Source organism: Ovis aries, chromosome 7 (assembly GCF_016772045.2).
Source record: "Ovis aries strain OAR_USU_Benz2616 breed Rambouillet chromosome 7, ARS-UI_Ramb_v3.0, whole genome shotgun sequence".
Classification (NCBI taxonomy): domain Eukaryota; kingdom Metazoa; phylum Chordata; class Mammalia; order Artiodactyla; family Bovidae; genus Ovis; species Ovis aries.
The window spans coordinates 27,594,595-28,748,027 of record NC_056060.1 but is presented as its reverse complement, the minus strand read 5'-3'; the positions used below and the strand labels follow the sequence as shown (position 1 = coordinate 28,748,027).

General features: G+C 40.8%; 9 protein-coding genes, 2 long non-coding RNA genes and 4 other non-coding genes across 32 annotated transcripts; 11 read left to right on the top strand and 4 right to left on the bottom strand.

The window, feature by feature from the left end:
• Positions 1-66,196: 66,196 nt before the first annotated feature.
• LOC114115591 (14-3-3 protein zeta/delta-like) lies at positions 66,197-68,306 on the top strand. Its single transcript, XM_042252241.2, has one exon. The coding sequence runs from the start codon at positions 66,456-66,458 to the stop codon at positions 67,248-67,250; it is 795 nt and encodes a 264-aa protein (XP_042108175.2). The 5' UTR covers positions 66,197-66,455; the 3' UTR covers positions 67,251-68,306.
• Positions 68,307-110,273: 41,967 nt separating this feature from the next.
• Positions 110,274-127,845, top strand: ZNF770 (zinc finger protein 770). 4 transcript variants are annotated; one of them, XM_060419042.1, is made up of 2 exons: positions 110,274-110,411; positions 127,589-127,845. In XM_060419042.1, exons 1-2 carry the CDS (start codon positions 110,279-110,281, stop codon positions 127,843-127,845), a joined length of 390 nt encoding a protein of 129 aa, XP_060275025.1. In that variant the 5' UTR covers positions 110,274-110,278. The 4 variants fall into 4 exon arrangements, with proteins under 4 accessions (XP_060275025.1, XP_004023309.3, XP_042108173.1 ...); XM_004023260.5 differs by lacking the exon at positions 127,589-127,845 and adding an exon at positions 114,565-119,479 and having other exon boundaries at positions 110,314-110,411; XM_042252239.2 differs by lacking the exon at positions 127,589-127,845 and adding an exon at positions 114,565-119,479 and having other exon boundaries at positions 110,314-110,439.
• Positions 126,855-126,927, top strand: TRNAS-GGA (transfer RNA serine (anticodon GGA)). The gene has a single exon. It is a non-coding gene; the product is annotated as a tRNA-Ser (tRNA).
• Positions 127,793-209,506, top strand: AQR (aquarius intron-binding spliceosomal factor). The gene is made up of 35 exons (XM_027971654.2): positions 127,793-128,067; positions 131,526-131,582; positions 133,687-133,727; positions 136,832-136,867; positions 142,889-143,009; positions 145,092-145,232; positions 146,829-146,897; positions 147,889-147,989; positions 150,644-150,720; positions 153,435-153,499; positions 153,982-154,098; positions 155,833-155,946; positions 157,518-157,621; positions 159,796-159,898; positions 162,398-162,518; positions 164,538-164,679; positions 167,757-167,935; positions 170,891-171,058; positions 172,165-172,334; positions 173,402-173,643; positions 175,566-175,712; positions 176,468-176,537; positions 178,816-178,926; positions 181,765-181,874; positions 184,880-185,015; positions 187,100-187,309; positions 189,406-189,543; positions 192,055-192,126; positions 193,120-193,307; positions 194,009-194,180; positions 195,998-196,168; positions 198,295-198,380; positions 202,969-203,143; positions 203,826-203,939; positions 207,182-209,506. The coding sequence occupies exons 1-35, from the start codon at positions 127,993-127,995 to the stop codon at positions 207,491-207,493; spliced, it is 4,455 nt and encodes a 1,484-aa protein (XP_027827455.2). The 5' UTR covers positions 127,793-127,992; the 3' UTR covers positions 207,494-209,506.
• TRNAS-GGA (transfer RNA serine (anticodon GGA)) lies at positions 179,367-179,438 on the bottom strand. Its single transcript has one exon. It is a non-coding gene; the product is annotated as a tRNA-Ser (tRNA).
• A 61,053-nt stretch (positions 209,507-270,559) lies between the features above and the next one.
• On the top strand, positions 270,560-275,759 carry ACTC1 (actin alpha cardiac muscle 1). The gene is made up of 7 exons (XM_004010972.6): positions 270,560-270,607; positions 271,157-271,307; positions 272,396-272,720; positions 273,456-273,617; positions 273,746-273,937; positions 274,720-274,901; positions 275,429-275,759. Exons 2-7 carry the CDS (start codon positions 271,179-271,181, stop codon positions 275,570-275,572), a joined length of 1,134 nt encoding a protein of 377 aa, XP_004011021.4. The 5' UTR covers positions 270,560-270,607; positions 271,157-271,178; the 3' UTR covers positions 275,573-275,759.
• Positions 275,760-310,132: 34,373 nt separating this feature from the next.
• Positions 310,133-313,828, top strand: GJD2 (gap junction protein delta 2). The gene is made up of 2 exons (XM_004010426.6): positions 310,133-310,487; positions 311,513-313,828. The coding sequence occupies exons 1-2, from the start codon at positions 310,417-310,419 to the stop codon at positions 312,405-312,407; spliced, it is 966 nt and encodes a 321-aa protein (XP_004010475.1). The 5' UTR covers positions 310,133-310,416; the 3' UTR covers positions 312,408-313,828.
• A 154,203-nt stretch (positions 313,829-468,031) lies between these two features.
• Positions 468,032-489,719, top strand: ARHGAP11A (Rho GTPase activating protein 11A). 2 transcript variants are annotated; one of them, XM_004010425.5, is made up of 12 exons: positions 468,032-468,898; positions 472,969-473,039; positions 474,741-474,837; positions 475,353-475,606; positions 476,241-476,404; positions 476,571-476,717; positions 480,186-480,260; positions 481,332-481,496; positions 484,087-484,216; positions 484,679-484,787; positions 486,577-486,715; positions 487,253-489,719. In XM_004010425.5, exons 1-12 carry the CDS (start codon positions 468,761-468,763, stop codon positions 488,830-488,832), a joined length of 3,069 nt encoding a protein of 1,022 aa, XP_004010474.3. In that variant the 5' UTR covers positions 468,032-468,760; the 3' UTR covers positions 488,833-489,719. The 2 variants fall into 2 exon arrangements, with proteins under 2 accessions (XP_004010474.3, XP_042108168.1); XM_042252234.1 differs by lacking the exon at positions 480,186-480,260.
• A 2,377-nt stretch (positions 489,720-492,096) lies between these two features.
• On the top strand, positions 492,097-547,208 carry SCG5 (secretogranin V). 8 transcript variants are annotated; one of them, XM_042252236.1, is made up of 6 exons: positions 492,097-492,145; positions 493,674-493,906; positions 529,787-529,882; positions 534,312-534,421; positions 541,002-541,055; positions 546,831-547,208. In XM_042252236.1, exons 2-6 carry the CDS (start codon positions 493,681-493,683, stop codon positions 546,924-546,926), a joined length of 582 nt encoding a protein of 193 aa, XP_042108170.1. In that variant the 5' UTR covers positions 492,097-492,145; positions 493,674-493,680; the 3' UTR covers positions 546,927-547,208. The 8 variants fall into 8 exon arrangements, with proteins under 8 accessions (XP_042108170.1, XP_042108169.1, XP_004010472.1 ...); XM_042252235.1 differs by having other exon boundaries at positions 534,309-534,421; XM_004010423.5 differs by having other exon boundaries at positions 529,787-529,936.
• Positions 547,209-556,969: 9,761 nt separating this feature from the next.
• Positions 556,970-558,415, top strand: LOC121819955 (uncharacterized). Its single transcript, XR_006060337.2, has 2 exons — positions 556,970-557,628; positions 557,737-558,415. It is a non-coding gene; the product is annotated as an uncharacterized LOC121819955 (long non-coding RNA).
• A 12,622-nt stretch (positions 558,416-571,037) lies between these two features.
• GREM1 (gremlin 1, DAN family BMP antagonist) lies at positions 571,038-586,076 on the top strand. 4 transcript variants are annotated; one of them, XM_042252232.1, is made up of 3 exons: positions 571,038-571,195; positions 571,794-571,918; positions 581,951-586,076. In XM_042252232.1, exon 3 carries the CDS (start codon positions 581,952-581,954, stop codon positions 582,504-582,506), a length of 555 nt encoding a protein of 184 aa, XP_042108166.1. In that variant the 5' UTR covers positions 571,038-571,195; positions 571,794-571,918; position 581,951; the 3' UTR covers positions 582,507-586,076. The 4 variants fall into 4 exon arrangements, with proteins under 4 accessions (XP_042108166.1, XP_012036542.3, XP_042108165.1 ...); XM_012181152.4 differs by lacking the exon at positions 571,794-571,918; XM_042252231.2 differs by lacking the exons at positions 571,038-571,195; positions 571,794-571,918 and adding an exon at positions 571,564-571,793.
• Positions 586,077-649,015: 62,939 nt separating this feature from the next.
• On the bottom strand, positions 649,016-1,137,210 carry FMN1 (formin 1). Of its 4 annotated transcripts, XM_060419038.1 has the most exons (22): positions 1,137,146-1,137,210; positions 1,136,533-1,136,661; positions 1,120,837-1,120,901; positions 1,117,970-1,118,001; positions 1,090,328-1,092,319; positions 993,650-993,828; positions 969,926-970,043; positions 918,144-918,205; positions 879,878-880,644; positions 874,107-874,257; positions 838,861-838,948; positions 822,065-822,126; positions 819,841-819,929; positions 811,551-811,680; positions 809,983-810,129; positions 808,841-808,900; positions 804,287-804,407; positions 752,903-752,995; positions 691,571-691,622; positions 685,626-685,775; positions 658,406-658,490; positions 649,016-657,238 (listed from the first exon to the last, which is right to left on the bottom strand). In XM_060419038.1, exons 5-22 carry the CDS (start codon positions 1,092,186-1,092,188, stop codon positions 657,194-657,196), a joined length of 4,260 nt encoding a protein of 1,419 aa, XP_060275021.1. In that variant the 5' UTR covers positions 1,092,189-1,092,319; positions 1,117,970-1,118,001; positions 1,120,837-1,120,901; positions 1,136,533-1,136,661; positions 1,137,146-1,137,210; the 3' UTR covers positions 649,016-657,193. The 4 variants fall into 4 exon arrangements, with proteins under 4 accessions (XP_060275021.1, XP_042108164.1, XP_004010471.3 ...); XM_042252230.2 differs by lacking the exon at positions 1,117,970-1,118,001; XM_004010422.5 differs by lacking the exons at positions 993,650-993,828; positions 1,090,328-1,092,319; positions 1,117,970-1,118,001; ... (1 more) ...; positions 1,136,533-1,136,661; positions 1,137,146-1,137,210 and adding an exon at positions 971,490-973,136.
• TRNAS-GGA (transfer RNA serine (anticodon GGA)) lies at positions 983,842-983,913 on the bottom strand. The gene has a single exon. It is a non-coding gene; the product is annotated as a tRNA-Ser (tRNA).
• TRNAC-ACA (transfer RNA cysteine (anticodon ACA)) lies at positions 1,007,096-1,007,168 on the bottom strand. The gene has a single exon. It is a non-coding gene; the product is annotated as a tRNA-Cys (tRNA).
• A 233-nt stretch (positions 1,137,211-1,137,443) lies between the features above and the next one.
• LOC132660176 (uncharacterized) lies at positions 1,137,444-1,145,659 on the top strand. The gene is made up of 3 exons (XR_009601464.1): positions 1,137,444-1,137,691; positions 1,139,830-1,139,945; positions 1,140,346-1,145,659. It is a non-coding gene; the product is annotated as an uncharacterized LOC132660176 (long non-coding RNA).
• Positions 1,145,660-1,153,433: the final 7,774 nt, after the last annotated feature.

The following is a 1,153,433-nucleotide window of genomic DNA, read 5'->3' as shown; positions in this document are numbered from 1 at the left end:
AACTGGCAAGAATGTACAAATAACTATCTATCATCTTTTCTGTAAGGAATACATTTCCTTACATGCTAGAGCTCTAAGTTTTGTAGAACACTGTTAATAGTAAACACTATAGGAATCTGTTATTAATTTACAGACTTTTCAGATTATTGCAATGATTAGAATTTGAAAATTATTTCCTAACAACTAATTATGGCAGGGTGAAAAAGTGGTAAATTTTTAAATATATGAATGATTAGGCATTTAAAGAATGTTGCTATTTATCATACCTATACCTTTAACCAGATTTGACAATATGTGGCATGATGAGTTTAATTTTCTATAGCACAGTACAAACTCTGCATTTTTCCTAATTACAGCTTCCTACATGTCAGCTCAAATAGGAATAGACTCACTTGGTTCAGCTCAATTTCCACAGCCTGACAGGCACTGATATCAAAATTAATTCTAGAATGAAACTTCATAAAAGAAAATCCTATTTGACAAAAGAACTACTGAGCTTGAATCATAGTTGCATTTGCATTGTGAAGTCCCATTTTTATTTTTATGGTATATAAAATAATGCCAAAGGAGAGACTGAATACCCAGAGAGAGTTCATTTGAGGCATCCTGATAGTATCTGCCATGTGCAAGTAAAGCAGAAGCCTTTTTTATGACATCTTCAGAACTTGACGATTGAATTACAGTTTTAGTAATCATCCGTTCCCCTTCTCCAGTGTCACTTTTTTTGTAATATAGTGCATAGAAAAGACTTATGGTTCCAGTTTTATCAGCCTGCAATAAAAATATAACAACTGTTGTATTAAATTATTTAAGTTGTAAACCACTGTGAAAAAGAAAAAGTTTTATTGACAGGCAGGCTGAAAAACTGATTATAATGGAGAGCCAAATGTATTGTGCTGATTATTCCCAAATTTTTCCCTACTTTAGCATATTGTAAATCTTCAAGATATCTTTCAAATCAAGGGTATGTAGCATTCTTTCATTTGTTGCTTATTTAGAACTGGACATGGCAAAAGACAAACAAAACCTCTATAGTTCTGGGTATCAATTTATTTTAGTAGAGTTGTGAACGCAAATGAAGCAAGGTATTTGCATATAATACAGAGAGACTTAAAGTTTTGCAACTGAACAACAACAACAACAACAAGGTTAATATAGAGATATTAAGGTTAATTAGAGGTATATCTCTCAAGATAATATAGACAGACATTAAGTATCAATAAAAAATGATAACTGAAAGAAATTTAAATGTGAAATGAATGCATTTCTCCAGAGTGATACAGACTCAAAAGACTGTCGAGTCTTTTCAGGTTTTTTTTCCTTATATTGATTTTGCAGTCACTCAGTACTGCTACTTTCTATCAAACTACAGTATTCTGATGCTGTGTACAAAAGTCACTAGGCTAAGAACTTCTCTCACTCCAGTGTTCCTCCATTCCTCCATTAGGTATTTCTGTCTGTTGTTCAAGTGCTAAGTCACGTCCAACTCTTTGTGACCCCATGGACTGCAGCACGCCGGGCTTCTCCATCCTTCACTATCTCCTGGAGATTGCTCAGACTCATGTCCATTGAGTTGATGATGCCATCCAACCATCTCATCTTCTGTCACCCTCTTCTCATGCTCTCTATCTTTCCCAGCATCAGGATTTTTTCCAAAGAGTTGGTTCTTCACATCAGATGGCCAGAGTATTAGAGCTTCAGCTCCAGCATCAGTCCTTCCAATGAATATTCAGGGTTGATTTCATTTAGGATTGACAGGTTTGATCTCCATGCAGTCCAAGGGATTCTAAAGAATCTTCTCCAGCACGACAATATGAAAGCATTAATTCTTCTGTGCTCAGCCTTTTCTATGATCCAACTCTCACATCCATACATGACTACTAGCAAAGTCATAACTTTGACTATAGAGACCTCTGTGGGTAAACTGATGTCTCTGCTTTTAATGTGCTTGCTGTCTAGTTTTGTCATAGCTTTTCTTCCAAGGAGCAAGTGTCTTTTAATTTTGTGGCTGCAGTTATCATCTGCAGTGATTTTGGAGCCCAAGAAAATAAAATCTGTCACTGATTCCACTTTTTCCCCACCTGTTTGCCATGAAGTGATGAGACCAGATGCCATGATCTTATTTTTCTGAATGTTGAGTTTTAAACTAGCTGTTTCTTTTTTTTTAATTAACTCAGTTTAATTGGATAAATCACTTTACAAAATTGTAATGGCTTTTGCCATACATTACCATGAATCAGCCACAGGTATACATGTGTCCCCCCATACTGAACCCCCTCCCATCTCCCTCCCTACCCTATCCCTCTGGGCTGCCCCAGCGCCCTGGCTTTGGATGCCCTGCTTTTTGTATTGAACTTGCACTGGTCATCTATTTTACATATGGTAATGTACATATTTCAATGCTATTCTCTCAAATCATCCCACCCTTGCCGTGTCCCACTGAGTCCAAATATCTGTCCTTTACATCTGTGTCTCCTTTCGGCCCTGCATGTAGGATCATCGCTAACATCTTTCTAAATTCCATACATGTGCCTTAATGTACAGTATTTGTCTTTCTCTTTCTGACTTAATTCACTCTGTATAATAGGCTCCAGGTTGAGACTATACTATATAAATCTACAGTCATCAAGACAGTATGGTACTGGCACAAAGATAGAAATATAGATCGATGGAACAAAATAGAAAGTCCAGAGATAAATCCACGCACCTATGGACACCTTATCTTTGACAAAGGAGGCAAAAATATACAATGGAGGAAAGACAATCTCTTCAGCAAGTGGTGCTGGGAAAACTAATCAACTACATGTAAAAGAATGAAACTAGAACATTTTCTAACAACATTCACAAAAATAAACTCAAAGTGGATTAAAGCCCTAAATGTAAGACCAGAAACTATAAAACTCTTAGAGGAAAACATAGGCAGAACACTCTCTGACATAAATCACAGCAAGATCTTCTATGACCCACCTTCTAGAGAAATGCAAATAAAAACAAAAATAAACAAATGGGACCAAATTAAACATAAAAGCTTTTGCACAGTGAAGGAAACTAAACCAGCTTTTTCATTCTTCTCTTTCACCCTCATCTTTAGCTCCTCTCCGCTTTCTGCCATTAGAGTGATGTCATCTGCATACCTGAGGTTGTTGAGTTCTCCTGGCGATTTTGATTCCAGCTTGTGATTCATCCAGCCCGGCATTTCACATTATGTACTTTGCATATAAGTTAAATAAACAGGGTGACAATATACAGCCTTGATATACTCCTTTCCCAATTTGGAACCAGTCCATTGTTCCATGTCTGGTTCTAACTATTGCTTCTTGACCTGCATACAGGTTTCTCAGGAGACAGGTAAGGTGGTCTGGTATTCTCATTTCTTGAAGAATTTTCCACAGTTTGTTGTGATCCACACAGTCAAAGGCTTTAGCATAGTCAATGAAGAAGAAGTAGATGTTTTTTCTGGCATTCCCTTGCTTTTTCTATGATCCAATGTATGTTGGCAATTTGATCTCTAGTTCCTCTGCCTTTTCTAAATCCAGCTTGTATATCTAGAAGTTCTCACTTCATATACTATTGAAGGCTAGCTTGAAGAATTTTTGAGTATTAGCTTGCTAGAAAGTGAAATGAGCGCAATTGTATGGTAGTTTGAATATTCTTTGGCATTGCTTTTCTTTGGGCTGGAATGAAAACTGACCCTTTCCAGTCCTATGGCCATTGCCTAGTTTTCCAAATTTGCTGGCATATTGAGTGCAGCACTCTCACAGCATCATCTTTTGGATTTGAGACAGCTCAGCTGGAATTCCATCACCTCCAGTAGCTTTGTTCATATTAATTCCTCCTAAGGCCCACTAGTCAAGGTCCGTCTAGTCAGGGCTATGGTTTTTCCAGTAGTCATGTATGGATGTGAGAGTTGGACTGTGAAGAAAGCTGAGCGCCGAAGAATTGATGCTTTTGAACTGTGGTGTGGGAGAAGACTCTTGAGAGTCCCTTGGACTGCAAGGAGATCCAACCAGTACATTCTGAAGGAGATCAGCCCTGGGATTTCTTTGCAAGGAATGATGCTAAAGCTGAAACTCTAGTACTTTGGCACCTCATGTGAAGAGTTGACTCATTGGAAAAGACTCTGATGCTGGGAGGGATTGGGGGCAGGAGGAGAAGGGGACGACAGAGGATGAGATGGCTGATGGCATCATGGACTCGATGGATGTGAGTCTGAGTGAACTCTGGGAGTTGGTGATGGACAGGGAGGCCTGGTGTGCTGCAATTCATGGGGTCGCAAAGAGTCGGACTCGACTGAGTGACTGAACTGAACTGAACTGAAGGCCCACTTGACTTCACACTCCAGGATGTCTGACTCTAGCTGAGTGATCACACCATCATGGTTATCTGGTTCATTAAGACCTTTTTTGTATAGTTCTATGTATTCTTGCCACCTCTTCTTAATGTCCTTGCCATTTCTGTCCTTTATTGTGCCCATCTTTGCATGAAATGTTCCCTTGGTATCTCCAATGTTCTTGAAGAGATTGCTAGTCTTCCCCATTCTTTTGCTTTCCTCTATCTCTGCATTGATCACTGAGGAAGGCTTTCTTATCTCTCCTTGCTATTCTCTGGAACTCTACATTCAGGTTGGTATATCTTTCCCTTTATCCTTTCCCTTTCGCTTCTCTTCTTTTCTCGGCTATTTGTAAACTGTACCATATCTCCTCCAGAGCTTTCTGTCCATAAGGTGCCTCCTTTCCCTTGTACCTATAGGCCACACCTAGGGATCCTGGAGCATTCTCTGGTTTGGTCAGAATGTTGACATTTAACACTTTTGCTCTCCCACACTCCACTCCCTCTCTGCCTCCACAACTGCTGGATATTGAAACAGCTCAAATCAGTTACTCATACCTACCCTCCCCCCCCCACACACACACACACACAGATGCCACCTAGCTACCTGGAAGAAAAAGGGATCCCCTTGACTAAATAAACAGATATTTCTTTAAATGAAATTAGAACAAGGAAGCCCCATATTTCCACCAAGTAAATCAAATCACACAGAGGATACACAAAAACTATGAGTTAATGGATCCTTTAGTCTTGTGCACAACAGTAATCCTGGCTCTCTTACCCGCTACCACAGATGTTTTCTCTAATCTAGACTCAACAACAACAAACTGGCCATATTCTCATTTTGACGGTGATTATAATAATAATACAATTTCTATGTGCCAGGCCCTTTACATTAACTTATTCAACCCTCATACCATCCCCATGAAATATGTATTATTCTGATTCTACAGATATTTAAGACATGTAAGTCTTGCTCAAAGTTGCATAGCTAAAAGTGTCAGAATTATGATTCAGATTAAGCACGTGGCATCCACATGCTTACCAAGTATACTACATTAATACAGAATGATTCAATATCTAAGACATCATCACCAAAAGGAAAGAGTAGGATTAAAAAGAAGTGTGGAAGACCTGGTGTTCCTCTCTGGCTTCTCCTCTTCACTCCTTTGTCATACATTTGCTGAGTACAGGTAATGTGCCAGTCTATCCTTGGTCTGAGAGTATAAAGAATAACGTATGGTTACTGCCCTCATTATCCATTGAGAAGGAAAACCAGGTAAACAGCTGTAGTTCAGTATGATGTTGTAATTGAAAAACATAAACAAGGTATTATGGGAAGACTGGGAAGAAAATAAAGCTCAAGTTTTACTAAACTTATTGACAGTCTATCTCCAGGAAAAGAGTAGGTTCTCTAAGATAGAATCCAGACTAGCTACATCCTAAACTAAGTTTTATGAAAAGTAACTGTCTGTTTGCTCTCCCTACACTAAAAAGGAAAAATACTAGCTAGGTCAACTCCATTCATTTACTTGAAATCAGAGGATCTTCCTTCTTCCTTCCACACCTACAGTTTTATGAGGCAGGGCTCAGATCAATCTGGACAATTTCAGTCAGCAGTCTGGAACTGGCAACTTCCCTGACATCTAGACTCCCTAAAGGTACATTGCTTTGTTTAATTAGATCCTCCTACACCTTCCCTTCCAATTCCACAGCAATGAGACTTGAAATTAAGTAGCCAAAGACACATGGATAACTGGTCTTTACCATTGATTCCTATTATTGAGACATTCTACCAAGCTGGTTTCATTATATATACATGGCCCAGGAGTAGTGAACCATACTGTTTCTTCCATACTTTCAGAAAGCGCTGCTGCTGCTGCTAAATCACTCCAGTTGTGTCCGACTCTGTGCAACCCCATAGACGGCAGCCCACCAGGCTCCCCTGTCCCTGAGATTCTCCAGATAAGAACACTGGAGTGGGTTGCCATTTCCTTCTCCAAGGCATGAAATGAAAAGTGAAAGTGAAGTTGCTCAGTCATGTCCGACTCTTTGCTACCCCATGGACTGCAGCCTACCAGGCTCCTCCAGACTCCATGGGATTTTTCCAGACAAGAGTACTGAAGTGGGGTGCCATCACCTTCTCCACCAGACACCACTAGATACTTCCTATTATTTATATTATTAAAAACCAAGAACTTGAATTCAGAGTACAGCAGTCAGTATAGGTACCAGTCATTATGTTTAGCTTCCTAAACAGATAGCTGAGTTTCATTGTTGTCGTTCAGTCACTAAGTCATGTCTGACTCTTTGTGACCCCATGAACTGCAGCATGCCAGGTTCCCTGTCCTTCACTATCCCCCAGAGTTTGCTTAAACTCATGTCCATTGAGTCAGTGATGCCATCCAACCATCTCATCTCTTGCCCCCTTCTTCTCCTGCCCTCAATCTTTCCCAGCATCAGGGTTTTTTCCAGTGAGTTGGCTCTTCACATCAGGTAGCCAGAGTTTCATAGGAGAGCCAGAAATTGAAAACACCTTAGTAAAGCCAAGCCACAAAACTTCACAAACAATCCAAGATAGCTAAAATCTCTTTTCTTTTCTCCTGAGTAACCCAGGTTCCTTTCTCTCTTAACTAAGAATAGCTAGTATCTTTGTAATAAAAGTCTATTAATTTTTCTACCAAGTCAAGAAAGAAACAGTGTTTGGACCCTGGCAAAAAAATCTATGGTATTACAACTAAAAAGATCTAGAAAACAAGGTTACCTGATGTACCTTGAATAAACAAGGCTATTAGGAGCTTCAGCCAGAATGGGGGATGAAGGAAAGAGCATCTTCAGATGTTTGACCTGCTGTGATGAGATCAGCTAACCAAAGACCAGGCCTGTGTGCTCCCCAGCAGATCACTAGGAATGCCCAGGCTAGGGTTAAAGGGTTCCTAAAGGTAAGTGAAGGATAAACACCTGACCCAAGAACTGCTAAGAATAATATTTATTCAGGGAATCTATCTATCTGCAGACCTGGACCTGGAGTTTTTTTTAATGAGAAAAGATAAGAACACCATAACCTGCACTTCAGAAAAGACCTGAAAGGCAAACAAAGAAAGGAGACACACACATACAATCTCAAGAAAAGCAACATTTCTACAAAGGAAAGAATATATGATAGTTTGAGGCAACCAATCAGAGATCTGCTGGTTTCATTTGCAGGAAACTGTCCTACCGAGATAAATATTTGGTAACTAGATACAGCAGGCCTTGAAGCTAGAAACCACTTTTGTTTACCATAGGAGATTATAAATGTGAACATGTCCATGAATAATAACTAGCACTATTGATAATGCAATAATCTTTTACCTTTACATATAACTCAGATAATAAGTGATAACGTCTTTGAACATAAGGGACAATGAATTTGTGTGAGGGACTTAGTTGAAAGTACTGGTTTGTTTCACACCAGCTGTCAAATAGGCCTCTCAAAACTCCTTTAAGTATTGGAAACAGTGACCTGGGGATGAAAGGCCTGTAGCCCAGGAACTGATCCCTTGAGCCACCCAGATCTCATCACTGACGATTCTGATTAATCCATGCTGACAAACCAGATTTGAATCAATAGAAATTATCTGTAACAAGAAACTAATTGTGTATTTAGTAAGTTCAGGGAAATTTTGGGTGGCTTTAAATTTACATGGAAAAGATTCTATTGACTTTTAGAATCAAAATTCATACCACCTTAAGGCAATATTGCCTTGGGTTGTAATAACTTATGGTGTTCTGTTTTCTCTCTTGAGTAATATATGGTCTGAAGGCATGTAATCTGTTTACTCGTAGACTATGAAAATTCTTTAATTGTTATTTATGGAGACTTAAGATCTATTTACATAATGTGAAAAGCACAGAACATGTACCTCTTATACCACTTTCATACAAAACATCCCTGTTTAAATGAAGCAGCAAATCACAGCCAATTTCAAGCCACTTTACAATCTCAGTTCAAATTATGCAGTGGCTTAGAACAGTAAAAAGATGTCCCTAAAGTTGCATCATCTTTAGGAGATAGGAGACCTCAGGTGTTAGAGAGCTGCTGAGAGGCAAAGTGGATGAGCCAATGAACCAGTGCTGAATTTATATTGTACTTTTCACACAGGAAGATTATCTAGGCCTCCAGTACACCTACACATGAATCCATGTGTGACATCTAACTCTTCACTTAATTTCCTTATGGACCATTTTTCTGGAAAGGAAGATGGAAAATTTCAGCCAGCCACAAATGGACTGAGACCCTCCAATCTCATTTCACATCGAGCAGGTGTCCCAGACAGGGTTTGAAACCAAGCTATGAAGGTGGAAAAAAAAAGAGAGAGAAAATACTAATAGAGCTAAACAAATGGCCCTTCATAGGAGCTATGGCATCAGCTTAAACCAGGTTTGTCTTAGTATCTAGAGTAAAGCCTTGCCTCGTGTTCTTTGCAATTCAGTAGTATTAAAATCCTCTTTTTAGCAGAAACTGCTAACATATCTAACAGAAGGACCTTACTAATCATTTCTCTCTCAAGGAGGAAAAAAGTCTAAAGGCCAGAGCTTGAGGTCACAGGTCTATGAGGGAATGTGGCAAGGTCTGTACTTTATCAAATTGCAGGAGCCACGAGAAACCTTCACCTCTCAAACAGGTTGCTCTTTTTGTGGCCAAAAACAGAACTGTTCAAACCATTCTTTGCCTTAGATGGCTAAAAATCCCTTTGAATATTCACCAGACCCCCTCTAGCATGACTGCATTAGTTATATTAAGGATTTTAGGCAGACTATTAGTATTTGTTCTGAATAGTTGTACCACTGTACCAAGCACATGTAGGGCAATAGGTGAAAGGGTAAAGAACCCTTGTTTAATAGAATTTACATGCTATATGAGTCTAAATTGTTTAGCTCCCTGATAGAATTTTTATAAAGCCTAAAATAAATATCCATAAACTTAACAGATATGCAGGAGAACTAAAAAGCTGCCTGTTTTTTTTCCTTTAAAGGTCATACTTTTTTCCCATAACAGTAAACAGCATGATAAAATGCCTTCAATATATCATAAATTATGGAAAATAACCACTGACTTTTCAAGATAGTTTAGGATATAAATACTTGGATATTAATGTTATAGATGGTTTTCAAATATGAGCAAGAAGTATTTCCAAACTCAGCATTGTTCAAATAAATTATAAATGTGATATAAATTAAAAATTAGAATATTAGCCACACTTTGAAAAAATAGTTCTAGAATAGCCCATTTACTCATAAAATATATTGATTTGAAATTGTACAGATTTGAAAACCATCGACAGTGGACCTAGGACCACTATTAATATATATGAAAATCTATTTGATTTTATCCTCTGGCTGTCTCCCTGGTTCAGTGGTACCACCTAAAGATTCAACTAATCCCTCAGCCCACTAATGTGTTTACCAAATATCCTAACTGATACCATTTAAAAGAAATATCAAAGTAAAAGTAACCTTAAGAAGATATAACAGTAGTATCCTAGGCTCTCTTCAAAAATTTTCTCTATTCTCTAATCCATATCTCCAGCCCTGACTTGTCACAGAGCCCCATTCCTGTGTGTCATCTATGTATAGCATATTTCCAGTTGAATTTTCCTCAGTATCTCAGACATTATAAACCAGGGATGAGCAATCTACGACCCATGGCCAACTTTGGCCAGCAGTCTGTTTTTGTAAAGGCTTATTAAAACTCAGCTCCCTATATTAATTTACATATTGTCTGTGGATTCTTTTGCCCTACAGTGACACAGTTGAGTAACAGGTCATACAGTCCACAAAGTCCTTTACAGAAAAAATCTGACAGTCTGTTATAAACACAGAAGAAAACTTAGGATCTTTTCCCTAGAACATGTGCCCCTCTTCAGTTCCTACTTCCTGTTCCTGTTTAGCTGCTGTCATATCTGACTCTTTTGCGACCCCATAGACTGTAGCCCACCAGGCTCCTCTGTCCATGGGATTTCACAGGCAAGAATACTGGAGCCGGTTGCCATCGCCTCCTCCAGGGTATCTTCCTGACCGAGGAATAGAACCTGCGTCTCCTGCCTTGGCAGGTGAATTCTTTACCACTGAGCCACCAGGGAAGGTACAACTATAACTCTAATTTGGGGGCTTATCATGACACATTCATTTTATTGCCTACCCTCCATTCTAGTTATATACTGCTGCATAACAGAATACTCTAAAACATAGTGACTTAAAAACCACCATTGTTTTATATCTCATGATTCTATGAATCAGAAATTTGGGCAAGATTCTGCTGAGCAATTGTTCTGCTCCATTTAGCATTAATGAGAGTTACTCATTGGAATTTATCTGATATCTGGCTTGTCTGGAGGGCTCAAGGCAGCTTCATTCACATGTCTGGTGCCTTCATGGGGACAGCTGGACAACTGGACTCAGCTGGGCCCTTTTGCTTGCCCTGTAGTCTTCAGTTTTCGCTCATCTGACACCATCATTCCTTGGTGACTTTCACTGTGTACATCTTCCCTATGTTTGAGTTTGTTGAGGATGCTTTTGCTTGGTTTCTGTCTCCCAGAGTTTCCAGCACTCAAATGTTATCCTATTCATAGGCTTTAACTTATGACCTGTTTGCTTCAAAATAATATCTTCTAGGCCTGACTAATTCTGTTATGCATGAGGGCTAGGATAATCTGCACTCCTGAAGAGCATCCTAAGGGAATTTAGGGTGTTTTTCTCTTAGTGCTACTGTTACCTTTTGCCAGCCTGGATGAGCATACTATGAGAGAGACAGAGAGAGAGTGATTAGGGGTAGGAGTGGGGAAGAAGAACACAGGGTATAACTCGGCGTCATATACGAAGTAGATACCAAATAAATATTAAATGAAGACGATAAGCTCACATCATGACTGATGGATTTGTGCGGAGAAGCCAATGAATGACATTTTTAAACATGCCATAGTCCTTCGGACACTTTTATAAAGCACAATTAATTCTGGTATTGAGGAACAAATATAATTTATATTGTTCTAAATAAAATCATAACAAAGGGGAGAAAAGTACCATAGAAAAGAAGTAGGTATAATTAGCTAATTTAAAATTCAATCTCTTAACTGTGTTCCTGAATCCATGTTTGTTTATAGTTTCCTTAGAACCTTAACAGTGCCAGAAACATGAAGGTTAGTCAAGGAATACAATTGTTTGAAGCTATCTACTTGCCATGCTAGTATTCTATATGCTATAAACCCAAATAGATGGTGTTCCTGCCATGTAGTTACAAAACTATCTGAAGAAAAGGACTATTTTAGGCAAAATTAGGGGTCATATTTTGCAAAGTAACTACAAATAAGAAAAGTTTGCTGTAATATTTACTGCTTTAGAACCCTCCCCGCCCCACAAAAAGAATCTCTATTTTTCTAAATTTATTTTAATTGGAGGCTAATTACTTTACAATAATGTAGTGGGTTTTGCCATACATTGACATGAATCAGCCATGGGTGTACATGTGTTCCCCATCCTGACCCCCCTTCCCACCTCCCTCCCCATCCCATCCCTCTGGGTCATCCCAGTGCACCAGCCCTGAGCACCCTATCTCATGCATTGAACCTGGACTGGCAAAGAATCTCTATTTTGGACCAGAATATAGCTCTGTGTGAGTTTTTAAGATCTGGTATTACCTAACTTCACTTCTGGTGTTTTAAGATGACATCAGAAGGAGCCTTGCCTTTTCTTACAGAAAAGCTAATGGCTAGCTAATTCTGGAAATGAATTTCTTCCCTGCTGCTATTCTTAGCCACAGAGACAGTCATTTGAATGCTTTACACACACACACACACACAAAGGCCTCAAGCCTCCTCCTGTTTCACCTTTTCATTGCTCAGCGATCATTTAGAGAGCAGACTTGTTCCAGACAGCTTTAATTAAACTGTACCAAGGAAGCAGATAGATGTCAATGGGAATGATCCATAACATGAAGCTAAGCATGTATTTAACACTGTTCCATCCAGTTCAATCACCTTCTAGCATTTCAGTGGCTTTATATTCATGTGGCAAAGAATGAATGTGTATATGTGTGTTTTTTTAATCCATCCCATTAGTGGCCATATGCTTGGGTTTCAATGGATGTAAGAGCTGTCTGCAATCTGCCAGGGATTTAGGGACATCAATAATTTGTGAATAGTCATGTTGGTACTGGTCGAAGGGTTAAGTGCTCTGCACACCAGGGGCACCTCTTAGGGGATCTGAACCCTTAGTTGACTGTTAGGAACCTTATCCCCTGTGAGGTTTCCTACTACATGCTGCTTACCAGATACATCCAGCTGTAGCTGGGAAGCATTATCAGCTCTGGGATTTAAAAATCTGTGTTAAGTACTGATAGAATGGTATCTTTGAGTTAAAAAGCAGGGAGAGTATATTGTGGCAAACTCAGGGAGGTTTGCACGGTCCATGTGAAGCATGTTCTCTCCTTTTGCGTGTTCTTTCATGTATCCCTCACAGCAAGATAACACAGCATCCTTTTGAGAAGAGTTTATATTTAACATTTGCTCCCACAATTTTCTGGTAGATTAGACTGTGTGAGTCAAAGTAGAAAGACAAATGTCTCTTTAAGATAAATTTTGCCATAAAAAGCTTTTCTTTCTATTCCCCTAAAGAAGATGAGGGACAAGTAACGTGAATGAATTTTGAAGTACTGGTCTTCCCTGAGATTTCTCAAATAAGGTTATTTTAATACTGAAAGAAACAGAGATCATATAAAACCTTTTGCCTTACGTGTTAGCCCGTGATTTCATGTCCACCTAAAGCCTTGTCTGTCTTACTCACTATTGTAGCCCCTGCACTTGGCACAGTGCCTGGCAAATGAAAGTGAAAGTGAAAGTGAAGTTGCTCAGTCAGGTCTGACTCTTTGCGACCCCATGGACTGTAGCCCACCAGGCTCCTCAGTCCATGGAATTTTCCAGTTAAGAGTACTGGAATGGGTTGCCATTTCCTTCTCCAGGGGATCTTCCCAACCCAGGGATCGAACCTGGGTCTCCCACACTGCAGGTAGACACTTTACCATCTGAGCCAAGTACTTAGCAAATGCTTATGGATGAAAGGATGGATGGATAGATGGGAGAAAGAGAGGAAGGGAAGAAAACACTTGGGGGAATTCTTTTGTAGGTCTGATCTGCATGCAAGTAGTTGCTGTCTAGAATTTTCTAGGAGCTATTTTGGATCTGGGAATGGCTGTTTGTCAATAAAACTTTCCATAGTTTTAATGGATAGGGATTTCAAAGCAAACTTACACTATTATGACCTCTTAGTAATACTAGCACTTAGTTTTCTTATTAAGATAGGAATAATTATGTTGTGATCACAGGTTTCCATCAGATTATTTTTGCTACCATATATCTAGATGTGATTTTGTTTTCATATGACTGGATACTACCATAGTAACGCATACTGTGGTTTCTCCAAGGAGGGTAATGATGATTAAGCAGAGGGCTCTTTAGTCCTTCTTTCCTTGTATGTCTAATCTGACCTTTATAAATATAGTTTGTCTAGTTCACAGTTGAAATTCTATGTGTGTTCATTTCCAGTAATTCCAGCCTTCTTACCTTGGAGTAGTTTTATCCATTCCTTAAATGTCTCTAGCTGATGTCTAGAAAGTCTTTTTAAGCTTCTTAACTGCACAATGAGGCCTCAGTGGACACCTAGATTGTGTCTGCTTGGGAAGATGCCAAGCACTAATGAGTATTTTGTTTAATGTAATGGAAACTGAAAGCACACGGCTTCTTCCTTGACTGATCAATGCCCACTTCTGTTGTTTGAAGGTATCTATACATTCTGAATTCTAGAGGAAGGGTCACAAGGGGACAGACTACTTAGTGTCTGCCTAGGAAGTACTTAAGGATTCATAAATTGTGCTGATATGGAGCTCAGTATAGGTAGAAAGTACTAGAGTTAGTACTTTAGCCTCTCCCACTCTGTTCAGATAAGCCAGCCTTTCTTTCAAACCCAAATTCCATAATCTTACACTTTTCCATGTTAAACTATTTCATGTTAATTTATTCCCTAATTATTATTATTTTTAATTATGTTGTTAAATTTTAGGCCAAGCAATATACACTTCTATGTAATCATTTATTTTGGTATTATTTTATTATTATAAAGGAATTGGTAAATATTATAGTTATTGTTTGCTTTTTCCAAGTTTAAGTCACAATGTGTTCAGCACAAATTTTAGTGTAAATAATTAAGACACTATTTCTTAGTTATATAAACAGATTTGCTGAAAAACCAAACCTTAAGCAGTTCAGTAGGCCAACAAGATCAAGTATGTTTGAGTAAAAAATAATGATTTCCATGTGTTACTAATGTTCTACACACAACTAAGTGGAAAGTGTAGAGGGTGTTTCTGAGATTTCATTGAACCATATCTGGCTGAACAGATACAGAGCTCCCTTTGGTTGTACTTATAATTTACAGCCTACTTGAATGTGCTAGATAATTTTCAAAAGTAAAGATTTCAAGCCACTTAAAAACTCAAAAGAGATTTACCTCTCATCTAAAGCTTCCTGGGTTTAAAGATCTCATAAAAGTTCCATGGAGATGGTAAGAAAAGATGGGTTTTAAATCTGAAGAATGGAAGTAATTTAATTCTTCAACTTTGAGTATAATGACTCACTTTCTCTTTGTTTATTTCCAAAACTATCATCTTGCTTCAATCATACTATTATATACCTTTAAGAGACTCTGGAACAACACATCCCCAAGCCTCTCTGAATTAGAGTTTATAATAGAAACCTTGCCTGACCCTTAATAATTGTTACTTTACTGAAATACTGTAATACTTAAACTAAGTTGCTTATTATACCAAACATGAAGTCCTTTGACCCTTAGGGTTCAATATTGATCAGCCCTACTTCTGTCAATACTCACCTCTAGTGTCAACAGTTTTCAATGTGGAATAAATTCAGGAATGGATCGTCTTTTTAATCCACAGAAATTTAAAACACTTCATTCCTACGCATTATAATTTTTACCCAGTTAAATAATTGCTTATTTCTTCCATACTCTGACTGGAGACTGGGCATCATTGTGAGTATATCATTAAATGTGATTACAATAAGTTAGCTATAAATGATTCTTACATTGGGTATGGGATTCATGTAAAAATTTTAACTGATAAAATGTTTCTCCAAAAGAAGACTTAAAGCAAGTGTATTGCAAATTCAACAAAAGTGGCTGAGAAATTTTTTAATCTTGAGATCATGAGGGGGAAATGCTTTTAAAAAGAAGATTCAAGTGCTTGCTTTGCCCTTGGATAATGCAGTAGCAGATTCACTTTTTTTAAGCTGTCATATTTTTCAGATTGTCAAATGCATATCAAAGAGCTATTCTCTTGGCAAATTTTATGAATTTCAGTTCCGTTTTCTTGACAATTTAAAATTCAATTATTCCAATTATAACTAAAGGTCATTAGTCTAATGTGGCAACTTCATGACAGTTTTAGTTACAAGAGAATTTCTCAGTTTAGAGAGGAAATTCTGCCATATGAGAAATTTTTATTGTACTAAAAAGTTGGATGATAGTAGAAAAGATTTTTGTTTTCTTCTCATGCTTTTATTATTTACTAATGAAAACATATACTTATTATAAATATGTGATTGGATGAAATATTATGTAATATCTCATGCCTCACTTCTATCATTAACATCACCAAATTAATAGCAAATGCCATCTGATATTGCTGATTTTATCATCATTATATTTTTTCTTGAATATTTCTTTTGAATTGCATTCCTTTTCTAATTTTAAATAACCCTAACCTGAACATCATTTTCAGATCTAGGGGAAGACATTTTCATTTCAATCATGTTACAGGTAGAATTTCTATTAAGATAAAAAAGGAGACGAGTTGGAGACCTGGTAAATATTTTAACATTGGTTCCACTTGGTGTGATAATGGAGAACTCCTCAGGGAAAACATACCACAGAACCAAACACAGTGGGTGCTGAGTGTCAGGCGCACAAAATACAAGAGTCTTTATCCTTGTCCTACCTCCAAAGAAGCTGACTTTGCAGTGGCAGATACATGGCAGATAACTGTATTCAACAGCTATCAATTGTGTATCTGCTCTGGGCAAGGTCAAGAGTGAAAACTCACCATTTTCTGTGTTTGCCTTTTAGTGTTCCAGACCCTGTTAGAGGTAGAGATGAGCAAGATGGCACCGGCACTGGTTCTGGCACCCGTGACGCATTTACCCTGAGGATAAATGATCCACGTGGCTTGCTGGCAAGCACTTAGCTTGCTTAGGAGCAAGCTCTCCACACTAACCGTTCTCATCACCATTCTGAAATCTTTGTGTCACTGAGGCACAGCTGTCCTAAGGATTTAAATACTGCAATTCATAGGCCTTTTGTTAAACAATAAGGCCCCAAATGACTTTCTACCTAGATGTAAACATGTGTTTCCCTTCAAGATTTCAAAATGTTCCCTAGCAACACAAACTCTCTGAACTTTTAGCTTCCTGCTAGAGTTGTGTAAAGTCAGCTTTTTCTGAGTCACTGGTTGATTTTTTTCTGGTAGTATGGTTTACCAATTACCTCATCATTATCATTTCTTGTCCACTGACCAGAAAGGTTGCAGTTGTACATGACAGTTGAATTCGGCATTCTATACGGTCTCCCTATCAACTCACTTTTGAGGCCCAGTATATAGCAGAGAATGTTCTTTTCTATATTGCAGCTTATTAGTTTCACCCACTATTGTGCTAAGCATGCATTTCACCCGCATTCTTTCATTTCATCCTCACAGTGATCCTCTATGGTGCAGAGATAAAAAACGACTAGGACCTGGTCACCACAAACTGAAGAACCAGGACTCAAACCAGGAAGGTCTGACACCAGAGCTCTTGTTCTTAACCACTTCATTTATACTGCTTTTGCAAGAATGGCCTTTATATAATTAAAATTATATAATGTATTTGAAAATTTTATTAGAAGAGTAAATCCTAGGAACACAAAAACTAACTGTTGGTCAGAATGAAAGCTTTTTATATTGGTGTGCCGAAGAGACTGCTAGATAGATGTGTACCTTTACTGTTATTTACAGGTAGGGCATAGGAGCAGAAACTGATGATGAAAGACTACTTCTGTCTCTTCAGACGTTCAGCACATTCTCCCACCACCTAATTGTTTAGATATGTATTCTGCAGTGTCCTTAAGCTTCCCCACCATAGTCAAAAGGTACTGTATAGCTATTTGCATGTAAGTGGTGAAGTTTATTTTGAATAAAGAGTGAATGTAACTTTCATTTTTGCCTGTAATATATAAACATGCATCAGTAAAAATTCTTCCTGAATCTTCTCCAAGAAATGGTATGCATTTCCAATTAATCTTAGAACTGTAACTGTTTGGCCATGTTCCATGATTGATAGATGTCATTTTAGTTCAGATACAAAGAGAGAGAGAGAAAGAATACACCCAGGCCAGAGGATGGGGTATATATTAACTTTTAATCACATTTTGCTCACCTAGTCAGTGTTTTTTTTGAAACCCAACATACTTTGGTTGATCTCTGTGACTATTGTTGTCAGTTCTTAACAAATTGCAAAAATGACATGCCCTACAAAATCCATCAAATTAGTGACAAAACTTACACAGGGTCTAGGACCTGAAGGCTATCCATTACCTTTCAAGGATGGGTGTCAATGGAAAATCACTAAGCCTCTATAAGAGATGGCTTTTAAGGAGCAATTTGGCTGATGGACTAGGAGAGAAGGAACTTGAAGTCTGACTAAAGATATGCAATGAAAGTGAGAAAAACATAGGGCAGAAACTAAAGAAATTTTGAGATATTAAAAAACCATGTATTTTCCTTCATTATTGCCTACATGACAGTATCCAAAACCCTTCATACAAGGCCCTCCAGAAGCTGTGCTGACCTGTTCTTCAGATCTTACTTCCCAGCACTCTCCCCTGTGTTTTCTGTCCTCTATCACACTGGGTGCTTTTTCCCAGCGACATGGTATACCTTCATGTTTGAGTGCCCCTGGTATCTTTCCACCTCTGCCCCCATGTCATCTGCTTGACAAAATGCCACTCTCTTTTTATGAGAACTCTGCACCTCTCCTCTCTCCCACCTCCACTCACCACACCCAACAAGCACAAGTAATTGCCTTTTCCCCAGGCTCTTCTGGTTCTTTCAGTATCTTCTTTATCAGGCTGACATTTGCTAAGGGTCAAATGCAGAGCCCCTTTCAAGGTCTTGTCTCCAAATCTAGTCACATAAAGTACTGGAGGTTAGGGCTTCAACATATGGATTCTGGGCAAACACAATTCAGCCCATAACAGTATCCACTACCTCATTTATCCTTACAAGCAACAGCTGCAGCCTCTGTGTACCTCTGCACTATTTTCACGATTAGTTTCTTCAAAAATACAGCATTTCTGTGCCTAACTCTACTCCTTCTGGCTCCCACAGTCTAGACTTCAAGTCTATTTATTTTGGAAAGCGACTTTGTTCCTTAATGAGTGAATAAAGACAATGGTTCCAAATTCCAGGGTTTCTTACAGAGTTTAAATTGTCAAAAGTCAAGCCCTCACATCAATATAAGGAAACAGAAAAACAACCCCCTTTGTAGCACCGAAAAAACAGGAAACAAATATATTTTGGGGAGGTTGCAGTCATTAAAAGCTTGACAAAGGAATCTAAAGGTACATATATTAGCCATTTCAAGTGGACATATGCTGGCTAGTTAAGAAGGATGACTGGTGCTTACTACCTAGTATATCAGCCTACATTCTGACCCTGGGACCTATGAAACACCCATTGATATGAAGGGATCTTTCATGTGAAAAAAAAGAAAAGTGCTAACTTTTCAAAGGGTCCTAATTCCAGGCCAAAATGAGGAGCATTGACTAAAGCCTCTTTAGAATCCTGCAAACTTTCCTGCCTCCACATTCGTCAGGGGTAAGCAGGGGGACTCTTAGGCAGGATGAAGACACTATGTTTAGAGGGCTCACCTATTTCCATCTCCTCTCTCATAAACCACTCTCATACTGTGCCCAGAAAAAGCAATTACCTGTGATCCAAGGCACTGCTTTTGAGCTCCAAGTGGAAAACCACAGCGGATGAAACTAACCATGACCTCAATTTGGAGCTGGCCTGATGTTGGGCCTCCTTACTTCAGAGGGGGAATCACTATCCCCTGTGCTCTTTTCACTCAAGTGCTGTAAAGTGGGGAAACAATACAGATGTTCAAGACATGGTAACTCCTCTCCAATCAAGAATTCTTTTCCTTTTCTGTGCGGGAAAATTTGAAATCATCCCTGTGGGAAGGATTGTTTTGGGGATGAGGGAATGCTGATGCTACCCTTACCAAGCTACTATATTCTTCTCTCCCCCTTTCACTTCCTCAGGCTTTTAATAGATTACTTCAAGCTTTTAACAGTTTACATCAGTAGGGTGATGCAATTTATGTGTGTAAATAAATGGAAATAGCTAGTAAATATTCAGAAAGCAGCAGAACCATCTTTTAACACACATTATACTGGTGAGTGTTTTTTCATAATTTCCCAGATCTACTGCTGAAGAGCATTTCCTAGAGATCTTTGTAGCAATGTATGCATCCAAATATAGTGTGAGGCATCACCTCACTGGAGTCTGAATGGCCATCACCAAAAAGTCTACAAACAATAAATGCTGGAGAGGGCATGGAGAAAGGGAACCCTCCTACACTGTTGATGGGAATGTAAATTGGTACTGTCACTATGGAAAACAGAATGGAGGTTCCTTAAAACACACTAAAAACAGTTACCATATGATCCTGCAATCTCACTCCAAGGCCTATATCCAGATATCTATTTAGAAAAGATACATGCATGCCAATATTCATAGCAGCACAATTTACAGTAGCCAAGACATGGAAGTTAAATGTCCATCAACAGATGAATGGATAAAGAAATGTGGTAGATGTATACAATAGGGTATTACCCTGTCATAAAAAGAAAAAGTGAAATATAGCCATTTGCAAGAACATGGATGGACTGAGAGATTGTTATACTAAGTCAGACAGAAAATACAAGTATATGAAATCATTTATATGTGGAATCTAAAAAGTGATACAAATGAACTTATTTAGAAAACAGAAAGAAACTTATACACATAGAAAATAAACTTATAGTTACCAAAAGAGAAGGGGGGATGGAAGGGTAAATTAGGAGTCTGGGATTAACAGATACACACTACTATATATAAAATAGATAAACAACAAGGACCTACTGTATAGCACAGGAAAGTATAATCAATACCTTCTAATAACTTATACTTCCCTGGTGGCTCAGACGGTAAAGCGTCTGTCTACAATGCAGGAGACCTGGGTTTGATCCCTGGGTGGGGAAGATTCCCTGGAGAAGGAAATGGCACCCCACTCTAGTACTCTTGCCTGGAAAATCCCATGGACAGAGGAGCTTGGTGCAGGCTACTGTCCATGGGGTTGCAAAGAGTCGGGCACGACTGAGCAACTTCACTTTCACTAATAACTTTTAATGGAAAAAATCTGAACGAGAACACATATATACATGTGTAACTGAATCACTGTGCTATCTACCTGAAACCAACATACCACTGTAAATCAAGTATACTTCCAATTTTAAAAATTAGTCTATGCTGATGGCTATTAGAGCATCCAAAATACAAAGTTGTGTTAGAAGACTATCAGCACAAAGTTATAGGGAGCTATGGGAAAGTAAGCATTTTTTGAAGGAGCCTTTAAAAAAAAGGCTTATGTATATCAGGCTGTGAAAATACCTACTAGTAATATTTTTCCAGATCAGTGTTGTATAGGTGCATGTCTGCCTTGTTTGTTTCATCCTCTCTCTTATCACTCAGAATTCTCCCTGCTCTTTCTCTAATTGCTGGGCAGCAGAGAAATAGAAGGATTAGGCTAAGCAAGTAGAGCCTGCAGAGAGCTGAAACAGATTTACTAACTTTGATGGCGGCTTCTAGTGAGTCCTTACCATACACATGGCTGGGTTGCCATAAAGCCAGCTGAGCTGATCACCCTAAATAGATTAAAAGATGACATCGACAGATTTTGAGCAGAAATGATTTCATTCTTTCCTCTCTCCAGTTACATGGTTAGCTGGTTCGTGCACTGATTTGTTATAGCACGTGGGGCTGGCTCACAGTCCCTGCAAGCCTTCTGAAGTCTTGATAGCATCGGAAACTGTCTCCTGAGAATGTGCAAGAGAGGAGGTCTGAGCTCCTCTCCTTCAAGGACACTCTCTTCAATCCATTATCTCCTACTCAGGTGCAATAGTCTAGTCTATCAAAATACAGCGATTGAATAAAACTTTTATTTCAGATAATGAATGCACTGATTTAATAACGGGTTTGTACTACATGGTATTATAGTTCCCTAAATGAACACTGAAATGCTAAAATGGAAAAATTTACCATTGGTCCGAGTTAAATCATAGCCACTTCTGTTAAACTGCATACCCTAATAAGATACCAATCCATTTGATATTTTTTAAAAATGTGTTATCTTATATAAGTGCTTAACATTTTCCAGCTGTTTTAAAGCCAACTGTTTTTCCTATCATACGTACATCTGGCATCAGGCAAACAGATTATAGCCATGGACAACTGACTAATTTATGATGTTTTTGTATTTTCATATTTTTGGCAGACTAATCCAGGTTGATATATTAGCCTAGCTTTCTTAGATGAATCTTAAAATCTTGTGTTCTTAACAAACCTTTTACCTTTTTCTCTCCCAAACCCTAGAATATTTTTGTCATGTCCTAAAATTTAATTAGAAAACAGAGACAGGGAGAATGAATTGAACCTTTATGTTCTGTCCTCTAGCGCCCCTTCTGAAGTTGACTTCCTAGAAGGAATTATGAATCTGTGTACCAGTGTTTCTTTTGAAAGATCTTTATACTTTTGATCGTTTTTCTTCCTAAATTCATTAGGCACGCTGACACTTGGTGTTTGCATACTACTGTCAGAATTGCATTTTGTCCAAATGCAATGGGAGCTTCGCAAGTCAAACCAAGCAGGAGTAGAATCAGTTGCTTGCCTTTGCAAAAGAAATATGAAGTTTTAAGCCATAGGGAATGGAGGCAAGACTACTTTCTGTGTTGGTTCTGTTTCTGCATCTTGAGTTAGAGAGGCCAAATCCACTCACCTTCTCAGAAGTCTTTTTAATCTGACATCCCCTAGTGGGCCATCCCTTAGCTACTTATGGGAAATCATAACTGCTGGGTTGAATATGCCATATTCTTCCTTTAAATATCCACCCAAGGCCTCAAAGTAATGGACGTGTTTTTAATAAATCTAATATATAAATCATTCATCAGATACACTTCAAAACAGAGCAGCTATCAGAACACCCTGAAAGATTCATTAGAACATTTTTTTTTGGCAGACATGTCACAGAGTTAAATAAATGTGTGTCAACTCAAAACTGAGATGAGAAATGGCAGAGTGTTTTATGGGTTGAGTCAAGAAGATAGGAATTCTAGTCTCATCTCTATTGCTGACTTGTTTAATGACTGTAGTAATATTTATGACTTACTCCTAACTACTCTTCCTCCTGGCCAAAAAAAACAGACAATGTCTACGGAGGATGTTGAGCTCCTAAGAGAAGGGCCCTAAATAAGTTCAGTTGGCAGTAATAAAGCCCTGCCTTTATAAGCATGGAGCCAGTCTGCCTGGATTCAAGTCCCAGCCCCACCACAGCTCGGCACTCCACCGTGAGTTAATCCACCACTGAAGTGCACTGGGTATTATACATAATACCACAATGAACATCTGTTAACACATAGATATGTTTATGCATTTATATGATTATATCTGTAAGAAGAATGCCTAAAAGTGAACTTCTTCACTCTAAGGTTGGGGAAATTTTAAATGTTCATGTATATTCCTAAATAGCCCTCGAAAGAGGCTATACCAAATTTGTACTCTGGACAGTATATGTAAATTCCTATTTCTCTACACCTTTGTCCATATCATTCACTGGCAATTTTAATTTTTTTAATCTTTATCAGTCTCAGAAGTGAAAGATGGAATTTGACTTTAATTTGAACTTCTTTAATTTTGAGTGAAGATACTCATCTTTTCATATTTTGATACCCATTCATTAGTTTATGCATATCCCAATCCCCATTTTCTACTGGATACCTGGTGAATTTTTTTTTTCATTGAATCATAAAGTACTCGGTAGAGAAAGATTAAGATCTTTGTAAAAAATATAATTTGGAAAGCAATTCTGATTAATTTTGGTCATGAGGAGTATTAATAAATTTGAGAATTTTATGGCGATTGGCACTTTCTGTGGTTCCTGCTGTTCAGTCACTACGTCATCTCTGACTCCCTTGTGACCCCATGGACTGGAGCACACCAGGCTCTTCTGTCCTTCACTATATCCCAGAGTTTGCTCAAATTCATGTCCATTGAGTAGGTGATGCTATCTAACCATCTCATCCTCTGCTACCTCCTACTAACTGAAAAAGGATAAAACCTCCCCAAGCATGAATAGTGAAAGGATATCACCTGGGTTATTACAATAACTATGGAAATAATCCGGATTATATGGAAAGCACAATGTAAAGGAGTCCAAGGTCTGATGTCTGCTGTTAAAGGATTCAAAGTAAGTAACAGAAGATGAACTCACGTGAAATGATGAAAATCTCAGACGATAAAAGGAAGAAGTGACCATAAATACTCCAAGAACTGAGGAAAGAAAGTTCATCTTTGTTGGAGTGGTTAAAGGATACTGCTTAAAATAAAACCACATGCTAAACAGACAGAGACAGATTAATAAGCATAAAAGTGAGAAGCAAGGAGAGGAAAGAGACAAAGGTGAACGGAATAGAGGCTTGGATGGAAGAACAGGGAAAAGTTTACACACAGAAAAGTGGATTGGGGTCAAATTATTGAAGATCTTGGCTATCTGGTTTAGCTTGGACTCTACACTGTTGGAGCAAATGAATGTTTTTGTGAAGAGCACTGATATAATAAAAATAATTTTAGGATGATAACAAGTGAATGGAAAATACTGAGTTGCAAAAGGAGATGAGTATTTTATGAATACTTTCTGTGGGGAAGAATCAACTAATTCAAAGGAAGAGTGGTTTATATTTTCTTCGATTTACGATACATAGAGCTGTAATGGAACTAATGCTACATAATGTTACCTAAGAAAATAAGAAAGGTCCCAAAACCTAGAATTCTTTGTGTATGTTTTGAACATTCCAATGCAGTGCCTTTTTCTAAATCTGTGATTCAGCTTTCATACCCTTTCACTCACTCATCCTAATGATGGTGAGCTTTTCTCTGTTAGGTCTGGAATTCATACTGGTCTTTTCCCAGACTTAGAAATTCCAAACATGCTATTGTCATTACACCTCATCTGTCATCCTAAGGAATGGCTTTATTTATTCCTGTGATTTAAAGGAATAAAGTGATTGTAGAAGGGGCTTAGAATAATGGGAGGAAGGTGTTGGCTACATAGAACCAGCAATTCCTTTCTTACTCTATTTCCCTTACGTGTTGGTAAGGGCTAGGTAATAGCTCTGAGAGTTCTCTGCACTGTAAATGCAGCAATCATTCAACAGGTATTTACGGAGCACCTAAAATGTGTCACGGACTGTGCAAGGCACTGGAAACACATACTGATTGCAGGAGAGCACAGGGAGCTCTATTCAATGCTCTGCAGTGACCTAAATGAGAAGGAAGTCTGACAAAGAGGGGATGTATGTATACATATAGAGGACTTCCCTATAGCTCAGACTGTAAAGAATCTGTCTGCAATGCAGGAGACCTGGATTCGATCCCTGGGTAGGGAAGATCCTCCAGAGAAGGGAATGGCAACCCACTCCAGTGTTCTTGCCTGAAGAATCCCATGGACAGAGGAGCCTGGCGGGCTACAGTCCGTGGGGTCGCAAAGAGTAGGAGGTGACTGAGGGATTACCACTGCTACTACATATATGTATAGCTGATTCACTTCGCTGTAGAGCAGAAACGAACACAAAGCAACTATACTTCAACAAAAATTAATTTAAGAATAAAGCCAGCCTTTGCTCTTATGAAGCTTACCGTGTGGTGGGACAAATATAAACAAGGCCACATTCTATCGCTGCTGCTCCTCACGGGTGACAGGGAGCTGGGCTCCTCTCTCAACATTTTCCTATAGAACAACCCTATACTGCTGTTAGGGTTTACTTCATGTATTTCTATGTGTTCACTTTTGATAAGAGGATAAAAGAAATTCAAGCAAAAAGTATCTGGCAAACAGGAAATAGGAGATGTGCTAGTCGCTATGGAAATCACCAAACAGTAAAAATGGAACCAAATCATAGAATTGGAGAGATACAGTAAATACATCCATCAAAGTAAACATTCTAATGTGGGTAATGAGTACTAAATTGATGGCACAGATAGTAAGTGCCATGGAAACTCAGAGACTTCCAGAAGGCAGCATGTCTCAAAGGATGGGTTGAGTTTGAACAAGGTAGAGGACATATGAGGAGTCAGTGAGAGTTAGCGAAACCCAACACAGACTGATTTACACAGGAGTGGTTCAGGGGTTCCCAGCGTGGCTGCAAACCCGGGGTCCTATGATTTAAACTGGCTTCTCGTTCTCTCTCCACCTCTTGGCTTTGCTTTCCTCTGCTCTAGATTCAGTCTCAGATGAACTGACTCTACATAGTAGCTGCAAGGCTTACATCTTGCTTCTTAACTACCCAAAACAAAAGACAGGGTCCCTTTTCCAATAGTTCTAAGCAAACTCCTGTGATTCACCCTCATTGGATCAACTTCTGTAATTTTCCCATCCCTGAGCCAATCTCTGTAGTTAGGGGGGTGGAATTCACAGATTGCCCAGGCCTGGGTTATGTCTCCACCCTTAGAACAAAGCAGGTAGGGTCAACCTTATTTAACAATATCAGAACAATATCAGGAAGGGGTTAGTGGTTTCCCAGAGGAAACAAACTATGTTGTAATTAGAAAAATAAGAACCACCATCATCATCATTGGAAGCTCTCTATAATAAAGAATTACTATGTAGTGGGTACTGATCTAACCAACTTCCTTCCGTTACTTATTTACTCCTCCTAACATCCCTGTGAGGTAGGTAATCATCCCATTTCCAGATGGGGAGACGGAGGCACGGAGATGTTAAGTAACTATCACAGGGCTAGTAAATGGCAGACCCAGGAGTTGAACCCAGACTGTCAAGTTCATGCTCTTACCTGCTCTAGTACATTCTGATTGACTTCTATACCCACAGAGGAACACTTAGGCTCAGAAACGAGCAAAGCATATGAAGAACAATGAGAAGACCAGTAATTCAGCAAGATGGTAATCCTGATCTACTCTCACAGTTATGGAAACAATATTCAAAAAGCCAACAGGTTGGGCCATCCTCATGAGGAGGATGAGCAGTTCCGGGCAACCACTGACTGAACTCCCAAGGGAGATGAAATGGTCACCAGAGAAACCGGAATAATTCCTCAAAGGCCACTCCAGCCCAATTCTCTCAACAGCTTGTAGTTACACTTTGATACAATTTACCAAGGACTGATTTCATATCCCTGTCTCTTTCTCTCCTGCTTTGAAACATCAGTCACGCAACATATATAGATCTTAGTTAAAAATTAACAATGCATTCAAAAACACACACAAAATCATATGACTGCCATTTGGCATAGAGAAGCAGACCCAGGCTTGAGTCTGTTTATTGCGCATTTCCTGATGCAAAGAAAAGCAAACACAGTCGAGAAAACACCACAAACCATTATATGGCGACAGCTCATGCACTTCAGAAGAGAAATGGATACATTCGGAAAAGTTTTTCTCCCTTTGATGTAGAATATGCTATCTTTTTTGTATTAAAATGGGAGTTAACTTTAAATAAATAAAATTCAGCCTGTAGGCTTCAGAAAACTAATGCCCTATTTTGACAGTGTCATTTCTCTGATCCCTGAAAGCATTATGGGAGTTAACTTGGGCCTTCATCATGATTTTCCTTTACGGCATGGAGAGCACATTACTTTTTCATCTCTGCTTTATTGATTTCCCCTCACTTCCTCCCACATTTTCTCTTTGCCAGCTGTTACCTGTGCCCCTTCTGCTCTCCCAAGCGCTATGAGGGTAGATAGAATGTCTTCTGTGTTTTTGGCTGTGGGCAGTCCAGGCACTGCTGCCTCAGTGCTCCATCCTCAACTGAAAATCTCTATTCTGCACAATTTGGGGGGCAAAAGATAAGCCAAGGACCCTAGACCTGCCTTCAAGAAGAGATCAGGATGAGCCTCATGTTCCTACAATGAAACAGAGGAAGAATGTGCAATTCGTAGTTTGTGGTGGCTGTTTAGTTGCTAAGTCGTATCCATCTCTCTGTGTTCCCATGGACTGTAGCCGACCAGGATCCCCTGTTCATGGAATTCTCCAGGCAAGAACACTGAAATGGATTGCCATTTCCTTCTGCAGGGAGTCTGCCTGACCCAGGGACTGAACCCGCATCTCCCGCATTGCAGGTGGATTCTTTGCCGCTGAGCCACGAGGCAAGTCCACAATTTGCATAGTCAGCGTGCCTTTAACTGGACTTGAGGATGTGCCTCCTCCATTCAGGATACAACGTGCATGAGACTGGTGGAAAACAAGACTTATTCTCTTTTGTGAGTTTTAATTTTCCTAAAAGAGCCCCACATAGTCAAATATTAGGTAATTTTAGTCCTCTGCTGCTAAGGCGCTTCAGTTGTGTCGGACTCTGTGCGACCCCATAGACGGCGGCAGCCCACCAGGCTCCCCCGTCCCTGGGATTCTCCGGGCAAGAACACTGGAGTGGGTTGCCATTTCCTTCTCCAATGCGTGAAAGTGAAAAGGGAAAGTGAAGTCGCTCAGTCATCTCCGACTCTTAGCGACCCCATGGACGGCAGCCCACCAGGCTTCTCCGTCCATGGGATTTTCCAGGCAAGAGTACTGGAGTGGGTTGCCATTGCCTTCTCCATTTTAGTCCTCTAGAATTTGGTAATAGAATGAAGCCTTTTTTCTTTAAACAAAATTACTCAAACAAGGTGCACTATGCAACAAGAGAAAAACACTGATAACAAGTATTTTTACCCTTGCCATTGTTCATTTTGGCCATTCTTAGAGTTCTAGAAATTGCCTCTAAAAACAAATGTATTTGAAAGATACACTTGTACAGGCAAGACTACAACTGGAAAAATAAAATTCTTTAATACAAAACAGTTGCCATGATTAAAGAGTTTTTCATAATTTCTTTATTGTTGATAAGATTTGTAAACATAGCTTCTACAGTTAAACTTTTTAAAACAAGAGGTGTGTGCGTGTAGTGTGTGTGTGTGTGTGTGTGTGTGTGTGTGTGTGGCTAAAGAAGGTGGGGATTCATGGAATTTTATGTAAAACTGGGTATGCATATGCATATGTTCTTGTTCTGGAGAAAGGCTTGGTAGCTTTCATCAATTCTCAAGAGGGTGTGTGACAGGAAGCGTTCTCCATTTGCCTGTCTCACTTGCTTTCTGCACACCAGCCCTCCCTTTCTTCTTTGCAGTCAATAGTGCTCTGTCTTGCCAGCTTCCTATTTATCCCTCCCCAGATGAATTGTTTTGTTTTCTGACCTAGTGAGGCTGGGCCAGGGGAGCTCAGGAGCTGCTTCACTGGTGGTGATGCCGACAGACAGATGGCAAGACCGCTGGGAGTGGCAGTGAGTAGCTTCTGGGTAAGCTGTTAGGAGGATGGATGGTGCACCTTGACCCATGCTGAGCAGCACCTTCTAGGCGGGAAATGGGGCATCCAAGTTGCCACCCATGTAGACGAATCCCCGTGAGAGTGAGGGTAACGGCAAGGGGGAAAACTGAATCTGGCAGTAGTTTTCCCTGAATACTTCACTGTTATCTATTTGTTTTCATTCAATTATATTTTTATTTGATATTTTGGGGGATTTTTTTTTGCCATTTTCCTTAGCTTTTGTACTGTCTTTCTTATGGGACAAATAGGAAGTACTATTTCTGGCAAGACAGGATTTTCTGTCCTGTTGATTGATGGGTTAATTTTTATTGAACACAGCACGCTACCAGCAGAACCAAAACTCCAAGTCAGAATTCCAGCTCTAGGAATTTATGTTCTAATGAAAAGGATGACAGACAACACATGCAGTCCTCCTCCCAGTTTCTTTCTTTTATGAATATCCCCTCCTATTTCTCTCTCTTAAGATAAGTCTACATAAGCAAAAAGTGCATACTGAGGCAATTAGACATATAACTTGGGCCCAGAAACATGCTAACAAAACAACAAAGACAGCCAACTGGATCAGGCAGCCTGGTCAGGGGCTGGAGTCTGGTTTCATGGAAAGAGTTTCACTAATCATATTCGCTGAGTAGCTGCTCAATGTCGAGCTTTAAAAGAATCAAATATTCCTCCAGATTCTTTTGGTTTCATTCTATATCAAGTTAGATTCAATTATGTCAGGTTAGATTTTTAAAAGTTACAGTTTTGGAGTATGTAGTAGCTTAAAACAGAAATCCCTTCACTGAAATACAACTCAATACTGTATGGCATAACTTCATGAAGAGTGGATAATTTTTTTTAAAGTCATTTGAAGAATGCTTCATTGTCCCTCCAAGGCCACGATATAAGAATCCATATGATCATTTGTTCAGTAAATTAGTGGCCCCCCAAAGAAATTTCCCTTTCCAAAGCATTCTCTTTCCCTTCTCTCAAGCTAAATAATTGGGTGGGTGCGTGCTTAGTTGCTCAGTCATGTCTCTTTGTGACCCCATAGACAGTAGCCTGCCATGCTCCTCTGTCCATGGAATTCTCCAGGCAAGAATACTGGAGTGGGTAGCCATTCCCTTCTCCAGAGGATCTTCCTGACCCAGAGATAGAACCCGGTCTCCTGCATTGCAGGCAGATTCTTTACTGTCTGAGCCTAGAATGTTTTGCAATTTGCTTATAGCAAACTTCAGTGGTGAAATGAACAAACCGTGTCACCCTGAATCAGTCCCAGTATTTCCAAGCCATCATTTCTACATCTATAAAATGAAGTGTATGGGAGATGATGACGTCCAGCTATGAAGCACCAACACACATACACACACATTCTTATAGGACTTTTGAACTCATTCATATCTTTATTTAATTACAATAAAAGCTTCGTAAAAGCCCTGTCCATGGGCTGTATACCCCTGGTTCCTGGCACATAAAAGGAAAGCACTAAGGGCAGGGAGGTGAGAGGGGGGTTCAGGATGGGGAACACATGTGCACCCACGGCTGATTCATGTCAATGTATGGCAAAAACCACTACAATACTGTAAAGCAATTAGCCTCCAGTTTAAAAAAAAAAAAAAAAAGGAAAACACTAAATACACCCTGAATGAGTAATTATCCAATGTTCACAGCAGCGTGTTCTGTTGCATGATGCTTTGAATCCTTCTTTGGAAGGAAGCAAAACCCATATGATAAATTCTCATAAGTTATTTGTACATAATTCTTACACCCTGTTTTAAAATCTTACATTTCATCTGCCTGTGTAGCTACAGCTAAAATTTTGCCATTTCTTTCTCCTCCACTTTTCTCTTACTGAACTCACTGTTGTGTACACTTTTCACAAAAGGCCCAGTTTAAAAATAAAGCTAAAACACAGAACATGAAACTTGCAGGCAAGTGCCTAGGGTTTGGCATGCTGGGAAAGAAGTGAGCATGGTCCCCACGCCCATGGAGGCCAGGTTCGCTGCCACCAACCTACCAGCTGACCCCCAATCCAACACCACACAGAGGAAGCAAAGCTCTTTGCTCCCTAAGCTTCCTAAGGTTAAACTCCCATGACCCCTAGCAATGGGGCTGATCTTGAAGAACTGGGCAGAAGGAGCCAACCAGAGTCCCGGGAGACCCCTGAGATTCTTGTTGCCCATTGAAAGGGTCCAGAGTGAGGCATATGGTCAAAACACTTCCAACAAGGTTAAATGTGCAGATTTTATTTTTTCCTAACGAGTCAGAGGTTCTCCTCTAAACAAAAAGCCTAGCCAGAATACGGAGATCGTGTCCTCAGATAGGTGGATGTCAGGGACTTAAAAGGTGGATTATGGGGAAAGACAGAAGAGGAAGGGGAAAGAGAGATGGGAAAGTAACTGTACCTGTGGAGCTGGTTTTCCAGCACTAAACCTCCAGAGCATTTGATAGGCAATGCTTCCCTCTAGTGGACAAATGGGATATGCACAGGTTCCAATGAAATGGCCGTAACAATTTAGGACATGAGTTTGAGTAAACTGGGAGTTGGTGATGGAGAGGGAGGCCTAGGTCGGAGAAGGCAAGGGCACCCCACTCCAGTACTTTTGCCTGGAAAATCCCATGGACAGAGGAGTCTGGTAGGCTGCAGCCATCTATGGGGTCCCACAGAGTCGGACACGACTGAAGCAACTTAGCAGCAGCAGCAGCAGCAGGGAGGCCTAGTGTGCTGCAGTCCATGGGGTTGCAAAGAGTCAGACAGGACTGAGCAACTGAACTGTAACTGAACTGTAGCAATTTAGGAGCATTTTTTGTTGCTTGGGGTTTCTGTCTAGTTTTAGGCTTTGCTGATGGCTCAGCAGGTAAAAAAAAAAAATCTTGCAATGCAAGAGACACAGGGGACGCAGGTTAAATGGCTAGGCCAGAAAGACCGCCCACAGGAGGAAATGGCAAATCACTTCAGTATTCCTGCCTGGGAAATCCCATGGACAGAGGAGTCTGGCGGGCTACAGTCCATGGACTTGCAAAGAGTCTGATATGAGTGAGCACATTAGGTACACACACATCTAGTTTTAAGATTATTTTGTTTTTAAATATTAAAACGGAAAAAACAAACCTTTTACCAAAACACAAAACTTTGTAAAAGAATCTGTATGACTTTTCTCCTATTGCTTTCTCCACTTATTTTCCCATGATGTCCCTTTCTACTTCAGCTGTGCTGGGCCCTGTCAGCAAGCCACTTGGCCCTGCTCCCCAAAATGGCCTGAGGAAGGTTGCATCTCATGTGCTGCCTTCTTGAGGCCCACAGGGAAGGGAATGGGGTGGAAATCTGCCCTCACTGCTCCCTTCTACTGGAAGGCTCTGTTCTTCCTTCCTCATGAGGCTGCTTCCTTCTCACCACTTAGCTCAGCTCAGAGGCCACCTGGCTATGGCAGCCCCAATCTAACCCAATCTAGCCCCACCTTCCCAGGGTGTCAATCCATGGTACATGATCATTCTTCTGGCTTCATACAATTCATCACTTTTCAAAATTATGTTGCTTACTTGTTTCCTTATTTTCTGATTCTCTCTCCCCCAATCACAATATAAGCTTTATAACAGTAGGGATGTTATCTGGCTTTTTTTTTTTCATTGACATATGTCCAAGCACTAGATAATGTTATAGGAGCTTGTCACACAGCAAGCTCTCAATAAATATTTTTAAATGAATGAATGATCAAGAATATTTATCTCCTAAGCCTTCTCTTCCAATAGCAATGTTTTTGTCTAACATCTTCCCATCTCTAATGATAGAAAAGTGGGGACATGGAAATGCAGAATTTCCCTTGGGGACTGCAAGGTACAAAACCTCTAACCACACACTGGCAAAGGAAGCAGATTAGGATTGAAAATTACTAGTACTAGGTTTAATTTCTAAGACTGATTATATATGTTTTCCCCTGTCTACACAGCAAAAAGTCCTATTTTATTCAGGCATGGTTATCTAAACAATAGAAAGTGAAAGTCGCTCAGTCGTGTCCAACTCTTTGCAACCCCATGGAAGCTTTCAGGGAAGCATGGCTCTGCACAAGGACGACACGCAAATTTGTGAAGTGTTCCATATTTTGGGGGGCTTCCCTCATAGCTCAGCTGGTAAAGAATTCCCTACAATGCAGGAAGCCCCAGTTTGATTCCTGGGTTGGGAAGATCCGCTGGAGAAGGGATAGGCTATCTACTCCAGTATTTGGGGGCTTCCGTTGAGGCTCAGCTGGTAAAGAATCTGCCTGCAATGTGGGAGACCTGGGTTCAACCCCTGGGTTAGGAAGATCCCCCGGAGAAGGAAAAATAATAGAAATACACAGAAAAGATACAGAAAAGAACAAGATGATAAAGAAAATCTCACTGTCTTATTAATTATCCCATTAATAAACGCCAGCTGGTAGCATGAGTCAGCCTAACTGACCTAAGAGAAGACATAAACGGAAGGAAATACACAGCTCATCATCCCAGAACCATTTTTAAGAGCACTGTACCCTTTTCTTGGTAATGCTAGTACTATGCTGTAGGGACCAAATACCTGCCTCCATTATGTCTTTTAAAGCAAATATTTTTATTTCCTTACTTAATTGTAGAACCATCTTTATAAGACCTGTTTTGATAGCTTGCTTATATCCGGGCTACTTTTTCTTATTGTATCATTTTCCCCTGCTTTTTCCCCATAGAAAATATAATGATATAATATACCACCCCAGTGCATAAAACAAATAAACTCTAACTGCTCCAGTGTAAGCCATGTTAAGGTCCCAAGGTGGTGACCAGTAAGCCCCACCATCCTGTTCTCCCTGTCCCATCCTCTTCTCACCGTGAAAACCACAGAGTTCTCTCTGTGAGGCTACAGGGCTCCTGAGTACAGATAGGAGCCAACAGATCATACCCATGGTGATCCCAGAACTTTAAAAAATATTCTAACATCTACTATTAATTACAGTTAAAGAGTGGCACTTGTTAAACTCGCTAGTGTGTGATTTTCATGCATTTGTTCGTTTAGTAGACACTTTATTTGAGGATTGTGTTCTCATCATGTGTCAGGCTCTGCCAAGAGCAGGGAATACATGTGAGACAGACAGGGACTCTGCTTTCACAGAGGTTAGTGTCGTGGGAGATAGCGGAAAAAGCAGGTGAGTATAAGGAAGGCAGCAAGTGTGATGATGGAGCAAATACAGAGGGAAGAACACAGGGAGGGCGGCCAGCAGGAGAGTCACAGACCAAGAAGGGCTTTCTGGAGGTGGAGATATAGATAGATGAGGGAAGAGTCTGGAAAGAAGTTTCCAGCTAAGAGAATAACAAGCGTACACAGTTCCTCCTCAACTGGAGGAACTGGCAGAAGCTGTTTCAATGGAGCCTCAAGTGTGTAGGGGACAGAACATGGAAAGGAGGGAAAGACGAGGCCGGAGAGGTGAGCAGAGCGCACATCACAAAGGGTCTTGTTAGTCATTGTAAAAAGTCTCTGTGTTAGTTGGATGGCAATGTCAACCTCTCGAGAGATTATAATACGGGAAACGATGTGACTGAGCTGCAGCGTGAAGAATGGCAGCAAGACTGATAAAGGTGATCAATAAGGAGAGTGTTGTAGCAATGGAGATGAGAGACGATGGTGGTCTGAGTCAGAAAATGGTCACTGAGATGAAGACAGACAGACTCAAGAGATACTCAAGATTAGACCTGCTTAGTTAAATACGGGTCAGTGGGGGTGAAGGTAAACAAAGCTTCTGTCTTGAGCCACTGACTGGATGGAGAGTCCATCACCAAAATAGTGGAACTAATATGGGCAGAAAGATAATTAGTTTTATCTGGACGTGTTGGGGAACACCTGAGGGACAAGCTGTAGTTATATATGTGAATTTGAAACTCAGAACTGTGAGCAATGGATAAAGATTCAGGAGTCATCAGCATTATGTGCTAGGTGATCCTTGAAGACATGACAATACTTAAGATATCCAGAAGATTTTATAGAGAAAGAAAAATAGAATCTACAATAGACCTTTGTAGGACAACAGTACCTGTAAGGGACAAACAGGGAAGGAGGAGGCCCATAGGAAACAGAGAAGGAAAAGAAACGGAGGTAGGAAACACGTTTCTGGAAGCCAAAGGAAGAGAAGGTCCAGGAAGGAGAGTGGTTGTCTATGGTGAACTTTGCTGGGAGGTAACTGAGATGTGTTCTTTAGATGTAGCCAGAAGGCAGTCCTTAGTGACCTTGGTGAAAACAGCATCGTCGGAAGTCATAAGATCAGAAGTCACACTGTTATGAGGTCAAATGAAGATGGGAAAGTAGAAACAATAGTGAGACAATCCTTAGGAAGATTTTTCAGAAGATATTGGAAAGCCACTTGATGTGTATAGATTATCAACAAAATAAAATTTCTTTTGAAGTATGGAAAAAAATAAAAGAAAAGGAAGTGGTAAAGTGATAGCAAAACAGAAATGTGAGCTCAAAGGAGGTTTTCTGTTTGGTTTATGTGGAAATACTGACTGCAAGGAAAGTATGATTATTTTTATTATATAGAAAATGAAAGCGGTTAAGCAATTTGCCCAACGTTATATAATCAACAGAACTAGGATTCAAACTTAGGTCTGTCTGTGAGTCTTTGTTCTTAACTATGAAAAGTACACAACTTAATTCTAGGTACTGGCTTCCCAACAGAATTTACTATATTAGAATCATATTCCAATTAGTACTAGGGGAGAAAAGTATATATCATGTACCCCAGGCCTATTTAATAGACCAGGAAACTGAAGGTAACGGTGTCTGGCTTAAGCTTGCACAGCTCACTGGCAGCAAATCTCAGCTCTGAAGTTCAGTGCTGTCTTCTTTTATTCTCTCATAACATTTCCACTTGGTTTAGAAGCAGATGTGGAACTGGAAAGAAAAGCATAAAGTACCTTGATAAGACAACAGATTGGGTTATGCTACTTAGATTTGCTGTGTGAATATCTATGTCTCTCTTCGTTAAGGCTAAACTGATCTCTGAAAACTCTGCTTAGCATTCTAAGATGTAACTAAGTAGAAGATACATACTGAGCCTCCCATACATTATATTTCTAGTAAAAATTATCAAAATCAGCACTGTCAGCTCAGTGTCAGTTGGTCATTCACCTGGCTAAACAAGTATATAATTATTGCCAAAGTTATCTTCAGAGAAATGAGTGTATCATTTTTGCATGCCTGGTTTGGTTTACCCAACAGGTATATAATTATAGATTGGATAATTAAGGGAAGTTATAAAAATGAGAGAATGTAAAACCATAGTGAAACAGAAAATAACTATTTACAAAACTCTGCAGTGGAGGTAGTCAACCTTTTCAAGTTTGTATGCGCATCAGATTCAGTTCAGTGACACAGTGGTTTAAAACATGGAAAAATAAGATTTACACACATACTTATTATCTCTTCATCAGATCTCAATACTTCCTAGTGAGTTCAGCCTCTGTCCTTCTCAACTAAATCTTTTTATAAATTTACTGATGAAACTTTGCTCAGATTAGTATCTAGTTTTATTTATTGTTATTATTCACTTTTTCCTGATAGAGATTTATCCATGCTATATATGCTTTTATTTTATGATTTTAAGAATCTTGTAGATATCATTTAATTCAGCTTCTTGAAAAATAAAAAAAACAACAACACGGGAATGAATAAGTAGGTGAGGAGTGCCATCTAGACAGGGTAAGTCCTTGGCACCTGCTCAAATACCTCCTATATACACCTACCTGCACCCAAGTTCTTGTCTCAGATTCAGCTTTCAGTGATTCAAACTAAAACACTACTTACGTGGAACATGTGCTCTGAAATCAGATTGCCTAGCTCAAATGTTCATCAGACATGTGCTAATTTTGTGACCTAAGGCAAGTTACGTATACGCTGCCCCTGCCCCCAGTCTCAGTTTATTCAGTAGACTGTGAGGATATACCGGAGAAGGCAATGGCAAGCCACTGCAGTACTCTTGCCTAGAAAAATCTCATGGACTGAGGAGCTTGGTAGGCTGCAGTCCATGGGGTCGCTACTAGTCAGACACAACTGAGCGACTTCACTTTCACTTTTCACTTTCACCCATTAGAGAAGGAAATGGCAACCCACTCTAGTGTTCTTGCCTGGAGGATCCCAGGGTCGGGGGAGCCTGGTGGGCTGCCGTCTATGGGGTCGCACAGAGTCGGACACAACTGAAGCGACTTAGCAGCAGCAGCAGCAGCAGCAGTGAAGATATACATAGTATCTATTTGGGGGATACTGTCCTCTATGAGTCTCTCTTATTCCTACATATCTTGTTAAGACCCGGACAGCCCTTTGTTCCACACTTCTCAAGCATTCTGCAAAGCAAGCAGCCCTGCAAGCCTGAGATGACATCTTCCTCAGAGCAAAGCGTAGGCCTATTTACCACCCATTATAAAAGGGTGGTAATGCAAAACAGCTCTTGATGTATAACATCAACATTCTTTTGAAAGATCTTTATACTTTTGATCGTTTTTCTTCCTAAATTCATTAGGCACACTGACACTTGGTGTTTGCATCCTACTGTCCCATTGCATTTGGACAAAATTTCAGATCCTTTGCAGCTCTTGATGTATAACAAAATTTAAAGATGAAATGAGTTTGTTCATTCAAAATGTTTAGCACTCTTCTTGGCACTTGGTAAGCCCTCAATAAATACTAGCTCTAACTACATCATAACCATCAAACTTTGAGTATGCCCATGGGAGTGCCACATAAATAAAAGTGTGTACATGCTTGAAATCCCATTAGCAGGCATTCAATCCTGTGTGTTAAGGGTTTGTATATTTCCAGGAGTATACCTTTATACATTCCAGGTACAAATGCCCACAGAAAGGCTCCTTATGAACTCCTCTTTGCCATCAACATCTCAGTGACTACCAGCATTCGTTTCTCATAGAAGAACCTCGCAGGGGAAATCTTAGGACATGTTCATCTTATATGATTAGGAGAGATATTGTGAACATGAGGTGTTAGCCAAATAAACAAACCTGAGTAGGAGCCACAGGTCTTACCATGAGGATGGTATCCATCAATATCTATCTTGCTCATTATTGTATTTCCAACATATAGCACAAGGCCTTCCAAGTGGCCCCCCCTGCCAATGCAGGTGATTCTAAATTGGGAGGGAACAACAGAAAACCAACTATCCTTTAAGCCATGAGGTATTTGCATTCCTTCTTTGCCAGCCTTTGAAGATAAGAGACTGGGTCAGTCCCTGGGCTGGGAAGATCCCCTGGAAGAGGGCACGGCAACCCACTCCGGTATTCTTGCCTGAAGAATCCCATGGACAGAGGAGCCTGACAGGCTACAGTCCATGGGGTCACAAAGAGTTGGACATGACTGAAGCAACTTAGCACACACACAGTACAAAGCCTGACATAAAGCAGAGGGTCGGCAAGTCTTTTTGGATGAATGAATGCTATTGCAGAGACAAGTGAAGGGAGGTTTTCTTTGCTGTCCATACGACTTCTGAGTCACTTCAACGTTCCCATCCTCAAATTATCCCCACCAAACAGGGCAGTCATTTTACCCACTACACAAGGAACTCCATCAAAAAACCTAAGATGAAAAGAAAAGAAAATAACAAAACAAATTTTTGACCTACTTTGTTATGCATTGAAAGGCACACTTTGGCAGACAAAAAGGCTCAGCGCTATATAATTGTCATCAGTGTTTCACTTAATATTTTAATGAGCTGAACAACTGACATCTTGGCTGAATACATGCCTTTTGTTGGTCTTGTTACTAAGCAAAAAAAAAAAAAAAAGTGGTATAAAAACTTGCCCTTTAAAAAAAAAAAAAACTCATAATTCCTTAAAACATAAATACATCCCAATTGCCACTTGGATTTGTACAAAGATGATTCCTGTCACCCTTCCTCCTTCCTTGCAAGCCAGCTCTTCTCATATTTTCCTTCTCCTCCTTCAGAGTTGGGTTCCAGACTCCTATGCTGCTTCCTGGACTCAGAGCAGATCTTTCTGAGCCAGGACATGTCTGCCAGGACAGGCGGTGCCATTTTTAGCTATTTCTCTCCTCTCTTCTCCCTAATCCTTCCCAGAAAAACATTGATACATTTATTTTAATATTCCTTCTTTCCCTTCCACTGGCAAAGTTTTCTCTATATCAGATAATTTTCTGTCTTTGTTCTATGCAATTCTTTTTTCTTTTTTCTTTTTTCCCCCCTTTCATTTTCCTCTCTCTGGGGAGGGTGATTGACTGGGAACCCCAGGACCATCAAGAGGCAATTCTAGAAAAGTAGGGGAGACTGGTAACGTGATTCTAAATTGGGAGGGAACAACAGAAAACTGACTATCCTTTAAGCAATGAGGTATTTGCATTCCTTCTTTGCCAGCCTTTGAAAATAAGCATTAAAATTCTTCCCATCATATAGATGGAAAAACAAAGGACTGAAAGGTTAATTTGCCACACTATGTCTAAGAGAAGATAAATGGTAGTACCAAGATTTGGGCCCAGACAGTGACTCCAGGACCCCTGGTTACCCCTGTGCTTCTCCCCAGAGCCCAGATTTGAGAGATGAATGTGAGTTACCCAACAAATGAAGGAGAAGCCAAGTTCTTCCAGGCAGAGGGCCGAGCATTATACAGAGACCTAAAGATGTGAACCAACTTAACAAGTTTGGGGAACCACAGTGACCCTGGGGAAGTAACCAGGAAACAAAATAACCAGCAAACTTCAGAAACTCATTTATGACATAGCTGGGGAGTGGTAAACACAAAGAGTTCATATTCAGGAGATGACTGGTTGGAATGACAGCTCCATTTCTGGTTAGTGTGTTATTTAAACTCTCTAAGCAGCTATTTCCTCATCTCTAAAACTGGAACGACACACATTTCACAGTTTAATAGCAAAGATTTTACAAAGATAACATACGAAAAAGCTTGTAAACTGTGGCGTTCTATGCAAATATCTTTCTCTCTTAGCTTCTCTCTCTGTAATGGAAAGTGGGTTCAGCACAGGGACTCAGAAAACAACTGTAGAGTAAAGGACATTCCAGGGACCTGGAAAAATCTTGCAGGCAGCCTTCAGTCCAGAAGTAATTTTTTTCTAGCCTGAAGTCTGGGAAGATTGTAAGACCCGTCCTAACCCAGCGGTACAGAGAAAACGGTTTTGCCAAAGGCATTAGTCAAGCATTTTTCCACCAGAGGAAAGTCGTACCTTTGGCCTTCAGCATTTTATGGATTTTATGAAATATGATAAGAACATAAAAGACTAAAATGAAAAAAATACCAGACTCTATATCTTAAAAATTGAACTTTGCAAAAATAACAAAGAATCTCCAGAATCTGTACGTATGTGTGCATGTGTGCGTGTTAGTCACTAAGTCATGTACCATTCTTTGAGACCCCATGGACTGTGTAGCCTTCCAGTCTCCTCTGTCCATGGAATTCCCCAGGCAAGACTACTGGAGTGGGTTGCCATTCCCTTCAAATCTGTATATTCACTCTAATCCAATGAGCTGGTGTAGGGTGCAGGGTCAGCTTGGGACACAGACTGGGGTAAGAGCAAGGCTGATTAATAGGTGAAGAAATGGCCTGTGATGGAAGATGCCAAGGCCAACGCAAGAGCCGCTCCCCCAACCACCACTGGGTATTAGCACATGGAATGATTTGGAGCCATCTGCAAGTTGTGTAATACTAGCTGGAAGAAAGGTCAAGCTGTTATGTTTTGAGGGCCCTTCCCTATCCCCAGGCTCCACTCGAGGCCCCTCAGCAATAAACAGGCAACATCACTGCTCTCTCAGAGCTTATGTTCTGGGCCAGCTGGGTAGGGATAGAGAGTATAAATGGACTGAACAATTTCAGATAAAGTGCTAAGTGGCACATAGGAAGTGATTGGTAGTGTTTGCCAACTGGATGGATAGATAAATGAGGCCTAGGATTCTCTCAAAAGACCACCTTTGTACAGCAAGGCAGTAAAACCATCTATCTTCATGGCCAAAGCCACTTAAAGCAGTCATTCAAATTTAAGTCATTCAGCAAACAGTTCCTAAGTATCTAGTCTATGCCAGGCACTATGCTAGGGACACAAAGACAAAATATATCCCAGGCACTCAACAATCCTTTTATTGAGAAATCAGCTTCTGCTTGTTCTATCTTCTACTGAATTTGCCCATTTTCAGAATCAGCCTGCATGTACCTCCTTCCAGGAGGGACATCAAAGGCCTGATGCCTAAAGGTTTGCAGAGACTGGATGGTCCAGGCCTCCTGAGTAGGAGAAGTAGATGGTGACATTTTCACAAGGCAGGTGGCTCCTTGCTGGAATTTCCCATCCCGCTCAGAATCTCATGTTGAACCAGTAGTGAGAATGAAGGTTAAGGATCAGGCAAGGCAGAGACCAATTCTCTCCCAAGCATGAGTCCACATACTATTTAATTTGTAGACAAGTGACCCAACCACAGAATGTTCTGGAAGCCTAAGATGTCTAGAAATCTAGAATGTTCCAGAAGTCTAGAAGTTTGCCTTCTATAAAGAGGAGTGGGAAATAATGACAGAGGAAGAGTATCACTGGCTGCTATTTCCATAGAGCTGAGAAGAGTCCCATGACTGTAGTATAGGTCCCCATACCACTGGCTCTCTGAGCCTACAAACATGCATAGAGACACAGGTAATTAGGATGGCTTTGGCCATCTTTATTATTAATATTTAAGATATGCGAGGAAACAAATCCAGCCAGTTTCTTCTCTAAATCCCATGGAACCTTTGGGGGAAAGCCTAATCTTTCTTGCCAAGATATAGAGCTTCTTCCAGGTGCTTGTTAATCCTCCTTTTTATTTTATTGTTTTTTATTGAGCTGACAAAACCATTTAATTTGTGATTTCAAAGTTGCAACCAGAGAACACTGAATTTATGAGTTGTGCAAAGGTTTGGAAGGTGGAAAACAGCCCGGACAAGCAGCCAGAAAGATGAAGGAGGAAACACAGGTGCTGAGAATGCAAAGTAATCTACCCCCAGAGGCAAATGAAAAACATAATACAGAACAAAAAAAGAACACATGGGCCTACCTGAAATTTGCTGTGAATCTCTTTTCTCCAAACACACACACACACACACACACACACACACACACACACAAAGGTGATTTAATATGTAAGAATAAATGGATGTGTCAACTGAACTTGCCTTCAGGAAGAAAGTCAATCCATAAACCCAAGACATAAATAAACAAGCCACCACCTTAGACAATATGCTTGAAAAACTGACAAGGCAAATCTGCTCTAAGTTGATAGGCTGAAGTTGGAAAAGTAGCCTTGGATTCTGTTTGCTTTCTGCTGATTTGATAAAGATTTATGATGGCAGTCCTCCCCAGCCTCCAGCCCTCCTCTCCCCACATTCATACACAGGCACCCCACTCAGAGATCAATGTGACTCCCTTTGAAGCATGTTGAGATATCACACTGAGGTGTCACTCTGGCCTCTTTGGATCCTAAGAGTCAGCAAGAGTCAGCCTAGACAGGCTTTGGTGTGACTTCTTACCCTTTCCTCACTTTAAGTGGTAGGAAACAGGTTTTTATTTGAAATTTACATGTGTCATCACAGGACATGAGTGAGAACACCATGACTAATGTAAATTTTATATTCTATAATATCATTCAGTTCAGTTCAGTCGCTCAGTCGTGTCCAACTCTTTGCGACCCCATGAATCGCAGCACACCAGGCCTCCCTGTCCATCACCGACTCCCGGAGTTCACTCAGACTCATGTCCATTGAGTCCGTGATGCCATCCAGCCATCTCATCCTGGGTCATCCCCTTCTCCTCCTGCCCCCAATCCCTCCCAGCATCAGAGTCTTTTCCAATGAGTCAGCTCTTCGCATGAGGTGGCCAAAGTACTGGAGTTTCAGCTTTAGCATCATTCCTTCCAAAGAAATCCCAGGGCTGATCTCCTTCAGAATGGACTGGTTGGATCTCCTTGCAGTCCAAGGGACTCTCAAGAGTCTTCTCCAACACCACACTTCAAAAGCATATGGACTTAGATAACTCTCTTTTATTTTTGTTTTGTTTCAGTGATGGAGGAAGCCTGATTAGACTCGAGCTTTCCTTCAGGTGGGAAATTCTATCATGAACCCTAGATTCAGGACTCTGAATGGGAACCTAGGCCCTTTTTTTTTGGATACTGGGTAAGGCTGATATATTCTTGGATAGATGGAAGGAGGGTGGTCCCTGAACACAATCATTGCCCCTCTAGATCAGTAGCTACGTTTCACACCTTAAGTGACAGAACAAACTCAGTTGTAAAAGTCCCGTTCTAAAAATGAAGCTGAATGCTGTTCTAAAGTGGAGAAGGCAATGGCACCCCACTCCAGTACTCTTGCCTGGAAAATCCCATGGACAGAGGAGCCTGGTAGGCTGCAGTCCATGGAGTCGCTAAGAGTCGGACACGACTGAGCAACTTCACTTCATGCTTTGGAGAAGGAAATGGCAACCCACTCCAGCGTTCTTGCCTGGAGAATCCCAGGGATGGGGGAGCCTGGTGGGCTGCCGTCTATGGGTTCCTACAGAGTCAGATATGACTGAAGCGACTTAGCAGCAGCAGCAGCTGTTCTAAAGAATGAATCCTGGAGGGGATAAAACAGACTACAAAGATGAGGGTAATCTTATCTTCAGTACTTAGTGCCTGGCATGGAAGAAATGTTCTATTAATAATATTTTGAATAACTTGAAGTACTCTTATCCTTATTGGTATATTTATCAGGCATCTGACAAAACACTAAAAATCAAAGTAAAAGTGAAAGTCACTCAGTCATGTCCGACTCTTTGTGACCCCACTTTATTCAAGTTTCTCAGCTTCCCTCACTAATGAATATTTTGCCAATGGCAGAATGAACCTTCTGGACTATCCTATGCCCAGTCCGTCTCTCTGTAAAACCTGAAGGATCCCTTACCTATGAGACCTGCACTGGTCTTAGTTTGGTGGCTCAGATGGTAAAGCATCTGTCTATAATGCGGGAGACCTGGGTTCAATCCCTGGGTCACGAAGATTCCTTGGAGAAGGAAATGGCAACCCACTTCAGTACTCTTGCCTAGAAAATCCCATGGATGGAGGAGCCTGGTGCCGGCTACTGTCCATGGGGTCACAAAGAGCTGGACACGACTGAGCAACTTTACTTTGACTTCACCCCGTTTGCAGATGGCTGTTGCCATCTGCAACAGAAATCAGAGAGCACAAGCTCTCAAGTCTCTTCTTATAAAGGCACTAATGCCATTCGGGATGGTCCCACCCCAATGATCTCATTACCTCCCAAAGGCCCCACCTACTAATACAATCAGATTGGTGGTTTAAGATTTCAGAATATGAATTTTGGGGAGACAAGCATTCAGTCCATAAGAGTGCCATCTGTCACTCCTGTGGCCTTGAAAAATAGACTTTGTATGTATTTAATATTTTCATTTTTTACTTAAGTTTGGTAAATCTTCTGAATGTGGACAAGATTAAAAATGAGTAATAAGTCTTAAGTTGTTTTTTCTCTTTTTTGCCTCTATCACTTGACATGCTTCCTGTTTCGTTGCTAGAGCATCTCCAGCAAAGATGCTAAAGCATCTCCCTTTAATTTTTAGTTTTTCTCTTTAGTTTTTAATAGCTCCATAAAGCCTCAGTCTTACCCAGCCCTACTTTGAGTTAGTTTGTCTTGTTACTTTTTTACTTTTGGTCAGTGGAGAAACTCTACAGCTTGTCAGGATATGTCTCTGTAGGATGGGAACTAGAGAGAAAATTCTGACAAGCAGAGTATTTATTTGATAAGCTCTCTCATGTGAAGTCAAATCCTCTCTTTGACTTATCAGGACAGGTGGTAGAGAAGCTTTTTAGATCTTTTTTCTTCTAGGAAACCTTGCACATCTGGAGCAAAAGCCTCCCTTCTTATCTTTTGCCATATTGTTCAAAGCTTTTAAGGAAAAAAAAAAACAGCAAAGAGAAAAATCGGTTTTCATCTAGAGATGGTTCCTTTCGGAAGCCCTGGACTGCAGAGAGATATTTAGAAGGCAGGAGGTCACTCTTTTGAAGTCCGACAGCTGTCTCTTTATCATACTGACAATTTCTGGCTGAAAAGAACATCTGAAAAACATATTTCCCAACATGAAAGTTGAGGCAGCCCTTTACCCTGCCGTCTCCCGCTCTGGTCTCTACAGGAGTGCCTCCAAACAACCCTCATGTTGTAAGAGTGGCAGGCCCACTCTTTCCATCCCATTCTGCTTCACAGCCTTTTGAAGGTCTCTTCTTATCCTCCTCTCTCTCAACCCCACTTCTGTAGGTGTTTTGAATTTTATGCTTCGAAGATGAGAGGAAAGTCTAGTGTCTCAATGACAACATTCAAGTGGCATTTTGGCCCCTACAGAAATGAATAAATCATCACATCCACTTTGAAACTGGGAACAGAGGGGGACTGTAGACGATATGAACTTTGGGGACCTCACTTGGAACCCTCAGTAAGGTTCTGAGTGATGCTTTAGGAAGACATTTGACATCTTGCCATGCTCCTGCCTATAACCTTGGGACAGAGGAGCAACCATTTTCGCTAGTCAGAAAGCCCAGGAATGGGCCTCTCTGAGAAAAAAATAATTAATGGAATAAATACTTAAATAATAACAACAACCAATTTTATTGAACATTTACTCTGTACCAGGTACTATAAAGTGTTTTTAGAAGCTCTATCTCATTTAATCCTGCCACCAATCCTATAATTTCTTCATGTGCAGATAAGGAAACAGAAATAAGTACAGCAAACCAGAAGTATGTGTGTGTGTGTGTGTGTGTGTGTGTGTGCGCGCGCACACACACACACATTGTTTGAAGTTGCCAACAAAATGGTAATGGAACGACCTGTCCATTAATAGAGAAATACTTAAGTGTGTTTTTTAAGTAAAACAGTAATTTATACTATAATAATGATTTCAATGGAGAAGGCAATGGCACCCCACACCAGCACTCTTGCCTGGAAAATCCCATGGATGGAGGAGCCTGGTGGGCCGCAGTCCATGGGGTCGCTAAGAGTCAGACACGAATGAGCGACTTCACTCTCACTTTTCACTTTCATGCATTGGAGAAGGAAATGGTAACCCACTCCAGTGTTCTTGCCTGGAGAATCCCAGGGACGGGAGAGCCTCATGGGCTACCGTCTATGGGGTTGCACAGAGTCGGACACGACTGAAGTGACTTAGCAGCAGCAGCAGCAATGATTTTAAAACAACTCTTTTTTAGCCAGAGAGAAAGACGAGAGGATCAAAAGAAATTTGGATACAACTAAAAGTGAAAACATAGTAGGAGCTAGGAAGCCCAAAGCCTCTCAAAGAAAACTCTTGTCTCATTCTAGACCCGTTTCTTGGTCCTTAAGAAGCTTTCTGTATAGTATGTCTTACTGGACTGTCAAGCATAGCAACCTCTTTGGGATGCTGATGAAACATCTAGTAAGGTGGACAGCTAGGGTGACAGAATTTATCATCCAAATCAGGACTCTCTTAAGAATAGAGGGGGTGTTATCACAACTGCTTTGGGCAACAGGCATGACCCAGGAGAATGCTGGGCAGACCAGAATGCATGGTCTTATGCACAGGAGACCCTCCAGAGAATAAGCCCCAGACAACCCCATGTACGGCTGTGACTCTGGTTCCAGGTCTGCCCTCCTTTGGCTCCAAGGCTCCATCCAGATCTAACATCCTGCCACTACATCTAGGTTCTCAAGTGTTACGTCTCTTTTCTTCTCATCCCCAACTTATTTCAGGTACCCCTGTCTCAGCAAACTCCCTGGGGTTAGTAGCTTCTACTCCTATCTCCAAAGGGATGAGATCATTCTCCACCAAAGACCACAGAATCAAGACCCTGTCTCACTCAGCCTCTGTGCATCACTATGTGACCACAGGCATCTGCACAGACTCACAGCAGGGCAAACACAACCGATGCCTGAGGAGAGAGGGACTGGCTCACAATCTCTTCTGCTTTGCTCAAGAAGACCAGACAGTCCTAAGCTCCAGGAGACTGAAGGAAAGCCAAAAACAAAAAAAAAAAAAAAAACAAAAAAAAAACATGGCTGAGGAAATGCAGAAAGTAAAACTAACTCTATTCCACTCAGATTGTCTCTATCATTTGTCAGGAAGAAAGCCCTGGCCCTAAAATTAAAACATCCTCGTTCTAGCCTCTTTAAATGAAACAATGCAGATGGGAGATTCATCCTCTCCTTTCCTTGCTCACCTGCCACCGCCTGCCTCACATTAGTCACCAGAAGCCTTTTATGCAACATAAAATACAGCCCAGGAGAAGCTAGGCCCACTGATTCATGAACTATATTTGTATCCATTTTATAGGGTTCTAAAGAATCCTAATTTCATGGAGCAAAAAACATCACTTAAAATATTGTGCAGATGATTTATTAAATCCTCCTCCCTTATCTTTCCAATGGTCGTTTCTTCCGCTTTGAGTTCCTTGGGTCGGTAGAAACAACTGCTAAACATTTTCTCCCAAACAGCAAGACGTGGTAGAGCACTCTCTTACTCAGCTTGTCATGCTCACTTGCCTCAGTCATGTCCAACTCTTTGCGACCCTTTGGATTGTAGCCTGCCAGGCTCTTCTGTCCATGGAATTTCCCAGGCAAGAAAACTGGAGTGAGGTGCCATTTCTTCCTCCAGGGGATCTTCCCAACCCAGGGATTAAACTGACATTTGTGGCATCTCCTGCACTGGCAGGCGGATTCTTTGCCACTGAGCCACCTGGGAAGCCAATTCAGCTTGTTACCCAGGTCAAATTATGTGAGTCAAATCTCGTGCCATGGGAAAGAACAGCTTCCTGCGAAAAATGCCCCACCTGGCAGCTTTAAGCAGTGTTTGCCCTGAGTTCTCATCCTAGTTGAGGTGGAGGATGAGTTGAGAAGACATCAAAAGGACCCCAAGAACTTTGCTGTTCAACCCAGAGTCCCTTGCCTCTGTAGTTACGCCCTCAGAGCAAGGTGGAGAGTGGATGCGGTGCAGAGGGTCAAGTTTAAGGAAAGTCACCCTGGGTGGGGGTTGGGGAAGACGGACAGAGGAAGTTAGTGGACAGGCAAAGTGGCCAGTGCTGTCCCTTCTCACACACCAACCCCTGTGCTTTCTGAATAATCGCTAACACAAATGACTGACTTCAGTATCTCTAGCTTTAACTGGGGACAGAGGAAGATTCACAGTGACATCTATAGGTCACAGTTGGAACTGGATTAAAATAAAGCACGGCGTATATGAACGTGTCAATACGCCAATTTGGACAATTCCATCAAAAACTAAGGTCAATTTACTGGGAGTTGATTGGACCAAATCAACTAGGAAACAATCTGTCATTGAAAATTAATGACAATCTGTATGAAAATTAATCAGTGTGAGGAGAAAAGAAATTGACATTTGTTGAGCATTTACCATGTGATAAACCCTGATTAACTCTATATTCAGATGCCATCTGATCTCAGAACAGGTCTCAGAGGTCAGAGGCATGAAATCCACTTCACAGACAAGCACAGCTCATACGTGTCAAGTAACCCACCCAAGTTCCCACAGGGAAGAAACACAGTGGAAGAGATAGGTTCAAACCTAGGTCTACATGGGGTTGGAGTCTACCCTCTCTGCTCTTCCACTACAGCCAGAAGCTTTCAAATGTATGAACTGACCAAACACACGGCTACTGACAATCATGTATTTATAATGAGGTTGTAATTTACTCACTCTTCTAGTAGGTGGGTAAAAAGGAAAACTGGTAGTTTTAGATAAATAGATGAACTATGTGAACTTCCAACTGTTAAGTAACAAGGAGAAAAATAATTAAGGTCCGATCTGCTATAAACCTTGGTCCAAAGAAACCATTTAGAGTCCCTGTGTTTAATGCTCCACCTTTCTAGATAAAGGTACTCAGTAATGTCTCTGTCTTCATCCCCCTTCCTGGCTCCTCTCCAGGACGGCATCTGAATACATGAGTACACATGGGACTGGGCTGTTGTTCTTAAACTTTATGGTAGGTAGGGCCGGGGCCTCAAGCTCCTCGGCTGTCTGCAGGTCCTGGTCACCGGTCTATTCCCTTGCGGTTGTGCTGTTCCTGGTGCTCCTGATGCCTGCAGCTTGTCCTCGGGTTTCTCTTTCCATGTGTGCTCAGCCGCTTCAGTTACATCTGACTCTTTGCAACTTTATGGACTGTAGCCCACCAGTCTCCTCTGTCCATGGGATTCTCCAGGCAAGAATACTGGAGTGGGTTGCCAAGCCCTCCTCCAGAGGATCTTCCTGATCCGGGGATCGAACCCATGTCTCCTGCATCTTCTGCATTATAGGTGGATTCTTTACCTGCTGAGACATCAGGGAAGCCTCTCTTTAACCCAAGTTTCTCTTTAAGTTTGGCCAGATGCAGTGGTGCCTCCTAGCTACTTAGCAGCCTCACCTCCACTCTTGCTGGGATGCTTGCCTTGCTGGAGACCGTGTGGCCTTCCTACAAATCCCACTTGCGCTCCAGACCAGTGCTGCCCTGAGTCTCCCCAGACATGCACACGGACATACATAGATATACATGTGCCAGGTGCCCCACTTAGCCTCTGGTGAGCTTGCCAGCCAATGCCTTCAGCAGTGTCAGTGCTTCTTCTGGACGCGCAACAACCCCTGAGTACATTCAGGGTAGGGTGGAATCTGGGTGAGACCCCTCAGGGAATTCAGGCCCTCCCTTTATGTCCACATGAGCCATGCCACAACTATTCCTTTGATGTGGCTGCCACCTTCTCCAACACCAACAAAGAATATTCAATCAGTTCTTCAGACTTCTGCACCCACTCTTAGGTTTATTCGGAAGCCCAGCCAGCCCGGGCAAATGCGGGCCTTAATGTTTTTACATAAGACAAAAATGAACTTGAATATCAAGAGAGGCCTTAAAAGGGGTGTGTCAGGCGGGGAGGAGTAGAAGTAGGGAGCAATCTCAAAGACAGTGATCTGTGGGCTGAAAGATGACTACCAGGGGAGGCAGGAAGAGGGCCCACTGCATGACAGATTAACAAAAGTGGCTGGAGAGAGGGTAGGGCATAGGTGGTTTCTTCTGAGTACCTTTTCCTTCTCAATTAAATTATCTTTTTCTTACTACCAACAAGATAACTTCCTTCTAGGAGCCCTATGACAGTTTGGTCACTGCAGGGCAGCTGGGCCAACATAGAAATGAGCCTTTTTCTAGACTGCTTCACTTCCCACCAAAGTCTCCCCAGCTTCCCTCACCAGTATCTCCATTCCTGCTCTGTCTACTCTCAGGACCCCAGAGGATTAGTCCACACACAGGGCCTGCCCCCTCAGGGTCCAGCTCCACCCTTTCCCCCCACAGCTTCAACACTGCAGGTTGTATTTTGTGCCTGGCAGATCCCAAAGAGAGCTTTGTCTTTAATTTTAAGCTATTTAAGCTTCCAGATGTCTAATTTCAAATATTTAAACCTTTTTTTCCAACAAATCGCAAAAATACCAGATGTATAAATGTCCAGTATTAGAAAATATCTCTTTTCTCAAAATGTAACTTTAAACTTTATTAAAGTAACCAAATGTTCCTAAGTATTTCCAAATCTTTGACTGCCTCTGTTTAAAGGTTCAAATAAGATAGTTTAGGCTATTGTAGCAGTCCATGGGGTCGCTAGGAGTCGGACACAACTGAGCAACTTCACTTTGACTTTTCACTTTCATGCATTGGAGAAGGAAATGGCAACCCACTCCAGTGTTCTTGCCTGGAGAATCCCAGGGATGGGGGAGCCTGGTGGGCTGCCGTCTATGGGGTTGCACAGAGTCAGACACGACTGAAGTGACTTAGCAGTAGCAGAAAGACCCCTCCTAGGGGCTCAAGTTCTAGCGTCATCTATTACTTGAAATGTCTGTCCCCCCTAAATCTTGGTGTTATGAGCTCAACATCTCATTGATTGAAATCAGCACCCTGTGTCATCTGCACTCAGCCACTCTGCTTCATCCCCACAAAGCACTACTCACATAAGAATGTTGTAAAAATCAGGGACTTCCCTGGCAATCCAGTGGTTAAGAATCCGCCCTGCAATGCAGGGAATGCAAGTGTGATCCCTGGATGGGGAATTAAGATCCCATGTGCCACGGAGCAACTGAACACACACACTGCAACTAGAGAAGTGTGCCTCAAGGAAAGATCCTGCATGAGGTAACCAAGATCCCGTGAGCCTCAACTAAGACTCGGTGCGGCCAAATAAATAAATACTAAAAAAAGAATGTTGTAAACACCAGATTTTATTAGCTTGGGGGATTCATTCATTCATTTAGCAAGTATGTGTTAAGCACCTACTATAGACCAGGCCTTGCTTGGGTTTTCAGGATTTAGCAGTAAACCAAAGAGAAAAAAAAATTATCTGCCTTCATGGAGCTTAAATTCCAACATAAATACTCAGATAATAGACACAATAAATAAGCCATTATAGACTGTGTCTGGTAATAATAAATGTGCAGAGATTTAAACAAGAGGAAATTAAGGGGAAGCAGAGTGCTGGGAAGAAAGTCATTTTCTAAACAGGCGACTCAAGAAGGCTTCACTGAGAGTTCTTTACACTGAGCAAAGTATTGAAGGAAGAGTTGGAGAGAGGCATGTCCCCCAACCCCCCGCTCTGGGGGAAACACGTCCCAAGCAGAGGGGAACAGTAGAGCCTCTGATGGAGGACCAGCTAGACCAGTGTGGCTGCAGCACAGTGAGAATGCACGTGGGCCATGATGACGCGTGAGCAGAGAAGCTGGAAGCCGGCTGTGCAGGCCAGTGGGTCAGTATGGCAGCATTTGCTTTTACACAGAGTGAGCTGGGAGGTTGCTGCAGGCTTTGGAGTAGAGGAGTAAGTCTGACTTACATTTCAGAAGGACCATCTGGCTCCTGGGTTGGAAAGAGGCTAAAAGAGGCAACGATGAAAGCTGGATGACGAATTTGGAAGTTATCAGAATCACCCAGGATAGAGCTGGTGGCTGGAACCATTGTCCCAGCAGGGTGATGGTGCATTTATGGGTATGTGTTGAAGGTCTACCAACAGGGTTTACTGATGAATCAAATGTAGATGTAAGAGAATGAGAGGAAGCAAGGATAAAGCCAGGTTGGGAGGCTGCGTAACTTCAAGGTTAGCGTTTCATTTACTGAGACTGGAGAGGAGAGCAGTAATAACAACACGGTTCAGGAAAGAATGTCAGGCTGCATGTCAGGTAGGTGAATTTCTCCCTGGTTGTGCCCTTCTCTCTCCAGGCTCTTTTCCTTTGCCCTCTTTCCCAGGACTCCACCTACCGACATTGAGCTACTAGACTAGAAACTCCAAGGTTCTTCTTTCCATGTGATGAAAAAACTGAAGAAAGCAGTTCTCAAATTAATTACAAGAAACATCAGCATTTTATTCTAAGCTTGCTACAAGTCACACCAAAGAATTTGCTCTTGGGAGAAACATTTATGGAAAAGAAGAAAAAGAAAAGGAAAAAAGAGAAAGAGAAGGATGCAAAAGAGGAAGAAGGGAGAAGTTGGAAGAAAGAAGACTAAGAGGACGATGAATAAATACAAGCCTGTTTGAAAACTGTCAGCTTGACACTGTCTGTTAGTAGATAGGTGGCTAACCAGCCTTCCAGACAAGGTCCTCCTCTCAGTAACATCAGTCCTGCACTTGACTGGAATGCTAATTACTTCCCATAAGAGGCCTGGTGCCTTTTAAACTAAGTAAGAAGAGTTCTGTCCACAGCAGGATTTGAGACTATGTTCTTTCTCATTTGTCTCCCTTCTCTCTATCCACAACCAATAAATTCCAAACTCTGGCTAAGTGATGAGTGCTACGCTTTCACTACGATGCTCAGAGTGACAACCATTTCTTTGTGTCTAGCCATAATATCTTTGTTCTGTTACATTATGCTCTAAAAGAAAGGCTTTCACTGACACCATATTATGGTATCACTTCCTCACATGTTACTCTAAGTGTCATCAATGCCCTCCAGCCTACATTTTTGTGCACAGAACCCCGCTGACTGTGGGCTCTAGAATAGGAGTCTGGTCAAAGTAGTAATGAAAGTACCAGCAGCTCTGAGAACCAATCATTCTAGCATGGTTTTATTTAGGCTTCCTATGAAAAGAGAATTCTAACATACACAAAAAGCAGGCAGACTTGCATGATGAACTTCCACGTACTCATTACCAAGCTACAACAACTGTTAACTCAGGCTGACTATATTCACCTATCTTCCCACCCACTTATATTCTTTTTGTATTATTTTGAAGTAAATCCTAGACATGGTATCAATTTAACTGCAGATTTTTCACCATGTATTTCTAAACTATAAGGTTAATTACAGTTTAAACTAAATACCATTATCAACATTTAAGAATTAATAATAATTCCTTAATATCATTAAATTTCCAGTAAGAATTAAAATTGTCAACTTCCTTATGAATATCATAATTTTATTTTATAGTGAGTTTGTTTGAACTGGGGTCTATATAAGGTCTACATGTTTTGATTGGTTTGTTAAGTCTTTTGAGTGGTTTTTATAGGTTCCCCCTTTCTCTCTCTCTCAATTTCACCTCGCAATTCGTTTGTTGGAGAAACCATCTGAGGTCCCGTAGGACTGCCCATCGTAAGGACATTACCATCCCTCAGTGGTATACTGAGTTTACCACGTTGTTGTTTAGTTGCTCAGTGACATCTGACTCTCTTGCAACTCCACTGACTGTAGCCCACCAGGCTCCTCTGGCCACAGGATTTCCCAGGCAAAAATACTGGAGTGGGTTGCCATTCCCTTCTTCTGGGGATCTTCCTGACTCAGGAGTCAAACCTGGGTCTCCTGCATTGGCAGGCAGATTCTTTACCACTGAACCACCAGGGAAGCCCTAGTTTACCACGTACTGCCCGTTAATTAGTAGACAGATCTAGACACTATTGGCTTTTTTAAAAAAATCACATTTGCACTCTATATTAGTACCGATGAGCCATTATGAAATCTTACTATTCCCCACAAGCATCAGATTTCCCTTTCATGTTTTTAAATCCTGCAATATTCTTTTAAGGTAAGAAATATTTGATACTTTTATTCCAAAAGGACTAACCACCTTAAATCAAATATTAAGAAAAAATTATTATTCTAGAACAAAAATCTGATAAGAACTTTTGATACAAAAGTTACATTCACATTGAGAATAAAAAGTATCCCAAACCTGGTCTAAGGCAGAACTTTTTTACATGATATAATTCACAGCCTCCTCTGGGATGTAACAGGTATTGCTGTTAAAATGCTTGAGCAATTTTCTGATAGAGCTAAATAAGATTAAGGACCTCTGGGAAGCCAGGGTTACCTACCCAGCTGACTGGCTAGCCTAATAATCTTTAACCAGACATTATTTTCTCCTTGTATTTGGTTTAACAATGATTAACCATTCACTTTTCTTTCACTGACAGAGTCCCTAAAGGGAATCTTGAATCAGCACATTGAAAGGTCTCATCCCTTGTTACTAGCTCAAAATAGTTTTGGCCCAGTCTTTTAACTCATTTGTCTAAGAAGTTGTTTTAACATCATTTAGGAAGAAACATTTTTTTTTTTACTGCTTTGTGTGGCTACAAATTTTCATTGAAAGGTAGTAAATATATATAAATGTATATACAAGAGTCTTTAAATTAATGGAAAATTAGTTTCTTTCAAAGTTCTGAGTACTTTGATCTGACTTATGGAGAGAAAACTCTACTTTGGAGAACATAATTCAAACTTAACTGCTATCCTCAAGTAAAAGATCTCCCTTCAGGTTCTTTCTATGAGCAAATTGGTGCCTTGGACATCAGTTCCAAGGGCCATGAGAAAACATCTCCTGATAAGTGGAAACTGGTTTAACATTATGATGTAATCGTTGTACCAGATGTATCATGGATAATCTACAGACTCAAATGAATTTAATAGGTGAAGGCTGAGTTGGTAAGAAGTGAACTTATATCTGCATTTTAAAAAAATATATAAGCCCAATGAAAAGTAAAGATGCATACTTGGATAAAGTTTTAAATTTGATCATAAGTAAAAATTGAATGAAAATATAATAAAATGATAGGTTATACATAAAATATGTATTTTTAAAATTATCATGTCTGTACAATTTTGTTGACACTACCTGCAAACTCTTTTAATAACCAAGGAAAAATATACAACCTTCCAATGTATATATTACAGCAGAGTTGAGCCCATACTCCTATGTCTTTCAGAATGCTGGACTGTGTCAAATGGCTCACCTCAACCCTTGTGCTATGCTCCGTCTCTCAGTCATGTCCAACTCTTTGTGACCCCATGGACTGTTACCTCACCAGACTCCTCTGTCCATGGAATTTTCCAGGCAAGAATACTGGAGTGGGTTGCCATACCCTCCTCCAGAGGATCTTCCTAACCCAGGGATCAAACCTGCATCTCTTGCATCTCCTACATCGGTAGGTGGATTCTTTACCACTGTTGCCATCTTAAACCTGCAGACCTCAAGGTCTGAGCAGGACTACCGAGGGTAGGAGGGTAGGTTGAACATCACCTGACCTTCAAGGGTTGACCAGCTACATGTCTGCATATAGGATTTTATGCTGATATGTAAAATAGCTGGCCCATTCTGGGAGCCAGCTCTGATGCTTTATACTGGATCTTCTGCTTTCATTATCCCTGAGTCTACATCAAAAGAGAACAGGACTCTTGTATGAAGAACATGATTCTAGGGGCCACAGGGAATAATAATAACTATTTCATAGAATTTTTAGGATTAAAAGCAATGGATGTATATAAAGTACTTAGCACGATGTTCAGTGGACTAGGAGAGACAATATGTTTTTAATAAATTATTAATAAATGTATTAAATATTAATAGACATATTAAGTTAATAATATTTATTAGACCCTTTTCTTTCCCAGAAAGTTGAGAGGTCCACTTGTGCTCAGAGTCAGGGACTATCAGTGAAGAAAGTATGATGTAACCAAAGTAACTATGTCTGCAGAGTGCTTCATAAACTACTAAAAGCTTTAACATGCATTACTGCACTTGAACCTCAGCTCAACCACAACCACCCAAAGGGCTCTGTGAGACAGGAATGAGTACTTCCAGTTCACAGATCCCTGGGAACCTGGTGAAGAAGGGTGTGATAATGCAGTCACACTCCTAGTGGAGACCTGATTCTGTGGGCTCTGCCTTTCAGATATGTCATGTCCACAGGCTCAGCTGTGGACCTCAGACCACAAACCAAACTCCTCTCCTCCACTGTCTTACCCTAGAGATCAACCTCCTTCATGAGGCATGTCCTGTAATTAGAGGAAGACTTAGAGGGGGTCTCTCCCTTCTCGTCCCTCACCACTCCCTCAACTTACAGAGAATCTGAAAACAGGGTTATTTGATCTTGAGAGAGAGAAGCAGATGTTTTGGACTTTCAACTGAGTCGCGACCTCCCTACACAGCGCACGGTTGTTAGATTCCAAAGTGCGTGACTGAGTACAGAGATTTCCAGTACACCAGACTTCCAGTGCTAAATCCAGGAAAATCCCAGGTAAACCAAGATGAGTCAGTCACCCTAATCCCAAGAAAAATCAACACCAAACTCCATAGACCAAGAGTGCAAAAGACATTCGCTGTCAGAGCTGTAGGAAACCTGCTGCTTAGCACGCAATGTAGAACTCCAAGGTTTACCTGGAGTGAGAACTTTACACGTTGTAAGCTCTCAGCTCTCCAAAGGAGGCAGAAAGCAGGCTACAAAACATTTCTCTGCAGGGCCTCTGTCAAGAGGTTGGCACTGGTGCTAACCTGCCTCTGTGGTTTAATTGTGCTCTTTCTGAGGCTCGTCAGGTGTGTCTCGGCATGAGACTGGGTGATCACCCAGCTCAGGCTTCCCCTCTGAAGCAGGGGTCTGCAGGAGCACCAGGCAGACCTGCTATAGCTCCTTTAGAACAGCTGTGATGAGAGACTGTCACGGTGTAAAGGACAGGACACCATCTCCAAACCTCTCCTTTTAGGGAAATTTTAAAACTCCCTCTTGACATAGAGTTTTAAAATTTTATGCGTTTAAAAAAGAGTGACAGCCTTTGCTTTCAACGCTGATCCCCATTTTAGAGCCTGTGTCCGGAGCTCATGGTACATTTCTCATCCCCTTTTGGATCTAGTGTATATGAGCTCACTGCACTATCTCTAGAATATCTGAATCTAGGAGGAAAAAATCTCTAGAAGTAATGCTGAATCATAAAGCTGCACAGCAACACCTCAGTTCCCATCCAGAAAACCTGCTTCTCTCTCCCAAGACCAAATAACCCTGTATTCAAATTCTCCATAAATTGGGAGCAGGGGAGGGAAGAGAAGGGAAAAATCCCTCTAAGACTTCCGATAATTACAGGACATGTCTCACTAAAAAGGTTGATCTCTAGGATAAGGAGAAGAAGAGTTTGGTTTGCGGTTTAACGTCCATTGCTGAAAGGAATACAATTTAAAAAGCCATCAGAGAAAAATGCAGTTTCGTCACCACTGTGCCTACCAGGGGAGCAACCTCCACAAGACATGGGAGGCTGAAGAGCTATCGGGCAAATCTGGAAGCCAAAGCCCCACGGAGACCCTAAGACCACAGGGCATCTTCTACCAACCATACTATTTGACTACTTATAAAAATAGCTATCCACAGAGGGGAAATGACTACATAAGCTTCTAAGAGAGAGTTCAGTGACATATTTGACTTACCACGTGAAACCCTCCTATGATATAAAGAGGCAACCTCAGCTGAGATCAGTGACTCAGTGTGCCAGTATCTTCAGCACCAGCCCTCCAGATACACTTTCTGCCCTCCCCAACCTTCTCTGTCCCCTGAGAGTTTGACTTACACTCTTTGCATCATTCCAGCTCCTTTGCCCCTCTGCCTTTTGATTGGATTCACATATGAGGAGATGCTTACAAGAGATGGGTTGGAGACATGAGGATGGGAGGATGGGAGAAGGAAGCAGAGTGAGGTCAGAGGCCCTCCTTGTGTGACCAAGGGTTGGCAGCAGCTTCTTTCCTCAGGAGAAGTCCAGAACCCACACCATACTAGGTGCATCCCTCTCTCAGACTGCTGGTAGCTTTTTCTTCCTCTACCCCTACAAGCCTATCACTGGTAAAGATTCCTAGCTGTTGCTAAGATTCCCTGGGGATATTTCACCATCCTCTTTTGGTTTCCCTTAAACCTGCCTACATCCTTATAAATAGCCTCTTTGTTAAACTCCCCTAATAAGCCCCTTTGAATGTGCCTTTGTTTCCTGTTGGGACTTTGACTGACATCCTCAGCATATCAAGGATGGTGCTAGTCTGCACAGGGCATGCAGCAAAGTATACAAACCAATAGCAAACAAGAGGTTAGGTGTTACGACCACCTTCCTCCTCTTTCCCAGTTTCAGCTATCAGCCAAGGAATGTATACAATGAAGGGAGAATTTGGTAATAAACAAGGGCTGTAGGGAATCTTTCTGAGATTTTGTCCCAGGATCCTAATTTCCTGGCCTTAATGACTTCTGAATGAAATGTCCAGAGAAGTTTTTCTAAATACAGTTAAAAGGGTCTTGAATAAGTCATCATTTTGCTGATCCTGAAAAAGCTTGCTGACCCTCTCTTTTTCTAACAAAGCAGCACATCTGGGTTTCTATTACTGTCTTAAAACTGAGCGGGACAGTTGGACAAACCGGAATAAAAAATGGAAACTTTCAGGGTCTGGGAGGCGTTAGAGATCCATACAGGAGGTCACCGTGGCCAGAGGATGGCTGTTCTAAGAAATGATACACGAGTCTAGGAAATGGGGCTGAAACAAAACATTTGGCTAAAGGAGAAAGGACAGGAAGACAATGTAGACTCCCGAGGACTAGAGAGCACGTGTCTATCCGGGCAGGCACAGAGCAGGCAGTTAGCAAGGATGTTCACTAGAGGCAGTTAGTGGGGTCAAGGAAGTCAGCAGCTGATATCATGTCCCCGTAGGGCACCCAGCCCAAGGAAAACAAGAGGAAAATAGCTAACGCTCATTCTAGTAGAGCCAACAAAGAGGTTCCACTCTGAGATGGCATGAGGCTCCTCACCGGCCCCATGTTAAAGCCCACATTAGATCCCCATTTCTGAACAAAGAAGGCCCACAGGTATGGGGTTAGAAACCCACCGCCAGAGCCAGAGGGATAGAAAGAAAGCAAACACTGCAGCTAAACTGATTTGCCATAAATAAAGTTGGTGTTGAAATGTATTCGTCTACCTAACTAGACAAAAGGGCATAGAACAAAAGATTTCTTTCCGGAGAGTCTTTACAAAAATAAACAGTATTCTTATCTTACATTCAGTATATGTTTAAGTAAAATTCCAAAACACCCAATATTTCTCCAAATATGATATATCAAAGAACAAAGGGAAGGAATGAATTCCTGCCAGAGATCTGATTGGGTATTTTCTATGCAACTTACAGGTAAGGTTCTGAGTTGATATTTTCCTCTTCATGTCAGTAAAACTCTTCTTTACCCCCAACCCCCAAATAGGCAATCAAATATAGTCAGGGTGGTAGTCAGCAGGCAGCTGAAGCTGAAGAAGCAAGCAGTTGAAGAAAATACATGTAAAACACGTGTGTGGCACATAATTAACAAGCAGAAATATGTACTAACTAAAGATAGAAGACAAAATGGTCTCCTAAGTGAGACATGAATTTTAGTCATGTTGGGAAGGAAGAGCAAGAACGAGACACTTGAAGGATCTCACTTCTTAAAATGAAAGGAAATTTGGGAATTTGATCTTTCTCAAGAGTCTGACCTTAACCATCACAACTGCATTAATGTACAGAGTTGGAAACTAACATGTGCGTGTATGCCAAGGCTCTTCAGTCATGTTAGACTCTGTGCAACCCCATAGACTGTAGCCCCCCAGGCTCCTCTGCCCATGAGATGCTCCAGGCAAGAATACTGGAGTGGGTTGTCATGCCCTTCTCTAGGGGATCTTCCTGAACCTGGGTCTCCCACATTGCAGGCAGATTCTTTACCATCCAAGCCACCAGGGAAGCCCAAAACCTAACATGCCACCTATTATGTACTGGCTTTGTGTTAACAGAAAAACAGTACTTCTGTTGACCAGAAAACAATTTGTTTCTCAATTGTTACATGAAACATTCTCTTTCCTGGAATTCTGAATTCAAACATACATATGTTATGTTAAATATACTTTATACATAGTATATGTAAACATAAATATCTATATATCTATACACATTTATAATTATAAAATGAATCTATCTTTATATACCTATACTCATTTTATTCAGTCATTCATAAAAAGTAATTGGCTAGCATGTTCAAAGCCCTATGTTTGATGCTGGGAATGCACAGATGAATAAGATATTTTTTCTATTGCAACTGATTTGGAGAAGCTAATTGATTCAATATAGCAAATTAAAATCTAATGTTCTAATGTGATATGCTATCAGAGAATAATATAATTAATAATTAGGTACCCACTGTCCATGTAGTGCTATATACATACATTTATTAACACTCATAACACATTACTCAAGATGTGCCCTTATAGTTACTCCCCCAACCTCTCAAAAAGCTGGACTACAATACCTATCACAGTGTGCAACAAGTGTTTGCTGTTTTAATAAGAATTAAATAGATAACACTATCAAAGTTCTCTGAAAAATATAAAATGTGACACAAACAAGGGAACTGTCATTGTCTATTCAATGAAGCTGAAAACAGAAACCCATTTAAAATAAACCCATTAAACATCAAAGAGGGCCAACTCTTTAAAATAACAGCACTAAGAAGAAGGTAAGTAGTATCTTAACATGTCCAGGCAATATGAATCAAAATGGACCAATGTCTACGAGAGACCTGATGATCAGATTTTAAATGATCACTCCCTTTTCAATCCAACCTCACATTCAGGAAAACTCTGAAATATTCACTATCCTAATAATTATGTTATGATTTAAAATATTAAAGAAATCACTACATTCAAGCTTGCTTAATATTTCCACAGTGGAGATAAATGATACTACAGGTTTTACTGAAAATTTCCATTTGTTGAACACAGTGGGAAAGTTAGTGGCAGCTGAGCTCTGCTCATGAGAAACCAATTTGGGTTAGACTGATATGAGAATTAAACTACTGTAGTGTATCAGGATGTGGCAAAGTGCTTTTAAATCTTAGCTTTAGTGATTTATTGAAAAGAAAGAAGTGAGTTATTGGAAAGGAAGAAGTAAAGAACAGAGTACCGAGTGGAGTTAATGATGATGGAAGAAATGATCATGAAGCCAGCCAGTTCCTTCCTTCAGTTTTTGCACCTGTGCTTTATTACACTAAAACAAAGGGCCTCCCTGATGGTTCAGTGGTAAAGAACCCACCTGCCAATGCAGGAGACTCAGGTTCAATCCCTGGTCCGAGAAGATTCCACATGCTGTGGAACAACTGGGCCCAAGCACCACAACTATTGAAACTGTGCTCTAGAGCCCAGGACCTGCACCTATTGGGCCCATGTGCTCTAGAGCCTATGCTCTGCAACAAGAGAAGACACTGCAGTGAGAAACCCATATACCAAAACTGAAGAGTAGCCCCTGCTCACTGCAACTAGAGAAAAATAACTGGTGCTTTTGAACTGTGGTGTTGGAGAAGACTCTTGAGAGTCCCTTGGACTGCAAGGAGATCCAACCAGTCCATCCTAAAGGAGAGCAGTCCTGAGTGTTCATTGGAAGGACTGATGCTGAAGATGAAACTCTAATACTTTGGCCATTTGATGTGAAGAACTGACTCACTGGAAAAGAACCCAGTGCTGGGAAAGATTGAAGGTGGGAGGAGAAGGGGATGACGGAATGACATGGTTTAATGGCATCACTGACTCAATGGATATGAGACTGAGCAAGCTCTGGGAGTTGGTGATGGCCAGGGGAGACTGGTATGCTTCAGTCCATGGGGTCTCAAAGAATCAGACATGACTGAGTCACTGAACTGATTAAAGAGCAAAAAGACAAAAATCTGAGCACTTAAAAAAAAGAAGGATATTATTTTCTCCCATTCTGAAGGTTGTCTTTTCACCTTGCTTATAGTTTCCTTTGTTGTGCAAAAGATTTTAAATTTAAACAAGTCCCACCTGTTTACTTTTGTTTTTATTTCTGTTACTCTAGGAGGTGGGTCATAGAGGATCTTGCTTTGATTTTATGTCATCAAGTGTTTTGCCTATGTTTTCCTCTAAGACTTTTATAGTTTCTGGTCTTACATTTAGGTCTTTAATCCATTTTGAGTTTATCTTTGTGTATGGTGTCTTGAGAGTCCCTTGGATTGCAAGGAGATCCAACCAGTCCATTCTGAAGGAGATCAACCCTGGGATTTCTTTGGAGGGAATGATGCTTAAGCTGAAACTCCAGTACTTTGGCCACCTCATGCAAAGAGTTGACTCACTGGAAAAGACCCTGATGCTGGGAGGGATTGGGGGCAGGAGAAGGGGACGACCGAGGATGAGATGGCTCGATGGCATCACGGACTCGATGGACGCGAGTCTGAGTGAACTCCAGGAGTCGGTGATGGACAGGGAGGCCTGGCGTGCTGTGATTCACGGGGTCGCAAAGAGTTGGACACGACTGAGCGACTGAACTGAACTGAACTGATGGTGTTAGAAAGTGTTCTAATTTCATTCTTTTACATGTAGCTATCCAGTTTTCCCAGCATCATTTACTGAAGAGGTTGTCTTTGCCCCACAGTATATTCTTGTCTCCTTGGTCAAAAATAAGGTACCCATAGGTGCATGGGTTTATTTCTGGGCCTTCTATCTTGTTCCATTGGTCTATGTTTCTGTGCCAGTACCATACAGTCTTGTTGACTGTAAATTTGTAGTATAATCTGAAGTTAGGAAGGTTGATTCCTCCAGCTCCATTCTTTCTCAAGACTGCTTCGGCTCTTTGGGGTCTTTTGCACTGTTGGTGGGAATGTAAATTGAAACAGCCACTATGGAAGATGCTATGAAGATTCCTTACAAAACTAGGAATAAAACCACCATATGACCCAGCAATCCCACTTCTAGGCATATACCCTGTGGAATCCAAAATTGAAAGAGAGACATTGTTCACTGCAGCACTATTTACAATAGCTAGAACATGGAAGCAACCTAGATATCCATCAACAGATGAATGGATAAAGAAGTTGTGGGTACATATACACAATAGAATATTACTCAGCCATAAAAAGGAACACATTTGAGTCAGTACTAATGAGGTGGATGAACCTAGAACCTATTATACACAGTGAAGTAAGTCAGAAAGAGAAAGGTAAATATCATATTCTAATGCATATATAATGCATATATATGCATCATAGTCAACAAAAGAGTCCAAAATGCAGTACTTGGATGCGGTCTCAAAAACGACAGAATGATCTCCGTTCGTTTCCAAGGCAAACCATTCAATATCACGGTAATCCAAGTCTATGCCCCACCAGTAATGCTGAAGAAGCTGAAGTTGAACCGTTCTATGAAGACCTACAAGACCTGCTAGAACTAACCCCCCAAAGATGTCCTTTTCAATATAGGGGACTGGAATTCCAAAGTAGGAAGTCAAGATACACTTGGAGTAACAGGCAAATTTGGCCTTGGAGTACAGAATGAAGTAGGGCAAAGGCTAACAGAGTTCTGCCCAGAGAATGCACTGGTCATAGGAAACACCCTCTTCCAACAACACAGGAGAACACTCTACACATGGACGTCACCAGATGGTCAACACCGAAATCAGATGGATTATATCCTTTGCAGCCAAAGATGGAGAAGCTCTATACAGCCAGCAAAAACAAGACTGGGAGCTGACTGTGGCTCAGATCATGAACTCCTTATTGCCAAATTCAGACTTAAAGAAAGTGGGGAAAACCACTAGACCATTCAGGTATAACCTAAATCAAATCCCTTATGACTATACGGTGGAAGTGAGAAATAGATTTAAGGGACTAGATCTGACAGACAGAGTGCCTGATGAACTATGGACAGAGGTTCATGACATTGTACAGGAGACAGGGATTAAGACCATCCTCAAGAGGAAAAAAATGCAAAAAGGCAAAATGGTTGTCTGAGGAGGCCTTACAAATAGCTGTGAAAAGAAGAGAAGCAAAATGCAAACGAGAAAAGGAAAGATATACCCATTTGAATGCAGAGTTCCAAACAATAGCAAGGAGAGATAAGAAAGCCTTCCTCAGTAATCAATGCAAAGACATAGAGGAAAACAATAGAATGGGAAAGAGTAGAGATCTCTTCAAGAAAATGAGAGATACCAAGGGAACATCCCTTGGCAAAGATGGGCTCAATGAAGGACAGAAATGGTATGGACCCAACAGAAGCAGAAGATATTAAGAAGAGATGGCATGAATACACAGAAGAAATGTACAAAAAAGATCTTCACGACCCAGATAATCAAGAAGGTGTGATCACTCATCTAGAGCAGGACATCCTGGAATGTGAAGTCAAGTGGGCCTTAGGTAGCATCACTACAAACAAAGCTAGCGGAGGCAATCGAATTCCAGTTGAGCTATTTCGTATTCTAAAAGATCATGCTGTGAATGTGCTGCACTCAATATGCCAGCAAATTTGGAAAACTCAGCAGTGGCCACAGAACTGGAACAGGTCAGTTTTCATTCCAATCCCAAAGAAAGGCAATGCCAAAGAATGCTCAAACTACCGCACAATTGCACTCATCTCACAAGTTAGTAAAGTAATGCTCAAAATTCTCCAAGCCAAGCTTCAGTAATATGTGAACTGTGAACTTCCAGATGTTCAAGCTGGTTTTAGAAAAGGCAGAGGAACCAGAGATCAAATTGTCAACATACGCTGGATCATCAAAAAAGCAAGAGAGTCCAGAAAAACATCTATTTGTGCTTTATTGGCTATGCCAAAGCCTTTGACTGTGTGGATCACAATAAACTGTGGCAAATTCTGAAAGAGATGGGAATACCAGACCACCTGACCTGCCTCTTGAGAAACCTCTATACAGGTCAGGAAGCAATAGTTGGAACTGGACATGGAACAACAGACTGGTTCCAAAGGAGTATGTCAAGGCTGTATATTGTCACCCTGCTTATTTAACTTATATGCAGAGTACATGATGAGAAATGCTGGGCTGGAGGAGCACAAGCTGGAATCAAGATTGCTGGGAGAAATATCAATAACCTCAGATATGCAGATGACACCACCCTCATGGCAGAAAAGTGAAGAAGAACTAAAGAGCCTCGTGATGAAAGTGAAAGAAGAGAGTGAAAAAGTTGGCTTAAAGCTCAACATTCAGAAAACTAAGATCATGGCATCTGGTCCCATCACTTCATGGCAAATAGATGGGGAAACAGTGTCAGACTTTATTTTTGGGGGCTCCAAAATCAGTGAAGATGGTGACTGCAGCCATGAAATTAAAAGATGCTTGCTCCTTGGAAGGAAAGTTATGACCAACCTAGACAGTAATTAAAAAGCAGAGACATTACTTTTCCAACAAAGGTCCGTCTAGTCAAGGCTATGGTTTTTCCAGTGGTCATGTATGGATGTGAGTTGGACTACAAAGAAAGCTGAGTGCAGAAGAATTGATGCTTTTGAACTGTGGTGTTGGAAAAGACTCTTGAGAGTCCCTTGGACTGCAAGGAGATCCAACCAGTCCATCCTAAAGGAGATCAGTCCTGGGTGTTCATTGGAGGGACTGATGTTGAAGCTGAAACTCCAACACTTTGGCCACCTGATACAGAGAGCTGACTCATTTGAAAAGACTCTGATGCTGGGAAAGATTGAGGGCAGGAGGAGAAGGGGATGACAGAGGATGAGATGGTTGGATGGCATCACCGACACAATGGACATGGGTTTGGGTGGATTCTGGGAGTTGGTGATGGACAGGGAGGCCTGGCGTACTGCAGTTCATGGGGTCGCAAAGAGTTGGACACAACTGAGTGACTGAACTGAATGCATATATATGGAATCTAGAAAAATGATAGTGAAGAATTTATTTACAGGGCAACAATGATGAAACAGACATAGAGAATAGACTTATGGACATGGAGAGAGGGGAGGCGAGGGTGAGATATATGGAAAGAGTAACATAGAAATTTACACTATCATGTGCGAAATAGATAGCCAATGGGAATTTGCTGTGTGGCTTAGGAAACTCAAACAGGGTCTCTGTGTCAACCTAGAGGGGTAGGATGGGGAGGTAGATGGGAGGGAGGTTCGAAAGGGAGGGGATATATGTATATCTATGGATGATTCATGTTGAGGTTTGACAGAAAACAACAAAGTTCTGTAAATCAATTATCCTTCAATAAAAAATAAATAAAATTTTAAAAAGGAAGGATAAAAGTAAAAAAACTGGCTAGGAAACAGATATTGGTTCCTTTATGTAAGGTATTTTTGCCTCTCAAAATGGTGAAACAGCAGAGACTGCTGAGCCCCACCCGTCCGTCGCCACCTACTTTGGACACAGAACATCCAGTCATGGATAAAAACGAGCTGGTACAGAAGGCCAAACTGGCTGAGCAGGCTGAGCGATATGACGACATGGCAGCCTGCATGAAGTCTGTAACTGAGCAAGGAATTGAATTATCCAATGAGGAGAGGAGTCTTCTCTCAGTTGCTTATAAAAATGTTGTAGGAGCCCGTAGGTCATCTTGGAGGGTCGTCTCCAGTATTGAGCAAAAGACGGAAGGTGCTGAGAAAAAACAACAGATGTCTCGAGAATACAGAGAGAAAATAGATACTGAGCTAAGAGATATCTGCAATGATGTACTGTCTCTTTTGGAAAAGTTTTTGATCCCCAACGCTTCACAAGCAGAGGGCAAAGACTTCTATTTGAAAATGAAAGGAGACTGCTACCGCTACTTGGCTGAAGTTGTGGCTGGTGATGACAAGAAAGGGATTGTGGATCAGTCACAGCAAGCATACCAAGAAGCTTTTGAAATCAGCAAAAAGGAAATGCAACCAACACATCCTATCAGACTGGGTCTGGCCCTTAACTTCTCTGTGTTCTATTATGAGATTCTGAACTCCCCTGAGAAAGCCTGCTCTCTTGCAAAGACAGCATTTGATGAAGCCATTGCTGAACTTGATACATTAAGTGAAGAGTCATACAAAGACAGCACGCTAATAATGCAGTTACTGAGAGATAACTTGACATTGTGGACATTGGATACCCAAGGAGATGAAGCTGAAGCAGGATAAGGAGGGGAAAATTAACCTGCCTTCCACCTTTTGTCTGCCTCATTCTAAAATTTACAGAGTAGACCATTTGTCATCCATGCTGTCCCACAAATAGTTTTTTGTTTACGATTTATGACAGGTTTATGTTACCTCTATTTGAATTTCTATATTTCCCATGTGGTTTTTATGTTTAATATTAGGGGAGTAGAGCCAGTTAACATTTAGGGAGTTATCTGTTTTCATCTTGAGGTGGCTAATATGGGGATGTGGGATTTTTATACAAGTTATACATGTTTGGCATAGTACTTTTGGCACATTGTGGCTTCACGAGGGCCAGTGTTAAAACTGCTTCCATGTCTAAGCAAAGAAAATTGCCTGCATATTGGTATGTCCTGGTGGGGAGTAAAAGGGATAATTGGTTCCAATCACAGGTGTAGTTGTGGGTACTTTTTAGGTTTGGAGCATTTACAAAGCTGTAGTAGAAATGGATATCCCATGGATATTGCATGTTAAACCATGTGTTATCTGTGGAATACTGACTCAGTGTGCACACCGTTGACTGCAGCTACAGAAGTGTTGCTTTAGTTGTGACCCAATTTACTCTGGATAAGGGCAGAAACGGTTCACATTCCATTATTTGTAAAGTTACCTGCTGTTTGCTTTCATTATTTTTGCTACCCTCATTTTATTTGTATTTAAATGTTTTAGGCAACCTAAGAACAAATGCACAAGCAAAGATGCAGTAAAAATGAATTGCTTGATATTCATTACTTCATGTGTATCAAGCACAGCAGTAAAACAAAAACCGATGTATTTAACTTTTTTTAGTTGTTTTTTTTTTTTTGCTTTTGTGATTTTTTTTTTTGCTTTTGTGATTTTTTTTTTTTTTTTTTGCCTAACATGCATGTGCTGTAAAAAACAGTTAACAGGGAAATAACTTGAGATGATGGTGAGCTTTGTTTAATGTCTTATGAGATTTTCATGAACAATCCAAGCATAATTGTTAAGAACACATGTATTAAGTTCATGTAAGTGGAATAAAAGTTTTATGAATGGACTTTTCAAAAAAAAAAAAAAGGTGAAACAAAGTACCTTGGTAAAGGTTCAATATTTTCTTTTTCTAATGTGTTCATCACCCTACTTCTTGTTCTAGAATGTTTTTAAACACTAACCACTATTATCCCCTCCTTCCTACTCTTTCCTTTAATATTTTACCATTTTCTTTAGGTGAGAATTTCAAGATCCATATAGTCTAAATATTGGAGCAACTGGATTAAGATTACTTTTTCCAGAACAAGAATACCAATTCTATGTGGTAAGACAAATCATCAAAAATTGACAGTGACCCAAGCTTTTGGAGTCCAAGCCATCCAAAGATTTTAGAGATGGTCAACTTGTAGACATCATCCCTAAAGTTGGGATAAATATATCTGTAGGTTACAGAGCCATTGTTAGAATGAAATGAGTTAACGTTTATAAAGTTTCTAGCATGGGCTAGGTAATAGCAAGAGCTCAGTAGCTGGATTTTGAATTTAATTCAGTTTAAAAAAGGAATTGTGTTGAACTCTTTCAATAACTGAAGCATCAAAAATTTTGTTTAATCAAGGGAAATGCTTATTTTTAATAGATTCTTATTCTTTAACATCTTTGAGATGTAAAACTCACAAAATAAAACTACTCCAGGTGGCTCAGTGGTAAAGAATCTGCCTGCCAATGCAGGAGACTCAGGAGACATGAGTTTGATCTCTGAGTCAAGAAGATCCCCTGGAGTAGGAAAGGGCAACCGACTCCAGTATTCTTGCCTGGGAAAGAGGATTATGCCGGGCTACCGTCCGCCATACGGGGTCTCAAAGAGTCGAGCACAACTGAGCACACACGCACACACAACAAGGTGCTCAAAGAAGGAGTGATGGGAACTTTCCCCTAACGAAAACCTGGTCAAAGACTTCCTCCATTTTCAAAGAATAATCTGCCCTCATGCTCACGTTCTGACATCATGACCTTATAATCTTTCCTGTCAAGAAATGATCTCCAACCTTACATTCATCTAAACAGCACAGGCGTGATCACAGTTTTCTCCTCTGCAGAAAACCTCTGCAGTTTCTCCCAGTTTTTCTCAAGCGGAGAGATAGTGTACGTAGATGCTAACACATCTGGCTGTCTTGCTAGAGGAGTACTTTAAAAAACAAATTCACGATGGCAATTTCCTCAAACGAAAGGGTAAAAAATGTGCCAAGTAATTTAATTTTAAAAGTGACTCTAAGACAGGAAATAGGGAGCTGGTTTGTGGGAATCTCGGAGAAGCCTGAGGATTATGGTGGAGGCACAGATCCTGTACCACCCTAAACTTGGTGGAGTTGACCCCTGCCAGAAAAAGCTTGTAAGCCCTTTGTAGAACAATATCTTCCTTTCGGGCCTCTGACTGTCAGTCCTCTGCTCTGGTTAATGCCATCAAGGGAATCCTTGCCTGACAGAATGTAATTTAGGATCTATTAAATATGATTACTTGGCCTTGAAAATGATGGATATTGGACAGAATTATAGAATCACTTTACAAAAGAAAGGTCTCTTTTACATCCTTTCTTGTGGAGCCTAAAATGAAGCCTAGGGAAGTCCCTCAGAGGGGTTGTGGCATTTGCAGGTTAGGTTTATGAAAAAGGGAATTGATATTCATATTAAAAACTGTAAAGATTGAGCAAGGTGAAGATAGTGAGCATGCAGACAGCTGTGACGTGTGTCTGAAGGGTGAGTGGCACGTTGCCCAACTGATTTACTTGCTTTAATTATATTAGTAATGTGAAAGTCGACATGATTTGAAACAAGCTCTCTGGGTTTTTCATTCAAGTACTAGCCCCAAGTGACTACTTTTTATGGTCCTCCCAATTTCCAATTACTCAAATGTTCATAGCTGAAATACTTAAGAGTTCATTGCTGGGTTTGCTTTGGAGGTGGCCGGTGCTTGAGTTTTTATTTAATTACATTTTGTTCTTGGTTATAAAAGTAATATATGGTCACTGAAAAATTTATGGAACATAAAAAACTGCAAAAAACAAGTTAAAATCACTAATAATTCAGCCACCCAGAGATTATCATTAATATTTTGCTGTATACATACCAGACTCTCTTTAATATATATGTATATATCTGTATTATTTTTATTACTTGATACAATGTCATATATACTATTTAACAACATTATAACATGATCATACTCCCATATTTTAAGTATTATTCTCTTACGAGGTATTTGGTGGTTATAAACTGTTCATTATATATATCAGTTCAGTTCAGTCGCTCAATCGTGTCTGACTCTTTGCAACCCCATGAATTGCAGCACACCAGGCCTCCCTGTCCTTCATCAATTCACAGAGTTCACTCAAACTCACATCCATTGAGTCAGTGATGCCATCCAGCCATCTCATCCTCTGTCGTCCCCTTTTCCTCCTGCCCCCAATCCCTCCCAGCATCAGAGTCTTTTCCAATGAGTCAGCTCTTCGCATGAGGTGGCTAAAGTACTGGAGTTTCAGCTTTAGCATCATTCATTCCAAAGAATACCCAGGGCTGATCTCCTTTAGAATGGACTTGTTGGATCTCCTTGCAGTCCAAGGGACTCTCAGGAGTCTTTTCCAACACCACAGTTCAAAAGCATCAATTCTTCGGCGCTCAGCTTTCTTCACAGTCCAACTCTCACATCCATACATGACTATTGGAAAAACCATAGCCTTGACTAGACGGACCTTTGTTGGCAAAGTAATGTCTCTGCTTTTCAATACGCTATCTAGGTAGGTTATAACTTTCCTTCCAAGGAGTAAGCATCTTTTAATTTCATGGCTGCAGTCACCATCCGCAGTGATTTTGGAGTCCAAGAAAATAAAGTCTGCCACTGTTTCCACTGTTTCCCATCTATTTCCCATGAAGTGATGGGACCAGATGCCATGATCTTTGTTTTCTGAATGCTGTGCTTTAAGCTTTTTACTTGTGTTGTAGAGAAGCACATTTAGATAAAAAAAACAGGCTCCCCATATTCATGATATTTTCCTGATGTGAAAGAAGTCATAACCATAACAAACATGTATATGGCACTTTACAGCTTATAAGTGCTTTACAGCTTACAAATACATGTAATTTCATTGCCATAACAGTCTTGTGAAATACTTGACTATTCTCATTTTGTATATGAGAACTCTGAGACTAATGTAAAATAACTGTCCAAGATTATATGATTGGCAAAGAGTAGAAGCAAGACATCATTCCAGGGCCCCAGTTCCTTGCCCAATGAAACATAGTGTAGCAGTGAAGCTCTTGAGCAGGCAAAACCACCAAGTATTTTCATTTGACAAGTCAAACATTTCATATATAAACTGAAAAGGGCATTTAGATTGCACTCAAAGAAAGGATTTAGTTCAGGAAACAACTTATTTTTCAAATAGCTTTGGATAGTTTAATAAAATATTGATTTTACTAATATCAATAATAACACTTTACAGCTTGATTCTTTATTTTGTGCTTTTTGCACTTTCAAATATTGATTTAATTTTTAAATTGTCCCACTATAGTATATTTATCATCCTAAAGGGGGAAACACGCAAGGTGACCAGTTATCAGAGTGGCCAGAAAAGGTTGCAGAGTTGAAAGCTGTGGAATTTACAATTTAGCTCTCTTCATTGCCTCTTATTCTATTAAAATACAAAAAGAAAAGTTACACATTTCCAAATTAAATATTAGCATAAAGATAGACTTTTCAAATGTAGACTTTTCTCTTGTTCTTCAAGATTTCTTGGTATACTTTTGGATGCATGATCTGATCAAAGATTAAAAATTGTTACTGGCTCTTATTTCTATTCAGTATCTTTATTTGTAATAGATGATTTCTCCAACTTTTTAATATCCCCTAAGAGTTTTGTGTTTGGATGATTTCCAAATAATTTAATCTGTCAAGCAGATTTTTTGGTAAACAGAAATCCGGTCTGTGAGATTTATTTTGTCTGTCAGCTCATTTATCTTTGGATTTTTCCAAACATAAATTTATTCCATTTATCTTTGGAAGTATAAGCATGGTAGATATCATGAATATTTCTTGTTCTCATATATGACTAACCACACGCATTCAATACCCTTTACTGTCAACCTGCTATGTGCCCAGTACTGCAAAAATAAAGACAGAGTCCCATGGAACTCACACCATATTAATAAATAGAGAAACTAACACACAGAAAAATTATTAAAATGTAATGAAATAAAATAAGAACTATAGAACATACTAGAACAATGTACACATACTCTGGATGTTATAAAAGTATGATTTTTGCCTCTGTGAATAAGCTTCACAGAAGAAGAATCTTCTGAATCGGAACTAAAAGGTTTTACGAAAAGGTTTTCATAAGGAAAGGGATGGGAAGGTTTATACACATATATTACTTTGTCCCTTGCCTTATGAATAGATATTTTTCCTCAATGAATAGTCTGGAGCCATCTGGTATCAGTCAATCTGACTGTAACATTAAAAACATCTTTAGATTTCATAGCCAATTCATCATTCTTTTGTACAGTCTTCATTCTCTTTAAATTCACTAAACTGTCTATCATTTTCTACTGTGCCTGCGATTGAGCGGACTGAAAAGAATTTATTGTTGATCAATACATGTTAAGCTTAACCATTAACTTCTTGATTCATTTACAACTGCATTTGTAGTGTCAGGATGCCCAGCTCCAAGGGATGCCATTCACATGAACACTATCTATGGGCTGGGCAGTCTTCTGCACATCTCTCTGATCTGAAGCATTTATCTCCATCTTCCTTGTATGCAGTACTATTCTAACTACTGTATTTTCCTTTCCAGATGAACTATACATACAGCAGAATTTTAAGAAAACAAAAATTGCAGCCGATTATTTATACCAGCTACTTCTCTAGCTAGTTTGGTTAAACCAGATAATTTGGTCAAAATTTTTTAAAACAATAGTAATGACTTTCTAAAATATTGTATCATCATTTGGCCTAATCTCTTATTGGCATTGATGGAACATGTATCACTGGACAATGTAATCTCCATTGCACAGTGGATATTGATAGTTTCTACTCAATTGGTATATACCAGATTTATTCAGAAATCATACCAGCTTTGAGATTCCTGATCAACTCTGCTGAGTATTCTCAACCATTAACTGAATTTTGAAAAGGAATCTCATATATCTCTAACTTCTTTATTGATGGCCTATCAGGTCATAAATGGTCTACTGTCTAGAATTCTGAATGGCATCTACCTTACTTGTTCTTTGCTAACAAACATTTCAGGTTATTTTAACCATAGCTGTTTTTTATTACATATTTGAAATAAATGGATAATAGAATAATACTCAGATGCTTCCTCTGAACAAACTTGCTTCATTTTCTAAAGTTTTATTTTAAATTCCATGGATAGAAGAACCTGGCAGGCTACACAGTCCATGGAGCCCCAGTAAGTTGGATACAACTGAGTGACTGAACACATAGACTCTTCCATGCCTCTCAGTTCACTTCACTCACCCAGTTGTGTCTGACTCTTTGCAACCCCATGGACTGCAGCACATCAGGCATCCCTGTCCATCGCCAACTCCCAGAGCTTACTCAAACTCATATCCATCAAGCTGATGATGCCTTCCAAACATCCCATCCTCTGTCATCCCCTTCTCCTCCTGCCCTCAATCTTTCCCAGCATCAGGGTCTTTTTCAATGAATCAGTTCTTCGCCTCAAATGGGCAAAGTATTGGAGTTTCATCTTCAGCATCAGTCCTGCCAAAGAACATTCAGGACTGATTCCTTTAGGACTCACTGGTTTGATTTCTTTGCTGTCCAAGGGACTTTCCAGAGTCTTCTCCAACATCACGGTTCAAAAGCACCAATTCTTTGGTGCTCAGCTTTCTTTATAGTCCAACTCTTGCATTCATACGTGACTACTGGAAAAACCATAGCTTTGACTAATGGACCTTTGTTGGCAAAATAATGTCTCTGCTTTTTAATATGCTTTCTAGGCTGGTCATAGCTTTTATTCCAAGGAGCAAGTGTTTTTTAATTTCATGGCTGCAGTCACCATCTGCAGTGATTCTGGAGCCCAAGAAAATAAAGTCTGTCACTGGTTCCATTGTTTCCCCATCTATTTGCCACGAAGTGATGGGACCAGATGCTATGATCTTGGCTTTTTGAATGTTGAGTTTTAAGCCAGCTTTTCCACTCTCTTTCACTTTCATCAAGAGGCTCTTTAGTGCCTCTTCACTTTCTCCCATAAGAGTGGTGTTATCTGCATCTGAGGTTATTGTTATTCCTCCCAGCAATCTCCACACCTCTCAGTAAATGCCAAACTCACCTCAGTAGCCTTTTCTTTTCAGATGTTTCTCTAATGGTAAATGGACTTACACTAAGTCTGTTACCTAATAATAACAAAAGCTAATTAACTCTTTTTGAGCAATCAATATATACTGTCCCAAACACATAAGCATATTATCTCATTTAATCATTATTGTGACAATCAAAAATGATGGAATGATCTCTGTTCATTTCAAGGCAAACCATTCAATATCACGGATATCCAAGTTTATGCCTCGACCAGTAACATTGAAGAAGCTGAAGTTGCAAAGTTCTATGAAGACCTACAAGACCTTTTAGAAATAACACCAAAAAAAGATGTCCTTTTCATTATAGGGGACTAGAATGCCAAAGCAGGAAGTCAAGAAACACCCAGAGTAACAGGCAAATTTGGCCTTGGAGTACAGAATAAGTACAGCAGGGCAAAGGCTAAGAAAATGCACTGGTCATAGCAAATATCCTCTTCCAACAACACAAGAGAAGACTCTACACATGGACATCACCAGATGGTCAACACTGAAATCAGATGGATTATATTCTTTGCAGCCAAAGATGGAGAAGCTCTATACAGTCAGCAAAAATAAGACCGGGAGCTGACTGTGGCTCAGATTATAAAATCCTTATTACCAAATTCAAACTTAAATTGAAGAAAGTGGGGAAAACCACTAGACCATTCAGGTATGACCTAAATCAAATCCCTTGTAATTATACAGTGGAAGTGAGAAATAGATTTAAGGGACTAGCTCTGATAAGACAGAGGGTTCGTGACATTGTACAGGAGATAGGAATCAAGACCATCCTCAAGAAAAATTCAAAAAAGCAAAATGGCTGTCTGAGGAGGCCTTACAAATAGCTGTGAAAAGAAGAGAAGCAAAATGCAAACAAGAAAAGGAAAGATATACCCATTTGAATACAGAGTTCCAAACAATAGCAAGGAGAGATAAGAAAGGCTTCCTCAGTGATCAATGCAAAGAAATAGCAGAAAACAACAGAATGGGAAAGACCAGAGATCTCTTCAAAAAAATGAGAGATACCAAAGGAACATTTCATGCAAAGATGGGCTCAATAAAGGACAGAAATGGTGTGGACCCAACAGAAGCAGAAGATATTAAGAAGAGGTGGCAAGAATACACAGGAAAAAATGTACAAAAAAGATATTCATGACCCAGATAATCACGATAGTGTGATCACTCACCTAGAGCCAGACATCCTGGAATGTGAAGTCAAGTGGGCCTTAGGAAGCATCACTACGAACAAAGCTAGCAGAGGCAAGGGAATACCAGTTGTGCTATTTCAAATCCTAAAAGATGATGCTGTGAAAGTGCTGCACTCAAAATGCCAGCAAATTTGGAAAACTCAGCAGGGGCCATAGGACTGGAAAAGGTCAGTATTCATTCCAATCCCATAGAAAAGCAATGCCAAAGAATGAGTGGCTTAAAGCTCAACTTTTTCAGAAAACTAAGATCATGGCATCCAGTCCCATCATTTCATGGCAAATAGATGGGGAAACAGTGGAAACAGAGATTGACTTTATTTTGGGGGGCTCCAAAATCACTGCAGATGCTGACTGCAGCCATGAAATTAAAAGACGCTTACTCCTTGGAAGGAAAGTTATGACCAACCTAGATAGCATATTAAAAAGCAGAGACATTACTTTGTCAACAAAGGTCCATCCAGTCAAGGCTATGGTTTTTCCAATAGTCATGTATGGATGTGAGAGTTGTACTATAAAGAAAGCTGAGTGCTGAAGAATTGATGTTTTTGAACTGTGTATTGGAGAAGACTCCTGAGAGTCCCTTGGACTGCAAGGAGATCTAACCAGTCCATCCTAAAGGAGATCAGTCCTGGGTGTTCATTGGTAGGACTGATGTTGAAGCTGAAGTTCCAATACTTTGGCCACCTGATGTGAAGAGATGACTCATTTGAAAAGACCCTGATGCTGGGAAAGATTGAGGGCAGGGGGAGAAGGGGATGACAAAGGATGAGATGGTTGGATGGCATCGCCAACTCAATGGACACAAGTTTAGGTAAACTCTGGGAGTTGGTGATGGACAGGGAGGCCTGGCGTGCTGTGGGTTCATGGGGTTGCAAAGAGTCAGACGTGACTGAGCAACTTAACTGAATTGAAATGAATCATCATTGCAATTCTATGAGGCAAGTACTGTCAATAGTCCATTTTACAAATGAGTAAATTTACACTGAGGCACAAAGAGGCCAAGTGACAGCTTGAGGTTGCACAACCAATAAGTAGTAAAGAGTGTATTAAAAGTCAGATTTTTTGAGAGATGACTGATACTCTGCAAGGAAAAAACGTGCTAGTCTTATAAAACAATGAGAAAATTAAAGTTTTCCTTCTTCCATATGAGGATCATATTGGAATTTTTCCTAAAAGATTATTTTAGAAAGAAGGAAATGCACCATAAAATTATTCATGCTAAATTTTGGAGAAAAAAATTCCCCCAGGCAGTGACCTTTATTACTAAGAGTGGATTTGGAAGCCAATTTTTATAGCTCTGTTAAAAACTGCTAAACCCAGGCAGTTATATAATAGAAATGCTGACATGACCTTAATTCCAGAGGTACAAAGGGTATAATTGAATTTAAGAACAATGTATCTCCTCCATTAAGTCATTAAATAGATAGTAATAATCTGACACATTTGGTAAGTACTACATGAAAGTGGTTAACAATGGTATGCAAATAAAATGAGCTTGCGCTATTAGCTACTGTATTTTGCTTGTGTTTGCCAAATATTATATTAAATTACAATATAGTCATTTAGAAAATATTATGGCAATATATTTTAAATGTTCCAGAACCTGATGCCAACATAGAGAAAAGAAATGTTAGATTATTCAGGAGATTGCCAAGTGCCTATGTGCAATTTAGATAAGTTATATTTACTATTCACAGAATTAAACTGAAGCAGAACTACATTCTTTTGACCCAAACTTCCAGAGTTGCCCCGGTGGTGTAGTGCACCTGGTTCAAGAGCATATATAAGGATGCCAACTAAATGCCAAAACGAGAACATTCCTCCACACAGATGCATATTTGGCTTTTTTGAGAAAAAAAAATCTAGATGTTTGGTATCATGCAACTAAATGCATAAATCCAAGTGAAATCATAAGTTAAACGCACATTCAGGGAATATAATCAATGCAGACAGTCACTTGGGCTCTTTCTAGCATAAGCAAAATTAAGCCGAAACCCCATTCTTCTTTAATAAAAGCAGAGCTGGAGACCTGGATTTTCAGTTTATATTGGTAAAAATCTTCATTTAATCTGACTGTTTCTAGGACCAATAATGAAGTGTACTAATCATTGCAGCGCAACAGAGAATCTAGGAGTGCAAAACATAATTATTTTAAATACATAGGACTTCCCTGGTGGCTCAGATGGTAAAGCGTCTGCCTACGAGGTGGGAGGCCCGAGTTCAGTTCTTGGGTCGGGAAGATCTCCTGGAGAATGAAATGGCAACCCACTCCAGTATTCTTGCCTGGAAAATCCCATGGACAGAGGAACCTGGTAGGCTACAGTCCATGGGGTCACAAAGAGTCGGACATGACTGAGCGACTTCACTTCACACTTCTGTGTTTTATTTCCTTACCAAAATGCTAATATGGCAAATAACAGTTAATAAATAAGACTATATCTAATAGATTTTCCAGGTAAACAGTTGGTCACAATAACTGCAAATGTTTTCAAATGTCTTATTTTAGGTTTCTATAGGGCAGCAAGCCACAAAAACACATATGGATATATGTGTTAATGTAGGAGATATATGGGCTTCCCTGGTGGCTTAGACAGTAAAGAATCTACCTGCAGTGCAGGAGACCTGGGTTCGATCCCTGGGTTGGGAAGATCCCCTGGAGGAGGGCATGGCAATCCACTCCAGTATTCTTACCTGGAGAATCCCCATGGACAGAGGAGCCTGGCAGGCTACAGCATGGGCTCGCAAAGAGTTGGACATGACTGAATGACTAAGCACACACACAAGAAATATACAATACAGTATGTGAAAATTGAAAATGTCAGAAATCACTGCCATAGTAAAACAGATATTTTTTTAAAAATCAAGGATTTAAATTGTGTACATTGCATATAACTGACTCACTATGATAGATGATCACAAAAATGGCTCCAAGTTTCCCAACTTCTTACAATGTATCTATATAGCTCCTCCCATTACAATGTAACATTTATTTGTCCCACACTCTTACTCCTTGAATTAGGCTGTCTTGCAACTTGCTTTGGCCTCTACAATGTGGTGGCAATGATTAGGTGCCATATTTAGCTGATCTTAAGTGGTATTATGCATGCCCCTTGACTTGCTCTCTTCCTTTGCCGTGAGAACAATTCTGGCCTGGCCTGCTAAATAACAAGAGGCCATGGGAAAGAGAGCCAAACTGTTCCAGCTGGGGCCATACTAGACCAGCCAGCCTCCTGCTGACACACCAGCTGATCACAGATACACAAGCAAGCCCAAGAACAGCTGAACCTGGCACAGAAAAGCAGCTCCCATTCAGCTGATTTGTAGTCTGATGAGAAACAATACAGTAAATGGTTGTTTTAAGCCAATACGTTTTGAGGTGGTTTCTTATGCAGCAATAGATAACTTCATACAATTATCATCAGACAATATTTTTATAGCAAAACAATACAAATACCATGGTCATCTCCAAATATTAATGATCCTTGAATTTATATACATGTAATACTTTTAATGCACTGTCACAGACTTGGGTCATGCTACAAGTAAGACAAATACAATAATTCTCATAAGACTATTGACCTAGAAAAATCATGTGGCCAGGTATTAAGGAAAGGAGTGAGGGCAACATAGACAAAAGAGTAGAATCGAGTCCTTTCCTCTATAAGTCCACATCAATTCCCAATAATCTTTATGATCTAAACTGGCTTCATCGTGATTTTTGACTTAAGGATTAAAAATATCAGCAGTCTGGTACCCCAGCTAATATGGTAAGTTCTATCTTCACCATTAGGAGAACTAGGATATCACTGACTCCAACAAACCCACTAAAACGAAAAATGAGAAGATGCAAAAATACCTACAAATAATTTAACATTAACTGTTGCTGTTTTTGTCTTAGGCTTCTGTGTGCCTACCCTTCATTCAGAAGAAAAAGGAGCAAGAGGAAAATTCACCTCTCTTACTTTGGTGTCAACCTTTAGACTACTTAATAAACCAGTTAAATTAAAGATTCAGAATGTACCAATCTTTACACTGAGATAACCACTGAGCAATCAATGATAATTAAAAAAATCAATTGGTCTTCTGTAGTAATTAAATTTGTCCACTTAGATATAATTGATATTGTTCACAACTAATTATCCAAGTAAAGGCTCTGAGGGACTTTTAGAGACTAAAGGATTGAGCCAAAGATTCTTCCTAATTTGAAATTGGACTGAATGCCATGTTTTCTCAAAAACTGATTAAGTCTTCCCTAGAAACACAGTATTGAACAAACTCAAATACAGTCAGGAAATCAGTATTTCATTAGGAGCAGTTTAGCATACTCTCTAGTACTCCCTGTGTGACCATGGGCTAATCACTTAACCCCTGTGGTTTAGGGTCCTCATTTTCAAAACCCAGATAACAACAGTACCTACCTCATGGAGTTGTTGTAAGTATTAAATTATGAGTAGTAAAATGTTTAGAATAGTAAGCACTGTGTTGGTATCATTTTTAATATTGTCATGTGGGACTTTTTTTTTTTTAGAAAGAATGGTAAGAAAGCCGCCAAGCATAAGTTTATTCCATCATTTTATTCTCGCATGCACCTAGTTCCTATAGACATTTTACATTCAAGGGTTACTACTGCCCTTTCCCACATTACAAGATACGTTGTTTCTCATATTAAAAGATAAGTTGTTCTTTTGGGGATAAAAGATAGCTAAAATAGGGTAATAGGAAGTTCACATTTGCTGTGTGGCATATCTGATTACAAGTTATTAAGCCAACCTTCCTTTCCCTCTTCTAAGCAATTCATTTCTTAGCACCAGAGGGGAGGAATAATAATAAAACATGGATGATCTTATCACTGATGCTTAGCATTTGTATATTCACTTAAAAAGGTGGCAGAGCAATTTACTGCAGCCCTCAGGCAGCCTAAATGACATGTTAGCAAGTTATATAGATATGCTATTACCTATTTATTCTGATATTCAATGCAAAAATGTCAGGAGATCCCTACTTAAGTACATTAAATTACTGACTCCTAGGGCAGGAGAGTACAGTAGAAGCCATTAGCTATTGAACCCAGCCTCCAGATAAGAATCTATGGCCCATATAGATGCAAACCTTTCCAAGTTCTAGAGAAAGCTATTAAACTCTCTTCTATATTCTGATCCTCATGCTTCCAGGAAATTCTTTTTAAGGTACTCTGGCTTCAGCTTAAGTACATGTACATTTGTCCTGTCATCTGATGGAATGAAAACAGCTGGTGAGTCTTCTGACCCATTGGCATTTTCTTGAATTCTCTCCTTCATCCCAGACCTGTATTTCTAGTACCAGCAAGACAGTTTTATCTGAATGCCATCCATTTATCCTATAACCTGTCTTCTCACCTGAGATTACATTTAAAATTCCCTGTGCATTCTGATTCTGAAAATGCAGGAATCATGACTTGAGCTGTCCAGATATGCTTTCTCCAAACTTTTGCAATAGCTATCAGTCAAATAAGGGTTAAGGAAAAAGAATACCCGCAAGCTTAGACCCTTCTCTATTGTTAGTGCCAACAGTGGGTTAAACTCTCTGGCCAAGGATCAGAACTTGAGCCAGAAGTCCAGCAACAACGGATCTTAACAGCACAGTTCATGGCACCTTGGAGCCCGTAAGTAAATGTAGAATTGAAAGCAAGTAGATGTGAGTGAGATACAATAAAAAGCTCTTGGGCTTCTAAACATATTTCTTGATTAAGGAATTCTGGCATTAAACAGTTGGAAACAACCTGACGTTTCATGTAAGGAAAAACCAGAATTTGATTTTTTATATTAAGGAAGCTTTATAAAGCATCAGTTTCAGATGGCAGACTGAGCACATCTATCTACCTCCATTTCTTTCCGCTGTCATTAAAATTCCTATTTATTAATACACATTGGACTAGAAAACAAAGGATCCAGCACCAGAGCACAAAGTTCCAAGAAATGTTAGAGGAAAAAAGTAGGACCAATAGAGAAAACAGAACAGGGAACTCTATAGGTCAAACCACCAAAAGGTAAGAAAAATCCTCTCCTTGGAAGCCCTGAAGCAGGCCTGATTTGGGAATCAAGATTAAGCCTTGAGACACCAATCAAGGCTATTAATTTACAAACTTCATTCAGAACAAACAAGGCAGGGTGGATTTATCCGTTTCCTATTTCCCCACTTTCAGCTAAACGTAAGACATAAAGCTAGAATCTGTTGTTTTTTGTTTTTTTTTTTTTTTTTTTCAAAAAGAAAAACCCAAACTTTTAAGAGCTCATTAACGCTTTCAAAAAGTAGAAAGATAATTCAGACAACAAAAAACATTTTGAACAATTCTAATTAGAAGATAGTAATGTAACTATAGGTTTTCCCAGGTGGCAATAGTGGTAAAGAACCCACCTATCAGTGCAGGAGATGTAACAGACGTGGGTTTGATCCCTGGGTCAGGAAGATCCTCTGGAGGAGGGCATGGCAACCCACTCCAGTATTCTTGCCTTGAGAATCCCATGGACAGAGAAGCCTGGTAGGCTGCAGTCCATAGGATAACAAAGAGTCAGACACGACTGAAGTGACTTAGCACACACATGCACAATGCAAGTCTATACACGTGACAGAATTGCATATAGCTACACACATATATGCAATCATATATCTGGTGAAATTTGAGTAAGCTCTATGGATTGTACTGATGTCAGCTTTTTGGTTTTGATATTGAAAGGGATCAGAACTTGCCACCTCAAAATATGCCAATTTGGCATATTGATTATTTTGATCTGAAGGCACTTGAGAAACAGCAGATGCAGGAAGGGCACTCTGACTTGCCCCTTTCTGCCTAAAATCAAGTTTAAACTTTCCCATGAGAAAGGTGCCCTCCCTGTACGAGGAAGAGAACACCCTATCAACGGAGATGAGGACCTGACCTGCACAAACAAACCTACCAAGATAACTTTATCTCCCACTTGTCTCCCCATATATTTCTAGTCACTTTCCCCCAATCTATCAACCCCAGAAGCTTAATCCCCTTTTCTTTTGCTAGTTTTTCATAAGTTAATCATTATTTGTTAAAATGATATATAATTGCTCAGTTACATCACTTTCTTTGAGTTCTCATTTCTTTTTATTGAGTTTATTAAACAAGAACTGCCTGCTATGAAAAAAAGGAGTAATAATAATAACAGAGTGCTAGAAAATCAGAACTGTGATTTTTTGAAACTTAAAAATTCAAGTTCTAAAAATAACTAACATGAAATAAAAATGAATTGGGCATTAACAAAAAGACACTATGAAGAACAAACTGGACAGTACTAAAAATCAGACAAATAATAAGGACGGTAAATGTAATGAAATTTTCTATTATGTAAAATAGAAAAACAAAGACACAGAAGATATGAAACAAAACGGAGAGCCAGTTGACATATGGGGAGAGGATCCAGGAATTTCAACATCTTTAGGCCCAGAGACAGGATTGAGGGAGCAGAGTGCAGGCAGAGAAGGAAAAAAGAAGAGGAGAAAACTTTTCTGAGTTCAAGAAAAATATGAGTCTTGGGATAAAGATACCTACTGAAATAACCGGATAAACATATGAGAAAAAAATAAAATGGATCCACTCCTCACACAAAGGCAAAATCCAAACAGATCAGATTTAAATGTAAAAAGTAAAACTATACAAGTACTAGATGAAACTATAAATTCCTCTGCAACCAGGAACGAGGGAAATTTTTCTTAACTATGACCCCAAACTTAGAAACATTAAAAGAAAAGATTAAGAAACTTGATTACATACAAATTTTAAATAATGTGTTGCTTGTATTTTTGCGAGGCAAGAGTGTTGTTTTTTGTTATGGCCAAAAAAATATATCACAAACAAAGTAAGGCCAAATGATGCATTAAGAAAAAAATCTCCAACTTATATCACAGACAAATCATAAAAAGTCTACAACTTATATTACACAGAGCTAAAGTTTATAGTGTATAAAGAGTTTCTAAAACTATTTTTTTGAGAAGATACACACCAATGATCATATTTTTTTTAAAAAAAAGCACTAGAGACAGGAACATAAATCTTACAGGAAATAAAATGCAAACCACTTTTAAACATATAAGGGGATGGTCAAAGCACTTACTATAAAACAAATGCAAATTAAAACCTCAGTGAGATACCATTTCTCACCTTTGCTTTTGGCAAAAATCCAGATGAAAATCCAAATGTGTGACATGTCTTGGAAAGGTAGCCGTATATACTGTTAGCTGGAAAACAAAATGGTACTACCCTCTTCAGGGAGAAATCTGACAATAACTAGCAAAAATACATATATACACTTACCCTTTAACCCAGTAATCTCATTTCTGTTAATTTATCCCAAATATACACTCTCCAATATACAAAAAAAACTGATGTATGCACAAGGCTATTCATTGCACCATTATTTGTAACAGCAAAAGATTGCAAACAAGCCAAATGTCCACCAATGGACGGATTACATAAAGCAAACATCCACACAACAGAGTACTAGGCAGCTGCAAAAAGGAGTGAAGACTGTCTCTACGTACTATTATAGAAGGATCTCCAAACTACAATATTAGGTGAAAAAAAGCAAAGTAAAAAAAAAAAATTATTTAATAAAGAAAGTGAAAGTGAAGTGGCTCAGTCGTGTCCCACTCTTTGTGACCCCATGGACTGCAGCCCGCCAGGCTCACCCATCCATGGGATTTTCCAGGCAAGAGTACTGGAGTGGGTTGCCAGAGGGAGGATACAAATATATTTTGTATTTGCTTAATTAAAAATAAAAAAAGGAAGTATAAACTATGAAGAAATGCTTATTTATCGGGGGAAGAGCATGGGTAGAAGCTAAATTTCTCCAAATACATATTGTTTAACAGATTTGATTTTGGAATCATGGGAAAGTTTTCTATAAAAAAAAGTCATATCAAAAATATTAAAGGTATTTCTATCACTTAAAAGCAAAATTATATAAATGAACCCAACTGTATATCAAATCCGTGACTTAACAATGCAGAGAAAATATATTTCAAATGACTTTAAAACATAGTCATTTGACTGTGTATCCCTGGTGAGATCAGACCTAGTGGTGAAGGGAAAAAATGTCCTCAACTTTTCTTAGCAATCACATTATTAGTATCATAATTCAGGAACCATACAGAGAGAAGGACAAAGTGAGTAAGTAATCATATTAAAGTCTGAAGAACAAGGATTTCTGAGCAAGAGAAAAGAGATACTAACATAAAATCAAAGAGGTTTCATAGAGCCCTGGAATCCTAAATTCAAGCTAGAAATACTAGTGAAGAATTCATGATGCATTTCTCTTTTTAGGAATGTGTGTATCTTCTAGCTCTCACCACTAGAAGGACTAAGCAATAACCAATCCAGTAGCAGTGAGCATCTGCAACCAGGTTCTGGCCTCTAAATATGACTCTTCCTTAAAGGAGCCAGGACTCCACAGAGGAAACAGGCAATCACAGGTCTGGGACAGGAACTGTACCAGTTGAGCCTGGATATTCTGTCATCAAGAAAGCAAGGAGGTTATCAAAAACTATGTGGGGTCATGTCAAAGGGTTCATGAGCTAACTTGAGGGAAATCAACAGAAATGATTATGGCAGTGGACTGCAAACACATCAAATGTGTTATGTTAAAATCCATGCATTTATGATGTGATTCATGGGGTCGCAAAGAGTCGGACACAACTGAGCGACTGAACTGAACTGATGATGTTAAAAAAAATCTTATTGGTAACTTTTGGAGAATGCTAAGGAGCCAGCTCATAATTCTAAAATCTGGCAAATAAACAGAAAGAACCAAGCAGTTAACCTGCCTTTTTGTGTTGGATAATTCAGAGCACCACCTAAATCCCCCTCTTCAGGACTAAGACACTCATTCAAGTGCCAGGAGCATTCCCAGGAACTATCTTTGAATAAAAGGAGCTATCTTACCCAAGCTTATATCCTCAACCCTGGGGCAGCCCACAAAAAATGATAAGTCAATGCAAGGATGGGAATGGGTACAAAGGTACAGCCTCCACTTTCAAGGGCTACCCCAGCTTCAAAGCTCCCTGTGGGACTGACTGAGTGAATCCTCCATCAGAGCCCAACTCCTCCCCCAGCCGGTCCCTGCTTCCCTCACTGGGTGTTATTCCCTAGTGCTCTGCTTTTTAAGCCTCTGACATGCAAACTTCATCTCAGTCTGTTTCCCAGGAAACAAACCTAAGATATTTCCCATAAAAAACACAACTCGGGGTAACGAAGTAGCTGATGAGGTGATTCAAAGAAAAGTGAGACAACTGGGTATTATGTGTCTCCTGAAAGAAGTATACACCACCGTCTATGAAGTATTCTTACAAATTTAACATAAATTAAACTGAAAGTCTGGATTCAACTATCAGTTTACAGGAAATGCAGAGACAGAGGGTCATGTTAAATGTATACCATAGGGATACAACAAAAAACTCAGTGTAGGAGACTCAACTGAACAACCAGCTTTCTTCAATAAACAGCTTGCAAGGGGAGAAAAAAGGAAGGAGAAAAGTATCAACAAATTAGAACCAAGGGATTTAATTTGGTCTGGTTTCTGATTTAAAAAAACAACTATAAAAAATTTATGAAACATTATTATTAGGCTACTTTGAACTCTCATTAGATACTGGATACTATATTAAAGACGTGCCAGGGTTTTTTAGGTATGATTATGATATTGTTGTGAATATTTTTTAAAAGATCTTTATCTTCTTAGAGATATATACTGAAATTTCTCTCATTTGAAAAGATGCTGGGAAAGATTGAGGGCAGGAGGAGAAGGGGACGAGAGAGGATGAGATGGTTGGATGGCATCACCAACTCAATGGACATGGGTTTGGGTAGACTTTGGCAGTTGGTGATGGACAGGGAGGCCTGGTGTGTTACGGTTCGTGGGGTCGCAAAGAGTTGGACACGACTGAGTGACTGAACTGAACTGAACTGAACTGAAATTTCAATTTGAAATTTCAATATAATTTAATACAATATAAAATAATATAGGAAAACAATCCCACTGAGTGCTGAGCAGAATGAACAAAATGCAGTACCCTACCCAACATTTTTCACTGTGTAAAGTGGTGATTTCTTTTACTTGCCTTCAAATAATACATAGTGGTACTGAACTATAATATAACAAAAGGAACATAATGATAAAAATTCTTATTGACTTAAGGTTAAAACACAGATTCCCAAAAATACACAAAATAATTTAAAAGGTAAATTAATTCTAATCTCCTATATAAAAAGATGATTGAAAAACAATGGCTATTTTAAAGGCAAATGTAATTTTAAAGACACTAAATGAATTACAGAATGAATATTTCTACAGAACATTTTATTTTTTCACTACAGAATAATTAGAACAGAACTAAGGAAAAAGGAGAGGCCTTCAATTAAAGGATGCCTGATAAAAATACAGGATACCCAAATACACATGGATTTCAGATAAGCAACGAATATTTATTTTAGCATATGTCTCAAATAGGGCTTTCTTGGTGGCCCAGTGGTTAAGAACCCGTCTGCTAATTCAGGAGACCTCAGTTTGATCCCTGGGTTGAGAAGATCCCCTGGAGAAGGAAATGGCAACCCACTCCAGTATTCTTGTCTGGGAAATCCCATGGACAGAGAAGCCTGGCAGACTATAGTCCACAAGGTTGGAAAACAGTCAGACATGATTAAGAACTAAAACAAGTGTCTTGAATATTTTTATTTGCTATATCTGGCAAACCTACTTCTAATTCCTTACCTTTCTTTTTTTCTAACCTTATTGAGATATAATTGGCACTTAATGTTGTGTAAGTTTAATGTGTACAACATGATGATTTGCTACCCCTATATATTGTGAAATGTTTTCACTTATTTTTATAATTGATTTTTTTCTTTCTCACCACCGTTTGACTGCCTGTCTTAAAATGTTACCCATATGGTACTTCATTAAAGCAACCATTATTTAAAAGCTCTCAAGTTAAGAAGTCAAGGGAGATTTCTAGCACTATCACCTTGAAGATGACAGTTCTGGTACAGGTATTTAATTTTGAAATATCAGCAGAAAGATTATCCCCTAGAGAAAAAGGAATCTGGAAAGTGTTTTTGACAGATCCACCACAGTCTTACACCAGTAAATGCTGCCACTTACTTGGTTCTCTCTCCTCCTCCTGTTTCCTTTGCAATAACACACAAGCTGTATTAATCAACCAGATAATGGTGGTGGTGAGTGGGAGTTGATGAGGGCTCCACTGTACTGACTGTGCTGACTCTACCAGACATGGACTGAGGTGGGGAAAATGGTAACCAGAGCACAGTCCCTTAGTTATAACCACAGCCTTTTAAAGATGACCACATATATACACTACTACATATAAAAATAGATAACTAATGAGAACCTACTGTAGAGCACACGGAGTCTACTCTGTAACAGCCTAGATGGGAAAAGAATCTACAGAGTGGATATATGTATATGTATAACTGATTCACTTTGCTGTATACCTGCTAACACAGCATTGTGGATCAACTATACCCCCCCCCAAATTTTTTTTTTAATAAAATAAAGATGAGCCCATCTCTTCTGCGTCTCCACTACTATCAACTCATATTGTTTTCAAAAGACTTCTCCAGACTGTCCTTCACTACTCAGAAAAGCTCTGAAAGATAAAGAGGTTAAGCAACTGGCCAAAAGTCACACATCTGTGTGAACCTTGTAGTCCTGACTTTCATCCTGGGATTCTTCACAGCATAATCTGGATAAGGCTGGGTTTTGGTCAAGTTAGGGGTTCTTCCCAGGAGAATTCCTGTGACTTGATCACAGGTCCTGACCCAGCCTTGAACTCTTTTAAGTGAGGGGCTCACTATGCACTTATTCTCAGACTCTCAGCTCATTCAGTCCTCAACACATACTTAATGAACATTGGATTAACTGTGAGGAAACAATAGTGGACAATACAAAAAAGGTTCCTGCCTTCACTGAACTCACAGTTTAGGGGTGACTAGACAATTAGGTATGCAATAACAGTGAAATGTGAAGAGTACTCGACAGGAGAGTTGTCGGGACATGTACAAGAGTCTCCAACCTCTGTGTTGGGAGGCCTCCCTGAGAAAGGGATGCTTAAGCTGAGACAACAAGACTCATAAGACTAATACAAGTGATGGGGAAGAGGATGAGAGAGAACTGAAGAGTATTCCAAACAATGGGACTAGAAGTGCAAAGACTTGGAGGAAAGAGGAGATGATGTACGGGTGGAGTGAGAACAGGGCAGGACCAAAACATGGGGAGGCCTGAGCCAGGTCAATGATTTTATGTGGGGAGAACACTAGTGGCCTCTCAGCTACTCCTCTGTGGTCCTAAACATGGACACACTTTGACCCCAAACTTACAAAGCCTCTCAGCCACACACAAGATCTGCACTGAGCAGGACATGTCCTCCTTAGAAGTTGTTTAATGATCACCTATTGTGCAGCAAGCTCCTTGAGGAGGGGCTGGTCCTCTCTTCCCATTCTCTACCCCAAGAGGTTACGTTTCTTTTCAATTTTAAACACAGTTGAGGTTTCAGTAGAGTTCTACTAAAAATAATTTCTTCTATCTTGGTACATTTATATGTTTCATTTTAGAACCCTTCCCAACTGGCTGGTTTTCCACAGTTCTGACGTTGTGAGAGAGACAGATGAAACTGAAGAATCAACAGGGGCCAAGAGTAGAGGGTTTTGTGCAGGGTGTGCAGTTCACATGAATTTCCTCCAGCATCACTCACTCAACTGGGCAGAGTCTTCAGGTCCAGGCACAAGAACACTACCTGCCTTGTGGCTGATATGGAAACAGCAACGTGGAATGGAACAGCAGGCCTCAAACCTCCCTGACCAGAAAATCAAGAAGGCTTTTTAAAATACAGATTCCTTGGTCCTATTCCTGACCTAATAAATCATCAGAATTTCTACAGATAGGATTTAGGAATATATACTTTCAAAATTCTCCTTGAGTGAATCTGGTATTAAACAGTTCTGGGACTCACTGGTCTTTATTGCAAAAAGCACAAATTTCAGAGCCAGTAAAACCTGATGTCAAACTCCAGCTCCAGCATTTATTAGCTGCTGGTAAGTTGGAAGAGGGTTAAAATAGATTCTTGGGAAATACAAGAAGGCAGTAAGCAGGGCTGCAGCTGAGGCTGGGACCAGAATTAACTTGGCATCCAGGGAAGGTAAGATAAGGTAAGGTAGGTCACATGATTAGATCACACGATCTTGGATGAGATGTTTTGCATCTCTGAGCTTCCAGTTTAAAAAGAAAAGAAAGAGGAGGAGGAAAAATAAATAATATAATTAAGCTCGTATTTTTAGAGGACTGAAAATGAAATCATGACTAGCAAGTACCTGACACAACACTGTGAATGGTAATAGTTACCTACTTTACCTTATCTTACTTTCCCAGGATGCCAAGCTAATTCTGGTCCAAGCCCCACCTGCAGCCCTGCTTATTGCCTTCCTGTATTTCCCAAGAACCTATTTTAACCCTCTTCCAACTTACCAGCAGCTTCTATGGGGAATGACATGAGATAGTGGCTGCTGCCTACTGAGAAAAAGGGCTGAAATTGAAGCCACAGGAAAAAATAAGAGTCTGTCTACACACTTTCCACCTCAGGCACAAACACTTTCCCAAAGAGTTTGCCATCCCTCCTGATGACTGGATCAAGTTGCTATATAATGACCAAGGTCTCTTCGACTCTTTCTTGGACACCAGGGTCAGTATACAAAACTAGATGTGAAGTGGTAGTGGCTATCTTGTGCCTCTCTGATGATGGGGACAATTACTTCCAGGCACCTCCAGTCATTATCAAGAAAAACTGCTATGCATGGAGATATTGGTTAAAATTTTCCTTTAACATAAATACTTGGACTGTTTAGCTCATGTCTATCAGAATTCAATTTTTTAAGCTCCTGTTATTTCATTTTACTCACAACATCCTTATGAATTAGGCTAAAGCAATTTTTTCTATTAAAAACAATGGTAGTATTAGTATGTGTCCATTAAACACAATTTGGAAAGTAGTGAAAATACTATAGGAAGAAGAAAATTAAATTCATCTCTAGTTACCATCTAAAGATAATAAAATTAACATTTTGATATATTTTATAATCATCTATTTTTTAAAACTGGCATAACTCAATATATATACTTTCTGAATCATGCTTTTTCTCTAGGCATTATATTGTGAATTTTTTGTACATTGTTAAAAATTTTCAAAACTGGCATTTTAATGTTGATAATATTGTAGCATATGATATTGCATAAATTTTTATTTCCCTGTTATTTCTATTTGGGCTTCCCTGGTGGCTCAGACAGTAAAATCATCTGCTTGCAATGCTGGAGACAGACCCTGGTTCAATCCCTGGGTTGGGAAGATCCCCTGGAGAAGGAAATGGCAGCCCACTGCAGTATTCTTGCCTGGACAATCCTATGAACAGAGAAGTGTGGAGGGGTGGCAAAGAGTTGGACATGACTGAGTGATTTGAGGGCACAGTGAGAGGACAGTGGCAAGTTACAGACATAAAGGAAATTTATGTTTTCTTACTTGTCTTCATATTGCCCAACTACAGTCATGATCTTGTGGCCACAAAGTGTGATATTCTATCAACAGTAATGGCAATAGATTATTGAGCCTCACTGATTTCTATCTTGATATTATTTTTCTCTATTTGTGTTGATTCATTTCCCCTCAACTCCCCCCCCGCCCCCACAACAAACTTAGATAAAGTAAAGCAATTTCTTTTGGCTCACCTAGCCAACCTTCAACTAACTTGTACACCTGAAACCAGGGTGGCAAAAAATGGTCTATTAAAAAGTATGTTAATTCCAAATCTCTTTAACTGTTTGTCACATCATGATGTTTTTCAGAATTAGGGGTCCTGACTTTATAAATCTGAAGGTGTTGATTATATACATATGGAATTTCAAAAGGACAAGGATGGAGAAGTATGTGGCCTTTAAAATGGCTTTAGTTGCAGTTCTACCCAAGACAGAAAAAAAAAAAAAATTAGCTTGGGAAAATTCTATCCAGCTTACAAAGTAGCTGGATGACACAGAACAAGTTATTTACCCTCTTAGAGACTCAATTTCTTTAACTATAAAATGAGAGGGTTGTATTAAATGGCCTCTAAGTTTCCTTGGAAGGAAAGTTATGACCAACCTAGATAGTATATTCAAAAGCAGAGACATTACTTTGTCAACAAAGGTTCGTCTAGTCAAGGTTATGGTTTTTCCACTTGTCATGTATAGATGTAAGAGTTGGACTGTGAAGAAAGCTGAGCAACAAAGAATTGATGCTTTTGAACTGTGGTGTTGGAGAAGACTCTTGAGAGTCCCTTGGACTGCAAGGAGATCCAACCAGTCTATCCTAAAGGAAATCAGTCCTGGGAGTTCATTGGAAGGACTGATGCTAAAGCTGAAACTCCAATACTTTGGCCACCTCATGTGAAGAGTTGACTCACTGGAAAAGACTCTGATGCTGGGAGGGATTGAGGGCAGGAGGAGAAGGGGATGACCCAGGATGAGATGGCTGGATGGCATCACTGACTCGATGGACATGAGTTTGGGTAAACTCTGGGAGTTGGTGATGGACAGGGAGGCCTGGCGTGCTATGATTCATGGGTTCATGACTGAGTGATTGAACTGAACTGAACTGAACTGAAGGTTCCTTTAAAAATCTAAGGTTTTTATGGCTGCCTATGATTTTATAAGCAGTTATGTCTAGAGCCATTTAACAGAGAAAACTGCAGAATGTGAAAACCTTTAGGACTTAACTAAGAAATAAAAAGATCATTCATCAGGAAACAGGGTCAAGTTAGACAGTGAAGAGTATTTGCCGGAGCAACTCTAACTAAAAAAGAAATTATTACAGAGTTAAACAGAGACCTATGCTGCAGGCCAAGGAGAAAGAAAAGAAACAAGATCTCCATTTTTTTTTTTCCTATTGTCCTGTTAGAGGAATCATATGATAAATCCTTAACTTTCTGGAACAAGGGGAAGAATGAAAAAAACACACACACACACATACAATACCTAATCGTAAGGTAGCAAGTTATAACTGCTACAGTTTCTTTCCTAGCGCTTTTTTTCTTTCCTAGGGAAAGTCTGAAACTTCCAATGCCAGCTCTCCATGGGTACTTTAGTGGCTACTCCCAGCATGTTAATTTTCCCTCCCTCTTCCTGTATCAGAAATCCTCTCCAAAATCCTACAAGTAGATTCTCTGCTGAAGCTGGTGTTAAAAGCTGGTGTCAAGCCCTCAAGTCCTATAAGTGATATTATGAGGAAGCAGGACATTCAACTCTGTTGTGAAACTAAATCATAACACATCAGACAAGAATATAAAACTATTTGGTCAGAGTGCTCAGTCCAAGGCTACAGTCAACTATTCCAGAGATTATCAATGCCCCCAGGAGGGACCACTTTATTCTTTATCTTCTTGCTAAAGAGGAAATTAAAAAAATACACAGTTTGACTTGGAAGTTTAACCATGAGAGAAACAAATCTCCTACTTAAATTCCCATGCTTTGAAATTGATCGAAACACAGGATATTGCAGGGGCAGGATAAGAAAAAAAGAATAACAGAATACTTGTAAAATCTCAGATCTGGCTAACCAGCTCTTCATTAAATAAAACTTGGCTATATTTCTAATAGTTATAGTAGTAAAATTTGAAAATGTGGGTTATGGGAATTCCCTGGCGGACCAATGGTTAGGACTCAGCACTTTCACTGCCAGAGCCCAGGGTTTAATCCCTCGTCTGGGAACTAAAGGCCCCACAAGCCTCATGGTGTAGCCAAAAAAAAAAAAAAAAAAAAATAGAAGGAAAAAAGAACATGAAAATGTGGGTTATAAAAATATACCATCAGTGAGTTTTCTATTATTTTCTTATGTTCAGAAAGACATGTCTCCTGAGAATCCAATTTGTTCCTGTACTTATGTTTCTGAAATCTGACTCAATTTCTTCTATGATATACATTTTTGCAAATCTCCTCTTCTTGTTAGACTATTTCGTTGAATACAAAGAATGTGCCAACAACTGTGAGGAAACAGCCAAAATCTGTCCATTTGTAACCTGCTTTTTTAAACCTAAACATCATTTCTCATTAGAAGTTTAGACATCCAGCATAAATCACTGAAATATAGGGCTTCTGTGAACAGTGAGTAGAGAAACCTCCACAGTGAAGATCTGATAGGGAGGAGAAGGGAGATTTTCCACATGACATACTGAGCAACTTCAGCTATCCTTGAGCTTTGGAAAAGTTTCTCGAACAGTTGTTTCCTCAGGAAACTTCACACTCTCCATATTATTGTGCTATTTTATCAAACAAACACCTGTGTGTGTGCTCAGTCACTAAGACATGTCCAACTCTTTGAGACCCCATGGACTGTAGCCCACCAGGTTCCTCTGTCCATGGATTTTCTAGGAATATTGGAATGGGCTGCCATTTCCTCCTCCAGGATATCTTCCCACCCCAGGGATTAAACGTGTGTCTCCAACAAACACTTGGATAGTGGTTATTATATGCCAGGCCTGATAGGTGCTTTACAAATATTAATCTTTGATTATTCAGAACAACCCTACAGAATAGGCAATATCATCATCATCACCATCACCATCCTTGCTTTAACTGAGGTAGAAATTGCAGCACAGAGAGGTTAAGTCATTTGCTCCAGGCCGACAGCTAAGGAGTACATAAGTCTTAAACACCACTCTCTGCTCCTCTCACAAGAGCTCATTATTTGAGGCAATGGTGGAAGCAGAAAGTTAGAAAAGGTCCTGGATGCCACAGCCCTTTAGCATGTCACTTCCTTAGTGAGGAAACACCACTTTAACTTCTAGAAACTTCATTTCTTTAATCTGGAGATTCTTCCTCAGGTCTGTGCCTCTCAGATGTTCTTAAAATAAAAGATATGATGAAGTAAACACCAAAGAAGAATTTTAAGAGTAATCGCTAGAATGACCTTGCATAAGAAACTGAGATTAGTGAGCAAAAGAAGAAAACAGCAAGATATTAATAGTTCCTACTGGACCTAATTAAAGCTCAACATTCAGAAAACAAACATCATGGCATCCAGTCCCATCACATCATGGCAAATAGATGGAGAAACAGTGGAAACAGTGGCTGACTTTATTTTTGGGGGCTCCAGAATCACTGCAGATGGTGATTGCAGCCATGAAATTAAAAGACACTTATTCCTTAGAAGAAAAGTTATGACCAACCTAGACAGCATATTAAAAAGCAGAGACACTACTTTGCCAGCAAAGGTCCATCTAGTCAAGGCTACAGTTTTTCCAATAGTCATGTACGGATGTGAGAGTTGGACTATAAAGAAAGCTGAGTGCCGAAGAATTGATGCTTTTGAACTGTAGTGTTGGAAAAGACTCTTGAGAATCCCTTGGACTGCAAGGAGATCCAACCAGTCCATCCTAAAGGAAATCAATCCTGAGTATTCACTGGAAGGACTGATGCTGAAGCTGAAACTCCAGTACTTTGGCCACCTGATGCAAAGAACTGACTCATCTGAAAAGACCCTAGTAGTGAAGTCACTCAGTCATGTCTGACTCTTTGCAACCCTATGGACTGCAGCCTACCAGGCTCCTCGGTCCAAGAGATTTTCCAGGCAAGAATATTGGAGTGGGTTGCCATTAGACCCTAATGCTGGGAAAGATTGAGGGCAGGAGGAGAAGGGTACAACAGAGGACAAGATGGTTGGCTGGCATCACCGACTCAATGGGCATGAGTCTGAGTAAACTCCAGGAGTTGGTGATGGACAGGGAGGCCAGGCGTGCTGCAGTCCATGGGGTCTCAAAGAGTTGGACACAACTGAATGACTAAACTGGTCTGAGCTGGACCTAAACTCTTAGTCACTTTTATCATTTGCCTAAAATTCAATAACATGATTTTTTGTTGCTGTATTTATGGGTTAATATGAATGATTTCTAAGAGAAAGTTTAAGAAAACAGATGGTATGATTCTTTACATAGAAAACCTTAAGGATGCCACCAGAAAATTTCCAGAGCTAATCAATGAATATAAGAAAGTCACAGGATATAAATTAATACACAGAAGTCTCTTGCATCCCTATACATTAACAATGAAAAATCAAAAAGAGGAATTAAGGAAACAATCGCATTCACCATTGCAACAACAATAATAAAATACTTAGGAATAAATTTATCTAAAGAAGCAAATGACCTGTATATAAAAAACTATAAAACACTAATGAAAGAAATCAAATATGACACAATAGAGAAATACCCAATGTTCTTGGATTGGAAGAAACAATATAGTGAAAATAATTATAATATACAAAGCAATCTATAGATTCAATGTAATTCCTATCAAACTGGTATTTTTCACAGAACTAGAACAAATAATTTCACAATTTTTATGGAAATACAAAAGACCCCAAACAGCCAAAGCAATCTTGATAAAGAAGAATGGAATTGGAAAAATCAACCTTCCCAACTTCAGACAATACTACAAAGCTACAGTCATTAAGACAGTATGGTACTGGCACAAAAACAAATACAGATCAATGGAACAAAACAGAAAGACCAGAGATAAATCCACACACCGCAGACACCTTATCTTTGACAAGGGAGGTAAAAATATACAATGGAGAAAAAGTCTCTTCAAAAAGTGGTGCTGAAAAAAAAAAAAAAAAGTGGTGCTGGCTGTTTAAAATAGCCAGGACATGGAAGCAACCTAGATATCCATCAGCAGATGAATGCATAAGAAAGCTGTGGTACATATACACAATGGAAAATTATTCAGCCATTTAAAAGAATACATTTGAATCAGTTCTAATGTGGTGGATGAAACTGGAGCCTATTATCCAGAGTGAAGTGAGCCAGAAAGAAAAACACCAATACAGTATACTAACGCATATATATGGAATTTAGAAAGATGGTAATGATAACCCTGTATGCAAGACAGAAAAAGAGACACGGATGTATAAAACAGTCTTTTGGACTCTGTGGGAGAGGGCAAGCACGGGATGATATGGGAGAATGGCACTGAAACATGTAAATTATCACATGTGAAACGAATCGCCAGTCCAGGTTCAATGCATGATACAGGATGCTCGGGGCTGGTGCACTGGAATGACCCAGAGGGGTGGGATGGGGAGGGAGGTTGAAGCGGGGTTCAGGATGGGGAACACATGTACATCCATGGCGGATTCATGTCAGTGTATAGCAAAACCAATACAATATTGTAAAGTTAAATAAATAAATAAATAAAACTGAAAATAAAATAAAATACTCAGACAAGGAAGTCCGAGTGCTGGGAAAACTGGTCAACTATGTGTAAAAAAATGAAATTAGAACACTGTCTAACACTATATACAAAAATAAACTCAAAATAAGTTAAAGGCCTAAATGTAAGACCAGAAACTATAAACCTCTTAGAGGAAAGTAGTAAGCAGAACACTCTGTTATAAATCACAGCAAGGTCCTCTATGACCCACCTCCCAGAGTAATGGAAATAACAAAAACAAACAAACGGGATCTATTTAAATTAAAAGCTTTTGCACAATGAAGGAAACTATAAGCAAGTTGAAAAGACAGCCCTCGGAATGGAGAAAATAATCCCAAATGAAACAACTGACAAAGAATTAATCTTCATAATATACAAGCAGCTCATGCAGCTCAAAACCAGAAAAATGAACAACCCAATCAAACAGCAGGCAGAAGATCTAAACAGACATTTCTCCAAAGCACTGCAGGAGGATTCTTCACCAGCTGAGCCACAAGAGAAGCCCAAGAATACTGGATTGGGTAGCCTATCCCTTCTCCAGTGGATCTTCCCAACCCAGGAATCAACCCGGGGTCTCCTGCATTGCAGGCAGATTCTTAACCAAATGCACTATTAGGAAAGCTCCAAAGAAGCCATACAGATGGCTAAAAAACACATGACAAAATGCTCGATATCACTCATTATTAGAGAAGTGCAAATCAAAACCACGATGAGCTATCACCTCACCCCAGTCAGAATGCCATCATCAAAACGTCTACAAACAATAAATGCTGGAGAGGGTATGGAGAAAAAGAACCCTCTTACATTGTTGGTGGGAATGCAAACTGATACAATCACTATGGAGAACAGTATGGAGATTCCTTTAAAAACTAGGAATAAAACTACCATAGGACCCAGCAATCCCACTACTGGGCATATACCCAGAGGAAACCAGAACTGAAACCTCAATATTCATTGCAGCACTATTTACAGTAGCTATGACATGGAAGCAACCTAGATGTCCCTGGGCAGATGAATGGACAAGGAAGTTGTGATATATATACATGGTGGAATATTACTCGGCTATAAACAGGAATGCATTTGAATCAGTTCTAATGAGGTGGATGAACCAAGAGCCTATTATACAGAGTGAAGTAAGTCAGAAAGAGAAAGACAAATATAATATATTAACACATATATAATGAATCTAGAAAGATGGTGCAAACAATCCTACATGCAGGGCAGCAAAGGAGACACAGATGTAAAGAACAGCCTTTTGGACTCAGTGGGAGAAGGAGAGGGTGGGACGATTTGAGAGAAAAGCACTGAGACACATACATTACCATAAGTAAAATAGATAACGAGTGGGAGTTTGATGTATGATGCAGGGTACCCAAAGCCAGTGCTCTGTGACAACCTGGAGGGACAGGGTGGGAAGGGAGGTGGGAGGAGGGTTTAGGATGAAGGGGACACTTGTTTACCTATGGCCGATCCATACTGATGTATGACAAAACCATTAAAATATTGTAATTATTCTCCAATTAAAATAAATTTTAAAAAAGAAAATATATGTTATTAGTTCCTATAAAATATATACTTTGGCCAAGGAGCTTAGAGAACAAGGTCTTTCAAGTACAACTAAGAAGCAGTACAAGGATGCTAATCTGAAGGATTGTTTGTCATAATAAAAACTTTAAAAGAGCCTATTCACCATCAGCTACAAAATGGTTAAATAAAAGAACATTTATGCAATAGGACACGAAGCAATCATTAATATTCATATGAAGAAACATGTAACATATCAAGTGAAATAGGCAAGTTAAGAACACTCTCATTGTATTATGCCATTCCGTGGGAAAACAACACAAGAAATACCATTTGTTTTTGTATGTCTATAACATTTAGGCGTGTTTGGATATAACCCTGAAAAATTGTACACACACCTCTTAAGCGAGGTTACCTCCAGAGAAACTGCTGAAGGGGGGATGAGTGGTGGTGAAAAAGAGATAAGTTTTTATTGTATAGACTTCCACTTGCTTGTGGTTGGTGAGATTCACAAAACACACATGAATTAAAGCACAAGCAACCATATGGAAACAAACAATTGGAGAAAGACTGGAATTAATTAAATTGTAAATATGCTGTGTAATAAGTTTGACAAAGTGACTCATGAGATACATCATATAATCACTTTGTGTACCAGTTCTTCCATAATTATGCATAAATTACTGTTAGCTTTACTAGACTTTTATTTTGCTTAATGTTATAGATTTTTAGTTTTTATTTTCATTAAAACTTAAAGAGGAAAAAACTGTACCTTCCAAAGACTGATAAATCTATAATTAATGCACCGTCTCCAAGAGATGGTGAAGGATGGGAAGTCTGCGGTGCCGCAGTCCAGAGTCACAGAGTCGGACACGACTGAGTGACTAAATAACAACAACGCATTAGTCTTTTATTTCCACAGATTTTTTTGAGAACCTCAAGCACACATTTATGTGAACCATCACCATATCTCAGACTGATTGGATGGTGCTGTGGTATAATAAAAACAACATAGCATTGAGTTATTAGAAGACCAGTCCAGACTCTATCACAGACTCACTGGGTAATTACTGCCACTTAACACCTATGAGTCCCTATTCATTCTTCTTTAAAAAGTACCTATGATGTAAAAAGCAAGGGAAAGGTATCTTTCTTGGTTGATGAGCAATGAACTACATCTGCTGTGCTGGCAAAAAGTCTTGTTCAGTTCAGTTCAATTCAGTTGCTCAGTCGTGTCTGACTCTTTGCAACTCATGGACTGTAGCACACCAGGCGTCCCCGTCCATCACCAACTCCCAGAGCTTGCTCAAACTGATGTCTATTGAGTCGATGATGCCATCCAACTATCTCACCCTCTGTCGTCCCCTTCTCCTCCTGCCTTCAATCTTTCCCAGCATCAGGGTCTTTTCCAATAAGTCAGTTCTTCACATCAGGTGGCCAAAGTTTTGGAGCTTCAGCTTCAGCATCAGTCCATCCAATGAATATTCAGGACTGATTTCCTTTAGGATTGACTGTTAGGCAGCTTACTAAGCAGTGCTGAGCATGACATTTGGAACTGTTACAGTCTCCTCCTTTCGTCCACTGCAGGTTTCTCTGATTCTTTCATGTTCTGTTCAAGTGTCATCTGTGCAGTTGTGGGAGTCAGGAGAGCCAGCCTTTCACCACCCTTTGCCTCCTTCCCCTGCTCCTTCTCTACTCTGAGGTACCAGAGAAATGCCAAACCCAGGCCATCCCATGCTCTGCTGCCCAGGAGAGTCTAATCCAGTTTGTTCATGATAGCCAGAGAGATCTTTGTAGAACATACATAACCTTGTCACCCCCTTTAAAGGTCTTCATTATAGATCCCCACCATTTACCAAGTCCATACTCTTGGCTTGGCATAAAAGCCTCTTCCTGTCACAGCTCCAGTCCACTTTTCCAGTCTCTTCTCCTGCCTCCTAACTCCCAACATACAAAATCTAGCCATATGGAAATGTCTCCAGTTTACTGTTTATAAGTATTCACTTAACAGAAACCCCGGAGACCACAAGTGTTTCAGAATTCATATTTTTTTATATTTTCAACAGGTAATCCCATGCCTCTGTGTCTGTATGTGTGTGTGTTACATAACATCACAGATTGTCTAAGGCATCAGCTCACTTCAAACACATTAATATTTCTGCAGCAAACCTAGAATATTCACATTAAGTGCATTAAGATCACAAGTGGCCTCAATCAGTTGGGTCTGGCTTTGCTACTGAGTCACTTCCCTTGGCTCCTCCAGATATTTTCCACCTGCTCTGTGCCTAGAAAACTAACCTATCGGGGCTTCAGGCCCATAGCCCATTGCCCCAGGATTCTAATAAGATACAGCCAATGGGGCGCCCTGCAGGTTATCTGGAAACCTGGGGTGTTTCCTTCTTCTGAAGCACAGTCCCCTGGAGGTAGCTGCTCTTGAGGCAGTCTTCTTCCCATGACTCTTCCTTCTGGCCTCCAAGAACCACTCTCTCCTCTCGTCTCCTAGGATGTGCATCTTGGCATTATCACAGCTCTGCTATCCCACTATCACATTCCCATGTCTTGTACCAGCACTCCACCCACACCTTTGAGGGAGTCTCGTTATTAAACCCTCTTTCAATGATCCCAGTCTGACAATACCATCTATTTCCTGCTGGATCTCTGACAAATGCTACACACCAGTGCATTCAGATTGAGGCAGGTTTTCCTGCCTATGGATTAAGAAAAAGCTTTCAGCTTTTAAAACTTTCTGGACTTAATAATATAAGATATTTTAAACCCATCCATTTTATTGTTTCTTCTGTTTAATATATACTGCTACTTCCACCTGAAATGCCCTTTTCTCCTTGTCCAGTTGGCTAACTTCAATTTAGTCTTTATACACCATGTGAACTCCAGTGAACTCCAAGGGTGAACTAGCCATTGACCAATGCCCTGTAGACAACACCTCATCCAATAGTCCTGGACACTTGTAAAGTCCCTAGAATAGCCTTAGAAAACATATTTGAGTTGAGGCTTGAAGGGAAAACCCCACTGAAGGAGGTGCTGGACTTAAAAGTACTGTTACTGTTACATACATTAAACATATGATGAACAAAAGACAACATTTCTTAATATTATTGCGTGATTCTAGAAACACTGGGTGAGTGCAGTCATAAACAATTAAAATTTGCTGATTTTAAATGTCCATTATTCACCCTCTTGTGCCAAAGACTCATGGACAAAACACACATTTTTGAAAAATACTCGCCCTTAGCATGTGCAATGTACTCTGACATTTTCTAGCCTATTGTAGTCAATATCGCTTTTCAAGAATATTGATCACACCCTAGAAACATGTCATACAAGGCACAGTGTGAAAGACACCAAACAAAACAATATTCACTGACAAATGCTTCCAAACTCTGTCAAACAACCAAAAAATGTTAACTAAAATTGTAACCACACTTTAGTTTTTTGCCATTTATACTTTCAGGTTGTTACCCCCATTTTCAGATCCCTTGGACTGCAAGGAGATCAAACCAGTCCATCCTAAAGGAAATCAGTCCTGAATATTCACTGGAAGGACCGATGCTGAAGCTTCAATACTTTGGCCACCTGATGCCAAGAACTGATTCACGGGAAAAGACCCTGATGCTGGGAAAGATTGAAGGCAGGAGGAGAAGGGGTCGACAGAGGATAAGATGGTTGGATGGCATCACCGACTCAATGGACATGAGCTTGAGCAAGCTCTGGGAGTTGGTGATGGACAGGGAAGCCTGGCATGCTGCAGTCCATGGGGTCGCAAAGAGTCAGACATGACTGAGAGACTGAACTAAACTGACTCCCATTTTTAGTGATTTGCTCTCCTGAACAGAGCCCAGGAATTCCTATCCTAAAGTTGGATGACATCTGGCTAGACCACATGACGTGTGCTGAGACAGAAACCAGAGCAGCAGGCAATCTGGGAGTTAGGACTGTCTTAGCCAATTTTGGAAATTTGGTCACCTTATCTGAGATTACACGTAAACTTAATTTTTTCAGTCTCTCAGGCAGCTTTTATTGTGTAATTTTAAAAGAATTTTGTCCCCTGTGTTGTTTAATGATTTGGATTAATTTTAAACAAGGGTTTAGGAAATGTGAGCTAGTGCCAAGAAAATGCGGATCAATTGTTGCTTCCCTAGAGAAAGTAGGGGTGCTTTTAATAATAGATTCTAGTAAAGTATCTATAATTCTTTTAGAACTTTAAAGGCAAAGCAAAATATGGGTTGGTAGAGGGATTTTGTGTGTGTGTGTATAGACAATATACACAGGCTTGACTAAGAAAAAAAAATTGTTCTAATTAGACTATTGTTTGCACCAAGCAGGCATTCATTTAGATGCCCTTGGGAAAAAAAAAAAGGAGTTAATTATATGGACACTGCTTTATTTAGGATTAACACTGGCTACATGTGATAGAAATAGAAAATAGTGGTGGATAATAATCTTATATCAAATAAAATAGGTTTTAGCTCTCTTGTAAAAGACAAGAAGTAGGAAGTCCAGAACTGACATGGCTTGATGACATCAAAGGACCAGGATCCTTCTCTGCTGCCTGCTACTGAGATTGTCAACACATAAAAATTCCAAACAGCCAGAATGAGGAAGGGAGGAGGAATGGCATGCCCCATTCCTTTAAGGTCCTTGCCCAGCAAATTACAGACAAAATGTCCCCTATAGCCCCATTAAATGGAATATCATCACATGGCTATACTTAGCTGCATGGAAGGTAAGGAAGTGTAGACCAGATTTGTGGTACAGATATTGTCCCAGGCCAGTAAGATAAGCCAGGAAATTACAGCTAAGTGGGTGCATTGCAGTGGGGCCTTGCGCCCTTCTCTGACCTTTCAAGTGTAAAAGCCATAGGCTACTGCTTCCTTTCTGCCTTCCAAATAGCATATAAAATGCTCCTTGTGAGGCTTACCAACGCTGAGTCTCTCAGGAAGGGGAATTCTGGGAAACATCTTATCCTGGTGGCTCAGATAGCAAAGAATCTGCCTGGAATGCAGGAGACCCAGGTTTGATCCCTGAGTGGGGAAGATCCCCTGGAGAAGGGAATGGCAACCCACTCCAGTATTCTTGCCTAGAGAATCCCATGGACAGAGGAGCCTGATGGGCTACAGTCCATGAGGTCACAAAGAGTCAGACACGACTGAGAGATGAACACTTTCACTTTCTTTAACTCAGGATTAGCTAAATTGACATCATACATATTCTCCCAAACCCTTCACTTGACTCTAACATAGCAGCAATAAATATCACTTAAAATTCAAATCATACAATTTTTTCTTCTTAAAGCCTTCCAAATGCTTTCTCCTGCATCTAGAATAAAAACCACTCTTGACCATAGTTTACAAGGCTGCATAACATCTGATGCCTACCATTCTCCGAGCTCATTTCACCTTGCACTGCTTCCTCCTTGAAAACCATTTCTATAGCCACTAGCCTTCCACCTGCTCCTCAGATACATGGAGGTCTTTCTTGTCTTCATCTTCTCATGGCGTTCTTCTGTGTGTCTGTGTGTCTCTCTGTGCCCTTTCCTTTTCTTAAAAGGCCAATCATCACTGATTTAGGGTTTACCTTAAACCCAAGATAATTTCACATCAAAATCATTCATTACATCTGGAAAGACCCTATTTCCAAACAAAGTCCCATTCACAGGTTCCCAGGGTTAGGACTTGAACATACCTTTTCAGGGAACACAATGCACCACATCACAAGGCTAATGAAAGGTTCCTACTATGCCTGCTTCTTCTGAGACAGGATCCTTCAGAGATCAGAACCTGGGACTGACTACTAGGACCCCGACTAAATGCTACATGCCACAAGAAATATAGAAATTTTCAGGTTATGCAGAAGGGAGGATTTTTACATTCCCTGAACTATTATTAGAGGCATGACAGTTGGGATATGGACAATAATTAACTGAAAGTTTGCAGAATCCAGAATTAGAAATTTATGTGATTGTAAAGCTTCCAATGCATCCCTTGGGGTACACTGGGTAGCTGAGTGCTTAACAATACTTTTGTTGTCTAGTCATTCAGTTGTGTCTGATTCTTTGTGACCCCATGGATGGTAGCCCACCAGGATCCTCTTCCATAGGATTTCTCAGTCAAGTATACCAGGGTGGGTTGCCATTTCCTTCTCCAGGGGACCTTCCCCACCCAGGGACAGAATCTGCATCTCCTGCTTGGCAGAGGAATTCTTTACCCTTAACCCTCTGGGAAGCCCCTTAACAATATGTGAAAATGTGGTAAATTGTCTGGATTTGTAAGTTGGATTTTTGACAATTTAAGAGCTGAAAGGTAATATTACCTTTGCAGTTGTGTTAAAAGTTAAGCGGCTCTTGCCACAAAGCATCCATGTTGCTGTTAGAAAGCAGTTTGGAACACTCAGGCTTGCTGGAGAAAGTTGCTATCAGAGGATTTTAAAGCAAAACATTACAGGAGAAGCTCAGAATTTCCTGCAAAAATGTGAGCTACCCTTCCCACCTCTTGCTCTTAAAGAAGTTATCCAAGGGGAAGAAGAGAAGGAATGTTCAGGGTTAGAAATAAGGGCACACATCCAGCCATATAGGTACACATCAGCCCCTCAAGCTCAGGTTTCTAATTTCCAAAGCCCTCTGACTAGGGAATAAGTGACTTCCTCACTTTGGGTTAGAGAACACACAAGAAAAAGTCCCTGGGCCTTAAATCTGAACCATGACTACTGAATTTTTATCCAGTTGGGAAGCCAGGTCCTAAACAAGAGATCAGTAATATCTCACATATTTGCCCCTGGAATCTAGCAGCCACTTCCCTGCTGCTTTCCTGGTGGCTCAGACAGTAAAGAATCTGCCTGCAATGCAGGAGACCCATGTTTGATCCCTGGGTTGGGAAGATCCCCCAGAGAAGGGAATATCAACCCACTCCAGTATTCTTGCCTGGAGAATTTCATGGACAGAGGAGCCTGGTGGGCTATGGTCCATGGGGTTATGAAGACTTGGACATGACTGAGTGACCCCACAATTGCACTCATCTCACACACTAGTAAAGTAATACACAAAATTATCCAAGCCAGGCTTCAGCAATACGTGAACTGTGAACTTCCAGATGTTCAAGCTGGTTTTAGAAAAGGCAGAGGAACCAGAGACCAAATTGCCAACATCCACTGGATCATTGAAAAAGCAAGAAAGTTCCAGAAAAACATCCATTTCTGCTTTATTGACTATGCCAGAGCCTTTGACATATTGAGGATCACAATAAACTGTGGAAAATTCTGAAAGAGATGGGAATACCAGACCACCTGACCTGCCTCTTGAGAAACTGTATGCAGGTCAGGAAGCAACAGTTAGAACTGGACATGAAACAACAGACTGGTTCCAAATAGGAAAAGGAGTACATCAAGGCTGTATATTGTCACCCTGCTTATTTAACTTCTATGCAGAGTACATCATGAGAAACGCTGGGCTGGAAGAAGCACAAGCTGGAATCAAGATTTCTGGGAGAAATATCAGTAACCTCAGACATGCAGATGACACCACTCTTATGGCAGAAAGTGAAGAGGAGCTAAAAAGCCTCTTGATGAAAGTGAAAGAGGAGAGTGAAAAGGTTGGCTTAAAGCTCAACATTCAGAAGACGAAGATCATGGCATCTGGTCCCATCATTTCATGGGAAATAGATGGGGAAACAGCGTCAGACTATTTTGGGGGCCTCCAAAATCACTGAAGATGGTGATTGCAGCCATGAAATTAAAAGACGCTTACTCCTTGGAAGAAAAGTTATGACCAACCTAGATAGCATATTCAAAAGCAGAGATACTACTTTGCCAACAAAGGTCCATCTAGTCAAGGCTATGGTTTTTCCAGTGGTCATGTATGGATGTGAGAGTTGGACTGTGAAGAAAGCTGAGCACCAAAGAATTGATGCTTTTGAACTGTGGTGTTGGAGAAGACTCTTGAGAGTCCCTTGGACCACAAGGAGATCCAACCAGTCCATTCTGAAGGAGATCAGCCCTGGGATTTCTTTGGAGGGAATGATGCTAAAGCTGAAACTCCAATACTTTGGCCACCTCATGCGAAGAGTTGACTCATTGGAAAAGACTTTGATGCTGGGAGGGCTTGGGGGCAGGAGGAGAAGGGGACGACAGAGGATGAGATGCCTGGATGGCATCACCAACTCAATGGATGTGAGTCTGAGTGAACTCCAGGAGTTGGTGATGGACAGGGAGGCCTGGCGTGCTGCGATTCATGGGGTCGCAAAGAGTCGGACACGACTGAGTGACTGAACTGAACTGAACTGAGTGATTATTTATTATTATTATCTAGTGCCACGGAGAAGGCAATGACACCCCACTCCAGTACTCTTGCCTAGAAAATCCCTTGGACAGAGGAGCCTGGTAGGCTGCAGTCCATGGGGTCACTAAGAGCAACTTCACTTTCACTTTTCACTTTCATGCATTGGAGAAGGAAATGGCAACCCACTCCAGTGTTCTTGCCTGGAGAATCCCAGGGACGGGGGAGCCTGGTGGGCTGCTGTTTATGGGGTCGCACAGAGGAGAACACGAGTGAAGCAACTTAGCAGTAGCAGCGGCCACTGAAGACAGCTTTAATATCCACAGCACCCCTTGGGGGTGGAGACTAAGAAGAGAAATACCTCCATATGTTCCAGTTCTTGTGAACATGGGCACTTTTTGGTGGAAAGTGCTTGTGAGAAGAGGAGGGCACAGTAACTCAGTCCAGTATTTTTGCCTGGAAAATCCCTGTGAACAGATGAGCCTGGCAGGCTATAATCCATAGCATCACAAAGAGTCAGACATGACTGAGCAACTTAGCATGCACACTTGTAAGAACTGTCCTCCAGAAATTAAGATCCAGAGACAAGAGAAAGGTCTCAGTGTCAAGCTCTCCTGACCCCATAAACAAAAAATCTTGGTAGATACCACACCCCTGCCTTCCCTCCTTGGTTAGCCTCCACCCTGGTATTAAAATAGTTGGAGGGGTCTCCACAGTCATGAGGCTTCAATGGTCAGCCCTGACTTAAGGGTGAACAAACGTGGTCAAAGTCCTACACTGAGAATCCTGCCTGCTTTATGGTGGCTCTCGAACCCCTGTGCTACTGAATTTAAACTATAGAGAGTGGGGTGGGATGGTGCTACCTAACTAGACCCAGAAATCCAATAGGCATTATCAGCAATGGAGCTTTAGAGGAAAACTTCCAGCAACAATTTAGGAGATTGAGAACTAGCCTATGAGTTGGAGGTTGTTCAACTACTTTAAGTAAAATACCTCTGTACTATGTACTGTAATACTGCTGTATTTAAGTAAAAACTATATTTACCATATTTAATACTGTATTTAAATAAAATACTGCTGTACTGTAAAATACCTTCTGACCCCAACTGACCACTCCCCAGCCCCAGCATCAGCAACCCTTCCCTCAGAAATCATGTAGCAAAGCATAAACAGACTGCAAATATTTTTCTTGAGGAAATACAAAATGAGGAGGAAACTGTAGTCACCAAGTCTTAGACAGGGAGAGCTGTCTTTATTAGAAAAACTCTTTGAAAAACACCAATTCAAAAGGACATATGCACCCAATGTTCAGTGCACCATTGTTTACGAAAGCCAAGAGATGGAAGCAACCCAAGCATCCACCAAGAGATGAATGAATAAAGAAGATTGGTATATGTATACAATGGAATATTACTCAGCCATAAAAGAATGAAATTTTGTCATTGTGACAACATGGATGGACCTGGAGGGAACAATACCTAGTGAAATAATTCATACAGGGAGAGAATAAGACTGTATCTCTTCAGTGATACGTAAAATCTAAAAAATAAAACAAGTGAACAATTGTAACATAACGGAAACAGACTGACAGAAACAGAGAACAAATTAGTCATTACCAGAGGTGGGAGGGGTGGAAAGATGAAGGGGATAAGAGGTACAAACTACTAGGTATAAAATAAGTAAGTTACAAGAATGGAATATACAACACTGGGAATGTAGTCAATGTTTTATAATAACTTTGTATGGAGTATAATCGTATCATATTTGTCTCTGTTCAGATCTCGGCTATTCAATGAACTCTATGGAAGTTTCCTGAAATAGCTCTCATGGTGAATGGGGGAGGTGACAAGACAAGGTATGTGACCTTGGAGAACAGCCCATCCACTTGTGTTCCACACTCCATATTTATCAGGTTCTTGGTGCAAAGGCCTATCTATTTTTGCAGGTAATGCACCTTTCATCGGTCCCCAACCTCGGGTAATAGTCTCTCATGATCTCTACATCTCTCCTAAAGACTTATATGGCTGGTGATGGATGCGATTGTTTCCTTAATTTGACTGAGATGAGCTTCCAAGAGAAGCTGCAGAAGCAAGCAAGTCTGGACAATGCACATCCCCACCCTGGGATCAGCACTCAGGACACAAAAAGCTCTTCCTCTCTGCTTGTGTTGGAAGTTAAGGGCCTCAACCTTCCCAAATGTGACTCTTCCAAGGTTGCTTCCTAAGAAGCAAAAGCTTTTTCCTATTATCCATTTCCCCATGTTACATCAAAAATAGAGACTTTTCATTGGCCCTTTTTAAATAGAAGCGCATATACCAACATCAGGAATAACAATTTTTTTTTGCAACGGCTCTTGAAAAGTAACGTAAAAAGATAACTCACAGGTGAAAACGTGCTTCTTACTTGTTCTCATTTCCTCGCCTCTTAAGCTGAGACAGTTACAATCAGAACCTGCAAAAGCCACAACAAATTCTCCTCTGATGTCTTTTGTACTTAAAAGCTTCAATAGATACTCAAGCATCTTAGTTAGTAATAATGTGCCACCCTAGTTTTCAACTATACTACAACACGTAGTCCTTAATTGTGCCTACATAATGTTGGGATATCCACAATTTGGGAGACAGTACCGAATTAAAAGGACTACCTGTGTTCAAATCCCACTGCCATCGTTTATCAGCTGTGCGAAATTCAGCTCCTTAACGTCTGGGTCTCATTTTCCTCATTTTACAATGAGATACTTTAATTCATATAGTTGTTGTATTAAAATGAAAATAGTAACTAATAAACGATAATAGTTATTAGGGGGGTTATTATGCACTGGGCATTCCACTGAGCACTTTACATCCATTTCATCTGTCAAATCTGAAGAAACTAACACTCTGAGCACAGATCTTCGTACATTGCAGACGACCCGAAACACACTGAAGGAATGCTCAAATAAGCTAAAAGAGCCCGCTGCTAGCAGGATGTTAGCAGAGCCGAGAGTGAAGCCCAGGTCCCTGACTCCTGCGCTGTAGTCTGACGTGCAGAGTACCCAGGACAGTGAAGGCACAGAAAGTTCTGATACGTGGCGTTTTATCACCGGCCCTTTTCTCTCGCATTATAGAGGACTAGAAGAGTGGGCTTTGAACACGGGCTCACCAGCTTCCAGTAGAGCCTTGAGCCCACCGGTCAAGGCTGTGTGGTTTTCCTAGTCAAGCACTGAGCTGAAACGGAAAATACACCCTTCTTAACTCTTCTCTTCCCCCCATAATTGCAGTGCCGGGTAAGCAGCACCAGCGTTGGAAACATCGCTGGAGCCGCATTTCACACTGAACACTTCCAGGAAAGCCTAAGCGACTGCGGCCCTGGGCTGGTGGGGAGCCTGTTTCCAGTCGGACCATGTCCCGAGGCTCTCCAGAGTCCTGCGCTTGCGCACCCAGCCCTCGCCGCGCCTGCCCGGAGGACGTGCGCACGCTGCCTTTGCGGCTCCTGGCCCCGAGATGCGCGGCTCCCGGGCCCGTGCCAGCTGCAGGTGCGTGAGGAAGATTTCAGGAATTCAGGTGTGAGGTGGAGCGACCCACGGGAAAGGTCGGGCCTGCCTCAGTCCCTTCAAGGTGCCCGGGGACCCAGAACGGGGGAGCCAGGAACTCAGCTCATTTTATTTTCTCGTTTCCCCAACTCCTGACTTCGTCTCCTGGGGAGCAGGAATCTCTGAATGGAAAAATGCAAAAAGCATACTTTCCCGTGCAGTGAATCGTATCACATGTGGCATTCCCTCCCTCCGCCCCACCGTGGCCAAAGCAGTTTTCACCCTTGCCTTGCCTTTCCTGCTGTGGGGTTTTGCAGTCTTTGGACTTTCGTTCGACTCCTAGGTGCTTACTGGTTGTGGATGATGAAGGCGAGGGTCAGTTGTGAGGGCCCTGTGTCCTGTGCAACCCCCCACCTCACCCCCCAGGAGGAAGAGGTGATGGTTCAAGGGCAAGAGAGAGTGGCCCAAGGGAAGTAGAGCAGAAGCTACCAAGAGGGAAAGGACGTGATAAATGTCGCCAAAGATTATTCCCTAACTGAAAGTTCTCTAAGTTTTTCTCAGTTCTTGTGTTTCTTGCTCAATGATTTTTATGATGTCCTCACTTCCTTTTAATGGTGTTGTTCGAGACTGGAAAGCCAGTAGGCTTTCAGCCTTAAATTTTCGTTGGAATTTTTTGAGATCAGTTTTTTCAGTCTTCCAACTGTAAGAGTATTTTGCTATTGTCAGGATAATCTTGGGATTGAACCATTGAGATTTGCCGTTTTTTATTTTTACTTGAGCCTAGGAAAAATTACACAGTGTTGGTTTGTTTTTTAAAATATTATCGACCAAAAAAAAAAAAAAATCAGTTGAGAGCACAAGATCCAGTTGAAGTGGGATTTGGAGTTCTATCAAATTAACGTGCATGTGCTTAAGTACACGTGGGACTGCACTTGGAGCTTGGGGATCCCTGAGCTGTCACTTATAAATAGCAGATGAGATCACTGCTTGCCACCAATGATTCTAACAATATAGAGCTTCCAGTCAGTGCTTTCCCACATGGCGTGGATGCAAGTGACAATAGTATCCAGCCTTAGGGCTAGTGTTGGATGATAATCCATGGTCTCCTTTTGGCACGGTAACTATAGGTAGTCAATTCCTGTTATAATCAGAAATGGTTGCCATGTGTGTAGTTCTAGTGTGGCATTTTTTGCCAGTGTTCCAAAGAGACTATTAAAGGAAAGAAGAAATACACAATAGGAGTGGAGGAACCTGGCTTCAGGCCAAAATACTTCGTGTGATCATTCAGGCCCAACGGTAGACAATTGCATGGCCTTGCCTGGCTGGCCTCATCAGGGGAAGCTGCTCTGGCAACACTGGACTTGTGCATGGCCAGTGCACTGCAGTTTTGTGGAGGGAATTACAGTCGAGGATGCACCAGTTCCTTCCCACTAGCCATGCTCATATTCTTCTGCATTCCTGGTTCAGGTACCTCCATTCTGAGGCCCAGCTACTTCCCAATTGTCTCCACCAATACCTCCCTTATTGCAAAGGGAGGGAATGTGGACGGGGTACCATTGACTGAGATACTTTTGTCCATTTTGACTCAGGATCTTTCTACTTATAGCCCTTCCTTCCTCCTCCCCTGGCTCACAGGTCCATAAAGAGCCAGTAGCCTTTTTTTCCAGCCTCCTCCCCTGGGATATGACTGTGTGCACTCTTCTGTTTAATTGACCACTGGGTGACCAGTACTTTTTTAGCCTCTTGTTTGCACTGTTGCATAAGTGAATAAAGATTTGCTAATTACTTGCAGTTTGGCTCATTGTCCTAATTGACACCTCAATACCTGATTACTTGACAGGAATTAAATAAATTGCCAAATTTGGGGCAATTCACCTAATTGCAATCTTCATAACTGCTGCTATGTTAGCACTTGAGGGATTTGGAGGCTGTTCACCTGTAATTTCTCTAACTCAGTGTTGTGAAAATGCATACTAATAGTATCAACAGCTGATTATTGCTAACATGGATATCTGGGTTATAGTGTGTATTTTATAAATTAATAGAGTGGCTTGCAGTCAGACTATTTTGTGTGCCGTATTACCTTTGACCTCTAATTAAATTTTTTGATAATATTTTGGGGTTATTTGGGTCAACTGAAGAAAATTAGTAATCCTTAGAAATTCCTGTCTTGTCCTATGGGCCTCAGTCTTACCTAATGGATTACTTGGCCACTTTTGGATAAAGTGATTGATTTGTTGTGGGTTCCTCTGTTTCCTGTGTGAAGAAATATGCAAGAGAACAGGTTTCACAAAGTTTATCTCTACCTATAGAAGTTTCACAAAACACTGTCCTTACCATATGTTATGCAATCTGATATTTTCTAATCTATTTTATTAAACAAAAATGCAGATCATGACCCATTAAATTTATTTCACAATCCATTAATGGATAGTGACTTGGAGATTGAAGGACACTATGATAAAACAACTAGTAGAAGATAATTTGCTCAATAAATGATTTTTTTCCTATTTTTAAATCAGATTGCTGAAGAGCACTACAGTAAGTGTGTTTGAGATTTTGTGTTTAAGGTGTTTTCTAGACATCTTAAACACAAAAACAGTAATAGCACACAGCACATATGCTGGATTGTCACTGAAAATGAAAGTGAAAGTTGCTTGGTCGTGTCGGACCCTTTGTGACCCCATGGGCTGTAGCCCACCAAGCTCCTCTGTCCATGGAATTCTCCAGCCAAAAATACTGGAGTGGGGTGCTATTCCCTTCTCCAGGGGATCTTCCCAACCCTAGGATCAAACCCAAGTCTCCTGCATTGCAGGCAGATTCTTTACTGTCTGAGCCACCAGGGAAGCTCAGATATTCACTAAATCAGCTGACAAAAAAAACGGGGAGTCTCCTGTAGGTTTATCAACTCTCTTATCTCTCAACTAGAAGATACACTTTTTGGGTGAGAGAGCTAGAACACCTTTTTTTAAATCTCTGGCTTCCTTATTTAAAGAAAAGGGATCCATAGAAGGATGAGAAAAAATTGGCTTTTCAGATAGAATATATGGTATAAAATGGTTGTGAAAGTTCCTCATAAGCTTTTGCGTGTGTCCCATAGAGGCATATTAGGGAAAGTGTTTTTGTCTTTTTAATAACTCTTAAGACCAAAATGACCTTTAATTATATTGCCTGAAAGTGTATTGTACTCAACCTGCAATTACTGAGCCATAGATAAATATGTAAGTAGCCACTGTGTCAACCTTATTGCCTCTATACTTGTCTTTCAGGACTTCTACAACAAAGTGGAAAGAAATAAAAAGAACTATACATTTAGTCTGTTTACCTCTTAGTTAGAAACCCTAAAAATACTAAGTAGATTAAGTTTTTAAGTTTGCTTAGTGTTGAGCTAAATAATACCTTACATTCATATACTGCTTTAGTTTTCTAGCACCATCAGATGCATCATCTCCATTGATTCTCACGACACCATGATGTGGTAGGCAGGCCAGTCATCACTTTCCCTGACTTAGAGCTGAGGAGTCTGTATATTTCCTTCTCCTTGCCACCAAGATCATATGGTAGCAAATCCAGGACTAAAATTCAGGTTTCCTGGAACATTTTCTTCCAGTTGTCTGTATCTTTGTTGGTCCAAAGAAGTAACTTAGAGTAAATATTACTAACGATGTGACTAAGAATTTTGATAACTGAAACATTCCATTCTCAGATCATATCCAAGGAGTGTTATAATTGAATGCAGATATGTCTTGTCTTGTTTTTACTATTATATTTCTTTTAGTTTTTACCTTTCTAGTCCAATTTTTGAAAATGGCAAATCTACTTAATAGTGAACTAAGAAAATTGGAATTAAAAGGTCTAATTAATGTTAAGAAATCCAACTCAGTCTCTTTAATATATCTTAACTAATTAGAAATACAGCTTAAAATTATATACATTTTTAAGTATTTCTTTTGAAGACTCCTTGTTTCTCTATATGTGTGAAATTAGTTTAATGATTCTAAAGTATCTAAAATGGTTATTAACTTACTGTTAAACACAGGAAAAGTTGAGGCTCCCTATTTCCTTTAATATCTTTAGCCAAAGGACATTTTAAATTATTTCTTCTCACATGAATAAGTAATTTTAAAATTAATACATTTTTATTTTTAATTTTTAGACATCTGTGGAGTTTAAGAACACTATGGAGCTCATCAGAGTATATCACTGAAGAATATGATGGCTGAAAACAATTTTAAAATGCTAAAGATTCAGCAATGTGTAGCAGCCAATAAGCTACCTAGAAACAGGCCATATATATGCAATATTTGCTTCAAGCATTTTGAAACACCATCAAAATTAGCTAGGCATTATCTCATTCACACTGGTCAGAAGCCATTTGAATGTGATGTGTGTCATAAAACCTTTAGGCAACTAGTTCACCTGGAAAGACATCAACTAACTCATAATCTGCCTTTTAAATGTAGTATTTGTCAACGCCACTTTAAGAATCTGAAGACATTTGTGAAGCACCAACAGCTTCACGATGAAACGTACCAGAATGATGTTAAACAGGTCAGAAGATTGTTGGAGGCCAAGCAAGAAAAGCCAGTGTATGGAATGTATCATACTTTTACCCCAGAGGAGAGATGGGCATTACACCCATGCTCCAAGTCTGATCCTACATACAGCTCTTCAAAGAAAAAAAAGGATATTCATGCATGTACAATCTGTGGCAAGATGTTTCCATCACAATCAAAACTTGATAGGCATGCTCTAATTCATACTGGTCAGAGGCCTTTTAAATGTGTCCTGTGCAGTAAGTCTTTTCGACAGTCAACTCACTTAAAAATCCACCAACTCACACATTCAGAAGAAAGACCTTTTCAGTGTTGTTTTTGTCAAAAAGGATTTAAGATTCAAAGCAAACTTCTGAAGCATAAACAAATCCATACCAGGAATAAGACTTTTCAGACTCTTTCATTAAAGGTGAAGAGTTCAGAATCATGCTCCCTGCCTAATAAATTAAATGCAAAGCAGGATGGCTTTGAAAATGGTAATATAGGTGAATCTGAAGAGAATAATCAACTTGATGTCCACTCTGTTTATATTGTCCCTTTTCAATGTCCCGAGTGTGAAGAATGTTTTGAATCAGAGCAGATTCTCAATGGACACAAGTGTTTTCCTGCCAGAAGTGGCAAAATTCCAAGCAAGCTCAAAAGCAGCTACAACTATAAAACCATTGTTAAAAAAATCTTGGCTAAGCTTAAACGTGCTGGGGGTAAGAAATTAGATAATTTTCGATCTGATAAAGTATTTAAAAACACTCTCATGAAAAATCGTGATCTTATTTCTGGTGAGCAGAGGCCTGAACAAACCCAGAGAACATGTCTGAGTTCTCTTGGCAAGCATGGAACATATAAGACAGTTGGCAATAAAAAGAAAACATTGACTTTGCCATTTTCTTGGCAAAAGCACTGCCAGAGCCAAAATATGGGGAAAAATGTAAAAGGTATTCTCACACCAGAAAACATGTTAACTATGGATAATCCTGTGCATAAAAAAGACATATCTATCTATGGTTCATCAGGTGAGGAATTCTTTGAAAACTGTCAAGTGCTCCAATGTGGCTTTTCAGTTCCAAGTGGAAACATACATACTGGACATAAGACGTGTCCTTGTGACAAATGTGAGAAAGTGTTTCCTTCTGTTTCTAAACTACAAAGACACTATTTAATTCATACTGGACAGAGGCCTTTCAGCTGTAATGTTTGTGGGAAATCTTTTAGACAGTCAGCTCACTTGAAAAGACACAAACTAACTCATAATGATAAGCTTCCCTATAGAAAATCTCTTTGCCAAGTAGAATTGGAAAATTTTAACAAACTTTTCATTCACCAGGGTGATAATGTTAGCTACAGTGCTTCCCAACAATGTCAGACTCTTGGTTTTCAAAAATACAAGGTCTCAGAGTCAGGTCAAATGTCAGAAATAAAAGTTAAGGCAGAATCAGAGGATTTCATTCTTGGTGCCCCCTGTAGGAACAGAGAGCCCTGTCTCTCTAGCACACTTCTGGAATCAGAGCAGAGCCAACATAGTCATTATTGTAGTTATTCAGGGCGTGCCGAGAGGAATGATGGCCTTCTTTACCAATGCAGTGTTTGTTCTAAAAGTTTTAGATCCCCATCTAAACTGGAAAGACACTATCTAATTCATGCAGGGCAGAAACCATTTGAATGCTCAGTTTGTGGCAAAACATTCAGACAGGCTCCTCACTGGAAGAGACATCAACTTACTCACTTTAAGGAATGACCACAAGAGAAAATGGGTATCCTAAATTCAGTTACGAAACTGACAGAACCACTGATACGTTTGTCGTGTCTCTGGTGACCTTGTTCTTCAGCCTGAATTTAAAATGTGTTTTTATCAAAAGGCCTGAATTAGATTGAATTAATTCATAAGCAGTTGCTTGTCCTTCATACTAAGAGGTAAGATACATAGACATTTAATACAGTGTTTTAGGAGCAGCCAAATTAATTTTTAGAAAAATTTGATATCATAAAGTAAGCATTTATTTTAACATATAACTTTGGCTGTATTGAAAATGTTATAAATCCATCATGGTACAAATAATTCAGCCTCATTTTTGAAGGAATTATTCCGTAAGACATATGATCTCCTTTTATATATACTCAAAAGACAGGCAAAAGTTGATTTTTGGCTGCAGCAGATAGCATGACTAGATTTCATTTCTTTCATAGATTTTAGGTCTATGGTTCAAATTCCATTGGAAAATTTTTTCTTACAAGCTAAAAAATATAAAGTCAATAAAAGTGAAGGTAGATGAGAAGATAATAACAGTATTTTCATTGGTCTTTTCCAAGGTATTGATTCTTAGGACTCTGGTAACCTCACCTCCTGTTCTACAGGAGATTGGTTTTTTGTTGGTTTTTTTTTTTTTTTTTTTTTTTTCCCTGCTCAGCCTGCTGTTTTTCCCTCCAAAATTTAAAAGAAAGAAAGAGTCTAGTATGTACCTCTGTACATTTACCATGTTTACGCATTAAATATAGTGTTCAAGTGCCATAATCTTTTTGTTGATGTGAATGCAGTGTCACCTTTTCAGAGGAATGAATGTAATTCATCTACATGCTTTTTCATAATTGATAGCAGTAGACTTAAGGCTCACTTGCAGATTCCATCACCACAAGACTTTTACTTTTACTTTAGTAAACTTTCTTTTAATAACTTTAATTGAGTGATTCTATGACAACTAAATCTGTTAAATTTAATCAAATGGCAGTGACTACATCTAGTTTTTATTCCTGTTTTTTTGCAAGGTTCTAATGCTAAAGTGTTATTTTGATCATTAGTGAATTGTTATTTTAATTTATAAAGTAATCGTATAGAAATAACATCTTTATGGAATTGAGAGTGTCATTCTAAACAGTTCTGTCATGATTTGGGAAATATTTAATCAAACTGTAAAAGAGTTATAATCACACATTGTCCTTCATATTTGCCATTTTAAATAAAAAATCCTTCAGTCAGTTCAGTTGCTCTGTTCTGTCCGACTCTTTGCGACCCCATGGACTGCAGCACTCCAGGCTTCCCTGTCAATCACCAACTCCTGGAGCTTGCTCAGACTTATGTACATTGAGTCAGTGATGCCACCTAACCATCTCATCCTCTGTCATCCCCTTTTCCTCCTGCCTTCAATCTCTTCCAGCATCAGGGACTTTTCCAGTGAGTCAGTTCTCTGCATCAGGTGGCCAAAGTATTGGAGGTTAGGCTTCAGCGTCAGTCCTTCCAAAGAATATTCAGGATTAATTTTCTTTAGGATGAACTGTTTTGATCTCCTTGCAGTCCAAGGGACTCTCAAGAGTCTTCTCCAGCACCACAGTTCAAAACCATCAATTCTTCAGCACTCAGCTTTCTTTATAGTCCCAACTCACATCCATACATGACTACTGGAAAAACGGTAGCTCTGACTAGTTGGACTTTTGTTGGTAAAGTAATGCCTCTGCTTTTTAATATGCTGTCTAGGTTGGTCATAGCTTTTCTTCCAAGGAGCAAGCGTCTTTTAATTTCAGGGCTGCAGTCACCATCTGCAGTGATTTTGGAACCCCCAAAATAACATCTCACTGTTTCCATATCTATTTTCCATGAAGCTAACCTAAAAATCCTTAAGAATGACCCTTCCTAGTAATAAGAAAATAGCCATAATCTTCCTAAGGTGAAAAGAACGGGTGGGTATTTATCCTATCATACTCAGATATACTTGGTGGCAAGCCCTCCATTAAAATGGACACGTGAACAATTTTACATCCCACTGTAAGAACTGTCTTTGTGAGGTGGGGAGGAAAAGTTGGTCTGCTGTTTTTTACAAGTGAATTTTGAGAAACTTGGGTTTAATTCACAGAGGTTAAACATAACAGTACAGATCCCAACAATTTACAAACAGAGGAGAGTCATGTTTTAAAGAGTAATTTCTTTTTTCCTGAGATAATGTTCCTCAAGTGCAAGCAAGATGCTGGTTTATAGAATTTGCTTTACACAAGAACATTTCTGTTAAGTAAAAGCAAAGGACAACTAGTTCATATTTTCCAAGAATAAAAGTTCAAGGTTTTTTCTTTAATATGTCTGAAATTATCTATTTGGGGATTTTCCTAAGCTATTTATATAATTTTATTTGAACTTGATGATTTATATACTCCTTTTCCAGCCCTGACAGAGAATCCTAACAGTGTTGTGTTTGTATGATTATTAGATTTTGTTTGCCCATGTGATACTACTATACATTTTTTATCTTTTTGGCCCACGCCTTTTAAAGCTGTTTCATATTGAAAGTTGGAATATTGTAAAAATTTTGTCAAAGATGTACTGTAGTGCTATTTGAAGTACCTGTAATGAAACACTTTTATTATCACTACACTCTTCTTGTGGAAACTTTATAGGAGTGAAAATAAACTGTATACATCGTGATAAGATTAAACATTAGATGTTAAATGATCTGCTGCATGCTCAAACTTATTATTGTTGAATCAATTACTTCAGTTTTCTGAAAAAAATAAAGTTTTAAATATCTTTAAACAAAAGTAGAAGAAATTTTCATTTGGACAGGAGCAGGCTGTAGCATGATTATTTACTGAGATAGTTTGACTGAGTTAGTGGAATTATTGTTTTATACTGCCATAGGGCCTATTAGGGGCTTCCCTGGTGGCACAGTGGTAAAGAATCACCCTGCCAATGCAGGAAATGTAAAAGACATGGGTTTGATCCCTGGGTTAGGAAGATCCCCTGGAGTAGTAAATGACAACCCACTCCAGTATCCTTCACTGGAAGATTCCATGGACAGAGGAGCCTGGAAGGCTACAGTTCATGGGGTCACAGATGTGACTGAGCACACACATGGGGCCTATTAGGAGAAAATGTATGTGGAATGAAAGATGATGATTCTTGAAAAATTCAAATTTTGGAATATTTTTAAAATGTCAATTATACAGTTTGGACTTTTTAAGGGAAAATCATATAGAATAGAAACAAGGTACCGATAGGCAAACACTCCAGGGCCCACTCCAATCTACCTTTTCCACTGAACTTTCTAACATAGTTAATTGTTTGCTTCCTTCTTCATAATAAGTTGCTTTGATAGCTTCTTATCACTTGCAAAAGGATATGTTAACTCCCTTGCAAGTCACATGATATGCTTGTCCATTTATCCTCCTCATTGGCCTCCCTCTCCAGATTTTTACTGAAGAAACAAAGTTATTTCCTCCAATACATATTCTTGTTATTCCTGATTCCATCTTACTACGTAAGAGCAGTGGCTGCGCAGTGCTGCTGTGGTGAGCAGCTGAGGAGATTACCCCACGTCCAAGATCAGAGAAACCCCAGTAAGACGGTAGGCACTGAGGAAGGCCTCAGAGGGCAAGCAAACTGAAACCGCAATCACAGAAAACTAGCCAATCTTATCACATGGACCACAGCCTTGTCTAGCTCAGTGAAACTATGAGCCATGCTGTGTAGAGCCACCCAGGACAGACCGGTCATGGTGGAGACTTATGACAGGATGTGGTCTGCTGGAGAAGGGAATGGCAAACCACCTCCGTATTCTTGCCTTGAAAACCCCATGAACAATATGAAAAGGCAAAAAGATAGGACACTGAAAGATGAACTCCCCAGGTTGGTAGGTGCCCAATATGCTACTGGAGATCAGTGAAGAAATGACTCCAGGAAGAGTGAAGAGATGGAGCCAAAGCAAAAACAACACCCAGTTGTGGATGTGACTGGTGATGGAAGCAAGGTCCAATGCTGTAAACACCAATATTGCATAGGAACCTGGAATGTTACGTCCATGAATCAAGGCAAATTGGAAGTGGTCAAACAGGAGATGGCAAGTGTGAACGTCAACATTTTAGGAATCAGCTAACTAAAATGGACTGGAATCAGTGAATTTGACTCAGATGACCATTATATTTACTACTGTGGGCAAGAATCCCTTAGAAGAAGTGGAGTAGCCATCATAGTCAACAAGAGTCCGAAATGCAGTACTTGGATTCAGTCTCAAAAATGACAGAATGATCTCTGTTCGTTTCCAAGGCAAACCATTCAATATCACGTAATTCAAGTCTATGCCCCCATCAGTAGTGCTGAAGAAGCTGAAGTTGAATGGTTGTATGAAGACCTACAAGACCTTTTAGAACGAGCACCCAAAAAAGATGTCCTTTTCATTATAGGGGACTGGAATGCCAAAGTAGGAAGTCAAGAAACACCCAGAGTAACAGGCATATTTGGCCTTGGACTACAGAATGAGTACAGCAGGGCAAAGGCTAATAGCGTTTTGCCAAGAGAATGCACTGGTCATAGCAAACACCCTCTTCCAACAACTCAAGAGAAGACTCTACACATGGACATCACCAGATGGGCAATACCAAAATCAGATTTATTATATTCTTTGCAGCCAAAGATGGAGAAGCTCTATACAATCAGCAAAAACAAGATTGGGAGCTGACTGTGACTCAGATCATGAACTCCATATTGCCAAATTCAGACTTGAATTGAAGAAAGTAGGGAAAACTACTAGAGCATTCAGTTATGACCTAAATCCAATCCTTTACGATTATACAGTGGAAGTGAGAAATAGATTTAAGGTACTAGATCTGCTACAGAGTGCCTGATGAACTGGACAGAGGTTCATAACATTGTACAGGAAATAGGGATCAAGACCATCCCCAAGAAAAAGAAATGCAAAAGAGCAAAATGTCTGTGGAAAGAAGAGAAGCGAAAAGCAAAGGAGAAAAGAAAGATACACCCATTTGAATGCAGAGTTCCAAGGGATAGCAAGAAGAGATAAGAAAGCCTCCTTCAGTGATCAATGCAATGAAATAGAGGAAAACAATAGAATGGGAAAGACTAGAGATCTCTTCAAGAAAATGAGAGATACCAAGGGAACATTTCATGCAAAGATGGGCTCGATAAAGGACAGAAATGGTATGGACCCAACAGAAGCAGAAGATATTAAGAAGAGGTGGCAAGAATACACAGAAGAACTGTACAAAAAAGAGCTTCACGACCCAGATAATCATGATGGTGTGATCACTCACCTAGAGTCAGACATCCTGGAATGTGAAGTCAAGTGGGCCTTAGGAAGTATCACTACAAACAAAGCTAGTGAAGGTGGTGGAATTCCAGTTGAGCTATTTCAAATCCTGAAAGATGATGCTGTGAAAGTGCTGCACTCAAAATGCCAGCAAATTTGGAAAACTCAGCAGTGGCCACAGGACTGGAAAAGGTCAGTTTTCATTCCAATCCCAAAGAAAGGCAATGCCAAAGAATGCTCAAACTACCACACAATTGCACTCATCTCACATGCTAGTAAAGTAATGCTTAAAATTCTCCAAGCCAGGCTTCAACAATACCTGAACCATGAGCTTCCAGATGTTCAAGTTGGTTTTAGAAAAGGCAGAGCAACCAGAGATCAAATTGCCAACATTGAAACAGCAAGAGAATTCCAGAAAAACATCTACTTCAGCTTTATTGCTATGCCAAAGCATTTGACTGCGTGGATCTCAACAAACTGTGGAAAATTCTGAAAGAGATGGGAATACCAGACAACCTGACCTGCCTCTTGAGAAATCTGTATGCAGGTCAGGAAGCAACAGTTAGAACTGGACTAGAACAACAGACTGGTTCCAAATAGGAAAAGGAGTATGTAAGGCTGTATATTGTCACCCTGCTTATTTAACTTATATGCAGAGTACATCATGAGAAATGCTGGGCTGGAAGAAGCACAAGCTGTAATCAAGATTGCTGGAAGAAATATCAACTACCTCAGATATGCAGATGACACCACCCTTATGGCAGAAAGTCAAGAAGAACTGAAGAGCCTCTTGATGAAAGTGAAAGTGGAGAGTGAAAAAGTTGGCTTAAAGCTCAACATTCAGAAAACTAAGATCATGGCATCTGGTCCCATCTCTTCATGGCAAATAGATGGGAAACAATGGAAGAGAGTGTCAGACTTTATTTTCTTGGGCTCCAAAATCACTGCAGATGGTGACTGCAGCCCTGAAATTAAAAGACGCTTACTCCTTGGATGAAAAACTATGACCAACCTAGACAGCATATTAAAATGCAGAGAAATTACTTTGCAACAAAAGTCCATCTAGTCAGAGCTATTGTTTTTCCAGTAGTCATGTATGGATGTGAGAGTTGGGACTATAAAGAAAGCTGAGTGCTGAAGAATTGATGGTTTTGAACTGTGGTGTTGGAGAAGACTCTTGAGAGTCCTTTGGACTACAGGGAGATCCAACCAGGCCATTCTAAAGGAGATCAGTCCTGAGTATTCATTGCAAGGACTGATGCTGAAGCCTAAACTCCAATGCTTTGGCCACCTGATGCAAAGTGCCAACTCATTTGATCTGACCTCAAAGACCCTGATGCTGGGAAAGATTGAAGGCAGGAGGAGAAGGGGACGACAGAGCATGAGATGGTTGGATGGCATCACCAACTCAATGGACATGAGTTTGGGTAAACTCCAGGAATTGGTGATGGACAGGGAGGCCTGGCGTGCTGCAGTCCATGGGATCACAAAGAGTCGGACATGACTGAGTGACTGAACTGAACTGATCTTTCCTACATAGTATGAATTTAAATTAGATATAAACTTTCATACTTTATTCAAAGAAGAGATTTAGTTGGGCCAGGTTTAATTTGTTTTTATTCCATCATTAAATTAAAATTAAATGAAGTCTCTCAGTTGGGTCCAACTCTTTGCAACCCCATGGACTGTAGCCTACCAGACTCCTCTGTCCATGGGATTTTCCAGGCAATAGTACTGGAGTGGATTGCCATTTCTTTCTCCAGGGGATCTTCCTGATGCAGGGATCGAACCCAGGTCTCCCACATTGTAGACAGACGCTTTACCATCTGAGCCACCAGGGAAGTCCATCATTATGGAAGGAAACTAAAGTTTAATATGCAGAAATCAGATTTCAATTTATATTATGTAAGATAACCAATGGTAATTGCACACAGTTTTTAGGGGATAGCACCATGGCAATGGCACCCCACTCCAGTACTCTTGCCTGGAGAATCCCATGGATGGAGGAGCCTGGTGGGCTGCAGTCAATGGGGTCGCTAAGAGTCAGACACAACTGAGCGACTTCCCTTTCACTTTTCACTTTCATGCACTGGAGAAGGAAATGGCAACCCATTCCAATGTTCTTGCCTGGAGAATCCAAGGGACGGGGAGCCTGGTGGGCTACCGACTATGGGGTCGCACAGAGTCGGACACGACTGCAGTGACTTAACAGTAACCATGTTTGACGTCTGCATGTCTTTCAGGAATCCTTTATTAGAACTGATGTTGGCTAGGACTGTTTCATGCAGAGTATCTGCTCTTCAGAAGCAGTGAAAGAACACACTTAATTCCTTTCTTGTTGAGGTTTCTCTTATTGTCAGTTAGGAGGGGTTAGAATTTCAGGGCTAACTGCTGGAATTCTATTAGTACTATTCCATTAGAGAAACAGAATTCTATTGGAGGAAAAAAAGAACTAAACTGAAAAAGAAAAGTGGTTCAGTGGTGTTATTAAACAACATGGGACATGTAATATTTTACATCTGTATTGACTAGTTTCTATTCATTCTTTGATGTTTGAACTTAAACACTGCTTCCTCTGGAAGGCTTTTTGATTTACCCTAGCACTGCATTTCCAGTGCTCCCACTGCTTTTTCTTCTTAACTATGTTAATTGTCCCTGTTGATTAGTGGTTTTCAAACTTTAGTGTGCACTGGAATCTTCTAGAGGGCTTGTTAAAAACAGAGATTGATGAGCTGCACCCTCAGAGTTTCTGATTTAGTATTTACACAAGTTATGTTATTGCTGTATTGAAACTACACTTTGAGAACCATTGAGTTAAACTATTGTTAGCAATACATGTTTCTGGAAAGCAAGAGAAGGCATGATTTTGTGTTTTAAAAATATAGTATAAAACAGTATCTGATGTTGTTGCATTCTCAGATGTATACTGAGTATATAAAGAAGGAAATGAATGGAGTCATCATTACAAGCTCTTATATTATCTGTAAATCTCTATTTTCATTTAGAGCCTTTCATTCACTCTTGGAATGAGTTTGCTTTCTAATGTGTTGAGGTCACTCCCTGATGTTTGTCAAAATTGTATCTACCTTTCAACACTCATCATAAAAGCTATTCAGAAAATCTTATTTTACCTTTTGTTTTATAGACTTTATTTGTGATTAAAGTGTAATTAGATACTTTATGTATTCAAAATCTGTTGCATTTAAAATTATGATCATGCAAATCATCTTTAGTTCTAAAAACAAATTTTATACCATAGAAATTAGGAGAAGAAAAGCACTCCATATTTAATTTTCATATTTACAAACACTTTTGTTATCTTTCTCAACTGTTTATTCTCAAACAGGCTATAGATATTACCAAATTCAAATGTTTCAAAAGGGTATAAAATGTAAAATAAGACTTCCCGTGCTCCTGTTCTTCCCTCTCCCAGTACTTTGTCCCTAGAGGCAACTGCATTACCAGTTTCTTGCCTATGGTAATCCAGGCAAGGTTTACTAGAGACACATGTTTAATTTTTGAATGGATTTGGGAGTGGTAGAAGTATGCGTTCAAACTCAATGATAAAACTAGCAATTCAATTTAAAAATTGGGCAAATGATTTGTATAGAGGATTCCACAATCATGAATGGCAAAGAAGCACAGGGACACTCAACATCATTAGTCATTAGGGTAATAGAAATTAAAGTTACAATGAGATATGCCACATAACTATTAAAATGGCAAAAATTAAAAAGACTATACCAAGTGTGGATGAGAAAGAAGTGGAATTGGAACTCTCATACACTGCTGTTGTGAATATAAATAGTACAACTACTTTGGAAAATAGTTTCTTAAAATTTAAGCATACACCTCCCATATGACCCAACTATTCCACTCTGATGTATTTACTTGAGAAAGGGAAACGCATGTCTACATTAAGAATGCTCTTAGTGCATTATTTGGAATAGTCAAGAGCTGGAAACAATTCAAATGCTCATCCATAGATGTGTAGGTTAACAAATAGTGGTATGTCCATAAGACGGAGGAGCCTGGTAGGCTGCAATCCATGGGGTCGCTGAGAGTTGTACACGACTCAGTGACTTCACTTTCACTCTTCACTTTCATGCATTGGAGAAGGAAATGGCAACCCACTCCAGTGTTCTTGCCTGGAGAATCCCAGGGACGGTGAAGCCTGATGGGCTGCCGTCTATGGGGTCGCACAGAATCGGACACGACTGAAGCCACTTGGCAGCAGCAGCAGCAGCCATAAAAAGGAATGAACTATTAATACATGCATCAACATGGATGAATCTCAAAATAATTATGGTGGACTTCCCTGGTGGTACAGTGGATGAGAATCCACCTGCCAATTCAGGGGCCACTGGTTCAGTTCCTGGTCCAGGGAGATTCCACGTGCTCTGGAGCAGCTAAGCCTATGCACCACAACTACTGATCCTATGCTCTAGGGCTTTCCAGTCACAGCTACTGAGCCCAGATGCTGCAACTACTGAAGCTCGTGTGCCTGGAGTCTGTGCTCTGAAACAAGAGAAGCCTCTACAAAGAGAAGCCTGTGCACTGCAAAAAAGAATAGCCTCTGCTTACCACAACTAGGAAAAGCCCAAACACAGCAACAAAGACCCAGCTCAGCCAATAAGATAGATAAATAATAAAAATCATTATGTTGAGTGAAAAAAAGAAAGAAAAATGTACATACTATATTATTTCATATTTGTAAAATTATATTAAAAGTATATTAACCTACAGATGAATATACTTAAGATTAATAGATTATAGATTCATATACATTATATATTAATCTGTAGGTTAATATACTTTCAATAGGATTTTACAAAAATGAAATAATATAGTACATATCTTTTTCTAGGGCTTCCCTGGTGGCTCAGAGGTTAAAGCGTCTGCCTGGAATGCAGGAGACCCAGGTTCAATCCCTGAGTCAGGAAGATCCCCTGAAGAAGGAAATGGCAACCCACTCCAGTACTCTTGCCTGGAGAATCCCATGGAGAGAGGAGCCTGGTAGGCTACAGGCCATGGAGTCGCAAAGAGTCGGACACGACTGAGCGACTTCACTTCACTATCTTTTTCTATAGTGACAGAGGGGTTTTCCGGGTTGCTCAGTGGTAAAGAATCTACCTGCCAGTGCAGGAGATGCTGAGACACACGTTTGATCTCTGGGTCAGGAAGATCCCCTGGAGAAGGAAATGGCAACCCGCTCCAGTATTCTTGCCTGGGAAATCCCATGGACAGAGGAGCCTGGTGGGCTGCAGTCCATGAGGTCGCAAAGAGTCGGACATGACTGAAGCGGCTTAGCACGCATAGTGACAAAAGAACACTTCTACCCAGTGGATGGGTAGAAGAGAGATAAGAATGGATCGCACAGGAGTAGTAGGAAACTTTTAGAGACACTGGATATACTTATTATTATGACTTCGGTAATGGCTTCACAGATGTGTGCCTATGAAAAAAAGATCAAATTTCACACAAAATATGTGCAGTTCATTTTAGACTAATTTATATTTCCATGAGTCTGTTTAAAAAGTTAAAATCAAGCCTTGCCTCCCCGTCTAATTTTTTTTTTCACTACTACTTTTTTTTTTTTTTTTAGGGTTGAAAGAATCCCAAGTCTCCCTCTTCCTCCCCAACGCTAACAAGAAAACCTCCACCAACACCGTCTATCAGGCCACTGAGACATCAATCCAGTCTCGCTGGAGTTTTTCTGTCGGTTTCCCACTAGGGGGCAGAAGCGGAAGAGAGCGAAGCTCTTGCTTCTCTAGCTCAGAGCCGACACCTTGCATGCACTTCCGGCCTTGTTCTGTTCCGCTTCCCGAAGAATGTACAAGCTGCGGTACTCGTTCCCAGTGAGACTGTAAACCTTGAGGATATTCTGCCCCGCAGAATTTTTGCATCTTGGAATTAGGCAGCTGCAATCGCCTCTTCGGGGAAGTTCATCAGATTCACCGCTGCTCGGAGCGGTCCTTTCTTTTCCATTGGAGCGGAGAGAGTGCTGCCATGACAGCCCCTGCTCAGCCCAAGAAAATCGTGGCCCCTACGGTGTCCCAGATCAACGCAGAGTTCGTGACCCAGGTGGGCTAGGGCGAGTCTGGTGTGTGTGAAGGGATGAGGACTCTGAGGCCAGGGGGTGGAATTTTCCTTGGGAAGGGAGCATCCAGGAGGCTCAAATCTTTTTACTAAAGTGTATGTGCTGTGTGCCAGCCACCGTACTAGCTCTTGGGGAAACCATGGTTAAAGAGGCTCTGCCCTGAGGAGTTCACATTCCTGGGGATACAGAAACATGAAAAGAAAGCTTTTATGCTAGAGTTTGTCGCTGGAGCGATGAAGTCGCAGAAGGAACACCCCAGTCTACCTGAGACTGGCAAGATTCCGTAGCAGAGGTGATGCTGAACTGAGTGTTGAAGGAGGGATAGGTTTATTCTTATCCTTAAAGTAACCTCGATCTTTGAGCGGAGCGATGAGAATCAGACAAGAGACTTGCTTCAAATAAATGCGTCTAGGAAGAGCAGTCTCCGACGCTAATGCGTGAATGTTCCTCTAGAACCCGTTACTGTGTTTTATTGTGAACCGCGGTTGGCTTTGAACAGGGAAATAGAAGCCTGGTAGCTCATAGCAACATTCCTAATCCTTATTTGTTGTTTGGGATATTGACTAACAGTGCAAGTAGCTCAAGGTAGAACTTACTACTCACCAACTTCTTTCTTCCCTGTGCCCTGGCTCAGCAGATTTGCCAAGGCAGAAGCATAGGAATCACTTTGCCTCCTTCTTTTCCTAGCCTGCACTTTGCTACATTCTAAATGTCTCTTAAATCTATCTGCTTTCTGTGCCTTAAGCCAGGTTTCCATGGTTTTCTTCCTGAACCTAGGTATCCTAACCTGTGTTCCTGTCTTTCCACTTGCTCTCCTCGAGCTCATTTTTCATAATTGTTGTCAGAGTGATTTTACCCAAGTACAAATCTGATCACCTCACTTATCCTCTTACAATTTCTAATGAGTTCTGATTGCCCTTAGGATAATGACTGGAATCATCCAACGTGTTTTATAATCTAGCCTGTGCTTATATCCAGTTTTTTCTGTTATTTCTCCTTTTCTAATTGTGTTTTAGCCATACTCAACTGCACTTAATTGTGCTGTGTTATCTTTCACCTCCTGGCCTTTCAACATTGTTCCTCTACTTAGAATCCTAATCCTCTCTGCTCCTCCCACCCTTTTCTTATATGGTTAATTTGTTGTCATCAATCTACATCAGTTTGGAGAGATTTTTGTGGATAACTTAGACTAGATGGTTATGGTTGTTCAGTTGCTAAGTTCTGTCCAACTCTTTGCAACGCCGTGAACTGCAGCACACCAGGCTTCCCTGTCCTTCACTGTCTCCCTTGTGAGTCGCTGATGCCATCCAACCATCTCATCCTCTTGTCACCCCTTCTCCCCTTGCCTTCAGTCTTTGCCAGCATTAGAGTCTTCCAGTGAGTCGGCTCTTTGCATCAGGTGGCCAGACTATTGGAGCTTTTAGCATCAGTCCTTCCAGTGAATATTCAAGATTGATTTCCTTTAGGATTGACTAGTTCGATCTCCTTGCTGTCCAAGGGATCTCAAGAGTCTTCTCTTGACCACAATTCAAAAGCAACAGTTCTTGGGCTTTCCGCCTTTATGGTCCAACTCTCACTTCTATACATGACTGCTGGAAAATCCATAGCTTTGACTATACGGACTTTTGTCAGCCAAGTGATGTCTCTGCTTTTTAAAATGCTGTTTAGGTTTGTCATGGGGTTCCCTGGTGGCTCAGAGGTTAAAGTGTCTGCCTGCAATGTGGGAGACCTGGGTTCAATCCCGGGGTCAGGAAGAGCCCCTGGAGAAGGAAATGGCAACCCACTCCAGTATTCTTGCCTGGATAATCCCATGGATGGAGGAGCCTGGTGGGCTACAGTCCATGAGGTTGCAAAGAGTCAGACTCGACCGAGCGACTTCCCTTTAGGTTTGTCATAGCTCCAGACTAGATTAGAACCCTCTTTTCACATATACTTGGAATTTTTGGGAGAAAGTATCAGTTTCCTCCCCTCAGGGAGCTTACAGTTTAGAGATGAGTCAGTAAATGAACAGCGTAGTTTCAGACAGTGATCACTGCTATCGGGAAAATGAAACGGCACTGTGACAGAGCAGGCGGAGTGTATAAAAGCAGTCAGGAAAATCCTCTCTGAGGTGACTTTGACCTAAGACCTGAATGCCAGAAAAGGAGCCAGTTGGGGAAGAGCAGGCAAACAGTATGGGGAGACGCAAGTGCAGATGCCTTATGATGTGTATGTAAAGGAGCCAGGAGCGTGAACTCGTGGAAGGAAGGATGGCAGAGGTGGGGACAGAGAGTACGTAGGGACAGTACCATTTCCCTGCCCTTCCTCCTCTATTATTTCTGAGCACCCGGTGCACCTGACCAGAGAAGGTGCTTTCTAATGATTATTGAGTGAATGATGTGTCGAGGTTGGAATTTAATTATAAAGAAGACCAGATATCTGAATTCTGTGATCTCACTTCTTTAATGATAAGCATTTTTAGCATTAAAGTTTTCTTAAAGTATGTACATTGTTTCTTTTGAGACATAATGCTATCCACTTAATAGACTACTGTTATTGTTGTTTAGTCTCTTAAGTCATGTCTGACTCTTTTGTGACCCTATAGACTGAGCCCGCCAGGCTCTCTACCCATGGGATTTCCCAGGCAAGAATACTGGAGTGGGTTACCATTTCCTTCTCCAGGGGATTTTTCTGATGAAAGAATTGAAACCTAGTCTCCTGCATTGGAGCCTTTGGCCACCTGATTCAGGAACTGACTTATTAGAAAAGACCCTGATGCTGGGAAAGATTGAAGGCAGGAGGAGAAAGGACGACAGAGGATGAGATGGTTGGATGGCATCACTGACTTGATGGACATGGGTTTGAGCAAGCTCCGGGAGTTGGTGATGGACAGGGAGGCCTGGTGTGCTGCAGTCCATGGGTTCCCAAAGAATTAGACATGACTGAGCGACTAAACTGACTGACTTCTGCATTGGCAGGTAGATTCTTTACCGTTGTGCCACCAAAGAAGTCCTCCTGAGTGTGTGCTAATCACGTAACGATTTATTGTTTTGCAGATCAGCATTCCTGAGGACTTCGAATCTGGTGTTTAGTACTGGCTCACTTGTGAACATTTTATCGTGGGCAGCTCGTTTAATTTTTCTAAACCTGTGTTTCCTTAGCTCTATGCTGAAGATGTTTGACTGTGGTTATTAACTTTCCCCTAGGGGTAACTAGGAAAGTATGTCTTGTTTTGTTTTTAAAATCACAGTAGCAGGTTGCCATGCAGGGCATTACTGACATTCATTGGATTGTGGCCAAAGATGCTAACTGGTCTACAAGCCCATGTAGTCCCCTTAGTAGGTAAATGACTCTATCTAACGTGGCCCTGTGCCAGAAGTGCTTGTTACTGACTGATCTTGGTCTTTTAGCTCTACAGCCATATGAATATATGACTTACTATTTATACTGTTTACTTTTGCAGTTAGCATGTAAATATTGGGCACCCCATATCAAGAAAAAGTCACCCTTTGATATAAAGGTAAGTATTTTTGATTTGCAGCATCCTTTTTGAATAAGTATGCTCTTTGTATCTCTTTTTCAAGAGCTGACTCACCAAAAGCTTTTCACCTTTTTTAAAGTTAAAATGAATGGTTTTCTAAACTAGTGATTACTCATAAGAGAAAATTTGAAAAATACAGAGGCTACACATATGAGAATAAACGATCATTTCTCAGTGATAACCTCTATCATTTGTTCTGTTTCCTTTAAGCTTTTAAAAAGTGTGTGTGGATTTTCCTGTTCATAGATTCTTAGATTGCTTTTGATTTATCATTATTAGATGACCATGTAATGAATATCTTTGTAAATATACAGCAGTTTTCCTACAGGTTTTTTGACAGTTCACCTAGGATAGAATCTATTGTTTTCTGGTTGATGAACTTCAATAAAGATCTGTAATAATGGTAGAAGAGGGGTGACTTGTTTAGTGTAGAGGATCAGAGGCGTGGGGCCAGTCATATTCAGTTAGAGAATGGCCTTAGGATTCATGTGACACAGTTTAGAATAATTGAAAAGAAAAAAAGCCTAAATGTAGGATTAATTCTTACTGAAATAGGTTCTTAAAAAGAGGTCCTTACATGAAATAGAGCTGACATATTGCATGCCACTTAATGTGTAGTAAAGACTGATATAAAGCTTTGCCATTATAAATTGAATTGTGATACTTTAGGCACTCTTAGTAAAACTGAACCCCAAATTTCTTATTATTTGAGCTTAAATGTTTTATCTATAAATATATTTGTTTTGCCAGCAATCCCATTTTGTTCATTAGGAAGATATTAAACTTGACATACATTAGTTACTCTTAATTATTGGCCAGGTTGCTTTATCTTACTTTATGTTATTTGTATATGTTGGGTCTGGGGGTTCCTAGAGTCATTTTTCATTGATAACAAAATTATCTTGATGACACTACTAGATTGAGTTGAACCTAATTAGATCAAGATTTTTAGAGATTAAATTTATATTTAGATCATTTTAGTTAATACTAGAGATAATTCTAGATGAACCTGTGTATGCCTGTATAGAAAAAATTTATTTTAACTTGGTATTTAAAGAAGATTATACCCTTCATTTTATTATTTTTTAATAATTTAGATTTTAATAGAAAGCAGAAAAAAACAGAAATTTCATATAAATTCAAGATTTGCTTGCCTCATTATCTTCCTGCCTTTTCCATCCACAAACATTTATTTGACAGATATACTCTGAGCAATTAAAAGATATCATAGTTACCATAAAATTATATTATACCATGTTAAAGCATTTTATAATTTTAACTTCTTTTTTAACCTACTTATCACTAGCACTACTATTACTTTAGCTACTGTTAACTATTAAAGCCTCACCATATGCAAGGACCTGGGCTGAATTCTATTTTTTTTGGGGGGAGGCTGAATTCTTTATGTGTGTTATCTTTTAGCAAACCCATGGGGTAGTTAATAGTATAATTAGATCCTTTTTGTATACTGGGAAACAGCCTTAGAGCAGTCAGGCACTTGCAGAGGTTGTAGCCATCAGCAGTGAAGGTGGCTGGTTTGAATCAGGCTTCCAACTCCAGAACCTGAATTCTTAGGGATTATACCATCTTACCCCCCCCAACCCAAGTAAATAGAAATCAGAGGTTTTATCATGCATTTGGAAAACAGAATGGTGTTTGTTTCTGTTATTCCCTTGTGCTTTCAGTTTGCTTTCTGATTTTTGAAAACACATTGTTAAAACTCTTAGATGAAGCCTGCTACCATTTAGTATTCCTTGTTAAAACTATGTTTTAAAAATTATCCTGCTCTTGTGAATTTTTGTTTTCCCTAGAAATGAAATAAATATGTCATTTTAATAATTATTTCTATAATTATTTTTATGCAGACATATTTATTTTTTCTACTACTTTGCTTTCTTGCTATTTTACATTTTGAGGAATATAATGGGATTATAAAAAATATCTCTGAAGTATTATTTCACTAGAAGTAATATTTGAGAGCTTTCCTAAACAACTTGTGTTATGTAATCTCAGTAACTGAAAACTCTCAGAGTCTGAAAAAAATTATTTGAGATATTAAACATTTTTATATTTTTAACAACAGGTGATTGAAGATATATATGAGAAAGAAATTGTCAAATCAAGGTAGGAATGAGTTTAATTTTTATACATAGGGATTAGATGTTTCTAACTTAGATCTCATCTGAGCTTCTAAACTAAATGTAGTTATAAACTTGGAACTTTCTTTTCTTTCTTGATTTGATCATCAGGGAGATGGTAGCTAGAAAAATTACATCTAGCTGCTGAAGAGTCATAAGATATTTCTTTGCCTTGTAATTTTTGACTCAGATTAGAGCGATTAAGTTCTTTAGGGTTTATTTTCTTTTTGAAGGAATGTGAGGAAGACTAAACGTAGAGATTTTAGGATTTCAGTTCAATTAATACCAATTTTCTTACCATTTTCTGATAAATCTTTTTAAAAGATTATTTAAAAATTGGAAAAGTAAACATGCATGATAACTAAATACCAAACAATGAAATAAGTATGTTGTACAAGCTATGTATGTAATAAAAAATTATTTTGAACAATACCCAGAAGGGGGTAAGTTTCAGTAAATCTTCTTCCCTGACCCTTAACCCTCAGTGTCTTTATTTATATATACATCTTTTCCAGTTCCCTACCCCTGTGATTTTTTTTAAAACTGCGTCTTGGACTTTTTCCATATTTGCACCTATAGACATATATGCCCAGTATTTTAAAAGGTAATTAACTGTTTTAGTATGAAATGGAAACATTCATGTTTTATGAATGTCATAGAGCTTATAAAATGGCAGATTTTATTTTTTCATGTGTTCCATGAAATGAGGAGGTGAATTTTGCTAAACATAAACACAGTGTCAAAATAAGAGGTTAGTTGTTTTGTTTTAATGATTGATTCTTGAGCCTGATTGATTCTAGAGCCTTTGGTCCTAACAGGACCAAAGACCATCTTATGGTTTGTTTGCTTTAAATTCTAAGAGCAGTAGGAAACCAGCGAAGCCTGATGGTGGTATTTTAAAAATGCTCCCTGTTGGAGGGGGCAAGAGGCAGGTAGTTAGCTAGGTGGATATTGTTGTAGTCTGGTTAAGGACAATAATGGCATGGGTTAGCATGGGAAGTTGAGATACAGAGGAGTTACCAGTTTGAGAGAGAGGGAAATGAAGAGATGGTTGGTGGCTGGATGTGATGAGTGTGGGAAGGGAGGAATCGGGGATGACTCCGCAAAGTTTTTGGCCAAGGTAGTTAGGTGAGTAGGTGCCATTCCTGACTTTGGCTGTTGTTGGTGGTGGGATTGGGTATAGGAATGTTGAATTCTAGCTACTAAAGAGCCTTATAGACATAGAATAAGCAGTTAGATATCTAGGTGTAGAGTTACGAATAGAGAACTTGGTTGAGCCTACTTTGAGCACCAGCCACCATTCTAGTGCTAAGGGTACATCAGTGAACATGGCAGATAAAGTCTCGTGTTAACTCATGGAGCTTATGTTCTAATTCTTACCTGGACAGATAACATATGCAGATGTAGCATCAGCAGGTCATGAGTGCTATAAATTAAAGTGGGATTAGGGTACAGCAACAAAGACTGCTACTTTAGATTGAATGACCAGGCAGTCCTCCCTTAAGGTGTATCACATGTGAGCTGACACGTTAAGTATTATCTTCCTTTTATGGATGAGAAAACTGAGGTGCAGAGAAGTTAAGTAACTACCCCAATATATTTTACCATAGGTAGATAAAGAGGCTGCTCCAGTTATTAAATCTTTGCTCTCTGGTTCTTATCCAATACTCTGTTCTTAAATAGGACAGGGTCCATTTGCTCTTTAGGACTCTCTTAACCCATACACTGTGATTTAATTGTTAATCCAATTATGAATCCATCCAAGTGATTTTTATACTGAAGAAACAAGGATAACTTATAGAGCTGTTTACTTTTGCCAGTGTTTAGATTTCTTTTCATTAAAAATGTTTAATCCTCTTTACAATGAAATTAACAGATACTGCATAAAATGTACAGAAATGTATAGCCTTCTGAATTTTACCACCACCAAGGTTAAAAAAAAAAAAAACACCACCAACATTGTCAGCATCCTAGAAACCCTTGTATAGCCCTTTGCTTTACCATTTAAATATGTAAGTATGCAAACATGAATACTGTAGTTTAATTTTGCTTGGTTTTAAGCTTTAAAAAAAATGGAACCACATAATATGTAGTCTTTTGTGGCTGGCTTCCTTTGTTCACAGATATTATTTGATCTTTTAATCTGTGTAATAATCAATCTGGAGTAGATAGCTCAGAAGTTCATGTCAAGTCCTTGTCAGCCTTTTAACAAACTTTGTATAAGTAATATTTGTCATTATTACTTGTAACTTTTCATCCTTTAAAGATTTTCCGGCATGTCTAGTCTCTAGACCTATTTTTATATTTTTATATATATATATAGCATTAGTTAAGCTCTTTACCTGTCTCAGCAAGTTTAATTTACAAAGCTGGAAGCTTATATCCAGTGGCATGGTTCTGGTCTGGCTTCTTTATTTCTAATATACAAAATGATAAAGCTAAATTAGTGGACATTTGAACCTACCTCTGCAGAGATACCCTAACTACAGGATCATTTATCTGTATAAAACAAACACTTCTGTTTCTTAAAGAATATACAGAAATATCTGATACTGTCTCTACAATTTTCTAATATTTTAGACTTAATATCAAGACTACATGACATGTCTGTAATATAAATCTGTGTCCCTTATATAGGAAGGCAGGCATGACTTCAGCAGAATGTTTCCATTTGATTATTATTAAATGAAAGAAGATTAGTACTTAAGAAATTGAGACAGACTAGCTTGGCAATGGTGATCCAATAATATTGGTGATCCAATATTATGAATATTGATGAGCACTTGTGTTTTGATTAAATCTATTCAGCTTATTAGTTTGTGTATTATATCCTTGTATGTCATGGTGCTAATTGTGTTTGTTATATGAATAGGATATAATTCTTCTTAGATAGTTTTTAAAAATAAATAAACTGAACAAAATAAAAATAAATAAAAGCAAAATTTGCTTTCTTCAGTGTTTTATTGGATAAAATTATTCTGATATATGAGTCAGTATTAAAACAAGATTCCACAATACATCTGTATTAGTAACTCAGAAATGTTATATTCTCTATTTAAATATATTTACTATTGACTTTTATATTTTTAGGTTTGCTATCAGAAAGATAATGCTCTTGGAATTTAGGTGAGTTCAAAGACTTTACTTTGACCAAGTTAAAGATGACAACATGACTTAACTTTTAACTAGGTTTTCTGTACACTTCTGTGAGTTGGTAAAAAAATAATTACTATAGGCTTTTGAAGGTTTATATTTTTGTGTTTGGCTTATTTTGGAATATGTGTATGATGTCTTTTGTTTTCAAGGATGTTGTTCCATTGTTAGTGTAACTGTATTTTGAATTGTTTCTCACTAATTAATGTAGTGTGTGCTGAGCAATTTCTGAACTCTTACTTGGTTCCTCTAGTTACAATGGGAGTAAACTGGAATGCATTCTATAACCATTTTTTTCCTTCCAAGCTTATTTATTATGACCAAACCAACCTTGTCCTGACCTAAACCACTTACAGATATTTCAGGCAGAAGAGGATATGCAATTTTTAGATTATAATTTAGATTATATTACAGCTAGGTATGGCCAGTAGACTGGAAGTAAAAGCCAAGATTGTTGTTGATGACAGTATCTGTCATTTATTGAACCTTGTGCTAGGCATAGTGTTGAACATTTTATATATAGAGCAATCATAGCAATGCTGGAAAAAGTCAATATTATACTTTCCATGTAGTGAAGGAAAAAAACTGAGATCAGAGCAGTTAAGTAATTTGTTCAAAATAATGCATTTAAGTAATTGGTGGAGCTAGGATGCCAGTGTCTTATGCCAAAGCTCATGGTTTTTCCACTTCTGCACCCTCCCTTGGGGTATGCTGCTGCTGCTGCTAAGTCGCTTCAGTCGTGTCTGACTCTATGCGATCCCATAGACGGCAGCCCACCAGGCTCCACCGTCCCTGGGATTCTCCAGGCAAGAACACTAGAATGGGTTGCCATTTCCTTCTCCAATGCATGAAAGTGAAAAGTGAAAGTGAAGTCACTGAGTCATGTCCAACTCTCAGCGACTCCATGGACTGCAGCCCACCAGGCTCCTCCATCCATGGGATTTTCCAGGCAAGAGTACTGGAGTGGGGTGCCATTGCCTTCTCCACCCTTGGGGTATAGTCTGCATCAGAAGTCAGTCTCTGTTTTAATGACTAACTCTGCGAGATAATGAAAGACAGGGAAGCCTCACATGCTGCAGTCCAGGGGTGGCAGAGTCAGACATTACTTAGAGACTGAAAAACAACAACTCCCTTCATAAACTGACTTGATCCTCACAAAAATGGCATAAGACTAGTGATCACTTCAAGAAAATGAGAGATACCAAGGGAACATTTCATGCAAAGATGGGAACAATAAAGGACAGAAATGGTATGGGCCTAACAGAAGCAGAAGATATTAAGAAGAGGTGACAAGAATACACAGAAGAACTATACAAAACAGGTCTTCACGACCCAGATAATCATGATGATGTGATCACTCACCTAGAGCCAGACATCCTGGAATGTGAAGTCAAGTGGGCCTTAGGAAGCATCACTACAAACAAAGCTAGTGGAGGTGATGGAATTCCAGCAGAGCTCTTTCAAATCCTGAAAGATGATGCTGTGAAAGTGCTGCACACAATATGCCAGCACATTTGGCAAACTCAGCAGTGGCCACAGGACTGGAAAAGGTCAGTTTTCCAATCCCAAAGAAAGGCAATGCCAAAGAATGCTCAAACTGCGCACAATTGCACTCACCTCAAAATTAAGGTGAGTAAAGTAAGCTAGTAAAGTAATGCTCAAAATTCTCTCGGTTTCAACAGTACGTGAACCGTGAACTTACAGATGTTCAAACTGGTTTTAGAAAAGGCAGAGGAACCAGAGATCAAATTGCCAACATCTGTGGATCATCAAAAAAGCAAGAGCATTCCAGAAAAACATCTACTGCTTTATTGACTATGCCAAAGCCTTTGACTCTATGGATCACAACAAACTGTAGAAAATTCTTCAAGAGATAGGAATACCAGACCACCTGACCTGCCTCCTGAGAATGCTGTATGCAAGTCAGGAAGCAACAGTTAGAACTGGACATGGAACAACAGACTGGTTCCAGATTGGGAAAGGAGTATGTCAAGGCTGTATTTTGTCACCCTGCTTATTTAACTTATATGCAGAGTACATCATGAGAAACACTGGGCTGGATGAAGCACAAGCTAGACTCAAAAAGATTGCTGGGAGAAATATCAATAACCTCAGATATGCAGATGACACCACTCTTATGGCAGAAAGTGAAGAAGAACTAAGGAGCCTCTTGATGAAAGTGAAAGTGGAGAGTGAAAAAGTTGGCTTAAAGCTCAACATTCAGAAAACTAAGATCATAGCATCCAGTTCCATCACTTCATAGCAAATAGATGGGGAAACAGTGGAAATAGTAAGAGACTTTATTTGGGGGGGGGGGGGGCTCCAAAATCACTGTAGATGGTGACTGCAGCAATGAAATTAAAAGACACTTACTCCTTGGGAGAAAAGTTATGACCAGCCTAGACCGCATATTAAAAAGCAGAGATATTACTATGCCAACAAATGTCTGTCTAGTCAAGGCTACGATTTTTCCAGTAGTCATGTATGGATGTGAGAGTTGGACTGTGAAGAAAGCTGAGTGCCAAAGAATTGATGCTTTTGAACTGTGGTGTTGGAGAAGACTCTTGAGAATCCCTTGGACTGCAAGGAGATCCAACCAGTCCATTCTGAAGGAGATCAGTCCTGAATATTCATTGGAAGGACTGATTCTGAAGCTAAAACTCCAGTATTTGGCCACCTGATGCAAAGAACTGACTCATTTAAAAAGACCCTGATGCTGGGAAAGATTGAGAGTGGGAGGAGAAGGGAATGACAAAGGATGAGATGGTCGCATGGCATCACTGACTCAATGGACATGAGTTTGGGTAAACTCTGGGAGTTGGTGATGGACAGGGAGGTCTGGCTTGCTGCACTCCATGGGGTCACAAAGAATCAGACACGACTGAGTGACTGAACCGGTCTGAACTGAGCTGAGGTGTTCTTATTTATTTTTGCAGAGAAAAATTGAAGTTTGTAGCTATGAATTAACTTGTAAGTGAAGTACCTGCTATATCTTAAGAACTGTATTGGTATTAAATACTTGATCTCATTTAATCCTCATAATAATTCCAGTAAGATCTTCCTCATTTTATAGAGAGCACTTAGGCTAGAAATTGGATCCATATGACTCTTAGATTAATACACTTTTTTCATCATACCATGTCATCTTTCAAGAAGAACAAGAAAAATCAAGTGGATGCTGATATACAGTCAAGGATAAAGCCAGAGTTCTGTGGCCCTGGCAAATATCAGATGCCAAGAGAATTGTGAGAACTAAAGGAGAAAGCAGCAGAACGTATTTAAGGCACCAATGACAGTGAAAGACTTTTAATAACTGATGAAGTGGGTTGTTACCTTCCTGGAACTTTTATGTAATTTCTGGGTGAAAATGCCATTTTCTCTGTGCCAGCCTCCAGACACAATAATTCTCGAGTTTGTAGTAGAGATAATTGATGGTCTCTTGCTAGAGTGGAAAGTGAGATGGCATGGAGAAGGTGTCTAGGTATAGGAGAGTGAACTGAATCTTGAGAAAACTCATCAGAGGGGCATGTTATTATATAGATTACATTTGCTACAATTGCCAAAATAGAATCAGGGGATTAGTGAACAGTCTTTAAATTTGGTTTAAAGAGATGGAGTTGGAGTGTGATCTGTATGATCTATATATCACAGAGATAAGTCCATCATCTTGGACAGATCATTGACTCTCATATTCTCAGATTCCTTATCTGAAAAATGTCAAGAATAGGTTTGGAGTTCACTGTGTAATCAGATAATACCCATGGTATTACTGTTAAAAACTGTGGCAAGCCAATGATATCTGTGGGACATCTGGCAGAATCAAACATAAAGATACTCTGAAATGATATGTATTCCATCTAGACTGAAAAAAAAAAAAAATCCTACAGCGAAAACCTTGATGAATGTGAGTCCAGACTCTCAAATTACAGGGCACATTACAGCAAAATTTAGTTGAAGCAACAAAGAGCAGAATTAGATACTCCTCAGAAAACCACAGGTAATTAAATAACATACATACTGTCAAATCATGTTTAAAATTACTATGAGTATAAAAGAAATAGAATATGTGAATAAGAAACAAGACACTAAAACCAGGCAGGTTTGGGGGAAAATGAAAATAAAAGTCATTGAAATTTAAAAACTCAGTGGTTAAGTTGAATAGATTAGACACAGCTAAAGAGGGAATTAGTGAATGGGGATTTAGACCTGAGAAAATTAACAAATAACAGAAGCATACAAGGCAGTTAAGAGATATAGAGGCTAGAATGAGAAGGTCCATTAGAAGTTTCAGAAGAGATTTAGGGAAAATGAGGGAGTGGCAATTTAGAAGAGGTGATGGTTAAGAATTTTCTACAGTTAAGACATGAGTCTGTAAGATTCAGAAAGTATATATAGCAAGCTGTGAACACAGCAACAGTGACAAAAATCTTAAAATCTGCTTCTGCTGCTGCTGCTGCTAAGTCGCTTCAGTCGTGTCCGACTCTGTGCGACCCCATAGACGGCAGCCCACCAGGCTCCCCCATCCCTGGGATTCTCCAGGCAAGAACACTGGAGTGGGTTGCCGTTTCCTTCTCCAATGCATTAAAGTGAAAAGTGAAAGTAAAGTCGCTCAGTCGTGCCCGACTCTTAGCGACCCCATGGACTGCAGCCTACCAGGCTCCTTCGTCCATGGGATTTTCCAGGCAAGAGTACTGGAGTGGGGTGCCATTGCCTTCTCCTAAAATCTACTAGAGGAAAACAATTACTCAGAGGAAGAAGAACAAATTGACTGTAGACTTCACAATTGCAATAATAGAAAGGTAGTAGAATGAGTCTAGTAAATAGAAAAATAGAGCTATCGACCAAGAAAGAATTCTATCACCAGCTAAACTGCATGAGATTAACAGATTTCAGACAGATTCATACTAACAGACTTGCTAGCAGAAGTTCTGAAGGGCATAATTTAGGGAAAAGGAATTTAAACTTGTAAAAATAGAATGATATGAAGTTTCATGCATTTACTATATGAAAAGTAGTCTATAACTTGGAGCCTTTTGGCAGTTATTTAGGATAAAATACTATTTACCAGTTTCCTAGGCTCTCGCAAACTAAGTAAGAATGATTCCTAAAGATAGACCCATGGAAATATCAACATGAGGAGACCTTTGAAGCTTAAGAGGAAGTAGAAAAATTCTGTGTTACAGCGCAATCTGAAATGCACAACTGTGTGTGAACACCTGTGCATGCATGCGTGTGGACATGGAGACATAAGTGAAACGTTATATTGAAAAGTTATACACGTGGAGTGATTTAAAAGAGAAACAAAAAGTTCTGTGCTCTGCGTTAGTGCTTGAGAGGATTTTACAGCCCACAGCAGTGATTGATGTTTATAACTACTCTGAACAAGAAATGGTTTTGTTTTGAAAATCAGAATTGCTTAGTTTAGGAATGTTTTCACCAGTCTTAAAATAAGAATTTTGGCGTTTTGAAAAGAAAATGCTAGTTACCTTGAAAACTGACCTATGTTAAATGCCTTGTAAATTAAGTAACAGATCCTCTTTTTGAGTAAGTCTTTTTCTTAGTTTTCAGAAACCATTTGGTCCTGATATGAGTTTGTGTTAATTTCTCAGTTACTTTTGTCTGTGAAGCTGTCCATCATATGATTTTAGAGCTGATATTTGTCAGATATTTTTGTTTTTTACTCTGTTAAGCACCATAGATAAGGAAATATCCAGTGCTCTAATGGTGATAATTATATATGTCAGTAATCTTTGATGTTTTCCTACTTTGAAAAACCCTCATTTTAGAAATAAAACTCTCGTTCTCCAGAGCCATATTTGCTACATATGTTTCCAATAGTAAGACTGACCTACATTATAGATTAATTTGTGAAGGGCTCTCAGACTATCAATACAGATTTTCAAAAAGCTGTAAGTAATTAGACTTTTTCAAGGGGAGTGATATAATGAGATGGTAGTAACTAATGAAATATTCTATGCCTTTTATTCTTTGTAGCCAGTATCTTGAAAATTACCTCTGGATGAATTATTCTCCAGAAGTGTCCAGCAAAGCCTATTTAATGTCAATCTGCTGTATGGTGAATGAAAAATTCAGAGAAAATGTGCCTGCATGGGAGGTAACAGATTTAAATTACTTCATAGCTTTCTTACTGTCCTCACTTAAGCTGTTACATAGTAGCTTTTTTACTGATAATATTTTTAGAACAGAAAAATATTTTTATCCAAAAATAAAGTAAATATTGAGAAAAAGTATGGATGCATGAAAAAATATTGGGTTGGCCAAAAAGCTTGTTCAAGTTTTCTCTAAGATAGTATGGAAAAAACCAAACAAACTTTTCGGCCAAATCAATGATATTTCTTTTGGTTTCAGTTCTTTCTTTAATACACTGTGAATTGAAAAATTATGAATGTGAAATTATTTTTCTGCTTTGTGCTTAAAACAAAGAATGGTACGTATTATAAAGACTTTTACATCAGATAAAGTAAATTTTATATTAAGTAGCTGAAAGAGTCGGACATGACTGAGTGGCTGAACTGAACTGAGCTCAAATAGATAATGTTCAGTGAGATAATATTTTTCAGTGCCTTGTTTCACAACAGAGAGTATGTGTTTATAGTTTTACCGGAGTAAAGTAGTATGTCTAAAGTCAAAATAGGTGCTTATATTGTAATTTCAGTCTTCTCTTTGTCTGATTTGGGATCTGTTTTCTCTTTTGAAATTTATAATTGACATTTTCTCTTTGGCTACTATAACAGAGCCTTGATCAGCTAACAGAGGTCCAAAATCTAGGTTTTCTTTGGCCATTATGAAATGGTCAGCTCATCAAAAGAGTTCCTTCCCCTCAATCATACTTCTTTAAATGAAGGAAAGCCATGTATGCTTGCCATCTCTTTTGAGGGGATGGTATCCAAATTGAAAAGGTGTTAACATTCTTAAAGATAAAACCATGGACCCTCAAATATTCATTCGTACCATCATATAAGGGCCTTGTGTCTTATTGAGAAATCTTAGAGGTTTCTTAAAGTTGCCTTGAACCACCAGAGGAAGGGGGAGGGACACCAGAGAATGACTTCATCAGTTTTCATGTTGTAAAGACCACTTTGGTGATTAGAGTTGATACAGATAAAGAGAAGAGGTTACACACAGATTTGGAAAGTAAAATTGATTGGATTTGATAATTGAAGTAGCTTGAGGGACGGGGTATTATTTTCAGTAACCTTCCAGGTTTGGGCAACTGAATGTAAAAGATGAGAGGTGCCTCTTACCAAGATAGGTAGAAGAGGGTTGAGGAATGCTTTGGCGGGTACAAAATTGTTGAACTGAGTTTTGGACTTTCTGAGTCTAAGTCGCTTTTGGAATATCTGGATGAGATTGGAGCAGACAAAGCAGTCTAAGGACTGAAGAAGTCTGGACTGAAGATGTGTCTTTAGAATCATTAGCATATGGTAGTTGAAGTAATGGGAGAGGGAGAAGAAGAATGAGGCCAGATCCCCAGGGACACTGCCTTGTAAAGTGACAAAGAAGAGAAACCGCATCAAAAAGGAGTTGAGCGTTGGTAAGCGTCCTTAGGATTTGACAGCTATAACAGCTTCAGGGGAGTGCTGTACATGGAAACTTGTTTCAGAGAAGTAAGTGGAAACAGGTAGTATAGGTCATACGTTTGGAGCACTTGCCCATGAAAGAAAAGAGAGCCAACAGCAAGGTGGGGAGGTAGATCACAGAGAAGCTTGAATATGTTTACATTATTTACCTTTTCTTTTTAAAACATTATTTGTATATTAAGAGTAAAGAAATAATATAAAGGAAAGGGTGTCTTTGAGATTAAATAGAATAGGAAGACTTCAGTTTTTGCTTAAGATGTTTCTTTGTTTAAATTAAAATAATTAAAACACTTTAGATCTTTAATTTAAAAAAAAAAAAAAACAAATCCTAAGCTAATTACCAGCCTAATACTTGAAGAAAAAATAAAAGAATCAAAGCCATTATTTTATTAGCTGAAAATTTCTGCAACTCTCACATTGTCCTGCCAGAAATCTGTATTTGACTTGCTACAGTGAATTTTAAGTAAGCAGGTAATCTTTTTGTAATTACTACGTTTGGTTAATAGACTCCTAAGAAGTCTGCCAGTGTTTGCTTACAGGAGAAAAAGAGGTGAGCAAGCCATTTCAAAATGAATTTTTATTTTTTCTCTTTTCAGACTTTTAAGAAGAAGCCAGATCACTTCCCATTCTTTTTCAAGTGCATCTTGAAAGCAGCATTAGCTGAAACTGATGGTGAATTTTCACTCCACGAACAGACAGTCTTACTGCTTTTTCTTGACCACTGCTTCAATAGTTTGGTAATTTTACTTTATCTTTGGGGAGAATGTTCAAATTTTCTTATTCTTTTAAGTTGACTGTAAATGAGATTAGCTCTAGAGCCATCTCCTCATAGTAGTAGAGAATGAGGACAATGCTAACATTTCAGCTCCTTCTTGGGAAAATCATCTTGTAGGGTCTGTTTGCTTTTTAATAGATTTGGACTTGATCCCTTCTTCTTTCTATCTAGCATCTAAGTAAAATGATAAGAATTGAAATTCTCCAAATATAGAGCAGCAAAGAGTCTGATAACATGAACATTAAGTAATGAGATCAGTGTCATAAACTGTACACAGGGACATAGCTTCATTACTTCTCAGTCATACCTCATACATAACCCGGCAGGTCAGCAGGAGAGTTACGTTTTGAGTTGACTGTTTAGGGGTGATTATGGATGATCTTTCAAAATCTCTTGGGTTGCACATAATACATTTTTCATTCTTCGTAAGATTATGTTCTAAAAAATAAACATTTATAGTAATTAATATTTCACTTGTACTTCTCTCCTGGGGTTATCTGAAGGTATTTATCTTTAAATAAATAGGTATATACCTGTATATATATATATATATAGGTGCTTCTGAATTGATAGTGCATTTAGACCCATGCAGGAGAATGCATGCGGTTCTTTCTTACCCTGAAAATAACGTTGATAGACGGATGGTTATTATCTGTTTCCATGTAGTACCTCACAATGGTCTTGCAAAGACCAGAAAAAGATTTATATTCATATTACCTCTTTAACATTTATAAAATTAAACAAAGCAAATATAAATAGATGTGATTCCTTGTCAGAAATGGAACAAAACCAAGATTTAATTAGTATTGGTAGTTTGGTGCTAGTTTAATTAACTTAAAAGCTATCTTATTATTGGTACTTTTTTCAGCTTACCACCAATATTCATTATTTGAGGTAGTTATGCTCTAAAAAATAGCTGTGAACACAGAATTAGCTAAAACTGAACCACTGCTCTTAGGGAAAATACAGAGATAGTTTCATGCAAGCCTCTGGTCACATTTTCATCAGGTGATCAATGTATAGCCTTGTTTTATGTGTTTCTATTTTAACGTTGAACTTGTGACCAACTTAAGTCTGAACAAACTTACCTAACACACAGCATTTTCTCTTTAAGGCACATCACAGCATTCTTTCACCTGGGAGCACTGAATGGCACTGAAGCCCTGTGCTTAGGGCCATTTTACATATCAAAATCACCAACAAAAATCACAATATTATGAGAAAGTAGCACTAAATAGACCAAAAAGAGATGCTAGTGTAAGAGAGCTGACGCAAGAAGGCAGAGCCCACCTTGTCTAACCTCAGCTCAAAATGTGTGTTGGGCAGTTCACACTTGGCTCTGCTCTGTGCTGTCACTGAATGACAGTGAAAGCATTGGGAGTATTGAATTGAGGGCTACAAATACATCTGCAAGCTGATGACATCACAGACATGGAATTTGGAAATCATGAGGCTTAGCTGTATCTTTTTAAAAAATGGATTGAACTTCTTAGTAATAAAAAATCATTAATTTGAAAGAATTGATGGCATATTTTCCCCTCATGACTGTTTTAAACAGGAAGTAGACTTGATACGGAGTCAAGTACAGCAGCTTATCTCTCTCCCGATGTGGATGGGCTTACAGCCTGTAAGTATCTCAGTTCAGAAACTCACATGTATTTGTAAGTGGAACATGTGGTTTTAGATGGTGTAGCTTTGTTATGGATATAAAATGACAGTTAAAAATCCCCCACCAAATTTATCTAATTTACTATGCATTAACTAATCATAGGTGTAGTTTTTTTCAGTTTTAAAGCTTTTGTGTATAAGCCAATAAATGTTTCTCCTGATGTCATTATTTTAAGGTGAAATAGGTAATATCTATTGAGCTCATAAAGGGAGTTAATTTAGTAAAATATTATTCATAGATATGTCTCTGGATAAGACTAAATACAGACTTGAATTTTTAATTTTCCTTGAATGTAATGTACATACAGCTATAGGAGAACATCTGAATTATGTTTAATACTAACAACTTCATTTTTTCCGTCAAAGTCTTACTGGATAATATGGGCGAGTATTGAAGCCAAATTAACAGATTTTAGGGAGTAGAGTTAAAACTATCAGATTTCTATATAATACTGTATTCAGAATTTCATTTCCTGCATGTGGGTGGTTTTGCAGACATTCAGATACGCAAGCTCATTCATAGGCACCAGTTGATGAAGGTTAAAACAGGCACCTATAAATAATTATTACCAAGTTAAAAATGGATAAGTACCATGAGAAAGAGTGGTGGTATGGACATTTCCTTATTATGATAGCTGTTTTATATGCTCTGTTTCAGACTGACTTTTTGAACTTTAAATGTTAATGCTCGTATTTTTCAAACTGAAGTCCTGAATTTTAGAAATAAGAAAGAAAATTTATTGCTGAGCTTAAAATCTCAACGAGAAATTTCTTTTGTCTTATATTTTTTCTATTGACAAGTATTGGAATTGAAGTAGTTTTTTAAAGTGTAGGTGTTAGTTTCTTAGGTTCCAGCTTTTGTCATGTTCCTATCTGGTTTTATCCCATTGCTCTATATTATATCCTTACATTGGGGTTATGGCTGATTTAATGCCACATCATTCTTTCAGGCACGATTGGAATTAGAATTAAAAAAGACACCTAAGCTAAGAAAATTCTGGAACTTGATTAAAAAGAATGATGAAAAGATGGATCCAGAAGCAAGAGAACAGTATGTTGCCAAAGCTTTGTTCCATGTTGGTTTGTTATACTGAGTTGTGAGTCTTAGATGTTGCTGACTTGTTTTGTTTTTCCCTTTACGTAGTTGCTGAACCAAATAAGCGATTAAGAAGTGCTTTTACTTAGACCATCATAGAAATCTTTTTCACAAAGGTCCAGAAGCCGCACGTCATTTCTCCTTTCCCTGTCTCTGCCCCAGTGACAAGCGTTATCAGTGGTCTTCCCTTTGCCTGTTGTCCATCCGAGTTTGTTCATCATGGATGGGTCTCAATTTTCTCCATAGTCTTCAGGCTGTCAGTCCAACTTTTTCCCATTCCCTCACTCTTAACAATGACTTACACACTACACTTTATATGCTTCATTCATTCAATAAATCTAAGTGTTTATTATTTTATTGGGTACTATTATAGGTGTAGGCGAAATGGCATAGAACAAAATAGAAGGTAATTCCTACTCTTGTGGAGTTTACATTCTCGTTGGGGAAAGCAGCTAAGAACAGATGGATCTTATGGTATATTATCTAGTGGTTCATGCTAAGGAGAAAAATATGAAGTATATAACGAGTAAGGAAGCAGATGAGGGTTGCAGGTTATTTTAATAGTAATTATTATCAATTGGGTAAAGTCTGGTAGCAAGCATTTATGTCATCAAACAAAGTTCTGTTAGTAGGAAGGAAGAAAAGAATCTGTATACTCTTAAGATAGCAGTCCTCAACCTTTTTGGCACCAGGAACCAGTTCATGGAAGACATTTTTCCACAGACCAGGGCAGGGAGTGGGAATGGTTTCAGGGATGATTCCCATAAGGAATGTACAACCTAGATCACAAGGTCTGTGCTTCCATGGGAATCTAATGCTGCTGCTGCTCTGACAGGAGACAGCTCAGGCAAGTGATGGGAGTGGCTGTAAATACAGGTAAGGCTTCACTTGCTTTCCTCCTGCACAGCAGGAGGGGACCCGGGGTCACAGGGTTGGGGGCCCCTGCTCCAAGAGGTTTGTTCCTCTCTCTGTCTTTGAAGCTAACTGGTCTACCTGTGTTCTTGCTTCATTTATTCCGTGACTCTTCTAGCAGTGAGTGTGATCCTTTTTTCTTTCTTCATCTCCAAGTGTTCTTTCCACTCATGTTTTTTTCTCCCTCTGCTTATGTATATATGCTTAGGACTCACTTCTTGAGCCTACGATAACTTCTTCTGACTCACATTTTTTCGTCCACTTAGGATAATACTCTGTTCACCCATAGATAGCAGTTGAAGTCATAGGTATGAGTAAGGTTATCTAATGAGTTATATAAACTGTGAAAAGAGGGTTGAGGACAAAAGTGAAGCTTGGAATTGTGCTGGTGATCACTGAAAATGAGAGAAACTGAAAAAAGCTGGATGTCAGAGAAATGAGTTTGAGAGTAAGGAAATGAGAGGTATAAGGACAAGAGAATAGGGTCAGAATAGGAATATCCTTTCTTTAACTTCAGGCTCCAGTCTCATCTCTTCATGATACCTTTCTAATCAATAACCTCTTAATTGGGCTACTTACGTGATATCTTTGCATTATTTGACTGCTTTTTAAAAATTTAAATCCTCTCTTCCCATTACCTCAGTATGATTTAATTCCAAATCAATAGACTGTTCACCGTTTCATAAACATTCCTTTCCTAACCACCTTTGCCCCTCTACTTCACTTAATTGAGCCTAACCTTTTTAAGCAGTCTTCCAGACCAAGTACTAAGCCTGCAGTGCTTTCTTCTGAACTGAAACACAGTGTTTTTCATTGAAACATCAGCTCGTTTTGTAGTGGTTAGACTGTGTATAGTTGTTTAGAGTGTAAGTTCTATGATCAGACTTCCCTAGGTTTCACACCCACCTGCCGTGTAAGTTTGGGCAAGTCACTGCGCCTCTCTGAGCCTCAGTGTGCAGTCCGGACAGTACAGTGCCTGTTTCGTAGGACTGCTGTCGGCATTAGATTACCTTGTGTGATGTCCTTACACAGCTCAGATCCTAGCACAGTAGGTGCTCAGCTCATGTCAGGCAGTTTTACTAATCAATGTTGGCTTGTGTTACTGATTATATTTTATGACTTGTCATCATTTTAAGTATATTTTAGTCATTTCCCTCCTTGTTATTTCCAGCAGGGCTGGTATAATCATTTGTAGCTGTCCAATATGTGATGATTGGTTTTTGAATAGTTGGTACATGAGGCATCTTAAATTAGTAATGAGTAATAAGTTGTTTTTTAAACTAACATTTAATTCTTATACATTGTAATACTCTATTTAATAATTTAAGCATATTAAAGTATGAAATTGCTCATTTCAACTACATACTTAAGTATTAGATTTTTAATGTTAAAGGCAGACTATAAATGAAAATTTGAAAACTCCTTTCTAGTCCTTTAAATCACAAGTGAAAACTTTTATAGTAAGACAGAGATACTTTCTGGGCTGGTTATTAGGCCAGTAATGAGGCTCATGTTTTCTTCATATAATGCTGTATTTCTCTCAAGGAAGAAGCTGTTTAAATTATGGTCCTGATTTCAGAGAGAAATGAAACAATTTGAGCAGTGTAAGAAAGGCTGTTCAGCATTTAAGATTTACTTTTGAAATAATTATTGCTCAAAAATAATTTGCTCCCTGTTTGTTATCTCTCTGTTTTTAGAGCCTATCAAGAAAGAAGATTTCTTTCACAACTTATCCAGAAGTTTATCTCTGTGCTGAAATCAGTCCCACTTTCTGGTAACTATCTTCCTTTTCTCAGCTCATTTGTGAAGTTACTATTCAGATGCCCATCTGTTATTTATATTTAGTCTAAAAACTGCTCTCCAAATGATTTTAAATTATATTGACGAGGGGTTATGTCCTTCCCTTTTCAAGTATGCTACCAGTCTGAGTATTGTGACTGCCTTAGAAATTCATATCATTTAAGGGCACCAGCATGGTTATTGAAATGTTAATTTATTTAGCAACTCTTTTTGGAGCTTCCTTATAACACACAGGTTTTGAACAAGGTTTCGGGACATGTTGAACAAGATAGTCACAGACCCTGTCCACGTGGCATTTATAATTTGGTACTGAATAATGTTTTCAAGCCATATCAAATACTGTTTAGGAGGGGAAGAGGAGAATTATTTTGAGATATGAGCTACAAGATGAAATGGGAAGTGTTTTCCTCTGTCGTGGTCCCCATTTATTATGAAACAAATAGAAGTATATGCTGTGTGGAGTATAAACTTCAAAATATATCAAAATTATCCACTGTATATAGATACATATATGTGTGTGTATATGAGTATGAGCTCGATGTACCAAGAGGATCTAACTGCATTTTGCTGGGTTGGCAAGACTGACATAAGCATCTAGTGAGTGCAAATAGGGTATTGTTTACTTAATAAAAATATGTGTATGCTATGTATGATATCTCATTGGTTGTTAATATTTTATTTTCTAACTGAAATATAATCTAAGAACAGTTCAATAGGTGTACCATATTTATATGCACCAGAGGTTATACCATACGTATGGATCAGAGAGTGTAGCTTTGTTTAAACTAAAATACAACAATGTGTACTTATAAATGTTGACTTTCCCCAAGTAATAGTTTACAACTGGAAGTCACACTTGTAATTCAGTGAGGAATAGATAATAATGCTACAGATGCCAATTTATGGTGCCAGATTTGGGGTATAATATTACTACCAGTATTAGTATAAAGAAAAAATTGTCATATGCTTATAATCTGTCACCTAATTATTGTATATTTAAATCTTTCAGGTAAGCACCATGAACCTGGAAAGAGGACTTAGATTTGGTTTCCTTGACACAAATAATAATAATGAAAACCAGTAATGTATAATAATTAGTGTCAGGTAGGGAATCCCCTGGCCTACAGTGTAGGTCTTGGCACTTCCACTACCGTGGGCCGAGGTCCAGTCTCTGGTCAGGGAACTAAGATCCTACAAGCCATGCAGTGTGGCAGCGCCCCAGCACCTCGCACCCTCAGAAAGTTGATGGCATCTAGAAAGGTTTGAAAGTCAAGAAAATATAACAGTATAGGGCCTGCAGAAATGTTAATGACTAACAAAGCACTAAATGTTGCCATTGTCATAATATATTGTCAGAAAACAAAATTTCTTAGATTGATCTTGAGCTTTAATCAGAATTTGTTAACTTGCTGGCAAAGGAAACAACAGAGATGAAAATAGTGTGCCAGTTTACAAAGGGCATAAAACCAGATGGATTATATAGTTAGAAAACAGAAAACTAATTTTTAGAAGATTGTGTGTAGTTCTGTTTTGCAAGGTTATCGCAAGCAACTGTCCACATCAGTTGTTATAGAGGAAATCTGTGTAGGATGATTTGAAATGTCAGGGCTACTATCAAAAGAAGGAAAAAACACAGTACACATCCAAAGCAAGTGATAAGAATTTATTGGTGTCCAAAATTGGAATAACAGGGCTTCAGCTCTGAACAGCATGCCTCGTAGGGCCAATTAGTGTAAAAATATGCCGCTTTATCCACCAGAACTCAGAAATTAAGTGCCAGGCATCATGTTCTAATTTTAAATAGGCCATTTCCAGTAATTTTCTCAAGCTATAAATAAAAATATGAAATACGGATTTTGCTCATTTTTAAATTTTGGACAAAATTATTTTCCTTTGCCAGTAATAAGAACAGAAAATACAACCGAGGACCAGTTTGAATGGATTTAATTTAAAAGTCACTCATTTAAATTCTTTAGTTTTGGGAACTGTATGACCTAGGCTGTGTCTCAGAAAACTGGATTCCAGTTCTAACCAGCCCAAAATCAAGTCATTTTCCTCTGGTCCTCAGTTTCTCACCTATAAGATGAAGAATACAAAAATATTCATATTCTTCCTTCACATAAAGCCTTCTATTTGCCTGTCTACAACAAATAAATAAGTAGATTTAAATAAATTCAAATAAAGCATTTGTAGGACACCTTCTATAGGTCTAGCACTGGGTTATTCACTGCTGGGAGTCCTTAGACTAGGGACCCTAAATTTTTCTCCTTTTCATTTGAAACAATCTTGGCAGGATGGTTTCAGCTGGTAAAATAGCAGAACATTTTCTGACATTAGGAAAAAAAGAAATTTGTACTCTGAAAGTATATCATGTCACAAAGTTGTACTTATTTTAAAAATGAAAATGTTCTTAAACACTTTAAAAATATGTTTGCAGGTCTGATTTTTGAAATGTATTTCTGATGCAAGCTACATTTTTCATTTTCTCCTGCTTATAAAGCTTAATGTAAGTGTAAGGCCTGCCCTTTTTGAAAATATGTGAGGTCTATACTCTGAATCATAGTCCAATTCTGATGAATGAGATAAATAACCTTGTTTAAATAACTAAATAACTGCCAGTTTTAAGATATAGTACCATAGAATGACCTAAGTAAGAAAGTTTTAACATGTTTTCTCTCTTATGTTTAGATCCTGTCACTATGGACAAAGTTCATTACTGTGAAAGATTTATTGAACTTATGATTGATCTAGAGGTAAGAAGTGTGCAGTGATTTTTCTGTTACATAATCATTAAGGAAGCTGATGATTATATATGTAAGATTAAACCCATGACTATATATGAAATATTTCTTTTATCACCTCAAACTGGCCTTAGTTTGTTTGTACCTATTTCAAGTGTCTTAGAGAGAAGAAAGTCAAAAGTGATTGACTCTTGAAGTTTCAGATGACTGTCAAAGGGCTGTGTTTGTATTAAAAACCTTATTTAGTAGGATTTTGTTTGAAAACTACTGGCCAAGATAGAATCTGAGATTTTTTCCTAGTGCTGTACTTTGTTTAGAAACATTACCACTGAGTGTATCTGCAGCATGGACTAGACCCTTTGCTTTGTGCAGTGTCTTTTGAGGGGCTGAGGGTACTCTGTATGTGATTAACACTCCTGCACTGAGTATCAGTGGAGTTCGCCGCCTGCTGGGAGAGCATGCAGACTTACTGCTGCGGTGATTATTTTCTCTAGGCCCTACTCCCCACAAGACGCTGGTTTAATACCATCCTGGATGACTCCCACGTTTTGGTTCACTGTTACCTTTCCAATCTTGTTCGTAGAGAAGAGGATGGCCATCTTTTTTCCCAGGTAAGCATTGATGTATCTGAATACACTTACTATTTTCATTTCTAAGTTGATTTTTTTCTTCCTTCGCCATGCAACTGGGAGTACCAGGGCATGGCACAAAGTAAACTTTTGCTAAATATTTAGCTGAATGATGTAAATTCCAAATTAGTCATTTTAAAGTGAAACCAAGTCTTCATATACAAAGTGGATGCCTTCTCATGTAGATGACCTCTATTAATGTTACATCATCATCTTTTTTTCTCTTCCAAATACTCATTTTATTAATTAAACAGTAAAACAAACATTATTAAATTTGAGGGGGATGGTTAATTCACATAAAACTTGTTACTATGTGATGTTATCATTGGGCTAAATTATGCATGATATAGTTGCACATGCTCATATATTTTGATTCTGTGGACTATAAATAGATGATAAGCATTAATTTCAAGCGAAATGATTTAACGTCATTCAATATTAGCAAAGAGCCTACTATCATGGCTCTTTTTCCATGAGATGATAGTGACGGGGCGGCTGGTAAAGTGGAGGCGTGTGTATGCGCTGCCTTGAGTTGACAGGCAGGCGCACTTTGTTTACTGCTTTGTGCAGGAAGACAGAGTAGTAGGGTTTCCCATTTCCGATAATGTCATCCAGAAGAAAAGTCTTCTAACAAACTTCTGACTCTTGCCTTTGGTGTGGTCACAGCTGGAGATAAAATTTTCGTATATATTTACATTCTCTCCTAGAAACTCTTATCTGGTGTCTGTGAGCATTCCTTTTCTCCTATTCTCATACTAAATTTTACCCAGTGACTGGTTGCATGTAGATACATTAGATAATCCTAATATCGGGGAGGGGGAATAAATTGGGAGATTGGGATTGACATATACACACTACTGTGTATAACTAATAAAAGCTTACTAAATAGCACAGAAAACTCTACTTAGTACTCTGTTATGACCTATTTGGAAAAAGAATCTAAAAAAGAGTGAATGTAGGTATATGTATAACTGATCTACTTTTCTGTATAGCCAAAACTAACACAACATTGTAAATCAACCGTACTCCGATAAAACTTAATTTAAAAAAATCCTAATATCTGATCTGCTATAGGTTAGAATTAAGAATAATAAAAATGGGGGGCAGATGCAGCCCCCAGTTCTGTTGATGCTGCCATCACAGGGGGAGAAGAGGCCTTCAGCAGTCGCAGGAACTAAGCCAGAGAAAGGGCTTGATGGCCCTGGAGACTGACGAGAGGAACGGATAACTTAGCCTTTCCTCCTACCTTGCTATTTTTTTTCTCAATATAGAGAAGAGTATCGCTAATTGAGAATTGCAAAATTCTCATCAGAAAATTCTGAGTGGCATAAACCCTCAGGAGTTTCCTCTAATTGTATGGGTCTATATATTTACAGTGATGTAGAGAGATTTTTTTTTTTTCTATTAAAATGATTGACCTCTTTTGATTAGTTCCTTAATGTTTCTTTAGTATTGGGGTTGCAGTTTTAAGTTCTCCCCTGTAGAAGTAGACCAAGTATATGAGATAAACTTAACAGTTATTCACAGTGTATACTTTATTCTCACCTAAATAAAACATTTGTACATGTTCTGAAATGTTTGTTGTAGTGTTTATATTCCAAAGCTTTTTGGTACCTCTAAGAAGGTATGTGGACTTATTTATTATTTTTAATAGTGTCTTTTTTTGCCTTCTTGCTCTCATGTTTGCAGTTTGTTAATTTAAATGTATCCTTTCAGCTTTTGGACATGCTTAAGTTCTATACTGGTTTTGAGATTAATGACCAGACTGGAAACGCTCTGACAGAGAATGAGATGACAACTATTCACTATGATAGAATTACTTCTCTCCAGGTAAGTGAAATGCATTATAGCCTTTGCATCTGTTCCATGAAGTTGTGTCATAAATAATTTAGGTTTTATATAGTACAAATAGGAAAGGTACTTTTTTAATAGTATGCTCATCTTGAATTTTTAAAATATTGCTAATTCTGATGGCTTTATGAAAAAGAAAGGTTTCTGTTCTAGTCCTCAGTCTTGAGAATCAGTATATTGATATTTGACAGTCAAAAAATATTAGTTATTGGGCAAATTTGGTGCATTTAAATATCAACTTTATTTTATGAAAGAGTATTTCTACTTGACAAAGTATATGTGCATACTTCATACATTTTAAAGATAAAGACATGTAATGGTACTGAAATTTACCAATGCAGCTCAGATATGCCCTCAGACTACCTTTGTTTTTATTACTGAGCTCATTTTGCTCTTGAACTCCATTTCCTCTGGTGGCGGAAAGAGACTTTTATTTCTCAATTTAAAGTAATTAAGGTCCTAACCTTTTGAAGAGTCTTGCAGGGAGGAGGGCAGGGAACGTGTAAAGACGCAGCCAAACTAAAGTTCAGATTATCTTTCACCGTCACGTCCCTGTCACGTCCCCTGTCTCTCAAGGTCATTGCTCTTCCTGCACGCAGTCTCACCTCAGATATCTTCTCCTGCTCTTCTCAGAGAGTTAGTGTTTGTTCCTCTGCCTCTGCCCTTGAAGTGACCACGGCTGGTGTGGTCTGAGCTGTTCTCTTGGCACCGGCAAGGCTCAACAGTTGGTCTCTTGGAGGCTGGTTGTCAACCCACTGACAAGGTCCCAGTGCTTGATCTTGATGGTGCCGGAGTCTTCCTGGGAGCTGACTCCTTCATCTTTTAGCTTGGGGAACTCACTTGCAGGCTTGGTGCAGGGTCATTTTGCCACTGTCTGTGGTAATCTCATGGCAGGCCTTATCCATAACCTTGGCAACCTTCTGTGCATTCCTCTATAGGGGACTAAAAATTTGTGGATCTTTTACCCTGGCATTAAGGAGGACTGGAGATGTGACCTCTCACGCACTTAATCAAATCAGCATAATGCTGCCCTGTTTTCTTGCAGCTTACCCCGTATTGATTGGAAGTGTTAGCCTCTCTTTCCTGAGTCTCAAAGTCAAGCATGCACAGTAAGCTGTAGGCCCCTCCCTCAGATACCTCTTCAGTGGGAGTGGCCCTTGAGACTTTCTTTTAGTTTTGTTAAGCCAGTTCTTTATTTTATTTATTTATTTATTTATTTATTTATTTATTTATTAAGCCAGTTCTTAATAGTAAAGTGTTCTGTTTTTTGTCTTTTCCTGTCAGTGAAGCTGGGCTTCCTGAGTCTTATCATGTATATTCAAAATGTGACTTTAGAAATCAAAAACTGAATATTGACTCTGGTTTTACACTCTTGCTAGAACAATTCTGTTTTCTTTTCCCATTGTATTTAGTGCTTTTGAACAAGGCAGAGGTCACATTTGAGAAGTGTATAAGAAAGAGAAGTGCATTAATATTTTTAAAAAATATTTTTTCTGTTGTGCAGTAAGTTGTTATATGTAGGCATTAATTTTTTTCCTGTTCTTTTCTAGAGAGCTGCTTTTGCACATTTCCCTGAACTCTATGATTTTGCTCTCTCAAATGTGGCAGAAGTAGATACTCGGGAATCCTTGGTCAAGTTTTTTGGACCTCTTAGGTAAGGCAGTGTGAAAGGACGACTGTATTTTAATTTTCTTTATTTTCTTTTAGTTATTTTTGCACTGCTTTAGGTGATATTATTTGTTGCACTACTATTTATCGACAGTTAAAACTAGCTTCTCTCTAGCTTTTCTTATCTTTGGGTCACTTAAATATAATTATACATCTCTGTTTTTTATAAAATTTATATTTTTATCTTAAAAAATTTTTTTTCTTTGTCATATCTTTCTTTTTTATATTTTTTATAACTTATACAGTTTTCCTAGGTCATTGGGTTTGAACCTAAGTAGTTGGTTGTCTGATTTCTGAGCCCTAATTTTTTTTTCTTTGAGGAGTAATTGACATAAAACATTATATTAGTTTCATATGTACAATGTAATGATTTCATATTTATATTTATTGTGAAATTGATCACTGCAAGTGTAGATAGCATTCGTCTTCATGCATGTAGAACTTTTTTGGTCTTGTAATGAGGACTCAGTTAAAATATGAATTCTACCCAAATTGTTCTATAGATATAAGTGTGTTCCAGTCAAAATCTCAGCAGGAAATTTTATAGAAATTGCTGAGCTTTCTCTAAAACTAATATGGAAAGGCAAAGGAACTAAGATAGTCAAAACCATTTTTGAAAAAAACAAAGGATTTCTACTATCTAACTTCAGAACTTAAGGTAAATTCACAGTAATCAAGACATTCTGCTATTGAAAACAGGGTAGACATAGATTACTGAGAAAGAGTCGAGTGAAATAGGCCACACATATATGATTAGTTGGTTTTTGACTCAGGTGACAAGTCAACTCAATTTCAACAGTGGTGCCAGAACAATTGGACATCCATTTGCAAACTATGAAACTTGACCAATTCCTCATATCGTATACACAGATTAACTCAAAATAAATCATAGACTTAAATATCACAATTAAAACTTAACAAGAAGTATAGGAGAAAATCTTTGTCATTGTGCTTTGTACAAAGTTTTCCATAGATACCAAAGCACAGTCCATAAAGGAAAAAGATTGATCATCGGACTTGGTCAAAATTTCAAACTTCCATTTGAAAGACATTGTTAAGAGGATGAGAAGAGAAGCCCCATACTGGGAGAAAATACTGGCTAAATTCATATCTGATAACAGATTAGTATCCAGACGTCTTAGAACTCAGTAACAAGAAAACAACTTAATGGCTGTAGATATGAGCAGATGCTTCACCAAAGAAGACAGTGTAGATTTCAGTGAGTCTATAGGAAAGTACTAGTATCATTTGGCATTATTAGTTATTAGGGAAAAGCAAACTTAAATCAAAATGAGATACCATTACAGACCTATTAGAATCGTTTATAAAAGCAACAAGGTATTAACTCTTAACAAAGATGTGGAACAATTGCAGGTCTTATATATTGCTGATGAGAATTCTAAGTAGTCGTGCCACTTTGGAAAAAATCTGATAGTTGCTTACACAGTTTAGCATGCACTTACTGTGTGATCTAGTGTTCTCAGACATACCCAAAAGAAATGGAAACTTAGATTCACAGAAAAATCTGTCCAGAGATTTATGTAGTAGCTTTATTCATAGTTGTCAAACTGTTATTTTCATTGAAGTGATAGGTTTATTATTGTTCAGATTTTTGCTCTTATTCAAATCTGAGTAACGATAGTTTGTCAGTCATTCTTTCAAGTAAAAAGCGTGTGCAAAGTATGTACTTCCGTTCTGTCACACAGAATTTCTAAAAAATCAGATACTCGTTTCATCATGGATGTTTTTTAAATTGACTTAAAAAAAAAAAGACCGTGGCAGCAGGAATGCCATGATCACTTCTTACAGCGCTGAATGGTGCCACTTCCTTGATCCAGGCCACCAGTTTTACCCACCATCACATTTGCACTGTCACTGTGCATGTAAAGACAGTGGGAAAAAGACTGAATAATGTCTTGGTATTGATATGAAAAAATGTCCTTGAAACCTCCCTGAAAAGATCTAGGGACTATGAGAGGTTTGTACAAGACTTTGAGACGTCTGTATTAGAGGTTTAATATTCATATCTGATTTCATATATTTGTTTCTGTGTCATAGAATTATATTTTCTAGGTAAAACGTTTCAATCAGCTTGTAAAATTACTTTTCAAAAGTGAAGTTACAAGACAATATTCTGATCTCAATATTTTTATTCTGCAGTTCCAATACCCTCCACCAGGTGGCATCATACCTCTGCTTGTTACCAACCCTTCCTAAAGCTGAAGACACGACTTTTGATAAAGAATTTCTTCTAGAATTGTTGGTAAATATTAGTGTTCCTTGAATTATACATGTTTTTCCTACCTTTTTGAATCATTCTTGAAGATGTAGGTTGGTAGAGATTTTTTTTCTGGGCTAAAAATTGGTAGATTCTTTGACCTGGTTTGGATCATACCAGCATTTGACTTTGTCAGATTTCTTTTTCATCTCTTAGATTAGATTACTTTTTTCAAATCTCTTACCTCTTAAAACTGCTTTCTGGTGTGGATTCATTCCATGCAGACGTTTGTGACCAACATCTGTGTCAAGCACCGGATTAAAGACCCTGGGGATACAGAGATGACCGACAGCATTTCTGCCTTTAAGTGACCACAGTTTACATTCACACATACACACACACATGGGTAATACACATATATATTCATATCATTTATCTGTTTATTTTAACGTTATTACTTAAATATAGCATCTTGAGTATTAAACCGTACCTTTATCACTAGAGAATTCATGAAGGTTTAGAAACAGAGAAAATTATCACTTCCTCAGTCATTTTGGGAAATGAGTATTAGTTTGAGCATTAACTCAAGGTTTTTGTGAAGTTTTATTTTTTTTAGTACAGTTTTAGATTCATAGCGAACTTGAGGGAAATGGATCTACCTTACTTTTTAAACTTCCATGAACTATTTCCTAAAGAGGATGATTATTTAACCATACCCTGCCATGAGTATCTAGGTTGTTTGCAGTGTTCACTGTTACAAATCATGGTGCAGTCCTAATATAGGCCTCTTTGTGCTCAGATGTGGACCTTTAGGAGCGGTGCCTAGAAATGAAATCATTTGATTGAAGCATGTGCTTATTTAAAAACTAAAAGATGCAGCCTAACTCTCCTTCAGAAGCTGTATGTTCCCATCAACAGTGTGTCAAAGTCTGTCTCCTTAAGCTCTTTTCAGCATTGGATGTTGTGAGTTTCCCAGTTCTGCCAATCTCATGGGTTTTTTTTTTTTAAAAAAAAAAGCTTGTTTAATTATTTGTTTCCTGATTACTGTAAAATTGAGTTGTCTTTTGTATGTTTCAAACATATTTTTATACCTATATAAACTTATACTGCATGGAGGTGTGTTGTATATATCTTTTTTTTACACATAATAATAGGCAAATGGTTTTGAGATATATTTCAAGCTAATGTAAGGTTTAAAACACAGTTCCTTACTGTAAAGAGGAAGATGATATGCTTGCTTTGGGTAGTAACAGGAAACTATTTGTAGCAGGTGTTTTAAGCCTGGTGACAGGTGCTTAATACCATTTGGAGAGAAATTCTTGGGAAGGGTTTAAAATTAACCAAGTATGGAAAATACTTTTTATCCATATATTCACTTGGATGCATTGTGTGTCTAGGGTCACTTTCTTTGCCTTCCTTCTTACAAGTCACTTTTCATTGTCTCTGACTGAAAGTGCTTTCTAAAAATTCCTTGTCCTATTTTCTGACAATGTAAAATCTTTTCTGGTAAGTCAGGTTTTGGAGATTAATAATAAATCCTTACTATAGAAAGAAATGAGGATTTTTCCAGTAACCTTTCTAATGGAAAATAGGTTTAAGTATAAAATTGGTCCTGTCTGTGCTTTTTAAGGTCTTACAGCTAAAATTTCATCCTTAAAATTTAAATAGTTATGCGAAAAGAAAACAGTTTTAAAAATTTATAGTGCTGTATCATTATCTTTCATTTTCTCCCTCTCTTAAAAGATTTTCACAGGCTTTGAATTCTAATAGCCAACCAAATTATGATTAAAAAGTTAGAATATGCATGTTCTTTAGATGATAGTACAGTGTCTTCTTTTCTAAAACAATGCTATCTTTACTGAAAAGAATGTGACACATTTTTCAAGTATTATTTTAGCATCTCTTAACTAGGTAACAAACTTATTTCTGTATTTGAGATAGATCTCTAAAATATTAACAATGGAGGGATACATAGAGGTCATTAAGTCCAGCTCTCTCATTCTCATTTTACAAAGAAGACTGAAGCCAAGTTATTAATAAACTTACCCAGATTGTCTGACCAGTTAGTACAAGAACGACAACCATAACCTACGACTTAGGGCCCCCGTTTTGTTCTTGCAGTAATGAGCGCTGTGTGCTACAGCATTATCTTTTTCAAGGTCTTGGCATGTGCCAGGCCCTTTGACACTATTTTACAGGATTCCATTTCATTTTTATAGGAAACCTAATAGGGGAGTTAATCTGTTTTACTGAAAAGGAAATTAAAATCAGGGAGTTTGCAGTAACTTGCCCAACATCCACATAGCCCATAAGTAGAGGTGCTGGGAGTTAAACTCAGATCTGCCAAATTCCAAAGTTCATCACAATCAGTACCTCTTTCATATTTGATTTATGGAGAACATGGAAAAAGGAAGGAACATCTCTTGTTAAGTTTTATGAAAAATATGAAACTTCTAATTCCATACTTCATGGTGAATTTTTTAATAAGTTATTTTGATTAAAGAAAGATGTTTCTGACTTTGTTCCTAAACTTGTTTCTTTTAGGTATCTCGTCATGAGCGTCGAATTTCTCAGATTCAGCAGTTGAACCAGATGCCTTTGTATCCAACTGAGAAGATCATATGGGATGAAAATATTGTCCCAACTGAATACTATTCTGGGGAAGGTATGGTAATGAAGTACAGCATTCAGATGTAACATGAAAGTTAGTGTAGAAGTCATCATATGTACCTGAATGTACTTCTGTTTGCTATATCAGTCAGTTTAGTTCAGTCCCTCAGTTGTATCCGACTCTTCGCAGCCCCATGGACTGCAGCACGCCAGGCCTCCCTGTCCATTGCCATCTCTCAGAGTTTACTCAAACTCATGTCCATTGAGTCAGTGATGTCATCCAACCATCTCATCCTCTGTCGTCTCCTTCTCCTGCCTTCAATTTTTCCCAGCATCAGGGTCTTTTCAGATGAGTCAGTTCTTCGCATTAGATGACCAAAGTATTGGAGTTTAAGCTTCAGCATCAGTCCTTCCAATGACTATTCAGGACTGATCTCCTTTAGGATGGATTGGTTGGATCTCCTTGCAGTCCAAGGGATCCTCAAGAGTCTTCTCCAACACCACAATTCAAAAGCATCAACTCTTTGGTGCTCTCTTTATAGTCCAACTCTCACATCCATACATGACTACTGGCAAAACCATAGCTTTGACTAGATGGACGTTTGTTGGCAAAGTAATGTCTCTGCATTTCAATATGCTGTCTAGGTTGGTCATAATATTTTTTCTAAAGAACAAGTGTCTTTTAATTTTGGGGCTGCAGTCACCATCTGGAGTGATTTTGGAGCTCAAAAAAATAAAGTCTGTCACTGTTTCCATTGTTTCCCTATCTATTTGCCATAAAGTGATAGGACCAGATGCCATGATCTTTGTTTTCTGAATGTTGAGTTTTAAGCCAACTTTTTGACTCTCCTCTTTCACTTTCATCAAGAAGTTCTTTAGTTCTTTTTTGCTTTCTGCCATAAGGGTGGTGTCATCTGCATATCTGAGGTTATTGATATTTCTCCCAGCAATCTTGATTCTAGCTTGTGCTTCATCCAGCCCAGCGTTTCTCATGATGTAGTCTTCATACATTAGGGTAATTTTCTGGTACCCTCAAGTGCGACTGTAGAAGCTAGAAACTATTCAGTGTTTTGAATGCTTAGCATTAAGAATTTTTATTAAACTTAAGCATTCCCTAATGAATAGTGGTGTGTGTGTGTGTGTGCGCGCGCGCATCATGCTATATAAAATGTGCCCATGAAGCTGTGTTTCAAGGAGACCGAATAATGCTATAAGGGTAACTTTAGTTATGTCACTGTAAATGTATTTTGGGGTTCTTTTTTGACCTTTTGATGTCGGTGCTGAGTGCTTGGTTATTTATTATCCAAGGTAAATATTGTTACATGAGGGTAATGGAAAGAATTGTATTCATTAATATTGTCAGAGAAGGGAAAGAACTCTAGGAGTAACATAAAGTTAATGCCTTATCCTTAAAGTCTATCAGGAAGGCAAAGGTTCAGAACACAGTGGTGATCACTGAAGATAGAGTTATATAATATAATATGCTAGTTCAGTTTCCTTGGTAAATTTGGTCATGGGCTCTGTTTTATGGTAGCATTATTTACTTTGAGTTTGCCAAATGTAAATTAGGTGGTAAGGAAAGAATTTTTTAGACCACTCATGTCAGTTCTTTTAAGTATCTTTAAGCACTGTTTAGAAGCACCGTTTGCATATGAGTCATAGATGTACCGGAGAAGGCAATGGCACCCCACTCCAGCACTCTTGCCTGGAGAACCCCAGGGAGGGAGGAGCCTGGTGGGCTGCCGTCTATGGGGTCACACAGAGTCGGACACGACTGAAGCAACTTAGCAGCAGCAGCAGCAGCATAGATGTACAGACTGCATGTATTAATGAAATTCATCCTTTATTCCCAGTCTTACTATATGGCATTTGTTAACTTGGTTTCAGTTTCTGTATGGAAACAAAAATCAGACCTTTTCAAATATGCTCTATTTTAAACACTATTAAATTAGGTTCTTAACAAATTTGTGGTGCCTTTTTTAAATATATGTATATATATATATATATATATATATATATAAAGCAGATGTCTGATTAAAAAAAAAATCAATATGGATGTTATTTTCCTTTTCAGGTTGTCTTGCTCTTCCCAAGTTGAATTTGCAGTTTTTGACTCTTCATGACTACCTCCTAAGGAACTTCAATCTCTTCCGCTTAGAATCAACTTATGAAATTAGGCAGGACATCGAGGATAGTGTCAGCAGAATGAAGCCATGGTTAGTAAATTGGTTCTACTTGCAACAAAGAGATGCAAACAATGGCTGACATACTTCTGTCAGAAACCTCGCACATGTATTTAGAAATAATACATCTGGTGAAGATGCACTTTAAAATATGAAATATTTATTCTTTGAGAAATTCTTTAAATAGAAAATATGTTTCTGGGTACTTGGGAGTGAGACTGAGGGAAGGGAGGAGAGATCATTGCTCTGGGAAGTGGGGTGGGAGTGGGAGTAAGTCGGGCGATAGTGAAAGGGTAAAGAGGGAAGGGGATGGGCTGGCCAGCAGGCGTGTACTAGGCAGGGCAGTTTAAGTCCTGGGAGAAGCTTATGATAAAGGGATATTCTGTTACCCCAGCTGCAGTCAGCCTCTCTAAAGGACCTGGCAGAAGATGAGGGGCATAGCTGAACATTGCACAGAGCGGAATATTGGAAAATCTTCCTTGGCCCTCCCTCCATAGGTTGCCTTGAAGAGACGGAATCGTCAGCCCTCACTTTTAGGGCCTGTTGAGTAGGTTCCATTATTTGAGGAACTTTTCTGGCCCCAACTCAACTTTCTACCTGCTAGCTTACGTCTGAAACTCCTTTAGCTAAGAAAAGCCTTTCATTCTGTTATAGGCAGTTCTGCATTATAAGATTTGTGATGGTTAGTTTTACTTTTCAGACATGACTGACTTTGGGTAAATGCCCTTCATTCACTGTTTCATTTGAAGTATGAAATTACTACCACCGATAAGTTACATATCACAAATGACTGAAAATGAGTAAAAGAATTCTGTAAAATGAATTTTTCATCACATTAGTGTCATACCATGCAGACATATATATAATTATACTGCATTCTTTGTGAAAAGCTTAATGTGTTTTAGGTGTGAACTGATTCAGGTATCTTCCAGGCTTCTCTCCTGACTAATTACAGAGAGCTTCGTGGACACTGTGATTATGATCCTTTTTTTTTCATTTCCATATTTTATTTCATACACAGTTCTATTTTTTAATTAATTAGTATGTGGAAAGTTATTCTGGGTGAGACTATAAAACACAGCATAAAGTATTTTTGACTTAATAATCAGTTGAGTCAGTGGGCAGGCCAGCACTGTGAAATTTGTATACCCTCTGGCTGATCATCTCTGCCCCCAGCTTTGCTGAAACCACTGCCCATTGTTTGGACCCCGGGGGAGTGCTTGATCAGAAAGCTGCCTTAGAATTTATGGTTACCTTGCGCTTATCTGTTCAGATTCTAGACCAGATTTTGATCATTTTGCAAAGAAGGGACTTCATAGCTAGCAGTTCATCAAGTAGAATGCACTTATACTTTACTTAAATGCCAAATAAAGCAATAAATACTTAACAGTTCTTATGGTTTATTAATAAAGTAATTTTTTTAGCTTACATTATTTTCTATGAGTAGAACATGTCTTTTTGGAGATAACTTCTGATAATAAGTTTTTCTAAATTTTGAAAAATTTATTTTTCTGCCCATCATTGAAAACTGTTAAAAATAATGAGATCTAAAAGGGTGGGTCTTCTCTCTGTTTTCATGTCTTGAAGGAAGAAAAGTAGTAGAGGCGTTTTCACTCATTACACAGTTCTAATCATACTTTCAGGCTGTGAGCAGTATAAGAGGTTGTGCTTATGAGGGTCAGAAATCTATACTTTTTAATACCTCGTGTTGCAGATAGATTTTATAAAGAGGGAAGGAATTGGAGAGAGTAGACTAGTGGTTGCTTGGGAGTAGGAACAGGATTGACTGAAGTGGATGAGGGAGATCTTTTAAAGCATTGATGAAAATGTTCTATAATTGGATTGTGGTGATGGGTGAACAACTTTATAAATCTACTGAAAATTACTGAATTACACATTTACAATGAATAAATTTTATGGTCTATCACTATATTAAAGTTGTAAAGAATGGAGAAGGTGATAGAAAATTATTACAGAAGCTTTTATGCTCAAGGTAATGCCTTTTTAAGGGGCTTCCTTGGCTCAGATGGCAAAGAATCTGCTTGAAATGCAGGAGACCCAGGTTCAGTTCCCGAGTCTGGAAGATCCCCTGGAGAAGGGAATGGCAATCCTCTCCGATATTCTTGCCTAGAGAATTCCACGGACAGGAGCCTGGAGGGCTAGTCTGTGAGACTGCCAAGTTGAACATACCTGAGCAACTAACACACACACACATTGCCTTTTAGAAATTGTTTCAGTACTAACCAAGTCATTGGAATAGCAAACTTTATTTTTAATTAGCTTCACTCTTTAATGTCATGTAGTTTTACAATTTTTTGTTATTTACAAAGGCCTTAGGATATTGATTTTCTTTATCTTGGTAAGCATATTATTTTAGGTAGTACTTTCCAATATTGGAGTGTTGCTGCAGTTTTTAATATTACAAATTTCCCAGATACGCTATTTAATGTAAAAGCTAAAGCACTAGTATAAGAAAATAATGAGTATTTGCATGTTAGTGGTTCTCATTATTAGACCCAGCTTGATTATTCCCCTTCATGGCAATATCTTTTCAGTATCTTAAATATTGTCCCCTAAAGAAAGCATTTGCATAGATATCATTTGCTTATCTTTAGTTTTTTTTTAAGTCTAATTTGTTCTAAAACATTTTTGAAACAACTTTTAGAAATACTCCCTGTTGGCTCAGATGTTAAAGGATCTGCCTGCGGTGCAGGAGACTGGGTTTAATCCCTGGGTCAGAAAGATCCCTTAGAGAAGGAAATGGCTACCCATTCCAGTACTCTTGCCTGGAGAATTCCACAGACAGAGGAGCCTGGCAGGCTACAGTCCATGGGATCACAAAGAGTTAGATACAACTGAGCAACTATCTGAAGAGGGAGAAAGGGCAAAAATATAAAACTGAATGCTGGATAATTTCATTCTTTAACAAAATGGCTCAGCTCTTACATATATAAATTATATGTTTTTCTTAAGTTTAGGAATAAGATTTCCATATTATTGTTAGGGCTTAAATACTAGCTAAACATGTGTTTTTAGTTACTAGTTTAACTTGTCTAAAAGTTGGGCAAAGTTATTTTTTGTTTGAGTAATCATCTGCTTCTGCTTTTTAGGCAATCAGAGTATGGCGGTGTAGTGTTTGGTGGTTGGGCACGAATGGCCCAGCCCATTGTGGCATTCACTGTGGTTGAGGTTGCCAAACCCAACATAGGTGAAAACTGGCCAACCCGAGTTCGTGCGGATGTTACCATCAATCTGAATGTCAGAGATCACATCAAAGATGAGTGGGAAGGTAATTCTGTATTTCAGGAAGTCGTCACTTTTTGTCTTTTACTGTATAGACTTTTGCTTACAGCATTAACAGAAACACATATACTAAATATTGCCCTTTTAAGTGTACTGTTTTATCTTTAAAAAGTTTGGCTTAAAAAATGACAATTGATTTATAATTATTACTAGTAAAAACACCAAGGATCATACAGAATAATAATTAAGTACCTTAATACTTAACTAAAAAGCATTAGATAGCACGTATATCAGAGTGTTTTAAAAATTGCAGTTGGCAGAGCTGAGAGGAGAGCATTTTTTTTAAATGTTAAAATGTGTCAGAAATGACTCATAAATGGATTTAAATTGGCACTTTTCTATTCCCAGCTGTCTATGACAGCTCTTACTACCCTGTTATGAGAAACGGGAGCTGGTGGGCTTTATCTCCTACCTTTGTGGCGTGCCGGAAGGAAAGGAATAGTCCCTTAATGGATCAGTTTTCAGAAATTACTGCTCTCGATATAGCTGTTTATAACCTCAGGGACTGTATGATACATTTGTCAAATAATTTTGAAGGAATCCAGCAACAAAGCTGGCCAGATGTTTAACAAATGGCCACTGTAGTGGGTAGAGTTTGTGACAGATTGTTTTTATGACTCCTGTATCCCTCAAAACTATTCCAATCTGGCACATTACACGTCTAAAATAATGTATACTTTTGTTATTGCTGAATTGTGAGAGAGGCATTCAGTTGCTGAGTAAGGTCTTCCATTTATTGCTCCTTAGAGCTTGAGGAGGTATTAAGATAAATACTGTTTTACATAGTGGATAATGAACTGAAGTAACGTATTGGCCACTCCTAGAAGTGCTAGTGATGCCTGGAAATAAAACTTGGGGGGAAGCAAAGACCCTTTGTAGAGATATATAGATAAGCTCTCATTATGATATTAAAGGAGAAAAGAAGTTCTTTACTCCAAACCCCTTGGGAACTCCTTGCCTCCATTACTTTGGAGACTGCTAATCAGAAGCCCATCAAGTCATCTTATTTTTTTATTTTAATGGACCTCTGGCAGATGAGAAATAGAATGGGTAAATTTTGATGGGCAAGATAGGAAACAATAGGGTATTGTGGGATGAGAGATTTATTTGGGGCAGCGGTCACCAGTCTTTTTGGCACCAGAGACAGGTTTCATGGAAGACAGTTTTCCATGAATGGGAGTAGGGAGATGGTTTGGGGATGATTCAAATGCGTAACATTTATTGTATACTTTATTTCTGTTATTATTACACTCTGATATATAGTGAAATAATTATACAACTCACCGTAATGCAGAATCAGATCATCAGGCATTAGATTCTCATAAAGAGCATGCACTGTAGTGAGATTCATACTCCTGTGAGAGTCTAACGCTGATCTGGCAGGAGGCGGAGCTTAGGTGGTACCTGTCTGTGGCTTGGGAGTTGGGACCCCAGTCAGGGGCATGGTGGGTAGAAGAGTATTTTATAGGGAGCCAGAGCCAAAACGCAGGCCCTTTATTGGTTCCAAATAGAGCAACCAAATAAACAATGAGACAGAAGGTCTGTAAACAGTAATGAGCATTGTCCTGTAAACAACAAAAGTTTTGCGGAAATGAAGCTAAATACTATGAAAGATTGTTGTCTCTTCAAGAAAGTATGAAGCTCACATCATTATCTTCTCCATTACCCCACTTAAAATTACAGAAACAGAATTAATGAGACTGAAATATCTACAAGACAGAGCCAGGGTGGAGTAAATGCAAATGGTTGAAAGAGTTGAGATGATTGTAATACAAGTATTTTTAATGTGGACTGAGACATCCCACAGTATCCCTCTGTGAGGCCAAAAAGTGACATTGGTAGGGACAAAATTACTTCTCAGGCCCAATTCTTTGACCCTAAGACTTGGAGGTTTCAATGAGTTGTGTGCATCAGAAGTTATCTAGGCAGTACCACTCACATAGTAGATCTTTTCCCCTTCATTTTCATTGTTCTCCCGCTTCATTGCCTAGAATTTGTTGGGAAATAAGCAATCAATTCATTATTATGAGTCAGTTATTATTTCTAGCACACTCGAACCATATTCCATATTGAAACCACCAGGATGGTGCTAATACTGTTAGCCACACTCACATTTGCTGACTTGATGGAGTTGTTTATCTTGTTACCAAGGTTATGAGCAAGCAAAATGTTCAAATTTGCATTCATACTATACAATAACTAACAAAAAATGAATGAGAAAAAAATGATATGTAACATTACATGCTGTGTGGTCTAAATAAAAATCCCTCATCTTCCAGTATGTCTGCTTTTAATAGAGCTGGGAATCTTATTTAATCCATTATTTGAGCTAATGAATGGGAAACTACAGACTTTGGCAAAAGTCTCCTATTTCTTGACATTTGCTTATGAAAATTTCAGTATTTGCCAACTGAAGCAACATATATTTGGCTGTCTCCTCAAGATGCTGTCTGTAAACAATGTTTTCGTGCCTTGATGAATTATTCTAGAGTTGACCCGTTCTGGTGAAATGCAGTTAGACTGTTGTTGAAATGACACTGATGGATAGTTTAAACTGATGTTAGAAACCTGCTAAATATGATATAGATGCCAGCCATATTTTTGGTTACTTATTAAGAATATTAGAAATAAGAAAGATGACAAGCATCTAATTTTGGAGTTGTAACATGATCTAGAGGACTTATTCAGTAATGTATATATGGCTTAAATTTTCTCATTTAACATAAAGAGAAATTTTTATTTAATTATTGCTTTAAACATTGAGTAGTAAAGGTATAGGAAATCTATAATTGTATTACAAAGTAAATATAATCATTGATTATCTCTGATATTTTAAATGTTTTTTATATCTTTTCCAAAGATAAAAGGAAGAGAATTTACCAATGGAAGACAGAAAGCAGCAGCGTTCTAATAAGTGAAAATGTGTTTTATGTTTTACTAGGGCTTCGGAAGCATGATGTATGCTTTTTAATTACTGTGCGTCCCACAAAACCTTATGGTACCAAGTTTGACCGAAGAAGACCTTTTATTGAGCAGGTTGGCCTAGTTTATGTCAGAGGCTGTGAAATCCAGGGCATGCTAGATGATAAAGGGCGTGTCATTGAAGACGGTATGATGATCTTTATTTTTGAAAGACTATGTGTACATAATGATAAATTTCTTTGCCTTTTTGCAGCCTAGGTAATTTTTTAGTTATTTTATATACTAAATCAGCACAAAGGATTACATATATAGAAGTGGGTAGGGTACCTACCACCCGGTTTTAGAGATAAATAATATGGTTTCTAGACTACTGTATTAGATTTTGGACAGACTCTTGAAATTGCCTATATTTAAAACTCTTCCTTTTATGATACTTCATTGCTTTTAAAAACCTCTAAATACCTCCTATAGTTGTTCCCTGGTATATTTTCCTAATTTTTCCTTTTTAAGTTTCACTGATCTGATCCATGATAGCAGTGGCTCATAAATGGAAACCACACTCTCCTGTGATTTAAAATGCATGGTGGTATCTATGATGTCATATGACTGGGGCAGGGAAGGGATGGTCAGCTATTAATGTTTGATGGGTGGGGCCAGGGATGTTAAGTGCCTCAGCAGAAGTGTCTTCTAGAAGGAATTATCTTGCCCAGGATACCAGCATAACCCTGTTTAGAAGCGTCTCCTTGGGGTTCCCTTGGTGGCTCAGTCGGTAAAGAATCCGCCTGCAGTGAAGGAAACCCAGGTCCAATCACTGGGTCAGGAAGGTCCCCTGGAGAAGGAAATGGCAACCCACTCCCGTATTCTTGCCTGCAAGAGGAGCCTTGCGGGCTACAGTCCATGGGGTTGCAAGAAGAGTTGGACACAACTGAGCAACTAACATACGCGCGCATACACACAGAAGGAGCTAAGTAACTGACATAAATCAAGTTCTTTGACTTGTAAGGCGCCTGTTCTAGTTGAGGGCTTACACACAAATAATTGCAGTTCATGGCATTGTACCATAAACATGACACAGTTGTTCTGGGAAGAAATAGTAACAATTTAGAGAAAGGAGAAAATCTTTTCAGGTTGGAATTTGAAATGGATGAGTGGATGTCATTCTAGTTGGAGGAATGGCTTGCAGTTAAATCTGAATAGTTTTCTCATCATTTCTAGAAAAGGAATACTGCTAACTTACTTTGATATTTGAAACATATGTATTTCATTTAACAAACTTTAAAAAAAAATGTCCAGGACCTGAACCCAGACCCAGTCTTAGAGGAGAATCAAGGACTTTTAGAGTGTTTTTGGATCCAAATCAGTATCAACAAGATATGACCAATACTATACAAAATGGAGCAGAAGATGTGTATGAAACTTTCAATGTAATAATGAGAAGAAAACCAAAAGAAAATAACTTTAAGGTAATTTGTGGGCTATATAATTAAAAGTACTGTGTCTTCATTTAAATAACTTTTAAGACATAACTACATAGACACTAGGTTTAAAAAGATTTAAAATAGTGATCACTGCTTTTGTTTTGATTTTAAACAAATCTCTTAAATTCTTAACATAGATTAAATATAAAATAAATTTATTTGCTAAATCTTATTTTGTCTTTTGATGAGACTAAGAGAATTTTAGGTTTAGAGATTAGTACAAGAAAATAAGATAATAGAAGTGAGATTAACATACACTACCTTGTTATTTCATTATCTTGTTGGATGTATAGCATTATAATATAAAAATGTCTGGTTTTGTTATTCTTTGAAATTAATTGCCTAACTTTCTGATTTTTGTATGTTGCATAGATCACTTTGTTGAAATAATTATTGGAAAGTCTAAGAATCTGCCTTGGCTTCTAGTAATTACTTTTGACAATGTATATATTAACTATTATAGGGACCTCTTATTGTAGTCCTAATTGTTTCATTCTGAAATTTAGACATTACATTTTTATCATTGTTCATTTATTTTTATTTCTTATCTCTAGCAGTGCTAATTTTAGCATTTCTAAATTGTAGTGTTTCACAATCAAGGCATACATTAATGTGCTTCTGGTTATATGTGGTCTCAGTAATGAGGAACTATAGGCTATAAGGTGGAGGAAACGCCAGTAATTTCTAAGAGGAAACATTTTTTTCAAGGGTTTGTTCTATAATATTTTCTTGCTATTGTGTAGACCTGATCAGATTTTCATCCTACCCAACAGAAGTCAAGTGGTGAACTCATCTATGACATTCTGTCTAAATGATCTCCTAATGGATAAACTGTTCTTGCTAAGTTTGGTCTTTTGTTTAACTCAGTGTATGGTATCAGCTGGAAATATAGCTGTTGATTCAGTCTAGCCAAGCACCTGTCAGCAGAAAATAGCTTCTTGCCTTGAAACACTTGGGAATTCTGGATTAGTACAGCCAGCTCTACATTCCACTGAAGTGCAAATGTTTGAGATGTGGTCTTGACAAATCGGTTTTTGTCGTCTTACTGACAGGCCGTGCTGGAGACTATCCGGAACCTGATGAATACTGATTGTGTGGTACCTGACTGGCTGCATGACATCATTTTAGGTTATGGGGATCCAAGTAGTGCACATTATTCCAAAATGCCCAATCAGATTGCCACCCTTGATTTCAATGATACATTTCTCTCCATTGAACATTTAAAAACCAGCTTTCCTGGGCATAATGTTAAAGTAACTGTGGATGACCCAGCTCTACAGATACCCCCTTTCAGGTAAAGTCAAAACTGGATATATTCCTTTCCAAGCTTTCTGTAGTCATTCTGAGTGAGGCCATCAGGACTGTAGCTAAAGTAAGTTTTAAGTATCATCTCTAGATTTTGTTTGGGTAGTTTTCACCTTCCCCATATAATCACTGGGATAAATTTATTTTATTAGACTCTATTTCTAATTCTTTGTGTAGTAGCTATTTTAAGACCACAGTAAAAGTAGCCTTTGTCTTACAAGGGATCAGTTTGAAGAGTATTATATTGATATATTTGTAGCCTTTGACTGAAGAAATAAGTCCTAATTAATATAAAGAGCCATGTGATTTTGAACTCTTGCTTTTTAGGAAAAAATTCTTTTGACCCTATTTGCTTTCACCATTTTAAATATTAATGATATTGTTATACTCAAAATTAAAGGAGCTTTGGATTAGTTTAAGTAAAAGAACAGAGTACCTGAAGTACTGAATGCTTCATGAATTCCATCATATGAATTAGTGGCAAAGCACTAGGTATACCTGGGATGTTAGCAAAGGATTTAATTACTTTCTTAGTTGCAAATTAGAACATATAGCTTTTAGTTAACCATTAAATATAAATATAATAATTATACATATTAAAAACATGTACCCTTTTTAATTCTCAAACCTAGGCTTCCTCCATACTTCTCTAATCTTGTTAATGGCAAAATCAACTTGAAATCTCAGCTTTATTTTTTAACCTTTCTATTCCCATAACTCCTGCTCTGTCTTACAGATTCTGCCTTAAGGATACATTTTTTTTTTTTTTCCAAATGTCAGTCCTGATGGCTCCCTCTCTAAACCCTCAGCACTTTCAGTCTTTGTAATGGTAGTGTCTTTCTGCCCCTTGTCTTCTTTCTTAAATCCATTATATGATGTCTACTGCTAGAGTCATTCTATTGTCTGACTGAAAACTGACCTCTTAGCTTCTTTGGTTCTTAGCTTCTTTTTAATGTTTTTTTCAGAATGTGAACAAAGACTGGAAAAAGTACAAGTGGAGAATTAACTTTTTAGTTTAATCTTAAGAGTTTTCACTGACTTTCCACCGGGTACCTATGGGGAGTTGCTTCCTGGGGTATCCCTGGCCCCAGGCTAAGAACTTCTGCCTTAAAGGCTCAGTATTCCAGAGGTGTCATAACCTGGTGCCAGTCTTTCTCTCTAGCCTTTTTTCCTCTACTGTATCCTAAACTTCTGTAGAACTGGCTGTTTGTTTCTTCCTGCAATGTCTTTTGAAATTCATTTTAGATACTATCTTTCCCATAAAGCCTTTTCTGATTAAATGAAGGACAGTGTGTAAAGCACTTTACAGTGAATAGCTGTAAGTATATAAAGTTTCTTTTGTAAACATTATGCTAAGTGAAAGGAGCTAGACAGAAGAGAACAAATACTGTATGATTCCGTTTACACAAAATGACCGGAATAGTCTGCTATAAAGACAGAAAGTAGACTGATTGCCAGAGGCTAGGTTTGAGTTGGAATACGGAGTGACTGCTTAATTGACATGGAGTTTCCTTTGGAGTGATGAAAATATTCTGGCTTTAGAGAGTAGTGATGACTGTACAACCTTGTGAATGTACTAAAACCGATTGAATTGAACCTTTTAAAATGGTGACTTTATATGAATATTATCCCAGTTAAAAAAAAGTTATTTCCCATAGGAAAAAAAATTAGATAAATGTTTCTTCTTTGATTCTCCCTTAATCAGATGGCTGTTTTCTTAATCTAAACACCCTTAACCACATTTCAGTGCTTTTAAATCTACTTTTTTGAAATTTATGTGCAGAGAGTAAGTTCCTTTAAACCATAACTGATTCTTACTCATGATTGTCCTCTGTACAATATCATGCATGAGACAGGAACTTGGCAAATTGTTGTTAATTGTGAAAATAAACAAAGGTTTTGGTCTTGTAGGATAACTTTTCCAGTAAGAAGTGGAAAGGGGAAGAAGCGGAAAGATGTAGACGGGGAAGACGAAGACACTGAGGAGGCAAAAACTTTAATTGTTGAACCTCATGTTATTCCTAATAGAGGTCCTTATCCTTACAACCAACCCAAACGGTAATTTCACTGCCTCTGCTAATTATAGTAATAGATAATAGTGTACTATTTCACATGGGTTAGTAATATTTAAAAGTTTTTCTGATTCTTTGAAAATTTTAAGACTCTTCTGTTTCTGGACCCTGTTTACTTTTCTTCTGTTAGTTGACTCAATAGTTCAGACATTTTTGACCATTCTGTAATATTTCAAAAGGAAACATTTTCAGATACTATGAAAACAAAATATTAGCAGTCTGCCTGAATGTGACCCCGCGGTTCTCACTTCATGACTGTGCGGTACATTTAGCAGCTACCCTTGTGCATGTGTGTCTTGAGTAATAAAGTGGCATTGTGTTTGGTATTAGATGGGGAACCAGTACTTTGACACTCCAGTTAAGATCTGGGCTAATCATATTGAAAAATAACTGTCGTCTTTTCTTTCCACAAGATGCACTCAGTTTTAATTGGTCTGTGGAGGGGCAGAGGTAAAGAAAGTCATTCAGAATAGACTGGGTCAGTCATGTGATCTGGTGTGCACCGTTGTGCTTATAGTTAACAATACTGTACTGTGCATTTAAAATTTGTTGAAAGAGTATGTCTTTATGTACTTTTTGCTGCACATGCACAGCCACAGAAAGGCCTCAGATGGGAGGAAGAAGAGATTGGGAGACCAGGGACAAATACAGAGCAAATGTCCAGACCTCTCCTTGTCTAAATTCTTATTAACATCATGCATCTTTATGTTTAACCAATTTCTTATCAACTCTTATTTGCAGTAATACAATTCAGTTCACTCATACACAGATAGAGGCCATCCGTGCTGGAATGCAGCCTGGGCTAACTATGGTAAGAGAATGACTGTTCTACTAGTTCTTAAATGGATTCAGACTAGAAGTAGGCATCAGATTTTCAGAGTATATTCCATTTTTAAGCACAGAAACCCAATTGAATTGTTTATAAGTAATTGTAAACTTATGTCATTGGACACTACTCATTTCAATGTTCATAACAAATGTTTCATTAGAACTGAGCTATGGCCATTTGTTTATGTACTGCCTATAGCCTTTTTATGCTGCCACAATGCATAAAGTGTTTATTTGCTGGCTCTTTGCAGAAAAGTTCTGTTGACACTGATTTAGAAGTGTGTTTAATTTCCAGGTATTTGGAGGTTTTCTAGTTGTCTTCCAGTTACTGGTTTCCATTATGGTCAGAGAGCATATTGAATACTTTCTATAATTTTCATTTTTTTAATTTATTAAGGTTTGTTTTATGGCCCAGAACATGATCTGTTGGTGAATATTCCATGTGCACTTGAATATGTGCTCTCTTGTCTTGAGTGGAGTGTCCTATGTATGCCATTTGGTTGTTTCCATTGCTCAGTACTTCTCTGTCCTTGAGAGAGGAGTGTTGAAGTCTCCAACTGCAGTTGTGAATTTGCTTCTCCTTTCAGTTCTATCAGTTTTTGCTTCATGTGTTTTAAAGTTTTATGGAGATGTACGTACCCTTTCAGGGTTGTTGTGTCTCATTGGTGAATGGATGCTTCTGTCACGTATAATGTGTGTCTTCATCACTGGTGACTTTCTTTGCTCTAAAGACTACTTTGATATTAATATAGCCAGTGCAACTTTCTTTTGATTAGTGTTTACATGACATGTCTTTTACTGTCCTTTCACTTCTAACCTACTTGTTATATTTGAAGTGAGTTTCTTGTAGACACCATATGTTTGGATATGGCGTTTTCCCTCTATTCTGAAGTCTCTGCTTTTAATTGCTGTGTTCAGTCCATTTACATTTAATGTTCTTATTGATGCGTTTGGATTTAAGCCTCCCGTTTTATATTTCTTTTTTATGATTGTTCCCTTTTTGTGTGCTCCTATTTCCCTTTTCCTGCCCTTTTCTGAGTTATTTTGATAGTTTTTAGTGTTTCATTTCTACTTATCTATTTTGTTTTTATCTCTTGTATAATTTTTCTTAATGGCTACTCTAGAGAATTATAATATACATACTTACCTTTTCACAGCCTACTTATAATCAGTATTTTGTCTCTTAAATTGAGTGGAGGATCCTTGCTTCCATATAAGTCCCTTTACCTTCCCATTTTATGTTGTAGTTGTCATATATTGTACCTGCAAATCCATTGAAAATACTAACACAATATTAAAGTTTTTTATTACAGACATCAAACATATTTTAAAGAACTCCAGAGGAGAAGAATAGTCTATTACATTTACCATTTATCCTTTATTCCTGATATCTCAAGTATCCTCTGGTATCATTTCCTTTTTTTTTGCTGTGCAGCATGTAGGATCTTACTTCCCCGACCAGGGATTAACCCAGGCCCCCAGTAGTAGAAGCGCAGAGTCCTAAACACTGGACCACCATGGAATTCCCTGGTGTTGTTTCCCTTGTCTGAGAATTTCTTTTACCAATTTGAAGAACAGATCAGCTAACAATGAATTACCTTTGTATTCCTTCATCTGAGAGTATCTCTAATTCATTTTCATTCTTTAAAATATTTTTCCCTGGACATAGAATTTTCATTGATAGTTTTCTTTTCAGCCCTTTAAAAATGTGACTCCACTTCCTTTTGGTTTTCGTGATTCTGACGAGAAGTGCACAGTCATCTGAAATGTCTTGTTGCTATATGTAGTATATCATTTTTCTCTAGTTACTATTAAGATTTTTTTTTGTCTTTAGATTCCAACTGTTTAATTATTATATGTCTGGTCTTAGATTTCTTTGGTATTATTCTGTTTATGCTTCAGTGAGCTTCTTGAATCTGTTGATTTATGTCTTTTGCCAGATTTGAGAAATTTCCAGCCATTATTTCTTTAAATACTTCTCTACACTGTATACTTTTCCCCCTCTCTAGAACTTCAAGGATATCAGACCTTTTAATATTGTCCCATAAATTCATGAAGGCATGAATCTTTTTTTCTGCTTTTTATTCAGGATGGCTGATTTCTATTGATTCATCTTTAAGTACACTAACTCTTACCTTTTCCGTGTTGCATTGAACTTACCCAGCAAATCTTTTAACTTGTTTCATCTTTCAGGTTTAAAATTTTCTTTTTATAACATTGTGGTAATTCAGTAGTTTGCTATATGTTCATCTGCTTTTTAGGTTGTGGGCCCACCAGGTACAGGAAAAACAGATGTGGCAGTTCAAATTATATCCAACATCTACCACAATTTCCCAGAGCAGAGGACTCTGATTGTTACTCATTCCAATCAGGTAAGAAAAAGGGAACGTGTTTGTACATGTGTGCTCATGTGTGTACATGCTTGTGTGAAGTGGATGTGCATGTATGGAACAGGAGATGCATGGAAGCGCAGTGTAGATTTCTGCATATCCGATAACCTGATTATGGACACACAGCATACCAGCAAAGGCTGATGAGCATAGTGTTTGTTGTTGAGCTAATCTTGGATTATCACTGGTCATGACCAGACCATTCTAATAGAGGCAGTCCACATGTGGAAAAGCTGAGAGGAATATTTGGATACGTGGTAATTGACTTTTTCCCTCGTCTTCCATTCTTGAGTGAGTGAAGTTGCTCAGTCGTGTCCGACTCTTTGTGACCCCATGGACTGTAGCCTACCAGGCTCCTCCCTCCATGGGATTCTCCAGGCAAGAGTACTGGAGTGGGTTGCCATTTCCTTCTCCAGGGAATCTTCCCAACCCAGGGATCGAACCCTGGTCTCCTGCATTCCAGGCAGACGCTTTAACCTCTGAGCCACCAGGGAGACCATTCTTAGCTAGACCTTTTTCTTTAAAAGCATTACCCCTTACTAATAGTATTTTTCTGCTACTAGAATGGATATTCCTAAAAGACTGAACCTATATCATATTGACACTGATTGAATTTTAAGTTCTTATGAAGTATACATATGAATATGTATATTACATGGATAGTCTGTTTTGGTTGCTGGTCCAATACATAAAACATGAATAAATAGCTGAGGCTTCCTTATGGCTCAGATGGTAAAGAATCTGAGCTGGTAAAGAATTTGCCTGCAATGTGGGAGACCCAGGTTCAGGAAGATCCCCTGGAGAAAGGAATGGCAACCCACTCCGATATTCTTGCCTGGAGAATCCCACGGACAGACAAGCCTGGCAGGCTGCTGTCCATGGAGTGACAGAGTTGGACACGACTGAGCAACTGACACTTTATAAATAACTAAAACAAGAAAAACACACTCCTTTCTTGTAAATAATGGTTGAAAAATGATCTTTACATCTATATGTGTGCCAGGGTGTATATTCTAAAGCTGTCATAGAAATAAGGAAGAACAAGTAATGTGTATTAATTCTCATGTAAAATGTGACAGGCGACTCTCAGAATCTTCTGAAACATGTTGTGAAACTTGCACAGTAGTCTGTGCCAAAGGTACTTGTTTTCTCTGAATACGTATTAAAAATAGTGCTTTCGGTTCACTAGTTTTTTTTTTAAAAAACTGGTCTGTGAAGAAGCACGGTGTTTTTAGAATGCTCAGTGTTATTTATTCTGTTATTCATCAACTTTTAATCCCATAATTTTAAAGCTATTAACTGTCTATCCAATTCATTCACTCTGTTTTCTTATCTTTAATGTTTGTAAGTAACTGGCATGGTGTACTAAAATTGTGCAGGGGAGAGGGTAACCGAGGCTTTATCTTGATAAAAGAAGCCAACTATGTAAAGACTTCTCCTGTCTTCTGTTTAATGAAATTTAGTCTGTAATAATTCTACCTATTTTCAACTTCTTAGAACGAGTAAGATATTATTCATGTGTTGTTTTAACATACTGGTCTTTTTTTCAAACAAATTTTGTCATAACTCAATAATGACTTTCTGTAGATTCCTCTACTTACGACTGACTTGTGTAGCACTGTTGTAGAGATGATGTTATTTTGCAAAAATGGCCAAAGATGTCTTTGATCCTCTGATAATCTAATCATCCTCTTTAATGCAAATTGTTTATTTTTCAGAGTTTGTATACCAGATCTTGATTTAAATATGTGATTTGAGCCATTCTCCAACATCACTTTAATTCATGATGAAATCTTACAGTTTTTTCTGAGATTGCCATGTGCGAGTATTTTTTGCCCTCTAAATCTATGTGGTTCATAAGTTTAGATAGGGAAGGTTTAAATAGTGAGTAATGCCATGATCTATTGTATCTCAAGTTTTAGATGGAGAATATTAAGAGTTTGGATAGTGTGAATTATTTTTTCAGAAAATTTTGTTTATCTCATCAGTTTCTGAGCTCTAATTGCTAGAATTTTGGTAGTAAAAGATAGCTGGATACTTTATAGCTTGGATGTTTACAATACTGGATATTGACTTCATGGTCAGGGCTAGACTAGTGGTAAATTCAGAGAAATATTTGAGTGGGGGCTGATTTTTAAATGTCAATTTTATTAGTATATCTTTAAATGCAATGAAATGTTTGCCTTTCTACAAAACCTTGTGACTACAGATGTTCAGATAATAAGTACTAGGATTTCAGGAAGCCCCAAAGATGAACCTTTCATGGGTAACTGTCTTTCATCAGAACAGTTTGCAATTAGTGCTCTGCTCCTTATTGTGTCAAGAGCTGACTTAGATTCAGCCTGAGATTTGAATGCTGCACTTTGGGTTCCTCTCCGAGGTTCTCTTGATACCTTCTACCAGCACACCTCCTGGGAGACCTTCTCCAACCACAAAACCCTTCCAGTTTTCTGCAACTCATAGAGATTTTATTGAGTAAAGTGAAATTTGATGTGATTGTTAATTATTTTAGTAAGTATTACTACTTGAGGGAAATAGAAACTGAGCCAAAGCCTTCTCTTTTCATAAATTATCAGAGATGTAATAGATAGATGACTTTTTATGATTTCCAGTTATTATTTGACTACACATACATATATTGCATTATCACATATCAATAAAAACACTATTTCATTTAAATTATAAATGGCCTAATATGTTTCCTTCTGATCTGACTGGGCAATACTCATTCGTTTCTACCCTGTGATTGTTAGTTTTTGTTACTTTTAAAGGAGCCTACTGATTCTTTAAAACTCACTCATTCTTTTTTTTATTCTTCAGGCCCTGAACCAGTTGTTTGAGAAAATCATGGCTTTAGACATTGACGAGCGCCACCTCCTGCGTCTTGGTCATGGAGAAGAAGAGCTGGAGACAGAGAAAGATTTCAGCAGGTGAGCAAATTAGGATGAGTTTTGAAACAGTATCCAAAAAGTTTTTAACCTTCTCTTTTTCTTTAATAAAGAAAAAAACATGCAAGACAGGGAAAGAGACACAGATGTGTATAACGGACTTTTGGACTCAGAGGGAGAGGGAGAGGGTGGGATGATTTGGGAGAATGACATTCTAACATGTATACCATCATGTGAATTGAATCGCCAGTCTATGTCTGACGCAGGATGCAGCATGCTTGGGGCTGGTGCATGGGGATGACCCAGAAAGATGTTATGGGGAGGGAGGTGGGAGGGGGGTTCATGTTTGGGAATGCATGTAAGAATTAAAGATTTTAAAATTTAAAAATAAAAAAATGAAAATAAAAAAAAAAAAAAAAAAAAAAAAAACAACAGGAAAGAGAGCAGTGAATAATCCAACTGAATTCTGAAGGGTTTTAGCCTAACCTACATAGGTATACTGCTGCTGCTGCTGCTGCTGCTGCTGCTAAATCGCTTCAGTCATGTCCGACTCTGTGCGACCCCATAGACGGCTGCCCACCAGGCTCCCCTGTCCCTGGGATTCTCAAGGCAAGAACACTGGAATGGGTTACCATTTCCTTTCCAGTGCATGAGAGTGAAAAGTGAAAGTGAAGTCGCTCAGTCGTGTCCAACTCTTAGCGACCCCATAGACTGTGGCCCGCCAGGCTCCTCCGTCCATGGGATTTTCCAGGCAAGAGTACTGGAGTGGGGTGCCATTGCCCTCTCCATCACAGGTATACTAGGTTGCCCCAAAGTCCAGTCATAATTTCCCTCTGTTCCAGTTCTACATGTTTATGTCATTTTTCCTGTCAAACATGTGGTTATTTCAGTGAAAAGAATTATCTTGTTCATCTTTTTTAAATTGCGGATTTCCATTTGCTTTCTGTTTACTGAAGTCAACATTGCCAAACCAAAACTATACAACTTTACACAATTCCTTTTTACATTTCATCTAGACATTTAATTTCATTTAATCCGGGCACCAATTAGGTAGATTCACTTAACAAAATGCAATTGGAGATTAGTGATTGTGTAAGCTTTGGGGTTGTAAGTATTATTTCAGGAATTTATTGCCAGTTTAGCTGGACTTTATGTTAATGTGACATAAAGTGACTAAAATTTTACAAGTCAAATTTCTTCTGCTATTAGTATTTTGGTTTTTCCTTCAAAGTTGCTATATAAAAAACAGATTATTTCATTTATAATTAAACTAGTTTTTAAAGCTTGATTTCTGACATAGACATAATTAACAGCATACATAATTAATACAGCCTTTGACTATTGAACATTACTTTTGTAATCATTACTAAATTGATTATAGACATCAAAAGAACTAAAAGTATTAAATTATTACATTGCATTTATTTAGAGTTCTTGTATTAAAGAGCTTACCATATATTTTTTAGCTTCTAAAAAGTCAGAGGGCAAGATCAACACACCTTAAGTTACTTGGGGCTCTGGATTCTTAATTTTTGAACAGCTGGTAATGCTTCTGAATTCTTCCCATGGGTATTTCTTCTTGTTGAACCTAACTTAGACAAGTGGACACAACTCTAAAAATCTGCTAATCCAGATTTCATTGAATGTATACAGGCTGATGAAATGCTAAGTACTGTAATTATAAGTGTATTACAGTATAATTTATAGTTTTTAGAGAATATTATAATAGAAAAGAAGTAGAATTTTTAAAGTGATTTCTAGTGCTACCAATTTCTTGGGGAATAATTCTTTTTGCTTTCTGAAGGGTAAGTCAAGCTCCAGGCTTTATTAGTAATGTGTATGTTTATTTGATTGTGCGATTATTTCATTTTTCTCTTTGTCATAATTAAAAAGATGGGGGAATAACCAATTGATGGAGCATAATACATAGTCAGAACAGGCTCATTCATCAGTTAAGTTTGCCATCTTACATGGGCATGATTCGTGGCACCCCAAAGTGGTTACAGTGATATCAGAGATCACAAAACGCAGATAACAAATATAATAATAATGAAAATGTTTGAAATAGTTCAATAATCTCCAAAATTTGATACAGACAGCAAATGCTGTTGGAGAAAAATGACAGTGATAGACTTGTTAAATGCAGTGTTGATACAAACCTTCAATTTGTAAAAAACGCAGTATCTGCAAAGTACAGTAAAGTGAAGCCTAATAAAACGCAGTATTCCTGTACATTGCTCTCCCTTTTTAAAATTAATTGAGACTTTTTAATATAGTTTTAGATTTACAGAATACTTGAGCAAATATTACATAGGATTCCATTGTATACTGCTGCTGCTGCTTTTTTTTTTTTTGGTGGTGAGGAATCGTAGCAGGCACTTTGTTATGGTGGAAAGAATTTGCACAGGCTTTGGGATCTAGTTCTGGTTCCACTTTTTTTTTCTTAACTACCTATCGTTGGGCCAGGTACTCTCCAAATTTCAATTTTCTCACACATTCAGCAAATATTTATGAACCTATTTGGTCCAGATGCCAAGCTGTGTTCAATGCCAAAGAATAAGCAAATAAATTTTGAAATTACATTTCAAAAGTTTTAGAGCTAACCTCCTTTTATGATAGTGGTATTCAGAGTCGCCAGTTTGTAAACTGTATTCTGGCTTGTTTTGAGACGAACTAGCACTTGAATGTACTATAGTGTTTTCTTCTTTGTGACGGTCTTTTTATGAAGAAAAAAGAAAAGATAGCTGAACTAAAGGTGTTTAATAATATAGTTAATTTTCCTTTCTCACAGACCACCAACACATTTGCATATCATCCTTGATCCATTGGTAGATTTTAAGTAGCTTTGGTATAAAATAACTAAAGAACTACCACTTGAGTTATTTTATACCAGTGCAACTTAGTAAATATAAACTATGTTTTCTACCTTTTATTTTTTTTGCCTATTTATTATTTCTGTTATGATTTTCTTAAATATTTTGCTGACAGTTTCCTTGCAAGTGTCTTCATAATATAATTTTGCTTTTTTACTTAATTGAAATTTTTAGGTATGGAAGAGTTAATTATGTCCTAGCTCGAAGAATAGAACTTTTAGAAGAAGTCAAACGATTGCAGAAGAGTCTAGGGGTTCCAGGAGATGCTTCATACACTTGTGAAACTGCGGGCTATTTCTTCTTGTATCAGGTATAAGAGATTAAAGATATTTAAATCATACTTTATTGGAATATACTCTTTATTTAGAAACTGGGATGGGTTCTGGAGATCCTTTCTTGAAAATTTTTTTTTTGAGTAGATTAAAATATATGCTGTTGCCATAGCTGTATTTGTGGATGTTAAATGTTTTGTCTCCTATTGTCTTCAGTTTTCTTTGCTAAATAACTTTACTTGATGACTCATTCAATGGAAGGCCAGTGTTGCTACTGTTAAAATTTTTTTCTTCTCCTTTTTTGTTATTGACAAAGTTTCTAGACTCTCTTTTTTATTTTTTCATTTTTTTCATTACTATAGAAATATAACTAAGTAGTCTAGCTACCCAGTGGTAACAGATGCAGTTTTTTAACTTACTTTTAATATGCATATTAATCAAGGAATAAAGAAAAGCATATTTTCTGTTTAAATTTCCAAAAATACATTTTGTTATAGAATTGATTTCAAAGTAGGAGTTTAAGTTAAAAATTCTGTGACTTCAGTTTAGAGGTATGTTTTTGCTTTTGTTAGGGTTAATTTTGGGAGTGTGAAAATTAATGAGAAATAGCCAAATAAAATGAATAAAAATAAAATTTTAATACTTACTTTGTTTACTAGTAATTTTAAATGGACTGAACATAAAATAATGAAGATTTTTATATAACTCTATTTGTTTTCTTTGTACTAATGCTATTTGCATATTTTAGGTATAAATCACAGTGTTGAAACTTTTAAATGTGTATGAAGAAAAGTTTATGCTCATTATAAGCTGATAAACCACTTGAGTCCATTCAAAATGAGTATATTTCACGGTTCCTTATGAAACATAGGACATATGCATGATGTTGCAAAGTTGTCTTCGTTTTAGACTCTCCAGAACTTGAATAACGGAGTAATGATCGTGCTTAAGTGCATATTTGTCATAAGATAAAATCGCCAGGCTCTTCGTGAAAACTGCCTTTAAAAGTAGTAGAAATAACGTATGAATTATTGAGGCCTAGCTAATAAATTTGAGAAATATGAACTGGAGGCCTCACAGCATACATAAACAATTTTCAACACACAATAATCATATTAGGAAAATTGTTGAAAAGGAAAATTCTCAAGCTCTGTCCCCAGAGACTTTCTTTTAATACAGTGTGATATCCAGGATATTTTTATTTAGCTTCTCAGATATTCTGGCTAAGGACCACAGTTTGAGAAACACTGAAGTTATAACAGAAAAACTGAGAGAATTAAAAAAAATTAAGTAGGAACTGAGTAGAGTCATAGTTAACATTTACACCAGCATATATTTAAAATATCTATACCCAAAAAGTCATAAAATGAGCTTTCAAATACATAGGCAGCTTAACCAGAAGTTTTTTATATGTATACTAAAAAGAATTCAAAAAATTTTGAAGGTCTAGGAGAAGAGTTGACAAGTGCTAAATTGATTTAAAAGCTACTAGAGCTGGACTTAACCATATATGGAAAGAAACTGAGATAGTGAAAAAATAAGGAATTTCTTTGTTCAGAGAGGGCCATTTGGATCATCGATCATAAACTATTTTGAATATGCATGGGAAATCTGAAACATCTGAGATGGAAAGTCCCATGAGATGATTCTAGGGTTCTTTCCTATCTGTACATGTTTTATTTAAGGGTTTTTTACCCTACAGTCTTGAAGTTTACTTTTAGAAAAGAAGAGCAGTTTGTCAGTGACTGGCATAAGAAATAGTCTTGTTGGGTCAAAGATTACTTTTCTTTTCCTTTTCCTACTGGACCACCAGAGAAGACCAAACTAAGCGCATTTTTTATTTTATTATTTAAAACATTGTTGTTTAGTCACTCGGTCACTTGGACACCAACTCTTTGCAACCCAGTGGACAGTAGCCCTCCAGGCTCCTTTGTCCATGGGATTTTCCAGGCAAGAATACTGGAGTAGGTTGTCATTTCCTTCTCCAAGGGATCCTCCCAACTTAGGGATCAATCCAAGTCTCCTGCATTGGCAGGCAGATTCTCCCCCACTGAGCCAGCAGGGAAGTCCATGTAAAATATAAGGGCTGGCTAATTTAACCCCAAGTCTCTTTTTCTTACAGGTAATGTCTCGCTGGGAAGAGTATATCAGCAAAGTGAAAAACAAAAGTAACACGATGCCAGATATTACTGAAGTCTCTGCTTTCTTCCCTTTTCATGAGTACTTTGCAAATGCCCCTCAACCCATTTTTAAAGGCCGATCTTATGAAGAAGACATGGAAATTGCTGAAGGATGTTTCAGGCATATTAAGAAAATCTTTACTCAGCTTGAGGTAAGGATTCTCAAGTTCTTTTTACTTTCTTTTAAAGGTGTTAAGCTTAGCTGGCTTTCTTTTCTTTTTTAAGTAAGTATAATATTCAAATCTAGCAAACAAGATTATTACTTTTAAGTGGAATTATTGGAAGCATGTTATTGTTCTAGTTGAGAAATAAGTAAAAATTATGATATGAATTGAATCGGCATTTTTTTTTCCTGGTATGAGAGTCTTAGTATTTAAGAAAGGAATGCTTTCTTTAGGAGATTTAACAATAGTTCCTTGATTTGGAATTTGGCCATTCTAAATTCTTTATGCCTTTGACTAGTGGGCAAAGTGAGGTTGCTGTGTTATCCGAGATATTCCTGATTATTAAGGTGAAATAAGAATCACGACTATACACAGGGGACAGAGAAGAATGTTTGGAGCCCAGGGCCCCTGGGCTGCTTCCTAGTTTTCTCATTCCTTATTGGAAACATCCCTGGAAGACTACAGCAGTACTATAAAAGGACCACGTTTCAGACTCACATTCCTCTCAGTTAGAAGGTTTAGGATTACTTCAGATTAAAAGGGCAAAGATCATCTCTTTTTAAAAGTCTTTGTACCTTTTAGATATGATTTTATTCCTACTTCTTACAACAATATCTGGCAGATAGTAAATATTCAGTAAACATTGACACATGGTGTGAGTAGGTGGATAGAAATGGATGAATGGTTGGTACAGAATAATAAATATGTATATACATATGTAGTATATATGTGGTATGATAATGATAATAAAATTGTAAAACCTGGAAAGCAGTGTTGTGGTATGCTTATGATTACATAAATAGAATATAAAAGGAGAAAAGCATATGATTTATAATAATAGCTGTCTGGGGAGAGGGAAGAAGGAAATACAGGATACCTCCACCTGTGCCTGTGATGCTTTAACTATTTAAAAATAAATAAACCAAAACAAATGTTTAAAAGTCTGACATAAGTATGACATAATGTTCAGACTTAATAAAACTTGCTATCAGGCACTCTGCATGGCTCGTTTACTCCTTACATCCGTCTGTTGTCGATTCCCCTACTCTGCTCTGGGATCATCTGCCATGGTCTTGACTGAGACTGGTCCTTGGAGTTTTGGTTTCCCAGCCTCTCATGTCAGCTGACTTCTGGCTGGGTTTAGCCAATGAGAAGTGTGGCAAAAATGGAGGAAAGAAGGAAGCCAGGGTTTTTCACCAACAGCTCTCTCTGCCGGGGTTTCATCCCTTATATGACTCCAGTTTCTGCTGACCTGGTCCACTGCTGTTCCAGCTTATATTGATACCTCAGTTTCTGGGCTTAGATAACACTTCCTCCTCTTTATCCTTCCTAGCCTACAGATGGTCATCATATTCTGCTGTTGCCAGTCCCTGGGTTACCTCACCATTCGCTGGTTGGCTTTTCTACTCCTCCATCACCTGCATAATGGGTTCCTTGCAATAAATTCCTTTCATTATGAATGCTTGACATAGTGTCTATTTTCCTGGACATACAAGGGTGATCGATATTCAGTATTCTTGTTGCTACAGTAAATATTTTACCTTATACGAAAAAGCAGTCCAAATTGTAGCTTTAATATCAGTTATTATTTGAACTTAATTAGTAACTTATTAATCATGGACAGAATTGTTCTCTCAGTTCAGTTCAGTTCAGTCACTCAGTAGTGTCCGACTCTTTGTGACCCCATGGACTGCAGCACGCCAGGCTTCCCTGTCCTTCACCAACTCCCAGAGCTTGCTCAAGCTCATGTTCATCGAGTTGGATGATAGGCTTAGTTTATGCTGCTGCAGCTAAGTTGTGTCTGACTCTGTAAGCCTATGGACTGCAGCCCACTAGGCTCCTCTGTCCATGAGATTCTCCAGGCAAGAATACTGAAGTGGGTTGCCATGTCCTGCTCCAGGGGATCTTTTCAACCTGGGAATCAAACATCTCACATCTTACCTGCACTGGCAGACGGGTTCTTTACCACTGGCACCACCCAGATAGTTATATTAAGCTTCCACATAAAGTCTCATAAACTGGATTATTGAACGTATGCATGATTTTACTAAAACAAGTACCTCATTGTTTCCCCACTCCCATAGGAATTCAGAGCCTCTGAACTGCTTCGAAGTGGACTAGACAGATCTAAATACCTTTTGGTGAAAGAAGCCAAAATCATTGCCATGACCTGTACTCATGCTGCCTTAAAACGACATGATTTAGTCAAGTTAGGTTTCAAGGTAAAGACTTATATTTTAGTTCCTTAATTCATCTGTGCAGCTGTTAGTTCCTTTCTTTTCTCTTCTCTCCTTAATACTTGGCCTTTTCCCTTGAATGTTTGCTTCTTACTAAAGTTCGCATTTATAACTACTTTAAAATGTTTCTAAAGTGATAATCTCCCATGTTTATATGATTAGTAAACTCTCATAAATCTAATTTTTCTAAATTTATTTATTAGATGCATTAATATGTCTTTAACATTATAGCCATATGACTATCTAAATAACTTCTAATACTTTTTAAGGTAAATTAACTTACTTTCACTGTGTTAAAAAAATCTCCAAACAGAACTAAAAACTTTATAAAAACATTTGACAGTGTTTTTCACCTATTAGAAATCTGTATGCTTGCCTTATTTACCTTTTAAGCACTCATCCACTGCAGTTATTTGTTCATTCAGTAAATGAAAAGCATTCTGTATGAGATGGAATATACTTATTTAGACTGTCAAACAAGATATTTAAATGGCTCCATCTCAGGATAAGGACTGGAGAGCCAAAGGGTAAAGACAGCCTGTTACTTGTTACTCAGTTGAAATGTAATGTAATAATTGATCAGTAAATTTGAGTTTGCAGATACTTTGTGACTTTGGTAATGGTACTGACTAAGCTCTGATTTTAATGCAAATCATTTAACTTCCCTCCAACTGGTTTATCTGATGTTATTAGTGTTTTGTATACTGGTTTGAATTCAAAGTTAGCAAAACGCTTGTTGATGAAATAGCTGACATATTTTAAGTTTATGAGGTCACTGGAAGATAAGTGCTAAATAAATTCAAGGTGATAGAATTGTTGCAATCTTGGATTAAAGTTTTCTCAGCTATAAGGTAGGACAAATATGATAATTTATTAAAAGGTAGTATGAACTTAACCTAGTGGTGTGAGCTTACCTTTTGCAAATTAGTGAAAATTTTTCACCTAAATATTTTGTTCTTGCTTTGGGCTGACACATAAAATATACTTTGGATTTGCTATTAAATCATATTACTTTTAACAACACAGGGAAATGATACAATCTAAACTGAGCATTTTATGCTTTCCTGCAGCTGTTCACATGCATAATCTACAAAACATTACTTGTAGCTTATCATATTTTCATTAATCATTTTCTTACACTGTGCTAGTAAGATAGATACCGTGAGTGCTGAGGGTATCCCTTAACGTTACTCCCCACTCCCCAATTATCTAGTCTTTCAACTCTTTTAATATTTCCTTTGTCCTTTTCATTTATATCAATAAAAAATGCTAAATTTCCATTTTAGGCATTGTCTTTTGATTCCGTGCTGTCTCCAAGGAGACATGCAAACACTTTTGTGTACTCTTTTCCTTCCTTAATACACCCAGTATAGTTGTGTCATAATTTTGCTTTGCAATTAAAATCTCCTTTTTAATCAGAGCTGTAGATGTATTTTTATAAGTTAAATCACTTTAGAGTTTCAGAGTTGTTTCTCAGGAAGGAGTCTCTTTAAGCTGTCATCTTGAGCTTTTCCCATTCTGTTCTCCATATTGTGTCTATCACCTTGAGACCCCACGTGGGAACTTCTGAGAAAATATGACTCTTTGAACCCCTTCCTCCTAGGTTCCCACCAGGATGACCTCACTAATCATTGTAATAGGGAAATTTAGCATCAGATAGAGCTAGAGAAGATATCCATCCACATGCCTAAAACTTAAGGTAATTTCACTAGAAAACAGTACAGAATTAAACCTTAAATTTCATCATGTCCAGTAGAAATCCAGCTACCAGTCTTGAACAAATACAAGCATATTTTGGTAAAAATGAGTAGCACAGAAACTGCTGCTGCTAAGTCACCTCAGTCGTCTCCGACTCTGCGATCCCATAGACAGCAGCCCACCAGGCTCCTCTGTCCCTGGGATTCTCCAGGCAAGAATTCTGGAGTGGGTTGCCATTTCTTTCTCCGGCACAGAAACTAGAGGATATGTAAACAATTAGCTTAAAAGAAAAAAGTTAATTAAGCATTAAGAGTAAATATACTCCCCCTACCATCCACTTCCTTGAAAAAAAATCAGGGGAGAAAACTTTGAAAATAGAAAACAAAAGAACTCTACTTTGTGCTTAGTAAGAGTCTCAAAGAAGGTATTTTACGAGGAATAGGATATCATACTATAAATAGCAATCAGAATTAGAAGAGGAAGGGAAGGATAAAACCTGATGAGAATAAATCTAGAAGAAATTGGGCAGATAGAAGATTCACAAAGAATGAAATTTCCTTCAGTTGGAGCAAGACTTGATTTTTCATTATTTTATGGACGTGCAGTGCCTAACATTCCTGGAAATGAGTATTCAGGCACAATGGTAAAGAAGATCATGAACTTTCTGTTTGAATGATTTGTGTGTTATTTTTATCTGAATTATTTGAGAGGTTTGGGGATGCTTATTACAGTCATGGTGGTAGCTGTTTGGGTTTCAAACTGTCTGTTTCACAAGCTTTCTTTTTCTCCATTTCTCAGTACGACAACATTTTGATGGAGGAAGCTGCTCAGATTCTGGAGATAGAAACTTTTATACCTCTTCTTCTACAGGTAAGATACCGAAATTGAGACAAAGTAGAGGCTTAAGAATTCTGGAGGATGGAGTCAGAAAACTAGAGTTTGGGGGTGCTGATTGCTATGATTATGTATTCTCCTTAACTTCATGATGTTTAGTATTCTATTTTAAGTATGTAAACTTTAATCTATTCACTGGTTATTGAGTAGTTTGTATTATTTGGGAGTACTATTTAAAAATTCATAGTTTGTCTGTAAGTTTTGAAAAGACAGCAATTTTTCTCAAAAAAAAAATACATTTTTATGCAATTTGGAGGGAAGACGAGCTTTTTTTTTCATTTCTTTTAGAGTTGTTTCTGGAATTATTTTTGATATTTGATATTATTTTTCTTTATTTTATACCTGAAATTTTTTAGTTAAATGATTATGTTTAAGGATGTTTTCTTATTGTACAATAATCTTTACTATGGAAGCGTTAAAAAAAATGTGGAATTCCTAATTGAGGAACAAAGGCTCCTGTAATTTATAGATAATTTCTGAAAGTTGTTTTATAAAGCCAAGTTATCTGGTATTTATATTTTATCAAAATATGTTTCAAGAAACGAGACATGTAGAGTAGGAAATTGAAGTAATAGAGTAGGAAATTAAAGAAGGTATAATTTCTGCTGCCTATAGTTGTGATACAATTTGACATCTTTCCATTTCCCTGCTTGAGCATCTGTTTCTTTCTGTGCACCCTTTGCCTGATTAGGACCTAAGCCTCCCAGACCGCTTTGGGTTACCCTGTGTAGGGTGAGTCCATGCCTGCCTTCTCAATCCCTCCAGCCTCACTCACACACTGTCAGCCAGTGGTATCCATGCAAGTCATTCTGTAAATTTTCTAGATTCTTCTCTGTGAAACTGGTGAATGACAAGAATTAGTAAACTGTTAAAGCCATCCTGTGAATAGCAAGAATCTTGTGCCATGAATTGAAGATTAACAGGGTACTAGAATAATTATTTTGCCATTTCCCCACTTTTTATTCCTAGAATCCTCAGGATGGTTTTAGCCGACTAAAACGCTGGATTATGATTGGTGATCATCACCAGTTACCTCCAGTCATTAAGAACATGGCCTTTCAGAAGTATTCAAACATGGAGCAGTCCCTCTTCACTCGCTTTGTCAGGGTTGGAGTTCCTACTGTGGACCTTGATGCCCAGGGGAGGGCCAGAGCAAGGTAAAGGACACTGGGCAATGGGAGACGGGAGCAGGGGACTGGATGTTAGGGAAACTACTCCTGTTTAAGGACATCAGTTCCATGATCCAACTATTCGATAGCATCTTCTGTATAGACTCTTAGCACTCTCTGCTATCTAGGAACTTGCCTGGATACACATCCACAAATTGGGAAATACCCTTATTGCCTTCAGCGTGGGTTGTGAATTGAACAAATGAGTTCCTTCATTTTATTCATTGAGATTAATTTAAGTGACTTATAAACTAAGGGCCTGCTTTCATTGTTACCTCCTTTTTCTTCATGGCCCCAAAAGATATATGATTAATAGCACTTTGAAATCTAAAGCTTAGAGATGAACAAGAAGAGAACACACTAATTCTTATTCATAAAATATGTAGGTTCCCTCTCAGAGAGTTACTTGTAGTACTTGTAGTTGACTTTCTTATTTAAGGAGTAAAGATAGCGTTTACCTTAGAGAACATAATAGAGTTATCATTTCTGTAATATCATCAGTCTCCTGATTTGCTTGATGGTAGAGAGACAAAGGTTGCAAAAGCATTATTGCTAAAACAGTGAGCACAACGTAGGTACTATGAACTTAACAGGAAGAACCCAGTTCCTCAGACACCCCCTTAGGCATATGAGAAGGGAGCGTGCACTGCTAATGTTTCCTGTTCGGGCGGGGGGTTTGTCTTTGAAAGCTTGTGCAACCTCTACAACTGGCGGTATAAGAATCTAGGAAACTTACCCCACGTGCAGCTCTTGCCGGAGTTCAGTACAGCCAATGCTGGCTTGCTCTATGACTTCCAGCTCATTAATGTTGAAGATTTTCAGGGAGTTGGAGAATCTGAGCCTAATCCTTACTTTTATCAGGTAAGAAAAAAACAAGAAACTTTTAAGTTTATTTTGTATTTTCCTGGCTTACTTGCTATCTGAATTAGTATTACTGAACCATTTAGCCAACCACTGAATAAAGGAAAGTTGGATTTCCACCTCACAGACAACACATACTTTTCTGTTTCAAATGGATTAAAGATATATATACCAAAGAAAAGAAACAGTGAATATACTAAAAAGAAGAAAATATTGGTGAATATATAATGTTGGGATGAGAAAGGTTTTTCAAGCTTACAAAATCTAAAATCATAAAGAAAAATATTGATTTAGAACAGAATTTATTTTCATCATTTAACAAACAAGAATTAACAGCCAATAGAAAAATACAATAAAGACAAGAATATACAGTTCACAAAGATACATGTATAGCAAGTATAAATCACTGGAGCATATTTTCACCTCTGTTGGGTTAGGTTTAGGAAATTCTGTACTCATGCAATGCTAGTAGGAAAGTTATGTGGTGGACATATTGTTAGTACTTATTAAAAGCAATATGGTTACTTCTATGAATTTATCCTTTAAAAAATAGACAAACTTGCAAAGACTTATATGGTAAAATGTTCATCACATCTTCTTTTACTGCAAATTATTTTTGAAAAGAAAAACAACCTAAATGTTATCAATAGGAATTAATTACACCTTTACCTATTCCATATAATACTGAATAGCCACTACAGGGAGAATTTTTATGCTATCAGTTCAGTTCAGTCGCTCAGTCGTGTCCGACTGTTTGTGCCCCATGAACCGCAGCACACCAGGCCTCCCTGTCCAACTTCGGGAGTCCATCCAAACCCATGTCCATCGAGTCGGTGATGCCATCTAACCATCTCATCCTCTGTCGTCCCTTTCTGCTCCTGCCCTCCCTTTCTCCTCCTGTCCTCAATATTTCCCAGCATCAGAGTCTTTTCAAATGAGTCAGCTCTTCGCATCAGGTGGCCAAAGTATTGGAGTTTCAGCTTCCAACATCAGTCCTTCCAAAGAACACCCAGGACTGATCTCCTTTAGGATGGACTGGTTGGATCTCCTTGCAGTCCAAGGAACTCTCAAGAGTCTTCTCCAATACCACAGTTCAAAAGCATCAATTCTTCGATGCTCAGCTTTCTTTATAGTCCAACTCTCACATCCATACATGACCACTGGAAAAACCATAGCCTTGACTAGATGGACCTTTGTTGGCAAAGTAATTTCTCTGCTTTTTAATATGCTGTCTAGGTTGGTCATAACTTTCTTTCCAAGGAGTAAGCGTCTTTTAATTTCATGGCTGCAATCACCATCTGCAGTGATTTTTTATGCTATATTAATGAAAAAATCAGGTTGCAAAGTATCCCACTTTGTTTTTTAAAAATAAGACATACATATAGAAATACGGACAGATAATTACCACATATGCTCTGTTCATGTATCATTGTTAATTTAGGATAAGTTGCTCAGTTTTATGAGAGGTATTCACTTGTCCGAGATAGTAACGTGTCACTTGTTGAGGTGTGATGAACGAGCAAATTGTACTAGTTAACTGTTTTCTCTACGTGTGCTGCGTGCTTGTCACTTCAGTCGTGTGCAGCTCTTTATACTATGGACTGCCAGGCTCCTCTGTCCAGGGGATTCTTTAGGCAAGAATACTGACATGGGTTGCCCTGCCCTCCTCCAGGCGATCTTCCCAACCCAGGAATCCAACCTGCGTCTCTTAGGTCTCCTGCATTGGCAAGCAGATTCCTTATCACTAGCCTGGAAAGCCCTGAGTTTTGTCTATAAAGGGAAATAAATGCACAACATGATTAACGTTTTCATTACAGAATCTTGGAGAGGCAGAATACGTAGTGGCACTTTTTATGTACATGTGCTTACTTGGCTACCCTGCTGACAAGATTAGCATTCTGACAACATATAATGGACAAAAACATCTTATTCGTGACATCATCAACAGACGATGCGGGAGCAATCCATTGATTGGAAGACCGAATAAGGTAATGTTCTCTTATTCATGTTGTTGGCGAGATAGAAAGATTTATATTTGAGTTATTTATGTTGTTCCACTTTGTTATCTCCTTTTAAAATATGCAAGAAAATTAAATAATAAGAACTCTATAAGTTATTCTCTGACAGTGTTGTTGATTTACTGGGAATGTCTGTCTCACCTATCACATTGAAGATTTTTGTTGATAGTAACCAGAAATAACTGTTTCTAAAGCTTTTTGTTGGTAAAGGATATCTAATTGTATATGTCCTTTACAATAGAAATAGGAATTGTAGCATTTTTTATCTTGTTTTACAAGGGTATGATTCATACTGCTTCTTAGTGTGTGTATCTCTGTGTGCATGTGTACACGCATAAGAAAGTGTTTCTTTTGGGGACAAAGGAAAATCAAGAATAGTCAGACCTTAGGATTTTTTTATTACTTTTTTTGTTTCTTACGTGATACGACAGAGTGATATCAAATAAAAATGTAGATCCTTGATTTTATTAATAAAAGTTAGAAAAATTAGAATAACAAAACATTAATATAGTATTAGTAATGAAGAAGTTAGGACTTTGGTTGTGAACGTAGCTGTATAAAGCTCTTTCATCTTTTCTTGGAAATCATCCGCAAGTAAGGGGAAAATGGGAGGGGGGAAAACAAGTGACGCTTTTAGTGAGATGACATGTAACTAAAGGTCAGGAAGGAAACGTAGGGGAAGAGAGTCGAGGGGATCAGTCTTGAAAGTGATACACTGTCTGAAAGTGAGTGGCATACTTTCAAGTGTAAGAGCCACATTCCTACTCAACAGTGGATGTGGGTATTGGGGTGAGCAGAAGCCTTTCAGGTCCCAGATTGGTTCAAAGGAAACTACAGGTGAACAATATTTGGGAAAAAAAAAAAAAAAGACTGTCTCTGTAGTAGCAGTGGAGGACCATCTGTTGTGAAAACCACTGAGCCTTTAGGAAACAGTTCTGCTCATCCCAGCCTGTCTTCTTTATTAATACATAGCTAATCTAAGAAACCCACTTAATCAGTGGTGAAATAGAGGGGAAAAGGAAACTAGCACAAGCTCAATTTATAAATGAGGTAAAGAGCATCAGAACACACTAATTGATAAGATAACATACTCCAGAAAGCATGTTGGCCTAGAACAGATGAAAATTTTGAATGCATATTTGGGTATGAATTTTAAAATGCTTAATGAAGTAGCCACTTCTGTAAGGGAAGGCTACAAAACAAAGAAATTGAAGAACCCAGGAAGACAGAAAATGGGAACTAGCAGAAAGTAAAATAAACTCAGAGATGGAGACAAAAGGAATGGGGAGGAACAGACACTGTGGAACATTCCATAAGGGACATAGAGAGTGAAAATGAAAAACTAATAACTTTGAAATATAGGAAGTTCAGAAATATAAGAATCTCTATCTCTGTTCTTTTACTTATAAGTAACAAAAAAAACTTAATAAGGAAAGTTACTCTTTCTTGTATCAAGAATATAAAAGGGATACTAGTTATATAATTCAGAGAAGGCGCTGGCACCCCACTCCAGTACTCTTGTCTGGAGAATCCCATGGACAGAGGAGTCTGGTGGACTGCGGTCCATGGGGTCGCAAAGAGTCGAACACGACTGAGCGACTTCCCTTTCACTTTTCACTTTCATGCATTGGAGAAGGAAATGGCAACCCACTCCAGTGTTCTTGCCTGGAGAATCCCAGGGACGGGAGACCCTGGTGGTCTGCCATCTATGGGGTCGCACAGAGTCGGACACGACTGAAGTGACTTAGCAGCAGCAGCAGCAGGTGTATAATTAACAAAGGGGGTCCCTGCTTTCATGGGGCTGAGAAGTCTAGTAGAGGGAAGACTGTTAAACCACAAATAGTTACATCGTTATCCACAGAGTTAAAGATGAGTGCTATAAGTGTGAGTAACGTAGGGACATAGCCTGATCTGGTTACCATGGTTTATTTCATAGGGTTCGTTTACTTGTTCCTTCAGTTCCAACTATATAGTTATATTCTCTTGGGATTGATTATTTTAAGGATAAGATTTTTATTTCTAGCATATTATTTTAATGATCTCTCAAGAGTTTTTGCTTTTGAAAGTATACCACGTTCCCCTTTTTTTCCTCCCAGGTGACAACTGTTGACAGATTTCAAGGTCAACAGAACGACTACATTCTTCTGTCTTTAGTACGAACCAGGGCAGTGGGCCATCTGAGGTATGTAAGGAAGCATTTTTATAGTAGTGTTGAGTCTTACTGTCTGCTTCGATTTTGAGCTTTCATGGCTAAGCAGCTTTCAAGTTTAAAGTATAGTTCATTGTTATGGCAATTTTTGGTGCTTTTTGTTGGAATGTAACAGTATCATATTCTTTGTGTAATCATTACCATTGCTTCTGAATTTTTTGAATCTTAAATATTTTAGTCATTTTAACTTTTTTCTCTTCAGGAGCATTCAGGGATAGCATTTGATCATTAAATATTATACACACACACATATATGTATATATATGTATCCTATATCTGTTTGAAATTTAATGTAAGAAATTAAAGGAGGTAAAGTGGTAAAAAGTCTCAAGTAAATTTTTCATTGCACGGAATTTCTGACTTTACCCGACACAGTCTTTTAGCTCAGTGTTAGAGAGGATAAAGGAGCCATTTGTTCTCTCAGGATTAAGAATTGTCAAAACAAACAGTATTTTTATCATTTATTGTGATGTATTTATGTGCTGGAGATTTTGTGGGAATAATATCTCCTTATTACAAAGCAGCCATTTAGTTTTATATAAACCTTATCTCATATGACTATAGCAAAACTGTAAGGAGAGTTCATTTTATTATTTTACTTAATGGCTATAAAAAGAAAATTCTGTATGCTCTCTTAATGTTGTGATTAAGTCAAGATCTATTTGGTATTTAACCCAGAGTGCTCATGTTCCACTAAGCCAATAACTTTTATATAGGAATAAACAAAAGATGTAATGTTTCAATAAATAATTTCAAGACTATAGCATTCTAAAATACAGTTTATTTTTACTTAAGTGTCAAACGTGTTTTTGGAGACTTAACTTTTCCAAAAAGTTCCATTTCCACATTGAAATTTATAGCTGCTGCTAAATAGGGTATCATTATGATTTACCTAATTAAAATCTCTCATCCAAGCTCACAGTATGAAGACGAGAATACCGTTCCTCCTCTCCCCACCTTTTCTCTTACTCTGTAGTACTTTTGTCTTTTTCACATTCCCATGACTTTATTTCTATGCTGTTCTTTACCTGACTTTTCTGAAAACTCAACTAAATAAAGAGAAAGATGATGATAATAAAATGCTTATAAATGAAGGCTTAACAAAGTACCTGATTTCATTATTGTCTCACATATCCAGCTTTTCTTTATCCAAATAAGTTAATCTTCTTTATATCTACCAAACTTTTGTTTTGGAAGTTCAGCTTCTTCGGTGGCTGCTGATGATAGTGATGGTAGTTTTATTAAAGCACAGAGGGGGGGGGAAACTTAATTTACCAATCACCTGTAATTCAGCTTTCCAGATAGTTTAGGTATCTTAGTGAGAATTTTATGAAGCTCCTCATAGAATTTTTTGGTTTGTAGATGCAATCTTTCATGTCTTTGTTTTTCTAAGAAGCAGTAAAATATTTTGTCTTTCAAATTCAAGATACCAAGGAAACCTTCCATCTTCCATATTTTTCTTTTTAGTAGCATCTTTATTGAGATATAATACACATGCTGTACAATTCAGTGTGTAAATAAACTGTATTTTTAAGTGTACAATTCAATGATTTGTATATAAATAAACTGTATTTTAAGTGTATAGTTCAGTGATTTTTTAGTATATTCATAGTTATACAACTATATTCACAATTTTAGAACATTTTCTAAAATAGTGAGAGACCCTATGCCTGCCAGCAGCTACTCCCTTCCTCTCCCCCTCAAGTCCTTGGCAACCGCTGTTCCACTTTGTCTATAGATTTGCCTGTTGTGGGCACTTCATGTAAGTGAAATTGCTTAGCATAGTGTGTTCAGGATTCATCCATGTTGTAGCATGCGTCAGTACTTCATTCCTTCTAGTTGCTAAATAACATTTTGTATTGTGAATATTTTATGCTTTATGTACCCATTCATCAGCGGATGGACAGGGTTGTTTCCACTTTGTGACTGTTTGGACTGCTGTGAACATTCATGTACAAGTTTTTGCGTGAAAGTATGTTTTCCTGTCTCTTGGGTGTAGACCTAGGAGTAGAATTGCTGGGTCTTGTGGTAACTCTGTCTAACCCTTTAAGTTAGTGCCTGCCTTATTTCTTTTACCCGTCCAGGATAGGAGCCAGACTATTCAGCTTTGGATCCAGAGACCTGTTCTGGGACACTGTGGAGCTGTTCAGAAGCTAGAATAGTGAGACATTTCTGGTCCCTTTTCCAACATTCATTGTTCTTGTCCCTACTGACTTGAATAGCCCAGCTACAAATAGAAATGCTTGTGACTCGTTCAGAGCAAGTCAGTGAAACTGTCCCCAGCCATCCTCTGGAGATCATGAAAGAAGGTAGCAGTTCCCATTGCCCCAGTTTCAAGATACAGCTCCAAGGAACCCTATCTCTTCATGCTGCCACCCTGTTCTTTTTTTGCCTGGTAGTTTGTTATGTTTGTGGTGTGTGATCATTCATTTAACAGGTGCTCTTAGATCCTTCTATTATTTGGCAGTATGCTAGGTTCTTGATATATAATGGTAAGTCTAACATTCATTGTCTCTGCCCCCATGAAGCTTAGAGTCCAGTGGGGGAGACATTAAACATGTCTTTGGGAAATACCTACATTTGATTCTGCAGAAGATTGTAGTCTGTACAGTGGAGATGAGCTTGGTAGAGCCACTTAACTGCACTGCAGTTAAGGGACCGGAGGGTGGAGCTCCTCAGGGGAGCGAGTTCACTGTCACTGCAGTAGCGCTCTGGCTGTGCTCCGCTTAGAGACAGAGGCTTCTGGATGAGGAGAGGAGAACTGAATGGAGTTTCAATACTTGTGTGAGAGCTCATGCTAAGTATCTCTAGCACTGTACCTCTAGTTACTAGTTTCGGAACCACCCACCTATGGCATGACCCCTTGGGCTTCTAAGGAAGGTGGAGGAAGTAAAAAACAATTTGACTTGCAGTAACCTAAAGATAACATTTCCTTCAAGAATCCAGTGTGTCACAAATGTAGAAATTCATCAGAACTTCTGTAAAAGGGTATGCTTTCTCCTTCCACCTAAATGAACTTCTCTTAGTTTGGGTTGGTGGGGTATAAGGATTGTACACCCCCAATATAACTGCTGTTATACACTGATGTTGTACAGTTCCTTCTGATAAGGGAAACTAGATCCTTATCAAGGCCATAAAACAACAGAAAATGAGACTGAATAGAGATACTCCCCAAATATCTCACATTATGCAGAGACAAAGAAAAGCCATTTGATAAATATTTCAATTCCCAATTCTCTGTCTGGTTATTATATGATCTTTGTAACATTTGGTCCCTATAATACTCTTTAATACTTTCTTTCAGGTATTAGGGATGCTTATACCAGATTTTATTATTATTCATAAACATCTTCTCTTTTGTAGAATACTCACAAATTTAAATAGCCATCCAACAGCATCTTAGGAAAACAAAGTATCCTCCATATTGAAAGCTAAAACCATATTTTCTTACTAAAACACATTGTAACTAATATGAAATAATGATGCGAAATCAGGCTTACATAGCTACTCTTTTATTGTTTTTTTCTTTTTACAGTAGATCCTTGTTGGTTATCTGTTTAAATATAGCATTCTATATTTGTCAATCCTAAACTCCCAGTCTGTCCCTCCCCACCACCCTTTTCCCCAGGTAACCACGAGTTCATAATCTGTTCCTATTTTGTAAATAAGTTTGTTTGATTCAGGTAAATTCAGTAAAGAACATATTATTTCTAAAAGATAAAGGAAACTGCCATCATTCATCATTTGGCCAGCTACCTGTGTAGCTGAAGCAGGCATTTTGGCATTTTTATCACTGTTTATGTGAACACTGAGACCTATTATAAGCCAGGGATTGGGCGTAGGTACTAGAGTAAATGCATGAATAAGACATGATATTATTATGTTATATCATATCATCATATTGTGTTTATGTTTGTATTGTAATTACTATTATTATAAATAAGTTTAAAGCAGTGTGATTATGATCATAGGAAGTGATCATAAAAAGCAGGAAATAAAATTTGACCTATTAACCTTGACAGAGCATGGGAATTTGATGGGTGAAGTAGAGGAAGGGCTGGTTTGGATTGACTTAATGGTGGTGACACAGTAAATTGGTAACTAACAACTGAGCTATTTTTGCTACTTAAACTTTTTTTTAACTTCTTATTTTATATTGGAGTATAGTCAGTTAACAGTGTTATGATAGTTTCAGGCAAAGGAACTCAGCCATCCATATACATGTATCCATTCTTCCCCAAACTCCCCTGCCTTCCAGGCTGCCATATAACTTTGTATTTAAACCTTTTAAATCAGTGCATTGGTTATTTTGTGATTTCCCCCTACTCTCTCCACTCAAAAACACTTAGAAGTTGGTAATAAAGCATTAACTTCTTACTTGGTTAACTAGTTACATAGCACTGATTAACTTAATGTTTATCCTGTTAAGTTTTTAAGAAACCTAACTCTTTATTGCCACAGCTTAACAGTAATATTTAGTAGAATGTTTAAAAAATAAAAGGCTGCATAAATATGTTTTTAATCGTGATATATTTTAATTAATTTTGTTTGTTTCTCAAAGGGATGTCCGTCGCTTAGTAGTTGCCATGTCTAGAGCCAGGCTTGGACTTTATATCTTCGCCAGAGTATCCCTCTTCCAAAACTGTTTTGAACTAACTCCAGCTTTCAGCCAGCTCACAGCCCGCCCACTTCATTTGCATATAATTCCAACAGAACCTTTCCCAACCAGTAGAAAGGTAAGACTTCTTTCTCCATTGTGTGGGGCAGCATTTCTTACAGGTGACTGCATTGTTTGAGAGCACCACATAGGTCATCTGATCACTGGTTTAGAGTGTTCCTTACACTAAGGAACTGAATTAGATCTTCTTTGTAAAAATAATATCAGCTATCACAGTAAGGAAATCCTTATTGGACTCTAACACTTACATCTTAATATCCTCTTACTGTTCTTATGTCCTCCAAACCCTAACAGTGTTCATACTTAAGTTGGAGGCATGAACTTCTATTGAAGTGTTATCTTTCAGTGGTTTTCACTATATACTTAACTTTCTTTTTCTGTTTTTTAAAATTTATTTTACTGAAGTATAGTTGACTTACAGTGTTGTGCTAGTTTCTGGTATACAGCAAAGTGATTGATTTATACATATATATACATTCTTCTTCATACCTTTTTCCATTATGGTTTATCATGGGATATTAAATATAGTTCCCTGTGCTATACAGTATATTGCTTATCCATTCAATATATAATAGTTTGCATCTGCTAATCCCAAACTCCCAGTCCATACCTCCCTCACCCATCCCCTTGACAACCACAAGTGTGTCTGTCTGTTTCTTTCGTAGATAAGTTAATCTGTGTCGTATTTTAGATTCCACATATAAGGGATGGTTCTTAACTTTCTTTCTGCCTTCTTCTAGAATGGAGAGAGACCATCCCATGAAGTACAGATCATAAAGAATATGCCCCAGATGGCAAACTTTGTATACAATATGTATATGCATTTGATACAGACCACACATCATTATCATCAGGTAAGTTTTCTCAGAATTGACTCATTATTGTTCTTGCTGTAGCCTTTTCTCTGTTGGCAAATAAATCTTTAAAGTACTTGATTATTCCTTGTGAGACACCAGCTAAACCAAAGTAGATTACTATTCATATACCATCCATATTTTAAAAACATATTTTATAGCTGTAATCTGGCATATAATAAATTCCACATATCTAAAGTATCTAATATGATATGTCCTGGTGTTTGTATGTACCCATGACTATATTCGAGATAATGAACATATGCATTATCCTCCCTAGAGTTTTCCATGTACACCTGAATAATCCCTCTCATCCCTCACCAGTTCCTATTCCACCTTCTCCAGGAAACTGAGGATCTACTTTCTGTCACAATAATTAGTCACCATATTTTAGATGTTAATAGAAAGAGACTCAAACAACGTGTACTCTTTTTCCCCTACCTGTTATTGCTCAACATTATTTTAATATTCATTTGTACTTCAGAATGTATCAGTAGTCCTTTTCCTTTTATTGTTGAGTAAGTAATCCATTATACAGATATGCTAAGTTTACCCATGCATCATTGATGGACATTTGGGTTTGCCTCCAGTATTGGCTCTTATAAATAAAACTACTATGAACATTCTCCTACAAGTCTTTGTACCTTCTCTTTGGTAAATTTCTAGGAGTGGAATGGTTGGGTAGTATGGGAAGTATGTATTCGACTTCTTTTAGGAAACTGCCCACCTGTCTTACAAAGTTGTTGTCGTTGGTCAGTTGCTAAGTCGTATCCATCTCTGCAGCACTGTGGACTGCAGCTCGCCAGGCTTCCCTGTCCCTCACTGTCCTGTGGAGTTTGCTCAAACTCATGTCCGTTGAGTCAGTGATGCCATGCAACCATCTCATCCTCTGTCACCCTATTCTCCTCATGCCCTCAGTCTTCCCCAGCATCAGGGTCTTTTCTGATGAGTGGCTCTTCACATCAGGTGGCCAAAGTATTAGAACTTCAGCATCAGAGCTTCCAGTGAACATTCAGGGTTGATTTCCTTTAAGATTGACTGGTTTGATCTCCTTGCTATCCCAGGGACTCTCAAGAGTCTTCTGTAGCACCACAGTTCAATTCTTTGGCACTCAACCTTCTTTATGGTCCAACTTACATCCATACATGACTACTGGAAAAACCATAGCTTTGACTATATATAGTCTTACAGAATTGTACTATTTTATATTCCCACCAGCAGTGTGTGAGTGCTCACACATACCTATGCTTGGTCTTCTTTATTTTAGCATTCCAGTAGGTATGTAGTGGTCTCATTGTGGTTTTGATTAGCGTTTCTCTAATAACTGTTGATGACCATCTTTTCACGTGGTTATTTGCCTTCTGTATATCTTCTGTGAGGATGTGTCTGTTTAGATCTCTCACTCTTTGGGGTTGTTTTATTATTAAGGAGTTTTGAGAGTTTTAAATTTTAATCTGACTACAAGTTCCTCATCAGATGTTTGTTTTTACAAATATTTCCTAGTCTGTGACTTTTTTTTTTTTTTTTCATTTTTAGGTGTCTTTCAAGTCCCAGTATATCAAGTTGTTTCTTTGTGATTCATGCTTTTTATGTCCTAAAAGCATTTAGCATTACCCAAAGTTATGGTTTTATTCCAGTGTTTCATTCTAGAAGTTTTATAGTTTTTTTTTTAATATATTTATAAGTATGATACATTGTGAGTTAATTTATTTGGTGCAAGGGTTGAATTTTTCTCATTTGCATGTGAATATACAGTTGTTTCAACACCATTTCCTGAGGAGGCTGTTTTTTCCCTCTGTTCACCTGACTTTTTTTTTTTTTTTTGAGATTAAAAAAGCAATTTTTCAAATTGAGATCTAATTGACACTTAATTTTCTTTCAGGTGTATAAAATAATGATTTGAAATTTCTATTCATTGCAAAACAATCACCACAATAAATCTAGTTAATATCCTTCGCCACACTAAGTTACATGTTTCTTTTTTTTTTCTAATGTTGAGAACTTTTAAGATCTTACCTTGTGGTCTTAGTAGAAAAAAAAAAATTCATTGACTGTGTATGTGAGAGTCTTATTTTTGGGTTTCTGCCTTGCTCTATTGATCTTTGTGTCTTTCCTTTTGCCATTACACTATCTTTCTTAGAGTTTCTTTACAGTAAATATTGAAATTAGATAATATGAGTCCTGAAAATTCCCTTGGTGGTCCGGTGGTTAGGAAGGACACCACGCTTTCACTGCCAAGGGCACAGGTTCAATCACTGGTCAGGGAACTAAGATATTGCATGCCACACCTTACAGCCAAAATGATGATAATGGTAGTGTGACTCCTTCAGTTTTGTTGTTCTTTTCCAAAATGTTTTTGCCTATTCTAGTTCCTTTGCTTTTCCCTTTACATTTTTGAATCAGCCTATCTCTTTCAGTCCCTAGAAAAAAGCATGCTGAGGTTTTGATGAGGATTTTTGAGTGTTATTGCTTAGGATCAATTTGGGAGAAATTAACATAACAATAGTTAGTCTTCCTTCCCATGAGTATGATATCCCTCTCCACTATATTTAGGTCTTCTTTGAATTCTCTCATCGGCGTTTGGCAGCTTTCAGCCTGCAGCCTTCATACATATGTTGTTAGTTTTATCGCTAAGTATTTCACATTTTGTGCTCCCATTGTGAATATGCTTCTAAATTTTTTTCAGTTTCCAACAAGAGAAACAAAATTCCTAAAGAAAGAAGCCAAGCCTTAGCTCTAGAAAGGGAAGCCGGGTATATAGGGCTGCTCCAGTGCTCCGGTTAAGTGGGACAGAAGCCCTGTGCCTGCTGTTCTCTCCCAGCCTTGTCTCAAGGCTTGGTTCATCCTCACCCTCACAGCGCCCGTTGATTGAAGTGGGCCCTTTCTTGAGTTGGTGTGCCAGTCAGTCCTAATCAGCCACTCTTTTCCAGTGTTTATAATAAGTTCCTTCATGAAAAAATTTAATTGCTTTTGATATTGGTTTTTCTCCCCGAAGATTTAATATATATTATCTTCTTATTATCTGATATCTGTGTCAGCATATTCCATGGAATCAGCAAAACCTAGGCCATTATCATCAGAGTTGTTACCTCTGCAATATAAAACAGCCCTCAGTGTTTTGGAGCTTTCTAGAGTGACAGTATCTATTAGGAAGATAATGCGAGAGCCTAACTTTATAAGCCAGGTGGGTTTTTTTATTATTATTATTCATTAATGTTTCCCTCTTTTTTTTCCTTCATCAGACTTTATTACAGCTACCACCTGCTATGGTAGAAGAAAGTGAGGAAGTTCAAAGTCAGGAAACAGAATTGGAAACAGAAGAAGAGGCCATGCCTGCTCAAGCTGACGTTGTACCTGATAAAGCGACAGATGCCAGCTCCAGTCAGGAAACCTCAGCCTCTGAGACTGAAACCACCCCCGATCAGACCGGAGCCAGCTCCAGTCCAGAGGCTATTCCTGCTGAGTCTGAGATCCCTGGCACAGGACTGGTAACTGTACCAGCGGAGAATAACACCCCTCACAATGTCACATCCACTCCCAGAGAAACCGAGTAGCCAAGCTGTAGCCCTTCTTAGAGAGGACATTTCATTAACAAAGTCGTAGGTAAAGTTACTTCTTGTATTTTATATATGCTTCTGCCATTATAATGGCACTGGTGAATATTCAGTCCTTATTTTTGTTAGCTGATTGTCAATGTTTGTCTTCTTGGATATATTAAAAAAGAATGTATGTGTGTGAACAACTCCAATTTTATTTGTTCAATCAGAAGAGTGAATAACCATTCCTTTGCTATTTTGATCATTAACTATGTCTGTAATCATACCCACATTAGAAGAATTTTGTGTGGAATAGTAGTTCACATTTTTAGTGAACTTCTCTAAAAAAAAAGGATAAAATGTACTGGAATTAACCATAAATGACCTTAAGCAAGTATCCAAATTGGGGAGGAAATCATTTCTTCTATCATAGTGTGAGATGATCAGATCATGTTTCTTTCTGTCCTTCATTTCTTTGCTGTCTTCTTGGTGGAAAGGCATTAACTCTATAGGATATAGGTTACTCCAGTCCATCAAAGAGGGCATGTGTTTCCTTCCCCCAGACCTCAGAATGTGTTAGAGTCACCTAGAATGTCTATTTATTCTTGAGGCTGCTCCAGAACTAATGAATCAGAGTCTGGAGGTTAGAGCCCAGGAGCCTGCATTTTTATGTTTACAGGTGCTACACCATTAACATTTGAATTGCTAACTGAATGACATTGGATTAGTCTGGTGAAGACGGAGCCAAAATTCATCATTCAGCTAAGCAAGAAAAATCTGGCAAATCCATCTGGGCAGGAGCAAAGGTCCAGGGTGCAGGCAGTGAAAATCAGTGAACTTAATTAACTCCTGTATTCATGATGGATTTCTCCCAACACAGAAATTCTGAGTTTTCTGTCTTGTTTAGTTCTCCTGATAGATAGCCAGCTACAAGGAGACCGCAAGGTAAAATGTACTTCAGATTGGGAAAGCAGCTATACTAGGACCTTGCTACTCAAGTGTGCTTTGCGAATCAGCAGCATCAGTGTTGCACTGAAATTTGTTAGAAATGTGAAAGTCTGGGCTGTAGCCCAGGTCTGCTAAATCTCAGTCCACATTACCACAAAGTCCCTTGGTGATTCATCTGCACTTGGTAGTTTGAGAAGCACTGTACTGAGATTACTGTGCTGTCCTCACATGAACCAGAGGTAGAATAGTGATTCTGTGGTGGTAGAATTTACAGTGAGTGTGACTTATGTTTTCTGACAGTGAACCTGTACTTACAAGGTCCCTGGGCACGGTGACCAGAGAAGAGATGGATGTGTGTGTGGGGAGGGTGAGATTGCCCACCGGTTCTCTTCCCCCTTTCCGCATCTGCTGGGGTAGCTAGGGGACACATTTCCGCTGAGTTCTCCTCCAGTGTATCTACCTTGAGGCCTGACCGTGCCCAACAAAGTTTTGAAGAATTAAGGAAGAATTGGCACAGTGCCAGTGAGATGCTTCTCTGGTCTTCACATTTCAAAGGAATGAATTTGTCAGGAAATTAAACCCAGAAAGTCAAGTCCCTAATGTTTTTGAGTAACTAGTGTTAACTTTACCAGTCTATGGTGGGTATAATTTAGACTCTCATCTTGATGCTTCCCGCAGCATCAACAATTGTGTAAAGATTGGATGGGCCGGGGGAAAATGAAAGTGATAGGATAATGAGGAGAGTGAAATGCCAAGGAAACTAAACTCAGAAATCCACCTCTGTTTGTTAGCAGAGCCAGGATGGCACCAAATGGTCTGTTACATAATTTATCTGGGTATAAGAATTTGAAAGCAGGTGTTGTGGGCCTCACCTAGCATGAGGACTACTCTCAGAATTATTTTCATTTGTGAATATATAGTATCAGGCTAAGCAAGAGGGAAAGCAGCTTTACCGTATTACTGTCTTTCCTAGAAAAGATTGATTTTTCCCTCTAGCCTTTAGAGGATATGAATCATGGTACCTGAAACCAAAATAAGCAAACTGTTGTGCTGTCTTTCCTTAAATAAACCATTTCCCTAAGACTTTGTCTAACTCGGTGACTGAACTTATTTATCTGCCGCCTGATTTTTATCACTAAAAAGAAAAATTTAACTGGAAGGTAAATAATTTCTTTGCCTTCGTCAAATTAAGAAAGAGATGATGAAAGTGGGACTTGAATTATTTTAAATTGTTTGTTCACTAGAAAGGCCAGTGAATTGCAGTTGACTATAAAATTGTGGAATTTTTATAGGAACTTAAGAGAGCTTTTCTTATTTTAAATAATGAGGAAACTGAATCAAAGGTTCTTAACCAGGGTCACAACCATGGGAGACTGGGGTAGAATCCAATTTATAGACTAGGGCAGTTTTTTGCCCTTTTTTTTTTTTAAGTCAACCACACATGAGTACTTGCTTCATAAATGTAAAAGTTTTCTATTTAACTTGCAGTTACTACAGACACAGGTATTTTTGCCAGGTAACCATTTCAGGTTAATGTTCCCATTGCTCTGCATCCTGTTTTTCATATCTGAATATGTCATGATTTTGGAGTTTATTTTTAAAAGCAAACCAAAAAGACACATGCCAAGAGAAATAGCATGAAATGAAGCAATTCAAGTATTTAGACTTTTTCCCACAAAATGCTGAGTTAAGAAAGTTCATTACCAGCAGTTGAGAATAAATAGCTGTATTGATTTGGGCAAGTGAGTGGAAAGATCTAAATATTATCAGTTCCCTTGAAGTTAGTGTGATGATAAAAGATATTTTGCTAGATACTGAGAGAAATAGTACTAATGGACCATTTGTGCTCTTATAAAAAACGAAGTTTTTTATGATCAGGAGACAGCATGATATTGTAAAACAGACATTGGATTCATCCAGTCCTGCCTGACTTAAATTTTACTTCGTTTGCTCATCAGTATTTGGTCTGACCTTGACAAGTATTATAACCTCTTTAAGTCCCAGTTTTGTGATGTACAAAATGGGGGAAAGATCCGTTTGTTTGTTAATAGGGTAATTCTTGCGAAAATATCTGGCACCTGGCTGCTCAGTAAATACCGGTACCCACCCCACCCCACCTCCACCCTCCATTTTCCTCCAGATCTTTTATTACCAAATAATTCTCTGACTCGAGCACTTAGCTATGCCCCTATCCAGGGAGCGTGGAGGACGATGAAGAAGGCCAAACATGGAGGCAGTTGACATTTGAGATCAAGGGTCAAATTTACTGATTCAGAACCTTGAAATCAGCCCATAGCAACATTGAGGAAGGTCTCTGCTGAAATTAAAATATCTGACAGATGAAGACGCAAGGTATCATCGTGCTTGGGTTGTACTGATAACATCAGTTCTGTATCCTGTATCCCCCACCCCAAGTTCATCTATATCATTGCACTTATCTAGCTTTAATATGCTTTTTCCTTTCCTCTTGCAGTCACTCATATAGTGTTTTAGAGATGTTTCTTCAATTAAAATAAGATTAAACAGATTAAAAAAAAAAAAACAAAAAAACCCGACCCTTTTGCACACGCCAGAAGAGCTGTTAAAAACAGGCAGTGCTTTGCTTCCTGTGAAAAATGCTTGGCAGTTAGCCTTTGTAATTATGAAGCAGTCATGTTAATAGATGTTTAAGAATGATAACAACTGGAGCTGTACTGAGCCAGTGATGGAAATGAGCATGTGAGACTGTTTTTTCTTTATCCATTGCTACTCTTGAGTGCCCAAGAAAAGTTTCTAATTCAGCAGTATCCAAAAGCTTTGGACATTTCTTCCTTCATAGAGACAAACTGCAGCTCAGCCCTCTGGAGCATGACTCAGAATGCAGCACAGTTGCTGCGCAGACTGACAGCTTTATTACTGGCTCTGCCTTTTGGTTTCCATTTAACTTCACTGCCTACTTAAACTTTTGCACTTACATATAAAGATGGCCGATCCCAGTATTTCTCAACATATGTTACAAAAACCACTCATCTGAAAGAATACTTGGGAAAAGACATGTTCCATGGTCAAATAAGTTTGAGGAACATAATTAATTCTTATTCCCCATTTGTAGACTAATAGTACATTTTTAGTTAATGAAAGGTGATTTCCTGCTGGAAAAAATCAAGTTAACTTTATTTAATCTAGCATTTCTCCAACTTATTTGACATTGGAAGTCTGTCTTTCTTTTTCTTCTTCAAAGTAAGACATTCTAGGGTACTGGTTCTGAGGTTTGATATTTTTACATTAGCAAATGAACTTTGATTCCCCCTTAGACAATTAAGAGGATAAGAATATATAAGCCCCAAATATGCTGCTTTGGCAAAAGGAATATTTTGAGCTGAAGGCAGTTGAGAAGACGGAGATACAGAAGTTTTCTCGGTCCTTTTGCTTCTGCCTGAAAGCAGAGCATGAATTTCCCTTTGTAAAGATGTCCCCTCTCTCCTGAACTAGGAAGAAAACACCCCTTATTACTATACACAGAGATGATACTGAAATGAGTCTGCATAAACCTTACTAAAATAACACCCTTATCTTCCATTAATTTCCTCATATATTTACTTTCCCACAATTTACCACTGCTAAAAACCCGAACTCCTTTTTTTGCCTTATTTACTTTTCCATAATTTATTATCTTTTGTTAAAATAGTATATAAGCTTAGAAGCCTAATAGTCTGGGGGGAGTTTTTAACTTCTTTTCTGTGCAACTCCATGGAAGTAAAGTTAAAAATATCAATTAAATTTATATGCTGTCTTTTATCAACTTAATTCATAGCCCCCAGTTATAGACCTAAGAAGGCAGAGGAAAAGTTTTCTCTCCCTTACAAAAATAAGACTTTAATACATTGTTTTTCCACAAGTAACCAGAGGCTCAAGTAACAGCAGAAGAATCTAGGGGTGAAGTGATTGTACAAAATGTCATAGTGTAATTTGTTGAGTGTCATGTGGTATTAATAGCAACATCCTAAAATGCAAATGAGTAAAAATTTGATCAGTGTACCATGACATTTGTTCATGTGAGCCTTTGAAGAAAAAGTCACTGGGCATTTTCTGTTTACATTTTAATTTTAGGCTCCAGGATTTCACACCAACTTTTTCTCATTTTTTTTACTCTGCAGTAAAAAAAACAGTCTATGTATTTCCAGTGTGTATTGTTTTCTCAGTTCTCTAAATGTTTGTTTTCTTTAGAAGTTTGTTTCAAAAAGGGAGAAGATTTAACATGGGTAATGAGGGTGGACCAGAAATAATAGAAGAAAATTTAGACAAATATAAAACATGAAAAAAATTTCCTTTCAGAAAAATGTAAGCGAGAAGACCCCAGAACTTACCTTGCATCAGACATGTTGAATTCTCTCTTAGTTGATCTCCAGAGATGACTGCCCACTTCTCTCTTCCTCTCCATCTTTTACATGGTACATTCACCTGAGACCTCTTCTTACAGTAAATCTAAGGGCAAGAGCTTCAATGATAGCTGTTTCTCCTTGGGAGATCCCTGGTTTAATATGAATAGCTATTTTGAGAAACTGATTTTTTCGACCTTTTTTTTTTAAAAAAGTCAAGAGTTCTTGATAGAAGGTGGTCATATAAAATATTATCTTTTTCTTCTCCAGTCATTCATTCATTTTGAGGGGCGTTTTCTTCTGGTTTTGAGTTCAGTATTTTCATCACCCCTCTGCTTCCAGTAGCACTTGACAGTGCTGGTTTCTTCTAATCCCAGACTTCCCCAAGAATAGTAGTGGAACAAGAATAGACGAAGTTAATTTACATTTTATTTTGCTGGTTGACTACTTTTCACAGAAGTGAATTAAGTTATACATAATAAACTGTTGGAAGGCGTCTTTGAAACTGTCTAATTGTTGAGTCTTCCTAGACTGGATCTCTACTGTGGGACAGGCAACAACGCCGTAGTTCACAGAGGAGAAACACCGGGGCATTGGCTGGTTTGCCTCGGACACGATGGTTAGTTTAACTGGGACAAGAACCACCATCTGATATGCAGGCAGATCCCTTACCTCACAGATGAGTAAGGCAGACCTACCAAAGAGTTCCTCTCAGGGGAATTCCATGGTGGTGCAGGAGCTAAGACTCCACATTTTCACTACCAAGGACCCAGAGTTCAGTGCCGGCTCAGGGAGCTGAGATCCCACAAGCTGTGCAGTGTGGCCAAAAAAAAAAAAAAGAATTCCTCCCAGGCTTAGAATACCAAAGAGAAGACTAGGTTGCCAGAATCAGGATAGAAAATAAGAGGTCTATAAAAAAAGATAATGCTTTGATATTTACAGTGTTTATACTTAAGGGTGAAAGCCAAATTAATATTTGTTTTGGATTGAAAAAAGTATGAGAAACATATAATGTGAAGGGACTATAGTAAGTCATGTTTAATTGTCAAAATGCTAGTTAATTATCCTAAAGCTATTTTTTATTTTAAGCAAAGCCAAGAGAGGTTAAATAGCAATTTTGAAGGACTGTAATAAATGATAAGGGAAAAGTTAGAATGTACCAAGACCTGCTCTTTGAATTACTATTATAGGCACACCTCAGAGATACTCTGTGTGTGTTCCAGACCACCACAATAAATTGAATATTACAATAAAATGAGTCACACTTAATATTTCAGTTCCCTAGTACATATAAAAGTTGTTTACACTAAAATGTAGTCTATTAAGTATGCTAAATAGCATTATGTCTAAAAAGATGTACACACCTTCATTTAATATTACAAAAAAAATCTCTAACCATCATCAAGTTTAGCGAGTCATAATCTTTTGGCAGTAATAACATGCAGGATCACAGATCACCATAATAAATAGAACAGTAATGAAAACAGTATGAAATATTATAACAATTACTAAAGTGTAGCACAGAGACAAAGTGAGCAAATGCTGTTGGAAAAGTGACACTAATGGACGCTAGGTTGCCACAAACCTTCACTTTGTTAGGAACCGTAAAGATTCAGTATCCTCGGTGCACTGTTCCATAGCCTTTGTCACAAATCAAATTAATTGTATATGTGTGGGTCTGTTTCTGAAATGTTTCATTGGTCTGTGTTTCTTTTCTTGTGCCAGCATTTCACTGCTTTAATTACTGCACTGTGTTAAATCTTGACGTCTGGTTGTGTATTCTCCCTTAGCTCTATTCTTCAAGATATTGGCCACTCTTTAGTTATCTATTTTATAGATAGTATATATATTTATGTCGATTCCAGTCTCCCAACTGAAAATCCATAGAAGAGGGTATATATATATATATATATATGGCTGATTCATTTAGCTGTACAGCAGAAAGTAACACAGCATTGTAAAGCAATAATACACCAATAAAAAAATTTTTTTAGGCTATTGACCACTCTTAATCTCTGTATACACTTTAAAATCATCTTGTCAATTCTAAAAAGAAAAAAAAAAACTTGCTTGAATTTTTATTGAGATTGCATTGAATCTATAGACCAATTTGGAGGAAAGCTGACATCTTTATCATCTAGGAATGAGTCATCTCTTTCCGTTTACTTAAGCCTTCTTTAATGTCAGTAATGTTTTGTAAGTTTTCTAGATTAAGGTTCTGGCCATCTTTTGTTAAATTTATTTATATTTGATTTTTTATACTGTAAATGGTACTTTAAAACCTACGTTTTATCATTGTTACTGATATATAGAAATACAGTTTATTTCTTGTATGATATGTAACAATCTTGCTGAATTCACTTATGTCTTATAGTTTGACTGTAGATTATTTTGAATGATCTACATATATAATCATGTCACCTATATAAATAATGGTAGTTTCATTTCTTCTCCAGTCATTGTACTTCTTATTTCCCTTTTAATCTCTGTGTCTTATTGACCTGTTGGAGACTTCAAGTATAGTGTTGAATGGAGGCAATCAAAGTGAGTATCTGTGTCTCCTCCCAGTCTTAGAAACAAAGCTTTCAGTGTTTAACCATTAAGTATAGTGTTTGCCATAGGTCTTTGTAACACTCAGATTTTAAGAGTTTCCTTCTATCCCTAGTTTGCCAAGTGTGTTTCTTTTTAACATGAATAGATGTTGAAATCTCACAAATATTTTTCTGTATCCATCAACATGATTATGTGCTTTTTCTCCTTTATTGGATTAATGTGGTGAATTGCACTGGTTTATTTTTCTATTGATTTTTTTTTCTTCAGGTCATAGACCAAAATTATTATTCTTCAGGTGCCTGATAACTTTAGTTAAATACTAGAAATTACAAATGCTATGTTTTTTAATGTTTAGATTTTGTTGTCTTCCTATAAAGACTATTGAAGTCTGTTTTAGCAGGCAGCTAATTGTGGGTATTAGCTTGATTTTTGTGTTTTTTGTTTTGGTTTGGTTTTGGGAGATGGGGCACAATACACGTCCTGCAGGATTTTAGTTACCTGACTGAGGATCGAACCCTCACCCCCAGCAGTGGAAGTGTGGAGTCTTAACCACTGGTCCGTTAGGGAGGTCCCTAGGTTGATTTTTTTTTGTTTTTGGTTTTAAAGTATAGTAGGGCTTCCCTGATGGCTCAGATGGTAAAGAATCTGCCTGCAATGCAGAAGAGTCGTGTATGACCCCTGGGTTGGGATGATTCCTTGGAGGAGGGCATGGCAACCCACTCCAGTGTTCTTTCCTGGAGAATTCCAAGGACAGAGGAGCCTGGCGGGTACAGTCCATTGGGTCACAAAGAGTCGGACATGACAGAACAACACAGCAGAACGCACAGGTATAGAGTACTTTACTTTTAGCTGTCACTAAACTGTGACCTTCCTGTGGTCACTGCCCCAGATGTTCAGCTGAGGTGTCTGTACTCGAGCTGGTAGAAATTTAAACCTTGATTTTCATGTGAGCTCTGGGAGATATTTAGCTTATAGTGCCCAGATTATTTGATTGACTTCGTGGAGTTTCACCCTGTATATGTACAGATGAGTATTCAGCCAAAGACTCGAGGGAACCCCTGTTCAAACTTCTGGACTTGTTTCTATGCATAATTCTCTCCTTTTGTAGACTCTGCCCCCAAAATCCGCCCGGCTCAGCCTCCTCAGGTTTTAGTTCCTAAAGTTTGTGAGACTGCTGGGCTTCTGCTAGAGTTCTCCTTCCATGTGCTGCTGTTTGGACTGTTCCTTTTTGGCAAAAAACCAAGGCAATGTCAGAGCTCACTTCATTTCCTTCAGAGATCACAGATCTTCGCTGCCTGTTGTTCAATGTCTGAAAATAGTTGCTTTGTATATTTTGTCCAGTTTCCTAGTTGATTATAGTGAGATGGTGAGTTACTATGAGCAAAAGCAGAGGTTCTTACATTGATTGGTTTTTCAAATATTAAAGTGACCTCATATTCCTATACTTTGGCCTCCTAATGGGAAGAACTGACTCAATGGAAAAGACCCTGATGCTGGGAAGTATTGAAGGCAAGAGGAGAATGGGACAACAGGAACAGAGGATGAGATGGTTGGATGGCATCACTGACTCGATGGACATGAGTTTGAGCAAGCTCCGGGAGACAGTGAAGGACAGGGAAGCCCAGCGTGCTATAGTCCATGGGGTTGCAAAGAGTCGGACATGACTGAGAGACTGAACTGAACATATTCCTAATATTTAAAAATAATTGCCATATCAAGTGTACTAATGCTTTTATTAGGATTCTTGCATCTGTGTTTATGTGAGGTGGTTCACAATTATGATGATGATATTAGCTTATCAGATTGCATATCAAGATTATTTTGACCTCATAAATTCCGTTGAATTTTCTGTTTCTTTCACTGGAAGTGATTTTGTAAACGTGGTATCTTTTTTTTTTTTTTTTTTCCCGCATTTGGAACATTTTACCAGTGATGTCATCTAAGCCTGGAGATTTCTTTGTGAGAAGGTTTTAAATTTCAGATTAATTTATTTAATGGTATAGGACTATTCTGCTTCTTGTTGTGTGTTGGTTTTGGTTAGTTGTTTTTCTGTAGGTATTTGTCCATTTAAGCTGAATTTTCAAATTTATGTGGGCAAAAGTAATGTATATTGTCAATTTTTTAGCACAGCTCTAGCTGTATTGCACACATCCCATATGTTTCTGTTAACATCCATTTCAAGATGGTTTCTAATTTCCACTGGGACTTTTTTAAACACATTTTTTCCTATTCTTTGAAATGTTTTGAAACTTAATAGATACGGTAGTTACACAACATTGTGAATGCACTAAATACTACTTAATTGTTCCCCTTAAGATGGTTAACTTTATGTTACATGAATTTCTCCTCAATTTAAAAAAAAAAAAAGCACACCTTTTAAGAAGTGAGTCTCTTAATTTCTAAGCATGTGGGCATCCTTCTTCTCTTTCTGTTATTTCTAGCTCTGTTCCACCACGGTCAGAGAACACACGTGGTATGATAACAATCCCTTGAACTGTCAGGACTTTTATGGTGCATGTTTCATGTGTCCTTGAAAAGATTGTGTATTTTGTAGTAGATAGGTCAAGTTTGTTAATTATTTTGTTCACATCCTTATATTCTCACTTTTGTTTTTGTCTGCTTGTTTTATCAGTTACTGAGAGGTGTGTTTTAAAAAAAGTCTGAGTGTGTTACAGACTTGTTTATTTCTTGAGTTCTCAAGTTTTGCTTTGTGTATTTTAAGACCCTATTTTTAAAAGCATACAAGCAGAATTATTATACCTTCTTGATGGATGGATTTTTAATTATTTAGAAATGTCTCTCTTTAAATATACTTCTTGCCTTAAAGACTACCTTGTCTAACATTTATTATAGCTATCCCAGCTTTCATTTGTTTGCTTTTTATGTGGCATTTTTTTCCATGCTCTTACTCAAACTTTCTGGGTCCTTTATATTTAGGGTTTCCTGTTGTAAGCAATATATTGCTGGGTTTAGGATTTGATTGTACCTATTTATAAATAATAAGTTGAAGACACAAAAGTTCTGGGTGAGAAGCAGAAGACTACATCATGCACAGAATAGCAAGCAACATGGGAATGTTTGCATCAGATCCTCTCGCTCTCCAAGTCCCACAGTGGTGACCTGCAGGCCCCAAAGGGTGCCTGCTTAGTCACGGGTTGTGTTATAGGAGAGGAACAGTGGGGAACCCCCTACTTTTACAGTAAGCAGCAAGCAAACCTGTTCGTAGTCCCAGAGGGAGACATGTCCTCATCCCTCAAAGTATTTTTGCTGCACACTCAACCCTCCTGGGAAATGGCCTAAGTGAAGTGCAGCCTGGCATTCTTGACACACCCCCTGAGAGCGGGCTGGGATACTCTGTGAGCTTATTTATTTCTCCTTGTATTCTGTCAACTGTTCCTTGATGTACTGTCCCCTTCATGGATCACAGCCTTGTCGTGGCAAAGGGGCTTGCGTAACTCAAATGGAGCTTTGCCGTTCAGGGCCACCCAAGATGGATGGGTCACAGTGAAGAGTTCTGACAAAATGTGGTCCCCTTGAAGAGGAAGTGACAACCCACTGCAGTATTATAGCCGTAAGAACCCAGTGAACAGTTTGAAAAAGCAAAAAGATATGCTTGCCCCTTGGAAGGAAAGCTGTGGAGGAAAAAGGAACCTGATGTGCTGCAGACTGTACAGTCAGAGTCAGACGCGACTTAATGACTGAACAGCAGGCGAAACTCTTATACCTTCTTGATCAGCCTGTTTTATCATGAGAAAATGCCCCTCTCTAACTCTAATAATGCTTCTTGCCCTAACGTCTACCTCCTCATAATACTTTAATGACACCAGTTTACCTCAGGTTAGATTTTCCACTCCATATCTTTTTACAAGCCATCCTCCTTCTCAATCTTTCTGTGTCTTTAATTCTTTCTTCTATAAGCAACTATGTAATTATTTAATTTTACATAATTGATGGTATATTGGAGTTTATTTTAACCATTTTACTCTCCTGTGTTTTTAGTTTCACTTTTCATCTTTCTTGCCTTCCTTTGGGTATATAAAGTATTTTTTATTATTAAATTTTTCCCATGCTATTAATTTGTTAAGAATACATTCTCTTATGGTCTGACACTGTGTGGAACATCCCGCAGGCCTTGGATGATGCTTTCTTCCTGTGGAGAGGGCACCCCCTCTCCTCTCACAGGCAGCCGAGAGGCAGATCGCCTCCATCCAGAAGGGCCACGCCTCTCCCAGGCTGGTGTGCTGTCTTGGGGAAGGTCAGCTCTGACTCACTCTCATTCCTAGGATATAGCCATGGAGAGGTTCCAGCTGAGAGTCTGAGATTTTCTGGGGGACCAGTGCTTTTGGATAGGTTCTGAATTCAGTATTGGTCTCCATAGCATTATGAAATGGTCAAAAAGTTCCGCTTTGCTTTTCCACTCACTTTCTGTTTGGCTCTAAGCCTCTTGCCTACACACCTTAATCAGTAAATAACTTGAAGAAAACTCATGCTGATGTTGGGGTCACACTTTTGCACCCCACTTCTCTGGGATCTTGATTCTGCATGTCCATTACCTGGGCAGCTTCAAACTTCAATTTTTATCTTCCCACCCCCATCACATTACTGCCAACTTCTCAGCCATTTGCCCTGCACTGAGAATTGCCAAATGTCATATCTTTTTCCATTTGGGTTGCTTTAACAAAAACACCATAAACTGGGTGGCATAAACAACGAACATTTCTCAGCTCTTGAGTCTGAGTAGTCTAAGATGAAGCTGGCAGATTCAGGTTGGTGAGAGCCTACTTCCTGGTTGTAAAGGACTATCTTTTCTCTGACCTCACATGTTGGAAAGAGGGTAAGAATATTCCCTGGGGTCCCCTTTAAAAAGGCAGTAATCCCATCCATAGGTTTCCCAGGTAGCTCAGTGGTCAACAATCCGTCTACCAATGCAGGAAACGCAGGTTCGATCCCTGGGTGGGGAAGATCCCCTAGAAAAGGAAATGGCAACCCACTCCAGTCTTCTTGCCTGGAAAATCCCATGGACAGAGGAGCCTGGCAGGCTACATCCATGGGGTCACAAGAGTCAGACATGACTGAGTGACTAAAAAACAACAACAAAAATCCCATCAATAAAGGATCCACCCTCGTAAGTTAATTATTTCCCAAATGCCATACATCCAAATAACCATCACAGTGCAAGTTAGAATTTCAACCTAAGATTTGAAGAAAATACCCATTCACTGCATACCCCTAGGCACAGAGCAATGTACAGAAACTTGGAAATCACTTCAGTAAGTACCTTTCCCTCAAGTCCTGGCTATGTCAGCAGGTTTCTAGTACCTCAAACATTTTTTTCCCTCTATTTTTTTCTAGCTTTTTCAATTGTTCTTGATGAGTGTTGGTCAGCCCATCCTGCCAGAGCTGGACTGGACCACCTTTGAACAACACTGATTAAATGCCTTAGTGTACCTATTTCATAACATCTCATTTCCCTTACTGAACTCTTAAGTCTCTGCAGAATTACCATTAATTCTCAGCTTGATCAGAATAGGCCTCCTTCCTGAAACGATTGGTTGGCTCTTCTTTTCATTAAGGAATGTCTCGACCCCACCTGCAGGTGTAGATTTAACCCGGTTGTTCAGTCGCTCAGTTGTGTCCAACTCATTGCAACCCAACGGACTGTAGCATGCCAGGCTTCCCTGTCCATCACCGTCTTCTGGAGCTTGCTCAAACTCATGTCCATTGAGTCAGTGATGCCATCCAACCATTTCATCCTCTGTCACCCCTTTCTCCTCCTGCTCCAATCTTTCCCAGGATCAGGGTCTTTTCTAATGAATTAGCTCTTCACATCAGAGTGCCAAACTATTGGAGCTTCAACATCATCCTTCCAATGAATATTCAGGACTGATTTCCTTAAAGATTGACTAGTTTGATCTTCTTGTAGTCCAAGGCACTCTCAAAAGTCTTCTCCAACACCACAGTTCAAAAGCCTCAGTTCTTCAGTGCTCAGCCTTCTTTATGGGTCCAACTCTCAGATCCATACATGACTACTGACAAAACCATAGCTTTGACTATACTGACCTTTGTCGGCAAAGATAGTATCTGCTTTTTAACAGGCTGTCTAGGTATGTCGTAGCTTTTCTTCCAAGGAGCAAGCCTTAACCCTGACCTCTAACCAATCCTGGGACTCACTAGGAAAAGATGAAAGAAAGGCATGCATCACAGACTAGCCCTGTGATCCGCAGCTTCAGGTCACCCTTCCTATCAGATGGGCTCAGAGCATACCCATTAGACACAAGCAGTTCCAGGTTTCAGTGGGCCCAAATTGTATGCAAATTAAGAGCCATGTTTAAGAAAAAGAATTCAAAATTATGATCACAAAATAAAGAATAAGGTTTTAAAAGAGGTCACTCACAAGAGGAGTCTTGAAATTTAACTTTCATTAGCTTCGTACTGTGTGTCTGGTATGGGTTTAAATTTTTGGTCCCAACTTTCTTTCCCCACCTTTTTTAAACCCCTGTTTTAAGGAGCAGCTCCTCTAGAAGTGTTTCCTTCACACAATGTTTGGATTCTAATGCTGTACCTGGCCTAACTGTATCCCTAAAAAGGGCTGGCAGGAAAGAATGTCCTAAGGTCCTCCAGAAAGAAGGACTATGGGTCAGGAGAAGGAAGCTCAGAATCGACGAGGGACAAAAGATATTTACTGACTACACTATTTGTCAAATACTGAGCCTTCTCTCATTTAATCATCTCAGTGACCGTGAGACTTAGGTATTACTTTAAAACCCCTACTGTACAGATGAGAAAATTCTAAGCCTTATTTGTCCAAGGTAATCAAATGTATAAGTGAGAGAACTAGGATTTGAACTTTGACTCCAAAGTCTACCTTTCTCTAAACTGCTTCAAAATATAACCATTTCATTATATTTCCCTATAGAAGCCTGACCCATAGGGGGGTTATGGTGTCAGCGATGACACTGGAAATGTTGCTTTATGATGTTGCGATCATGATGCGTCACAAGTCTACTTTTCTTATTAGCTGGAGACGATAATGTTTTGCGTATAACAGCCACAGAATTTGCTTCAGGCAAGTCCTCTTTGGGTCAGTCACCATGGCTGTGAATTTATGTACATCATTTTTATTTAAGCATTTTTTTAGTTTCTTATGAATCAAGTGTCAGAGAACTCTCCATTGCAATTTATTCCTAGTTTGTACCATAGAGCATTTCAAGTATCATAGGGAGGGGCTGCCCTGGTAGCTCAGTGGCAAAGAATCCACCTGCCAGTGCAGGGAACATGGGTCTAATCCCTAGTCCAGGAAGATCCCACATGCCGCAAAGCAGCTGAGCCTGGGCCTCACAGCTCCTGAGCCTGCGCTCCAGAGCCTGCAAGCTACAGCTAGAGCCTGCACTCTCCAACGAGAGAAGCCACTACAAGAAGAAGCCCACATGGCAAAGAAGACCCAGCGCAGCCAAAAAGAAACATAAATAAAAATTTTAAAAATTATCATAGGGATACAAACTCTTGATCATGTCATTATTTATTACAAGAAGTGTCTGTATTCCTCCAGGACCAGAAGAGAAACCAAACAGACACTGTTTGATCTTCGCAGGATCTGTAGTTGTACTGTTGCCTTTTGTCAGCTCTGCTTATGTAACTCCGAAGAAGAGCACTTAGCACTGTTTAACAGACTTTTTCTCAGAGAGGGCCTGGGTGTGCAGCACCCTGCCAAGTTTCCCATTAGATATAGAGAAAAGCCATTTGTATTCTGAAATTGCAAATCAGCCAGGCAATCACCACACAGAAATAGCCCCCATGAAAATAAAGCAGGGCTATATTTGAAGCCTTAATCATGTATATTTATAGATCTGAGTTTAGTTCTATTTGGAAATTTTCACATTATACAGTAACGTCGTGATTACCAACATGCTCAGAGGGTGAGGGGGATGGGACGTTTGATCCACTTATATTTTCTGAGTAATAGGGACTTAGTCACAAAGAATTTTTCTGCCCATCCTTTGCCGAATGCCTTTCAAACATTGCTTTGGTCACCTCATAAGGAGATCAGAAAGCCGCCTGTGAAGTATTGGGGGTGGGAGGAGTAAGGAAATATGTCACTCACCAGATTTGTCATTTGACACATTAAAAATCCACCATTAGAGATTCAGTTTTAGGGCTTACAACCTTGTTCCCATATTAAGACAAAAAGTACTTGGGTTGGCTAATGCATTGCACATATATTAGTGTTTCAGGACTTAATGCATTTATTAGGAGATTTCCTGAGAGAAGATTCAAAAATATGTAGGGCACCTGAGGCTGGAGGAGGGCATGGCAACCCACTCCAGTATGCTTGCCTGGAGAATCCCCATGGACTGAGGAGCCTGGTGGGCTGCGGTCCATGGGGTCACAAAGAGTCCTACACGACAGAGTTACTAACCACAGTACAGGGCACCTGAGGACCTTTGGTACCTGGACCTAGAGAGCAGTTCACCTGTTTCCAAATGCTGCCCAGGGCCAGGCCTCTTGGCAACAGTCTGCCCCACTTCAGGGCTATTCATCACCTATCTATGTGGTTCACATTTCGTTGGCTCCTCAGACTCACATGCAAATGACTCATGAGCTTCCACACTCTCCCCCCTGTTTTGTGACATCCACTCTCTCCCTGTCTCCTAGTCATTCATGATGGTGAGGGAAAGCCCCACTGAGCAAACACTGGAAGGAGGTGAGGCAGAGAGACATTTTCTATCTGGAGGAAGAATATTGCAAACAGAATGGTAGCGGAAGGTCCTGACCCGGGACGTGGCTGAAGTGTTTAAGACAGATGAGGTGGTGCATTTTGGAGCCAAGTGGACCTAAATTAGAGCCCATAGATATATCCTCAAGAGTTTTCTCTTGATGAATATTTTTAGTATTATGCTGTCATGTCATTCTAAACAGTATGCGTTAGTCTCTGCTGTGTCTGACTCTGTGACCCCACAGACTGTAGCCGGCCAGGCTCCTCTGTCTATGGGGATTCTCCAGGCAAAAATGCTGGAGAGGGAGTCATTCTTTTCTCCAGGGGGTCTTCCCAACCCAGGGATCGAATCCAGGTCTCCCACATTGCAGATTCTTTACCATCTGAGCCACCAGGGAAGCCCAAGAATACTGGAGTGGGTAGTGTATCCCTTCTCCAGGGGATCATCCCGACCCAGAAATCAAACAGGGGTCTCCTATATTTCAGGCAGATTCTTAGCCAGCTGAGCTACCAGGGAAGGCGAGCAGACTCACTCTGGCCTCTCAAATGAGTGTAAGTGCTACTTGGCTTTCTGGAGTGAATTTCTGGTGGTGGTCATCCACGGCAGAGCCTCACGGGTTGCTGCTGGTCACGCACTACCTTTCCCTTGGCACCATGGGCGGCAGCATCACTGATGGGCAGAATGTGTTCAAGCAGCATTCATTCCCCAACATCACACTGCTCTGAAGATGGGACTGCTTTTATTAGTAAAACACATAATGGATTCGCTCACATCCGTTCTGAAGGGAAAAAATCAGCTCCTCCTCAATCACTTTTCTTTTTTCAGAAATGACTGGAGACTTGGCTTCAAAAAAGGATGAATGACTGCCGGGTGCTGACTCACCATTCAGCTGTGACTGCCCAGCCAAGGGCAGAGGCGGGGTGGCACCCTGGGGCATCAGTGCAGAAGCCCTGTCCTGCCCAAGTGGCGCGTGGTGGGGGACGGCAGCTCAAAGCCTTCTCTTCTGTTCTGGCTCACAGCCCAGGCTCTTCCCTGGGTCCCTTTCTGCTCCTCCTCATCAACATGTGCCGTGACCTTCCAGTGTCCAAGATCTTGAACACCTCACTGCACTCCCCAGACCCATTCCACTGGCTGTCCTCACCGGCTCGTTTTCACCTCCACTGGAGCATCCTCCCCTGCATTCCCGCTCAGGGTACAGAGCATCACTCACCTCCTTTACCTCCCACTCCCACCTTGGCCTTTCAAAATGTTTTCTTCCTCCTTCCTTTGCTGCGATAGACGAGCTGTGCAACAGCATTTAATGCAAGCGACACAAAGTGCGCACCTAACCCCAGCAGCCGCGCTCTGAGAAGACCTCAGGGCTGCTCTGGCTAAACCCTGCCTAGAGCTTTGAACAAAGAAGACCTTTACCATCACAGACAAACTAAATCATCGAACATTTGACCACTGAGGGGAAAGTGGTCCACATGCTGACAGAGATGTCCTCATGGGGAGAGGAGCTGGGAGAAAGCGCATCAGCTAAGGTCACCTGTTCAGCATGTGGCCAGAACTTTGCTAGGATGTTGTCGCCTGAATTTTTTTTCAAGCCTGAGAGGGTAGCACAGCCCCATTTAACAACTCAACAGGAACAGTTTTCTGCTCATGTGCCCGTGTGTTTAGAGCTTCTGAAGGATGCTGGCCATGCTGCAGCTTTATAGTTGCTCAGGGTCAGCATCAACTGTTACCTGCGGTGAGTGCTGTGCTCACTCACTTCAGTCGTGTCCGAATCTTTGCACCCCACGGACTGTAGCCTAACAGGCGCCTCTTTCCATGGGATTCTCCAGGCAAGAATACTGGAGTGGGTTGCCATGCCTTCCTCCAGGGGATTTTCCCAACCCAGGGATCCAACCTGAGTCTCAACATCTCTTGCTTTGGCGGGTGGGTCCTTTACCAGTAGCACCACCTGGGAAACCCCTAAATCATTACCTACAAAGCTCTAAATGCTCACTCAGTGGCATGTAGTGATGCACTTACAAAATCTTGAAGTGGTGGAATTTACATCTGGGTGTCTTAGCTTCTCCCCAGATATTAAAAAAAAAAAAAAAATCACTCATTCCCATACCTGGAGAGCCAAAGAAATGCCATATTTTTCAACCACTATCGTCACTACCACCTTGCAAAGAGTGAAAGGAAACCAGTCGATGGTCCTTTTCACAGCCCCTCACTACCCCAGACTGCTTGCAGTTTATGTAATCCATTCAATTTTAGAGGTAAATTAAGTAGAAGTTCTGAGATATCGATTATTGACTAGAGGAAGCATCAAGGTGTTTCTTCAAACAGAAAGAGACTTTTATGAGGAAACTAGATATGAAGGCCTTCCCATATCTCTGTCCCAGGAAAACAGGTGAAACCTGCCTTGTCCCCAGCTCCAGAGAAATTGAAGGCCCATCATGCCTATGTCGTGGGCTTTCCAGGTAGCTCAGTGGTAAAGAATCTGCCAGCCAATGCAGGAAATGCAGGTTCGATCCCTAGGTCAGGAAGATGCCCTGGAGAAGGAAATGGCAACCCACTCCAGTATTCTTGCCTGGAGAATCCCGTGAACAGAGGAGTCTGGCAGGCCACAGTCCATGGGGTCGCAGAGTCAAATACGACTGAGCACGCACATATGCACACAAACCCATGTTAGAAACGTGAAGCTGTAGAACTACTCAGCTTAAGAAAATAATAATGACTCAGTGCTGGAAGGCAGTCTATAAATAAGTGCATCCTGCGAGGACCAAATTTGGAAACTTGAAGAAAAACAGACTCCACACACAGATCCATACCTGTGTGACGGAAATAATTTGCACCATAAAGATGGGACCAAACAGATGACATTCCCCATCCACACTGGTTAAGGGTTACCAGCAGCTCTTAATGATACTGATACCAGAATCCTCTGTATTATCTTTACAATACACCAGAGTGCGGGTTGAAATTCTCAAAAAATCCTCCTTGTCATCATCATTATTTTTTTTTTGTCAGAGATAAATGACCTTTTGGGGCACAGTTATTTGTAGATAGCTAGATCTTCCTATCCCATTGTTGAAAGAAGCCTTACATAAAAGAATACATAAATTATTCAGTTTATATAAATTCAAAAACATGGTCACAGGAATCTATGGTGAGAGGAATCAGAACAGTAATTGCTTGTGAGTACAGAGATCGACTGGAAGGGCCCCAAGATAACTTTCTGGGGTGATGAGGGTGTTCTGCATCTTGGCTAGGGGTGTTGGTCACGTGGGTGTATACATGTTTTAAATTCATCAAGCTGCATACTTCAGTATGTGCACATCAGGTTTGCAATTTTAAGGCAAAATTTATAGAATTTTAAAGTCAACCTAAAAGAAAAAAAATTATCTAAGCCATTAGGTTATTATAGTGGATAGCACTTCCTGCAATAGCCCTTTCATCAGAACATATTCCTACCTCGCAGGGTCTCAAATCCCTCTTCCTTTCTAGTATCTGGAGAGTTTCTTTTTATAGAGACTTCTACACACTTATAAAAATATATTTTTATTCAGCATTTCTAGTTGTTTGTCCCAGGCTAAAGATTATCCTGGTCCACTATCTCCTGAAACCAGAAGCCTTTACATTCTGTAATAACTTTGCAGTACATTTTGCCTTGCCTTTGAAATGTATAAATATATACACATTTCTCTCTCTGTGTGTATATATACACATGTACTCATACACATATGTACAGAAGTCTATCTTCTCTTTAACAGCTTTGAGATTCTTATCTTGGATTAAAACATATGCTTTAAAGCCATTGTTCAAAATCTGCTAGTGGACAAGCCAGGTTATATGTCAGGAATTCCTAAAGGCAGTTACCTTTTATCAGTAGCATCTCTCTCAGTCCTGTACCTGAATGTTGCTCACCAAGCAGCATGCTACTGGGTAAAGCATTGAAAAAGGAAACAGAAAACACCATCATGAAAGCCAAGAGGTCCTTTGGGAGCTGACAGATGGCTATGTCATCTTCTGTTCTTGTTTATCTTTTCTCATTTACCTTATATTTTTCTCCTATGGTTAGGAGCCATGTTTAACCTCCCCCACAAATATCACATCTAACCTCTTTATTGAGTTTTAGAAAGTGATTGGTCCTAAATAATTAGAGTTATAAAACTCAACATAAAAAATAATCTATTTCTCTTTGTGATATGATTTAAATGCCTCTGAACACAATAAAAATCAATGTTGGGATCACCACTGCTATTTATACTTAGCCGTGTTCACATGTGATGTTTAGAAGTTATTCATCTAATTTGGGAATTTCCTGACTGCAGTAAATTTAAACTAAGCATGATATCATCACACTGAAATTCTCATTTTCACTGTAATACCTAAAGAAGGGAGAATGGCACCCGACCTGTGAAAACTGCCTCACTTATGTGAGAAGTGTGTTTCTCCTGATGGCATGTGTTAATCAGGACATGAGGTTGAAATAGATTTACTGTGATGTTGGAGGTTTTCCCACATAGATAATGATGATGGTGTGTGTGTTTGAGAGATTGGTTTTTATATATTGAAAATTCATGCTTATGAGAAAAAATACACATTATACATGTATGTCCTTATAAAAACATTAAGGGACTTCCCTGGCAGTCTAGTGGTTGAGACTTCGCCTTGCAGCAGGGGATGCAGCCTCGATTCCTGGTTAGGGAGCTAAAATCACACACGCCTCATGGCCAAAATACCAAAAATATAAAAGAGAAGCAATATTGTAACAAATTCAATAAAGACTATGAAAAAGGTCCACATTAAAAAAATCTTTAAAAAAGAGTATATTACAGAGATTCTAAGATGTACCTTTCTCTCTACTTTAACATTTATAACGATGTATACATTTTATCGAGTGACTTCTTTTTTTCCCAAACATCTGTTGTTGAACTGATGGTGCACTTACGGTCAATAGCCTCCTAGTCATGGGCATATTGTACGCACCCACAGAGAACTGAGAATTTTGGTGGAAGGGGTAGCATCCAAACATGCATTTCCTCAGCATGCAGATGCTCATATCTGCTAAACCAATAGTGAACTTCACAGAATCAACTTTTTCTGTTTGTCAGGTTGTACTTTCTGGGGACACTTTGAACATACTTTTCAGATAACTCAAGACCCCCAAAATACCACATTTGAGAAATATTTATTTCAATTAAAGGAAAATTGGTTTGGCCAACATTTCTTCAAAGAAGTTAGGTTATATGAACAAATGTGTAACCATTTTTATGGCGTTCTAAGATGTATAGATTGGATGCCACCAGGAGAAACATTGATAGGTAGAAATAAGGAAATACATTTTAAAACTTAAGAAACTTGGAGAATAAATCTTCTACCTTTTGGCCTGTTTGATAGTAGCAAGCGCAGTGTCTGGCAAGTGTGTATTTAATGATTGTAAATATTTATTTAGTGAATTATATTTACCTATCAAAAAAGAATACTTCCAATCTTTCAACGAAAAATAATCACTGTGCAGTGCTAATACTTTGCTTGATGCAGATATGATCTGAGATGCTCTTTCTCAATATCTTCTCTTCAAGCTGTTGGCTGTTACATTCAAATGTAGATATAGTTGAAAATTCTGGAATGCATGCAAGCTAAGAAGTGCATTTGGAAGACCTAAAACTTGGCCCCTTATCTTGAGATTCATTTCTTTCACTCTAGTTAGGAAGGACTGACTACTGAGCTGTTGAAATCATGAGCAATATTGTTTTTAATACAAACTTTATAAGTTGATTCAGTAAAGTAATAATAGGACAATAGAAAATAAAAGTTAATTAAAATGAAGTATGGGCAGTATGAAAACACTAACTCCAAGTGGAAAATATAACTGTAGTAGAGAGTAGGTGGTGGCTTTTCTTATTTCAATTTTAGTGCTAACTGCCCAAAGTATCTATCAATACTAGCATATCAGAAATAAGACCATATGCTAAAATAACATAACTTCAGACCTCATTGCTTTATAGGTAAATGTGGGGACTTTTAGCTGTAATGCTGAATAGAATTTAAAAAAAAAACAGGATAATAAATTTCCAGCTGTAATCCAACTATTATCACATGTTAGAAAAACTCTGCAAGGTCCAGCCGTCTCTCCTAGTCTGTTGCTTGCAAAGCTGTGCATTCTCCAGCTCATATTCAATTCAATTCAATCCTCCCATATTTTCAAAACTTTCTGGTTAGATTGTTAGCTTTGCTTCTTCCTCTACTTCCACATAATCTTTTGGGTCTGTGGTTTTGTTTTATTCCTGAAATATTAAAGCAAGTCAGAAATGCATCTGATTCTCTGTTTTGGAGAGAATTAGATTTTTAGCAAACATTCCATAGTCACATCTTTTACTAGAATTTTTTCTTTTGCCAGTTTTATAGGCTATTTCATGAAAAACATTACCTTTATCTTTAGTCTGGCTTGATGGTCTGTAGCATATCCTGTAGAAACAGCATATCTTTCTCTTCTTTTTTGCCTAGCCAAGTATCCTCTGCTAATGGCTATCCATGACCATATAATTCAAATACAGTTTAAAGATGCATCTCTATACAGTGTAATAGCAAAATAAAAATCTGATTTAAAAATGGGCACAGGAACTGAATAGACATTTTCCAAAGAAGCCTTACAAATGCCCAACAGGTATGTAAAGATACTCAACATCACTAATCGTCAAGGAAATGCAGATCAAAACTATAATGAGATATCATCTCACATCTGATAAGATAACTGTTATCAGAAAGACAAAAAATAGTTTTGGCAAAGACATGGAGGAAAGGGAATCCATGTTTACCATTGGTGGGAATGTAAATTTGAATAGCTGCTATGGAAAACATGGAGTTTCCTCAAAAAATTAAAAATAGAATGACTTATAGTCATTATGACTTATAGTCAATATGATCCATCAATTCCACTTCTGGGTATACATATGAAGGAAATAAAATCACAACCGCTATCTTGAAGAAATATCTGCACTCCCATGTTCATGGCAGCATTGTTTACAATAACCAAGACATGGAAATGGATGAATGGACCTAGAAGATGTGGTGTATACATATATAGAGTACTATTCAGCCATTTAAAAAAATAAGGAAATCCTGCTATTTGCAACAACATGAGTGTGCCTCGAGGGTATTATGCTAAGTGAAATGTGTCAGACAAAGACAAATGATGCATGATATCATTTATACATGAAAACCAAGAGAAAATGAATTCATAGAAGCAGAAAACAGATCGGTCATTACCAGAGATAAGGGGTAGGGTGTTGGTGAAATGGGCTGCTACTGCTAAGTCACTTCAGTCATGTCTGACTCTGTGCGACCCCATAGACAGGAGCCCGCCAGGCTCCCCTATCCCTGGGATTCTCCAGGCAAGAACATTGGAGTGGGTTGCCATTTCCTTCTCCAATGCATGAAAGTGAAATCACTCAGTCGTATCCGACTCTTAGAGACCCCATGAACTGCAGCCTACCAGGCTCTTCCATCCATGGAGTTTTCCAGGCAAGAGCATTGGAGTGGGGTGAAGGTGACAAAAAGATATAAATTTCCAGTTATGTGATAATTAAGTTCTGTTGATATAATATACAGCATGTAAATTATGTCATGGGAAATAGATGGGAAACAGTAGAAACAGTGTCAGATTTTATTTTGGGGGACTTCAAAATCACTGCAGATGGTGATTGCAGCCATGAAATTAAAGGACGCTTACTCCTTGGAAGAAAAGTTACGACCAACCTAGATAGTATATTCAAAAGCAGAGACATTACTTTGCCGACTAAGGTCCATCTAGTCAAGGCTATTGTTTTTCCTGTGGTCATGTATGGATGTGAGAATTGGGACTGTGAAGAAGGCTGAGTGCCGAAGAATTGATGCTTTTGAACTGTGGTGTTGGAGAAGACTCTTGAGAGTCCCTTGGACTGCAAGGAGATCCAACCAGTCCATTCTGAAGGAGATCAGTCCTGGGATTTCTTTGGAAGGAATGATGCTAAAGCTGAAACTCCAGTACTTTGACCACCTGATGCGAAGAGTTGACTCATTGGAAAAGACTCTGATGCTGGGAGGGATTGGGGGCAGGAGGAGAAGGGGACGACAGAGGATGAGATGGCTGGATGGCATCACGGACTGGATGGATGTGAGTCTGAGTGAACTCCGGGAGATGGTGATGGACAGGGAGGCCTGGCGTGCTGTGATTCATGGGGTTGCAAAGAGTCGGACATGACTGAGTGAGCGACTGAACTGAACTGAACTGAACTGAACTATACTATTGTATACAACTATAGTTAACAATACTCTGTGTTGTACATTTGAACTAGTGGCTCAGATGGTAAAGTATCTGCCTACAATGCAGGAGACCTGGGTTCGATCCCTGGGTTGGGAAGATCCCCTGGAGAAGGAAATGGCAGCCCACTCCAGTATTGTTGCCTGGAAAATCCCATGGACCGCGGAGCCTGGTAGGTTACCGTCCATGGAGTCGCAAAGAGTCGGACACGACTGAGCGACTTCACAGTCAAGAGAACAGATCTTAAAAGTTCTCACCACAAGAAAAAAGTTGTAACTATGTGAAGTGATGGATATAAATAAACTTGAATATTATTTCACAATATTAAATAATTATGTTGTACCTTTAATTAAATATTTACATCAGTTATAGCTCAATAAAACTGAGAAAATCATAAAAATGAAATTCTATTCCCCTCAGATTATTTTCAACATGTCCTAATTATGAGTTTTATTTCACTAAGTCCATGATACCTAAGAGATAATTTTAAGTTAATTTATTGTCCATGGATGTGTGAAATATATAAAGAACTCCCAAATGAGATTGGTGGCTATTTTTCCAGAGCTGTCTATAGTAAGGGACTCACCACCTTCACTGGTGTTTAGCAGAGACTCAAAAACAGATGGAGAGTGGAAAAGTTTCACAGTCCAGAAAGAAGGGCTGAGGTATGCTCTGATTGAAGACTGTTGACCTGAGGAAGCTGGAGGTAGGCTAACTAGAAGCAGGGCATCTCACATGACTGGTTTGGGGAGCATATTTGACTTTCTCTGATTGGTCCTGCATTGGAAGCAGGGATTAAACATAGGAAACCTGGTAGTCATTGTCCAAGTTCTTAACCATTCCAGGCTCATTGCTACAGGGGTTGAAGTTTGGCTCCCTGGATTGGTTGCTACAGACCTGTGGGTCAGAATCACCATGGGGGCTGGTTAAAACCTGAAATGCTGGGCCCCACCCACAGAATTTCTGACTCAGTAGGTCTGGAGTGGGGCTGGATGATTTGCATTCCTAACAAGTTACCAGGTGATGCTATCGGTCCACAACACACACTTTGCAAACTCCTGCTCTAGCAAGGCATAAAAATAAAACAGTTAATTACACAATACTTTACATACTGTATATGCCAAGGAGAAGTATAGGGTACTATAATCTAGGTTAGCCAAGGCCTCCTTGAGAAATCATTGAGCAGAACGCTGGGAACGAACTTAAATGGGATGGATGAACAAGGAGAGGAAATATGATCCTTCTAGGCAGAGGACCGTTGTGAAGTTTTGATGCATTTGGAGGAATGAAAGAGGGCCTTGGTTGGAGGTCAGAACAAGAGAAAAGGCATGCTTTCAGATGAAGCTGGACCCATCTCCCTTTACTTAATAGGTGGTGTTTACTGTTGATTAACTAAAAGAGCATGTCTCCACCCAGGGTGCACATTGGAATGACGAAGAGAAACTTATAAAACTACTAATGCCCAGAAATTCTAATTTAACCAGTCTAGGATGGGACCTGGATTTTAATAATTTAAAAAAATTTCCCCAAGTGTTTCTACTTTGCAGACAGGGTTGAAAATCTAATAAGATCGTAATTTCCATTTTTCCTCTCACTTCTCCAAAGGACTTATTTCACTGTTTTCTTCTTTTCCAGTGGGTTAACATTCCTATATTCTAATTCTCCACCCACCCCTTTAAAACATATCCTCTGGGATTCACTGTAAGATGAGAGAAATCAACACAAAATTCACTAGTAGTGTCTTAAGAAATAGTCAAAGTAAAAGTTGAAACAGGAAAGAAAAAGACTGATTTTAATTGGCTAGGAATCTTAAGTTGTGCTCACTGACTTTTAGGTGATAGAATTTCTGTTTGAAGCTGAATTTTTCACCATGCAATTTTATATTCTAAGTAAAGTGGAGTTTTTTTCACTCATATATGTAGAGCTATAAGCATCTAGATAGAAGGATTATGTCTTATATAGTGAGACATTTCCCATAGAACCTGGTTTGCAATGACTGAATAAAGAGCTAATGTAGAAATTAGTCATTATTTTGTATTTTATCCCTATCTATCTATGGGCTCAGGCCTCCCTGGTGGCTCAGTGGCAAAGAATCCTCCTGCTAAGGAGACTTGGGTTTGATCCCTGGGTCAGGAATATCCCTGGGTGCCAGGAGCCAGCATGGGGAATCCCGCCCATGGCAAAGGTCATGAGGAAGAGGCCTGACAGGGCAAAGGCGAGATCAGGCCTCGAGGGTCCCCTGGACTTTCTCAGACATCTACCCCAAAACCAGAGTCTGTCTGCCTTATTGTATTATGCCTGTCACCAACTCTTCTGACATTAACAGGGGGCTATCCCCCACCACTTTTCTCTGGAAAAAGTTAACTTAGAGCTCCAGTTAACAGTCTCCTGCACATAAAAGGAGTGTCTCAGCTCAAACCCCTCTAATGGCTCTATAACTTGCCTGACAGGTTTACCCGGACTTTTACAACTACGCATGTGATTGTTTCAGTTCAGTTCAGTTCAGTTCAGTCGCTCAGTCGTGTCCGACTCTTTGCAACCCCATGAATCACAGCATGCCAGGCCTCCCTGTCCATCACCATCTCCCGGAGTTCACTCAGACTCACGTCCATCGAGTCTGTGATGCCATCTAGCCATCTCATCCTCAATCATCCACTTCTCCCCCTGCCCCCAATCCCTCCCAGCATCAGCGTCTTTGCCAATGAGTCAGCCCTTCACATGCGGTGGCCAAAGTACTGGAGTTTCAGCTTTAGCATCATTCCTTCCAAAGAAATCGCAGGGTTGATCTCCTTCAGAATGGACTGGTTGGATCTCCTTCCAGTCCAAGGGACTCTCAAGAGTCTTCTCCAACACCATAGTTTAAAAGCATCAATTCTTTGGTGCTCAGCCTTCTTCACAGTCCAACTCTCACATCCATACATGACCACAGGAAAAACCATAGCCTTGACTAGATGGACCTTAGTCGGCAAAGTAATGTCTCTGCTTTTGAATATACTATCTAGGTTGGTCAAAACTTTTCGTCCAAGGAGTAAGCGTCCTTTAATTTCATGGCTGCAATCACCATCTGCAGTGATTTTGGAGCCCCCCAACTGCAAGAGGCATGAAGCTTAAGACATCTTAATGATACAGAGCCTTTTTTAAAGAGCTAAGAATTATATTGGTGAAGGGTTTCATTGTTGAGTTAATGACTGCTGCCAGGCCTCCATATCCTTTATCTTTTTGGCACCTGGAGGATATTAATCAATGTAATTGGGATGTAGAAAAAAGAATATAGTAGTTTTGATGTTAGCAATACTAGACTTTTGAGTTAATGAATTTTCTCCTTGTTATAAATACTGTACTCCTCTTTCCTTATTATAAATTGTTGTATCCTTGCTATGTAAGAATGTAACCTTAATTAGTGCTTTCTGAGAGTGGCACCAGACTTTAGTAAGAACAACACTTTTAGGGCAAATAAGTTTTCTGGTTGACGGACTCTTATCAGAAAAGGGCCATAAAATGCTAATAGGCCTCCTGGCCAGAAGATGATGTAAATCACCTAAGACCTGTGTATACAGCTAGGTATGCAGAGAGAAAGCCTGGTCTCGATAAGGGTCAGGGCTGCTGATCCTGCATGACTTTGTATTATCCATTGATCTCTATGTATAACTTAAAGTATAAAAGCTTTACTGGAAAAATAACGGACAAACCAGTTTCTTGGAAATCTGGCTTCCCCCATGTCTTCTTTTCTTTTTCTCCTTTTCAGGCTGAATTCCCATCTGAAACATAGAGGCTCACCGTGTCTACTTATTTGCCTGGGCTTCTAAGACCCACGTGAGAGGGAGCCCAAGGCGGGGCATCCTCCGCTATTCAAGTGGGCGCCTGTGGCCTTACGTAGACGGTGTAAGCCCCTTGTCTCAGGGCTTTATCGGCTTTCTAGGTAAACCAAGGAATACAGCTTCTTTTTCTCCTCTATTTTCTCTCCTCTCTCTCACTACATTATTCTTTCCTAATCTCTCCTTATATCTCTAATTAAATAATTATTTCCTAATCGCTGACACCATCCCCGCTTTGAATTACCCTGGATCCACCGGGGCTGGACCCCAGCACCTGGGGAAGAAAAGAGCAACCTACTCCGTATTCTTGCCTGGAGAATCTCATGGACAGAGGAAACTGGCAGGCTACAGTCCATGGGGGTCCCAAAAGTATCCAACATGATTCAGTGACTGAACGACCACTACCACCTATGGGCTCATGATTTTTCCCCATTACACTCCTTTAAAGGAAACCAATATTCTTCCACTCAGTATATTTATGTCTGATTCATTTTGTTGTACAGTTGAAACTAACACCACATTGTAAAGCAACTAAACTCCAATAAATATTAAGTTAAAAAATTATTCCACTCACCTTGTCACTCCAGTCAATGCATACTTATTAAGGGAAAAGACAGAAGGAAGGAAGCCTGAGAGAATGGGAGGAAGGGGAGGAGAGAAAAACACCAAGATCAAGACTGACCTCAGGAGTCTGCCCACATAGCAGAAAAGGAGAAGCAAGGGGCCATCTGTGGGTGGTGTGCACTCACATACACATTTTATCCTTCCAAATACCCTGGACAATGGTACTATCATTCTTATTTTGCTCACAAGGAGCCAAGATGGAGAGATTTTAAGCTCATAGATTTTTTTACTCCATGCTAGACACAGTGTTAAGTATTTTCTGTGAATTATTTTTTCAAACAGTCACAACTACTTGAGTTTGGCATCGTGATTCCCATTTTACAAAGAAACCACTGGGGAGAGACAAAATCACTTGCCTGGTCATACACACCTAATCAGAGGGCCAAGTACGACTTGAACTCAGGCAGGACCTTCTCACCCCAATTCTGGACTGTTCACACAAGGCTGCTTCACAAACTGAAGCAAGGAAGGAAGTGGTTCTCCATGACCCCAAGTCCCTGGCTTTCTCAGTGATCCCACACTACCAAGGAAGAAGGCTATGTCTGCAGCATAGAAAAAGGAGAGTCAGTCGAGAATGGACTTAGGAATGGGGAGATGAGACACTAGAAGACACTGGTTGAGGGACTTTCCTGGTGGGCCAGTGGTTAAGACTACACACTTTCACTGCAGGAAGCGCAGGTTCAGTCTGTTGTTGGGGAACTAAGATACTGCAAGCTGTGCTGTGCGGTCAGAAGTAAAATAGAAGACACTGGTTGATGCTTATTTGTGTTGTCTTCCTGGGACAAACTGTGTGGAACTCCATACCTGTAATTGGGCAGAGGACAAAAAGGGAGAAAAGTCATGGCTTCTGTTCTTAAAGACTGGAGAGAGGATGTAAATAGATATTATGAGCATGAGGACACAAATGGAAAAGTGACACTGTGTAAATAGACCCAATTAAAAATACACATGTGCTAGGGGCTCTGCTAAAACTGGACCAGGGATCTGGAGCCAGGGAGGGTCAATCAGGGCAGCAAGTGCGAGCTGGAATGGAGGTGAGTTGGTGGGAAAGAAGGGGTGGGCAGGAGAAATGCTTTGAAGGTGACCGTGTGAGGAGCAGAGGATGTGGGCATTGCCAGGATGGGACGTACCCATCGAGAATTGAGCCAGAATGTGACAAAAGATGAGGGCAGTGGGGTCACAGAGTTGAAGGGTTGGCAGACCTCGCTAGAGTTCTTAGACCTGCTGAGTGTCAATGAAAAGTCCTACACAACAGGCCAAGCAAAGTTCTCCAGCCAGAGCTGGATAGGACCTTAGAGGTCATTGGGTCTGATGCTACTCAAAGGTGGTCTGGAGAGCTTATTGGGCTGCCCTGGTGGCTCAGATAATAAAGAATCTGCCAGCAATGCAGGAAACCTGGGTTCAACCCCTGGGTCAGAAAGATCCTCTGGAGAAGGAAATGGCAACCCCCTCCTGTATTCTTGCCTGGAGAATTCCGTGGACAGAGGAGCTTGGAGAACTACAGTCCATGGGGTCACAAAGAGTTGGACACAACTGAGTGACTAACAAACACACACATACAGAGCTTATTAAACATGCAAACTCTCAGCACCCTCCCCACTCCTTAATTAGGATCTACATTTTAACAAGACCCTCCAGTAACTGTATGCACACTGAAGTTTAACAAGCACTGAAGGAGAATGCATAAGGGATTAAGAGTCCTTGCCTCTTGTCAATGTTGAAAAGAACTAGGTCCAAAATGCTAAGAAATGATCATTTCCTGGAAGAAGGATGTGGCTTTTTAATGTTTCTTATCATTTAATGCTTCCTTGGTCCTGCAAGAATATTGAACTTCTTGAGAGACAAAAGGTGAGGCCTCATGCCTTGGAACAGTAGATGTGGCTTGGCCTCCTACAGGTCTAAGTCAGTAATTTCAGAAGGCTTCAGTCAGCTGATCCTAGTTGCGGTAACTCTATTATCAGGCACAAAACCCCTACAATGTCCAGAGAGTCAAGGCCCCTGGAAAGAGTGGTCTGAGGAATGGGAAGGGAGCTTGGTGCGATGCAGGAGATCCAGCGAGCCAGAAGTGATTCCCAGGTTCTCGGTGGCTATCAAATATTTCAAGCTGGTGGTAGCTTGAAATCAGATGTGGCAGGAATCTTTATATCATAGAAGTCAACAAACAGTGCAAATCCAGGCTTTTTTTTTTTTTTTTTTTTTTCAGAGAGCCAGTTTAGCAGCACATGGCTGTGGGAAAGTACAGGTGGGAAGAGAGAAAGCTCAGGAGTTAGTATGTGTAAAGTGTGGAGGGAGAAATTCAGCAAAGAAGACAAGCAAAATCCTAGAAAATGATGCTTACTAGAGGACCCTCATTTCAAACTCCTGGTAGTGACTGGGATTCATCAATAGCCCCACTTCTAAAAGCCCTTTTCAGAGCTCTATCTTAAGAGTGGGAATTCACTGAAGCTTTGACAAACATGAAAAAGTGTGAACTAATGTGGAGAATAACACCATGAACTGACTAGAGAAACGTATAAAGATTACTGGGCAGCTGCTGCTCTATGGGGTGAAAGGTCCTGGTAATTTTTCACCTGCTAGGGTATAAGCCTAGACAAAGTGCCTGGCAGGTTCATCTGGTCTGGGGGCTTTTCATCAGTCCCCTGGATATGTGTTTAATTCTTATTATGTTTGCACCCAAACCAATCTTTTCTGTGACTTACATTTATCCTTGTGATTCCGATATTATCACTACTTTTGGTTAAAAAACCAGTGTCTGAGAAAGAAGCATGTCGTAGGAATTCATATCTCTCTCTTTTTTAATTAAACTGTCAAATGCATTTAATAAACTATATCCCCCAACATCTGTGCTTCAGTCAGGTCATTTTTCTTAGTTTCCATTGAAAATGTCTTGAACTTTTCCACTTCTATGGCTTTGGTTTTCCCATGCCTCTTGTTTGGGATGCTATTCCTTTTCCTGGTCAACTCTACTCGAAGCTTAAGACCAAATACTACCTCCTCCAGGAAGTCTTGGATCACTCCAGCCTGTAGTAACCTCTTTCTCCATTCTGTGCTGGTTGTCTGAACAATGTCCTTGGGATTGTGTCTTGTACTTTCCCAAGTAAATTTTAGGAGGTATGGTCTACCTGGGTTTCCATGGTAGCTCAGCTAAAAGGAATCTGCCTGCAATGCAGGAGACCCTGGTTTGATTCCTGGGTCAGGAATAACCCCTGGAGAAAGAATAGCTACCCACTCCAGTATTCTAGAGCTTCCCTGCTGTCTCAGTCAGTAAAGAATCTGCCTACAATGCGGGAGACCTGGGTTCGACTCCTGAGTTGGGAAGATCCCCTGAAAGAGGTCATGGCAACCCACTCCAGTTCTTGCCTGGAGAATCCCCATGGACAGAGGAGCCTGGTGGGCTGCAGTCCATGGCATCGCAAAGTATCAGACACACCTGAGCAACTAAGCACAGCACAGCACATAGTCTATCCACTGCAGAGTTCCAGCTATGGAGGGAGGGCACCTGATAAAAATAACACACATTTTTCCCCTTCACACATCTTCTCTCCACTGTCAAGTTCCTCAGTAGTCTAAGCATGCCACTCTGTGCCAGTTAGCATTCTTCTCTGTCTCTTTGTTCTAAAACTAGACATTGTGACAATACCAATGGCACCACGGCCCCTCCTTCCATCCTACCAGCCAGCTCAAGTCGGCAAAAAGGATCAACTGACTTTGGTTCTCATCTAAATCTTTGCTTTGAGATGATCAAGTTGCATAAAACCTAATTTAAGTAAACAAGAATAAGTGCATTAATAATAGGCTTACCCTTACTGGGGCAAAAAGAAAAAATAAATATCTTGATAATCCTAAATGAGTCTCTTACTAGCTAAATAGAAAAGGATATACTTTTGTGAAGTGGGAGAAGGGAGCAGGGCAAATGTTCCCAGCCTTCCTCCCTGGCACCCCAGGAGACCCATGGCAGCACAGTTGGGTAGTAGGGTGGCCTGATCATGTGGGCACCTCTCTTACACGTACACAGTGTTTTCCTTGACGACAGGATTTTTTTTTCTTTTTTTTTGCCTCCTGATGCCTCATGAAAAGCTTAGACTAGCTCTTGTCACACAGAGACGTGACCAGATCGCTAGAAAAGCTTCTAATTATAAACATGTTGTTTATTTTCCTGGCTTCGTGTCATCTGATTTTCTTTTCATTTATATGAAACAGGAGACATCAGCTTTGAAGACTTGCTGACACTTTTAATGAAAAGAACTTTGGTTGTGAGTGGGTGTTTTTATTTGTTTCCACTTAGTCCCTACACTGAATATCTCAAATGCACTTTGGAGCTGAGATTCACATCCTACTTTCTACTAGAGAAAATCCATAAATTAGCACAAATAGGAATCTGGCCTTGACTCCCAGTTATTATATTCATATTTTTTGGTTTTACAATTTCATGTGATCCTTTTTCATAGGGTCCAATCCTTTGATGAAATTCTCTATTTTGCCATTTATTTTCTTGAATATATTCATCAGGTTTTAAAAAACATAGCTAACATCCTTGTCAGATAACTTCAGTATCTGGATCTCCTGGTGCTCTCTTTCCATTGTCTATGAGTTTTTCTCACAGATTTTTCAATTATTTGGTCTTGTCAAGTACTCCTTTATTACGTACTAAACAGTATGCATGATAAAAATGTAATTTAAAGCTCTTTAGGATATCTTTGGGCTTCCCAGGTGGCACAGCGGTAAAGAATCCACCTGCCAATGCAGGAGACCCAGTTATGATCCCTGGGACAGGAAGATCCGCTGGAGAAGGAGATGGCAACCCACTCCAGTATTCCTGCCTGGAGAATCTCATGGTCAGAGAAGCATCAGGGGATACGGTCCATGGGGTTGCAAAGAGTCCGAAATGGCTGAGCATGCATGCATGCAGAATATCTTCCTCCAGAGGCAATTTACTTTTGATTTTGACAGACAGAGCAAGGCCAATTACTCTAAATTATCCCAGTATTGAGCTGATTCAAATTCTGTTTACTGTCAGGCTGTCTTTATTCCTGGGGTGTAACCCACTTCAAACAAATGTTTTTATATAAATAAATGTTTTAAATAAATACCTTCAACTAAATGCCTTTTTAAAATGCTTAGGGCTTCCCTGGTAGTCCAGTGGTTGAGACTTCGCTTTCCAGTGTAGGGAGTGAGGTTCAATCCCTGGTTGGGGAGCTAAAATTCTACATGCCTCATGGCCAAAACACCGAAACAAGAAACAGACATGATATTGTAACAAATTCAATAAAGAATTTTTTAAATGTCTCACATTAGGAAAAAAAAAAAAACCTTAAATAAATAATTTTTAAAATAAAATCCTTATCCAACTTTCCTAGTTAGTACTGGATGGGGGACATGCTAGTCCATCGTAGCCAGGGGGGCGGTTTATGTGAGTTAGCGATTCATCAGCAACTTAGTGTTCACCAACCACTTAGAATCAGAGGAACTTTTAATGTGGGAATGGTTTTCTATGAAATATCACTGTGTCAATAAACTTTACGTTAAGAAGTCTTAACTACTCATCTGTTTAAATTAAGAAAATACAACTCGAGGAGAACAAGATGGCAGAGGAGTAAGTGGACATGGAGTACGTCTTTCTCCACAGATACATCAGAAATATACCCTCAGACACAGAAGTGCATGGAGAACACCAGCTGAGAACAGACAGGAGTACCTGGCCAGAGGAAAATAATATATAGACCCACACAAAACTCCTAAGAAGAAGAAACTAGGGGGGAAAACAAGAGTGTTAGTAGGACTGGCACTCGGCAGGTGGGGGAACTAAAGCTGGGGTCCAATCCCCATATTGGGGCAATTGTCTGAGTCAGAGGAGAGACATTTAAGGCTGAGAGTGAAACAACTAATCTGTGGCAACCTAAATGGAATGAGAGTCAGACAGTCCTTGCCGCAGCCATACATGCCCCAGACAGGAATACTGGTCCCCTGGAAAGTGCAGTGGCTGGGAGCTGGAGTATAGGAATTGTGGAGCAATCCCAGGGCGAGGGTTGCTGTTGACTGTGGAGAGATGGATTGAGGGAATGTGAGGGAGGAGACTGTGGTGGGAAATACTGGTGGAGGAAAGCCAGGCAGCCATGAAAACAAGGCAATACTGGAGTTAGGCATAGGGGGTGGAGCCGTCACTCTCTCCTCACAACCCAGCATCAACAGCTGAACAATAGAGAGGCAAGCCCATCAAACGCCCGATGCCCTGAACTACAGAGCAGGATCCTACCCAGGGTGCCCCTCTAAGTGCCTGTCGCAGCAAAAAAAAACAAAGAAGGACCCCAGGCAAGGGAGTCCTCTAAGTGCCTGCATGGGCAGAGCTATGGAGAAAGACTGGCTAAAGAGGCCTTCTGATCCCAGCTATAAGAGGCTCAAAAAGACTCCACTCAGTTCAGTTCAGTTCATTTCAGTTGCTCAGTCGTGTCTGATTCTTTGTGGCCCCACGAACTGCATCACACCAGTCTTCCTTGTCTATCATCAACTCCCTGAGCTTGTTCAAACTCATGTCCATTAAGTCAGTGATGCCATCCAACCATCTCATCCTCTGTCATCCCCTTTTCCTCCCACCTTCAGTCTTTCCCAGCATCAGAGTCTTTTCAAATGAGTCAGTTCTTTGCATCAGGTGGCCAAAGTATTGGAGTTTCAGCTTCAGCTTCAGTCCTTCCAATGAATACTCAGGACTGATCTCCTTTAGGATGGACTGGTTGGATCTCCTTGCAGTCCAAGGGACTCTCAAGAGTCTTCTCCAACAGCACAGTTAAAAAGCATCAATTCTTCAATGCTCAGCTTTCTTTATAGTCCAGCTCTCACGTCTATACATGACTACTGGAAAAACCATAGCTTTGATTAGAAGGACCTTTGTTAGCAAAGTAATGACTCTGCTTTTAAATGTGATGTCTAGGTTGGTCATAACTTTTCTTCCAAGTAGCAAGTGTCTTTTAATTTCATGCTGTAGTCACCATCTGCAGTGCTTTTGGAACCCCCACAAAATTAAGTCTGTCATTGTTTCCATAGTTTCCCCATCTATTTGCCATGAAGTGATGGAACCAGAGACCATGATCTTAGTTTTCTGAACGTTGAGTTTTAAGCGAACTTTTTGACTCTCCTCTTTCACTTTCATCAAGAGGCTCTTTAGTTCTTCTTTGCTTTCTGTCATAAGGGCGGTGTCATCTGCATATCTGAGGTTATTGATATTTCTCCCAGCAATTTGATTCCAGCTTGTGCTTCATCCAGCCCAGCATTTCTCATGATGTACTCTGCATTTAAGTTAAATAAGCAGGGGGGCAATATACAGCCTTGACGTACTTCTTTCCTGATTTGGAACCAGTCTGTTGTTCCATGTCCAGTTCTAACTGTTGCTTCCTGACCTGCATACAGATTTCTCGGGAAGCAGGTCAGGTGGTCTGGTATTCCCATCAAGAATTTTCCACAGTTTGTTGTAATCCACACAGTCAAAGGCTTTGGCATAGTCAATAAAGCAGAAGTAGATGTTTTTCCGAAACACTCTTGCTTTTTTGATGATCCAACAGATGTTGGCAATTTGATCTCTGGTTCCTCTGCATTTTCTAAATTCAGCTTGAACATCTGGAAGTTCATGGTTCACATATTGTTGAAGCCTGGCTTGGATAATTTTGAGCATTTCTTTACTAGTGTGTGAGATGAGTGCAGTTGTGCGGTAGTTTGAGCATTCTCTGGCATTGCCGTTCTTTGGGATTGGAATGAAAACTGACCTTTTCCAATCCTGTGGCCACTGCTGAGTTTTCCAAATTTGCTGGCATATTGAGTGCAACACTTTCACAGCATCAACTTTCCGGATTTGAAATAGTTCCATTGGAATTCCATCACCTTCACTAGCTTTGTTCATAGTGATGAGTCCTAAGGCCCACTTGATTTCACATTTCAGGATGTCTGGCTCTACATGAGTGGTCACACCACTGTGATTATCTGGCTCATGAAGATCTAGTTCTTCTGTGTATTCCTGCCACCTGTTCTTAATATCTTCTGCTTCTGTTAGGTCCCTACCATTTCTGTCCTTTATTGTGCCTGTCTTTGCATGAAATGTTCCCTTGGTATCTCTTATTTTCTTGAAGAGATCTCTAGTCTTTCCCATTCTGTTGTTTTACTCTATGTCTTTGCATTGATCACTGAGGAAGGCTTTCTTATCTCTCCTTGCTATTCTTTAGAACTCTGCATTCAAATAGGTGTATCTTTCCTTTTCTCCTTTGCCTTTTGCTTCTCTGCTTTTCTTCTGCTTTTCTGTTATTTTTGCTTTCTGCTATTTGTAAGGCCTCCTCAGACAACCATTTTGCTTTTCTTCATTTCTTTTTCTTAGGGATGGTCTTGATCCCTGCCTCCTGTACAATGCCATGAACCTCCATCCATAGTTCTTCAGACACTCTGTCTATCAGATCTAATCCCTTGAATCAATTTCTCACTTCCATTGTATAATTGTAAGGGATTTGATTTAGGTCATACCTGAATGATCTAGTGGTTTTCCCTACTTTCTTCAATTTAAGTCTGAATTTGACAATAAGGAGTTCATGATCTGAGCCACTGTCAGCTCCTGGTCTTTTTTTTTTTTTTTTTTTTTTTGCTGACTATATAGAGCTTCTCCATCTTTGGCTGCACAGAATATAATCAATCTGATTTCGGTGTTGACCATCTGGTGATGTCCATGTGTAGAGTCTTCTCTTGTGTTGTTGGAAGAGGGTGTTTGTTATGACCAGTGCATTCTCTGGGCAGAACTCTATTAGCCTTTGCCCTGCTTCATTCTGTACTCCAAGGCCAAATTTGCCTGTTACTCCATGTATTTCTTGACTTCCTACTTTTGCATTCCAGTCCCCTACAATGAAAAGGACATCTTTTGTGGGTGTTAGTTCTACAAAGTCTTGTAGGTCTTCATAGAACCATTCAACTTCAGCTTCTTCAGCATTACTGGTCGGGGCATAGACTTGGATTACTGTGATATTGAATGGTTTGCCTTGGAGACGAACAGAGATCACTGTCGTTTTTGAGACTGAATCCAAGTATTGCAATTCGGACTCTTTTGTTGACTATGATGATTACTCCATTTCTTCTAAGGGATTCTTGTCCACAGTAGTAGATATAATGGTCACCTGAGTAGATATAATGGTCATTCACCCATTCCCACCCATTTTAGTTCACTGATTCCTAAAATGTTGATATTCACTCTTGCCATCTCCTGTTTGACCACTTCCAATTTGCCTTGATTCATGGACCTAACATCCCAGGTTTCTTTGCAATATTGCTCTTTATAGCATCAGACTTTACTTCCATAACCAGTCACATCCACAACTGGATGTTGTTTTTGCTTTGGCTCTGTCTCTTCATTCTTTCTGGAGTTATTTCTCCACTGATCTCCAGTAGCATATTGGGCAACTACCGACCTAGGGAGTTTATCTTTTAGTGTCCCATCTTTTTGCCTTTTCATACTGTTCATGTGGTTCTCAAGGCAAGAATACTGAAGTGGTTTGCCATTCCCTTCTCCAGCAGACCACATCTTGTCCGAACTCTCCACCTTGACCCATCCATCTTGGGTGGCCCTACATGGCATGGCTCATAGTTTCATTGAGTTAGACAAGGCTGTAGTACATGTGATAAAATTGGTTAGTTTCCTGTGATTGTGATTTTCAGTCTGCCCTCTGATGGAGAAGGATAAGAGGCTTGTGGAAGCTTCCTGATGGGAGAGACTGACTGAGGGGGAAACTGGGTCTGATAGGGCCGTAACTCCTGTGGTAGAGGCAGTCTATGTCCCTGCACACTTGGCACCACCAGGGGCACTGCAAGCCAAGCAGCTGTGCCACCTTCACGCTCAACTCTCACTGGAGTAGAGCTACCACAGGCAAAAAATGTCTTGCACCTATGTGCTCATGGTTGCTTCAGTAGTGTCCAACTTTTTGTGACCCTATAAACTGTGGCCTGCCAAGCTTCTCCATCAGGAAGGGGGGTTCTCCAGGCAAGAATACTGGAATGCATTGGCCAATACTAGTGGCCCTACCCTTCTAGAGCTCTATATTTCCTTCTGCCCTAGCCGCCAACTCCCCGAGTACCTGGTACTGCCAGAATCCCTGCAACTGAAGCAGCTGCACCACCTCCACACCTGGCCCTCACAGGGGAAAACCCGAGTCCTCCACAGCAGCCTCAGGAGCAAACCCCAGTGGACAACCCACTTGCAGAGGTGGAGATAAAACCACAGTTGAAATCCAGGGGCAGAGTGGCTAAGGAAGAAGACCCAAAACCTTCCCACCAGCTTTTGAGCTTTTCTCTCAGTCACTTTTTTTTACTGTCATTATAAACCTCTGCCTCTATGTTGGGCTTTTGCAGTTCTGGGGAGTTTTCATTTTTTTCTCTCTCATCTTTTTTTAATTTTAATTTTTAAAACCTATTGTTATTTTTTCTACATTTATTCCTTTCTTTTACTTCCCTACTGCTCTTTTGCCCTTGCAGTTAATCTTTAACATATATAAATCTTCTTTATCTACCTCTGTTTAACTTTGGATAGCTATTCTTTTTTTCTTTTCTTTCTCTCCTTTCCTCTCAACATATTTGTTAGTTTCATTTTCATTGTTTTATTCCCCAGTTGGCACCTTGCTTTAGTTTTGTTTTCCAGTTTGTGCTTCAGTTAGTTTTGTTCTGGTAGATATAACTTTTGGTTTCCTTTGTTTGGCAGGTCAATCTACTATACTTTACTTTTGTTGGACTGTTTTGATTTTGCTTATGGGTGTATATGTATATGTGTTTATTCAGTCACACTTTTTATTGTTGTTATAAACTCCTGCCTCTACGTTTGGTTTTTGCAGTTCTGTGACATTTTCTTTTTTTCCCCTTTTTTCTTCTTCTTCCTCCCCCCCTTTTTTTCCTTCCTTTTTTTCTTTTTTTAATAATTTTAATTTTTTTACACCTATTATATGTTTTATATATTTACTCCTTTGTTTGCCTTTCCTTTCATTTCTTTTTTCCTTTCCTCTCAACATATTTGTTACTTTTGTTTTCATTGCTTTATTCCCCACTTGGCACCTTGTTTTAGTTTTGTTTTCCAGTTTGTGCTTTAGTTAGTTTTGTTCTTAAATGAAAATATTGATTTGCTTTGTTCACCTGGTCAGTCTGCTGTACTTTATTTTTTTGGACTGTTTTGACTTTTCTCGTGGATATATATGTATAGGTGCATATATTCCATTATTTTAATTACTATTTGCCTGATTTTGTAACTGCCATTTGTCTGGGGTTCATCTTTGGTTTCTCATTTTTGGATATTTGTTTAATCTCACTTAATGTTATAACAAACCACCAGTAGAATCTTTGTTCCTGACCAGAGATCAAGCCCTGAGCCTTTGGAGTGGGAGCACTGACTCCAAGACCCTAGACTACCGGAGAACTAACCCTGGGGAGTATCAGAAGTGAGAACTCACACAAAGGAAGCCACTTGAATACAAGACCCAGCATCACCGAACCACCAGTAGCACCCTGTGCAGGATGCCTCATCTAAACAACAAACAGACCCAAAAATACAAACCCAATCATCAGCAGACAGGATTACCACCTCACTCAGCCTTGCCCATCAGAGGAAAAATAAACAAACAAACAAACAAACAAACAAAAACTCAGCACAAATCTCACCCTATATGAAGCTGACAAAAACCACTGGACCAACCTTAGGAGGGCAGAAACCAAAAGGAAGAAAGAATGCAACCTTCTTCAAGGAAAGAATTCAACTTTCCTTGAAGCCTGGGAAAAGGAGACCTCAAACAAGTTAAAAAAAATAATGAAAAAGCAGAGAAATATTACACAAATGAAGGAACAAACTAGAAACACAGAAGTCCAAATAAATGAAAAAGAAATAGGCAAACTACCTGAAAAAGAATTCAGAATAAAGATAGTAAAGAGGATCAAAAACCTTGAAAACAAAATGGAAAAAAATGCAAGAATCAATTAACAAAGACTTAGAAGAATTAAAGAATAAACTTACAGAGAGAAACAACACAATGACTGAAATTAAAAATACTCTAGAAGGAATCAATAGCAGAATATCTGAAGCAAAAGAACAAATCAGTGAGCTGGAAGATAAAATGGTGGAAATAACTTCTGAAGAGAGAATAAAATAAAACAAATGAAAAGAACTGAGGACAGTCTCAGAGACCTCTGGGACAATATCAAGTGCACCAACATTTGAATTATAGAGGTCCCAGAAGAAGAGCAAAAGAAAGGGTATAAGAAAATTTTTGAAGAGATTATAGTAGAAAATTTCCCCAACATGGAAAAGGAACCAGTCAATCAAGTCCAAGAGGCACAAAAAGTCCCATACAGGATAAACCCAAGGAGAAACATGCCAAGACACATACTAATCAAACTAACAAAGACTAAACACAAAGAAAGAATATTGAAAACAGCAAGGGTGAAGCAACAAGTAACATACAAGGGAAACCCCATATGCTTAACAGCTGATCTTTCAGCAGAAACTCCGTAGGCAAGATGGAATGGCAGGATATATTTAAAGTACTAAAAGGGGAAAATCTACAACCAAGATTACTGTACCCAGCAAGGATCTCATTCAAAATTGATGGAGAAATCAAAAGCTTTTCAGGCAAGCAAAAGTTAAGAGAATTCAGTACCACCAAACCAGCTTTACCACAAATGTTAAAGGGACTATATAGTCAAGAAATACAAGGGAAGAAAAAAGATCTACAAAATAAACCCCAAACAATTAAGAAAATGGCAATAGGAACATACATATCAATAATTACTTTAAATGTAAATGGATTAAAATACTCCAACCAAAAGACACAGACTGGCTGAATGGATACAAAAACAGGACCCATATATATCATGTACAAGAAACTCACTTCAGACCTAAAGATACATATGGACTGAAAGTGAAAGGATGGAAAAATATATTACGTGCAAATGGGAAGCAAAAGAAAGCTGGAGTAACAATCCTCATATCAAACAAAATAGACCTTAAAATAAAGAAGATTACAAGAGATAAGGAAGGATACTACATAATGATCAAGGGCTCAATCAAAGAGGAAGACATAACAATTGTAAATATCTATACACCGAACACAGGAGCACCTCAATACATAAGACAAACACTAATAGACATAAAAGGAGAAATTGACAGTAACACAATAATAATAGTGGGAGACTTTAACACCCCACTCACACCAATGGACAGATCATCAAAACAGAAAATTAATAAAGAAACACAAGTCTTAACTGATACATTAGATGAGATGGATCTCATTGATATCTTCAGGACATTCCATCCAAATGCAGAAGAATACACCTTCTTCTCAAGTGCACATGGAACATTCTCCAGGATAGACCACATCTTGGGTCACAAATCAAACCTCAGTAAATTTAAGAAAATGGGAATCATATCAAGCATCTTCTCTGACCACAAAGCTATGAGACGAGATATCAATTACAAGAAAAAAAACTATAAGAAACACAAACACATGGAGATTAAGCAACATATTTCTACATAACGAATAGGTTACTGAAGAAATGAACAGGGAAGTAAAAAAATTTTTAGAAACAAATGGCAATGAAAACAGGGCTATTCAAAACCTATGGGATGCAGCAAAAACAGTTCTAAGAGGGAAGTTTATAGCAATACAATCCTACCTCAAGAAACAAGAAAAATATCAAATAGACAACCTAACTTTACACCTAAAACAGAAGAAGAACAAAAAAAAAAAACCCCAAAATTAGTAGAAGGGAAAAAATCATAAAGATCCAAGCAGAAATAAATGAAAGAAAAAATAGTAAAGATTAATAAAACTAAAAACTGATTCTTTGAGAGATAAACAAAATTGACAAACCTTTAGCCAGACTCATCAAGAAAAAAGAGAGAAGAATAAAATCAACAAAATTAGAATGAAAAAGGAGAGGTTACAGCAGACAATGCAGAAATACAAAGGATTATAAGAGGCTATTATGAACAGCTATATGACAATAAAATGAATAACCTGGAAGAAATGGAAAGATTCTTAGAAAAGTTCAATCTTCCAAGACTGAACCTGGAAGAAATAGAAATTATGAACAACCCAATTACAAGCCCTGAAATTGAAGCTGTGAAAAAAAAAAATCCCCCAAAAAGCAAAAGCCCAGGACCAGATGGCTTCACAGGAGAATTCTATCAAACATTTAGAGAGAGCTAATGCCCATCCTTCTAAAGATCTTTAAAAAACTGCAGAGGAAGGAACTCTTCCAAGCTCATTCTGTGAGGCCACCATCACCCTGATACCAAAACCAGACAAAGACAACACACAAAAAGAAAACTAAAGGCCAATATCACTGATGAACATAGATGCAAAATTCCTCAATAAAATTTCAGCAAACAGAATTCAACAACACATCAAAATGCTCATACATCATGACCAAGTTGGGTTTAATCCAGAAATGCAAGGATTCTTCAATATACGCAAATCAATCAATGTGATACACCATATTAACAAATTGAAAGACAAAAACTATGTGATCATCTCAATAGATGCAGAAAAAGCCTTTGACAAAATTCAGCACCCATTTATGACTAAAACTCTTCAAAATATGCACATAGAAGGAACCTACCTCAACATAGTAAAGGCCATATATGATAAACCTATAGCAAACATTATTCTCAATGGTGAAAAATTGAAAGCATTCCCCCGAAGATCAGGAGCAAGGTAAGAGTGTCCACTTTTGCCACTATTATTCAGCATAGTTTGGAAGTCCTAGCTACAACAATCAGAGAAGAAAAAGAAACAAAAGGAATCTAGATCAGAAAATAAGAATTAAAGCTCTCACTGTTCGTAGATGACATGATATTGTACATAGAAAACCCTGAAGATAGTATCAGAAAATTACTAGAGCTAATCAGTGAATCTAACAAAGTTGAAAGATACAAAATCAATACACAGAAATCATTCGCATTTCTATATACCAACAACGAAAAATCAGAAAAAAAATTAAGGAATCAATCCCATTCACCAACAAAAAGAATTCAATATCTAGAAATAAACTTACTCAAGGAAACAAAAGAACTACACACAGAAAATTATAAGACACTAACGAAAGAAACCAAAGATGACATAAACAGATGGAGAGATATTCCATGTTCCTGGGTAGGAAGAATCAATATTGTGAAAGTGACTATACTACCAAATGCAGTCTACAGATCCAATGTGATCCCTATCAAATTACCAGTGGCATTTTTCACAGAACTAGAATAAAAAATTTCATGATTCATATGGAAACACAAAAGACCCCAAATAGCCAAAGCAGTCTTGAGAAAGAAGAATGGAGCCAGAGAAATCAACCTTCCTGACTTCAGATTATACCACAAAGCTACAGTCATCAAGACAGTATGGTACTGATGCAAAAACAGAAGTATAGACCAATGGAACAAGATAGAAAGCCCAGAAATAAACCCGTGCACCTATGGGTACCTTATGTTTGACAAAGGAGGCAAGAATATACAATGGGGCAAAGACAGCCTCTTCAATAAATGGTGCTGGGGAAACTGGACAGTTAAATGTAAAAGAATGAAATTAGAACACTTCCTAACACCATACACAAAGATAAACTCAAAATGGATCAAAGACCTAAATGTAAGACCAGAAACTATAAAACTCTTAGAGGACAACATAGGCAGAACACTCAATGACATAAATCAAAGCAAGATCCTCTATGACCTCCTCCTAGAATAATGGAAATAAAAACAAAAGTAAACAACTGGGACCTGATTAAACTTAAAAACTTTGCACAGCAAAGGAAACTGTAAGCAAGGTGAAAAGACAACCCTCAGAATGGGAGAAAATAATAGCAAAAGAGACAACTGACAAAGGATTAATTTCAAAAACATACAGCTCATAAAACTCAATAGAAAAACAAAGAAAAACAAACAACCCAATCAAAACGTGGGGAAAAGGCCTAAATAGACATTTCTCCAAAGAAGACATGCATATGGTTAACACATAAAAAGATTCTCAACATCGCCCATTGTTAGAGAAATGCAAATCAAAACTACAGTGAGATCTCACCTCACACCAGTCAGAATGGTCATCATCAAAAAGTCTACAAACAATAAATGCTGGAGAGGGTGTGGAGAAAAGCGAATGCTCTTGCATTATTGGTGGGAATGTAACTGATACAGTCAGTATGGAAGATGTTATGGAGATTCCTTAAAAAACTAGGAATAAAACCACCATATGACCCAGCAATCCCATTCCTAGGCATATACCCTGAAGAAACCAAAATTGAAAGAGACACATGTATCCCATTGTTCATTAGAGCCCTCTTTACAATAGCTAGAACATGGAAGCAACCTAGATGTCCATCGACAGATGAATGGATAAAGAAGTCGTGGTACATAGACACATGGAATAATAGCCATGAAAAGGAACACATTTGAGTCGGTTCTAATGGGGTGGATGAACCTAGAACCTATTATACAGAGTGAAATAAGTCAGAAGGAGAAAGATAAATATCATATTCTAATGCACATATCAGAATCTAGAAAAATGGTACTGAAGAATTTATTTACAGGGCAACAGTGGGGAAGCAGACATAGGGAATAGACTTATGGACATGGGGAGGGGAGGGGGAGGGGGAGATGTTTGGAAAGAGTAACATGGAAACTTACATTACCATATGTAAAATAGATAGCCAGTGGGAATTTGCCATATGGCTCAAGAAACTCAAACTGGGGCTCTGTATCAACCTAGAGGAGTAGGATGGGGCGGGAGATGGGAGAGAGGTTCAAAAGGGAGGAGATATATGCATACCTATGGCTGATTCACTTTGAGGTTTGACAGAAAACAGCAAAATTCTGTAAAGGAATTATCCATCAATAAAAATAAATTAAAAAAACTAAGAAAGTACAACTCATCTGTTTAAATTAACCTATTAAATTAAATTAAGAAAGTCAGAAACGTAGCCATGCTTTAAAAACAAATGATGTGCTTATTTGTCAAGTTGGGTTCTCAAGTCACCACAGATGGCAATGCTCTAGCTTTTAAACCACACATTTCATGCATTATTTTGTTTGCACACTTATGAAAGCTTAAATGAGAGACTTCATATTTTTCTCAAACTATAGCCCATTCTATCCGAGCTGCCCCAAATAATATATTATAAATTCATAAAAAGTAGCAGTGAGAGGAACACTAGATCAGTTTCAGGAATTGGAAAAGAGTAAGATTATGGCATCTGGTCCCATCATTTCATGGGAAATAGATGGGGAAACAGTGGAAACAGTGTCAGACTTTTTCTGGGCTCCAAAATCACTGCAGATGATGACTGCAGCCATGAAATTAAAAGACGCTTACTGCTTGGAAGAAAAGTTATGACCAACCTAGAGAGCATATTAAAAAGCAGAGACATTACTTTGCCAACAAAGGTCCATCTAGTCAAGGTTATGGTTTTTCCAGTGGTCATGTATGGATGTGATAGTTGGACTGTGAAGAAAGCTGAGCACCGAAGAATTGATGCTTTTGAACTGTGGTGTTGGAGAAGACTCTTGAGAGTCCCTTGGACTGCAAGGAGATCCAACCAGTCCATCCTAAAGGAGATCAGCCCTGGGATTTCTTTGGAAGGAATGATGCTAAAGCTGCAACTCCAGTACTTTGGCCACCTGACATGAAGAGCTGACTCATTGGAAAAGACTCTGATGCTGGAAGGGATTGGGGGCAGGAGGAGAAGGGGACGACCCAGGATGAGATGGCTGGATGGCATCACTGACTCGATGGACATGAGTTTGAGTGAACTCTGGGAGTTGGTGATGGACAGGGAGGCCTGGCATGCTGTGATTCATGGGGTCGCAAAGAGTCGGACACAACTGAGTGACTGAAATGAACTTAACTGAACTGAATGACAAAGTATGTTAGATTTAAAGCAAGTGTCAGACTGCTGCCCCAAGAGCCTGTGACTCCTTAGATTTGAGGAAGAAAATTTCCAGATGATTCCTTTGCAGATAATTTGAGAAACACTAGTTAATAGATTTGATTCCAGCAATTCCCAATGTCTATTCTTACTCAACTGTATCTGTAGTTCATGAAAACCAGAAACTGATCTGAAGTTTTTGGAGTTCCATGTACATTTAATTTTTAATAAATTATATCCATGACCACCATAAAAAAACCCTACAAATAATAAATGCCAGAGAGGGTGTGGGCAAAAGGGAACCCTACCACACTGTTGATGGATTTGTAAATTCATATAGCCTCTATGGAGAACTGCATGGAGTATGAGGTCCCTAAAAATCTAAAATTAGAACTACCGTATGACCCAGCAACCCCACTCCTGAGCAAAAACTCAGAGAAACCATAATTTGAAAAGATACATGCAACTTAATGTTCATTGCAGCACTGTTTTCAACAGCCAAGACATGGAAGCAACCTAAATATCCATCAACAGAGGAACATATACAATGGAATATTATTCAGCCATAAAAAGGAACAAAATGTTAATAGTGCCATTTGCAGCAACATGCATGGACCAAGAGACTGTCATATTGAGAGAAATAAGTCAAACACAGAAAGACAAATAACATATAATATCGCTTATATGTAGAATCTAAAAAAAAAAAAAGGATACAAATGAACTTACCTACAAAACAGAAAGAGTCACAGATGTAGAAAACAAACATGATTACCAGGGGATGGGGTGGGGGAGGATAAACTGGGAGATTGTGACTGACATATACACGATAGATAACTCATAAGAGCCTGCTGTATAGCACGGGGGGACTCAGTGCTCTGTAATGGCCTATTTGGGAAAAGAATCTAAAAGAAAACAGTGAATATATGTTTATGTATAACTGATTCACTCTGCTGTACACCTGAAAAGAATACAACATTGTAAGTCAACTGTACTCCAATAAAGATTTTAAAAGTATATGTAATTACTATCCAAAGCAGTGAGTATTTATTGATGAGTGTCGTGTAATACTTAAGTGTATGAGTTTGGGAGTCTCCCTAATGTTCAAATTCTAATCTCATCCTAACTAGATATGTGACTTAGAAAAGTAATTTAACTTCTCTGAACCCTGTGCAGGGATTAAATTGTTATAATGTATGAAATGTGTTTATCAGTGATTAAAAAGCACTTTTAAAATACTAATTATTACAACAACCTTCTGAGTAGACGGCATAAGGGTTTTTTTTGTTTTTTGTTTTTTGTTTTTTTTTTTTGCTTTCCTGAAGGGGAAGTTTAAGTCTAGAAAACTTGAGTAAACTTTTTAAGATCATGTAGTTGCTGAGAGGCAGAGGCCGTGGTGAGACTCAGGTCTTTATGAGCCGATTCATTGGCTCTTACTCTAAACTGCTTCCCACTCTCCAATGTCGCCAGCACCCTCACCACCTGGTGGGTATAAATGTTATCTCAGCGAACATTTACCCTAGGTCAGCGCCACTCAGAGTGTGTTCCTTCAGCATCAGCATCTTGCAGGAACATCTCAGAAATGCAAATTATCATGCCCTCCTCAGACCTACTGAATCAGAAACTCTAGGGGTGGGGCCCACCAATTTGAGGCTGACCAAGCTCACCAGGTGATTCTGCTATAAGTTTAAGTTGGAGAAGCACACAGTTAGACTAATGATTCTCTAGGGACTTCCCTGGCGGTCCAGTGGTTAAGAATCCATCCGTCTTCCAATGCAGGGAATGCAGATTCGATCCCTGGTGAGGGAACTAAGGCCCCACATTCCACAGGGCAGCTAAGCCAGAGCACCACAACTATGAAGGCCACTTACTCTAGAGCCTGTGATCCACAAGACAAACCAGCATGCAGCAATTAGAGAAAAACTGTGCGCCATCACAGAGAGCCTGCTGCAACACAGACCCAGTGCAGGCAAAAACAAGTAAATGAATAAATAAAGAGTGCTGAATTATTCCCATAAAAAAGTTCCCAAATGCCAGGTGTACCCAGACCAATTAAGTCAGAATCTATGGAGGTACGACCCAGCTATCAGGCTCCCCAGTTGATTCTATGTGTGGCCGAGATCGAGAACAACTGGCCTTGATTTTTGTCTGCTAGATGCCCCTATGTGCACAACTGATGGTTCCCATCCCCATCCCTCATACACTCCTGCCTTTTGTAGTTTCCCAAGAGTCCCTGGGGATACTTCATGGATGCTCAGGGTAAAGTGTGGGCTGCGCCCTTTGGCTACTGCCATGCCTTGTCCACTCCGGCCATCATTTGAGCATCCTGTGCCACTTGCTCCTTACTGCCAACATTCCAGCCCCACTGACGCCTTCTCCTGGTGCTGCATCTCAGGTTAAACACCCTTCACTGCTCCGCTGTGGATCTGGACCAGCTCAGGAAACTGGATTCCCACCCTTGAAGTTCTACTTTTTTACTCTGGGATGGCTCTCTTTGTCGACAAAATAGGCCTTCCAGTTCAAGTGCTTACCTGCAGCAGCGGTAGCTCAGCTGGGATATTTTAAAGAGCTACCATGCTATCAATCAGGAGCATCACCCCTCTCCAGTCTTCCGAGTCTGCTGAGTCTGCTTGTTATACCAGATTCCACCTTCAGTAGGTGTAAACTCTCTCTCTAGGGTTCTTCCATCACACCGTGGTTTGCCTACTGTTATCAGGACCTGATTCATCAGACTTGCCCATGGACATTGGAACGTCTTCAGCCTCAGTGGAGCCTAATTGCACCTACCAGATCTAAATTGGGCCAGCCAGTATTCTTGCTATAAATATAGAAAATGAGATATATTTAATATGACTTGTATTTAAATTTCATAACTATGGTAACCTGAACATAGGAACTAATTCATTAGAATCAGACTGAACGGAAAACTGAAAACACTGGATATAGGGAGTGTACCTTGTGTTTTATTTTCAATACTTTTATATTTTGAGATAATTGTAGATTCATCAGTCAGTTCAGTTCAGCTCAGTTGCTCAGTCATGTCTGACTCTTTGCGACCCCATGAATCGCAGCACGCCAGGCCTCCCTGTCCATCACCAACTCCCAGAGTTCACTCACACTCATGTCCATTGAGTCGGTGATGCCATCCAGCCATCTCATCCTGGGTCGTCCCCTTCTCCTCCTGCCCCCAATCCCTCCCAGCATCGGAATCTTTTCCAATGAGTCAACTCTTTGCATGAGGTGGCCAAAGTACTGGAACTTCAGCTTTAGCATCATTCCTCCCAAAGAAATCCCAGGGCTGATCTCCTTTAGAATGGACTGGTTGGATCTCCTTGCAGTCCAAGGGACTCCCAAGAGTCTTCTCCAACACCACAGTTCAAAATTCATATGCAACTATAAAAAACAATCCAGAGATCCTGTATACCCTTCATTCAGATATAACTATGAAACCCTTCATTCTTGTTTAACTATGAAACAATATCATAGCTAAGAACCTGGCACTGATGCAATCCATCAACAGCATTCAGATATCACCAGTTTTAGTTTTACATGCAGTCATGTGTGTGTCTATATGTGTATTTGTTGTTGTTTACTCACTAAGTAATGTCCAATTCTTTTGCAACCCTCATGGACTGTAGCACACTAGGCTCCTCTGTCCATGGGAATTCTCAGGCAAGAATACTGGAGTGGGTTGCCTTTTCCTTCTCCAAGGCATCTTCTCTTGAACCTGCATCTGCTATGTTGGCAGGGGGATTCTTTAACACTGAACCACCTGGGAAGCGCATGCGTGTATTCAGTGCTATGTAATTTTATCACATGCAGAGATTCATATGGCCACCAAAATACAGAACAGTTCCATCACAAGGATCCCTCATGCCATCCTGCTGACACCACCCTGGTGGGAGAATAAGAGCATTGTTAGTTGATAACAGGCAGGAAAGATTAGATCAGCTCCCAGATCATCCTACCAATAACACCAGGCAAGAGAATTAGAGCACCACCACCTGCCTCTGCAGAGATGGGTTGGGGAGAAAGATCAACTCCCCATTTGGCCCCACTGAAATGAAGGGATATTGGGATACAATTTCCTTAGTGTTTGGCTGGAGTGGGTTAGGTATTGCCGCAAAGGCTTTCCACTGTGAGGCCTCTCTTTTGTTGGTCCCTTCACCAGAGCCCTGATGGTTCAGACGGTAAAGAATCTGCCTGCAATGCAGGAAACCTGGGTTCCATCCCTGGGTTGGGAAGATCCCTTTGAGAAGGAAAAACTACCCACTCCAGTGTTCTTGCCTGGAGAATTCCATGGACAGATGAGCCTGGCAGGCCTCAGTCCATGTGGTCGCAAAGAGTTGGACACGACGGAGCAACTTTCACTTCACACTGACCAAAGGAACTTTTTGTAAAGCTTCCTTAGAGCTTTTCTTGGGCTTCCCTGGTAGCTCAGTGGTAAAGAATCTGCCTGCCAATGTAGGAGAGGTGGGTTATATCCCTGGGATGGGAAGATGCCCTGGAGAAGGAAATGGCAACCCACTCCAGTATTCTTGCCTGGGAAATCCCATGAACAGAGGAGCCTAGCAGGCTATAGTGCCTGGGGTCTCAGAAGAGTCGGACACAGCTCAGTGACTAAACAACAACAACAGACCTTTACTTAGTGCTTCATCTCTGCCCGTTGGCAGTTCCAGGATGGAGGCCGCTAGAGTTCCTGTCTGGGGTCTATGGAAGGCGATAGGGGAAACTATAGAACTCATCACTGTCCCAAGGTCCCTATGAGTCCACCTCTTCTTTCCTCCTTTGAGTCTTCCTCTGCTTGCTTTCTATGTAATGTCCACAGTTATAAGAGGGAGGACCTGGGAGGAATAGAATGCTTTATCTTGGCCAGAACTAGAAGTCAGATCTGTACTTGATTTTTTTAAAAGTCTTTATTGAATTTGTTACAATATTGAATTTATTCAATATTGAATATTGAATTTTTATGTTTTGGTTTTTCAACTACAAGGCGTATGGGATCTTAGCTTCCTGACCAGGGATCGAATCTGCACTCCCTACATTGAAAGGCAAAGTCTTAACCACTGGACCACCAGGGAAGTCCCTATACTTGATTTTTAAGAGGAATAAACATTAATAGATTACAGGTATGTTGATACCAACAATTATTTCATATAAGCGACTTTTCATGGTTACAATTTTAGTTCAGCTCAGTATTCTGCATCTGTCATATATATTATGCCATAGTATTTAACAAGAATTCATTTTCAAAATGAGACTATTCTATAAATAACTCCTGAAACATCAAAGAAAATTCAATTATATTCTCTGTAGTTTTTTGTAGATGTACTTAGATAAGTTTAATTCTCCAAACAATGGTTGTTTTCCACTTAACAAGAAACTCAATACCTAACCAATTTAACTAAAAGAGATTTTATTGCACAAGGAAAACTTGGAGCAGAGTGAGATAATTGACCAAATATGAGGACAGTTTTAAAAATAGCATTACTGGAGAAAAAGATCCTAAACAACACTCAGAGATGCAATATCTTTCTTCAAGTATGCGGAGGCTATTATGTAGAAATCTCCACTGGCTAAGCAAGACAAAAGCATTGATTGAGTCAACAATATCTTGATTTTAATGGCTAACCCCATTTAGCCACAAAATTGGACTCTTCCTCTTGTTCATGTCTATATTTGCAAAATAAGCATCATTCTTTTGATCCTGCTTAGTTAGAAATAATGCTTTTTCAAATCAGAGGGTTTATTCATTTAAAATATTTCGCTCAGTGACTTGCAAAGTGACAGAGTAAGAACATATTTGAACTTCCAAATAGGTGAAAGCAAGCCTGAATGTCTCAAAGAAATTATTTGAAGCCCTTTGTTCAAAATCAGTCACTGAGAACTGAATATCTTCTTGGTTGATGCTGAGAATTTAAATAGTATTCAGAGACACTAGGAGGGTAAAAAATACTTTATTAGAAATGACACAAACTCCGAGAACAGGGTACCAAATTTTCCTAGCATGACATTTTTTTGGATGAAAGGTATATTGCCACATATCAATCTCAGAGTGGTGACATTATGAAATGTTATCTCGCTCTTCTACTCCCACAAATATCTGAGGAAATAAAGAGCATTAGTTCATTCTTAGCCACTGCCCAACACCAACCTTTTAAAAAATTTATTTTTTTAAATTGAAGTATAGTTGATTTACAATATTGTGTTAGTTTTAGATGTACAGCAAAAAGATAGAATTGTACACATATTCATCTTCAGATTTTGAATACAGTCTCCTATGCTATAATACAGTAGGCCTTTGTTTTTCTATTTTACATATAGTAGTATGTATATGTTAATCCCAAATGCCTAATTTATCCCTCCTTGTCACCCTTTCCCGTTTGGTAACCATACATTTGTTTTCCATGTTTGTGAGTCTATTTCTGCTTTGTGTATAACACCAACTTTTTAAAGATTCTGTCTGTGTGATTGTGGTTAAAGCAGATGCTTTGGGAAGGTGTGCTTGGTCTCGCCACAGCAATCTTTATGAAACAGAGGACAGCAGCAAAAAGATTTTTACTCAGAGTCTCTCAGATTCACACAAATATGTTCCAGGTTAGCAAGTAGGCAAGCTTAACATTTAAGCTTTCATATTTAGTCAGAATAAAGGTTAGTTTCCAGGCAGATCAAAGAAAACTCTTGAGTACACAAAGATGTAAACTATGAAACAATATTTTAGGATCTTTTCTTTAGGCCTGAGGGGCTTCCCTGGTGGCTCAGTGGTAAAGAAGGTAAAGAACCTGCCTGTCAATGCAGGAGACCTGGGTTCAATCCCGACTCCCTGGAGAGAGAAATGGCAATCCATTCCAGTATACTTGCCTGGAGAATCCCATGGACAGAGGAGCCTGGCGGGCTGCAGTCCATGGGACTGCAAAGAGTTGGTCAGCACTTAGTGACTAAAGAACAACAGCAACTTCAGATCTGAAGTGTGGGTACTTCTAGAAAATTGGAGCAGTTCTAATAAACGTTTTCTGCCTCTTAGGATCACTTTTGCCATTTCCATTACATTCTGGGGTGCACATTCCTGAGCAGGACAAGATGAGCACAGTTTACCTAAAATTTTCCACTGCCCAGTGTGAAAGCAAAGCATCACAGTATATACAATGTGTTTCCAATTTATCATTTTTCATTTCCTATTCAGACAGAAACTAATGGGGAGGGTGGAGGGGACATAGGTCTGTACCCCCACCACCATCTCCCCACTTGTTTCCCTCTTTCTCCACCGCCACCTTTGGCAATACTTGAGTGAACACAGATGGAACCGGTTGTGCCTGTCTAAGGGATCCCTTTCTGCACACTCAGCAGTAGGGCTCTGAGCAGAGGATACAGAAAGAAGATAGCTGTACCCACAATGGAGAGGGGAGCCCAGCATAAATCTACAGATGTTGAGCTACAAAGTTATACAGCAACTGTGAACTCCCTGGAAAACAGCATATTTAAACAGAGTTTACAAAAGGGTTAACTGAACAGAGGGTACCCTTCCTGTTCATCCATAAAGAATATTCTCATTTGACGGCTATCTAGTCCTTGCAAGTATTTCTTGGTTGATGTGATACTTTACATGGTTACCCCCTGTGGGTCATGCTCAAGATTGTTCTGATCACTTTTCAGAGTTACATCAGGGCTCAATGGTGGATTCTTTTCTCAGCTCTCAAAGCCTGGCTTATCTCTCTGAAATGCCATATACGTGGAGAGAGTGGCCAGAAAGTTCATGCATTTAGTGAATATATTGTTCAATAAAGTTCTTGGCAAAAATAAAAGAGTATGTCTTTTATTTGTACTTAAAACTGAACAAACTTTTTTTGTCAATCCAATATTTTGGAGGAACAACCTCAGTTTCCTATCTCTGGTGAACACAGCTTTAGGCAAAGCCTTTATTTTTATTACTTTTTAATTTATGAAATTAAGTTAGAGGCTATAAAGGAAAGAGGAGTTGGTTATTTGTAGTCCTAAGAAGAGTTTGGAAATATTGATCATAAATTAGCTGTAAATATGTTCCCTAAAAACAATTGTTTTCAGACTCTTCACAGAAGGACAAAGCCTTCAGCAATATAGTTACACCATTTAGTTTTATGTTCATGATAGATTCCTCTTTTTAGACTAATTTTGAAACAGTTCAACAGCTGGGTTGGCAATGAAAACCCACCCTCGAAAACATAAAAGTGAAATGTAGATTCTGTAATCCTAAGGGCAGAGCCTGTTCCCGGTTTGGCATTCTTTGGTTCCAGCTGTTGACTAGAGATAATTTAGATTAATATAGTAAAACCAAAAAAATGCTTTTAATGCAAATTCCTTGCATTGCTTGTCTCTCTTTAAAGAGCAAGTGGACATTCTTGCAAACGACCAGAATAGGAGGAATAGATATGCAAGCCAAGGCCTCATGAATTTTATGTCACATTTAATTTTATTTTAGGGAAGTTAAAATGGAAGGCTTTAAAAACTCAACCAGACATGTCATTTTCTTTGTCCTTCTCTGTTCAGTGTTTCCTAGTTTACCACAATAAGCACTTATTATTTTTATAGTGAGGGAAAGGTTATTTTAAATTGCCAAGTAAATTTACCATGATGTTAAGAGGAAAATAAAAAAGATACAATCCCTCATAGGCAAAGGGTATTTTTATGAAGTATATATGCTTGCATTTGGAAGGAAGAAACCAGCAGACATAAGCAAGATATCTTGGATTCTTGGTTACTTGATCACCCCAATTTCAATTTCAAATATTCTCTCCATGGTCCCATGAGTTCATTTTTATCTATTTATCCATTCATCCTTTGTTATCTCTCATAAAAGATGCATGGCAGCTTAGCTTATAAAGATAGATGGACATAGAAAATTTAAAGGTGGAAGAAAAAGAAAATGAAAAACAGAGGTGGATGTGCAAGACAGATCATAATGAACAATTGGGCCACAAGTGTAGTTTTCCGAGGCTTTTCTTGTGCTGTGCTTAGTTGCTCAGTCATGTCCAGCTCTTGATGACCCCATGGACAGAGTCCATTCTTCAGGCAAGAATACTGGAGTGGGTTGCCATGCCCTCCTCCATGGGATCTTCCCAACCCAGAGATCAACCCAGGTCTCCCACACTGCAAGTGGATTCTTTACCATCTGAGCCACCAGGCAAGCCCAAGAATACTGGGGTGGGTAGCCTATCCCTTCTCCAGTGGATCTTGCCAACTCAGGAATCAAACTGGACCACCTGCATTGCAGGTGGATTCTTTACCAGCTGAGCTTCCAGGGAGGCCCTGAGGGTTTTCTTGGCCACTGCCAAAAGCAAAATCTGATCAGTCACTAGATTCAGGATCAAAACAAACCGGTTACTTGGTAGAAATCCTTTGTTGTTGGTATAAGAACCAGACAGGAAATTCTTCTAAGAGGCTCATAAAGACCACACTGTATGTATTATTGCTGATTTGTGTTGTTTATGGCAGAAAACAACACAACACGGTAAAGCAATTTTCCTCCAATTAAAAAATGAAAAAGACCATATCCTATGAAGAATACCCATGACAACATCCTTGCAACGGTATGACTTGTTTCCTATACAGCCTCTTCATATAGGCTACTAACATCATATTAAAGAGTAGGTCTGTAAAGATGGATTCTGCAGCTAGCAGTCAGTCCAGCTTCATCTAGAAGCTTACTATGTTGATCATGTACACATACGAAGTCTCAGTATAGTGCATGGACCCAGTATACACTTTAAAAATGTTAGCAATTAGTCTTACTGCTACTTCTGTTGCATGTCAGATGTGTGCCTACTTTTTTAAAAAAAAATTTATTTGCAGTATAGGTGATGTACAATGTTGTGTTAGTTTCAGGTGTAAAGTGAATCTGTTATACATATACACGTATGTATTACAGAGCACTGAGTAGAGCTCTTTGTGCTATAAAGTTCTTATTATCGATTTTGTATATGGTAGTGTTTATGTCAATTCCAGTCTCCCAATTTATTCCTCCCCTACTTATCCCCTGATAACCATAAGTCTGTTTTCCATATCTATGACTCTATTCAGGTTTCGTAGATAAGTTCATTCATACCCTATTTTTAGGATTCCACATATAGCAATATCATATGATATTTGTCTGTGTCTGACTTATTTCACTCAATATGACAATCTCTAGATCATCCATGTTGCTGCAAATGGCACTATTTCATTCTTTTTGATGGCTGAGTAATATTCCATTGAATATATGCACCACATCTTCTTGAGAGATGTGAGTGTTGGACCATAAATAAAGCTGAGCACTGAAGAATTGATGGTTTTGAATTGTGGTGTTCAAGAAGACTCTTGAGAGTCCCTTGGACAGCAAGGAGATCAAATCAGTCAATCCTAAAGGAAATCAGCCCTGAATATTCATTGGAAGGACTGATGCTGAAGCTGACGCTCTAATACTTTGGCCACCTGATGCAAAAGACTGACACATCGGAAAAGACCCTGATGCTGGGAAAGACTCGAGACAGGAGGAGAAGAGGATGACAGAGGATGAGATGGTTGGATGGCATCACCAACTCCATAGGCATGAGCAAGCTTCAAGAGTTGGTGATGGACAGAGAAGCCTGGTGTGCTGCAGCCCATGGGGTTGCAAAGAGTTGGACACGACTGAGCAACTAAACTTGACTGACCACATCTTCTTTCTCCGTTCCTGTATTGATGGACATTTAGGTTGCTGCCGTGTTCTGGCTATTGTAAATAGTGCTGCAATGAACACCAGGGTGCATGTATGTGTTTGAATTACAGTTTACTCTGAGTATATGCCCAGGAGTGGGATTTCTGCATCATACGGTAGTTCTATTTTTATTTTTTAAGGAACCTTCATACTGTTCTCCATAGTAACTATTCCAGTTTACAATCCTACCCAGTTGCGCCTACTTTTGACAAGGCAGAGATGGACTCCACACATACAGCTGAGGGAATGTGGCTAGCAGGAGGATTGCTGTGATCACAGCTCTCACCTCCCACACAGACCCCCTAGCTCTTGGGTGATCTCAACACTTAGGCCTGGGTTTGGGTGATACCACATTTGGGCTCTCTGGGGAAGACAGGATTGCTCCAGGTAACACTTGAAAAGTCGAAACTCCATAAATAGTTACTGCCAGTGTGGGAAGCAAGCCAAATCTGAGTTAAGAGGAATACCTTCCAAGCAGAAACCTGCGAGCTTCAGCACTTCATTCTAGAAGGATTCAAACTCCTTTTAAGGAATTCAGATTAGAAATCCTTTGTGATTTCCCAGGATAGAAGAGAGTAAAGATTTGGCTTTTCAAGCATTAGTCCCAGGTGACTCAGACCCAGAAGGACACCCTTCTACATGATGCTCCCCTTCCCTCATCCTCCTTGTCTTTTCTCTAAATTTCATTAAATGGTTCATCACAGTTGCTCCTATCATGTCAGAAGGCCGTGACTGCCAGAATCTGCCTAGAACAGAATCCATTTGGAGTTGAAATACCCTCCCCCTAGGTTAATCTTCTCGGCGGTTGCATGTAAAACATGGGGCAGCATGTGGCGGAGATTAGGCATGCCCCGGTATTGAATTCTGAGCACCAGGATGTGTGGGGGCCTGCATCCCTCACAGTCCCGTCACTTTCCTCTTTTAATGAAAACTGAAGCCCAGCTCCTGCCAGAGGGCAGGGGGGATTGAACAAATGTGTAGGAAAAGAAAATAGAAAAGGTTAGGAAGGGTGGCTCCCTGAGCCCTGGTCTGGGCTAGAAAAAGCACCTCCCCATACTGCCTCCTAGCACGTGGAATGCAGGAGGGGCTACAGGAGGGGCTAGGAGGGCTCCTGCGGAGGAATTAAGTGTGGCTCAGTCTGTTTCTGGCTTCTCTGTAAATACTGTGACACCTCCGAATGGAGGAACAGCTGAGATAAGTGACTGCTAATCCCCCAGTGCCGGGAGGAGGCCGGCCGCTCCCTTGCAGATCCTAGCAGATGGTGGATGAAACAGGCTTCCCTGGAGGCAAGGGCAGCGGGAACTGTCCCACCTTCTGTTCCTTCAGCCAGCCCTGCACGTCTCCCTCATGGCCTGTCCCTGCCCAGAAGGGCCTTGCTGGCCCTCGAGAGCCTGGGGACATGCCCGAGTTTGGCTTTTGCCATCCCGTTGGGATGTTCAAGGTCAGCCAAGCTGGATTCAGGCCGGTGCTGGCAGCTTGGGCAGCCTTCAGCACAGCTCCTCGGGCCTGGGCAAGAAGAGCCAGGCAGTGCCTGCAAGTTTGTCTGTGAAATACCTGGGGAATGGGGGTGGTGACTTATTTAAAATGCAGATTCACACTTCCAGGGTGAAGCCTGGAAATTTGCATTGCTATTAGGCAGTCCAGGTAATTTGGCTACAAGCGGTTGCAGCCTTCCACTTGGAGAAACAGCAGTCTGAGTGGACTAGATGGCATTTGAGGGGGTGGTTAGGATTAGGGAGGGACTGGTCTGGTGCCTGGATTTGAAGCCTCACTCTTCCATTTGTTCACCCATGTGACCTTGGGCAAAGCAGGCACAACAATGGTTCTCTACCATGTGAAAGACAGTCTTTCTTAAACTGCAGGGCACAGCCATTCCTGGATTTGTGAAGTCAATTTATTCACAAGTTGCATCAAAACCTGGGAGTTTGGCTGGCTGCACAGTAATGTGAATGTACTTAACACTACTGAACTGTGCAATTTTAGAGGGTTAAAGTGGTACATTTTGTGGTATATATATTTTACCAAATTTTTTTTATAAGTCCAGAATGCACCACAAAAGGTAAGTCACTTTTCTATACTTAAGTAGACACTATCAATTTTCAAATTAAATGGATCCCTGAAAAATGATGTCAAAGGCAAATCAATCTTGGAATCTTATATTCCCATTGACTTAAATTTTAAAATATATTAAAATAGGGTTTAGAGTTTTAAAATGTGGAAATTGAACAGTATTACAATGAACAAAGATCGAACCATCATGTCTTGAATGGGAAAAAGTGTTCTTACCATAAGTATAATGCATAAGAAAATATGTTTTGTTCTAAATGGGAAAACATGAAATTATTTTTTAAACATTTTAAGGGTGATGATTATGAAACTGATTTCAGTACTCCACCGACCTACTCCCAGGGCAGACTGATCCGTAGGTGGGTGGGCTGGAATTGGTGTCCTGAGCCCTGGAAGTATTTACAAAGGATTCAGAAATAACCATGGTGTTTGGTGATCTGCTGAACTTTCCAGGAGTTCCCTTTATGCAAATGGCAGTGAATGTGGGAATGTGCCATCAGCCACTCCCAAAGAGAAACTGTTTCTTTCACACAAATGGTCATGAACTTCAGTCCTACTCTACTTTAAAAATAATGAAATATTTCCTCAGGAAGCCTTTCTCTGAAAGACTTCTTTTGGTAGGGGAAGTGTACCACGAGGCATGTAGAACTTTCCCTGTCCAGGGATTGAACTCACCCTCTGAAGTGGAAGCTTGGAGTCTTAACCACTGGACTACCAGAGAAGTCCTGAACCCTCGTTTGAATCCCCATTTTTGTGACTGTCCCAGTGATTCTCTCCTTGTCCTTCCCAGCATGTACCATAAATAACTGTCTCTGCCTCCTTTGCAGTCGCTCGGCAGTATGAGTCCTGCTGTTTTATTGCTCACTATTTCCCAGTGACAAGCACAGTTCTTGTCCCAGAAATATTTGCTGAATCAATAAGTGAATGAAATTGACCCAAAATTTCAAAAGTGAGAACTACAGCTGCCTGTGTCATTATTACTGAATTGTAATAGTTACTATTTGCTTTCTATCTTCTATGTGGCTTATATCGCTTGTCTCTAGTTATTACTATAACTAGTAACCCCTGCCGGAAAAGAGTTGTATCCTTTTTCAGAGGGTAAAATTGGGGCTTAGGACAGTGAAGTGATTTGCCCAAGAGCAAAACAGGTAATAAGTGATAGAGGCAAGGGTCAAACCCAGGGATGTTGGCCTGTATCACCAGTCACATTTCTGCCTTTTCCTGGTTCTTCTGCATCTGCCTGAGCCCAAGCAGCTCTGCTCTTTGCCTCCTGTCTATGGGCATTTTCACTGAAAAAGGCTTACCTCATGGCAGAACAAGCCCAGCTGGCATGACCCTCACCTGGCTCCATCACCCAGCTGCCCTCAGGGTTTCTTCTCCAGACCAACCCAAACATGGTTGGGGAGCTCAGAGGGGAGGACCCAGCATTCCCCAGTCTGGACAAGTATCTAATCAGCAGGCCTCCTTAGCATATCAATCCAAGACCACTCCAGAGATAGATGCCTGTGCCCAGTTTTCTATTTTTAACTGGTGTGAACGGGAGGAAAAACACAAGCATTAAAAATCAAAGTGCCGGTCAAGAACTGAGAATACAGGGCACCCCAGGGCAAACCAGGGATCTGTGTCCTTCTTCTCTCTCTCTGTTCCTTTCTCGCCTCCTTAATTCATGTCATCCCTTTCTCCAAAATCCCAAGATCCTCCACAAAGGAGCTGATGTCGTTTATACCTGGGTTTTTTATGCATCGACATACATATGAACCAACTAAGCATCTTGCTAGAAAGCAGCTTCTGCTTCAGTAGTTCTGGGGTAGGGCCTGAAACTCTGCTTTTCTAATTCATGCTGGTCATGATGATATCTCTGTTCATTGGCTGAAGTTGCTGTTATTTCTTGACAAGAATAGTTCTCTTTCAGTCTTATCTTCACCTGGAGTAAAGGCCTTGGCCCTCAGTTTACGGATGTTCCCCTATGTGCATGTGTTAGTCACTTAGTGGTGTCCGACTCTTTCTGACCTCATGGACTATAGCCCACTAGGCTCCTCTGTCCATGGAATTCTCCCAGCAAGAATACTGGAGTGGGTTGCCATTCCCTTCTCCAGGGCATCTTCCCAACCCAGGGATTGAACCCAGGTCTCCTGTATTACAGGCTGATTCTTTACCATCTGAGCCACCAGGGAAACCTTCATCCACCAGCTAATGGACAAGCCACCTTTGGCATTTGCTCCTTCATTCACTTTTACAGCAAGGAGTCCTTTTCTGGCCTAAAGACAGGAGTCTGAGTTTGAGCAAAACCCTGGAGACATGGAGGAAAGCCACCTGATGTCTGGGCCAGGGTACACCTGCTCTGTTCCCCAGCAAGACTGGGCAAGCTCTCAGAGCAGCTTTGTCTGGCCTCTTCCCTAACCAGCCCCTGGAACCAAGCATAAATCGGGGACCAAGGTGGCCTTGGTTAATCTCGGCTTTCTGCCGCAGAAGAGTACAGATCTCTGAGCTGTCATGCAGGTTGGTGGGGACTAGCCCAGGAGGGTGTTCTGCGCCATGAGCCCCTTTTCTGGCCCCCAGTTGTGCTGCTGGGGTGTCGTTAGGGCCCATGAGGATTCCCAGGGCTCGGCTCCTTCAGCTCCCAGAGCCAGAGGATGAGAAGCTGCCGTCACTCCCCCGCTGCCCAGGCCCAGCTGTTAGGACCCCTCAGCAGAGGGCAGGGCGCCAAGCCTTCCCACTTGTATGTGGCTTATTGTCTCTTAGGCTGGCGGGGCTGCGGCGGAACCGGCTCGGAGCACACCCAGGGAGCACCCCCCACCCAAGAAGGGGGAGGGGTGGCCTGGCGTCATTCGGTCTTCCCCTGCCCCCCACCCTCCACGGTCTGCCCCTCCCCAGCCCCCTATTTGGCCATCCCCCTGGTTGCCCCCTCCCCTTCCTTACATGGTCTGGGGGCCCCCTGGCTGATACTCTCCCCTGCCCTTGGCTCCATGAATGGCCTCGGCGCTCCTCAGTGGTGCGAAGGCGACCAAATAAGGCAAGGTGGCCGACCGGGCCCCCCACCCCTGCCCCCGGTCGCTCCAACTGACCCCGTCCATCAGCGCACTATAAAGCCGCGCGCCGCGCGCTGGGCACCAGCGCCTGCCGCCGTCTGAGCAACCGAGCAGATCCCGCCCCGCGGACCGTGAGTCAGCGCCGCCCGCCGCCGCGCCTCCCTCCGCCCCGCGCCCGGAGCCGGTGCCCCGCGCTCCCGCGGCTCCATCACTTTTCTTCTTTTAAGACCAAACTTTCCGTTTGGTTCCGACTTCTGTTGTCCTGGGTCTCGGTCTTCACAGGAGAGGGGCTCGCAGAGGGGGTCCCTGTTGTCTTGTGCTTTCCTCTCCCCCTGGGGCTGGAGCATGGATGGGAGTGTGGATGAAGCCGTAGTGGGTTCCCAGTTTGTGGAAAGGCGAAAGTGTGAAGGGCTGGGGAGGACCTTCTAAGGGATGACTGTCCCTCTTGCCCTGGGGCAGAGGGTGAGCCTGCTGGCCGGGGAGCCCGTGCGGGTCCTCTCCCCATGCTCCGCAGCTGCTTCTCACTCTTTCTGCCCCAGGGGAAGGGAGATGGCAGGCGTCCCCCGCCCCCGACTCCCGCCCGCGGAACCCCCTCTGCTCTGTCCCCTCCTCCGGGGGAGCGGACCAGGCCAGCTCCGCAGGCATTGAACTTGGGCCGCCTTGCTCTGCTCCACCTGCAGACCCCGCTGAAGCTGTGCCAAGATGTGCGACGATGAGGAGACCACCGCCCTGGTGTGCGACAACGGTTCCGGGCTGGTGAAGGCCGGCTTCGCGGGCGACGACGCGCCCCGCGCCGTCTTCCCTTCCATCGTGGGCCGCCCGCGCCACCAGGTAACCTGCACCCCGCTTCGTAGTCCCCAGCCCCATTGCACACCCCTCTCCTGCCACCTCTTTAGCCCAGCGACTCTCCTGTTTCGTGAACTCTTTACGTTAGACAGGAAAAGATGACTTAGCTTCAAATCCGAGCTGACAAGTAACAACTTACACCCGCCAACATACCAGGAAATGTGCATTCCACACCCCACCCCAGTCCGCTTCAAGGACACAGCTCACCAAGGGTCCAACTCCCTGGTGTGAAAAGGCAGCAGCTTCTCTCAGTCTTCTCTTCCTCTTATACATTTCACCTTACTCCTTGGCCTTTTTTTTTTCCAGTCCTGTTCAAAACTCATAATAATACAACATCTCCCAACCAACCACATTGCTCCCTCTTGTTCACAGCCAGTGTACAGGGCTCCCCAAAGATGTAATCTATCTGCTTCCTGGCCATTGCATTTTTAGAACCCAGGCGTGACAGAGGCAGTAAGTGCATAGTGATGGTGACATACCACCTTGTTTATTAAAAGAGATACCATGCTCTCTGGCTGTGCCACAATGCCTGGCCAGACAGACTGCCAGGGAGGAGAGCAGGGTTCCTCAGTGTGGGTGACCATGGGTATTCCAGGACACTCTGGGTAGCCTGGATTTCACAGACACGATGATAATGGCATATCTGTCCTTTTTAGGTTCACTTGATGAATGCCAAAATCTTTTCTGAGGAGACATACAATGTGTCATTAATGCAGTCATTCCACAGTATAGTCATTTATATTCCAGTTGACATAGGTGTTAAGCTTAATAATTTAATGAAGACATTATGGCAATTTAAAAATGAGATGAAGCTCTGCTTCTTCAGTGAAATAGCTTCATTCCTCCTCACCCCCAGTTATAGTCTAAACAATAGAATTATGCCTTCTGAGGGTGGGGTAGAGAAAAGGTACAGGACTGATTTTTAAATGATATTTCTGAATTGGGGTAAACTATTGTTTATTATTTCTGGTATTCATAAGATGCCCCTTGATTTGGGCAGTTAGACTAATTAGGCATTGAATACATTCCTGACATGGAGGAAGCTTGATTTTCGAATCTCTTTCTTCTTGTAGGGAGTCATGGTGGGTATGGGTCAGAAGGATTCCTATGTAGGTGATGAAGCCCAGAGCAAGCGAGGTATCCTGACTCTCAAGTACCCCATTGAACACGGCATCATCACCAACTGGGATGACATGGAGAAGATCTGGCACCATACTTTCTACAATGAGCTCCGTGTAGCCCCAGAGGAGCACCCCACTCTGCTCACTGAGGCTCCACTGAACCCCAAGGCCAACCGTGAGAAGATGACTCAGATCATGTTTGAGACCTTCAATGTCCCCGCCATGTATGTGGCCATCCAGGCGGTGCTGTCCCTGTATGCTTCTGGCCGTACCACAGGTGTGTTTGGATTGTAAGGTGTGTGATTATGAGATAGTCTCTGGTTAATTACACTCTTAATTACACTCCCAAATCACTGACCTTGCTGTGAATCAGTTTCCCCAATGAAAAAAGAGTGATCTCTTTCCTCACACTCTCTGGGAAGGTGTCTGTGCCAAGAGAGAGAGGTAATAGTAGTACCCTGAGCATGCTTATTTCTAAGAGTGGAAAGAATATGGAGTTAGAGCCTTTCCTTGCCTAAAATATGTGATGTCAGATATTGAGGCTCTGCACAAACTAGTAACCTGGAATGCAGCAATCGTTGGTGTGTGTTCACGTTATCGCAGCCCCTGGGCAAACATCTCCAGTAGAGACGAACGCAGAGAGAACCTACATTCCCTACAAGGTCTGAGTCAAAAAAGAGAGAAACGTGTAAGTTAGATGTGAGGAAAAACAAAAACAAAAAAACACACCTGGAGGCTTGCATGATGTGCTAATGACTGGTAAGAGGGACGGTCATTTGAAACTCCTGGGGAAATTCTTCTACCACAATATTTAAAAGGATGAGCTGCTGCTGGCTTTAGGCTTAGCATTCATTATGCTCATTTTTATTCTTCACGTCTAAGGGATCTAATTTTATCTGGATCTTTGCCCAGTGCTAGTATCTCTTGGCCAAGACTGGAAGTAGGCTTTGACATGACAAAAGCAGTGGTGTCCTCAGAGATTTACCTTGTTTTTGCCTACTGCCTCTGATAGGCATCGTTCTGGACTCTGGGGATGGTGTGACCCACAACGTCCCCATCTATGAGGGCTATGCCTTGCCCCACGCCATCATGCGTCTGGATCTAGCTGGTCGGGATCTCACGGATTACCTCATGAAGATCCTCACTGAGCGCGGCTACTCCTTTGTCACCACCGGTGAGTCTGTGTGTGTTTCATCTGCCACAGTAGGTGTCTGGTTTTCTCCTCCACCAGTGAACCCACCTACCTCTCCAAAGCTGATGTCATTCTTCAGAGCTTACTGGTGACCCTCTTTTTTTCTGCAGCTGAGCGAGAGATTGTTCGTGACATTAAAGAGAAGCTGTGCTATGTTGCTCTGGATTTTGAGAATGAGATGGCTACAGCTGCTTCTTCCTCCTCTCTGGAGAAGAGCTATGAACTGCCTGATGGCCAAGTCATCACTATTGGCAATGAGCGCTTCCGCTGCCCTGAGACGCTCTTCCAGCCCTCCTTCATTGGTGAGTTGTCTGGTCTGGTGCAGAAACACAGCTTGGGGCTTCCAGAGAAAAATCTATTATAATCAACAATGATTAAGGGGCCCTTGTGTTGAAAGTAGTCATAGCTGGGAGACCCACACAGTTCAGCCTCAGGTCCCAATGGCTTTTGCTGGGATGGCCATTCCTCCTCTGCAGCAATGATATGATAAAGGATGACACACCGGCTTCATCTTGAAACGAGGAATGAGATAGAGTAGTAACTGAATAATCCATATCTGCAAGGAAGAGACGATGACTCAAGAGTGCTGACTTATTCTGGTATATTCCATCACCAAGTAGCTAGACCGTACTTCCAAGTCATTCATTATGAAGTGTGACAACAATCCTACTGATGGTAATAACTGGACACTCACGTGTCACTGAACATCTTTCCTAAGCAGGGATTTCCAAGAGGAAGCTTGTCAGTATCTTATTTTAGCCCATAAATAAGAATGACATTCATTTCACATGAATGTGTGTCTCGTGCTTTTCTATTACGTCTTCATGGCTCTGATGGGTACAGCGAGTGTTCCCTCCAAACAGGTGCTAAAAGCAGTTGTTTGTGTCTTGGCAGTCTGTTGTAGATTACTCTCAGCACTTTTAAGACACCTGTTCCTCAAAACTCTGCAGTGTATCTCATAGAGGAACATATGTTTCAGAGACGAATGGTGACAGTTTACCAACACAGAGGAGTCTTGTTCTCTTTCCTCCACCCTGGCTCCATGGCCTGAATGCACTGTGACTTTTTAAAAACTTGTTCATAGGTATGGAATCAGCTGGCATCCATGAAACGACTTACAACAGCATCATGAAATGTGACATTGATATTCGCAAGGACCTGTATGCCAACAATGTCTTATCCGGAGGCACCACCATGTACCCTGGTATTGCTGATCGCATGCAAAAGGAAATCACTGCCCTGGCTCCCAGCACCATGAAAATCAAGGTAAAGAACTTCTGTGGTGGGGTGGGGGCAACCAAGCAGAATTCCTAACTCCTTTCCCCTCACACAAATAGCTTCCTGTCTCACAGAAACCTTTTGCTTTTATAGCACCTTTTCTGACTTTACTGGCACTTTCCCCAAGATAGGAGATTTTAAAACACTTTAGAGCAGTGGATAAAAATAAATCTTTGAGAAAAAAAAAAATCTGAATCTTTGAACATATTTTAAAAGACCCCAACTTTCAGGCTAGGCTTCACCATGCCTATAGCTTATTGCCGCATATTCTCTGGTTCAGAGAAGTGGGAAACTTCTACTTCACAGAGTCTTTGATCATGAAATGATGAAATAGAGAAAAATGCTTTCATTGTGAGTCAACCATATTCATTTGTAGGATTACTGGGCTTATTCATTTGTATCACATTACAGTGACTTGATCACCGGTGTATTTTCCGTGAATCTCCCCACCATGTTGCTTACTCTGTTGCTTGGAACCTCAGAGTTCACTGGCAGTTTTTGCTTTCCTTTTGCAGATTATTGCTCCTCCTGAGCGTAAGTACTCTGTCTGGATTGGGGGTTCCATCCTGGCCTCCCTGTCCACCTTCCAGCAGATGTGGATCAGCAAGCAAGAGTATGATGAGGCAGGCCCCTCCATCGTCCACCGCAAGTGCTTCTGAGGTGCCTTCTCTCTTAGTCTACATTACATTCAGGATGATGGTATGATGCTTTTTGGAGTCTTCTGAACCACCCTCCCTCATCTCTCATCAATCATTGTACAGTTTGTTTACACACGTGCAATTTATTTGTGCTTCTAATATTTATTGCTTTATAAATAAACCAGATCAGGACTTGCAACCTACAAAAGCAAGCATTTCTTATTTCTGTTTGGGGTTTGGGGAAGGAGTGGGATGGGGCCAAGGTTTGCTTACTCAGTCTGTGAGCTTGTATACTGATGGCCTTGATACCATGAGCTTTGTAATATCACAGCACCACATCCGTTCATCAGCGTGACTTTGAGCTGGGAGCTACAATATTAAATTTTGATTTTACCCTTTGGGACAGAATCATGAAGATAATTTATATCTGAAAAGCAGATTAGGTTTTTAGTTCAGTTCAGTTGCTCCATTATGTCTGACTCTGTGATCCCATGAACTGCAGCATGCCGGGGTTCCCTGTCTATCACCAACTCCCAGAGGTTGCTCAAACTCATGTCCATTGAGTTGGTGATGCCATCCAACCATCTCATCCTCTGTCATTTCATTAGTGTGATTAGGTTTAGGTCCACATTAGTGAGAAATGGATTGGAGAATACAGCTTGTGAAGATTAGTTTCTATGATAACACTGAAAATTGTGGTTTTAGCACATGTTCCAGCTATTTTTGTGACTTTGCCGAAGCCACAAAGATATTGGTAATGAGAAAGTCAAAGGTTATTTAAACTAGATTAGTATAAATTCTCAATTCACAGTCTCTTCAGTTGTCTTCCTGAGGGCCATGCATGTTAACAGTGAAACAGGGAGGCCAGCTGACAGAAAAGCCCAGCCATACCCCATTCCAAATACTCCCCAAGCAAATCAAGACCACTGTGAATGTTCAAAACAAATGTGAGGACGGGGAATTCTCTGGAGGCCCAGCAGTTAGGACTCCAAGATTTTACTGCTGTGGGTGCAGATTCAGTCCCTGGAACTAAGATCACACAAGCCACATGGTGTGACCGAAAACAAACAGCAAAAGAAATATGAGGAAACAGGCACCAGATACCTCCACCTAGTCAGTGACTAACCTGTGGGACAGACAGCTTCAGGCTCTTCAGTTCTTTGAAATCTTGGGATCTTGGGTTGAGTAGAATGAAGGCTCTAAAGCCTGAGGGGTTAAGGGGGGCAGAAAGACACAACATTCACTTCACTCTGTGCTGTAATCCTTGCAAAGGATGTTGGGGATAGCACCTCTATCATACTCTGTCTTTGAGGGGTTCACATACACACTACTCAGAAGCTTCCAGTGTATGTGGTTTGGGAGGCTTCAAGGAAATGGACATATGAGTATGGGTCTTGAAGGGTGGTTAAGAATTAAAGAGGTGGGATGAGGAGGGAGAAAATCTCAGCAGGAGACAGGGCAGACGCCATCACACAAAGCACGAGGCAGGCTGGTTGGGAACTGATGAATTTTAGGCCATCAATTTGGAAAGGTAGATTTCAACCTGATTGTAGAGCTTTAAAAATTTTCACTTTCAATTTAATTGTTGATGAACTGTTAGACCATTTGTATGTGTGCGTGCATTTCCACTCAGTCAGTGTCTGACTCTTTGCAACCCATGGACTGTAGCCCACCAGACTCCTCTGTCCATGGAATTTTCCAGGCAAGAATACTGGAGTGGGTTGCCATGCCCTTCTCCAAGGGATCTTCCCAACCCAGGAATCAAACCCAAGTCTCTTAGGTCTTCTGCATTGGCAGGTGGATTCTTTATCACTAGTCCTACTTGGGAAGCCATGTAAGACCAATTGAATGAAATTAATTAAACTTTTATCTATTGATGAGAGAATTAAAACACAGATTAAGCAATGGGTACAATGCTATATGGGCTTCCAGCTGGTGCTAGTGGTAAAGAACCACCTGCCTATGCAGGAGACATAAGAGACACAGGTTCGATCCCTGGGTTGGAAAGATCCCCTAGAGTGGGAGATGGCAGCTTACTCCAGTATTCTTGCCTGGAGAATCCCTGTGGACAGAGAAGCCTGGAGACCTACAGTCCATGGATTGCAAAGAGTCAGACAAAACTGAGTGCCTATGCCCACACATACACATACACACAATGTTATATAGCTTTTTTGTGGAATACCCAAGTCAGGAACCCAGATTTTTTGACATCTAATCTAATGATTCTTCTACAACAATCTTTTCTAACTTAGTCATAGTTTATCAAAAGTAACCGCATTCTATCACACACCCTTTTGAGAGTCTGGGTTCAAAATTCAGAGTATTTATAGCTCATCAGACAATCTTCATAAGTTCCCAATGTCATTATCATTCAAGGTAGTAATTATGTCTTTATGTTCATTCATTCATAAAAACATCTCCTGATCCTTGATCCTGGGCCAGGCACAGTAGTAGGTGTGGGGACACAAAGATGGAGTAGAGCACATGGGCTGTGCTTAGAGCTCCAAATTTAGCACAGCTAAAAGGAAGTCTTTCTTTGCATTAAGGGTTAAAGAATAAATAAATTAGTGACATTTACATAAGATACAATAAACTTTACTGTAGATTTTCCTTTCTTCCCCCAACTATTTCTTGTAGCACAGATAGATTGATTTAAAAGCTAAGTATCAGCCAGAGACAGATTTGGAGCATGTATGGGAAGATACGATTTAGCCAGTCTCTGTGCCTCTTTTTCCCCAAATTGAATACGTTGTAAATTATGAATTTTATTCTCTAAATACAGTATTAATACTTTAGCTTTAGGCAACTGGCTTCTGTATTGCCTGTGGTTCTTTCTTTGTGTGAATGTAAATGGAATGGGCATTGTTTCTGCTTGAAAGTAGAAGTTTTTGGAATCAGTTTCTGATATTTGTATCAAAAGTAGAAAGTACACAGGTTCTTATTGAATTTTGAGGTTTCCTCATCTCTAGAACAACTGACTCTTCTAATAATCATGCTTGCAGTGGCACCCCACTCCAGTACTCTTGCCTGGAGAATCCCATGGACGGAGGAGCCTGGTGGGCTGCAGTCCATGGGGTCGCTAAGAGTCGAACATGACTGAGTGACTTCACTTGCACTTTTCACTTTCATGCATTGGAGAAGGAAATGGCAACCCGCTCCAGTGTTCTTGCCTGGAGAATCCCAGGAACGGGGGAGCCTGGTGGGCTGCCGTCTATGGGGTCGCACAGAATCAGACACGACTGAAGCGACTTAGCAGCAGCAGCAGGAAAGGTATTAAGGCAATAGGATTTTTCTTAAGGCCACTCTCACGTGTATAAGTTGAAATGTCTACAGTAAATAGATCTTGGTTAAGATGCAATGTGAAACAACTCATATTGATCATGATATTTTTCTCAGTTAAAAATGAAAGAAGTACTTGGATTTATTTCTAAGATCCTAAAACACTATGTCTTTATTTTCCTTAACAATGGTCACTTCTTCAGTTCAGTTCAGTTCAGTTCAGTTACTCAGTAGTGTCCAACTCTTTGCAGCACGTCAGGCCTCCCTGTCCATCACCAACTCCCGGAGTTCACCCAAACTCATGTCCATCAAGTCGGTGATGCCATCCAGCCATCTCATCCTCTGTCGTTCCCTTTTCCCAATCCCTCCCAGCATCAATGGACTGGTTCAGCATCAGTCCTGACTCTTGCTGCTGACCCCAGTGGACTACACACAGCCTCACCAGGCTCTGCTGTCCGTCCATGGGATTTTCCAGGAAAAGTACTGGAGTGGGTTGCCATTGCCTTCTCCCTGAGCCAGATACAATGTCAGCCTAACACTAGGTCTCCACCTTTCTCTCCACTTCTCCTATGAAATCTGTTATGGCCGGAATTATGTATGCCACTCCCAGCCCACCCTGACCCCTGCCACAATTGCAGGGTTTCATATGTTGAAACCCTAACCTCCGCAATGTGACTGTATTTGAAGACAGAATCTCTTTAAGGAGTCATTAAGGTTAAATGAGATATAAAGGTGGGGCCCTAATCCAACAGGACTGATGTTCTTATAAGAAGATGAGCTACTGGAGTGTGCCCATATACAGGAAAGGGCAGGTAAGGACACAGCAAGAAGCTGTCTGCCTGCAAGCCACAATGCAAAAAGAAAGAAGAATACAGGATCCCTACACTTTGTTCTTTATCTCCACCCCTTAACTGCAAGCCCCAACTTGATTCTCCTAGATTCCCTATGGAGGGAAAACACAGTTCTTGAGGCATGAGCTTACTGTGTACTCTGCTCTACTGGCTTGAGGATTAAAGCCATTTTTCTACTTCCTCCAAACTGCCTCCATATTTTCTTATTTGGCAGAGAAAGTCAAGATTTTGGTGGCAACAATCTCTCCAGACTCCACTGTGGCCTGGGAATCCAGCAGCCCAGCAATCTCTATAAGACCTGATTAGCCAGGTGTTGAAAAGGAAATAAAAAGTTAGACTCACTTTATGATTAAAATTACATAAATACTATAAATATTTCCTAGGGACTAATAGGTAGGGAAGAAATTTCAAGTCTTTTAGGCCTGAAATAGCAAAAGTTGTCTATATTCAACTTGAGCTCTTCCAGGCTCATTATTAAAGGAATGTCTCCTTCAGGCAGAGCTTGGCCATTGCTATGGCAACCAAGCTCACACTAGGAAGAAGGGGGAAAATGCAAAAGTCTTGCCTCTGGTCACTGGTGAACTCAATGCTAGAAGATAATTCCTGCAATTCACACATCAGCTCTGCATGCAACAGATGTAATCAAGCTTCCTTTGAGGCTCAGTGGTAAAGAATCCCCTGCCATTGCAGGAGACTGGGGTTCAATCCCTGGGTTGGGAAGATCCCCTAGAGAAGGAAATGGTAACCCTCTCCAGTGTTCTTGCTGGGGAAATCCCATGGACAGAGGAGCCAGAGGGGCTAGAGTCTATAGGGTTGCAAGAGTCGGACATGATTTAGCAACTAAACAGCAACAACAAAGATTGACTAGTAGGATAAAGAGCTTCAGTCAAGCATAGCTCTCTTGAGTCCTCTAGTCCTGGGCCCTCTCTCCTACCAGGGAAAGGGAGCTGAGTCAGAAGAGATGTAAGCAGGGGTGGTCTGCAGTTCCTCCGTGGCATTATTTGCTAATTGCTCTGCACTATTTTACTGCAGCTTCCTTGGGAATCGGGGTTGGGGAAGAGAGGCAGAGAGAAAACAGACCGAAGGGAAGATTGCAGTAAAGCTGAACTAAAACTTGGCATCAATAGTAGATGGAAAGTGAACTCTGGAGTCAAGGGTAAGCAAGAGATTAAGTCAATACGTTTAGTGCTGAACACAGAAAGATGATTTGAAGAACTTTGGAAATACTACTGGATGGTGACATCGTATTGGGTAGGAGATGATAGAGCAGGCAATGTGTGGGAAATTTAAAAGCAAACCTGCCTTAGGTGAAATACTAAAATTTTCCCAAGGCATCTTTAACTCTAGGATCTACACTTTGGGCTTCTTTTCCAGTGCCTTCGACCAAGGTTGGCCACCCAGGAAATTCTTCCTACTACTCATATGGTGATGACATTTGCCTGACCTTTATATGCATTCCTCAAAAGCCGGCTATGCTAATTAACATATTAGTTACCTAGTTACCTAATCTGATCCTGGGGAAATTCCCACTAGTATATTCCCACTAGAAAACACACTCATCAGTTCAGTTCAGTTCAGTTCAGTTCAGTCTCAGTCGTGTCCGACTCTTTGCGACCCCATGAATCACAGCACGCCAGGCCTCCCTGTCCATCACCAACTCCCGGAGTTCACTCAGACTCACGTCCGTCGAGTCCGTGATGCCATCCAGCCATCTCATCCTGGGTCGTCCCCTTCTCCTCCTGTCCCCAATCCCTCCCAGCATCAAAGTCTTTCCCAATGAGTCAACTCTTCGCATGAGATGGCCAAAGTACTGGAGTTTCAGCTTTAGCATCATTCCTTCCAAAGAAATCCCAGGGCTGATCTCCTTCAGAATGGACTGGTTGGATCTCCCTGCAGTCCAAGGGACTCTCAAGAGTCTTCTCCAACACCACAGTTCAAAAGCATCAATTCTTCGGTGCTCAGCCTTCTTCACAGTCCAACTCTCACATCCATACATGACCACAGGAAAAACTATAGCCTTGACTAGATGGACCTTAGTCGGCAAAGTAATGTCTCTGCTTTTGAATATGCTATCTAGGTTGGTCATAACTTTCCTTCCAAGGAGTAAGCGTCTTTTAATTTCATGGCTGCAGTCACCATCTGCAGTGATTTTGGAGCCCCCCAAAATAAAGTCTGACACTGTTTCCACTGTTTCTCCATCTATTTCCCATGAAGTGATGGGACCAGATGCCATGATCTTCGTTTTCTGAATGTTGAGCTTTAAGCCAGCTTTTTCACTCTCCTCTTTCACTTTCATTAAGAGGCTTTTTAGCTCCTCTTCACTTTCTGCCATAAGGATGGTGTCATCTGCATATCTGAGGTTACTGATAATTCTCCCAGCAATCTTGATTCCAGCTTGTGTTTCTTCCAGTCCAGCGTTTCTCATGATGTAGAAGTTAAATAAGCAGGGTGACAATATACAGCCTTGATGTACTCCATTTCCTATTTGGAACCAGTCTGTTGTTCCATGTCCAGTTCTAACTGTTGCTTCCTGACCTGCATACAGATTTCTCAAGAGGCAGGTTAAGTGGTCTGGTATTCCCATCTCTTTCAGAATTTTCCACAGTTTATTGTGATCCACACAGTCAATAATTTAACAATAATTTTTGACGTTTCATGGGCTTTCAATCAAAGAAGATCTGAGTGCAAATCCTAGTTCTGCTGTTGACTAGTTGCCAATTAGTGAAGTAAATTAATTACCTAAACTCTCTAAACTTTAGAACAGAAGGACTGACTAAAATCATGGTCCAAGAGTTGTACTGGGAATGTAATGGTATCATGCATTTAAGACACTAAGCACGGTGCCCATCAGGAGGGCATTTGGGCTCCAGATAAACATCAACAAAGTTTACTTCCCTCTCTCCCCTTTTTTTTGTTTCTAGCATAGGTTTTGGAGGCTTGGTTTGGGTGGTAGACAGGGAGGTGAGCTGTAAATGTCTCTTTACACTGCTGTTTAGTCGCTCAGTCATGTCCAACTCTTTTGTGACCCCATGAACTGGGGCCTGCCAGGTTCCTCTGCCCAAGGGATTCTCCAGGCAAGAATACTTGAGTGGGTTACCATGCCCTCCTCCAAGCGATCTTCTTGACCCAGGGATCAAACCCAGGTCTCTTATGTCTCCTGCACTGGCAGGCGATGCCAGTGGTCTTTACCACTATTGCCATCTGGGAAGCCTGTATTTCCCAGTAAGATCTTTTAATTCTATTACTTAGAACTTTTCTTCATTCCTCTGCCCTCCAGACTGGCTCCTATATGTTTGAAACTCAGATTCAAACTTGCCCAGATGCTCGCGTATCCATTTGGGAAACATATCATCAGTCACAGAGAAAGCATGGGGGTCAGGGGGTGTCTCTTCAACGTTTTCACAGTGCCTTGTTTCTGACTCTACAAAGCATTTACAGCACACGACTACGACAGTTGGTGCACTTGTGAATCTCCTTGGACTGTGAGCGCAGGGGAGAGATCTGTTATTAATGTGTGTGTGTGCTAGTCGTTCAGCTGTGTCCGACTCTGCGAACCACTGTCTGGAGCCAGCCAGGCTCCTCTGTCCATGGAATTCCCCTGGCAAGAATACTGGAGTGGATTGCCATTCCCTTCTCCAGAGGATCTTCCCAACCCAGGAACTGAACCCGGTCTGCTGCATTGCAGGCAGATTCTCTACCATCTAAACCACCAGGGAAGCCCATGTTACTCACATGAGTATCCAATCCTATTATTCAAACAGGGATTGCTGATGATAAGACATTAAAGTTTTCTTCATTAAAGACGTTGAAAGGTACTTTTATTTACACATTATTCTGGGCTTCTCATCCCAACTAACCAAACAGTATGATGATATTTTCTTTTTTATGGTAAACTACAGATTCGGCTCTGTGCCCTCATCCTTGCCTTTGCATAAGGAAGAAATTATTCCATTCCCAGAGCTTATTAGGTGGCTGGCCAGACAGTTTTATTCCCTGAACAACTGCAAATAGAAAGCAAGAGGGGTCAGTCTCTGGCAGTGTGATGGTGGGTTGAAATGTCCTTTGACCCCAAACCTTGGGGAAATATTTTCATCTCTAGCATCAGATACATGGTGCATGCTGCTGCTAAGTCGCTTCAGTCGTGTCCGACTCTGTGCGACCCCAAAGACGGCAGCCCACCAGGCTCCCCCATCCCTGGGATTCTCCAGGCAAGAATACTGGAGTGTGTTGCCATTTCCTTCTCCAGTGCATGAAAGTGAAAAGTGAAAGGGAAGTCACTCAGTCGTGTCTGACTGTTAGCGACCTCATGGACTGCAGCCCACCAGGCTCCTCCGTCCATGGGATTTTCCAGGCAAGAGTACTGGAGTGGGTTGCTATTGCCTTTTCCAAAATAAATTTTCTAACATACACCAAATCATCTAACAAAAACAAATCTATAATGCTAATTTGTTTTGAGAGCAAAGATACTCAATATTTATTATTACTGCCCTTGGGAAATACAGTGAAATTTTAAAACATACTTAAATCACTCAGAAACTGGTAATAACATTTGAGCAAGACCTGAAAATTTGTGACTTACTGATGAGTGTCTACATGGCTACTTTTTTAATACAATATTTATCAAAAATGAAGAGAAGAAGTGTTTGTCAGTGGAGCAGAATTATGAGAAGAGACATATTATGAATAATACTTCAATGCTGGCTTCTAACCTATGTTTCACGTAACTTAAAATGTCAGTTCTCATCATTCTGCTGTAATATAACCAAGCCTGTTTATTATTATAATAAAAACTAATGTTACAGTCTTTGAAAATCATGATTATAATTAAAAGCTTGGAATAGCATAATAAAACTAATGGCAACCTCTTGAATTCATTTCAAGTTAGTTCTACTTTCAAAGAACACTTTAAAATGGTTTCCAATAACTCTATTGATTAACCAGCATCAGATTAGGAATTTTTTTTTTTTTTGCAATGTTCTAAAATATAACTGCTGGCATCAAAAAGTATAGTAAGCACTTTTGATTTTTGATGAATAGAAAAATCAGGTACTAAAATACCAATGGTTCCTGTGACACGGTAAATATCCCCCTTCAAGTAATGTTCTCCCCAAATTAAATTAACGTTTTATTTTTCCCTCTGAGAGTTTATTAAGGAAAAGAGACCATGATTTTTTTAAATTAAAGTGAAAAAACGGTTTCATAAGTTCATATGTTGTAAAAGCCACTGCCTGAGAAGGAACACAGCGAATGTAATTAAGAGGTAAACCACGATATAATCCTTTTCGAATTCCATGGTGTCCATAGACATACTTCATAGTCTCTTGCGTGGTAAGGCACTTTTCAAATTCTGGAAGAACAGTTCCTAACTGCATTCGCCGACGTGTTACATCAAATGGGTAGGATATTGTCTGTGATATTGCTCCAGCAACACCACCGCAATGTAAGTTTGGGTGAGTTTTCAAAACTAAGACATTAGGACTGTCTGATGAAGGTCTGCCAAGAAGGGTGGGAGCGTAGGAAAGCTCAGCACTCTTTAAGACACCAAAAGCAAAAAGTGAAGCACCTGCGCGTGGTGCAGAGTCTTCCTTTGTTCCTTTGTTCCTGCCTACTGACTACGAAGTCACTGTTAGTCGCTAAGCCATGTCCAACTCTGCGACCCCGTGAACTGCAGCCCACCAGGCTTCTCTGTCCATGGGATTCTCCAGGCAAGAATACTGGAGTGCGTAGCCATTCCTTTCTCCAGGGGAGTCTTCCTGACTCAGGGATGGAATCTGGGTCTCACACATTGCAGGCAGATTCTTTACTGTCTGAGCCACCAAGGGAACCACTTACGGTGGCTACAGTGGCTAAGGTCCCACAAGCCATTAGAACAGCCAGAGTGGGTGAGAAAGCAGGCAGCTGCAGTGCGGTAGCAGCCTCCCCCTGCTCTTCCCAACCCTCTTCCCGAACAATTGCTTGTACACTTCTGCAGCCAGTGGGCGTCCTCAGCAAGGAAAGCAGATATACAGGATATACTTATATTTGGCCAAACTAAGCTGGGTTAGAAACTTAGCTGATGTAGCGGGAATCCTTACTGCTCCCTGGAGTGAAGTAGACATAGCTTCTTCTTTTGAGAGGCAGCTTTTTATCTTTGTGCTTCTCACTTTGGCCACCTTTAGACCAGAGCAACTTGACCTCAGCAATAGGTTGGGTGCCTAAAATAATGATGAGGATACTAATGTTATTATTTAACAGTGACTGAGCCCTTACCTATGTCCTCCACTGCACTTAAACTCTTCAAATCTATTATCTAATTTAACCAAACGATGAATCACTATCTGCCTCCCCACCCTTTTTGATGAAAACTGAGAGCTGACGTGGCCCTTTGCCTCAGGTCAGGCTGCTAGTAAGTGGCAGAGCCGAGCATCAGCACTCTTGGGGTGCGGCTCCATGTCCCCTGTCAGCAGTCCAGAGGGCTCTGCCTCAGTGAGGAGAGCTAGAAACCAGAGGACAGCCTCTCAGCATGCAGCCGGATACTAGTCCAGGAAGGAGTTTCTGAGTTCCAGTCATATTCTCTGTGTTCAGAAAGGATTTTTTTTTTCTTTTTTTTTAGAAAGGAGCTTTAAGGAGAAGGGGAAAAAAATGGTGGGATGAACTGAGAGAGTAGCAGCGACATATATACACTACCACATGAAAAACAGAGAGCTAATGGGAAGCAGCTGTATAACACAAGGAGCTCAGCTCAGTGCTCTGTGATGGCCTAGAGGGGTGGGGTGGGGGGTGTGGGAGGGAGGCTCAAGAGGGAGAAGGTATATGTGTATCCTTACAGCTGTTTCACATTGTTGTACAAAAGGAACTGAGACAACATTTTAAAGCAATTATCCTCCAATTAAAAAAACATAACCTGTCAAACAGTTAAAATCTGGTTAGGGGAAGTGATTGTTTGATTGACTAATTGATTAGACCAACATACACTCACTGAGATCTTTCTACTGGGTGCTGGGGACAAAATAGACATGGACACTGTCCTCATGTGGCTTACAGTAGAGTGATCCAGGGCGCATGTGTGTGTGTTGTGGGGGGAGATAAATCTTCAAATACACAGATACCCAGATAGAACGTGATCTCAGCCCATGGAAGGAATAACAGAGTGCACTGAAAGGAGATTCTAGTTGAGAGGAGGCTTTTATTTAGATAAGGCTGTCAGGAAAAGCCTCTTTGAAAAGGTAACATTTAATCTGAGAACTGAAGAAGGGAAAAAGTAAGCAGGGAAAACAGCACCTGCAAAGACCTGGAGGTAGGAAAATCTATCATGTTTAAAGATGTGGGAGAACCCAAGTGAATGGATAATGATGGGGGGATGCTAGAGAGGTGATCAGAACACCCATCAGGGACTTCCCTGGTGGTCCACTGGCTAAGACTCCATGCTCCTCATGCAGGGGGCCCAGGTTTGATCCTTGATCAGGGAACTAGATCCCACATGCTGCAACTAAGAGTTATTGGGCCACATCTAAAGATCTCGAAGGCTGCAAATTAAAAAACAAAAAAGGAGCCTACATGCCACAATTAAGACCTGGCACAGCCAAATAATTAATAAAAGAACACCCATCATACAGGGACTTTAGACTACACCGAAAGTTTAGATTCTAAGTGTAACAGAATGATCCTAAAAGGTTTAAAACATGGAAATAGGAACCATATATTTTAAAAGCTTGTTCTAGCTACCATGTGGAGACAGGATTTGAGAAACAAGAAGAGAGACAAGTAAACCACTGAGAAGCTCTTTGATGCAGGTGGGATGTCGTGGGTCTCGGACCCGGAGGAAGCTGTGAAGATGGAGAGCAGTGTGGACAGGGTCCAGATGGATCTCCTAAGACACCATGACAGGATGTACTAGTGGGCTAGAGAGGGCCAGGCAAGAAGACAGAGTGCCACGGAGGCTGCCTAGGCTGTGGGTTTGAGTGGACAATGCGTCTTCAGGGAAATGAAGATTTCAAGGTAATTCAAATGCAGCTTCAGCCCAGCATTGGAAAGGAAGGTTTTGCTCTCTCCCCATCTCAAAAATGGGATTTGCTCTGGGTTTTGAAACTGTTTTCTGGGAGAAAGGGAGGGAGACTGAATAAGCAGGGAGTGGTTTTGGGGACAGGGAGGTGGTGAACTGAGCGGGAAGTGTGTGTTGGATTGGGACCTGATAGGGTTAGGGCCTCAGCATGGATTTTACAGACACAGGTGGGCTGTGTTCTTGCCTATAACACACAAATGATGATAGAACTGTCCTTTGAAGTTGCTGGTATGGGATAAAGGCAGCACTATGCTCAGGCCTTGGCACATACTGGGAGTTTAATTAATACTCAATAATTATAGTTATTGATATTGTTGTATTTGCATATATTTATATTTGGCACATATAATACATATTTTATGTTAATATACATGCGTATGTATGTGTGTGTGTGTTGTAGAAGAATTGAAAGACAAATGTAGGAATTTGTATTTGATAAGAAAGTGTATGTGGTTCTGCTGATGACACTTCCTGAGAAGTGATTCAGTGAATGATATTTGAATTCTGGCACCTGGACCCAGAGCAGTCTAGTGATTAGAGAACCTTACTGAACCACCCAATAGTCCTAGAGCAACTAGAGAAAGTAGGGAGCACATATTCCAAAGACTGAGACTGTAGAGCTAGATTCTCCTTCATCTATTAATGAGGAACGTCAGGAAAGTATGGCTTCATGATGCAGAATATAAAGAGTTTGATTAACAATCACCATGGCCTTCCACTATAGGAACTGTTAAGAAAATCTAAATTGGCTTCCTGAATTCTCAGTGCAGGAAGAACTTTTTATACACTCTTGAGTCTCCTCTCAAGTTGAAGGAATTTATTTTAAAACTGTTTAAATCCTACAGCAAAGGGCAGCCATATTCTCTTTTATACCCATTACCCTAGAGTGTCAATTCCATTGTGTTCTAATAACTGGTTTGATTTTAATACATAAAAGGAAACTCCGGCACTGAAGTATAGTATGAGGATTCCAGTCTTTAAAAAGAAAAGTGTAGGTTGGTAGGGAAAAGAGATTCAGTAGGAAGAATTTGATTAGTGTTTACTCCAAACATGAATCTTAACTTGGAGGATATAAAAGTATGCATCCAAACTCTGAGAATAAAGTACGATACAAGGAATCAAACATCGACTGTAACGTTCGCTTGCTGAAATTGAAGCCTCCAGCAGCCTGGGTCCTCACAAGATTAGAATGAGCAGCACCCCCTGCAGACTGAAAGCATGAGTGAGACACAAACTGTTAAAGTAACCCCTGAGATTGGGCTTGTTACTGCACAACTCAGCCAGTTCTGGCTGTTATCCCCAGCTTTCACTCACCTCTGGAAGATTTCACTTTGCTCTGGGGCTCTGAGGTGACTTAATGCCAGGTGAACAACACATTTCAAATAACAAACGTAACCCTGGACGACTTTTATTTCAGTCGGCGTGGTTGTTCAGGGTGTCCAAAGTGCCACACTTGTCAGAAATGAGTTTCAGTTCAGTTCAGTCGCTCAGTCGTGTCTGACTCTTTGCAACCCCATGAATTGCAGCACGCCAGGCCTCCCTGTCCATCACAACTCCCAGAGTTCACTCAGACTCACGTCCATCAAGTCAGTGATGCCATCCAGCCATCTCATGCTCTGTCGTCCCCTTCTCCTCCTGCCCCCAATCCCTCCCAGCATCAGAGTCTTTTCCAATGAGTTTGGAGGGAGGGCATAGAATTTTGTTTTTCTTTGGCATGTGAATGACATAGAAAATGTATCCGAAGTTACCCCACATACATCTTGTTGGTTCAACATGTGAGTGGGAGGCTAAAAATGAGGAGTTTCATCCAGGTTACTTTGCTTCATCTGTGTTTAAAGTTTGCACCTGAACTGGCCTCAACATGGAATTACATAACCTTATTGTTTTACAGCTTCAAAATATCATTCACATATACAATTCAGTAAGATTTGGACAAAACTGAGAAATTGAACAACAAAAAAATATACAATTCAACTGTTCTTTAGTAGTTTCACATGTAAGTGCTACCACGGCCACAGCCAACTTTAGAATGTTTTCTAAAAAACATTAAAAAGAAGACTCAGTACTAAAAATAAAGGGGGAAAAGAGAAGAAAAGAAAGACGCCTCAGACTCTATAGCTCTTACTCCATTGTAACCCACCCCTCTGCTCTCGCCTCCACAAGGCATTAGTGGAATGATCTTCTCTCCATGGGAGAGTAAAATTAGGATTCTTGTCTTAATAAAATCCTCTATTGCAAGAGATATAAAAAGAATGATCAGGGTTTTTGCTCATGTGATTCTTTCTGCATCAGCCTCTTTCTTCCTGGTGGCCAAGAACCTCCTCTGCAGAGAAGCCTTCTGGAGACACCCTTCTCGGTTGCACTCTTGCTTCACTTCCACTCTTTGTTTGCTTGTTTTATATCTCATATTATGTTTGTTTCAACTTAACTTGATTAATATGTAATTTAAATAAAATAAAATGTGCCATCCTAAGCATGCAATTCATTTTGCCAAATGCTTATAATCCAGTAACTACCTCAATCAAAATATAGTACATTCCATCAGCCCCTAAATTCCCACTCCTCCTCCAGACTTAACCCTCTCCATCTCAACTCCAGAGAACCCTTTTTGTCACTATAGATTAGTTTTGTCTGTTCTCAAGTTTCATAATAATCATAATTTAAATTGTTCATTTCTTTTCAGTTTCTACAACTAGATATTTTTATACAATTCTTTCTTATTGAAGTATAGTTGATTTACAATGTGTTAGCTTCAAGTGTATAGCAAGGTGATTCAGGTCATATATGTGTGTGTGTATATATATATATATATATTCTTTTTCAGATCCTTTTCCCTTATAATTTATTACAAAATTTTAAGTATAGTTATCTGTGCTACACAGTAGGTCCTTGTCAATTATCTATTTTTTTTCTGTAAATTGATATTAGAGTACAGTTGCTTTATAACATACATTATTTTTTTACCCACAATTTTCTAGCACAAGGCCAGGCAATGCCAGAATGAATGAATGCCATATCATTCTATTTATCAGCTTTAACTTAAAAAATTGAAGCAGCTAAAGATTTGAGAGTAACAGTGAGGATTTGATTGCAAGGGTTAAGGAGCAGGAGTCTTATTCATCTTGTTAGCTTTCTTTCTTTCCCTGCCTTTCCCCTTTTCATCACAACAATGACAAAGGAAGCCTCTGATGGGAGAAAAAGCTGTGTTAGGAGTCACATTCCTTTGCCTGTGGGCAAAATGTGTTACCATTTTGAATGAACAGGTAGAAATAGTTTCATTCATTTGTTTTACAACTTTCGACTTTGAGCTTTCAGTTTCCTTGCTGAAGACATTTAAAATCTGCCCCCTTGATAAGATACAAGATTCACTCAAATGGGATCTCAGTTTCTGAAAATACAGCTGAGATTTGTGTTCTATCAGCAAAATCATAGCAGATCTGTTAATTTTTGGCAAGATATCTCTCCCACTACAACGTAATCAAGCCTCATCACATACCTGCGGGCTGGCCTCTCTCATTCAAACACAGGAGAGGAAGGGATCATGCTCAGCATCTCTTCCTCACAGAAGCAGGAGCTGGGGTAGAGACTCTCCTAAGGGCTGCTTTTCCTTGCTTCCTTGCGTGCATTCATTTCCGGTTTGGCAGTGTGTGCATCCCCCTTCAGCCCAAGTTCTAAATCTCTTTCTCTCTCACTATCTAGGACACATGAGAATTAACCTACTCATGTAGATTACAGGGCCCCAGCCCTCATTAACCTTAATATTGAAAGAAATACAGCTTTTGCAGTAGGAGAAGTGAAAATGCCCTTCCTTTCAGCATGAATAGTGGCATCAGTGTGAGCCAAGGAGATGGGCTTTTTAGGTGGTAGTTCATCCCACACACGCATTTGCGTCCAGTCACTGACAATTTCACATGGGTCGTATTTCTGGATTTGTGGGCACCTTGATACAGCATTGTAAAACTGCAGCCCTGAGGTGATTTTGGAGTAGCTCAAGACGCTGTCTGTTCTGTATTTTCTTCGTGTCCTTTGAATTGACAGTTCTGTCCTGAAATTCTCATCTTCCTTCCCAGTGGATACTCAACTGGTACCTGCTGCAGGACAGAAGAGCTGACATTTCTCTCTTAAACGCTGTAGCCAATGTTCCCTTGACCTCTTCTTTTCCAGACATCAGGTGCTCCGTCTGTCCCCTGCTTGCCGGGCCTGACCTTTGCTTTAATGAGATTTGAGTGCTGAGCAGATCTCAGACATATCCTCATCCCTCCTCTATGGAAGATGCAGCTTTGGTTGATGACCCTTGAGTTTGGGGAGGACAGTAATCATTCGGGGAGGGGGAAGGGACAAGAGGGGACAGGATATAAATTCATAACTCAGACAAGGTTCGAGGAATGCCGAGGATGGGCTTGTACCTCAGAGAAGGCAAAACCAGAAGACAGGTGGAATGAAAAGCTGTTCAGAGCAGCCCAGGCCATGACCTCTGGCTAGCAATACAGTTTCTAGAATCAAATAGAGAAGTTGGGCAATGGGCTGATATACAAAGAAGTGGGAGCTTGTCAAACTCTTTCATTTCTAAGCCCGATGACACCAGAGGAGGGCCAGGCTTTCCCAAGAACACTGGGCAAATTTTCATTCATTCTCTTCCATTGCTCCCACTTTCCTCTTGATTCAGGCCAACAGGAAAATATAGAATTGCCTCCAGAATGATCTAACACCATTTAGAACTGTGTTCTTCAAACTGTGGATCAAGGTCTATTAAATGAGTTTTGAATCAGTTGAGTAGGTTTCAGCTAGCACAGACACACCCAAAACAAGCAGGGCAGAGAACAGAAAGTATCAGAGGATACTGTACATAGTGAGAGTAAATAATATTTTGTGAAACTGTTTTAGTCTCTATGTGTATGTATTAAGTTGTAATATGGAATGTATTTTGTGGATCATGGTGAAAAAAAAGTTTAAAATCAATGGTTTACAATGATCAGTTTTCATATATTATTAAAAAACTTTTTATTAGGAAAATATACTAACAATAGCAAATATACCTAAAATAGCAATATAGTAAGATAGACCCTGTACATCATCATCTAGTTTCCAAATTGTCTTTTGTAGGCAGTACAATTCTATTTATTTCCTTCAGTAATTAAAAAACTTTTTTTCTCCATACTACTAAACTAGGGGGAGATTTTGGGTAGAACTAAAGTTATCCTTCCTAAAGTTTCAAGCTGTGAATATTTCAAGTCAATTGGGAGCCTTCCTGAGAGGCTATGGGAAATTACTGGGGAAAACAAGTTTGGAAAAAAAAGGGAGGCAAATTTCACAGATGCTGCGTGTACCCAGGACACTGTGCTTTTCCTAGAGTCAGTGATGTCTGCTGGTTTAGTTCAATGTTCTCCTTTGTCCCCAGTCCCCTTACAGAATAGAGAAAAGTAGAGCTGGGTGGGACTGGAGAATACTCAGTCCAACTTTTGTGTCTTATGGATGAAGAAACTGAATTCTAGGAGTGGGAACTGGGTTACTACCCAAAAGAGCCTCTCATCTCAAGGCCCTTATCCCCCATGCCAGGAGCCATGTATATTTCAGATACAATGAAAAGTTTTTTTTAATACGCAGCCTTAACCTCCTTCTCTGTTTTTCCTTCAATCTCCTGAAATGGGTTCTTGCTCTTCTAATCCATGAATTGGTACTTTTTATACATTTTCCAGCTATCCATATACCTACTAAATATCCATGTAGAAAGTATAGGCTATTGCTTCCTGTATTTTACATTTATACAAGTGGAGTTACAGTCCACATTACTATACAGCATCTTGCTTTTTTCACTCAATATTTAGTTTTTGAAATCTATCTTTGTGGAGCTATATAGATCAATTTCATTCATTTTCCACTTCTGAGTATTATGCCGTGAGATGACTAAATCACAGTTTGATACTTCTATCACTGAGTTTTGTGTTTTTCACTTACTATGTTTTTTTGCTTTGCTTTGTTTCCTTTTCTTCTTTTACTGACAGTTATGGGTTGAATGTATCTTCACAAAATTCATATGTTGAAGCCTTTAACTTCACTGTGATGGAGGCTAGGCCTTTGTGAGTAATTAGAGCTAGATGAGCTCATGAGAGTGGGACCTTTATGATAAGATTGACTCAGACAGTAAAGAATCTGCCTGCAATGCAGGAGACTCCAGTTTGATCCCTAGGTCAGGAAGATTCTCTTCAGAAGGAAATGGCAACCCACTCAAGTATTATTTCCCACAAATCCCATGGACAGAGGAGCCTGGTGGCTACTGTCCATGGGGTTGCAAAGAATCAGACACGACTGAATGATCAACACCTTCACTTTCAAGAAGAGACACTAGAAAACTTGCTTTCTCTTTTCTCTATTTGAGGACATGGCAAGAAGGTGGCCATCTGCAATTCCTGGAATGCAAGACAAGATCCCTCAGAGAAATCAGCGGGCATCTTGATCTTAGACTTTCAAAAACTGTGAGAAAATGCATTCCTGTTGTTTAAGCCACCCAGTTTCTGGTATTTTGTTTTGGCAGTCTGAGCAGACTGAAACACTGGCCTCTATTGAGTTGATGTTTTCCCCACTAGTCTGGAAGTTTTTACATTCCATTTCCATTCTTTCTTACATTTTCTCTAAAGCTTTTAATATACATTAAAATAAACACAACCTAAAATTAATTTCTATGCCTCTCCTATTATGTGCACATTCTTAGTCACTCAACTGTGTCTGACTCTTTGAAACCCCATGGACTGTAGCCCACCAGGCTCCTCTGGCCCTGGAATTCTCCAGGCAAGAATACTGGAGTGGGTGGTCATGCTTTCCTCCAGGGGATCTTCCCAACCCAGGGATCAAATCCAGGTTTCCTGCATTTCAGGCAGTTTCTTTACCATCTGAGCCACCAGGGAAGCCCCTCTCACCTTGATTTATCCCCATTCTGCCCACATTAAGTATTTACAACAGAAGAACTATACAAAAAGGATCTTCACAACCTGGATAACCACGATGGTGTGATCACTCATCTAGAACCAGACATCTTGGAATGTGAAGTCAAGTGGGCCTTAGAAAGCATCACTACGAACAAAGCTAGTGGAGGTGATGGAATTCCAGTTGAGCTATTCCAAATCCTGAAAGATGATGCTGTGAAAGTGCTGCACTCAATATGCCAGCAAATTTGGAAAACTTAGCAGTGGCCACAGGACTGGAAAAGGTCAGTTTTCATTCCAATCCCAAAGAAAGGCAATGCCAAAGAATGCTCAAACTACCGCACAATTGCACTCATCTCACATGCTAGTAATGCTCAAAATTCTCCAAGCCAGGCTTCAGCAATACGTGAACCGTGAACTTCCTGATGTTCAAGCTGGTTTTAGAAAAGGCAGAGGAACCAGAGATCAAATTGCCAACATCCGCTGGATCATGGAAAAGCAAGAGAGTTCCAGAAAAACATCTAGTTCTGCTTTATTGACTATGCCAAAGCCTTTGACTGTGTGGATCACAAGAAACTGTGGAAAATTCTGAAAGAGATGGGAATACCAGACCACCTGACCTGCTTCCCGAGAAATCTGTATGCAGGTCAGGAAGCAACAGTTAGAACTGGACATGGAACAACAGACTGGTTCCAAATAGGAAAAGGAGTACGTCAAGGCTGTATACTGTCACCCTGCTTATTTAACTTCTATGCAGAGTACATCATGAGAAACGCTGGACTGGAAGAAACACAAGCTGGAATCAAGATTGCCGGGAGAAATATCAGTAACCTCAGATATGCAGATGACACCACCCTTCTGGCAGAAGGTGAAGAGGAACTAAAAGCCTCTTGATGAAAGTGAAAGAGGAGAGTGAAAAAGCTGGCTTAAAGCTCAACATTCAGAAAACAAAGATCATGGCATCTGGTCCCATCACTTCATGGGAAATAGATGGAGAAACAGTGGAAACAGTGTCAGACTTTATTTTTGGGGGCTCCAAAATCACTACAGATGGTGACTGCAGCCATGAAATTAAAAGATGCTTACTCCTTGGAAGAAAAGTTATGACCAACCTAGATAGCATATTCAAAAGCAGAGACATTACTTTGCCAACTAAGGTCCGTCTAGTCAAGGCTATGGTTTTCCTGTGGTCATGTATGGATGTGAGAGTTGGACTGTGAAGAAGGCTGAGCACTGAAGAATTGATGTGTTTGAACTGTGGTGTTGGAAAAGACTCTTGAGAGTCCCTTGGACTGCAAGGAGATCCAACCAGTCCATTCTGAAGGAGATCAGTCCTGGGATTGCTTTGGAAGGAATGATGCTAAAGCTGAAACTCCAGTACTTTGGCCACCTCATGCGAAGAGTTGACTCATTGGAAAAGACTCTGACGCTGGGAGGGATTGGGGGCAGGAGGAGAAGGGGATGACCCAGGATGAGATGGCTGGATGGCATCATTGACTCGATGGACGTGAGTCTGGGTGAACTCCGGGAGATGGTGATGGACAGGGAGGCCTGGCGTGCTGCGATTCATGGGGTCGCAAAGAGTCGGACACGACTGAGCAACTGAACTGAACTGAACTTACCTTTATAAGCAAGACTATCTTTCTTTTTTCATATTTTTTTTTTCTCATACCCCACTCTGGGTTTAATTTCTTTCTTGACTGTTAGTTCTTCACTGTTCTTTCAGTGCAGGTGTGTGTGTCAGAAACTCTTTCATTATTTGTCTGAAAAAAAAATTTTTGCTCTCCCTCTTTAAGATAGTTGGGCATATAGACAAAGAAAAATAACTGCAAGGTAGTGCTTATATCTGAATGGAAAAACCACTAGCAGTTTTCTTCAGTTACTTGCCCATTCTAATTTTTCTAGGTTGAATGTTTGTGTAATTTCTCAAAAGTTAAAAAATACACACCAAGATGCTGTAGGATGTGAAAATCCTTTGATTGGTGCCTCATCCAATCAATGCCAAATCTCCAAGTATTCTGATCCTGTTTCTGCAAGATTTTCTTCAGGAGAACTATTGAAGGTGATGCTGTTGCCATGGCACCATAGAAGTAGTCCCCTGAGATATTGAAATGGAGGAGTCTCCTCATTCTAGGCTCAGGTTTCAGCTGCTCTGGGCTGCTTTTATTTGCATACCTTCAATGCAAATGTGACTTTAATCTTGCTTTCTACTTGACATTAGAAATTCTTCTTCACAGTGATGGAATGTGATGTCTGTCTTCATGCAAGACTTGAAGCTAGAGTGTAAAAGAATTCAGACCAGTACCCACTATACCTGGAAAGTGTGGCTACATGCCCTCCTTTCAAAGCAGGTTTTCTTTCTTTCTTTCTTTCTTTTTTTTAATGCAAATGATGCTCCATTTGGCCTTGAGAGCAGCATCTGTGCATGAGATGGAAATCCAGAGCACAATCCACGCCGTCCTCTCCAAAGTCACCGAATTTCAAAGGACAATAGTGAAAATTAGATTTCTAGAGAGCAACAGATCTTGAGTGACCTTGAGCTAAGATCATTTTCCAGCTGCTCAAGGAGCTGGTCAGCTGGAGAAATCTGAATTCTTTTCACACAGAACTTCAGTTAGTCAATTAGTCCACACTGCTATTTTATTTTTAGTAAATTATGTTTGGATTCTTGTTTTCTCTTGGGTTTAGGTTTAAAAAAATGTTTTTTCCTGGCTCCTATCACACTGCATCCTGCAGATTAAATGGGCTCCAAATTAGCTTCTCCTCACATTTAGTCAGTAGATTTATTTAAGAAAGAAACCACATGCATTTACTTTCATTTGCTCTCTGTCCCTTCAGAAGCCTCACTAATAAGATACTAAAACGACTTTTAAGAAGTCATAGTCTATAAAGGCAAAGAGAATAGGAAACTGGAAAGCAGATACACAGTGATAATAATTAAGCTCAGATATAGAAAAACCTGAGCAACAAGTATTTTGTTTAGTAGAAACCCCCACCTCTGCCCCCAATGAAGGTTTAGAAACTGGGCATGAAGGGGAGGTAACAATGTAGCTAAAATCAGGATGATTGCTTAAAAATCTGTTTAAGAAACTAAAATTCTGTTTCCATTTCCCATTTCATACAGCCAAGTAACTCCCTTTCCTCCACCCTAGAAGCAAACTGGATGCTTAGTCTCTGGAGGGGGGTTCTCTGGACTGGGGGAGCAGTGGCTATAGTTGATGATAAGGAGACAATATTGTCAACAGAGTGATTGCCCACCAACTGTTAAAACCATAAGCCCACTATTCCTGGTTTTAGGAATACTGGAAGACTGGGCTATCTCCATCAGGCAGGAGGCTGGTAGGTTCTTGTCTGCAGAATCTGACCAGACCAAGAGGAAAAAAAAATCAGGAATTTTCCTAACTAATTAGTCCAATGAGATACTCTATATTAGGATTTCTCCACCAAACTAGACATTTGGGACAGGGTAACTCTTTGTTGTGGAGGCAGTCCTGTGCATTATAGGATGTTTACCAGCATGCCTGGCCTCTACACACTATATGCTAAAAGCAACATTCTGCACTGAAGCCCACAGTTAGCAGGCCCAACTCATGCACTCGGTCTTCAATCACTTCCTTAGGGCTTCATTCTTTCCAATGCGAGCTGACATTCAAAAGTCAGAAGACACCTGAAGAGGAAAGCCTTTGATGTGAAATATAGACATGAAAACAATGGAAGTGTTTTTTCCATTGGAGGACGGTGGATTGGGGAAGTGCACAGAGATCTGCAGGGCTGGAGTGCAGACATTGTGTGGGAAGAGGACAGGCCTTTAAACTAGAGAGGCAGGTACAAACCAGATCTGAGGAACCCTCATGGGTTTGTGTATGGTCAGGCCACTAAGACGGCTGTTCTCTTGCTCTCTGTACATCCCCTACTTGACCAGTGCCTTCTTTACCTAAACCTTATTCACGTGAATGTGTTTACCCCCAGCTCCAGCTAGTGACTGTTCTAATCCTAAGGCCAGAATGGTTCCACCAGCTGATTTATTAAAGGGAAATATCTGCCCTTGTGATGATCGTTAATCTGAGGGGCTGTGCAGGTTTCCCTGCCCCAGCTGCTGGTTTCCCTGGTAACAGATAAGCCAATCTGAGGTCATACTACATGCTCAGAGGCTTCAGTCATGTCCAACTCTTTGTGATGCTACAGACTGTAGCCTGCCAGGCTCCTCTGTCCATGGGATTCTCCAGGCAAGGATATTGGAGTGGGTTGCCGTGTCCTCCTCCAGGGGATCTTCTTAACCCAGAGATCGAACTTGCATCTCTTATGTCTCCTGCACTGGCAGGTGGGTTATTTACTACTAGTGCCTGCTGGGAAGCTCAACTTGAAGTCAAGTCCCGCTAAAAACAGTGGCTTCATTCTCTCCAAGGAGTGAAGACTGTTGTCATGTCCTGCCTGCTTTTGCTGCACATGGTGGGGTGTCACTCCAGGGCTCTGTTTCAGACATGTAAAATCCCCTCCCTGATGCACCTCTTATGTCACCATCACCATATCCAGGCTTTTTCTTGGGACTTGAGGCTGGGTGATTGCAAGACTTGCAGGTCTACAGGGTGGAACCCAAGAGTTTGCTAAAGAGTCTGACCTACCCAGAAGGCCACAGGAAGCACCGTAGAACTGTCAGTAGTTGGCTTGTTACTGTAATAATATTCCCGGTAAACACACTTTGAGTGAAAGGTTAACCTATCCAGTATGATCTATCCATTCATCAAAAAAGCTATGCAGTCTCTCACCTCATATTATCAACACACAAACTTGACAGTGTGAACCGCAACATATTTCAAAGTAGTTCCTCTGTACACTACTTGGAAGGTCCAACATATGCTTCACAGCACGTCCCCAGTACACAGAATATTTCAGGAACTTGCTTGATGTTATTTGCTCTGGAGCTGGCAAATACGTGTATGAATATTTTCAGAGATGGCAAACCCACACTTTGAAGGGGAGTTTGATTTTGTAAGTAGGTAAAAGTCATTAATGGACAACACAAGGAAACCTTCCAACTTGAATGCTGAAGAAGCAGAAGGAACGTGAATCCCAGCTCACAGTTGGCAAGAAACTCTATATGATGCAGATGCAAATCATTTTGCCTCCCTCTGTTAAATTTCACTCATTAAAGTATGTATTTTAGAAGCTACTAATGAAAATAAATTGGGTAATCAGAGTGGCTCATATACCTTGTAGCATAAAACAAGGGGTGATTTTTCAAATATGATTTTCTTACATGTTAACAAGGGGAAGATTCAAGTGCATTACGTTTATTGTGCACTTTTATTATTACCTCAGCTCCACCTCAGATCATCAGGCATTAGATCCTGGAGGTTGGGGTCCCCTGCGCTAGATTATTTCACTGAGAGCAGACAGGCTTAGACACTGGAGACGCTTCCCTGGTATAGCCACCCATTCCCATAGGAAGGCAGGCAAATGCATATGGATTTTACTGAATGTAGTCCATCAGCAGTGGTGGTGTGGTCATTGTTTTCCCTGCATCCAGCCTTGCCCAGCCCCTCCAAACTATTCTGTCTACACTGCAGATAGACTGAGCTTTCAAAAACAAGCCTAATTATGTCAATCTCCTCTTAAGCCTTCAAAAGTGGCACATTATTTTTATGGAAAAAGGCAACTGCTTTACCCTGGCCTGTTACCCTGGCCTGTGGGTCTTTCTTGGTGGCTCAGAGAGTAAACAATCTGCCTGCAATGCAGGAGACCTGAGTTCGATCCCTGGGCCGGGAAGATCACCTGGAGAAGGAAATGGCAACCAACTTCAGTCTTCTTGCTTGGGAAATCCCATGGACAAAGGAGTCTGGCGGGCTACAGTACATGGGGTCACAAAGAGCCAGACACGACTGAATAACTAGCAACACCCTTACTGTGGCCTGTAAGGTTCTGCTTGATCCGATTCCTGCCAGTATCTCCAGCCTCCCCACTCCCCACCCTCTTGCTCTGTGAACGACCATATTAGCTCTTGCAGTTCTTTGAAGATGCTACTTTTCTCCTGCCCCAGGGCCTGTTCACTCCTGTTCCCCCAGCTGCGAAGCAGCTCTTTCACCCTTTGCACTTGCTTCACTCCTCCTCCTTTAGATCTCAGCTATAGAATACCTTTTACCCCTACCCTTTACCACAAAGTCGGTCAGCCACTCCCTGCTCCATTCTTTTTTAAAAAATTATTTATTTATTTGACTATTTCAGATCTTTGTTGAGGCACTCAGGATCTTCATTGCTACTCTCCAGCTCAGTTGTTCTGTGGCCTGTAGGATCTTAGTTCCCCAGTCAGGGATTGAACCTGTGTCCTACGCATTGCAAGGTGGATTTTTAACCACTGAATCACCAGGGAAGGCCCCCTGCCCCAGTCTTTACTCAGGGCTACAGATCTATCTCAGAGTTATCTACCAGTAGCACTTGGCTCAATTTTAAACTTATACATTAGTATTTGAGATTATTTGATTAATTAGTTTATCTCTCCTAATAAACTTTAAATTCCATGAGGTCAAAGTCCATATTGTTCTACTCACTTTTGTATCCCCCTGGCACAGAGCAGGAAATGAATAAATCTTCACTCAAACGACAGGGCCAAGAATCTATGTGCAAATAAAAAAAGAATCTATGTGCAAAGATGAAATGTAATGGATTGGTAGAATTTGGTTGTAGCATAGCATATATTGCTTCATGGTAGATACACTTGCATCTCTGCTGATTTTTAAAATGTATGTTCTAGGAAGGTAAAGGGGCAGGCGAGGACATGAGTAGTTAATACAAAATGAAGTGAAGAGTAAAAGTGTTAGTTGCTCAGTCAGGTCCAACTCTTTGCGACCCCATGGGCTGTAGCCTAGCAGGTTCCTCTGTCCATGGAATTCTCCAGGCAAGAATACTGGAATGACTAGTCATCCAGAGGATCTTCCCAACACAGGCATCAACCTTGAGTTTCCTGCATTGCGGGCAGATTTTTCACTGACTGTGCCACCGGGGAAGCCCAATAAAGAGTGAATAGCATGTTAATTAATCCATTCATTCATATTTCATTCATTTTGTTCATTCAGATGTCACAATATGGATAGACTTCCTTTTTATCTGAACAGTTGGCACTCAAATTTCCCTTTGGAAAAGAACTGTCTTGATTGCAACAACACAAAAGACTATGGTAAGTATTCAGGTTAAGTTGGTCCCCCCACCCTCTACAACCTGCAATCCTTTCCTCCTCAACTGAGAAGGCAAAAAAATATAGTCTAGGCATGTGACTTTCTGACCATCTGTATTGTTGCAGTGACAAAGCCTAAACAAACTAAGAAAAAGTTATTAACTTAGCTCTGAGGTGATCCTTCTGTGTACCAACTGTCACAAGTTGATTATTTATATGAACTATATGATGGACATTTAAAAACAGAGACTACTAACAAGTGGTTTATGCTTTTCACTGAAATATCTATATCACAGATACCAGGCAGCAAAATTAAAAGTTTATTGAAAGCAACAACATTATTTGATTTACACTCTTACCTTAATGGAAGACCATGCCACCTCTGCCTGAAGTAGAGAGAATAACTTAATTACCGACATCATGACAGAAACAGTGATGCTGGAGAAAACACACGGACTCTTCTTGTGCTCTGAATAAAAGATGTAATCGGATGCAATCATTTCATTAATACACACATGGCTCTGTAATGGGAAGACAGGGGACCAGATGGCCAGGAATGGACTGAGATGAAATGAGATGGGTGCTTGCAGTTTAGCAACTAACTACTTAGCCTGTATGGATTATACTAAGTCCTTACAGAATCACAGGAACACATTTTCAGAATGAAATTCTGCTTTGTCTCCAGAAGCACCATTCCCAGAACAAGGAGAAAGCCCATCTTATGAGAGTCCTCCAGGGCTATTGTGTATAAGTAGTTGATGGTGGTTATAATTGCACTAGTGCGCTAGTGCTCAAACTTAACTGCATATTAGAATCATCTGGAGAGTTCTTTTAAAAAAAAAAAACCAATGCTTGGGGCTCATCTCCAGAGATGCTGGTTTAATTGGTCTGGGGTCCAGCCCAGGCACTGAAATTTTTCAAAGCTCCCACGGTGATTTAAAGGTGCAGTAAAATTTAAGAACCACTGCATTAGTGTAATTCCTGTATTTACACAAGTAGGCCCACTTCACAGATCAGTAAAAGAAGCCAGTTCTTGCATGGTATGATTTGGGACAGCACAGAACATCTCTGGCCCTCAAATAGCTATTCTCTCCTTCGGTGTTTGGAAAACTCCCTAGAAAAATTCATTTCTTTGAATGAAGGCTTTGCAACTTAAATGAGGATAATTCCTCTGAGAAGGATAATACATTAAGTGGTTATCAGTTATTAACACCCTGGTGTGCTTGTTTATCGGATTACTTTCCTTAATGGTGGGGGAGTCAGGGGGCAGGGAATGAGTGAAGCATGATGGTGGGAAGCTCAAAGGTCAATAGGATGTGGATTCAGGGTGAGTTCCAGGGCTGGGGGATATGACCAAAGGCAATCTATAGGCAAGGGGGAAGGATGAGTTTACCAAAAAGGTAAATCTTTGTGTGAGATTCTGAAGGTCAGAGAAGACTGTGAACCAAATCCAATGGAAAAGTGGGAGAGTTGCTCTCGACAAACCCTTGGCTGACTATCCAAACACCGCAACTAGGGAGCTGAACATGTGAGCGGCAAGAAAGTGGGAGCCCCTTTCCAGTCTCACCCATCTCCAGAAATATGAGGTTCTCTGGACCAGACTTGGACATTCAAGAGGGATCAGAAGGCAGGTAGATTAACAAGAACTGGAACATCACAAAGGCCTCTGGGTTGATCATGCTTGAGTTGCCAGAATTCTGACAAAAATGGGAACTGGCTAAATTTCAGGAGGTCAAGATACCAGGCAGCCAGGAGCATCCATGCATGATTGATTGAAGAACCTTGAAAATCAGCTCCAGGTCTTAGAGAGGACTCCTTTGGGGACAAACATCAATTCAGCATAATTATCTTGGCTGTAGATATGAGGGAACAGGATAATCCAGCTTTTAGCAGCCTACTCTGATGTGGCAAAAGTGCAGGAAGGGCGCCTATGGGAACTAACACATATTCTCTCAGCTTAAGGATTCTGTCCAGGCTAGGTCCTACCCATGTGCATTTCCCCTACAATTTCCTCATCTCTTCTATATAGACTGGAAACACACTCAGCAGGAAGCCCAGCTATATCCCTTGTGGCTGGGACTCTATCTGGACCATGACAATGACAGTATAAAGAGGTGGATATATGTTTTGTCACCACCCAGGCAGGCTCTTCTGCACTGTAGCTGAATGACTTGAATAGTGTTGACTTAAAAGAAATCTCTTCCTGCAGGTTTAATGAGCCCCCCTGGGAAGTTCCTGATGTGAATGGGGATCACGACTTGACATAAACATGAAAGATTATGTGTCAGCAGGCCTGATTTGATTCTTAATGAGTGTTAATTTATTTGCTGTGATTTCACACATCTGCTTTGGCCACAATGTCATATTACGTTAATCCTGAGATATTACTACACATACTATATTTTCTATACACAAGGTGGGGAATGGGAAATTAGTACATGTGATGTTTCTTAAAGGGATACACACCCTTTAATGCAAAGGACTAGCAGGCAGATGTTAGATATCCCCACTATTTGGATACACAATCTCTCGAGGCTAAAACATAACTTGGCGTTTGTGTCCGTGACATTGCAGAATGGTTTCCATGGTAACAAGCTCAGGGGAATCCTAAGGCACACAGCAAGCTACCATATTTAGGGTTACTTATGATTAGTGGATTGGACAGTTCTACTTCTGTATGGAATATGATTCTCTATTACTTTGTCTGGACAATAAAATCCAAAAGGTGTTTCCCTAAACTTATAAGCCAGGGCTTAAACAGAGGGAAGGAAACACACACAAAAGATGAAAAAAATCACTCTGCAGCATAAAAGAGTCTGTTTCACCTGCCACTTATGTTCTTTCAAGTCTCATAAGACAGGTTGGGTTTGTTCTGTCAGAAGACAAATTTGATGGTTTCATTAGTAAACAGATGTATGTAGGCCACTGGGGGAGATAAAGCTCAGTTAATCCTAGCTGTTTGTGAATGAAATGTGGAGGACTTTAACACAGAGACCAATCCCAAACCAAATGCAGTCCCTCACAAATCCCGGAGGCTACAGATGCTGGCGCTTCCCAGAGGCTGTGTATCCAGAGCTGAGATCAGCTTTCTGAGGCTGCCTCTCTGATGCTGAAGCCCAAATCTTGCACACTCAACAGCATTTTCTGGGTTAGTTCAGTGGGTGTTGGGATCACATTAAGTAAAAGTATCACAAAGGTGAGAGCAGGGGGCTAGTGGTCAGCAAGAAAGCTTTTTAGTGAGGGGTCCAGCTGCCCTAAGTGTGTGGGATTTTCACTGAATAAAGGGAACTTCTTTCTTTTCTTGATTTGAATGTCATCTATAGTTGTGCAGGAGCCAGGATCCGCCTCTGTTCAAAGAACATGCAGCTTTCCCAGGTTGATGGTAATAGAGAGCCAGAATAGCTACCCTACTCCTCCAACAAACTTTAAGTTTCCACAATGTTAGTTTCCACAACACTATGGAAAGCTCTGTGAGGTATAATGCATGCCCTCTGCTCTCCAAGTATTTATGATCCAGGAGAGGACAGATCAGTGGATTCACTATCATTCTTACACCTTACGAAGTTCCTAGAGGGTTTCATTTACCAAGTATTTGAAGCTACTAAGCTAAGCTACTAAGCTACAATACCTGGGAATCTGAGGTTGAAAAGAGAAGGAAACTGGATGAAGGTGCTCAGAAGCTACAGACCTCTAATTGTAAGATAAGAGTGTTGGGGATATAATGTACCTGATCAATTTAATTAACACTGCTGTATGTAATATATGAAAGTTGTTTAAGAGAGTAAATCCTAAGAGTTCTCATCACCAGGAATAAATTGTTTCTATTTCCTTTATTTTGTATCTATATGAGACGATGGATGTTCACTAAACTTGTGAAAACTATTTCATGATGTATGTAAAGTCAAATCATTACGCTCTACACCTTAAATTTATATAGAGCTGTATGTCAATTATATTTGTAAAAAATTAGAAGAAAAAGAATAAAATTCTAAGCATATATAAAGGTAAGAGCAAATCCAGATATATCCATGTAGAAAATTGGATTATTCTTAGTAACTCTTCATTTCCACCCTGTATTAGAATATTTAACTAGGCCATTTGCTATGTGTCTTTACAGGTTTTTTCCCACTAGACATGGAGAGTCTTTCCCTGATCTACCAAGGGAAATTTCTGCTTGGAAAGACCTAGCTTCAGAAAGCCAACAATCCAGGTATGATTATACTTTAGATGCTTTCAGGTGGCTATGTCCCCATGACCCAAACCATGTTTAATTTCTTCTTCCTTTCTTAAAAGTCACCTTTTCTCATCTGTTGAAATTATCTGTTCCTCCTCGCTAGGACCCTTAAATAGCACTTTATTCATAGTTTTTTCTTTAACTACTTGCATGACTTTAGGTACCTAGTCTTTGGATCAGTTTTAACATCTACCAGAGCTACTGGTGAGAACTTGATAAAAATACAGGTACCTAAACCTCACTTCTATAAGATTTTAATTTAGCAGATCTGGGAGAGGACTCCAGCATTTGTATTCCTATTGAGTATCCTTAGATGGGCAGCAGCAGCAGATGGGCTAAGATTCACCAAAGTTTATTCTTCAAGTTCTATTTTTTTCATGCAAAGCTATTATTTTAATAGAGTAGAATGAGTTTTAAATAAGAATTAAAGAACTTCCCAGTTGTCTTAAATGGGGATCTTCAATCAGGCGGGAATTGAGTCAGAATCCAGTTGGTTGAGACAATGCACTGAGGAAACAGATTCCCAGTTCTACACAGAAGCTTTTCATGTAATTGCAGCACAACCAGGACAATTTATTAATTAAGAGTATTGGGCTCAAAAAAAAAAAAGAACACATAAAAAAAGAATGAAGTGTTATTTGCATTGACAGGGATACACTTGGAGGATTTTATGCTAACTGAAATAAATCAGAGAAAGACATACTGTATGACAGGGGTCCCCAACCTTTGGGATCTAGTGCCTGATGATCTGAGGTGGAGCTGATGTAATAATAATATAAAGTGCACAGTAAATGGAATGCACTTGAATCATCCTGAAACCAACCTCCCCCACCCCACTCTGTCTATGGAAAAACTGTCTTCCACAAAACTGCTCCCTGGTGCCAAAAAAGTTGGAAACCGCTGCTGTTTGATATCACTTACATGTGGAATCTAAAAAAATACAACAGACTAGTGAATATAATGTAAAAAGAGACAGATTCACAGATACAGAGAACAAGGTAGTGGTTACCAATAGCGAGTGAGGAAATGGGGAGAGGCAATGTGGGATAGGAGATTAAGAGGTACAAACTATTAGACATAAAATAAAGATATTCTGTACAACACGAGCAATGCAGTCAATATTTTACAGTAACTATAAAGGAAGTATAACCTTTAAAAATTGTGAATCATTATATTGTATACTTGTATATATTGCATATCAACTATATGTCAAAAATTTTTTTAAAGGTTAAAAAAAGGAAACATAGCATAGTAATGTAAGACAACTTATAAGTGATTTTTAAAAATAAAGAGTTCATTTTTTCAAGGTGTTGTGGGGAGAATAAGGTTTTTAATCTAAAAGAAGGCTACCGAATCTAATAAATGAGTCTTTTAAAAACACAGAATCTGTGTATAGGTGTCTCTGTGTGTTTACACATGTACACACGCGTGCTCATGTGTTAAATGTATATGTCATGTTAGTGTAATTTTAAAACAATTAATTAAATGATAAGCAATTTAGTCATAGTCCAGTACTTCAAAACTGCACTGTGAGAACGTTTGAAACGTCTTTCCTGTGATCTATGTCCTTAGGATCACCATCTTAAAGGGTTTGGGAAAGCCACATGTATAGAACATCATGCAGCCTATTTGGGGGACATTTAAATATGTGCAACAGATTTCCTCAGGGACTTTCTCATTCATTCACTCCTTGTCTGAGACCCTTCACCCCAAAGAGTCTGCTAGGGAAGGAGGAACTACAGGGAGCTAGAGCCGAAGGGAGAGGATGGAAGTCTGAGCAAACCCACCAAGTCTGAGTTGGGAAATCATCATTCCATCTGGAGGCAGATTAGGTACCATCTTTGTACCTCTTCTCTGCTGCTAAGTCGCTTCAGTCGTGTCCGACTCTGTGCGACCCCAGAGACGGCAGCCCACCAGGCTCCTCCGTCTCTGGGATTCTCCAGGCAAGAACCCTGGAGTGGGTTGCCATTTCCTTCTCCAATGCATCAAAGTGAAAAGTGAAAGTGAAGTCATTCAGTCGTACCCGACTCTTAGCGACCCAATGGACTGCAGCCTACCAGGCTCCTCCATCCATGGGATTTTCCAGGCAAGAGTACTGGAGTGGGGTGCCATTGCCTTCTCTGGTACCTCTTCTCTACCTTGCAGGAAATAAGGAGCAGTTGCATAGCCATAATGTTCCATTTTCACCCTACACCTTTCTCCATTTTCAGTGGACTCTTTCCTCCTTTGCAGTGAAAACCAACTTCCTTGGTCTAAAGGTGTCAAGTCTAGGAGAGATCTCACTTGATCCCTCTCTCATTGAAGCTTAGGTTGTGCCTTTAAATGTCATTTTATGTAGAGGTGCACTGTGAGTAGACTCAAGCTCATGCCCTGTAGCCAGCTCTTTCCAGTCTCTGGGCCACCAACTAGCCAACTAACTTGTATGGTCACGAACTGAAGGCTCATCATGATGTAGCTTACATAATACATGTATAATAATATGTGCGATGATCCCTGTGGATAATTAAGGCTGCATTACCTGTCTAGAAGGGAGCTGGTAGCTCTTTCACACTGCGTTTTTTAAAAGGGTGACGACCACTCACTGTGCTTTTCGTACATACATATAACAGGGACTCAACTACTGTGTCTCCTAACACCTAGTTCTGTGCAGGCGTGCTCAGTCACTCAGTCCTGTCGGACTCTTTGTGGCCCCATGGATTGTAGCCCACCAGTCTCCTCTGTCTGTGAAATTCTCCAGGCAAGAAATACTGGAGAAGGTTGCCATTTCCTCCTCCCCAGAGACTGAACTCACATCTCCCGCAACTTCTGCATTGGCAGGCAAGGCAGATTCTTTACCCCTAAGCCACCTAGGAAGCCCCTCCTAATACTGACCCCTGAGCTAATTAGTATCAGTGTGATTGTCTTAATTTTCTAGCTGTAACCAATTAAGCAGTTGCTCCAGAGAGAACTGTCAGCAATATGTCAATTTAAAAACAGAAACCAGGAGCTGCTGGTTGACAGCATAGAAAGCCAAGGTTGGAAAACAAAAGTGATGGTGGAGTGAGATCGTGAGTGGCTCTTCTAGCTAGTTGAATACTGAGCTTCCTTATCATCCGATTAGCTCGCAGTTTACCCGAGAAGCACCCACTCCTCCAAATAAATAAGTAAAAGATAGATACAGAATAGCAGAGCGTCTGGGTTTGCGCTGGGGAAGCGAGTCCTTTAACCATGGCCATCCACTCGCTCAAACCAGGCACTTAGGTAGGGAGTCTTGTGCTCAAACCCCCCATCCTCAGAGACAGCTTCACTCCTACATTTAAGCTTCAGCCTAAATGAACACTCATCGAGCTTTCCTCATTCCTGTATCGGATTCACGATGGCACCGACCGCAGACTCACTCTTAAGCCACGGAGTCCTCTCTTATGAGAGACTGAAAAACGTGCTATTGTTGCCCCCGCTTTCCTTCCCCCAACCAGCATCTCCATTTAGAGAGGGAATTTCAGTTGCATCACCAAACACAGAAAGCAAAAGGTGAGGGATGCAGGGAGAGACGCTAAACTCCCTACTCACAGCCCTCCCCACTCACCCACGCGTCGGCTCCCGGCTCCCCCTCCTCCTGCCCCGGGCTGGCGGTCAGGTGAGGTTACCTGGGCGCCCCGAGAAGCCTCGAGGGGCGCAGCGATCCTTCCTCTCGAAGTCGCCCCAGTCCCCACCGGGCCCCAAGACTCTGGCCCCTTCTCCCCCTGCGCGCGTCCCCTGCCCCTCGGGCTCCGGCGCGCAGCGACAGCCGCACGCAGCGCTCGGCTCCCCTCCGCCGACCTGGCGTGACGCAGGCGGAGACTACTTAAGGCCGGATTAGAGGCGGCGGCCGCGGATTCCCGAGCCCTGCAACCGGCTCCGCGCGCTCCGCCCCGGCTTCGCAGGCGGCAGCGCGGGAGCGCCCGGTGCCCGCTGAAGTGCCAGGCGCGGGGATTGGTGCCCGGACCTTTCCTCGGCCCCTAACCCCGGGGAGTGAGTGGCGCTCAAACACCTCGCTCGGGCGGGCGAGAGCTCGCGGACCTGCACGCGGCCACCCCCGCTCCGCCCCGCCCCTCGCCCGGCCATCCCCCGGCTCCAGACCTGACCCCCGGACGGCGCCCGAGGTTCGTGCCCGCTCTCCGGACCGCGCCAGCTGCCCATCAGTTGGACGCGCTTGGGTTTCCTTCCCCATTTTCCCTGTTTTAAGTACAATAAAAGGGAGAGGGGGAATCTTGGATTTTTTAAAAATTTTGTTTGATTCTTTAATTGGGGGGCATTTCGCTCCCAGTCGGGAGGTGCGGCCCGGGGAGGGGCCCGAAGCGGGAACGTGCCCGGTGCTGCCCAGTCTTTGTCTGCTGCCTCCGGATGCACAGCGATGGGGGAATGGACCATCTTGGAGAGGCTGCTGGAAGCCGCGGTGCAGCAGCACTCCACTATGATCGGGAGGTAAGGGCGACGAGCCGGCCATCAGCGGGCCCCGTCGGGCGGCCCCCGGGAGTCCTTTCTAACGTCCAGACCGAGCCCCAGCAGCCCTCAGACCATCCTCTGTCTCCTTCCCATCATCCTTGGTCCACGCGCCTGTGTTCCCAGCATTGAGGGATTGCCTGACGCCCAGTGATGCCCCCCTCCTCAAGCTGCTCCTCATCAGGAATCCATCCCTTCCCTATGAAGCACCACCAGGGGATTCACTTTTCTTCCATTAGCAAAGGAGTTATTGGCTCAGTCGTGGTACCCCCACTCTCCGGAGTCAGAGCCAATCTTCATCCAGTTCCCTAAATAGAATCTACAAAGAAGGCAGGATTGTATTTGGACAGAGAAGGGCAAATGGGGAGATGGATTTGCTCTTCGGAGCAGATATATCTTTCCCCAACAAATATTTAGCAAGCTAAACTGATTTGCCTGTTAAAACCTACAGTGTCAGAAACCCACACACCCAGCTGACACATTTTGTCTCTGTATAAACTATATAGTATAAACTATATATATTCATGTATATATGTGTATATATAGTTATAACTATCTGTTTATGTAAAGCTTAAGTTCAGTATTCATATTGAGGATAAACTAAATATCCAGTTGGAGTACTTACATATACATAATCTGTGTGTAGACTTTGTATTTGCTGTATTCAGCTATTCCATGTGCATTTGCCATATCCAGAGGGAAGTTATATTTTGTGCCTCTCTACATTACATGTATACAAATGAAATTGATCTGTTGCAAACACACCATGTCCAGTGTATGGAAATGCACATGCTTAAGATCCCTGTAGTATGAAGTGTTCCCAGACTACCAACACCCAGCAGAAGGGGAAGAGACCAAAAAGGTTTGCTGAATTCCCAGTTCAGGACCACTCTGGATGGATAGCTCCCCAGTCAAGGACAGAACTGGGAACTGAGCAATAGGGCTTTTCTATTGAGTCAGTGACTCAACCCTTGAGAACCTCTCTCCCTCCCTTTTCCCCTGCTCAGGATCCTCTTGACTGTGGTGGTGATCTTCCGGATCCTCATTGTGGCCATTGTTGGGGAGACGGTATACGATGATGAGCAGACCATGTTTGTATGCAACACACTGCAGCCCGGCTGTAACCAGGCCTGCTATGACCGCGCCTTCCCCATCTCCCACATACGTTACTGGGTCTTCCAGATCATAATGGTGTGTACCCCCAGTCTCTGCTTCATCACTTACTCTGTGCACCAGTCTGCAAAGCAACGAGAACGCCGCTACTCTACTGTCTTCCTGGCTCTGGACAGAGATCCTCCTGAGTCCATGGGGGGTCCTGGAGGAACTGGGGGTGGGGGCAGTGGTGGTGGCAAACGAGAAGATAAGAAGTTGCAAAATGCCATTGTTAATGGAGTGCTGCAGAACACAGAGAACACGAGCAAGGAGACGGAGCCAGATTGTTTAGAGGTGAAGGAGCTGACCCCACACCCATCAGGGTTGCGCACTGCAGCTCGATCCAAGCTCCGAAGGCAGGAAGGCATCTCCCGCTTCTACATTATCCAAGTGGTATTCCGAAATGCCCTGGAGATTGGGTTTCTGGTGGGCCAATACTTTCTGTATGGCTTCAGTGTCCCGGGGTTGTATGAATGTGACCGCTACCCCTGTATCAAGGAGGTGGAATGTTATGTGTCCCGGCCTACTGAGAAGACTGTTTTTCTAGTGTTCATGTTTGCAGTGAGCGGCATCTGTGTTGTGCTCAACCTGGCTGAACTCAACCACCTGGGATGGCGCAAGATCAAGCTGGCTGTGCGAGGAGCCCAGGCCAAGAGGAAGTCAGTCTATGAGATCCGCAACAAGGACCTGCCCCGGGTCAGTGTTCCCAATTTTGGCAGGACTCAGTCCAGTGACTCTGCCTATGTGTGAAAGGGCAGGTTTTGGGAAGGCCTAGGGGATGACAAGTAGCCCCAAGGCAGATGACTGTGGAGGGTGGCTCTATCCGCCCTCATTTATGTGACTGTCATCATTGAGATATATTGAATGAGGCTGGTTAAGAGAAGATCTTGTATCAATAGGAGAGGAGGGAAAGTAGAATCGTTACCACATCACACCACTGGTTCCAGAGACACCTGGACAGAGTGATGAGATGGATAGTTGGACTCCTTTGGGCCCTTTTCTTCTGTGGTCCAGTTTGATCCTGATCATAGTGGACTTGAACAGCTACCAAGTAGGACTTAGCTCTGCTAAGCTCTGTATTCTGGTGAATGGCATGAGTCAACTATTTTACTGGTACAAAATTTGTGACCTATCTCAATATATCCCTTCATCCTGGGCTGCAGGACAAACATCCTTGAGGCATCCTTCATGTACCTCCCCCATCAGCATGCCCCTCTCTCTCAACCCAGGACAGCATGCCAGCTTTCTCCTCAATCTGGCCTTACAGTAGACCTAATATGGTTTATCTGCAAGCTAGAGGGAATTCTGTGGGGTGCTTTTCAGAGAATGGCCATGGCATAGGTTTGCACCACAGCCCCATCTGATTGGCCCTTAGTCATTATGAAAACCTTAGGAATGTCTCAGTATTTCCAGTTTTCTAACTCAAACTGCACTGGTGCTGTTTATTAGGGGCAGGGGTTGGGTGGGAGGGAGGGGATTCCAATATGCAACTATAACAGTCCTATGGGATGGTCGTTGCACTGTTAGGCATGCGGTTATGAGCTTTGGGATATTTCTGCCTTCCAGATTGTGGACTTTGGACAGCATTAAAAATATTTTTGTTGTTGTTGTTAATATCAAGGGTGTCTACCCAAGCCACAGAATCTCTAACTGGTGTATTTAAGTCATGTTCTTATATAGTTTCGTTGTGCAACACAGCCGCACTTCATTTTGCCATGGTTTGAATTTACCTGTGTGCTCACACCAGAGACCTTAATCAGCCCATGTCAATCCTGATTTATAATTTTATCAGTTATTTTGGAAACACATACAACCACTGGCTTAGGAAACCTGAACCGAAACACTATTGGCTAACACGCGTTTACGGATACTTATTTGAGACATATACATATACCAAAGGTTCAAAAACCTGTTGCTTTGGACTGTGAATATATTTCCTTCTCTTTGCTCTTATTTATTTAAGTGCCATACTGTACCTTTCATATCCACTGTTTATTTAGTTAAAGCATTGGCCAAGAGTAAGTAATTGGCCAAGAGATAATGTGCTTTTTATGAAGCCCTCCGTTTCCTTTGCATTATCATTATGATTTTTGGTTTAGATAACAGACGTGATGTAATACACAACTGAGGATATGTTTAAAATAAAGTTCTTGCCTTTTTTTTAATGGGAAGAGTCTGCAATTTTATGTTTTGATTTGGATTCTATTTATTTAAATATATGTTCAAAAATGTTTTGTCACATATTTAAAAATCAGAACTGTGAGGGCAGGAAGTGATGGACGCTTGAATAGTACTTGGGGGATGACTGATAACGTCTAGTCACTAACAGATGAGACAAGACTGGTACATTTTGTGAAAGTTTAGAAGACTGTGATGCGGTATTCAAATAGTGGTGTTTACTAACTCCTTTCCATTTTAGTCCAAGATTTCTCTGCTTGTCTAAGGATATTTCTTGTAATAAAATGTCAATGCTGCAACATATTAGTTTATTCCAGGAGTGGAATTATTTTTCCCATTTTCCCATACTTTCCTGCTCTCAGCTGTCACAGTTGGCAGCAGGCCGTGCTCCCTGTGCTTGTCTATTTGAGACCTGATGTTTGAATGATGCTAATCCAGTAGTCAGACAGAACCTTCTAGACCAGCATTGTCCAATACAACTTGGAGTAATGATGGAAACTTCTATTGTCTTTGCTGCTTAATGTGACAATGACTATTGAGCATTTAAAATGTGGCTAGGACAACTGAATAACTGAATTTCTAATTTTATTTAATTTTAATTAATTTAGATAACCATATAGGGTTATTGCCTCTGTATCATAAAGCACAATTATAGACTTTTAATCAAGCACTTCTTATTGGGTTCTTCCAAAAGAGATTAATCGTTTGCTTCTGTGTCTTAAGATATTACTTTTTAGCAACACATTTTACTAACATATTTGGCATTTTCTTTCTTTTTTAGTATTTTTTTATAAACACCTTTTTATTTTATATTGCAGTATAGTTGATAAACAGTGTTGGTGGTAGTTTCAGGTGTACAGCAAAGTGATTCAGTTATAGATATACACATATCTGTTCGTGTTTGGCATTTTCTGTCTACATTAATGGTCCCATTAGTCCCATAAACTTATGCGCTTCCTCAGTTCTTAAATGCCATTCACCTAATTCCAATACGCCCTTCATCTGAATATTGCAAAGCAATATGAAATTTCTTGGATGATTGCTTTTCAAACACGATTGTTGTATCCTTTAACTATGACAGTGTGGATGCCAAATTTAGAATGAAAATCTGTGTATTTCAATCTATAGGTTTCCATCTGCAGTATAAATAGGCAGTTGAAAAGGATTATTCTTGAGTAAAGAAACAGATCCTCCTCTGTTTTGTGTTTGGTGAGCTAAAAATGTTTTAAGATGCCTCCCAGAGATGGAGGAAGAGTGTTGCTTGAGAGCTCTTAGCATATGCTTGGGTGTGAAAGAAGTAGGAAGCTGTGTGAAAACAAGGGCTGTTGTATTTATGCCACAATGTGGGACTGGAAGAATGATAGTGTTTCCTGGTAGAAATGCATCCCGTATCAGTGGAGCTCTCTGATGTTTCCAAACATCTTGCAAATGCAAGATTTTTCACTTGTTGGTAGTAGAGAAGGGACACACCTTCCACTTGGCTTATAGAGTCATTCCTCAGATTTACTGATGTGCGTCAGTCTGATTCTTTCGCTTTCTATTTAATGAAGGAAATACACTGATGATTTGATGGTTCACGTAGCTATGTGATGGGTATGATCTTAATCTGTACTTTGAGAGGACAGCACCAATCTCTTCTTATAAATTTAAGAGCCCTATAGTGAACCACAGGGCTTCCCTGATAGCTCAGTTGGTAAAGAGTCTGCCTGCAATGCAAGAGACCCTTGTTCAATTCTTGGGTTGAGAAGATCCACTGGAGAAGGGATAAACTACCCACTCCAGTATTCTTGGGCTTCCCTCATGGCTAAGCTGGTAAAAAATCCGCTTTCAATGCGGCAGACCTGGGTTCAATCCCTGGGTTGGGAAGATCCTCTGGAGAAAGGAACGGCTACCCACTCCAGTATTCTGGCCTGGAGAATTCCACGGACTGTATAGTCTACGAGATCGCAAAGAGTTGGGCATGACTGAGTGACTTTCACTCGCTCACTAGTGAACCACAGGCCCTTTTGACCTGTGTGTGCATACTGTGTGTGAGTGTGTGTGTGTGCATGTTGGTGGGGGTTGGTGGGTGCTAAGGCATAAACTGAGTCTAAAAGTTTGAAGAATATCCTGGGGAGACTAAAGTTACTTGGCCTGGGGAAAGGAAAGCCTAAAGTACAGAGTTTGTCATTTTTAAGTCCTCGAATATGTAAAGGCTTAAAAAGTATAAGGGATAACAGCTGTACTTGCTGACCTCTGAAAGCAGAGGAAAAAGACTGGATTCAAAATCAAGGGTGTAGAAAAGTAATAAAGTACCAGAAAGAACATGGTTTCTCTTTCACCTCTGCTTTTCTTTCTTTCTTTTTAAATGCTGTTTCTTTTGCAGAGAATACCTGCTCACCACCTTCTTTCACTAGGTATGTTCCTCTTCACTCCCTAAAAATTGGTTTGACTCTCTGCTCACACAGGAACCTATTCTAAACTCTCCTCCAGGCTGGCTTAGTGTGCCTGTGCTGAGCCTCCATAAAAGTCTCTCTGCCCCTTACTGCTTGGAGGTGAGATGTTTCTAGATCAGTGTGTGGATCCTTGAGGATGGCAACTGTGCCTTACCCATTGTAACCATGTGTGGCGTTTATTATCATCGCTACATCTACTACAAGAGAGATGGATGCCTCCGTGTTCCATCTGGCAACAGTCTTAACAGACTCAGTGTATGGAAGCTAAAAGTACCTTACGAAGACATTAAGTCAAACTCTTTATTATATGGTTGAGAAACTGAAAGATCTATAATTAGAACATGGAGTTTCTTGGAAAATGATGTAACCGTTCATCTTGGAGAATTGTAATATTTAGGAAATCAATATTTATGTTGGTTTTACTTACTTTGTATTTTATAAGGTGTATTCGTCTGCTTGGGCTGCCATAACAAAATATCATGAAAAGGGCGGCTTGAACAAGAGGCATTTGTCTTCTCACCACTCTGCAATCTGCAAGTCCAAGATCAAGGTGCTGGCAGGGTTCGTTCCTTCTGAGGCTTTTCCTGGTTTTGCAGATGGTCCCCTTCTCTCTGTGTCCTCACGCGGTCACCCCTCTGAACATGTGCTTTCTTAGTGTCTCTCTGTGTGTCTTAATCTGCTCTTCTTATGAGGACATAAGTCACATTGAATTAGGGCCGACCCTAATGGCCTCCTTTTAACATAATCACTTCTCAAAAGACCCTGTCTTTAAATACAGTCGCATTTTGATACAAGGGACACAGTTTAGCCCATAATACTAAATATTTTCAAACCTTTAGGTACCCTTATGCTTAGGAGTAGCTACATAATTTACTGTACAAAATGGGTTATCTTTGAGAATAAAAGGGGCAGGATATCTAATTGAATGGAACACCAGACCTGTGAGTGTAAATTGGATCTGTCCTTAAGCAAACCAAGTTGTGTGGCTGCTTTACTTAAGACAATCAACAATCATTGAGCTCTTGCTCCAGGGCCTGGAACCCTGGAGATAATGACACCTAAGTCTCAGCTCTTGAGAAGGGCTATGAACTGCTGTCAGACAGAGATAAAAATTTATGTCAGTAATAATCAGGTGGCACTAGTGGTAAAGAACCTGCCTGCTGATGCAGAGACCTAAGGGACGTGGGTTCAATCCCTGGGTCAGAAAGATTCCCTGGAGGAGCGCATGGCAACCCACTCCAGTATTCTCGCCTAGAGAATGCCATGGACAAAACAGCCTGGTGGGCTACAGTCCAAGTGTCTCAAAGAGTTGGACATGACTGAAACAACTTAGCACTCAATAATGGGAAAATAATAGTTTAAAAAATACGTGTCTTTGCCCTCCAGACAACCTAACTTAGAATCTCTGATGCTGTAGCCTGGGCATTTCTTTTCCTATTTCTAGGGGATCCAATGTGTAGTCAGGATGGAGGGCCACGGCGTCAGAGACATACATTAGCATACAATAATGAGAATCAGATATTTGGAGGAGAAGTTAGGAAAGGGGGAAAAGAGAAGTGTGAGGTTCTCAATGCTTCCTTTGCTTATGTCATGTGAAAAGTTAGTGATGAGAAGCTCTGAGTAGAGGACTAACAGCAATTCTCAGGGCTTTAAGAGTAGAAATGGTGGCCTTGGCGGTAAGAGGGGCTAACCGGAGGATAGAGCCTGGAGTGAATGGAAGAAGAGAGGTCCAGTTTAAGAGCTGACAGGGCAAGTTGCAAAGTGGTTTCATAAAGTTCAAGGAGGTGGAATCTCAAGGAAGAAGGTCTGTTCTGAGTATTCAACTTACAGTAAGCATTCAGTTAGACTAAAATGCTAAATTGAAGCTAGTTAAAGCTTCCAAACCATCCACTAAACTTGGTGAGTGAGTGGGAAGTGAGAAAGCAGTGAGCACAGACTGTCCTTTGTTTTGGATACTCCCAGACCTCCTGTGGTTTCATTGAAACAGTTAAAGTCAGAGCAGGTGAACAGAAAATTATCCATCCCATCCAGGCCAGGGCTCTGAGACTTAAACAGGCACAGCAAGCCAGCTTTGTGACTACTTAAAGCTTATGTTCATTTAGGAGAGGCTATGATTTTTCCAGTGGTCATGTATGGTTGTGAGAGTTGGACTGTGAAGAAAGCTGAGCGCTGAAGAATTGATGCTTTTGAACTGTAGTGTTGGAGAAGACTCTTGAGAGTCCCTTGGACTGCAAGGAGATCCAACCAGTCCATTCTGAAGGAGATCAGCCCTGGGATTTCTTTGGAGGGATTGATGCTAAAGCTGAAACTCCAGTACTTTGGCCACCTCATGCGAAGAGTTGACTCATTGGAAAAGACTCTGATACTGGGAGGGATTGGGAGCAGGAGGAGAAGGGGATGACAGAGGATGAGATGGCTGGATGGCATCACGGACTCGATGGACGTGAGTCTGAGTGAAGTCTGGGAGTTGGTGATGGACAGGGAGGCCTGGTGTGCTGCAATTCATGGGGTCACAAAGACTCGGACACGACTGAGCGACTAAACTGAACTGAACTGATACACCAAGTTATAATGTACTTTAGCTCAAACAGACCTGATGGAACACAGCCTAAATGAATATTGTGGCTAAAATGTGTTTAGTGGCTCTTGTCATCTTAGGGTCTTGGGGCTGTAAGCAAGGACAGTGTATAAATATAGAGGCCTCTGGGAATTCCCTGGCTGTGTCTGGGACTCCACGCTTTTTCTGCAGGGGGCATGGGTTTGATCACTGGTTGGGGAATTAAGATCCCACGTGGTGTGTGCCATGGCCAAAATAAATTAATTTAATTTAAAATACCAAAAAAAGAAAAAATAGAGGCCTCTGAGAGGATTTTTGTTGTTCAGTCGCTAAGTTGTCTCTGACTCTGCAACCACGTGGCCTGGACCATGCCAGGCTTCCCTGTCTTTCACTATCTCCTGGAGTTTGCTCAGACTTATGTCCTTTGAGTTGGTGATGCCACTCAACCATCTCATCCTCTACCGCTCCCTTCTCCTCCTGCCCTCACTCTTTCCCAGCATCAGGGTCTTTGCCAGTGAGTCAGCTCTTTGCATCACGTGGCCAAAGTATTGGAGCTTCAGCTTCAGCATCAGTCCTTCCAATGAATATTTAGGATCAATTTCCTTTAGGATCGACTGGTTTGATCTCCTTGCAGTCCGAGGGACTCTCAAGAGTCTTCTCCAGCACCACAGTTTGAAAGCATCAGTTCTTTGGTGCTCAGCCTTCCTTATGGTCCAACTCTCCCATCTGTACATGACTACTGGAAAAACCATAGCTTTGACTATGTAGATCTTTGTCTGAGAGGATACTGGTACCAAATATCCATGCACCATTTGCTGTTGTAAATCAGATCCTTGGTTCACCCAGGCCAGTATTCTAAGTCTCTAGCAGCTGGGCTGGAGAAGGCAATGGCAACCCACTCTAGTACTCTTGCCCAGAAAATCCCATGGATGGAGGAGCCTGGTAGGCTGCAGTCCATGGGGTCACTATGAGTCTGACACGACTGAGAGACCTCACTTTCCCTTTTCACTTTCATGCATTGGAGAAGGAAATGGCAACCCACTCCAGTATTCTTGCCTGGAGAATCCCAGGGATGGGGGAGCCTCATGGGCTGCTGTCTATGGGGTCACACAGAGTCGGACACAACTGAAGCGACTTAGCAGCAGCAGCTGGGGCAAACCCAGTTCTGAGGAGTGGCCCAGTTCTCTCTGACTCCAAAGACTAGGATGCTCTTTAAGTTAGATAGATCTATCTAACTTAAAAAATAAAAGACCTATCATTTATAACTATACCCCATCTCCCCAGTCCCCAATCCCTTCCTTGAAAGTTTCAGTCCCTCCAAACATCAAGCAATAGAAAATGATTCAATTCAATTCAGTGCTTTCTTGAATGCCAATGGCAGGCAAGGGCTTGGATTAGGAATTAAAAGAAATTTACGGACAGGTGTGATGCCCTCCCTGCCCTCACAGGTTCTACAGTCTATCTGAGGGGAATAAATCAAGTTCATAAAGAATATGAAGTGTCATGTTCAAGGCTCAAAGTTTTCTGAGATCTAAGAAGGAAGCCATCACTTCAGTGTGGGTGTTTGTTGAAGGTGGGAAGCAGATACAGAAAACATCACCAACAAAGTGGTATTGAGTTGGGTCTCCTTGAAGAATAAAGGAGGTGTGGATCAACATAACCATTCATCTCTCAAGTGGTGCTAGTGGTAAGAACCTGCCTGCCAGCGCAGGAGAGAAAAGAGACAAGGATTCTACCCCTGGGTTGGGAAGATACCCTAAAGTAGAAAATGGCAACCCACTCCAGTATTCTTGGCTGGAAAATTCCGTGGACAGGGGAGCCTGGTAGGCTACAGTCAATGGGGCCACAAAGAGTCAGACATGCCTGAGCACACACAGAGCGCACCAGCACACTGGGGACATAGTGGAGAACTGGGAGATTTTTGTTTTGTTTGGAGTTCACAGACAGAAGTGGTGGAAAGTGAGTTTGGAAGGTGAGGAGAGTGGACCACGTGGTGTATTCGGCAAAGAAATCTGCACTGAACTGGGGAGAAATGTGAAGAAACACGTTTCAACAAAGCCCCTCCTGCCATCATTTTGAGTATACTTAGGTCCCCAAGCATCAGCCACACTGTCCCTTTCTGACTATGCAGAAATTCCATCTCAGGATCAGCCTTGATTTGGAAAACACATTTCAATCTCAACAGTAATGGATTGGAGCAAATATCCAGGGTGAAGGTTGGGGATTTGGCAGCATGGCCCCATTAACATTAGTGGAGTTAGTCTGCTAAATCCTAGACACTGAACAGAATCCTCATGTTTATTCACCAGGATGACCTTTCTGCTGTAAATTGATACAATATTTCAGAATCACTTAGAACCGATTAAGCTTTGTAACATCTCTCTCCTAAAAGGGAAATCTTTTTGAAAATTGCTGTTCTGTGCACTGAAACGTCTGTATTTGTGGGCAACTCTGACCAGCAGGAACATATGGGCACCTAAATATAGAATTGGTGAATTTTGATACCTCTGAGACATTTGATCTGGGGAACTTTGTTGTACCTGTCTCCAGGTAGGGGCCAAGCTTTTGCAAATGATTGCTTTATCCAAAAAATGTCTTTTTTGCATAATTTTCTACTTTCTTCCCTTCATATTTTTTATTTTCCTAAATATAATTTAAAAATTCTGAAGGTTTTTTTATTATGAAATTATGATCTCAATAATAGCAAAGACATATTAAACATTTCCCCCTTAACCCTCACAACGGCTCTGTAAGAAGAGTGCTAAGTATGAGTACATCCACTTTTCAGATGAGGAAACCAAAATATGTAGATGTTAAGTCAATTTCCTAGGGCATATAGCTAGTCCACAGCTATGTTTAGACTTCAGCTCATGCAATGCGACCTTGAAGCCAAGTTTTAATACGTCTTGACCTTGCCATCAAGAAAACTCTGCAGGGCAAGGTCTCAGGAAACCTGACGCATTGGTCTACTACCTTGCTCTCAGTACATTTTTCAATGGGACATTTCTCCTTCCCACCAAGAATGTTCTTTTCTTGGTATGTCTCAGTGCAACGTGAGACTGTGATGTTTTCCAAGGCATTGCCACATCATAGTCACCTTTGTTTCTGCAGTTCCTGGTACAGATAGAGCAAGACTTCATACATGTCTACTGATTGGATAAATAAATAAAAATATAGACTTAAAGGACCTTGAGGTGGGATGGGAAAGGTCTTTCCTTTCACTCCTTCATTTTGTAGAGACAACTTAGATCCAGAGAGAAAGCCTGAATAAAGAGCTCCAGGTTAGAGAGACGTTGAGGCAGGGTGGGATTAAGAAGCAGCTCATCACATTGTCAGGAAAAGACATCCTGGGTGGACAAAGGTTGCTAGCAGTGGCTGGCAATGTCAGAGCTCCTCTGATTCCTAGTCCAGATTCTCCAACCACAGGTCATGGGAACCATGAGTTGGCAACGGTGTTGGAAAACCATGAACCATTGTCTTGGTTAAGCACCTAGCCCATCCAGCTTCTAGACACCATATTCCTGAGCTTAGTCCCAGTCAGAGGATTAACTCAAGGTCACAGACTCATGGCCTTGACCCCCAGTTGGGCACATGAGCATGTGTCTATCTCTGGGAACACTTTGGGCAACTTCACACCCCCTACTCTGAGAAACCATGTTCTTGAACATTTCTTCCAGAAGCCCCAGTAGTGTGTGTGTGCGTGTGTGTGGGCAGGGAGTGTTCACAGGTGGAACTCAGGCTTCCCTAGCTAGAAGAAGACCCCTGACCCTCACCCATCCTAACTGCAGCTTCTCTGCAGATTTTTCTCTGTTTCTCCCAGGACCCCATGGATAACCAGTGCTGCACGCTCGTTAGCTACTGTTTCCCGGTTCTGTGTAGAAGCTTCTCTCTCTGCCCCATTTTTTCCCATCACTATGCTTTGCCTGAAGCCAGGCGCTCAGAGACTTCCCTTGTGGTCCAGTGGTTAAGACTTCACCTTCCAATGTTGGGGAGCTGGGATCCCACATGCCTCACAGCCAAAACAAAAACAAAACATACAGAAGCAATGTTGTGGCAAATTCAGTAAAAACTTTGAAGATGGGCCACATAAAAAGTCTTTAAAAATAAAAAGTACTCATAAAATTATTGTTTTTGCACATGTAAACTAAATGTAGTGTTTATACATGTTCAGCTCTGAGCTAGGTACTAAGGATACAGAAGACATGTCAGAGAAAACCAAAGGAAGCAGCTTGGGGCTGGTCTTGCTTTATAAGAAAAAAAATCAGAGATGAGAGACATCCAAGCACAATGGGAAAGAGCATGAGCACTAGAGTTCCAGAACCTTCTTCCAGAGAAGCAAACAGACTATATGCATCTGAAAGCATAAAGGCAAGTCTTTTCTTTTATTAAAATACATAAGAATATAATCTCAAATGATGCTATAGGCCAAAGGTAACTTGATGAACTGGGTATAGAGATATTCTTTCTCCTTTTCCAAAATCTAAATTCAAATTTTAAGATCAGCAATTGATTTTCTTCAGTTTTAAGAACTGTAATAGTGATACTAATGACCATGATGCAATCATGATAGTGGTAATAAACATTTGAGTAGATACGTTTTCTCCCTTCTTCCTTGTGTATTGTCTTATTTGGTCTTTGCAGCCCTGTCTAGGAGTGGGCAGAGTACAGAACAGGTGGTACTTGTTTCTCCTTAAAGGAACAAAATCTCAGAACTTCAGTTTTCGTGGTTTGTCCAAAACCATGGTTAGTTTTAATATGGTAGGACAGAGCCCTTTTCTCTGCCTTGGAATCTGATACAGTCAAATGTTGACTAGTCAAATGTTAAGCTTTAAGTTGTCAAGAGAGAGATCTAGAAATGATAGGAGGGAAATGAATATATTCTTAGAAAGTGGCTTCCTATATTTCTAAAGAAGTTGCAGGGAAATGTGGCAGGCCAGTCTTCAGAGAAGGACATTGCCTTGGTCTCCTGGGAACTGCAATTCATGCAGGAAAGTTAGAACCAAATCTTTCTGGACCTTGGACTGAAAACCAGAGAAAGTGAAGTGAGAATACTGGCAAAGCAGCCAGGTCCGACATGGGTTCTTCCTCTTTATTTTCCTTGATTCCAGAGATGAGAGAGGAAATAAAAAGCAACACTTTTTCTTTTCAAAAACACTCTGCACTTATTTCCTCTAACTGCCAAAATAATACAAATTCAGGGCAGAGAGAAGCACAACAAAAACATTTTGTTACTCAAAGAGAATCATCGTTTACCCTTTGGTATAAGACTTCTGTTTAGTAGCTAGAGAGATGGGTGCACATAAGATCTTGGATATGGAGTTCCTGGTAACATCACAGGGTCCATACTGTTTTGTAGGCTTTTTTTCCACTTAGAAATAGATAGCCAATATTTTTCACATGTCAAATAGCTTAAAACAAGCTTTTGATTAGTGGATACATATTTTGTAATACAGTGGAACCACAATTTACCTGGAAAATTCCCTAGTTTTGGACATTTACGTTGTTACCAGTTGTCTCTGTCATGCATAATACTGGGGTAAATTTGCACACACTTCTTAGATTGCTTCTTCAGGATAACTGGATTACAGAGCAGGCATTTAACATTTGTTGTTGCTGCTGCTGCTGCTAAGTCGCTTCAGTCGTGTCCGACTCTGTGCGACCCCAGAGACGGCAGCCCACCAGGCTCCACCGTCCCTGGGATTCTCCAGGCAAGAACACTGGAGTGGGTTGCCACGTCCTTCTCCAATGCACGAAAGTGAAAAGTGAAAGTGAAGTCGCTCAGTCATGTCCGACTCTTAGCGACCCCATGGACTGCAGCCTACCAAGCTCCTCCGTCCATGGGATTTTCCGGGCAAGAGTACTGGAGTGGAGTGCCATTGCCTTCTCCAACATTTGTTTCTACTTTTTGCCAAATTTTCAAAGATGAATATGAAAATGTTAGTAGATGTTGGTAGCTAATGAGAAAGTTTAAGAAGCAGATATTTCTGAGATTCAGGCAAAACTAACTTACAAAGACAGGAAGATGCAGAAAATCTCTTCAAATTTGTTTTGGTGGGGGGGAAGGTGAAGGAAAAAATTTAGGCTCATTTTTGTCTCTTATTGAGAACAATCAGTATGTGTGTGTGTTCAGTCGCTGAAGTTGTGTCTGACTTTTTGTGACCCTATGGACTGTAGTCTGCCTGGCTCCTCAGTCCACAGGATTCTCCAGGCAAGGATACTGGAGTGGTTAGCCACTCCCTTGTCCAGGGAATCTTCCTGATCCAGGGATCAAACCTACGTCTCTCATGTCTCCTGTGTTGGCAGGCAGTTTCTTTACCATTCGTGTCACCTGGGATGTGTTAATACTGGGAGCTAACCCTTTAAATCAGGGATCCCCAACCTCCGGAATCTAAATGCCTGATGATCTGAGATGGAGCTGATGTAATAATAGCAAAAATATAGTGCACAGTAAATGTAATGCACTTGAATTATTCTGAAACTGTCCCCTCATCCCCAAGTCTGTGGAAAAATTGTCTTCCACAAAACCAGTCACTGGTGCCAAAAAGGTTGGAGACTGCTGCTCTAAATGTGCGTTAATTACTCAGTCGTGTCTGACTCTTTGCAACCCCATGAACTATAGTCCACTAGGCTCCTCTGTCCAAGGAATTCTCCAAGCAAGAATATTGGAGTGGGTTGCCATTCCCTTTTCCAGGGGATCTTCCTGATCCAGGGATTGAACCTGGGTCTCCCACATTGCAAGCAGATTCTTTATGATCTGAGCTACCATAGTCTCAGTTGCTCTAAATACAAGATGTCAATACTGAGACTCTGGGAAGCTGTGACTCCTGAGTTTGAGACAAAAATAAGGTTGAGGAAGAGTATAATGCCCCGCCAGATCAGGGAAGCAAATTGGAGTATCCATAAAAGGATGGCAAAGTTGTGAGTGAGAAAACAACAGATAGAATTAAATACTGAAAGCCAGCTGACACTTGGGTCAGGAAGCAGTCTTGGGTAAAAGAATCATACAGTTTGGAAACCTTTGCTGAGTGATCAAAACCCAACTGGTGAATTCCAAGGAAGGTGTGAAGCCTTAGCTCCTGGTCTCAGAGGTGGGACTCCACTCACCCACCAAGGCTTCACATGCCTCCACTCAGGCCTATGCTTGGGCTAGAACCCAAATGGGCAAATGGCTGAGATGGAGATTTGATAAGGGATCAAGTGTCAAGACTTACATGTTACATATCTGGGGATAAAAAGCAGGCTAGAAAGGGCACATAATATAACCAGTCCTTATTAAAAGGAAAACTTATTTCCAAAGGAACCCTTTTTCTTTATCAAATCACTCTGGAATTCATTTAAACGAAGGTGCACTTGATAAAAATAGCAGTTTCTTTTTCTGTGCCTGGGTGCTAATGAGCTCGACAGGCATTGATTCTTCACTTTGATAAATTCTCTCTCCTCACCACACCTCTTTCTGGTGCTCCGAGGGTCCTAGGGTGTTGAGATGAGAGTGGCTGGTACTTAAAAAGACTTTCTTAGGCGAGAAAATACAATGACGTAATGAATTCTTTTTTAAGGATTGAGGGAAAAAGGGAGGTGAGTGGTGGGTAGAAAAAGTATTGTTTTAAATAAATTGAAAGTCAAACTAACTTCACTTGTCTGCATACTTTGTATGTGGGGGTAGATTTCATATCTAGCATGTGCTCGGGGGCTTTCTAGGGTCAAAGGAATGATAATAAATGAGGAATATATAGGAGAATGACAGCTGACAAGTAGTTGCAAGCACAAGCTTTAGAGTCAAATGCCCTACAAATATAACAGTGACTTGCAATTGAGTAGCGTCCCATGACCATCTTTGATTAATAGTGATATATTCATTTTATGGGCTTCCCTTGTGGCTCAGCTGCTAAAGAATCTGCCTTCAATATGAGAGACCTGGGTTCAATCCCTGGGTTGGGAAGATTCCCTGGAGAAGGGAAAGGCTAACCACTCCAGTATTTTGGCCTGGAGCATTCCATGGACTGTATAGTCCATGGGGTCACAAAGAGTTGGACACAACTGAGCGACTTTCACATTCATTCTATAAGTATTTACTGAGACACAGCTGTGGATCAGACACTGAATTAGCTTCATGACTCTCACTTTCGAGTTGTGGGATCTGGGCCAGTTACTTAACCTTGCTAAACCTCAGTTTCCAGGTCTGTGAAATGGAAACAATAAAGCCATCTATCTCATTGGTTGTTGGGAGTGACAAATTTGATTATGTTTATAAAGAACTCTTTTTATTGCTTGATACCCATTAAGTACTTAATAAATGTTACTGATTTATTATAATAATGGTTATTACTATTAATGGAACTCTAGGTGATTGGATGTGATTATTGGTATCTGGAGTTCATCACAGCCCTATCTGAAGAGGATACTGAAATAGGAGAAAAGAAATATAGAAAGAGGGATCTGGCAGGGACATTAGCTTCTTCTCATTCCGCAGTTTGTCTCAGGCCAATGCCGTGAGTCCTAGAGTCAGTTTGATGGGAGGAGCAGGTGATGTGTAAGGAGCACACGATGCAATACAGCTTTGACACCAAAGAAGGTAGGCCACACTGCCAAGACATGGGGCTCCTTGCTGAAGAAGTAGTTAGAAAGCAATATGGAGGGTCTGGAAACACCTTTTTACTTACCTAGAATAAATACCTTGCTTTGTTGCAAGATCTAAATAAGCAGCTTCTGTTTGTGTAGACGTCTATATTATCCTACAGGATGCTATCATCAACATTCCCCAATGAACCTTTGTCAGCAGCCTTGTAAGACAGAGTGGAAAATACCCAGTCTTACAGATGAGAAAATGAGATTTAGAGACACTTATTCTTTTTTTTTTTTTTAACTTTTTATTTTATGTTGGGGTATGGCCAGTTAACACTGTTGTGATAATTTCAGCTGAACAGTCAAGGGACTCAGCCATACATATGTATATGTATGCATTAGAGACACTTATCCTTTAATACCAAACAGCCAGGCCCAGAGTCAGGATTGAATCAAAGCTGCTTGAAACCCAAACTTCCTGTTACTAGAATGTTCTGCTATTCCTAATACTGACCCCTTTACAGTTTATGTGAATATTTGTGCTCTTCTGAGGCCTTCTCTGGGCAGAGGGAAGTTTAGTTTTACCTTGGCCAGACAAGAACCTGATAAAATTAGGACAACTTTTATAGACATAGCAAAGCATGTAGAGACTAAAGTCTAAAGCCATAGAGAAATTTGAGCATTACTGTTACTTATTATCCATGACCTTGATCTTGGCTTTTGTTGAGGCACTACTCATGGACTCATTTATTGAATTAACAGATGTGAAACTTTTATGAACAGTGTCTGGCATATAGCATGTCCTTAATGAATTCCTGTATTGTTGCATAATAAACTGTGTTTTACTTATTGAATGCTTATTAGGAATTTTGCATGTAATAATTAACTTAGTAACCAAAAGAACCCAACAAGTCCATTTTAGAGGAGAGGAAGCTGAGGCCCAGAAAGGTTACAAAGCACTAAGTGTGGTATGAACTCATTTTTGGCTGTATATATTTGCATGTAGAGAAGTCAGCAAGGAATTTGCCTGTCCTTGCTCATGCTTGTGTATGCTGAGTCTTGTCCAACTCTTTGTGACTGCATGGACTGTAGCCTGCCAAGCTCCTCTGTCTACGGAATTTTCCAGGCAAGAATACTAGAGTGGGTTGCCATATCCTTGTTCAGGGATCTTCCTGACCCAGGGATCGAACTTGGGTCCCTGCATCTCCTGTGTTGGCAGGTGGGTTCTTTATCACTAGCACCACCTGGAAAGTCCCACTGTTCCTGAGTGGTAGACAAATGTAAATTTAATTCCACTTACAGATTTTCCACAAAAAATCTTAATATATGATACTTTAATATGATATGACTGTGATATATTTAACTTTATAATTTTCAGGAATTTTTGCTTACTGCATTTAGAGAAAAGTACGATGTTTAACACTGTCTGGTCTTCTGGGGCTTTTGTCAATTGTTTACTCATGAAGTCTTCTTAAAACACTCAGATTAAATATGCCACCAACATCCAGCCTGGGCCCTGACTGACACAAGCATCCATTCTATGTTGTGCTAATGCAGTGTCCTTGCGAGAAAGGTCCTTTTAGACCCAGGTTACAGGTGGAAAAACTGAGGTAAGTAGCTATCTTGTCCAAGGCTACAAGGAGAGAATGGGTAAGTGCTAAGTCACTTCAGTCATGTCTGTTTGTGACCCCATGGACTTTAGCCGGCCAGGTTCCTCTGTCCATTAGATTTTCCAGCAAAAATGCTGGAGTAGGTTGCCATTCCCTCCTCTAGGGGATTTTCCTGATGCAGGGATCAAACCCAAGTCTCCCGAGTCTCCTGCATTGCAGGAGGATTCTTTACCAACTGAGCCAGCAGAGAGAGGGTACCTCATTACAAAGCCTTTTGCTGACTTTGTCTTTACAGGCTCTTACAATGGGCTTAAGGGAACAGTAGGAGATGGAAGGGCAGAGGTAAAAGTACAAGTCACTGACAGGCAAAGAGAGGAAGGCTCTTGGTTAAAGTTACCCTCCCGCTGAAGATCTTAGGATTCTGACACTGTGCGTGGGCTAGATGGGTGGAGTAAGGGGTAAGGTGAGGGGGGCAGTGCACAGCTGTGAAGTTTGGAATCTATATTGAAAGTGCCCTGGTAAAATTGCTAGATGTTTGAGATGTTGGGGGAGAAATATTTGTAAGAGATACTCTATGAGTATTTGAGAAATTCTAAAAATGTCTCAGCCCATGTCAGACTTAGTCCCAAACAATTGTAGTGTGGGTAGATTTTCTCATAGGCCTGCTCTCCACCCTCCCTTTCTCCTTCCTTCCTTTTTTCTCGCTGTTCATAATTTTATGGGGCCTCTATCTTTTCTCTCTTGGTGGAGTGGCAGATTTTTTTAAGTTCTTTCACTCCAAGGATGAAGTTTTAAAATGACGATTTCTTTAAAAAAAGAAAACCACCTTAGTAAAAGAAACATGTTTGACTCTAAAGACTATATTACTGATGATGGAATTTCAGGTGTCAATGAAGGTCTTTTTAAGCAGGAATTTTCTAGCTCACTCAAACAATACCACAGGGGGCTCTCCTACTTTAATTTTTTATTTTAGTCAAGTACAGTTAATTTACAGTATTGTGTTAATTACTGCAGTACAGAAAAGTGACTCAGTTATATATATACAAAACCATGAAAGAATGCATGTGTATATGTGTGTATACATATGTATATATATGTGTGTACATACATACATGCATTCTTTTTAATATTCTTTTCCATTATGGTTTACCATGGGACACTGAATCTAGTGCCCTGTGTGATGCTGCAGGCCTTGTTCATCCATTCTATATATGGTAGCTTTCATCTGCTAATCCCAAACTCCCAGTCCATCCCTCCCTCACCACCCCACCCCCACGTGGCAACCGCAAGTCTGTTCCCCATGTCTATGAGTCTGTTTCATAAATAAGTTCCTTCGTGTCAGATGTTAGATTCCACATATAAGTAACACTATACAGCATTCATCTTTTTCTTTCTGACTTACTTCACTTAGTATAATCATCTCGAGGTCCATCCATGTTTCTGCAAATGGCATTAGTTCATTCTTTTCTGTGGCTGAGTAGTATTCCATTTTATATACACACCCTACCTTCTTTATCTGCTCATCTGTGGATGAAAATTTAGGTTGTATCCATGTCTTGGCTAATGTGGATAGCGTTGCTGCTAGGAAAGGGGGCTCCTTCCAGGGCCTGAGAGGGGATTCTTGTCTAACACTTAGAAATGGATTGTCGGAGGAGACACACAGGCTGATGAAGCAGGAACACTGCCATGTGGCTCACAGTCTCAGGCTGTATGGTAATTGGGTTAGCTTCCGGGTCATCTCTGGCCAGTCATTCTGACTCAGGGTCCTTCCTGGTGCCATGAGCATCTCTCAGCCACCGTGAGGATTTCTGGGAGGTTGGCAAGATGTACTGTCTCTTCCCTCCTGTGGGCTGGCATGTTCCCCGCCTCCTTTCAGCCCCTCCTGAATTCTCCTGGTTAGTTTTCTACTGGCAGCACCTCCTTCTTTATTGGGACCTCCTGTTGTGAGATGACTCAGGCAAGTTGTTATCATCGTGCCTGGCCAAGGGGGGTGGTTTCGGTCAACAACTCCCTAACTGTGCTATGAACATCAGGATGCATGTATCTTTTTGAATTATAAGTTTTGTCTGGATATATGCCCAGAAGTGGGATTGCTGGATCATATGGCAACTCTATATTTAGTGTTTTGAAGAACCTCTATACTGTTTTCCAGAGTGGGTGTGCCAATTACATTCCCACCCACAATGTAGGAGGTCCTCCTACTTTTTATCAGCCATTCAGCACTCTCATAGACTCACAGGCTCCCAGGGTGGCAGTGGTATCACATGCAGTTACTCCAGCCTCTTCTCAGATATTTGAATTCCCTCCACAGCATCCTTCCAGTGGTTGCTCACATCTGAGGGTGAGGAACTGGTTTCATTCAAGAGAGTCCACTCTGCACCTCTGATTGCTTCAGAGTTCTTCCTTGTGTTGAGTTGAAATCTCCTACCCTTTCAGACAAGAGCCCAACAGAAAAGGTGTTTGTTTTTTCTTCTCTAGTTTCTTCCCATTCAGACTCACTTCCATGGTTCACTGATAGTAGTGGAGTTAATAGCTACATGCTTTCCACTGGGAAAAATAGTTATTCAGATGGTGCCTGATACAAAGTGCTCAGGAGAGAGGAGAGACTCTTGGAGTTGAGGGTTTGGAATTGGAAAAGGCAGGGCATAGAGGTGTGCTGGAACATCAGAGGATGTACACACTAGATTCAATGGTCGTCTCTCTTTGCCAAGAATACAAATATTTCATTCTGAGAAAAACAGAGATAATGAAATGCAAGTACAAGAACATAATTTACCCCACACACAAGCAGTAATACTTGTACCAGGTTCGCATTTGGAAAAATAGACAAGTTTGTTCATTCACATCGTGTTGGTACCAGATAACCACGAATTCCATATGTTGCTTTTTCTGTTTGGGTTGCTAGGCACACGGAACTCATGGGGAGCTTACTAAATACGCCTGACACATTTTGCATGTGAATTATAAATATTGATGGATTCTTTTCAGGAGTGACTGTCATTTAGAAATAGATCCTGAATGAAACTTTCCTCCCCAAGAATAAGACCTGGATTTCAGGCTGAAAAAGGCCTGACTGAGTGTGGGAGGCTGGTCCCCTGGGTATGATATTAAACGGTAGTAGAAAGGTCAGTCCTTTACAGGGGCATGGTATTGTGAGGTTCACAAAATGCCTCCCCATTCACAATCTTATTTGATCTCCTAACTTTCCTGTGAGATGAGTATTAGGGCTGTCATCTGCCTCCAACCAGGAATAACATCATGGGCCCAAAGAGTTGTGACGGGGAAGAAGCCCCCAGCTCGGGAATCTCCTGAGAATGACTCTAGCTCATCTTGGCAGTTCTGGGGCTGGGCTTCTTAGTGTGGGAAAACACACTTCGCTACCCTGCTGAGTCCAGCCATTTCATTTCTTATCTTGGTTTACTCAGTACCCAGCCAGTGGCGCTTACATAAATGTCCTTCTGGCAAGAGGAAGAGAGAGAGAGAGAGAAGGGAAACAGCAGCTGTCAGCAGAGTGTCAGGCTGTGGAGCTGCCATCTCATTGAACAAAGCTCCGGTCAGTTCCTACAGTGTCCTGGGTGCATCTCTAATCATGGGTGATGGGATTGTCCCCAGGCTCAGGGTTACTCCCTGCCCTTAAAGAGAACAGGGAGAGAGAGTCCTTTAGCTGTTACCAAGGTGTTGCTTGTAAATCATTAACCAGGCCAGAGAGGAACCAGAGCAAGGTCAAAACAAATGAATCCTGATCCTGAGGCCCCTCAAGACTTTATCTCAGTGGTAACAATTGAGCATAAATCATACTTGGCTATCACAAACAGGTCATATGTTTAGAAGTGGGGGTGTGGTCTACATTTTGCATTTCTTTTAACTCTAAACTGTCTTCCAATATGTAGCATTTTCCACTGAGGCTGGAAAAACACCCTCTGGGGTGATGCAATCCACCTTCTTGCCTCTGACAGCACTGTAGACCTCTCTACTCTGAGCGGCCATGCTTCTTTGAGTTCAACACCTCTTATTTTTCTGCAGTTCTCCACGGAGGATCACTCCACAACGATACTGTGGACCCCACTCCAAGGCCTCAAGCCTAAAAAGTTCTCTTTTCTCTCTGACAGCCCGCAGCTTACAAGGCAATCAAGAAACAAGAAACAAGTGTGTATAATGGTTGCACTTGGTTAATCAGTTCATGTGGGAATCATACTAGTCTGTCTGCTTTACGAGTGTAAAACCTATATAATAAATTTTTTAAAAGACAAATGGACTTGACAGAATCACAAAGTGAAAGTCTTGACTCAAGCTCTGAAATCTGTCTGGTCTGGGATCAAATCCCAACTCTGCTACTTTCCCGTAGTAATTGGACATGATACTTAACCGTCCCAAAACTTCATCTGTAAAATCAGAGAGAGATTAGTTACCCCCCAGTTTTCTCTCAACATTAAATGAGATAATAATGTTTTATTTTTTTCCAGTTTTTAAAAGAAGTGAAGTATAGCTACTGTAGGGGCTTCCCAAGTGGCAAGAGTGGTGAAAAACCTGCCTGCCAATGCAGGAGACGAAGATATGCTGGTTCGATTCCTGGGTTGGGAAGATCTCTTGGAGGAGGGCATGGCAACCCACTCTGGTATTCTTGCCTGGAAAATCCCATGGACAGAGGAGCCTGGAGGGTCACCAAGAGTCAGATGCCACTGAAGCGACTTAGCACACATGCATAGTTGCCGTACAATATTACATAAGTTACAGGTGTACAACATAGCAATTCACAGATTTTGAAGGTTCTATCCCATTAGCTTCTACAAAATACCGGCTGTATTTCCTGTTTTCTATAATACATCCTTGTGGCTTATTTATCTTATTCATAATAATTTGTACCTCTTAATCCTCTACCCCTATCTTAATGAGTAGTTTTCTTAATAAGGGACAGAAATCACCTTTAATGAGCTTTTAAAGAGAGAGAGAGAATGCAGTATATGGATATAAAGGTATTTTTAAAATTCTAAGATATGCAGCTGATTCTCAAGAGTACATTGAAATCAGGGACTCCAAGGGCATCAGGACCACGTTTGGTCTGACATCTCTGTGACTCTCTGCATGATCGTCTACTCTTCTCTTTGCTGCAGACCAGCTCTCTGTTTGCCAGTCTGCATAACTGAAAATGTGGCCACTCACAGCAGCTCCCAGGTTTACATTTTCTCAATTCATTAGCACAACCAGCCTGAGTTTGGATCCCCTGGTCTGGATTCCAAGTTTTCTGGGGACATCTTTTGTCTAGCTTGAACAAGAAGTCTACTCCTATATCCAACAAAATGAGAGCTGGATCTAAGGTCATGCTGTGTTAAAATGGAGGCTCCAAGGTGGTCAGACAGATGGAGTTGGCCTGGTGAAGTTTCCAGAGGAAGGGAAAGCAGTCTCCAAATACTGCTCGGGGTGGGTGTGGGGATGGTGGGTGTAGGGATGGTGGGTGTGGGGATGGTGGGTGTGGGGATGGTGGGTGTGGGGATGGTACTGGGCAGACAACACAATGAGAGTCAAAATGCAAAATGCTTAGAACACAGCCATTGAAACCCAAGTATTGGTTCCTACTCTTTGAATCGACCCATTTTCATGCCTCAGGGAAAAGTTGTAGGTTAGCCCATCTAACATGAAGGAAGAACTACACAACTGTTCGTTCACGCCTTCATTCCAGAGTGCCTACTCTGAACCAGACAAAGAGGATACAGCAGGGAACAGACACAACAATCCCCACCTTCCCGGAATTTATAATGAGGAGAGTGTGTGCTCAGTCATGTCTGACTCTGTGACCCCATGGGCTATAACCCCCCAGGCTCCTCTGTCTATTGAATTTTTCCATGTAAGAATACTGGAGTGGGTTGCCATTTCCTTCTCCAAGGGATCTTCCTGACCCAGAGACCAAACCCACATCTTTTGTGTCTCCGGCATTGGCAGGCAGATTCTTTACCCCAGCACCACCTGGGCATTCTTTAGTGATTGCTAAAAGACCCATTTCTAATGGGAGAAAATCTGGAATACATCAGTTGCTCACACTGTAAGAATAACAGGAAATTATAGACAGGGTTGCAAATGGAAGGCCCAACTGTGTGGAAACGCCGGTATAATCCTCACCTCCAGGGCACTCTTCTCTATCAAGCAACTGATAGCTCACAGTGCTGGGGAGAGAACTGAGGTTTTCATGAAAGTGTGAATGTCCTTTTGCACACATATGGGTCAGTAGGGAAGAAAATGCAAGACTGGGAAGGAAGAAATTTAATAACCATGTAATAAAAGATGGTTAAGATAAAAACCACTGAATAAAAGATGCCAACATAGTCATAGTTTTCCATGCCTTTGATTCTGAATCTTGATCGAGAGATGGTCCATGTCATCCCAGAGAAAACCCCTTTATGTGATTGTGCCCCAGAGCCCTTTTTGCAATGATCATAGCCGAGTATTTGAAGTGAGGATATTAGCTACCAAACAGCTAGGAGTGAATGAAAAGGGAGAGCTGGAAAGGTCCTTTCCTGCTCCCAGGAATTCAGTATCAACCCAAAGCCCACAGGGATGTACTCTTCTCTGGAAACCATGATTTGTACAGTCCAAGAATGGTTTGTACTCTTGAATAGAATGTAGTTCACTTCTGAGCCTTGGACAACTACATACAAGAAAGAACATGTGGCGATTGGGTGAGGGACTCCAGAAGTTAAGCACCTGCCAAACATATGGGCAGAATGAAAGAGGAAAATGTAATTTAGAGGCAATGAATTACAAAAGAGAGGCACAGTAAATCCACTCCTCCTGTAGCAGGCGGTCCAGGAAAAGGACAGGGTACAGGATAAGCCTCTTCACTGATCTAAATTAGTAACAATATTCCCCCCTTTAATAAGTGATTTTGATGATTGGTAAAGCGAACTTTTTTCTGTGGTTTGAATAGGTGGTGTCTCAAGAAAGAACCATTTCTAACAGGTAATTTGAATCTATCTTTAAACTCATGAACTTCCTAAGAGTCTCAATAGTAAAGAAGAGACATAGGAAATGTGGGTTTGATCCCTGGGTTGGGAAGATCCCCTAGAGAAGGAAATAGCACCCCACTCCAGTATTCTTGCCTGGAAAATCTCATGGACAGAGGAGCCTGGCAGGCTACAGTCCATAGGGTCACAAAGAATCAGACATAACTGAGTGTCTGAGCATGATAACTACCATTCTTTCTTCTGGGCACCTTTGATACCAAGAGCAGAGGATTTTGGGGTAATATATTCCAGATCACACTGTATCACAGAACATATCATTGTTAAAATGTGGGTCTATCTATCTACCCATTCTATCTATCTAATAAGCAGTACAAGTATATAGCACAAAATTCAAAGATTATACATTCTTCATTTTCCCCAGAGACAAGAGACGTTATGAGCATCTCTTGTTTAATGGTACTATACACACTATTCTCACATTGCCCTTTTCACTTAACAAAATAACACTGGGATGACTCCATATAGTACTGTGCCTCATTTTCCCGCAAAGGCCATATAGTATTCCATTGCGTGTTTGCTCCATAACTTATTTAACCACTCTCCTGTGCTGTCCTATTCTTTGCAACTCTATGGGCTATAGCCCTCCAGGCTCCCTTGTGCATGGGATTCTCTAGGCAAGGATATTGGAGTGGGTTGTCATGCCCTTCTCCAGGGGATCTTCCCGACTCAGGGATGGAACTCACAATTGTGCATTGGCAGGAGGGTTCCTTACCACCAGGGCCTCCTGGAAAGCCCCAAGGTTTCATTAGCGGATGTCAATTAGATAGCCAGGGAATTTCAGAGGTCTTTAAGATAAGTGTAAATTCTCAGCTGAGATGGCTTAATTGCAATCCTGCTTCAAGTAGAAGGGATGAATTAATGGTTGTGAGATTTCTTTCCAGTACTAATATCATACCACAACCACATAAAGACTCAAGAAATGCCACATTAAGTCAGTTCACTGGTTCCAGCCCGTGATTCTTGTTTCTTCCCGTGGCCCTTACAGCTGTTTGTGGGAGGATATAGTTGTACTCTAGTGTATCACCTAAAGGTGAAGGATGCCCTCCAGCAGCCTTTTCCAAACTCTATTAACATCCTTTCTCTGCCTCCTATGTAGTGCCTTTGGATATCATTTCATTGCTGCTGTTTGGAGGACATCCTTGTTTCCCTATAAAAATGGTACTTGTCAAACTCAAAGTCCGGAAGTTAAATGTTTTCAATATAACTTTATTGAGCTAAATACTTGGGTTAAACGTGGCTTTTGGCCTCTCCCAAAGAGTGGTTTGTTTTTTTTTTAGATGAGACCTATTGAATTACCCAATTCTTTTTATTCTGTTATTATGATAATATAAAATAAACATTGCCATTTTAACAAATTTTAAATGTAAGATTTAGTGGCATTGATTACATTCATGATAGTGTACAACCAACACCACTGTTTTCAAAATTTTTTCATCCTCCCCTGCCCCCACCCCTGCAAATGGAAACTCTGTAACCGGTAAGCAGTACTGCCCCATCCCTTCCTCTCCCCAGTCCCTGGTAACTTGGAATCTACGATCTCTAAGAATTTGCCTAGTCTACGTATGTCATGTAAGTAGAAAATGCAATATTTGTCCTTTTGCAACTGGCTTATTTCACTTAGCATAATGTTTTCGGGGTACTCAATTCTTGATATCTGCTGGGAAAGATTGAAGGTGGGAGGAAAAGGGGGCGACAGAGGATGAGATGGTTGGATGGCACCACTGACTCGGTGGACATGAGTTTGAGCAAGCTCTGGGATTTGGCGATGAACAGGGAAGCCTGGTGTGCTGCAGTCCATGGGGTCACAAAGAGTCGGACACGACTGAGCAACTGAAATGAACTGAACTGAACTTCTGTTCGGATTGAGTGTGTTTTCCTTCCCTTCCTGTTTTAGGAATCATTTTATGACTTCCTTTTAACTGTCATCCTGGAAGAGAAATTGACCTAAATACACAAGGCCTTCTTCAAATGTGATGTTCTAAAAACATAAAATGATGAGGAAATAAATTCAACTATGTGAAGGTACTCTTTTACAAGTCTCAATAGCCTTAAAAAACAGCTATCATTCAGATGAACTATCAATGAAATATTTTCTTCTATCTTTGTATTGAGACAGTTGAGGTCATAGAGCTACTGATATAAATATTTTTTCAAGGCTGCCAAGTCCCTGACTATCTCATGATGGACTATAAGTGTTTAAACACAACCCAGTCCTTCAATATATAAGAGGGCTAACGTGTCCATGCATCTTTAATGCATGATTAATCTTTTTTGACATTTCTCTTCAGTGCTGAGGAAGATGGTTGAATTTGCTTGTGGCTGCATTGACAATAACTTATCTCTTCCTCTTTCATTCCTGAAGGGAAATGTCATAACAAGAATCCACCATTAAATAAAACATGTACATCACAGGTTTTTTTGGTTTTTGTTTTTGTTTTTTTTAAACAAAAAAGGATGACCTCAGAGTCAGAATGAATTTATAGTGAGCAGAGACAAAGTGACGCCTAAATGTAGAATCTGCTTCATTTGTTTTAGCATTTGTTATTAAAATTTTTCCTACAGCAAGAAAGCTACTCCAAAGAATAAAACAACTGGAAAGTAGCTACTGCCCACTTAGGTAAGTAGATTGTAAAATTATCTACTTGTACTAATAGAAAAGTATCAGCTCTGTAATGTGTATAGTTGATAGTTTGGTTCATATAATCACTTATCCATCCTCCCAGCCAATAAATGTTACTATGTGTCTACTCTGTGAAAAAGTGCAGACATTATCTGCTCTGCCGTCTGTGGCTAACAGGAGCCACTAGCCACACTGAACTTTGAAATGTAAATTGGATGAATTCAATAAATAAAAGTTCCTTTGTTGTGCTAGCCTGTTTCAAGTACTCAACACTCACATGTAGCTAGTGGCTACCATCTCGGACAGCAAAGATAGTAGACCATTTCCCTAATAATGAGTGATGTTGAGCATCTTTTCATGTGTTTGTTAGCCATCTGTATGTCTTCTTTGGAGAAATGTCTATTTAGTTTTTTGGCCCATGTTTTGATTGGGTCATTTATTTTTCTGGAATTGAGCTGCATAAGTTGCTTGTATATTTTTGAGATTAGTTGTTTGTCAGTTGCTTCATTTGCTATTATTTTCTCCCATTCAGAAGGCTGTCTTTTCACCTTGCTTATATTTTCCTTTGTTGTGCAGAAGCTTTTAATTAGATCCCATTTGTTTATTTTTGCTTTTATTTCCAGAATTCTGGGAGGTGGGTCATAGAGGATCCTGCTGTGATTTATGTCGGAGAGTGTTTTGCCTATGTTCTCCTCTAGGAGTTTTATAGTTTCTGATCTTACATTTAGATCTTTAATCCATTTTGAGTTTATTTTTGTGTGCGGTGTTAGAAAGTGATCTAGTTTCATTCTTTTACAAGTGGTTGACCAGTTTTCCCAGCACCACTTGTTAAAGAGATTGTCTTTACTCCATTGTATATTCTTGCCTCCTTTGTCAAAGATAAGGTGTCCATATGTGTGCGGATTTATCTCTGGGCTTTCTATTTTGTTCCATTGATCTATATTTCTATCTTTGTGCCAGTACCATACTGTCTTGATGACTGTGGCTTTGTAGTAGAGCCTGAAGTCAGGCAGGTTGATTCCTCCAGTTCCATTCTTCTTTCTCAAGATTGCTTTGGCTATTCGAGGTTTTTTGTATTTCCATACAAATCTTGAAATTATTTGTTCTAGTTCTGTGAAAAATATCACTCATTATTAGAGAAATGCAAATCAAAACCACAATGAGGTACCACTTCACACCAGTCAGAATGGCTGCGATCCAAAAATCTGCAAGCAATAAATGCTAGAGAGGGTGTGGAGAAAAGGGAACCCTCCTACACTGTTGGTGGGAATGCAAACTAGTACAGCCACTATGGAGAACAGTGTGGAGACTCCTTAAAAAATTGCAAATAGAACTGCCTTATGACCCAGCAATCCCACTGCTGGGCATACACACCAAGGAAACCAGAATTGAAAGAGACACATGTACCCCAATGTTCATCACAGCACTGTTTATAATAGCCAGGACATGGAAACAACCTAGATGTCCATCAGCAGATGAATGGATAAGAAAGCTGTGGTACATATACACAATGGAGTATTAGTCAGCCGTTAAAAAGAATACATTTGAATCAGTCCTGATGAGATGGATGAAACTGGAGCCGATTATACAGAGTGAAGTAAGCCAGAAAGAAAAACACCAATACAGTATACTAACACATATATATGGAATTTAGAAAGATGGCAATGATGACCCTGTATGCAAGACAGGAAAAAAGACACAGATGTGTATAGCGGACTTTTGGACTCAGAGGGAAAGGGAGAGGGTGGAATGATTTGGGAGAATGGCATTGAAACATGTATACTATCACGTAAGAATCGAATCACCAGTCTATGTCCGATGCAGGATACAGCATGCTTGGGGCTGGTGCATGGGGATGACCCAGAGAGATATTATGGGGAGGGAGGTGGGAGGGGGGTTCATGTTTGGGAATGCATGTACACCCGTGGTGGATTCATGTCAATGTGTGGCAAAACCAATACAGTATTGTAAAAGTAAAATAAAGTAAAAAAAAAAAAAAAGATAGTAGACCATTTTCATTGTTGCAGAAAGGTCTACTGAGCATCACTGTTATACAGTGTCAAAATGTATAATGCACTAGGGGAGGGATAAGTTAGGAGCTTGATATTAACATATATACACAGTTATATATAAAATAGATAACCATCACAGTCTTACTATATAGCACAGGGAGCTTTACTCAAGATTCTGTGATAACCTATAAGGGATAAGAATCTGAAACAGAATACATATGACTGAATCACTTTGTTGTACACCTAAAATAAACAAAATGTTATAAATCAGCTACACTTCAAAAAAAAGAGTATAAGACAAAGTTATTTCTTTAAAAGATTCTGCAATTTAGTTGAGGAGACTGCATATATAAATGAAAGTATAGTTTTCGCTTTATTCAGCAATACGTGACAGTAGTAAATAAGAGGGGCTGCCCTTTGGGGAGCATGTAGGATGTGCCAAGTTGTGCTAAATTCTTTGCACATGTGGCAGAAGATAAACAACCCCAGAGTGTTTGGCCTTTTCCCTGTGCTTGTTGGCCTTTCCCCCTTCCTCACCCTCCAAGCGTGCGTGGGAAAGTACAGGCCTTTGTCATATCTAACTGTGTTTGTTCTGCAGACCTGTAGGAATGGGGAGACAGACACAGAATTGGAAGAGAGCAAAGGGGTATGAGTAATATGCCAGATTATTATGGTCTAAAACTTGGAGTGGAGTTAGTTGAAAGTTATGGAAAGAAGGGTTCTAACCAGCTATGGGGTGTAAGGGAAACATATAGGGAAAAAGGGGGATTATAAAGGGTTTGTTGTGGACTATATATTCCTTTCAGGTATAGAGAAATGTGAGTAAAAAGTTGAGATATTTTGAGGCTAATGTATTTTAATTGGACTGTGCTCTTTGATAATTACAATTCTGAGATAAGGTTATATGAATAACATATGAATCGAATGAATCACATATAAAGTAAGGTTGTACAATCGTCATTCTCGTTAATTTAACCTTCTCCACTACTCTGCAAGGCAGGTCGTTATTATTCTTGTTTTCTAATACACAGCCTGAAATTAAGAAAGTTAAGTAAACACATGCCCACGGTCATATAACCAGTTAAGTGGCAATATCAGGTTTGAACCTAGATATATTTGGCTCCAGGGGCTTCCTAGGTGGCGACAGTAGTAAAGAACCCTCATGCCAGTACAGTAGACACACGAGATGCGGGGTTCGACCCCTGGGTTGGGAAGATCCCCTGGAGGAGGGCACGGCAACCCACTCCAGTATTTTTGCCTGGAGAATCCCATGGACAGAGGACCCTGGAGGGCTACAGTCCATAGGGTCGCAAAGAGTCAGACACGACTGAAGCAACTTAGCATGCATGCACGTATTTGACTACAATGTCAAATATGCTTTTAATAATTCTGACTTACTGCTTCAATACAAGAAGGATCAGGTAGTATGTGACAGTGCCAAGAAAGCCATATGGACAGTACTATTGGCTAAGAGATCCAAAGAAACAGAGATTATAGTGAGCTGGAGTAACTAGTACATGCTTCATACAGAGGGTAAAATACAAACTGCCTTTGGAGGACAGATAGGATTTAGGCCAGGGGCCGGGAGATGAAGCCATATACAGGGCATAAACTAAACCCAGGAATGTTGGCTGCAGCAGAGGTTTATGGTCTTTTCATGATGACATCCTAGAAGCTGGACCGAATTAGGGGTAAAAGACCAAATGCATATAGCCACACATAGTTTGATAGAATTCCTATTGGGAGTATTTAAAGATTTAAAGATAATGTCTAAAATAATACTGAGCTGGCCAAAAAATTTATTTGGGTTTCATGTACGATGTTATAGAAAGCTTGAACAAACATCTTGGCCAACCCAATACTTAAACTTCAGCCTAGCTGCAAATTGCTCAGTCCTTCCTGGCAGCCTCTTTCTCAGGGAACAGTAAATAGTGGAGATGGCTCCAGATCCTCTTTTTATGAGATTCTATGTATATGTGGCGGTAAATGTTATGTGTCAACTTGATTGGGCCACAGGGTGATATCTAACTTAAAAATTACCCTAGATATTTCTGTGAGGGTATTTCTGAATGAGATTAATACTGGAATTGGTAGGATGACTAAGCCAGATTGCCCTCTCCTCTGCAGGCGGACCTCGTCCTATCTTCTAGAGGCCTGGATGAAATAAAAAATGGTCAATAAGGGAGAATTCATGCTTTCTCTGTCTGCCTGTTTTTGAGCTGGAACATCAGCTTTTCCTGCTTTCAGATTTGGTCTGAACTGAAGCTCCGCTGGTAAAGAATCCACCTGCAATGTGGGAGATCTGGGTTTAATCCCCGGATTGGGAAGATTCCCAGGAGGAGGGCGTGGCAATCCACTCCAGTATTCTTGCCTGGGGTATTCCATGGACAGAGGAGCCTGGCGGGCTACAGTCCATGGGTTCACAAAGAGTCAGACACGACTGCATGACTAAGCGCACAAACATACTATCAGCTTTCCTGGGTCTCCGATTTGGGACTTCTCAGCCTCCATAATCCTGTGAAACAACTCAGAGTAAATCTCTTGTATACATTCTATCCGTTCTGTTTCTCTGGTGAACCTTGAGTTCTCAGGAGAACTTCTGTGGGTGGATCATGATGAAACAATGAATCAGGGAGTTTAACTCTCTTCTCACTACCTAGTCATACAGCTCCTTAGGGTATGAGTTCAGAGTGAGGAGTGGGCTCTTCTGCCCTCTCAAATCTCTATGTCTGGTCTGGAATGGGAGGAATTCCTATAAATCTGAATCAGTAAGATCTGGAGGCCAAGGATTGGATATTCCTATGACTGAAGACTTAGTAGTCTCCCCCAGACTTCTAAGAGAAAATTTATTCAAACAGCATGACTTTGGGTAACAAATAAAACAATAAAGGGAAAAACAGACTATCCAAGAAAGGCAGGGAAGTCTTGTCACCAGACTTGGGCTTAGAATGTTACATTCATAAGCCTACCTGTTATCACTCTGAAAATCATCGGCAAGTACAAACAGTTCAGTTCAGTTCAGTCGCTCAGTCGTGTCCGACTTTTTGTGACCCCATGAATCACAGCACGCCAGGCCTCCCTGTCCATCACCAACTCCCTGAGCTCATTCAGATTCACGTCTATCAAGTCAGTGATACCATCCAGCCATCTCATCCTCGGTCATCCCCTTCTCCTCCTGCCCCCAATGCCTCCCAGCATCAGTCTTTTCCAATGAGTCAACTCAAGCAATCCCAAAATAGAAGAACGACCAGGCTTCAGTTCTTCAGCTAAGTAGGGCTTGTTCCATTGAGTCAGACTCGGGTCAACTGTTCCAGCCAGAATATGGACTTCCTTGTCCAGAGTAAGCTTTGCCACATGAAACACTTAGACCACGCATTCGAAACAAACAAGCTTGGAGCTAGAGCTCTTCCTCCAGTATCAAGATTTAATTATTTGATGACAATTTAGCACAAATAAATTTTCTAGCAATTCTAAAATGCAACCGGGATTAAGAAACACTGGTCTAGACCACTCTACAGTAATATTCCATATGGGACCGAGACATAAGATTAGCCTACAAATTCTGAAGACTATTAGATTCCTGTAATTCTCTTATATGTAATTTTGCCGGAGTAAGACAGCACACATCAGTCCTGTCCTACTTTCCCTGTTTTGTAGCAATTCAGGAGTCTTTTAGGGGGCTGCTTGCCCATCTCTTTCCTCCATATTTGTTTGATCCCTATCACCCTCTTCTTAGACTAAGCCTCTGCTTTTTAAAGTATGGTCCTCAGACAAGCCCCAGTGCCATTACCTGGATAGAATTAGGGCTTCCTTTGGTAAAGAAAGATGGTAAAGAATCTGCTTGCAGTGCAGGAGACCCAGGTTTAATCCCTGGGTCAGGAACATCCCCTGTAGAAGGGAATGGCTACCCACTCCAGCATTCTTGCCTGGAGAATTTCATGGACAGAGGAGCCTGCTGAACTACAGATGGTGTTACAAAGAGTCGGACATAACTGAGCAACTTTCTCTTTCACTGAAAGAAATGCAGAATCCCAGGCACCACCCAATGCATCAAATTCTGCACTTTAATAAGATCTTCAGGTGGTTTTTGTGTGTTTTAAAATTTGTGGCCCACTGCTCTATCCCACCTCTACATAGATCTCCCTTCAGGCGTTTTTCCTTTTCAGGGATATATGCCTGAAAAGGCCTTGACACCAGGATATTCATTATGCACTCCATTTCTTCTTCCATCTCATAAGAAATGAGGTTGTTAGTTCTTTGTCATAAAGCCTGTTCATGTCATTCACAAAGTGAAATTAATATGTATTCAAATATATATGTGTATGTGTATATATATGTCTGTGTGTATTTATGGGGAAAGAGAGGGGCCACCAGTTGTCTCTGCAGTTGGCCAGAAACAACTGGTTGGTGGAGGGGTGAGGATGGGGGAGGGAGGAGCTGCATCAGATGCCAAAGCTCAGCACTCAATTATGTACTCAATGCACAACAGCTGAATGTGTGAGCTGTTCAGATGCCATCCGTGTTTCTTGAGCCTTGTTTTCTCCTTAATTTGGCTGGGGGTGAGGGGCTCTCTTAGCTTGTGTCAGGTGGGATCTCTTTGATTTATGGTCTAGTGACTGTGGGACAGACCCTGGCAGCTGGGTCTGAGCAATGCCTTAGATATTTGACTATTTCAACAGGACATGCCAAACGGCTGCTGGATCAGAAACAAATCTCTTGAGCACACGCTGCTCTTTATCTCCTCATTATTAGCCAATGATGGAGTCTTCTGTTGAGAATAGAAGTCCAGAGAAGTTTAAGTCAAGGTGAGGTTCCTCTCACACACATTCATTTTGATCACCACCATTTAGTGAGGACTGTCTGTGGTTCCAATGAGGGCAGTGTAACAATACAGTACATAGTGTTGAAATTAAGAATACGGTTTTGAGCAAGAGACTCACAGACTTAGAAAATAAACTTATGGTTGCTTGGGGGAAGGGACAGTTAGGGAGTTTGAGGTGGTTATGGACACATTGCTCTATTTAAAATGGATAACCAACAAGGATCTATTGTATAGCACCTAGAACTCTGCTCAATGTTATGTGGCAGCCTGGATAGGAGAGGGATTTTAGGGGAGAATGGATACATGTGTATGTAAGGCTGAGTCCCTTTGCTGTTCACCTGAAACTATCACACATTGTTAATTGGCTATACCCCAATACAAAATAAAAAATTCAAGAAATCAAAAAAAGAATATGGTTTCTGGAATCCAGAAATTTTTGCTTGAATCCCACTTCTGCCACATCTAAGCTTTGACCTTGGAAATGTTTCTTCTTATGTTAAATATACAATACATAGCATTGCATCAAGTACATAGAAGGGCTACATGAATATTATTATGGTCATCATTATGATCATACTCTGAATTTCATGAATTAGCAATCACTACAGATCCAGGGTGAGCCTGGGATTCCCTTAGGGACTGTAGTTTTTGTTTTTTTTAAATGAAGTACAGTTAATGAACAATATTATATGTTACATGTATACAACATAATAATTCACAGATTCAAAGGTTGTACTCCATCTATAGTTATTATAAAATATTGGCTATATTCCCCATGATGTACAGTATATTTTTGTAGTTTATTCTATACCTAAGAGTTTGTACCTATTAGTCCCCTACCCCTAGAGTACCCCACTGGTAAAATTAGTTTGTTCTCTGTCTGTGAGTCTGCTTCTTTTTTGTCATATTCACTCATTTGCTGCATTTTTTCGATTCCACATATAAGTGAGATCATACAAGATTTGTCTTTCTCTGTCTGACTGCATAATGTCCTCCAAGTCCATTCATGTTGCTGCAAATGGAAATATTTCATTCTTTTTTAATGGCCGAGTAGTATTCCATTGTTTGTGTGTATATATACACATTTGCTTCCATATATGGGCAATTGTAAATAATGCAGCTGTGAACATTGGGGTGCATGTATCTTTTTGAACTAGTGTTTTTATTTTTTTCAGATACATGCCCAGGAGTGGAATTGCTGGATCATACAGCAGTTCTATTTTTTGTTTCTTGATAAACTTTCATATTGTTTTCCACAGTGGCTGCAACAATTTACATTCCCACCAGCAGTGCATGAGGGTTCTTTTTAGTATACAGAGTGTTCTGTGTGAGTTGCTTTGAGACTAAAGAACATAGACATCCTTCTCCAAAGAATAGTAGGTATATTTAATAATACACAGGCATCTAGGCTCCTGAGGAAATACTTTTTGAAGAAAAAGGTACAAGCTGAGGTGGATTCCTGTGAGTCTTAGGAATTCAAGAGTGTACGGAAACAAAATTCAAGTCCTAATGCAAAAGGATTTAGCACCATGCATGTTTGTTTAAAGAAAGCTGCTGCTACCATGGTTTATTCATTGTGTGATTTTTTTCTTTTTTCTTTTTTCTTTTTCTTTTTTTTTTTTTTTTTTTTGAGCCATGCTCTAGTTCCAGCCAAGTGCTAGACTGCATTTACTGTCCTCAGCCTGCCGAGTTTCCCTGTGACAGCTCCATCTCAACCCTTACCTGAATGGAACATATTTTAGGCAAATGGTTTGAATCCCTGGGTGCTGGGTTATTCTTGGCAATAATCCACCTTGGGCTGGATGGAGTCATGCACTCTATCCTCATCGTCTGGGGCTAGAACCAGGAGTAATCGCATCTGTGTGGAGTAATGCAGGCATGGAAACCCCACCAAAGCACAAACCTATGTATAATGAAAGGGTAGACAGGAACCACTTTTTAAGTAATAGAATCCCTTATCACACAAGGAAGTAGCCCCAGACAGAAAACAGACAAGTTTTTGTTGTTGTTGTTGTTGTTTTTCTGGTTGATAAATACGTATGCACACGTAAGATACTTTCAGAACCTCTGTTTCTCCATATAGGGTCACCCTTCCATATCTATGGGCTTTTCATCCACAGATTCAACCAACTGGGGATCAGTTGGTAGAATCAGTGGATGCCGAACTAGCAGCTGCGGAGGATCAGAACATCATCAGTTTATGGATGTAAGCATATCAGGATTCTGGTATCCTTGCAGGTCCTGGAATGGATCCCCTGTGGATACCGAGGAACGATGTACTTACTGCTGTGAGTACTTGCTATCTCACACATGTGCACATACTCCGTGGCCTCCCCACTGAGGAATCCCAAGGCTTCTTGAACCTTGTTTAAAAATCACTGCATTAACTGATGTCCGAAGCATACTCAGCTCTTGTTTTCCATTATACCAGTGAACTCACAATAGCTTCAGGGGTGTAAGAAAGGGTTCCTTGTGCTAAGGTGGAGGTTGGGGGATAGAGTCTGTAAGAAAAGCCAAAGTTCAGAGAAGGGCCTGAGCCTAGGGCTGAACAGAGAAATGGCAAAGGGGCCCAGGGAAGGGCTGAGTTGGTACTAGTAGAGATGAGCAGTGTTTCAAGAGCAAATGAGGCAGGAGGGGATTATTCCTGGGTTCTCAGGCATGATACACTTGCCCCTAGCTCACCCGAGGCAGTGTTTGTCATCCATTTGTGCCCTGGCTTGTTCATGTACCAGCCAGGTATCAATTATGCTTCCTGCACCCAGCTCACTAAGACATTCCTCTTCCGTGGTCTGCTGCCCCTGTGGCCCAAGGCGGAGGCCTGGGAGGTTAGCAGAGTGCGGAGGGCAGTAGAGGGGCCCAAGCTTCCATGCACGAAGTCCAGCCAGGACTCCAAATCTGTAGGCCTCTTGAGTTACTTATTTATTTTTATAAAGTGCTTGAGAGCATTTTAGAAGCTTTTTATATCATATTTGAGATCTGTAAGATAGAAGTCTGACATTTGGCCAAATATCCTCATGACTAATTCTTAGAAAGATAGAACCTTAGTGAAATGAGTGATCTAGACAGAAACAGGGAAAACATAAAGTAGCCCCTGGGTTAGACAAACATACTGGCAGGATTAGAAAATTTACAGGGAAAGAATACCAACAACTTTTTGAAAAACTGAAGTATATATATGTATGCTGCTGCTGCTAAGTCACTTCAGTCGTGTCCGACTCTGTGCGACCCCGTAGACGGCAGCCCACCAGGTTCCCCCATCCTGGGGATTCTCCAGGCAAGAACACTGGAGTGGGTTGCCATTTCCTTCTCCAGTGCATGAAAGCACAAAGTGAAAGTGAAGTCGCTCAGTCATGTCCGACTCTACACAACCCCATGGACTGCAGCCCACCAGGCTCCTCCATCCATGGGATTTTCCAGGCAAGAGTACTGGAGTGGGGTGCCATTGCCTTCTCCGATATGTATGTATGTATGTATGTGTATATATATATATATATATATAGGATTTGTTCTATTATTTGGCTGTGCTGGGTCTTTGCTGCTGCATGGGCTTTCTCTTATCGTGGTGAGTGGGGCCTTCATCGTGGAGCATGGGCTCTAGGCACCGGGCTTTAGTAGTTGCAGCACAAAGCCTTCAGTAGTTGTGGTCTATGCAGCTTAGCTGCTCTGCGGCATGTGGAATCTTCCTGGTCAACGGATCAAGCTGGTGTCCCTTGCATTGCAAGGCGGATTCTTACACACTGGACCACCAGAAAAGTCCTGAAGTATAGTTAATTTACAATGATGTGTAAGTTTCAAGTGTACAGCAACCCTCCTTCAGTTTTATAGGTCAAAAAGACCCACAGAACCAGAGACAACCCCTTTCCCTGCTAGATATTGTCCTGACTTCCATTTGAGATACTTAGAGCTTTAGATCTGTACAACTCTCTCTAATGAAATCTGTAAAAATGCTTTTCTCCATGATCCAGAATATGCTTCTTTCTGCCTGGGCGGGACTGATGATACCTACAAAGGAGTTGTCAAGCCATCAGGATTGATTTCAAAGTCAATTTCATTTCAAAATTGGGCTTTCTAAGTTGAAGGGTTCACCCACTGTATTTTCTTTTTTTTTTTTCTTCCTTCCACTCTCCTTCCTGACCTGTCTTGGGAGTGCAGCTACTGAGGAATTACTGGTCTGCTCTGTTCAGTTCAATGTAAACAGGGGAACAAATGGGCCAAGATTATGGACAGGAGGAAGCAGCAGTACTTACTCTCCATGGGGCACAAAGGGGCTGCTGCACATCAAAAACCGAGGCCTTTTGGCCGCTGAAACACCTTGAGAAGGGAGTGTCCTGGGAGCAGCGGCTGTGAGTGATTTCCTTCTCCCAATTTAGGCACTGGGGTGGTGATTTCCTCCCAGTCATCAATTCCGTCCTGGAGTCTGGACTTGGGCAGATTCCCATGTGGATTTAGAAGAAAACTCCACTGTGATGGGAGTGGAAGCAGAGTGGTGGGGAGGCTGGAGGATGGATCAAGAGGTAAGGAGGGGGCTGGATTTGTAAGGAATGGGAGGTAACTGAGGTGGCTTTTGCAGTCTCTGAACATCGTGGAAGTAAGAGAGCTGGGTTTCTCAGAAAGGCTCTTCTAAGAAATCCCCCTGGCACCAGCCTGTCTAGTTTCGACCATCCTAAGGCTTTGATGGGGAACCGGCGGCCTCTATCCAGTCCCCGTCTCCTCACTGGGCAGTGAGTGGAGTCATGCGTGCGAAAGGACTTGCGCAGACGCCTCCCTGTACACTGCCTCCGCGATGTGCAGGCGCCCAGCATCTGCTCCTGCCGCCTGCCCGAAATAGAACGCCTATTTTGTGATGGATTAGTCCTTTGGCTCCGATCCTGCCTGGGTCACCAGCTCAGCCTGCGATGCGTGCTGGGAGGGTGGTGGGGTGGGGACAGGGGCCTCTTAACTCGTTCAACACATTCCCTCTTCTCTCCTGCGGGAGTGCCTGTCCAGTTGCCCAGATCGTAACTTATGTGGAAAGTTGGGGCTGGCAGGTGCTCAGAGGTGCCTCCGGCAAGAGGATTGTCTGCCTCGTGGATCCCTGTGTCCAGAGAACCAAATTAAGGAATATCTTTCCTTTCTGTCAGAACATTTACTTTCTACTTCTCACTTAACCTATTTGTGTTTCAATGTCCTTATCTATAAAATGGGTTAGTAATCCTACCTTATATACGTACATACTTATATTCGGTCAGTTGCTCAGTCCTGTCAGACTCTTTGCAATCCCAGGGACTGCAACCCATCAGGCTCCTCTGACCATGAAATTTTCCAGGCAACAGAACAAGAGTAAGGAGCCATTTCCTCCTCCAGGGGATCTTCCTGACCCAGGGATCAAGGGTGCAGTGGCCTGCATTGGCAGGCAGATTCTTTACTACTGTGCCACTTGGGAAGCTCAATCTTATCTTATGGAGCTGCTGCTGCTGCTGCTAAGTCGCTTCAGTTGTGTCCGACTCTGTGCGACCCCATAGACAGCAGCCCACCAGGCTCCCCCGTCCCTGGGATTCTCAAGGCAAAAATACTGGAGTGGGTTGCCATTTCCTTCTCCAATCCTAGCATTATGACGAAACAAGTTAAACGACATGAAGTGCTTGTAACTTCACAAAAGGATGGATACTGAAGGATACCAGTTATATGAGGTATCTGCTGCTGCTGCTGCTGCTGCTAAGTCACTTCAGTCTGGAGCAGTCAAATTCACAGAGACAGAAAGTGATAAAGTAGAATGCGGTTGCCTGTGGTTGAGAGGAGGGGGAATTGAAGGTTATTGTTTAATGGGCACAGAGTTTCAATTTAAGAAGATGGAAAAGTTCTGGAGGTGTTTGGTGGTGATGGTTGCACAACAATGTGAGTGTACTTAATGACACCATACCCTTAAATATGGTGTAAATGGTAAATTTTATGTATGTTTTACTGCAATAAAACATACACAAACTTTCCCGGGTTTATGAGGTGCTATGGCATTTTAGTTATTATTTATTATTATTAGTCCCTTCCCACTTCATTTTATACACATTTTTGTGTGCATATATATATATATACATATATATAGTCTCAAAACAAACCAAAGAAAAGCCTTTTGCTCATATATTAGTGAGGTGTCCTGTCACCCCACTCATGGACAGCTTCATTTTGCCCACACAGAATGAAAGAACAGGTTTGGGGCCGGAAAGTAGAGTCTGCCCAAAGTAAATTCTGTTGCCTGTAACCTCTTGACTTCAAAGGAGACCGTGTTCTCCCCCAGTGGAAATTCTGAAGGCAGCCCAGATAAGACTCTTGGAAAGGCTGCAATGGAGTGATGACTGGTACTGGTTCTCCATCTTATTTGGGGAATTGGTTTTGGAAAAGTATAGTGAGAGCTGCTCCGGGACTCACCTCAGGACATCCTGTGTGTGGAGGACTGTTTGGAAATAGAGTCAGGATGTCAGGAATTCCGAGGGTTTGGGCCCTGCCTGGGGTGAACTTGAGGCTCGATTCAAGATTCTCTATGTCTGTACCTCCATTGCTGCCCTGGGGAAGGACAGGGTGGGCCAAATAGAGTAGCACTGAAATATACACATTACTGTATGTAAAACAGACAGCCAATGGGAATTTGCTGTATGACACAGGGAGCCGAAGCCCAGTGCTCCATGACAACCTAGAGGGGTGGGATAGGGTGGGAGGTGGAAGGGAGGTCCATATGTATGCCTATGGCTGATTCATGTTGACATGTGGCAGAAATCAACACAATATTGAAAAGCAATTATCCCTCAATTAAAAATAAATTAATTTAAAAAAAGATTCCCTGATGCCCATCACCCAGGACTAGCCCCTAAGCAACCCAGTCTTTGGAAGAAGCAGAGAGTCGTGTATCCTGCCATAGTCACTATAAATTCCATCCTCTCACAGAGCTGTCTCTCATATTTTCTCACCACCTTATCACCCATCCAGAGTGAGTGAGGACAAGACAGCCAGTCTGTAGTTTTCAGTAAAGTTCCAAACCTGATTGTAATGAGTCTTATAAGACATCATTTAAGAAAAAAAAAAAAAAGAATAAAAAGCCCTTGGATCATCTCAGAGGATTCTTTGGAAAGATCCCGAAATGATTGATTGTATCTTGTAAGTCTGGAGGAAAACCAGACGGAGCAATTTGGGGCTAAATATGTGAAAACTCTTGACTCACGCAGTCAGCATGAGGCTATTTTTGCGTGGAATATTTTCACAAGCTCATTGGGGGTGTGAGGCTCCATCAGAAAACAACGTTTCACCTTGTGGGAGATGAAAGTGAATTTTCAAGGACCTTAAACAACCTTTGGCCCTGGCTCGGGAGGCTGGGGAAGGAGGGGGAGTTGAGTGACACTGGGCAGCAGAGAGGAGAAGCCACAAGGCTGATGATTAAAATGGTGGCTGCAAAGGGCGGGAGAGCACGGTGAGCCAAAGACTTGAAGACGACGAGAGAGCACCGAATGGAAAAAGCTGGGGCTCTGGCCCCAGCCCTCCTGCTGGCCTGGATAGTTTCTGCCCCACACTGACCTCCAGTTTCACACACTTGGGTCTTATAAAGCGGATTTTGCTTAAATTCCCTGTTAGCTAGAGATTACAGATGAGTCACTGTTTATAAAGGGTCGTACCCTCTGTGCCACCTTGGGAAGGCACATTCTGCTGAGTAGGTCCAAATGCAGCGGGTGACAAGTCGATGCCTTGCCAGCTAAAGGCTCCCTTTTGAAGCCTCCCCAGGGGGCCTCTGCAGGGACAAGGGCAGAACAGCCTGTGGGAGCTGGGAACCTGATCCAAGCTGCGTGACTGCTGCTCCCGCACATGGGATCAGACATAAAGATGCTGCCCTCACAGGCATCCTGAGTCCATTCAGACCCTCAAGATCAGCTTGATGCACCCACTCACCACGGGGGTGCGTGTGCACACACGCACATCCCCACAGAATCTGGGACCGGCTTCTGAAGCCCATGGAAACTTGTTCCAGAGCGGGGTGGAACTGCCTGCTAGAAGTACCAGGCTGCTGCTTCCAGCCATACACCGTCTGTGTGCACTTTGCATGCTGAGGCCCAAAATAAAAATTAATTCAAATAAAAATATTTGACATTCATGCCAAAGTGAAGAGAGACAGTGACCAGAGAATCAAGAAGCAGTCATTTCTGAATCCAGTTCTGCTGTTGGTGACCTTGAGCAAATAATTTGTTAAGTGTTTCTTGATTTCTCTAAATGTAAATCAGGAGCCATGAGTCTGACCAGTGATTCAGCTACACAGAGGAAAATTGGGGTCAGGGTGGTCTGGGAGGGGAGAGAGAATGTTAGTAAAATTTCTTGTCTATATACAAAAGTATGAAGTGTTGAGGAATGCAGTAAAGCCCTTATAGTGATGTTGGTTTTACATGTTGTAATTTCCTGTCTCCATCTCATATCTTTGGGCTAAGTGTTCTTACTAACTCAAGCTAAGATACATCCACTCAATGCTGAGCACCCCATAAACACTGCTTGCCCCAGTGATTATGGCGTAATGAAATAGAACATACAGCCTTACCTTACAACCTTACCTGCCAACTGATCAGGTAAATCTTAGTGAGAGTCCTGGCTTATCATTCATGGACGTTTATACTTCAGGCTTCTTGTTTTGCTCAGGTTTCTTAAAAATTTTTGTTTTCTCCATATTCCACAGCTGCAGCTTCCATGTAAAAATGAAAATGTCATCATTTTACTAATTTAAACTTGATGTTTCTAAGAGCTGATCACTTTGGGATTTGGATATGGAAATACTCAACTATTCTGCATTTGTCCGAAGCAGAAATAATGGTTTCTCTTGAGAGTTATGTTCTGTTCAATGGGATTATGAGTTACAAATCTGTCTTCATTCATTCCAACAAAATCTCATCTGCTATGAACCTCTTCTTCATGGCTTACATATTTGGATCTTCATGAGGATAGACTAGGAGAGATAGGCTGAAAAATATTTGTAAGATCTATAACATTCTATCAAGAGATGGGGTAAAGGAAGTTACTGATGTAAATATTTCATCCATGTCTGATAGTCAGTTTGTTGAGACAGTGAGGCCTAGCCTTTTTGGTCAGTCTTCTGTGGAGAGACTGGTCTGGTATATTTCTGTTTTAGTTAGATTCTGTGCTCTAAAACTAAAGAGTTGCTTTGAAGTAAAATAAATTAAGTTCTCTTCAGCCAGTGCAATTATTCTCATTGACTTGAATATTCTGCTAGTCTGTGTTATTTTCTGCAGCAATATAAATGTCTAACAAGGTGACCAGAAATAATAAGCTCTTGACATTTCCCTCCCCCTCGCCAACAGAACCTAATTATTCCCTGACACCAACTTTCCTTGTCAGAAGAGTCCCACAGAGCCTAGAAGCAAGGACATTTTAGACTTTACAGATTAGCAGAGCTGAGGAATTTGTACATGTAGCTTTAAAATAGCTGAGCTGTCAAGCAGGGGTCAGTTTTCACATAGGACATTTATGGTGAAGAGTCTGGTAAGTAACTCACACTGCTTAGCATATTTATTTATAGTAAATTAACTGTTGCCAAGTTTAGTCCCAATTTATTTCAGGGGCTGTAGGGAAGTCCACACACACACATACACACACACGAGACACAGACATCATTTAAACACCTATTTCTTCCAGCTTATTCTATCTTCTAAAAATGATTCAGAGAAATTCAAGAGGAATTGTCAGAATCAAGTTCCCAAAGACTTTATATAAAAACAAGACTGTCCTTACAGAGAGGAATTTCCATTAGCTGATTTTGTACATTCAAGTACATCTTAGCATGGACCTGTCCTTCTCAGAGCAGGGAAGACTCTTCCCAGCTCCCTTTCTGGGCCTTCTGTCCCCTTTTCCTCACTCTAACCATCTTAATCTTCCAAAAACTGGGAGCTCTTCTGTGGGATCAGGGCTGAAAGCAAGCTGAAAAAGTCATGACCAGTAAGAAATTGGGGGTTAACAGGGAACCCTTTTGAAAGGTATTTGCATATTAAAGGAGAAGCCTAGAAAAGATTCACCTTGAAAGAACTATATCTCTAATGGTGGAATAGTTGGGGGTCTTGGTGGAATAGGGTGGCAGAAGAAGGGTGTGATTGTTTTGAAGGGAAAGGCATCTTCCCTATGACCTTAAAAACATACCATAGATGTCCTCTTCTGTTCTCTTCACTTATAAAGCCACTGCTTGGCCCTTCTAATGGAATTTGGTGTTTTAACAAACGAAGTTCTGTTTCCTCTTTATTCTTTCCCGGAAGATGTTCATACAACTGTGAACATGTTTATTAGTAAACACTGTACCTGTTTTTAGCAACAAGCTGTCTGCTAAACCTTTCCAGGGTTTCTGGCAGATGGGCCCTGTGTATCCCATTTCTGTTCTTTTTCAAACTCTTTCCTGACACAATTTTCCTGGTTCAGGAAAACTTACACAGTCTTGTCCATCTATTACTGCTGTTCCTGATGAGTCTGGATCAAAGGGTTAAACACCCCTCGTTCAGGGGGAATGGATGCCAGTCCACTGCACACAGCGACCTGTGTCCAAGGACAGCTGCATGACGTGCCAGGTCTGCGAGGTTCCTGCCTGAGGAGCAGCAGGGTCTCGTTCTGGAAGGTGAGGGACAGCCTGGTCACTGGGGAGGGCCGAAGGGCAGGAAACACCATGTACTTTCCAGTCTCTGTCCGAGCTGTGCTGGCAGCTGGATGGAGCAGAGATGCCCGGAGGCAGAGAGGGCACGTCTGTTCACCAGCTCTGCACCTCCTGAGCCACAGAAACAGTTCAGTCATGAGGAAGCCTGTGTCTGTTCCCACACGTGGCTTCCCTCACCCGGGCGGAAAGAGCACAGCCCTCAGAAACGATCGTTATGTATGTCCAGCTTTTGAAGCTAGAGCTGGTGTTCATACTCAAAGTCTGGGGAAGGGTAGTGAGGCGCTGGGCAACCAAGTTGAAGGCAGGAATTCATTCGTGTTACTGAACACAGTTTACTCATGGTTGGTCTGAAAGGATGACGGCCCCTGGTCAGGCTCCTATTCCACCTTCTCTGCAGTTTAACTTAAACTCCTTTACCCCAGAGTCCTTGGAATGAGATCAACTGTAGCTTCTTTCTGGTTAACTCTGATTAACTCTGTCTGGCTAACTTGATTGCCCCTTACTCTCCTTCCCGCGTAATTGATATTTCTCTAACATCACAGAGATGGCAGGACTTGAAGAGCATCGATTGCTGCTATTATCTGTGTCTTGGTTGGGAACCGTTTTCATAGGGTTCCCTATGATGCAGCTCATGGAGCCCAGGATACTGGTTTGGACTCTGTGCTTCTACCCTGCTTGAGGGACCAAGCAGCTTGGGACTGGGTGTGGTGCGCAGTCACACAAGCTATTCTGCAGGTGTGTTTACCGCATGTTGCTCTCACTGGGATTTTCGGTGCCCAGAAGCAGTTCAACAAGTGCTTGTTGAGTAAACGAACAAGTGGCAAAATGAAAATACCCTCTTCTGGACCTTCCCTGCAGCATCTTATATGCAGGAGCCACTCAGTGAGTACCTGGTTGATGATGTTATATTTCACCTCCCTCTGCATACAGAACTTAGAGCCTGGTGTCAGCTACTTTGGCCTTGTGTTGTTCTTAAGATGGATAAGGGGTGGTACCCAAGGCTGCCCATACCAGCAGCCTGTTAGTAATGAGGGTGCAGGTATCTCTGCAGTGCAGTGAGAGGCACTGCAATTCTGCGGCTTCACTTGGGAAACCCAAGCAATCAGGAAGATGCAGTGGAGTCACTGTTGACCCTAAAGTACAAGTGGATCCATTCTTCCAAATTCTCATTGAGCAAAAGAGCTAGACATAGCCATACCTAGCTGTGCCCAGCCAACACCCTCCCTGAGCTTCTGGTCTTTTTTCAGAAAACCCAGAACCCCACTTACGTTTCTTTCTAGGTCTTTGTACAGTAAGCAAGCGCATCTTACTGCACAACCTCAGGTCCCCCAGCACCTGTGTGGAGCAAGAGGGTGCAGGCCCATCCACCACTCACATGCTTTCCCCAAGTGAGAGCAGAGATGTGCTGTGCATTTGGTCTCATCTCATATGCAACTTGTCGTATGTATGTGGTCAAGACAGTGCATCAAGGAAGTCCTTTTCCTTGAACTGCCTCATGTCCCGGTGTGGTTGCAAGTATAGCCATGCTATTTCCATTAGACAAAAATTTATTGTATTATTAAGTATTAAATGAGTATTAAGTGAGTATTAAGGGCTTCTGAGGTGGCTCTGTGGTAAAGAATCCACCTGCCAATGCAGGAGACACAGGAAATGAGGGTTCAATCCCTGGGTCGAGAAGATCCCTTAGAGGAGGAAATGGAAGCCCACTCCAGTTTTCTTCCCAGGAAAATCCCATGGACAGAGGAGCCTAGTGGGTTATAGTCCATGGTATTGCAAAGAGTTGGACATGACTGAGCACGCAAGCAAGTTTTTAAAGGGTTATTATTCTGTTTGCCAACAAATTCACCAGCCTCAGTGTTTGGTAAAGTGAGTGATAACTGACCATAGACGTGGGGATTGGGGTGAATAGAAAAGACCTCAAGTTTCAGGAATTTATCATGAAATGAAGGGGAAAAATAATACTGCAACTGTGACAGAAGGCAATGGGAAATTATAACTGGATTCCCATAAAGTGACACACACCTGAAAGTGATTATTTCTGAAAAGCTTAAGAATTTTAGTTTTAACCACTAGCCCATTGGAATACGTATTTTATCATCTCTGAATGAGGCTGCATGAAGGCTGTGCCTCTTTCCAGCAAGGAAAGATGCTTGTCTGCATCTTTGTGTTGTGATGGGTATAGAGTCTAGCTTATAAGTGCTTCACAGGAACAATTAATATCAAATTACTGAAACAATAGTGCATTTTCCAAAAGCCCCTTCTGCCTCCTATGCTCCATCTGCTAAATGTGCTCGAGGCCTTGCACGGTTCAGCATTTAGAATGCTCCAACCGTCGGAGGACAAAGTGACCTTCCCCCAGGTTGGAGAACTTTGTGCTATGACCCAATGAGGACATTCCCTTCAGATCTGAAAGTCAGGGACCCTTTCTCCTCTGGATGAGCTCATGATGTCTGCTGACCAGCTTGGCTTCCACTCCTGTGCATCCCTCCACATAGAATATCCCGTCAACAACTGAATGATATCCATTATTCATATGGTCCTGTACAATAAGGCAGGAACTCCTGTAACTGCCTCTGAAAGTCAGCCTTATTCATTACCATTGTTATACAATATATTGCTTTCAAACCGAGATACTTAAGAGTTTCCAACTATGAATTCTCCTTCCCTTGTCCACACTCACCCAATTCCCCATCTCCTTGTTTACCTTCTAAAGTTCTCTGTGTACTTTCAGGCTGAGTTCACTTTTCCTTTCCCTGCAAAGCCTTCCTGGTTGCCCCAGGTGTAAGAAAGCACTTCTTCACTCAAATTCTTTGTTTTTAAATTTGTGCTATAACATAATTTTCACACTACATGTTCAAGGATTACATATTCAATGTGGACAACATTTTAAAGTTGAAACATAAAGAAAATAAAGATTATTTTTACCTTTATTCCCCAAAGATAATTTCATCTGAGTAGAGCATTTTGCTGTTTCCCCTTACAGTTGTTTTCACACACATATACACACCAGCCTCCCTGGTGGCTCAGACAGTAAAGAATCTGCCTGTAATGCAGGAGACCCAGGTTCAATCCCTGGGTAGGGAAGATCCCTTGGAGACGATCCCTTCCAGTATTCCTGCTGGTGGCCTACAGTCCGTGGGGTCGCAGAGTTGGACATGACTGAGAGACGAGTAACACTTTATATACATATAATCTCATACTTTCTGTATCACCTTACTGTTTGTGTTTGGGTGGAGGGTAGATATATAGTACCAATAATGTAGTGAACTTATCATTTTTATGATTATTTAATGTACTAACAGTGCAATGTATCCCATACTAGACCCATCCCCCCATAGACCAGGATTCTTTTTATTCCTGTGGTGCTGAGCACAGAGCTATACTGAGTGCAGTTATGTACATGTTTGTTGAAAACCAGAATAAATTAATACACTTCCCTGAACACCTGGAGGAACTCTCAATAAACATTATCCAATGACAATTAAAGAGCTGTCATAAATATTTATTTTATTCAGTGAACTACTCTTATTAGTTAATTGTGATGAAATGTTCAGGTTTTGAATCTTGTAAAGTTATGGGGAACCAATAAGCTAAGGCAGGCAACAGTCAGTTGATTCTGGATATCCAGTAGATTCACTGACTCCCACTCATACCTTATTAATACAAGTGGGAAAGCTAACACTGTGCAGGAGTATATTCTGGAAACTCTGTTCCTAGTCCAGCTCTTCATGTCTCTAGCAGGGATGCATGTTCCACCTCCAGACCTCGCATCATTCCTGGGCAATATGTGGTTTTTAGATGAGAAGGTAAAGATTATGACTAGCTCAGTGCTCACATTTTTAAAGTACCTACCTGACCTTAGGACTGCCCTCTTTCTGTGCCATAGAAAGCCATTCTTTACCCTGGCCCTAAAGGAAATACCCATATCTTGCTTTGTAACGGAAGCTAGTGTGGTTTCTGAGTGCTTATTCAGAAAATATCTTCATGGGAATGGAATGACTGTTCAAGGGCTGAGCTGACCAGTTCAGTGTTTCAGATGAGTCACATGGTGAGAGCCAGCAGGCTGGATGCAGGGCTGGTGGGTGAGGCCCTGCGCTGGCATTGGGGTGGATAGGTGAATCCACCATCACATCCCTTCTTAGGAGCTACAGAAAGCAAAAAGAAAAAAAGCGGCCCATAGAGCCGCTCCAAGCTTTTCTTTGGAAGTAATGGGGTTGTTCAGAGCTTGGCAATGGAAATTGAAAAGGACCACAGTCGGTAAAGATGCTGATGGTGTGTTTTACTGTCCTTGCCGTGATCATGTTTATTTGTTTTGAAGATAATTTTTTTTTTCAGTTTTTACTAATTCAAAGCAAAGTACAGGGGAAAAAAGAGGAATTCTGAGTTATTAGGAGACAATGTGTGCTTATTGTGGGTAATAGGTGTGTCTCCTTATTTTATAACCATATCATATAAAGATACTATTTTTCATTCTGGAAGTGTTAAGCAGAGTTCAAGATAAACAAGTGGGGAGTTCTCAGTTATTTGGGAGACACACTCTGGTAATGATGATTTGGGGGCAAATTAAAATAGATCTAAATGAATGTCCGCTCCAGGGACTGGGCTGCTGTTTTGGTCTGAGTAGCTCTGCAAAAGCTGGCACATGCTGCAGGAAATCACTGGTGCATCTGCCCAGGTGAGTCAGTGCCTGTCAAGGAAGAGACCACCTTCCTTCGGAAAAGGAAGGGAAGAGGAGGTCTCTAGGATAAGAGTGTTCTCTCCTTGGAGACATTGTAGGCAGGATGTTGTGTTTCAAGAAAACGAGTTCACAAAATGAAGCTTTCTGTTTTCATTTACCAGCTTCCTGATTTTTGTTGTCCAGTCTCTCAGTCATGTCCGACTTTTTGCGACCCCATGGACTGCAGCACACCAGGCTTCCCTGTCCTTCACCATCTCCTAGAGCTTGCTCAAATTCATGTCCATTAATTCTGTGATGCCATCCAACTGTCTCATCCTCCTTGTCCCCTTCTCCTCTTGCATTCAATCTTTCCCAGCATCAAGGTCTTTTCCAATGAGTCAGTAATTCACATCAGGTGGCCAAAGTACTGGAGCTTTAGCTTCAGCATCAGTCCTTCCAATGAATGTTCAGAATTGATTTTCTTTAGGACTGACTGTTTTGATCTCCTTGCTTAGTTTCCTAATAGTAAGAGAGATTTATAATATTCCAAATATGAAGAAAGAGCCCCTCTCTGCAAGACGTTGTACATTTTGCTGTAAAGTATGTCTTGACTGAAAATCATTTTCATTGGTCTCCTGTGATTCAGCTCACAGAGCCCAGCATGCTGGTTTGGCCTTTGTCCATCTACATTATTTGAGAAAACCTTTCCACTTTTCTGTTTCAGTTCTCTCATGTCTGAGATAAAGGTTTATCTATTTCCGCCTCTTAGGGATGCTGTCAGGTGGGGAGTAGAGGAATTGAGGAGGTTCTGAGGCTAAGACATTAAGACCCTCCAAGGTTGCCAGGGGAGAGCTGCTTTGGCTAGGAGAGAGGGCCATAGCTTTAATCCTACCTCTGCAGCCTCTTCTAACACAGGAGGGATGAAGCAGCCTGGAGTAGGTCTTGTTGCTATACAGGTTGTCCTCTGGGTGTGTTTACCCCATGTTATATTCTTCATCACTGGGACCTCAGCCCCTGGGAAGAGTTTAACAAGTGCTTGTTGAATAATAGAATGACTGGCTGAATGAAATGCTCTTTTCTGGACTTCAAGTGCAGTGCCCTGTGAGCCTGGACATTGAATAAATGCATGGTTGATGATAAACTGTTACATTGCAACCCACTTTGCATACAGAATTCAGAGCCTGCTCTTGGCTGCTTTGGCATTTTGTCACCTTTAAGATGAATGAGGGGTAGTACTCAGAATACACCATCATCCTATTGGCAACAAAGGTGCAGATACCTATGTAGTGAAAAGCAGTGGCATTCTGTGGCTTCACTTGGCCAGTGAAAAGCCTGGTTACTGGTCTTCTACTTCTCCTAGTTTAAGGCTTGGGCTTCACAATGAAGAACTCTGTTGAAAAGCCAGTAGCTAGGACAGTCACATTTAATAAGTCCTATTGAAATCTGTTAGGATTCTGCCTGATAATGACCCTGTTCATGTGATGACAAAGGAGCCCTCTTAGGTAAGAGCTAATGACTCTGAGCAAATGAGTTAATTACTGGGTAAGTGGCACAGTTGGAGGAGAGATGGGAAAGTCTGACGCCTAGTGGTCATCAGGGAGGGCCTGGAACTAACTACACATGATTCAGGGAGGAAAATGTCTAAAAGCATCGCTGAATCCCAGATCTGGATGAGACTTAATGAGAACCATTTCTACCTTAAAAAAAGATTTTGGTTTTTGGTTTGCTTTAAGATACCAGATCTGAGATCCTGCCTGCATCCTGACTCTGGTGAGGTTGGTTAAAATTGTGGTGGAAAGGACTGGTTACCATAAAAATATAGACCTATTTAAAAAAAAATCTAGAGCTTATAGCACTGGAGTGGCAGGATGGCTCCATGTCAAGTTGCAGACACCAGCCTCCAACTCAAGGAAGGGCTGAAGAGAGAAGCCCTCGAATTCAGAGGTTACACACCTTCCTTCTTCAGTTTGCCTATAATAGACTTAGATGGAGTGATTTCAATAGATATCGCCAGCTCTGAAACATCTCAAGTTTTTAACAGATGGATATATAAGTGCTTCCCTGGTGGCTCAGTGGTAAAGAATCTGCCTGCCAATGCAGGAGACGCGGGTTTGATCCCTGGGTCAAGAGGAGTAAATGGCAACCCACTCCATTTTCTTGCCTGGAAAATCCCATGGAAAGGGGAGCCTGGCGGGCCACAGCCCATGGGGTCGCAAGAGTTGGACATGACTGAGAGACTGAACAACACATCAGTGAGTGAGTGAGTGAGTCATCTTCAGCAAGCCGTTGCTTCTCTCTGTGCCATTGTCTATGAAAAGTGAAAAGTAATTCTATTCCCTGAAAACCTTTCTGAAAGGTAACTCCACTGTAGTTAACCCAGGAGTTTAAAAGTGCAAAATCTCTTAAATCCAGAATCTGGGATTAACCTTCTAAGAAAATCATTAAACAAGTGTTGAAAGATATATAGATGAATTATTCATTACAAAAAATGTTAAAAAAAAACAGTCTAAATGTCCATCCTCAGTAAAGAATTGATTGAGTCAAGTACTTTTACATGGTAGAATATTATAAAGGAATTAAAAATATTAAACTAGGTCTATTATTCTAGTACCGCACAATTGCACTCATCTCACAGGCTAGTAAAGTAATGCTCAAAATTCTCCAAGCCAGGCTTCAGCAATACGTGAACCGTGAACTTCCTGATGTTCAAGCTGGTTTTAGAAAAGGCGGGGGAACCAGAGATCAAATTGCCAACATCCGCTGGATCATGGAAAAAGCAAGAGAATTCCAGAAAAACATCTATTTCTGCTTTATTGACTATGCCAAAGCCTTTGACTGTGTGGATCACAAGAAACTGTGGAAAATTCTGAAAGAGATGGGAATACCAGACCACCTGACCTGCTTCCCAAGAAATCTGTATGCAGGTCAGGAAGCAACAGTTAGAACTGGACATAGAACAACAGACTGGTTCCAAATAGGAAAAGGAGTACGTCAAGGCTGTATATTGTCACCCTGCTTATTTAACTTCTATGCAGAGTACATCATGAGAAATGCTGGGCTGGAAGAAACACAAGCTGGAATCAAGATGGCTGGGAGAAATATCAATAACCTCAGATATGCAGACGACACCACCCTTATGGCAGAAAGTGAAGAGGAACTAAGAAGCCTCTTGATGAAAGTGAAAGAGGAGAGTGAAAAAGTTGGCTTAAAACTCAGCATTCAGAAAACAAAGATCATGGCATCTGGTCCCATCACTTTGTGGGAAATAGATGGGGAAACAGTGGAAACAGTGTCAGACTTTATTTTGGGGGGCTCCAAAATCACTGCAGATGGTGATTGCAGCCATGAAATTAAAAGATGCTTACTCCTTGGAAGAAAAGTTAAACCTAGATAGCACAATCAAAAGCAGAGACGTTACTTTGCCGACTAAGGACCGTCTAGTCAAGGCTATGGTTTTTCCTGTAGTCATGTATGGATGTGAGAGTTGGACTGTGAAGAAGGCTGAGCGCCGAAGAATTGATGTGTTTGAACTGTGGTGTTGGAGAAGACTCTTGAGAGTCCCTTGGACTGCAAGGAGATCCAATCAGTCCATTCTGAAGGAGATCAGCCTTTGGTTTTCTGTGGAGGGTATGATGCTAAAGCTGAAACTCCAGGACTTTGGCCACCTCATGTGAAGAGTTGACTCATTGGAAAAGACTCTGATGCTGGGAGGAATTGGGGGCAGGAGGAGAAGGGGATGACAGAGGATGAGATGGCTGGATGGCATCACTGACTCGATGGACATGAGTCTGAGTGAACTCTGGGAGCTGGTGATGGACAGGGAGGACTGGCGTGCTGCGATTCATGGTGTCGCAAAGAGTCAGGCACAACTGAGTGACTGAACTGAACTGAACTGATTATTCTAATATTGTAAGATGTTAAGAATATCTTGATAAAAGCAGTCTACAAGACATGATAATCTTTTTTGGCAGTGAGTCAGAATGTATACAGAAATATTTGAAAATCTCAACACTCAGTGGTAGGATTATGTGTGTTATCTTTTACTCTTTATGCCCTTTTGTATTGTCGGATTTATTTTTGGCAATGAGTTTATATATCGCTTAGACATTTCTGACTCTTGTGACCCCATGGACTATAGCCTACCAGGCTCTTCTGTCCATAGAATTCTCCAGGCAAGAATACTAAAGTGGGTTGCTATTTCCTACTCCAGGGGATATTTACAACCCAAGGGTCAAACTCAGGTCTCCTGCATTTCAGGCAGGTTGTTTACCATTTGAGCCACCAGGGAAGCCCTTCTTACATAAAACTTTATGACAACAACAACAAACATAATAAAACAACTCAAATTTTTCATTCCTATTCTTGTATCACCAAAAATTCTGATTTTCACCAAGAAAATGGAAAGGTAAGAGGGGACAATGTATATGAAAGCTGTTAAAGCTTTACTCTAAAGCACATGACCATTAGTAAGGCACTTTTACTTATGTTATTTTTTTCTTACTAGTGATGTGCTTGTAGATTTTAAAAATATTTTCTTGGTGACCCCATGAACTGTAGCCCTCCAAGCTCCTCTGTCCATGGGATTTCCCAGGCAAGAATACTGGAGTGGGTTGCCATTTCCTTCTCCAGGGGTCTCCTTGACCCAGGGATCAAACTCACGTCCTTTATGTTAGCAGGCAGACTCTTTATTGCTGAGCCACCAATGGTGCACATGACCAGAAGCCAACTTGGTGCAAATGACCTAACCTCTCCGTCTCTAGTTTCCTCAGTTGCAAACCAAGGAATGGAACCCTTACACACAAGGCTGTTATGAGGAGTCAGGGAGCTAGCATCTAGAAAGTGCGCAACAGAGTGCAGGACACATCAGTAAGCGTTTATCATCTTTACTATGACCATTCTTAATGCTTAGCATTTTGCATGTGTCATCTCACTGAACCCTAGCAGTAAGTGTATTCATGTAGGACAGTAAGGTTCGGGAGGTTAAATAACCCCTGAAGGAGAAGGGACTAACCTGTGGAAGGGCAGGGATTCCAACTCAGATCAGGGTCCAGAGTGCTCCCTATGCAACTGTCCATGTTGGCCATCTTACCAAGACACTAATGCAATGTCATCGATTTCGGGAGGACTGTTGAATTTACTCTCTGTGTTGTAGCAAGAGGATTTATTTCAGAGTACAAGAAAATACTCAAGTTTGTACCCGAGGCTAGAACAATGTGATTATATTTTAAATGTTTGTGTAAGTCAGAACTTTCTCAGTGAGAGTGAAAACAGCCAGTTTATTCACTGACTAAATGAAATACCCCAGGATAGATCTTCCTGATATTCAGATGTGACTTGATCCAAGTGTCAAATGGTGTCACTAGGAATATTTCTGTCTCCATTTATTATCTATCTTTCCCTCTGTTGGCTTCTTTTTCACTCAGACTTTACCCTCTTCATGCCAAGATGATTACCAAGGGCTCTGGGCTTTTATCTTAATAGTCACATCTATTGGACAAGGGCTTCTCTCTCCAGTTGTTCCAGCAGAAATCTTTGACGGCATCTTATTAACCTGGAGTCACGTGTCCCTTCCCGAACCAAACCATGTGGCCAGGATGGAATGCTCTGACTGTCCAGGCTTGGCTTGAGTGACGGTCCTTTGCTTCCCCCAAACAAAGTGAGACACATGAACTTAGAGTGGGGACCAGGTGACTTTCTAAAGGAAGCTTAATTTGCTATTACTATAAGGAGGAATGGATGCTGTTTAAGCAGAGAGGAACTATGTCCCCTACCAGCATGCTGTTCACTGGTGGAAAATGGTCCCGTGAACTGGAGTGAGAGACTGGAGTCCATTGCTGACTAACTGAGGAACCTTAACACAAATCCTGTAACTCAGAGCTTCAGTCTTCCCATCTGTATTAACATCTAACATATACATGTAGCCCCATTTATTTCTTAATAACCAATAACCCAAAACTGCACATACTTTCACTAGCCTGTAACTTTCATTTTGCAGTATAGGAAACAAAGTACAGACAAATAAATCACTTGGCCAAGGTCACACAGCTGGAAAGTGGCTAAGCCAGGATTTGAACTCGTCCAGGTTGACCTGCTGAACTTCCACTCTTAACCACCTGATGTTACTATGATGATGAGACTGGAGAAGATGAAGTCTTTTTTTTTTTTTTTTTTTTTTTGCCTCAATGTTTTTGCCTCAGTGAAGAAGGAAAGGAATGGGAGGAAAAATTAATAACAGAATGGAAACTCCTGAAAGCCCCATTTTACAATAAGTGCTAATTTGGAGGCATAATGTAGACCTGGTCTCTTGGTTTCATGTACTCTTATCTTGAGTGGATGTTCTCTGAATCTGTTAACAGGAAAACAGTTGCTCTGTCATTTCCAAATGAATTTGGAGTCTGTCTTTTATAACAGCCAGCACACCAAGGGCTTTATTCATTGTCAGTTTAGTTGAAGAAATACAATGATTTCTTAATGCAATTGTGTAAAACACACTACTTAATGAAAACTTAACAGCTGAATATGATTGTGAAGAGGATATTTTTTCCTGCCCAACAGTAACTTCCTTTTCATTGTTTTCTTTTAATGAATTATTGGGGAAACATCAAGCTGACTTAAATATTCTCCTGCTTTAAGCTGCTTATCTTCAAAATCTACTTCTGGAACAGTGCTTTGTCACCAGATGACTTAAGGTAAAAGCAGTCTATAAATTAGTAACTTACATCAAAGTGAAAAATAGCTACTTAATGTTGAATAATGAATAAGGCAAAGCCTTTTCAGGTTAGCAGTTCATGGTTAAATAAATAAAAATAGCCATGAAATGTGAAAAGTTAACTTTTTTTAGATGGTTCAATAATATGAAAAGTTAAGCTATAGCCTTTGGTATAAAAATGCCAACATTAAATATATATTATATTCATTTTTAACTTATCCAGCAAATAGATACTTACTTAAGCTTCATGGTGCCTTGAAGAAGTTTTTGAGTTTATGGATTGCTCCGGTGCAGGGGTGTATGTTCCAAATTGTCTGCTTCTTGTTTGGGATGGTTTGTTCAAACTTCTCCCTTCTGTGACATATTAAGATTTTGAAGAGGTTATCACTGGTATCATGATTCTAATTGTCTCTATGATAGTCATGTGACTTATTCATTACTAAGAAATATTTAGCAACTATGAATAATAATTTTCTTCTGAGCTCCCTTCCTGAAATAAGAGTGGTATATGTAATAATAACTACAAATATAGCATCAGCAACAACTACTATTTATGGAGGATTTTCATTGGGTCAGACTTTGTGCAAAGTATTTTACTTACATTTAGTCATGTAATTCTAACAAGTCTATACAGTGGATGTTGTTTAGTCACTCAATTGTGTCTCTTTGCAACCCCATGGACTGTAGCCTGCCAGACTCCTCTGTCCATGGTATTTCCTAGGCAAGAGCAGATTGCCATCTCCTTCTCCAGGGGATCTTCCCAATTCAGGAACTGAACCTGCATTTCTTATGTTAGCAGGAGCCACCTAGGAAGCCCAGAGAATAGATATCGCTATATACATTATTTACAGTGAGGGTAAGAGAAGTTAACTAAAATTTGCCAAGTCACTTAGATGGTAAGTGATAGACAAAGGATTTAAACTTTCTTAAAATCCTATTCTGAGGCTAACATCTTCCTCTCAGGTTTAGATAAATTAAAATTCTGAACTCTAACACAGGCCCTGTATAAAATATCCCCTTGCCACTCTGTTGAGATCTTAAGAGTTCCTGAATATCTTTCATGGCCTCCCAAGGGCTAGATCTATAGACTATTTTGTAGGAATAGTCTTGATGGTGTAAAATGGTGACCATGAATTTGGTCCCATACAGATCATATGTCATATTGAAACTGTGCTTGAATCACGGGGAAGTTTTTCTCTTTAAGCCACTGGCATTAATTTTTTTTTTTTTTTTTAGCACAAAACACCACATGTATTATGCTGTCATCAGAGCCATCCTCGGTGATAATTGCAACATGCCAGCAATAAAAACGCCCAGCCCTAGCTCCCATGGCCTACTTCTGAAAGGAACTGCATGGCTTTACAATTATCACTCAGACTGGCAGGGAGAAGGGGAGGGTGGGAGAGCAGCAGGGGAAGAAATCTTTTCAATCTGGATGAACAGATCAGCTGCCTTGGACACCATGCTGTTCTGACCAAGCCAGGGTTCCTGTGACATCATGCCCCACTCTCATACTGTCAGCAAAATTCCCTGAGGACCACAGCTGCCACTGCCTACAAATGAGTGTTTCTGCTCACTCCATTCAAGAATGCATGCCAATTCCTCCTTTCTGTGAGGCTGCTCATCTCCTTTCTATCCCCTAGAGATGCAGAGTTCAGTGAGTATAGGGATGCTGGAAGAACATGTTTTCATGATAGAGGACCACAGGAGAGATTACCAAAACCCAACCATCTCTAGAGCTTCACTATTAGAGAGCCACAGATAGGTTCTAGGTGAGCAGAGATGTAGGTCTCTTACCTTTGAGTCAGCAGGAAGAGGCACTGATAGGTCAGAGCACAGCAGCTTCCTCCATTTTTCCAGGGTGCTATTCAAAGATTATTACTTATCATTTGTACCAGAAGGTGATAGAGTTTGGGGAGTACTCATAAAATAATGAGGGAAAGACTCAACCTTTATCTGTCCACCTATCTATCTATCTATCCAACAATGTAAAATTACAAAGAATCTTATTTCCTGGAAAATAGAGGAAGCATGTCAGGTATCTAATTTCTGCCTCTTAATAATTTACTTTATGATCTATGTTAAGACTGTAACTGTCCAAATAACCAGAATATGCAAATGTCAAGGTTTTCATGGTTTGAAGTGAAGGCTCTGAAGCATAGTCCCACAGTATGGTGGTATTATTAAGGCCTCTGAATTATTGAAGGTTAATAAAGTGTTTCCTGTCATGACTGGGTATTTGTTTATAGTCTAATTAATCACAAAATTGTAATCCATTTATGATGTGACATTAGAATATTATACAGTTTTATCACTGTAAGTTTAGCTCTTGTGAAGTACTTTGACTATGATTAGGGTAATCTACCAAATCCTCAATAATGAAATAGTGATTACGCCTTGGTTATGGAGTTGTGGCTTTATTGCATAGATTTCCTAACTTCGTTGCTTTGTCAACCAGGTTAATGGAGAGTCTGCCTTGGTCTTCTACGAAATAGTCATTAGTTTAATTAAGTATGGAAAATTTAAACATGCTATATTCCCAAAGAATGATACATAGGAGAAAGGTTTGAAGTAATCAAGACATATTTTCTACTAACCCTTAACTTCTAACCATTAGGTCATTAAGTTGATCATTTTCTCTACATCACAGTGGATTTTTTTTCTTCACTCTAAGAACAGATCATTCCTGGGAATTTGTCTACAAGTTCTTAAGATTCTAGGTGCATTTGGTATGAAAAGTCTTTGAGATGATTTTCCCAGACAGCAAAGCAACCCACCTCTGTTTCATTTGACTGCTGGTCTTAAACCATCACTCTTGTCATCCTCTTGGGTTTCACCAGTCTTCCTACTTTATACTAAGTCGCTTCAGTCGTGTCCGACTCTGTGAGACCCCATAGACGGTAGCCCACCAGGCTCCCCCGTCCCTGGGATTCTCTAGGCAAGAACACTGGAGTGGGTTGCTATTTCCTTCTCCGATGCATGAAAGTGAAAAGTGAAAGTGAAGTCGCTCAGTCATGTCCTACCCTCAGCGACCCCATGGACTGCAGCCCACCAGGCTCCTCCATCCATGGGATTTTCCTGGCAAGAGTACTGGAGTGGGGCTCCATGGCCTTCTCGGTCCTACTTTATATTTAACTACAAATATCAAGAGAGACTGTCATGTTAGTGTGCTCTTTGCATGTAATATTCGCCACTCTTATCTTTTTCAATCAAGATTTCTTCTGCACAATTTTCAAAGAAAAATTTTTTCTACCTCTTCCTTTCTGCACTCAGGAATCTAGTTTTTAAATTATGCTTACTAGTATTTTGTAGATGATCATGTTCTAAGTAACCAACTTGCCTATAACAAAACACTTGTTCAACACAATCTTTATATACCCTAGAGATCATTTTCTGAAGAGAAATTTTAGGAAATACCTCTAATATTTGAGAAAATTGTTAAAGATGGTAGCTCAGCTGGTAAAGAATCTGCCTGCAATGCAGGAGACCCCTGTTCGATTCCTGGGTCAGGAAGACCCCCCGGAGAAGGGAACGGCTACCCACTCCAGTATTCTGGTCTGGAGAATTCCATGGACTATATAGTCCATGGTGTCTCAAAGAGTCAGACACAACTGAGCGACTTTCACTTTCACTTTCACACATGGTAAATGCTCCATAAATACTAAATTACATATATACAATTTATTTGGTATTTATTTTGCTGGTCAATAATAACATTAAACTGAAGCATGTGCATTCTTGGAAAAATGACACAGTATAAAATATTGCCTCTGCCTTACTGAATTGGCAATGAGTTGGGATTAAAAACCAATAAGGGCCAACAAAGAATACAAAATAGTTTGGGGTAGCTGCTGAATGTGTGACAAAGACCACCCATATTGCGGAGTGTGGAAGGATGCCTGAAAATTGGACTGATTAAATACAGACTTTTGAAGGGGGAATAGATGAGCTTGGGAGAGTCTCAATCATAAGGAAGAAGACAGTGAAAACACAAGGGCAAGAGCACACACAAAACCCACCCCAGATCTTAACCAGTTTCAATTAATTTAGGCTAAACTAATTTAGTGCAACTAAAAAGAAAGAGGAAAAAGAGCCATATTACTTGATTAGGAATGTCTCTGAAAGGCTAAATCATGCGCCTTCCTGTCTTCCAATATGTAATTTCTTAGCTTATTCCCAGGCAAATACAAATTAGAGCTATTTTGAAATTTTCTTATTGTTTATTTTTTACTTTGGCTATGCTGGGTCTTCATTGTGGTGCAGGGGCCTTCTCTAGTTGTGATGCACAGGCTTAGTTGCCCTGAGACATGTGGGATCTTAGTTCCCCAACCAGGGATTGAACCCGTGTCCACTGCATTGGAAGATGGATTCTCAACCACTGGGTCCCCAGGTTATGTCCCTAGAGCTATTTTTAAGGACCTAAAGAGGGAGATTTCACAACCTTCTTCGGTGATCTGGCCTGTTAACAGCCCTTGTTAAGAACTAAGCTCACCTGAAAAGTTAATGTTATAGTCTCGCTACCCTATAACCTGACTTCTTTCTTATTCCGTCTTTGTGATGTTAAACAGACATGTTGATGACTCTTCTTTTGGTCAGATGCCCTCTGTGGAATGAAGTCTCTTTCTGGTTTCCTCTTCCTTTTTCTCAATCTGTTTCTGAGTTCAGGCGTCCCATTTTCTTCTCTGCCTGGTTTTCCCTTGTTCATTCTGATTTTGGCAGTGAGAGGCCCACACCCCCTTCATTCCCGATGGGTGTAATGAGAAGTCATGACCTGCCTAGGAGAGGACTGTCCTCTCCCCCTGGACACTCAGGTCACACTGTACTGCCCCTGTGGGCATCTGGGCAGTGCAGCAGGTGAAGAGGGTAGTCCGGTTTCCAGCGAAGGCTAGGAAGTGAATAGATTATAGCTGCATCTCATTAGCAGCCTTTGGAACATCTAGCAAACCACATTATCATGATCTGAGATGTGGGTTACAGAGAAAATGAGAACTGTGAAAGGGGAGAGAATCGCCTTCCGTTCCCATTTCTGTGCTGTGCATCTAGGCCACAGGAATGTGACTTTTCTACTCTAATTGGAAGTGTTCATTTTCATTATATTATCTGTGTAAATAGGAGGAAGTGTCACTTTAACTAGTGATGGCCACTGGCTTTTCACCTTTTCCTTCATACTGTCCCCCAGTTCAGGATCATGACAATGGCTGCATCATGCCTGCAGTACCAACTTGGAATTCCTTTGCCTGATATTAAGAGCATCCAATAACCCGGTCCAATCTATCTTTTCAGTCACATTTCTCATGATTTCCCGGGGAAAATCTTTGCTCTACCAGAGAAATCTATCCACCCACTCTAGCATGGTGGCAGTGGCGGTTTAGGTGCTAAGTTGTGTCCAACTCTTTGTGACCCTACGGACTGTAGCCTGCCAGGCTCCCCTCTGTCCATGGTATCTCCAGGCAAAAATACTGGAGTGAGTTGTTATTTCCTTCTTCAGAGGATCTTCCTGACCCAGAGACTGAACCCACATTTCCTGCTTGGCAGGCAGATTCTTTACCACTGAGCCACCTGGGAAGCTGCTACTTTAGCACAAGCTGCTATTATTCCTACCAGTGTCCTTCATTAACATGATATGGAAAGCTGTCCCTTCTTGTCTCCTCTCGACAAAATTTGATGAATTTTTACAGACTCATTTCAATTTTCTCTTAGAATCACTCAATTCCCCAAAATCAGAAGGAATCACTAAAGTTATCCAATTCAGCAACAAGCTTATCATAGAAACAGACATTTTGTAAATATGTGTAGATGAATTAATGGGCTACATCTCCCCTAGAAACCTCTGCCAAAAAATATTTTATCATAGCTGTTCAAAGTGTATTATGAGTCAGAACTAATGCTAACTGGGTTCTCCCCAACAACTCACCCTAAAAATTTCAGTTCTAATTTTCAAAGATCTAGGGAAAGCCATTTAATGGCTTATGTTGATTATTTTTAACTCTTTGTAATTATGAAAATATACAACAGTTGTTTCAAATGATTAGACTGAAACATGGAGGGTGCCTTGGTTCAATAAGGCCTCCATCAATACTGTAAGAATTTTAGACCAGGGAGCTCTTTTTTAAGGGCATTTACGCCTGCTAATTCATTTTCTTAAACCGGCAGAAAGAAAGGACAGATAAGGAGTAAGGGATGCCTGCCGAGTATTAATATGTCTGTGTCTGAATAGTTGCTATCTTATCTTTTAGGGATGGTATCACTGACTCAATGGACATGAGTTGGAGCAAACTCCAGGATATAGTGAAGGATAGGGAAGCCTGTCATGCTGCAGTCCATGGGGTCACAAAGAGTCGGACGTGGCTGAGCAACTGAACAACAATGAGATCTTTTAGGGAGGATAGAGAGGACATTCCAGAGCTTGAGGAGGTACTGGAATTTTCTTATATGTAAAATGAAGAAAATATCAGTACATGGGAGGATTTTTAGAGAAAAGTAAGAATTGCTTCAATCAAGCAGTAAGCACTCCACCTGATAAAAGGCAACTATATTTTTGTTGGGACTTCCCTGGTGGCTCAGATGGTAAAGTGCCTGTCTACAATGTGGGAGACCCGGGTTCGATCCCCGGGTCAGGAAAGGAAAACAATGAAAACTAAAAGGGAGAATAGTAAGAGTTTTTCACTTTCTTTTTTAAATATAAATTTATTTATTTTAATTGGAGGCTAATTACTTTACAATATTGTATTGGTTTTGCCATACATTGACGTGAATCCACCACGGGTGTACATGTGTTCCCCATCCTGAACCCCCCTCCCACCTCGCTCCCCATCCCATCCCTCCGGGTCATCCCAGTGCTCCAGCCCCGAGCATCCTGTATCATGCATCGAACCTGGACTGGTGATTCGTTTCATATATGATATTATACATGTTTCAATGCCATTCTCCCAAATCATCCCACCCTCTCCCTCTCCCACAGAGTCCAAAAGACTGTTCTGTATATCTGTGTCTCTTTTGCTGTCAGGCATACAGGGTTATCATTACCATCTTTCTAAATTCCACATATATGTGTTAGTATACTGTATTGGTATTTTTCTTTCTGAATTACTTCACTCTGTATAATAGGCTCCAGTTTCATCCACCTCATTAGAACTAATTCAAATGTATTCTCTTAAATGGCTGAGTAATATTCCATTGTGTATATGTACCACAGCTTTCTTATCCATTTGTCTGCTGATGGACATTTAGGTTGCTTCCGTGTCCTGGCTATTATAAACAGTGCTGTAATGAACATTGGGGTACACGAGTCTCTTTCAGTTCTGGTTTCCTCGGTGTGTATGCCCAGCAGTGGGATTTCTGGGTCATATGGCAGTTCTATTTCCAGTTTTATAAGGCATCTCCACACTGTTCTCCATAGTGGCTGTACTAGTTTGCATTCCCACCAGCAGTGTAAGAGGGTTCTCTTTTCTCCACACCCTCTCCAGCATGTATTGCTTGTAGACTCTTGGATAGCAGCCATTCTGACTGGTGTAAAATGGTACCTCATTGTGGTTTTGATTTGTATTTCTCTGATGATGATGTATTTGTATTTCTCTGATGCTCAGTGATACTGAGCATCTTTTCATGTGTTTGTTAGCCATCTGTATGTCTTCTTTGGAGAAATGTCTCATTAGTTCTTTGGCCCATTTTTTGATTGCGTCATTTATTTTTCTGGAATTGAGCTGCAGGAGTTGCTTATCTATTTTTGAGATTAATTTTTTTGTCAGTTGCTTCATTTGCTATCATTTTCTCCCATTCTGAAGGCTGTCTTTTCACCTTGCTTGGAGTTTCCTTTGTTGTGCAGAAGCTTTTAATTTTAATTAGGTCCCATTTGTTTATTTTTGCTTTTTTGATTTCTTCTGTGATTTGTTGGTTATTCAGCAGCATGTTGTTCAGCCTCCATGTGTTGGGATTTTTAGTAGTTTCTCTCCTGTAATTGAGATCTAATCAGCAAAAGGCTGATTTGAAAGATCAGCTGTTATCCTTATGAGAATCCCCTTGTGTGTTATTTGTTGTTTTTCCCTTGCTGCTTTTAATATTTATTCTTTGTGTTTGATCTTTGTTAATTTGATTAATATGTATCTTGGGGTGTTTCGCCTTGGGTTTATCCTGTTTGGGACTCCCTGGGTTTCTTGGACTTGGGTGATTATTTCCTTCCCCATTTTAAGGAACTTTTCAACTATTATCTCCTCAAGTATTTTCTCATGGTCTTTCTTTTTGTCTTCTTCTTCTGGGACTCCTATGATTTTAACGTTGGGGCATTTGACATTGTCCCAGAGGTCTCTGAGATTGTCCTCATTTCTTTTAATTTGTTTTTCTTTTTTCCTCTCTGTTTCATTTATTTCTACCATTCTATCTTCTACCTCACTTATCCTATCTTCTGCATCTGTTATTCTGTTGGTTCCCTCCAGAGTGTTTTGATCTCATTTATTGCATTATTCATTATATATTAACTATTTTTTATTTCTTCTAGGTCCTTGTTAAACCTTTCTTGCATCTTCTCAATCCTTGTCTCCAGCCTATTTATCTGTAACTTCAATTTGTTTTCAAGATTTTGGATCATTTTCACTATGATTATTCAGAATTCTTTATCAAGTAGATTCCCTATCTCTTCCTCTTTTGTTTGGTTTGGTGAGTATTTATCCTGTTCCTTTACCTGATGGGTATTTCTCTGCCTTTTCATCTTGTTTATATTGCTGTGTTTGGGGTGGCCTTTCCATATTCTGGCAGTTTGTGGAGTTCCCTCTATTGTGGAGTTTCCTCACTGTGGGTGGGGTTGGACAGGTGGCTTGTCAAGGTTTCCTGGTTAGGGAAGCTTGTTTCAGTGTTCTGGTGGGTGGAGCTGGATTTCTTCTCTCTGGAATGCAATGAAGTGTCCAGTAATGAGTTATGAGATGTCAATGGCTTTGGTGTTACTTTGGGAAGCCTGTATATTGAAGCTCAGGGCTATGTTCCTGTGTTGCTGGAGAATTTGCGTGGTATGTCTTGCTCTGGAACATGTTGGCCTTTGGGTGGTGCTTGGTTTCAGTGCAGGTATGGAGGCGTTTGATGAGCTCCTATTGATTAATGTTCCCTGGAGTCAGGAGTTTTCTGGTGTTCTCAGAATTTGGACTTAAGCCTCCTGCCTCTGGTTTTCAGTCTTATTCTTACAGTAGCCTCAAGACTTCTCCATCTATACAGCACTGATGATAAAACATCTAGGTTAAAGATAAAAGTTTCTCCACAGTGAGGGACACCCAGAGAGGTTTGCAGAGTTACATGGAGAAGAGAAGAGGGAGGAAGGAATAAGAGGTGACCAGGAGGAGAAGAGGGGGAATCAAAAGAGGAGAGAGCAAGCTAGCCAGTGATCACTTCCTTATGTGCACTCCATAGTCTGGACAGCTCAGAGATGTTCACAGAGTTATACAGAGAAGAGAAGAGGGAGGAAGGTGACAGAGGTTGCCAGGAGGGTAAAGGGGAGAATCAAAAGGACAGAGACAGATACAGCCAGTAATCAGTTCCCTAAGTGTTCTCCACAGTCCGGAACACACAAAGAGATTCACAGAGTTGGGTAGAGAAGAGAAGGAGGAGGCAGGAGGTAGAGCCAACCTGGTGGAGAAAAAGGAGAGTCCAAAGGGGGAGAGAGCAGTCAAGCCAGTAATCTTGCTCCCAAGTAAAAATGGACATTAAAGATTGGATTCTTAAAGGTACAAAATTTATAAAAAATACCAAAAAGCAAAGATTAAAAATCTAGGGTAGAGGCTGGATTCTCAAAAATACAATATTAAAGAAAAAAACAAAGTCACAAAAATTATAAAATATATATATATGAAGTTTGCTTTAAAAAAAATAGGGTCTTTTTTTGCAAAGTAATAGTAGGTTATAAAAATGAAAATTAAAGGAGTAATAGAGGACTTAGAAATAAATTTCTTTTTTCGTTAAAAAAAAGATAATAGTAAAAATATATCTAGGACTTTCTCTGGTTTTGTTGTGGACAGTGTGGGGTCAGTTCATTTGCAGATAGTTCCTTGATCTGGCTTACACTTCTCAAGATCTATAGGCCCTTCCTATGTAGTCGGTGCTAACTATAGGGTTTTAATCTATTGCACCTGTCACTTCCAAGGCGGTTCCCTGTTTGTTTTAGCTTCTTCTGTTTGCTGGTCTCTTCAGTGTCTAATTTCCACCCTGATACAAGGGGGTGGTGGTGGTCACTTTTTTAGGCTCACTTCTTCAGTAGTGCTGTGGGGAGGGAGGAACACTGCAAACAACTATCACTGGTGTGTGCTCGCAGTGTCTCGGCCACACTGAGTTTGCCCCTGCTCAAGGAGTGTGTACTTTTCCTGTCTACACTGCTTAGGCTCTAGGTTGCTCTGCCAGGAACTGTCTGAGGCCAGGCCTGGACTGTATGCACTTCCAAGGTCTAAGCCGCTCAGGTTCAGGTACTTGGGTACTTCTCAAAGGCACAGACTCTGTTGGGCTTGCGTTTGTGCCTTTCCAGGTCCGAGCAGCTCAGGTGACTGGGTGCTTGGCTAGCGCAGTCGCTGTGACTTATCTCCTCCCCCGTCCCTGCCGCTTGGTTTTCTGGGTGTACAACCGGCTCAGGTGTGACATGTGTCTCTTCTGGGGAGCTGATCTCAGGCTGCGACCCTCCCAGCGGATGTAGACCATCCAGAATCCCAAGAAACCTTGATTAGCAATGAAGCCTGCTTGCAGTTTGGTAGATGATGCCTCTCTGGGGCCGCAATTGCCCCCTTCTGGCCCTGGCTGCCCTTGCCTCCCTGTCTTAGGCGGGGGATGAGCCAGTCCGCAGCTGGCTAGCTCTGCTCAGTCCTTTGTTCTGTGAGCGGGTCTGGCAGTGTCTTACGTTAGGGCTTTTCCCGGGATAGCTATCCCACAGTCTGGTTTGCTATCTCAAGTTAGTTCCCTCAGGTTGCCCTTGGGGCATTCAGGCCCGGTCCTTACTCTAAGCAATGCAGCCCTCGCCTCCCTGCCCAGCCCCCGCTTGCTGGAGGTGGATGCAGGCGTCTGCGCTGCTTCTCTGCTGGGAGTTACAGTTGGGCACGTAATCTGTGGGGTTTAATTATTTATTTATTTTTTCCTCCCAGTTACGTTGCCCTCTGAGGTTCCAAGGCTCGCCACAGACTTGCCAGTGAGAGTGTTTCCTGGTGTTTGGAAACTTCTCCCTTTTTTAAGACTCCCTTCCTGGGACAGATCTCTGTCCCTACCTCTTTGTCTCTCTTTTTATCTTTTATATTTTTCCTACCTCCTTTCGAAGACAATGGGCTACTTTTCTGGGTGCCTGATGTCCTCTGCCAGCATTCAGAAGTTGTTTTGTGGAATTTATTCAGCATTCAAATGTTCTTTTGATGAATTTGTGGAGGAGAAAGTGGTCTTCCCGTCCTATTCCTCCACCATCTTAGGACCGCCCCCGAGTTTTTCATTTCCTAAAACATCACTTTTTATTGACAGGGGCAAGGAGTAAGGCTCAGGTAGAGGAATGAATATTTTCCCAGGGGGAGGCTGCTACTGCTAAGTCACTTCAGTCGTGTCCGACTCTGTGCGACCCCATAGACGGCAGCCCACCAGGCTCCCCTGTCCCTGGGATTCTCCAGGCAAGAACACTGGAGTGGGTTGCCACTTCCTTCTCCAATGCATGAAAGTGAAAAGTGAAAGTGAAGTCGCTCAGTCGTATCTGACTCTTAGCGACCTCATGGACTGCAGCCCACCAGGCTCCTCCATCCATGGGATTTTCCAGGCAAGAGTACTGGAGTGGGATGCCATTGCCAGAGAGATAATAAATTTAAGATTTTGTAAATCAGGAGACATGAGGTCATGTGAAAGATTTTCACGTAGCTTCACACTGAGAGTTCAGTCCTGTACAAACATTACGGAAGGTTACGGATGTGATGGGCGTGAAGTTAGTAAAAAAGTAAGAATAGGTCCCTGGAGGCTGGACTGAGGGTTCCAGCAAAACAGTACGATTGGGAATGCTATGGATGATCTGAGAAATAGGACAATTCCTGGGTATGAGAATATGGAGGAAAAAAATTCAAACATTTTATAGACCAGTGGCTGAAAGGCCCAATGTGAAGTCCTCTCATTGACCATTGCATTGGCCCAGAGTGAATACTTAAACTTCCTGACAGCAGGCCATAGAAGAGATGGGGCAAAGGAATGTACATTGAAGGCAGATGAAGGAGGCATGTGGTTGGGAGGCTGAGGCAATCCCGCAGTTTTAGGGACCTGTGCTATCATTGCTTTTCTGTTAAGGTTCAATGTTTGAAAAATGACGTCTTTGGGAAGAAGTGGCCCCAGGCAGGATCAGTATGAACAGAATTTGCCTTCCTTGCTTTATGGAAGTGCTTGTCCTAGGGCATGCTGTAGGTAGATCCAGGAGTTCCAAGCAAGACTTCTATGCTTAAATTCGCATTTCATTACTCACATTCTGAAATCACTGACACTCATTGGTCCATCTTTGCCCTTGAGAGAAGAATTTGCACCGCAAGCTCTGCTTGTGCGGTTCCCTAAAAAGCCAGGAGATCAACGGGTGTCAATGTTGGCTCCTTGAGAGAGGTCACTTTGCTTGGTGAGAGAGTATAAGTAAAAATAGAAGTCCCAGTGTAGCCTCTTGGGCAAATGACTTATTCATGGGTTCTAAATTATTGAGGTCATTGAAGAGAGTGCTATTTTTAATCTTTGAGAGAGGAATAAATGGGGTGAACTGGGTTTTAAGAAAGGCTATGTTTCCATAGGGCAAAAGGTAGATGGTGCAAACCCCTCTAAAAGGAGAGGGGTGGGTATGCTTGCCTGTGATGGGAATGTGCTCTGTGGGTGACCTTCAGAAGCCTTATGTCTGTAGACCAGTCTGCCTCATCAGTGGCCCCTGCAGAGCTGGGCTGGCCCCTGCACTTTAGCTGGAGCAATTGTATAGCGTGCTGGTAAGAGCTCTCTGCCACCAAATACAGTCCCACCTTTTGTCACTCCTCCAGAACTCAAAGATCTTGTTTTTCTCTTGAAATGGAAATACTTGTTGAGGAGCTGCACACATCGATGACTGGTTTGTCAACTGACACCCTCATTTTTGGTGAACACCTTTGCAAAAAAACAATGAGTTGGTAGTTGATTAAGAGCCGAAATGGAATGCAGAGAGTCTTTGAGGTGAGGGGAGGGGAGGAGAGTGGCAGCAGACGATGGGCCTGGCATGTGGGAATGTAGAAATGGGGATCCTGAGATAGGAGGGGGAACTGACAAAACTTGTTTGAAAACACCTTATTTCCACTGTACTGTCTCTAAGCTCCTTAAGGAATTCCAGATGATTTTCCCTTCTATTCATTTTTCATCCTCTTATAACAACTTCTTACCCACATAGATCAATAAGTACTATAGATAGCCAACAATTGGTCAAGTCTGTGTGTGGATTTGATGATTCTTCCATTTGATACTCTTAGAATCCTTCTTTCTTGGTGCCCCCTGCCCTGACCATTTAGCACTCTCGCTGACTTCCCACTGAGTTTCATGTCTAAAACTGGGAAACCCCCTAATTTGTGAGGCAGAGCCTACCTCCTACTGAGAAGGTCCCATGTCTCTGTGACATGAGCCCTAACCTAGCCCACCCCAGACATGAGTCTGTACCCACACTAAACTTGGAATTGGAAGGTGATGGCCCAAGGAAGCAGGGATACTATAGAATGGCCTCTGGGGAGAATGGGGGCAGTAACCTGCAATTCCCAGTGGCAGCATTCAAGGTCCAGCATTGTCTCCTTGGCAACCTGCAGTGTCTGTTGTTATCTTTGCCCTTCATGCCTGTAGTATCTTCATGGGCCAGCTCTGCCTATCTATACATCTCAGACATTCTATAAGCTAGCCAGTACCCTCTTAATAAAGTCCAAATCTGTTTAAACTGACAAAGATTGGTGTTTGTTTGTGCAACTTAGACTTCTGGGTATTTTTTATTTAACTTATACAAAATTTTCTATGTACCAGCACTTTACAAATACATTAGCTCATTTGATCAATTAAGTCTTTAATCCTGATACTCAGTAGAGACTATTATTCCCATTTATACATAAGACAACCAAGATACAGAGATGACACCTAATCTACCTTTAGGTAACTCAGTTGGTCAGTGGTAGAGCTGAGATTCAAACCCAAGCTCGCTCGCTCTCGCTCTCTCTCTCTCTCTCTTTCTTTCTCTCTCTTTTTTTTTTTCCTTAGCTGTGCCATGCAGCATGCAGGATCTTAGTTCCCCAACCAGGGGTTGAACCCACCCTCTTGAAGTAGAAGCACAGAGTCTTAACCACTGGATCGCCAGGGAAGTCCAAAACCCAAGCTCTTGGCCACTGTGTTCCCTTGCCTTCTAGGCAGATTTTTCCCCATTGTCTTCTTTACAGTCTTCCCCACCACTCCTGTCTGCCTTCATGCTTGGGCTTCCCCATCCTGTAATGGACCATAAGAGCCTGTGTCTCAGACCTGCCTGGTTACTTCACTGATTTACAAACCTAAGTTGTTAAAAAAAAAAAAAAGCTAGATGTTTCCCTCCTGAGACCTAAAAACATTTTATTACAATCATGAGAAATAATTTCTCCTGAAAAATCTTAGGGTTTGTCTTAACTAAATAGCTGTGGGAATTTCTAATAGTTTTTAGACATAAGGAAGATATATTGCTATTCAGTTAAGGAAGAGCAGGCCAAAAGAAATACTGATATTAATTCAAGCCAATTTATGAGAACTTTCCCTGTGTGCAATAGCTTATGATGAAATTTTGAATAAAGTAGGTTATTTCTATGTAGGATATTGAATAAAGTAGGTTATTTCTTATGCTGTTTCTGATTTTTTTTTTACTTCTGTTTTTCACTATCTTTCTCTTTCCAAGCCTTCTGTCCTCATATTAATTTCCCCCTGATTCTGAGCAAAACACTAACTGGCATCTAAGAGGAAATCTCTTTCATTTGACTGGGAGCCCTACAAGGAGCACTGTGGCCCCAAAGACCTGTCAGCGCCCTGTTGCCATTTATTCCTTCTGGATCTGTCAAAGCCTCCGAACAACAGGATTTATTCTGCTGGCTGTTGCTAAGTGTCCATCATTCCCTTAGAGGAGGATGAAAACCAACCCAATTACATTCCACTTAGGTCACATTTACCCTTAAGAGATTTGACAGAAGGCTGCAGTATGCAAAGAGATTTTCCACAAATGGGAGGCAAGAGCAGAGGACTGGATAAGAGAACAATGGTCGTCCAGATCAGCAGTGTATCTGAGCGAAAGGCTGAAAGGAATTCTCAGGTGGTGAGAGGCAAAAATACTGAGTTAGAGAGACTCTCAGATTCTCCTTCTTGGTTTGTTTGTTTGTTTGTTTTAAAGTACAGACAATTATTTTAAAGTACAGACAATTGCCAACCAGAAATGAGCTAGTCCTGCCTCAAAGCATGAGTAGCTATCCTGCTTTGCCACCCGAGTGGCCCTGATAGGCTGAATCTATAGGAAGTTCCAGGAGGTCCAGGGAGGAAGAGAAAAAGAGAAGAAAATGGGATTAAGCATGTCTGTAATGCTATGCTTGTCAACATTCCCAAGGACTTGACAAAGCATGAGTCTAAATTAACAAAAATGCCAATAAAGGGGTAGCCAATGTGTAGATGAACAAAAATGTTAGGTTCACGTGTTCTACAAAGTAAAGAAATACATTCTTTGACCCTAAGAATGCTCATAGCCAAAAAAGTAGGACTCTGGGTGGCATTTTAAGGAGCCTCTCCATTTATCTGCCCCAGTTGCCTGAAATGCTGTTTATTTCTTCTTTTCTCAAACCTCATTTGGTCTATATGACCTGACCCAAAACCCATCTCTTCCAGGAAGCTATCAATGGTGACTCTAACCTTGATTAAAATTTCCTCCAAAATTCTGTTAAATTCAGAGTCTGTGGACACTTATCATCTGTATTGGATTGTTTGTCCTTGTATGCTACTCTCATCTCCCAGTCAGGAGTTAAGCTTCATATGAGACCAGCTTATCCTCTGCTTTTACATCTCCCTGGTTTCCCCTGTGGTTCAGCTGGTAAAGAATCCGCCTGCAATGCGGAAGACCTGGGTTTGATCCCTGGGTTGGGAAGATCCTCTAGAGAAGGGAAAGGCTACCCACTCCAGTATTCTGGCCTGGAGAATTCCGTGGATTGTATAGTCCATGGGGTTGCAAAGAGTCGGACATGACTGAGCAACTTTCACTTTCACTTTGTCTCCCAAACTCCCTTCAGAGTAGGAAACAGCTTTACTTTCAGTTGCAAGTAACTGAAAACTCCAATTCAAACCAGCTTAAGCAATTAGGATGTTGATTATGTCAGGTGACAAGAGGGTCAGCAGTTGTGTGGGCTTTAAGTGTGGCTTCCAGCTCCACCTCTCTCCATGGTGCTGATGGCTCCACCTTTCTTTATAAGTTGATCTCCCTCAGCTGCAGGGAAATGGCTATGGCCACTCCCAAGTCCCTTCAATCATGACACTGTCTGAAAGGGGACCATCTCCTCCTGTGCCTCTTGTCTAGGATTGAGGAAATTTCTTCCACAACTCCTTCAGCAGACTTTGCCTCATATCTTATTACTGAGAATTCAGTTACATGACCTTTAACTGGGTTTCTTTGCTTTTATATCTCCTGGGTTTCCCCTATGGCTCAGCTGGTAAAGAATCCACCTACAATGCAGGAGACCCCAGTTCGATTCCTGGGTTGGGAAGATGCCCTGGAGAAGGAATAGGCTACCTACTCCAGTATTCTTGGGCTTCTCTGGTGGCTCAGATGGTAAAGAATCCTCCTGCAATGCAGGACAACTGGGTTGGGAAGATCCCCGGGAGGAGGGCATAGCAACCCACTACAATATTCTTGCCTGGGGAATCCCATGGACAGAGGAACCTGGCAGGCTGCAGTTCATGGGGTAGAAAAGAGTGAGACACGACTGAGCAACTAACAGCTAAAGCTACTATTATCTGTGCTTCTGATGTTGTTGATAGCTGTATATCTGTACAGTGGAAGTGCCATATAATGGTGAGCTACAGTGCATCACCCCCAGCTCTGCATTCAGTAACATCATGTTGACTATTTGAAATGGCAATGGTGTGAGTACTCAACCATGGAAATAGTCAAATGATAGAAATCATGATTTGATTTATTGTTTTGCTGATTATCTAGATTTAACAAAGTGACAGAGAAAATGTGTCTAATGAAGATGAAACATAAAAATGTGGTGTGTCCACATCTATTTTATTGTGAATAGCACAAAACATCAAAGAAGGGTTCTTCTAGTTTTCAAAAGCCATTATTTGAACCAGTGAAGTCATTCACATTGACAAATGAATGACATATCTCTTCTTTGTTTTACTTTCATATTACTTTTATTATTACAGTAACATAAATGAAAATATCAACCAACATTCAGATCAGAATTATGCTCATTTATTAATTGCAACCATAAAATGATTAGGGATACAAGAGTTCAGAAAAAAAATCAACCAAAGGATGCTGTGAGAATTGGCTTTGTGGAATTTGCGGTGAAAAGTATTATATACTTAATAATTATATACAAATTGTATGTTGCATATGCTTTATATTAGTAAAACTTGTAATATATATAGGTACTAATATATCATATAATACTAATATATGTAGTATAATACTAATACACATAGTATAATGTATGTGTGTGTGTGTGTATCCCCCGAAAGCCTGTTATTGCACATTTATCAGTACAACACTAGGACTATCAATATATTTAAAAATCTACAATATCTTCAATGACCAACCATGGTTAATTTTGTTTGGGTGTCATTTAGAAAATATATTAATCTGATTTTAGATTTCTTCAGTAAGTTAAAAGATAGATTCAAAATGGTTCATTAAGTTTATTTTTTGGAAGAAAGTCTTGGATGAACAGCTCTGCTTTGGTTTAGTTTGTTGGTGATTTTAGCAATCAGTGAAGTTTATTTCCCACGTATTGAGTCCATAGTCTGAATCAGTTCAAGTTCCTGGTAATAATAAGCCACACTGACAAAGAGATTTACCATAATCACATTATTCTCTCTCATCATGATGAATCCTCCAGGATATGGCGCATTGAGGCATTTTAACACCCACTGGGCCAGTACTCAGCTCTGAGCTTATACCAGGGGAAGCAAGGAACTTCATTCATAAAATGTTTCTGCCTCCTTTTTGACTTGCTTTCCCTTAGAGAACAGATTAGCGTTCACCTGCTATTCTTTCTATACATTAGTCATGTTATCCAGTGGTGAGAGGAAGGAAGAGGTTTTGGCCCTTGGAAATGCACGTTCAGGATTTGACTCTCAGGAATTTCCTGGCAGTCCAGTGGTTAGGACTTGGCATTTTCACTGCTCTAGGCCTGGGTTCAACCACTGTTCAGGGAATTAAGATCCTTCAAGCCATGTGGCATGGCCAAAAAGAAAAAGAAAATCAATTTTTGAAAAAGATTTGAATCTCTTAGGCCAAGCGTGAGTTGAAGATGTGCCTTCTTTGGGGAAGTTGCCCTCTGGGCTTTTTTTTTTTTTTTTCAAGGAATGGTTTCTCTTCTCAGTAAATGTGGTAGTTTATGTTGAAATGGGGAATGACGGGAACCCAGTCATTATAGTTTCCTCCGAAATCTTATATCTCTTTGTTGCTTATTTCAGCAGTGTTTTCCTTTTAAATTCCCAACATAGTTAAACAGATCTCAACACCTCGGGTGGTTATTGTTGTTGTTATTAATATAAGGGGAATGGCAGTTCTGTATCGATCCTTCGCTATGTTTAAGTCAGTAGGCCCAATACTTACCCATATCTTCTCTAATACTCAGAATAACTGCGCAGGTAGAGGCGTGTGTGCTGTCACCTCAGTCATGGTCAACTCTTTGAGACCCTATGGACTATAGTCCACCAGGCTTCTCTGTCCATGGGATTCTCCAGGCAAGAATACTGGAGAGGGTTGCCATTTCCTTTTCCATGGGTAATCACTGTCTTTTCCAAATAATAAAACTGAAGCCCAAAGAGATTTGATAACCAAGGTTTTAACCAGAGTCTGTCTGACTCTAAAGCTCTCATTTCCCCTCTATGTCAGGATTTCTCTCTTTCCTCAATAACTTTTTAGGGATTAATCCTATCAGAGAAACATATTGAATGAGGAAAGTTTTCAAAAGTTGCCTTTGGGTAGTATAGGTCAATAATCCACCTTAGGACATTCTTACTTTAAGCTTGACCATTTGCTAATATTGATTTTTTAAAAATGCACTTTTGCTGTCCTTGCTGCTGCTGCTAAGTCGCTTCAGTCGTGTCCGACTCTGTGTGACCCCATAGACAGCAGCCCACCAGGCTTCCCTGTCCCTGGGATTCTCCAGGCAAGAACACTGGAATAGGTGTCCTTACAAGTCTGCAAAGGTCAGGTGGAACCAGGGCAATAAGTGCTCAGGGACACTTCCTGGAAACCTAGGAGACTCTCTGGGGCACAGAGTCCTGTTTCACTGGCTTTATGGACCTCTTGGTATTTGAATCTCAGAAGGCAGGCCGATGCCACACAGAGTTTTTTCATTTTGTAGGTGTAATGCCATGAAGGTCCAGCAGAAAAAACACAGCATGCCCTGTCTAGTTTTTCTTGTGAAATCCTAGCTTTCAGGTCCAAAAAGAAATGCATCAGGTGTAAGGCCAACAGACAAGGAGCAAGCAGCCTCTCAACAAGATGATCCAGTACCTGTTACAGAATATTGTTCTAATCCTGCATCATACAATCAGAAGAAATGAAAAAGGCCAAAACATCAGTGTAGAACCATGGCAACGCCTGGCACCCACAACCCCGTGGCAGTATGCCTAGAGAGATAGAGGCTATTGCTGGCATCCTTTTACTTGCATGGATTGCTCCTAAACATCAGAATCAAAAACAGATGGAGATGCTTTATATCACTGAGATGCTCCAGTGTCATTACAGGTCAAGATGGGCTTGTCCACATTTGTAAGCTCAACACAGTCCTCAGACACACAAGTAGGTTCAGCCTCATCCAAGAAGATTCTCTCCAGCCCTCATCAAATCACTGAAATGAGCAATCAAGGTAGCCTTGAAATGAAAGAAGTATCACTAAAGGGCAACCAAGCCTATGGCAGTGTATTCAAAATGTTTTCCTCCTGTACCCACCTAACAAATTAGGAAAAACTATATACCCCTGGCATACTTTTAAGTTTACAAGTTTTATCATCAATTTTTTATAGTTGCAAAGGATAGTTTCTGACACACTGTGTTGTACATGTGCATTCGAGATGTTTTCAACAAAACTCTTGAAGTCACATATTTAACTAGCATCCAATTTATTGAAAAATCCACCATATCTAATTGACAAAAGTTGTCCTCATTGTCAAACTAATAAATCAGGGATGCTTTGTGTCAGAAAAAAACAAGTAATTATAAGTAATTCAAGTAAATGATTGAATATGCATTTCCCCTTGACAGTCTTCTCCCTTCTGAATACTAATTGTGAAGAGTGTGTCAGTTGGAAGACACAAAGTTACTGTTCTCTCCAGCGTCTCTTAATCAGTCCTTCTTGGCTTTCTCCCAGGGGCCTCTCCCTCTAGCATGATGTACTCTTCATTCGACCCTTTGTTTTTACTCCCAGAGCAATGAACCTTGGGGGTGGTTCGTGTGATTTTCTTTTTAAAGTTGGAGAAGTTCTGCTGTGAAAGTGGAGGTGGAGAAGGAGAGCCTGTAGCAGCAGGCAGAGCATTCAGCAAAGGGCAGTCGGGAAGCTGAGTCTGAGAAGTTATTCTCTCAAAGCTCTTAATACTGCATATCACTTGGAAAGCTTCTTTTATTCCCAGCATTAAGCAAACTGTTTTTAAGAACCAGTGTTCCAAGCCATGGAAACAAATATGGTTTTGTTTCCAGGACACTGTGTTTATGAATTTGGGGGGTCTTCTTTCTTTCTTTTTCCCTTTTCCTTCCTTTCTCCATCCCTGGTGGCTCAGACGATAAATGATCTGCCTGCATTGCGGGAGACCTGGGTTCAATCCCTGGGTCAGAAAGATCCCCAGGAGAAGGGAATGGCTACCCACTGCAGTATTCTTGCCTGGAGAATCCCATGGACAGAGGAGCCTGGTGGGCTACAATCAATCCACGGGAACACAAAGAGTTGGACCTGGCTGACTGACTAATAATTTCATTTTCCCTTCATCAACGGATAGGAGTATGGAGGATATGTTCCTCCTCACTATCTGATGTCCCTACAGCCATTAACATTGCCCCTTCCCCCCAAACCGAGAAATCCCTCCCTCCTTGCTGTGCCTTAGTGCTGACATACAGTTTACACTGAGACTTGGCACAGAGGAAAATTTACCATAAAGATCACTATGAAGGTGAAATGTCAGAGTCCCTCATGCTCACAGCCTCTTCCAAGCTCTTGGGAGGGTCCCTAACATGTGTTACAATATCATGTACTTCTGTAAATTTTTTAAAAATGTATGTCTCTATTCTCTTACTTAAAGAGGATCCCTCCACACAAGTATAACTTTCCATCCCATTAGAGTTTCCAGATTTAGCAAATAAAACTTCAAGATCACAGTTAAGTTTGAATTGAAGATAAGCTATTGATAATTTTTGACTATTCCAAATATTTCATGGAACAGAGCTATACTAAAACAGTATTTGTTGTTCATCTGAAATTTTGCCTAGCAGCCAGTTTTGTTTATCAGCTGCCCTTCCTCCCTCAAAACTTTGATCCTCTGCTGTTTGGACTAAAAATGGTAAGACAAACCTTGCTTTTCCCAAATGAGATAAAGAATTGTTTAGTTTACGTTGTAAACTCTTCTCAAACTATAATTTGAGACTTTGAAAGTCAGTCCTGACCAATCTTATGCAACCTTGTTTTTTGGCACATTTTTTTTGCTTCAGAAACACAGATCAGAATAATTTCCCAACTCTGTGGGAAAATGAGAAACTCTCCTGTTGTCTGGTGAGAGACAAGAGAACTGTGAAATGCCACCGTTGGGCTTTGAGTTGGGATCCAGAGTGGAGCATGTGTTTTCAGAAAGGGAAGCTCTGTAAATGGCTGCAGGGAAGCAGTAGCTAGTGGGGGAGGAGAGAATCCTGGCTCAAGAAGATTTGGGTCACAGTAGAAAGTACTAGGGGCTTCCCTGGTGGCTCAGCAATAAAGAATCCACCTGCCAATGCAGGGAATGCAGGTTCGATCCCTGGGTTGGGAAGATCACCTGGAGAGGAAGTGGCAACCCACTCCAGTACTCTTGCCGAGGAAACCCCATGGACAAAGGAGCCTGGCAGGCTAAAATCCATGGGGCCACAAAAGAGTCAGACAAAACTTAGCAACTAAACAGCAAGAAAGTACTGGAGAGTATTTCTCAATCTTATACCCTGATCTACAGTGAGAAACACATTTTCCATCATGACCCCAAATTTGCTTCTGTGTATATGAGATTGAAACAAAAGTTTCATGCAGCATTCACCATTACTACATGTACAATTACTGTGTAATGCACGCTGATATTTTCTACTCTGATTTATATGATTTTTTTAAGAGCTAATTGTACTCAGTTGATTTCACAACAAACTGATGGATCATGAACTTAAAAACTACTTAAGTGGCTCAAAAACTACTGCATGGGAGCACTGCTATTGAAAGGCACTGCTCAGGGCACTGGCTTTAGTGGTCTCCAGGAGAAAAGGAGCCTGTGGGAATTCCATGGTTACAGTGGTTAGGACTCAGCACTTTCACTTCAGGGACCTAGGTTCAATTCCTGGTTGGGGAACTAAGATCCCGCAAGCCATGTGGTGTGACCAAAAAAAAAAAAAAAAAAGAGAGAGAGAGAAAAGGAGCTTGTGTCACAGTGTAACTCAATGAGCTGCTCTCTTCCTTGAGAAAATCTTTCTCTGAAAGCAATGTCAGCTGAAGATAACACTTAGGGACAGCGAAGTCATCCTCTGGTGTGAGTTCCTTACCCTCTCACAATGGGTAACAAACAATTTGCAAGTAAGTACCAGTCCTCCAATGACCCTTTGAGAGGCAGTGTGGGCTGGAGTGTGACACAGAAGAGATTAACTAAACCCGTGGAGCAGCGGTCCAGAGGAGCCCAGAGGGAATGTAGGCTAGAGTGGGAGGGGAGGGAAGCAAGAGCAGGCTCTGTGTGCCACTTCAAATGTCCATGAGAACACATCACTGAGACCAAGGGGCCTGTTTTGGAGAAGGGGAAGCCCCTTTCCAGGGATGCCATCCACTCAAACTCGAAGGAGAAAGTCCTTTTCAGACAACTGGTTCAACTACAAAAATATTCCTGCGTTCAGAGAAATTCATCAGAGAAAATGTGAAGATTTTACCGCAAAGAACAAGATTTGTTTTTCTTACCCTGAAGAAAGTAAACTTCATCTCTCTTTCTGTCTAGCGCCTATGTCAGACCCTTTCCTTTACCCTGCAATCATCAGTTCTTTCATTCGGCCTCCTCCCTCTAACTTAATGACCTTTCCTTACACTTCATAGTGAAAAATAAAATTTTTTCATCTTTTCTCCACTAAACCTGCCAGTCCACCAACACAACCCTCCATCTCCCCTCCCAAGGAATGTACTGCCTGATGATGTGAGGAATTATTATAACTTTTATTACAGTGGGGGTCTATACTCCTTCAAGTCTAGTATACAAACACTGAATTTTATTGCTGTCTTCATTAACAGGGAAAATGACCGTTGACTAACACTTAGCAAAACAGATACATTCTGGTTGTCAAACTTTATTTATTTATTTCATTGCACTCTATATCTCTGAATTTGAGAAAAGAATAACATGGAATCTTTTGCGTTTCCATACAAATTATGAAAATTTTGTTCTAGTTCTGCAAAAAATACCATTGGTAGTTTGATAGGGATTGCATTGAATCTGCAGATTAATTTGCTGTCTCTGCAAGCATCTTCCAGCATTCCCTCTCTACCAGATGCTTTCCCAAGCATTCAGTTTATCCCATCTTTTAAAATATGCCTCCATTGATTCTGTCTATGCTCTCTCTCTACACTACTCACAGATGATTTTCTCTAAAGAATTGCCATTTCCATTTATTTCCTTTCGCTAGTCTGCCTACAGCACCTACCACCCCACCAAAAATACTCTGGCTATAAAAGTCATCAGTGGCTTCTATATTGCTAAATCTAACAGAGGCTTTTCAATTCTCACCTTCCTCGGCATTTTAGCAGCTTTAGACACAGTTCCAGCACCCTCCTCTTTGAACGGCTCAGATCTTGGCCTCGCTGATGACACACCTACTCCCTGGCTTTTCCTCCTATCATACAGTCATATATTCTTTCCTGGCTTATCCATCTTTCATTGGATCTTTGCTGGTTGGGAGATCCCCTCCTTCCATCAACAAAAAGATACTCCTTCCCCAGTGGCTTAGGCAGTAAAGAATCTTCCTGCAGTGCAAGAGACCTGGGTTCGATCCCTGGGTCGGGAAGATCCCCTGGAGAAGGAAATGGCAGCCTACTCCAGTATTCTTGCCTAGAGAATTCCGTGGACAGAGGCTACCGTCCATGGGGTTGCAAAGAGCCAAACATGACTGAGCAGCTAACACTTTCACCTTGTATCCCTGACTTAAGTAAATGGCAACTCCATCCATACAGTTGTTCCCTAAATCAAGCCCTCTTGATTCCACTTCCAGTACACACCTCACATCTGTTCATTTTGCTCTGTCTCCATTGCTCCTACCTGAGACCAAGCCACCATCATACTTCGTCTCTACTCTGCAGTCATTTCCTTACTGGTATCCCCATTTGTATTTTTGCCCCCTACCCAGCAATCTGTTCTCCGTATAGCAATCATCGTCATATTTCTAAAACATAAATCAAGTTATGTCACCTTTTTGCTTTGAAAGAATAAATCATTTTCTTGGTGAACTTCAAATAGAACCCAAGCTCTTAAACTTCATCTGCAAGACCCAGAGTGATCCAGCCCCTGCCTATTTCTCCAGCCACACCTCCTTCCATTTCCCCTTCATTTACCATTCTTCCGTAGCACAGCCTTTCTTACAGGATCAAGATCTTTCCTGCTTGAGGTTCTTTGTACCAACTGTCCCATTTTCTGAGGTTGATACCCCCTCTACTTCACTTGCTCCTCTCCTGTGAACTCCCACTCATCTGTCCATTAGGTAAAAGTTGAAAAGTTAATTCTTGAGAAAAACCTCTCCCGAGTCACCACTCATTCCCAGCTCATCATCAATCTGAATTAAGTTCCCTTGGTTATATTCCTTAGCACCCTGTATTTTCTTCATAACACATTCTACAATTTATAATTGAGCAATTATCTGTGTGTTTTTTAATATAAATTTATTTCTTTTAATTGGAGGTTAATTACTTTACAATATTGTATTGGTTTTGCCATACACCTGTGGCGGATTCATGTTGATATATCTGTGTGTTTTTTTGTCTGCTTAATATCTTTTGTCTCCATTTAACTGTAGGCCTCATGAGGCTAGTGCCTAGAACAGCACCTAAAACATTAGGAAATGCATAATTGTTTGATTTATGCACTTATCTATTTCTGGCTACGCTGGTTCTCTGTTGCTGCACGCCTGCCTTCTCTAGTCGCGGAGTGTGTGGGCTAGTCCTTCTTGCAGTGCACGGGCTTCTCACTGCGGCGGCTTCTCTTGTCTCAGAGCACATGGGCTTCAGGCGCAGGGTGCATCTCTAGGTCCACGGGCTTCAGGGGTTGCAGCATGAGGCCTTCAATAGTTGTGTCACTGTTTATAATAGCCTGGACATGGAAACAACCTAGATGTCCATCAGCAGATGAATGGATAAGAAAGCTGTGGTACATATACACAATGGAGTATTACTCAGCCATTAAAAAGAAAACCAATACAGTATAGTAAAGTAAAATAAAGTAAAAATAAAAATTTAAAAAATAAAATAAAAAATTAAAAACAAAATAAAAACAAAACAAACAAACAAACAAAAACCTGAAGAGTATTATGCTAAAAAATAAAAAAAAGAATACATTTGAATCAGTTCTAATGAGGTGGATGAAACTGGAGCTGATTATACAGAATGAAGTAAGCCAGAAAGAAAAACACCAATACAGTATACTAACACATATATATGGAATTTAGAAAGATGGTAATGATAACCCCCTATGCAAGACAGCAAAAGAGACACAGATGTATAGAATGGACTTTTAGACTCTATGGGAGAGGGAGAGGGAGGGATGATTTAGGAGAATGGCATTGAAACATGTATACTATCAGGTAAGAAACGAATTGCCAGTCTATGTTCAATACAGGATGCAGGATGCTTGGAGCTGGTGCACGGGGATGATCCAGAGAGATGATATGGGGTGGGAGGTGGGAGGGGGGTTCAGGAATGGGAACTCATGTACGCCTATGGCTGATGCATGTCAATGTATGGCAAAACCAATACAGTATTGTAAAGCAAAATAAAGTAAAAATAAAAATTTTTTTAAAAATAGTTGTGTCAAATGGGCTTAGTTGCCCCACGGCATGTGGAATCTTCCTGAACTAGGATTTGAACCTGTTGTCCGTTGCACTGGCAAGTAGATTCCTAACTACTGGACCGCCAGGGAAGTCCATCAGCAGTTTTTAACTGAATGAACGAGGGATATGGTGACTAATTTTTCAAATGTATGCTAAACATTGACAATCTTTATTGCTTTCAACCCCAAGGCTGTTGGCAAATATGATTCATGCAGTGGGTGTGCAATGGGTCAGTTTCCTGTAAATTAGTGTCCATTAGTGGTGTGTTGGAGCAGGCTAAAGAGAACCAGTTCTGGGCATCTTTCTTCCCAACTTCACATCAAGTGACAATGTGTTGGTAGCCATGATAGGAGTATGTATACCACAAAAATAGCAAATGTTACAAATCATAGCTTGTTTTTCCCTTTGGAGAGCCAGTTTACTGGCATACCACTGGTATCTACTATATATCCAACATGTTAGGTATTATGGAGCCACCATTAAAAAAATAAGTCATTGTTCCACACCAGCATAGTCTAGGGAATATGACATACATCAAGAATCAAGGAGAATCGGGGCATAGCTATGGCATGTGAGTACATCCATGGTCAGGAAAGGATAAGGTCAGTAGGGACTGGAATAAGTACCAGTGGGCATCCAGGAAGTGGAGCCAATGCTAAAACTGGTGGATTGAGAGGATCTCTGTACCTGGACCATGGAAGGTAATCCCAGCGGAGAGACAGTAAGGACCTAGGGCTGGTCGTGAGCCAGGGAAATGTAGCTGGAATGGGAGTAGACAGAAGTAGGAGAGATTGTCTTATTAGTTGTAAAGAGTTTCTCTTGAGATTTCTTTGTGCATGTAATTTTGGTAAATCAGATCGTATTTTAAAAATAAATCCAGATGTTAAAGAATTCTTAAGGCAAATTTGTTTTAAAAAGGGAAGTGAAGGGTAAACAATCTTACTTTATTTTTCAGACTTAGGTTTTACTAGAATAATGTTTCCTTGAAGTCATGCACATCTCTACTACATACCCCGCCCCCCACCCCCAACCACATCTTCAACCTGGCAGATGCTCTGTCACGCTGGAGATTTCCCCTGTTTTGGCCCTTGGTTCCTTATCTGTGAAATGAAAGGGTCCAACTTGATTGTCTCTCAGATCCTTTATAGCTCAGAAAAATTGCATTGTTCTAAGTGGTCAGGCATGCAAACCCTATTTCTAAATGAGCCCAAGAAGAAGGACAGGAAAACACTATTCTGAAATGTCCTTGCCTGGGATTAAAGGATGCTGAGGGATTCCATTTGGGGATAACAGGGTGAAGTAACATGGTCCTCTTGCTGCAGAGTTCGGTCAGTTTTCTTTTAGTCAAAGAAGAGATTTGACGTCTAAGGATAGCAGGTGATCTCATGGGTTTTCACTATGAGCATCATTAGGTAAATCCAGGACCATTTGACAGGAAAATAAGAGCACTATTTTTAAGTCAACAGGAAAAGGGCAGAGCAGCAAGATAGATGATTTATCCTGTGGCCAGAAGTGCACAAAATTGACTGAAGAAACTAATCGAATCAGACTTGATAAAGCTGATGCTGCCTTACAGCCCCTGTGCCTAGAAGCTTTGTCAGAGCTGGTCTGCCACGGATCCTGATTTAGGATATAGGCTGACTCATTCACTTCTTCTGAGTAGCAGTGCAGCTGCACACATTGCTATTATTGGTTTTTTAAAAATTACTATTAAGTGTAACGTGAGGCTTTGATGATGCTAAGTAGCAGCAAAAGGCTGGTGTCTATTGAAGGAACCTCTTCCTAGGCATTCTTGGGACCCTCAGGTAGGGCTGGCTGTGGGCTCCCAAGGCCTTCTTTTTCATCTCCTCTCTTCCTCCTCCTCATTCCTAAATGTCAGAATGGCTGCTGCCAGGTTGGCTTGTTCAGTCCACTCCTCTCAAGTCTCCCTAAAGCTGCAGCACAGCAGGAAGCCAGAGAGATGTGCTTTCCCCATCGGCACAGGCCAGCTGTGGCTCTGCTTTGCTGCAGGTGGCCATGCTGACATCTGGCTCAGAGAGAAGAAAACCTGACTGAAGTCTTCTGAGTCCGGTGTTATCCAACCCAGGTGGCTGTGGCCCTGGCAGAAAATGCAGGTCAGTGCTCAGCTGCCCCTGACGGCAATTAGATATTTTGGAGGGCTTGAACTTTTTGATTTTTCCAGTTGGAGGGTGAAGACAGTAAAGCTCTGGTGCTCAGAATGGTTCAATCCACCATAGACTTAGTAAGTGCCTGCACCAAGGGTAGACAGGTAAGTACTGTGAGCCAAGAGGGAAAAGGACATGGTTTCTACATTTGAAGAGTTCACAGTCTCACATTTTACATGAACAGAAACTTTCAGTGAAACCAGATAAGTGGTAATGTAAACATATGCACAGGTTGCTATGGGAGCCCAGAGGAAGGATCTTAGACCAAAAGGTGCTGTCACCTAAACTGTGTTGTGAAGAATGAGGAAGAGTCAGATAAAGCAAGCTAGTTCCCAGGCAAAGGGAAGTGCACAAAGAATTAACAACATAGCCCCACTGGGGACTCACAGGCAGTTCGCTGTAGGAAGGTGTAAAGTGGAAGACAGAGCTAGAGAGACACACAGCTGGGGATGGAGGCTGCAGCCAGGTGGAAAGGGACCTGAGAGCCTTGGTAAGGAAACAGAACTGAGCTGCGTTCTGCAGGAGTTTGGGAGTCATTGAAGGACAGCTAGTAAAGAAGTTATATGATCAGTTTGCATAGGTTGATCCCTCTAGTGCATGGAGAGGATGGATTTAAAGAGAGTGAGATAAAAGGCAATCAAATCCAATAGTTTGCGCAAAGGTATGGGTGCTCCAAGGTATTAGTCATACAGATAGAAAGGAGTGGGCAAGACTGAGAAGCATTTAGGAGTTAAGATCAGAAAAACCAGAACTTGATAACAGACTGAGTATGTTCAATGGGGTGACAGGAGAGAGGAATTTGCCTAGGGTGGTTGTCTTGTTTCTTGCCAAGTATACAGATCTGTGTTTCTCAAAGTATGTGCCTTTTAACATCAGCTCTATTGGGTGTGAGAAGGCATTGTGTCAAAAGTGGCTATATCTGCAAATAAGTCTGAGAAATAACAGACTTCAACAAAAGTAAACAGAACTCTTTAGAACTTCTCAGAGCTTTTAATGTGGTACTGCTGCAAATAACGGTAATTGCCATTATTAAGCATTTATGAGTTCCATTTACAGTGTCTTTGAGCAACTGGGAAAGAAGGAAAGCCCCAAGAAAACTATTCTGAAGCTTGAAAATAATGTGTGAGCAAGTACACAAATATAAACTAATAATATTGGCTACCAAGCAAGAAGTTCATAGGGCAGGTGATATGAGCCAAAGGCATTTTGGGACATGGTCTGGTGCAGGACTAAATATTTGATATATGTTATTTCAGGTTCCCATAACAACACTGTAAGGTATGGATTTTGTACCTATTTTACAGGTGGGGAAACAGGGGCTCATAAAGATTAAATAACTAACCAAAATTGCCACACAGCTGGTAGAGTCAAATCTCACTGTTAACATCGATATCATATCATTTCTGTGTGCTAATGTATATAGTGAGTCTGCAAGACAGGGAAGGATGTAGCATGCTGTGTCTTCTGTTGAAGAGAAACAATAAAACAGACAGTCATTTTTGCCAGCACAATGGGTTTATTCAGGAACAGCAGAGAAATGCAGTTCAGGACATGCAGTCTGCGGAAACCACAGGGAAGTCTGGAGAACAAAGGAGAGGAGCATTCTGTTATAAAGGAGAAAGGGGAGTTGGGATGGGGCTGTTACAAACAGAGTCCTTAGAAGAAACTGGGGGTCCTTTTCAGTGGCTGAGCTGCGAGTCTTTCACTGGCTGGACTGTTGCCTGGCAAGAAGAAATTCTTCCTTCCTCCAGGTGGGTAGTAAAGTGGTGACTTCTTCCTATTGGAGACACAAAGACACATTTCTTCCCTTCAGTCTGCAATTTATGTTGAGTGGTAGGGGGTGACAGTGCCCCCTTCTGGCCTCCTGACTGTATTTTAAATGAGGCTTCTGTTTATTAATTTTCATTCTCCCAAACTTAAGTGATTTTTCATTCTCCCAAACTCATTTCACATGCTAGCAAAGTAATACTCAAAATTCTCCAAGTCAGGCTTCAGTAGTATGTGAACCAAGAACTTCCAGATGTTCAAGCTGGATTTAGAAAAGCAGAGGAACGAGAGATCAAGCTGCCAACTTGATCAAGTTGGGTCATAGAAAAAGTGAGAGAATGCCTAAAAAACATCTATTTTTGCTTCATTGACTACACTAAAGCCTTGACTTTGTGGATCACAATGAACTGGAAAATTCTTTGAGAGATGGGAATACCAGACCACCTTTCCTGCCTCCTGAGAAATCTGTATGCAGGTCAAGAAGCAACAGTTAGAACCAGACATGGAACAACACACTGGTTCCAAAGTGGGAAAGGAGTACATCAAGGCTGTATGTTGTCACCCTGCTTATTTAACTTATATGCAGAGTACATCATGAGAAATGCCAGACTGGATAAAGCACAAGCTGGAATCAAGATTGCCAGGAGAAATATCAATAGCCTCTGATGTGTAGATGACATTACCCTTATGGCAGAAAGTAAAGAGGAACTAAAGAGCCTCTTGATGAAAGTGAAAGAGAAGAGCGAAAAATCTGGCGTAAAACTCAACATTCAAAAAATGAAGATCATGGAATCTGGTCCCATCACTTCATGGCAAATAGGTGGGGAAACAATGGAAACAGTGAGAGACTTTATTTTCTTAGGCTGCAAAATCACCACAGATGGTGACTGCAGCCTTGAAATTGAAAGACACTGGCTCCTTGGAAGAAAAGCCATGACCAAACTAGACTGCATATGAAAAAGCAAAAACATTAATTTTCCAACAAAGGTCCGTCTAGTCAAAGCTATGGTTTTTCCAGTAGTCATGTATGGATGTGAGAGTTGGACTATAAAGAAAGCTGAGTGCAGAAGAATTGATGCTTTTGAACTATGGTGTTGGAGAAGACTCTTGAGAGTCCCTTGGCCTGCAAGGAGATCCAACCAATCAATCCTAAAGGAAATCAGTCCTGAATATTCATTGGAAGGACTGATGCTGAAGCTGAAAATCCAATACTTTGGCCAGCTGCTGCCAAGAGCCGACTCATTAGAAAAGACCCTGATGCTGGGAAAGATTGAAGGCAGGAGGAGAAGGGGACAAGAGAGGATAAGATGATTGGATGGCATCACTGGCTTAACGGACATGAGTTTGAGCAAGGTCTGGGAGATGGTGAAGGACAGGGAAGCCTAGCGTGCTGCAGTCCATTGGGTCACAAAGAATCAGACACGACTGAGTGACTGACCAGCAACAACAACAGAACTTAAATGCCAGAACCTGTGTTAATGAAGCATCTCACAGGACTAGTGGTACTTGGAGGACATTTGGTGGAGAATAATGCTTTAGCTAAGATCAAGAGTACAGGTTGATAAGAGAGAAGTTATTTTTATGTAAATCATGGTAGTTTAGTATAAGGTTAAAACTTGCCATAATAGAAATATAACTGAAATGTAACAGAAAGTCAAAGTGGGCAGAGATTGTTTCCAATATTAGTGTTCAGAGGAAACATTCAGTTAAAATGCTGTCAGCATCAAGTAGCAGAAGACCCAACTAAAAATGGCTAAACAAACAAATTTATTAAAGCACAAAGTCCAGAGGTAGAACAATCCCACTATTGGTTAACTCAGTGTTTAAACATCATCATCAAAAATGCAAGGGTTTTTTTTTTCTGTTTTTCTGCCTTGCCATTTTCAATATGTTAGATAGTCCCCTGAGGTCCCAAGGTGGCTGGCGCAGTCCCAGGTGTTGGATGCCAGCAGCGCACAGGATGTCAGGGCTGATAGAAGAGTACCACGGCTGCACATTAGGCTCTCAGAAAAGAGAGGTTGAAGAAGGGGGATATTAAGTGATGCTGCTAAGAAAACATCTCCTCATGCTGCAAGAAAAAAGTGACGCTTCCTGCTAAAGAGCATTTCAATCATTTTTTGTGTCCATTGCACAAACAGATTGAACTGGGCAGAGTTCACCCAGACACGGGGCGCTTAGGTTGAGAGAGACAAGCTGCCATGAACAAGCAAGACGCCGGTGCTCCCCTGAGCCAAACCTTGGTGAGTACTCTCCTGAAAGTTAACTCTGAGTCAGCACAGGACGACTATTAATTTTGAAATTAGCGACCTGCTGCCAAGAGCCTGGGCCAGGGCTGTGGACCTGAGACACAGATATGATCAAAGTTGATTATCAGTTCTCTAGTGGATTGGGTGGTAGACTGTCACACGGGGCCTCAGACAAGAGGAATGTTGGGAGTGTGCCTTCTGCCAGTTCTCAAAAATCTTATTACTATTTTCACAACTGAGTGATCAAGATATTTCAGGGCATGTTATTTGAGGTATCTGGACTAGGTGAGACCTAGCTCTGGCTCAGACTGATTCTAAGAATCAAAATGATCACAGTTAAAGAAGTCTGTCTTATGGAGGCTCATTTCTGAATTACAAAATCTCTTGGTGAACTGTAGGTCCCCATGCAAATAGTAGGTCTATTATTAGAAGGCATATTGAATGAATTCTTGGCATGCACTTTGGAGGACAAAAAAAAAAAAAAAGAGCCCAAGAAAGGGAGGGATGGGATAGGACTCCATGCTCTCACTGCCAAGGTCCTGGGTTTGATTCTGTAGTTGGTGAACTAAGTGCCCACAAGTCTCACAGCATGGTAAAACACACACACACACACACATACACACACACACACACACAAATGGGGGGATTAAAAGTAAATAGAATAAAAAGAAAATAAATGTGGAATAATTTAAATAATAGAAAACAAAGAAAATCTAAGAGGACCATCTCCGGTGTCTATTTTCTTGCAGATCATTTCCGTGTTTTGGTAGCATCAGAGATGTGGTAGAACTGATGGGTTCTCATTTTATGAGAACTAATCATGGTGTAACGGAGTATCAGGGCAAAACTATCAGGAGGCTTCTCACACGGCAGCCTTGGGAACAGCTCTATTGTTTAGTCCCTTGGAGTTTCAAGCGTTAAGACAGGAGACAACAGGAAAAGTGTACCTAGTTCACATTTCATCTCCAAGTGTTGCAGAGTGGTGAGAAAGGAGTGCTATGCTGAAGGGCAAAGTTTTCAAAAACAGAACAGCTCAGCCTACAAAATGATATCAGGAGGAAGTTGCAGAGGAGCATGTGAAAGCCAAGGACCTAAAAAGGAAAAGCAAGCAAGGGTAAAGCTGGAGAGGCAATTGACATTTATGGGCATGCAGCTGCTCTACTAAGTGCTTTCACACATCAAAGCATTTAATCAGGAAGGTATCATTTCAAGGCCGTATCAAATAGCATTTAGACTTATAAAACAGAATTTATGTTGCAGGCTAAAAGCATTGTCAAGTTCTGGAGGAGGAGACACAATGTCTGCCCAAGAGACAGACATGGGCAAACCATAGCAACAATTCATTTCAGAATGACCCCTAATAACCCATCATTGGCCAGGGTTATCAGGAAAACCCTGAATGTGCTGTGGTCAGAAGGAAAGATTTATTGGAGGTCTTATTGAAAAAGCAGGTATTGTGGGATCTGGAGGATTTCTTTCTCCCAGTTTCATGTCACTGTTCAGAGAAGGCAATGGCAACCCACTCCAGGACTCTCACCTGGAAAATGTCATTGACAGAGGAGCCTGGTAGGCTGCAGTCCATGGGGTCACACAGAGGCGGACCCAACTGAAGTGACTTAGCAGCAGCAGCAGCAGCAGCATGTCACTATTGGAGGGGGCTACAGCTTCTTTATGGCAGAAAGTTAAGAGGAACTAAAAAGCCTTTTGATGAAAGTGAAAGAGGAGAGTGAAAAAGTTGGCTTAAAGCTCAACATTCAGAAAACGAAGGTCATGGCATCTGGTCCCATCACTTCATGGGAAATAGATGGGGAAACAGTGGAAACAGTGTCAGACTTTATTTTGGGGGGCTTCAAAATCACTGCAGATGGTGATTGCAGCCATAAAATTAAAAGACGCTTACTCCTTGGAAGAAAAGTTATGACCAACCTAGATAGCATATTGAAAAGCAGAGACATTACTTTCCCAACAAGGGTCTATCTAGTCAAGGCTATGGTTTTTCCAGTGGTTGTGAGAGTTGGACTGTGAAGAAAGCTGAGTGCCAAAGTATTGATGCTTTTGAACTGTGGTGTTGGAGAAGACTCTTGAGAGTCCCTTGGACTGCAAGGACATCCAACCAGTCCATTCTGAAGGAGATCAGCCCTGGGATTTCTTTGGAAGGAATGATGCTAAAGCTGAAACTCCAGTACTTTGGCCTCCTCATGCGAAGAGTTGACTCATTGGAAAAGACTCTGATGCTGGGAGGGATTGGGGGCAGGAGGAGAAGGGGACGACAGAGGATGAGATGGCTGAATGGCATCACCGACTCGATGGACCTGAGTCTGAGTAAACTGCGGGAGTTGGTGATGGACAGGGAGGCCTGGCGTGCTGTGGTTCATGGAGTCGCAAAGAGTCAGACACGACTGAGCAACTGAACTGAACTGAACTGAACTGAACAGCTTCTTAATCCATCTCTTCCTAAGAAAGGAGGGATGGTTTGCATAATTGATGAGCTTGGGAGAAGAGAAAAGTGCCTATCTCAGCCCCATTCTCCTTGCTCTTTGGAGATCTGCCATCCCTCAGAGCACGCATCCTGCCTTGGTACCCACAGGGGGACTTGGAGACCTGATGCCACCATGACCCATTGGGGAGCTAAATCTGAATCAGGGTCGCACACTGCACACTGAGGGACCAATTGTTGCTGCACTCAAATATCATGTCCTCCAAGTCCAACCAACCCTGTAGCAGATCCCTGGTCCTCTCCTTACTTGCTGCAAGTAAAAATAAATCCCCTCCTTCTTACCTTTGGCTTGGTTGTGTCTTTTGGCTCAACACCCACCAAAAGGTGAACCCAGTTGTTCAGTAGCAATGGCAATATATCCTTGCATGTGATCTAACACTGCTTTCCTGTATGTGCGCCACTATCTGATTTTGCATCGAGCAGGAACACACTCAGCGCTTGTCTGTCTCGGTGCCTTCACTCCGGGTGTTCCCTCCAAGTGTAAAATTTTGCCCATTTTTTCACACCTATATTCTGACTGTTCTTCAAGGACTAAACCAAATTTCACCAAATCCATATGTGCTTCTCTCACAGGTTCTATTTAGAGGTTCCTCTTGCCTGGAGAAACCCAGGGACGGAGAAGCCTGGTGGGCTTCCGTCTATGGAGTTGCACAGAGTCGGACACAATTGAAGCAACTTAGCAGCAGCAGCAGCTACCGACACTCATCCCACTTTCTTCTTTTTCCAGAGTCCCAATTTTTCTTTAGTTCATAGGAGACTATATACTTCCAACAAGGCAGTGCCTGTTACTATCTGAACCAAACTAGGGAGCATCATTCCCCTTGCCAGTGACTGATTTGGGAGTGAACATGTAACTCAGTTTTGGACTTGAGCCATAGAAAGACATTGTCAAGACTGAGAAAGTATTTTCCACTCCAACTTTTGATACTCTGGAAACACGCTTTAAAAAAAAAGATTGATTTATTCATTTTTATTTTTGACTGTGCTGGGTCTTTGTTGCTACACACGAGCTTTCTCTATCTGTGGAGAGAGGGCTACTCTTCGTTACATGTGCAGGCTTCCCGTTGCGGTGGTTCTCTCATTGCAGAGCACGGGCTGTAGAAACACAGGCCTTAGTAGCTGCAGTGCCGGGGCTCAGTAGCTGTGACATACGGGGCTCACTTGCTTCGTGGCTTGCGGGATCTTCCTGCACCAGGGGTCAAAGCAGTGTCCTTGCATTGCATTCTTAACCATTGGACCACCAGGGAAGCCCCCTCTGGAAATGTTTTTTATTAAAACTTCTTCAATGCTAGAAGTTTCTCTTTCAGCAGCATTTTAACCTCCCTCCTTTTTCTCTTGGTAAACCACCCTGTCTTCCTTCCTTTTCTTGTATTCTTGAGGACATTCTGTTTTATTCTTCCTTGCCCTCCCTTGACTTTCTTTTCTCATAACCTTGACTCCTGCCCTCATTTTGCCTACCACCAACCCTTCACTTCTCACCGATTAAATGTATTCCAGTGAATTCTCTCCTAGAAATGTCTGCTTTTTTGTGAATCCTTTGGCTCTACTCTCCTGCTTGAAAGATTTCTACATATTATACATTCATACGTTCCACCTCTTGGATACTTTTTATTTCCTTCCAGATAAGAAGCATACCACTGTTTTCAGACAAGATTCACTTTAGCAATTTTAGGTCTTTATCTTTCACTTTATATCTGACAATGTCTAACTTTTCTTGCATACATATTATATCAATTTACCGACTTACTTTCCTTTCAGTGTAAAATACAAACGGCCAAACTACAATAAATAAGTAATCTTTAATCTTGTTTAATATCTCGATTCTAAATATTTGCTTTCATGGATCACTTCATTAATGCAACTCCTGCTACCAACCCTCCTGAGTGGATCCCCAACAAGGGTCCTTCTGCCCAGTGTTGCTCAGGCGAATAGAACAAGACTGAGTTTGATACAGAAGCAAAGGAAAACTTTATTCTTGGATCAAAGTATGGAGCGATACAAGCTTGTGCTCTAGAGATCACACTCCCTCCCCGCCCCTCATCAGCCTCAGGGCTTCTTCACAGGACGCTGGTCTGCAGGGGGGGCGGGTTCTGGCCTTCCTTCACTTGCATGTTGCTCACAGTTTCACCCCCATCTTGCATTGCAGTGCCTAGTGCAGCTTCTGCACGTGGCCTGCTGAGCCTGAATCTCAGTGCAGCTTTTTCATATGAGGAACTTTGGTCTGAAGTGAAGTGTGCAAGGCCCCCTGCATACCACCCCTATGCACAAGTGACTCTACACTCAGCACAAAGAAGGAAAAAAAAAAATGTTAGACTTTACTTTTTACCCAGGTTCTATTTTTATTTCTCAGGAATTGTTAATGGGCTCTGCCAGTGACACTTTCACTTTTGCCCAAAGTTATGTTTAAAATTTTGCTGTAAAATCCCCTTCCTGGTCTCAGTAGGAATGGCTCCCAAAACATAAGAACCTGAGATCATTTCCTCTTCTAGCTTTCCTTATGCATTGTGGGTAGAGGTGCTTCTTCCTAGTTTGCATGGCAATCCCACATTCATGGAAGCAGGGTAATGAACAGATAGATGTATTAGTATCTTTATTTCACCAGCTTTCCCATGCCTTTCTCTCCCTTGTCTGCTAGGACAAAGTAAATGACAATCTTTTCCTAAGAGAGAGAACAGTTAGAGATGGGAGCCCCTGGTAAAAGTTGGAGAAAGGGTCTAGCAGAGAAGCCAAGGTGATTCACAGAATAAAAATCTGGGTGAGAAGGAGAGAAGATTCTGAAAAAAAATTAAAGGGGAGGAGGAATGGAGGAGGGGGTGCAAAAGACAGAGAAAGATTTGTGTTCAAGAGGCCCTAGAACATCCTCCATCATGAGAAAACTAAGGAGGAAAAGAATGACTTTTGAGAAGCTCTTGGGAAGAAATTGCCGGCAGCGTAAGCCCATGTGAACAATGAGAAGCCAATAGTTTTGCTCCTGGTACCATCTTTTCATCTATTTCAATTAAAAGTAAAAAAAACAATGGAGATCTAATCAGAGCAGAAAGAAATTGGCCCCCCACCAAATCCTAAATTTCTATGAATGTATGAGACTTAGATTCATTATTTTTAACAATGAACCTTGAGACTTTTAACCATTATTTTTAACAATGAACCTTACCAGTTGGTAGATTTGGTAGTAGTGGAATCTGCCTTCAGGTGCTTGCTGAAGTCATCATGGATAACTCAGTGTCAAAAATATTATTTCTTCCATCTTTAACTCTTCCATCCCTTTGATGTGTTTAATTTATTGTAAAGTAGTTAACCTCCAATTAAAATAAATAAATTTATATTAAAAAATTTTTTCAAATGAGTGGAGTATATTAATGTGGCTTCCCTGGTAGCTCAGACAGTAAAGAATCTGCCTGCAATGTGAGAGACCTAGGTTCAGTCCCTGGGTTGGGAAGATTTCCTGGAGAAGGAAATGGCAACCTACTTCAGTATTCTTGCCTAGAGAATTCCATGGACAGAGGAGCCTACAGGGAAACATATATATGATTTACAAAGAAAATATGAGTATATTCGGAGGGCAAGTGCTTAAAATTTTTTGTTGATGGGGTTCACAGTCAAAATTATTGAAAGACTGCTCCTTTATATTCTACACTCGGGGCAGGTCCAGTATCCACTGTGCAGCCAGGACTTGCCTGGAGCCTTGCACTCTGAAAAAGAGGTGGCATGGGGACATTAGATAATTAAGAGGCAATGAAACAGGAAGAGACTCTTCCCTGACCCTCCTATTTAAAATACTAACCCATGCCATTCTCCATGCCTCTCCTAACCTGATTTCTCTCTGTAGCACTTATCACTTACCATATTCTATTAAATTCCCTTACTCCATTTGTATCTATCTCCCTCCTACTAGGCTGTGAACTCTTTCAAGACAGATTTTTTTTCCTGCTTTGTTAATTGCTATATTTCTGGTGCCTGGAACATTTCCTGGCATATAGTAGACCCTCAATTAATGTTGGTTGAATGAAAGCATAAAATATCTATTCATCTCTGAGAAGCAGTTCCAGGAACACTCAGGTTGGTAGATTTGGCAGCAGTTTTTAAAATTTTTGTTTATTTTTGGCTGTGCTGGGTCTTCATCGCTGCGAAGGCTCTTCTCTAATTGCAGAGTGGAGGCTACTTTCTAGCTGGGATGCATGGACTTATGTGGATGGCTTCTCTTGTTGCTGAGCACAAGCTCTAGGGCATGTGGCTTCAGTAATTGTGACTTCTGTGTTCTAGAGCACAGGCTCAATAATGGCACATGGGCAACTATGCTCCATGGCACGTGGGATCTTCCTAGACCAGGGATTGAACCCATGTCTCCTGCATTGGCAGGAGGATTCTTTACCACTGAGCCGCCAGGGAAGCCCAATTTGACAGCAATTTTAAGCCGTTGAATCTTCAGCGGGATAAGCCTTACGTTGATAAAGTTGGCAAGATGGGAAGTCTTTTCTGGTTTATTTCCATCTCTTGTCCACATTCTTATACTGCTTCCCTGCTGCCAGGAAGGGATGTCATGTTCCCCCCGCCCCACCCCGCCTCGGTGCAGTGCTTTTGTGCTGTACTTCTATTCCTCCTCCCTGTCCCCTGATTCGCACACACTTTAGGTTTCTGTTTCAAATATCATTTCCAAGTGCTGCACTGAGCCATGGCTGATTGTTGATCAGGTCCATACCTGCATCACGACTTATAACTAATGAAGGAATGCCCCAGCTGGGGAGCCTGACTCCAACGGAGCATTTCAGAATCCTGAGCAGAGAGGTCTTTTGTACTTCAGGGTTTCTTCAAATCACCCTTTCGGGGCAACTGCCTTGGGGTCAGCCTTCACCCTTACTGATGTACAGATCACCCCTTTCTTGCTGCTCTTAGGTTTCCAGGAATTGCTGCGTTGAGAAATGGTGAATGCTGAAATGATCATCATCAGTAGGCGCTGGATGGGTGCTCCTCGCCCTCCAGTGAGTCTTTCAGTGGAGGGCCTGGGTCTGAGATTCAGATTGTTTTGTCCTCTGGGTGGTTGGTGTCAACAGAGGCAGATAAAGAGGCTCTTGCTGTGCTTCCTTCTGCTCTAGTTGGTACGAGTGTTGCAGACTCTAATCAGGACTGAACAAACATGGTGTTCCCTAACTCAAATCTTAGGGGGAAGGCATTTGAAATCTCCACAAGCCTAAAAACCAGAGACTTGTTTTTCTAGCACATGCTAGGTTTCTAAATAAAGCAACAGATGTTTGGTTTTTGCCTCTTTCTTTCCTGTTCATGGCTCCTAATGTGGGTGATATTAACCAAGTGTGACAGGTTTCAGATTTTTATTTATAGCAGTGGAAAATGGTTTTTATGTCTTTGCAGAGTTCTGGGCCTCTGCAGCTGTCTTTCTACAGCCTCAGCTTAAAATCCTGAAGATTGAATGTAAGAATCTTGAAGGCTCTAGAAATTAGAAACTGCATTCCAAGGGTAGGAGAGAGCATGAGGAGTCAGGCAGGATTGTTATATCTTTATTTCCAATGTCTAGCATGAAGCCTGGCACAGAATATCTCTTCTATAAATCTTTGTTGAAAGTTACATGCAATGTAACTTCACATGAATAAATAGTATAGCAGAATTGTATTTATTCATGTAGTATAGCAGAATAAATAGTATAGCAGAATTGAGAAAATCATATTTGGAACTAGTTGTAGCTGCTACATTACAAAATAATCATATGAATCCAAAGATTTATATTTTCCATATCTTGCTCAGTTCAGTTCAGTCGCTCAGTCAGGTTTGACTCTGTAACCCCATGGACTGCAGCACGCCAGGCTTCCCTGTCCATCACCAACTCCTGGAGCCTGCTCAAACTCATGTCCATTGAGTCGGTGATGCCATCCAACCATCTCATCCTCTGTTGTCTCCTTCTCCTGCCTTCAATCTTTCCCAGCATCAGGGTCTTTTCCAGTGAGTCACTTCTTCACTTCAGGTGGCCAAAGTATTGGAGTTTCAGCTTCAGCATCAGTCCTTCCAATGAATATTCAGGACTGATTTCCTTTAGGATGGACTGGTTTGATCTCCTTGCAGTCCAAGGGACGTTCAAGAGTCTTCTTCAACACCATAGTTCAAAAGCATCAATTCCTCAGTGCTCAGCTTTCTTTATAGTCCAATGCTAATATCCACACATGACTACTGGAGAAACCATAGCTTTGACTATATGGGCCTTTGTTGGCAAAGTAATGTCTCTGCTTTTTAATATGCTGTCTAGGTTGGTCATAGCTTTTCTTCCAAGGAGCCAGTGTCTTTTAATTTCAAGGCTGCAGTCACCATCTGTGGTGATTTTGGGGCCCAAGAAAATAGTCTCTCACTGTTTCCATTGTTTCCCCACCTATTGGCTATGAAGTGATGGGACCAGATTCCATGATCTTCATTTTTTGAATGTTGAGTTTTAAGCCAGCTTTTTCACTCTCCTCCTTCACTTTCATCAAGAAATTCTTTAGTTCTTCTTTACTTTTTGCCATAAGGGTGGTGTCATCTGCATATCTGAGGTTATTGATAGTTCTCCCAGCCATCTTGATTCTGGCTTGTGCTTCATCCAGTCTGGCATTTCTCATGATGTATTCTGCATATAAGTTAAATAAGCAGGGTGACAATATACAGCTTTGAAGTACTCCTTTCCCAGTTTGGAACTAGTCTGTTGTTCCATGTCTGGTTCTAACTGTTGCTTCTTGACCTGCATACAGATTTCTCAGGAAGCAGGTAAGGTGGTCTGGTATTCCCATCTCTTTCAGAATTTTCCACAGTTTGTTGTGATGCACACAGTTAAAGGCTTTGGCATAGTCAATAAAGCAGAAATAGATGTTTTTCTGGAACTCTCTTGCTTTTTCCATGATCCAGCAGATGTTGGCAATTTGAGCTCTGGTTCCTCTGCCTTTTCTAAATCCAGTTTGAACATCTGGAATTTCTCGGTTCACGTACTGTTGAAGCCTGGCTTGAAAAATTTTGAGCATTACTTTGTGACCGTGGGAGATGAGTGCGATTGTGCTTTATCTTGCTAAAGATCCATAAAAATGAAACTCCTTTAGCACTCCTTTGTGGTGATTGTTTCGTTGCTAAGTTATGTCCGACTCTTTTGTGACCCCGTGGACTGTAGCCTCCCAGGCTCCTCTAGCCAGGGGATTTCGCAGGCAAGAATACTGGAGTGGGTTGCCATTTCCTTTTCCAGGGAATCTTTCCAGCCCAGGGATCGAATCTGCATCTCCTGCATTGCAGGCAAATTCTTTGCCTCTGAGCCATCAAGAAATCCCTTAGCACTTATTACCCAAAACATATTAACTGTTAGACTCTGATTCTTTCCCTATGCAAAGCTCTTAATTTTTTGAGACTTCACTTTTACCATCTTATTCTTATTTAAATTTCAGTCATAGGGACATCCTTTTAGCTGTTTCTATGCAGTTACTACAGTATCCCTTTCTTTCTTGATAAAACAGATATGGAAGTATAACTTAGAATAAAAGGAGAAAAGTCAGGGCATTTTTTTTTTTTTTTCTGTTTCACAAGCTACTCATGCCCATGAGATTTTCTGCCTTAACTGGTCTCTTAAATATGTTCTCTTGCCTGGAGCAGATATTCCTGAGAAGGGAAAAGTTACCTAAAATCTCCTTACCAAGTTGTAGAATGTTGAATAATGGATTACGAGTACCCTCTGGCCTGACCCTCTTTATGTTTACATATCCTCTGCAAGTGCATAATCTCCACATTCTTTTATTTCAACTATTAAGGGAGGGAGATCAGCCCTGGGATTTCTTTGGAAGGAATGATGTTAAAGCTGAAACTCCAGTACTTTGGCCACCTCACGCAAAGAGTTGACTCATTGGAAAAGACTGATGCTGGGAGGGATTGGGGGCAGGAGGAGAAGGGGACGACCAAGGATGAGATGGCTGGATGGCATCACCGACTCGATGGATATGAGTTTGGGTGAACTCCGGGAGTTGGTGATGGACAGGGAGGCCTGGTGTGCTGCAATTCATGGGGTCGCAAAGAGTCGGACATGACTGAGCGACTGAACTGAACTGATTAAGGGAGGGCAATTAATCTTCAAACAAAATGCCATGCAATTTCCAAATCTTGGTCTCCATTATGTCTCAGTAGTGGGTTGTTAGTGATTTTTACCTGCAATGAATCTACTTTATTAAGCTTCACAGAATGAATAGCAGCTATTAAGATGGTACCAGCAGAGGTCAGGAGACTGGGACAGAATGGCTGAGTGAGCAGGAAACCATATAGCTGAGAGAAATCATGGGAGTAAGGGAAGTAAATGGTGGGCATGGGAAAGGGTGAAAGGATAATATTTAAAAGAGGATATAATGATCCTTATACAAATGTAACATGAAGATGTATCAGAGATTTTAACTCACTATTTAGTGAAGGAACCAGTAAGATGTTACCACTGGCTCAAATATTTGACTTACAGAGATTTATATTCCTTACTGGAAAAAATCTGTTTACCTAACTGTATGATCTTGGGCAAATTAGTTGGCTCTTGAGATGTTACTTGATTTTTAAATCAAGGTTGGGGGGGAATATCAGACCTACCCAGGTCATGAAATTCTTAGAAAATCAATTGAAAAAATATAACACTTTGAAAATATAGCATCCTGAGTGCATGTTTGTTTTCCCTATTATTGGGTTTTGAAAGTAAATGTTGGAAGCAGGATATTTAATGGAATGGGCCGTAGAATGCATCAAGACAAAAAGATACACACACACACACACACACACACACACACACACACACATTTATTTTCCCCAGTATAGAGCCTTAACTTCGGAGAAAAGAAAGTATCTGAAAACCGAAAGGCCCCATAGGAACCCCAACAACATCTCAGAATTCTTCAACCCAAATAAAAGATGAAAAAGTGAAGTTGATGATAAGCGTCAGTGGCTTTTGATTCTCAGGATCTCTAGTGTTAGCTTCTGATTCTGATCTGATTATCTCCCCACTCATTGGCTCAGTGATGGGCTCAGTTAGCAGCTGCAGTGGAGTCCTCAGCCCTCAAACCAGATGGTGGTGTTGTTCCTGTGATTTGAAAGAGGGTTCTACAGGTTGTTTGCCCTGCTGAAGTAGAGAGAACTTTTTAATAGGCATCTTATTAAACTAAGCACTGAAGGTACTGGCTTAACTCTTCATAGCCCTTCAGCCCGTTCCATCTTGGGAAAATTATGCACTTCTTGGTCTGGTGGAATCACCAATTCTATTTTTATCCCCAATATATTGCACATGATAAATATAAAGAAACTTTTATTCGTGCATAAAAGAATAATAACCTTTAGTAAAAACAATGTAAATTCACCCTATTTTCATTAAATGCTTTTGGATTTGTTTTGTTTAAATGAAAGAAGCCATGAAGGAAAATGGGTACAGTTCTATCCTAGCAGCTAGTGGCTGGACTGTGTGATTAGAAAAAGCATTCTGTTCAAGACAGACAAATTGTGGGACTTCCCTGGTGGTCCAGTGGCTAAGACTTCACGCTTCCAATGCGGGATGTCCAGGTTCGATCCCCAGTCAGGGACCTAAATCCCACATGCTGCAAGAAAGATCCTACGTGCTGCAGCTTAGACCTGGTACAACCAAATAAGTAAATTAATTTTTTAAAAAAGGACAAATTGTAGAAAGGTGCCCCTACTGGACATGGCAGTTGAGACCAGAGCTTGTGGCCTGGACCCAAGAGTAGAGGAGGCATTCAGCACCCAACTCCTTCATTCTTACCTCCTACTGGAAGGAGCACAAACAACATGTACTCCGCTATGCTAGGCAGTCTATTTCTTAAGCAATCAATCTTCTTAGAAGTTCAAAAGTGGGAGATGGAGGGCTATGTAAATAAAAACTATCTTTTCTTCCTTTCTCAATACTATGACTAGCATACTTGAAAATGCTGAATAGTGGTAATAAAATAGATGATACTGTACCCTGAAGAGGAGGGACAGGTGAGGGAAGTGTCAGAGGGCTGGAGGATGAACAAACCTCAGGAGGACAGGGATGTAGACTTTGAAATGAGTTCTAGTGAAGGGAGGTGGCAGGAAGAGAGAGGCTGTTATATGAACAGTTTGGGGAAAAGCTCAGAAGTGATAAAGAGAGAAAGGTCAGGTTCACTGGGGAAACTAACAGCAGAGAGGGGCAACCTGGACAGTGAGTGCCTTGAAAATATGGCTAGGTCTTCAATCTAACATCCCCACTGTTTAGCATGGTGCCTGGTTCAATATATTTACTCAATAGATTGACTGATTAATTAATAGATCTGGATGGGAGAGCCTAGTGGGCTGCCATCTATGGGGTCGCACAAGTCAGACATGACTGAAGCGACTTAGTAGCAGCAGCAGCAGGCAATGTCAAGTTGATCTAAAGGGCCTAAGAGCACATTCAAAGCAACAGCAGGTGAAGCCATTCCCTACTCTTGCTTTTACTTAAAAAAAAATCAAATTTATTTATTGTAATTGGAAACTAATTACTTTACAATATTGTGGTGGGTTTTGTCATTCATTGACATGAATCAGCCATGGGTGTACAATGTGTTCCCCAGTCCTTAACCCTATGCCACCTCCCTCCCCATCCCATCCCTCTGGGTTGTTCCAGTGCACCGGCTTTGAGTGCCCTGTTTCATGCATCGAACTTGGATGGTCATCTATTTCGCATATGATAATATACATGTTTCAGTGCTATTCTCTCAAATCAAACCACCCTCACCTTCTCCCTCAGAGTCCAAAAGTCTGTTCTTTATATCTGTGTCTCTTTTGCTGTCTCGTATATAAGGTGGTCGTTACCATCTTTCTAAATTCCATATTTATGCATTAATATATTGGTGTTTTTGTTTGACTTACTTCATTCTGTATAACAGGCTCCAGTTTCATCTACCTCATTAGAATTGATTCAAATGTGTTCTTTTTAATAGCTGAGTAATATTCCATTGGGTATATGTACCACAACTTTCTTATCCATTCATCTGCCAATGGACATCCTAGCTATTGTAGACAATGCTGCAGTGAACATTGGGGTACCTGTGTCTCTTTCAATTCTGTTTTTCTCCATGTGTATGCCCAGCAATAGGATTGCTGGGTCATATGACAGTTCTCTTTCCAGGTTTTTAAGGAATTTCCACACTCTTCTCCATAGTGGCTATACTAGTTTGCATTCCCACCAACAGTGTAAGAGGATTCCCTTTTCTCCACATCCTCTCCAGCATTTATTGCTTGTAGAATTTTTGATAGCAGCCGTTCTGACCGGTGTGAGATGGTACCCCATTGTGGTATTGATTTGCATTTCTCTGATAATGAGTGATGTTGAGCATCTTTTCATGTGTTTGTTGCTGCTGCTGCTGCTGCTGCTGCTAAGTCATTTCAGTCATGTCCGATTCTATGCGACTCCACAGATGGAAGCCCACCAGGCTCCTCTGTCCCTGGCATTCTCCAGGCAAGAGTACTGGAGTGGGCTACCAGTGCCTTCTCCAATGTGTTTTCTAGCCATCTGTATGTCTTCTTTGGAGAAATGTCTGTTTAGTTCTTTGGCCCATTTTTTGATTGGGTCATTTATTTTTATGGTATTGAGCTGCATGAGCTGCTTGTATATTTTTGAGATTAATTCTTTGTCAATTGCTTCATTTGCTATTATTTTTCCCATTCTGAGGGCTGTCTCTTCACCTTGCTTATAGTTTCCTTCATTGTGCAAAAGCTTTTAAGTTTAATTAGGTCCCGTTTGTTTATTTTTGCTTTTATTTCCATTGCTTTGGGAGGTGGGTCATAGAGGATCCTGCTGTGATTTATGTCAGAGAGTGCTTTGCCTATGTTTTCCTCTAAAAGTTTTATAGTTTCTGGTCTTATGTTTAGATTGTTAATCCATTTTGAGTTTATTTTTGTGTATAGTGTTAGAAAGTATTCTAGTTTCATTCTTTTACAGGTGGTTGACCAGTTTTCCCAGCAACACTTGTTAAAGAGATTGTCTTTTCTCCATTGCATATTTTTGCCTTCTTTGTCAAAGATAAGGTGTGGATTTATCTCTGGGCTCTCTATTTTGTTCCATTGATCTATATTTATGTCTCTGCACCAGTACCATACTGTCTTGATGACTGTAGCTTTGTAGTATAGTGTAAAGTCAGGCAGATTGATTCCTACAGTTTCATTCTTCTTTCTCAAGATTGCTGTGGCTTTTGAGGTTTTCTGTGTTTCCATACAAATTGTAAAATTAGTTGTTCTAGTTATGTGAAAAATACCTCTGGTAACTTGACAGGGATTGCACTGAATCTATAGATTGCTTTGGGTAGTATACTCATTTTCACTATATTGATTTTTCTGATCCATGAACATGGTATATTTCTCCATCTATTTGTGTCATCTTTGATTTCTTTCGTCAGTGTTTTATAGTTTTCTATATATAGGTCTTTTGTTTCTTTAGGTAAATTTATAGCTAAGTATTTTATTCTTGTAGTCACAATGGTGACTGGGATTGTTTCCTTAATTTCTCTTTCTTTTTTCTCATCGTTAGTGCATAGGAATGCAAGGGATTTCTGTGTATTAATTTTATATCCTGCAGTTTTACTATATTCACTGATTAGCTCTAGTAATTTTCTGTTGGTGTCTTTAGGGTGTTCTATGTAGAGAATCATGTCATCTGCACACAGTGAGAGTTTTACTTCTTCTTTTCCAATCTGGATTCCCTTTATTTCTTTTCCTTTTCTGATTGCTGTCTCTAAAACTATGCTGTCTTCCAAAACTATGTTGAATAGTAGTGGTGAGAGTGGGCACCCTTGTCTTGTTCCTGACTTTAGGGGAAATGCTTTCAACTTTTTGCCATTGAGGATAATGTTTGCTGTGGGTTTATCATATATGGCTTTTATTATGTTAAGGAATGTTCCTTCTATGCCTGCTTTCTGGAGAGTTTTTATCATAAATGGTTGTTGAATTTTGTCAAAGGCTTTCTCTGTATCTATTGAGGTAATCATATGGTTTTTATCTTTCAATTTGTTAATGTGGTGTATCACATTGGTTGATTTGTAAATACTGAAGAATCATTGCATCCCTGGGATAAAGCTCAACTGGTCATGATGTATGATCTTTTTAATATGTTGTTGGATTCTGTTTGCTAGAATTTTGTTGGGGATTTTTGCATCTATGTTCATCAGTGATATTGGCCTGTGGTTTTCTTTTTTTGTGGCATCTTTGTCTGGTTTTGACATTAGGGTGATGGTGACCTCGTAGAATGAGTTTGGGAGTTTAACTTCCTCTGCAATTCTCTGGAAGAGTTTGAGTAAGATGGGTGTTAGCTCTCCTCTAAATGTTTGGTAGAATTCACCTGTGAAGCTGTCTGGTTCTGGGCTTTTGTTTGTTGGAAGATTTTTTATTACAATTTCAATGTCTGTGCTTGTGATGGGTCAGTTAAGATTTTCTATTTCTTCCTGGCTCAGTTTTGGAAAGTTATACTTTTCGAAGAATTCGTCCATTTCTTCCAAGCTGTCCATTTTATTGGCATCTAGTTGCTGATGGAAGTCTTTTATGATCCTTTGTATTTCTGTGTTGCCCCTTGTGATTTCTCCATTTTCATTTCTAATTTTGTTGATTTGATTCTTCTCCCCTTTTTTCTTGATGAGTCTGGCTAATGGTTTGTCTATTTTATTTCTCTTCTTGATGAACCACCTTTTAGTTTTGTTGATTTTTGCTATAGTCTCCTTTGTCTCTTTTTCACTTATTTCTGCTCTGATTTTTGATTTATTTCCTTCTACTAACTTTGAGGTTCTTCATTTCTTCTTTTACTAGTTGCTTTAGGAGTAAAGTTAGGTTATTTATTTCATTTTTCTCTTGTTTCTTGATGTAAGCTTGTATTGCTATGAACCTTCCTCTTAGCACTGCTTTTATTGAATCCCATAGGTTTGGGGTTGTCATGTTTTCATTTTCATTTGCTTCTGTGCATATTTTTATTTCCTTTTTTATTTCTTCAGTGATTTGTTGATTATTCAGAAATGTGTTGTTTAGCCTCCATATGGTTGTATTTTTAATAGGGTTTTCCCTGTAGTTGACATTTGGTCATACTGCATTGTGATCAGAAAAGATGCTTGTAATAATTTCAATTTTTTTTTCATTTACCAAGGTTGGTTTATGGCCCAGGATGTGATCTATCCTGGAGAATGTTGTGTGTTCATATGAGAAAAAGGTGAAATTCATTGTTTTGGGGTGAAATGTCCTATAGATATCAATTATTTTCTGTTTCACTGATCTATCCATAGGTGTGAGTGGGATATTAAGTCTCCCACTATTATCATGTTACTGATAATTTCCCCTTTCATTCAGTTCAATTCAGTTGCTCAGTTGAGTCTGACTCTTTGTGACCCCATGGACTGCAGCACGCCAGGCTTCTCTGTCCTTCACCAACTCCCAGAGCTTACTCAAACTCATGTCCATTGAGTCGGTGATACCATCCAACCATCTCATCCTTTTTCGGGTGTATCTTTCATTTTCTCCTTTGCCTGTAGCTTCTCTTCTTTTCTCAGCTATTTGTAAGGCCTCGTCAGACAATCATTTTGCCTTCTTGCACTTCTTTTTCTTGGGGATGGTCTTGGTCCCTGCCTCCTGTACAAGGAGCAAGCATCTTTAAATTTCATGGCTGCAGTCACCATCTGCAGTGATTTTTGGAGCTCCCCAAAATAAAGTCTCTCACTGTTTCCATTGTTTTCCCATCTATTTGCCATGAAGTGATAGGACCAGAGTCCATGGTCTTGGTTATCTAAATGTTGAGTTTTAAGCTAATTTTTTCACTCTCCTCTTTCACTTTCATCAAGATGCTCTTTAGTTCTTCTTTCTGCCATAAGGGTGGTATCATCTGCATATCTGAGGTTATTGATAGTTCTCCCAGCCATCTTGATTCTGGCTTGTGCTTCATCCAGTCCAGCATTTCTAATGATGTACTCTGCATATAAGTTAAATAAACAGGATGACAATATACAGCCTTGATGCACTCCTTTCCAATTTGGAACCAGTCTGTTGTTCTATGTCTGGTTCTAACTGTTGCTTCTTGACCTGCATACAGATTTCTCAGGAGGCAGGTAAGGTGGTCTGGTATTCCCATCTCTTTCAGAATGTTCCACAGTTTATCGTGATCCACACAGTCAAAGGCTTTGGTGTAGTCAATAAACCAGAAAGAGATGTTTTTCTGGAACTGTCTTGCTTTTTCCATGATCCAGCAGATGTTGGCAATTTGATCTCTGGTTCCTCTGCCTTTTCTAAATCCAGCTTTAACATCTGGAAGTTCACAGTTCACATACTGTTGAAGCCTGGCTTGGAGAATTTTGAGCATTACTTTGTTAGCATGTGAGATGAGTATAATTCTGCAGTAGTTTGAACATTCTTTTGTATTGCCTTTCCTTAGGATTGGAATGATAACTGACCTTTTCCAGTCCTGTGGCCACTGCTGAGTTTTCCAAATGTGCTGGCATATTGAGTGTAGCACTTTCACTGCACCATCTTTTAGGATTTGCAATAGCTCACCTGGAATTCCATCACCACTGCTAGCTTTGTTTGTAGTGATGCTTCCTAAGCATGACTTCACATTCCAGGATGGCTGGCTCTAGGTGAGTGATCACACTGTGGTGATTATCTGGGTCATGAAGATCTTTTTTGTATGTTCTTCTGTATATTCTTACCACCTCTTTTTAATATCTTCTGCTTCTGTTAGGTCCATACCACTTCTGTCCTTTATTGTGCCCATCTTTGCATGAAATGTTCCCTTGAGATCTCTAGTTTTTCCCATTCTATTGCTTTCCCCTATTTCTTTGCATTGATCACTGAGGAAAGCTTTCTTATCTCTCCTTGATGTTCTTTGGAATTCTGCATTCAAATGGGTATATCTTTCCTTTTCTCCTTTGCCTTTAGCTTCTCTTCTTTTCTCAGCTATTTGTAAGGCCTAATCAGACAGTCATTTTGCCTTCTTGCACTTCTTTTTCTTGGGAATGGTCTTGGTCCCTGCCTCCTGTACATTGTCACGAACATCCATCGATGGTTCTTCAGGCACTCTTTCAGATCTAATCCCTTGAATCTATTTCTTACTTCCACTGTATAATCATAAGGGATTTGATTTAGGTCATACCTGAATGGTTCCCTTCCATACTTGTTAGCATTTGACTTACGTATTGAGGTGCTCTTATGTTGGGTGCATATGTATTTATAGTTGTTATATCTTCTTGGGTTGATCCTTTGATTATTATGTAGTGTCCTTCTTTGTCTTTTTTTCACAGTCTTTATTTCAAAGTCTATGTTATCTGATATGAGTATTGCTACTCCTGCTTTCTTTAGATCTCCATTTGCATGAAATATCTTTTTCCAGCCCTTCACTTTCAGTCTGTATGTGTCCCTTGGTTTGAGGTGGGCCTCTTGTAGACAGCACATATAGGGGTCTTGTTTTGATATCCATTCAGCCAATATTTGTCTTTTGGTTGGGGCATTTAACCCATTTACATTTAAAGTAATTATTGATAAGTGTGATCCCTTTGCCATTTACTTTGTTGTTTTGGGTTCAATTTTATAAACCTTTTCTGTGTTTCCTGCCTAGAGAAGATTCTTTAGCATTTGATGAGCTGGTTTGGTGGTGCTGCCTTCTCTCGGCTTTTGCTTGTCTGTAAAGTTTTTTATTTCTCCTTCATATCTGAATGAGACCCTTGCTGGGTACAGTAATCTGGGCTGTAGGTTTTTCTCTTTCATCACTTTAAGTATGCCCTGCCATTCCCTTCTGGCCTGAAGAGTTTCTAATGAAAGATCAGCTGTTATCCTTATGGGGTGTTATCTGTGTGTTGTATCCCCTTATGTGTTATTTGTTGCTTTTCCCTTGCTGCTGTTAATATTTGCTGTTTGTATTTGATCTTCATTAGCTTGATTAATATTTGTCTTGTGCTGTTTCACCTTGGGTTTATCCTGTTTGGGACTCTCTGGGTTTCTTGGACTTGGGTGGCTATTTCCTTCCCCATGTTAGGGACATTTTCAACTATTATCTCCTTAAGTATTTTCTCATGCCCTTACTTTTTGTCTTATTCTGGGTTGCTTTTTCTTTCTAAGACTTTTTGCTGTGGACCATTTTTAAAGTCTTTATGTGAATTTGTTACAATATTGTTTCTGTTTTATGTTTTGGCCATGAGACATGTGAGATCTTGGCTCCCCCACCAGGCATTGAACCCATACCCCCTGCATTGGAAGATAGTCTTAATCACTGGACCACCAGGGAAGTCACCGTCCCCTACTCTTTATTGATAACCCAGCCAGTCCTTTCTGCATTCAAACTGCAGTAGTCATATATGCCTATGATAGCTGTACTTCCAGAAGTCCCTGATTTGGCTCAGTCATTTCAACCAGGGATCGTCAAAACTGAATTACCACTCAAACACTCAGAGAATACTTGAACACAGCTCCTGGGTCTCTGGGTACTTCTCATCATCAACCAGGGGGAGCAACCATTCAGTTAACCAACAGCTGGAAGGTGGAGAAATCAAAGACCCAAAGCTGAGGGAAGGGGAGAGTGAGAGCTTGCTGACCTCAGGCTCTGAGAGCCTTCCCTCTTACACCCTCCCACGGCACATCTCAGTTTCCTGTATCACCTAATATTGATGTTACCACAGCACCTGGGCCCCTTCAGATTGACAGCCTTGAGGGCTGCAGCATGATGTCAGCTGTCACTTTGAATTCACCCTAGGTCATCAGAGTAATTGCGTAGAAAAGCAGCAGAATACTCAGGCCCCACCCAGCCCCTCATATGGTTCTCTCTTCCAACTTCTCCCATTCAAAAGACAGCTTCTGAGCTGAATCTCTCTTTTCTCCCAGCTCCCACCTCCATCCTGTCTTCAAACCCACTCTTCGAAAATCCTCCTTCCTAAACTGCAGTTGTTATAGACTATTTCTAAGTTACAAAGGGATTGTACATATTCCAAAAATTTTCCTTGTTGGAATTTCTTTGGAACTCAAAGCACATTTCCCAAAAAAAAATGGTGTAGGACAGATGCTTAAATCACCCATAAAGCTCTGTTTAACATATGATTAGATTAATTCATCATACTTTACTCTCTTTAGTTACTGCTCATGTGATAGATGAGCAGTCCAAGGCCCAGTGAAAGTGAGTTTCCCGAGCCAAGGCTCTCGAGGAGATTGGAGTGAGGACAGAGGATGCCTGGAGGTTGTGTGACAGGTGGCTTTGATGGGCTGGAGCTCAGGCAGTGGAGAACATGTTGGAGACAAGGTTGTATGGACACAGTTTGAAAGGCATTAGAGGAAAAGGGATGGAGAGTCTGAAAATGGATAGAATTTCAACACTGAATATCACAAACCTTATTCTCCAGTGAAGACATAAAAAATAACCAAAGAGTGCAGATCTCATATGTGGAAATTGTCATGGCAACTCATTCCAGGGTCAGGGAAAGCAAGCATCTGAGAACTGCATAACACTGTCTTCCGACTCTTTATCAGGGGACTGGGTGACTGCTTAAGGAGAATGAGAGGGCAGCTGCCAACACAATCACAGCAAGTGTCTCCCTTTCTTCACTGCCCACACCACCTGCCCATCAGCCATAGGTGTCTCACAGGTGGGCCCTCCATGACAGAACATGACCCTCCTTTAAGGAAGAGGGTAGTGTTTCCCATTCTTGCCTTGATTCAGGCCTAATATGTAAGTGTCTGGAAAGCTGGGAGGCCCCTCAGGTTGTGGACACACCAAGGGCCTCGGAACGACTCCAGAACTGGAGGGGAGGGGACCTGGGGAATGTCCTCACTTGCTCCTGGGGAGCAGTGGTGTGGTGAACTCGGAGCAGTGGCTCTGTCACAGTGGTCCTCTAATTTAAGTGAATGTTCAACATGTATCGAGCACCTGCCATTGTGTGAAGTATTTCCACATATTGTCCTTGAAGTTTGCTTTAATTTTATTCTATCTATATAAAAGTAACTAAATTGAGGGGGCCAGAGAAGGCAATGGCACCCCACTCCAGTACTCTTGCCTGGAAAATCCCATGGATGGAGGAGCCTGGTAGGCTGCAGTCCATGGGGTCGCTAAGAGTCGGACAGGACTGAGCGACTTCACTTTCACTTTTCACTTTAATGCATTGGAGAAGGAAGTGGCAACCCACTCCAGTGTTCTTCCCTGGAGAATCCCAGGGACAGAGGAGCCTGGTGGGCTGCCATCTATGGGGTCGCACAGAGTCGGACACGACTGAAGCAACTTAGCAGCAGCAAATTGAAGGGGCAGGAAGGGTACTCTTCCACTCCTGCTTTTATAAGTGAATATTTATTTTATAGTTTTCCTATCATAACCATATGAAGAAGGCCCACCCTGTGTAAAACCTTGTGATCAATTGTATGTGTGGCAGGAAAGTTTGGAAATATAAAAACAGTCCTTCAAAAGACTTTGCAGTTTATATGGGAAATCAAACATGCCTCAATCATATGTGGAAATCAGGCAAAGAAATGCTGATTGTGGAAGAGGTGTACTAAGGATCAGCCTTGATATTCCAAACTGGGATTCTGCTCTTATGAATCCACTTTTTCATAGTTCATTTCTTTTGAATAAGTAAAGCATGCATGGAAGGCTACAGTCCATGGCTACTCCCAAAAAGTCAGACATGACTGAACCGACTTAGCACACATACATCCATGCGCATGGTACAAACTCCAGTAGGGACAAAATGGTAGTCAGTGAATAGCCTATCTCCCCTTCTTCCCAGTCGTCTCATTTTTGTCCCCAGATGCAACCATATTTCTAATTTCTTATACAACCTTCCGGAGTTTTCTGTGTATTTACATATATCGTTATTTTCTTCCTCTTTGATTTAATTAACAGCATATCTTAGAATACTTTCCAGAGTAGTGTTTACATAGACTTCCCTTGTTTCTTTAAATTAGGATGGGTAAGCTGCAGCCTACAGAGTCATATCTGGTCTCTGTTTTTGTAAATGAAGTTTTATTAGAACACAATCACCCCCATTCATCCACACATTGTCTGTGGTTGTTGTTACACTACAATGCAGAGTTGAGTAATTGTGACAGAGAATGTAAGATCTGCAAAACCTAAATGCCCTTTACTGAATAAGGTTTTTGACCCCTGTTTTATATGACTGCCTAATGTTCTATGTATGAACTGTTAAAATTTATTTTACTAGTCCCCTATTAAAGGACAATTCAGTTATTTCTAATGTTTTGCTATAAGTACAGCTATGATTGACAGATTACTATTTGTGTTATTCTCAAATATGTGAGTATATCTCTATAATTACAGGAGGAGATTACTGGGCAAAATATGTCATAGATTTTCCATGAATATATGTGTTAATGATGGAAAGAAGGCTAAGACCAGAAGATAGACCAATAGCAAGAATGAACTGAGAACTCTGTGCTGCTAGGAGATAAAATGAAGAACACTATTTCAAAAGAGAGTAATGGTGATTGTTTTCATCCATTCCTTGGAATGGGACTGTGGGAATCTGATGGGTAGAAAGTACATTGTTGTTGTTGTTGTTTAGTTGGTAAGTGTCCAACTCTTTTGTGGCCCCAGGGACTGTAGCCCACCAGGCTCCTCTGTCTATAGAATTTCCTAGGCAAGAATCCTGGAGTGGGTTGCCAATGTCTTCTTCAGGTGATCTTTTCAACACATGTCTCCTGCATTGCAGATGGGTTCTTTACCAATGAGTCACCTGCGAAGTCCGCATAGAATTATGTGTCTCATTCACATAATCTACTGATGTATCACAACTGTGGAAACCAATGCAAGAGCATTCACTCCTGTGAAGGTCACTCTTTGTCCTAATTGCAAACTCCTCTCCACCTCCCTCCCTGTTCTCATTGCCCAAAAAGAGCTGTGTCAGAGCCTTGGAGGCAAACACATTTGACTGTCAGAGCTGCTGCTTTTGGGGACAGCTGCATAGATCACTGGGGTCAGGGAGTTTGACTTTGTGTGGACAAGTTTGCTTGGCTTTGCCTTTACTAGACTGAACAGGTCTTGGTGATGGGGCTCTGGGTTCCCCAGCCTGGGAAGCCAATTTGGGCTCATGTCCTTAGAAAGGTGGATCAGGAGTCAACGAGCTTTGGGAAGAAAATCTCCCCAAGCGACTCAGAAGAGTTCAGATCTTCTCTGTAGAGAACAAGAGGTGGATCCAAGAACTAGGAGCAAATCAGGCTTCTACTTTCACCCACTAATGCCTTTCTGGGCACCAAGCCATATGCTAAAGGTGAGCATGTAGGGATTAAGAGAGAATTTGGATGCCTGGCCAAGGGCTCACAGCCTAGTGGAGGAAAACAGAAAGACCTGCAGTTCTCAACCTGTGTGCACCTTTTAAATTTTCAAGCAAAACACATCAATGCCTCTGTCAGACATGGCACAAACAGCTGACTCAAAGTAGTTCACAGCTTCAACTTTAGATTGAAACACTCCTTTACATAATGCCATATCTTTGCAAAGCTAGGTTGTTGGAGGTTATTGTGCTAAATAGAAAGTAACACATAAAACTCAACATAGAAGAGAAAATGAGGGTGGTAGTATCCAGTTTGACTCCAAGTTTGAGAAGCTATGTATGCCAAGAGGGTACACACATCCCACTGGCAAGTGAGTGTGGTTAAGAATGAAATAAAGCATGACTTTTTCTCCCAATTTATATGTATTGTTTTGTGAAGTGGCTACTAAGTTATCAGGAAAGAAATATTTGTTAGTAAATGGAACTATCAGTATATATTTTTGGCCTTTGTGCACTAGGAAAAAAGGAAACACTAGGGCACTGAGAACTGGAAATGTTTAGGAACTCTGAAATGGACATGTAACACTGCTTCCAACATTGTGGCCTAGTGAAAGCTAACACTCCAAGCTCAGCTACCACTTCCTCAACTATAAAATAGGGATAATAAGACTGAAAACCCTTGGGGGGCTATTGTGAAAGTTAAATGAGATAATGCAAGTAAAGAAACACTGGCAAGTCTAAATCCACAGAGCCTTGGGTACCATAAGAGAAGCAGAGTTTAGCCCTAACTACTCTGACCTACACCAGCTTCAATTCATTTGTAAGCCTTTGGTTTCTCAAATCAAGTGCTGTTGCCATGGTAACTCTTGTAATGTCTGTAATATCTGGTGTCAATCAACTCATTCTGAAACCAGAAAATTAATAATCCCCCTGAAATTTGTCATGGTATTACGTGGATGATTTCACCATCAGTCTTTCGTTAGGGCTTTCCTCCTAACATTAGTTCACAGTGCTTATTCTGTTTGAGAAGCCTAAGGATCCTTGAAGAAACAAATTTAAGACAAACTGTATCAAAATTATTCTCCAGAGTCTCTGACATATTTCTGTTTTAAAAAAGTTCAATTGGCTTGACTATGGTACAGTTTTATTTTGGTTTATACCTATTAAAAACAAATTTTGTGTCTGAGATCTTATTTCACTCCCAAAGACAAATATATAGTAAGATTTATGACTCCTCATTTGAAAAAAGAAATAAACAAGAAAATCCTTCCATTTTGGATGCCACCCTAATTCCAAAGCATCCATGAAGATGGCTGTTTCTATCATTAAACAGAGCCTTCCAAACCTTTCAGCAAAGCTGGTATCTTTTCTGCTAGTTACAGATGGGTTTTAAGAACTTAACAGAAGTGTTAACTTTAGGGAAGATGATCAGATTAGATAAAAGAAGAGAGAAAATCCAAACTCTAATTGTCTAAATCAGTTGTTCTCAAATGGGGTGGGAGGCTGGGGAAGGGTGTTCACACATCAGGAAACATTTGGCAATGCCTGGAGACATTTTTGATTGTCACAACTGTGGAGGGTGCAAGGAGGTGACATTGCTATTGGCATAGAAGCCAGGGTTGCTGCTAAATTTCTTAACAGTGCACACTGGATAGCACCCACAACAAAGATTTATCTGACCGCAAATGTTAAGACGACTGAGGCTGAGAAGCTCAAGATGGCCTTGACATTGTTCCTTTTCTTCATTGAATCACACTTTTTGATTCTTCATTCTAATACCTCTTCTCCTGACCTTATGAATTTCTTTGAATAATTAGCTTCTGAAATTAGGTTACAGTAGCTGTGGAAAAACATCAAGTTTTTTTCCAAATCAGTGGTTCTCAACAGTTCTGCACATTAGTATAACCTGGGAGAACTTTCAAACTATGTCAGTGTACAGACTCCACCTTGACCAATTAAATCCATATCACCAGAGTTAGGACCTAACTACAGTATGTTTTTAGTTTCCCAAATGACTCTAATGGGCAGCCAGGGTTGAGCACCAGAAATCTAAATAAAGAGAAAGGTTATTTACTATACTGTTCATGCACCCATGAAGAGAGAACTCAGTTGCAGGAGGGTGGGTAGAGGGTGGGTAGTGATATCTCTACCAATGTAGAAATGCTTTTTTCCCCCAGGGCTCAGGTTGACTATTTGAAGGAAGGGCTGTTTGAGATTTTCACTCATGAGGCATGATCACCTGTAATATTTCACTTTTTGGTGGCTAAACTATGCCTGACCAAAACTTTATGTACTTATAAGTTCTCAACATTTTCTTAATCTTTTTCAAAAAATTACAAGTAAAAGAGAATTATATAGCCCTCTTACAGTACCCCCAAGCTTGACTTTCACCTTTCCCTGCGTCTAAAGAAGACTGGAGTATTTTTTCTCCTTGGATCTCATGCACCAGTGGAACCCTATGCTTCTTAGCATGCTGAAAGGCCAAAGGAAGGTTTTCCAATTTACCCTTTCTCTGTCCCTTTCACCCTCACCCGCAACCCCCTTAGCAAATGCTGCTTGAGCAGATGGTTTTGGTGTGATGCCCCAGAGGTTAACAGATGTTAATTCTGATGGAACAACAAAAAGACAGAACTTTTCCATTGCCACATTCAACCTAAACTTATGGTGTTCCCCCAACAAATAAATGGTGCTTCAGATGGCTGACTTTAAAAATCCTAGCCAGGGTCAAAGAATTCCAAGAACAAGGGGAGAAGTAGAAGTCATCAAGGGAGAACTGATTTCAGCATCATAAGAAATGAACATTTTTTAGTAGGCAACCTACTTCTCATTTCCCAAGGATTACCACTGTCTGGCCCTGCCCAGTGTCCTCCTTGAAGGATATCAGATATTTAGGGAAGTAGACCTCTTTCTCTTGATGGACTGTGATAAACTATAAGTGTTCTATCAAAATGGAGCAAAGGCCCATAGATATATCCTCAAGAGTTCAAGAGTTTTCTCTTGATGAATATTTTTAGTATTATGCTGTCATGTCATTCTAAACAGTATGCGTTAGTCTGTCAGTCATGTCTGACTCTCTGGGATCCCATGGACTGTAGCCCACCAGGCTCCCCTGTCCATGGGGATTCTCCAGGCAAGAATACTGGAGTGGGTTGCCATTCCCTTCTCCAATTCTAAACAGTTTATTAGCACAATTCTGGTTATCTGAATAACTACTTTAAAATTAAGATGCCACTCTCTATAGGTACCTGAAATTGTGTTTGTGTTTATGTTCAAACCCTGCAAAGGGTCAGTAATGTTGCTGAGTGTTGCCCTAAAGCTGAAGTAGTAATTTGACTACAGAAAGATTGGATAATGGAGTCATCACCTTCCCATAGCATAGCAATCCTACAATATTTGTTCTGTGAATGGATACCTTGCATGGATACCAGTTGTGAACATACCACCTTGAGCCAACAGGTGATTGACAGTGAGCAGAGTAACATATAGACAATAAAGCACTTTTTGTTCAATTCAATAAAAATATTTTAATTATTACTATTAACACCATTTTATAATATCTCCTTATGATAACCAGCGTTCACTACTTTAATGCTTTTATTTTGAGGTATAAAATGACTAAATTTATTTTTTTATTTAAATTTATTTATTTTAATTGGAGGCTAATTGCTTTACAATATTGTATTGGTTTTGCCATACATCAACATGAATCTTCCACAGGTGTACACATGTTCCCCACCCTGAACCCCCCTCCCTCCTCCCTCCCCGTACCATCCCTCTGGGTCATCTCAGTGCACCAGCCCCAAACATCCAGTATCATGCATTGAACCTGGACTGGCAATTCGTTTCATATATGATATTATACATGTTTCAGTGCCATTCTCCCAAATCATCCCACCCTCTCCCTCTCCCACAGAGTCCAAAAGACTGTTCTATACATCTGTGTCTCTTTTGCTGTCTCGCATACAGGGTTATCGTTACCACCTTTCTAAATTCCATATACAGAGTGAAGTAAGCCAGAAAGAAAAACACCAATACAGTATACTAACGCATATATATGGAATTTAGAAAATGACTAAATTTAGAATTGTACCAGAAGCTACTTCTTTCTAGCATTAAACTCCAAATCATCTGTTTTGCTTCTGCAAATCATTATTTATCATATTTAATTGGTATTTTAAATTTAACTTTCATTAGTCCTGTATTTTGTTTATCCTTAGTTTACACATTTGTTTCTGCTTTGTATTCACATGAGAGTCATATATTTAGGGGATATTAAAAATGTTAGTTCTTACTGGAATTCTAGGAGCACTCATTTTTTTTCCTTAAAGAAAGATTTGCACATTGGTCAGTTTTGAGAAATGCAGGACTAAAATGTTTCTTTTGAAACCAAGGCTGGTTGAAACCTCAGATTTAGACTAGATTTGAACTTGGAGCCTAGCTGAGCCAACAGATTGACATTCTCCACTCTGTTGAGAGGATATTAAGACAGATTTTACCCAATTTTCCCTGCCTTTACCAGAAGATGAATAGCCATATTTTCTTCCTTCCTAGGTAGACTCGCTGAATACTTGTTCAATAATAACGGGAAGGAAGAAAGAAGTTTAAAAATAGACAAAAATAAATAAACCTGAAAACAAGATTACCAACAGGAAGAATACAGATTGTAAACTTTGCTTCCTATTGGTATAATTTCAAAACTGATACCCTTAATCCTTTTATCTAAAATCTACTGTAACCTTTTTCACTGCATGATCCCAGACCCCACAAAGTCCTCCTGATCACAGATCTCAGTGTTCTCAGTCTCACAGATGCTCATGAAGGCATCTGGTCGGATACCAGGAGATGCTGACTGCTTCTTTCCCTGCCCCTCCTGGTAGCTCTGTAGCAGCCAGTCCTCCTGTCTCAGTTACCATTTGCTGTACACTGCCCCTGATGCCTGCGCTCTTGAATTCAAAGCATTGGGAATGCCCCTCGCCTCTCTTTTTATGTAACATTGGTGGCTCAGAGGTTAAAGCATCTGCCTCCAATGCGGGAGACCCGGGTTTGATCTCTGGGTCGGGAAAATCCCCTGGAGAAGGAAATGGCAATCCATTCCAGTATTCTTGCCTGGAGAATCCCATGGAAGCCTAGTAGGTTACAGTCCACGGGGTCGCAAAGACACGACTGAGCGACTTCAACTTCACTTTCACCTTTACCTTTGTTAGCAGGATACCAAAGGTCTTGTGCTTTAGTGTCTTACAGATTTTCTATTTAAATGGAAAAATCCAGTTTTTACCTTTAGCTCTCTTTCCCTAGGACCAAGAAGTAGAATTACTAATGCAAAGGGAGAAGGGAGAAGACAGGTATCTACAAGGCAAGGTGAGAGTCCCCAAAAGATGCTAACTCTGCTGACACTTTGACTGTGGATCTCTAGCCTCAGAATTATGAGAAATCAATTTCTGTTTAAGCTACAATGTCTGTGGTACTTTGCTGTGGTACACCAAGCAAACTGGTACAGGGAGAAAGAGCTCAGGGCTTTCAAAAATCCACAAGTATTATGGAGGGGCCCATATATGGTGTCAATCTTCCTTTTCTTCAAATTTCTCTGTGTGATCAAGTGACCTGTCAATTGATTTCCTTAGTATACAGTGAAACATTAGTTCCCACTATTTCCATGCCAGATTCTAATGTTCTCTGAGCGCTCACAGGCATCTTACTTGCACCTTTATTATAAAACTATGTTTTATTTTTAATCTCTCTGTTTCAACCATGGTCCATTTCTCCACAAGATAATGAGTCTGAAGAACAGGGACTGTGGCTGTTTTTTTGTCTTCCAGTAGATAGTAAGTACTCAACGAATGTTTATGGAACAAATAAATGAATGCTTTAGAGATTTCCCTGTCAGTCCAGTGATTAAGAATTTGCTTTCCAACGCAGGGGAGACAGATTTGATCCTTGGTTGGGAACTAAGATCCCACGTGCCATGGGGCTGCAAGTACTGAGCCCATGCGCTCTACAGCCCATTCTCCACAACTAGAGAAAGCCCAAGTGCTGCAATGAAGACCCAGTGCAGCCAAAAAAAAAAAAACTAAATGAATGAAAAGTATATTTAAAAAGAACAACAAAAAAATAAATGAACACATTAATTAAAAAAAAAAAAGGCACCTTTATCCAAAAGATAACTTGAAGGAGCTCTTTTCCCTGGGAAATTTAGACTAAACCAGTTAAAATGATTTATCTAGCCCTTAAGTCAAAGTTGTGGTGACAGCTGGGCACCAGAGTGGTGCCACTTTTTGGAAGCTACCCAAAAGCCACTGCCTATTTGCCCAACCATAGAAGAGGTTATCTACACCCTGCAAGTTCTCTGGAGGGAAGAGGCCCCAAGGTGCTCTGCCCTGGGAAATCTGCAATGGCCTACTATCCCTGGGAGGGACCTCTGTTAAATGCTAGCAAGGGAGAAGGTGACTGAAGTAAAAAGTTTGCTCGCTCAGACACATTTGCTGTTGAAAGGGTTTGCCGCTCCCCTTCTGAACCACTTTCTTTTCGGGAGCTACTTGATGCTGATCAGCCTTCCTAGGCAGCAAACATTTTCTGTAAGGGGCCAGATAGTCAATGCTTTGGGCTGTTTGGACCATGCAAATATGCACGTAAATATTTCTAGAAAGTAATGGACACTCTCCTCACTCATTTCCAGCTCACTAGGAATAAGCAAATATCAAGGCCTGTCCTCAAGACTGAAAGAAAATGAAGATAAAGGATACTGGAAAGGAAATAAGATGAAGCCACGTTTAGACCAGCAAAGCCTAGGTTGCCACCTGCAAAACAGCTCATTTAGGTTACAGCTCAAGTTATGTTGATTTTTCGTTGAAAAAAGATGAGCTTATTTCTCTCATCAGATTAAATGCTCTCATTTCAGACAAACCAAGGAAACTGGTGACTCGCTGACCTCAAATTCAGTGAATGCCCATGAGGGGTTGGCCTGGTCCTCGGTACGAAGGAAGGAGAACTCACAGCTGATATGACCTGGTGTTATGCCAGTCTGTGCAGAATTAGAAGATGGATTATTGTGGATTTGTTTTCCTTTGGGAATTAGGGCTGGCACTGGCTTAGCTTCAGTGCAGCTGAGGTATTAAATGAAATGCATTTCTATCTTAACAGCCGCATTCCATTTAGCCCAGTGACTTTGGGGTGACTTCCAAAACAATCTCATCAGAATGAGTTGGCAGATTAGGGCTAACTTGCATGTCAGAACTGCAGGCAAGGAGAAATGAAATGCACGACATTGGTCCTCCTCCTGCTCGCTGAAGAAGATGAAACGCCACAGTACGAGGTGGGCAAATGAGTATTGGTTGAACTTTGGATCTCCTTCAGTTAGCTAGCTTCAGGAAGATTCAAAGCAGTGTAAAACCTTCACGACTAGGTTAAAATATGCCACCATGTCTGGCCATGCATGATGCTGGAAGGCTTTCTAGGTTCCATGTCGGCTCTGATTTGAAGTTTTTCCCCTGTCTCCTTACCTGTTTGGTGAATTCACGCAGTTCAATCAGAGCAAATATGTACACACATACTGAGCATAACTCCCTCTAGATGGCCCTCCCCTTAACTGAGAAGTCTCCTAGCTCTGGAAGGCTCAGCTTTCTTATCTGCAAAAGGAGGCTTAGCCTCCACATCTCACGATTGCTGTAAGGATTGGAGCAATAATGTATGATAACACGTGTGAGGATGGCTTATAAACTCTACAAACATCGGCTTTCATTTTACTCTCTCTCTTTGCCCAGAACCCAAACAGAATGTGTTCTATTCAGCTGACTGGAAACTGGGGAATGGACAGCTGAGTCAGCAACCCAAAGACTTGCTCTCTCATGGTCTTCTTGCCTTTCGCTTCCATCAATCAGCACTTATCAAAATAACGTCTGCATTAGAGCGGGAGACATTTGATTTACAGAAGCATGGATTTCTTGAAGGATTGGGACTAAAATGTTTTTCCAGATGCAATTCAATTTGTCAGTAGCTCCTAATTTTCACCTGTCCATCCCTGCCAAGCCAGTTCTGCACAGATTTGTCCTTTAAACATACATAGAAAATCCCCAACACAGTACCATGCAAATAAGCACAGCATACACACAGAATCAGTCTTACAAATGGACAGCCAGATGATCACCCATATTCTGTAATATGGGAATGCTGCTGAGGTTTCTCTGCTGTAAAATACCTCTCTACTAACTTGGGCTATATTCCCCAAATGCCACCATTATGGAGTTGTTCACGTAAAAAAAAATTTTTTTTAATTTGTTTTTTTTTTTTAGTTTTTTATTTTTTTAATTTTAAAATCTTTAATTCTTACATGTGTTCCCAAACATTTATTTGGCTGCAACAGCTCTTAGTGGCAGCACGCAGATCTTCCTTGGGCGCATAGACTCTCTAGTTGCGGCACAAGAGGTCAGCAGTTGCAGCACGCAGGCTTAGTTGCTCCACAGCATGCGCAATCTTAGTTCCCTGACCAGGGTTAGAACCCACATCCCCTACACTGCAAGGTGGATTCTTAACTACTGGACCCACCAGGGAAGTCCCTGGAGTTGGTCACTTAACTACAGAATTGTCCCTTTTAAAAAGCAAATATTTCTTAGAAAGGTAATATTTTACAACAACCAGATATTAACAAGTTCATGTAAATTTCTTTATATCTTTTCTAAAGTACAGCCAGGAGCTTCCTTTAATCTAGTAGAATGGAGAGGGATACTGGGGACACAGAAAAGGATGTAGGATGTATCAAAGAAAAGAGTATTCCCATTCCATCCCATTTACTCTTCTGTAGCACTTTCCAGTGGATTCTTGGCTATCTCCTCAGCTTTGTGTCAAATGCACCCTGGGGAGTATTCGTTTGATTGGTCAACCTCAGGCCTCATGTCCATTCCCTATTTGCAGAGTCGGGGATGTAAAACTGCCAAGGTTTTCACTTCTTGAGTGGGAGAGGTACTCTGTCTTCTGTTAAAAATCAAAATCCCACTGGGTAAATTTAAAAAATCTTACTGGCTCTATTCAGCAATTCCTGAATCAGGCAATATCCAGCCTGGCAGAGAGGAAGGAGCTCTGAGGAGCTGAACAAGGAGAGATTTTTATAGGCCAAAGTGAGAGGAAACAAAGAAGTTATCCTGGGTATTTGCTGATTGGTTGAAGCAGAGTTTGTTTCCATATATGGAACAAAGGGAAGTCTTCGAGCCAGGTCAGGTAGCTTGTGCTAAGTAGGCAAGAGCTGATTGGCTGACCTAGACCTGCCTTTTCTGGGAGAGTTGCATATAGAACCTTAGTTTGGGCTTGCTGATTGGGTCTTAGCATGAGTAACTCCATCTTGGGCCCAGTCTGGTTACACTGATAGCATCAAGACTCATGTAGTGAATAATTCCCTCAAATATAAAAGGACTGAAATGGTAGACAGTTTCCCAAATGACAAACGCCCTTTAGTCACCTTTCATGTGTCAAGTACTGCATTCAATTCCAGGGATAAAACACAGCCACTGTCCTTAAGTAATTGATAGTGAAATAGGAGAAACAGACATGTCAGGGGACAGCTACACAGCTGTGCCCATTATAACAGTACTTAATAGAGTGCAAAAAGTACTATTGGATCCTGCTGCAGAGAGTGACTAAAACCCAGGAAACTGGAAAAGGCCAGAGTGAGGAAACACCATTTGAAATGAGTCTTGAAGGATCAGTAGAGTTTGCCTCTTGCAGAAGAGAGGGAGGTAACTACCTTTCTTGTGTGGGGAGGACATCTTGTAGAAAGGTGTGGAGTCATAAAAAGTTAACCACTCAGAATTCTTTGTTATAATCAACTTCCACTGATTTAGGCCAACTTAATTTTCATTTTTATTTACTTATTTATTTATTTTTGGCTGTGCTGGATCTTCATTGCTGCCTGCGAGCTTTCTCTAGGTATGGTAAGCGGAGGTTACTCTCTAGCTGCGGTGCACCGGCTTTTCATTGCGGGGGCTTCTCTTATTGCAGAGTACAGGTTCTAGGGCACACAGGCTTAGTTGCCCTGTGGTATGTGGACTCTTCCTGGACCAAGGATTGACCCTGTATCCCCCTAATTGGTAGGCTTATTCTTAGCCACTGGATCATCAGGGAAGTCTGGCCAACTTAATTAGAAAATGAATTCATGAGATGCTAGGTGATAGCTCAGAGGTAATCGAAAGCCTGGAAACTAAGGTTGGAAAACTGGTAGGAATCAAGGGATTGGAGCTAAAGGGCTGGATCTTGCCCTAGTAGCAGCTTGTCAGGATCCCACCACTGTCCTTTAACACAGAATGTTGCTGCCACTGCCACCAGCAGAATGGATTATCGATGGCCTTTGCATCTTTCAAAGTCCTGGGCCAGAACACTCAAGTCCCCAAACCAGAGGGTACACCCATACTTTCACCACTCCCCAGTGAGAATGCCCTTGGACTCCCACCCAAAATCACCACTTGGGATTCTCCCCAAATATGATAAAGGGTTTGTAAACTGAGCAGCCAAAAAATTAATAAATAAAATTGACGGATGTTCTCAGCAAAGAGTGTGGCCTAATCTGAGACTATTCAGAAATTCTGATTGTTAGATTCTAGGGTAGTGGAGGAAAGGGATGCTAGAGGAGGGTGGAGAGCGAAGACATCAAATTTTTGAAGACTTGCATGACCACCTCATTAATTTGAACTTTCTCCCATAGGCAGAGAGGGTCAGCAGAGACAGTAACAGCCAAATGACTGTGTGCAATTTTTGTCTTTCCAGAAAGATAATGTTGGTGGCACTGTGGACAGTGAACAGAAATGGAAAGAGATGGAGAGGAGGGTCAGTCAGGGCTTGTTGCTGGATTACAAATCAGAGACACAGAGAACTTGGGCTAAGGCAGTGGTGGGGCTGGAATTGAGTGACAATTGGTGGGATTTGATCAACTTGAGGTTGCACAGATTTTACCAGCTTCACTCCCCTGCTCAGCGACTCCAGTGTGGAGAGTAGTAGAGAGCCAGGAAGCAGCTGCAGGCAAAGAAGCCTATCTTCCCCACTTATCTATGCCTACCCCAGGAGCAGCTGGGTACTTGTGGTTCAGGGCAGAGAGGAGATCTTTTGTGTTCTCCTCATCAAGGCAGGACCTGTATTCTGAGGCTCCTTTAACACTCTCAACTGCTGGGCCTTATTGGCCTAGAAGAACTGAAGGTGTGATGATGTCCTGATACCCTGCTGAGAACTCTATACCTGCTCCACAGTCAGCTCATTTTAGAAGTGTGGACCCAAAGTCCTCAGCAGTCTTGATCTGTATATTGTCACCCTGCTTATTTAACTTTAATGCAGAGCACATCATGTGAAATGCTGGGCTGGATGAAGCACAAGCTGTAATCAAGATTGCAGGGAGAAATATCAATAACCCCAGATATGCAGATGACACCAACCTTATGGGAGAAAGGGAAGAGGAACTAAAGAGCCCGTTGATGAAGGTGGAAGAGGGGAATGAAAAAGCTGGCTTAAGACTCAACATTCAAAAAACAAAGATCATGGCATTCAGTCCATCACTTGATGGCAAATAGATGGGAAACAGTGACAGACTTTATTTTCTTGGGCTTCAAAGTCACCATAGATGGTGACTGCAGCCATGAAATTAGAAGACGCTTGTTCCTTGCAAGAAAAGCTATGTCAAACTTAGCATATTAAAAATCAGAGATATCACTTTGCCATCAAAGATCCATATAGTCAAAGCACTTCCCTGATAGCTCAGTTGATAAAGAATCCACCTGTAATGGCGAGACCCCGGTTCGATTCCTGGGTCAGAAAGATCCACTGTAGAAGGGATAGGCTACCCACTGCAGTATCCTTGGGCTTTCCTTGTGACTCAGCTGCTAAAGAATCCAGTTGCAATGCAGGAGACCATGGTTTGATCCCTGGGTTGGAAAGATTCCCTGGAGAAGGGAAAGGCTACCCACTCCAGTATACTGGCCTGGAGAATTCCATGGACCATACAGTCCATGGGGTCACAAAGAGTTGGACATGACTGAGCAACTTTCACTTTTCATGAATTTTTCCAGCAGTCATGCACAGATATGAAAGTTGGACCATAAAAAAGGCTGAGTCCAGAAGAATGGATGCTTTTGAACTGTAGTGTTGGAGAAGACTCTTGAGAGTTCTTTGGACTGCAAGGAGATCCAACCAGTCAATCCTAAAGGAAATCAATCCTGAATATTCACTGGAAAGACTGATGCTGAAGCTGAAACTCCAGTACTTTGGCCACCTGATGTGAAGAAGTGACTCATTGGAAAAGACCCTGATGCTGGGAAAGATTGAAGATAGGAAAAGAAGGGGAGGACAGAGGATGAAATGGTTGGATGTCATCACTGACTCAATGGACATGAGTTTGAGCAAGCTCCAGGAGTTGGTGATGGACAGGGAAGCCTGACATGCTCTAGTCCATGGAGTCACAAGGAATTGGAACAACAACAACAATTCTTGAGAGCTTTATTGCCTGAATTAGTGTCACTCTCTCATCCATTCTATGGGCTAAATGTTATTATAATCCACATTTTACATGTTACTAAGCTGAAACACAAAATTAAGTAACCTGTGCAAGTTTAGAAAACTGACAAGTAGCAAAAGCCAGACATAAGCCCGGGAATCTGGCTTCAGAGGCCATACTCAGCAGCCCCTCAAGAAAGGAAAAAGAAAGAAGGAAGTGATTCAAAAATTCTGTGCCTATTAGCCCTACAGTCCATATGGATATGACTGGGAACACCATGGTGTCTATGTTCTGGAGCAAGATCAGCAGTGGCTTCACACCTGAAAACAAGTGCCCCCCAGGCATATGCAGAGGCTTTCCAAGTGTATTGAGGGTGCAGTCAGTTTTAAGGGGACTGACTTCCATGTCCTCACCTTCCATGTGTCCTTTTCTAAGATGGATCTTCTTCTGAACTTACCGGCATTGACAGGCAGGCTCTCATTCCCCTCTCCCTTCCATTAACACCAAAAAAGCACGCCTCTTGTCCTTCCCAACTATTGATTATCCCAGGTTGTAGGGCTTCAGACAAAGGGACAAGTGGAAATTCTGGAGCTGAGAAAGCAAATAACTAATGATTGGACAACACAGTCTTTAGAAATAAATGTTTCCAATACTTGGCTTTCAACAAGACTAAAATACTACCTACTAGAGATAAGAAGGGGACGACAGAGGATGAGATGGTTGGATGGCATCACTGACTCAATGGACATGAGTTTGGGTGTACTTCGGGAGTTGGTGATGGACAGGGAGGCCTGGTGTGCTGCGGTTTGTGGGGTTGCAAAGAGTTGGACATGACTGAGTGACTGAACTGAACTGAATAGAGATCATGGATCACTAAAAATAATTGTTGATGCTAGAGCACTACAGGACTTCTGGCATATAATTCAGGAGTCTGAGACTTGGATGACACTCCTATAGAGAAGGGCTTCCCAGGCAGCACTAGTGAAGAACCCACCTGCCAATGCAGGAGACATGAGACGTGAGTTCATCCTTGAGTCAGAAAGATCCCCTGGAGGAGGGCTTGGCAACCCTCTGGTATTCTTGCCTGGAGAATCCAATGGATAGAGGAGCCAGGTGGGCTACAGTCCATAGGGTTGCAAAGATTGGACTAGAGCATGGATGCTTGTAAAAATACCTCTTCAGGTATGCAAATATGTGAACAAGATTATTTAGTACTCATATCATTAAAAATGGAACTAGGAATATAATTTTACCTTTATTTGAAATATCCACCCATGGGTATATAGCACTATTCAGCCACAGATATATGACTAATTGGAGGATGGAGGTGACACCCACTAAAGATGTACTTCCCAAATTTTTACTTTTATCCTTCTTTTAATTGAAGTATGGTTGATTTAAAATATCATGTTAATTTCAGATATACAGCACAGTGATAAAGTTATACACACACACACATATTCTTTTTCAGATTCTTTTCCCCTATAGGTTATTACAAAATATTGAGAATAGTTTCCTGTGCTATACAGGAGGTCCTTGTTGTTTCTGTAAAGTAGTGTATTTATTTTAACCACAACTTTCAAATTTATTTTACCCTCCTTTCCCCTTTGGTAACCATAAGTTTGTCTTCTATGTCTGTGAGTCTCTTTCTGTCTTGGAAATAAGTTTATCTGTATTTAAAAAAAATTTTTTTAAGTAAGCCAGCCAAAGAAAGATATCATGTGATATGGCTTATTTGGGTAATCTACTTTTACCTTTAATAATCATCAAATTTTGTAATATAATTATACTGTCTTGATAAATTACACACCAATAGTCATTTTGATGATACCTCAATGCAGAAAACTGTTTTTAACACTTAGACAAAAGGTTCTCAAAGGTTTTCTTGTGTCATAGCACCCTTATTGAACCAGAAGTATTTCCACTTAATGATATTTATATCCTAATAACATAGTAGACATTTGCAAAAATTAAACACATAAAGTGAGAGGAAAAATAATATTTCTAGTTCATTCTTAAATAACCACAATTACTTAATAAGACGTGTGCACCTGTTATACTCTGCACAGCTTCTTAAACCTGGGGGTCAGATTGGCACCACACCCTCATCGCCTGTCCCACACTGACTTTGTGCTGACTTGCTTTCAAATCAAAGCAACTGCCGAAAAAACAGTTTTTCAAAAATGTAACCTCATCAAAGGAATGTAGAAACAGTAAACTACTTCTATACTGGCAGTTGGCACAGTGTTTCCCTAGCAAATTTAAAATATCCCACAGTTTCCCCGCGATTTCACTGAAAAGCTCCTGGCACACCTTGTAAGTAGTTTGGGAGTAGCCATCTTAGAGCCTTAGATTCACAGGAAATAATTCCTTTAATTTCAATTTGTGCATCTCTTTTGTTGCAGCAAAAATGGTTGTATAATTAATAAGACTTACAAGCATAAATTACATTTTGTTGGAATAATATTCCATGGAGGAAGTAGAATGTAAATACCTTTTTTCATGTGTCTTTTTAAAAAGATGCTATTACGTATCAATTTTATATGGTATTTAAATATCATTGGATACATTTAAAGGAATGATATGACCTTTATTTTAAAATATTTATTTTTCAATATCAGAATTAATGACATATCAGCTGTTACATGCTTTGCCACTGTTTAAGTTTATGATTAAATATTTACATGTCAACCTATGTGTGAAGGGGCTATATTTTTTCAAAATTCCTTTAGGGCAGGGCTGGGTTCGATCCCTGGGTCAGGAAGTTCTCTGGAGAAGGAAGTGGCAACCCACTCCAGTACTCTTGCCTAGAAAATCTCTGCTTATTAGCAGCAGTCCTGGCCTCTTTCCACTATAGCCAGTAGTATTTCCCCTGACCATTGTGACAACCAGAAATGTCTCTGCAGCTGCTGCTGCTGCTGCTGCTGCTAAGTCGCTTCAGTCGTGTCTGACTCTGTGCGACCCCATAGACGGCAACCCACCAGGCTCCTGTCCCTGGGATTCTCCAGGCAAGAACACTGGAGTGGGTTGCCATTTCCTTCTCCAATGTATGAAAGTGAAAAGTGAAAGTGAAGTCGCTCAGTCATGTCCGACTCTTCGCGACCCCATAGACTGCAGCCCACCAGGCTCCTCCATCCATGGGATTTTCCAGGCAAGAGTACTAGAGTGGGGTGCCATTGGCTTCTCCGGAAATGTTTCTAGATATTGACAAATGTCTGGGATGGGGGTGACAAAACATCTCACTTGAGAGCCATTGTTTTTGTGGTATTTAAGCAAAAAGGTATAAAGACCATAATCTAGACTTGACTTATGTGACAGGCAATAAAGCATAATCCTTCGGAATTTATGTTTTAGAACTTCTGGTCCTACTCTTGCTTGACTTGGGTGAGAGAGCCAGTTTCTCTAAACCCATCTCTTCATCTATAACCAGAAACAAACTTTATTAGCACTCCAGAGTTGTTGCGAGCCTTAGATGAGAATATTCGTGGGAGAGCCACAGTGAATATGACACACAGTAACCTGTTGGTAAATCTTAGGCATTATAAATAGTTATTCCCAACATTTCTTCAGTATGTACTTCCCTATGGAGGCTCCTCGTCTATAGCATCATCTGCCTGAACTCCTCTGTCTTGATATTGAGAACTTTTATCATCTGCCCCCACTCTGTCAAGCTAGCCTTACACCCTAGTGAGGAAAGCATTGCACACCAGGCTCAAAACGATGCAGTCTGATTTTTGTCTAGGTCCAGTTTCTGATTTTTTCACCAAAGACCGCTGTGATCCACTTGGCCTATCTCCTGGTGTATGTGTGTGTATGTGTGTGTGTCTGTGATGGTGTATGTGTTTGTGTGTGTGTTAGGAGGTATGCAACAAGATATCAGTTCATTTCAATCACTCAGTTATGCCCAGTTCTTTGCAACCCCATGGACGGTAGCACACCAGGCTTCCCTGTCCATCACCAACTCCTAGCGCTTGCTCAAACTCATGTCCATCCAGTCACTGATGCCATCCAACCATCTCATCCTCTGTCATCCCCTTCTCCTCCTGCCTTCAATCTTTCCCAACATCAGAGACTTTTCCAATGAGTCGGTTCTTCCCATCACATGGCCAAAGTATTGCAGTTTCAGCTTCAGCATCAGTTTTTCCAATGAATATTCAGGACTGATCTCCTTTAGGATAGACTGGTTGGATCTCCTTGCAGTCCAAAGAACTCTCAAGAGTCTTCTCCAACACCACAGTTCAAAAACATCATTTCTTCAGCGCTCAGCCTTCTTTATAGTCCAACTCTCACATACATACATGACTACTGGAAAATCCATAGCTTTGACTAGATGGACCTTTGTCAGCAACGTAATGTCTCTGCTTTTTAGTACATTAAGTTTGTCATAGCTTTTCTTCAAGGAGCAAGTGTCTTTTAATTTCATTGCTGCAGTCACCATCTGCAGTGATTTTGAAGCCCAAGAAAATAGTCTGTCATTGTTTCCATTTATTCCCATCTATTTGCCATGAAGTGACGGTACTGGATTCCCTCAAGCCAGTTTAGATTCCACTCTCCTACACCTGCTCTGCTCACACAGTTGTCTCTCACCTCTCTAATCTCCTTTAGCACTGGAGATCTGTATCACACACTGTAGCACTTAACTATATCCCCTCGGGTCACTCCCCTTGTTTCCTGTGTCTGTGGCATGGCCCCATTGAGATGAGTTCTTTAGGGCAGCAAGTACCTTACATCCTTTTTAGTATGTGTGTGTGATGCTCAAATGACAGCACACAGCATTGAGTCAATACGGGTTAATCAGTTAATTGTCTGGATCATTATATTTTGGTGTGTGCTACTCATGACATCTGTGTCCTAGGAAAGTTTATTCAGAGATTATCATGGGATTTGAAAATAAATAGCCCCTCAAAGTTGTACATGCATAGTAAGACAAGGCTATGTTGTGGAAATTCCCCAGTTGTTTCACATTTAATATGTCCTTCTGTGATTGAACGCTGATGGGAAGGACAGGGAACATTAGACACCCAAGCTCCTCTTGTTCATGTACGATTATAGTCTCTAAGTGTGCTTTCCTAAGTAATTCCCTCAACTGTGGTTCATTAACAGCCGTTAACAATCCCCTTCTGGCCTTAATTAATTACCTTGCTTTGGAGTTAAAGGGGGAGAATGGTTGTCAAGGGCATTATTTGCTCAATTACCCAAAAGCCATAGATAATGTGTGGTAATGAATTGGAAGATGGAACACCCAGCCCTTCTCCACCCCCACAACGGTAAAACAGCTCTGCCCTTTAAGGTGTGTAACACCAGCCCTTAGAAAGAACTTGTGTTCGGGACAACCCTAAATGAAATAACAGGACGTAATATCTTCATTTTCCTTCCAGCAGAAACACTAAAATTCTACGTTAATGACACAGCTCAGTTTTTTAGATGATTCAAAGACCGATTACCAAGGTTTCTTGCTTTTCTTTCATTGCCTACTCCTCCTCCTCATAGTCTGCTTTTTTTGGTCATTTCATGGCTATTTCATAGCTGGCTTCATCCCTAGGCTAATTATATCTTGTACGGTATAATTAGATCTTCTTGCAGGGCCTTCTGTTATAAAACTACATTTTACTTTTGTTTGCTTTTTAAAAAGCATATTCTGCTAGGCTTGGGTTTTAAACTACAAAAGGAGTACTTTCTCCTTTTTTAAAGAAAGCGTGATCTTCATCAGACCAGAGGTAAATGTGATCCTCTTTGAGATAGTTGCTAAGGAGATACTTGGTGTCATGTGGAAAATAACAAGGCTTCAGCGGGTAAAGAGCTAAGGTGAAGAGAAGGAAGACAGAAGCCAACCATCTCTTCTTTAATAGGATAGTGAAATCATGGCATTTTCCTTCTCTAATAGAAACTGTATATATTTTATGTCCTTGAGATCTTTCTCTTTGTACTTGAACCAAGGGAATCTGAAAGCAAATTTTTTTGATTGGGTCATGAGTTGTCAGGAGTTGTGACTTCCTTCTACCCACTATAGCAGATTTTGAGCTGATATTCGCTTGGGGTCTTGAAACTATGACAGTTCTAGGATCAGTGAAGGGAGTGAGTAGGGATGGGGTTGGATTGCAAACCACTTGGGAATTCACAGCACTTGAAATGTTGTAATTCTGTACAGTTTTTAGATATAATTATTAGAAAATGTAAGGGCTTCCCAGGCGGCACAGTGGTAAAGAATCCACAGGAGACACAATAGACATGGGATCAATCCCTGGGTCAAGAAGATCCCCTGGAGGAGGAAATGGTGACTCATTCCAATATTCTTGCCTGGAGAATCCCAGGGACAGAGGAGCCTGGTGGGCTACAGTCCATAAGAGTTGCAAAGAGTCAGACACAACTGAGGGACTGAGCATAAGGAAATTATTGCTTAAAATTGTAAGATACGTGTACCAATAGGGGTCTATCAACTTGCACTGCTAGCGCTGAGAAAGAGCCTCTAACTTTCTGGGGGTGGAAGGGGGGCTCTATGAGGTGTGTGTGCATGGATGTATGTTCATGTATGTGGTTGGTGCATGAGTGTGCAGTATGTGTAAGTATCCACGTTTGTGGTATGGTGGGGTGTATGTGTGTGTGAAGGCTTCACTCAGAAGGTAACTCCTGAGCTGAGTCTTGAGGAATGAGTGTCCCAGGGGGATAGAAGGGTGAGGACCTTTAAATCAGAATAGACAGCACTTCAGCAGTAGAGAGACAATCAGGAAACAGAAGCTAGCTTCTGCTAAAGTGGAGAGTGTAGGCTGGAAGATGAGACTGGATGAACGGCTACACACCCGCTTACAAATGCCTTGTCCGCCCATGTGCTGTGCTGTGCTTAGTCGCTCAGTCGTGTCCAACTCTTTGCAATCCCATGGATTGTAGTCCATCAGGCTCCTCTGTTCATGGGGATTCTTCAGGCAAGAATACTGGAGTAAGCTGCCATGCCCTCCTCCAGGGGATACCATCTGAGCCACCAGGGAAGCCCAAGAATACTGGAGTGGGTAGCCTAACCCTTCTCCAGGGAATTTTCCCCACCCAGGAATTAAACCAGGGTCTTCTGAGGTACAGGCAGATTCTTTACCAGCTGTCATATTTAGCCTGAGCTAATACTCAGACCAAATATGACACCTGAGGAGAGGGCAGCTAGTTTGATCATTGATCGGATAACTATTAAGCTGGCAGCATGGAGCTCACCTGTCTGTGCTGAGGCCTGGCCTCTCTGCTCCTCGGCCATCTCCTCAGGTTCCCTTGTCCTCAGAAGCTAACCTAAGCCAATCTGTTTAGACTCACTGGATTCAAGCTTTGGTCCACTCCCCGAGTCAGCCTGTTACCGCCCATGCGGCAGACGCTTTAGGCTTTGACTCCAGTCGCCAACTCTGAATCTGTTTCTTTTCAGCTGAAGGGCACATCCACATCCTTCCTTAAAATGGAGGTTCCAGATCATTGCTTTTGTACATACCTCCTTTCTGTACCTTTCATATCCACCTCCTCAACCAAGTGTTATCTTATTTTTATTTATTTACGGCTGCACCGGCTCTTTCACTGCTGCGTGCAGGCTTTCTCTAGTTGACGGGAGGGGGCGCTGCTCTTCACTGTGGTGTGTGGGCTTCTCATCCCCGTGCTTTCTCTCGTTCAGGAGCATGGGCTCCAGAACTTCCGGGCTCCAGTAGCTGCAGCGCGTGGGCTTAGTTGCTCCGTGGCAAGTGGGATCTTCCCAGACCAGGGATTGAACCCACGTTCCCTACACTGGCAAGTGGATTATTAACCACTAGAAGTCCCCAAGTGTTTCTTTTGAACATTCTTTTCAGTTCACGACACAAAGTTTAAATATCTCTTCTTACCTATTTGAATAAAAGATTTATTTTGTTTTGTTGACTGAACACCATGGACTGAAAAACTATATGCCATCCTTCCCCCGACTGTGGCACAACAGGAAATATATTTGATCTTTGTCCTCAGCAACTTGGGATTTCCTGAGTAATAGGAATGTCTTTTGTCATTCATAAGGAGTGCCTTTTGAGCCTACCTGAGTTTATGTCAATGACTTAGTTTTGATTCAATGGACATGAGTTTGAGCAAACTCCCAGAGATAGTGAAGGACAGGGAAGCCTAGCATGCTTCAGTCCATGGGGTCGCAGAGAGCCGGACACGATTGAGCGACTGAACAAGTGGCCCATAGGTAGCCTCAGGATGCGGCTGGTCACCAGAAATCCTAAGAGATTAGAAAGCTGGAATTTATAGTCCCACCTACTGACCACTGTAAGGAGTGGCTGCAGATCAAGTCCTATAAAAACTCTTGAACCGCAAGAGCTGAAGGGCCTCCTTGCTGGTAAGGGTGGCACACCTCAATTTTGTGAGAACAGAAACTTCTGTGCTCAGGGTGCTTCTGAACCTTACCCTATGTATCTCTTCATCTGTAGCTTTTAAAATATCCTTTATAATAAACTGATAAAAGTAAGAAAATGTTTGATTTCTGTAAGCTGCTCTAGCAAAATGTTTTAATCCAAGGAGGAATCACGGGAACCACCAGTTTAGAGCCAGTGGGTCAGAAACACAGGTAACAACTTGCACTTGTAAATGCCATGGGAAGTGGGACAGTCTTGTAGGAATGAACCCTCAACCTGTGGGGTCTGGCACTTTCCTCGTTGATAGTGTCAGAGTTGAGTTAAATTTGCAGTACACCCAGTATGGCCACTAAGAATTGGAGAATGGCTAGGTGATGTTAGAAAACATACACCAAACCCACTGATCAACCACATTTGGCCATTTAGGCCCAGAGGTCTCATTACCAGTGTTTCCCCCATCCTTCATCTGTCATGGTTTGCCACAGTCCTTCTAGAAGATAAAAAAACAAATTTGGAATCTACCAAAGTTCTTCCAGTTCTCATCACTTCATGGTTTTATCCCTAGGTTTATTTGCAGCTCATAAACGCAAACAATGGAAGCTAAATAATACTTTTTGCATGATTTCTTTTTCAATTTCGCATCCCTGTATATCACTTTTCTGTGTCAGAGGAAAGCATGTTGACACTCTGTCTCACAGAAAAAATGGAATGTCCCCAGGAGCTCCCCGGCTGCCACTCCTGATGCCAGGATAATGAATGCTGATATACTCACTAGTATCAAGGCATCATCAGCCTGGAATTTTTGCATGGGCTCCCTCATTCTGGAAGTGAAACATAATAATGCTTAATTAATAATGTTTAAACATATAATGAAAACAGACAACTTCCTGATTTCAGTAGGCACTTGACATACAAGAAACTTGGCTGTAGTACTGTGAGATGATTTTAGCTCACATTTGATCATATCTCAGCACCTGGCTCAGTTTGATGGTGTCACCACTATCTCTGGAGGTCTGGCACACCTTGGCACCTCATCCAGGTTTCTTAGTAACTCCACATATTTGAAGTTTGCAAAATGATCAGATCTTGTCTTTGTCGTTTGGGCTACTATAACAGAAGTATTAATACCATTGATGGGGGGCACCTAAACAACAAATATTTATTTCTCGCAGCCTGGAAGCTGAGAAGTCCAAGACCAAGGTGCCAGCAGATTTGGGGTCTGGTCAGTCCTGTTCCTGGTTTGTAAATAAATGTCTTACTGCTGGGTTCTTGCGTGATGGAGAGCTAGACTGAGAAGAGACAGTAGTAGGGACTGAACCGTGTCCCCCTCAAAATTCATGTTGAAGCCCTAACCCCAGTACCTCAGAATGTGTTTGGAGATAGGGCCTTTAAACAGCGATTAAGTTGAGGACTTAAAGTCAGCCCTAGAACAGTCTGATCAATGTCCTTACAAGAAGAGGAGGTTAGGACACACAGAGAGACAGTATGGATGCACATGAAATGACCATGTTAGGGCATGGAGAGAAGGTGGCCATCTGCAGACAAACAGGCCTCGGAAGAAACTAATCCTACCAACATCTTGATCTTGGACTTCTAGTCTCCAGAAATGTGAGGAAATTAATTTCTGTCTTTTAAACCACCTAGTCTGTGATATTTCGCTATGGCAGCCTGTGTGGTCAGGCCATTCAAGATGGCTGTTCTCTTGCCCTTGGTGCATCCCGTTGTTCAACTAGCCCTTTCACTCAATGACTATTCAATTCTCACTTGACCTTCTAATCCTCTTAATTAGAGGGTGTCATCAGTAACTGCCTATGTATTTGCCCCCTGCCCCAGCCACTGGTTTCCCTGGTAACTGATGAGTCTACCTGACATTAATTCCCCCTGTAAATGGGAGCCTCCTTCTCTCCTGAGTAGCGTAGACTGCTGCCCAGGCCTGCCTGCTGTCTGTCCTTCACAGTGGGGTGTTGCTCCAGGACCTTTTGCTTCAGATTTGTAAGATTCCCTATTCAACAAACCACTGATGTCTGTATTGCTGTCTCTGGGTTCTTTCTTTTGTCTCATGGCTGTGCAACTGGAAGGCCTGTGAGATGCAGTGAACACAGCCCTAGCAAATTAATACATATCCTAATAGACAATTGTTAATAAGCATTTAAACAAAATAAGAAACTTCTTTTTGCAGTTATGATGTAAAGCAGAAATAGAATGACCTAGTGATTTTGCAGTCTTATCCTTGTTTCCAGGGAGTTTGGAGGAAAGCAGTAGCACCATAACCCACTGAAAACTGAATTGGGCTGATTCTGGGTCTGGATTACTGCCACTACTCAGGTGCCTGTGCATGCATGCCCATGCTCAGTCATGTTTGACTCTTTGCCACCCTATGGACTATAGCCCACCAGGCTCCTCCGTCCATGGAATTTTTCAGGCAAGAATATTGGAGTGGGTTGCCATGTCCTCTTGCAGGGGATCTTCCTGACCCAGAGATCGAACCTGCATCTCTTGAGTATCCTGCATCGGCAGGCAGATTCTTCACCACTGCGCCACCTGGAAATCCCTATTCAGGCACCTAGTGGTGGACTGTGGATCATATGTTTTCACCTATTGTAATTCAGTTACTGTCTACCGCTTATTTTCAGAGCCCACTTTGACTTTGAAATGTGTCCTAACTTATATGAGCAGTGATATAGTCATCTTTATAGGTAAGTTTGGGTAACAGGCTTTTCTACAAGAAATCTCTTTTGAGCTGGGATCAGAAAATCTAGCAACAGTTTCCCTGGATAATTTGCTGAAGGAGAAAAGGTGCCAAGTGTCATTGGCAATGTGGCAAGATCATACCACAAAACAAATGAGCAAGCTAACAAATAAAAAGCAAGTTTGTTAATGGTACCTTGTTATAGGCCTCAGTAACCCCCCCCCCCCCCCCCCCCCCATGCCATCAGCTTAGAAACACACCATCAGCCTAGAAATCCTCCACCACCCGAGTCCAAGTGCATGCATGGGGTTGCATTTCACATGACCTCTCTTCCTCCATGTTCTTTCAAAGGGTTTCTAGAGGACTTTAGCTTTGATGATATCTCCCATTAAGCCTGCTTTTTAAAGAAATCCAGTAACTTCCATTGGTGGTTCAGTCTAAGACTCTGCACTCACAGGGGCTCAGGTTTGATCTCTAGTCAGGGAACTAGGTTCCACATGCCACAACTAAGACCTGGCACAGCCAAATAAATAAAAATATTCTTTTTAAAAACTGACATATTTATTTAAAAAAATAAAGGCATTCAATTTTATTTGCTCCATCTGCATAAATATATATGGGCCTATGGAGGAGGTCCCACAGTATAATGGATCAGCTACCCTTGATTTCCTGTCTCTGCACAGAGAGTGGAAGGATATTTTCCCTTCCCACAAGTAAATTTGCTTACAGGCAGAATGAATGCAAATAAAATTTTTAAAGAGTAGCTGTAAAGAAAGAAGATCCTAAGTGTTCTCAGTGCATACGCACACACAATTGTAATTATGTGAAGTGATGAATGTGTTAATTAACTTTAGTGTGGTAATCATTTCATAATATATACACATATCAAATCATCCCCTTATGCATCTTAAATTTACACAATATTATATGTCAATTATATCTCAATAAAGCTGGAAAAATGAAAGAGCAGCTATGATAAGGAAGATGGCTAGCAAGTAACAGTAGCTTAAGGAAAAATAAAATCTTTATATGAAATAACAGAAAGCTCGGGAAGTGGCCTCCGAGATGCTATTTTTATTTTCAGCATTTCAGGTTAACACAGATTGAGTTAATGATGTTTTCCTATAGCTCCCAGGCAGCTCAGCAATGGCAGGGCTCAGACTCTCAGAGATGCACTTCATGCAGATTTGAAAGAGATGAGAAGTCAGGCCTAGGGGGTGTGCTGAGTCTCCAGTCTGCAGACACAGAGGAAAGCAGTATTATGTCAGGGATTTCCTACTGCACCCTAGACACATGGCAATTTTCACAGGTCTTTTCCTTGTCAGTTTAACCCGTTTTACTCAGCTACCCAATTTCAATGGCTAACAGGCTTTTTTATTAAAGTAACCCCAGAGGTTCAATGATGGAAAATGAGCCGTGTTAGAGCAGAGGATCATTTAAGAATCCTGAATTCCATTTCACCCCTGGTGTTTATGTTTTCCAAGGGAGAGATAAAATTGTGTATGTTCAGAAAAAGGAAATTTCTGAAACTCTAATGGGAAAGTTTGAGATGCTTCCTGCTGCAAATAGATTGTTAAAGACTAAAGAATCAGCTCAAACTGAGGTCCACTCTTTGGTTGACTGGTGATTGCTACTTAGAGACTTTATGTCAATCTGTTTAAGTCAATGAAGATTGGTTAAGACATTTTGAAGTTCCAGTTCCGCTGTCTTTAGAAACATTTTCTCAATATATGCCTTTTATGGAATTATGTTCTCAACATTATTTAATTATTCAAAAACCTGACTCATGGATGCTTCCTGAGTTTCAGCAAGTTGTGTCTCTGTGTGTGAGTGTGCACACATGCTCACATGCCTGTGTGTGTTTTTATGTGTACTCTTTGGGCAACTCTCTCAAGTTTTCTGGACAGTTTTCTGCATTGGGGTCATATTTTTTGAATCGTAAGCTCCAATAGGACTACTCCCATACCATGAGTATTGAATTCTATTATTGCATTATGACCAACCTAGATAGCATATTCGGAGAAGGCAATGGCACCCCACTCCAGTACTCTTGCCTGGAAAATCCCATGGACGGAGGAGCCTGGAAGGCTGCAGTCCATGGGGTCGCTGAGGGTCAGACACGACTGAGCAACTTCACTTTCACTTTTCACTTTCATGCATTGGAGAAGGAAATGGCAACCCACTCCAATGTTCTTGCCTGGAGAATCCCAGGGACAGGGGGAGCCTGGCGGGCTGCCATCTACGGGGTCACACAGAGTTGGACACGACTGAAGCGACTTAGCAGCAGCAGCAGCAGATAGCATATTAAAAAGCAGAGACATTGCTTTGCCAACAAAGGTCTGTCTAGTCAAGGCTGTGGTTTTTCTAGTAGTCATGTATGGATGTGAGAGTTGGACTGTGAAGAAAGCTGAGCACCGAAGAAATGATGCTTTTGAACTGTGGTGTTGGAGAAGACTCTTGAGAGTCCCTTGGACTGCAAGGAGATCCAACCAGTCCATTTTAAAGGAGATCAGTCCTGGGTGTTCATTGGAAGGACTGATGCCGAAGCTGAAACTCCAGTGCTCTGGCCAACTCATGTGAAGAGTTGACTCATTGGAAAAGACCCTGATGCTGGGAGGGATTGGGGGCAGGAGGAGAAGGGGATGACAGAGGATGAGATGGCTGGATGGTATCACCGACTCAATAGACATGAGTTTGAGTATACTCCGGGAGTTGGTGATGGACAGGGAGGCCTGGCGTGCTGCAGTTCGTGGGGTTGCAAAGAGTCGGACAGGTCTGAGTGAGTGAACTGAACTGAACTGATGATGCTAAAAACATAAGCATAATAGAGATGGTGTAAGATAGAGGATTTTCCTGAAAAGGGAATTGGAAGTTTTTGGATATTGCTATCATATTATAATCCATATTATCAATGCACATTGTCATATTTTGTTATTAAATTAAAATAGTAAGGGTTTTGTATATCCTTTTTTTCCCTCCCTACTCCCAAATGAGATAAATGAGATAAAGACAATCAGCCTGATGTGACCTATAGAAACAGAAGTCATAAATGTTTGGTCTTCCTATCAAACTCTCGGCCTTTAGGCAGCATCTGTTTCGTGTCAAATGCACTGTCTATGGTGTTTTTATTGACCTGTTTTATTGTGGCAAAAGCATATAACATAAAATTTACCATGTTAACCATTCTTAGGTGTACAGTTTAGTAGGGTTAAGTATATTCCCATTGTTGTGCAAAGGACCTACGGAGCTTTTTCATCTTGTCGAACTGAAAGTCTATACCCATAAAACAGCAACCCCACCTGTCCTCTTTTTCTCAGCCCCAAGTAACAACCATTCTACTTTCCACTTCTAAGAATTCGACCACTCTCACATAAGTGGAATAATAGGTATCTCATGTAAGTGGAATAATACAATATTTGTTCTTTTGGTGATCAGCTTATTTCGTTTAGCATAATGTTCTCAAAGTTCATCCATGTTGTAGCATCTGACAGGATGGCCTTCATTTTTAAAGGCTGAATAATATTCCATTGCATGTATATGTCACATTTTGTTTATCCATTCATCCATCGATGGACATTTGAGTTGCTTCTACCTGTTGGCTGTTATAAATAGTGCTGCTGTGACCATAGGTACGCAGATATCTACTTGAGGTCCTGACATCAGTTCTTTTGCATGCATACCCAGGAGTGGGAATGCCAGATCATACTACAGATGTATTTTGAAAATTTTGAGAAACCACTGTCTGTTTTCCATAGTGGTTGAATCTTTTTACAGTCCTACTAACAGTGCACAAGGGTTCTAGTTTCTCCTCACCCTCATCAACACTTGTTACTTTCTGTTTTTCTGATATTAGCCATCCCACTGGGTATGAGTCTTACTGACTTTTGATTAATAGGTTCTACAACTTTTTTTTTAGGGTCCATTTCAGTCTCCTATAATCCTCACTATTGAAATTTCTTGGTTTCTGTTTTTTCACTCAGCCTTCACTTAGCACCGACTTTGTGATAGGGATAAGGGGATACAAAGACTTTTTAAAAAGACACCTTACATGCCATCAGAGAGCTGACAGTCTCATCAGGGACAGACCTGTAAATATATAATCATGTATTTACATGTGATAAACATGTTATGTGTACATCACATGAGCAATGTGCCAAGTGTCAAAATACACTCAGATACAGAGTTACATGGCAGAATTAAGGAGGGAGTACTTAACTGCTTGGGGAGAGAACCCCAAGGAAATAGTAGTTGAGCTGGTTCTTGAAACATAAGACAAAGAAGGAAGGCTTAGGGATTTTGCATGTGCAGAGGTACAAAAGAACAGAAGAACATTCAAGTTTAGGAAACCACCAGCTGTTTCTTCTGGATATGGTCAGAGCATAGCATATGGACAGAAGTGTGAAAAGGCACAAAGGAATGTGACAAAGGAAATGGCAGAGTTGATGCTAAAATGTACACAGGAGTCATACATGAAGAGTCTTATGTGTCACGCTCTGGAAGAGGATGTCACTTCCATGATTGGGGAAGTGACATGGTTGCAAAGTGTAATGGGGCTGGGGTAGGGTTGGGGAGGAAAAGAATGAAGATAAGGAGCACACTTCAGAAATTTCAGTTGTCCTCTACAAGTTAAATTAAATAGAGATGTTGATGTTGAGCCAGATTCAAAAGATGCTTAATGGCTGAATACATGGGCTCTGATGAGTCTTTCTGAAGTGATGCTTAATGGAAGGTGAGGAATCTAGGATGGCTCAGATTTCTGATATGTCTCATATTTCTGAAGGGTGATGGCATTACCTGAGAAGAGAAAATAGGGAAAAGGACAAGCAGGCTGTTGGTGTTTGTCAGGGTGACAACTCCAGGAAGATGACAAGGAGATAGAGTGGTAAGAAGCACCTGTGAGATACAGAAACGAAGATGCTTAAAGACATAATTGGAAAAATTAGGCTGGAGTTCCAGAATGAGGTCTGAGCCAGAATGACATAGATTTGGAAGTCACCACTGGTAAGTTAGTAAAGCCACGGGAGGGGATGACATTATTTAAGCAGACCGTGCTGATCAGGAGAAGGTTGAGTACAAAGCTCCAGGGAGCCCAGTATTCTCAGGGTGAGGACTTTAGAAGAGCCAGAAGAAAAATGTTCTCTGGTCAGCCAGAGAAGTGAGATTATGACTGAAAATTGCCCAGTGAATTTGGTAACCAGGTTATTGTTACCTTGGCCAGAGCGTGTGCAGTGAAGTAAAGGCTTCAGAACTCAGACTGCAGTGAGACTGAAAACCCTAAATGCAGAATACTCTTTCAGGATTTTTGTAAAAAGGAAGAGGAGAGGGTAGGAGAAATAGCTGGAGAATCAGAAGAAAGTTTTTATTTTCACTTTTTTCGGTTGTTAGTTTTTCTGAGGTGCATACTAGGAAGCGGTAAAGAAGAAAAAGTTGGCAATGGAAAAGAAGGGGGGAAATGGATGAACTGAAAAATTGGATGGATTCAAAATAATGAGTAAAGACAGTACATTTGACCAAAACAGAGTCCCTTCTGCTTCAAGAAGATAAAAAAAAGATGTTCTAGAGTATATATCTCTATATGTAAGTGGTATCATTCCTATTCTTTATAGCAAATCTCTTAATTCTCAGCGAAGATAAAAAGTGAGTCAACATTTTTCTCCATTTTTAAAACAATAACAGAAATACAAATCTTCATATCTAAATTTCTACTCCTCTTAGTCATTAGAACTCCAATTAAATCTTTTGTAAAAGTCGCCTTTGGTTTGCATGATCCAAAAACAAACAAAAGTTTTCTCCTAGGCATTACTCTTTAGGATTTCCCATCAAAAGAAGGATCCTGAGTTCATTAATGGTGAGGTTACTACGCAACCATGGCACTATCTAATATCTACCATAATGGCCCTTCAAAGCTTCTAAACCAGGTAAGTAACAATGTGTACAGTGTATTCATTAAAGGACAGGGGATGGTATTACTCCTAGATCCTGCATAGAAAACTAATGAAATTGATGAGCAGATATTTCTTGAAATGAAATCCTGAGTTAACACTTCTCTCACCTACCAGATTAGAACTCTCTGGTAAGAGCACAAAACTCGGGTTACCACAGTCCAATTGATTGAACAAGGAGGCCCTGAGAGTGGGGTGGCTTTACTTCTATTGTGGCCCATGTAAGCAAAGCACAATCTCAGCCTATAAATGCCACCAGGTTACAAAATTGAAGCCTGAGGACAACCAATCACAAACAGCCAACTTTCTTAAACTATACATGATCAATAATTTCCTTGCTCTCTTCCACCCTTTCTCTAAAAGTCTCTCCCTGAGCTCTTCTTTAGAGAAGGAAATGGCAACCCACTCCAGTATTCTTGCCTGGAAAATCCCATGGACAGAGGAGTGTGGCAGGCTACTGTTCATGGAGTCGTGAAGAGTCAGACATGACTGAGCGACTTCACTTGAGCTCCTGTTAGGGGAGCACTCCTCACCATTTCAGGTTTGCCACTATTTCAAATATATTTTTTCTCAGATATGCCTCAGTTTATCTGTTAACACCACTCTGTAAAAACTATGGACTGAAAGAATGAGGGGAAAACTTGGTGAATAATACCTGGATTCGATTTTGCAATTTGCATCTATTCATGTAAATGGTCTTCTCTTTCCTCTAAGGGCTATCTCACTGCAAAATATACTCTGGTCTGCCTCCTCAATGGGATGTTCCCCCCCAAGGTAATGACCTCTACAACACTGCTGTGTCTCTAATGCCTGTCATGGGAATCACTCAATATTTATGTCAGGCCTCTGGCAATGATCCCTGTTATCTATTCCCTCTAGAAAGTGCTTCAAACATTCTAATCTAGTTGCCTTCCTTCAAGATATGGAGAAAGAGATTTTGGAATATTAACTACCATCTACCTAGAAGAAAATAACTGACTTTTCAAAGGTGTGTGTGTGTGTGTGTGTGTGTGTGTGTGTGTGTGTGTGTAGCACCCAACTCTGGTACATTTTGAACAGGCATCAGATTGTGTTACTACATCTGCTCTTCATATGAATAAAGACTGTAGGTTTGAGATACAATCTGTGAGAGTCAAATTTCTACCCATAAAGACAGAGCTACCTTGAAAAATGCATTTCACTGAAATTTTACTCTAAATGAATATTCAGAATTGCTGCTGCTAAGTTGTTTCAGTCATGTCCGACTCTGTGTGACCCCATAGACAGCCTCCCACCATGCTTCCCCGTCCCTGGGATTCTCCAGGCAAGAACACTGGAGTTGGTTGCCTTTTCCTTCTCCAACGCATGAAACTGAAAAGTGAAAGTGAAGTCGCTCAGCCATGTCTGACTCTTAGCGACCTCATGGACTGCAGCCTACCAGGCTCCTCCGTCCATGGGATTTTCCAAGCAAGAGTACTGGAGTACGGTACCATTGCCTTCTCCATTCAGAACTAGACATGCAAATTAAGAAACTGATTTTAATACAGTATAATTGATTTCACCATAGTTCCAAGAAACTTGAAAAATAGAACTTCACACTTGGCAAACTTGGCCATAAAAATGCACTAAGGTATTTCATTCTTCTCATCAACCATAACTTTTGATCAAAAGTGAATGCCTTACCAGAAAAACAAATGACCGAAAAAAAAAAAAAAAAACAAATGACCGAATCAAAAATGGATAGAAGACCTAAACAGACATTTCTCCAAAGAAGACATACAGATGGCTAATAAACACATGGAAAGATGCTCAACATTGCTTATTAGAAAAATGCAAATCAAAACTATAATGAGGTATCACCTCATATCAATCAGAATGTCCACCATCAAAAAACAATCCACAAACAACAAATGCTGGAGAGGATATAGAGAAGAGGGAACCCTCTTGCATTGCTGGTGGGGATGTAAGTTGATACAGACACTATAGAGAACAGTAGAAAGATTCCTTTAAAAACTAAGAGTGAAACTACCATATGACCCAACAATCCTATTATTGGGCATATACTTTGAGAAGGCCATGATTGAAGAATACTCATGCACCCCAGTAGTATTTACAATAGCTAGGACACGGAAGTAACCTAGATGTCTGTCGACAGGTGAACGGATAAGGATGTGGTATGTATATACGATGGAATATTACTCAGTCATGAAAAGGAACACATTTGAGTCAGTTCTAATGAGGTGGATGAACCTAGGGCCTGTTATACACAGTGAATTAGACCAGAAAGAGGGAAACAAATATCATGCATTAACGCATATATATGGACTCTAGAAAGATGGTACTGGTGGACCTACATGCAGGGCAGTAGTGGAGACAGAGACTTGTGGACACAGCGAGGGAAGGAAAGGGTGGACTGAATTGAGAAAGCAGCATTGAAACATACACATTAACATATGTAAAACAAACAGTGGGACTTCGCTGTATGACACAGGAAGCTCAAATCCTCGGTTCTGTGATGACCTAGAGGGGTGAGACAGAGTGGGACGTGCGAGGGAGGTTCAAGAGGAAGGGGACATATGTATACATATGGATAATTCATGTTGATGTATGACAGAAACTAACATAATATTATAAAGCAATTATCCTCCAATTAAAAAGAAATTTAAAAATGCCTTTTTTACCTACAGATTTGTTTGTTTACCTCTGTCAGAGACTCAAGCTGTCCATAAAATTTAATGTGTTCATGTGGATCCATATTGGCTAATTTTTTAAAAAAGCATGGATTTGAGGACTTTTCTGCCCTGTTTATGCACAAAAATTATCCTAAACTGAAAGATATTTTGTGTTCCTTTACTCCCCTCTGCTGGTAAGTTCTAATATAGTGCTTAACTATTGAAAAGTTGATACAAAATGTTCACTGTGTTCTTAAAACCATAAGAGAAAATAATGTTTAAAATCATGGAAAAAAAATCTGTGGTTCTTTCAGTTTGATTTATTAAACATTATTTTCTAGAATAAATCATTAGCCTCAGTTCAGTCACTCAGTTGTGTTTGACTCTTTGTGACCCCATGGACTGCAGCACCCCAGGCTTCCCTGTCCATCACCAGCTCCTGGAGGTTGCTCAAACTCATGTCCATCGAGTCAGTGATGCCAGCCAACCATCTCATCCTCTGTCGTCCCCTTCTCCTCCTGCCTTCAATCTTTCCCAGCATCAGGGTCTTTTTCAATTATTCAGTTCTCCTCATCAGGTGGCCAAAGTATTGGAGTTTCAGCTTCAGCATCAGGCCTTCCAATGAATATTCAGGGCTGATCTCCTTTAGGATGGACTGGTTGGATCTCCTTGCAGTCCAAGGGACTCTCAAGAGTCTTCTCCAACACCACACTTCAAAAGTGTCAATGCTTCAGTGCTCATTGCCTATATAATTTGTTTTTAGAGTCCACATATGGTTTTCCTCCATACTTGTATTTAATACATGGTCAAGAGAATGGAGGACTTCCCAGGTGGCTCAGTGGTAAAGAATCTGCCAGCTAGTGCAGAAACCACAGGAGAAATGAGTTCAATCCCTGGGTTAGGAAGATCCCCTGGAGTAGGAATTAGCAACCACTCCAGTATTCTTGCCTGGAAAATCCCATGGACAGAGGAACCAGGAGGGCTATAGTCCATGGGGTCACAGAGCCAGACATGACTGAGCAACTGTACATGCATGCACCCAAGAGAATAGAGCCACATGGAATCGTAGGAAAAGGGCATTTAGCTTACAAACTGAAATAGTACCATACCTTGTTTGTATAAGCCATTTAGTTTACAAAACTTCCTCGCATCAGTCTCATTTATTTCTTAAAACAGTAGCATTTGATAGATACACGTATTCTAAAATATAGAACTTATTCTTCCTAAAAAGCAAATATGATCACTGGGTTGGCTACAGGTAAAATTCTGAAATAGACTCAAGTACTTGGCACCTCCAACTGTTCCTTTTTTTTTTTGCCATTTTCTCTATGAAGTCCTTTTTCTCTTCCTCTGGTGATGCATGATCTAATATTATCAAGGTCATGTCTCTCAGTGTAATTTCAGTTTTAAAAGAAAGTCAGAATGAAAGCTGAAGTGATCAGTCACTAACAGGAAATTACAGAGGATAGGAAGGTTTTCAGTTGCTACTCAAATCAAGATGTGTGATGGCTTTTGAATCAAAACCAAAATATATAAGCAGCTCATGCAGCTCAATATCAGAAAAACAACCAAATCAAAAAAAGGACAGAAGACCTAAACAGACATTTCTCCAAAGAAGACATACAAATGGCTAGTAAATACATGAGAAGATATTCAACTTTGCTCATTACTAGAGAAATGAAAGTCAGAACTACCATAAGATATAAGAATGACCATCACCAAAAAGACTACAAACTATAAATGCAGGAGAGGGTGTGGAGTAAAGGAAACGCTCTTGCACTGCTGGTGGGAATGTAAATTGATACAGCCACTGTGGAAGACAGTATGGAGATTCCTTTAAAAACTAGGAATAAAACCACCATATGACCCAGAAATCCCACTCCTAGGCGTTTGCCCTGAGGAAACCAAAATTGAAAGAGACACATTGTTCTTTGCAGCACTATTTACAATAGCTAGAACATGGAAGCAACCTAGATGTCCATCGACAGATGAATGGATAAAGAAGTTATGGTACATATATACAATGAAATATTACTCAGCCATAAAAGGGAACACATTTGAGTCAGTTCTGATGAAGTGGATGAACCTAGAACTTATTATACAGAGTGAAGTGAGTCAGAAAGAGAAAGATAAATATCATATTCTAATGCATATATACAGAATCTAGAAAAACGGTACTGAAAAATTTATTTATAGGGCACCAATGAAGAAACAGACATAGAGAATGGACTTATGGCCATGGGGAGAGGGGAGGAGAGGGTGATATGTATGGAAAGAGTAACATGGAAGCTTACATGGCCATATATAAAATAGATAGCCAATGAGAATTTGCTATATGGCCTAGGAAACTCAAACAAGGGCTCTGTGTCAGCCTGGAGGGGTGGGATGGGGCAGGAGATGGGAGGGAGGTTCAGGAGGGAGGGGACATGTGTATACCTGTGGCTGATTTATGTTGAGGTTTGACAGAAAACAACAGAATTCTGTAAATCAATTATCCTTCAATAAAAAATGAATAAATTTTAAAAACAAAACAAAACCTATGAACAATAAAGACTGGAGAGGATGTGAAGAAATGGGAACTCTCCTGCACTGTTGGTGGGAATGTAAATTGATACAGAGCCTATGGAGAACATAGGAAGATTCCTTAAGACACTAGGAATAAGCCATGTGTTAGTAGCTCAGTCATGTCCGACTCTTTGCGACCCCATGGACTGTAACCTCCCATGCTCCTCTGTCCGTGGAATTTCCCAGGCAAGAATACTGGAGTGGGTTGCAATTTCCTTCTGCAGGGGATCTTCCTGACCCAGGGATTGAACTCCAGTCTCCTGCATTGCATGCAGACACTTTACCATCTGAGCTACAAGGGAAGCCATATGACCCAGCAATTCCACTTCTGGGCATATATCCTGAGAACACCACAATTCAAAAAGACACATGCAGCCCAATGTTCATTGCAACACTATTTACAATAGCCAGGACATGGAAGCAACCTAATTGTCCATTGACAGAAGAATGGATAAAGACGTTGTGGTACATATATACAATGGAATATTGCTAGTGTTCAGTCACTAGGTCGTGTCTGACTCTGCAACCTCATGAACTGCAGCATGCCAGGTTTCCCTGTCCTTTGCTATCTCCCTGAGTTTGCTCAAATTCATGTCCATTGATTCAGGGATGCTATCTAACCATGTCATCTTCTGCCACCCTCTTCTCTTTTTGCCTTCAATCTTTCCCAGCATCGGGTCTTTTCCAATGAATCATCTCTTTGCATCAGGTGGCCAAAGTATTGGAGCTTCAGCGTTGGTCCTTCCAATGAATATTCAGGGTTAGGTATAGTGAAGTGGATGAACCTAGAGCTTGTTATACAGAGTGAAGTAAGTCAGAAAGAGAAGAACAAATATTGTATACTAACGCAAGTGTATGTGTCCTTAGCTGCTCAGTATTGTCCGACTCTTTGTGACCCCATGGAATGTAGCCTGCCAGGCTCCTCTGTCCTTGGGGATTCTCCAGGCAATATCACTGGAGTGGGTTGCCTTGCCCTCCTCCAGGGGATCTTCCTAATCCAGGGACTGAACCCAGGTTTCCCACATTGCAGGCGAATTCTTTACCATCTGAGCCACCAGGGAATGGAATTTAGAAAAATAGTACAGGTGAACTTGTGTGCATGGAAGGAATGGAGATACAGATGTAGAGAACAGACCTTTGGACACAGCAGGGGAAGGAGAGAGTGAGGCGAATTGAGAAAGTAGCATCTACATATATATACTATCATGTGTAAAACAGATAGCTAGGGGGAAGCTGCTGTATAACACAGGAAGTCCAGCCATGTGCTCTGTGATGACCTAGAGGGATGGGATGGAAGAGGGCAGGGAGGCTCAAGAAGGAGGGAATATATATATATATATATATATATATATATATATATATATAAAATTACAGATGATTTGCATTGTTGTATGGCAGAAACCAACATAACACTGTAAAGCAATTATTCGCCAGTTAGAAAACAAAATTTTTGAAAAGTACACAAACAAAAACAAAAAAAGGCTGTTCTCAAGTTCACCGGCATTCCCTGCAGAAAAGGTGCTGCAGTCCAGTTGATTGTGTATCAGACTGAGTGTGTATTCTGGAGCCAGGCTAGAATCTTAGCTCTGCCATCTAACAGTTTAGGACCTTGTACAATTTTCTTAACCTTGCTAACCCTTATTTTCCTCATTTGTAAAACAGGAATAGTACCTATTTCTGAGGGCTGCCATGAGGATTAACGCCTGACATGTTGCATATAATAAATACTAGTTCCTTCTGTTGCTTCTCTTGGTGGAACTTCTCAGATGGCAGAGTTAGATGCCAAAGGTTAGACAGGAACACCATTGATTTCAGTTATGAGGTTGTGAAGGTGAGTATGCTCTTTCTGAAGAATTTTTCTTAAGAACTATTTCGTAGAAATATTTACCAACCAGGCCCCATAGCTGCCTCACCCAGAGTTTCTGTAGGTATCGAGGATCCTCCTCTGAACGTGAGAGATCCGCGGAGCTTCGTGTTTGCTTCTGTATACTCTTTCTGGGCTGCAAGGCTACTATCTACAGTGAACAACTGCTTCTACTTGTTACAAAATTGCTTCCGTTTTAAGTTTTTGGTGTTTTGGCCATGAGGCACATGGGATTTTAGCTCCCCAACTAGGGGTCGAACCCACACTCCCTGCATACCACTTCTGCTTGGAGCGGTGCAGAGGGACAGATCCTGTAGGGCTGACCCTGCTGCATGGATAGTGGAAGAACAGGTTATGAATTTAGGCTGGTCAGCATCGTAGACCAGGGGGTCAGGTGCCCGGTATCCTTGAGAAACCACCAGCACCCCCTTAACCATCACTCTGGTCTCAAATGTGTGAAGATGTCTCACCCGCTGGTCCTGTGATCTATCACCCACTCTTATCTCACCTTTCAACCTCAGGGAAAGTTCCAAAGCCATAAGAGCTCCCCATCACATTGAGTTCCACAGAGACTGAATCCTGTGGACACCGAAGGTGGTTCAGTGAATTTAAGACTGCTGGCAGGGCTTAAGAGAATACACTCGTTTTAATTCTGGCCATAAAAATGTACTGGGGTAGTTCATTCTTCTCATCTCCAATAAATTTTGATCAGGAGTCAAGGCATTTGGATTTTAAAGCCTCATATATTCTGTGGATTATAGTAATGTACTTTGCTGCCATGACCTTTTCAGTTTTCTGGAATTTGCTTGACTCAGTCTGGAGCTCTTCTCTGTTTACAGTATTATTGACCTCTCTGCATGAGGCACACAGAAGACACAGATAAACACAGTAAACTCTTTGAAGGACACTTGCAAAGGGGAAGTCTCACACTATCTAACTGTGAAATGGGGATGCTGTCCTTTCCCTTTGTGTTCAGCATTTGGGAGTGAACACTTTTGCTCTAAGGAGTAGGGAGAAAGGATCACATTCAAAAGATCCCGGAGAAGAATTCTACACACCGTATGGCACACAGGGGTAAACTTCTCCTATGGTTTGGCATTTCCTCCAGCTGTCAGAATTCCCCAACGGCTGAGACTTCTGAGTTTGTACCAGCTACAAATACCTACAAGGAGATCCAACCAGTCCATTCTGAAGGCAATCAGTCCTGGGTGTACTTTGGAAGGAATGATGCTAAAGCTGAAACTCCAGTACTTTGGCCACTTCATGCGAAGAGTTGACTCATTGGAAAAGACTCTAATGCTGGGAGGGATTGGGGGCAGGAGAAGGGGACGACAGAGGATGAAATGGCTGGATGGCATCACCGACTCTATAGAAGTGAGTTTGAGTGAACTCTGGGAGTTGGTGATGGACAGGGAGGCCTGGAGTGCTGCAGTTCATGGGGTCACAAAGAGTCAGACATGACTGAGCGACTGAACTGAACCGAACTGACAAACACCTGTAATACTTATTAACAGTTAACATTTATTGAGGTCTTCTGTGCACTGGGCAAGACACTAATAATTTCATGAGTCATGTAAGTCTTATAAAAGGTGGATACTCTAATAATTTCCCACTATAGGTGAGGAATTTGGGGCTCAGACAAGTTAGGTAACTTTTCCATAATTACATGGTAGAGCTGGAATTCAACCTCTGGTCACCTGACTTTACTTTCTCCTAAGGGTATTCTCAATGGGTTCACATGAACACGGTGAACATTCCTCAAACACCCACCACCAAACACTTGGAAATAATGACAGAAAAAATAATTTACCAGTCAAATACAGGAAGAGCAGCCTCACTCCCTCCTCTTATTGGAAAGTCCCAGCGCACAATGGTGTATTAAAAGCCCCTAGAGTCCCTGTGGTGAAGAAATTGGTGCATTTGTTTGACAGGAGACCTTTTTAACACTCTAAACAGCTGGAGATCTGGAGTCTGTGCCCACAGACGTGCTGGCCTATGGGAGCCCTGCCTTCCGCTCCTCCCACATCCAGAGTCTTTCAGTTTTCATCCTCCAGGTGTTTTGTTGCTTTTGTTTGTCTGATTATCCTATTCCGTAAGAGTGGGAGGGAAAGCTTTTGCTAATAAGAATCCCTTATTCAATAATTCAAAAAGCATTCATTGAGATCTTTAGTCCAAGTTCAGGGCTACCTTTCATGGCAAGTGAACATGAACCTGGCCCCTGCCCTCTCAAGGGAATTTAGACCTGGAGGAGGAAAGTGATGCGTGCAACTAGCTGCTCCCACCAAGGACTCTAGTGTTGCCTCCCTGAAGCCTCAGGGAAGGTTTTGTGGGAGAAATCACCTTTGTGCAGGCTGATGAGTGTCATCTTCCTTCAGATCAATTACAGCTCCATTTAATTTTCAAAATGGCAACGACTATACTTTTTCATGATTGTCAGGTAACATCTGTATTAATTTCCTAGGGCTATCTTAAAGAAGTAGCACAAACGGGGTGCCTTCAAACAGCAGAAGTTTATTTCCCACAATTCTGGAAGCTAGAAGTCAAGGTTGGTGGGGCAGTGCTCCCTCTGAAAACTAGGGGAGAACCCTTCCTTACCTCTGCCTAGCTTCTGGGGGGGGCCCCCAATCTTTGGTTTCTGGGCATGCAGATTTAGCACTTCAATTTCTTTCTCCATCATCACGTAGCATTCTTACTTCACAAGACTGTGCCTCCTCTTACTATAATAGTTATATCGGATTAAGGGGCAACCCTACTTTGGTATGACCTTATTATAACTGATAATGTCACATTTCGAGATGCTGGGGTTTAAGACATCAACATATCTTTTGGAGGGACACAATTCAACCCTCAACAATATACCCATTATAAATATTCAAGTGTGCCCATTATATCCATTATAAATATTTAAATATTATCACTTCTGTAAAAAAGTGATAATAGCAGAAAAGCACAAAGATGAACGCAAAAGTCACTTGGCAATGTTATAACTTGGATATAACTACTGTTAACATCATTCTGTTTTTCTTTGCATATACACATATGAAGCACAATCATACTATACATATAACTTTGTGACTTGCTTTTCCTCAAATTATATTTTGAACATCCTCCAAATCAGTAAATTTATATCATCTATGTAATGGCGCTCAATAACTTATCAAGCCTGTATTGTGGTTGAAGGCACTATTAAACTGTCCACTTTGTAGTTTTGTGAAAGATGGAAAAATTCTTAAGCTTTTCTGTACTTACAGTTTTTATTTAATCATTTTGGCTTATCTATCATTGTCTTTTTTCCGTTCCATTTTTCCTACCTTCCCTCACACCACTGCAAAAAAACCAGCTTGAATTTCTTGCTCTAGAACAGAACAGAAATTTGCATATGTCTCTTCCGCTCACAAGTCTCAGAAGGCTATTATTCTATGTTTGACACCTTCTGTCTGTCATTTCAGAGTTGTCACAAGTCCTGGGCTACTCTTTTGGATATCAGAACACCACACAAGGCAACCTCAAAAGGCAAGAGAAAACCCTGTGGCCTGAGACTAAAAGACCTAAACCTGAGTAGTCAGATGATAACATTTACTCTCTATTCTATTTGCATAATATAAAATACAACAAAACATTTTGTTGGGTTTTCCAACCTAATAACCCATGGCTTCCCTGGTGGCTCAGATGGTTAAATGTCTGCTTACAATGTGGGAGACCTAGGTTCGATCCCTGGGTGGGAAGATCCCTGGAGAAGGAAATGGCAACCCACTCCAGTACACTCGTCTGGAAAATCCCATGGACTGAGGAGCCTGATTGATAGGCTACAGTCCATGGGGTCATGAAGAGTCGGACACAACTGAGCGACTTCACTTCACTTCACTTCAAGAAATATTTATCAGTTCAGGCCACTGTACTTTGAGCCTAGTCCAGAGTTTCTTAAACTTTAGTGTACAGACAACTCATCTGGAAACCTTATAAAAAGGCAGATTCTGATTCAGTAGATCTGGAGTGAAGCCTGAGTTACTCTTTTCTAACTTTTCCATGTTGACAGCAGTGGTGCTGATTCATGGATCGCATTTTGATAGCAAGGCTCTAGCTGAGAGCACTGATTAGGGAAGGCATCAGACCTATGCCTTAAGTTGGGCTGCCTGAATAACAGGCACTGAGAAGATCTGTGAGCAGGAGGCTTACTGGGGCAAACTCTTGGAATAGCAAGAGCAAATGAGTTTGGAAAGCAGGACTGGACAGATGGAAAGACTAAGTTGTGATACAGTTGCCACATAGGCCTCAGCTCATCCTGTAAGACTTTCTAAGGTTGGAAGGCCCTTCAGTTGTCCTGAACTGAGGTAAGGGACAGGTCTATGTCCCCAGACATGGACCAGACATGGCACACAGACTGCCCCCAGGAGGAGGTGTCATCTGGGGTGAGGCAGCTACCTTCTGTGAGAGCAATTCTCTGTCCTCAAAGGAACTTGGTTATGAGCCTTCTGTAGCCAATACTTTTGTAAGCAAAGAAGAGCAAGCATTTCAGCTGTGGAGGGCGATGTAGGTGAAGCATTGCTGTGCCATTATTCTGGTGAGAACTCCAGTGACCTGAGAAAATCACTAAATTATTTTCTGTTAGTTAAGCTGACTTTTAGACATCTTCCCAAATGTTTTGGTTTTATTAATCAATGAAATAGTGTCTGTGCAACGTGCCAGGCCTTGAAGGCAATGATTTCAAAGCCGATCACTTTGGCTTTACAGAGAATATCTCCGGATCTGATTTAGAAAGCTACTCGTCATCTTCTCCCAAGCTGGGGTGCAAGAAGAAAATGTAGGGAAGAACTTTGACAGATACTTGATTAATTTCACAGAAAAAAGAGTGAGATAGCTAAAGAAAAAATGTGTGCTGTCTAGTGGCGCTAACTAGAAGCAAAGTCTAGGGAATTCCCTTGCCATCTAGTGGTTAGGACTCTAGGGACATGGGGTTCAATCCCTGATTGGGGGATTAAGAGCCCCACAAACTGCAGGGCACAGACAAAATTGAAAATAAATAGATAAAAATAAAGGCAAAGTCTAATGATCAGTCAAGTTACTCTGTGGGGCATTCAGTAGTAGTGTCTTGCTACTTCTAGAGGTAGGTGTGGGAGTTTGCTGAAGTGAGACAAAATGTCTAGGGATGAGTAGCCATATGGAAAAAAATAAACCTTGATCCATCCTTTATTCTACAATGGATAAATTCCAAATGGGTCAGAGATCTAAATTTTTTTAAAATGAAACCATACCGGTATTTTTTCAAAAAGAATAAATGAATTCTTTTATAACTTGGGAGTGGGAAAAACATTCCTACCTATCATTCAGAGTCTCATTAAGGGAAGAGGCTGATTATTTTAACTACAGTTTAAACAGACAACAGACAAGCAAAGCAAATAGTCCAATAAAGGTTAGTTTTTAGAAGTGCAACATAGGACTTCCTTGGTGGTCTAGTGGTTAATGATTCACCTGCTGATGCAGGGGACATGGGTTTGATCCCTGGTTGGGGAAGATCCCACATACTGCAGAGGAACTAAGCCCCTGCACCACAACTACGGGCATGCCCTAAAACCACTCTCTGTAACAAGAGAAGCCACCTCAATAGAGGTCTGGTTGAATAAACTACAGTACATTCATAATAACCAAAGAGAAGACGTATATCTAGCTCATTTAAAACACAGTATTTTTTCTGTACATTTCCAGTGGGACACTAATATAGAGGGAAAAAACACACATGCAAATTTAAACTTCATTTAGCAGTCTTATGTTAGCAATACTGCTATTCTTATTCTGTTAATATATATGTATTATTTATACATATGTGTGTGTACTTATAAACATGAATAAAGCAAGTAAATAATTGTGTCAATACATTAAGAACTAGTATTTTCATCTTAAGAGAAAGGACAAAACATAAAATCAAAGAGCTCAGCTTTAAAGAAAAAGCACTAAGATACAGTTAGAAAATTTAATATTCAAGAGATATAGTGGGTCCTAAAACCCAAAACAAAGGGAAGTTTGGGTAAAGGAGGAGGCTAAAAACCATGTAATTTTTTACAGTTATGTCTGAAGCAAGAAGAAAAGAGGAGAAATACGTTTAGTATAGCTTCTGATGCACTGGTCCTGTTAAAATTGATGGCTTTTTCCATAGTGCTTTTGTCTCCTGAATGCTAGGCCCAGTCTACCATTCCATCTTCACTTTTTATTGTTAATTTCTGCTAATTCTTCAGATTAGTTCATTGTTACATGCCTCCCCCATCAAGGATCTTTCACTGTACCCTATCATGAACTATTCCTTTCCTTAGCGTATATGTCTCTTAGTTAATAATTATGTCCCCATTCATATAATTACTTGGTTGATATTGTCCCCTACTCCCCTCCTTGGAGAGCCAAAATCGTGTCTGGTTTCACTCATCCTGTACCAAGCTGCACCTGTGTGTTCAGTCGCTTCAGTCCTGTCTGACTCTTTGTAACCCCATGGACTGCAGCCCACCAAGCTCTTCCTTCCATGGGATTCTCCAGGCAAGAATACTGCAGAGGGTTGCCATGTTTGTTTCCAGTTTAGGGCATCCTCTTTAGATTGGAAAAGGTAGAATATCTAAGTACCTGAACTCCAAAAGGAACAGAATGCTTCTAAGAAAACTGTTTCCCATTTAAACCCTTTCAAGTCCGGCAAATGACGCATTTGGCCTCTGGCACTATTAGGCGATAAGCACACAACTGGATAAGGCAGATAAAGTTTTGTTTTTTGTTTTAGTTTTCGCTACTCTTGCCAAGTCTACATGGGACTGGAGAATGGGTGGTAGTAAACGTATGCTGTATTGTCCGTAGTATCTGAATCCACATCTCCAGCCCTAACAATATTTAATCCCTGATGGGACTGCTGACGTTTGAGAATGGAAAAGCAGCCCGGGACGAGGGCTGGGTATGTGCAGTCTTGTCTGTCAACAAGATAAACCACGCTCTCTGCACCGTGAGGGCCGGGAACCAGTCTCCTTCGTGGTCTAAGTCCAGACCCCACCGAATGAAGCTTTTGCAGCGGCCGCCTCCCCTAGACTTTCCTCCCGCACTCCACTTTCTCTTGACAGGTCTTCTTTGTTGTATTTTAACTACCGAAACGCAAAGATCTGGGGGTCATCATCAGTCCCCTAAGTATGGACCAGTTCCCAAAGCCGAAGTTTCCACCAAACATTCCGGCTTAGGGTTACTAAAATCAGCGTTGATGGATCCCGACCAAACGGTCTCCCTTACGATTCCGTAGAACCGGTTTCTTCGTAAAAGGGACTTCAGCCTCCGCCGAGATCTAAAAACAGAGAGAGAGAGAGAGAGAGAGAGAGAGAGAAAGAGAGAGAGAGAGATGTCTATTACATTGCCCCAAATATATTATGTCGGGTTCAGGCCAGGTGTTTTAAAATACACAATAGACAGTATTTCCCTATAAATTATGGCTAAGAAAGAGCAAGTGGAACTCATTTTTCTTTCTGTGTTTCTTAGTTTTGCCCTCCACACCCTTCGCACTCGGCCCCGTCGCCCTCCCCCGGCCGGTAACCCAGTAACGCCCTGGACAGGCAGCTCCTGGCCACCTTCCGGGGTCCTGATTTTGAAAAGAGGAGCGGACCAATCAGAGCGCGGAGCGCTGTTTGGCGCTGCCATTTGAGCTTGGGCTGAAACCGAGGGTGGGCCGGCCGCGGCGCCTCCGGTGTCTGCAAAGGCGGTGGGGGCGGAGGAATGCGGAGGGTCGCTGGACTTCACTAAGCGCACCGGGATGTGCTGGCCGGGGCAGCCGGCAGGCTGATGGGGGAGGGTAGGAGCAGCCTGTGAAACGGGGTGACGGCGGCCACCAGCCCGGGCGGGGACCGGGACTGGGAGAGGCCCCTGAGCAGCCGGCTGGTCCGGTGGCTGGGCTAGGGTGGGGGGCGTGGGGTCGCAGGGATAGACGCTCAGCTGAGCCTGCTGGGGTCAGGAAGGCGAGAAGAAGGGTAGTTACTGTTCGGAGAGAGACGAGGACAGAGGGAGGTTTGGAAGAGAGTGGCTGGAAGTAGTGAGAAGCTGGTAACAGGCGTGCTGCAAGGAACTGAAAGGATCTGAGAGAAAGAAGAGAAATCTGTGTAAGTAGCTGAAAGAATTAAGTGACAAGAAAGGAGGCCAGTGAAAGTGAAGGAAAGGTGAGTGGCACAGAGCTAAGAGAAGGGTCGGTGAAAGTGTATAGAGGATCGAGGAAAAAGCCGTGGAAGTGGCTGGGGTCCGGGGCCGGAAGAGTGTCAGACCGGGCCGGAAGGCAGCGGAGCTGAGCGCAAAACTGAGAGTGTTTGGAAACTGGAAGACTTGGTGGCGAAAGAGGGTCAGGACTCAGATCGCACCTCGGAAAGTGAGCGACATGTCCGGGATGTGGGATCAGAGGCTGGTGCGTTTGGCGGTTGTACAGCAGCTTCGGGCTGCCTATGGAATTAAGGTCAAGGGTGGCCGTGCGCAGTGCGATCGCAGGAGACAGGAAACAACAACCACGGAAACAGTGGTAAGTTCTGGGGAAAGAGGTTTAGATTTTAAAAGTGGGCCAGGGCGGGGAGCGCATTCTGTACCATCGCTTATTACCAGGTCATGCTAAAATGTTCATTCTGTATGGATCCAAAAGAGAATATGTTTAAGTGTGTCCACCGCAGTAACACTGACAGTTTGAACTAGATAATTCTTTGAGGGGCCTAGGGGTTAGCTGTCCTGTACATCATAGGATCTTTAGCAGCATGGGCTTCTACACACGAGAGGCCAATAGCATGTCCCAATTGTGACAATTAAAAATGTCTCCAGAGATTGCCAGCTTACTGTATTTTGAACAAGTTGCACATGGAAAGGGAGACAGCCTTTCACCACTGTTGAGTAATATTTGGAGAGGGACGAGGGATACCAGTACATTTTCTAAATGAACCAGTAAATGAGGAGATGCAACAGCATTAGGTATAGGCTTTAAAAGAGTAAACTGAGAAACCGCAGTGGAATGGTTCAGAAGCAGTTGATTTTTGGGTGGTTGAGGTAAGGGGATTTTGAATGAGATTTTAATATTTGTACAGAATCCTGAAGAATTTCATTGTGAAAAATAAGTTGCATATAAGGAGTTTGTTTTAGATTTACATCTAAATATAAATATATACCATATATATATATATACACTCATCTAATTATATGGTACTTTCTTTTAAGATCTCAAATATAGTAGGTTTGTAAGTGTGTGAAAGAATTCGTGTGCATATTTCTTTTTCTTACCTCTAAGGAAAACTGACACTTTGCTTTTAGAGTCAGATAGACTTTGATTTGTTTTTGATTCCTGCTCTCCTGCTATTTGGGGTGTGATCTTGGGCTGCTTGTCCTAAGCCTCAGTTTCCTACTCTGTACAGTTGGAATGGTGTCTCTCCTTGAGTTATTGGGGGAGTCAAAAAATAAGATTTGTAGATAAGACTAGCACACAGTGCCTGTCACATGCCACTTATTTATTCAGCCAGTTATGATAATCAGAGGTCTACATTCTAATTAGTATTCATGCTAGAAACCCTAATAAAGTAGAGAAATACAGAAGATCATTGTGTTATGAGATCTAACATGTTAGGTAATTATTTAAGTACTAGATTTCTTAAGCTCTTTGGTATTTATTATCTAATGAGAGTTTTGAACTCTTTATGAAAAGTGCTAGGCATCTTTTTAAAGATGATATTGTAAGTGGTGTTCTAATAACATTTTAAAAGCATGTTATTAGTTTTATTTTATGAGATTAAATTATAGCACTTATTTGTGAAGTCAATTATTAAGTCTAATGAACAAAAAAAAAACACCAACTCAATTCTAGGTATGTATGACATTTGTAAACTTCAGCTTTGGCATATGATTTATTTTTGTATTTTGTTTATGTAGTATCAAGAAAATTCTGATTTACCTAAATAAGGGGTTGCCTATACTAACATAATTTTTTTTTTTCCTTAAAAATTTTTTTTTGGCTGCACCTGTAGCATGTGGGAAATTAGTCCTTGACCAGGGCCTTTCCCAATGAGTCAGCTCTTCCAAATCAGGTGGCCAAAGTATTGGAGCTTCAGCTTCAGCATCAGTCCTTCCAATGAATATTCAGGGTTGCTTTCCTTTATGATTGACTGGTTTGATCCCCTTGCAGTCCAACGGACTCTCAGGAGTCTTCTGTAGCACCATAGTTTGAAGGCATCAATTCTTCAGCACTCAACCTTCTTTATGGATCAACTCTCACATCCGTACATGAATACTGGAAAAACCATAGCTTGACTAGACAGACCTTTGCTGGCAAAGTGATGTTGCTGCTTTTTAATACGTTCTCTTGGTTTGTCATAACTTTCCTTCGAAGGAGCAAGTGTCTTAATTTCATGGCTGCAGTCACCATCTGCAGTGATTTTGGAGCCCAAGAAAATAAAATGTCACTGCTTCCCCTTTCCCCCTTCCTATTTGCGATGAAGTGATGGGACGGGGTGCCATGATCTTCGGTTTTTAAAAGTTGAGTTTCAAGCCAGCTTCTTCACTCTCCTCTTTTCACACCCATCAAGAGGCTCTTTGGTTCCTCTTCACTTTGTGCCATCAGAGTGGCTATTGTTACTGTTCAGTTGCCCACCCCTCTTCCATCTCCTTCATCGGCTCCCTTTTTCTTCTATTCCTTAAGCGTGGATCTTCCCCAGGGTTCAGATCTCTGTTCCTCTTTTCTGCTCTGTCCCTTTTGTTGTTGTTCTGTCGCTAAGTCGTGTCCAACTCTTTTTGACTCCATGGACTGCAGCAGTCCAGTCCTTCCTGTCCTTGACTATCTCCTGGAATTTGCTCAAACTCGTGTCCATTGAATCCATAATGCTGTTCTACCATCTCATTCTGTCACCTTCTTCTCCTCCTGCCCTCAGTCTTTCCCAGCATCAGGGTCTTTTCCAGTGAGTCAGCTCTTCATATCAGGTGTCTGAAGTATTGGAGCTTCAGCTTCGGTGTTAAGAGTAGTATCATTTGCATATTTGAGGTTGTTGATATTTCTCCCAGCAATCTTGATTCCAGCTTGTGATTCATCCAGCCCGGGACTTTGCATGATGTACTCTGCAAAGAAGTTAAATAAGCAGATGACGACATACTGCCTTGTCATACTCGTTTCCCAATTTTGAACCAGTTAGTTTTTTCCCTGTGTGGTTCTAACTTTTGCTTCTTGACCCGATACAGGTTTCTCAGGAGATGGGTAAGGTGGTCAGGTACTGCCAGCTCTTTAAGAATTTTCCATTCTGTTGTGATCCACACAGTCAAAGGCTTTAGCATAGTCAATGAAGCAGAAGTAGGTGTTTTTCTGGAACTCTGTTGCTCTTTTCTGTATTCATCTATTAAATTGAACCAGATGCTTGAGAAAGGACTAGTAAGATTTTGTCAGATCATTAAGAATGTGAATGATTTTGCCATGTCATGCAGCTTGCAAGATCTTCGTTCCCTCCGCCGGGGATGGAACCCTGACTCAAAGCAGTGAGTCCTAACCACTGGACTGCCAGGAAATTCCCTGAATGATTTATTATTGTAAATAAAAGTTAAATGTTAATAATATGCTTTTAAAATGTTAAGTGCTTCAAGAACATTCAGGGGGAGCAGCTGTATCTAAAATAAATTAACATAATGTGATTAGGTATGCCCACTTAATCTAATTTTATATAAGCAGACATGTACAGGCTTGAATTAAAAATAAATTCAAGTCCAAGATATTGCTACAGCCTTCTTAAACAGTGACTCAATTTTGAAGTTTGAATATATGCCCAAAGATAGTGATAGATTCTTTATTCAGAGGTAAGCACACTCAATCAACATATGGATATACACTACTGTTGGGATCTTCACATGTATTAACGTTTGAACGTAATACATTCTATTGTGACTTCTTAAAAATGGTTTTCAAAGTGTGAAATAAAATTTAAATTGTTTACAAAATCCTTTCCTTCGATATTCAGAGCAGTTTGCTTAGTACTCTCCAGTAATGTGGAAAGGGTTCCCAGTGTAAAGACTGGGGCGCAGTGTAAAGACTCTGCCTGCCAACACAGGAGACGCCAGAGATGTGTGGGTTCAATCCCTGGGTCAGGTCAGTCGATTTGGTCTTCTGTTCAAGTTAGTAAATATTTATAAGGTGACCAATAGAAAGTTTAAGGTCAGTATTTATATGTAGTTACTGAAGGAGCTTGTAGTATTTTCCAGAAATGTTAGTATTTTGGGCCAAATTCTGTGTAAAAATTTCCTGACTGAACACTAAATGGATTAATTTTCCATTATGGGATTGGAAACTGAGGGAATTTGCTTCCTTGCTTAAGGGCAAAGTGACTGTTTTGGTACTCCCAGCACCTAGTATCTTAGTATACAGAAGTTACTTTTTAACAAATGCACTTGATGTAATTGTTTTCTTTGTCTTGACTAATAGTTTATTTCTGCTATCTTCTTTTATTTTTTAATTTTTAATTTACCTAGTATTTTATTTAAATTAAAAATTTTAACTTTAATTTTTAATTTACCTAGTATTTAAGAAAGCTTATATTGAGCCTAATATTTGTGTTAGAGTAACTGAATTTGTCATTCTAGGGTAAAATATTTGGAGTGGCATTAAATGCATTGCCCCAGGCTGTTGTACCAGAATATGGACATATTCCAAGGTGAGCAAAGTTTGAAATGAAGAGTAAATGTTTCAAACTACTGTTTGAATGTATGAAAATAAATAGTTAATTGATGCACACAATTAGTTGGAACTAGCAAATGATTTTATTTCTCAGCATTTACTCAGATTAAAAGTTGTCTTTTTAAAATTTTGCATATTTTAACTTTTTAATTTGTATTCATTTTCAGGATTGAATTTTAAGGTTCAGTAATGAATAAATGTTAGAAACAAGAATTTTTGGTTCTCTATCAGTCTTTTCACTGCTGTTCTGATTATACCCAGTGATATACTAAACTACCAATTCAGTTATAATTTTTATTATTTTTTGTTTTAGAAATGTTGGCTAAAAGAATATTTAAGCTTTTGGGGTATTTGTGAATATAAATTATGTAACCCATGAACTTTTTTATATCACTATTTGTAAATAACCTTTTGGACTAACTGCATCAGAAATTACTAGAGAAGTTTACCTCTTAAGAAAATAGTTTAAAAGTGTGTAATAGAAACAAACTACCTTAGCTCTTACTAATTCATTTCTCCTCTATCCAAAATAAGGTTCATTCTGGCTATTATTGTCCAATAACCTAAGTTTTTAGTTGATGCATTCTCTAAAAGCTTTTGAACACCTTTTTGCCTTAGGACAATTTTCCCTCACTCACACTGTGGATTCACAGTCTTCATGAGGAAACCACTTAGTATTTTGCCTTTTAGATGGCCTATGAAAGGCCTTTTTATGATGATATTCAACATTTAGAATTGCAGTCATAAACCTAGTGTGTGTGTGCATGCTAAGTCGCTTCAGATGTGTCCGACTCTTTGTGATCCCAGGGACTGTAGCCCACCAGGCTCCTCTGCCCATGGGATTATACCAGCAGGAATACTGGAGTGGGTGGCCATGCCCTCCTCTAGGGCATCTTCCCAACCCATGGATCAAACCCACCTCTCTTATGTTTCCTGCACTGGCAGGTGGGATTCTTACCACTAGTGCCACCTGCGAAGCCCCATGTCCCTAGTAACAATGACTAAATCTTTGTTGTAATTTGCCTGCTTTAAAAAGAAAACTTTTCTGTCAATAACTCTGCAACCTTCAGCCACTCTACATCAGTAGAATGCCTTCATTTTCTTGTAGCTGACTTCCATTCAAATTTGTGTTACCAGCTGTTAACTAAGCATATAAAGCCAATATTGATTGTTAAAAATTATTCAGTATAAAGAAATTGAGCACACACCTCTAAAAACATAAGTGTTGTAAGGACTGGGATCAATTTATCCGACTTTCTAAGAGGTAATATTGATGAGGGAAAAAACCTTAACTTATTTTGGGGCAAGTGTGCAGATGCTAGGTTTTTTAAGCTATGTGTGTCATGCAAGATCACCTGTGGAAAGAGACTAGGTAAAGAAAAGGAGAAGGCCTTTGAGCTCTGGGTGATCTTAGGATGAAGAAGTCTGGCAGAAAAAAAAAAAAAAACCAGAAAAGTTTGAGAAGGAGCAGTCAGGCAGACAGCAGGAAATAAGTGTAGCGAAAAAAGTATTTTCAAGATTGTCAAGAGTGGTCATGTATCAAGCAAGATAAAGACAGTGACTTGACTCTGGATTTGGCAGGGCAGAGGCTATTAGTGACTTTGATGGAGTAATGGGGATGAGTTTGATTGCAGAGGATTTGTGCATTTTGCCACCTGAAAAGAGTTCTGTCTTTTAGTTTTCTTGTTGATGCTTGCACGTCTTTAGAAGAGCATGTTCATACAGAAGGGCTTTTTAGGAAATCAGGATCTGTTATTCGTCTAAAAGCACTAAAGGTAAGCATATACTTGAACTATATTTGTAGCACTCTTTGATTTGGTTTTTAGGATTGAAATATTTAGAATTATTATATGAATTATTGACAGAAATTGAGTTTGCAAATAGCTTTTTTTCATGACAGAAGAACCTTTTTCCAAAGTGAGTGTATATCGTTTATATAATGCTTCTTTTTTTAAAAATTGAGGTATAATTCACATATATTTACGGCATACAACCTGATGTTTTGATATACATATATGCTGTGAAATGATTTTCACAATCAAGCTATTTATATAATGCTTTAAAAATTTACAGAGTACTTTCAAACCCATGGTCCTTGTCCCTGTGTATGATAGGAAATGAAAGTTCATTTAAAACTTTGTTTTTAGCCTTCTAAAAAGTACTGATATATACTAAAACAACAGTTAAGAGAAATTCGTTCAAGAAAGCTCTTTAGAGTATAAGGAAGGATACTTTATTTGTGTTAAACCCTCAAACCCCAGAGTGCTCAAAATGATTATATTTATTTTAGAATAAACTTGATCATGGTGAAAGATGCCTGTCTTCTGCACCTCCTTGTGATACCGCGGGACTTCTTAAGCAGTTTTTTAGGGAATTGCCAGAGCCCATTCTCCCGGCTGATTTGCATGAAGCACTTTTCAAAGCTCAACAATTAAAAACAGAGGAGAAGAATAAAGCTACATTGTTGCTCTCCTGTCTTATGGCTGACCACACAATTGATATATTAAGATACTTCTTTAACTTTCTCAGGAAAGTTTCTCTTAGGTAAGTAGTAAATAAAAGTTTTGGGGAGATGACAGTTTAATTTCTCAACTAGTTAGATATACCCTTATGATAATAAATTTCATTTGGAATAGAAATTTTTCTTAAAAATATATTTTTCCTTACTATAAGAAGTATACCCCGTATAATGAAAAATATGTAATATTTCCTTGTTGTCTTGGGGTTGCCATTGTGAATGCCTTAATGGCTTATTAGTGTTATAGATTCTGAGGCCATTAAATGGCTTCTAATGATAACTATGTTTCTAAAATATTTGTGGTTTGTTTTTCAATTTGTCCCTTCTGGCTGTCATGGAGCCTGTTTGTTCTAGACATACTTATTGCCTTCAGTACTTTGAATTTTCTGTGTGTGAAAATGAAAGAAATGTGTTCAATTTGTGTGGGGGAAAAAAGTGTGGACCTTAGGGGTAGCAGTGTTTTCATGACATATATTTAAGCACACAGAGGCTGTGTATTTCTGATTCTGTCTTATTTCAAGTCAGTCATGTAGATGGGTAGGTGAGGGGTAACTGTATCTTGGTTTGTGTTTAACTGATAAAGTGAGAGTGTGCTCAGTGTTATTTTAACTCTCTATTTTTATTTTTGACTCCATCTTATAAAACTTTTTTTCATTTAAGGTCCAGTGAAAATAAGATGGATAGCAGCAATCTTGCTGTAATATTTGCACCAAATCTTCTTCAGACAAGTGAAGGACATGAAAAGATGTCTGCTAACACAGAAAAAAAGCTACGATTACAGGCTGCAGTAGTACAAACTTTTATTGATTATGCATCAGATATCGGTAAGATGTAGCTGCATTCTTAAGTAATGGAATTTGTTTAAATGAGGGAGATCCCAGCTTTTTCTGAGTGAGCTCCCAAGACAACTGTTAGGAAGTGGTTATGTACTATTTAAACATTTTGAGGGGTGCTAGAGGAAAAATCTTGATTGTGAATGTTTTCATCTAGGGCATGTTCCAGATTTTATCCTAGAAAAGATACCAGCTATGTTGGGGATTGATGGTCTCTGCGCTACTCCATCGCTAGAAGGCTTTGAAGAAGGTGATTACGAAACTCCTGGTGACTATAAGAGAAAACGAAGACAAAGTGTAGGAGGTAAGTGGTCATGGCAGTCCCATCTGTGGAGGTATGGCAATTTGCTTTTGCCTGAAATGTATTTCCACATAAAAAACATAAGTTATTAACTGTCGCGTTGCTTTTTTGAATCTTTTGGCTTGTATGGTATTCCCACCTTCTGTTTCTTCTGGCCTTCTTTGTAGCTTTTCCTTGTGCCTTCTTTGTTCTGTAACAAAATACTTATGATCCATCCCATATCAAGGTATTTATCCAAAGAATATGAAAACACTAATTTGAGAAGACATATGCACCCTTATGTTCATAGCAGAGTTATTTTCAATAGCCAAGATAAGGAAATAACCTAAGTATCCACCAATGGATGAATAATAAAGATGTAGTATGTACATATATAATGGATACTACTATTCTTAATTTTTTGAGGAGTCTCCATAATGTTGTCCGTAGTGGCTGCACCAATTTACATTCCCACCAACAATATATGGGGGCTCCCTTTTCTCCACATCCTCTCCCAACACTTGTTATTTCTTGCCTCTTTGATAATAACCATTTTAACAGTTGTAAGGTAGTGTCTCGTGGTTTTGATTTGCATTTCCCTAATAGTCAATAATGTTGGACAGCTTTTCATGTGCCTGTTGGCCATGTGTGTGTCTTTAGAAAAATGTCTGTTCAGCTCCTCTGCCTATTTTTTGACTGGGTTGTTTGTTTTATTTGGTTGTTGTTGTTGAATTATATCAGTTCTTTATATATTTTGGATGTTAACCACTTGTCCGATATGTGGTTTGCAGATATCTCCTCCCACTTAGTAGGTTGTCCTTTCATAAAACTGATGTCACATAGGCTACTGCCTGTGTTTTCTTCTAGGAGTTTTATGGTTTCAGGTCTTACATTCAGGCCTTTAATCCATTTTGATGATTTTTGTCTGTAATGTAAGACAGTGGTTTAATTTCCTTCTTTTGCATGTGACTGTCCAGTTTTCCCAACACCATTTATTGAAAAGACTATTCCCTCTGTATTTTATATTCTTTTGTCATAAGTTAATTTTCCATATATGTATGGGGTTTATTTTTGGACTCTTTCTGGCTTCCCTGCTGGCTCAGTGGTAAAGAATCTGCCTGCTAATGCAGGAGACGTGGGTTTGAATCCTGGATCGGGAAGATTCCCCAGAGAAGGAAATGGCAACCCACTCCAGGATTCTAGTCTGGGAAATCCCATGAACAGAAGAGCCTGGTGGGCTACAGTCCATGGGGTCACAAAGACTTGGACTCGGCATAGCAACTGAGCGTGCACATATGCCTACATTTACCCGCTTTCTTTTGGCTGCCAATTGCTTGGAGTATCACCTTTCATCCCTTCACTCTGAGCTGGTATCTATCTTTAGAGCTGAGGTAGGTCTCCTGGAGGCAGTGTATAGTTGGGTTTTGTTTTTTAATCCATCCAGCCACTCTGTATCTTTCGATCAGTGAATTCAGTCCATGTACATTGTGGCTCAGACAGAAAAGAATCTGCCTGCAAGGCAGAAGACCTGGGTTTGATCCCTGGGTTGGGAAAATCGCCTGCAGAGGGAATAGCTACCCCCTCCAGTAGTCTTGGACTTCCCTGGTGACTCAGATGATAAAGAATCTGCCTGCAGTGCAGGAGACCTGGGTTTGATCCTGGGTCAGGAAGATCCCCTGGAGCAGCGAATGACAACCCACTCCAGTATTCTGGCCTGGAGAATTCCATGGACAGAGGAGCCTGGCAGGCTATAGTCCACGGGGTAGCACTTTCACTTTCACATTTAGGATGATTATTAGCAGATGAAAACTTAGTACTGCCTGAACTAAAACTTTTCTGGCTGTTCTGTTTGTCCATTGTTTCTTTTTCTTTGTGTTTCTGTCTTCCATTTTGTTTGGTGTTTTTCTGTTTTCTCTCTCATGTTTTGTGTCTCTGCCCTAGATTCATGTTTGGTGGTTACTGTGAAGTTGCTATAAATTGTCTTGTGGATGAAATAGTCCCTTTCTGCCAGTAGCGTCTTATTGCCTCACTTGCTTGTGTGAGTTTCATCCTTTCCCTCTTCCCCTTTTGTGTTTGTGTTGTCTCAGATTATACCTTTATGTTGTGTGTTCACTGCCAAATTGAAGTAACTGCAGTTTTACTGCTCTTTTTCCCTTTAACCTTTAATATAGAATTGTTTGACAACTTATTCTGATACGGAGTTGCAATTTTCTGATACTGTTTATCCTCTTACTCAAAGCTTTGTTTACTTTTGCCTTTTGTTTCTGGTAGAACAGTTCCTTTCAACGTTTTTGTAAGGCAGGTCTAGCACTGATGAACTCCCTCAGCTTCTATTTCTCCTTCTAATCTGAATAATATAGCTGACAATTTTTATCTTTAAATATTTTGAGTATGTCATATCATTCCAATCTGTCCTGGCTTGTTGTCCTGGCTTGTCCTTAGTCATCAAAATTAGAATTCTATGTGTTCTTATCTGCCCCTTTCTCATTCCCATATCCTACTGTCTACCAAGTCTTATCACTCTGATCTTGTAAATACCTTTATTACTGCCTCTGTTTCCACAGGACCTACCTCAGTTCAGAGCCTCATCTCTTGCCTGGCTAATTCCCATTCTTCCTTCGGGTCTCACCTTAAATACCACTTCCTCAAGGATACCTTCTCTAACTCCACAATTTAAACCTGTTGTTAATATTTGCATTTCATGCTGTTTACCCATTTTTCAATAGGTGTTTATTTGTTTGTTATATTTAATGTTTGCTTCCTCCAATAGAAAGTTTCATAAAGGTCACTGTTTCATATTTTGAAGATACTGTTGTATCTTCATTGTATCTGACACATAATAGGTATAAAATATATATTTGTTGAATGACTGAATAACATACTTAGAAGAACCTTTAGCTAGTTTGCCTATCTCTAAGGAGGCTTACACACACACACACACACACACACACACACACACACACACACCCCACACACACATACACCCTACCCCCAACTAATCTATCATACTGCTGTCAAAGTGCAGAAATGATGGTTTTGTTCCTTTTTCCCTTTGGAGAAGTTCAGATTCTTCAAAATTATATACAGCCTTGTTTTCCTAACACACAAGACTTATCTCTTAACCATATGCACTGTTCACTAGTTGCTCTAGCTGTATCAAACTCCTGGCTTCTAGTATACATACATTCTGTTTTTTCTTACATGCTTTTGCATATGCTAGTCACCTAGCCTGAATTCTACCTTCTACCTAATCAACACCTACAAGGTTTTATTTCCCTTTCCAAGCTTTCTCTCTTGGTGCCATTTCTTCCCTTCCTCAAAAGGTAATGATACCCTCTTCTATACTCTTTTATACATTGTACTCATTTTATACATTGTAGTTAGTTGTTTTATAGTTCATTCTATTTAATGTTTTCCTATTTATTTATGAGTTATTGATGAAAGATAGGCAGATGTTATAATTGATTATATTATATATGCCTTGCATTTCAGATTTTGTTAGTGGAGCATTAAATAAATTTAAATCTAACAGGACACCTTCTATTACACCTCAACAGGAAAGAATTGGTAGGTATTATATATTTTTATTTAATTGGACATTCATATATGTACAATATGGGCTTCCCTGTTGGCTCAGAGCGTAAAGAATCTGCCTGCATTGTGGGAGACCCAGGTTCTATCCCTGGGTCTAATAGACCCCTAGAGAAGGGAATGGCACCCGACTCCAGTATTCTCGCCTGGAGAATCCCACAGACAAAGGAGCCTGGTGGGCCACAGTCCATGGGGTCACAAAGAGTCAAACATGACTGAACAACTAAATTTCACACTTTCATGTATATTATACAGAAATTAATTGTGATAATAATTACCTGATTTAATCAATTCCAAGTGTAATTTTTAGTGGAGATATCGTACTATAACACTGTATTATGACATTGGATATAAATGGGATTACATATATAATTACATTGGAGATGTTGAACCTAATATTATAGGTAAGAACTTATTTTAGTCTGTGTTTGTTTGTTTTAATTTTCTTGTTTTTCTTTTGAACTTTTAATTTTGTACTGGGGTATAGCCAGTTAACAATGTTGTGATAGTTTCAGGTGAGCAGCGAGGGGACTCAGCCATCCACACATGTGCAGAATTTTAGTCTCTTGTTATATCTGTGATCTTCTAAGTCATGTTCTTCTATTTGCAAGTGGGATGCTACTGAACATGTGAGACTGAAAAACTCAATCTCATTTTTATTTAGAACCAGAAAATTATTAGTGTTTGTTCCAGTTTTTTATTTTGATTTGCTTGTGGCTACAATTATTTAACCTGGTAATAGAAAATTTGATTGTTTTCATTTTCCAGATTGAAGAGATTAATTGGTTAATAGTTATTATTAAAAGCAAAAATATTTAGATTAGTTTTTGTTTCAGCTGTTATTAAGAATCTTGCCTCTTTATAACTTGACTTTTTATTTTAAGTAGTTATAAAGCGTTAATTTAGTTATTAATTTATTTTTGATAATGCTAATGTAAACATCCCCCCATTATTGGTTAATTTTAAGTAATAGCTTTAGAAGAAGAAATTATATGAAGTGTTTGTATTTTTATCAACTCTGGGAGAAAAAACAAATTTTTTTTTCAGCCCAGGTATCCATTTCACCAGCAATTCTTACACCAAATGCTAAGCGTAAGCTGCCGGTAGATTCTCATGGTTTCTCAAGTAAGAAAAGGAAGTCCATCAAGCACAATTTTAACTTTGAGTTGTTGCCAAGTAATCTCTTCAGTAGCAGTTCTACACCAATATCAGGTAACAAATAGAATTTGTATAACTGGATTATAAACATTAACATGAGTGCTTATTCTGGACAAAGTGCTATTTCATAATAATTCCTTTAGGAGGCAGATTTTATTCTCTGTTTTATCAAATCTCTGGATTTTGTAAAGTCCCCTAACTTTTAAAATAGACAATGTGGTTCAGTATAATTAACATGTATGTATGTGTGTTTTACTGCTTGCCTGTTGAAAGCTATGGGTCGCTGTGAATAGGAATAGTACTGGAGCTCAGGTTTTACCTGATTGAATATCCTGAATTCTACTTTAGTTACTTCTGGATCTATGGCTGTGACTAGATTGCTGCCTTCTGTTGAATTGAGGTCACCAGCATTTGAGTGTCTCTGAATTCAGAGTGGGGGTGTTACCATTAATGTAATCATTGTGGGTTAGCTAGGGGGATGGGTAGTATTTTTAGTTTTATACTCAAGTAGCTTTTATAAAGGAGAAGGCAATGGCACCCCACTCCAGTACTCTTGCCTGAAAAATCCCATGGGCGGAAGAGCCTGATAGGCTGCAGTCGGACACGACTGAGCGACTTCACTTTCACTTTTCACTTTCATGCATTGGAGAAGGAAATGGCAACCCACTCCAGTGTTCTGCCTGGAGAATCCCAGGGACAGGGGAGCCTGGTGGGCTGCCGTCTATGGGGTCGCACAGAGTCGGACACGACTGAAGTGACTTAGCAGCAGCAGCTTTTATAAAAAGCCTTTAGCTTTAACACCATTCCTTATGGCATGGATTCCACGTCCCTTTACCAGCCCAGTCATTTTATTCTGAATGAACTGCAAGTTACTAATGTGGCCAACCAGAGCCTCCAGAGAAAAATAAAATCACACTAATTTGAATACGAGGTTTAGTGTGATCTTGGATTGTTAGTGTGATCTTGGATTGTTAGTGTGATCTTGGATTGGCTTGGCCCTTTAACATGTATGTGTAGAATACAAGTTGGCTCATATTAAACTATGATCAACCCCAAATGAAATGCAGCTCTAAGCCCAGTCTTCCATCTCATATTTGTCTCACATTTAGTCAAAATGTGAGTGGTCTCAGATTCTTTTAGATTTTCTTTGTTTTCAGACAATGTTAAGAGTTCTACTTTGAATCTGTTAGCTGGATTATGAGGTCTTCTTCCCAAAAACCTCTGTTTTGTTTCCAAAAGCTTTACATTTTACTTGTCTGTTTTATTTTAAAAGATGAACAGATTAGCAACTTGTTCTCTGTAGTCCTTCAGGTTCTCTATGGTTCATTAAAGTGTGATGATAAGAACTCTGAAGCTATGTCTGTAGTTCTTCCAGTGTTTACAGGTTGGAGATACAAGCTTTAACTTAGTATATTTTTAATCTTCAGAGAGTTTTCCACTTTGGAGGACTATTTCCAAATGGCAGATGTGCATCGGAGTTCTTCTTGCCTTTGTTTATTAGCAATACAGTATCTTCCCCAGGAAACAAACCTCCTTCTCTCTAAGCTCCTGACCCCAGAATAAAGCTACCTGAGTCACATTTGATATATCCTATAGCCTCCAAGCTTTTTTTTTTTTTTTTAAGGCAAATGCACCCAAAACGTCACTGTAATGGAAAACTCTGGGGACCTATGTAAATTCTTCATCAGTACCAGCAGAAGGTTGAGAGGGTTCATGTTCACTGAGTGTATCCTGGGCAATATCCAAACACAAGTCAAATGTATATGGAGCCTTTGCTCATAACTCATAATACTTTTCCCCTAATTTTTTTCACTGTAGTTGGTTTCATGATACAGTCTTAAATAACTTTATCAAAATGAGCTGTTGTAACCTCCAGTTGTTAGCATGGAACATGGCAGTAACCATGTGGTTAGACGTGTGTTATGGGTCATCAGTTTTTGTCAAAAATATTGGACAAATTGCACTCTAGAGTCAGATAGACAGCAGGTTGGCTAGCAGGTGCATACTGCATACTCAGACACTAAATTGTTTTCCAGTAGTTCATTTTTGATAATGGCATTAATTAATCTTATGCACCAGGCTCTGTGCTAGACATCTTATATACATTATAGCAATACTTATATTCACCATAAAAATCCAAATTTAGAGCCTAAAGCCATTTAGTTAGTGGTGGACAAACTCAAAGTCTGTCTCAAAAGCTTATTTCTCTAATCTGCAACAGTGCCCACCTCTCCCTTGTAAGTACTGAGTTTAACGTAAAACTCTAATATAAAAATAATGGTGAATCTGACCTTTAATTGGCAACTAAAAAGAAACTGAGAGATATTATGGGGAGGGAGGTGGGAGAGGGGTTCATGTTTGGGAACACATGTAAGAATTATAGATTTTAAAATTAAAAAAATAAAAAACTAAAACAAACAAAAAAAAACCAAAATGCAAAAAAAAAAAAAACTAAATTGATACTTTTTTTTTCTTTTTTAGTTAACTTGGGTTATTTGACCCTTGAAGATTCTAACCAAAAATTATATGATTTTGTTGTTGTTTAGAAGTGGAAACTAAGACTTTAAATCTAATTGCTGTTAATATTTTATACTTTGAAAAGAAAATAAGTATGTATGGTCTGTCACATGTGGTTGTTCTATAGTTCACTGTGATACAAGCCCGGAAGGGTCATCTCAGAGTTCATTCTCTCCTGTCGCCATCAGTGGAAACCATTTGGTCAGTACAAATGTGCTAAGGCGAAGTAAAAGGCTTGCAAGCAAAAAGGTTTGCAGGTAAGTTATCCAGGTTGGGTAAAATTTGATATATATACTTAAAAAATATTTTGTCTTTCTATTGAGAATCATATTTGAATAATAATTTTTTTAAATTCCCTTTGCCTTTATAGTCTCATTAATCTAGGGCCTATCCTCCAGAGAAAGATTCCTAATTTGAGTCCATTTTGCCTGTTTAAAATCTTGTTTTATGTTGATGTGGGTAATTTTTAAGTTTCCTGTTAATATAAAAAGCTAGTCTAATGATTCTGGTTTATAAGTGACTAAACTCTTGTGATCAACAGAAAAGATTATTTTTAATGCAGATACAATGTGTTCATGTATGGTATCTTAAACCTAAAAAATTATTACTCTGTTCAGTTACTAACAGTGTGATTTGCTCTGGGCTTTCAAACTTTATTTTGTAGGCATTTCTCTAGTTCTTATGCTGTAAACTGATGTTTTTAATTTCACTCTTTCTAGGGTGGAATCAGGAAAAGCAGGCTGCTTCTCTCCTAAAATCAGCCGTAAAGAAAAGGTTCGAAGATCTCTTCGTTTGAAATTTAATCTAGGGAAAAATAGCAAAGATGGAGTAAGTGTCTTTCACCATTTCACTGCTATTTATATTAGTGTAAAGCTGAAGACTTGATGCTAAAAGATCCTCTTAACCCTGTCTCTCCTCCATCTCCTGCCCTGTTCTCAACTCTTCTTTATACCAAGCATTTACACTTGAGCTGTTATCTCCAGTTCCTCCTTTTCTATCCTCCTGAAATCAATTCCAGTGACGCTTCCATCCCAAACTCTCCCTGAAATAGACCTCGCAAGATTACTCATGAATTCAGCACTGCCCAAACAGGCGGACTCAATCCATCAGCAGCATGTGACCCAGCTAATGACTTGCTCTTCTTTGGCATATTTTCTTTCCTCGCTTCAAGGACATTTTGATTTTCTTCCTTCTTTGCCAGTTACTTTTCTAATTCCTTTATATTGGAGTACCCAAAAAGCTTTGCCCTTGGATTTTTTCCTCACTCCGCTCACTCAAGGTGATTATCAGCTCTAACTAAATATCGTGTATTTACTTAGGACTTCAAATTTGTATCTCTAGCCCAAATTGCTCTCCTGAACAACTTGACTGCTTAACATTTACCTATTTGACCTCCCAAATGGAGGTACTGACATCTTAATAGAGCTCTCGAGATGCATTTCTTCACTGCTATTATTTCTCTACTCCTCCCTGTCTCTCCAACCCATGCGTCTACCTGCAGTCTTCACCATCTCAGTTATGGGAACTTATTCTTCCAAGCACTAAGGCCAAAAACCATGCAGACATTCTGGACCCCTCACTTTGTCTCACACGTACCATCTAAACCATTAGGGAGTCCTGTCTAACTTCTGCTTCCAGAGTCTATCCAGACTGACCACTTTTCATAGCACTTTATTTCTAACTTTTTGAGTTATGTCATGTAAAACTTAAATTACTACAATAAGTTCCTACTACCTGTTTCTACTTTGCTGCAATACTAGAGCCAAAATTATCCCCTAAAAAGCAGAGTTAAATTATGTCACCCCTCTTTTCAGAACCCTCCAGTGGCTCCCTGCTTCACTTTCAGGAAAAAAAAAAAAAAGTCAAAGTTCTTACACTGACTTGCAGTGCCCCGCATGGTCTGTCCCTGGCCTCCCTCTTGGAGCTCTCCTCCCTGCTCATCTGACTGTGTTCACTTTTGCCTCTTTCTTGAATGTGCCAAACCTTGCATCTGCGTTAGGGGCTGCAGTGGCATTTTCCTCTCCTTGGGGTGTCCATTCCCCTTATACGTTCTCACTCTGTGTTCTTTACTCACAAATCATCTTCAGATCAGTGTATTTAAAATTGTACCTCCCCCCGGCCACAAAAATTTATACCCTGACCCTTCACCACTCCATATCCTTCTTACCCTGTTTTACTTTTCCTTCTAGCACTTTTCATCTTATGTATTGTATATTGTACATTATAATTTATTGTCTATCTTATTCTGGTCTAAATCTCCTCATCAAGAATGTAAATTCCATGAGGGTAAGATTTTGGTCTGTTTTTGTTTTCTTTCACTCTTGTGAACAGTCCTGGGCACATAATCTCCTCAAAAAGATTTTTTAAGTTAATGTATCAGGCTGTTTTTATTTTAGGTCATAATATATCCACTAATAGCCAGTCAAATGCTTATAATTTCCATCAGTATGTATGCAAATATATTGTTTGCTATAAAATTATTCTCAATTTATATATATCTTCCTTTTGAAATTAGCTATAGAGGATTTTGATAACTACAAAACAATAGTTTTTCCTAATATTTTGAATTAACTAGGTTTATTTCTTAACCAAAATTTTTTCAATTTTTTCTGTACAGAATGAGTGTTCTGGTATCAATAGATCTGAAAATGTTGGTCGACGACTTGCAAATCAACAAAGTTTAAAAAATAGGATTGACTCTGTAAAAACAGGTCTGCTTTTTAGCCCAGATACTGATGAAAGATTAACAAAGAAAGGTATGTTTACATGATATTGGTAGAGTTTTACCCCAAAAACCTACTTTAATTTTTTTTTTTTTTAGTTTTCTTTCCATTTTATTGAGATAATTGACATATAACCTTTAGTTGCTTTTTTAATGATAAAATGTATTAAGTACTTTACTGTTCTAGAAATTGAAAAATCATGTTTGAATAGTGAAAATATTTGAATTGGAGTGTATGTTTGTATGGACAGTTGGATCTTTACAATGTAATTACAAAAATGTTTAATATTTATACACTAAAAAATTACTTTTTTTGTATTGACTTGTTATTTTTTATCCACACTTTAAACTTTTTATTTTGTATTGGAGTATAGCCAGTTAACAATGTTGTGGAAGTTTCAGGTGAGCTGCAAAGGGACTCAGCCATACATATATATCATAAAAATTTATTTTTAATACAAATCTAATTTATTGGAATTAAATGCTTAGTATTTCATTTATCATGTATTTGAATAACGTTTCAAAAGTAAGTCAAATATAAGTTTAAAAACACTGAACTGCTTTATTTTAGGTTCGAAAAAGATCAGTAAGTCGGAGGGAAACTTATTAACTCCAGAGCGACTAAGTGGAACAAATTACCGGATATCTTGGATAGGACCTAGTAATTCAGATTTTCAAGAAGTAGATGGAAATGAAGCTTCTCCAATAGATGGAACTCTTGAGGTGGAGAACTCTTCTTTGGAGCCTGATATGATGGTTGAAAAGTCCCCTGTTAGTTCATACGAGCTCACCCCTCCTAATGTACACAGTAAGCACAGTAACAACATAACTGGCAGCTCTCTTAGTGGTGATGAAAATAACTTGACCACAGAAACTGTGGTGAAAATTCAGAAAGCATTTTCTGAATCTGGAAGTAATCTTCATGCATTGATAAATCACAAGCAGTCATCATTAACTAATGTGGAGAAAGTAAAATTCAATGAAACATCTTCTACCAAAGGTAGCCCAGAGAAAAATCTCATGAAAACTAATTTGACTGTGATAGAATCAAATGGACACCATACCAGTAACAATGAAGAGAGCTTTTCAGAAAGAGACTTCTCACTACATCAGCCTCAAATATCGGATAGAGAAGCCACTATAAAATGTTACTCAACTCAAATGAAGATACAACTAGAAAACAACATTCATTTGAATATACCAACAGATTATTTAAGCAAGCAGGAGTTGCGCAGTGATGAACATGTAGGGAAACAAGAGTCCCCAAGGGATACCCTCAATACTAAATTAAAGGAGCATGAAAATTTGATTGAAGAGAACTTATTGAAACACACAGCTTCTAGGGAGGTTGTGGCTAGCACCTCTTCCTTGGAACAGAGCACGTGCAGTAGCGCAAACCTGTCAAAACCTGGTCCTGGGGGAATCATTAAACAGCAGTCACTGGTGGAAACACGTGATGAAACGGTTTCTGAATGTTTACAAATGACAGAGCATGGAAGGGTTTCAGACCACATACAGTGGTTTAACAGGCTCTCTTTAAATGAACCAAATAGGACAAAAGTTAAGTCACCTCTTAAGTTTCAGCGTACGCCTGTCCGTCAGTCAGTGAGAAGAATCAATTCTTTGTTGGAGTATGGTGGACAACCTCCAAGGCGTAAATTAGTGAGTCTTGGTGATACTGCTTCTCCTCTGGTTAAATCAGTGAGCTGTGAGAGTGCTCTTCCCTCTTGTGTAGAAAGTATGACAAAAGATTCCTCCCATCCATGTGCCAGATCAGGTCCTAAAGAACAGAAGTCATCTTGCAAGCAGTCAAATATTGATATGATTTCAAAATCAAGCATGGAGGTAACTTCTACATCTTTCTTACAAATGAAGAGGCACTCACACTCTGTGAATGCTTCTCTTGGGTCCACCAGAGTTTGTAAACAAGAAGCGATATCTAATAGGCAAATTAAGGTTCCCTTGGATGATCTAACAAACCATGATATAGTAAAATCTACTGTAAGTAATGATAAGGTCTTTCCCCCTGGCGTAAGCAGCAGGGTCCTTAGAAAACCATCAGAAAAAGAGAGGATCTGGTATAAAGGTTCTCCAAAAAATCCTATTGGAAAAGTTCAACTACTACCAACAAGTAGACCTGTAGACTTATAATTGGTAAATGTTGTACTTGTCATTAATGTATATAAAATTATCAATTGGTGATATGACTTGCAAGGTAATTGATGTGTTTGTAGCTCAGGATGATATGTGATGAATTTAATTTCATTGTACAAGGAACTTGAATTCTTGTTTTTCTTAATTATGGCAATATTTAAGCTGTCTTTAATTTTATTGTGATCTCTTAAAGCAGAGGTTACACTTTACTATTTTAAAGAAATTGTTGACTGGGTTTATAAGAAGTTAATTTTTGAAAATTGGATGAATTTTATTTTTTAACGTGTGATAGAATGGAGTGAGTTGTGCTGATTTCTTGTTACTCCTAGGTCAGATGAGGTTTCTCCAAGAAATCTCAACACATAGAGGAAGAGATAAGCCCTGCAGATCTTATTTCTCAAATTCCGTTAATGTTCAGTGTCTTTAAAAATCCCTAGAAGTTTGCTTCGATAGCATTTTAATCCTTTGTTCCTTTTGGATGTAATTAGGTTTATATTGCCTGTAGATGTGACAGTGTGTTCCCTTGAACTAAGAATAATGGCCAATGCAGAATGACGATGACTCAAGTGTGCCCACATAGTATGAGGCTGCAGAAATAACAGACGACTTTTAAGCCATACTATATTTTTAAAGTTCATTTGCACAAATACATTTGTATCTGTTTTGTCCAATATAGAATTTAAAATTTTTTAAGAAGGAGTAATTAAGGTTGGAAGATTTTAATCAGAGTGATTGCTTGTATGCAGATGCTTGGTTTTAGACTTTGAAGTGGTTGATACGCCTCTGTACATTTACCTTGGATTCTTACAAGAACCTGTGATGGCTTTGTCGTGTGTAAATGTTATTTATTTAGCATAGGCATTAAAGATAACTCTGGAAAATGACTTGCCTGAGACTCTAATGAAATTCAAAGTACCTTTTAGAATTTGATCCGAATTGTCAAGCTAATCTACCTAAATTGATATTTAAATTATTAGAAATAACAAAGTTTTAAGGACAGAATACTATCAACAGTAGAGTGTATCTAAGTTTTAGAAGAAGGAATATGCATGCAGAATCAATCACTAAAGACAGTTTTGCAGGTCAGGTGTTAGAACGCCACAGTCAAAGGCGAGGGCAGAACAGAACCACACTGCACACCACTCAGAGCCACCAGGCAGCATGAACATGTGGGAGGAACTGAGAGTCATCAGGGGTTTGCTTTACCAAGTCCTCCTTGATAGCAGTACATCTTATTTAAAAGCTAGTTCCTCTTTCTATAATCACTACCTAGGAATTGACCCTTTCGCAGAATTAGGAAGTATTATTTATTATATAAAGACTACAATCTATAGATAGAAACATCATGTTTACCTGACATCAAAACAGGTTTTTAATACAGGTATGCATTTCTGTTGATGGTATTTCTAATAGTAAGTGGATATAGAAAATATTCTTAAATTCTGAGATGTTTGTTGTTGCAAGCAGTTTTTTTTTAAATTTATTTTTAAAAACATATTAATGTCCTTTGATTTCCATGGGAGTAGGTGAAATGTTGAATTGGAAGCCTAATTCAGTAAGAAGACAAGAAATTAACTGTACAAATCACCGGAATCAGTGGATTTTCTGAGAGATTAATAATAAAAGATATTTATTAAGAAAAAAAAACTACCCACATGTCACTCCATTTTTTGTTAGCTGAAAGCTGCAGTACAGAGTAAAGGATTATGCAGGTGCAAAGCTTGGAGATGTGGTAACTGGAGAGTTGGGAAAGTTGAGTTTTAGACTTGATTTAGTATTTGTGTTTTCATTTTTTCTTAGACAATATAGAGATAATGTTTTTAATCTCATGGGGATATTTAATCATATGATATACAAACATACTTAAAAGTCTGGACATGTGCGGTAACTCCAAAACCTATTTTCGTTTTATTCTTACAAGTAAATAAAAATCGAATACAAATTTGGTTATTATGGGCAACAAAAAATACAGTTATACATAGAACTTAATAGATAGCTTGGCAACATTCTAAAATCACTAAAAATTTTTGATACAAGATTTTGAAAATCATCAAGCCCAGGATGTTTTGTTTTTAGAATATAAAATTTCACATGAAGCATGAACAGTGTATTTAGTCAGATTTCCATTCAACACAAAGGCAGCCAATTATAATGGCATTTCCGTTTTCCCAGGCACAAAATGAAGATAATAGTGAAACATTAAAGTAAAATTTAGAATTGGAAAAAGCTCTCATTATGTGTGAATAATAAATATTAAACTCCAGCATGGTCTTTAAGCCTAGAACCAATGGACAATATATTTGTTATTTTGCGCTGTTAGCATGCACTGAAATAAAAAGCTGGAAGCATAGAGCATCCCTGGAAGAAAAGGTACTAGGAAGGAGGTTGGCTTCAAACCAAAAGGTCATGGATGAATTTTGCAGGCCCCTCTTCATTGTGTAAAGTTGCTGTAGATGATAATGGGTTTGGGGACAGAACAAGGATACAGAATTCTGGATTCTAACCTCATCAAGGTGTTCACTCTGAGATCTCCAAGTACTTTACTCATCCCCAGTCTTGATGAAAGAAATTGAAATACTTATATTCATCCTATGGTTTTACATATCAATTCTTGTGTTTGAAAAGAATAAAAATGGATACTTTTTCCGATGTGCAGAGAGAATGATTTCAGGCAAAAAATCTTACCTGATAGCTGGTGTGGAATTTTAGAGATAACAATCAAAACTAATAGTCCTAGAGGTTTTCCTGTGGTTTTGGATTATCACTTTAACAGAAATTTAGAGCATCTTGTATTAAATATCTCCATAGTTTTCCTGCTTAATGAAAAGTCTTCTGTAGGCACTCAATATACCTGATCACTGCCATCATTAAAGGTTCTTAAGGCCTCAACTTTTGTTTGTCTCTCCTATCGGTGCGCCAGTGCCTGTTTCGTCTTAAAGCTAAAAGACGTGTAAAAAGCTGAAAGGTGGCTAAATTAAAGGTGCGCTATTGCGAATGAAGGACAGAAGTGGGGAGGCATCTAGCGCATTGTTTAGATAATTGCTTGAGAAAAGGTTCGTTACTTCCATAGGGGTCGACAGAGGAAGAGGGCGTCGGGGAGATGTGTACGTGGAATGCGTGGGCGGAAGGCCCCCGGCTTCTGGGTTGCCTTCTGGGGAGTCCTGGCCAGGCAGCCTCCACCTGCTGGAGGAGGGACGGGGCGGGGCTAAAATGAGGAGGGAGGTGACGCAGGAGCGACCCAGATCGCCCCGCTTCTCGCCAGACCCCCACCGAGGCCCAGACCGCGGCAGGCTCCTCCGGCTGCAGCTCGGTGAGTCCTTCGCTGATGCCAGCTCAGACCTCAGCCTGACGCCCACCCGAGACAGGCGGGTTCTTAGCGATCGGGAGCGGGGAGGGCGCCCTGCTGAAATCCTTGAGCCGGAGGCTGGGGGCAAACAAAGGATGGATGCGAAAATCGGAGGGCCGGCTCCAAATGAGAGGGAAAGAGTCGGGAGGAAGAAGGTTGGGTAGCTCATCAAATCTGAACGATGTTGGCTGGAGGTGTAAATGAAACAAAGACATCCTGCATGCAGAGCCGGGGAGGGAAAGACGGAGATGGCCGGAGAGGCGGACGCCTGCCTCTGGCCTTTTGGTCAGATTGCGGGCTCTGCTTGTCTCAGCTCTTTGTAGAACAAGGTTTTACATCTGAGAGTGGCTTCTTAAAACCCTTTCCTTTACAGAAATAGAATTTGGGGGTTATGAATATTTCCGTTTCAGGGGAGAAATGCACACCGCCACCATCTCTGCCAGCTCCCAGAGAAGGATGGGTAGAAGAGGGTTTGCAGGGCCCCTGCCTGAGGTGTCCGCCCTAAGGTCCAGCAGCTGCGGAAGGAATCTGTGTGAATATTTGTTCTCTTGTTCTGCAGGCTTCTGGTTGCATAGAAGCCAACGTTCAGGACAGGTTGACTCCCCAGATTTTCACCTTCTCTTTCACCTGTTCTGTTTTCTCTCATCACCTTTCAATTGCCCCAATTCCAACCTCCAGAACAGTGAGGTAATATTGCCAACATAATAACAGCAGTCTGGGGGTCTCTGTGCCTGACGCTGTCCTCAGTGCTCTTGCATGTGCTCCCACACTTATCCTCGCAGTGACCCTAAAAGACAAATGCTTTTCTCGTCCCTTTTTGCAGAGAAGTAAGCTGAGGCATGTGCTCACGATCCCCTGCTCCCATTTGGTGCAGCAAGCAGCCCTCATCTTCCTTCCCAGATTGCAGGGCAGGCCTGAGCTGTGCATATCTTCATCCCCACCCAGGATCTCAAGTGTATCCCCTGTTTGCTAAGCTAAGAAGGTCTCTTCTACCAGCCCCGAGCTTTCTGTGCTTCTTTACACACATACATGTATGTCTTCCAACTCCTTCCCATGAGCCTTTTCTTCCCCAGGACTAGGAAAGCCAAGATGTCACTCTCCCTGTCCCTTTCTCAAGGTTGAAGCAAAGTTTTGTTGTTTGTTTCTGTTTAAAAGCAGGAGCGAGTGGTGGTGTAGGAATGGTGCAGAACTTCCAGAGAGCTATGATGACAATAAAAAATGACAGAACTGCCATCATAGTCTAGTCTTTCCCAGGATGTGAGGACACAGGGAACTGGCCATCTCAGACAGTTTTGTTTCTTTAATACCTTCTCACAGTTGATGTCCTGGGTAGCATGGACACGTAAGGCCTAAGCAAACCCTTAAAATTTTTCTTTGCAGTCTCTCTCTGGGCAGTCTCTCTCTGAATCACTCCCTGGAGGGAATCACATGATTGCATCATCACAGCTGATGATTGTGGCCAATCGATCTGTGCGTGGTCTTTTTTCTGCAGGTTAAAAATGGTCTCCAGGATGGTTTCTACCATGCTATCTGGCCTGGTGTTATGGCTGACTTTTGGATGGACTCCAACAGCTGCTTATAGCCCAAGGACCCCAGACCGGGTCTCAGAAACAGATATCCAGAGGCTGCTCCATGGCGTGATGGAGCAGCTGGGCATTGCCAGGCCGCGGGTAGAGTACCCAGCGCACCAGGCCATGAACCTTGTGGGCCCACAGAGCATCGAAGGTATTTGCTGTGTTCTGCCAGTTAGTGTCTATCATTGCTGTTGTTCCGTTGCTAAGTTGTGTCTGACTGTTTGCAACTCCATGGACTGTAGCACACCAGGCTTCCCTGTCCTCCAGTATTAGCAGTTTCTATTAGCAGTAAAATAATTAATACATAGTGAAGAAACTCTGCTTTCTCCCTGTTTTCCCTTTCTTCTTATACTATACAGCATATACATGCAGACACATAAGAATATGCCCTGTGAGAACAGCGACCTTATCTCATTCACTGCTGTAGCCCTAGCATCTAGCACAAAGCCTGATACATTAGTATTTATCAAGTGAATGAAGAAACATCTAGTGTTGTCACTAAAAAAAGATTAGAACCCAGATCCCACATCTTCTCCCCAAACTGATCTTTGGGAAATTGTATCCCCGGCTGCCTACCTCTGAGCCACTGCCAGCTGGTATTTGTAAAAGATCTTCAAAATATAGGACCTAAAGGATCTGACTTGATTCTTAAGGAGGACATCAGATAAACCCAGAAGGAGCCAATGACATACTGGCATTAAGACTTTAGGTCAAAAACTTTAAAAATATATCTTAAAGTATAACAAATGTTAATTTAATTGTTTAATGGTGGTAAGACCATTGCCCCCTTGAGTTTTCCTGAGTTTCTGGCAATATATTTTTAATACTTTTATTAGAAAGTGGTACTTTTTTGCTTAGTGCTTTATTTATAGAGAATTGGAGTCTAGGTCCTGAGCAGCTTTTAAGAGCAGGTGCCTTATTTCCATGCCTGGCTTTCTCTCTGATTCTGAATGTTCTCTTTCTCCACTGAGCTGGAGCCCTAGAGCCAGAGCATGGTTGATTTCATTTGAACACAAGAGAACCCAAGTGCACAGGAGTGGGTCTGAAGAAAACATGTGAATTCTGTCTCTGAGTTTTGTCAAAACACACATCCAGCAAATGCTATTTCTTGTGCATCAATTTTGTATAATTTTGCCTAAGTCCATAATTTCTTACAACAGCTATCTGCCTTGAGGGTCCAGGGAATGCCGTGGATATTGTTGACATATGATTCTCATTTCTGTCGTGTTACCCATAGCTCTAAACCACTGAGTAAAACTAACTCCGTGGGATTGTTGTCTATGTGACTGACATTTGATTTCAGGAGTGGATTAACGCAGATGACTTGAATCAAAAGCGTGCCAGCCTAGCACAGGGCTTGAGGTGGAACAAATCAGACAGAGCTTCACACCACCCCTTCTGGGGTGAATCTAAATCCTGCCCAGCACCTGCTGCTACCTCTAGCTTCAAACACACCTACCCATTTCAGACCAGCTCTTTCAAGACAGTGAATATCTGCCCCTTTAACCATAAGTGCTGTTTAGTCACCCAGCTGTTGTCATGGAGACAGTTTCCCAGGTTTCCGTTAATACTGGAGGCCTGATCATCTGTGCAGAAGAGAAACAGCAAATCCCTCGACATCAGCAGCCTGTGTTTATCCAGAGCCTCCTTACCTTCACTCAGCAGCCAGCTGTTTGGCACCTGCTCTGTGCCCGCCACCGTGCAGGAGACTCTGAGACAGCTCTGTTCTAGAGGCTTCTTGTCTGGGATTAGGGGCGAGGAGAGGTGATTACAGTGTGTCTGGGCCAGTGTTCTGACAGATATACAGGCAAGGTGCTACCATGGAAGTGAAGAACAAAGCATAACTTATTCTGCTTGGGTGTAGATGGAGGTGGTGGCTTTAGAGAAATGCTTCTTTGAAGAAGCAATGTTTGAACTGGGTTTTGAAGTTTGAATAGGAATTCATCGGGGAATGGCAAGTGAAAAGGCACAGAGATAATGAAAGCATGGCTTAGAACAATTCAGAATCAAAAACTGTCTTTATTACCCTTGGGGTAACGTGAGGTCGTGAGCTTCCCAGGTGGCGCCAGTGGTAAAGAACCCACCTGGTGCAAGGGATGTAAGACATGTGGGTTCCATCTCTAGGTTGGGAAGATCCTCTGGAGGAGGGCATGGCAACCCGCTCAGTATTCTTGCCTGGAGAATCCCAAGGACAGAGAAGCCTGGTGGGCTGTAGTCCACAGGGTCACACAGTGTCGAACACGAATGAAGCACCTTAGCATGCGTGCAGTGTGAGGTCACAGCCGTGTTGGCTCTCTTCTAACAGTGTCTGTGGAAGGTATGAATACCAGCTTGTGTTCTAGATTTCTGTTACTGTGAAAAATTTATCAGATATTTAGCAGCTTAATACAACCCTTACTTGTTACACCAGAGTTTCCTTTAGTCAGGAGTCGGGCATGGGTTAGCAGGGCCCTCGGCTCGGAGTCTCATCAGGCTGAAATCTCGGTGTTGACAGGAGATGCAGCGCTGGCTGGAGCTTGGGGTTCTCTTCCAAACTCATCTAGGTTTTCGGCAGAATTCAATTTTTTGCTCTTGTGGGACCAAGGCCCCTTTCTCTGGTTGGCTGTCAGCGGGGTCCCTCAGGTTGGTTGTAAGCTTCTCACAACTGGGCAGCTTACTTTCTCAAAGCCAGAGGGAGACTGCCCCTTTAGTCTGCTAATCATCATTCAGTATAATTATAGGAGTGATGGTCCTTTATCTTTGTCATTTGTCAACAGAGTGATAGTCCACTGTGTTCCCAGGTCTCACCCACGCTCGAAGGCAGAGGGTTCATGCGGGGCATGTGCACCAGCAGGTGGGAATCTTGGGGGAGGGGGGGCCATCATAGAATTCTGCCTATTATAGCTTGAATGCAAACTAACAGAGAAAATAGTCCAAAGACTTTAGCGGGAAGAGGAAACAAAGTGACTTGTTTCCTGCTGTGGACTTTGCCATTTAAGTTATCTCATGGTCTAATATTTTCTTATGTGAGTTTGTGATTGTTTCAACTCACTTGTTTATTTGCATTCTCTCTGCTCAGACAGTCATTCCTGCTAATTCCCAGGGGTCTGAAAGATGCATGGGTTATCTTCCATATACCTTCAACATTTGTTTTAGTATTTTGTTATGAAGGACCAAGTTAGAAAGGTTTTCTAATTTTTATAGGAAGAATACCCAGAATATAAATACAAAAAACCTCAAGATGAGAGCAGGGAGGCTGGTGTGGCTGCAGTTTCAAAGTCATCTGCTCAGAGAGGCCTGCCCAACTGCCCAGAGTAGCTCTCCCCATTCTCTGCCATGGTCCCCTTTTGTATTTTTTAAACTCTAGCGTTTAAAAAAACTTATAATGAATGTTTGTTTCCTTGCTTGTTAATTGTCTGTCTTCCCACTGGAATGTCAGTTCCACGAGGCCACATCTTTTCTTTACTGCTTTATACCCAGACACATCGTAGGCACTTGGTAAATATTTGAAGAATGAATGTGTATTTGAATAAATATTTAAAAACTCAATATATCTGGCAGTGGGCTGCCCAGGTGGCTCAGAGGGTAAAGAATCCACCTACAACGAAAGAGGCATGGTTCAATCCCTGTGTTTGAAAGATCCCCTGGAGAAGGAAATGGCAACCCCCTCCAGTATTCTTGCCTGGAGAATTCCATGGACAGAGGAGCCTGGAGGGCCACAGTCCATGAGGTTGGAAAAGAATTGGATACAACTTTGAACAACAACATACCTGGCAGCAGTAAGTACATGAGTATAGAATTTATATTCTATTTGACACCTGGGTCCCTTGAGACTTCTTCCCCTTAAGCTCACGGAAAATATTCCATTTCTGTTCTCGCTTTTTAAAATCAGGAACTCAGTGATAATGTGCTCGTCAAAAGGTCTGTTTACTTTGACTATGACTGATCACCAGGGTGCAACTTTCCTACCTTCTGTATAGGGGCGTATTGAGAAATGGGGGCTTTTTGCAGTTATGGAACGAACCCAGCAGAGGGCCTACTAGACCTGAAGCATATAGATGTAAGAGGATTCCTGAAACCTGGTACCCAGCCGCCCAGTTGTTAAGCCAGTCTCCTTGTTGACCTGCTCTAGATGGTCACTGGAGAGGAATCATTTGCCCAAAACATTAAGAGGTTATTTTTCACTTCTCCATAGGTACCTTAATCATGACTTGGTAAGGAATAGCTTTCAAATGTGTGAATTAGTAACCCAAAGCAAAACAAAAATACAGAGTAAAGACAAACAGGCGCCAGCTTATTGTTTTATAGAGAAGAAAACGTGCTTTAATGGAAAGAAAAACCTGAGTAGAGTCTTTTTTTTTGTTTTTGGTTGGTAGTTTATTTTTCCAGATTGAGTCTTAAGCATACTTTTTACAAGCTGTATGTGATCTCAGTGACTTTCCTGAAACTTGGTTTTCTTATACATAAAGCAGGGCTCTAGCCTACTCATATGCGAAAAGCGGGTGCTGTTACAACTGAATCAGGCCAGCCTTTTCTCACTTTGAGGAATACCAGGAGCACAGCTGCAGCCTTTAATGGCCTTCCCTGATATTATTGCGGATGATTCACCCAGTTAGCAGTACAGCTCAGCAGTGCCGTGCACCTTGCATCTCAGCAGTGTCCCCAAGCTCAAAGCGGCTCATTGGTCAAAAATGATATATATAAGTGGCTACTGTTGTTATATTTTCCCCAGAAACAAGGAAAGCCACCAGCTGTCCAAGAGGTTAGTTCAGAGAGCCATTAGCTATGAGGTAGAGATGCTTGGGAGTCAGAAGTGGCTCTGCCAGCAGACACTAATGTTAGCTTTTGATGAATCCAATCAGAAAATGTGCTTCCGTTTTCAGGATAGCAGCCTCAGGTAGAAGGGGGTCTGCTCAATGCCACGGGTTCATTTCCCCCTACCCTCCTAGACCACCTGATAACACCAGATATCAAACCACTGAGGGATTTATATATATTGGCAATTGATGGATCCCAAATAAATTTAAACCAATATTGCCAAACATAAAAATGCCAAAATTCCTTTTCATAACGCTAAATTTGGGGATTAAAAAAATTTTTTTACTTTAAAGAGAACAAAAATTATTTACTTAATAAGTGTCAGGTGGAGAAAGAATTTGTAAGATAAGGTCTATTTAAAGGGGTGGATCCTAAGGAGCCTCTATTTCGTCAACCTCTGGCCTCTTAAAGGAACCGCAGTGCCTCCATTTGACCACAAGGGGGCACCAGTTGCCTCCTATTTGAAGGTTCGTGGTGGTTTAGTTGCTTAAAAAGCATGTCTGACTCTTGAGACCTCAAAGACTGTAGCCTGCCAGGTTCCTCTGTCCATGGGATTTCCCAGGCAAGAATACTGGAGTGGGTTGCCATTTCCTTCTCCAGGGGGTCTTCCTGACCTAGGGATCAAACCCTAATCTCCTGCATTGCTGTGGTCTCCTGCATTGTGGGCGGATTTTTTACGGACAAGCCACTAAAGATGCAGGTTGGAGAGAAGAGTCTTAAACACTGATCAGCTGACCTGAGCCTCTCAATTTCAGGTTAGCCTCTGTCTGCAGTTGGAAGAAAGGGTGGGGGCTGAGGCAGATATCTTGACTAAAATCTGTTTCTAGGTTATCCTCATTCTGGGAGAGCCAATGGGAGCAATGGGCTTGAAGGGTTGTCTTTGAGTGCAGCAGGGCCTCCAGTTTGGCTCATGTCCTTTGGGGTTCTGTTGAGCTCCCCCTGTATTCAAATCCTTAATATTTCCCTGGATGATTTCCAGTTTTTTATCTTAGGCAATGACACCAATAGTGATAAGAAATTGAAAAGGAGTAGGGGGAAATTGGTTTTTTTTTTTTTTCTGGTGGTAGGGGAATAAGGAGAAAAAAATGATGACTTATTTTACTGTTGCTTTTAAGGTGTCCTGGGACATCCAGGGGTAGGTGTCCAGAAGGTACTTAGATGTACATGACACAGAAGAGCTCTTTGGGTGAAGGAAGGGGTTTGAGAGCCATTGTCATATTAGTGGTAGCTGATGTCATAGAAATGGATGAAGTTTCCTGGTCAAGTATTAATTAAGAAGAGCAGACACCTGAGAAAAAGCCAGGAAGACTCCATTTATAGGGTCAGGTAGAAGAATCTGCAAAGGAAACCCAGCAAGATTGGGCATTAAGGAGAACCAGACAGGTGCAGTGTAAACAAAGAATGAGAGTTTCAGGAAGGGGCTGTGGTCACTTTGTCAAAATTGGCAGAGAGTTTGTATGAAATCAGGACCGTTGGTGCAGAGTGTACCCTGAGTGTAACCCCCCTGAAGTTCCTGGGGCTTTGGGTAGAACAGGTTCTGCAGAATAGTGGGGGCCGGAAACCACAGTGCAGGAAACAGAAGGCACGGTATAAAAGCTGTTCCAAAACGTCGGGCTGTCGGGGGAAGACTGTGAAACAGCTGTGGAAGGATGAGGGGGTTGGTGACGGAGAGATGAGGCAGGTTTTTATGTAGGTTGTTTTAGAGACTTGAGCTTGTCGAAGTGCTAATTAGCAAGAGCTGATGGAGAGAGGGGCTTCCCTGGTGGCTCAGACAGTAAAGAATCTGCCTACAATGCACGAGACACAGGTTTGATCCCTGTGTTGGGAAGATCCCCTGGAGAAGGAACTGGCAACCCACTCCAGTATTCTTGCCTGGAGAATCCCTTGGGCGGAGGAGCCTGGTGGGTTACAGTCCATGAGGCTGCAAAAGAGTCAAACATGGCTGAGCAACTGAGCATGCATGCACGCGCGATGGAGAGAGAGTTAAAGTTGTGGGATGAAGGGCAGATGATTGATGGGTACGTGTTCCTGAGGATATGGGAGGAGATGAAACCAAGAGCTCAGGTGGAGGCCAGGGTTTAGGTCTTTCCTCAACTGGGCAAAAAGGGAAGAGGCGGAAGTGTGTCGGGACGCAGTGAAGCTCATGCTTTGTCGTTGTTATTGTTGTTCAGTTGCCAAGTTGAGTCTGACTCTGCAGCCCCGCGGACCGCAGCACGCCAGGCTTCCCTGACCCTCCCCGTATCCCGGAGTTTGCCCAAGTTCATGTCCGTTGAATCAGGGACGCCATCCAACCATCTCATCCTCTGTCTCCCTCTTCCCCTTCTCCTTTCAATCTTTGCCAGCATCAAGGTCTTTGCCAATGAGTCGGCTGTTCATGCTCACCCCCCACAATCACTTCCTTAATTCCGTCGAGGAGGCCAGGTATTCTTTGCCACATTGTGCAGAGGTGGAAGGCAAAGTTCAGAGAAGTGACTTCTCCAGGGATGCAGTTAGTTTTTGAACATGGTTCAAACGCACTAGACCCTGGTGTACCCTTCTTCTGTTCTGGCCTGCTGTACACAGCATGCTACTTCTTAGGCTAGTTGATTAATGGTTTGGTAGAGCACAGGCTTGATCTTGGGCCAAACTGGGAAACAGATTTATCTTTAGGGATGATCCTTGTTCCTGGGCTCATTGTTGACCTTTTGAATTTGCTGCTCCATATAGACTGCCTGTGAAGTGGCATTTATGATAAAGGGTTGCTTCCCTTCCCCGCCAAACTATGAGATCTGCAGGAGCAGACGCAGGGTCTGACCTGCTTTTTCTGTATGTAGGGCCTAGACGGGGCCAGGCATGTAATAGATGCTCACGAAATGTTTTTTGAAAGAACCTCTCACAGTACGCGTGCTAGAAACACTGACCTCTGAGATGCCAGCAGGTGAAACTGGTGTTATCTTAGTTCAGATCATCTAGCCTGTAAGTATATTTTGAGCATTGAACCCTGACAATCCAATACTCACTGGCTTTCCTCCCACCTGCTTATTTAGGATCTCAGCTCAAGTGTCTTAAATCCATGCATGATCCAGAACACAGAGGACTGGTCCCTACCCTGGGGCACTTAGCCATGTTTCCCTCTTTCCTCTCCTTCTCCCCTTCAGCTGCGCACCACCTCATCCTCCAGACCCCAACCACTGAGCAGCTGCAGCCTCAGGGAGTCTGTCATAAAGTGTTGGGTGGCATGGATAGGAGGAGACTGCTCTGAGTACCTCGTGTCCCTAAACCCTAGAGAGGCTTAGGGAAACAGAGCTTTCCATTTTATTTCTCACTGTTCCCAACAACCCGCTACCCCACCCCAACCCCGTGCTCTCCATAGATTCACAGGAGAGGTCGTACAGGGAGAGACACATAACTGGGCATCAGGCACCAAAGGGGTGAAAGTGAAAGGGGCTTCCCTGATAGCTCAGTTGGTAGAGAATCCGCCTGCAATGCAGGAGACCCCAGTTTAATTCCCAGATCGGGAAGATCCACTGGAGAAGGGATAGCCCCATTTCCCTCCACAGCCCCACTGCCCATGAAGGCAGAGTGTGTCCCTGCCTCTGGTTGGCCAGCCAGACTCCTTCTTCCCTTAGTTTGAGCTTTTCCTCAGGAGGTATCTCATTCCTGGTGCACACAGGCTTCTGGTGGGTGTCCTCCCAGACACGCTGTCCCATCTGAAACCCAGAGCAGGTTCAAACTGGGACCTCGACCTTGTCCCACATCACCTGAGACTCGCCATCTGGAGAGAGGGTGTGGCAACAGCAGCTGCTGAGTCACCGCAGGGCGTGATGTCCACAGATAATGGGAAAAGCGGATCACACGCATATGGGAAATGGGAAAATGGTAACAAGATCTTACATAATACTCTATGGTTTGCAAAAAATCCTTTCCTGAGCCCTGTCTCATTTGATATAACCTTTCTAACCGTTAAAAAAAAAAAAGTGGATGTTGCTTACACCGCTTGAGCTTTTCAATTTAGCTGGCAAGCCAGCTGTGTTAGGTTTGACTGCATTTCTCCAGCCAGCTGTCTTCCATCCCCATCGACTTGGCTAATCCTGTGATATCTGGCTGAGAAGCTGTAATGATGCTGGGAGTGGTGGTAAACCACGGGCGAATTGGGGCAGATGGTGTTCCCCGGATAGGAAGCTTCAGAAAGCAAATCGTCTGACAAAACTGCCCTCTTGGAACAAATTGGCGCAAATACCTTGGGCACCGTGGTCGTAAAGAAAGCTATGGAACCCGGCTGGGAGGGTTTAGCAGATCCCAGCTTGGCACTACAGTTAAAAGTAAGCGTGACTTTCACTCGAGGCAGGCCGTGGGATTGGAGTAGCAGAAGGGGCACGTGGTGTGGACAGTGGGGGACGTGGTCACCGTGGAGCCGAGCAGGAAGAACGGTGAGGCTGGAACCCCAGGGGTTTGGGTCCTGGCTCAGACCAGCTGCGTGGCACTAAGTAAGTCCCTTAAACTCTATGAAGTCTAGTTTCCCAGTCTGAAGACGGAGGTGAGCTGCCCAGACCTTCTCTCGGGGTTGATATAATAGTCATGTTAAATCAGGTATATGAAAGCTTTTGGGGCAATATGAAGTTTTACTCATAGTGGGAAGGACTGCTGTCGTGGGTGTTACCGTATGGATTTCCAGGTGTGAATGGCTCCAGGGCTGGAAGGTGGTATGTCTGCGGTGGTATCCTGTGTCTCCTGTTCCCTGTGTCCTTGACTTGGCCTGGGGAAAACTGCCTGCAATAGTTGCCTGTTAGCCTTGGAGGAACCAGTTGACCTCTGGCCTTATGAACTGCTATGCCGCCTATCAGTGTTACCTTAGGAGTCAGTGACTGTGTCTGCAGTGAGGATGGATGGTTCCTGAAAACCAGTAAAGAGTGACTTTTCCATACTCAGCAGTGCTCTGTTCCACTTCTTTCCTGGGTGGCTATAAAAGTCTTGTGTTTGGCTGGGACGTGGGTTATAGAATCATCTTAAAGGTCAGGAAGACTGGCTGTTTAGTCACCTGCCAAGCCCAGAGCATGCTCATGTGCGTGTTGGAGACGCTGGTGTGAGAATGGTGTGCAGACAGGTTGGAAAGCATGTTCTCAGTGGCTTGAGAGGAGGCTGTCTACATGTCTGTGTTTCCATGGATGTGACTGGCAGGCTGTGATCAGTACACTTCCCCTGAACCATGCATCCTATCAAAATACCATTTAACATCTTTCAACTTTTATGAACTTTCTGAGTAATTATTGAGTGCCTACACATTTGGGCTTCCCAGGTAGTGCTAGTGGTAAAGAACCTGCGTGCCGATACAGGAGACAAAGGAGGTGAGTGTTCGACCCCTGGCTCGGGAAGATGCCCTGGAGAAGGGCACAGCAACCCACTCCAGTATTCTCGCCATGGACAGAGGAACCTGGCGTGCTGCAGTCCATGGGGCTGCAGAGTTGGACACAACTGAAGTGACTGAGCAAGCACGTTACTATGCGCCAGGAACGGTGGCCTGGACATTTGCAAACCAACCAACATACATCTAATGTATTTACAAAGGATCTTTGTGAACTAGTTAAGAGTCAGCCATTATCTTCTAACCTGTTAGTAAAGGTTAAACTCTGACCTGAGGGACTAGGGCGTTTTCCTGAGAGCCGGGGCTGCGGCAGCACTGGACAGGCTTTGCCCTCGCTTTCGCAGCCCTGGATGCATTTTCCTTCTGCGCTTCAGTCTCGGGGCCTCCAGAGGAACGCGTGTGTGCTGAGTCGCTGCAGTCATGCATGTCTCTTTGCAACCCTGTGGACTGTAGCCTGCCAGGCTCCTCTGTCTGTGGGCTTCTCCAGGCAAGAATGCTGAAGTGGGTTGTCATTTCTACTTCAGGGGATCTTCCTGACCTGGGGATAGAACCCACGTCTCTTACGTCTCCTGCATTGGCAGGCAGGTTCTGTAACACTGGCACCACCTAGGAAGCCCTCCTGAAGGATAAGAATCAGAAAACGCAGGCAAGACCAGGAATGATGAGCTGTGTTTTCACACACCTGCTAGCTCCAGTGGGGTGGGCGGGCTAAACACAAACTGATGTCCAAGGAGCTGCTGGTTAGTGGCTTGGCCCGTGTTCTCTTATTGTAACCAGAAGCCCTTGTTTAAGCAGCTTGAAGTCTAGGTGAGGAAAAAGGATGTAAGAATGGAAATGCACGCTTTCCACAGGCTGGGGTAGAAGCTGGGAGTCCAGGATATAGTTCTCATAGTCACCAAGACAGGAACTATGGGGAGTAAGCCTGCCCCCCACCGGTCAAAAAGACGTAGCAGGCCAGTTGAACTTGAGCTGGGCTTCCTTGAGGAGGGAGCATGTGGATCAGAGGGACTCAAGTTCAGGAAGGAAGAGGTAGGAGGAAATAGACTTTTTTATGTAGAATGTGTTGAGTGCAGGATGGTTAGGGGTGGGGAGGAGGTGGCAGGAAGGCTGGACACTTTTAAGGTTGCCACTGAATTTCTCTCTTTAAGGGGATCTTGGAGGGACTTAACCTGGTGGTCCAGTGGTTAAGACTGTGTTTCCACTGCAGAGGGCATGAGTCTGAGCCCTATTTGGGGAACTAAGATCCCACATGCCAAGCAGTACAGCCAAATAAAGAAATAAAAGCTCTTAAAAAAACAATGTATACAAAGAATGTTGCAAGTGCCTCTGAGGACAGGGGCAGGTGGTCTGTGAGGCTCAGGGCCCTGAACTCCCCCAGGGAAGCACCTGCCTCCCCAGCCCGTCCCCTTGTCTGCAGAGTGTCCAGTGAGCTCTCTGTCTGCTGGCAGATAGAAAGGTCACCCGAGTCTGGAGGTGCCCTGGAGGCAGCAGTGGGCTGGTGGTACTGGGTGGAGGTGGGGTGGGTACTGCTTTGCGTTTTGGTCAAATACGTGCTCACTAGGGACAGCACTGTTGGAGTCTCAGGGACTGGAGTGGGTGTCGCTTCAGTCACTCAGTGCGTGTGGACGTCAGAGAACAGAGGGAGCCTGCCTCCCACCACGCTCAGCACGGGCTGGGTGATCTACCTGCAGACCCGCTCATTCCTCTAGCGCTTCACTGTCCTGGGTAGTTCTTCCCTTGGACACCCTGGATTGTAAGCCCCTGGGGGAGCAGACACTGACCCTTCCCAGCACTTCAGAGGACACTGATGCCCAGTGGGAGGTGACCCTGTGCAGTGGGAAGAGAGCTTTGGCGTGGCATTTGGCCTGAGCAAGGCAGAGTGATGCTCCCCCAGGGCCCGTAATGACTGTGGTGATGGGCCCTTCCCCTGGGGCTCCCCGGCAGGCTCAGGACACCACTGGCCCTCTCCCATGGAGGCCTGTCAGAGCTTATCTTTGCCTGAGACATTGAGGCCGAGGAGACAGTCAATCCAGGAGACTGGCCGGCCCTGCAGAGGCCCAGGGGACCTTCCTGGTACCATCCTCCCGGTCCAAGGACTCAGCAGGCCTGTTGTCAACAAGCCCAGCCCAGTTTGGATGAGATGTGGGTGACTAACGTTTTCCTCCCAGGCAGCAGGAGTGGACTGGCTTGCTGGGAGGAGTCCCTTTGCTGTAAACTACCAGAGACGCCCGTCTCCCAAGCTGAACCAGTGGGTGTCTTGCTTTCTTCTTCTTTTTTCTTAATCCTTCAGCAGATGATGGGAGGGGTCATCTGTTGAGTTTGTCCAGACTCTGAATAGTCCTTGGTCGTTGGAGTGTGCAAAAATATGGCAACAATACAGGTGCTCTTGCCTGAAAATGTTTCCAAAAGGATGGGAACAAGAGCAGTTCTTCTGACAGTAAATGATGCATTATGCTAATATCAGAAGGACTTTTTTTTTCCCTCCCCACATGTGTGGTCAGTGAAGAGAATTTTGGCAGTTGGTTCTCATTGAACCAAGTCTGTATATAGCACTCTGGAGCCTGGTCATCACCTCTAGCTTTTTTTACAGGAAGAGTTGTGGTGCCTAGGGGTCTGGGCTGTGACGGCAGGACATGCCTGCAGCAGGCAGAGGGCGGTCAGCCCACTCTCAGCTCTCCAGATCCAGGCCTTGAGCAGAGAGAGCAGTTGGTACCCACACAGCTGTCTTTGCAGCCTGCCCGCCCACCCAGGCCTCCCGACCCTGCTTCGGGGCATTCATTTGTGGTTAATGATGAGTCAAATCTCATCCCTTACCCCCAGTTACAGCACCAAGGAGAGCACATGGTGACCATCAGCCTCGCTCCAGTCTAAGCAGACGGGCTGAGAAGCAACTAGTGGGATACATAATAGTGTTCTTTCTTTAAATGTGTTAGGAGAAGAGAACTAAGGTTTATTTTGTATCTACTATGTGTCAGACACTATATATATATGTGGTGGTGGTGGTGATTTAGTTGCTAAGTTGTGTCCAACTCTTGCAACCCCATGAACTGTAGCCCACCAGGCTCCTCTGACCCTGGGATTTCCTAGGCAAGAATACTGGAGTGGGTTGCCATTTCCTTCTCCAGAGGATCTTCCCAACCCAGGGATCAAACTTAGGCCTCCTGCATTGCTGGCGGGTCTCCTGCATTGCAGGTAGATAAGCGTGTGTGTGTGTGTGTGTGTGTGTGTGCAGTGTGTGTGTGTGTATATATACACACACACACACATTTTTGTCCTCAGAAATCCTATGTGATGCTTTCCTCTTGCAAGGACAAGTTGAGGTGTAGAGTCGGTGAGTGATTAATTGGGCGGGACTGACTAGCTAAGGGGGATATGGGTCTAGATTCAAATCATGTGAGTTTGACTCTAGAGCAGGGTTTTCATTCTCAGGACCTGTGATATTGGCCAGAGACCCCTCTTGTTGAGGGGCACCTCTAGATGCTGGCAGAACGCCCTTGCTTATGGCAACCAGAAATGTCACCTGTGGATCATTACCGCCCCCTGTGGAGAACCAGTTTTCTACAGGCTTTATGATTCCTGCTGCAGCACATTTCAAAAGGATATTTGGGGGTACCTTGGTGGCTCAGAGGTTAAAGCCTGCAATGCAGGAGACCTGGGTTCGATCCCTGGGTTGGAAAGATCTCCTGGAGAAGGAAATGGTAACCCACCCCAGTATTCTTGCCTGGAGAATCCCATAGATGGAGGAGCCTGGTGGGCTACAGTCCACGGGGTTGCAAAGAGTCGGACATGACTGAGTGACTTCACTTTCACTTAAAGACTCTCTAGATGGTATGGACTGATTATTTATATTAATTTTTAATATAAAAGTAATAAAGGTCATTATGGATGATTTGGAAAATCATATATAATTGCATATATTTCTATGAAAAGAAAAATTAGGTCAAACTCCATGCATATTTTTAGGCTCCATTTCCTGCATAGTATCAGATTGATTTCTGTAAATGTTTGACTAATAAGGTTGTTCTCTCTCTCTCTCTCTCTTATTTGTGGGAATTTTATTTCACTTGTTAACTATGATTACCTTACAAATCCTTGAATTTAACAGGCAAAAAAGACATCTCTTTCAGTTTGTATTTATTTGATTACTAATAAAACTGACCATCTTTCTATTATATAGCTATTTGCTTTTCTTGTTCTCTGAAATATTTGTTAATAAGATGTGTTGTTGTCTAGTAAATCTAGCAGTGTCTACCCACTTTCAGATTTTGCCTTCTTCATAGTGCAGGCTCATAACTGAAGTTCCTTACGCTTTTTAGCACTAATTGAGGGATTGGACTCTGGGAAAGGATTGGGAGAAGAGAGGAAGGGAATGCCTGTGTATAAATAATTGATTACCTAAATTAGAATGAATCGAACCCTGAAGTTGGAAGCAGAAAAGGAGAGAATGGCTTTTGCCTAAGGTCCTCAGACTGTGAGAAGGGAGTGCCCAAGTACCTGGTCAGAGAGTTCCTGTGATGGCCACCAGGTGGTGCTATCGGCCTGGGACGATTTTGGTGTCTGGTGCGGGAGGGAGAGGAGAGTATAAGTGGTCACAGGTGAGTGAGGTGATAAAGAGGCTGAGTGTCGAACACAGAGGCTTGTTGGGTGTTTGGAGTTAACCTGCCAGTGACCAAAGTTGGCCTGGTGTGTGTATGTGTTTTTATATGTGTGTACAGAAGAGGAAGGGAAGGTTAAGACCAGTTATTAGCTTATGTATTTATTGAGATATAATCCATATACCATAAAATTCACCCGTCTGCAGCATACACACTGATGGTTTTCAGCATATTCTCATCACCATAATCAACTTTAGAACATTTTTATCACCCTTCCCCTCAGCTGTCACTCCCCCTCCATCTCTGCCCCCCACCCCCTCTCTTCACTTCGCATCCCCCTTTCCCAGTCCCTGGCAACCACTAACCTACTTTCTGTCTGTCTGGATTTGTGTACTCTGGACACTTCATGTAACAGGATTGTACAGTGGGTGTTCTCTCGTGAAAGCGCTACTCTCTGGTTGTTACTACTTGTCCCAGCCAACACTGCCCCGGTTGACTGTGTAGCAAGAGGCGTCAGCGTAGCTGGATAGGCCATTCCAAGCGCTGTGGCATTTCCAGGCCTATTAGGATAGAGGAAACGATAGACAACAGCAAGACTCTCATGTGACAGATGAACAGATTCTCCTGGGAAGCTTATGGAACTAAAGACTCCTGGCTCCCGATCTCTCCAGAGGGCTTCCCACGTGGTGCAGTGGTAAAGAATCCGCCTGCCAGTGCAGGAGACGTGGCTCGGTCCCTGAATCGGGAAGATCCAGTAGAGAAGGGAATGGCACCCCACTCCAGTACTCTTGCCTGGGGAATCCCAGGGACAGAGGAGCCCGGTGGACTACAGTCCGTGGGGTCGCAAGAGTTGGACACAACTTAGGAACTAACCAACAACTCCAGGAATTCATATTTGGTAGTTCCGGGGAGTTGAGGCTGCTGAGGATTGTTTTTTTTGTGGTGCCCCAGGTGATTCCAATGATTGTCTAGCCGTCGGCAGTGGGCAGTCAAATAGTGGAGAAAAAGGAACCTGGTCTGGAATATGGAGGCATGAGACCAAAATTACCTTTTCCTGCAGACCGTCTCTTTCAGCTGCAGCTTCACGTCCAGCGCCTCTCGTGGGAAGGGAGCTGCACGCTATGGTCGCCACGACCACGTGCTACAGGGCTGGTTCATGTCAGAGCGTCGTCTTTGACTCGGCGTGACAAGAGTGCATTTTTGAAGGCCATCAAAAACAATGACATCAGCCTTATTTAAATACTGCTCGGCTGGCAAATAGCTTTAATGGGATATAGCAGAAAGAACACTGAATCAGAAGCGGAAACTCGCCAGAATTCTCCACTGAATACTCCCTGGAGCTATTGTGAGCATCTGGTGAGAGTGGATGTGAGGTGTGGCCCCTGGCTTAGATTAGGGAAGCGCATGACAAGACGGGGCTTCAGAGAGCGTCTTGTCCACCTGTCTTGTTTCATGGCAGGGGACACTGTGGTCCTGAAGTTCCTTGCTGAGGTGGCGGACGTACCAGCGACCAGCAGTGCAGCCAGGCGTGGAGCTGAGGGCTCGCGTCCTCTGCCGCCTTCTTTTCCCACTGCGCCTCACTTCACATCTCTCTCTCTGGGGATCTGAGGTGCTACTGAGTCACCTGTCATTTCCAGAAGTGAGGAAACCCAGGCCTAATTTGTCCAGGGTTCCAGAGCTAAATGATTTAAATTTGCCTTGGATAAGTAGGAGTTAAAATAATGAAAACTCCACGATGGCATTCACGGATGGCTTTTAAGAACAAGCCCAGAACAGATCCAAGCTTTGTGAGGCCTGAAGCTTATGTAATTTGGAAACCCTCTTTAAGACAAATAGTACCAAATTACAAAATTAGGTCCAGGGCCTTGGAAGCAATCTATGCAAACGAGAGACTTTGAATCTTCAGCTTCATTCACTTCACTGTCAGTTCACCTCTAGGAACAGTTATAGCAAGATCCCTGATCATGTGTGTCCTGCTAGAATTTTTTTATTTGTATAAATCACACATATCCTGCTTCTGAACCCCTTAGTTACACCAGTCTCACCAAATGGAGGCCATTCTGTCAACAAATACATCTTGAGTAGCTGCTTTACATAAAGAATACTGAAGGGGGCGAATTCCCTGGTGGCCTAGTAGTTGGGATTCTGGGCTTTTACTGCTGTGGCCTGGGTTCAATCCCTGGTCAGGGAATTGAGATCCTACAAGCTGTGTGGCCAAATTAAAAAAAAAAAAAAAAAAAAGAATACTGAAGGGGACAGAGGCTACAGTAAGGAGTAAGGAGTAACTACAATAAGTAACGGGAACTTCCCTGGTGGCTCAGACGGTAAAGCATCTACCCGCAATGCGGGAGACCTGGGTTCAGTCCCTGAGTCAGGAAGATCCCCTGGAGAAGGAAATGGCACCCCACTCCAGTACTCTTGCCTGGAAAATCCCATGGATGGAGGAGCCTAGTAGGCTACAGCCCATGGGGTCTCAAAGAGTCAGACACAACTGAGTGACTTCACTTCACAGTAAGGAGACCACAGTCTCAGGATATGCAGTTCCAAAGTATATAATAATAAATCCCGAGACCATTCTTTCTTCCCAGCCGTGGGCTGGGCCAGGGATGGATGCCTGAGGGATCTCAGCCTCTATCTGTGTCTCCAGCTTTGGCCTCAGAGAGCCGTCTTCCTTTCAGAGTCTCTCCTCTCCCTCCATCAGATGGGGAATGGGCATCAGTATGAGTGAAACTCGGGGTTTTTGAATGAAAGCCTTTTCGCGGTTTAAACGACATCTCTGTGGTTGGGCACCCCTTCCTAACCCACTGCAAAGTCCCTTAAATCTAAAATCACTGCCTTCAAATGAATTAAAAGTACATTCATCCATCAGGGTTCCTTTTCCCTAAAATGTGCCTGATGCCATTGAGATAGTTAGAATAACATGAGTATCCTGAAAAATCTCTGTGAAGATTCTCAGGATATTTATTTCCACTTTGGTAAGAAGTGTGTGCATGCTAAGTCACTTCAGTCCCGTCTGACTATGTGTGACCCTATGGGTGGTAGCCTGCCAGGCTTCTCTGCTAGTGGGATTCTTCAGGCAAGAATATTGGAGTGCTTTGTTATGCCCTCCTCCAAGACAATCTTCCCAACCCAGGGTTCAAACCAGTATCTCTTATGTCTCCTGCATTGGCAGATGGGTTCTTTACCCCTAGTGCCACCTGGGAAGCTCTTTGGTAAGACATCTGTACTCAATTCTGTTTATTTAATTGATCATATCAGCATTAACTCCTGTATTTTTTTAAAGGTGTGGGTTTTGCCACTTTGAGAGAAAGAAATGGTGATAGAGATAAGTCTGGGTCATGAGGGGGCCTAGGTCAATAGAGGGTGTTTTGTGATGTTTTATTTCATTTTTTAAAATTTCATTTTAAAATTGTTACCCTTAGTTTTATTGATTTCCCTGGAGAAATGAGGAGTCAGAGATGTGAGTCCCTTTAGGTAAAATCAAGTACTGTTCATGTCTTACTGAAATTTCCCTTTCCATTGGTGGGAGGAATGGCTGAGCCCTTGGTGTCATCTGAAGCTCACTGTGATTCTCGTGGCAGCTTTATTATTAAAAAAAGAGCCTTCTGGAACGTTAAAGCATGAAGGGACATTAAAACCTTGGGAGGGTTTACAGCATTTTGAAGCCAGGGTGGAAGGTTCTGAGCCCCTGGGTTGAGAAATGGCTGGATCCTTCTGGTGTCATAAGCAATCCTATCACTCTTGGGACCCTCCCTGTTTTGAATCATGGATTTCAAACATCCTCAAAAGCTCTTCTCCGGTAATTCCAAAACTCTTAACAAATCAATCCTAAGAAAAAATAAACAAATATGCAGAGGAGCAGAAGGATATTTAGGATATGGTTCTAATTAAAATTTTTAAGTTTTCCTTCTCAAAATCTTGTATAAGCCGTTAAATATGAAAAAAACAAACCCCAGAGTAGGAAAGCAGTCACAGCCACTACCATCAGAGGTTTTTGAATTTTGTAACACACAAATAGTTTATTTGTTTTTCTTCTTATTAACACCAAGAGAATCAAGTCAAGGCTGTAACTTTAAAATACTGAATGGCCATCTGTTGAATTGGGCATACGCAGGGACATATCACAGAAGATGAAACTCCATCCTCCATCAGCATATGAAACAGCAAGCCTGCTTGCTGTCAGAAGCCTTCAAGTACAGGCACTACAAAAGAAACACGTCGTGTGGGCCCTCTCAGACTGCCCGGAGTAGGTTGGAGCCATCTGGATGTTTGCCTGCAGTTCCCCTGTGACGACTGAGTCTGCCAGTTACTTCTGTGGCTGTTCTGTTGATCTTCTGGCCATTTCTCTATTTGGTGGCACCTGAAGCCAAGGTGAAAGAAAAGAACATTTACTAAGTTCTGTGTTTGTACCAGTTCATCTTAATGAAGCATTACTATCACCCCTGTTTTACAGAAAAGGAAAATGAATATTTTAAAAGGTAAAGATATCTTGTCCAGGATCACATAAAGTTTAAAGCATGGAGTGCATGCATTGTAAAATGACAAGCACTTAACATTTGCCAGGATCCTGCAAAAACTTTACAAGGTCTATTTTATTTTTATTTTTTTTTTACTTTATTATTTTATTTTTTAAAAATATTTTTAATTTTTAAAATTTTAATTATCTTCATTTATTCATTTACATTATTTATGCATTTCATTATTATCTTATTTTTTAAACTTTTTATTTTGTATTGGGGTGTATTTTGTATTAACAATGTTATGACAGTTTCAGGTGCACAGCAAAGAGACTCAGCCACATATACGCATGCGTCCATTCTCCCCTCAACTCCCCTCCCATCCAGCTGCCACATAACATTGAGCAGAGCTCCATTCTAAATATAACAGTGTGTACATATCCATCCCAAACTCCATAACTATCCCTTCCCCCATCCTTTTTTATTTTGTCCTCATACCAACCTCTTAAAATTGATATAATTTGTATCCACATTTTATAGATGAAGTCATACAGTATGATGGAGCCAGGATTCAAACTCAGGTAGGCAGACTGCAGAGCCCCTGCTTTTGCACAGCATACCTCTAACTTGAGCTGTCCATGTAGACCCCAGCCACGGGTGGCTGCCACACACTTGACAGATGCCTGGTTTGAATTGCGATGTACTCTAAATATAAGACACACACCAGATTTTGAAGGCAATACCATAAATAAATAAATAAAACAATGCAAAATATCTCATCAGCCCTTCTCATTTATGACATGATAGCAATTTGCATTTATTGGGATACATTTTTTTAAATTAAACTTCATCTGTTCTTTATTTGTTTGAACTAAGGCTACTAGACAATTTAAAATTAACTATGTAGCTTTCATCATATTTCTATAGGATAGCACTACTATCTCCTATTGCAAGTAAAGAAGGGGCTATGAAATTTGTTTTTCATCAGTAGTTCTAGTTAAAATTTTGGTTAGTAGAGTGGGTGGGGAGGTTGACGCCATTTCAAACTTTTTTAAAATTGTTTTTTAAGGCTATTTTAAAATGTAAGCCTGGGTTCATGAATGAATTTGAATTATGCTTTCTTCACTCTCTGTACCATGTGTGGGTAAGAAAGACTGCCGTTTCTAAGGTTCAGAAGGAACTTGTGATCTATGATTTCAGTGTTGCGTGGCTGCTGCCTCTCTACTGTCCTCGGTAGTGGGAGCTGCTTCCAATTCCACACACTTTGTGACAACCGACTTTGTGTCTCCTCCAGCATGCCAGGGGGCCCAAGCTCTGGATATGGCACTTGGCACTTAGTTTATCCTAAGTAATGAAGGTCGAATAAGTAGCTAAGCATTTTTTATTGGTTTTGATGTTGTCGTATTATTTTTTAAATTGACACTTAAATTTCTATTTTCTAGCTATTATGGATTAACATCTCTCTGGAACATTGAGTACAAGCTTTTGTGGGAGGATATGTTTTCATTTCTTTTGGGTATATAGCAATACCTAGACCTGGAACACCTGGGTCATAGGATAGCTCTGTGGAACTGTTCGAGAAGCTGCCAGATTATTTCCCAGAGCAGCTTCCTCCTGGTATTGATCCACTCCCATCGGCAGTATGTGAGGATGTGGTTTTATTCTTAACTATTGCCAGGCAGAGATGACATGAATACAAAAGGGAGAAGTTGGGAATATTTGTGTGAGATAGGAAGACTACAGACCAGAAACACTGTATACCAAATGTTTACAGGAGATTTAGTCCAAGTGCCCCTCCTTCCTCCAACACACATACCACCTGCCCTCTCCTCCCAAGGCTAGAATTCAGAAACAATAAAAAGAGAGAAAAAAAGGTAACAGCTGCTTAGAAACTCAGAAAAGAATGTCCTGTGAAGAGATCATAGTTTGTCCAAAATAAATGCTTATGCTAGCTCTTTATAAAAATGCTTAGTTACTTACGGCAGCTTTGGATGGAGGACGGGAACTAGGGATATATCATGCAGGTACCCATTAGTAAGACCAAGTGGGAGTGTTCTTTGTCATGGCCCCAAAGCCTTCTCTGACCCCAGTTCAGTTCCTTTGTCTTCATCTACTGACAAGGGGGCTGACACATGAAATGTTTGGATTCCTGAGCCAGGTTTCTGCTCCTCTGACCAGTGCAGAACCTCAGAAAGGAGACGACTCCAGGAAAGCGGAGTGCCAAGCCCTATCACCTCTCCCATCTCCATCTCGTTCAGAATGGACCCATCATGGTCTCTGCTGCCGCTTATTCACACTTCCTTCTCAGTGTGTTCCCAGTGGCCTGCTTCCCCGGTAACACTCAAGCTTTATCAAAGAGCTTAAGTCCGGGGTAGAGGACCACCTCCGTGATCACGAGGGCTTGCTGTTGATCCCACCTATTGGCTCACCCATTCAGTGCTTCCCTATTTTATGCTTCTGCAGACATCCTCCCCTGGTGGCTCAGATGGTAAAGAATTTGCCTGCAAGGTAGGAGACCCAGGTTCGATCCCTGGGTTGGGAAGATCCCCTGGAGAAGGAAATGGCAACCCACTCCAGTATTCTTGCCTGGAGAATTCCATGGACAGAGGAGCCTGGTGGGCTACAGTTCATGGGGTCGCAAAGAGTTGGACACGACTAAAAGAATAACACTTCACCTCGATTTCAGATATCGCTTATTTTCTTTTGTGTTGGAAGCTATTTCCTTGGATGTTCAGTCTCTAACTGTGAAGGTTGTAGCCATTTCCTTGGTTCTGGTTTGGCCTCTGAGGTCTTCCTTACATTGATTTTTGCCTGCCTACCTGGATCATCACTGCCATTGCCCTTTCTGCTGACCTGAGAACCTGATGTAGCCTGCTTGTTTCTTTGGCTGGTACCCCAGGGGGCCAGGAACTCCTGTCAGTGAAGTCATGAACTTAAGTTAAAATTATTATCCCAGGAATTCTATAATGTGCAAAGATATTATACACGAGCAGAGTACCATGTGTTAATTCATACTCATTAGAGACCCTCACCCACAGGAATGACACCCAGAACTTGTCACATCACTGAGAACAGAGATGTGGGGCCCGGATTTTGGACAGAGGATGTCTTCAGTAAGTGAAGTTTCAGAAAGGAAGATGTAGTTGGGAGCTTTGAGTAATTGGAGACAACAGGACTCTAGGTGGAACCAGGTGCTGGAGGCTCCAAGTTCATAGTTTGCCTTTTTTATAAAAACCAATATCCTCACCTAATACCCATCCCTACCCCAATTTTGTGTTGTTGCTATTGTTCAGTTGCTAAGTCATCTCCAACTCTGCAACCCCATGGACTGCAGCACCCCAGGCTTCCCTGTCCTTCGCTATTTCCCAGAGTTTGCTCAAACTCATGTCCATTGTGTCGATGATGTCATCCAGTCATCTCATCCTTTTTCACCCCCTTCTTCTCCTGGCCTCGATCTTTCCCAGCATCAGGGTTTTTTCCACTGAGTCGGCTCTTTGCATCAAGTGGCCAACATATTATAGCATCAGTCTTTCCAGTGAACATTCAGGGTTGATTTCCTTTAGGATTGACTGATTTGATCTCTTTGCAGTCCAAGGGATTCTTCAGGAGTCTTCAAGAGAACAATTTGAAAGCATCAGATCTTCAGTGCTCAGCCTTCTTTATGGTCCAACTCTCAAATCCATACATGATTCCTAGAAAAATCATAGCTTTGATTGTATGGACCTTTGTTGGCAAAGTGATGTCTCTGCTTTGTAATACACTGTCTAGATTTGTTATAGCTTATCTTCCAAGGAGCAAGTATCTTAATTTACCATCTGCTGTGATTTTTGAATCCTGAGAAAATAAAATCTGTCACTATTTCCACTTTTGCTCCATCTATTTGCCATGAAGTGATGGGACCAGTTTTGTTTATATGTCCCATTATTTTTTCAACATTAGTTGATACCTTAACTCAAGCTCCACTACCTCCCAGTCAGGTCACATAATTTCAGCAAGAATCACAGACTACAGGTTTTAAATGACCCCAAACTGGCTCTAACCTCAGTACAAAAACATACCTGGTCTCCATACAAATTGCCAAATAGAGACTTCATTTCAGGCAGCAAATAAATTTACATGAAGGGACTGGAAATGCTACAATGTAAATTACCTGTTACAACAATTTTTTCAAAACCCACAAAATTCACAGCTATCCTTAAAATGCCTCATTTTCAAATTAATGAATTTTACTTTAATTTGGGGTTTGAGGTGTACGTGTTAGGAAGGGGCGGAGCTTGTGGCGGCTGCAGGCAAATAAGTTAAATTCAAAGAATAGAATTTGAACTTTTGCAAATGAGTAAACAGCCAAAACAAACACCGCTTTGGAAAAAAAATACACATTTTCTCCTTTTGAAAAGCAAGCAATGCCTAAGCAAAATACCTTAAAAGTGAACTAAAAAGCTTTTCTAAAATAAACAACTCTGCTTGTGATCCTAAATTGGGACCATATGGACATGTGAAAGCTACAAACGCACTACGTTTCCACTCCGAGTTTCTGCCTTCACTGTTTGCGTGCCTCCGAGTAGATGCTGATAATGTTGCCTTTGGTCCCAAAGGAACCTGAGATTCTTAGATCCTAGGATGAGGGAGCAAGCAAAAGAAGAAAGAAAAGGAATGAAAACAAATGCCTTTCAAGACAAAATATCTGAACAGTGAGTTCTATTTTTGCTTCCTTGCCAGCAGGCGCGACTCAACTCAAATCTCTCCGGCACATATAGGATGATGCCAGCGAAATGGGGTGCATTTACCAGGGATGCTGGCTACGTGGGGAAGTCCCTGTTGAGGAGCCAAGCTCACACTCAGAGCATTAGGATAGCTTTAGCAAGCCGCCTGGACTAGCCTCCTGCCCTGGGGCAAATCAATGAATAAGCCAATTCAGCATAGATAGAATCATTCCTTTGTTTTTCTCAATTACCAAATGTTGTGTGCTTTGGGGTCACTTGTCATGAGTTTAGAGAATGTGAATATTGCAACATAAGTCCTCACCATTCTAAACAACTTAAACTGAATTCCGTTGCTAGGGAGGAGGAGAATTGAAGACATAGCATCCATCGCTAATTGTACATGATTAGAGGCTATTTTCTCATTCTAGGGTGCGTCTTTCTTTTCTCCCACAGCGCTCATGGTCTGTTCCGTGAAGCTGGAGCTTATATTAGGTGTGTATTTATGTGGACATGTTTTGTTTCCTGTAACTGGATAGCAAATCCTTGAGAAAGAGATGATGCCGCCTGGTTGGGGAGGGGGTGGTGTGCTTGCCTTGAAAACAATGAGTGAAATGAGTTCAAGTGTTAATTTTTAGTTTTAAGTGAACAAGGATGTACTACTGTTAATAAAGAGTTCAGCTGTTTTTGAGCCCTTGTTGCTAACTGCCCCAGGTACAGAACTGTGGGCATCAGAATGAAAAATATGTAAGATTGTGAATCTGGGCTCTGTTAATTGTGCTATTAGGAAATATTGATTGGATAATGGAAGGAGTTTACATTTATTGAGTGCTCATTACATTCCAGGCACTTAGTTATGCATTTTGTATCTTATGCCCAAGTTAAAAAGGGTTTGGGATATCATCAGATGCCTGACAACATGTGGATTTGAACCTGAACAAAGGGAAGCTATAAAGTTTCTTAATAAAAAAAGGTGCTTTCTTTCTGTGCATGTGTGCCTGGTCGCTCTGCTGCTGCTGCTGCTAAGTCGCTTCAGTCGTGCCCGACTCTGTGCGACCCCATAGACGGCAGCCCACCAGGCTCCCCCGTCCCTAGGATTCTCCAGGCAAGAACACTGGAGTGGGTTGCCATTTCCTTCTCCAACGCATGAAAGTGAAAAGTGAAAGTGAAGTCACTCAATCGTGTCCGACTCTTAGTGACCCCATGGACTACAGTCTACCAAGGCTCCTCCGTCCATGGCATTTTCCAGGCAAGAGTACTGGAGTGGGGTGCCATAGCCTTCTCCGGTCTAGTCACTCAGTCGTGTCCGACTCTTTGAGACCCCATGGACTGTAACCCACCAGTCCCCTCTGATTATGGGGTCTTTCAGGCAAGAATACTGGAAGGGGCAGTCATTTCCTTCTCCAGGAGATCTTTCCAACCCAGGGACTGAACGTGCATCGCCTCTGTCTCCAGCATTGTAGGCATATTCTTTACCCAGGCTTGTCTGTGGGTCCTCAGTAAATGAAAATCGGTTGCTTTTCACAACTACATTTGAACTTTAGGACTCTCATTTCTCACCAGGAATCAAGGCAAAAAAGGCTTTTTAATGCACAGAGTTAATTTTGAGAATGGATATGTACAGAAACTACTTTTAAAAAAATTTATTGAAGTATAAATACAGTAAATATAAATCAATATTGTATTAATTTTTGTACAGCAAAGTGTGATTCAGTTATGCATATAAATATATTTTATTTTCCATATTCTTTTCCATTTTGGTTTTCTCATAGGATATTGGGTACAGTTCCCTGTGGTATACAGTAGGATCTTGTTGTTTATCCTTCCTATATATAATAGCTTGCATCTGCTAACCCCAGACTCCCAGTTCTTCTCTCCCCTACTGCTCTCCCCCTTGGCAACCACAAGTCTCTTCTTCATGCCTCTATGTGAGTCTGCAGAAACTACTCTTAATCGTTTTCATTCTTCCTTTGAGCCCACTGAAATTACTGGGTTTGAAGGAAGAAACAAAGGTTAGACATTAAAAATTTTTTAAATCCCACCCCTTAAGTTGGCCATTTCTTTCAGGTGTTTCTCCCTCATTAATAAGGGCTACGTTGTTTCTTTCCAGCCCTTTCTCCTTGCTTCTACTCTTTGCTCCAGCGCAGACAATCATGTGCATTGAAACTGCCTGAATGCTGTGCTGAGAAACCCAGGCATGATTGTATAGGAGGTGACAGATTATAGGCATTCTCATTTTATTGTGCTGCACAAATGATGCAGGGTTTTGTTTTGCCTTTTTAAAAACAAAACAAAACAAAACAAATTGAAGGTTTGTAGCAACCCTGCATTGAACAAGCCGATCAGTACCATTTTACCAACAGCATTTGTTCTTTTCTTGTCTCTGTCACATTTTGGTGACTGTCACACTGAAAGGGAAAGTGAAAGTCGCTCAGTCGTGTCTGACTCTATAGTCCATGGGATTCTCCAGGCCAGAATACTGGAGTGGGTAGCCTTTCCCTTCTCCAGGGGATCTTCCCAACCCAGGGATCAAACCCAGGTCTCCTCCATTGCAGGTGGATTCTCTACCAACTGAGCCACAAGGAAAGCCCAAGAATACTGGATTCACACTACTAGAAGCTTTTTCATTATCATATTTGTTACAGTGTTCTTGTGACCACGATGACTTTCTGAAGGCTCTGATGATGGCTGGCATTTTCTAATAAAAATGTGTCTTTTTTTTTCAAATGTGCCCTGATACCAGTTTTATTTTTTTTTTTAATTTTAATTTTGTATTGGAGTATAGCTGGCTAACAATGTTGTGATAGTTTCAGGTACACAGCAGAACAGCTCCGTGATACATAGTAAGAATGTATGTATCTCCTTAATGAAGGTATATACATAGTTTTTTTTAGACATAATGCTTTGCACACCTAATAGATTACAGTACGGCATGAGCATCACTTTTATATGCACTGGGAAACCAAAACATTTGTGTGACTGGCTTCATTGTGATATTTACTTGTTGGCAGTGGTCTGGAACCAAGCCCGCCACATCCCCAAGGCCTGCCTAGTGTCCTCCAAGTTGAGGAGTGATGGCTCTTTTTGTAAAACTGTGTGTGTTTCCAGGTTGTGAGGTAAACACCACAAACCTCCGGGCCAGCCAGCCCTTCCTCATTAAGGCCCCCTGTGTCCCCTCACGTCCAGCCGGTGCTGCCCCATCACAGGGTCCACCCCTGCTCTGCGGCCTCGGAAACCACTCTCAGGCGCCCTGCCTGCCCCACTTCACCTTCCTCCTCAGCCCTGGGGGGAGAATGCCCAGGTGGCTCAGCGGTAAAGAATCCACCTGCCAGTGCAGGAGAGGTGGGTTCCATCCCTGGGTGGGGAAGATCCCCTGGAGGAGGAAGCGGCAACCCACTTCAGTATTCTTGCCTGGGAAGTGCCATGGACAGAGGAGCCTGGCGGGCCACAAGCCGTAGGGTTGCAAAGAGCCCGACAGGACTGGGCGCGCACACCTCAGAAACGTCAGCCCCACCGGGGCCTTTGTTGTCTCGCCACTTTCTTTCCTCTTTCTCCGCTGCCCCCTCCTTTGCGCCTTTTTTTCTTTTTAAGTTTTTTTTTTTAATTTTAAAATCTTTAATTCTTACATGTGTTCCCAAACATGAACCCCCCACCCACCTCCCTCCCCATAACATCTCTCTGGGTCATCCCCATGGACCAGCCCCAAGCATGCTGTATCCTGCGTCAGACGTAGACTGGCGATTCAATTCTTACAAGATGGTATACATGTTAGAATGCCATTCTCCCAAATCATCCCACCCTCTCCCTCTCCCTCTGAGTCCAAAAGTCCGTTATACACATCTGTGTCCTTTGCACCTTTGAAGGGAGAAACAAAGGAGGGCTACACTCATTGGAATCACCTATCTGACTGCTTCGGTCTCCCAGACTGTGAACAAAAGGAAAGCTGGTCATCGCTTTATAAATGATGTATGGAGACACGCGGAGGAATGAAGGCCCAGACCGCAGTGTATTTTTAGCGTCTGCTGTTTGTGGTAACATAAGTGAAAACTGCTGGATGCCTTCCCCTCAGCTGAATGGCTGGTATTCAGGCGAGTGTGCCCGCTGCCTGCCAGACTCTCCTCACGGAACTCCCTCTTTATGAGGTGGGTGACTGGCTCCTTGGCACCAGGCTGCCCCACCACAATTCTCCTTTATTGCCCAGTCGCATGGCTCCCCAGGGGCCCCAGCATGGGGCTGCGGGTGAGACAGCTGGCCACGAGCTTGTCAGGGTGTTACCAGATTGCAAGGCAGAGTCTGCAGGGCAGGGGCTGTGTCTGGATGCTCTAAAACTTCTGGCATGAGGCTGGCACTCAGACACGCAGGAACCACGATGGTGAGGCCCGAGGCTGGCGCCCCATCTCAGAGTCATTCTGCTGGTGCCTGGCTCGAGTAGGATGTCGACCCCCACTGGTTGCTGACACTCTGGAGCCTCAGAGTGAGATAGAAAATATGAGAGGCCTCTTATGCCGACAGGTCATTCTACCAACGATTGCTCTTGAGCTAATCTTTGGAATGGTCGGGATGGGCTGCCTGAGGCCCCATGGGGGCATGGAAACAGCCCTGGGATCCCAGGCTGCAAATAGCACTGACTGGCTGAGCAGCTTTAGGCAAGTAAAGGTCTCCCAGGACTCACTTGCTCACAGTTATGAGTAGTAACTCTTGTCCTACTGACCTCACTAAAAATGTTTAATAAAGGTATTAAAATAGTCTAAAACAATTGAAACCATAATGTTACAAAAAGGCAGGGGAGTGGTGCAGTCCCTTCTATTTTCTTCATTTCTGACCAACCTTCACTTCTATCAAAACCATCCCCCTCTGACCCCAGCTCTTGCATCATGGGGCGACCCATGGGGCTCCGCTTATTCCCTGAGAGGACATTGCTTATTCCATGAGAACGTACCTTCATGCTTCATGAGCGAGGTCTTTGCTTTCAGTCCCTACAGGATTAGTTTGAATGAAGAAAGGTGCAGTGGGCTCCTTTTCTTGTGAAATGTGTGAGAGTGCCTCTATAATTAGAATAAAACTGTCTGTAAAGGGACTTCAGCTAGCTATAGTTCCTTTATCTGAAACCTTAAGTGACTTTCAAAAAGCCTCTCAGTGGCCACACTGAATGTCACGAACTCCACGAACCTAGATGGTCATGCCAGTGTTCTCAGTGCTAATTTACTCTTAGTTTGCATCTAACTTGAGTAAGTCTGGCTCTCTCCCTTTCTAGCCCTTGATACTGAATGCATGGGTAACGGAGCAATAGCATCAACATCACCTGGGGGCTTGTTGGAAATGCAGTGGCAGGTCCATCCCTCATTTGTTGATCAGAGTCTACATTTTGACAGGATCCTCAAGTTATGCATATGTGTGTGCTAAAGCCAATTAGAAGACAAGACTTGCAGGACCTAGACCTACTATTTATTTATGCACTGCACTTTATTATGAAAAGGATTGAGGATGACTAGGATTAATAGCTTACAAAGAAGGAGAAGACAAAGAACTTTAAAAGCTCTAGCAGCTGGGACCACTTATTACAGTTGTATCGCTGTACACATTTTAATGCTCTGAGAACACACTGCTGCAGCATTGTAGAGTCACGGGTATTCCCAATAATAGTCCCAAACTATCAAGAAGAGGTAAGGACATATTCCGAATTTGCTGTTTATAGAAGCAAAAGGGCTTAACATTTATTTGGCAAAAATGAAATATTTTCTGTCTATTCTAGAGACATTTGTGGAGTGATATGGCCGTGATGGAAACATAAATAAAGCATCGTCACCAGATAGAGTTAATTGCCCGAAATAATTTAAAAGCTGTAGTGAAAGATCCCATGTTTAACCAATGGCATTATTTTCCCAAATAAAGGGACCTCTAGATTTTGGAAACTTTACGTGAAATGGAGCAGAACCCCCATGGTCCCTCCCACTACCCCACCCCCACCATGACCTCTGCCTGCCTTTTGTCTGTGGAAAACTTTAGTCAAGGGATAAGTTTAATCAGAGAAATGAGAACTTGCCGAAACAAAGGCAAACCATCAACGGAGACCAAATCATAATAATGTAGTCATTCAGCATAGCCAAGGACCTTTCTTTCTTTCTCAAGGGCTGTAGATAATAGTCTGAGCCATATCCTGTGAGCTGTCTTATAGATACTATAACATCAGGTGGAGAAGTTAGCTACGTGATGACCAGACTGTACCCAGGACATGAGCTGCCACAATTCTAGGAACTGTCCTCAAAGAGACGGGAAATGGACCCTGGAACTAAAGGTTCACTGTCCTTGAAGCAATTGAGATGACACTCGTCAGAGCACCGAAGACCAATTTGAAGACGACTGTCAGATCAGAGAAGACTGCAGTTTCTGCATGTAGCCCCCTCCTTCTGTCTGTAAAAGCTCTTGCCCCACTAGTTGCCAGTTAGTGGGGAGTCAGCCTTTGGACAGATGTCCGCCCCCCACCCCCACCCCTGGTTGCCAGCATCTGAAGTGAAGCAAACTTCCTTTTCCACCAACCTGGCATGTTTATTGGCTTTGGGGCAGTGAGCAGCCAGATCCCCCTCACCTCTCAGTAGTGCATGGACACTTGACTCCTCTCTCCCTTCTGCACTGTTTGAGATTTCTCTTATTTCTGCTCGTGTTGTGACTGCTCCACCCCAATCTGTGTCACCGCTCCCCTGAGTCTCAGCAGTAGTGTGTTATTAAGCCTTCTTAACTTCCCTCCAGTCTATGTTTGTACAGTGGCCTTCAGAAAGATGCTTGAGTACACTGGATCTGGAGTAGAGGGCTGAGATTTTTTAAAATTCCATAAGTGATTCTGATATGCACCCTTGGTGGGAAAGAGGTTTTTAAACTATTGATAAATTAATGCTCTACACAACATCCAATTATTATATCACTCTTCTTCCTATAAAGCTTTGGTTGCTGTTTGTTATTCTATCAGTTCATAATTTTCTGCCTGGTATTAGCTGTCTCTCCTTCTATTTAGCTCTTCCCTTCCAAGCAGTGCTCATCATTGATGCTCAAATATTCCTTGCTCTCACCTACCTCTGTGCCCTACTTGTGGCTTTTCCTTCACCACCAATAAGGACGGATCCTGCCTTTCCTGCTTCAACTCAAATGTCACCTCTTCCATGGAAGCTTTCCTGGAAGGTTCCCTATTTCCTGAATTTCCACATCATTTAGAATACCATAATGAATTATATCAAGGAGTGTACCTTATCATATACCACTGGCTTGTTGTTTTAGTGCTGAACAACCAACTAGAATGAAGAACTAAGTAGGGAGCAGGAATCCTGTCTTTCACATTTGTATTTTCTATGGCACAGAGCATAATCATTGGTACGTTGCTTCTTGCAGGCAATCCTTCACGTTGTAGATCTAGGTTAGATATTGCTTCTCTGCATACCTGTGACATCTCACTGTAACCCTGTCACATCATAACTCTGCATCTTAAATGTATTTCCTTTCTTTTTATTGAGGTATAGTTAATTTACACTATTGTGTTAGTTTCAAGTGTACAGCAAAGTGATTCAGTTATATATATATATATATACACATATATATATTCACACACACTTTTTCAGATTCCTTTCTATTACAGGTCATTGCAAAATATTGAGTATGGTTTCTTGTGTTATAGAGTAGGTCCTTGTGGTTTACCTATCTTACATATTGTAGTGTGTATGTGTTAATCCAAAATTCCTAATTTTTCTCTCCCCTCCTCCTGCTCTCCCTTTTGGTAACTATTAGTTTGTTTTCCATGTGTGTGAGTCTATTTCTGTTTTGTAAATAAGTTCACTTGTATCATTAAATGTGTATTTCATTATGTATCCCTTACAAAACTGTGAACTCTGTAAGAGCAGGAGTCATATTTACCTGGTTCATCATTGACCCTCTAGTCCATGTCTTGATGGTCATATATACTCAAGAAATATTTTTTAAGCTGACTGAATAATAATTTTAAAATATGTTTCGTTTTTAGAGACAAATGGACCAGACAGCATCCTTGGCATCCTAACAGTTTGAATGACTTGGTTTCAGGTGCAAAATAGAGCAGCATAATCTAAACACTATACTGAACCAGTTAACTAGCATTTGATTGTATACTCAAGCATATAATTTTCTGGTTATTTTCTATATGTGGTTAGTTTTGTTGGCTGGCTTCCCTGATGGCTCAGGTGGTAAAGAATCTGCCTGCGAGATGTGGGAGACCTGGGTTTGATCCCTGGGTTGGGAAGATTTCTTGGACAAGGGAATGGCAATCAACTCTAGTATTCTTGCCTAGAGAATTCCATGGACAGAGGAGCCTGGCAGGCTATAGTCTATGGGGTCACAAAGAGTCAGACAAGCTGAACAACTAACACTTTCACTTTCTTATCTATAAAATTCAAGCTCTTGGAGAACAAAGGATAGCATTAAAAAATTTTTTTATTTTGTACTGTGGTATAGTCAATTAACAATGTTGCGATAGTTCCAGTTGAACAGCAAAGGGACTCAGCCATACATATATATGTATCCGTTTTTCCCTAAACTCCCCTCTACCCATCCAGGTGCAAAAGATAGAATTTTTTTTTTCTTTTAATTTCCATCTAACTCCCATAGTTCCTCAGCGAGTATTTTTTGATTTGATGTAATTAAATGTAGTTTTAAAAGAGCCTGTGTTATATCTGCCTGGTGCTAAACATCTGTTGCTTCCTAACAAGTGTGCCATTCATTCTAATGGCACTGGTGCACAGAGGTAAACAGAGCCTTGGCAGGCCTTCCATAAAGGAAACTGTTTGCTTCTTTCATTAATTGCTAGTGGAGCATTAAGACATGCATCTCCCTGAAGCCAAGTTGGATAATTCCTGGCACTTAAGCCTAGGGTGCTTTCAAAAGTTGAGACATGTATTGACACACCAGAAGGCATGCCCTATAGCAATCACCAAGGTGGCTCTAATGCCAAGATGGTATAAAGCCTCAGATATATCAATACCAAGCATACAAGTCTGTCTCTCTAAACTTTTGTGGGTCTTGGGTTAACGTGAGACAATAAATGTGAATTTCTAGAATGTCTCTGAAGGCAGGCACCTCAGTATAAATTGGAAAAATCTTCAGAGAGATACAGAAAGTTTAAAAATAAAATGATCAAAGGTTCACCAAATAAAACAACAGAATGAAAGTGGTAATGCTAATAGCAGAAATATATGTCAAGATATGATTTGTCAATTGTTATTAATTTTGCCAGTTAATGACAATTAAAATGAAGAATTTATACTCTTGGACATAGCAATTAGCATAGCATCAAAATGCTAAAGCAAAACAATGAGAAATAAAAGATACTGACAGACACTTACTGGTAGTAATAGATTTCAACACAGCCATCAGATTATGATAGATAAAATATGAATAAGGACATAAAAGAATGTAATTAATAATGTTGGATAATTGGCTATATTTAGATATTTATGGGTTATATAAAAATACATCTTAAATACTCACATGGAAAATTTATAAAAATAATACCTTTCTTTAAAAATCCAGAAATTTTGTGCACTACTCATTCAGTGAGCTCTAATATAAATGTAAACAAAAAAAACCCAGTTACTTTATGGTATCCATATTTGGAAGCTAGAGGAATTTGGAATTAGAGGTACAATTATCCTTTTAAGAATTAAGACTCTACTCTTCCACTGCAGGGGGCCTGGGTTTGACCCCTGGTTGGGGAACTAAGATACCACAGGCTATGCTATGTGGTCAAAACAAAAAAACAAACCAAAAGAATAAGTATTAATCGAGCACAATAAATTAAGACAGAAAGATGCAATATGACTTCAAAGAGACAATGGTATTCCCAGGACATTGGGAGCTAGCCATGATCCTACTAAATATATTAATATTTCCAAAGAAAAAATATGTGTTGATCTAAATGGGAGCTGATTCAACCAACAAAGAGGGAGAAAAACAAGTGTCAGAGGTTTATGCCTTGGCACAACTTGTCCAGGGGAAAAGGGAGACTCACCTAGCTCGACTTAAGTTACATAACCCATTGGCAAGCCCATTCTTCCTGTGAAGGTGGAAGTATGGTTACTTTATGCTGTGCTGCGGTTAGTCGCTTTAGTCGTGTCTGACTCTTTGTGACCCCCAGAAACTGCAACCTGCCAGGCTACCCTGTCCATGGGGATTCTCCAGGCAAGAATGCTGGAGTGGGTTGCGTGCCCTCCTCCAGGGCATCTTTCCCACCCAGGGTTCAATGCATCTTGCAGGTTGTGTCATTCCCTTCCTCTACTTTCATTCAACCCCTTGCCACCCCCATCCCCTCTGGCAACTACTAGTCTGCTCTCTGTATCTGAATCTGTTTCTATATTTTTTTCATTTGTTTTGTTTTTGAGATTTCATATATAGGTGAGAGCATATAGTATTTCACTTAGTTTAATACCCTCCAGGTCCATCCATGTTGTCATATGGCTGTGTAATATTCCACTGACTGACATTCTCTCTCTCTCTCTCTCTCTCTCTCTCTCTATATATATATATATATATATATATATGCACACACACACACACACACACACACATCTCCTTTATCCATTCATCTGTTGATTCATTCAGTTGCTTTCATATCCTGGCTATTGTAAATAATGTGGCAATGAATATTGGACTGCATATATCTTTTTGAATTAGTGTTTTAATTTTCTTTGGATAAATACCCAGGAGTTGAATTGCTTGATCACATGGCCGTTCTGTTTTTCATTTTTTCAGGAACCTCAACAGCGTTTTCACAATGGCTGTACCAAAGAGTTAATTTTAAAAATAGAAAACTGAAATATCTAAGTATTGATAGTACTTTTGTGAAGGGCCAATAGTTTTGTAAGTTTAGAAGATGAGAGGAGATCGTGAAGGGTAACAACAACAAACCTACTTAAGTTTTAAAAACTTATGTTAGCAAACTATTACAAATATAATATCCAGAAGTCAGACAACATGGAAAGTGTTTGCAGGAAATGTAATGCCCCAAGACTTGATACCTTTATATGTAAAATGTTCTTAAACGTTGATAAGAGAAACACTAAAATTCCAAGAGCATAAACAGACAACTCACAGAAAAGAAATTAAATCGGGTAAATAAACATGGAAAAAAATCAACTGAGCTAGAAATCAAAGACATTCAAAATGAAACAGTACTTTTTCTAAAAGCCTTTAAAATTAGCAAAGAAAACATAAAACTTTATTTTTGTAAAACCCAATACTGGTTAAGATGTATAAATATAGAATTCTCAGATTTTGTTGATATTTTATAAATTGATACCTCCTTTCTGGAAAACAGTTTGGCAATATAATATAAAGAGCCATAAAAATATTTATAGCATTTGACCCAGTAATTTGACTTCTGGGAATCTTTCCTGAGGAAAACTAATCCAAAATATGGAAAAAATTAAATGCCTAAAAGCAAATTGGGAAACACTAAACATCCCACAATGGGAGAATGATTAATCTGTTGTGGTAGAATCACTGGATTGAAGACTACGTGGTCGTTTATAATCATGGGGCCAGACACCATGCAGCCACATGCTTTAACAGTAAATGAAAAAGGAACAAATGCATAGAAAAAGATGCACAGGGAAGAAAAGACTGAAATAAATGCACCCAATTTTAAGTGGTTGATCTAGAATGAGAGAAGGTCAAATATTTTTTTCTTCATCCCCTTTTATTGGTAATTGGTTGTCATTCAGCCTGTTCTTCTATCTGGGTGCCAGTTGCACCCTTTTCTCTTCCCTGAACCCCGTGCCCAACTTGCAAAGCCCAGCCCTTCAGTGCCACTCAAGCTCCAACTTGTCCAAAAGCCCTCCCATCCTATCAGCCTAATGAAACCCTCCCTTTCCTCTGTTCCAAGCACTGTATTTTAACCTGTCCAGCATAGCACATACACGGTGTGCCCTGAGTGGAAATGATATTTATGCAGTTTGTGCCTGTTTTCACAATGAAAATTTTAACCCCCTAAGGGCAGGAACTATTGTATTTCCTTTTCTCTCTCCACAGCATAGGACACAGTACTTTGCTTGTGTGGTGTGCCTGAATAAATAGTGGTTGAAATGAATGGCATTGCCCTGAAATGATCTACTTTTGATTTCCTGGCAGGTGGAGCTCATGAAGGTCTGCAACACTTGGGTCCCTTTGGCAACATCCCAAACATCGTAGCAGAGTTGACTGGTGACAACATTCCTAAGGACTTCAGTGAGGACCAGGGCTACCCAGACCCTCCAAACCCCTGTCCCATTGGAAAAACAGGTAGTGGGCATTAGTGGGCACGCTCCTGGGTTCCCATGAAAGGTAGGAGCTTTCGGAGGAAATTAAAAATGCTAACATTGGCTACATATGTTCAGAGAAATAGTATTTCTAGTCCCATGAGCCCCTATGTATTTATTTGTAGGTGGATTGGAAAGGGAGGTTGATTCTAGAACTCTTGGTGAGTTCTGGTGTTCAGATATACCTGCAGAGGACTCTCTTGCCAAGGCTTCATCTTCTCTCTCCCTCTTTGGGAATTGATGCTCTTTTCTGCATGTGCTTCATTTTTCAATAAAAGAGAGGGTTTTCTCTTTTTTTGCCTCTTTGATACAGTTGCTGCTCACTTTGGAACTTGTTTCCTTTGTGGATGACACATGTCCTTTTGTTTTCCTCACTTCTCTTGACAACTGACATTTCAACTATGTTGTAACCAGTGAGCATCTATCCTGAAATATTTCCTTGGGAGTTGGGAGGTGGCATGAGAGAGAGGGGACCCAGGAAAGTAAGTTGGTTAAGGAAGTAGGTTGAAACCTTCCTTGCTATTCATGTATTGCTCCCAACTTTCTACCCCCCAGTGCAAAAGAGGATGAACGGTGAGTGAGCTTCACTTATGCTGGACTTTGAGCAGCTTACTTTGCTGGTTCAGAGTAGTTTCTCTAGACAGAGGACTACCTGAATTCAAACCCCTGGTCAGGAGATGTGACCTCGAACAAGTGAATAAACTGCTTGCATCTCAGCTTCCTTATTAGCGAAATGGGGGTTATTGGGGAATTAAATGAAATTATCCATGTTAAGCACTTGGCACATCACCTCACGCAGAGTAAGGACTCATTAAATATCATCCAGACTGTAAATAGCTTTGCCACTAGTGAGCAACCAGAGTAGTCTTTTCCCTCCAGCCCAATAATAATAATGTTAGTATTTATTGGGCTTCCCTGATGGCTCAGATGGTAAAGAATCTACCTGCAATGCAGGAGGCCCGGGTTCTATCCCTAGGTAGGGAAGATCCCTGGAGAAGGAAACAGCAGCCCACTCCAGTATTCTTGCCTGGAGAATTCCATGGACAGAGGAACCTGGCGGGCTACATGGGGTCGCAAACAGTCGGACACGACTGAATGACTAACACTACACTTAGTATTTATTATCCTTACTTTACATATAATGAACCTGAAGCTTCCGAAATAGCTTGCTCAAGGTTATTCATGTAACAAGTAGCTGAGCCAAGACTCAAACTTGGGCCTATCTGATTCAGGACCATGGACCTACCCACTAAGACATGTTGCCTTGCTCTGAAAATTCTGACAGTGTTGGTACCTCAGCTTTTCTTAAACACAATACAGGCTCTCTTTGAAAGAGGTTCCTTCTGAAAAATAGTCCTCTTTTCATTTACGGTGAGGTCTCTGTTTCCCATGGGGGACAGAGCCTCCATCCTGGGATGGGACAACCAAAATAGTTGGATGTGGCCAAGCCAGTGTGGGGATGTTGGCCCAGGACTGTAGGAAAATCTAAATGACTGCACAGAACCAGTGATTCAGCCACATTTCACTTGCTTGTGAGGCTTTGGATGAGCAGGAAGAAAGACCAGTTTAAAGTCTGAAGAAAATAAATAAATAAATAAAGTCCGAAGAGTAACAGTCTCCGTGGGGATTTGGTTAAACTGATTCAATATCATATCGGACAATGGTTCTTAAAATGTAGTCCTGGCAGTATCAGTATTACCTAGAGACTTATTGGAAATGCAGATGTTCACCCCTATTCCAGAGCTATTGATTTAGAAACCCTGGGGGTAAAAAATAAAAAAGTAAAATGTTAGTTGCTTGCTGCTACTAAGTCACTTCAGTCATGTCCGACTCTGTGTGACCCCGTGAACTGTATGTAGCCCACCAGGCTCCTCTGTCCACTGAAACAGAAACCCTGGGGGTAGGATGCAGAAATCTGTATTCTAAGCTGCCTTCCCTGTGATTCTGGAGCATACTGAAGTCTGGAGACTGCTGTTAGAGGAGAATGGAGGGAGAGCCAGAGTTTGAGCCAACAGATCCGCTGTCTAGTCCTCATTACAGTGTGTCAGCTTACTTCCTTGGGCCTCAGTTTCTTCATCTGTAAAATGAAGACATAGTCAGGGCCTTAAAAATGTTCAGTGTAGTCCTCGGTAAACCTTGAAACAAGTAATATGGAGATCTATGTAATCAAGCCCTAATCAGTAGCACTTAGGAGCTCTGAGATGGAGCAATCCTGGCTGGCTGATAGAGTTGGATAAAAACCCAGCTCCCAGGCCCTTTCTTGTCTGCCGTTATCTTCCCTTTCCCTCCCTGCCTTTTCATTAAGCTAGCATACTTCTCCCTCTTTGTTCTATCATAATCTGCATTCTAGAAAAAAAAAAAAACTCACTTGCTAAATTTAGCCATTATTTGTTAGAAATTGCTTGAGACATGCCTCATTGAGAATCATGACACCACATAGTCCAGCCATCCAAGAATATCCTTCACTTCCCTCCCTAAGCCACACTCACCTCTGAATCATGGCTCACTCAGCCTGGTAGAGCAGCAAACAGAACTCACAGTCTGTCCTGATCCTCAGGGATGTGAATTCCAGGGAGTATTTTCAGGCTCCAGACACCTTCGGTTCCCAGAGCCACAGGCCTCTATCTCTGCATCTCAGTTCGGGCCCACTCAGAGGCACCTGAGAAACGATTAGGAAGAGGTTGTGAAGCTGCCATGAGCAGACTGCCTGACCTCTTTTGCTTTGCTCTCCCTTTCCTCCATGTTAATTGCTCTAGATGAAGAAAGCAGATAACCAGCTCAGTGAGAAGTGGGGAGCCATGTTAGAGTCACATTAGGGTTTTTTCCAAATGCTAGTGCTTTCCTCACAAGCTTCCTGCTGCTAAGGGCTGAGAGACTGGATGCTGAAAGCTGCTGGTAGGCGTCGGAGCGGTCTCAAGAGACCAGACTACCTGCCTGATTGTGTTAGACCTCTTTTAGCAGTGACTTTGACGCTTCACTCTCCCTTTGAAAGGAAGTCTCTTCCATTTCTCTAGTTAGTAGTAGTGTAGTTGCTAAGTCGTGTCCGACTCTTGCAACCCCGTGGACTGTAGCCTGCTAGGCTCCTGTGTCCATGGGATTCTCCAGGCAAGAATGCTGGAGTGGGGTGCCGTTTTCATTTCCCTAGTCCTGCCCAAACCACCTTCCCAACCTCCCCGCCCCCCACCACTTTTAACGCTGTTGTCTATAAAGCACATTAGAGACAGGAAACAAGACTCAGAGCACTGTGGCTTGTAATGACGGGGCTTAGGTAAAAGCAGCAGCCAGGACGGATAACCTTTTTCTGTGTTTGAATGGAAGACATGCTTTATTTCAAAGAGCATTGATAATATGAACTGTCATTTAAAGAGAGATGGTGAGAAGGGAACTAAGACACAGAGGAAACCTATTATGTGCCAGATGCTCTATATGATCATCTCTGTTCCCCATAGCTACTCTGAAAGGTAAGGATTTGATTATTCTCATCTCATAGGTGAATAAATGGACTTAGGCTAAGTTAACTCTCCCAAGGAACTAAACCCATCTATCACTCATGAGCTAAGATTTCAACCCTGAGCTCGGGTCTATCTTTCTGACTCCAGGCTTAGCCAGTTACCACTACAACACACACCATCAAGTTCTGTCTAATAATTATTTTTCTTATATAATGGACTTTCTCCAAGAAGCCAAAATCATTTCAAAAGAGCCACCCAAGAGAAAACAGAGCAAGTCATGTGAAATGGAAGTATATCAGTAAAGGAAATAATTACTGTTATGGCAGACAAAAAATAACACTGGCTTAACGCAATAGAAGTTTATTTCTTATTCGTGTGAAGTCTTGCCAGAGGTGGGTGAGGGTGTTGTGGAGGTGGATGGTTCAGCAACCCAGACTGCCATCTTTCATCTTTGCACTTGACAGCCACAGTTGCCCTGGTCGGCAACATGTAGCAAGCAGACCAACAGATGCTGGGGGTGAGGGTGGGCCTGGGAGAGCAAGAGAGGGGGTCCTCCAGAGGGTTTTTATGGGCCAGGCTTGGAGGTGGAATACATCACTTCTGCCCACATTCCATCAGCACAAATCCAGGCATATGACTCCACCTGATTGCATAGCAAGGCTGGGAAATTAGCCATGTGCCGACGGGGAATGGGAAGTGGGTTTGGTGAGCAGCCAACCATTCTCTGACATGGGTAGGAGAGGAATGGGAATCTGGGATGAGCAAATCCCAGAAGGATATTGATTTAGAATGACTGATGTGAATACATTCTGACCTTTGGATGTCTAGTTGTTTTTAATAAATTAACTCTTAGAATAACAATAGATACTTGGCTGTTCCTCAAAAACCTTTTGTTGTTTGCAGTAGATGATGGATGTCTAGAAAACACTCCTGACACAGCAGAGTTCAGTCGAGAATTCCAGTTACACCAGCACCTTTTTGATCCAGAACATGACTATCCAGGCTTGGGCAAGTGGGTAAGTCCAATCTTAATTGCTAGTAAGTCGTATACTCTGGTACTCTGAAGGTACTGATGGCAGATAGAAACAATATGGGTGGGGAGAGAGAAGGAAAATTGTTTAGACTCTGATTTTTTTTTTTTTCCAAAAATCTCTAGTTGAGAGGGACTTTTAATTCCAAACCACACTCACCGCCTAGAGCACAATATACCAACCCATTTGAAGAGTCGGTGACCTGAACCAATCTCATCAGCTCTAATCTCAAGAGGGTTCTACTGTGGTCTGCTCCATAGGCTGTGTCATAACACATCCGAAAATCTCATCAGTGTTTCATGCACCTCTTACAGGAAGTATATGAAATTTCTGTTTTGAAAAAAAAGGATACTAAGAAAATTTGCAGGTTTTTTCCCTAGACTGAGGGAAGTGATCTCTGCAGAACTAAGAGAAAACCATGCCAGAATCTGAGAAACAGACACGCAATTCTGCTTTATGGAAAAAGAAGAAAAATTCCACAATATGCGGCAGTGAACTTGCCATCAATGGCAAGAATCTATAACTGCCAGTTAAGGAAATTGTTTATACGTACTTGGAAAGAGAAAGCATGACCATTTGGCATAGGTTTGCTAAAAACAAGTTTTGTCGATCTAATCGTATCCTTCCACTTGCCAGCATTATTCATTTACTTGCCAGCTTGATGAGGGAAATGAAGTGAGCATGGTGCGTTTGGACTTTAGCAAAGTATTTGATGAGCTCTTTCATGATATTCTGTTGGAAGAGGTGGAGAGATACAACCTAGGCTGGAAAACATCACCGAAAGGGAGCTTATTAAAGAGTCCATGTCGAGAGGGAGAGCAGTTTCACATGTATCCTATGTGTCTTAGCGATATCCCACTCCACATTTTTATAAATGTTTGTAATAAAAGCTATAGAGCATATGCTTATCAGATTCTCAAAGAAAGACACAGAGTTGGAAGGGAGAGCATTGAATGACAGAGTTGGGATTCGAGAAGATCCCAACTGGCTGGAATAATGGATCGAACAAGATCACAGTGGAATGCAGATAGACCTATTTTCCTGTGGTTTGGATGATGTAATCAAATGCAGAAGCCACGTGAGCAAAGTGGAAAACTACTAAGGAGGGTTAGTTCACGTATACAGAGACGGCCAGTGCGCCGTAGGAGGAGTGAGTGAATGAGGAATGAGCAGATACTCCTAACTGCCCAGGCCTATCTAAAGCTATAGGTCTCCATCACTGGCAGCCAACTTCCTACCTGCTTTACTGGGAATACTGTGGTCTCAGAACTAAACTCTCTCTCTTCATTTTTACATTGTTTTAGAGAGAGAGAGGTCCCTCCTCATTAATGACCACTTCCATTTTTTCCATCATCCAAGCACTGAGTTTGATTCCCTCTCCAGTCAACGTGCACGTTTCCTGTCTTAAAATGACAAAGCAACAATGCCCTCTAAGTTAATTTTGCTCCCTCCAATATGCATTATTCTATTTCTCCTCTTTCTTATAAGCAGTGATGTTAGGGAGAATTTGCAGAGCCATCTGGAAGCCTACTAGCAGGGTTTAAACATGTTGAATTACGTAGGTAACCATCTATAGGTTCTTGAATAGGAGGCTAAAATCATGAAAGTGTTCTATAAAAGTTATTCTGGCGGCATATGGAAGGAAGAGATAGAGAAGAAACTAAAGGTGGGAAAAAAAAATGGAGATAATTCTAGTTATGAAGGCTGTGAACACAGAGAATTTACGTGAATCTCACTAAAGCAATAAGAATCCAGAACATTTCAAAGGGAACTAGGGGACTGACTAGATTTGGTGTATGGCATAAACGTAGCATGAGAAGGTGAAAAGAGCTGTGCCAGGTTTGTAAGAAATGGATGGTATGAATGTTTCCTCTGAGGAAGTTTTTTAAAAATAAAGAAAGAAGAGAGGGAAGTAGGAGAGAAAGAAAGGAGCAGAGGAAGAGTAGGAAAGAGTAGGTCATAGGGGAGCATTAGGAAGGAATCTACAAGAGATGGGCGGAAGTGCCACCTAACAGAAGCAAGGGCCTGGACAGAGCCTGCTGTGTTCCAGGCGCTTGCTGGGTGCTCGATATACAATAGTCATTGACATGCTATTGGTCTCAAGGAGCTAACCAACTTGGGATAAATTGCATGAAAATAAAATGAACCCACCTCAGCATGGTTCAGCTTCCTGATCAAGCTCTACCAGGTGCAGTTACTGGGGGAGATGGAAGAGAGTAGGCAAGGAAGACCCAGGGCTGAGGACTCACATGGCCAATTGTACAGTAACCACTGAGGATGCCGAAGGAGCTAGTCTGGAAATGAGGGGAAGGTGCGAGGGGAAGGTGCGAGGGGAAGGTGGAGACCAGTCTCAGTGAGGATGTGAGAGAGATGGAAACTTCCCTCTTGTCAACTTTCCTCCCCTCTTCTTGAAAATCTCTACAGATTTCTCTCATCGTGTGCCACTCCCAGCACTCCACTATGAAGTCAGCTACCATCTCATTGTTTTTGCCTCTTTTCAATACTGATTTCTTTCCTTTGAGTCACTGCCATTCACTGTCTACATTAGAGCTAAAGACTAGAAGTTTAGGACTATTACAGATCAATGACCAGGAACAATGTTTTCACACCTTCCTCATCTGTAATTATGTGTCTGTTTAAACTTGTTTCCTTCATTTATTTTCTCATTACCACCTAGCAGTCAAGCATGAGTTCCACTTCATGTGGAAGTGTGAATTGAGTATGTCTTGCTTTTCTAAGCTGGGGTCCCCCAGCTTTCCTTAACGTTCATAAAGAATGATGGTCTCAAGTTCCACTGTCCTTTAAATTAGCAAAGGGATCATCTTTCACAAGAGAGCTACACACAAGATCCTGATTCCTTTTTTTTTTTTTTTTTTTTGCTGGTAATGTTTCCCTGTGTTTGAGCTGAGCTGGAGCTCAGCTGAGTCTTGAGTAGTGATTCACATAAATATCAGCATCTGTCTAATTTCCTGCATTTCTCTCTCTTTGTTAATGCATCAAGATACATTTATTAAATGCACATCATATACCTTCCAGGCCCTGCATTAGGTGTTCAGTTCAGTCGCTCAGTCATGTCTGACACAAAGATGATCATAGCCATTGTGTTTTATAAGACAGTAAATAGTCATATTTGTTGAGCGCATACTGTGTGCCAGACAGTGCCAAATACTTTATGTGAATTATTTCATTCAATCTGCCCTTCCCTATCATGCTCATTTTACAGATGAGAAAATACAGGCTTAGAGACTTCCCTGGTGGCTCAGATGGTAAAGCGTCTGCCTACAATGCGGGAGACCCAGGTGCAATCCCTGGGTTGGGAAGATCTCCTGGAGAAGGAAATGGCAACCCACTCCAGTATTCTTGCCTGGAAAATCCCATGGACAGAGGAGCTGGGTAGGCTACAGTCTATGGGGTTGCAAAGAGTCGGGCACGACTGAAGCGACTAAGCAAGGATGCATGAAGAGGGAGTTTAAAAGGTCTGCCCAACCCCACGGAGCTGATCATTGACAGAACTGGGATTTGAACCAGAACATTGGACTCTAAGAGTTCCCTAAAAACTGGATAAATCCCTTTTCTTTCCATGGCTCAGCACTCACAGTGCGTCCTGTACAGTGGTTCTGTCGAGTCTTGTCTACAACTGGTTGTCCTTCAGATGATATGTCACCTGCAGCTGCCGTAGACAAAGGCTGGCTACCATAGATGTCAGCCAAGCCCTCCTTCACACATCCGTTACTGAGTGTTACTCACTTAGGAAGAAGTTGTCTTGAAAAGCAAATGTTTCTCCTTTCCAAGTGCTTTTCACATCTTTTCACCAGCAGCTTGGGTGACTAGAGGCTCCTGCTTAACCGGATGCAGCTGTGCTGGGCCTTGAACCTGAGCCGTGGGAGAAATGAGACACAGGACCCTCTGCCTTTCTGTCTTTCACGCCCTTGTTGTGTCTGAAGAGTCAGATGCTCTTCACTTTGGGTTTCTCTCATGTTTCCATGTCATTAGTCATGAGCTATGCCTTTCTGATATGGTCTTCTTAGTATTCCCCTTGGGAAATGCCTGGAGCCAGTTTATCCCAGAATTGGTGGTGACTTGGGCAAAGTGGTATCTGCCAGATTTCTCCAGTGTAAAGTTACTATTTTTCCCTTTGAAATTAATAATTAATCTGTGCGGATTTACTTCAAGACTGTATAAATATTCTGTCCCCATTAAACTTTCAACTAACAATTTTAGTATCCGCTGATGGCACTCACCAGAATAATGATAACTATAGTAGTTTTAAAATGGTGATTTATTTAAAAATGTTACTATTCTTTCGGCATTTCTTGGTTGGCATTCTATTCTAAGCAAGAGTTTCCCCTGTTCCCCATTTTTTTTTTTAATTTTTATCAGTATAGATTCATTGTTTCCTATTATTATTTGTTTTGCTGTTCAAACTGTCCTAGATTTAGCCAGCGGGAGTCTCTGCAGGCTGGCTTTTCTTTCCTTTCCCCATGTCTCATCACTTTTTGAGTACTTCCTTACTTTCTGGCCCAATTAGATATCCCAACTTCATTCATCCTTGTACTTTCCCTACCCTAGCTCTGGAATCAGACATTTCTCCAAGAAGCCTCCCTGGTTCCATTTAGGAATGGAATTTGAAACCAAGATCTAGGCAGTCATCCAAAATCTTGATGGCACAATGGAAAGCCCTCTTTGTGAACTCAGACCTGCTGCTCACATGGAAAACAGGCTCACTGCTCCCCCTCCCCACCCTATCTACAGGGAATGGGTGTCAGGAGAGGGGCTGGTCTCTTCTCATTGGCTTTGTGTACTTCTTTCACCCACAGGAGACCTGTCAATCCCTGCCTTCAAATCCATACAATAGCAGGGTTAATCAGGAATGCCAAGGTCACTGGCAGGCAGGGGTGGGAAGGCATCTGGCTCATCCTCACCTGCACTCTTAGGGAAATACAGGGACCATCTTTGAGAGGAAGGCTTGCAGTACTTTTCCTTTTCTCTTTGAATGAAGGCTCTTAGGAGTATAACTCTGGCCTTCTAAAGGGGAGTAACTAAGATGCTACTGTCTTTACTCTGCTGGTGGCACAGTGGACCTCGACCATGGCTGACTGGCTGTCCCACCCCATGATACTAGCTCGAGGGTCCCTGTGCCCTCCCTCCCGCTCAGGCAACTCATCCCAGTGATACGCAGAAGCCTCTTTCCTGGCCCCCTATCTCCCAACCCCTGTCCCCAGCTTTGGCATGAATTCCTAGGACTTTCTCTTTCACCAGGAATTGTTCCATCTACAGAAAGGTAAGCACAGACAGCAGGAATGAACCTCACAGCAATACCCTCATTCCTCGAGTGAATGATCTGCACTTTTCTCCCTTCTGAGATGAAACTCATCAGTGCTCCAAGCAAGCATGAGATTCAGGCTGCGGCCAGGACCGATCTTTGGAGCTGTGGAGGCTCCTTGACGCTCTGGCGCGGCCTCCGTGCATAGTTGAGGTTGGGCAAGAGATACACATTGTAAATTGTGGATGGAGTAGATTTTAATGAACATGAAAACTATGACCTCGTTCTTGGTATTTGTCATTTTCATTTCCAAATCTACCATGAAAAAAAAAAAGAACTTGATATCCAAACACCCCAGAAGATACAAGGGTTGTATAAACTTGTTCCTTACCAGAACTCTGTCATCTTCTTCTTTTAAAAAATCAATGTCAGGGTATTTTAGAGTAAGATGAATCGCCTCTTTTATATATTATCTCCCTTCTGATGAAGAAAATTTTTTTTTTAAGTAAACAACTTGAGAAAGCCCCCAATTCCTTATTTCCCATTCTCTCTTCAGGTTAAGTGTCCTGTCTCTTATAATCCCAATAGAAGGGAAATATATTCAACATGCACATGACATTCTAGAGCTCATTTAAATCCACTATGTGTTTGGAATCCAGAAATATGTGGAAACACTTATACAAACTGTGGTAACAGAGCCTGTCTTGCACCCCTCTCAACAACATAGCTTTTCTTCTGCCAAGAAGATTTTTGGCAGTTTTTAAAAGGTTCACTCTATTAAAAATGTTATAGACCAAATGGTTTTCCGATTGTCTTGACTGGGGGCACTGACTCAAGCCACACGAGGAAGGGTTGCAGAAGTCGGATGTCTCATTTATTTACATAGAGGACTGTTGCTAATAGTCAGACACTCCTCTAGAGAACAGTTTATGTGTACAGCTCATAAAAAGGGAGTTAGACACTAAAGTAAAATAAGATAAAATTGTTTGTTTTAAACAAAGGCTGTTCAAAGTGAGGAGATGGGTCTCCAGTGCCCCTTGTGTGTTAGAATGTCGTATTTTCTGATTTATATGATTGTTGATGACATGGGTGTGCCTTGGGGCATCACAGAGAACTTCACTAAAAGCTGCACAACACCGGCTTTTCTCTTGTGGTCTCTTTCTGACACAACACTCCTTTCATCTGGTTTTGTTTCTAAAATATGTGTATGCAAATATCCAGGGGGCCACACCAAGGATATAATAGCCATTGGCCAAACGTGACCCATACTTCTGCATTTGTTTTCTTTTCTCTCGACTCCAGAACAAGAAGCTCCTTTATGAGAAGATGAAGGGAGGACAGAGACGCAAGCGGAGGGTAACGTCTGATTGGCTGTGAGGCTGGGGGATGTCTAGAGCTTTCTGAGTGGGGCAGTTGACAGGCTGTTCCCCTCGGGCGGTAACAGAAAGTAGCAGAGTCCTTTCACGTACAGTCCTGCATGGGGGCGAGGGTGAACAGTGGTCCCTAGTGATAACTGTGCCTAGAAAGTCTGCCCTTGGTTTCTGTGATGTCTTCTCCAGGCTCTAGCATGTAATTTCTAGGGGCACACCAAGCTCTTTTTTAATCTTGTTCGTCTGTATCGGAGTATAGCTGTTACTATACAATGTTGTGATAGTGTCAGGTAGACACCAGAGGGACTCAGCCATACGTATACATGTAGCCATTCTGCCCAAAACTCCCCTCCCATCCAGGCTGCCACATAACACTGAGCAGAGTTCCCTGTGCTATACAGTGAGTCCTTTGGTTATTCATCTGGCACAGTAAGTTTTGTGGCAAATCCACCACCATCATTGCACTCACAAAAAGTCAATTGCATCCCACCCGTGGGTGTGGATAGGGATGTGGGGAGTACAGCAGTGATATGTCCTTCCTCAAAGGATCTATAGGCCACCGGAGGAAACGGCCCACAAATCCATCCGCATCAATTACATAAAAACTCAAACCAAGAACCAGGAAGTGTTGAACCGCCTGCCCCGGGCAATAATTTTGAAGAAATGTCGGGGCAAAAGAGGACATGAACAAATCTCATTCCTTCTGCATGCTTTTTTTTCTTGGTCCAGCCAGACTGATGTAAAAATCCAGTAGGTCCATTTTATTTGTTTACTCACCGGAATTTGCAGGGTTAGTTCTTCACCATCCCAGGGCTGCCCGAGGTGCTGTTCATTTAGCCACTACAGTGATTCCTCTTGTAAAGCTGATGTCACTTGACTTTGGGCTTCCAGTGTATTTGATGGTGTTGAGACTGAACAAGTGGCCGGTGGTTGGTGCCTTTTTAGACAAAAGTGCCAGGCCACCTGCCATTTAAAAGCAAAATTTTGGCAGCACTGAACAGCATGTGGGATCTTAGTTCCCCCACCAGGCATTGAACCTGTGCCCCTCCCATAACCCGCTTCTGCCTACAACATTGGCAGCATGGAGTCTCAATCTCTGGATCACCAGCAAAGTCCCACTTGCTTTTTTTTTTTTTTTTTTAAATCAGATTTTAAAAGTTAAAGTCTGCTTGTTCCATAATAAAATGCTGCCAGATAGTAACCATCTTAGTTAAAATATACAAACCAAACCGTACATGCAAGGCCACTGACTATTTATTTAGACTAGGAAGTACCTGGATCCTGGCAAAATTGGGGAGTTTGGACAGTGGTCATTGAGGCCTTTCTGAATAGTTTTGCCAGATCTAGTCAGAATGCTTGAAGAGGTGTAGGTTTTCCAGACTCAGCATTAATTCCTCAGGCCCCCAAAATGGAAAGTTCCAAGTCCCTGTGCTGCCTGGCAAAATACAGAAGACCCATGGCCAGTTCTCTATTCAAGAAGCAAAGTTTTGCTTTGGAAACAGATGTTCAGGGAGTTAATGGGGTTATTCAGAGATTTTTCTTGGATGATTACAGTTTCCATTGGTAGATGGTGGCAGGGAAGGTCTGAAGGGTGTAATGTGATCTTGAGAGAACATCAAGAAATTCCGTCCCAGGAGTTCAGAATACACATAATTTACCAGTAAGATGGCTTGAATGTCTCCCCATGGTGCAATAAGGACATTTCCAAATAAGAACAGTGACCATACTGAAATGGGTGTCTTAGCATGAAGCTTTAATTGTCTCTGCTGCCTGGCTCACTATTCCTCCTGGGCTGCCTTGGTTAATGACTGCAGGTCATGATTTAGGTCATTTTTGTATGAGACCAGTGATGACCAAAACTCAGTTTGGCTAGCACACATGTTATAAAGGATTTTATTTTGGCTTCATGTTACTCCACATAGGAAAGCCTGAGAATTTATGAAAATAGGGTCGCTTTGACCCAGGGGTATCAAGTTCTTCCTATTCTCAGACATCTACAAAGATCCGTGCTCATGCCATAAACCAGGGGCCTCTCAGGTCTGGAGGAGAAACAGAACTTACCTCCCCTGTCATCAGGCCTCAGATTATGTTCCCATCTTGATTGATGACTTTGACCGCTCCCTCCAGTATACAAATCAATATGAAGAAATTATGGGCTTGCTATTGTAAAAAATCAGGGCTTCCTCCAGTGACGCTCAGCATCTGCTTTGGGTTTCCAGAGGTCATCAGAGGCAAGGGTCCAATCCCAGTGGTTCTATCAGTTGTGAAATAGCAACTCTGTAACCTAGCCAGTCTCTCACCCAAGGGAAAAGGTAAATATCTAAGTGCCTTGAGTTCTTCAGAAGGTATTTAAAACCAAGTATCATCACTATTGGGCTTCCCTGGTGGCTTAGTGGTAAAGAATATGCCTGCTGATGCAGGAGACGAGGATTCGATCCCTGGGTCAGGAAGATCCCCTGAAGGAGGAAATGACAACCCACTCCAGTATTCTTGCCTGGGAAATTCCATGAACAGAGGAGCCTAGCAGGCTACAGTCCATGGGGTCACCAAAAAGTCAGACACAACTGAGAAACTGAGCATGCACACACATCATCATTATTAACCTTGTATGTAGGATTCAGTACTCAGACATTTACCAAAGAAGCTCAAGTGATTGCTCCTTTTACTTTCCCATTAATTCAGTTCCTTCATTCCCTGCTTCATCTGTTGTGGCCTAGGTCTGGGCAGAAAGACTTGCTCTCATGACAGTCCCTTATCAGGACAGCTTCTCCCCAGAATTACAACAGAGCCTTGGGTGGTTTTATGTATCTTTCTAAATTTGCTCAAATCCAGTTGAATTCCTAGTTGCTTCAAGAAGAAAAGGTCAATAAATGACCTTTTAAATGGCAACAAATTTTTAATTCTTAGGAGGTCTCTTGTTAATATTTGAGATCTGCTATTTATCTTATTTAAAGAGTTTGTCAACCTTTTGTTTCTATATTTGATAAACATGACTGTCATGAAGGGATACATGTATATGTATGACTGAGTCCCTTTGCTCACCACCTGAAACTGTCACAGCTGTATGTCAATATCAAATTTTTTAAATGCTCAAAAATCATATTAAAGAACATAGCTTAGAAAAAATATTTTTAAATTAATATTTCATATCCTTTTAAATCATTAGAAATTTCAGAATATATTTTTACTGAGAAAAAATAAAAAATATTTATAGTACTGAATGTACTTTTTCTGTCCATATGTGCTCCACCTAGCTAGAGATTCTGAAATGATTCTCTGGGTTAAGCCAGGCCATTCTAGTAGACAATTCCTAATATAAAAAAGTAATTATTTAAATATTTTAAATATGCTTCCCAGCAAAGTACTGTTATTTGGTGACATACCACTTTTCAGATCAATGAGAACATTGCATACTTTGTAATTCTCAGCTTGTTTGTGATGCATTTTTGCAGGATAAGTTGGGCCTTTCCTCATTCATACTTTTACCTATCAGAATGTGGAAGTACATTTTTAAATACTAAACTCAGTTTCCAGGCCTTCTATTTAGGAGAACATCTGCTCAAAAGTCATAGCAGACAACGTCCCATGGGCAAGAGAGACCCCCTGTGAAATGCCTCCATTCATCCGTGGGGCCTAGAGGTGCCATGGGATTGCAGATATATTGTAACGACAGTTTCTTTCTTATGTTTAATTATTGGAAGACAACTTCAATAAACAAATACCTTTCAAAACCTGAATTTTTGTCTGCTTGCTACATACTGTGATAATACTCCAATTCCCAGTTTCAATCCAAACCTTAAAAAAATAGATATAAAATAAAGAAGGAATGGAAAACATTGACTCATTCAGAATACCAACAGATGAAAAGAATTTCAGACAGTGGAGTCTTGAGTCAAAAATAAAGGAGTTATGTAAATAAGTTTATTTGCACTTTTTTTTTGATTCCACATATAAGTGATGTCGCGTGTCATTTGTCTTTATGCGTCTGACTTGCTTGACTCAGTATGACAGTCTCTAGGTTCATCCATGTTGCTGCAAATGGCATTCTTTGTCCTTTTGATAGCTGAATAATATTCCATTGTATATCTGTACCACATCTTCTTTACCCATTCCTCTGTCGATGGGTGTTTAGGTGGCTTCCATGTCCTGCTACTGTAAATAGTGCTGCAGTGAACTTTGGAGTGCATGTCTCTTTTCTAATTACGGTTTTCTCTGGGTATATGCCCAACAGTAGATTGCTGGATCATATGATAGTTCTATTTTTAGTTTTTTCAAAGACCCTCCATACTGTTCTCCATAGTGGATGTACCAATTTACGTTCCTATCAGCAGTGTAGGAGGGTTCCCTTTCTCCACACCCTCTCTAGCGTTTAGTGTTTGTAGATTTTTGAGGACCATTCTGACCGATGAGGTAATACTTCTGTAGTTTGGAGTCACAGATGTAGGAAACAGACTTACGGTTACCAGGGAATAAGGGGAGACAGAAGAAATTGGGACTGACATATACACAATATTTGCCCCTGGTGGCCCAGCTGGTAAAGAATCCGCCTGCAGTGTGGGAGACCTGGGTTCAATCCCTGGGTTGAGAAGACCCCCTGGAGAAGGGAATGGCTACCCACTCCAGTATTCTGGCCTGGAGAACTGCATGGATTGTATAGTCCATGGGGTCACAAAGAATTGGACACAACTGAGCAATTTTCACTATACACATAACTATATATAAAATAAGTAACTAGTAAGAACCTGCTATGTAGCACAGGAAATTCCACTCAGTACTCTGTAATGGCCTATATGGGAAGAGAATCTTTACAAAAAAAGAGTGGATATATGTATTTGCTGTATACCTGAAGCTAAATTGTTAATCAGCTATATTATAATAAAAATTTTTTTAAATATCAGAATTTTATACATCCTAAAAATAATAATAAGTAAAGATGATTTCTGTATAATTTCCTTTCCTTTGGCTTTTGAATTTGACTGAGAAAAGGTGACAGTGATAGCTAGAGCCCTCGATGAGTCCTTTTTGAGTGGAATGCTGCTTTGGAAGAGTCAGTCATAGCAGCAGGTAATCTGTGACCACTCTTCTCATTTGGCTCCATTCTGTCCTCTTCTTTAGAACATTCTTCTTGTAAAATGGTTTAATTCAGTTTGTATTCTCTCTTCTCTAAGCCCATGGGATAATAATTCTGTTTCATGTGAGGCTTTGTATTTAAGTTTAGGGTTTATTAGCTGGTTCACTTCAAATCTTTATTCCAAAAAAGGGAGTGGGACCAAACTGCATCTGATAATGAGTTGTGTGAAACAGTTGTGTTAAAGACATAATTAGACACGTCTGTCAGTCAGTGTTTCTCTGGCTACTGAGGTATTGATTGGAGAAGGCAATGACACCCCACTCCAGTACTCTTGCCTGGAAAATCCCATGGATGGAGGAGCCTGGTAGGCTGCAGTCCATGGGGTCGCTAAGAGTCGGACACGACTGAGCGACTTCACTTTCACTTTTCACTTTCATGCATTGGAGAAGGAAATGGCAACCTACTCCAGTGTTCTTGCCTGGAGAATCCCAGGGATGGGGGAGCCTGGTGGGCTGCCGTCTATGGGGTCGCAAAGAGTCGGACACGACTGAAGCGACTTAGCAGCAGCAGCAGCAGGCTCCACTGTTACCTAGTTAACCCAATAGGTGAGAAAGAGTTCTCGTTCACCTTTTCTGTGAGATGTCTGTATCTGTTATTCACGTATGATTCTAAACCATACATATTTTTCAGAGTGTCAATCCGTATCTACAAGGACAGAGACTGGACAATGTTGTTGCAAAGAAGTCAGTCCCCCATTTTTCAGATGAAGATAAGGACCCAGAGTAAAGTGAAGACGCAGTGTGGAAGTTCATGTGGCCTGCTGTACCTCCTTGGCACTGCTTCTGCCCGTGTGTTGTTAGAGCCCCTGTGACGGGCAGCATGTTTCTAATTCAGATAAGTATGGATGAAAAGCAAACGTATTTTGGTATTGTGTTGTCCTTCGTGCCGATAGCTCTGCTTTCTGCTAAATTAGGGTGAGAGCCTTTTTTCCCCTTTAAGTGTGGATCTGCAGTGAGCATTAAAATTGAATTGTATGTGTCAACAACAATAAAAAGCAAATGAATGAAACGTCCTCTGATTTCTTGCAATTTAAAATGGTGTTTTGGGTGGCACTGTTTTGGCCAAGACTATAAAAAGCTGGCATTTGGTTTTTATTATCCAGTTCAGTCAGCCCTTATGCACTGTTACACACCAGTAAAGGAAACAGTACCCAAGAGGAGGAGCTGACACATTTCACTTGGGTACATCTTAATAAGTGTGCAAGCACAGGTGTGTGGATTTTTTAAAATTTGAGGCTCTAAATTCTTAAAATTAAAAAAATTAATTTAAAAAATTAAATTTAGAGCATTATATGAATGATGGCTTACTAGGACAAAATCTTAAATGTGATCTTATTTTAACAATACTGTGAAGTAAATATGGAGTCGGTATTATCAGTCCCATTTTACAGATGGTGGGACTGAGACTCAGCTTCCATGAAAAGCTGAAAGTGGCACAGTCAACAAACAGGGACTACGGTCAACTGACTGTGAGTTGTTTTATTTACTCAGCAGACTTTGGGTTTCTACCATGTGTCAGGCACAGAGCTGGGCTCTGGTGGGGGGTGGGGGCGGGTGGTGCGCTGGGGACTCAGACTGACACCAGCAAAGTCCTCAGGCAGCAAAGCATCCAATCTGTGAGCTCCAGGTGGGTCAGTCAGCTCCACACTACTTTTAAATCTTGGAATGCAGATGCAGACGTGCTTTCCTGCATGTTTCTGAAGAGTCGTGCCCTCTTCTTTCAGCTGAGCCCTCCCAAGTGAGAAAATCAACTCAGAGAAAGGCTGGTGGGAATTAGTTCGTTGGTGAGATTGTTTTTGTACTCTTTATACCTCCTCACTGCACAGCTGTAAAGGAGATGATGGTTTCAGGCTTTGATATCATTGGCCTCAATTTCCTTTTCTATAGAAGGGAGATGACAGTGAGAAAGCACTCAGGGACAAAAATTATTCTTTTTTCTTTTAAAAAAATTTTTGACTGCACAACACAGCGTGTGAGATCTTAGCTCCCTGATTAGGGATCGATCCTGGGTCTCCTGCATCAGAAGCACAGAGTCTTAACCACTAGACTGCCAGGGAAGTCCTAGAATAATCATTTTTCATTTTAATAAGTGAAAATGTGCTACGTGCTAAGTCGCTTCAGTCGTGTGTGACCCTTTGTGACCCTATGGGCTTTAGCCTACCAGGCTCCTCTGTCCATGGAATTTTCCAGGTAAGAATACTGGAGTAGGTTGCCATGCCCTCCTCCAGGGGACCTTCCCGACCCAGGGGTCAAACTCACGTCTCCTGCATTGGCAGGCAGGTTCTTTACCATTAGCGCCACCTGGGAAGCTCTAATATTTTGATTGCTCAGTCGTGTCTGACTCTTTGTGACCCTGTGGACTGTATGTAGCCTACCAGGCTCTTCCATCCATGGGATTTTCCAGGCAAGAGTACTGGAGTGGGTTGCCATTTCCTTCTCCAGAGGGTCTTCCTGACCCAGGGATCAAACCCGGTCTCCCACATTGTAAGCAGATGTTTTACCATCTGAGCCACCAGGAAAGTCCTAAGCTCTAGTAAGTTATTATTAAATCTAAATGTCAATGACTTGTGTAACAGAAATAGCTTGTCCATATTTAGTTAGCACCTGAGTCTGTTATTATCACTTATACAAAGTAGGAGAGGTATTGGCCCCTGTTTCAGAGTAGGAAGCATTTTTCCTAGAGGGTTTCAGCAGGCAAATTCTCCACAATCCATAGCATCATTTCAAAGGCATCATTAACACCTGATTTTAAAAGATAATTCACTCACATTCTAGAGATGTTTAGAGCTGGGAGGGTCTAACCTAGGGATTCTGTGTTTCATAAGCATTTTAATTACAGTTTATAGCAGTTTCAGCTCTCTTAGAAAAAATAAAAGACACCTTTTTTCCAAGATTGATCAGAAGGAAGGAAAGATGGCCAAAGACATATTCCGAGGTCAGGAGAAAGAAGTATAAGCGAAGCAGGAGGAGGAGGTGGCTGATTGACTCATTTGCCTTTCAAGGCCTCCCCCCCCCTTTTTTTTGGCCTTTCCCTCTTTCCTAGGCTCCCTTGTCAGCTGACATCTGGCTGGGTCTAACGTGAGATGGCTAAGGGCAGAGTAGAAACTGAGAAAATGAAAGAAAACAAGGTAATTCATTTTTGCGCCCAGGAGCTGCGTCTTCTCTGAGGCTCCATCTCCTGCCGGGTAAGCCTGGTCCCCCAGGGCACCAGTCATGTCGCCTCTTCCCCTGGTCCCTGCAGCTAAGGAGGTCACGGCTCCTCCGTTAATCTCTGGTTTATTTCACCAACTCCTGTTTGGCTTCCTGGCCCTTCTATCACCTGTGTAAACCATTTTCTATTTTGAATTATTTCTGTGTGAATTCCTTAGGATATTTTCTATTTTCCCAACTGGTCCCTGACTGATACACTCATCCACAGGGCAATCAAAAATGAAGTAGTATGGAAAAAAATTTAGAACAACTCCCGTGGGGAACAGAGAGGAGAGTGTTTCTTTATCGTTCATGATTCACTTAGGGATATTGTTAAAACCGCACATTCTGATACAGTAGTTCCAGAAGAGCCTTCTATTTTGCATTTGTTTAAATTCATAGACAGTGCTGTTGCTGCAGGCCCTTGAACAACATCTTGAGTGGCCCAGAAGTAGGGAATTAGAAAAAGGTGAAAGGCGTGAACTGCTCTGAGAGCCCAGTTTAGTAACTTACTCTGCACTTGTAAGGAGCCTGCCAACATGGTTTATAACCTTATCCAGTCACTCTCAGCACCTTCAGGGGAAGAGCTGATAGGGTAGACATGAGAGTGAGCCCTCCTCACTGACACATGTACAACATTAAGGAGTCAAGATTCTAAGACACAAGGAAAAGCGATCCTGAGATGCCCCATTGTAGACACGAGGCTCTGTGAAGGGTCAGGTTGGCTCAACTGATTGGAGAAATGTCAAAAGAACTATGGAAATGATGTGACCCGAAATAAGTTTCAATAGATACAAAGGGGAATGAGAGGGAAACAGAAAAGAGTTAGCAGCCTCGGAGAAGCTGAGTTTGGATTCTCCGCAAAGGAAAAATTTCAAGTAACAGTGAATGATGTCTCTGTTGTGATGACTACACCAAGTAGAGTTGAGCGGAGCTGACAATCAATAGGCTTGAAGTAGAAGGTCAGGGGAACCAAAGACAGAATCAGTAATGCAAGAGGTAAAGTCTTATAGGGAAGGTCAAGGGAGCAAGGTTCTGTACAAGGTCAAAGTTGTACATAGGCTTGTAGATTGCAGGCTGAATCTGAGGTCGAAGAACCTCTGACACTCAGTGGGATTCTGTGCGCCTATGCATATCTGGAGGGGTGCTTTTCCTCTTATGAAGGAGTTCCAGATTCTCAAAGGGATCTGTGACCCCCAAAACCTTAGAAATCAATGCTAAAATTAGTACTGTGAGCCATGTTGGTTGTCACTGAGGAGTAGAAAAGTCTGTTGAGGAGCCCTTGAAAAAGGCAAAGAGGGTGGAGTAAAACTTAGGGGGATTTCAAAAGGAAATGTCATGGCCAATAATCATCAATGCCCTCTAACCACCAGGTGAAAGACCAAAGAGTTAATTGCTAGTAGATCCATCAGGCCAGCAGCTCCTGAATCCACTGGTCAATCAGATCAAACAAGAGACAGATATTATGGGCCTCTAGACCCTAGTAATCTCGCAATTGCCATAAAATTAAAGTAGACCAATACAAAATAATCCTGCACTTCCTCTGACACTTAAGAACTGTATCCTATTTAGCCAAATTCAGCCCTTTGGGAGTCATCAAGCACCTATTTAAGAGGGAAAGATGCTCCATCCAAGCATCAGAACTGCAAGGGGCACCTGGTGGGCTACTGGGTTCCTCACCACTTTGCAATCAACACCACTCTCCATCAACTGCAGTGTTCTATGTTCAATAATCATTCAAGCACATACCAGGCAGGTGGTCCAGAGAATCTCTTTTCTTAGGGCCCCTCCAAGCAACAGTTTAAGAACCCCAGGACACTCCATCTGCTGAAGTCAGGTGGGAAGAGATTATTACATCCTTGTAGGCTCCTGTGCCATCTTGCTGCCACACAGCCTTGTTGGTAAAGCTTGGTCTTGCCTGATGTGTAGACACTTGCCTAGCTGGGTGGCTGATGAGGGGCTCCATGATTGGGATATGAAGTTAAAATTCTCTCCATTCACAGTCACGGCTGCTTTCTAGAGCACAGTCTAGCTCTAAGAGCATGTGGAGTTGCTCTATCACGTGCCACTCCGTCACGCTCTCCCCTGGTCTCTCTCCAAAGGACCACACTAACACAGAGTAGGTCCAGCCACACCCTTTCCCAGGAGACTTAGATACCCAAGAAGAGCCAGTGGCCCTTCTCCCTCTCACTTTTTTCTCTGCTGCAGATGGTATTCACACTCTGCCCCTAAACGCACGAGAGGCTGGCATCTGAAGCATGTGTGCGTGACTCCTCTGGCTCTTTATGACAGTCTCTGCCTCCCCCACTGGACCCCTCTCTCAGCTCGCTTCTCCATGTTACCCCTAAAACTATCACCAGACAGGGCTCCCCCATGCACTGTTGCCTCTCTCTCCCCTGCACTTTCATTGGGCACTTAGTTTATAGTCTCTGGGGAGGGCATTCCTGTACCTCCATGTGTGAGGATGGCTGTGATTCCATCCAAACATTTCATGAGTTGGGGCTGAGCCCGGTGGAGAGACAGAAAGGATTTCTGAGCCCAAGGAACTCACCATGTGGAGGGGCTGGTAGGAGGACCAGAGTCATGGCAGAGTCTGTGTAGGTATAATGAGGACCCAGAAGAGGGGCAGCTGACCCAGAGGGAAAGGGTCAGGAAAGGAAATCAGAAGGTTACACCCAAGCTGAGTCTCAGAAGAGTTTTTCAGGGCTTCCCTGGTGGTCAGTGGTTAGGGATCCACCTGCCAATGCAGGGGACTCAGGTTTGATCCCTGGTGTAGGAAGATTCCACATGCCACAGGACAACTAAGCTCGCAGGCCTCGGCTACTAAAGCCTGCACACCTAGAGCCCATGCTCCACAACAAGAGAAGCCGCCACAAAAAAGTCCACTGTGGCTGGAGAGGAGCCCCACCGTCCACAGCTAGAGGAAGGCTGCACACAGCAATGAAGACCCAGCACAGCCATAAATAAATAAGTAGAATTTTTTTTAAAGGAGTATGTTTTTAATAAATTTAAAAAAAAAAGAGTTCTTCAAAATCAAGAAGGAGGATGGAAGGGAGAATGTTTCAGGCAAAAGAGTGTATGTTCAAAATTACAGAGGAAAGTGAGGAGACAGTGCTTGGGAGAGCCCCGTCTGGTGATAGTGTTAGGGGTGACATGGAGAGAAGAGCTGAGAGAGGGGTCCAGTGAGGGAGGCAGAGACTGTCAAAAAGAGCTAGAGGGGTCACACTAGAAAGGATGGATTTTATCCTGAAGGGTGAAAAATCTCAAGAGGATTTCATCAGAGGTGGGAACATTATAATTGTTTTAGAAAGATCACTGGCAGTAGTGTATAGACCAGGCCAAAGGCTGTTCAAGTTTCTAATCTACACAAGAAAAAAAAAATAGGAGATGGTGGTAAGGGAGCTAAAAATACTGAAATGTCAAGGCAAATAGAAATTTCAGGTCTTGTGAGCCCTGGGAGAGATTTGTAAAGCTAGGTGGACTCAGGACTGGGCGAGTGTATTATCTCCACCTCATTATGTCAGAATAGTCAAGACTCACTCGTAGAGAATATGAACTCCCACATATGGGGTAGATCTTCCTAGCAACTTTCACCTGGAAATACAGCCAGATAGGAGGTCACTCTTTGCCCCAACATCAAGTAGTGTTGACTCTTTTATCACTCTTCGTAGGAGTGTGTCTCTAGGAGACCTCCACGTATTTCCATTCAGCCCCTGTAACTGGGCATAATAATAATGAGTTACTATCTATGCAGAGCCGACAAAAGCCCATCTAGTCAGAGCTATGGTTTTTCCAGTAGTCATGTATGGATGTGAGAGTTGGACCATAAAGAAATCTGAGCACTGAAGAATTGATGCTTTTGAACTGTGGTGGTGGAGACGACTTCAGAGTCCCTTGGACTGCAAGGAGATCAAACCAGTCAATCCTAAAGGAAAGCAGTCCTGAATATTCGTTGGAAGGACTGATGCTGAAGCGGAAGCTCCAATACTTTGACCACCTGATGCAAAGAACCGACTCATTGGAAAAAGACCCTGATACTGGGAAAGACTGAAGGCAGGAGGAGAAGGGGATGACAGAGGATGAGATGGCTGGATGGCATCACTGACTAGATGGACATAAGTTTGGGCAAGCTCCGGGAATTGGTGATGGACAAGGAAGCCCGGCATGCTGCAGTCCAAGGAGTCACAAGGAGTCGGACACAGCTGAGCGACTGAACTGAACTATGTATGCAGAGCAGGTTATGTATGTGTGGATCATTTAATTCTCCCTTCTTACATTTTCTAGATGAAATAATTAAGGCAGAGACATTTCATAACTTAGCCAAGACTCTGTAACTGTGGCAGAGCTGGAACTTGCATTTTGGTCTCTTGATCGCTATAATTAATACCCATCTGTGTACCACACTGCTAGCCAATATTCAGTTTATGATGTGTCTGCCTCACTCGACTAAGTTATAAACTCTCTGAGGTCATGGACTGTGTCTCATTTTGCATTCTATCCTGGAACTTACATAGGGCCTGATAAACACAGTAACTGCTGAATGAATGACCATTATGAAATGTTTTAAAGAAGTCATGTGAGTTTGAATATCTTATAGTATGTGTAAAGAAGGAAGAATGAGAGAATGCTTAGGACTTGGAGCTTCCATTGCCGGGGCCCAGGTTCAATCTTTGGTCTGGAAACTAAGATCCTGCAAGCTCCATGGTGCACCCAGGGCAGGGAAAAAGAAGATTACCGTTATTATTTCTTTATGTTGAGTTGACAGACTGACAATAAGTTGTGTATATGATTGTCAAGTTCTTTTTTTTTTTTTTTTTTGTCAAGTTCTTTTAAATATCAGAAATAGAACCTCACCTTACTTTCCTGAATCATCATCCAGATATGGGCAGCTAAGACATTCCAGCTACATATCTCCATTTGCTGTATTCAAACAATGGCTGTGCGTGACTTAATCATCAAGGAAATAGACTAGACTAGGGGAGTGGTCCTTGCTTACCATGAAGGCAGATCTCTGGGCAGCCTCCGCATTGGGTTACACTATGACCTTTCATCTTTGGGTGTTCCTCTGACCAGGGGAACATCCAGTAGCCATGTGGGAGGCAAACAGGACATATGTGAGTCTTTATATTGTGCTATGGCAACGGCTTTGGGAATTAGAACAGTGAGACCTTGGGAAACATGGGCTAATCCATGGGAACTTGCTTAGTGCACAGAGGAGTCCCAAGGAGAAGTCAGAAGGATGGGGGAGTTCCATCACCCCCCAAAAGCAACTCCCAGGACATTCATCAGGAGAACTGTTAAAAGCCAGACCTACTTAAAGAAGTGTATATTTTGAGAAAGTAACATTTCCTAAAGCCACTTGAAGCCTCAGTTTTGTGAACAGCCTGAGTACAGCAGGATTCAGAATGCTTGTTCTTCACATTCATGACTTCCTGTTTCTAAAGGATAAAAGAGTCTCCACCAGGACTCTGTGGCTGTCAGGCTGCTCTCAGTTTGGTGACTTCATTGTAGATGAATCAGAAACAGACGAATCAAATTTCCTCCTAAAATACTCATGGGTTTGGCAATTGAAAGAAAATATGTAGAAGATAGCAGATCTGGTGGGCTTCCCAGGTGGTGCTAGTGGTAAAGAACCCGCCTGCCAATGCTGGAGACACAAGAGACTCGGGTTCCATCCATAGGTCAGGAAGATCCGAGGGCATGGCAACCCACTCTAGTATTCTTGCTTGGAGAATCCCATGGACAGAGAAGCCTGGCAAGCTACAGTCTGGTCCAAAGAGTCACAAAAAGTCAGACACCATGGAAGTGGCTTAGCAAGTAAGCAAGGATAGCAAATCTGGTAGCTCCTGGCCTTTTGAGAAAGCAGAGGCCACTGAAAATTCTTGTAACTATTCAGAGAGGGAAATGGGTTGCTATTGGTACAGAGGAAACCCCTGAAAAATCTAGCAAGAGCTTTGTGGCTGTCTTACCTGGGCTTCTGAGGTTTGTAAGCAAAGGCAAGGTGATTGCAAAGATTCTACTAGGAACATGTCCTTGAATTTGGGTTCAGAAACCTTACTTGTGAATTGTAAAGAAAGAAAGTTTTAGAAAAGAGATGCTACAAGATGGGATGAAATATATAGATCTAAAAGTCCACCCTAAGAGACTGCATGTTCTGTTATTTGATGACTTTGATGTGGCAGTATAACCTGTTGATAAGCTATTCCTCCCAACAGAAACCAAGTGTGTGTGTGTGTCTATTTATACATGAAACAGAAAAATACTTGTAATCGCTCTTGGTGGAGGCATGGGCTTCCCTGGTGGCTCAGTCCATAAAGAATGCAGCTGCAGTGCAGGAAACCAGGGTTCAATCCCTGGGTCGGGAAGATCCCCAGGAGAAGGAAATGGCAACCCACTCCAGTATTCTTGCTTGGGAAATCCCATGCATAGAGGAGCCTGGCAGGCTACAGTCCATGGGGTCACAAGGGTTGGACATGAATTAGTGACTGAACCACCTCAACCTTAGCAGAAGCAACTGAACACATGAGGAGTGAGAAATATGCTAATAAAACCAGTTGGACAACTTTAATAAAACCACCAGCAGGCCATCATATAAATGGTTGTCTTTGGACGTCACTTTCCTTGGTCAGGGGGCTTCCCTGGTGGCTCAGAGGGTAAAGCGCCTGCATGCTATGCGGGAGACCTGGGTTCGATTCCTGGGTCGGGAAGTTCCCCTGGAGAAGGAAATGGCAACCCACTCCAGTATCCTTGCCTGGAGAATCCCATGGATGGAAGAGCCTGGTGGGCTACAGTCCATGGGGTCGCAAAGAGTCGGACACAACTGAGCGAGCTCACTTCACTTCACTTCCTTGGTCAGAACTCATCACAGTGCTGTCCATTTACTCATTTATTCTCTCAGCAGTCATTTTTCAAGGACCTAATGTAGGCATCAAATCCTGAGCAATGCTCTAGGATTTGAGAACCTCATAAAAGCTACGTAAAATGTAGACGCTTCCTTCACGTGCTGTACAGAAAAGCAAATAAAAAAATCTTTGGCTCTTTGTACATAATTATTCTGTATTGATCCCATACCATCAGAGTAGTTAGGCAAAAAAACCTGTGTGATTAGATTTGCATTTGACCTTGGATTCTGCTATTAACAAATTGAGTGACCTTGAATGTTATTCTGTCTCTATGAATTTTAATTCTTTCATCTGTCAAGTGGGAAAGGTAATACTCAGTTCATTAAATTGATGTAAGGACAAATTCCCTGCACTACCACACCTGTATTCAACCTTGATGTAGGTGCCAGATTCAGAATTAGTCAGATTACAGTGCACAACACAAATTCTGTACTCTGGATATTTCCAGATGAAAGTGATTTAAAGCAAAGAATTAGGTGCTTAGAAAGTTATTTGAAGGTGTGGAGGAGCAGGCAGGAAGCCACAGCTGGGCTTAACCAGTTCAAGGTCACCAGCATAACTGGAATCCAGACATCAGGAAGTGGTGACTGATGTCACTACCACCACCACCCTGCTCTGACAGATGATGATACCCCCAAAGCCATTGTCTTGACACAAGTGTGCAGCTACTGTCTCTCATAGCAGAAACAGCAGCAGAAAAATAATCTCCTCTTTCAAAGCGTATGGGAGTGCATCTATCTGATGTTTTATTTTCTTCCAGAATCCTTGCTGGCCTCAGGTTAGCAAATGCAGTTTTTAGTTTTCCAGTCCTTCTGTGCAGGAAGGCACATAGAAGGGGATAGGAATAAGTATTGTGTACCAGTTGACCATATCCAATGTTTCAGCTACTTAGTACAGTGTCAACATAGAAGATCCTAAATGTTAATCATCATTACTAATAGATTTACAAATTTAAGCCAACATTCATAAGCTATTACTCTTAGACATGACTGTAGTCTGTATCATATCTTCCTGCTCAGCTCTATCAAGTAAATCATCAGGAAATCTCTCTTTTCCATCTAGGAGTGGTTGAAGCACAGATCAGTTGAATGCTCTGTCGAAGGTCAAAGTAGGGCCTGTTGACCTGATCTCAGTTTAGCCATTATTCACCATTTCATAGTAGCTCCACAGGAGAAAGTATGGCCAAATTGTAGACTGAAATTTCAAACTCCTTTTTAAATGAAAATATTCATGTTGAGTAATTGCAGCAAAGGTGTCACCACACTCAAGCTTTATCATCGGCATTGGCATAGGAACCATCTCCCCCTGCCCCATTTGACAGTGGCATGAATGAAAAAGGTGAAAACGGAGGTTTTTTCTTTTTCATTTTTCACTATACTTTGCTCTTTTTTTGATTGAGGTTTGGATTGGGCTGTTACCTAATTTATCCTCCGTGCCTTTTGGAAGCTTTCAGGTTGGATGATGCTGTTTTGGAGTGTCTGGTGGGGAATCATCATCATATCCAGGTGGCACCCATTATCCAAAATGGTCAGATTACTTTTCAACCCTGAATATTCACTGGAAGGACTGATGCTGAAGCTGAAGCTCCAGTACTTTGGCCACCTGATGTGAAGAGCCGACTCATTGGAAAAAGACCCTGATGCTGGGAAAGATTGAAGGCAGGAGAAGGGGACAACAGAGGACAAGACGGTTGGATGGCTTCACTGACTCAGTGGACATAAGTCTGAGCAAGCTCTGGGAGATGGTGAAGGACAGGGAAGCCTGGCGTGCTGCAGTCCATGGGGTCGCAAAGAGTCGGGCATGATCAAGCAACTGACAACAGCAACAGCTTTTGAATTAGGCAACCATCCCCCCAGAAAACTCTGAGAGAGTTTGGCATCAGAGAGAGGGAGTTATTTTTATTGTGACAGTAGATGAACTTAGAGAGTGAAAGGGGCCAATGGAAAAGCAAGAAAGAGTATGGAGAGATGCCCCTATGCACCCCCTCATAACCCAGAGAAAATTTTCCAAATCACTTTTTACATATGCCCTGACTCTTGATTCATCAAAGCTGTCTTCAATAGATTCACAACTCAAACCACATTGCAGTAGTTTTTTAAATAAAGCAGAGAATTGAAAAAGTGAATGGAGTATTTCTTTTAGTTTTACAGATGGATGTGTTCAATACAAAACACTGTCAGCAGCTAATACCATGCTTGTTAATATACTCAGATCAAGTGGGTACACATTCCCAAATGAAGTATGTATAACCAGATGCTTTTACATGCAGTTTGTCTTCTTCCTCCACATCATAAGAGGAAAGGGCTTTTTGGGGACAGTATTTGTCAGTGCTAAACAGAGTAACAGCTTTTCTCAAGACGCTAGAGTGTTTTCCTCCTGATTCACTGTGGATGTCTACACGAGTATTTCCTTTTAAGTTAAAGCATTTTACACATTCTTTCTCCTGAATCAATTTACATACTTTTCTCATCACTAGTTTTAATAAGTAACTTTTCCTACTAAAAATGCATTTCCTTTTGTCCCAACCTTTCTGTGATGCTTGGAAGAAAAGAAACAGAGTTCATTTAAAACACTCTTGTTTATGATGGAGGAAACCACAAACTTTTTGTGATGTTGACCCACTCACAGACAGAGAATCTGAACTTTAGAATATTTTGTGTTTGGAGAGAAGGCACACCAAGGAGAATGGGCTCATTTCAATTCAATATATTATAGGAAGGAAAAGATCAAGGAAGAGCTGGTCTTAAAACTGTCAAAATATGAAAATTTGATGGGAAGAAAGAAGGAAAACAGAGCAGTTGGAAATGTAAAGATAAAAGAGCTGGATCCAGACATGTCTATGTAATTTCCCAGAAATGGAAACTGTACTGGCAATTTGGAAAGAGATAGCGAGATACAATACGCATTAAACATTGAACATTTCTTACAGAAATGAACTTGGAAGGCTCTTAGAACACATGGCATGATGGTCTTATGATTCATCTACATATGGCCTTGTTCTTAGTGACTGAGAAAGGGAGAAATGAACTTTCCTAAGGAATTAAACATAGAAGAAGCAGCTAAACACTGTTTCAGAAAAAAGATTCTGGGATGCCTCTGGGTCACCGGCAGGGTATTAACTAACTTGGCCTGTTAAATACTCACAGGGATTGATCACATATGTAATGCCCTTTAAATGTGCTGCATTCTTGTTATATAGGTACCATTTCTTCTGTTTTCCTGATAGTCCAAGAGGTGACTTGTCTAAAGCTGTTTAGGCAAATGCTGGTTGAGCTTAGGTGCAAATAGGATTCCTTCCTCTACACCAGTGATTTCCAAACCTGGTTACTTAAGAGAATCATCTGAAGAGTGCTGTAAAAATACAGATTCTTGGGCTCTAGCCCAGGAAATTTTGATTTAGTATTCTAGAGCAAGCTCTGAGAATCAAAAAAAGGTTAAGTCCCTCCAGTGACTCTGATGCCTAGTCCATTTGGAAAAACAGTTGTGGGTGTTGTGGTTATAGTTACAACCAGAGATAGTGTGAGCACCAGTGAAGATAAGCGATCAGGAGAGAGTGGGTGGGGTGCAGGCACTCCACTGCTCTCTGTTGTTATTCTTCAGTCACTCCGTTGTGTCCACCTCTTTGTGACCCCACGGACTGCAGCATGCCAGGCTTCCCTGAACGGTGGACAGAACGACACCCGACCACAGTCAGTCTCACAAAATTCTACCAGATCTGAAAAACATGACTTGGCATCACCTGAATTGTTTTCTGAGACCCCAGACCTTTCTAACCAGCCTACTTCCTGCCAAATGATGATCAGATACCCCTGTGGTTTGGAACTGAGCTTTCAGAAGGCACAACAGCCATGATAAAATGCTGTCACTATACCCTGTCTCCTCAAGATGAATTAGGATGAGATACGCAAGCACCCATCAATAAACAGTAAAGGAAAAGGCATCGGGAAATATGGATGCCCTGAAAGTGTAGTTTGACCCTGCCTCAAAGAGAAAAGGTAAAAAGCAAAGTCAGTTGACAATACGCACATCATTCCTGGGCACATACACACATGTTCCTTCTCTCACTTAATATCGCTTTCTTCTTTTGTGCCCTATTTCACCAGGCTAAAAAAATGAAAATATGTGCTTATGGCACATCTTTAAGGTCTCCCCCAAAGACAAGAGAAACAGGGCATTATTAATTTCTCAAGAGACTTTACTGTGATATTTTTAATGGAGTGGATGCTATCCTATCTGGCAGGCTGTGAAACTTCCTCACTTCTCTGGGGTCTTTGGAATGTTGTTTCTTGAATGGTTTTACAAGGGGACAGGATGTGGTTGAAGTTCCCAGAGTGAGTCTGTGCCATCATTACTGGCTGGTCTTCAGTGGGTGGGGCACACAGAGCATAGAGATGTGCTCTCTGATTCCACTAAGAAATAACTAAGAATTGAGGTTCTACTGGAAGGCTCAGATCCAGGGCCATTCCAGGCTCATTGGTTCAGCAAGTTCTAAGCAAAGCGCAAAAGCCAGGAAAACTGGAGGTAGAGCAAGGCTTCTAATGCAAAGGAGAATGATAACAACTCTGCACTTTTATCTATTCATTTAACAAATGTCTGTGAGCAGCTACTGTACTCTAGGTACTCTGCTAGAGCCTGGGGAGACAGGGAACCAGGCAGAGAGGATCCTTGCCCCCCAGAGCTTGTGGAGGAGACAGACAAAAATGAGGTAGATTAAACTGAATAATATGACTGGTAAGAGCTAGGAAGAATGGGTCTTAGGTAAGGGAAGGACATCATTTAGTGTGTGATTTCAGATGACTCCAGCAGCTGCATGTCCATGTCAATGGAATGGAGGAGAACAGTCAGTAGAGAGATCCCACAGCCATCCAGATGAGAAAGGACCATGACCTGGACTGGGGTGCTGGCAGCAAAGAGATGGGGTGGATTCGAACTCAGCACCTGAATGGCCAACACCATCATCTAGCTGAAGGATCAACCCTAGTGCTTAGTACTTCTGATACAGTTTCCACAGGTGATAGGATAAAACAGCAGACTAAAGCCATAAGATTTGGGGCAGCTTTGTTACCATTCAATTCAGCCTCCTTTATTTTCATTGAAATCCAGTTCAACAAACATTTACTGAGTGAGCATCTTCTTTGCTCAGGACACAACCCTAGACACACAGTGAACTCAAGGATGAAGACTGAAATAATGCCAGATCTCAATGTCTACATTCCATGGACAAAGATACATCAAGTAGACATGCAACTAAAACAAAGTAAAATATACTCCTAGAATCATAGAAAATGCTCAAGGGTCTGAAAGGAAGCCTCAATTTAAAAGAGGTGAGGGTGGGAAATTCCAAGTGGAAGGAGCAGCAGAAGCAAAAGCCTGAAAGTGGGGCTCTGGGAATATGCTTAGGGACCAGCCATGGTCCAGTTGGCTGGAGCACTGGATTTGCAGAAAGTGAGACTGAGTGTCCCCAGGGGTAGGAGCAACCACTTGTAGCTCCTTTCCCATCTTCCTCCAGCTGTATTTGTGGAACTTTATATCAAATGTTTTTATCAAAAGCAAACTCTAATTCCTCTTCCTAGTGGCAAGATTCTTTTCCCTAGATTGACAGCATAGAGCTCACATAGCAATCATGGCTATTAGACACTTGGAGAGACAAAGCCAAAGTTTAGGTACCAATTAAGGGAAACTGTTGTTTGATCCCTTTCCTCCTTCTCCCTCTCCCTCCCACCCTTCCATCCTTTCAAGGAATATTGGAAACATATCAAGGGGCTCAGGCTAGTGTCCTGAGGTTTTGGCTAGACAGGCTTTTTGAGGCTGCCCTGGTAGTGCAGCTGTTAAAGAATCTGCCTGCCAATGCAGGAGGTACAAAAGATGTGGGCTCAGTCCTTGGGTTGGGAAGATCCCCTGGAGTAGGAAATGGCAACCCACTTCAGTATTCTTGCCTGGAAAACTCCATGGACAGAGGATCCTGGTGGGCTACAGTCCATAGGGTTGCAAAAAGTTGAACAAGACTGAGTGACTAAGCATGGTGTTGAGAGATAGCCACAGAGATTTGTCCAAGGAAAGTATACCCTAATCTGCCCATGGATGTTCATGGATCTCTCTGGCTAGCAGAGTAGCTGCTGCAGGAATCATTGTGATTTATTTCAGAAAGTTTTTCTTCTATGGCTCTATGTAACAGTGACTAAGAGCCATGCTTGACAGTATTTATTTATTTTTATTGAAGTAAATTTACAGCTATTATAAAATATTGACTGTATTCCTTGCATTGTACAATTATTGCTGTAGCTTATTTTATACTTAACAGTTTGCACCTCTTACTCTCCTGCCCCTATATTGCCCCTCCCCCCTTCTTTTTCCCACTGATGTTAGTTGTTAGTTGCTCAGTCACGTCTGACTCTTTGCAACCCCATGGACTGTAGCCCACCAGGCTCCCCGCTGGTAACCACTGGTTTATTCTCTATATCTGGAGTCTGCTTCTTTTTTTTGTTATATTCACCAGTTTGTTGTCCACACATTACAATCTTTAAGAGCCTGTGCCCAGACCTGCATTTCCCTACACCATGGTGGGTATGTAGGCAGGTAGACACATGCCCCTGGGAGATCCCAAGACCCCCTTACCACTCAGGCTCATGGGGTAACCAGTCATCAGGAACCCCCCTGGGAGATCATCTGAGAGCTAGTATGTGGAATACACTATTACGCTGAAGTATGAAGTATGAAGTATGTCTGAAGTATGTCCTCTGTATTTTTCTCTCTCTTGTCACACGGACAACTAACATAGGATCTAAAAACCAACATTAAAGGCCAAGCTACCTAATCTCCTTGGAAGGTTCTACTTCGTGCCATGGCCTTCAACACACGGGAGATGCAATTTGCTGCTCATCCTAGAGATTTCCTTTCACATTCTGGGTGTGAGCATAAAGGGATTTCTCTCTACATTGGTTACATCCTTGTCTGATCCTCTTTCCAAAGGCACCACATTTCTCTAGAGAGTGTGTCCCAAATGCCGTCTGTCTACTAAGCTCTTTACAAACATTAATAGACAAATGGTTAGTTTATATAAAGCACACATGTATTGCTCTGACATAAGCAGCGAGGAGCCCACAGTTTACATTTTTTGTCTTTCTTTTAAAAAGGAATGAGAAATCATATTCCAGATGATCCAACCTTTTAAGCCAGGGAGGGAATGAGTGAAGAAGGAACCAAGACTTAAAAGAGATTTAAATTTGAACCCTTTGCGAGCCCAGTGCAAACTGACATATGAGTGCCTGTTGTTCTTTAGTTGGGAAAGTAGGTCTTGAATTTACTTTCCCACCTTCAGCTCTCCATTTCTCTACCCTGAGTAGATCCCCAACACTGAGGTTATTAATGAGCACCTAATTTTAAAAACAGACTGGTACTGTCTCTCACTAACAACAATTGTAATCGCAATAAAGCAGTTTTTACATGAAGCTCCAACAAAACTGCATAACTGAGTTTTCAGTGTTCACGTATTCAGAATTTTTTACAAGTAAAGTCATGTAGAATATAAATTTGTATTTCTCATACATGTGTTCACATCTTATACAATCAATGTCTTGACAATACCAGCTACTGAATTATTTAAATTACTTGGCATTTAAGGTGCTTTTTTGTGGTGCAATCATGGTGTTTGAATACCAGCTCTAACACAATGTGCAGTATAGACTCAACTACACAGTGTATGGTGTGGAAGTGGTGTAGATATCAACCGACTGTGAATATTTCCTCTGTCTCATATAGCTAAGTGATCTTGAGACAGTTACACAACCTCTCTGGATATCCATTTCCTCAGCTTCAAAGAGAGCAGATAATAGCAGGAACTTCACAGGATTGTTATAAAGTTTAAATTAGATGTAAAGCCTAGGGTTTGGTACATGTTAAGCAGTTAATAAAATCAACTTTAAGATATACATACACACTTTATATCACTGAAAGTAAATCCATATATGTATATATGAATATTGTGTGTGTGTGTGTGTGTTGGGTATGTGTAAACAGTGGTTTGGTGGGATGAGATTATGGAAATTTTCATTGCATTTTCTCTATTTCCCAAGTTTTCTTGGATGAATTAATATTTTTGTAATGTTATAAGCTCTTTTTTTGGAGAAGGAAATGGCAACCCACTTCTTGCCTGGAGAATGCCAGGGACGGGGGAGCCTGGTGGGCTGCCGTCTATGGGGTCGCACAGAGTTGGACATGACTGAAGCGTCTTAGCAGCAGCAGCAGCAAGCTCTTTTTAAAAAATGTAATGAGGCAGAACAAGTTACTTATTAGGACAGTTATAGCAAGAGCAAAATCAGAATAGATGTCCATGTCTTAAAAAAAGATAAAGCCATAGAATATAGCTCCTGCTGCTGCTGCTGCTAAGTCACTTCAGTCGTGTCCGACTCTGCGCGACTCCATAGACGGCCTCCCACCAGGCTCCCCCGTCCCTGGGATTCTCCAGGCAAGAACACTGGAGTGGGTTGCCATTTCCTTCTCCAATGCATGAAAGTGAAAAGTGAAAGTGAAGTTGCTCAGTCGTGTCCAATTCTTAGCGACCCCATGGACTGCAGCCTACCAGACTCCTCTGTCCATGGGCTTTTCCAGGCAAGAGTACTAGAGTGGGGTGCCATTGCCTTCTCCAAAAATATAGCTCCTAGTAAACAGCAAATGTCTCAAAGGAGCAAAGGCTGTAAGTGAGTCAAATTGAGCCAAAAGTAAAAGAAAAAGGAACGGGGCAGTGAAAGACAATGGGGGTAAAGCCAAGAGAACTTCAGTTTAATAAGCACCTTCAGCAGATCTTCTCCAAGGTGCCGACATTTAAAATTTGCAGTAGGATGAGCTTTTTTGGGGGAAGTGTCCCCCCCAAAAAATATTTGGAAAATGAAGAACCACAGCAGTTCAAATACTAAGGGAAAGCAGGAAATCAATGATTGATGAAAATCCCCTCCAATTTTTTCTAAGAGTGAGGTCACATCAAAGAGGTCAAAACAAATGGAAACTTTTCAGACTGAGCAAGAGTCCCTGAGTCTGCACACAAGGATGGGATCTTCCTGTCCATCAGGCTCTGTTCTTTTCTGGCACTGGGGATGTGAGTTTTTGCCGAGTGATGCATTTCTGTCTCTGCCTGCCTTGTCTCAGCCTCATGTCTCTGCCAGTAGACCTCGGCTGGCACAGCCTCAGCCTGTCTTGTTATGTGCTCAGGTATCCTCTGGTCTCTTTTTCTCAAGTTTTGTCACTGCAGTGAAAGCATCCTGAGGATTATAAGTTTGGATTAAAGTGATTCTTACAACGCAGACAGAAGAGAGCCAGAAGGGTTTGCTTTTTTGCTCTGCCCCTCTGTGGGGGTATTTATACTCTTCACTGGTTTTACCAAAAATAGAAGTTGCTGTGCCATTTACTGAAACAGGACTGCTTCTTTTCATCTCTTTTTCTCCTTTCCCTTTCTTCTCCTTTCCCTCCTCCCTCTTTTCCCCTTCCCTCTCTTCCTTCCTCTCTTTCTTCTTTTCTTCCTGCAAGTACTCATCGAGCTTTATCAGCCACCTACTATGTGGCATCCATTGCATTACGCACTGCGAAATTAAGAATCAAAGACATGACTTATGCTGATATTATAGTTTCGTTGTCTTGTTTTAGCTACCAACTGAACTCTAGTATGCATGCAGATACCATTGTTTATTATGTGTCTGTTATGAGCCTGGCACTTTCACGGAGCTTATGTTACTTAGTTCCGTCATCTACCTAGAGGTTGGTATTATTACCATTCCTATAATCCTGATGATTGAATTCAGGCTTAGAAGGTTTAAATATCTAACCCAGGTTCATCTAACCTCGGTTCCTATGCTGCATCAGAAAAATGAATTTCTGACTCCCAGTTCAGTGTTTTCCACCATGTCCACATATCTAGTGGGAAGGACTTTCATGCTTTGGTCCATACTTTTTGCTTTTGACTTTTATATACTGCACTGTACATGTAAGGTGAACAATAAATACTTGTATGGAATTAAGTCCAAACTGTATTAAAATTTGCATGATTCAGCCTTTCATTTGGCAGCATTGTTCAGAATTTTCACATGTACATGCATTTTTGAATATACAGAAAACCAGTAAACAATTCACTGCTTACGTGTGAAGAACAAGGTAACTAGGCAGAAGTTGACTCTCAGACAGATCTGCAGACAGACAGACACCAGTAAGGGCTTGGATGTATTCTGAAAGCCCTTGCATCTTGATTAGAGCTGGTTACAGAGGACACTTAGAAAGGAAAAGTCTTCAGGGCCCACATGAGGATCAAAATCACTCTCGAAATCATGATAGAAAGATCAAATCCTTTTTTTTTTTAATTTTGAGAAATTTGAAAAAATAACCAAAATATGAAGAGAATAGTCTAACAGATATCCATGTGCCCACACCCAGAGATGAAAACTGTCAACATTTTTGTCACATTAATTTTAATATTTTTTTTAAAAGAAGACTTTCAACAGCATTATAAATTTGGAATCTCTTTTGTCTTTGAACCCCCAGTTCAACTCCCTCCCCCACTCTATTCTGGTGGGCACCATCAAGGGTCTGGTTTCCAAGTCACTATTTATATATTTACACGAACACATATGTTTCCATAAACAATTTATACTATTGTTTTATATGTTTATTATAAAATATACATAATGGTGTCATACTGCTTGTATCATTTTACAACTTGCTTTTTTTCAAACATCTCTAGGTTTTTGAGCTGTTGTGTTGAAATAGAAAAATCTAGAACATTCTTTTTCGTAACTATAAAGCATTTTGTTATATGGATAAAATAATTTATTATGCCTTCTCCTACTCTTGTTAATAGGCACTAAGATTGTTATAAACAAACTACAATAGAAGTACTCATATAAGTTTCTATTTCTCATACATGCGCTCAAGTTCTTCTAAGGTGTCTGCCTAGAAGTGGAATGGCTGGGTGGTACACTAGGTCTGTGCCTTCCTGGTAGTTCAGATGGTAAAGAATCCGCTTGCATGAGGGAGATCTGGGTTTGATCCTTGGGTTAGGAAGATCCCCTGGAGGAGGGAACAGCTACCCATTCCAGTATTCTTGCCTGGATAATCCCCATGGACAGAGGAGCCTGGTGGGCTACAGTCCATAAGGTTGCAAAGAGTCGGACATGCCTAAGCAACTAAGCACAGCACAGAATACTGGATGCATGTTTAATTTTATCACCTTTTGACAAATTATTCTCTGAGATGGCTGTACCAATTTACAGTCTCATTGGCAATACATTTAATTACCTGCTTCTCCATACTCTTCAGTGCTGGATACTGACAGACTTAAATCTTTGCTAATCTGCTTGAAAAGCAAGGGTACGTTCTCATTTGTTTGCATTTCACAATTTACTAGTATAATCTGCATCTTTTCATGTTTATTGGCTGTTCCTTCTTTTGTGAAATGCCTGGTCATGCGCTTTGCCGACTCCTATTGAGATATTTGTGGAATTTTTTTCTTGTTACTTTATAGAAAGAACCTATTCTGAATGTAAATCATTTAACTGTTATTTGACCATTGCAAATATTTTTCTCTGTAATCACTGTCAAGATTACTATCACATTTTTTTAAGGAGGACCACATAAGGTCAACATGACTCTGTAGCTCAGTTGGTAAAGAATCTGCCTGCAGTGCAGGAGACCCAGTTCGATCCCTGGGTTAGGAAGATCCCTGGAGAAGGAAATGGCGACCCACTCCAGTATTCTTGCCTCGAAAATCCCATGGACAGAGGAGCCTAGCGGGCTACAGTCCATGGGATATAAGAGTCAGACACAACTTAGTGACTAAGCAATCACCACATAAGGTCAGTTCCAAATAGACAAAGGGCTTTATTCTTTTTTAAGCCAATGCAAGATGGCACACACGGTCCCTGAAATTAAGGAAACAGACATAAATAGCTTTAGCAGACCTAAGCAAAAACTTCCATGCAAAGGCCTTCAAATTTCTTCTCCAGATTGGAAGAGTAGCCTCCTCTTAGCATCTTGTGAGTTAGATGGAGAGAAACACGTTTTATAGATAGGTGAGCAAAACAAGAGAAATGGACTTTCCTTTTATAAACCAGTAGCTGAGCAGCATTGACACTTCTCTCATAACAGCCTCAAATTAATTTGAGAGTGATTTCTGTAAGTGAAATTTATCATTTAGTGATTATTGTTTAGGCATCTCAGATTTCAAATTTTAAGTTTGCCTACATGGAGTCATTCTTCTTCCCTCTCTTAGTAAGAGCAGGTTTCAATTATGTAATTATGGTTAAAGAGGTCTGAAGAATTTTTACTCTTATGCCTTCATCTAGATTGGATAATGGTTTGCAATGACTGGTTGAGAGCTGTGGAAACACAAATGTGAGGCAGAAAGCTTAACTCTCTACATAAATATTTACCAACAGAGTAGACTATAAACTCTGCAAGGGGAGGGCCTATCTTTACCAATGCATGATGGGTATATCCTCAGCATTGGTTCAGCTGATAATCATACCTAGTGGGCATATGCTGAATATTCCCAATCCACAGCTACTTATTGAACCCCAAGTCTGTGTTAGACACTCTGTATTCTACATACTTTGTGGGAATCAAAGTGACTGAGACAGACAAAGTGCCCACTCTCATGAAGCTTACATTCTAGTGGCAGGGAGAGAAAATGGCAAAGAAGAAAAATGTTGCAGTGAAATGAGGCAGAGAGCTGTGGGGTAGCGGGCTGGGGGGGGGGGTGTTTCTACTGTAGGGAGTGTGGTCTGAGAAGCCTCCTGAGGAGGAATCCTACAGATTAACATTTACTAGCTAGAGATAGTGATGGAGATAGATTGAGATATACAAAACCAGAGTGTTGGGGCTCTAAAACAATTACTTCCAATGTAGGAGGTAAACTCTGTCCCTGTAGTTTCATTTGGATCAATTTATATGAATCTTGAGAAAAAAAAAAAAACCCATGACTAAAGCGCTGATTTTAGATTAGAAGGAGTTTATGAATCTGTAAAATATGCTTCCTTTTCTTTGGTGGAATAGTTTACACAGGGAGAGCAGCTGGCTCCTACAGCTTGGTGGGCTTTGGCTGGGCTGTTAATTGCCTAAATATTTTGTATATTTCTGTGTATCTCTCCTGCAGTCCACTTGACCAAGATAAGTCTTTGAGCCCTGTTGAATGTTTGAATCTTGCAGGCAACTAGAAACTATGGGTCAAACTATGGCTTTTTTTTTTTAAACAAAAAATTACTGAGAACATTTAAAGTGCAGCACTGAGTTCATGGGTAGAAACTGCCGTCTGCACAAACAAAACATGCAGATTGATGAAGATTCTCTAGATAGTGATTTAATGCAGACTTCCTTCTTGTTTCATTTATTTTGAAAAATCGATTTCAAGTTCCTAACATCATCTAGAAGGAGTTCAATACTTCTTGCCCTCTCCCCTAATGCCTGCCTAGAGAGAAAAAACATCCAGGCTGTTTGGGGGTTTGTTTTGTTTTCTTAAGCTAAGTACTTAAACCACGAATGTTTCACAAGTACCTTCTGATGGGTTTCATTGTTTTGTTTATTTTGCTGTAGCCAGTACAAACACCTTCAAATTTCCTTCTGTAACAAATGTTTTTCAACGTCATCATCTGACCTCGCTGATGGAGCCGGTCTGCAGACCTTGCAGCCGGGTCGATTTTTGCACGGGCTTCTAGCATCGACACACAAAAGTTTACGGCTCCTTTGAGGAACCGATTTCCAAGCTAAGAGAACAAATGAAAGTGTTCGCTCATCTTTCAAAAAATATTTCTGCGCTTGATATGTTCGCCACTCTTCATCGGGTTCTCAGTAATGAATACAGAATGTGGCATCGGTTTTTCACACACGTAGGTTTTTGTCTTCCATTTCTAGAGAGTTATTTCCTTGTGTGACTTTTTATTTTCTTGATTTATTCATCTTCAACTTGCTACGGAAAACCTCTCCTAGCGACTGTTCTCTCCCTTTTAAAAGTAATCTGCATGGAAACCTTGACTTTGCATTTTAGATTTTTAGGGTCCTTTTCGGTTATTCTGCCCCCCGTTACTCCCGCTGTACACTCACAGCCGAGGCCGCCGGCATCTGAGCTGAAAGCGCCCGTGGCGGGCTAGGAGAGAAGGGTGTCATGTTGGCGACAGGCTCCTGCTGGCGGCCAGCGAGCCCGCCGAGGTTAACGGGGGCGCCGGGGTCAGCGCCCTCGAAGTTGGGGGCCTCGGGCGGAGCCGCACCGGAGCCGTGGCGACCGCTCAGCCGGAGCTCCCGGCAGTCTCGCTGCCTCCACCGGAAAAGAATCGCCTAATCTGTCGCGATCCCACGGAGATCTTGCTCTTCCCTGCGCAGTCTGCCCGAAGGAGCGCGTCGCGGGGCCGACGAGAGGAAAAGCCCAGGCCTGGGGCGGAGGAGGAATGAGGGGCCGAGAGCCGGGGGGATTTCCTCCCGCGCTTCCCCCTCCAACGGGAGCGGAAAATGTGATTTGCTGTGCATTCCAGGCGCAGTTCCCTGGGGTGACCTCTCCCAGCCGGCCCGGGCGGGGGGAGCAGACAAAGAGGCGAGGCCGGCAGAGAGAGGGGACCCCGCGGGGAGGCAGGAGGGGTGCGGGGGGCGGGGGCAGTACCGGGAAAGGGGGCGGATAGCGGGTCCCGCGGCGGCGGCGGCGCCTGGCCAATGGAGAGGCGCGGCCCCGGGCGCCGCGCTCCGCCGCCGGCATTTAAACGGGAGACGGCGCGATGCCCCTCACTCGGTGCGCCCTCCGCGGACCGGGCGACCCAGTGTGCCGCAAGCGCCGTCCTCTCCGTCCCGCGGACCCCACGCGGAGCCCGGGCGGCTCTGGCCGCGGCCGCACACCGCGCCACGCGTCGAGAGCGCAGGCCCCGAAGGCCCGCCGCGTTGACAGGTGAGCGCGGAGACGCAGGCGTGTGCGTGTGTGTGTGTGTGGGTGTGTGTGTATGTGTGTGTAGGGGTCGGGAAACGACTCCCGCGTCCCGCTCGGTGCGCGACAGCCCTTCGTGCGCGCAGGCCGAGGCCCCGCGCTCCCTGGGTGAACCCTCAAGAACCATCGCGGGGTCCTTCGTGCCCAAGGTCTTGGCTGCTTTAACCTCACCTTGGGCAGTGTGCAGGGCATGCCTGGGAAAGAGGAGGTTCAGAGCAAGAACCCGCATCCCATTGCCATCTCCCGGCGCTCCACTAATACTCTGCTAGTGTGCGTGGCAGCCACGCTTGCCAGGCGTGCCCGCCGGGTGAGGGCGCGGAGACCGTGCGTACAGAGCGCAGGAGCAGAGGGAGAATGAGCGCCGGGATTAGTGGGGAGCAGCAGGACCCTTCTGCTCGACCGCAGACGACGGGAAAAGTTGCAACGAGAGGGTCCCCTGTGTTTGAGGCGGAACTCTGGGTCTGGGGACTTCAGGGCGCGCCCGTCGGAGAGCTGTGACTGATCCTGCCGTGGGGTGGAAGATCCTGAGAATGAGCGCTGTATCCATTTGCCTATCCTCAAGGTGAGATGGAGACTTGTGCCACGGCGGAGCTGCGGAGTTCAGCCGCGGCGGAAACCCGAGGGGCAGGTAACCGGACCGGTGAGGTGCGGTGAGCCGTCCGGGACGCTGAGACCCGCGAGCCCACGGTGCGCACACCGCAAATAGCACACACCAGGACTTGCGGGCTGCGCACTCTCGGGTGCTGCGTTTCCTCTTCTAGGATTCCTCCTGCCCCATGCGCGACTCGACTGAACCGCGGACGTCAGACGCTGGGCAGTGACAGTCCATCGGGTCCGCATTCCGCGAGTCCGCCCTAATTTGTGTCCGAGTGGACCCTGCAGCGTATCGCTGCGCGGACGACGCGGGACTGGCAGCGGGAGGCTGGTCCCCGGCTTGGAAGGCCAGGTCATCCTTCGTCTTCACCCGCCACTTTGCTGACGGCTATGCAGCTCACGAGCAGGGTCAGGGGCTGGTAGGGTGTCGGGGGCCGTCACCTTGCCAGTTGGAGTGATTTGTAGATTTCTGGCTTGGGAAAAACAGACGCGCCACCGTTCTGACTTGGCTTTGTCTTCGGATCCCAGCACCGCCTTGGGGGCGCCCCAGACAGGCTTTTCCCAGAGCGGGGCGCTGATAAGGTACCCCGGGCGAGGCAGGGGGGCAGACAGGAGTCTCTCCGGTGAAGCCCTGCCAGCGCGCCCAGAGCTGGCCCGAAGGGGCTCCCGGCTAGAATCTGGTGGCTGCTGCCTTCTCCTCCCCTTCCGTCTCTGAATCCCGACTCTTTTAGACAGAAATACAACCTCGAAATTAGGGGTTAAAAGTCTCTTCTTAAATGGTACAAGGGCAGAGAGGCGACCACCGGTAGGAAATTGGATCTCCGGCTGCAAAGAGCAGATCCAAGCGGTGAGCGCGTCTGTTTACGTTCCTCTTCGAGATGGTGCCAGGACACGAGTTGATTAAAATAATCTATTGTGTTAAGTGGGTCACCAGGGATTTAAACTGCCCCAGGGACCCCAGAGTAGTGGCTTTCTCTGACTGTACGCACAAGATAAATAAATAGCGGAGAAGAGTTTAAGATAACCCCCATCCCAGGGCAAGGAGTCTTCTTTCACCCCAGGGCTTTTCAGCCCCCACGTCTTTTTCTTTTCTTTTTCTTTTTGAAAGAGGGGGACTTGAAAGGGTGGACTTTTCAAAGCAACGAGGGAAAGAAGTATTTTCAGAAAACCACAGATTCTCTTCTTCTCTCTGGTACACTCCAGCTTACAACAGTAGGGGATCCAGTAACCATCACTGAATAAATTGCACACTCCAAATTGTTAGTATTAATTAATTATTTAAGGGCTCTCTAGAACTTGGATGCTGGGTGTTGTGTTGTAGTGTGTGTATGTGTGTGTATGTGTGTGTTTGTGTGTGTGTGTGTGTGTGTGTGTGTGTGTGTGTTTAACCCCCAGGTCATTGTAGGAATTAAAGTGTTTTGTAAACTTTGTAATTTCACAGGTTTCTTATTTTCTTAAAAGTTCATTTTGAGTGAAATGTTTTGCTAACCCATGCACAATCTATGGGAAATTCAAGTTGGCTAACCTAGTGGTTACACAGGGGAGAGTAGAAACCTGTTACATCCCCACATCTCTGAATGGAAGCTGCCTGCCTTGTCTTTATACTGAAGCCCTTAAGGTTGAAGTATTAAAAATGATATAATGCCAAGAAATTTTATGCCACAAACCCCTCTCCCAAGAAATGCTTGTCAGCAGCAAAGCAGTGCAGAACAAAGTGAAGGACAGATGGAAAACCTAAACCTTCTATGGAAAAGGCATGGGACAGGTAGGGGAGGTGACTTAGCATCCAACTGAAAGGCACAGACCAGGCCAGTGTTATCAGCCTATGTCTTGCATCTGCAAGGAATTGTCTTTACTTTTAACATATGCTCTTAGAAATGTGAAGTGCAACAGTATTTCCTGGGATCAGAAAGGTTTTTTTCTTCACATATGAGCAAAACAGAGAATTATTTGAGTTACAATATTCGTCAAATTTGATTGCATTAGAAACAAGTCCATGTGCCCCTTATTAAATACTGTGCTGTGTGTCTGTAGAATAGTTCTTAAGGACATGTGCTTGGGGGCTCAGAAGAATGGGACTCAAACCCCGACTTCCCCATGAGTCTAGATTCCCTGGTCAGTAAAAGGAAGACGGTATTATCTACCTCCTGTTTTGTTGTGAAAAATCAGTTATAAAGTTCTGTCAAAATTGCGTATTTTGCCTCACATAGGGTTTAAAAATATAGGTAGCTCTTATTATGAGTGGTGGCATTTGGAGAGGCAGTAACATTTTAGGACTTCAAGGTGTACCGTAAGATGATTTTGAAATTAAATCCCAAGACCTGCTCACACAGAGATCAACACACACCTTTTACTACAACACAGAATCTCTGATTTGGCTGTCTCTCAATTGTGCCACTTAGTAAACATTTAACATTCATTACTTTCCAACTTCTTTCCTGTTGACCACAAAAAATTGTATACTATCGTTAACTTCACCAAAAAAAAAATCTTCCAAGAGCCTGGAGAGCCCGTGAGTTGCTTCTCTATGCCCTCTATGATGTTGGACCCCAGCCTGACTTAGCCTGAGTGGTCTTCAACATAGAAAAGATGCAGATAGTGTGTTTGCAGTACACACAGGTGAGATTTATCCTCTACTAGTTTGCCAACTATTTTGGCACAAATTGTCTGAAAACAGAAAATCAACCCAGTAGATTCTTTAGAACATCACTGCTTAATTTCTAAAATTTGACCATCTTTCTAAAAATTAAAGATCCGATTAAAAATGTTTGTCCTTAAAGATTTAATCCTAAGAGAAAGAAATAGGGTCTTCTATAATTGGGCCTGCACTTAGAGCCTTTGCTGTCATTTCCATCTTTTTCTTTTTTTTTTTTTAATGCTGGTAAATAATTTGCTGTCACGCCTGTTGAATAGCTTTCTAAAACATTGATCAGACATTCAGCCACAGACATCTGGCTTGCTGATCGTTGTCTCCTCACTGTTAATCCCACTCAGCACTCCATTTAACTGATTACAAGCAGGTTGGTTAGCTAAAATGAGAAATACAGCGAGAAGAGTGCTGAAAGGAGCTGGCCTAAACTTTCCCAAAGACACTGAGGATATTAGAAACAGGTTACATACACATAGCACTTTTATTCCTCAGTCCCAAGAATTAGAGGATTCTATTGTTATGGCCTGGTGAAGGTTAGAATAAATCACCATGACCTGCACAGGACAATAGTGGCTGATATGGGTTATCTTTGGGCAGATGTTTGCTTTTGATCACTCACGGTAACCTGAAGGAAAGCATCAGGGAGAGAAGACATACTTTGAGAGTATCTATGTCAGGGGAGGACAGTGGTAAAGGGGAAAAAAACGTAGGGGTGGGTGGGTCTTGCTGGTGGGAAACAGTTGCAGAGAAAACTCACAATGAAAATATAATCACATGATTTGGTGAAGCAGAAATGCATTGAGGGGCAGCCTTTGGAAAGAAGAATATTATCTGCAAAGGAGAAATAAGGGAGATCTTTGTAGGTGCCTAATGCACTCTGGGTCCATGAGTTGCAGCTTTAATTTAATAATGTGAGTGGATCATTTCAGAATGCAAGTTACCAGAAATGTTTTCAGCTCATAGTTGAATATGGGTGATAATCCATAAGACCTAAATCTGGGTTGGCCTTTGCTTCAATTTTTTATAACGGGGCACTCTGCTAGATGTCAAGGTGAAGAATTTATCTGCAAGAAATTTACATTTTCTTGGTTTCCCTCATGTCTAGATATTTACAGATTGCAAATTATTTAGTGACAATACAGTTGGAATTTCAAGAACACATCAGTCCTATTTCCTTCAAAGCATGATCAAGATCATTTGGTGTGGGGGGAGGCTGAATGATTGACCACGATGACTTGACAGAGCCCTGGTACTACTGCTAAGTATAGTTTTCATCCCCCCGGCGCCCCACCCCCCACCTTACTCATGTGGGACATGCAGAGTTCTCAGAGCATTGCTCTAAGAAGTTGAGGTCTCTGTTGACTGAGATTCATAAAGTGTTTTTTTTTCTTCTCTTCAAATAACTAGTTATAAGATTTAAGAACTCAAAAGCTGAAGATATTAAAGAGTAAGCTTTAAATTTCTATGTAGCCATTTCATAATATTTTTTCACACATAATCTTATTTTGAGAAAAAATTTACTTTTCTTAAAAAGAATCTGTCACTCTAGACCCCTTTTTCTTATGGGGTTTGCACACTCCCATAGGAACAGGAAGTTGGTCCAAATTAAAGCAGAAAACCACAGTTGACTAATTTTGAATTTACTGCTTTACTCTTGGTTTCTGCCCAAGTGAATCCAATGGCTTCAATGGGAAAATAAACCCCACGGTGTTCTCCAGGGACCTGGTAAAAAGTAGTGAGTATTTGGAGTTTTCCTAGAAAAAGGAAGAGAAGTATTAAGAAGCTCCCAAGGCTAGAAGGAGACAGAAATCAAAAATTGGCTCTGCTCATCAGCTTGTGGGAATGCATTTTAAATGCAAAGAACAGAAGTTTTGCTGGTCAATGTGGTCCATGACAATCATCATTAAATAAAAGAGCCTACTCTGCCAGGAATGAAAGAGGAGGTAATGAATAAGCCCTTAGAACTCTCAAACTTGGTTTTATTTAATGTCAGATGGAAAAATGCCAGATAAGAAAAGATGAATATAAAGAAGGTCCTACGCGGTGAAGAGAAAGAAAACTGCATTTTTTGGATAGATGTTTGTAGGTAGGGCTGGCCCCATGACCCCATGACTCGAACCTGTCCTGTGAAGTCATCATACATTCCTGGTCAAGTCTCAGATTGGCCTCTGTGATGCTGGCTCTGTAGTCTTGCTCTGGAGGCTCCAGTTTTTCTCGAGGCCCCTTTTAGGAGTGATGGGGAAGATACGGCTGTCTTATGTGCTCCCCTTGGAAATGCGCAGAGACTGAATTTTAGTTTAGATCCTGGCCTGGAATTGAGTGAAGAACAGAAACTTTGAAAGCTTCCCAAATTCACACTGTATTTGCTCAGGAGACTGGATTGTCATAGCTCAAGTTGTCCTGGTCTCTGGAGAAAATCAGACTGTTTTGTAACTGGGTTGTCCTCATGAGCAATTTTTTTTAAAGACAAAACAAGGAAATTAATTTTTTGTTGTTGGTGAGGCCAAAAAGGCTCTGTTTAAAGAACAGGGATGTTGTAACATAAACTGACAAAAGCCAGGGAGTCTGTAGTCAGAGCGGGAGCTAAATGTCACTATCAGCTGCAAACTTGAACTTGCCCAAAAGTATTAGGTTAATGTTTAAAAGGTGCCATTTAAGAATATCTTGATTTTCATATTTAATTGTCTTAATTTGACATTATCCTTAGGGTTGCATGGTCTTTACTACAGGACTTGCCCTTTAGAGGATGTAGAGTCTACCCTGCCTTTGTCTTTGAAAGGTAACTGTTGCAGCTACTAATTCCAGCCTATATTGTTCCTAGGGGGGTGTGATGAGGTTACTGTTCAATTGCACTTAGTGGTTATCATGTGTCACCCTGGTGGTCAGAAGGGAGCAGGCAAATGGGTGCTTCACAGCTGTGTCCTTGGGTTCAGAACCACAATGGCAGTACAAGACAGGGGAAGCCTCGGGATCCATCAGGCTCGCTGTTATAGCCTGAAGAGGGAGGCTGTGAATTTGAAACTGCACTCATTGAAAAGAAAATCCTTTCACATTTTCACAGCACCTTCCATGCCCCATAGCTGTGGGTACCACAGACCTTGCTGTTCCAAGCTTGTTAGAAAGGCAGATCCACTGAATGACAATCTGCATTGTAACGATATCCCCGGGTGATTGTCTGCAAAGTCAGGTCCGAGAAGTACTGTCCCAGGAGAATCTTAATACTCTGATGCTTCTCTCTTGCCCCCTCCTTTTGAAAAATACATGTCTCCTGTTCTTCCTTCTCTGTCTGCCCCCACCTTCCTTGAATATAGTGCTTTGAAATAGTCTTCTTTTCTCTGATTTACACTCCTCATTCCATTCATTTTTCTCTCTCTCCATCTTTGCTTTCCTTTTTTTTTTTTTTCTTTTTGGTCAGTTTTCCTATAGCCTCCTCTTCTCTTATTTTAATTTTTTTCCATTGTTCATATGCCGTTGTTCCTTCTGACCCATATCTAACTGCAGACCCAGTCATAATAATTCACTATCATAAACTTATTCAACATATCTCTGCACTTACCTATGCAAATATTTGCACACACCTGTTTTCTTGTGCCCACTTTCTACCTTGTAAATTTCATATACACATCCATGCACATACACACGTATATGTGAAGGACATGTTTCATCATTTGGAAGTATATCATGGTATTTGTTGTTGTTCAGTTGCTAAGTTGTGTCTGACTCTGCAACCCCATGGATTGCAGCACACCAGGCTTCCCTGTCCTTCACTGTCTCCCAGAGTTTGCTCAGATTTATGTCTGTTGAGTTGGTGATGCTTTCTAACCATCTCATCCTCTGCCAGCCCCTTCTCCTTTTGCCTTCAAACTTTCCCAGCATCAGGGTCTTTTCCAGTGAGTCAGCTCTTCAGTGGTCAAAGTATTAGAGCATCAGCTTCAGCATCAGTCCTTCCAATGAATATTCAGGGTTGATGTCCCTTAGGGTTGACTGGTTTGATCTTCTTGCAGTCCAAGGGATTCTCAAGAATCTTCTCCAGCACCACAATTCAAAAGCAGCAATTCTGCACTCTGCCTTCTTTATGGTCCAACTCTCACATCCATAGATGACTACTGGAAAAACCATAGTTTTGACTATATGGACCTTTGTCATCAAAGTGATATCTTTGCTTTTTAATATGCTGTCTATGTTGTCATAGCTTTTGTTCTAAGAAGCAAGCATCTTTTAACTTCATGGCTGTAGTCACCATCCACAGTGATTTGGGAGCCCAGGAAGAGAAAAATCTGTCCCTGCTTCTACTTTTTCACCTACTATTTGCCATGAAGTGATGGGACTGGATGGCACGATCTTTATTTTTTTAATGCTGAATCTCAAGCCAGCTTTTTCACTCTCTTCTTTCATCCTCATCAAGAGATTCTTTAGTCCCTGTTCACTTTCTGCCATTAGAGGAGTATCATCTGCATATCTGAGGTTATTTCTCCTGGCAGTCTTGATTCCAGCCTGTGATTCATCTAACCCAGCATTTTGCACCATGTACTCTGCATATAGTTAAATAAGCAGAGTGACAATACACAGCCTTGTCCTCCTCCTTTCCCAGTTTAGAACCAGTCAGTTGCTCCATGTCCAGTTCTAACTGTTGCTTCTTGACCCACATACAGGTTTCTCAAGAGACAGGTAAGGCAGTCTGGTACTTCCATCTCTTTAAGAATTTTTCAGTTTGTTGTGATCCAAACTATCAAAGGCTTTAGCATAGTCAATGAACCAGAAGTAGATGCTTTTCTGGAATTCCCTTCCTTTCTCTATGATCCAACAAATGTTGGCAGTTTGATCTCTGGTTCCTCTTCCTTTTCTAAATCCTGGTTGTACATCTGGAAGTTCTTGGTTCAGGTACTGCTGAAGCCTAGCTTGAAGGATTTTGAGCAGAGTGACCTTGCTAGCATGTGAAACACACATAATTGTGCGGTAGTTTGAACATTCTTTGGCAATGCCCTTCTTTGGGATTGGAATGAAAACTGACCATTCCCAGTCCTGTGGCCAATGCTGAGTTTTCTAAACTTGCTGACACACTGGAGGCTTCCCTGGTGGCTCAGACAGTAAAAAATATGCCTGCAATGCAGGAGACCTCAGGAAGATCCCCTGGAGAAGGGAATGACTACCCACTCCAGTATTCTTGCCTGGAGAATTCCATAGCCAGAGGAGTCTGGCAGGCTACAGCCCATGGGGTCTCAAAGAATCTGACACGACTCATGACTGAGCAACTTTTTTCGAGTGCAGCACTTTAACAGCATCAACTTTTAGAATTTTAAATAGCTCAACTGGAATTCCATCACCCCCATTCACTTACTTTACACTTCAGGATGTCCGGCTCTAGGTGAGTGACCACACCATCATGGTTACCTGGTCATGAAGACCTTTTCTCTACAGTTCTTCTGTGTATTCATGTCACCTTTTCTTAATCTCTTCTGTTTCTGGGAAGTCCTTACCATTTCTGTCCTTTATCATGCCCATCCTTGCATGAAACGTTCCCTTTATATCTTGAAGAGATTTCTAATTTTTCCCGTTCTATTTTTTCCTCTATTTCTTTGCATTTTTCTCTTAAGCACCCCGCTCTTTTTTTTTTTTTAATTTTTCCCTTGTTATTCTCTGTAACTTTGCATTCATTTGGGTATATCTTTCCCTTTACCCTTGGCTTCTCTTCTTTTCTCAGCTATTTTAAAGCCTCCTAAGAAAACCATTTGCCTTCTTGCATTTCTTTTTCTTTGGGATGGTTTTGGTCACTGCCTGTTGTACAATGTTATGAACCTCCAATCGTGGTTCTTCAGGCACTCTACCAGATCTAATACCTTGAATCTATTGATCACCTCCACTGTATAATCATAGGGATTTGATTTAGGTCATACCTGAATGATATAGTGGTTTTCCCTACTTTCTTCAGTTTAAGCCTGAATTTTGCAACGAGGTGCTCATGATCTGAGCCACAGTCAGCTCCCAGTCTTATTTTTGCTGACTGGATAGAGCTTCTCCATCTTCAGCTGCAAAGAACATAATCAGTCTGATTTCATTATTGACCATTTGGTGATGTCCATGTGTAGAACTATCTCTTGGGTTGTTGGAAAAGAGTGCTTGCCATGACCAGCATGTTCTCTTGACAAATCTCTGTTAGCCTTTGCCCTGCTTCATTTTGTACTCTAAGGCCAAACTTGCCTGTTACTCCAGGTACATTTCGACTTTACTTTTGCATTCCAATTCCCCATGATGAAAAGGACATTTTCTTTTTTTTTGGTGTTAGTTCCAGAAGGTGTTGTCAGTCTTCACAGAACTGGTCAACTTCAGCTTCTTCAGCACCAGTGGTTGGGGCATAGACTTGGATTACTATGATGTTGAATGGTTTGCCTTGGAAATGAACCAAGATCATTCTGTCATTTTTGAGGCTGCACCCAAGTACTGCATTTCAGATTCTTTTGTTGACTATGAAGGCTACTCAATTTCTTCTAAGGGATTCTTGCCCACAGTAGTAGATATAATGGTCAATTAAAGTTGCCCATTCCGGTCCATTTTAGTTCACGGATCTCTAAGATGTTGATGTTCAATCTTGCCATCTCCTGCCTGACCATGTCCAATTTACCTTGATTTGTGGACCTAACATTCCAGGTGACTATGTAATATTGTTCTTTATAGCACTGGAGTTTACTTTCACCACCAGACACATCCCACAACTGCAAGTCATTTCTGCTTTGGCTCAGCCACTTCATTCTTTCTGAAGCTACTAGTAATTGCCCTCTGCTCTTCCCCCGTAGCCTACTGGACACCGTCTGACCTGGGCAGGTGGGGGGAATCATATTCTGGTGTCATATCTTTTTGCCTTTTTGTATGGCTCACGGGTGGGTTCGCTGGTGGCTCAGTGCAGTGCAGGAGACTCAGGAGATGCAGGTTCTGTTCCTGGGTTGGGAAGATCCCCTGTAGGAGGAAATGGCAACCCACTCCAGTATTTTTGCCTGGAGAATCCCATGAACAAAGGAACCTGGTGGGCCACAATCCATAGAGCCGCAAAGAGTCCAACACGACTGAGTGATTGAACACACACGCACACTGTTCATGGGATTTTCAGGCAAGAATACTGGAGTGGGTTGCTATTTCCTGCTGCAGGAGATCTACCCCTACCCAGGGATTGAACCTGTGTCTCCTGAGTCTCCTGCATTGGCAGGCAGATTCTTTACCACTCAGCCACCTTAGAATTCCCAGTTGAGTCCGCATCTTGGCTTATTTGCTGTATAACTCTGGATGAGCTAATTCATGGCTTCATGGGTCAGAGGGTAATGAGAATAGCAGTACCTAATTCCTGGAGATATTGTGAAAACAAAAGAAATCACTTACATCAAGTGTTTACCAAGTGCCTGATAAAATACTGGCTGTTTTATTAATGCTTTTGTTAATTAACTTTTCCATTTTTCATGCCTCCTCTCTCTGTCTCCTCTCTTTAGCATGAGCCGCACAGCCTACACTGTGGGAGCCCTGCTTCTCCTCTTGGGGACCCTGTTGCCAGCTGCTGAGGGGAAAAAGAAGGGGTCCCAAGGGGCTATTCCCCCACCAGACAAGGCCCAGCACAATGACTCCGAGCAGACTCAGTCTCCCCAGCAGCCTGGCTCCAGGAACCGGGGGCGGGGCCAGGGGCGGGGCACTGCCATGCCCGGAGAGGAGGTGCTGGAGTCCAGCCAGGAGGCCCTGCATGTGACAGAGCGCAAATACCTGAAGCGAGACTGGTGCAAAACCCAACCGCTGAAGCAGACCATCCACGAGGAGGGCTGCAACAGCCGCACCATCATCAACCGCTTCTGCTACGGCCAGTGCAACTCCTTCTACATCCCCAGGCACATCCGGAAGGAGGAGGGCTCCTTTCAGTCCTGCTCCTTTTGCAAGCCCAAGAAATTCACCACCATGATGGTCACGCTCAACTGTCCTGAACTCCAGCCACCCACCAAGAAGAAGAGGGTCACGCGTGTCAAGCAGTGTCGTTGTATATCCATCGATTTGGATTAAAGCCAGGCACACCCAGCCTGTCCTTGGGATGCAGGCCCCAGGCGGGCCCAGAGACAGACCTCAATCAACCTGATTCTTTCTTGGCTTAAACCTAGCGGCGAGAAGGACCACCAGCTGCCTCCTCCCAGGAGCCTGCTAGTGGGTAGTTTGTGTGCCTGAGTGTTTGTGGGTGCCTGTGGGTGTTTGCAGACACCAGAGGAAACACAGTCTCTGCTAGAGGGCACTTCCTAGTATGTAAATGTATCTGCTTCCTTGCAGGATGACACAGAAAACCCAAGCTACTACCCCAGGCACTTTGGGGGGAGGGGGTGGTGGGCAGGCTGCGGTCTGGGTCTGCCTTGGTCTTCCACATGCCCTCCTGGGGACCAGATCCTCCCTTCCAAATGAATATTAATGGAGAGGCTTCTCTGAGGGCAGGAGACCTGTTTTGTGCTGCCCTGGCCTTGGACAAGATGTTTTACCCTGTGCTTGCTTCCCTCCTTTCTCTTCCCTCTCACAGTCCATCCCTTCTTAGGATCTCAGTGACTATTTCTGTCCACCACCTTCCCTGTCAAGGGTTCTAAAGCAACTTGCTCGATCATAGATGCAAATGTTTCCTATTTGGGGAAGACCTTTCAGACTCTGGGGGAAGCCGATGGCGCAAGGGCAAGAAGAATAGAGGGCTGAGAGAAGAGAGAGATGGCAGGTGAGGCCCAGTTGGTCCAGCAAAATTCAGGCGGGAGATGGGCAGAGTGTGGAAAGGCCAACCTCCAAACACAGTGAGACCCATGCTTTAGCAAATTTTCCCCTGATGTTTAAAGAAGAGAAATAGAATTGCCAAAAAATCATTAACTTTGGCAGTCACTGTGACTGTTGAAATTAGCTGTAACTCAATACCAAACTTAAAACATAAATATTGACCACTCCTATTTTCAGAACCAAGTGAGTGAAACCAAAACAGCCCCTCCTGCTTTGCCCCTCAGATGGACAAAAGATGTAATTCAGAAACTCCTACACAGGAATAGGAAAAAGACAAAACCCTCATAAGCAAAAGGTCTTAGTATCTGTCCTTTTGGCTGAGTTATCATCACCTTTTCCCCGGTTCATTGTTTCTGTGTGGTGCTTCTGAGAATCACAGTCCTGTTGGATAAATATACTGTCTTTGCTGAGTGTACCTGACAGTGAGGGACCCGGCTGAGATAAGAGAGTTTAGGGCCTGCTCCTTTCCACTCATTTGGGGTTGGTTTTAGCCATCGTTAGGAGACTGAGCCGGAGAAGGCAATGGCAACCCACTCCAGTATTCTTGCCTGGAGAATCCCAGGGACGGGGGAGCCTGGTGGGCTGCCGTCTATGGGGTCACACAGAGTCAGACACGACTGAAGTGATTTAACAGCAGTAGCAGCAGCAGCAGGAGATTGAGCTGGAGAGCAGAGCAGAGTAAGGCAAGGAAGGCAATTGCTTCTGGCTAAGGAGTAGTTAAAAGGCAGGGAGGAGATGTAAGGCGTATGACCTGCATTCTTCCTTCACCCTCCGAGGATCTAAGGGAAACCCCAGTTAAGAAATCAGAGCATTTGTGTGCATTAGTTGTCATACTGCTGGTAGGATTTATGTAACATTATAGCCACTCGGAACCTACCGGTAGTTGCTGTTCTCTGATTAAACTTGGGTTATTTGCAATGCCTATTTAGGATTTATCTAATGGCCAAAGTGCAGGGTGGGGAAACCTTCCTGCATTTTGGATTTGGCCAACCTGCTTTCTTCAAGCCTGAGCTTTTATATGTAAACCACCCCACCCCCGTACTCTTTTTGCCTTGCATCTTCTCAATCTAACCAGCCAAGTCATGTGTAACATGGGAAACAAACACCATGGACTTGCATTTAGGCTGCCCATGAAGGCTCTCGCGTTCAAAGAATCATTGCAACTAAAGAGGCTGCTTTTATTTTATTTTTGTTTTGGTCCAGTGCTCTCCCCACTAACAACTAAATAGGAACCATACTTTGAAGCAGAAAGTCATCTTGAACACCCAAAATATTGAGTCTAATTTTAAAACGTTGGAACTCACTACTGATGATTCTACACTAGGAGAATTTGTGCTAACACATAGTCTGTGCATTTCACATCCACGGTAGCCCCTGCCCCAAATCCTTCTATCGTCCACATCCTCCAACAATAAAGCACAGAATGGATTTAATTAAGCATGCAAATACTAAGCTAGAATTTTGAGGGTGGGAGAGAAGAAAGGAGAAGGAGCTGAAAATATACAACCACACTAGAGAGGAAAAATGACATTCAGAACCAGCAGACACCAAATCTCTCTTGTTTTAACTGCCACAAGCTTGCAATTTTGTTAAAAAGAGATGACTTAAGTTGGCAGCAGGAATCTTCTTTTAGTAGCTTGTACCACAGTTTTGCATGTAAGTTGGATTTGGCTAAAGTGAAGAGAATTTGCTCAAAATGAACTTCACTGGGATAATAAGCAACATAATTGCCCTAAAAGCACAGCACTACCCAAAGAAGGGGATGTCTGCTTTTCTTTTTGTGCCTATATTAAAACTAGCCCAAGTCCCATGCATCTTCCAACATTTATTGAAAGTGCCATATCTGTTAATATTGTATTGGAGTCACTGATGATGTAATGATATGTTTTTTTCATTACTATAGTAGAATTTTTATGGCAAGATACTTGTGATCTAGATCTTTCCTATTAAAATAATGCCAAACACCAAATATGAATTTTATGATGTACACTTTGTGCTTGGCATTAAAAGAGAAAAACACACATCCTGCATCTGTAAGTTGTTTTTTGTTATTGTAGTTCTGCAAAGTTAAAAAATGTAAGCGAATAATCTGGAGGAAAGGATAATTTCCACTGTGTGGAATGTGAATAGTTAAACAAAAAGTTATGGTTATTTAATGTAATTATTAACTCAAATCCTTTGGTCACTGTGATTTCAAGCATTTTTTTTTTCTCCTTAATATAACTTCCTCTGAGTTGAGCAAAGAAGAAGCTGGCACATTGTATGTTGTTGGAGGTTTTTATCAGGTCAGAGGGAAACAATAAAATCTTGACACATCTGAACTTGCTTATAGAGTCAAGACCTGAGCTTTTATTTTTATAATTGAATGTTCCTTAAAGGTTAACATTTCTGAGGCATCCTAAGAGAGATCTTAAATGTTATTTTGGAAGAATTAAATATGCATATACTAATAGCAAATAATAATGAATTGTCCACAAGTCCGTTTATGGAGAAAGTCTAAAGTAAAAAATGTATGTACAGAACATTTATAAATGACAAGTTAATGCTAAAGAGTGAAAGTAGTTCTACTGATTTGTCATTCTCAATATATTTAATATCAACTGCATTATGTATTATGTCTGCTTTAATCATTTGAAAAACAGAATTATGATGACTATGATCAAGGTCCTTTGCTGTCTATGAGGATAAAGGGGGGATTTGGTAGTCTCATAAAAGCTAATTTGGTGGAAAGCAAAGTTTTATGATTCTGTAACTAGAATTTAACTTCACCCCAATAATGTTATATATAACCTTTCCCAAAGAACAGCCAATAAATTGAACCTCTTCTCTGTGTGTGTGTTTCACTGGTAGTGTTCACAGGATAGAGCTGGAGCAGGGACTCATTTGTTGTCATGGGAAGTGAGGTAGAAAATAGATCATGAGCTCTCTTGTGATCTGAAAAGAAATTTATTTCCTTCATTCACACTTTCCAGATCTCGCTTGATTTCAGGACACCTCAGGCAATGGCAGTTAGAGGTAGGGGAAAGCTGGTGAGCAGTAAAAAGTACCAACCTCTTCCCCAGAGCCAGAAGGAAGAGTTAAAATGCTTCTGAGAAGCCTTCAGATAGTGGAAGAATCATCACGCTGAAATGGTAATAGCTTTATTCTTGAGGTATTCAAGGGAAGAGGGGGAGAAAGATTTGGGGCTCAGTAGAAGAAGGAGCTTTCTAATAATGAGAGTGATTCAGCAATGCACTGAGCTATCTTTGAGATATAGTCAACTCCCTTGGAAATATTAAAACATATACTTGATATCATTTGATAGGGATTTGAGACATTGTGAGTTATTGCCCTGGTTATGCAACTGAATGAATGGATTTCTGACGTCCCTTCCTACTTAGGTGTGCAATACAGGATTGCTGCTACGTTTTGGTGCTCTAACAGTGATAATGAAAATGCCTATGCCAGACACTGTCAAGGATTTTAATTATTTTCCACTTAATTTTCATAGTGACTCAACAATGTGTGTACCATTATGATCACTGCTAGGAAATAGTGAATTCTTGTCTTACTACAGCACCTATGCCCTTAAACACTGGAAAGTTGTGAGATTTTTCAGCTTACCAGTTTGTTCTTTTAAGGATAGAGCGCATCAGTTTAAAAACAGATCCAGTCTTGACTATTTGCATCTAATGATCAAGGCCACCCTGAAGTTGTATTGGTATCATCCTGATGGCATCATCAGGAACTCCTGTTCTGAAGCATTCAAAGTCTATTTGCCACCTCTTTTTGTCATGGCCTCCTTGGACTGAGAGGGGAAAAAAAGTGGCAAGTCCCAAAAAGACAGTGTCCTCAGAAAAATCACAGGCACACCTAGGAGATAATATCTGGACAGGGTTTGAAAAGGTAGTGGGACTGGAAAGAGAAATATGTTCTAGGTTTCAAAAAAGTATGTAATAGGACATAGGCAAAAATGTTGGAGTGAGAGGCATTGAAAATTCTTTCCTCCATAAAATCTTTGGAAGTCTGCAAAAATAGAATCAGATATTTAGAACTCTGGAAATTTACCTAAAAACTTGCAGCAGTCTGAGTGCTTATTGAAGAGAAAGGCTGAATATCTGTAACAATAGTAAGCCTTGTCATATTGTAACTTGCCGTATTCTCATCTCCCTCTCCAGTTTCGTAGAAGTCTTGAAACCAACAGCCTGCAATTATGATAAGCACCAGCAGTCTGACAGTCACTGGGAGAGGTAGTATGGGAATTGAGTTCTTTGAAAACCAAATACCCAGAGAATGGTAATTATTTGACCTGTCTGTCAGGCCCTGGAGGCCCCACTTGCAAAGGTATCTTTACTTGACCTAATTGGAAACTGCCTAGTGTGAAAAGCCCTGTTGAAAACAATTAGAGGCAATTGATTATTTTTGTGGCCGCCTGAGGCAGTGGATAGCAATTGGGCTCACAATAGGTTAAACAAAAAGCTTAAAAAGGAGACTGTACAATGACATTTTGGGGGACTTTGGAAAAGCTTCAACGTATTACTGGGAATCTAGAAAGCCAAATCATGTATAAGGCTATGTGCCTGCCCAAGGCTGTGAATAAGCTCAGGAAGAATCTGAGCAGGCCATAAGGTCTTACCTCAGGCTGACCCTGAGGCTCTGCACAGGCAGAAAGCTAAGGCAGGGCTGTCAGCTACCTGGCTGAGTGTTGAAGGTGTGCCCCAATATTCACACAGAGCCCCTCAGCAAAGACTGGAATGGAAGACTTACTGGTTCCAAGTATTTGAGGAAATTACTGTTCAGCTATTAGCTGAACACTAAGATAGCCAAGCAGAGGCTTTAGTGGCCATACACAACACAAAATATAGACTTTACACAATTAGCTTGGAAAAGTTTCTAAAGAATGAAATAAATAATTACAAACAGCAGCAACAACAAATCCTGGGGAGAGGGAGAGAGACTGATTTCAAAAGTCACCACCTCATATTATTTAAAATGCCCACTTTTCAACAGAAAATTGAAACATGCAAAAAATAAAATCCAAGAAAGAATGGCCCATACATAAGAAAAAAAAAAAAAAAGAAACAGTCCCCTAGAAAGCTCAGACATTAGACAAAAGCTTTGTCAACTTTTTAAATATGTTCAAGAACTGAGAAAAACCATTTCTAAAGAATCTAAGGAAAACAGAATGAAATCTCACTAAATTTGTAATGTCAGTAAAGAGATAGAAATTATTGTAAAAAATAGAAAATTTGAAGCTGAAAAGTGTTATAAGTAAAATAAAAATTTTACTAGAGGGGCTGCACAGCAGATTTCAGCCAGCGAAAGAAAATTAAGAAACCTTTACCTAGACTCATGAGAGAAAGACTACTAGATCAGGAAAAGAGGGAATACCACTATGAAACTTACAGAAATGAAAAGGACTATAAGAGAATACCATGAACAATTGCATGCCAACCAATTAGATAGCTGAGGAAATGGACAAATTTCTAGTATAAGAAAGTCTCATTCCATTTTTTTGATGTTTGACTACTAAAATCTTTTAAGCCTCACTCCTCTCTTCCCCTTATGCCCCACATCTAATAAAGCTGATAAGAAAGCCCAGGTTCTCTTCCATTTGCCTCTGATGAGATGGTTAAACCAAACAAGGCCCATCTCCTCCAGGTGGGAGCTCTCATTCCCGCATCATTCTCTAACCACCATAAAAACTCCACGTCAGCTTCCTTCTCCTGCTCTCTCAAGCCATCTTTCAGACCAGGTTGGGAGGCCTGCCCTGTTCTCTACAGAAAGCCTCTTTATGTAAGTAATAAGTCTTTTCATATACTCTTGGGATGTTTGTGGTGTTATCGGTCTGAACCAAACTTTAGGTAAGGTCCATTCTGTTTATGCAGGTGTTCACGACACCTAGAAACATACAAACTCCTGAAACTGACTCAAGAAGAAATAGATATTTGAATAGAATTATTACAAATAAATGAGATTGAATTTGTAATTAAAAAAAAATCTCTCCACAAAAAAAAATCCAAGACCATAAGCTTCACTGGTGAATTTTACCAAATATTTAAAGAATTCATACCAGTTCTTTATACCTCTTCTAAAACAAAAAATAGGAACACTTTCTATCTCATCCTATGTACCCTGACAACCAAAACCAGACAAAACATCATAAAAGAAAAATATAGACAAATATCTCTTATAGAGATGCAAATACCCTCAGCAAAATAAGTAGGTGAGTCCAGCAACATATAAAAAAGATTATATACCATTATTGAGTGAGATTTGCCCCAGGAATTTTAGGTTGGTTTAATCATAAATCAAGGTAATAAAACATTAATAGAATATAGAAAAAAAAACCCATAGTCATATGGAAAAAACACTTGACAAAATACATCTTTTCATGATACAATCACTCAAAACACTAGGAATAAAAGGGAATTTCTGAAACCCGATAAAAAGGCATCACTGAAAACCCAACAACTGACGTTACTTAAAGGTGAAAGAAAAACTGAAAACTTTCCGTGTTAGGATATCTTTACCACTTCATTTTCAATGTTGTACTTGAGGCCCAGTAATTAGGCAAGGAAGGGAAAATAAAGTCATCCACCTTAGAAAGGAAGAAATAAAACTATTTCTATCTTCAGACAACATAAACTTGTATGTAGAAATCCTAAGGAACTGACCAAAAAAAAAAATATATATATATATATATTAGCATTGTCTTAGTCCATTCAGGGGCTTCCTTCATGGCTCAGTGGTAAAGAATCCTCCTGCCAACTCAAACTGATACCTGGGTTAGGAGGATCCCCTGGAAAAGAAAACGGCAACCCACTCCAGTACTCTTGCCCGGGAAATCCCAAGGACAGGGGAGCCTGGTGGCTCCTGGGGTCCATGGAGTCGCAGAGTCAGACACAACTGAGCAGCTGAACAACAGTCCACTCAGGAACTATAACAAAACACCACAGACTAGGACAAGAGAGGATGAGATGGCTCGATGGCATCACCGACTCAGGGGACAGGAGTTTGAGCGAACTCTGGGAGTTGGTGATGGACAGGGAGGCCTGGCGTGCTGTGATTCATGGAGTCGCAAAAAGTCAGACATGACTGAGCCAACTGAACGGAACTGACTGAGGTAGCTTATAAACATCAAAGATTATTTCTTACAGTTTGCGAGGCTGGAAATCCAAGTTCAGGGTGCTGTCACGGTCTAGTGAGGGCTTGCTTTCAGGTCCCCAATTTTTCATTATGTCCTCACAGGGGAAAAGGGGCTAGGGATATTTCTGGAGCCCCTTTTATAAGGTACTAATTTCATTCATGAAGTTTCCACTCTCCCAAAGGCCCCACCTACTAATTCCATTATATTTGGGTGTTAGGATTTCAATCTATGTATTTAGGGTGATGGGCAGACACAAACATTCAGACCATAGCAAAAACTAACATTAAAGTTATGGGTACAAGATCAATATTCAAAAATTAACTGTCATCTATACACTAGCAATGAAAAATCTGAAACAAACTTAAAAACTAATTCCATTTGCAATAGCATCAAAAGAATAAAATACATAAGAATAAATTTGACAAAGGAAGTTTTGTAATAAAACTATAAAACATTGTTTAAAGAATTTAGAAAACACCTAAATAAATAGATACCTTGTGTTCATGAATTAGAATTAATATTCCTATACCAATTCTATACAATCTCTCTCAAAATCCTAATTGGCTTCTTTGCAGAAATTAACAAGCCAATTTACATGAAAGTGCAAAGGGCCCAGAATAGCCAAAACATTCTAGGAAAAAGGACCAAGTTAAAGGGCCCACACTTTCTGGTTTCAAAATTTACACAGAGAATTGTTCAAGGCAAACACTCTTTTTTAACGGTCATTAGGTTAAGAAATAATAATTTTTTCCAGTCTCCCCAGAAGCTCTCCTAGGCCCCAGCCCAACTTCACACACTTATTCACATCACAGTAACAGTCAAACTTTTATAGTAATTTCTTCTTTCTATATCTTTTGAGCCAGATACGTCCAGCTTGAATGTAGTTTATTACTATGCACGATGACAGCAGAAGGTTAAACATGGGACTGACTTTTGAGTAGATAACTATTGTTTATGTCTTTCCTCTCTTTTCTATACATTTTTAAAGAATTACTCTTCCCTCATTTCATGTGGGGCCATCTAGGCTTCTTATCATTGTATGTTTTGTCCCTATTCCCTCTCTAGGTGTAGGGGTGGATAAGACCACAGTAGAAAATCAGAATACTCATTCCCCTTGGCCACCATGATTGGCTTTAGAAATGGGCTTGAAACCAAGCTGAGTCCATAGAATCTTCCTTAACATTTGAATATGGAAGCTGGGGGATCTATTTCCTTTTGTAGGATCACAAGTCATAATAAGCCTGTAGAACAAAATCTGCTGACAGCCATCTTTCCCAAATGTATGGAAATTCTGAAGAATGAAGCTTCCACACAGAAAAGTAGAGCCACAAAGATGAACTGAATGTCTTGACAGATTCCCCTCCCCCGACCCCCTCCTGGATCAGGCTATGATAGAAGTCAGGCCAACCTCTGAATCATCTCACATTAGTTATATATTGCTCTATGAATTATGCCCAAAGTTAGTAGCTTTAAACTAACATTTACTATCTCACACATGTTCAGATAGGGATCTAGGAGTGACTAAGTTGGATATATCGGGCTCAAAATCGTTCATGAGCTTGCAGTCAAGGTGTCAGCAGGGGCTAAGGTCATCTTAAGGCTGACCAGTGCTGTAGAATCTGTCTCCAATATGGCTTACCCACATGACTGTTGGCTGGAGGCCTCAGCTCCTCACAATGTGGACCTTTCTTCACAACATAGTAGTTGGCTTCCTTCAGGAAAGTAATCTCAGAGAAAGCAAGGGAGAAGCCACCATACCTTTCATGACTTAGCCTCCAAAGGCATATGCCTTTACTTTTACTTCATTCTATTAGACAAAAGCCACGCCATGGACTGTAGCCTGCTAAGCTCCTCTGTCCCTGGGATTTTCCAGGCAAGAATACTGGAGTGGGTTGCCATTTCCTTCTCTAGGGGATCTTCCCAATGCAGGAATCAAACTCAGGTCTCCTGCATTGCGGGCAGATTCTTTACCAACTGAGCTATGAGGGGAGCTCCTATTAGAAGCAAGTCCCTAAATTTGCCCTCAATCAAGAGGAGGGTTTTTAGACTTCAACTTTTTAAGGGAGAAGTATCAAGGAGTTTAAAAACCGGCACATTTGCAGCTACATAAATAAATTCCTCTTTTTGGTTTAATTTGTATTGGATTTATGTCACTGAAAACTCAAAGAGTCCTGACCAACATCTATATCTTTATCACTCAGAAAGATTTAGATGTTGTAATCTATTGCTTTTACTCTAGCTGGTTCATCTCTCACGATCTAATGCAATCACAGCAGTGTTACTTTCACTGTCTTACATATATATCACTGGTAAGTAATAAAACTGGTCTATAGAAGGCTAGACCATAACATATAGCAGAGGAAACTTACTTTCCAGCATGTCCAGAGCATGACCTTTTTCATAGGATCTAATATTTAGTGCCATGGAGAGATCTGTTATATTACCTTCTGATTCATTCTCCAAATCTCAAATTCAGGCATCCTTTTTGTAGAGTAAAATTTGGGAATCAATTTTCAATTAGATGAAGAAAATGCCTTATTAGCACTTGTTCACCTTTAAGGGTTCAACAAGAGAATATTAATGTTGAAGATTCTAAATATCACATTTTTGAAAATTTATGCCAGTAAAGCAAAGTGTGCTTTGAGTGGAAGGGACTATTAGTTCAGTTCAGTCGCTCAGTCATGTCTGACTCTTTACAACCCAATGGACTGCAGTTATGGAAGGGACCATAAACCATGAAAAAAATTGTACTTTGAATTACATTTATAAACTAGTTGACTAGAACAGGTATTATAAATTTTAAAACTAATTTTTAAAACATATATCAGTGAATGTTCTTGGTTATAAATAACAGAATCCACTCTAGGTAGCATAATCATAAAAGACTATATAAAAAATTATCAGATGGCTCACAGAATCTCTGAAGGGTCAAGAATATAAAATCCAGAAATGATCTAGGTGTCTTCAACACACCATGGGGCTATTGTAGAAAAATGCCACTGGTTTGCCCATTATTCACTTCTTATGTCAGGAGGGACCTATGTAGAAGCTGCAACCAAGTTGCCCAAGAACCCAAGGACTCCCTCTCCATGCTTAACAGAAGTTATGAGTCTCTATGAATGGTTTCTGACTCAGGGTGGTTGCCTCTGCCTGCAAGTCTAGTGTAAGATCTGTTCATTGGGACCTAGTGAAAATTATTACCTTCTTGGGAGTCTGAGAAGTACAAGTGTTTAGCTTTCTATGTTCTATAGTATAGGAGACAATCTCAAATGATATTGGAATAGATGCCCAAGTAATTCATAAACACAGGGGCTGGAAAAAAAAAAATTTAAGGCTTCTATTGAAAAAAAAAGTCTCATCTCTTCTACCTAACTCTTCTCCTCAGTATCATTTCTCAGGATCAACTCTTTCCAATTATTTTTGTCTGTTTTTTTCTGCATCCATTTTTCTTATTTCTTATATTTAATTTTACATAGTATCTGTCATCCAAGTATTGTGGGAAGGAATCTTCAGCTCATTCATTTTCTACTTTGCTCATTCCATCCTGTTGTTGTATCCTTCAGTTACTAAGTTGTGTTAGACTCTTTGTGACCCCATGGACTGCAGCACACCAGATGCCTTCTGCTATCTCCCGGAGTTGGCTCAAATTCAGGTTCATTTAGTCAGTGACGCTATCCAACCTACCAACACAACTATATCACAAATTTTGCTTACATCAATAACCAGAGTTCATATTGTTGTGACAATTATTATTTACTGCTGAAATTACTTTTCCTTGTTCAATTTTTTAAGTTTTTTTTTAAAAAATATGGACTGGTTTTAAAACCTTAACTGAATTTGTTTCTATTTTACATTTTTTGCTTTGTGACCAGGAGGCATGTGGAATCTTAACTCCCCAATGAGGGGTCAAACACTCAGTCCCTGCATTGAAAGGCAGAGTCTTAACTGGACCAGCAGGGAAGTCCCATCCTTATTCAATTTTTTGATCCTACAATTATTTGATCTTTCTTCATTCACAGGGTATTCATATATATGCATATAATCTTATCCTTAGTTTTATATACTCCATTAGTTTTTTTATGTTTATGATAGTGATTTTAGGTGTTCAAATATTTCAAAGAATGCATTAGTTCCATTTTGTTCTCTGAAGAACTCCCTTTCAGGACTCTCTACTTAACCAGCCTCAGTGTGGACTGGTTGTTCTTTGTTGGAGAGTTCTCTGAGTCCTTGTGCTTTTTTAGATGTCTCTTGTTTCTCCCCCCTTTATTTATAGAGTCAATGAGCATAAAATTTTAAGGCCGTCAGAATTCTTAAGACATTTCTCCATCATTATCTATGTTCTGCCATGCTTTTAAGAAGTTCAATGGAATTCTAATTTTTCTCTCTGGAAACAATTAGAGTTTTCATCTCTTGTGTTCTAAAAATTCACACACAAATGATGTGCTTTGATGTCGAGTTTCTTAATTTTTGATAGGCACTCCATGTATCCTTTTAATCTATAGAATTATGTCCTTCAGTTCTGGGACATTTTCCTGTGTTATCTCTTAATTTCTTCTCTACATTTTTTTTTCTGGTCTCTCTTTCTAGAAATACTATTAGTCAGATATTAGACATCTTAGCGGAGAAGGCAATGGCACCCCACTCCAGTGCTCTTGCCTGGAGAATCCCAGGGACAGGGGAGCCTGCTGGGCTGCCGTCTATGGGGTTGCACAGTCTGACATGCCTGAAGCAACTTAGCAGCAGCAGCAGCCATCTTACACTAATCCTCTTAGTTTCTTTTATTTTCACTTCTATTTCAGAGCTTCTTGTTTTCTAGTGATTTTCTGAATGCACTAATAAAACTCTTTAGTGGCAAGCAGATTTGTAAGTGGCCCCTATCACGTTTTAGGTCATTCCACCAGAAAAACCATTTACTGATATTCAAATGTTTACATGGTACCCTCCCCTTCAGTGTGACTGGGTCCTAGAACTCGAACTTGACTCGAATCAGTGGAATGTGACTAGGTGTATAGAGTCCATATGATCATCACTTGAGTGTGATTGCATAAAAGTGTAGCTCCCATCTTTCTGGGATCTTTTTCTCTTCCCACTGGTGACTTCAAAGAGACAAGCTGCCATGAATCCTACAACTGTAAGGAAATGAATTTTACAGGCTGTTTGAAGGGGCTTAGAATTGGATCCTCCCCCAGTCAAGCTCTGATCAGAACCTAGTTCTGGCTAACACACTTATTGTTGCCTTGTGAGATTTTCAGCAGAGGACACAGCTAAGTTGTGCCTAGACTCCTGACCCATAGAATCTGAGTTTAAAAATGTGTGTGTGTGTAAGCCATTGAATTTGTGGTAATTAGTTTTGCAGTATATAAAATTATATATTTTCCTATGAATTTTAAAATTGGGCTATTATGTTTATCATTTCTAAAGTCTCTCTTTTGCTTTTTATCCTCTCTCTCTCTTAAAGTAACATCCTATTCTTGTTTCACAGATGTGATATCCTTTTCTTTTGTCAATTTATTTCTTGTTCTCTGTACTGTTTCTGTTTAACTCTAGCTTTTTGGTTATGTATGTGTTTAATTTCTAGCTTTTCTAAGATCTTGGTTGATCTTTAGTGATATTTCATATTTTTTTAGTGATATTTCATATTTAAGAGTGACACTCAAATAAGCTGATGAGAAGATCTGTATACGGGAATAGCCGTTAAATTGGTATCCTTCACTGTAAAGTAATCTACTAGTGAGGCAACCTTTTCATTGGAGAACTCCCAGATGTCAGTATTTAATAATCTTTTCTCTGGGGCCATTCAGTTTCCCCAAAGAAGACCCTGTTATCTTTTTCTGGACACTACCAGTCTTCTGTGAGGGAGAAAAAGGATGAGTGAGTTCTTTATTTAGCACAAAGTTCAGTTCAGTCACTCAGTCATGTCCAATTCTTTGTGATGCCATGAACTGCAGCATGCCAGCTGATGGACAGCCCTCCCTGTCCAGCACCAACTCTTGGAGTCCACACAAACCCATGTCCATTGAGTCGGTGATGCCATTCAACCATCTCATTCTTTGTCGTCCCCTTCTCCTCCTGCCCTCAATCTTTCCCACCATCAGGGTCTTTTCCAATGAGTCAGCTCTTTGCGTGAGGTGGCCAAAGTATTGGAGTTTCAGCTTCAAAAATCTGTCCTACCAATGAACATTCAGGACTGATCTCCTTTAGGATGAACTGGTTGGATCTCCTTACAGTCCAAGGGACCCTCAGGAGTCTTCTACAACACCACAGTTCAAAGGCATCAATTCTTTGGTGCTCAGCTTTCTTTATAGCCCAACTCTCACATCCATACATGACACAAAGACCTTCATTTATTTCTTTTCTTTTTAGCTCCATGGCCCTTTTTAGCTCCAGTCTTTAGTTGGCCTAGTTTCCTGAATTCAGAGGTTTCTAGGTTACTTTCTTTAAAAAATAAAATTTTAAGGGTCAAGTTAAGTCAGATATTCCCGGAGTTCCAGTTATCTCTTTTTGCATGAAAAACCACTCTAAAACTTAGTGGCTTTTAAACTTATTATTTCTCATTGTTTTGTGCATTGACTGAACCCAGGTGTTTGTATGTATGTCCAGTCACTAAGCCATGCCCAACTCTTTGAGACACCCCTGGACTGAAGCATGCCAGGCTTCCCTGTCCTTTTCTATCTCCGAGAGTTTGCTCAAACTCATGTCCATTGAGTTGGTGATGTCATCCAACCATCTCATCCTCTGTCTCTCCTTTCTCCTCCTGCCCTCAGTCTTCCCCAGCATCAGGGTCTTGGCCAGCCAAGTGATTCTTAATGGGGTTAGAGTTTTCTCATGCTAAAACAGTCAAATCGCAGTTGGGGCTGGAATCATCTGAAGGCTCAACTGGTGTAAATGCCCCAGAGAGTCCCTCAGATGTTTGGCAGTAGATGCTGGCTACAGCTGGAAGCTTAGTTTCAAGTGATCCTTTAATGAGTCTTAGGCTTCTATGAACATGGTGGTTAGGTTCCAAGAAAAAAAAAAAGAAAGCTGCCAGTTTCCTGAAAACTACACTGTGTGACTCCTACCATTGTCAATTGTTCAAAGCAAACTAGACTTGCCCAGATTCAAGAAAGGGTGTGTCCCTACCTCTTGATGAAAAGTGTCAAGTAATTTGTGACCATCTTTAACTTACCACACCCGACTTTCCTGGCCGGGAAGGGACATGGGGGTTCACTCCTTCTGCATATGGACTTAGATTCCATCTCCTTGTGTTCAGCCTTGCAAATTGCTGTGCCATCTATCTTCTGATGTATCTTGTCTCAGAGCCGTGATTCTCTTAGGATTTTTAATTCAATTTGAAACTTCTTCCATTGTGATGTCAATGTTCATGCTCCTGTCTGCCACCCATTTCCTAAAAAATTTACTGAAATCATTCAATTGCTATCATCTCTTTTTTTTCTTATTCTTTGTCCTTTTATGGTCATACCCTTTTACAGTTTTTACTCTCATTTTAGCGGATTTCCACAAGAAAGAAATGATGTGGTGCATTTTTCTGAGTTCAACAAAAAATTATACTCCTTGTTACTTGTTAGCAAGTTGACTTTGCAGAGTGCTTTAAAATTTACAAATGTACTTTTGCATACATCATATTGTTTGAGTCTCATTAATTTCAAAAGAAAGGCAGGACAGATATCTAAATTATCTCTGTTTTAGAGGTGAACAAGCTGAAATCAGAGACACAAAATGATTTGTACAATGTTGCACATGTGATTTGCTTTCATTTAAATCCTCTAGGGAAATGTTCTGGAATTAAGTCTAAAGGACAAGGGCAAGACAAAACTTGTCTTTTTATTTGAGGGGGAGGGTGCTGTACATGAAGTTCTGAAAAAATAGAATTTGTATAGCACTGAAGCAGTCATGTAACAATCCAGAATTTTTATATAAATAGGTAGCTGTGGTGGGTGAGTCAGGAGCCTATTTAGTAACGAAATGGGAAGATTTTCACAGCCTAGCTCAGCTTCCTATTCAGGCCACACTGGTGACTTTGTTCACTTGATCTACATGCTGGGATGTGAGAGTTTTTCCCACGTCTCTTCACAGGAGCCCATTTTGGCTGTTCTTAGGGTAGTGACTGAGTTTCAAAGAGGAAGGCCCTATAATGTCTCCCAGGCACACTACAAAGGAAATATAAGTCAGCAGACAGTTGGATCTGGATCTGGGCCAGGATAACTCGACTCTTCTTGTAGAAGGTGCCATGGGATCTCTAGTGATGGCAGGTGATGGAAGAAGGGGGTCCCCTCAGCTTTATGTCTTGCCTGAAAGATGATAACCATGCTAATAAATTTAGTGCCACATTCTTTACAGTGTGCTCATCCGACCCCTAGAATAAGGCCATAAACCATAATGGGGTCCATGATGCTTTCAATTATTAGACATTCATTTCTGCTCTTCAATTTCTTTCTATGCTGCCCAAATTTGGCTTTATTGATGTGCTTTCTGGAGGCATGGGAGAGGGCAGGGGTGGGAAAAAAAAAGGTTTACTTTTCAGAAATCTGAGAAAAAGTATATGTTTATCAATATAAAACCTAGGCTCTCTAATGGGGGAAAGCATAACATTTTGTCATTGTATCCGCAATAAATACATAGACATATCATAATGAACAGAGCCTATTTGTAGGCATTCTTGGGTCTTTTCAGAGCCATAGGCTATTTTATGCTATCACCACCCTCATTAACAGAAGTATTAAGTTTTTCTTTTAGTAGATAGAAGTTAGGATTTGTGTAACCCTATTTCTCAGGCTTTTCTGAGAGCAGGAAGGAATCCAGAAAAAAGTTTATGGATGTGGCATCGAGCCCCAGAGAGAGGCTGAGTTTGTTAGGAAAAAAGCAAAAAGAAAAGTCAGTGCTAAAAGAAGATACTTTATTTGGGTTTCTTGCCCTGATATTCAACACTGAAAAATTACCTTTCCAGTTCTTTGAAGCAAGGCTGGAAAGGTTAGTTTCATCCCTGCTGGTCTCTCCCTCTACATTTTATTAAACATTTCAACTCTTCCTTGCCTTTCCAGACACACTGTCAAAACTTGAATATCAGATCCATACCACAATCTCACTTCTGATGTTCACTCATGATTCAAGTGAAACTGGGTAGTACTCTCAAAACAGAATTAAAGAACCATTAATGTTAATGAAATACTAAATGTAAAAATTCCAACTCCCCCCAGAAACTGAAGACCCTTTGATATCCTACTCTGAGATCTCATTGTGCAATAAAATTAAAATTTCCCCATTTATCTCTCACCCAGGATTCTGTTTGAGAATGACAGTCTTTCATCAGAAAAAAAAAAAAAAAAGGAGGCATACTCAGGGACAAATGAACAAAAATTACAGAAGTGACTCCAGTCTCTTGGAGGAGATTGTCAGCTAGGATTACTCCAAATCTCTTGATGATTCTCTTCTTTTTAACTTTTGGTTGGCCGACAACCTTTCACCTGAAAGGCTGGGATAGGGGAGAATAGAGGAGGAGAAGAGAAGACAAAATTTTGATTTGTTTAGGAAGTTTCCAGAAGGCCCTCAATGGAGAAGACCAAAATTAGAAGGACATTGTGGTGGAAGGGAAATAGACAAAGGACTGAATAACATCAAGCAATCTGTGGGGATCCTTCAGTAGAAACCTACTCCGTTACTGGAAAGTGAGTGGGGAGTTAGTGTTTAATGGAGACAGAGATTCAGTTTAGGAAGGTGAAAAGTTTGGCAGACGGATGATGGTGAGAGTTGTACAACAATGTGAATATTCTTAGTGTCGCTGAAATGTCCAGTTAAATATGGTTCAAATAGCATGTTTTATGTTGTGTGACTTTTCCCACAATAAAGTTTTATTTTTTTTAAAAGAGAGTGAACCATGTTAGTAGTTAAAGAATGCTGCTCAGCTTTGTGTGATGTACCCACACAGAATTCCTGTTGCCATTTCTGCAGTTGTTTCTAGACTGTGGTGGGTGATGAACAGGAGAGGAGAGAGAGGGTGGTATTGAGGTGCCAGAGAGCCAGAAAAAATTCTTAATTATGGTGCCTACCTCTCTGCTTGCTCCCCTCAAACAATCTGGGAGAAAAATACTCCGCGTTTTGTGTTTTTAGCTCATGAAAGCCAATGAAATTAGAGCCAAGCACCCAGGTGGCATAGTGGTAAAGAATGTGCCTGCCAGTGAGGAGGCGTGAGTTTGATCCCTGTGTTGGGAAGATCCCCGGGAGTAGGAAATGGCAACTCGCTCCAGTATTCTTGCCTGGAAAACCCCATGGACCGAGGAACCTGGCAGGCTACAGTCCATGGGGTCCCAAAGAGTTGGGCACGACTTAGCACAAGCACTGACTAAGCGAGGAGTTCCTACTTTTGAATATTAACGATGGCCTTTAAATTGCTGTAATTCCCTCAACAATGCTACAAGGGAGATCTTATTCATGTAATTTAGAACTGAATCTTGCATAGAGTTTGTACAGATATTAAGCAAATTGCACAGTCGACAACTGCAGAGTTGACCTTTCTTTCAAAACTGTTTTTATGAAATATTTATGGTAGGCTTCCCTTATGGCTCAGTTGGTAAAGAATCTGCTTGCAATGTGGGAGACCTGGGTTCAGTCCCTGGGTTGGGAAGATCCCCTGGAGAAGGGAATGGCTACCTATTCCAGTATTCTGGCCTAGAGAATTCCATGGACTATGGGGTCACAAAGAGTTGGACACGACTGAGTGACTTTAACTTCATTTCACATGGTAGGACAAACCTGTGCTTTTATAACCAAAATGGAGGAAAATAAGCACATGCGTTTTTTTTCAACTAAACGTTGTTACTCTGTTTTAAACCGTGATTTGGGCAAACCAGATTTGAATAATGTAACATGGATATACATCCTTAATTATGAAGTTAGCTTTGCAAACCAAAAGTTCTCGCTTTGGGGGAGGGGTCTGGACTGGACCATATGATGACAACGTGGTCGTGGCTTTGAGCCCTTGAAGGCCTCACACGTGACCAGAGAGGCGTAGGGTTGAACTCGATACATATTTAGGTGATCCTGTGGAATTTGTTTATTTTCAAAAGTACCAGGTTTGACTGATTCATCCAACATGCTTCCCTAGGAGCTAAAAAGCCCTGTTCTCTAGACCCCAAATCGGAGAGAGTGGGTGTATCTAGTGATTGGTAGGTAACGTGATCTGCCTTTTGTAGCAAGCCAGAAGCCAGATGTCCCCTCCCCTTTGATCTGAATAACACTTTAGGCTGCAGACAATAAGATTGGTTTTAAATTTATTGTCTCTTTGATTTCTGCATTCTAATGCTTTTTAAATTCTTTACACAAGACAGGGCTATATATAGGCAACTGGGGTGGTTCAATGGAGGCCAAAAAAATGCCAGTAGATTTTGAGAAGTGCTGGGCAAAGGCTCGTGCATATTTCTCTGCAAGGAAACATAGACAACTTACTTGCGGGTAGGAACCTTTTTCTTTTCCAGGCGTTTTACTCCAAAAGAAACTTTCCCACTCCTGGTTCCAGCCAGGTTTGTGGAAAAGTTCCCTGCCAAACTCTCCCCTTAGCAAAGCGCTAAAGCAGAAGAATCCAGTTTAAGTGAAGGAACCTAACATCAGAATGTCTTCCTCCACGAAGCTCTCTATAACCTTCCCTGCAGTTAATGATTTATTGCTGGCCTTGGTGGTGGAGCCTGTGTGAGGCTGTCAGCTGAGGCCACGGGCTTGATTTCATTAGTTCTGTTGAGGGTGGAGATGTAAATGTCTGAATCCAACTTCACTCCCTCAGAAAGGTTAAATCGTTAAGTATTTGGGAATCTCCTTCAACTAAGTGAGCAATACCGACCAGGTCATCAAATGGGTAAAAATGCTTGGTCCAGTTCCTCCCCCAAAATGAATCAAACCACAGAAAACTGCCCCAAGAAGTCCGCCTGCTCTAGGAAGAGCACCAGCAGGCTGGCAGTGAAAGGGGTTCACGTCTCCACATGTTTGCAAAGCAGCTTTGTGATCTTGAGTAAGTCATGGCTTGCCTTCATCTCCGTTTTTTTGAGCTAAAGGGATGAAGGTGTTCTTGGAAGTCTTATAACTAGTCTGAAATGAAGGTGAAACCAGGACTGAGATTTCACAGTAGCTGCTCCAGTGCTCTGTCTGCCTCGTAAGACCTGCCCTTGTCTCTCCGCTTGTGGGTTGTGAGAACCAGGGCTGGTTTTGTCTATAGGGTGGCTTTGCAAATGGATACAGTCATTACAGCGAAATTCTGATTCTTCTCCCCAAGAATCCTCTGCGAACTTCTCCGTGAAGAAAGGACAAGCCATGCAAGGACTCAGTGAGGTGAGGAATAAGAAAACATCAAATGCTCATTTCCCCTGCCTTCTGAGACTGTACCTTACCTTTGCAGCGTGGGAGCAGAGTCCCAGAGAATCCCCCTTGTGTAGCACATCCATCTGATTTTCCAGGCCGTCTTCAATCAATTCCTTGGATATCAGGTATTAAGCTAGAAAGCACTTTTTTTTTCCTCTCCTTTATGGTTATGAAATATGAAGGATAGCCACAGCTGAAGCTTTTAAGCCTGATGGGGATGGCTCCCTAGAGAGGCTCTTACAAACTTAGAGGATAGTCAGGAAGGGCTGTGAGTTTGGAAAAGCACTTCAGAAAAAAATCCTGTGAAGTCAGCAACTACAGGATAATATCCTAACAGGCATACCTGGAGACAGACTCAGGCCCAGTCATGGAACTGTTGATGTGGCTGGATTCGCTCATGTTTTAAAGAGAGGTGTGTTAAAGTGACTGCTTCAAGGTGTCCTTTCAGACCTGTCTCTTCCCTACACTTTCATCCTTCTTCAGTAAATCTTAGAATTCTTCCTATCTGAATGAAGACTTCCAATATGTTGAATGAATGACTAGCAGGTTCCAACTACATGATCAAATTGCTTTAGATGGCCTGAGAAAGAATCATATAGAGACCATGGGATTTTATCCCAAAGGCTCAGAACCTGTTTTTACCCATTTTCTGAGAGTGAGCCCAGTTCTTCCTCTGACTCCCAGTCTGCCAGATAGAATGGGAGAATTGGGTGCTTTCCATGACAGGGTCTGGGCTACAGGTGACACGGTGCCATGAGCAAGGAAGCAGGGTGCTACTTTAATTCTGCATGAGGGAGAGATCACTGCTGGGAACAGAGGTTTACAGTTCAGGATGGTCTGTCCAGTCAGTCCTTGGGTTCAAATGCATACGAGATTGCAAAGGAGCCTGGAAATTCTGTTCTCAGGCCTTGTCCCCGTCAAAACATGAAGAAGGTAGCTGGGGACACCATTTGAACTGAGATCCCCTGATGTACATAGATAGCATGGGGATATTTAAACATGAAATTTAAAGTGTAAAGAATACGCTAGTTCTACTGTCTTACAGTGTATAGCAACTTGTTCTTTCTAAAGTGCTGATGTCTGATCCCATTAGAGACTCATCACTCCATGAGGTAGGGAGGTGAATGCACCTCAGGCAGATTGAGAGATCAACATTCTGAAAGGTCCAGTGACTTGCCTGAAGTCACAGTGCAGAGATGTGACAAGAACCCAGCCTTACAAATTAGCCGTGAAGTGAAGTGGCTCGGTTGTGTCTGACTCTTTGCGACCCCATGGACTGTAGCCTACCGGGCTCCTCCGTCCATGGGATTTTCCAGGCAAGAATACTGGAGTGGGTTGCCATTTCCTTCTCCAGGGGAACTTCCCAACCCAGGGATTGAACCCCGGATCTCTCACATTGTAGGCAGACGGTTTACTGCCTAAGCCACAAGGGAAGCCCAGCCTAATTTAGCGCTTTTGAGCATTTTTACCAGTTTATTTTTGCCTCGTAGTAGGATCTGTGTTAGCCTCCAAGATTCCCTGGATTGGAATGAAATTGTGGCTTCTGTGCTTTGTTTCCTTTTGGTCCTTTTAAAGATGTCTTATATACACACAGAAAAACACACAACGCAAAGTTAAGTTTATTGAATCACTAGAAAACAGAGAATTACACGACACTGCCAGCACCATGGAGGCTTTCTGCGCTGCCTGGAGAAGCTGTGTAGGTGTGAGACAGGATCCTGCCTGGATGTTCTGCTGTCACTGTTGTGAGATTCTTAATTTATGAACAAGGGACCCTATATTTCATTTTGCACTGGCCTATAAATTATGTTTCTGGTCATGCGCCTACCTAGTCATGCCGCCTCCTCCAAAGTAACCTTTACCTAACTTTGATGGGCTAACTCTTCTGTATAGTTTTATCACCACAGTATAATATGGTATGGTTTATTTTACTTCTGAATTTTATATAAATGGAATAGTATGGCATATTATTTTGTGTGTATGGCTTCTTTCAGTCAGCCTTGTGTGTGAGTTTTATTTGCAGCTGTCATTCAGTTGTATCATTATCTAACATTAATATATATCACAATATTTCATTATACTTTGGATGGAAACTTGAGTTTTTTTCCAGTTTTGGCTATTATTAATCAAGCTGCTATAAACATTGCTGTGTATGCATCCTTGTACAAAAATACATTCACTTCTGTTGAGCATTTTCCTAAGACGAAATGGCTAGGTCAGAGAGTATGTTTGCTCAGCTGTAGCAGATAATGCCACACTTTTCCTAAAGTAGCTTCTCAATTTACATTCTCTACCAGCATAAGAGAACTTCCTCGCTCTGCATTCTCATCAGCAATGGGTATTATCTGTCTTTTAATTTCAACACTTCTTGTGATTGTATTAAATCATGGTGATAGCTCATTGTGATTTTAATTTGGATTTCCCTGATCAGTAATAAGAGTATCTTTTCATAAATGTATTGGCCATCTGAATAAACTCATTTGTCTAGTTTCTCACTGATTTTTTTAAAAAATATTTATTTATTTAGCTGTTTTGGGTCTTGGCTGAGACACGCAGGAGCTTTAGTTGTGCATGTGGGATCTAGTTCCCTGACCAGGGATGGAACCTGGGCCCCCTGCATTGGGAGTTCAGAGTCTTAGCCACTGGGCCACCAAGGAAGTCCCATTTCTCACTGATTGTTGTGTTATAATATTTGGGGTCTTTTCATATGAATTTATTATGGGAGATCATTATGTATTCCGGGTGGGAGTCCTTTATCAGAAATACGTACTGCAGATATCTTTTCCAGGTCTATGCCTAAAAAATATTGAAACTGTGGCTTGAATCCATTTCACCTGCCTTCACTAATGAAGGTAGTTTTAAGACTTGCATGTTCTCCAGGCAGCACATAGTCTAAGGAAGATGTTTGCTCAAGTTATTTTTCAGCAACTGGGAGTGTTAGCTGCATCTAGTTTGACCTGAGCTGGTTAAAACTAGATGGGACCATCTATCCTCCAACTGGACATGCGCCGAGTGTCTGCTTGGTAACCTTCTGCAGGTGTAAAGGTCTCTAGCATAGTTATACCTTGGCATAATGATAGTTACCACACCTTTTTCTTTCTTTAAAAATTTTTTAAAAAAATATTTATTTATTTGGCCCTGCCAGGTCTTAGTTGAGGCACATGGGATCTAGTGGCCTGGTCAGGAATCAAACCTGGGCCCTCTGCATTAGGAGCACAGTCTCAACTGCTGGACTACCAGGGAGGTCCTGCCACACCTTTTCCCACACTCCCCACTGCCCAGACCAACCTGCTTCATTATTAGTTGTTCCGTAAACGCCTCAGCCCTTTGCCTGCAGGGAGGTGGATTTGGAATTTGCTTTCCCGCTTCCTCACTTGGCTGCCTTATGAATGAACCCTGTCTTTGCTGTAAACTTCATGTCTCAGTGTCTTGGCTTGCTGTGCATGAGAAAGACAAACCTGGTTTGGTAAGAAATTTAGTGAGCCGATCAGGATGTAAGTCCAGATGGTCATTTTGCCTGTGGTCTGTCAACCCCTTGGTGGTATTGGGAGTGTGCGGATGAGTCTAAGCATCTGCCTGGTCTCTTTGGTCCAGGGACTGTCCTCAGAATTTCCCCAGTGAGGTGCGTTGACCTTGGGTGCTTAGTTTTGTCTTACAGCAGAGAGATGGGTTTTGGGTTTCTGTGTTGGGAAGACGTCCTTGGATGAGTAACTTGGTTGAAAAGCATTTGTGCCTAGATTATTGTTGTGATCCCCATCAGATTGTGGGTTGGAGGCCCACCTGGTGGGACTTTGGTAGATGACATAAAAGGGTACAGCTGCTGAGGTACTCTGTACCCAGGTCAGAAGCCAGGGGCTCTGGTTTTTGGTTTTGCTTCAGTCTTCTTTGTCCATCTGTGTCTGATTATCTTAATTGTTAAGAATTGGCTACTGGGGATATAGCTTCTTGGTGCTTGGAGCGAGGACCTTTAGAAAGATTTCGTTGCTGTGACCACCTGGAAGCCAAGCACCTTTAAAATGGGAAAGTTTAATCTTCCCTTGAAGCCACCTAGGTTGCATTCTCCAAAACTGGGTGACTTTCAGTTATGGTATTGTGCAAAAAACCAAAAATATGATACACACACACACACACACACATATATATATTTTTTTGGTATCATGGCATGGCCACAATATCATTTAGACTTGGAGCAAAATGGCCTAAAAATTGATCCTTAAATTACAATACAATTTCACAACCAGAATTATTTTGTAAATGAGAAGAAAAATGGGATGAAATATCTTACAGATAGTCTTTTATGTAATTAGAATACGTCTGTTTTGCCTGATTCTAATGCAATGGAGGCCAGCTTGCTGTTAATTCAGTTTGTTTCTTCTCCGCTCTTGTATAATAGCGCTGCTGCTCCTTCCTGCCCAGTGCCTGAGCCACAGCCTTAGGCTTGTCCTCTTCCCCCAGTCTCTGAGGATTAAGAAATAGAAATAGTCTCCCCTCTCAAAGATGCAAGGGCACTTAATTTGGCCAGAGAGTTATCTAAACTTAGATGGGGTAATATCCACTTAAGGCAAATCACACACATTGGGGGTATGAACGCTGAAGCTGGGAAGCCCACAGGGTTAATCTGGGTCTATACCCTTTTCAGCTTTGAATTTATTTAACTGGGAGAACCATGTGCTGACTCACAGAGAGTGGAGCATCTTTTTTGATCGATTTTTGCAACCCACAACCCAACCTCTGCAAATGTTCAGAATTCACTAAAGACACTCCTCACTTGAGAAGGATATAGAATGATGATGGATGAAACTAGGGAGGCAGCAGATCAATTTCATACAGAAGCCCCTGGCAACGCAGTTTGGGCTGCTGCAAGCATAGCTATGCCAATAGCAGATCCTAATTGGGATGTAATGTTGAGGATAGGGCCAAAGTTGAAAACAATCAAGATCGTATTCTCGTGAAATTGTGAAGAAGGGTGCAAAACCCAGAAAGGCTTAGTAAAGTACAGGGAGCAAAATAGAAACTGACTGAGGAGCCTTCAGAATTTCTAGAAAGGACCTTTAAATCCTATAGGTTATATGCAGATACAGACCCTGAAGCCCCAGAGAATTTAAAGATGTTTAATGACTTTCATTGGTCAGAGCACTCCTGATAAACAGAAGAAACTGCAAAAGGTGGAAGGGACTTTAGGAATGCCTCTGTCTCAGCTTCTTCAAACTGTCTTCGAAGTTTTTAATGACAAAGACCAAGTTTAGGAGAAAAGGGAACAGTGTAGAGTGAAACAGTACTCTCCTGGAAGCTTCCTTAATGTGAGGAAGAGCTGGACCAAATTGAGGACCCCCACGAGGGGCTTGGCAAGAGGTGGGTGGTTCCAAACCCCACACTTCCACTGAAATAGGGCACTGGATAGTGGGACCCCACCAGAGCGCATATTATAAAGAGGAGGAATGCTGGGAAAGGGACTGTTCCAAGTAAGACTTGAAAGTAAGCAAGATGCCTGAGCTGAGGATGGCAATCACCTCTTGGTCATTCCTAGGACAGGGCCGAGGGGCTCCTCTAAATCCTGTTGAGTCCATCAGTAACTCCAGGTGACTATGACAGTGGGAAATCAACTTTTGACTTTTTTCGTTTATATGGAGGCCATTTACTAGGTTTTAGATACCTGATTTTCTAAACTTTGTTCTGAGACCATGGGATGTCTGGAGAAACCTGGAAAAAGCCTTTTCTCCAGCTGCCAGACTGTCAGATGGGAAAAACCTACCTGAAGCATAGCTTTCTATACAATTCCCCACTTCCCTTCTGGGATGAGATTTACTAAGTAAATTAAATGCCATGCTTACCTTTGCACCTGGACAAATGGACTTGAAAGTACCAGCGGAGCAGGCTTGAAACTGCAGTAACTGGAGATTACGCCAACCTCCAAAACAACAGCCTGCATCCATTCTGGAAGAGATACTGCAGAAGGTGAGTGTGGAGATATGGGCAGATGGGAGGAGCAACAAAGACGACTATGCCTGCACAGGTTAGGCACTAGCTTAAGATGGTTTGTACCCCACTTAAGAGCAATTGATCGAATAGATGAGATGTTCATCAAGTCCTTAATACATATACTCTGCTCACTACTTTGTCTTAAGATTTTTGTTGGATCACCATATTGGATTTGAAGGGTGTGTGTGTGTGTGTGTGTGTGTGTTATATCCTTGAGCTTTGAATCCCAAGAGCTGTTTGCTTATGAAAGTGAAGATCTAGGTACACATTAAACAGTACTGCTAAATAGCACTTCCTCGGGGTCTAAAAGTTTCCTCACGATATTTAGAGAAATCCTAGGAAAAGACTCAAAGGCACAAGAGAACCCTGATCAGTATGTAGATGATCCTCTGATCACCAGTAAAACAAAGGACACCTTAAACCAAGATACAGTTTGACTTGGAACTTTTGGCTGAACAAGATATCCAAGAAGAAAGCACAAATCTTTCATCCCTCAGTTGATATTTGGGTTTTGAACTTTCACAAGGATGGAGACACTAAATCCCTGACAGAAAGGAAGCTCTAACCATGGGTGGGGTTTTAACTACCAAGATAAAATTGCACAGAGTCCTAGGGATGACTGGGTTCTGTCCTATTTGGGTCACTGACTTTGGACTTGTGGAAAAAGCACTTTCAGAAGCTCTTAGAGAAGACATTGAACCTTTAGAATGAAATCGTGGAAGGATAAACATTCAGAAGACCAGCTCCACCCTCACTGGACCAGACTTTACGAGGAACATGACGGAAAATTAAAACCACGCTGCAGAGAAACCACAACTGATATCATCCAAATCTTGGCTGGTTCCAGAACCCTATTACTGACTTGTCCAAGAGGGCAAGTGAACCCCTAACAGATCTTAAGTTCTTCTTTGCAAAGAAACCGCAAGGAAGGAATTTGGTGAATGAGATTCTGCAGTGGTTTTTTTGCGGGGAGCAAAGTAAAATGCTTCAGAAGGCTATTTAACTTGTTAGGCTACCAGAATGATTTATTTTTTAGGCTTTGTTTCTAACTTCCCAGGCTTGGAAGGAAAACTCGATAACTAGGATTTCTCAAATTTTGGCAAAAGCAGGTAATCTCTTTAGTGATGGGATATGTCATCCGAAACCATCTTCTGTATTTGATCATTCTGGCTCTTTGATTGTGCCTGTCATTAATCATTCAACCACTCCTTACTTGATTGTGTCTTCAGATGTAACATATTGGGTAAGGCTAATCAACAGAATTGCCCGTCCCTGTGTCTTTCTTACTATGCAGAAATTTGGTTCTATCCTCATGTCCTCTGTCAAGGCTCTACTTGGTCAGGATATTGTAGACACCATACTTAGAATAGGAAAACATTGTCCCTTCCATACTTAATGCCTAAGTATTTCAGCCAAACAGAGTGATTGAGGCACTCCAGTATGTAAATAGGTAAAACGCTGGTCCTTGGCTTGACCGTGTAAAATTTAACAATATGTCCTGCATTCTGTGTGCTCCCTCAGGGTACATCTTTGTCTGTGGTTTCCATTACCGATCTCGGGCCTATGAATGCCTTGACAACTGGCACAAAGGTGGTATTTGTTTATTGGGATCGAAATGTTAACTTGAAACCGGGAACAGGAGAATATTCTCAAGTGATTGCTAAACAGTTCCATTCCTCAAGGCCTGTTAGGTCTATAGCCCTATATACACCCAGAGGAGTCACCCCTCTTTCTTCAAGACTGAGAAATAACCAAAAGATAGGGAGGTACCAAAACCCTGGGTCAAATGGATTTGAGACTTACATGTGCTCCAGGGTAAAGAATCCACCTGCCAAGGCAGGAGACACCAGGGATGTGGGTTCGATTCTCAGGTCGGGAAGATTCTCTGGAGAAGGAAATGGCAACCCACTCCGTATTCTTGCCAGGACAATCCCAAGGACAGAGGAGCCTTGTGTCGCAAAGACTGTTGCATAACTGAGCATGCAAGCACGCATGTGCTCCATGCAGCATGTATCCTAAACATAAGATGTTGGGCCGATTCATTTTCCAGGAACTTGGAGTCTAAGTGGCATCTAGTTCAAGCTGAGTTGGTTAGTTCTGGAGAGAACTCCTGATCTCCCAACTGAGCATGTGCGAGTATCTGCTTATTGACTTCTTGAGTATGCAGAGGCCCATAGCTTGTTTTGCCTGTACAGAATGATGATTGCTGCATCTTTTTCTAATCACCTTTCCCTGTGCTCCCTACTGCCTTTGTTCTTTATTCGTTACTCTGTAAACATGCTGAGCCACTTGCCTTCAGGGAGGTGGATTTGGGATTTGTTCTCCTGTTTCCTTGTTTGGCTGCCTTGCAAATAAACCCTCCTTAATGCAAACCTCTGTGTCTGTTTTGGCTTGCTGTGTGTAGGGAAAGACAAACCGGGTTTGGTAACAATAGCTTTTGATGAACAGATGCTCTTAGTTTTAATATAGTAAAATTTATCAATCTTGGTCATTGGTAATTTTTAAATGCACTGTTTAAAAATATTTCCCTTTGCTCAAATCATGAAGATAGATTTCTAAAGGCTTGACTGATTCACCTTTAACATTTAGATCTACAAAAGATCTTCAAGGGATACTTGTGTATATTATTAGCAAGAGGTCAAGTTCTTTTTCCTATGTAAACACACCACTATTCAGCACCCTTTATAGCAAACATCCTTTTCCCATTTCTCTGGAGTGCTACTTGTGTCATAGATCTTGTGTCTGTTTTGAGGCTCTGTTCTACGTTTCTGTTTATCCTTGCACCAATACCACATTGCTATGATATCTGGAGTTTCAACTTTTCATATCTGAGGACTTTATAGAATACCTCTCTTCAAGAGTTTCTTGGTTATCTCTTGACACTTTGCCTTTACATTCAAATATTAAATTCAGCTTGTCAAGGATTTCTTTAGCAGTCCAGTGGTTAATAACGTGTTCCCAATGCAGGAGGTCCATGTTGGATCCCTGGTCGGGGAACTAGATCCCACATGCCACAACTAAGACCCTACAGACACAATTAAAAACAAATAAGTAGATAATCAGCTTGTCAAGTTTTGCAATGAATGGGATTGCACTGAATCTGTTAATGAGTTATGAGTGAATTGACAACCTAAAATATTCAGTAAATAGATATGATTACCTCTGCTTGTTTAGATTTTTACTCAGAATGGTAATAATTGCGTAGAGGTGGTACGGATTTTGTTAGATTTGTTCCTTCATACTTGGTATTTTGTTATGCTATAGCAAATTGTATTTTTAAAGTTTTATATTTATCTGCAACAAATTTTATATAAAATACATTGTATCCAAAAACTTTATGTGATTATTCTAATGACTTACCTATAGATTATTTTGGATTATATATATGTAATATATGTATATTTTATTTCTTTGATTCTAATTTCTAAAATTTTCACATTTTAATTTTTTACATTATTGTACTGTTTAGGTTCTCCATCCAGAATAAACATGATTAGAGATGATAGTAGCATTCTTGTTCTCAATCTCAAAGGGGAAAGTTTTCAACATTTTACCATCACATATGTTTGCTTAGATTTTTTAAAATATATGTCTTTATCAGGTTTAGGAAGCTCTATTGTATTCTAGTTTGACAAGAGTTTTAAAATTTGGATTTCATCAAATGCTTTTGAGGAACATCAATTGAGATTATCATTATTCTCCTTTATTCTGTGACTGTTATGGATTAAATTGCTTGATTCTGTCCCCTCCCCAATATTAAATAGCCACAGCATTCATAAAATAAACTCAATTTAGCCATAGTGTATTTTTATATATTAGTTAGATCCAGGGGGCTTCCCTGGTGGCTCAGATGGCACAACACCAGATGCTGAGGTCTGACTCCTCTGCTTGTTGAAAATAATAGGTTGAATGATAATTTGGGCTTCCCTGGTGGCTCAGCTAGTACAGAATCTGCCTGCAATGCAGGAGACCTGGGTTTGATCCCTGGGTTGGTAAGATTCCCTGGAGTAGGGGATTCTGGCCTCGAGAATTCCATGGACTGTATAGTCCATGGGGTTGCAAAGAGTCCAACAAGACTGAGTGGCTTTCTCTTTCACTTTAGAACCAGGTTCCTAAAATTATTAAGAATTGTTAAAGTAAATATTATGCCTGAGAGTTACCTGTAATTTTCCTTTGTATGCCTTTGTTAGATTTGCATATTAATTTTTGTCATTATTTTGTATTTTCTTTTGTTTATTGAGGTACAGTTGATCTACAGTGTATAAATTTCAGGTTTAGAACATAGTGATTCATAATTTTAAAAAATTATACTCTATATATAGTTATCATAGAACTTAGGAAATATTCCCTGTGCTGCACTACATCCTTGAAGTTTATGCGTAGTTTGTACCTCTTAGCCCCCTCCCTGACTCTCCCCCTTCCTTCTCACCACTGGTAAATACTGGTTTCCTATATCTGTTTCTTTTTGTTGTGTGCACTAATCTCTTAGAAAATCCGCATAAGTAATTGTCTCTCTGTCTGATATAGTTCACTAAGCATATTCTCTAGATTCATCTACATTGCTACAAACGGCAGTATTTCCTTCTTTTTTATGACTTGGTAGTATTCCACAACACATCTTAACTGTTCATCTGTTGATGGACACTTAGGTTGCTTCTCCATATCTCGGCAACTGTAAAGAATGCTGCTGTGAACACTGGGGTGCATATATCTATTCAAACTAGTGTTTTCATTTTCTTTGGATACATACCCAGAAGTGGAATTGCCGGATCATATGGTAGTTTGATTTTTAGTTTTGAGGGATAGCCATACTGGTTTCCACAGTGGTTTCACTAATTTATATTGCCACAAGTGTATACAGGTTCCCTTTTCTCCACATACTCACTAAAATTTGTTAGGGTATTTTTTATAGCCCTTCTGACAGGAATGAGGTGATATCTCATTGTAGTTTTGATTTGCATTTCTCTGATTAGCAACACTGAGCATTTTTCATATGCTTGTTGACCAGCTGAATGTCTTTTTTTTTTTTTGAAAAATATCTATTCAGGTTTTCTGCCCATTTTTTTTTCTCATGTCTTTTTGATGTTAAGTTGTATGGACTTTTGATAAATTTTGGACATTAACCCTATATAGATCATATCATTTGCAAATATTTTCTCTCATTCAATAGATTGTCTTTTGATTTTGTTGATGGTTTTCCATGCTGTGCAAAAGCTCTGGTTTAATTAGGTCCCATTTAGTGTGTTTTGCTTTCGTTTCCCCTGCCTTAGGAGACAGATACAAAAAGATGTTGCTATGATTTATGTTAGACTGTTAAACCTAGGTTCACTTCAAGGAGTTTATGGTTGCCAACCTCTAAGATTTTAATCTGTTTTGTGTTTATTTTTATATATGCTATGAGGGAATAGTCTATTTTTTTCTGCATATGGCTGTCCAGTCTCCCCAGCACCACTTACTGAAGAGGTTTTCTCCACTATGTATTCTTGTCTCCACTGTTGTAGATTACCTGATCATAAGTGCATGGGTTTATTTCTGAACGTTGTTTTGTTCCATTGATCTGTGTCTTTGTGCCAGTATCACTGTTTTTGCTACAGTAGCTTTGTAGTATAGTTTGTGTCAAGGAGCATGATACTTTCAGTTCTGTTCTTCTATCTCAAAATTGTTTTGACATTTTTGATCTTTTGTGTTTCCATACAACTTTTAAAATTCTTTGTTCTAGTTCTGTGAAAAAATGGCATTGTTATTTTGATAGGGATTGCATTGACTTTTTAGATTGCTTTGGATAGCACAGTCATTTTAAAAAATATTAACTATTAGTAGCAATCCACGAACACAGTATCTTTCCATTTATTTGGATATGACACAGTTTCTTTCATCAGCGTCTTAGTTTTCTGAGTACAGGTCTTTTACCTCCTTAGGATTATTCCTAGGTATTTTATTCTTTTTGATACGGTGGTAAATAGATTTGTCTGATACTTCATTGTCAGTGTACAGAGATGCAACAGATTTCTGTATAGTTTGTGTCCTGCAGCTTCACCAAATTCATCAGGATCTAGTAGTTTTTTTGGTAGCATCTTTAGGATTTTCTATGGATAGTATTAAATCATCTGCAAACAGTAACAGTTTTACTTCTTTCCAGTTTCTATTATTTTTCTTGACGGACTGCTGTGGCTAGAACTTTGAATACCATGTTGCATAAAAGCGGCAAGAGTAGGCAACCTTGCCTTGTTCCTGATCCTAGAGGAAGTCTTTCCAGCTTTTCACTGAGTATGATGCTAACTGTGATTTGTCATATTTGACCTATATTGTGTTGAGGTATATCCCCTCTGTGCCCACTTTCTGGAGAGGTTTTTTGTTTTTTTTTTCCATAAATGGATGTTGAATTTTGTCAAAAGCTTCTTTGCATCTATTGAGATCATACGGATTTTACTCCATTTTTAAGTGGTATATCACATTGATTTGTAGATACTGAACCATTCTTGCATTCTTGGGGAAAAAAATCCCACTTGATTAAGTTGTATGATCTTTTCAATGGATTGTTGGATTTGGTTTGCTAACATTTTCTTGAGGATTTTTGCACCTATGTTCATCAGTGATACTGGCCTGTAATTTTCTTTGTTTGTAATATCTTTGTTTGGTTTTGGTGTCAGGGTAATGCTGGCCTCATAGAATGAGCTTGAAAGTGTTCCTTTTTCTGTAATGTTTTGGAATAGTTCCTTCTGAATGTTTGGTAAAATCAACCTGTGAAGCCATATGGTCCTGGACTTTTGTTTGAGAGTTTTTTTTTTTAATATTTTTAAAAACATTATTAGACATTTCATAAGTTAAAAACAACATCTCCAGGGATGGCACTTTAATTGGCAGCATAAGATTTTTAAAAATCTTTAAAAAATTATTTTGAAAAGTATATTTCACATGATGAAAGTGTATTTCTTATTATTGATGTTTGAGAGTTTTAAAATTACTGATTCAATTACTCTACTGGTAATTGGCTTGTTCATATTTTCTATTTCTACCTGGCTTACCCTTGGGAGAATATACATTTCTAGGAATTTGTCCACTTCTTCTTGGCTGTCAATTTTATTGACTTATAGTTGTTCCTAGTAATCTCTATGATCCTTTTTATTTCTGTGGTGTGGGTTGTAACTTTTTTCATTCCTGATTTTATTGATTTGGGCCCTCTTTTTCCTCCATGCCTCTGGCTAAAGGATTATCAATCTTGTTTATCTTTTCAAAGAACCAACTCTTAGTTTCTTCTTTTCTATTTTTAGTCTCTATTTCCTTTTTTTCTACTCTGATTGTTCATGATTTCTTTCTAACTTTGGATTGTTTTCTTCTCTAGTTCCTTTAGGTGTAAGGTTAGGCTGGTTTGGGATTTTTCTTATTTTCTGAGGATAGCATGTATTACTATAAACTTCCCTCTTAGGACTGCTTTTGCTCTGTCCCGTGGATTTTAGATCAGTGTGTTTTCATTTTCTTTTGTCTCAAGGTATAATTTGATTTCATCTTTGCCTTCATCAGCTAGCCATTTGTTTCTTAGCAGCTTATTGTTGAGCCTCCGTGTATTTGTGTTTTGCAGCCTTTATTTCCTGTAGTTTATTTCTAGTGTAATAGCCTTCTGGTCAGAAAATGCTTGATTATGGTTTCAATTTTCTTAACGTCACTGAGGCTTGTTTTGTAGCCTAGCATTTGATCTCTGCTGGAGAATGTTCCATTTGAGTTTGAAAAGAATGTGTATTCCTCTGTCTTTGGATGAAATGTTCTATATATATAAAACTCAAGTCCATCCTGTCTGAATCATTTTAAATTTAGTCCTTCCTTAGTGATATAAATATGTATATATATGTAATATATGTGTATATATTATACATGTTTATTTGAATGATCTGTCCATTGATGTAAATGGGGGAGTTGAAGTCCTCTACTACTATGTCAATATTAGTACTCAATTTCTCTCTGTATGTCAATATTTGCTTTATGTATTAAGGTGCTCCTATGTTGGGTGCACTTACATTTGTAATTGTTACATCTTGAATTTCTACCTTCATCATGTGTACTGTACTTCTTTGTCTGTTATAACAGTTATTGTCTTTTAAAGACTATTTTGGTGCATGGGGATGACCCAGAGAGATGTTGTGGGGAGGGAGGTGGGGGGGGTCATGTTTGGGAACACATGTAAGAATTAAAGATTTTAAAATTAAAATAAATAAATAAATAAATAAAAGACTATTTTGTCAATACAAGTATTGTTACCATAGCTTTGTCTGGATTTCCATTAGCATCAAATCCCTTTATCCATTCCCTCATGTTCCTCATAGCTCAGTCAGTAAAGAATCTGCCTGTAATGCAGTAATCTGCCTGCCATGCAGGAGACCTGGGTTCCATTCCTGGGTCAGGAAGAGCCCCTGGAGAAGGAAATGGCAACTGACTTCAGTATTCTTGCTTGAGAAATCCTGCAGACAGAGGAAACAGGTGGGCTACACACCATGGGGTCACAAGAGTTGGACATGACTTAGTGACTAAACCATAACCACCACTTTGTTTTTAAATCTGAAGGGAGTCTCTCGTAGGCAGCAGGTCTTGTTTTTACATCCATTTAGCCACTCTGTCTTTTGATTAGAGCATTCAGTCCATTTATGTCTAAAGTAGTGTGTATGTTCTTATTACCATTTTGTTAACTCTTTTGGGGTTGGTTGGTATAGTGTTTTTGTTTTTTCTCTTCCCTTGTGAGCTGATGACTCTTTAGTGTTGTTTAGATTCTTTCTCTTTAGTTTTTATCTATCATAGATTTTTGCTTTGTAGTTGCTGTTGTTCATTCACTCAGTCATGTCCAGCTGTTTGTGACTCTATAGACTGCAGCAAGGCAGGCTTCCCTGTCCTTCACCATCTCCTCGAGCTTGTTCAAAGTCATGTCCACTGAGTCAGTGAAACCATCCATCCATCTCATCCTCTGTCATCCCTTTCTCCTCTTGCCTTCAATCTTTCCCAGCATCAGGGTCTTTTCTAATGAGTTGGCTCCTAAAGAGAAACAGCATTAGGTGGCCAAAGTATTGGAGCTTCAGCATCAGTGCTTCCAATGAATATTCAGCATTGATTTCCTTTAGGATTGACTGGTTTGCCCTCCTTGTGGTTCAAGGGACTCTCAAGGTTTGTAGATACTGTGAGATTATATAAAGCCAGCTATATGCACGATGTAAGTTGGTGATCTCTTAATTTCAAATACTTTTTTAACAACCTTACATTTATACTCTTAAAGTTACTGTTTTTTGACATTATATTTTACATCTAATTTTTGTGTGTACCCCTTAACTGCTTACTGTGGATATAGATGATTTTCTACTTTGTTTTAACCTTCCTACTAGCTTTGTACATTTGGCTTTTCTACTTTTCTTGTATATTTGCCTTCACCGATGAACTGTTTCTTTCTGTGTAATTCTCATGTTTCTAGCTGTGGCCTCTCTTTTGCTTAGAGAAGTGTCTTTAACTTTTCTTACAAAACTGATTTGATGGTGTTGAACTCAAGTTTTGGTTGTCAGTAAACCTTCTGATCTCTTCAACAAATCTGAATGAGAACCTTGCTGAATAAAGTATTCATGGTTATAGGTTTTTACTTTTCATCACTAAACACATCATGCCATTCCCTTCTAGCTTGCAGAGTTTCTGCTGAAATGTTATGCGATCACCTTATGGGAAACTCCTTTGTATGTAACTTGTTTTTCCCTTGCTACTTTTCATATTTATCTTTGATTTTTGCCATTTAATTTTCCTTTTATATTGGAGTATAGTTATTTGCAATACTGCATTAATTTTAGGTGCACCTCAAAGAGATTTAATTATGCGTAGACACATATCTATTCTTTTTCAGACTTCTCCCCCATATAGGTAATTACAGAGTATTGAGTAGAATTCCTTGTGCTCCTTGTTGTTTATCTATTTTAGATATAGTAGTGTGTATTTGTTAATCCCAACCTCCTAAATTATCCTCCCCCTCACCTTTACCCTTTGGTGGCCATAAATTTGTTTTCTCAGCCTGTGAGTCTGTTTATGTTTTGTAAATAAGTTTATTTTTATCATTTTTCTTAGAGTCCACATATAAGTGATATCACATGATATTTGTCTTTCTCTGACTGATTGACTTCACCTAGTGTGAAAATCTCTAGGTTCACCCATGTTGTTGTGAATGGCATTATTTCATTAGTTTTTATGTCTCGGTAATATTCTATTATATATATATATATATATATATATATATATATATGCCTTTTGTCTGTTGATGGACATTTAGGTGGCTTCCACGTTTTGACTATTGTAAGTAGTGCTCCAATGAACACTGGAGTGCATGTATCTTTTCAAAGTATAATTTTTTCCCAGATATATGCCCAGGAATGGGATTGCTGGATCATTTGGTAGTTCTATTTTTAGTTTTTTAAGAAACCTCCATGCTTTTGTCCATAGTGTCTGTACCAATTTACATTGCCACCAACAGTGTAAGGGGGTTCCCTTTTCTCCACACCTTCTCTGGCATTTACTGTTTGCAAACTTTTTTATGATGGCCATTCTGACTGGTGTGAAGCAATACACTGTAGTTTTGATTTGCATTTCTCTGCAGCCATGAAATTAAAAGACACTTACTCCTTGGAAGGAAAGTTATGACCAACCTAGATAGCATATTCAAAAGCAGAGACATTACTTTGCCAACAAAGGACTGTCTAGTCAAGGCTATGGTTTTTCCAGTAGTCATGTATGGATGTGAGAGTTGGACTGTGAAGAAAGCTGAGTGCTGAAGAATTGATGCTTTTGAACTGTGGTGTTGGAGAAGACTCCTGAGAGTCCCTTCGATTGTAAGGAGATCCAACCAGTCCATTCTGAAGGAGATCAGCCCTGGGATTTCTTTGGAGAGAATGATGCTGAAGCTGAAACTCGAGTACTTTGGCCAATTCATGCGAAAAGTTGACTCACTGGAAAAAACTCTGATGCTGGGAGGGATTGGGGGCAGGAGGAGAAGGGCACAAAAGAGGATGAGATGGCTGGATGGCATCACTGACTTGATGGATGTGAGTCTGAATGAACTCTGGGAGTTGGTGATGGACAGGGAGGCCTGGCGTGCTGCGATTCATGGGGTCACAAAGAGTCAGACATGACTGAGCGACTGAACTGAATAACTAGTGACATTGAACATCTTTTTAAGTGCTTTTTGGCTATCTCTATTTCTTCTTTGAAGAAATGTCTGTTTAGAGTTTCAGCGCCCTTTTTGATTGGGCTGTTTTGTTTTTTGATGTTGAGCTGCATGAGCTATCTGCGTATTTTGGAGATTAATCCCTTGTCAATTGCATTGTTTGTAAACATTTTCTCCCATTCTGTGGGTTGTCTTTTCATTTTGCTTATTGTTTGCTTTGCTGTACAAAAGCTTTTAAGTTTAGTTAGGTCCAATTGTTTGTTTTGTTTTTATTTTTATTATCATTGCTCTAGAAGGTGGATCCAAAAAGATACCACTGTACTTTATGTCAAAGAGTGTTCTGCCTATGTTTTCCTCTAAGAGTTTGGGGTGGTGGTGGTGGTGGTGGGGTGTGTGTGTGTGTGTGTAAGTGTACTTCCCTGGTAGCTCAGACGGTAAAGAATCCACCTGCAATGCAGGAAACCTGGGTCAATCCCTGGTTTGGGAAGATCCCCTGGAGGAGGGCATGGCAATCCACTCCAGTATTCTTGCTTGGAGAATCCCATGGACAGAGGAGCCTAGCCTAACAGGTGGTGTGAAAGAAAGCCTACGAGGCTAGTCTCCTCTGTCCTTGGGGTCACAATAAGTCACACACTACTGAGTGATTCAGCACAGCACAGGTTTGTCTAATATGAATCTCTCTCTCTCTTTCTCTCTGTCTCTCTCTCTCCAGTATGGTATAATCTGGAGTCAGTGAGCCTAATTTCTCCAGCTCTGTTTTTCTTTCTCAGGATTGCTTTGGCTCTTCAGGGTCTTTTTTATTTCCATACAAGTTTTAAGATTTTTTGTTGCTGTTCTAGATCTGCAAAAAATGCCATCAGTAATTTGATAGAGATTTTGCTTTGGGTAGAACAGTCATTTTGACAATACTGAGTCTTCCAATCGAAGAACGTGGTATATCTTTCCATCCGTTTCTGTCATCTTCAATTGATACTTCTTTCGTTAGTGTCTTACAGTTTTCAGAGTAGAGGTCTTTTGACTCCTTAGGTAGCTTAGGTATTCCTTAGGTATTTGACTCCTTAGGTATTCCTAGCTGTTATATCCTTTTTGATGTAATGATAAATGTAATTATTTCCTTAATTTTTCTTTCATTGTAAGTATGTAAAAATGCAAGAGATTTCTGTGTATTTAATTTGCATCCTGCAACTATGCTGAATTAATCTGGTAGCATCTTTAGGATTTTCTATGTGTAGAATCATGTCATCTGCAAACAGTGACAGTTTTATGTCATTTTTTCCCCCCAGTTTGGGTTTCTTTAATTTCTTTTTCTTCTCTGATTGCCTTGGCTAGGAAATTCCAAACCATGTTAAGTAAAAGTGGCAAGAGTATAGACATCCTTGTCTTGTTCCTGATTTTAGAGGAAATGATTTCAGATTTTCACCACTGAGTATTATGTTAGCTTGGGTTTGTCATATATGCTTTTTATTATATTGAGGTATGTTCTCTCTATACCAAATTTCTAGAGTTTTTTTTTTTTTAAATCATAAGTGGTTGTTGAATTTTGTCAAAAGCTTTCTCCACATCTACTGAGATGATCATATGGCTTTTATTCTTCAATTTGTTAATGTGTTTATCACAGTGATTAACTTGCAGATATTGAAAAATTCTTGCCTCTCTGGGATAAATCCCACTTGATCATGGTGTATGATACTTTTAATGTAGTATTGGATTCAGTGTGCTAGTATTTTGTTGGAAATTTTTGTGTCTATATTCATTAGCGATATTGCCTGTAATTTTCTCTTTTTGTGTGTGGTATCTTTGGTTTTGGTATCAGGGTGATGGTGGCCTCATAGAATGAGTTTCAGAGTGTTCCTTCCTCTGCATTTTTTTTTTGGAAAAAGTTCAGAAGGATAGGAGTTACCTCTTTTCTAATGTTTGATAGAATTTTCCTGTGAAGCCATCTGGTCCAGGAATTTTGTTTGTTGAGAGTTTTGTTTGTTTGGGGGTTGTAATTTCTTTTTTGGCTGTGCTGCAAGGCCTGCGAGATCCCAGGTCCCTGGCCAGAGATCAAACCCAGGCTGCCAGCAGTGGAAGCACCGAGACCTAACCACTGGACCACCAGGGAATTCCCGCTGGGAATTTTAAAATCACAGTTTCAGTATCAGTGCTTGTGTTTGGTCTGTTCACATTTTCAATTTCTTCTGGGTTCAGTTTCGGGAGACTGTACCTTTCTAAGGATTTGTCCATTTTTTCTAAGTTGTCCATTTTATTGGCGTATAGTTGCTTGTAACAGTCACTTACGATCCTTTGCATCTCTGTGGTGTCCATTGTAATTTCTTTTTTAATTGTAATTTTATTGATTTGAGCCCTTTTCCTTTTCTTCTTGATGAGTCTGGCTAAAGATTTATCAGTTTTATCTTTTCACAGAACCAGTTTTTGGTTTCATTGGTCTTTTCTATTGTTTTCTTCATCTCTATCTCATTTCTGCTCTGATCTTTATGATTTCTTTTCTTCTGCTAACTTTGGGTTTCATTTGTCCTTTCTCTAATTGCTTTAGGTGTAAAGTTAGGTTGTTTGCTTGTGATTGTTCTTGTTTCCTGAGGTAAGATTGTGCTGCTATAAACTTCTCTCTTAAAATTGCTTTTTGCTGCATTGCAAAGGTTTTGGATTGTTGTGTTGTGTTTTGATTTGTCTCTAGGTAATTTTATTTCCCCTTTGATTTCTTCAGTGATCCACTGGTTGTTGAGTAGCATATTGTTTTTCCTTTATATATTTGTGTTGGTTATAGTTTTTCCCTTGTAGTTGATTTTTCATCTCATAGTGTTGTGGGAAAGAGGCTTAATGTGATTTCAAATTTTTAAAATTTAACTCTGCCACCAGTGTTTTGTCTGCAGTGAGGTACAGCCACCCCTGCTTGCCCAGGAGACCCTCCAAACCCAGCAGGTAGGTCTGGCCCTGGCTCCTATGAAGTCATTGCTTTTTCCTCTGGGTCCTGGTGCTCATGAGACTTTGTGTGCACCCCCAGGGAGTAGAATTTGTTTCCCCTAGCCCTGTGGAGTTCCTGCATTCAAGCCCTGTTGGCCTTTAGAGTTAAATGCTCAGGGTGCTCCTCTGCTTCCTGCTGTCAGACCTGGGGCTCTCCAGGTGGGAGAGCCTGACCTGGGGCCAGGAACTTTTACTTTTGTGGGAGAACCTCTATGATACGATTATTTCCCACCTTGTGGGTCGCCTATCCACTGGGTGTGGGATTTGTTTCTATCGCAAATGTGCCCCTCCTGCCTTCTCATTGTGGTGGCTTCTTTGTTTTTTGAAATAGAAAATATTTTCTGTAGGTTCTAGTCTTTTTTCAATCAATCGTGGTTCAGCAGTTAGTTTTGACTTTGGTATTTTCATGAGTAGGTGACCTCAGGTGCTTCTACTCTGCCATCTTGTCCCTGGCCCTGATTTTTGCCACTTTAATTACAATGTATCTTGGTATGGTTCTCTCTGTTTGGAATTTCTGTTTCCTGGACCTGGATGTGTTTCCTTTCCCAGGTTAGGGATGTATTCAGCTATTAGGTCTTCAATACATTCTCTGCCCCTGCCTATATCTCTTATATATGACTACCTCTCTCTCTCTCTTTACTCACTCAGTTGTGTCCGACTCTTGTGACCCCATGGACTGTAGCCCGCCAAGCTCCTCTGTCCATGGGATTCTCCAGCCAAGAATATTGGAGTGGGTTGCCATCTCCTTCACCAGGGAATCTTTCCAACCCAGGAAGTGAACCTGGGTCTCCTGCATGGCAGACAGATTCTTTACTGACTCAGGTATGAGGGAAGCTCCATATATAACTATTAGATCAGATCAGATCAGTCGCTCAGTTGTCTCCAACTCTTTGCAACCCCATGAATCACAGCACGCCAGGCCTCCCTGTCCATCAGCATCTCCTGGAGTTCATTCAAACTCACTTCCATTGAGTCGGTGATGCCACCCACCCATCTCATCCTCTGTCGTCCCCTTCTCCTCCTGCCCCCAATCCCTCCCAGCATCAGAGTCTTTTCCAATGAGTCAACTCTTCACATGAGGTGGCCAAAGTACTGGAGTTTCAGCTTTAGCATCATTCCTTCCAATAGAGACCACTATAATGTAAACGTTAGTATGCTCAACACTATGCCTGAGGTCTCTTAAACTGTCCTTATTGCTTTTATTTCTGTTTAGGAATAGTGATATCCACTACTGTCTTTCAGCTTGCTGATAGAAAGGAACATATCATTTAGTTTATTAATATATTCTAGTGTATTAATACACTAGAATTAATACATTAGAATTAATACACTAGAATTAATACATTCTACTCATCTCAATTATTCTTCATATGTTTGGTTCATTTTCCAACTCTTTGTTTAAAGAGTTGTTTAAAGCCATGGCTCAGACAGGAAAGAATCTGTCCACAATGTGGGAGACCCAGCTTCAATCCTTGGGGTCAAGAAGATCCCCTGAAGGGAATGGCAACCCACTCCAGTATTACTGCCTGGAGAATTCCATAGACAGAGATGCCTGGCAGGCTACAGTCCATGGGGTTGCAAAGAGTCAGACATGACTGAGTGACTAACACTTTATTTAAAACTTCTAAGTTCTTAATCTGTGTATCCAATCTTCTGAGTTCTTTAAAAATCTTTCTTCTGTGTTTTTGCCTCATTCCTTTGTTAGTACATGTTCCTCTGTTCCCTCATTTTGAAATAAGTCAGAAAGAGAAAAACAAATATTGTGTATTAACACATATATACAGAATCTAGAAAGATGTTATGGATGAACCTATTTGCAGAGCAGCAATGGAGACACAGACATTGAGAACAGACTTGTGGACACAGCTGATGTTGGGGGAGGATGGAGAGGATGGGAGTATGGAGAGAGGAACATGGAAATACACATTCCCATGTGTAAAATAGACAGCCAATGGAAATTTGCTATATGACTCAAGGAACTCAAACCAGGGCTCAGTAACAACCTAGAGGGGTGGGATGGGGAGTGAGGTGGAGGCATGCTCAATGGGGAGGGAACATTGGTAAGCCTATGGCTCATTCATGTTGATGTTTGGTAGAACCAACACAATACTATAAAGTAATTATCCTTCAATTAAAATAAATAAAGTTTTTAAAAGGGCAGAATATCTAAATAGGCATTTCCCCAAGAAGATATATAGATAACTAAAAAGCACATTAAAAGATGCTCAACGTCACTAGTTATTAAAGAAATGCAAATCAAAACTGTAATGAGTTATTATCTCACACCAGTCAGAATAGTCATCAAAAAGTCTACAAACAATAAATGTTAGAGAGGGCCTGCAGAAAAGGGAACCCTCCTATACTGTTGATGGGAATGAAAATTGACACTGCCACTATGGCGAACAGTATGGAGGATTCTTAAAAAAATAAAAATAGAACTACCATAAGATTCAACAATCCAACTATTGGGCATATATACTGAGAAAACCATAGTTTAAAAAGACATGTAGCCCAATGCTCATCGCAGCACTGTTTACAATAGCAAGGACATGGAAGCAACCTAGATGTTCATCAACGGATGAATGGATAAAGAAGTTGTGGTACATATATACAATGAAATATTATTCAGCCATAAAAAGGAATGAATTTGAGTTCTAGTGAGGTGGATGAACTTAGAGCTTGTTACAGAGTGAAATAAGTCAGAAAGAGAAAAATAAATATCATATTAATGCATATATATGGAATCTAGAAAAATGATACTAATGAACATATTTTCAGGACAGGAATAGAGACACAGATATAGAGAAAAGACTTGTGGACACAGCAGGGGAAGGAAAGGGTGGGAAAAATTGAGAGAGGAGCACTGAAACACATTTTCTAGTGCAAACATTTTTGATTGGCTTGTGTTTTTTTTTTTTAATATTGAGCTGCATGAGTTATTTGTATATATTGGTGATTAATCCCTTGTTGGAAGTTCCTGATGGGAGAGACTGATCACTCACCTAGAGCCAGACATCTTGGAATATGAAGTCATGTGGGCTTTAAGCATCACTATGAACAAAGCTAGTTGGAGGTGATGGAATTCTAGTTGAGCTATTTCAAATCCTAAAAGACGATGCTGTGAAAGTGCTGCACTCTATATGCCAGCAAATCTGGAAACCTCAGCAGTGGCCACAGGACTGGAAAAGATCAGTCTTCATTCCAATCCCAAAGAAAGGCAATGGCAAAGAATGCTCAAACTACCGCACAATTGCACTCATTTTGCATGCTAGCAAAGTAATGCTCAAAAGTCTCCAAGCCAGGCTTCAGCAGTATGTGAATTGTGAACTTCCATATGTTCAAGCTGGTTTTAGAAAAGGCAGAGGAAGCAGAGATCAAATTGCCAACTTCCACTGAATCATCAAAAAACAAGAGAATTCCTGAAAAACATCTACTTCTGCTTTATTGACTACACCAAAGCCTTTGTGTGGATCACAACAAACTGTGGAAAATTCTTCAAAAGATGGGAATACCGGACCACCTGACCTGCCTCCTGAGGAATCTGTGTGCAGGTCAAGAAGCAACAATTAGAACTAAACATGGAACAACAGACTGGTTCCAAATTGGGAAAGAAGTATATCAAGGCTGTATATTGTCACCCTGATTATTTAATTTATATGCAGAGTACATCATGAGAAATGCTTGCCTGATGAACCACAAGCCAGAATCAGGATTTCTGGGAGAAATATCAATAACCTTAGATATACAGATGACACCACCCTTATGGCAGAAAGCAAAGAAGAACTAAAGAGCCTCTTGATGAAAGTGAAAGAGGAGAGTGAAAAAGCTGGCTTTAAACTCAACATTCAGAAAACTAAGATCATGGTATCTGGTCCCATCACTTCATGGCAAATAGATGGGGAAACAATGGAAATGGTGAGAGACTATTTTTTGAGCTCCAAAATCACTGCAGACGGTGACTGCAGCCATAAAATTAAAAGACACTTGCTCCTTGAAAGAAAAGCTATGACCAACCAAGACAGCATATTAAAAAGCAGAGACATTATTTTGCCAGCAAAGGTTTGTCTAATCAAAGCTATGGTTTTTCCAATAATCATGTATGGATGTGAGAGTGGGACTATAAAGAAAGCTGAGTGCCAAAGAATTGATGCTTTTGAACTGTGGTGTTGGGGAAGACTCTTGAGAGTCCCTTGGACTGCAAGGAGATCAAACCAGTCAATCCTAAAGGAGATCAGTCCTGAATATTCATTGGAAGGATTGATGCTGAAGCTGAAGCTCCAGTACTTTGGCCACCTGATGCGAAGAATTGACTCATTGGGAAAGACCCTGATGCTGGGAAAGATTGAAGGCATGAGAAGAAGGGTACGACAGAGGATGAGATGGTTAGATGGCACCACAGACTGTATGGATATGAGTTTGGGTTTCAGGAGTTGGTGATGGACAAGGAAGCTTGGTGTGCTGCAGTCCATGGGGTCGCAAAGAGTGGGACACAGCTGAGCAACTGAACTGAATCCCTTGTTGGTTACCTTATTTGCAAACATTTTCTCTGTTTCTGTGGATTGTCTTTCTAATTGCTTATGGTTTTCTTTGCTGTGCAAAAGCTTTTAAGTTTAATTGGGTCCCATTTGTTTATTTTTGTTTTTATTATCATTACTCTAGGAAGTGAATCCAAAAACATACTGTTGCAATTTATGTCAAAGAGTGTTCTGCCTATGTTTTCCTCTAAGAGTTTTGTAGTATCCAGTCTTACATTTAGGTCTTTAATCCATTTTGAGTTTATTTTTGTATATGGTGTTAGAGGATATTCTAAGTTAATTCTTTCACATGTGGCTGTCCAGTTTCCCAGCACCATTTATTGAAGAGACTCTTTTTTTTTTTTTTTTTGAAGAGACTGTCTTTTTCCCTCCATTGTATGTTCTTGCCTCCTTGGTCATTGATTAATTGACTGTAGTTGCACAGGTTTATTCCTAGGGTGTCTATCCTGTTCCACTGATCTATAACTCTGTCTTTGTGCTAGTACCCTACTGTTTGATTACTGTGGCTTTATAGTATAGTCTAGAATTGGTGAGCCTGATTTTCGGCTCCATTTTTCTTTCTCAGGATTCCTTTTGCTATTCAGGATCTTTGGTGTTTCCACACAAGTTTTAAGATTTTTTTTGTTCTAGATCTGCAAAAAATGTCATTAGTAATTTTATAGGGATTGCATTGAATTTGTAGATTGCCTTGGGTAGTATAGTCATTTTGACGATATTGATCCTTCCAATCCAAGAACATGGTATATCTTTCCATCTGTTTCTGTCATCTTCTATTTCTTTCATTAGTGTCATGGAGTTTTTGGAGTACAGGTCTTTTGACTCCTTAGGTAGCTTTATTCCTAGGTATTCTTTTTCATAATTGTTTATTTTTTTCTTTCACTGTTAGTGAATAGAAATTCAAAAGATATCTGTATATTAATTTTGTGTCTTTCAACTTACTGAATTAATAGTTTTCTGGTAGCATCTTTAAGATTTTCTACGTGTAGAATCATGTCCCTTGCAAATAGTGACAGTTTTGTGTCTTTTCCAATTTGGATTCCTTGAATTTCTTTTCATTCTCTGACGCCTTGGCTAGGAAATTCCAAACCATGCTAAATGAAAGTGGTGAGAGTAGACATCCTTATCTTGTTCCTAATCTGAGAGGAAATGCTTTCAGCTTTTCACCATTGAGTATTATGTTAGCTGTGGGTTTGTCATATATGCTTTTTATTATATTGAGGTATGTTCTCTCTATGACAACTTTCTAGAGTGTTTTTTTTAATCATAAATGGTTGTTGAATTTTGTCAAAAGCTTTCTCCGCATCTATTGAGATGATCATACAGTTTTTATTCAACTTGTTAATGTGTATATCACACCAATCGATTTGCAGATTAGAAAAATCCTTGCATTCCTGGATAAATCCCTCTTGATCACAGTGTATGATCCTTTTAATGTGTTGTTGGATGCAGTTCGCTAGTATATTGTTGCAGATTTCTGTGCCTGTGTTCATTGGTGATTTTGCCTATAATTTCTTTGTCGTATCTTTGTCTTGTTTTGGTGTCAGGGTGATGATAGCCTCATAGAATGAGTTTTGAAGTGTCCCTTCCTCTGCAGTTTTTTTGGAATGGGTTCAGAAGGGTAGCTGTTACCTCATCTCTAAATATTTGATAGAATATTCCTGTGAAGCCATCCGGTCCAGGAATTTTGTTTGTTGGGAGTTTTTTGGTTTGGGGTTGTGTGTGTGTGTGTGTTTTTTTTCCCCCTGGCTGTGCTGCACTGCCTGTGTGATCCCAGTTTACTGAACAGAAGCAAAACCCAAGCTCCCAGCAGTGAAAATGCTGAGACATAACTGCAGGACCACCAGGGAATTTCTTCCTGGTTTAGTTTGGGGGGATTGTACCTTTTGAAGAATTTGTGCATCTCTTTAAAATTGTCCATTTTATTGGCATATGGTTGCTTGTAGTAGTCACTTGTGATTCTTTGTATTTCTGTTGTGTCCACTGACTTAACCCTAATTCCATTGACTTGAACCCTTTCCCTTTTGTTCTTGATGAGTCTGGCTAAAGATTTATCAAGTATATCTTTTCATAGAACCAGCTTTATTTTCATTGATCTTCCCCCCCCCCCCAATCTCTCTTTCATTTATTTCTGCTCTGATCTTTATGATTTCTTTCCTTCTGTTAACTTTGTGTTTTGTTTGTTCTTTCTCTGGTTGCATTTGGTGTAAGGTTAGGTTGTTTATTTGGGATTTTCATTGTTTCCTGAGATTGTGCTGCAATAAACTTCCCTCTTACAATTGCTTTTGCTGCATTGCAAAGGTTTTGGATTGTTGTTTTTGTTTTCATTTGTCTCTAGGTATATTTTGTATTTCCTTTGATTTCTTCAGTGATCCACTGGTTATTTAGTAGAGTATTGTGTTGTGGTTGAAGAAGATGCTTGATATGATTGCAATTTTTAAAAATTTACCTCTGCCACCTGTGTCTTGTCCACTGTGAGGTCCAACCATCCCCTTTTTGCCCAGGAGACCCCCCAGAACCAGTACGTAGGTCTGGTGCCGGCTCCTGTGGAGTCACTGTTTTTTCCTCTGGGTCCTGGTGCACAGGAGACCTTGTGTGCATCCTCCAAAAGTGGAGTTTGTCTCCCCCAGTCCTGTGGAGTTCCTGGAATCAAGCCCTCCAAAGCCCAATGCTCAGGTGCTCCTTCTCCTGATGCCAGACCTCCAGTTGAGAGAGCCTGACTTGGGGCCAGGAACTTTCACTTTTGTAGGAGAACCTCTGTGATATTATTTCCCAGTTAGTGGGTCATCCACCAACTGGGTGTGAGATTTGTATTGAAAAGGCACCCCTCCTGCCTTCTCGTTGTGGTGGCTTCTTTGTCTTTGGAAGTAGAATATCTTTCTTGGTAGGTTTCAGTCTTTTTTCAGCTAATGGTTTAGTAGTTAGTTATGATTTTGGTGTTTTCATGACAGCAGGTGAACTCAGGTCTTTCTACCCTTTCATCCTGTTCCTGACCCTGATTTTTGTCACTAATTACAGTGTGTCTTGGTGTGGTCCTCTAGGAATTGATCTTGTTTAGATTCTCTGTGCTTCTTGGACCTGGATGTCTCTTTCCTTACCCAGGTTAGGGAAGTATTCAGCAATTAGGTCTTCAAATACATTCTCTGCCCCATGCCTATATCTTTTCTTCTGGGACCCCTAAAATGTAAATGTTAGCATGCTTGATACTATCCCAGAGGTCTCTTAAAGTGCCATTCCTTTTCTTTCTGTTGAGGAATAGTGATATCCACTACTGTCTTTCAGCTTGCTAATAGAAAAGAATATATCATTTCATTTGTTATTACCTTCTAGTATCTTTTTCATCTCAATTATTCTTCATATGTTTGATTCTTTATTTCCCAACTCTTTGTTTAAAAGCTTCTAACTTGTATATCTGTGCATCCAGTCTTCAGAGTTCTTCAATAATCTTTCTTCTTCTGAGTTTTTGTTTTGTTCCTTTGTTAGTACGTGTTCCTGTGTTGACTCGTTATGCCTAACTTTGTTTTTCTTATTTCTAGTTATCTGGTAGGTTGGTTACATTTTCCAGTTTTCCAGAAATGGCCTTTGGAGGAGGTGGCCTTTTTAGGAGATGGCCTATGTGTCCCAAGATCACACTTCCCTCTCATCACCAGAGCTCTGTGCTCTAGGGCTGCCCTTTATGTGGGCTCATGACTGTGGGCAGTCTGGTAGGCTTGCTTGGTACCCCTGTCCAGTTGATTGATGTGCCTTACATTTGCAGAGGCTGCTGACCACTGGCTGGCAGGGCTTGGATCACAAGTTGGCTGACTGTGCTACCCCTGGACTAGTGCTGTTTCCTGGGTGAGCAAAGTTGGGGTCCAGGAGAGCCTAGGACTGGTTCCCCCCCAACTAGTGGGTAAAGCCTGGTCCTGAGGTCTAGTATCTGGCCACCAGAAAGCCGAACTGGGTCCTGTGGTCTGATTGTAGGGCTCAGAGGACCCAGAGCTGGTTTTACACTGCTGGTGGGTAGGGCTGATTCCCAGTACAGCTGGCTGTGGGGTTCAGGGTGTCCTGAAGCATGTGTTGGCCTGATGGTGGTTGGTCTCAACACTGGTGCTGGCTTTGTGGTGGGTAGGCTAGGTCTGCAACTGTGGCTACTGTTTTCTGGGGCCAGGCTTCTGCCCTGGTGCCTATATGCTGTCTAGAGAGGGCACAGCTGGGTTCTGAGGCTAATATGCTAGAGGGAGGATTCCAAGTGGTGCTTTCCAGCACCAATGTCCACATAATCGAACAAGCTTCATTAGAATGACTGCTACCAGTGTCTGCGTCCCCAAGATGAGCTTCATTTGCCTCCTGCCTCTCCAGGAGGCTCTCAAGGATTGGCAGGTAGGTCTAATCCAGGTTAATTTCAAATTGCTAATGCATTCCTGGATCCCTAAACAAATGAGATTTGTGTGTACCCTCCAAGAGTGGAGTCTATTTCTTTCAGCCCACTGGGACTCCCAGAGTATGCCCCACTGGCCTTCAAAGCCAAACATTCTGGGGGCTTGTGTTCCTGCTGCAGGATCCCTGGGGTTGGGGAGCTTGATGTGGGACTCAGATCCCTCATTCTTTGGGGAGGACTTCTGCAACAAAACTTCTGTTTGTGGGTCACCCACCTGAGTGTAAAACACCTGACTATATAGTGACTTGGCCCTTCTTATCTCGTTTTGGCTCTTTCTTTATATCTTTAGCTGTAGAAGATCTTTTCTTGTTAGATTCTGGTCTTTTTCATAGATGGTTGTTCTGTAAATATTTGTAATTTTGGTGTGTCCATGAGCAGAGATAAGCTCAAGGTCATCTACTCTGTTATCTTGGTCCATCTCAGCCCTCCTTTTTTTTGTTCTCTGGAAGAACACCAGTTCAGTTCAGTTCATTTCAGTCACTCAGTTGTGTCCAACTCTTTGCAACCCCATGAATTGCAGCACGACAGGCCTCCCTGTCCATCACCAAATCCCGGAGTTCACTCAGACTCAGGTCCAATCAAGTCAGTGATGCCATCCAGCCATCTCATCCTCTGTCATCCCCTTCTCCTCCTGCCCCCAATCCCTTCCAGCATCAGAGTCTTTTCCAATGAGTCAGCTCTTCACAAGAGGTGGCCAAAGTACTGGAGTTTCAGCTTTAGCATCATTCTCTCCAAAGAAATCCCAGGGCTGATCTCCTTCAGAATGGACTGGTTGTGTCTCCTTGCAGTCCAAGGGATTCTCAAGAGTCTTCTCCAACACCACAGTTCAAAAGCATCAATTCTTCTGTGCTCAGCCTTCTTCACAGTCCAACACTCACATCCATACATGACCACAGGAAAAACCATAGCCTTGATTAGACGGACCTTAGTCGGCAAAGTAATGTCTCTGCTTTTGACTATGCTATCTAGGTTGGTCATAACTTTTCTTCCAAGGAGTAAGTGTCTTTTAATTTCATGGCTGCAGTCACCATCTGCAGTGATTTTGGAGCCCCCCAAAATAAAGTCTGACACTGTTTCCACTGTTTCCCCATCTATTTCCCATGAAGTGATGGGACCAGATGCCATGATCTTGGTTTTCTGAATGTTGAGCTTTAAGCCAACTTTTTCACTCTCCTCTTTCACTTTCCTCAAGAGGCTTTTTAGTTCCTCTTCACTTTCTGCCATAAGGATGGTGTCATCTTCATATTTGAGGTTACTGATATTTCTCCCGGCAATCTTGATTCCAGCTTGTGCTTCTTCCAGCCCAGCGTTTCTCATGATGTACTCTGCATGTAAGTTAAATAAGCAGGGTGACAATATACAGCCTTGATGTAGTCCTTTTCCTATTTGGAACCAGTCTGTTCTTCCATGTCCAGTTCTAACTATTACTTCCTGACCTTCATATAGGTTTCTCAAGAGGCAGGTCAGGTGGTCTGGTATTCCCATCTCTTTCAGAATGTTCCACAGTTTATTGTGATCCACACAGTCAAATGCTTTGTCATAGCCAATAAAGCAGAAATAGATGTTTTCTGGAACTCTCTTGCTTTTTCGATGATCCAGCAGATGTTGACTATTTGATCTCTGGTTCCTCTGTCTTTTCTAAAACCAGCCTGTACATCTGGAATTTCACAGTTCATGTATTGCTGAAGCCTGGCTTGGAGAATTTTGAGCATTACTTTACTAGCTTGTGAGATGAGTGCAACTGTGCAGTAGTCTGAGCATTCTTTGGCATTGCCTTTCTTTGGGATTGGAATGAAAACTGACCTTTTCGAGTCCTGTGGCCACTGCTGAGTTTTCCAAATTTGCTGGCATATAGAGAGCAGCACTTTCACAGCATCATCTTTCAGGATTTGAAATAGCTCAACTGAAATTCCATCACCTTCACTAGCTTTGTTCGTAGTGATGCTTTCTAAGGCCCACTTGACTTCACATTCCAGGATATTTGGCTCTAGGTGAGTGATCACACCATCATGATTATCTTCGTCATGAAGATCTTTTTTGTACAGTTCTTCTGTGTATTCTTGCCACCTCTTCTTAATATCTTCTACTTCTGTTAGGTCCATACCATTTCTGTCCTTTATCGAGCCCATTTTTGCATGAAATGTTCTCTTGGTATCTCTAATTTTCTTGAAGAGATCTCTAGTCTTTCCCATTCTGTTGTCTCCCTCTATATCTTTGCATTGATCGCTGAGGAAGGCTTTCAACTGTCAAGTGACATTTAAATTATTTGATTATGAATAAGTCTGCTGTGTATATTCTTATGAAATTTTTTTGGGAGACTTTTTATTGGATAAATGTCTAGGAGTAGAATTGGTAGATCACGTGGTGTAGGTATAGGTTTAACTTTAACAGAAACCACAGATCTACACTCCAAAGTGGTACCATTTTACATTTTACTTTCTTGACATACTTTAGCAACAAAGTATGACAGCTCCAGATGCTACATACCCTCCAGAGTGCTTGATATTGTCAGTCTTTTAAATTTTATTCATTCTAGTGAGTATCTAGTTATATCTCATTATGGCTTTAATTTTTATCTCTTGAAGATCTTTTCTATATATTTATTTGCCATCCACATGCCATCTTTTGTGAAGATTTCTTTAAATATTTTGTCATATTTCATTGGATTATTCATCTCACTGTATTATAGGCATTTTAAAATACATTTTAGATACCTGTTCTTTTTTTATATATGAGTTAGAAATACTTTCTCCCAGTCTGTAACTTGCATTTTCATTTTCTACATGGTGTCCTTAAAAAAAAACAAACATATTAAAGGTTGATGAAGTTCAAGTTATCAGTATTTTCCTTTTGTGGGTCGTATGTTTTATGTCTTATCTAAGAAATATGTCTTTATTGTAGGGCTATGGATATTTCTCTCCTAATTTTTCTTCTAAAAATTTAATTGTTTCACTCACTTCTAAAAATTGTTTCACTCAAGTGATTAATTTCAAATTGGCTTTTGTATATAGATTTTGGTGAGAATTGAGGATCATTTATTTCCACATTGATGTCTATTTGTTCTAGCATTATTTGTAAGCAGGGCTTCCCTGATAGCTCAGTTGGTAAAGAATCCGCCTGTGATACAGGAGACCTGGGTTCGATCCTGGGTTGGGAAGATCCCTTGGAGAAGGGAAATGCTACCCATTCCTGTATTCTGGCCTGGAGAATTCCATGGACTATATAGTTCATGGGGCTTCTCTGGTGGCTCAGAGGTTAAAGCATCTGCCTGGAATGCAGGACAACTGGGTTCAATCCCTGGGTTGGGAAGATCCCCTGGAGAAGGAAATGGCAACACACTCCAGTACTCTTGCCTAGAGAATCCCATGGAGGGAGGAGCCTGGTAGGGTACAGTCCATGGCATCACAAAGAGTCGGACATGACGGAGTGACTTCACTTTCACACTTCATTATTTGTAAGCCAATAAACAAATAAAAATATACTTTCCTATTCCCATTGAATTCTACTTGGTAGTTTTGTTGAAAATATGTGAGTCTATTTTTGAACTCCATATTTTGTCCCTTAGTGTTTGCCAAATTAGATTCTTATTTTACTAGAATACTTTAAAAAATTTTTTTAAATTGGAAGATAATAGCTTTACAATGTTGGTTTCTGCCATACAACAATGTGAATGAGCCATGAGTATACCTATTTCCCCTCCCTCTTGAACCTCCTCCCATCCCCTACCCCATCCTACTCCTCTAGGAGCAACTCACACTGGCTATCTGTTTCACAGACGGTAATGTATATGTTTCAGTGCTCCTCTCTCGGTTCGTCCAAGCCTTTCCTTCCACTGCTGTGTCCGCAAGTCTGTTCTATCTGTGTCTCTATTCCTACCCTGAAAATAGGCTCAATGGTACCATTTTTCTAGATTCCACATATATATGTTAATATATGATATTTGTTTTTCTTACTTGATGATGGCCATTCTGACCAATGTGAGGTGATACCCTATTTTGATTTGCATTTCTCTAATAATAAGTGATCTTGATCATTTTTTCATGTGTTTATTAGCTATCTGTATATCTTCTTTGGAGAAATGTCTGTTTAGGTCTTCTGCCCATTTTTTGATTGGGTTGTTTGTTTTTCTGATATTGAGCTGCTTGTATATTTTAGAGATTAATCCTTTGTCCATTCCTTCATTTCAGTTAGTTCCTCCCATTCTGAGGCTTGTCTTTCCATTTTGTATATGGTTTCCTTCATCGTGCAAAACTTAAGTTTAATTAGGCCCCATTTGTTTATTTTATTTTCATTACTCTAGGAGGCGGGTGATAGATGGTCTTGCTGCAATTTATGTTAAGAGTGTTCTGCCTAAGTTTTGCACTAAGAGTTTTTTAGTTTCTGGTCTTACATTTAAGTCTTTAATCCATTTTTGAGTTTATTTTTGTGTATGGTGCTAGGAAGTGTTCTAATGTCATTCTTTTACATGTAGCTGTCCAGTTTTCCCAGCACCACTTATTGAAGTGACTGTCTTTTCTCCATTGTATATTCTGCCTCCTTTGTCAAAGATAAGGTGCCCATAGGTGCATGGATTTCCTTCTTTCATTCTTGATACTGGTTGCTTGTCTGTCTCTGATTTGATTCAGTCTTGTCAAAAGTTTAAAATGTTGATTAGACATTTTAAAGAATCAAATTTTGGCCTTAATATTTTAATCCTTAAAATTTTATTCACCACTTCCTAATTTCTTGATGGATATTTAGCTCGTTAATATTTATCTGTCTTATATTTAGAATATCTTAAATGTATAATACTGATTTTGCTACATCCCACAAGTTCTTTTCATCAAATACTCAGCTCAAAGTATTCTCTAATTTCCATCATGGTTTCTTTCTACCTACTGGTTATTTAGAAGTGAATTTCTACATCGATGGAAATATTCTAACTGAATTATATTTCAGTTTAATTGCATTTTCACAAAGCACATTCAATAGATTCAATACTTTTTGAAACTTGCCTTATGGCCCAAGACATCAATCAATTTTTGAAAAATGTTTTGTTCAAATTGTATTTCTTCTGTGTTATATCACTCCCACAATGTATGAATCTATTTCTCCTTATAGTTCTATGTTTCCTTTAAATATTCTGAGGCTGTGTCATTAGAGGACTAAAATTTAAGATTGTCTTATTTCCCCAGTAAGTCAAGCCTTTGATCATTGTGAAGTGTCAGTTTTAATCTACAGTAATGCTTTTCACCTTCAAGCATTCTTTAAATCAGTGGTCCCCAGCCTTTTTGGCACCAGGGACCAGTTTTGTGGAAGAGAATTTTTCCATGGACTAAGGTTGGGGGAATCGTTTCAGGATGACTCAGGCACATTAAATTTATTGTGAGCTTTATTTCTGTTATTATTACATCAGCTCCACCTCAGATCATCAGGCATTAGATCCCAGAGGTTGGGGGCCCCTGCTTTAAATGATACTAATATAGCTACATTTTAGGTCAGGGCTTCCAGTGAAAATTCTTGTGCTTTTTTTTGAATACTGAATAAAGCATGTCCTTATCTTTTGGATTTCATTGCTTTGCTTGAGAAATTAGCTAATTCCTAAAACTTTAAATAATATATTTGTACACTTTAACATTATTTGACTTTCACCCTTTTGGAATCCTTATATATCCTGTCAATAACTACAAGGGCTACTTTTTTCCCCCAAGAGATTCAAGTGACAGAATTTAAATAGGGTAAATCTATTTACTGAGTATAATTACTAATGTAAGTTTAAAGCAATATTAGTACCCCCTCATTTGTGATTTGACTTTCCATGGTTTGTTACCCAAGCATGTTCAGAAAATATTTAAATGAAAAATTCCAGAAATAAAGCATAAGTCTTAAAGTAGGCACTGTTCTGAGTAGCACATTAATCCTGCACTGTCCAGTTCTGTTTTTCTCAGGATTCCCCAACCATTGACATTGTCATGGATCAGTGATCCAGGATCACCTGAAGTGGATGATGCTCCCTCTGACTTCCCATTCATCTCATCTCCTGAAGGTATTGTATCATCACATGTCATCACAAGAAGGGTAAGTATAGTACAATAAGGTATTTTGAGGGAGAAATAGACTGCATTCACATAATTTTTATTATAGTACAACTTCTCTATTTTACTAAGATCCTGATGCTGGAAAAGACTGAGGGCGGGAGGAGAAGGGGGGTGACAGAGGATGAGATGGTTGGATGACATCATTGACTCAATGGACATGAGTTTGAGCAACCTCCAGGAGATAGTGAAGGACAGGGAAGCCTGGTCTGCTGCAGTCCATGGGATCACAAAGTCAGACATGACTGAGTGAACAAGTCTTAATGTGCCTTAGTCATACATTAAACTTTATCATAGGTATATAGAGGAAAAAATATCCTGTATATATAGAACTTGGTACTATCTGTGGTTTCAGGAATCCAGTGGGCATCTTGGAATATATTCCCTGCAAATAAGGAGGGACTCTTATTGAACCATTCTACCACAATGACCTTTTTATTTTCATGTCTTTTGTCTATTGCATGTGTGTAAGATTTTAAAAATTTTCCTGAAGTTTAATTATGATATATGTAGGAATAAATTGCTTTGGTTTCTTACACCTTCTCAGATCTGGTAGTTCATATCTTTAGCTTTAGAAAATTGTCATTGACTCCAGTATTTTTTTGTTACTTCTGCTCTCATTGTGTCCTCTATTTTTTCTTAGTTTGTTGCGGGTGTTGAATCTCTTGAGTTTTATTTTGAATACTTCCTTCTGACTTGCCTTCCAACTCTTAAATTATTTCTAATTTGCTATTAAACCCAGTCATTGCATTCTTAACTGGGATTACTATGTTAGTTCTAGTATTCTTTTCACCAAATCTGCTCTGTAACTTTGTGATTTCCTGTTCCTTGCAAATGCTAGCCATCTTATTTTTACTTCCTGAACATGGTAAGCTAAGGGTCCCAATATCTGGAGCCTCTGCATCTCTTTTTCTTCTGACAGTTTTCCTGGTTCTCATGCATGATTGTCTCTGGTTTATCCTCGTGTGACAAGACTTTATTTTTTAAATAAAAAAAATGTATTGGAGTATAGTTAATTTATAATGTTGTGTTAGTTTTAGGTGGCCAGCAAAGTGAATCAGTTATATATGTATGTATACACATGGCCACTGCTTTTTAGATTCTTTTCCTAGATAGGTCACCACAGCTCACTGCGTGGAGTTCCCTGTGCTATACAGTAGGTGCTTGTTAGATATCTGTTTTACATAGAGTAGCGTGCATATGTCAGTTCCAATCTCCCAATTTATGCTTTCTCCCACTCCTTACCCACCGGTAAGCATAAGTTTGTTTTCTTCTTCTGTGACTCTATTTGTTTTGTACATAAGTTAACTTGTACCTTTTTTTTTTTTTAGATTCCACATATAAGCAATATCATAGTATATTTGTCTTTTTCTGTCTGACTTACTTCAAGACTTCATTTTTAAAATGGGTTTGTTTGTACAGGTTTACAATGATACTCTTCAGGAGGAATCTGTTGCAGTTCCCTGAGAGCGCTAGCAAGCTGGTATTGTTTTACCTTGGCACTATTGACATTTCAAGCTGGATAATTCTTTATTGTGAGAGCATGTCCTGTGTTTTTCAGGATGTTCAGTAGTATCTTGGCCTCTTTCCACTAGACACTATAATATTTCTTCACAGTTAAAATGTCTCTAGATTTTGCCAAATGCTCTCTGGTACTTAAACCACTGTCTTAACCCAAAACAAGAGAATTTTATCAGGTTTAAATATAGTAGTCCTTGATCTTTACTTTTGTCCCAATTCTAGTATTATCCTGCTTTTCCAGTTGTCCTCAGTGGAGACTAGATCCACATTTGACATGGGGATGTATAAGCACACACCCATTTCTGCTGCCTGGACAGCCACGTATATTTAGAATCCCAGTATCCACAGTTGCAGGTAAGTTCCGTCAATACTGCGTGATTCTCACATGGGCCATCCTGCTGATTGTAAAGGCTTTTTCTTTGCCATATCAGCATGCTTTATGCTATTGAGACATCTGTCTTGAAGAATATTTTAAGCATCAGTCTTTGGTTCTAAACTCAATGACCGAGTCTCAAAGATTGTTGACTGTGTGTGCCCATCCATTTCCACAAATGCAGTACTTCCTTTTTGGCATATTTGTGTGTCTTGAAGACCAGGGCTTAGAGGGTGCTTTCTATGGTAGCTGCTCAGAGATTCCTAAACTCTCTGGGATTTAAAATTGGGAATCCTAAAAAGCACCTAGTCCAAATAGATATAGAAAGTGAAGCACAAGAAGTCGGTGTAACTAGACTGTCTTGTGATAACCAGAACTGAAGAAATGTGTCCCTTCTAGAGAAATGAGAAGGGCCAAAATGAATCTCATGTACTAACAAGGCTGGGGTTGAGGAGGTGGGACACTTCTACCCCATTGTAGAATCCAACAGGCGATAGTCTCAAGAGAAGTAAAGCTAACCTGATGTTTCTTATGAGAGAAGGAACATATTTATTTTGTATCAGGAATTTCTGCATTATTTAATTTTATCCTTGATAAACTTAGGCAGCCAGATTCTTTAATGTCCATATTTAGAGGAGGATCTGAGGTTTAGCATGCTATAACTTGCTTCAGGTCATCAGGCTAGAAGACTGAGTCAAACGTTGAAGCCCATGATTTTTTTTTTTTTTTTTTTTTATGGTTTGCTGTTCTCTTAGGGTCATGACTTCTCATTCAAGGACCTGTGGATTAAAATATGTATAAAATGATGATCCAAGTTACCACTGACTCTTAGGTGGGGGGCCAGTGAAAAGAGGGACTCATCTCAGAAAAGGTCTCTTTGTATATCTATTTGGCTGTGGCAGGTGGTATCTACTATCTTCATTGCAGCATGTGGGATCTAGTTCTCCAACCATGGATTGAACTCAGGCCCCCCTGCATTGGGAGCGCTGAGACTAAGCCATGGGACCATCAGTGAAGTCCCAGAAAAGGCCTCTGTGGTGGGACTGTAAGTAAAGATGACCACTTGGAAAGCCTTGGTGGGGGCAGCATTCTCTTACCTGCCACACAAACCAGAAGTAGGATCTGAAAAGCTGAGGTGCTCTGCTTGTTAGGTTAGCACTCTCTACTTCTTACACGCACATTCTTTCATCTGTGGGACAGACTCTCCTAAATTCAGTAATCCTCAAAGGTGGCTAAACCCTTCTATTCTTTGGAATTAGGCTGGAAGTCTTAGAAGATCAGGTAAGGAATGGATAATTTGGTAACTCTGGATGTCTTCTAGAACCTGAGGTGTGAGTGAGGACATTTTCTTTCTACTTCTGGTTCTGGCCAGCATTAGAAAACTGAGTACAATCATTTAGTGGTTCTTTCACTAACAATATAATACTCTGAACAAAAGGATTTAATTTCAACAGTAAATTTCTTCAAAATGGTTTAAATGAGGTCTAATTGGGCCTCAGTTTGACCTCAAATCAAGCAATGGACATACCACAGTATTGGTAAAAGGCTCTGAGAAATTCTAGTACTATATGATCGTTTGTTTAAGCAGACTTTTCTGTGGCTAGGACACTTCATCTTGTCAGATATTTTTCCAGACTTATTCATTGCAAGGTTACTCTAGGGTAACTATTCAGATAGATGTTGCTTTTCATCTTATACTATTTCCTCATATGGTTCTCACCAACTCTTACTCATTTCTGCCTTGTGTTATACCCTACTACAGAATTAAGAAAATTCCAGAAGGTACCTGTTAGCAGTGCCTTGAGGGTTATACATACAGCTCCATTCCATTAGATTCTTTGGCTCTTGTAGAAGTGCTGTTGGCTCCAGTGCCTTTGGGCTAGATACTTTATTTTTTCATCAGGTTTGAAAGAGCAGTGATATATTATAACCTCTTTGTACACCTCCCTTTCTCTAGTATCAGCTAATTCTATGATTATAGAGACAGGGCTGTCGTTGGCAGTGTTTCTCTGGAGTGTCTGAATTCTCCACTTAAAATTACATGGGAAAGTTAACTTCTCCAAGAGTTAGTTTTCTTTTCTGTAAAATGATAGGAAAGCAGTATCTCTAACTCATAGTATTATCAGGTTCAAACAAAGCTATTCATACAATACATTAAATACAGCACCTGTAATATAAGCTGCCCTAACTCACAAATTAGTTTTCATTGTAGAATATATATAAAACTTACATGTTAACCACTTGTAAATGTACAGTTCTGTGGCACTAAGTACATTCATATAGTGCAACCACTGGCACCTTTCATTTTCATAATCTTTCCATCAAAACCCTGTATTAAACAACTACTCCCATTCTATTCCCTGGCAACCATCATTCTATACGTATTTCATGTAAATAGAATCCTATACTATTTATTTTCTTGTGACTGAAGAGCACTTAGCATCTTGGGTTCAGCATTTATCCATGCATGTTAGAATTTTCTTTTTTAATGGCTGAATAATATTCTATTGTGTTAATATGTACATACTATTATAAGAGTCAAAGCTCTATTATAGCTATTTAAAAAGTGATTTCACTTACTTGCTAAGACATAACTTTAGTGAGAGTCAGCATCTCTACTACTATAATAAAAAATGCAGGCTTACACTTTTGGAGTAAATTCCCAGACTCACCATTGATTCCTTTTCTCTATCAGTGTTTTACAAAGTCTCCCAGTTAGGATGTCCTCACTTTCTTCAAAGGTAAAGAGTGCCTGGAGAGGGGGATCAAGATGGTGGAGCTCACCTCCTCATCTGACTCCCAATACCTCAAAAACACATCTATGTGTGGAACAATTCTCATGGAAAACTGGAAACCAGCAGAACTCCTATGCAACCAATGCTGCAAGAAAGATTTCCTTGTGACCAGGTAAGGCGGGGGCAGGGGAACAGTGGGTTGGGACCTGGGCCCCTGAGAGGAGACTTAAGATCACAGGGGCAGACCCTCACCCTGGGGATCAAGTGGGTTAAGCCACAATTGGGTATCTCTGTCTCATGTGAGGATAGGCTGCTAGGATAGTGCTGTGACAGACAGAAGGGCTGAGAAGTCTAGACACACTGGAACAGCATGGACGCACTGGCTTACCAACAGACAAGCCAGTGTGAACACTGCACGGGTGCCTGCTACCTCACCACACTTTCCAACCTGAGTGGGGTGATCACCCCAGCCTCACTTACTGCACACTCGCTCTAGCGATGCAGAGATGGCCAGGAGTGTGGTTCAGATAGGGTGGCAGCAGTGAGCGTGGCTGATACTTGCTCAGGCAGTGCCATCTTAGCAGGGCCAACCCTGGAGGGCAGAGCAGCCATCTGAACCATTGTCTCCAGCACACCACAGTCCCCACTCTCAGCAGAGCTTACATAGCACACACCGACTTCAGGCCATAGCCTTGCACTGGATCTGGGGCAGAAAAGACTCGATCTAGGTATGGAGAGGAGGCTTGGGATGTGCTTCAGGTGGAGCAGCTGGTGTTGGCACTTGCTCAAACAGAGATCCAGAAGCAGCCCAGGCCTCTGGTGGCAGCACAGCCACTTTAATTCCTGCAGCTGCAACACCCTGACCCTCAGCCCCCAGCCTAATGAATGCTCTGCCTCTGTCTACTGCCTGGCACAATCCGAACACTAGATCTGGGCTGACCACTGAAGAGAAAGGATGCCACTGTGAAGCAGATTCTGAGCAGAGTCACAGACACTTACAAAGGGAGTGTATCAGACCTGGATGAGCACATGAATCTTACTTCACTACTCACCTCCTTTGGAGCAAAGGTCACAGCCAAGGGACAAGGAAAAACACACTTAAAGGAAACAGAGGCTGCTTGAGCCCAACCCTCAGGACTTCTCCTCTAGCAACTGGGGAACAGGTTCTGCTCCTGACATGACAACAGCCACGGAGTAGAGAGGAAGTCCTGCTTTACACCCTGTGTAGGCTTTAGCCCTTCTTACACCAACCACACTCTCTCAAGGGGATAGTGGACACTAACACCCCCTGAAGAAAGACACGACTGGCATCCACAACCAATCTAGCCCTCACACCGAAGATATTAGGCACACACAGTTTACCTAGGAATGTTCCCACATAAAAATCCAAAAGGAAATTCCCTGAAAAGTAATGAAACAGTCTCTGAGATCGTGAGTTACAAGATTGGTTTGAAAAGTGCTGATTGAATTTAATAAGATTATCAAAATAAACCTACATCATTTAAACAAGGAACTAGAAATTATAAAGATGGCCCAGTCAACAATAGATAATTCAATTTCTGAGATAAAAAGCAATCTAGAGGCAATGAATAGCTGACTAAATTATACAAAAGAACACCTGAGTGATGTATAAGATTGAAAAATGAGAACTGCACAATCAGGACAGCAGACAAAGCAAAAAGAAACAACATATAAGATCTATGGGATAATAGAAAATGTGCCAGCCTATGCATAGTAGGTCCAGAAGAAGAGAGAGAAGGGGACCCTGAATTTGAATAAATTATGGCTTAAAAACTTCCTAAACCCAAAGAAGGAAATGAATTTCCATGTATAGGAAGCATACAGGGTTCCAAATGGACTCACACCAAGACATATCATAGTTAAAATAGCAAAAGTTAAGGTAGCAAGAGAGAGAGTCATTTACATGGGAACACCATAAGGCTACCAGCTGATTTCTTCGCAGGCTAAGAGGGAGTGGCATGACACATTCAAAGTCCTGAAAGGAAAAAAACCCACAACCTAGGATACTCTAACCAGCAAGATTATCATTTAGAATAGAAGGAGAATTTCTCAGACAAGCAAAAACAGAGATTTTAGCAATACTAAGCCTACCCTAGAGAAAATGCTGAAAAGTCATTTTTAAATGGAAAAAGGCAAGAATCTACAGAAGAGGGAAAATCCCAATAGGAAGGCAAAAATATAGTAAGATTGGAGATCACTTAAATAAGCCAGTGTGTAGATTTTTTAAAAAAATTGTAAATGACTACTAAACGGTAAAGGGATAAGCATGACGATGTAAAATAGGTCATCAAAAACACAACGTGTGTGTCTCAGTGCTAGTCTCTCATCATCTCACCCTCTCCCTCTCTGAGCCCTAAAGTCTGTTCTTTATGTCTGTGTCTCCTTTGCTGCCCTGCACATAGGATCGTCATATACATTACCATATGTGAAACAGACAGCCAGTGGGAGTGTGGTGCATGATGCAGGGCACCCAAAGCCCGTGCTCTGTGATAACCTGGAGGGACAGGGTGGGGAGGGAGGAGAGAAGGAGGTTTAGGAGGGAAGGGACACATGTATGCCTATGGCAAATTCATGTTGATATATAGCAAAAACCATCACAATATTGTAAAATTATTATCCTCCAATTAAATAAAAACACAATGCAGATCTTTTAGAATGTGTTTGAACTTAAATGATTATCAATTTAAAGCAAGTAGATATAATTATGGGTCAACACATATCACATTAAACCTCAATGGGGGAAAAAAATGAACAGAACTACAAAAAGAGCTAGAAAGCAATAAATGACAGTAAGCGCACACGTGCTGGGTTTCTCAGGGCTGCACAGAGTTGGACACGACTGAAGCGACTTAGCACACACGCATGCACCTCAGTGGAGCAGAATATCACAGAAATAAACCCAGGCATCTGTGGTGAATCAATCTACGACAAAGGAGGCCAGAATATTTACTGGGATAAAGACAAATGTCTTCAACAAGTGGTGTTGGGAAAACTGAATGCCACACGTAAAACAATAAAACTAAACCATTTCCTCACACCACACCATATACAAAAAATAAAATGGTTTAAAGACCTAAATGGAAGACCTGAAACCATAAAACTCCTGGAAGAGAACATAGGCTAAACCTCTTTTACATAAATTGCAGCAATATTTTTTGGATCAGTCTCCCAAGGCAAAGGGAATAAAAGCAAAAATAAACAAATAGAACCTAATCAAAAGATTTTGCACGGCAAAGGAAGCCTTCAAAAAGGAAAATATAACCTACAGAATGGGATAAAATGTTTGCAAATGATACGACTGACAAGAACTTAATATCCCAAATAGACAGCTCACAAACTGAATATTAAAAACAATTCCAATCAAAGAATGGGTATAAGACTTGAATAGACATTTTTCCAAAAAAGACATACACATGATCAGTAGGTACATGAAAAAATGCTCGATATTGCTAATTACAAGAGAAATGCAAATTAACAGTGATATAACACCTCAAACTGGTCAGAATAGTTGTCATCAAAAAGTCTGCAAATAAATGTTGGGGAGGATGTGGAGGAAAGGGAACCCTTGTACACTGGGGTAGGAATATAAATTGGTACAGCTACTATGGAAAATAATATGGATGTTCATTTAAAAACTAAAATAGAACTACCTTATGATCCAGCTATTCCACTCCTGGGTATATATCTGGAAAAAATGCAAACTCTTAATTTGAAATGATACATGCACTCCAATGTTCATAGCAGCACTATTTACAATAGCCAAGACATGGAAGCAACCCAAGGGCCATCAACAGATGACTGGGTTAAAAAAATATTTCACATAATGGAATATTATTCAGCCATAAAAAGAATGAAATAGTCCCATTTGCAGCAACATAGATGGGCCTAGAGAATATGATGCTTAGTGAAGTAAGTCTAACAGAGAAAGACAAATATTTTATGATATAACTTTATGTGAAATCTAAAAAAGAATACAAAATAAGTGTACACACAAAACAGAAACAGACTCACTGGCATAGAAAACAAACTTGTGGTTGCAAAGAGGAGAAGGAAGGTGGGAGAAGGACAAATTAGGGTTATGGAATTGATAAACTACTGCATATCAAATAGGTAAGTGGTGGTCCAGTGGCTAAGAATCTGCCTTCCAATTTGGGGGCTGTGGATCTGATCCCTAGTTGGGGAACAAAGGTCCCACGTGCCATGGAGCAGCTAAGCCTGTGAGCCACAACTAAAGAGTGCATGCCCCGCAACAAGAGACCCCACGTGACACAACAAAGATCTGCAACTAAGGCCTGACGTGGCCAAACACCTAAATATTTTTAAAAATTTAAAATAGTAAGAGGGATTTAAGGTATAGCACATTATCTAATAATCTACAATGGAATATAATCTGCAGAAATGCTGAGTCACTGTGTTGCACAGCTGAAACTAACATGATATTGGAAACCAACTATACTTCAATAATAATGGGAAAGAATGCCTGTATTCAGGAATAAGACAAACATTTCTGTGCTGTGATAGGCAGGCAGAAGATTCGGGGAAAACAAGTAGGGAAATTTTTGAAAATAATCTAAAATTTAATTTTACAACAAAAATAGGAATAAAACCAAATGGAAAGAATAGGACAAGTTACTGAGGCAAACTGTATTATCCAAAAATGGTTGTAGCAATAAATTTTTCATCTCACAAGCTCTTCCTATAGTATCGTTTTGACATTCCCCCATCAGGTGGTGAGTCCTTTTTGTCCATTCCATGGGAAGAACTTCATAAATGCCTCAATCAATAGATACAATGAAAGTAACTTTAAAGCTGTGGTCAAAGAAAGTACTACCTATTTCACCTTGGACATTCAAGCAGACCTGTAGAGACAAAGGCTCTGAGGCCCCCAGCCTAGAGCCACCAACAGTTTGCCAGCCAAGTGAGTCCGCCACCTTGAAGGCTAATGTTCCAGCCATCCAGAAGACTGCAGACCCAATGGATACAGCGCTAGAACAATATGAGATTCCAAGTGAGAACTGTCCAGTTGAGTTCTTCTCAAATTAACAAGAACCATGAAAAATAAGTGATTATGGTTTACTAACACTGAATTTGGGGATATTTTGTTATGCAGCAGCTGATAACTATAAAGTTACCTTCTCTTACCTTTCATCCTCACATAATGATGGGCATGAAGCAAACATTACCTGGAGAAGACTTAGAGGCATACAAACAGGCATGGCTGGTGCAAGCCAACATTAATGTCTTATTTCCATGAATACATCATATGCAGGTGAAAGTAGACAGCTAGACTCTAAAGGGAAATATTTAGTCTCGGGAAGTTATGGCCTGTTAGTTAGACCATCGGCATACCTGGATTATTTAAAGAATAGGCAAATATGTATACTCAAAAATTCAACAGGTACCAGTATGCTCTGCAAGGGAGAGTAAATCTCAGTAAATCAAAGACATTCTTCCTAAGGTGGAATATTTTTCCTAGGGCTTTATGACACAGAAGTCTCCAACCTCTACTAGGTGCTTTAATTCAGGGTACAACTTTAATAATGGTTTCTCCAAACCCTTAGGAGCGTTTGGACTCTACTTTCCAAACAACAGTTCTAGAACATTTCTCCATAATGGGGTCTTTTGAAGAACAGAACTTAATGTGATGAATGAGTTGAGCAGTGGGAAGGGCTTTGGCCTCAGGGTCAAGAGATGTGGATTTTAGTCTTGATTATTTACTAATGCTGAGTATAACTTTCAACAAGTCCCTTGAATTACAGTGGTTTTCAGCTCTGTGAAATGGAGATTTTTATCCAGTGTTGAAGATTTTTGCAGCTCTATGATTCTGAGTTTAAAGCTCTCCTAGTGATAAAATATCTCCCCAGATGATAACTATGTGTGTTCATTAAATCCATTAGGGCATATTTCAACAAACTTCTAGAACTCAAGAGTGCATGGCATTCAGGTATACTGAACAAATGAATCAGTTAAACATGCAATCACAAAGACTGCTCTTCTATTTCACAGAGCAGTGTTTTTCTGAAAGTCTTTTAGTTTTTTCTTAAATACCTGCATTTATCTTATCATCTGCCTGAAAAGAATTTGAATGTTGTGTTTAATGTTAAAATACAATTATATTTCTGTTCTGTTTCCATACTCTACCAATTCATAACACAAAGTCACCAATCCTTGTGGTTCTCCACCCCACACCCAACCTTGGGTAATTTATGTTCAAGCAGAGTTGCTTTCAGGTCAGTACAGTTGAGACCATGCTTGGCTGGGTTTGTCTGTCTGGTGTTAGCCTTGAATGCCTAGCCAGATTTCCCACTGTTGGTGTAGACGACAGAGGAGAAAGAAGAAAATGCGAATGATGGACTTACCAAGATCCAGCTTTTGTAGTTCAGTAGTAATGGTGCCCTTGAGCAATAATGCAAGTTATAAATGATTGGTATTCTCCACATTACAGCACTGTTGGGATACTATCTTAAATGCCTCATGGAAACAGATCTGTACTGCACACCAGACAGACATGAAACCAAAATTTATTAAAATACCCTTAGCATATTTACAATTGGAAGCCATGAATGCAGTTCTCTGCAAGTTCCAAAAAAATAGAATTCTATCTCTTAAATTAACAGAGGTATCAACAGTAGGATAAATATAATCTATCAGAGATAGAAGTCTTTGAATAGACAATCTACATTTTCTAACCAATATGTATATACTATATACATAGTATATATACAATTGATGTGAGGACCAAGTAGTGTCAGGAAGGAAAAATATATATATATATACACACACATATATTCATTATGTACAAATCAGTATTGATTCCTTCACCTTTTCTTTGTAAAAATAAATAATTTATTTGGTTTGCAAATAACATTTACAAGTTCAACTAGCGAGCATTTCTCAGTTTTGACAAAATTAAATATGCAAAAAAATTAGAAATACATATTCTTAAAAATTTAAAGGGAAAAAAATACCTGAATCCAATTAGCTTATTAAAAAATATCCACAAGTGTGTAATATAAGGTTTCACGTCTTTAAAGTGCCTTCTCATTTCTCAAACTGTCTTCATTATTGCATAAAAAATCCTTTAAGATTACATCTACAGATTGGTCTAATAATTAAACAGAAAAGCCAACTTTTTTCCAGGTCAAATGGTTGAATATTTAAGATATGCTTAAACTTTCTTTTTAAGTGCTTTCAAGAGGGTAACAGTTACTGTTGATCTGAAAATAACCACAAATTGTCAACATCCTGACCCAGCCTCGTGAAGATTTTTGAATCATGAGTAGTATTAAGAACTGAGGGGCAATAAAAAGCCTATGATTCAAAATATTTGCACAGAATTTAGTCACTTTGTCCAGCAGCACAGAGATTCAACACTTGAGTCTTACATATCATAGCTGGTGACCTGGACTGATTTATACATTTATCAAAAGAATGGTCCTTCATTAGACAGTTTTAAAGTAAAACTCTCTGGGAAACTGAGAAGGACTGGAACCACACCTCTCCTCAAGCTTCTTAAAATAAAGTAGAATAATAATAAAAAAAGAAATGTATTTTCCATCTCTTTTATGGATTTTTCCCTCTTTGCTTAAGTGATGAGGTGGTGCTGACATTAACAAGAAGCAGTCACAAGGCTGTGTCTCTCTTGGTGACAGCAGAGCTCCCTGTCCACAGGGCTGGGGGATGGAGCACGGGTGTGGAGCGATGGAGTGAGGGCTAAGGGGCACTTCACATGTCCATGGGGGAAAGAGGGACAGAAAGCTGGGTCTTGGAGAAACAGTAAAGCGAGGCAAATGTCACTGTGGGATGTGAAGGAAGGGGAGGCAATGCAGAAGTACTGAAAGGAGAAAAATGACATGAAGCTCGATGCCAAAATGAATTTTAAACAGGCAGAGAGGAAACAGGAAGGTTCATGGACAACTGATCCCATGGAAATTAATCTGAAATTCAATGAAGTTATTTCAGCAAGCACAGGCCGGTCCACTAGTATGCATCTGCTTTTCCAGAGCACTGTCAAGCATGGACCAATAGGAGATACCAAGCAGTCCCACTGCCCTCATACATATGCCCTGAGCTTCTGTTGAAAGGCTGCCCATGATACAACCATGGCAACAGCCACCAGCTCCCTAACAATGCATTATATCAGCAAAACATTACACCCTGGCCTTGCTCAAATTTTACTTTTCTACTGTCTATTTTTCTCCATCATCCCATTGCTTACAATCTCATAAGGCAAAATGAAGACACATAACTGCATGGATCAAATTAATTTTAGGAAACAGGGTCAAGGGTGTTGCTAAGAAAATTAAACCCTAAAGGTCTTGAAATAATTTACATTTCTGTTAGGCCTGATTCTCATTAGGACACTGACTGACTTCATTTGGGTTCTGGGCATGCAGGCCAGTACTGACTTTCCAGGCCAAAGCACGATCCCCTAAATCAAAGTCCAGGGGCACTCTGCTTCCCATGCTAGTCCAAATTAAAACTCAATGAAAAGGAAAAGACTATGATGAATCAATGACATGTTTTCTCCAAAGAATCTTAAAAATTATTCAACTTCTAGTTTTTAAAGTTTCTGTCTTTTGAGGAATATCTTCGATCGTTTCTTTAAAGAGAAGTCCTTTTTTCTTAATGCTTATGTTCTTCAAAGATTCTACATCCTACTAATAATAATCACATTATTTGCATCTTGAGAAATTAAAGAATTGTAAAATTAATATTTGGTATAGACTTAGCCCCAAATCCCATGTATGCCACCCTGGGCTAAAAGAATGGTCACTAGACTTACCCCTCTTACCCATGGACTTGTTTCTAAAGGAAATGGACATCTTTAGAGGATTTTGCAGGGGGGCAATATGAGTGGGTTGACACTTCACGCCTTGGTGGTCAGATGTGAAGGAATAAGATTATAGATAGGAGCAAGTTGCCAAGAACAAAGAGGGTAAAATGAGCTACTTATAGTTTGCTGAAATATATCAAAGATGTATAGATTATAAATCTCTTATGGGAACAACAGTATAATCTTTGTATGCTATGTACCCAATTTTAAAAACACTGCCAGCTCACACTTTATATGGGGAGAAGTACTCATTCTCTTTTAAGACATTTTTACAGCTTCAAAGATAGAAGAACCCCTTGGTGTCTGCCCAGGTAGAATTTAGGCAAACACTCAGCCTACAAAACAGCTTAAGGGTGGTAGAAGGTTGTTTATTCCATGGAGAAGAAGGCCAAATTGCTGTGGGAAATTGGGCTCATTTGCATTTCGCTCACCCAGTGCCACTGAATTTCACACAAAGCATTAAAAAAAAAAAACAAAACCCAAAACAACAGCCCACAGAAGTCTATGAATAAGCTTTCAGAAAAGGAGATACAATGACGATTCTTAGTATATTTAAGAAAATATTAAAAAATAGAAAGTTAGATGAGATGGACTGTAAAATAAATGAACAGCTTTAGCTACCACTGTATATAAACACTTGAGATTAAGCCAGTCTTTCCCAGATTATAGCGTGAAGAAGATATTCATGAACAAGTACTCTAGAGACATAATACACAAGAATGAGTTTGAGCTCTGATTAAAGTGAACCATCATATCAGAGAAGGGAGGACAAGAAGAAAAAGGTCCTCTGTGTTCCTGTTTATCACCAGGATGACTGAGAGAGGAGCTGGGGCTGGAGAGGTAATGAATCCAGAAGCTCCAGTGAGGACAGTCTGACCTACTGGATGCGGCTTGATTTGCCCTGCTAGTCTCTTCATTGGCACCTTAAGAGACAGACACCTTGCTGACATCTGCATATCTTCACATTTCCAGGTCAGCTGTCAACTATAAAAATTTCCCAAATGCTAAGTTTATATCACAGGGTTGATTAAGGGTCTTGGAAGAAATAAAACTACTGAACTGGCTTCCAGTCTGACATGTTAATACTCTGGAATTCACAACTTCCCAGCAAAGCACTGATCTGGGAAGGTCTAGTAGATTGCCTGCTCCCTGGGAGGGGAAATGAAGAACTGTGAAACTAAATTTCAATACCTCTAACAAGGTGTCAACAACTGACGGGTTTGCAGAAATGACACAAAATGAGCCTCCGAGTCACATACAGCGGTGTAACTGAGCCCAGTGATGCCTGGATTCAGTCACTAATGGAGTTATAAATACAGTTATGTGAGTCTCAAGGAGCCAGACCCGCTAAGGCCTGTGCCAAAAGGTGCCTTTAAATGATTTCTGCACCAATAACAGACAAGGTTCCAACCAGCCAGACTGTCTCTCTCCATAGCTAGAAAATGGAAATATGTTCAACAGTTATTTACATTTTGGAAAAGTTAAAAACTAGACATTCATTCCAAATACTGTAAACTTGTCTGCACAGGCTTGTTTCTCTTGTAGATTTCTTTATGATAACAAAGTAGCTGACATGAATGAAAGTTCATTTCTTTATTCAGTCCACCCTCTTTAGCTGTGTTTCTATGGTGAAAACCTGATATATGAAGTGTGGTATTCATGGTTTTCTGGATGGTCCATCCATTTATGAACTGCTCTTACAAGAGAATCAGAGAAAGGAAATTTTAATTGTCTAACACTTCTTTCTTTACATACCATTGTATGTGATTTTTCCAAAAATAAATTGTTCAGAGCAATACTTCACTCTCTTGAATCTGTTCTGAAAATTGCCTGGTTTAGGCTGAAGTCTCAAGTGGGCAGTTAAGAGCTTTTACTTTGTCCACACTCATCAGCCCTCACAGCTGTTCAAATTCTTATATGCTTAGGACCTCTACAACACTCGGTTTCACAACATGTCCTTCTTTTGTGATTCAGGAACTAATTTGTCGACTTCCAAATCTGCTGATGCTTCTTTTCCCCTTCTACCTTTTGGTCTTTTTGTTTTCAAATGATGAGAATGGGCAAGATCAAAGAAAAATGAAGCTCAAATCTAGTGGAGCCCTTGTTAGCAATTTTTAGACTATTTAAACTAACTATAGAATTGGATATTTGATATTTGCATCAGTTATTTTGGGGGGAAAAGCTTTATTTTTTTGACTTCTTCCTTCCTCTCCACACAGAAAGCTCCAAATTGGTTTTATCTTTGTTTGGCAAGGGCGGTAGTACTACCGAACAGACCAATTTAGAATGATTGGTCTGAATAAAGTTCCCATGTCAGTGTTACAGTCTGGTTACTGGGAAAGAGCCCACAGGTCCGCACTGCTAATTCCCTTTCAGATTCTGGCTGACTAGGTGCTGTCTGCTGTGTGCAATGAGCTATGTCAGTGACACCAGGCAAGAATGAAATAGAAATAAAATATGATGTCCAACAAAGAAGTAAAATTAAAATTTCCCCATGCAGGTGATATAATCTAGAGAGAGATATACGCAATCCCAGTCCAACAAGCAAATCTTCACCAAAAATACACTTACATATCTTTTGATACATCTGATCACGGTCTTGGAAGAACTGGACCAATGACTTCTTCACCTTGCTGAATACTACCAAAGAGTTTTTTTTCCTGCCTTTAGTTTCTGCACCAGCCGCATATGAGCTTTTAGGGAAATGCCTTTCCTTACGGTACTTATGAGAAAAGGAGGTGCCTAAGAGCAGCTGAGCAGGTGTGCAGCGTCTACTATTCTAACCGGGAAGGAAAGAGGACTGGAGACCGGAGTCCAATCTGGCATCCAGTTTCTCATCATGCTGCCCACTGTTTTGTCTAAAACATTTGAAGATGGAAGAGCACGACTGGATCTCTTTAGTCTATTTCCCAGACTTCAGACTTTTCTCCTCATAGTTCCTGGGTAGTTGCAATGAATGTTTAAAGAGATTTCATAGACATCAACCCAAGGATTCAAAAGGTAACTTCTGAGCAGCAGGTCTATCACCTGTGACTCCTGGGCCTTGACTACCATCATATCGTTCTTCTTGGCTACCTTTTCCCTTCACCATGCCTCTGCCCATAAACTGCCTCTTCTTGGGTTAAAAAGCCATATAGCACACCTCCGCCTCACTTGATCCTCAATACTTCATAGGCCTGTGTTTTTTACCTAACATGTTTATATAACGCTTTTATGTCATATCTGATATACTTGTGTGCTCAATGATTATGCAGGTTTTGCAAGAATCTGAACTGCTATCCACTGTGTCCTCAGCTTTAATGAATCTTAACTAGGCAGAGATGATGCTGTTACAAGTTAGGGTTTCTCTGAGTCTGATTAGTAAGTCAAATATGTCTGGTTACATGCAGAGTAGAAATACTGGCCACTGTCCCTCTTGTGCAGGCAAGCCTGTGCTAAGAACAGCCAGACATGCCCCAGCTGCTAAGTGTACCCCAACTACTTACTCATGAAAAGTTTAGCGACACCTGCTGTAGTTAACACAATCTCAGCTGCATTTTGGATAGGTCATTCTCTCAGGGCCTCTGGGTTGTTTAAGATGGTCCACCTTGGACAAAGTCTTGTGAACTTTTACCAAGCATCAGGTCAAGTTACAAATGAGGGCACTGTCACACTGCAGTCCATGTGCGGACTTGGGAGGGGTATCCGGATACCTAAAGCAGGATGCCAATTGGGTGACAGTCAGGGGGATCGTGCCATGGTGTCTCCACACACTAACAGTATGTTGGACTCACTAGGTTTCCCCAAAAAGGTAGGCAAACTCTGCTCTTTAGAAAAGGTTTTATTTTGCTGCCACTTTCTGGTCTGTCCACTAGAATGAAATCCAACTTGAACATGGGTAAAACAGGTGCTTTTTCTTTTGTCTGTTAACACTAGGACTGTCAACAGAGCACAGGGTAGCTGTAAGTAGGATTTGTTTCAAATTGAGGAATTTCTTAGGTCCTCACCATTAAGCGAAAATGAAGAGAAAAACAATCTAAGAAAGCAGTATGAAAGGCTTGCTCACAAGCAACTACTATTAGTCATGTAAGTTCTTACCAGCTCTTCTGTTTTGCTTGTCTCATTCTTTTATTTTTTTGGGAAAAAATAAACAAACCACGTTATTATATTCCTTTTTTTTTAATTATTAGAAAGAGTGGCTAGCACCTACAGGAATATGGCTTTGTGACTAGATTTGATCCTGACTCTGCATTCCTGGGCATTGTATTAGGATATGGTGCTACTTTAATGGGCTATATCTATTATGGGGTCCCCGTGGGGGCTGGTAACTAGCAGGCAGGTCCTGGATAGACACTCAGGTACCTGGCAAGTTGAGGGATTCTGGCAAGATATTGGGGCAAGGGGCAGCTCACACATGACCAGCAGATGGGGAAGGGTGTTAAGGTTTCTGCTCTTCTCTGGATGGTCTTCCATCAGTTGGGAGGAGAAAGCTTGGACCTCTCTCCTTTTAAGACTGAAACCTGATAGGCTTTGATCCTTACCTCATTTTACCCCAAGTCTCCTCTCTTCTCCTCTCACAGCACAGGAGAGTGCTTTAAGGAAAAAATGTCAGGCGAGAAGTCCAAGGTGGTTTTCCTGTGACTCTAGAGGCAATAATCACACGGGCTTCCAGGGTTAGAAAAAACTACCTATTGAACTCAAAATTCAATATCATTCAACATCAATGTAATCACCCTCTTCCCATTTTGATGTAAATAAATTTTTTACTACCCTCTCTTTTTTGGACATTAAACCCCCCTGCTTCAACCATAAGCCATATGTCTGTCAGTCAAGGTCATGATAAACAGCTGCAAGTAGCATTTGCTCTCCTGTCTAGACACTGTCTCCCAGGGTGCGTGGGAGAGGTCCAACCATATTCAGTCCCAGAATCTGGTGCACAGCTCAGCTGCAGTTCAACGTGGTATATCCACTCATAGACGATTTGAGGTGTGAAATGTACTCTGACTGATACTGTGTCACTCATCAAAGCAGATGCTTTGACCCCAAGTCTGTTGCTGCTCAGTTATCATAGGTTTTTTTTTATTGTTTTTTTTTTTTTTTTTTTCAAAAGAAGGGGTAGAGAATTCCTAGTGGCCTAGGAAACCTCAATGAACTGATACAAAAACAGAAGAATGGGTCTTGCTAAATGGTTGATGCCAACTACCTGTATTATAATTTGTTCTCCAGAAAGAAGTTTATGACTATTGAACTTCCTTCTCCATCCATGTATAATTCCATGTTCTGTTCTTTCTAGCACATGAAAAACAATGAAAAAATAACCATTTCTTGAGTATGGGGCATACAGTCTTGGGCCTCTTAAAATAATTCTGGTTAAGTCTCAACATTTTTGGCAAGAAGGGTGCTTCAGGATCTTGCTGCAATAGAATCAAAATTAATATCAATAATCAAACCAGCAGGCTTGATTATTGTAAAGATCAAGGCTTGAACTAGCTCAAGGCAGCTATCACAAATAATCCATCTTTTCTTCTTTCACAAGTTTACATGTATCATGCTTGGGTTTGAAAGCTTAAGGTCCCTGATTAAAAAAAAAAAAAAGAAAAACTCAAAAATCTTGGTAATTCTCTGGTCTTGTAGCAGAGCGAACTTTGGACCTCTAGAAGAAACAGTTCTTAAATACTTCTTCAGCGGCATTTCATTGTTCCTATGGCTTAACAAGGGACTTCTTCAAGAAGGCACAGGGTGCTCGGAAAGAGATGAGCAAAAGAAACATTGAGTGACGTATCTTTTGAGGACTTCTCGTAGCACTGATGTTACAGAGGGTCATGCGGGTGCTATGCCTCACCAACACTGTTCTCCTGTGTCTCTGTGTTAGTTGGTGCTCACACTAGCTTCCTTCTGACGCAGTCTTTCCTTCTGTTATTTGAGACAAAAATTGAGTTTATTGTTATTCCTTTTCCTAAATTTTCACCTTTCTCAAATTTTGGTATGTTTCTCAAATGTTGGTCTATGATGTTGAATAGAGTTGTACCAAATGCCCTAGAAATGAGAGGATAGAGGCCTGGGGAAGGAGCAGTGGATAATGAGGGAAGAAGACAAAAATCTGAGTTGAGCCCACTGCCACCAAAAATATAGATATACCATATAAAGATGAGTGTACCGAATACACCACCAAATGGGCACAGAATGTTTCCATTCAGGTAGGAGCTCTGAAAGCCAACCATGGCTGTCCCTGATGAAGTCGTACAGCCCTGACTTCCCCATTTCTCACTCAACATTTGCTGAGCTGCTGATGGGGTCGTTAGGAGAACATCATTGTTGGTTAACAGAAATCATCTCACTTATACCCCACTTAGGTGGTCAAAGAATTTAAAGCAACTGGCAAAAGTACTAGTGAAGAATAAAGAAGTAACTTCACAACTAGTAAAATATAACTAGTAAGTGGCTAAGCTGGGACTTGAACCTCTATACCTTGGTTTCCTAACCATTCAGCTATTCCAGCTGTTTCATGGAGATTCCTTGTGATCAGTATTGCAAATGGGACTGTGGAGGACAGCTTCCCTTCATGGCTAGGAAGAAACAGTAGTCTGCTAGTTTCTATCCTAGGGCGAGCAGTCAGGGGACCAGCCAGCAGTCTGAGAAGTGATCTTGGTAGGCTGTATCTTTCTGCATTTCAGTTTTACCAACTGTCAAAAGAGGCTACTCCCTACCCCTTTCTTTAGCAAGAAAAAGGAACTGGTGAGGGTAAAATGCTTCAGCAAGTTCAGGAGAAGGGTGCTTTGAGATGAAGGGGATCCTGGTGTGAGGTGCGATGGGCAAGGGTGTGAAATGGCAAGTGACTACATTTGGTTTATCGGGAAAGGGCCCTGTTTGAATTTGCTGGAAGAGCACACAGGGCTGGGTTTTGCTCCTTACTCTGTCCTCCCCTATGTCCTTTCTCACCATGTGGTATCCTGGGATGGGAACTGAGAATATGTATACTACTCATCCCTCTGGGTTTTATCCTTTAAATTTAGGCCCACTTCTGGGTGCACCTCAGGTATAATGAAAAGTCTTGAGGTTGTGATGAAAAACATATCTCACCAGACTAGCCGTGGGGTTGATTTTCTTTGTCTCCACTTTCTTCTCTGCTGTTAACTTGCTGACTGATTCCTGAGCCATTTTCAATCTGAAATCAAAACAGGGAGTGGGGAGGAGAGAGGAGGAAAAGAAAAGAGGAGAAAAAGGAAAGAAGAAAGAGGTCAGGTTAAATAGAAATCCAAATGCTGTTAAGTTCATCAGTTAGCAGTCTGAAATATAAAGGGTGGCTTTTCTAGTGCTTTTCATGATTAAATTCAGATTCTGTGAGGGTATCTCCTCTGGGGTATCAAAACAACTGATCTATGGAATATTGAATGGACTCCCTGTTATTCTAAGGGCACACCCCAAGGCTATCTGGCTTGTGAACCACTCAGCAGACAGGATAAAGACAATCTGAAAAACTAAAATTTTGGAGAAACATACAAAACTGAGAATATTAAAATCCACCAGAGAGTTCCCTGCTGTCCAGTGGTTAGGACTTGGTGCTTTCACTGTCAGGGGCTCTGGTTCAATCCCTGGTTAGAGAACTAAGATCCTGCAAGCTATGTAGCACAGAAAAAAAAAAAATCCACCAGTTCACATCAAGAAAGTCAAAAGACAACCTACAGAATGGGGAAAATACTTGTAAATCATGTATCTGATAAAGGACTTACATTCAGATTACATGGATAGCTTACAAACTCAAAAAGACAAATCACCCAACTTAAAAAATAAGCAAAATATTTGACTAGATGTTTCTCCAAAGACAGACAGATGGCTCATAAGCACATGAAAAGATGCTCGACATCATCAGTCAGAGAAATACAAAGCAAGACCACAAGGAGATACCACTTCTAGCCCCTAGGGACGGACAGAATTAAAAAGAAAGACAATAACAAGCATTGGAGATGAGGATGTGAAGAAACTGGAATCCTTCTACACTGCTGATGGAGCTAGAGAATGGTACAGTCACGTTGGAAAACAGTTTGGCAGCTTTTCAAAATGTTAAACTGGCTGATGTTAAACTGTTGGGGCAAAATGTTAAACTGGCAGTGATGGTTTCACTGCCTCAATGGACATAAGTTTGAGGAAACTCCTCGAGAGAGTGAAGGACAGGGAAGCCTGGTGTGCTGCAGTCCATGGAGTCAGACACAACGTAGTGACTGAACAACAACAAACATCAAACATCAAACAGAATTCCATTTTTATCCACACAGTTAGCATATGACCCAGCAATTCCACTACTTGGTATATTAATATATGTATACCTAAGAAAATGAAAATATTTGTCTATAACTAATATACATATGGATTTTTATAGCAGCATTATTTAAAACTATTTAAAACAGCCAAAGTAGAAACAGTCCAAATTTGCATTAGCTGATAAATGAATAAGCAAATGGTAGTATATTAACACAACAGAATATTTTAAGGAATGAAGTACTGGGCCATATTTAGGAATGAAGTGCTGAATGAAAGCTATATCATGGATGAACCTAAAAAATCCATTTCATTAAGATAAATGAAAGAAGCCAGCTACAAAAATCCACATATTATATGATTCCATTTATATGCAATGTCCAGAGTAGGCAAATAAAAGAAACATGAAGTAGATTAGCAATGCCAGGGGCTGGGGGCAGTAGAGGGGTGGGAGTGACTGCTAATGAATAAGGGGTTTCTCCTAAAACTAGCTATCAGTGATGGTTGCAGATCCTTGTGACTATATGGAAAACCACTAAATTGAACACTTTCAAAAGGGTAAATTTTACACCATGTAAATCATAGCTCAATAAAGTTGTTATAAAAAACCCAATTCCACAACATGACATTATTTCTTACTCAGCTTATCAGTTCAACAAGGCAGTATTTCTCAACCATCAGATTGGCAAATCTAACAGAGAATGTCAACTGACATTGAGGACAATAATGGGTGATAGAACCCAAAACATGTATGAGGGTGTGTGAATGTACACAGCAAGCTTCGGCAGCATCAAGTGAAACTGAACGCATACATACCCTATGAGCTATCAGTTCCTCTTCTAGGGAGATACCCAAAAGAAAATTTTATAATTAGACACAGGGCTTTCATTGTCGCAATGTATGCAATAATGAAAAATTGAAACAACCTAATAATCAGGTTCAAGAGGATACAGGATAGATGATAAGAGCAAATAGTAACAGCTGACATTTACAGGGTGCCTACTCTCTGCTAGGTACCCTTCTCCCTGCTTTATTTGAATTAAGCCATTCAATTCTCCCAGCAACGCTGTGAGATAGAAACTTTCACTGTTTGCATTTTATAGGTCTTAAGCACCGTGTTGTGTGTGTGCTCGGTCGTGTCCAACTCTTTGCGACCCCATGGACTGTAGCCCATCAGGATCCTCTGTCCATGGAATATTACAGGCAAGAATACTGGAGTGAGTTGCCACTGCCTATTCCAGGGGATCTTCCCAACCCAGGGACTGAACTGGAGTCTTTGCATCTCCTGTATTGGCAGGCAGATTCTTTACCACTGAGCCATCTGGAAAGCCCAAGCACAGTGCAGTGATGCTTATATATTATATTAATTTAACAGAATACGGTAAACCTATGAAAATGAAGAAACTAAATCTGTGAACGACAATTGTGGATATTGGAAACATGATATTGAAAGAGTGACAAACTCTGCAGGGTGAGAGAGTGAAGAGGCCATCTGGCCTGGTGGTCAAGTGCTCAACTCCAGAGCCGGACTGTGGGATTAATTCTCAGCCCCACTACTTATTAGCTGTGTGACCCTGGGCAAGTGACCTCTCTGTGCACCTAGAAAAGGAGATGCAACAGTGCGGGCTATGCTGAGTCACTGAAAGGACTGAGAGAGTGCTGCTCCAGGCACAGAGTAATCACGCGACATATGTTCACTACTCCTGTTACTGTGTGTGCCTTATGCTACCTTGTGTAAATGCTGGGGAGCAGTGCCCACAAAAGACTGTTCACAGATGCCTGCACCTGTATGTAGACATCTATTTATACTTATATGCAGACTGGAAAGAGACTATTTCATGATAGAAGTTATTGCTAGAAAGATGGAAGAAGAGAATGACTTTGGGAGGCAGTATGTCTAAAGGAGACGAGGGTGGCAGAGGAGGAGATGGTTGGATGGTTTCACTGCCTCAATGGACATTAAGTTTGAGGAAACTTCTAGAGAGAGTGAAGGACAGGGAAGCCTGGCGTGCTGCAGTCCATGGGGTTGCAAAGAGTCAGACACAACTTAGCGACTGAACAACAGCAAATGTCAACAGAATTCCATTTTTATCCACAATATTTCATTTTCAATTATAAAATCTTTAAGAATATGTGGCAAAATGTTAACAATTCTAGGTGGTAAGAATATGGGTGTGTTGTTATCTTTAACATGTTTACTTAAAAATTTCTTTAAAAATATTTTATGGTTTTGAATGTCTTTGTTCTAAATGCCTGTGTTTTAAAAATGTCTTCAAATCAAAGACATAAAAAAATGAACATGCTTTTTTTCAGGGCCTCAAATCTGAATCTTTCATTCATTACTAATCCCATACTTGCTTAATACTGAAGAAGTGGCTGAGCGCCTTAGCTTGTTACTTAATTTTGCACAATTTGTTTGAAATACACACTTCATAATCCAGCCTCTCTGCCCACATACACAAGTTAGTTCAATGAATTCAACATGCTGACTTGTGCATCAGAAAAGAAAAATGAGACAAAGATGAGCAATGAATTATGTAACCCAAGAAATGCATCTGCAGAGCTGCCGTGAGAACAAGCTCTGGCATAGGTCTGACAAATATACCACACTGCCTACTAAACTTTTCTGCTTCTAGCAGTAATTGTCACCATACTCACATAAGAAAAGAATGTACTAGAAGGAGCAAATCCTGTTCAGACTGCATTGGAGACCAATCAGTAAGGGATCTGCAATCAAGATGAGGCCATGGCTTGTAGCACCTTCTCTCCTTGGTTTTCTCCAGCAAGATTTGTTTTCAACAAAAGCACCTATTGTTCATCCTTTAATCTCAATTCCAATGGAATCGCTTGGAATTACTATTCCTCCTGCGTCTCCTTAACTTTTAGGAAATCTGAGGGTCATCTTTTGCTTAACTAGTTCCTTTTCGTCTTAGAATTCTGATCTCTTCTTCTGGAAGTGGCCTTTTACCATGATCCAGGCTCAGCATTGCCTCCCTCGATTCCCATATTTCTTAGTAGCTCTGCAATCACTTTCCATGTTCTCTCAGTATCGGGGGCAGGAGATGGTGATTGAAAAAGGGGAATTAGGTAAACTGGGAGAGAGATAACCTAATGTCCTGTTCCCACTGCTAACCATTTCCTATTGCTCTGTGACTGTTCTGTAGACGGAGGTTCTCATGCACACCCCAGGTTTCTGAGGACAATTCCGATCTTGGTGATTCTATCTTGCTTTTCTCTAAAGATTCTCATTCAATTATGATGTCTCCCTTTCACTGGGCACTCTAGAAAATCAGAAAGGACTGAGAAGAATCAAAGCTTGGTGCAAAGTAGCTTCAGCATCAGTGAGGCTTGATTTTAACTCCAACTCTGCCAGTTATTAGACAACTTGAAGTGAGTTAATCAACTTTCAGTTTCTTTATATATAAAATGGCATGATATACATATGCATCGTGTGTGTGTGTGTGTGTGTGTGTGTGTGTGTGTGTTAGCTGCATGGTCATGTCGACCCCATGGACTACAGCCCACTGGGCTCCTCTGTCCATGGAATTCTCCAGGCAAGAATACTGGAGGGCACAGCCATTCTTTTCTTCAGGATCTTCCCAACTCAGAGATCAAACCTGGGTATTGTGCATTGAAGGCAGATTCTTTACAGCCTTAGCCACACAGGGAAGCCCCCAAACAAACAAAAAAACAACAATCATATATACCTAACATTAATTACATGGTGTTACTGTGAGGATTAAATTAATTAACATATCTAGATCAAACTGCCGACATCCGTTGGATCATAGAAAAAACAAGGGAATTCCAGAAAAACTTCTGCTTCATTGACTATGCTAAAGCCTTTGACTGTGTGGATCACAACAAACTGTGGAAAATTCTTCCAGAGATGGGAATACCAAACCACCTTACCTGCCTCGTGAGAAACCTGTATGCAGGACAAGAATTAACAGTTAGAACTGGACATGGAACAATGGACTGGTTCAAAATCATGAAAGGAGTATGTCAAGGCTGTATATCATCACCCTGCTTATTTAACTTATATGCAGAGTACATCAAGAAAAATACCCGGCTGGATGAATCACAAGCTGGAATCAAGATTTCCAGGAGAAATATCAATAACCTCAGATATGCAGATGATAAAAATCCCATGGACTGAGGAGCCTGATAGGCTGCAGTCCATGGGGTTGCAAAGAGTCAGACACGACTGAGCAACTTCACTTTCACTTTTCACTTTCATGCATTGGAGAAGGAAATGGCAACCCACTCCTGTGTTCTTGCCTGGAGAGTCCCGGGGACGGGGCGCCTGGTGGGCTGCCGTCTACAGAGTCGTACAGAGTCGGACACGACTGAAGTGACTTAGCAGTAGCAGTAGCACCACCCTAATGGCAGAAAGTGAAGAGGAACAAAAGAGCCTCTTGATGAAGGTGAAAGAGGAGAACGAAAAATTGGCTTAAAATTCAACATTTAAAAAGCTAAGATCATGACATCCAGTCCTATCACTTCATGGAAAATAGATGGAGAAAAAAATGGAAACAGTGGTAGACTTTGTTTTTTGGTGCTCCAAAATCACTGCAGACAGTGACTGCAGCCATGAAATTAAAAGATGCTTGCTCTGTGGAAGAAAAGTTATGAAAAACCTAGATAGTGTATTAAAAAGCAGAGACATCGCTTTGCTGACAAAGCTCCATATAGTGAAAGCTATGATTTTTCCAATAGTCATGTATGGATGAGAGTTGGGCCATAAAGAAGGCTGAGTGCCAAAGAATTGTTGCTTCTGAACTGCGGTGTTGGAGAAGACTCTTGAGAGTCCCTTGGACTGCAAGATCTAATCAGTCAATCCTAAAGGAAATCAGTCCTGAATATTCATTGGAAGGACTGATGCCGAAGCTGAAGCTCTAATACTTTGGCCACTTGATGCAAAGAGCCGACTCACTGGAAAAGACCCTGATGCTGGTACAGACAGGAGGAGAAGGGGGCAACAGAGGATGAGATGGTTGGATGGTATTACTGACTCAATTGACATGAATTTGAGTAAACTCTGGGAGTTGGTGATGGACAGGGAGGCCTGGCATGCCGCAGTCCATGGGATTGCAAAGAGTCAGACATGACTGAGCCACCGAACTGAACATCTAATAAAGGATAGGCATAATGGAATCTTCCATCACAGAGATAAAGCAACTCCTGAAGAATGCATGACAACAGTTTCTGACTATAAATAATACTAATGGAGCTGCTGGCTAAATACTATCTTGCAATAATATTATTTACATGTGTTCTGAAAGCAAACTGAATCAACTAATGCTATTATCCAGAGATTCAGCAAACCAAGGAACTCACCTCAACTTTTTCTGATCTGAACACAAATTTTAAAAGTCATAATGAGAAGCTATACTTTGATGGAGACATGACATACGTTTCTCAACCAAATAAATCAGTTCAGTTCTGCTCAGTTGTGTCTGACTCTTTGTGACCCCATGAACTGCAGCATGCCAGGCCTCTCTGTCCATTATCAACTTCTGGAGCTTACTCAAACTCAACTCCATCGAGTCAGTGATGCCATCCAACCATCTCATCCTCTGTTGTTCCCTTTTTCTCCCGCCTTCAATCTTTCCCAGCATCAGGGTCTTTTCCAATGAGTCTGCTCTTCGCATCAGGTGGCCAAAGGACTGGAGTTTCAGCTTCAACATTAGTCCTTCCAATGAACACCCAGGACTGATCTCCTTTAGGATGGACTGGTTGGATCTCCTTGCAGTCCAAGGGACTCTTCAAGAGTCTTCTCCAACACCACAGTTCAAAAGCACCAATTCTTTCACACTCAGCTTTCTTTATAGTCCCACTCTCATATCCATACATGATTACTGGAAAAACCATAGATTTGACTAAGTTGGCAAAGTAATGTCTCTGCTTTTTAATATGCTGTCTAGGTTGGTCATAACTTTCCTTCCAAGGAGTAAGTGTCTTTTAATTTCATGGCTGCAATCACCATCTGTAGTGATTTTGGAACCCAAGAAAATAAAGTCAGCCACTGTTTCCCCATCTATTTGCCATGAAGTGATGGGACTGGATGCCACGATCCTAGTTTTCTGAATGTTGAGCTTTAAGTGAACTTTTTCACTCTTTTTCACTTTCATCAAGAGGCTCTTTAGTTCCTCTTTGCTTTCTGCCATAAGGGTAGTGTCATTTGCATATCTGAGGTTACTCTTATTTCTCATGGCAGTCTTGATTCCAGCTTGTGCTTCATTCAGCCCGGCATCTCGCATGATGCACTCTGCATATAAGTTAAATAAGCAGGGTGACAGATGCACTCCTTTCCTGATTTGGAACCAGTCTGTGTTCCATGTCTGGTTCTAACTGTTGCTTCTTGACCTGCATACAGATTTCTCAGGAGGCAGGTAAGGTGGTCTGGTATTCCCATCTCTTGAAGAATTTTCCACAGTCTGTTGTGATCCACACAGTCAAAGGCTTTGGTGTAGTCAATAAAGCAGAAGTAGATATTTTTATGGAACTTTCTTGCCTTTTTGATGATCCAGTGGATGTTGGCAATGTGATCTCTGAGTTCATGGTTCACGTACTGTTGAAGCCTGGCTTGGAGAATTTTGAGCATTACTTTGCTAGTGTGTGAGACGAGTGCAACTGTGCAGCAGTTTGAATATTCTTTAGCATTGCCTTTCTTTGGGATTGCAATGAAAACTGACCTTTTCCAGATAAATAAATAAGAAACTATTTCAACTTCAAAAGAAGATTGAATCTATTTCCTCATAATTTCCCCAAGTTTCTCTGATGTAAGTATCATAAATAAAATTTACATTTCAAATTATAGACTTTGTGAGTAAATATATTTTTTTCACATTAACCTTGTTTATCTCATAACCAAAATAATATTTGTTCCTTATAGGAAAATTCTATATTTATACATGGAAGGATTATATTTTCAAAGTGTTCTATATAATTAAAAGTATAAAGAAAAAGCAAGACTTACTGGCCATGTAAATACTTTTCTGAGAATGTAATTAAGACACAATGGGGCAATTAAGGAAAATTATCACATACAAATCTCTAGGCTAGACAATAAGATACATGAAGGTAGAGACGGTGGCTATCATTTTTATTGCTGTGTTCCTAGCCCTTGATACAGAGGCTGGCACACATTTACATGCCGTAAAGAGACCTACAGAACAAATTTTTTAAAAAATCCTTTACTTCCTTAAAATACTGCTCATCTGAAGGTTTTGCTGAGCCCTCGAGGCTGCCTGGGCACACACGTGCACAGTTGCATGGGGCTTCTTCATTTAATGCACTCCCACCACGTTCTTGAGATCCCCAGTTTTTGAACAAAGAGCCCTATAAATTATAAGGTTGGTCCCGTCTAAGACTTTCTAGGACATTTAAGGTTATTGTATTAATAAAACAGAATGTTTTCCAATCATTTTTTTCCACGGCACATTTATTACATAAAGAAAGAAAGCTGGTTGGATAAAGTTCATACCTCCTGTCAAGGTTAATTTATTTCACTGTGTTGTAATCATGTTATGCACCTGCTGTTACACAAGACCAGAGCTTCTCAAAAGCAGGGGATAGGACTTCACCTTCTTTCCTTCACATTTTACCCTGTAAAATGGCATATAGTATGTGACCATAAACTGAATTAATGAATTAATAAATCATTATAAGTCATTAACCTCCAAACTATAAAAACTTAGGTCTCAAGAATGGTTATGGGGAAAATATTCAAGCCCATTCTGGCGCATGAAAATATAAAGTCACTTTCTCTCACCATAATATCACCAATGCTCAATGCTCAATGCTCCCACACTTATGGCAAAAAGCAAAGAGGAACTAAAGAGCCTCTTGATGAAAGTGAAAGAGGAGAGTGAAAAAGCTGGCTTAAAACTCAACATTCAAAAAACGAAGATCATGGCATTGGGTCCCATCACTTCAAGGCAAACAGATGGAGAGACAATGGAATAGTGACAGACTTTATTTTCTTGGGCTCCAAAATCACTGCAGATGGTGACTGCAGCCATGAAATTAAGACGCTTGCTCCTTGGAAGAAAAGCTATGACTACCTAGATGGAATATTAAAGAGCAGGGACATTACTTTGCTGACAAAGGACTGTACAGTCAAAGCTACAATTTTTTTCCCCAGTAGTCATGTATGGATGTGAGAGCTGGACCATAAAGAAGACAGAGCACCTAAGAACTGATGCTTTTGAACTGTGGTGTTGGAGAAGACTCTTAAAGAGTCCCTTGGACTGCAAGGAGATCAAACCAGTCCATTCTAAAGGAAATCAGTCCTGAATATTCATTACAAGGACTGACGCTGAAGCTAAAGCTAGAATACTTTGGCTACTTGATGCAAAGAACTGACTCACAGGAAAAACCTCTGATGCTGGGAAAGATAGAAGACAGGAGAAGCGAACAACAGAGGATGAGATGGTTGGATGGCATCACTGACTTAACGGACGTGAGTTTGAGCCAGCTCTGGTGATGGACAGGGAGTCCTGTGTGCTGTAGTCCATGGATTCACAGAGTTGGACAAGACTGAGTGTCATGTCCAACAACAACAACAATGGTCAAAGCCAATCCCGCAAAATACAGACCAACAAGTTCTCATGAGATTCTCTAGATAGCCCTTCCATTAGAGGGCAATGTTAATGGTGGAGGGCAAGGCTATTTGTCAATAGTTTTTGTATCATATGACATGAAACCTATACATGCATGCTAAGAGACAAACACTTAAAAATTCTGACCAGCTGGCTATGTTATATACATTGTCATAACAGAGCATGTAGGAAGGTCTTGAAAACTGCCTTGACCTGACAAGAGATCGATTTTTTTTTTTTTTGGATAATTGGTTGGTCAGTCAGTTGGTCAGTTGCCTGTCTGTCTCTCAAAAATGTCCTTTAAAAACTCTGGTCAAAGTGTCCTATACCTGCTGAAGAAGTGACAGCAGCTGCTGTCACTGATCATACTAAGCTCACTGCAACATCAGTGTTCTGGTAATCACGTGGGAATGAACTGAAGAGAAGAGGCCAGCAGTGTGATTGGCCAAGGGGGATTTAAACCAATGTAAATCCAGTTTCCATCAACTCCAGGCGGGTTAAACAAATGTGAGCTAGCGTGGGTAATGCAGAGACTTCACATAGAATCCAAAGTTCTGGCCTCCCTTAGAGAACTAGAAGGTACTGTAACACTGAGCAGCATCTGACTGTGACCACAGCTCAGTCTGCAGCACTGGCCATCACTGCCCGTCCTGTGCTCGGCCCTGAGGCTGTGAGGTGCTGCCAGCTACCAGCTTGTTTGCACGTACCTGGCACACTTCAGTCATTTTTGCTGCCTGCCTGGACTCTCTCAGCTTCCAAGTTTTGGTCAGAAACTTGCTGGAAGGCTACTGTGATAGTTTGAGAACACAGGGGTGAGGGCCTAGATTACTAAAATAGTCTTTGAAATTATCTAGTTCCCTCTGATGCATCCTACTGATGAAAATGATATCAATGAATAACACATCACTCTAAGAATGTCATTGCCCTTCTCAAAAAAGTCTCAGTGATGCCCACAGCCAGGGTAGCAAAGGTTTCCTGTAAAGAGCCAGAGAGTCAATATTTTAGACTTTGTGAGCCATAGGGTCTCTGGGACTACACTGTTGTTGTAGCGTGAAAGGAGCCCTACAATGATGCAACTGAACGGCAGTGCAATGCTGCATTCTAAGAAACTTATTTACAAAAGCTGGCTGTGAGGCAGATTTGGCCCACAGGCAGTAGCTCGCTGACGCTTGAACCATAGTATGTTGCTGCTGTTGTTTAGTCACTAAGTCCTTATGACCCCAAGGACTGATGTTTGCCAGGCTCCTCTGTCCATGGAATTCTCACGTCAAGAATACTGGAGTGGGTTGCCGTTTCCTTCTCCAGGGATCAAACCTGCATCTCCTGCACTGGCAGGTGGATTCTTTATCCCTGAGCCACCAGGGAAGCCAGAACTACAGTATAGGATCGAGAAAATTCCTTACTCTGACACTCAACACTCCTCCTGTTTTAAATGTAGTTTACTGGTCTATCTTACCTTTTCAGACCCAGATCTAATTTAATACTATCCCTGGGCAAATCACTTAACCCTTTAGAGCCTCAATTTCCTCATCTGTTAAAAGTGGAAATAGGGACTTCCCTGGAGGACCAGTGGTTAAGACTTGGGCCTTCTGCTGCAGGGGGTGCAGTTTTGATCCCTGGTTGGGAAACTAAGATCTAGCGGGCCAAAAAAAAATTTTTTGTAAGTGGAAATAATATCACACCTAAAGAGCACAATTGCTATGAAAACTGAAGAGACATATTATCTACGATTCCTTATCAAGCATCCTTTCCTTCACTTCGCTTCACTCCATGTGTTCCTGTCCTGGCCAAACTTCTCACTCTTCTTTGTACCAAGGCTCTTCTCTCCCCTGCATCTTGCTCTGACTGTTCCCTCCATGACTTTTTCACTCACTTCCATGTGTTCAAATTCTTCCCATTCTTCTAGTCCCGGCTTAAGTGCCAGTGTCATGAAAGCTTCCTTCATCTCTCTTAGTCAGAAGTAATTGCTCTTTTCTCAAGCAAAGGGGCACTTTGCCCCTCTCTTAAGGCACTTAGGAACTTTTCCTCTCAGGACTGTAGAGGTGTCTTATTTCCCTTAAACTACTGGAACCACTTGAGGACAGTCATTATGCCTTCTGCATATCTGAGTGTCCTCCCTGATCCCACACTTAGCAGTGCCATGCGCCAGTCAGCTCTTAGCAAATGTCTAGGTGACAAATGACTCGCACTGACAGTTTTTACCCCCTTCCTTAAACAAGCCTAACTGTTTAATAAATACTCAAAAGTTGTAGAAAAATTATTTTCTGCATTTAGCTTTGGGGAAGAAAATAACACATAAAAGCATTTAAAAATCTAGCTCCAGTAAATCTAGCTGGTTGGGGCCTACATACGGAAAAGGAAAGGATGCTCAAGGCCACCCAAATGTGCTAAATATTGATACATATCAGATTGTGTACACATTCCAGGATTCCTGAAAGTATCACACTGTTTTGTCCCCAAGGTGATTGAGGCTCCGTGAGGTTATACAACTATTCCCAAGTCTGGCATCTGCCTTTCTCACTTACGAGGTAATAACTTTTTTGCATTCAGTCAAAGAACTGGTTAGACAATTTCTAATCTCCCTGGCTCCACTGCTCATGGACTTATTTTTGGTCCTGGCCTAGATCTTGGTTCTATTTTTGTTTCTTGTCTAAATATTTACACTATCACACACAGTTGCTCATGATTACTCATAGGAGAATACCTAGACTTGATTTCAAAGATTACATCTCACATCCTCTTAAAAAAATCTGAAATATAGGGAGAAAAACATACAAACAAGTTAGAGAAAGAAAAGAACTACTTTGAATTTACAAATGCTTTAGAAAAATTGATTTTTGAAAACCTTTACTTCCTTCTTGTTATAATGTATCTCTAGAGACTTATTGAGGGCCCCAGTAAATTTCAGTTGCTGTCAAAGGTTACTGGGGAAAGATGTGACTATGAGACAGGGCGGTGACATGTGTCCTCTGACAGTCCTGCTCAGTCTTAATTCCATAGAAATAATTCACAACCTTGGATAGTTGGGGAGGGAGTTCTGTTTCTACTCCTTGGTTGCAGAGGAAATTCTGCTTCCATGTAGAAAGTGCCAAGAAAATATTACTCCCATCCTAAATGAAAAGATCTGAATAATGGACAATTTCACACTTTTTCTTTAACCCATCAGACAGCTGGGATCACAAGGCAGTTGAGGGAACTGCATTCCAAACAGTGATATGTCTTTCCATTCAAAGGCTCAGATTCTCCACACTACAGCCTCCTTTTCTGGGAGATCTTAAAACTGGGCATACTTTGGAGTTTCTACAGGCTAGATGTGTATTCCTACAGCTGAATGAAACCAACTCAGAACCCAGACTTCCGTGAGACTGAAGATGTCTTTATTCTTTTGGCATCTAATTTTTCATTGGTTCACAACGTACAAGGCAGAACACACTAAAATCGTCCTGAACTTTATAGTAACAGATGTGCCTTCATTTTTAACCATAGGGATTGGGCATACTAGCCAACCAAGAAGTAAATGAGATACAGAAGATGGGGTAGAGTGTTAGGCTGTTTCATACTCCATGTCACTAATGGAATAACCAATGACTTAGGGCAGCCTTTCCAAACAGTTTTCCAAAATACCTTAAAACTCAGCAAAGGTGCCTCAGGAAAAGAAGGAAAAGTTAAGGATTCTCTTAACCCAAGCATTTGCAAGACTGCTTCAACCAGAAAATTGTATTTAATATATTGAGGTTCCATGAATGTTTTCATTTGTATAAAAAATGAAAAAGCTCTTAAAAAAATGAAAAGTTGGAAAACCCTAATGTATGGAACTCAGTGGAACCCACTGAATCTCCTGGGAGAAGGGGAAAAAAACGACCTTCTTGTCCAGGAGAATGAGAGCCAAGAGAAGTCTTCTTCCTCAAGAACTGTCTAGGGATCTCTGGGAGATAAAGAGCTGCTTAAGAAGACAAGGCCTCTCCAAAGAATGATTCTTCTGACAGCCACAGACACCAGATTCCAGCTTTGGGGCTTTAATAAAATATCAAAGCTTTAAAAATCAAAACACAGCCAGTTCTGCACTCTCCCCTGCTTGATACTTTCCAGAAATGTTCTAAGCCTGGAAGATCAACAGCCTCTGACAAAGACTCACAGACAGGCATTGTGGGGACAGATTCAGAGGAGCTGAAGTGTGGGAAAATTAAGTGCCCATGGGAGCATCCACTTACTTCCCTGTAATAAAGACATTACATTTCATTATGATTCATTTTCTTTGTGTTTTTGTGCTGGAAAATTTACCTGATCTTCCTGATTTCAGCCCTATTCTACTTTCCAATTTCTGTTCACTTCCTTTGCTCTTAATACCTTAGACTGGAGATGAAATGAATCCAATAGATCATACCCTAAGATTCCTTCCAATTTAATTGACTGCAATTAACATTTTCTTTGGGTCATCTGTACTTCTCTATTTCCTTTCTTTCCCATTACAAATAACTGTCTGAATTGTAACAAGACTGTCAGCCTATTAACCTCTGAATAAGTCTTATGTATAAACCTAGGTTATATTTTTAATTTAAAAAGTCACATGGGCAACTCACTGGTGTCTGGACATAACTGATCTCAAATCATAGCTTAGGTTGAAATCTACACTCTAAAGAGTGGGGTTAATTTCAGTACTTAAAAATGAGTAAATGTTCCAGAAAAGGCAAAACCATGGAGACAATAAAAAGATGAGTGGCTGTGGGGCAAGAAGATCTGAATAGACAAAGCACAGAGGAGTTTTAGCACAGTGAAAAGCACTCTGTATGATGTCAGATGTTATAATAGATTATATTACTACACAATTTGTCAAAACTCAGAAAATGGACAACACTACTGGTGAGACCTAAGCTAAAAACTATGGACTCTGGGTAGTTATGGTGTGTCAATATATTCATCTTTGGTAAAAAAAAAAAAAAAATGTCATTATGATGAGTGACGTTGATAATGGAGGAAGCTATGCATGTGTGGGGACAGGAGAATACACGGGAAATCTCTGTAGGAAATCCACCTATCTCTCAATTTTGTTGAAAACCTAGAACTGCTCCAAAAGAATGAAAAAAAACAGGTAGATGGCTCCCACAAATTACCATTTTGTTTTAAACACTTGTTGGTGCGATTTGTTAGAAATTCTCTAAATGATGATGATGAATTCATTTCAGCAAGTAGAAAATAGATAGTCTGGTTATATTAGCAGGACATACTTGTTAATAACTCATTCAACTCTTGTAATGTTAACAATGGGACTGAGGAAGTGATGCAGGATTACAGGGGTACAGTTTTACTTATAGTGCCGCTAGCTTCAAAGAGGAAGCTCTGTTATCCATCCAGGATGGTGTGACCTAGAAACATTAACCACTGCATGACCCACACCATCTACACATCCTCACTGAAGATTTTCAAAGTCAATGGCTTTGGGAACATGGGTGGATGAAGGCAAAGAAAAGAGCGGCATTACAGGAACATAGTTCATGAAATTGAAATGCATGTTGGTAAAAGCATGAAATCTGACCAGCTGTAAAGTAAACCTGTTTAAACAAGACTTAATATCATTCATCACTAAAGAGGTCAAAATAGTCTAGAAAGGGAACACAGCAGGCTCTGAGCGCCAGTATGTGTAGTAATGGGTGTCTGAGTCAGTGTGCTGCCGTGAATAACACCCAGAAAGACAGGATAATAAAAACTAAAGGTCCAAACAACTATGTCACTAGGCTTATGCTAAACTTCAAAAACATGTGAACCAGAATCTACCAAGTATGAGAGCTCTTCATTCTGGTGGCTATTCTGAAATACACAGAAGAACATGATCAGCAAAGGAACGTGAGAAAAACATTCCCTTGTCTGTGGCCTCGTAAATTTCAGCCTGGACCTCTTTGAAGGGTGGATAAGGTTTTTGTGGGATGGAAAAGGTATTGGCACCTACTGAAGATCATGCTTCTAAATAAATGTCTTGCCAGTCTGGCTTCCCAAGGTGGGTTGGCCTTACCAGTCATTATTAGGGACACCTTCTTCTTTAAGTAAAGTGTTATTATAATAAAGAGCTATATTTATGGTTTCCCTTTAGGAGAAAAAAACAAGAGACACTATAAGAAGCTGCAGAGATGAAATACCAACAGATTATTCACTCCCCTGCCATGATCTCCTTGCAGCCTTGTACTAAGTAGCGTCAGGTCAAGGAGCAAAGAATACTATTCAAAGAGACTTTGGGGAAGCCTGGGAGTGGCTTGATTGCTTAAGAAAATTCAGTTGCACATAGTTTCTGGTACTTTAGATGGAGAAGGTTGAGGGCAACATCCTGATATTTTCCTCATTAGGCTTCCCTGCAGCACAGATGGTATTAACATCATAGGGATTGTTTTTAACATGATTTTCGGTGTTGCTCTGTCAAGCTATCCTTCCAGCCACTGCCTAGTATCCTGGACATTAGAAGGAAGGTATGGGCACTCTGCGGAGAAGGCAATGGTAGTACTCTTTTCCAGTACTCTTGCCTGGAAAATCCCATGGATGGAGGAGCCTGGTGGGCTGCGGTCCATGAGGTCGCAAAGAGTCGGACTCGACTGAGCGACTTCACTTTCACTTTTCACTTTCCTGCATTGGAGAAGGAAATGGCAACCCACTCCAGTGTTCTTGCCTGGAGAATCCCAGGGACGGGGGAGCCTGGTGGGCTGCCATCTATGGGGTCGCACAGAGTCGGACATGACTGAAGTGACTTAGCTTAGCTTAGCTTATGGGCACTCTGTGGGATTTCTCTACATCTTTTGATACTCCTCAAGTGTCCATAGGTACTGTCCTCAGTTCACTGAGTCAGGACATCTCTCCACACGGTGGGTTGGGGGAGGAGGAGAGGGCAAAGGTCCAGCTTGGGTTCTAAATAAGTAAGTACAATTGGGGAAATCCGCGTAGGGGTTGTAGGAACTGCCCTTATTTCTACCTGCCTTGAGAACACTCCATGAAGTGTGTTTCTGAATTCTTGATAAAACTACTACACAGAGATAATAGTTATAAAAGCCAATGAAATAAAGTCACTCTTTATTTTCAGTAAAGAACCAAAAATACAATATATGTATAACTGAAGCACACTCTACCTGAAACTAACATGATATTGTAAATCAAATATACTTCAATTAAAAAAAAAAAAACCTACAACACAAAGATTAAACTCATCATCTCCTCAATGTAAACAGACATTTCTCCCTCACTACAGCAGCTGATGGCAACATCATGAACTCGTCTATGTGGAATGTTTCCGAAGGGTAAGAAAATAAAACTCCAAGAATACAGCCACAGACAATATGAAATAATGAAAGTAAGTCAAAGTGAAGTCGCTCAGTCGTGTCCGACCCTTTGCAACCCCTTGGACTAGAGCCCTCCAGGCTCCTCTGTCCATGGGATTTTCCAGGCAAGAATACTGGAGTGGGCTGCCATTTCCTTCTCCAGGGGATCTTCCCAACTCAGGGATCGAACCTGGGTCTCCCGCATTATAGGCAGACGCTTTTACCGTCTGAGCCACCAGGGAACTAGGAACTCATATGAAATAAAGGGTAGCCTCAAAATCATTTATCTCAGGCAGGCGAGCAGGGCTACAGACGTGGGACAGGCACATACTCTTCTATGCTTATTCCCTCTTCAGAGTCTGACCACTGACCTTGACTAACCCTTCTATCTCCATGGTCCCCAGGCCAGTCTCACTAGCAGCCATGGTAAAGCAGACCAGCCAGAAAGTAAGGCAGGTCTTAGACTTTAAAGACAGCTCCTTACACATCAGAACCTAGCCTCTCAGTGATTCCATGATAAATTAGCCCATCACTTCCACTTCCTACATTTGACAACTTTCTCTACCTCATTCCTAAGATATTTTTCTATTTACAATGAAGGAAGTCCTCCTAGACACCGCATTTCACCAGCTACACAATCAGTCACTTGATAGCTTTTGTGGGTTATCACTAGTAGTACCCAAACACACTTTGACTTCAAATGATTAATTGCAGAACAAAGGCCGCTTCCGTTTGCAAAGTGTCTCCCCCAAGACACAGGGGAGTGGAAGTAGGGGGGTCCTGGACTTGCATTGGAATGCAATGATCAGTTAAAGCCAATCACTCTGCACTTGGTAGACGAAACACCCTGAGCCGCTGGGGTGATTTAGGTGCAGAGTGAAAGGTAACAGCATTGTGTTTCCTTGTTCAGGGAGAGGCGTCTGGGAGACAGCTTGGAAACTCAAACCGGCCCTGGGACATAAATCTGCAAGTTTAATTGCAATGCACTGCTAGTCCTTGGAAGACATTTCCAATCCTGATAATGAAGACATGCATGTGCTTGTAGATGTCCCCTCCTCCTTTGGTTTTGAAACCTTTACCACCAACTGAGTCTCACCAAAAACTGGAACTGATCAGAGCCTGTTTGCAGGGGTGACTAAAACAAAAAGGGGAGGAAGCAGGGGAGATTGGGTGGAGCAGGCAGTCTTTCTGGCGCCCCTCAAATTATACTACCCAGGCAGCCCCCCATTCCATCCATTCTCTGCCCAAGGCAGGAGCTGTCAGGAGTCCTACAGATAAGCAATTTAGAAATATTCTAGCTGAATGAAGGAGATTTACTTTGGGTTTCCATTGCTGTCTGCCAAGCTAGGGAAATAGAGTGTGGACAGATGCTCTCAAAGGTTCTTATGTGAGCTCTAAATAGGTTTGAGGCTTGGCACAGCCATGAATCCTAAAGATCTTCACTTCCTTTTTTTTTTTTTCTAGTTTTTCTTTTTTTTTTTTTTTAAGACAAATTGAAAGTAATACAGTCAAGAACAGAGAAGGTGATTGTTTTACCCTAATAACTAGTCTTTCTTGTTTTGAACATGTCTATCCTCTTTAACCAAGCTATAAAGATTTTAGATACTTGAGCAAAAGCAACCCATATGGGATATGTTTGGGGAATTCTACCACCTAAGCCTAAATAAATAAGATCTCTCATCTATCAGCAGTCGACAGCAAATTTTGTAATCAATTTCAACATGCCAAACGAAAACACAGTGATTGTTTATTTGTTCAACAAATATTAATTGAGCACTCGCTATATATGAGGGAATAGAAGACGCCAAAGAGAGAACAGGGGCTTCCCTGGTGGCTCGGAGGTTAAAGCGTCTGCCTGTAATGCGAGAGACCTGGGTTCGATCCCTGTGTGGGGAAGATCCCCTGGAGAAGGAAATGGCAACCCACTCCAGTATTCTTGCCTGGAGAATCCCATGGACGGAGGAGCCTGGTGGGCTACAGTCCATGAGGTCACAAAGAGTCGGACGTGACTGAGCGAGAGACTTAAGAGAGAACAAATAAGTATGGACGCATTGCTCTTGTCTTCTGTGTGTGTTAGTCACTCAGTCATGTCTGACTCTGAGACCCGGTGGACTGTAGCCTGCCAGGCTCCTCTGTCCATGGAATTCTCCGGGCAAAAATACTGGAGTGGATTGCCATTCCCTTCTCCATTGTCTTTTAGGGCTTATGATTTATTTGAGGGGAAAATGTCTATAACAAAATGAATGGAAAAGAAATCACTAATACCCAAATTAAAGAGACAGTAACCATCTCTTTCCTCCCTCCCAAAGTTTGGAGGAAAGATAGCTCACAGAGATCAGAGAAAGCTTTATGAAGGAGGCATGATGTGATCACCAGGTTAAATTCTTTCAGAATAGGAAGCTTCAGAGCACTTGAGAAGGAACAGATATTTTAAAAATATGTGCTTAAATCAAGCTGATTAAGTGGTGCACGTTTATGTTAAGGGATTGATTGAACATAGTGGGACTCCCTGGGAATATGAACTTCTTCCTCCCATCTCCAAAGCTGACCTGACAGATTTCATCAGGGGATGAAGCCAAGGCATTTACTGAAGCAACCAAACACAAACTGTGTTCTTGCTCGTCCTCTCTAAAATGGCAAGTCCCTAGGTTCTGTCCCTCTGGGATTCTGATTTGGTAGATCTGACAAAGCTCTCTAGGTGATTTAGAAGACGTGCCAAATTTGGAAGTGACTGATATCCAGCATTCCCATACAGGCTTCTGAATCTCTTCTACAACTTTTGCAGAGGGTGGCCCTTTTGATGGCTAACCATCTTCCCGAAGTGCTCCCTAGCCCCCTGCCCCTGAATGAGGCAGATGAGGGTACGGGAAATGAGGCTGGAAAATAGGCTAAGGTAAGTTTTTGGACACTCATGCTCTAAGTTGGGAGAAATATGGAATTATTTAAAGAGCTCAAGCTTTAGTTGTCACATAAGACCTAGGTTCTTATCCCCATCCTGTACCTTAGGAGTGAAACTGTGATGCTGACAATTCATTTACTCTCTCCTCTGCTTAGCTGTACGACAGTAATATACCTTTTCAGGGCTGTTGTAAGGCTCCCAAAGTTAATACATATAAGAACCAATCATGGCTGATTTTCTTCCTTTTATTTCAGAACAGAATATGCTTAAATAGGAGTATGTTTAAGGAAACAGATGCGGATTCAACATTGTTAATCAGTTATTCCCCAATACAAAAAGTTAAAAATATATATGTTACAACTAAGTATAAATAAAAAGAAATAGATATGGTCTAAATTCTGTTTTAAAAAGATAACTGGATACAATATTAAGCGCCAAGGAAGAGGAAATAGAGAAACTACAGGCAGAGAGGCGAGTCAGAGGATGTAGCAGTAATCCAGGGAGACAGAAGGTCCTGAACTAGGGCAAAGTCACTGAGAAAACAGGGTGGAAAAGAAGCCACCGAGGAGGCAGAGCTGAGAAGTTTGCAATGGGTGGAAATTGAATCTTGTAGCATTAATACGATTCCAGTCTCCAGCCTGCCACTGAACTAGTGGGAGATGGAGAGGGAAATGAATTTGTTCCCTAACCAAAGAAAGGGAGCCTCAGAGGAGTAGGCATACTGAATTGCAGATGAAGGCTGGGCAGCCTGTGGAAATGCTCAGTGTGAAGTAGGAGATTTGAGTCCAAGACTTAGAACTAAGTTTGGTTCTGGGTAAGAGGACTGGGCAAAGAGGTAATCAATGAAGTTGTGAGAATTATTGGGATTAACTAGGGACAGAGTACAAAGAAGAAAAGAGGAACAGAGATCCGAACCCTGGGGAAGATCCACAGAAGAAAAAGAGGAGCTGATGAAGGAGATGGAAGAAGGGTCGGCACTTGGCAGATGGAGCCCCAGAATACCCTCAGACCACCTTCAAGATGGAAGAAACGAGCATCAGTGTCAAAAGCTAGTAGTGGCAAGAAGTCAGCTGCTTGATTCCACAAATGGGAAAGGTGGCCAAGTCTGCCAGTGGTCTCAACATTCATTTCTCCTGCTCTCTTTAGTAACAGAAATCAGGGCTTCCTGGGTGGTTCAGACAGTAAAGAATCTGCCTGCAATGTGGGAGACCCAGGTTCGATCCCTGGGTTGGGTAGATTTCCTGGAGAAGGAAATGGCTACCCACTCCAGTATTCTTGTGTGGAGAATTCCATGGACAGAGAAGCCTGGTGGGCTAGGGTCCATGGGGTCACAAAGAGTCAGCCATGACTGCATGACTAACACTCATCAGTCTTTAGCTGGGCCCTGGCTCCTAGAAAAACCTGCATTACCTGGTCTCCCTTGCATAGAGCAGTGAGACTAAGTTCTGCCTGGTGAAATCTGCGTACCTTTCAGGCCACACCCTTTAAAGGAAAGGGTGTGCCAGCCCCTTCCCACTGACAGGAACTCAGAGCTGGTGGACATCATGCGAGCCGCCTTTGGCCTTCTGAATAAGGACCCCACCTAATGACGGTGGTCACAGAAGTAAAGGAATCTGGATCCGGATTTCTAAACAATTTACACTCAGATGGTTATGCAAAAGTAAAATTTACTTTGGTCTTTGTTATGGCAGCAGAGGCTTCATCCTTACTGACACAGAAAGGAGTGTTATGGAAAAGAAAGTGAGGAAATGAATATAAACTCTTCTTTTAAGAAGCTGGAAGGAACAGGAAATGGTTAATTCCCAGAGGAAAGAGGATCAAAAGAGGTGTTTTAGTTTTTGAGAATCAATGATCCCATAATTTTTACCATTTAAAAATCTACACTCTCCTCTCCTTATTCATGACGTATCTTTAACTTTCCATAGTGGTTTTAATGTTTTAGCTTGGGAAATAAGCAGGTTTAATTCTTTGTGATTAGGATAATCACACATTCTGTTTATAAGTTCACTTGTTGGGACATATGCTGCTGCTGCTGCTAAGCAACTACAGTTGTGTCTAACTCTGAGACCCTATGGACTGTAGCCCACATTTACCATTTGTGTATTTGTAAACAAAAGGGGTCCTTTAAAATATGAAGTTTCTTAGCAGTTGTGTATACGTGTTCAGTTACTTAGTCGTGTCTGACTCTACGACCCCATGACCCCTTGTAGCCTGCCAGGCTCCTCTGTCCATGGAATTTTCTAGGCAAGAATATTGGAGTGGGTGGCCATTTCCTTCTCCAGGGGATCCTCCCAACCCAGGGATTGAACCCGGGTCTTTTGCATTGCAGGCAGATTCTTTACCACTGCGTCACCTGGGAAGCCCCTTTATAGCAGTTAAGTGTATATAAATCATTTAACCACATAACAGAGGGCTGGGGAAAAGAAAGTTAACTTGTTAGACATTACTGTAATGATCATGATTCAATAAATAAAAATTTTAGTTTATGGAACTTTTTCCAGGAAAAACTTTATCATATAAAGAGAGGAATTCTTGTGATGTCTACACTGCAATCAACAGCTTCTTTGTGGGTTGAGTGATGGCCACTCCAAGTCCCCAGCTCCTGGTCCTAAAGTGACCTGAGCAGTGGGGCCCTGAGAACAGCTCTGGGATAACCCCACAACAGCTCTGAACCATCTGCTGTCAAGGGTATGGCAGTTGCATAATTAACCATAATTGCTGCAACTAGTACACTTAAAACAAAAATTCTGTTGTTATTTAGCTGAACTTAAAACACCCCAACTAACAGTCCATTCCCTCACGGTGTAAATTATAGTTACGTATATAACAAAATGTCTTATTTGCATTTCATGTAAAATTTACCAAACTCCTTATTCACTCATTACTCAGCCATTATGGGTTTTTAAATGGTACTTTTAAAGTTTGCCTTGGCTCAGGGTTGAATTATTTGTCAAGACTTTATTCCTGGAGTCATGACTCCCCTGGGACGTCTTTACCTTTTGCAAATTCATAGCTCATTTTGTGGGTAGCGGTGGTTTGTGGCCTCTATGTGTGCATGTGTGGGCATATGTGGGGAGCAGTCTTAACATATCCTAGAGAGTGGGAAACTTCATAAGGAAGAGTTGTATATGCCAGAGTAATTAAACAGGAAAAAAGAAAAAAAAGCAGAAAGTGAGTAAAGAATAGTCAATGAAGGTAGCAGCAAAAATTAAGTTAACTCCTTGCCACTATGCATATGGTTCAGATAACACATTGACTTAATAAGTGGAAGAAACGTGTGTTACAAAAAGTCACTGAATGTTTGCATGTCAAGAGACACAAATACAAAAGTGAATGAAAAGGCAAAATTGAACCAAAGCTGCTTCTGAGAATAAAAACCTTGATGAACTTTCATAAACCAGCAAATGCAATGTCAGATGCAGATAAGCAGAGGAAAATTTTTTGTGTTTATACTTTTAATGAAAAAAATGTGGTCTTCAAGACCAACTTTAGTGGTTTAGGGGAGGAGCTAAAGGTATGAGCCCAGGTAGCTGTTGACAGTCACTAAGGCCAAGAGGACAGCGGAAACTCTGCCTGTCTCCAAAGCTCTCCCCAACTCACCACCAGACCTTGGCTTGAAATATATTTTGATCCAGTCCCCTATGAGCTCAGGAACAAAGGTAAGGGACATTATCTCAGAAAGAAAACACAGTTTCTCAGAATATTACCAAAAAAATAGTTTATTGATTCATAGAGATTTCAAACCAGAAAAGATCTTAGTAAGCATTTAGTTCCTGCCTCATCCCAATATACACCTTTTACAAATGTGATATTTGGGTCCCCCAGGCAATAAGCGACGGGCCCAAGATCATAAAGTAGACTAATCGCATAAAAATGCTGGTTTTCAACTCTCTATCCAGAAGTCATTTTTCATACTGTGGAGCACTGCCAGTACTCAGGAAGGGGAGAAGAGCCTGGCACGTTTCACTAGAGGGTAAGTTCTAGTACTCGGGCGGCATGAGGACTGGGTGGGTCATAGACTGAGGTCTAGGGAGCGGGGCACTCTGAACTTGTGTCCAGTCTTAGAAGCTTGCCATTTCGGCCTGATAATGGCTTTCATGACAAGCAAAGTTTAATGTCATTATATACCATCATATAGTAGCTCGCTCTTCCACTGACAGAGTTAATCTACAGGTAAACCATACCCCCAGTTAAGTACTGTCTCTTCTACTAAAATACCGAATTGTGTCCTGACATCAGCTTTATAATAGGGTTTGTCATTCATTTGTAAGGCACAAGCATACGGAATGCTTCAATCAGTCGCCTGTGGTTTAGACACTGTTCTGGGCCTCATGCAGAGTACATGTTACCCTGCAATGGAGTTGCAGCGTTCAGTTTTGCACCAAACTAATGTGCATTCAAGGAGACCATGTTAAGCAGAACAAGAAGCAAATATCATCTGTCACCTAAAATCGACTTCAAGTGGCCTAAAGCCGTTTTCAAAATTTCCATTTCATTTGGAAGTGACTTTGTCCCTTTGAAAATACTGTTATCGATCCTTAAGTTTCCCCAATGATTTTTGGGGATTTTAGTTGGCCTTCAAACACATCTGAAAATGAAGTAGGATGAAGTTATTGGATCCCAAACTATAGTTTTTTTCCCTAGTAATCACAAGCTATCAAGTTTTCATTTGGTTATGAACTTAATTTTTGAGGATGTTTTCATATTATGTTATGCCGAAAGTGAAAGTATTAGTTGCTCAGTCATTTCTGACTCTTTGTGACCCCATGAACTGGAGCCTGCCAGGCTTCTCTGTCCATGGGATTCTCTGGGCAAGAATACTGGAGTGGGTTGCCATTTCCTTCTCCAGGGGATCTCTCTGACTCAGGGATTGAACCTGGGTCTCCTGCATCGTAGGCAGAATCTTTACTGTCTAAGCCACCAGGGAAGCCCCCTGACATTTAGTGTTGTTAGGATTTATTGGATTTCTGGGAAAAGTACTATAAAAATGATAACATCAAATATCATTAAATATAATATTAGAGCAATCATATTGTTTCCCATCATTAAAGCAGTCATATTGTTTCTCATTTGATTATAATAGAAGAATTTGAGTTAGTTCTCTTATTTCACCATAATGAATGTGATGTCAATAGTTTGAAATCTAAAACCCTTAGCAGATATAGAGAACAATTGAAAAATCCCTCATTTCACGAGAAAACCCCAGATATTACCAAGTTTGTTTTAAACTGGATGAGCAATAATACATATGATGTGCTAAGGTTTCTTAACATAATGATTTTTGTAAACAAGCTGCTTCCACAAATATTTTATGAGCCACCATTAACTTTCAGAGATGTTGTTTTAGGTTGGAAACCTTGGTGATCCATCTCACAAAGCACGGCTGGAATGAAGAAACCCCTGAAACGACTAGATGAGATCTGAAAAGGGTCCCGGGAAGTCATGACCCTTTAAAGGTGTTGGTTTACAGAGTGTGAAGTGGGCAATTCACCAGCTATACCCAGGAAGCAGCACAGCAAGTGCCCATCACTAGGAGGACAGGTCATTCTGAAGGGCAGTTGGAACCTCCGCAGGCCCAGAGTGAGTGTGGTCCAACTTCTGCGTTAGGGAAAAACTCCATTTGGAATATGGTTCAGTATTTCAATAGTAGTTTATTCAAATGAAAAGCGATTCATTACCCTCTCTGCTGTTTTTTTTGGGACTATTTTCAGGGCTCCAACGAAAAGGATAAATTCATTAAGGGCTATGATCAAAACCTAAGATGTAAAATCTCAAGCAAAGGCATGACATTCAGGGGCCGCTAAGGAACTCCCTGGCCTTCGGGTGTGGATGTGGAAAGCTGACTGGCCTGCTGCTACCTCGTTAGAGACACAAGAACTTGGCTCTGTCATTTTTCTGACGCTCACAAAACACAGAATGCATTCCACAGAAGCTTATTTTAGCTTAAAGGGCTAAACAAGAGCTTGCAGGGTGAGAACAATGGGTTGGATGTCAAGATTTTTAGGATTTTTTTCATGCTGTTATCAACAATTTATTTTCTTAACAATGTCACTTAACTTTTTTCTGCTTCCACTCTATAATGGATATACTTGGTTTAATTCCCATGTTCCAAAAGAGGTATGGTGGGAAGAAGATATGTTGATACACATTTTTAAAGCTCTGTGACTTCCTTAGAAAGCAAGCATATAAAAAAATTCCTGGAGAAAATATTTACAGATTTAGTAAAACTGAGTCAAGAAATCTCTAAATTATGAGTCCTTTAAGGTAGCTTTATAAGGTAAAGAATATTGGTGTACTGTATGTGTGTGTCTGTATGTGTATAGCTATATTATATATACACCTTTTCTCTGATTCCAAAGTAAAGAACAAAAGTACTGAAATTTGGACTTTGGGGTCTGAATGTTTAGTGAGATATAGATGCTACAATTAAACCACTTCCCTTCATTTGTTGAATTTTTGTCTCCAACTTCACTCTGAATGACACTCTCATACATCTGTTCTGCAGGAGTAGTAGCAAGACCTGTTTGAAGTTTAAATCCATGACATCCTTTGTAGAACAGTGGCAACCTGATCAAAACACTGATCAAGCAGAAATGCTTTTCTTTTTTTTCCTGATCAACAGGGCCAAATGCAGTCTTTCTCTAAGGAGAACGAACACACACACTCTCCCTATATTCAGTGCTGAGGTTTTCCTTCTACCCCCAACTAATAAAATCAGGAGACTGCAATGAGGCGAGCGGCACACAGTTTGATGTCCTCAGCAGGATGCGGGGAGTCAGAAGTGGCGCTGTAAATCCAGAGCGGGGCTTCCACACCGTGTTAAGTGTGGCCCGACTCTCAGAGACTTCCCTTTGATGCAAGTTCAGTATATTAATGGGAAAAGCATTCACTTTTATTTGTCTGTACTGTCTGCGACAGCAAGGCTGCCTCATTTAGCTTGGGCCGACATGAAAATACACAGAGAAGCAATCTGTTGCAAATTAGCACAGCTCCCCTTTCATTTACTAGCTAGTAATTGGAAGGGGTTAAGAAAGTGTAACTTATCAGATCACGTGAGAGTATCTGCCTGTGTGGACAGCAAGCCCTCCCACCCCCACATTTCCTTATAAACTTTCAATAATCCTTCCCTGACGTCCACTTGATCTGAAAGGCAATACTGATACGGGTGAAATGTACACGCTTCGTTAGGGTTGAGAAGGTGGTTCCCTAGACTCCCAGTGTTAATCAGTCTATTAGAACCTTACCTTTCTTTAGATATGTTTTTACTCTCCCGTTTCCAGATAGTCTTGAAGTCACTGCAGAACTCGTACCACACCATAAACACGTAGTTGGGTGTGATCTCCTTCTCACCAGACTTTGGCTTCATCCCAAAATATCCTACTGTTGTTTCAAAACTGCAAATGTAGAGGAATAACAAACGGTGAGGTGGAGGGTGAGAAGCTGTCAATGCCAAAACCCATTAGGAGAGAAGACACACAGAACTCCTTGCCCCCCCCCCCCCCCCCCCCCCCCCCCACCCCCGCCATATCTTTTCTAGCTCAGAAGCCCAGGCTTAGCAGTCATGGTGGCTTATGCTAAGCCTAAGTATTGAAGCCAATTTTCTAAGAAACTCAACATGATTGGGGATGCTCTTGGACACATCTTATCTGCATAAAATCAGCATGAATAGTTTCAGGGTGTACATAGGTAAAAACTTGGGTTTGTTCTTCATCTCAAATCCATGTCATTTACCCACTCTGTGTTATGCTGAAGGATTACACGAAACACTGATGCCATGTTGGTTCTGTACTGCTAGCAGTGGATAGTGAGAGAGCCTGCAGGGAATTCTCGATCTGTTGAGTGCTTCATGGAAGATAAAGAGACTATTTTATCCTTATTCTGGCATCTGCTGGCTTTGTAATCTTGGGTCAATCATTCAACACTTGACTCTCAATTTTCTCAAGGGTAAAATAAGAGACTTAGACTATATGATCTTTAAGAAGGCTACATTTTAAAGCTTATCATGATATAAGAATACAAATCACCAATGTACAAAAATACATATAATTGAGGATGTAGCAAGGATTGGAGGAAAAACCATTTTTGGTCTTAAAAATGATCTCTAATCTGGGTTGGAAAAGAACCCAGGTTTTATAAGGGTGATTCCCAGATATCACTAAGAAACTCCTGACCAACCCCATGGAGGCTTGTTCCCAGATGACTACCCAGGCCCCCCAAGCAGCCCTTCTTGGAGCCACCAGCTTTGCAGCAATTTATAGCTCTGCACTCAATCCTTTCCCCCACCCACTCCAAGCCCCACAAGCTCATTTGCCATGAGCAAGAACACTTAAATAAATGGCCCCCTTTTCTAGGGTGTTGGAAACTAATCAAAGCAAGAATGACTGGCCAGGGTTTATTACTCAATGCTCTATCATCTGTTCAGACACAGTGCTTTTTTTTTCTTGTGGCCATCCCGAATACGGAGTTTCTAATGGAACTCTATTCAACAACGATTGTAAAACCCTGAAGCCCCGTTACTATTATGGAGCATACTTTCATCTCATTCTCAGTTATTGGGCAATATGTATCTCATAAGATTTTATCACATTTCACAGATGAACTGTTAATTGATTCCATGGCTATGATTAGGCGAGATCCAAGCTGGAGCTGCAGCTCTGAGTCCCATAAATTCTTTGTGCTTCTGTAAATAATAAATCTGTTTTTAATGCAAATTAAAACTACTGGTCAGGGAATTTTGGCTCTCAGTTATTAAAAGACTAGAAGTGCATAGGTGGAGAAAGGCAATAACTGCAGTAATTTCTTAAGGGACTCTCTTATAATTCCAAACACATATATTTCAGAGCAAAACCAGAAAGGAGCAATGTCCGCTTTTGCTCAGACATGACTCCTAATTCTACGGCAGTCAAAACACTGATAAAACCCAATGTACACTCTACAGCATATACTTTTATTTCATTCAAAATGTAAACTACATTGATTGTTTTATAGCATGGAAATATGTACGGAGAGAGTTCTGCAACCTAAAGGAACAGTCCATGAATTTCTTATGGAGTCACAGGGCTTTAAAATTGGAAGGGATTTTGGGTCAGTCTGTCCAATGTTCCCATATTACAGATGAGAAAATAGAGACCTAGAAAGACTGAATGACCTTACTCATTGGCAGAATTGGGTCCACAGAATCGTTTCTTAGTGAAATGAGTTTTCTGCTCTATCCAGCCTTCTGGATACTCATACTCACTGATACATGCATTTAAGAAATAAAACAGTCAAGTTTTAATTTGTTTCCACTTTTGACACAGTTGCTGCTTATATGACACAAAACCTGCGTTACCCCCAGTGGAACACATCATTTTTCTCTCTTCCTTATAGGGACCTTCTACACAGAAACGTATTTACTTGTGCACTGAAGGGAGAAGAGAGTCTTTCATGCATAGTATTCAGAGGGGCAAATTATCTTCCTACTTTTCCAGCAGGATATAGTGAAGAGCACAGAAACTCCAGTTACCACTGTGCTTTAACCCCAACTCTGGCATTCTTGGGAGGGTAGACGGTGAGATCAAGACACTGCAAGTATGATGCTGCTTCAGAGAATGACAGCATGGTTTGGTGGGTTATTACAGAGGCTTGAGAAAAGCATTTCATCATCCTGTGGGCCTTGCTTTTCCTAGCTCTGAAATGAAGCTAACCATGTACCCTCACCACCTTTCCCCCGGGACGGGGAGCCTGACTTGCTAACCCTCAAAGAGGATGAAAACCAAAGGCAAGAATGAATTTCAGCAGCTTTTCCCCTATGTGTTTAAGAAAGCAAGTGAACTTCTTCAGAAGAACCAACGCAAACAGTTGCAGAGGATGGCCTGGCTTTGGCACTTGGCAAGTTTACCGAAGACGAAGCCACTCTGAGAGTGTGCCTTATTGGATTTCAGTGTGATCCCTTTGTTCCAGGAAAAGCCAAATGCTAGAATATGAACCCACAGCTATCTGATAAGGTCTAGACTACCCCCTCCCGTCCCCAAACACAACTCTCTTCCTTTCAAACTCAATTCTGATGCACAGAAGACTGATTACTGATTATTTGTGCATGAAAACTGCTCCTGTTTGACAACGTTGGAATTTTCTTTTGTTTCTCAGCAAGTAACTAACAGTTTTCAACTTTTAAAGGACAGGTTTCTAACTGTATATTAGGTTCTATAAAACCTCTCTACTCCACTCTCAATTGCTCCCTGATTCTTTTTCTCTCTGCTGTAACTCCTTGACTGATTTCCATCTTTTTTGACTCAGCTAAACATTTTGAGAGTTCAGACAATGATTCTATCAAAGAGCCTGTGGCAAAGGGAACGGTTTTTCTTTTGCAGCATTGAGATGCCAGGGTGGAACATATCCGCTTATTGCCCCTCATGCATGCTTTCAGAAACTGCTGAGGAAAAGCAAATATTCCTTAGCCTCAGAGTAAATTGTTTCTCTTGAGAATACAACATAAGAATTTCCTAAATCTCACACGAATGTTGCAACACTGACCACCAACCTCCTTCAAGAGTGTAACCAAACAACTGTGGTTTCTACATTAAAGATGGGAGCTAACATATTTCATGTATGACATGAAAGCTAGACTACCTTCACCACAAAGTCACGGAAAACGCTGACAACCAAAATTTATGACCCCCCCTCAGCATAGCTAATGCACAGCAGCAACATCAGCCCCTCTCACAAGGGCCCCCTTTTCCTGGAGTGAGAATCTTGAAGAAGGATCAGATATTTGACATCCACCTTAGAAAGTGAAATTTTGTTTGGCCTGATACCCATGTGCCCTTGTGTATGGTCTTTTTTTATGGTTGTGGGATATTTACATAACACAGACACACCAGTTTGACATACTGATGAAGGGAAGCTTAATACAGGGATAATGTAAAATATATATAATACTTAGGGGATAAAGCCAATAAAGGGGTACAATCTAAAAATCTATAAACAGAACCATGTGATCATCTTGGTTGTTAAAATTATCATGCAAAGATAATAATCATGATTCAAGAACATGTCTGCACTTAGAAAATCATGAGATTAGCCTTCACCTTGCTTTTATCTGCATTTTAATTTTATTGGCACTTAAGTGGGAAGAAGGGCAAGATGTCGGCATTCGTCAATGCAGAGCAGAAACAGCACTGAATACTGACTTTCAGAACTCTCAGAAATTGTGCTGAAACAGGAGGAAAAGGGTTCATTTCTAGAGCTTGTTCACTCACATTTAGTGAACTCTTCTCCTCACATAGTTGTAAAGTTCATTTTACCTTATATACTGTTTCCTGTCCTTATCTCTTATTTAATTTTCTGGTACTTTTTAGAATGGGTTCCAGCACAATTTATCTCAGTTTTTTCAGCTCTGCGTATGAGAAAGCTTAAGTGTATTCGCCCTCACCTTTCTAAGAATGGGAGAGGGCCAAGCTGACTAATGCTGGTCAACTGCCAAAAAGAAAAACCATCGTAAAGCGAGGGCTCTAAGACACCACAGCCGATCATTACTGAGCTCTCACAGGTAAGGCGGATAATTTCACTTGGGTGCCTATTAAGAGAAACAAGAACACAGAAGAGGTCTGCAGTAGGTGAGAGGTTGAATAGAAATGAAGAGTACATCATGAGAAACGCTGGACTGGAAGAAACAAAGTTGGAATCAAGATTGCCGGGAGAAACATCAATAACCTCAGATGTGCAGATGACACCACCCTTATGGCAGAAAGTGAAGAGGAACTAAGAAGCCTCTTGATGAAAGTGAAAGAGGAGAGTGAAAAAGTTGGCTTAAAGCTCAACATTCAGAAAATGAAGATCACGGCATCCGGTCCCATCACTTCATGGGAAATAGATGGGGAAACGGTGTCAGACTTTATTTTTTTGGGCTCCAAAATCACTGCAGATGGTGACTGCAGCCATGAAATTAAAAGATGCTTACTCCTTGGAAGAAAAGTTATGACCAACCTAGATAGCATATTCAAAGCAGAGACATTACTTTGCCGACTAAGGTCCCTCTAGTCAAGGCTATGGTTTTCCTGTGGTCATGTATGGATGTGAGAGTTGGACTGTGAAGAAGGCTGAGCACCGAAGAATTGATGCTTTTGACCTGTGGTGTTGGAGAAGACTCTTGAGAGTCCCTTGCACTGCCAGGAGATCCAACCAGTCCCTTCTGAAGGAGATCAGCCCTGGGATTTCTTTGGAAGGAATGATGCTAAAGCTGAAACTCCAGTACTCTGGCCACCTCATGCAAAGAGGTGACTCATTCGAAAAGACTCTGATGCTGGGAGGGATTGGGGGCAGGAGGAGAAGGGGATGACAGAGGCTGAGATGGCTGGATAGAATCACTGACTTGATGGACGTGAATCTGGGTGAACTCTGGGAGTTGGTGATGGACAGGGAGGCCTGGCATGCTGCGATTCATGGGGTCACAGAGTCGGACACGACTGGAGCGACTGAACTGAACTGAACTGAGGTCTCTTTCCCAACTGCTCGGGGAGTTTTCTGGGCACACAGAGATGAGTCCCTACTCTCCACTTGCCCCCTGTTTACCACATCCTCCAGAACCTGAGGAGAGACATACGTCTCTTAGGTACCTGTAATAATTGGTTTAATTTAGTTGTACTGCTAAGAAGGGTCCCATTGTTCCCAGCACCCATGGAGTCTTTAGGAGCAGAGTAATGGGGGAGAGGCAAACAGATGGAAATAGTGTCAGACCTCGTGAGGCAGGTGGGTCACTTCTGGATGATTCCCTGATTCTTGAGGAACACTGTTCCCAAGGGCTATTCCTGGAGTTTTTCACTCCAGCTCTCCTTAGACTCAATCTGCTCCTGGATGCACAGTCTTCATGGGGTTGGGGAAAGGCAGTCAAAAGAATGGCTAATTATTCATTATGCTAAGTCAAATCAGCCAGTCATAAAAGGAAAAGTTCTGTACGATTCTGCTTGCATGAGGTACCTAGAGTAGTCAAAGTCATAGAGACAAGAAGTAGGATGGTAACTGCCAGGGTGAAAGAAGGAGAGAATGGGGGAGATGGTTTAATGAGTACGGAGTCTACCCTTGGAGAAGATGAAAAAATTCTGGAGAAGGCCGGTGTTGACGGTTGCATAGCAGTGTGAATATTCTTGATAATAATAAAAAAAAGAATGGATGGTCAACGAGAGGCTTGAGGCCAGTCAGAGTTGCTTACCTTTTCTGTGCATTCTCCAAGTAACTTTCTTCCATTTTATGTTCCTTTTTGGCTGTGAAAGAGAATTAATCATGAATTAGAACAGCATTTTCTTCCATCATATCCTTTGTGTAATCTGACTTCTATTACATTCAGTTATAATCAAAATAAGTCCAAATTCAGGGGTTGGCAGACCCTGCCACATGTCCTGGTGATTGTACTCAATTCTCTATGTCCACTATCACTGCTTTCTTGTTAACAGCTATAGCTAATGGTGACCATAAATATAATGCATTTTTCTCTCTGGAATACTTTTGAAAGGGGTGATATTGTTAATTATGCTGAACAAAGGCTTAAAAGTGGAATGATCTTGGCCAGATTAGAACATGTGGTCATCCAAGCTATAGCTGGCCCCTTTGTGACCCTTTGGCAAGTGCTCAGCAACCCCACTCCCTCAAAACAACAACATAAACTCAGTACCATTTGTAGCAGTTCTGCTCAAATTCAAAGGAATTCACTGGAATCATTGCATACGTTTTCTCTATACCCATGGTCTAAGGATGCCTATGGTCTCTTTTCTTAGAATAATGTGTTAAATGCATTGGAAAAAAATACTATTACTAAAGAAATAAATGATAGTGAGATAGAATTCTGAACTTACAGATTAAGAACTTTTGGGAAGGTCATATACATACTCCTATATTTAAAATGGACAACCAACAAAAAATTGTTGTATAGCACACGGAATTCCACTCAATGTTATGCGCCAGCCTGGATGGAGGGGGTTTGCAGGAGAATGGATATATGTATATGTATATGTATGGCTGAGTCCCTTCACTGTTCACCTGAAACTATCACATTGTTAACTGGCTATACCCCAATACAAAATGTTCTTGGTGTTATAAAATAAAATTTAAAAAATAAAATGATTAGCCAACAAAAACCTATTGTATTTATATATAAAAGAACCCATGTTCTGAAGGACCACAGGGAAACTGGGAGGTTTCATTTTGGAGTGGTTCTTTTATATATTTTCTCTTTAATCAGAAGATAATACTGTCATGTATGATAATACAACTCTTAACACTTTAAATACGTCTAGAAAAATCATCAAGACAATCTCTGTGAGCCTTAAGATTTCTTTCATTTAGATATGCCATACTCTTGGATTGGAAGAATTAATATTGTTAAATGGCCATACTACCCAAAGCAATCTACACATTTAACATGGTCCCTATCAAATCTCCCATGACATTTTTCACAGAGCTAGAATAAATAATCTTAAAGTTTATATGGAACTTTAAAAGGCCCAGAATTGCCAAAGTAATCCTGAGGAAAAAGAACAAAGCAGGAGGCATAATGCTCCCAGACTTCAGTCACTACTACAAAGCTATGGTAATCAAAACAGCATGGTACTGGCACAAAAGCAGACATATCAATGGAACAGAATAGAGAGGCTGAAATAAACACATATACCTATGGTCAATTAGTCTGTGACAAAGGGGGCAAGAGTATACAATGGACAGGAAGTCTCTTAAGCAAGCGGTGTTGGGAAAATTGGACAGCTGCATATAAATCAATGACGTTAAAACACACCTTCACACCATGCACAAAAATAAACTCAAAATGGCATAAAGACTTAAATATATGATACCATAAACGTCCTAGAAGAGAACACAGGCCAAACATTCTCTGCCATAAACTGTACCAGTGTTTTCTTAGGTCAGCCTCCCAAAGCAATAAACATAAAAGCAAAAAGAAACAAATAGGACCTAATCTAACTGGCAAGCTTTTGCATAGCAAAGGAAACCATAAAGAAAATGAAAACACAACCTATGAAATTAGAGAGAATGTTTGCAGAAGATGTGACCAACAAGAGCTTAATTTCCAAAATATACAAACAGTTCATACAATTCAGCAACACAAAACAAGTAACCTAATTAAAAAAGAGAAGAAGACCTAAACAGACATTTCTACAAAAAAGACATACAGATGGCCAACAGGCACGTGAAAAGATAAAAACTGCAACGAGATCAAAGACCAAAACTACCTGACACTGGTCAGAATGGCCTTCATTAAAAAGTTTAAACATAACAAGTGCTAAAAGGGTGTGGTGGAGACGGCAACGGTGCCCCACTCCAGCACTCTTGCCTGGAGAATCCCATGGACGGAGGAGCCTGGAAGGCTGCAGACCATGGGGTCGCTGAGGGTTGGACACGGCTGAGCGACTTCACTTTCACTTTTCACTTTCATGCATTGGAGAAGGAAATGGCAACCCACTCCAGTGTTCTTGCCTGGAGAATCCCAGGGATGGGGGAGCCTGGTGGGCTGCCATCTATGGGGTCCCACAGAGTTGGACACGACTGAAGCGACTTAGCAGCAGAAGGGTGTGGAGAAAAGAGAACCCCTCTACACTGTTGGTGGAAATATAAGTTGGTGCAGTTTTCCACTATGGAAAACTGTACAGAGGTTCCTCAAAACACTAAAAACAGAGTTGCCATATGATCTAGCAATCCCACTCATGGGCATGCATCCACACAAAACTATAATTCAGAAAGATACATGCATCTTTATGTTCATAGCAGCACTATTCACAGTAGCCAGGGCATGGAAACAACTTAAATGTCCATTCACAGATGAATGCATAAAGCAGATGTGGTACATATATACAATGGAATACTACTCAGCCTTAAAAAGGAATGAAATAATGCCATCTTCAGCAACATGGATGATCTAGAGATTATCATACTAAGTGAAGTAACTCAGAGAAAGACAAACATCATATGGTATCACTTATATGCGGAATCTAAAATATGACACAAATGAACTTGTCTATGAAACAGAAACAGATTCACTGGCATAGACAACAGACATGTGGTTGCCAAGGGGGGAGCTGGGGATGAGGAGGGTGGAGGGTGAGTCTGGGGTTCAGTTCAGTTGCTCAGTCGTGTCTGACTCTTCGCAACCGCATGCTGCAGCACGCCAGGCTTCCCTGTCCATCACCAACTCCCAGAGCTTGCTCAAACTCATGTCCATTGAGTCTGTGATGCCATACAACTATCTCATCTTCTGTCATCCCCTTCTCCTCCTGCCTTCATTCTTTCCCAGCATCAGGGTCTTTTCCAATGAGTCAGTTCTTCGCATCAGGAGGCCAAAGGATTGGAGTTTCAGCTTCAGCATCAGTACTCCCAGTGAATATTCAGGACTGATTTCCTTTAGGATGGACTGGTTTGATCTCCTTGCAGTCCAAGGGACTCTTCAAAAGTCTTCTCCAACACCACAGTTCAAAAGCACCAACTCTTTTGCACTCAGCTTTCTTTATAGCCCCACTCTCACATGCATACATGATTACTGGAAAAACCATAGTTTTGACTAGATAGACCTTTGTTGGTAAACTAATGTCCCTGCTTTTTAATATGCTGTCTAGGTTGGTCATAGCTTTTCTTCCAAGGAGCAAGGGTCTTTTAATTTCATGGCTGCAGTCACCATCCACAGTGATTTTGGAAGCCCCAGAAATAAAGTCTGTCACTGTTTCCATTGTTTCTCCATCTATTTGCCATGAAGTGATGGGACCGGATGCCATGATCTTAGTTTTCTGAATGTTGGGTTTTAAGCCAACTTTCTCACTCTCCTCTTTCACTTTCATCAAGAGGCTCTTTAGTTCTTCTTCGCTTTCTGCCATAATGGTGGTGTCATCTGTGTATCTGAGGTTATTGATTGTTTCTCCCGGCAATCTTGATTGGGGTTAGCAGATGCAAACTAGTATATATATGACAGAATGAATAAATAACAAGATTCTACTATGTAGCCTCAGGAACTATATTCAATATCCTGTGATAATATAATGGAAAAGAATTAAAAAAAAGAATGTATATGTATGTATACCTGAATCACTATGATGTAGAGCAGAAACTAACACAACATTCTAAATCGACTATACCTCAACTTGAAAAAGAATCTTTCATTTAATGCTTATGATGTTAAAATGAATGAGAAAAGAAAATCAATCATAACAAGCTATGTTGTGATACCTTATGAAAGGTATTAAGGATTTTAAAAGCTAGGATATTTAAAAGGATATTAAAAGATTTTAATAGCTAAGATATTTCAAAGGATATTAAATAGCTAGGCTATTTAATAAGCCTAGCTCTGCCATTTACTACCTGTGTGACTGGACAAGTCCCTCATGATGCACTGTGTAGTTATGGCCTGATCTGTACTATGAGCAGAGCCACAGAGACTATCATCACACAGACGTGATAAAGATTAAACGAGATAATACACGTAAAGCCCTTAGCACCTAAGATACGCTCGATAAATGACAGGACAGGTATTATTAGCATCTCATCATTATTCACTTAGTCAATGTAAATTTATTAATTTATTTCCCTGACCAAAACAGCATGCCATCTCTCCTGACAAAGCCTCTGAAGCTTTTACAATGGCCCAGAGGTCCTGCCAGCCTGCCCCCTGGCTCCCCTGTGATGCCATCTCCTCCTTCTCACACTTGTTCCTTTCCAGCCTAGCTGGCAGGATCGCTGAAGGAGCACATCGAGTGTGTGGGCTGGGGACCACTGCACCTGCCTTTCCTCCTCCCTGGAGGACACTGCCCGCAGCCCCTGTGTGACTGGCTCCCTCTCTGCATTAGGTCTCAGCTCAAATATCACCTTCTCTGATCCTGCCACATGAAAGATTATCCTTTGCCACGCACGCCCCGCCTCTTTCCCTTAGAGCCTCTATCTACCCAACAGACTATCCATTTACTCATTTATCACACAGCATTGAATGTAAGCTTCAGGAGAGCAGCCCCTTCATCTGGCCTTAAACATGGAAAGGTGTCCACATGTTAAATAAATTACTTTAGCTAAAAATGTATATGCTTGACAATAGTTGCTTAAATAGACAGATACTAAGTTTCCTGAACATGACACTTTATATTCAGAGTATGAACACAGGCTAAAGAAGAATGTCAGGCTAAAACTGTATACTAGTAGCTCTAAGTTCAGTAAATTTCAACAAAATTTTTTATATTAAAATGATTTAGATAGCTACATCATTTTAGGTAAAGTCACACTCATTGCCATTTTTGTGTGCTATGATTTCTCGAGTTCTTCAAGCAGGAATCTCTGTGAATTAGTTGAGTTCTTAGCCAATCAGACACAGAGAAGTGGCTTGCATCTCTCCTAGGCTACCAAGTTCCCCCAAATATGAAATCGACTAGTGGTTTGTTCTTATCCAGTGATTACTGATTATGTACATGACCAAATAAGGGGGAAAATTCCTTTGAGGCCTGAGTGATCTTCCTGGAGCTTACGGGGGCTGTTCTCTGTCACTAGGTGTTTCTAACTGGCTACTTCCACTCCGTGCTAAGCAGACTGTGGTCAACCCCATTGCTGCATATAAACTGAGTCACGAGAAATATCCTTTCCAAACTGAATTACGCATGAGATGAAGACTGTGCAAGAACTCTATGAATATAGTTATTTTTTTGGGGGGGAAACAGTATCCAAATGTAAAAAGAGGTATTGCTAAGTGGCAAAGCACACTGCAGAACCTCTGAGGGTTTTGGGGATGAGAGCCTGCAGGAAAAGTAGAACCGAGAGATCTCAGGCTTTCCTAAGTCAAGGGCCTCTGTTCAGACAGAAAAGGCAGCCATTTCCCTGGTGTGACCCTGAAGCTCCACCGGCCTAAAGTATTTCTCCTGCCACAATGTGTGAAATTTCCAACCATGTCATGATACATTTTAAGTCCTCAATGTTCTGAGTAAAACAAAAGAAAAATTACCCAGAAGGAAAATGTTTAGACAGGAGTCACAAACTCAACTTCCAACATCACCAACAAATAAGGTAATTGTAGGCCAGGTGTAAGAATCATACTCTTCCAAATTCTATTTCTAGCTTCTCAATACTAGAACTGACAGTCTCAGCGCAAGAAAGTCAGCAGAGAGTGGGAGAGAAATGGGAAGGCCAGGCCCCTTCAAGGCACTGGCCACTGCTATTCCATCCTCCTCCACCTTTTCCAGAGAAGCTACGATTTTTAAACATATGTTCCCAAATTTAAAAAACATTTTTTCCGACAGTCTGTAGGACAAAGAGCACATTCCTGTTGGCCGTATCTGGCTCTGTAAGCTCTGGTAGCTACAGACGTCATGACATAGGTGAGTCTGTTCTTTCATTCCATTTGCCAGACTCTGTTTGAGGTGCACGGCACCCCTCAGTGAAGAAAGCAGACAAATATCCTATAGAACTTTCATTCTGGGGAAGACAGACAATTGCACCTGAGAGGGTAAGAAGCAATGTAAGTAAGTTTTGATGAGAGTTGGCAAAAAAAAAAAAAAAAGAAAAAGAAAAAACTTTCAGAGCATGGATTGTTCCCTATAGTAGAAGACTTCCTACCCGGGTTACTCAATTAGGGGTGCCTAGGCAGCCACAGCATGCCACAGAGGTACCCCACACAAAAAGGGAGGGACAAAGTTTAAACTGAAGATGGCACATCTTAGACAGAAACTGTCCTTATCCTACAAATAAGACAAGTAGTGGTCCTGAATCCAGGCATGGAATTTCCTGAGTTTTCTGTTGTACAATTCCACGGATAGAGCATAAGAATGCTTCTTTCTCAGTTTAATTTGGTAACAGCTATGGGAGAGGGGGTTTCCCTGGTGGCTCAGTGGTAAAGAATCCACCTGCCAATTCAGGAGATGCAGGTCTGATCCCTGGGTCAGGAAGATCCACTGCACGAAACGGCAACCCACTCCAGCACTCTAGCCTGGAAAATCCCATGGACAAAGGAGCTTTGTGGGCTACAGTTCATGGAGTCTCAAAGAGTCAGACATGACTGGGCATGCATGTATGCATGTAGCTATGAGGAAGGTGGGTAGGCTTCCAGAAGAGTAAGTTTGGAGACACGGTCAGATAGGTAGAGAAATAACAGGCATCCCCGACCCTCCTTTTTTCTCTTCTCTTCGCTTTTGCAAAAAGTTGTCTCATTGTCTCAACAAACTAATTTTTTTTCAAATCAAGGGACTAAAACAACTGCTTAGAATGATAACAGTCTCACAAGAAAAACAAACCAGAGTACTGAAAATGAGACATTTTGCTTAACATCAATTCTGTCTTCCAAAGTTCCTTATCAAGATCAGGTATATACTGTGATGATGGTAATTTAATGGAGGGGCCAGGAGAGAGTCTAGTGGTTTTTGCTTGGTGACCTGCCTACAGCATCCTATAATTTCTCTATCACAGATAGAACTGTGTTGCTTTTCTTATGTTTTAATTTTCTCCCTTAAAGAATGATATTTATTTATGTAACTCTATGTCCCAGAGAGAAAGCAACACAGCTTCTCTGGAAGTTTTTTATTTAAGAGATAATTTTGTGGATTTTATTTAGTGCAGCCTTTACTGAATAAAGGCCATTTGTGTTTGTGTAAATATTTAATGCCTTGGCATTTTGTTTCCTGGTTCATTGGATGGCCATTGTTTCATTAGTTTTCATAAAGTCGCCCCACGATAACGATTCTGAAATTCATAAGTGCTGTGGTCGACCAACTGAAGCAGAAATGATCCTTTCTATTCACTGGTTGCAGGCCCAAGGAATGCAAATCAGAACTCAAGCTACTTAAAGGCCAAGTTTCAAGCCCAGCTCTGCCATGTAATGTCATGGACAAGATGCACATATCCTATATTCCAGATTCCTCCTCTAGAAATAATGACCTACCTCCTGCCTCCCACACAGTTATGAGGGCTACATGAAAAGAGCACAGTTCTTGGTTGAATCAGAATCATTGCAGTCAAATCTTCAATGAGTCAATGCCAAGCAGAGGCTGCTGGGAATCCAAGCTTCCAGCTGGATGGCTGCTTTGACCAAGTTAAATACAGGTGTGGTAGAGTGGAGAACACTTGGGCTTGGTGTTAGGTGGACTTGGCTTGAATTTCTGCTCTGCCACTTATGAATGGAGAGACCCTGGGGAAGTCACCTGACTGCACTTAACCTTGCTCATAAAATTAGAATGATAAGATCTTGCAAGGTGGTTGCGAGTATTGGACACACTGAACGTGAGAGATGAACACAGTGACTAACACACGCCAGGCACCCATGGATGGCTGCCATTTATTACTAATTGGCTAGAAGCAAATGCTAGTAGTCACCACTCCAGCTCTTTGACATTGGGATGAATAGTACACAGTTTCAAGCAAAATGTTTTTTTGCTTGAGAACGTTAACAACCATTCTCAGTAGATGTTAATTTTCCTTGACGTCATTTTCACATCAGATCAGGTGTGCTCAGGTGCTTAGTCACGTCCAACTCTTTGCAGCCCCATGGACTACAGCCCACCAGGCTCCTCTGTCCATGGCATTTTCCAGACGAGAATACTGGAGTGAGTGGGAAGTGGGGTGCCATGTCCTACTCCAGGGGATCCTCTAGACCCAGAGATCAAACCCACATTCAGGTATCCTCTGCTCAAACCTGTTTTCCCACTTTACTCACAAAGCTGATGCTGCCATTTTTTGTTGTTGATGATCTCCTTTGCTGTGCAAAAGCTGTAAAGTTTAATGAGGTCCTATTTTTAGATTTTGCTTTTATTTCCTTTGCTTTGGGAGAAAGATTGAAAAAAAATTGCTGTGATTTACATTAAAAAGAGTTCTACCTAGGAGTTTTATGGTTTCTGGTCTTACATTTAGGTCTTTAATCCATTTGAAGATTATTTTTTAATATGGTGAGAGAAAATGTACTAATTTCATTCTTTTATATATAGCTATTAGAAAGAGAAGTTAAGGAAATAATTCTAATTTACAACCACATCTAAAATAATAAAATATCCAGGAATAAACCTACACAAAGGTGTAAAGATATGTACTCTGAAAACTGTAAGACATGATGAAAGAAACTGAAGAAGACACAAACAGATGGGGAAAGATATACCATGTTCTTGGACTGAAAGAATATTGTTAAAATGAACATATTATTCAAGGTAATCTACAGATTTAATGCAATCCCTATCAAAAATGAAGGGTATTTTCCACAGCACTAGAACAAATAATTTTAAAATTTGTATGGAAATAAAAAAGGCCCCAAACAGCCAAAATAATCTTGAGAAGGAAGAACAGAGCTGAAGGAATCATGCTTTCTGACTTCAGACAATACTACAAAGCTACAGGAATCAAAACAGTATGATGCTGGCACATACTGATCTCTGAGTCTACAAAGATCAATGGAACTGGATTGAGAGCCCAGAAATAAACTCATGCACTTATGGTCAATTAATCTATGACAAAGAAGGCAAGAACATACAATGGAGAAAAGATAGACCCTTCAATTAGTAGTGCTGGGAAAACTGTTTCCTTGGATTTGAACGCCTCCTTTTCCTGCCTTTCTCCCTCCCAAACACACCCACTATAAGTATCTTTTTCTCTCTTCAAAAACCAAGCTTTAAAATGACCTTGACTGTGAAGCCCTCCAAGTGGGCCTCTCCTCCATGGAGTGGTGAACGCTCTTTCTGTGGAGCCCTAACAGCACTGTGTTCACATATGTGGGTCACGGTACTGGGGTCCTTGGTTGGCAGTCTGCTTACTCTCTCAGACTCCGTGCTTCTTCTGGACCATGACCTAAGCTATTTCATAGTGTTCCTCTCAACTACCTAGGAGGTACTCCACTTATCTGAGAGCAAGGAACCCATGCGAACAGAATACACTCCCTGCTCACTGTCTCTCCACTGCAGGACCACATCCCATTCCCTGGCACAGCAATTTCAAATTTTCCATTTTCTTTTTGCAGCAAAAGAGAAGAGTGCAATAGAATCAAAGGGTAAGAGAGGGCTATTTTTCATCCTGTGAAATCCTGTTTTAGACTGATCCATTAGTTAGATTGATACATCACAGGCACAAAAAACATTAACTCTTTGAGTTTTATTTATATTGGACTGAATTTTTTGAATGCAGTAATTACAAAAAATATAAAGGTTTTATAAAGAAAATGACCCTTCCAAAAACTGAGAACATTCATCATCTAGATAACTGAAATATCCGAAGTTTTATCCTCAAGAGGGTTGCATTCATGCACTAAAAGTGGCAGAAGGAGGAGGGCACCCTTCAAAGAAAGTGGGAGTTTTATGCCAAACATAATTAAGTCATATTTATGGATGCCCATCTGGGAGGTAGTAAATTGTGAAACGAGGGAAAGGGACAGAGGTTGGAATATCTTCCTTGGTATTCTTTACACAGTCTATTACACTTTAATATACCATGGTTTATGGACCCGACATGGTTGGTATAAACCAACAGGACGCACAGTAAAGAAGCTGTTTTTATTACAGCTCTACAAATAGAGGAGCTGGTGATGCTAATAAGGAAACAAAGGGACCGCACTCCACTTCATGTGGTATCCATCTGATGTGAGCACAGCAGTCACTTTTCATTTCTTAGAAAAATCAACCCATCATGTACTTTCTAGGAGAAAAGAATACTTTCACCCACAGAGACAACAGCAGCACATTGACACTGGAAAAGAGGGATAACTTCTTAACATTTATGAGAGAGGGGAAAATATAAATATATAGAATCACTGAGTTATGGAGAGGTCTTAGCCTTACATTTTTTCTTTTGGCATGCTTGCCCACAGAGGATGATATCCTCCTATTTGGTCTTCCTATTTTATTAGTTTTCTTGGCTGTGATCAAACTAAAAGAAGAATCATTTTGGGGCTGTCACAATTTACATTTGCAAAGGTCCTGTTGGTTGGTAAAGTTGAAGTGCCTAAGATTTCATTTAGAAGATTTTCTGTGTAATCTGGTATGAGCTGTGCAAAGGCATGGTATGAAGGTTCTCGATAGATGGGTATAATTTGATTTCTAGGTATAATTTGATATCTAAGGCTAAAGCTGACTAGGAAATTCAGGCTTTTGATGAAAGTACCAAGCAAAAGACACTGGAAAAGAAGGCATTGAAGAGGTCTGGAGAGTCATAAAATCAAAGGGACCCAGATAAAAGGAGTGTGAAAAACCATCTAGTGTAACCCTCAGGCTTACGTTTGAGCTGGGATCCTCTCGTGTTCAGTTAGACTTGCCAGATCTCATCTTCTTCATCATTTTGATCTGCCATTTTCAGTTGCCTTTACCACTAAATCTGAATATCTTTATGGGGGACAAAGGAAAGCAAGATAGGGCTTTCCTGTCACTCCTCAGGTACCTGGGGCTTTTCTCAACCAAGGTTCTTCACTTGAACTGCAGAACGTGGAAAATGATTTGGGAAGCTATTTTCTCAGTCTCTCCCCACCCCTCATCTCTTGTGCACAACAGTAAAACGTGGTGGCAATAGGGATATGCAAATTCATTACACACAATGGTGCCCTTTTAGGTCAATAGGGCTTAACTGTCTCATCAATGGTTAGAAGAGATAGTCTTGATGAAATCAAGATTACAGATGACTCATGATTTTAAGTCATTTACACTTTAATATTTCTAAACCCAGGCAATATAATATTCAAATACCTCATAAAATATCATACTGGAGTAAGAGTTTGAATTAGAAAAATCTCCCTCGTTATATAAGAATTATACTACTATTTCACATTCTATGATGACTCTAATAATTATTTGTATTGGTGATGAGTACAGTTTAACAGACCACAATGTAAATTTAAGTGTTCATCAGATTATATATATTTTTTTCTCTAGTAACTATTGCAATAGTAAACATTTTATCCATTTACAATTCTAGGAATTAATCAGGTTATGAGTATCACCGAGATCTAAATGAAATAAATTTACCCACAATTCATGAGTCAACTCACTGTGAAAGCTTTATGATACTTTTTTTTTCAATATATATCCATCTTAGATGAGATTTTGCCCCAACAGGTAAGTCTTTCACCACTCACAATATAGACACAATACTCAACTTTAGACTTTAGAAGGAATTCTGCTTATTATTTTTAAAGGCAACCACTTAATTAGCTGCTAATATTCTACTATCTTTTTTCCTCCACTTCTCTGTAGTCTAGTGAAGTCCCTAAAGACTGTACACTATCTGTACACAGCAATTTTTCTGTTTCAGTGTGATACAGATGCAATTACTTGAGAAAGTTGATAAGACAGTATTACCTACAACCTAGATATAACCTACTCCAACAATTTAATTTTACAGAAGTGAGAAAATGGATACCTGAGTTGACAAAGTTACTTTCCTGGGTCATGCTGATAGTGGCAGAATCCGTCTCTCGATTCATAATCCAATATACTTCCCAGTGCCCCCTGCTGCTCCCCAAGATGGTAGACAATGTATTTCTCCAGAATTTTCGAATACCAAGGTATATTGGGGCTGCACTGTATTGTACATTTTCCACAGGAATATATACATCAGAGAGGAAGTGCCAAGATGAAATTTTAGCTTTCACTCTAAATTTCCTGACTCTTGATATTTTAAAACAGACCATGGGGTAAAATTTTAGAATGATCTGTGAGAGGCTCATTAATGTTAATGGGAGACAGGTGGTTGCATTCTTAACATGACCTGAAATTCTCCATGTTATCTCATCTTCGGGGACCATACAATACCTTTAACTTATCAACATTAAAAGAAGTGACGAGTCTATTGTAAGAATTTTTTGTTGTTGTTATTTTTTTCATGGATACTTAACCATGTATATAATATGATTCTTACTTAAGAGAATAATTATACATAAATCCTGTTTCCCATAGTATCTACCTTGTCTCTCTACAATTTCATTCTCAATGGGAAGGCTCAGGCCTTCTACAATGCTTTAGGATTTTTTTAGGGGTCATGGAGGAATAGTGAACTCCTGTGGGCTCATCATTTGGGGCGCAGACACTAAATGAATTATCATTTAGGAACTATTAGGAATTACAAAGATGTTAGCTTTGTAAAAGAGGCTGTCCCTCTTTTGTTTTGTTTCCTCAAGAACCTTGGTGATATTTCAAAGACACTGGGGTTCAGAGTTTCAAGGCTTTAAATAACTATCTGGTGACAAAATGCAGGTGTACTAATATTGGAAGAAGATCTTTCAACTTTGTCCCATCTTTGTATTAGCACTAGCCTAAAGATGCATATTAAAAAGCAGAGACTTTTTACTTTTTACTTTGCCAACAAAGGTCTATCTAGTCAAAGCTACCATTTTTCCAGTAGTCATGTATGGATGTGAGAGTTGGACTATAAAGAACGCTGAGTGCTGAAGAATTGATGCTTTTGAACTGTGGTGTTGGAGAAGACTCTTGAAAGAGTCCCTTGGACTGCAAGGTGATCAAACCAGTCCATCCTAGAGGAAATCAGTCCTGAACATTCATTGGAAGGACTGATGTTGAAGCTGAAACTCCAATACTTTGGTGACTTGATGTGAAGAATTGACTCATTGGAAAAGACCCTGATGCTGGGAAAGACTGAAGGCAGGAGGAGAAGGGGATGACAGAGGATGAGATGGTTGGATGGCATCACCGACTCAGTGGACATGAGTTTGAGTAAACTCCGGGAGTTGATGATGGACAGGGAGGCCTGGCGTGCTGCAGTCCATGGGGTCACAAAGAGTCAGACGCGACTGAGCAACTGAACTGAACTAACTGAAAGATGCATAATTTTGGGAAGACATGGACTGTGTGTGTCTGTGTTTAACTTTGTAGTCAAAATGCTTAGCACTTGAGACTATAAGCTTAGTGTTAACAAATCAACAACTTTTTTGCTCCATTAACTGGTGAGAAGGAGAATGACTAGGAAAGCAGACGCTAGTTTGAATTTGTAAGCAGATTTGTGAGCAAAGTGGGAATAGGCTCCATGCTTATTTTCTTCCTGATTTAAAAGTATTGTGCTCAAAAGCAAGGGCCTCATTTATTTGTTTATTTCATAGCATTTTCACACTTGGTTTTCAACAAATCTTTCTTTAAGCCCACATTAACAAATTGGGGAAAAGTTCATCAACTGGCTTCTTTGACTAGCCCGTAACTTCCTTTGATAAGTATCTATGTACTTAAAAGTCATCGCTTGATTCTTTGTACTTCAGCTTGCCCATCTGTACACTGGATAAAATGAAACTTTATACTTAAGAACCCTGGAGCAATGAGAAACCTAAGAAATTCATGTAAGCCTCTCACGCTATAGTTTAAAAGTGAGCTAAGTTAAAACAAGAGGATGATGAATAAAAAAAACTGGATTGTATGCAAATAGTGTACAGGACTGTGACCCCATCAGCCCACCAACCACAGCTAGTGGGGTCCAAGGACAGTTAATCCCCTGGCTGATTAGCTGCTGAGGAAGCAGTTTAATACAATGGACTGGTGGTGCCAGTGATGATGGTGATAATGATGAATATTCACTGAGGCATATTCATTGTGCTCCAAGGGATTTTCATTTATCATTAAACCTCTTCACGTATCAGGTGGGTTCTATACAGTGGATAATACTGGAGCCAAAGCTTCACATTGTTCTATTACTTATGAGCTGTTAGTCATGGGCAAATTGTTTAACTCGGATAAGAATGAGTTTTTTAATCTATAAATGGAGGTAATAATAGGACCTATATTACGAGGTTGTAATAATTAAATGAGATGTTTGTAAGGTACTTAGCCACTGCACCTGGCATATTAGCTTGGGAAATGACGGTTATTACAACCATTTCTATCACCACCACAACAATTATTTGCCCAAATGACACTTGCTTGTTCAACTTTTCTTGGGTTCCCATGAGACTTGTCTGAATAGGTAAACATCCTGTTTTTTCTTTAGTGACATTTGTGTTACCCACAATAAGCTCCCTAAGACCTGAGGCAAAGGGACTAGATTCAAACACCAAAATCATGCTTTCAAAGGATATCATGGAAAAAAGCTGTGGCATGGTTACAAGTGAAGAAATTCAGAATATAAAGCAGTAAATATGTTACAACTAAAATTATATTAAAATACATACCTAGTAAAACTATCAGAAAGTAATATTACAGTTGCTATTTCTGCCTCTCTGGCTGACAGGTCTTCTTTTGTTTTTCCTTTGTTTTTAATTTTTTAAAAAAGAATTTGCATCACTTAATACAATCGGATAAGGTAACAATAGATTCTATTTGGAAGCATGACACTGAAAGTAAGTGACTTGCCTAAGGTCTTACAGATGGTTTGGGGGATAAAAAGAAACAGTTTGCTTCCTTATTACAGTTTCTTTTCCACTATTTCACACTGTTATTCCTTATAGGTTCCTGCTTAAAAACTATAAAACTGTTGTATCACTACAGAGTGGGAAATGAGAGAAATAAGAAGTCATAACTGGAAAAGCAGCATTTGAGTGAATAAGTTAAATTTAAATGTATAATCACCTACATTAAAGTCATTTATTTATATTTTATACACACATAGACAAATGTGAAACTTTACCTTCTCTATAAAGTAACCATCCTACATATTTTTATGAACTGTCCAGAAATATATCTACTATAAAGAGTGGTTTTAATCATATTTTAAAGACTAAAACTCAGATAAAAAAAAACTGTTATGCATAGTCAGAGAGCTTAACAGCTTAAGACTGATCTTAAGTAATAAAAAACAAGAGAGGGAAAAAATCCATATTCATATTATCAGCTAAAATATAACATGGTACCCATAACTTTACAAAAGAAATTTTCTCTTTGTCTAGATTTATTTATATGGAACCTCTGACATCTTTATGGCAAAAAAGGGATGTTTGTTAAAGAATAGAAGCTCTTCCTCTAGAAAAATAAATGCTTAGATGTTTAGTTATGAACATGAATGGACCACCAGAATGTCCAGTAATCACCACAAAGCACCCATTGTTACTCTTGAGCCGGTCTTCTTTTAGAACCTTGGCAAAGCTGAGTATACTAGGGAGTCTCATTTACAGGGCCACATTAGCTGAAAAAAGGCTCACTTCCCTGATAACTTCTATTGCTTTGAACATTAAAATACTTTATCTACTTTTCTATCATATGGTCAGGAATTTGTCCTAGCTGGGGATATAAACTGACCCACTAGAAATGGTACCCAAGAACTACTGTAACTTCAGCTGTGACATTACCAAGAATAGAGGTGCAGGGAAGGCAAGCAACAGTCTGTCTGTTGAGAGAGATTTCTAAGAAGAGGAAATACTTGGAGAACTAGGATTCCCTAAAAAGACACTGCAGAAGATATTTTTTCATATTAAAGCACATTTAATTTGTTCTACCTATAAAAGTTACACAGAAGGACCATTAGCACAAGTAATCACTATCACGGTCAGTGCGGTGTTTTTTAGTCGCCATGTCATGTCCAGTTCTTTTGCAGCCCCATGGATTGCAGTCCAACAGGCTCCTCTGTCCATGGGATCTGCCAGGCAAGAATGCTGGAGCGGGTTGCCATTTCCTTCTCCAGGGTATCTTCCCAACCCAGGGATCGAACCCGTGTCTCCTGTGTGGGCAGGTGGATTCTTTATCATTGAGCCACCAGGGAAGCCTGAGTCAGTAGAAGCAAACAAAGAAATGAGGTTTGGTTCTAAGACTGATCACAGCACTTATAAGGCTGCTGAGGTGAAAGTGCTGATGGGTGAGGTCAGCAGAATTCCAAGTGGTTCCCCTGGAGTCATTGTTCAACAATAACTGTTACCTTCCTTTCCCTCATTTTTAGACAAATCTTTATATTTTCCTGAGATTTTAAATTAATAAATCCTCATTGTAGAACATTTGAGGAAAAAAAAAAGAAAAATAAGAATAGTACATAAGCCTTTCTCTAAGTGAGATATTACTGATATTCATTTCCCACAAATATAGGTATATATTTATGATCACATGTACTCATTTGTGCATTTTTATATAGCTGAGATCATACTGAATATACAGTTTACTTGCTTGCTCTTCCATTTAATGTGTCAAAACATAGGTAACTTTTAAACGAACATTTTTACAGATAATTTGTGATTATTGAAATTAATTGTTAAAAAACAAGTCTCTATTCCAAAGCTGGTACGGACCCTATTCAAATAAAACCAAATAAATTTCTAGAAACCCAAGACAACATTTCAAGATAATTTTCTTACAGTATCTCTTATATAAGATAGTGTAGGAGAAAAATGCTTGGCTTATGAAGCACTATTAGAATATTACCAAGTACAATTAAAGCAAATTCTTATCTTTTGATTCAACTTGGAAATAATCTATTGCTTTACGCTTTGGTCTTCCCCTTTTTGTGGCTCATTAGAGAAATGTTTTAGATGGCCACAAGTATTAAAATTATGTCAAATGCTGCAAAGTAAGTTAAAATTTCTGTCCACTGTACTTAAACCTAATATACCTATTCTGTATTTGGCAAATACAGGAGAAAGAAAATATCCTCAATAGGAAAAAATATTGAGGGTCAGTATATGCTCGGAAGCAAGCGAGAGGCCTCTTGGCACATGAAGAGACACACACACACCCCCCTTAAGTAAGGGGTCTCCCTGAACATTGAGAGAAAGGTAATGTTCAAATATCTGGTCAGTTGAAGAAATGCCACTGTCTGCCTTAGTCTGAAGCTAGGCATGCCACTGGCATGAAGCTCATTTCATGACAGGAGGAAAAAAGGGGAAAAAAAAGAGAAGAGAGATCATGAAACCAGAGGCTTGAAATGTTTTACTGGAGAAAAACCATGGCATTACCTCCTCCTGTGGGATGATAATAATGATTTATGAAGCTGAAGTCATTTCTTGTGATTGCATTCAGGGGAGATTGGTTTCACATGAGCTGGGAAGCCAGGCAATGCAAGCTGAAGAAGAGCCCCACATGTTCCACTGAGGCTGGGATCTGCCTTCTTCAAGGGGATTCCAGGGCCCATCAGAGGGGGAGGAAAAGCTATTGCTTTCTGATCCATGAACCCCCTTCTTCCCTCCCACGAGCTCATTAGGTAGGCACACGGCTCTCTTATTCTCTCTCTCCTTTTAAAAGTATTACTACTTCTGCTGTGTGGGAGTGGAAGCTCATTGTAAATGCGCAGCAGGATAGTAGCAAAGCCGAGATTAATTCCCCATGGATTTATAAGGGTCGTTCTCACCCACGATGACTTGTCCCGTTTCAAAGGTGCTTATGCTGCTGTTTTTATGGCTGGTCACTAACTTTATTCTGGCATATGGCGGCTGGCGCCATGACACGGAGTGAACATTTTATACCTGAATTAAAGTGGATATTTGACAGTTTCTGTCAGAAAGTTCAGAGCAAAGAATTTGTGGGACAAGATTTATTGCATATTTTATATGGGACACATCTGTTTCTTTGCTTGCTTTGTTCCTTCCCTTAAAAAAATTTAAAGAAGTTTTCTAAAGAAATATAATGATGGATAGAAAAAAAAAGAATTCCAAAAGCAGAAGAAAAATATGGTCAAAAGTTGTGTGCTTAGGAGCTAATTTAGAAAACAAAGCAAAAAAACAACCAAAAAACCCACTTCTCATTTGGAGTGGGAAAAATGACTCATGGTCACAAATAAAAGCTCAGTGAAACAATGCTGTTATCACTGGCAATTATTTTATGGTTGGTTTAGTGCCATTTATATAATGAAGTTAAAAATTAAAGTGCATAACCTACCATTTTCTGCATACTTGAAACAGGACTAGAAAGAATAATCTGCCTTTGATGTACTTGTAAAGATTTCGACATTTCAAATGGTGGACTAAATAATAAAAGTCCAACCACGTTGGTGTTAAAAAAAAAACTGCAGATATTTAAACATTTAAAATGGATATGCTTAAAGATAAACGCAGACAATTTCCAACCCAAATCCATCAACACAATGTGAAGCTCATATGTAAACTTCATCGTCATCTAGAAACTCTTCCCATTGTAGCAAGTGAGTGCCATAACAGAGATTTGTGATTACATAAACACTGGGCTCAACCTGGAGCCTTGTATTAACAGACAGGCTACTTTTTTCTTTTAACTGTGACTAGAGAGCTTTTAATTCTGTATACTGCAAAACTGAAAACTTTCAGTCCTAAAGATTTTGAAAAATTAATTTTTAATTGCTTTCGGTATTAAGCATTCTCCCTGTAAAAATATTAAACACTGAAGATAAAGTTCTCTTTGAGAGCCCCTGCATCCCATCCTCAGTCCCTCCCCACCCCTTCTACTTTTGTTACTTTCTGAGACTCCACTGCTGTTATTGGTCTGTAGTATATCCTTCTAAAACCTTGAGTACAAGATTTTTCTAAGACAGAGACAAGACTTGCTTACTCATCAGGTGTGCATGGTTCTAATTTTAATTAGACTGTCAAACAGTCCTCCACAGAGAGAGTACCATGTTATGCTCCTAATAGCCAGTAACTCATATCTTTGAACTCATATCTTTGTGACTATCTTCTGCAAGTCACATAGGTTTTGGTACAGATCCTTATGATACGTATTGAAAATACTTTTTCTTATACTTTTGCTTGCCTTTTGACTTTGTTTACAATACCTTTCATTTATCAATTTAATTCTAAAGAGGTCAAATGAATATTTTCCTCATATCGTTTGCCTTTTAAATTAAAAAAAGACTTTTGCCACTCCCAAGGTCAAAAAGCTGCCCTATATTTCTTTATAAATATTTTGCCTTTTGTCTTTTTAGATTAGTCCCTTAATCATCTGGAATTGTGTAGGGCAGGACTCTTATTTTGGAGATAGTTAGAAACTGTTCAAATAGCACTGACTTCCTAAAAGACAATCAGCGTATGCAAATAATGGTAGTTTAGCTTTGTCTTCTCTTATATTTAGATGAGCCATTTCTTTTTCCTTTATACTGCCCAGGTTAGAGTTTTCAGCCTCCGGGTAGAGTTGACCCAGTCATGATTCTTGTGAGTACAGATGTATTTGGATTTATCTCTGTCATATTTATTTTTGTACTTTTATTTACCAAACTTTCTAGCTATTTCCTTTTCCCCCTTTCCTGACTTTTGTGCTGGATTCATCAAACTTTCATTTTTCCTTTACTGGTCTGAAACTGATTAATTTTAACTTTTTGATGGGTGACTATGTTTAAATTTCAATACCCATAATAGAAGTATCTGTGATTCTAAGAGTATTCAGAGTTTATTATAGCTCTGCACCCTAACTCTGAACAATATGAAAGTGGCCTGTTTTTCCTTTCTCCCCCTGCCAAATTTTATGACCACATGCTATGCCAAATCCCCTGATGATATCATCTAAAATTTTACTTCCAAATTACCAAAAAAGAAATGTTTTTACAATTAATATTTAATCATCATTTTACAAATCTATCTGTTCATCACACCCTTGCCACTCCACTTCTTCCTGGATTCATTTTCTTATTGAAGAACTGCAACCTCAAGAGTCGATTTATGAAGAGTAAAGTTCTGAGACTCTGCATCTCTCAAAAAATTTACTTTTGTCCTTCACTTTGATGATGGTTTGGCCAAATGTAGAGTTCTAGCTTTAAAAGTATTTTCCTTCAGAATTAAATGTATTATTTCGTTGTTTTCTTGTATCCAGTGTTGCTGCTGAGAAGTTTGTTGTTTAGTGCTTAGAATTTTTCTAAATCCTTGTTTCTCAGGGTTAATTATAAAAACAAAGGTTGTGAATATATGTGTGCATTTATATTCTGTTGCTCTGAAGAGCTCTTTTAGTAAAAAAAACAAAAATGCAATGTCTTCCCTCATTTCTAGGGAGTAATCTCACATTATTTCTTCCTCTCTTGTATTAAATAGATGTAAGATTAAACATGCAATTTCTAAATACATTTTCCATATCTCAACATTTATGCATACTTTTCATTGCTGTTGTTCAGTGTCTAAGTTGTTACCCCATGAAATACTTTTTATACATTTCTTTTTATGTTATACTCCAGAAAAATTCCTTGATTTGATTCTTTCAGTTCATTGATTGCTCTTCAGTCCTGACTATTCTTCCACTGCGTGCATTTACTGATTTAAAAAAAAATTCCATCAACCAAAACTTTCAAGTCTATGTTCTCTACTGGATTCTTTTTTATGGAGTGGCGGCCTCTCGTAATTCTCTGAGATTATAGAGCGCACATGCTCTGGAAGACCTGTTCTGCCTACGTGTGTTATGCTCTTAGGTGCCAGTTCTATTCACTGAGTTTGCTGCCTTTCCTTAATTGCTGATTCTAGATAAAAATCCATTCTTTGTAGTTGAGTCTCACCACTGGGTGCAAGAGTGGGATATTTTGCTCCAGCTTGTATTCTAGCTGTTTTGAGGAGAGATACACAGAACAGGGTAAGTGTATCTTCATGTTCTGAGATATCATCAGTTACTCAGGGCACTGCTCTGTCTCTCCCACCCACAAGCCCCTTTCCTGGTCCTGTCTCAGAGGCAAATACGTCCTCCTCCATGGTGTGGTCAAAGGGGTTGCCTATGCAGAACGAGAAAATTCCTCCAAGGGCTGTAGTTTGCAGCAACTGTTTACATTTTAAAACTCAAAGTTTTACATTTCTTCCCCCATAGTTTTATGACCATAGAATAGTTCATGCATGCTGTTCTTAGATTTTTAAAAACCAAATAATATGCCAAAGAAGCAATTCTAGGATTATTACTATAGGGAATGACGTGGGAGTGTAAATAATCATAATTAATCATGTAAAAATAATACCTATTTTAAAGGCGCTACATGGAAACGAAGCCCCTGAAACAAAAGTTCTACTCTAGGCTTACAACTGGAAGTCTGTTCACAAAGATAGTACAAAATACTCTGCTGGTAACTTTCACATTTGCAAAATATTCTTCACAGAATGAGCTTTTCTGGACTTACAAGAGAGAAGGCAGAGAGCCTGGAGCTGTAACATTCTACTGCAAAAACAGTGGAAGGCTATGCTGGAGCTATGTGTCCCGACCAAAACCCATGTGCTTCCTTTTTTACAGTTCTATAAAATGGCATCTGTGAATAAATAAGACCTCATTTAAGTGCTGGAAGCCACACACAGTTGGAAAACAAGAGTTTAGGGATGGCAGCACACACCGTCACCAACAGATACCATACTGCATTTGCAGGGAGACTGGGACAGGAGTAAGGCAAGAATTAAAAAAAAAAAAAAAAAAAAAAAGGCCTTGGCCACAGTATTATTAATTATATCATTAAATAAACGTGAGTACTATTTTAAAAGGGACATGTCCCATTTTCTTCATGCCATGAAATGTAAGTGGCCTTGGATCTGGAATCCAGCAATGATTTGTAAAGGCTCAGATTCCTACATGGTAGTTTCAAAATATCATACAGTACTGACTCATTAGCTATACAGAGGTAATGCTTTATACACATAGTTTCAGAAACAGGTTCCCCTCCCCCCCTTTAATTATCATGAAAGAGAAAGTACATATCAGAGGCAAGCTAGACAGATTCATGTTCAATACTGATCAATATCCCACCTACTCTGATCACTTTCTCCATTCTGTCCCTTGGCTTTTCTTCTTCTTCCTCTTATATACTAAATATATTCAGCCCCCAAGACTGTCTCTTGGCTCTCTGCTATTCTATCTTGACAGAATAAACTAGAGACACAGTTTCCTACCATTCAGCTGCTGATGAATCCCAAGTTTATACTGTCAACTCCAAACTATCAATACCAGTTTTGTATTTCTTTTGCCCTGCTGGATCCCATGACATGAGTAGCTGCCTAGGAATTCAAATGAGCCCCACCATAACACAAACCTGTTCCTTTCATAGTCTTCCACATCTCAGTAAATGGCACTGCCATTCTTGAAGGTGATCAAAACCTGAGAATTATTTTTGGCTCCTCCCTCTGCTCTGAGGCTGAAGTTGTCAAATCCCCGTCTTTTCTGCTTCCGGCACATATCTTAAGTTCATCCCTATTTTTCTATCTCAACTTCTACCACTCCTGTCCACAGGGCTGTTGTTTGTCACCTGAGTTACTTTTTATTACTTTTGTAACTCTTGGTAACTCTTCCATTTATTTTCCACAGAGCAATCTGGATCATCTTTTAAAACACAAATACAGTCATGTCATTTTCATTTGATAAACTCTTCCCTGGAGAAGGCAATGGCAACCCACTCCAGTATTCTTGCCTGGAAAATGAACAGAGGAGGCTGGCGGGCTACAATCTATAGGGTCGCAAAGAGTTGGACTGAGGATGAACCCATATAGAAATACTATTTTGTATGCCCTTCCCAGTCATTTTAGTGCCAGCTCTTTTCAAAGTTACTCCCTCTTATCTCTTTCAACTACTTTCTAGAGAAACAAGTTCAGAAAACCCAGATGTCTGCCTATAACGAATGCATTTGCTCTGTCCTAAAGCTAAATAAAAGTGAGAAGAGAATGAAAGGAGAGGCTGAAGGCATGGCATTTGCCTCAGGCTTGTTGCCATATCTCCATTAGATTCTGGGTTTGTGTTTATTTTTATAGCTCTCTTTTGTGAACAAATGGTGTGAGACAGAAGTCTTATTTCCAAGGTTCACTTTACTGAGTGGCCTGTAGTCAATCTTTCCAAGAAGAAAGATGGAAAATTATGGCCCAAGCAGCATTACTGTCCATCGAGGGACCAAGGAGAATCCTGGACCTCATCCACTCAACTGCTTACACTACTATTTATGAGCCACAAAAATGGCTGTCCTCAGGTCTCAGCAGTATTATTTTGGGCTGAGTTTATGGCCTGAAGATTCTCGCTAATCACAATTATCTAATTTTACATTCCCATCACTTTCACATATGGATGACAGCGATTACACTATTTAAACAGGAAAAAAAGAATACTTGAGGAATCTTTTCTTTTCCAAATGTAAAACACAATGTATATGAACACAGAATTAGTTTTAATATTTGTCCCACTTCATAACTAAAGAATCTTATTCATTTCATGCTATTATCTTGTTTATTTTCCCAAAGTCCCAGTGAATAGGAAGAAGGGATATACAAATTCCTGGCTCTTTTTTATAGCGAAATTCCAAATGGATGTGACTGACTTTATGACAGAAAGGGAAAGGGCTGTGGATAAATAAAACGTGGTTCATTCACACACTGGAATTAGTCCATAACAGTTAAAAGAATTAAATCCGTATTTACTAATATGGATAGATTTTCAAACAATCCTGAATGAAAAATCAGGATGCAGTATATTATACCTCCCAGAATATTGCAAATAAAAGCAAAAATAAACAAGTGGGACCTAATTAAACTTAAAAGCTTCTGCACAACAAAGGACACTATAAGCAAGGTGAAAAGACAGCCTTCTGAATGGGAGAAAATAATAGCAAATGAAGCAACTGACAAACAACTAATCTCAAAAATATACAAGCAACTCCAGCAGCTCAATTCCAGGCAAATAAACAATCCAATTAAAAAAATGGGCCAAAGAACTAAATAGACATTTCTCCAAAGAAGACATACAGATGGCTAACAAACACATGAAAAGATGCCTAACATCACTCATTATCAGAGAAATGCAAATTAAGACCACAATGAGGTACCATTTCACACCAGTCAGAATGGCTGTGATCCAAAAGTCTATAAGCAATAAATGCTGGAGAGGGTGTGGAGAAAAGGGAACCCTCTTACACTGTTGGTGGGAATGCAAACTAGTACAGCCACTATGGAGAACAGTGTGGAGATTCCTTAAAAAACTGGAAATAGAACTGCCTTATAACCCAGCAACCCTACTGCTGGGCATACACACCGAGGAAACCAGAATTGAAAGAGACACATGTACCCCAATGTTCATCACAGCACTGTTTATAACAGCCAGGTCATGGAAGCAACCTAGATGTCCATCAGCAGATGAATGGATAAGAAAGCTGTGGTACATATACACAATGGACTATTACTTAGCCATTAAAAAGAATACATTTGAATCAGTTCTAATGAGGTGGATGAAACTGGAGCCTATTATACAGAGTGAAGTAAGCCAGAAAGAAAAACACCAATACAGTATACTAACACATATATATGGAATTTAGAAAGATGGTAACGATAACCCTGTATACGAGACAGCAAAAGAGACACAGATGTGTAGAACAATCTTTTGGACTCTGTGAGAGAGGGAGAGGGTGGGATGATTTGGGAGAATGGCATTGAAACATGTGTAATACCATATATGAAACAAATTGCCAGTCCAGGTTCGATGCATGATACTGGATGCTTGGGGCTGGTGCCCTGGGATGACCCAGAGGGATGGTATGGGGAGAGAGGAGGGAGGGGGGTTCAGGATGGGGAACACGTGTATACCTGTGGCGGATTCATGTTGATGGATGGCAAAACCAATACAATATTGTAAAGTAATTAACCTCCAATTATAATAAATAAATTTATATTAAAAAAAAGAAATTTACTCCTTAAATAAAACAATTTGAAATGAAAAAAAAAAAAACCTAGTATGAGGCATCCTTCCCATCATTCTTTTACTGTCTTCCTGAATAAAGTCAGGATTCTTCTTATTCCTTACTCTTCATTTGGTAAATTTTGATCACTAAAAGTCATCCAAAGGGAAGTTCAATTCTCTAAGTGAATGCAGCCAACAACAAAAATGATGTCTCAACTTTTATCATTTAGGATTTTCTTTCTACTGTTTGTGCAACAGTGAACAGGGTCTTCTGGCTGCAAGATCTTACAAATTGGACAACAGTTCCTCAGCATCAATTGAATTCTGCAGAGTATGATCCAAAGAGGCTAGCCATCTCCTCTGAGAATCAAAGATAAATATTTGTGGTTACAATAGTGTCACGATTCTCAGATAAAAGGAGGGATTTAGGTCTACCACTTAGCTCTTGCTCCCTCCTAACCAAACCACAATTTTTCAGTAACCTAATAACATTCTGGGGGAGAGAAAGCACGTTCTTTGACTACTAGGAATATCGACACAATCAAGGGAACAATTTCACAATTTTATTTTGGCCTTTAAGGATTTCAGAATTCCTCCCTATGCTACTTATGGCATTTCTAGTGAAGAGGGAACTGGACAGGTAAAACTTAACTATTTCTTGGGAGGTGACCTAAAGCAAACTTTTTTATTGGCTGGCACCTTTATATATGTGTTGAGCATCAAATGATCTTTCGTCCCATAGAGGAAAGGCCTAGTAGATGATAGCAAGCATGCCAGTAATTACTTTCTTGTACCAACAGTTTGCCACATGGTCACAAACTCAAAACACAATTTGCAAGAACACAAGGAGGGCAACAGAACTCCAGTCAAATTGAAGAAAACGTCTTTGCTTCCTCAAGGTTTACTCTGACTTAGTAGTGATGTAACTAGTCACATACCCCAGAACAAAAACTTGTCATGAAACATCTAGTCTAAAACTACACAATTTAGGAGACTCATCAATTCTTCCCACTAAGTTAAAAAAGAGACTGAGGTGAAAGTTCTGTCAACCTCTGGCTCTTCAGAGCAAGGAACCAGGAGGACTAGGTTTCTGCTTTCCAGCTGCCAGCGTTTCTAGCTGGTGAATAACACAGGTTCCGGGAGAGGGGACTGGGGAATTATCTTCTAAGAATGAAAATTTCTTTCTAATCGAATACTTTCATTAAGAACTCCATACATGGCTACTGGAGAAGACTGGTGGGAACCAAGTCAGCAGACTATGCCTTCTCTGAAGTCAGTTTCCTGGGACTTCTTTTTTTTTTTTTTTTTTGGTGGGTGTGTGCCTGTATTGCATGAGCTGAAAGCAGATGGATGCAATCACATTCCAAGATACCTTATTTGCTGTGTTATGGACTGGGCCTATTGTCTCAGCTTACAAAAGCAATAAGGATCCTTAGACCCCTGCCAATCCATGTAACTCACCCTTTTATCTGCTTAAAAGCTGGGATCCATGAGTGATGGAAATAGTTACAACTTTTCTGTTGCTGGCATATAAAATCAGGTTCTACATCTAGATCCAGCTCTCAAAGGTCTGAGACCTCAGTGGTGGGAAGACACCACCCATATACTTCTTCATCTCTGTTTTCTCTTTCTACTTGCTCAACCCCTCTAGTCCAAGCTAGAAAACCCCCACACTGAATTCTTAAGTTGTCCTCACTGGGGTCCTCCTTTGATATCAAACAAACCTGGCCTGTCTGAGCTCAGTTTCCTCATTTGTAAAATGGAGTTAATAATAGCTCTTTCTTCTTTTTCTTTTTTTAATGAGAACTATAGGAGACTACAGTTAATATCAAATCTCGGATGAGAGCATTAAATGTTAGTTAATATTGTTTCTATTATTCTTAATAATATATCACAAATATCAGAGGAGGTTGGGAAGTTTCTATAGGAGAGGGAGGACCTGAGGGCGAGTTTTGGAAGGTAAGGAAGCAGAAAAACAGAGCTATGTCTCCAGGCTCAGGCTGAAGCTTCTATTTCTTTTCTTTTCTTTTTTTTTTAAATTTTAAAATCTTTAATTCTTACATGCATTCCCAAACATGAACCCCCCTCTATTTCTTCATGAGTCAGTGCCTAGATGAGGTTGGAGAGGAAGAGTGGCTGATGGGGGTGTCTGCCAGGTGTTGCAGGGGTCACGGGGACAAGCATGGGGCTCACGAGACTAGAGGAAAAATCTTTTGTGGGAGCAGTAAGCTTGGACAAGTGGAATGGAAACCATGAATATAACCTTTCAGAGAGTGACGCAAATAATCCACTCATGCAAATAATCCCCAAGAATGCAGCATTGGTACTGACTTCTGATTCCCTGAGGGTGGGGATGGGTGAAGAAGGGGGTAGGGAAGGGAGGCTGGTTCCTGGTGTCAGTAAATACAGTCTGGTGGGGAAATGTTTTGAATACATTTGCAAGAGAAGTTCAATACTCTTCAATGCAGGAAAAACCAGCACCAGGGATTTCCATGTACCTATCTGGAAATGCCGGACCTCAATTTATGGCCAACTTGAATTTTTGAAACTCTTTAAAACAACATCATTCCTGAGGGATTTGGGGCTCTGTTCAAAAAGTTTTTCTGTTCCATAGGTTAGCCTAACAATTTCAAGAGTTCCTGAGACCACTTACAATTTAAAACACAAACTCAGCTTTTGCATGTTTTTAAAACATCCCTACAACTATGGGTTGTTTAAAAATAGCTATACCCCAAAGAGTTTATTTCCAACATCTGACATGATTGCATTTCGCAGTGATTTGTTATGTAAATAATGGTAGCAGAGGAGAAATATGAAAAAACATTGCCCCTTCTCAAAGCCCGATGGATTTAATGCTTTTGTTAACTCTGGATTGCAAGTCTGGGGGTTGTTTGTCTGTTTGTGGTGTGTAAAATAAAATACTATATGCCTGCCTCAGCTTTTCTTCTGATGTACAGCAATTTGTAAAGGAACTATTGTTCCTCTATGGCTTCCCTAAATTTTCTTCACTGTATTTCCGTGTGGAGAGGGGTTTCACAAGGGTGGCTGTTGAGATGATAATGTGCGTATTTTCAAAGCTAAGGGGAGGCCTTTTTGAGAGGATGACTCAATTAGTGTTTAAAACTGCAGATAATTCGAGGCTTAATGGTAAGTAAGTCATTTGCTAAAGATCCCATTTCTCCATCTCTCAACTCTGTTTCAGTTACCTGAATATGGGATGCTTTCTGTGTGTGTGTGAAAAGCAGAAGGTAAAGCAATTTATTCCATTTAGATTGGTCAATGGGAGAAAAGGCAAGGGACATACTGCTTTGCCTTGATTCTGTTTTCCTTCTAAAACATTACTTGGTCATTCCTCTAATGCCTGCTACCCCTTCGAGAACAATCCTACTCTATAATTCTTCTCTTAGGGGATAAGTAGAAAAAACATAGTGAGGAAAAGATAAGTTTGAGTCTTCAGGTAGTGTAACTGATGGCAAGGAAAAGGCTTGGGTTACAGGAATGGCTTTTGAAACAATGGCTGTTTTGTAAGGGGTTCATCTGGAAGTGTGGGACATATCCCATGTTGGTGATGGAAAAGACCCACAGAAAGCCAAAATAGCCTTGAAAGCCAAGGGCAGAAGAAGTGAACCTTCTGATCCAGATCATCCAATACACTCTGAAATTACCCTATAGAAGAGATAATGCCATAGCTCAGAGAATGGTTTGCCACCCACATCAATGATCTAAAGGTGTAAAGGACTTTGCTGTATAATTATTTGTGAGTTAAAATGATTAATGAGTTTGAATCTTTCTCTAAAACCTGATGAATTATCCGAGCAGCTCCTTTCTGAAGGTCTCTAGATCTTCTTTATGGAAGTTAGTACAAAGCAGAATTTTCCTACTTCTCTGTGTAACGTGATAAAGGAACTGCTTTAAAAAAGAAAAAAAAAGAAACTTTGGGTGAATAATCTTAGACTTTAACCATATTAAAGGCCTAACTCAAGTTCATCCTCTGAAATCAGTAAGGAAAGAAATGTGGGCATCTTCATTTAATTAAATATGAATTTTTTCCCTCCATTCTCATTTTCTCAAATTTCTCCATAAGCCCAGATCTTATACTAAGAAGCAGATACTTCTCATGCTATAGCAGCATTTTGAGAGTGAAAACCCTCCGTAATCTCCTTTCTGAACTTTCCCATGTTTTCTTGGATTTTAGAACCTCCAGAGATTTATTCCCAACCCAGTTCTATCTCTGTTAGTTGTGCTTAGACCCCAGCACACCTGTTTTGCCATCTCTGTTGAAAACCAAATTAAACCCTTAGATGGTCAACTCCTCTCCTTAAATTCCTTTTTTTTTTTTTTTTTCCTACAGGAAAACTAGAAAAGTTATATTGACACCACATCAACCATGATCTTGAGTCCAGCTCAGGAGCCTCTGACCCTAGACCAATACACTGATGAAGCTGCCTGACTCATCTGAATCATCTCCTCCCCCAACTTGGCTCTGGCCTCCACTGGGGTTTGGTAGTAGCAAACTGAGGAAGCAAGACCTTAATCATATACAGGTATGTTTCTCATCCTATATTAATTCTGCTCCCTTGCCTTTTTATTTCAGATTGCTTCAAAGAGAAAAGCTATACAAAACAAATCAAGAAACACTGAAGCCAAAGGCTCAAATCAGGATTATTATTAGTTACCCCAAAAAACCCAACGGCCACTACTTCGGCTCTACTTGGCTGGTTCCCCCTCTCCCCCAAATATGTCTGAGATTCACTTCCCTTGTGGCCCTCCCCCACTCTCATCATTGTTATTTTAGCCCACCCCCTTTTTTCTTCATTTAAGAAAAGGCAGCAGCATAAGCAGATAAGGTAATCCAGGTAGCACCTCTCCTTAAAAAAACACTCTTGCATCTTTCTGTTGTATAGTCAAAGCTATGGTTTTTCCAGTAGTCATGTATGGATGTGAGAGATGGACTATAAAGAAAGCTGAGCACTGAAGAATTGATGCTTTTGAACTGTGGTGTTGGAGAAGACTCCTGAGGGTCCCTTGGACAGCAAGGAGATCAAACCAGTCAATCCTAAAGGAAGGCAACCCTGAATATTCACTGGAAGGACTGAGGCTGAAGCTGAAGCTCTAATACTTTGGCCCCCTGATGGAAAGAGCTGACTCACTGGAAAAGACCTTGATGCTGGGAAAGACTGAAGGCAGGAGAAGGGGATGACAGAGGATGAAATGGCTGGATGGCATCACTGACTTAATGGACATGAGTTTGAGCAAGCTCTGGGAGTCAGTGAAGGACAGGGAGGCCTATCACGCTGCAATCTATGGGGTTGCAGAGTCAGACACAACTTAGTAACTGAACAACAACAACTGATCCTAAAGAACCATTCAAAGGCAGAATGGTGGTCATCACTGATTACTTTGTTAACGTTAGGACAGAGGTCTCATAGTTACTGCATAGAGAAGTCTGAAGCTTTTACTCATTTAAACCATTCAAAATGATAACACTGGTACAAAAAATACTTAAAAGTTTTGCTGTACATAAAGTTGCCATGCAGTTGGTATTGTGGTTTTTGGGCATCCTCATAGGAAAGGCATTACCTTAATTCAAGCCTGAGAATCTGAATTATGTAGGGTTGGTTTGGAAGCAGAGTAGAATCAGGGAATCCATTCCCTTTCTTCCTAAAATCCATGGGTGCTAGAAAGCCCATGAAGAAGAACCGGAGGAGAGGGCAGGACACACGGACGTCAACCAGCCTGACGGGGATGCATGTCAGGTCCTTCCCACGTAATCACAGACACTCAAGCACAAGGGAAGCAAATCATTCAGAGAAAATGTAAGTCGACTGACTTTAAATAAAAGGCATCCCTTCTTTTGGTTTATTTTTTCTAAATCATGACTCTAAAACGGTAAACTTAGAATTATTTTTCTCTCCCAAACTGAAATATCACTTTCCTTCCTGGCTCAGACCACCAACCAGGTTTCTGCCACCGGAAGTGGGGAAAGTACTAGAGATCGTGTGAGGAAAGTTGATCGAATGCCCTATTCTTCCAGTTTCCAAACCAGACTCACTTGGAGATGCAGACACATTTTGTTTGTGTGGTCTAAGTTGCAACCTCAAAAAACTTGGCAGTTTTCTCATCATGGGCTGTGATTTCCATGATGTGATGGTTTGCAAGGGTTTTGTTTTCAAATAGATATTATGGGTAATTCCACAGGACTCCTATTTCAATCCCCCTGAGTTGATAACCTTTCCTTCTTAAGTGTGACCTTGGTGTTCAGATAACCTTGGGATACACACAAGGAGGATTCCCAGTGGTAAAGTCTGTCTGGTGCAAAGGGGGAAGGAATAAAGTGAAACCTGCAAACTGATGGAAAGAGAAATCAAAGCTTTTCACATGCTGTTCTGTTCACTGTTTTTTTTTTTTTTTTGAGGAGTAATGTTCACATCTTCTCCCATTTCACTGGTTCTACTTATTGTAATTTATAGCAACAATAATTCGTACTCTAACTTAGCTTTCCTTCAGCAACTCTTTCTTCCTCACTTTTGGCTTCAATATTACAAATGGCCAGATCACAAACTTTGGACTGATTGAAAATCTCACAAACTCTGCACTTAATGAAAATAAAACTATATCTATTGTTTGGTAAAGAAGACGACGCACCCATTGTTTGAGACATCTCTCTCCTGATCTCTTTATTGTACACTTAATAGGAAAGTTTCAAGCTTTTATCCACCTCAAAAATACTGATGGAGAACTGAATAGACATTTCTTCAAAGAGGGAATATAGATGACCAACAGGTACCTAAGATGTTCAACGTCACTAGCCATCAGAGAAATGCAAATCAAAACTACAATAAGATATTACCTCACACCTGTCAGAATGGCTGTCACCAAAAAGAACACAAAAATAACAAATCCTGCAGAGGGTGTGAAGAAAAGGGAACCTTTGTACACTGTTGGAAAGAATGTACATTCAATGGTGCAGCTACTAGGGAGAACAGTATGGAGGTTCCTGAAGACCCTGAATATAGAACTACCATGTGTGTGTGCGTGCTCAGCCACTTCAGTTGTGTCTGACTCTTTGTGACCCCAGACTGTAGCGCTCCAGGCTCCTCTGTCCATGGGATTCTCCAGGCAAGATAACTGTGTGGGCTGCCGTGCTCTCCCTCAAGGGGATCTTCCTGACCCAGGGATCGAACCCATGGCTCTTACTTTCCTGCACTGGCAGGCGGGTTCTTTACCACTAGTGCCACCTGGGAAGCCCCAGAACTACCATATGGTCCAGCAATCCCACTCCTGGGTACATATCCAAAAACTCCCCCAAATGCTAATTCCAAAGGATGCATACACCCCAGTGTTCACAGTGGCATTATTTACAGTTGCTAAGATGTGGAAGTAACCTAAGGGTCCATCACCAGATGAGTGGGTAAAGAAGATGTGGGTTACAAATATAATACACATACAGTGGAATATTACTCAGCCAGAAAAAAGAACTAAAAGTTGCCATCTGAAGCAACGTGGATGAACCTGAAGGGCACTATGCTAAGTAACGTAAGTCAGACAGGGGAAGACAAATAGTGTATATCACAAGACAAATATTATATGTGGAATCTAAAACATACAGCAAACTAGTGAATAAAAAACAAAAAAGAAACAGATGCAGATATAGAGAACAAAGTAGTAGTTACCAGTGTGAAGAGGGAGGTGGAGAGGAGTCTGATAGGGATGGGGGTTTGGAGGTACAAATTATTAGGCATAAAATGAGCTGCAAGCATATATTGTACAACACAGGGAATATAGCCAATTACTTTATAAAAACTAGTTTGTTTGCTATTTTTGCTTTTAGTCACTATGTCATGCCTGACTCTTTCCCAGCCCCATGGATCGTAGCCTACCAGGCTTGTCTGTCCATGGAATTCTCCAGGCAAGAATACTGCAGTGGGTTGTCATTTCCTACTTCAGGGGATCTGTCCGACCCGGGAATCAAGCTCCTCTCTCCTGCACCGGCAGGCAGATTCTTTACCGCTGAGCCAGCAGAGAAACCCCATCATAACGACAAAGGGGGAATATACTTTAAAAATTGTGGCTTTCTGTATCGTACACTTGTAACTTATATAGTATTCTACATCAACTATACATCAGTTAAAAAGAAGAGAAATTCTGATGATAAGGCAAAAGAGCTTCAGTGAAGCAACATGAGGAGCAGAAGAGCTGTGTGTGTCCTGCTGTGCTAGGGCACTGTGGGGACAGGATGAGCAATGACAGGGTGCGGCCAATGCCCAGGCTGCAGGGCGATGCTCCAGAACACTTCATGCCTTTCTAATCCCCTACTAAGCCCCTCACAGAAGAGAGCACTCACAAAACTAAATCAAATGGCAACTTGGTTTGCTCTCCTCACAACCCCCTTGGCCCGGGCTGGAAAAAAACACAACAGTAGTAGACAAATGCTTTAATGTTGTAAAAAATAGGTGTTGAGATTTATTTCTCTCTCCAAGTGGAGAGACAGTCTTCTGGGCAAGCTTGGGTCTGACATAAACATGTGGTTGACCAGGATACACGAAAACGGCTATGGAAGTAGTAAGGAATGATGTGATTTAAACACAGAGGTCTGACTCCTCCTCAAGCTACCCTCAGTCCTACAGTGGCAAATCTGTTGTCCCAGGGCCACTTCTGATCCCCTGTCTCCATCCACTTTATGTGTAGATTAGCTTTGGTTGACATTCAATACTCATCCTCTTCAGCCTCTTTACAATAGTTCACAGTGCTTATACCAGCTCCTTGGACTTCTCTTCCCTTAGCTTAAGTGTCACTACTTTAGGTTGCATCTTCCCCCCTGCTCCATCTCTTATGGTGGGCTTCCCAGGTGGTGCAGAGGTGAAGAATCTGCCTGCCAATGCAGGAGATGCCAGAGACACAGGTTCGATCCCTGGGTTGGGAAAATCCCCTGGAGTAGAAAATGGCAACCCTCTCCAGTATCCTTGCTTGGAAGATTTCATGGACAGAGGAGCCTGGTGGGCTACAGGCCATGGGGTCACAGAGAGCCGGACACAACTGAGCACATCTCTTATAGTACGTCGCCTGCCCTCCCACAACCTACTCCACTGCTTTCTTTCTCTCCTCTCGTTCTCCATTTTCAACGTCATTACAGCTTTACAAGTCAGTATTTTGATGTGACTTTTTTCCACAGACAAGCGCTAGACTCAAGTATCCATCACCTGCTAGACATATTATTTAGGTATATTCCCAATATGTTCCAGAATGAAATCAAGATGTATGGTCCAAGCTCATCTCCCAGAGTTCACTTTTTCAAATTTTCGCGATACTCTGTTCTTTCCGCAACTAAAGCTGAGTTTCACTGTCATCTGAACCTGCCACATTCAATGACTCACATTCATTCACTGACAAATATTTAGTGTCTATTACATGTCAAGTGTTGGGGATACAGCAATGAATACAACTGAGGTGGTCTCTGCTCTGCCTTCATGGACTGTACATTCAACCAGTGCCTAAATTCTGGGGATCTGGCCTTTGTCATGTCCATATGCAACTTCTCATACCTTTCCTCATAAAATGCATCCTAATCCAGACCCTCGTCACTTTCCTCTTAAACCACCACAGGGCTTCTTAAATCATTACTTCTAGTCACTGTCACTCCTGCCTCCAGGTCACTGTACATGTGGCCAGTATCATCCTCCTATTTCTCAGCTCTCCACACATCACTTTCTTACTTAAATCTTAATGGCCCCCTAGCACACAGAGGGTCAGATATAGACCTTTTAGCCTCGCATTCTAGACTATCCCTGATCCAGACACATTTTTCTATCTCCTCTACTACTTTTCAAAAATTCCTGACTTTGTTTGCTACTACTGGTAGATATACAGAATGGTGAAGCTAGATGGGACCTATGGGATCCCAGTATCTTCATTTTATGAAGAAACAGATGCCATAGCTGAGTCGATAAAGAATCCACCTGCAATGCAGGAGACCTGGGTTCGATTTCTGAGTCTGGAAGATCCCCTGGAGAAGGAAACGGCAACCAGTCTGGTAATCTTGCCTAGAAACTCCCATGAACAGAGGAGCCTGGCAGGCTACAGCTCACGGGGTCGCAAGAGTTGGACATGACTTAGGAATTCCCTGGTGGCTCAGACGGTAAAGGGTCTTGCTTACAATGTGGGAGACCTGGGTTCGATCCCTGGGTTGGGAAGATCCTCTGGAGAAGGAAATGGCAACCCACTCCAGTACTCTTGTCTGGAAAATGCCATGGATGGAGGAGCGTGGTGGGCTACAGTCCATGGGGTCGCAAGAGTCGGACATGACTGAGCGACTTCACTTTCACTTAGCAATGAAACCACCATAAATGCCCAAAGAAGTCAAATGTCTAAGAGTTTCAATGGAAGGAAAGTTCAAAGTGGAATGGAGCTCAGAGGTGGTGGTAGATGGAAGACGCCTGGTCCATCCAGCTGTAATGCATCATTTTTGAGTTTAGTTTTTAGACTATATGACTACAAACCATCTCTACCAGGAGATGCAATCTTTACTGCTTCTCTTCATCTACTTACTTTGTATCTTCTTCACACTCTCCCCAAAGTGATTCTGCAGGTGACTGTACCAAGAACGTCCCCCAGTTCCACAAGCAGCCTCTCACTTTGTTACCTTCCTCTGGGTCTAGCACTGGCTCACCAGAAATCTGACCTCAACAAGACAAGTGTAACTTGGGCAGAGTGGTTAGGGGCATGGTTAGAACTGCCTTGCCTCCTGATCGCTCCTGGGCAACTGAGACACTGGGTATAGAACGCGCTAGCTACAATCTATTTACTGCAATCCGTATATGCTGCTTGGAGTCAATCCAATCCTCCTGAAATATTCTTAATGTTCTACACGTAAATTCTTAGCTCATAATCCACCTTCTTTCCTGATTTCTCTCTCCTCTGAGTTACATGGCACCTTTTATGCATATTCTTGAAAGGACCTCTTTTCTTCATTAATTCAAAAATATCCATAGGGTGCTTACAAGCACTGTAAGTCATGAGGAGAACAGAATCTCTGACTTAAAGAAACATACATTTTATGGGACCAAACAGAAAACAATGAAACACATCATAGTTTGAATGCAAACAAGTTCTAAGAAGCTATATAAAGCACAGAAAAGAGAAGAAAGAACACTAGGGTTGGAAAAGTTGTTATTTTACCAGGATATTCTCTTTAAAATTTGTGCAAGGACCAGAATGAAGTGAGAGAGGCAGGCCATGTGAATATATGAAGGAAGGGCATTCTGACCAGAGAAAGAGCCAGGATACTTCCTGCATCCCAAGGAAGTGGTCAGGCCAGGACTATGCTGACCAGATTTAAAGGTCAGCAGGAAAGCTAAGGGCATTAGAGCTAAAAAGAACAAGGCAAGGAATGATAAAAACTAAGGACAGTGATGCGGCTGCAGTCAGATGACAAAGGGTTTAATAAGGGCTCTGAATTTCATGATGATTAAAATGGAGTCTCTGGAGGGTGTTTGTTTGTTTGTTTGTTTTAAATGAGTGATAATCTTACATTTAATTTTAAGTATTACAACAGTCCAGGCAAGAAAGAATGATGGCTTGAACCAACGCGGTAGCAACAGAAATAGAGAGTTGTCAGATTCTGGATATATTCTGAAGGAAGAGGTGACAGGGTTTCCTGATGGATTGGTTGTTCATTGAGAGATCAAAAAGGGTGTAAGTGTCCAAGATTTCTGGCTCCAGCATCTTGAAGAATGACAGTTCTATTTATTAGAGGAAAGCAGATGTCTGAAGGCGATGGGGTGGAGTGGGAAATCAAAGTTTGGTTTTGGATACCAGCTATGAGATCCTTATTTGGCGGTCAAGTGAAGACATCAACAAGCAGTGAGACATGCAAATGTGGAGTCCAGAGGGTATGGCCTAGAGACATAAATTTGGGAGCCATCAGAATAAAGATAACAGCTATTTAAAGGCTTGATGAGATCACCTGGTTCCATGAACAGAGCTAGAGAGAGAAGACCTCCATGGACCAAGTCGTAAAGTTCTCTGAAGTTCAGAGATCAGGAAGGTGATGAACCAGCATAGAAGACTCAGGAGCATTTGTGAATTATTAGGTTGGCCAAAAACTCTGTTCCGATTTTTCAGTGACATCTTCCATAAAGAACTTTTTGGCCAACCCAATAGAAAGAGGACAAAAGAGAATGCTGGCTGTAAGCTTAAAAAAAAAAAAAAAATAAGAAGAAGAAGGGGGCATTTTCTAAAGCATGAGTTGCTCAGTTCTACCCGATGCTGTTGAAATGTCGAGTGAGATTTTGTTAAAGCTACAGGGCCCTTGAAACTGAAATTCATACCCGATTCATCATTTTTTCTCTGGGTCTACCCACGGTAAGGCCTATAAATGCTGAACAACTGGAAGAGAATAGTTACGAGCAGTCACGGAGGACTTCCTTGCCCCTGAGCAAAATGTCCGGAACAAAATGGGGGAAAGATGGCCACTTTCACAGTCGTCCCGCTGAAAACATCACCCAGCACCCTTGCTCCCTCTACACAGCACAGTACGACCAGAGACACCCCTACTGAGGACTTCAGAGGTTCTAGAAGGCGGTAGCAGAGGGCTGGGAAAGGAATGAAAGCAAGACTGCAAGCAGTGAGAAAAAAAGACCAGAATGACTGGAATGATGCTGGGCCAAGACAGGAATTCCTGAATAAGAAAGAATCTGGAAAGTGTGTTACCAGAAACCAAAAGCATAAGAGGGGAGAGGGGTGCAGAGAGAAAACAGAAAGCTACGAAAGAAGGCAGAGAAAGCTGAGGTAAGAGGGAAAAGAAAATTAAAAGCAGAAGCAGAGAAAGAAAAAAAAAACCTGAGGAGGTGATGCCAATGTCTGGGGAAAGAACAAAGGAAATACAGCGCCATCGGCTTATGCCAAGGACGGCCTGGGCACCGAGGGAGCGGTGTCTGATCTCGGTGCACCTCAAGAAGAGACGAATGGTAAATCGTGGGGCGGGGGATGGGGAGCCTCCACAAAGCCTCTGGGCATTTTGAATCCGAGGAGAAACACTCTGGCCAAAGTGAAATGCTCAAGTAAACATGAATGACAGCAGCCCCGGGGTTACAAGGGACCTGACTGCATGTTTGACAAGGCCACGGGCAGCCAAGTAGCCCAGGAGGCCCCAGTCCCATCCTCCCTACACTCCCCCAACCTTTGGTCTGCGTGCATCACACATACAGCGACTTCAAGGAGCAAGGAGTAAACTGTGCTCAACTGGGTGACCTCTCTGTCAGCATTTGGCTAATTAAGGAAAGATATTACCTACAGATCTCCATGTCTTGGTTCTATTTCCTGCTCGTTAAAAAATGGCTTAATGAGAGAAAAAAAAATCAAGGCGACAGAATCTAAATTATTCTTTTTTCCCCCCCCAAATTAGCTGAGTGGCAGTGGTTGCTGTTGCCAAAGATGCTTGAACAACAGGATTTTGACACGAAGACTGAAATCTAAACAGCATGAAGAAATCTGGAAAGCTGGGCAGTCCCCATTATCTCACGCCTGCACGACTGTCGTCCAAGAGATGAGGGATGGTTCTCCATCGGTGCCAGCGGCGTGGCGGGCCAAAGCCTCACAGAGCCACTAATTGCCCATCTGCTTGTTTACATAGCCTGGAGATGGTGACTGGACAAACAGCTCATTTCCCTTGAAATGGGACCAAACTGGGGGGAGCCTGTCATATGTGACAGAGGAGGAGCGGGCAGAACTCTCATGGGAACATGACTCCAGATCAAAGCCAGGGACCAGTGAGCCCAGCTCGAGCAGCCAGCTTTCCCTGAGTAGCCACTTTCTTTTTTATTTTTTCAAATTGAAGTATAGTCAATTTACAATATTGTGTTAGTTTCAGGCACACAGCAAAGTGATTCAGTTACACACACACGCACACATGTGAGTGTATTCTTTTTCAGATTCTTTTCCCTTATAGGTTATTACAAAGTATGGAGTATAGTTCCCTGTGCTATACAGTAGGTCCCTGTTGGCCATCTATTTCATATATACTAGTGGATATATGTTAATCCCAAACACCTCTTTCTGCATCCTGCTCCCCCAGGTCACCACTCCCTGGGATTGGGAGATTTGGAGATACTCACATGTAAGAATCAACTGGAGACAGTCAATTGTAAGCAAAGTTCCAAGGCTTCTGCAGCTAAGAAGAGTCTGTTCCAGTGAACTTCTGGGCCCTCTCAGATTTCACTGGACATTTAGCATTGGCCACACTGGACAACTGCTCGCTATTTCAGTGTCTTCGTTGTCTCCTAATCTAGACAGTGACCTACTTGAGGTGAACGACTGGAAGCCCCCTGGATTCCACAGCAGAACATGTCATATGTGAAGAGTTATTAACTGGGAAACGCCGTGGTGGTGAAAGGTGATGAGCAACTCCTAGTGTGGTTTACGTATTTTTCTCTTTGTCTCCATCAGAAGGTCTCCATCAAGAGACCCAGACTTGGGCTGACTATGGAAATCAATAATGCCTGGTGCCTATCAGAGTCCCAGAAACAGAACTGAGAGGATTCTCTTGAGAACCTATTCCTCCTCAAAATGAGAATGAGCATAAAAAAGAATTTTCTCTACTGTGCAGCCCTGCTGCTACTGCTAAGTCGCTTCAGTCGTGTCCGACTCTGTGCGACCCCATAGACGGCAGCCCACCAGGCTCCCCCGTCCCTGGGATCCTCCAGGCAAGAATACCAGAGTGGGTTGCCATTTCCTTCTCCAATGCATGAAAGTGAAAAGTGAAAGTGAAGTCGCTCAGTCGTGCCCGACTCTTGGCGACCCCATGGACTGCAGCCCACCAGGCTCCTCCGTCCATGGGATTTTCCAGGCAAGAGGACTGGAGCGGGGTGCAGCCCTAGGTATTGTTTTAACATGCAGTGATAGCGCCATGAAGAGGACAGCAACAGTAAAAAATGTTGCCTCTAATTACTGGGAACTTTCTATAGGTACATGGAGAACTGTAGGTGTAACATGGAGAAAAACACTGGTAAGTCAATCAAATTTCAGATTTTGCCCTCTGAACAATCAGGGCAACACAGCTTAGAAACTTGGCAGACTCAGGTTGAACACACACCCAAGGGAGGAGAACCGCAGTCCTGTCATCCAAAACAGACTGTGGGAGACGGGGAGGCTGGTGAAAAACAACCTGAGATTTGTGGGCGAAACTTAGGGTCCCTGCTTCGCGCATTACTCACCTTCTGTGTGTCACTGCTGCGCCCCAGCTCTGCGGCTCAGGGACGCCCTGTCCCTGGAGCAGCTGTGGCAGCGAAGGAGAGGGGCAGAAAAAAGCAAGCACAGGCGATACCTCTTTTCTGGAGAGGGTCGACAAGTAGGTCACCTTCAGGATTAACATAGCCTCAGGAGGAACCATGAGACTATCTGAAAATCTAGCTAGCGGTAGCTCTCTTGTCCCCAGATCACCATTAGAAAGGTGGTAGTATTTGGTACCATCACCTTAAAGATTCTCCTAAGGAGTTAACAGCATGGCATGAGCCTCTCATCTCTGCAGATAATTACCTGTAAATGATTAAAACCATTTCGCTTCTAAAGTATAACAGCCAGGTGAAAGGCATTTTAGATCATGTGGGATCAACACGCAGGCAAGTTACAGGAATCCTGGAGGCTCGGTTATGTCATTCAGTACCAAGGCAAAGATGGCTGCTTTTGGGGAAAGGCAGATGTGGGGAGCACAGCGATCCTCGGGATGACGGGGACAACACCCCAAGAGCAAGGTGGGATGTATAAAAATGGTACGAACACGAGGAGGACTTGTGTCAGGGGTTTGCACTCCCCACATATACAGAGCAGTGAGTGGACAGCAACTTGACAACTGGGGTACTGGATTAGAGAGTAACCAGTTTAGAACTGGCTAAGTTCTAAACAGTGTGAGAAATAGCTGTTTAAAGAAGAAAAGATGACTCCTCACTCCACCCTCCCCATCTTTGGAAGATACACATAGACAGGAGTGTCACACAGCACAAAGGGCTTGTATTACACAGAAACTGTTGCTCAAAGAGGGACTTACACATAGGAACAAAATTTAAAAACAAACAAACCACCGCCATTTATCACAGTTTATCCAGCCAGTGGTTTTCTTTATCCCTTTGGCTATTACTTGAGATATTTCTGCTTGGAATGTTTGTTTCCTGTTTCCCGGCAGCTCATTGATCTTGCTTGAGTTTGGATTATCACAGTTTGTGGGAAACAATCTAGACTACTTTTCTAGCTTGTTCCTCCTTAGATGCCTCTTGGATGCTGTCCATTTAATTCTTATGAGAAATACAAACATACACATTATGTGGTATTCTAATCTCAGAGTATACCTAGTGTGTCCTGAGAGAAAAGGTTATATGAATTGAGGGGAACAATGTCATTATTTTAAGTTAAGACAAGTAGTGTTGCAAATCAATCCACCTGGAACACGTAATCAAAACTCATAAACTTGAGCATAAATTTCGGATTTTTGGTTTCTCATCTATAGTTTTGGGAACAGAAAACTGGTAGATAAAACAGCAATAGCAAAAATATTTTCAATGTGATTTTTAGAAGTGGCTCTTAAACCTATATATTCCATCCCGTCCTGAGCGGAAAGCATTTTTATTGATTTTTTATTTCACGGCCTTTTATTTTTAATTGGAGGGTAATTACTTTAAAATATTGAGATGGTTTCTGTCACACACCAACATGAATCAGCCATAGGTAGACGTGTGCTCTCCCTCTTAAACCTCCCTCCACATCCCGCCTCTCTAGGTTGACACAGAGAACCTAGAGCCATCTATACTAAGTAAGTCAGAGAAAGACAAATATCATACATTAATACATATATATGGAATCAAAGCATTTTTAAGCATATCTAGGCAGAGCACAAACGGTCATGTGTAATTTGTCTGTTATTCAGTAGTTCATAGCTAAGACAATAAATGACGACAACTCTGATAAACACAGAAAGAACTCATTGAGTACAAAGGATAAATCCTGAGCCCATGTGACCACAATTACCTGCTGTAGCTAGGAAAAGTCTTCCTAGGTCTGTCTTTAAAAGGTTGTTTACCTTCTTAGGGAAAAAGTGAAACTCTATGGATTCATATTAGATTAAAGTATTCCAGCAGATGCTTTTCTGGCAGTGGTAGACCACTCAATCTTCTGTCAGAGACAACATCATTAACCTGGCCACTGAGGGACCAGAGAGCAAAACATAACTCATAGAGAAAGGCATACAGAACCTATCACTGGGCTTTCAGAGTGGACAATTTTATTAAAGACAAGAGTTCAGTTCAGCTTAGTTATGTCTGACTCTGCAACCCGACGGACTGCAGCACGCCAGGCTTCCCTGTCCATCACCAACTCCCAGAGCTTGCTCAAACCCATGTCCATTGAGTCGGTGATGCCATCTAACCATCTCATCCTCTGGCATCCCCTTCTCCTCCTGCCTCCAATCTTTCCCAGCAGCAGGGTCTTTTCCAATGAGTCAGTTCTTTGCCTCAGGTAAAGAAAAGTGCTGGAGTTTCAGCTTCAGCATCACTCCTTCCAATGGATATTCAGGACCGATTTCATCTCCTTGCAGTCCAAGGGACACTCAAGATTCTTCTCTAACACCACACTTCAAAAGCATCAATTCTTTGGTGCTCAGCTTTCCTTGTGGTCCATTCTCACATCCATACATGACTACTGGAAAAACCATAGCTTTGACTAGATGGACCTTTGCTGGCAAAGTAATGTCTCTGCTTTTTAATATGCTGTCTAGGTTGGTCATAGCTTTTCTTCCAAGGAGCAAGAATCTTTTAATTTCATGGCTGCAGTCACCATCTGCAGTGATTCTGGAGCCCAGGAAAATAAAGACGACAAGCGTACAGGAAAGGAAATACCCAAGTTCCCAATTTGGTCAATTTTCTGATAGTTTATTCCTGAAAAGTTGTAACAGTTAAATTCAGACCTTAAATCAAGCGGCAATTACACTGACAAGAATATGGCAGCTTCAGCTTTCTTTCCTCTCTCATGTCTATGCTGGGGAATTTGACTTCTTGGTTTTTGTTTTAGTGCACTGAACCACATTTAAAATGAAAAGATGATAAGGTTGTAGGAAAGAGGTCTAGGAGAGTAGGTTGCAGGTCATTTGTCCCTGGGGCAAGGAAGGAGGACAATCTTCACAGCATCAATAGTGTGAGGTGTTGAGTTCTCGGAGGACTGATGCTTTAAGGCTCCAATTCCAACGAAAACACCATAAACAGTGTGGAGTAGCACTATACCAATGGGAACTGATACTGAGACCCAGGAAATGCATCCTGCTGGTGATGGTCCTCATGTGCTGAAAGAAGCGCTAGAACACATGTATCACTTGGTAAGGTGGGCTTGTGTGGCTGCTGTTTTTGAGGCTATTTCTTCCCTTGTGGTAACACAGAGAAATAAGGGTGTTTCTTCAGAAGGAGACTGAGGAGAGTGACGAAATCTTATTCCCTGGAAATACTATCTGTCCTGAAGAATTTATAAAGGACCAGAGGAAACATATTTCTATTTTGCCAACTGTCTGACCCCTAAAGGGAATACTGATTCCTGTTCTCAGGGCAAGCATTAGTAGTCAGCTTTACAAATCTTGGTGGACTCAGTTAAGTGAAAGCCAGAACCTACTAGTTAAGAGTCTGGACAACAAGGGACGTAAAACTGGAGAACAATCAATGACACTCTGTGGTCGCTTGCCTCCAGGAAAGCCACCATCAATTCTTTCCGTCCTCGTATATATGCACTGTTCTCCACCGAGAGGTGGGGTCTATTGCTCCGCTCTGTTGGAAATGGGCTGGTTTGTGACTTCTTTGATCAAGTGACAAGATGTCTTATCCCTAGCCTTTAAGAGGATTAGTTGTTTCTGCTTTGAGGGGGAACATTTGTTTCTGGAAAGAGTCAGCCACTATGTAAGAAATCTAACCACCCCCAAGACCCTGCGCTATGACGAAGCCCAGGCCAAGTGGGGAGACTGCCTGGACTAGGAGACGGTCAGTACCTCCCACCTGTAAACCTACTCAGTTTTGAGTTTATCTATTCCAGACAGCCAGAATATAGCATGTGGATTCTTAATGCCAGTAAGCTATAACCTCCACGTGCAGACATAAATTCCAGAAGCAAAGACTGTGTTTGTCTTGCTCATCATTAGCAACTAGCACAGTGCCTAGAACGTAGTAAGACCTTATTACTGAAAGAACAATTTGAACAGCTATATCTACACTAGTATGGCAAAAAAAAAAAAAAAGAAAAAAAGACCTGTTATCAACAAAGTATCTTAGATGGAACTAAATCTGACTCTGTTTAAGAAATTTAAGTCACAACAAAACACAAGGACACAAGGGAACAAAATGGGAGGGTTAAGGGAACGCAGAGGGCAAATATTTATGCATATTACTTGGTGAGATATTGTACTAGGTGGCTGACGTATGTAAGCTGACTTGATCATTACAGAAACCTTATGGTGTTGAGGTTACTACCTCTATCTTTGAGATGAGACAACTCAGCCTTGTTTGGATACAATAACTTTCAAGGTCAGAAAGGGAAAGGATTTGAACTCAGGTTTGTGTAATTCTAAAGCCAGCCCTCTTGTCACTACAGTCTCCCAGGAGACTACAACAAAAACAATAAGAAAACAATTTGGAAGAGATGCAAACCCATCCCTTGAATCTTACCCAGGACCAACTAGCTTCATTAATTGCTGTCAACACGCTGGAACCTATTTCACCACATGAAGCTCAGACCAATTACCGTTAATGCCACAGCCATGACTACAAACTGGAAACCAATGCCAGAGGAAGCTTAAGTTTAAGAAAGCAGATGATCACGCACGTATATTATGTTAGCAATTAGGTTTAATCCTAGAATCATGAAACCAAAGGGAAGATATTAAGGAAAGAACAGTGCCCTCCTGGGAAAAACAGCAATTTCAAATATATTTTTAGTGGATTTCCGCATTCAATCTACTTGAATATATTACACTCCCTTAGAATTATTATATTACAACTACTCATCCTACGTTTCATTTATTTCAGCAAGGAACTGAGATGGAGTGATGATCTCAGTAGGCAGATGGTTTGTTCATTTCAATGAATAATTTGAATGTCAACACGTTCGTAGATGACAGGGAGAGAGGGGAAGTGGTAAGTAAAAAAAGGTCCTGGTGCCAGTCTCTGAGATGGGGTGAGGATGTGCTATCATGGATCAGCACTTCAAGAAGTTAGGCACTTAGCTCTTGCTAATTTTATTAAAGGACATAAACCAACACTGCATATTTTCTATAGTGGAAAAACCATTGTTTATCCCTATTGGAAACAGTTATGATCTACTCAAATACACACGTTTTTTATTTGCAGAAGAAAACTAATAGAAATCAAAACTTGAATGTAAAAACTGGTGGAGAAAGGTAGATACAGTTCTCAATTCAAAAGATTAATAAAAGGACCAAGGAATTGAATGATCACATTCTCATGCTTCAGCTTGCAACCTTTCAAAGTCTCATCTTTCTCCCATCTGCTAGAAAGCAGAGTTTGAATGTTCCGGTAATTAGCAGTGATCAGGGATAGTTAAAATCATTTACTCTAGTGGTGCTCAGTGTCATTTTCAATCATTTTTAGCCAGTGGAACAAGGCAATCAGACTCTTTGTGAGTCCCAGGGATCATGTGTTTGCAGTTCAACTTGGTGGCCACTAGGTGGTGCTATTGTTGACTTGAGTAGCCATGAAGTCAGATGCACAAGGCAAGTCATATTTAATAGAATTATGGAAACACTTACTATAATTAAGGTATAACTATAGACATTACAATTATAACTTACAATGAAATATTTTAATATTATAGTAAAAATACACTACTGTAGAAAAGCTCAGGCATAGCTGGTACCTGATTTTTCCTCTAATCACATATATAGTGATCTACATTTTATTCCTAATGGAAATCAACCCTGAATATTCATTGGAAGGACTGATGTTGAAGCTGAAGCTTTAATACTTCGGCCACCTAATGCAAAGAACCAACGAATTGGAAAAGACCCTCATGCTGGGAACTACTGAAGGTAGGAGAAGGGGAGACAGAGGATGAGATGGATAGCATCACCGACTCAAAGGACATGAGTGTGAGGACCCTCTGAGAGACAGTGAAGGACAGGGAGCCCTGGTGTGCTGCAGTGCATGGGGAAACAAAGAGTTGGACATAACTTAGTGACTGAACAACAACATATTATAACAAATAAAGCTTCATGTCCTAGGGAAATTCAGTTTATTTTCATTGCTTTTGACTTACTTTTAGAAAAGATGACAAGTTGAACATGATTTTCCCTCTGGTACGTAAGACCTTTTACTGTACTTATTATTTGCCATTTGAGTTTGGAATTGCAGTTATTCAAATCATTAGGAAGTAACACTTTTGTGATTGATTTTCTGAGTTCCAGCCTCTGAAACTTTTGATCAGATTGTGATAAAATGCCTGAGAATATAGCAGTAGCTGACATATATATAGTGCCAGGCTCTGTGCTAAGCTCTCTACCTACATTATATCATTCAGTCCTGGGTTCCTATTGGCTGTCACAATTCTTCTAAAGCAAAATGAACTCACGGAAGAAACAGACCTGTAGGCAGGTGGAGAAGGGGACGACAGAGGATGAAATGCTTGGATGGCACCACTGACTCAATGGACATGAGTTTGAGCAAACTCCAGGACAGGGAAGCCGGGCATGCTGCAGTTCATGGGATCCCAAGGAGTTGGACACGACTTAGCAACTGAACAAAAACAACAATTATTTGAAAGAATGAAGAGATCATTCCAGAGTTGTACATTATCTGCAAAATCACATATTATATAATATGTATTCTGGACAATAACTCCCAGAAGGCAGTATAGGTGTTAGGTTCTTCCAACATGAAGACAATAACTAAGGAATTCAAAGAGAAGTCATCTGATAGCAATTACAATCAATCACTGATGAAAACCTCAATGATAGTTGTCAAGAATCCAAAGAGGAAGTGGTGGCTGAGCCAACAATTACACAAAGCAATTTATCATGAAAACACTATTATGCAAGAATGTAGAGTTCAATACTGATTCCATAAAATACTGAACTACTTGTCATTGCAATTCTTTCCTAAGTGCAAATGAAACTTCTGTTGTTACTATTGGTTGGGGTGGGAGTTGGGGGTGGGTGGTTGGCACCTAGAATGGAGTCTGTATTAGGACTCCCGGAATGGGAGTTGCTGGCATTAAACTATGGTGGACAAGTCTGAGATTTTCATGTTTGTCTCATTTAGATGGTAAGAGAAAATGCTTACTTTTGGTTAGCGACCAGGGTCTTGGAACAAAGAAAAAAGAAATTATTTTCCAAGTTATTACAATGGCACAATACCAACACTAGGGTTAAGATCACACTGACCTTGAGTAAGTTCCTGAAATGCTCAGACTCAGTCTCCTTACCTGGAAAGCTAGGGATAATAAAATCAGCCTCAAAAGACTGCTGCATTAAATGAAGCACTGTTTTAACTGTTGGAAGTCATGATGCATTCTGGAGATCAATCATGACGGTGGCGTGAAAGGACATGGAATTCATCTCCTGATAAGAACACGTCAAAAACACATATACCTGTGGAGCAATTCTTATTGAAAACTAACTGGAAACTGGGAGGACTACTGTACAAACAACCAAGGCGGAAAGAAAGGTACCTGTGTAGTTGGGTAGGAAGTAAAGAAAAGTGATTGGGTAGGGAACCTGTACCTAGGGGATGCAGAGGGAAAAGGGAGGTTTCACAGGAGGACATTCACCCTGGGAAGGGAGTGGGTCGAGCCACAGACTGGATGCCCCGCTCCTAGGGTCCCACTAGGGGAGATGAGTCCCCTTGGGCTCACTGGGGGACTTCTGGGATAACAGGAGCTTGGCACTGGATCTGGGGCAGCCACAACTGGGAATACTCAACTGTGAGATGCAGTGGCAACCTGGTCCCAGGGCAGAGCCCACTGTTGGTGCTTACTTGAGCAGTGAGTCAGCAGCAGTCCCTATCTTTGATGGCAGACACTCTAGCACAGCTCACTCCCTGACAGCACACACTGAGAGTCTGCTGTGGGCTCCAGTCTCCGGGCACTGTGGCTCCACAACAGGGTGCCAGAGACTAGGGTCAGTGACTGGCTGTGAGGGAAAAGCCAGTCTTGGGACTTGGACCCAAGACTGAGTCTGAGTGGAGGGAGGGAAACAATTCAGGGCATCTACACAAGAACAGGGATTCCCAGGCGGTGCAGAGGTTAAGAATCCTGCTAACGCAAGAGATGTGGGTTCAATCCCTGGGTTGGGAGGATCCCTTGGAAAAGGAAATGGCCGCCCACTTCAATATTCTTGCCTGAGACAGAGAGACCTGGTGGTCTACACTCATGGGATCACAAAAGAGTTGGACACGACTTAGCAACTAAAAAACAACACAAGCGCAGCATCAGAAACAGCTTGGACCTCTGCAGCTGACATGGGCTTAGAGCCTGCATGGGCCCCCCTTGCTTCAGCACTGCCCTTCTCTGAGGCAAGGGTCTCCATGCAGGGATGGGGAAAACACACACTTAAAAGGACCAGAGACAGTGTGAGCCTGAACCTCAGGACTTCTGCTCCAGCAGCGTGGGATCCGACCCTGTCCCTAAAAGGGCAGTGAGGGTCACTGAGCAGAGGGGCGTCCTGCCCCATACCTGGCTCCAGCTCTAGTTCCTCCATCTCCAGCCGCACCCTCTACCAAGGTGAGAGCTAACAGCACACCCCAAGGAAAGATGAACCTCTGTCCATGTCAAATCCAACTCTCCCACTGAAGGCATCGGACACATGCAGTCTGTATAGGGATGCTCCCACATAAGACGTATGTAACTGTTTCACCTAAATCCACAGAGGCAGAGAAAGTAAAATGAAAAGGCAGAGGAACTGCTCTCAAAGGAAAGAGCAAGAAAGAAACCCCTGTAAAACAAAACAGTGAAATAGAAATAAGTAATTTACCAGAAGGAGTTCAAAGCATCGGTAGTAAAAATGTTAGATGGATTAGGGAAACAACAGCTGTACAACATGAAGATTTTAACAAGGAAGAGTGAAGCTTACCTATCGTACTGTACTGCCAATAGTCTGTTATTGAATTTTTATAATTTTGCCAGTCTTGAATGTGAAAAAATGGAATTTCAAGGTAATTTATTTTGCATTTCTTTCCTTTTGAGAGTGTTGTCATATGTTAAAAAAAAGCAGTTTCTGTTCATATTCTTTTTCTTTTTAATGGGTGCTGGTTATTTACCTTCAATGTCTAGAAGCTCTTATATAAGATGGTAGATTGAGCTCTCACCTATGCTAAGAGTTGCAAATTTGGGGTTATGATGGATTTATTTTTATTATATTAAGAAAGTATGTGCTAGTTAATTATTATTGAGCTTTTAAATGAAGAATGGATGTTGAGTTCTGTCACCTGTATTTTTTATCATCTAAAGAGATAATCCTGAATATTTATTGGAAGGACTGGTGCTGAAGCTGAAGCTCCAATACTTTGGCCACCTGACACAAAAAGCCAATTCATTAGAAAAGACCCTAATGTTGGGAAAATTGAGGTCAGGAGGAGAAGGGGGAGACATAGGATGAGATGGTTGGATGGCATCACCAGCTCAATGGACATGAGTTTGAGCAAACCCTGGGAGATGGTGAAGGACCGGGAAGCCGGGTGTGCTGCAGTCCATGGGTTTACAAAGAGTCAGACAAGACTTAGCAACTGAACAACAACAAAGAGATAATCATATGAGTTTTCTTGTTAGAGCTATTAATTGATGAGTTGTATTAACTGTCACTATATTAGCAAGATGAGACTTCCCTATATAGTCTCATTTTTACATTTTGGGAATAAATTTCATTTGGTCATGAGATGTGCTATTTAGAAGTTTTAAACTATCAGTTTTCTTTTTCTTGGGGGGGGGCAATATTTTTCAGGTATTTATATCAGTAAAAAGAATTTTTTTTTGCAAAACTTTTCATTGGAGAGAAAGGGAAAAAAGTTACTGAAAAGAGAATTTATTGGATGCTTGGCCAAAAAGAAAATTAAATTTTGAGTAAATACTTGAGTAAATTAAATATTTAAAGGGGGTCGAGTGGAAGGGAGAAGAGAAGAGGAAGACGAGGCAGAGACGGGGTAGGGGTAGGGAGGCAGGCAGAGAGGATGGAGAAGAGATACAGAAACTGTTGGGGGGTGGGGGAAATAGATGCTCAACAGAAATTTCTGGGAAAAAAATGGATTCAAATTAATCCTGTCAGATAAGAGTCTACTTGATAAACCTCTGTAAGGTTTTCTCCACCTTCCAAGGATTACTGCTCCGTTCCTTCAGTGACCTGGAAATCACAAGACTGTCTTAATTCTCGGCCATCTAATGTTCTCTGGAGTCACCCCATGGGTGCTTTTTTGAGTAGCGATGCACACAAGAACTCATTTTGGCCCATGTAGAGTGTGTGTTTCCCCTGCTGCGGTCCTTCCTTCTGGGAGTTCTGTGAAGAATATAAGAATGATATCCTTTCACAGGTCTCACAGTCCAGATCAGTGATCTGTCCTGATCTCTGTAACCTTAACACTTGAATATAGTGGCTCAGATGGTTTTCTTTCTATATTTTGGGGGCTGAAGTGAAGAGATTACCTAATAACCTGCTCTTATTCTACAGTTTCCAGAGGTTCAATTTTAGCCTTTATCAATCTACTCTAAGCATTTATGAAAAAATGGATATATGCATATCTGCAACATAGAAAGATGCTTTGATATCCAGGAGACCTAACCACAGGTGTGTGATGCAGAACAAAAATGCATCTTACCAGATCCTGGCACAATTTACCAACACTAAAAGGACTTAAACAGGAAACGCACGTAGGGGGAAAAAAGTCTGCAGGCACTTTATAAGACACAGGTTCTTTGTTCATTAATTAAAAAGATAATTATTAACACCTATTATTGGCCAGGCTAAGCCTATATTACATTGAGACAAGAAAATGAACAGAACCAGACAGACGTATTTCCCACCATCACTGGGTCTGCAACTTAATAGATAAACTTTTTGCTTTCAATGCTTAAAATCAGAGTTGTTGTTATTTTTTTTTAACTTGGTAAACTTATCTACTTAGTTTTTATTAGAACACAGTTTCTTGACATTAAGTGTCTCTTTAATCTCAGATGGTCAAAGAACCTCAGAAGATAGTTGGGTAAATTAAGACTAGCACGGTTCATTCAGACTCCCTTTAAGTTCACTCATGGATGCCAAGTAAAACTAATGGAGAATGAGATAAGGCCAAGTGTGGGAGAGTGTTGGTATTAGCACCAACTTAGGCTCCAGCCCTCCCTGCCAAAGCTATAAATACAAATGACCAATTTAACAGCATGAAAAGACCACCCTAAAGATCTATACCTGAGATCTAATCAGTTGCTCTGCGCCTTCTTTCAATTACAGGATCCCTGCCATGTTTATGGGGACTTTTAACACAAGCATCACATTTTTGAAGGCCATATCATTATGACCATGTTTGATCTGAGGGTGGGAAAACATGAGCTCAAATAATGCCTGCACAAGGTCACTCTGAACGGAGCTGTAAACTGGAATCAATAAGACCCTACTGTGGAAAAGAAAAACGAAGTCAGGGAAAGGGCTCAGATACTGTGGACGATGCAACTCTGAAAAGGGGTGCCATTAAAAGCACTTTCGATTCTGCGTGGAAAGCGAAATTAGTCAAGAACACACTTTGTCAAACAACACTATTTAAGGGCATCTGGAGAAGGGAAGGATGATAAAAGACAGAAGGACAGGCACATCATCTCCACTTGAGTGCGGCAACAGGATCTGATTTACAAAAGAAAATTAAGCCATCATGAGGGCAAAAAGAAACGAACTGAAGCTCATACGAAAATTAGCCGAACCCTGGACCAACTGAGTCCCAATGCATGTGCGCTACTGTTCAGGTGTAGAGGACGTAACTGCTTAAGGCTTTACAAGTGATGAAGCTCTAACACAAAACTGGCTTTCCTGCCAGAAATACTCAAATACTACAGACGAATAGAAGTATGTTTTCTCAATTATGGTTACTATACCTTGTACTCAGATATTCTGATAATCCAGGAGTTTTTCATTCTCTACCCTTTCTTGGGGGATATCTCCTTCATTCCCATGACTTAAACTGCCATCCTCTGAAGTCTCACCCAATGTTCTCCTCTGAGCCCAACATTCTATTTGTGTCTCAAATTTATGTCAAGTCAATGTGTCCAAACTTTATGTCACTGTATTCTACCTCAAGTGGGACTTCCAGAGCAGTATCCAGCCAGTTATTCAAGCAAGAAAAAGGAGAGTCGTTGTTTCCCCTCTGTGTTTGTACTTCTCATAGTCTTATCTAGTTTTGTAACTCCTGAAAGCTTTATCAATACGTTTCTTCCTTTCTTATTTCTATTGTGGTTGCTTTTGCTCAAGTTCTTACCATCATTTGGCTGGACAGCTACAGAAGAACTTGACAGATTGGCTTCCAATTATTTACTATCCCAGCTCTTCTTTATATTGCTCTTAACTGCAATGTATTTCTCTAAAAAAAATTTTTTTTTTTTGGCCATGCTGCACAGCTTGTAGGATCTTAGTTTCCCGACCAGGGACTGAACTGCACACTGCACTTTCATCAGGGAGAGAGTGAAGTCCTGACCACTGGACCACCAGGGAATTCTCTATAATGCATTTAACAACAACAAAAAGCAAAATGATTCCAACACACCAACATCACAACAAACACGCCCAACAGAACATGTCACTCCCACACACATAATTTTTCAAAGGGCTCTCACTTGCCCATAAGACAAAGTTTATATTTTTAAGTAAGTCACTGAGATTCTCCTCTCCTTTGGGGTCTTGAGTTCTTGCCATATGCCCTGTGATACAATCACACCAAGTCTTCTGCCATTGCCCAAACACAGCATGTCTTTCATCCTGAGATTTGCAGTGTTTTCCTTTGCCTGGAGCGCCCTTCATAATTTGTCTGCAGAGAATTTCTGATCTTTAATTTCCTCATCTGTACAGCAGGGTGATAATAGTGTTTGTTTCAGAGGGTTGTCATGAAGACTGAGTAAAATGGCCTACTCCCCACGGTGCCTAGCTTGTAGAAGCAATCACCAAATATTAGCAATCACTGTCATTGCTGTCCCTGTCATCACTGTTATCTTTGTTTGGTTTTGTTTTTCAAATCTCAACAAATATATCTCCTTCATTCAGTGTTCCCTCACTTACCTGGAAGCATTAATCATTCCTTCTCTCTGATCTGATGCCTAACTACGGCACCTAACAGAAGCAGATGATATTAAGAAGAGGTGGCAAGAATACACAGAAGAACTGTACAAAAAGATCTTCATGACCCAGATAATCATGATGGTGTGATCACTCACCTAGAGCCAGACATCCTGGAATATGAAGTCAAGTGGGCGTTAGGGAGCATCACGACGAACAAAGCTAGTGGAGGTGATGGAACTCCAGTTGAGCTATCTCAAATCCTAAAAGATGATGCTGTGAAAGTGCTACACTCAATATGTCAGCAAATTTGGAAAACTCAGCAGTGGCCACAGGACTGGAAAAGGTCAGTTTTCATTCCAATCCCAAAGAAAGGCAATGCCAAAAAATGCTCAAACTACCACACAATTGCATCCATCTCACACTCTAGTAAAGTGAAAGTGAAGTCATCAATTGTGTCCAACTCTTTGGGACCCCATGGACTGTAGCCTACCAGGATCCTCAGTCCGTGGAATTTTCCAGGCAAGGCACTGGAGTGGGTTGCCATTTCCTTCTCCAGGGCATCTTCTCAACCCAGGGATCAAACCCACATCTCCACACTCCTGGCAGATGCTTTACCGTCTGAGCCACCAGGGAAGCACAGAAAGGTTGCCAACCCCTGTTTTATTTCTTTGTTTGGGCAGCACCACACAGCATGCAGAACTTCTCTGCCCAGGGATCGAACACATGCCCCCTACATTGGAAGGGTGGAGTCTTTACCACTGGAACACCATAGAAGTCCTGTGAACACGCTAGTAAAGGAATGCTCAAAATCCTCCAAGCCAGGCTTCAGCAATACGTGAACCGTGAACTCCCAGATGTTCAAGCTGGTTTTAGAAAAGGCAGAGGAACCAGAAATCAAATTGCCAACATTTGCTGGATCATGGAAAAAGCAAGAGAGTTCCAAAAAAATATCTGTTTCTGCTTTATTGACTATGCCAAAGCCTTTGACTGTGTGGATCACAATAAACTGTGGAACATTCTGAAAGAGATGGGAATACCAGGCCCCCTGACCTGCCTCTTGAGAAACCTATATGCAGGTCAGGAAGCAACAGTTCAAACTGGACATGGAACAACAGACTGGTTCCAAATAGGGAAAGGAGTACGTCAAGGCTGTATATTGTCACTGTGCTTATTTAACTTCTATGCAGAGCACATCATGAGAAATGCTGGGCTGGAAGAAGCACAAGCTGGAATCAAGATTGCTGGGAGAAATATCAATAACCTCAGATAGGCAGATGACACCACCCTTATGGCAGAAAGTGAAGAAGAACTAAAGAGCCTCTTGATGAAAGTGAAAGAGAAGAGTGAAAAAGTTGGCTTAAAGCTCAACATTCAGAAAATGAAGATCATGGCATCTGGTCCTATCACTTCATGGGGAATAGTTGGGGAAACAGTGGAAACAGTGTCAGACTTTATTTTTTGGCTCCCAAATCACTGCACATGGTGACTGTAGCCATGAAATTAAAAGACACTTACTTCTTGGAAGAAAAGTTATGACCAACCTAGATAGCATATTAAAAAGCAGAGACATTACTTTGTCAACAAAAGTCTGTCTAGTCAAGGCTATGGCTTTTCCAGTAGTCATGTATGGATGTGAGAGTTGGACTGTGAAGAAAGCTGAGCACCAAAGTGTTGATGCTTTTGAACTGTGGTGTTGGATAAGACTCTTGAGAGTCCCTTGGACTGCAAGGAAATCCAACCAGTCCATCCTAAAGGAAATCGGTCTTGGGTGTTCATTGGAAGGACTGATGTTGAAGCTGAAATTCCAATACTTTAACCACCTGATGCAAAGAGCTGATTCATTTCAAAAGACCCTGCTGGGAAAGATTGAAGGCAGGAGGAGAAGGGGACGACAGAGGATGAGATGGTTGGATGGCATCACTGACTCAATGGACACGGGTTTGGGTAGACTCCAGGAGATGGTGATGGACAGGGAGGCCTGGCGTGCTGCGGTTCATGGGGTTTCAATGAGTCGGACAGGACTGAGCGATTGAACTGAACTATAGTACCATATTACATCAGTTTCAAAATTGATGGAATTTTCATATTTTAGCATCTTTGATACTGGGGTACATCTTGCAATCTGTGACAAGTCCTGGCTTAACTGGCAGCAATTTTTGTTTCTTTGGCCACCTGATGTGAAGAACTGACTCACTGAAAAGACCCTGATGCTGGGAAAGATTGAAGGCAGGAGAAGGGGACGACAGAGGATGAGATGGTTAGATGGCATCACTGACTCAATGGACATGAGTTTGAGTAAGCTCTGAGAGTTAGTGATGGAAAGGGAAGCCTGGTGTACTGCAGTCCATGCATGGGGCAGCAAAGAGTCGGACATGACTGAGTGACTGAACTGAGTAGCACTTGGAATAATGTTGCTACTTATAATGAGTAGCATAGTAGATGTCACCTAAACTTCTAATAACTGCTATAAAAACATGATTATCCAGGGTGGATAATGCATATTTATAGTAGACAGGAAATCCCACATTTTCTGTGAATCAATGAACCATCTCCAGAAGAAAGGGACTGCCATGTGGAACTCTACAGTAGCCAAAAGCTATTTCATTTCTATATACTGCAATATAGCAAGGCCCCACACCGTGAACCACAGAGAGGCAGCCTGATGAAGCAGCATGCTATCACCTCCTTCAGTTAAGCACTCACATCTGAGAGCCAAACAGCAGCCAGATCCAGAGAATGAGTAGGGAGAGGCGAGTTTGTGATACTGGGTCCCAGTAACCCAGGATTTAATAAGCTCAGAAGGTGAAACAATTATGTGGAGAAGAGAATGAAGGAATATGGTGGGAAAGGCCAAGGGATCATGCTTCTAGACAGCTTGTCGAGTCGAGTTCAAAGCAAGCCACAGAAACAATTTCAAATGTTCTACTATCCATGCTTTAAAATGAAAACAAGTCAATTAAGATTAAAAATATATTTTATTTGTTTAACCCAACACAGAAAAAAATGCTATTTATCATGAAACCAATATAAAAAAGAAGAAATATCTGGGGGGACTGTCTTCAAAATCTGATGTATGGTTGATTCCTATGGCATGTCTCAGTTTGGATCAGCCACATTTCAGTTGCTCAGCAGCTGCACGTGGCCAGTGCCTACCATCCAGGCCAACATAGATCTAGACTGCTTTTTTGACCAACTCGGTTAAGTAATGAGTCAACAGTAACAGGTATTTCAACAGCGGCTCTTTTTCACCACATGATATTGGGAATGTTTAAGCTTTATTTTTATATTTTAAAATTCTTTTTAGAATAGTAATTTTCCTTCAAATTCTTTTCGTGTCTCATTTTGGCTGACTTTGTTTTAACCATAATTTGAGGTTATTCCTATGTCCTTCCCAACTTCCCTTCATTCTGCTGGTTAAAGAAGAGGTGACTTCTTTATTCAATTATAGACCTTTCCCCAGTGAGTCGATCCCTGGGAGAGGGACAAGGAGTCTATGGTTCATCTTAGGATTGTCAGCTTCTGTCACAATGCCTAACACATAGGGGGCTTTGAAGAAAAATTTTTGAGTAAACATTAAAAGGTGAACTAAGGTTGACAACAGTGGTTCTCAACCTGGGCTGCACACTGGGATTATGTGGGGAGTTTAAAAAAAAAAAAGAGTGCCGATGCCTGGTCTCACCCCCAGAGATCCTGGAAGTAGGTCTGGAATTTAGCTTGGGTGTTGAAATTTTAAAAATCTCCCCCGGCAACCCTAGTATGCAGCCAGGGTTGAGAACCACTGCTCTAGGGCTTTCTTAGGACAGCTTACTCTGGCCACATCCTTGCTTTCTTGACACAAGGTTCAGTTTGCTTCAGCTCCATTCCTACTCTCGGAACAAATCAAAAGTTTCTTAAGAAACCTTGTAGAGAAAAATTAAAACAGAATGGCCAAGAGTGATTTGCACATCCTTTTCCAAGGCATTGAAGAAGATTTTCAGTGTTCTAAATCTATTCATATTTATCTTTTTCCAACAAAAGGAATAAAGTTCGCAATGTGTTTTAAAGTGCTAGCTAATTTGAAAAGATCATAAGGCCATTATAGCATACAGACCGATAATATCCAGGCATTCTCACTGCAGAATTTTTCAGATATAAAATAAGAGCAATTAAAAATAGAAATGGACAGCCAAGACATGGAAGCACCCTAAATGTCCACTGACAGACAAATAAATAGAGAGATGGGGTGTGTGTGTGTGTGTGTGTGTGTGTGTGTATATACACTGTGCTTAGTCACTCAGTCATGTCTAGCTCTTTGTGACCCCGTGCACTGTAGCCTGCCAGGCTCCCCTGTCCACAGTGATTTTCCAGGCAAGAATACTTGAGTGGGTTGCCATGCCGTCCTCCAGGGGATCTTCCCAACCACCCAGGTCTCCCACATTGCAGGCAGATTCTTTACCAGCTGAGCTACTCAGGAAGCTCACATATACACATATATACACATACATATACATATACGCACAATGGAATATTACTCAGCTATAAAAATAAAAGTGAAAAATCCCATCTGCAGCAACATGGATGGACTTGGAGATTATTATACTAAATGAAATAAGACAGGTTAAGACAAATATCTAATGTTATCACTTATATGTGGAATCTAAAAAAATGATACAGATGAACCTATTTCCAAAACAGAAAGAGATTCACAGACAAAGAAAATAAAGTATGGTTACCAAAGGAGAAAGGAAGGGTAGAGAGAGGGATAAATTAGTTTGAGCTTAACATATACACTCTGCTGCTGCTGCTGCGTTGCTTCAGTCGTGTCCGACTCTGTGCGGCCCCATACAGCAGCCCACCAGGCTCCCCCAGTCCCTGGGATTCTCCAGGCAAGAACACTGGAGTGGGTTGCCATTTCCTTCTCCAATGCATGAAAGTGAAAAGTGAAAGTGAAGTCGCTCAGTCGTGCCCAACTCTTCGCGACCCCATGGACTGTAGCCTTCCAGGCTCCTCAGTCTCTACTATAGATAGTAAGGACCTACTACTTAGCACAGGAAAACATACTCAATCTTTTATACTAGACTATAAGGGAAAAGAATCTGAAAAAGAATATAAATATTTATATATATACACACATACACATATATATCCCACCTGAAACTAACACAATACTGTAAATCATCTAGACTTCAATAAAAGAATTTTAAAAAATCCAGAAATGGGGAAAAAAGGAATGAAATTTAAGCACACGTGAGCCTCATTTCAAGTGTCCTTATACATATGTCAAAAGTAGAAATTATTGATTTGAGGTAAGCAAAAGGAAATGTTGTGTGCTCTCTAGGCCATTTAAGCTATACATGAAATAAACGTGAAGCAATGTATCATAGCAAATGAAACAACTGACAAGGGATTAATTTCCAAAATATACAAGCAGCTCATCCAACTCAATGCCAGAAAAACAACCCAATCAAAAAGTGGGGGAGAAGACCTAAACAGACATTTCTCCAAAGAAGACATACAGATGGCTAAGAAACACATGGAAAGATGCTCAACACTGCTCATTATCAGAGAAATGCAAGTCAAAACCACAATAGATATCACCTCACACAGGTCAGAATGGCCCTCATGAAAAAGTCTACAAACAATAAAAGCCGGACAGGGTGTGAAGAAAAGGGAATGCGCTTGCACTGTTGGTGGGGAATGCAAACTGATACACCCACTATGGAAGATGGTATGGAGATTCCTTAAAAAACTAGGAATAAAGCCACCATATGACCCAGCAATGCCACTCCTAGGCATATACCCTGAGGAAACCAAAATTGAAAAAGACACATGTATCCCATTGTTCTTTGCAGCACTATTTACAATAGCTAGAACATGGATACAACCTAGATGTCCATCAACAGATGAATGGATAAAGAAGTTGTGGTACATATACACAGCGGAATATTACTCAGCCATAAAATGGAACACATTTGAGTCAGTTCTGACGAGGTGGATAAACCTAGAACCTATTATACAGAGTGAAGTGAGTCAGAAAGAGAAAGATAAATACTGTATTCTAACGCATTCTAACGCATATTATATTCTAACGCATATATACAGAATCTAGAAAAATGGTACTGAAGAATTTATTTACAGGGAAGCGATGGAGAAACAGACATAGAGAATAGTCTTATGGACATGGGGAGAGGGGAGGAAAGGCTGAGATGTATGGAAAAAGTAACACGGAAACTTACATTACCATATGTAAAATAGACAGTCAACTGGAATTTGCTGTATGGCTCAGGAAACTCAAACAGGGGCTCTGTATCAATCTAGAGGGTTGGGATGGGGTGGGAGATGGGAGGGAGATTCAAAAGGGAGAGGATATATGTATACCCATGCCTGATTCATGCTGAGGTTTGACAGAAAACAGCAAAATTCTGTAAAGCAATTATCCTTCAATTAAAAAAATAAAAAAAGCAATGCATCTACTTTATAAATCACATATAAAATCTAATTTTAGCCATATAACCCATAAATGTTGGTATTACTGTCTGTTCTCAAAATGATACCTTGGCCTGGTGCCAGGACTTCCATCATATTTGAGGTTCAGCTGCGGCCAAGAGAGAACTCTGACTTCTGCTTCAGCACAAATGAGACCTCATCCAGAAGGAGGGAGCAATGAACTCTGTACCAAGGGGCCAGCTGGAATGAAGTTTCTCTGACTCATGGACTGAGAATTTCCCTGCCAGTTCCCAAGGTGGTTTGGCCATACTTTATGGATTTATTCTGCTTAAAGGTCTTTTGTTGATAGTTTGGTATCATGTGGCCTTATTAATAAATAGAAATAGCACGCTAATAAACCACTAAAGGTTCCTACATGCATTTCCCCGGCTTTTGAGCAAAGACAAAAGCCCCCTCTTACTACTCCACACTTTTTTTTCTTTATTTAGATATAATTGATATAAAACATTATATTAGCTTCAGGTGTACAACATAATGATTATACACACACACACACATATATATAGCGAAATGATCATCACAGTAAGTCTAGCTAACATCCGTCCATGTAGAGTTACAAATTTTGTGTGTGCGATGAGAACGCTTTAAGATCTACTCTCTTAGCAACTTTCAAACACACAGTACAGTATTATTAACTACAGTCACCATCCTGTACATTACATTCCCCATGAGTTATTTCTTTTACAACTGAAAACTGCACCCCACACTTATTTTTGTTTCACATCATAAGCTGGATTTGAGAAACCAGAATAGGAAATATCCAAAAGCGCATTAAACTTTCATACTCACTACCAGGGCTCAACAAAAGTTCCCCAGTCCTGCCAAAACCATGGAGGAAGGAACATAATTCGGTACGATTTTTAAGTCAGTACTGGGTCTCATGTATACCACTTCCATCTGCTAACCCCTGAGGGCCGATGGGTGCCAAGTGATTGGATGTGTGACATTCACCTGGCCCCAATTTTCCTTTCTGAAAAGGAATGGAAAATACACTACCAGTTTCCAAGTTGCTATGCTCATAAAACCAGAAAGACAATCACCATCCGCCCACATGACTGCATAAGGCTGCACGGCTGTCACCTGTCAGCTCACAGGTATTGAGGATCCTCTGGGGAACCATCAAGAGACAAAGAGAAAGCCTTCCCTCGTGAAGTTTATAGAAACAGGAGTAATGTTAAAGGATTTAAACTATTACAGCACATTTGAGAGGTGATGCAAAGGTTACAGGACAGCTTCATCTACACTGGGTATAGATCCACCATGGAAGATGGTCTAATGGAATCCTTGGCGCTGCCAGGGCTCAGGCAGGATGTGCAGGGTGATGGGGCTCAGAGAAGATGGGGGACAGGAGGACATTTCAGAATGTCACCTCTCCTACCTTTCTGGAAGAACTCTTCCAGGCTGTCCTTGAACGGCTGCAGATACTCCTTTGGCGACTCCTTACACACGACTGCCATCTGCTTCTCACTTGCTGTGAAGAGAAGGTGGCAGTCAGACTTCCTCAAGAACACAGATTTGCTGAACTCGTGCTCTGTGCTCGGCATTAAGTGGGAAATCCTTACCCATCACTATTTATCCAAATGACAGGGCAGAAAGCAAAACCAAAAAACAACAATACTTACTCATTCTATACCTTTCTTCAGGAACAGGGAAATGCATCACCTTCAACCTCTTTTAATTTTTTTAAAGAAACGCAGCAAAACTTCTGACTTGGCACAGGTGAAAAACTCTGCTTTTTGGTCTCTCGAAAAGAGAGGCAAAAGCAACGTAAGGACTAGTCCTAGCAAATTAAGAGCCCAGATCCTCTTCAGATTCATAGTCCAAAAGCTTAAAATAGATGTTGCAAAAATTCCCAGGTCTTGAACCACTGCACAGCATGAGAAGCCAGGTTGGGGAGGATCAAACCTCTCTTCACTTTTGTTCACCTACCCTTCCCATTGATATTTTACTAAAACACGTGATATCATTTTAAATATGATTTACTACAGACAGGATATCCAGAATTTACCACATATTGTTTTTTGGTAATCAAGACCCCCCAGATAGTTTTCATTTGGTGACATGGAAACTACAATTACCTGTAACAAATCTGTCACAAAAGGCAGTTAACCCAGGCAAGAGTCATTTTCCCAAAGTTTTGATACGTTTGCACAATGGCAGAAATGCACTAGGTAGAAAAAAAGGCTTCACTTCTCCCAAGCTAGAGCTGAGTCATGATCACTTTTGTCTGTTGATCACAGCCATAAATTACTGATATGCCATTGATCAAAAGAATATATTAAAGCATCAGATTTTCACCATAAACAAATCACCATAAATGGTTCAAAAAATAGAGAAAGGTATATTCTTGGAGGAATTTACAGAAGCACAAAGGAAGGTATTTTGGAAGAGTACGGTTAGAAAGGATGCTTTTATTTCTGTCAGGAAATTCATATACAAGAACTTGGTGTTTCCAAAACCAGCATCCCAGAAGGTTTACTATGAACATGTGAAGTAATCCACAAGCACAACAGCCCTGAAACACAGAAAGGGCAAAAGATGTCCTTCGAAATTAGTTACTTGACATTTTCTCTTACAATATTGCCACCTAGATTGCTGAAATCCTAGATGACTCTGGGAGACTATCAGATTGTACTGTAGATGAAAGCATGATGGCAGGGAATTCTGTTAAGTTTAGCATCAGCTGCAATCTCAGAATCACCTCCAGGGATTTCCTCCTGGGATCATGAGGCTGATCGCAGGACACAAGGGCCTAAATGCAGGCTCTTCCCATTGACATAGTTATTTTCCAAAAGTTTTTAATAGAGTTTATTTTGAATATCTATGGTGAACTCTAGTGCTATCTAGGAAACCTTTGTCCACTGGGATGCAAAGATTCGTTTCTTTTTTCTTTTTAATGATCCATCTTATCTGGAACAAATACCTTAAAACCAGTCAATCATTATTTCAAAACATTCCTCCCTCTACTCCCACCTTTTCACCTTTATTTGTCAGTATGTTTGTCCCTCCACAATACCTACTTTAATAATTTTCTACTGTTGTATGATTTTCCTTTACCTCTTTGCTAGTTCTCTCCTACGAACCTAACACTCTACCAGTGCTTTTCAAATGCATGCTAAATCAACAAGTCCAAAATGTGTGGCAGTGGTTTAGTTGCTCAGTTGTGTCCAACTCTTGCGACCCCATGGACACAAGGTTCCTCTGTCCATAGGATTTTCCAGGCAAGAATACTGGAGTGGGTTGCCATTTCCTTCTCCAGGGGATGTTCCTGACCCAGGGATCGAACCCGGGTTTCCTGCCTTGCAGGCAGATTCTTTATCTACTGAGCTACCAGGGAAGTCTGTCATTGTATTTTATCCCAAGTGGGTCCTCTACATCAGTATCCAGCCAGTTATTAGAGCAAGAAAAAGGAGAGTTGTCCTTTTCTACTCTGTTTTTGTATTTCTCATAGGTTATCTAGTCACGTAAGTCCTAAAAGCTTTATCAGTATGTCCATTCCTTTCTCTATTTATACTGTGACCAAAATGATAAGTACCTCCCTTCCCATCACTGTTCTATTATCAAAATAATGACTTTGAGCTAGAGCTATCAGAGAGCGAGGGAAGAGGGATAGTGTAGATAGAGCTGGAAGAGGTGAATGTATTGGTTTTGTTCTATTCTTTTTTGTTTTAAGGGAGAGGTGATCAAAACTTAACTTTGAAACTTAAATTTTATCTTGTCTCTATGGATTAAAATGCAAGATCATCCACTGAAAACAAAAAGGCAAAGGGACAATAAAAGATGAAACTCTTAATGGATTCTTGTTGCTCTTTCAAATGAATTCAAACTCCCAGGCTGAGATTTAAGGCCTTTCCCCTTTTCAGCTTTATATTTTCCCATATATTTGACTAATGAGACCAAAATTACACAACGTTTCCAAATTATATCAACCAGTGTTGCCAGCTCCATGCCTGCACTCATGTGGTTCTTTGTCCACCCTGCTCTCACTCCCTACATACTTTCTAGTGCATTTGATAAAATCCTATTCAAAAAAAAAAAAATCCTATTCATCCTAAAAAAGTTTTTCTGAGATGCTACCACCACCATAAAACCCTTCCAATCCAAAGTTTTTGAATCTTTTGAACATCTATCTTCCAGAGAGCATTTATGTTTTACCTTTTATTATATTTGTCTATTTATATTAATCCCTGCAAAATCACCACGGTTTCATTTACTCATCCCCAAACTTGTCCAGAGACCTCCATGCATCTGGCCAAAGCATCAGATATCCTCAATAAGATTCTTATGTGAAGGAAAGTGGAAAAAAAAAATTAGCAATTTTGACCCAGACTGAGTGGGCTCTCCAGGGGTGTAATATGACCTCCTTGTCTCTTTATTTTTTCCTTCCTTCCTAGGGCTTCCCTGGTGACTCAGATGGTAAAGAATCTGTCTGCAATGCAGGAGACCTGGGTTCGATCACTGGGTCATGAATATCCCCTAGAAAAGTGAATGGCTACCCAATCCAGTATTCTTGCCTGGAGAATCCCATGGACAGAGGAGACTGGCAAGCTACAGTCCAAGGGGTCACAAAAAGTCAGATGCGACTAACACTTTCACTTCCCTCCCTAGGTACATCAACAGGTCCCAGTCTCTTTATTCTGTAAACACTGTGACTGTCCCAAGCTGATGCTGAAAGTGCTTAGTGTATTTTTAGTGAGTGAGTGAGTGAGTGAAGTCGCTCAGTCGTGTCCAACTCTTTGCGACCCCATGGACTGTAGCCCACCAGGCTCCTCCCTCCATGGGATTCTCCAGGCAAGAATACTGGAGTGGGTTGCCATTTCCTTCTCCAGGGGATCTTCCCGACCCAGGGATTGAACCCGGGTCTCCCGCATTCCAGGCAGACGTTTTAACCTCTGAGCCCCAAACAACTACCACTTCATGCTGGAAGGCACAGGATAGTAGCAAAGATTATCCTCCTGACTGAATAGTTGTGGCAGCAGACCAAGATGCAGGAGACTGATCAGACACACCTTGGAAGAGTTCTAGTTTCAAGAACTGACATTTTCCAATGAACTTTTATGGCCACATAAATTTTTCTGATGATACCAAACTATGATTATGAAGCCATATTTATTCTCACGATACAAACTGGGAGAGGGTTTCAAATTAACTGGGCTTCTACTGCATTCATATTCCAACAGTTTCATTCATAGAGAACTATGTTTCATGAACACAAATAATACACAGTGAGGCAGGCCTGCATTTTGGTAAAAGGACATAACTGAAGCCAGGATGGTAATTTCTTTAAGGTTACTTCTTTCTAGGCAAAGCAAAGCCCAACGCAGAGCTTCTTTTCCCAATTACACAAATGAAACCTCTGTGTCTGCCTGAATTGAAAGGGTTGATCACTGTGGTCCTCCCTTTGTGCTGGCTGAGGTGACAGAGTCCATGATGTCCATGAAACTCCCCAGACTGGCCAGGTGGTGGTGCGGTAAAAAGCTGGTGCTTGGAGCCACACCTACCTGAGTGCGGGTGGGTTGTGGCTTTTCTCATTTGCAAAATGGGGTACACCTTAATCACAAGCACAATAGCCTTTCCCTTCTCCAGGGGATCTTCCCAACCCAGGATCAAACCCAGGTCTCCCACATTGCAGGCAGATTCTTTACCAGCTGAGCCACAAGGGAAGCCCAAGAATACTGAAGTGGGGTAGCCTATTCCATTTCCAGCAGATCTTCCCAACCCAGGAATCGAACCAGGGTTTCCTGTATGACAGGCAGATTCTTTACCCACTGAGCTTATCAGGGAAGCCCTACAGGCAAGATACATGAATTAAATGAGCCAATGCATGTAAAGTGGTTTGCAGAATGCCTGGCACTAGCAAGTGGCGTCCAATATATTATAATCTGTTACTTTTATAACTTTGTAAAATTGGTTGGGAAACATGTCATAGGCAGAACAGCAAGAGAGTCATGGCTGGAGGTTACGTCCTACAAATTCTACACACTCTATGAAAATCCACCTCAGTGCAAATCTCCTGTTTGGAACAAAGAGATAATGATTTTTGTTCCCTTGCTGATGATCTACCACCCACTATGAGAATTCAAGGAAGAAACTACTGGGGAAAGATGAAGCAAAATGTGAAGTAAGTGTCTGGGGCCTCCGAGCCTCCTGGGTTTGAAATGAGAAACACTGAAACCAGTCCAAAGGACAGCAGCTTCCCTGCTGGGCCCCGAGGTCCTCTGTGCACCCCAACGGGCACAGCCTCCCATGTGGCCTGTTAGAATTAAACTTTTCCACACGATCAAAGCACAGGGCTGCCCTCTGACTGTCTGAGTGCAGTGCCATATTCGATGGCCAGGCAGCTGGCCGGCTCCCACTTATTAATTTGGCTTATCCAGGATGCATTCGAGCAGACCAACAGACCTGAAGACTAATTAACACTGACACTGGAGACTGGCAGTGCATGAAGGAGAGAGGTCCCTGACAAAGCTCCAGTGTCATTAATTGTCCAACCAGGAGACGCGTACACAATATTGCTAGACCACCAAGGCTGCCTCACATAGGGCTGTGCCAGGAGTTCCATTAGAAGCCAAAGTCACCCAGGATTCTTTCTCTCTCTCTCCTTTTTCTATTTAATTTGACAGAATTAAAGAATATATTAATTCCTGAAGTTAGTTACTAATAGATCATTGGGAGAGATGAAATATTGAAAGCATTCTCTAAAATACTTTGTAATATCCTATCCTATCCTGTCTCTGAGCTCCATGCTCAAAGAACTACCTCAGAGAATTGCTAAAGCAATACAAAGAACTGAGACAGTATGAAAAACTATTAATATAAACCAATAAAATGGGCAGCCAAGAAAAAAGTGGACACATTTTTAGAAATGTATAATCTCCCAAGGTTAAATATATATGTATATATTATATAATAAAATTATTGATGCTAAATTGAGATACTAACTAAAGGTTAAGTACTTGTAAAGCATTTAAAGTATAGCCATTACTTTATAATAACTATAAATGAGGTGTAATATTTAAAAATTGTGGATCACTATGTCATATACTCAAAGCTTATATATTATTGTACATCAAATATCCCTCTATTTAAAAAAAACTTAAAAAAATAGGTTGATTGTCAAATATTTTAGAGGAAGGAAAGATATAGCTTTGAATATTTTGAGATTTCAAATATTAGACTGTTAAGTTTCTAAGTGGTTGTCTGTTTTTTTTGTTTGTTTGTTTTTTAACCTTTAAGAACAAGGAATAAAGCTTATTGAGTCGCTTAAAAAGCATGGGTAGGTTATAAGGATACAGAGGCAAGGCTGACATACAATCATCAAAATCTGATACATGTTTAATCATTTTAACAGATCAAATGTACATGGGCATTTTTAAGGAAAATAGGGTATACATTTTTTTCTGTATGAGTGAAGGACCTCTGGTCTTTGTAATGAAGTCAGAATATAGTTTCAGAGAAAAGAAAGATGCATCTAGGCTTTGCTTTTTAAATCTGGGATTCCCTCTTTTTCCCCCTCTCTGTTTACCTAATTCCTACTCAACCTTTCCTTGGATCTGGGCCAGTTCTACTTGTTCTTCAGTTGTATAAGATCCCTAGCCTTTCTCTGAGCTCCATGCTTAAAGAACTAACTCAAAGAATTGCTAAAGCAACACAAAAACTGAGACAGTATGAAAAATTACTAAATATGCCAATAAAGTGGACAACTGAGAAGAAATGGACAAATTTTTATAAATGTATACTCTCCCAAGATTGAACCAGGAAGACAGAAAATATGAACAGGCCAATTACCAGTAATGAAAGTAAATTAGTAACAAAAAGTAATTCCTGACAAATGAAAGTCCAGGACTAGACAGCTTCACAGATGAATTCTACCAAACATTTATTTTATTTATTTACTTTCTTAAACTTTTTAGCTTTACTTTATTTTACTTTATAATACTGTATTGGTTTTGCCATACATTGACATGAATCCACCATGGGTGTACACGCGATCCCAAACATGAACCCCCCTCCCACCTCCCTCCCCACAACATCCCTCTGGGTCATCCCCGTGCACCAGCCCCAAGCATGCTGTATCCTGCATCAGTCATAGACTGGTGATTCGATTCTTACATGATAGTATACATGTTTCAATGCCATTCTCCCAAATCATCCCACCCTCTCCCTCTCCCTCTGAGTCCAAAAGTCTGCTATACACATCTGTGTCTTTTTTGCTGTCTTGCATACAGGGTCATCATTGCCATCTTTCTAAATTCCATATATATGTGTTAGTATACTGTATTGGCGTTTTTCTTTCTGGCTTACTTCACTCTGTATAATCGGCTCCAGTTTTATCCATCTCATCAGAACTGATTCAAATGTATCCTTTTTAATGGCTGAGTAATACTCCATTGTGTAAATGTACCACAGCTTTCTTATCCATTCATCTGCTGATGGACATCTAGGTTGTTTCCATGTCCTGGCTGTTATAAACAGTGCTGCGATGAACATTGGGGTACATGTGTCTCTTTCGATTCTGGTTTCCTCAGTGTGTATGCCCAGCAGTGGGATTGCTGGGTCAAGACAAGGGTGCCCACTTTCACCACTACTATTCAACATAGTTCTGGAAGTTTTGGCCACAGCAATCTACCAAACATTTAGAAAAGAGCTAACACCTATCCTTGTCTAACTATTCAAAAAAAAAAATGTAGGAAAAGGAATGCTTCTGAACTCATTCTATGAGGCCAACATCATTCTGATATCAAAATCAGACAAAGACATAACACACACACACAAATTACAGGTCAAAATCACTGATGAATATAGATGAAAAAATCCTCAATAAAAAACAGCAAACTGAATTCAACAATACATAAAAAAAGTTCTTATACAGACATCTAATGAATTTCTACACACTAACAATGAACTCTCAGAAAGAGAAATTTAAGGAAACAACTGGATTTATAATCACATTGGAAAAAATAAAATATTTAAGAATAAATTTAACTAAGGAGGTAAAAGAACTATACTGGGATAAACTATAAAACATTGAAAAAAGAAATTGAAGACAACACAAACAGATGGAAAGACAGACTGTTCATGAACTGGAAGAATTAATGATAAAAATGATCACACTACCAAAGGCAATATACAAATTCAATGCAATCCCTATCAAAATACCCAGGACATTTTTCACAGAACTAGAACAAATAATTTTAAAGTTTGTACAGAAACAAAAATAGACCCCAAATAGCCAAATAATCTTGAGAGAAGAACCAAGCTGCAGGAATCATGCTGTCTAACTATATACTATAGAGTTTCAGTAATCAAAATATTACAGTGCTGTCACAAAAACAGATACATAGATCAATGGAATAGAACAGGCAGCTCAGAAATAAGCCCATGAACTTATTGTCAGTTAATCCAAGACAAAAGAGGTAAGAATATACAATGGAGAAGGGACATTGTTTTCAAAAAGTAGTGCTAGGAAAATAAGACAGCTACATGTAAAGAGATAAATTTGAATATTCTCTAACACCATATACAAAAATAAACTCAAAATGGATTAAAGACCTAAATATAAGACTGGAAACCACAAAACCCCTAAAAGAAAACATAGGCAGAACATTTCTTGACATAAATTACAACTATATATTTTTTGGATCTGTCTCCTAAAGCAAAGGCATTAAAAGCAAAAATAAACAAATGAGACCTAATTAAACTTAAAAGCTTTTGCACAGCAAAGGAAACCATCAACAAAACCAAAGGACAGCCTAATAAATGGGAGAAAATATTTGCAAATGATATGACTGATAAAGGGTTAATATCTGTATCTATCTATCTATAGATACATATATAAACAACTCATACAACAACATCAAAAAACCCAAACAACTCAATTTTAAAAATGGGCAGAAGATCTGAACAGACACTTTTTCAAAAAGAAATACAGATGGCCAACAGGCATATGAAAAGATGCTCAACACTGTTAATCATCAGAGAAATGCAATTAAAACCACAATGAGACATCCTCCTCACACTTGGCAGAATGGCTATCATCAAAGAGATCACAGATTATAAATGTTGGTGATGATGTGGGAAAAAGGGAACCCTCATATTGTTGGCGGGAATGTAAATCAGTGCTGCCACTATGGACAACAGTATAGAGGCCCCTCTGAAATCTACAAATAGAACTACCATATGACCCAGCAATCCACCCCTGGGCATTTATCCCCCAAAAAAAAAAAAAAACCCGAACATGAATTCTAAAAGATACATGCACCCCAATGTTCAAAGCAGCATAATTTATAATTGCCAAGATATGGAAGCAACCTAAGTGTCCATCAACAGATGAATGAAGATGTAGTATATATACACAGTGGTATACTACACAGCCATAAAAAGAATAAAATTTTGAAATCCTGCTATTTGCAACAATACAGATGGACTTGGTGAGGGTTATGCTAAGTGAAATAAGTTAGATGGAGAAAGATAAATACTGTATGAGATCATTTACACATGGAATCCAAAAATATAAAACAATTTATTGAATATAACAAGAAAGAAACAGACTCACAGATATGGAGAACAAACTAGTGGTTACCAGTGTGGAGAGGGACACAAGGGCTGGCAATATAGGAGTAGGGGATTAAGATGTAGAAACTACTATGTTTAAAAAAATAAGCTACAAGGATATGCATATAGCACAACATAGGGGATATAACCAATATTTTATAACAACTAGAGATGGACTATAACCTTTAAATGTTGTGAATGTTGTGTATCAACTTTGTATATCAACTATAGCTCAATAAAAAGAAAGTGATTTTAAAAAAGAACTAAGAAACTAAAACAAATGAAACTGGAGCCGATTATACAGAGTGAAGTAAGCCAGAAAGAAAAACACCAATACAGTATACTAACACATATATATGGAATTTAGGAAGATGGCAATGACGACCCTGTATGCAGGACAGGGAAAGAGACACAGATGTGTATAACGGACTTTTGGACTAAGAGGGAGAGGGAGAGGGTGGGATGATTTGGGAGAATGACATTCTAACATGTATACTATCTTGTGAAATGAATCGCCAGTCTATGTCTGACGCAGGATGCAGCATGCTTGGGGCTGGTGCATGGGGATGACCCAGAAAGATGTTATAGGGAGGGAGGTGGGAGGGGGGTTCATGTTTGGGAAAGCATGTAAGAATTAAATATTTTAAAATTTAAAAAATAAAAAACTAAAAAAAAACTAAAAAATACCTTTACAGTAATAAAAAAAATAAAAAATAAAAAATAAAACAAATGTTTATATTACACCAGTGAGGTTTATGTGAGAGATACAAGTCAGAGTTAGATTATATAGAGCATAGACTGCTGGGTTAAGGAGTTTATTCTAAAGAAATTCATTCAATAAATACATCAATTCACCAAACAGTCACTGTATACCAACTGTCTACCACAAACTGTATTCAATACTAGGGATACATCAGTGGGGGGGGGGGGGGAGACTAAAATCTCTGCCTTCAGACATTGTAGTGAATGGATTCCCAACAAAAATTTCTTAATGGGAATGGAACACAGTAACTATTGTTTCTCATAATCTGAATTGCATGTAAACATATGGGTTATTTACTTTAATGCTGCAAGGAGATCAAGCCAGTCAATCCTAAAGGATATCAATCTTGAATATTCATTGGAAGGACTGATCCTGAAACTGAAGCTCCAATACTTTGACCACCTAATGCGAAGAGACGACTCGTTAGAAAAGACCCTGATGCTGGGAAAGATTGAAGGCAGGAGATGGAGACAACAGAAGACGGGATGGTTGAATGGCATCACTGACTCAATGGACACGTGCTGAGCAAGCTCTGGGAGATGGTGAAGGAGAGCGAAGCCTGGCATTGTGCAGTCCATGGGTCACAGAGTCAGACACGACTGAACTACTGAACAACAACATACTGTACTTGAAGGCTTTTTTAGTAACAGCAAGACAGTATATAGTGTTCTTCCTAGTGCATTTCACATCAAGCAACATATACACACAAAGAGCTTTAAGTTATCTAGCCCCAAACATACTTTTATTAAGATAAATTTAAAAACAAATTCAGAAATCAAAATAGCAGTCTTAGCGTGATGAACCTATACAATATCTTTTCACGGTATTGGCCTTGAACTGAATGGCTGGGGGATTATATTACATCCAATGCATTAAAAAAGATATTAAAGAACACTTTGAGCTAATTCAAATCAAGGACTTCTATGGGGGAGGCAAATCATACATAGAATCAGTAAATTTAAAAAATTAGTAATTTTAAAAATTTGCTTGTTAAAGGTTTGGCACAAATGAGAATGCTATTTTGTGGCTACTTTCTGCATGTTCAGTTTTTAAAGAAGGCTACATAAAGGAAAGTATCAGCTTATACTTTAAAGTCGAACGTTTAAAATAAACAAGTTAAAAATAAACAAAAGCTGCAAACAGAAAGTGCCTATTTCATGTTCTTGGATTCTGATGCTGGAAATGGGAGCACTGAGTGAACTCCGGGAGTTGGTGATGGACAGGGAGGCCTGGCGTGCTGCGATTCATGGGGTCGCAAAGAGTTGGACGCGACTGAGCGACTGAACTGAACTGATGGCTTCCCTGGTGACTCATGGAACAACAAATAAGATGAAAAGCAGAGTATGGGGTTGTCCAGGAATGGGGGGAAGGAGGGATAGAAAGATTACTGGGATGATGGTTAAAAGACATGAGGCTTCTTTTTGGGTAAGGAAAATTTTCTAAAATTGAGTGTGTTGATGGTTGCTGCTGCTGCTGCTGCTAAGTCGCTTCAGTCGTGGCCAACTCTGTGCGACCCCATAGATGGTAGCCCACCAGGCTTCCCCCTCCCTGGGATTCTCCAGGCAAGAACACTGGAGTGGGTTGCCATTTCCTTCTCCAGTGCAGGAAAGTGAAAAGTGAAAGTGAAGTCGCTCAGTCGTGTTGCACAACTCTGCAAATATAACAAAAATCACTGAATTGTACACCTTAAGAGGGTGAATTAGATGGTATCTACATGTATCTCAATAAACCTATTAAAGAAAAGTTAATTAGAAACTCTGAGCCATAAACTGAAACTATAATGAGCATGTAAGTAAAGAATATCCAATCTGTGCTTCTTTTACAAGATAGAATCATTTTTCAAATCTCAGGTCCATTTATATCTTCATTATAACTGTTACAATAATATTTATTAAACCATGGATGTGAAGTGGAAAATGAGTTTGGAATACACATGTATTTGAGAAATCAAACATATTAGTCTTCAGAAATACCAATAAACGTTATAAAAATAAAAGACTTAGTAAACAAATAATTGTATTTAAGAGAAATACAAGCATGGGACTGAAAGAATTTTGTTAACTTCTAACAAATTAAAACAAGAGCTTTGGCATATTTTTTAATTGTTGTAGACCACTGTATATATATCTGTAATATATACACATATAGATAATTAATATATTAAAATTTTTTCTCTTTGAACTAGTCTTAATCTAAAGATACATTCACTTATTCTTAGTTTTCCTCACTCTTTATTACCTTGGAAAGTTATTTAATACCTCTCTGATTCTTGGTTTCTGATATATAAAATTCTTGAGGACTAAATGAGATGTACATGAAAAAGCATTTTGTATACTGAGCAGTAAAATGCTATTCAAACTATTCTTTATCCATTTAAAATATTCCAACAGTCCTAAGCCTAGTTAGAATACATACTGTACATGGCTTTATTCTTCTCATTTCCAGGAACAATGAAACAATAACAGGCCCACAAGTTATTTAAACAAGTTGACTTTCCTAATATTTATGTGTTTAGTAAACAACAAATCACTGTTATAAATAGTCTGATTTCTTTCACAGCCAAACCATCTTTAAAATTTGCCCATACTCACTTTTTCTGTTTCTCATTTACCACTTAGTCCCAGACCCATTGAAATTTACTTCACCCCAATTATGACAAGGGAAAGAACACCCTCAAGTTACCAGTGAATCCCCCCTACTGTCACTGTCTTAAAAAAAACTTTCACCGCCCAGCAGGATTCCACTCTGTCGCCCATGCTCCCATCTTGAAATAATTTGTCCCTTGGCTCTGGGTCCAGCATCCCTGACTTTCTTCCTACCTCAATTGCTCTGTCTCCTTTGCAGCCTCATCTTTCTATACTCAGCCATTAAATGCTCAAATTTTTGAACATTTCTTTTCTTATGTGGTGGTCTCTTGCTAGACAATATCTGCATCGACATTTCAGTCCCATCTGTGGGACTCTAACTCCTGCATGTACCTGTCTATCCCATAGCTCCATCTCCACAGGAGCCCTGCAGCCCATCACTCTGACCAGACTGCTGAGACGCCTTCTTGGCTGTTTCTCCCACACCCTTGCTTCCTCCAGATTTGTCCTTCACACTGGAGTCACAGTGATCTTCATAAAATACACATCTGATTATGCCAATCCCCTGGTTAAACCCACCAGCTCTTAGAGACTGACCACTGCCAGGCCCTGCATAAGCTGACTCTTGCCCCTCCCCAGCCTCACTCTGTACTCCAGCCACAGTGGCCCTCTCTCAGTTCCTCAAACTCCATCAGTTCCTTCCCGTCATCAGGGTGTATTTTTAGCCAGGGATCTTTCCTCTAGGTTTCCCAGGTGGTGCCAGTGGTAACGAACCCACCTGCCAATAGAGATGCGGATTTGGTCCCTGGGACAGGAAGATCCCTTGAGGAGGGCATGGCAACCCACGCCAGTATTCTTGCCTGGAAATACCATGGAGAGGGGATTTTTGGGGGGCTACAAAGAGTCAGACATGACTGAGGCAACCTATTATGCATGCCTATGTACACACTCTCTTCTATCCTCTGGGTAACCAGGGCCTGGTTAGTGGTTAGTCATCATTTTCATCTCAGCTCTCAGGGCACATCATTGGGATTTCTTTTTGACTCTCCACTCTATATGAATGAGGTCTTCTCCATTACACAATCTCACAGCATGGTGTACTTCCCCTTTGTAACTATGATTTTCACGATTATTTGGTTGTCTTCTCCATTAGGCAGAAGCAGTGTACTTTGTTATCTCCCTGGCACCTGATTAAATGTCTAGTCCAAACAAGACACTCAAAGAGTAGTTGCTAAATAAATGAATAAACTACCAAGTACACTACAAAATGAATACACTTATATGCACAGTACAGTTATTAGTGCCCTGATAGAATCTGTCTCTAGTATACACATATACAACCACACAAAAATACATCTTTATATGTATAATAAACCTAGACAGATAGAGGCAGGGGCTAGGGAAAACACATGGAAACTGGATACCATGTCATTTTCATTACTATTCATTTATTCAGATATGAGATATATGTTTTTTTAAAAAACATCTCAAAAGCTGGATTCAGAATTCTTGGAAAGGGGATAGTCATTATTAGGAACAAGTCTCTGATACATTCTTGGAGTCAAACATCTCAGGATCTCCAGATGAGGCCTCAGGAACATTCTGGCTTCAGGGAAATGGGATACTGTCTTTTTTAACAGAGGAAGAGGAGTTTGGATCTTTCTCAGAAGGAGAGATGGATGCAGGCCTTTATGGGTAGGAAGAGAATATAAGTGAATTGAAGTCTGGCCTCTGGAGCATCCCCATAGCTTCAGTAGAGCCTCACTGATCTCACAGTGCTTGCGATTGTGAGTGAGTGTGGCCTGTGAATAATGAAGAAGGAGCTCAATTTTTCACAAAGTTTGGACTTAGTGCAGAGCAGACATTTCACAGGAAGGCAACCCTCCAATTCCCTGGCCTTCCAATCCTATGGACATCTTTGTTTTTCAACGTGTATGCTAAGTCGCTTCAGTCATGTCTGACCCTTTGCAACCCTATGGACTGTACCCTGCCAAGCTCCTCTGTCTATAGGATTTTCCAGACAAGAATACTGGAGTGGGTTGCCATTTCCTACTCCAGGGGATCTTCCCCACCCAGGTATGGAACCTGGATCTCCTGCATTGGAGGCAGATTCTTTACCACTAAGCCACCTGGGAAGCCCCTTCTTTTTCCACAGAGATGGGATTTTAGAGTGAGCTGCACATCGATCACAGGAGACAGGGTGGTCTCTAGCCCTACAAAACACCTTTAGGGGTTTTGCAAATACTCATAGTTTCAAACGGAGAAGGCAATGGTACCCACTCCAGTACTCTTGCCTGGAAAATCCCATGGACGGAGGAGCCTGGTAGGCTGCAGTCCATGGGATTGCGAAGAGTTGGACACAACTGAGCGACTTCACTTTCACTTTTCACTTTCCTGCATTGGGGAAGGAAATGGCAACCCACTCCAGTGTTCTTGCCTGGAGAATCCCAGGGATGGGGGAGCCTGATGGGCTGCCGTCTATGGGGTTGCACAGAGTTGGACACGACTGGAGCAACTTAGCAGCAGCAGCATACCATCAAACTATTGAGTATCTGCACTTTTGTTTCTGGTAAATGTTGGAGACAAACATTTAACCAAACACACTGGGTGAGCGGCGGCTGCTCGGCACTGGAGCAGTGAGTGGCCAAGAGGAGATACCCCATGTCCAAGGTCAGTGGTGGCAGCCGTGAGGAGATACCCCATGTCCAAAATAAGGAACAGCGGCTGCACTTTGCTGAAGCAGCTGTAAAGAGATACCACACAGCCAAGGTTAGAGAAACTCCAGTAAGAGGGTAGGCACTAAGAGATGGATTCAGAGGGCAGACAGACTGAAACCACAATCATAGAAAACTAACCACTCTAATCACGTGGACCATAGCCTTGTCTAACTCAGTGAACCTAAGCCATGCCGTGTGGGGCCACCCAAGATGGATGGGTCTTGGTGGAGAGTTCTGACAAAATATGGTCCACTGGAGAAGGGAATGGCAAACCACTTCAGTATTCTTGCCTTGAGAACCCCATGAACAGTATAAAAGGCAAAAAGATAGGACACTGAAAAATGAACTCCCCAGGTCGGTAGGTGCCCAATATGCTAGTGGAGATCAGTGGAGAAATAACTCCAGAAAGAATGAAGAGACGGAGCCAAAGCAAAAACAACACTCAGTTGTGGATGTGACTAGTGATAGAAGCAAGGTCCGATGCTATAAAGAGCAATACTGCATAGGAACCCGGAATGTTAGGTCCATGAATCAAGGCAAATTGGAAGTGGTCAAACAGGAGATGGCAAGAGTGAACATCAACATTCTAGGAATCAGCGAACTAAAATGGACTGGAATGGGTGAATTTAATTCAGATGACCACTATACTACTGCAGGCAGGAATCCCTTAGAAGAAATGGAGTAGCCATCATAATCAACAAGAGAGTCTGAAATACAGTACTTGGATGTAATATAAAAAATGACAGAATGATCTCTGTTCGTTTCCAAGGCAAACCATTCAATATCACGGTAACTCAAGTCTATGCCCTGACTAGTAAAGCCGAAGAAGCTGAACAGTTCTATGAAGCCCTACAAGACCTCCTAGAACTAACACTCTTTTTGTTATAGAGGACTGGAATGCAAAAGTAGGAAGTTAAGAAACACCTGGAGTAACAGGCAAATCTGGCCTTGGAATGCAGAATGAAGCAGGGCAAAGACTAATAGAGTTTTGCCAAGAGAATGGACTGGTCATAGCAAACACCCTCTTCCAACAACACAAGAGAAGACTCTACACATGGACATCACCAGATGGTCAACACTGAAATCAGACTGATTACATTATTTGCAGCCAAAGATGGAGAAGCTCCATACAGTCAGCGAAAACAAGACTGGGAGCTGACTGTGGCTCAGATCATGAACTCCTTATTGCCAAATTCAGCCTTAAATTGAAGAAAGTGGGGAAAACCACTAGACCATTCAGGTATGACCTAATCAAATCCCTTACGATTATACAGTGGAAGTGAGAAATAGACTCAAGGGACTAGATCTGATAGACAGAGTGCCTGATGAACTATAGACAGAGGTTCATGACATTGTTCAGGAGAAAGGGATCAAGACCATCCCCAAAGGCATGCAAAAAAGCAATATAGCTGTCTGAAGAGGCCTTACAAATTGCCGTGAAAAGATGAGAAGTGAAAGGCAAAGGAGAAAAGGAAAGATATAACCATTTGAATGCAGAGTTCCAAAGAATAGCAAGGAGAGATAAGAAAGTCTTCCCCAGTGATCAGTGCAAAGAAATAGAGGAAAACAATAGAATGGGAAAGACTAGAGATCTCAAGAAATTAGAGCTACCAAGGGAACATTTCATGCAAAGATGGGCTTAATACAGGACAGAAATTGTATAGACCTAATAGAAGCAGAAGATATTAAGAAGAGGTGGCAAGAATACACAGAAGAACTGTACAAAAAAGATCTTCACAACCCAGATAATCACAATGGTGTGATCACTCACCTAGAGACAGACATCCTGGAATGCAAAGTCAAGTGGGCCTTAGGAAGCATCATACAAACAAAGCTAGTGGAGGTGATGGAATTCCAGTTGAGCTACTTCAAATCCTAAAAGATGATGCTGTGAAAGTGCTGCACTCAATATGCCAGCAAAACTGGAAAACTCAGCAGTGGCCACAGGACTGCAAAAGGTCAGTTTTTATTCCAATCCCAAGGAAAGGCAATGCCAAAGAATGCTCAAACTACTGCCAATTGCACTCATCTCACACATAGTAAAGTAATGCTCAAAATTCTCCAAGCCAGCTTCAGCAATACGTGAACCCTTAACTTCCAGATGTTCAAGCTGGTTTTAGAAAGGGCAGAGGAACGAGAGATCAAACTGCCAACATCTGCTGGATCATTGAAAAAGAAAGAAGAGTTCCAGAAAAACATCTACTTCTGCTTTATTGCCTATGCCAAAGCCACTGACTGTGTGGATCACAATAAACTGTGGAAAATTCTTCAAGAGATGGGAATACCAGACCACCTGACCTGCCTCTTGAGAAACCTATATGCATATGCAGGTCAGGAAGCAACAGTTAGAAATGGACATGGAAGAACAGACTGGTTCCAAATAGGAAAAGGAGTATGTCAAGGCTGTATATTGTCACCCTGAATATTTAACTTATATGCAGAGAATATCATGAGACTCTGGGCTGGAGGAAGTGCGAGCTGGAATCAAGACTGCTGGGAGAAATGTCAATAACCTCAGATATGCAGATGACACCACCCTTATGGCAGAAAGTGAAGAGGAACTAAAAAGCCTCTTGATGAAAGTGAAAGCGGAAAGTGAAAAAGCTGGCTTAAAGCTCAACATTCAGAAAACAAAGATCATGGCATCTGGTCCCATCACTTCATGGGAAATAGATGGGGAAACAGTGGAAACAGTGTCAGACTTTATTTTTGGGGGCTCCATAATCACTGCAGATGGTGATTGCAGCCATGAAATTAAAAGACGCTTACTCCTTGGAAGAGAAGTTATGACCAACCTAGACAGAATATTCAAAAGCAGAGACATTACTTTGCCAACAAAGGTCGGTCTGGTCAAGGCTATGGTTTTTCCTGTGGTCATGTATGGATGTGAGAGTTGGACTGTGAAGAAGGCTGAGCACTGAAGAATTGATGCTTTTGAACTGTGGTGTTGAAGAAGACTCTTGAGAGTCCCTTGGACTGCAAGGAGATCCAATCAGTCTATTCTAAAGGAGATAAGTCCTCGGATTTCTTTGGAAGAAATGATGCTAAAGCTGAAACTCCAGTACTTTGGCCACCTCATGCGAAGAGTTGACTCACTGGAAAAAGACTGATGCTGGGAGGGATTGGGGGCAGGAGGAGAAGGGGATGAAAGAGGATGAGATGGCTGGATGGCATCACTGACTAGATGGACTTGAGTCTGAGTGAACTCCAGGAGTTGGTGATGGACAGGGAGGCCTGGTGTGCTGCGATTCATGGGGTCGCAGAGTCAGACATGATGGAGCGACTGAACTGAACTGAAGTGAAGTTTGAGATGTCAATTACACACCCACATTATACATAATAGTTTGTAGTCCAGGCTATGTGGTTGGGATACAAATCACACCAGTGAGTCACAGGCATAACACTAGTATTTAAAACCATGGAAATAGTTGAATTGCTAGGCAAAAAAGAGAAGAGGTTACAAGCAAGCAGTAGAAGAGAGGCCAGTAAAGGATGGAGAATGAACCAAACAGGATGCTGTGGAGCTTCTGGGCACTGGGCAGAGAAGCCTTTCTGCCCTACTATAGCCTCTGTGACTTTCCCTGAGTGCCAAAGGGCAGATCTGGAACAGTGCAAATCTGGGAAGGGAAAGGAAGGGAAGGGCAGCCAAGAAACAATAGTGCTGCTTTGGGGCAGGATCCTGGCTCAACACCTGATACACACAGTGTTGGTGGTGGTTTAGTCCTTAAGTTGTGCCCGACTCTTGAGACCCCATGGGCTGGAGCCCACCAGGCTCCTCTGTCCATGGGTAAAAATACTGGAGTGGCTTGCCATTTCCTTCTCCAGGGCATCTTCTGACCTAGGAATCGAACCCAGGTCTCCTGCATTGCAGGCGGACTCCTGCACTGCAGGCAGATTTTTCACTGACTGAGCTAAGGAGGTAAGCCCACAAGGGATACACACAATAATATCTTTAGATTCTTAAAGACGGCAGCTTAAACTCCTCATACCAGGAAGACCACCTGAGGCTAGGAACCAGAGAAGCTCATCAAGAACAGCTGAGACCAGATTAGAAGAAGGCAGTCCCTGCACACACCCCAATCTTATTAGCAACCCCACCCTTGAACTGTTGCTATAAAACTCATCACATCCTCCTGGGTTGGGACAGTTTTCGGGGGCATGAGTCCACTGTGTCCCCCTTTGCCTGGCAAAGCAATAAAGCTTTTCTTTTCTATTTCACCCAAAACCCTGTTTCTGAGATTTGATTTGGCACTGGTGTACAGAGCCTGAACTTTCGGCATCAAGAATGAGCAAGAAAGGAGAAAATCAGGAGTAGGGAGTCACAAGATACAAGAGGAAACCATTACTGCAAGAAAGAACAGTTAAGCCTGCGCAATACTATTGAAAATAGAGAAGGGACCACTGATTCTAGCAATAGGGAGGTCACTGGTCATCTCAAAAGCAGCTTTAGGGTATTGGCAGGGGCAGTGAGTGGAGGGCAGAAGCTAAATAGGAGAGGGGTGAAATAAGGGAAGACAGATTCTATAGCCATTTGTTTAAGAACTTAAGCTAGAGAAAAAAAAAAGAATAGCAAAATGAGGAAGATCCTTTCATCCAAGAAGATATTTTCTCAGGTCTACTCAGACCAGGAGTGGGTGTCCCTTTCCTCAGAGAAATGCTCTGTAAAAATAAACGCACCAGGAAGCTTGGGCTCAGGGGAATCCCATGATGCTGATTCACCTCACAGAGGGAGGCTGCCCAAGATCAAATTCACCTTAATGTCCCATGATCATGAGTACTCTCCATGAGAAAAATTAAGCAGAAGTGAATAGGCCAAGTTAGGACATGCCAACATGCTTTAGGACTTTTGGAAAGACTTGCAAAGCTGCGCCACCAGCTACAGCTTTTGCACGGAATTGTCTCAAGCACTATTCAAAGGTCCCTCCTATCAAACATCACAGCTGAGTCAGAATTTCCACTGCAATGATTATGTGGTTATAGACGCTGCCTTGGCCTGTGAGATATTAGCATGAAAAATATTCATTAATCACCTACCCGTGACTAGGCCTAAATATAGATGGATTGGGCATGCTTTGATTTATAGAGTGTTAAGTGATCCATTTGTTTGAAAACATCCCTTCCCGTGACCTCCATGAAAATTGCCAACATGAGAAGTCTTCCCTTGAACTAAAGATGCTAACTTCAGAAGAAATGCATATATATATTAGCTGAGGACGCAAATACAATCATATAAGAATTCATTAATATTAACAAGAAAGATTAATTTCTCAGAAGAATTTGGAAACGGTAGATTTCAAACAAGAGACAAGGAAGGTATATTATAATGGAAGAAAAAGTCACCATCAGCAGGGTTCCATCTCTGAGTAGAAGGTCTAATGGAAGTCTCAGGCAGCAAACACGAAGTTTCTGAGCATCTGAAGGGGAAGGGAACTTGAGGAGAGCGGCAATTATCTTCAACTAAGTATTATGAGGGCTCCCCTCATAGCTCAGTTGGTAAACAATCTGCCTGCAATGCAGGAAACCGTGGTTCAATTCCCGAGTCGGGAAGATTCGCTGGAGAAGGGATAGGCTACCTACTCCAGTATTCTTGGGCTTCCCTTGTGGCTCAGCTGGTAAAGAATGTGCCTGAAATGTGGGAGACCTGGGTTTGATCCCTGGGTTGGGAAGATCCCCTGGAGAAGGGAAAGGCTACCCACTCCAGGATTCTGGCCTGGAGAATCCACGGGGTCCCAAAGAGTTGGACGCGACCTTCACTTCAAGTATTATGAAGGTAAACACATATAAACAAAGGCGAAACACACTTAAAAAAAAATGAAGTAGGAAAAAAATCATTCGTGGTATCATGAACACAAAGATCACCACTTAAAACTTTGATACTTCTTTTTTTTTTCAGTATCTCAGTCTTGGCATCACCACCACCCTCCCACCTCCATAATTTTATAGAGGTTGCTTTTATATGTTATTTTTATATACTTTTACTTGATAGAGAAATTTATGTACCTTTATTATTTCTATTAAACATATCAGGCACACTTTCTCGTATTATTTCACAAAATTCACAAGCACTGTGTTTAACGGCCACATAAAATTTCATCAAATGGATGTGCCCCAGTTCATGTAACAATTCCCCTACAGTTGAATACCAGAGTCCTTTCTACTTATCCTTATAGTGAATTATTCTGGTTGTAAGTAACATCTGTGCCCATAAAAACTTATTCTGAGTTTAAGATTACTTCTTTAAGATAGATTTTAGAAGTGAAATTATGGGTAAAATTAAAAACAAAAATTTAAGTCCATGATATAATACATAGCAGCCAAGCTGCTTTTGGTACAACATGGGTTGTATCAAACTGGGAAAGATGAAGGAGAGAGATTTTGAAAGTAAAACTGTACCTTCTCTATCACTCTGCAGAGGTGGTTTTATATATAATCTAGAATTATGTCTGTCACTGTAATAGAAAGACTATGGTTCTTGCATTTGACGTGATTATACTCTCGGCTGGAAAACAGTGAGATGATGATCCACCCATTGAGGTAATTTACTCAAAGGTGAAGATAATCGGTGACACACAGAAGTTAGTAAGGAATTAATCACAGAATGAGACTGGGGTTGAGGCCTGTCCCTGTCAGCAGTTTTGAAAGGCCCTCTGTATCACATTTATTCTGAATATCAATTATACTGCTGTCAATGCCAGTGGGGCTATCTGAATTTGGGGAGTGCCTACAAGCAAATTTAAAATTTACATAAAACACTCACATTTTGGGAGAAATATACATTTATCTGGGCTTCCCAGGTGGTGCTGGTGGTAAAGAATCTGCCTGCCAATGCAGGAGACATGAGAGATGTGGGTTCGATCCTTGGGTCAGGAAGATCCCCTGGAGGAGGGCATGGCAACCCACTCCAGTATTCTCGCCTGGAGAATCCCATGGACAGAGGAGCCTGGAGGGCTATAGTCTATAGCGTCACAAAGAGTTGGACATGACTGAAGCGACTTAGCATGCATGCACACATTTATATAATTATGAACACATAAATTTAAGATGCTCAGACCTGTAGATCCACAATTTCACATAATGATCTGGAAAACTAATTACAGTGCAAGCTATTTGTGGAGAACAGATGGAATCTATATTTTGGGGCAACTGAGTGAGTATTGCTCTAAGCAGCATCTTTAAGTGGAAATCAGTGGATGTAAATTAACAGGTTGTTGATATGATAAGGAAAGGAAGAGCCAAGTCCTGGTGGGTAGGATGCCTAACCCTCAAAGCAGTGACACTTCAGATGGAACCATCCATTTCACCTAGTGCTCAACTCAGGAAAATGCTTTTCCATGGAAGTGTTTAAATAAAAGATAACTTCCTCTGGAGGCAAAACACTGAGTGGATGCAATTTTCATTAAAATTAAATGATGAATTCACTCACATATATAATTCTGGAAGGTAACAGCAATTCAAAGAGATTGGTATGTGGAAGAGGTAGCAATGCTTGCTGATCTTAGGATTATTTTCTTCCAGCAGTACAACAATCAGTCTCTACAGAGACTAGTGATGATGATACACAAGCCCACTAGCCCAGAGGAACCTGTTTCCATGTTGCTCGACGAGGACAGCTGTGAGCCTTCTACAGCCTCTCTGACCTCCAGACCCACGTTCCCATTTCAGCCTTCACTGGTTAGTCACACTAACTGTAATTTTTTACTCTGCAGAGTGTTTACATCTAAATAAATCATGAAGAAATAAAAGAGAAAAGACAGAAAGGAATAAAGAGAAGGGAGAGAGAGAGGGAAAGTTATTTTAAAACACAACCTCAACTGGTAGATGAATTCTCATATCTAGTCTTGGCTACGAGAATCACTGGCAGAGCATGAAGCTGGCAACTACTGCTAATCAGTTAGCCACTGTCTTCAGATTTAATGCAATATTTGGCTCAGACATTAAAAAATTAAATTCCCTATTCCAGCTAAAATATTTACACAGTCCTATGTGTCTCACTTAATGCCGGTTAAGCAATCGTCTTTTAAAACTCCGCAGACACTTGTAAATCTGTCGGGAGAATTGTGGCCTATAAACAAGGCTTCATATAAAGAAGGCTGCATCGTCAATTTGCTGGGAGTCAAGATTTCTTAGGATGTGTCTGAAAATAAAGCTGAAAATCAGAAATAGTTTAGAGTGGGTAACAAAGTGGCCAACCGTCTCGGCTGGTGGGATGCTGTTAGTGGTATTAACGGGAAGCCTCCAGACACTGACCTCAGCTATTTAAAGCCCCGCTCTCCTATAAACCTGTCATTGATCCTACCTCTCTGTTGAGTTATGGCCCAGGGAAAGTTACTAGTCCAGCAGCCCTGGTCGTCTGCAGCCCAGGGCCTGTCAAGACAGAGAAGGTGAGCTGGTGAGGCTGTCACAGGAGATACTATATGGTTACATGTGACATGAGTGTGTGTTAAGGGGGAAGGATGGGGGACACTTAGAGGAAAGGGGGAATTCTGACCACAGCTAGCACAGGGAAGAACAAGACAGCTGAATGGTAACAAAAAAACAGCATCCTCTGGGAGAGGCTGGGTATAAAAAGTTTTAAAATGTCTATTAAACTCCCCAGCATCTTCAGTCCTGATGTTAATGAAGCCTAATAGATAAAATTCAAAGGCAAAGGAGGCCCATGTGAACGATCCCCTGCTGGCCTGGGGATTGGCAGGATCTTATCCCTTATCCCTCTCTTCAAGATGAGTCAGGTACTTGTGATAAGATTTTGAGCAAAGTGAACAATCATTTAATTCTTCCTATCGGATTAAATACCTTTTTATTCCATGTCACTGACTTGAACATGTCACTGATTATGATTCATACTTTTATAATAGCTTTAAAGAAGAAAAATGATACATTAAAAGTACACATCAGGTTAAAAACCTAGTCTCAGGGAGAAGGTTCAAGACGGCAGTGTAGGATCTTGAACTCACCTCTTCCCATGAATATAGCAGTCTATAGCTACAAGAAAAATAATTCTCTAGGAAATGGACATAAAGAATGGCATTACCACAGTCTCCACAACAAAGGGTAAAAGGATAGTATCAAGACAGCATCTTTTCCTCGAGGGTTGAGGGATCTGAGCTTCACGTCAGGCATTCCAACTTCTAGATCCTGCATAGGACAGACAAGCCCCCAAACATCTGGCTTTGAAAATCAATGGGGAAACAGTCCAAAAAACTACACGACCACATGGAACAGGAAAACCTACTCTTAAGGGATTTGCATGCAGACTCACAGGACCCGAAAATCAGTGAAAACACACCAGACTCAGTAGCACACGGACCACAGGTGAAACCCATGTACTAAACTTGAAGTGTCTTCCAGAGACAGAGGAACCAGTTTAAATGTTCCCCTGGGACTGAGACACCGACAGAAGTCATTTCTGTGAACTCAGACTACCATGCTAATGCCAGCACTGGTGGCTACCATTTTTGGAATTCTCCCTCTAACCAGTAAGCACCTGTGAGCACTCCCTGGTGAGGCCTCAGACAGGCTTCACAGTTGGCTGAGTGATAACCCTGCCCACCAGCAGCTGCAGCCCCAGCACAACAGGAGGGTGCATGCAGCCCACCTACAGGATGCCCCCTGAGTACCAGACTATGCTTGCAGGGTGGGACTGTGCTTTAGAGCTCCACAGAACACCTCCTAAATAAGGCTACTTCTTCAAGACTAGGAAAGATAGCTGATATAACCAATACAAAGAAACATACACAAGTATTAGGCAAAATGAGGAGACGAAGGAATATGTTCCAATGAAAATAAGACAAAATTGCTGAAAAAAACCCCCACTACTCTAAATGAAACAAACGAGCAGTCTACTCAATAAAGAATTCAAAGTAATTAAAAGGCTGACAGAACTCAGGAGAAGAATGTATGAACACGGTGAGAACTTCAACAAAGGGATAAAGAATACAAAAAAGTACCAAACAGAAGTTTTTGCTGAAATGAAAAATACACTAGATGGGTTCAATAAAAGATTGGGTAAGGCAGAAGAATGAATCAGTAATCTGTAAGACAAAATAGGAAACTCATAAAAAGAGGGCAGCAAAATGAAAACAAAGAATTTTAAAAATAAAGATACCTTAAGAGACCTTTTGGATAATATCAAGTGTAATAATATTCATATTACAGGGCTTTCAGAAGGAAAAAAGAGAGATAAAGGACCAGAAAAAATTGTTTGACAAACTAGTAGCTAAAAACTTACCTAATCAGACATTTGGGCCAAGGAAGCCCAGAGTTTCAAGTAAGATGAAAAAAGATACACACGAATACACACTGTAAGACACATTTATGACTATACAGTGGAAGTGAGAAATAGATTTGAGGGACTAGATCCGATAGACAGAGGGCCTGATGAACTATGGACGGAGGTTCATGACATTGTACAGGAGACAGGGATCAAGACCATCCCCAAGAAAAAGAAATGCAAAATGGCTGTCTGAGGAGGCCTTACAAATTGCTGTGAAAAGAAGAGAAGTGAAAAGCAAAGGAGAAAATAAAAGATATAAGCATCTGAATGCAGAGTTCCAAAGAATAGCAAGGAGAGATAAGAAAGCCTTCCTTAGCAATCAATGCAAAGAAATAGAGGAAAACAATAGAATGGGAAAGACTAGAGATCCCTTCAAGAAAATTAGAGACACCAAGGGAACATTTCGTGCAAAGACAGGCTCAATACAGGACAGAAATAGTATGGACCTAACAGAAGCAGAAGATATTAAGAAGAGATGGCAAGAATACACAGAAGAACTGTACAAAAAAGATCCTCACAACCCAGATAATCACAATGGTGTGATCACGCACACTCAGCTAGAGCCAGACATCCTGGAATATGAAGTCAAGTGGGCCTTAGGAAGCATCACTATGAACAAAGCTAGTGGAAGTGATGGAATTCCAGTTGAGCTATTTCAAATCCTGAAAGATGATGCTGTGAAAGTGCTGCACTCAATATGCCAGCAAATTTGGAAAACTCAGCAGTGGCCACAGGACTGCAAAAGGTCAGTTTTCATTCCAATCCCAAGGAAAGGCAATGCCAAAGACTGCTCAAACTACTGCACAATTGCACTCATCTCACATGCTAGTAAAGGAATGCTCAAAATTCTCCAAACCAGGCTTCAGCAATATGTGAACCGTGAACTTCCAGATGTTCAAGATGGTTTTAGAAAAGGCAGAGGAACCAGAGATCAAATTGCCAACATCTGCTGGATCATTGAAAAAGCAAGAAGAGTTCCAGAAAAACATCTACTTCTGCTTTATTGACTATGCCAAAGTCTTTGACTGTGTGGATCACAAGAAACTGTGGAAAATTCTTCAAGAGATGGGAATACAGACCACCTGACCTGCCTCTTGAGAAACCTATATGCAGGTCAGGAAGCAACAGTTAGAAATGGACATGGAACAACAGACTGGTTCCAAATAGGAAAAGGAGTACGTCAAGGCTGTATATTGTCACCCTGCTTATTTAACTTATATGCGGAGTTCGTTATAAGAAATGCTGGGCTGGAAGAAGCACAAGCTGGAATCAAGATTGCTGGGAGAAATATCAATAACCTCAGATATGCAGATGACACCACCCTTATGGCAGAAAGTGAAGAAGAACTAAAGAGCCTCTTGATGAAAGTGAAAGAGGAGAGTGAAAAAGTTGGCTTAAAGCTCAACATTCAAAACACTAAGATCATGGCATCCCATCCCATCACTTCATGACAAATAGATGGGGAAACAGTGGAAACAGTGTCAGACTTCATTTTTGGGCTCCAAAATCACTGCAGATGGTGACTGCAGCCATGAAATTAAAAGATGCTTACTCCTTGGAAGGATAGTTATGACCAACCTAGACAGTATATTAAAGAGCAGAGACATTACTTTACCAACACAGGTCTGTCTAGTCAAGGCTATGGTTTTTCCAGTAGTCATGTATGGATGTGAGCTGGACTATAAGGAAAGTTCAGCACCAAAGAACTGATGCTTTTGAGCTGTGGTGTTGGAGAAGACTCTTGAGAGTCCCTTGGACTACAAGGAGATTCAACCAGTCCATCCTAAAGGAGATCAGTCCTGGGTGTTCACTGGAAGGACTGATGTTGAAGCTGAAGCTCCAATCCTTTGGCCACCTGTTGCGAAGAGCTGATTCATTTGAAAAGACCCTGATGCTGGGAAAGACTGAGGGCAGGAGGAGAAGGGGACAACAGAGGATGAGATGGTTGGATGGCATATCCGACTCAGTGGACATGGATTTGGGTGGACTCTGGGAGTTGGTGATGGACAGGGAGGTCTGGCATGCTGCGGTTCACGGGGTCGCAAAGAGTCGGATACGATGGACCGACTGAATGGCACTGAAAGGTAAAGAAAGGATTCTATAGAGTAGCAAGAAAAAAACAGCTTTTCATATACAAGGGAAACCCATAAGACAATAAGTATATTTTTACAGCAGAAACTCCACGGACCAGAAAGGCATGACATAAGATAAAGCACTGAAAGGAAACACAAAAACAAAACCTCTAACAAAGCATTCTTTATACCACAAAGTTATCACTCAGAAATGAAGGAAAGACTGTTTCCCAGATAAGTAAGCTAAAGGAGCTTATCATTATTAAATTGGTCCTACAGGAAATATTAAAGGGACTTCTTTAAACTGGAAAGAAATGACAGTAATTGATAAGAAACACACAAAAGTAAAAGGCTCACCAGAAAAGGTAAATACGTAATAAAGGTAGTGGGCCAATCACAAAGAAGCATGAAGGCTAAAAGACAAAAGCCATAAAATTAACTAAAATTACCAAAATTAGCTAAGGGAAGTATTAAAAAAGGCATTAAATGTGTCATCTAAAGTATAAAATGTGTATGTGGGGCAGAGTAAAAAGTTAAACCTTTAGCAAGCGTTCAAATTTAAATTTTTATGAAATTAAAGCAGGCTACTACTTGGATATTTTAGGTGAAGCTCACTATTACCATAGGAGAAATTTTACAGAAAATACACAAAAGAAAATAAGAAAGAAACCTAAACATAACTCTAAAGAAAAACATCAAAACACAAGGGAAAAGACAAAGAGAAGAATGGAACAGAGAGGAACTGCAAAAACAACCAGAAAACTAGTAACAAAACATCAGCGTGTAACTGTACCTGTTATATGATATTTCATAAGCATTAATAATTACTTTAAATGTAAATGGACTAAATTTACCAATAAAAATAAAAAGAGAAACTGAATTAATTAAAAAACAAGACCCATTTATATGGTGCCTATGTGAGCCTGACTTCAAAAGACAAACACAGCCCTAAAGTGAAGCATTGAAAAAATATTCCATGAAAACAGAAATGAAAAGAAACCCGGAGTAGCTATATTCATATCAGAAAAAAAGACTTTAAAACAAAAACTAATAAGAGACAAAGAAGGGCATTACATAATAATCAATGGATCAATCCAACAAGATAATGTAGCATTTGTAAATATTTATGCACCCAATATACGAGCATCCACACACATAAAGCAAACATTAACAGGCATAAAGGGAGAAATTGATGATAATACCATAGTAGCAGGAGACTTTTACATACCATGTACATCAATGGATAGATCACCCATAGAGAAAATTCATGAGGAAACACTGACCTTAAGTTACCATTACATCAAATAAATTTAATAGATACGAACATTCCACCCAAAAGCAGCAGGATACACGATCTTCTCAAGTGTACATGAATCATTCTCCAGTATAGATCACATGTTAGGTCACAGAAAAAGTTTCAATAAGTCAGAAACACTGAAATCATATCCAGGATCTTTTCTGACTACAACAGCGTGAAACTAGAAATCAGTCACAAGAGAAAAAAAGATAGGATAAACTACAAAGAAAGTGGAGATTATACAACATGCTATTGGAGAACGGGTCATCAAAGAAATCAAAGGAGAAATTAAAAAATATCTCGAGACAAATGTAAGCAGAAATATGACATACATCTACAGAACGTAGCAAAAGAGGTTCTGTCGAGGAAGTTCATAGCAATAGAGGCCTACCTCAAGGAACCAAAAAAGTCCCAAATAAAACGATCTAACCTTAAACCCAAGGGAACTAGAAAAAGAAAACAAACGAAGCTCAAGATTAATGGAAGACAGTATATAAACAACAAAAATAATTAATGAAACCAAGAGCTGGTTCTTTGGAAAGACAAACAAAATTGATAAACCTTTAGCCAAATTTATTAAGGAAAAGAGAGAGTGGGCTCAAATCAATAAAATGAAAATGAAAGAGGGAAATTTAAAACTGATATTAAGAAATACAAAGGATTGTAAGAGACAACACCAACAAACTAGACAAGATAGAAGAAATAGATAAATCTTAAAAACATATAATCTTCCAAGGCTAAACCATGAAGAAATAGAAAAGCTGAACAGACTGTGTACTAGTAAAGAGACTGAAATAGTAATCAAAAATTTTCCAACAAACAAAAGAATCAAACAAGATTTAATGGTCATCTTTCTCAAAATACTCCAAAAAATCAAAGAGAATGGACACTTTCCAAACATATTTTATGGAACCAGCATTACCTTGATACCAAAACCAGACAAAGACACCACACAAGAAAGAGATTATAGGCCAATATCCTTTATGAATACAGATGAAAAATCCTCAACAAAATATCATCAAACTGAATACAACTATACATTAAAAGTATCATATACTGTGATCAAGTGGGATTATTCCAGGAATGCAAAATGGTTCAACATTTGTAATTCAGTCAACATGATACACCAACATGAACAAACCGAAGGATAAAAACTATATCATCTCAATAGATGCAGAAAAAGCATCTGACAAATTTCAATATCCATACATGATAAAAGCTCTCAACAAAGTGGATATAAAGAAAATGTACCTTAACATAATAAAGGCCACATCTGACAGTGCCACAGGTAACATCATATTCAGTGGGGAAAAGCGGAAAGCATTTCCTCTAAGGTCAGGAACAAGACAAGGTTGCCCACTTTCACCAGAGTAAACCAAGACAGTACTGGAAGTCGTATCCACAGCAATCAGACAAGATAGATAAATAAAAGGAATAAAAACTGGGAAGGGAGAGGTAAAATTGTGGCTGTTTGTAGATAACATGATACTCTTCATAAAAAAAAAAGAAGAAAGAAAAATTTAAAGATGTTACCAGAAAACTACTAGAGCTCATCAATGAATCTGGTAAAGTTGCAGGATACAAAATTAACGTAAGAAATCTGTTGCATTTCTACACACTAACAACAAACTATGAGAAAAAGAAATTAAGGAAATTAAGAAAATAATCCCATTTGTAATTATATCAAAAAGAATAAAATACGTAGGAATAAACCTACCCCCAAAGTTAAAAGACCTGTACTCAAAAAGTTATAGGATGCTGATGAAAGAAACTGCAGACAATACAAACAGATGGAAGGATATACTGGTTTCATAGACAGGAAGAATTAATGTTGTCAAAAATAACCCTACTGCCCTAGGCAATGTACATATTCAGTGCAGTCTGTATCAATATACCAATGGCACCTTTCCTAGAACTGAAACAAAAAATTCTAAAATTTACATAGAACTATAAAAAGACCCCAAGTCAAAACAATCTTGAGAAAAAAGAACAAAGTTGAAGGTGACATGCTTCCCAATCTTAACTGTTGCTTAAAAAAGATACACAGTGTGAAAGCTGCAAATTTTATTTGGGGCAAATAAGGACCTGAGGTACTACCCAGGGGACAGTACCTCAGATAGCTCCAAGAAATTGCTCCAAATAAAACTTAACTCACAATTCTGTTGATTTAAAAAAATATGCACAACGTGAGAGTTGCAAGTTAAGTTTTATTTGGGTCAAAATGAAGACACACCCAGGAGACAGCATCTCAGATAGCTATGAGAAACTACTCCAAAGAGGTAGGAGGAGGAGGTCAATATATGTGATTCTGGTGAACAGAGAGTTCATGCAACCAAGCACTTATCTTACAAAAGGTTTTCTGTTACAGTCACAAGGAGCTGATGTCACCATGAAGGGATTTAGTGCTTTTCCAGATATGAGGAGATTGGGCTCAAGGGACCAATTCCTAAAAATATCTATCTAAAGACCTGTTCTACCAGCTTTCCTGGAGTACCTCATTCTCCACCCTGGACCCCCTTCAGGGCATGTCAAAAGTCAACAGCTACAGCAGCTCTGGATTCAATCCCTGCAGAGGCAGATGGCAAATGTGCTTGGTAAGCACCAATTTGTCCTTGACACAAACTTGTACAAAGCTACAGCAGTCAAAACAGTATGGTATTAGCAGAAAAAAAGATACATAGATCAATGAAACAGATAGGAGAACCCAGAGATACACACACATATGAGGACAATTGGTTTACAAAAGAAGCAAATAACACACAATGGAGAAAGGATGGTCTTTAAAAAAAATGGTGTTGGGAAAACAGAGCAGCCACATACAAAAGAATGAAACCTGACTCTTATACCATGTACAAAAACTAATTCAAACAAAATTGAAAACTTGAAAATAAGACCTGATATCTAGAAGAAAATATAGGTGGTAAACTCATTGACATTGGTCTTAGTTATGTTTCATGGATCTGACTGCAAAGGCAAGGGGAACAAAAATAAAAACAAGCAGATGGGATTATGTTAAACTAAAACCTTTGTACATCAAGGTAAGATCATTAAAATGAAAACACAACCTACTGAATGGGAAAAGATATTTGCAAATCACATATGTGATAGGGCTTAATAGCCAAAATATATAGAGAACTCATACTACTTAATAACAAGAACACAAACAAATAAAAATGGGCAGAGATTCTGAATAGATATTTTTCCATAGAAGAAATGCAGATAGCCAACAGGTACATGAAAAGATGTCCAACACCACTAATTACTAGAGAAATACAAATCAGAACCTCAATGAAATAAACTTTACACCTGTTAAAATGGCTATTTCGGAAAACACAAGAAATAATACCTGTTGGAGAAGATGTGGAAATAAAAGAAACTCGTACACTGTTGGTGGATTATAAACTGCTATAGGCACTATGGAAAACAGTTTGGAGATTCTGCATGGATAATCAAAAGTTAAGAATAGAAATACTGTATGACCTAGGTATTCCATGCGTGGGGGTTTATCTGAAGAACACAAAAACACTGACTCAAAAAGATAAATGTACCGAGAAATATCAATAATCTCAGATACGCAGACGACACCACCCTTAGGGCAGAAAGTGAAGAGGAGCTAAAAAGCCTCTTGACGAACGTGAAAGAGGAGAGCGAAAAAGTTGGCTTAAAGCTCACCATTCAGAAAATGAAGATGATGGCATCCGGTCCCATCACTTCATGGGAAATAGATGGGGAAACAGTGTCAGACTTTATTTTTTGGGCTCCAAAATCACTGCAGATGGTGATTGCAGCCATGAAATTAAAAAACACTTACTCCTTGGAAGAAAAGTTATGATCAACCTAGATAGCATATTCAAAAGCAGAGACATTATTTTGCCGACTAAGGTCCGTCTAGTCAAGGCTATGGTTTTTCCAGTAGTCACGTATGGATGTGAGAGTTGGATTGTGAAGAAGGCTGAGAGCTGAAGAACTGATGCTTTTGAACTGTGGTATTGGAGAAAACTCTTGAGAGTCCCTTGGACTGCAAGGAGATCCAACCAGTCCATTTTGAAGGAGATCAGCCCTGGGATTTCTTTGGAAGGAATGATGCTAAAGCTGAAACTCCAGTACTTTGACCACCTCATGCAAAGAGTTGACTCATTGGAAAAGACTCTGATGCTGGGAGGGATTGAGGGCAGGAGGAGAAGGGGACGACAGAGGATGAGATGGCTGGATGGCATCATGGATTCGATAGATGTGAGTCTGAGTGAACTCCGGGAGTTGGTGATGGACAGGGAGGCCTGGCATGATGTGATTCACGGGGTCGCAAAGAGTCGGACACGACTGAGCGACTGAACTGAACTGATACTTACGGCAGCATTATTTAAAACAGCTAAGACATGGAAACTGTCTAAGCGTCCATCAATGGATGAAAGGATAAAGAAAATGTAATACATGCGTATGCACATAAACACACACACACAAAGAATACAACTCAGCCATAAAAAGGAAAGAAATTCTGCCATTTGCAACAATATGGATGGACCTTGAGGACATCACACTAAGTGAAAAGAAATCAGACAAACACCACAGGATATCACCCATATGTGGAATTTTAAAAAACAAACAAACAAAACTGAGCAATCAAAATAAAAAAAGCAAACTCATAATACAGAGATTAGATTAATGATTATCAAAGGGGAAGGGAGCAGAAAGTAGGGGAAATAAGTGAAGAGGATCAATAGTATGGTGATGTATGGTATAATAACTAGATTTGTGATGACGCTCACTGTAGAGTGTATAATGCTGCACACCTGAAACTTATATAATTAAAAAGCTTCATCCCCAGCTTAAAACACTCAATACTGGGGGCAGGTTTAGGGAATTCACGGGAAATGTTTCCTGCACTGCAACAATAAATGAGGTATTTGTAATTTCAAGGTATAGTGCCTTGAACAGAAGGTATCATAGCAAATATCTGTTGATTCTTTTTATAATATCATAATCAGGAAGGGTTTCACAAATACTTTTGTGAATCTATGGAACATCAAACTCTGTTCACTTCTCACCTCTATCAGACACCAGGAAAGTTTAATCACTGTCCTTAGGAACAGATTCCTGCTCCTAGGCAGAAGAGAAATTAGAAGAATAAGCAGGAATAAATTTCTCCTCTAGAAAATGAGGGTAACACTTGTTCTTAAAATGTGTTTACCAATGAGTTGATATTTCAGTGAGTTTATTTAAAATCAGCAGCTAACTCAGTGCTTTGAATAAATATTTGCTGAACAAATGAACTGACAGAAAAGGTCAAACAAGGCCCTTCTCACATTTTAGAGAATTTTTTCTTTTTGGATACCTGGAGATTTGATGGTGTTTTTAAAGGCCATCAAAATAGTCAAGAAAAACAGTTTAAAAACACAGTAAAAATCAGCTGTTCTAGCATATTAGCCATTATAGATTTTCCTTAGATTTCTGTCTTTCTGTAAGTTATAGCACAAGGAAAATTACTGGTCTAACAGTGCCTGGTTATCTACACCGATTTAGACTAATTGTCTTTTATTTCTGCACCCAGTAATCCATGAAAACTATCAAGCTCTCAACCTACGTGATGAAAAACAAATGGCCCTTAATGGTCAAGAGTGTCTTGAACTTTAGCCTGTTTCATGCCTGTTATCTCGTTTTACTCATCATAAGGGCCATGAGTTTGGCCCTGCCATTGTTGCCATTTATTTGGGTGATGGTAGGTAAAGTCATACAAATGTTAAGTGGCTGTGCCAGAATCTGAACCCAGGGGTGTCAGATCTGCTGGCTTTGTGCTATCCTGTCTCCTACATTAACCATCTACAGGTGTGCATCAGAGATACTACAAGCTCAGTTCCAGATCACTGCAATAAAGCTAATATCATAATAAAATGAGTCACAAAAATTTTTTGGTTTCCCAGTACAAATTTAAATTATGTTTACATAGTATACTGCAGTCTAGTAAGTGTGGAATGGCACTACGCCTGAAACAATTCCTCTGTAGCATGCAATGCTGTTTGATAGCATTTTACTCACAAAAGAATTTCTTTCAAAATCGGAGTCAATCCTCTAAGGCCATGCTGCTATTTTGTCAACTAGGCTTCTGTCATATTGCAAATCCTTTGTTGTCATTTCAATAACATTCACAGCAATTTCACTAGGAGTAGACTCCATCTCAAGAAAACACTTTCTTTGCTCATCCAGAAGAAGGAACTCATGGGTTAAAGTTTGACCATGAAAAATGAAAAAGTGGAAGTGAAAGTCACCAGTTGTGTCTGACGTTTTGTGACCCCATGGACTATACAATGCATGGGATTCTCCAGGCCAGAATAATGGAGTGGGTAGCTGTTCCCTTCTCCAAGGGATCTTGCCAACTTCAGGATCGAACCCAGGTCTCCTGCATTGCAGGCAGATGCTTTACCAACTGAGCCACCAGGGAAGCCCAAGAATACTGGAGTGGGCAGCCTATCCCTTCTGCAGGGGATCTTCCTGACCCAGAATTGAACTGGGGTCTCCTGCGTTGCAGGCGGATTCTTTACCAAATGAGCTACCAGGCAAGCCCATGAGATTTACTATGAGATCGCAAGTTTCACCATGAGATTGCAGCAATTCAGTCAGATCTCAGGCTTCACATCTTTAATTCCAGTTCTCTTGCTATTTCTACCACAACAGCAGTGACTTCCTCCACTGATGTCTTGAACCTCTCAAAGTCATCCATGAGAAATGGAATCATCTTTTTCCAAACTCCTGCTCATGTCAACATTCTATACTCTAACCATGAGTCACCAATGTTCTTAACGGCATCTAGACCGATTCCTTTCCAGAGGTTTTGAACTGACTATGCCCAGATCCATCAGAGGAATCACTATCTATGGCATCTATGTTATGAAATCTATTTCTTAAATGGTAACAACTTGAAATTATTCCTTGATCAGAGTGGGTGTTGTGTTAGTAGGTATGGAAACCTGTATCTCATTGTACCTCTCCATCAGAGCTTTTGGGCGACCAGGTGCATTGTCCATGAGCAGTAGTATTTTGAATGGCATCTTTCTCTGAGCAGTAGGTCTCAACAGTGGGCTTAAAATATTCATTAAATCATGTTGTAAACAGATGTGTGGTCATCAGGGTTTTATTGTTCCACTCACAGAGTAAAGGCAAACTACAATCGGCACAATTTTTAAGGGGCCCAGGATATAGGGAATGGTAAAGGAGCACAGGCTTCAAATTAAAGTCATCACCCGCATTAGTCCCTAACAGGAGCCTTGTTCTTTGATGCTTTAAAACCAGGCACTGACTTCTCTCTAATTATGAAAGTCCTAGTTGCATCTTCAAACAGAAGCCTGTTCCATCTACTGAAAATCTGTTATTTAGTGCAGCCTCCTTCATTAATGATCTTAGCTAAGTCTTCCAGATAACTTGCTGTAGCTTCTACATCAGCACTTGCTGCTTCATCTTGTACCTCAATGTCACAGAGATGGCTTCTTTCTTCATGAACCAACCCCCTGCTGGCTTTAAACTTTTCTCTTTCCTCACCTCTTTCAGCCTTCTTAGAACTGAAAACAGTCAGGTCGTTGGTCTGGGTTAGGCATTGGCTTAAGGGAATGCTGTGACTGATCTTCTATTCAAACCACTAAAACTCTCTCCCTATCAGCAATAAGGTTCTCACTTTCTTATTATCTGTGTGTTCACTGGAGCAGCACCTTCAATTTCCTTCAAGAAATTTTCCTTTGCATTTACAACTTGGTTAACTGTAGGGTGCAAGAGACCTAGCTTCAGGCACATCTTGGCTTTTGACATGCCTTCCTCACCAAGCTTAATTATTGCTAGCTATTGAGTTAAAGAGAGAGAGACTCTTCCTTCCACTTGAACACTTAGAGGATACTGAGGGGTCATTGATTGGCCTAACTTCAATATTGTTGTGTCTCAGGGAACAGGGAGGCCTGAGGAGAGGGAATCAGATGGGGAACATCTGGTAGGAGCAGTGAGAACACACAGAACATTTATTAACTTCCTGCCTCATGTGGGCATGGCTCATGGCACCCCAAAACAAACATCAAAAATCACTGCTCAAAGATCACCGTAAGAAATATAATAATAATGAAAAAGTTTGAAACATTGTGGGAACTACCAAAACGTGACACAGGGACATGAAGTCAAGCAAATGCTATTGGAAAAGTGGCACAAAAATGGCCACAAAACTTCAATCTGCAAAAAGCGCAGTATCTGCAAAACACAAGAAAGGGACATGTAAAACAAGAGATGTCGGTGTAGCAAAGTTCTGGAAACAATGTGGAGTACCTATGAACATACTTTGTAAAAGGTAAGGACCAGGGCAGTGAAGGCTGAACACCACCAGTGCCACTGCTTCATTCTGAATGGAGAAACAGAAGGTCAGGGGAGGCCAGATGAAGGTCAGGTTATTAAGTGGCATGAAGGGGAGAGCAACCAGGGCTGCTGATGTCCAGGGGGTTAACTGATCTTTGCATGGGTTACCTACAAAGGAGAGTCATTAGTCCATGACCCCTGTCTGCCTATGGGCCACATCGAGGCCCAGAAATCTGGGAAGAAATCTGAAAGAGATATGGAGACTGGCAAAAATTCCAGTCCCCTTTCCTGGAGTTAGAGAGGTCTTCCTCTGACTTCACTCACTTGGTTGTCTGACACCGAAAGAATCCATTTGTGAATTGTGACTCTTCCACAAGGTCCAAAATACACAATTTACTTGGGCAGGAAAATATTTTGATATTCACAAAACCACCCACAAATCTATTTCTGTGAAGAAAATGTTTTGACCTGACATGAGTTTATGGTAACGTAGCTTGAGCGCTGGCTTGGCAATCAAAGAACTCAAGTTGCAGGCCTGGCTGGGTGATCCTGACCACACTCTTACTTGGAGACCTCTCTTCTCTACTATTTAGGCCTGCCTTACACACTCCAAAGGATGGAGTTCTGTACACATAAGGGACCACTGATACATTAATTTCATTTTTTTTTTGGAATGGGAAATACAAAAAACACTCCATTAATGGACTTCCCAAGTCCATGTTCTTCTCCATCCCTCCTACCCGATTCCTACAGTGTGCTGGAAGTTTGCAGCTGAAAGGCTGTTCTCTGGTTTCTCTGGGCAATTCTTCCCACCACAGAGAAGAATCCCTATTAAGAAGAGTTGTGCTGTTTCCAAACCTCTTTATTCTAGTGGTTCTTTTTATTGTAACTACATAACTCAATTACTTGATGGTAAACTGTAGAAATATGACTGAGAGAAAGTACTATTTCTATAAATTTAAGTAGAAGAGGTTAAAATACTGCTGTTACATACAGGGTGGGAGACTAGTGGAGATTGGACAGATATGGTAATTCAATGCAATGTGGAAGCTAGAGATGGATTCTGTAACAGAAAGAGGACATTAATGGAAAAACTGATGAAATCCAAATAAATATTAGAGTTTATTTAACAGAAATGGTGCTAAAACTAAGAAAGTGCTTTCTTACTTTTGATGAATATGTCATAAGAGCTTAAGATATTAATAATGGGAAAACTTAAGAAAGGCTATATGGGAACCTCCATACTATCTTGGCTGTAAATCTAAAATTATGTCAGACTCAAAAGAAAATGTTCATTCTTTAAAAGATGTGGGCAAGATAGTTTTAAAAGATTGAGAACAATTATAAATATCTAGAAAGATTCAGTGGTGATATTGTTGAGAGCCATGACTCCACTTTAAAAATATGAAAAGGAAACCACAGGTGGTCTATTTATGGATGTGGAAGATGTAGGAAGACCCACAAAACTCTATTCAACAGATCTGTAATTCAAGAAGAGGTCTCAGTCCTGCATCAAAAGACAAATGATGATATATTTAGCTTGTTTTAAATGAAAAGTTAAGGGATGGAAGTATCATTTTCTGTGATTCCTGATTTGGGTCAATGTTTTTTTTATATTAAGTACCCACACTGAATAACAGTTCTACTCTTTCTAGATGATATCAATGACAGAATTTTTGAGGCATGGATTAATTCGAGAGCTGATCTTTGAGTATCATTTAGACAGAGAATACCTGAAACCCAAACTTCATATAATTTTACAGTTGACTTTTATACCCTATAAATATAAATGGTCAGAAGCCCAAGGATTTTCAGCTGTTCTAATTAAGTCTAAGGAAGAACTTAGTAACTTTTACTAAATAAAGAGAATAGTAGAATGCACAAAAATAGCACAGTTATTATTATCTTAGAAACCCTGAGTTAAAATGTGCTTTCAAAATCACCTAGCATAAACCCTTTGGCATGGCACCTAGCCTACCCATCTACCATAACACAGTCTTCCAACTGGAAGCGTGTGGAGGACCCACGTTCTCTCAAGGCCATTGGTTCTCCCGTGAGTAGCTTTCAAATGACTTCCTAAAGGTTCTACTTATTTGACTGTTTGGCATCTTACCCAGAAAGACATAAGTGAGCTGCATATTTTCTATCACTCATTCATTTGCTCATTCAACAATTATTGGCTGAGCAACAACCACGTGGTAGCTACTGATCAACACAGTAGATAGAAACACCAAAAAGGCCATTAGATCCCTGCCTTCATAGGTGGAGGGGGAGGGGTTTACAAAGAAATAAGAAATAATAGTAATATCAAAACTGAGGGCTTGAACAGACAGTGACTGTTCCAAGTAGCTGTTGTAGATTGGGTGGTCAGGGAAGGCTCAGGGCATGGGAATATCCAGAAGGGCACTCTAGTCAGAACGAATAGCTACTGCAAAGGTCCTAAAGCAGAAACGAGCTCCCTGGGTGGAAGACAAAGGCCCATGAGACTGGGGTTTAGTGGGAAGGCAGGGATGTGTTGCATGCAATGAGACAGGAGAGGTAGAAGTGGTCAAATCTTGGTGACACTTGCAAGGCCCAGGTACACGTTCTGAGGTTGTATTTTATTCCGAGAGCAACATGCATGAAAAAAAAAAAAATGGCCTGATCCATCTGCTGTTCAGAGACTGGATTAAAGGGAGGGCAGGCAGGGAAGCAGGGAAACCTGTAAGAGTCTGTTGCGCTGGGCCAGGTGAGAGAAGGGGGTAGTCTGGGCTAACATTGTGGTGTGGAGATGAAGAGCCTTACACTGATTCAAGGCATGTCTTGAAGGAAGAGTCAACAGGATTTGGTCGTGGACTGGATGTTGGATTTGAGGACACAAAAGGAACCAAGAATAAGTATTATGTATCTTGCTTATACTCTGCCAAGGGATTTCCTTCATATGATCCTGATTAACCCTCTCAAGCAACCCGGGTGGAAGGCCGGATACTCTCCTCCTTATGCAAGGACACAAAAATGGGAGGGTGAAACCTGCCAAGGCTTACACAGCTTCTGAAGCAAGGATTTGAATTTGTGACTGATGACTCAGACTTCTTTCAGTATTTCATTGCTTGTCCAAGGAAAAGGAATTTTATTAACAGTGTTGATTTATAAATAAAGGATAGAAACAAGAGTGAAAACTGAGAAGAAGAAACCAGGACAACATAAGTCATCCTTCCCACCTAGAGATGTCACAATCATGGCTTCAAAGGACAACACAGACTTCTTCCATTAATTACACGGATGAATCAGGTTTCAGTTTCCGCATCCTCTCTCCTTTCTGCACAACTTGTCTTTGAAGGCATTCCATTTGGGAAATGCGTGACCTTTACCCACGGTGCTGCGCTTAATTGAATGCTTTGCATCAGAAGTCACCATGATGATCAACATCTTACACCCATTGCCTCTCTGAAATCCTTACCCCAGTTCCTGGGTCTGTTTGGTTAAAATCATTTTACAAAAATAAATCATATCAAAGTTTTTCTTTTATTATTTCGAAGACTTTGCTTGCAAAACTAAATATTTTTAACACCATGGCAACACAGTCAGGACTCTGGCTAATGTATCCAGGCCCGTACCAGAGTTCAGACTTCGCAAACTCCTGCTGCAGACAAATGGGCTTCGAAGGAGGAAAGAGCTAATAAATCAGGCATGGTCAATAATCAGTCCAGTCGCATTTTCTGGAGCTTCCTAAAGAGTGATAAATTAGCCAAGCTTGTCCTAATGGATCAATTCCCCTCACTCTACTAGGACACACCAACACAAACTGAGCAAATTGCAAACGATTCGGCTTCTCAAAGAGTTCAAATAATACCTCCCACACCTTCCCAAGTATTCTCCTCACCCATCTGCTCCTCTGACCCTTCCGATTTCCCCTCTGAGTTGGGCAGGCTGGTTTTTCCAGGGGAGGCTCACAGAGGTTAAGCGATTTGTCACAGGTGCAGGACTGATCACGTAGTTAGGAAGAGGCAGAAATAATATTTTCAACTGCATCTCTTTTAAACCCTAGCCAGGACTACTTTCAACACACCAGCCTTTGCTGTTGAAATTGAACTAAACTGTCACCTGCAAATGCTTTGGTTTATTGTTATCTTTGGTTCTGTACATTTATCAGTTATACATGCACAGAGTTAAAAGAATAAATGGATGCTATGCATTCTATGAATATCTAGCCCACCGACTTCACCCAATTCTTCCTCTCCAGAGGCAACCATTTATACCAATTTTACCCGCTTAGTTGAGCATTTAACGGCATGTCTCTAACAAGCTGCTACTGGCACCTTTTGATTTTTCTCTTTATGCACTGTAAAGGGTGGTCCTCTTTCCTCCCCTCACATCCACCACACACACGAGCTTCCTCTTGATGTAGTACTACCATGACTTGGTTAGACGGATACTCAGTTTTGCCATTACTATAAACTTACAGAAAAACTTCCAGTGCCAGCTGAGATATGTAAATTTTTATTAATGTATCTGTCCTAAACATCCCCCTTCCAACTCTCTCAACCTCAGAATGAATGATCTCCCTCCTAACTTATGTTCTCCATGCCTGGCTGCCATCTAGGCTTTCTGTCTATTCTGGAGGATCCCATCACTTCCCTTCTCTGCTGGGCTTTTCATTTCCTATTTCATTGTAAGGCACATTCTCTGGTAGCATCCTGAGGATGGATGCATGGGAGATGTGTTTTTTGATATCCAATAAGCACATAGAAAGATGCTCAATATCGCCAATTATTAGAAAAACTAATCAAAACTCCAAGGAGGTGCCACCTCACACCAGTCAGAATGGCCATCATTAAGAAGTCAACAAATAACAAATGCTGGAGAGCATGTAGAGAAAAGGGAACCCTTCTACACTGCTGGTGGGGATGTAAACTCGTATGGCCACCATGGAAAGCAGTATGGAGGTTTCCTAGAAAACTAAAAGTAGAGTTGCCATATGACCCAGCAACCCCATTCCTGGGCATAAATCCAGACAAAACTATAATTCAGAAAGACATATGCACCTCTATGTTCACAGCAGCACTATCCACAATAACCAAGACATGGAAGCATTTATCTATCAATGTCCAGTGATAGATAAATGGATAAAGAAGATATAGTATACATATACAATGGAATACTGTTGTTCAGTCGCCCAGTCATGTCTTATTCTTTGCAACCCCATGGACTGCGGCACACCAGACCTCCCTGTCCCTCACCATGTCCCAGAGTTTGTCCAAGTTCATGTCCATTGCATTGGTGATGCCATCCAGCCATCTCATCCTCTGACACCCTCTTCTCCTTCTGCCCTCAATCCTTCCCAGCATCTGGGACTTTTCCAATGAGCCAGCTGTTCTCATCAGATGACCAAAGTACTGGGGTATCAGCTTCAGCATCAGTCCTTCCAATGAACATTCAGGGTTGATTTCCTTTAAGATTGACTGGCTTGGTCTCCTCACTATCCAAGGAACTCTCAGGAGTCTTCTCTAGCACCACAGTTCAAAGGCATCAATTCTTTGGCACACTGCCTTTTTTATGGTCCAGCTCTCACAACCATACATGACCACTGGGTAGACCCCAGCCTTGACTACACGGACCTCTGTTGGCAGAGTGATGTCTCTGCTTTTCAAAATACTGTCTAGGTTTGTCACAGATTTCCTACCAAGAAGCATTGGTCCTCTGATTTCATGGCTGCAGTCACCACCTGCAGTGACTTTAGAGCCCAATAAGAAGAAATCTGTCACTGCTTCCAACTCTTCCCCTTCTATTGCCATGGAGTAATGGGGCTGGATGCCATGATCTTAGTTTTTTTAATATGTAGTTTTAAGTCAGCTTTTTCACTCTCTTCCTTCACCCTTATCAAGAGGTTCTACAGTTCCTCTTTGCTTTCTGCCATTAGGGTGGTATCATCCCCATATCTGAGGTTGTTGATGTTTCTCCTGACTATCCTGATTCCAGCTTGGAATGGACTATTACTCAGTCATAAAAAGAATGAACTAATGCTATTCGCAGCAACATGGATGGACCTGGAGATTACCATGCTAAGTGAGGTAAGTCAGAAACAGAAAGACAAATACCGTATATCACTCATATGCGAAATCTAAAGTATGACGCAAATGAACACATACATGAAATAGAAACAGGTTCAGAGACATAGAGAGCAAACTTGTGGTGGTTATGGGAGAGGGAGAATGGGGGAGAGAAGGATTGGGAGTTTGGGATTAGCAGATGCAAGCTAATATATATAGGATGGATAAAAAAAACAAGGTCCTATTGTATAGCACAGGAAACTATACTCAATATTTTGATAAGCCATAATTTTAAAAAACATGATAAAGAATATACATTTATATAACTGAATCACTTTGCTGTACAGCAGAAATTAATACATTGTAAATCAACTCTACTTCAATAAAAGGAACTAAATTTCAGTTGGTTTTATTATTGCTTTTAAATTCTCTACAGAAATGTCAGATAAAAGCTGGGTCACCAAGTTAAATGTGAACTCGAGATAATCAAGGAATAATTCTTTTAGTATAAGTATTGTGCATTGTTTAAAACACACTATTAAAAAGTCTGGTTTGTCTGAAATTCAGATTTAAATGGGCCTCCTGGATTTCATTTACTAGAGTTGGCAACACTAAGGGTACCCCCATATTATATGCATGAAGTGCAGAATGCTCCACTGAAATCCCCTCCACCACTGCTTGGTAGGCTCCCAACCTTGTCTTTTGCAGATTCAAGGGAACAGCCACTTCAGACCTTCTTTAAATGGTCTTTTTTGCTTCCTGAGATAATATCAATAGGCCATCACTTTTCTCAGGTTCTGTGTGGGCCTCAACAGTACTGACTGCAAAATACCACACTTTCATCCAAGAGCTGGACAGACCCTGGCTGGGGAGGCGCCAACATGGCCATGAGGGAGACAGGATCCTTCCTCCTGCCTCCAGTGGAACAAAGTTGAATGTTCATTAGATTAGCAACACCGGTTATTAGCATTTCTCTTCATCTCTCAGTCAATTCTTCATTAACTATAGTAATAGGAAGAGGGATGGATAACACACAAAATTCCAAGTTAAACATTTACCAAGTTAAAAAGTGGTCAAGGGCAAGATGAAGTACAAGTTCTGGTAACTCACCGTCTGCCCTCTCTTCATCTCTGGGGACACCAACTCTCCTGCAGGCAGGTTCCCTCCTTGATGCTATCAGTGTTCAGAGTTCCAAACTCATCTCACCCTCATCACCTCACTAATACTATCTCATCAATGTATTTGCCCAGACACTAATTTGTTTATGAAGTTAAGTGAGTTAAAGATGAGGATTGTTTCCACCTTGCAGGGGAAACAGTAGGTGGTCTACTGCTTACTATGTAGTTTCAAACAGGGAGGGTCTTCTAACATGTAAATAGAATAGCTGACTCATAGAGATTACTGTTAAAAATGACGCATTAATGTTTAATGGACTATCACTGATCCTCAACCTCAATAATCTAGCTACCTATAGTTGACAGTTGACTATAACTTATGTTTTTGAAACTAGTTTTAATTGTATGATTTTATATTCATATCCAAACCTACTGCCACCACACTAGTCTGTGTCCAGGGCCATAAGCAACTTACCACATGGAAATGTTCTCATTTCCTGTCTATGTGTGTGTGTGTGTGTGTGTGTGTTTCCTCCCTAATTCCTCCTCTTGTAGCTGACTATATCGGTTTTGACTGTGTGCCTCTAAATGTTTTTGTTTTGTGGGCTTTTAGAAAGGAGTGAAGCTAACTGAATGAGTTCAATCTACCAACTTCATCTGGAAGACACGCTGACTATAGTTAAAAAAAAAACAAACTACCAAAGACAAAACACATTTCCTTTTTAAGCTGTTACTTTCATGTTTGTGAATTTACATCCTTCTATAACTTAGCTTTAGAGGTAGAATATTCAGATACTAATTTCATACAAAACAGAGGTTCATTTGGATTCTTCTGGGCTAATCTGGTCTCTCTACTAAAATAAGGACATGGGGATTGAAAATGTCGGAAGAAGTGATGAATCTATTTCAATGTCAAGTTAGAGATCTTACTACTATTCAAATTCAGAATAAAGCCTGCAGTGTTTATTGAATGCCTGGACTACACATTTCACACAGCATCTCATTTACAGAAGGCTTAAAAGAGTTAACATTTCAGGATAAACATTTGAAGGATAAACATTTATAGAGTGATAACAGATATCAAAAAAGTTAACAGAGACTCTTTGCCTCTCTGAAACTGTGTAAGTGTATTCCAAAATCTTTCTAAATGATACATAAGAAAGGACATGTTCAAATATAGTCTAAAGTGTTTAGAGAAAAGAACCTCATCAGAATTATCTTAAAACACACATGAACACACACATACTCACTTGCATCTCTGCCAACATTCTCAAACAAGTTAGATTATCTTACCCTGAGTGTAAGAATATTGGAGTGGGTAGCCATTTCCTTCTCCAGGGGATCTTCCTGCCCCACAGATCAAACCCGTGTCTCCCTCAATGCAGGCAAATTCCTTACCATCTGAACCACTAGGGAAGCCCTAACTACTGATTACTTTTTCCCAATTTACATATGCAGTAGCAGGGTAAATGCATCATTTTCAAGTCAAGATTTAGTACACAGTTAGTTGATCAAATATCCTACCCTTAATGATAGGGGGTACCAAGTAAGTTTTCTTAGCTATTAAGGGCAATTTGTTTTTATCCTTAAGCTTTTCACAATAGGCTGACTTCTCAACACCTATCTGAAGAGTTCCTATCCTTTCCAACAACAACAAAAAATTGGCTGTTCTACTTTGAAACCCAGAAATAATTTTTATAATTATTTAAATAATAATATAATTATTTAAATAATAATAATAAAATTGGATCATGTCACACAAATGTGGATTTGGGGGGCAATGACATCATACTAGAATAATTTTGAGTAACACTAAAGTTGTCCATTTTGGCTTTCAAGCACCAAGACATCAGCGAGGATGTGACCTATTCTACTCTATATGTTTATGTGGATAACAAACCCATGTAGGGTAATGAAGCTAGGGAGTATGAAGCGTGCTCGAATAAGGCTCTTTATCACAGTTACACCTACGAAGATCATCCAGGAATAACCATTTAACCAACAGCTGTGTTTTTTATATTAAGAATTAACAGCAATATCAACATCCCTTCTTCTTAAACTGTATTTAACGGAAAACATATTCTATGACATATACTAAATATGTTCAGTGATAGAAAAGAAAACAATGTTTGATGTTTTGAGAAATCTTGGTTCAAGCAGGGTTAAACCTATTTGCTTTTGTTTGTTTTTTGAAAATTGCAGGATTTCAAAGAACCTTGAATAAGTTCATGTGCACTGTATCCCTGTGATTTGTTTTTAGTATACAGCATTTCCAGGTTTGTGCGGCTACAGCCTTTTTTTTTTTTGAAGAGAGCACCAGTTCACATTTCATGCAATACTGGTGAGAGCCACTAGCTGGGGAATCCTACATCTAGGGCCTCAGCAATGGGGTGTGTGTGTGTGTGTGTGTGTGTGTGTGTGCGTGTGCGTGCGTGCATGTGTGTGTGACTGGTTTTAACTGGCACAATCAGAAAGAATGCATTTCATGGCGTGTTTGTTTCTTATTGCTATTATGACAAATTACAGAAGACTTAAATGGCTTAAAACAATACAAATATATTACCTCATAGTTTCGTATGTTAGAGGTCTGACATGGGTCTCACTGAGCTGACATCAAGGTGTTGACAGGGCTGCATTCCCTTCTGGAGGCTCTAGGGAGAATCTGTTCCTTGCCTTTTCCAGCCTTAGAGGCTTCCCACATTCCTTGGTTCACTGCCCACTTCCTCCATCTTCCAAGCCAGCAACACTGCATCTCTCTGATCATTCTACTGTAGTATCTCCCGCTGACCTCAGAGAAAGTTGTCAGCTTTTAAAGATTCATTTAAAGATCTGTGTGATTAGATTAGGCCCACTTGGCCAGTCTGGGAAAATCTCCCCATCTCAAGGTCAGCAAAGTCCCCTTTTGCCATGTAAGGTAATAAAGTCACAGACTATAGGGAGCAGGGTTTGGACATCTTCGGGAGCCATTACTCTGCCTACCACAGATAGGTTTGTAAGACTACCTTCAAAGTGCTAGCTAGCATACAAGGTCAAGGGATAAGACAGAGAGCAGTTATTTCTGTTGCTTGCTCCCAGGTATGACTTACATCACCAAAGTATCAGGGAAATAAAATTTACTATCTGATTAAGGGATGTATGACAATAAATAAGACAAAGAATACATTCACGATCACCAAGAACTTGTTCTGTAGTGCTCTGGGAATTAGGTTCTCCACACAGTCAGTTGGCCCTCAACACTATGGGCCTGATTCCATAAAGTATGTGTTTTCCAGTAAAAGGTGTGTACTATTAATCAGCTATATTGAAACTTTCCTTACTAAGGGACTATGCATTCATTACCTCTGATGATGCAGGTGTTATAATGCCCTTAAAAAAAATCAGGTGAAATGATACTGTTTATCTGGGCTTCCCAGGTGGCACTAGCGATAAAGAAACTGCCTGCCAATGCAAGAGACACAAAAGATGCGGATTTGATCGCCGGGTTGGGAAGATCCCCTGGAAGAGAAGATGGCAACTCACTCCAGTATTCTTGCCTGCGAAAATCCCATGGACAGGAGAGCCTGGCAGGCCTACACTCCCTGGAGTTGCAAACCTGGGATTTTCCCAGGCAAGAATACTGGAGTGGATTGCCAGTAGAAAGTATATCTCTGACTCTAAAGTCTGAGTTCCTAATCCTGTGCAGTACCATTCACCTTGATAACCCATCTCTCCTCTATCTCCTCCAACCATGTAACCCCACCCCACACACAAAGCTCTCTCCCATGTCTCTAAGTGATTTGCTGCTGCTGCTGCTGCTAAGTCGCTTCAGTCGTGTTCGACTCTGTGCGACCCCATAGACGGCAGCCCACCAGGCTCCCCCGTCCCTGGGATTCTCCAGGCAAGAACACTGGAGTGGGTTGCCCTTTCCTTCTCCAATGCAGGAAAGTGAAAAGTGAAAGTGAAGTCGCTCAGTCATGTCCAACTCTCAGTGACCTAAGTGATCTGAGGGTCTATCAATACATACATAGTTGAAGCAGGTTCTTGGGCTCACACACACACTCATACACTAACTCTGTCATCTGTTTCCTTATGAGGCTCTATGCATTTTCTAGGAATACGTATCTTTCTGTTGTGACCTCTGGTCAGATTATGGAGACTTCTGGGGGCAGCAGCAGGATAAGTCATGAATAACAGGCCTTAGAGTCATATCTAGTTTCAAAATGTGACCAGGTCATCAGCTGTGAAGTAACCTGGCAGGTCACCTGAACACCATGAACTTCCATTTCCTCCTCTTGTGAGGACTGTATAATGGTATCTGCTTCACAATATCATTGCGAAGACTTATAGAGATGTTATGGAAAGTGCCTGATAATAATCACACAATAAATTGTAGCGGATACTGCTGTCCTCAATTCCCCGCTATGTTTTCCTACATAAAAGTGCTGGTGGAAGTTCTGGTCTCTAGGAAAGAGACAATCTCATTGCCAATCTCTACTGCCATCAGCAACATCTATACAACCAAAAACCATCACTTAACTTCCACTCCATTGTTAAGGTGTGGTTCTTGCAACCCAAGATGATTTTCTTTTCAAAGTCTATGGCTGCCCAGAGAACTAGGGCCTGAGCCTTCTTGAAATTTGCTAATCACATCTGGTTTAGCTTTAGACATTTTCTGGGGTTTTGCCAGCAGCCACGACATTTTAATGGCTACAATAAACCTCAAAGCCTCATCAAATCTTTGCTGTATGTGTGAAAATTATGTCCTTTTCAATTAAACATTCAATCTCGGCTCACACCCAGGCCTTATGGAAACGGAGCTGAAGCCTGAATGGGGACGGGAGATGAAACGGGCCGCCACGACTCTGGCCATCTTGCCAGATGGGATTTGGAAGAACAAGAAATTCATTAGAGAACCGATGGTCTGTATTTTCTTTAAATATTTACTAGGTACCTTTCATGTATTAAAAACACTGGCATCTCTAAAGATTAGCAGGGCATTTTTGTTTAAATATTCAATGTGTGTGGGGCAGCCCCGGTTTCCTCATTTGCCTTGGTGGTGAACTTCATGTCTTCTGATGACATGCCATGCAAAGAAGAAAAATAGCTGAGGTATTGTTCAGTTTTCCTGTATAAGGCAGCTCTTCCAGCTTCAGAAGTTCCTGTATGTCCTTAAAATTGCCTGAGGAAACTATCAGTTAAGTCCTCAGAGATCTGGAATGACACCCCAGATCACCCTAGAGAAAGTACGGTTCACGCCTCTCCACTGTCCTCCGAATCCACTCTTCTTTTCCCTTTGTTATTTATCATCACACACACAGAGACATCAAAGGCAGGGGGCCGAGCCAGGCTGCTTGATAAAAGAGAGCCCATGGAGGGAAAGCAGGTGAAGAGGAAAGATCCAACACAGATCAGGTTTCTGCTCGAAGACTACATGAGGGGAGACTGTGGTTTCACAAGGACCAAGAGACGAGAGAGGATGGGCAGTTAGGGACAGCCCCGGTGGCTCAGACAGTAAAGAACTGGCCTGCCAGTGCACGAGACACAGGAGATGGGGGTTCGATCCCTGGGTCAGGAAGATCCCTTGGAGAAGGAAATGGCAACCTACTCCAGTATCCTTGCTTGGAGAATTCCATGGACAGAGGAGCCTAAATATCTAATATACACATGTACTAGACAAGCACAGGTACTCTCTGCTGCTGTAACAGCTACCTTGAAGACTGGCCTGGCCCTAATTCTGCCATTGAAGAGGGACAGAAAAATACTGATATGTGATGGCTTACTCCGCTTTCTTACAATAAGAATCAAGCTCATCTCAGTCAAGGAAAAAAACTGTTTTTGAGGAGAGGAAAAAGAACGATCATGTGTTCACAGATCACATTCCTGAACAAAACATCCAGTTGGTTGAATTCACGCTCTTGACCACATCAACAGGAGGAAAAAGAAACTCCACATGTTCCTTTAAAAATCATTTACAAGGTAAAAATATTCAGTTGTAACCACCATCCTTATTTAAGTAAGTTTTATGCCTAAAGTAAAAATAAATGGCTCGCCTTGCCACCGGGAGCAGATCTTTCCCACTTTACTTGCATTTCCAAGCTGTCCTCCATCTAAGACTTAGATTTCTGAGTACTCTTTCACAATAAACATTTTAAAAATGTTTATTTTATGTCTTAGTGTAAAAATATTCCTGGTGCAAGCTCTTCATTTCCTCAAGCTCTGCTTTTGGCGCTCTGGGCTCCATTTCCACATTAACACGCTCCCTAAATCCTCTGCAGAGCTCTTCAATAGGAGTTATACAAGCTCTGAGGCAAGTATTTATATTCTTGGACAAGGAGATGTCTCCACTGTGAAAACACAAGACTTGAGAGATGCCAAAGGAAAATTCCTGCCCAACAGAGACATATTTTCACCTTTTAAAAAAGCCAAAAAGGGCTTTCAGCATTTTGCTTTGGATAATTAAAAATGTAAATTAAAATAGACTGTTTACTATGGATCTGGCCATCACTATTAGACTTATATACATAAACAAAATATATAGGAATGTGAGTGTGCATTTTGCATGACAGTAAGAGAGAAAGAGAGATAAGGCAGCATAGTAAACTAGTTTAGAAAACACTGAGATTTTCTAATTAGATCTAATCTGCCTCTCTCTGGCTGTGTGAATATAGCTTTACTAAGCTTCATTTTTCTCATCTATAAAATGGAGTTAGTGTAGTTCCTGCTTATTTGGGTTACCTTTACCTTCTTACCCTAGTTAGAAGAATCATATAAGACCACAGTAAGAGTTAAAAAAAAAAAAAAAGAGTTGCAATTATGTCTGTTACATGTTGGAAAATATAGGTAACAAAATACATATCTAGTAAGCACTGATTAACACTAACAAAAGAGAAAGATGTGTAAATAAAGTGACTCCAAATAGTACACAGGGATGGGAGTGTCCCGAAGACTGTAGTTACTGAACTCTCACCAATTCCATTCCACGAGCCAGAGAGATATCATCCTCTTCAACCATTTAAAACATATCTATGCTCATAAAAACAGAACAGTTCCCATTACCTTCTAGTTGCCTCTTTAGTTTTCTCAAATCTTTTGTAAGGTCTTCAAATTTGACTTGAGAAGCCAAGAAGAAATCCTGTGGTTCAGGCAAGGGGAAAACGCTCTTTTCTGTTCCTGCTTCCTAGAATATATGGTAAACAGAAGTACATTATACTTCCCAATTGTCACTTTCAGTTGAAATTCCAAAACATCTTTTTTTGGATAGTCGGATAAGAATCATAGCAAAGACCCCCTGCTGTTCCTAACTTTGGACTGGTTACATTGAAGTGCTTCTGTGTCTTTTGTACTGTCATTTTGGTCTTACTGGCACTGAGGCCAAGGCTATGGCTATGGCATGGGCTGAGGTTTTAACTTTTTAAATTAATTTATTTTGTGGCTGTGCCTCATAGCATGTTGGCTCATAATTCCTGGACCAGGGATCACACTTGTATACCCTGCAGTGGAACCTGGCAGTCCTAAACACTGCACTGCCAGGCAAGTCCCTGGGTTGGGTTTTAATTTGACTCTTGAATCAAAGAGAAAATAGTCAGATATGTCCTAATCTTAGATGCTCTATTCCCATGGAAAAAGGTATAGGAAGAACACATGAAAGTGCTTAAACTGAAAGTCCCTGTTGAGCTTCACATGGTTGCAATTAGATAACTCATCTTTGGGGTATGCCCATGGGTGGAGAAGGAAACGGCAACCCACTCCAGTGTTCTTGCCTGGAGAATCCCAGGGATGGCGGAGCCTGGTGGGCTGCCGTCTATGGGGTCGCACAGAGTTGGACACGACTGAAGTGACTCAGCAGCCGCAGCAGCAGCAGCAGCAGCAGCAGCATGGCTGTGAATTAGAAGGTACTGGACTAGGCAGCACTGAAGTGGGAGAAGCAACTGCACTCATTTATGTTCTTACCTACTCTTAAAGTGCACTGCTCTGCACTTTAAAGCTCGTGCATGTGTTTGTGTGTGCATGTGTGATCAAATTCCTCACATATTTGTAAAGATTCTCCTAATGTTGCTTGCCTTGGAAGTATAAAGCTAGTTGTTCAGTCATGTCCAACTCTTTGCCACCCCCATGGACTGTGGCCTGTCAGGCTCCTCTGTCCATGAATTTCTCCAGGCAAGAATACTGGAGTAGGTTGCCATTTTCTTCTCCACAGTATCTTCCCAACCCAGGCATCGAACCTGGGTCTCCTGCACTGCATGCAGATTCTTTACCGTCTGAGCCACCAGCCAAGACCTATCTTAGTAGGTATTTACAAAAGCAGGGCTGTGTAGAGTGCTGACAAACTTCACAACTACAGCTAAGAGAGGATCTCAGCAGAGAAACATCCAGAGGTGCACAGCCTGTCAGCACACAGGGAGAGCAGAGCCTCAGCTATCTTTTCCAGTCCAGCCTGCTTTCTCCCCAAGTTGTTCAACGTGAGCTTTGTGTCTTACATGTCTCAGGCTGTCTTCGCTTATGCTTCTCTCCACACAGGCTACTCTGCCAGCTCTCCTTCACATTCCATCTTCCCTACTGCCATTAGGACTAATCCCAAACTCTACAACTGCTTTACAAGGCACTTTATGATCTGGCCTCCGTCTCCATCTCCAGCCTGATTTCTCCCTTCTCCTATCTCTAACTCCCTCACTCTCAGACTTTCAGAAAATAAAAGAACAGGCCACAATCTCTTGCTTGTAGACTTTTGTCTACAAAACTGTCTCTTACCAAATCCCTCCCCAGGCCCTCCTCACATGTCCTGGTTCATACTTCTTCAAGTCTCAAAATATCACTTCTTTAAAGCTCTCCCCAGAACTCCAGCACCTGGAGGTTTCCAAGAGCCCCTTCTACTTCCTGTATCACAGCACTTATCAACTTTAATTTAAAAATTGCCTTGTTAGCTTGGTGTCTTCCCCAGTAGACGATAAACACTTTGAAGGCAGGAATTATGTCTTGTTCTCAGTTGAGTACTCACCATTAGGTCTACCAATAAACTTTGGCACTATTACAGACAGCTTATGGAACACTGTTCTGGGAAGTGTGCATCTTGGACAGGGGTCATCTACCTTATTACCCTCTTTTCTTGTGATTTCAAGAATTCCCTGGGTCCTTCCCTCTTCCTTTAAGACATCTGGCCCCATTTGTAATGCTAGAAGAAAGTAGTTTTCCTCATTTGATCAGAACAATATTTTACATGATCAGTATACTATTTTTCACTTTCCTTTACTTATGTTACTGCTCTAAAAAACAATGGAAGCAGTATTTTAGTATGAGTGCCAAGATGGAACAACATCTAAGATGCTTGCCACAAAATTCCACAGTAATCAGCACTGGAAGAACTCATGCATATCTCTTTTATAGTTTTTAAAACTTTTTATCAGATTCAGTCTCAGTTTCTTCTTTTTTTTAAGGTAGAAAAAGAGAAAATGCTGCTGAGCAAATCAGCTTAGTAGTAGCTCTTATGCAGAGGAGGCAATGGCAACCCCCTCCAGTACTCTTGCGTGGAAACTCCCATGGATAGAGGAGCCTGGTAGGCTGCAGTCCATGGGGTCGCGAAGAGTCAGACACGACTGAGAGACTTCACGTTCACTTTTCACTTTCATGCATTGGAGAAGGAAACGGCAACCCACTCCAGTGTTCCTGCCTAGAGAATTCCAGGGATGGCGGAGGCTGGTAGGCTGCCGTCTATGGGGTCGCACAGAATCGGAAATGACTGAAGTGACTTAGCAGCAGCAGCAGTAGCACTTAGGAAAGTTGCTCAGTTAAGAGTTCAAAAGACATGGCCCTAGAGGGGTTTCTTTAAACTTCACATAGACCTCAACTTGGACCAAAAATCATCCATGAGTAGAAGGAAGCTTGGAGCAAGAGTCACCTTTCTTCTGCTAATTGCTCTTCACCACTAACCACAAACATCATCACTTAGGCTCCTAAGAGGGAAGGGATCATTTTATAAATCACATAATCCTACACTCTTTAGTGAAATTCATTCTGCCCAGTGAAAAACCTGGAGAACACCACACAGTTGTTGACTTATTTTTCCTAAACTGGACCATCCTATTGTTCAGTTGCCAAGTGGTGTCTGACTCTTTGTGACCCCACGGACTACAGCACACCAGGCTTCCCTGTCCTTCACTATTTCCTGGAGTTTGCTCAAACTCATGCCTGTTGAGTTGGTGATGCCATTCAGCCACCTTATCCTTTGTCACCTGCTTCTCCTGCCCTCATATTTCCCAGAATCAGAGTCTTTTCCAATGAGTTGGCTCTTCACATCAGGTGGCCAAAATGTTGGAGATTCAGCTTCAGCATCAGTCCTTCCAATGAGTATTTAGTGTTGATTTCCTGTAGGATTTCTGAAACTAATCTTACTGTATTTTAACATTTTCCTCTGTGAAGCTGATTCCACTGGGTTCAGCTCTCTTCATCAGGCGTCAAATTCCATAGGCAAATTTTATCCTTCCTACACAGCGTGTCTGCGTAGGAAGGATGGCTGAGATAGAGACTATGCACAAATCTGCTCATGTAAGCTTTGAATTGTCACCCCAAGATTCTTCAGGATAGTTCTTCTGCCACTCTGGTACCTATTGTCAGAACTGTGGGTGCACAAACATTGCCTCAAGCTCAACACCCCTGTACTGCTCTACCAGAAAGCATCTGTCACCTCCACTCATCTAATTCTTCACAGATGCTACTGACTGCACACTTGTGGATATTTACAGTACATTCAACTCAGTAAGTATGTATCAAGCACCTACATTACAGACAGTCAGATAAACCCACCAGGAGGGGAGGAGAGATGACGAAAGACTTGATCAGTGCTTAGCTTGTCCTCTGCATGAAACTGCAGGCTTTTTGCAAAGGACGCCCTGGAATCTTGACTTTTCTTCCCTCGGTACCGAGGAAAAACTCTGCCTTTGTGGATAGGCAAGTGGGACTCCTGACAACATTTTCCCAAGACTTTTTCCATTTATTGACTGCTAGGTTTCTCAACAACTTACAATAGTACCTCTTTCTTCTCAAAGCTAGGACTCCTTGTTCTCGATTTAATAAGAAGGAATAAAACATAGAAAATGGTGCTCAGGTGGATTCTCACAGAAATTTTTATTTCTAATGGCCAGTGTAATTTAAGCAGGGAAGATGGATTTAAATTCCACATCTTTAACTTGTTCACCAGTGAACATTGCTGATAAAGTATTGAGTATTACTGCATATTAAGTTCCTAAATTTTGGTCTGCAGCCCAGAATCTAGTTTCAAATATAACCAATTACTGAATGGATATAGGTTTCACAGGAACCCTCACAATCTGGTCAGAAGGCACTGAGATGACTAGGGATCTCTCTGAAGCAGTGTTACATGGTAGATTAGGAGGCAGTGGATTTGTACCACTGAATAATGCTTCCCTTCACAAGAGTCAACTAAATGCTCTTGGCTCCAGTGTTCCCATCTGTAAACCAAGGAGGCTGGCGAGCTCTCAGATTCTATGTTGGACTTGAAATTCATCCATCCAGCCATCATCCAATTTCTGAATGCCAGCAATGGGAAGGAGCTGAAACCCCATTAGGCACAGTTTTCCACACAATGCCATTTCTTACCTGATCATAGTAACGCAGGTAATATTTCACCACGTAGTCCACCAGATTAATCCCATTATCCTAGGTTTAAAAGAGAAGCTTAAATGAATATCCTTCACATGAGACTCTGCCATAGTATACAGTCAAAGAACTGAAATCTCATTTTGTAATTCTTATACTTTTGTGATACCTAGTCTGGATTCTGTTTGATACTGGTGAAATTCTCCTTGTCCCATTCATTTTTAATGGCATCTATAGAAAGAAATGACACTACACTTTTCCTCTGAGGGGGAGAAAACCCAAACAGATAATCCATAAGACCTCTGAGGTAATGGCTAAGACACGCAACCAACCAACCAAAAGACTGTCTCAATATTTTTAGGCATAGAGCCAAAAAAGGAGGAGGAAGGGGAGTGCTAGAGAACCAGGGAGCAGAACAGAAAAACCACCCCTCCCTTCCCACCTCTCAAAAAATGTGTGTTCTTAATGGCATGAAAAACAATCAAGATGGCTTAAAAGGAACACCCTGCCACTTTATGACCCTGGGACTCCAGGGGAGAGCAAGCCCTCCCACAAGGCAGCCTTTGTGTCTTGTTCACGTGGGTCTAACTCTAATTTGCCTGTGTGTTTCCCCTCCCTCCATGCCCCCTCCCTGCCCCCCGACGGGGACGCCTAGCTATGGGCTGCTTGTTTCTAAAGAAAGCTCTGCAGGGGTGTGGAGCCAAATGATAATCAGGCTCAGAGGGGTTGACAGTGGACCCCCCAGTCCAATTGTTGTGGACCAAAGGATAATTCAAACGCTCAGCTCCCTTGGTGATTCAGCATCGCTCCCTACTCAGGGGTGAGTAAATTATAAGTAGCTAAGACCAAATTCAAACAGATTCAAGTCTTGTGCTATAGCTAATACTGTACACTATCTGTTTTATCCTCTCATGGTAGTTCAACATCTAATTGTGTGCTTTCAAGCAAATGAATGTTGGGAATTTTTCATCAAAAGAAGATCAAACATGAAAAACCTGTATTCAAAAGAAAGCAAAGAAAAAAATGTACTGCTAGGAGGAAGACAGAGATGAATGGGACAACTAGGGATACTTTAAAAAAAAATTGAAGGGGTTGGAGGAGAATGATGGCAGATCACAGAAACTCATAGGAAAAATAAGTACCCGACTTTTGACGTCCTTGAGTTTGGGCAGAATTTCTAAGCTATATCCATCTGCTTGTCCCCGAGTCCTATTTCCTCCATTCATATAATTTCCAAAAGCCAGAATGAGAGCTAAAATATCTTTTACACTTTTCATGTGCAGCAAGCCCTGGAAAAAAAAAATTATTATGAAGCTGAAATCCAAATGCACCTATGTTCATTCAACAACAAATGTTCACCAAGCGCCTGATAGTCTGTTTGCTGGCCTGTTACCAATGGGATTTACAATTGGTGAAACAGAAAATACACTTCATTAAGCCATAAGTGTCTTAAAAAATATGTTAACAGCCATCATTTATCATTTCAGTGAATTACAAACTACACATTTTAACACTGAATATTAAATATTACATTTCTATTTGAGCCAATTTTATTTTAAAGGATTCAGAAATTGAAACGAGAGTTGTTACAGTTAGGTTTTGTATTTGATGGCTTCTAAATACAAAAGATTTTAAGATCATTTGAGAATCCGGTTTTGGACACTGTCTCTATATAAACTGCATAGTTAAATGTCGGGTAGATACAACAGCATGCCTATGCTTCCTTATCCCTGGAAATAACCCTCAGAGGTGAACTACAATAATGTATTTTGAGGTCACAGGCTCTGTTTATTAAGCGCTTGCTGATTTGTCTATTAACTTTTACAATTTCAAGCTTCCTGGGGTTTTCTTCAGCTTCCTCTCTCATTTGTTTCACCTCTTTTCTCTCTCATTCATTGGCTCCAAGTGCAAATTTTCAAACTGATACTTTTCTCCCTTCTCTATAATTTCAGTCGACTTTATTTTCCTTTATTTCAGGGTAAAGACAGAAAACCAAGTGCAGCTCCAAGCTGACCTCTGCTCCTGCTTTTTAGGGCATTATCAGAAGGTGCATATTATATACCTTGGTGATATTTATGCTTTCTTTATAGAAATTTTTTATGTTTTAGAAGGGGAAAAAAAATGCCTTCAAATAAGCAACTAAACACTACAGTATTTATGGAGGATCATCATGTGGTTAAGGATGCAGGTCACTGGGAGAAAATGCCAAGCTGGAGAATTTATAAAGAACACCAGCGGGATGAAGCCAACAAAATTTATTGGCCCATCACTCATTGCCATAATCATTTATTTCATTTATCAAGTCTCTGGAATCTTCTTACAATATTTCACTATGTAAACACATTTCAGATGATCCAGTGCATGGTTTAAGGCAAATCTCTTGCAATCTTGGACAGAGTAGAAAACACACTATACTATTAAGGTTGGTTTTAAGTGGCCAGTATGTATATTGGGAGGTATTTGGAATATGTGAGAAATCTGTAGAAGTGTTATTTTTTTCTCCCTCTTTATCCTCTATCAATCTGCATCTCCTTTCATATTCATTCACCTACATGCACACAAAGTTATGGGATAATCGTCACAGGGAAGTACACTATCTTAAGGCAAAAAATTTTCTACAAAGGGACTCAAGGTGATCTTTCCCACTCTCCGCTCCCTCCTCCACCCCCAAGAAAGGCAAAGTTATCCTTGAATTAGGCAGCAAACATACCTTAGAAGCTCGTGTGATGATCTCTACCTTTCGGTGCAAGGCGGTGATACCCTCAGAAAAGACAGATCTGAAGATTATGCACTGGGCACGTTCAGCAAAATTAGGGATCTGGGCTAACTCATGTAAAAATCTGTAAAAATTAAGAATGAATCAGCTGACTTCATATACAGTCACACAGGAAATAAAAAGACAGCAGAAAAAGATTCACCATGAGAGCATTCCTTATTTGACAATGTCAATTGAACCATCATAAAAGGTATCAAATAAGCAAACTCAAGGGATGTGCTCTACTGCGGACAACAAAGCCACTTTTCAAAATGGGTTTCCATATAACACCTCCCACCCATCAGAATGGCTATCATCAAAAAGAATACTAACAAATGTCGACAAAGATGTGGAGAAAGGAGAATTCTCGTACACTGTTGGTAGGAATGCAAATTGTTGCAGCCACTGTGGAAAACAGTATGGCGGTTTCTCAAAAACTTAAATACAGAATTACCTTTTGACCTAGAAATTCCACTCCTGAGTATACATCCAAAAAAACTGAAAATACTAATTTGAAAAAATATATGCACCCCAATGTTCATAGTGGCATTATTTATAACTGCCAAGATATGGAAGCAATCTGTGTTCATGAATAGATACATGGACAAAGAAGATGTACACACAATGGAATGCTATACACATATACACACAATGGAATACTGCTGCTGCTGCTAAGTCGCTTCAGTCGTGTCCGATTGCGCGCAACCCCATAGACGGCAGCCCACCAGGCTCCCCCGTCCCTGGGATTCTCCAGGCAAGAACACTGGAGTGGGTTGCCATTTCCTTCTCCACAATGGAATACTACTCAGCCATAAAAAGAATAAATCTTACCCTCTGCAGCAACATGGATAGACTCAGAGGGTATTATGCTATGGTAAGTGAAATAAATCAAAGAAAGACAAGTACTATATGATATCACTTATACGTGGAATCTAAAAAATATAACCAAATCATAAATATAACCAAAAAGATGCAGATTCACAGATACAGAGAACAAACCAGTGGGGGAGGAGCAATATAGGGCTAGGGGAGTGGAAGGTACAAACGACCGGGTATAAGATAGGCTCAAAGATACACTTTACAACACAGCTACTTTGTGATAGCTGTAAATGGAAAGTAATATTTAAAAACTGTATAGAATTTTTAAAAATTAAAAATATATTAATGGGTTTCTATAATGGTGAACAAACGTATGCTGTATAAGTTAAGAACAGAAAGTTAATGCAAGTATACTGAACCACGTCAAGTTTAATCTATCTCCTGCTTCCCAAATAAGACTAAAGCCCAAATGGGAAGCATTAATCTTTACAGTCTGAAAAAAAAGAAAAGAAAACAACACAATCGACTCCCTTTATAATGCAGTATTCTCTAATGGCGTATTAACATAGGCTAAGTGAAGACGAGGCAAATGTCTACAGGCAAGTGATTAAAAGAAATCTCTTTCTGAAATGAGCTTACTATTATTTTCCTGTTCAATCAATTGTAATAGTCATAATGATTCTATTCTACAGGTGTTTACTTTTCCACATCAACTTACTTACACAGACAAGAGTTCATAGTTCCACGCTTGGAACAAGGCAGGCACCCATTAAGAGAAAACAATCTAAAGTTTCTTAAAAATTACAGCAAGACAGATCTTAAAAGCTAAAGGTGAGTCCTGACCTACACACAGAAGCTCACTGTCTGAGCAGCTGGGCACTGAAGCCCCTTGCAAAATTAAGTTGGAAGAGTTACATATTCTCGAAGCCAACCACCCGAGGAAGGGGTATAAACTAAAATGGATGGAAAGAGTTGGAAATGAATCCACAAGAGGAGAGAATCCACTAACAGCTATTAAATCCATTCTGGGGTTGAAATGATGATTAACTGATAGTTCTGAAAGTCTTAGTCAAATCGTAACATCAATACCTTGACATTTTGTAACCTCTTACCAAGAATACTTTTACATAGGAGCAAAGCTGGAGCCCCCTTTTTTCCATAACCCCCCAACGTTTCTTAGTTAATACTCTGTGCCTCTTTTAGGGACACTTGGGTTTTAATAATAATTCTAATAATCAACTGTTTTTCTTATTCATTCTACAACCAGGTCATAATCCTTTTTCTTTTTAATGGCACTGAGATGAAGCAAAGAATGCTCATAAAAGAAAACATACCTTTGTTTTAAGGTTTTGTAACTTTTGATTATTATGAAAACCATGTGATGGGATATAAAAATGAAAACCCAAAGGAATTCTGAATCAGAACAAGATGAAAAAATTACACACTATATGTAAATTGCTTCTTTGCTAAAATTAGTTTCAAACCACTGATTCATTTATGACTGAAATCAGGGGTATCACCAGTTTTCACAAACGCGAGCAGTAAAAAGCTTGTGGGCCGGGAGGCACCTGGTCCTGTAAGTGAATCTTGGGAAGTCTGACATATTCAAATGCTGCCGAATAGCACCCTGCATTTCTCCCTTTCCAAATACAACCATGAAACACTACTCCCAAAGTAGGACCTATATCCCAGAGAAGGTACACTTCCTTGTTTAAGTGGACACAGTGAGTGAAGAACTGATGGTAAGACTATACAGATCAACACCCCAGCTTACCAGCAAGGACTTAGAAGAGAAGAAGGAAATGCTGGATAAACAATCATTCATAACTAGTGTCCAGAAAGGAGGTTTAGGATCCACAGAAGGAGATAAGCCCATAGCCTCAACTAATTTGTGTTACCCAGGAAAAAAATGAAATAGAACTATAAGGTTCCCTGGGCTCAAAGCTTTACTGGAATTAGGGTTGGCACTAGGAAGGCTCTCAGAGAACCTTAAAGACCCAATGTGTATGGAGAAGGGGCCAAAACACATATCCAGAGTTGAGTCAGGAAAGGAATTCAGAAATTTCACATTACTTTTAGATTGGACTCTAGGAAATGTGTCACCAAAAATACTATAGCATCAGTCACCAAGAATTTTACTGTTTTTAGATGAAGCGTTTACAGTGTGCCAGGCACCATGCTAAGACCTGAGAACCTAATTTAACTTATATATAATTGCTTCTCGATCACCTGAGAAATAAATCCACAATTACCATGGAGTTTGATGAGCGATCTTGGTGATGGGACCTAGAACAGGAGCTATGGATGCCACATGCAGGGCATTGCACTCAGAGCCCTGGAAGGACCACGTCAGCCCAGATCTCTCGGAGCCCTCTGGTGCTTGCGCAGGCCGTGTGTGAGAAATTGCCAGTGAGAGCCTAGATAGGCTGCCTGACATTCATGGGCAAAGGTGAGAAGGAGCTGAAATGGAGCTTCATGTTCTAAAACACAGATTTCAAGCTTTTTCTGAATGAATGAATGATTGGAAACAGAAGAGTGACACTTCCAGCTTCTTGTTTTAGAAAATTGTCCTGGCAAGGCTTGGATGATTGACTAGAGGCTATAGTGGATCTGAGGCTGGGGATAGCTGGAATATTCTAATGGTAGGTGAGAGGGTCACCAGTGTGGATGTACAGGGGCAAACAGTTAGAAAGCAATTGAGGTGGCCAGACCCAGAGAAGCTGACCCAGCCCGTGAGATATTGAGAAGAGTCCAGAATGATTTGTGGGTTTGGGGCCTGGTCACCTAGCAGAAGGTGAAGATAAATAGTAGAGTAGCAAATATGGGAAAAATGAAAACTTGAGGAAAGCACCATTTCCCGTTTATCTGAGAAAGTACCAGAAGCATGTGCTGTGCTGTGCTTAGTCATTCAGTCGTGTCCGACTCTTTGTGACCCCATGGATTGTAGCCCACCAGGCTCCTCTGTCCATGGGAATTCGCCAGGCAAGAATACTGGAGTTAGTTGCCACGCTCTCCTCCAGGGTATCTTCCCAACTAAGGGATCGAACCCAGGTTGCCTGCCTTGCAGGAGGATTCTTTACTGTCTGAGCCACCAGGGAATGTTACCTCAAAGGCTATGAAATGTCTAACATCTTATCCCCTCTTCTCAACTGGGTTTTATACTCTACCCATAAGGGAAGGGATAAGCACTCTTTTACCCATCCCCAAGGAGGGCGTCTTGGGCATTATTAGCTCATGATACTCATGAATATTTATCGACTGATTTCCTTTAGGACTAGTCTATGCTAGGGCCATAGATAGGAAGGACAAAATATCCCCAAAGAGCCACAGACTAGGGACTTTCCCCTTCTGTCCTTAAGGCCAGATGGTCTTGCCAGGGTGGACTGTAACTAGAGTCTGTATACAGGAGAGATATTCTGCACCTCACAGAGAATGGGTCACACATGAACAGCAGTAACTCAGCTCATAGCAGGAATGACGCAACAGGCCCACTGTTTTCAAGGGATTAATATTTGGTTAATGATCCCTCGGAACCCTGAATGATAACATTTCTGTCTGTGCATGTTGTAACCTATGTTCCTCCACAGGAGAAGATGCTAACAGAGCCTTGTTTCAAAAAGTCAATGTGTCTTCATTTGGGGAGGCAGGAGGGCAAGGCAGCTATGGGCATAAGCGAAAAGTGAAAGTCGCTCGGTCATGTCCAACTCTTTGTACTATACAGTCCATGGAATTCTCTAGGCCAGAATACTGGAGTGGGTAGCCTTTCCCTTCTCCAGGGGATCTTCCCAACCCAGGGATCGAACCCAGGTCTCCTGCATTGCAGGCAGATTCTTTACCAGCTGAACCACAGGGAAGCCCAAGAATACTGGAGTGGGTAGCCTAATCCCTTCTCCAGGGGATCTTCCTGACTCAGGAATTGAACTGGGGTCTCCTGCATTGCAGGTGGATTCTTTACCAACTGAGCTATCAGGGAAGCCCATAAGTAGAGCATCCCAATAGGCTATAATATATGGTATCCTCACTTCAGCCCAGAAAAAGCACACACCAGGCCTAATCAAATGCAAGAGAAGCTCCCAATGCCTCACTACCACCCCAAGCAGAGTGTGAACAGAGTTGAGGACCATCGCTGGAGAGAGTGGTTCTCAGAGAGCCTAGTCCCAAGCAGATGACATCTCTGTGGGAAATGGCTTCCTACATCTGGCCCCATGTTCAAGAAAGCTGATGAGGTGAGTGATGAAGCCAGGCTCTCCAGACTCGAATTTATGGGACTGGGCACCACAGGAATCTTAGGAAACTGCAATGTTGAAACTATAAATGATTCATATTTTCCAGTATGTAAAACATGCTTATAGTCAACTCACTTGGAGCTAATGGCAAGTAAGTGGCCAAAAAATCAGACTCTGGCATAAATCAAACAAATACTGTGCTGTGCAGGAGGTTGGGAGCAAAGGTGAAATTCACTTAGGGCTGGAGGCCCTACCTCTCTGGGCCTCACCCTCTAGCAACTGAGTCCAAATACATCATCAGGACAATATGACCATCTTCTCTGCTGTCAGTAAGAGCTTAGCATGATAAGGAAGCCATTAAAATGACCACTTACAAACTTTAAAAATGCCCTTCATCTACGTCTTTGTTTCTGCCTTGGAAATAGGTTCATCTGTACCATTTTTCTAGATTCCACTTGTGTGTATTGATATATTTGCTTTTCTCTTTCAGACTTACTTCACTCTGGGTGATAATATTCCAGTAAAAATTTTTTTAATAAATTAAAATAATAAAAATGCTCTTCTATCCAGATCCTCAGTAGAGAAAGCAAGAACAAGAAGTCATTTTGTTAATTACCTGCTACCATTACTTTTTGTCTTGGCAATTAATCTTGTAAAATAATACCAAAAAGGCATTAACACAGAAGGAAAAGGGGACCCCTTCCAGGAGCCACACCCACTGTTCATTTCACCAGGTTGGCATTCCTATAGCTTAGAGCAGGGGTTGGTGAATTATAGACCCCAGGCCAAATTCAGCCCATCACTTGTTTTTGTATGGTCCATCAGCTAAGAATGGTTTTCACATTTTTAAATGGTTGGGGATAAGTGAACAGAGGATAATATTTTATGACGTGTAAAAATGATATGAAATTCAAATTTCAGCATCCATAAATAAAATGTTATTGGCGCACAGGCACGTCCATCATCTATGGCTGCTTCTGGACTACAACGGTAGACTTGAATAGTTCCAACAGACTGTAATGGCCCACCAAGCCTAAAGTACTTACTGCCAGGTCCTTTATAGGGAAAGTTTTCCAACTTTGAGCTTAGAAGATCATTGCTTAATGTGGTATAGTTAGCACTACCCAAATGCTTAATCACATGATGCAAAGAGCCAACTCCCTGGATAAGACCCTGATGCTGGGAAAGATTGAAGGCAAAAGGAGAAGGAGGGCCACAGGATGAGATGGCTAAATAGCATCACTGACTCAATGCACATGAATCTGAGCAAACTCTGGGAGATAATGGAGGACACAGGAGACCTGCATGCTGCAGTCCACAGGGTCCCAGAGTCGGACATGATTTAGCAACTGAATAAGAACAACAAATGTTTGATATGTCCTACTGTCCCTATTATGGACTGAATGTTTGTGTCCCCCCAAACCCATATGTTGAAATCCTGACCCTCAATGTGATAGTATTAAGGAGTAGGGATTTTGGGCAGTAATGAGTACATGAGGGTTAATCCCTCATGAGTGGGGTTAGTTCCCTGCAGAAAAGAGACACAAGAGCTTCTTTCCTCTCTCTGCTCTCTGCCATGTGAAGATATAAAGAGACGCTGGCAGTTCACAGCATGCAAGAGCATTCTCACTAGAACCCAGCCATGGCTGCAGCTGGATCTCAGACTTCCGGCTTCAGCAACTGTGAGATAAACATTTTTGTTGTTGGCAAGTCACCCAGTTGAAGGTATCTTGTTAGAGCTGACTTAAGTCAGTCCTCAAATATTTCCATGGCTTTGTGCCTAAATATCCGTTATTAGTCTTTTCATTTTCAGTCATTAGCTCCTTAATGGAAATTAACTCATTATATTAGAAAGCATGACATGGGATTGACTGTGTGATGGGTAAGGGGTAGCATTGGTAAGGATGGGGACTCAGGGTGATGGAACTGAAGGGCAGGGGAGCCCACTGAGTCACAAAATTCCTAGGCTTCATGAACTAACTTTGGGTGTGTTTTGGGGGGAGAGTCCTGGCATATGCTCCACATGAGAGCCAATCATTGAAGTGTCCCCAAATTACCATAAAGGTTTGTCAGTAACTGAGTAAACCTAAAAATCCCCCACCCAGTCACTGGGAGACAATCTTTGGACCTTGGAATCTAAAGGAAGTGGGGCATTTTAGAGGAACCAAGGGCAAGGTATGAAGGTTTCAGGACAAGCTGTTCACCTGTCTCTGGGGCTGACTTATAACCCTGATGGTGGTTTAATCATCAAGTCATGTCCAGCTCTTTGTGACCCCATGGACTGTAGCTCACCAGGCTCCTCTGTCCATGGGATTTCCCAGTAAGAATACTGGAGTGGGTTGCCATTTCTTTCTCTAGGGGATCTTCCCCAGCCAGAGATCGAACCTGGGTCTCCTGTATTACAGGTGGATTCTTTACCAACTGAGCCACCAGGGAAGTCCCACTTACCCTAAACTCGATCAATTTCCTCTGTTTCCTATCCCTCCCCTCACCTCCAAGCTGAGAAGGGTACCCTGCCTTGGGCAGGAAGCCCTCAAAGGAGCAACAGGCAAAGGAACCCTCGTCCACTCAGGACCCACATTCTCAGAGTTCTAGGTGGACCTGGGGGGCTGTAGATCCCAAGAGCCCAGCGAAGAACAAGAGTGTGTGGAACACCTCAAACTACAGAGCAGACATCTCTAAACAGTGACTGGAGAGCAGCGTAAGCACGTGCAAATGAAGGATGAAAAGTCACAGTGAAATTGGGCAGAGCAGGTGGAGAGTGTGGGGAGAAAGCTGGCACACGCAGGCAACATTTACTGGATACGATATTTAGGAAAATCAATTTAAATCCTGTGACTCTGACATCATCTCTTTCAACTGCATCAGCAGAACCTTAAACGGAGCAGTAACTTCTTCCTTCCTCAGTTACCCTTTTGGCCAGAATGTTTAGTCTAGGAGGAATTAACGATTTGCTAGGACAAGTAAAGGGGAGTCATGAGGGGTGGGGTGAGGGCTTGAGACATGCTACCCAGCAGCACAAATCTCCCGGCTGCCTTTCCCGGCAGTCAGGTCATCCTGCTGCATGCAATAGGTCACGGGAATGACGCTGCTGTGACTGAGCTTGGCACAGCTTAGATGTGGTTATTCGGAGCTGGAGGCAGGAAGACAGGGAAGGCCCTTCTCCTTTTATTAACAGAAAAGTGTTCAAGCATCCTTACTGCTCAGGTTTATCCAGCAGCTTCAATTCTTCCTCTTTGGATGTCTCATAATACTTTCTTATTTTAACGAGTTCATCCTCTTGGGCTCTCTGTGTTGAAATAGAAGGAAAACACACACAAAAATGAGCAGTGAGAATCTGTCTAAAGCAATACATCTCATAGTATGGTCTCTGGACCATCAGCATCACCTGTCACTAATTAGAAACACCAGCTGCAATTGTTGGCCCTATCATGGGCATAGGGCTTCCCAGGTGGCTCAGTGGTTTAAAAAAAAAAAAAAATTTGCCTGCCAATGCTGGAGATGCAGGTTCAATTCCTGGGTTATGAAGATCCCCTGGAAGAGGAGATGGCAACCTACTCCAGTATTCTTGCCTGAAGAATTCCATGGACAGAGGAGCCTAGTGGGCTACAGTCCATGGGGTCTCAAAGAGTCAGACATGACTTAGTGCAACTGAGCACACCTTGGACATACTTTATGCAGGAAGCAGGGCCAACACTCTTAAGAGGGGTTCAGAGAGCCCTCCAGGTGATTCTCAGGCTAACGTTTGAAAATCACTGGCTAAAACCCAATGGTCAAATAAGTAACCTGAGCTGGATATACAAGTCAGGAATTTAATTGCTACCTTAAATGCCTAGTGTCTTTCCCTATAAGATTGGATATGGTTCAAGCTCTCCTTAGTATTTGCTTCCTCATCCTCAAAACAGCCCTCCTAACTTACATAGGATCCTGATTTTTAAATTTCTGGTCAGCAGGCTCTCTCTGACTTTTCTAAGTATTTGCTGTCTGCACTACTTACTTTGCCATTTGGTCTCATACTTTCTCAATTTATCCACCTATGTCAGTTATATGCAGCTTACTGCTACTGTAAGCTAACAAGTACCCACCACATGCACAGTCCTGAGCCTGAGCCAACAACTAAAAGCCCCTAAAAGGCATTTTGCCTTTTATGAAGTCCTCCAACATCAAGCATTGCATCCTTGTGTTATAGATGACTCCACTGAGGCTTAGACTAACTACCTGGTAAAGAGCTTGACGTGAAACATCTTTCTTCCATAATTCCATGCTGCCCTCCAGGTATTCCACACATGTGCCAGGATGGCCTAGGATTCATACATCTTCTTATTTATTAATGAAAGCCTTCCTAATAGAAACATGGGACATTCCCACCCATCATATTATACTGATACTAAACAGTTCTTGATATACCAAAAGGATGTAAATTGGAAATCCTGCTAGACTGGATTATCACACTATGGAAATTTTCTGAGAGGTTTAAAGTCCCTGGGAATCGAAGTATTGAATCATTTTTTGAGCTTGGTAACCAAAGCATGCTATAGAGCTCTGGGAAATAGCATCACTCAGTAAAGAAGAATCTGGTTCAATCTATATATTCAAATCTAACAGGAGTCAGTGAACCAGAGCAGTTAACAGTTATGGGAACTGGGACTCTCCTGTGTCATATTCTCAAGAAAGCCTGTCAATTACTCTGGTTATTTACACATATAATCACCATTGAAAGACCATATATGTATACAGTGTTGCTCATTTTCAAAATACAGTGCTACTGCTATATATATCGAGCTCTATTTTAATAGTCACAGAAATCATGTAGAGCCTATTATAATCCCCATTGTACTGAGGATCCAACAGGTTTAGGAGTTTAACTGACTCAAGGCCACTCAGTTGTCCATGACAGAGCTGGATCTCAAACCTGAATATCTCATTCTAAATTCAAAACACACACTCACCATCCGACACTATTTCCCACATTCAATGCCATCAGCTTACTTGGACTAAAAGTAATCATCCAAGCTGGAGACAACATCCCCATTCCTCAGAAGATAACACTGGTTATACACCAATATTAAGCTGGTAACTTAGCTTCATTCACTCTGATTGCAAATCACAGGACTGCGTTCTGTGGCACAGATGTGGCCTCCCCATTGAACCACCTTGTCCTGTAAAAGAAATCTACTAACCCAGATACCACAGTGCGGGGGAGGGACGTCAAGGACCTAGTGTTTCCTTATGTGTACTCTCATTTGAGCTTGCTTTTCTGTACCTTACTCTCTTCCACGCAATGTCAAAATTCCCACCATCAAAGAATATGAATGGATCAGTGGTTTTTTGGGTGGGAAGAGTCACATACAATGATTTTTTAGACATTAACATATTTTTTTAAAGTCACTTAAGATACAGAAATCTGGAAACTCTGATACTCACGTTTTCATATAAGGCTGCCAGGGTTTCCAGATCAACCACAGAATCGTCCACGTTAAAAATGGCTGCCGAGCACCCAAAGAGAAAGAGAAAGGATAAGAGGTTAGAGCGGACTCTGCTGCACTAACATTTGCTCCATGTCCAGCTACCAAGCAATGTAAACGTTTGCCCTCTCTCACACAGGGTGTCTTCTGACATGCTCTTGCCCCCTTTCCTTCTGCACCAGGAGGGCCCTGTGAAAGAAACCAAAATGGTTCTGATTGCTGGCCTAAGCCTTGGCCCTGCCTGGTTTAATTCCTCAAGCTCTGCATCCTTTCTGCAGTTTAATTTAGGCTCCGCAGGAGAAGTGTTTGTGTTTTAAAACTAAATCAGTTAGTAGGTTTGAAACACAATTTTAAATCTTTCTTCCCGCCTGGTAATTGAAGAGATTTAATACCTAATGCACCAGAACTGACGCTTGCCCATTACCAGGAAGAGGGAGAGAAAAAAGACGATGTTGGCAAATTAAATGAATTCAGGCATGTGATTTCAAGCACCCTTCCATGGCTGCTGCAAACATCTTGTTTGGATTAAAAAGACAAGAAAAAGCAATAATTGCATCAATGGCAAATTAAGATTATGGAAACCTCCCATGAGCAAGTCTTAAGGCAAGTTCTCATTCCCATGGTTTTATTTGGATTCTACTTGTTGTTCTGTATCTTAAATAAGTCATTTAGCTGTTAACTAATATGCCTGTGATTTCATCTAAAGAGATTCCTTCCCATATATACCAGCATACAAACATGGAGATTTTAAAGCCTTAATGGATTTGGCAATCAAAGTACTTGAAATAGGCAGCTCCACATCTTTAAATAATTATTCAAAACTAATAAGGTTTGTTCCCTCAACCCTACCACCCTTCTCTGACTTTACATTGTGAAATTAACCAGCATGCTAGTAAATTTTCTCCGTGGCAGGCTAATTAATTTTATTAAACCAACCAGTGATATTTAGAATGCCTTAAAATTCTGCTCATCAACCATTACTCTGTTGGTTGGCATTACACCATGGTTTTGGAAAAGGTAGGGATCAAGGTAAAGGGCAGGTTGCTTTCAAATTGTTTTGCTTCTTCTGTGGTTTAGAATTGTATGAACCCCTTCATACAATTTTAATAAACTTAATTAACTGAGCTAAGATCATGTAACTTCACAGAATACTGAGAAATGTACTTAAAATTCCTTCACAGGGCACCTTCTCTAATTCAGGAGTTAATCAGCAAGCTGTTCCTCAGCTACATGGAGCGGTGAGAAAAGAAGTGATTAACAGGCAAGTGACAAAGTCAGTCATCTCAGACTCCACCAAGACAAAAGAAAATTACACTCCTGAAGAGGCCAATCTAAAACCACAGAAGAAGAATGTCCTTTGGGGAAAAAAAGAAAGAATTCACCTTCCCAGGACTGTTATACTATGCATGGAGATAAGATGATTTTGCTAACTTATTAGAAGGACCAGGCATTTTTAAATGTCTGATACTTGAAGGAAACAAAAAAGAGCCAGGAACAATGTCTATTTCATGTAAATTCTAACAGTTTCCTATAAAAATCAGCCAATGAAAATGCAGTAGGACAAGGCAAAATTCTAAAAATAATTTATCAGAGATGTTCATTTCTAAACTAGGTACTACATATAACTGCAAGCTTACATATAATCAAGTGATCTTAACTAATGGGAAAGAGAAAGATCTGTTGGCTTCCTTTCCTGGTGAGTAAATATTTGAGTTTCAGAAGTTAATCAGTCTGGGTCCCAGGTATACAGTTTGATGGGTTATATCCTCAGCCAATTCCCCTCCAGTGTGCTAGGAAATGGAGGAAAACACGTAGGGAGGACGGGACTGGAGAATGGGCGTGGGCTCTGGCGACATTCATTTATTCATTCACCCAGCCCTTGAATAAATATTTGTTGAATGTGCACCCAGTTCTAGAAACTGTTCTAAAATACTGTGATTATATAAATCAAATGTGTCTAAGACATTGAAGGCACTTGGTCTCATGAGACTTATACTCCAGCTTAGGGGATAGAAAATAAACAAGTAAATAGTTACAGATAATGATGTAAAGAAAGAGTAGAGCAATAAGCAACCTTAGAGAGGCCGATGGATGAAGGCTTCTTTGAAGAGGTGATATTTAAGCTAAGAGCTGAGCAGGTCAAATTCTATGAGTGTCTGGGGGAATAGCCTTCCAGTGAGAGGTAAGGACAGAAAGAGGTTTCTTATCTTGATGAAGGAATACGCTCAAGATTCAGAAAAAGACCAAGATGACTATTATGGATGGAAGCAAAACTTACTACATGATCCTGGCATATTCAGTTCTATTAGGTTCAGCGTACTGACTCCAGTATTCTTGCCTGGGAAATCCCCTGGACAGAGAAGCCTGGCAGGCTGCAATCCATGAGGTCACACAGAATCGGATATAACTGAGCACACACACACATTCACGCTGCTGCTAAGTCGCTTCAGTCATGTCCGACTCTGTGCAACCCCACAGATGGCAGCCCACCAGGCTCCCCCATCCCTGGGATTCTCCAGACAAGAACTGGAGTGGGGTGCCACTGCCTTCTCTGACACACATTCACAGGATGGGTCTAATTTCACTTACTGAAAACATTAAAACAAGATGCACGCTCAACCGAGCTCATAGAACATTACGAGAAATCAAAATAGTACCTACAAATAGTGACTATTGTGATGTTAACTATACACACTGTACATGTTTTAATGCTTGATAATGCCTTATCTGCTTTAACATCTGGAAAGAATTAGAGAAAGAAAATTTTACACTTTCTAGAATACTTGAGTGTTTCTGGTAGGAGCAGTTGCTATTTAAAACCTTTTGGTCCTTTAAAACCCCACTCAAGGCCCACCTTCAGAAGTGTTAATAGAAAAGGTATATGTGTGAATAACCCTAATTATGAAAAATAATGTATTGAACGACTTAAGGGAAATAAAAGATAACTTCGGGTCCATTTGGCCTTCTTTGGTGGCTCAGACAGAAAAGAAATGGTCTGCAATGTGGGAGACCTTGGTTTGATCCCTGGGTTGGGAAGATACCCTGGAGAAGGGAATGGCTACCCATTCCAGTGTTCTTGTCTGGAGAATTCCATGGATAGCCTGTAGCCTGGAGGGCTACAGTCCACGGGGTTGACCAAGAGTTGGACATGACTGAGTGACTGACACTTTCACTTTTCAGGTCTATTTAGAACGCTAACCTAATCTTAATTTCTCATTTCCATCTTTCCCATCAAAGCACTTTTCTTCATACCACCCAAGTTATTATTTTTTTAATCAAAAATTTACTTTGATGTTTGAAATACCTCAGATGTCTTTCCTTTAAATATTGGGTAAAGTCCAGCCACCTAGGCCTAATTTTTAGGTCCATTCCTTTCCTGGTGCTGAGTGACACTTCCAATCTCATCCTTTACCATTTCCACTGTTCCCAGGCCCCCTGAGCTCCAGCCACACACCTCTCTACTCCTGAACATTCCATGGTTTTCTCCCTTCCTGCCCCTCACCCTCCTAGGCCTTGGTGAAAAGTTTCCTCCCCTGGAAAGATGCTCCTTGACCTTTGGATCATTAAGTACTGATTCTTTACCTCTTCCACGGCACCACTCATATTTTATATTGGGTAAAAGAGTCTATTTTAAGAAGCCGTAAGTTGCTTAACACTGGATCGTGGAAGGTCTGTAGTCAGGGATCATTTCTACACATCTTGATAATCCCAGCATCCAGCATAGTCCTGGGGGTAGTAACAGGAATAAGATAAATGTCTATAGATAAGACAGGTGTCCCAGAAATCCCAAAGAGTGAATCTTGCTGCTATGTGTCAGGAAAGTTCCTCGATAAAGACAGCATGGGGTTTTGAAAAAGAAAAACATAAGACTTTTAAAAGGGATAGGACTGACGAATAAAAACAATATAATATGCATATCTGAATTAAGGTTGTTTGCCCACCCTTGTTTGTTTCCATTTAAAAACTAAGTATGGTGAGTAAAGCTGTACAATCATGCCCCATCCACATACTCAGTACAGATACAACGCTGGCCTGAATACTCCATACCTCAAAATCACTAAATTTTACAAGCACATCTTCTCATTTTAAAGGAAGGAATAACGAAACCATCTTTCCTCTCATTCTTAACCTTCAAAGATGTTTTAGACAGTGGTATCACCATAGGCAAAAAGCTATGAGTGGAAATCCAACTGTTATACTGCTTTAGGCAGACAGCTAAAGCACCCATTTATTAATCATCATGAATCAAGCCAAGTCCATTCCAAGCACTCATAATCTGTAAATGGACAAGTGCCAGTGAATGTCAATGGGAAAGATGTGAGGCATTCCCAGGATGAAGAAGCAGACACATAGAGGCTCAGAGAACACACAGGCAACGGTGGAGAGCCCAAGTCTGGCTTGAAGAAAGTATTCCTTACATACAGTTAGGAGCAAGGTCCTGTGGAATCCTGAAGGCCAAGGTCAAGAGCCTGTGGTACACCACAGGGAGGCCATGAGCACTGATGAGCAGGTGAGGCAGTGGGACAAAGTTCTAGTACACAGGATAGAGCAGAATTTGGAAAGAATGGTTTAGAACTTAGCTCAGCATGGCAGAGATAGTGAAAGCTAGAGTACTGTGGACAGAAAGAACAGAACAGGAGAGAAAGACTGCAGAGCCCTGGGGAGTGCTGCCATCAACTGAGCCCAGGGAAGCAAGTCTGGTGTCAAATCAGCCTGAGGTTTTCCATCTAGGTGTGGAGGGAGGGCTTGGGCCACCACGAAATAGGCAGAGGAGCTGACAAGGTGGATATGTCTGATGCTGTCCCCTTAGGACCCGGGGGAGCAGTCGGGGAGAGGAAGAAATCGATGGAGAGGTTAATTTAGGCTCAGTGCCAAGTATTCCGCTGAGGTTTCTCCTCTTCCACAAGGGGAGCTTAAAACTGAAAAAGTAAAATAAAGTTCAGAGGTGGAAGCAGCACTGAAACCAGATCATCTGGTTGAGCCTAGGAACTTCAGAAATTAAACACTTTCTATTATTTCTATTTTACAGGGTGGCCACGGAAGGTTAGGCTATTGGCCAAAGGGGTGAAAAGTAAAAAAAAGCCAAAGTTCCGTGACTCACAGGAGAGTCATCTTGGATGTACATACTCCTGCCTTCTATTTACCACGAACAGTTTAAGTTCCTACAAGGGTCAGAATCTATACGTGATCCTGCTAGTCCCCAGATACGGGACAGTGTGTTACAGAATTAATTCTTGAAAGCACTCACTATCAAATTTAGAAGCACTCTATGGACCTATTCTGTTAGTTAATTGACAAATACATCAAAGAAAGAAGTCAGTAATTGCTTAAAATATTTTTAGAGTTACCTAGGACCAGGTAGCCCCCTCCACTTTGTACTTGTAAAAACATACTCTATTTCTCTCTCTCATACACACAAAACCCTTTATATCATATAAGCTGAATAAACAAATACCAGCCTACACAATTCTCCAGCACATCTTCAAGCCCTGATACAGTATTTCAAGTAATTCTCTAGCTTTTGCTCCCATCTGTATCGGGCTCATTATACCAACACTTCCGCACATGGTGTCAGAAAGGTGAAGTGCCAAATTCACAAAGGGGAGACCCCAACAACTCATTGCTACTGTGATATCAATCATGGCTAGTGGTTTTTACTTTTATCTCCCTCTCTCCTTAGTTATCCCTGCTCCCACTGTCAGTTCAGTTAGAATATTTCACCTACACCTCACAATATGTCGAGAGGAAATAGACACACGCTGTGAAAAGCTGGTAATTTTATTGGGTTCCTTTACCTTTAAAAATCTGTTACTTGGTCAAGTCTGGTTTCTGGGCTCCTTTTTTGCAGGGAAATTGAGGCAAACATTTTTATGTGGTCCTCTGGTGCCTGCTCTGTACTCCGAGAATTATATACACAAGGATCATTAGAGCAGGGTTTCGCCCATTAAGATATAATAACCGTCAGCAGGGACAAAAAGCAGATCAGTATCACAAATTCAAACTAACAGGCGCACATAAAAACTATGCGCCTGCTTCAGGCACAGGGACGGGGGTCAAGGTCTTACACAATAGGTAAATTCCCTCTCCACTTTGGAGACAGCTTTTTCACAAGAGCGGGGTAAGGAGAAAGAACAGGCAAGAATTCTCACAGCCCTCCAGCCATTTTTAACCCTGAATGCTTTTCTATCCCAAAGCGCACCTTGTCTGAATAAAGAGTGGTTGTGTTTGCTATTCTGAAGGGTTTCTAATCAGTAAAAAAACATGTACTCACTCAAGAGAGCTGTTGATCAAAGTGGTATCTTTGGGCAAGAAACATATGACAGTCTGAGGCAGGAAATATTCCTTTTACGGTCGTTCAGTCGCTAAGTCGTGCCTGGCTCTTTGTGATCCCATAGACTGCAACACACCAGGCTTCCTTGTTCTTCACTATCTCCTGGAGTTTGCTCAAATTCACGTCCATTGAGTCAGTGATGCTATCTAACTATTCTTAGTTTGTTGGGTTAGACCAAGTAAATCTGGTTGTCCATAGTGTGAAACATGTCATATGGGTAGGGTTGGGTTGCTTTAGCAGGCTTTGGCTATCGCTAGTTTTAAAACTGGAGCCTATCATACAGAGTGAAGTAAGTCAGAAAGAAAAACACCAATACAGTATGCTAACACATATATACGGAATTTAGAAAGATGGTAACAATGACCCTATATGCGAGACAGCAAAAGAGACACAGATGTAAAGGACAGTCTTTTGGACTCTGTGGGAGAAGGCGAGGGTGGGATGATTTGAGAGGGTAGCGTTGAAAAGTGTATAGTATCATATGTGAAGCGGATCGCCAGTCCAGGTTTGATGCATGAGACAGGGTGCTCAGGGATGGTGCACTGGGATGACCCTGAGGGATGGGATGGAGAGGGAGGTGGGTTCAGGACGGGGAACACACGTACACCCATGGCTGATTCATGTCGATGTACGGCAAAAACCACTACAATATTGTAAAGTAATTAGCCTCCAATTAAATAAATAAATTTTAAAAAATAGCCTCTATGTAGCCCATTGTATGCTTCTTTGCATTACCTTCAGTAGTTGACACCTTTTACAAGTGGGTGTTTAAAGATCCTTTTCAAGTGGAATAGATTTATACTCAGTCCAAGAAAAGCAAAGGTGAATATTTGATTATCAATAGAAATTATTTTGTTAGCAATCTTAGCTTCCAAATAGCCAATATAAAACTCAGCTCTTTCAACCAAATTATGATTTTTTAGGGCTTGACAAATAATTTGTAAGGAAAAGAGAATGGAATGGAGAAAGCAACATGGAAGGCCTTGGGGTTTTTTGTCTTGTTGGTTTGTTTTGGCCATTTTGATCATGGCATGTGGGATCTTAGTTCCCTGACCTGGGATCAAATTCATGCCCCCTGTCTTGAAAGCATGGAGTCTTAACCACTGGACCATCAGGGAAGTCCCAAGCCCTGGGGTTTTTAAACTCTCAGGTAATCTAACCCTCAAAATTCCCACAAACCAATTCCTCTGACCTCTCTTAAGAGAAAGGCAAGGATGTGGGGTCCCAGAAAGAAGGCGGTCTTGGCAGAATCTGAAAGCTGAGGAAAGGCAAAGCATGACTATTTCCCCACAGTCTCACCTCCCAATGAGGCCATCACTGAGAATGAAGACCAAGCTTGTGACGAAACTGGACAAGAGGTGAAAAGAAGGGGGCCAGGCAGAGAGAAGTGTCAAAGAACCACACAGAGGCCAGAACGAGAGCTGCACAGAACCTGCCCCACAGAAAGCTCAGTAGCCAGGTCTCTTCAAAAAGGCCAGAACACTGCTATAACCTTTCCACCATACGCCTCGCTCTTTCCCTACTGACCACCATGCTGCTCCTGCGATGGCACCAGGCCCACCTGTGCAGACACAGGTATAGGCCAAGCCTGATTCCACGCACATATCCAGAGCAAATGCTGAGGGCAGCAATTATTAAGCAGCTTAAAGGCATCTCTGTGCACTCTACCAGAGGGTGGGGAAAGCAGACGGGCAGTACTAGAGATGAATACTTAATTAGTAGCTTGCTTTTATTGGGAAGGACTTCCCTGATAGCTCAGACAGTAAAGCGTCTGTCTACAATGCGGGAGACCTGGATTCACTCCCTGGGTTTGGAACTTGCTGTGTGCAAGGCATTGTTCTAACCATTTTACACTTATTCATACAAGGAAGATTCTACTGTTGCCCTGAGTTTTACAGGCAATGAAACTAAGGCATGAAGAATGGTCTCCCAAGCTCAGTTCCATAACCAAATTGACTGGACCATGATTGTACTTCTTTTATCCTTTGTAAGTGTCAGTCTAGAAATAATCACTTCACCGAAAGGAGACCTGGGAGAAGGAAATGGCAATCCACTCCAGTATTCTTCCCTGGAGAATCCTGAGGACAGAGGAGCCTGGTAGGCTGCTGTCCGTGGGGTCACACAGAGTCGGACACGACTGAAGCAACTTAGCACCAAAGGAGACCTGAGTTTGACCCCTGGGTTGGGAAGATCCCTTGGAGAAGGGAATGACTACCCACTCCAGTATTTTTGCCTGAAGAATTCTTGGGACAGAGGAGCCTGGTGGGATACAGTCCAAGGGATCACAAAAAGTCAGACACGACTGAGCAACTAACACTTTCACTTCTCAAAATTCTCACCACACACACACACACACACACAAGTGCTAACCAACTACCTATTAAAAGTCTACACAGAAACCTTTGCCTCTGAATGGCATCACATGTTTTATACATCAATCAGCAGTCTCCCAGTAGGAACCATAGATAGCCCAGGCCACAAAAATGTCATTTGTGTTTTATACACATCCATAATGCCACCATTATTTAATTATTGCTAATACTTAATTCACTTCTATGGTCCTTTTTTAAAATTTGTGGCCACACCCCATGGGCATGTGGGTCCTTAGTTCCCCAACCACGGACTGAACTCGAGCCCCCTGCATTGGAAGGTGGAGAATTAACCACTGGACCACCAGAGAAACCCCTCAAATATGCTATCTTAATATATGTCATAAGACAATCAAACTTCAATCTTTGTTAATTATTCACAGTTACTGATAATAATCAGTATTGTGGCTCCCAATCATAGCAAAAAAGAATGTCTAAAAACAAAAGGAAACCCAGAACTTGAAAAGGCATTATCTTAGAAGAAAAGAAAATCTAAACAGAAATCAACAGTAATATAAAATCCATTTTACTTAAAAAGATATTACTAACTGCAATTTTATACTGCATGCCAGAACTGGCTAAAAAGGATAGCGAAGGCACAGAAAATGAAGACACACAAACAAAAGTTGCCTCCAGACCCATAAAGAATAGCAACTATCAAGGGAATATATTTTATGATATTATCTGCATTGCCAAACACTTGCTGGTGTATCATGTGACTTGGCACAGACCTTTATTCAAGCTTTGTTGGAGACAGGAGGCAAGTGTAAATGAACAGTGTAAACAGGAGCCAGCTAGCAGGTCACAGAAATAACCACCCCAAAAGGGACACATCTAGTCTGTCCCTAAAGCTCCAAATCACTCAACCTCATCAAGCAAAAATCCCAATTCTTGTCTAAGTTGAGGCGTGTACTCGGCCACAAGGTGCCTTTTATAGGTGCAATTAAAATTGTCCATGGTTCAAACCTCAAAGAGGGGCACAAACGTAGAGTTCACAGCACTTCCGCGCCTTCACTGCCTCTCCTCTCTGCAGGGCAGTGGGCAGTGCAATGAGAAACAGTCTGGGCTAAGCTGCTTCTGTCCCTCCATTAGTTCTGGTTCTTTTAAGCCAAAATTACATTCCAGGCAGATTGGATGGTCTCAGCCAGTTGCCTGAAGGTAAAGTACAAAAGAAACGCCACCCTTGGCTTTCTGGACCCAGCTCTGAGAGGGGAGGAATGCACAGAGGTTCAGAGAGAGGTGGGGGGGACCCTGCCGCTCAGGTGTTTTAGACTCAGCAGGAAGAAACGAGAGCTGGGAAAGGACATATGGCAGCATTAGAGCTACTGTCCATATTCATCCCTAAACTGAGCTCTGCCCATGCTTGATAAGTTGATTGACCCTGATGCCTTCCTTTGGTATATGAGTAGGTCATGACTACCTGTCACCATCGGTGGGTAAACTCTTTCACACGTGGCTTCCTCACTTGCTCCTTTCCTTCCAATGTACTGTGATTTGGTAGCAGTGGCGGGGGTGACGGGGGGTGGGTCGTGGGGATTAAATAACATTTTCTGATTATCAAATCTAGTTTTAACTAAACTTGACAAAATAAACCAGTTGGCTTCAAAAGATTCCTGAAGAGAAACCCCAGACTGAAGATAATCCATCAACAACAAGAAAAATGGCACAGCACAGGCTTGACTGCCAGTATAAGGTCTCCATCAATTGTGGAATGAATTGGAAACGGGGACAGTTGAATTAGATCTGCCAAGATGCTGACCTCCATACATTATAGTAGAATTTATCAAGAGACTGTTTGAAATGTGGGTTTAAATCCACTATTTTTAATAATAAGCTTCATTTTATGTATATATTGAGCCGTGAGATACTAGCTGTTGAGAATTTAAAGCTATCAAAATCAGTAACACATTTAAAAATATTAATCTCAATTTAATTTATATCTTTGTATTCATTTTATAATGTGACTATTAGTTCTGTTACACATTTACATGACGTACAAGTTCTTAAAAACATATCTTGAGAAGCATGCTCTAAAATTTTTACTGGCAGAGGTGCACAATAAAAATTTTGTGCTTTGAGTATAGGTCTTCCAGACCAGAATTAGAATGTTCCTCAGGAAGGTCTTGCAGACAGTGACTGCAGCCATGAAACTAAAAGACGCTTGCTCCTTGGAAAAGAAGCTATGAAAACCCTAGACAGTGTATTAAAAAGCAGAGACATCCCTTTGCTGACAAAGGCCCATATAGTTAAAGCTATGGTTTTTCCAGTAGTCATGCACAGATGTGAGAGTTGGACCATAAGGAAGGCTGAGCACGGAAGAATTGATGGTTTCTAACTGTGGTGCTGGAGAAGAGTCTGGAGAGCCCCTTGGAAAGCAAGGAGATCAAACCAGTCAATCCTAAAGGAAATCAACCCTGAATATTCACTGGAAGGACTGATGCTGAAGCTGAAGCTCCAATAATTTGGCTACCTGATGAGAAGAGCCAACTCATTGGAAAAGACTCTGATGATGGGAAAGACTGAAGGGAGGAGAATGGGACGACAGAGGATGAAGATGGTTGGATGGCATCACCAACTCAATGGACATGAGTTTGAGCAAACAGGTGGTGAAGGACAGGCAAGGCTGACATGGTGCTGTCCATGGGGAGTAAAGAGTTGGACACAATGAGTGACGGAACAACAGGAAAGCCCAAGACAATTCACAGTGAATTTCAGATGCCTGGAATTTCATTATATTTTAGACAACTGGCATAAACCGTGACAGAGATTTCTATAAATTATTAGGCAAAAACAAGCAAAGTCCAGTCAGCATTCTCAGATCTGAGTTTTAGACTCTGGGTACACAACTAACTTACATTTTGATAAGAGATTCCTAAATAGAAAGATGGTCTTTGATACAGCTGAACTCTAAACTGAGATTCTGAACTAGTTAGAACTAAAGTGAAAAATGTTTTATTTTGATGTTAGATTAAATATTATAAATATGAATTCTGAGAGTGTACGGGAAATTCCAAATGGATGCCAGGAGGTTTCTGGCACCTAATCTGTTGCAATGCATATGGAGGTTTATATCAAGAATAGTCAACAGCAATTTTCCATCTCCCCTGGGAAAAAGAATAAGAGGAAATCACTAACATGGAATGAAAACACTAATTTGCAATCATTTAGGAAGTCACTGTAGCCAGGGATGCCAAATGTTTTTAAACATAAGTCACCCTAGTTAAGTAGATGGAAAATCAGCAAGGAGTAAATCACTTGTTCAGGATATCTCCTGGACCAAATACAAGTGGTGTGGTATTATGGTCAGCGTCCTGAGCCATTCTTCCTCCTCAACCAAGGTCTTGCCTTTAGTCATGCAGTGCTTTAAACTTCAGTCAGAACAGAGATTTAGGTTTCCCCTAAAAGATCCTGCACATCGCCTGGGGTGGAAAGAAACACATACGGGTGGCTATCTTTGCGGGGATGTTCGGTCTCTAACCTAGCCCTATTTCCTTAGTATCAAGCTGGAATTTTCAGACGTTCTTGAACACTTCAGCTGAAATGTCACCAGTCACCTCCAACTCAAATCATGCAAAACAGAACTGACCTTTCAGCTTCTACCACGCTTCCCCCCCGCCTCTATTTTCATTTTATGCTTTTGGCACCATTATTCCCATTCTTGCTGAAACCAGCAACCCCAAACTTCTCCATCATCATATGAATCTCATGGGGCTAACCATAACAATCTGCTCTTCAAACATCCCTTGTACATGGTCTCCTCTACATTTCCACAGACACAGCCTTAGTTCTGGCCTTTGTCATTTATTATGTCAACAATCATAATCCCTTTCTATCAGATCTAACCATGCATACATGCTAAGTTGCTTCCGTCATGTCTGACTCTTTGCAATCCTATGGACCGTAGCCCACCAGGACTGAAGCGACTTAGGAGCAAAGAGAAAGAGTGTGCTATTGAATGGGGTTGGAAAAGCATTTCAAACAGAGGGTACATACTGTGCCTTCAAAGACACGGAGGAAGGAGAGAACTTGGCCTGTTAAGGAATCAGAGGACCACTGACACTGGAGAGCAGTGAGAGAGAAGTGAGCACAGTCAAGTGCAGGAGAGGATAGGGCTGCTGCCAGAGCATGAAAGGGCTTGGGGGCCAGCCTTCCGTGACTGGAGGAGTATCTCTGCCCTCAAAAGGAGGTCACAGCACTGCCCCTTTAACTTCTATCTCCATGTTACTGGTAGGATAATGTTCAAATTTCATCTGATGACAGTCAGGGTCCTTCCTGGTCTGGACACTACTTGCCCTTCGAGTACGTTGCTCTGAAGCCACCCTCATTCACGTGCAACTTGCACACTTTACATACGCCTCCTCTTCACACGCCTCCTTTCATCACTGGAAAAGCTCCTTCTCTGTGTGACGGCCACCATTTCATCCTCTGAGACTCATCTAAGTTTTACAGGAGCAGCCGATACATTGATCTCTGTTATTTCACAGGTATCTTTATTCTGTGATCTTACGGTACTCTGTACATCTCTCCCACCATCCTGTGCACTCTTGAGAATGTGAAATTCAGGATGCCATGTGTTGTGGTAGTCATGGTGTCTGAAACAGAGCTGGCATTCAGTACATGCTCATTGAGGGAGAGACGGAAAGAGGAAGGGAGGAACTAGGCAGGCAGGAAGAAGTTTTGTCCAAATGCACCAGAATGAAATTTAGGACATTCTGATGTCGTCTAGCCTAAGGTTTATTCTTTAAAACCAAATTAAAATTAAAAAAAAATCTCTACTGAATGACTTCTAGATAGCATAAATTAGCCCAGTTCGTGGTAAACAATGCTTAATTATCAGAGAAATTCTAAGCAAAGTAATGCTACACGTGATAAAGGACCACACACTGGCCCTGTTACTTGCTATCAGTTAACAGACCTTGGGGTACTGAGCCCCCACATTCCACTTCTTCAATATACACTATAGGCAGTGACAAATGGACAACAGAGAAGGGCCCACTTTACAAATGAAGAAAATAAGATTGCTTTTTAAGAGTTGAACAAGTAAAAACTGGATTATCCATTACCTCTGTGGGAAGTAATGGTGGGCTGAAACACCCAGAACTGTTATTAAGGTGAGCAAGCTGTTATCTTAGCAAGAGGAGAAATGGCATAAGCAAATATCTAATGCCAAGCAGAGATAAGTGGGGTGGAAGTAACAGTGAATAGATAATATAAACATTTTTGTCATGCTGAAGGAAAATTCTCTCTTCTCCTCTGAGTGAATATACTAGCTTTCTGGTTTATGCATCAGCTTCTTATGAGTCTGCATGAAGCGCAAGTTGGTGTACCTGCCTCTGCACACTGACAAAGCTGAATATACGGCCAAAGGACTGGAGAACAGTCTCTTGGCTGCGGTCACTTCACCCTGGTTAACAGGCTGTGTGACCCTGCCTGCCTGCCAGCTGGTCTGTTCCCATCAGATCTCATGACAGCTACTTCTCTCACATTAAAACAAATGTTTTAGGTCAAGGTCAGCACAAGGAGTCCTTTCATCATGATGAGAACACAAGGCCAAGTGCATTCCATTCATGACCAGATATGGATTCTGAATGAAAGTAACCGACACAGCTCAGGCTCCTAAGTGACCTTCAGATGCCAGTGTCAGTCAAATGATTCTAAAAAGAAATTAAGCGAGAGTTATACTGTTAGATTCATCTGGAATGTATTACTAAATGAAAACATGAAGTGGAGATAATTGTTTTCTAGAACTTAGGATCCAGCTCTGGTGGATAACAGAGATGTTTGAAGCAAGAGAAAGAACTAAAATAGTGCCCATGAGTCCTAAAGTCTGTGATGCTACAATCAACATTTCCAACCCTAAAATTTAAGTTCACGTCTTCTTCATGAGAGCACGTTCCTATCCAGAGTAGAATGTTGAAAAAGGTCTGGGTGAACTAATCTCTTATTCAACTCACCATGAACGTTCAACATTCATTCAACATTAAACGTTACAGTACCAAGGGAAGAAGGTTTATAGTCCTGAGTTGATAAATGGAATAGCACATTGTTGGAATGAGTCTTACCCATATGGCAATCTGATGTACACTACAACCGGACAAGCCTAAAGAGAAATGAATCAAGTGCCGTTGACACTGTAAAGACTAACATCCATAGTGCTACTTGTTATGGAAATGAAACCAAGCATACTTGATTTTCACCAGGCTTAGAAAGAGCACTGTGGTTTAGGATAAGACTCTGCCACTATATCTGAAAAATTCCTTTCTAATTTCAATGATTGCATCAAAAAAGGGAGTCTCCTTGACAAAAGGCTATAAACTTACCTGCCAGTATGTGTTTTATTTTTTTCATTTGCCTTAGTCTCACAGTTTTCTGGGTGAATTTCAGAAATTCCATCCTAGAGGATCTAATACCTAAAGACACTGACGTATCCTTTTCTAATTTTGACAGTGGACCTTTCCAGCCACCCTCTGCTCCAATCTCAAACCAACTACTGCAACACTGTTTGAGGTTTAATATTTCACACTTATGTATTCAGTTCTACTACTAAGCTAAAATAGTAAAGACAAGTTTATTTGAATATTCTGCAACTGCCATCTGATTCAGTATATGTTTAGTTTTATGTGGAATTTTAAACGTTTGCAATAAAGCAAAATTTTAAGCCTTTAACAAAGCTTATTTCAGAGGAAAAATAATGTATGCAAGTTTCTTAAGTGCCTTTCAGTTTAGGACCTTTGTGGGGAGGGCTGGGGTCCTTCTGCTGTGTCCTAGAGATAACTTGAAGACATAATCAACTAAGACCTGAAGAGAAGTGTGACTTAAGAGTGTCTCCACTGTTACACTGAACCTAAATTTCCTGAAACCATCTATGAGAGATTGTATTACCACTTAGAAAATATTATCAGTGATATGTCAAAATGAAGATCTACATTTAATTGATGGCTGAGAAAGGAGCAGCATATCTTCACATAAGACACAGATTTAAAAAATGTCAGAAGATTTTGGGTTCACTTTCCCAAGGGCTAAAAACAGATATAAAAGTAAAACGTCCTTGCTTTAAATGTCTTTCCGACTGGGCCAAGTTGAAATAGTGCCACTCAAAAAAGAAAAAAAAAATACAACAAACAGGAGACTAAGAAACAATGACATAACTAAATGTATGAAAGTGGAGAGTGTTTCTCTGTCGAGGCATTTCCGCTGAAGAAGAAGAAATGAGGGGTCTAGGAGATCATTATTTGGCAAACTTCTAATGAAGTAATAAACCTAGGCAAAGATCATGAGTGCCCACAAACATCATTAAGAGAATATTACGTACTTAAGAGAATAAAGAGAATATTATGTAATATCACAGAATATTATGTACTTCTCGAGAGAATATACAGGAGCATCTATGGACTATTCTTTCTCGGCTGAGATTAACTCTCTAGATCAAAGTAAAAGTTTGCAGGAATCACAGGAGACAGAAGAACATAATAAATAAAAACATGGCAATGCAATCAGCAAAACTTAAAATGTGGGAAATTTCACAGGATGAGTGATCTGGGTTCTTTGCAAAAACAATAACTGCAAAGAAAAAAAAATAGAGGATGGAAACCTCTAAAATCAAAAGAAACCTAAGAGATGGACACATTCAAGGCAATGCATGAAATCTGTATGAATCTTCATTTGAACTAATTGTACAAGAATGGATAAATTTACAATCAGTGATATTAGAATTACATACTTGATGACATTAGGAAATTATTGTAAATGATTTTAAATGCATGATAATAGCACTAGAATTATGCTTAAAGTATCCTTATCTTTCATGGTATATTTCATGGTATATTACCATTTTTAAAGGAGGAATTGTAAAATATCTAAGATTTGCTTCATAATAATCTTGTAGATGGAGTGTTTTAGATGAAACAATCTAGTTAATGAGTTAATGATTTTGCCTCTCGGTAGTGGTTACATAGTATTCACTGTGGCCATTCTATTTTTGTATATGTTTGACATTTCTCACAATAAAAGCTGAAAAGTTTTAAAGTTGGGGGAAAAAATATGAATAAGACTTACCCTGCTGGATATCCTTCATTTCTAAATGCAAACTAGAGATCAAGATTCCCACAGTTTGAGATCGTTTTCCATCCAATAACTTGATGATCTAGAATTAAAAAAAAAAAAAAGCAATATAAGCCTAAATAACCAGGCAGTCTTTCAGAAGCATAATGAAAACATTCATAGCTTTAGATACCCTGATTGGCTAACTGAACTGATGCTACAGTTACTGCATTTTAAAACTTTAATTTGACAAAGCAATCTATAGATTCAATGTAATCCCCATCAAGCTACCAATGGTATTTTTCAGAGAACTAGAACAAATAATTTCACCATTTGTATGGAAATATGAAAAAACTTGAATAGCCAAAGCAATCTTGAGAAAGAAGAGTGGAACTGGAGGAATCAACTTGCCTGACTTCAGACTATACTACAAAGCCACAGTCATCAAAACAGTATGGTACCGGCATAAAGACAGAAATATAGATCAATGAAACAAAATAGAAAGCCCAGAGATAAACCCACACACCTATGGAGACCTTATCCTTGACAAAGGAGGCAAGAATATATAATGGAGAAAAGGCAATCTCTTTAACAAGTGGTGCTGGGAAGACTGGTCAACCACTTGTAAAAGAATGAAACTGGAACACTTTATAACACCATACACAAAAATAAACTAAAAATGGATTAAAGATCTAAATTTAAGACCAGAAACCATAAAACTCCTAGAGGAAAACATAAGCAAAATACTCTTTGACATAAATTACAACAGGATCCTCTATGACCCACCTCACAGAATACTGGAAATAAAAGCAAAAATAAACAAATGGGACCTAATTAAACTTAAAAGCTTTTGCACAATGAAGGAAACTATAAGCAAGATGAAGAGACAGCCTTCAGAATGGGAGAAAATAGTAGCAAATGAAGCAACTGACAAAGAATTAATCTCAAAATTAAACAAGCAACTCCTGCAGCTCAATTCCAGAAAAATAAATGACCCAATCAAAAAATGGGGCAAAGAACAGACATTTCTCCAAAGAAGACATACAGATGGCTAACAAACACATGAAAAGATGCTCAACATCACTCATTATCAGAGAAATGCAAATCAAAACACAATGAGGTACCATCTCACACAGTCAGAATGGCTGCTATCAAAAAGTCTACAAACAATAAATGCTGGAGAGGGTGTGGAGAAAAGGGAACCCTCTTACACTGTTGGTGGGAATGCAAACTCGTACAGTCACTATGGAGAACAGTACAGAGATTCCTTAAAAAAACTGCAAATAGAACTGCCATACACATTGAGGAAACCAGAATGGAAAGAGACACATGTACCCCAATGTTCATCGCAGCACTGTTTATAATAGCCAGGACATGGAAACAACCTAGATGTCCATCAGCAGATGAATGGATAAGAAAGCTGTGGTACATATACACAATGGAACATTACTCAGCTATTAAAACGAATGCATTTGAATCAGTTCTAATGAGGTGGATGAAACTGGAGCCGATTATACAGAGTAAAGTAAATCAGAAAGAAAAACACCAATACAGTATATTAACTCATATATATGGAATTTAGAAAGATGGTAACGATGACCCTATATGTGAGACAGCAAAAGAGACACAGATGTAAAGAACAAACTTTTGGGCTCTGTGGGAAAAGGCAAGGGTGGGATGATTTGAGAGAACAGGACTGAAACATGTATTTTATCGTATGTGAAACAGATCGCCAGTCCAGGTTTGATGCATGAGACAGGATGCTCAGGGATGGTGCACTGGGATGACCCTGAGGGATGGGATGGGGAGAGAGGTGGGAGGGGGGTTCAGGATGGGGAACACATGTACACCCATGGCTGTTCCATTTCAATGTATGGCACAAACCACTACAATATTGTAAAGTAATTAGCCTCCAATTAAAATGAATAAATTAAAAAAACTTTAACTTGAAAGATATCTAGAAAATAAAGGAAAAATACCACCCCAAATTCCACCAATCTAGTACAAGCATGTAAACCTACATAATATTTGATTTACTCTGATCTTTTTTATTCAAACACACTTTAACTAAGGTGTAACTGCACCACATATGCAAGTTTTTAATCTAACTTTTCCACTTATCACTGCCCTATTTCCATGTTGGACTTTGTAAGTCACTTCATGGCCTCCAACCTCCTTGGCTGCGGACCATCCACTGAGTGGCTTAGGGGAAAGATCACTGTGATCTGGACTCCACTGCTGACCAGTCATATGACCTTGGGAAAGTGACTTAAATTCTAGGAATTCAACTTTTTCATCGTGAGTAGGTTTGACTGTACTGAGTTTGTGTATTTATTCTAGACATTAAACAACATAACATACATAAAGCACCTAAAATAGTTCCTGACATAGATATTATTTAAATAAAATTTCTCTATTCAAGAGGGTTAGGTTGCTCTGTGGTTGTGCTATGATTAATAATACTTTGTACATACAGTTTTAGTTTGAAGTTGTTTAGAAGTACTCTTTTATAACAGTAATATTATATATGTATATAAAAACTTTTATAATCTTTTTAGAAGCTCTAAATACCTCACTGACAATTATTTCAACCCTCTATGAATGTTCCATGGAGAGCTCATTATAATTTCATTTCTCTCTAAATCTAGTGAATCAAATCAGCTCCAAAGAACATATCACACAGTGACTACTAAGGGAAAAAATTTTCTTTCTTGTGGCAGGGCTACATAAATCAATATGAAATCACATAAAACATCATCAAATCATATGTCTTTAATGCATTTTATTGGGTGAAATATAAACTAAAAAGCTATGCTTCCTCTCCCACCTATGAGCATATAAACTTATCAAAAATATAATGAAGATAAGATTAATTAGTAATAAACATCTACATTTATACTGGTACTAATTAGCTGAGTTGCTTGCTGGTTGAACAATAAGGGATAACATTAGTTTGTTCCAACCAGGACTACTGTCTACCTATCTATCAATCAATGCTGAGTCAATTACTGCCAGCCCCGTATCATCCCCTGCTCAGCATGGCTACTCTTACATATACTGTTAGGCCAAAAGTACTGTAAGCATTAAGCTTTCATCAAGATAAAAGTAAAAACTGATGATCAGCTTAATGCGTTTAATCATTTCAACATTAGCCTTAGAGAAAGATTCTTGGAGGATACAGAATTTCTGAAATAAAGAAAGATACTTGGTTTTTAAGAAATTTTTTAAGAAATAAAGAAGATACTTAGTATTTTCATTTTTTTTTATATAAAAGCAAAGGAAGAAGAGATTATATATAATCAAACATCTTCTTTTAAAATGAAATTTCTGGCTTTTTCTTAGAGGACACAAATTTAAAGTGAAACCATCATTAAAGTCCAACACAAAATTAAGAAAGTCCAAAGTTTTGTGTACATATTCAGGCATGTATTCATTTATTAACAAACATCTGCCATGCACCTGTTATGCGCCTGGCACTGCTTTGGATTCGGCGGATAGAGAGGTGACCAAGACATATCATGTCCTTGATCTTATAAATTTTGTAAAGCTTAATGATTTAATACTGTTGAGAAGAACTAAAAAGGCAAATAAAACTATCTGCAGAGCAAATTCAAAGGAAGAAAAGCTTTGAGAATGGACTGGATTTACCCTTAAAAGTCCACGATAGTGACTGAGATACAGCCTTGGTCGTGGCATACACATCAATGTCAAGGAGACAGGCACAGGAATCAAACGTAAGACAAGAGGACAATTTGGTTGTTAAAAAAACGTCTTCAGACAAATATTCACCATGCTATCCAGTTAGGGTTCTGAAAACCCTGGATAACACGGTCTTCCTACAGGAAAAACAAGATTCAAATTCAAGGTTTTCTAATAGTTAATTAAAAGAAGACAAGAGAGCAACCACAAGAGAACAGAGAGGGAAGGACTGAAACTGAAATTGAGATTCTGTCACAGGATAAAAAACAAGCAACTACCACCAAAAAGTCTACAAACAATAAATGCTGGAGAGGGCATGGAGAAAAGGGAACCCTCCTATACTGCTGATGGGAATGTAAACTGGTACTGGCATGATGGAGAATAGTGTGAAAGTTCTTGAAAAAAAAAAAAAACCAAAAAGCAGTTACTATATGATCCTGTAATCCCATCTCTGGACTTATATCAGGAAAAGACAAAAACTCTAACTTGAATCATGCACCCCCGTGTTCATTGCACCACTATTTACAATTGCCAGATACAGAAACAATCCAAGTGCCCATAAACAGATGATCAGTTTGAGAAGATATAGTGTATATATACAATGGAATATTACTCAGCCATAAAAAGTGAAATAATGCCATTTTCAGCAACATGGATGGACCTAGAGATTACCATACTAAGTAAAGTAAGACAGAGAAAGAAGAGTATCATACATCATTTATATGTAGAATCTAAACAAAAGATATAAATTTATTTACAAAACAGAATCAGACTCACAGTTGTCAGAAACAAACTTATGGTTTCCAAAGGAGAAAGATGTAGGGAAGGATAAATTAGGAGTTGGAATTAACATATGCATACTACTGTATGTAAAACAGATAACCAACAAGGACCTACTATGTGGCACAGGGAACTCCACCTAATATTCTATAATAACCTACATGGGAGAGAGTCTGAAAAAGAATGGGTATGTGTATAATGGAATCACTTTGCTGTATACCTGAAATCAACACAACACTGTAAATTAACTATATTCCAATATAAAATATACATTTTTTAAATAAACAAAAGCAAGCAAATTCATTCCCACTTCATTGTTCAACCAGGCTGACCTGTGGAAACAATGTTACTACCCCCGCAATTCTATTAACCAGGCACAGCAGCTCTTTGGAAGAAAAGTGTCTGTTACTTTCAGCTAGCTGGACTAAAAAAATTAAATTTCTTGAAACGGGGTGCTACTTCCTAAAAAAGGGGTCAGCAGTGTGCAAGTCAGAGCGTTTGTATTCTCCTTCTTATTTGTGTCAAATTATTTGTCTATCTCTAACTAGACCTTTAAAAATGGACCTATATATGTTTCCATGTAGTCTCTCTTTGATTGTGGAATAATAACCATGTTTCTCAAAACCAGCTGAAATGGTAGGAACAAGATGGACATAGAATGGATATATGCTCTAAGCCCTCTTCATTTTCATAACTAAAAGGTTTGAAAGACCTTGAAAGACCATAATTGGTCTTTGAAATTATGGTTTGAAAGACCATAATTGAAAATAAAAGGTTTTCTTTTATTACAGTAAAAAAAGGAGAAATAAAATCATAAAATCTTCCATATCAACACAATTTTAAATGTACAGTAAGCACTGTTAACTATATGCATGTGGCTGTACAGCAGATGGCTAAAAGTTTTTCATCCTACAGGATGGATACTTTAGACCCCTTGAACAGCTTTACTCCGTTCCCTTCTCCCCAGCCCCTATGCAGCTTTCTGCTTCTATAAGTCTGACTACTTTAGATACCTCATGTAAGCAGAATCACGCAGTATTAGTCTTTATGTGACCGACTGATTTCACTTAGAATAATGTCCTCAAGGTTCATATACGTTGGTAGTGTGTGATAGAATTTCCTTAAGGCTGGATAATATTCCATTGTGTTTGCGTGTGTATACATGTGCATATGTGGGAGAAGGAGGTGGCAGCCCATTCCACTATTCTTGCCTGGGAAATCCCATGGACAGAGGAACCTGGCAGGCTACAGTGCGTGGGTCACAGAGGAGCCGAACGTAACTGAGTGACTAAACAAAAACAACACACACATATGTGCAGATATATATATATATATCCTATTGTATATGTGTATGTGCATATATATAAATACATAGGTCAATGAACATGTAACTTATTTCTATTTCTTGGCTATTTTGAATAATACTGCAATGAAAAGAGGAGTGCAATATCTCTTTGAGATCTTGCTTTTAATTCTTTTGGATAAATACCCAGAAATAGGACTGCTGGATAATGTGATACTTCTATTTTTCTAATTTTTGGACGTCTTTACCAATACTTACTATGTTTTTGTTTTTGACAATAGCCATCCTACTAGATGTGAGGAGATACATCATTGTGGTTTTGATTTGCATTTCCCTGATGTTAGTGATGTTGAATATCTTTTCACATACCTGTTGGCCATCTGTATGCTTTCTTTGGAAAAACATCTATACAAGATTTTGCCCATTTTTAAATCAGGTTTTTATTCAACTGAGTTGTAGGAGTGCCTCACCTATTTTGGGATATTATACCCCTTATCAGATATATGTTTTGCAAATATTAATATCCCATTCCACATAATGCCTTTTCACTCTTTTCTTTTGCTGTGTAGAAGCTTCTTAATTTGATATCATCCCACTTGTTTTTTCTTTTTTTGTCTGTTCTTTGGTGTCATATACAGGAAATGACTTCCAAGACCAATGTTATGAAGCTTTCCTCACATTTTCTTGTAGGAATTTTATAGTTTCATACCTTGCATTTAAGTCTTAAATCCCTTTTGAACTGATATTTTGTTTATGCTCAAAGATCCTGGTGCAAGTCCATTCTTTTGCATTTGGATGTCCAGTTTGCCCTGCACCATTTGTTGAAGAGATTATCCTTTCCCCATTAGTCTTGGCACTCTTGCTGAAGATCATTTGACCATGTATGGGTGGGTTCATTTCTGAGCTCTCTATTCTGTTCTATTGGTCTCTGTCTGTCTTTATATCAGTACCATCCTGTTTTAAACACTGTACAGGCACACCTCAGAAATTCTACAGGTTTGGTTCCATACCACTGCAATAAAGTGAGTCGTGCAAATTTTTTGCTTCTCAGTGCATGCAAAAATTATATTTACCCTGTAGCCTACTAAATGTACAAGTGTATTATGCCTAGAAAAGCAGTATGCAGTGAAAGGTGCTCAGAAAAGCAGTATGCAGTGAAAGGTGCTCAGTCATGTCCTACTCTTGGCAACCCCACGGACTATACAGTCCATGGAATTCTCCAGGCCAGAATACTGGAGTGGGTAGCCTTTCCCTTCTCCAGGGGTTCTTCCCAACCCAGGGTCTGAACCCAGGTTTCCCACATTGCAGGCAGATTCTTTACCAGCTGAGCCACAAGGGAAGCCCTAGAAAAGCAATATATATATATATATACACACATACATATACATATATATATACATATATACACACACACACACACACCTCAATTAAAAATAACTTATTACTAAAAATGCTATCATCTGAGCCCTTTAGCAAGTGATAATATTTTTGTTGGTGGAGGGTCTTGCCTCAACACTGATGGCTTCTGACTGATGATGGTGGTGGTTGCTGAAGGTTGGGTGGCTGCGGCAACTTCTTAAAATAAGCCAACAATAAAGTCTGCCATGTCAATTGACTCTTTCTTTCACAAACAATTTCTCTGTAGCATACAACGCTATTTGATAGCATTTTACCCAGAGCAGAACTTCTGTCAAAACTGAGTCAATCCTCTAAAACTATGCTGCTATTTTATCAACTAAGTTTCTGTCATATTCTAAATCCTCTGTTGCCATTTTAACAATTTTCACAGCATTTTCACCAGGAGTAATTCCATATCAAGAAACCATTTTCTTTGCTCATTTAGAAGAAGCAACTGCTCATCTGTTAAGTTTTATCATAAGGTTGCACCAATTCAATCAGATCTTTAGGCTCCATCTCTAATTCTAGCTCTCCTGCAATTTTCACCACATCTTCAGTGATTTCCTCCACTGAAGTCCAAACTGAATCCTTCAAAGTCATCCAAGAGGGTTGAAATCACCTTCTTACAAACTCCTGCTCATGTTGGTATCTTAGTCTTTTACCATGAGTCACCAGTGTTCATAATGGCATCTAGAATGATGAATTCTTTGCAGAAGGTTTTCAATTGACTATGACATGATCCATCAGAGGAATCACTATCTATGGCAGCTATAGCCTCATAAAATGTATTCCTTAAAGAATAAAACTTGAAATGAGAAATGACTCCTTGATGTATAGGTTGCAAAATGGATATTATGTTAGCAGGCATGAAAACAAAGTGAATCTCACTGTACATCTCCATCAGAACTTGCAGGTGACCAGGTACATTGTTCATGAGCAGTAATATTTTGAAAGGAATCTTCTTCTTGAGTAGTAAGTCCAAACAATGGGCTTAAAATATTCAGTTAACCATGTTGTAAACAGATGTGCTGTGATCCAGGCTTTGTTGTTCCATTTATAGAGCACAGGAAGAATAGAATTAGCACAATTCTTAAGGGCCCTAGGAATTTTGGAATGGTGAATGAGCACTGGCTTCAACTTCAAGTCACCAGATGAATTAGCCCCTAACAAAAGAGTCAGGCTGTCCTTTGAAGCTTTGAAGTCAGGCTATGACTTCTCCTTCTCAAGCTATGAAAGTCCTAGATGGCATCTTCTTCCAACAGAAGGCTGTTTCAGCTACAATAGAAATCTGTCCTTTAGAATAGCCACCTTTATAAATTATCTTAGCTAGGTTTTCCAGATAACTTGCTCCTTCACCTTGCACTTTTATGTCATGGAGATGGCTTCTCTCCTTAAACCTCATGAACCAACCCCTGCTAGCTTCAAACTTTTCTCCTGCAGCTTCCTCTCTTCTCTCAGCCTTCACAGAATTGATGCGAGTTAGGTCCCTGCTCTGGATCAGGCTTTGGCTTAAGGGAATGTTGCAGCTGATCTGATCTATCTAGACCACTGAAACTTTCACCGTTTCACTTTCTTATCATCTGTGTGTTCATTGGAGTAGCACTTTTAATTTCCTTCAAGAATTTTTCCTTTGCGTTCGTAACTTGGCTAACTGGCGCAAAAGGTCTTGGCTTTGGGCATATCTAAGCTTTCAGCATGCCTTCGTCACTACACTTAATCATTTCCAGCTCCTGATTTAAAATGAGAGATGTATGACTCCTCCTTTCACTTGAACACTTAGAGGACACGGTGGGGTTCTTAGCAGACCCACTTTCAATACTGTGTCTTAAGGAATAGAGAGGCCTAAGGAGGTGAGGAGAGATGGTGGGAGTGGCTGGCTGGTGGAGCAGTTTCCGAGCACACATAACACTGATTCAGCTCTCCACCTTCAAGGGGTATGGCTCACAGTGCCCCCAAACAACGACAAGAGTTATGTCAAAGATCATCAGTCTCAGGTCACCATGACAGATAATAATAATGAAGTTCGAAACATTGTGAGAATTACCAAAATTTGACAGAGACATGAAATGAGCAATGCCATGGGAAAAAATGGCACTGATAGACTTGCTAAATGCAGGGTTGCTACGATACTGCAATTTGTAAATAATGCTGTATCTGCAAAGCCCAATAAATCAAGGGTGCCTGTGGTTTGTAATGCTCTCAATTTAGGAAGCAGAGGACACTACCAAACAAATTATAAGAAAAAAAATATCACAAGTAAAAAGGAGATTAAAAAACCCCACAGAGAGTAGAATAGATCAATATTTTAAAATATCTTTAACTGCAATATGCAAAAAGACTTAAAAAATAAAACACATGGAGGAAAATGACACATTAGATTTAATAAACAGACTCACTGAGAGTTCAGTCCGCTAAAACGTCTGGTCTAAGAGTTCAGTATCTATTCAGATTATTCCTGAGGTCACTTGAGGTTGTATTTCTATAGGACAGACTTACAGAAATTGTTCAACCATGTCCATTCTGCATTTTGATAAATATTCTCACATTGTTTGCAACAAGAACTATCAATTTACACCGCTGCCAAGTATTTGAGAGTGACACCACTGCCTACACTGGTTTTAAAAATGTTGACCCATAGGATAGGTAGAATTTTTTTTCACTATTTTGCATTTTTAATGATTTAATAGTAAGGTGAAACAGTTTGTTATTGGTCATATGTTCTTGTGAATTGTCTCTGTGGCCTTTTTGCTATGTTTTCCAATGACTATCAATTGGATTGGTTCAATGCAAAGAAATTTAAATAACAACATGGCTGAATAGCAGGAAGTAAGACTTACACAGAGATGGTGGTGGTAAGAGGCATTGTCTAAGGGAAGAAGAGGGAAAGGACTTACCTTTTACTGCACCCCTACTAAGGTTTTATGTGCTTCTGCCCACGAGCCAATCTAAATGGACAGTTGTGAATTGGGGGCAGTGAGCACCACGATATTGTAAACTTTTATTCCTTTAGTGGCCCCCTGTGGATTTCCAGAAAAGTAACAATACTTCATGTTCAACAGCCCTGTAAAGTCAGTGCGGTCACCTCACTGCTAGGGCAGTAAAGCAAGGGGCAAAGAAAGAGAAGGACACTTTGTTCTGCTACCCAGCTCTCCTTTTTGATCAATCTCTGATTTGTGGTCAAATCTCATTAACTCCTTACCCAGATTTTCACCTCTTACCTGACGCATTTACCTTCACAGCAGAGTAGGTAAGAAGAAAACATGGAATAAAAGACAAGATTGAGAAAACTGATGGAAAGAACAAAGGAAAGAAAGAGAACAGAGATTTTTTTTTAAAAAAGATGTTCAATTAGTTATCAACCAATGATTATTACATTGCTTTCAAAATATTTTTTATAATCATGGTCAAGTTTCCAATAACCAGATCCCTTGTGTGTAGAACCTTTCACCAACTGAAAATGGCTCGTTTTTCTTTTATTATATGTTGTCTTGATAAGCTAGCTTCTACACAGGTTAAAGTCAACTGCAAAATTCCTCTTTGAAGAGAAAGATGATATGACAGGAAGATAAACTAATCTTGTGTATTCTTCCCCATTCACTAGCTTCTCTAATATGTCTTGGGCTTGAAAGAAATCACAATCACCTACACTTTCCGTATCTGCCTTACTGAATAGTATGAACGATAATAATGGTTATCTGGAAAACTTTTACCATCCTAAATTGCCTGAGGCTGTCAGATATTCAACAGTCTTTTATTCAGTCGTATATACTTTACTATTTAATACACTTAAAAAATTACCACATGACTTTAAATACAAAAAATCCATAACACGTCAAATCATTTATTAACTCAAAAATTTAACCCATTATTAAGCATTTGTCTTTAAGCATCCTGGCTGCTATTATGCTGTTAAACCTTTAAAGTTGTCTGGCCCAAGTCAAAGGTTCCCAGCAGTTCCACAATCTAAGTAGAAATGCAAAGAAAACTAAGAACCTGAGCCATAAATACAACGGTCCTTCCCTCTAGCTTTTAGCTTTAGCCTTCCAAGCTGTCATGGTTCCTTGGCTAGCTATAGAAAGTGACAGGCATCATCACCAATGACTAGTTGTTGAGAGAAAAATCAGGAGACCAGCCTTCTATTTCTAGGCCTGCCTTCACACGCCTACCCTGAGACACAGTCCAATTCAGCAGCACTCACAAAATGCAAACTCCTATGTTGGTGCACTGCAGGGGTACAAAATTAAAAATAAAAGATATACATTATGCATATAACACACACATATACATATATACACACATACTTGTCCAATGGGAGTTCAAAGATGAGTTTAAAAGAGAAATTCACGTAAATAACTCTGACATCAGGGAGCTATTTATAAGAATCAGTTAACATGAAGAATTTCTAATTGTTCTTATGTGTATGATCCCTAAAAAAAGGCCAGAGCTCTTTGAAAGTGGAGGTTTTAAGTGAAATGGCTGTTTGGCACATAGTCTTCCTCCAGGTAAACTGAAAAGCATTTATGCTACCTTTTTCCTGAAACAAAAGTCCGGGTCTCACCTGTGGAAAACCTCTCCATGAGGGAGAGTTGAGAAATGAAAAGTTCTGCAGAAATGACACTGTAACTTAAACTTCATCTACCTATACAGAAAGGATTCCTTCCATTCTGTGTGGCCACTAGGAGAAAGCTCTGCATTAGGCATGAGCACCATCCACAGGGGGGCTTTCAAGCTCAAGACCTTTAGGTCAGTCTTCTACATTTGACTCTTGGATACTGGTAGGAATCCTGACTTTACTAGTCCATAGTTTCATAACATGAATGTCAGATTAATAGTTTTCTATGTGGATATGGAGCCAATAGGCAGAATTACGCCTTGAAGCTCTCATTGTAACTTCCTTCCAAGTGGGTCCCTGGAATAAAATGCCCATTTCAGGCTGTTTGAGCAAGATACTTCAGAAAACATTTATAAGAGAGTATGAGTACTTATAAAAGTTTGCTCACCTAATGAATATTCTGCTTTAAGTGGATTCTGGAATCACTCAGCTGTTGGCATTGAAGAAAACTGCAAATGATTTATCCTCTTTCTTTGGAATGGCCCAGATATTTAAGGATGGACCTTACTTTCCCGGGATTCCCTGGTGATTCAAACAGTAAAGAATCGGCTTGCAATGCAGGAAAGCCAGGTTCGATCTCTGGGTTGGGAAGACCCCCTGGAAAAGGGAATGGGAGCCCACTCCAGTACTCTTGCCTTAAGCATTCCATGGAAAGAGGAGCCTGGTGGGCTCCAGCCATGGGGTCACAGGAGTCAGACACAACTGAGAAACTAATACTTTTACTTCTCTGGTGGCTCAGATGGTAAAGCATCCGCCTGTAACGCAGGAGACGTGGGTTCAATCCCTGGATCAGGAAGAGCCCCTGGAGAAAGAAATGGCAACCACTCCAGTATTCTTGCCTGGAGAATTCCATGGACAGAAGAATCTGGTGGGCTACAGCCCATGGGGTTGCAAAGAGTCGGACACGACTGAGCGACTAACACTTACTTTAGAGGAAAGTTCATACTTTAAGAAATTATTGTTAAAGGCTTGTAACACATACATATTTATAGCCATTTTCCATCAAACAAATAAAATACAATCCTTCCTCAGCTAACTGTCAACACAATCTAAAATTTTCATCCTATTCCTATTCTGTGACTGTTCCCAATACCCGTTCTTTATTCTTCTTTGTCCTCAGGTGTATATTACTTGATTTGTTATAAATCCTCAAAATCATTTTCTAGGATTAAGTAACTTTTGGCACCAAAGCATTTCACTTTGTGTCTGACTTGAATTCTTCATGCTTCCATTTCAAACAACCTTTCTCTGCTCTCAGGGAAGGTAGACAATGGCTGGTCTCACCATCCCCTACACAAAGCTCCTTCATAAACTTCAAGACCATCATTTTTTTTTTTTTTCCCAAACAAGAGATGCTTTATACCAAAGCCTTAAAAATCACTTTTTGAGAAGCATTAGCAAGCTCTTAGTTTATCTTGGTCCTATCTGAAGTCAGCTGAACTTGGCAGCCCCTGGCCTTCTCCGAGGTGTAATTACAGTCTGGAGGAGAATGCAATTTGTGCAGCATTCCGCTGACCTACAAGCTGACCTCGCGCAGGGGCAAACTCACAGGTTGCATTAAACCCTATTAGACATGCCTAGTTTAAGGCAAAGCCTTTCCAGACCCCCGCCGCATGCTAGGATTAAGGCCTGTCACACATGCGCGCTATCACCTCGCCTAAGGAACTCTCGCCATGCCTTCCAGAGAGGGGAAGGCAGGCCCATATCCCACCCTGCCTAAGCCCGCACCTTGAGCCTGTGCATCCAAATGATCATTATTTCTTACATATGTGGATTTTAAGAAAAACCTGCCCCTCTGAATAAGAATGAAGACAGGAATGGGAAGACAGATCTGCTCCAGTGGAAAAACCACACCCTGGCTGCTCGGCTAGAAAAGTCTTGCCAGACTGACCGAGAAAGAATTCCTGCCAGGTCCAGTGGGATTTTCACATCTACATAAAATCCATATATATCTTCAGCTTTCTGCCTGGGCTTGGCAGATGTGGCCAGAAATAAAAATAAAAATAAATGGTCTGGATAGGCCATGAATGTTGGAAGCATGCTTGGCTGCGTGAGCTCGGCTCAGCTACAAAATAAAGAGAATCACAGAAGCCTTCTTCCAGGGAGCCCTCTCTCCCTGTCTGAAAAAGATTCATTTCCACACTTACACCTTAGCTAAACACGAAACATGCCGAAACCTAAGGCATAGGAAGGTGGGTATTCTGTTCTTTGGCTTAGTCCTCACATTTGAGCTCTCCATTTCAGTCACAAGAACTCGGTTTTATCACAGAGGCCAGAGGACAGGCCCCATGTCTAGTTAAACAGAGCCTCATGTGTTATCACCCATGAACATCAAAATTTGGTCATTTCCCATAAATTAAGTACGTGTGAAATTTGCTGCCTTTCCCTTCCTCCATCAAAAATGAACAAATAAATGAAGGATCCATATACATAGGTAATAGTTACTTTCAAGATAATGAGATATATCAAATCTCCACATCCACGGGGAGGGCATTTCAACTGTAGAGCACAATTGAGTACGTGGCTGCCTCTCTCAGGGAGATCAAACAACACAACGGAGAATACACAGAAAGGAGACAAGCTGACTCTCCAAAGCAAAATTCTGGAAAAACATTATTTCTATTTTTGCGTCTTCAGACTGGCCATATCTTTTGCTTATGCTTCATATCAACACTCACCAAATTCCACTACTTGGCAAAACTACAGATATTAGGAGGCTGGCATGTAGCACACGCGTTACTGATGACGAGTCAGCTTGTCTCATTAACCGTGATCCTTCGAATCTCTAAGTCACCAGCTTCCAAAGGGACCAAGGTGCTTTCCTAATGACTGTTGCATTTACCCTGAAGACTAGGTTGAAAAGCAGGCAGAGCCCTACGCTAGAGATGCAGAAATTGATGTCCCTGTCCTAGGGGCTTTAAGCTCAGATGATTGAGCCGATCATTTCCTCCAGATTCCTCCAAACCATAAATATAAATAGTATGGAATCTGAACTTTGGCTGGATTGAGGAACCTCTAGGCTTAATTTTTATTCTCATTTAATTCTCACCCATTCACATACCTCCTACATTGGAAATCCTTATTTTTACAAGAAACGGAAATCTAATTTGGAAAAGAGTATGTCCCAATGGAAATTCTAGAATATTCACTGGAAGAAGTGATGTTGAAGCTGAAGCGCCAATATTTTGGTTACCTGATGTAAAGAGCAGACGCGTTGGAAAAGACTCATTCATGCTGGGAGAGATTGAGGGCAGGAGGAGAAGGGGGCAACAGAGGATGAGATGGCTTGATGGCATCACCAACTCAATGGACATGAATCTGGGCAAATGTGGGAGACAGTGAAGGACAGGGAACCCTGGAGTGCTGCAGTCCATGGGGTCATAAAGAGTCAGATACAACTAAGCAACTGAACATCACAAGATGATGGGCCTCCTAGGTGGCTTAGATGGTAAAGAATCTACCGGCAATGCAGGAAACATGAGTTCAATCCCTAGACTGCGAAGATTTCCTAGAGAAGGAAATGGCAACCCTCTCCTGCATTCTTGCCTGGATAATCCCATGAACAGAGGAGCCTGGTGGGCTACAGTCCACGGGGTTGCAAAGAATTGGACATGACTGAGCATGCAACACTCATTCACAAGACAAGACGAAACAGGGCCATGGGGCGTGGTAGCCCATGGATGCAGGCCTTATATGCCACCTCCTCCCCACCCCAAATCACAGAAATAAGCAACTGACTCAACCCCACTTCATAGCTGTGGCCATCCTTGTTCTCTCCTACACATTGCTAGTGTGACAAAGACTGGAGATGGGACAGGTAAGCAATTACTTTCCCATCCAGTACCAAGAGCCAGGGCCAGCTGGAGGGGAAGAGCAAGGCCACAGTTGGCAGCCGTCTTGCTCTCTCCTCAGGGAGAATAAGCATGCATTTGTTTATTGGCAGCTGCCTGGGAAAAATGAATGCTGACTCAGGCTCCTTGTCCCTTCTTTTCCACCCCTGCCACTCTCTGGCATCACACCCACAGGAGCTGGCTGGCTGGCTCCATGGTGCCATATTATGAAATGTCACCTGACTTGGTATAAACAAGCCCTCGCTGCTGATGGCCAGCATGGCCAGGTACGCTGCTGGGTAGTAGCCTCTGTCAACTGGCCTGATAAATGGCATTAAAGTAAGCTTTCCACATGCAGCCTGATTATCTGTCCCACCAAATGTTTCAATGAAAACTAAGCTTCACTGTTCTGTCAGACTGTTAGGTCTGAACCTCTTCCATGGCCTCATTTCTGGGGACATGTAAAATTGCTCAGATGAAGTTTACTTTAAGGATTTAGGCTCTTCACCAAGAAATGTGAAAAGGCAAATTGTCATCCTGTCCTGCATCTGAGAACATATTTGGCATCCTGTTCCCTTACTGATGAGACAGAAAAACCCTTTTACTGCTTTTCAGACCAGTGAATTCTGTTCAGAAAGTAAATGGAGAGAAGGCCACAGCAGGTGAAGGCTGAGGCTGGGCTGGGAGAGGAGGCACATGGGATCAGGGGTGGGTGCGGCAAGACATACTTCTGTTGGTTCGGGAGTTTTCGTGACCTATAGAAAACAAATTCTAAAGATAAAACCACATGCATTTTCTCTTGATCAGAGACTCTGGAGAGAAAATGACCAAGAGACATCAGTGTATTCATTGTCCAGTCTTCCAATAGGACCAAAGCTACTGTTATACCCAAGGTACAGATGAGAAACATCTGCCTAGTATTTCTTAGTGCTCAAGGTCCCTGAAAGAGTGCATGTGTGTGATGAACATGAAAATTCTATACCACTGAGAAGCATCTAGATAGAGGGCTATATAGCAGGAAAAAAAATAAAAAAACAGAAGAGTATGAAGATAGTGACTTTTGGTAAGACATAAAAACAAAACTAAATATTCAAAAGTTTGACTTTGAAACTGATAGTGTGAACACTAAGCTATGGTGGTCGGAAAGTGGGGGGAAATAAGAACTCTCTGGAATAGACAGTAACACCAGGATAACCTGGAAAAACTCAGTTCCACACTTTCACATGGTCTCCAATCATCATGACTCAACCTTCCGAAAGCCAGGAACTTATTCCATACATGTAACTCCCACTTTAACAGCAGGAGGAAGAATTTATGTACTCTCTTTTAGGAGGGATGGGAGCACAGTGGCTCATTACTCCAGACAGACCAGAGGTTTGATGCTATGGGACCTGTGAGCCATGTTTCACTTGTTTTGTTTTACATTTCTTTATTACAATCTCACTTCAAATTCCTGGCTCAGTAATCAATCTGCATGACTATCAAAGACTGGGAGAGTAAATGTTCTTTCTCTTCCCCTTTCCACCCTACTGAACCTAGCATTGAGGAGCAAAGGGAAAGCTTTCTCTCCAGTACTCTTAAGTTGCATGGGAAACATCTCTATCCTACATACCTCTACATCTTGCAGGCAAAGCCCTCAGAGAATTCTGGTGGAGACACTAAAAAAACTGTCTATGGTACATATGAACAACTCATGGGATATTCTCCTGGAAATTAAGTGTCCCTGTGAATTACTGGGCCCCTCAATAAAAATACAAAATTTCATTCACTATGTATAGATGAGATGGTATTCCCCCTTAAAAAGAGATGTTTATGTCCTGACCCCCAACACCTCACAGCGTGACCTTATTCGGAAATAGGGTCACTGCAGACGTAATGAAGACCATACTAGAGTAAAGTAGTGAAGTGTTAGTTGCTCAGTCGTGTCCGACTCTTTGCGACCCTATGAATCGCAGCACGCCAGGCCTCCCTGTCCATCACCATCTCCCGGAGTTCACTCAGACTCACGTCCATCGAGTCCGTGATGCCATCCAGCCATCTCATCCTCGGTCGTCCCCTTCTCCTCCTGCCCCCGATCCCTCCCAGCACCAGAGTCTTTTCCAATGAGTCAACTCTTCTTCCCCCTTAAAAAGAGATGTTTATGTCCTGACCCCCAACACCTCACAGCGTGACCTTATTTGGAAATAGGGTCACTGCAGATGTAATGAAGACCATACTAGAGTAGAGTAGTGAAGTGTTAGTTGCTCACTCGTGTCCGACTCTGCGACTCCACGAACTGTAGCCCTCAAGGCTCCTCTGTCAATGGAATTCTCCAGGAAAAAATACTGGAGTGGGTCGCCATTTCCTTTTCCAGGGAATCTTCCCAACCCAAGGATCAACCCGGCTCTCTCGCACTGCAGGCAGAATTCTTTACTGTCTGAGCCGCCAGGGAAGGCCCCAGCTGGAGTAGAGTATAGCTCTAATCCAGTATAACTGGCATCACTTTAAAAGATGGCTATGTGAGGACACAGAGACCCACAAGGTGAAGATGAAGGTCATGTGTTGATGAAGTCGGCTATATGCCAGAGACTAACAAAGGTTGCCAGCAAACCACCAGAAGACATGGAGAAAGATTCCACTGCTGGTTTCAGAAGGAGAATGACTTGGCCAACACCTTAATTTCAGACTTTCTGGAACTGTGGAGACAATAAATTTTTGTTGCTTTAAGCCACCCAGTTCGTGGTAATTTAAGCTGGCCTCAGGAAACTAATAAAAGGAGTGAGAATGTTTTATTTCTAATAAGCTTCCAGGTGATACTTCTGCTGTTGGAACATGGATCACACTTTTGAGTAGTCAGGTGACTGCAAAAAAATGAATGAAGTACTTTGTTCATTATCACTCACATTTAGAACAGTGCCTGATATATGCTTGTATGTTTATATAATCCCTAATTCCTAGAATTTTTTCTGCTAACTAACTGGAAATGTACCCTTTTTCTATCAGTATTCATGGAATCCTCTCTCAAAGCTATGTGCTCAGTCAAGGAGTACAGCTTTCTCATATAAGGCCAATCACAGGTATACAGATAGCCATATTGCCCTCTGAAGGATTATAAATAACAAAACTTATCAGGCGTATGGACTTCCTGCCTTATCTATGTAATTTCTCACTTGGTATTAAACCACTGAATCTAGCCTGTTACATATAACTGGTGGCTCAAATAGGGCTTCTCTCTCCAAAATTTAGAGTGTTAGGCTTTTGAAAAGAACACATGCTAATAATTACTCCAAGCTGGTTAGAGATAATGGGCAACAGAAAAGTTATTATCTTCAATGTCATCGCATGTCTTTGAAATGATAATCATTGCATTCAAGGTATCAGAAATGATGGATGGCCTTTGATTTTGCATGTACCATGATGCAAATTACCTGGCTCTTTCTCACTCCTGCTCGGAAGGTGAAGAGCCAGTGACAGTGGGCACTCCTAGCTTCAGGGCCTAGAGCCACTGGATGGCATAATCTGTGACAAAACTCAAAGAGAAACATTTCCTCTTTAAAGACACCTAAGGCTACTTTCAGTTTTCCTTTTACGGGCATACTTCATCCAGAACAACCTCGCACATAGTTCTAATTGGCAGCCATTGCTGTAACATATACTATTTACAACCTAAGTCATTCTACCCTGTTAATTTCCTGGGTAACAACATTCGACTTAAGTACCACATTGTTTCAAGGAGGCTCCCTGAGCTCCTTCTATAAACATAAAATGACGATTCCAGGAAATGTTAGTAAGAAAGGAAAGATGAAAGAGCACTGTATACACAGATTTTAAAACTGCTACAAGTTTTTGTTAGGGCTTTCAGTCTCTACCCCAGCACATTTCCCCTGTAATTAGTCTTTATCATCCTCCTTACTCTCACAGCCCATCTATCATGGAAAGCAAATGCATATTATCTTCTTCAGTCATCCATGGGAATAGAGTAACCCTGGGGTCCAAACTATTTACTCGCCATCATCCATGAAGAGTAAGCCTCTACATCCATCCTGTCTAGAATCGAGAAAATAAATATGTTCCCTGAGGTTCTCTCATACAGACAAGTCACCTTCTGAAAGTATGACAGCAACAAGCGCACGGTAAGTGATTCGCCCCAAGTCCTCCAGGTGGCCTACCTCAGTCCTGTGTTCTTTCCGTAGCAATACCTCTCATCCCAGCAAGGACGTGCCTGCCTCATCAATCACGTCACAACAAGGCAACAGCCTCTAAACACGAAGATCACAACTACTCTGAGTTTTAAAGCAGCAAAGTAAAGGCCTGTTCACTTCCTTTTCTTAAAAAAATCAACCTCAAATGATAAGACTCAGAAACAAGAAATCTACCTGCAGTGAAACTAGCTATTGTTGTTCAGTTCCTCAGTCATGTCCAACTCTCTGGGACCCCGTGGACTGTAGCCCTCCAGGCTCCTCTGTCCATAGGGTTCTCCAGGCAAGAATACTGGAGTGGGTTGCCATTCCTCTCTCCAGGATCAGGGATCAAACCTGTGTCTTCTGCATTGGTTGGCAGATTCTTTACCGCTGAGCCGCCTGGGAAGCCCAGTGAAACTCGCAGACTCTTCTTAATTTCAAAATAGAAATGCGAAGGTAGAAGCCATTGGAAGAATGGTAAATTACACGGTAGAGTGACAGAAGGACAAAACCAATAATCTGCAGGGGAAGGCATAACCTTGGACACACATAAATTAGAGTCACCGTGTGCTGGGCAAGGGTGAGACAAGGAGCTAAAACCTAGGGGATTATTTAATAGTTGGTTCATGAGTGCAACTGAGTGCCAAGTGTATACTTTTAGACAAATTCAATGAGACAGATTTGGGACTCAGATATCAGACACTGTCTTGAACCAGAGTCATTTTTAGAATTCCATATCCTTTCCTGGATTGTCACTCAGGAAACTAGAAGTCAGAATGACACCCCAGCCCCCAAAGTCAAGGGCCTAGAGAAATTCCACCTGGAAAAATAGATCAATCTAAGAGCAAAGATAAAAAGATCCTGTCATCCAAAGCCTACCCAAATGAAATGGCTGGTCTGCAACTGTTTACCCCACTTTGAGCCCCATCATTGGGCATACATCATTAACCCATGCTGAGTTTATCATGCTTCGATCCTGTATATAAAATAGCAGCTAAGGATTACCAATTCTTTGAGATAATCCTCTAACATGAAACACAGAGGTCACAACCAAGAAATATAAAAAAGAAACTTGGAAAAAGGGACAGAAGGAAAGTAGTAAGCAAAACAAAATACGAAGAAACTGTAATTGATAACTTCAGAAAGGTAATCGTATTTCTTTTAAAAATGAGCTTTTATGCAATCATAGAGAATTCTGAAATACAAAAATCCTTGTCTCCCAAAATAGGAAGCACATGGTGACTGTCTAAAACTCTATTCACAACAGATAGCAGAGTATCAAAGCAACGCCCAAAGGTGTTGAAAACCGGCGTGCAGGGGGCAGGGTGAGAGCGGAATGGTGGTGGGAGGTGGACAGGAAATCTTTTTTAACACTTTTAAAAGCTGTGAAATACTACAGAGAAGTGTAGCACATGCATACAAAAATCATACAAAAAAGATCTTCATGACCCAAATAACCACAATAGTGTGATCACTCACCTAGAGCCAGACATCCTGGAATGTGAAGTCAAGTGGGCCTTAGGAAGCATCACTCCAAACAAAGCTAGTGGAGGTGATGGAATTCCAGTTGAGCTATTTCAAATCCTGGAAGATGATGCTGTGAAAGTGCTGCTCTCTATATGCCAGCAAATTTGGAAAACTCAGCAGTGGCCCCAGGACTGGAAAAGGTCAGTTTTCATTCCAATTCCAAAGAAAGGCAATGCCAAAGAATGCTCAAACTACTGCACAATTGCACTCATCTCACATGCTAGTAAAGCAATGCTAAAAATTCTCCAAGCCAGGCTTCAGCAATACGTGAACCGTGAACTTAACAGATATTCAAGTTGGATTTAGAAAAGGCAGAGGAACGCGAGATCAAGCTGGATGGTAGAAAAAGCAAGAGAGTTCCAGAAAAACATCTACTTCTGCTTTATTGACTACACCAAAGCCTCTGACTGTGTGGATCACAACAAACTGGAAAATTCTGAAAGAGATGAGAATACCAGACCACCTGACCTGCCTCCTGAGAAATCTGTATGCAGGTCAAGAAGGAAGAGTTAGAACTGTACATGGAACAACAGACTGGTTTCAAACTGGAAAAGGAGTATGTATTTTTGCAGGTGAATTTCTCCAGGCCCTTGACTCTGGGGGCTGGGGTGTCATTCTGACTTGTAGCTTTCTTAGTGACAATCCAAGAAAGGATATGGAATTTTAATATAAGGCTGTATATTGTCAAAATGCTTATTTAATTTACATGCAGAATACATCATGGGAAATGCTGGGTTGGACAAATCACAAGCTGGAATCAAGATTGTTGGGAGAAGTATCAGTAACCTCAGATATGCAGATGACACCACCCTTATGGCAGAAAGCGAAGAAGAACTAAAGAGCTTCTTGATGAAAGTGAAAGAGGAGAGTGAAAAAGTCGGCTTAAAGCTCAACATTCAGAAAACCAAAATCATGGCATCATCTGCTGCTAAGTCACTTCAGTCGTGTCCGACTCTGTGCGACCCCACAGATGGCAGCCCACCAGGTTCTGCCATCCCTGAGATTCTCCAGGCAAGAACACTGGAGTGGGTTGCCATTTCCTTCTCCAATGCATGAAAGAGAAAAGTGAAAGTGAAGTCACTCAGTTGTGTCCGACTCTTCGCAACCCCATGGACTGCAGCCTACCAGGCTCCTCCGTCCATGGATTTTCCAGGCAAGAGTGCTGGAGTGGGGTGCCACTGCCTTGCCTGCATGACATCATCACTTCATGGCAAATAGATGGGGAACAATGGAAACAAAGACTTTATTTTCTTGGACTTCAAAATCACTGCAGATGGTGACTGCAGCCATGAAGTTAAAAGACGCTTGCTCCTTGGACAGAAAGTTATGACCAACCTAGACAGCATATTAAAAAGCAAAGATATTACTTTGTCAACAAAGGCCATCTAGTCAAAGCTATGGTTTTTCCAGTGGTCATGTACAGATGTGAGTGCTGGACTATAAAGAAAGCTGAGTGCTGAAGAATTGATGCTTTTGAACTGTGGTGTTAGAGAAGACTCTTGAGAATCTCTTTGACTCCAAGGAGATCAACCCAGGCAATCCTAAAGGAAATCAGTCCTGAATATTCACTGGAAGTACTGATGCTGAAGCTGGAACTTCAATACTTTGGCCATCTGATGCGAAGAACTGACTCATTTGAAAAGACCCTGACGCTGGGAAAGATTGAAGGTGGGAGATGAAAGGGATGACAGAGGATGAGATGGTTGGATGGCATCACCGACTCAATGGACATGAGTTTGAGTAAGCTCCGGGAATTGGCGATGGACAGGGAAGCCTGGCGTGCTGCAGTCCATGGGGTTGCAAAGAGTCAGACACAACTGCGTGACTGATCTGAACTGAGCACATGCATGTTTATGTACGCATAGTTTGTTATTGTTGTTGTTTAATAGCTAAGTTGTGCCTGACTCTTTGCCATTCCAAGAACTGTAGCTCACCAGGCTCCTCTACCCATGGGATTTCCTAGGCAAGAGCTGGAGTGGGTTTCCATTTCCTTTTCTAGGGGATCTTCCCAGCCGAGGGATTGAACCCCGGTCTCCTTCACTGGCAGATGGATTCTTTACTGCTGAGCCACCAGAGAAACCATACATAGTTTAAAGGACTAGGAAAGTAAACAATGTATGGACACCCACCTTAAGAAACAGGACTGTTAACGCCTTTGAAGGCCCTCTACTTTCCCCTACAGCTTTCCTCTAAAGGGACCATTTTTTCTAAATTGCACATTTATCATTCCCCCAACAATATGCCGGCAAATTTGGAAAATTCAGCCGTGACCACAGGACAGGAAAAGGTCAGTTTTCACTTCAATCCCAAAGAAAGGCAATGCCAAAGAATGCTCAAACTATTGCACAATTGCACTCATCTCACACACTAGTAAAGTAATGTTCAACGTTCTCCAAGCCAGGCTTCAGCAATACGGGAACCGTGAACTTTCAGATGTTCAAGATGGTTTTAGAAAAGGCAGAGGAACCAGAGATCAAGTTGCCAACATCCGCTGGATCATCGAAAAAGCAAGAGAGTTCCAGAAAAACATCTATTTCTGCTTTATTGACTATGCCAAAGCCTTTGACTGTGTGGATCACAACAAACTGTGGAAAATTCTGAAAGAGATGGGAATACCAGACCACCTGACCTGCCTCTTGACAAACCTGTATGCAGGTCAGGAAGCAACAGTTAGAACTGGACATTGAAAACAACAGACTGGTTCCAAATAGGAAAAGGAGTACATCAAGGCTGTATATTGCTGCTGCTGCTAAGTCGCTTCAGTCATGTCCGACTCTGTGAGACCCCATAGACGGCAGCCCACCAGGCTCCCTTGTCCCTGGGATTCTCCAGGTAAGAGTACTAGAGTGGGTTGCCATTGCCTTCTCTGAAAACCTGTGCTACCAACATAGAATACTTATGATAGCCAAATAAAAATAGTACTAGAAAATGCAGGCAAATGTATCATCTTTTTGTTCTAATGCATAGTTTTCTCTTGGCACATCTTGAGGATGGGCATCTCTGAGCATCTAGCTTAAATTCATTTACTTTAATTACACAGCTGTGTCCGAACAGGTCATGGACACACACACACACACACACACACACACACACACACACACACACATGAGAGGATGAGATGGATCTCTCCCAGCCTTCTGGGGGTTCAGGAGTCATCCCTGCAGGAGAGATGAGGCTTCTGGTTGGAATCCAACCTCCCCTTCTCTTTTAGGGAGTTTTCATTGTTCTTATTCCTACTCCTGATGGTCACGATGATGGTGGTAATAGTACGGTGGCAGCAGCAGATATGTATGCATCAGACATGCAGCTAAACACGTCACAGATTATTTTAGTTCTCATAATCACCTGTTGAAATAGATTATTTGTTATTGTTATTCTCACTTTACAGATGAGGGAGCTGAAAAGAGGATGCTTAGAAAGGTGAAGGGACTTTCCCCATGGATGAAGTGATGACTCAAAGAAAAAGAAAAAGTGAAGCCTGTGTGGTTTCCAGAAACCCCTGCCGAACCATGACTCTACCACCTTCCATACTTAGAGGAGTTGTAACTCTTGGTGCCCTGGGTTTGCTGGAGGAAGCAACTGATTGGAAGCCTTGAAACTGGCTTCTTGGTGGCTCTGAGACAAACACACACCAAGATCTCAGCCAACTGGTGTGATCTACTATGCTGGCTTGTGAGTTGAACTTTCTTTTCCGCATACCTTCAGCCTCTGAGGCTCAACCCTTCCACTGGTGGTGAATGAACGGCTGTGTCCTACACAGCTGAAGTTGACAGACCTCTAAGCCCAAGAGCGTAAGTAACACACAACAAAAACATTGCATGGCCTAGTTTCTCCAATGGCTTCCTAAATCATTCTAAACATTGCATGCTTTAGGCATCTTGCTGCTATTCTGAATTACATTCTCTAAGCAACCATCTCAGTGTCTCATTTTTTCCATTAGTAAGATGATTATAGTACAGAGTGAACTATTTATGATGAGGCCCAGCTCAAGCACTGTGGCTTTTGGTTGGCTTCATTGTAAATACATCTTTCTTTGTTAATTAATGTACCTTAGCCTAGGGTTGTAAGTAACACTAATTTATGTTTCTGAATTGAGCAGGGAGGAAGAGAACCACACCCAGAGTGAAAGATCCAAGATCTTCAGAATCAATACGCACATCATAACCATTTGAAAGTGAAGTTTAAAAGTCAGTATTTGTGTTTGCTGTAAACTAAGGAAGCTGTACAAGAGGGTCTACAAGAGAGTCAAAAGTGATGTGATAATTAGGTCATGAATTAACTCCCTGGTCCTTGCAGCTCTAGACCATTTTTAAAGAGCCCTCCCACCTTCTCACCTCCTAGGATATTTTGCACATGCGAAATGTCTAATGTGACTAATACGGTACCTAGCATAAAAGTTAATGAATGAAAATGAAAACACTAAGACTCAGGTTATTTAGTAACCAGGGCCTGGAGCCAGACCCCAATTAAACCACTCTTGTGGTGAAGGAAGGGATCAAAATGCCCAATAGGTTCCATCTGGCTGCCCCTGTGGGTCAATCTAGAGCCCCATAGCCTCCCCACCTTCTCTCCCCAGCGACGAGGGGCTGGGGCAGTCCTCTTCATGGCGTAGAGGGAACTTCATGTAAGGGGCTTGGCAGTGAAGGAAATCAGCTATAAGCAAGCACCACTCCCCAGCCCTTCCCAACCCAACCCCTTTTGCCATCCATTGCGCTGGAGGGGCATAGCCTTCCAATCCCATTTGTACCCCACTGAGGAGATCTGATAATGGTCCTGGCAGAGCCATGGCTTTTCAAAACTTCTGGCAGGGGCCTCGCTGACCCATAACTTGCCTACACACATGATTTCTTCTCATACTGTCTTTGTAAATTGACCATGGCTAACCTTGTTGCCCTAATCAGATCAATCAGAATAACATTTCTTTAGCTGCCGCACGCTGGCAGCCTCCTGGGCTGAGGCGTGACTGTGAGTCAGGCTCAGATACTGAAGGCAGATTTTGGAATTTCCAATGGTCTCAGGTTTCCTTTGCTTTTATCACAGTTGGTGAGCTTTGTTGGGTTGTGTTTACAGCCATGCAAATAAGCCTCAGCTGGAGAGAAATCTGGTCAGGCTAAAGGAAATCAAGCTCTGGGACAAAGGGTATTTTATAAAAAATCATAAGTGTAGCCATAGTCCTGGGGTCAAGCCAGACTGTCCTAGGAAACATGTGGATGGCTTTGTCTGGTGTAACCTGAACTCTGGGCTTGGCCTCTGTACTCTGGAAACTCTATCAGAAGATGGAGGGGAGGCTGGAGGGCCACACCAGCTGATAGGAGCTGGTCAGTTCAGCCACTGGCTACCATCACCAAAGATATTTTTTATTAAGTGGAGACAAGTGTGAGAAGGAAAATATTGCATCTTTGGGGGAAGAAACGTGTTTGAGAGGAGTAGATCCATGTTATTCATTGACTAAACCAGGTCCAAATTCATGGTTTCATTCTACTCACACACTTGTACAGACTCAGCTTTAAAATGTACGTGTGAAAGTGTCCACATACAGGTATGACGTGATACTTTGCATCTGGAAAGCATCTTTAGAAATATCTGCTCCAGAGGCCATGAGAGTTACCAAAACTAAGGCCAGAGAGGTCACGTGATTGGACACAGCAGCTAACCAGTTACCTTCAAGACCAGACCACTGGCACCCTTCCACTGCAGTTTTCCCCCATCAGATTTCCAGTCCTTCAAAACCCCAATACACAGAGAAACTATTTTAAAATAACTCTCCAATACGTTTCTGTCTCTTAAGACCATTGTTGTTGTTTAGTCGTTTAGTCACGTCCGATTCCTTGTGAACCCATGGACTCTAGCCTGCCGGACTCCTCTGTCCAAGGGATTTTCCAGGCAAGAACACTGGAGCGGATTTGCCATTTCCTTCTCAAGGGGATCTTCCCAACCCATGGATCGAACTATGTCTCCTGCATTGGCAAGCTGATTTTTTTTTACCACTTAACCACCCGGAAAGGCCCCCTTTAAGATTAGGGGATTACTAAAACCCTAACAATTATTCCCTGAGCTTCCATATACCTGAGGCTCATACAACATGGTGCTTATGGTGTCAGGCAGTTTGATCTATAGGTCTGAGCACAAACATGTTGAATCACATGCCTTTGCCTTGTTCAGTCGCTCAGTCATGTCCAGCTCTTTGTGACCCCATGGACTGCAGCATGCCAAGCTTCCCTGTCTTTCACCATCTCCTCGAGTTTGCTCAGATTCATGTCCATTGAGTCAGTGATGCCATCCAACTATCTCATCCTCTGTTGCCACCTTCTCCTCCTGCCCTCAATCTTTCCCAGCATCAGGGTCTTTTCCATTTGTCCACTTGCCCTCTAATAATGTCCCCATCTGCAAAGGAATAGTAATGACCATATCTTTGGAATTTATCTAATCAAACTTTATCTTTTGACAGATGAAAGCCCTAAGATCCAGAGAAGCTAAAGAATTTGCCCAAGATTCCATAGTTGGCTAAATTCAGAGCTGTAAGTAGAAACCAGGTCTATGGACAACAAAGCCAGCACTCTTTCCACTAAACAAGGACTAGAAAATACAATTCAGGCTTCTCCAAGTGAATATAAAGTCAGCACTTGTAGTTAAATTCAGACCAACAGACCTTTTGTCAAGTCATTAAGAGCACAGGTTCTGGGATGGTTGGTGGATTCATCATGGGCAAGTTACATAAACCTCTAAGCTCCAGCTTCCTCACCTACAAAATGGGAATAATCATAGAAAGATCTCACTGGGTTCTTACGACAACTGGATAAATTAACAAACGCTAGGAGCATTAACCATTATTATTGCTATTGAAATCTTGTCACCTTCACTTGAAAGATTCTATATAAATACAAGATTATTAAGGCTTCTGTCCATATTAAGCACATATTTATTAATGTGCCCACGTGTGTGCATGTGGCATGGGGGCTGTTTTGACCTTTGACTATATCAGAGACTTGTATACTTTGCAAAGCATTTATGTGTTCAGTTTTATAAGCATCCATGTGACTTGGGTTTGTGACTTAAACACACATATAACATCTTTGCTCATTCTTGGTATTTCCTCACATACTTTTAGCTTAGCACTGGAGGCCAGAGAGATCACTGACACCATCAAAGTCCCTTCACTAACACTCATTCTCAAACTACTGTCTAGCTCCAGCCAGTCACAATCTTAGAAAAGGTCTAGGTATATATATAAATGTGTTAAGTATAAATGAATGAGGTCCAGAAAAATACAGGTGAGATTTCAAAAATTTTACTCTACTAGGAGTAAAGGATAACATCCTTAAAAACTAAAAAGATATTTAGAAGTGTTCTCTCATAGTACGTCTTGTAACATCTAATCAATTTCTTTATTTTCCAATCAAAGAAGCCTGAGTCTATATTCAAATACATCTTCACTCCCTTTAGATATGGACAATGTAAAGAACGCTGTGTGTGTGGCAGGGGAGAAGAAGGAAGGTGATCCCAGAATCAGTCTCAAAGGGGCTAAGTCTAATATTTCATAAATTTTTATACTGCTGTCGTTCATTCTAAGTACTGGAACCGCGCCTACTAACGATTTCTATTCTACTAATACCTATAAGTCTTTCTAGTATGCATTTGGCTCCCAATACTTTGAGTGGATAATTTGCTGTGAAATCTGGCTTCATGGTCCAAAATAAAGAAATTTAACAAGAAGAAAGGTAGTGCTGAGGGGCAGTTAACTCTTTTGTAGGTTCTACTGCCCCAGCTCTAGGATAGAAGCCACTTTAGCTCTGGAGCTCAGCATTCGAAGGTGCCCTCTTGTGGTGTGGGTAGGAACTGAACACCCTACAATCCTTGAGCTGGCTTGAGGTATAAACCCAGATTAAGTTAACTGTTTTAACAGCCAACAAGAGAAACATAGCTGAACTCCAAGAATAATACTCAAATTCAACATTCTGAAAGAATCATTGATATCCATACTTGACAAGTTCTAACAACCATTTAAAAAAAATAAGTAAATAAAGTAAAAGTACAACTCAACTTTCTGGGCTGTCTTATTTCCAAATAAAATTTATAAGACAGAATTTTTGTAAGCTGGTGCTTGCCATGGAATAGAAGCTCCCGTTTGCTTTCAGTACATTTGGCCAGTCAGGGATCTTTAAACTAAAGAGCAGGAAAGCCCAGATCATTCCAGATATCACTCAAAGAATCTGGACATAGCACTAATAACCTCAAGGTCATATATTGGTGTAATCAACACATGGGGCAAGTGATTTCACTCACTGCTATAGATGATAACCCCTAACCTCACTGCTCATTTTTCAAACACATGAGAAATGGAAAGGGCTGGGCAAATGCATTCCCATTCCTGGGCGGAGAGGGGCGGGGAGGGGAATAAGGCACATACCTTACCAAGGCGGTCCAGAGAAATGATCTTTGTACACAAAAGCTGAAATTATATAAACTTGGAAGGCAACAGGTTATGAAAACCCTATAAATTTATGTTCAGAATTCCAAATGATGTTCTCCTTCCACTATTCTCCCCTCCCCACTTAACTGAGACACCAAGTCTGGGATTTGAGAGTTGCAGCTACAATCCTGGCCAAAGTGACCCAATTACAACTGAAAGCTTTTGGCTCCAGGAAGTTTCAACAGACAAGCCTCTGAGGGACCATCACCACCCCTCCCTACACCATCACCCCCACCAATGATCAGGGAATAGCCACTATCTCATTGATTCTTAAGAAATCTCTATTAAAACGGCCGAGGGAGAGGAATGATTTTTATGTATCGTACAGAGGAGGGAACAGGCACGGACATTATTCCTAATTCAAAGTAAGATCATGCCATTTCAACAGAGAAAGAACATTGGCAGGTCATGCTGATTTTCTGAATGCAGCTGGGCAAGTTTAGAAAGCAATTGGAAAGTTTATCGGAGTAGCTACTTCTCTGACAGGCACCAGGACAAAGAATCTCAGACGATGAAAGCAGCTTTCTGTCTCCTTGTCAAGGCGCTGACCTGCCTTTCCCCAGAATACATGGAACTTAGAGATAGTATAAATATGGGCGCAGTGATGGTGAAAACTCTTACTTCACAGTGCAAAAAGACATATCAACCACTGTAAGATGAACTACTAGATGTCTGCAGTATGTGCCATTAAAGGAAGCTGTGGAATTCTTCCACAAATACTGAAGAGCAGGGATGATCTAAAGATGACCATTTGCAAAGCTTCAGGAAAGGACACGCTTATATTTGAAGGCCCTCTAACAGTGGTTCCCAACCTTTTTGGCACAAGGGACCTGGTTTCGTGGAAGACAATTTTTCCATGGACTGGGGGTGGGGGGGGCAGGGCCTGGGATAATTCAAGTACATTACATTTATTGTGCACTCTTATTTCTATTATTATTACATTAGTCCCACCTCAGATCATCAGGCATTAGATCCCGGAGGTTGGGGACCCCTGCTCTACAAGGTTGTGGAAATCCGTGATGTTCAAGAATTTCTTTGCAAAGTTTTCATATTTGTTCATAAACTAACAGATTATTACATTTCTAGAGAACACTTAAAAGTACTTTCATAATCATGATTTCATTTTATCCTCAGAACAGCCCTGAAGGGTTGTTATTCCCTATTTTATAGAGAAAGAATTAGTGTGTACAAGTTATACGACTTTCCTGAAAGCTGTCAGAGAGCAAAAAAAAAAAAAAAAAAGGAGGTGGTATTAAGCATTGGTGGTACAGACAAGAGATGATGTTTTGAGCTCTGGTTCTCAATTTGGTAAATGTTACGTTTGTCGTGGCACAATGGTCTCAGGTCACAAATGAGGAAGGCTCATGTCTGAGCATGCAATTAAGAATTTGTCATAGTCAGGGTCAAAGGAAAACAGTTCCAATTCTCCATATTATTTTATAGTTGGACTTATACCCAAAGTGTCTTTTTATTCAAAGATTTAGATTCCTATTGAAAGACCCTGAAGAAAACCTTGGATAATTTCACCATGTAGGACACATCTTAGATTTGTACAAGTGTAGCTGAATCCTGTTCATAATTCTAACAATGGCTATTCTCATTTATAAATGTCAAAAACAATTACCCTAGTAAAATCTATCATCTTTAAGTATAGTGAATTACTGTTTAAATTAAGGAAACGTGGAGATATATACTGAGGCTCTTCTACAGCCTCCCGAGGTTCTGTTATTATCGATGACTTCCTGTGAAAAGCGTACAAACCCTGGAAGTCATCTTTATCTTTCTAGATCTCATTTCTTATGGGCCAAAATGAAGGTACCGAATCAGTTGATCAGGAAGGCTCCTTCTAATTCTTAGACTGTGTTTAACTAGAAAACCGGATCCTGGCCCAGTTTAAGAAAATATGTATCAAAAAGAAAAGAAAAGAAGCTATATATCTGTTTACTTAAAACTAGTGCCAGTGGTGGGAACTGTTATAAAAGATGGAAGTAGAAACTCATATCTGAGTTTAGGAGAACCATGAATTTTTGAACAGTTCTCAACTAAAAATGCGGGATACACAGATGGAAGCAAACCAGCTCTGCTTAAGAGATGCTCACATATATGTCTCAGTTCTAGCAAAGTCTCAGAGGCCAAGGTTCAGAATGCTGAATTTTTGAAACTCCAACATATACTCCACCTTTGGTCACCATAAAAAGATGTATCTGGCAAGTGTTTCCTGGTCATATTGTATGGGAATCATTCTGTGGTTAGGCTAACAAAGCTGGCCTCCAGGGCTCAAAGTCCCAGTTGCTCACAATCGCTAAAATTCACTATCATCCTCATTCTCAGAGAAAAGAAAAAAAACAACATCTGACTTTCAGAAGAGACTGAGGGACCCATCTTGATGCTGGAGATCTGGCCATGGGCACAGAGGGAAGGCGTATAGGGGGCAGGTTCAGAGTTTTCTGGCATTGACTCGACTCATTATTTTCTTTAAAACTTAGAATATCTCAGCTCTAAGGTGGCATACAAGCTCTCTGCAGACTTCAAGCAGCCTCAAGACCATCAAAACCCTGTAGTCATTTTATTGTTTAGTCACCAAGTTGTATGAGGCTCTGCGACCTCATGGACTGTACCCTGCCAGGCTCTTCTGTCCATGGGACTTTCCAGGCAGAAATACTGGAGTGGGTTGCCATTTCCTTCTCCAGGAGCTCTTCCCAACCTAGTGATCGACCATGTCTCCTACTTGGCAAGTGGAGAGTAAGCCACCAAGAAAGCCCAGTCCCTACCTTTAAAGAAAAAATAGTGACTTCACATGTGCACAGATTCTTTGGGGGTAACAGCAACCTCAATGTTCAGAAAGATTAAAGAGCTTGAATGAAGGATCTTTTACCCCTCAGAAAAACAAACACATCAAGTACTAACTGCCTTAGTGAAAAATCCTTTGTTGACAAGGCAACCAATTATAAGAAATAAGAATAAACTAAAAAAATAATGCTTTCATGTTTCAAAAAACAAATGCTTCAATGTTTTAAAAATTCCCATTCACCAAAATAGAAAGAACTAGCATTATGAATAAATAACATGTAATCAAGCATCCAGAGAGAGGAAAACACAAGGAGTAATAGCAATCTTAAAAGAAAAAGAGAACAAAAGTAAATTTTATGTGATTTTGGGTAAGAAAACATTCAATGGATTTCCTGGATGGTCAGAGAAAACTTCCTGGAAGAGGCAATATGATGCCACCTTTGGAATATAGAGATTCTGGTTCTGCATTTTGCAGAGAAACAAGCAGTCTTCTGTTCCTATAGATGGCATTTAAAAAGCAAGCTGGCCTGCTAAAGCACATTATTTCAATATCATAGGATTCTAATTACACATGTAAATATTTCATAGTCTATCATTTGACTTCTTGCCTGTAACTAAGTTGTTTCATGCAATCTGTCCTCTTAAAAGATTTGTTCTGATATTTAATTATAATTGGGATCACATTTTTTATCAGGAAAACTGATAAATTCCATCAAACAAAACAAAAAATTCCATCAAACTTAAGAGGTAAAAAACTTTGATCATGATTTTCATGTATAATTCAAGTCAGTGGTCCAATCTGATTAAACAGAAAATTGCATTCAGACTTCTGCCATTTCCCCCATGATGAGGCACAGCAGATTTCTCAATCATAATGTTATTTGAGATACCAATGTATGCACCTCAGTGTATAATTTAAGAATGAAGAGTTGATGAAACTCTCATTCGATATTAGACACTCTCAAAACGCTTCTCCCAATCCTCTTAGATTTGAATTTCACAACATCCTAACAGCTCAGGTAGACCCAGGTATTGTTAATCCTGTCTTAAAGAGAAGGGAAAATACGGCCTGAAGAAGTGAGACAAGCTGCCCAAATCACACTGTAAATCAGCAGCAGAACCAAGCACTGCAAAGCTGACCCTTGAACAACCAAGGAGTTAATTTGCATACAGCTTAGAGTCAGCCCTCAGCACCCATGGGTTCAGCTAACCACGCACTGTTTAGGACTCTATTATTTCCTATTGAAAACTATCCATATCCAAGTGGACCCGTGCAGCTCAAACTCACACTGCTCATGGGCCAACTGACTTTCCTCAACACCATCTATGTTGTCATCGCAACACAAAGGCAGAGAGACGGCAGCTGTGGCAGCAACAGTGGCAGAACGAGAGCAGCGAGCACTGGCTGGGGGCTGCCTGGGTGCCAGGCACTGGGGGGGCACACTGTGTAAGTGACCTCACTCGAGTCTTAGAGCAAGTGGATAGCGGGGCAAGGCAAGTGAAAGGACTTTGACTTGGGCCACACAGTCAGTGCAGGGCACACTGGTCACTCAGCTCCACAGCTGTCTGACTGCTTGATCTTGCTCTCTGATGGGTGGCTCATGGCCTCAGATTTTTAGCCCTCAAGCCTGCCCAGAGGTCACCTTCTCCATGAGGACTACTCTGAACATGCTGTATTCAAACTTGTAACCCGTCCTCCCACTCCTCCCAAAGATGATCCTCCTTATGCTGCTCTTATCACATGACTTGACTTTTTGATGTCATTGTTAATATAATGTTTTGTTTTTGATGTTGATTGTTAATATAATCTGTTTTGTTCTTTTACCAGCATACCCAGGTGCTCAGACAGTGCTATCCAATAGAACTTTCTATAAAAACAAAAATGCTCTTCAATCTGCTGTATGGTAGCCACTGCTGCTGCTGCTGCTGCTGCTAAGTCGTTTCAGTCGTGTCTGACTCTGTGCGACCCCATAGATGGCAGCCCACCAGGCTCCCCTGACCCTGGGATCCTCCAGGCAAGAACACTGGAGTGGGTTGCCACTTCCTTCTGCAATGCATGAAAGTGAAAAGTGAAAGTGAAGTCGCTCAGTCGTGTCCGACTCTTAGTGACCTCATGGACTGCAGCCCACCAGACTCCTCCGTCCATGGGATTTTCCAGGCAAGAGCACTGGAGTGGGGGGCCATTGCGCCACTAGCCAGAAGAATAAAACTGAAAAGTGGCAAATGCCACTTGAAGAAGCAAATATTTAAATTTATCTAATGTTATGACATAACCTTGTCACATGTGGCTCAGGAATACCCTACTGGATAGCATGGGCCTAAAACAAAAGCTAGCACAAATACACTCTCAATAAACAGTTGTTCAATGAATGAATTTATAAATAAGTAAGGCATATTTTCCACATAGCCTACAGACCACTTTTCACTAAATTAGTTTTTTTTTTTTTTTTCAATAGAATTAATGGCTGGAAAAAAGTTCAGATTAAGAAAATAGTTTGAGAATTCAGACAATATGACCAAAATAGTAAGTTCAGATTTCTCAAACTATTGGCTCCTTGATGTCATCCGTGACTCAAAACCTTCCAAAACATTTTTTTGAAAACAGAGCGAAAGCAAACCAGCAGCACACAATGAAACCCCATGCAGGACAAAAAACAGTGACATAGTTGTGATTACTACAGCCAGGCAATACCTTTTTGACCTTGTTTTTTTCCTCATAGGTCTCTGAGAGAGGTTTTTTCTTCTGCTGAGGTATGTCTTTGGAGAATAAATACTCAAATTCGCTAGTATCCCGAATATCAGGTTCTTCTAAGGAATCCCATAAAGTTGGCGTAGAATTTTGGCTTAAAAGAGAAAAAGGGAAGTTAAAGGTAAGAACCAAACAAAATAGAACAGAATACAGCAACATCCTTAATTCATTTTTTAACTCCTTTAAAAACTCTAATAAAGCTTGAAGAAAGGTTTTTATGGTTATATATTTTAAAATCAAAATATACTACAAAGCATTAAAGCAAACAGAGATTTCCAAAACAGAATGGTCCTTGTGCGAGTACCCGTTGTTTCGAGAAAGAACCAGAGAAACCCCGTGGGGCCAGAGCTCCTGGGGTGTGTAAGCTGCCCCTCCCTCAGTCTATGGCATTTTCATGATGGGTAAAAATGGGCATTGTATAAAGGCTGAAAGTGAAGTGAAAAGGAAAGTGCTAGTCGCTCAGTCCTTTGCGACTCTTTGTGACCCCACAGACTGTAGCCCGCCAAGCTCCTGTGTCCATAGGATTTCCCAAGCAAGAATACTGGAATGGGTGGCCACTTCCTTCTCCAGGGGATCTTCCTGTCCCTGGGACTGAACCATGGTCTCCTGCATCGCAGGCAGATTCTTTACCATCTGAGCCACCATTCTGAGACATTCCGTGGGATAATTCCCAAATATAACGAAAGTGGAGTGATAAAGCAAGGATTTATCCTCTTGTAGATTTTTTTTCTGTTCATTTCAAATATGGTTTTTGGGTTTAGCTCACATCAACTAAGTACAGGACCCATATATGTATATATACATATATATGAATAGGCTGTGCTTATTTAGACATATTTGATTTAAAATATACTATCTCAACAATAGTGTTAATAAAAACAAACAATGCCATGCACCAGCCCCCACAGAGATCAGCTAAAACACCCATGCAGAGACTGTCTTGTTTGTTTGCTTTTTTCTCTCTCTAAAAACAGGTACAGCCTAGTTTTGAAACAAAGGAAGGAAAGAAGATATGGGAAATCAAGTTCAAAAGAACCGCCTCTGAGAACAGCCTTAGATGGATTACTATTCAGGCTCCTTTTAGCCAGAACGTATTTTCTAAATAGCTACTTTCTTAACTTACTTTCTCACCTTATTTTAAAACACTTTTAATGCCCAAAGATGGTTTAAAAAAAAAGTCTTATCTACTCATCAAATAGATACATCAAATGTGTATGTTTGTTATGATCCATAATATCTAAAAATACTTATCTTTGTTTCAATACATATTTTCCCAGTGAATGAAAAGGAAAGAAACTACTCTTACATAGTGTGGTCCGTACAGTTTTTTGATACTAAATGACAGGCTTTTTTGTATTTGAAACTGGTGGCAACCCTGTCTTTTCAGGCCTGAGTGTTCCCATTTTGCTATGTGTCTGCCTTTCCTGTGAAATATGACATTTGGGTTCTTGCCCATAACCAAACTGAACATTTGCTTTTCTCCACTTTTTTTTTGTTTTCCTATTACCATTTCTCTAACGTTACATTTGAGGCATTTAAGAATATATGTGTGACATATGTAAGTTATAATGTATGACAGACAGTGAGTACCTATGAAATCGTCACCCAAGGGCTAGAACATTCCCAGTGAGGTGCATCCATCTGTGTGTGCTCCTTCCTCAGCACCGCTCCTGCCCACACTCACTTAATTTCAGTTCAAAACGTGAACACCTTTAATGTTAAATGCTCTTCTCAGCTGCTCTTGGCAAAGGGGTTCTTGGTGGGAGAAGACAACCAGGAAATTGTGGAGCATGCTGCCTCAGAACTGTGGACAGGGCCTCAGCAAGGTTCTGGGAAGCTAAGGAGAGGGTGCCATGCGGCAGGTAATGTCATGCACAAGGAAGATAATTCAGACCTATCCCCCATCTCCTGCACCTGTACCACCCGGCCCCAGCTCCAAGGACTCTGAGCTCAGGTCAGCATGATGAGGGCTGTACCTCACTCATATACTGAAGTAAATTGGCTTTGGCAGTCATGTTTAGCAGCTCATGACCATTTCCAACATTTCTCTATGGGAAAAGGCATTTCCAAAAATGAATCACAGAATTTTGGAATACTACTTCTTAGCAGGTTGCGGGCAACTGGGTTGGTGGGGCAGTAACAAGGAGCTGCTCTCACAACGGACCGTCTGCCATCATGTCAACTTTTTCCTGACCACTGAATCAATTTTAGCTCGAAAGAAGAGGAAGAGGAAGGCGGGAGGAGGAGGAGGTAAGGGGAGCGATAATGGAGCGGGGAAGCATGCAGGCATAAGCAGGAAGGAGGCTGGGGCAGGAAGAGGGCAGAGGGTGAGGAAAGATGCTTTCTCCTTAGGAAGGCACTTATGAGGAAGCCCAACAGAGTGGCTGGATGAGTGTTTTTCTTTAAAAAGATAAAATAAATGGCTTTTCCCTACTCGAGAAACAGAAAACAGACATCAGAGAAAGCAAAACAGTGAAAGTTTAAAATCCCATTAGCTGGAGGAGAGGCAGTGTGTATATAATAGAGAAAATTCATTTTTTATTCCTAATTCCTCAGAAGACCAAGATAAAAATTTGTCACGTATATTATGAAGTACTTGCTCCTCTGGTGATACAAAATAGCATGTCTTTCCAAATAATTTTACTTCTGTCCATAATGAGTAGTACGCAGCACCTTCAGACCATTTTAATTTAAAAGATGTAGTCATGCTCCGAGGTACAAAGATATTCTGAGGGACCCATAATAAGAGACTAAACCCCTGTGCCTAGAACTCAGGCTCAAAGCTGACATGTTCACCAAGCAGGGATTTCCTGAAGTCCCAGGTCGGGAAAGTGGGTACATCCATCTAACTTTTAATTTAGCTCAAAATGGACTTGCTGGGGGCAGCAGGACTTCAACCTCCATAAGCCGACTCTTCCTCTGCAGCCGGCAGGGTCCACATTTCCCCATTTTATAAGAAAGTTGGTCATTTTGGATTAGAAGTCGGTCCTACTCCAGGCTGAGCTCATCTTAACCTACCTAATCACATCTTCAACACGCCTATTTACAAGGAAGGTCACAGTCTGAGGTAAGGGGGAGGGGTCGAGGCCATTAGTGAATCAATTTGGGGGGAAGCAATTCAACTCGTAACAAAACTGAAGCCCTAGATTTATGGTGAAGCTGGTAAGAACTGGAGCATTCAACTGTTTTCTTTCTCAAAATGTCCAACTACATAAGGACAGGAAAAATCCAATGATTACCTCCAGCTTGTCTTTGTTGTCTTAAACAGTGAAGGACTCACATCTCCTAGTTGTTACTATTACGCCACTGATATGGTCCAGGCTATTATTTGCTCATGAAGTCTTATGGGAATGAAGCTAAGGCAGGTTAGGCAGACCCAAGTGTGGAACAGCTCTGTGTGCCCTCAGAACACACAATGCCAGGGCTGACGTGTGAGCTTCATCACCCTGGAATGACTGCACATTAATTTGAGAACACTAATAAGGGAACACGGCTCCAAATATTCTGAGAAATAGTTTCTTAGGAAATGTCAGCTGAGCCTTGAGTGGGAAAAGAGGAATGCTAGTACACTGCTTAATGGTAGGAGCTATTTCAGGACTATTTCATGGTGCTTTAATCATTCATTTGGGAAGTTTAAATAGAGAGTATTAACATTAAAAAAAACATTTGTGGCTCTTATTTTTTGATGAGAGGAAAGGGGCCAAATACAAAGTATACAATCAACTTGGTTCACCATACGCTAGTGTCAAGGTGTGCCCCATCCCTCCTAGAGTGATTTCCATTTACTTGCTCACCGAATTGCATGTTATTTTGTTCAATATCCTGCCATTTCTAAGCAGAATGTTACACAAATAGAAAAATTTTAAACCACATCTTAATTTGGGGTATAAGTTCAAAAATTTAAGTGTGAAAATCTATTCTATATTTGCTGTTCTTTGCCAACAAATGAACTTCACATCTAAAGAATAGTCAAGAAGCCAATCAATATCTTTCTAATTGTTCTCCTGATGGGCTCCAAAATGAGGCAGAAGAAATCCAGTCAGATCTTTTTGAGTGGAAATTTTCAAGCAAGCATCTCTTGCTGCCTTATAGACCCACCATAACAACCTATACAAATGGAAGATGCTTTTTCGCTACCTACCCATTGGCACTTTCTCTAGAGGGCAACAAAGTATAAAAATGTGAGGGCACTCAGTGGTGAGGGGTATCAGAGTTCAAGCAGAGATACTTGATAATTTAATACTCCTCTCTAAACTCAACATTCAGAAAACTAAGATCATGGCATCTGGTCCCATCACCTCATGGCAAACAGATGGGGAAACAGTGGAGACAGTGACAGACTTTATTTTGGGGGGCTCCAAAATCACTGCAGATGGTGACTGTAGCCATGAAATTAAAAAAACTCACTGTTTGGAAGAAAGGTTATGACCAACCTAGACAGCATATTAAAAAGCAGAGACATTACTTTGCCAACAAAAGTCCATATAGTCAAAGCTATTGATGGTTTTTCCAGTAGTCATTTATGGATGTGAGAGTTGGACTATAAAGAAAGCTGAGTGCCAAAGAATTGATGCTTTTGAACTGCGGTGTTGGAGAAGACTCTTGAGAGTCCCTTGCATTGCAAGGAGAGCCAACCAATCCATCTTAAAGGAAATCAGTCCTCAATATTCATTGGAAGGACTGATGCTGAAGCTGAAACTTCACCTGATATGAAGAACTGACTCATTTGAAAAGACTGTGATGCTGGGAAAGATTGAAGGTGGGAGAAAGGGATGACAGAGGAAGAGATGGCTGGATGGCATCACTGACTCAATGGACATGAGTTTGAGTAAACTCCGGGAGTTGGTGATGGACAGGGAGGCCTGGCATGCTGCAGTCCATGCGGTTGCAAGGAGTCGGACACAACTGAGCAACTGAACTGAACAGACTTAAAGAGTTAATGACTCAGCTATGTCTGGTTCTTTGAATACAAAATGAAAAATTACAGCTATTTGTTTAATATACACATCATGCTGCTGCTACTGCTGCTAAGTCGCTTCAATCGTATCCGACCCTTTGTGACCCCAAAGGTGGCAGCCCACCAGGCTCCACCATCCCTGGGATTCTCCAGGCAAGAACACTGGAGTGGGTTGCCATTTCCTTCTCCAATGCATCAAAGTGAAAAGTGAAACAAGTCGCTCAGTCGTGTCGGACTCTTTGCAAGCCCATGGACTGCAGCCTACCAGGCTCCTCCATCCATGGGATTTTCCAGGCAAGAGTACTGGAGTGGGGTGCCATTGCCTTCTCCATAAACATCATAGGGCTGATGATACTATCCTAAAACAAGACAGATACTCTAAAAATCTTCAGTGAACCTGAAGTATAGACTCAGGCTCGGTGTCTTTATGATCTTTCACTAATTTCAGGGATACAGGAGGAAACTCTAACATAGCTCTGGGCTCTTCTCTAACCTAGCAAATGAATATATGCCTTTAAGAAGGGTCTGACATAGAACATGTCATTTCTCCCAGCCATCAGTCCATACAGAACACAGAGAAGACCTGGTGGGGACATTCTTCCCAAAACATTCTAGCCTCATTTATCCAAGGCATTCACTACCATGTTTGAGAACGAGTGCCACACTGCAAAGACACTGAACTCGTAAGAATACAGCATCACCTGTACAAAATCCTGCAAATTCACAAGCTGAGAATGGACCAGGGAGTTGAATTTACCTCTTATCACTTATTTGTATCCTAGTCCAGTACAGAGGCTTCATTGGACAACTGGGTTCAATGGCTGGCTTCCGAGGACACTGGCTGGAAGAAGGGCCAACTCCGAAGAAGAGTCCAGGAGGAGGTGGGGGTGCGAGTCCTGGGGGTGCTGGAGCAGGAGGAGGACCTCCGCTGTTGGGCAGAGGGATGGAAGGAGGGGGAGGTGGGGGAGGAGGAGGTGGGGGAGGTCCAGCACTTGGAGGCAGAGGAGGTGGGGGAGGTGGTGGCGGTCCAGTATTCACAGGTGGTGGCGGAGGTGCTGGTGGCAAAGGTCCAAGTCCAGGTTGGAGGGGAGGTGGGGGAGGGATAGCTGCTGGTAGTGGTGGGGCCGGAGGAGGAGGGGGAGGGGAAGGAGCTGCTTTCTGCTGATTCAGTGAGCTGCCTTCTGCAGGTGGTACACAGGTGTCTTTGTTGTCATTTGGGGGAGAGAGTTGGCTTAAAGAGGAGATGTTCAGCTTTTTAGGTATTATTTGGTTACTTCTGGTTGTCTTGCCTTCACCTTCGCAGGGTTTGAGGAAAGTCTCTCTGTCTGTCTGGATGCACACATTTCTGAAAGTCTTTGGAGGGCAGTCATCATCCGTGGAGACACATACATCTCTCATCTCTTCGCATCCTCCTTGCCATCGGTGTTCTATCTCGTGTTTGAGATTCTCAATGGTTTCTTCCAGTCTTGCTGTTATCACTGCATGCTCACCCCGGATGTGAAAGGCTTGAAGTTCAAACTGAGCCTGTAGAGATATCAATGGGAAAGGAAGCAAAAAATTTATAAAAAATCAATGATCAGAAATAAAATATTCAATAGCATCCCCATACCACCAAAGCATAAGGCTGCACAGACATGGAAAGACAAGAGTCATTCTGAGACTCCTACAGGGTATAAATTTCACCTTATGAATTTTCCCAGGATTTAAATAGCTGGAGTAAAAACAATTTCATCCAATCTGAGCTCACAGGCAACAATAACCATGGATTAAGGATAAAAGTAAAATAGTCTTCTAAGAATTTCTACTGGTTTTAGTATCAAATGCAAAAGAAAACTTTTAATAAAGATTTCAACATGATTGAATATACCTTTCATTACTTTTGGTTTGAGAAAAAGAACGAAAAAAGGTCTGGAGATCCTTTTGGCTAGGAGCTGGTACTCTCATGGTCAGCAATAGAATGTCTCCCCTCTGGAGTTCCCAAAACAACACAGCAGAGAGAAAAAACTCAGGAGGAAGTTATGATACATGTGCTTTTTTTTTTTTAAGTTTCCATATCAAAGCTGCCCATGCTTAGTATTTGTGTCTGTTTATAATCATTCATAATATACTAATTAAAAAAAACAATTTAAGTGCAAAGAAAATGAACCTATTAAGATCTGCTATCAATATACTCTATATTTTAAAGTATTTTATAGGATACCTGTCTTTTTAATGCTTATCTTTTCAGTTATGTCAATGCCTTGAATCCATTCCTTTTCATTACCAGCACAAACTAGCATACTCTTGGTTCTTAACTAGTCCATTTCCCAGCATTCAAAATTATTTAGCCTTTTACAGTTAACTGGGAGGCAATAATTTACAAGTTTATTGGTTTTTCTAAAATTCAATTTAAGAGTAATTAAATACTTCTGGTGAACCTATTTAACTTCTTTCTTCCACATCAGACTGCAAACTCCACAAGAAGAAATCAGGGGCAGTATCTATGCCTTTATTTCTGTACCCTAGCAGCTAGAACAGCAAACACATGGAACTGATGAGATGGATGGATAAAAAACCACTGTAATAGTTACATTCAGTCACTGTCCCAAAAGCCTTCGTTATGGCTTATAAGACGTTCTTCACTGTACTTTCAGTCCACAAATATCTAGAACACCAAAGGATATATAGGTACAGCTATATCTTACATTAAAAAGGTGCATAAATAGTTTCAATGGCCTAGTCTGTCAAGGTTATGACACAGCAAAAGGTGGCATTGTTTGGAACATTAGTTCTGAGTAAGTGTTACTGTTGCTAAGGATAATATTAGAGGAAGAGATGAATAGATTTCTAATCATTCTTAAGAATTTCCAAACAATGCCATCTTTGGTGGAGTCATAGGCATAAAACTAGGAAAGCTTCAGCAGTCAGGATGAACAATGTACTACAAATACAAAAGTCCATCCATCTTTCATGAGTTCTACTATCTGAAAGGAACTTCAAGCTTCATTCAACTATGTGATCAATATCATCTTTGGGCACTTCTCTGCTGGTCCAGTGGTTAAGACTCCACGCTCCCAATGCTGCAGGCACAGGTTCAATACCTGGTCAGGGAACTAAGATCCCACATGCTGCATGGCCAGAAAATAAAATAAAATAATAATAATTAAAAAAGATCATCTTTGTTTGGACATTCTACCCATCTCCATCTCCCTCTCCTGCCTACCTCCACCCATATTTCAGCCCTGATTACCATCGTAAATTATCACCAGTATTTAAATTTCATTTTAATGCCTACTTTAGTTCTACCATAGCAAACTAAATGTTGAATGTTGTTCCTGACGAACTTGTTCACCTAAGAAGGTGAACAGTCAGACAGTATTCATTTATTATTTATTTGGCTGCACCAGGTCTTAGCTGTAGCATGTAGGATCTTCAGTTGTAGCACATGAACTCTTAGCTGTGGCATATGGAATCCAGTTTCCTGCAGGGATTGAACCCTGGTCGATGGGAGAGCAGTGTCTTAGCCACCAGGCCACCAGGGAAGCCCCAGCAGTCAGATAATGTTGATGAGCCAATAATTTTACAGTCTTCACCTTCTTAATAATATGAAAGAGTTACAAAGACATGCTCCAAAAGGAAACTTTCTTCTCTCATACAACTGGATGATATCTACACAAAGGTCCCCATCTCTCCCATTTCCCACCTCTCAACCAATGATCTTTTAAGTTGGCTGAATCTGGTGAACTCATCTATACAGACCATTTTGATGGCTCTGTAATTCATCTGTTTAGTGTAGTGGGTAGAGCACAAATTGGTTAGGCTCCTTAACTTCTCTGTATATCAGTTTTCTCATACAGAAAATGGGGGTAATAACAGAACCTCACAAGGTTACGAGAAGTACATGAGTTAATATATGTAAAACCAGAGGGGAGTATCTGGAACACCAGAGAAAATATCGAAGTTTGCTACAATGGTAGTATTAATGGTATTGCTACCAATGCTATTACCACTTATAGTAGTAATAATACACTGGTATTATTTTGTCTCTTTGCTGCCGGACAGACCAGTGGCCATGTCACCTTGCTTTCAGCTCTCCGCATGTTTTCCAGCACCATGCTCTATCCTTCTAAAGCAAAAAATAAAGATACAAAAATCCTTCTTTAATCCCTTGTAGCTGTTGCTCTTTCTTTTCTCACCCTCCCTCTTGCCCTCTCGGCTGCATTGTTGAAGTTGACTGCTGCCTTGCCTTGAATTTCTCTCTACATCCCTGATTGTCAAAATTCTCCACCCACCCCTATTTTCTTCCTATTTCTTGGCTCTCTCCAGTCAATCAGTGGACTCCTCTCCCTCCATTCATCCCTTAAATGCTGTTCCCCAGGCATGCTCCTTCCCATTTTACCTTTCTCACACTACACAATCTCTCTTGGTCATCTTGCATACTCATGAGGTAAACGACAGTCATTGACTCTATCACAACTTCCAAACTGGTATCTTAAAACCATAATTCCAACTATCCTCTGGAACTGGTCTACCTGAATATTTTTAATCAGCCATCTCAGAGTCAGTATGTCTGAAAATGAACTCATGATGTCAAAGCTAGGTCTCCTCCTCCTCTGAAATTCTTCTTTGCAATTAACAGCATCAACGATCCCTTTCAGAAATCTGGATATCATGATGGATTCCTTGTTCTCTCTCATTTCTAACAGATTATCGATGAGTTTCATTAATTTCTCTGATTCATTCCTTACCTTCTACCCCCAATGCCTCACCTCTTCATTGGGTTTTAGTTACCTGGACAGTGACAAGAGTCACCTCAATAATATTCCTGATCCTGGTTTAGACACATTCATTCATTTTTTAAATTCATATCTCTATTCCTTAAAATCCCTTCAACAACTAGCCATTACTTATAAGCTAACATTAAAATTGTTTAGCATGGCCACACTGAGAACTCTTCTGTATTTGCCCATTTTGTCCACTCTTGGCCCCTACCTCTTCTCCAAACATGCCCTAGATTCCAGTTCTATATAACCTCTCTCTCCCAGGACCACACTTGTGCACATGGCCTTTGCGAATACTGTCCTCTCTTAACACCTCTACTGTCTGCTGCAAACACCCAAGGGCAGGGGACAGATTACCAAACAGAGATTCCATGCTGGCTTCCTGACAAAGCGTACTTACTAATATAAAGAATAACCAAATAAGAACCATTAAATTTCTTTGTACTCCATATCAATATGCCCAAATAGCCCAAATAAAGAAACCAGTTACCTTTGCTCTTCCGTTTCACAACTTGTTTTGATCATTTCAATTTCATGTGCAGAAGCTCAACATGACGGAGGAATTTGCAGTGATTAAAGTAATAAGCACCTTATTCATTCTGTGTCTGCCCACATGTAATTGTCATTTAGCCACTCAGTTGTGTCCTACTCTTTGCTATCTCATGAACTGTAGCTCCTCTATCCATGGGATTTCTCAGGCAAGAATAGTGGAGTGAGTTGCCTTTTACTCCTCCAGGGATCTTCCCAACCCAGGGATCAAACTCATGTCTCCTGCATTAGCAGGTGGATTCTTTACCACTGAGACACCAGAGAAACCCCTCCATACGTAACAGGGAAGAACAAATCTGACTCCATATTAGATCGGTTCCTTTTGCTTTAACCTGTGTGCTTTGTTGCCTGTGCTTAGTCATGCTGGCTCTGTACCTTTTATAAAAGAAAGTTGTCTGTAGTCTAAAATATATAGGACAGCTTGTTCTCAGGGATCTGAGAACATTCATGAACAGAAAAAAACTTGCAGTAAGAAAGAATAGCATTTGTCTTGTTGGAGGTTTATAGGAACATTCTCACCTAATCTACATGGACAGAGGCAAGAACAAAGGATTCTGACACCGGTAAGTTTGCAACAACTGATCATCCCTCCCTCACCTTGCCTATAAAAGCACTTTGCTGAAACCCTTTGGAGAATCTGGGGCTTTGGGGGCATGAGCTGCCTGTCTCCTTGCATGGTCCTGCATTAAACTTTTGATCTAAACATGTCTAGCCTCACTGTGTGCTGGGCACACAAACTTGCATTCAGTAATACATATCCTATACATAGTAATACATATCCTGTCAATTATTTCAAATTGTTATTGGCTCTATTACAAATGGGGCTTTCCAGGTGGTGCCTGCCGATGCAGGAGATGCAAAAGATGCAGGTTCGATCCCTGGGTCAGGAAGATCCCTTGGAGCAGGAAATGGCAATCCACTCAGTATTCTTACTTAGAAAATTCTATAGACAAAGGAGCCTGGCAGACTATAGTATGAGGTCATGAAGATTTGGGCACGAATGAGCACGCAAGCACTATTACAAATAGGCATCTCAAATCTGTATATCATAAACCAAGCCTTCAGGAAAAGTATCCTTTAACACTTTTTCACTCTACTTTCTGTGCCACTTTTACTTTCTACCTGGAAATCATATACTGTTTTCCCTCCTTTATCTAGAGCCATAGCTAGAAGGACTGTTAATGATTTGATGAATCAAATACACAGAGTAGAATTTTCTGTTATATAATCATGTACTCCCAGGCATGACCCTGGAAATCTTTATGAAATGTCAAGTTCAGACCCTCACAGTCAGAATTACAGATAAGGATGGATCAAGGGAACATAACGCTTTTAAACCCTACTGACTCTCCTTTCAGTCTCCTTTACATTTGCACGGAACATGTTGTTTATACACAGTAGACAAAATGACTACAAACCTTCCAATCATTTTTAAATAAATGTTCTTTAGGACACAGGAAGCATTACAAGTTTCCCTTTCCCCAACCTTCTCTGCTAAAAGTCTGTTGTTTTTCCCCATTTACCCTAACATCATTTGAAAGGAGGCAGGTCTAAGTTTTGACATCTTTCCAATCTCCCCTAAGTTTTATCTCCAAATTGCACCTGAATTTTTATCTATCTTCCATTATTTTTCACTTGATTGCTTCAATTACTTTCATTTTCAATCACATTCTCTTCCCACCTGCCATAGTCTATTAGTCTATATCCATTTTCTTCTAAACAAGATGCAAATTCACAATCTTTAAGAGAGCAATCCCAATTAAAACACTTCCAATCCCCCTTTTCCTTGATTGATACTTTTTTATCTGTTTAAGGTAATGGTTCTCAGGCTGCTACCTATTAGAAATATCTAGAGAGGGTGGGATGATTTGGGAGAATGGCATTGAAACATGTATAATATTATATATGATACAGATCGCCAGTCCAGGTTCGATGCATGATACTAGATGCTTGGGGCTGGTGCACTGGGATGACCCACAGGGATGGTACGGGGAGGGAGGAGGGAGGGGGGTTCAGGATGGGGAACACATGTATACCTGTGGCAGATTCATGTTGATGTATGGCAAAACCAATACAATATTGTAAAGTAATTAACCACCAATTAAAATAAATAAATTTATATTTTAAAAAAAGAAATATCTCAAGAGCTTTGTAAAAAGTCCTGATGGGGCCATCACAAAAGATAATCATTCAATTGATCTGAGATGGTGCTCTTACACAGGTGTCCTTAAAGCTCCCCCAAAGGATTCCTGGGCAGCCAGAGCTGAAACCAGAAATAACTGTTCTAAATCTTTATTCTGCTCCAAATACAGCTGAGATAGTATGGCACTACAATATTGGTGGGATTTTTTGGGCAATGACTTTTAACTTGGGTCATTGCAAAATCTCCAAAGGAATACGTATTACTTGAAAAAGTCCCTTGGTAATTCTGATGTATCCCTATAAAGAGACTATCTCTTCATTACCCATATTGAGAATAGTTATTTCATGCAGCAGATAAGCCTAAATTCTTTCCATGACACTCATGGCTCTTTAAAACCTGCCCTCTGCTTACTTTTGCAGATACTTCTTTATAGTTTCCCTATGTTGCACCAGTACAGATTCAAACATCCCGTTAACTCCCACATCTTTATGCTTTGGCACATGCTGCTTCCTCTCTGTGAAACACCCTTTCTCTCCATTTTTGCCTAGTGAAAGCCCTGAAGGAAAACTCACTCCATTGCAACTGAACCTTCTGGCTTCAACTAATCTTGATTCTTCCTGACAAAAGTTTTCCTTTGACTCTGTTGCCAAAGAACTTCCTAGGTTCACCTCACATTACAGTCACTTAGGTTTATCTTCTTTGCAAATCTAAAAGCTCCAGGCAGTTGGGGACCATGCTTTATTCATGCTTGAACTTTCAGAACACTGCGCACAACTTGGCTAGTTAGTGATCCTTAAATGCTTATTGAATTGAATTATTTCTTTAGCTTTAAATGTTAAGACTTCCTTGTACCTCTGTATTATCCAACCAACTAGACTCAAAAGCCTAAGAAAATATAAAAACAGAGAGACATGTGGTCCCCTTCCTTCCCTGGTGGCTAAGACAGTAAAGAATCTGTCTGCAATGCGGGAGACTAAGGTTTGATCCCTGGGTTGGGAAGATCCCCTGGAGAAAGAAATGGCAACCCACTCCAGGACTCTTGCCTAGAGAATTCCAAGGACAGAGGAGCCTAGTGGGGTATAGTCCATGGGGTTGCAAAAAAGTTGGACATGACTGAGCAACTAAAACAAGCACAACATAAACTATGAGATTTCATTGTTGTTATTACCTAGAAGATTCAAATAAAACCTCTAGATGACTCATTGGAAAAGACTCTGATGCTGGGAGGGACTGGGGGCAGGAGGAGAAGGGGACGACAGAGGATGAGATGGCTGGATGGCATCACTGACTCAATGGACGCGGGTCTGAGTGAACTCCGGGAGTTGGCGATGGACAGGGAGGCCTGGCGTGCTGCGATTCATGGGGTCGCAAAGAGTCGGACACGACTGAGCAATGTGACTAAACTGAACTGAAGATTTTTTTAAGTGCAGGTCTAAAAATTAATATTGATACTACTTAATTTTAACAATTTAAAATATTTAGGGTCGATAAGTGTTCTCTTCACAATAAGCTTAAAGGTTATTCCCATAAGTATAGTGAACTATGCAGTAGAATCCAACAGTATTTGTCATTCTAATCTGATTAGGAATTGGGCTCCAGGCAACTCCTGCAGTCTCCCCAGGGACTGGTCCTCCCTTCCCCCACCAAATTCTCATTTTTTAAAAAATATCCTCTACATTACCACTGCTCAGAGATATCATCAAAGGAACGCACTGTCCTGAAACCCAAACAATGAGGGAGACCTTGCTTGCCTGGCCCCCACAAATATGTCTGTCAAAAAGAATTGGAAAAGTGCCTACTGATGAAAGACATCATGGTGGTGGCGGGCACTGCGCAAAAATCACCCATTAACATTTTGTTGTTATGAACATCCTCTCCCAGTGGTGCTGCCAGGGGCCATTAAAAATTCAGGTCATCTGCTATACAATCTAAGTCAACTTTTCCCAGGGACTCTTGGAAATTCTAAATTCTTCCAGGTTAGGAAAGCAATTCCAAGGGACTGCACAGAAGCACAATGAAACTGCATCACTTCAGGCAAGTTCTAAGACAGTAGCAATTTCCACAGCCACAACTTCACCCTATCTCTTTCTCTTCAACTTTCCATAATACAGACAGTCCTGCTCATGAAAGCTGTATAAAGAGGCAAAGCACAGTATCATCTAAGCCACACAAAGAAAGAGTTCCAGCTCTCATGAATGCAAATCAACATGGGAGGTCAAGCAGACTCATTAGGGCTCTGAAATCATACCAGTGGTTCAGCCTGCAGTTCAGATAAAGTTGGGCATTACTTCTGAAATGTGATAGCTATTCCAGACAGGATTCTGAAATATACTCCGAAAATAAGCAAATAAAATTATGGATAGTCATCCAAGGAAATAGGAAGTCAAACAGATAAATCTTTGAAATCTGTACTCAAGTTCCTACCTGGGCAACAAGATAAAACCTCACCATGGCTAGAGTGTTCTTGTGAAACAAAAGAAATAAAGTCATGACTCATGGGGGATTCTAATAATGTTTTCTTCCTAAGTTATTAATATCACTAAATTAGTATAAGTCACAGAACAGGTATACCTTGGGACATTCATGGAAATGGCTTTCAAGGTTTTTTCCTCTAAAAAATAATTTGAAATCTAATAAGCAAATCCAAGACTGCATACTTTTAGGCAAAGAACCAACATACTAATTCCTTCTCTACTAGGAAAGAGGACTTGGGAGTTTTATGTTGTGTTATTATAGTCACTTTCCTGATGGCTCAGACGGTAAAGCGTCTGTCTACAATGCGGGAGGCCCGGGTTCGAGCCCTGGGTTGGGAAGATCCCCTGGAGAAGGAAATGGCAACCCACTCCAGCACTATTGCCTGGAAAATCCCATGGACAGAGGAGCCTGGCAGGCTACAGTCTATGGGGTCGCAAAGAGTCAGACACAACTGAGCAACTTCACTTCGCTTTACTTCATTATTGTCACTAATGAAGCTACATGTAGCTCAATAAGGTATGTATGACACATTCCAGAATACATATGCATTTAGAAGCAACAGATGCTAAACCCTGGTCCTTAATACTGTGACAAATTGAGGTTCTTCAAGTAATCACAGCAATCACATTACTGTTTCTTTCTCAATTCACTCACTGTCTATGAGGAGTTGTTACCCTACGGCCAGTGCCCATTTGTCCACTAGCATCATTTTTGTAAGTAACTGTGAAGTAGGTTCCTTAACTAGGTTTGCTTCACATATACTCAACTTTGTCTTTTTCTGGTTTTAATTGAAAAGGGGGGTGAAGTTTAAAAAAAAAAAAAGTCATTTAAATTGCATTACCAAGTAGGAGCAAGTAAGAAGGGGCTAGTTGCTGAGTTCTTTCTGGCATTAGAAGTGAAATTTATGCCTAAGACTGTAGGATTACTATTGGAAAAATAGTCTCACATCTTTTACTAATGTAATAGAAAGCTTTCTGCTAGCAAGAAGAAGTTCAGGGGAGTGGCTGTAATAAATTTCCTATTTGTAAGCTTACTTTTCATAGTGATGTTGTATGAACTAGAGAGACACTGAACAAGTCTTCACTACAGCAAATGAGATGAGACTCTGGTCTCTCTACCGTCTAAGTTTCAATCTAGATTTAATGAGCATCTACAATGCACTCAATCTTGCAAATGTGTGTATATATACACATATATATATATATAGAAACAAGTCAGACTTTGAGAGGCTCAAATTCCAGCTGAGAAAAGGTATTCGTCTGAGTTGTTTTTAATTTTCAGGAAAGCTGAGCTGGTGTGGATTTTACACTCTTATTCAAACATGACGTTTTCATTGATAACTGAAGAAAACCAACGACCACAGAGGCCAGTTTATCCGGCAAAGACATCCCCGGTTCTCTGTGTTGCTTTTATTACCCAGTAAAGAGTCAGTTCAGGGCCCACTCCCTGAACGTATTTTCATGAGTAAGTAAGGAGGCATTTGGCTTCCCACCTTAATATTTGAACAAATGACCGATGATGTGTGCCTAGGCCACAATCACCTTCTCCTGGCCACTTCTAGTCTTCCCGGGGATTAGTCACTTGATAAATCTGCCATTGAATGGGTTTTAAATTATAGACTAATCGACAGGGAAAACAAACAAGATGGTTTACGTGTTTTTCATTAAGATCTGGGCTCTGGCCTAGGACGCCTCCTTTGGAGGAAGCTAGGAAGGGAAATGGCTTAAATTTCCAGATATTGCTCACCCCAGCCAAGAGACGCACTCATTATACAAGACATAAGCTGAGACGCCAGAAAAGGGCTCACAAAATTGAGTATAATCTTCATTTCTCTAAGTAATGGACCTAAGGAGAAATATTTTCTGCTCCAATTGGAAAGGACAGGTCAAGCTAATGGGGGGGGGGAAAACACTAAAATAGTAATCAGAATGACTGAATTTAGTTCAGCATAAGACTGTTGTATGACCTTAAATTTGCTTATCTCTGGCCATCTTCTTCATTTGTAAAACAAACAGTTCAGAAAAAGATCAACAGCTTACCAATCAGGTTTCTAGGGATCCATGGAGGTATTTCAGCAGTTCTGCAAACAGTTGCTGTTGTTGTTGTTTTAATTTAAAAAGGATATTTTTAAATAACCTTAAAAACAATGGATTTTAAAAATACATAAAGTTACTCCAAAACCTACATATGTGGATACCACCAGCACACTAAGTACTAAAGTACTTAGTTTTCCGGTTTGCTTGTTTTTTAGAGCCTTTGAAATACAAAGTTTTCTCTGACATCTTTCTGAATCTATTCAGATGATCTGAAAATGTTTCACTGATCAGGAAAGTAATAACTTTGTACTGGTCTCTCTCCTTTCCTTTCTTCCTCCCTTCCTTGTTTTAAATTCAGGTTTGTACACATACAAGAAGCAAATGGCTACCCACTCCAGTATTTTTGCCTAGAGAATCCCATGGACAGAGGAGCTGGTGGGCTACAGTCCATGAGGTTGCAAAGAGTCGGACAAGACTAAGCACCCACACACACATACATGTAAGTATGCTCTACAGCACACATGCATCATATTCCACTGTGCATGGCCAAGGCTCAGGCTAATCTGCTCTGTGTAGAACCATATTTTGGCAAAAATATGACAAGCACACGAATGGGCAGAGTAACAGATGATTTTAGCATTTAATTTTATACTCGGGGCTTTCTGACAGTGATGTTTATGATTAAAACTAATTCCAACAGTTCTTAATTGTTAACTGGTTCAACTGTAAAGTAAAAATTTCCTACAATTCATGTTTCAATCTTAGGGATTATTTTAATTGAATACAACCCTAGGATAGTAAGGGAATTTTTTCCAAAAACTGTTTCCATTTTTAACTATATATTTTGTAAAATGTGGCTTTTGAGATTTTGTTAGTAAAATAAAACATAGAAAGTAATTGGGTGCTGTGGCTAATAAAAGAGTTGACATTGAAAATCCTTAAATATAAATTTGTGCTCAAATTTTTGCAGAAAATAGCTGTAAAATATGTATCTTGACAAAAGATTTGTACCCAGAACACAGAACTCCACTAAAATGAAAATAAGAAAACAACCTCCCCTCCCCAAATGGGTAAAAGATATGAGGGACAGTTCATGAAAATGATACATGGATGATATCTAAACACATAAAAAGATGCCCAATATGTTAGTCATTAGGGAAATACATATTAAACCACAATGAGATACCACTGCATACTTACTGGGAGGGAGGGAGGAAGAGAGAGAGTGAGAGGTAAACTGGCCCATATGATAACACCAAGTAATGGGGAGCATGTGGAGCAACTAGAACTCTCAGTTTGCAAACAGGAATGTAATATGGTATAGCTACTTTGGAAAACAGTTTGTTTCTTAGAAAGTTAGATATACACTTTCCGTATCACCCAATAATCTCACTGCTATTTGCCCAAGTGAAATAAAAATGTATGTTAACATGAAAATCCATATGCAAATATTTTAACAGCTTTATGTTTAATTGCCTGTGATGGTTAATTTTACTAGGCCATGGGCTGATCAGATATTTGGCCAAATATTATTCTAGGTGCCTCCGTGAGGGTGTTTTGAGATGAGATTAACAACTGAAATCAGTAGCTTGAGTAATCTGCTCTCCTTAATGCAGGTAGGTTTTATCCAATCCAGTATTCTTGCCTGGAAAATCCCATGGAGCCTGGTAGGCTACAGTCCATAGGGTAGCAAGACTGAGTAACTTCTCTTTTATCCAATCAGTTAAAAACCTGAATGAATACAAAGCTGACATTATTAAGAAAAACTTTCTCTAGCCTAAATAACTTTAAAGTGAGGCATCAGCTAATTTTCTTGCCTGAGGTCTGAAATATCAGCATGGGGTCTTTCTGGGTCTCAAGACTGCCAACTCACCCTGTAGATCTTGAGACTTATCAGGCTTCCTGACTGTGTAAGCCAATTTCTTATAATCTCTCTCTCTCTCTATATATATATATATATACACATCTCTCTATATATAAACCCTATTAGTTTCATTTCTGTGGAGAATGCAGACTAATGCATTACCTCAAATTGAAAGCCACTCAAATGTTCTTCGGCTGCTGAAGGGTCAACAGACTTCGGCACTTGCACAAAGAGGAATTCTAACCAGAAACAAAAGGAATGGTCCACTGGAAGATGCAACAATACAGCTGAATCTCAAATGTATTAGGTTAAGTGCTAGAAGCTGGACTCAAAAGGCTACAAACCTTATGATTCCATTTATTTGACATTCTGGGAAAGTCAAAGCTGTAAGGGCAGAAAAAGTATCAGCAGTAGGGACAGGGTTCTGAGTTCAAAAGAGGAGCTGTCTTCCAAAGGACACAGGGGCATTTTCTATGGTAATGAGAATATTCTATGCTTTGATTGTGGTTTGGTTATGTGACTGCAGGCCTTGTCAAAACTCATACACTAAAGAGTGATTTTTTATTGTATATAAAATTCTATCTCAATGAAAAAAGCATCTTGAAGACTGACATTATGGTAAGTCATATGCACACATTTCTATAGATTTAAAACTGCAAAATAAATGCATTATAAATAAAACGCCACTCATCAACTGGACTTCCAAACAAGATTTTGTTTGTAACCAAATCTTTCTCTTTTAAGAAAACACATGTCAACAGACAGTAGAGTGAAATGAGTCCCCTAAATGTCCAAAGAGTTGCCTAGGTCTTATACAAGACACAAGTGTCCAAATTTCCTAAGACAAATGTTTAATTTTTTTTCACTGATGCTACAGAATTTTCACCTCTTTGGCCCAATTTCCAGAGCTTTCTCTCCCAAGGTCAGGCTTAGGAGGGAATGAGTAGCAGTCATCCCAGATGGCCACGTTCAGCAGCATTCGAAACTTGCAGCTTGTGAGCAGATGGCCAGGGGAGAATGAATGACTGACAGCTCACAGTCCGGGGCAGGATGTTACGGTGCCTTGAACACTGTGATGTCACATCTCTGGTGCTTTCGCACAGCCTACTTTCTCTCTAATTACTCATAAGGAGTCCAACTTCCTTATAGCTGTTTATTAATAAGCACGTCCAAGGAAACAGGGTTCTAAGTTTTTTACTTATGTAAGAAAAAAAGTACTTAACATCTATTCCTAGGCTACCATGAGAGTTTTATGTTTTTCATGAGCCAGTCTCTAAGGCAAGGATCAAAGTATTGCCTTGGATTTTCATTTTCTTTTAAGCAATATATTGACAGTTTTCTTTTTTTCTTTAGTTGCAGAGAAACCACCTATTGATACAGATGGTCTGTTACACAGGGCAATTAGAACAGTTTCTTCCTATACCTAGTGGGTCTCCAAGATACAGGAGACCTCTTTTATTCTATCAGTGTTTGTAAGCTGAATATCACCCTCCAGGTTCCTATTCTGTAAAATAAGGATGATATAACCTGTCTTTCTTCCTAGTATATTTTTCATTGGACAAAAAAGAAACTAAATAATATGTTCAGAACAAATTAAGAAATATGCTGACTGAAAAACAATGTAGAATTTTAAGACACTGGATAGAAATAACAGCAACTAGTTAGGTTTACAGCATACTGTCAGTTGGAAACTACTAACATAACCCTTACAGCTCCCCATGGTAAATATATATCTACATTCAAATGACCTTTAGACGACAGAGTGTATAAAGTGTGGTAAAGTCAACCTTTCTTCTAAATAAACTGCATTAAGTGGGATCCATATACCATGAGAATGCACAGAAAAATAAACTAGCATTATATCATACAATAAAAGTTAGGCTATCACTTATATACAAGATACATTGATATTTATGACAAGATTTTTCTCAAGCAATTTAAACATAGTCATCGATAAATACCTCATTTGCCTTTTTACCCTCTAGCTGAAAAGTGCTCAAGTTCTCCTTTGTTTTCACCTCTAACTAATCCCCCCAACAAAAATCAGAATAATTGGCTTAACTCTGCCCCCCTCCTCAAGGAAAAAATCTCCCATTATATTCACTGGCACACATCGTTCTAAAATATGTGCAGCTAGCTACCTTGCATCTTTATAATACCTTTGTGTGATTTCTCAAAAACCTGGTTTAGGCTGCCACCATTTTACTGGAAATGCTGGCAAAATCACTAACGGCTTCCTAAGTTACCCAGTTCAGAGAATTTGTCCTCATTCTTCCTCTGCGACTTTGCAAATGAACTTGAAAATGGCCTCTCTTGCTTTCTCTGACAATATCACTCCGTAGTTCTCTTCCCACCTTTGTGATTTCTCTACCTACCTGCTTTCCCCATTCCTTCCTCTAAGTATGTCAGTTTTATGAGGGCTCACGCTTTTGTCTCTCTTGTTCACCAGTGCATTGCTAGAACCGTAAGTACAGCCTGGCCTGTAGGGCCCCAGACAGCTGTTGAATGAATGGAGGCATCCCTTTTTCAGGATCCCTGACTCAAGGGCTTCCCCAGGGGCTCAGTGGTAAAGAATCTGCCTGTAATGAAGGAGACGTGGGTTTGATTCCTGGGTGAGGAAGATCCTCTGGAGGAGGAAATGGTAACCCATTCCACTATTCTTGCCAGGAAAAGCTCATGGATAGAAGAGCCTGGTGGGCTACAGTCTGGGGTCACAAAGAGTCAGGCACACATGCAACTGACTCTCAGAAGTCCTTAAAGCTATTGTGCCTGTGATTACCACGTCCAGCTATCAAAAGGAAGACAAAGGGGAGGAGCTACTGAGTAGTACCTACATAAAGCCTATTGACATACATGATTACAAACCTTCTGATGTCTTTAATCACTGCTATTAAACCTTCAGTGATGTCCTAGCTGACAAGGGCAGAGCTAGAGACCACATTCTTTCCAACAACTCTCATGAAATTCATAAGCATTCGTAAATCCAATGTCACAGGTGTATCTCCATTCAGACCTGGTAAGTTTCTTTCATTCAGTGGACCTCCAAACTGAGTTATCTTATTATACACACAGGGCCTAGATGAGAGCTAACAACTGTACTGACCCCAAGTGAGTCAGAACAAACATTCTACATCAAAAGCATTCATAATACCATAATTGTGAATACCTATTATTAGTAAAGGATTTTTATAGTTCCAAACAAATCTCCATTTCAAAATAATTGAGGAGCCCACAAACATGTTTTACTCCATGTATATCCAAGTATTATGAGTTACTTCCTCATCTTCCTTTACTGGGACACACACTAAAATGGTTGGAACTGGGTCCACAGAAATGCCTTGATCAACAAAAAAGAACCTTGAAACAGCACCAATAATAATGTGGGTGACCAGTTTGTTCTCCATAATGGCTAGGCCTCTCTTTTGAGTTTCTGTATAGTCTTCCCCTGTATCTGCCCATGGATATGGAGGGCTGAGTGTACCGTACCATTTTACATAGGGGACTTGAGCATCTATGGATTTTGTTATTTTGAAGGGGTCTAGAACCAACCCCTCAGATACTAAGGGATCACTATATAAGCAGTCAGACTTACAGAACATCTCCAGTCACAGATCCATCTAGAAAGAGGCTGAAATTTCTAGAACTGTGCTTTCCACATTCGGAATATGTGCAATTGAGGATGTAGACGGACTGGCAGTATACAAGTGATAAAGTTCGTCTGTAGCACCTAAGCTCCATACCTTTGAAAGCAGAGAGACCCGAAATAACATTCATTTTGAGTAACTAGAGAATTCTAAAACTTCACAAAGGAAGTTTCCTGACCACAGGGCATCAATACTCATCATTTTTGGAAAGTTTTGGCAAAGTATCACACTGATTTATTTGAGCTCACGAAGATCTGATGTAATATTTAAAAACAGATTTCTTCTTTGTGTAAACATGAATTAGGAAAAATGTAAATCCCCCATCTAGGTTTATTTTTTTAATATGGATTTTAATTATATATTTAGAAATCTGGGGTGCTCAAAGCCTTAAACAGTTAAGATAATAAATGGAATTTGGCAGAACATTTGTTCTGATTACTAGATGTTTAATGATACTTGGAACGTCAAGATGCATGTGAAATTACACTCAAGTATGATGCACACAAAATAACTTGGAAAGGATCAGATCTCATTTTGACTTGATTCTTTTCTCCTGGAATACAGACAAACCACATTCTTGTTTTCTTCCTGCATTCTCCCCCTTAGATTAAACTATATTACTTTTGACTGATACTCATCTCTGTAATTTGTGCTTTTTGAAAGGATAATTGTTACAAGAATTACATTTTCAGTTTTTTCCAGTAATTGGAAGATACAGCTTTAAATCAGTAGTCTTATTTCCTAGCTGATCAAACGTGGAACATAATTCACGAATTGTTTTCAAAATAAATGTTTAACTACTCTACCCAAAGTTTAAATGTCACTTTGAATTGAGTTTGACACAGGTTTATAGATGACTATAATTTTTTCTCTCCAAGAATTTTTCCATGTTAAATGTTACAGCTATTCCAATTTAAAGTGTGAAAAGACAGGGGCACTATTACCTAAAAATGCATACATAATTTCTACATAAGTCATTCCAAAGTTAATAACTAAATATGAAGGTTAATGATGATATAGGACCAGCTATATAACATCTGTATCAGACCACATACCTGCTGCAGTATTTCAGGAATATGCTGCTGTCTCATGGATTCTGTCTGCTACAAGAGCTTACACATGCCAATTTTGTGCCATGCACCCTTCGTGAAGAAATGAACGGCTCAAGTATCTATACCAGTCATCCATTCTAAATAATTACAAAATAGTTACATTCTAAATATTTAGATTACTAGGAGTCTCAGTGTTGGACCATCACCTTTCCTTCACTGCACTTCAGAGCATTGAAAGGCTTTGTGATTGCATGTCCTTGAACATAAAATTAATACACATATGAAATGGATTAGAATGGTTGAGGTGTTTGAAAGGAAGGAATTTTGATTTTTATAGAGATTGACGCAAAGATCATTTTTCTTGGTCCAAATTTACTTTGTTAAACATACTCTGACCTCAACTGTAGTTGCCAAATGTAAAAGCAAATGCCTATTTTCTTTTGAATCATTTTCTTTTTTACATTTTTTTCTCTCATATGTTTTTCAGATTTTGCTATCAAAACAGCACAGGTAAGATTAAAAATGTAGAATTAAATCCAAACACAATGTACCTATATAAGGAAAACAGTTAACAGACCAGTACTAAAAAATTGGGGTCTCATAAAGGAGGAAATATTTAACTTTACTTCTGGGTGTGATCGGTTTTAAAAGCTGGGCTGGGGGGTGGAGGTGGGCAGTTAGCCATACAAAATCCTCTAGTAACACTTAAAACTGCCATTCACAGTTATGGTATTTTTAAAAATCCTTTGGTATGGGTGGGGCATGGTTGCAGGTTTTAGAGTAAAAAATGTAAAATTACTCCAAGAGGTATTTCTGACAGCTGGTAGCCTCTATGTTTCAACCTTTATTATTATCATTATCATCATGATCATTATTATTATTTTGGTAATTAGGTTGCTACTGAGCAAAGAATGAGTGATGCTGTAGAAGTCCAACGTTTAAGTTATAATAGAACAGAGTCCATCTGAACACAATGATCCATATCTCACAAAACTAGACTATCTCATTCAAAAATAATAAAATTCTCTCTCAAGCTCCTATTTATAAATCCTGAATGCAACTCTTACCCTTGCAGAGATAAGGAATGAAGACAGGAGAAAAAAGCATTAGACAACCTTCTGAACTTAAAAAGCAAACAACTTAAAAAGTTGAAATTGAATGAAAATATTTGGAAGAGGTGGCCTTATTTACCTCTAATTGATTTGTACATTTCTGAAAGAATTGTGTTTAATTTTGCTCATATGCCTAAAGATTTTGGTTTTGAACAAGCTATGTTAAATCTCAGAGCATATGCTTGATACCGCACACCATTGTGGATGGAATATATGATGTTTATACTGCCTATCGCAAATTTCAGTTAACACTTGCTCTGCCTTTAGCAGAGCGCTCTGTGTATGGATTAAGTGATGGACCATTGGATTGGGAAAATACCTGACTTCCAGTCAAGGTGCATCTATCAGCTGCCTTCATGGGCTTGGGCTCTATTACTGCTAGTAAGTATTACCTAGAAGGTGAGTCTCAATGGGTGATCCGCTTCTTTGGTATAAGGAACCTTGTCCTGTTGGGAGCATGTTTTTCCCTTAAGGGCATTATGGAAGAAAAGGCTGAAAAGCATTAAGCTTGATTCAAAGATCAGTTCTTTCAGGCTTTCAGATTCATCTATAAAAGGAAAGGGGTTTACGAATTACCAAAAATTCAAATGAGTCCATTTTGCTTTCACTTAAACTGTTACAAATGATCAATCACCATAACCTGTCTAGACATACAAAGTCTGCTAAATGTTCATTTAAGACGATGAGAAATAAACACCATTCTTCCAGTAGAAAGTCATAAACTTTTGAAACTATCTTTAAGAATCCTTGTGGGAACATAGTTTTCCAACTAGAGTCCTCCTGTGTCTTTGAATCTGAAAAACATTGCCTGTAAAATCACTTTGGTTTAAACACAGTTTCCACTACAGAGAAAGAAAAAGAAAATCAACCAGTGGTTAATAGATGCATTGATGTATGTGTCACTGTGATGGGAGATTCAACTGTTTGCTGTTCATTGAAGGTTTTTCTCTATCATGGGCTTTGGCACTGGGGGTTGGAGGGAAGGGGCTAGAACCTATGCTTTCATGATTATAATAGCAGAGTCTGCCATTGCCTAAGTCTGAGATAAAGAGCCTCAGGTTTCAAAAGAGGGAACCTTTGGAAGTCAAGAGACACAAAAGTTTCATGTATAACAAGAACTCTTGCTGGGCCACAAAGGATTGACAAGGTAGTGGGGCAGCTTGTAACCAATCAAAGTGAAAGAAAAAGGCAGAGTGATGGGAAAGTATTAGGAAAGAGTAGAAGAGCAAGCTAACTAAAGCTGTAAGACTGAATCTGACTTCAGAAAGTCTTAAATACCATGCCAAGGGCTTAAACTCAACTTAATTAGCAATAGTAAGCCATTAAAGGTATGTATGAGAGAAAATTGATGCTTTCAGATTGTGGTGCTGGAGAAGACTCTTGCAAGTCCCTTGGACTATAAGATCAAACCAGTCAATCCAAATGGAAATCAGTCCTGGATATTCATTGGAAGAACTGATGCTGAAGCTCCAATACTTTGGCCACCTGCTGTGAAGAAATGACTCATTAGAAAAGACCATGAAGCTGGGAGAGATTGAGGGCAGGAGGAGAAGGGGTGACAGAGGCTGAGATGGTTGGATGGCATCATCGACACAATGGATATGAGTTTGAGCATACTCTGAGAGATGGCGAAGGAGAGGGAAGCCTGGTGTGTTGCAGTCCATGGGGTCGAAAGAGTCAGACACGACTTAACTGAACAACAAGAGAGAAACAACAATCTCTAAGCAATTCATAATACGGCCTGAATATAGGCAAGATAAGATGAATCAGGACAAGGGCGGCATGGTGTCAAGGGATCATTGAGATAAAAATCAGCATCATTTGGCAATCAACTGGATACAGAAACTGAGGATGCAGGAGCTGCAAAGATGCACCCAAGATTTCTAGTCTGGACTTGAAGAACAGTGGAACCTTAAATAGGACAGCTAAGAAAAGACTGTTCTGTGTTGTGTTTACGGAATACATTGTGTAGGGGGAGGTCAGAAGCAGACAAGGAGATGAGTCCTTTCAAGCCTGGGATTATTGACATTTTTGATGCTAAGACTTTGAAAAATTATACTAAAGACATTTCCCAGTCTAGGATTTCCAGCAAAGACTAGAACTTTCCTGGAGCTAGAACTAGAGTAAACACTTGAATCTGAATAATAGGTCTGAAAGCCTTTACATAGATATAAACTTGCAGCTTAATGAAATCTCTAAAGACAGCATACAGGAAGCCAGGAAACTCAAGGCCACCTTTTGCAGGATCACATTTAGGACTGATGCAGAGACAAGGCTAAGACAGCAGCAAAGAAGATGAAGAAAACACATTCAGAGGAAGAGGACAAAATGAGAATTCAGTGTCTTAGATGTTTTGGGAAGAGATTGAGGATTTCAGCACTGACACACTAAAATCAAGGCCAATGGAGACCCAGAGGCGACCAGGACCATGATCACTTCTCCGTGGTCTCAGCTTCTTCAGTAAGGGCAGCAGAAGGCATGTGGCAGAGAACCTGAGACTTGTAACCAGTGTTTAAGAACTGTGCCATTGGGAGGGACAGATCGAAACTCCAAGATGTAGGAGTCAGTGAAGAGATTTTAAAGTAGAGGAGAGCTGAGTATATTATTACAAATGGGGGAAGGCACCTGCCAAAAACGGGACAATGAAGGAGAGAAAGTGCAGAAAAGATGGTAGAAAATAACACAGAAGGTGGGAGGTGGGGCTGCGTGAAAAAATATCAGGGGTCTCAGTTTCTTTTCCTAGGTACAGTGGCCGAAATTTAAAAAGAAAAAGGGAAAAAAAGGCAAAGAAATAGAGGCATTAATAGTCTGGAGACAAAGGCATTCAATCTCTATTTTCCTCTTGTCTTAAAAGAAGTGCCCCTCCCGCCACTATAGTGCTCTATATATGGCTGAGCCACTCTGCTGTCCAGCAGAAACGCAATGCTGCAAAGCAACTATACTCTAATCAATTTTAAAATAAATGAGATTCTGAGAGAGAAAAAAGTTCCCCCTTTACCCCTAGAGCTAATTTAGCCTGTTGGGTCCCTGATTTCACCTTCTGTCACATTCTCAGGAACATTTTCTCATCCCTTTGCTGCTCTCCAGCCAGGCTCTTCCCTTTACCTACTCAGGTCTCCTGTTGACAATGCAAGGCTGCTCAGACTGGTTCCCCACATGATCGATGCCCAGTGCATGTCTGTTCTTACCACAGGAGATCAGCTCCACAACCATTCCCCTATATAAGCAGAGCAACACCATGGTGAAGGCAGCATCCCCATTTTACGGACTGTCCAAAGCCACGACCCTACAATATATCCGGGCTAAGACTTAAAGGCTGGGTCTGACTCTCAAGCCTTGTGTTCTTTCTCCTGTGCAGAGCTGTCTCTACACACTTGTCAAGATGACGGCAGGAGACTCTGTTTTCGTCTAAACATTGCAAAGTACCTGGCTTGCTGTCAGAGGCCAAATTTTAAATGGCTGAAATAGCTTGATAGATTGTGTGAAAATTTTATGGTCCTTCCGTCAGACACCGTAATTTATTGTCACATAATACACAGTTAGAAGAACCAAAAGAAACCATCCCACAAGGGCAAACAATGTGGAGGCAGTGGCCCTTTGACACGCTCAGGCCACAGGCATTATATGGATCCAATAAGAAAGCTGCTTCTACGAGCGAGAAAACAACCTCTTGATCTTGCAAAATGTTTTTGGACACCTAAAGGCTCTTTTATGACTGTGGCTGATTAAAATGAAAAGCTTAAACGACTAAAATGCTCTTTTTGATGAGTTTTTGCCATGAACTATGGACCTTGTGGTCCAGTGGGATTCGAGCCCTTTGATCCTGGGCACTCACATAAATTCAGTCATAAAACAACATTGGATTTGATTTTACTAGTGTGGCTGATGTTGCCAGATTTGTAATGCAATCTTGTTTTCTCCCCTCCTCAGTTTTAGGCCCATCCACCATTATTTTATAGCAAAAGCAAAGGAGTTTCCATTTGTTTTGGCAATAATCAAGCCTCACAATTGAGACAGTACTCTAGGATGGGAATTTCACAGGAAAAAAAATGATTCTGTAATATGAATATATGAACATTGGAATGAATGTCATTTTATGTGCTGAAAATGTCAAAACAAAAAACCCTTTTCTGCATGAAAACGATTACAGATTTTCATTACCTAAGAGGGTTAGAATATGATGTGGTTGAGAATTACAAGTATAAAATAGGAAAAATATGATCAGATTTTAGTATCCATAAATTTCCAGCAGGACTAATTGAAAATGAATTTTTAAAAAAATCAAAAGAACCTCCAGATTATGTATTAATGAGTGACAGATCATATCTTGGTTTTAAAATTTCATTTACCTAAAAAAAAAAAAAATACCTGGTATCTGTGGAAGAGGTAAAGGAAACAGTCAACAAAACATTTGTTTAAGAAAAAGACATGCAATAACTAAACTTAAGATGTTTAACTCACTTCCCTTCCTAATCTTCTAATCATTTGCCTTTGAACGTGTCTGTACCACAATATAATATTCCTGTAACTTCTAATTTTAGAAGTGAACGTTTTACTATGAAAGGTCTATGAGGGAGCCAAAATACAAATAACTCTTCAAAGAACTGCATCATGGAGGCCAACATGATCAATGGTGGGGCAGCTTTATTCATTTTTTTAGGGAGTAAAACATCAGTTTGGGCTCACTTAGGAAGAATCATGATACCTTTAGCCTGTTCACTAGACCAGGAAATACTAATTTAAGTTGGATAAACAGTTGTCAGAAATTTTTTTTTTTTCATGGATTGCTTGAAGGCTGGGAAAGTGCTCACCAAGATTATTCTGGAAGTGACAGGAGCACTAGAGTCATGACACTTCTCAACAATGGGTCTCACTTTAAACAACTGCCATAGAACACACAGATCACTACCCTTCGGGAACTAACAACAACAGATCCTTTAGGCAATGCCTTAGGACATTTTCAGTGTAGTCTCAGTCCCTGCTGATCCCAGGGAGCAACTCAGCCTACAGCCCATCCAGAGGAATGTCACTTCAGCACACGCTCACCCCCATGACTTCTGATGCTAATACACCAGATTAAGCCATATAAAGCTGCTGTTTTAGAGTCAAAAGTGACCAAGCATAAACAATTTCCTATGATTCAACTTATAAGCGCCATCCAAATTTGGAAAAAACAAAACAAAACACTTTGTTCTATGTTTTCTGTATTATGTGAGAAAACTTTAAATATGTGTATTATGGCTATTTACAGCAGATAGGGGTCATGCTATATGTAGTATTAATAAATAGAACATTATATAGATAATCCACAGCAGCTTCCAAAGACTATATAGGTAATTGTCACTGACTTGTTGAGAAAAGTAATTGTCCTGGTTGTATGTATATATTGAGTTAGATGAGAGAAGAGTATGTAGATACCGAGAAAGAGCTTTCTCATGTCATGCTCAAAAGGGTAATAGAGTGTCAGCACCTTTTTCCCACTCTATTAGTTCATTGAAAAAATATTTATTGTGTACTTATTATGTCAAATGGGGCTTCCCTGGTAGCTCAGCTGGTAAAGAATCCTCCTGCAATGCAGGAGACCCCGGTTTGATTCCTGCGTCAGGAAGATCACCTGGAGAAGGGACAGGCTACCCATTCTGGTATTTTGGGGCTTCCCTGGTGGCTCAGACGGGAAAGAATCTGCCTGCAATGTGGGAGACCTTGGATCGATCCCTGGGTTGGGAAGATCCCCTGGAGGAGGGCATGGCAACCCACTCCAGTATTCTTGCCTGGAGAATCCCCATGAACAGAGGAGTCTGGTGGGCTACAATCCATGGGGTCACAAACAGTCAGACATGACTGAGTGACTAAGAATAGCACATTACATTCAAATAGTGGTCTAGGTAGCCAAGGAAAAGAAAATCAAGCTGTACAAAACAGAGAAGCAACAGTGGCAGCTTTAGTAGTTCCTGTTTCAGCAGAAGCAACAATCAATCAGCATTGGGAGAAAGTCAATGCTTTTTGTCAGAGTGTGATTTCTCCCACCTATGCCTCTGCCTTCATCAAAGTCAGTGTCACCTCCTACCTGCAAGATGGCCATGCTTCGCAACTATCCTGTCCACTTCTGTTCTGGCCCCTCTACTATTGATCTGCTGAAACAGCAGCTGGGGCGGGGGGGGGGGGTGGTCTTTTGAGAACACAAACCTATTCACGTCACACACTTCTCTGCTCAAACTTAGTAGGTTCCCACTGTACTGAGGGTGAAACTGGAAAACTTTAAAGAGACCAACAAGGCCAAGGCCCCTCCAGAATCCGGCCTCTTGCTCTCCTTCACAGCTAGAGTTTTCAAACTGTGGTCTGTGATCGCGAGTGGGATAACAAGTCGATTTATGCTTTATCACCAGCATGTTTAAAACAAGAGTATTGAATATACCAAAATACATCACATGAAATAATTTCTGTTTAATAGAACTCCTATTTCACACACATACAGTCATACACAAACATGTAATCTGGATTTTCATATAAAACTCATTTCTTATTTCAGGATGCAGCTTAAGAAGTTTGAAAAATCCTACGCCAGAGCTTCACCCCCAAAGTCTCTGCTATTTGTCACTCACTGCCCTGTGATCACACCGACCTCCCCACAGTCCTCAAACCAACCACACTCCTCTTCACCCTTCGGATCTCTGCTTAAATGCCACTTCCTTAAAGTATATTTCCCTGACCCCTCAAATCTAAATTATAGCCTATCTGTAGCACCCCTTACTGTATTTTTCCTAACAGCATCCATCATATTATATCAACTGATTATTTTATCAACATCTGTCTCTAACTTGACTATAGGCTTCCCTACGAGAAAGTAGGGACCATGTCTGTTCTGGTTCCTCCAGTACCTAGTACAGTGCCTGACACCTCGTAGCCACTTACTTGTATATAGTGAATGGACAAGTGGCAGGACTCTAATTTCTTTTTGCTGAGTTCATTATTAGAGGAAGCATGAATGATCCATTTCAAAAGGCATTGTTTTCTGGTAGCTTTTTGCCTTTTGACACATGGAATATGCATGTATATTTCTGGACATAAACACATGACATACTGCTTCTATAATTACATTAAACATTTATATACAGTATAGAACTATACATACCTATGAGTATATGCCTATGAGTACAAAACTATACATACATATCTGTGTAAGCTGTTCTGTGAATAAACTAAGAGGTATATTGTTATTCATGTATTTAAGGCAAAGCTCTAAACTGGAAAGCTCTTTCAATAATCAACAAAAAACTTGGAGCTTTCTTAAGAGAAAAAGGGTCAAGCTGACCTCCAGTGGTAAAATTGGGGAATGACTTCTAAAATAACTGTACAGTGTACACAGGTTACCAATCACACAAATCCACAAGTCTACGAAACAGCTTTCTCAATTAACACTTTAAATTATGTGTATTATATATTTTAAACAGATAGGGGTCATGTCACACAGACTGTTAACACAAAATAAGCAGAACTGTATTACAGAGACACCCACAGCAGCTTCTAGAGACAGTCAAAAACAATCTCTAAAACATTTAAAAATATTTCATCTAAATTTAAACTAAAACATTTAAAACCATTTAAGACAATCAGAACATCTGAAACTTGAGCATTCTCTTAGTTAAGATCTAAGATCTGAAATTTGCAAGCTCCATTAAAAGGAGATAATTTAAAATGCAAACACTCACAGAATCTTTCCATTCATCAGTATCTGGGTACTATTAGGGACTTAGTTTAAATGGCCTGTTATCTAGCCTTTATGGTATAAATTCTATTTTCTAACTAAACAGTAAATAATCTGAGAACAGAATCCATGCAAGTACTAAATAATCCAGGGTATATGCTAACTGGAGTATCTGGCATATAGTAATACGCAATACACGTTAGCTGCTATTGTTATTAAATGTTTTATTTCTGGCATATTTCATATTTGAAAGGTGCTCAATGAGTACTGAGTATTATTAAAAAGTATAAAAACCACAGCTATGTATATAAAGTTGTATTTCAAGAAGTTTCTCATTTTTGGGCAATAAAAAATTTTGAAATGCAGTATCTCACAGTACAAACTTAAGGAGCCCTAAGTCCTGGTATGTTTTCCCACATTAGATTTTTTTCTTAAATAATGGCAGCAGCAATATTTTCCTTAACAGGCAGTAATGGAAATAAGAGCATCGCACTTATATAACAAAAATGTTAAAAGCGATGCTCTTGGGAACATTATGACATTAATTACAGAATATTTTTCCTTTATATAGGTACATGGTTTATAGTAAAAAAACAAAACAAAACAAAACAAACTTCACTGCCAAAAAATACACATCAACAGCTACTGACTTAAAGTGAACTAAATACGCTGATCCTCAGAACAAATGGTTATTTATTGGTCATCTACCAATGCCATTGCACCTCCAGTCCCACATTTAACTATCACTACAGTTGCCATCCGCATCCTATGAACCAAGTTACAGTGCCACCATGATCACAGTTTCTGATGAGAAACTGAAGCTCAGAAAGGTTTAGATAATTTGTTCAAGACCACACACACAGGTCTTTGACACTTTTGAACTGTGGTGTTGGAGAAGACTCTTGAGAGTCCCTTGGACTGCAAGGAGATCCAACCAGTCCATCCTAAAGGAAAGCTAGTCCTGAATACTCATTGGAAGGACTGATGCTGAAGCTCCAATACTTTAGCCACCTGATGACAAAAACTGACTCCTTGGAAAAAACCCTGATGCTGGGAAAGATTGAAGGCAGGAGGAGAAGGAGGCGACAGAGGATGAGATGGTTGGATGGCATCAATGACTCAATGCATGAGTCTGAGCAAGCTCTGGGAGTTGGTGATGGACAGGGAGTACTGGCATGCTACAGTCCATGGGGTCGCCAAGAGTTGGACACGACTGAGCGACTGAACACATGTAGGATTCAACCCGAGGGAGACTGCACAGCCACTCTGTTGTTTCTACCCAGTTCTTCTGCCTAGAATTGCATTACATTTCATCCAGCGAATGGCTACTTACAGTCATTATGGGGGTTAGTTCTTCAGCAATTTCTGCTGCTAAGGTACACTGCTCTTAAGGACTGATATTTTACCCAAGGAGAGATCAAAGGCAAAGGTCAGTCCAGAAACAAGGTCACGTCACAAATCCTTTCTAGGAAAGGATGTTCAACGTGGAAGAACTTCCAGAGCTTCAGTGTAGATGTTGAGTGTCACTTCGTAAGGCTGATATAATAACTCATTTAATCTTCATACAAAAAGAGTGGAACATAATAAATGGTCATTAAATAGCAGCTATGATTATTATTAACCCTCATGAGAATCAGTGGCAGTGAAGTGGTCAAAATGCATAAACACACAGATGTCATAAATTCACACTCTGGATTCCAAAGCCCACACAAGGCTGGGCTTGTTAGAAGAGGTTAAAGTGCCACCTATCACACGTGAGCCCATCCTACAAACAGATGACAGCACAGAGCACAGTCACATCTCCCATTTGCTTAACGAATCAGTAACACTGGGACTCCACTGGGGAAGGCAAAGTCTGAAAACAGCTGAGGAACTCCTATGTTCAAACTGTAGAAATCAATGAATTGAGTAGCTGGCAAGAAGCAGAAAAGTTCTGCCACTGTATTTTCTCAATGGTCTCAGGAATTAATTTGTCTGAGACTCAGGTGTCAAATCTCTAAGATGAATATAGACAACTATCAAGATTATGGTGATAAATACTAGAGGCTCTTCCTCAAGCTGGATTCAGGACGTGCTATGAGAAACGAGGTTAGAAAGGGCAAGCTTCAACGTGCTATTTTCTTCTATACTTAGGTAGGAAGAACGGCTTGTCATTTCTGAAACCTGTGAGATAAGAGAACTCTGTTGCTATTTTTTGTTTATAAACATCATAGAAATGTCTCCATCTTTCTTACCCAATAAAGAGCTTGTATAGGATAATAAAAAGGGATTATCTGCAGAGATGTTTGTCACAGGATGAAGGGAAGAGGGAAACTGAAGAGTTAGAAAACTATTGTACTAGAGAAAGTGCATCAAAGCAGCTGATAAATTGACAGCAGAAACAAAGTATATTTAGAAACCAGACAGGCCTGGTTAGGAGACCCTGCCATTATACTAGCCAGTTATGAAAACTCAGGACAGCACCTAACTTCTGAGCCTCAACTGATTAGATATCATGTATACAAATAAAGCATCAAGCAGAATGCCTGGAAGTTTGTACTTCATATTCAATAATGATGATCATAATCATCTCCAATTAAAGTCAGAAAGCAAAGGGTAGTCAGCATTTAAATTTTGAAAAATAAAGCAAAAATGTAGTAGAACATTCCTAAAATGTAATAGAACACCAATGCTACTCAATTTTCTGCCCTAAGAACTATCTTTTGCTCACCTTTCCAACATGGCTGCCCTCTCTATTCCATCATTAACACTTTCAGAGAAGGACAAGAGAAAGAAAGAAAGGAAAGGAGTGAAGAGAAAAGAAATATAAAAGTCCAGGAAGTTATAAAAGCAAAAGGGATGTTTGCTTGTTATTCACGAGGCCACGGAGAAAGAGGATGAGGACATTCTTACTCAGCTTCTCCCAGCTCAGTATCAGGAGTCACCAACATGGATGTCTACAGGATCAGGCAACTAACATCAACAAGATGATAGGGAAGCGGGGGAAGCATTGTGGAAATTAGACCACAGGTGTTCATTTAAATTGACTGAAGGGTGATTTTTTAAATAGCATTATTACGATCAAACAAACTTCTTTGGATTGTATTTGACAGCGCCATAAAGTTAAGAACTCTTTGGCCTCCCAATGCTATCTTCAAAATAACATAAACCTGAAATACCATGAATCATGAGGCAATTTCTAGCAACATCCAGGCAGATCACTCAGTAACTTTTTATATTTTGACTCGCCGTTCAGCACTGCTTCAGGTAATGTGGAACCAGGGTATCTCAAAGACTTTTGGATTGAGTTGAGGCAGACACATGGGTCCACTCTCCCCAGGCCAGAAATAATTCAGAAGAAAACCTAGACTACCTAGTTCTATACTCTTACTTTATTGCAGCTACTGCTGCTGCTAGCTCACTTCAGTCGTGTCCGACTCTGTGCAACCCCATAGACGGCAGCCCACCAGGCTCCCCCGTCCCTGGGGTTCTCCAGGCAAGAACACTGGAGTGGGTTGCCATTTCCTTCTCCAATGCATGAAAGTGAAAAGTGTAAGTGAAGTCGCTCAGTTGTGCCTGATTCTTGGAGACCCCGCAGACTGCAGCTTACCAGGCTCCTCCGTCCATGGGATTTTCCAGGCAAGAGCACTGGAGTGGGGTGCCATTGCCTTCTCCCTACTTTACTGCTACAGAACCCATTATTCACCCAAGGACTAACAAACTCACAGCATTACTGAGCAAAGTAGGACATATCAAGGGAGAAGGAAGCACTCCCCATGGGGTCTAACATACTTCATTCACTTTCTCATATTTCATGAAAAGTCAAAACAGCAAAGGTCAATAACTGAATCATGTTGCTGTACACTATAAACTAACACAACGCTGTAAATCAACTATACTTCAAATTTTAAAGTTTTTTAAAAAGCAAAGGCTTAACATTCAAAAAGTCATTTCAGCATCTGCTTGTCCCCTTCCATCAAAAACTATAAAAAAGAATCATTATCTTGGCTCACGTGAGTGACTCAAGTTCAGAGTTTAAGACTCAAAGGGATTCACAGCAGCACTATTTACAATAGCCAAAACTTGGAAACAACCCAGATGTCCACTGACAGATGAATGGAGAAAAAAGATGTCGTATATATGTACAATGGAATACTACTCAGCCATTAAAAGAGAATGAAATAACGCCATTTGCAGCAGCATGGATACAACTTGAGATTATCATACTAAGTGAAATAAGTCAGAAAAAAGAGACAAATACCATACGTTATCACCATATGATATTACTTATATGTGGAATCTAAAATATGGCACACACGAACTTATCTACAAAACAGAAACAGATGCACAGACACAGATCAGATTTGTGGTTGCCAAGGAGGGGTGGTGAGAAGAGGGATGGACTGGGAATTTGGGGTTGGTAGATGCAAACAATTACATTTAGAATGGATAAATAACAAGGTCATACTGTATAGCACAGGGAACTATATACAATCTTCTGGGATAAACCCTGAAGGAAAACAATATTTTAAAATACTACTCTGCTGTGCAGCAGAGCTCGTATACAACACTGCAAATCTACTATGCTTCAATTTAAAAAAAAAAAAGACACAGTGGGGATGTTTGGAGCCGATGGTGCCTGAAGGAGGCAAACAATGATACGAATTCAAGTAGAGCACACAGTCTTCATTCTCCAACCAGCTTCCCTCTATCAGCAAATGCAACTTCAAAAATAGTGGAATTATATGGGGCGAGACAGCATCTTGAAGGCTGAGACAAAGGGCTCCTGAGCTAAGTCAGCCAAGGAATTAATCACTTTTTGTTTTTCATCGAAGTTCAGTCCCAAAGTTACTTGCGTGCTTCTATGTAGCCAGGGAGTCTACAAGGCACATCACCAGGGGCAAACCAGCAAATCCACTAAACTCCTAACATTATACTATATGCACACAATGAAACAATAAATTAAGATATTTCCCAACACTCTCTCATCTTTCCTGGCATCTCAGTAATGAAATATCAGCACTTAGGGGAATGCCATAAGGGTTTAATGAAATATTTCATATTTGCAAAAGTTTTGTTTATCAATCTACAAATTATTTCCCTTCCCTCAAAGTATTCGCCAGGAATTAACAGATTTAAATGTGTTATGTTGATAGTAAAGAACATAACAAATGGGCTAGGATCAGGGTGTGCATGTCTTTGTAAACTTAGCTGTATCAGCTCAAGTGTAGTTTGTACTCAATTTTGTTTCAACAGCAATGTGTTTACTATTAGAAATGGACCAGTGGGGTGGGTTAGAGAGAGGAAAGTAAGGACATCTACAAGCTTCTCTTAGTGGAGGTCAACATACCATTTAGTTCTCTGGGGGCCCACAGGTACAACGTAAGTTAATTTCCAGTTTGGCACCCATCCCTGGATCATTTCACAGTAGGAGTTACCATGTTAGAAATGCGCCTGCATTGCACAATGAGCAGGGGCCTGCTAGAGGCCAGTTTTCAGTCAAGCTTCCCCTCAGTGAGGACCGTGGCTGTGATGAATGGGGTAAATGGAAAAGGTTCCCGTAAAGGAAATGTGACTGTTGGCTAGTTTTCTTCCATCTCACAACTCAAAGAGCATTAGTTACAAACTGATAAAACAACATGTCATTCCTAAGGCACTTACTTCTGCACTGCTGAAAGTGCTGGTCAAAAACAGGATTTTTACATTATCCAAGCTCCTCAAAAGCCAGATATGGGGCATGCATTTTTTTCCCCGCTCCACTTACAAAATTGAGGAAGTAGAGAGCCAAAGAAGTCCTACCCATCTTTATGCTTCCCTCCCGTCAGAAAGCAGAGCTGGCCCTCCTATGGAAGCTGCATTTACCATTCTGAGAGCTATGCTCCCTCACTGAGTCAGGCATCCTAATCAGCACTGGGAGGACAGAAGACAGTGTCCCAAGGAAGCAAGGAGAGCTGAGAAGAAACACCCCTGGTTAGAAAGGGGAACCTCCAGAAGGAGGAGGAAAATAAGGAGAGGTATAAAACACAGGGTTTACAGATGCTGAGTTAGGTAACCCTAAGGCGTGCTGCGATTCATGGGGTTGCAAAGAGTCGAACAAGACTGAGCGACTGAACTGAACTGAACTGAAGGCTGAAAGGACAATGTGGTGGACAAACTGAATTTATCTTTTAAAGTGTGGTTGGACCAGTGATAAAATCCAAAGCTGCTATTAATATACGGCCTGGTTCTTCATTTTGTAAATTAGAAAAATGATTCAAAAAAACTGTCTGAAGGTCACACAGTTCATTGTCCCCAAAGTGAGACCACACTCCAGACCTTGTATTTCTAGATCCAATGTTCTTTCCATTAATGTTGCATTGATTAATTGAAAAACATTGGCTTCAAAGTTAGACAGATCTAGATGGATTCAAATTCAGGCTCCCTGGCAACCTACTCCAATATTCCTGCTGGGATAATCCCATGGACAGAGGAGCCTAGTGGGGCTACAGTCCACTGGGTTGCAAATAACTGGTCACGACTGAGAGACCCAGCACACACACACATACTAATCTAGGATTTCTGACAATTCACAGACTCTGAAAGCCTCAGGTTGCAAAATCTGAAAATAGGGACAAATCTTTGTTTATATTTCTACACTTACTCTTTCTAATACTAGTACCAAATGCATAGAACAAAGGTTGGCATACAGGGGGGATTTGATTACATTTTAGTCACTACTTGTTTTTCAATCATAGGTTATTTTAAAAAATACTTGTGCATCATCTATGTGCCAAGAACTTTACTAGGTACTTTCACAAACAGAGAAAAAAACTGCTCCCCCCAGGTACCTACAATCAGATTAATAAGCAGGACCTTGGTGGCACGAAAAGGGTAATAACATCACTCAAAGAACTCAAGACTAAGAAAGTAGATTGCACACTGAGATAAGATTATACAGATCAACACAGAGAAGTATCCAGAAACATCGGTTACTAGGAGGAAGAAAAGAATGTGAGAAACAAGCTATAGAGCCCCCCCTTCTTCCCTCCCTCCCTCTGCTCCTCTCTATTCACGGTAATGCTCTAACAGGGGAACAGGATATTTCTCAAACTTATTAGACCATGAAATATTTTTGTCAAGGAGCATTTTGGAGGCTCACTGTTCAGCATAATGACCTCTGGGAAAGCCTGTTTAGACCCCCTGATATAGAGCACAGAGGCTAGTGGACAGCTGGAAGACCATGGAAAGAATGTCAAAGTCCCAAAGAAGTCCTCAATCAAAAGGACCTGAGGACTGCTCTAAACTCAAGCTGCCTAATTACAAGGAGACTTGAGCAGAGCGAAATGAATGAGAAATGGTATTTACTGAACATGTGTTCATAATCGGGTATATGTCATATTGAACAATCCTAGAATGGAGACATCATCAAAATGACTACATTTTTTAAAACTGAGCTACAGTTGATGTACAATATTCTGTTATAGGTGTACAACACAGTGGTTCACAATTTTTAAAAGTTATATTCCATCTAGAGTTATTATAAAGTATTGGCTATGTTCCTTGCATGGTACTATATATCCTTGTAGCTTATTTACATATTTATCCATTCACCTGTTGATGAACAGTTAGGGTTCATCCATATCTTGGTAATTGTGAATAATGCTGCTATGAACATTGAGATGCATATAGCTTTCAAATTAAGTGTTTTTGTTTTTTTCAGGTATACACCCAGGAGTGGAACTGCTATCTCATATAGTAGCTCTATTGTAGTTTTTTGAGAAACCTCCATATTGTTCTCCATAGTAGCTGCATCGGTTCACATTCCTACCAACAGTGTAGGAGGGTTCTATTTTCTCCGCATCTTCTCCAATACTTGTTATTTGGGCATCAATATGATTATTATTGAACAAATGCTGAAACTGAGAAAACCAAATGCCAGAGAAGTTGATTACTTTCCTAATGGCACAGTGCAAGGAGCTGAACTGAATCCTAACTCAAAAACCTGAATTCTTTCATACTCTCATCATGCATTAAATATCATCACAGCTGGTTCTCTGACTACAATAAGACAAAAACCAACTATATAAGATTTTGTACAAGAGCTGTGATGATGATTTTCAAACCGTGTTCCTAGACAATTTCAAAGCAAAAAATCTTTATTTACACCATGGGAGAATTAGCTTTATCACATGCCTTGAAAGGGCAGGTGTGAATCATGTTTCTACATAAATCATGAACTTGTTATACAATGGCTACCACAGGCAAAGTTTTCTCAAATAAATATCTGTAAAGGTGCCACTCTTTCAAAAATAAAATCAGTAACACAGACTTATTCAGAACTGAAAAATGAACTAGATGATGCTAAATATCATTTAGTGATCAAATAACTCTTAGGGCAAAGTTTGCTAAGTGAAGGGTATATTTGAACAAAATTTAAGAATTTTGCTGGTTTTAGTATAAATGAGATAGCTAAGCCATGGAAAATGCTGGACCTGCCACAACTCTCCTACTGGAAATTTGAGTAGAAAAGTGAGTCAAGGGCTTTGGGTAAAAGGTATATATAAATTGATGCAATTTGGAAATGAATTCATTCAAGTCATCAATAACGTTCTGCTTTTGAATTACAGGAAGGATATGTATCTGAGTTGCTACACATTTTGAAAAGCCAGTCCCAGGACCAAGCCCCTTCTAGATCATAGCCTTCCACAAATGTGGGTGACAGAGCATGTCTGAGATAAAAACTCCCCACTTTTATAAGCCTTGAGACTCTGGGCTAAAAGTTCCAACTTCCAATCAAAAAGGATTCTATTTTGTAGGTGGGGGAATTTAACAATTAAATGACTTCCTACGAATTTACAGTCAAAAACAGAATAGCAAGCTGACATCAGGCTCTCCACTTGCTGAGTCAGGCCATTTTTCTTTTTTTTTTAAGTCTATGAAAACATCTCAAAAAACTAAATATGACACATATCAATTCTTACATATGGTGACAGAATGAATCACTTTCCCTATGTACTTAAGCACAGACTCTTTCTTACTCTAGAAAGGTGTTTTGAAGAGGTCCTGAAACAAATCTGACTTCTCTGTGACCTGTAAGCAGAGAAAGAAAATCGAAGAGGCCGTGAAGGCTGCCAGTTGAAATCCATATAAAGAAATGAGCAACAAAAGAGCTGCTCACCAGTTGTCTTCTACCAGTCCCGTGACAACAGACGTGACTTTGTCACTTAGTGGAATAAAACAGGTGGGAATGATGTTCAGCAAGTGCCCACAAGTACAGCCAAATGGGGTTATAGATTTATGAACTTGCATCTTTTCTGACTTGGTCTATGCTGCTATACATGTAGTTATTTTCTGCATCTCCCTGGGGTGAAAGGAACCAGGCAGGGGAAATGGCCCAGAATGGGGACAGCGGCAAACTAGAAACCATCTGTCCTAGTGGAAGCACTGTCTGTTCCTCAACCCCAGCAGGTTCAAGTCAGACAGGAAAATAAGTACACCATTACCAGTTTTTCCAACTGCTTTTGTAGACGCAGCTAGAAATCTCTCCCTACTTTAAACTATTTCTAACTCAGTCTTTAAAATGTTCTATTTGCCAACAAGACACGTCTCTGGGTCAGATGAGGAGTAAGAGTTGCCAGTTTCCATATACACTATCATGTATAAAAGAGACAGCCAGAGGGAATTTGCTGTATGACTCAGGGAACTCGAACTAGGGCTCTGTGACAACCTAGCTGGGCGGGATGGGGAGGGAGGTTCACAAGGGAGGGGAAACGTGTATACCTATGGCTGATTCATGTTGATGTATGGCAGAAACCAACACAATATTGTAAAGCAATTTCCTTCAATGAAAAATAAATTGAAAAAAAAATGGGACATATTAAAAGAACAGATAATTATTTCAGATATACTTAAAGAAAGCTTAAAGTATAACTAGGAACATTTTTTCACGTTTACTATTGTTAAGCATACCTTGGTCTAACCTTTATTTTAAATGGAGATCACGATTACAATATACTTTTTTTCCTTTCCACTTATTCATCCTTCCCCTTCTCAAAACTTCTCCTACCTTGAGATGTAAGATCATGAGACTTTTTTTGTGGAGGGAGATGAAAAGACATGAAATAATATATGTAACATGCCTAGAAAAATGCCTGGCACAAAGGAAGAGCCCCCAGATTGCAAGTACCTGAGGTCCCTGTGAATATTATTAGCTGTCAAAGTACTCCCAGGGCTGATCTATAACTTGGGGAAGGTTGTGTTCATTCTTAGGGCTGAGCTGTTATAGAGTGCTTCTGCTCACGGACTCACTTCTGTACCACCCTCTTCAGCAATCTGCTTCTTTAATATATTCCCACTGCAGCTTCTCTGAGACAGCTGGCGATCTTTTACACATCAGAACAAAGGGGGAAAGCAAGGTCTCTGTAGAGCATTTTGCAACAAAGGAGATAAGGGCCCCCCCCTCCCCTCCCTCCCCCATCTTTGTCCCCTAGGAGTCAGAGGTACTTTTCCACTTTTTTGTTTCTTTGTGAAATGGACTTATTCCCTCCCCCAGACTATTTAAACCAAGCTGTTCAGGGGTGGCCTGAATTCATACCCCATAAGGCTGCCCTGGTAGCTCAGACCGCAAAGAATCTGTCTGTAATTCAGGAGACTCAGGTTTGATCCCTGGGTTGGGAAGATCCCCTGGAGTAGGAAATGGCAACCCCACTCCAGTGTTCTTGCCTGGGAAATTCCATAGATGGGGAGCCTGGCAGGCTACAGTCCATGGGGTTGCAAAGAGTCGGACATGATTGAGTGGCTAACACACACACGACTTATTAAGTGATCTTTTTGCTACCTGCAGTAGTTTCGTATAAAATCAAATATACAATCTCAGTTATTTCTCAGTTATTTAAAAAAGTATACTATCACCTAATGGAAAGAATATTTGATCCACAAACTCACTGAATTAGCATGTAATGACCTAGCACTATACAGTTACCAAGTCTGATTTCAATTTCACTAATGTTCTCTCTCCTGAGATATGGGGTCAACCCCAGTTATCAGTAAACTGGAATCAGTGCCTGATTCAATATTTAGTTATGTGAAATTATGACTGTGAAACTTCCTGTTACAGGCCCAGCAAGTAAATACCAAACATAAGGGAATGATAATTAGTGGGACAAAGGAAACGATCCCTCAGACTTTCTGGACTTCACAAAGGAGATCAAGTTAGCAGCGTCCAAGCGCTCTCTGGGGATATGGAATGGCTGATCCAGCACCATTCTTTCTCCTACTAGGACCACTTCCTTAACTGCCTTAAACTGCCTGACATCACATTGCAGACATGTCTAAGCAACACACAGAAACGAACACAAGGCTGGGAAGACGCCCAACAAAATAATTTGCAATGTGCATAGGAAACAATATTTCAGAGCTTTCTTATTTACAATGAAAGTCTAAATACTCAACCTTCTTCCCTGCATTCCAAATAAAACCATCATTTTCTCCAATCAAATCTTTCCCCAAATGCATTTGTGGTATTTTTTTTTAATAGGAAATCAATTCTACTAAAAATGGCATTCAAGACTTTCATCCCCAGGATAAACTCAAGACTTGGTGGCAGGTACAAAGTGGAGATGCTGTCTGGGTAAATGTGTCAAAAAAGCAGAGTGTTTACTTCAACACATGAGAAAACCAAGCATCAGTCTCAAATAACAAGTTCAGTAGAATCAAAGAAATATACCTGCAGGTTTTCAATTTCTTCTTTGTGCTCCCTCTTCAAGTGTAAAATAGCAGCTTGGTATTCTGTAAGATCACAAAAGAAGTCAATTACAAAGAAGCACAAAATTATGCACAAAATTCTAATGAGTAAGATTCCATAAGCCCTCCTACCAGTCAACTGAGTAAATAAATACTCATAGTTGGACATTAACCTGGCAAAAGATGATAAAAACTGGGGCAAAACACAACTAGAAACTCAAGATAGAAGGGAGATTTCCCCCCGATTTAGCAAATCCTGAAATATGAGATGTCCAAAATTAAGCAGATAGGATGGAGTTTGTTTTTTTTTTTTAAAGGACATAATGAGTGTTCCAGATAAAGACTGATCAGGTGTTTGTCTTAAGAAGGAGTTGGAAGCTAAAGACCCATAGAGAACAAATATAGTAATGTTAAGAGGAGACACACAGGAAATAAAAGAAAATGTCTCCATGTGAGATCAGAGAACTCTATTTTTAACTGTTTCCAAAAAAAAAAAAAAAATCTCCATTTGAATGCAAGACTAATAAGCCAGCACCCAGGGCTGACTTTAATCTTTAAGATCACTTCAAAAAGTCAAGACCATTTGTCATGTGGATGAGAGACTCGAGGGTGAGTTGAGGTTGAAAGGAGGATGAAAATAAATTTCTGGTCCAATTTTAGTCTGAGTCTAATAATGTTTATTCCAACAGTCAGTCCCAAGTGTACACAGGAACTCCTGCCAACCACTAAAACTACCATCCCACTGGTGAATCAAATTTCCTTCCAGCAGGACGACTTAGAATGTGGGGTCACAGCACCGCACAGGCTGTAGAGAACCACAAAGAAAAACACTCAGAGAAAACACTGTCGTGGGATAAGTTTCCGTTTTTATTCTTTATTTTTTTTTACAAATGTGTTTGAGACTGTGATTATGAGTAAGAAAGAAATCAGATGTCATGTAAAAGTGTTTGAAAAGGCAGGCTATTTCTTCAGGTGGATTCCAGAAATCGGGCAAGAAAATTTAAGTTTCAATTCAAAAGTAGATGACACACTACTATACGTAAAATAGATAACTAATAAGAACCTGTTGTATAGTACAGGGGACTCTTCTCAATACTCTGTAATGACTGGTGAGGGAAAATAATCTAAGAAAGAGTCGATATATGTGCATACGCATAACTGATTCACTTTGCTGTACAGCAGAACTAACACAACATTGTAAATCAACTATATTCCAATGTATTTTTTTTTAATGGATGAGGAAAATCTTCAGGAAAGCCGTAAGAAAAAACACTGTTGCTGTTGATAATTTAGACTAGCCACTAGCCACACCACTACTCTGAAGCAGAATGTGTTCCACTGAACTACAATCCCTCAGCAAGTTCCGTGGGCTATACCTCCAAACCCTACCTTCAATCAAACCACTTCTCACCAACCCCATAAGCACCACTGTGGTCTAAGCCACCACCGTCTTTTCTCTGGACCTACCACGGTAACCTGCTTTCACTCCCACCACCTCCATAACTCATTCTCCTCATCACAGCCTAAATGATCTACTAAAGTCATGAACCAGATCACGTCTCAGCCCTGTGCTTTCCACTGTATTTGGACTAAAATAAAAACTCCAGGCTGTAGCCCATAAGGTCTGACCCTGCTCCTACACACCTTCTACATGCCACTTTCCCCTCTCATTACACACCAGGCACGTTGGCTCTCTTCCTAGTCGCTGAACTTGTCAAGTTCTTTTCTACTTCAAAATCTTTACTAATAATGTGGACAGTAATAACAGATTGTATTTACTGAGCACGTACTATACATCAGGAATTATCTAAGTATTTCATAGCGATTAATTCATTTCATCCCTACAATAACCCTATGATGTAGGTGCATGATCTCCATTATCCAAAGAAGCAAAAAACGTGCATAGCTAAACGTGCATAGATAAAAAACGTGCAAATTCATCTGGTTAATATATACATAAACTGCAGCATGTCCACAGAATTCAATACTACTCAACAATAGTAACAATGCATCAACAAAGACAAATATTCTTATGCAGAGTAAAGGAAGTCAGCCTCAGAGGTTAACTGTTGTTTCATTTCATACAACATTCTGAAAAAGGCAAAACCACACAGATGAAGAACAGATCAGAGCAGCAGTGGCCAGAAGTCAGAACACAGGGGAATGTGTGACTACAACGGAGCTGCAAGCAAAGGAATTTTGAGGGTGACTATTCTCGGTCGTGATTATGGTGGTGGTTACATGAATCTACACATCAGGTTAAAACTCAGAATCAGAATTCTTATACGAAAAAGAAAAGTGCTAACTCTATAGTACATTAAAATTCTTTAAAACTTACAAATATTTAATTTCTGAATGCTTCCCTAGGAGAGTCACCATAACACAGGAATACTCGTTACTACCACTTCTGTTCGTTGTTTTCCTAAGGGTACCAGCAGATGCAGTAGGACAAGAAAAAAAGAAAAACACGTGCGCGCACACACACACACACATATAAAAAGGAGACATAAACTCATTATTCACTGTGATTGTATATTTTAAAAATCCAAAAGATTCTACAGGTAAAATATTAGAATACATGAGATTAGTAGAATTGATGGATGTAAAATCAGAATACAAAAATCTTGATATCACTAACAGTTTAAAGAAAAAAACTTGACATTTACAAGTACCTCTAAAAATATAAAGTACTTAAAAAGAACCTAACCGAAAAATGCAAGACTTCATATGAGGAAATAGAAACACTGTATTTAAATGTATTACAAAGAAAGACATGGAAAGTAAGCAAATCATGTTTTGGATGACTCCATAGTGTAAAGATCAGTTCATTTCAGTTGCTCAGTTGTATCTGACTCTTTGCAATCCCATGATTCACAGCACGCCAGGCCTCCCTGTCCATCACCAACTCCTGGAGTTCACTCAAACTCATGTCCATTGAGTCCATGATGCCATCCAGCCATCTCATCCTCTGTCGTCCCCTTCTCCTCCTGACCCCAATCCCTCCCAGCATCAGGGTCTTTTCAAATGAGTCAGCTATTTGCATGAGGTGGCCAAAGTATTGGAGTTTCAGCTTCAACATCAGTCCTTCCAATGAACACCCAGGACTGATCTCCTTTAGGATGGACTGGTTGGATCTCCTTGCAGTCCAAGGGACTCTCAAGAGTCTTCTCCAACACCACAGTTCAAAAGCATCAATTCTTCAGCACTCAGCTTTCTTCACAGTCTAACGCTCACACCCATACATGACTACTGGAAAAACCATAGCCTTGACTAGACAGACCTTTGTTGGCAAAGTAATATCTCTGCTTTTTAATATGCTATCTAGGTTGGTCATAACTTTCCTTCCAAGGGGTAAGCATCTTTTAATTTCATGGCTGCAGTCACCATCTGCAGTGATTTCGGAGCCCCCCAAAATAAATTCTGACACTGTTTCCACTGTTTCCCCATCTATTTGCCATGAAGTGATGGGACCAGATGCCATGATCTTCGTTTTCTGAACGTTGAGCTTTAAGCCAACTTTTTCACTCTTCTCTTTCACTTTCATCAAGAGGCTTTTTAGTTCCTCTTCACTTTCTGCCATAAGGGTGGTGTCATCTGCATATTTGAGGTTATTGATATTTCTCCCGGCAATCTTGATTCCAGCTTGTGCTTCTTCCAGCCCAGTGTTTCTCATGATGTACTCTGCATTGAAGTTAAATGAGCAGGGTGACAATATACAGCCTTGACGTACTCCTTTTCCTATTTGGAACCAGTCTGTTGTTCCATGTCCAGTTCGAACTGTTGCTTCCTGACCTGCATAAAGGTTTCTCAAGAGGCAGGTCAGGAGATGGTATTCCCATCTCTTTCAGAATTTTCCACAGTTTATTGTGATCCACACAGTCAAAGGCTTTGGCATAGTCAATAAAGCAGAAATAGATGTTTTTCTGTAACTCTCTTGCTTTTTCCATGATCCAGAGGATGTTGCCAATTTGATCTCTGGTTCCTCTGCCTTTCCTAAAACCAGCTTGAACATCTGGAAGTTCACGGTTCATGTACTGCTGAAGCCTGGCTTGGAGAATTTTGAGCATTCCTTTACTAGCATGTGAGATGAGTGCAACTGCGTAGTAGTTTGAGCATTCTTTGGCATTGCCTTTCTTTGGGATTGGAATGAAAACTGACCTTTTCCCGTCCTGTGGCCATTGCTGAGTTTTCCAAATTTGCTGGCAAATTTGAGTGCAGCACTTTCACAGCATCATCTTTCAGGATTTGAAATAGCTCCACTGGAATTCCATCACCTCCACTAGCTTTGTTCGTAGTGATGCTTTCTAAGGCCCACTTGACTTCACATTCCAGGATGTCTGGCTCTAGGTGAGTGATCAAACCATCCTGATTATCTGGGTCATGAAGATCTTTTTTGTACAGTTCTCCTGTGTATTCTTGCCATCTCTTCTTAATATCTTCTGCTTCTGTTAGGTCCATACCATTTCTGTTCTTTATCAAGCCCATCTTTGCATGAAATGTTCCTTTGGCATCTTTAATTTTCTTGAAGAGACCTCTAGTCTTTCCCATTCTGTTGTTTTCCTCTATTTCTTTGCACTGATTGCTGAGGCTGGCTTTCTTATCTCTCCTTGCTATTCTTTGGAACTCTGCATTCAGATGCTTATATCTTTCCTTTTCCCTTTTGCTTTTCACTTCTTTTCTTTTCACAGCTATTTGTGAGGCCTCCTCAGAGAGCCATTTTGCTTTTTTGCATTTCTTTTCCATGGGGATGGTCTTGATCCCTGTCTCCTGTACAATGTCACGAACCTCCGTCCATAGTTCATCAGGCACTCTATCTATCAGATACATTATATGTGCCTATTCTCATTTAGCAATCAGTAAGAAAGTTAGACAGAACTGACTGCTGGTGAGGATGTGGAGCAATGGAAGCCCTCAAGCCCTTGCAGTAGGAATGCAAATTGGTACCATCATTATGGAAAATGTTCAACAATTTCTAATAAAGTTGAAGATATCCATACCTCCTTATCCCAAAATTCTATATCTAGGTTCACAAATGAAAGACTATACAATAAAAGCAAACAATGTTAACAAAATCAGGATAATGGTGCCATCCAGGAGAAGAGATGCTGAGATGCGATATGAGGGGAGAAGGCCTTTCAATGAAAATATCTTCTTTAGCCTCCATGGGGATTCCAAGGTGGCTTTAGTGGTAAAGAACCCACCTGCCAATGCAGGAGATGTTAAGATGCAGGCTCAGTCCCTGGGTGGAGAAGATCCCCTGGAAAAGGGAACAGCAACTCATGCCAGTATTCTTGCCTGGAGAATTCATGGACAGAGGAGCCTAGCAGGCTATGGTCCATAGACTCACAAAGAGTCTGACAAGACTGAAGTGACTTAGCACTAGCACTAGCTTCTATGTCTTTTATATCATTTTCTTTATGTATACCTAGCATTAAAGTATAAGAAAAAGATTGCTAAGATTATATTTATTAGCTTCTTCACATGCCATAAAAAGAATTTTAAAAAGCAGAGACATCACTTTGTGAACAAAAGTCCGTCTAGTCAAAGCTATGGTTTTTCCAGTCGTCATGTATGGATGTGGGAGTTGGATCATAAAGAAGGCTGAGCGCTGAAGAATTGATGCTTTTCAACTGTGGTGTTGAAGAAGACTCTTGAGAGTTTCTTGGACTGCAAGGAGATCAAACCGGTCAATTCTAAAGGAGATCAATCCTGAATATTCATTAGAAGGACTGATGCTGAAGCTCCAATACTTTGGCACCTGCTGCAAAGAACTGACTCATTTGAAAAGACCCTGATGCTGGGAAAGATTGAGGACAGGAGGAGAAGGGAACGACTGAGGATGAGATGGTTGGATGGCATCACTGACTCAATGGACATGAGTTTGAGCAAGCTCCAGGAGATGGTGAAGGACAGGGAAGCCTGGCATATTGCTGTCCATGGGGTCGCCAAGAGCTGGACATGACTGAGCAACTGAACAACAACACCATGTCATAAAAAAGAATATCATATAGGTATAAGTCAGTTGTTGTTGGGTTGCTAAGTCGTGTCCAATTCTTTGTGACCCCACAGACTGTAGTTGGCCAGGCTCCACTCTCCATGGGATTTCCCAGACAAGAATACTGGAGTGGGTTGCCACTTCCTTCTCCAGAGGATCTTCCACACCCAGGGATCAAGCCCATGTCTCCTGCACTGGCAGGCAGACTCTTAACCACTGAACTATCTGGGAAGCCCCTAAAAGAGTCTTCTAGGTGGATCAAATAAGAACAATTTAGTTAAGTGTGAGTTTTGTGTAAGTGTTGAGCCCTAACCAAAGTGATGGTCAACATTTAAACCTGAATCAATTCCAAGTCTCCACAAAGTAGGCAAAGGAAGCTTAGTCAAAGCAACCTTCTTTTAATACTGATGCCCCTTGGGAATAATATCTATTTACATCCTAAAGAGAACCTATGTAGAATATATTTTGAAATTATTCTTTTTTGGTAAACTGTACCTGGAAGGGCGTGACATATAGTTCTGACTAATCAACAGACTGATGAAGATCACTGCAAAGCTAACACCCAGTAAATCTTGATTCATCTCCTCATCAAACACAGTTTTGTGTCAACAGTCCCAGTGTGACAGGTGGCAAGAAAATACATCCCCATTCGTGACAAAGATGATAAAATATAATAAGCGGGCAGCACACAGAAGGAGGAAGTTAACACCCTTGCTTGTGGAATACTCCCTTTGAGGGTTCATAAGAGAATGTTAAGAAAGTATAAAGGTTACAGAATAATGAATTACGGTTGGTGGTTTTCAACTGTGCCCTGTTGGTGGCAGTCCCCTCCTTCCACATTTTTTGGGTTTGCAAATACCTTGGAGAAGACCAAGGCAAATCTTCCCTGTCTCTTGGAGGTGACAATAGGGAGGCAGTGGTCTCTGTGCAACACAAAGGATGTTTTTGTTTCTTAAAAAGAGAACTTGACCCTGAAATTCAGTAGCTTTGGGACTCTAATCAATATGTGAAATAGAGGAATAGAGGTTCTAACTATCAGGGCTTGAAAACGGTAGACTTCTCTGAAGCCTCATTAGCGTCAATGGAAATTAACAAATGGATTGAAATAGTCTAGCCCACAAAAGCAGCAGTTTGAATAACGTCTTTTAGGGAAATAATACATGATATGGAAAGACAGGAAAAGGATCCTGACTTGCAGGATTGAACATTTTGGGAGGAGATAAGAACTTCCGTCCATAAAAACAGAGATTTTTCTAGTCAAGTACTTTGTCTAATTGGTAGTAACCCCTTTTACTATACAGACTTTTCTTTTTGATCAGTTCCCAACCACAAAATGTACTTTCTGCAGGTACCATCACAGGAGTGTATTCTTCAACTCACCAAGAACAAATTTAAAGATGACCTCTCTAACATGGAGATAGTAGCCACTACTACAGTTTATCACTGACTGAATGAGTTTCTCTTAATCACATACATTATACACAAGTACAGGTGACATTATTGAGTGCTATTTCTCAAGAACTGTTCTAAGCACTTTACATAGGTTAATTCATGCCATCCTCACATCACACTTACAAGGCAGATCTTACCATATCAATACCCATTTTACAGATGGAGGGGCTGAGGTGAACGGTTGAACAACCACCCTTAGACCACATGCTAGTCAGTACCAATGATGGCATTCAAGCCCAAAGAACCTGTTTTATTTCCTTAACAGAGTTTTGTTTGCTTATTTTGTTTATTTGTGAGTTACTATTGTTCTTATGGTTGGGTAAGCATCAGGTATAAACAAAATTCCAAATGCCTGAGAACTTAAAGGTTGTTGGCATTACCCAATTTCAAGAATCACTTGTAAAATTGGGACAATGTTTCCCTAACTCTTTAAAAGAGGCTGCTGCTGCTGCTGCTGCTAAGTCGCTTCAATCGTGTCCAACTCTGTGCGACCCCATAGATGGCAGCCCACCAGGCTCCTCCGTCCATGGGATTTTCCAGGCAAGAGTACTGGAGTGGGGTGCCATTGCCTTCTCTGTTAAAAGAGGCAGGGGTCTTTTTAATCACAGTGAGGTTTGATGAGTGTGGGGTCAACATAAACAGTGTGAGTTACAATGGTGGGTTCCATCAAGTTACATGACTGATCCGTTCATCGTCTCCTTGGGGACTTCCCAGCCTACAGTCACCAGTTTGTGGTTAAATCTGGTTTTCATTTATACTCTCTGTACACACACATCCAATATATCTCAGCCCCTCCCCAACATACGCACACGACACAGACAGAACTAGATTATGCACACAGCTGGGGCATTGGAGACTTTCTGATTTCCCCCCAAAATGAAAAACACAGCTCTGTTTCTGCCCACAGACTCTAATGTGTGCACTGCGTGTATCTCACAGTGGCTTTGCCCCCTGTCTTATATTGTTCAGAAACATGTTCAAGTACGTATCTTCAGTTTTAACCAGAAAGGATGCTTCCTCTGAATTATATTTGGAGACTATTCAGTGTTCCAAGGTTTTGCACACACACCAGTGAGGTCATATTTTCAGTAACAGACAGCTGGACTTCAACAGCTGAATACTTATTTCATGTGCATTAGAAAAAAGTCAAACTAGCACATAAAGCCCATGCTATTATGAGTATTGCTGCTATAAGGCACTGCTCATTCGTAAGACACTGTTAGAAGATGCAGTTTAGTCCCTGGACCCACAGCATCAGTGTCACCTGGAACTTCTTGTTCAGTCACTAAGTCGTGTCCAACTCTTAGCAATGCCCATGGAGTGCAGCATGCCTGGCCCCCCTGGCCTTCACTATCTCCCAGAGTTAGCTCAAACTCACGTCCATTGAGTCGGTGATGCCATCCAACCACCTCATCCTCTGTCACCCCCTTCTCCTCCTGCCCACAATCTTTCCCAAGGGTATTTTCCAGTGAGTTGGCTCTTTGCATTGGGTGGCCAAAGTATCGAAGTTTCAGCTTCAGCAACAGTCCTTACAATGAATATTCAGGATTGATTTTCTTTAGGATTGATTATTTCCTTACAGTCCAAGGGACTCTCAAGAGTCTTCTCCAGCACCGTAATTAGAAAGCAACTTCTTAGAAATCATCATTCTTAGGCCTATCCTAGACCTACTGATTAAGAAACTGAGAGAACACTTTAACAAGCTCCTCAAGTAATAAGGCATGCTAAAGTCTGAGAATCATTGCTTTAATATAAAGTTAATTTTATTTAAGCAGAAAGAAAACAAAAAATCAATTGGGTTAAAGAAGAAATTAAAAAATAATAAAACTAGTCTAAGGATACACCCCAAATTAAGGAGCTGGGGAGAGGCTGGGACCTGGGACTCCCAAGTGCAGTGCTCGAGGGCATGCATCCTCAGTCGCTCAGTCATGTCCAACTCTTTGTGACCCCATGGACTGTAGCCCACCTGGCTTCTCTGTCCCTGGGATTATCCCAGCAAGAATGCTGGAGTGAGCTGCCATTTCCTCCTCCAGGGGATCTTTCCAACCCAGGGATTGAACCCCAGTCTCCTGCAATTCCTGCAGTGTCAGCCGGGTTCTTTACCACTGAGCCACCTGGGAAGATGGGCTGCAGTGCTTATACCTGGACAAACATCTCCTCAAGCAACAGAATACAAACAAACTACAAGGGACTAAAAATAACTGCGTACATGCCCAGTTGGGGCAAATTATGAACAAGATACAAAAAGACCAAAAACCCAATTGCCACTTTGAAACAGTCAGAAATAAAAGCAGGACCCTGTACATGTATCCTGCACAAAACAGGAACCATCAGGTGGTGGGCAGACCACTTGAGCCACTCCTGCAGCCTGACCCACCAGTCGACCCCTACCCTCACCCTATTTAAGATGCCAGCTCAGCACCCCTCAGAGACAGAGCAAGGGAACATGTCACTCGTTCTCACTCCCTCGTGTTGTAGCGCGTGTCCCAGTCAAGACTTGCCTGAATTTCTCATCTGGCTTCTGATCAATTTCTACTGATTTAAGGAGGCCAGGAACCCTGGTCGGTAACACTGGCACATACTAGATGACGTGTTGGGGAAACACGCTGGTTACTGACAGATTGATAAACATTCAAACTCATCCATGAACAAACGCAGGAACTTCCTCCAACTGTCTCTTCACATGAATGAAAACAGTACTGGTCATGGAAGGCAAAGTCACAGATCATTAGCCCTAATATAAAAGTACAGTCAAATTGGAGCTCTCATGTTTAATAAGCAAAGGGTGCCACCTGGTCTGGGTGCAGAGTAGATCCTCCACATCCATTTATCACCAGACACCCATCCACAATGCACTCCGCACAAACGATACCATTTGGAGCAGGGATGGCTGCCCGTACTCGTCAGAAATAGAAGTCAAGAGAAAAAGTTGGGTGAAATCAACTTCTGCAGTTGCCAGCCAGTCCACACAACACAATGTCAATAAAACGCCTTCCATCAGTGAGCCATCAACAATCACATATGTAGTTGGAAAAGTATAATGAAGAGTCTAACTTCATTTTCTAATCTTTAATTGCTGACAGTTTTTAAGCTTTACCTCTGCCTCTTCCTCTGTGCTCCATATCTTGGCACTCTGGTTACAAAGTTTTTACGACTGGCAAGAAATCTGAACACACAAGCCACTGCCCATGAGAGGAATCCTCAGCCCACTCCTAGCCCCCAACCCTGAACATCATAAAACTCCATGCCACTGTCCTGCCCTTCCTCTCTCAAGGCATTCCTCAGTCAGCTTGAGAGGCCCGGCCCTACTCTCCCCCAGAGTTTCATTACGCTAGTGATAAAGCTTTCCATACGTGTGTGTCTGTGCATGCGTGTGTGTGTGAGAGAGAGGCAAAATCATCTTGGCAACTGAATCAAATTTCAGGCAGAAGATCCATCCTGCCTCTTTCAAAAGGAAGAGTGTCATGGTCCCCGCGTCAGCTGGCAAAGAATTTCCAGACATGAGACAGGATGAGAGGAAAATAAAGTTTATTAGAGTGGGAGACACTGTTAGAACGCTGGCCAGCTCAAGGGAGAACCGACATCAAACAGGGGTCCTTGGTCCAGTTTTATAGCCAGGGTACAAGGAGCAGGATTGGGGTCTTGCGGGTCATTTGCAGATTGGATGAGGCATGTATACTGGGTGGGGGAACAGTAAGGCAGAAACCATCTGGGGCAGAAGGGGAGACAGGTTATACTGCTCAGGAGCACCTGAAATTCTTTAACAGTTACAACAAGGGGGAGAGAAGGACAATAAGGGGCTGTTTTTTTTTTTTTTTTTTTTCTGTTCCTGCATTCTAAGACCTTCCTTGGCTTTATCGATTCATGCATTCCAAGACTGTCCTTGGTTTTTTCTGGTCTTTCATCCGTGGGACACCACAAAAGGCCATGTAGAAGTCATGTAAATCAAAGGATCTATGTAATTAAGTTGTTCTATATATACACAGAAGGGAGACAACTAGTTCCTATGTCCGAAAAACACAAGATTTGACAACAGAAATTCCATGACCTTAGAATTATCATTTTCCAGTATCTCTCAGAAATATACAAATGCCAATAGTAAAAAAAATGGGAGAAAAACCCAATTCTTCAATCCCACCAGTTTGCTTGGGAACTCTTTCATCCATGTGTTTAGTATCTCGATAAGCCCAGCCTGAACTAAGCATTAGGTAAAAGAAAACAAACGGTACACACTTCCAGTCTTAAAAAGCTTCTCAAGGTGTACATCTTTGAAATGTCTAAGAAACTTCTAGCACTTATAATTTCAGTATTCATACATTAAGACTTTATTTTCGTAAATGACTTCATCTGATTTCATTCAATTATTTTAAAGGTAGGTGTGGAAAACTGGAGTAGCATTCAGCAAATATTCATCCACTTCCACCTCCGCTTTCTGCTTGGGATGCAGAATACTTCCCAGGGCTCCAGGCTCTGGTGAGCAGAACATGAACTGACAGGATGTAAAGAGTATTTGCATTTGCTGGCACACAGTTTGGCTTGCTTCTGGCACTCCTGCTATTTCACAAGAGAAAGACGCACCCTACAAGCCACTATTGACTCAGCTTGGGTTGCAGAGAGCGAGAGCTGGTGCAGACCTAAACCCTTGCCAGAGTCCCAAGCCAAGCCCAGTCTAAGCACAGCCTGAGAGAGCCCAGACTAGCTTAGCAGAGCCACACTTGACTTTTATACCTATGCAAATAAATGTTTATTATTGAAAACTACTGGATGTCAGCAAGGTCTGTTACACAGCAGTATTGCGCCAATACCTGATGAACACGTTTCCAGCCAAGTTTACCGTTTAGAGGCTCATACCACTTTGGAAGCTTTGAGTAACTGGAATGTAATCTTACCAACCAACGTAGACAGAAGAGGGCTCAGGTTGGAAAGATAAATGGTGGGGAGGAACACACACATTTCCATTCTTTCATAAACAAAAAATGAGCTCAGACAACTTGTGTCTCTATGTCTTTGGGTGATAATGTAAAATAGGTACAAAGGTCAGTAAATTTATGGTTATGTTTCTTTGATAAGTACCTGGGTTCCCAAGGTAGGTATTTAGTACCAGGCACCATAGGCATCTCACCGAGGGGAAAACAGTCAGTTCAAATTCCAGTTGCCAATGCTTGGAAATTTTGCCTTTTCACTTTGCCCTTTTCTCTTACCCTTATTTTCTGTTCTATTAAAATGGAGATATCAAGCTCTTTTGAACTCCAGGGACACAAACTCCTGAAACCTTATTTCCCCCTTCCTATCTCTATAGTTTTAAAAGACACACACACATTAAAAAAAATCCAGAGGCTCCCAACTTGTCAGCCTAAAACTTAGGATTCAACTGAAAGTACCCAATGAGTACCACTAGGTGGCAGTCATATTTCATATGGAAACTTGAAACCTGCTAACAAATAATGCCTTAAAGATTTGGTGGGGGTCAGGGGATGGGGGCGATGAAGGTGGGTTAATACTGTGAAATGAACATTCTTCTTTGCCATAAAAGATGGACTAGTATGGATATGGTACCTATATGAGAAAAATTAGAACACGTAAGAGGCATTTCACTCGCTACCGAAGTAATGATCAAAAGTCTCCAAGCAAGGATTCAACAGTATGTGAACCGAGAACTTCCAGATGTTCAAGTTGGATTTAGAAAAAGCAGAGGAACCAGAGATGAAAAAGTGCCAACATCCGCTGGATCACTGAAAAAGCAAGAGAATTCCAGAAAAACATCTACTTCTGCTTCATTGACTACTCTAAAGTCTGTGACTGTGTGCATCACAACAAACTGGAAAATTCTTCAAGAGATGAGAAAACTAGACCACCTGACCTGCCTCCTGAGAAACTTGTATGCAGGTCAAGAAGCAACAGTTAGAATCGGACATGGAACAATGGGCTGGTCCAAAATTGGGAAAGGAGTACGTCAAGGCTGTAAATTGTCAGCCTGCTTATTTAATTTACAGAGTATGCAGAGTATATCATAGGAAATGCTGGACTGGATGAAGCACAAGCCAGAATCAAGACTGAAGGGAGAAAGATCAGCAACCTCAGATGTGCAGATGATACCACCGTTATGGCAAAAAACGAAGAAGAACCAAAGAACCTCTTGATGAAGGTGAAAGAGAAAAGTGGAAACACTGGCTTAAAACTCAACATTAAAAAAACGAAGATCATGGCATCTAGTCCCATCACTTCATGGCAAATAGATGGGGAAACAATGGAAACAGTAACAGACTTCATTTTCTTGGCCTCCAAGATCACTGCAGATGGTGACTACAGCCATGAAATTAAAAGACGCTTGCTCCTTGGAAGAAAAGCTATGACCAACCTAGACAGTGTATTGAAAAGCAGATAAACATTACTTTGCCAACAAAGGTCCATCTAGTCAAAGCTATAGTTTTTCCGGTAGTCATGCATGGATGTGAGAACTGGACCATAAAGAAGGCTGAGCACCAAAGAACTGATGCTTTTGAACTGTGGTTTGGAGAAGACTCTTGAGAGCCCCTTGGACTGCAAGGAGCTCAAACCAGTCAATCCTAAAGGAAATCAGTCCTGAATATTCACTAGAAGTACTGCTGAAGCTGAAACTCCAACACTTTGGCCACCTGATGCGAAGAACTGACTCATTAGAAAAGACCCTGATGCTGGGAAAGACTGAAGGCAAGAGGAGAAGGGGACGACAGAGGATGAGATGGTTGGATGGCATCACTGACTTGATGAACATGAGTTTGAGCAGGCTCCAGGAGACGGTGAAGGATAGGAAAGCCTGGCATGCTACAGTCCATGGCATTGCAAACAGTCAGATACAACTGAGCGACTGAACAACAATTCCAAAAAGTTGAGAGACCCAATAGACTTCAGTTGTCATAGGTTCACGTTATTTAGTTCCCGCCTTAATCCTCATGGACAGCAGAGCCTAGCAGGCTGCAGTCTATGGGGGTCACAGAGTCAGACATGACTGAGCGACTAAGCACAGACTTAACCTGTGTAACAACAACATCTGAAATAAAAAGCAAGAAAGTTAAGAGTCACTGGTGAGTACTAAAACAGGGTAACACCTTGGAGAAACAGAAATGGACTAGAGCAGCACAGCGTTGCTTTGGGGCTGAAGCTTGGGCTGGTTGAGCTCAGGTTCCAGTGACGGGAATGATGGCCTGGAGTTTGGTGACTGCAGAGAAGCTGGGCTAACAGGGCCCTCTGTGGGGCAGGAAATCAGGGCTAGGCTTGTGGCTTAGAAAAAGGGACAGGGCTGGTGTTCCTAAATGGTCAAGAGAATCCAAAAGTATTAATAGTTGCTGTCAACTGCTGCCTGGGGGCTTAAAATAGGAGGCTATAGACAAGAATTGAGACCAGATTTCAAGTATATCCATCCCTGTTCTGAATGACTAGAGCTGCAACGTCCCAACCACATCTTGGGCTGGGGACCCCAAAACACCATTGTTATACTAGGTTCTGGTCTGGGAGTCTTGTAAGGACCAGGTGAGCCAACTGTAAAACAGACAAGTGTCATGGGGAAGGGAAATTTTCTTTTTTTAAAAAAAGCATCCCATATACCATGAGACTTCAAACCAAACAAAACCTGAATATCAGGACAGACAACAAAATCAACAATTGGAAGAGAAAATTACATTAATACAAATCTTAAACATAAATGTTTAAAATATTTTAGCAGTGTTTAGAATTGTTACCAAGGTAAAAGCATAACAACCATTATAAACAACAATGAGAAAAGTAATATAAACAATAATGAGAAAAGTAATATAAACAATATTAAGAAGAGAATATATAAAAAGAAGTAACTATAGGTAACTACAACCTTTAGAAGGCTTCCCTAGTGGCTTAGTGGTAAAGAATCTGCCTGCCTATGCAGGAGATGCAGGTTTGATCCCTGGGTTGGGAAGATCCCCTGGAGAAGGAAATTACAAACCACTCTAGTGTTCTTTTGCCCAGGAAATCCAATGGACAGAGGAGCGTGGTGGGCTACAGTCCACGGGGTCGCAAAAAGAGTCGAACACAACTCAGCAATTAAACAACAAACAAGAAATAACAGAAATGAAAAATGTAGTAACTGAAAAGTTTAAGAGCGGGATAAACTCTGGCACTGTCAAGGAAAGAATTTGTGAATGAAAGATAATACTATATAACTAAAAATGCAGCATGAAACCAAAAAGGATAAGAAAGAATCAAAATTAAGAAACTCTGACCCTGGTACATAAATAACAAGTTAGACTATAAAACAGTACAGAAAACAAAGTCTGTAAATAGAGACATGCAGATATGGAAATTAAATGTGAGAACTGAGCCTGTTTTGAAATTTGTGATGGAAGCCTAGACTATTTCTAAATCCAAATTTAAGAAAAATATTTATATTTCATACCATACACAAGAATAAATCCCTGTGGCTTAAAAAAATCCAAATATGAAACCAAAACAGAAAAAATACTTTGGAAGAACATTAGGATATCTTTATGACATTGGAATTTGAAAATATTTCTTAAGACTTTCTGTTTTTTAAGGAAAACATGTTTTAGATTCAGTTTCATTAAAATTACCAAAATTACTTATGCTAAAAGATGCCACTAGAAAGAAATAAGCCACACTCCTGGAGAAGATGTTTGCAAAATACGGACAACAAAAGTTGAGCATCCATGCAATCGAGTACTAGAATAAACAAGTAGAAAGAAATAAGAAAAGCCACCAATAGAAAAATGGACAATACATTCATGGAAGACTACTATACATATAGAAAGACACACAATCTAACCTATCCTCAGGGTGAAGCAAATTAAAACTACAGCGGGATGTCAATTCACACCTAAAAAACTTGAAAATATTAAAAAGACTGCTAATACTAACTACTGGTGAGAAATAAGAATTCCACACTCTATTGATGAAAGTATTCATTGTTACAATCACTTTAAAATTCATTTTGACATCTATTAAGCTGAAAGATACACATTAATAAAACCAGAAATTCTACTGTAAAATTTAACCCCACTAGGGTGTTTACTATGAACACAAATGTTTAACAGCACACTTGAGGAAACCCCATTTCCAGTACTGGAAAATAGGAAGAAACTTACATTTCCAATACAGCAATACAGATAAATATTGAACAATATATTCACCCAAAGTGACACTATACAGACATTAAAATGAATGACCTGGAACTATACATACCAACACAGATTAATTTAGCAACTATAATTTTGAGAGAAAAAAAGTTGCCAAAAAACACAGTTGGATGTCACTTTTAGAATTTTAAAACACACAATCGTATTATACATATTTAGGGATTTCGTACCTAAGTATAAAGAACTACATGGGATTAATAAGCAATTTCACATAAGGGGAAGGTAGAAGCCACACAGCAGGGTGCAAATGTATTTCTAATGTTTTATTTCTTAACTAAGGCATTGGGAATAGTAATGATCTTGAATGTCACTAACATCTTAGCCTTAAAATACATAAAGTGAAAACTGACAAAATAAATTAAATGATAGGAGATAAGCAGAGCCCTTCTATTAGAAACTATACATCAAGCAAATAAAAACACAAGTGACTGGTACAAGAAACAAACTTTACTATCTATATCCCAGAACCCAACAAAAACAACATGCATCCTTTTCAGACACATGATGTATCTGCTAAAATTGATCACAGAAAATTGCTCCAAAACATTTAAATATTATTATACAGCCCACGTTCACTTTCTATAATACAATTAAAATCAATAAGAGGATAGACTAAAAAGTAAAATTAAAATTAGCAAATCTAATTAGACAACATATGAAAATAAGCCATGTAACTAAAAAGGGTTTCTTCTAAGAATGTAAGAATTATATATCATCTGAAAATTTATCAGTGATATCTAACATACTAACACAGTAAAGGAGAAAAGGCATCATATCTCAAAATCTCAAAATGATACAGAATGAAACAGAAAAGTATCCTGATAAAGCTCAAGTCACCCTCCATTTTAAAAAGAAAAAGACTCTGAGCTAATTTAGAATAGAAGGAAATCAAATTCAGGACATTAAGAATTTTTCAGCAATTTTTCACATGTCATAGTAAAACTTCAGGAAGCCAGATTAAGAGTACCCAGTCACTCATGTTTTCCTATGTATACCAGAGGTCTGGGACTAACTATGCAGTAAGAAATGAGATGTGAAAACTGGAAAGGAAAAGATAATACTGGTATTGTTTACAGTGGTATGATTGTCGAAGTATATACGGCAATACCATTTATACAGGGTTTAGAAAACCCATGCTGTATACTGTCTAGGATTACACAGATGATGCCATTCACAACTGTCTTTCCTGTAATGATGGTGACCCCCGCGCAAACCAGAAAGTGGCTGGGGAGACAAGCGGAGAAATTGGATGAAGAGGGGTTATAAAAGTGGCCTCAGCCCCGGCTTCACAAGGCTGAAGAAACTGTGGCAAAATGTTTGAGTACAGATGATTAATATATAACTGCTCATTCGACTTCTCTATTTCCCTAGTAGTCTGAAATTATGCAGGACTCTCTTCTACAAAAGATAACTAATGTGTTCCAAACCTCACACATACACTGTTTCTACTTAAAACTTGGTTTAAAGTCAGTGAGAAAAATTAGAAAGCATCCACAGAGTCCTAGCGAAAACACCTTCCTCGTGCGGCACATACAAGCATGAGATGGTCCGACTGAAAACTCTGGGAGAAGTTCTTCACTCTTCAGCGTGTGCCTGGACTCTCTGGCTGACAGAGCCCTTTAAAGCCAACAAAGGGAACCTCAGGAGAAGGGGAGAGGAAGGTCAGTCCCTGGAGAGGCAGGTGAAAGCCAGCCAGCTTCAACTTGACTGAGAGTGGAATTTTCTAGTAAATCAGGCCAGACAGGTACCCAGGAGGCCAGGCTACCTGCCCAGATTTCTAAAGGCAACGGGACACTTGTTTCTCCCACATGGTGGAAAAGTACTCCAAAATACAATGCACTACACCTGCCACCGTGCTTATTGCCTGTTAAGTGTAAAGTCTTGACTTGCATTGCTTCTCCCGTCAGAATTTAAGAACTGACTTTTCATGTACATATCTATTTTCAGGTCTCTCTCAATTCTAAAACCAAAGATGAGAAAACCTATTAGACATCTAAGAAAAACCTCCAATGCACGGGGCCCAGGTTTGACTGCTGGTGGGGGAACTAGATCCCTCCTGTTGCAAAAGCAAGACCTGATGTAGTCAAATAAATAAATTAAAATATATATATGCATATATATAATTATAAAAAAGTAAAATAAAAACTCGAGATAACTCAGTTAAAAGTGAACTTCAGATAACCAGCAGATCATTTTTTAGTGTTAATGTGTCTCAGGCAATGCTGCTGATGCTGTTAAGTCGCTTCAGCTGTGTCCAACTCTGTGCGACCCCATAGACAGCAGCCCACCAGGCTCCCCCGTCCCTGGGATTCTCCAGGCAAGAACACTGGAGTGGGGTGCCATTGCCTTCTCCACTCAGGCAATATGTGACACTAAAAAATTACTATTTATCTGACAGTCATATTTAATGGGACATCCTATATTTTGTCTGGCAACCCTAATTCCGGATCTCTTGGCACTCTTAGGGAGAGCTATGCACAACAGGTCAAGAATTTCTAAAAACTGGAGATTGTGTGTGCACACAGATGGAATTATAGTAGAAATCTTTTAGCTACCTAGAAACACTGATTCTAGACATTTCCTTTGAGCTTGCTTTCTTTAAAATCTCCTGGATTTTGTTGTTTTGGTTTTATAATGGCAGTTTGAGTTTTGTTTTTTCCCCCAAGTAATCTGATCTTTTCATATGATTTTTCACTGAAAATCACAAGGAAGTCAGATATCTACTTTGTAAAGTGAACACAAGAAACAATGACATGAAATGAAGGCAACACAGAGAACACAAATGCACACATCGTCCTCTTTCCCTTCTTGTAGAGAGAGAGGAATGCCATTGTTAAGAGCGTATGAAGACAAATACAGCGACTCAACATGCAAAACACCATGCCCCTCAAACACACTCTTCTGAAAAGTCAGTTGTGCCCGGCTGCCCACCTACGAGCTTGCTCCAGTGTTACTACAGTCAAAAATCAGCCAAGACAAACTGGAGACACAACCAGCTCACTTGTAAAAGCCAAACTTCTGCATCAGCCAACCAATTTAATCCCTCCCTGTAAAGCCTCTATTCAGTGATTCTCAGCCTCGGCTACATACTAGAATCACCCAGGGAGGCTGAAAAATCACTGAAGCATGAATTCCAGCCCAGAGATAGATTTTGTTGGTATGAGATGCACATTAGGCATTGGATTTTATAACAGCTTTCCAGGTGATTCTGACAGACAGCCAAGGCTGAGAACCACAGCTATTGTTAGGGTTACCCTCAAACACTGTTGTTGGGGGATGCTAGAAGGTAACACATATATTTAGACTGTAAAAAGCATGTGTCTCCATCTGCTGCTAACTCCAAGCTCTCCTCCATCCAAGCTGATGAGCAAACAGCCAATGCACAGGACGTGGGTGCTTCCCTGCCCTCCTGTATTTCCTCTGAAATTTCAGCATCCCGAAGTAATGTTCAAATGGCAGGCAGGATGATACAGAAGGGACTGCAGATGGGAATAGAAATGGCAAGGTCTTCTGGTCAATTCCACTTTACTAGTAAACCCAACGTAACCTGCCAGATTATCATTCTAGAAGTGTACGATCTGAGCAGCATGCAAAGGATATCAGCTCAATTGACAGAAATGTGCAGCTTTTTAACTGAAGTACTTAGTTGGTTTACGATACTGCCTGTGTTTCAGGTATACAGAAAAGTGATTCAGTTTTATATACATATACACACACATATACATATACTTTTTTCAGATTATATATACACACATATGTGTCTTCAGATTATTTTCCATTTCATTCCAATCCCAAAGAAAGGCAATGCCAAAGAATGCTCAAACTACCGCATAATTGCACTCATCTCACACTCTAATAAAGTAATGCTCAAAATTCTCCAAGCCAGGCTTCAGCAATACGTGAACCATGAACTTCCAGATGTTCAAGCTGGTTTAAGAAAATGCAGAGGAACCAGAGATCAAATTGCCAACATTCACAGGGTCATCGAAAAAGCAAGAGAGTTCCAGAAAAACATCTATTTCTGCTTTACTGACTATAAGCCTTTGACTGTGTGGATCGCAAGAAACTCTGGAAAATTCTGAAAGAGATGGGAATACAGACCACCTGACCTGCCTCTTGAGAAACCTATATGCAGGTCAGGAAGCAACAGTTAGAACTGGACATGGAACAACAGACTGGTTCCAAATAGGAAAAGGAGTACGTCAAGGCTGTATATTGTCACCCTGCTTATTTAACTTTTATGCAGAGTACATCATGAGAAACACTGGGCTGGAAGAAGCACAAGCTGGCATCAAGATTGCAGGGAGAAATATCAATATGCAGATGACACCACCCTTATGGCAGAAAGTGAAGAGGAACTAAAAAGCTTCTTGATGAAAGTGAAAGAGGAGAGTGAAAAAGTTGGCTTAAAGCTCAACATTCAGAAAATGAAGATCATGGCATCTGGTCCCATCACTTCATGGCAAATAGATGGGGAAACAGTGTCAGACTTTACTTTTTTGAGCTCCAAAATCACTGCAGATGGTGACTGCAGCCATGAAATTAAAAGATGCTTGCTCCTTGGAAGAAAAGTTATGACCAACCTAGAGAGCATATTGAAAAGCAGAGACATTACTTTGCCAACAAAGGTCTGTCTAGTCAAGGCTATGGTTTTTCCAGTATCATGTATGGATGTGAGAGTTGAACTGTGAAGAAAGCTGAGCGCCGAAGTATTGATGCTTTTGAACTGTGGTGTTGGAGAAGACTCTTGAGAGTCCCTTGGACTGCAAGGAGATCCAACAAGTCCATTCTAAAGGAAATCAGTCCTGATTGTTCATTGGAAGGACTGATGCTAAAGCTGAAACTCTAATACTTTGGCCACCTCATGCAAAGAGTTGACTCATTTGAAAAGACCCTGATGCTGGGAGGGATTGGAGGCAGGAGGAGAAGGGGACGACAGAAGATGAGATGGCTGGATGGCATCACCGACTCGATGGACATGAGTTTGCGTAAACTCCAGGAGTTGGTGATGGACAGGGAGGCCTGGCGTGCTGCGGTTCATGGGGTCACAGAGTCAGACACGACTAAGCGACTGAACTGAACTGAACTGAAGAAAGAAAAAAAAATGCTGCCCATGTTGACTGTATAATGCCCATTACAAAACTGTCATTTTAGATGCAGATAATGTGCATCAGACATTTGATGATATATTTTAACTCAATTCTCATAAAGGTGTATGTATTTTATGTGAGATGTATTATTAATGCCTCCATATTGGGGCTTCCCAGGTGGCACTAATGGTAAAGAACCTGTCTGCCAATGCAGGTGTGTAAGGGATGTGAGTTCAATCCCTGGGTTGGGAAGATGCCCTGGAGGAGGGCATGGCAACCCACTCCAGTACTCTTGCCTGGAGAATCCCATGGAAAGAGGAGCCTGGCAGGCTATAGCCCATAGGTTTGCAAAGGGTCGGACAAGACTGAAGCCACTTAGCACACACACACAAGCACACCCCCATTTTAGAGAGAAACTGAGACCCAGAGAGGTGAAGTCCTTGCCCACGTTCACAGGGATAATAAGGAATATAGCCAGGATCTGAACCCAGGAAGCCTGGCTATACTCTATGCTAGTCCAGCTCTGTAAGTATTCATTGATGAGGACAAAATTTAATCATGATAACACCAACCCAAGCTTTCCACTCACTACCAGAAGGAGCCAGCATTCTGGAAGGCCTGCTGCTGACTCAGCCTGCAGACACGGACTTCCTCGGAGGACTCATCCCACATAGCAGATCTGACTCAGGCCCAGTTTCCTGCAGAGGATCCACCCCAGTTAGTGGTTTCCTGAAATTCAGTCCTCATGGTACCAACTAGTCAGCACGAACTCACCCCCACACGTCCACAGGTTTTTCTCCCACTTGGTCATTACTACACCCATTCATCTTTAGTAATATTGACTCTTCCTCCTCCAACTACCAGCATGTGCTTCATTTTGTGAGGGCGACTCTCGGAGCCACGTTCCCAGCTGCTCCTAATAGAGAAGCCACAACTGCATAAGTACCAAGATGCATCAGCCATCAGATTCTACAGCTTCCAGCTCGCCAGCCGCTTTGGCTCACTCAACCAGCAAGCTGGCGGCCAGGCTCGTGGAGTCACACACTCCCTCTCCGGTTCACTGCCTTAGTTACTGCGGCAACAGACATCACAGAAATACAAAGTCAGAGTCACTGTTTCCATGTCCTCTAAACGGAGGAGCAAACGTTCAACCTTGCTGGTAATCAAATAAATATTAATAAAGCATAAGATACCATTTTTGTTCCTCTAGTTGGAAACCATTTTTAAACCATGAAATCTAATGTTGTCTAAAAAGCAATCAACAGAATCATAAACCGTTAACACCTTTATCAACAAAAATGAACTGCTGTTAGAACATTTATTGACTGTTTTCTGAGAATCGGGTATTGTGCCAAGTGGTTTGCCTTACTTTCTCTCATCCTAATAGGGTGACATTCTAATATTTCATTTTGTAGGACACTGAGGGTCACTGGTTAAGAAAGTGAAGTGGGTACTATCTTTGAGAAGGTCAGTCTCGCTATAGACACTGAGAGCAGACTCTGGACCTAGGATATCTAGTTGGCATCCTAGCTTGGGCACTCAGAAGCAGTAGCATCTGGGCCAAGTTATTTCACCTTCTGTGCCTGTTTTCTCATCCTTAAATAAGGATAATGATGATTCCTACCTTACAAAGTTGCTAAAGAGATGAGTGAATATTTGTACAGTACTTATAGCACTGTTTGGTGCATAGGTGTATAACACATTTTCAGCTGTTATTATTATTATTAAAAATAATGTTTTCACTTTCAATAATTTCATTTTCATTCCAAACTGATAACTTTGCTTCCTACTTCACTGACAAAACTGAAGCTCCACATCATTCTACCTACCAGCATTGATACCCATATTCTTTGCTCTTGGGATCGGTTACTAGAGATGACTTTTCATATTCCTATCAAAGCCAACCCCTCTGCTAGTACCTAAGATCTCTATCGACATCAGTTTCTCAAACATACCATTCCAGGAAGCCTGCCTTCTTCTTACCTCAAATTTCCCCTTTCTGCAAGAACCTTCTCTCTGGCATACAAAAGAGCTATTACATCTCCCATCTTAATTAGAACAAAATGAAACCTTTCTTTTGGCCCCACAGGCCCCACCAGCTACTACCCCAATTTAGTTCCTTTTGCAAAACTTCTCAAAAATTTGCCCACATATTGTCTCTGATTGTCATTCTCTTAAAGCCACTCGGAATGAGGCTTCTGCCCAAGCCCCTCCACCAGGATCCTCTATGCTTCTAAATTCAATGGTCAATGCTCAATGCTTATGTTTTTCTGCTCTAACATTTATCACACTTCCCCCACTCCTTCAAACTCCTTTTTGGACTCAGCATTCAGAATTCCACGATCTCTTGGTTTGCTGGCTACCTCACTGGACACACATCCTCAGTTTACTTTGTTGATTCTTCCTCTTCACCTCAATCTCTTGCTCCTGGAGGTCCCTAGGGTCATGTCCTCCTGGTTGCCCTTTTCTATCTCCACTGAGCATCTCACCAATCTGAGTTTTAAATATCAACTTTTAGATGTGCAAATGACTCCCCAATAAACACCTGCAGCTCAGAAGCCCTCCTCACCCCAACTTCACAGTCATATAGTATCCAAATGCCTGCTAGTACTTCCTTGTGCATGTCAAATTGATACCTGGAGTTTCACATCTCAGAAGTAATGCTTCATCCTTCCCCTACCACCAACAGTCTTCTCCTCCTGTCAATGGCAGTTTCATCCTTCCATGGCTCAAATCAAAAACTCTGGTCATCCCTGACTGCTCTCCCCTACATCTAGTCAAGAAATGCCAATAGTTCTGCCTTCAAAACAAATTCAAAATCTGATTATTTCTTACTGCCTCCTTTTCTACCACCATAGTCCATGCCACTGTGCCCTAAGGAAGTACAATCTCTTGCCTGGATCACCATGAAGGTGAAACTGAAAGTTGCTCAGCCGTGTCCGACTCTTTGCGACCCCGTGGACTATAGAGCCCCTGGAATTCTCCAGGCCAGAATACTGGAGTGGGTAGCCTTTCCCTTCTCCAGGAGATCTTCCCAACCCAGGGATCGAACCCAGGCTTCCTGCTTTGCAGGCAGATTCTTTACCAGCTGAGCCACAAGGGAAGCCCGAGAATACTGGAGTGGGTAGCCTATCCCATCTCTAGGGGATCTTCCCGACCCAGGAATCAAACCGGGGTCTCCTGCATTGCATATTATATAGGAATTGAACTGGGGTCTCCTGCCCTGCATATTATGTTATGATAACATAACAATCTGATAACTGCAACCTGGGTCTACTGGGCCCCACACCCCCCTTCCCTGCCCCCTAGTCCCTAATCAAATACAGCAGCCAGAGTGGGCTTTTCTAGACACAAAGAAACTCATGTCAAGTCTCTGCTCACAATTCCCTCACAGCTCCCTACTTCACTCTCAACGAAGAGGCCGAATTTCACCCTCAACACTGGCCTGCACAGCTGTTCATCAGAGGTTCCTCCATGCCTTTTGTGCCACAGGCCTCTTTGGCAGTGGCAATGCCTACTGATCCCTTCAGGCTTCCCAGATGGCACTAGTGGTAAAGAACCCATCTGCCAACACAGGAGACATAAGAGGCAAGGGTTCAATCCCTGAGTCGGGCAAATGCCCCAGAGGAAGGCAAAGAATATATTTAGCTGCATAAAATGAAATGCCATAGATTACAGAGGAAACCAACTCAGTGTTATTTTAATTGTGATATATAGTAGTAATACATGTACTCCTTTATTAATACATTAAATAATAGGGTCCAGTGGAAGGTCTAATGATTAGCGAAACTTTGATGTGATGTGGTGATGAAAATAACCATATTTTAAGAGGTATACAACAACCATCATGTGATGTGATAATATCTGTGACTTCCATTGCTGACAAGGTCATCAGTTCTATTATTTAGGTTTGGGACCTGATGAAAAACATTAAATTCCAGTTAGATGTTATTATGAAAAAAATTGGATGGAATGTTTTCCCATCCAAATTAACAGACGCCCTGAATTTTATCCTTGAACTCCTTAGAGGTCCTCAGACTCCAGGTTAAAAGCCTCTAACTACATTTCTCTTGAATTTCCCTTTCTGGCTAACAGCTGCAGCTCCCCAGCCCATACTACACCCATTCTGTACTCAGAGACTTTGCACTGGTGGTTCCCTTCCCCTGCAGTCCCTTACTTCTTTCTCTTTTCTTATTTCTTTGCTCAAATGTCACAGTCTGAAGGAGTCCTGTTCAGACCATATTATTTAAAATGGTAACCAAGTCTTACACCACAATCCCAGTGCCTCTTATCCAGCTTTTCTTTTCCATAGCATTTATCACCATCTAGGTACACAATCTACTTATTTTATGTCTTCACTATCTGTATTCACCACTAACATGCTCCCCTTTTCCCTCAGAAGCAAGCTCCTAGAAGGCTGAACTTTTTTCTTCCCTAACACTGTACACAAAAATAAAAATCTAAATGGATGAACATTCTAAATATAAGACTGGATACTATAAAATTCCTAGAGAAAAACATAAGCAAAACATAAACGGCAGCAATATATTTTTGGAACTGTCTCCTAGAGTAATGGAAATAAACAAATAAGACTCAATCAAACTTAAGGCTTTTGTATAGCAAAGGAAACCATAAACAAAACGAAAAGACAGCCTATGGAACAGGAGAAAATATCTGCAAGCAATGCAACTGATAATTAATTCCCAAAATAGACAAACATGTCATACAGCTCCATATCAAAAAACAAGCAATCCCATCAAAAAATGGGAGAACATCTGAATAGACATTTCTCCAAAGAAGACAGAGAGATGGTTAACAGGCATGTGACAAGATAAAAACTACAGTGAAATCAAAGATCAAAACATACCAGTAAGAATGAACATCACCAAAACATCTACAAATAATGAATGCTGAAGAGGGTATGGAGAAAAGGGAACCCTCCTATCCTGTTAGTGGGAATGTAAAAATGTGCAGCCACTGTGAATAACAGTATGGAGGTTCCTTAAAAAACTAAAAATACAGTTATTATATGACCCCATAATCCCATCTCTGGGCATACATCAAGAAAAGACAAAAACTCTAACTCAAAAAGATACATGCTGCTAAGTCACTTCAGTTGTGTCCAACTCTGTGCGACCTCATAGACAGAAGCCCACCAGGCTCCGCCGTCCCTGGGATTCTCCAGGCAAGAACACTGGAGTGGGTTGCCATTTTCTTCCCCAATGCGTGAAAGTGAAAAGTGAAAGGCAAGTTGCTCAGTTGTGTCCGACTCTTAGCGACCCCATGGACTGTAGCCTACCAGGCTCCGCCGTCCATGGGATTTTCCAGGCAAGAGTACTGGAGTGGGGTGCCATTGCCTTCTCCAAAAAAAGATACATGCACACCACCACTCATTGCAGTACTATTCACAACTGCCAAAATACAGAAACAACCCAACTGCCCATAAGCAGATGATTGGTTTAAGAAGATACGGTGTATATATACAATAGAATATTACACAGCCATAAAAAAGAACGAAATGATGCCATTTGCAGCAACATGGACGGTCCTAGAGATTATCAGACCAAGTGAAGGAAATCAGAGAAAGACAAATATCATATGATATCACTTATATGTAGAATCTTAGAAAGTGATACAGATGAGCTCACAAAACTAAAACAGACTCAAAGACATAAAAACAAACTTATGATTACCAAAGGAGAAACAGTGGAGAGGGATAAACTAGGAATTGGGGATTAACAAGATACACATTAATTGGGAAAGGAGTACCTCAAGGCTGTATATTTAACCCTGTTTATTTAACTTCTATGCAGAGTACATCATGCACAATGCTGGGCTGAAAGATTCAAAGGCTGCCACCAAGACTGCTGGGAGAAACAGCAACAACCTCAGATATGCAGATGATACCCTGGTAATGGCAGAAAGCAAAGAGGAAGTAAAGAGCCTCTTGATGAGGGTAAAAGAAGAGAGTGAAAAAGCTGACTTAAAGCTCAACATTCAAAAAACTACTAAGATCATGGCATCTGGTCCCATCACCTCATGGCAAATACATGGGGGAAAAGTGGAAACAGTGACAGACTTTATTTTCTTGGACTCCAAAAGCACTGTGGGTGGTGACTATAGCCATGAAATTAAAAGATGCTTGCTCCTTGGAAGAAAAGCTATGACAAATCTAGAGAGCATATTAAAAAGCAGAGACATCACTTTGTCTACAAAGGTCCGTATAGTCAAAGCTATGGATTTTCCAGTAGTCATGGATGGATGTGAGAGTTGGACAAAAAAGAAAGCTGAGCACCAAAGAATTAATGCTTTCAAATTGTGGTGATGGAGAAGACTCTTGAGAGTCCCTTGGACAGCAAGAAGATCAAATCAGTCGATCTTAAAGGAAATCAGTCCTGAATATTCATTGCAAGGACTGATGCTGAAGCTGAAGCTCCAATACTTTGGCCACCTGATGTAAAGAGCTGATTCATCAGAAAAGACCCTGAAGCTGAGAAAGATTGAGGGCAGGAGAGTTGGATGGCATCACTAACGCAGTGGACATGAGTTGGGCAAAGTCCAGGAGACAGTGAAGAACAGAGAAGCCTGGAATGCTACAATCCATGGAGTTGCAAAGAGCCAAACATGACTGAGCAACTGAACAACAACAATTACTATAAACAAAACATATAAACAACAATGATCCACTACATAGCACAAGGAACTATATTCAGTAGTTTGTAATAACCTGTAATGGGAAATAATATGAAAGATAGTAAATATACAAATATATATGAAACATATACGTATGTATATAACTGAATAACGGCTGTATATCTGAAACAGTATTTTAAATCAATTATACTTCAAAAAATCAATAAAACAAACAAATAAATAAAAGCAGTGATCCACTTTAAAGAAAGAAAAGGAACAAAGCAAGACAGAGACCACACTCCGATCTCGCTGATCCCCCAGAGATCTGGCTCAGAGTGCTGGAAGCTCAGCTCATACCTGACACAGAAGCAGGAAGCTCCTCCAGGTACAGCACAATAGGACAGAATCTGTTTGTTTCCGGTAGTGACATTGACCATCCCACTCTCCTTCAAACACCCTTCAGCTGATCTGAGTTTGGGTGAGAAGGGGAAAGGTGCGAAGAGGTTGGAGAAAGAGTCCAGAAGCCTCTTCTCTGAGACTGTCTAAAGATGGGCTGACTCCACAAGGGCACAGGTGGGAAGGGAGGGGAGCAAGTTCTCTGAGCAGGCTCATACTTAAGGGAATTGGCTGTGTCCTCTGTAACCTTAGGCTCTGGTTATAGCCACTGAGAACCAGGCAGTAAGCCACAAGGAATAGAGCCCTGCCATGCCCTCAGGAAAGGCAAACAGAATTGACACGTTTTGTAGAAAGGAACCTGCTGCTTTCACTTGCTTTGGCACACAGAACTAAATAAATGTCAGCTATTATCACACATATTATCATTCCTGGATCAGACCCAGTGAGCTACATTTTTACATGGTCACTGGTGATTCTGATGCAGCATTTTTCAAAGTACAAACTAGAACAGTCCTCTTCAAACTCTTGCTCATGCACCCACTACAATTTCTCTAAAAAAAATAAACTCATACATTCTAAATTGACATTTGAAACTTGTCACTGTAAGCTTCAAGAGGACAATTTATAAATACTGATCTGAAAAGTAAAACTACTAATTTTTAAAATGTAGTTAATGGAATCTAATAACATCATAATTTGCCACTCAGCATTATCTGTTTTAAAAGGCTATGAACAAATGGCTTTAACATTCAGAAATTTTACCTGGTTCTTTTTCTTCCTTTTAAATATTTGTTACTTTTAACAGAATTTAGTAATAAAGCAAGCGTCCTCCAATAAAAAAGGAACCCCCTCAAAAAACAAAACAAAAGTAATAGCTTTTTTATATTTGAATGACTATCATTCACCCTCATAATTTTCAAGGAATACAAATCAAAAATGATTTTTAAAACTTTCCTCTGATCACAATCAGTTTTAGGTTTTGTTGTTTAGTTACTAACTCATGTCTGACTGTAGTCCTGCCAGGCTCTTCTGTCAATGGGATTTTCCAGGCAAGAATACTGGAGTGGGTTGCCATTTCCTTCTCCAGGGGATCTTCTCAACCCAGGGATCAAACCAGTGTCTCCCGCACTGGCAGGCAGATTCTTTACTACTGAGTCATCTGAGAAGTTCAGTTTTACGGTTACTTCTGGGCTAAGTTATGAAAAAATTTTTAGTATCTAACCTATGACAACATATTGAAATGTGATCATTATTAAACAATAAAATATATTTGGAAATATAACATTATTATATTACAATATATTATATTCCAATGTTACAATATTATTGGAATGGAGAGGCTGAAACTTTTGGTGCTCTAATGAAGAGGGCTTCATGGAAACCATTACTTGGCATTATCCTTTGACACCCTAGTGGTTTTTACACCTGAGCAAGTAAAGCAAAATGTGGAATAGGTTAAATACTCTCCTTTTATAAAATGGTTAGAGGTCCGTTTAAATTAAGAAAGTACTAATTTAAGAAGAGCTTCCCTGGTGGCTCAGTGGTAGAGAATCCAGTGCAGGAGCCTCAGGTTCAATCCCTGACTGGGGAGGATCCCACATGCTACGGAAAAACTAAGTCTGTGCAGCACAACCACTGAGCCTGTACTTGGGAGTCCAGGAGCCGCAGCCAGATAGGCCACTGCAATGAGAAGTCCACACTCCATAGCTGGAGAGTGGTCCCGCTCACTGCAACTGCAGAGGCCTGAGCAGTAACAAAGACCCAGTGCAGCAGAAAATGGATAGATAAACAAACTTAAAAGAAAACACTATTGAAAGTTGAGGCTATGGAAGGTAAATTGCTCAAAATTATCCATGCCTCCCCCACCCCTTGGAGGGTCCTTCTGCATCCCTCATTTGAAGACTACTGATCTAGCACCATATTCAAAGTACCTATGCATCATGTGAAAAAGGCAGAGTCATGGACCCGACTCCAGATATCGGTATTACCTGAATTAACAGGCTCCCCAGATTACTTCCTGCCTCACTAGAGACTGAGAAACAAACTGGGACACAAAACAAACACATAAAATGTTAAATGATGTATGATTTGAATAAAAATTCAACAATAGAAGACCTATCACAGGTAGTACCTAGTGACCGAGGAATTCAGAGGCACTCATGAGAGGGTGGGATAGTCAAAGGCTTTCTGGAACTGGGGGAGGGACGGGTAGAATGTGAAGAGAAAGCAGCAGAGGTTAATGGTTTTCCAAGTTTGATTGTAAGGTATTGACTGTTGACCAGGAAGGAGCCATTGATGTCCTCAGAAAGTAAGTGACTCATCACAGAGAGTCCCTGGTGGGTCGGCTGTAGGTTACTGTGCTTGAGTGTTACAAACACAATTATTTGCTGTTGAAGACAGAAATGTGTGTGTGCGCGTGCTCAGTCGTGTTTGACTCTTTGTGACCCCACAGACTGTAGTCTGCCAGGCTCCTCTGTTCATGGAACTTTCCTGGCACAAATACTAGGGTAGGTTGCCATTTCCTTCTTCAGGGGATCTTCCTGACCCAGGGATCCAACCGATGTCTCCTGAGTCTCCTGTACTGCAGGCATTCTTTACTGCTGAGCTACCAGGGAAGCCCCAAAGACAGAAATAAGTGGTTGATAATACTAATCCAGGTAAACTGGTTTCAGACAACTGGTTTTGTATGTTTGTTTCAAGCAAATTGACCTAGAGCCAAACACATATTTTATCCATGTATTGGATAATCCATAATCAGTGGATTCTCTACCACTGAGCCACCAAATAAGCCATAAGGATAACTATATATTGCTACTAAGTCACACATTCATTCCAGGCTGGGCAGGCAATGAATTCAAATTATTAGGGCTTAGCAAAAGGTATAAGCCATCACCTAAAATGCAACCAAGAGTATCCAGAATTTTTTTAAATTAACTCTGATTCCATTATCACTGAATATCAAAAATAACATTTTTGTAAATGTATGTGTTCACAAGAAAGTAGAAATCATTGATTGCTTCTATCATCTATCTTCTGGGTCACTACAAGGATCACACCAAACTGGTCTCCCTACTTCCCTCAGTAGCCACTCACCTCCTTCCCAGATCCATACTCATCCTCAATATCTCTAAAGCAGTCCTACACTATTTGTATTTGGTTCTGTTACTCCGCTGCCTAAAACCTTTCAACAGTTCTCCCCAGATCTGTGGCCCGAGGTCCTCAGCACAGCAGAACACCATATTTTTCTCTCCCCTAAAGACCTGGCCTCCTCCAAGTTTACAGGCATGATGTCCTTGCATATCGTTCCCTTTACCTCTTATCTATCAGTCAAAATAAACTATCCACTATTCTTCAAACAAGCTCTGCTCCATCTTTCCTCTACCTTGCTTCCCCATGACTTATCCAGACTACTCTTCTCCATATCTGCGCAAGAGGCCTGTCCTAGTTTCCCCAAATAGGATTGATCATGCTCTCCTTTGTGTTCTGCGATATGTTAGACACACTTCAATAAGAGCATTAGACTATTTTATTGCACTTATTTGTATACATTTCACCTCTCTCTCCCCTAGGTTACTCTCCGTCACCTACCTACTACCCGAGTTGCTTGAGTGAAAGGATATTCCCTCATTCATCTTTGAACTCCAAGCATCTATCAAACTTACCAGTATATAACAGACACTCAGTAAATATTTGCTAAATAAATGCACGTACATTATTAATTGTAATAGTGGAATTGATAATGAATTAGACACTTACAATGTGCTAGATGTTACTAAATAAGAGTTAGATATGATCTAGAAGCAACAGTAACTCTGATTTCATTGCCATTTACCTGCAACTTCTAAGATTACAATATAAGATAGAACATGTGTTCTAACTAAGTCAAGGGAAATCCCCCAGGAGTTGTCCTAGCGGTGCCATGTAACTTAACACACAATAGAGCTGCTTTTCAAAGTTCACTTCCACTTAGTTTGATTGGTAGTACACTGAAGAAGGAATCTTAATGTTAAGGAAAAAATAACATCAGAGAAAAACACAAGGAGCCGATCTAAAACCCATTTTGTTGTTGTTTTCATCTTAACAAATCCATTACTCCACTGCAGTCACCACACACTTTGCTACTTAAAATATGACGAATGTCTCCAGAGTTTTCTTTAGATTACCTTATCGTGAATACACAAAATTTATTACATTTGGCTAAGACTGTTTCTTTATTTAAAATGACCAGAAAATCAGCAAATCAAATTCAGCCTTTCATCATGATGAGACAGTACAGAGAAGGTTCCACACTAGTGAATTTAAAATGTAATTACTGGATATTCCGATTTTTTAAAATAACATGAATCACACAGTCATTTCAATAAATATATCCCTCACATATTTAACTCAGACTACTTTTTGTGATTTCTACACTTAGAAGCCCAGATATAAAAACAATATTCCTTAACTTTTTAAAAGCTATTGACCAAAAAATGTCCAACCAACATAACGCTTAACTGGAAAATATTAGATGGAAGTCTATAAAATCAGGAATAGCACAAGGAAGTGTACTAATTTCTACGTTTCTATCTTTGTTTTGGAGGCTCTAGTCAATAGAAAAAGTCTATAAAAAGAGATAGGCAACAATCTGTTTTTTTTTTCCCCTAGCTAAAAATTTGACTAAAAATGGGCAGTAGTATTTGAATAGACATTCATCCACAGAAGATACACCAGTGACCAAAAGGCACATAAGAAGACATTCAACAGCACTAATAATTAGAGAAATTCGAATTTAAACCCAATGAGACAACGCACTGATTGAGGTGGCTACTACTAAACAAATAAAAAAATCAGAAAGTAACAAGTGTTGACAAGGTGGATATCTTGGAACTTGAGCAACACAGTAGCAATGTATCATTTAGCAGCTATGAAAAACAGTATGGAGGTGCCTCAAAAAGTAAAATAAAATTGCCATATGATCTGGCAATCCCACCTCTAGTATATACTCAAAAGAATTCAAAGCAGCATCCCAAGGAAATATTTGTACATTTATGGTGATAGCAGCATTATTAACAATAGCAGCAACCCAAAGTAGAAGCAACCCAAGTGTTTATTGATGGATGGATAAAGAAAATGTGGTGCAGACCATATAGCAGATTATTATTCAACCTTAAAAATGGAGAAGAATCTGATACATTCTAACAAAGGGATGAATCTTGAGGGCATTATGCAAAGTGAAATAAACCAGTCACACAAAGACAAATATTGTATGATTCCCCTTATATGAGGCACCTGAAATAGTCAAATTCATAGAAATAGAAAATAAGATAGTGGTTGCCACAGTTTGGGAAAAAAGGAGAAATGAACAGTTGCTTAACGTGTACAGTTTCAGGCATGAAAATGAAAAAGTTCTAGGTATCTGTTATACAACATAAATATACTTAACACTACTGAACTCTACTTAAAATGGCTAACATCTATTCACCCTTAGGTAAACCATATGTGCTCCATATACAGAGTGTTAATAAATGTTTTGAGTACGTGATAAAGTTTTCATGGTTAAGATAAATTTTATATCTATTTTATAACAAATGCAAATTGTCATCATTTGTCTATAAAAACAAATTCTAAGACTCTCAACTGAAACACTAGAACTAAGATGAAAGCAAAATAAAACACAGATTCTATAAGCTAAGCACACTGTCACCCATAACAGATCTTTATGTATGCCACACACAGAAATAAATTGCAGCCTGAATAAGAATCTAAATATATACGCATATGAGTTTAAATACATATATTGTTCAAGTTTAGGTTGGGGAAGGCTTCCTTAAGACCAACAACAATAAAAACAACAACTCCCTGAAAAGATATGACTACACAGAACAAAGTTTCCAAACAATGAATGACAGCAAAAGGTAAAAGAAATGGCAAGCTAAAGACTAGGGTTGTGATACAAATTTACACTTGTATATATAAGGAAATCAAGGACTAATTCCCTTAACATATACAAGTGAAAGTGAAGTCGCTCAGTCGTGTCCAACTCTTTGCGACCCCATGGACTGTAGCCCACCAGGTTCCTCCGTCCATGGGATTTCCAGGCAAGAGCACTGGAGTGGGGTGCCATTACTTCTCCAGATCTTCCCGACCCAGGGATCGAACCCGGGTCTCCTGCATTGTAGGCAGACGCTTTACCATCTGAGCTGCCAGGGAAGTCCTGGTGGACTTATAAACATATAAGCACCTCCTTTTAAATCAGTAAGAATAGACTAATAACCCAGTTTACCAAAGGGCAAAGAACACAAGCAAACAAGTCACAAAAGACAATGAGAAGACGTCCACCTATGCGAGTATCAGAGAAATACACCTCAGACTGGCATAAATTAAATGAATATTGGTGAAATGTGAGTAAAGGACATTCTTGTTTTAGCTGAGGATTAATGGGTTTCATATTTTGAGAGGGCAGCTGTGTAGTATCTATCAGCATTTAAAATGGGCAGGAACTCTTAAAAATTTCACTTCTATCCTATTGAAACACTCACTGGTATGCACAAATAGATACATAATAATTTCATTAAAGCACTGTGTGCAACAGTGATTCTAAAAGTTAAAAGGTTCATTAATAAGGAAACAGTCCAATAATTACAGTTATTATTTACTGAGAGAGACATTCTGACAAAAAGTCATAAAATGGATTTTTTTTTTAATGTGCACAACTGTATCAAAATTTTAGAATACTCAGGAAACAATTTAAGGGAAATTAAACCCTCCACAAAGAAAACTGAACAGAGAAATCAGAAAAGACAATATATAAATATTTATAGAAAAGATATATGTACTATACGGAATTAAAAACTCAGTATTGTAAAGATGTCAATGCAATCAAAACCATAATGTCCAAGTCAATAATTTTAAAATGCATATGCAAATACAAAACCGCTGAGAATAACCAAGGTTAAAGGACACACTCTAGTAGATCATGATTTATTATAGCTGTCATTAAGACAGTGCTACACTGTTGCAAGGTTCGATAAATCTAGAGAACACTGGAACAGAATACAGTGTCCAGGGGAGGAAGGTGGGTTTCTCAGTAAATAATTCCAGATAATTTTGATATAGAAAAAACAAACGATTCCACCTCAACCTGTACACAAAAATCAACGCCCAGTATATTGTAACTTTAAAGACAAAAGAAGAACATTAATATCTTCATAAGAGAAGATTTTCATGACTTAGGAAAGGATTATTTTAAGAAGGCTTAAAATACCCTAATGATAGGACAAGAATGATTATAATAAAAGTGAGAATTTCTATTGATCAAAAGGCACCATTAAGATAATGAAAAGCTAATCCAGAGAGTAAGAGAAAATACTTCAAACATATTTAATCAAATGGCTAATATCCAGCATATAAAAATAACTTCTGTGTAAAATCATAAAAAAGAATCTACTTATTAAAAATGAACAAGTGATTCAAACAGGCACTTTACGAAACAGGATATCCAATGGTCAATAAGCATATGAAAAAGTGCTTAAATGGGAAACACCAGTTAACAACAGACTGGCTTCAATTAGAAAAATCAACCAAATCAAATGTTGGCAAAGATATGGCACAATCAGAACTGTGATGTTCTGTGATGCAAATATAAATTGATACCATCATTTTGGAAAAGTATTTGGTATCATCAACTAACACTGATGTTCAAGCTGGTTTTAGAAAAGGCAGAGGAACCAGAGATCAAATTGCCAACATTCACAGGGTCATTGAAAAAGCAAGAGAGTTCCAGAAAAACATCTACTTCTGCTTTATTGACTATGCCAAAGCCTTTGACTGTGTGGATCACAATATTGACTACGGAAAATTCTGAAAGAGATGGGAATACAGACCACCTGACCTGCCTCTTGAGAAACCTATATGCAGGTCAGGAAGCAACAGTTAGAACCGGGCATGGAACAACAGACTGGTTCCAAGTAGGAAAAGGAGTATGTCAAGGCTGTATATTGTCACCCTGCTTATTTAACTTCAATGCAGAGTACATCATGAGAAACACTGGACTGGAAGAAGCACAGCTGGAATCAAGATTGCAGGGAGAAATATCAATCACCTCAGATATGCAGATGACACCACCCTTATGGCAGTAAGTGAAGAGGAACTAAGCCTCTTGATGAAAGTGAAACAGAAGAGTGAAAAGGTTGGCTTAAAGTTCAACATTCAAAAAACAAATATCATGGCATCTGGTCCCATCACTTCATGGGAAATAGAAGGGGAAACAGTGGAAACAGTGTCAGACTTTATTTTGGGGGGCTCAAAAATCACTGCAGATGGTGACTGCAGCCATGAAATTTAAAAACGCTTACTCCTTGGAAGGAAAGTTATGACCAACCTAGATAGCATATTGAAAAGCAGAGACATTACCTTGCCAACAAAGGTCCATCTAGTCAAGGCTATGGCTTTTCCAGTGGTCATGTATGGATGTGAGAGTTGGACTGTGAAGAAAGCTGACCACCAAAGAATTGATGATTTTGAACTGTGGTGTTGGAGAAGACTCTTGAGGGTCCTTGGACTGCAAGGAGATCCAACCAGTCCATCCTAAAGGAGATCAGTCCCGATTGTTCACTGGAAGGACTGATGCTAAAGCTGAAACTCTAATACTTTGGCCACCTCATGCGAAGAGTTGACTCATTTGAAAAGACCCTGATGCTGGGAGGGATTGAGGGCAGGATGAAAAGGGGACAACAGAGGATGAGATGGTTGGATGGCATCACTGACTGGATTGACAGGAGTTTGAGTGAACTCTGGGAGCTGGTGATGGACATGGAGGCCTGGCGTGCTGCAATTCATGGGGTCGCAAAGAGTTGGACATGACTGAGTGACTGAACTGAACTGAACTAACACTGAAGAACTGATGTTTTTGAATGGTGGTGCTGCGGAAAACTCTTTAGAGTCCCATGGACAGCAATGAGATCAAACCAATCGATCCTAAAAGAAACCAACTCCAAGTATTCACTGGAAGAACTCATGTGGAAGCTGAAGCTCCAGGACTTTTGCCACCTGATGTGGAGAGCCAACTCACTGGAAAAGACCATGATGCTGGGAAAGACTGCGAGCAGGAGAAGAGGGCAACAGACGATGAGATGGTTGGATGGTATCATCAACAGAATGGACATGAGTTTGAGCAAACTCTGGGAAATAATGAAGGACAGGGAAGCCTGGGGTGCTGCAGTCCACGGGGTTGCAAAGAGGCAGACATGAGTCAGCAACTGACCAGCAACAACGGACACTGAATACAGTCATATCCTATGACCAGAAATCCCACTCCCCAGGATATACCAAGGAGAAATGTGTTCCTTTGTGTGCCAAAGACACATACAAGAAAATTAACAGCAACATACTCGTAACAGCCCCAAAGTGAGGACAACATGCAGGTCCATCATGGATGAATGAACACATCGCAATACATTCATACAGTGAAGGAGTATAGAACAATGGAAACAAATAGATTACAGGTACCTACGATTACATGTTTGGTTCTCACAGCCTAATGTTGAAGGAAAACAGCCAGACACAAAATGAATCCATTTAGGTTCAGAAGCACTGAAACTATAGCGTTAGAAGTCAGAATTGTGGTTTCTTTGGAGGAAAAAGGTAGCTGTGATAGGAAGGGGGCAAGATAGGGGCCTCGGGGTTGTAGGCAATGGACTATTTCTTGATTTGCATGGTGGTTATGTTCACTTTGTTATAATTTATGGAGCCATTATATTATTTGTGATGAAATAAAAATCTGTATTCTAAAGCAAGTCAAGGAAAAATTACATTTTTTCTTTGGACTTTGGCTTCCTCTCTCCCCTCTACTGTATATTGTGTATATGCATTATACATTGACCAAACCTTTCCATCAGAAGAAAGAACTACTATACTCAACTATATAAACAACATTCTCCAAGCATCAACAAGATTACTCGTTAGGAACACCCTTCCTTAATCTTGTAAGGTGGTCATAACTCAAGATCCACTCCTCTTTCTAATGGGCAGAACAGTTCTTGGAGAGTTCTGAAAGTCTATTCCCAGGTTTTAAGTTTTAATTTGGCTCAAATAAAATTTTCCGTTTCTTTCTGAGGTTGAGTGATTTTTTCATGAGCACTTGTAATATGAGCAATTTCCCACATGTATGCTATACTTCAACATAAACTGTTTTTTTAGAAAGCCAACTGTGGGAATTCCTTGACAACCCAGGCTTCCCAGGTGGCACAATGGTAAAGAATCCGCCAACAAATGCAGGAGATTCAGGTTTGATCCCTGGGTCGGGAAGATCCCCTGGAGCAGGAATGGCAACCCACTCCAGTATTCTTTCCTGTAAAATTCCATGGACACAGGAGCCTGGTTGCCTACAGTCTATGGGGTCACAAAGAGTCAGACACAACGGAGCATACAGGCATGCACACACACACCCCTTGGTGACCCAGTGGTTAGGACTCCATGCTTTCACACCATGGACCCAGGTACAATCCCTGGTTGGGGATCTAAGACCCTGCAAGCTGCCTGGTGTGGTCAAAACCTAACATAATAAGCTAGCTGTGATGCCATTGAACTTCATATATTATCTCATTTTATCTTTACAATAATTATTTTAAATTATCATCATTGCTCTTTTTAAACAGTTACTAGATGGAAGAGCCAAGCTTCAAACTCAACTCTATTGGAGGCCCAAACCTATGAAACCCAAAGTAAAGGAAATACCAAACTTAAAGCACATCCCTAAGATTTCCCTGGTTGAGTTTCTTTCTCTCTGAGATCATCTTCTACTTTTCCCATTACATTCTCATTCCTTCTTCTGGGAAAGAGTGCTCAAGAATTTAGTCATGGAACCTTTGCTTTAGTTACTAGTCAGAAATACAGTCACTTGTCCTTTCTATCAAAGAGGAAAACAGTCACCATGTCCCAGCTGCTGTTTCTGGCAGGAGGGATCTGAAAGAGCGAGTGCCCTTTCTTGGCTGAGCTGGTGGGGGATCCCAGAACAGTACAGGTGGACTGAAGGAGAGAATTCAATGCAAGTGAAAGATGTGTGTTGTGGGGGAATTGGGGGGGGGGAGGGTACAGAGGTTGGAATGGTAGAGTGGTGCTTGGTGGAGGATCCAGAGAACAAGCACTGGGCAGCAACAGATTTGAAGAAGAGAAGAAAAATGAGGTCACCTGGATAGAAATTTTCAGTAAAAAGAAAAAAAAAATAGTGAAAGGAGGTATTTGTGAAAATGTGGCATAGGATATGGCATATCAAACTTCAGCCTCACCTCCCCAAAAGAAACTTCAAACTGGATTTTAGTGCTTGTTTTATTTTCTCTAAAACATCATAAGACTACTGAAATACACAACCATTAAAATAAAAACATTTGTTCCTGTACCTCCTCAAATCAAATAACACGCACCCTGCCTTTCAGCATACAAACTGAGCCCCATGAGCCCCACCTGAACTTTGCAAGAATCCACAAACCAGAAGCATTTTCATTTGCTTTACATTGCTTAAATGAGACTAGATCATATTAAAGATACCATTAAAATTCATGTTAACAATTTTTATGAGTCAAAAAGCAGCATGAAATGGCCCAGTTAATTTCTGTGGATGTGTCTGGTGAGCTGGCATGGTACCCATATCTCTCCTTTATTATTCAGATGGACTCACTCCAGTGCCATAATACTTTTTTTTTTTTTAATAATCAACATAATTCTTAAATGCTCCTGTTCCCAGGAGCTTCCCCCCCCCCCCCAAGGAAAGCTCCCTTTCCTTGCTGGAGCTTTAATTGTATGTTGGCAGGAAAAAAAAAAAAAAACCATCACTCACTCTCCAATGCATTCCCCCACCTCCATCCCTGACTTGAAGCTGTGGTTCTTCTCTTTCTGCTGTCATTTCAGCTCTCTTATTAATTACATGTATCTTTCAGTAAGTCATAACCTCTCTGATTCTCATTTGTAAAACTAATAGGATGAATCACACAATTTCTGAGATGCTTGCAGCTCTAAATTTTTAATATTCTAAAGTTTCAGATTCTGTATTTTAATCTCTTGCTTTTAGTCCTCTGAGCTAAAGACCTTTACTAATATTTCCTAGGACACAACATATGATTCCTGAGTTGCTGGTCCACATTTTGGAATTCCCTCTGCTTAATATCAATTCTTCGTTCCCATCTGTGTTCAGGAAGTCAGTCTCCCTCCCCCACAGCTCCCAGATACACAGTAGAAGCCTGTAACACTTGTGTCGCCTCTCGTTTCTCAGTATAAGATGCAAAGTTTTCCTGGGCCATTGGCACAGCTTCCAATTTCTGGACCATCACCCTAACTCCATGCAAGTGATGGTAATATGTCACAGTCCTGTGAAATAGACAAGGAATTAACCTATTGCCTAGACCATGAAAGAAGACACTTAGGAAAATCTGAATGGACGTATGATATTAAAGGAAAGTCCATTCATGGCTAACATAGCTTGTTAGCTATGAATGAAGTTTTTAAAAGTACTAGAGGCCAATGAAATATTCCAAGATATTTATAGCTCTCCCTGGCTGGTGGAGACAAGAATGTCTGAGTCACCAGGAAGGGTGGCAAACAGCTCTATCACTTTATAACCAAGGGAACCTAAGTTAGAAACAAACCAGAAAGTAGGCGGATCTTTATTATCAAGCTGAGTAATGGGTTACCTAAATTACTCCAAACAAGGACGCTCCTGAGCTACTCCAAGGTTCTGGGTGGTGTGAATAAGCCCAAAGAGATGCCATACACACTGACAACTTGCCCACTTACAGTAATCCTGATGCCTGCTGTTGGGTTCTATTTACTACATAAGCCACAGTGTTCCTTGAGTATGGTGGTCCTTGTGGCAGCCCCCAGTCCCAGGCCAGCTCTGAGGTACAGCCAGGGGAGAGAAGGGCAGTTCCAGATACACGCTGAAAGAGAAACTAAAGAAGCACAGTTCATTTTATTTTGGGAAAACATGAGGGCTTTCCCTTCTTTGTCCTTTTTTTCTCCATTTTTTTCTTTGGTAATTAAGTGACTGCCCGTTTCCTAAATGGTACCATTTTAATCTCACACACATTAGCTTCATTTCCTCCTCGGATGTTGAAGTACACAGTATGATGGTATACTTTTTAAATATCCTAATACTTGAATAATTGAGAATGAAATGTTTCAGGTCATTCATTATAACACAAAATAGAAGATGAAGAGGAAAGGAGGCCCAGCTCTAGGCTGAGCATTTGCAGCAAAGGTTCTTCATCTAAGCCTGGGGAGGTGACAAGAGGTGGGAGAGGATGTCCACAGATGGTTGTGGGGTGAGGAGGAGGGTCTGAAAGACTGTAGATGCAAAATTAACTGCAATGTCTTCTTCCATAGCTTTCTATCATCATTAGGCTTTTAAAGGAGTCTCAGAATACTAAAAATCACCAACTAGAGTAAAACTAAGGAACAGTACCCCCTGAGATCAGATGGTTCAAACATGCCCTTCACTCAGGCCAGCCCTGACCTCAGGAGGAAAATTTGAGTACTCAGTATGTGTGACTCACTAGATTTGAAGGAATGCATTTGACTTTAAGGAAAAGTAATCACAAGATAGTTTCATATCAAGTTTTTTTTCTTTTCCAAAAAAATAACATGCCTGGGAATACATTTAGAAAAAGTACAAGATATACCCCTATGTATCCATGTATTTAGTTTATTAAGTCAGAAAAGAAAACTTAAATAAGATATGTTCCTGGTAAGAAATACTAAGCATTTTAAAGATCTTGATTCTCATTCCCACCTTCACATTAATCTATAAATAATGAAATTCCAATAAAAGTCCAAAAGGGATTCTTTCAAAATAAGACTAAGTAAGCTAAAGTTTTCTGGAAGAAAAAAACAAGAAACAAAAAATTTTTTGGAAGTATGCCTGAGAACTTGAACAGATTGAGATGTATTATAATGGTACAATAATGAAGATACTGGTACAAAATACAAACACAAAGAGAACAGAAAGCTCAAGACTGTCCTGAACATATCCTGGAGAGGAATAATTATTCCAGAAGCTTGCTGTACAATTAGCTACTTACAAAACCAGAAGCTGTCATTAGCTCTCTACTGCAGGCTAGGCCCTGAAATAAGTTTTCAATATGAAATGGACAAAAAGAAGAGAAGGAAAGAAGAGGTAGAAAGAAATCACTTAAGAAATTTAAATATAAAGCTGATATTTGAGTAGGGGAAGTCCTCTTAAGCCAAAAGAAAAGCCATACAATAAAATGAGAGTAGATTTGATTATATAAACATCTAAAATTTCTATACACCAGAAAATACAAGTAAAATAGAAAGCAAATAAGAGGGAAAAATAATTTCAGTGTTTTAAAAGTACTGATTTCATACTGAACAACTTTAGATAAGAAAATTAAGTTTGGCAATTAACATTCATAAAAACCTGAAAAAGGCATATATACTTTTATTTAGCCATTGCACAAGTAATGTATTCTAAATAAAGAAAACACTGATAAAAATATTTGTTATTTTCATCATTATATATTTCAAAAAATGAAATCTACAAATTAATCATTGTTCAATGCAGAAATCAAAGATAAGTCACATTTTCAAGTATAAAAAGCCGTCTGTACAGTGTGATAAAAAAATTTTAAGTATTAAATTCACACAGGACTATCACAATTCAAAATGGTGGAAATGATATCTCTACGAAACACAGTTTAGAGATTCTGTTTTACTCTGTGATATTTCTAGATATTTCCAAACATGTTTTATTTTGTAACATTGGGAAACCACTGAGAGCCTATGGAAGATTTTCTGAGGTCAGTAAACAAAGCCTCTACACTAAGGTGAAGTAGGTGTGCACAGGGCAAGGCTCTGAGTAATAGCCATTGTCTGTTTCTATGAACTAATTGGAGTAGAAAACATACCCTCCCACAGGATACAAGGCAGGCGCTTTTCTTCACACCCTATGTGGTCCGTGTGTGCCAATTCTTTGCACAGACTGTGGGGCCTCAGAACCTTCCTTCACCTGGAGTCAGCCAGCAGTGTAACTGTGCTGGCTATCTTTCATTTGCCTCCCAGATCCGCTCTCGCCCCTTCTGGGTCTTTTTCTGGGCTCTGCTGTCTGGCCTAAAGTTGATCCCAGTCCTCTAACTTCTCTTTGGATTTGGCCAAGAGGAGAGATGGCAGGAGACCAGAGAGCGGGAGAAGAAAGCCAGAGCATTTGTTCCCCCAGCTCCCTCCCACAGGCAGGTCACCATGGACTGGTTGCATCCCTCCACTGAAGGCCACAGCTCTTGTCGGGTAGCCCCCTCGACACCATTCAGCCTCCCTCTGACATTCTGGGTTTTTTAGCAGCTTCACCTGACCCTGCCTGGGTTGTAAACACCTCCCATGATTACTAGCCCCAGAGAGCTGCTCCATCTCTCACTGCTTTTCCCAAACCCCATCCACACCTTTGTAAACCATCTCCAACAAACTGTCAATCAAATCATCCTCACTTGATCCTTGACAAGACCCTGGCTGATACAGTAATACTATACAGAATTATCCAAAGACAAAATAAGTATAGCTAAGTGCATTTATTCTCCATAAAGCAAAATGAAAAGAAAAAAAAAGTAGCCTAATAGGGTCTAGAATATTATTTCAAGTTTGAGATAGAAGTTTAACCCCATGTTACCTCTATGATTTGACTATTCTATGATACCTAGATCCTTATTATGTCCAATCTTTTTTTTTTTTTTTTAGAAGACGTTGGGCCTGTTACAAACCCTTAAGTAACCTCACCACAGATAGGACAGTCTGTTAGAGAATGAACAGAAGAGATCCCTGGGGATCTATCTCTGATAAGACAAATGGCTTTTGCAGCATTAAAGGTTCAGTTCAGTTCAGTTGTTCAGTCGTGTCCGACTCTTTGCGACCCCATGAGTTGCAGCACGCCAGGCCTCCCTGTCCATCACGAGCTCCTGGAGTTCACTCAGACTCACAACCATCGAGTCAGTGATCCCATCCTAGCCATCTCATCCTCTGTCATCCCCTTCTCCTCCTGCCCCCAATCCCTCCCAGCATCAGAGTCTTTTTCAATGAGTCAACTCTTCGCATGAGGTGGCCAAAGTACTGGAGTTTCAGCTTCAGACCATTCCGTCCAAAGAAATCCCAGGGCTGATCTCCTTCAGAATGGACTGGTTGGATCTCCCTGCAGTCCAGGGGACTCTCAAGAGTCTTCTCCAACACCACAGTTCAAAGCATCAATTCTTCGGTGCTCAGCTTTCTTCACAGTCCAGCTCTCACATCCATATATGACCACTGGAAAAACCATAGCCTTGACTAGACGGACCTTTGTTGGCCAAGTAATGTCTCTGCTTTTCAATATGCTATCTAGGTTGGTCATAACTTTTCCTCCAAGGAATAAGTGTCTTTTAATATCATGGCTGCAGTCACCATCTGCAGTGATTCTGGAGCCCAAAAAAATAAAGTCTGACACTGTTTCCACTGTTTCCCATCTATTTCCCATGAAGTGATGGGACCAGATGCCATGATCTTCCTTTTCTGAACGTTGAGCTTTAAGCCAACTATTTCACTCTTCACTTTCTCTTTCATCAAGAGGCTTTTCAGTTCCTCTTCACTTACTGCCATAAGGGTGGTGTCATCTGCATATCTGAGGTTATAGATATCTCTCCCTGCAATCTTGATTCCAGCTTGTGCTTCTTCCAGCCCAGCACTTCTCATGACATACTCTGCATACAAGTTAAATAAGCAGGGTGACAATATATAACCTTGATGTACTCCTTTTCCTATTTGGAACCAGTCTGTTGTTCCATGTCCAGTTCTAACTGTTGCTTCCTGACCTGCATATAGGTTTCTCAAGAGGCAGGTTGGGTGGTCTGGTATTCCTATCTCTTTCAGAATTTTCCATAGTCAATATTGTGATCCACACAGTCAAAGGCTTTGGCATAGTCAATAAAGCAGAAATAGATGTTTTTCTGGAACTCTCTTGCTTTTTCCATGATCCAGCGGATTTTGGCAATTTGATCTCTGGTTCCTCTGCCTTTTCTAAAACCAGCTTGAACATCTGGAAGTTCATGGTTCACGTACTGCTGAAGCCTGGCTTGGAGAATTTTGAGCATTATTTACTAGCATATGAGATGTGTGCAATGTGTGGTAGCTTGAGCATTCTTTGGCATTGCCTTTCTTTGGGATTGGAATGAAAACTGACCTTTTCCAGTCCTGTGGCCACTGCTGAGTTTTCCAAATTTGCTGGCATATTGAGTGCAGCACTTTCACAGCATCATCTTTCAGGATTTGAAATAGCTTAACTGGAATTCCATCACCTCCACTAGCTTTGTTCGTAGTGATGCTTTCTTAGGCCTACTTGACTTCACATTCCAAGATGTCTGGCTCTAGGTGAGTGATCCCACCATCGTGATTATCTTGGTTGAAGATCTTTTTTGTGCAGTTCTTCTGTGTATTCTTGCCACCTCTTCTTAATATCTTCTGCTTCTGTTAGGTCCATACCATTTCTGTCCTTTATCGAGCCCATCTTTGCATAAAATGTTCCCTTGGTATCTCTAATTTTTCTTGAAGAGATCTCTAGTCTTTCCCGTTCTGTTGTTTTCCTCTATTTCTTTGCATTGATCACTGAGGCTGGCTTTCTTATCTCTTTTTGCTATTCTTTGCAACTCTGCATTCAGATCCTTGTATCTTTCCTTTTCTCCTTTGCTTTTCGCTTCTCTTTTCACAGCTAATTTGTAAAGCCTCCCCAGACAGCCATTTTGCTTTTTTGCAAAACAAAAAAAGCGCAGGCAGCTGTGACCGGTGCACATAGCGTGGCCTAGAGGAGCTACCCAACGTCCGAGGTCAGGGGCAGAAGCCGGGAGGACCCCAAGCCTGAGGAGCGGCAGCCAAGATGAGTTACCCCACATCAGAGGTCAGGGCAGCGGCCAAGAGTGCCAGGCTGTGACAGCACAGGAATGGCCGAGAGGAGCTACCCTGTGTCCGAGGTCAGGGGCGGCAGCCAAGAGTGCCAGGCTGTGACAGGGCAGGAGCAGCCGAGAGGAGCTACCCCATGCCCGGGGCCAGGGGCGAGCAATCCCACATCCAAGGAGCGGTGGCTGTGCGGGTGCAGGAGGGCCTAGAGGAGCTATTCCACGTTCAAGGTCAGGAGGGGCTGCAGTGAGGAGATACCCCTCGTCCAAGGTAAGGAGCAGTGGCTGCACTTTGCTGGAATAGCGGTGAAGCGATACCCCACGCCCAAGGTAAGAGAAACTCAAGTAAGACGGCAGGTGCTGCAAGAGGGCATCAGAGGGCAGACACACTGAAACCATACTCACAGAAAACTAGTCAATCTAATCACACTAGGACCACATCCTTGTTTAACTCGATGAAACTAAGCCATGCCCGTGGGGCCACCCAAGACGGGTGGGTCATGGTGGAGAGGTCTGACAGAATGTGGTCCACTGGAGAAGGGATGGCAAACCACTTCAGTATTCTTGCCTTGAGAACTGCATGAACAGTAGGAAAAGGCAAAATGATAGGATACTGAAAGAGGAACTCCCCAGGTCTGTAGGTGCCCAATATGCTACTGGAGATCAGTGGAGAAATAACTCCTGAAAGAATGAAGGGATTGGAGCCAAAGGAAAAACAATACCCAGCTGTGGATGTGACTGGTGATAGAAGCAAGGTCCAATGCTGTAAAGAGCAATATTGCATAGGAACCTGGAATGCCAGGTCCATGAATTAAGGCAAATTGGAAGTGGTCAAACAAGAGATGGCAAGAGAGAACGTCAACCTTCTAGGAATCAGAGAACTAAAATGGACTGGAATGGGTGAATTTAACTCAGATGACCATTATATTTACTAACGCAGACAGGAATCCCTTAGAAGAAATGGAGTAGCCATCATGGTCAACAGAAGAGTCTGAAATGCAGTACTTGGATGCAAGCTCAAAAATGACAGAATGATCTCTGTTGGTCTCCAAGGCAAACCATTCAATATCACGGTAATGCAAGTCTATGCCCCAACCAGTAATGCTGAAGAAGCTGAAGTTGAATGGTTCTATGAAGACCTACAAGACCTTTTAGAATTAACACCCAAGAAAGATGCCCTTTTCACTATAGGGGACTGGAATGCAAAAGTAGGAAGTCAAGAAACACCTGGAGTAACAGGCAAATTTGGCCTTGGAATGCGGAATGAAGCAGGGCAAAGGCTAATAGAGTTTTGCCAAGAAAATGCACTGGTCATAGCAAACACCCTCTTCCAACAACACAAGAGAAGACTCTACACATGGACATCACCAGATGGTCAACACCAAAATCAGATTGATTATATTCTTTGCAGCCAAAGATAGAGAAGCTCTATACAGTCAACAAAAACAAGACCAGGAGCTGACTGTGGCTCAGATCATGAACTCCTTATTGCCAAATTCAGACTTAAATTGATAAAAGTAGGGAAAATCACTAGACCAATCACCTAAATCAAATCCCTTATGATTATACAGTAGAAGTGAGAAATAGATTTAAGGGTCTAGATCTGATAGACAGAATGCCTGACGAACTATGGACTGAGGTTTGTGACATTGTACAGGAGACAGGGATCAAGACCATCCCCATGGGAAAGAAATGCAAAAAAAAAAAAAAAAAAAAAGGCATTAAAGGTAGACATTGACTTTTTTTTTCTTTTAGGCTCCCCTTGTATTGTTTCACACCTTTTCACTTGGTTGTGATTGGGTTTTACTTAGCCCTGGGCTTCACAAGGTGATCAAGTTTACTCCACCCAGATGTTTCTGGTCTGCAGTGCAGGAAAGCGGCAGGGACTCAATGTGACTTAACCATTTAAGAATGTGATGAGCCCACTGAAAAATCCTTCCAAAAAAAAGCCAGACTATCCCAGAAGCCTGTTTCGAGAGCAAACTCCTGTACTCAGGAGGAGGAGGAAAGACAATTCTGTGAACATGAGGGCTGTAGTCCCCAGTCCAATTCCAAGGAATGCTGGGGGAGGGGAGGGGATTTGGAGGTGGGGAGACAGAATGCTCTTTTCTCTCATAATAGCTTTGAGGCATCCCAAGCGCAAAGCAGAATTGCATTGCTAATAATGTATAAAAGGACAGTACAGGGCTTGGGAAAAGGGATTCTTTCTCATTTGAGCAGAGCAATTTAAATACTGTGTGAATGAACACAGGGGACCCTGCCTGGTAGAGGTCAACTCCAGCACCTGTCCGTTGAGTGACAGCTCTGGTGAGCGCGAGTGCCCCTCTCAAACTGGCACATCACCTGGGCTCTGAGAGCTCAGAGACTGGCAGTGGAAGGGCCCTTGATGGTGGATGCAGCGTCATCAGAATGGCATCAGAGGCTCCAGAGGGAGCCAAAAGCTTTAGCTGCCAAGGGAGTGAGTTTGTTGCAGTATCAGCAGCTTTACATGATGCTGATGGCTTTGGCAGTGGCAGAAGAGTGCATCCTTGACAGTTGGCACCAGCAACAGTGGTCAGCTTCTCTCACGTGGCTACGAGGGCTCCAGAAGCCATAGTTTAAAGGGACAGCTTCCCTTAGATCAGCTCTTTCTTTTCATCCTTGAACAAAAGTGATCTGACTGTATCAGATGACTGCCTAAGCCCTCAGAAAGACATCACTGGACGATGAACTCTGAACAGAGGGAAACACAAGCAGTGGCACATCCAAAGTAGCCAAGGGCAGCACAAGGACAGTGAGAGATTCATGATGAAAAAAACCATCTCTGGGCCAGCCCTGCCGAGGACTGGGCTCCGATTTTGACAGCACAGAACTCTTACGTCTGTGTGCTTAATTGCTTAGTTGTGTCGGACTCTTCGTGACCCCGTGAACTGTAGCCCATCAGGCTCCTCTGTTCATGGGATTCTCCAAGCAAGAGTATTAGAGAGGATAAGCATTCCCTTCTCCAGGGGATCTTCCTAACCCAGGGATGGAACCCAAGTCTCCTGCATTGCAGACAGATTCTTTATCATCCGAGTCAATAGCATACTTGAAATATGAATGCTAGACTCCTGCTATCCCATTTCACTAACAATGAATTATACATGCCAGGAAAAATTAAAAGCACTTCGAACACCCTGAAATATTTTGGATCTAATTTTTCTATCTCTGTGCTCCCTACTTCCGTAAGGGCAGGGAAACCAATGGAAATACCACAAAATGTATTGCTTTAAACTACGTGCTTATAAGATTCCAGATTTCTCAACAACAGAACTTAAAATCACAAGGAAAATGTTAGCTTCCTTAAGATTAGCAATAAATGACAAGGCAACCATATGTTGGTATTGAGTCTTGGAGTAAAAAGAAGTTTCCTGCAGGCATAGGGTATTCTGCTTTAACACTCCGTAAAGTGTTATCAGCAGAATAATTACTGCTACAAGGTTCATAAGAAAATAAGCACCAGACCTGGGAGCACAGAAAGTGAGCGACAGGACTGCCACCCATGGGAACCAGCTGGGGACCGAGATGCCTTCTCCAGACAACAGTCAGTCTTCTCTCTGTAGCAAGCTGTCCTTGTGCATCACAATGCACCCAAGAGGACTGTTACTATTCATTGATCCCCCCCTCCTTTTCCCTCATCTAATCCCAGACCTTAGGTTGCTCTGAGAACACACATTTCATGAACAAAAAAGAGAGAGAGAGAGAGAGAGCTTGGAAAGCTACTGACTTTGGGTGTAATTACGCAGCAAGGTAATGACAGGACTCCTCTGAGCTTCTAGAAACAGAAGAGGAGAGAAAGCAAAGACTCGGGAATCTCTATAGAGTATAAATGCCCCCAAATATGATTTGACATAGACTGAAAAGTCACGTAGGATGAAAGACTGCCACCCCATTACATACTAGGAATAAGAACTCATAGGATTCTGGTTTTTCACTAACGGGAACTTCAGGACTTTTGACTGTTCACACTGTGCCAGGTTATGAAAAGACAATTTGGTAGGTGGTCAGTATTGCAGTCATAAGCATTCTGATTTTGGAAAGATCAAATGTAGGCAAGAAGAATGAAACAGTAATATACATTTTCACCAAGGCATGATAGCTTTCACTCTGTAAATCAAGCAGGTGAGAAAAAAACGTCATCGAGTAGTTGTCTTGGGGGTAGTCAGAAGTTTGCAACTGTGTACGTGGAGGCTAGAACTGAGATTCGTTCATGCCATCACTTATTGACTGTAACTTGATCATCTTTCAAAAAGCCTGTGGATTACTAAACCATCCAAACTCTGATCCACTTATGTCGACCAATCAACCAATATGAACTGAAAGAAGTACTACTTTTGTATAACCATACAGACTGGTAATATGTACAGATAACCTAAGACAATCAGCAAAATGTAAGCCTATGTAAGAAATCTTCAAATATCAGGAAGAAGACAAAGAGGTTTCCTCAGAGATACATAAAAACACACATATATACAATTAAGACATAACCTCCTCCCATTCTTTTTTTTTTTTAATTTCATGTGAACCCTTCACTTAAAAAGTAAAAATGTCTAGATTCCCATTCTACTTAAATACATTCAAGCAAAGCTCTGGGGAAGATTTCCAGGGAATTAGATTGCTTTGAAACTGGCCATGCATTAAATAAAGCTTTGTCTAACAAAAGTGAAAGAGTAACTGATGGTATCTGTACATTCACTCTGCACAAGGTTCCTGTGGCTCAAAAGCATTACTTGAAGACAAAAAACAAATCGTATTCCAGCTCTGGAGACTCACACTCTGCCTCTGCCAGAAGCCCTGACGGCTCACACACTCTCCGAGGGCCAACCACCTGCTTCCTGAAGCATCTGTAATCTACCCTCTCCGTTAGTCCCCCCAAGGTTCTCCTCTTTTACACAAGTGCCCCCTTTCACTCATTTCACTGCGCTCACCTTTCATTTCTAAGAGATTCATTCCTGATAAGTGAGCCAGGGTTCAGTGTAACACCGAGACCAACAAGAAAAGCGAAGCATTGCATTTTATAATGAAACAAAAACTCCAATTCTCGGAGTCCACTCAGCTAGAACTGAAAGCCAATGCAGCGAGAGATTCATTCCTGAGTGAGACCTGGCTTCTGTTCACATCACCTGCTTCAGTGTACTTCAGTCCCACTTTTTCTTCGGTGTCCTTTGTCTTCGGTGGTGGCCAGACAGCCTGGAGTCTGCCAGGAATCCTATCATCCTGCTCAGTGGGGCTGTGGTCAGGCTGTGGGAAAAGTGGGCAGAGAAAAGTTTAAGTTCAATAAAATGTGACCACAGCCAACTAAACCCTGAGGATGCACTCACTCCAAAATGAATTCTAATACCCAGTTGCATATTGCTCTCACTCGCTGCAACTGAAACAACTCACTACAATACAATGCTTTTCCAGAAACGTAAAGTGATCAGCTGGAGTGGAAAAATGAAGCAACTTAAGGCCAAGTATCACACAACCTTCAATAAGTGATTTTTAGCATGTAACTCTTTTTAAAAAAAACCATAAATACACTCTGAGTTGAAGATACAAATGTACTATAATTTGGTACACTTATAGGTATGTTTACAATATAGCCCAAATAACTCCAGGGTTAAAAATATAAACCAGCTTTGCACTTTCCATGAACATTAGTTCTAGGTCAAGATAACATTTCTCTAAGACATTCACATTGATCAATTCTTTTTCTTTCCTACAAAAAAAAAAAAAAAGAAGAATGAGATGGCTTTCACATTCAAGCTATTTTTACAGAGGTTGATTTTACAACCAGAAGAATGCTATATTGTGTTTAGTTTTTAACTGCAACCCAAGCTAATTTTTCTAAAGACCTTAAATTTAGCATTTTAACTGATCAAATGTATGAAGGAATGATAATTTATTTTTAAGGTGAAACTAAGCAAAAAATTCTACTCACTGCCATTATGAACTTTTAAGATCCACTGAACAAGTGCTTGCTCATCCTTACAAATTTCCTGAATACTTTAAACAATTGTAACAGTTTTCACTAATTAGATGGTTACCATGTGCTAACTTCATTTATTCTTCACAACTACCATATAAAATAAAGGTTATTTTCATCATTTTGCTGATGAAGAGATTGAGGCTCAGAGAAGATCAAGGTCACCCAACCAGTAATTGGTGGAGTTAGAATTATAACCCAGGTCTCATTCTAAACCCAGGTCTCATTCTAAACCCAGTTCTCAATCAGGATGCCTTGGAACCAACACAGAACATTTTAATCACATCACAAACATGTATTTGGCCAAGTGACCAATTTTCAAAAGAAAAATATAGTTTTCACAGAGGTATAATTAAATGGGAAGGAAGTCTGGGCTACATTTCCATATTGCATTGATTCTGATGCTGCCTGGTTTTTAGAAGCACATTTACTATTAATGCTTAAACTCAGAGTGACAGTTTCCCTTTCTGATCTGCACATCTTTACTTAAACACTTTTCTTACAACAACCCAGAGAAATATAAGAAAGAAAGAAAATGCTCCAACCCCAAAATGCTGTCCAACTCCAAACTCCTTATAAGGACCACTTGATTATATTATCTTTCACCTAGAGGAAGGTCACTAAGAGTAGGTACTAAGATCCTCTTTGACAGGAAACCTGAAAAGAAACTTGGCTGCATCACACTTTACGACAAATCACAGAACCCAACTGCTACGTACGCTTTTGGAATCTGAGGGGCCATCCGCAGGCCTTGACCTTGATCGCTCAAACACAGCTCTTAGGGACTCTTTCTCATGCCTCATCTTGCGCTTGAGAGCTTCCAGCTCAGAGGTGTCAGCCGTGGTCCCCTTTTTTGGGGGACGGATGAATAAGGCTTTAAAGGCCTCCAAGGCAGTCTCTGGCGGCTTTGGCTTGACCTCTCCTCCCTGGGTTTGGGCTTCTCCGGGGTCGCTCTGGCTCTCCTGAGGTGCACCACAGCCCATCTCTTCCCCCTTGGGCTGTTCAGGGTCTTCTGCCTTTGGTTCGGCTTTGGGGACATCAATGTTGAGCAGCTGAGAGAGCTGCTCCAGGAGAGTGGGAGTGGCCTTTGGATAGCTTGATTTCTCTTCCGTCTTCACTGCTGGAGGCCCTGCCTGTGCTAGGGACCGCTGGACTGGTTGGGTCAACTTGAGCAAAGCCAGGTCCCCATCCTTTGGTTTAATTTCAGTGATGCTCTCCCCACCCTCGGTTGTGGCTCCCTTCTTCAGCACACGAAGCCCACTGAAAAAAGCTGGAAGCTGGAAGGACTTCTCTCCAGGAACTTCCTTTTTAGAAGAGGTGTTCTCAGTGACACCAACACTTGAGTCCTGGTCTGCTACCACAGGGGGAGCTATGGGGCCTTTTTCTCCCGCTTCTAGCTGGCAAGGGCTGTGCTCTGTCTGAAGGCCACCTTCGTCGGGTTCCAACTTGCTGCTTATCTCCTGCAGAGTTCTTTGAGGACTTTCTCCACTGAGCTCTGCATCACTCCTGTCGCCAGGGGCGGTATTTTCCCTTCCATCTCCTGGCTTTTCTTGGGGCTCCTCAGATGGCTCAGATAAAACACCACCAGGGGATCTGGGGCTATTGCTCTTGCTTCCCTCTTCTGGTTCCTGGCCTCCATCATCAGAGTCAGAATCACTGGTGGTGTTCACCAGGGTCCCTCGAACCAAAATGACATTGTCTTGGCTCACATTCAAAGCAGCAAGTGGAAGCAGCTCTTGTCCAGGGAGAGAAATCCCGACCTCTGCTTCTCCCCTAGGACTTCCCTCCGTCTGCATCTCCACTTTTGTCTTCCCATCGTTTCCATGGTCAAGTGGAACCTGAGCCTCTGCCTCCTGCAGATCCGATCCTCTACTGGGCTCCACCACTAAATTATGGAAGGCTTTCAGCACCGCGTCTTCCTCTTGGGGTTTCACAGATTCCAATTTACTCCTGAACCCAAAGAGGGATTTCACAGAGAACTTGGTAAGGATCGACAGCGCCGGGTCAAGTCCAGCTTCAGGCTGTACTGGTTTCGAGCCATCGCTGCCATTCAGAGCGTTTCCAACTTCCTCCATGTCCCAGCAGTGCCTGGGTGGCAGTTCTCACTTCTGCTACCTTCCCCTGCTCTCTCAGTTTCTGCACTCCATCGGCTCCTAACTTCCAGAACGGAGAGCAACAGGACCGGCCGGTGGACTCAGCCGCAGCGCGAGCACACTTGGCCCGGCCCTGGTCCCTCCCGAGCCCTCCTTCCGGTTTGCGCGGGGATGGGGTGCCCCGGGCAACTGTAAAAAGTCCACGGGGCTTTATGCCCAGACGCAGCTGAAGCTGCGCACCTTACTACACACGGACTGGGAGGCTGCTCCTCTGGGACTTCCGTATTTATTCCCGGGGACAAAAGGCTTTTTGTCGTAGGGAAAACCAGCCTGCCCCCACTCATCCCAGCCCAGGATTTGCCACGAGCTCCGCCCTAGTGCCAGCGGTTCTCCTGGTGGCTTTCAACTTCCTCATTGGTGAGCAAGGGAGGCTCCAGAGAGTGCTGAGCGGGCAAGCTGTTCCTGACAGCCTTCAACCACCCCCCACCCCAGAGCAGCCCAGGAAGTTCAAAAGTGAATCAGCAGAAAATGACTGAAATACTTCTTGCGGGCTCTCTTTTAGCATCTAAATCACGGTCAGAAGCCTGTGCCATCCAAGCAAACAAAACAAAACAAAAACAAAAAGTAGCACTGCACACAGACGACAGCCACTTACAAAGCCCGAAGCAAAGAAATATTTAAAAGTAAAGAAAGAAACAGATCATCTCAAAGCGCCAAGGACTCGCAAAAGCTGTTAATTTACTACCCCTGAAGCTTTTTCTTTCTTTCTTTCTTTCTTTCTTTTTTTTTTTAAGTGCTTTCTTCCGCTTCCCTGCAGGTTTCATCTGGAATGCAGATTTTAGCTTCCAGGGAAGGAAAACCAACAGGACTGGTTTCAGATTACTGCTGTTTTAGCTCTGCCCTGCTGTCATAGTGTTCTACAAACAGGTACTTAGGCCAGCACGCCCACCACGCCCACTGTCCACCAGCCTCTGGGTGGTAGAGTAAACAGCCCCAGTCAGGAGGGAATGATAACCCTCCACTCTCTTGGGCTAACCCTGGGCTTCTGTTCAGCAGCTCTGACTTCCTAGCTTTTTTAAGAATCCTGCTGGCGAAAGGGCACCCCTCTGTGCCTCAGCCATCCAACCAACAAATTGAAACTTAGCATGGTACAAAGTAACACACAACCTGCCTTGTTAGGCAAAGCGATTCATTAAAAAGATCCCCAAGGAGCCACATTCCCCTAAAGGGAAAAACAGCTGAAAGGTCTCTATCAAGGCTCTGTCACAGACCTATTTGCCTAAAACAAAAACAGGAAAGACAAAACCACCACCAAACACCACCTCAGCGTAGTTTCCAATGCTGTACAAGCTGGGAACCTGGCAGTGAAGGACATGGAAAAATTGCAGCTCTGTTTCCTAGCAGCATACCTGCCTCTTGGGGCAACTTTCTGTTGTACCTGAAGGTCTCAGTGTTTACCAGATCCTATTGAGTCAGCAGGCACTTAGTAAGCACCTGGAATGGATAAGGCACTATGTGGATCAAGAGAGCCAAACTGGCTTAATAGTCATCATGGTTTAATAGTAATCACCGGCTCTCTGAACAAAGCTGCGAGAAGATCAAATGCAAACAAATTTATTCTGTAAAACAGAAGCTGTAGCCATAAGCAAAACAGCTGTCTTTCTTTATCTGCAGCAGGGAATGGCTATGGCTTCCACACTGCCAACTTGAATTGTGTTCTCCACTGGGAAATTCAGATCACAATAATAAATTTCTAGTGCAATGTGTTCAAAAGAAACCTTCATACAAAAAGCGTACATGTGATTATAGCCCATCAACTCTTATAGGAAAATTAAAACAGTGCTTCCTCATCCCTGATTTGACCTTGTATCTAAATGGATACTTTTCTGGTTGCTCCTGATCCCAGCATATTTTGAGATTATTAAATAGGGCATGGTTAATCAAAAGGCCACCACAACACTCAGGAAAATTCATTCGTACCGTTTAAGCCTCATAACAAGCTTCCTATCTAAAGGAAATGCCTGTTGATAAAATCATACTTCTGCTTCTTCAGGACAGAAAAAGGAATCATTACATCAGATCATAAGATCAGTCTTCTGAAGAACCATGTAGACCAGTCAACATACGGGTGAGGGGAAGAGACATGGCATATATTTGTTGTTCTTTAACCGAGAAAGCTCCATTTTCTCAGACATAATTATTGATTTCCAAAATAAGTTGCTAAGCATTTTCAGCAGATATGGGCAAAATGGGACGCAAACTAGAAGGCTCTTCTACACTACAGCATGGAGTGGAAATACAAAGTTCTAGCACCTTCTCAATACCCATGGACATGAATACAATGTCGTGGGAATCTTGGGTCCCAGGGAGACAATTTGATTCCAGTCCCTTGGCTTAGGGTGGAGAAGGTATTCTTAGGTTCATTTTAAAAATGAAGCAACCATGGCCAAGAGAATGCAACCAAGCAAAGGCGCACAGCTAATAAGTGGATGATACTAATAATACGTAACATTTATTAGGTGTTTACAAGCACTGTTCTAGTTGCTCCATTAACTGATTAGTACATCTAACTATGGGCTTCCCTGATGGCTTAGTGGTAAAGAATCCACCTGTGAAGCAGGAGACACAGGTCTGATCCCTCTGTGGGGAAGATCCCCCAGAGAAGGAAATGGCAATCCACTTCGGTATTCTTGCAGGGGAAATACTATGTAGAGAGGAATGTGGCAGGTTACAGTGCATGGGGTCACAAAGGAACTGAACAACTTAGCAACAAAATATCAACAACATCTACTATGAAGTTGGTATTACTTTCTTTTTCATGTTTGGAAACAGGCATGGAAAGATGATGTAACTTGCTCATATTCACAAGAAGAACTGGAACCTGAATCAAGGCAATCAGGCCACAGAATCCACAGTCACTCTTCTAAATTCTGAGCCCTGCTTCCTGCCATAATAGGACTCCACATCCACCTGCATCTTAAAATGTGCAGGCATGTCAACCCGGTTAGGTGGTGTGGTCTCACTAGGGCACGTATTGTACCTTACCCTCTGAAATGATACCGAAGACTGACTTCATGAGAAGAAAAAAATATGAGCAGTACCATTCTTTTCCCTTGTAAATTTAGAGGGGAAATCTAGACAGGCTACTTAGAAAAATCAAGCAAAAATTCCCTAGCTGGCTTGTCTACTGGTCACAGACAAGACACACAATCCTCACGACTCAGATTTATCAAGAGGCTTTCCAGTTTACCTGTGCAATTCTCCTTCATTCAGGAAACTGAGCTATCACAAAGATTCGTTCATCCAACAATCATGGTCGAGCACTAACTCTGTACGAGGCTTCCGGGACATAAAGATGAAGAAATTCCAGCCCTCCACCTTGATGAAACATGAAGTTTAATAGGGGAAATCAGCCAAGAAAGAGGTGGTTCTTGTTCAGAGACTGTAACGTAGTACTTTATACTCCAGACTCAGTTTAATTAGCAATAGGTGGACCTAAGACAATTTTGAATGAAATCAAGTTATGACCATAAAAATATGAAGATAAGTAAGAAAGAGCAGCATGGTAATTTAAAGAGACTTTTTGAATATTGACTCTTTCAGGACACTCATTCTCATGACCATGAGAAATGTTACAACATCTGGTCATTTAGGGAATGGAAAAATGTTTCAGACCATAGTAATTTTCAAATAAGCAGCCTACAAATCTGATCTCAGTTGGGTGGTCTTGAAAAATTCATCCATTTAATGCTCTAACATTCTCAGAGGGAAAAAGAATCACCTCTTTTGGACATTATTTTTGTCTTATTCTATGATACATGCTTTTAAAGTACCTACTATGCAAAAACAGCCAAGTAACAGCCAAGACTTTCTCCTTTACAACCTCACCTGATTCTCTTTTGTTCTAACCTCGATACCTAAGTCCTCTAATAGCTACCTGTGCAAAAGGCCAGATTAAAAATTACCTACTTTGGACAACTAGTTGAAATAGGCATGAGCAATATCAGGTAGGATAACTCACATGTTGCTCTTTGAAACTATTTGTTACAAGCAATCGGTACCCAGCTTGTGAAAACTGAATATAGAATTTATGTGGAGAATTTACTACTAATGAATTCTCCATGTTCCTCCCATCTCACCATCTCCTCAGATTGAGGCTGGAGCTAACTGAACCTCATGGCAATAAGAACATCATTCCAATAAACAACACCTAGTGAGATAAGCCTAAAAAAAGGTAATAAACAAAAAAGAAGGGATGTCATCTCCTGGAAGTAGTAGAACCTAGCTTCTTGAGTCTCATAACAACTAAAGGAATGAGCAATAAAATTTTTTCAAAATCAATTTGCAGAAATGGCACACTGTCTAAAGCAAAAACTTGTAAAGCCCCTTGCTCCCCACCTCACACACTCTTTGCAGCACTCTCCCATGTCACTCAGCTCAGAGAATTCCTTCCCACACATATTCTCATAAAACCCTCTCCGAGCGCTCTCCCAGAAAGGCAAGGGAAAAATGAGATTAATTTCATGGTATTAGGCTAAATTTCTCATGTTTCTACTTATCCAATATGCTCCAAATTCTGGGCCTGATTTTTCACGACTGCTTCCAGCTTCTAGGGATTCAACTAGTTCATGGAATGACTGCTGAAGAAAAGTAGAAGTTAAAATTAGTAAGAGTATGTAAGATTGTAGAAACTATTTCTGTGGAAGAAAAGTGTTTAGAGCAATGACTGGGAAAAGTAAGTAAGTAAACTGTGAAGATACGTGAGGTAATGGGTGGAGATGGGGTTTTGGAGGTTCAGGAAGCATGTTTTAAAAAAGTGACACTTAACTAAGTGAGCTCTGAGGAAATAAGGGCATACAAGGTGTCAGATGAAAGACGTATAAGATAATGGAAGAAGATGGGTAGAATCAAATTGTTGGGAGGCTTAAGAGGACTTCAGAAGGACTAGAAATCAATCAGCTCAACATTCATGTTTTAAAGATGGAGACATTTGGAGTCAAGAGAAGCTAGCTAACTGTACCAGTTCACGAAGCTCAAGTACAACCACAGAATACAGCATCTTCTTTAAGTTCATTTTCTACATCTTGAAAATGGAGTTATAAGGCCAAACCAAGGGCAGAACTGGAGGCCTCCCTTAGGCTTCTTCTCCATTTCAGGCAGCGCTCTGTCAGGCTTCACTACGCGAAATCCCCCTGCTATCTACTGCAGGGCTTCAAACAGCCCCTCTAGCTCAGCCTCAGAAGAGCTAGCAGCTGTTTTCATTGATTGAAAACAAAACAGGCTGCATCTGCTGACAGCAACAACCGGACTCAGGGATTAAGGCCTTTTTCTGTTGAGCCATCTTGGTGCTAAATGTTTCTAAGACTGGTTCCACGGAGCTGTATTCAAAGTTTCTGTGAATGTTGGTAACAAACATTCCCTTCTCTTCTGAAAAGGAAGAGGAGAGGCCAAGGCATACTCGTGAAGCGGTAGAAGAATTAAGAACCTGGCCCTGGGTCCTGGGCTCACATCCTACCCTACTGCCGCAAGAAACTTTACCTTAGGAAGTTATATAAGCAACCTGTGTCTCAGCTTCCTCTCCTAAAAGCTTGGAATAAGAAAGGCTCCTTCTGTGTGGGTTATTAGAAAGATTAAATAAATGAATATGTGTTTTGCATTCCATCAGTGTCTGACACAAAATAAGTCCCATATGGATGTGACATGTTTTCAGAACAAAGGAACAGCTTTCTTAAGGGCATCAACTGATATCTAACAATGTTTTTTAACTTAGTCAATATGAAGCAAGTATTTACCCATGAAATGAAGGCCCAAGCAGGAAACTGCCCCGCCCAGCTTGCTCTTACCTATGCTCCCGGACAGAGGGGCCATTTGGTCTGAAAAAGATTATTTCCTATAGACTGTTGTTATTGTTGTTCAGTTGCTAAGGCATGTCCGACTCTCTGTGACTCCATGGGGCGTAGCCCGCCAGGCTCCGCTATCCATGGGGATCCTCCAGGCAAGAATACTGGGGAGGGTTGCCATGCCCACCTCCAGAAGAGCTTCCCACCGTGGGATCTTCTCCTGCTTTGGCAGAAGGGTTCTTTACCACCGAGCCACCAGGGAAGCCCTCCTTGTAGTTCAGTCAGTACAGTTCAGTCACTCAGTCATGTCCGACTCTTTGCAACCCCATGAATCGCAGCACGCCAGGCCTCCCTGTCCATCACCAGCTCCTGGAGTTCACTCAGACTCATGTCCATCGAGTCAATGTTGCCATCCAGCCATCTCATCCTCTGTCGTCCCCTTCTCCTCCTACCCCCAATCCCTCCCAGCATCAGAGTCTTTTCCAATGAGTCAACTCTTCGCATGAGGTGGGCAAAGTACTGGAGCTTCAGCTTTAGCATCATTCCTTCCAAAGAAATACCAAAGCTGATCTCCTTCAGAATGGACTGGTTGGATCTCCTTGCAGTAGAAGGGACTCTCAAGAATCTTCTCCAACACCACAGTTCAAAGGCATCAGTTCTTCCGTGCTCAGCCTTCTTCACAGTCCAACTCCCACATCCATACATGACCACAGGAAAAACCATAACCTTGACTAGACAGACCTTTGTTAGCAAAGTAATGTCTCTGCTTTTCAATATGCTATCTAGGTTGGTCATAACTTTTCTTCCAAGGAGTAAGCATCTTTTAATTTCATGGCTGAGTCACCATCTGCAGTGATTTTGGAGCCCCCAAAAATAAAGTCTGACACTGCTTTCACTGTTTCCCCATCTACTTCCCATGAAGTGATGGGACCGGATGCCATGATCTTCATTTTCTGAATGTTGAGCTTTAAGCCAACTTTTTCACTCTCCTCTTTCACTTTCATCAAGAGGCTTTTGAGTTCCTCTTCAATTTCTGCTATAAGGGTGGTATCATCTGCATATCTGAGGTTATTGATATTTCTCCCTGCAATCTTGATTCCAGCTTGTGCTTCTTCCAGCCCAGTGTTTCTCATGATGTACTCTGCATAGAAGTTAAATAAGCAGGGCAACAATATACAGCCCTGACGTACTCCTTTTCCTATTTGGAACCAGTCTGTTGTTCCATGTCCAGTTCTAACTGTTGCTTCTTAACCTGAATATAGATTTCTCAAGAGGCAGGTCAGGTGGTCTGGTATTTTCCATCTCTTTCAGAATGTTCCACAGTTTATTGTGATCCACATAGTCAAAGGCTTTGGCATAGTCAATAAAGCAGATATAGGTGTTTTTCTGGAACTCTCTTGCTTTTTCCATGATCCAGCAGATGTTGGCAGTTCGATCTCTGGTTCCTCTGCCTTTTCTAAAACCAGCCTGAACATCTGGAAGTTCACAGTTCACGTATTGCTGAAGCCTGGCTTTGAGAATTTTGAGCATTACTTTACTAGCATGTGAGATGAGTGCAATTGTGTGGTAGTTTGAGCACTCTTTGGCATTGCCTTTCTTTGGGATTGGAATGAAAACTGACCTTTTCTAGTCCTGTGGCCACTGCTGAGTTTTCCAAATTTGCTGGCATATTGAGTGCAGCACTTTCACAGCATCATCTTTCAGGATTTGAAATAGCTCCACTGGAATTCCATCACCTCCACTAGCTTTGTTTGTAGTGATGCTTTCTAAGGCCCACTTGACTTCACATTCCAGGATGTCTGGCTCTAGGTGAGTGATCACACCATCGTGATTATCTTGGTCGTGAAGTATTTTTTGTACAGTTCTGTGTATTTTTGCCACCTCTTCTTAATATCTTCTGCTTCTGTTAGGTCCATACCATTTCTGTCCTTTATCGAGCCCATCTTTGCATGAAATGTTCCTTTGGTAGCTCTAATTTTCTTGAAGAGATCTCTAGTCTTTCCTTATAAATAGGCCTACTAAATACCACACTTCCCCATACCATATCTGTGCCATGAGTGAGTTGAGCTCCAGAGAAAATTCTTTCAAGGGGTCCCTCTGGGTGTTTCAGGGCCAGTGCTCTCTGGATTGTTTTTTTTTTTTTTCCCACGTGAAGAGAACAATTAGTTTGAAATGTTCCCAGGTGGCTACTCTAGATGGTGACAAAGTTCACCTGTTTTTATTATAATACTTTTCCTCTGTTCCACTGTGATTTTTAAATCAGCTCAATAATTTCAGGGTGAAAAAAATCTATGAATTTGGATTTTTTCCAGAAGATCCTTTGCTTAAGAGTCTGTTGACACATGCTGATGCTGTGTGTTCCCTTAGCACTGAGACTTCCCTCCCTTTAGGGAAGGGTGTTCCCAGACAATGACTGGCCAGGGAGACTGCCCAAGGTGTCAACAGCAGGGCAAGGACCATTTTGTTGTTGTTGTTTTTAGGCCAACGCATTATACTTCAGAGGTGTACCGACTTCATCGAAAATGTCCTTACTCTTACAAAAATCAAGTTTGAAATAGTTATTGCATTACTGCTTAGGGTCTTGCGTGTGTATGTGTGTGTGCATGCTCTTTGTGGTCTTGTGGACTGTAGCCTGCCAGGCTTCTCTGTCCAGGCAAGAACACTGGAGTGGGTTGCCAAGCCCTCTTCCAGGGGATCTTCCCAACATAGGAATTGAACCCGCGTCTCTGGCATTGTAGGTGGATTCTCTACCCACTGAGCCACCTGGGAAGCCTGCTTAGGGTCTTACTGTCAGATATTTCTAAGATTGATTCCAATAAGCAGTATCAAAGACTCTTTAGAAATGGATTCAATGTCCATGACAAAATAAAAAACTGTAAGGAAAAGGAAAGGCTGTGACTTACTTCTGAAGCTGGAGAGGAAGGGAAAAAGAACTTTAAGGTACAAAATTTTCTGGGACAGGTTTTCGAAGAGTTTTGTATTTTCCCCAAATGACTAATAGTTTTGTCCCACAGAAATAACCACTACAGATGGCATGGGGTCCATGGAGAAAGCACTTCACTGTGCCTAAGGTTGTTCATGATACAAGTTGTAGATACAGATCTGGACTCTAACAAACCATATGCATCTCTTGATGCTTTTATTCTCCTTCTTTCTGGGTATGAAGCTAGTCAGCCATTGGCTTCACTATAACAAGGTATCTTTTTGTCCTTCCTTAGTTTTTAAGAAGTAAAAGTTATCTTGAGAATACTTGTTCCAACACCAAAGATCTAGTCATCAATTTAAAATGTTTTTAAATTTTAAAGGAGAAAAAAGAAAAAATAGGGAAGATGAGGATTTGCCCAATACAAAACAAAGGTGGATAACAAAGACATGCACTAGGGACATGCGTTATTTTAGGGTGTCATTGTCCCAAGTAGGCACCATGTTGGGTTCCTTATGCAAGCTTTCTAGTATCTTAATCCTCCCAGTAACTCTAGGAGAAAGGCGTCAGTGACCCCATTTTATTAGTGCTGTTCATGGCAAGTTTCTGTAATGATGGAAAAGCCCTATATCTGTGTCATGCAATGCAGCAGATACTAGCCATAGGTGGTCTTTGAGCACTTAAAATGTTCCTAATGTAACTGAGGAACTACATTTTAAATTTTATTTCATCTTAATTGATAGCCATAGGTGGCTAGTGACTACTGTTTGGTCACTGCTTTTGATGTTAACACCGGTGTTCAGAAAAAATTAGGACACTTCTAAGATTACACAACCAGTGAGTAGCAGAGTCAGGATCTGCACTGGATCAGCCTGATTCTAAACGTACCTTCTCTTCATTACAATAAGTCAAAGAACAATAGAATTTCATAGTCGTTCTCTTTCACACTGAAACATCAGAATGGGGGCAAATATTATAGATGATCACCTGGTTACCAGACCCATTGGCCACTGCAGTTAGAAAGAGTTGGCAGAGAGCAGAAAGAACACGGAATCATTACTGATTCCTTGAAGTTAATACTCACATCATTTAGTCATTTTTAAAGAAAAATATGGAAACCGATGTAAAGGCATTAAAATTACAAAGGAGAAAGTAAGCTAAGCATTGTCATGAAAGTGGAGGTGCTAGTTGCTCAGTCCTGTCCAGCTCTTTGCAACCTCATGGACTATATAGCCCACCAGACTCCTCTGTCCATGAATTTCCCCAGGTAAGAATACTGGATTGGATAGCCATTTTCTTCTCCAGGGTATCTTCACAACTGTGATCCTATTCTTAAACACAGTTAAGAGAGGACAAAGAAAGAAAGAGGGGAGCATAGCCATGGCTTTTAAGTGAAACACATTTGGGTTCAACACAGGAGATTACTAGTTACACACAAACTGTGAGACTTAAGCAAGTTCTTTAGCTCTGTGAATCAGTATTTACATATATAAAATGGGAAAATTATATAACTCATAGGATTGTTCTAAGAATTAAATGTGTTACTATCCCTAAACCAGTGCTCGTTCAGTTCACCACAGCCGCTCAATAAATAGTGACCATTATTACTGTGGGACATGTATAGCTGCAGAGATCAATAAAGTGGAAAAAAGAATCATATTTTGATAATTTTGAAATGTAGTCGCTGTTGCCTCCATTTTGTACACTATTTTAATTTGGGACTTAAACCAAACAAGTACGTATAGTGCTACTGTCATTTTCAACACTCTAAGAATTATCATGAAATATTCTGGAGAAATGTTACAACAGTTCCTAGAATCACGGTCACTTACTTCCTGTAGCTCGAAAGGGACATTTATAATGCTCATACTCAGGACAGTTATAGTGCTGCAGTTCTTAATGAAATTCAGAAGCAATAACAATCATATATTAAGATGGCTTAATTAAAACATGTAAAAATCAAAAGGCAAGAGAAAACTAATCAGGTCATAAAAACTGGAGCCTTATGTTAGCATAGGAGTACTCTCAGACATTCTCTAGGCAAAGGCTTCTGTGTTTCAAATTCTAAATGGGTCATTGAGTGAGTGAGTGAAGTTGCTCAGTCGTGTCCGACTCTTTGCGACCCCATGGACTGTAGCCTACCAAGCTCCTTCCTCCATGGGATTCTCCAGGCAAGAGTAATGGCGTGGGTTGACATTTCCTTCTCCAGGGGATCTTCCCAACCCAGGGATCGAACCCAGGTCTCCTGCATTCCAGGCAGATGCTTTAACCTCTGAGCCACCAGGGAACTCTAAATGGGTCATATTGGATGTATATTTTTTAACCACAAATTCCCATTTCTATCTGAGAAAGGACAGAAAATACTTTTCCAAAATTCACACACGGAACATAAATGATACATGTAGAGAGACCAGCTTTAAAGAAATAATGTGAAGTTCGTCATCTAAGCAATGCACACAAAACTGCAGTTTTGGGGGCACAAAAGGGAGGCGTAAAAAAATGGAACCCATTCTAAGGGAACAAAAAAGCAATCATTTGAATTTTAGAGAAGCTAAATGAATTATCTCAATGCAACATTCCAATCATTTAAATAAAATTCATCTACACATTTCTCACAGATTTTATAAAACTCAGTTCTAACCTGTGGTCTTTCAGGGTCTGAGAGTATAAGTGTGTCTATGTAGACACTTCAAGACTCCAGTTTTACACGAACAGCTATTCTGTTTAATGTCAGAACAGCCAGAGAAAATGAGTACAAGTGTTATCAAGATAAAAAAGAAGTGAATTTCACAATTCCATTAACCACGAAGGTGTCCAATGGTTAAGTCAAACTTACTCTTTTTGTTTTATAAAGAAATCTGGGATGTTACTAGATTTGTTGTGATCTTCCCATTTATAGAGAAGACAAGTACATGTCAAGGCAAGTGTGAGAAATGGCCTGAGAACTGAGCTTTATGACTTGCATAAACTAGGATTTCTCTTTAAATGTATACCAACCTTCCACACCAGTTGCAAAACTGAAGCTAATTTGAAAGAGATAACTGATTAAATTTCACGAGCTTTAGGAATAAAACCAGATAACTTTTTCAACTGCTTTGTCATGACTTAAAGTGCTGAGGAGTTTACAAGAAGCAAGCGTAATTTTCCAGTTCCATCAATAATTCATCCCTTCCAACTGTCCTTTTTTGATCCATTTTGTCCATTTTGTCCATTTCTTGATCATTTATCATACAGCCCACAGAGACACAATCTCTGTCTCTCTTTCACACATTCACACATAGGTGCTCACACATGTGAATGAACACACTCCTCCAGAAAACAAACTAGATGGCTAATTCTGAATTCACTTCACTTGCAAATATAAGCCCCACTGTCATGAACATGCTACTGGTTTGGGGAAGTCCACCTGTGGCCTTTAGCTTTAAGCAGTAGGCTCTCATTGGCTTCTATGAAAGACGAGACCAAGACATGGTCCTTTCTGTGTGCTGCGTGCGTGCATGCTCCGTCGCTTCAGCTGTGTCTGACTCTTGCAACCCTACGGACTATATAGCCCACCAGACTCCTCTGTCTGAGGGGTTCTCCAGGCAAGAATACTGGAGTGAGTTGTCACGCCCTCCTCCAGGGGATCTTCCCGACCTGGGGATCGAACCCATTTCTCCTGCATCACCTGCAGTGCAGGCAGAGTCTTTACTGCTTGAGCCAGCAGGGAAGCTCATGCACTGCAAAGACAGCATATCAGAGGCCCTCTGCATCCATTCTTTGTGGCTGAAGCTGACTGATGGCTGTGGAGTTTGTCTGTTAGGAGTGAAGGAATGTGGAGGAACTGAAATCTGCTCATGTTCCCACCAGTGTTCCCCCATTAACTGTAAAGACCAAAGGTCTAAGGCATCCAGTGTTCCACGTGAGGATACGCCACAGCATCTTCACTGGACTGAGTTCCGTGGGGTGATTTTGGTTGTGGTTTTAATTCTCAAGCCTTCTCACTGATTATGGGGGCTAACTCATATCTATACAATGAATTTGGTTCTTTAATTAGAAACAAAACAGAAACAAACAAAGCATCCAACTAATAGAGAGGTAGAGAGGCTTAACATTTAAGCACCTGGGTCCATACTCGGACAGACTTGGGTTCAAATCCTTGCACCATACTTTACTCTCTCCTAACTTGTACAATAGGTACAAAGGGTGGTGACTGGCGTTGAGCCAGTGATCAATACATGGCAGTTTTGTCACTGGTGTAGACACTTAAGGTTGGGTGTGGAGTTGGTAATTATATCCTTCTGTTCATCAGATGTAACTACTTGGAACCCGATGCTGTGTCCTCCCCAGACAATGAACCCAGTTCAGCAAGGAGAATTCCAGGCCCCACAGGTGGGGTGACTGAGATGGTCCTTGGAAACCAGTATCTCCAAGAAGAGTGCAAGGTCTGTGTTTTAAAAACTGCATGCAAAACCCTACATTCAGAATTCACGCCACCAACACAGAATCTCGAGGACCAGTTACCTTTTCTGCTTTTCGTACCTTGTGGCCCATCTCAGGCCACACCTCTATCAGCATCTTTTTTCCACCCTGCCCATATCCTTGTTTACACACATTTTACACAGTATCCTTCATGGGGAAAAGTCATCTCAAATGGAATCTTTAAGAAACTGCACCTGTAATAAGAAGTTAGACTCCATTTGCTCTCTAGTCTGTTCAGATTCAGTTGTCTTGACATGTCTGGCTCAAAGTGCACTAGAAAATGAGAAGCATAGCTAATGATAGAGTCCTATAGTGGAATTTAAGAAACTGCCCTTTAAGGCGAACTGTGTAATGTTCATGCTCTCAATGAGCACTCTTGGGTGACTGAGGATTTATCATGCACAGACACTACTTTAAGGCAATTCACACATTTGGTTTATTTGGATGGTGCTCCCAAATGGATACCTAGGGTTGCCAGATTTAGTAAATAAAATACAGGACAACCAGTTAAATTTTAATTTCAGACAAAAGCAATAAATAATTTTTCACTATGAGTATATCCTACATAATACTTAAGTCTTAGCAACCTCATGACCTAAAAGTGGAACTGACTGAGCAATGGGTTCTTTTGAGAACTTTCTAGATCACCCAGAATGGTCTACATGGTTTGCTACAGCAAGATGATCACCCAAACAGAACCTCTCTACATAACAGTCTGGCTGACATGCAGCCAAGTGGCACCATGTTGGCAGCAATGGTCACTTAAACGCTGAAATATATACTGGTTGGTAAAAGATGCTGCTCAGAACCTCCCTGGTACTTACCCTCTACCAGCTCCACCTCCTGCCATTCTCCCAAGGAACCCTTGCACCTTCTCACAGTTCAGTAACTAAATGATGAATGTGACAGGCAACAACATGGACGGACCCTGAGAACACTGTGCTAAGTGGAATAAGACAGAGAAAGATGAATACTGTATGCTCTCATTTATAGGTGGAATCTAAAAATAACCAGATTCATAGAAACAGAAAACAGATCGGTGGTTGCCAGATGAAGACAGAGGGAACTGGGTGAGGTGATCAAAAGGTACAAACTCCCAGTGTAAGATTTTTAAGTCCTGGGCATGTAAGTACAGGATGGTAGCTATAGCTAACAATGCTATATTGTACATTTGAAAGTTGCTTACAGAGTAGATTTTGAAAGTTCTCATTGCAAGAAAAATAATTGTAACTATATGAGGTGATAAGATGTGACATTATCGTGGTGATAATTTTACAGTACATATGTATATCAACACTTGAAACTTTTACAATATTACATGTTAATTATACCTCAGTAAAATGGGAGGGGAAAAAAGGATAGCATTGGAGAAACAGAAGTGGTATGAGCCTTCAGAGTTAGGAGACTATAAATTTTGGTCTTGCTATCGGAGTGGTGACATTGTTCCTCATTTTAAAATAATAATTCACATTGAGAATATTAACATGTCTTCCATTTAAATAATTGCCATTTCTTTCTTTACATTTCTTTTAAATAATTTCCACTCCCCATACATCACATTGCTTAGGTTAATTTATACCCCTTTAATAGAATCAGGAAATTTAATACTATAACAAAAAGGAACTTTGTTTTATCAGTTCCTGTTCGTCCCATTCTATCAGCACACGTTTGATAAAGACACTGAGGCCTATGGAACTTAAGGCGGTGCCCAGAGTCCCATAGCTAGTGGTTGAGTCAGCAGGAGAAGTGAAGTAAATGAGCTTTCCACCTCCTGGTCCAAAGCAGAGGGGCCCAGATCTGACCCACCGCTTGTTTTTGAGTGACTTCTTTAAGAATGATCCTTACATTTTTTAATGGTGGAGGAAAAAAATCAAAGATGAACAGTGTTTTCGATAAGTGAACATTATATGAAATGCAAATTTCAGTGTCTACAGACTTTTACTGGAACACAGGCACACTTACTATGTATGTATTCTTTATGCTTACATTTGTCAGCAGAGTGGTTGCAGTAGAGACTGTATGGTCCCCAAAGCCTAAAATATTTCCTCTCTGGCTCTTGGCTTTAAAAAAAATTAATCTGCAGCTAAATAAGGGCCTTAATAGCAGTCCCAGCCTGAATGCCTGGGGTCATTCTGCTTTGTGGATGCCAAGTTTCCACCAATTAGTAACTGTTATAGTTATCACCCCTACATACTAATGAAAAGCTACATCTCCACTGAAAAAGCCTGATTAAAGTAACTTCTTGAGAGTGATACTGCAGATCAGATTCAAAACTGAAAACAGAACAGTCCTGCAACATTTAAGGCTGATCAAAATATCATGCAGCACTGCCCTCATCCCTGACCTTAGTGTTCACAACCCCCAGAGGAAAGAAGCCTTCTGAGCTGGTATGGTGGTCAGTGCATGCAAGCGTGGATGCTAAGTCACTTCAGTCGGCCTTTTTGTGACCCTATGGACTGTAGCCCGCCCACCTGGCTCGTCTGTCAATGGGATTCTCCAGGCGAGAATACTAAAGTGGGTTGCCATGCCCCCCTCCAGGGATCTTCTGGACCCAGGGATGGAACCCGTGTCTCTTATGTCTCCTGCACTGGCAGGTGGGTCCTTTACCACTAGTGCGAGCTGGGAATCAGTAACAAGATGCAAACTCTAAATCAGTAGAACTTTCTCCTGAATGGACATCTTACTTAGAACAAAACATAGGAATCAAATTGTAGCATCTAAGGAAGGGGGAGGATTGGAGGTGGGGAGACTTATGGCCCAAGGTGTAAAAACTGCTAATGCAGAAAATAATCTAAAGGAACTATCCCGATGTTTAAAAATTATAATTTAAAAAACAAAGAAGCATGTAAATATTTATATATTTTATTGTGTGTTTATATAAATTTTATATAAAATATATGCTATTTATATATGATATATGAATATATTTATAGTATAATATGTATAAACATGTGTGTATACATATATATATATATATATATACACACACACACACACACAAATACATATACCCCATTAAAGGTTAGTTCAAGATAAAGGCCTTGTTTATGTGATGATATGTTTCAAAAGCCTAAAAATACTTATAGACAATAAACCAAAGTTTATCCTAATACTGGCAGGGAAGGGTATAAGAAAACTTATATATGTGGTAGTGCTATTTATTTCCAAGTTGTAGTACTAATTCAAATTTTTTAAAAAAACAACTTTAACTCCAATAATAGAGAAATGATTAAATAAATTTTAGGATACAATGTTCAAGAATACTACACATTCACTTAAAATATATCCAGAGGAATTTGTAACACCATGAACAAGCAATGTAAGAGTAATAAGTAAAGGAGAAAAAAAAAGGTATAAAATCTATGCTTATAAGTTAAAAATAATCCCTCACTGAAAATAAGTCCTACAGGATGAAAAATACAAAGATGATTTATCAAATTTTTACAGTTGTTGTCTTTGTTTGCTGAGGTTATTAATTATTTCTTTTTAATTTAATTTCTTTCAATTTAACTACATATTTCAAATTTTCTAAAAGGATTATATATGATTTCTATAATTGAAATAAAGTAAAAATAGGAAATAATTTAATTTACAGGGAAAAGGAAAACCAGGAATATATAGTTTAGCCAATGGGTTAAAAAACACATAAACCCAGAATTTTTTTAAAACACAGAAGAAAAAGAAAGACTTTAAGTTCATTTCAGCACTGTGACATGCCAGACCTCCTGCTGCAGCAAGCGCAACTTAGTCTGACCAGTAGATGTCACTGTTACACTTCTTGCTTTGAGTGTATCTCAGGCATTGGAGAAGGAAATGGCAACCCACTCCAGTGTTCTTGCCTGGAGAATCCCAGGGAAGAAGGAGCCTGGTAGGCTGCCATCTATGGGGTCGCACAGAGTGGAACACGACTGAAGCAACTTAGCAGCAGCAGCAAGATACACAACTGCTTTTTAGATAAAGTGAGGTTTTTAAAAAATGTCAAAAGCCTTTGACTGTGTGGATCACAACTAACTGTGGAAAATTCTGAAAGAGATGGGAATACCAGACCACCTCACCTGCCTCCTGAGAAATATGTATGCAGGTTAAGAAGCAACTGTTAGAACTGGACATGGAATAAGAGACTGGTTCCAGATCAGGAAAGAGATATGTCAAGGCTGTATACTGTCACTCTGCTTATTTAACTTCTATGCAGAGTACATCATGGGAAACCCTTGTCTGGATAAAGCACAAGCTGGAATCAAAACTGTCAGGAGAAATATCAATAATTGCAGATATGCAGATGACACCACCGTAATGGCAGAAAGCGAAGAAGAACTAAAGAGCCTCTTGATGAAAATGAATGAGGAGAGTGAAAAAAAATTGGCTTAAAACTCGACATTCAGAAAACTAAGATCATGGCATCTGGTCCCTTCACTTCATGGCAAAAGATGGGGATACAATGGAAACAGTGAGAAACTTTATTTTGGGGGGCTCCCAAATCACTGCAGATGGTAACTGAAGCCATGAAATTAAAAGATGCTTGCTCCTTGGAAGAAAAGATATGACTAACCTAGATAGCATATTAAAAAGCAGAGACATTATCTTGCTGACAAAGGTCTGTCTAGTCAAAGCTATGGTTTTTCCAGTATCATGTACGGATGTGAGAGTTGGACTATAAAGAAAGCTGAGTGCCGAAGAATTGATGCTTTTGAGCTGTGGTGTTGGAGAAGACTCTTGAGAGTTCCTTGGACTGCAAGGAGATCCAACCAGTCCACCCTGAAGGAAATCAGTCCTGAATATTCATTGGAAGGACTGAGGCTGAAGCTGAAACTCCAATACTTTGGCCACCTGATGCGAAGAACTGACTCATTTGAAAAGATCCTGATGCTGGAAAGACTGAAGGCAGGAGGAGAAGGGGACAACAGAGGATGAGATGGTTGGATGGTATCACTGACTCAATGGACCTGAGTTTGAGTAAGTTCTGGGTGTTGGTGATGGACAGGGAAGCCTGGCAGGCTGCAGTCCATGGGGTCGCAAAGAGTCAGACATGACTGAGTGACTGAACTGAACTGAGGTTAAAAAAAACTACAAATTTCCAGTTCATCTCATGAAGGGTTGTAGTTTTTACATCCCTCAGCTTCATTCCAAACCTCCTTTTACAATAACTGAGATGTCCCATGTTTTTCTAAAATGACATACAATGACTGTGGCTTTATGATGATGAAAAGTACAAGGTTCCTGTGCTCTTGGATGCCTGAGAAAATTGTCACCCATGTGAATATTACAGGCCACAACTTGTCAAAGACATACTTCCAGGCTTGAAAGTAATGAATTGGAAGATGTTAAATGAAATCAGGAACACAAAACTGTAGTAAGTATTAAAGTTAATGGCAGGGGTAGGAGGGGCGGTTGCGGTGAGGAAGCGTCTCTTGGATTCCTAAAGCTCACTCCCATCTCTGACAGAAAATGGGCAAGTGAAGGGGGGCGGTAACAACTGTGACAGTCTACAATGTGAAAGTCAAGTGGGCCTTAGAAAGCATCACTACGAACAAAGCTAGTGGAGGTGATGGAATTCCAATTGAGCTGTTTCAAATCCTGAAAGATGATGCTGTGAAAGTGCTGCACTCAATATGCCAGCAAGTTTGGAAAACTCAGCAGTGGCCACAGGACTGCAAAAGGTCAGTTTTCATTCCAATTCCAAAGAAAGGCAATGCCAAAGAATGTTCAAACTACCGCACAACTGCACTCATCTCACATCTTAGTAAAGTAACGCTCAAAATTCTCCAAGCCAGGCTTCAGCAGTATGTGAACTATGAACTCCCTGACGTTCAAGCTGGTTTTAGAAAAGGCAGAGGAACCAGAGATCAAATTGCCAACATCTGCTGGATCATGGAAAAAGCAAGAGAGTTCCAGAAAAAACATTTATTTCTGCTTTACTGACTATGCCAAAGCCTTTGACTGTGTGGATCACAAGAAACTGTGGAAAATTCTGAAAGAGATGGGAATACCAGACTACCTGACCTGCCTCTTGAGAAATCTGTATGCAGGTCAGGAAGCAATAGTTAGAACTGGACATGGAACAACAGACTGGTTCCAAATAGGAAAAGGAGTACGTCAAGGCTGTATATTGTCACCTTGCTTATTTAACTTCTATGCAGAGTACATCATGAGAAACGCTGAGCTGGAAGAAGCACAAGCTGGAATCAAGATTGCAGGGAGAAATATCAATCACCTCAGATATGCAGATGACACCACCCTTATGGCAGAAAGTGAAGAGGAACTAAAAAGCCTCTTGATGAAAGTGAAAGAGGAGAGCAAAAAGTTGGCCTAAAGCTCAACATTCAGAAAATAAAGATCATGGCATCCAGTCCCATCACTTCATGGGAAATAGATGGGGAAACAGTGGAAACAGAGTCAGACTTTATTCTTTTTGGGCTTCAGAATCACTGCAGATGGTGATTACAACCATGAAATTAAAAGACGCTTACTCCTTGGAAGAAAAGTTATGACCAACCTAGATAGCATATTCAAAAGCAGAGACATTACTTTGCCGACTAAGGTCCATCTAGTCAAGGCTATGCTTTTTCCTGTGGTCATGTATGGATGTGAGAGTTGGACTGTGAAGAAGGCTGAGTGCCGAAGAATTGATGCTTTTGAACTATGGTGTTGGAGAAGACTCTTGAGAGTCCCTTGGACTGCAGGGAGATCCAACCAGTCCATTCTGAAGGAGATCAGCCCTGGGATTTCTTTAGAAGGAATGATGCTAAGGCTGAAACTCCAGTACTATGGCCACCTCATGAGAAGAGTTGACTCATTGGAAAAGACTCTGATTGGGGGCAGGAGGAGAAGGGGACGACCAAAGATGAGATGGCTGGATGGCATCACGGACTCAATGGACGTGAGTCTGAGTGAACTCTGGGAGATGATGATGGACGGAGAGGCCTGGCATGCTGCGATTCATGGGGTCGCAAAGAGTCGGACACGACTGAGCGACTGAACTGAACTGAACAATGTGGAAGTAGGTAAAACCCAGCCCTCTGCTTTGTATAGGTCAGTCAGCGCTTCTGTGTCAATGAATCCGTAAAAGAATGGGAAAGAGAAAGCTGTTTTTTTAACAGGTCATCCAGTATTTGGCAGATTTCCTGCCAAACTGTTCACCTGTTATTTGAGTGGCTGCAGAGAAAGGAAGGTGTAGGAATGTGGAAGACAGGCTATTTGAATTTCACTGGAGGATCCAGATCGTATCAGTCAGTTACTGTATGTTCTCAAATTTTTAGAAAACTATTAGGAGTGGCAAATGGTGTCTCACACAATAAGGTTTAGGCTGCAAAGCGGTGTTAGCAGAGTACTCTATAAATGCTCAGATATTTACACGACTGTGTAAACACAGTCACTTGCTAGTGCACAAATTTCAAATCAGCAACGTGTATCTGTTTTCTGCAGCTGATTGATTTTTAGACAATGACCCTCACACAAAAGGCAGCTTTAGCAGCCTCGCAGACACACTTTATGTTAAATGCATATTAAATGAGTCTCTATTATATACAAAGAGTCATAGCACAAACACAAAGGTTTCTACTCACATGGAGATCCAAGTGCAATTCATTTCTGTTGGGTTTCTCTCTTTCCTCATGGAGCAGAAATGGACAGGCTGGCCCTGCTCTGTAAGCCAGGACCCATGCACCTCCATCTTTGCTGGGAAGGTCCTTAGGTGTTGTCTGCTCACTGAAGCCGTCCCGGGCAAAGCCCTCAGAGGAGATGCCTAGACCAAAGCAGAGAAGACCATGAGTGACACACAGTGGTGACAATCCATCAAGCCAGCCATTTCTGGGGACTCTTATGTGGGCCACTGCATACTACCTCTTACTTCCCTTTCTAGGTTATATTTTTAGGGTTTGCTTTCCCCCAAAAGTGCTTAAGTATTCTTTCTGCTTATCTTAAGTATTCTTGCTTATCTTAAGTATTCACACTCAGAATGAATTAAAATATATGCCCTCGTATCCAAGGCATATAAAAAATACGTCTGTTCGCTGTACTCAGTGCTCCCTATTCCTGCTTACCAGTCAGGCTATACAGATCATTCTCTCTGAGAACAGAATCAGAGGACAGGCTGCAGGACAGAAGTCAGGAGTCCTGGACTCCTGACTTAGAAGCTGGCTTTACTTGCAAAAGGTATCACCTGAACCAAGTCACTAGTGTGTATTCTTCGAGGGCAGGAACTGCATCCGCTTCATCTTCATTTCTGGGGATAGCCGGCCTTTGGTCAGTGTGTTGAATGAGTGACACCCACGTGAGTGCACTACTTGGAACTCACTTTCCTATCTCCAGAATGAGAGTATTAAGCTAGCTCTTCTTTGAATTATGTTCGGGCAATAATAGTCAACTATGTGTCAGGCACGGTTCTTAACCCTGTTCTTTGGTTTTCAAAATAACTCTATAGGTAGGTATCATTAGGGTTCTCATTTTAGATGGGAAAACTGAAGTGCAAAGATGCTTAGCAAATTGCTTAAGATCAGTAAATGATAAAGCCAGGAACTGAACCCAGGCAGTCAAATACAGGCAGGTGTGCTTTTAATGACTAGACTCCATGGTCTCTGCCTGACATTTTTGAGATGGCGATACCTCTCCTACAATAAAAGGACTTTGTGGTCAAGTGAGCATGTAGCTTTTATCCCCAGAGCCACGACTCATGTTAGAATACTAAAGACCTTGAGGTGTCCTTTAGTAAAGAAACTTAACTCTATATAATAGGATTTTCCAAACTTAGTTGACCACAGAATCCAATTAAAGGGACACCCGTTAAACATGTCACAAGCCACCAGTGTTCCATTTGAATAGAGTTTGGAAATGAGCCGTAATGTCCCACAGGGCTCTCAGGTTCCTAGACCTCTTCTAGTTCCTGGTAAGCAAACTTGGCAAAATATTAAGCAACCAGGCAGAAGTTAAGAGTTTAGGCTCAGTGTACTTTTGCAATAGAGATGACTGCTGGATATGTGATAGGGTGTTTATTACACATAATCCTTGTAACAGTGTCTCTTTGGCAGGGATCCAATGCCACCCAATGACTTCAGCCATGCTGAACACCTGACTTACAAGTAATCTGAGCCACAAGTAAGTCAGCAAACAAAAGGACTGTGGGATAACACACTTCTCCTTTATATTAGAGTAGCATTTCAGGAGAAAATTTGCAAACACCCAAGGTTTTGCTTTCTGTTTGCCTGTTGGGTCGGTTGGTTTCTAATCACACTTTAAAACTGAAAGATGATACAGGTCACAGTGTCTCTACAGTTGCCCTCTGGCAGGCTGTCCCCAAAACACTGCAGTGAAAACCAAGAAAATGAAGGTCCAGGGCCTTGGGCATCTACTCTGCAGACATGCGCATCCAGAAGGCTACAACTAAGCTCTTTCTTCACCTGAGTTAGGTGTCCTAGAATGAGGGTCTTTTCAGGAACTTGGCCTCATTCTTTCCACAAGCCTCTTCCTACCTAGTGTCTCCGGACAGACTTTCTTCTGGGCCCTTGTTGAGGGCCTCATGTGCTACAGAGTGGCCCCCACTCCTGCTCAGAAGACAGGGAGGAATAATGCCTAAAAGAACCTCAGAGAGGAGACAGTCTACTAAGCTCCTCCTGTATACTCATGGTGACCCCAATAAGAGGGCAATGCCGGCCATGCTTTAAGAGATGAAGAGACTAAAGTGTGGACCCCTTTTCATTTCCATTTATAAAGCTTATCCCTCTCCTAGAATATTTCTGTTTAGATAAGTTCTATTTATTTAGCTCATCCCCCCTCATTTTTAGCAAGAAAAGAGAAAATAAGCCTTTTAAAATTTATGGTGTACTCTAACCTAGTTACTTTGTCTTCGAAATGTATTCATTACTAATCACACCTCTCATTTCAAACCCCTCCACTTTCCACTTTTATTTTGGAATAGCTTCTGGCTTTGGGTACAGCTTACACAGTTTGACAGAACAACATAAAACATGCTGTATACATCACAAAGAACATGCTGTGCACAACTAAGGTAAGACACCTTGATCATCAAAGGCACATTGTCTGGTGAGTGGTTCATCATTTAGGTATATGAGAGTGGTAAATTCCCACAAGGATAAGGACCTCGTGTCCTTATATAAAATATAGACGCCCATGGAAATGCATCTACGCACCTTTCGTGGCTGTCCACCACTGCATGAAGCAGGTGTGGGGTGCAATCCAGCTCACTTTACGCAGAGGGAAAGACAGTGTGAAGTTTAGGCAGAAACAATGGAAAGTAAGTTCATATTAGAAACAGTTTTAATTACGAAGGACCAGTTTTTAATACCTAATTTTAACCAGACAATATCCCTATGAAGCAAACACTCAGGGTAAAACTATGATGGGTAGTAATCTGGGGAAAGGTTGTTAGGACAGGAAAGACCAACAGCAGAAATAGGTAACAAAACAGTTCTCAAAAGTCTGACAAAGTAGGCGAGGACACAAGACAAATTCACCATTGGAAAGGACATAAACTAATAAATTCTTCTATTATTTTTATCAAAGTATAATTGATATACAATGTTGTATTAATTTCTGCTGTAGAGCAAAGTGATTGAGTTATTCATATATGTATATATTTTCTCTTTTTTTTCTTGTCAAAGAAGACAATAGTTTAATGAAGAACAAATTTTTATTTTGGACCATCTATTTTCTTATTCATTCATATAAAAACACTCTTGAAATGTTTGTTTTCTGTCCAGCTAACTGATATTAGATTCTCACTGATTTTATCTTCTATGGTTATAGGCTTATTTGTTTTTGCATAATATCCCTGGGGATTCCCTGGCAGTGCAGACGAAAAGAATCCGCCCCCGCCCCCCAAAGCAGGAGAGGTGGGTTTGACCCCTGGGTCTGGAAAATCCCCTGGAGGAGGAAATGGCAACCCACTCCAGCACTCCCGCCCAGAGAATCCCATGGACAGAGGAGCCCAGCAGTCCACAGTCCCCGGTGTCACAAAGAGTTGGACACAACCGAGCCGCTAACACACTGCATTTTCATATATTCTAAAAATTATATTAGTTTGAATCTACTTACAAGTATCAGGAACCACTATTTAAGATGTCTCACAAATCTGCCATTTATCTATTTCTTATTTATGTATATGTGCTCAGTTGTGTTCCACTCCCTGCGACCCCATGGACTGCAGTCCGCCAGGCTCTGCTGTCCCTGTGACCCTCCTTCAAGAATACTGGAGTGGGTCGCCACCTCCTCCCAGGGATCCGAACCCGCACCTCCAGCATTGCAGGCGCAACCCTTACTGCTAAGCCAGCATGGATAGCCCATTTATTTTTTATAGTAGGAACACTGCAGGGAGGTTGGTTGGTTGCTGGCATTGATAAACAGCTTAAGGATTCATCCTTCTGGCTTTCTATTACATCATCATCATAGGCTGGCATTTTGTTTCTTGCCTCCAAGATGCCTGTTCCATCTCCAGGCATGAGGAGAAAAGTCAGTGCCAGAGCTGTTGTTACCATTTAGCAGGAAAGAGAAACGTTTCTAGAAATCTCTTGTCAGGCTTCTGCTTTAGTCTCATTGCCTAGAACTGAAAATATTCTTTTCCATTATGGTTTGTTACAGGATATTGAATATAGTAAGGACCCTGTGCTATACCTTAGGATCTGTATATCCATTCTGTGTATAATGGTCTGCAAACCCCAACCTCCGATTTCATTATATTTATTATAGAATGGATAAACAACAAGGTCCTACTGTATAGCACAGAGAACTGTAGTCAATATGATAAGCCATAATGAAAAAGAATATTAAAAAATAATGTATATATATATGTGTGTGTGGTATATATTAGACTCAAGTCTGAAAAGTTTTAATAATATCAACTCATTTTCTGAACAGTCAAAAATAAAGCATATGTCTATGCCTACTAAAATAGGCATGTCTATACTACTCTCTTCAACTGAATATATTTAATATAGAGAGATAAAAATTATCTGAAATTAGGTAAGTATATTCTGTCACAACAGTCAAATATCACTTAAATTTCTAATGCAAATAGATTTTGAGGTGTTAGATTTTCATGGAACATTTTACAAAAAGCTTAAAACAGCCTTATCAACATAATCATGTCTTCCCCCTTTCATGTGCACAGACTATAAATCTAATTTTTCCTCAGTATTTATTAGTTATTTTGTTTCTCAAAATCATTTCAGCAGCTTGATGGACCACACATACACACACAGGTTAATTCCACAATTGACCATCTGTTAATACAACATACAGCACAGTCACAGTACAGGAAGGGCAACTTACCTTGGGACCACTTTGAAAGTCTGTGTTTTTCCCATATGAGCTGCACTTCCTGATGCTAACCTACAACATCAAACTGGGATTTTGCTGTCAATTATCAGTACAAAGGAAGCAGACGGAAAAGAAAAGTGATGTGCCATTTAAAACTGGAGGCGGTCTCCACAGCCCAGCTTCCCCAGTGGAGTGAGTCTCCCTACCTAAGATATACTGGTTTATTGTTCCCACATCTTTACTCTCTCACTTCACTGTGATTATTCACCCAAGGCCTTTCCAGTTGCTTTTGTAGCTTCTCCCACTGATGCAGATGTCATATATTTCCCCAGGTCCATGGACACCGAGTCCCTGGATGCTGGATGTGGCCCTGTGACTTGTTTGGGGAAAATGAATGTGGCCGATGTGACAGTGTGCCAGTCCTGAGCCAAGACCTGAAGAGGCGTTGTGTGTTTTAACACGCTGCCTTGTGTTTCTGCCATTACCAGAAAATAAGCACGTCTAGGGGGCCTGGACTTAGACACAGAGCAGACCCAAACCCTGTGAGCCAGCACAGCTGAACTCAGATCAGATCAAGTGAACCTTGCCAACTCTTAGACCAATGAATGAAAACAATAAATATTTGCTCTGAGCCACCAAGATTTGAGTTTTGTATGTTGAAATAGCTGCCTTATACACTCTATCATCTGTCCCCACCAGAAACACCATACCTATTTTTTTTAAAAATCAAACCATTTCAGCTGAGAGGACTAAAAGGCTACAATATGTTTCTTTTATAACTTGTACTGAAAATATTCACTGTATTAGGTTTTGAAAATATCAAGTGAAAAATCACAGCATGCCCATAATCTTATTCATACCACAATCTACACACAAACTACATTTCATTAAAAATGATAACCTTATTTACCAGGCATTGGTTTTAATTTTCACACACACACACACACACACACACACACACACACACACACACACACACACACACCAATGTCCAAAGAGAAGTATGCAAACATACTGTATAATCAGATCTGGACAAAAATCTCTAAGGAACAAAATTACAGTGGCTTTCAGCCTTTCTCCTCTAATTTGCACATCATACTGAGCCCTCACTTGACAGCAGTGATGGAGTATTATGCCTCCAAAAGGAGAAGAGAAAGAAAAAACCCTCAGCCTGAAACTCTCATGAGTTTTGTTCCTATGCTGTAGCTCCCAAGGCAATCCATCATACTTGACTTAAAATAAATCCAAAGAGGTGAAATTTTCTCAACCGTGAATATCAGAACTGATATGTAAAGGGAAACAGGTTGTCTTCCGTTATGTTCTTCAAACATGTACTTACAAGCAAGAGAGACAGCTATCTAAATGTGCCACTAATGGAAAGTGACATTGTTAAATACTTGTGACATTGTTAAAGAGGGTATGTGCCTGTGTGTAATTATTCATGTCTATGTCTAGGAAGATGGAGCTTTGGCAAAAGTCTCATGGCTGGTATCTGTCAATTAGAGATCAATCCTAGGCAATCCCACTGTCCCAATTTTCATTCCTTGTAATATTGAATGATATAATGTCATTAAACCAGCCAGGCAGACACAACTCTGAGAAAGCATCTTACTAATCCAGCTCAGCCTCTAACTCTCCTCATAAGAAGTACATAGAGAGAGAAATGATGAGCGCAGACAGACAGGTGGACAGTGTCCAGAGGCAAAGAAGGCTGTGGTAGATCCAGAAGTAAGACAGATGGAGGAGTAGGCATATCAGTTTCAGAATCTATGAAGAAAGCATCCAGTTCCATCGAACAAATGCAATGTTATTTGAATCTTTAAGATTATGTGCAAATTCAAACAAAATATAATTTAGAGTTAGAAGGGATCTTATTTATCTCCCCTCCCTATTGCTCATTTTATAGTTGAGGGAATAGAAACCCAGGAAGATTGTAATATTTCTGACATACCCAGATAGTGGCAAAGGCAGAACTAAAATCCAGGTTCCAGGGAAATCTTTCATGCTGTTTAGAGGAGGGCATTATTGTCAATTCCCAGATGGGAATACGGAAGTCTGAGGAAGGAGATCTGAATGGTTTGATAGGTGGGATCGAGTCTTAACTGTGACCTTTACTAATTGTTTTGATGTTAGTGGAATTACGAGACCTCCTTAAATCTTTATTTCCTCATTAGTAAGATGAACATAATACAAATATGCCTAATATTGAGCTGTGCTCAAAGTCGTTTTCCTGCGGAAACCTTTTCATGGACTCAGGGTGATCAATTGATGGAGTATGAAAACAAGATCCTATTTTAATTTAAAAGGAAGAAGAAGAAGAAAGCTGTTTACAACAAAAGCATATTACACATCACATACTTGTGTTAAGGACTATTCTTTTTTTGTCAAAGAAGATACAGGGAAGAAAAATTAAGCTCATAAGAATTCACAGTAGCACTCCAGTGCAGCAGATCCAAAATCTGTTCGAGTTCTAAAAATAGAATTCAGATCATCAAATGCAATAGCTCTCAGAAAGTGGCTGATCATCTCTAGAAAGTGCAGCTCCTCGGGGCACTTCATAGACACACTATGACACATTTTCCTGAAGTTCAAACATAGGAGACTAGAGCGTGACTGAAACTATGTATAGGCATCGCTATAGATGAAATCGCTTTTTAAAGAGGCACATCAAATCTATTTTTATGATTAGTACATTAACCTCCTTCCGTGACCTTTTCCTGTAGAGACTACAAATGTTAGATGAGAGGCAAATATTACTCACTCCAGGAAGCTGAACCGTGGCTATAGTTATACTGGATATTTTAACACCTGAAAACAGCGACGTGTATTTAAAAAAGCACAAATGCTGCCGAGTCACTCTGCTTTAGAAATGATACAAAGGAGGAGGGGGAGAACCTAAGTAAGGTTTGGTGCAGAAAAGATCAAGAAAGGGTCAAATCTGGAAGGCTGTAAGGTTCACTGAGATATTAAGAGCCTCTGTCCATTCGCATATAGTAAATGCTAAAGAAACTGATATTGGTACTTCAAATGCCTAGGTTATCAATACATTTTGGTCTGCTTGGTCATGAGGAATATACTTGCTTATTAAAAAAATATTACTTAAGAACAAGAATAAATGTGTTTCTTACAGTATTCATTATAAATAAATTTGAATAACCTTTTTTTTCTTTTTAGTCACATTGCCCCAGTTATTATGGGGATATTTCCACCAGTGGGAAACCCAACTCTTGAAGAGATATGACATAATTGCTAATTATCTTAATAGCCAAGGTTATATAAAAACTAAGCCTTGAATGATAAAATATATAATCAACGTTTTTTAAAAATCTCTCTAAAAAGAAATGATCTTGAGAAATTCACAAAAAAATGAATACACATAAAACAGCAATACAAAGAAAAAAAGAAGTCATATATGCTAATTCTAGAGGTAAACATTTATGATATTAAGAACAAAATATGGTTTTGAGTGTCCTTATAAAGCAAGAATGAAGCCGCATTTAGTTATTTCACCTCTATTACCAAAAAGAAGAATCACTAATTCTGTGGGCGGACAAAAGTTTTTCTAATATTAAATTCTGAGAGAAATTGCTAGATTACAGAATTCCAAGCTAAGCCTTTTCACTGACTATACAGTCAGCAAAAAACAAGACTGGGAGCTGACTGTGGCTCAGATCATGAGCTCCTTATTCCAAAATTTAGGCTTATATTGAAGAAAGTAGGGAAAACTACTAGGCCATTCAGGTATGACCTAAATCAAATCCCTTACGATTATATAGTGGAGGTGACAAATAGATTCAAGAGAGAGAGTGCCTGAAGAACTATGGGTGGAGGTTTACAACATTGACATGTGGTGGTGACCAAAACCATCCCCAAGGAAAAGAAATGCAAGGAGGCAGAGTGGCTGTCTGAGGAGACCTTACAAATAGCTGAGAAAAGAGGAGAAGCAAAAGGCAACGGAGAAAAGAAAAGATACATCCAACTGAAGGCAGAGTTCCAGAGAATAGCAAGGAGACGGAAGAAAGCCTTCTTACGTAAACAATGCAAAGAAATAGAGGAAAACAGTAGACTGGGAAAGACTAGAGATCTCCTCAACAAAGCAGAGATACAGAGGGAATATTTCATGCAAAGATGGGCTTAATAAAGGACAGAAAAAGCAAGGACCTAATAAAAGCAGAAGAGATTAAGAAGAGGTGACAAGAATACACAGAAGAACTATACAAAAAAGAAAAAAAAAGGTTTTAATGACCTAGATAACGAAGGTGTGGTCACTCACCTAGAGAACACATCCTGGAGTGTGAAGTCAAGTAGGCCTCAGGAAGCGTTCCGACAAACAAAGCTAGTGGAGGTGATGGAATTCCAGCTAAGCTATTTCAAATTCTAAAAGATGACGCTGTTAAAGTGCTCCATTCAACATGTCAGCAAGTTTGGAAAACTCAGCAGTGGCTACAGGACTAGAAAAAGTCCGTTTTCATTCCAATCCCAAAGAAGGGGAATACCAAAGAATGTTCAAACTACCATACAACTGTGCTCATTTCACATGCTAGCAAGGTAATGCTCAAAATCCTTCTAGCTAGGCTTCAACAGTACATGAACCAGGAATTTCCAGATGTACAAGCTGGATTTAGAAAAGGCAGAGGAACTAGAGACCAAATTGTCATCAACTGTTGGATCATAGAAAATGCAAGGGAATTCCAGAAAAACATCTTCTGTTTTCATTGACTATGCTAAAGCCTTTGACTGTGGATCACAACAAACTGTGAAAAATTCTGAAGGAGATGGGAATACCAGAGCACCTTACCTGTCTCCTGAGAAACCTATAAGCTGGTCAAGAAGCAACTATTAGAACCAGACAAGGAACAATGGTTCAAAATTTGGAAAGGAGTATGTCAAGGATGTATATTGTCACCCAGTTTATTTAACTTGTATGCAGAGTACATCATGTGAAATGCCAGGCTGGATGAATCACAAGCTGGAATCAAGATTGCCAGGGGAAGTATCAACAACCTCAGATATGCAGATGATACCACTCTAATGACATAAAGTGTAGAGGAACTAAAGAGCCTCTTGATAAGGATGAAAGAGTAGAGTGAACAAGCTGACTTAAAACTCAACATTCAAAAACAAAGATCATGGCATCCGGTCCCATCACTTCATGGCAAACAGACGGGGAAAAAGTGGAAACAGTGGCAGCTTTTACTTTCTTGGGCTCCAAAATCACTGTGGACACTAACTGCAGCCACAAAATTAAAAGATGCTTGTTCCTTGGAAGAAAAGCAATGACAAACCTAGACAGCATATTAAAAAGCAGAGACATCACTTTGCCAACAAACATCCATATAGTCAAAGCTGTGGTTTTTCCAGTAGTCATATACAGATGTGAGAGTTGGACTAAAAAGAAGGCTCAGTGTCAAAGAATTGATGCTTTTGAACTGTGGTGCTGGATAAGACTCTAAGGAGTCCCTTGGAAAGCAAGGAGATCAAACCAATCAGTTCTAAAGGTAACCAACCCTGAATATTCATAGGAAGGACTGATGTTTAAACTGAACTGCCAATACTTTGGCTACCTGATGCGAAGAGTCGACACATTGGAAAAGACCTTGATGCTGGAAAAACTGAGGGCAGGAAGAGAAGGAGATGACAAAGGATGAGATGGCATCACCGACTCAATCGACATGAGTTTGAGCAAACTCCAGGACATAGGGTAGGACAGGTAAGCCTGGCATGCTGTAGTCATGGGGTCGCAAAGAGTTGGAGATTACTTACCAACTGCACAACAACACCTGAGCCTTAGCCCTGTCTCAGCTGTTAGACCAATAGTTGACGTCACAGAGCCAATCAGGCTGGTCTAGTCATCTGTCAGTGACCTTTGTCCTTCTAGCCAGAAAGCTTTGGAGATTATCTTGACCACTCAATGATTTGGAACTGAAGCGATGAGTTTTTCAGCAGATCAGCTAAATAGCAGCATCCTAGAAACAGCAAGTTTGTTTACATGAACCCCTTTTTCTGTGTCTTAGGACAGAGTTTTTCTATCTCCCTTCTTCCCCTAGGCATTAGTACTGAAGAGAAGCCCAGCACTTTATCCCAGCAACCTTAGCTGAGGCCTGATTATCACTTTCTCTCTCCAAAAATTCACTTTCCTAAGGGTAAGCTATGTCCTACATATAGGGTGTTTACTATGCATCACATACTTTATATATTTTGTACATTATTGAGAATCTTCACAATAATCCTGCAAGTTAGATGTAAAACTAATGAAATACAGGCATTAACTTTGCCCAGGGTCAAACAGCAAGTAGGAGAATTAGGTTCTCAACCCATAGCCTAGAATTAGCCTCCTGCCATAAACAACTGAAAACTAAGCAAAATATAGGAAATAACTATTTTTAGATATTTGCTAGCAAGCAATGCAAGTACTGTAATCCTTGAGAGAGGTACAACAAATGAAGTGAGCCTCAAAATTGCCTAGGCTCATAGCTAAGAGGTGATTTTTGGACTGAAAAATAATTAAAAGGGCCCCAGTGGCCTATGGGACATTGTCAAGTAGTCTAATGTATGTAAAATTAGGAGCGGGGGTCTAGGAGAGACAGAATATATTTAAAGAAAAATTAATTTTCACGAGCACTCAGAACTTCCAAAAAGTTTTTAAATCTCCAGACCTTAGCATGGACAGCCAATGACTGTGAGACAGCTGAGGACATCTCATGTAAATAGCAAGGACGTGGGAGCAAAGGGAGAAAGAGTTTGTGTCACTTTTGACCTGCTAGATCAAGATTTTTAAAGGTGGCTGCTTTTTTTAGCAACCATATCTTTGCCACCTGGCCCTGTTCCATACCTCCAGTTCTTGCCAGCTTACTATAACACTGTCTCTGCCATTTCCCCCTTCATCCACCTAGGGCTGATAATGGGTTTTTTGCTAGTGTCTAGGAACCTCACAAACTCATGCTGGTTTTCATAATTGATCTGGACATAATCTCTTTATTAAGTTTACTTTCGAGTACATACACTCTGTTTTCTGCCAGGACTCTGATAGAGTAATAAGAATCAGGAATGGGGTTTAATTCTTACCTTTTAGCATGCTTTTGTATTATTAAGGCATTTAGGGCACTTGCTATCTGATGCTTGCCATATCCAGATGAAATAATAGCAATGTAATGGGTCAGCATAATATTTTAAGAGCTATCAAAATGATCAAACTCCTTTCAGACTTTATGACAGAGAAAAGGTAAACTGTCATACCCTAAAGTAAGGCAGTGACAAGTACACTGCTATTCCTTCCAGAAGAAGATGACTTGGTTGGTATGAAAATAAAGCATTTTCTGTATCAATAAATGAATATTAGCTCCCACAGGCTGTGTTGATATACTCAGGAAGTATACCATATCTGAAATATCACTTGCAAGTTGTATCCCCATGTAATTAAGTTTAGAATAATCCAGGCATTCTCTAAAACCATCTGTTTTCTCACTAGCCAAAAGAGAATTTAAATGGGAGTGCAGTATGAGTCACCACCCCTGTATCTTTCAAAGCTTTGATGGTGTCACAAATCTCTGCAATTACCCCAAAGATATAGTATATGCTTTCAACTAGAAGGAAAAATTTGGTGTTCTTTTTCCCAGAACATATGGGTCTGGAGACCAAAAGTAGAAGTGAGAGGGGCCCCCTCACATTATTAGACCTAATAAATCGCTTGCATAATTTTAACTTCCTATTCTTGCAACATTGGACTTGGTGGGTTCAGAGATCTTAGTGCCCAGAGGAGGGAGGCTTCCAACAAGGGAACTCAGTCATGGTGCATTAGACAGAAAGCTAAGAAGGCTCCCTGACCACTTTAAGTTTTCACACACTAAAGATGCATCTAATTTATTTCAGTGCCTCACCAAGTGAATGTCTTCAATAGAATTTTTTGAAATGGGCCTAGAACATTAAACTTCTGCAATCAAAGAAACAGGAATCAATGTTAAAGCCGCATATTTTGAAAAATAGTCTACAGTGAATGTCCTCAAATCAATATTAAAATGATACAAAGAATGTACTGTGAAACAAATACTCTTAAAAATTCTGTGGTGAGAAAGTTGGTGTTCATCCTTGATAAGCTATTTGGCAATGTGTATCTGAAACAGGGGTGGACAACTCTGGCACAAGGGCTAGATATAGCACACAGCTTGTTTTCCTACAGCTTGTGAGCTAAGAATGGCTTTTGCATTTTTTTCCCATTTTTAAAGGGGGAGAAGGAGGAGGAATAGGCAGGGAGAGGAGGTAGTGGATGAGGAGGAGAATGGGGGAAAAGAGTAGGGGGAGGAAGAAGCCACACAGAAGAAGCCTTAGCCTACGAAGTAAAACATATTTACTACTTGACTCTTGACAGAAAAAGTTAGCTGCTACCTACTTAAAATGTTAAACACGTCCTTATCGTTTAATCACTAAATCCTGACTTGTGTGAATCTATCCTAGAAGAATAATCATTTTGTTATTCAAGCTCTATTAGAGGGCATTCTTGGTGGCTCAATGGTAAACAATCCGTCTACCAATGCAGGAGACATGGGTTTGATCCCTGATCCGGGAAGATCCCGCGTGCATCAGAGCAACTAAACCCATACGCCACAACTACTGAGTCTGTGTTCTAGAGCTGGGGAGCCACCGCTACCAAGCCCATGTGATGCAACTACTAAAGCCCACCTGCCCTAGGGCGCATGCTCCGCAATTAGAGAAACCACGGCAACCACCTTCTTCTCCAGGGGATCTTCCCTGACCCAGGGATCGAACCCGGGACTCCCGCATTGTAGGCAGACGCTTTAACCTCTCAGCTACCAGGGAAGCCCTAGAGAATCCCATTCTCCATAACTAGAAAAAAGGCCATGCACCAACGAAGACGCAGCACAGCCAAAACTAAATAGACAAAAGATTTATTATCCATCAAAGAATAATTTATAGTTTAAAAAGGAGAATATTTATTTGTCCAAGCTGTGTACAATCTAAGTTCACGAACCAGAGATCAAACTCACATCCCTTGCATTAGAACCACCAAATCTTATCTACTGGACTTCCAGGGCAGTCTCTAAGAACTGAGGAACTAAAATGCTGTAAACACTATATACACACTTGCTATTAGAATGATTTCTCTTTATTTGGTGCTGAATTAGACCCCACAAGGCAAAAAGGAAGAATGGGGCAGAACTCCATTTCTCCAAAGGGTTCACTTTTAAATTCAAATGAATGGTTCAATAATATGTTTTCATGTTCCATTTGATTCATTTTGAAATATTTCAGCTGTTTCTCATTTTCCCTTCAAGCTAGTATATGCCCCAAAGGAAAAAAATTAAAAAAAAAAAAAAAAGCATGCAGCAGCAAACGAAACCTAAGCCACCGAAAAGAATTTCATATGGAGTATTATAGGAGTCAGGGTCTTTTCAAAATGGTTTGTTTGGCTAAGTTATCATAGTTTCTTTTCCTTTATATTTAAAACATAAAATTAATCCTACCCAGCCCAGAGTCGCTCAGTCGTGTCCGACTCTTTGCGACCCATGGACTATAGCCCACCAGGCCCCTCTGTCCATGGGATTCTCCAGGCAAAATTAATCCTAATCATCTTCAATTTAATAACTTGTTTTTCATATTTTATCACTATCTGAAAATTGCCTCCCCGCCCCCTCCCGCCCCACAACGAGGAGACTGTTATAATCTCAAATGTGATTTTACTATGCCTTAGGGCTACTGTTTACTAGAAAACACAGCTCCAATTTAAAACACATGTCAGTGGAAAAATCAATTTAATAGAAGAAAATTAATTTCATTGGCAAATCTTTCAGGAAAGCAATTGATCCATAAAGTGGGCTAAATCTATACTAAGAAGAGAATTGAGCTCGCCATATATTTTTCACCTAAGAAGAACTTATCAATATACTCAAGTTCATGATAAATATTCCCTGGAATGATTCCACCAAACAAATAATAGAATTGGAACCTCTGAGTCTAGCACTGCTGAGAAATTATAAATAAGCACAAGGTTGTCAATAATGGCTTCAGAAGGACAAGAGGATTAGACTGAATTGTGCTGAGAGGTATTTCAGGTGTAAGGTTTTCACTGTGGGTTTGCATTTTATTTACAAACACAGATCTAGATTTTCTTGACAAATTTTCACAACTTATGATTTAAAATAATATGAGGCACTGCACCGACTTGTTGCTAATGAGCAAAAGCACCAAATCATTTCTTGTCTTTCATTTGAAATGACAGCAATATCTGTCAATGATAGTGATGCAGAAAATTCCTAGGGAAAGCCACAACCACCCTGGTATGAGGTTAGGGGAGATAATACACGATTAAAACATGAGATATACCCATGAGGGTGTCAGCCTTTGAGAATAAAAGGAAATGAAACCACAATTACTAGGGAAAAGAGTAATATGTATCTGCTTCCCTGGTGGCTCAGATGGTAAAGCGTCTGCCTGCAATGCGGTAGACTCGGGTTCGATTCCTGGGTCGGGAAGATCCCCTGGAGAAGGAAATGGCAATCCACTCCAGCACTCTTGCCTGGAAAATCCCATGGACGGAGGAGCCTGATAGGCTACAGTCCATGGGGTCGCAAAGAGTCGGACACGACTGAGCGACTTCACTTTCGCTCCTGCAGCAATGTCTACCAGCTAATTTAATTCTCAAATAGTTCTATAATTTGCCATGGCATCAAGGATAATGTGAATTAACTGAAAAGAGAAAATAGTAAAGGAAAAGTTGGATAACTTTATTTAGATTAACAAAGGTGTTACTCTGCTGATGGGATTTTATACTGTTTTTCTCTGCAGAAATTTAAAAAATAGTTTCTATTTTTAAAACAATGTGAATTTGAGCCTTAATATTTGTTCCATTAAAAGAAAAGAAAAACAGTAAGAATGTCGAAATCTCATTGTGATGGTTTCTGTATTAAATGAGTGAGACCCTCTCCAAAGATTCTCAGACAGTGGAGCTGCCCTAAGAGGCAGCATTTGTAAGCTGGGGAGCTGTCCAAAATCACCAAGTACATGCTCTGTTCTGATGATCGATAAAAAATGCTGCCTCACATCTGCCCATACAGGGGACTAGGCACTGAGGGGTTCATAATAAATGAGTCTAGGCCCAAAGGTCTGAGTGCTCAGACTGTTTCATTGCCAAATGCACCAGGCAGGTGTCCGGGGCAGGAGTCATTTCCCAGAATTAGAAACATATTTTCTCTGGACCATTTCAAGCTTCTACCAGGGAAAAAAACAAGCAAAAGGTGGTAGGGTTTTGCTTAACAGCCAGCATGATTTATCCCATTAGATGGAAACAGGATTGCTGGAGATTCTGTGGGTATAAGAGGAATCTGGGGGACAGGTTAACAGGTGACTCTTGTAATGTTATCTAGGCTGTACTGGCAAAGGTTGAGACCCGTCAGAAAAAAAGGTTCAGACCCCAGAGGAATTCAGACCTGCTAGAATGCTGGCTGAAGGCAAGAATAACTTGAAACAGGAAATGAATGGGGAAAGACTCAGTGTAGTTTATGACCTTGTGATTAGGTAAACAGGGAATCTTGACTAAACCTCTATTTTCTAACATACTGTTGGGATATCTAGAGACTGATTAATTCTTCCTATTTATCCTTTCAATTAATACTGTTAACTTTTTATTTGTCTCCCCCCCTCCTTTTTGAGGGGTTTCTTTTCTATATGCATGATATATTCATTGCAATAAAAATATTCATTTGGTTCATAAGTTGCAAAACATTTAAATGGAGTATGACGGGACAAGAGGAGAAATGAACACTATCCAGTGACTGTGAACTCAAAGAATATGGTTCCCATGACATCACTTCTGGATCCAGTAACTACCGGTCTATGTTATCTCCAGGGAAGGAGGAAGTGTTTGTGGTTATACACGATAGAACTAGAGCAAAGCTGTCAAGGACCTACCTGGATGTACAGATGTTTACATCTATAGCATAAAGGAGAGATTTCTAGAAGGCATCTCTAGAAGGTTGGCCTGTCCCTTCACTCTTCTCCCTTTTCTGGGAACAGCTCCCAGAATCTAAGGGCGAGCCTCTGAACAGCAATTGTGGTCGGGATTTTTCAGAAGTGACTGATCATAAAATAGCTACCTGTGTGTGTGTGTTAGTTGCTCAGTCGTGTCTGACTCTTTGAGACCGTGGATTTCTCTAAGCAAGAATACTGGAGTGGGTTGCCATTCCCTTCTCTGGGGGATCTTCCCAACCCAGGGGTTGAACCCAGGTCTCCTGCATTGCAGGCAGATTCTTTGCCATCTGAGCTACAAGGGAAGCCCCAAATAGCTACCTGACCCAAGTTAATGTCAATGTATTTTTTTTTTTTTTTGCCAAAAAGAAAAAAAAATGGGAACAAGAAACTAAAAGAGACTTAAAGTCATTGGATCTGGGTTATGTAAATGATAGGAAAGACCTATGAAATCCTGCTTACAAGCAGAGCTTTGTGGTTGCCACCTGGCCCACGCCTCAGTTATTCAAATCTTCCTTAACTTCATGAAATACCATCGTATTTTCCAAATAAATTCCTCTTCCAATTTTCCTCTTAGTTCACTACTCACTCTTGCTGGCTTCTTGCCCCCCGACCTCCACTTTACCTCCAGGTTATTAACATTAGTACCACTGACATCTGGGGTCAGATAATTCTTCATCGTGGGAGAAGGTTCTGTGCACTATAGGATGTTTAGTAGACTCTCTGGGCTTTGTCCACTGGTTACCAGTAGCACCTCGCCCTCCTCTCTCCTCTCGTTGTGACAACTAAAAATGTGTCCAGACATTGCCAGATGTTACTGTGTTGAGAACCAAAGCTCTAAATGTTTCAACATCCCAAAGATCTGTACTGAGCCCTCTTCTTCATCGTCACCCACTCCCTTGATCACCTCAATTAGCCTCAAAAGTTTAAATGTTAGTTGCTTCAGTCGTGTCTGACTCTTTGCGACCCCATGGACTGTAGCCTGCCAGCCTCCTCAGTCTATGGAATTCTCCAGGCAAGAATACTGGAGAGGGTAGCCATTCCCTTCTCCAGGGGATCTTCCTGATTCAGGGATAGAACCCAGGTCTCCTTCACTGAAGGCAGATTCTTTACCATCTGAGCCACCAGGGAAGGCCCACTGAAATTCTAATGACTCCCAAATTAATGTATCCAGCCAGACCTGTCACTCTCCTGTCTCAGAAAGGCATCAATGACTCACTGCATGAAATATGGATCCCAAACTCATGATTTTCATTCTAAACGTGCTCCTTCCTCAGTCTTCCACACTTAGTCAAATGGCATCAATATCTAGTCTTTCTAAAATTAAGAACCTGCTTCATCCTTGAATCCTCTCTTTCTCCCACATACCACATTACTGTTAGGAACAAGAGTTATCTGATCAGGTATTAAATAGTACCCTCTATCTGAACACCTGGCATATTATTACCAACCAGTCCAAGCCACTATCTACTCTCATATGAGCAACTGATATAATCTCCCAGCTCTTTTCACTTCTTCACTCCTGTTCCCCATAATATTATCCCAAAGCATCCAAGGATCTTTTAAAATGTCATACAGTTCCTCAAATCAACATCAAATGGCATCCCATCACAGTTTTAAGAAAAGGCAAATTCTTGGCTTTAAAGGACCTCACCTGATTTGACTCCTGCCTACCTCTTTCTCCACCCACCTTTCTCCCCTGTCCCTATTCACTTCATTCATTCTGCCATTTCAACCTTCTCGCCATTCTATAAGCCAACCACATTCCTGCCTATGGCATTTACACTTGGTGTTTCTTCTGCTGGAATGTTGTCCCCCAGATCATCACATCATTGCTTTCCTGACATTGTTCAGATATATGCTCAAATATACTTCCAACAAAGAAGATTTCTTGTCACTGCCCCTTGGCCAACATTTTCTCTCTGAAATATTTTATCCTTAACACTTAGCATTTCCTGAAATCATATAACTAAGTCTCAGACAAAGTTGGTTTTAGCAACGCCAGTTTTCAGATCAGATTTTATTCTCTACAGATGGCATTATGGTAGTCCTTCTTTTAAGAGAAAGAAAAGAGAAATGCTAGTATATGAAAGATATTTTATGTAGGTTACTTCTCAATTACAGTTAACACTTAAAGCCCTAGAGGTTTGTTTGTAGATCTTACATTCAGTTCAGTTCAGTTCAGTCGCTCAGTTGTGTCCGACTCTTTGTGAACCCATGGACTGCAGCACGCCAGCCTTCCCTGACCATCACCAACCCCCGGAGTTTACTCAAACTCATGTCCATCGAGTCGGTGATACCATCCAACCATCTCATCCTCTGTCATCCCCTTCTCCTCCTGCCTTCAGTTTTTCCCAGCATCAGGGTCTCTTCCAATGAGTCCGTTCTTCGCATCAGGTGGCCAGAGTTTTGGAGTTTTAGCTTCAGCATCAGTCCTTCCAATGAATACTCAGGACTGATTTTCTTTGAATTGGACTGGTTGGATCTCCTTGCAGTCCAAGAGACTCTCAAGAGTCTTCTCCAACACCACAGTTCAAAAGCAGATCTTACATTAAGGAGCCAGATCTTACATTAAAAAAATAATACAGGTTTCAGCTTGGGTGCCCTGATACTGGGAGTGAATGACTAGAGTGCAACATTGGCAAGAATTCTAAGGCCATGTTCAGGCTCAGTAGGAAAGGGTCTTGTGGCTGATTAGCACTGCTTTTCCTGACATGGGAGGGAAGAGTGGTGGTAAGGGTGCCATATGTTTGCCCATCCTTTGACTAAGCCCTCTGATTCTTTTGTCAGCTCATGTTTGGGCAGCTTATACTCACTGGCATCCTTGTCAACCTAAAACAGGAGACATATGAAACTCAATCTTTGGTAAAAGATTTGATGGGGGTGGGGAGAGCTAAAAGATATGCTGAAACCATCAGTAGGTGTGAATCACCCCTATACCTTTTTTTCCACACCCCCCTCCAATACCTTTTAACTCTTGTAAGTAGGGAAAGGAGATAATGGCAAACAGGAGAAAAGGGAATGAATTCAAAGATTTTTTTCATAAGAGAATATGATTATTTTACTTTCCTTGCTCTTCAAGAAAAGCCAGATTCAAGGATGAAATTATGAGATACAATGTTGAAAATTAAGCAACAGGCCTGGAAAAACTGAAGATAAGGAGAAGGGGGAAAAGGGATGAAAGGATAAAAAAAACTCCCTTTGCAACAAAAAATTTTCCCAATTATCCAAACTCCTCTCCCCAGGTTTCAGAAAGGTCAACTGATAGCTCTTGGCTCCTAACATGTAACTGTATCCCATTCCTCTTTTGATCTTCTCACCGAGAGGGATTTAACTGCCCTCTTCTTGATTCATTACATGGCCACTTCAAAGAGACGCCAAAGAGGCATCACTTGCCCAAACAACTCCTCTGTCTTAGTAAATCTAGGCAAAAACCCCTAAGCGATTTATCCTAAATTTCACAGATTTCGTCTTTGGCCCCTGTCAGTGACCTCACCCTACAGTATTGATTACCCTTTCTGCCTCCCAATACGAATCTTCTAGATGATCAATCAGTTCTCAGAACAAGGAAAGAGTTATCTAGTCTAATACTGAAGAGGTCCTAAGGTCCACAATTAGCCCAAGGAAAAAAACCAAATAACCTAGTAAACTCGCCATAACTCTAACACCGTTTACATCTCATTTCTTACCCCCAAAGTCAAGAAGGGATCATTCAAGGAGTATTAACACTCAGTGCTTCCTTCAAGATGAAGTTGGGTACTCGATTGAGCAACAAATGGACTAAAATATTTTATTTAAATTAATAAGTGTCTCTGACCACTCTAATGTAAATAAGACTTGTGCAGTCCCTGTGAAAAGACAACATGAAAATCCATGAGTTTTCATGTATTTTTTAAAAAAGACTTTAATGGATAAATGGGCAAATGGCAAATAAGAAAAATGACCAATGAATATGGAGAAATGTTCAACATCACCAGTAAAGAAAGAAATGCAAGTTAGAAGAACAATAACATACAACATTCTCACATCAAGTCTGAAAGATAAAACTCTGAAAATATGCAGTGTTGGTAACAGAGCAGTAAAATTGGTACTCCTCTCTTAAAAAACAGCATAGTGCCTGCCACATTCATTAGGTCAGCCCCAATAGTTCACATGGCACCTGGATACAGCAAGCTTCTGTTAAGTATTTGCTGAATAAATAGATGAAATAAGTCCATGCATACTCTGCTGGTGGGAGAATACTGAACACAACTTGGAGGGACAATTTGATAATAAGTATTAAAATGCACATTTAAGTCATTCTTTTGATACTGTAATTCTTGTAGAAATCCACTATAAAGAAATTCTTTAAGAATGCAAACATGCTATGCAAAAATGTTTGTCACATTATTCAAACATCAAAAAATTATAAGCCAAGGATCCAAAATTAGGTAGATGATAGTAAATGGATGACCCGATTCTCTACATAGAATAGTTCAGGATAATTAAAACAATATTTACAAAATGTTTAAAAATATGGGAAAAGGTTTATAAAATGTTAAGCAAAAAAAAACTATATATCAAGTGTAGGAATTTATATAATAGAAAAATTGAACAGAAATGCAGAGTTTAACTGTAATTTTTCTATGGACTGTGATGATAGAAGGTTTTCTTTTCTTCAATGCCTACAAATCTTTTAGTATTTTCCTATAATGGTTATATAATATTTTTATAATTTTTGTAAAAATTAAAATTCACGTGTATACCCGTGGCGGATTCATGTTGATGTATGGCAAAACCAATACAATATTGTAAAGTAATTAGATTCCATTAAAATAAATAAATTTAAATTAAAAAAATTCTATTTTAACAGAATAGGAAGATCACTTTCTGAGGAGAGTTATCCAGTCATGTACTCCAGATAACATCAAGAGGACGAGTACACACAACCCATCACATTGGGGTTTCTCTTCCCATTTCTTTTTCACTCTAATGTTTGACAATATTCAGGATCAGTTCAGTCACTCAGCCATGTCTCTTTGAGACCCCATGGACTGCAGCATGCCAGGCTTCCCTGTCCATCACTAACCCCCAGAGTATAATCAAAGTCATGTCCATTGAGTTGGTGATACCATCAAACCATCTCATCCTTTGTCATTCCCTTATCCTCCTGCCTTCAATCCTTCCCAGCACCAGGGTTTCTTCAAATGAGTCAATTCTTTGCATCAGGTGGCCAAAGTATTGGAGTTTCAACTTCAACATCAATCCTTCCAGTGAATATTCAGGACTGATTTCCTTTAAGGTGGACTGGTTGGATTTCCTTCCAGTACAAGGAACTCTCAAGAGTCTTCTCCAACACCACAGTTTAAAAGCATCAATTTTTTTGGCACTCAGCTTTCTTTATATAATCCAACTCTCATATCTATATATGATTACTGGAAAAACCACAGCCTTGACCAGACGGACTTTTGTTGGCAAAGTAATGTTTCTGCTTTTTAATATGCTGTCTGCTGCTGCTGCTGCTGCTAAGTTGCTTCAGTCGTGTCTGACTCTGTGCGACCCCATAGATGGCAGCCCATCAGGCTCCCCCGTCCCTGGGATTCTCCAGGCAGGAACACTGGAGTGGGTTGCCATTTCCTTCTCCGATGCGTGAAAGTGAAAAGTGAAAGTGAAGTCGCTTCAGTCGTGTCCAACTCTGTGCGACCCCACAGACAGCCCCCCATCAGGCTCCTCCATCCATGGGATTCTCCAGGGAAGAGTACTGGAGTGGGTTGCCATTGCCTTCTCCAATATGCTGTCTAGGTTGGTCATAATTTTCCTTCCAAGGAGTAAGCGTCTTTTAATTTCATGGCTGCAATTACCATCTGCAGTGATTTTGGAGCCCCCCCCCCAAAAAAAAAAGTCTGACACTGTTTTCCACTGTTTCCTCATCTATTTCGCATGAAGTGATGGGACCAGATGCCATGACTTTAGTTTCCTGAACGTTGAGCTTTAAGCCAACATTTTCACTCTCCTCTTTCACTTTGATCAAGAGACTCTTTAGTTCTTCACTTTCTGCCATAAGGGTGGTGTCATCTGCATATCTGAGGTTACTGATATTTCTCCCCGCAATCTTGATTCCAGCTTGAGCCTCATCCAGGCCAGCGTTTCTTGTGATGTACTCTGCATAGAAGTTAAATAAACAGGGCGACAATATACAGTCTTGATGTACTTCTTTTCCTGTTTGGAACCAGTCTGTTGTTCCACATCCAGTTTTAACTATTGCTTCCTGACCTGCATACAGATTTCTCAAGAGGCAGGTCGGGTGGTCTGGTATTCCCACCTCTTTCAGAATTTTCCACAGTTTCTTGTGATCCACACAGTCAAAGGCTTTGGCATAGTCAATAAAGCAGTAGTAGATGTTTTCTGGAACTCTCTTGCTTTTTCCATGATCCAGCAGATGTTGGCAATTTAATCTCTGGTTCCTCTGCCTTTTCTAAAACCAGCTTAAACATCTGGAAGTTCACGGTTCATGTATTGCTGAAGCCTGGCTTTGAGAATTTTGAGCATTACTTTAGTAGTGTGTGAGATGAGTGCAATTGTGTGGTAGTTTGAGCACTCTTTGGCCTTGCCTTTCTTTGGGATTGAAATGAAAACTGACCTTTTCCAGTCCTGTGGCCACTGATGAGTTTTCCAAGTTTGTTGGCATATTGAGTGTAGCACTTTCACAGCATCATCTTTTAAGATTTGAAATAGCTCAACTGGAGTTCCATCACCTCCACTAGCTTTGTTTGTAGTGATGCTTCCTAAGGCCCACTTGACTTCACATTCCAGGATATCTGGCTCTAGGTGAGTGATCACACCATCATGATTATCTGGGTCCTGAAGATCTTTTTTGTACAGTGCTTCTGTGTACTCTTACCACCTCTTCTTAATATCTTCTGCTTCTGTTAGGTCCAGACCATTTCTGCCCTTTATCGAGCCCATCTTTGCCTGAAATGTTCCCTTGGTATCTCTAATTTTCTTGAAGAGATCTTTCCCAGCCTATTGTTTTCCTTCATTTCTTTGCACTGATCACCAAGGAAGGCTTTCTTATCTCTCCTTGCTATTCTTTTGGAACTCTGCATTCAGATGGGTATATCTTTCCTTTTCTCCTTTGCTTTTCACTTCTCTTCTTTTCACAGCTATTTGTAAGGCCTCCTCAGACAGCCATTTTGCTTTTTGCATATTTCTTTTTCTTGGAGATTGTCTTGATCCCTGTCTCCGGTACAATGTCATGAACCTCCATCCATAGTTCATCAGGCACTCTATCAGATCTAGTCTATCAGACATACACCAGATGGTCAACACCAAAATCAGATTGATTATATTCTTTGCAGTCAAAGATGGAGAAGCTCTATAATGTCAGCAAAAACAAGACTGGGACCTGACTGTGGCTCAGTTCATGAACTCCTTATTGCCAAATTCAGACTTAAATTGAAGAAAGTAGGGAAAACCACTAGACCATTCAGGTATGACCTAAATCAAATCCCTTATGATTATACAGTGGAATATTCTGGATAGACTTTTATAAATACACATCAATCAGGCATTTTGATGATTAACAACTCTTTTCTTTTAAAGTTTATTAAATCTCAATCAAAATCCTCTGCCACACCTTTAGCCATTTTCCATTCACCATTAATGAATATAGAGACAACTTATCAGTATTTTTGGTCAATTAAAATTGTCTATATTAAAATAATTTTTAATACCTTGGCCATACAGTATATTTTTATTAACCTTAATGAAGTTTTAGAAATAAGCCCTTTATATTTTCTTAAAGTTGTCTTTGTATGGCATCTAAAATAATAATTATTCAGAGTAAATGAGATAATATGTATGAATAAGTGCCATATAATTATAAACTGCTATTCAAATAGTTTTAAATTTCTTGTGCCATGCCATTTCTCCCTTTCATGTATTTATGATGGAATATTTCCCTCCCAGTCTATGAACTGTTTCACTCATGTATGTTTTCCATGGTATATGCATGGTATATGCCCTCTATGAATTATACTTCTTTTTTTAAGTGTATGTTGTAAATTGCTTTGAACACTACACAGGTAATTGAAAACACCAAAAAAAATTTAACAGGCCCTGTGACATGGAAACCAAACCACAATGAAATACCATTTTAACATCCAGCAGGGTGGCTATAATAAAAAATGTAGATAATAACAGGTATTGACAAAGGTGTAGAAAAATTAAGACTCATACATCACTAGTGTGAATGTAAAATGGCCATCAGCTTTGGAAAACAATCTGATATTTCTTCAAAAGGTAAAATAAAGAATTTAAATATGACCCAACAATTCCACTCCTGGTATATATACAAGTGGAGAAGGAAATGGCAACCCACTCCAGTATTCTCGCCTGGAGAATCCCATGGACAAGGAACTTGGCAGGCTACAGTCCTTGGGATAGCAAGAGTCACCATAGCTAAGACATGACTTAGAGACTAAAAGAAGAGAAACGAAAACATATGTCCACACAAAAACTTGCAAATGTTTATAGAAACATTATTAACAGCCAAAACATAGAAAACAACCCAAATGTCCACCTACTTCCAAATAGATAAACAAAACGTGCTGTATCTATACAATGAATGTTATCTGGCAATAAAAAGGATAAATCTTGAAAACAGTATGCTAAGTGAAAGAAGCCAGTTACAAATACCACATATTGAATGATCCCACTTATATATAATTATCAGGCAGGAAAATCTACACAGACAACAAGTAAATTAGTGGAAACCTAGAGCTGAAAAAGCTGGCTTAAAACTCAGCATTCAGAAAACTAAGATCATGGCCTCTGGTCACATCACCTCATGGCAAATAGATGGGGAAACAATGAGAAACTTTAGTTTTGGGGGCTCCAAAATCACTACAGATGGTGACTGCAGCCATGAAATTAAAAGACACTTGTTCCTTGGAAGAAAAGCTATGACCAACCTAGACAGCATATTAAAAAGCAGTGACATTACTTTGCCAAGAAAGGTCTGTCTAGTCAAAGCTATGGTATTTCCAGTAGTCATGTATGGATGTGAGAGTTGGACTATCAAGAAAGCTGAATGCTGAAGAATTGATGCTTTTCAACTGTGGTGTTGGAGAAGACTCTTGAGAGTTTCTTGGACTGCAAGGAAATCAAACCAGTCAATTATAGAGGAAATCAGTCCTGAATATTTATTGGAAGTACTGATGCTGAAGCTGAACCTCCAATACTTTGGCCACCTGATGTGAAGAACTGACTCATGGGAAAAGACCCTGATGCTGGAAAAATTGAAGGCAGGAGGAGAGAGGATGAAAGTGGATGAGATGGTTGGATGGCATCACCAACTTGATGGACATGAGTTTGAGCAAGCTCTGGGAGTTGGTGATGGACAGGGAAGCTTGGCATGCTGCACTCCATGGGGTCACAAAGAGTTGGACACAAAGCTGAAACTCCAATACTTTGGCCACCTTATGCAAAGAGTTGACTCATTGGAAAAGACCCTGATGCTGGGAGGGATCGGGGGCAGGAGGAGAAGAGGACGACAGAGGATGAGATGGCTGGAAGGCATCACCAACTCTATGGACATGAGTTTGGGTGAACTCCGGGAGTTGGTGATGGACACGGAGGCCTGGCATGCTGCAGTTCATGGGGTCGTAAAGAGTTGGACATGACTGAGCGACTGAACTGCACTGAACTGAGCAACTGAACTGAACTGAGGGCTGAAGGGAACTGTGGGAAACGGAAAGTGATTGCTAATGAGAATTGAGTTTCGGGGAATGATGAAATGCCTAAAATTGATGGTGGTGGTAGCTGCATATCTCCATAAATACAGTAAAAACTGTGGGATTATAAGGCATGTATATTACATCTCAATAAAGCTTTTTTTAAAAAAGAGATAACATCCATGATTTATTGATATATTAATATAATGTTGGGGAAAGAACTGTGGCCATAACAAGTTTATTCATGTCTTTATCCCTGTCTTTTTACTAATATATGAGTTTACACTAAAGAAATCATTTAAGGAAATAAAAGGCTATGTAAAGAAAGATTTTAACCACAGTATTTTATATTAGTTTCAACTTGGAAACAATTTAACTAACAATGGGTTTGGTATTATGGTTCATCACTATGACAAAATATTATTATCCATTAAAATCACAAAATTATAATTAAGAATATTGTACAGAAATATGAAAAGTTCAAAAATAATCTTAGGTAGATATGGAAGTATGTAAAATCTAAAATAGACTTACTCATTTAAAAATACCTATCTTTATGAAAAGAGTTGAGGTGGTTAGATATTGGAAGATTTTCATTGCTGTCCTTTTGTCTTCTATAGTAGTTTTCTTATATAATCCCTTTAATTAAAAAAAAAAAAACCTGAAATTGTTTTTGCTCCATTAAGCCAGCGCTAAGCATAGTAATACAATAAAATTAAAAAGTTCCTTGGAGATGCCGAATGAAAGACCATTGGGTACACGTGGGGGAGAATTTCAGACATCTATGTTTAAACTGTAACAAAAAAGCAATCCAGTGATATTCAGGGCAACAAGCTGCTTACGGAAACTCCAGTTCATTAAGTGACTGACACACACTCCAGCTATCCATCTGGGAACGTCTTTGCCAGTGTTTATCTGGACTGTTTCCAGGACCTGGTAACAGTCATCGCTCCTCAAGCACTAGAAACTTAAGATGTCATCCTTGTTCTCTTAGGGCTCACACCTGAAGTTAAGTAATAGCATAATACTTAATTAATACTTGAGTAATAGGAGTATGCACAAAGATGCCGTGCACGTGCTTAGCCAGGAAGTGGTGTGTGGAGACGGCAGGAAATCAAGCGCAGTGAGAGCAGACGTACAGCAGTCCTATGCGCTATCACACTGTGCTTACCCCGTCAGAGAGGCTTAACTTCCACATCACGGCTGCCCGCATCAGGTGGGCAGCAGGGCATGCAAGAAATGACCTGAAGACAAAGCTGCACTAATAGAGCTTTCGTTTTTCAGTACATTGACTATATATATACACATACATATGTGTATATATATACACATATATATATTCACAGTGCCTCAGAGTGTACAAGGCACCAGGGAACAAAATTCTTATGAGTAAAGTACAATCCAAATGTTAAGTAAGTTATGTTTTAAATGCCTGCATTTACTGGTATAGGGGTGCAAGTCCGTAGTCTGTTAGGAACTGGGTTACACAGCAGGAGGTGAGTGAGCAAAGCTCCACCTGTATTTACAGCTGCTCCCCATCACTTGCATTGCTGCCTGAGCTCCACCTCCTCTCAGATCAGCAGCAGCGTTAGAGTCTCATGGAAGCATGAACCCCACAGTGAACTACACATTCAAGGGACCTACGTTGAACACTCATGAGAATCTAATGCCTTGCTTCCATTTCTAACATCCTATCTTTGTGAAGCAGGGTTTTCTGTAGTGACAACAACCAAAATGAGATTACAGAGTAGACTGAATATAAACAACACACTTGGAGGGTCTCCCATCACCTCCAGATGGGACCGTCTAGTTGCAGGAAAACAAGCTCTGGGCCCCCACTGATTCTGCATTATGTTGAGTTGTACAATTATTTCATTATATATCACAATGTAATAATAATAGAAATAAAGCATGCAACAAGTGTAATGTGCTTGAATCATCCTGAAACTATCCCTAACCCACCCCTGTGTCTGTAGAAAAACTGTCTTCCACAAAACCAGCCCCTGGTGCCAAAAAGTTGAGGATCATTGTACTGGTGTACATGTCTCAGTCCCAAACCCTGACCCGTATCCTGTGTGATCATTCGTTAATGGATTGTTTACTTTCTGACATATTCTTCCCCAAGGGACAGCTGACTCCTTTGCATGGATTAAATTATTCCTTCCAGTAAGGAATTGAACAAAATGAGTGTTCCCAAGTATTTACGACTTACATGCACTATACACCGAATCATCTGTTGTTTTTAACTACCCAAGCATCTTATCCTTTCAACTACTAATTAATAAAAATGAAGCAAAGCTTTGAGGCAGGTGAATTTAAGATCCCTCCCATTTATCCTTTATTAAATGTATTGTTTTGTCCTTCATTATCAACGTAGAATTTGCTTCAGATTTAAAAATATCTATGAGTAGAAGGAAAAACAGGCAGTCACAGTCCCTCTATTTGGGAATGATTATCACATTATTTCAGGGCTCACAGCTCAGTTGGTAAAGAATCTGCCAGCAATGCAGGAGATCCCAGTTCGATTCCTAGGTCGGGAAGATCTGCTGGAGAAGAGATAGGCTACTCACTCCAGTATTCTCGGGCTTCCCTTGTGGCTCAGCTGGTAAAGAATCCGCCTGCAATGTGGGAGACCTGGGTTCGAAACCTGTGTTGGCAAGATCCCCTGGAGAAAGGAAAGGCTACCCACTCCAATATTCTAGCCTGGAGAATTCCAGGGACTATATAGTCCATGGGGTCACAAAGAGACACAACTGAGCCAAACAGTATTTCAGTGGACTTTATTCTAGGCTTTGTTTCTATGTAAAATTTCTGTTGGTATCTTGTTTATTTCTTTAAGCAACATAGCTAGGAACATAGGGTATACACACTTCTGAAGTCTCCAGTCTTCAATGAGAGTTTGCATCTCCATGAAGCACAACCGTGCTCCCCCACCTCCAGTCAATACCTGCGCTTCTGCAGGAAATAGAAAAATCATCCTGTGTCAATACCCCAAGGGACCTTCCTCCACACTCCATCCCCCACTCCGACTTAAATCGCACCACTGCCCACTTGCTGTCACTCTTCTCTCCCTGATAGATGGGAGCCCCTTGGATAATGACATGAGCCACAGTCAAACCCAAATTTGCCACATTACATTTAACACTGGACACGAGTCACGCTACCTCATAATCAGCTCCACGGCCAGGTCAGTCCCTCCAGCCTGGATTCCTTCCAGACCATCTCCCTGAGGTACCAGCTGACTTCAAAGCAGAGGCTTCTGCAATAATAAAACGCCCACAGAAAACTGCTTCTACTGTCCCTTTAATTACTCTCATTACGCTTTGACAGCCAAGTGTGAGAAATCAGATAAATGCCACCTGCTTGCTCCTTAGCTCGGGAATTGCTACAGGCTTGGCCCCTCAGGACCAAGTCAGGCTCCTCCCTTCGTGGCTCTCCATACACGGTCTCCTAAACTGATTTCCTGCCTTCCTTCCCTTCTTGCAGTTCTGTTTTAGAAGGTCAGCCTGGTTTCACTCTGAACCTGGAAGTCCCGAAGGACACTCCTGCTAGTGCCTGCCTTCAACTCGATGCTTTGCAAGTGTGGACAGGAGGCTTCTCACGCTCTGTGTGAAGCGAAGTGAAAGTCACTCAGCTGTGTCCGACTCTGTGACCCCTTCGACTGTAGCCTTGCCAAGCTCCTCTGTCCATGGAATTCTCCAGACCAGAATACTGGAGTGGGTAGCCATTCCCTTCTCCAGGGAATCTTCCCAACCCAGGAATCGAACGCACATCTCCCACATGGCATGTGGATTCTTTAGCACCTGAGCCACCAGGGAAGCCCATGCCAGGCCTGTGGCTATTATCCCTGGAAGTCCCTGCTTGTCTAAGGAGGGAGAATCAAGAGGCCCAAGACATTAAATAAAGCATCCTAAGCACCTGACGTCAGGGCAAGGACATAAGCAGAGATAACTGCTGTCTTGCTTCCTGAACATTTGGACCTTGACAAAAATATGTAGAAATCATGAAAATCTGAATATTTTTTAAGCAATGTTCAGAAAAGAGTTGAGTATGTAATGTGTGGTCCTCGACTCCCAGATGTCTGTCTCTGTCACATCTGTTCTGGAACAAATCATTGCTGGTTCCACCTTTTGAATCATCCAGCTGCTTGTATGTATACACCCTAAGGATACCACGCAAATGTGAGTCTCTCCCTGTCTCATGACAAAAGCATGTAGGCTTTCCCTCCCTGCCACGTGAGCAACAATGCTTCCTTTCTTGGACACAGCCAGTAAATAAAGAGTAATGGCTGCTGCAGTGTCTCACCTAAATTATTAAGTCTGTCTTGAATGCACATCCCAAATGCCCATAAAGTACAACAACTAAAGAATGAAAATGATCCCACATCAGCTGCTAAATGGAAGATCTTTCACTTCTGGAAATCATCCTTTTTTCTCTCCCTTATTTTGCCATTTGTGTGAGGTTAAAAAGATGCAAAACCCCTATGGTTACCATTCAGCCAGTCACTGGAAAGTTTAAGGATGTGATTGCTGAACATATTTTGGAAGGAAAGTGACCTGAACTCATCTTTAATTCAATGTATGATCATGTATTAATTTCACAAGTAACATGTCTGCTGCTGCTGCTGCTGCTGCTGCTGCTGCTAAGTCACTTCAGTCGTGTCCGACTCTGTGCGACCCCAGAGATGGCAGCCCACCAGGCTCCCCCGTCCCTGGGATTCTCCAGGCAAGAACACTGGAGTGGTTTGCCATTTCTTTCTCCAATGGATGAAAGTGAAAACTGAAAGTGAAGTCACTCAGTCGTGTCTGACCCTCAGCGACCCCACAGACTGCAGCCCACCAGGCTCCTCCCTCCATGGGATTTTCCAGGCAAGAGACTTGAGTGGGGTGCCATTGCCTTCTCCAGTAACATGTCTACTATCACTGAAACATTTATCCAGTCAAATTACTGAATAATCACCTACTGAATCTTGTGTAATACAAAGATAACTGAGACAAGTCCAGGAGTCCAGCATCCCATAGGGAAAAAGAAGAAATAAATTCTTGGATTGTAAGTATTGTAAGAAGAATACTAAGGGAATTAATGCAGTCCTAAAGGGCAGGGTAGTGTAGGGTTCCTCAGGAATGGGCTACTTCTCAGGGAAAATAATACCTGATGCTTGAAGAATGAATAATATTTAACCTAGCAAACCGGATGGGACAATATGTGTAAAGGAATACATGGGCTTGGCAGATAGCATGTGTATCAATGTGACTAGAAGACGTGCCGCTCATGGAAGAGGCAGGCAAGGACCAGGTGGTCAAGGCCCTTGCACACAGCCTTGCTAAAGAGATTGGTATTATACCCACAATGGAGTATCACTCAGCCATAACAAACAGTGAAATACTGCCATCTGCAGCAACATGGATGGACCTGGAGAATATTAGCCATAGTGATATCAGTCAAACAGAAGAAGCCAAATACTATATGGTATCACTTATATGCGGAATCTAAAAAATAATACAAATGAATGTATGTCCGAAACATAAACAGATTCACAGATGTAGAGAACAAACTGCGGCTGCTCTTAGCTCATTGTGGGCAGCTGATTTTATCAACCTTAGCTTCAAGCACCATGTGTGCATGGGCGCTCAACTGCTCAGTCATGTCTGACTCTTTGTGACCCCATGGACTGTAGCCACTAGGCTCCTCTGTCCATGGAATTTTCCAGGCAGGAATACTGGAGTGGTTGCCACTTCCTACTCCAAGGGACCTTCCTGACCCAGGGATTGAACCCAAGTCTCCTGCATCTCCTGCACTGGCAGCTGGATTCTTTATCACTGAGCCACCTGGGGAGTCCTCGGGTAACAGGCTGCTGCTGCTGCTGCTAAGTCTCAGTCAGCCGTGTCCGACTCTATGCGACCCCATAGACAGCAGCCCAGCAGGCTCCGCCATCCCTGGGATTCTCCAGGCAAGAACATTGGAGTGGGCTGCCATTTCCTTCCCCAATGCATGAAAGTGAAAAGTGAAAGGGAAGTCGCTCAGTCGTGTCCGACTCTGTGCGACCCCACAGACAGCCCCCCATCAGGCTCCTCTGTCCATGGGATTTCCCAGGCAAGAGTACTGGAGTGGGGTGCCTTTGCCTTCTCCTCAGGTAACAGGCATCTCCACCTTAACCTGTGGCCTTGCCAAGCCGACCCATCTGTACTGCTATTCATTTCAAGGAATTCTCTAACACACCACTTGGCTTACAAAAATAGTATCAATAAGCTTCTTAGTGGCCCTGGGGTGTGTTAAAGAACTTTCTTGGAGAAAATGGGGATTATAGGCTCTCACCAGGATATTCAGGAAGACTAGATCCATAAAGAAGGGGAGCTCACATTTTAGCTATTGTCCCTGTTGTCTAGTTGGTGCTATGATCTTCCTTAGCCCCACTGAACCAAGGAAGTTGCTCAGTCATGTCCAACTCTTTGCGATCCATGGACTGTAGCATACCAGGCTCCTCCATCCATGGAATTTTTCAGTCAAGAGTACTGGCATGGGTTTCCATTTCCTTCTCCAGGGGATCTTTCTGACCCAGGGATCAAACCCAGGTCTCCCGCATTGCAGGCAGATGCTTTACCGTCTGAGCCACCAGGGAAGCCCTTTAGCCCTATTAGTATCATTTAAATACCCATTTTATAGAGAAAAAAAATGGAGAGCTAGAATAACTTTCTCACTAGAGTTCAACCTATAGAATAGGAAGCCTAACTTTCTACTTTTCTTTACATCTGGTTGGGAAAACCCTCTAGCTATTGTAAAGTGCAGTTGGCTCACACTAATTCTTGCTTTACCCAAGGATAAAACTGAAAAATCTCCCAGGGTTAATTATTTCTGCTCACTATTCAGCACTCCATTCCAACTTCTCCCAGAAAAACTGCCTATGATAAAGCAGTTAACAGAGGGAGAATTCATACTGAAGTCCAAATATGACTATAAGCTGCAAAGACAAATAATACCAGATATGATTTTTTTTCTCAAATAGAAAAGTGAGAAAAGTAGAGACCTTGGATTCAGAAAGGTTACTATTCATCCATTTGGGCAAATTCATCATCTATAAAATGGAAATAACAGAGAACCTCCAGAAGTTTTGTGAGGATTAAACAAGATGAAATATTTAAAGTACTTTATAGAACATTCAATAAATGGTTGTTAACACTTTTATTACCATCAATACTACTACTATTACTTTTACTACCACAATGAAATATGGCACTAAAGTCAATGACCCAACTATAAGATAAGTTAATGGATTATACTACAGGGACTGAGAAATAGTCTATTTGAAATTAAAGTCAGTCTTAGATCCCAGTATATCATTTATACCTGGAGGAGTAACTGTAGTCTTAGGAGAGAATAGAAGATTTAATTCGGGGACTATTCTAGCACTCAAAGGGGACAAGTCTTTACTAGTAGAGTTTCTGGATGATTAATACATGAAAAATGTTTTAACTATTGAATGTTGGCAAAGAGCTTACTACCCTCCATGAACTCTCATCAGCCCCCACCCCCAACCCTCAAAGAGGGAGAAAGAAAACAAACCCAGGTGCCATTGCTGGAAGCTATACGCCCTCAGATTCTGGCAATAACAACAAAAGCACTTGTAATTTCCTGCCATAAAGAAGACAATGCAGAATCTTCCATCTACTTGAGAGAAATTTAAAATCTGGAGGTTGAAGAAACCATAGCTGCATTTTGATTACTGGCATTCTGGGAAATATAGAGGCTGTGGAACTTACAAGGTGCATTCAATTCTTGGAGTATTCTTATTTAACTAGGATATGCTTTTGAACTTCTTTTCCCCCAAACCAATGATTTAACCTTGAAAACTGCTGTTGGAAAATCTCAGCTATGGATTGAGCTGAATGTTTGCTTCTTGCACCTGGAGAAATCTATTGAGTCCACTTCAGAGACGAAAGTGTATAGATTCGTAGAAATTAATGTTTTGCAAGTGATTCATGCATAAACAATCTTAATTTAATATGTGTTTCACCTACATCTACTAAAAATAGTCATCACACTACAAATAGTGTTTTTGTACCATTCTGATGAGATAGGACACACTTTATATCTTTAAAGGAAGAACCATTAAAGCAAATAATAGTTCTAAAACATACTCAGGGTCAAATATAAAATTAGTGTTTGAAGTAGAAATAAAATTTGGATTTACCCTGCACTGCAAAGCCTATTCTTCATCTATTATAGGTTGTTGCTGATGGGATGGTAGTGGGGAAGAAGAATGAACAATATTCTCTTTCCTGTTCCTAAATAGAAAACCTTTGCCATCCTAAATCAAAATAATGATATAACATATTGTGAATCTGGACAGACTTTTTCTAAAGCTGATTCTGATTTCGTAAGAGGAAATCATATGAATTCTGAGTAAATGGGAATACCTGTGTATGTATCTCTTTAAGAAACGCTTGTATCACAAAACACAGCTTGCAAACTTAAAATTATTTGATTCACTGCCTAATATCCTCTGTGGGAAACTTTAGCCATTTCTGTTTTAATTATTAGTTCTCTCTAAGCAATTATGATGAAAGAATTTTTTCATTTGCTTTCCTAACAACTTTCTTCATAGTTTAGCACTGACTCCATTTGGAAACACTGATAATCCCAAATCTAAAGATAGAGATTCTCAAGGGCATACTAAGAAGTCCATCTAAAAGGTTACAATGAACCAGAAAAATAGAGATTATGGCATCAGCTAAGCACCAGCAGGTAAAAACAAGAGAGCAAAAAAAAAAAAAAAAAAAGGTCAGTATCTCCCTTAAGGCTGAAATTACTTTGTTTTACATAACTTATCTTTCCTCAGTAACTTCTCTAATTTGAATATAAAATTATAAAGTACCCCATTATCACAAAACTTGTTTGATAGGAAACTGGGAGAGTTCTTGTAGGAAAGAAGACAGTCAAAACCTCTCACATCCTAACAAGGTCCATATTAAATTTTAAATGTAAAGAGAATTATTTAAACAATGTCCATAGTAAGGATTAGATACAAAGTATTTTCACTTACTTTGGCTAAATAATCTAAATTAAATTTATCTGACATCAATACAGCATTTTATTACAGTAACCCATCTTTGAAGAAGTCTATGAAACCCTCGTATTTCAAAAATACAAATTGTCACATTTATACTCCAAAGCCCTTATGATGAAAATAACTTATCTAGAGGAACACTATTTTTAAATCTTCCTTTACTGAGAAAATTAAAAAAATAAACAGTGCTAATCCTTAGTTTTGTTCAACATAAATTAAATGAACATATTCACATTTTACATAGATACATAAAATTCAGATTACGTGATTTTAAAAATTTGAGGTCAGCAGCCTGGCAGGTTACAATTGGAAGACACCTGAACCAACATGTCAGGTGCCAAACAATGACCCTTCACCAAAAATTCTTCTTTCATAGTTTAGCCCATCAGCTCTGATCATCTAACTAGATCTCTCTCTTTCTCCACCTTCAACCCAAAACATGGGCTCTTGCTTTCAAGCTTACCTTCTTCTGGGATTACTGCCCTCCTGTGTCGGCACTTACAAATCTTGGGGACTGAAATTGACTGTCCATGTCTTGGGTTATAATAGTAGCAAGCACCCATGGTGCCAAAGGGTGGGGAGCCTGCAGCAAACATGATGGGTTCTCAGGAACACTGGAGAAGAAGGACCAGGTGAGAAGAGGGTGTACTTCCCCTGCTCCATCGTAGGAGCAACTGGTACAGAGCCACGGGAAGAAACTCCGCCCAGCATGAATGAGTCAACATTTGGTCCCCACACACAGTGGGCCAGACAGGTCTCACAACCTTACAGTAGTATGAGTGATACTGTTTTTGTTTTGTTTTGTTTTTTTTTTTTACAAAAGGCAGGAGGAGAAGGGGGGCACAAAGGATGAGATGGCTGGATGGCATCACTGACTCAATTTGAGCAAACTCCAGGAGATGGTGAAGGACAGGAAAGTCTGGTGTGCTGCAGGAAAGTCTGGGGCTGCAAAGAGTTGGACATGATTCAGTGACTGAACAACAACAATAATATTTTTGAAGAGCTTCCTTTAATTTTCTTCTTTCAGGGGCTAGAAGTGATCCTTTTGTTTTTTAAAGACATTTCAAAGTTAAACAGAAACGATTCTTTCTTAATTTTTAAGTTTTTTATTCAAAACAAAGTCCTCCTATTCTTAGAACTAGTGATTCTGTTTGTCTTCAACATGGGTTAAGAATTTTATTTTCAAATTTTGAAAGCTAAGCTCCTTCCCTGCCTCCATAAAATGACCTTGAATGTAAACCCATACTATGAAAAAGAAATTACTGTATAATTATCTTAATGAGACTTCATGTTTGCATCGCATTTTTATCTGAAGAGCTCAAAGCATTTGGCTAACATGGTCTTACTAAGCTTCATGACACCCTGCTCAAGAATGTGATGGTAAGGATTACAACTATCACATTTAACAGGTGGGGAAACTGAGAGGTTAGCACTTAAATGACTCAATTTAAGGCCACAATGCCACAAGTTTGATTTAGGACTCTGACCTTGCTTTCCAAGGACATACCTGACTTACCAACAGAGAGCTTCATGTGGAAATGAGAATTCAATTCTCAGAAAGACTCTGTTCTTCTGGTTCTAAGGCTTTACAGAACATAAAAATAAGACAAATAAAATTTATTTTATGTTCGCAAGTTATGGCACAGGTGAGAAAACTAGCAGATGTGCTAACTCGTCACTTTATTCCTCTCCTTATCATTTCCAGGGGCCACCATCATCTTCCCCATCAAGGGACCAGGTCACAGACGGTGCTCACTCTCTCCACACAGAATATTTACTCAGCAGTGCATTTTTTTCCATGCACTGGGGCAAAGAAGTTGTCGATGATGGCCACTGTGTGCATGTTCATTGTAAGACAGTCAAACAGTACGGCATTGTTCAATGTGGAAGTGAAAAAAAATCTCAGATTGCCACCTCCAGAGGTTACCATTGTTAAGTGCAGGGATGTATAAATAGGCACATGTAGTGATACCAGACATAATGTTCTCCAGCTTGTTTGATCGTTTTTCAATTTCCCAGCATTCCTCAGTCGCTGCCCTTTGTCAGTGCACGTACATCTACATCATTCTTTAAGTGGCTACGTGTCCATTTTATGGAAATATGCACAAGAACACACGAGAATGCACTTACTCCCTTTTTACTGGACATTTGGGTACTTCCTTTGTTTTTCCACCTTATGCATGGTAATAAATATCTTTGTGTGTATAATTTCATGTAATTTTTAAATATTTCTTTTGGATCTACTACCTATTTTTTACATGAGCCAGAACTCTCACTTATGAAAATATACATGCCACACTGATAGGGACAGAGTAAACGGACAAAGTAGGTGATCAGTTAATCCCATTAGGAGACTATGAGTAGGAAAAATACGGGAGACCCCTGTAAGTTAATGATTACTCAAGAAAGCAGGTTTCCTTAACCACAAAACCAAGTAGGCTTGCTTAGCAACAAAACCATGCAACAGAACCATGAGACCTGCCCCTAAACAATCAAACAATGGTGGCATGAGACCCATGTTGTGCCCAGTGAGCACAATAAGTTAATGATCCCCAGGACATGCTCTCTGTGCAGATAAAGAGGGATGGTACGGGGAAGGAAGAGGGAGGGGGCTTCAGGATGGGGAACACATGTATACCTGTGGCGGATTCATGTTGATGTATGGCAAAACCAATACAATATTGTAAAGTAATTAACCTCCAATTAAAATAAATAAATTTGGCCTTTTGAAAAAAAATACAATAATGTGAGGACCTAGCTTGACAGTGTAGGGACAAGCAAACTCCCCTGCACAACCTGGAGGAGGAGCTGATGATGGAAACATGATGTCTACTCAAGAAAGACAAGGAAATTCTTCTCCTCCTTCCCACTTTTCCTTTGATTATAAAACTGTAGCACAGTAAATCCTCAGGATCGGGCATTCTCTTACCCACCCTCTTGCAAGCTTCACAAGCATCCTATTCTAATAAATCACTTCTTATTTATCACTTTGCTTCTCACTGAATTCTTTCCATGCTGAGACATAAAGGACTGTGGTACCAGGAGTTCTTTGGAGCCCCTAGTGCGTGCCTGCTCAGTCATGCCTGATTCTTTGTGACCCTATTGACCGTAGCCCACCAGGCTCCTGTCCATGGGATTTTCCAGGCAAGAACACTGGAGTGGGTGGCCATTTTCTTCTCCAGGACCTCCTCCCAACTCAAGGATAGAACCCGAGTCTCGCGTCTCCTTGCGTTGGCAGGCAGATTCGTTACCACTGAGCCACCTGAGAAGCCAGGAACACCGCCAAACAGTTTCAGCTCTGTTCACTGAGCTGCTGATTAAATTGTGAGCCTGCAGCCTTGAACGGAAAACTCAGTTTCCCTCTTTCCTCCTATCACTCTTGGCAGAGGTTTTGGCTTTATCTGCAGGATACTATCCTCTATCCATATGACCCCAAAAAGTGAACTGGAAAACATCCATGTGGGGCAAATGGAAGGAGAGCCAGGTGATTCTGTAAGAACACAATTTACAATGACCCATCTATGACTCACAGCCTACATTCTCCAAGGCCTTAGTTCAACAGAAATCTAAAACGTGGCTTTTTACCAATAGATGGAGTGGTAGGTCCTATGTTTTGGAACAAAAAGTATTTTACCAGTAAGACTTAGATCATCTGCCCAAGTTTGAGTGCTCATGTGACTGGATATTTTGTGCCTCTGCTCCCGCAGACCACATGGGAGATTCAGAGTCATATGAAATTCAATACTGAAATCATTTCAACATTTTGGATTGCCCATAAAGTGAGAGCCCAAAGGAGTGCGTTCCTCCTTCATTTCTAGTGGAATTTACACTAGTGTCTCATCTATTTCCACATAGATATCCTGTCTGTTATCTTACTTCCCAATAAAGTACATAGTCGACAGGGGTTTCTATTTTAAAAACTGATGAAGGAAAAGAAAGCAATAGACTTAGAGCCACAAGAAAAATCTAAAACATATCACTTTTTTCCTGTTAGTTCATTTATCTATTTACTTACTAAACATGGACTGCAAGCAAACAGCGTGAGAAAGACACAATTCCTGCTTTAAAGGAGCAGACAGTAGAGTCAGGTGAACAAAACAGGCAAAAAAGAAAAGAAAAGAAAAATCAACATTCTGGAAGTTCAGTAAAGGGTTCCTGGAAACTTTTATAGCTAACGACACAGAGAAGCCATTCTGAAGGAGATTAGCCCTGGGATTTCTTTGGAAGGAATGATGCTGAAGCTGAAACTCCAGTACTTTGGCCACCTCATGCAAAGAGCTGACTCACTGGAAAAGACTCTGACGCTGGGAGGGATTGGGGGCAGGAGGAGAAGGGGACGACCGAGGATGAGATGGCTGGATGGTGTCACTGACTCGATGGACGTGAGTCTGAGTGAACTCCGGGAGATGGTGATGGACAGGGAGGCCTGGCGTGCTGCGATTCATGGGGTCGCAAAGATTCGGACACGACTGAGCGACTGAACTGAACTGAACACAGAGAAGCAAAACAAAACAAAACAAAACTGTCTTGCCAACAGAATGAAGTGCAGTGTTTTTGGTCATCTGAAGCCTAAAAGATTCTGAAAAACCTTAGCTCTTCTCATTAAAAAAGTGAATAAGCTGAGACATGAATATTCTTGTCATATTCCAATTCTATTTGTTTCTGTCCCTTCTTAAAATATTGTTGTATTCTCTAACTTCAAGTAAATAAGTAATTGTGCTCTTTGAGAAGAAAAAAGATATTTTAATGTAGTTATTTATTAACAGATTTCTCCCCCAAAGGTACATACTATACAGTGGGAAGGTGAGGTAGTTCAGAAGAGGTTTTATAAAATTTATATGGGTTTTAGAATATACACATTAGGCTCACTCTTTAAATGCTTATCTCACAGTAAATTTCTTCCATGCCATCTAGGTGTCCTGAATTTATAACATACAACAGGATAAGCAACTAGGTCAAAATCCTGTTATCACCTAAATAGTTCTGCTCAATAATCCAGCAATATGTACACATGCTTAGTCCCTCAGTCGTATCTGACTCTTTGCGGCCCCATGGACTGTAGTCCACCAGGTGCTCCTGTGCATGGAATTTTCCAGGCAAGAATACTGGAATGGGTTGCCATTTCTTACCCCAGGTAATCTTCCTAACCCAGGGATTCAATCCGGGTCTCCTGGCGTCTTCTGCATTAGCAGTCTTCACCTCTATGCCACCTGGGAAGCACAATCCAGCAATATTGAAATCTAATGGCCACTAGCAACATACACAACACGAGAGACAGCAATCTTAATGTCTCTGTCAAATCCACAAATGCCAAACTGACCCCTACTGGACTGTCCTACTCTAAGTATGCTTCTCCAAAGAGTCAAGAACTAGAGTCTTTGTTCTAATTGCTGCCATAATTGTGCTACATAATCTAAAAGGAGAGGAAATTGCTGATATTTCTTATATGTAGGGATGGTAAAAGATTGGCATGGTACAAGCTCTCTAATTTTAATAAAGGAAACTATTTATTTAGCATGTGCTAAGTACCAGGAGCTTCCTAGGTGGCTCAGTGGTAAAGAATCTGCCTGCCAATACAGGAGATGCAGGTTCAATCCCCGGTTCAGGAAGATTCCCTGGATGCCCTGGACAAAGGAAATGGCAATCCCCTCCAGTATTCTTGCCTGGGAAATCCCATGGACAGAGAAGCCTGGCAGGATACAGTCCACTGGACTGCAAAAAAGTCAGACATGACTGAATGACTAAACAACACTGTACCCAGACGCTGAGCTAAATGCTTTCCAGATGTTGCTCTAAATTCTAGATCCAGGAGATAAGCCTCGTCCTTACCACATAACATGAGAAAGTAGGAGTAGATCCACAAAGGAAAAATGAGTACTATTACTAGACAAAGGGGAAACATGGACAAAGGGTACCGTGTGAGAAAGCACACTGAAGCCGACCATAAACGTTCTTACACTCAGACAGGAGTCAGAGTCGGTCAGCTTCCGACTTTGCTGTTACAGCTTCCCTGTGCCACTCATGGCTTCCGACCAATGAAGGCACCTCTCCGCACACTTCACTGCCTCCGTTATTTGCTTCTGCATCAGCAATGCTTTCCATGGCCCCACTATGGGGCATGAGGACGCAGTACAGATGCTTTCTGACATGGCACCTGGGGCTGACTGGGATTCTTTAAAGCTCCCTGAACCTACTATGTAGCCAGGGTGGAGACTCACTGGAGTATAAAGACTTTGGTCTTCACCATCAACACACACAAATAGTGCTTAACTCTTAGAGTATCTGCTTGTGTGTACTAAGACACTTCAGTCATGTCTGACTGTGACCTTATGGACAGTAGCCTGCAAGGCTCCTCTGTCCATGAGATTCTCCAGGCAAGAATATGGGAGTGTTTTGCTATGCCCTTCTCCATGGGATCCTTCTGGCCCAGCGATGGAACCTGAATCTCTTACATCTCCTGTACTGGCAGGTGGGTTCTTCACCACTAGCATCTGGTCTAACAATCTGGGTTCTGAAAGACAGATCTGAGATGGTTGCTTCCCTTTTCAGAAACTGATCCACAAAGTTTGGAGGGCGAGGGAGTAACATCCATAAGTCAGACGCTGGACTCACCAGCACTCTTCTGCCCCCCTCATTATGTCTTTGCACCATATCAATTCAGTACTAGAGAGAAGGACAAAAGTGGGCTTCGTTTTTATTTCTTAGATTTTTAGGGGGTGAGGAAGAGAAACAAATAATGGAGCAAGGGAAACTGTTAGCGTTCCCATGTACCTATCTCATCTACTGAGGCTCTGACTTTGAAATCAGAAGTGATGTAATGAGGTTATATCACTGGAATATACCAAATGCCTTCTCAATCCCACTTCTGCCCTATCAAAGGATTCTGAGATAATTTAAAGGGACCAAGTTTCCCTGTATCACTGTCTTTCTAAAACAGCATGACAGCAGTGTGCGTGCATGCTAAGTCACTTCAGTCATGTCTGACTCGGCAACCACCAGGCTCCTCTGCCCATGGGATTCTCATGACAGTATGACACCCTACAGTAAGATTATAGCCAGGGAGGTCACATGCTTTGGTGGAATGTAAAATTTAAATCCATGATCCAACACTGACTACCTATAGGTAATCAGCTTAAGAAAGTTAACTTAAGCCTAAGTTTTATCATTCATAAAATAGAAACAATAAATAACCTTTCTCAAAGGCTCCTGAAGGCTTTAGAAATACATAGAACGCATCTGACATGTAATCAGTTGTCAATAATTGTTAGCTATTACATTTGGGAAAGAAATTTTCTTTTAAAATCCAATCTTGAAGATTCGTGCTAAATGAAGCAAGTTAGAGTCTTCCTGGATTGTAAATACCAAGAGACTAAGACTGTAAATATAAATGAATATTCAAAGGAAATATCAAATGGGGTTTACAAATCAATAATGTCTACTGTTCAAACAAATAGTTTTTGAATTTAAATATATAAATTATAGCTAATTGAGTATAAGAGGGGCTTTCCTGGTGGTCCAGTGAAGTTCATTAAGAATCCACGTGCCAATGCAAGGGACATGGGTTCCGTCCCTAGTCCTGGAAGATTCCAAATGCCATGGGACAACAAAACCCATAGCCCACAATTGCTGAGCCCATGCACCTCAACTACTGAAGCCCATGCACCCTACAGCCTGTGCTTGGCAACAGGAAAAGCCACTGCTATGAGAAGCCTGCATACGGCAACTGCAGAGCAGCCCCTGCTCGCTGCAACTAGAGAAAGCCTGCACGCAGCAACAAAGACCCAGCCCAGATAGTTCAGTTCAGTTCAGTCGCTCAGTTGTGTCCGACTCTTTGTGACCCCATGAACTGCAGCGTACCAGGCCTCCCTGTCCACCACCAACTCCCGGAGTCCACCCAAACCCATGTCCATCGAGTCGGTGATGCCATCCAACCACCTCATCCTCTGTTGTCTCCTTCTCCTCCTGCCTTCAATCTTTCCCAGCATCAGGGTCTTTTCCAATGAGTCAGCTCTTGATAAAATTAAATAAATAAGAAATTTTAAATAAGTAAAACAAATGAGTATAAGATAGGCTCAAAGATGTATTATCTAATGTGGGAAATATAGCCAATAGTTTGTAATAACTGTAAATGGAAAGTAACCTTTAAAATTGTGCAAAAATTAAAAAAAAACTTGTTTAAAGAAACACCGTTAAATGTTAGAGGCAAACTGATCATCATAAAAATCACAGATTTTTAGGGCAGTAAAACTATTCTGTAAGATACTTTAATCATGGATATGTATCATTATACATGTGTGCAAACCCATAGAATGTACACCACCAAGCATGAACTAAGGTAATCTGTGGATTCTGGGTGATCATGAGGTATCAGAGTAGGTTCATCAATTGCAGCAAATGTCCCCCTCCAGTGGGGGATGCTGGCAGTGGGGAAAGAGGTGGTACATGTGGGAGGGCAGCAAGTTAATGAGAAACCTATCTTCCCCTTGATTTTAATGTGAATCTAAAATTTCTCTAAAAACTGTCTGGAAAAAAGGTTCAGTACTAAAAGCTGTTACATGTCAGAGGCAAATATGCAATTAATTAATTGTAGTTAAAAAGTAAGAACAGGGTTCATTAGATGACAAGTAACCAACTTCATATGTGAAATTTTTGTTAAAGCTCCCACAGGTTTAGTGGCTGAGGCTGTCTTCATGTGAGTTTATCAAGGAAGTGTTTCATTACAATTAAACATTTAAATGTTTAACTTCCTAAGTCCAATCGATCGGTTATTTATATAGCCCATTGAAAAATGCCAAATTTCTTCCTAAAAACCATCTCTTTTTAATAATTCATGGTTAAAGGCTCTCCTTTGCAATAAGTCACTAAGCTGGGACAGCTGCTTGTAAAGATCTGTATACAAGACAAAAATAATAATAATACCAACCTCACAGTGCAATTCTGAAAAATCAGATTAGATAGCATAGATGAGAGGGCTTTACAAATGATAACACACCATGTAAATGTTATGTTTTTGCAGCTGCTGCTGCAATAACTGCTGACTAAAAGGCGTTTATCTCTGGTCATAAGGAGCACTCATCCTCATTGGAGACACTGGGTGTGATGAAGCACCATGAAGAAATATTGAATAAACAGTTCTAGATTCAGAGGAGGACAAGAAGGTAGAATGATCGAGGAAGTAACACCTTGAAGGAGACAGGGTGGGGGCTTCCACCTCACCGATAGGCAAGACTTGGATGGAGAAGTAGACGAGTACCATGGACAGGCAGTGTGAAAAGCAGCACAGAATATTCACAAATAATAGGAAGCCTTGAGGCACAGTCTGTGCCAGGGAAGTGAGTGTGAGATAAAGCTAGAAAGGAAGGTGGGCACAGATGATCGAGGGTCGATGCCTAGAATGTCCAGAGTTCTTTCAAGACATCGACCCTACATTTACTCTTATTCACTGAGTATGTATATTACTTATATTCAATGTTATCATATATCAACCTCTAAAATTCATTAAAAAGGTCCATGAATCTCGCTGAGGGTTCTTACACCACTTCTGTTCATTCTGCAGCAGGTCTGAGACAGAAAGGGAAGAGCAGGAAATGGGCTAAAAACAGCCACAAACCCTGGCAGCATGCCCAGACTGGAGGCAGTTCAGCAGACAGGAAGGGAAGGCAAGAAAGGAGCCATGTAGGCTTGCAGGCAGGTTGGAGCAGAGACCAGGGAAAGGGAGGAAGACAAATGACTGTAACCACCAATTTGCAGGGCTGTGAAACCTGAACTCTTCTGGATCCGCCTTCCTGGAGAGTCCTCTGGCTCCGAAACTTTGGGAAGGAAAACTGATACCCATAAATAACTGGCTGTGTAAGTGCAGAGTGGGATAAACACTTCATCTTGATTAAAGGCAAAGTGGTTTTTCTGACAAAGAAAAACTGTGACTGGCTGACTCTGCAGAGAGGTTACCTACATGGTTACATGTGGGAGTTCAAGAAAATTGCAAGACGCATGTTGTAAAAAGATTTGTGGAGCATTAGGAGCTGGGTGGGGAGGGGCAAACAAAATACAGTCCTGTCAACAAGGGGCAAAGAGGAGACTTGACATCTTCAGTTCAGTTCAGTTCAGTCACTCAGTCGTGTCCGACTCTTTGTGACCCCATAAATTGCAGCATGCCAGGCCTCCCTGTCCATCACCAACTCCCGGAGTTCACTCAAACTCATGTCCATCGAGTCAGTGATGCCATCCAGCCATCTCAGCCTTTGCCGTCCCCTTTTCCTCCTGCCTCCAATCCCTCCCAGCATCAGAGTCTTTTCCAATGAGTCAACTCTTTGCATGAGGTGGCCAAAGTACTGGAGTTTCAGCTTTAGCATCATTCCTTCCAAAGAACATCCAGGGCTGATCTCCTTCAGAATGGACTGGCTGGATCTCCTTGCAGTCCAAGGGACTCTCAAGCATCTTCTCCAATACCACAGTTCAAAGCATCAATTCTTCGGTGCTCAGCTTTCTTCACAGTCCAACTCTCATTTCTTACATTCCCTCAAATAGATTGGAGGTCAAGCTGGATCTGCTTTCCTTTGGGACTATGGTCTCAAAACGAATCAAACGGTTGGCTGGACCATCATTAACCAACCACAAATAGCCACTGTTTTCAGTAATGCCATGGTCAATGCTCATCTGGGTCCAACCCAAACCCTGAGACCTCCTAACAATGCGATTCAGTCCTCACATGGACCATCAACTTAAACCACAGTCTCAAGGGAGGGGCCAGAACAACTAATAAGCTGAGTTAAGAATAGCCAGGACATGGAAACAACCTAGATGTCCATCAGCAGATGAATGGATAAGCAAGCTGTGGTACATATACACAATGGAGTATTACTCAGCCGTAAAATAGAATTCATTTGAATCAGTTCTGATGAGATGGATGAAACTGGAGCCAATTATACAGAGTGAAGTAAGCCAGAAAGAAAAACACCAATACAGTATACTAACACATATATATGGAATTTAGAAAGATGGCAATGACGACCCTGTATGCAAGACAGGGAAAGAGACACAGATGTGTATAACGGACCTTTGGACTCAGAGGGAGAGGGAGAGGGTGGGATGATTTGGGAGAATGACATTCTAACATGTATACTATCATGTAAGAATTGAATCGCCAGTCTATGTCTGACGCAGGATGCAGCATGCTTGGGGCTTGTGCATGGGGATGACCCAGAGAGATGTTATAGGGAGGGAGGTGGGAGGGGGGTTCATGTTTGGGAACGCATGTAAGAATTAAAGATATTAAAATTTAAAAAATAAAAAACTAAAAAAAAAAAGAAGCGAATCCAAATATGTTAACAAAATAATGAAACAAATCACTATTGCTTACTAAATGAAATCCAAGTGTAACCGTCTCTATTAAAGTGAATAAAGATTTTTTCAAACACTTGTGAACCTTTTAAAATAGAAGCCAAATCTGCAAGTATCCTAAAGTGACTCAACCAGGATAAAAGTGGAAATGAAAATATTTTCAAATCAAATGCAGCTCCAATCCCACCAAAACTCCCTTCTCATTCACTTGATCAAGCTCCCCATTGGGGCTGTGGAGCTTCCTCCTCGGATGTAGGCTATGCCGAGCCCAGGAGATGATTTCAGAAAGGTATTATAGTGATGCTAGTGGTCCGCTAGCAGTGTCTGCGGAGAAGTAGGTGCCACAATTCCAAGACCCTCCCCTCAGGTCTCCTGAAGATAAAAAGGATGTGCCGCGGAGTGATCTCACACCTCTGCTCATTCGAGGGGAGGATCTGGAGAGAAAAGGAGAAGAGGCAGCAACAGGACAGGAGAGAGAGAGAAAACGAGAGAAGCAGATGATGGCAGAATGCCCAGATATGGAGGCAGAATGCCCAGACATGGAGGCAGGTCTGGAGGCAGAAGAAAGGGAATAAGGAAAGATGGAGGCTGCAGGCTTGTTGGAACAGAATCCAGGAATGAGGCAGAAGGAAGAAGGAAGAGGAGGACACGGTGATGGGACCAAGACAGAAGCATAATGGAAGTAAGATGGGGCAACAAGGATAGCAAACAACTTGCCCTGGAAAAAGAGAGTAAAGGGCAGATTAGCGAACAAATGAAGACCACAATTTCAAACAACCACGGAGACAGGCAATGAGAAGTAGGTCAAGGGAAAATCTGGTCATGACCATTGCTTACACAAGACCAGCAATGAGGGGTCTGATTCTTGACCATTGATTCTTGAAGGGCCCTAAAGATTCACCAGTCTCTGTCTGTAGTCCCACAGCCTTCTATTTGCTCATCAGTGAAAATGTTCTTTCCACGTCCTAAATGGAGAATTTATGTTGCTGTGACATTTCAAGGTCCATTTATAAAACATCTCACTGAAGTTATCATGGTCATTACACTAAGGCATCGTATTTTATGTAAGGACATATTTTAAAGCTTGAGTAACACAACTCTCAGTGAAAACAGCAATTAGACAACACCACAGTGTAATGAGCTACTAGAATTTTGCAGCAAGAATTGAGATTACTTAGTGAAATTTGGAAACTGTCAGTCATAAATAAGTGCTTTACACATAAATAATCTGTCATTTTTTTTCAAATGAGAAAAGATTAGTAAACTACTCATCTTAACTGAACTGTTCCCTGGCGGCTCAGATGGTAAAGAATTTTCCTACAATGCAGGAGACCTGGGTTTGATCCCTGGGTTTGATCCCTGGGTTTGATCCCTGGGTTGAGAAGATCCCCTGGAGATCCCCACTCCAGTATTCTTGCCTGGGGAATTCCATGGACAGAGGAGCCTGGCAGGCTACAGTGCATGGGTCTCAAAGAGTCAGACATGACCGAGTGACTTAACACTACAAAGATATAAAAGATAAAACATCTTAACTGAGCTGAAATAAATGTAAAGCTGGAGTAGCAGTGTGTATGAATAACCATGGTGAGATCACTGCAACTCTATTTTAGAAAACCCAGTAACTGTCAGAGATTTCTCAGTATCTGTGCCATGCCTCACGACTAAATGGAAATACTTCTTGTTTCCAACATACCTTTCAACTGTTAGGTCAAATCGACACTTTCTTAGGTCTACTTTGTGGCATGCGTTATTCTAGGCACTCCCACATGCATGACCTCATCTAGTCTCTCAATGGTCTACTGCAGTAGGTGTTATTATCACAGTTTTCCAGATGGGGAGACTGATGCTCGGGGCGGTTAAGGTCACACAGCTGGGAGCTGGCAGGACCAGGATGCAGATTCAGGTCTCTGACTTCAAGTCTAGCACTTTCTGTAAGATACCAGGCTGCCTCTGTTCCTACCTCTGGCCAGAAAGGAGTTGACTAGCATCCAGAAGGTAGGATGCTGGAATGTAAATGTTATCTTCTTATGCATCTACAAAGCATGCCAAATATTTTACAATAAACATATGTATAGAGTAATGGAAGGGACTGAATTATGCTTCTCTAAATTCATATGTTGAAGCCTTCACCCCTGTGCCCTGTGCCTCAAAATGGGATGGTATTTAGAGATGGGACCTTTAAGAGAGGATTAAGTTTAAAAGAGGTCATTGGCATGGGGCCTAACCAAATCTGATTGGTGTTCTGATAAGAAGAGATAAGGACACACTAGAGGCACACAGGGGCACAGAGGGATGACCATGTAAAGAGGCAACAGGACCCCGGCAGGCATCTGCAAGCCGAGGAGAGAGCCCTGAGGACATCATTCCTGCCAGCACCTTGATCTTGGCTTCCAGCCTCCAGAACTGCGAGAAGAAATTGTCTGCTGTTTAAGCCACACAGCCTGTGGCATTTTGTTACGGCTCCTGACGCAGACTAACACAAGTTCCCTCAATGTGCCACACACTGCCCGTGCAAGAATGCTACAATAAGTAAGACAGGGTCCCCACCCTCAAAAGTGTGCAGTCTTGTAGGGGCTTCTCAGAAGCAAACAATTAAAATGAACAGAGCAAGGTAAGCACTACAACAAGAGCAGGTGCCGAGTGCCAGGGGCACGTGAGACGCTCCTGTAATCTGATATGCGGTGTGTATGTTGTTCAGTTGTTAAGTGCTCTCTGATTCTTTGTGACCCCATGGACTGAAGCACACCAGGCTCCTCTATCCTCCACTATCTCCCGGAGTTAGGATGGGGCAGCAAGACTTTAAAGAAGGTGATGTCAAAGAAGAGATATAAAAGGATTTTCCCCTTATATCTGGAAGAGCCTCCAATTTCCATTGACCAAAAATCTTTCTATTCTTGATTGCAATTCCTCCAAATTCAGAAAACCTTCCTCTTACGCCAATCAGCTATTGCTCTGCTAGTATTTTGTTTCTACCTCAAAAACTAAACATATATGCCCTTTAAATAATTGGGTCCAGGAATGGGCTTTATGAAAGTATTTGAAATGGAAACAAAATTTTAGATGAAGAGTTGTGTGGTGCACTAGTCTCTGATAGTAAAGGCTGACACAACTTAAGAATTTGAGAAGAGAGTAATTTAAAAAATTATGGTAGAGAAAATCAATTTTGTATAGTTTATTTCAACCTAAAGAAAATGTGAATTTTGTTTAAAAAATTATGGTGAATTTATTTAATGAAATATATGCAAATATTAAAGTTGATTTTAAGAATATTTAATGGCATGGGAAAATATTGTGATACAATATAAACTCATAATTTTGTTAATATAGATATGCAGTTTTGAAAGTTCAAAATATTAAGTGGCTACTACAGGCTTACTTATAGAATTGATGCAGCTTTAATTATCAATTTTTAAAATAATTTCTATGTTTCCAAAGTTTTCTAGAATTATAAATATAATTACTATAATTATATATATATACACACTCATACATTTTTTAATGAGAGAAAAGAAATATTTTTTTTCCAGAAGGCTTGGGAAATTATCTGATTCTTTCAACCACACTATTAGAACCAAACTACACACATTAGCTCTATCATATATCAACAAACTGTTATCAGTTTAAAAGCTTACACTTGTGCTGAGAAAACCTAGATCCAAATTTTGGTTCCATCTCTTACTAGCCATATTTCTCAAAGGAATTTGCTTAAATTCTGGGCCTCAATTTCTTCACCTTTAAGGCAAATAATTGCAGGGGCCATCACAGGGTGGGTGGGAAGATCAAATCAGATGTGTGGGAAAGTACACTGCAGACTATGAAAAGCTATAGCAAAATGAGGATGAGGAGGGTTATTATTTTTACTGACTTATACGGTGCTGTTTCTGAACAAGTCAATGTCAGTTGAAGATGGAAATAGGTTTTGAAAAACCTCTAATCATAACTGGTCATCAATGTATTTGTTCAGTGCGGCCCAGACCACATTAGGCAGACTTTTATGGGGCAGCAGTCACATATATTCCATACAAATTCTCATAGTCTGTGAATGGAATACACAAGTGCCAACCCCAGGAAATACTCTCCACAGACACACAACCAATGTGCGTGTTATACAGGCAGATGATAAGTCATTGTAAGTCACCTCCTCAAAGCCTGAGTGGCCAGAAAGACAGGTCATCAGGAAAACCATGAAGGTTGGCAGGTCAGAGCATGGACAAAAGGGGAAGATTCAGTCAACATTTAATAGGTAAAAGCCCCCTGGGGGTAATCCAGCTTCAAGTGACAGAAACACCTCTACTGTAATGCTAAGTGTTATTTAAATAGATGTGAGAAAAGCTCTTTCAGATCCCAGGAGAAAGATACTGATCTGATCAGATGTAGCATGCTATCAAGATTTTCACAGACCCTCTCAGAAAGAAATAATGGAGGTAAGGACATCCAGGACCCCAGAAGTGCCCTGTGATGGCCTCTGGCATCCAGGGCCAACGTCCAGACCAGAGAGGCAAGGACCTGCAATCACATTTTCCATAGCTGGGTCAGAAGAAGGAAGTCTAGAGTTTTCTTTTTCTTTTTTTCTTCCCCTCCACCACTACCTCTCTAACTTTCAAACTTCCCCTCCTTCCTTTTCTACCTTTCTCTCCCTCTTTCTTTCCTGGCTGTAAATACTGTTTTTCAATTCTGATAGCCCAAAACGTGAGCAGCTGAATATTTTCAATAAAACGACACTTCTCCAAAACTATTCCACAGCTTCAGCTTCTCCAGCTAAGATGACAGTCTCCTTCCTGCTCTTCCATACTCTGTTCAGGAGAAGTAGGTGTCTCATCGTTTTTTCTTTTCTTTTTTTTTAATATCAAAGCAGTTTTTTTTTTTTTTTTAAATTACTGCTTGTCTTTTGAGAGGCAGTGAATGAAAATGGGGGCAACAAACATAAAAGCAACAGGGGCCTGAGGACAGTTTCATGCTGCTGCTGCTGCTGCTGCTGCTAAGTCACTTCAGTCGTGTCCGACTCTGTGAGACCCCATAGACGGCAGCCCACCAGGCTCCCCAGTCCCTGGGATTCTCCAGGCAAGAACACTGGAGTGGGTTGCCACTTCCTTCTCCAAAAGTTTCATGCTACATAGTTCTATTTCCTTTTCACTTTATGATGGGATCATCATAACCAGTGATAACCGGTAATAAATAGGCAGAAATTTAAAGGAAGACTGTAGTGTTCATCTTTTTTTTCTTGAGATTCTATCTTGACCCATGGCCATCTACCATCTTTACTAAGCATGAAGGAATCAGCTGGTCTTCCTCAGGCCTCAGCTCATAGGCTTCAGGGGTGCAGAAGCTGCCTGTGTCCAACTGGGTGTCCAAAGGAGATCTTCTATCTCCGCCTAAGGCAGCCTCATTGTGTCATTTGGAAAAGGAGCCGTAGACGAGAATGAGCATGATACACACACATTACTCCCAGGGTACTCAGCACATCTAAGAGCAGAGGATAACTTGGCAATGGGAATATCCAAACCGGGAGCTTCTCTCAGTTCATCGTTCTTCCTGGTGGTATTATCATAGAAAGAACTTCTGGGGCCCTGGAGAGCTATTTTCTGGGGATCCCTTTAATTTCCTTCGCTAACTCCCAGTTCTTCCATCACAGTCTCCAGCTCCTCCCACATGATGTCTTGCCCAGATCTGCAGCTCCTACACTACACCCTCTAGGTGTTTCCACAATAATCCAACCTGGAGTAGCCCAAGGGGCTTAGTCTGTGAGCACACACCCCCCTCTACTGGACAAAACACTAAGACACACATACAGTTGGGAAAGGATCACAGAATTCTCCAGTGCAAACATCCAATGCACTACCCTCACTCTGCACAAGAGAAAGATGTGACAAAAACCCACAGAATCACAGAAGGAACTGAAGGCAAAAACTCTAACTCTGCACCATTGTTATCCTGTGCTCTTCAACAGTTCAACTCACAAGAACAGACGACTGCATGACTGAGTTCATGGAGGTCTCGGAGTTGAAACATTCTCCAAGGTGCAGCCATCAGTGAAGAAGCAAGGTATTGGGTGAAAGAGCCCTGGGCTGGGAGTCAGAGGAGCTGGTCTCTAGTTCCCATTCTAGCACCTACAATCTCTGTGATGCTAAGTAAGACATGTAAAAGTCTCTGGGCTCCCCTGCCCTCGTGTGAAAGAGTTAGAAGAGATGATCTCTAAAGGAGTCTCTCACAGTATGAACCCATAGTGTCTATAACTGTACATAAGCAGGTGAAAGAGCACAAACAGGATTCAAGAAATAGAGGAAAAATGCATTCACCAGAATGCTGAAGACCCCATCCTAATCCTGAGTCTGGGAACTAGCTACTTGACCATAGGAAAGTCACTTCATCTCTCTGGAGTCCTGTCTTTGGCATAAGGATGAAGCTAGATGATCTCAGTAGGAAGATTATAGCTTCTTAACCTGCAAGTTTCTATAATTATGAGTAATGATAACTGGGCACTGATACTTTCTTCAAAGGATCCTGAAGCCATGGGGGTGTGTTTATATATCTTTGGATAAAGGACGGAGCCATTAACCTTCTACTTGTTTTATAATAAGTATAGCTAAGAATAAATACATCAAACTTCTTGTTCAGAGCTCAGAAGAGCTCAAGCAAATACGCTTCCTTCCAACCTGTACAGTGGACAAGACATGAGTCCAAGGCACTACCATCAAATCCCAGAGCTTATATAAGCCGTGCTACAAAACAGCAAGGAAGCCACTGCTTTCTGTGAATGACTGTGTGCTTGCATGCTCAGTCGCTTCAGTCTTGTCCACCTCTTTGCAACACTACGGACTGTAGCTCTCCAGGCTCCTCTGTCCATGGGATTCTCCAGGCAAGAATACTGGAGTGGGTTGCCATGCCTTCCTCTAGGGGATCTTCTCACCCAGGAATCTAACCCAAGTCTCCTGTCTCTCCTGCACTACAGGATACTTTACCCACTGAGCCACCTGGGAAGCCCCTGTGAATAATTATATAGACCTAATAAATCATCCTTGGAAGAAAAGTTATGACCAATCTAGACAACATATTAAAAAGCAGAAACATTACTTTGCCAACAAAGGTCCATCTAGACAAGGCTATGGTTTTTCCAGTGGTCCTGTATGGATGTGAGAGTTGGACTCTAAAGAAAGCTGAGCGCCGAAGAACTGATGCTTTTGAACTGTGGTGTTGGAGAAGACTCTTGAGAGTCCCTTGGACTGCAAGGAGAGCCAACCAGTCCATCCTAAAGGAGATCAGTCCTGAATATTCATTGGAAGGACTGATGCTGAAGATGAAACTCCAATACTTTGGCCACCTGATGCGAAGAATTTACTCATTTGAAAAGACCCTGATGCTGGGAAAGATTGAAGGCGGGAGGAGAAGGGGTCAACAGAGGATGAGATGGTTGTATGGCATCACCGAGTCAATGGAAATGAGTTTGAGTAAACTCTGGGAGTTGGTGATGGACAGGGAAGCCTGGCGTGCCACAGTCCATGGGGTAGCAAAGAGTCAGACATGACTGAACGACTGAACTGAACTGAATAAATTATCAAACCAGATCACTAATTCTATTCATTTTAAATGGGGTTGTAGGAATTGACACAAAGTTTAGAAGAAGAGTTGAAATCAAACAATGGTAAAGATGCCTGGGTGGCCTGAATATGGCTCTGGAAGCAGAGGGAAAGGGTGGTACTGAGCTAGGAGTTCCAGCTCACAGCACCCCAAACCATGCAATAAATAATATAAAAAGAGTGTGCTTGCCATACACGTGCAGTTACTAAACAAGTTCTCTAGCAGCCTCAGCAGCCTACCATGCACCTGGCTACTCTCATCCATGTTTTTGGGATCCACTGAGGACATGAGGGAAAACCGTAGTGGCTGGAGAAAGCTTCATGACCAACTACTGGACTGTTGGCCACAAGGTCAAGTGGAAGCACGCTGAAAGGAAAACGAAAACTATGACCCTGGAAGAACTGCTTAACCCTTCTGACATTCAGTTATCCTGCTTGTCCTAAAAACACCTTAGAAAGGAAACACATTTGAGTCACAAGGTTTTACGCTAAAATAAAGGTAGCCTATGCATTTGAAATATCTTGCTTGCCAAGTTTTTACCTTCAAATTACCTTCTGATGCTCCCCCCTCTTCTTTTTGATCCCTTAAAGAATTTTTTAAATTTAGTTTTTATTTTACATTGGAGTATAGTTGATTTACAATGTCATGTTAGTTTCAGGTATATAGCAAAGTGATTAAGTTATACCGATAAACGCAGAGTCGGACATGACTGAGCGACTGAACTGAACTGAACTGATAAACGTATCTATTATTTTTCAGAATCTTTTCCCATATAAGTTATTACAGAGTATCGAATAGAGTTCCCTGTGCTATACAGTAGGTCCTTGTTGATTATCTATTTTATGTATAGTAGTATATATATGTCAATTCCAAACTGCTAATTCCAAACTGCTAATTCCGCCACCCCCCCAACTTTTCCCAAGGAATTTTTTTAAGTACTAAAATCCAAACAATGTGCTATTTGACCCATACACACCAAGACCAATAAACGCTTTAGATGTTAAAGAAACTACTTACTATTTGAGGACCCTGTCCTAGAAGCTTCTCAATATACTTTTCATTTCTAAAGGCCAGTGTCAAGTTTTGAGAATTTTCAGAATTGCCCCCGTTTCCTTAAGTCCTCTTTTGTAGGGATGTGTCTTTGAAAAATCAGAATATTGATTTTAAATGTTGGTACAAACCGAACAGCAGTAGGAAGATCTCATTGGAAGATAAGCAGAGCAAAGAATAACCCAGTTAGGGAGGAGAATGCGCGCTCTGTCTGTCGGCCTTCCCTGGTGCCTCTTCTCCTTGGCATCAAGCAGGAAAGACTCTTTTCACACCTGATACAAGCCTGCACTGTCCTTCTGAAATATGAGAAAGCAATTCCCTGAGGAACAAGGAGGCCTCTTGGCAGAGGTGAGTGGAGCTGAGAAGCTGAAAAGCCTAGCTGCAGTAAGAAGTGACTCTCTCCATGGAACAGTATTGCAATCAGTTAGTTTATCTTCCCAGGGTGATGCAACAGTTTATATTACTTAAAACTGGACAGAATTTTCATGGTGCTTTATATACCGATACTAAGTTCCTCTGCTATGGACCATAAAAACAAGGAGCTGACTTGGGCTCTATAACTGCCTGAGGTGCCTCGTTTTTGCCCATCACACACAGGCCCTGCAAACATAGGACAGAATTTACTGATGACTTATATTCGGGTCCTCACCTCTGTAGGATGGATACGAGCTCTATAAGAACTGGAATTAGCTTTTAATTTTGGTCTGTTTTTGTCCACTGCTATGTCCACGTTACCTAGAACAGTGATGAATCCATGATAGTATTTAATCAATATTGTTGAATGAACAAATGATTTTTGAGTGCCTCCCAGATATAAATACAAACTACCACAGCGACAGAGCCGTGTTCACCGTCACAGTTGAGAGAAGATGGGCCCATGGCCAACAGGGGACATAGCAATGTGGTGAAGCGGGAGGACAGGTGATTCAACACCAAGTCTTCTCTGTACCATTTACGCAGCAAGTTACCCTCTCTGAGTCCCAGTTCCATCCTCATTCAAAGGGAGAAGAAACTCCCTGCTTCGGGAACAGGACTGTCAGGAATCATACCGCAAGCACATAGTCTTGAAGAGGTTGAAATCTCTTGGGAATGTACAAAAAATACACATTTTATGCACACATAATGTGCATCCACACAGACGAGGACCGAAGCATGAGCATAAACCAAGATGGAAGGGTTTGGGAATCATTTCAAATAGGAATAAAAAGTACCCACTTCTCAGTCTCTGGAATAGATCGTAAACTGCTGCTTCCTAATTGTATACGGTGAAATTTTAGGATGAACGTGTCTAAGCAATTGATTTCTTTGATGAACAATTTTATAGTTATTTCCTTCAGAAAACAGAGCAAGGGTCATGTTAAGGGTTCCACACTGTTTCAGATTCAAAATTTGGGAAGGAGCATACAATTCTATCAAAAAAGTGCTTTTGCTCTGATTCTTAACATCTATGCTAAATGTAGTTTATCTGCTACACTGAATGCAACTCCCTTAAATCTTTTCTGGGACAAAGTAGGAAAAAAAAATGATTTAAACCAAGAAAAGACAAAAATGTATCCACCCATTTCATGGGGGCTTTTATGAGGTTCTGACGATAACGCACATGGACATTCTGTGTAAGCAATCACGTGTACCCACAGAGGTGACTGCAGTTGGTGGTTCTTGTTCTCAGCTCTCTTTAGCCGATTCCACCCTTGCCTTCTCTGCTGCAGGGAGCCCCTTCACCATCACCACCACCCTGCACCGAAGTTGCTTCCCTCTTCCGGGTGAGAGGCAGAGACAGGCAGGGTAGGAGTTTCAGAAGCATTCCAGAATTCTATCTTCTTTCTCTCTGCTCATTTTGAATGAGAAGGGATAGCTCCACATTTCAAAGAAGAAAGAAGAAACCAACATGATTCTGAACTAATACTGGTCCCAAAGACTGAGTATGGCACCAATCAGGAAAGTCCTTGATTCATGAGCCCAAGGACAATGTTTACTGATGGACATATCCTAGCATCCAATATTTCTTCCCAGAAAAGGAAAGAATCAGAGGAATCAGAGAATCAGAATCAGAGGAAATTCTGATTTTTGGTCATAGTCCACTCCAGAAATTAATGTCCCTAAATAGCAACCCACTCTAGTACTCTTGCCTAGAAATTCCCATGGATAGAGGAGCCTGGTAGGCTACAGTCCATGGGGTTGCAAAGAGTTGGACACGAATGAGCGACTTCACTTCACTTTACTTCACTTCACTAAGGGTAGACAAAGCATTTCCTCCCATGTACCATGTGAGATGCTCGCACATTTCTTTATACTGGGGAGTGACTTCTCCATGTGATCAGGGTCTTCAGGAAAATAGCAGAGCCCCAGTACCGCAGCCTCTTAAAGGACCCCCCACCACCACCACATGGCCCTCTCAGGAGCTTGCCCTAGTGTGCTGGTTGTAGTTTCCCACTCTCTTCCCTGCCACCAGTGACAGAAGGGCCAGAAAGGAGAGAGGCTGATGAGGGACAACAGTGGCAGCCGGTCAGATCTGGGTTTAACTCTGAGTTCTGCCACTTTCCAGCTGAGTGACTCTAATTGGCTTCCGTTCTCTGACTTTCTGTCCCTCATCTGTAAAATCAGGATAACAGCTATTGTAGATATTGTGGCTTGAATTAAAAGTAATATTTATCAAGCATCCAGTTCAGTGGTTGGTGCTCAGTAGTATTAGTCACTCAGTTATGTCCGACTCTTTTTGACCCCATGGACTATAGCCAGCCAGGCTCCTCTGTCCATGGATTTCTCCAGGCAAGAATTCCATTCTTGCCATTCCCTTCTCCAGGGGATCTTTCTCATCCAGGGATTGAACCTGGGTCTCCTGAATTGCAGGCAGATTCTTTACCCTCTGTGCCACCAGGGAAGCTGCTGGTTCTTAAATTTTCAACAAAACTATTGTTGCAGTTACCATTGTTTTCAGCCAGTGTCCATGTTCCATTTGCTATGGCCCAGGAAGGGCCAAGACCACGAGAGGAAAATGAAAGGGATGGAGGAACATGAGAAGAGAAAATAAGCAAATGCCAATACTGGGAAAAGACCTCCAGGAATGGCTCAGCTGGTGGGAACATGATCTATTGATCACTCGCACTGTGGACTTGGGTTTCTATCAGGTAATCAATCTAAAGGGGAGGAGGTAGAGGAGGTATCACCTTCGGCTGGCGGTGGACCCTGCAGCTGTTGCTCCCTCTCCCCGTGAGCTACTCTTGTTTCAGTCCTCCTCCCTCTTGCCAATGCAACGTGCAGCCTGTGCACACATTAGGCTCCTATGGTCCCCTCACTCCCTCCTTTACCACCCCCTCCCCAAGATCAACCCGTGTGCCCCACCCTCCCACCCAGAGCCTCCCTACTGCCTTCCTCTTGTCTCAAGCTCCCAAGTGGACACCAGGACCTTGAATCTGCCTGGCAATTCTGCATTTTCATGGTTTACTGGGTAACCTGACTCCACCTCGCAGTGAGGACACCATTTCTGTCTGTCAAACTGGGAACACGGCTTTGATATTCTAATCCCCAGAGCTCTCGAAGTATAAGAGCTATGAATTAGGGCTCCCAAATCCACTCAGAGTTTACCTCACTATGGCTAAGTGGCCGCTGCATGAGGAGGTGATGGCCACAGCAGTTGGGGAGGCGAGAGAAGGGGCTCAGGCCCAATGCTAGGAGCGCAGGTCCCAGCTCTGCTCTGGGCCTGTGCCATCTCTGACCGAGACTGAAGGGCACTTGCCACTGCAGGTCCCCAGAGATCTTCTTCATGAAATTCCGCACCGCATCTACTCTGTCAGAGGGTGGGCGTCTGTCATCCCAGAGAACGTCGCTGTCCTCTGACGTGGCAAGTGGATGGAAACCAGAGGAAAGGGGGTGCGTGGGAGGAGGCTGGGCAGGAAGAGACAGCTCACCCCGGAGCCCAGTGCAGCCCTGAGAAAACACTGAGGAGTCCGACTGCTCACCTGAATGCTCAGAGAATTAAGAACAGCAGGCTTGGGAGGGCCTTCACAGCAGATCATATACTGAGCCTGTTCACTGAATAGACAAGATTGATGAGATTCCTGGGAAAGTGAATTATCGAGACCACCCAGCAAAGTGATCAGTGGCCAAGTCGAGACTAAAAGCCAGTTTGCGCTGGGTAAACTGGAAGCTTTTATAAAATTTAAAACCAAGTTTTTGTTTGTTTTCTCACATTCCTCCATGAGTGTGTGTGTGTGTGTGTGTGTGTGTGTTGTAAGGTCTCCAAAAGTTTTCCTAATGAATATTCCCAAATATACACAAAAGTAGAGAACCAAATAATGCAGCCACATAAACACACGACCCCTGACAAAACCATTATGAAGATGTTGCCACACTTGCTTCATCAAACCTTTAACCTATTTTAAGTCAAATATTATAAAACGATTCCATAATTTCATTTCAGTCCTGCACACCCCAGTATGTATCTCCTTTAGAAAAATGCATATTTGTCTTATACCAGTGATTCTCAGAGCTTTCCAGAGCCCCACTCCCCAGAGTTCCTTATTTACTCAGTTGGGAGCAGTGCTGAGGATTTCCATTTCTAACGTATTCCTGGGTGATGCTGCTGACAGACACCAGTCCAAGGCCACACAATGAGAACCACTGTCTTATATACTCACAATGCCACTGTCAAACCTAACAGGTTTAACAGTATACCACAGTATTATCAAATATCTATCTATATTCAATTTTCCTGCTTGTCTCCAAAATCCTTTTTACAGATGGCTTATTTCAATCATATTTCCAAGTTCATACATTACATTTGGTTGCTATGTCTCTTAAGTTTCTTATATATATTTGCCAGACCAATCAATCTTCCGTCCCCCACTAAACCTGCCTCCTTTGTTTACTGCTTTATAAACGAATCAAAGTTGCTTAGAAACCAGATCTTAATGGTTTTCATCACAAAACAGAAACAATAATTATAGGATACGACAGAGGTGTTAGCTAATACTGCAGTGGTAATCATACTGCAGTATATAAATAAATCAAACTAACATGCTGTACACCTTAAACTTACACAGTGTTCTATGTCAATTATATCTCAATTTAAAAAAATAAAGAACCCAGTATAGCCCCACCTATGGACTTTTCTGTTTGCTTGCTCATGGTGTTGCTTAATTTATCCCTCTAGGTTCCATATTTGCTGTGAACTGAAAGTAGCCCTGAATGTCTGATTACTTATAGATGCAGTTCCCTGGAAAGAATATGGCATAACCCCATAGACAGGGCTATGCATGGCAAAGTCAAGGTTTACACTTTAAACTCAGATCTGAATATGCACATACATTTTTAACGGGCCTTCCCAGGTGGCGCTAGTGGTAAAGAACCTACCTGCCAATGCAGGAGATGCAAGAGAGGCTCGTTCAATCCCTGGGTTGGGAAGATCCCCTGGAGGAGGGCATGGCAACCCACTCCAGAATTCTTGCCTGGAGAAACCCATGGACAGAGGAGCCTGGTTGGCTGCAGTCCATAGGGTCGCAAAGAGTTGGACACAACTGAAGTGATTTAGCACGAATGCACACACATTTTTATACACTTGGAATGTACATTTTAAAGCCCACCTTATCTATTTTTAAACCACTTTATAATAATTCATGCTCTTTATACTAAAGCAAACTCCTTTATGGATCCTGTTTTTTCCTGAAGAAAAGAAATAAGTTCTCAGACTCCTCAGTAAGCCACATACCTGGGACCCAGTTCTTGACCACTCTGGTCCATTTAATCCAAGTATAATAAAACCGTACATAAGCATTCCATGAAATGCCTGCCACCTGACAAGGAAAATCATTTAGTTGCTAAACAACCAAGGTGGCTATCTGTAGGTATTACTTGTCTTGAAATCCACCTCTAAGCCACTCAGATGCCACCAGCAGTGTCCTCTGGCACACCAAACAGGAGGAGCCCATCTCTCAAATCAACAGGCAGGGGGCTCTTCTGATGGTACCTGGAGCCAAGGGAAAAACAAAATGGGCTGTTTGGGGATGAAAAGGGACCTAACAAATAAAAGTGTTGAGAATAGGCCAGCAAGTAGAATTCTTCTTGAGACTAAATTTGGATTCCTAACATCTAAAAAACATAGATGGCTCTTGAAGGCAGATTAGACATTTATCAGAATGTTTTCTACTGACAAAATGACCTTCTCAGTCATGAAGGAACACTTACCTAATTAAGCAGTTTTTTAAAAACTCAAAGGATAAATACACAGAAGTCCATATTATATAGTACTAGAGCTGTACTTTCAGTGAAGCTCATTGCTTTTCACATAAAGAGGTAAGATGGGGGGACAAGCACACACTCCTAAGGGTTAAATGAAATTCTATGTAATCAGCCTAGCACAATTAGGGATGCTGTAATTAACATTAATTCCCCATGTCTCATTCATTCTATTTTATGAACATTATTGCTGAATTATCTAGAATTCTATGTTTAGGGATGGGATAAAGAAGAACTGGGTTCTGGCTGTCAATTGGTTGTTGACAAATAGATTCTTCTAATCTCTTCTGTTGAAATGGAGAAATAGGAGAGGTGAGAGGACACACTGGTCAATGTAAACAGAGATAAAATAAACTGTGTATGCTGGAGATATTTTGTGCAGTCATTTAAAAAAAATAACCTTGAGTTGTAATAATCAACTCTGAGCAGCAGTGGGGCATTGATCAAAAACGTCATTTTAGATAAGAATTTTCATGGGCAGGAATGAAAATGCTTCAGCAATGCAAGGTCACTATTTGTTGAACCAGTAATCAGTGCTTCGTTATCAGCATTTAAAAAATATTTTTATATGCGGTAACAAAAAATTGGTACTGATATAATGCATAACATATTTGGTTGGAAATAATCCTTGTTAAAACAGCATTCTATAAAACCAATTGTTTATTCTGGTTTCACTTGTTTTAGGCATCAAAATATTACTTACAATAATTACGTAAGGTCTCAATCTGTTATAACATTGCCCAGGGCAGGAGCTACTCTTTAAGTTATGAGTTTGTAGTGACAATAAAATAATTAACTGACAATGAAGAACTCTATACAATTCAGTTGCATAAATATATGTAATATATTATAAATGATACAGTGGGTGTTGATGGAAAGTTCTAAATCCTCTTTATAAAAAATCATTTGAAAACCCATCACCACTGTGTCTAAGAGAAGAGTCTCAGTTATGGTCAAATCTGCTTTGGAATCTACTTTCCCCATTGCTCATGTATTACGATCAGTGCATGTAAGCACTACCACCAGCACGGCAGTGCTGTGGTCCCATACAGGCCTTCACTGGTTTTAGTTGCTCCTTTATACCAGAAACATTATAAATAGGGGCAGAAAATGATCAGTTTCTGTTTATGAAACTGATTAAAGTACCAGTTAAGTACCAAATCTTTACTAGAATTTGGAAGGAAGTTTACTTGCTCCCATATGCTCTATAAAATACTCACTCACTACTGGATTTATTCATGCTGGTTGGGTACTGGAACGCAAATATGAAAAAGACAGAATCTGTACTAAAGAAATTCACAGTATACTGATTCCAGCTTCTAAAGAACCTACCCATTGTTCTTTTCTGAACACTTTAATAGAAATCCAACAATTCTTTGGCTATGCTGTTTCTATAAAGAAGTGTGGTGGGGAAAAAGGCAGAGGAATTTGCTGTGGAACTGGGAACCATACACTCCTATCCACCAGCACATCAAACTATGACCAATTGTTTTGAATATACAATCAAAAAGTAAGTTTTTGAAAACATACACCACAGGACAGTAACAGCAAGTAAAGCTTCAATGAGATCAACAGGAAAGGTAGATGTCAGCACCAAAAGGAAAAAAATTTCCTAGCTGTCAGTTTCTTTTGGTACACCTCAATGCCATGATAGCTTACGGTATGCCTGATTGTGCCTGGAATCTTCTTCCTAAGAACCCTGTGAATTGCATCTGAGACTAAGAGAGGTAGTATAACTTCATTAGAACACAGCAGCAGGGTTCAGACTCAAGTATAAATGTGGCTACCCACGTTCTTCCACGATGCCTCCTTCAGACTGTACATCCAGCAACTCAAGTACCACATGGTTTGAACAACTATAATTTATCTAGTTTCTGTAAATCATCGTCTTACCAAGTGTGTGAAAAACAGAAAACATGTATATGTGATTGATTAATGAGATTCCTAGGACTCTTTCAGAAAGATAAGATAGCACTGTAGTCATAACTCACTTTTCCAAACAATAAAATGAAGAAAAGCTTTATTAAGCAACACTTAGGACTTCCTAGCTGACTCAGGGGTAAAGAGTCTCCCTGTCACAGCAAGAGATGCAGGAGACTGGGGTTCGATCCCTGGGTTGGGAAGACCCCCTGGAGGAGAAAATGGCAACCCACTCCGGTACTCTTGCCTGGAAAATTCCAAGGACAGAGGAGCCCGGTGGGCTACAGGCCATGGGGCTGCAAAGAGTTGGAGATGACTTAGCAACTGAGCACAACAACAAAAGAACACGTAAAGCATCAGTTAACTTTGTAAGACAAGCAACGTCTAGGTGAATTCTCAGAGAATCACAATATTTAGAGGTAAAAGATCCTCAAATTGTCTTCAGAGATTTATCCTAAGTCATTCATTTTTATCAATGAGCAAATGGAACTCCTGGGACATTACTAATTATATTTCAATTATCATATAAGATTATTATATGCAACAAGTTCTTTATTATAAGTTACTTAATTAGCAAGTAAATTTTTATTTTTCAACTTCTACCTCTGAACTCCATAGCCTAAATAATTTTTATAATATTTATATATACTTTCTAAAATAAATATATATATATATTTTTCCAACTTTTACTTCTTAACTCCATGAGCCTAAATAATTGTAGTACTCTGGGACTGAGTGGCTTTATCCCCTTGAGTTTGGGTGCTAACGAAAGTTAGTTATTAATGGAACAAAGGTCACCAGGCAACTGCTTATTGGGGAAATTTCAAGGGCTCCAAAGCAAATACTTAAGTAGCTATTGTAACTCAAATTCCCTGAAAATCCAAATAAGTTCCTTGTTACCTTCAAATTGGTGGTGGGGACAACATTCGGAGAAAAGGAAAGAACCAGAATTGAAGTTAGAAGATCTGGACTATTCTATCACTAAACAGCTTCAACCCTTCAGATGGAACTTCACTTTCTTTTCCTGTACCATGAACGCACTGAGCCTAGGATCCTTCCCAGCGTTAGTGGTTTACAATCACTGTTTAGAGGTGACGAATACCAACTAAATCTTACATACCCTTGTAGAGTTTGTAGAACTGCTGCTGGCTTTTATAAAAGAAATAAGAAAATTTTCAAATCTTTTGAGGGTGTATACTTCCAAAGACTTAGATTTCCTGAGGGAGACATTTTATTTTTTAAAATATGTCAACATATTTTATCTCTCTAGGCAAAGTAAATTTCTTTCATTTCTTCAGGATTAAAAATAAGTCTGGTGGATCATCGAAAAAGCAAGAGAGTTCCAGAAAAACAACTATTTCTGCTTTATTGACTATGCCAAAGCCTTTGACTCTGTGGATCACAATAAACTGTGGAAAATTCTGAAAGAGATGGGAATACCAGCCCACCTGACCTGCCTCTTGAGAAACCTATATGCAGGTCAGGAAGCAACAATTAGAACTGGACATGGAACAACAGACTGGTTCCAAATAGGAAAAGGAGTACATCAAGGCTGTATATTGTCACCCTGCTTATTTAACTTATATGCAGAGTACATCATGAGAAATGCTGGGCTGGAAGAAGCACAAGCTGGAATCAAGATTGCCAGGAGAAATGTCAATAACCTCAGATATGCAAATAACACCACCCATATGGCAGAAAGTGAAGAAGAACTAAAAAGCCTCTTGATGAAAGTGAAAGAGGAGAGTGAAAAAGTTGGCTTAAAGTTCAACATTCAGAAAACTAAGATCATGGCATCTAGTCCCATCACATCATGGCAGATAGATGGGGAAACAGTGGAAACAGTGACAGACTTTATTTTTTGGGCTCCAAAATCACTGCAGATGGTGATTGCAGCCATGAAATTAAAAGATGCTTACTCCTTGGAAGGAAAGTTATGACCAACCTAGATAGTATATTCAAAAGCAGAGACATTACTTTGCCAACAAAGGTCCATCTAGTCAAGGCTATGGTTTTTCCAGTGGTCATGTATGGATGTGAGAGTTGGACTGTGAAGAAAGCTGAGTGCTGAAGAATTGATGCTTTTGAACTGTGGTGTTGGAGAATACTCTTGAGAGTCCCTTGGACTGCAAGGAGATACAACCAGTCCATCCTAAAGGAGATCAGTCCTGGGTGTTCATTGGAAGGACTGATGTTGAAGCTGAAGTTCCAATACTTTGGCCACCTGATGCGAAGAGCTGACTCATTTGAAAAGATCCGGATGCTGGGAAAGATTGAGGGCAGGAGGAGAAGGGGTCGACAGAGGATGAGATGGTTGGATAGCATCATCGACTCAATGGACATGGGTTTGGGTGGACTCTGGGAGTTGGTGATGCACAGGGAGGCCTGGCGTGCTGCAGTTCATGGGGTCACAAAGAGTCAGACACAACTGAGTGACCGAACTGAAAAATAAGTCCTGATAGTACCACTAAAGCAGCAATATGCCCAGAACAAGAGCAATAAGTAACAAACAATAATAACATTTAGTTTGTCCCTGTGCAACTTTCTATGTATGGTAGAAAGAACCAGCTTATCTGCTGTCTTCTTCAATTAAATTGAGGGTGGAGACCACATTTAAACATATGCTTCACTGCAGGTAATGAGAAATCAAAAAGTCTTTTCAAAAGTAGAGTTTATCTCAAATTCACTTTAGTGGATACATCAAAAAGAAAGCAAAGTAACTACTGCAGAGAATTTGACTTCTCAGCCCTCATTTTGAAGGGTTTTGATCTTCAGAGAAAGCCAATGGGGCAGGGAACTGGTTCATTCATTTATCTAAGGTCCACATAGTTAAAGCTATGGTTTTTCCAGTAGTCATGTATAGACATGAGGGTTGGACCATAAAGAAGGCTGAGTGCCAAAGAACTGATGATTTTCAAACTGTGGTGCTGGAGAAGACTCTTGAGAGTCCTTTGGACTGCAAGGAGATCAAACCATTAAATCCTAAAAGAAATCAACCCTGAATATTTATTGGAAGGACTGAAGCTCAAGCTCCAATCCTTTGGCCACCTAATGCGAAGAGTCAACTCATTGGAAAAGACCCTGATGCTGGGGAAGATTGAGGGCAAAAGGAGAAGAGGGCAGGCAGCAGAGGATGAAATGGTTAGCTAGCATCACCAACTCAATGGACATGAATTTGAGCAAACTCTGGGAGATAGTGAAAGACAGGGAAGTCTGGTGTGCTGTGGTCCATGGGGTTGCAAAGAGTCAGACATGACTTACCAACTGAACAACAATAAATAAATAAATAAATATATATATATATATATATATATATATATATATATATTTACCAGTCAAGTGTCAGGCACTACCATAAATGTGAGAGGTACACAGACAAACATCCTGTGAGTTTTGCCTTCCAGGGGCTCACAAGACTCACATGCAAACAAATGATCATGACAATGCCAAGTGTTTTGAAATGAAAGAAACACAATGCACTGTCTGAAATGTATAATAGGAAATGCTTAACTCTAACTAGGAAGGTTAGAAGAGCTTTGTGAAAAAGATGACATTTGCGCTAGGTCTTGATGGATGAGTAGGTAGGTTTTCATGGAAACAGCACATGCAAAGGCCCAGAAGTAAAGAAACAAAGGGAGGAAGGAAAATAAGGGGAGAAGGAAAAATTTAATAAATTAATAAATTTAAAATAATATTTTTTCAATCTGACATATCTGAAATAGGATCTTATTTTCATTGTCATTTTCCTAACTGCATATGAGACTAAGCATACTTCTACTCATTCATAAACTCACTCATCATTCAAATTTTATCTTAAGTGAATTGACTATTTTCTTCTCTAGTCTGTCATTTATTTACTAACTTATATGAATTCTTTATATATTCTCTTTGTTAGTCCTAAGTGCCGCAAATATCTTCTGACAGCTTTCCATACTACTTTTTAAAATAATATCATTTGTCATAGTCAAATGATTTTCATTTAAATTTTTAAATTTCAGATTATTTTAATACAAATTGATAATCTTTATGATTTGTGTTTTTAGGCATCCCTTCCCTATCTTTGCATATTTTCTACTAAGAGCTCTCAAGTTTTGCTTTTCACGTCTCAGTTCTAAAGCCACCTGAAATAGATTTTGTGCACGGCGCAAGATTTATTTTTTTCTTTCCATATGGCTTACCAATTGGCCCAGCAACATTTATTGAATAATTTATCCTCTCCCAGTCTTTGTAATGTCAGCTGTTGCAGGCAGGATTTACTGAGAGGAGACTTCCTCTCCGAAACTTTAGTGAGTGTGCTATTAGAGAGTGAAGGGTGCAGGGCTGGGCAGAAAGAATTGCAGCCACAGCAGAGGCCGCAGCTGGTCATACAGCGAGCCCTGAAGCTGGATGGCTCTTCAGAGTCATTTCCCGCACGAGACGAGGATTGGGGTTTGGTACCCTCACACATAGACCTGTCATCGTCATGGGATGGGGCTGCCCCTGCGGAGTGGGTGGAGTCGTTGGTGAGGCAGCTCCCTTAGGCAGAGGGCAGGGTCTGAGGAGGGACTCAGATGTCATCCACCCCATTATGATTCCAGCATCTGGGTAGCTGAGGGAACCAGGGCTTTGATCTTGACAGGGGGATCTGTGTGGCACACACACAGCATTCACTAGATGGCCTTTGTCATGGACCTCCTCTCCCATTTTACTGCCTCACTCTTCTTTTGGATTCTTTTTCCTACGAAAACATTTCCAGATAGGTCTGTCTCCTGGTCCCCTGCGTGTCATCCAATATGTCGACAGCCTCCTTCAAACAAGCCCCCTTCAAATGTGTACATCTGATCACACCATACGCTTTCCTGGTGGCTCAGTGACAAAGAATCCACCTACGATGCAGGAGGCCTGGGTAGGATCTCTGGGTCGGGAATATCCCCTGGAGGGCATGGCAACCCATTCCAGCATTCTTGCCTGGAGAATCTTCATGGACAGAGGAGGCTAGCGGGCTATAGTCCACAGAGTCACAAAGAGTCGGAAACAACTAAGGCGACTTAGCACACACGCGTGCAAAGGGTACAGTAGCCCATTTTCTCCCTTGATACAAATATATACGAATATCTATCACTAATGTAGCCTGGCTTTTTACTTTAAATAGCCACCTTCCCCAACAGGCTTAAAATCAATATGTTGTCAACTAAAGTTGAAACCGAATTCTCCTGTGTCCTTTACTTGTAAAGAATATTTTACTCTAAGTGGAGGATGTTTCCAGTATCCTCCTGAATCCTGTTCCATTTAGCTTAGGAAAAATTTAACATACCCTGATTCTGTCATGTAACCTCTCTCCACTTGCATTTGTCTCCAAAGTTGATTATGAATGCCAACAAGATGTTGAAGAGGAAAGATCTGAACAGGACAGGGAGCAGTGATGAGATCATGACATGACAGTGGTATTTTTTACATCTTGACATAGGTGCATTCATCAATACTTTATGACTGTTCATCTGGTTGCAGACCCACTGAGTTTCAATAGAGCAGCTATCTTCCCAGTCACTTGGGGCAGGAACCTTCTAGTGATCCTTCTGTTTCCTCCCTAAATTACAAATCCAATCAAATTCATCTAGTTTTGAGTCCACGTATTTTGGAATCTATTCCTTGTTACCACTAACACCAAGGTCATCATGGAGCTGTTTGATTCTTCAGTTCAGTTCACTTCAGTCACTCAGTCATGCCTGACTCTTCGTAACCCCATGGACTGCAGCATGCCAGGCCTCTCTGTCCATCACCAACTCCTGGAGTTCACTCAAATTCATGTCCATTGAGTTGGTGATGTCATCCAACTATCTCATCCTCTGTGGCCCCCTTCTCCTTCCACTTTCAACCTTTCCCAGCATCACGGTCTTTTCAAATGAGTCAATTCTTCGCAGCAGGTAGCCAAAGTATTGGAGTTTCAGCTTTAGCATTAGTCCTTCCAAAGAATATTTAGGACTGATTTCCTTTAGGATGGATTCATTGAATCTCCTTGTAGTCCAAGGGACTCTCAACAGTGTTCTCCAATACCACAGTTCAAAAGCATCAATTCTTTGATGCTCAGCTTTCTTTATAGTCCAACTTTCACATCCATGCATGACTACTGGAAAAAACCTAGCTTTGACTAGATGGATCTTTTTTGGCAAAGTAATGTTTCTGCTTTTTAATATGCTGTCTAGGTTGGTCATAACTTTTATTCCAAGGAGCGTCTTTTAATTTCATGGCTGCAATCACCATCCGCAGTGATTTTGGAGCCAAAAAAATAGTCTATCACTGTTTCCATTGTTTCCCCATCTATTTGCCATGAAGTGATGGGACCAGATGCCATCTTAGTTTTCTGAATGTTGGGTTTTAAGGGAACATTTTCACTCTCCTCTTTCACTGTCATCAAGAGGCTCTTTAGTTTTTCTTCACTTTCTGCCTTAGAGTGGTGTCATCTGCATATCTGAGGTTATTGACATTTCTTCTGGCAATCTTGATTCCAGCTTGTGCTTCCTCCAGCCCAGCATTTCTCATGATGTACTCTGAATAGAAGTTAAATAAGCAGGGTGACAATATATAGCCTTGATGTACTTCTTTCCTGATATGAACCAGTCTGTTGTTCCATGTCCTGTTCTAACTGCTGCTTCCTGACCTGCAAACAGATTTCTCAAGAGGCAGGTCAGGTGGTCTGGTATTCCCATCTCTTTCAGAACTGTGCACAGTTTGTGGTGATCCACTAAGTCAAAGGCATTGGCATAGTCAATAAAGCAGAAGTAGACGTTTTTCTGGAACTCTCTTGCTTTTTTGATGATGCAATGGATGTTGTCAATTTGACCTCTGGTTCCTCTGCCTTTTCTAAAACCCGCTTGAACATCTGGAAGTTCACAGTTCATGCACTGTTGAAGCCTGGCTCGGAGAATTTTGAGTATTACTTTACTAGCATGTGAAATGAGTACAGTTGTGCGATAGTTCAAACATTCTTTAGCATGCCCTTCTTTGGGATTGGAATGAAAACTGACCTTTTCCAGTCCTGTGGCCACTGCTGAGTTTTCCGAATTTGCCAGCATTTTGAGTACAGCACTTTCACAGCATCATCTTGCAGGATTTGAAATAGCTCAACCGGAATTCCATCACCTTCACTAGCTTTATTCGTAGTGATGCTTCCTAAGCCCCACAACTTCGCATTCCAGGATGTCTGGCTCTAGGTGAGTGATCACACCATTGTGATTATCTGGGTCATGAAGACCTTTTTTGTATAGTTCTTCTGTGTATTCTTGCCACCTCTTCTTAATATCTTCTGCTTCTGTTAGGTTCCATACCATTTTTGTCCTTTATTGTGCCGATCTTTGCATGAAATATTCCCTTGGTATCTCTAATTTTCTTGAAGAGATCTCTAGTCTTTCCTATTCTATTGCTTTCCTCTATATCTTTGCATTGATCACTGAGGAAGGCTTTCTTTTCTTTTTTTTTCTTTTAATTTATTTTAGTTGGAAACTAATTACTTTATAATATTGTATTGGTTTTGCCATACATTGGCATGAATCACCATGGGTATACATGTGTTCCCCATCCTGAATCCCCCTCCCAACTCCCTCCCCATCCCATCCCTCAGGGTCATCCCAGTGCATCAGCCCCAAGCACCCTGTCTTATGCATGAGGAAGGCTTTCTTATCTCTCCTTGGTATGCTTTGGGTACATCTTTCCTTTTCTCCTTTGCCTTTCACTTCTCTTCTTTTCACAGTTATTTGTAAGGCCTCCTCAGACAACTATTTTGCCTTTTTGCATTTCTTTTTCTAGGGGATAGTCTTGATCCATGCCTGCTGTACAGTGTCACAAACCTCCGTCCATAGTTCTTCAGGCACTCTATCAGATCTAATTCCTTGAATCTATTTCTCACTTATGCTGTATAATCATAAGGGATTTGATTTAGGCCATCCCTGAATGGTCTAGTGGTTTTCCCTACCTTCTTCAATTTAAGTCTGAATTTGGCAATAAGGAGTTCATGATCTGAGCCATAGTCAGCTCCTGGTCTTGTTTTTGCTGACTGTATAGAGCTTCTCTATCTTTGGCCACAAAGAATATAATCAACCTGATTTCAGTATTGACCATCTGGTGATGTCCATGTATAGAGTCTTCTCTTGTGTTGTTGGAAGAGGGTGTTTGTTATGACCAGTGCATTCTCTTGGCAAAACTCTATTAGCCTTAGGCCTGCTTCATTCTATACTCCCAGGCCAAATTTGCCTGTTACTCCAGGTATTTCCTGACTTCCCACTTTTGCATTCCAGTCCCCTATAATGAAAAGGACATCTTTTTTGGGGTGTTAGTTCTAGAACATCTTGTAGGTCTTCATAGAACCGTTCAACTTCAGCTTCTTCTACCGCTTGGGGCATAGACTTGGATTACTGTGATATTGCATGGTTTGCCTTGGAAACTAACAAAGATCATTCTGTCATTTTTGAGATTGAATCCAAGTACTGCATTTTGGACTCTTTTGTTGACTATAATGGCTACTCCATTTCTTCTAAGGGATTGTTGCCTACAGTAGTAGATATAGGTATTCTGAGTTAAATTCACCCATTCCAGTCCATTTTAGTTTGCTGATTCCTAAAATGTTGATATTCACTCTTGCCATCTCCTGTTTGACTACTTTCAATTTGCCTTGATTCATGGACCTAACTGGAGAAGGCAATGGCACCCCACTCCAGTACTCCTGCCTGGAAAATCCCATGGGTGGATGAGCCTGGTGGGCTGCAGTCCATGGAGTCGCTAAGAGTCAGACACAACTGAACAACTTCATTTTCACACTTCACTTTCATGCACTGGAGAAGGAAATGGCAACCCACTCCAGTGTTCTTACCTGGAGAATCCCAGGGACAGGGGAGCCTGGTGGGCTGCCGTCTATGGGGTAGCACAGAGTTGGACACAACTGAAGCAACTTAGCAGCAGCAGCAGCAGCAGCAGCAGCATGCAATATTGCTGTTTACAGCATCGGACTTTACTTCTATCACCAGTCACATCCACAACTGGATGCTGTTTTTGCTTTGGCTCTGTCTCTTCATTCTTTCTGGAGTTATTTCTCCACTGATCTCCAGTAGCTTATTGGGCACCTATTGACCTGCGGAGATCGTCTTTCAGTGTCCTCTCTTTCTGCCTTGATTCTTACCTGTTTGATTGGTTTTTTATTCTTACCTGCTTTCAACTGATTACATTCTCACTACTGAGAAGCCTATTTGCCTTGAAATACAAAGCTGAGAAAGTTAGAGCATGAGTTTGAGCAAGTTCCAGGAGTTGGTGATGGACAAGGAAGCCTGGTGAGCTGCAGTCCATGGGGTCACAAAGAGTTGGACATGACTGAGTGACTGAACTGAACTGAGAAAGCTATGGCCTTTTATGGGTTCCTTAAATGGAAGAAATGACAGTAAATAGTGCCGCTGAGAATAAGAAAATAAATGCAGTTTCCCAGGATGTAGTCGGCAGAGAATGTCCTTTTAACTTTGGGCCTCTTTGGCATAGAGAGTACTAGGCTCACTAAGGATAAATGAAAAGTGATTGCTCTTTTCAAGGCAGCTATTTGTAATTACAGAAAGAATTCCTTATATTATAAAGCACTCCCATGTATGCTTTCTCACGTAATTCCTACAGCAACTCTGAAAGGATGATGCTATTAATCCATTGTTAAGTATGAGACTTGATGAGGTTGTATCTTATAGTCACACTGCTAGTAATCGACAGAGGCAAGGTTTCAACATGGGTTTCCTGATTCCAAGGCAGGGTCTTCTTCCCCAGCCCAGCTCAACCAAATAGCTGTGGGAATTATGGTCTGTTTACCAGGAGAAGGAAAAAAGGCATCAAAAGGCAGGTGAGTCCTGAATGGGCAGTCTCTGAAAGGAAAATACTGCCCAAAGGACATAAGGAAGTGATTTTCCTCCAATAACACAGAGGCTATGACTTAGCCGCAAAGAGGCAAATGCTTTCCTGATTCAGGCTCTTTGTGAGATTAGTCATACATTATCATATGACTTTCTCAGACATTTTCTATTAAAGGAATTAGAAAGATGGCAACAAAATAGTAGTGCTTCTCTTCAGAATCAAGTGGCAGATGTGAGATTGTAATATCTTAATTATTCAGTAGATGAAACCCTCTAACTCCACAAATATTTGCTGATGACATAAAACTGGTTACAAAAGCTCTATACTGAAAATCTAATGGACACTTAAATACAGTTTGGAGAAATGGCATCTTGGACCGCAGGACAGCAGCTGGTCCTTGGCAAGCATCAGTAGTTATTTGAAGACATCTGTATTGAGGCCATAATGGTGAATATTATGATTAACAGGAAAAAAGTTGTGATCACAGCAGCAAATGTCAGACAGGGAAGTACTCAAGAATAGCATTCTACCTTTCTGTATTAAAGCAATGCACAAGAATGGTTTGTGAGGAAGCTAATAAAGAATATTAAGAATTTTTTCATGTTTTAAGTATATAGGCTCCTATATCTGATAAGTTCTGTAATAATTATTCAAAATCATTACGGAAATGGCTAAATGGGAATTCAGTTATTTCTCAAGGGTAACTCATCTATATCATTTCCCTCTAAAAAGACCAAACCTAAAATATTTTGAATTCATATGGTAGCAATACAGTAGTGAATAATTTATGTTTTTAATTTTGGTTTCCACTAATGTGGTTAAGCACAGACAGCTTGGGTCTAATTCTCAGAATTTCTGATTCAGTAGGTCTGGGACCCAGGGAACAGCATTTTAACAAGTTGCCAGTTGTGGCTAATAATGCTGCTACTGTTCTACACCACGCTGACCTTCCCATAAGTTCCTATCACCACAGCTCATTTTGCTACTGGTGAATTTCTTGTACACAATTAATAAAAATTTATTTGACAATTACTTATTGAGCCGGTATTTATGTAATTTGTGCTTTAAGCAATACCAGATGTGATACCATACATTAGAGAAAAAAAGATGAATAAAGCTAAGTCTTTGCGTCCATGGAGTTTACATTCTGGAAAGATATGTAAACAAATAATATGATAGAATGTGACAAACATCATATGTAAAGTTCCACAGAAGTAAAATGAAAGTGTTTATTCTACAATGAGGGGAATCAGAAAGATTTATAAGGGAGGTAACATTTAGGACTTTTTAAAAATTTTTCTATTTTGCAATAAGTTTAGACTTACAGAAAAGTTGAAAAATAGAGAGTCCCCTATACACTTCATTCAACTTCCCAGCATTGTGCAAACATTGACATTTTGTATAATTAAGGTTAGGATGAATTTTGAAGGATACACAGGACTCTATTAGGGTATCTAATGCATAGAAATAATAAATGAATAAAACCATTGATATAGGATATATTAAGAACTATATCTAAACATTTTTGGAAAATTATATGCTAGACACTGTGCCAAGCCCTTTAGATTGTAGAACTAAAATGTTCTACTTTAGCACACACACTCTTAACCAATATACTGGGATTATTATGACCCAGAAATAAGAAGAATCTATTATGGATATGGATCAGGTTCCATGAGGGAAAGCTGTAGGGACAGGGTTCTGACAGTGGAGGCAGGAGACGAGAAGAGACAGGAACGGATGCTTCTAGACAACGGGAGGATACTGTGGTAGGCAGAATTTTTAAATAGTCTCCAGAATTTCTGTCTCCTGCATGACCTGTCCAGAATAATCCCCTCTCCTTGAATGAGGAAAGAACCTGTGAAGATAATGGCATATCACATCCACAACTCAGTTAAGCTATATAGCAAAGGCAAAGGAATTTACTCGTCTAATTAAGGTCCCTGGTGCTATCATACTGCCCACTGGTTCAGGGTCTCAAGTTCTCATGTCATTTTCTAGGTCTGTTCATTTCTTCCCTGGCCTTGACTTCTGCTTCCATTTTTGGAACCCCATTCTATAACTCGTCCTTTAAGAAACCTGTTTTGCTAGGTGATGCCAGGAGCTTTATGGGCAAATTAATCTCTTCAGTTTTGTGCCTAGCTTTGGAAATCAATCACATGGGCTCCACTTACACGTGTATTATACACAACTATTCTAGCAACAATGTTTTCACTGTTCCAAGCTTTAAGGCAAACTTCAATGGTGGGCATCAGACACCCAGCAAGCAGGTCTTTTAGGAGCCCTGGATCACAGTCTAGAAGAGTGACATGTACCTGCCCAGCCTTCTAGCTCACCAATGTATTAGGCAATAAAGTGTATCTTGGTGCAAATGTGCTGGCCTTTGATCATGCACAATGAAACGTGGTTAATCTGTGACCAGCAAAATACACGAAACAGTAAGCGACCTCTGGCTTCCATTTCAGGTTTGATCACTTGACCACCTCTAAGCAACTAGTTCTGACAATAAATTTAAGACTCATTTAAAATTAAAACAACAAAAAAAGGTCTGTTCTGGTAAAACTGATCATGTAAAGTTATTCCAATAAAAATAACAGTCTATTTGTTCACAGAAACATTTGCTTTTGAGGATCCAGGTTTCATTTAATTTCATTCCTGTCCTCTGAGTACATTCGGATTCCTAAGCCTGTGCAGAGATTAGCAGTTTTAAGGTTACTTTAAAAATTAAAAAAAAAAAATCATTTACCAAAATAACATGATAGTAATCACAAAATAGGGTATGAAACCAGTTTCATTCTGTTTAACTTGAGATAAATGGGAAAAATTTACCCCTCTTACCAGTTTTCCGACCAAATTTTCCCATCTTTCATTCATTCATGTATTCATTCATTCAATAAAAACATTCACTGAATACATGCCATATGTCATTTACTAAATCTGATTCCAGGGAAATGATGAATGTGAATTCTTTCCTAAATTTGAGAAGCCTTTTTTAAAAATAAAAATAAGGAAACATCTGTTTTAATTCTGACATGTTCTATCATCAGCAGGAACAGATTCCAAATGAAGATGAGACACCAAGAGAATGGCATAGACAAACCCACTCCACTCTGCTATCTTATATGACACACCAGCTGCAGGAATTTCCAACTATTCTAACTAGTTTTAGGGAAATTTGTCATAGTCTTAGGGAAATTTGTCACTCACAGTCACTTGCTTGTCACTTGTAAATTGAAAATTGCTTTTAATTATAGTCAACAACCATAAAAATTTATTTAATACATGCTGACTACCTTGTGGCATGCTATTTAAGGAACTGCAAATCTTCCAACCAAAGTATACGATAGGAAAAATCCTGATGGGAACGCAAGATTGATACACAGAACAATGAGAGATATTATGAAATATATATATGTAGTAACATAATAAGATGCAAATAATAGAGGTCCAAAACCTACTGTCTTCACAAAAATATGACATGAAAATCAGGAGGTACAAGATTAGTTGCAGAAACTAAAAAGGCTCAGTAGTGGAAAGCTATGACTTCAGGTGATTCAGAAGTAATTGGTAGAAAGAAAGGGGACCTTTGTTTTCTTTTGGATTTCATTCTTTAATTTTTGATTTCATATTGGAGTGTAATTAATATTGGAAATGCAATTTCAACTTCTTTGTTAATTAATTTAAAAATAAAACTTCCCTAATTCAAAAGCTATTGAGTGGACTCTTTTTAAGCTATATTCTGGGACGTGAAGCACAGGTATCATACCTGATTACCACCTTCAAGTTCTTTTGCAAATTAGGTGAAAATTCATGATTGACGTTCATAAAACAATAAGAGGCTGGAGGAGCGGCCACGATGGCAGAGCTGGAGGACCCTGAGCTCACCTCCGTCCATGAGCATATCACAATTACAACTGTTTACAGAACACTGTGGGTGAGAAAGGCCGGAAGACTAGCAGAAGAGATCTTCTACAACTAAAGATTAAAAGAAGGAACCACGATGAGATGGGTGGGCAGAGTGAAGATCTGGTATAGTCAAGACTCATAGCCCCAGAGTGTCAACACACAAGTGAGAGGATAATTACAACCGCATAAGTTCTCTCCAAGGAGTGAGGGGTCTGAGCCTCACATTGAGACCCACAGCCTGGGGTCCTGCACCAGATAGATGAACCCCTAGAATATTTGGTTTGAAGGCCAGTGAGGCTTGCTTTGAGGAGAGCCCGAGGCCTTTATGAAATAGAGACTCCACTCTTAAAAGTGAAAGTGAAGTCACTCAGTCGTGTCCGACTCTTTGTGACCCTATGGACTGTAGCCTACCAGGCTCCTCCCTCCATGGGATTCTCCAGGCAAGAGTACTGGAGTGGGTTGCCATTTCCTTCTCCAGGGGATCTTCCTGACCCAGGGATCGAACCCTGGTCTCCTGCATTCCAGGCAGATGCTTTAACCTCTGAGCCACCAGGGAAGCCCCTCACTCTTAAAGGGCACACACCAAATCCACATGCTCTAAGACCCAGGGAAGAAGCAGGAATTTGAAAGGAGCTTGTGTCAGACCTACCTGGTGATCTTTGAGTGTCCTAGAGAGGCAGAAGGCAACTGAAGCTCACCTTGGAGACAAGAGGACTGGCAGCAGCCATTCGGGGGAGCTTGTTCTCCTACGAGGACACTGGTGCTGGCAAGCACCATTATGGAATCCTCCCTCCAGCTTGTTAGCTCTGAGACCTGACCCTGGCCCCCAGCCTATAGGAACCAACACTGAAACACCTCAGGCCAAGCAACTAGCCAGGGAGAGGCACAGCCTCATCTACCAGCAGGCTTGTTATCTTAAGACTCTCTGAGCCTACAGAAACCCCTGGACCCAGCCCTGTCTACCAGAGGACCCAAGACCTGTGTCCACCAGAGGACCACACACCAGTGTGGGGTCCACAATCCTCTGGACTTCAGCTCCACCCACCAGCAGGCAACACAAAGTTTGGGACCCTCAGGGTCATGTTGCAGAGACCAAAGAAACCAACCAGTTCCACCCATCAGTGAGCAAGTACTAACCCTGCAACACCCTCCCTCCACCATACACACACCCTGGCCCTACCCATCAGCAAGCCAACAATAGATCCAGAAGCACCAGCCCCACGGCTATGCACCCCAGAACCTGACTCTGCCTACCAATAAGCCAGCACAAACCCTGGGATTCCTTAGGGCTCAGCAGCCAGTTGCCTCATGACCCAGCCCTGCCCCCCAGCAGAAGTGAAGTGAAGTAAGGGAAAGGCGCTCAGTCATGTCCGACTCTTTGCAACCCCATGGACTATCCAGTCCACGGAATTCTCCAGGCCAGAATACTGCAGTGGGTAGTCGTTCCCATCTCCAGGGGATCTTCCTAACCCAGGGACTGAACCCAGGTCTCCTACATTGCAGGCAGATTCTTTACCAGCTGAGCCACCAGGGAAGCCCAGTAAAAACACCTTCCATATAAGATAGGGCCTGGCAACAAACCACACTAGGGGGCCAGAAAGCCGACTAGACCATCCACAGTTGTCCGCCACGTCAGAAGGACCCACATAGCCCACACAGGGAGTATCCCTGGGTCATGCAGTGCTGGTGACCAGAGGGGAGTGTGCTGCTGGCAGGCTCCTACATAAAGCCACTCCTCTGCGGTCAAGAAACATAGTCAGCCTAACAAATACATACAAATACACATCAATAGCCTCAGATATGCAGATGACACCACCCTTATGGCAGAAAGTGAAGAGGAGCTAAAAGCCTCTTGATGAAAGTGAAAGAGGAGAGTGAAAAGGTTGGCTTAAAGCTCAACATTCAGAAAACGAAGATCATGGCATCCAGTCCCATCACTTCGTGGGAAATAGATTGGGAAACAGTGGAAACAGTGTCAGACTTTATTTTGGGGGGCTCCAAAATCACTGCAGATGGTGATTGCTGCCATGAAATTAAAAGATGCTTACTCTGGAAGAAAAGTTATGACCAACCTAGATAGCATATTCAAAAGCAGAGACATTACTTTGCCGACTAAGGTCTGTCTAGTCAAGGCTATGATTTTTCCTGTGGTCATGTACGGATGTGAGAGCTGGACTGTGAAGAAGGCTGAGTGCCGAAGAATTGATGCTTTTGAACTGTGGTGTTGGAGAAGACTCTTGAGAGTCCCTTGGACTGCAAGGAGATCCAACCAGTCCATTCTGAAGGAGATCAACCCTGGGATTTCTATGGAAGGAATGATGCTAAAGCTGAAGCTCCAGTACTTTGGCCACGTCATGCAAAGAGCTGACTTATTGGAAAAGACTGATGCTGGGAGGGATTGGGGGCAGGAGGAGAAGGGGACGACAGAGGATGAGATGGCTGGATGGCATCACCGACTCGATGGACGTGAATCTGAGTGAACTCCGGGAGTTGGTGATGGACAGGGAGGCCTGGCGTGCTGCGATTCATGGGGTCGCAAAGAGTCGGACACAACTGAGCGACTAAACTGAACTGAACACATAAGGAACTAAATGAAATGGGAGACAGGCAATCGACCTGATAAAGAGTTCAAGACAATGATGGTAAATATGTACAAAGGATTCTTGGGAGAAGACTAAATGAACAGAGTGAGAAATTAGAAGGTTTCCACAAAGAGTTAGAAAATACAAAGACCCAAACAGAGACAAGAAATACAATCAATGCAATGAAAAATACACTAGAAGTAATCAACAGAAAATTAGATGATGCAAAGGAATGTATCAGTAAGCTGGAAGACACAATAGTGGAAATCACTGAAGCTAAACAGAAAAAAGAATAAAAAGAAATACAGAAATGAAGACAGTTTAAGGGACCTTTGGGATAACATCAAGTGTACTGACCATCACATTACAGATTTTCCAGAAAGAAAAGAGAGAGAAAAGGGCAGAGAACATATTTGAAGACATAATAACTGAAAAGTTCCCTAACCTGAAAGAAAACAGACATTTAACCAAAGGAAGCTCAGAGAGGCAAAGGAAGGATTAACCTGAAAGAACCACATCAAGACACATTCTAATTAAAATCAAAGATAAAGAGAGAAACAAACAAACAAAAAAATGATAAAGAGAGAATATTAAAAGCAGCAAGGAAAAAGCAACAACTATACATAGAAACTCCCAGAGGCTACCAACTGACTCTTTAGCAGAAACTGCAAGCCAGAAGGAAGTGGCACAATGTATTTAAAAGTGATGAAAGTGAGAAACCTTCAACCAAGAATAAACTACCTGCCAAGGTTGCTGTTCAGATTTGATGAACAAATAGAAAATTTTACAGACAAGCAAAAGCTGAGAGTGCAGCATCACCAAACCAGTTTTACAAGAAATGTTAAAGGAGTTACTCTAAGCGAAAAAGGTCACACTGGAAACATGAAAATTATGAAAGGAAAAAGCTCACTGGTAAAGGAACATACACAGTAAAGGGAATAAATCACCCATGTACAAAGAGGAAGGTCAAAAGACAAAAGGAATAAAATAATTTATAACTACAATAGAGAGTTAAGGGATACACAAAACAATTAGATGTAAAATATGATTCAGGAAACAGCAAACGTAGTTTGAGGGGAGTAAAATGCAGGGTTGTTAAAATGTGTTTGAAATGAAGAGATCACTGGCTTAAATCATCAGATAGATCTTGACAGATCAACAGATAACTATATGTAAGCTTCATAATAACCACAAACCAAAAATCTGTAATAGATACACAAAAACCAGAAAGGAATCCAACTAACAAAAGAGAGTTATAGATACAGAGAACAAACAAGTGGTTCCCAGACGGCAAGGAGATGGGGGAGGAAATAAATAGGTGAGAGAGATTAGGTCGTACAAAATAAGCCCAGGGTATGAAACGTACAGTATGGGGAATATAGTCAGTAAATATGTATTATCTTTGTATGGTGACAGATAATAACTAGACTTAGGGTCGTGATCAGCTTGAAATGCAGAGACACACTGACTCGCTATGTTGAGGAACAGGAAACGACATAGTGTTGTAGGTTAATTACACTTCAAAAACCAAGAAAATCAAGTAAGAGAGACCGGATTTGTGGTTACCACAGTGAGGGGTGGGAAATGGGAGAACTGGATAAAGGTAGCCAAAGTCAAAACTTCCTGTTGTAAGATAAATAAGTACTAGGATATAATGTACAACTCGATAAAAATAATTAACGCTGCTGTATGTCATATATGAAAATTGTTAACAGAGTAAATCCTAAGCAGTCTCATCACAAGAAAAAAATTCTTTTTTCTATTTCTTTAACATTGCATAGATGTTCACTAAATTCATGTGATAATCATTTTATAATGTATGTAAATCAAGTCATTACACTGTGTACCTTAAACTGATACAGTGTCAATTATATGTCAATAAAACTGGAAGAAAAAAAATAAGGGAACAATGTCACTTTAAAAATAGCATGTGACTTAAGAAATAGAGGCAAACGTAGAATCTTTGAGAGCAAATCGGGAAATTTACATAGAATAACCCATTGTGACCTATTATTGTAGCATCATTTCATCACTGGAAAACACCAAAGGGAGTAGCTTATTGAAATCCCTTCTGCCCAATGAACCAGTAATGGTCTGTATCTGTAATAAAGCTAACATTTTCTAATATGTTAGGAAGTATTTTCATCAACATTATTTCATGTGATTCTCAACAGAACCCCGTGAATTTGATATTCTTCCACCCTTCAAATGCAGCCAAGGGAGTGATAACAGAGTGTAAAGTCAATATTCTGGAGAAGGGCATGGCCACCCACTCCAGTAGTCTTGCTGGAGAGTCTCATGGGCAGAGGAGCCCGGCCGGCTGTAGTGCAGAGGGTCACAGACAGTCAGACACAACTGAAGCGACTCAACACGCATGCACGCAAAGTCAGTATTTCTCTGGCTCGACAAATTTACGGGCTCCCCTCCCCCTAGACACCAATGTCTCCAAATCATTCCAGGAAGCACAAGCATGCATGGACCTAATCCCCCTCATCCCTCACTGACACCGCCATCCTCACTTGTCTAGAGGCTGAAGGTGCCTCTGGATGCTGCTAGAACTGCTGCTGGGGCGCTGCAGCTAAGGTACCAGGTGCATTGTTTATGCACTCCTGCCCACCTCCCCACCTCCCCTCTCCTCCTTGGAACCAGCTCAAATCCAGTTCCCCACACTGTGCTCCTGGTCACATCCTGCCTCAGCAGCACCAGGAGCAGGGCCCCTTCACCCACAGTCTCTTATGAAGACCCTGCCTTCATCACTGTCTTAGGGATGTTTTAGCAAAATTACTCTTTAAATTTCCACACTACTTTCTTATTGCTGTCCTCTCTCCCTCCAAGCCAGGTGTAAGTCAGCAGGGCATCAGGAGGACACATTATGCTACTTCCAGCGCTGTTCCTCTTCCGGGCTCGGTACCCTCTCCTGTGCTTTGAATCCTGCTTTCCTCTGGAGGAGCTCTGCCTGGTAACCATCCTTTAGTCACTCGAGCAAAAGACTCAGGACAGCTCTAACCATCTGATGATTTGGACATGCCCAGACTTGTCTGAATCCCGGGGAGACCATGTGTATACTCAAGGCTCATGTGGTATTTACTCTCTCCACAATTCCTCTGAGCTAAACTGGAAATCAACAACTTTCGTCAGCCATAGGATTATTAGGGGTTTCTTCCTCCAAATGCAAAATTCCACCTCAAAACTTAGGTTTCAAAGAGAGAAAAACCCCACATCAGAATATCTTAGGAAAAATGTGTGAATCCTGGATGATCCAACTTACTGCCTCAGGGTAAGACTGTGTCATATGCTGGACAAACATCTGGACCTCCGTGCAGAAGCTCTTCCTCACTCGCTTGGCATGGAGCCCCGTCTCTCCTTAGGACCTTCCTCCCCAGTTACGCCCTCCAGAGGCCCCTCAAGATCTCTGCATGTGGAGGCCTACTGCCCTTGCCACCCTTCTGCTCTGTTGCTCTGTCACTCTGGTGCCTTTGGCTAGCTAATAACTCAGGACCATGGAGGCCATGAAGTTAAAAGATGCTTGCTCCTCGGAAGAAAAGTTAGGACAAACCTAGACAGTGTATTAAAAAGCAGAGACATTGCTTTGCTGACAAAGCTCCATATAATCAAAGCTATGGTTTTTCCAGTAGTCATGTATGGGTGTGAGAGTTGGACCAAGAAGGTTGAGCGCTGAAGAATTGATCATTTTGAGCTGTGGTGTTAGAGAAGACTCTTGAGAAGCCCTTGGATTGCAAGGAGATCAAATCAGTCAATCCTCAAGGAAATCAACCCTGAATACTCATTAGAAAGACTGATGCTGAAGCTGAAGCTCCAATACTTTGGTGACCTGATGCAAAGAGCCAGCTCATTGGAAAAGACCCTGATGCTGGGAAAGACTGAAGGCAGGAAGAGAAGGGGATGACAGAGGATGAGATGGTTGGATAGCATCACTGACTCAATGGACATGAGTTTGAGCAAAATCCAGGAGATAGATGGTGAAGGTCAGGGAACCCTGGTGTGGTGCAATTCATGGGGTTATAAAGAGTTGACACGAGGCTGGGGCTTTACCCTGCTTCTGGCCAACAAGAAAGTTTCTTCTTCTCTTTAGACTCATAGAGAACAAAGTTGTGGTTGCTGGTGGGGAAGTGGGGGGAGGGCAGAACTGGGAGTTAGGGATTAGCAGATGCAAACTATTATACACAGAATGGATTAACCACAAGGTCCTACTGTATAGTACCGGGAACTATATTCAATATCCTATGATAAACCATAATGGAAATGAATAAGAATATGCATATGAGTAACTGAATCACTCTGCATTTTCCAAAGCAGAAATGAACATAACATTGTAAATCAACTATACTTCAATAAAATAAATATTTAAAACAAAAAACTTTCTGCTTCTCTTGAATAGCTCTTCCATTCTGTGAAACTGCTGGGCTCCTGCTTTCAAAGTTCTTTATTCCCTTCATGCTAAAGCTCCTTCTTCCTAGAGTATAGTGAAAGTGAAAGTGAAGTTGCTCAGTCGTGTCCGAATCTGCGACCCTGTGGACTGTGTCGCACCAGGCTCCTCTGTCCATGAGATTCTCCAGGCAAGGATATTGGAGTGGGTTGCCATTTCCTTCTCTAGGGGATCTTCCCGACCCAGGGATTGAACCCGGGTCTCCTGCATTGCAGGCAGACGTTTTAACCTCTGAGCCACCAGGGAAGCCCAGGAGAACGAGGAAATGTCTATATACAGACTTTTGGTCCAGACTTGTTTTCTCGTGATACTTCTTCCACTGTCCACTGCTCCTCCCTATGGTTCAATAGCCTTCAAGGTTCCCACAAGTCCCTCTCCACCCTATACATATCTGAATCCCAACTCTAGTTCTGTCTTGGAAGGCTCTGGGCCAGATAAAAAGCACTGGGTTCAGTGCAGTGGAACAATCCAGGAATGAGAGGAGGAATTCCAGAACTTGCTGTGGCAGGAGGCTGAGCTGCCAGGCCACACAGAGGAACTCCAGGAGGATGGTATGGCCCAATATCACAGGCCTAAGGCCACAAAAATGTACTAAATATGGATTTAAGCACATTTAAGAACTATCTAACAGAAGCTGCTTTCTTGTACATAATGAGGAATTTGATGAAAGAAGATGAGCAGTAACAGTCATCTACTTGATAAAAGCCATCAAGAGGGAGACAGTGGCCCAGAGTAGCCTTCACAGTTTTCAAAACATACCTTCTTCCAGAAGAGCCCATGAGGAATGAAATAAAACACAGAATCTCAGTATTCAGAATTCTGCTTTATCAATTTGATAAAAATGCTTCTAATCCAATTACAACTTGAAAATTTTGAGTCTTTTATATCCCACAACCAATGATGCTATGAGATAGAATGGTTGAGTTATAGAAAGGAAGGAAGGGAGGAAGGGAGGGAAGGAGGGAAGAAAGAGAAAGAGAGAAAGGGAGGGACAAAGAAAGAAAGGGCAGAAGAAAGAAAATTTTCTTCAAAATTTAGTGTCTATTTATTTATTAAGACTTTTCAGCAGCTGTAACTTTTTATCACATTATTAATGCTGCCATTTCCACATCTTAGGAATGACTTTAGATGGATGGATAAGGCCTAGGTAGGGCCACAGATTGCCACCCGTGCTTTAAATATTGTGCTCTGACTCCAAGAATAGAAAAGAGACAAGTGAAAAACAACTTCACAGAAGGTGCTATCCTCAAAGCACAATTGGACTTTAATTTGGGAAAAAATTCACATATATAGAACTAGCTTGGGGTTTTAAAACATCAGATCATGGTCATGGTCCTGGCTTTTGAAACTTATTCCCTTTCAAAAAACAAAATTTAAATGAGAGGAAACACTCAGCATTTATTTTACAACGAAACTGACCTCAAAATACAAATTATTCATTAGTAGAAAATCCATTTTGTATTTCATATGCTATTAGCTAATCTTAACTTGAGATAATTGGGGAAGATATTTTAAAATTCCTTTTGTGCTTTTCATAGAAAGCAGTCAAGCACAATGGGCTATCAATTGACATTAAATATAAGAGTTTTGTTTTTAAAACCTAGATGATTTTTTCTCAATCCACAGACTGAAAACTGTATCACAAAATCTTTCAATTATTTCTTGCACTTCCTCTAGTTTGTACTTTAGAGGCAGAAAGGTCATATGGCAAAGAAATGAAATGCTGTAATAATCACTTATTATAAAGATAACCATGGTTCTATACCAAAACACACACCGCACATATACACACGTTCTTTTTCATCCTGTTGCCCTTTTAAAATTCCCCTCTGTTTTTCTGCATTTCCTAGTCTTCATGGTGCAGCCTATCTGCATCACCTTGTCTCTCATTTGCCCCTCCAGATCTACTCGGACCCTTCTCCATTCTCCCCTGGGCCCTGGAAGGCTGAGCTTGGAGACATCCACCCACTTCCTTACACTCTGCCCTCTGGGTGGTTCACTTGGAGGAAGTTCAGGCAGAAGACAAACAGAAAGTGAGGCCATGGTATTTATTCCACAGCTTCCTCTCTGCTAAGTACCTCTGCAACAGGATACCATTCTTGCCATGTGGCCCTCCCCTTTAAGCTCCCCTGTTTGGGTTCCATTGAGCCCCACTTCCCTTGCTCCTTCAGGCCTGGGTATTTGTTCCCTGTCAGGACCCTGTCTAACCCAGAAGACTTTCTTTTTTAAAAAATTTATTTTATTGAAGTGTAATGATTTACAATGTTGTGTACTGATGTACAGCAAAGTGATCAGTTACACATACATATACATTTTTTCATATATATATGATAATTGGGAAAGATTATATATATATATATATATGATGTATATATATACATTCTTTTCCATTATGGTTTATTACAGGCTAGGAATATAGTTTCCTGTGCTATACAATAGGTCTTCATTGTTTACCCAGTCTATATACACTTGTTTGCACCTACTAATCCCAAACTCCCAATCCATTCCTCTCCTACCCTACCTCCCCCTTGGCAACCACAAGTCTGTTCTCTGTATCTGTGGGTATGTTTCTGTTTCTTAAATAACTTCATTTGTGTCACATTTTAGATTCTACATATAAGTTATATCATATGGTATTTGTTTCTTCTGATTTACTTCACTTAATATGATAAAATCTAGCAAATCTATGTTGCTGCAAATAGCATTATTTAATTCACTTTTATGACTGAAAGGTATTCCATTGCATATACGTACCATATCTTCTTTATCCATTCCTTTGTCAATGGACATTTAGCTTGTTTCCATGTCCTGGCTACTGTAAATACTGCTGCTATGAACACAGGGATGCATTTATCTTTTTGAATTATAGTTTTGTGCAGATATATGCCCAGGTGTGAGATTGCGGGATCATACAACAAATCTAGTTTTAGGTTTGTGAGGAACCTCTGGCTTGAAACTCAACATTCAAAAAACAAAGATCACGGCATCCAGCCCCATCACTTCATGGCAAATAGATGGAGAAGCAATGGAAGCAGTGAGAGACTTTATTTTGGGGGGCTCCAAAATCACTGCAGATGGAGACTGCAGTCATGAAACTAAAAAGACGCTTGCTCCTTGGAAGAAAAGCTATGAAAAACCTAGACAGCATATTAAAAAGCAGAGACATTACTTTGCTGACAAAGGTCTGTCTAGTCAAAGCTATGGTTTTTCCAGTAGTCATTATGGATGTGAGAGTTGGTCCATAAAGAAAGCTAATCACCAAAGAATTGATGCTTTTGAACTATGGTGTTGGAGAAGACTTGGACTTGAGAGTCCCCTGGACTGCAAGGAGATCCAACCAGTCCATCCTAAAGGATATCAGTCCTGAACATTTATTGGAAGGACTGACGCTGATGCTGAAGCTCCAGTATTTGGGCCACCTGATTCTAAGAACTGACCCATTGGAAAGACCCTGATGCTGAGAAAGACTGAAGGCAGGAGGAGCAGGGGATGACAGAGGATGAGATGGTTGGACAGCATCACCAACTTGGTGGACATGAGTTTAAGCAAGCTCCGGGAGTCAGTGATGGACAGGGAAGCCTGGCGTGCTGCAGAACATGGGGTCTCAAAGAGTCAGACACAACTGAACAACTGAACTGAACTGAATTGAGGAACCTCTATAGTATTTCCACAGTGGCTGCGCCAGCTTACATTCCCACCAACAGTGCAGGAGATTCAGTAGCCTTTCTGAACTTCCTTCTTCTCTTGGTTTCTGGATATTGCTCCCTTTCATCTAATCCTGCTTTCCTGACTAATCCTTCTGGAGCATGGCTGTCATAGCTCACTAGCAACGTGCATATTCCTCTGTAACAGTGCTCTAACCTCAACACTGAGCTTCTTGCTTCTTTAAAGAACATGGGGAAGACACAGAAAATTGTGGTGTAGCTTCACTACCCACCCCAAAACATACATACACACACACACAACCCCTACAGGTGGTGTATAATTTTCTTTAAAAATTAGTTCAGTAACACTTTAAAAATCATAACAATGACAGATTTTATTTTCTTGGGCTTGAAAATCACTGTGGATGGTGACTGCAGCCATGAAATTAAAAGATGCTTGCTCCTTGGAAGAAAAGCTAGACAGCATATTAAACAAACCTAGACAGCATATTAAAAACAGAGACATCAACACAATAATAGTAGGAGACTTTAACACCCACTTATACCAATGGACAGATCATCAAAACAGAAAATTAATAAGGAAACACAAGTCTTAAATGATACATTAGATGAAATGGATTTCATTGACATCTTCAGGACATTCCATCCAAATGCAGAAGAATACACCTTCTTCTCAAGCGCACATGGAACATTCCCCAGGACAGGCCACATTCTGGGTCACAAATCAAACCTCAGTAAATTTAAGAAAATTGAAATCATATCAAGCATCTTCTCCAACCACAACTCAATGAGACTAGATATCAATTACAAGAAAAAAAAAAACTGTAAGAAACACAAACTCATGGAGATTAAACAACATGTTTTTAAAGAGCCAACAGGTTAGTGAAGAAATCAAAAGGGAAATAAAAAAATTTCTAGAAGCAAATGACAATGAAAACATGACAGCTTCATATAGCAATGCAATCCTACCTCAAGAAACAAGAGAAACATCGAATAGACAACCTAACTACACCTAAAAGAACTGGAAAAGGAAGAACAAAAACTCCCCAAAATTAGTAGAAGGAAAGAAATCATAAATATCTGAGCAGAAATAAATGAAAAAGAAATGAAAGAAACAATAGTAAAGATGAATAAAACTAAAAGCTGGTACTCTGAGAAGACAAACAAAACTGACAAGCCTTTAGCTAGACTCAAGAAAAAAAGAGAGAAGAATCAAATCAACAAAATTAGAAATGAAAAAGCAGAGGTTACAACAGACAGTGCAGAAATACAAAGGATTATAAGAGACTATTATGAACAGTTATATGGCAATAAAATGAATAACCTGGAAGAAATAGACAGATTCTTAGAAAAGTTCAATCATCCAAGACAGAACCAGGAAGAAATAGAAATTATGAACAACCCAATTACAACCACTGAAATTGAAGCTGTGATCAAAAATCTCCCAAAAAACAAAAGCCTGGGACCAGATGGCTTCACAGGAGAATTCGATCAAATATTTAGAGAAGAGTTAATGCCTATCCTTCTAAAACTCTTTCAAAAAATTGCAGAGGAAGGAACACTACCAAACACTACCAAACATTCTATGAGGCCACCATCACCCTGCTGCCAAAACCAGACAAAAACAACACAAAAAAAGAAAACCACAGGCCAGTATCACTGATGAACATAGATGCAAAAATCTTCAACAAAATTTTAGCAAACAAAATTCAGCAACACATCAAAAAGCTCATACACCATGACCAAGTTGGGTTTATTCCAGGGATGCAAAGATTCTTCAATATATGCAAATCAATCAATGTGATACATCATATTAAATTGAAAGATAAGAGCCATATGATAATCTCAATAGATGCAGAAAAAGCCTTTGACAAAATTCAGCACCTATTTATGATTAAAACTCTTCAAAAAATGGGCATAGAAGGAACCTACCTCGACATAGTAAAGGCCATATATGAGAAGACCACAGCCAACATTATTCTCAATGGTGAAAAACTAATAGCACTGTCCCTAAGATCAGGAACAAGACAAGGGTGGCCACTCTTACCACTATTATTCAACATAGTTCTGGAATAATAGCTACAGCAATCAGAGAAGAAAAAGAAATAAAAGGAATCCAGATTGGAAAAGAAGAAGTAAAGCTCTCACTGTTTGCAGATACTGTACAGGATACTGTACATAGACAACCCTAAAGATAGTATCAGAAAATTGCTAGAGCTAATCAGTGAATTTAGCAAAGTTTCAGGATACAAAATCAATACGGAGAAATCACTTGCATTTCTATACACTAACAATGAAAAATCAGAAAGAGAAATTAAGGAATAAATCCCATTCACCATTGCAACAAAAAGAGTTAAATATCTAGGAATAAACTTACCTGCGGAGACAAAAGAACTGTACACAGAAAATTATAAGACACTGATGAAAGAAATCAAAGATGATATAAACAGATGGAGAGATATTCCATGTACCTGGGTAGGAAGAATCAATATTGTGAAAATGACGATACTACCAAATGTAATCTACAGATTCAATGCAATCCCTATCAAATTACCAATGGCATTTTTTCATAGAACTAGAACAAAAAATTACACAATTCATATGGAAACACAAAAGAGCCCGAATAGCCAAAACAGTCTTGAGAAAGAAGAATGGAGCTGGAGGAATCAACCTTCCTGACTTCAGATTATACTACAAAGTTACAGTCATCAAGACACTATGGTACTTGTACAAAAACAGAAATATAGGCCAATGGAATAAGATAGAAAGCCCAGAAATAAATCCATACACCTATGGGTACCTTATTTTTGACAAAGGAGTCAAGAATATACAATGGGGCAAAGATAGAATCTTCAATAAATGGTGCTGGGAAAACTGGACAGCTACATGTAAAAGAATGAAATTAGAACATTTCCTAACACCGCACACAAAGATAAACTCAAAATGGATTAAAGACCTAAATGTAAGACCAGAAAATTATAAAACTCTTAGAGGAAAACATCGGCAGAACCCTTGATGACATAAATCAAAGCAAGATCCTCCATGACCCACATCCTAGAGTAATGGAAATAAAAACAAAAGTAAACAAGTGGGACCTGATTAAACTTAAAAGCTTTTGCACAGTAAAGGAAACTCTAAGCAAGGTGAAAAGACAACCCTAAGAATGGGCGAGAAAAATAGCAAATGAAACAACTGACAAAGGATTAATTTTCAAAATATACAAGCAGCTCATACAACTCAATGCTAGAAAAACAAACAACCCAATCAAAAAGTGGGGAAAACAGACATTTCTCCAAATAAGACGTACAAATGGCTAACTAACAGATGAGAAGATACTCAACATCACTCATTATTAGTGAAATGCAAATCAAAACCACAGTGAGGTATCACCTCACACTGGTCAGAATGGCCATCATCAAAAAGTCTACAAACAGTAAATGCTGGAGAGGGTGTGGAGAAAAGGGAACGCTCTTGCACTGTTGGTGGGAATGTAAATTGATACACCCACTATGGAAGATGGTATGGAGATTCCTTTAAAAACTAGGAATAAAACCACCATATGACCCAGCAATCCCACTCCTAGGCATATATCCTGAAGAAACCAAGTATCCTATTGTTCACTGCAGCAATAGCTAGAACATGGAAGCAACCTAAGTATCCATGGATGGATGAATGGATAAAGAATTTGTGGTACATATACACAATGGAATATTACTCAGCCATAAAAGGGAACATATTTGAGTCAGTTCCGATGAGGTAGATGAACCCAGAACCTATTATACAGAGTGAAGTGAGTCAGAAAGAGAAAGATAAATATTGTATTCTAATGCACATACACGGAATATAGAAAAACGGTACTCAAGAATTTATTTACAGAGCAGAAATGGAGAAACAGACATAGAGAATAGACTTATGGACATCAGGAGAGGGGAGGAGAGGGTGAGATGTATGGAAAGAGTAACATGGAAACTTACATTACCATACGTAAAATAGATAGCCAACGGGAATTTGCTGTATGGCTCAGGAAACTCAAACAGGGGCTCTGTATCAACCTAGAGGGGTGGGATGGGGAGGGAGATGGGAGGGAGGTTCAAAAGGGAGGGGATATATGTATACCTATGGCTGATTCATGTTGAGGTTTGATAGAAAACAAGAAAGTTCTGTAAAACAACTATCTTTCAATAAAAAAAATAAATTAGAAAAAACACACACAGAGACATCACTTTGCCAGCAAAGATCCATATAGCCAAAGCTATGTTTTTTCCAGAGAGTTGGGCCATAAAGAACACTGAGCACCAAAGAACTGACCCTTTCGAACTGTGGTGCTGGAGAAAACTCATGAGAGCCCCTTGGACAGCAAGGAGATCAAATCAGTCAATCATAAAGGAAATTAACCCTGAATGGAAAGACTGATGCAGAAGCTGAAGCTCCAATAACCTGGCCATCTAACATGACAAGCTGACTCATTGGAAAAGAACCTGATGCTTGAAAAGATTGAGAGCAGAAGGAAGAGAAGGCAATAGAGGATGAGATGGTGGATGGCATCACTGACTCAAAGAACATGAGTTTGAGCAAACCTAGGGAGATAGTGAACGACAGGGAAGCCTGGCGTGCTGCAGTTCGTGGGGTCACAAAGAGTCAGACACGACTTAGCTACTGAACAACTCTAAAAATCATAAAAGTAACACATTTGTTACAACCAGTGTAAACATATGTAAAGCAAACTCAAAGCTCTTCCCCAGTACTTCTGGTTCTTTCCCCTTCCCCTCACTCACCTTCCCCTTGCCTTGCCCTTAGATATAGAATGTGAACACCTTGGACTATCTTTCTTTACACTGTTTCCATGATATACAAACCCATACCAAACATATATACTCATATATAGAAAGGAGTGTGATTTTCAGTCTTTAGAAAAACAGAGCATACTCTACCTTATCTTTCAACTTACTAAATATCTAGTTCCATTCTTTAGAGATTAAATATATTTAAATTTATGTAGCTATTTCTCTATTGATTGACACTCCTTTTTTTTTTTCCAGCTGCTTTGGCTACTACACATAATGTTGCAATAAACACCCTTATACATATATTCTTACTAGTGCATCTATTTCTGTGACCTAAAGTCCTAAAATAGGGTTGGTAGGTCAAAGTTACATATAGTTTCAATTACGCATGGAATCTTCCCAGATCAGGGATTGAACCTGTGTCTCCTTCATTGGCAGGCAGATTCTTTACCACTGAGCCACCAGGGAAGCCCTGATCTTACTTTCTATCAACATAAATTACAGATAATTTTCTATGTGTTACATACTTTTAGTAGTCAGCTTCAATGGCTGGATATAGCCATTAGTGTTGTGGAGCTTCTTAAAAATTTTTTTGGGGATTTATCAAACCTCAATATCAATAAACAGGGGGAATTGATATCTACTTCCCATAATGTTGTCCAAAGAGAAATCAAAGCTTTGACAGTAGCATTAAATACAACAAAATCTACTATAAATATGCCTCTCAATCCTTAATCAGTTGACATTAATTACATCTTTTGATGGGCACAAGCACTGATCAAATGATTCACAATATCAAAAGGAACTATGCCTGAGGCATGTGGCTCCATCACCACCTCAGTAACTTCAAAGGAGAAAGATCATGAGATTGCTGAGCAGAGCACTGCAGCACTGGGGATCTTCCTGAGTATGGTAACCCAAGTTCCATGTGATTCTTCCGGCATTAAAAGGGTCTATTTCAGATCAAAGGTAGAAGGCCAGAAAAACAGAAGGGAATCCCAGTCCCAAGGATATCACTATCCAGGTTAACACAACTAGAGTCCCTCAGGCTTGAGAAAATATTACATTCCACAAAGGCTTGGGAACATAACATACAGCAGTTTCCATAAAACCAGGGTGGCAGTGAGGTGAGGATGAGGGTGTGGGAAGAGGAGGGCCAGAGAAGACAAATCTGGTCACCATCCATTGTTAACATATTCTCTGTTTGAACATATCACCATCAGACAAGAAATTCCTGTGCACAGACCTGGGAATGAAAAGCAAGGAAAATTATAAAGCCAAAAGGAGGTGGACCAAGAGCGGTCATGCTATTTCCTGTGTGGATGGTAATGCTGGCTTTCACTGCCTGGTCTTGTGAGAAGGAGAACCAGGTTTCAGTCTTTCCTGGGAATTACTACTTGCCCATAACACTACAGAGCCCTCCAACTGGAAACAGATCTCATTATTTTGCCAGACTTAATCTCTTACTTGAGTAGTTAATAAGCACTTTCAATAACCTTAATCGCATCACTTCAATTAAATGCCCAGATGCTATTTCCACAGGAAATAAATGTCTACAGACCATAAACTCAACTTGGTTAATAGCTAACGTGGGAGAAAGGTGGGAACTGGACTCAGATAAAGGGCTACTGTTGGGTGATGGTAAATGAATGATCCACCCTCACATGGGGCTGTCTGAGGCCTCTGTTGGGATATGGAGGTAGAAGTGAAATGGAACACAAAGGCAGCTGGAAGCAGGAAAATTCTCCCTGTGTGGCCCCACCAGCTGCTGAAAGTCACTGAAGGATCCATAAAAAAAATGAGGATCATGGCTACAGAGAAGGGGGGACTGATGGGAGACAGTAGACAGGAACACAAGATACAGATGAAAAACAGTATCTGGAGAACTCCCTCCCTTCACACTTTTCAAAGGATGATGATAAGAAACAATGTTTGGATGTCCTAGAGGAAGGTCCCAGCAAAAGAGAAGTTACCCATGCCAGAAAAACAAGGTTTTTCCTGCTCCCATTTTTCTGCCTTCCAACGCCTTTTTTTAAAATAAAATGTTAGGAGCACAGGCAGTCTTCCTGCCAAGGAATCCACGTGATTTTAATGACTGGATCCTAAAGTGCTGTGAAGATCCCAGCAGAAAGCTGGGCCAAGGAAAGGGAATGGTTCTGAGCAACTGTATGGAGAGGTCTCATGAAAGGGTGACCATCTGTTGAACTGGCCCTTCAGTGAGTTCAAGGTCAGTCATCAGAGAAACTGAATGTCCTCTGTGTGCCTACCTTGACCCAGATGCAATAGAACTTTTATAATATCTTTTTTTTTAATAGAAAAAGGACAACAAAATAAAAAGATAATTCTAAGTTGGGATGGGGAGACATTTACTGAAATTCAGTGTACTTATTGTAGTTTCTGGAGAAGTGGCACACCCAGTCATAGGATTTAGTGTGACTTTTGAAAAGAGCCTCTGGGGTTGTGGTGGCTCTTGCATGCCCAGTCTCTAGAATAATAATAATTATTAGTCTCTGTCTAATAATTGCAGAGAGCTTCCTTTCCATATTTTGAAAGCTCCAGCATCCACACAGAGAAAGGATTTTCATCACTAGGGTTCTATGACACATGACATAAAATCTACAATTCTATGACTTCGCTGATGAAGCAGTTTGGTTCTATTAGGAAGTAGCAAGTTTCATCAAACTGAGAGCAGTATACTACAAACACAAAATGAAGAACATTTACTACACTTTAAAGAATCACACCCTGGATCAGTGATTTAGAGATATTTATAAAATGCAAGAGTCCAAAATGAACAGAAGCTTTTTAAATTCCTCTTTCCTAGATAGATATTTTTATCTCAAAAATTTCACATGATGTTTCCTCTCACCTTTAAGGGACTCTATGTTATATTACAAGCCTAGACAAGGCATTGACCATATGCTGTGAAATGACTACTGAAAAAGAACCTATCACCTACACAAAGGCATGCAATACCCTGGGTACCTGGCTGCACTGAACTGGAACATTGTGCGAATACAGGAGTGGCACTTTCATAAACTTTTTGGGTCTTATTGAACCCACTTATAGAACTGCCAGAACTATTTTCATGTAAAATTTTAAATCACATGAAACATACAAGCCAAATTAGCTCTTTAGCACTTTCTGCATAAGACACGATGTTATACCAGTAACAGCAAAAACCCATATATAAAACATAACTTCATGATAAACATTACTTTGTGCTTATTTGAGAAATTAAAAAAGAGTTAAAAAAAACCCAGAAAATCTGAACCAAGTTTCTTTAAGTTAGAAGGAATTCATCCCTCTTATAGTATTTAAAAAAATTTTTTTGTCATAAAATAAGACCACTTACAAAAGTGATCACTATAAAGAAGCAAAACCAAAACCTGAAACCTCTGACAATAGAGGAGCAAAGACACAGTATGCTTCTACTCTTAGGGAATCCCACCCAATCCAGGCTACCCCAGCAGTGTGAAGAGCAGAATTTAGGTCAAGGGGCCAATCAGCATCAGAGGCAGTGACAAGTTGCTACTTCTCTCTGCCCAGTCCTGTTTCCTTTGAGAGTCCTGTGTTCAGCAACCATGGAGGCAGCTTTAGAGCATGCCAAAACAAACAAATGAAAAAAATTTAAGGCATTTACAGAATATTGCTTCTAGAAGCAACTACACCCCTAACCCCGTAAGTCAACACCACCTCCACACTCCTTAATAACACTCCCAGCTGTACTGTTACAAGGTGAATTGACTTGGCCAAGGAATATCGATTCATTGTTAATTAGCCAGTCTCTGAACAGCATGAGCAGATTGCCTGTGGGTCACCCGTGAACACACGTAAAGCATTTTAAACTGGGACTAACCTGGAGGTGACTGGTGCTGGGGCTGAGCTGTGGTCCTCCCGGGCCCCAAGGTCTTTTCCAAAGGTTCTCTGGGCACCAACCGAGGTTGGCCCACTCTGAGGGAGGTCGAGCTGGCCCCTTTGGTCTCCGTGACCTTGGCAGAGGATGGTGGCTCCAAGGTGTCAGCAGAGAGGGACCCAGAGAAAGCACGGCTCCTTCCAGAAAGAGAGTCATCAAGAGCGGCTTCTCTCTCTCCAGGTGGTGAGGAGAGCCGGAGGATCCTATGATGCTGCTGAGGGCTGGGGAGCCTTGGAGAGAGAGGTGAGGGAACAGGCGACATCCGTTTGCGTGTGCTGGGTGGAAAGGCTGAATTATTAATTACCGTGCCAGGAGCAGCCAGCGCTAGTGGGGGCAGCCTTTTCTCATCACTTCCAGGGTCCACGCCACCATGGGGCAGATCCAGAAACGAGGTTTTGCGGCTGCCTCTTCCAAGCCCAGCTCCCCTCCTGCTCCTGGTTTCTGGGAGGGTGTGGGCGCCAATTGTGCCAAAGGGAAAGCCCAGCCGTTTGCCCTCAGCAGCATCATCTAACTTCTCGCTCTCTATCACCTTCAGGAGGACCTTGTTCACAGCCCCCTCAGTGCTGGCTGGGGGGCATTCCCCAGCTGATGGCTGCCATGACCTGTCCCTTTGCTGTTCCTGGTCCAGGCCCCTGGCTCCCCAGGCCCCAGCCTCAGCTCCCGGGAGGGTGAGCAAGTCTGCACCTGGTGTGAACTCAGCTGGGGCTGCTAGGCCAGGGGCGATCTTTCCCTCACCCTCAGGATGCGTTTTGACTACTCGCTGTACCTGAGTGGACAGATCCTGGACTCTGGCCACCACTCTGGAGACAGGCTTCTTCCTATGAGTCCACTCAGCAGCCTTCGCTCTCCGGCGTCTCTCTACCGCTGGTTCTTTCTCAGGCTCCTTGTGACTTTCAGTCAAGCCTGTTTGCTGATGCACCAGCCTGCGAGGGGTTCTCTTCAGCTCCCTAGCTCTATCATCCCCTGGCTCCGTGGAGCTGCAGTCAGGGGGCAGCCCGCCTCTTCCTAGCCCCGCATCTTCAGAAGGCTTCTTGATGCTTCCCAAGGCAGAGTCAGCATCCAGTGTCCTGGGGACCTCTAGGGTGCATCTCTCTTTCCTCTGCAGGGATGAAGTAAGCTCCCCATTGAGGAGCAAGTTGCCTCTCTCCTCCAGAAGCCAAAGATGAGACCTTGTTCGAGAGAGAGGAAGAGAACTGCTGACATAGACCTGGTCCTTCCCCCGCAGAGGAGCCAATTCCTGTCCTCCATGCCCCTTTCTTTTTGTCCTCTTCTGCAGGGAGCTTTGAGAGAGCCCCTCAAAGCTCTCTCTCCTTCCACCAAACCTCCGGGCCTTTTTGTTCCCGTGGGAGCTCCTCTTGTTGAGACAGCCCACGGAGGGCTCCCCAAGCCAGTCGCCAGCACTCTGGAAACAGTCATCCTCGGAGGCCAGGCTCACAGAGAGTTCAGGCAGCTTCCCCTCCTGGTTCCCCATCGTAATCCCCAGGATGTGGCCTGAGCTCAGCAGACCGGCCAGCAGTCTCTCCCTCTCGGCAGTGAGTTTGTACAGTTCAGTCAGAATGTCTTTCGTGGGAGTCGGCTTGAAAAAGATGTCGCCTGGATGTTCGTTTGGCTGCAGACTGAGGCTGTGGAGGTCGGACCCCTCCCTGACTTGGTAGCAGTTGTGAAACCCTTTACTGGCTCTGTCTAGAGTTACAGTGTCCTTGTACGAAAATCCTCTGACTTCGCCCCTTGGAAGATAGAAGCTGATGTAGCAGACTTCGGTAATGGGTTTACGCAATTGGAGGGTACAGTGAGTGCCTTCCATTATGCCTACCTAATTATTCATGCCTCGGAGATGCTGGTCTGTGGTCAGGCTTCTGAGGCTCCAGTGGTGGGGCATGTGATGGTGGCAGTGTGGGGAAAGCAGCTGACAGTCATCTCCAGCAACGAGACTGCCTGTGAGGGAAATGGGAGGAAAGCAGCTAGTCTTAACAGACTGCAGGAATCACATACCGACAGAAATCAAAGCGTTACCAGTCTTACTCTTCCTCGCTGGCTGCTCAGTCAACTCAAGACATCAGCCAGAAGGCTGACTGTAACCTCTTCCCCACTCCCAGCCCACCCTTGACTAGCAAAGCTTTTCTACAGCTGAGAATAGGAGAGTGCTCTAGTATTAGCCCCAAGACAAAAGTCCCTTTGTCCCTTTGCCCTATGTGGAAACTTAATGTGTACCCTAAGCAGGTCTCTCAACTTTTCAAGGTTTCGTTTAGGTTCTTCTATAAAGCAGAGCTAACATACCTCCCAGAAATCCTGAGGAGAGGGGACTTTGAGATCCTTAGAAAACATAGCCATTTTAGTAACTCAGATTTGGAAGAGTACTTTGCGAAAATGAGTCAAACCGTTTTACTCTCCAAGAAGCACCTTCTAAGATTTGAGATTATGGATCAGACAGTAAAGAATCTGCCTGCAATGCAAGAGACCCGGGTTCCATCCCTGAGTCAGGAAGATCCCCTAGAGTAGGAAATGGCAACCCACTCCAGTATTCTTGCTTGGAGAACTCCATGGACAAAGTACTTGGTGGGCTATCATCCATGGGGTCACAAATAGTCAGACATGACAAGCAACTAACACACACTCTATGTAACTTAAAGAAATACGGAGGAAAGATATTAGGCACAAATCTGACGTCTCTTCTGGACACAATTCATAAATTCTGCTAAAAGAGCTAAAAGTGAAAATGCTTAATTTTAAATTTAAAAGAAGTAACTCAGGCATCTTAATCAGATTCTCTTTGTGTTTTTTTTTTTGTTGTTGTTGTTGTTTGTTTGTTTTCCTACTTCTTGCCTATCTAAAGTCAAATGGAATGGCAGAGAAAAAGGAAAAATCTGTAAGCCATTGCTGGCCCTGTATGGACTTTCAATCAATGACTTCACCATCAAAGTGGCTGAAATGTCACATCGATGGGGAAGGCAGCTGCTCCCTCCTGTGATATGAAGTATCCCAGGGGCGTCTCTCTGGCTAACATCTCTCCACACAATCATGAGCTTAGAATTCTATATTATGACACTTCATTTCTCAAATGAAGGCACTGCCCAGTCTTCAGGACTTCCAAGCTTAAAGAGAAATCCCCTGGGGAGGGTAGCATAATAACCATTTATTAACCATTGATATCCTCAGTGATATCTCAGGTCTCTACATAAAACTACATTTTGAGAGTAGGAAGAGAGAAAGGAAGAAGAGCTTTTTAACAGAGACTCCTTACTGAAGACATATGAAAATAAAAGGGATAAAATGAAAGTAAAAAGAAAGGAAGAAAAAAAAAAAGCAACCATCTGGTCAACCCAGAAGTTCCAGAAGGACTCGGGGTACTCACAGGGGTTAAAGGGCAAGAAGAGAGGAAGCAGAGAAGAAATGGGAGGCCAGCTGAGGCCTTGCTTCTCTCACAGCTTTCTATGGGATTGTTTTAATTCAACTATAATATCTCTAAAACTTGTCTAAAATGCTCATTCCTGGCCTTTCTTAAAGGTGCCCATATGTATAGATTCTTAATAGTACAAACTCTCTGAATATATCTAAGAACACATTTTGGAGGTGGTTTTTTTGTTTGGAAGTGGTAAAACAGTCATAAACAACCAGTTATAAAAGCAACTGCATAGCTGCCAACACCCACTCTTCATGATGCTAAGCATTGAGAGTTCAACTTAGGAACTGTCAAAAAAATGAAGTGAAGCTGCTGAAGTGCTATTATCCTAAGTTGCACAAAGATGGGAAAGGTCTTCTCCTGCCTTCAAGCATCACTCTCCTCTAGTTCTTATCTTCTCAGTTTCCCTGGATTAGAAGAAGTGTGTGATGTGGGAGAAGGGGAAGAGTCAAAGTTGTTTTTTTTTTTTTAATATATATATATAATTTGTTCAGAGTAGCAGCACAAAGTTCATGCTATGATTTCAGATGAAACCATGATTGCCTATTTTAAAAGTCTATGCCCTAAGAGAGGGAATTTTATATATTGAATATAAACATGTGCTCACTTTTATTTTGCTATCTCATTTAACAAACATATTTCCCTTTTACAGATGAAGAAATTGAAATTCAGAGAGATTAAGGACCCTGGTCTACGGCCATATGGCTCAAAAGAAGGAAGAATAAAACCTAGATCCGTGTCATTTCATGGCTTTGTAGGTAAAGTGGCTCCTTATTTACTGCCTCCTAATGCTGAACTAATTTTTCAAGAAATTTGAATAGAAGAATTCCTTTATTTTGCTAGCTTGGTATTACTCACATTATCTCTTCAAATATGTCTCACATCTCGCTACTTTTACAACTCGTGTTTTGGCATGTCTGATCAGACAAAATGCTGTTCTCTAAGGCTGTCCCTTAAGCAATATAATTCAGGGTCAGGGCACCAGAAACTCACTGCATCTGTACCTGTCAAGTAGAACTCTTGAAAATTCTAATACAGAAAATAAGGAGGAATAGACTCATATGAAGGCTATATCTTTTGTGAAAGTTATAGACATACAGTGCTCTTTTATAGGGTTAACTACTTTTTTCTCCTTGTCTTTATAAGTCTTGATTATACACATGGAGAAAATGTCATGGTTAGTATTATGTATATTAGTCATGGTTGGGAAACTAAAGCCAAGTTTTAGGAAATTATGAGATGGGATTTTATAGCAATAAAACCACAATTCAAGGCATGAAGCTACTATTTTTTAAAAAAACACTTCCACATAGAAATTTCAATACAGAATGCTCTTTTTGGTGCCCATGTCTAAGGCCAGGGAGGCGCAGAACAGACAGAGGAAAAAAAAAAAAACAAACCAGAAACAGGAGTTTGTCCCATATTCTTGGGAAACTGCATTTTCTCCAATCTGGGCACTGGGGACTAGAAGTGTGTTAAAAGATTGTACTGAACACAGGCTAAGGAGCTAGAACATCCCAGGAGCCATGGCGAATCATTAAAGAATCCTAAGCAAGGCATGCTGCTTGTTTAGATTTGTATTATAGAAAAATCACTCCAGAAGCAAAGTGGAGACTAGACCAAGAAGGGCTAAGACTAGGGTTATTGGGCTTCCCTAGTGGCTCAGATGGTAAAGAATCTGCCTGCAATGCGGGAGACCCAGATTGGATCCCTGGGTCTGGAAGATCCCCTGGAGAAGGAAATGGCAACCCACTCCAGTATTCTTGCCTGGAGAATCCCATGGACAGAGGAGCCTGGTGGGCTACAGTCCATGGGATCGCAAAGAGTCAGACACAACTGAGCCAACTAACACTTTCACTTTCATATCATATATAATTCTATGCAAGATAATCATACTCCATCCTGATTCAACCACTGAATACACCTTTAAAATCTATACAGAATGCATGGAGTAGTTATTTGAGTACTCTGGAAAGTCAACAGTAGCAAGCCAGTTGGTGAAGCAGAGTGGACTTTGAAGTGTCATCCAACTGCTTTATTGCAGTTAAATTCATCCATTTTCCCCTCCAGTAGCCAGCCCCTTAGCCTAGACTCAGATCACCCTGCAACATAAAAGTAACAGCACAAACAGAGAAAGTCCTGCAGGAAATCTTCTAGTACAGAATCAGAAGTAGGAAAGATATCTCCTGACAGTGACAGCAGCAGCAGTAGGAGCCCGTTGGCACCTAAAACTCTAAAAGCAGAGAATGCCCCTCTTTGATCAGAGAAACTGTAGTCCCAAGACAGTGGGGGCAAACTCTGCTCCTTTCTTCCTTTTTGTCTCTTTGTTCTGCCCCACCTTGGCACCAGATGTCAGTACAGTTCTAGGAAGTTTGAAGCAGAGGTGGATAAGTCTCAGGCTTATAGTCAGAAGACTGAAAATCCCCAGAGTCCCCCAAATATGGGGAGCTTAGAAAATAACCCAATCAGTGATTTATGAACTCCGGAATTCACCCCCAACTGTGTATGTGTGGACCTGATCCTAAGCAGCATGCAAAAGACTTTGGGGAAAAAAATAAGCAAAACCTCACAGACAGACCTTCGGACTAGGAGACAGACCTCCAGGACTTCCCTGGTGGTTCAGTGGTTAAGACTCCATTCTTTCAATGCTGGGGTCTCAATTTGATCCCCGGTTAGGGAACTTCATTGGAAATAGATGGGAAACAGTGGAAACAGTGTCAGACTTTACTTTTGGGGGCTCCAAAATCACTGCAGATGGTGATTGCAGCCATGAAATTAAAAGATACTTACTCCTTGGAAGGAAGGTTATGACCAACCTAGATAGCATATTCAAAAGCAGAGATATTACTTTGCCAACAAAGGTCTGTCTAGTCGAGACTATGGTTTTTCCAGTGGTCATGTATGGATGTGAGAGTTGGACTGTGAAGAAAGCTGACTGCTGAACAATTGATGCTTTTGAACTGTGGTGTTGGAGAAGACTCTTGAGAGTCCCCTGGACTGCAAGGAGATCCAACCAGTCCATTCTAAAGGAGATCAGCCCTGGGTGTTCATTGGAAGGACTGATGCTGAAGCTGAAACTCCAATACTTTGGCCACCTCATGCAAACAGCTGACTCATTGGAAAAGACCCTGATGCTGGGAGGGATTGGGGGCAGGAGGAGAAGGGGATGACCATGAGATGGCTGGATGGCATCACCGACTCGATGGACATGAGTTTGAGTGAACTCCAGGGAGGCCTGGCATGCTGTGATTCATGGGGTTGCAAAGAGTCGGACACGACTGAGCGACTGGACTGAACTGAACCAGGGAACTAAGATCCTGCATGCTACCCTCCTACAGGTGCAACTGTAGCACGTGCATGGGAAAGCCCCAGAGAACACTGCAAAAGCTCTGAACGTTGACATTAAAACCACAACCAACAGAAGACTGATCGGAACTTCTAGCTTGAACTAAACCAGGCTGGCTGCCTGAAAAGGGGAAAACATTACTAAGAGTGTATAATATTCCAAATATTCAGGATGCAACTCGAAACTACTCAGCAATGCAAAGAACCAGAATGCAAGCAGTATGGAGTCTGGATGGGTCACGGGTTTGGATGAAGTTACTCAAGGAGAGTATGCAGACTGAGGAAAGGTTACGGAGTACACTACTGGGAAGACAGATATTAAAGAAATAAATGGAGGAAAAAGAAACCTCAAAAGAGGCTGAGAAAGAAATAAGAAGTAAGATAACTCCCCAGACTTTGTATCTAAATAAACTAAAGTTCAATAGTCTAAATTATTATGCTTTTATTATGTTTATAAACTCTAGATTTAAATCTTTCGATCAGTGTAGCCAAACTGAGACCAAAACCCACATCTCAGAAGCTAAAGCTATACTAGGCTTCTCTGTCCATGGGATTCTCCAGGCAAGAATACTGGAGTGGATTGCCATTTCCTTCTCCAATATTAAACCATAGGGCTTCCATAATATTGTTAAGGTGTTATGGAAAAATCTACAATATGGACTGAATTTTTGGCCACCCAATGCTATTAATGGCAAAAGTTTTTTTCTCCCTTCTCTGAGAGTAACAGAAGTCACATATCCAGTTGCATCCATAAATTCTTAGCTTCAGCTTTTATCTATCATCCCTTCTCAAAGACCTGCTACATTTTCTACTACAATTATCTTTACTACATTTCTTTTGCAAGAAATACCATAAAATTAGTAAAAAAATCACAAGGTATCATACCATGATGGAGACCATTTCAATCAGGGATCAAAACATAGGGCATAGAAAATGAAAGGTGTGACTTTGAGGTTATAGATCTCAACACTGGCTGTGGTGCATGGCAGGATATTTGGCAAAAATAAGTCCCCACGAACTGTCAAAGAGAAGAATTCCATTCTTAGAGTCCCGAAAAAAATTTTTTTTTTTTTAGTGTCACAGAGGTGTTGCTGCTTCCAAGATGAAATACTATTCTACCAGACTCTGGGGGTCCAAATCCATCTGTAAATGTTCATACCATGTGTTCAGAATTCCTGAGTTTCCAATGATCATAGAGAAGGTGTTCGTATTTCTTCTCTCTGGGCCTTATCATTTAACAAAAAATTTCGAGCAAAAAACATTATCTGCAGTGGAAGGTAGGGACTGAGAACAATAGATTAATAACAAGGGAGAATCAGTTGAAAAGAGCAAGTGCTTCCACTGAACGCACAAGAACACAAGTGTTGATATACTAGTGGCACAAAGACAATCCAATTTGCTCGAATTTGGCAACCACAGCGCATCTTAGAGGAAATTGTGGAAAAGAAAAGATAATCTCATGTTTTCTGGTCCAAGGATGAATTTTAGAATCATTGGAACATCCAAATTTAAGATAGATTGTTGCAAAGAAATACAAACATTTTCAAACTTACTTCCCCATTCTCTTCCACAGTTTGAAATTATTTTTATCAAACAAACTCATTGTGTACATCCTCTACTATCATCAGTGAATAATTATAGAACTGCTCTGGAGCATGGAAAAACTATCTGTGGTTCTCCCTAAATCTCCCTCTCTCAGGCAAGAACAGACTGTCAGAATTCAGCCATTAGTCTAGCATCCCTGCCAGTGTCTGGATCTGGATAAACATACCTCATGTTCTTTCTTCCTTCAAATTTTAGATCCTCTGTGACACGAAAGATTTAATTTCTAAGCTTTCAATCCACTAACTGAAAATACTACTTGGTGATACCTATAAGAGGACCAAAAAACTACAAAATGCCTCCTTTTTGCAGAAGTCTGCCCTGAACAAATGAACTTCAACCTCAGCACTCCAGGATGCTCCACATCAAAAGAAGTCTTCTGAGCAGGGCAAAAGCTTCTCTGGGACAATCCATTAACAAGTCAGAGTACAGTACAATGTTGAATCATTTCATGTATTTTCCATCTGAGAAGCCAGAGAAAAGGAACCGTAAATCTTAGGAGTGGAAAAAAGAGAAAAAGCAAAATACAAGGAAAGGAACTTCCCTGGTGGTACAGTAGATAAGAATCCGCCTGCCAATGGAGAGGACATGGGTTCAATCTCAGAAGATCCCACATGCCACAGAGCAACTAAACCTGGCCACAGAGCAACTCAGCCCGTGTATTACAACTGCTGAAGACTGCACCCTCTAGAGTCTGAGCTCCACCCCAAGAGAAGTCCCTGCAATGAGAAGCCTGTGCACCACAACAAAGAGTAGCCCTCACTTACAGCAACGAGAAAAAGCCTTTGCAAAGCAAAACAAAGACCCAACGTAGCCAAAAGTAAAATAAATAAAATTTAAAAAAATAATAAAGAAAGGACTATGAAGTGGGATTATATACAATTCCATGCTGAGTTCATAGGCCTATTTCAAGCAGCAATGCCTCACTCTGCTTTGACTAAAACACAGCAGCTCTGTAGGTGCCACACACTAAATTATACATCTTAATCTGGTCTACCAAGTGACCTTCTCTGGCTGTGCCCACTGTGAAAGCACTTTGTTCCCTGGTAAGTCTTCAGGCCTTTCATTTCCTCTCGCAAACTCCAGGCAGTCTCTCCAAAACAACACTGCTGGGCTGATTTCTTCCCTGACTCTTTTTCCAGTAAGCAAGCACACGATTTTTCTCTACCCCAAATGGAAAGATCTGTTGTGCCTCATCATAATAGGAAATTATTGCCTTTAGCAGATGCTAGTCAATGCTCATGACATTATTTCACCAATGCCTAAAATTAGATCCAAGAATTAGCTGCAGTCATTCTGTTCACTGTAGATTTCCTAATTGATTCTGGGCCTAAAAGGCCAATGGAAAATCTTTTTTCGCTCAGTCATTGGTCCAGCCATGCCCTGTGACTCCATCTGAGTCCAATATTACTAAGATAGATTATCTATAACTTCCATTTTTTAACTGGAAATTGTCCATCTCCATACAGATTCACACTCTGTCCTTTTACATACCAATTTAAGCACCAGGAGACTGACTTTTTTTCCAGACTCAGTCTTGTCTGGAAAATTCCATGGATAGAAGAGCCTGGTGGGCTACAGTCCAAGAGCTGGACACGACCAAGTGACTTCACTTTCACTTTTCACTTTCTTGCATTGGAGAAGGAAATGGCAACCCACTCCAGTGTTCTTGCCTAGAGAATCCCAGGGATGGGGGAGCCTGGTGGGCTGCCGTCTACAGGGTTGCACAGAGTCGGACATGACTGAAGCGACTTAGCAGCAGCAGCAGCAGCAACAACATCAACAAGCTCCCCTGCACTCTAGCCACTAGGTTTAGCCACTGTAGTACCAGGTTAGAAGGCAGAATGGGAAAAGGGTCAGGATATCTACTTCCTGGACTATGGTTTTCTAACAGGTGGGTCCTCTACTCATGAAGACCACAACGGCTTTTGGGGAGTCCTCCTTCAGCTACAGTTACTTCTTCTGGATACCATTACTGGTCCCTCCCATTGCTCATTCAGACCTAGGCAGTTTTGAATTCTGTCTCTCATATGTGATTTTGGACAATTTAGTGCCTGCCTGTCTACCTCCTACCCACCCTAGGTTAGAACAGTGTCACTGTTCTTCAGATAGAAGATACAAACACAAGGTAGGTCTGCAACAGCTTTCTAGCTCTTCTCTCCCTGAAGGAATTTTTCTTCAAAGAATCTAAACACAGCGAGAGTAGGAGTACAGGAGTCACAACCAAATGACTACAATACTAAGCAGAAAGAGATCCATTCAATAGACATCAAACAAAAAATCGGAGGTCAAAGAAAGGAGAAAGTACATTAGATTTGTAGGATCAGAAAATCCCTCAGGAGAAGATTTGAAACTGCCTCTCATAAAGGGTAAGATCTCAACAAGTAGAGATTAAGGAAGGGGAAATATAAGAGGAGAAGCATTATATAAGACTGGGAAATTTGCTAACATGCACAAAGGGAAAAATGACTTTCTTTTTTAGATGTGTATCGGGATGTATGAAGTGATGCCACATCATTAAAAAAATTTGAATCCAGATTGGTAGGAAATTAATGCTAACTTCATTAAAAAAAATGGGAAACCACTGATGAGTTTTGATCAGGAAAGTAATATGTCCAGGGTTCAACTTAAGAAAGATGAATCTGGCAGTATTGTCAGAATAGAATAGAGTAGAAAGAGATCAGAAACAGCATCAAGAATGAGGAACTCAGGAGAATAGAAAATTCTGTGAAGAAATTGAAAAAGAAACCAACTAGAAGGGGTGATTAGAAGAACAGCTTTAGATAATAATTTCAGCAAAGAATAGAACACCAAAATATGCTGCAACGAGCAAGAGATAGGCAGATAGTTAAGGGAAGGTAATAAATAATAACCTGTACAAGTATTATGGCTTTGTGGTTACTTTTGGATTTGTGTTTTAAGACAAAGGAAACTTGAGCATGTTTTTAGGCTGAGAAAAAAGTAGTAGCGGAGAGGGAGCTATTGATGATACAAGTGAAAGATGGGATAAAGTATGGAACAATAGATGAAGGAAGGCCCCAAAGGATGAAGACATGGGCTTGAGGATAAATGAGGAGGATCCACCTTGACAAGAAAGAGAATCGTTTCATGGCCAAAGAGTAGGTCTAAGTTAAAAGGAAAAGATAATGACAAGCAGAAAGTAGTGAAACTAAGAGAGTTTACATATCACGATGGCTCAACTGGTAAAGAATCTGGCTGCAATGCAGGAGATACAGGAGATGTAGGTTCAACCCCTAGCTTGGGAAGATCTCTGGAGAAGGGGATGGCAACCCACTCCAGTATTCTTGCCTGGAAAATCCTATGGACAGAGAAGCCTGGGAGGTTACAGTCCAAAGGATCTTAAAGAGTTGGACAAGACTGAGCACGTATGCATGCCACATGTATCACCTCATTGAATTTTTTCTTCATAAAAACTACAATTTTATGATTTTCTTTGTATTCCTACAATGTCACAAGAAGGACAGCACTATGCTAGACTATTCTATAGAAGCAAAACCTCTACCTTTAAAACTCTGATTTGACTAAGAGTCAAAAGCATTCCAAGCTGGGCCTTATTAAAACATACTGGAGAATCTCTAAAATAATTATATAGAGGCGAACTTATGTTCAGTAGAATTATTTTGGTCAATAAATTTCTAGCCAAAGTCAAAGCTGGTAATCAAAGACTAAGGAAAATGGCTCCTTTTTGCAATTTTTACAAAATCAGTTCAGTTCACTACGCAGTCGTGTCTGACTCTGTGACCCCATGGACGGCAGCACTCCAGGCTTCCCTGTCTATCACCAACTCCCAGAGTTTATTTAAACTCATGTCCACTGAGTCACTGATGCCATCCAACCATCTCATCCTCTGTGGCTCCCTTCTTCTCCCATCTTCAATCTTTCCCAGCATCAGGGTCTTTTCCAATGAGTCAGTTCTTCACAGCAGCTGGCCAAAATATTGGAGTTTCAGCTTCAGCATCAGTCCTTCCAATGAATATTCAAGACTGATTTCCTCTAGGATGGACTGGTTGGACCTCCTTGCAGTCCAAGGGACTCTCAAGAGTCTCCAACACCACAGATCAAAAGCATCAATTCTTCAGCACTCAGGTTTCTTTATAGTCCAACTCTCACATTCATACATGACTACTGGAAAAACCATAGCTTTGACTAGATGGAACTTGGTTGGCAAAGTAATGTCTCTGCTTTTTAATATGCTGTCTAGGTTGGTCATAACTTTTCTTCCAAGGAGCAAGTGTCTTTTAATTTCATGGCTGCAGTCACCATCTACAGTGATTTTGGAGCCCAAGAAAATAAAGTCTGTCACTGTTTCCATTGTTGCCCAATAGCTGTGAAAAGAAGAGAAGTGAAAAGCAAAGGAGAAAAGGAAAGATATAGGCATCTGAATGCAGAGTTCCAGAGAATAGCAAGAAGAGATAAGAAAGCCTTCTTCAGCGATCAATGCAAAGAAATAGAGGAAAACAGCAGAGTAGGAAAGACTAGAGATCTCTTCAAGAAAATTAGAGGTACCAAGGGAATATTTCATGCAAAGATGGGCTTGATAAAGAAATGGTATGGACCTAAAAGAAGCAGAAGATATTAAGAAGAGGTGGCAAGAATACACAGAAGAACTGTACAAAAAAGATATTCATGACCCGGATAATCATGATGGTGTGATCACTCATCTAGAGCCAGACATTCTGGAATGTGAAGTCAAGTGGGTCTTGGAAAGCATCACTACAAACAAAGCTAGTGGAGGTGATGGAATTCCAGTGGAGCTATTTCAAATCCTGAAAGATGATGCTGTCAAAGTGCTGCACTCAATATGCCAGCAAACTTGGAAAACTCAGCAGTGGACTGGAAAAGGTCAGTTTTCATTCCAATTCCAAAGAAAGGATATGCCAAAGAATGCTCAAACTACCGCACAATTGCACTCATCTCACATGCTAGTAAAGGAATGCTCAAAATTCTCCAAGCCAGGCTTCAGCAGTACGTGAACCGTGAACTTCCTGATGTTCAAGCTGCTTGTAGAAAAGGCAGAGAAACCAGAGATCAAATTGCCAACATCCGCTGGATCATTGAAAAAGCAAGAGAGTTCCAGAAAAACATCTACTTCTGCTTTATTGACTATGCCAAAGCCTTTGACTGTGTGGATCACAATAAACTGTGGAAAATTCTGAAAGAGATGGGAATACCAGACCACCTGATCTGCCTACTGAGAAATCTGTATGCAGGTCAGGAAGCAAGAGTTAGGACTGGGCATGGAACAACAGACTGGTTCCAAATAGGAAAAGGAATGCATCAAGGCTGTATATTGTCACCCTGCTTACTTAACTTCTATGCAGAGTACATCATGAGAAACGTCAGACTGGAAGAAGCACAAGCTAGAATCAAGATTGCTGGGAGAAATATCAATAACCTCAGATATGCAGATGACACCACCCTTATGGCAGAAAGTGAAGAGGAACTAAAAAGCCTCTTGATGAAAGTGAAAGAGGAGAGTGAAAAAGTTGGCTTAAAGCTCAACATTCAGAAAACGAAGATCATGGCATCTGGTCCCATCACTGCATGGGAAATAGATGGGGAAACAGTGGAAACAATGTCAGACTTTATTTTGGGGGGCTCCAAAATCACTGCAGATGGTGACTGCAGCCATGAAATTAAAAGATGGTTACTCCTTGGAAGAAAAGTTATGACCAACCTAGATAACATATTCAAAAGCAGAGACATTACTTTGCCGACTAAGGTCCATCTAGTCAAGGCTATGGTTTTTCCAGTAGTCATGTATGGATGTTAGAGTTGGACTGTGAAGAAGGCTGAGCGCCGAAGAATTGATGCTTTGGAACTGTGGTGTTGGAGAAGACTCTTGAGAGTCCCTTGGACTGCAAGGAGATCCAACCAGACCATTCTGAAGGAGATCAACCCTGGGATTTCTATGGAAGGAATGATGCTAAAGCTGAAACTCCAGTACTTTGGCCACCTCATGCCAAGAGTTAACTCATTGGAAAAGACTTTGATGCTGGTAGCGATTTGGGGCAGGAGGAGAAGGGGACGACAGAGGATGAGATGGCTGGATGGCATCACTGACTCGATGGATGTGAGTCTGAGTGAACTCCGGGAGTTGGTGATGGACAGGGAGGCCTGGCATGCTGCGATTCATGGGGTCGCAAAGAGTTGGACACGACTGAGTGACTGAACTGAACTGAACTGATGAGACCACGTGCCATGATCTTCGTTTTCTGAATGTTGAGTTTTAAGCCAACTTTTTCACTCTCCTCTTTCACTTTCTTCAAGAGGCTCTTTAGTACTTCTTTGCTTTCTGCCATAAGGGTGGTATCATCTGCTTATCTGAGGTTATTGATATTTCTCCTGGCAATCTTGATTCCAGCTTGTGCCTCATCCAGCCCAGCGTTTCTCATGATGTACCCTGCATATAAGTTAAATAAGCAGTGATAATATACAGCCTTGACGTACCTGTTTCCCAATTTGGAACCAGTCTGTTGTTCCGTATCCAGTCCTAACTTTTGCTTCCTGACCTGCATACGGATTTCTCAGTAGGCAGATCAGGTGGTCTGGCATTCCCATCTTAAGAATTTTCCACAATTTGTTGTGATCCACACAGTTAAAGGCTTTAGCATAGTCAATAACGCGGAAGTAGATGTTTTTCTGGAACTCTCTTGCTTTTTCGATGATCCAGAGAATGCTGGCAATTTGATCTCTGGTTCCTCTGCCTTTTCTAAATCCAGCTTGAACATCTAGAATTTCACAGTTCATGTACTGTGAATTATTTTTAAACATGATTTTACTTATTTTAGTTGTACCAGGCCTTCGTTGTGCATGAGCTTTTCTTTAGCTGCAAGTGAGGGATACTCTCTAGCTGCAGTGCCCAGGTTTCTCACTGCAGTGGCTGCTCTTTTGCTGAGCATGGGCTCTAGGGCACAGGTTCAATAGTTAAGGTGCACAGGTTTAGTTGCTCTGGGGCATTGGGATCTTCCTGGATCAGGGATCAAATCTGTGTCTCCTGCACTAGCAGGCAGATTCTTTACCATTGAGCCATCCAGAAAACCCTGTTTGTTTTTTTAATCCATGAACCAAGCCACTCCGATACCCATATGTCCTAAAAGGTGTGAGCATTGAAGATTCTCCCAAAGACTTCAGAGAATCTTTTCTTCACCTGTCTTACCTCTTTAAAACTTTACGACACAAAGATAAGTTCCAGCCTACCACACGATCTCCAAGAAAATATCAGATATCGAGATCCTCAACACATCTCTGGGCTCATGCCTCTACTTGGTTTATATAGCCATTTATTGGAAGTATATGGGTATATTGAGGGAAGAAACCCCTTCCTTGTGATTTAAAAAAAAATCTGTACATATGAGATACTTATACATTGAATACTTAAGTTTCAAAGGTCAGTGTATGATTGCACAGCATCCCATAAAGATGGGCTTGGCACATTCTTGGTTAAGACAGGCATAGCTTTCTTTTCAAAAATCAGAAGTGTCTTTTTAAATATGTGAACCCATTATGTGGAGTTTGCTTTTATGAGAAGTTTAAATCAGGAACAGTCATTGCATGTGTTAAGTCAAATTTGCATTTCCTAATTAAGGACACTGCTCTCGAATAATGACGTTCCAATTATACAGAATAAAGGATTTAAAATAGACTTTTACATTTTGTAGAGGAGAAAAGACCCTGGGAGGGGGCTTTAAGGGCACTCTCTTGTTTAAAGATCCACCAGAGACCACAGACCTCATGGAAGAAGGGAGAAGGATGGGGACTCTCAGAGATAAAGCAACTTTGCCATCTCTCTTATTTCCCCTATAGTCCCTCTGTTACGGGGGGGGGGGGGGGGGGGGGAACTGTCTCACATTATGCATTCTAATTTTATAGGTGAGGTGAAGTCTCTCAGTCATGTCCGACTCTTTGTGACCCCATGGACTGTAGCCTATGAGGCTCCTCCGTCCATGGGACTCTCCAGGCAAGAATACTGGAGTGGGTTGCCATTTCCTTCTCCAGGGGATCTTCCCGACCCAGGGATCAAACCCAGGTCTCCCGCATTGGAGGCAGACACTTTAACCTCTGAGCCACCAGGGAAGTCTAATTTTATAAAACATTCCCAAATACTTCCATGAATGTGTGCATGCTAAGTCGCTTCAGTTGTGTATGACTCTTTGTGACCCTATCGACTGAAACCCACCAGGCTCTTCTATTCATGAGATTCTCCAGGCAAGAATACTGCAGCGGGTCACCATGCCCTACTCCAGGGGATCTTCCTGACCCATGGATCGAACCCGCATCTATTTTGTCTCCTGCACTGGCATATATCACCATAATATGAGATTTGTATAAACTTCTGTAAAAGAATTTGTGTGGCTCCAATTTCCATTGGAAACATACAACCACTCTTCAAGGCCAGTATGACAGATGTTGTCATTGTTGCTTATGTACAAAGAGGCTAAAGAGTACCGGAAAGTTTAAAGTGACTTGCCCCTGATTACATAGCTAGTGAGGAACAGAAGTGGGACTCAAATCCGGGTTATTGGATTCCCAGTTTGGTGGCCTTTCTACTATTCCACTATAGTTGAAAACCATTTTTAAAAAGTGCCATAAAAAATTTATTGCTGGATAGACTTTTAAATGCAATGTAGTACTTACTACACAGGATGAAGCAAGTGGGCTCAAAGCCAGTCTTTGGTAAGGGTTTCTCATGTAAGTATGAACTCTTTAGAAGCGTTCTATGTCTGATTAAATATTCAGAATCCTACAGAGGTTAATAATTTATAGGAAATGGCTTCATAAGGTGTATCTGCTTCCTTTTTGTGTTGTTGCTTTTGAAGAAGACATATTGGTATTAAAGATTCACAAACCCTAATGCTTACCATGGTAATCAAGATAGGCCCTTATTCATCTTAAATCTAGTGTCAGTTCATAAAATCTGCCATGTGAGTTAGTTATTTTGAAATGAATTTTGCACAATACCAGTAACTCTCTCTATAGCAATGTTTAAACAGAAGGATCTCCCAAGAAAGGGATACGGTAACCCACCACTCCACTCCAACCCATTGTCAATGTCTGTTTCAGCAAGGATAGCTGGAATCTCCACTGCTGTCTGGCAAGCTCATTTTCCTTGGTTGACTAGGAGCCAGGAAGGTAACATTTTAAAGACAATAAGAATCTACAAATATTAAAAATAGGTAGATTCATATCCGGTTGAGAAGGAGGAAGAAAAGAAAGCAGAGAAGGAAGAGGAAGATGAGATGAGGCAACATCTCATGAAGTCTTAACCATTGTTAGCCCTCAGTTAACTGCTCCAAAGCAGTTAACTGAGATGAGTATTAACAACATGAGATGAGTACTAACAACACTCCCTCTTTACCCATGAGAACCATATAAGCCTAAGTAATTTACACAAAGTCACAAGAACTAGAAATAGAATCCAAGCCTAAACATCTTAAAAATTTGCACATAGAAGTTACAAAACAATGCTTTTTCAAAAACTTCAGGGAGAGAGGTTTCCCAGATGGCACAGTGGCAAAGAATCCACCTGCCAATACGAGAGATGCAGGAGACATGGGTTTGATCCCTGGGTCAGGAAGATCTCCTGGAGGAGTAAATGGTAACCCACTCCAGTATTCTTGCCTGGAAAATCTCCTGCACAGGGGAGCCTGGAGGGCTGCAGTACCTGGGGTTGCAGAAAGTCAGAAACAATTTAGCAACTGAGCATCCACACACTGGGGAGAGAAAATAAATCTCACTTGCAGGAGACCTCTAATACCTCTACATAAGGATTATTTCTCTTCTTTGATGGTTAAGGCTTCCGTGGGAGCTCAGCTGGTAAAGAATCCACCTGCAATGCAGGAGATCTGGGTTCAATCCCTGGGTTGGGAAGATCTCCTGAAGAAGGAAATGGCTGCCCACTCCAGTATTCTGGCCTGGAGAATTCCATGGACAGACCATGGGCTCACAAAGACAGTTGATGGCTAAAACATTATGGCAATTACGCAAGTAAGGCCATGATCTACATGACCCTTAGCCAGCATGTTAATTATCCATCTGGCAGAGAGGAAAAAGCACATGTAATGTTTACAAAATTCCTGCCAGGAATTCTTCTCTGTTCTAAAAGTATGCAACGGTTCAGTTTAATGTTTTCACCAGGGTCTAGAGAAAGATTTGTCTCACAATGCCCCAGAGCAGTGAGGACGGTTAAAATTGGACATCACCATTAAATCTGCTTAAGTGAAGTTAACAGAATTATGATTGAATATTAATAAGTTTTGACTTCAGAGACTTCCTGGGCAGTCCAGTGGTTACAACAAACTGGTTCCAAATTGGGAAAGGAGTACATCAAGGCTGTATATTGTTATCCTGCTTATTTAACTTATACACAGAGTACATCATGTGAAATGTCAGGCTGGAGGAAGCACAAGCTGGAATCAAGATTTCTAGGAGAAATGTCAATAACCTCATATATGCAGATGACACCACCCTTATAGCAGAAAGCAATGAGGAGCTAAAGAGCCTCTTGAAGAAAGTGAAAGAGAAGAGTGAAAAAGCTGGCTTAAAACCCAACATTGAAAAAAAAGAAGATCATAGCATCCAGTCCCATCACATCAAGGCAAATAGATGGGGAAACAATGGAAACAGTGACAGACTTTATTTTCTTGGGTTCCAAAATCACTGCAGATGGTGACTGCAGCCATGAAATTAAAAGACGCTTGCTCCTTGGAAGAGAAGCTATAACCAATCTAGATAGCATATTAAAAAACAGAGATATTACTTTGCCAAGACAAGTGAGTGACTGAACCACCACCACCACCAGTGGTTGAGACTTTGCACTTCCCACGCAGAGGGCGAGGGTTCAGTCTCTGGTCGGGGAGCTAAGATCTTACATGCCATGTAGTGTGGCCAAAAAAATAAATTAACAAATAAATTTTTAAAAATAAGCTTTGATTATAGGTGCAACAAAAAATATCAGAGCACCCCCAGACTTTGAAACAGCCCCCCTGTGAGCAGGAGCTTAGTTGTGGGTATGGACACTTAGAACTATGTCTACTCAAACACTGAAATCCATTCCACCTTTGGCAGAAGCCTGGAAGTTGTAATGGGAATGTCTAAACAATATCTAACTAGTTTTTACCTTCCGGTACCTGAATTTAAAAGAATTAAAGTCTCATCCCTAATTCCAACAGGTCCTAAGACAAACACCTTCCATATCACAGCAGGTATAGCTGGACTCAAAGGTTTGGCAAAGAAAGTAGTATCAGGCTCTAAACAAGCCTTCCTTTAATAAACTGTGCTGCTCTGAGAATTCCCCACTTGACTGCCATTCACAATATCACTACTTCATGCAAAATGCTCATGTCCACAGTTCCTATAGCTGGATATGTCACATGGGTGTCTAACAGTTCTCTCACACCAGTTACACACAATTTTAGAAGCATTTCCAGATGATTTCACAAGTTCCATCTCAAAAATCTGTTAATCGACCTCAATTGAAAGGCAGAAACATTAAAAGATATTATGTATCAGAAGCCAAAGATTGCACCTATCCAAATGGCAGGTTTAGACAGAATAAAGGTGAAGATAAGTATAGACTCATGAAATTGATGGAAAAGCCAAAGTTTTGAGGTACAGATGGTTACCCAAGATAACCTGTTATAGCAGTCTCATGCTGTTTCTAGAAATATCCTGTGTTCCTAGAATTCAAATAACATCCCCAAATAATCCTTTGAAAAATATTTGTTGTTCAGTCGCTAAGTTGTGTCCAACTCTTTGTGACCCCATGGACTGCAGCACGCCAAGCCTCCCTGTCCCTCACTATCTAGGAAAAACATAAAACAACTTAATAAGAACATTCCTGAATTTGAGATGGCTAAAACTCTGGTAGAATGACTACATAAATACATGCCACAAAAAAAAAAAAAAAAAACAGTAATTGAATTTTGAAACAAATGGCCATTGTTCTGATTCCTAACTGAAATTGTGATAGTTCTCTCCCCCTTCCCAGCACACAAGGGAACTCCTGGGAATTCAAGAACTCTGAGCACAGTTTTGATGTCAGAAAGAGTTAACGTTGTCTGTGACAAGTTTCAAGAGCAAATATATAATAAGCACAGCAAACAGGCCTGTGATGGTAATAAGAATGCAGAATTAGAAGGACATGAAGGCCTGGGGTTCTGTAATTTTTTGCTGTTGTTCAGTCACTCCGGCATGTCTGACTCTTAGCAACCCCATGAACTGCAGCATACCAGACTTCCCGGTCCTTCACTGCCTTCCAGAGTTTGTTCAAATTCATGTCCACTGAGTTGGTGATGGCACCCTACCATCTCACCCCCTGTTGCCCTGTTCTCCTCATGGCTTCAGTCTTTCCCAGCATCAGGGTCTTTCCCAATGAGTCAGCTCTACCTATCAGGCGGCCTAAGTACTGGTGTTTCAGCTTCAGCATCAGTCTTTCTAATGAATATTTAAGGTTGATTTCCTTTAGGATTGACTGGTTTGAGCTCCTTGCTGTCCAAGGGATTCTCAAGAGTCTTCTCCAGCACCATGATCTGAAAGCCTTTTATAGAAAGTTGCAACGGACACACATTTCTGTCATACAAATTACAGACTGAACCTGTGCATCAGTTCATTTAAATGCTTTATCATCAGATTAGGCAAGAGCGTACTCTAAAGTAGACATGTACTTGCATGATAAGTCAGTTTTCAGTTGGGAGAATTCTGTGTGGATTAAGAGATAAGGATTTACCAAGAAAATCCTTCTTAAAGGGCCTGACATCATCAGGAGAAGCATTCGTTCGGCTGCCCTGGGGGCCTAAGTGAGCAAAACAGATTTACAGCATTCAAGTTCTTCTTCTAAAAAGCCTGCTTTGTGACCTTAAATATTTCAGTAAACACCAACATGTTATAATAAGTAACTTCTGGGCATGCAAATTTAATTCTACCAACGGGTCTGGGAGACAGGATACATTTCCCCATTCCTTTTCTCCAGTGGCAACTGCCTGTCCAAACTCAAAACATTACTCTTACAGCCTTAAAGACAGCTAGTTCTTCAATTCTAAGGTGTTTCTGTAGAATCTGTACGATGAACACATTCACAAATAAAGTTAGACGTGTGGTCATGTATACAATTGTGTTAATATCACCAGCTGTCATCACACTGCATGGATCTGCATAGTGTGCAAAACACAATGATTCAAATGGGTGACCTGAATTATACACCTAAGCTTCCCAGGTAGAGAACCCACCTGACAAGCAAGAGACGTGAGTTCAATCACCGGGTTGGGAAGGTCCCCTGGCAAAGGCAATGGCAACCCGGTCCTGTATTCCTGCCTGGGAAATCCCATGGACAGAGAAGTCTGGAAGGCTATAGTACATGGGGTCACAGAAGAGTCAGACATGACTTAGTGACTCAACAATAACAACTAAGGTACAAAGACCAAAGGATCAAGACACATACTGACTTGAGGTTCCATGGCAAACTTGATGCAGAGGCCACTGGTGTACTGAGTAGCCTGGAAGGAGGACGGCAAGATGAGGAAGGCACTCGATGTATTGCAGGAGTGTTTTGTGGATCAGCATGCAGCGATGGACCACAGCCAGTGCACAGCACACTGCAACTCGTCACCAAGCGATGGGATGGGAAAGGGAAGGAGACTGATACTGGTTATGTGGTTGGATACTGAATTAGAAATTCTGCCTTTGTTATCTCATTTATCTTCTGCCTCATAAGGTTGTTGTTTTTCATTTTATACATCATAATAAAGGAAGTTCACAGAAGGACATAGTAGAGTTGGGCTTCAACACAAGTCCACAGACCTTTCAGTACAGAAAATTCAAGTAGTAGAGGCTTGAAGACTGGCTCTCAATCCTCTAGCTTATTAGAAAGGATATCAAACATGTGCAAAAGAAAAAGAGAAAGCAAATCATTTTAATAAAGCTGGAGGGAAATATAAAGGATGGAAAATGAATGATTGTGACTTTGAGGAGGAACAGAATAGGGTGGGGGTGGGGAGTCACATCACTGACATAATACAGATAGTACAAGAATGACTTTCCCAGAGATTTTTCAATAAAAGAACAACATCGTATATCCCACAGGAAAATGATGGAGCAGCTGAGGAACACCAGTCTAAAGTTGTCATGCAGCAGAGAGATCTACCTGCACTGGCCTAGAATATCTAGTCCACCTTTTTATGAAACTGACAGACAAGGAACCCTTCATGAGTTTATCATATGTGTAGATACACAGAAGAAGTTTTGAGGATTGGAAGGACAAGAGGCAAGAAGGGGACCTATTTAGTTGCAGGAACCTGGAAAGGGAGGGGAAATTGTGGGTTAGGGATAGGTGGAGATAAAGAAGAGAACAATGGACAGAAAAGGACAATATCTCACACACACACAGGAAAAAAGGCAGGGAAATTCCATGTGTTCATAAAAGACTTCATACGACTATGAAACCAATCAGTGCTGCTTCAGGGCCCAGGTGAGAGAGCATGGCCGGGGTGGAGAAGGAGCTGTTCTTTCTCATGCATCGTCTCCTTCGGTGGCCTGGGAACTTAAAAAGACCATCACAGAAAACTACTGTGCTCAACAGGATGTCATTTTAACAGAGGGTTCCTGCAGAAGAGGCCAGAATAAAGACAAGGTGCGGTGAGGACAAGGCTGGAGGACAGTATGACTAGTCTGATGGCCGAGCACATATGAGGCTCCAGGAAATAATTGGAAGTTTAAAGAGGTGGAGAAGTCCTATGTAAACAGCAAAAATTAAGATTGATTATATTAAGGTGCTATTATTAACGCAGCTTAACTTCAACCCATAAACAAGTGACGGCCTCCACACAGTTTGAAGAATAAGGGGCACAAAAAAGAATAAGAAATAGAGGAAATGCAATGATAAACATGACTCCCACTCCAAAGAAGAGAAAATCAGTCATCCAAATGGAATGGGATGACTTTGAAAGGTTTGCTATAACTGGACATTTTTAAGTGAATGTTGATGACTATTTGATGCAGATTCTGAGGAAATTATTAACCATTATCTATCCAGCTCCACAGACCTATTCATCTTCCTTAATATCTTCCCCCTCTCAGAGTTCAATCCATTACCAGCTCCTCTTGGTTTTACCTCCCTGATGACTAGGTGCTTGGATGAGCTGGAATTCAGAACACTTCCATCCCAAGCTCGTATAATTTTTTGAATATGTTATGGTACATACTCGCTTAGAAAGATAAACAATCTTTGATCTCTTAATCTATGCTCCATAATGTTTCATATCATAAAATTTTCATTCCCAACAAAAATAATTGATCCCAATAATTATTAAAATTTCCTTGGTTCAGTTAATTAGACCACTGAATTCCATAAAACCCAGAATTTTTGATAATTTTTATCTATCAGTATTTGAGGGATCAATCTAGTCAAGATCAAATGAGCAAATATCATGTGTAATAGTTTCTCATGTTCCCAGCTCCCCTATGATATGATTATCAATGACAGTTCAGTTCAGTTCAGTCACTCAGTTGTGTCCAACTCTTTGTGACCCCATGAATTGCAGCACGCCAGGCCTCCCTGTCCATCATCAACACCCGGAGTTCACTCAGATTCATGTCCATCGAGTCAGTGATGCCATCCAGCCATCTCATCCTCTGTTATCCCCTTCTCCTCCTGCCCCCAATCCCTCCCAGCATCAGAGTCTTTTCCAATGAGTAAACTCTTCGCATGAGGTGGCCAAAGTACTGGAGTTTCAGCTTTAGCATCATTCCTTCCAAAGAAATCCCAGGGCTGATCTCCTTTAGAATGGACTGGTTGGATCTCCCTGCAATCCAAGGAACTCTCAAGAGTCTTCTCCAACACCACAGTTCAAAAGCATCAGTTCTCTGGTGCTCAGCTTTCTTCACAGTCCAACTCTCACATCCATACATGACTACTGGAAAAACCATAGCCTTGACTAGACAGACCTTTGTTGGCAAAGTAATATCTCTGCTTTTTAACATGCTACTTAGGTTGGTTATAACTTTTCTTCCAAAGAGTAAGCGTCTTTGAATTTCATGGCTGCAGTCACCATCTGCAGTGATTTTGGAGCCCAAAAATCTAAGTCTGACACTGTTTCCACTGTTTCCCCATCTATTTCCCATGCAGTGATGGGACCAGATGCCATGATCTTCGTTTTCTGAATGTTGAGCTTTAAGGCAACTTTTTCACTCTCCTCTTTCACTTTCATCAAGAAGCTTTTTAGTTCCTCTTTACTTTCTGCCATAAGGGTGATGTCATCTGCATATCTGAGGTTATTGCTATTTCTCCCTGCAATCTTGATTCCAGCTTGTGCTTCTTCCAGTCCAGCGTTTCTCATGCTGTACTCTGCATAGAAGTTAAATAAGCAGGGTGACAATATACAGCCTTGACGTACTCCTTTCCCAATTTGGAACCAGTCTGTTGTTCCATGTCCAGTTCTAACTGTTGCTTCCTGACCTGCATATAGGTTTCTCAAGAGGCAGGTTAGGTGGTCTGGTATTCCCATCTCTTTCAGAATTTTCCAGTTTATTGTGATCCACAGAGTCAAAGGCTTTGGCATAGTCAATAAGGCAGAAATAGATGTTTTCTGGAACTCTCTTGCTCTTTCCATGATCTAGCAGATGTTGGCAATTTAATCTCTGGTTCCTCTGCCTTTTCTATCAATGACAACATCCCTGTGTATGACTGACCCATATTTGGACTTATGGAATATGGACATTCAGAGATATTTCCACATTACACACTGTAGTTTCTCCAAAAGCAAAGTGTAATGGTTTGATTCCACCGTGATTTCTGTTTCAAACTCTGAGAACTGTCCCATGGAGCTAGATAGGGAGCTCATGAAACTGAGCAGGTCTTTCAGATGGAGAGAATTTTTCCTACCACATATCAAGTTTAATTAATAAAACTAGATTCCCGGGGCTTCCCTGGTGGCTCAGTGGTAATGAGCTCAGCTGCCAGTGCAGGAGACATGGGTTTGATCCCTGGTCTGGGAAGATCCCACATGCCACAGAGCAACTAAGTCCATGTGCCACAACTCCTGAGTGTGTGCCCAGAGCACGGGAACTGCAACTGATGAAGCCCATGTGCCCTGGAGCCTGTGCTCTGCAACAAGGGGAGCCACAGCAACAAGAAGCCCCCACTCACTGCAACTAGAAAAAGCCCATGCAGTAATGACCCAGCACAACCTCCAATAAATAAATCGATAAAATATAAAATAAAACTAGATTCCATTCGGAGGAAAAAACTATTTTTTAAGGACTAGAGTCTCAGTCATAGAGGCTGCCTAGGTGGTTATTTATAGGGAGGAAATTGACATTGCAGAAGAAAGTTCCTTAATCTTCTACATGCTTTGTATTTCTTCCTTTCATTATTTCTTTTCATAAGCAATTCAAGAAGGCAGGTCACCCTTATTTTGCCACATCTCTTCCTCTCTCTTTTCTTTTTAAATAAAGAAAGGAGTCCTCAAAGCCTAAGCTTAGATACTTCACACAGAGCTTGCTGTATATCTGCTGCCCAGGGAACTGGATATCAAAACTATGGCCCCAGTGAGGTCAAAATTTAGTACAAATCAAAGCAGAGAAGCTCTGAAAATACCTACATTCTCCACCCACCCCTGCCCCCCAACCCAGACACACACACTTAGCAGTACTTTCCCACAGATGTAAAAAGAATCAGGACTTCCCTGGTGGCACAGTGGATAGGAATCCACCTGCCAGTGTAGGAGACAGTTCAGTCCCTGGTCCAGGGACATTTCACATGCTGCGGGGCAACTAAGCCCATACATCACTACTACCAAGCCATGTGCCACAACTACTTAAGCCTTTGTGTCTAGAGCCTGTGCTCCACAACAAGAGAAGTCCCCGCTGGCTGCAACTGGAGAAAGCCCAGGCAAAGTAATGAAGACCCATTGCAGCCAAAAATAAATAAACAAGATTATATATATATATATATTATATATATAAAGAATCAAGAAATTCTCACCCATATAGCATCCTCCTCAATTGAGAAGTCCTGTCCCAATTGAAATGTTTATTTATGACTGTCGGAGTGGAACTGAGGCTACAATGCAATAAAATCCCATAATGTCTCACTCATACTTTTTGAACAAATCTCACATGCATATTCTTTTTAAACAAGCAATTTATCTGATCAGATGTGAGAGATAAATGGACTTTGCTGAGAGAGGTTTAAGAGAAATACCTGGCTGGAGGGCCCCCAGAGCAAATGCCATATTTCCCATTTAAAAGTTTTTCCTTGAAGGGCAACTATGTCAAACATTTTCTTCTCTACTTTTCTAGATGGAGAATTTGTTTTTGGCACCTCTAACCAACCTCCTCTACTTCCCTTCCCCTTGCTGGTAACACATTCTCTCTCCTGCCCCTAAGAAAAGTCACTTTCAACATATGACCAGATAGAAATCATTCAGCTTTTGATGACATGAGTTAGCCATCACAGGAGTATTTTCATTTGCAGCATTGCCCTGTCAAAGGGAATGACAGGCCATGGAGCCAATTTAGGGAATTCAGCTTCACTTATATAGAAGAGGAAGTGATTTGGTCAGAGGTCTCCCCAGCACTGACAAAATTCTAAAGCTATTATCTGCAGCTAAGACACAACTTCTAAGCACCCAGAATGTTTCCAAGCTTTGGTTCCCAAACAAAAACTTTAGATACCTAAGGTAAACAGCTTTAGTTCTTTAAATAGTTAATTAAATACGTGATTGTTTGTTTAGGGATCACTCACCCCATGTTGGGCACTCTTCTTAGAGCTTTTACCTGTTTTAACACATTTATTTTCACACATGCAAAAAAGTCTGTGAGGGAGGTACTATTATTTATCCCTGTTCTATAATAAAGATCATGTCACGTGGATGTGTAGCCTGTCCATGGGATCCTCCAGGCAAGAATACTGGAGTGGCTTGCCATTTCCTCCTCCAGGGGATCTTCCCAACCCAAGGATCAAAACCTAGTCCCCTGCATTTGCAGAGGGACTCTTACCACTGAGCCACCTGCAACTGAGTCACAGAGAGGGTAAGGAATTTGCTAAGAGTCACATAGCTGGCAAGGGGCTGAGATGGGATTTGACCAGAGATGGTTTTTTTCCCAGAGGGGCTCTGAAAATCCCTTACAGGACTAACCAGGGAAACCAAGTCTCATTCTTCTGAATGAGACCCACTCATTAACTAATTTGTCTTCTTAAGTCATAGGATATGAGCACTCACCCCATAGTATGACTGATCCAGGACTCCTCAATCTTCACATGAGAAAGTTTCCACCCGAGCAGCGCAGACCGAAGGGAAAACAATGAATTCAGGGTCAGAAGGCTTGGGCTCAACTCCAGCTCTTGTCAGTTGCTAAAACAATGATCTTCTAAAAGTCACTTAGCCTCTCTGTACCTCAATGTCTCCATCTATAAAATAGCTTTTTATTCTCCCTAGTTTCAATGCAGTTCTACAGTCCCTTCTGCAGAGAAATGGAGTCCACTCTCCAAAGTACTTTTCTAGGCAGAGTAAATTCAGGGCAGACATGGGATCAGAACCTAGACTTCTGGAACCAAAGATGCCACAGGACAATAAGGGGTGGAAGCAGGTAAAGGAAATAGTATGAGAAATTCACAAAAGAACCAAGCTTCCATCAGTAATGCAAGACCCAGAAGGAAAGCGAGTGAAGTGCAGCAGACAAGCAAAACTGAAAATTAACACAGGTGAAAAATAGATGAATTAGCCAAGGCTCATTATTTCCACCTCTGTTAGAAAAGAAAATTCATTGTTCGCCTGAGTGACACCCAGGACACAGTGATCTCTCCACTTCAGCACTACTACAGCCTTTTCCCCTTTGGTCCAAACCCTTGATTGACACTTCACAACTACCATCTGAAGAGGTGCTTTGATTGCTCCCTCCTGGCCCATGCACAAAGGAAAAAATCTTCAACTTGAGGCCCTTCTTGTGCTCTTACCAACCTATGATGCCTCCATGTCCTGCACTGGGGCTCAAGTCTGTTTAGCCTCCTCTGTCAGAATGTTTAGCTTAATCCCAACGGTACCCATGAACCCAGACTTCAGATGTCCTTGGGCTCCTTGCCTCATCTGTCTGAGGGTCAAAGCATCCCTTCTTTAGTATAATTTTAGGACAAATATGAACTTGGTTCAAATTCCAGCTCTTCCACCCAGCATGGCAACCTTAGCTATGTCATCTCTAGGTACTTCAATTTCTCATCCCTAAAATACAGGTAATAATGACACCTGATAGACCTATCAGCAGTGAGAACTGGGTGTTTGATACGTAGCAGGGACTATAAAAGTAATAGCTATTATTTTGTGTTCCAGACCCATGTTATCCAGGAAAAGACTCCCAACACACACTGCCTCTGATGGCCAATTGACCTTCTGTGAATTATTTTTCCTGTTTGATCAAAAGCTCTCTAAGGGAAGGGACTGTCATCATCACCATCTCTGTATTCCCTATAGCACACGACTGAAAGATGGCAGACATTCAGTCAACAGTAGACTAAAGCATCATTTTCTGAAAACACAGGTCCAAACTATGTCTCTGCCCGGAAATTCAAGCATATTATTTTTCTAGCCATAACTAATGATCAATGATGGCTTGAGTTTTACTTTCCATCAAATACAACATTTAAAATGGACCAAAAAAATCATTAAAAGGAACAAAATTGGCTTTCCATCATGAAAATGTATATCAAGGAGAGAAAAATATGAAAAATACAAAAAGTCAAATTAGAGAGTAAAAGATTAGTTAGTACCAAAATTTCCATTAAAGATCAAACTGATAGTAGGAAATATAAAAAATGAAGAAAAGAAAACTTTTTAAAATGCCCCAAGATTTTAAACAAAGGGGAAAATGTATTTATGAAACCCTGACTAGTGCCTGAGAGAAAAATGAAAGGTGTGATTTCAGAATTTCACCACAAACCATATATAGATGCTATACAGTTTATATATATATATATGTATGTATATATATATACACACACACACACATACATATCAGAGAAGGCAAGGGCACCCCATTCCAGTACTCTTGCCTGGAAAATCCCATGGACGGAGGAGCCTGGTGGGCTGCAGTCCATGGGGTCGCTAAGAGTCGGACACGACCAAGCGACTTCACTTTCACTTTTCACTTTCATGTATTGGAGAAGGAAATGGCAACCCGCTCCAGTGTTCTTGCCTGGAGAATCCCAGGGACGGGGGAGCGGTGGGCTGCCATCTATGGGATCGCACAGAGTCAGACACGACTGAAGCAACTTAGCAGCATATGCATAGAGTATATATAGTGTTGCTCCGTTTGCATGGAATTTTCTGGAATCTTTGTGACTCAGTCTCTGGCTGTCTTCAGGGATCTGCTCAAATGACACCTCATGAAAAGGCTTCCTAGGTTATTTGACATGAAAAAGTGCCCACGGCCAATGTCACTCTCCAGTCCTCACCCGAAGGCTTCTGTCTCATGGAACTTACCAACTGCCACATCACATATTCATCAGGTACTCAGTCTCTCCCTGCACACTGTTGAAGATAACTACCATGAAAAGCGGAGCTGTGTTGCTGGTTATGCCCTGTCCTTGAGCAATTGACTAGAAAACCATGAGTACTCAACAAGCGTCTGTCCAATGAGTAATCTCTTTATTAATACAATTAATAACTACGTATGTGAAGCATTTAAGAACAGCGCCTGGCACGCAGTGGGCCCAGTTAGCCGTTGATGGTGAGAGCAGGAGTAGCAGCATTCTTCCCTCAGTTCTCTCGGACGATTTAGTAACAAACACCTTCTGCCTCTGGGGACTACAAAAAGTAGGAAGATTAAGCTAAGGGGATGGGGGAAGCAGCTTTGAAGTCTCAGCATGGAGCTATTAACTCTGTTTAGGGTGCACTTCAGAACACTCAAAATGCTCAGCAGTACAGAGTGGTCAGAAAGCTTTTAGTGGGATCAGGGGCCTATCTGTACAGGCTGGAAAGCACAGCTGGAATCAGGAAGCTGGGGTGAAGAGACAGCACAGAAGTCTGGGGACAGGGTGTGGCATGATCATAAGCAGAGGTTCAAGGTGCGGCAATGACTGAGTCCCCCTTCTTACCTCTATCGACCTTCGCTTGGGCAGGCTCCAGGCTTTGAGATGTCAAAAACGTGATGCCACCCAGCCTGTATAGGAAAAATAATCAAGGCTCACCTAAAGCAATTTGCACGTTAGGCAAGTGTGTGTACTGCTGTGTTGCCTGTATATTTAAGGAGGCCACTTCGAAGGGGCTTTCAGAAATAGGGATTCATTGTTCTGACCCTTTTGCTTCTAATGTGGGTCCACAGAAGAGATGCTCCCGCATCATTCATGAGACCATCGTAACCTCTCACCTGGATGACTACCCAGCACTGGGTGACCAACCGGGCAGGCTTGCCTTTAACTGGAGAGTTTCCCGGATGCAGGCCTTTCTGTAAAAAACCCAGCAAGGTTCCCGGGCAAACCTGCACCGGTTTGCCATCCTCCCACTGCAGTCCCTCCTGACTGGTCTATGCTCACAGTGCAACCAAGCAATCTTTTCAAAATGAAATCTGACCTTGTCTCCTCAACTAGTCACACAGTCAACACCCCCCAGTGGCAATCTCGCTCTTAAGACAAACTGCAGTCCTTAATATGCCTGGAGATGCCTATGTGATGGGGGTCCTGCCTATTTCTGCAGCAGCATCTCATATCCTGCTGCAGCCACGGTTCCCTTCCAGTGGCTCACATGCTGCCCACTCCCTCCCATTGTGGGGGCTCTGTGCATGCTGTTCCCTCTGCTCAGACCACGACCACCACCCTCTTTCACCCAGTTAATGCGTAATCAGTTTTCCTGTTGTGGTTAATTACTGTCACTTGTCCTGGGAAGTCTTTCTTGACTTCCCTGAGCACACAAATCCCCTTCTCTCTGCCCTTCCAGGGTTGTATCCACTACGGTCCGTGCTTACCCGTATCCTCACCTACACCCTCTCAGCGGTCACTGACACACAGCGAGAGCTTGTCACTGCCAACACCTGTGCCTTTGTACCCGACAGCTTCTGTCTGTCCACAGAGGATCCTCCCTAGCATGCAGGCTGGCATGGAAGAGACCGGAGTGCTCGGAGGGAGACCAGGCCCACTTTGGGGGCCATGATATAAAGTCCAAATTTTATCCTTAGTCCAGTGGGAATGTATTTGAGAGTTTTAAGCAGAGGACAGACATGATCTCATTATATTTTTGAAAGGTCACTTGGGCTGCTATATAGAAAACTGACTGTGAAAGGGCAGGCAAGGAAACACAGATAGACAGAAACCAGTTGGGAAGCTGGTGCCGTAGCCCACGTTATTTTTCTAGAAGGGCTCATTGCAGAAGTGCAACTGAAAACATAATTTAAAAAGTGGCTATTTGTAGGCACAGCAGTTAGAGCTTTCATGTTCAGGGTCAGCTCCAGACCAGCAGCTTTCCTGAGAAGGCCCTCTGAGGTCTGTTTCATACAAGTTGGTTCTTGGGCAGAGGGTCAAAAATCTTACTCTTTTTATGTATGAAGTAGGGATGAACACACAGCACATAACCTGATATGCAGTCTGTTCTATTAACATTTCATGGTCGGGACAGCAATTAGAGACAAGTCTAATGGAGAAAGACAATGAAAACAAGGGTGAGAAACACTCTTCTAGAATATCAGACAGGCGGATATCCTTCTGAGGACCATCAAGCACTCTTAAGCTGGCCTGGGATGGCCCCTGGCCTCCTGGACCAATAGGCCTAAAAGTGCCCCGTCAACTCACATTTCCTCAGAGCGGTACAGACACTGACTAATTCTCCCTGGGAAGATGGTCCAGTAAGATACGATGCCCTATTTGCAAGTCAGCCTTTCTGAACACAGATACTCCTGTTTGGATGCTCCCGAGATGTACAAGTGAAGGAAGGAAGTTTCCGGGGTTGAATAGGGGAATGCAAATACTCGGCAGGATCTCCAGTTCTGTTTCATGTTTTCTGCTAAGACTCCATCGACCTCTGCCTGCATGAATGCCTATGCTGCCAGTACATCCCAAGAATGAGTGTCTCCTCCCCTGAAAATCCATAGGGAAAAAACGATTCCTTCCTTTGAACTTTCAGAGCACGTTGTAGACATAATATGAAATGCTACTCTTTCTTGAGCACTGGTGGCAAGTCTTATACTAAACATTTACCAGAATCATTTGATTTACTCTTGCCACCCTTAATCCTATTTCACAGATAGAAAACAGAGGCCTAAAGAATGGGAGAAGCAGACTTCTCTGGTGGTCCAGTGGGTAAGAATCCAGATGGCAGTGGAGGGGACACAGGTTGGATCCCTGCTAGTCTGGGAAGATTCCATGTGCTTCGGGGCATCTAAGCCCACACGCTGCAACTACTGAAGCCCATGTACCTAGAACCCGTGCTCTGCAACAAGCATAAGCCACCGCATGAGATGAGAGGCCCAAGCACCAGAATTAGAGAGGAGCCCCTGCTCCCCGCAGCTAGGGAAAGCCTGTGTGCAGCAACAGAGACCCAGCACAGCCATGAATAAATACATAAAACGTTTTTTTAAAAAGAGGATGAGCTTGCTCTATGTCATATAGCAACCAGATGACAGAGTGGAAATTCACCACCAAGCAGCCTCTTAACTGCCGGACTGTATCTACACTATTAAACCACGCACACCACTGAGCGGTGAGTGTGATCAATTCTAACCGGTAGTTCATGTGCCTCTTTCCTCTATGACTTCCAACATAAATGACCAGGTGTCATGAAAAAAGAAAGAGTTCTACAATTAAATTCTGTTGTATAACTTTGGGGTATTATTTCTGTGGCTCAGCTTCCTCATCTACAAAATGGAGACAATAAATGCCTACCTAATATGTTTGTATTAGGCTGCCCTGGTGGCTCGGAGGTTAAAGCGTCTGCCTGGAATGCAGGAGACCCAGGTTCCATCCCTGGATTGGGAAGATCCCCTGGAGAAGGAAATGGCAACCCACTCTAGTACTCTTGCCTGGAGAATCCCATGGAGGGAGGAGCATGGTAGGCTCCAGTCCACGGGGTCGCAAAGAGTCGGACATGACTGAGTGACTTCACTAATATGTTTGTGGTCAAGACAAAATTAGATATAATTTATAACACACTTAACCACAGTTTCTGGCACATAAAGGCTCACTGAATTGAACAAATACTAACTGCAGGCCTAAGGAATACCAGGTGATTCCCTGGTGGCACCAGTGTAAAGAACCCGACTGCCAATGCAGGAGATGTAAGAGACCAGGGTTTGATTCCTGGGTCGGGAAGATTTCCTGGAGAAGGAAATGGCAATCCTCTCCAGTATTCTTGTCTAGAGAACCCTATGGACAGAGGAGCCTGGCAGGCTATAGTCCATTGGGTTGCAAAGAGTCAGACATGACTGAAGCAACTTTGCACAAGGAATATCAGGCCACATGATGGGCTCTGATGTTAAGAAAATGATAGCAGTGTTCTCAAGGATCCAACACACTAGGACTTTTAAAACGCCGTGGTTGCTCTCACTTCTTGAAAGTAGGGACTATGAGCTCTCCAACCCTGAACTTTCAGCATTCAGCAATGCTTAGCATCAAATGGTACTCAATTCAGTGATGAGTGATAATGGTTTACACAGCTTTGGAGACCCTACATATGGGAGTTGATGAATGATGGTGTCAAGTCAGCGAGTGTTGTTTATCAGACAGCTGATAAAATAACTGAAAGTAAAGCACAAAGATATCACTCCCAGAGGTTTATGCCTTCAATCATTTAAGCACAGAGCCACTACTAAACAATCCTCAAAATACATCCCCATAGCAAAATTGAATATATAACCTGAACAATGCAGAAATAATAATAACACCTAAAAACATTCCAGAGGTGAGAAGGAGAGGAACTTTCAGAAGTGTTAACTTTCAAAAAAGGAAGTCAATTGATACTGAGGAAGAAAGCTCATAAAAACAATAATATAATTAATACCAAAGACTCCAGCTTCTTAATAGTTTTCATGATACTTCAGCCATAGAGATATTTTTTTAAAAGAAATAATGTATCTTCTGAGTCCAAAAGTAAAATAAAATAAAATAAAATAAAATAAAATAAAAAGAAATAATGTATCTTGAAAAGGGGTAAACTTATTTGAAGTTTGACTCTAGTTTCAATCCTGTTTCTTTTAATTGCTTGAAAAAAATTTTTTTAATTAATCACGTTTATTATACACATCTCTATTCAGCTTTATAAAAGTATTTCTACCTAAATATCCATTCATGCTAATAGATAGATAGATAGATGTCTGAAATGAAGTTCACTAAGTTTAATGACGGAAATTGTTAAGAGATGATTTTTTAAAAACTGTTATCTTCAAAACTTTCTGCCTTATTTGAAGTCTTGATAATCAACATACAGGATATTTTTAAAAGTGTGTTCCTTAAAATAAAGGGAGAGAAAATACCAAGGTTTTGTTTCATTTTTCCTGGTGGCAATATGAATCATTGTTATTTTCTTCTTTGTACCTTTTCTGTATTTTTACATTTCCAAAAATGAGTTTTAAAAGGGTTTTACAAGAGTCTGCATTCATATTTCTTTCAAGTTAGACTTTTAAATAGGTAGAAAGCATGTTTTTTACTTATGTTGGAAATGGTATCTTTAAGATGACTTGAGAATCCAATTTGCAAAGCAGAAGAGGCTGGATTCTTTTGAATGCTCTTTATAAATGTAATCCACTTAAATAAACAGAGTAGAGAGCTAATGAATGGTTATGTGTGTGTTTACATTTTCAAAGGTTTTTACATGGAGAGTATGAGATTATGAAAGAGATTATGCAAAGCTTCATGATGTCAGATTCTGTCTGGTGGAGTCTGTAAGACCAGGATTTCAAACTAAGTGGCTTTCCTTGTCCCTTCTTGTTTAAGACATGATTACTGAGTGTCAACATCTGCTTGCTATGTAAATGATAAACTAGAATAACCTAGTTCTTACCCTCTAGTTAAGAACAATAATCTAAAATACACAAAGGGTCACAGAGTTGTGAAAGGGACTAGTTTATGTGAGTATTTTGGGGAGTGGTGGATAAAATATCTGAGCTATCTATTTAAGTTTAATAGAATGTGTTCTGGTGACATTCTTTTCACTTATAAAGGTTTGGGAGAAGAGTTCGGATTCTGATTTATTCCTTAAAATAATTCCAAGAATCTACTCAGTTTCTTACAGTTTAGAAATTTAGAGACAATGGAATTCGGTATTCCCTGGGTATGATTATGTTAACATCACACAGAGTTTTTTCAATTCAGTGAACACCTGGCAGTGAAACCGTTAATCACTGTCAATTCCATTTAGAGAAAATACATTTTTGTTGCCTTCTTTTTGAAAATGTCTTTCTTCAGTGACAGTTTGTAGCCAACAGGGGCTTTTATTTTTAATGAAGGAAGAAATTTTTCACAAAAACTGTATTTGCAAAATGCTTTAAATCCTATTACATTCTGTCAAAATGTGTGTTGGCATTTTTCTGGTTGAGGAGTTAGTAATATTTATATGGAAAATGATGAGACCTGGAATTTAAAGGAAATTTAGAAGTTATCTGTTTCATCCTAATTCTGGATTCTCTCTTTCACTGTACCTTTGTGAATGGGCATCAAAGCTCAGCTTGAACTCTTCTATGGCATACTGTTCTCTACCCTCCAAAGAAATCATAGAATGTCAGACAGCTCTAAATGTTTTTTTTTTTTTTTTTAAAAAGTGCCTTATTTCAAGTTAAAATCCATCTCCATTAATATCTCTTCATGGGGGCTTGTTCTTACTTCTGGAGCGGAAATGAGTAAATTCAACTTCTCTTCCATCCATTTGTCCTTTAAACACCTGAAAGACAGTCCTGTTTCCTAAGACATCTCATCCTGACTAAAACACCCTAGTCTCTTTAGTTCAGTTCAGTTCAGTCACTCAGTCATGTCCGACTCTTTGTGACCCTGTGAATCGCAGCACGCCAGGCCTCCCTGTCTATCACCAACTCCCAGAGTTCACTCAGACTCATGTCCATCGAGTCAGTGATGCCATCCAGCCATCTCATCCTCTGTCATCCCCTTCTCCTCCTGCCCCCAATCCCTCCCAGCATCAGAGTCTTTTCCAATGAGTCAACTCTTCACATGAGGTGGCCAAAGTACTGGAGTTTCAGCTTTAGCATCATTCCCTCCAAAGAAATCCCAGGGCTGATCTCCTTCAGAATGGACTGTTGGATCTCCTTGCAGTCCAAGAGACTCTCAAGAGTCTTCTCCAACACCACAAGTCAAAAGCATCAATTCTTCGGCACTCAGCTTTCTTCACAGTCCAACTTTCACATCCATACATGACCACTGGAAAAACCATAGCCTTGACTAGATGGACCTTTGTTGGCAAAGTAATATCTCTGCTTTTGAATATGCTATCTAGGTTGGTCATAACTTTCCTTCCAAGGAGTAAGCGTCTTTTAATTTCATGGCTGCAACAGTCCTCAAATGCAAACACTTTCATCCTTGAAAACCCAGTATACCATCTGACTGTCCTTTAGTGCGTCAAAGTTTCCACTACAAAGCCGAGAGCACAGTTAAAAACGATTCCTCAAAAAAGGCCAAAACTTGTTCCAGGATTACAAATATAATTTTTGCAATGGTCCCTTTAAGTCAATAGATGGACACACCCTAAATATCTAAATTCTATCTCACTGTCTCTTTGCCTATTCTGAGTTTCAGTTTCCTTGTCACCAGGTTTTTCTGCCTTTGTAATTTTAAGGACAATTCTTAAATTACTCTTGGATGCAAGCAACTGAAACTAATTTTGGCTACCTTAACAAAAAAAGCAGAATATCCAATTTCATGAAATTCATGGACGATTTCATGAAATCATAAAAAGAGCAGGAAAGCCAAGAGCAAGAAGAATAGGAAGCAGAGACTTCCAAAGGCCACTGGGACAGTGCTCAGGGGCTGTCCTTGGAGCACTCTCTGTGACTTGACTCTCTCACTCTTAGTCACTGCCACCCTTCAACCCTAAACTCTAAATTCTTGGGGAAGAGGCTGCAACTGGCCCACCTTGGATCAGAATGCTATCTCTGATTTAAGTAGCCCTGTCCAAGAACAGGGTCTTATGTATATGAAGCCCATGCTTATATATACATGGAGATTATTTTCAAAGAAAGGAAAATGAATGAGAACAAGACAGGTATACCAAATTACTGTCCTGCTAAAGGAATGTTCAGAGATACTAATCAATGTTTCTTTTCTCTTTGTGTTTTTCCCTTTTGTTTGACCCTCAAAAAGGCAGGTGTCAGAAGTGGGATTCAATGCATTAGGAGAGGCATGTAGCATTGCAAAAAAAAGAGAATAGCCTGAGAATATTTCTGGAGTTTTGTTTCCCAAAATCCCAAACACTTAGAAGAACACTAGGAACTGCTTGAAGGAGGTAAGAAGGAATAAGATTAATGGACATGGAGAAACTTGAAGAAACATGGAATATTAGTTCCCAAGGCTGTTGGGAAAAGAGAGAGGTAGGTTCATGGATTCTGGAGGAAGAGGGGCCAGGCCCTGCTTTCTGTCAGTGTCCCTAAGGAGGCCACAGGCCCCTTACCTGTGTGTGGTACACCTAGGCAGAAAGAATCATAGGAAATGTCACCAAAATAATTCTGTGGACTAAAGATGACCTGAGCAGCAGCCCTTGAGAGAGCCACAGGAGCAACAACACGGGGAGCTGCAGTGTAAACTGTGTGATCAGATGCCTCAGTGACCAGAGGGTCCCTTCTCCCCATGCTGCTCCACTGTGTCAGCTTCCTGGAGCCTTGCCATAGCTCTGGGATTATGTGTCTATGACCCTAAGGAGGACTGAGAATAAGTCTTTCATAAGACTTCCTTCCTCCCAGAAGGAAGAGGCTTGAAACAGACATGAACACGGTTTGAAAAAAATAATAATAAAGAAATGAGATATTTTTGTATACTTGTCCCTGAAGATGGAGACTCTTATCTGCTCACTTGAAAGGAAAAGACAGGAGCAAAATGAGAATTGAGTAGCTCTGCTTCCTCCCTCTCTGTGAACTCTGACCTCATCTTATTCAAACAGCAGAATCTATACATCATGCACTGATTGCACCGTTAAAAACCTTCTCTTATAAAAACTGTCTTAGCAACTTTTTTTCAAATCTTCTTGTTCATGACCTTGGTTTTCCTGATGCTCTTCTCCTGGGTCCATGCCATACTTCTATATGTGTCATCTTAGACAACACACTCCTTCTCTCCTCTTCTGTGAATTTCTTCCTTCTCAGATGCGAATTGAGCACAAGCTCCTAGCAACCGCTTGGGAGCCTTCAGCTATCTCCCCTTATCGTTTTGTCATTTGCCCGGTTTTTGACTGTGATATCAGAATTTTGTTTATCTTTTTATAATTTTGTATTTATTTTGATAAGAACACAATGAGAAATCTACCTTCTTAAATTAAGTGCACAGTACAGTATTATTGATGATAGACATAGAATTCTGCTTTTCTTAACTAATTCTGCCTTAGTTAAGATAGTAAATCCTGCTAACAGTGCTGCAATTTAGCAGCTATTGCTGTATGATTTAATTCAATACAACATTGTAAAAAAGACCAAGCCCCCAAAACAGAGGCTGAGAGTTGACTGTCCTTTCATTTGCGTGGTTGGCAGGGCTGTCTCTTCCTGAAGAGAGGCTGAGTGATGTAATGAAGAAAGCCCAGGGAGTCTGGTGACCTGGATCTATTCTTGGCTGTGCGGCTGACCATGAGTGACCCTGACCAAGTACCTTTGTATCTCCCTATCTCAGTTTTCTCCACAGTATAACTAGAAAAATATCTTGTCACTTGCCTAGAGAATAACCTGGGTACAAGATTTGTAAAGGAGACAGGACACGTTGTTTTTTGTTTTTTGTTTTTTTTCAGTCTGTCAACTTTATGACACTAAGGTATCATGGAGTTTTGGGTCTTCACATCATCATGAAAAGTAAAGTTAACCTTTGTTTTCAGAGCTTTAAAGAAATCAGAACCAGCGTAAGACAGACCAGAAAGTGACCTTAACACAAGGATGATATCCCCTATTACATGAGATGTGCTCTTGTCACATTTATTTGAGGAGTGGTAGGTAGCAAAGAGTGGTTTCAGAAGCCCAGCTGATCCCCTGCAGGGGAAGGTAGAAGATGCTACAGCAGAAACAGAGATAAAAGGAGACAGGGACGTTGGCAAATGGGGACAGGACGGATGCCAGTTCTGCAGATGAATTCTGTTTTCTGCAGACTTGTGGGCTTTTAACAAAATTATTTGCAAAGCTTTTTGAATATGAACTAGGCTTAGAAAATTTTCTAAAGTGGCTGCTTTATCTAAAAAGAGAAAGAAAAATAATTTTAATGCCTAAAAACAGCAACTGCTTTTTACTGAATCCATACCCAGAAACAGCACTATATTTATGGTTTGTTCTACTTTGAAAGTTTAAAAAAATTAAAGCTAGGAATGTTCTCTGTGGCTTAGAAGACACAGACAGAAGGTACAATGCAAGTCCAGCAGGTAGGGTAGATACTACTCTGTTCCATTAATAGCCATATCCTTCAAAAGCATGGTAACCTCTCCTAACCCTGATTTGCTCATCTATACATAGAAGTATAGCACACTTACCTACTGCCCAGCGGTAACCAAGGAAAGGAGTTTAAATGCCCTCTATTAAGCACAGGATGGGCACAGAGGAACACACACTCATACTCACTGCCTGCTCTTGGAAAAGACTTTGATGATATTTTTCCCAGAACAGAGCATCAGCAAGCTATATGAACTCCATGGTATAACGGTGAGATATTGGCTTTATAAGTACTCACAGATCTAAGATCATAGGGATGAGCTTTCAATCAGTCAGCAGATCAGTGCTGCAATGTACCCTCTGAAAAAGGTTGAAAAAGATTTTACTTGTGTCTCCCAGAGACTGAACACATTCAACATAACTACATTTGCCCTAGCAAAACAAGACCATGCAACACTGAGAGAGCGCTTGTCATTCCACAATATGGTCCCCACTCTAGCTCAGCAATCTTTACAGCCCTGAAGAGCAGAAAACCAGAACAGAAGACTCCAGAGAATCCGGAACACTGGAAAGAGCTCTCGGGGAGCAGGAGGCAGCTCCGTGATCCTCTGTGTGTTGCTCTGAAGGGTTTTCTCTTGGCTACAGGTGATGCTGCTCTTTCAGAGACTCTCACTGGAACTTCATTTGTGCAAATGTCCAGGTTTAGGAAACTGTATGGTTTACCAAAACTACCATGGTGAGCGGACCATGGGGGTGAGCTTCTCCTGAGATGTAGACAGAGTTTCCTCTCTCTAAAACATCCATGTTTTTCCTACCATGTTTCACAGAGGAAATCACTGAAGAAACCATCTTAGCTGGATGCGTGTGAACAGACACTCATATGGACAAAAACAGAACAATCAAAAACAAAAAAAAAAAAAAAAGAAAGGGGAAAAAATCAACAAAAACAAGGCAACCATAGCTAAAGAAGAGCAGCCATGCCCTTCTCTGTTGGTCGGATTTTTAAATACTAGCCTGCAGGACACCTTGTGTTCTTTGTGCTTCTTTCACAAACTGTGCTAGAGAGCTCCTACTGGGATGGCAGTACTAATACCTTGCCAGAGTTGCGATGCCTGAGAAGACTCTTGAGAACCCCTTGGACAGCAAGGAGATCAAACCAGTCAATCCTAAAGAAAATCAACTCTGAATATTCATTGGAAGGACTGATGCTGAAGCTGAAGCTCCAATCCTTTGGCCACCTGATGCGAAGAGCCAAGTCATTGGAAAAGACTCTGATGCTGGGAAAGGTTGAGGGCAGGAGGAGAAGAGGGTGACAGAGGATGAGATGGTTGGACGGCATCACTGACTCAATGAACATGAGTTTGAGCAAAATCCAGGAGATAGTGGTCAAGGAGGCTTGGTGTGCTACAATCCATGGGATGGCAGAGTTCGACACAACTTGGCAACAATACCACAACAACAGCAAGCAACATAATGTGTCTCCTGCCCCACATTTATAGCCTTATCTCCCACCTGTCCCTCGGTCAGCCTTCTGACTGCATTTGCTGCTCATCCTTTAATGCCTACATTCTGATGACCCACACAAATATTAAAAAGTCCCGCCTACCAATCTGCATTCTGGTTGCTGGATAGGGTGCTCAGAAAATTCCCTGGAATACCCCATGCCATCACCAGAGACACAGAAACTGCAAACCAGGAAATTCATCAAGTTGCCACTGCCTGTCCTCGCTCTACCATTCAAGGATGCTTCAAGTCCAGTATCTAGAAATCTTTTTGACCCAACTGCCCTCTGGACGTAAAATGGGTTTAGAGTTTGTTCTAACCATTAATCTTTGTTTTCTCCTCATTTCCAATGAAATGCCCCTTACTAAGTGGAGCATTTATCACACTGTATAGAGGCCTAACTTAGGGGGTCACCTACTCTACCACCTCCTGAAATGAGACAAACTGTTTAACTGAACTGACCTGTTCCAGGACTGAGAGAATGACTCAGTGAACCAGGCCAATGCTTTAAATCTGTCCTTTTCTTCTTTCTCATAGATTGTTCCAATCTGTGTTGTTATTCTTGTTTTCTCTCTCCCTTTGTGCATCTCTAATCTCACAAACCCTAAGCAGAATCTCCTACAGCTACCAGCTCGATTTTGATATATAAAACCTCTTCAAAAAAAAAAAAAAAAAAGTAAGTGTTAAAGGGCAGAATGAGGGGTACCAGAATATGTTACTGCAAAATGTGCCTCTTTGGCATATGGATTATTCTGAGTTAAAAACCACTGAATAAAAAAAAAAAAATACCACTGAGCGCCAGCAGATGCAGGAAAGCTCTGAAACCAATGCACATGTTTTCCTTTTATAAGGAAATTTACATTTATAAAAAAATTTCTATTTGAAAAAGGTGTTTCCTTCTCTCACACACTAGAGAGAATTCTTTAAAAAATTTTTTTTCAATATTCACTGATTAGTTGTAACAAATGTACCATAGTAATGTAAGTAATCTAAGATGTTTCTAATATGGGAAACTGACTGTGGGGCCTATGGGAACTCTCCGTTACTACCTTTACAATTTTTCTGTAAATCTCAAATTGTTTCAAAATAAAAAGTTTATTTTTAAAACAATGCTCCAGTTAAATCATCCCTAAGTCCATTACTGTCTCCAGCTGTTATTTAGTTGTACCTGACTCTCTGCAACGCTATGGACTGTAACCTGCCAGACTCCACTGTCCATGGAACTTCCCAGGCAAGAATACTGGAGTGGGTTGCCACTTCCTTCTCCAGAGAACTCAACTCTTATCAATGGAGAAATAACAGACTGAAATCTGCATAACCTTACTAAACAACCCTTGTTTACCATAACTTTTCCAGGTTACTTTCTCAAAACTTGCCTCGCCCACCCAGAAACCCCAAATTCCTTTTTCTTTAACCTAAAATGATCTTAAGCCCAGGTTCTAACTGCCCCTTGGGGTAACTCATGTCCAAGTCTTCCCACATGTAAGCTCCACACATATCCTAATAAACTTCTGTTTGTTTTTCCTCTTGTTAAAAAAGAATTCTACCTCCCTCCAAAACATTTTCCCCAATAATCTGTGACTCAGGAGACCAAGGTAAAATTCATTTAATTTGAAAGATGCTGGTCCTCAACAATGATCTGACAATTTAGAAAGGAGAAACAGATATAGCCCTAATAAGATGGAACACAATACGGGTCAGTTTCGATTAAGGTAAGGATACAGATGAATTGGTTTTAAAAAACAAGAAACCAAGAACAAAAACCTAGCCAATAGCCTGCTTTCTGCAGAGGTGAATTACAGAGGACATTTCAGGAAAGCAGTGAGTTGAAGTGGCCTAAAGGAAGACCACCTCTCGGGCCTACCCTAGCCTCATGCAAAAGTATGGTATTAGGTGTTCAAAATCTAAAGAAATACAGAAATAAAGATTATTTAGGGACTCATTATACATCTAGCTAGAGAACTTGAGAAACCTAAGTGGGAGGGAATAGTCCATTTCCCAGGGGCTTGCTTTCATGTTGACAAGGTAAGGAAGTTCCTAGCCTCCTCTCCATCCTTCCACTCTAGTAGTTATATTACAGGGCATACAGACGACTGCTTCGTTAGCACTTCTACACAGACACTAAACACAGGGATGTTTCAATTCCCTCCCATGGGCAGCCTGTTGGTGCAAGCTCATATTTGCTCCGTAAGGATACAATTCCCATGGTTTAGCATCTTTACAAGATCAAGCAAATCAGATTAATGGCTATAACTTCAGCAACCCACAGGTTGGGACCTGCTGAGAATAAAGGTGATTTTTAACACAGTGCCTCTAAAAATAATGCTCCTGTTAAACAAAGTCCCAGCAAGAGGCTATGAGTAATCCCCAAACATAATCTACCAACAGTAGAATCACTGTATAGTATTAAATATCTCTGATAAATTTTCACAATTATATACATCAGGTTTTAATAAGAAAACCATTAAGGGCAAGATCATCTAAAATACCACTGCCTGGGATGACAGGCATGAGTCCAAAGCTTTAACATAAAATGATTTTGAATCAGCACATGGGAGGCAGGAGAGGAGTGTTTCTGAATCCTCTATCAGGGATATTTACCTTCATCACATCAAGCTCTAGTTTGTTCCCATTCTGTCAAACCCTCCTATTTTGGGGACAGCTCTACCAATTTTATGTCTAGAGAGTAAAGAAGCAGATACACCCTCAGACAATCATAGGACCCAGAGGACCCCATCCTCTTAGCCAAGACCTTCATTCTAAACAGTTAAGTCTGTTACCAAGGACTGATGAATCACAGTTCTTCCCTGTGGATTCACTATGGAAATAAGGAGAAGGGGATTATCCTCAGGTTACAGAGCGAGATGGGTGTGAATATAGACACTATGAAGGCACTGAGAAGACAAGGCCTGTGATAGGAAGGAATAAAGCCAAGACAGAAATAAGGGCAGAAATAAAAGAATTCAAAGGTATAAAGAAACAGAAAGCAAGCTAGCAACCAGAAAAGCATTCGAATCTCAGAAGCTGGGGGTAGACCAACTTCCTCACCACAACATTAGAGTCTGGTCCTGGCTCAGTTATATTAGCCACAGTGTTCATTTTTTGCTTACAATTCTTTCTAGCTGGGTTTCCATCCTATACAACAGAAAATACCCTAATGAATATTGATAATATACTCTAAATTTCAAAGTATCCCCAAGAGCAGTTAAGACTGTTAACTTCTCCTTCTACATAAGAAAACTAAACCACAAAGATGTTCATGTTTTCTACATGAACAAAGAAAAACACATTAGAGAATCAAAATACTGTAAAATACAAATTCTTCCATGCTGGCAAGTTAGAATTTCTTTTTTCCCAGGGGCGTTTTTGAAGTAGTTTTGCTTCTTCTGGGCAGAAGCCAATGCACTCACTAGTGATTCTATGAAAAGCGCAATTTACCAAGTCAGTGCACTGAACACCCTGGGGAAAATAAGCAACCTAGGATAGGCCCAGAGGTCCAAAAACCTTCTCTAAAGCTACATCTCTAATGTGTCTTAATAGAGCTTGCCAAGCATCTGCTCAGGTGGGGAGAGAAATATCTGTCCAAACACATGCCACTTCTCTAAGAGTCTTATGAGGAGCCTCAAGAGTGCCATCCCCCACTGGGATCATCTCTGAGACCCAAAAAGGAGGGAGAAAGACAATGGGGTAAAAATGTACTTTTTAGGGACAGAACGCTGGCCTTTATTATCCTTGTTGGTAAGTATTATTAATAAAAGTTACATTCATTCTTCACTCACAATGTGTCAGGAGCTACTGAGCATTTTAACAACATCCCCTATGAAGCAGGTAATATTATCTTCATTTTATAGACAAGAAGCTAAAATTCAAAAGGTTCGTGACTTGCCAAAACCCACTCAACTAGCAAGTGGTTGAATCAGGACATGAACCCATGTGACAGGTCTCTAAGTTTAACCATTATGATGTACTGCCTTCCACTTTTATCCATTGTTTTCCTCCAGTGATGACCCTCTGCTCCTTTGTTCCTGCAGATATCTAAAGGTGTTTAATTCATGGGTCCTAATGCACTATAAACCCAGTTGAGAAAAACAAGACTAATGATTATATATGGCTGACCAAGAAGATCTAGGACTTTCATAATACTTTTAAGGCACTGTCTTCCATAATGAGTTAATCTGATATGCAACCCTTAGCTTTGCTGTCTTTCCTCCTAATGGTTAAGAAGCATGAGAGCCAAGTGATCTTGGGGTTAGCCCTAAGAACAGCTGAGCAATGACTGTTGAAAACCAAAGGTGTGCCCATAACATAAATCTCTCCCCAGGAGCTTTGATCCCCAAGAAGACACGGCACGTGATAGCACATACCCCATATAGAGCCACTGCAGAAGAAAGTCAGATACTAAACTACTTGACCTGGTCCTCCTAAGGGATCTGAGCATTCACCTCTCCATGACTGAAGCCCCCATACTGCACAGGCCTGTATCACTGGTCCACAACTCTGCATTCAGTCCATCAAGAATGTACGAATGCCAATGCCAATGTCAAATTCTCCAGGAGCCAGTAGGCAGTAGTGTGGATGATTAAAACAAAAGGTTTTCTGTGGCAATCTCAACAACCCAAAGGGGGGATAAAGAAACTCCTCCCATTCAACCCTGTTCCCAGCTACTTGCCCTTGAGTTAAAGGAGAACTTGGCTCTGGCCTCAGGTGGGGCAAGGTCATTGTTTATTATTTGGGGGTCAACACTTACATGCCTGAACAGAGTCTGCTTTTGCAGAACTTGAAGAGCTCTGATGGAGGAAGAGAAATGTTGATGGCGGTGGTCGTGGTGCTGTTGATGATGATGATGAGAGAAGAAAATAATGATGGGGAATGCCACCTATAAATATAAGCACAAAGCAGCAGCAGATAGCCTTCTAGTCACTCCCAGTCAAAACCAGGAAGCAACTTCCGTTCCCAAACCAGCCCCACTTCAGTACTCCCCCTCAGAACTAAACACACCCAGCTTCAAAACACAGCGCGGCATCGCTCCCTCCCCCACCCGCCCTTCCACCCTTCCTGTGCCAAGGTGAGAATGAGACTGCGCTGGCGGGTCGAGAGGGCTTGGAGTTAACAGACAGTTCTGTAATGAGGAGCGTTAGGAAGACCCGGGTGGAGGGCCCAACAACGCACTTCGGAACCTCTTAGTTGCGGAGCTGGAAGAACCGACACAGTAGGGGAGAAAGATCAGGGAACCGGGCAAATCAGATTTGACGCCTCTTTCCTAGAGCCCTATAGTCTCAGGAGGCGGAGCAGGCAACCTTTGGTCGGGAAGGAGAAGAGCCGGGGCAGACCGCCAGCAGGACGAACAAGGCTCTCTTTACCTGACCAGGTGCAGCAGCCGTAGCCGCAGCGAGGATGCTGCGCTTGAGTCCGAGGGCTAGAGCCTGAAGCTGCCGCTGCGCCGGCCTCCGTCGAGGCCCCTCCCAGCCCCACCCCCAAACGTGAGGCCCCGCCTCCCTAGCACGCGCTAGCCCGACGGGCTGTTTGGGGGAGGTAAGCTACGGCCTGATCGGCAGGGCTGAAGACCAATGGAAACGCGTAGCGGCTCCTGGGGGGGCGGATAGCAAGGTGGGGTGGAAGGCGACGGCGCCCAATCAGGAGAAGAGCGGCAAGATTATTGGGCAACGCATATCCAGGCTGCTGGGTAGGAGGTGATGGTCTCAAGGCTAGATCTAAGGTAGACCGCAAGGGCAACAGCCAATCCCTGGCCCCGTGCCCCCAGCTTGCCTGCTCTGGGTTGCCTCTCAGGTGCACGCCCTAGACTGATTCGAAGCAATGGGGGGAAGGGCGCGGGTCCATGGCAACCACTGTTTCTGAGATTCCCACGCTTCGGAGACCCCACAAGGCTGTGCTGCTCCAGTGATCAGGTCAGTGGCCGCTGCCCTTGCAACCCTAGCAACCCCAGATCTAAAGTGCTAAAAGAAATCAAAGCAGAACACTCAAGAAATAGAATCTACAGGTAAACACAGCTCTTATGTTAGTTTCCCTCACACTCCCAGTTCCGCATCCAAATTGCTTTTTAGTCAGAATCCATGGCAAGTAAATTACTTTGACCACTTGAAAATAAGAGCTAACCAGGTTTGGGCAAAAATCTGAACAAGGGGACTTGGCAATTGGGGAAAGGAAGGCTGAGTCCGGATGTCAAGAGGCCTCACAATGGAGGGTACCTGCTTGCTGGCGTTTTGTGCTGGAGAATCAGTGTACTTGATGCCAAGATAAATTATTTTTCCCCTAAATAAATGTAATTATTACTAGGATGAATTACTCTAAAACGTTTCATAAGAGGATTTGAAGCCTGAATGATATAGTGATTCTGTCTGTGATTTGGATGGCCTGTCTGTTCCAAGTGGGTGGGCAAGAAGGGGCATTGCCTTTAATCTGCTTCCTAATAAATGCAAAATGTATCATCCTTCCGGGACTTAAAAAGAGCATTCTATCCCGAACAAATTCTGTGCAGATAATATTCTGTTCAAATCATTTAAAAAATATGAAAAAAATTGGAAAGATATTTTGAAGTGATTTTTATACCTCAAATTTTTTTATAGATAATAGTCTACAGATGCTCTGATGTATTCTTACTTATATTATTAGTCAAACACTGATAGGCATATTTTTTAGTTATCTCTTTCATTTTCTAGTTATCTCTTTCAATCCGTACATCTGTCTTATGTAAATTCCACCTTTTAGGTAAGAACACCAAGGCCAAGGTCAAGTAACTGTCCCAGGATCTTATAATGATTTAGGAATTGAGTCAATACTTCTTTTTAAAGCCCATGATTATCATTTAGAAGAGCAGAAAATGTTAACACCACTCATTACTTAAAAACTTTTTTAAAAACCTGAAAAACTACCTCAAAGTGAAGTCACTCAGTCATGTCCGACTCTTTGCGACCCCATGGACTATAGCCTACAAGGTTCCACCATCCATGGGATTTTCCAGGCAAGAGTACTGGAATGGGGTGCCATTTCCTTCTCCAGGAGATCTTCCTGACCCAGGGATTGAACCTGGATCTCTCACATGGTAGGCATTGTAGGTAGACGCTTTTACCATCTGAGCCACCAGGGGAGATCTGAAAAACTATCTTAGAGGGAGCCAATTCTCACACTTTTTGAAACTGCGTTCAGAAGCACTTCCAAGAGTGAAGCATCACCTCTGAAATGTGTTAGGAGCAGTTGCAAGTTAGCTTTGCTCATAGAACACAAATGGATTTGATACTGATGGAGAGGGAGTAAATTTCTCCAGGGCTTGAACCTAACTAGATTTTAACTGAAGTAGGAATCGTTTAAAGTAAACCAACATGATAATAACATGGCCATAGGAGCTTAGTCTTGGAAAGAAAAAAAGAGGCTATAACCCAAAGTCTTTTTCCAGCGTTGTTTCAAAAGCTTCCTGGAGAGATTAATAAATCCTATTCTAACTTTTAGTCAAACTCAGAAATACGTAAATTGCTCTAAACTTGGGAGGGAGGGGTGTGTAGGAAGTGACCTAAAGAGAAAGAAAAATATTTTTTTCAAAAAGTTTATTTATAAAGACAAAATATAAATAAGTTAAAGGTTGTAGAAAATAGAAAGGTGCACACTAATTAACAGGTTAGTAATATAGACATTTAGGGTTGTATGTGCTCCTCGTTTAATAAGCAATTACTAGGAGATCCAACCAGTCCATCCTAAAGGAGATCAGTCCTGGGTGTTCATTAGAAGGACTGATGTTGAAGCTGGAACTCCAGTACTTTGGCCACCTGATGTGAAGAGCTGACTCATTTGAAAAGACACTGATGCTGGGAAGGAATGAGGGCAAGAGGAGAAGGGGACGACAGAGGCTGAGATGGTTGGATGGCATCACCGACTCAGTGGACATGGGCTTGGGTGGACTGCGGGTATTGGTGTTGGACAGAGAGGCCTGGTGTGCCACAGTTCATGGGGTCGCAAAGAGTTGGACGTGACGGAGCGACTGAACTGAATAAATGTTAGTGGCTGTACTAGACTCTGAAAATGTCCATTTCAGTAAAACCAATTTCATGACCTCGATGAAGCACAGCTGAGTTGAGGACACAGTCTGGATCAGGCTTGAAGAGATCACTTTGTAAACACCATTGCCAGTCTTCACAGCCACCTAGCAAGGTGAGTATTATCCTCATTCCAAAGATAAGAAAGTGAGATCAGAGAGAACGATAACTCACTTGAGGTTACACAGTTCAAAAAGTCTTCATTCCAAATCCTTCATACCCAGAGGCCCATATTTTACAATACACCATTCTGCCTCCCTAAGGGAAGAAGCTATTTCTAATAAGCCCCAAAGAAATGCACTCTTTCTGAAATATGAGGTATGTATTTTAAAATACTGAATTTGGTCAGTTTAATCAAAGTACTCCACTTTCTAAAGGGAAGCAAGAAAATACGAAAGATGGTTCCTGCCTATTTGGGCTTCATGTAATGTTTACATGTCTTTTTTTAAAGCCCTGAATGAAAGGTTTTCATCTAACTCCCTATCTGTTCCAAAACTCTCTTTATTACCTCCTAGTTCACTTCTAGTGAAATGAGATAATGACATTCACTCCAATCAACGTGTCATCAGGTCAGCCTCACCTCGAAGTTTATTGGAAATGCCACCCCAGACCTACTGAATTGGAAGCTACAGTGTCATAAAATATCCCAGGTGATTCCTACGCATTCAAGTACTATTTGTGTAAAGTGTATTTAATAACTCAAGCAGCTTAATGCCCAAAGATGACTACTCCTGACCTTGGACTGGGGAGGGAACATCTGCAATGTACCTGTTCAATCATGCTTCCACCATAACCTGTAACAGCAAGAAACGTTACTAGTGCTCACTGATCATTAACTTCTCTCAAAAGATTAAACCATCCCTTTCTTACAAGAAAGATGGGTGGATCTTCAGATGGATCCTCCATATACCTGATGCTTCTCAGTCTTATTGTGACCTGCTATGTCAATGAAACCCACTGATGTCAGCTCAACCACTAGGTGCTTCCATTCAGAGAATGAAATAAGCAATTCCTTCCTCCATTATGCTTCAGCTTACAAGCCACTTCCTCCCTGAAGCCTTCCTTCCTTCCCTGTCGGAGTTCATGTCCAGCTCTATGCTTTCGTAGCACGTTGTTTGCGCTTCTCTTATCCCCTTGTCCCTCATAGAGGGCTGCAGACATATTAATATTTGTTCCCTTCTGTGGGTTCAAAGAAACTTGATGGAGAGGATTGGCAGTGGTTTACCTCTTTATCCCCATGTGTTAGTCGCTCAGTCATTTCCAACTCTTTGTGACCCCATGAACTGTAGCCTGCCAGACTTCTCTGTCCATGGAATTTTCCAGGCAAGAATACTAGAGTGGGTAGCCATTCCTTCTCCAGGAGATCTTGCTGACCCAGGTCTCAAACTCAAGTCTCCTGCATTGCAGGCAGGCTCTTTACTGTCTGAGCCACCAGGGAAATCCTTTATCACCATAATGCCTTGCATAAAATAAGTGATCCACTATATTTAATTGCATCTCTTTCCCTGAGGTAAGTGACTTCAGTGTCAAAGAAAAATCAGAAGTATTTGAAAAAGAAGCAGAGAAGCCAGGTACAGAGGAAAGGACACAGACATTTTGGTGGCTCCCTTCAGAGGGATGCCACTCCAGACAGGGAACAAAGAGAGAAGATGTGGCAGGTGACATCATCTGTGGCTCAAGAGTCCCACATCTCACCTTCCCATTAGGTGACCAGGCAGAAGCAAGGAGTGTCTTGTACTGAAGAACTGATGTCAGCAAACAGGCTTCTGTGGATCTCCTCTGTGGATGCCAAGGGGAGACCAGCTGGAGTGAACGTGGGGACTGGACACTGCAAGTGCATTCTGGAAAATGTGACAGGAACACGGATAGGAAGAGCCCCCCAGTGAGCATTCCCAGGGGAATGGATTTGCCCTTCAACAGGACTGTGCTCTGACAGGATACAGCAGCATCACATCATTCTAGAAAGGGTTTACACTTTCAGTCCACAGTGTGGCCCAAACCTCCCTAATCAGTCTGAATCTCAGTGTCCTCCCCCGTCCCAGACAGGGGGTGACACAATTATCTGAGAATGCCAACCATCGGACCATTGCTTTTAATGTTGCTCTTTGTCCTGACTGAGCTGAATTTCTACATGCCACATCCTCCAGGATAGATTTTCTGTTTATTTCAACCCCGAGAAAAGCTGTCGATGGGAAACATTAAACCAATGATCACATCCCTCTGAAATGTAGGACACAGGGAGCAAGCCTAATCTCCAAGATGTTTCCACCTCATTTGCCCTCGGCTGTGTAATCGGCTTTTCATCTGAACACCGGATAAATGCATCTTGCCTGCTGCCACATTCATCCTAATACAGATGCTATTCTGTCAATTGATAACTGCTCATCACCCCCAAATTTCCTGAAAATACTCCATGGTGCTAAGATGCCAGTCTCTGTAGCACATCCAGGGATCTCAGACACAGAAAAACAAGGCTTCGTGCTGCAACTTTGTCTCGTAATATGGATTCACAGTCTGAGAAAACATCAATCAGCCATGGAAAAGCCAGAACTTAAATAATAGTGATGTTATATTTATACCCCCATTCAGACCACTGGAATCATGGCTGTTTAGACTGAGGGGGCTCCATCCCTTCTGAGGCATCCTCCATATTTATTTATTCTCCAACTCGTTCCGAAAAGGACTGGAAATGACAAATAATCCTTGGAATGTTGCCATGTATAGGTGAGCATGTGTGGAGGCTGGTAAAATATTAACAGGCTGGAAAGATTTTTTTTGTCTTAACTTGCCTGCCAGAAGTATTAAAAATATCTCAAATGCCACCTGAAATGCCATATGGAGAAATTACTCTCACTAAGCTACAACCATTATTGCATTTATGCTGTCAGCTTGTAGGAAGAACGTAGGAACTTGAGTCTCAAACTGAAACCATTAACTCTCTCATATTAATTCCCTGGAAAAGATAAGGTTTGACTCAACAGGAAAAGTCATAATAACTCTAGTTGTTGTTGTTGTTTGTTTGTTTTGTTTTTTTAAATCAAGGGGAGTGGATGGAGTGATGTGTGATGGTTTCATGCTGAGGGATATATCCTCAGACACTAGAGTAGAGCTTGCACTCAGTCAAACCCCACTGTCTCATTGCTAGCTGGCAAGACTCACTTCGCACACAGTTTTGTCCAAGGTCATCTGCTGAGTCACGGGAGCGACCAGGCTGCACCTCTGAGGGCAGGAAAGATGTAGCAGCAGGAGCCCGAAGCCTCTGCTCTGTGGCCAATAACTCAGAGGCGATGGGCAGGGAGGACCTTCTCCAGCTGGGGAAGAATTTCAGACAATGCAGCATAATCCTGTTCCACGGCTCAGGCTAGCCTAGAACAGTAGTAGTCAGAGGAATCAGTGCCAAAGGCAGCAGGCTCTGCAGAGAACAGCTGTAGCCTCAAAGGAAAGGAAAAGCTTTTTAAAAATGATTGTCTTTTTATTATAAAAGTATCCCATGATTGTTGAAATTTGAAAAATTCAAGAAAGCACAAAGGAGAAAATTAAAGTGGATTTTAATCTCATTTGTTTATTTAATCCACAAGTATTTCTTGAGCCCCTCCTAAATACCAGGTCCTTTTCTAAGCACCAAGAATGGAAAGGTGAACACAAACCTGCTCTCTTTGAGCTTTCAGTTGACCAGGGGAGACAGATGAACAATATAACCACGAAAAGGAGAGAATCAAGACTTACTAGGCTAAGCAGCACACAGAAAGGAAGCTAGTCCCTAAAAATAGAGTATAAGGGAGTCTGTCCAGTCTTAGGGGCTCCAGGGAGAGGAGTGGTGGTCTGAGAAGGCTTCCTGGGGAGGTGACTCTTAAACTGAGGTCTGTAGGATGAGCAAGAAATGATTGATGAAAACGTGGATGAAGAACCACCCAGGCGGAAAGAGGAACATGCAGCAGGGAACATGATGTGTGTTGCAGAGCTGAGAGAAGCCAGTGTGGATAGATTCAGAGCTGGAAGGAAAGAGGGGACGTGAGCCTGGAGAGGCAGACAGGGTCAGACTCCACAGGGCACTGTTGGCTGGCATCTAGGTCCTTCAAGTATTTTATGTATGTATATATACATGTGTGTATACGTATATATACACATGTATGTGTGTAGACATTATATATATATACACATACATGCATATATATACACAGGGACTTCCTAGGTGGCCCAGTAGGTAAAGAATCTGCCTGCAATGCAGGAGACTCAAGAGACACAGATTTGATCCCTGAGTCCGGAAGTTCCCCTGAAGGAGGGTATGGCAACCCACTCCTGTATTCTTGCCTGGAGAATCCCATGGACAGAGGAACTTAACAGGCTACAGTCCAAAGGATTACAAAGAGTTGGATCCAACTGAAGTGCCTGAGCATGCTCACACGCATACATATACACAACATTTGTTTATATAATGTGTGTACATATATGTATTTGTATAGTTTAATCATCACCGTCAAACTGCCAAACTTCTTTCCAGAACATGTGTACCAGTTTATTCTCTTGCACTGAGTTGGAAGCCAGCGTGAGGGACTCCGCCCATGGCAAAGGTCGTGAGGAAGGAAGCTTGGCATACGCAAAGGCGTGATCAAGCCTCAGGAAACCCCCTGTTCCCGAGCATCTACCCCCAAAACCAGAGTACTTTACGGGGAGCTCTCCCCCATAACCATTTCTCTCAGAGAAGGAGTTAACTTGCAGCTCCAGTTAATAAAGATTCCTGGGCATGATAAGAGTGTTTCAGCTTACGAACTCTGAAGGTTCTCTGGCCTGCCTGATCAGGCTCCATCCGGCCACATGTGATTGTTTGCAGCCTCCCAACTGTGAGAGGCACGGGATGTTTTAAAACTTTCTAGGTACAGACTCTTTTGAGAAGTTAGAAGATCATCAGTATAGTATTAGTGGGTTGATTAGGAATTATATTGGTGAAGGGTTTTTTCATTTGTCCTGCCAATAGTTGCTGCTAATTCCCTACCCTGGGTGTGACAAGGATGTCTCGGGTCGAACCTCTCTGCTGACAGACTAGCTTGTGTGACAACCCCTCAATCATAAACAGCACAGAGAGTTTGGAGTATTAGCGTAGGGCTTTTTTCATTGATGAGTCAATGATTGCCATCAGCCCTCCATATCCCTAGGCACCTGGGAATATATTAATCAATGTATTTGGAATATAGGAAAGGAAATATAGTAGCTTTTGATGTTAGCAATACTAGACTTTTTGAGTTAATGACTTTTCTCTTTTATTATAGACCACTGTACTTTGTTATAAATCACTGTGTCCTTGCTATGCAAAAATGTAACTTTATCACTATCTTAAAATAGATCTTAAGGGGAACATTGGTGAAGGGTTTACTCTTGTTGAGCCAATATTTGCTGCTAAATCTCCATATTCCTGCCCTTATAATGAATATAACTAGCATATAGGAGAAATAAGTATTAACCTTTAAGATTAATCATGTTAAACCTTAGGTTAAGTAAATTCCTTTCTTGATTGTAAATCACTACACCCTCACCCTATAGGAATGCAACTTTATTTGGAGGGTGGCGCCTGATTTAAGAAAAAATCACCCCTGGAAAGATAAGTTTTCTGGTTAACTGACCAGTATCAGAAAGGGCCATAAAATGTCAGCAGACCTCATGGCTAAAAGATGATGAAACTCATAAGACCTTTGTATAATTTATATGAAGCACCTGATCGTGACAAGGGTCAGGTCTGCTGACCCCCGCGTGACTCTGTATTCATCCCTATGTATAACAAAAAGGTACATAAACAAACCTGAAAAATAAAGAAATCGGATCAGTTTCTGGAAAGACTGATTCCCCCGTGTCGTTTGTTTCTTGCTCTCCGCTTTCCTGGCTGAATTACCATCTGAAATGTGGGTACTCACCAAGCCTGCTAATTCTGCCTGGGCATCTGAGATCAGACCGGGGAGGCCTCAGTGCCTCCTCTCCTTTGGGAGAATGGAAAGATGCCTGTGGCCTATGTAGGTGGTGATTGGTATTCCATGTAAACCAGTTATTCAGCCTCTTTCCTCCACTAATTCTCCTACTACACGATCTGTTTCTAATCTCCCTCTATATCTGTAATTAAATAAGTTTTTTCCAGGATGCCGACTCTGTCCCCACCTTCGAATCACTCTGGATCCACCAGCACTGTATATGTATCAGTTTCACTTCATCTTCAGTTCAGTTCAGTTCAGTCGCTCAGTCGTGGCCGACTCTTTGCGACCCCATGAATCGCAGCATGCCAGGCCTCCCTGTCCATCACCATCTCCTGGAGTTCACTCAGACTCACGTACATCGAGTCCGTGATGCCATCTAGCCATCTCATCCTCGGTCGTCCCCTTCTCCTCCTGCCCCCAATCCCTCCCAGCATCAGAGTCTTTTCCAATGAGTCAACTCTTCGCATGAGGTGGCCAAAGTACTGGAGCTTCAGCCTCAGCATCATTCCTTCCAAAGAAATCCCAGGGCTGATCTCCTTCAGAATGGACTGGTTGGATCTCCTTGTAGTCCAAGGGACTCTCAAGAGTCTTCTCCAACACCACAGTTCAAAAGCATCAATTCTTCGGCGCTCAGCTTTCTTCACAGTCCAGCTCTCACATCCATATATGACCACAGGAAAAACCATAGCCTTAACTAGATGGACCTTAGTTGGCAAAGTAATGTCTCTGCTTTTGAATATACTATCTAGGTTGGTCATAACTTTTCTTCCAAGGAGTAAGCGTCTTTTAATTTCATGGCTGCAGTCACCATCTGTAGTGATTTTGGAGCCCCCCCAAATAAAGTCTGACACTGTTTCCACTGTTTCCCCATCTATTTCCCATGAAGTGATGGGACCAGATGCCATGATCTTAGTTTTCTAAATGTTGAGCTTTAAGCCAACTTTTTCGCTCTCCTCTTTCACTTTCATCAAGAGGCTTTTTAGCTCCTCTTCACTTTCTGCCATAAGGGTGGTGTCATCTGCATATCTGAGGTTATTGATATTTCTCCCGGCAATCTTGATTCCAGCTTGTGTTTCTTCCAGTCCAGCGTTTCTCATGATGTACTTTGCATAGAAGTTAAATAAGCAGGGTGACAATATACAGCCTTGATGTACTCCTTTTCCTATTTGGAACCAGTCTGTTGTTCCATGTCCAGTTCTAACTGTTGCTTCCTGACCTGCATACAGATTTCTCAAGAGGCAGGTCAGGTGGTCTGGTATTCCCATCTCTTTCAGAATTTTCCACAGTTTACTGTGATCCACACAGTCAAAGGCTTAGGCATAGTCAATAAAGCAGAAATAGATGTTTTTCTGGAACTCTCTTGCTTTTTCCATGATCCAGCGGATGTTGGCAATTTGATCTGTGGTTCCTCTGCCTTTTCTAAAACCAGCTTGAACATCAGGGAGTTCACGGTTCATGTATTGCTGAAGCCTGGCTTGGAGAATTTTGAGCATTCCTTTACTAGCATGTGAGATGAGTGCAATTGTGAGGTAGTTTGAGCATTCTTTGCATTGCCTTTCTTTGGAATTGAAATGAAAACTGACCTTTCCCAGTCCTGTGGCCACTGCTGAGTTTTCCAAATTTGCTGGCATATCGAGTGCAGCACTTTCACAGCATCGTCTTTCAGGATTTGAAACAGCTCAACTGGAATTCCATCACCTCCACTAGCTTTGTTCATAGTGATGCTTTCTAAGGCCCACTTGACTTCACATTCCAAAATGTCTGGCTCTAGATTAGTGATCACATCATCATGATTATCTTCAACAACATTAATTATCTTTCTTTTAATCTTCAACATTTGGTAAGCAAACCATGTATCATTGAAGTTTTCCTTTAACAGTGAACAAATATTGCCTGTTGTATTTTTCATTTGCCTCTCACCGAGCAAGACTTTCCTGTCCGTGATATAAGTACGCTATTGTCAATGTCAGTCAAAGGCAGCAGGAATAGCCCCTCTGTTGAAGATATTGCTTGCAAAGCTTCAGCCTGGGTACCTAATGGACCCTCATCACTCATCCTTGAGCTAAGGAATTGAAAGGTGAAAGCAATCCATCAAATTAGTGTTAACCATCAGTCTTAGCACAAATGAGGGCAGGAGATTAATTTCCTCCTGGCCAATCACATAGGACAGCCCTGAGAGTAAAAGGGGAGTGAGCTGCAACCTGTTGAGAGAAGGAAGAGGCAGGTCTGGGCTTGATGGGGAAATGAGCCAATCTGAAGGAGGTAAAGGAATAGTGGGAATAAAGGGCCCCCTGAGGAGGCTGCACACGAAGGAGAAACGGATGGCTGGCAGGTGAGAGGAGCTGCAGGGAGAAGCGATTTGTACCCAAGTTTGACAGCTTCGTGGTCCTGCCCAGGGAGCACTGCGTTCATGAAAGTGCACTAGGTGTGAGACTGCCTCCCTTCTGTCCTTCAGTCCCTTCTGCACAAACTGAGGGTGTGTGAGGGCTGCAGGGGCTTACCCATAAATTGTATGTAGTATATGTGGCATCTTCTGGGACTGACATCACACCACATGGCTGACAAAAGCCACACCTGTGGGAGAGACCTAGCGAGGAGTGGGGGTGGGGCAGGACAGCTTACCTAGTGTCACACACCTGGGTCACCAAAATCTTGCCAGCCATGGTCAGGAAGCACTTAGTCCAGAGAACAACACTGGAAGGGTTGTATAACTTGAGAACTTTATGAAACAAGGAGAGAAATTGAATTCTACATTTATCTTACTGTATAATCTATATGTCGCAAACTACAAATACAATGAAATGTATTTCGTATATACGTTTCCACTTTCAGCTGATGAAAGAGGCTGGGAAAAGGGAGGCTAGTGTTCTCTCTTATGGATGCACTGGATTCCTCTCCTCTTGTCTAGTTTGTGTTCTTGGGTCTCAGTTCCATTTTTTAATGGCAAATCCAAGTACAGCTTCATGGGCGTGTGACCTGCATAGTCATACAGGGCCCCAGCGAGGAAGGCTCACACTCTGTATAGTGCTCTGCTGCCTCTCTTGCTATTTTGGGTAATTTTTGGAAAAGGGACCTTGCATTTTCACTTTGCACAGAGTCCCGTAAATGTTGTAGCTGATCCTAGTCATATCCTGTTCCCAAGGCTCTTGTTTCCAAAACTGACACATTTTATTTATTCTTTAACTTTTTATTTTATTTTGGAGTATGGTTGATTTGGGCCTCCCTGGTGGCTCAGATGGGAAAGAATCTGCCTGCAATGCAGGGGGCCGGTTTGGATCCCTGGGTAGGGAAGTTCCCCTGGAGGAGGGCATGGCAACACACTCCAGTATTCTCTCCTGGAGAATTCCATGGACAGAGGAGCCTGGTGGGCTACAGCCCATAGATGTCCCAAAGAGTCAGACAGGACTGAGAGACCAACACTTTCACTTTCATAGTTGACTACCAATGTTGTGATAGTTCCAGGTGGACAGCAGTGATCAAAGCTAACACACTCCAGAGGATTCAGTTTAATTGTGTGGTTACAGGATGTGTTTGGAATGAGAAACCAGGGTTTAAGTCTTGGTTTCGTCACTTCCTAACAGGGTAATTTTGGAGATCCAAGACCTTGGTAAACCTCAGTTTTCTTATCTGTGCTTTCCTCATAACATGACTTTTCTGTTTTGTTTTGTTTTTTTAATTAAAATGTGACAAAGCACTTAGTACTCTGCTCAGCACAATGTGTGAATATCAGAATTATACACATTTAACTTTAATTCTGTGTGTCTATTTTGCTATTATAAGACGACTTTGCTTCCTTCCAATATGGTTAGCAAACTATTTGCCCCTAATTGCCAAAGTAACAGCTTATCTGATGGTGTGTGTTTCCTCTCTCCATCCCCATCTGTCTCAGTGCTCTGCGCACCTTGTTACCTAAGCAAGTTGTTGCTGGGTTTTTCCACATTTGGCATTTTGCATTCTTTTTGTGGCCATGGCAGGGTTGTTTTTATTCTCTACTTTAGGCTGAAAGCCTAACTCCCAGATTTGAATCTAGGCAAAAAATGGATTCGGAGCCCCCAAGTCACTCCCCAGCATCATCCACCTCACCCCCATCCCTGTGTTACACCTGTGTTACATGACAGTTCTTGTGTAACACCACCCAGCTTCGGTTCTACCCACAGTGATGTAGCTTTTTAGGAACCAGAATGCACATTCACAACCTTCCAGATCCCTCTCTTCTGGATTTGCTTCATCTCAGATAACATAATTCGTTCACTGACAGATATCATTCCTACTTATTTTGGATTTTTGGCTGGGTTTCACAATGGACCTTCTTCCAGATAAGCCGTTCAGATTAATTTTTCTCATTTAACACAGAAGCATCTAATGCCTGGACACTGGAGTCACGTGAGATGTGAGCCTGCTCCCAGCCAGGAAGAAGAGAATGCTAATGATTGAGCTGGAACTTAGATTCCCTGTGGAAAAGGGAAAAGACGAATAAGAGCAAGGACCACCTAATGAGGATCTGATGCTTTCTTCTATCCACACTTCCTACGAAGGCCTGCCACCTCTAAACCAGCAGGTGGTTCAGCTTTCTACTACAACAGAAACTATGCAGGTCAGGAAGCAACAGTTAGAACTGGTCATGGAACAACAGACTGGTTCCAAATTGGGAAAGGAGTACTTCAAGGCTGTATATTATCACGCTGCTTATTTAACTTCTATGCTGAGTACATCATGAGAAACGCTGGGCTGGAAGAAGCTCAAGCTGGAATCAAGATTGCTGGGAGAAATATCAATAACCTCAGATATACAGATGATACCACCCTTATGGCAGAAAGTGAAGACGAACTAAAGAGCCTCTTTGATGAAAGTTAAAGAGGAGAGTGAAAAAGTTGGCTTAAAACTCAACATTCAGGAAACTAAGATCATGGCATCTGGTCCCATCACTTCATAGCAAATATATGGGGAAACAGTGAAAACAGTTAAGAGACTTTATTTTTTTTTACTCCAAAATCACTGCAGATGGTGACTGCAGCCATGAAATTAAAAGAGACTTGCTCCTTGGAAGAAAAGTTATGACCAACCTGCTGCTGCTGCTGCTGCTGCTGCTGCTAAGTCGCTTCAGTCATGTCCGACTCTGTGCGACCCCATAGACGGCAGCCCACAAGGCTCCCCCGTCCCTGGGATTCTCTAGGCAAGAACACTGGAGTGGGTTGCCATTTCCTTCTCCAATGCATGAAAGTGAAAAGTGAAAGGGAAGTCGCTCAGTCGTGTCCGACTAGTAGTGACCCCATGGACTGCAGCCTACCAGGCTCCTCCATCCATGGGATTTTCCAGGCAAGAGTACTGGAGTGGGGTGCCATTGCCTTCTCCAATCTAGACAGCCTATTAAAAAGCAGAGACGTTACTTTGCCAACAAAGGTCTGTCTAGTTAAAGCTATGGTTTTTCCAGTAGTCATGTATGGATGTGAGATTTGGACTATGAAGAAAGCTGAGTGCTGAAGAATTGATGCTTTTGAACTGTTGTGTTGGAGAAGAGTCTTGAGAGTCCCTTGGACAGCAAGGAGATCCAACCAGTCCATCCTAAAGGAAATCAGTCCTGAATATTCATTGGAAAGACTGATGATGAAGCTGAAACTCCAATACTTTGGCCACGTGATGTGAAGAACTGACTCATTAGAAAACACCCTGATGCTGGGAAAGATTGAAGGTGGGAGGAGAAGGGAATGACAGAGGATGAGATGGTTGGATGGCATCACTGACTCAACAAACATGAGTTTGAGCAGGCTCCAGGAGTTGGTGATGGACAGGGAAGCCTTACATGCTGCAGTCCATGGAGTCATAAAAAGTGGGACATGACTGAGTGACTGAACTGACAGCAAAAGAAAAATGTGTTTGTTACTGTGATGCTGGTATGCCAGCTGTTTTGCTAAATGTGGTCATTAACAAAAATACAATTCTTTGTGTGTTATAAACTCTTTTTTTTTTTTTTTTTTTAATTGAAGTATAGTTGATTTGGTGGCTCAGACAGTAAAGAATCTGTCTGCAATGCAGGAGACCCAGGTTCAGTCCCTGGGTTGAGAAGATCACCTGGAGAAGGGAAAGGCAAACCACTCCAATATTCTTCCCTGGAGAATTCCATGGACTGTGGAACCTGGCAGGCTACAGTCCTTGGGGTCACATGACTGAGCAACTAACACTTTCACTTTCATAGCTGATTTACAGTGTTGTGTTAGTTTCAGGTATACAGCAAGTGACTCAGTTATATATATTTCAGATTATTTTCCACTATAGGTTACTGTAAGACGTTGAATATAGATCCTTGTTATACAATAAATCCTTGTGAAATGAAAGTTGCTTAGTCGTGTCCTGCTCTTTGTGACCCCATGGACTATATACAGTCCATGGAATTCTCCAGGCCAGAATACTGGAGTGGGTAGCCTTTCTCTTCTCCAAGGGGTCTTCCCAACTCAGGGATTGAACTCAGGTCTCCCACATTGCAGGTGGATTTTTAGCAGCTGAGCTATCAGCCTATATATTTTATGTATAGTAATCTGTTGATACCATACTCTGAATTTATCCTCCCCTCCTTCTTTATCCTCCCCACCTTCCCCCTTTGGTACCCATAAGTTTGTTTCAAACTGTTTGTTTTCAACAAACTGTGAGTCTGTTTCTATTTTGTAGATTAATTTATTTGTATAATTTTTTTGATTCCACATATAAGTGATATTATGTAATATTTGTCTCTCTGTCTGCCTTACTTCGCTTAGCATGATATTCTCTAAGTCCATCAGTGTTGCTACAAATGACAATATTATATTATTCTATGGCTAATATTTTATTGTATATATATAATATATATAATTTTGTTTTACTCTAAGGATACTAAATTCATAAATCTATTTCATGTTTGAAGTGATAGCCAAAAATCCACCTGATCGAAGGCACATGCTTCACAATTCTGGCCACTAAGCTACACCCTGAGTTAGGATGAAAATAATGCAGCTTTCAGGCTTTAAAATGCCTACATTTAAATTGCCAAAAGAGTCATGAGGTTGTCTGCGCAGGACAGCATTCTCCATCACTTACAGAGTTATATTTGGCATGTCAAGAAGAGAGAACATAATCCCACAGCAGCAGCCATTTAAAATAGAAGAAGACAGGCACCAGGATTCATGCAGAATACTTTAAATATTCCCATTGAGCAAAATGATTTAACTGATTTTTGTGCAAGGGGAATGCTCCTATATGCATCCTCTGAAAAATGAAAGATCCTAAGTAATGTCTCCCATGTGGGATATCTTGAAAAATATTTTGGTTTCAATGATTTACACACCAGTCATTGATAATTTAGCAGGTCTGTTTAGTGACAGATTTTATTTTCTTGGGCTCCAAAATCACTGTGAATGGGGACTGCCGCCATGAAATTAAAAGACACTTGCTCCTTAGAAAACTATGAAAAGTCTGGGTAGCTAGCATAATGCAAAGCGGAAACATCACTTTGACAACAAAGGTCTGTATAGTGAAAGCTATAGTTTTTCCAGTAGTCACGTGCAGATGTGACAGTTGGACCATAAAGAGAGCTGAGCACTGAAGAACTGATACTTTTGAATTTATATATATATATATATATCACATTTGCTTGAACCAATCAACTCTGGAGT

Bases quoted from the DNA above. Each gene is read 5' to 3' on its own strand.
- LOC114115591 (XM_042252241.2), top strand. From the start codon at position 66,456: ATGGTGAAACAGCAGAGACTGCTGAGCCCCACCCGTCCGTCGCCACCT.
- ZNF770 (XM_004023260.5), top strand. From the start codon at position 114,621: ATGATGGCTGAAAACAATTTTAAAATGCTAAAGATTCAGCAATGTGTA.
- AQR (XM_027971654.2), top strand. From the start codon at position 127,993: ATGACAGCCCCTGCTCAGCCCAAGAAAATCGTGGCCCCTACGGTGTCC. The intron at 153,500-153,981 runs GTAAGAAGTGTG...TATTTTCTCTAG, and splicing joins AACTTATGATTGATCTAGAG to GCCCTACTCCCCACAAGACG. The intron at 172,335-173,401 runs GTAATTTGTGGG...TCTTACTGACAG, and splicing joins CAAAAGAAAATAACTTTAAG to GCCGTGCTGGAGACTATCCG.
- ACTC1 (XM_004010972.6), top strand. From the start codon at position 271,179: ATGTGCGACGATGAGGAGACCACCGCCCTGGTGTGCGACAACGGTTCC. The intron at 272,721-273,455 runs GTGTGTTTGGAT...TGCCTCTGATAG, and splicing joins TGCTTCTGGCCGTACCACAG to GCATCGTTCTGGACTCTGGG. The intron at 273,618-273,745 runs GTGAGTCTGTGT...TTTTTTCTGCAG, and splicing joins CTACTCCTTTGTCACCACCG to CTGAGCGAGAGATTGTTCGT.
- GJD2 (XM_004010426.6), top strand. From the start codon at position 310,417: ATGGGGGAATGGACCATCTTGGAGAGGCTGCTGGAAGCCGCGGTGCAG. The intron at 310,488-311,512 runs GTAAGGGCGACG...TCCCCTGCTCAG, and splicing joins CACTCCACTATGATCGGGAG to GATCCTCTTGACTGTGGTGG.
- ARHGAP11A (XM_004010425.5), top strand. From the start codon at position 468,761: ATGTCCGGGATGTGGGATCAGAGGCTGGTGCGTTTGGCGGTTGTACAG. The intron at 476,405-476,570 runs GTAAGATGTAGC...GTTTTCATCTAG, and splicing joins TGATTATGCATCAGATATCG to GGCATGTTCCAGATTTTATC. The intron at 480,261-481,331 runs GTAGGTATTATA...TTTTTTTTTCAG, and splicing joins ACCTCAACAGGAAAGAATTG to CCCAGGTATCCATTTCACCA.
- SCG5 (XM_012181153.4), top strand. From the start codon at position 493,681: ATGGTCTCCAGGATGGTTTCTACCATGCTATCTGGCCTGGTGTTATGG. The intron at 534,422-541,001 runs GTAAGTCCAATC...TCTCGACTCCAG, and splicing joins ATCCAGGCTTGGGCAAGTGG to AACAAGAAGCTCCTTTATGA. The intron at 541,056-546,830 runs GTAACGTCTGAT...CATATTTTTCAG, and splicing joins GACAGAGACGCAAGCGGAGG to AGTGTCAATCCGTATCTACA.
- GREM1 (XM_042252231.2), top strand. From the start codon at position 571,762: ATGAGCGCTGTATCCATTTGCCTATCCTCAAG. The intron at 571,794-581,950 runs GTGAGATGGAGA...TCCTCTCTTTAG, and splicing joins TCCATTTGCCTATCCTCAAG to CATGAGCCGCACAGCCTACA.
- FMN1 (XM_060419038.1), bottom strand. From the start codon at position 1,092,188: ATGGAAGGCACTCACTGTACCCTCCAATTGCGTAAACCCATTACCGAA. The intron at 970,044-993,649 runs GTGAGTAGAAAC...CTTTTCCCACAG, and splicing joins AATTGCACTTGGATCTCCAT to CCTGACCACAGCCCCACTGA. The intron at 811,681-819,840 runs GTAAGGATGCTT...TAATTTTTACAG, and splicing joins CTGCTGGATAAACCTGAGCA to ATTTTTACATGAGTTAGCCC.